The 1072496-nt window shown below is 37.4% G+C and overlaps 26 protein-coding genes and 6 long non-coding RNA genes across 97 annotated transcripts in view; 16 read left to right on the top strand and 16 right to left on the bottom strand.

Moving 5' to 3' along the window:
* Positions 1-7312: 7312 nt before the first annotated feature.
* Positions 7313-169586, bottom strand: Nrm (neuromusculin). 13 transcript variants are annotated; one of them, XR_013259110.1, is made up of 24 exons: positions 168694-169586; positions 72816-73005; positions 67091-67245; positions 52285-52461; positions 51385-51546; positions 43645-43829; positions 40116-40266; positions 37513-37624; positions 37108-37286; positions 36394-36738; positions 35661-35927; positions 34881-35237; positions 34229-34489; positions 33695-33952; positions 32765-32782; positions 32012-32152; positions 28717-28753; positions 22365-22804; positions 20607-20717; positions 19494-19615; positions 13827-14426; positions 10539-11392; positions 10327-10424; positions 9966-10155 (listed from the first exon to the last, which is right to left on the bottom strand). XR_013259110.1 is itself a non-coding variant. In XM_077420258.1 (23 exons), the coding sequence occupies exons 1-22, from the start codon at positions 168797-168799 to the stop codon at positions 10541-10543; spliced, it is 5226 nt and encodes a 1741-aa protein (XP_077276384.1). In that variant the 5' UTR covers positions 168800-169586; the 3' UTR covers positions 7313-7448; positions 10539-10540. The 13 variants fall into 13 exon arrangements, 11 of the variants coding, with proteins under 11 accessions (XP_077276384.1, XP_077276387.1, XP_077276386.1 ...); XM_077420258.1 differs by lacking the exons at positions 9966-10155; positions 10327-10424 and adding an exon at positions 7313-7448; XM_077420261.1 differs by lacking the exons at positions 9966-10155; positions 10327-10424 and adding an exon at positions 8750-8813.
* Positions 113399-113750, top strand: LOC143904934 (uncharacterized). Its single transcript, XR_013259073.1, has 2 exons — positions 113399-113457; positions 113569-113750. It is a non-coding gene; the product is annotated as an uncharacterized LOC143904934 (long non-coding RNA).
* Positions 169587-173920: 4334 nt separating the features above from the next.
* On the top strand, positions 173921-260387 carry LOC143905115 (neuropeptide CCHamide-2 receptor). Of its 14 annotated transcripts, XM_077420276.1 has the most exons (12): positions 173922-174490; positions 174865-174911; positions 254077-254114; positions 254285-254393; positions 254533-254759; positions 255046-255285; positions 255752-255900; positions 256444-256643; positions 257064-257245; positions 257392-257606; positions 258197-258448; positions 260241-260387. In XM_077420276.1, the coding sequence occupies exons 6-12, from the start codon at positions 255046-255048 to the stop codon at positions 260374-260376; spliced, it is 1374 nt and encodes a 457-aa protein (XP_077276402.1). In that variant the 5' UTR covers positions 173922-174490; positions 174865-174911; positions 254077-254114; positions 254285-254393; positions 254533-254759; the 3' UTR covers positions 260377-260387. The 14 variants fall into 14 exon arrangements, with proteins under 14 accessions (XP_077276409.1, XP_077276407.1, XP_077276408.1 ...); XM_077420283.1 differs by lacking the exons at positions 254285-254393; positions 254533-254759 and adding an exon at positions 229500-229585 and having other exon boundaries at positions 173921-174490; XM_077420279.1 differs by lacking the exon at positions 254077-254114.
* LOC143905117 (neuropeptide CCHamide-1 receptor-like) lies at positions 185041-245843 on the bottom strand. Of its 11 annotated transcripts, XM_077420290.1 has the most exons (12): positions 245647-245843; positions 245253-245528; positions 228119-228357; positions 227791-228022; positions 219670-219815; positions 218541-218769; positions 190411-190858; positions 188267-188459; positions 187976-188109; positions 187452-187625; positions 186924-187174; positions 185041-186109 (listed from the first exon to the last, which is right to left on the bottom strand). In XM_077420290.1, the coding sequence occupies exons 7-12, from the start codon at positions 190738-190740 to the stop codon at positions 185797-185799; spliced, it is 1395 nt and encodes a 464-aa protein (XP_077276416.1). In that variant the 5' UTR covers positions 190741-190858; positions 218541-218769; positions 219670-219815; positions 227791-228022; positions 228119-228357; positions 245253-245528; positions 245647-245843; the 3' UTR covers positions 185041-185796. The 11 variants fall into 11 exon arrangements, with proteins under 11 accessions (XP_077276416.1, XP_077276417.1, XP_077276419.1 ...); XM_077420291.1 differs by lacking the exon at positions 227791-228022; XM_077420293.1 differs by lacking the exons at positions 227791-228022; positions 228119-228357 and adding an exon at positions 220040-220140.
* A 535-nt stretch (positions 260388-260922) lies between the features above and the next one.
* On the top strand, positions 260923-265804 carry LOC143905121 (uncharacterized). Its single transcript, XM_077420303.1, has 5 exons — positions 260923-261061; positions 261748-261793; positions 261979-262041; positions 263120-263228; positions 264049-265804. The coding sequence occupies exons 2-5, from the start codon at positions 261776-261778 to the stop codon at positions 264480-264482; spliced, it is 624 nt and encodes a 207-aa protein (XP_077276429.1). The 5' UTR covers positions 260923-261061; positions 261748-261775; the 3' UTR covers positions 264483-265804.
* Positions 265549-276132, bottom strand: LOC143905113 (6-phosphofructo-2-kinase/fructose-2,6-bisphosphatase). Its single transcript, XM_077420269.1, has 7 exons — positions 275668-276132; positions 274794-275607; positions 269993-270157; positions 269673-269833; positions 269053-269436; positions 268616-268885; positions 265549-268396 (listed from the first exon to the last, which is right to left on the bottom strand). Exons 2-7 carry the CDS (start codon positions 275137-275139, stop codon positions 267968-267970), a joined length of 1755 nt encoding a protein of 584 aa, XP_077276395.1. The 5' UTR covers positions 275140-275607; positions 275668-276132; the 3' UTR covers positions 265549-267967.
* Positions 276133-279161: 3029 nt separating this feature from the next.
* LOC143905120 (BOS complex subunit TMEM147) lies at positions 279162-280950 on the bottom strand. 2 transcript variants are annotated; one of them, XM_077420301.1, is made up of 4 exons: positions 280718-280950; positions 280501-280639; positions 279657-279893; positions 279162-279574 (listed from the first exon to the last, which is right to left on the bottom strand). In XM_077420301.1, exons 1-4 carry the CDS (start codon positions 280792-280794, stop codon positions 279323-279325), a joined length of 705 nt encoding a protein of 234 aa, XP_077276427.1. In that variant the 5' UTR covers positions 280795-280950; the 3' UTR covers positions 279162-279322. The 2 variants fall into 2 exon arrangements, with proteins under 2 accessions (XP_077276427.1, XP_077276428.1); XM_077420302.1 differs by having other exon boundaries at positions 279657-279878; positions 280718-280944.
* Positions 280951-281092: 142 nt separating this feature from the next.
* On the top strand, positions 281093-313863 carry LOC143905122 (uncharacterized). Of its 5 annotated transcripts, XR_013259111.1 has the most exons (6): positions 281093-281778; positions 281979-282264; positions 284573-284747; positions 300819-300925; positions 301567-301784; positions 301858-303517. XR_013259111.1 is itself a non-coding variant. In XM_077420304.1 (5 exons), the coding sequence occupies exons 2-5, from the start codon at positions 281989-281991 to the stop codon at positions 301609-301611; spliced, it is 603 nt and encodes a 200-aa protein (XP_077276430.1). In that variant the 5' UTR covers positions 281093-281778; positions 281979-281988; the 3' UTR covers positions 301612-303517. The 5 variants fall into 5 exon arrangements, 4 of the variants coding, with proteins under 4 accessions (XP_077276430.1, XP_077276432.1, XP_077276433.1 ...); XM_077420304.1 differs by having other exon boundaries at positions 301567-303517; XM_077420306.1 differs by lacking the exons at positions 300819-300925; positions 301567-301784; positions 301858-303517 and adding an exon at positions 313721-313863.
* Positions 295545-297363, bottom strand: LOC143905123 (mitochondrial pyruvate carrier 1-like). Its single transcript, XM_077420308.1, has 3 exons — positions 296675-297363; positions 296336-296436; positions 295545-295808 (listed from the first exon to the last, which is right to left on the bottom strand). Exons 1-3 carry the CDS (start codon positions 296731-296733, stop codon positions 295639-295641), a joined length of 330 nt encoding a protein of 109 aa, XP_077276434.1. The 5' UTR covers positions 296734-297363; the 3' UTR covers positions 295545-295638.
* A 13562-nt stretch (positions 313864-327425) lies between the features above and the next one.
* Positions 327426-347619, top strand: LOC143905119 (uncharacterized). Its single transcript, XM_077420299.1, has 7 exons — positions 327426-327581; positions 329567-329740; positions 330158-330531; positions 341518-341873; positions 342184-342265; positions 342611-342989; positions 343872-347619. Exons 3-7 carry the CDS (start codon positions 330406-330408, stop codon positions 344153-344155), a joined length of 1227 nt encoding a protein of 408 aa, XP_077276425.1. The 5' UTR covers positions 327426-327581; positions 329567-329740; positions 330158-330405; the 3' UTR covers positions 344156-347619.
* A 53459-nt stretch (positions 347620-401078) lies between these two features.
* On the bottom strand, positions 401079-402624 carry LOC143904915 (uncharacterized). The gene is made up of 4 exons (XR_013259070.1): positions 402534-402624; positions 401754-401869; positions 401488-401579; positions 401079-401127 (listed from the first exon to the last, which is right to left on the bottom strand). It is a non-coding gene; the product is annotated as an uncharacterized LOC143904915 (long non-coding RNA).
* Positions 402625-431254: 28630 nt separating this feature from the next.
* Positions 431255-560056, top strand: LOC143905003 (uncharacterized). Of its 2 annotated transcripts, XM_077420080.1 has the most exons (10): positions 431255-432268; positions 457596-457628; positions 494940-495158; positions 528015-528071; positions 548240-548376; positions 550100-550438; positions 553015-553077; positions 553368-553657; positions 553931-554227; positions 554370-560056. In XM_077420080.1, the coding sequence occupies exons 1-10, from the start codon at positions 431719-431721 to the stop codon at positions 554605-554607; spliced, it is 2223 nt and encodes a 740-aa protein (XP_077276206.1). In that variant the 5' UTR covers positions 431255-431718; the 3' UTR covers positions 554608-560056. The 2 variants fall into 2 exon arrangements, with proteins under 2 accessions (XP_077276206.1, XP_077276205.1); XM_077420079.1 differs by lacking the exon at positions 553015-553077 and having other exon boundaries at positions 431602-432268.
* Positions 560057-561081: 1025 nt separating this feature from the next.
* Dbe (KRR1 small subunit processome component homolog dbe) lies at positions 561082-563024 on the top strand. The gene has a single exon (XM_077419935.1). The coding sequence runs from the start codon at positions 561138-561140 to the stop codon at positions 562161-562163; it is 1026 nt and encodes a 341-aa protein (XP_077276061.1). The 5' UTR covers positions 561082-561137; the 3' UTR covers positions 562164-563024.
* Positions 563025-565039: 2015 nt separating this feature from the next.
* Pgant2 (polypeptide N-acetylgalactosaminyltransferase 2) lies at positions 565040-756598 on the bottom strand. 3 transcript variants are annotated; one of them, XM_077419932.1, is made up of 10 exons: positions 756297-756598; positions 610356-610531; positions 609700-609819; positions 573527-573625; positions 570968-571035; positions 570097-570348; positions 569531-569746; positions 568064-568283; positions 567231-567441; positions 565040-566891 (listed from the first exon to the last, which is right to left on the bottom strand). In XM_077419932.1, exons 1-10 carry the CDS (start codon positions 756384-756386, stop codon positions 566622-566624), a joined length of 1722 nt encoding a protein of 573 aa, XP_077276058.1. In that variant the 5' UTR covers positions 756387-756598; the 3' UTR covers positions 565040-566621. The 3 variants fall into 3 exon arrangements, with proteins under 3 accessions (XP_077276058.1, XP_077276059.1, XP_077276057.1); XM_077419933.1 differs by having other exon boundaries at positions 610356-610528; XM_077419931.1 differs by lacking the exon at positions 756297-756598 and adding an exon at positions 738200-738323.
* LOC143904933 (uncharacterized) lies at positions 637262-678378 on the bottom strand. Its single transcript, XR_013259072.1, has 3 exons — positions 678296-678378; positions 641713-641774; positions 637262-638972 (listed from the first exon to the last, which is right to left on the bottom strand). It is a non-coding gene; the product is annotated as an uncharacterized LOC143904933 (long non-coding RNA).
* A 1473-nt stretch (positions 756599-758071) lies between the features above and the next one.
* Positions 758072-778505, top strand: Cubn (Cubilin). Of its 2 annotated transcripts, XM_077419926.1 has the most exons (53): positions 758072-758254; positions 758558-758687; positions 758764-758949; positions 759288-759344; positions 759436-759576; positions 759636-759739; positions 760066-760216; positions 760388-760630; positions 760848-761163; positions 761457-761779; positions 762122-762472; positions 762688-762841; positions 762966-763156; positions 763229-763745; positions 763903-764128; positions 764315-764632; positions 764698-764858; positions 764946-765281; positions 765556-766067; positions 766183-766578; positions 766658-766928; positions 767011-767280; positions 767370-767881; positions 768088-768283; positions 768584-768955; positions 769051-769247; positions 769379-769530; positions 769628-769816; positions 769921-770102; positions 770276-770491; positions 770589-770735; positions 770860-770935; positions 771221-771332; positions 771413-771575; positions 771734-771970; positions 772096-772169; positions 772305-772534; positions 772625-772837; positions 772933-773068; positions 773253-773586; positions 773818-774009; positions 774202-774358; positions 774433-774610; positions 774807-775043; positions 775219-775381; positions 775670-775884; positions 776088-776162; positions 776246-776310; positions 776398-776638; positions 776779-776941; positions 777255-777496; positions 777756-777867; positions 777972-778505. In XM_077419926.1, exons 1-53 carry the CDS (start codon positions 758187-758189, stop codon positions 778004-778006), a joined length of 11235 nt encoding a protein of 3744 aa, XP_077276052.1. In that variant the 5' UTR covers positions 758072-758186; the 3' UTR covers positions 778007-778505. The 2 variants fall into 2 exon arrangements, with proteins under 2 accessions (XP_077276052.1, XP_077276050.1); XM_077419924.1 differs by having other exon boundaries at positions 758077-758254; positions 777756-778505.
* On the bottom strand, positions 778184-780005 carry LOC143904928 (uncharacterized). The gene is made up of 3 exons (XM_077419927.1): positions 779800-780005; positions 779329-779466; positions 778184-779051 (listed from the first exon to the last, which is right to left on the bottom strand). Exons 1-3 carry the CDS (start codon positions 779802-779804, stop codon positions 778226-778228), a joined length of 969 nt encoding a protein of 322 aa, XP_077276053.1. The 5' UTR covers positions 779805-780005; the 3' UTR covers positions 778184-778225.
* Positions 780006-781638: 1633 nt separating this feature from the next.
* On the top strand, positions 781639-944489 carry LOC143905204 (coiled-coil domain-containing protein 170). Of its 12 annotated transcripts, none has more exons than XM_077420444.1 (17): positions 781639-781847; positions 783961-784053; positions 784197-784241; positions 934872-934967; positions 935036-935167; positions 935365-935553; positions 935678-935947; positions 936513-936657; positions 936722-936894; positions 937134-937334; positions 937669-937812; positions 937931-938008; positions 938725-938888; positions 939530-939638; positions 941064-941300; positions 942861-943030; positions 943382-944489. In XM_077420444.1, exons 4-17 carry the CDS (start codon positions 934890-934892, stop codon positions 943521-943523), a joined length of 2232 nt encoding a protein of 743 aa, XP_077276570.1. In that variant the 5' UTR covers positions 781639-781847; positions 783961-784053; positions 784197-784241; positions 934872-934889; the 3' UTR covers positions 943524-944489. The 12 variants fall into 12 exon arrangements, with proteins under 12 accessions (XP_077276570.1, XP_077276567.1, XP_077276571.1 ...); XM_077420441.1 differs by lacking the exon at positions 781639-781847 and adding an exon at positions 783040-783058; XM_077420445.1 differs by lacking the exon at positions 781639-781847 and adding an exon at positions 851821-851910 and having other exon boundaries at positions 783120-784053.
* On the bottom strand, positions 785256-799251 carry LOC143904935 (sialin). 3 transcript variants are annotated; one of them, XM_077419936.1, is made up of 12 exons: positions 798895-799251; positions 793156-793257; positions 792765-792823; positions 792378-792586; positions 791128-791364; positions 790833-790917; positions 789154-789377; positions 788907-789056; positions 788693-788825; positions 788467-788622; positions 788301-788386; positions 785256-788224 (listed from the first exon to the last, which is right to left on the bottom strand). In XM_077419936.1, the coding sequence occupies exons 2-12, from the start codon at positions 793170-793172 to the stop codon at positions 788045-788047; spliced, it is 1536 nt and encodes a 511-aa protein (XP_077276062.1). In that variant the 5' UTR covers positions 793173-793257; positions 798895-799251; the 3' UTR covers positions 785256-788044. The 3 variants fall into 3 exon arrangements, with proteins under 3 accessions (XP_077276062.1, XP_077276064.1, XP_077276065.1); XM_077419938.1 differs by lacking the exon at positions 798895-799251 and adding an exon at positions 795859-796021; XM_077419939.1 differs by lacking the exons at positions 793156-793257; positions 798895-799251 and having other exon boundaries at positions 792692-792825.
* Positions 801909-807288, top strand: LOC143905085 (uncharacterized). The gene is made up of 11 exons (XM_077420221.1): positions 801909-802045; positions 802292-802423; positions 802509-802579; positions 802657-802777; positions 803004-803171; positions 803331-803540; positions 803698-803868; positions 803987-804114; positions 804150-804399; positions 804506-804699; positions 804836-807288. Exons 1-11 carry the CDS (start codon positions 801926-801928, stop codon positions 804924-804926), a joined length of 1656 nt encoding a protein of 551 aa, XP_077276347.1. The 5' UTR covers positions 801909-801925; the 3' UTR covers positions 804927-807288.
* On the bottom strand, positions 807502-893933 carry LOC143905203 (uncharacterized). 2 transcript variants are annotated; one of them, XM_077420436.1, is made up of 6 exons: positions 891456-893933; positions 853457-853766; positions 848916-849148; positions 810010-810194; positions 809647-809778; positions 807502-809178 (listed from the first exon to the last, which is right to left on the bottom strand). In XM_077420436.1, the coding sequence occupies exons 1-6, from the start codon at positions 892854-892856 to the stop codon at positions 809034-809036; spliced, it is 2406 nt and encodes an 801-aa protein (XP_077276562.1). In that variant the 5' UTR covers positions 892857-893933; the 3' UTR covers positions 807502-809033. The 2 variants fall into 2 exon arrangements, 1 of the variants encoding a protein (XP_077276562.1); XR_013259142.1 differs by having other exon boundaries at positions 809037-809178; positions 809647-809791.
* LOC143905208 (protein FAM151B) lies at positions 899585-920686 on the bottom strand. 2 transcript variants are annotated; one of them, XM_077420455.1, is made up of 5 exons: positions 920307-920686; positions 904360-904500; positions 901757-901986; positions 901525-901667; positions 899585-901008 (listed from the first exon to the last, which is right to left on the bottom strand). In XM_077420455.1, exons 2-5 carry the CDS (start codon positions 904490-904492, stop codon positions 900612-900614), a joined length of 903 nt encoding a protein of 300 aa, XP_077276581.1. In that variant the 5' UTR covers positions 904493-904500; positions 920307-920686; the 3' UTR covers positions 899585-900611. The 2 variants fall into 2 exon arrangements, with proteins under 2 accessions (XP_077276581.1, XP_077276580.1); XM_077420454.1 differs by lacking the exon at positions 920307-920686 and adding an exon at positions 914088-914398.
* On the bottom strand, positions 921108-923597 carry LOC143905206 (uncharacterized). 4 transcript variants are annotated; one of them, XM_077420453.1, is made up of 4 exons: positions 923317-923476; positions 922867-923092; positions 921892-922791; positions 921108-921819 (listed from the first exon to the last, which is right to left on the bottom strand). In XM_077420453.1, exons 2-4 carry the CDS (start codon positions 923086-923088, stop codon positions 921223-921225), a joined length of 1719 nt encoding a protein of 572 aa, XP_077276579.1. In that variant the 5' UTR covers positions 923089-923092; positions 923317-923476; the 3' UTR covers positions 921108-921222. The 4 variants fall into 4 exon arrangements, with proteins under 4 accessions (XP_077276579.1, XP_077276577.1, XP_077276576.1 ...); XM_077420451.1 differs by lacking the exon at positions 923317-923476 and adding an exon at positions 923507-923597 and having other exon boundaries at positions 921108-922791; XM_077420450.1 differs by having other exon boundaries at positions 921108-922791; positions 923317-923473.
* A 4951-nt stretch (positions 944490-949440) lies between the features above and the next one.
* On the top strand, positions 949441-951108 carry LOC143905127 (uncharacterized). Its single transcript, XR_013259112.1, has 3 exons — positions 949441-949582; positions 950082-950192; positions 950834-951108. It is a non-coding gene; the product is annotated as an uncharacterized LOC143905127 (long non-coding RNA).
* A 1895-nt stretch (positions 951109-953003) lies between these two features.
* Positions 953004-954024, bottom strand: LOC143905126 (U20-myrmicitoxin-Mri1a-like). The gene is made up of 2 exons (XM_077420309.1): positions 953838-954024; positions 953004-953192 (listed from the first exon to the last, which is right to left on the bottom strand). The coding sequence occupies exons 1-2, from the start codon at positions 953943-953945 to the stop codon at positions 953130-953132; spliced, it is 171 nt and encodes a 56-aa protein (XP_077276435.1). The 5' UTR covers positions 953946-954024; the 3' UTR covers positions 953004-953129.
* Positions 954025-956959: 2935 nt separating this feature from the next.
* On the bottom strand, positions 956960-958303 carry LOC143904957 (uncharacterized). The gene is made up of 3 exons (XR_013259078.1): positions 958289-958303; positions 957622-957924; positions 956960-957154 (listed from the first exon to the last, which is right to left on the bottom strand). It is a non-coding gene; the product is annotated as an uncharacterized LOC143904957 (long non-coding RNA).
* A 3332-nt stretch (positions 958304-961635) lies between these two features.
* On the top strand, positions 961636-982245 carry LOC143905084 (uncharacterized). Its single transcript, XM_077420219.1, has 9 exons — positions 961636-963519; positions 964724-967242; positions 969033-969877; positions 969990-970164; positions 970229-971041; positions 971196-971291; positions 971653-972757; positions 981561-981689; positions 982026-982245. The coding sequence occupies exons 2-7, from the start codon at positions 967173-967175 to the stop codon at positions 971844-971846; spliced, it is 2193 nt and encodes a 730-aa protein (XP_077276345.1). The 5' UTR covers positions 961636-963519; positions 964724-967172; the 3' UTR covers positions 971847-972757; positions 981561-981689; positions 982026-982245.
* Positions 977188-979278, top strand: LOC143904929 (uncharacterized). The gene is made up of 3 exons (XM_077419928.1): positions 977188-977336; positions 977760-977876; positions 978194-979278. The coding sequence occupies exons 1-3, from the start codon at positions 977267-977269 to the stop codon at positions 978382-978384; spliced, it is 378 nt and encodes a 125-aa protein (XP_077276054.1). The 5' UTR covers positions 977188-977266; the 3' UTR covers positions 978385-979278.
* A 459-nt stretch (positions 982246-982704) lies between the features above and the next one.
* Positions 982705-985503, top strand: LOC143904949 (uncharacterized). Of its 2 annotated transcripts, none has more exons than XM_077419970.1 (5): positions 982705-982848; positions 983252-983380; positions 983713-983826; positions 984823-984923; positions 985282-985503. In XM_077419970.1, exons 1-5 carry the CDS (start codon positions 982779-982781, stop codon positions 985354-985356), a joined length of 489 nt encoding a protein of 162 aa, XP_077276096.1. In that variant the 5' UTR covers positions 982705-982778; the 3' UTR covers positions 985357-985503. The 2 variants fall into 2 exon arrangements, with proteins under 2 accessions (XP_077276096.1, XP_077276095.1); XM_077419969.1 differs by having other exon boundaries at positions 984823-984945.
* A 6406-nt stretch (positions 985504-991909) lies between these two features.
* Positions 991910-1036881, top strand: Mesr3 (misexpression suppressor of ras 3). 3 transcript variants are annotated; one of them, XM_077419915.1, is made up of 4 exons: positions 991910-992353; positions 1032100-1032360; positions 1032521-1032733; positions 1033209-1036881. In XM_077419915.1, exons 2-4 carry the CDS (start codon positions 1032106-1032108, stop codon positions 1033545-1033547), a joined length of 807 nt encoding a protein of 268 aa, XP_077276041.1. In that variant the 5' UTR covers positions 991910-992353; positions 1032100-1032105; the 3' UTR covers positions 1033548-1036881. The 3 variants fall into 3 exon arrangements, with proteins under 3 accessions (XP_077276041.1, XP_077276043.1, XP_077276044.1); XM_077419917.1 differs by lacking the exon at positions 991910-992353 and adding an exon at positions 1014020-1014168; XM_077419918.1 differs by lacking the exon at positions 991910-992353 and adding an exon at positions 1014031-1014172.
* On the top strand, positions 1007879-1008501 carry LOC143905164 (uncharacterized). The gene is made up of 2 exons (XR_013259126.1): positions 1007879-1008211; positions 1008277-1008501. It is a non-coding gene; the product is annotated as an uncharacterized LOC143905164 (long non-coding RNA).
* An 18325-nt stretch (positions 1036882-1055206) lies between the features above and the next one.
* Positions 1055207-1072496, bottom strand: part of LOC143904936 (uncharacterized) — a 40990-nt gene continuing 23700 nt past the window's right edge. The window contains exons 2-3 of the mRNA XM_077419940.1: positions 1068312-1068417; positions 1055207-1060657 (exon numbers count right to left, since the gene is read on the bottom strand). Of these exons, the coding sequence (XP_077276066.1) occupies positions 1058136-1060657; positions 1068312-1068417 (2628 nt within the window). The 3' untranslated portion in view covers positions 1055207-1058135. The remainder of the gene's footprint in view (positions 1060658-1068311; positions 1068418-1072496) is intronic.

The raw sequence follows: 1072496 nt of genomic DNA, 5'->3' as shown, positions 1-1072496 counted from the left end.
ACATTACGGCTTATTTTTGTTATCGAGTATATGCATTACATTACGACATGTGAATTATTGTATTTTTGTTCGAGCATTTTAGAACATTGAGAACTAGAAAAGTTTGATGTAAATCATACGAAGATCCATTGGATCTAATAGGATTATTTGGACGAGATAAACGTCTAATACGTAACATGTGGCAGTAATATTTTTTAATAAGTAAATATTGGATTGAGATAAGATTGTACATGTATATATTCGCGTAATTTTATTAAGCTTTATACCAACTAAAAAGAAAGAGAGAGAGAGAGATTTTCACGACCGGTTATCGATTCTATTACCAAAATTTAAAGTTCAAAGTTCTTTTTACATGTATTATTGGGGCTGTAATCTGATGTATATTGGTTCGAGAATTTGTAAATATTTTCAGATCATAATGTGACATGTGACTTGTTAAAATTATAATAAAACGTCATTTTTTTAACTATTTAAAAATAAAGAATGCGATTTTCATTATCTCGTTACATCTAAATCTTTTATTTTGATAAGTATTACTTCCTTATAAATCTTTTTGTTATGTAAGATTACTTCGAGTTACATGTTTTAATCAACATGTTTTGTGTTCGTTGTTTGCAGTGTCAAACTTTACATTAGTTATATTATTGATTATTATTTAACAACGTATGACGTAAATTGAACATATATCGCATTAGACGATACTAAAGCGTACCATGCAAAATATACCGTAATGTTATTTGCATAAAGTACCTATATTTTATATTTAACATACGAAGTACATATGAATATCATATCAATGCAACTAGCAAATAGCTCGATAGAGAGTTAATTAGTATCAGAACTAGAAAATTACGTGCAATCGTTATGAAGTACGGCTCATTGCACGCTTAAATGTAGCACAATACACATCTCGTTTTGGGAATTTGCTATCGCGAGAAAAAGGAAGAGAGAGAGAGAGAGGGGGGGGGAGAGAAAGAGAGAGAATATTGCAATGCGCAATATTTTTGTTGGAGAGCACACTTTCTAGAATAAGCAAGAGTATATGTCTTACTTCGCGCGCGAGTTAAGCTACTAAATTGAACTTTATGCATTGTACCTCGGGGGATTTCGATATTGCGATATCGGTCTTGCATCGTGGATTCCTGTGAGAAAAAGTGTACAAGTAACACGCAATACGTTTTCCATCGACGTGAGAATTTCCATGCGTCGATCAGAATTCTGTGACACTGAAATACTCGATTCGCGGCACATCCTTCCAGCGCGGTGATTAATAGATGAAGATAAAATCTATGTATGTTTCGCGCAAGGTCTCTTTTGTCTTTTGCATTTGATATGGGACTTGAATCCTTGGAATAAATACTTGACCATTATAGAATTTATAAGCAAGAACAATTGATAATTTTATAAGTTGGATTTTGTATACGATTTACTTTAAGTGTAATTTTATCTATTAATTGATTAAAATTTTAGTTGACTGAAGTAATCCATTAATCAATAATCAAAATTAATTATTATATATGTAATCTAATTTATAGTCGATTTAATGATATTGCTTCCTCATAGAGAAAGCTTTGTAATGGTGAAAAATTTTTTTTCGAGATTTTGATGGAAATAGGTTTAGAATGTTCTAAAATGTCGAAAAATCATATTAGTAAAAAATATCCGAAAGTATGTATGTATGTGTGTGTGTGTGTACGGATTTTTGTACACGCATCTATACTTCTACAATTTTTTAGATACCAGTTTGAATTTTTGCACACAAATAGAGTATCATAGAAAGTATGTCTTCCTCAAATTTTATTGAAATCGGTCTACCGGTATAGATTTTATGCAGATTTTCCTTTTTTTGAAAAATGTGTTTTACGCTGCCGCTTTCTCAATATTTGAGATAACGATTTATTTTTAATTTTATTATATTTTCCAGTTTTTTCTACCCCTATTTCATATATAATTCATTAAAATTTGATTGATCAGATCTCGTATTACACACATTTGAAATTTCGAAGAATTCGTACATACATAGAAGCTTTATAAAACTTGATCTGATCAACCAAATTTTAACCAATTATATATGAAATAGGGGTAGAAAAGACTGAAAAATATAATAGAATTAAAAATAAATCGCTATCTCAAATATTTATAATATCGGGCTGATTTTTTTTATCGATAAAGTATCATTTAAGAAAGGTTGGTATTGAATTTGGCGAAATCTGCATATTGTTTTAGTTTTTAAGTGGACAAGTATTTTTAGTATTTTTTAGTGAATGTACATAATTATTTACGCAGTCCCCAAAAGAGTTAAGTGTGAAATCAGAACCTTTGCTAACACAGCTTTCTCTATGAGAGGAAGCCAAAACAAATAAATACCGATAATTATACCTCGAATAAAATAAAAACTTGCTCACTTAGGAACTATGAGGAAGCAATGTGCAAGTTTCTACTTGCACAATTAAAAACTACGAGGAAACAATGTGCAAGTTTCTACTTTTAATTATTAATAATTAATGTGGAACAAATTGAAGCAAATTAATCAATTAATACTTAATCGTTGTATATGTATAATCACGATTTGTCAAATTGTAATTAATCTAGTCGATTAATTTAGTGAAATAAAAATCGATTAATTTAATTTTAAAAATTGGTAGTCACAGTCACTAATTCAATCATTGATTAATCAGTGTTGTTAAGAACTAGGCTAAGAACTAAGTTCACACATATCACATTAACATTTCATGGTTATTTCTTGATTGTGAGAGCAAAAAGAAAATGTTCAAAGTTTCGCCATCAGTCAAAGGAGCCGTTGCCGCTGAGAGCTTGGGCGAACGACCGCACCGGTGCCGGGAGATATTATTGTCTTCATAAGTATTTTAAAGAAAAAAAGGTTCATAATAAAAAGTTCACGCGTTCTCATACACGAATAGAACTAATTTATCAGATTAATATCTTTAATCGATTAAACTAGTCACGATTACATATATATGACAATTGATTAATTTCGATTATTGATTAATAGATTATTTTAGTCAACTAAAATTTTAATTAATTAATGCCTATCTGCTTTAAACGAAGCGGGTAATAAAATAATAGCTCAAAACTATTGAGATAGGTACAACTTATAATTACAATTTTAAAATAACCTCATATTCATATCAAATTACAATTTAATATTTTTGTATAGTTATAAAAAATATTCGTTATGCTATTGTAAAATATATTTATATGCAATTTATTTTTTACAACTGTTATAAAAAAAATATCGAATAATGGGACGATGAAAAGTAAATGTAATGCTTTGCATATAATAGAATTTTATTGGACGTTACACGTTAACAATAAAGGCAAATGTAATCCTTTTAATCTTACATAAATCTAAAGTTTATTACAAAATTAACACTTTTAATGTAACTTTCATCAATCCGTTCAAATTTCTTTTAAATGCATTGTTATTATTTTAGTACTTTGTGTACAACAATGTGTATCAAAGAAGTGGTTGGAATATGAAAGAAACATCATAATAAAAACGTGCATTTTTAATGTAAAAATATGTGATTCGTGCTCATTGCTTCAATGTGGAACTGAGTATCTCGCACAAGCTTAATGCATTTTATTCAAATAAATTTTATTGTTATCTATACTTTTTGCACACATTCTCCGATTATTTATTTTCGATGGGAACCTGCGTGAATATGTTACAAATGATCGATTGCTATATTATCGTGTATAATTTAAGGAAACGATCGTCTGGAGTTTTTTATATATAAATGTTCGGTTAAATCTATACACATACTCTAAAGATTATTCGACTCTTATTACGGTTTAATGTTTTACAGTTCTTAAACGCTTGAGATCGCGATTCGCGCGGTACTATTAGGTATTAAAGTATGTATACAGTAGTGTTCATTACAAACTATTCAATTCACCGAGCAACAGTTCACAGAGCGACGTTTCAAATATAAAAATTGGTGAAAAATCACATTACACTCCTAGTGTAAGTTATTACACAGATACGTTCATACAAGTTTATGCATACGTTAGGTGGCTAGTTTCGAACAGGTGTATAATCCGTAATCGTCGTCGGTCGGACGTTTCCAAAATTATTTTCTTACGCTTTATATGTATTATATTATGTATATATACACATATATACGTACATATATGTATATATATATATATATATATATAAGTTTCTCTCTTTATATATATATATATATATATATATATATATAAAGAGAGAAAAAGAAGGAAAGAAAGAGAGAAAAAAGCATTTTTATACATTTTATATAGGAATGCCTCTCGGGCCTCGCGCTTTCAGGGAAGCATAGGAAATATTCATTTATTAAATTAATAGTTTAGGCCACAGTGTGTACTAACACAAATTATTTTAAATATCGAATAATTAAAATAGTCACGTTAGTCACGAAATTGAGCCGTGTAATATATTTTAATTAATGAAAAGGTTTAAATCTCGATACCGTGATTATGAGAGCAAAACCTTTTACAAGATTGGCAGAACGATGTTGGCAGTATTCTATTAATATCGGCCAAATTAAATCAGATTTTATTTTTCATAAACTGTGCGTTTTAGTGGCATATTATATTGTATATTCACGATGATAATAATAAAACTTTGTAAATACATCTGCGTTTGAATGCTGAGCGAATGTATTACATGATAATTGGATATTTTGATGTAAAAGAGATTTTCATATCCCGTCATTCCATTTATTTAATTTTTATCAAATTTCAAAAAGTCAATCTATGTTTCTCCAGTGATGATACGCTTCGCCCGTTCTCCTCACATTGCTGCAAAATATTTCACATTTTCAGGATTGAATTACATTTTTGAATGTAACTCTTTCAAGAACAATGAAACTGTAAAAGTGCCATGCAGTTTTTCCCTTATTTACCTCCTTTCTACTCGAGAAAAAAGGTAAATCTCACGTTGTGAACACATTTTCGTATACCTGTTTTAAAGAGGAGAATTATACTTTGCATATATTTTGTTCAAAAAGCTTGAAGTTATTCAGTTGTAAATGGTATATTCTGTAGAAACATATGTGATATATATATAGAAACGCCGAGATTTATCACTCAAGAGAGCTTTATCGTATAGATTCTTTGATAAAGAAATCGATCTTTTCACAGCAAAAATCCGATAAATCTTTTTCACAATTCTCTCTATATAGATGGTTACAAATTTCGATAAAAATACAAAAATTTTGTTGATATATAACTTAATTCCAATCAAATTGTACTTTAATAGAAGTCTAATTTGAAACTTTGCAAAGATGATTTAATATTCAATATCAAAGAGACGTAGAAAAAGAGATTGATGATCAATTGAATTTCCGCCGCAGTAAAATCGACTTTACATAAACGAAAGAAAGTATTAAAATTTACAGAGGAATCAATGGCACCCGGCATGTATATCGATGAATAGAGCGAATCGTGATTTGAACGCAAAGCTAATACGCGATTGAATCGATCGGAACACGCGTGCGGTAAAAGAAAAGCAATTTGCAATGGACCGTGGAGGGATGTTGACGAATAAAAAGATACGATAAGACGTATCACCACAGAAGGTCGGAAGCCTTGTTCTATTTGGTTGTATTTAACATTTACGTTGTAGTAAACAGTATAAATCACCATTATAAAATCGTAGGCGCGACCGAGTCTGCAATCAGACTGCGATTTTATTATGGCGACGTCGAACATGCGTTTAATATATATTTTTCGCGTAATTTTTATGCTCTCGCGGTAAGAGGCAAGTGAACACAATTTTACAAACGATCGCAGAGTTGGTTTTTTAAACCAATACTCGGTGAAACGTATTATCATAGCTAATCATTCATGATTGACGATAATATTAATTAACGATTATAAGGATACGTTATTTACAAAAAGATCCTTGATGACATAAACACTGGACTGTGTGTGATCCGCGATTAAGCGGTGATATTTGGTTTATAGTCGATCTGTACAAATAACTACTTATCATTCTTGCAACTTACAAATTTACAAACGCATTGTACGAAGATATTCGAGAATAATATGCATCAACAAAATTATATATTCTATCGCCGCTTATCAATAATTGTATAACAATAATACGGAACAGAGAGATGGGAATTATATTTTTGACTGCGATATGTTTTTCTTCTTTTCTTAATTCAATATTTAACAAGATCTTTTTTCTTTTCTCTATCGCCACGGTTCGCGCATTATCTCCATAATTTGATCCCGGAACACATGCCGATAGCTTATATAAATGTACAATTGTATCAATAATCTCGTATAAAGGTATTTATAAATTTACAGATCTCCAAAATTTTTTTTAAAATTTTGCCACGTGTGTCCTACCAAGTTCGTACATCGTCGAGTGTCCGGTGCGAGTGAACAAGAACGAGTTTCCGACCTTTTCCCTCAAACATTTACATTTTAATGTGTAACCAAAGTTCTAATCCCGTCTGAGAAGGTCTAATTTTGTAATATAGTGGCATATGAAATATGGCATGTGAAATGATACGGAATATTGGAAGCAGCGTAATAACATAAATAATCGCATTACATAGAAAGAGAATATATTAAACGTACATTTATCTGAACAGACAGTCCTTGATATTCCCATAAAGCAACCGAACATTACGTAAATGTATTTGTAGATATGCGATTGTGTATTTCGGCTATCTGTTATAGCTTTTTGAATATCGAGCAAATCCTATTACGTTTATTTCAATTATGCAAAGACACGTGATGGGACCATAAGTGGTAAAAATTGGATTTTGAGGTAAATAAAAATATGAGCATTATTTTTCCTTCGTGCAATGTTTCTGACAAGATCTTCGATCGTAGTAACTGGACGACACCAAGACAAGCGTTTTATTTAAAACTTTTTAAAACTTTTGAAACAGAAGCATTCGGCGGATAATTAATTTTTAGCGAGATAAATTTTTTTTTATGCGCGTGCCAAATTACGCCCGTACGAACAAACGTATTACGCGGCGCCGCGCGCCGTGTCGTAACTCGTTAAATTCGCTCCACATGAGAATCATAATCCTACAAATTTATTATGGCAACGTGTGGTCTCATAGAAATCGAATTTAGCGAGTTTTAACGAATTACCTATCGAGATCTAGCACGTTCAATGCTAAATGTATCTTATCATTGCATCTCCCCGAGAAAGCTGAAATAGGATCGCTATTAAATGAACAGTGAATGGGAAAGGGTTAAAGCAGTTCCTCGTTATCGTCCGAAGCACCGTACATCTGCGGCCTCCTGTCCAAAAGTCGCTGCTGTTGTTGAGCCTGTTGTTGTTGTTGTTGTTGTTGCTGCTGCTGCTGCTGCTGCTTCTGAAGGAGCGCGATACTGGCGGCTTTATAATTAATCGGCCCGTACGACTTGTAGTCCACGTCCGCATAATCGAGATCCGAGAATTCCGGCTTGAAGGGCTGCATAAACAGAAAAACGTGACGAATATCACGAAACGAAATTGCACTCAAACAATACAAATGTCTAAAAGACAATCCTGGGTTTTTCAAGTGCTTTTTAGGATGTTTTCGATTTCTCAGTTTCACAGCAATATTCCGCTTCCGTACAAAATTAAATGAATTTTATTTGAAATAAATTTTCGTTGCCGTATCAATTTAATTCTTGTGTTTATTATTTGTATGTTTAATCAGTAAAATAGATCTTTATTACTTAGATAATTCTACAAAAAGATTATTATCAAGATTTTATCTTTATAATAAATAAATGTCCCTTAAATTTTTGTATTGCTTGGGTTTTAACCGTGCTGCGCGGACGATTGCACACACGAAAGTTTTATGGCGGACTGTTCGTGAAGTCTCGTAACAGACCCTGTTCTGCAAGCGATCGTCAAATGACTAGTACCATTTCGGGTGTTAAGCTTTCTCGTTCGTGATCGATGTCAGTCAATTAGACAACGTCTAAGGCGCGCCTAAAGCGAATACGCGAGTCAAGGGGAGATGTTATTATTGAAGGGCTGAGAGAGAATTATACATATAAACGGGCTATTCATTGCTAAACCATCTGGCAGATAATCCTCTTATTCTCAGCTCACCAATTGTTCAGATTAAGTATAGTCATGATAAGTGTTATCACGGTGCATGCTAGTCTCGCCTCATATACATATATTAAACTGGTATTGCGTGGTTCGGAATTTGAGAGGATTATTGTTCGGACTATTAAACTCGAATGCTGCCTAATTGATTCGAAGCTCTTATTGTTGTACGTAGCAAGAGCGACGATTATATTATAGTAAACCGTGATGATCTGAAATTGACTAAAGCTTACGTCTGCAGTATGAATGTAGAGTAGTGCAATATCATGCGACGTAATAAACCGAAATCTCGACTACTTCCAAATTATTCAGCAGATGTCCTAACAACTTTTTTTTCTATCAAGCAAAATTTGTTTCTAGGCAATAAAATATGCGTTGGGCGTATTGTATACACGCTTTCAACGGGATTGAAATAATTTCGGTAACGCACAGGAGACTATATATATACGTAAGCAGGAATTAAATATAATTTGCAAGAGAATAGCACGTAAACAAATATGTTAATTCGAAGATATTGAGATTGTTGTGACTTTACAAGTAAAGCTACGAGCTCGAGTTCGGCATCCCTCGCGCGAGTGGCGCAAATACATTCCGTATTTGTATTAAAGTAATCTCGAATTACGTTATATATGTGTAAGCAGCGTGACATACTCCGTACAATGTACCTACAGGGCTTGTCGGACGCCAAATTGTCCTAGTAAATGTACGTATCGCTCTTTGTCAGCGGACCCTCCTACGAACAAACATTGAGATATACAATTGATATGGTATACGCATGCAACGATCCTTCCTCGCTGCTCGCATTGCGCTTTTTACGTCAAGTTGCCTCACGGGCAGAGTAAGTTCGCGGGAGAGATACAGAGACATGCAAGATGTAAAGCGACCAAAACTGTTTTGACGATTTAATTCATTTTCAATTCGTAAACAACATAAAATTATTGACAGTTTGTACGAGAGAAAATTAAAAAAAGAGTATAAATAATATTTACGATAGAATAAAGCTACCGCGAGATGAAATGTTCCCTTCAAATCGTCTCGATCCGTTCCATCAACAAACTCCTATCAGCTTCTTTAGATTTTAGATAATGTGTAAATATTGTGCTGCTCCTTTTGCTGCTTTTTATTTAAAAAAAAATAAAATTTACGGCAATTCGACATTACCTATAGAAGTTTGCGGCGTAGAGCCTGTAACCACACGACGAAATAAAACAAAGCAAACTGCGTCAGCAGTCTATACTATATAGTATATGTGTATCAGTATCTAGGATGTCTTGAAGTTCGATAGTTTCAAACTTGATAGAAAACACCAATAACAAGTCTATTTAGGATATCCTAGCTGTTATATATTTTGCGTTGGGTTACGTTTATCAAACTGGATAATTTGCTTCTTATAAATCAAATCAATATAATATAATATGTATGATCGCAGATGTAATACTATTGTCGAACTTAAAGTTTCTCTATGGGGATGCTCAAACTGATGCGCGATTTCAATCTTTCGTATTTGAACGCGGTTTCTTATTACTCGTAGAAATACACACATAGCTTTTTTTATGGCTGGATATTTCTTTGATTGAATTAAATATTATTGAAAATAATATCTATTTGCTTGCAGTAATGCTTTATGTCGCTCAGTATTATCGTTTTACGCATGAAGTTTAATAGTATTATATTGATTTAAAGCGCACGGGGGATTTATTAAAAAGATATTGCGGGAATAGTATTCAACTCGAAAATATAATTCTAATAGAATTATATATACGTGTATATAAATATACATATAATATTATCGTTTCTATCTCGAAACATTTCGAACCACGCTGTGCGTATCGTCAAACAATTCGTATATTGAAAAGGGTGTGTCCGATGTTATTATAAGGTGATGTTATATAATAAATAATAAATTATATTATAACAATATAAAGTTATACAACATGTAAAAATACACAATCTTTTCCACAATATATCAAATAATCTTCCGTATTTATCAAAGCATAGAGAGGAGTTGATATGCCGTGCGTTGTTGAATTAATATTAATTCAGATGCAAGAAGAAGAAAATATCTAAAACCGTACCTGAAAAACAAACAAATGCAAATAAATCGATGCAAAACCAATGGGGCAGATCAAGATAAAAAAGTCAAGATATTAGAATTGTAGAGGGATATGTGGCAAAGGATTATTGGCAAAGTAAATAGTGTAGAAGGGAAAATGAATAAAGGAAAGCATATTAATTTATTACCCTACCTTTGAATACGACGTACGTAGAGGAACATCTTAAAGAAATCTGTGTTTGACACGCGTTACCTTTAAGACGTAATAGCGTGTACCGCGAGCCTCGGGGCCTTAAACAAATTGCTATACGACATTCCTTGGGGGGAGAAAAAAATGCGATCGCCCGCGTTCTTCGAAAGAACATCCGTGCCGTTGTGCATCAGCAGGGATTCGGGATGACTAACCTTTAGACATCGATCTCCTGACCGACATCCCGGAAGTGAAACTCGGCGTACTGCATTATCGTGGGCGCGGATGATATGCTGCGGGTGTCGCCGAGCCTCGTCTTCGACGTTTTGCTGCGATTTTTCGCGTCGCCCGCGTCCGATGGGAATTCAGGCGTGTTATTGCTGGTGCAGCGATTCGACTGGTGTTCCCAGGGCGGCTGTTGCTGCTGTTGCTGCTGCTGCTGTTGCTGACGCGCCAGCGCCGAGTTTGGTTTGTGATAGTCGGTGGGGCACTCCGCGATGTCGTCCTCGTAGTAATGCGGATACGAGATCTTGTACATCGTTTCGGGCACGCCCAGATCCGGGATCTGATGGAAGCTGGTCTCGCAATCGGGGGTGTCGACAAAGGAAGCGTTGCTACGCCGCGAAGAAGAGTCTCTGTCTCTTTGTCGGCTCTGCTTCGACTTGCTCCGATCGCTCGACGTACGCTCGTGCTTCCGGTACTTCCGATTACGCTCGTTCCGCCGATTCGTCGCGTGCCGACGCGTCGACGATTGTCTCGCGTCGTGATTGCCGTAATTTGTCTGCTGCTGTTGCTGCTGCTGCTGCTGCTGCTCCTCGTCCCGATGCACCGCAGGCAAGTGATTGCCAATGGTGACGGCCTCGTGGTGCATCAGGGTGGACGGCCGGCTGTTGTTAGTGTGGACGAGGGAGGTCTGCAGGGGACTAGCTATCGAGGAATGGTAGAGGCTGCGCGTTAGTGGCAGTGTTAGTTGGTTCGAACTGTTGCTCGGTAAGGGGTAGCTGTACTGCTGCATCTCCTGCCGATGCTGCTGCTGGTAGTGTTCTTTGTAGTTGTATAGGCTGTCGGTCTGTAACAGGCACGGTTAGTAGTTGGAACCAGGCAATTCGGGGGACGCGCGAGTGGTTAACGCGACGTAGAGTGTGCATGAGAAAATCGGACGGCTGGAATCTGAGATATTACTTCTCGGTCTCTTAATATCGGGGAAAAAGGTCTGTACAAATCTGTACATCACAACGTGTTGCGTGAAATATGAAGTATATATAGAGTTTAAAAAAAATGTGTACGTAAATATTATATATATATATATATATATATATATATATATATATATATATATGTGTACATGTGTATATATGTGTACATGTGTACATATATATGTGTACATATATATATATATATATATATATATATATATATATATATATATGTATATATATCTAAAATCTCTATCACACATATATTTTGATGCACGGGATTTTACATAGAAAATTTGATGTGCAAATACAACACGTTTGAACAATAGTATAATAGAACTTCTGGTGTTCATACTTTAAGGCATAAAGGATTTATAAATTATTGTCTGCAGATAGACTTTTCGAATATTTATCGGACGCTCGAAAAATTCTTGTTGACAGTGTTTATTGGTTTATGCTGCAGATCGAGAAGTGAAGAGAGATATTTCCGTTGCAGATTTGCGCCTTTGAATCTTTTATATTGTAAGTGAAAACGAGAAGTAATATCCCAGGTTTATCGGTGTTCGAAAAACAATAAAGAGCTCGTGTGATTGGTTAAGCGTGTGTGACAGTGGAAACTTACTTGACGCGCGGCCAACATGCACAAGGGCGGTCGCTACATAGATGCCCGGATCCAGCTTAGCAGGGAAAATATGATTTCCGATTATAACTCGGCTTCCAGCAACTCTACCTCCTACTTGCTTGAGAGAAGCTGCTGTTTTATATCTATTACGGACACGTAAATCGTACTCATGCAGTAGGCGCGAGATGCTAATGTTACTTCGGTGCTTAAGAGGGAATGGATTGACGTCTCGCTCGTTGGACGTTGCCGCTTTACACCGATCGCATATGGCAATTTTAGCGATTAATTATAAAGTTTGATTAAAAGAATTACAAGAGTAATTGCGTTCCCGATATGTGAGAATCGGTAAAATGCCGTGAACGGTGCTCGTAAAGTCGCTACGAGTTCATTATAGTTCGTAGCCTTAAGGAAATCAGATTATAATCAAACTGCTGTAATAAAGATGCAATGATAAGGAAACAGCTAGATGGAGGAATGTTTTCTATCACAGACTACATATTATACATATATAGCGTGACTACTATAGCAAATTAAAATTGATAGTACAAACAATTATATGACAATTGTATGCGAAATCTACAAGCTTTTACAAATAAAATCAATAATATAAAATCCTTAGATTTTAAATGAGTGAATCGTAAAGGTTGCTAAAATTATGGAAAATATTATTAGTATACTAACAGTGAAAACAGTTAATTTAAATGAAATAATATAGTTTGAAGGCTAATTATAAACTGACTATAGGTAGATGGTTCCTGTGCGGTTTTATAGTATTGCGTAATTGGATATGGTCTTTTATCACAAATTTTGTATTTCATTTATAATTAAATGACAATTATTATTAATTTTAACGAGCTGTTTCGTTTTATTGCTCAAAATTTCTTCAGCTCTAATTAATTAGATATTAATATCTAATAAACTAACAGCGATTTAAATAACATAGAAAAAAATAATAAAGTTTATATTATGTTGTATGATATTTGAAGCGAGAAGTTGATTCTCACAATTAGAAGTCTGACTAATAAATTTGTTGTGTTGTGTTCGTCAAATTATGTGACAGAGACCAATATAAATTTAATCGAATTTAATGTCTCTTTGCATCACACTTAGTATTTCAGATGAAAATAAATTTACATAAGTATGCTTTATATATTCCTTTCCATCATTTTATATATACATTCTCTTTACGAGTTCTGAAGTAACGGTCGTTATACCGTGGCTATAAAGAGCATTGTGTTGCAGCCGCAATACTTGATGAAATACAGCGCTGAGAAAGCCTTGTATATCAAAATAACTTGCATCAAAGCTTCTATATAGAAATATTGAATTCAACACATCCTTTCTGTACTCCTATATATATTTTTTTCTTCTTCAATTCTATTTCTTATATTCGTCATGTTTTTTACTAACAACAAGTATATTTATGGTTACTGAAGTGCAAATGGAAGGGAATATTTAACAAAATAAATCGAAGTGCGAAATGTATTTGAAAATTTGACTGGCATAATGGCATAAAAATCATGATTATTAATATTAAAAGATCAGTGAAGAAGTACTCGACAATACGAGCCAATGGCGATAGGATCGATCGAAAAACGGTCAGCGAAAAGCTCGCCCGTGGCAACGTCCACGAGCGTCATCGGATGCGGGGGGATCTTATTATAGATCATCAGTAGTCGACAAACCTTAAGCTTAGGCAACGAAGCGTTTTTCGGCGGAAAAACGGGGGGAGGGACATTTTGGTAGGTGTGTTTGGACGGATCGGCTTTTTTCGGCGTCCTCGGCGCTGGTATCGGCGGCGCCGACGGTGACGGCGGCGGTATCGGCGTCGCCGGCGCCGATCGGCTCGTCAGGCTGATCGATGCCGACGCCTGGCTCAGGGTCAGGGACGGCGCGTCCTCCATCGACCGGACGATCGTCGCGATTGTCGCCGTGCTGTCGCTCCTGTGCGGGCACGTCTTATAAATCGGTATCGCGTATAGCTCGTACTTCCTGCGGATGTTCTCGTGCCGGCGGCAGAGCCGCAACGAGTAGAACTGCTGCGAGTGCTTCTGCTTGCGCCGCCGCGGCTTCAGGGTGTTGTACTTAAGCACCGGCGAATTGCTCCTGGGCACGTTGTAGACGTTGTAGTGGGGCCCCAGGTGGCTCATGGTCGACTCGTAGCCGGAACTGCCGTCGCAGAGACTGACAGCTCTGCTGGGTGGCCGCGAGGAACACGGCGAGGTCGTGATGGAATGCAACGTGCCATGCAAAGCCGAAACTCGGGCAAACTTAGGAGTAACCAACTAAAACAAAACGCAGCCAGCGGCCACCACTCGCATATACACACATAATCCTTTGGCTTTCGGTTCAGTTTGTTTTGCTTTGGCTCTAGTGTTGATTAACGTTCGATTATCGCACATCGTCGGCACCGATGGCCCCTTATCCCCGCGGGTAATGACGTTTCGGCGATCGCGATGATTTAATTAGCGACGGTGAAGTCGGCTTCATAGTAGTAGATTGCCTGGAATATACGGCGTTTCCTTGCCGTAGGACATAAGGAGCCAATTTATGTGTCAATTTCTGAGTCGCTATTGGCATTTTGCACGAGTACCGCTGATACAGTTACGTCGCTTCCTTGTAGTGATTAAGAGGAAGTTATTCTAACGTTATGCACTTGATAACGACATTTCGACGAGGTTCGCGATTGTAACAATATTACGTTCCGCGACGACAGACAGCGATTGATAGACATTGAGTCCTGAACTATTGGAGGACTTTTTAGAATAAGATTATTGTTGTGTATCGATTATTCCTAACATAATTTTCTCCCATTTCTGTTATGCTAAGAAAAGTTATTGGATTATACGATTTATTAAGTTATGAGTTTACGACTGAACAGAGAAAGTGTAATATTAATATTTTTTTCTAATTTTACCTGACAACAATTCCTGCAATTCCAAATTGAAATTTTGTCATGTCGATAAAAATTAACAAATGGTTGAAATTTCTTCCAGTAATACCGTTTAAAGTAATCACAGTTAACTGAAATATAATGTGGCAACACTTGGAAAATGGCGTGCCCTATTGTCGATACGTTTAGGACAATCATCCACCGGGCATCGGGCCTTGATTATCGAGTGGTCCATGCCAGCAACAGTGCTTATTGCCTCTCATTGAATTATACGTTGATTGATTCGAATTGCGCGCGGATTGTGAATACTAGCGAATTAGGTAAACCGATTTGGCTAATTTTGCTCGGCGCGCTTGCCAAAATGAGCTTTTGCGTTTATGAATGTTTGTGATATCGAATAGGAGATATTTTCCGTCAAACAAAGTTAGCCCGGTATAATTGAAGGTTACAGAATGGTCTGTTAGAAGTCAGAATTCACAGTTCAACTCTAGATTTACGCAAAAGGCGATTGTAAGGGCACTAAGGGCTAAAAATTGTAATATGCACGTAACTGTATCAGCAGATATCTAGCATCTATTATTTACGGCCTCAGAAATTACAGAATCTATGATATTTTATTTCTAGCTCATCTCATGTAATTCATTGATTGAAGGACATAAACTACAATTATTATTTTTACTGAATTCAATACAATTTTCAATACGAAATTATTTATTCACAATCTTAGCCGAATTTTTAATAGGTTTAGATAAATTCAGTACTCTTACGACAATCTATACAAATAGCCGATTTTAGCGATATTAAATTAATTTTATTGTTTAATAATAAAATAGATTGAAATAAATGAAAAGAAAAAACTAACTTAGAACACTCGATAAACCAATAAAGTTAAAAAGGGCATTGAGAGTATCCAGTTGTTGGTGCATTAATTACAAGATTAATAGTATTTTATTCAAGATTAACAATTAGTGAGATATGGACGTTTCGGCTCCATTTTGAGCCACCTTCAGCGATGTCTCAAAAGAAAGTTAATATAAACTTATAGGGTTAAGTATTTCTCATGCTCTCTTTAAGTTACAGATGAGTGCTTCAAGATTGAAAAGTCAAAAAGCCATATAATTTCATGTTGGAAAGTTAGCGTGTAATTAGATTAAATGATCAAATTTCTGTAATTTGATCAAACTCAATCCAATGGCTAGAAATTGAATTTAAAGAAATCAAAGTTAGTTCACCACAGAACGTGAGTGTGAAATTAAAGACGTGGTAGAGAAGATTACATCATTTGGTCACACGTGATAAAAAAGCAGTTTATAAATTATAAAAATATTACTGTCAAAGACGGTAAAAAATATAAGATAAATACTATGGAAACGGCTAACGAACAGCAACTGAAGGAGGTTGAATAATAAATAGTAGAGTAAAAAAAGTCATCATTATATGATAGGTCAAAACAGTAAAATAAATAAATAAGTAAATAATAACGGCAAAAATATTAAAATGGTAATACACTACATGACTTTTTACTTTCCAATCTTGAAGTACAAATCTATGGTTTAACGGAGAGCATGGAAAATAACTATAAGTTTATATTAATTCTTTTTACAATGCTGAAGATGGCCCAAAACGGAGCCGAAACGTTCGTATAACTATATATGCATTGTTAAATTTTAAATAAAATACTATTAATCTGACAACTTACGCACCAACAACCGCGTTGCACTCTTAACGCTTTTTTTTAACTCCACTTTATTAGACTGAAATAATATAATCTATCGCTACTTCTTACAGCAAATATCGAATATACGACAAAACGCTGCGATCTCATTACGATTACATTCTCGAACGAGGAATGCAAGTGGCGTCAACGTTATTTTTCATTAAATGCTGACAAGCCAATACGAACGTTAATCGACACAAAATCGTCGGTTTCAATGAAAATAAAATCACGCAGTTATTCGTGTAGTTTTATGGTAAAACACAATTTATTGGAAACTCATTGCAATAATTGCTTTTCCCAGAAAACGTTAGTGTAGGCACGCGTAAAGATAAAAAGAAAAAAAAAGCGTACTGAGTGAATTTATTTCTGCCAAAGTAGCAATGTTACACTCGCACAGCACTGAATTACCTGTCCACAACGGTGCTCTTTTTTCCGGTATATTGATTGGGCTATGAGACTTCCTAATAGCTAGTAAAAGTATCCGAGAATTCGCAAAAAAATGTATCGAGGCAACGCAAAAGAATTAATAGCATAGCTACTTACTTGCTAAGAATTAATACAATTTCGTTTACTTCTCATTGGCAAATTATCCCCGCGATTTTATCAAACTGTTAAATTATCGTTTTGCAATTATCTGTAAGACAATCGATAGAATGATTATTGCACAATTTTACGGATATATTGCACGAAATTACGTAACAAGCAGTAAAGTAAAGGCAGCCAGTGCGAAGTGCGAAAATATTTCAGTAATTAATAAAAAGTACTTAAAGGCTAAAGAAAAAAAAAAAAAAAACTGATCAATGCGTCGATATAAAACACATTTCAGAGAAGCGTGTGTATGTTAATTTTAATGAAAACATTTTGGTTTTGATCCTCAGTTATTTTCCTGCGTGCAGAATGTCATTATAAGGTTTCACACGAATAAAACGCTTTGATGATATACCGAATGAATCAATGTTTCACTCAACACATGCATTTCAGCAACATCGGTTTTGTACGATTATTGCTAAAAGCGGTGCGATTACGAATCTCAAATTTGCAACTAGATTGACGAGCAACGATTGTATATTTATTACTGCAAGATAATGACGGTAAATTGTCAGTCGCCACCATTAATTACTCCCCATCAATTTATTTCATATGAATATTACGATGTAATTCGAAATGCATAAATATGCGGTTAGAGAAATTGAAATCCTTTCAAATTTATGAACACATAAAATACATAGTTATATATTGTAGAGAATTGCGTTTTCTCTTCGTCGGGATATTATGTCGATTTGGCATACTCATCATGGTGAATCCGGGTACAAAGAATTCATAATCCTCGTTGAGCCGAATTGATGCTACGAGAAGTAGAATACCCTTTGTAGATGACTTGACGATTTAAGATAGGAACGCGATGCACTGAAGTTGCTTGAGACAGTTAAAATTTGCATTGTAATCTACACAATGTAATCCGATACGTTTGTAAGGCAGAAGAGGCTTACGTTAGATAATAATAGCTCACATAATGCTAAGAGTATACCAGTACAAAGAATAAAGTGCTCTCTCTCTCGCTCTCTCTCTCGCTCTCTCTCTCTCTCTCTCTCTCTCTCTCTCTCTCTCTCTCTCTCTCTCTCTCTCTCTCTCTCTCTCTCTCGTTGTTTTACATGTTTTACATACAATATTTTTCTATACGTATGCAGGAATTTCACGTGCAACAATAAGTTCTAGCTATTGAGATATCTCTTTGTATAATCGCTTCGTGTGCATATGACTTGTCGTAAAGTCCATTATCTCGGAAAATTTCACGGCTCTTCTGGTACGTAAAAGGCTTTCGACTCGAATTATTCAAACGCAAACAGGAAAAGAAGTCAGCTGTAAAATGGTGAAATTAATTATTTAAACGTCTGCTCGACGAATCAATTAACCGCGATAACAGACGGCAACGAAGTGGGCGGACTCGTGAAAAGGGAGGGGGATGACGGACGCATTCGCGCGGTAATTCGATAAGGCGAGCGGAATATTATGAGCTCGAGGACTAGCTATACGGCCTCTTAATTGCGAAATGATGATTCGGAAAGTTATACCGAGAAGTAATATTATAGCCATTATAAGAATTGAACCGGGTTTCAGTAGCTGAGTTCGGTAAACTCTTACAAAGTGAAGCACGAGCAATACGGAGGTATACCGTATGTCGGAGCAGTAAGGCACTCCTAAGTGCCGAGAGGGTCTTCGGTAGGCGAAGGGGTTGCGCGGTTGAAGGGTCGCGCTAATATCTACCCTCTTGGCCTTCCACCGCATTTCACTTGCTATCGCCTTTCGAATGTATTTGGTCAGAAAGGGATACCGTTAATCGACGAACTGTTCACGAACCTTGGTTGGCTAACTGGTGGAAATGCATCGAGAGGGTATCAGTCCTCTCGCTCGAAATCGAGCTCGCTCAATGCAATTCTCTCGAATCGTGCCGTTCCTCCAGCACAATTCAAGACGAGAGTCAGACAAAAGATCAATTAAATATCGAAGATGGTCTTCTTGAATTAAAATGTTTCTATTTTCTTGCGTTTTAATTCAAAGAATGTTGATATCTAATTTTAATATCTGATAATATTGCAGATCGATTTTTTGCGACTGACACGTTTGCCATCGTTATTTTTTCAATAATCACGATAATATGCGAGTTGCAAATCGAGTATCACTCATGCGGTTTGATAAAGTGCTGTCTGTATTTTTTAAATAAAATAATAAAATTATACTAACCTTGTTAGGTGGCGCTTGGATCCCGTGGAAAGGTAAATTTTCGTAGAACGTCTTTGTTCCGGAGTCGGGAAGAACTTCCGACACGCTGTTCACATGATTGTTATTCGCGGCTTGATTGGGATCTGCAATTGTAAAAAAAAAAAAAGAAACGTCAGTAACGTTGCATAAATTGTCGCAAGGTGGATTGTCGACGACGACGGTAAACCCGACTATCCATATAGAAACTGTGTTCCACCAACACATTCCGACTTAATTCAATAAAACGATGAGCTTCTACTAGTAAAAAAAAAGTATAAAAGATAGAACAGTGAGATAATCGTAAAGCCCCAAACGGAATGGAATTTCGGATTGGATTCCACAATGTAGATATGAGATTAACAAAGTCTGAGCAATCAATTGTAATTAATACACTTTCTATAATTAATTCTTAAATTTTGAATTCATATTTCTATTTTTTTTAAATACTATAATCACGATGTTCACTGGAAACATATCGACACGCAGCAGAATGATAATATCGTGTAGCGTGTGTAGGTTGATAAATAATTATCGCATATCTACTCATCAACAAAATCCTCTCGTACAAAGAATTTTGACGTTGCACATGATAAGAGAATTTATGTAGTTTTGATCATGTGAAAAAGATCGAGAACAATATCGCGATGAACGTTACCGCAGAAGAAACGCGCGGAATTATAGGCTACGGTATATAAATCAGAAAATCGATAACATCTGTGATTAATAGTTGTTGTGTGATAAGTGAAATTTATGTGGTCGATTGTCGTGTGTACTTTATGCGGAACTATGAATTCTTGCGTGCGGCGTGTGTTATCACCTATAGCTAAATATCCTTCTATTGCGTACAGTATACACTATAACTGCGGCATCGCGCGTATGTTTGTGTTATCTCTGCTTGCCGTATATCTTTTTTTCTGTCCGGTGATGTATGTGTATTTTTACGTGTACAGCCATAAAGTACCACATAATTAAAAAAAAAAAAGAAATCTTGCCAAAAAAGGAAAAGGGTTGGGAAAGATTTTAAGTCAAAGTATTAGGCGAACAAATCAAGTTGCAAGCATGCACGTTGTGTATAAATATTATTTTTATGCATACCTGCTCCGGGTTTCTTTCGCTTACGAGACACGTTGCCACGATTTGGCTCGTAGGATGGTTCTACGCCGTGCAATATCCGCTGCCGCGGCACAATTCTCTTGTAAGTCACAGCTAAGGAACATATCAACAACAAGCGATATCAAACACATAAAGCCTTCCTCTCATGCGACAGCTTAAGCAAACATAAATTACCGCGTATATAATATATATATATATATATATATATATATATATATATATATTAAAGAATACATAAAGAATAAATGGAATATTTAATTATATCAAATTTTAAGGTTGTCAAAAAACAATCACATGAAAAGGCTAAAACGAGACTTAGATTATATGATGTTCTTAAAATTAATGTGTTTCATATTTCTCTTGTAATTTAAAATGGAACACTTTATATGTAAAAATTTTAAATTGTGCGTGCGCGTCTGTGTCTAGGAAATATAGAGATATTTGTTTTTATGACTTCAATTTATGATTTCTCTCTATTTTTAAAAAATTATATTGCACATTAAATACAAATAAATAAAAAAAATCTGATTGTACATTTAACAAAGAAATAAAGAGACATGATAAGAAAGTCATTTAACAGCCTTTTTTAGAGCATACAAAAATGATAAATTATTTTAATAAAATCCGTGCTAAAAGGTACTTCATATTAGAAAATAATATAAAAACCTGAAAATATCATTGACTATATTAACATTTTTGCGTTAATGGAAAGTACGTGAGCATATATTTTTGTATTAAATTTAGAATGACATGATATTTAATGTGTAATTTTTGACTAAAACACCTACTTGTTAACATAGTAGATTTAATCTTAGTATGCACTGTGTATTAAAATTTTGTTTTCGAACATTTTCATTTTTAATTTATATAGACTAGCTAATATAACAGTAAAGCCTTTGAATGAGCATCGTTCGAGATGTACTAATTGTAAGGTTGAACATCCCTTGGAACATGAAGTTCCTGCCGGTACCAGCGTGGAAAAGTTAGAAGGTTAATTACATGCCACATATTCGCAGCTGTGTGCTTAATGAGGCTTCAAAGTCGTCTGCGACGTATGCAGAAAACACGAACCACGTACTTTCTATGTAACACGACGATGTTTTCATTAACTGAAATGTTAATGTTAACATAAAAGCATGTAAAAAGTCTGGAAAGAAAAGTTACGGGTTACGGGTAATGACGAGAGACACAGCCATCAGATCTTAAAAGCGTCATTATATAGAAAAATTAATTTAATACAGATAATAATAAATTTAATACAAAATTATATGCTCACGTACTTTCTACTAACGCAAAAATGTTAATATAGTCAATAATATTTTCAGGTTTTTATGTTATTTTCAATGAAACGGTCGTTATTAGCTTACTGAAAAGTTAGAATAATACTGACATTGTAAACGTGGAACAGGTCAGAGGTACATTTGGTTGACTTTTGATGTGGAAGAGCCGTTTGTCCCACCCATTTGTATTCACAAATATTTGCATCCGTTGGTACGAGACCATATATCATCTAGCTTACATTGTCATATAAGCGTGCGTATCATATAATTTTTTGTACAATTAAAAGTCACATTTAGATAGCTCTAAGGTACCAAAATAGACCAATTCGAAAATCTTATTTGTGTCGACTGTGCTTCCAGGCAAGCAAGCGAGTAGTTGCAAATACAAACGAGTTAACGTCGGACGACACGTCGCAAAGTCGCGGGCAAATAGCCTCGACTCCTTTTCTACTGCTCTTACCTGTCTTTTCTCTGGATATACCGGGCAGGGTGGCCTGCTCTTTGAGCTGTACGCCAAACATAGCTTTTATCTTGTTAGCCCGGGCGAGCATACCGTCCTCGTTTAAACTGGTCATGCTGGCTGTCCTCTGGGCGGTTTGATCTTTTCTGCCGCGGCGGAATACCGCCCGCGCCGGATTACGGCCGATCGACGACGACAACGACGTCTCGTCGAGGAAGCTCTGCCTGAGCGGCTCGTCGTTATGTTTGCCCACTAGCTCGTTACGTAGATTAGCCTCGTTCGCGCGAACGCTCAGGCCGGATCGCAGGCTGTGAGTTCGATTGACGTGCACCAGCACGCCCGGCTTCAAGGGCCATCGCGGCGCGGGCGCCGGCGTCGGCTGCGACGGGCTTTGCACCGAGTGCGAGGATACCGTCGGACTGGGCGGTCCACCGTCTGGACTATAACGATTGAGGTCACACGGGATAATTGAGCGGGTATATAAATGGGACGACGCCGGTGAGTTCTCAGTGATAAAATTAGAGGAAAGATCCAGGGGCATCCATTATAGTCGACCTTATAATGATAAATGAGATGTCCATTATAGCGTTGACCCGAGAAGGTTTTAAAGTAGATGCGACGCGTCAAATTGGACGCACAAAACCTTTTCATACATTCCATTGATACGAACGTAGATTATGCGGGATGTGTCAAACATTTTTATATTTTTTTAAGAAAAGTTAAATTCATAATTATTTTTCATTCCAAATTTTTTATCGGTTAGAGATGCTATAAGTTTTCATTTAATAGCCATTAAAAACTCTTTGGAAAATGACATCTATTAAATTTATCATTAGAAAATCATTGCATTGTCCCATTTATGCAAGGATCTCAATTATCCCATTTGACCCAAGAGTTGTCGAATGAAGTTAACTGCCGTGCGAGAGAGTGGGAGAGATGAAAAATCAAATAAGCGAGAAAGCGGATAGAAAGATAAATCATTTGCCGAAAGCGGTCAAGCGTATTGCATTTGGCAAGATAATGAATAATGCTTTTTTAACCATTTTTTGAACAAGTATACCGTTCCATATTCTAAAAAAATACTATAAAGTTTTGATAAATGAGAGTATATTTTTTGTGTCAAACTAATCCGTCCGCGAAATAACATTTTCTCTAAGCGTCTCGGTGATGTTTTATTTTTAAGAAACAATGCTGCGTTCAGCTATCATACATCCCAAATTACATTATCTAAATGGGGAACATTGCATGGCATGTCGTGTCTCCGGCGGGATCAGAGGACCTTAAAGACGGAAATAAATCTCGGTGCTAGAAAAACCTCCCGTTGTAGTTCTACAAGAACGTTTGTCTTTTTTTTTTCACTCGCGGATAAGGAAATTTTGATAAAGCGGAAGTTTGATCGATATATTGAATCCCGTGAATAAATTCATTCCCGTTAAAATGCGCAACGATGATCAAGCGAAAGTTTATTTCCGTAAATCTGGAAAATAAAAGATATATGAGCTTAAATGGATTGTATCATCTGTTTCATTGTACGCGCTTCAGACATTGCGTGCGTAACGAGCCCGGAATATAATTAATGTAACTAAAAGTAAGCTAATTATATTAATTGTAGAACTGTAAGAAGCGCGATATAACAATGCGCGATTTAATCCGATTATAAATTCTCTCGAATAAGTTAGGATGACCTTTGCAGCAAATCTCCGCGGTAAATTTCACGAGTGCCGTTAAAAAGTTGACTAGCATTAAACTCGGAGAGCTGCAGAGGCGATATTGAAAATTATAGCAGCTTTACAGAGCATGAATATTGTTCCGAAGTTGGCTTTCATAATTGTTATACGATATATTGTAAAATCGATAAAGAAATAAAACTGGTTTTAAAATTGTGTCCGGATTGGAATTGTATACGCGTGAACTTCGGCGCGCGAAATTTCGGAGCTGCGCGGAACAAAGTCCTCAAGGGAATGGCAGAAAAATGTCGTCGAGAATACGAGAGTCGGGAAAGCGTCGTTGAGTATCGCCGTCAAGCGCGCGTAAGGTATAAAAGATTGCATCGCGGAAAACTATACGATTGCTCTGGCACGATTCGTCGTACGACGTTTCCCATTCGGTATATTTTCCGCCAGTGACGTAGCCAAGATTTACGAAGATGAACTTCCCGTAGATGAACTTAAAGAAGAAGTTCACCTCACCCATCATTTCAAACAACGTCGATCTCTGTCGCCGTCCTTCTCTCCGGCTCTTTTTTTAGTTCTTCCGTTTCTTATTTTTCCTGTCATTTTATCTACTATTTTTCATTTTTTTTATTTTTTTCCTTTTCCTCTTTCATTTTTCCTTTTTCGCTTTTTCTTTTCTACGTCCTTTTTTTTATCTTCTTTACTTTTACGTATTTTTATTTTATTCCCCCCTTTTCGTTTCGGAATCTTTGGTTACGCCCGCGCCATTGCTTTTTCGCTCGCCCATTTTGAAGCTTTTCCAGCACTTTACAGTTTTATTGCACGCTCCATTTAAAGCCTGTCGCTGTGCTGCGTTACATCGCTCGTTATATATAGATCGAACTTCTTTCGGTGGACGGTAATTATCGATGTGAACGGCGTGCACGGTGTTTGTATTGGAACTAATTTAATGACTCGTATCCGCTAAATCGAACTTTGGCTTAGGGGGGGGGGCCTTTAAGCTTATCTGAAATAAAATAATTTGTCGAATGCGAACGGGGCATGCGGCGGCGACATACCTTTCGAGATTCGGTGCACGTGTATCAAATGCACTGATATGAGGCAGCAATCCATCAAAAGGGACTTATCGCGATGTCATACGTGAGCATATTTCTTGTTCGATTTATCACAGAGCTGTGACAAATGAGTGGCACAGGGAAGAAGTTACGATGTGATTGCGAAATTGTGCATTTCCAGAGATCGGCCGATACACCAATGGGTACACACGTTAAACCGTGAAATCGAGTTAATTCAGAAAATGGAACAATTATCGCCCGCTCGTTATACGAAATAGAGTACGCGTGCAGCGGTTTAATGTTTCCTCTGTTTACGCAACCGCATAATTTGGCATATGCAGACCGAACCAAGATATCAAGAGTTTATAGATATTGTAGCAATAATTTAAGAAAAAAATTGCGGAGAAATCTTTTATCTTTACATGTATTTTCCAATAAAAATCTAGCAACAATTTAAGGGAAAAAATTGCAGATAAATCTTTTATCTTCATATATATTTTCCAATAAAAATGTAGCCATAATTTAAGAAAAAAATTGCGAAGAAATCTTTTATCTCTATATGTATTTTCCAATAAAATGTAGCAATGACTTAAAAAAAAAAAAAATTGTGAAGAAATTTTTTATCTTCATATATATTTTCCAATAAAAATCTAGCAATGATTTAAGAAAAAAACTGCGATGAAATCTTTTATCTTCAAGAAGCATATCTTATCATCCAAGTCTATTCTGTTATTTACGATAATTTTTTCGACATTTTAATTATTTTCCAACAATTTTTATTACGTGTTTTTTTTTCAAAATTTAATATCGGATAATCATTTTTCATTATGTTTCATAATACTTGTTATCAAAGAAGATATGTCTATTCTGCATAGCGTACTACCTTGTGTGCTTGTGCAATTTCTATTTACTGCAAACAGATTTCTCTCCTACGTCTTTAAATGCCATGCAGGAATGAGTGCATCGTTCTACGTCCCGTTTAGACCCGGGAAAATAATTTGTACAGTGCAGTCCCTTTTGTCATTGTGAGTCACGCGATGTTTCTCCGTCAGTACTTCAACAATAAAACATCACCGACGCGTCCGCGTCGTGGTCGGTCGCGATGGTAGAATAAACACGTATGTTTTGCTTTATTCGAACAATTCTACGTTGAAACGTTTTTTTTTTTTTAAATCAAGCTGACCTCGTCTGGAAGGCGTGAGACCGGAAGGTACCGCATGTTTATTGAGCGCACAGGACGATCGGCCCGTTGTGCATTCGTTACAAATGGACCCCTTGTAAACTTCCGTAGAAACACAACAATATCTCGGAATGGAACCAACTTCGACAAGAGAAAGGACTAAATTAAATGTAAACTCGGCGCGTAGCAGCTCGTAGACTTGGATGATAAGGCGCGTCGCCATATCGTTGATGTGTATCAAAAATGTTGCGCATGCGATGAGAGACCTAGCGAGACAGAGATAGAGAGAGAGAGAGAGAGAGATAGAGAGAGAGGGAGAGATATGGCAAAAATGCGGATGCATTCTTTCTAAAAATATCGTAGTAAAGAGGACTTGAGCGACGGCGTTTAAAAATATTTTCCAAGCGCTTCTTTGTAAGCAATAACGTATAACTCGTAACGTGTTACGTTGCAAGAAGGTTGCAGCGCAATTTTCCAAACAATAAAAGGTTATACTCCTAGAATAATAGGCTATAGATAGATAGAAAAATAAGATAATGTTAATCTTCATAAATGGTCGCGAAGGAAATTTCTTACACGATCGAGCTTTAATTACACTTTTTGTACATAAAACGAGTTATAAATTGCAATTTTATCGCAATCTCTTTCGTTTTGCTAACGCGATCTAATTTAATTTCAAAATTGCTAAAACGCCGAGCTAATGGCATTCAAGATCGACAGATTCCCTGGAAACGCTTACCCCATAATCCGTGCAACCCTCCACCTACCTTGTAACTTCGGCGATACCCCCAGCAATGGTTGCATGGTCATTACAAGCCGTATTAACAATTACAAGCTCTCTTCGCTGAATTATGCAAGAAGTTACATCCCCGCACACGATAACTGCGTCACGTGAAAGCGTCGTGTAGAACATCCCGTTCGTTCTCGTGAACAACTAACTACCTACCTTGCTCGTACCAAGTTGACAGTACACTATTGTAAGCCGGAAGTAGCCGTTAAATTATGCAATAGGATATGTATTCAGGTGTGCAGAGAGAGAGAGGATCACTTCGAGCGAGATTTCAGATCGAAGACAAACTTGCATGCTATCGTGTACATGGAGCGTTAATGGAACCAGTTATTCTATATAGTTTTACTCTTTACGCATTCACTGATCACCGCAGCTGTTTAACGCGAAATAGTTAATGGCGAAAAGTTGGTGTATGATACAAAGGGGCGATATCAAAATGAACCTAACAAATAAAATTATAAAGCGAATACATATAATTCGATGGTGATTACATTCCAACGAGTGCGCAAAATATATTATAACGCGTGTAATGTTTGTATAATGTATTTGTGTTTGCATCGTGCCGATCCATTAATAAATTCCTGCAAACACTTTGTAAATTTATAAGCCATGTTGTTAATGATAAAATTTAATATTCAATTAATTAAGAAAACAAAAATATTTAATTTTTTAAATAAAACTTTTAATATACTTATTTTATTAATTACTATTTGCAAAATTAAATATTATCCAAAAGTGTTATTTTTATAATTTATTATATATTTGCATATAAAAATTTGTATGGAAATAACTGTAATGATTTTATTTCGTAATATACACGCAAGATACAATTTTCATTTCCAGATGTATACACGGAGAAAATTTATTGTTATATTTTACCCTTAAATTCACTTCAAACTTAGGACAACTTGATAACCAAGGAATTTTTAAAATATACAATACAAAGATTTTTTACAAACAACGTGGTAAAAATTACCAAGCAGATTAGAAAATTTTGAAAAATTAATGAAATTTCCTAGATATATTTTAGTAAAATTAATCAAACGTATTTTACATTTTAATGTAATAGATCTTAATATTTTTTATTATGGTGAATCAGGTGAATATTAATCAGAATAGCTCGTATAAAATTCTTGGTGGTACATGTTATCCCACAACTACACCATGATTTCAGGGTAAATTTAATTAAGAGAAAATTCTCTCCCTGTAGAATTCCTTCTCTATTCTGCTTTTTCTAATTATTTCTGCTGTGTAATGCAATTAAAAACTATGAGTCATTAACTTTTCTGTAGCGTATTGATTGAAGAAACTTATTTCCCAAAATTTTTGGAAAGCTTATTGTATAGTCATTCGATGGAATGTAACCATTTTTTTTTGAAGGATGCCCACAAATAACAGTAATTTCCAAACAATGTATCACTATAGAGCTACTTACAACATAATAATATAACATGCATTCTACCCAATTACAAAGAGCTATGTGTTTCGTAAATCGAAAAACGCATTCAATCCTTCGCAAATTAGTAGCTTTTTTTCATTATATAGCGTTTATATGCGTGCAGATCTAATAAAGCCCAATGCCGGTAAATTAAGACCGATTTTTTAACTAAAACAACTTAAATAGAAAACGCAGTGTGCTGCGGTTTGTACTTACTGTTCGCGTTCCTCCAGATGGACCACCCGAGTACTGTCTGTGTTTTGTTTAGCAAGTCCAAATTAAAAAGTAGAGCAGAAACGAATCAGTTTCGTGTTAGTGAAAACTACTGAACAAACGCATGCTTGGCTGCCATAACGTTACAACTGTTATTAATTATGGACAAACCTTATGTGAATACTTTTTCGAAAATAATTTGTAAAAAGTAAAATAATTTTTTTTAAATATAAATTTACATATTATAAAATTACTAAAAATGCATAATTTTCAAAGTAAATTTAATATTATATATTCTACATTGTGATGGAAATGTTTTAAATAATTAAAACGTATGTGTTAAAAATATTAACCAAATGTCATTTGAAATAAATAAATGTCCAAGCACTGAGGAACAGCGTAGCAATTAATATAATAACATTATAATAATATATTATTATCCCGTACATATACTAATTCTGTTGAATTCTACATGGCCGTTGAATGTTTGGTTTGCAAAAGTTATATTGTTAAAATTACATGCAATTAATTAAAATAATCGCGGAAAAGTTGGAAATGAAATGAAAAAAAACTCCAGCAATTGATTAGTACTGCGGATGCAAATATATACTCTTTGCAATTATTATAGCACGATTAACTTTAAGGTAGTCGTCTCGTCAGGGCATGTATTAGATAAAGTTTTCGATTTTGGATTTTATATCAAATTATATGATCAGCTTTGCAGTCGATTTTTTCTGTGGCTCCTTACCGACTATTTACTCTAGAAAATCGATCTCGAAAGTCACAAATTTTGCATTACTTCATACAGACGGCCAGAAAAAGAAGGCTCTATCACGGTTTCAATCACATATTTTTCGCATTTTTTGATTAGATGAAGTGAGAAAAAACATTGCTTTTTGTACATTAGATTTCGAAGAATCCGATGCAACCATAAAATATATAGTTTACCGGAGATTTCGCTGCTAATTTTTTAGTTTATTTTAGTGAAAATGCGGTAATCGAGCAGACATTTTTTGGTCGAGGTAAGGTTGGGAAGACTTGGCAAGCCGCTGGCTAATCACTGTAGTTGCAGGTTATGAGGCTCGTCTTTCTTAGCCGAATTGGATAGTAATTGACACCCCTGTCATGCGTTTTGAAACCCTTTCTCAGTAATTGTCAAAATTCAATCGAAAAGGAGATGTAACCTCACTTGTAACCTTTCTCGACGACTCGCACGATCAGCCGATCAAAACGGAGTCAAATGAGAAAAATCACATAATTTGGAAAAAGTAACATACTTTGGCACGTATGAAATTTTACACCATAATTCATAAAATTATTTTTCCCTTAGCAAAAATTGCCCGAAATATATTTCTGAACGTGAAAACCTACAAACAGTCACATGACTAGCACGTAGCGAGACGCCTACCTTAAGTGGTAACTGTACTGAGAAAGGCACTGAAAATAGGTTCCGTTATTCTCTCTAATTGACGTTACTCTTACTGTTTTTGAATATGTATCATAAATTTAATTCGTGAAGTAATATTTATAGCGAACAAGAATATATTGCTTGATAAGTGTATAAGAACTTTGTACGTATATCGATCGTCGTCAATTAATGCTTATTCTTACACGCGGTAATATATATTTGAAATCATCAATAATGACTAACATCTTGTTGTACCAAAGAGTTCAGACTAATCTGTGTTGCTAGTTCAAATTTAGCGATTTGGTGTTATTATGGTACGGTTTCATTTATAACAGAGAATCATTGTTGCTTATTGTTAGATTATTAGATTGATGTTATATATTATTCTCTTCTCTATTAAAATGATACGTGTAAAATCATATAAGGTCTCTTCGGAAACCAATAAGTATTCATCAGTAATCACGTATTAATTTAAAATAAATTTAACTTGTGATTTGAAAAAGTTCTTTAATTTGATTCATTTCCCAGACAGACTAAATTTATATTAAAATATTTTCTATCTATTTTTCCTATGTCAATTATTACAAAATTAGATTCAATATATAAAAAAAATTATATATATATCAATTAATTTAATTTGCGGTCTTATGTTTAAAATATTTTTGAATTATTTTAATGAAAATTAATATCAACATGCCGTAATGTAGTATTGTTATAATTTATGTTTTAAATTACATTGATAAGAAAAGAAAATTATTAAACTCAAATTAACATCAACGTTATAGCAGCGTAGCATGTGTTTCTTCTTAATTGTTCATATATATTTCCATCTAAATGGAAATTTTACGTTGTTTAACTACTTTATACAGAAATATCAAATAGTGAGCATGCTTTTATTCTATTTAGCATAAACTATATAAGGTAATATAATATTGTATACAATGTGTAATCTACATTTGTTTGCGCGGAATGGGTTAACAGAACTTTGTCAAGAAAAAAACATTTTTTTTTAATAATATACTCTTTCTGTGAATATGTAAATATCACATGAATAAGTCAATTTTATGTTTTGCGTCATGTGATTGAAATAATTTAGATATATACTTACGATTACACGTGATTCGAGCCATTATTTGTTACCATTATTAAAGAAGCTTCATCAAATCGAATTAAATTGTTACAAAAATATAAGGCGAACACAAATAATCAGTTAATAACTTTAAAAACTCAAAAAAGATAATTGGCGTGTTAACTACATGGGAAAATACTTTTTGCATTAATAAAGACAATATACTAAGAATGTGAAAATAACACAGAGATAATATTACAATACGTTTTACTGGTGGGAATAAAAAGATATATCGTCAAGGGGTACGGAAGAAACATCATTATTGTTTGAAATGTTATTTTCTGTGTCTAATTGTAATTATCGATTTAGGATAACTAATATATTTTAAGATAAAGATATATTGATATCCACGTTTTGTTATGTGCCATTTTGGATATATGTATATACAGATGTAAAACACCTGATATATATACATATATCTCTCTTATTAGATTGTCATAATGTAACTATAACGGTTATAGGCTGTTGGATCGGATTTCTTCAAAGTCTTATCAAAAATGTATTTCGAATGCAAATATAACACAGACTCGGATCTTATTTGAAATATTCCATTTCTCGAGAATGCAATAAAATAAGTTATTCTCATGTGACAAAATTTAAAAATTGCACTATTCTCGAGCTCATCAAAATAACTATATAAATTATCAATTCGTCATGAAAAGGACTCAAAGAAATCTCATTTTTTACGATCTATGTCATGCAAATCGCTGCGATGAGCGAACGATCGCAGATAACGACATAATATATTAGAGATAACTTACATTTCATTTCGCTGTGTTTCCGTCGGCACACGATGTAAATGGTCACGCCGATTAGTATTAGGACTAGTATCATGATCACCGTCACTACGATAATAATCAGTAGCAGGTTACCCTCCAATTGATGCCACCAAGGTATATGACCTGTAACGCGATAGGTTGTAATGTACAATAATCGATAATGACATGTAAACACATGAGATAATGATGCATGAATGTCATTTCCATTGTTTCTACCAAGATACGAAACCTACTAAAAGCGATACAATAAGCAACAAAAAATAATACATTTAATTTATTTGTATGACAACTTTTGCTGTAGATAAATATATCAAGTATCGCTAAAACTCCAAAAAAATGTCTAAAATTGTGCATTGAAATAAAAGGATACTAAAAAGATACTTGAAAAGGATGGTATGTATTGCATTTTAAATTCATATAGCTGGTCTATAGAAGAATTTGTTGTTTGCGTTATGATAAGATGCAACATTTTACAAAATATTTTAATTTTTATTGTATTTATTTGCGTAGCGCACTTGTTTATTGCGATATCTTTTATTAGGTTTAAACCGTAATTAATTATTTTTATTACGTTCAAAACTGTAATTAAATTTTTGTTAAAAATGAGAAAATAAGAAAAACAGATCGTATATTGCCGCAATATATTGGATACTAAATAATAATTACATACACACGCACAGATAGTAATTACATATAAAATATAACAAAATTTGGAGTGATATAGGCACAACTTACTTTTAGTTCCATGGTGGGCTGTAAAGCGATAAATTCTTCTAAATATTTGTAATTTACAGATAAAAAATTATTACCTTATTACAAGTTAAAAGAATAATTATGTAAATGTGTTGCAAATTCATCCTTAAAAATATTAAATAGTTATTGAATATAATATGAATAAAGAAATATTCATATTACAAAACAGTTGTAGTTTTAATTTATATGAGATATCTCTCTATATGAGATTATATTAATTATATTAACCCAATTAAGAATTTAATCGATTGTACTGGCAATGATTATAATCGTCGTGACAAATCGTCACCGCGTTTCGACCAAGGATTCTGGTTATTCTAAAATTGATGTAATTTTAGATGGTTACTTAATTAAATAATTAAAGTTATTGCGAAAAATATTACCTCAGCCAGGGTTCGAACCTGGAATCTTCCTCATTTCGTGACGGGTGTCGATCACGATTACAATCATTGCCAGTACAGTCGATTAAATTGTTAATTGGGTTAATTTATTGACTGGCGAAGTAAATGTTACTTATTCGGTTTAATTATATTAATTTTATTGTAGATATTTTAAAATTTAAATTGCACTCCGTTATTATAAAGATTTGATTCGATTTGATTGTATATATGTACATGTGCATAAAATTCATTCTTATAACATACAGTAGGTAATTTTGTTTTTTGTAGTTTCAACAACTTTTCGATCATACGTAAACAATTTCTGTGCACAATTGCTACAAAAAAGTTTTTGTATTATATTGAGATTATTTTTTTTCGTATATTTTTTCACATTTTTATCGATATAAAAAAATTATTTCGGAACGCGACGATGTTTTCTAATAATCCAAAAATATCTCGAAAAGTTTTGCTGCTATTTTTGCAGATGTATGCGCGATATCAGCAAATCAATAAAAAAGTTCGTTGTACCAACCTGGTATGTCACGTTCACACGCCACGGAGTGACCGATTGTGTTGTTCGCCACGCACACGTATGTCCGGAAGTTAGTGACTGAGATATCGAGGGGCATGTAACTTCTTCCGTTTCGCTTTTCCGCGACCTGCTCCAGCGTGTCGTTTTCGTTCTTCAATGACCAAGTGAAATCCGTCTCTTTCGGATTGGCAACGGCTGAACAAACGACGTAATCCTTGCCCTCGAATCGTTCTTTCTCTATGTGGCATTCCGGTTTAACTGCATGGAAAATATGGCATCATCGTTACATGTTGGAAACGAGAAGTGAAAAATTTGAGATTATTTTTTTAAAGGATGTATGATTAATAACGGTATTTTAAGGAAAACGTAAAAATCTGAACTTTCACATTACAAAAAAATAGTCCAGGTTTAGACAGATGAGAAAGCAAGATTAAATATTCTTTTATACGTCTCTTTTTATAAACTGCACGAATGTAGAAGTGCGAGACTTTTTTGATTATTCGTTTGAAAGTCTAAAGACGCAGTGGAACGTACATTGCACATTCATGATCATGGAGATATTCAAGAAGCCATGACGATTCGACGCCTCGCAGTAGTAAGTGCCGTTACTGCGCCGTGGTACTGGCATTTTCAAGTCAAACACGTGGCCTTCCATAATAGTATCAGTGGATCCTTCGCGGAACCATCGAAAGTTCGCTTTTGGTCGCGCCGTCGCGTTGCACTCAACTGTCTCCGGTATCGTGTCCACTGTCACATTGATTATCTTCCTCGATATTGTGATATCCTCTGGAGGGACTTGAATAAAAAATTAAATTTAATTATTTATATATATAAATACAAAAAGTCTGCGCGATATAATTTTAAATTGAAAAAATAAACTTTTATTTAATTGTGTATTTTTTTCTCCTAATTTACAAAAATGTTTCTTATGTGCTTGAAATAACTTTACAGAAACTCGTCCGCATTTTATATTTGCAATAAATATATTAAAAATTAAGTAACATTAAGTTAAACGTCTTTTATACTTGTATAACATTATGTACAGAAAATTCTTTTACGACGTGTGGAACGAGATCTTTGTTCTTTTCGTAATCTCGTTAAACAAATGGACCATTATATAAAATCGAATATAAGCAAGTAGAGATATCGCCGCGCAAAAAAAAAGAAAGATTCGAATGAAACGTACACTCGACGTGAAAGTGAGTACTACTCTCCACGCCCGCGCCGATCTCGTTGCTGCTGCTTTTGCAGGTGAATTTGACGTTGTCCTCGGTACGGTCGAGCTGACCGTTCGGCCAGACCGTCAGATTCCATACGAGGGTCGATTGGATGCTCTCGAAGTCGTTGGTCCTTGGGTCGGGCGGATGATAAACGTTCGACACGTAGTATCGATTCGTTTTCGAGAAGTCTATGGGAATGTCATCCCTCAGCCAGGAAATATTGCAGATCGGGGCGCATTCGACCCAACACATGATGCTCACGTTGGGCGAGTTGTAGACGTAGCCGCGATACGAGTGTAGCGTCTTAATGAACGTCGGGGCCGCTAATGAGAAATGATAACTCTCAGTTAAAGTATAATGGGATTTGTCATTCAATAATTATGAGAAATGTCGAACGATCTGTTACATAGCGTACAGAAATAGAAGAGCACCGTTTGTTATAAAAAGTTAATGTTTACGTCAGATTGAGAGAATGGACATATGCTATATTAGGCAGTGTCTGAATAAAATTTAATTAACAGATGAGAAAATACCTAGCTTGTGTAATGTATAAAATTATCCAGAGTTTCTTCCAGAACTCCTAAATTTAATTTTGACTAAAATAGACATTTTTAGTGTATAAGCAAAGTAAACTAAATTATTTGAATCCGTAAATATGTTATTGTTTGTCGGGTTTTAAAATGTCTCGCCATGAAACTCAATAATTGCTGGATACGGTTTTAGACGCATTGACATATGTCACTCACCAGATACATCGATAAACGTTGTGGCTGGCTCTCCGTCACCGGCTTTGTTGTAAGCCAGACACGTGAAATTCGCCTCGGTTTCCAAATTAACTGACTCGATGAAGAGCTTGGCTTCATTCTCGTCTGGAAGTCGGTGCCAGCCGCGCAGCCACTTGAAGCCCGACACCCTCGGTCGGCCGGGATCCAAAACGAAGCAAGTGATGGATAACGCTTGTTTCTTCACTACTTGCCGCGGTTCATACGTTATCGACGCCGGGCCGGGCTTATCTGCGGAAATGTTTTCAGGGAGATGCAGAGAGTGCGAGGGAGAAACTGGTATAAACGTGTTAAATACAATCCAATTACTGTAATAAGATATCATATACATGTACAAGATAAAGTTTCGCAATCGATAATTTATCGTTACCGCTTCAATAATTAGTGCCGAGTATATAAATAATCGCTTTTACAACATGTTATTTGATAATATGTTACAAATTCGAGGCCCGAAAGTATTACTTATAATATCATATTATTCATAAATGTCTATTAATAATTTATATGTAAAATCAAAATATTGAATATACGGTAATTATTCATATAATTTCTGTTCGTCACTGCAAAAAACGTATACAAAATTCGAAACACGCGTATAATGGACATAACGTGTTATAGCTGGAAATGTAATAGGTGTCACCAGTTTCTCTTCCATCACCGCGTAACACGAGTGAGTGACACGTGACAGAGGACTTACAATAAACTATGACAGGTGTGCTCGGAGAGACCGGTCCCCAGCCAGCCTCGTTTTTCCCCTCGCAGGAGTAGTTGCCGTGGAAAGTGCGGCCGACAGATTCCAGCAGCAGCTTGCTGGGGTCGATGTCACAGAACGCCGACGATTCCTCGGAGCTGGTTGTCATGGCAGTGCTGTTCCTCGAGCAGTCCGGAAGTTCTTTCAATAGATCTCCGTCCAAATACCAACGGACGGCTGTCAGTATCGCCGGATTACCGGCGTCGACCTCGCACGTTAACGAAACGTTTTGACGATCCGCCTCGTTCACAGGTATATCCGGATCCATTATCACTTCCACCACCGGCTTATCTACATGATAAAACGGGATATATACGCATCCGCGCCGGTATATAAATCTCGTGTGCGAGTTCGAAAGTACATACGTCGCGCGCCAAACTCCTCTCTCCAAACTTTATTTCCCGATGTAATCGCATAGCTTTCAATGAAGCTGTCGTTTTCTAATAAAAGGATAAACTACGCTCCGCTGAAAGCTACCGCCGCGAGAAATAAGAAGATAAGGTTTCGCCAAAAGTACAATGAGATTCTTTCGGATTTAGATTTATTACTAACCGAAGCTTTATAATCCGTGTAAGATTGTAAGTGATTTTAGATTTTATCGACTGCTTTATGTTACATTCCACGATTGACTGTTGCTATCCGTACTGTTGTTGTACGTACAAAAGACCGAAACCTGTACGGTGTCCTCGGAAACGGTTGAGCCGGCGCTGTTTTCCAAGATGCATTTGTAAGAACCCATGTCGCTAGGAGTCGCGTTTTTCACCGTGAGTGCCGTTTGTTCCGAGATTCCACCGTCATAATGCTCTTCGTTTAACACTAATTCGTCGTCGTCTCGCAACCTGCATCACCCCATTAAGAGAAACAAATAAAACGAAGAAATAGCGCTAACTTATATTCTTTAAGACGTAAAAGCTGCGACAATAAAACAAAAATGTCTTTAATTCTACTGTTAATTTATCTAACAGAACCGATATTTAATTCCCACAGGAAAATGATCGCTATTCTAAAGAATTAATTCAGGCTAGTATATATGTATATATTTATATAATAATGGTCAACACTTACCACGTCACCTTTATTAGCGTAGCCGGATTTGCCTCGTAGTCGCAGAATATTAAAAAGTCGTCTGTCTCGTTAACAGTTATGTTGTTTGGCTTCATTTTAATTATCGGTGGATCTATAAACATAAAATAATTAATATTACAAATACAAACAATGAAAATCTAGATTTAACCAAAAAGATAGAACATTTGTCAAAATTCCAATAAAGGAGAAGAAAACGTGATATAATAGCTAAATCTATTTAATTAAAAACAAATAACTCGTATTATTCTTGAACGCTAATAAGTTTAGTACAATTTATATATTGGCGCATATTAATTCTATGGATATTTGTCGAGTTAATATTGAAAATTGAATATTTTAGGGGTACAGAGAGATTAAACTAACACACACACACACACATCTCGCTATAATATTATAGAAATAGTATAGGAATATCGACTGCAAAATGACATCAGTTTAATCTTTCTTGAAATCTTGTCTTATTTAAAAAATCAAGCGCTTTTAACGGCTTTACTTTTTTATGAAGTAAAAATTTCTCCTCTTCTCTCGATATCTAAAACCGTAAAGATCGTTTTATCTTCACGACTGCTTTTTGTCCAAGATGGATAATGCAAAACTTAAATTGAATGTAAAATTTAGATGCACTCGGGGTCACGATATTATGCACTTAACGCGGGTCCTAGAAAACGGAGGGGATATATAAAACAAAATTCTCGCGTAAATACGTAGACGCGAGAGTTGCTGTCACGATGCAAGCCGGAGAGTTGGAAACGTGCCAAACTCGATGTCTGGAGTTTCTCGTTTCCAATCCATGGGTAGTCCTCGTTCTGGCTGCAAAACGAAAGTTTCTTCGCCATTTCGCACTGTAACTGGAAACATCAGGGAGATACACAACCGTCCGTCTCTTTTTGCCCGTGCTCCGTGCTCGCGTAATCAAGACATCACGGTTTCAATGCAGAAAAAAGTTGTAACTCCTGATTTTAGAGTTGGATGAGTCATAAATCCGTAACACACACACAACTGATATTTTAAAAAAAGATAAGCTGTATATAGAGTTATTGTAGGATGTGTGCTAGAAAGAAATAATTTTTTAATTAGTTATATTTAATGTAAAATAATTATTTTAATTTCTTAAATTGTGATTTTTTTCCGAATAATCAGTCCTTGATATGATTATGACTTTGTGAATTATTACATTGTAAATATATTTATATTTTTAAATATATGTAATATCAGAGAGATTTCGTACCTTTTAATGTTCGGAAATAAAATTACGTTACATTTTCGAAAATTAAGGTATTCCATCGCAAGAAAATATTGTAAAAGTATCCGCTGGTATATCAGCACAAGTTATCCGTCTATTGCGTATTGATTACCGAAGCATGCAACTGGAAAATCGTATAAGCGTTGCGCGACTTGTACGAGCCAATCTCTCGAAAAGGTAAAAGATAAATGTTTATCAGACGGTCAAACGAAAAATATTCTTGAATTATGAAACTTCTTAACTTCTATCATTTCAAAATCTTTAATCTTTCGTTCTTTTTGAACACGTTTGCTTTGGCTTCTGTAGCGTATCGAAGTAATTGGAGTCTGCGTAGATTGAAGTCTGAAAGATCTTTAATTATATCTTATTTTTATTTCTCTAAAGTTTCGCTAAAATTACGATCTATTTTCGGAAAATTGTCGACTTTCAGTATAAAAATATAGATGGCCGGAAGTCTCTGCAAAGAGATAATAGAATAATCTCTAGTTCTATCGCAATTTCTTAATTAAAACGTAAAACGATGGGTTACGTTTTAAAATCTCGGGTCCAGCATATCCTGTCGTGATTGTATGTAAATTTTACGTTTTTATTGCGAAAACAAGAAACGAGTTTTCGAATTCAATAGCAAGTTAAGATTCTACTGATTGCTCGCGCTGCCAACGTTAATTTGCATAGTATTATGCTGATGAATAGCGAACGGGTGTGTGTATAGAGTTATTTATTTAAAGGATTTAGTTCATAAGGGCTAAGTGTATGCAAATGTTAATAACCGCTCTTGTAGCTCGCGCAGTTTCCCGTAGATGTAGAATATGCTCGCTGCGGCACGGAAATGTGTGAATTTCGGGTAATAATGCAATCTTGTTGCAACAGTCGCTATTTTAACGCTATTAACCGTAATTATAACTATTAAAAATTACGGATTATAATTTATGCGCTTTTATTGTTACTTATATGAAATAGATAGAATCAGTTATTATCTGATTCAATTTACTTGTGAGATTCTTGGATATTTGCTTATTGTTAGAGCAAATTGGATTTCGTCTTCCGTGAGCCAATCCAATTCCATTCAATTTCATATGACAATTTTGATTCAAATCACTTTACGATTATACTTAAAAAAATATATATATATGTAATGTGTATGTAATTATAATTATATATACTTTTTCTTAAAGAAAAAATTAGAGTTTTACAATACTCTTGCGATAAGAAATAAAAAATAAATAATCATAAAAAGATTAAAATCATATAGTTGTCATACTGATAAAACTACAAAATATTGCTGCAAAAGAAGTGCTGGCGCCAGTATAATGACTAACTCATTTCGACTTGTACTTACATAATACTTCGATTGTAGTTGCTTCCTTCATTGGCTTCAGATCTTCGGTACGAGTAACTGAATTCTCAGCGTAGCACTTAAATGTTTTGCTATTATCGTATACCGTAGCTGTAAACGCGAGATAACTTATCGTGTCGAATGTACCGTCCTCCTACGAACAGAAAGATTTTAAACGATTAGTAGAAAAATATCTAACTTTGAAGATTTATACCGCTAAATTTATTAAGCGGTAAAAATTTGGTCAAATGCTTAATTTTAATGCTGAAGCAGTATTTAAAAATAAGCATGACAATTTAGAATATTTAGATCGCCATTTTTATTTTTAATAATATATCTCTATCTCATGCAATTATTTTTGAGGTCTTAAAAAATTTAAATCTCTAAGCTAAAAAATAAAGCACTATAAGAGTAGAATCAATCCAATTAAACTTTATCCGTTTGATAGATTTTACAATATTAATTAACTCGCGTCATACATTAAAAGTATTCACGTTATCATATTTCTATGATACGTTTTGACCGCTGTCGAATATTTCTGGTTTATAAAAAAAATACTGGATTTCTATGTCAATCTCCAATTTGCGAAGATTAAAAATAACATAATACCGCAAGCGCGCGTTTAAAGCTCCTCGTAACTTTAATTATGTAATTGCACGGTGCATTAAAGTAATTGCAATTTGCATTATTTTTTATATAATTATTCTTTAGAATAATTTTTATTCCTTCGATCTTCTATGTAAAATTAAAAATTGAGATTGTTTTCTGCCAGCAAACTAACATTATTTTAAAAATAAATATTTAATTAATATTTAATTAATATTTTTAAAAATGTTTTCAATTAACAACAAAACATGTAATGCAATGACGTAATGTAATCACAAAAATCTTATGAAAAATATAATTTAAATTATTTACTTCAATTCTCAATTATAATGGATTGTTATGTTATTAAAAAAAAGATGTTCGGATTATTCTTGTGAAATTTTATGCAATATTCAATCAATATTACAAAAAAATTATCATTAAAATTATATGAGAATTAAACAAAGATATGTACCATAGTAGCATTAAATTTTGAATAAATTATTGTATGCTCGTGTTCTTCATTTTCATATTGTTTTATATTAATAAAAAAGATAATTTTTTTCTTCTTAGCAACTTATTATTTAATAATCTAACAAAAATTATGTTTATCCTTAAATATGGCGTCGATCGATTTGTTAGGAAATATATCCATAAAAGTATATAGAAGAGCATGAGATAATGCTCGTCGAGAAATTATTGTAAAGCCATCTCCCGCTGAGCCTGGTAATATCCTCATTCGCGCAAAAGGGTGTACTCGAGCTTAAAAATGTGATCCTCTTAATTCTGTCATGACGTGACGCTCATATCGGCAGGAATTCGTGGCATGTAATTGCTCGTCGTAGATACCGCTGGCTATCGCGTGCAATATCCTGAATGGATTTAGCTATATCGTCGCTCGTTCCATAATCAGGCTACTTAGTAAATAATGCTAATTATGACATCCCAATCATATGGAATTGCAAATGTTAGGAATACATAATCGCAATTATGCGAACTGGCGATTTAATTAACACAACGATTCGTTAACGTCCCCAACGTGTCGAGACATAACGAAATAATGGTTCCTCCTTAAATTCAAACATCGTTAATTAACACCGTAAAATGAATTAAATTCGCCGTGCATGCGTTATATTGTTATTTCTCTCTCTCATCGAGCGTTTATCTTCATATTAAAATTATTCAAAGAAATACATTTTTTTATTTGTGAATATATTTTAGTGAAATATAAATGTTAAGTTTGCGCAAGATTAACAAAAGGTTGTCGCTGATATGCAAATTATTGTATACCGAAGTAGCGATTTTCAGTGTTAATTCAGTATTCAACAGATTTACTTTTGATTCAATGATATTTAATGATATTTAATGATATTTTAATATTGTTAGTCAATTCGTATATATGCCGACGTATAGAGAGCGGAATAATAAAGTTGATAGACGTTGGTGTTTTTGTTCCGCGAGACAACATTTTTCGCACGTAAAGAACCCTCTGTTATCGAGACATAACGTCGCTTTATCTACTTTACGACTTTTAACTGTGATGACGTTTTTTTTGCACTAATTGCATCACGTAGGCGCGAGGCGGTCTCATATACACAGTCATTTTGCGTGCACGCGGCTTTATATAGCTTCAGATACTTCCGTAATGGATTTATGATAGCTGCGTGACACCCACGACTTCTGCATGCATATACGTATACGTGATAGCGCAACAACACGATATGTAGAAGGGTCTAATGATTTTTCGATGCCGCCACTGCCGTGCAGCTACTCGTTCGAGCATGAAATTGATTTTTTACAAGTCAAGAATAAAACGGGGCTACGTGACTCGAAAGTTACTGACGATTCCTTGACACCTTTATTTCCAAATTGTTTTGTTTTGTTTTGTATAACTATTACACAACTAAAAATTAATTTAAAATGTATTCTACTTAATAGAAAGATATCGGAATTTAATTCGCTTTAGAATTTTGCAAGCGTTTTGCCATTACGAGCGCCAGCAGTTTTTACGAAGTAGAATAAAAAGAAATTGTGTGCGCGTTCGATCATTCTCATCCTGACGAAACAATGCAGAAAGATAAATTGCAAGTGAAGTGAAGTTTTTGTGCGCAAAATTCCGCTTTTAAACAAATCCAAATCGTATACCTACCTGATAAAAATTGAATATAATTCGAAGAGAAGCCTCGAAAAGTACATCGATCGATAAACTGTCCGAACTTCCTGGATTCTAAATTCGTTTCGACTCGCAGCACTTTTTCCGTGAGTGAACTCGAAAATTTGTTGCCCCGCAAAAACGTTAAATGGGAATTAAAATATACGATAGATGCTGTAGCGATCGATTTAGAATTTCCCGGTAGGTAGTTTCGTGAAGTTTACTGTGGCACTTGCGAGTCCGTACGCTTTCGCCGAGTAAGTAACTGAATCAAAACTTTCGCGAAGCGCTTCTCTCATTCATTGTCACGTTCAACCAAACATGCTTATCCCATGTACATTTATTTAGATGCAAATGGCGGTGAGGTTGGTGAACGAAATTCAAGCCTATTAAGAATATATTGTACATCAGGAATTCTATGCAGGTTATCTAGTAATGAATGCGTTTGGCATATAGGAAAACTTCTTCCTTATTCTTTCTTATTATTAAATTTCTTTTTCTTTCTTATTAAAATCTGTCCTTCTTCTATTAAAAAGAAAAAAATTGCCAATTTTGCCAGATTTTAACAGTTTTAATAGCTATATTTTAAGTAAGAATGCCAAAGTAACTTTATAATTAATTGATAAATAACACTTTCTGATTTAATTGTAGCCCTACTTTGAGAAAACTATAAATAGAATAATTCTATGATAGATGTAGAAACGTGATTCTTTCAGTGGCGATAGAGAAATTATCTGAATCAGAGCGGAAGTCGCTTTACAACTTTACAATTACAATATCGTTGCGTCTACTCACATTTTCCTGTATTTTCGTCTCGAACATTTCGTATCTCTCATTGCTCTCGGTTACGTAGTGCGTTCCGTTCTTCCACGTCACATTGGCGGCGGGTCGTGCGGCTTGTACCGTACATTGCAATAAAATCTTCGTTCCCTGCACGACGTGACCAACCACTCCGTCCAAGTCCATCTTCAGCGGACGTACTGTACAGAGAATGGTCAAGTGTTGGAATAATGAGTAGAAAATACCGGGATATTACTCGGCTAAGTCGAGCTAACCACGGCACGGTATTAAAATTAATGCCTTTTCATACAAAATTCTGAAATTTTTCTGATAAAAACCGAAATTATATATTCCGACTAACATTGGACTATTTCATATTTTTATCTTGTTCTCAAGCAGTAATATTGAAAGAAAGAATATTATTATATCAAGATTTTAAATGAAAATTAACGTAGGTCTTTAATTCTATTAAAATTGTGTACAATATAGAATACATAACTTATTAAGGAATGAATCTTTCTAAAACCAAAACCAGAATACTCGATTTGACTTATACATATATAAATTTAAAATAATTTGAAGATCCTTCATTGACACATATTTAACATTTGTTGTTTAATATTCATAATAATTTTAATCGTGTAAAACCGATCATACATTTAAATTTAATATATTATCGGCTTTTACGATATATCACGACTATATTATTTCCATATTATAAGCTGGTTAGGACATATACGAACTTGTTCTTAGTAAGGAAAACTAACACGTGAACGGGCAAAGTTCATTTATGTCCACCACCGTTCGCTACTATCTTTTTGTGACGTTCTCACGTCGTCTAGTAGCGCAGTTAACGAACCGCAACTGGCTTTTTACGACGTAAACACTCGTGATTTTTTAACATTAAAGGTTGTATCTGTGGATTTACGGCAGTCCTTTGTGTCGCAATAAAGCCACGAAGCTCACGCGTCGCATTTGGCGATTTCATACTTGTCCGTCTAATGTTAAACGTACCGTCGTTTCTGTATTGGCCACATGAAACACAGCCGCTAACGGTCAGTCATAGGCCGCATAGGCGTCATGTAATGACGATCGCATGGTATCTAGGCTTCGCGTGGCACTGAAGCGACATTAGGGTTGGCACGTGTAATTGATGGTAGATCGACATGATTGTGATTGTGGATATACGTGTGAGACGTGTGAAACGTCAATTTCGACAATTTCACATCGTCCCCAATGTTTTTCGACGTGTGCTGGAACTATGTTCTTCGCAATCGTATATAATTGACATAAAGATACGAAAGAAGCGACATACACAATTTTTATGCGAACAATCTTTTTCTGAAGTGGTAAAAAAAAGCTATTAGATTATATTTTATAAATTTCAAAGTAAGAAATATGTAACCCAGATTTTCAAGAACTTTAAAAGTTTCACAAAAATATTGGTGTTATCTGATTGTGTAAATATTTTGTGCCATGACAAGAACAGCAATCTAATAATATATATTGTTGTTTATTTATTAATAGAAATGTTATCTGAATGATTGTTGTTGACTTAACACATAGCCAAGCAATTATTTAGCTGTTTACTTGTTGTTTATTTAACATTTGGTCTAAATGTTTGTATATCGTTCCAGCGACAGGGATGTCGATGGACAAGCGTGATGGACAACTTTTCGATGCTTGCTCCGGTATAACCGCGCTTACTCCGGAAATCCATATGGTTAATGGAATATTCGAAAACTGTCATTTCAATATCGTTAAATCGGAAGGCTCCTACAGGGACACACGGCTTACGATAAAAATGGCTTATATAGAACCGTGTTAATTGGTGACGATGCATATCCGCCCGTTGTACATGTAGGTATATCCATTAGCGCCGATAGATTTCGCAAACGGGCCGTCACGTACATCACGGTGCGCACCGTGAAACCCACCACGAGTTTCCCTCAGGCTATTACGCATACTTGGATTTTTGTGCGTGCATTAAATTTACCAAAACTTTCGCAAAATACCTTGTAGCAAACTACTTTACATTTAAATAGAACTTATTGTAAGTACTGTCAAACTAATTATATATGCATATATATATATGTATAAATTAAACTGTTATATTGTTTTTAATGAGTATTTTGCGAATTTTCTCGTAAGTATCCGAGTTCGTAAAATTTTTATCGAAAGAATTAGATATATGTTATCGCAACTTTTGATTGTATTTAATAAAAGAAGATTTTAATTACATTTTTTTAAACTTCAACGTGCCATAGTTTTTCTTTCCGCGAAACTAGCGATTATGAATTTGCGCGATTATTGTACGTGGCTTGGTATTAGTGAGTTTGGTCGTTGATGGTTCTCGCAAAGTCATGCAGAAAACACCGACCGATAATTCACCGGCCAAACTCTCGGTGAACGGTATTCAATACAAGAGGAATACGAGAAGAAAAGGCGCAGGATCCGAATAGAGAACGAATGGCGAATCTAATATCGGGAATTGCATTTGCCTTCAATTGCACTTTCCCTGCCTGATGCGGCATAGCGGATGTAGAGAAATGAACGAAGATCGACAGAGAAAGAGAGAGAAAGAGAGGGAGGAGAATGGTGACAGAAGCGGCAAAAAGGGTTAAAAAGTCACTTTCTTTGCGTAAATAGTTTTTTCGTTGGAAAATGTGCTGACGCTTTTGATCCTGGAACAAATCGGCGCTCCAGCATTTACTTTGAATTCATATGGATAGTAGTGGATTGCATTATAGGACGTGTTTTATCACATCTATGCTTTCAAGTGACTAAAGTGACTAACGCGAATACCTTGTTCCGCGTGAAGATATAATGTTTCAACGAAAGTTTACATGGAAATTATGCTTTCAGAGTCTTATTAAAATAAAATCGTCTTATTGAATTCTTAATCCCGAATTAGTTAATTTAAGTTGCTGAATGTATCTGCACAATAAGAAATAATACACAATAAACCGCTAAACGGAAGATTAAATTTTAAGGTATAAAAATTCCCTGGGGTTTTGAAAGCTTTTAACAATCTGTAACAACTAATTTTCGCTTAAAAATTGCATCCGTCATACATAGTGTGCCAGAGTCTCTTAATTTAAATATCGATTTTCTATAAAAGTACAAAGCGATAAGGAAAATACATTTCGCATTTTTGCGAAAAGTAATTTTAACTGCAAGTCTTCTCTCAGAGCTTCAAAATCTTCAGGAATGTTCCTCTAATCGTATAGTCAGTTTCAAGATACGTCTAACATGACACGGGGGATAGGATTCCCTCTTTCATTCTCGTGGAAATTCACCCGTTCAGCCAATTTCCTGCTCGCCCGAAAATTTCTGAGAGTTCGCAACCCGATAAGCTGGCTACGAGACTTTTTAAGTCTGTAGCCAATGGCAATGCGATTTCCTGGTTTTGTTTGCCTATAAGAAGCGCTCCGCCTGAAAACTTCGTCTTCGCGACATGTCCTCTTTAAATTCACCGCAGATCGTTAGAAACGATTCACTCACAGAATTTATTTATATTTTCTGTACCAAACTGACCACGCTGAAGAATTTCAACCTGCGCTTTGCGTTTGAAACTCGCGTTTGATGGTTGTCATTTTCTTCTTCCTTCAGAATTATTCAATAATTTTTATCGCGCTGAGAGACAATTTTTCACGATACGGGATCGAAATGAACAGTGCCGACGCAAAAGAATTGAAAAGTATAATACTTTAATAGTACTCTATAATTTTATATGTATAATGAAGAAGAATCGTGAATAATACAAATTGCAAAAGAAAATACATGCACATAGTTAGAATTGTACTATTCGTAAATATTTGTCTCTCCAAGTTTCTTAAAGTTTAATGGAATAAAAAATGTTAATAGGAAACAATTTATTCTTATTATAGATAATCATATGCAGCATATGATTAGTTGACCTATAATTCAGGGCTTAATATCGACAAAACCGAGGCTTTTCACGATAAAACGGATTCTAATATATCAATGCATTTTCCGCAATCTCTATCTAAATAATATATTATTAGCCTCTTTAACTACATTTTTATCTCTTTAATTGCATTTTTATCGGTTATCAGAAAGAACACGCAACACGCGGTCCCGGCTTATTGTTTTTTTCTTTTTAGCGCGTAATAACTTTTCGTCCTACGTTCTTCTCTCACCAAAGAACCCATTATGCAAATCTCATTATTTAATGCAAATAAAAATTGTTGCTTAACAATTAGTTAATATAATTGTAGCGCGCCGCATTTCATTTATCGGAAGAGTCTCGGTTCGTCCTTATTATAGCAGTTACGTTACCTAAATCTGGTCATAATTGTTGAGAGACGATAATAATTATTGCGAGAGATTGGTTTATAAACAGCATGTCGACAATTCTAACACGCACAATGCATACAGTAAGATATTAATTTCGTCTCCGGCAATATCACAGCGTCATATTTATCGTAATAACTGTTTAAATGCGAATAAATAAATAATTTAATAATGAGAGATCACAACCCGCAATAATTTTACTTATTCACCGCGACGCACTCCACGCGCGAGAGCAAGGAAATTAATCTCGATTTCGTATTTAACAACGCGTTTATCGAGAATTACGCGTATTCGCATGTCTATTTCGGCAATGATATTACACGCGGTGTGTGAAATTCGGTTAATGTTAATAAATTCGGTTAATGTTAATAAATTTCTAATCGCAACACAAGAATGGTCTATAATAACACATTAATTTTATATAAATTTATCAGTGATTTTACACGCACGCGGATGCGCACGGAAATCCCTTCTCTCGCGAAGCGATAGACATTTAATTACTTACAACATGCAAAATTCGTGCGCGATATACACGCTTAAATAATGTTCAAATAACGGATACGGCGCGCTGTAATTACAAGTACCGCCGTAATGACGGGCGTGTACTTTTAATCGGCGAATTCATGGAGGGGAAAAATGCACGTATAATTTTTGAATATTACATTTTAGCTCAGTATTATAATCGTGCTATTAAAAAAAAATGGAGAAGATTACGTTTTGCTTATCTAGGCGGTATATTTTTGCTTAAATAACAGAAGTATCACTGTATTCTGTTCTATAGACGCACCTACATTATTGTTTAATAATATTGAGTAATTTGCAGCAATTTTAAACGCAAGTGTGTAATAGGCAGTTTATTAAAATCGTTTGAAATTTAAATTTATATGAAAACTGTATACCCAATGAAACAAAATAATTTTCTACTAAAATCATGTATTGGCGTGGAGTAGCATACGGTTAATGAGAGAATTCCATTAAGGTTTCTCTGATGTTATACTGATCTGAATTCTGGAGCAACAGCTCTGTATTGTGGTGATTTGATGTAACATACAGTATAATTTATATTATATCAAGTGCAATTATATTAAGTGCGTTTTCTCGTTGAATAATTAACAACGCACGCAGTGTATATTTCATTTCATTTATACATATCAGTTAGTTTGACGCTTTACAAAGTATCTCAATATAAAATTTCATTTTTGGACGTTAAGAAAAATGCAAGCATTTTATACACTTCATTAAACTATCTTTCCGCTGAAAGCCTGAGAAATCGCGTTTAATCGATTTTTCGCCACTTTCGCATTATTTTAATCCGATTCATCCGATAAAATGAAAAATGCATTAAAAATCTTTCTTATCGTTATAACAAGTATTGGAGTAGGATTACCTTAATTTTACTTTAATTTTATCTTAAATTTTATATTTAAGTTACGCGCGCTGCTTTGCTTTATCTGATATGAAAGGTACCAGTTATATCCCATATTAAATTCTGTAGCAAAGTTTAAAAATATGTGTTCCGCCAGTTTTTTCCATTTTAAAAATTCGACAGCGGAATGGTTTATGACTGCACACGCAGCTCTGTCCGTGCAGAAATCCAAATTCGAGATGCAAACCACTTTTCCACGTACGAAATCGAATTTCGTGTACTCTCGTTTTACAGGAGGACTTTTCAAAGCGCACGATGTCTCTGCACTCTCACATAATACTCGCCTCGCGCGAATTTTAGGGATTTTAAGCGCCGTTTCTCAAAGCGAATTCCCGAACTGTGCGTCCATAGATCGTTCGAATTGCATTATTGTGCGGTAAAATATGAAGGCACGCGGTATGGAGTCGGTTTTTTTCCCTCTCAGCTGTTTCTTACGGCTAAACCCGCTCTGAGATGAATGCCAGAGAATGCCTGCGGAATTGTGGAATGATTTCAGCCCGATATCTCGTGTTGAATACTTAGGATGAGTAACGTTAGGACAGAGCCTTCTCTTTAACCACGTTAATGCATTGCGCCGAATGGAATAGCCGGTTGACATATCTAAATTCCATTGCACGTTCTGAGAACACTTAACAGTACATGCACGCCCGCGGACACAATATAATTCGCTTGTTTTATACTGCATAATATAGTACGTAAGCATAACACGCATATTGAGTTAGCTTAGTGCGGATATAACACATTGCTGAATCAGTTTATTACAAATGTAACACACGATTATCGAAGGTAGAGAAAATACGAAGCATTGATCGTCAACAAACTGCATTCTGCGTACTGTACGTGTACGTATCGAATATGTAAAAAAAATTAGAACAATTATTAAATATTTAATTTACGTAATGATTAAGTAACGCCCAGTTTTATTGCAAATGCTAGATTTACTGCTGCTGTATTTTTAGACTATTTAGACTTGAAATTATACATATTGCAACGGCCAAACATTTTCTTAAATAATAAAAAAAATGATATAACTTTTCAAACAAGATATCGAATGCGAAACGATAAAACGTTCAGAGATCTTTTATAAGCAATTAATAATGATAACTGCTTATTTTTTAATAGTAAATGTCTAAGTAGACAAACTTTATATTACTATTTTAGCCAAAACAAAATTCTTTTAAGATTGAGAAAGAAAATTTTGTTTTCCGTTAACATTTTCGAAGCACGACGCGCTCAACCTTTTTAATCTTTGAGTTATTACCTAACTTGCCTTCGACCTTATTGGGAAATGCTAATTGACATTGAAAGTTAAGCTAGTTCATATTCTGCAGTTGATACACTCTGTGCAAAAATTCTTCTCGTTTAGCCGCGTTGATATACTGCCCTGGTCGTGGTGTCATTCATATTCATACCCCAACGGCGAGTTTACCCGATGTTACCCATGTTTTGATTTAATGAATAAACGATACCCAACAGAATTGTTGCAAATTTAGGTCAAAGTATTACTATGCTCGCATTGAGTTTGTACGGACCGGTTATCGAATTGCATACTACATCGTGTGCAAATTGTATCACGCGATCGAAATTGTAAGCGATCCTGGCATATAAGGCACATTTTTCCCACCGAATGAAATACGCGATAATCGATTCGCGTATAGCCAATGCCACACGTGATGATCAATGTATGCTTTTTAATTGACGTACATTGGAAAACTTCAGCATTGAGGGCCTATCATACTGAGAGCTTTGTTATCATCGTAATGACGTACTATAGTGTTGAAAAAAAATTGTCAGATTGTTAGCTCAGCTGATAGTTTTCCAATGCAATTAAATGTGAAACACGTAAAAAAGTTTTTTTTTCTGTACATGTGTAAGTTAATAAAAATCAGCGAGTAAAAACCTTTTACGATATTAAGGATACTTCAATTATCTCACGTATAATTCGCACAGATATATTTTTTTGATGACAGATTGCAAATATCTTACTATTGTTCTTGAACGTGTGTACTCACCGTGTATGTCTGGTTTAATATCAACCGTGAGCGGCTCCACGAGTGCGATACTGTTGACTTTACACGTGAATGTGGCGCCTAACTCTTCTCGTGTAATTTGCATTTCCAGTAAACTACTGCCAGTACCAATTCCGGTATCAGTGATAGTTGACGAGCTCGTTACTGTAATAGAACATTTCTTGATTATTCTTGGTATGTATTTAAACAAGAAACACCCATTTATAATAAAGCACATATGTGGAGTAAGGAATTGCAATAACGCTTAATATCTCTTTAAAAGTACACGTAATATCTCTTAATATCTCTTCAAAAGTACGCATAAAATTAATAATGTAATAAAATAAAAGAAATTTTTGATAGTACCATCAGATAATTAATGAAAGCTAAGGCTTTTTTTGTCTTTCAATATCCGCGCTTGAATAATGATTCACTCTGATGGTAATGTTTTCTTTACATTTTAATTCGTATGCAATTCCATTAAAACGTGGAAATAAAATTATATATTTATAGCGTTCATTGATTTTATCACTACGTTATTATTATAAGATAAATGTATAAGATAAAATTTTATTAAATTTTTATTATGTAGATAAAATTACGTTTTGTTTAATTATTCATTTCACATAACTAGAATATAGCTATATTGAAATATCAGATTGGAATCGTGAATCCATTACTACAAAACATATTTATTAAGTGATCAATTATTAATACAAACAGAATTAAATATTGTCATATAGCTAAATTATTTAATAGAAAGATATATAGAGAAAATATTATTAATAAAAAAAAACTATCTTGCGTCTCTTCTTCCAAATTTTTTCAAAAGTGCGTAGGAATTTATCTGAGATATTATCCTATCGGTTTCAACGTATCGTATATAAGCATATTGTATCATACCTTCGAGTGGCTCTTCCACCCCATCCTTAAACCACTCAACCGTAGGTACAGGTTTGCCTTCTCCGCTCTCGCAGTACAGTGATATTGTCGAACCCTCATTTATAGGTCCTAAAGTGGCGCCTGTGCTCAAAGTATTCTTCGAATTTTCATCGATGACACGTACAAACGCTGGTTGCACTGAAATACATAATACAAAAATCGTGTAGAAGATTGTTTCACTTCACAATTGTTATTTCCACTAACTTTCTCGAACGCATCGCATAAAATTAAAATTTTACCGTAGCTCTTATCTGCGTTACGATATATATATATTTATTATTATTAAGTTAGCGCGTATAAGATTATATGATATTATTTTTCTTCGTCATCCCCTTTAATATATATCCACAAGAGATAGCGCGTTCCTTTACGTCTCTTATTTCCTGTTCGAATAAATGCATTCTTTATATAAGCTCTTTGAAGGAATAACGTTTATTACGGAATTTCTTAACAAGAATGTACGTCGTATACTTACTATTATGTACAAAGATAGTGCTCCGCAGGAAACTATCCATTTTGCTTTGATGTTCGAGGCAATAACGAGAATGCTTCGCAAAAAAAATGCATCCGCGATATCTTGATAATAAAGTGTTGGTTTCGTTTAAAGTTATATGCGAATCGATCGTTTTACGAGGTATCACGAAACGTCAACGTTCAAAAGTTAATCTGTTGTTTTGCGTTTGTACACGTTATAAATAACGGTATACCGAACAGTGGGATTGCAGACGTACGTTATTTCGAGCGTATCGACATTTTCGAGCGTTTCGCTTCACGCAAATCGATGAACAGATCCGATATATTGCTCTATAGGTTTCAGCGCAAGCAAATTTTACCCTCGACAATTTATATTTGTTCTGTATATTTTTTGGTTAAAAAAATAGACACAGATCCCATTATATAGATATATCTTATACCTGTCATGTCGATATCACTTCGATGTTATCGTACACGTTATTCGACGAGTTATAGACAATTCCCAGATTTTTCTGTTTTCTTTTTGATTAAAATATGTTAACAAGTTATAATATATATATTTTATACACATACGTTTACAATTACGTTTTGATATAATATATTAAGTTAAAAACAATTCTATCGATTCGAGAAACTTTTTCTGTTCTCCGATATAACTTTCTTGCGGCGAGCGATTTAATCGCGGTGTTTAGAAGTGTTATCACATCCAATTCTTCTCCGATCTGGAGCACGTTCGATCTGATAAAGCGTTGTCTTCTTTTGCGCGATGGAAGTAAACCGTATGCCCTGAAATTCTGAGCCATCGTCACATCGATTTTCTGGCGTGAGGAGTCCTGTAACTTTCTACAATTCCTACGAGAGTAAAGTGACTTCCACTTTATCGAATAGGCGCCATGTTCTTAGGACACTATAAATCAGATCCCCCGGTAACACCGACTGAATGCACTCGGATCGTAGAGTGTTCTATTACGCTAGCTGTCGGTGTACATGTAAGCATGCGTGCATACAAATGCACCGATCGCGCGTATATACGCGAGACATTTGCATGCATGCACGTATGCTCCCGGTGTGGCATTAGAGGTGCTTACGCGCAAATACCGTTTTTAAGGATAATCATACGGCAAAAGTGATTCAAAGAATTGCTAATGATGGAAAGTACTACGTGCATTTTACGTGCATGGAAATAGCGCTTTTCTGTAGAATAAGCTTTCCCTATATTCACTACATATTTTGATATTTACAGCTGAAAATTATTTATTTAGGTACCTATAAAAAAATGTGAGAAAACTTGTAGATATATAATATTGCTAACATATCTTTAAATTGTATAATTAGTTAGAAATTCGATTGTGCAAATAAATTTGCTTCTAAAAGACGATTTAACATTATCAGACATTGATATGACACATATATACGGTTTATGATCAACAAAATTATTAATTTAATTAAAGCTTATAGATTCTTTTCATTAAAATTGTAGCTAGATTCGAGCAGCTAGATTCAGATATTGAATCATATCTATACTTGATAGTACTTCCATTTTATGTCAATTTTAAATCGTCCTCGTCCGTTTTTTTTGTAGCGATCGATCAGATTATGTCATTGACAAATGGTAGAAAATGGGAATTTTATTAAAGAAGAGTCTCTCTAACCTGTCTGAAGAATCAATTAGCAATGATTTTTTGCGTTAAATTCATGCTAAAATTCAATTCGTGTTTGAGAAAAATTATATTTAAATATTAAATGTACATTTTTCAGGAAAGCTAAGATATCGATAAAGCAAATATAATTCTAGATTTATATTGAATTATTATTATTGATGTAATAATTTTCCTAGGATTTCTATCCTAATTATATTCGATCGGAAATTATATTTATTTGACCGCAATGTGCTTGTTATAAATCTAGATCTGACGTTTTTTTATATCTTACTTGCAACAAAGAAAAAATTAGTTTCTTTAAGACAATTGTTTCTTAAATCTTCTCGCTTTTTATTGCTTACATATATAGTTTTGCCAAATTGCCAACTATTTCTGAGATTTTATCTGATGGAGCTTAAATTATCTCACGCTAAATTGAAATCTTTATAACACGGATATAGAGGAAATAAGAACATAATCTTTTTAACCGTGTATCTCTAGTAGGTTCTGACTGACAATGAGTCGAGTTGTTATATTATCTGAGACATTTCATATCATCAGTTTGCTACTAAAAATGGTAAAAGCGATTAATGTTTAAATGTCAAGTGGAAAATCGCAATAATGTTTTTCCAACAAATTATTCTAAGAATTGAATTTGTTCTTTTTTTGAAATCGCAAGTTTGAAATGTATTTTCAACAATTGTATAAGATTACGAGATTTGGCAAAACTAGATAAAAAGAATGATCAAAATATTCTGCAAAGAATGATGTATATTCTGCAATGTCTTGTTAAAAGACATCAAACTATCAATTTTCATTAGCTGTGTAATTTTAAAAACGTTCATCATAATCAATCATAAATTAAACTGCCATGCATCTAGTCTGTTAAAGTATAAAACATTTTAAATCTGTATTTCTTATGATCGTTGCAAATAAGTCTGCACCTACCTATATATTTTATTTATCACATTTTGACATAAAACACAGATTTTACTGTCACAATTCATAATCTAAATTCCTACTTTGTAAGTTTTAAAATTTTGTGCTTAAAATTTTAAAATCTAGGCAGAATCACGGAATTTGTTCGTCTATTCTATGCGTATACATTTGGAACCGAATGAGAGAAATATCGAATACAAATAAATTCTTCAATATATGCGACTATTATTGAGCGAAAATTGTCGCAGTACTCTTTTTTTCGCCGGTAAAATCGCTAGTAACATCGCAAAACATAATCTCGCAATTTTTCTAACATGCGCGCGTTGTAGCCTATGTGTAGACATATTTCTTTTTCAAATATGTGAATATCAAATAATTCTTTTCAGAGAAATTCATTTCGCGGGCTCTTGGGCTTCTGACGAGATAGTACATTTTTATGATCGTACGAGTAGGCATTGTGTAATTTTAAATCATCTTCGCAATTTTCCGCTAGTCAAGAAAATTACATTAACATTCCATTCAGTAAGATAGAGAGAAATATTCATAATGAAATAAAGTTATGACTTTCCGCATTTCTACATAACTTTCTTACTACATGAAACTTGCATTTTTTAAAATAGAATGTGGTATCAATAGATTATAATACTTCATAAGACACAGAAGCAGAAGTCTGTTACAAAGTTAACTAACGAGAGATGTGTGATCAATATTTGACAAAACGCGACGTGTGTGGTTCGTTAAACAATTCGTTAACGAGTTTCTCTATACACCTTTTATTTCCAGAGAACAATATTTCATTATACTCACAGGATTGGTCACAAATTTAATTGAATCGTTTTTGCGCATAGTATTTTTAACAAGAAGACAAGAAGAATGCTTGAGATGATAATTCTAAATTCTTTTAATATAGATTAGGAATCGAAAATTTTATTATTTTATTACATTTATCGCTTTATTCGTCTTCCAACATTGATTCTTGATGTGCATTTTAATAAGAATCAAATTATGTTTCATTAATTCACATATTGATATTAAATCATAACGATAAGTTTAAATTAAAGGGAGGTTCTCATCTAGCTCGCCCAAAAACTCGATTTTGTTTTTTTGCATTTTTTGATAGCTTATCATATGTAGAATATATTCCCAAAAGGGTTTGGCCAAAAACAATTTTATAAAAAAGATATACCATAAGAAGGGAACCCACCTTTTACGCAAAATTTGAGTTCGCGCATATCTTACATCAATATTTTTGAACTGCGTGCCTATATTACTATACTATGGTAAGCATAATTACCTAAAGTGCTACCAAATGTCGTAAGATATGCTAAGACTGTGAAATATTTGAGGCATGCCTCTATATTTAAAAAAAATCGCAAAATCTTTAAACGCGTTTCCTGAAAAATCATGTTTTTCAAATTGGCAATCACGATTACTCAAAAACTAATTGACGGATCGCCTTTTTTTTGTTTTGTTTTAAAGTATATTAAATTTATTGGAGTCTGAACCTAAATGCAGGTAATATTTGTTGTTTTTCTTTTTTATATAGCACATTAAAGAGCGAAAAAACGTGAAAAAACGGTACTCAAAATTCAAATGTCCGTCATTTTTTTAATTTTCGACTTTCTATTCATATTATAGGTTCAAGCTTCAACAAATATTATATATTTCATGAAAATTTTTGGATTTTTGATTTCTGATAACTTTTACAGGTGCTAGAGTGATTGCCAATTGGACATCTTTTTTTGACGCGGTCACGATGCACCACGTGTGACACCATTCCACGGCAGTAATTTCTATTTAAAAAAAATTTTTTTATGTACTCTTAGACTTTATAAATAAGTGTCAAAAACCTTCAGTTGTTCATTTACTTCTTTCTATGAAAAAAATTCAAGAAAATCATTTTACTTTTGGGTCGGTAGATGAGAACCTTCTCTTATATAAAAGATTATAACAAATACTTATTTAAAAGTAAAATCAATCAGTTAAATAAATTCATACTCGATATTCTCGAACATTTTGCACATGTACGTAAAGAAGATTCAATCGATCGGTCACGAAATAAGTGATCCTTTATAAAATTTGAATAACATCAAGAAAGTTATCTAAACTAGTTAAAACTCTAGTATTCTCTCTTTCTTTCTCTTTCACGTTTGTTCAATAAATTATTTTGCTAAATTAGAGGAAATAGTTCATTGCTTATGCAAGAAATTAATGCCGTAATAAATCAAGGACTTACATAATTGTAACAATTGATGGTATTAAATTTGTTATATTTTAGATCTGATTTATATTATTAATAGTCTCTTATGTTTTCCGGTGCACACGTACTACCTCGAGTTTCTTTAACATTATAGTTAGAAGATACTATCGAAAGTAGAAAACTGATCAATTGCTTAATATCATAGAGTGGCAAATTTTGTAAGCTATAATTTTTTCTTAGAATAATTGCTCACATTCTCAAAATAATTTCTTTCGACTACAATATCGTTTCTATTAAATGCCATACACGTTAAAATTTAAATTTGTACGGCGGATTAATATTATTTCACTTTTAATGGAGTGTCTTTACTTTGCTACAGTTAATTATATCGAGTTCGTGCTGTAACATAATGCATTTAACTTTACGTACGTCATATGCGTATATTCTTAAATATACATATTATATGAGTTCGTTTTTCATAATAAGCGTGAAAAGCTTTTACAGCGCAACAGAATATGAAATTCATGCATTTTGCTTTTGTACCAAAACCATTAATATATCTATAATCTATCAAACTTACTTATTTGATCCATAAATTTTTTCTTAAAAATCTATATATATTATCTTTAAATAATTTGTCATATTTTATATATTTTTTCGTAGTTATAATGATATATAAATATAGAAACACATAAAAACATTGATAGACGAAATATGAAAAGACGCATACATTTCTTTAAATAATAAAATACACTTTCTTTCTACTACTAATTATGATAAATTATTATCACATACAAATATAAAGTCATGTACAATATTAGATATTGAGAGAGAGCTAAAATAAATTTTTTTCTTTCTAAAAATTATTTTCTTTTTTTACTTAATATCGCCAAGTCTAAGAGAGAGAGAGAGAGAGAGAGAGAGAGAGAGAGAGAGAGAGAGAGAGAGAGAGAGAGAGAGAGAGAGAGAGAGAGAAAAGTATTCGATACTTTTATAAATTTGATCAGTCTGAACACAAGGCAAATATGGATCTCCATGTACAAAGGATTAAACCGGAAAGAGGTAAATTAATCACCTTTGTGAAATTAATCAAAACAGAACATGCCCAGCAGCGCTGTATAGATCCATCTACTACGGCGCGAATTCGAACCCGTCAACCGAATTGTTTGGTGTAATCCTTTAATATTAGAAAGAGCGTACAACTACTATTGTCGATTAAAAATCTACTGCCATTCCGGCCATCAATACGAAAAACAAGATTGGACGGCAACTGGTGCGCACAGTGCGCACAGTGCGCACAGTGTGTATGTATAAACAAAAAAGGTTCCGTACCTTATATAAACACAATCGCCGAAATACTTTCGGAACGAACCGAATTCGAAAGAAATAAAGAAATTGAAGGGAAATTTTTCTCTCGCAACGCAATATTTTATTCTATGCTTTAAAACTCGATGATTTATTTTAGAGCTAGACGGTTGTCACGTTCTGACTGTTATTGTTCGTCCGTTTTTTGGTCAATGCATTTAAGCAATTTACCAGGGATTTGGACAAGTCGTGTGAAGGATATTATTATTATATTTATTATTCGGGACCGAAAAGATATCTGAGTTTATACGTATGGTAACGAGGATCAGTTTTATTCATTTGATTATAATTAGGATAATCAACGTCAAAATTGACAGGAATAGGTTTAAAGGGGGGTGCGTTTTCTAATTGTTGCAATTGTTGGAGGAGGGGGAGAGGATCTTGATTAGAAATGACTGCTTGTTTGATCTGGAATATGATTTGTTTAATTCAAACGCGCCTACCTCCTTTCTTCGTCATTCAGCCGCGTTTACGAAAATGAATTTTAAGCTCACCACACTCTTCGGCAACGCTCTAAAACCAATCCGCCAAACCCTCTGGTCGCCACACTTTTCGTCAGCGCTCAGATCGTCAGCGTAGAGGTCAAACTCACTTTCGGGAATTTGTCAAGATTATTGTCTGTTTCTGGGAACCAACTCCGTAATCGCCACGCTTTCGGCAGCGAAAGTACTGGATCGCCACACTCTTCGTCAGCGCCCCAGCACAGATCGCCACGCTTTGTCAGCGGAAACTGCGAGTCGGAATCCCAGAAGTGACAGTGATTATTACGACCTCCAAGAATCAACCCCGTAATCGCCACGCTTTCGGCAGCGAAAGCACTGGATCGCCACACTCTTCGTCAGCGCCCCAGCACAGATCGCCACACTTTGTCAGCGACAACTGCGAGTCGAGTCTTGGAAGTGATCGATTTTTGATTACGAAATGAGATTCCAGATTTTTACACTTGTTTCTTTTAACTTATCTTACCTTTATTCTATATAAATCTCGATACAACTTGTGCGTGAAGCGCGGTCTTATGAGGTATGATAGTGTAGGGACTAAGTCCCAGAATTGAGCGCGAATGCTCGAACTTAGCGTATAGCGGAACGTAGGAAATCGAATAGGGTTAGGAGAGAGTCTAAGAATTACGTCTAGTCAAGACCGAAGTTAAAACTTATCTGCTTTCCGCGGCGTTTTTCCGCCCTATTTATACCCGAAAAAGACCGGAATCTCCCGCGCGAGATTCCCGCCTTTTTCTTACGCGTCTTAAGGGGGGAGGTATTCTAGAAGCTTCTAGAACATTCTAGAAGCGTAGTTTCGGGCCCATCTGGCCCCCAGCCCTTCAACGGACTCCGATAAGATAATCTAAACATTTACACTAACCCCGGCCGTTTCCTCGGAATTCCGAGCCTAGCGTGCGTCGTCTAAGCCTTCAAGACTTTTAACGTGCGTCGTCGGAAATATAAAATTTCCGTACGTAACACGGTAAAATAATGCTGACGTCATCTTCACGTCGAGACGCTGTGTAATATCGATTAATTCGTTAATAGGACTCTCGTTGGGAAAATAATTGAGCTATTATTAGTCGTAAGTCGAAACGAAGAGTCTCACACACGATGTATGTAGCATTAATTTTCGCCTCTCACACGGCTATTAATTCGAGTGGTCATATATACAGTTTATTGTTCTCGCACGATTCGAAGCAGTACCGCGGTGACCTGCCATAATATTGAAAAACGTATTCGTGCGACGCACTTCTCGCGTTACGGAAAACAGACGCGATTCGCTGCGTTATAAGTCCATTAATTAAGAATAATTATTTCGTTGTGACTTTATTGAAAGAACCGGACAGCTTGCATTGAAACATGCTTTTAATTGGCACTTGGAACGGAATTTGATCTCTTTTAATTGTAAAAAAAATTGTGAAAAAAGGCTACCAAACAAAAAAAATCCCTTTTCCCGCATATCGTCAGTGCATATAGCCGATTTGTCATTGCCATGCCCTGCCATTCCCAGAAAATTACGATGGAAAGCGATCCGGTTTGTGAACATTCCAACGGCGCACTCTAACAGCGATAAAGTTTATGAATAATATACTTGAAAACGACTTTTAAAGTCGCCTCAACGACCCGCAGCTACGACGGCAACTTTGTACGACTATACAGAAAGAGAATTACTTCAAAAGTGGGAGGCGGTGTCATTAGATCGTAAGTAGCTTTCGTGATTTTTTACAAGACGGTTTCTGGATCTTTCCCCGGCGCGTTTCGCGTATTTCCCACTTGGAAGTCGGCGTAACTTACGAAGTATAAAGCGTTACAAACTTCGCGATTTTTCGCGATCTTTCGCGCTCGTCTTCACCTCGGCAGTTGAGGCGAAATGATATTTCCTTAGTTATAGTCGTCAGCGGTAAAAGCGTAAAGTTGTCCTTTCTTCAGTGCTCATCGAATAGCAGGACGGGATTCATTGATATTGTAATGCCGAGTGCTAATGCACATGCAGAACGCGCGCAGCAATCCCTCGCACAGTAGTTTCGCTCAATAAACTCAGATACATGCATTGTCCGATTACCGCGATCTTTCGTGTGTATCGGAAAAGGACGGGTGTGTGCAGATATATTCTATTGTTCTGCTGGATAATAGCTTAGCATTATCACGTTGCAGATCCGAGTCTCATCCTTTAGTTCTACATAAATTCATACAATTTACCGGATCTGACTTGTATACCTAAGTCTTAACTTAAATAACTGGGAAATCGCATTGTGCGAAAATTATAACTGCGAATTAATACAATGAGAAAATAGATCGATAACTATTGCGCATTAAATGGAATTTTGAGAAATCAACTAATGATTTTCTTTAATAATACACTTTTTTTTAAATCAGTGACAACAATACATTGCAAAACGTAAAAGTGCAAAATAAATGCAGCTCCTGATTCGGAAAAATCCAAATTCCGAATGAAATAATTCCAATCTCCGGAAGAAAAATCGCGTGCTAGAGGAGAAATTGCGCGAATTAAAAAGTAGAACGAAAGTAGCTCGGACGTTTTACGTCTTGTGGAATTCGCGAAAGTGATTTTGATAGGACCTTTTGGGAGATTTTTGTCGACGTTGAATCCGAGCGACGCGACGCTCGGCTTCGTCGTTGCCGCTTTGAGACAAGGTATCGCAATTGTCTGTAATTTTGCGCAGCAAAAAGGAAGACGCTCCGTAAAACGGAACACGTACGAAATGAAAGAAGAAACAACGTTTCGCGTACTGTATACTTTTAGCTCACTATCTAATCTCGTATAAAAGCGCGCATCCATGCGGCGCGGGCGCCACCATGTTAAAACTATAATACGGCGTTTTGCCAACAGCTATTTTGCAGAGCTTTACGTGAGTTTGCAATGGCACAATCTAGCGAATGAGCGATTAGTCGGGAGAATAATACAAAGCGCAACCTTTATGATATCCGACGTAAAAATTAATAATAGCACTTATTTATACTATAGTGTAATTCTCGCATACATATATTATTTTGCATGTTATAAATTTTCTTATCTCTTCCTGTGTTTCTCTGCATAAAAAAAATATATATATATACAGATAGGAAATTTTATTATACTTATAATCTTATAAAGAAGTAATATACTAAAATAGAACTAAGTTTCACAAACTTCATCTTTATCACATTAAAAAATAATCGAATCTGAAAATTGTTACTTTTCCTAATCCCCGTCGTTCTGATCCTGTTTGCGCGCGCTCTACTTTCCTGACAATATTATCTATTTGGCGATAAATCTGCAGCGTGATGTCCTAGCTAGAATGAGGTGTTCGGATAATCCGGCAGCGCTGCGCTGTATATGTAAGTACAGATATGGGTGTGATACGTGATACCGTTTCGCGCACAGCTTCGTGCTGTGCTCTTCTATGTAGATTAATGTCGGCGCTTGTCGCAAGAGAGCTCGCAAGCTACTCTTACGTTGTCGCTTCACCACGCTGTGGTATAATGGATACAACGTGTATCCCGTATTTTATCGAAATTGGCGCTACTTAGTCACAAAATTTTTTTTCGTAAATATTTAATCCTGAGAATTAGGATAAATTAAAAATTTAGCCGCGCCATTTTTTATATAAATCTATTTTTCAGCTATGATATTTTTATCTTTTTTTCATTAATTTTATTACTTTCAAATTTTTTGTGCATTTCTCTGATGACATAGAAATTGCTTTGATATTAAACATTTTGTCCATAAATCTATTTTTTAATTTTGGTATGTTTCATAGATTCTTTTTGACTCGGGAAATATTTACGAAAGATGAATTAGTTCATCTCCCAAAGCTGATGAAAATTAATTAATGAATATTAAAAATTTATTATTGCTGTTGTTGGAATTTCTCTTTCCATGCAGCTTTGTTTTAATTACATACCTATATAAGAATTATACAATATATATACGTAACTACTAAATTAAAAATAAAATTATAGTTAGAGAAGAATAATGGTACGTATTTATCTTCTTTTAACATTTATTTTATTTCCTCCTTCTACTGAGCAACTAGACTTCTTGTAAGACAATTAGCTGCATGCGAGAAAGATAAGAAACGTTTATTAAAGTTATTTATCAATTTAAAACCGTCGATTTAAGATTATTATCATAATTGAAATTATTCAACTCATTAAAGAAATAAAATTTATAATACCTTGACTAAACGATCTTTAATTAAATAATCTAACAAATTTGCGATTATTTCTTTTTCGACAACGTTTAATTAAATGTCCTTTTCCGTTTCTTTATTTTGTTACTTTATTCTTAAACACTAATAAAGTTTTAAATTAAATTTCTTGTTAAGTAAAATAAAATTAATTTTTTTATAAGGTTTTTTTTACAAAAAGATTAGTTATATTTGTCTTTAAAATAACCTGCATTTTTTCTAATTATTGTAATATTTGTTCAAGGAATATGCACAACAATCTGCGCGCGATATATCCGAATACCTATGTGTAACAACGGTATCATGTATATTGTAAAACAGTTAAATACACGGTGATATTACGTTTTGTAACAAAATTCAAGACACGTTCGTAAGAAAGCAGCCCGATACATAAATTCACGAAGCACTTGAAGTTCGACAAATTGAGGTCGCAATCAATTATGCGTCAAGAGCAACTTTTTCCAAGTTCTTTCGTGTTCCGTTCGTGTTTCAATTGGTTTTGCAATCAAAACGATAAAAGTTGGAGAATCTTTTAAAAATTTAAAACGAACAAAAGAGCATTCTACTTGAAATATGCCATAATTCAAAAATTGATATAGCTCTTATTTCACTTTTCAAAAGGTTAACGTAACTTCTTTTAAAATATTACACCTAATGATAACAATAATGATAAATAATAATGACAAGTATAAATAGAATTAATGAATAATTAATAAATAATTATTTCATCCAATTTACGCTGTTTATAATTTTCGGAAATAATTACTGACATTATCTTTTTAATTAGATCGCGCCGCGAAATTAATTTCCAAGGCGGTCTTCGGTTTTGGAACTTTAAGAAGAATACAATACTCCATTATGAAAGATGAAAGTTTCTGAATGCTGCTTACGCGTTACTATATGTACCTATAGGTAGGTACTATGTCGCGATTATACACTTGAAAACTCCACCCTACTCGTTTAACTCGCTATGATGTCACGAGGCATGGCATGGTGCACGACAGCGAGGAAGACAGATCAGCAGCCAGAATTTCGTGTACACAGTGATTCTATTCACGTCCGTCGCGATGACGACTCGCGTATATGTACTGGCGGAAAATCGCTACGTTCGCTGAATAACTACTCCAGAGGGGGATTATTTCATTCTTCATAAACTTCCGAAGATAATGTAGATATAACCCAACATTTATAAATGGTGTGCCTGGCAAGAAACTTGCGGCTGGCAGAAGGAAGAAGATCTTTTCTGTCAAGATGAATTTTGAGGTCTTCTCATATCTGAAATTTAAGTGCAGGCCCTATTACGGAATTACTTAATGACGCAATTAAGCCGTAATTCTGTGCCGGATAATTAGAAACCGCTAATGCTCCTTCCGACTCTAATGTAGCTTCTGACTTCTGACATCTAGGAAAGAAGAAACTATAGAGTAATATTTGATTTTTCTTGCATTACTCAACATTTTTATATTTAATTCAACAGTGTACAGCATATTTATTATAAATAAAATTTTTTTCATCTTTTGTTATTGATATATGTATTATTTGTTACAATTTAATACAAAAATATGCAAAACGCGATTTAATAAAAAACGCATTAATTATAAATAAAATCTTTTTCCATTTCTTCTATTTGTTATTTTTTAATGCAAAAATATGCAAAACTCGTTATTTTTGTCTCTTGTACTTCCAAATTAAAATTTTAGATGTTAATAAAACTTCCATGAAAAATTTAACACTGATATTTATTACATTGCAGAATATATGTATTTTATGTAATACATACAATTTTTGACATCTCGTATACTTTCTCGGGATTTCCCCTTAATTTGCAAGGATAATTCCGTATAAATTTGATATGAGATAAGTTAGCGCGAGTAAACCACGATCCCCCGCGTAGTGATGATGAAGCATTAACCTGATTAAATAACATCGCGTGGCAATGAAGCTATTTAGCCGTTAAATGACCCTATAATGCGTTTATGAGATTAATCTAAACGTTAAATCAAGAATTATCAAATAACTCCACGTATCCAGAGTACGTGAGATATCACATCAATAGGAGCCTAACTTGAGCTCAACTTGTCGATATTAACTCTTCGGAAAGTTAGGAGTCATCCGGTATAACTCAAGTTATCGATGTATAATTTGACATGGGTTTAACCCAGATCACTATCCGTGGTTACCCGCATCAGCTTCCGCGAAAATTAAGTATACTTGATGCATAGCGGAATGCATACATTTCCTCACTCAATTCAGTGTGTTACGATACCGAGTGACGATAGTCATACAAAAACATTCGAAACTATATAGATAAGAGAAAAATTCAAGCCAAAGAAAAGTCACAGACCATAGCTAGAATTCGAAACACAAAATCGCTATCGATTGACTGTGACGACTCATTTACCTTTGATTTTTTTTTCATCAAATTATAGGCGTTACTCAAAGCAGAAACACTAATATCTAGATTGATATATTGTGTAGTATTCATTTATTATTTATTATATATTTTTTTATTTATGTGTGTACTATTTATATTTTTTTTGTGGCTGTCTTCTTACTTTGAGTACATTGCTGCACAACACATAAAGAGAAAAAACGCGAATTGTATGAACTATTGATGTTTTACGTTTGCCACAAGTGGCCGTAAAATGTAAATAAGACTTTTATTTTTGAGAGGTGTTTCGAAAGGAAGCACATCGTTACTTGCCAATCTCGTAAAAAGGCCATCCGTAACGAGTTGTCTATCGTTCGAGAGTGTCGCGCAAAATTGAAATATTGGCGAAAACGATCACGTGCAACCGTTAGTTTGAAATAAACATTGCCTGATGATTTATGGAATGGTGAGTTCTGCGATATGTTCCGATTTGCGCATACCATTTTCACCTTTCCAACTGTAGTACAGACATCGTAAATATATGTTTTCACGTATCATATAAAATGCCAGAGTACACTGTATTGTCGTATTACTTTCGCGAAATATCACGTTAAAGTTGCCCGGTAATAACGTTATAAGAAAAAGATATGTCGTGAGGAAAACAAACGTGCGCAAACAGATTTTCAAAAGTATGAATAATGAAACGTATTACTTCGTATTGCCCGTATTGCCTTTTCAATAATGCAGGCTACTTGCGACCACGTTTTTGACGTATGGACGTAATGTACACAGGAGAGGTTGCATAACAAACAGAGGTCATATATACGGCTAAAAATATATCGCGTGCAATTTATGGCGAGAAGTTATGCGAAAAGTTTTAAAATAGTTTCCGTAAATCTCTCGGTATCTCTCTCTATAAAATATCCGAAAAATCTTTATGTACTTCGTGCATTAAACGCCACAATCATATTACTAATAAATTGAATTTTTAAAAGCATAAACTTTTAATATCCCCTCCCTTTCCCTCTCCAGTTTGATAAAAAATTTAATCTTATTCCAAAAAATGTTAATCCGGTAATGCCGCATAATGTAATGTAACGCACCTGTGACGTTAAGAATAATGTGCTGCACGTTGTTGCACTCGCGGTTGACTGCCAAGTACGTAGCCTCGCATTTGTATAGACTCTCGTCCTCCAGCTGCACCTCAGGTATTTTCAAATATGTTTTCGATGAATTCGACGAATATTCTATGTCCGCTCTGAAACATTCACGTAAAACATTCATACTGTTAAATTAATTTGAAAATTGCAACAAAAACCGTGATTTAATTTATAATTTCCCAAATTAATTTTTATTGTTTAAAATTTTGACGTGTCTAATTTAATATAATGTGTAATAAAAAAGATCTGCTAATATTGCAATTATAATTGGGCGGTAACAATGGAGGGAACGTTTTTGTTTAATGAATTTTTAATCAGCATTTCACATGACAACAATGACAAATATATTTCCTTCAGAATCTAATAAATTTCGCTCGCCACGTCGTGCCGGTTTTATTTTCGTATAATAATTGGTGTCACTCACGTTTATAACGCGCGCAGCGTTTCATTAATCGTAAATACATTGATTGTTTATACTTTATTAATGACGATTGCGCGGTATTGTGCAGTTATGTGGTTCATGCCAACACAAGAATAATGACCTCACGGTAATGTCAATCTCGAATTGCGATTAACACCGGATAATGAATCGGACAATCAATGAAATTAATCTGCTCGTTATCCCGCCTGAGTAGCATAATCCATTTATGACGATAAGGTGATGATATTATCGTCATATGTGCTATTCGAACGTATGTGTTATACGACCCGAATTCTATTTACATTGCATGTTACGTACATCCGATGCATCTATGAGTACGTATTCCAGAAATATTAACGGGCTCGAAAGATCTCTCGGTACAATCGTATGCATTATTAATTTACAACGGGAGTAAATTGTATGACGAATATGTTTTTACGTGTAGAGTTATGCAGTGCCACAAAAATTCCGAATGCTCGTAATTAAATTGGATCACAAGGCCATTAATTCAAGTGCATTCTCACAAAGCCATTAATTCACGACAGGAAACTGTGAAGCAACAAGACGTCCGAAGGTCTCGTCATTTATATCCGTAAATGGCAAGCAAACGCACAGTCAATGGGCGCATATATACTATATATAGGTCGCGTTTGATATTCTGTCAATAGATGATACTGAGTATATATGCATCGACATATAAGTACAGTAGTCGGTACACGTCGCTATTGGACGCGGCCGTAACTCGATACAATTTACATTCTCCATCAAATTGATTACTTGTTAAAGATGGATCATAACAAAGAAGTGCCCAAAAGTGCATTGCAAAAAAAAAAAAAAAAAAACGATGGAAATAATAAATTTAAATCAATGTTTTTTCCCCTTTTACTTTACAAAATTGTAATGCTTAAGCGTACTTATTTAACAATGGTAAAAATGATATTTTCGCACACGTTTTGATAAAAATAAAACACTAATGTTCAACATACACAGCGTTTATACGCTATACGCATATACGATCGTACGATATTCCAAAATCTGCTTTTATTAACTAGATTAAATATTGACACGAACAATTTTCAACCGAAATGTTCGTATTGCTTTTATTCTGCGTTTTCCCGGTTAACCCGCATAGCGTGTGACGAATCATTGTTTTTGCAGGCCGCAAATTCTGCGTTGGTATGAAACGCGGGTGATCGCGGTCAGCCGACATTTCGGCGTGCTGTTTGATCGACGAGCCGTTTACGGCGTCATTAGCGAATTGTTGATACGACGCGCGACGATGTGCTGCACCGCTAATCAGCGACATCGCCCTGCATGAAACTATGTATATCTTTTGCATTCGCGTGTAATTAGACCATCAATGATATACACTGCGATAAGTATGCGCCTTTCACATCTGGATATCCGACATATCTTCTGTACCAATAAAATTTCTTTATTCTAATTTGCAGTTGTTTCTTTTATATTTTGACTATCTTATATTTTTTTTTACCAAAATGTCAAAATATAAAATAGTTTTACTATTAGAAGTAATATCGCGCAAACATATTTAAATGAGAATATTGTTTAAATAAGAGTATTCTTAAAAAATTTCAAGAGTACGTGTCATACATAAGACATTCTATTTAATAACTAATAACATTGTCAAGGAATACGTTCCTTGCAACACCCCAAAGTAATAAAGTAAATGCGAGATTTTTTAAAATAACTAATAACATTATCAAAAAAAGAGACACGTTATTTTTTGTATAACACCGCAAAGTAATAAAGTAGCTTACATACAGCGACAATACAACATACACAACATTACTTCATATTTCTGAGTTCTAAATCCGGATTTCAACTAATCCGGATAATAGCATGTCGTATTATAAAATCTTAGAAATAAAGGACATATTTTACATTAGCATTATTAAAAGCGATCTTTTATGCGTTTTACTTATATAATACGCGGCATTAGTATATATTGCATTCTTATGTCGAAAATATCATTTTTTTCGATATGTTTTTGTGATTTTATTTTTCGCGGACATAAGTATGTAAAATATCGAACTAATGAGAGGCACATTTTATGTTTTGACTGAATGTATTTCGTAATTAAATGCAATTAAAAAGGAAATTTTTGCTCAAAATTTGCATTACGTTAATGTAGGAAATACGTCGTATATAATAACCGACGTATTTCCCACAGCTATATAATGCAAATGTATTGCACATGATTTACAACATAATTACCGAATATTGCTTTGCTATCGTACTATATACGCATGAATAACGTATAAAAGTAGGTTACTCCAAATTGCCTTTAATCCACGACATAAAAAATAGCAGAAAAAAACAAATTTCATAAAGAAAAGTGAATATTCCACTTTAGTAAGCACAAAACTGTTATTAAAAAGTATAATATTCGCTTTGTTTAACAGTAATAATCATCGACCTTTGTCGATATTGATAGTATACTTATTAGCAGAAAACTTGTACAGAAAATTACGTTTGGTTTTATATAATAACGAAATAAATGCATAAAATTATAATCAAATAATATTACAATCTCTTTAACGCGTATATAAAGCCTAAACAGTTTAGTTAATCGTACAGGATGATACTTTAATCAAGTATAATTTAATTACGCAAAACGCACTTCGCTGTGATTCAAACATCGTGTTTGACAATATCACTACCGTTGTAATATTTCACTAAAACTTGGAGAGAACTAGGAAATATATTATAACAGAGACTCAGAGTTTATCAAAAGATATCATCTCTAGGAGATCTCTACCGCGAAGTGTATACCAAAGAGTCCTGTAGCAAATATAGAAGTAAAGCTTTTAAATAAAATTACTGTATATTATTACTCCAAAGCAGATCGAATATAATACTGATGTAGAATAGAAAGATCGATCTAAGACATTATTATAATAAAAAATTTTATTACTAAAAAAGAAATTGAGCACATCTGCAAATATTATAAAAATATCTTTATAGAAAATATTTTAAACTTTTTATATAACTTCTTTAGATAAAAGAAAAACGTCGGAGAACTATAGATCGTCTTGAAAATGGATTTCTCAAGATTGCCTTTTGTATACATGTGCATATGTGCGTTTATATGCATCAAACTGTAATATATGTATTTGTCTTTTATTATCATGTCATCACAGGTAATCTTGTTATTTCTCGACGAGCGAGAGCATAATATTTCAAACAAATAAAACGCACAGTGCAGGTCGAACATTTTCTCGTTGATATTTTTTATCTTTTTCAAGCATAAAATTTACAACAGTGATATCTATGTCGACGTATTGCAAAAAATGATACATAAAAATACTATTGCTGCTAATGCTCTCGTTTCAAAAATAGAAAAAAAGACTAAAGTCGCGTATAAAAAATAAAAATCATCTCGTATCGTTACCATGTCAGACTAAATATGCGAGGCATAGAAGAAAAGCGATAAGTGACTACTGAAGCGTGCTAATGGAATTAAATAAGAATCACTTTATTGACAGCTAATCTGTAACGCCTGTCCTTTTGTAATATAAATCGTGTTACTTTAATTCGTATTAGCTTGATAGAAGTGTGGAAACCATATTTTAAATATGTAAACGAATATCCTATAATTTTCACATTTATTTCAGCTTTAATTTTTACAATTAAATTGACAGTGGTATCTTTTCTTACGTTACAAAATAAAATTCATTAAGTGTAAGTCTCAATGTCGAATTAAATTTTCACCTAATTCGATAGAAAAGTAGAATTATATTTAAATTATAATAATAACATTAACTAGTCTGAAAAATTGATGAGGTAAATGAGTGAAAATAATTAATCAGTATTCAATAAAGCTTATCGCTTTTCGTTGTTAATTATTCAAGGATATTGGTGAGCTTATTTTAATTAATGCAAATTGGCACGTAGAGAAACACGGTGTTATCGGATGAAATCTCTAAGGAACGTTTCAGATTCGAGTTTGTATGCCTAGTGCCTAGTTGCCGCGCTTGTACCCAAACAATAACGCTCGGAGTAAATAGCTATAGTGGCGAATTACAATCGAAAGACGTAGCTAATTTATTTAATGGAGATAACGAGATTGTTTCATTTGCAGCTAAATGTTTACAAGCTTACAATTTATAAGTTTTTTGTAATTGAATAATTAATTAAATTTTTTTCGTCATTAATAAGACAATTTTTATTGTACTTTCTATGTTATATAGCACTTTTCTCCTCTCTCTTTAATATTATACAATATAGAATAATATTATAAAAGTTCTATATTTAACAATGTTTATTTTATGTTTATTAATTTTTTTATCATAATGCAATTAAAGGAAATTTATTCACAAACTTGTTAATTCATTCACTAACTTGCTATTTACGTGTGTTATGTATATCTGTATCCACAGGATTAAAAGTTTATAGAACATGTAGGTACGTGTTAAGAGTTTTATATGCAAATAACAATACGTAAACTGTGTCAAATTAACTATAGGGATAATGGGTGAACCGGATATTATTAAAACAATCAGAGACTTTGATAATTACCAATTGGAAGTTTCATGCTCTAAATGTTCACGTGTACATATTCACGTGCGCATTTAACGCATTTGACGTTTTCGAAGCTACACGGTCTCTAAATATAGACCGCAAACCACAAAATGCAATTACAGGGTGATGACCCCGAAATGAGCATAATCGCGATAGTTACAAATCGTGGAAGCAGCTAATTATCAAAACCAAAATTGGAAACAATTCAAGAAAATATGTTATTTGTTTAAGTAGTTATGTAATAGATATCCTACAATATTGTTAACGTTTTTCGGGCAAGAGATAGAAATTCGAAGAATGTTAATGAGAATAATAAGACCAAAAAATTTAAAACATTTGTAAAATAGAGAAATAGATATTTATATAAACTTATTTCAAATTCAACTTATATTTCAATATAGAAATAACGCAGATTTTTTTTTGAAAAATTATTTTTAATACTTTAAATAATATATTTCAAAAACATAAAAGGCCAATAAGTTTAATTATTTTCGGTTTACATCGCAAAATTGGTGATTATTATCGCGAGTTTTAGTAAATTCATATAATTTTAATTGGCATCGCGAAATATATTGAGGAAAATAATGAAATTTAAGTTAGTTTCTAAAAAAAAAAAACTGCAAAAGAGGCGGCCTAATTAAGTCAAGGCACGGGTTGAACCCACTAGCATTATGCTTTCAAGTCTCAATATAATACTTTAATTACCTGAGAGCAATGTCGTTATTGCCGCGTATAATTCCAGCGTCCTCGCTGAAAATGAAAATCCTCGTGGGTCCACGGTACCACTTGATGCTATGCAGACCCTCGCATTGCGGTGATTTCAGGACGCAGGGCAGTAAAATCTCCGTCCCGAGCTCGGCATGCTTCTCGCTTCTCAACCACGGATCGCCGCTCCCTGAAACAAACATACATTACGGTGGTGATTTGTCCGGTGAAATTGAGTCCGTAATTGAGACACTAAATATCGATTGCGCCTGACAAAACGTAATCAGCGAGCAAATTGTTTTATCGCGCAATTTCCGATATACGCACTCGTGTTAGAGAGCTTGTGCAATCCTATACTCCGTACACCGTAAATATGAAGATTTTATACGAACGATGAGACATAACTATGAGTTATTACAGCAATATTTTGTATCATTCGTTATATGTGATCGCCATTTATGCTTGTTATTCTCTCATCCGATGCGCGTTATTGTTGAAAATTTTGTCAGGAAAGAGATTATGTCAATTAATATGATAACTGATGTCGTAGACGAGAAAAGTTGTCACCGTGAGTCATCTCGAAGAAGGATTGGATTTTGAAGTCGTATTGTGTGGAACAGCAAATATTACGTTCAAGAGAAATAATGGAGATCTGCCATAAGGAATCGCATTACGGATCTCTTCCCATCTCTTGCACGTGTGAAAAGTTTGCTTGGACATTACGGGATGACTCTTCATTCGCTTTCTCCGCTTCGAAATGTTTCATCGCAGAGAAAAATCCATCTCGACGTCCCGCACTTTGTGCAAAGATCATAAAGAATGGGTTGCTTTTTTTTCTCGCGAAATTCATCCCTAACGTTCCACTCAGGACTTTCTCGCAAGCGATCACGATTAACATTGTCGAGATATTGAATTGAGTTTAAAAAGCATTGCAAAGGAGAAGAAAAGATCTCTACATTAGTGATATTATACGCTCTTTGTAATTACGGGCTCTATTATTATTACCTTTTATGATGTGAGAAAGTAATCTTGATGAGATGAAAGAAAAATAAGCTTCATTCCTTGCCATTTATTCTTGAAAAATTGATTGTACGAGCAAATGATCACTTATCGTAATTGTAAGGTGTGATAATGTTTATGATATTATGTCTCGAGAAAGAAAATGATAGCGCGAATGATAGCACGACGACCTTACGTACGCAGCGACATGCTTAAACAAACGCCCAGGCCGCGCACAAGTTGAAATGTAGTTCCTACGAGATATTTAACGTACTGTAAATTAATCACCGAATGTTCTTTTGTTTTTTGAAACAAAGAAGCTTTGATAAATTAGCTATAAAATATTTAACTTTTTGCTATGTAAAAGATCGATTTAGCGATATTACTCCGCGCTTTCAATCCGGAAATTAGCTGGTGAATTACACATCCATCGGAAAATGTAAAACGTAATAAGAAATACATCCGAATCCAAGTATCGGGAAGGAAATAAATATCGCGCAATGAAATTAAAGATTTATTGTTGCGTTCTCTATCACTAAATTTTTGCTTTATATGAATAAATCACGAGATTGTTTCGACAAACAAGTGTTGCCTTCATCCACAAATCGCGGGAGTTAATTAATTTATTATTACTGTTTTCTATCAAATTTTTAAGTCCCGTGAGAGAAATAAAATTACGTGAAAATGCCTTAATAAGGCCAGTTATCGAGTTACCGAGCTAACATATTGTGCAATGCATTTCGTAACAGTACTTGTTGTTTGTAATTCATATTTTAATATTTTTTATAAAACTAATTAATTAATCTAACGCAGAAAACTCTAAATAACAAGTAAAAAGAAAAATATGAGAAATGCATTTATGATAGTTTTTCGTACCAACTGTCACTTGCGAAATAGAGAGAACATATATGGCGCATGAACATTCGAATATGGAAGGATTACGATTTATGGGCTTTAGCACGAATATATACAAACTGTGATTTATCCGCCGAACATGGGTGTCCATCACTGCGCCAATTGTATTTCTACGGCCTTAGTATAGTTTAAGTGATTTCGGTTTTATGCGTGTGCAGGTGCCGAGATTCATCGAAAAATCGACTCGGAAATTCGCGCCAGACTAATCCACCGTGTCGTTTATATTCTGTTATTATCTCACCGTAGCAATCCCCGCGAAACTTTTTGCATCAGCATCCGCGAGGTGACTGTGCAAATTTATGAATATTACATAAAGAGATTGATTGCGTGTGCGTGAAGTTGTCGTCGTGATATTACAAAAATATTGGGTTAGGAGAAAGATGAAGCAATAAAACTTAACGCGCAGCTCTAGTGAAAACTTAAATTAAAACTTATTAACAATTCAACGAAGTCAAATAGTTTATAAGGGAATATTCTTTACTTTTACTCAATTAATAATAAATATTCTACCGCACCGCAAATTGAGCGTAGTTTCTATAAAAAAATGATATCTCTTAAAATTTAAGCGGCAACTAAATATTGAAATTAATTTGTCAGAAAATATTTTACTTTTTTTTACTAAAATATTTTAAAAATCTCTACGGAAATACGGTAACATTGATTACATTCAACGAGCATCATGATGAAAAGGCAGCTGCTTCAAGTATTATGGTGGAAACGCTGTTTGCGTTTGTAAGCATTCGTTGCATTTAACGCCGCTAATTAGTAGCGCTTGGAGTTAAATTTTGCTACGTATGCATAAAGTTTTTACGAGCGCAAAAACGGGCTGTAACAATGTTAATTTTTACACTTGGTGGCACTTATAGCTCCCCGTCGGTTTTCATCGGCTGAAACTTCTTGCATGAAGGAGACCATGCAAGTACGACAGTGCAACACAAAATACTACATGTGCACTTTGTCGTCTTTTGAGCTCGTTAATATAACAATACGACAACTATATAATTGCTAAGACAGCATTAATAATAGGGTTTAATCTCTCAATTTGCTCAAATAAACATTTTTTAAAATTAATGTTAGTCAAATAAAATAAAATATAAGTCTTGCAGATATTTTTTTTCTTGCAGTTCTGTTAAAATGTCAAAAATCATGGAAATTGATAAAAATTATATTAGTAGTAAATGTAGTTATGATATATTGATATGTCAAATTTTTGATAACCAAAAGATAACATTTTTTCCCCGAATTAATTTTGCCATATTCTGCAACGAGATACCGCAAATAAAAATTGAAGAGTTTATTTCCAATTTTTTGTTGTATCTTTTTATGGAAAATATCATATTTTTATTAAGAGTGCCAAGTCGCTAGAGAAATTTCGTTTGATTAGCTCATGTTTGATGTCATATGAGGAGTGTTCTAAAGTTATATCATCCGTTTTCTCTTTTATTAGTTTATTCGCCAGGTCGATTGAGCATTTTTTCAAGGTTGATGGCTTAAGTTAATGTTTTTTTATGTTTTTTGGGTCGCAGAACAAGAATCTGTAAATAGTTTTTTCGTAAGTCGATGCAATAATTTAGTTATTAACGATCAAATTATACATTCTATAAAAAAATACTGGAGAAAATTTGTTCCTCTTTTCACGACGAACAAAATGGTGTTTGAATTTTTCCAACATCTTGATTATTGACGAAAATATGTCAATTTTAAGGTAATTACTGCTTACGCGTCGCGGGGTACCCTAGGCGTGCGCGCTCGCGCTCAATTGTATGTACCACAAGACAAGTTGAGACAAATTCAGAGTTTCAATTGTTTTAACGATACAATAGAGCGCGAGCGCGCACGCCTAGGGTACTCCGCAACGCGTAGGCAGTAATTACCTAAAAATTGACATATTTCCGTCAATAATCAAGATTTTGAAAAAATTCAAACGCCATTTTGTTCGTCGTAAAAAAAGAAACAAAATTTTCTGCAGTTTATTTTTTTATAGGATGTATAGTTTGATCGCTAGGGCAATTTAAACAAATAAATTGTTAATAACTTTTTATTGCATCAACTTACGAAAAAACTATTTACAGATTCTTGTTCTACGACCCAAAAAACATAAAGAAACATTAACTTAAGCCATCAACCTCGAAAAAATGCTCAATTGACCTGGCGAATAGACTATATATATTAGGCAGAGATATATACAATACCTACTTATAATCAGATTATATATAGTATCGATTATCGCAGCGTCTTAACGCTCCAGCAATCACGATTAATGCCGTTAATGTTATGCTTCGTGACTGACGCTATCAACCATTCAAAACCATTCAAAATCACTCAATTGGAGTTGCTATTGTATTTCGACGTTTAGTTACCCCTTGCAATTATGGTTATATGTCAAAGGCTATACTGTAAAGTTTGTGATTACTACAATTTTTCTATAAAAGGTATACGCGTGCTTGGCGGGGCATTTTACTCGACATATAACTAGGAAGCGTGATCGGCGAGTTTACAGTTAAAAGTCCATGAAATTAGTAGCACTTCGAGATGTCGACGTGGCTCCGGAGACATTAAAATGTAAAGTAAGCACTATGCTTTTGGAACGAGCGCCGTTGCGGAAGAGCACGTGCAGATAACGACGTTCTATCGCGGAGGTAGAAAAAGTTATCGACCTCGGATGCTCCGACGCGTGCTTAACCCATTTCGAAATTATACAAATTGCAGCCTGCATTAGCATGGGTCTGAGAGACATAGTAGGCCGAGACGGGCGGATGGGAATTAACCGAGAGAGAGATTTAGCGCAGAGACAAACAAACGATGCGCGTGTAAATATCGGAAACGGGAAATTTATGACACGTAGAACTAATGTCGCAATTAGAATATATAGAACACTATGTACGCGCGTTAAAATGGCCGTGTCTAATGTTCATTCCTATACCAATGTAAATTAACTTTAATCTCGATTTAATTCTTAGAACTAGAAAAAGATAAAAAGTAAATTAAAAAATCAAGATTAAAATTAATCTACAGTAGTAATACACTTACAATTAGTAGAAATGGACATAAATAAAACAATCGTAGATCTTGCTGTGAACATATAGGAGAACTGCCTAAAGGCCGGTTTTCACACGCAATGATTGGTGGCGCCAACTGACTGGCATTCATTGGCGCCAGAACCAACTGGCAAACTCACAAGTGTTTACACAGTGATAGGCGTATAATATGGAAAATATTTAACATTTATTAAACACACAGTAAATGACAACAACCATATAACCTCAAATTTTGAGGTTGTATGCTTCGGCCAATAACCGCCAGTAAACGCCACATTATATACTAGCGCCAGTTTGCATCAAGTGTTTACACTTGCATTTTTACTGGCATTAGTCGACTGGCGCGGCCTGGCGCCACCAATCATTGCGTGTGAAAACCGGCCTTAATATCGTCACCATTTTTAAAAATCAAAATTTTGACTGAAAACTCTTATAATAATATAACTAAACCGCATTATTTTATTCCAGGATTATCGTAATATGATCACCATGGCATAAATGCGTTCAAAATTTGTTTTAACTATCTTTTCTGAAGAAAAACAAAAAAAGTAGCATTTTACGACATCGAAAAAAAGTGTTCCTAATATCGCACCCTAACATATTTTTGTTAAAAATACAACTATGACACACAATATATGCTAGAAATAGAAACGACTCAAAATAGAGCACATAAGGTTGATAAAGATATCCTCTGTTAAGAAAGCCCATGGGGTTTCATGGACTATAGGGTGAGGTAATGTGGTCAGCATCCCGCCTGGCCGATTTACTCTGGGAAGAAGATCTTGTTACTCATTGGACAGGAGGTTGAGGGAGCGTCAGAGGTATTCAAGAGGCAGACTAGTTAGGAAAAATGATATAATGCACATTCCTATAGAGGACGGAATTAGAAATACTACAAAGAAGAAATATAACCGATTAAAGCATCACAATAATGGTTAGCAACAAATATCTCTAATTTAGGAATAAAATTAGACACAATATCACATGTTTTTATGACAGAAATTCGTTCATGGTACCTTTTTTGCTGTATTAATAACGGAAGACATCTCTTGCAAAATTTCGAAACCTCGTTGAAACTATGAACTACCACGCTATACTTTTTATATCACAGTTCTAAAATAAAACTTTTGCTTTATTTTAAAAGATCGTCCAATTAAAACAGCGTTGTTCAATATTTTCCACTGCTCGCTGACAGAATGTAACACGTTAATAGTCTCAATATCGTAAAGAGTGGAATTAGGAATAAAGGCGATATTAGGTTCCCCTATAAACGCAATAATTTTACTAAATCGCTGCCATGGAGTCCAATTGGTGTATGCCTAATATACTTAACTCCGCAATAAGTATATATTCTACTAAGAAAATGAAAAATGTTTATTTTATTTGATGGTGAATTAGGAATGTTACCTCATATGATCTTACATTTGGTTAGGTACCTCTTTTCCCGTACATCCTTTGTTTTCCATATTCCACATTCCACGTCAGTTTGTAGAGGAGACTGTTCCTTTATGTCCGCGTTGCTTCAAAACGCGCCAACAGATATGTCAAATAGCAATATTAAATAATGATAGAGAGCAATGGTTAGCGTGACGATATATATGATGCTAAATTATCGTATTGAGTCTATAAAATATTTTCTATACGTCCTATAATTTTCGATATTGATATTAATAACAATTTAAAGCGTTTAAAAAATTATTAAAAAATAGTCTATTATTAAATTGCCTTGATTTCTAACTTTAGAATTTAAATTAATGATATGTCAATACTACCAATTTGTTAAATTTCACGAGAAAATGATTTAAATAGCTCATTTCTGAACTATGTCACTGTCAGGCGATAATTGCGACTATATACCAATCATAATTTTCTGAAACTGCTTAAACAATTTTATTTCATCATTTTCGAGGTCATAAATATATAGTCGTGAGTTTTCATTTAGCTGAGAAAAGTTATAGAAACTATGATAAAGGTGTTTAAAGTGGACAGAATCGTACGTCTATTTAGTTTGTTGTGGGAATCCGCAAATGCACGTAAGCGTACAATAGCACTTGACGTACGAAGTCCTATTGTAATAGTTCTGAGGATTACTGGGATTAACATTCAGAAACCTTCCGGGGTTCTATGAGTTAGAAGGGTAACACGAAAAGTTTTGATTTGAAACGTGATGGAGGTGAATCTTTCTCGTGATATATACGTCTGAGTGAGAAATTCAATTTCTAATAAGGCTATCATCAGAGACGGAAGTCTCTGAACCTACTTTCTAAATATATTTCGAATGTAATTAAATCTCGATTCTGTACTTATTATTTTTTTTTAAGATCGACTATTTACTCGTTTATTAATATCCAGACGTTCGACATTACATATATAGTGTTTTTTTATTATTGATTATTTTACGCATGGTTAAGGACGTAACTTAACTTTAGAGTAACTTTATATCGCGCGCATGCATGTGGTACCGCCTTTCAATATAACTTTTTTTTCCATAAAAAGGATAATGAGACGCCCTTTGATAGCGACGACGTAGGCTTTTTCCCCTTTGTCTTTAATCATTGAACTTTTGTAAAGGTATATAAGAGTCTATTATTGCGTTATATTAAGTAGCTGTCACACATGCGTACCCGATGAAGTGCCGTCAGAAATTAAGTGGCTGCGCATACTTTTGCAAAAAGAGTTTATTGGTGTCATAATGGAAATTAATAGTAAAATTGCTGCTCAAAGGGGTGGCATTATGGTCTATTCTGGGATAAATTGGCTTACTCGCTCTGTGAAAGGCGGCAACGTGTGAAAGCTTTATTAATATATATTTCTATGTGGTGGTGAGGCAAAATTGGGAAATTCGTGATAGAAACTCAAGGAAAAAAAAACGAATAAAGATTTATATGCTGTCTACACAATCAATTAATCTCTCTTCAAATATAAATTCTGGAACGGTTTCCATGTACGTGCTATATTTTACGTTATACATTTATGACAGTTCGCGATAAAATTTTCATTGTTAGTGTAACGGTATTTTTTTTCACTCTTTGAATTTTCACACGTAAGTGACTAAAGATAAAACATTTTTGTTCTATTAGAAAAACATTAGGCTCAAAGCTCTTAAAATAACAGTTTCGAGATAAATCCGAGCCGGGCATTTAACGAAATTCGATGGCGCGTGAACGTTCCGATTTGTTTCGTCATCATAATGCATTATGGTTTTGGAGTAGATTGGTCTTGTGATGGAATTAACATGCTCAATAGTATGTAATGGAATTAAAATTGCTGACGTGATCAATTTAATTGCATTTACGATCATAAAGCGAGACAGCTGTTAAATAGCGTTTCCCATTTATATGGACATTAATCTGGTTGATAATGCGTTATGATAATTACTACATAGATTGTAGTATTAACTTACGCTAATAGTTATAAGCGTTAGCCTCTTTCGGAATTGTTTATTAGTATTAACATCAAATGTTGAAATATTTTTATTTAATTTCACATTGTTTTATTTTAAAGTATTTTTTCTCTTTTCCCTCTTTTTCTGTTTCTCTTTTCTCTCCTCTTTTTCTGTAGAAAATAAAAATAAAAATAAAAATAAAAATAAAAATAATTTTAATACACTATATAAAGTTACATTTCACAGTTTTGACGGCAACTTGTGCAGTATGCTGTCCAACATTGTTTGATTATTCCGTAACCGCACCCTTTACAACTGTTGGGTTGGTGATGACGTGACGAGAGTTGCTCAAGAAACGCGGAAGTGTACACGGAAACGTTTAGAAGTTCCTGTTTATTGCGCGTTGTAATTGAGTCCACTTAACAAAGTGTCGCAATTATAGTTTGACCGAATAACCTATTTTTTACAGTCACTTCTCGGCAAGCAAGAGATAATCTGGCTATTGCTATCGCACACCCACACGAGCGAGATAAATACGTCTCATACCAATTATTATATTTTAGCAATTATTTACGCGTTTTCTTAGTTATAATCTGCCAACTGTAACATAAAACTGTAGTATAAAACAGTTATATTTCAAAGCTGTATTTTTAACACACGTTATATTTTTGTTCAAATTTTTTTATTGGTAATTTGAGTTTTTAAAACACGTTTATTTCCGGTATTGTTTTTTCCCGCGTAAAAGCTTTTATTACATTGTTTCTCATATTTTCGCAGAATTTATTATTCCCGAAAGGCCGCCGCCGTGTGTTACGAAAAGTTGTCTAAGTTCGATTATCGATTTGTGAGGACATCAATTCTCCGCTATTTTAAAAGTAAAGGCTTAACGCATACCAGCCCACGCGTCTCAAACAATGGCACGCTATACATATACGCTCGAACTGAAAGTCCCTTAAGCTTGGACTTAAGCTCCAGCGGAAAATCCGGTTTTCAGAGAGACCCCGATCAGTGGCTTAGACGGTGTTCTTTTCTTTACCAGAACGGGTTAGATATGACAAAGGAGATAAGCGTCCCAAGCGCGATATGTTCTTAAAATAATCCTTACATATTTTAATATTGTATAAGAAAATTGTACAACGTCAGGTAACTAGAATATGCAAGGAGCACTATTTATAAATGCCCAGTACGTGACATTTAATAGGTGTTACATATACTAAACGTAAATAAAGTATAATATTGCGAAATATAGTATAATGTTGAATGAACGCGTATAAAATAAATTATGTACCGACAATAGTATACGGCAATAGTATACGACATTTCTTTTTAAATGAACCGTACGTATGGTGCCTTCTGTAAATATCGTCCCTGCAGAACGTGATACAGCGATGAATTATAAATTCAATGACCCAGTTTTAAATCGCGAGTGCCGCGATGCCGGTTCATTTTATGTTTAATTTGCATCCCTCGCGGGTATAGTACACCTTACAGCAAAAGTTGTGGTCCGTAGAGCATTCCTGCGGCTAGTGTTCTCCCCAATGATATTGCGATGTCCATATCAATCCTTTGAAACCTTCTCACATAACGTGCTCGAACTATAAGTCGTAATGCCTCGCAGCTCGATCGATTCCCTCGGTATATGTCAGTTGGTGAATTCGTAATCCTTTTCTGTTGCAATTTTTATAAGAGCGATATAACTATTTCGAACTGACACTAAAAAGTTGAAATGTTTAACAGGAATCTGGGAGGTAGATAATCTAGATAAAAATTTTCCTATTATATTACATTCATTTTTAAAATCTTAGCTCTTAAATAATAATATCCTAATATAATATCCTAAGTTATGTAAGAAAGCTTATGTAATACATTTATATGCGGTCTAAATATTTACTGACTGTTTAGAAAAAGTGTCGATTGTTATTTCACTCGAATTCAGTGGAATATTCGAAATATCAATCAAATTATCATGAATTAAGATAATCCAGGTTGTGTGAAATATTTATGCCAATTTATATTTTAGTGTACTAGACACCACAGACGCGCGCCTCGCGCGCGCTATTTAGCTTTAACATTATGTTATTACTATTACACTGTTAACTCTTTGATACACACAACTGTCAAAATATACTACAACAGCTGCAAATGAAGTAAGTGCAGTGAAAGAACCGATCGGCATCGCGGAAAAGCGACAACAATAAACTTTGATAGAGATTCGAGTATCGACTTTACATCTCTTTTTTAGACATGGATGGATGAATTTTAGTTACAATTATATTCCAGATTCCACGGAATATTGCGATCGTCAAAATATTTCACTAATGCGAATTGGCGCATGTTTTCGGTATAGCACGTGTACGATACGGTACCTTCGCTTGAACGCGCGGTACACGCGCGGTATTCGCGTCGATACATATGTACCGTTACATGGATTTTATATATATAACCATCGATAATACGTACGGCTATTAAAATCAGTCCTATATATCGCCTCGATTCTATTTATCTCTTTGATCACTGTAATGACCGACACATGGCACACCACTTTCAGAAGTAGCATCCATTAATCAATTAACACTATTCCAGCAATTTGTCGACGCCTTATATCTAACTTTAATCTTGATGGTATCTTGTATATCGGAAAATTTATGTCAATGATAATAATCGAGTAAGAACTTCTGCATCATTCAGGAAACTAGATTTAAACATTTTTCTGATTCGAGCAACATTTTTACTAAATCTTTAAAAAAAAATACTCGTTGCGTACTCCTATAAAGGAAACGAGCTTTGGTCCCTTTTTCTACTAACTACACGCGTCTTGAAAAGTTTACGAACGAGCATATTACAAAGAAAACGGACCATTCCGAAGAACAAGCGCGTAAACAACCCGCTTGTAGTGCTGAAGTCGAAGGAACTTTTGCCGGCAGTAAGTCCCAGGCCGTGTAATATATGCCCTCGGAATTAATTAAGATTTGAAGATAGCCGAGATATAGGACTTCGACTTTTAACTTGGGGAAGTTTATAAACACGGTTTGAAAAATTATTTTCGAAAGAAACTCTCAAGGCAGAGATGTAACTTTTAAACTAATAATGTGAGGGATAACAATGAGTTTTCCTCGGGAAAAGGAATATGTTATCCTTTGCTTCGAACAGAGATTACAGCTTTATTTTTAACTTGTTCTGTTCGGTTAATATCGAAAGATTATTTTTTTCGGTAATCCAGATAAAAATAAACCTTAATGTTGTTTTACAATCTTTGCCCTGCAAGATCTAATTATATGATACTAATAATATAATAATTATATCGTTATTACTTTAAAAAAGAGATTTTTTAAATTCTGTGAAAGCAATAAAATAAAATATTTTTTGATTTAATATTCTTCATCTATTCTCTCTCTCTCTCTCGAATTTTAAACTGAATTTAACTCTGAAAATGAAAAAATAGATATATTTTTTATTCCGCGAATATACAAGTATGTTTAATGACTGCTACTTATGTAGCGTTACTTGCAGTGAAATGCTTATTTAAGTTTGCCTCTTTTTCGACTCAGCGCATCTACGTGACACTCTGATGCGGATTAAGGTCGTAAAATTACTTTAAGCGCGGAATTACATTTCGCAGAAGAGGAAAGAGAAGTCAAAATTTTATTTAAGGAGATGTAAAATTGGCGTTTCAACAAACGAAATTACAGTTTAGATAATATTAACCCTGACAAATTAGCTTGTTAAACGTACAACTTTTTACTTTTCAAAATCAACTGGGTATATATGATATCGCAAATATCAGATTACTATTTTTTAACTACGAATGCAACAGAAGTTAAAAAAGTTTGTATTAAATGTATGTATTGAAAGTCATATTTAATAATTTACGGGGACGTATAATTTTCTCAATTCAATAAGAATTGCTTAGACAATAAATGTTAATTACGCAATAATCGTTATTATATCCGCAGTCAGTGATTTAGTCGGTATAATATTGACCTTTTCTACTTACTATTTCACTTTTTTTCTCTTAAGAGCCATCTGCACTAGCGGAAGTTGCGTGAGTTGCATTCGCATCCGGGTTTAGAGGATTCAGCCTCAAGATATATAGTGGTGACTTATGGAGATATTCCTGACGAGCATATCAGGCAGATATTTCAGCGCCTTCGGGCTTGCGAGGCGACGCGACGCCTCCCATAGCGTCACAATTTCCAACCATCCATGCGGCTTTCGTGTTCTCGTGGTCGAGCCACGAGGGAAGAATGGCTTTACTCGAGTGTGATCGGATTAACTTATGATAGAATACAGGTTTTACAATATACGTGTGAATGCATACTGCGAAAAAGTAATATTTTGAAAGAAGAAACTGTATTACCTTAAATATACTTTCGTTGGACAAATAACAAAGATGCATATTCAATTTATTCTAACTAAAAGCGAATTCAAAAAAAGAATCTATCATCAGCGCAAATGGATATAAAGATGAAGAAGAAACAATGATATAGCAACAAGGAAATGGTAAATTTTTGCGCAAAAATCGTCATGTCTGTTTATTTGAATTATCGAGAGAACAGTAATAAGTAGATTATGATCTCGATTCTGATTCTATGCTAAAAGTTATTTATGCGGGTGAAAAGTATTCGGATTATGCTAGATCATGCCTCTAACAGAGCCATATTAATTATGCAAATGTTCTATTAAGAGCGCGACTCCAACGATTCGTTCTCGCTGTTTCGCCGTACCTGATATTACGATTTTCACACCTCGGAGAAACTATTTTCCGCGCTATTATGGTTGCTGGAAAGCACAGTGGCGGTGGTGGCGCAGCTGCCGAAGGCTTTTGCATTGTACTTTCTCCCTGACACATTTTCAATTTTCAAATACATGTTCGTGCCCACCTTCGCTAAGCTAACGGGACAACGTTTCATCCTCGAAATACCCGCGAGGAAGCAAATCCACACTGACGTCGCGCGATCGAATTGCATTCTCGTTTTTGAATTCCGTTTCAGGAATCGACGAATATTTGAAACGTTCAAATTTTTATCTGCACGTGCTTTTCTCTTTATCAAACACTTATCAAACACTTGCGTCTGTCAATGTCGTACAGTTCTCAGAGTTATATTTCACCGGAATTTAATTTCAAATTGTGTCGTTTGCATGCCAATCTAATATATACACATCGATATATATGCATAATTATAAAATAATAAGTCTAATATAGAAACAAAAAAAGCTTTTTGGCTATATTTAAATTTAAAAAAGATCTCCTAAGTTATCAACAATCACATCACAAGCAAGTGTCAATTACACTTCGATGTTCTCGAAAAATGCATTCTCTCGAAAATTATCGTTAAATATTTACCATTTATTCGTTCTGTTTTGCTGTAACGGTAAGTTCGCGGTGAGATCGTAGGCCATACATATATTGTCGTGCACAAAACTCTCGTGAGTGATCATGCTAGTTCTGCGAGTGATTTTCGTGTAAAAATGCTTTCGCACCTCGTTCCTTTGTCTCTCGACCGCGTATCGTCGGTATTAATGCGAAATTTCTTATTCAACACGAGAGCCCTACTTGCGCGGCACTTCTCCCTTTCTGAAACACATCGCGTTCTTGCAGGAATCTGCAAGGATCTCAGAAAACAAAGGTGCATTGCAGCTTCTAATGGAAGCCACCATCGTTATGCGGGGCTGTTGAAAGGGAATTAAAGTGCGATGTAATATGTCGTTAGTTCTCGAATCTCGCGCCATCTTAACCGACGTCGTTAATGTTCGTTACAACGCTATTTGCTAGTAAATTATCGCAGTTTTGCGAGCAAAATTTAATCCATATATATAAGCCACGATGCGTTACATGCTCTCCATAAAATGAATGTATGCGCAATACGCGATATATCGATCTTCTTGCCATAAAAGCGAATTGCAATATCCATTGTTCGGGCAAATGTAAAACGTTGAATCAGAGTTCAATTACACGTTCGTTATTCTTTAATGCCAAACGTGAAGTTTTGTCTGTTCGAGTTCAGATAATTCGTGCAACGAATTAATTTATCTCCCGCGGAAATTAAATTTGTGTCTGCGAGAGTTTCTATTTGACCTATTAAATAATTTTCTTTCAATTTCTTATTTATTTATAGAGCTGCAGATACGCGTGGGGTAGATTTCAGATTTACAAACTTTAATGCAACATATGTATACATAGATTTATATCACTTATTGTTAGAAATGCCGTGCAATTTGCTAGTGAATATGGTACCTGTCATAAATGATACGTGTGTGACCCATTTACTAGATTGTCAGCATTGCTAGCAGATTCCAGTCATAGCAATGTACTGATTTCATGCATATTCAATAGACACTCTTCCCAAAAACGTTACTTAAAACCATAAACTATTTTGTTATACGCTAAAGGAACGTGTCAACATGTGTCAAACGCTGTTATACTATCTTATACTGACAAGAGTCACTTTTACCATTTTAATGTTAAAAATTTCAAGATTGGCCTGATATTGCTAATTTTTTTAGACTTGCGCATTGAATTTTTATGCGTTAATAAACAATAATTAAAATTTCTTCATAGAGGAATGAACAATTTTATATGATATGTGAATCATGAAAATCGCTTTTTGTTTAATTCATATAAAGCATGCTTTAGATATTTACGGCTCATGGAAGCGGAAAGAAACAGTACTTATCACAGAATTGTATATTATAAATATATATTTTAAATATACTAGACATCACAGACGCGCGCTTCGCGCGCGCTATTTAGCTTTAATATTACACACAACTGTCAAAATATGCTATGACAGCCGCTCACGAAGTTAGCGCAGCAACAGAATCAATCAGCATCGCGGAAAAGAGCCAACAAAGCAATTCGAGACTTTCGAGAAGACTTCGAGAGATGCGAGTATCGATTTAACATGCCTTTTTTTAGAAAGGAATATAAAAGAAAAACGGATAATTACATTAAACCTAGATTCCACATTAAATTTATAGATTTTAATTTTCAAAATATTAAATACAAAACTAAAAACTGCAGTAATAATTTAATAATAATTGTCTTACAGCCTATCTCTCTTTTATTAGTACAATTAAAATATATTTTAAATTTTATAAGTATTATATTATACTAAAAATGTAATAAATGTATGTAACGAAACGCATATATATTGATTATTTCTTCAGAATAGTATTTAAAAGCCAATATATAATGATTAATCCTTGACTTGTATTTTAGTATGTGAGAAAATACTCGAGAAAATCTGTCCAGGCAATGCACCAAAATTTAACAAAACATTATGTAAGCGGGAAGAAGGATTCACAGATAAAATTTACTCCATTTAATTCTGTCAATAGTTGGTTTTTAAGTAAATTTATATTTGGAAGGAAGATCCTACATCTATTCATTTTTCATATTTTTATATAGTATTATGATAAAGTTGCCAATTGAACGTTTTATATATTTTTTATTTAAATGCTTCATGCGATACACTGAAATATTCTGTAGTAATTAGTATTCAAATTCCGATGGCAAGATTGTATCAGTTGAAAATCATAACGTAAATGCGTTTCCAACAAGTAGAAAGGAAATAGTTTCTTCTTTTATCATGTACTACGATACCCCGCGTTTTTGACTCTTTATATAACTGTACTGATTGCTGTAGTGATTCTTTCATATGTGGCCCATGCCCATAGCCCATCATATGTTCTAGAAGCGAACGGAGTCACATCGATCGTTCGGAGCGGAATCCTTTCAAAGGCTTCCAACCACGTAGTATTCGAGTTCGCTACAATCCAATTTCGCTCTCGAGCGAGAGGGTTGGACATGAAAGATTCCTACACATCCGCGCGCGTTCTAAACGTTTGTAACTAAAACAAAACCCACGACACGATTCGATTGATAAGGCTCAATACGATATCGTGGAAACCGACTACACCGCAGGGCGAACGATAAACGTGTCTGTCGTCTGGAACGTCAATTTTCTCTCGGATAAGTCAATCACTTTAATTAATGTAGTTCGTTTTATCATCGATTAAGAAGAGGAAGATTAAACGGTTCGTTCAAACTCTATAGCTCTTTTTCGAGTTTCACATGCAACCTACGATGTAATCTTTCAGCCTTTTAACTCAAACATCAAAAGAATATTAAATCAAATTAATACCTTTCCATCTTGTGTACCTTTCATAAAAGAAGCATTGTACATAAATTTTTGCGCGGAACTATTTTATAATACTTTAACAGGAGTGTCGTGTGAAGACTAAGTTTGTTATCGGACTGTAAGATTTTTGCAGAACACTTTTGTAATTAATTTCTCTATAAAGTATACATAAATACCGAAGAGAAAAAAAAAGTTTTTGGTATACTCTTTATTATTAGATAGTGGATATGTTGTGCCATGTAGACACACATAATCTGTATATATACATATATAGAATGCGTTTACAAAATGCAATCAAATTTTTTAAAATAACTTTTTCCATTTCTTTTTACAACAATCAGTTTCTTTCATTACTCTACGTACCTATAAGAGCTAGTATCAAGGAAAAGTCATCGAAAAGTGAATTAATACTTTATGAGATATTTCATGTTTTAAATTAAAAATGTGACAAAGAGTTTAAAATATCTCAGGAAATATTTAACGAAAGAGAACTTTATTACAGTGTTTTGAAAAAGTCTTGACGAGAACTAGAACTCTTAAGAGAAAAATCAAGTTTTATTTAAGAAATTAGTCGCCTTTTTTTTGAAAACAACGAAAATTTCTTGACATCTACGACATGACTCACGTAAGAATCATGTGTCCTTCTTCAAACTAAACAAACTATTGTCTCTGAAGCATTTTTTCTACAATAAAAAATAAAAACGTTTTGGGGGTGGGTAAATTAAAATGACTCACCCTGTATTGTATATGTATATATCTGGATGTATGAAATAGGATGGCGCAAAAGATATGGTTTGGCTTTCTGCATGGCAAAACCACAGACATTCCGCCGGTCTACGATCAGGTAATAAGCTCTCTGAAGGCTTTGAGACCGGCTGTTATTTGCGGGGAAAAGAGAAGCGGAATGGATGATGACGGCCAATTTCAAAGACAAGCAATTCTATAGAAAATTAATCACCGCGTCAATGTACGCGCCCGCTTCTCTTATGCTATTCCACGTTCGTTAGATAAAATATGTCGGGTCTGAACGTCGCGCGTGCGCATCTCTTTTTTTAATTAATCTCAAAGTTAAAATATTCACGAGATCGCATTGCATAAGCGATAAATCAACTTAATCTTCCTTGTAAACTTTTAAGTAAGGTTGAAATTTTTAATCGCGTATTGAAGAAAGAGTTAGTGCCAAGTCTGAAAATATTGATGATTTTATATTTCTCATCCGTTAAGACAGATAATAAAATAATCACCCGTAAATCACACAACGGAACTTTTATATATATATATATATATATATATATATAGATTAATAGTAAATAGAAAAATAATCGTTTTGATTAATATTACAGAGATTAAACGCGCTCAGTCCTGTCTTATACGGCGCGGAATGCAATTAATTAACACGCCGAGTATTTAATTAAATTTATTTAGAGGTAAAATCTCTTGTTCCTATGTGTAGCCATTAGATAAGTTCGATATTTTTTTTTCGGTTGCATCTAAATTTTCATAATATTTTAATTGTTTTGTCAAAAAAATTCTATAATACGGATAATATATATTTTACTTACACATAGCACCTTATGCAGATCGATTCAATCGTACTGCTCTGGATTCTCAATTCACGCATAAAGATTGTTTTTTTCAAAAATGTTTTATTAATGCTTTTTTACGTGACTACGTATTTCCGTAATTGATAGCGACTTTTTGCTAAGTATCTATCTAACTCATCGCGTCTTCCACGCAAAGACCCTCATAGAAAAGAACGCTGCGGAAAGTGCAAATCGATTTCCCATATCTTTTGAACGGTGCGGGATCGAAGCAATTTCTCATATCAAACGAGCAATTTCCATCTTGTTTTGATTAGCCGCCGAACCGAAACATCGCGATGCAATTTTCGCGACAATTTTGACGGGCGTGATTGATAATAGCAGCGGATGTGCAATTATCCACATTTGCTTGCTTCATTAAAACGGGCTAAGTCAATGATGGAAAGAACGCATTTAAAAAGAGACATGACAAACAAACGGATGAGCATTATTTTTTTGCTTAGTATTTCTCCTGATAAACCCGACAACGTACACAGGAACACTGCGCGGAACGATGGGATAAAGGGAGCCAATAAAACATTTACAAAGACACGAAAGTCTAAAGCTATTGCCGCCGTGTTAGGAAGATTAAGTGTAAAAACTGACAAGTGGAACAGATCTGCTTTAAATTTTCAACGTCACGGTGAGCCTCGATCGGGCTTAGTATTGCGGACGGAACACGGCCGTGTCGTAATAAATTTTCTCTCCTTAGAGGAAGATTGCTAAGCACCATGTAATCCGCACCTCGATCTTCGCGTCCTAGATTACTACAATACCAGTTTAGATTATAGATTATAGATTATAGACATTCGCAAATTTACCAATAAAATCTAAATCGCAAAGAATAATCTCGGTGCGTTTCGTTCTTTTCATATGCGCGTGTAATTCAATCAGGAGCAAATTAATGTTCAATTAGATCTTGACATAAAACTGCTGCAATGTATTTATCATTATAAATACACACGTATGTACACATTTAACGTCGTAAATAACCTCTGGCGCATTGTAACAAAGTTATTCTCTGCCTACTGCTTTATTTATGCGAGTGATACTCAGATTCTTCGATTCAATGCAGAATCTTACTCGGCATTGCACTGACAATGGCAATATCCAACATAAAGTTCGTTTACATGCGAACTTGAATGCTTGAAGGAAAATAGCGTCGCCCAAGACGATATTTCAGAATATCGAGCGTTATTTCTGAGGAAATTCATTGCTTCGATTTCGAGGCGCATCTCCGAGAAATATCGCTTTTATATAGTAAATCTGACGTTACTTCTTTCGCGACTGTGCAGTTGCTCATAAATCACGAAGTACGATTCAAATTATTTTCTATATGTTTCGTGGTCGATCTTTTCATCTTCCCGTTTTCTCTTTTATTTCCGCCTGTTGCTTTCAACTTAAATAAGTGCATATATAGGTAGCGTTTTTTTTTTGGCAAACAAAAATTATCACGTAAAAATGGAGTTCTATGCAATTATAAAATTGCATTTAATTTATGCTAGCAATTACATTAATTTATTTATGCGTGATAATAAAATGTACGTTTAAAAATTACATGCAATTATGCATGGAATTAAATTACTAATCGAATATTACTTCATCGTGTGTAGCGTGTATATATCTATATTAAAATGGATTTTTTCGATAATCGGATCATCGACGTACGACTTTTTACAATATAAAAATGTTAAAGTTGCATGCGTCATTTCTGGCTTCGTAACAAGATTGTTACCGCTATTAAACTTATCGTATATTAAATTTATAGATTAAACTTTCGACAAAGAAAAACTAATTTTCATATTTATCATATATAGGAATATAGGAAACAACAAATTTAAGGAAATGTCTTTTGAAAAATAAATCAATTACCTTAAATATATTGGCACACAATTATGAATTGCATAAAATAGATCTTAAGGTATAAAGCCGTTTGATAGATATCTAAAACTATATAACTGAAATATAACGATTATTCCTTTAAAAGACTTGGTGCTCGGCCTCTTTAAAAAATAAAGTTATTTCACTTCATGGCGAAAGTCGTCTTTCACAGTCGTGAGAAGTAATTTCAAACTTCTCGCAGAACTGAAATAAAAACGTATTTCCTTATATTACTATTCGAGAAAATAATATTTTATTACGTTCACGTGAGCTGTGTGCATTCATCGCAATATGTGGCATCCCGTTTACTTTTGATTTGAGAATAACAAATAGCAATTATTATATGTACTTTCATATAATTTTAATTCTTTTAACGAGTGTATAATTAAGAACAAATGCTGCAGGCTGTAGCTTTCATCATGTAGATTATACTTTGCCATACAAATAAAGAAAAAAACCTGAAAGCACCTCATTGAAAGTGCTAATTGAAATAATTTTAATGAATGGAACGCTCGTACGAAAATTGTGCACTCTCCTGTGGATTGGAAATTAAAATTAAATGAGAACGCGATGCACTTGTTACAGAATGATCGGACCGTATCGTATTATATCGCGTCCCGGAGTGTAATGAGTGAAATTCATCGAGAGTAAAATGGTAAAGGACTGTTATATGCACCTGCGTGCTCAATAAAATATAGTTTCCAAGATAAGGAGTTTTTGTTTGTGGGATACTTTATAACTTACAGCTATATTTTAAATGCTGTGAACTATTGAAGATTAAAAAATCCCGCATCTTCTTTCCAAAAAATGCGTTCAACTATCTATTCGTTTGAAAAATATTGACTTTGTTCTAAAAGATTATACGACTTTTTTTACGGTAGCCAATAAAATTTATGTTTCTATTACCCTGAGATGAGTATATGAAATTCTCTATCTTTATGAATGTTATTTTAACTATCTTCAAGACGGTCAAAATAAAAAGCACATAATTCGCGCTCATTAATTTTAATTTGCGCGCAAAGCTCATTTAAAGCATAATTTGTATATTATATTTTCTCTATCGACTGCTCGCTCTAAAATTGTCTGAGGTATTCGCGAGTGAATTGCACAAAATTGTGTCCGGGGAAATTTCGTTTCGTATTATTCTCGCAATCGCCATGGCAGCCATGAAAACGAATAAAGGGATGTTCCCGGTGATACAGTACGATATACGATTCATTCGCGAGCACCTGCGGAAAGGTGTGCCAAAGTGCAAGAATGTGAATTCGGGAAGATATCGCGAATCTCGCATGGGGAAACTACGTAAATGCTACGTAATCGAGTTAAAATTTTTCTATTCCGAGAAAGCGTGCTCATTTCCTTTTACCATCGCGTCCCCACATCGCTCTTATATGGCGCCGTGTTTTTCCGTCACCTAATACAACAGCTAGAATACGAGAGCTCCGGCAATATATCGTTCTTCTTACGGCAGTGCTTGATAAGTCCAACGTTGTAAATTCCGGGGAAAAAGCGCGCTTTTATACAAATGCAAATCGTGCTCAGCAGATGTCGATGCGATTAACTCGACTGCTCCAAATGTCAAAAAATCGATTTCGGGGATGCAAGGCGACGTTTTAAAAACGCTGCACGATGTAGAATAAAGTACCTATTATTGGGAGAACTAAATATTTCCAGCCTATCGAAATATTTTGTTATCAATTAATTGAAATTGTCTTTATATTCCAAGTACCTACTTTTTTGAAAAACTATGATAAAGCACATAAAATCGTATTTTTAACAGTTTTTTCTGAATTCACATTTAAGACCATTCGTCGTAACTACTCAGTATTTTGTTTTGTCGTCTACATAGTTTAATATTTTAATTACATTAGATATTATTAACTTTTTTCAACTCTCTTTTCACGTGCATATATGATCGCTGTAATTTATTATTGGATCAATAACTAAAGCAAGCAAATTAACGTGCTCATTTATATAATCTGAAAATAAGAACACGTGTTTCACGTCAAAGTAAAATTACCGTTTAATAAGAGCATCGGTCAACAAGTTTCTCGCAAACACGGCGCGGTTGTCTGAGTCAATAACTATACCGTTATTAACCGTACATGAAACACGAGCAAACCCCAATACGACAATGAGTGAGGTGCCAATTAATCGATGCACGCTACAGTAGATAAGATCACTATCCTGTAATAAATCTCCGTGTTATCGCATCGCGAGGGCTTAGTCAGAGTTCAAATTACATCTGATACGTCATATTCGAGTATAATCCGATTAAACGATTGTATCGCGTTGCATTGAGTACTGTCTAAATATCTATGTATATATTGTATATCTATACAAGAAGAACTATTTGTTTTCGTCAGAAACTGGTACAAAGTAATTCTAACGGAATCCTCGCGAGACAATAAAAAAAATCGAGCAAGTCGGAGAAATAGGACTGCGTTCGCGTACCTTCAATTTTTGTAGAAATTAAATTTCGAAGTGTTTTGAAACAAGTTGCCCCAAGTCTTTAATAATTTTCTATTTATTCATCATAATATTATACTTTAGCTACGTGATCTGCAAAGTCCCAGTCCACGTTAATCTCGATTAACTATAAATTTTGCAATATCACGCTGCAATATCACGCTGCATTTACACTTGATATTTTAGATTTGTAGAAAAAAGAACGGAATATTAATTAATCTTATTCATTATGTGTATTTCATAAGGTGAATATCTATTTTGTTATATGTAATTGATATGTATTAAATGTGACGGTCGAAGACAAATTTACCGCCTTTTATGTCAAGATAATTACAAAGGCATTTCTTTTAGCACTCCCTTTCACACTAATTGTAGATCGGCAGGTACGTTGAAAAGTTTAATATATACCTGCGGTTCTTTAGTCGCAATCATTTACGTATTATCTTCTTGCTTATTATAGTGCGGTAAAAGACGGAGTACAATCACACAGTCTATACACATAATTCCATTAGCCTTGTAAGAGGAAGTAATTATCGCGAAGAAGCATGGTCTGACGTCTACTACTTTGAGCGGTTAAGGGTAGAAGTAACTTTGAATTACGTCGCGTGTATATACGATACAACGCGGAGCGTTGCGTTTATTTCTTTTTCAACGGCGGCGTCGCGAAACGCCGCATTCTGCCTGCATAATTTACAGAATAGTTTGATGGTGTTTTGATAATTAATACCCTACGGTAATCATCGATCGTTACATAGTTATCACTAACTTTGCGTAGCTTTGTGTGAACGTATGCATATGTTTATATTGAAGTAATTATACGTATATAGTTGCTGAATATAGATTTCAATATTTATTATTTAAATCGTGCTATTTAATGGAAAGCGTTTACAAACATCGATAAAATTTCGATGAAATTCGAATATGATTAATTCGAATTAGCGGTAACGCACATCGGTCGGTGCATCCAAGTGTATGGGATAGTGCAGCGTGCAGTGGTGTGCACTCGATCTAGCGGCGAGAAAGCTTTCGTTTCCGCCCGTCTCGCGGATTATAGATACCGCGCGTGCCGGACACGCGTTTCGTTAAACCCGATGTTATATGTTATGCGTTGTTGGGCGTTTTATTTCGTCGACGTCAGCGTTTCGCGATGTTGCTGCGAATGAACCTCTGCGGGCGCTTTATAGGGCGATATTCGGCGTCGTAGCAAAATATTAATGCGCGCGGAATGGCATCGCGCGTCGCCGCTGGGTCAATGCACTTTTGGCACAACGTACCGCGCGTATACGCGGTCGGTCCTCTCCCCGTGGGAGATCGTTATATCAGTATAGCACGTATACGTACCTATATGTACCTATATGTACGTATACGAACTAGAAAAGAGAGAAAGAAAGAGATCAACGAGACTGACAATGAATAAGTGCGCCCTGCGTTTGGCGCTTGGTGCAATGTTTGCTGTACATTTGTCGTGAGGGCGACATCGACACCGTCTTACGTTAAATTGGCAATCTCGATGAGACGGAGACGAGATGTACACTTTATCTTTGCTGCAAGAATCTCCATTTCGTCAAACGACCGTTTTGTTGGAACAATCATTTAACACCTTCCTATTACTTTTCTGCAGTACAGACAGCAGCAATTGTATAATACTTATGTTCTAACGTACGGGAAAAAATATTTCTTATTCATATTTTGCTATTATTAATATTTAGCATAAAAAACATAGGTTTCGCAATTATTATATAAAATTTTGGAACTAAACTAAGAGTATATTATAATAATGACTGATCATATGTAATTTTTTTTCTCGAAAAAATAGATGATTGTCTTCGTAATTAATCATGTTTAAAGTGTAATCCAAAAAATTAAAAATCACATTTCGAGAGTTACGGTGGGTAGCAAAAAGCCAAATACAACACGCATCATCTAATACGAATGACAGAATGAATATTGTTGTATATTATTTAAAAGTAAATATCGATTCTATTCTACATAACAGCTCGATCACACAAGTTATCAATATTGATGCGATGGAAATCCTATTGGTCCCATGGGATAGCGTTTTCCAACGAGCTATTTCATCACAGTTATGGTGCGTAGCTCGGAGCAAGTATTAACGTGAAAACATTTTGAACAAAAATCGAGCCTGTTCTCTGTCGTCGAGAATAAAATAAATACTCGGATACTTGCACTTTCATTGTCAGTGCTCATTTGATCTTGACGTCGATGCACGATTATTCTTCAGATATCGTGTCATATCTCAGGGTGGCAATCTTGACTTTCCTTTATTCAGTTTGACAAATAAATTTTGAATGATTTATTAAATATTTTTGTTTTAGCACACAAAGTCGGCTGGACGACCTACATTTCGAGCTTTTAACAAAATGCATCGTGGAACAGGCCAAACGGGTAAATGCTCTCTTGCAGTGCACGTTTCAAAATAAATATTTGAAAATCAACGTGCAGCACTTGTATATGTACGACAAAAGAATGAGATACTTAGTCATATTTGCTTGTAAGAAAGACGCGTACGTTTTACCAACAAAATATCTAAACTATAATAGAATATTGGAAAGCGTGAAATGGCATTTTAAAAACAGCATTTTGTATTATAATTTGTACTTTGTCAAAAAATTTGCTTTCTGAAAAAAATACGCAACTTCTAAAAACTATATATATAGATACATATTTATATAAATTCTTAGACAAAGTAAAAATTATAATACAAGATTATATAAAAAATATTTAATTATTTTCAAACAAATAATTGAAACTAAATGACTAAAATTAATCGATTGTGAAACGCACATTTTTATACTTTATTTGCAAACAATGCAGAATCGATGTTGAAATATAATTATATTCCCTGCCTTACAATTTACCTTAGTCTGTTTGCTCGATAGAAGATGCAGCATTGCTTACAATGTCGCATTGAATTACTTAGCCTATATATACGCTTCGGTGGTTCGACTTCGATCACTTCTCATTTAAATAGAACCGGTTTGATCAATCAGATCGCTTCGAGAACTCGACATTATTCTACAAACATCACCAACGTTTTCCTTTAAAGATCCGCCATTAACGGTACTAGTAAGCTTTTTGTGCTAATAGCGTGAATTAATATTTCGGTACAAATGGCATTTTTATTAATGCCATCGAAGGTATCTTGAAAAAATATATTTCTCTTCGTTGTTTGGTATTTTACGCAGAATTAAAAAAAAAACTTTTAAATTTAAAAATATGTAAGAGAGAGAGAGAGAGAGAGAGAGTTTAATAAATAATATAAAATATATAAAATGAATAAATATCTTTCATATTTTTTATATTACCTTTTTTACAGTATGCAAATTATCTCTATTATATTTAAACCAGGATTATTATTATTATTATTATTATTATTATTATTATTATTATTATTATTACCGTGTGCACATTAGTATATCAGATATTTTTAGTGACTAATAACAGATATAATAAAGTCAATATATATATATATATAATTCTGTATTTTTTGTTCAATAATTAAATATATCTGATTATTCTCAGTGTGCCGCAGTGTAATGCAATTTTTACTAATGACGAACTATAAACAATAGATTATTAAAACATGGATTGTAATTTTGTTATGCATTGCACACAACAGAGGATTTATTTTATAATTATATAATGTTTTTTGGATTCAGAACTGCAACGAAGCTTTTAATAAAATATACATTTTCTGGTTGTATGCCGACTGCATATCATCGCGGACGTTTATTGTTTCAAAGAAACTCGCGATGCGCCAAAACCTGTGCTATTGCCGTCGATTGGAAAGCTCCCAGAATCCGAATGAAACATATTTTTATAATAAAAAGAAAGATAATTTGTTTTAGAAATTTTGAAAATTTATTGTTATAAAGCTATGTTCTATAATATTCAAGTCGTATGATAAATATTAATTAAAAAGAAAATAATATCTTCAGCAATCACCGAACTGTTCTTTTGTAACGTGCTTTGTAACGATGATTTCTACATATTTCCATAAATTGCTAATTGTCTTTTAAAATCGATTTGTATAAAATTTGGATTATATTAATAACGCAATAACAAACAGCGCAATTAAATAGATGCCATTTTCATTATTATTTTGCTCATTTAAGCTTATTTTAGACGCTCTATCGGCTCTATGTATGGGTCGTAATTTGAAGAGAAACCAAGAAATTCACGCACATTTCTCTTTTCGTATACGATCGTTTATTTATTCTGCTATGCGACACACTAGCGACTAACCGTTTGTGGTTAACTGTGCGGACGACTATGCGGCGAATTCCACCACAGCATTTACGCCACCGTTTAATCTATTCTCGTAAAGTTCAGTATTATTTCAACATTTGTTCGTATCGCAGTCAACTGTTAAGTTCCCGAGCAAACGCACATCACAGAATTATCACGCAAATAAAAATTTCAACAGCTGGGCGCAAAAGGACCGCGAATAAATGATAGAAGCCACTGTAATTTTTCCGTAAAAGAATGGGATTTTAGAATTTAGTCATCATTTTTTGCTCTTCCTTAAAAATATTCATATGCATCTTTTAGATTTGGAATAACTTAACATATAAATTGAGACATGTTCTATTTGCACGTAATATGTATATCTATCCTTAACACACATTCTTAAGTATTTTCCATCTGTAATTTATCGATTTTTATTTTTGTTACAATGTGACCTTTCATTAATTTTAACCATGTTCGACGCTGTCGACCCGATCGCAAGTTTCAACTTGAAATTTATTGCAAAAACATCAGCGATTCGCTCACAGAGACGTGATACCGATAAACACTCGACTCACTCTCGCCAGTTCGCCCTCGAACAAGTCTATCGGGTAGCCAAGAAAAATGCCCGTACTCATCGATCATCGCTGAATAACGGCGTTTGCATCAAGTATGTCTCTTCGCGTTACCGAGAACCAATAGGTTTGGTCAATAGCCCGCCGTTCCTCTGTAATCCGACAAGCCACTGCACTGTAACTCGTCGAGTCAGTGCTTCGTAACTTTCAAACGAGGGAAATATAGGAATTCATCTCGAGAGGAATTGGCAACGTAACAGGACGTATTCGTGTCTTGTTGCGAGTTGCTAGGACGTTAGGTCTAAAATCTGCAATAACCCTTCGATCTGGTAACTCGGAACGTTCACGACGCAAGGAACTTTTCCACTCTAACTTGTCGGTTAAGTGCCACTCGACAACGTCAAGCAAATACGAAGACCGTCATCGAGATATTATAGGCTTTTGCTTTTCCGAAGTAGTAAGCTAGTAAATACGGGTTTCTCACTCACTTATAATTAGATAAATAGAAGATTTAACGCAGCGAGAATAGCAATTGCGATCGATAGCGCGATATAATGAAAAAACGTTCAAACTCTGTCGATCAGTAACTTTTTCGAGTTATAACTTTTTAGTTTTATAGTTTGTTTTCTGCGGAATGATTAACGGTTAGCAAATTCATGAATGAGACAGAACATTATACATTAAAATAATTTCAGGTTATTATTGTTTCACATTGATGAAAATGGAAGAAGTGTATGACAGATATAATAGCATTTACACATAAAATCGTTACGGTTTAATTACTTCCGCGCATTGATGCATCTTTCTGCGATAATGAATAGCGAATTTGGCATTGTTCGAAAAGTTCGTCTGAATTGGCTAATTAATAATTTGCGCGCAAACAGCTATTTTAAAAGCCGCGCGACAATCGGCATTTAAAAGAGCAAAATTGCTATCTTAAGGAAACAAAGGCTAAAACAAATTTTCTTTTAAACAAACGCACAAAACGCGTTATTTAAATAAAAAAAAATAAAGTTTTGTCACTGATTATGTACGGTGATTTAAACATTTCAACTGTTCCAATGTTGAAGTCGGCTCCTTTCATGAGAAGCGGCAGATTTATAACGGGAGCTTAGTGCATCGTGTGTATTCCTCGTCAGTGTTAACGTATGTCCGCATAGGAAGCAGACAATTAAATTTGATTAAGCTTCATGACCTACGTGTTTCGCAACAGCTCGGATACGTTTCTACACCAAAAAATGTATGCTCTGCTAACCAAATTTTTTTTCTAGATTGGCAATTGTACGGTAGTTATTCCAATGTATACATATATCATTGGTTGCGCATCGTGTTCCTCGTTACTACAGTTATTTATAAAATATTGTGTGTATGTGTATGTATGTATGTATGTATGTATATATATTTATATATATGTAGATATACACAAGTTTGCCGTTGCATGATTAGCACCGGGCGAAATATTCGACTATAGATTATAACTTTCGCTCTCACATGCATGTCGGATAAATCATGAAAATAGTTAAAGTTTGGAACTAATATTGATAGTTTCTCGGGGAATAGAATAATATAGAACAAAATTCTTCCTTGAAAATGTTCTCGTATTCCATTAAAAAATTTTCCCACTGCCTTATTACAAAATTCAGACAATGGTCGTGTAATATAGAAACTCAATGAATAATAAATGATATTCAGTCCTGTTTCGCATCTCGCAAATTATATATTAAAACTGAATACGACCATTCTCTCCTATGAGAAAATAAAGCCTCGCAGAGAGATAAGTTTTGATATTACAAACTAAATAATATCAATTGCTCTTATTATTGAAGGAACTGAACTATATCGAATTATAGTAAATTGGACGTATATTGTAATAATGCATTTGGAACAATAGCTGTTTAGGAATATCAAAAATTACCTGTCATCAATGATTCAATGATACAATAATTTAAAATGTTAAAATGGAACGCGTCACCACGTTCTAAGCTACTACTTGTTTACGATCAAATAAGTTAAATATCATTATTGATCGTGTTTGTTGCTTGTATTGTTATGAAGAAAAGTAGCACGGCTTTTATACTTCCATCTCCGCATGCAGCGGCGTTAGAGAATAACAAAGAGAATAGAAAAATGAGAATGCAGATTGTGAAGAGAGCATCCTCGTTGAATATGTAGAAATTATCTCACGCTAATTGCCATCCGTTCTTTTAATCCCAGACACTTATCTTTTATCAAGAAGACACTTTGGTCTGTACTTGTCTTTGTAAGGATATATTTAATTATTACACATATTATATGTGAGAAAAATCCACTTTTCAGAGATAAAAGTAAAAATACGATTGTTTCTAGAAATGAAATTAAAAATAAGGCTTTTAATTAACATTTATCTCAAGTTATGATAATTGTCAAATCCATTTTTAGATAATATAAAATATATACCTTTTGTTATAAAATATACGCAAATTAAAAATTGATGAGTCTTTTTGAATTCTATAGTAGTAGTAAAAATAATGGTATATTTTTTCAAATATTCGACATTAAAACCGTATTTATCCGACATATTTCAAGATTTTGCAGCGAAATTATATTTCTAATCAAATAAAAGAAAAATCTTTTTCGCTCATATTTTTCCATTCTTCTCACTTTTTTAAAAATTAAAATGGAAAGAAAGAAAAGAATAGAGTAAACTCGGGTAAGATGGCCATACAGGAAAGACGCCCAACCCATGTTCATTCGATGTTTCATAACGAGCTATAGACTGAAAGAATATAGGTTGGCCATCTTTCTTGTATGGCCATCTTACCCGAGTTTACCCTAATTTAACCAAATGATTGCCAACAAAAGGAATTTCTATGTTATATATATAGCTATTTTCAATTAAGCACAAATACCGCAAGAATAATGCGGTACAATCGAGTTTCTCATATTCATAGAAGTGCTCTCTTGACTGTGCATTGTCCGTGTTCATCAAAAATGCTATTATCAGGAAAAGATCAAACTCGCGAATTCGTAACGCTTCCTAGCGATACGATCTGCGAAATCCCGCGGGAAATGCAGTAGGTACTGCAAAACATAGTAGAAAAGTAGCGTTAAAAAATAAATTAAAGAAAGAAGCGGAGAAAAAAGCGATGCTTGAGTAGGCTTACGTGAAATCATTAATCTAACGTATTGGTTCTGTTATCATATTTTGATTGTAAATCTAATGTAAAACGAACTATTTAATGTGTAATACGATCTATAAGATTGTATGCGAAATATACGTCTGTGATATTAGAACGGTGTTTGCAGTGTTACATCGTGACCCATAAACAACTTGACGACTTGCTCTTCTACATTATGCTCAAGGTGTAACAAGGGATGAGATGCGAGATCCCCTCCGGCTGTTATTTTCTCATTGTTCACAACTCGAGGCAAATTTAATGTATTAGTGAATTACTGTGCAGCGCCACGCTGTGTATTCTCAATAAATATCACGATGCTAATCATCGTTAATTACATTTTAACAATATTATTTCTACGCGTAAGTATATTACTTGCATTCCAGCATATAAGCTACATGTTACGTAATAACATTGCACGCAATTAACGTAAACGATGTTTCTTTACACTTATTGTAATGAAAAATTATTTATTTTCTTGTATATAAATAATTTATCGCTTCTTGTTTTTTCTTATTATTCTAAATAATTTTACTTATAGTTATAAATCTACAATTTTTATGTATTTATTTGTGTATCGTATTATCGCGGTGATGCTACTTTCTTAGACTTGGCTGTCGCGGAAGCTGATATTTTTTTATCCTGCTCCTTTTTCCTTTTTTTTTTATTCACAGAACTATCTTTGCATTTTCTGTCACATTCTCGCGCTGTCTGTATTACTGTTAAAATATTAAGATAAGTCGTTGCATTTGTTTGCGAATAAGGATCCCTCGTAACTTCCAACTTCATATCTTATCTTAAAAGCATCTGGGTCAAATAATATAATCCGTTGTTTAATAATGATGTAATAAAAATACGATACGACGCGCGAAAACTGTCACGAGTTGTTTGCCGAAATTTCAGATTAAAACGGTTAGGCTGTCAGATTGAGCTGGCAGGTACACGCTTAGATCCATATATATAATAAATCACATTTGCCAATATAAAACGCGGTGGCGGGGATATTTGCAATGTTTTTTTTTTGCGTATGCACTGTATGCGGCTATCAACGCAGAAAATGATTAATAGATATCGATTTGTTTTATTTTTTATGCTTATATTGTGTAATAAACAACTTAAAAAGTTTACCTTTGAATTGAAATAATCTGTAAAATAAATTAAAGTGTGTTTTATAACAAAAAAATTATTCGACAAAGAGTTATGGAGTCAGCTTAATAATGGACTTTTAAATTGACTTATTATTGGTTTATTTCACAATATTATTCGATAACAATTAAAAAAAGTTTTTTGTAAAATATGTTTTTTTGTGCAATATATGAATGTAGTTTTGTAGGCAAATTTTTCAAATTTTGCTTAAAAACAATTTCACATTTTATTTTAATTTCTATTTTTGTTGCAAATATATTGCGCAATAAGTATATTTCACATAAAATGTATTTTCTAAAACTGTCATCAGCATAAATACCACTTTTAATGCATTCAAAAAAATATTTTTTATGCTTTACTATACGAATAGAATGGCAAAATGTTTGCTCGTAATTTTTTAAAGAAAACTTTTTCAAACAATTCGAGATATTGAATACAATTTAACACGAGTATTATGATTGAAAATGAATAAAATTGAAATGTATGATAATGCGGTCAGACCAAGAAATTTTAACACAGTGCAGTGAAGATTGCAAGTGGAAAGTTAGTTGCAAATGTTAATTATTACTCAAACTTTCCGAGTCGATTTCGTTAAATCATAAGTTTCGTGAAATTTATCAATAATCGATTTGCGCAATTTAATATTAATACGAGGCAACTATTAAAGTTTTTCGCGGCTTAACTTTAGTTAGTAATTGCCAACTTTAATAAATAATTAGCTGCTAACTTTGCGAAATTATTGCTTCATTCCAAATTTTATTCTAGAATTTAAACTAAACAGAAAATGTGCAGCACAAAATAAGAATTAAAAATCTACAAAAGTCATAATAACAAAATATATCCCGTTGTGCTTCATGGAGTAAAACTTTATTTGGAACTACATAATGTATGTTGCATGTTAATAGCCATTTAATTTCGATTGTAATATTATCCAGAATGAACATAAAACTATCATAAACAAAACGACGAATATACAATCAGAATTGTTAATTCAATCGTAAAACGTACGAAATTAAAGTTAGCTCTGAAAACGCATTTTCTTTTGTTTCAGTGATCGATTTGGTAAAAATGCCAGTCACAGAATGTAGGGAGGTCCAGGTTCAAACTTTGACTGGAGTAAATTCTTCGCAATGAATTCTTTACGGTGATTTAATAAAGATGATTATTAGCATTAAAAGTTAATCTGTTTTCTTTATTTATTAAAAGTTAAATTGATTATCGATTTAAAGTAAATTTACTGTTCAAACAAAGAGCTGTATTTTAAAAACCGACAAAATATTGGCGCGCAGTTTACTGAGTTTAGAAAAAAATATACAAAATTTACAGAAACATTATTAAACCACCAAGATCCAGCTTGGACCGTAAATGGTCTTTTCTCTAATTTTAGTTGCAGTTTCTTTTATAATTTATCATTTAATCCAATTTAATCCAAAAATTTTTTATTGATCTGCTGTGGTATATGTAGATATTATATGTATACATATAGGATATTTTAAAAATTAATTCGATTTTTTTTTCTAAAAGTAGCTGAACTGTTTGCGCTATTTATTAATGCATTATCTATTAAAAATCTTTTCGTTAAAAGAGTTTGACCCCAAAATTAGACAACCATGAAAATTAAAGGTGTCAAGTCAAATATGTCGAACGCTTAAAACTGGAGAAATAATTAAAACAAAAATTTGTTTAAATTTGTCTAAAAATTATAAATAAAAAATGAGCTTTAGCCTTCACTTTCATGCTCCATTTATATCGAATACGGATATGCATCTTGTTCTTATATTCTTATACTCTTCTCATTATTCTTAAGTAAAGTTGTATTTTGCTTTCACTTGACTTTCTTGAATATTTATCGTTATTACTATCACACATAAAAATGTGTGTATATGATGTGTAAATGTGCATATGAGTGTTAGTTTATTGAAATCGGATTCATGAGTTCGTTATAAGCCCAAATGACTGGGCAGATCAGTCATCTCGTCGTCTCTTTTGATATATTATTCCATTCCGAAATACCCGTTCTCAAAAAAAGGCAATAATAGATGCAGATCTTTTAAACGCTCAGATAAACATCATTAAATACATCTCCATATCAGTTTTATGTCATTGCATAAAACGAATAGATGCTTGCCGAATACGAGACGGCAAACGTTGGGCGTGAAACTTAGTATACACTAAAACAAGGACACTCTGGCCAGAGATTCATTACTGCGAAAGAGGAAAATCATCATCTCGGCGTAACGTTATACCTCGCGATGGAGAAAGGATGGCGGTCGAAAAAGATACAAAAGATGCACAAGAGAGTTCTGTGCCAGACCCGCAGCGCCGCCGCGATATATATCAAATTTCTTCCGCAGATCGGCTGTGCATATGATGCGTGAAGCCGTAACGGTGCACAAGTTATACTATGCGAGAGAACAAGCGGAAGGGTGGATACGCGACGACTAGTTTACCCGTGAGAACAACGTGGTAGCAGAAGCCAAATGCCATTTGCCGGAATGGGGCAGAAACGTCGCTTTATTTCAGAGTCAACCGGCAGATATTGCTTCACCACTTACCGCCGATGAACCGGCATTAAAGAGCAGAATGATATTCGGGTTTCCGAATCTCTGGCCAGCTAGTGTGTCCTTGTTTTAGTATATCCCTGTATACTAAGTTTCACGCCCAACGTTTGCCGTCTCGTATTCGGCAAGCATCTGTTTTATGGAATGATATAAAACTGATATGGAGATGTATCTAGTGACGTTTATGTGAGCGTTTAAAAGATCTGCATCTATTATCGCCTTTTTTCGAGAACGAGAATTTTGGGATGGAATATATCAAGAGAGACGACGAGATGACCTACATATATAAATTGAATTCTTTTTTAGTGCAAAACTGGTTACCGTTCACATTTTTAAATTTAAAACTTTTAAATTAATGAAATTCAAGATAAAAATGTAAAATGTACATTTATGCAAATTTTATTTAAAATGGTATAAAAAAAGATTTGAAATAATTGCAATAATTCAATCTTCACGAGTTCATGAAGTATTTTAAAACATTGTAAATGTATAGGAGCTCTCTAAGATATATTTAAAGTTTCTATTTTTTTGAAATTTTTCATAATTATAATAAAAAAATTTACTGTCTTACAGTAAATTTTTATAAGTATAAAAATTTACTGTAGGATAAATTACTGCGTCGTAAAGTATATGATGCCTTTCACATAAAAATATATTTCATGTTGAAAATCTCTTTGATCCTATAACAACTCTGTCGAGATCCAGTCGCTGTGACGCAGAGTAAAAGGATGTACGCGCCGGAAATTATACGGTAACGCCGCAGTCTTGGAATAGCATGCAAGACAAAAACCATACATCAATCATCGTATTCATAAAAATGATATAGTGAAAGAGGTGTGTTTCGAATACAAATTGGATGAGATATGTTTTACGAAAAATTTTTTCAATACGTAATGCAATTTACTAATGCAACATTTCAGCTGTGCTATATGCTGCTTCTCTATATATTAGAGAATTTATCACGAAGATTAATATTCTTTCCGAATTTTGCACATTTCAAAATTGTAAAATATTTTTTGGTAACGAGGATTTGTTCAAAATATATTTGATAGTCTTTAAATTAATGAAATTCGAAATAAAAATGCAAACTATGCTTATATGTTTCAAACATCAGTATAAATCTTTTTATATCTGAAATAATAGCAAATCATTATTTCTCGAATTCATAAAGATTGTTTAAATGTGTTGAAAATTTATATAATATATCAACTTGAAAATATTTAAAGCTGCATTTTAAGCAAATGATTGCTAATTGCTCACGTTGTAAATCCCGTTACGTTATAACATTTGGTTGGTGATTCTAGACTTACAACTAATTTCTGCCTTATGTCATTTATTTCCAATTTCGTAGAATTATTATCGGGGTCTTGACGATCACGAGAATGTAGTTTATCTAATCCTGGAATGTAGTATACCAGGAATATAGTAATCTCAAGTTCTATCGGTTGTTTCACAGGGAGAGACTGTTAGAACTGACCGGAATATGATATTACAGAGAAAATCATGCACGTGTAGAACACGTGACTCGAATAGACGTTCGATCTTCCCTCATCCACGACATTATATTATGAATCTTTTGCATGTGACGCTCACGAATATTGTGGTGTCACTAAAGGGCTTTTTTCGCGCGTGATTCATTATGTATTTTGCAGACATGTATATAGACACGTGAAACAAGGAAAAAATATACTGTTAAAAAAAATGTACAAAGAATATACCTTCATATATGGCTCACTGATTCACATGAAAACTTGGCCTTTGAATGTATAAAGAGATCGGAGGAATGCTTTGGTAGTTTCTTAGGTCTGTTTAACTCATGCATATCTAATGTCCTGGAAATCTAAGCCAGCGTTTTGTCATTGCTATATATCTTTCCATCCAGTTGCAGTTCTTCCGATTCCAAATGGTGCCCCGCGATATCCGAGAAGTTGTTGCCAAGTCGAGATTATATCAATTCGTTGGTGGCTGCAGAGTTTTTGGAGTCGGAAAACTGGAATGGCGAGATGCATTAATATTTCAGATAAATCGAATAAAGTTCTAGAAGGTGCAATATATCGATGCTTCTGCAGTGTCAAATATGCTGCGAAATAACGCGATCGATTGAAAGTGAGTTTTATTAAAAGCAACAAGACAAAACTTTTGCCTAAAAGCTTTGAAACGTTAAATCCGGCCGCAATAGTCAGATGCTATACATGCAAAACCAATTTGTAGGGTGTGAATTCCATTGCATGCGAACATCCAGAGAAAATGACATATGCGCGCACTGGGAAGGCGCGTATTGCGTTAAGTCCTAAATAAGTTAGAGCGCTGTGGTCTTTTGCGCAATAATTTGCTTACATATACATCTGTCCATCGTTAACGTTTTAATGAATTTCTTGGAAATTTAATTGGTACGTTGTTCTGTTGGTAACCTATTTATTCTCATATGACTATATCGCGGCTATTATTCAAATACATACGTCCTGTGTTTTATTATCGTAGCGCAATAATGAATTTTTTACTGGGTGTGAGAGAGAGAGAGAGACCTGATTAATTATATCAAAAAGTACATAAATGTTCTTAATTAATTAAATTGCTAAATAAACTAAATAATATCTTTAAAAGAATAAAATACGTAGTTGTGTGTTATAAATTACTTTGCCTGACATTAAATCATTTTAATCTTTTTATTAATAATTAAGAAAATATTTGCAAAATATTGTCGTAAAGCGCAATATTGTATTCTATTATATCTTGTGAGATCGAGTTAATATTATCTGCTTTATTTTCCTCGATTCAAACTAAATTAATTTCTAAAAATACGTATTAAAACGATTTATTTGATCAATTACTGGGACCTACGAATTTTATAATAATTTAAACAAAATAGTTCAACTTTTCTCTGAATTGTTTCTGCTTTCGCAATCGATATTTCGAACGCCAAGGCTAACCGCAAATATTTTATTAAACCAGTTGCGTCTCTTTGTTATCAGTATATTGCATTTTGAGTGATTAAATAACTTGAATAATTAAATAACTTGAATAATTTAGTAAACGCGGTATATAGTGAATTAATTTTAAAAAGTATACAGACTTTAACTGACTTTTTCGTCATACACTGGGCAACATCTACACTGGGCAACAAAATTATCGCAACAAAAATTTTCGTCAAAAATTTGCCCAACTTCAAATAAGCACAATTCCGCGAAAAATTGTCATATCTGAAAGTTTTTTTTTTCATTTTAAAGGGTGAAGTCTGTACTTTAAGGAACCATTGTTCGATTTTAAATTTAGCCTTTCCCCCCTTCCGCCGTTCTTCCAAAAGTAAGGACGTGTTTTTTCTCCGAAAAATTGCATACTTTGACACATTCTACGGAGTAGAATGAATTTTTTTCGTAACTATCATAGCAACCATCGTAAAATATAGACTTTTCCCTGCAAATTAAAAAAAAAATAAGTCCGTACGATTTTTTTTGCCGAGTTATGGCTTATCAAAGTTACCTAATGCATTTTTGAGCATTCAATCACCGCCAATATTAGCATTACCCGATGGACACCACGGGGAGGTTGCTGGTCGGATTTTGCCCATCGTGTGTGTGTGCGCGCGATATTATAATGTGACGTTAAAGCTATAAAACTGAGATATATGAGCAGTGGTCATGTTGTAGGAAAAACGTTTTCCTCCAAGTCGGGCAATGTATTATGAGAATTATATATATTACTACGGCGTTCGGATCATTCTTAGTGTATACAGCGAAATGCCGCAAAATGAGATGTCCTTTCGTCGATCTCAAAATCAATATCAGAAATGGATATCTCTTCCTTTTTGAACTATTACCTACTTTATAGAAACACTATAGGTGCAGAAAAAATACTACGCAATTGTTATATTTGTTATATTAATTATAAACCAACAGAATTTATATATTCACAAACAAAGAGAATTTATATATTCAGGTTTGCAAAAAAAATAACGGCCGAATATTTTTGTAATTGTGCAAAATGTGGGAATTCTAGGGGTTTGCATGTATGAGATAGCATTACATTAATGAGTAACTTTCTTATTTATTATTAATAGTAATATTTATTGTTATAATTAATATTAATCTTAACATATTTATAGCTTAATAAGTAAATGTATAAATACTTTTCTCTAATAATTATTCGTCATTCTTAAACTGTTTATGTAAATGCTCGTTTATGCAGTAAGATTTATTTGCAGACTATTTTAAAAAAAATCAGATATTGAGAAATATATGTCTGTTCAAAATGGAACAGATTTTTTCATAATTTAAAATAGTAGAACTTAGTTATTTTCGTCGCACTAATGTTTTAAGATCATAGATGATAAGAGCATTTGATACGTTACTTTCTAACGAACAATTTATTTTAAATGTATACAAAAAATATATATACATCTAATCTTTCTGATTCACGTCTAAAGTTTAGTTTCAAGAGGTTCTCAATGCCTCTCTCAAATCTTGTCAGAATTATTCAGTATTATTTACTCGTCCATTTTGAATCTGAATATTGTAAATCACTCATTTCAACCTCAATTACGACAAATGTCACGGGAAATATCATTCTGTTTCCGATTAGGAAAGCGTTGCGTGGATCGCGATGCTTCGAGCACTAAGCAGATAGGTACAAATTAGCGGGGCTATCCTATTTTCGTGTTTACGATATGCAGATGCGGCGTCACGCAGGTTGGCCCGCGCCCAAATCATTCGCTTGGCCGCGGCCGGTCGGTCGATCGTCCGTGTGCATTCGCGAAGTTGGAATACTGAGTGCTCATTGCTTCGAGAAGTTGAGCAGGGCGGGGAAAGAGATCTATATCCTGTCAGCGGCAGAAGGAAAACGGATGAAGTCGTACGTCCGTGATTGCTGCAACTATATGATTATTTGCTCGAACACCTGCGTTCGCGGTATAATAAACTATAATCGAGATTTAAGAAAATGCTCTTAAGCTCTGATAAACTGATAAAGAATCGTCATAAGAAAGAATAATGTATAATATTTAATACACAGAAATATTATTAGGCTATACCAAGATCCAGCTCGGACCATAAATTGCATTTTCTTTAAAATTGATTGCATATCATGACGGTCTTGTTTCTCTCAATATATGTATGTCAGTTTACACAATATCTTAGAAAATCAAAATAATTTTGAAGTTTGATAATATTCAATATTATAATATTAACAACTAATTAATATTATTAATGGTAAGCTTATGCATAAATTAATCAAATTAATTATGCCGTGCGAGACAAAACAAGTTCTATTGAGTAGAATATTTCATATAGGACAATAAACGTTTCAATATATATAATGTAATTGATACATTTATGCATCATATAAATAATTAATATTGTGAAGGCTATCACATTTTATATGAAAAATAAATATATATTTTAACATTACAGGATCTCATCAAATCTCATATGTAGTAAGAAAAACAGAGTATCTATGTCCCAACATCAGTTAAAATACAAATATTACAAATAAAACTTAATGTGATGCATATAATTATAATACCGATATTAATTATTTATATTGGCAAATATTACATACGGTTGATATGTTAGGTAACAGTATTTAATTTAATGCAGTTTAAAACATTTAAAAACATTTAAAGATTAATATTTAGCCATTAAAAGATGACGATAGAAACTATGGTTCGGATTACATTAATTGCAACTAAAAGAGAAAATTGTCTAATCAACGCGTTATTTAAAAGTTAAAAACATAAAGAACATCTAGTATAGCCACAAAATGCAAAAAATTAATTTCTCTTTGCCATTTCTCTTATTTGTCACGTTTAAATAGTTTTACTAATTACAAAATCTTCTTAGTTTAAATGTTTAGAATATCGCATAAATCTGTATTTAGAAACTATAAACTTTAAATTTTTGTTAAAGAAAATTCGATATTATAAATCTAAATTCAAATACTTTATAGCAAAATGTGTGTGATACATCCAGAATATTTATTTAATTATATATTATTTATTTAGGCCAGAAGATTATAATGCATTATTTATATATTTATATTTATACAAATATATAATACGTATTATGATAATTATTTATAGACTATCGCAATTTGCTGCTTTCGTGATAAAGAAAAAAAAACAATTTTCTAGTATGCGTTACATTTATGAACACTCTTATGGACATTATTGACGACATAGATAACGTTACACGCGCGAATTAAGCTTATGATAATCCTCACGCGATTTCGCTATTCGTGGCAACGAGTTTGAAATCGTGGTACAGCGGGGCAACACTGCCTTCTACTGCCAATGAAAAAATCATTAATGAATACACTGAAGACATACATGAGCATTAAGTAAAAGGCCTCTAGATACGAAGGGCGCAATAGTTGATCTAACTAAGTGCTGATTGACTCGCGTGAATTGCATGCTTTATTTTTTTCATACTTGCATAATGTCAGCCTATAAAAAGATGACAATATGACAGGCATAACCGCAAGTTTACAAGAAAAATATATTTTTTGCTATATAAATTGAAAACGATACGACGAAAAAGATTGAGAAAAAAGGAAGAGGTAAATTTTTGTTTGTATTAGATTTTGTCTAACATGATTTGAACTTGTTTAATATCTATTTATGTATTTTTGAAAATATTTTTAAATAATATGATTATTTTATATTAATAGGGACATAGAAAGTCTGAACGAAAAATCAAGAATACCACGAACAAATTAAATGGTCAAGCAGTGAATTATAAATCATCTGATTTATTGTTAGAAAATAATCTCCTGAAAAGGTGCAATATAAACATTTTCTAATGTTTGTAATATTTTATTTTGTAATAAATATATATATTTATATATATTTATATTTTGTCAATTTTTTTTGTCTTTAATATTTATATCTTACATATATACATATCTTATTTTTTTCAGCAAGCGACACAAATCGATACAAACATATTCTGTCTTCGTTATTCATTAGAGTTTTAAACTTTTTAAAAAGTATATATCTATCCTATATCTATCTTCTAATCTTACATTCCGTAATCTAAATTTATTCTCTAATTTTAACATTTCTAATTTTAATATAACTATATTGATCGCCATGTTGCATGCTTTATTCTTTTGTGCAGCAATTTCAAGTCAATCAGTTTGCGCCCCTCGTATTTAGAGGCCCTCTAGCATTAAGTATACGGTGGCTGACCTACACTATATGTTATAAAAAGCGTAGAAAAAGATTGAAATTCGAAACTCAGTTTCGTCGAAATACTCGTACTACATGAATTACATATCAGACCTGCCGTGCGCAAACTTACATGATCGACACAGATAACATCGGCGATTGCAAGAACGAAAATTGTTTCGAATGAAATTTGTTCAGGAAAAATAATCTATAATAGTAGGAAAAATAGTTGCATACATACGGTTTTTTATTGCCTTTTACGGAAAATTGAAAACATCTTTATTGAAAAAATCTTGTATGTCGTAATGGCTTTTATTTACTGGAAAAAGTGAATAAAAATTAAACTAATTCGGTAAAGAACATGCACAAAATGTTGTGCAAGAATTAAAATATTCGGAAAATTGTTGGGATGTAAGTATTGCTAATTACATTTGCAGATTGCTAATATATACCAAAGCTTTCGTTTACCGCAAATGCCACGTAATGGTTAATGGTTATCTCATGGTGGAAGTAATAAGGTGTGCTCGTATTGCGGACACATTTTCGTCTGTTCTGCGCATCGTGACAAAAATTGTCCATTTTGAACTCATACTAACAGATTCTTGTGTCGGTGTGTTTCCGTTTGAATATCCTACCAAAATTAAAAAAACATGGCGGACTTCTGTCATGTTTTGTGATTGGATATTGCAAGAAACGTGCGCATAAGCACACCTTATTACTTCCACCATGGGTTATTTCGTTCAATATTAATTCCATTTGCAAATGAAAAACGCGTTAACATTTTATTTAATCCGGATGACATATAACTAAGGTAAAAAGGATTTTTCTCATCTAACAGACGCAATAATGTGTAAAATCTATGAAAAATTATGAGAATAAAATGTGCGTTAAAGATGTTTTTTAAAAACTTGCCTTGGGATAATATAATTGCTTTAGAAATAATTAGAAAACTCAATTTTGAATGTGTAGACTTTCCACAATCGTTACGATAATATTAAGGTTATCATTGTCACAAATATAAACTATATTTCAATATGGATAAGGCTAAGGATTATGCGGATTACATAAAAAGCTTATGAACGTGAGTAATATTGGGATAAATATAGTCGAATTTTACAGGAATAAGCGTGCATTTTGCTTACTTCTATAATGTAAATGAAGTATTAATTAAATATATGTAGTTCACTTTATGTGTTGTTCGCTGCTATTAACAATCATTAAATTTGCAAGAAACAGAAACATATATATATTTATGTCAAAATTATGTACATAAATTTTCAAATAATATTATCTGTTATTTGTAACAGGTTATCAGATTTTTATTTCTGTACCAAAAAGCTGAAATGTTTGTCTTTTAATTTTGCGACATGAGAGAATTATGCGATTTTATTCTACAAATATAATTTGTATATTGTACAAATATATATTTCAAAACAAGAAAATATTTGCCATAATTTCAGAATACGAAAAAAGATAATAATTATGAGAATAATAATATTTTCATAGCATGGCTAAATAATCTGTGCATAAAAATCGTAATAACTGTCTAATATTGTTTGACATTATTATAATTAATTAAATAATTATACTGTGTTTGATATTGTTTAATATTGTATAATAGTTTAGACATAACATGTGCACTTAGCTTACACTGAAATTATCCAGCATGAACCACAGTCGCTCAGAACATGCGCATAAAGCTAACTTTTCGGAGTAGAGCCCAAGTAAATCTCCTCGAATTTCCAGCGTTTATGCCGACTTGGAACCAGGAGAGATGGGCAGGTGAGAGGATCGATTCTCGGCAGTCGAAACCGTTCTTACGAAAAAGTAGTTTACGATCTATGCGAATTCGGTGGCGAGCGAAAATCCGGCGTCGTCGGTCTCGAAGGCTTCGCGATCGTACAAATAGAAACGCTCACGGTCTTCCGCGAAAATCTCTCGCGAAATCGCGCGCGACAAGAATGTATTTTCATGACGGCGGGATGAGAGACACATGATGTAATCGACGTAATCGGCGGTGGATGACAGCCACGGTGGTTTTGTCGAACGATCGGGCGGCACAGCGACCGTGGCGGCATGCCAATTTCTTGCTATACGAAAATAGGTGGAGGTCGCGGACCCAGAGATAGATATAGATAAAGAGAGAGAGAGAGAGAGAGAAGGGATAGTATTTGAAAAGAACAAACAGCTAGAGGAAGAAACGAAGAACGTCTCTTATTCCTCGAAATGTCGCCCAGTAGACCGCTCTGAAACCGCATAAATGAACGATCGATATGTTCCACTAATTTGCGTACGCTCGTTGCCTATGTTTCCATTCCCTTTACTCGGCAAATGTGTCGATGGAATATTTCATATAAACGGGATGATCTCAGATAGGTTGTAAATTGAGATGTCTCTCGTGGCTATGCTTCAGTGAAATATTTTAATTTCAGAAGCACTGGAGACTATCAGTATAATATATCTTTTTATATTAAATGTATAACTAATTTATTACAATTATACATATATATATTACTATATATAAAAAATGTCGTATCGGAGTGATAATTTCTTTATGAAATTGTAATCTTTTTTAAAATAATTCAGAAAATATTTGTCAAGAATATTTTCAAATTTTAGTGTAAATGTGATGAAACATGAATAATGCTGAGAGATAATTTCATGATTTCAAAATCCGATATCATTATGATATTGTTAATTAAAACGTTCGATATACATGTATAAAAAATTCCTTTGAAAAGAATTATATAAAAATGGACAATATAAATATCAATATTTATAACATTTAATATATTAGAGATATAAAAGTACATATAAAATATAAATTTTTGAATTGTTTCACTGATCAAATTTTTAAATAAATTTAGCTGCGATAATATTTAACAAATATTACATGTAAACTAGTAATTATAATATATTCCAATATTATCTCTAAAAATGTTAAGTGTTTTATATATTTAACGATTCAATAACATTATTAAAAAATATATAATAATATGACTAAGTAAAAAAATCGGAAGAGTCAAGCTACTAAAGTATCTTGTAAAAAGAAAACAATCTAATTTAAGAAAGTATCAATCAATAATCAACTTTTTAAGAGTACTTCTTAATTCACCAACCATTATGATTTCATCATAAAAACAATTTTCAAAGATAATGAAATTGTTTAATCTTCTTGACAACTAAATACTAATTTAAATGTATGTGTACACACACACACGCACATACAAATATTCAACGCGCGCGTTAAAAACGCGGTATGATCCGTTAAGTTTATTCCTGATCTCGGATGTTATTTCAAATTTTTTTCTCCAGAAAGTTTTTTCATATAAATGGAGTGCTAGGAGTATTCGCACGTTTCGATCAAAGCAATTGCGAATTTTCTAAACGAAATACATCACTGCTGCATCGATATCGGGGATTCATATTAAAGAGCAGGCATGTCGGGGGCTTGACTCTGCACTTTATACGAGATCAAATTCATTGGCAGTTAGTTTCAGTACCGTTATAAAACGTTGTGAAGCCACATATCCATCTACTGTTACTGACGTTTAAAACTTTTTATTGTTGTCCAATCAATGATAAATCTTATGTGTTACAAAGCGAATAAGAGAAACATATACTATACGTTAAAACAATTAATTTCAACAATTAATTAATGCAAATACGTTTAGTTTTAAATACATCAAAAATTTATAAATGAAATATAAGCTCAAATATCTTGTTAATTATGTGATTCAATTATATGTAAATAAAATTCTATTTACCGAGAACAGACTGTACACATAATTATGACATACATGTTATATATTTGCTTTGGCGTGAATGCATGTCTGAGCAAAATATGCATCAAACTTGCTTTAACATAAACATATTTATCTATTTGTATTATACTACATGATGATTTGATAAATATATTTTTAGTGAAGTTATATACTCTTTTTCACAGAGCACATTTCTTTTTTTCTTAAGTAAACCAGTAATTTATCCTGATAAATATAGCTTCGCCCTTGTTTTATAAAATATCTGCTGCTCTGAGAATTCATGCTATGACAAAATGGTTTCTCGATATACTAAAATAGAAACATATGTATAATACTCGCTACAGTTTCCTATATATAGATTTCGCTACATGTATAATCAATTATTGAAATGCACAATTGATTGCATTATTAAAGAATTCTGCTAAAATTGCTCGGACAATAGGGAAAATAATTATCTCTATGCTCTTTAAAAACGCAATAACGTTGAAGTTTTTTCAAACATTTATTTCGAATAATAAAAGATTTGACATACTTGATAATACTTAAGTAAAATTTTATCTTGCACTAAATGTATTTCAATTTTGTACAATTAATGCATAATTAATATTAATATAACCATATTTTAGACGAAAATAATTTTTCTAAAATACGTTTGATTAATTTCATGTATTCAATTATTCATTTTTTGAGAGGTATCACTTATTATACATAATTGAAAGATATTCGAACTCCAGTAATAAAAAATTATTGTACCAAAAATTTACTCTAATACTTTCTTTGTGCGAGCACATTTTATTTTAATAATATAAATTTTTTATGCGCGACTAGCTATTATCGCTAAAATCGACAATGCCGCAAGTGAGCATTACCTGCTCTATCCTCGATTATTCCGCCATCGGAAAAAATTTCTAAGAGTCGCCATTTACGCAAACGATTACCGAATGGTTTTAAAAATTTTTCTATGCGAGACATTACAAGCAAATCTTGTCATATACATCGAGTACACATTATCAAAATGTGGTAAATTGGTGTCGTAAGAAAATTGCATTGTTAAAGTGAGAATTTGGAATATTTCGGAAATATTTGTATCGTATTTGCTTTAAATCATTTAATACAATATAGTAAATTCTCTTTTGTTTTAAATTTGTCAAATTTGATATTAAAACGATATCAAGTGTAGCTTAAACTGACATTGCAATTCCCAAGCGTATGATCATAGGACGAACACTATATATTCGCTTAATGCTCAAGCTGAAAACGAAATTACCACATTGTTACTATACTTAGGCGATAGTTGATGTACTAAGAGCCTTTTGTGTGACGAGAAACTATTCCTATTATCGGTTTTTCAATTAAGCCCAATTATTATACGGTACTTGATTAACGAAATATGGAAGTCCGCACAATACAGAAAATAGAACGTACAGAAATAATAGTAATTTGACAAATAAAAAGTTATTTGATGCATTAAACTTTACGTACAAATAACAACGCTAGGAGCAATACACGTTAAATTATATCAAATTTCAAGCGCAGTTTCAATAATTGATTTTCAAACAAGAGGTTTATACTGTTATTACGATCGATGTTTTAAAATTAATCGGGATTTGTTCTTGAATTCTGTAAATCAATACAAGAACTCTCTGGAATGTTATTTCTTAAATTGAGAGATTTTTTATTAAACAAGTTATCACGTATCCGAGCATTATTTCTATTTTATATTCATGAAAAATTGTGTACTGTATGTCAAGATAAGTTATTTGGTTTATTTAGATATTGCATGTGGCTTCTTATTATAAGAGCTGGAACACTTTTCTTTGACACACAATCATAATATTCATAAGCATTTTATGTATTTGTTTATCCCCTGGCTATATTTCTATCAACAATGCTCTCCAACAAAGGCATTTCTATTTAATTGATTGCACTGCCTTGGAGCATGCCCGAGATAATACAACGCCTTGAATCTCGAAAATTCATATACTTTATGAGAATTCACCTTTATTTACACGAATCATAATATACGGCTATTTTTCGTAATTATTCCTTTGACGGTTTTTTCTAATTTGACTTCTTTAAACATCATTAAAATTGAAATTAAAAAATTGTTTGTTACTTTTTTCCAATAGCATAATATATTATTCGAGAATTTATAAAATCACAGTCTGCTTCAAATTTTAAAAAAAATGGCAGTTAAATAAAATTAATTAAAATTCTATTTTTGAATTAAAAATAACGATAATTCTAATTTTTCGGTTAATTTAAAATATACGTGGTAAAATGTACGTAGTACATTTTTCACAAGTGATCGTGGACTGGTACTTAACCGTGCGATGGCCAGTCTGACAGCCTCATTACGATGCGAATTGGGCGAGATGTAGTTGCGAAACTTTCCCAAGAAACTTTCTAAGAAAGTACCACGGAAGTATTACCGGATGGCAAAAGTCATTTTCTTCAGACATAAAATATATATTCATGACAAGAGAATATTTGAAAATTTTCGCGTATCCTGACGTAAAGCAAACTACTTTTAATTTGCTTATTATTTGCAGTAGCCTTATAACCCTAAGACGTTGACATTAATTTCTTACACGATTTGAAATTTTATTACGTTCGTTAACTCACAATAATCCATAAGTTTATACATGTGCAGCATTACAGTAGTAAATGGACCGTTACTTTGCTCGCGATTGAGGTGAGGGAGGAGGATGGACGGCGGAGAGTACACGCAACAATAACAGATTGCACTTCACACGTTCCCGATTTAAATTAAATTCAAAGCTACATCCTGTTGCGCTGGTATCGTGAGAAAATCAGCGCCATTGTTTCTCCTGCGGAAATCATTCCGAGATCAACATTGAGTACGTCTTTCAACTCGAATCAACCTAACTTCGGCACGATGATTAATGAGAAACTATTTTCCATCTTGCTCATCTTTTCAATCTTAAATGCAATGGAAAAATGTTATAATTATGAATCGCTGCCTTGGCAAAAAAATGTGTTCAACATTTTGATTATACAAATCTGACTCTTAAAACGGTTTCATATCAATGTATGTACAAATGTCATTTAAAATATATAAGATATTTAAATTATGTTAGTTTATATATATATATATGCATTATATTTTTAGAATATATTAATTATCCTACTCAAATGTCTAATAAACGTCATATATTTTGTCGTGATAATATTACGAAATGTAGATACGGGAATTATACGGCGAAGCTATTATTGTCCAAGATACGACTTCAATTTCCCCCATATTAGAAAACTTTCCACCGCGTTATGATGGCGCAATGTGTGCATTTGCATACGTTCGTGCGCGTTGCAACAAAAATTGTCTTTGTCCCTTACTTAGTCACGCAAATTCATCTCGAATAGAAATTATTCCCGTATTGTTTCATTACCGCGAAGTACGCAACTGTGATTACTATGGTTTGCAACACGAATATCGGCAGCGATATTAATCAATGTCCTCCATGGTTTTAATAAGACATTCGGCGCGCCTCGCGATTCATACAAGTTTCTAGCAAGTTTATTTTCCTCAGATTTATGTTTACATTTTCATGGAATGACAAAAGCTTGGTGCTTGTAAAATAGTTATACAGATTATATATATTGTTCCTAGCAAATTATCTATTCCTCTATTCTTCAAAAAATTTCCTTCATTTATGCATGACTATTATAGTCCATTTTACAGCGAGTATTTTGTCATTGCTCTCATCGACAATACGAAAAATGACTTAATAAATGAAGTTCTTCTATGTCTATAACACTATTTTCTCTAACAGGGAGCACGGATTTTATCAGACTCCTATCTCCAATTTGCATAAATTTCTTACGTAATCAAAGCTGTATAAATTTTCCACGAATGTCCCACGAGTAATTTAGGTCCGTTCTCTAGCACTTACCCTTTTCACGCCTCGGCGATGCGCCGTGATCTAATTCCCGAAAAGGACAAGAAACGAAGAAACGACGCTATTAGTGACATAGGAGAAAATAGATAGGAACGGAACGCAAAAAGTTCGGGCCAATTGGGACAATCTTTTCTAATCGTATAATAGTCGTTTTCCACCGCATTATTCTTACATTATGATTCAGCAAAATTGACCAAAGCCTCTGTCTCTCCACATTTTTAAAAGATATCGAAAAAAAATTTTTTTTAGCATTGCGCCTGTATAAGAAAGAAAGAAAGAAATTTATTTAATATAATTACAATAATATATATATATATATATATATATATATATAACACTTTTAATACAATTTAATACAATAAAAATAAATTTATTGTAATTATTACTTTTCTCTTCATTATTTCTGTGAATTATTTTTTTGCATTTTTAATTCATTTGTATACTTAATCAATCCTGCTTTACTTATTTTTTGTTTCTTATTGTTCTTAAATAAAAAGTTTTTTAATTATTTAAACAGAATAATATTTCTTTTTTTGTTTTTGTTTTTTCTCTTTTTTCTTTCAGATTATTTTACTTTCGGATAGCTTTATTGTAATTTCAATAATGTAGTTATAGAATGTCACTTTAACCTTATTGTATTATATGCGCATTTTTAAGTATTTGTTATTATTTCTATATTTATAATTGCTACTATAATTGCTACGTTCTACAATCTTTTTTCGAAAAATTTCGAGGGCATAACAAAATATATCTACAAATTTCTTTTATCAAATTTATTTTGTCCATCTTCTTCTATCTTTATTTCTTCTATCTACCTTCTATCTCCCAGACGCAATCAAAGACAAATTACAAAAATTGCATTTGTACAATTGTACAATACACAATCGAAACTTATGTGTGCGTCGCAACGCCAAAACCTGATTTAAAGTTTCAACGCGGATGTTCGAGGTCGTTTTCTCGGAGCCGTAGCGCGGCGTAGGATATACTAGTCGGTCGATGAGAACCGAGTCGAAGGAACCACGCTCGAGGGAACGTCGGTCTGACCCTAGACGCGCGACTTTACGTGTCGTTGACTGCGCCCGAATATACACAGGAAGCCTGCACGTGGGAACCTCGCGCACCGCACGTCACCTCTCGCTTAAGGAGATCCGTTGCGTCGGAACAATTACCGCTCCCATCGCTTCGTGTAGTATCACATACCGTACCGATAACGAAACTGAAGGAGCGAGCCGACCGTACGAAACATCAGACTTCTTATAAGCCGCAACGTGTGTCGATCTATAAAATCGCTTGTATTTTTTTATATTTTTACCATTATATGTCGTCTATATTAAATGGTACTGTATCTTTACACATTTCTCGCGTGAAGAATGTAAAACAATAATGAATGATACGTGACAATGAAAATACGACATACATATACAAAAGATTAATCCAAGAACGTGGATTCTATTCGGCATCAACGACAAGAAAATATTGATCGCTCGAGAAGTAACGAATCTTGAATGGAAACTAATATTCAATGACTATCTTATAAATCAACGTTCTTTAACATTGATAGAGGTTGAAGAAACTCGCAAGACAGCCTTTTTTCGCGCTATCTGAATAATGAAGCATTTATTGGATCATTAAGCGCGCGCGTCCCTCGAGTCGTCAAAAGGAAATTTTCTGGTCCATGAGAGAAATATATTAAGGAAATGTGGAAATATAAAATGCTTTCTATCCATCAGATTAAACAGAACACAAATTGCGCGCAATTCATAAAACCGCATGCGTGCTTCGGTGCATAACTGCGAAAGCTAACGTTAATTTGATATTGACGCAATTGCATTTTTCAAATAATACGATCCCGCCGAACATTGTTTACCAGCTTATCGGTATAATTTTCCAAAAATGATTTGCATTAAAAAATCTTTTGTTTTTATCGCTAACAAATAGAACGATTAATTTTGATTGAAACGTGTGTTTCAAGTGTGAAGGACCAAAATGTAAAACAAATTTAATTGACGAATAATTGCAGGGTGTTATAAATTATATAAAGCAAAATCACCCGGTTCGCGATACCGTATACATATTATGGTTAACTCAATTTTGCGAAATTTGCGAAAATTTTACTCGTTTCTTGAAAATACTGATTTACAGAAAATTCGGAAGACGTAACTCATGGAACGAATGTCTAGTTCGTATTTCTCACATTGACTTGGTAATTTAGGGTTAATGAGATGTAGTATTCTTCTCAGGAACTTTCTTGTTCGTTTCTACTATTCTGAACTCGTAAATTAAAGTAAAGTAAGAGTTTCGCACGGCTTTCCCTCACGTGGTTAGCGTGTTACTGCCCCAAGACCTTCGCTGCTGGGATATATTCGTACATCGCGAAGAGAGATGATCTCCCAAAGTTTCATGGACATATATATGCTGAGTTCAAGATTTATATCGTTTGACAAAGCGTAACTTGTCACTTGAATAAATTAATTTTATATCAACATATTACATTATTACATATTGTACCTATATCTCCGTTCGAAATACCATGATGATATGTAAAATATATCAAAAAACCTTTCTAAATTATATTTTTACACACGAAATTATGTTTACTGCAATTCTCGAATAACTTTAATTGTGTATGTAGTAATAATATACCCAAAAAATATTTATTTTGATACATTGACAATTTACATTTAACCGAGTTTCTTTTTCACTGAATGTTCTCTATCATAAATATCGATAAAATGCTTTCTTTCTGTATGTAATCATTATTTAATTAAAATTTTTATCATATGCGCGAAAGATGTACTTTCATTGAAGTGAGTTAAATCACGATAATTAATTGAATTTTATATGGCAAATCCTTTACAACGTAAATTTTGTATTATAAAATATCTCAAATAAATAAAAAAATAAAATAAAATAAAATAAAATAAAATAATGAAATAAACATTACAGTTACTGCATTATATCAGCGCTTGTAACTGATATTAGCGCTTATATCTTATCAGTTTAGTACTCAAATTATCTCGTGAGACTGCTTACGGCAATTCAGTAAGAGGACAAACGATAAATACGTTAGAATTCCTGTGTATCGCGAAATTCATAATTTAAACTTCCCTCTAAACTTGCCGAAGTGACGTAATTGCGACGATCTAAGCGGAAGAAAACGAGAAAGCGATCGGCGAGTTATTTCACGTATTCGCGCTATTTCTTGCTGGTACTCCGACAAGTACTTGCTGGTACTTTGACTTCAATGCCTTTCGATGATACCGCGATATAGAACGGCATGCCGCGGATTAATCGCGTGAGATCCCCGCTCTTTGTACTTGTACGTATCTATCCCTCGGAATCGACTCGTTAGTTAGTTAGTTTATACGGTACACGGTTTATCAGGGACAACGTACATAAAGTAAAACGTATCACGGAATTCAGAGAATGGGAGTCTCTTGCACATTCGCGGATACAAATCTTCTCGAAAGTGGTGAAGAGAGTGCCGAGAGAGGCTGGCAGAGGCAGAAACCGCGCGAGGGTGTCCCTCAGCAAGCGCACAGGATCTCTCGGAGTGTTTTCCCGCATGAAGTTCCGCAAACAGTGGAGGAACGAGTTTCCGCGAGGCAGAAGACAGACGCAAAAGAAACGGAGAGATTGATTTACAGGATGTCAGCGTTTCCTGACGACAACTACGCGAGGGTTTGTCCGAGCTTTTGCCGTGTTTATAACTGCATATACAGTAGTTTGATATAGAAAGAGTGGATGAAAGTCATACAGTTTTAAAGAAACATATTCGTGTTCTATGATCGATCTGCCGTACAGCGTACAGTGTATCGAAAAACAAAGATTATTATATTTCAGTATTTACACTTTATTCGTTCGTTACTGGAAATGTTTGGACAAGTTATTGGATTTGCGCCATAGCGACCATATAAAATATGTATGCATCATGAAGCCATAATTAATGAAGATAAAATGTTGTTCGAGATTTAAAGACGCGAGCAGCCGACGGTTTTGGAGAGAGAACAATGGCAGCAACGCCAGTAATGCCGGCAACGACGGCAGTGGAGGATTTATTGAAACATTTTGGGACACGTTACTGGGTAGTCCAATCGCGGGACTTGCACGGTTTCGGTGTGTGCTTGACTGATGAATTATTCATCAAGATGGAGTACAATCGTCCTCCAGAGGACTGCAACAAATCACAGTAGCACGACAACCACGCAGCACACAAGGTGTGCTTTTACCCTCTTCGCCCCTTTTGCAGATCCATCCTTAGTTTCTTTCAATTCTTTTGCTCCACTTTGGGATCTATCCGTTGTCGCTCGTGTAACGTTACTTTTAATACTAAAACTTGAATGAGGTTCGGACTCGGAGCACCCGACATATGGCGCACAGAAAAGCACTAGTGTGATAAAGAGCGTCATTTGTATGTAAAATTGATGTGCACGTTTGTCAATAAAAAATTAGTCACTCATATAATCAATTAATTTTTAAAACTGTTTAATTTTTAATGTTACATTAAGTTTACTCCAGCCTAGTGGCCCGGACATTGAAATATGTCTAGCTTTTCTAAGTTTTGGTCTTATATCCATACTTGAAAAGACATCCGACACTGTCGGGAAATCCTGTATTTTGAAGAGAATCTTTGCAGCAGCAGTCACGTAGAGCTCGTACATAAAGCGCGTCTGGTGCAAGCCCACGGCATCAAAAATGTTACGTACCATGGAAAGGGAAGTGAGGATTTATGCGCGTAAATATGAAAACGCCCTCAAAGTTATTGCGGCCCGGTTGCGCGATGCGCTTAAATAAATAAACGAGTCAGCGAGAAGTATCGGACCGATAAAGCGCTGTGTGCATGATATAGGAATTCACGCCGCGATTGTACGTATCACGATCGTCTAGTATCATCGACGTAAAGGCAATTGGTTAAAGTTTTTGCTTCGTAACTAATCACATCAACACTACTATATAATAGGGGTATTCAAATAAGTTAAAGTTTAACGGTTTGACAGGTTATGTCGGGTTAAAATCGGATAAAAAGTTAATTTTTAAACTTTTAACCCAAAAATTAACGTGATAGGTTAATGAGTCACTTATGTATTTTGTAGCGCGCCCAAAGTTAATTAATTAACTTTTTACTCGACTTTAACCCGACATAACCTGTCAAACCGTTAAACTTTAACTTATTTGAATACCCCTATTATAACCAAGCCGGACTAATTTGAACAACGATTGCGCGAAATACTCTGAACTGTACAACTTGAAAGCGCGTTAGCTATATCACTATCTAAATTTATGTGATGCATTATTGACGTGTACACGCAATTGATGGAATAATGCTTAAGGCAATTTAATACGCATATGATATTCAGTGTTGCATAAATATATAATACTTATTATATGTATACACGTTTAGAGAATAGTAACGTTAAAAGAGAAAAAAAATTTTATGTAGGTATACACTTCTAATCACTTAATTTTATTAATCGTTATTTGCATATTATCTTTATTCAGCAAATAAATTTTTTTAATTTTTCGATCATGTTACATGCACGCACGATAGTAAGGGGTAATCGAATTGAATTTTCTCTTATAGCACGGAAGGCATTCCAGGTAAAACTCAGACAATTTCCGAACAAAATTCCCCTATTATTTTGGTATTCATAATCATAAATTTCTGGGCAAAATGAATTCATCATGGAGTCACTTCTTTAATGCAATATGGCAGGAAAGTTTTTTTCTCAACCCGTTTAAAAGGTTGAAACTTTGCCAGACAGAGTAGCGCCAAACCGGCTGTGCACTTAGGAAATCTATCCCGAGAGATCCGCCTTTTCTGCTCTGCAATAACAAATGACTCCGGCTTGAATCTCATAAGAACCTAATTGAATTACTGAAAACCGTCGGCTAATCGCGCGAGATATTACCTCGATTTGTTTGAGAATGAACGGGCGTGCAGATACGAATAATGATGGAGAAACGCAAATGTAATATTGACCCTTTAAAGCAAAAAGTTTTTACTTTTTAGACAAAATATAGCTATCAATTTAGCTAAGCTATCGATATTTTTTTTAATTAATAGTATAATACAGAATATAGTATAGTATAAAACAGAAATTAAAATGAATAACTGACGATAATCAAGAGCACGAAATATTTCATATGTATAACATAAATCCATAGTCATATATGAGATGTGCATATGAAGTTGTTAATATTATTTGCTTTTCAGATTACATTAACTCCTGTACTTGAGTGATCTTGGAAGCTCGAAGTGCGAGAACCTGAATGAAGATAATTTTAGACATATTCTAGGAAAACGAATATTAATCTCTTTCGAGTAGCAAGAGTAATATGTTGTGCCAATATTATTTTAGAAAGCTATTTGATCAGCAGTATTTTAGTACAAGGTTTCGGCTTGATAGTGTTTTACCGTTGTTTTATTGGAAAAAAATTGAATTTTTGTAAGCAGTTATAAATACAATCTTTTCTATTTATAAATTTATGAGCTAATAAATAATTATTAACGGTGTAATGTACATGTATTATTTTTTACTCTCTTAATAAAAATTAATATTAATTTTTATAATTGTATAACGGTATGATGTTGAAAGCAAAATAACAATTATACTGGACACAATGTGCGAGTGAACCGTTTTGTATTTTTAACTTAATAAAATAATTAGTTTTGCTACTAAACGTTTGTTGCGATTTATTCATAATTTAAATTACGAATAAATTGAACGAAACCTTGAAGGAAAACATTTGTTGGGATGCGTTAAACAGCCGGGAATGTGATTGTAAAACATATATGTTTGTAGGTTTTATTACACCATAACAAAGCCTAAATGTCTATTAAACGTAATTAAATTCTGTTAAATTAATGTAAATGTTACCCAGTCTTTTTGTTATGCATTGTTGTAATATAAATTAATATTTGCACATTTGCAATGCATTAATAAATAAAACAATAGACGAATAAATATATATTTATAAATTTAGTTTCACTCTTTATTCTTTAAAAATACGAATAAAAAGAAAATAGGTAACAATAAATCCAAATAAATCGAATAAACCTTGCGTACTACGAGAGAAACACGTTCTGGTATTTTGAACAACTAACTCTTTCGATCGTGGTGAGTGACAAAAAAATTCGATTTAATTCTACTTTACTTCGATGTGTCAGATCAGAAAGCAGTCACTGATCCGTATGTATTCGCATGCATGCAATATAATGCGAGGAAAATTCCAAGATTGGAAGCCCTAACTGTGATGTACGTCGGTTCACTGCGGATGTACTGCAGTGAGACGGATATGTCACCGTTACAATTCCCTCCTCTCGAGACACTGACCTCGCACAATTGACCAGGTGTTTCCGATAGCACAGAGCGACTGACCGCAAATAGAGAAGTCGTTTGTTCCTCTCTTTCTGTTAACAAATCTACAATTTTTAGGCACTTCACCACGCGCGTGACGGACGAATTTTGCGAGATGCCTGTAGTTTTTAGTATGAACTGATAGGAAAGATCTGATAGGAATTGTTATTTTTATCTTACAAATTGGACAATAGACTGTGTTCTTTTCGCTTACACACAGAAAATTTAATAACGTCTACGATCCTTGCGCACTGTAACAATGGCTGCACCGGAGTAACATTGATCTAAAGGAATCTGCAATTTCGCCTATTCGGTAAAGAAAGATTTATCGCTGACAGGGTGATATTTAGGGTACTAAATCGTTTTTAGGATTCTTGGTCCGCATTGCAATAAATCAGTATGTCAAACAAGATTCCTCCGCACTCGAATCGTCCTAGAGTATTAACCTTAATAATTGACCAATTTCTTCAATCTCTGCAAATTCGTATACCACCGACTTATATAGCCGAAGGATTATTGCGCTCTCTCTCTCTCTCTCTCTCTCTTTCTATATATATATATATATATATATATATATATATATATATAATTACACAATAATATTTAAAAAATAATCAATCAATTTTCATTTCAAGTATCTGTAGGTTTTACAAAAATCTAGAATTATTTTGCTTAAATATTCAGTTATGATAAAAATCTCGCTCTTTTATGTCACATGTTTTAATCAGTGAACTATATACTATACGAATAGAATACAAACTACCATGCTTAGCGCCCGGGCAGTAAGAAGAAAAAGATGGATCGATTAGAGATCATTTTTGTCTCTGTTTAGCAAATTTTAATTAGTCAATGGTTTTCTATTGTTCTCAAAGAGTACGGCAATAGTAAAGGAAAGGACGAGTTGATTATAGTTCTCCACCTCTTTCGTCCCGTTTTCTTCTAGGGTAGAGTTTACATTCCAGTATAGCGTAATATGGGGTTCACTGGCTTTAATTTAAATAATTAAACCGACAATTTAAATTATTGCAATTGTTGCATTGAGAAAAGAAAACCACTATAGAATTATACAGATTTATAGAAGATTAATACGATTATTCCCAAATCCAATTTCAACTTTATTCACTCCTGATTTTAAAGGTGTAATTGCATCACCGTGTCTGCGGCGTCGCTTTCTGTCACATTCGATATGAAACTAAAATTGGATTAAAACTACTGGCAGCAAAAAATTCGATTTGCGACCACGTCAGGTACGCAGAGTTAACATACCCGGAAGTAAAATGCGCATAGTTTATAATTGCGTTAAAGAGTTCCGCACCGAGGATGAGTGTACAGTCGGACGATGAATGCAATTTCTACGTGATCTTGATTAATACTATTTAGTTTTATACAACTTAAAGGAAGGGAACTTTGAATTCTCGACGTAAACTGTCGAAAAACTCGGCTAGTAGCGTGTATACGGACGCTATTTACATTTAGTGTAATAGGTACCGCGATCGGAGATGGATATTCGCGACAAGTTGCAGTAATGCGGATGACACTCGTATTCACAGAGCGAATATGGTTGTATCGTGAGATGTAAAACGATGGACAGCCAGGAATATTGGCGATATTGTGACGATATATTTATTCCCTTCCATGGTATTTTGTTTTGTTTTAAACAATGTAAAATCAAGTTATCAATAAATATGGATGGTTAAAAAAATTATTAATAATATATAATGAAATTGATATAAGAATAAATGTAACTAGTGCACGTTTTTAATTAGACAAATTAGATGAAATATGCTGTGTGACGAAATATATCTTGTCCTTTTTTTTTGTAATTGTAAAAATACATGTTAAAAAAATTTCCAAAGTATTACTTTTTTGCATTAGGTCGTGTAATATTTAATTGAGTGATTATTGAGATCTAATAGTCTCGAGTGCTCGCAACTCGACGGTTCGCGTGAAGTCGATAGCACGGTGCGGTCTCGCTGCGCGTATACTTATTGGCGCAAGACATTACCGTATATCTCTTGATCCTGAAAATATAAAGAAGGACAAATGCAAAATTTAAATTCCATTACAAATATATTTAGGAAAGAAAAGAAAAAATACTCACCTAAACATTTTAACAATCTTCTCTATTCTATAGGTATTAATATATCTTTTATTGCACGTAAATATGTGCAAATTATTCACTTTATCTCATTATATCTTTATCCTTGATATATAAACGACACGAAAATTAAATAAAAGCTTCATTTTACATCTTTTTCCTTATTTTATACTATTTTTCTAAACAATAAACTCTTCTCGAAAATTTAATCCGTACAAAACTTACTTTTTCAATAAGATAAGCACAAGGTGTACGTGCTCTGTATTAACTTTATTCCATTTGTATTTTCTACTACAAAAACAATGATATTAAGAGATTCGCGCCAAGCAAATATAATAAATTAATAACATTTGCTTTTCTTAAAAAAAAAAAAAAAAAAAAAAATCTAAAAATATAAGCAAAAAACGCTTGGCTTGCCCGGAATATATTAACAATGTTTCTTACAAATATTTTTGAAGTATACTCGTATGTCACACGAGTAACATAGAAAGAGCACCCCAAGTGTTTTTTGTAAATCTTAATAATTTTATTTTTTATCTAAATTTCTTGCTTATAATAGTAGTTTGGAATAGGATACAAGATTGGGAAGTAACACGTTACTTCTAACGTTTTTATTGTAAAATAAAAATAATGACAGTCCCGAGTTACTTTTGTCAATAAATAATGAATAACGGTAACTTACTTTTAATAACCCAACAAACGCAGCAATGTAACATGTAAAAAAGTAAGATATATAACAAATATAATAAGGAAACATGTTTAAAAAAATCAAATTAATTTATCGTATTCACTTAATACAAATCTAATATTATTTTTTTTTGTAGTAGAAAATACAATACAAATGGAATATAGTTGATACGGAGTGCGTACATTTGGCGCTTATTTTTACTTATTTTTGAAAAAAAAGTAAGTTTTGTACTGATAGAATCTATTGTGTCAAAGTTGCAAACATTAGGATCTATAAAATATTTTTTAATTATGTTATTCAAATGTAAGGGGTTTTCAGGTCACTGAATACCAATCTGATATCAAAGTTATTAAATCCGAAATAAACTTATATGGCAGATATTAAAAGTAAAAATTTCATTTACTTTTAATATCTGCCATGGTTCATTCAATTTCATTTACTTTTAATTTTGATATTGGCTCCACCATTTTTTTATCTGTACATATATGATTTATTTTATCGACCTGTTACTACGTTTACGCGAGCGTTACTGCTGTAGTAACTTACGATATATCACTCGTTTACGCGGAGTAAATTATCATAAGTTACTACAAAATCCCGTTTACGCGAAGGAAAATCCCGTTTACGCGAAGGAATTATCGTAAGTTACTACAGAAGTAACGCTCGCGTAAACGTAGTATGTGATCTTACTCTAGTTGTAAAATATTTGTGTCACTGTTTTATGCTTGTAATTTTGTGTTATATTTTTCATGATTTGGTATAGTAATTATTTTGTTGTACCGTAAAAGATTAATAATAAAATGTTACACTAAGAGAATTAAAATCGTTTGAAAATTAACAAACGGGGTAATCCGATAACTTTCAATCGGAATTATAAAAAGCCGATTAAAATAATGTCCGATTAATGATATCCAGGCATTGATAATTGGATATCATAGATCGGACATTATTTTGGCCTTGATAAGCTTTTTGTAATTCTGATTGAAAGTTATCGGATTATATCCATTTGTTAATTTTCGAACAATTTAAACCTGATGGATTTTTCTCTCAGTGATAGACAATGTCAGTAGATGATGCATTAATATAATGAGCTCTTTATGATCTCATATTATACGAATGTTTGTTTACATGCATTAATAAATTGATAGATGATTTCACATATATATGATTAAATATTGACATTAATCTATCGTAGCCGATCCATTTTCAAGTAATAAATTTATGAGATTGCATTTATCTCTATAGCATTCTGTCAAAGAGTAAAATAAGAGAGAGATAGTTTGATACTCATCAATGCAATGTATTTAATGAAATAATTTAAAATTTTGAGAAATGTCCCTTTAAATAAAAGTACGCGATTATGTAAATTTTTTAAAATTATAATAAAATTTTATAAATAAAAGTGTTTCTTTGTTTTAATTCTTACTTAAATCGGTTATATTAACAGAAGATATGGTTGAATCTACAAGTAGTAAATAATACACATACATAAAAATAATAAATTACTTATTGCTATAGCTCGATGCCTATTATTATAGGTCTTTTTTTCCTTTCATATTTTTTCGTTGTACACATACCACACAATACAACACTCATGGAAGTACGGTTAATTACGACGGTGCGCGTTAAAGTCATATTTAATTACAGACTAATTATATAAGAATATCGCGCGACACTTTGCACGGCATCCTTACCATTAACTGTAATGGGTAATTACGCAAAACAAATATAAGTTGGTAATAAAAAATACATACTACGTTTACGCGAGCGTTACTTCTGTAGTAACTTACGATATATCACTCGTTTACGCGGAGTAAATTATCGTAAGTTACTACAAAATCCCGTTTACACGAAAGAATTATCGTAAGTTACTACAGAAGTAACGCTCGCGTAAACGTAGTAACAGTCAGGTTTTTTTAAATCTGTTGATGTAAACTGTTGGTGTGAAACTTTCTAATTTAGGAACGGTAATCAATAAACTGTTTTTAAATTAAATTTAAAGTATAATGTGAGATTAAACGTTTCTAAATGTAACTAAACCTAAGTAAATGTTCCTACTTAAAACTAAAAATTATTAAAAAGATAATTATTGTCCATAAATATTGCAATAAAACAATAGTTTATAATTTTTATTCTCTATTTCTTCGATTTTTATTTAAATCGCTATAAATTCGATGTAATAACGTGATGATAAAAAGCAATACGCGCTTCTACCCATCTGTTCGAATGTCGACGTTCAAGGGATATCAAGGTAGCCTTGCGAGCACACAATGCGCAGTATGATTCAAAACAACTCAAAATAAGTGCCAAGACCAACCAATGTTTTTCTTGAAATATAATAGATGCGAATATTTCAACTTTTAAACAATAAGAATTTAATATGTGTGTACATATGAAGGGGTGAAAGCCATAATGGTGTAAGTCAAATTTTTTGTGCATAGATGATTTATATATTGTATAGATTGCATCTGTGCACACGAATCAATATTTTAAAAAATTTGACTTACGCCACTATATGGGTTTTATCCCTCCATATGTCTGTTATTGTAGAAATCTGAAAACGTACAATGAAATATTATTTAAAAACAAACATTTTTGTAACTCCATAAGAGAACAATAAACTATCCATCTATTTTTTAAATAAAACGATGTTTTAAGTTTTATCCGTATTACTCCGATTTTTATTTCAAACAAAAAAATCTTTCGTGAAGTTAAAGTAGCTTTCGACAAATAGTCGTAGCCTTGATACCAATCGTTTATCGTCAATTTATAAATTATTTGCAAAAAATAATTGCGTTTCGACGATAAGTAACGCAGCGATTCGTACTGCTATTTCATGATAATTTTGCGTATGTATAATGCACTGTATGTCGTACGCAAAAATAAACATGGCCGTATGCCAGCTCATTTTAGAAAACGCAATTTGTTTAAATAATATTTAATAATAATTTTATCATTGCTGGATTCCAAATTTGTTTTTCTACGATCATATCTTTTGAATTAGCGATTACAAGTGATTGGTCCGTGTGCATGCAAATTTAAATATATATTTTCCATTAAAACGTGCAATCTCAAAATGCTTTCACCAGTAAACATTGCATGCATCGAGCTGACCGTTTTAAAAGCTTCATTCCGCTGTAATTCAAAAGCGGTAGCAAATTTAAGAAGAGTACATTTACGTTTTCCGTCCCAGACATCGTGTTTAACAACCCCTTCGCCGGATGACTCTACCTTTTGAGTTACCAGTATACACGAGAGTTTCCCATCCCTCGGGAATATAGCCTTTACGTACTTGTATCAGATAATTAAGCTGGCTTTGCTTTTAGGTTGTTAGGCCAGTGGTGTTGAATCGTAAAAGCTGATTAGTTCTTGCCTCAAATGTATTTTTACCGCAGACTTTTATCAATATATAGTATTAAATGCATTATGATAACATCGTGATCACGTATTAGATTAGTACGTTAAGTAATGAGTTTAATCGCATGTAAATCGGAGCAAGTTACGTTATATTACACTCGCATTGCATTTTAATATTATAAAAATTGCATGTTTATTGCGCATTATTTTAGTGATATGTCTGGCCTTATATATATGGTATATACATGTACATATTTTACTAACCTGGTTACGTTCGGAGTTTTTATATTCTTTTCTGCTATTTGCATTCCTCTTATTTCGCTATTTCGTTTATCTATTAAAAATTATCATAGACAATGATTTTTATGTCATTAATTCAAATAATGCACACAGATTTAGACAAATATTAATTATTTGTATGCTTTCTTTTCAATTTTAATATTTAAGTTTAGGATGTCTCGTGAAATCAAAAAACTTAATATTGATTAGCAATATACATATTATTGAATGCCGCAAAAATTTATAATCTATATCTTATTTATACAGATTACTAAGGGAGTTATCCATGCTCTCAAAATTTCGCATTTTAATTTGACATATGCTTTTCACGCTTCGGTTGCGGCATCGACGCTACTAAATTCCATTTTGATGCATACGGCAGCGTTAGGTTATAGGTCAGGTTCATTACTCATAATTGGACAAGGTACATTCGAGACACCGGATGTTCGTAATTCTAAATCGAACGCGTTAGACAACATCAACGTGCTAATCTTCCGATTTCTGGTTTCAGTCTATGACTTAGCCGGCCCACTAACTTGCCATTATATCCACGCCAACGCGTATTAGATAGACGCACGTCCAAGCAAGATTATACAGTCATACATACCGGTATCATCAATAATGCATTCGTCGATTTCAGCATACAGATTGTGGAGCTACTTTTTGATGCAAAAAATTAATGACCGCGAAAGTATACGAAGCAATAAATGCGGTAAAGTCCGAAAATTTAAACGGATTCGATAGATTTTGGCTAGCTCAACCAATTAAAGTTGCTTACGAAATTATAACAAATTCGCAATATAGAACACCCTATCAAAAGAAGTTTTGTTTCTTCTTTTTGATTCGACTCTCTTTTTAATTCGCGGTCTGAACTTATTCGAGATAATTGGATAGAAAGGTTTCATTCGGATTGACGTATTTCTGCTCTCTTCGCTCGATGTCAGATTGGATCGCGATAAAAGAAAAAGAGCAGTTTATTTTGGGGGAAAAAGAGAAATTAATTCCATCTCGATTTTTTCACTGGCGCCACGTAATACCGAAAAACTGGTTGATACGCATGCACGTGCGATAGGATATTTTGCATCACGTACAATTTTATTTAGATTTGCGGTATCGGAAAACATTGATAGGTATCTGTTTGCAATTGATATGCCGTATTGACGCGTACAACGTTGCTATGCAAAAAATATCCTACCTCGTATTTCCATTTTGCGTTCGATTAACATAATCATATCATATGTATATACATATCACATTAAGAGAATAGAATGTTTAAAGTCTCCAATTACTTTGTTCGATTAAATATATCGCTGAATCGGAGACTATCCAGAAGCTTTGTCGATAATCACATTAACATAGGTTAACCACAACGAACGACGATTGATCTATCGATCGAACTGTTTCACTGCTAATTGTTTACTCCGATGACACGCGGTCGTTAGAGTGCGCTGGAAGGAATACGACAGTGGCAAACGGGTGCGTGAAAACGTGGCGTGTCGAGCTGAATTCGACGTTGTATGTACACTTCGACATTTTACCACGCGGATATATATACGCTCGTAGCTCTTAACGCTGATGTGTGCGAATCGCTAATTCATAGCTAGAACATTTGCATACCGCCACGACGCGCGACGCATTCTACTCAGACGCGCGTGAGTAACGCGGCGTTGGTTTAATAGTTCGCGACAATAAAACGTATGGTAATGAGTTTCTCACAAACTCGGCAAACTGTTGACAGTTAAAGACGGTAATTTACTGTGGACTGACGGAGCGAAATTTATCTCAACTCCTTAAAGAACTCATAATGGGCCGAGGTTACTCGATTTGATTTGCGTTTCCGACTATAAATTAACGTAAACGCGCACTAATAATAAACCGGATGGAAAAGAATTTGCGACTGCGAGAATATTTTACGTAGGAATCGTAGAACGTGAGAATTTATTTCATGCATGTATGTACGCCGTAGTCTTGCACGTTTCCGCGTGATCTTGATAGCTACACATTTAGCTTGATAGCTAAATGGTGGCCAGTTACTCGCATTCAAAAAGAATCCGAATCATAACTCTCCAGAGAATCTCTGCGTCTGAGAGGATTATAAACTTCTTAGAGGGTTATTTGGTAAAAAGAGAAAGAAAAAAGCTCCGGAGCCGGAAGGTATATTCTATATGTATTGTAGAAGAGAAAAAGCAATACTTTAAATGACCACGAGAGAACGTATTTTCATGAAAAATAAGAGCTTGTGCGCACAGAATTTCAACGCGTTGCTTCCTTTTGAGATATAACTGGACCTATTATTAAATATGCATTAGTATTGCGGGTGCCATGAATTCGCCATATTTCTCATCGCACCTAAACAATTATATACGTTATTTCGCGTGGACTGAAACGGTAGAGTCCTGAATCTTTTTCCGCGTTATTGCGTTGACAAATTATCGAAACAGTAATTTTCCTGACGGGTATAAAAATAGCTATACTATAGAAAAAGAAATGTGATTAGCATGGGTGCGTGTCTTGAGAACCAAAAGGGAGAAACTTCGTAGCAAATAAGGCATTACGTAAAATCGCAAGTAACAAAAGCCACTACATTAGGGAACACTGAACTTATAAATGGTGCGGCTTTTGGCGTCCGGTGAATAATACGCCTCTTCCACTACGATGCTCGTCTATATCCACGCATCGCGTCACGTTGCGTCGGCTAAAAGCGAATTCTCATCACGGTATAGCGAAGAGTAGGAACTGCTTTTACACGTTACGTCAGCACCTGGTATTAGCCAAAAATTGAATCCTATAGCTAGCAATCTCGAGATTTATTAGCTCGACTTATTATTCTCAATGCAATTTGTATAATATTTAATTCTTCTACAGAAAAATAAACGAGGATCATCTTATTTCCATGTCCTATTTTGCGGGAGCACATTAAACAGTGATAAATTTTAAAATGAAATTTTCTACGAGAGTGATTGATGTAATTCAGCAAGAGATATCTCGCTTTTCAATAGCCGTTATACGTGTCCAGTTGGGAAAATCCGAACTTGTTTGCGAGAACTGTGTACGTCAGGCGTTTTTTAGTCGCGTGCAAAATGCAGTAAAACTCCGCAAATTCGCTATTCCCGTTGGAATCGGAAAGCCGTTTACGGAGTTTCCTCGTTAGTGATTTCTTGAATGCTTACAAAAGTGGGTAGAAAGGAACATAATTCGCGCTCCTCCGAGTGTGCATACGCCTTACTGCTGCTGCGGCAGACTTGATTCTCGAACAATCGACCGAAGATACAAGCTCGATATACACGCGAATGCACTTTGACGCAGCTGCATCATCGTCTTTGAATAAACTAAAACCGAAGGCGAACACGGAGCGCGCGCGGAGTCTATACAGCGCGATCGTTGTTGGTAATGAATAGCTCCTATCTGTTTTTTATTCTTGCAACGTTGTATCTGTAATACGTTTGGAGAGTGATGCTTTTAAATTAGTATAAATATGCGGTAAATATCCAAGATTTACTATCTTCCTGCATTTATTATCTTCCGTACGCGAATGTTATGTACATTTGTGTCGAAAGGAATTTCGAGAAAAATGTGAGACATCTTGGAAGGTCCAGAGAAAGAATGCAAGTTATTCTTTGATAAAAATATCACTCGCCAAAATAACTACGGGATGCACTCGCTTGAAAGAGCGACGAGACAGTAAAAAATATGCAGTTGTGCGAAATGCTTTGGACCATTTGTTTGATTCGTGCGCGGAAATGCGTTGTCTACTAAACATGTACTGTTTATGAAACAGTATATATTCATTATACACGTAATATCGTAGCACAACATATAACTTTTCTCATAATAAACAGGCTTCGAATTAAATAACGTTTTATTAAAATTTCATTTGCCGTTGTTTAACATTTGAAATGATTTTCCCAGTTTGTCATTTACTGTTCCATATTGCGAATTATTGTTCTATATCCCATATCAAATTTTTATTTTATTATATATCTTTTTATATATATATATATCCGTTTCTTAGAATTTTGCCGTGTAAATTTTTCGCGCAATGCGACACGGAAATTTATGTAGAGAAACAATTATATCCGCAATTACAGCGGCACAATTCCTGACCCGGTAAAAATTGCGTCGAGTTGATCCTTAATTAAACCGGATCTCGCCGCACTGCCGATAGATTTTCCGCGAGCCGTTCATGTCCAAAGGAGATTTGGCAGAATGGTAAGCAGACGTTTTCGCTTAGAACTTCGTCGAATAAATATCAGAGAAATGTAATCTCATGTCACGTGAGCGATTAAAATTCTGCGCCTGTTAAAAACACTACTGGGCGAAAGTTTCATATTTTTCTCTACTCCGACGACATTTCTATTCGTTTGTATTTTGCGTGGACTATTTTCGAGGGTCATTTTAATTACGAATAAATCAACTCCATAAACGGCGAGAGCAATTATTTTGTATAACGATGGTATGTTCACTCTCATGCATAACATGTTGCCCGACCGTGCAATTGGAAGTGTTCGCATCGTATCTCTTCTAGTACAATACGGCACGCAAAGACAATCTCTCGAAATGAAATAATCTTATGGCGTTTGAATTATGACCAGATATGATTTAGGCACAGCGTTTTAATAAAGCCTGCATGGTGAAAATGAATCCTGCATGCATAACTGCTCTATACGTACAGCAATCTCTATTCATTTTGCGATTTATGAATTTCATTTTGATCGTAAACAGCGAAAGCAAGAGAACTCACTTCAAATGACATGAGAACGTGAATGCAAAATCGTAAGAATATATCCCTGTTCCGTTAATATTATCGTAAAGTTTTTCTTCGTTACTGGATCTATGCTCCATGTATAATTTCAAAATAATCAGGATTAATATTATATAGTACTACTGAAAAGTAATGTTTTACTCGGAACGAAAATCGTAATGCTGGAGAAACGCACATATCTCGTGCATGTATTTCTCAACCGGATCAGCTACACTGCGTAGTCCATTTCCCATCATTTCCTAGCGGAAGTAACAAAAGCAAGTTACACTTACCGGCCGGAGTTGTGAATAAATTTTAGACCTTTCTATTGTTTTAATTAAAGTTTTGTTACCGTGTGTTACAGTCTGCTATTAATTTTACTTAACATCTATTTATAATAATATTAGAGTCTAAAAATATTAGAAGTCTCTAATAAAACGTAAGTTTGATGTGAAATATAGGAATTAAAAAATCGAAATTGCATACGCATGTAAATCAAATAAAATCAAAATAGAAATCAAAATTATTTGAGTGTCCATATTCTATATATGCAATATTGTGAGCGTAATTTATATTCGAAAAATGAATTCGCGCTCGTATGTATATGTTATATTTTACGGAATTATTTATATAAAATAACTATACCTATATATATACATGTAATATAAAGAATATTTGAAAAAGATAAATTGAATGCTAATAAGTTGTAAAAAAATGTAAAAAACCTAATATAAGCAATTTGTCGAAAGGAACGACATGTTGTGAATATTCAGACTGTGATGCAAAGTCTTTCGTATGAATATAACAACGAATGTATTAAAGCATGTCTTTTTATTCCGTTCATTGGCAAAGTTTCAAATTTTGTCCACTTATGTTAGTCAGATTTTAAAATGTATGCTTGAGCAAAATCTCTATCGCGTAAATGAAAGAGTGAAAAAGGATTCCGATTAAGAAAACTGACGAATAAATGTTTTAACAATATCCTTTTTAAATATCCACAAATATACATCGCCATACATTTGACAGAAAATGTATAATTCGTAGATAGGCAATGTCATTTTGCAGAAATCAAAAACAGTTCATAATAACATCGTGTTTCTTTCACATTTGTTGACATATTCCTTATTCCTGTGTTCAGCGGCCATATCAACTTGATAACGCGCCGTTCCATTTTCGTATGTTGAATTTTTTACTAAATTACTTTGCATGAGTGCACGAGATCATGGACTCAAAAAATCTGCATCACTTTTGAAAAGCATTAGGGAAGGATGTTAACTTTTGCGTCAAAGGACGTATGTAAAATGATAATGCAAGTAAACGCAGCGTATAATTTTCTTATATTAAAAATTATTTTCATACCTGCAGAGTTAACTTGCAGAAGGAAATTTAATAAGAATATGCGCGATGATATGAAATTAAATAAACCTAAACCTTGATGGACATCTCTCTTTCGTTCTTTAATATATATTATAATAAAACGTGTTATAATCCGTTTGCTTTTCTAAGAACTTTCTGAACTTGTACACATTGGTGCAATAATAAGTTAGAGTAAAACAAAATATACTTGTCCCACTCTAACTTACTGCACTAGTGTGCACTAGAGTCCCTCTAATCAGAGTCTGGCCATTTTGCTGCCGGAGCAGCAACTTTTAATTGGTTCGCCATTTCTTTTGGCAAAAGCAAGAGAACAAGAAGAGAAAGAGATATAAGAGAGAAAGAGAAGCGATATGAATGTATATCCTCTGGTATATCGCTTTCTCTTTCTCTCTTATCCTATATGCTTCTCTCTCGCAAGAAGAACTCTTTGCAAGTTGGCCAGACTCTGACTAGAGGGGCTCTAGTGTGCACTAGTTTAGGAAGTTCTTTAAAAAAGAACAAACTTAATATAATTTTGATATTTTATAATTAATAAATGTGAAATAAATAAATATTTTCGCAATATTTGCTTGAAAATAAATCTTCTAGATACATGAATTTCACAAAAAAAAACTAGCGGGATTGCGATAAGCATGGCGTGAAAAGTGTACTTAGCTGCATCAAAAGTAACAAGTGCGTAAATGTTTACATGTTGATATGTAATAATTAAATATCAATCATTTGAAAACAACTTGCAAACATGCTTGCTTTATTACCAATACTATAATTTAAGGTCACTTTTTCAAATAACTTATTAAAAAAATTAAAATACGTTTTATTTGTTAAATTACTTTTATCTAACTAAAAAATAATACAAGATAAAATTTACCAAGCTCTAAATATGACATTAATTAAAAATAATTAAAAATATCCTTTATAAATTTAACATTTATCTTTTTATGATAGAAAGTTTTATGAGTCGAAAAGTCCACTTTTATACAAATATATAGTTTTCGGAGTACGTGACAAACTAAAAAACTTATGTAAAAAAATTTTTATATGTTCTTATTTTCTTCACGCTTCCAATAGAAATGAGCGCGATATGTGTATTTTTTGTGTGAAATAATAAGACAGCGGAGAGAATCGCGCTTCACATCGCGTAAAAATGCAGGCACCTATATATCGGGTTCTTATGCGGGAAATGTATGCGAGCACTTGTTCGTTACACCCCTGCTAATGAACACGACGATGCACTCCATTAAGTCAACTGTGATGTGGAAGTATGATAGGAGCGGAGGAAAAAAGACCAGTGTATGTGTATCACGTCAAAGAAGAATATATATCCGTATGGCAATATCTATATTATGTTAATAGTTTCCAATCTGTTACACCATATAATCACAATCGATAACGCTTATAACGATCTATCGTCTTCATAATTACTTCATATCGATGGGCGCAAATTAAATAATATGTCTATACGCTCGACGTACTCTAAACATTTTCATAAAATCGCGGATAATCTTTGCGTATCACGGCATTAAGGAATTTAGAGTAAACAAGTATAATAAGGATTAACGAGTTTAACTGAATTAATATTATCAGTTTTAATGCAAAGCATAATACAATAAAAATATTAACATAACGTATCTTATCTTAGAAAAGGAATTTTATTTGCGATTATTCAATTTATAATAAAAAAATCTATACATGAAGCTGATGATTTTCGTTTTGTCGAGATTTCACGGAGGTGAGACAAAGGACGAGAATCAACAATGATTTCTATATGGAAACCTTTCTCGATTACTTTTGTGCTTGTACTGAATTGTACATATAGAGGAATAAGTGGACTTGTTCCGTTTACATTCGAGCGACAGCGCTTTCGTACTTTTTCCCAAAGTTACGCAGATTGATCCGGGCGTACCGATGCGGTACCGAATAGCACTTTTGTCGATAACCGCCCAGACAGTCGAGCAAATGCGATTATGTTTCGTGATAGCTAGGGCTGGGAGTGGCCAGTTAAAATTCCATCGCGTGCGAACTGTGAAATTTGCTCTTCCCATTGCGCCCCGCTCACGGGTTACAATGGAACAACTATCCGCAGTTTTAGCAGATTGACTCAAGCAAAATATGACTCAAGAATAATTTTATAAAATACCTACACAAAATTTAATTCTGCGTACATATTGAATTATACATGTGCAATTTTTAATTTGAATCTGTATTCATATCCTAAATTATTGTTGCGTGCTTGTTTTTCAATTTTAATTATCTGAAATGACACATTCAATGTTACTATATGATGTGAGGATTACGCGTATAATGAATACCGCAGGATGTGAATACGGGCCTTTGTACGGGCGAAATTGTCGTGAGAAGTTGCAATAAGCATTGCAATAGTTGCATACCGGTTGTGATGAGTCTGAATTGAAATATTATAACAAGTTTGTGTTGATTAGAGAACTTGATTTGCTAGTAAACTTCTGGTTAATACAGATTGTTTAATGATATTAAAAAAGTAATGTTAGAAATTTTAATTGACTGTCTTTAAATATTACGAAAAGATTTTCCTTTATTCAAAATGCTTGATAATGTAACTTATAGCTTGTTCCTATTATCAATGATTACTTAATTTGCTTTCAAGTTTATGCATTTTCGCGTTATTTCCTATCTTACACTTACTGCGTGGCCCGTCACTTGATATTATGCACGGGTGTGTGACTTCATCGCGAATATACGTCTTTATAGTATCAAAGTTCAACATCTTCATCCGGCTTCATTAGAAAGTTTTCTGGAACGAGACATCATCTCCATGATTATAATGACATAATTACAAAGCTGTAGCTAATCTTTCATCTATATTTTGCAGTACTAAATAAGATTTTTATCGTTACGTTTGTAGACTGTTGTTTACTCCGGAATAACACGAGACAAACGACCAAAGTAGCCAAAAGATGAAATCTAATATTCCGATAATGTGAAATAGATGCAGATAAGCTTAAATAATTTAATACTAAATTATTTAATGTACTATTTAATATAATATATTTTATTTAAAATTATTTTGTATTATATAACAGCAAGATAAATATATAAATAATCTATTTTCAAAAAATAAAATACTTAGAAGCTTATATATATGTATTGAAATTCCTGAAATGCAGATTAGATGTGTTTTAAACATATACGCAGAAAGGTGTAAAAAATCATGTTTTTCCTTGTTGCAGTGTTTATCGCTGTTTTCAAAAATAGAAATGGTGCACATATGTCTCCGCTCACTCTCCGCCCGTTAAAATGTACATACATATGTGTGGCGTATCTGTCCGAGCCGTCACGGAGGGCGATGTTTTTTTCAGCACATGTTCTGTGTTGCTCGTAGTATAAATTGATTTAAAAAAAAGAAATAAACTACACAACGTTCACTAGCGTGATGTAGTACATCACAAAATTATAGGTTAGAAAGTATCAACTAGATTTTTGCAATTGGCACATAAAAATCTCTTTTTTAAATTTAAAACAATTTTTAAGATTGCAAAAAGTGGGAAAATTATTTATAAAATATTATTAATCTAAAACACGTATCTTTTAATTTATTCAAACTTTCTATCATTATATCATTACATTTTTTAAATAAATATTTTTATCAGATATTTCTTTAATAAAACGTTGTATGTACTTCTGTTATCTATCTAGAAATTAATGTAGCATGTATTTCAGTAATTATGTTCAATGTGCGTCGAGTACAGAGCACTGATTTCATCGATAATTTATTAGTTGAAAATTAGCGGATATATATCTGCATGTGACATGCTTAGAAAGTGATGATTACGCGGTATATAATCATTTGTAATAATTATGCTGTGTGGATAATTCTCTTTTACAATTTTTATGTTAAAATTTAAGTAACTGCGTTTTGCATTGCAAACACACAAATAGGGTTTTATAAATTAAAAATGTAGAAAGAATGTAGGTATTTAAACATTACTTTGAAATTCTCAATGTTATGAAAATATAATTATTATAATTTTAACCAAAAGAAGCTTTTCGGTAAAACGTTACAGTGTTATTGTTTCAAAATGCGACCAACCAACTCACGATTGGCGAATAACTGGGAATTTAAAAATTGAGTGAAAAGACGCGGAGAATCAGATAAAAAGAAAATTATAGATGACCTGACAAAGTTTATCTTTGTTAAATGCGGTTTCCGTACCTTTTACCGTTAGAAATCTTGTGAGAAAGGTCATGTGACATTTTCATCGCAAAAGAAACCATAAAATTTCTTGAAAATGATGAAAAGATGCTCCAGTACGAGAGATGTTTCAATGCAAGATACATTTATTTACGGAAATGGGTATAATAGTTTAGTCTTAGCGAAGAGACTATTTTCCGTTTGCCACATAAGTTTGTCTCTGAATAAAATGATATATATATCTCAAACTGTAATTACGATTAATGTTTGTACTTAAAAACGCACGAATCCGTGAAACTTGAAATGCGGCTAAACATCTATGAAATTGTGTTTAAGTTTTGCCGAAGAAGATCATAGAAAAAGTTGAGTAAAGTGAGGTCGACTAAAAGATGTTTAATGAGCCTGTAAGTGCGCGAAGCATTTTTATCTCTCGGAGCATTTTCTACTTCTTGCAGACCGGAAAAGCAAAATCAAGTAACTATTAATTGTTATAAAAATAAGAAGTGTCTATTCTGAAACTGGTAAAATAAATGCCAGAAGCGTCTATTTGAACGATTCTGATTATAATAAAATTGGGAAACGTCTATTCTCTGACAATACTAGCTATTACAAATATATTATAATACATTTGTAATGTGTTATATACATTTGTATAATACATTTATAAATATATTTATAAATTAAAATTGGAGAGGATAGAAAAAAATATGTTGGTTGCGTCCTGACAAGAATAAGCGCATTAGAAAGACTCAATCTATATTCTCAATATTCAAATGCATAATTTTGATTTTGTAGTATTATTGTTTTACTATACTTGAAATAGAAAATGTAAATATATTCATTAATTTATGTTAAAAATATATAAATAGTACATGTAATAAAAGTTTGTATATTATTTACTGTTGATTTTTGGTCAAATCGACTCAAAAATTTTACATTTTATGAATAAATTTTGATATTAATATAATATTTTTTATTTAGCTTGTATTGTTGATCTATTATTATTCCCTCACATTGCATCTGCTAAACTTACATTTATATATACTAGCGCTAGATATAATATACAAATATAAATTCTATCTTTTTATAGCATGACAAAAAGTCGCTATTTCATTACATGTGTGCAATACATATATATATATATATACATGTATGTCATGATATCTTTGAAAAGGATGTGTCCAATGTATACAAGTATTTTCAATATATGTTTATGTCCTGAGCAGAACGATAATGTAGAAAACGGAATTAAAAATGCCGGTAATTATCGACATTTTTAATTTCTTTTAGATGAGAGCACTTCTCCTGTGAGTGCGCGAAACATTTATATCTTTCGAAGCATTTTATACTTCTTGCAAACTGATAAAGACAAATTAAATAGGATTAAGTGCAACGCAAAAAGCTAGCAGTACACTCCTGTATGAGTGTATTGCACGAGTTTATCTTTAGATTATCGTTATTACTTCTAATAATCCATTCAAGTAAATATAGCAAGTCCAATATTATTAATATTAATAAACTAATCTAGTATAAATCATATTTACGCACAAATTAGATCATCACATAAAGTTTAGTCAAAGAGAAACAATTATTAGCTGTCCATCGAACAGTACCTTATTTATTTAAAATTTCGTAAATTAATAACGTATTTATAATCGTTGATCATCAAAAATGCTATTTATGGCATGTTAGAAATATTAAAAATTCAGAAAAATTACTTTTACATGCAATTCTTTACACTTACTTGTTACTAAATAATTAAAAAATTTTTTTAAACAAAAAAATATATAGGTTTTTTTTATACCTATACAGTTTTAATATAGTTTTTTAATAATCAGATATACACATATATAAAGTGATCGATATTTGTTAAATATTTCGTTCGTTGTGATTCATACAGTAAAGCTCTTCATTTATAACACATATATAAATAATATATTGTGGTAGATTGAACAAATTTGTTATCATTCTCTTTATATAAAATATTTAAGAGTTATATTGGAACAATTAATACATAATATAAATAATACGTATATCAGCCAAGAATAATTATATATGTAACTTTCTACGACAAGATTATTAAAACTGTACGGCAATTAGCAGTTTATATTATAGTTGTTTGATTAATTTTTTATTTATGTTTGCGCTAATTTAATGTTGTTGCGTGTAATTATTCAGGTTTAACTTCTCATATATATTTTTTTCAGTTTACTGTTATTTTACATAACTTTCTAACATAAAGTTTTTTAACGTGAAAAGTATTCACCAGGACATAAATATATTTTGCATTTGAATGTGAGGAAGTAACGAAGATGGACAAAATTACACATATTGCTTCGATAATTTCTAGACATTTTTTTGCAAAACCAAGCGTGATGAAAATTTATTTATCTATTTTACCGCAACATTATGCAATGCTCATTCTCATTAAAAAATAAACTTTTTTTATCCCGTATAGAAATAAATTCTATAATACCGTAATTTTTAATTCTTACAGTGATTAATTAATATCAACTTTTTGTGGTAACAAATCTGCTATCACGTACAAAGGAATTTGCTTCAACATGCAGAAAATATATGCGAGTCATTGTCATAACTCCCCGCTGATATCTACTGACATCCGTGAGATACGTAACGGATATTACATTTCCGATTCGTCAGATTGATATTCAAGAACGCTGATTCCGCGTCCCTTCTAGAGAAGGATATTTCGTGAAAATCAAAACGGATCAAGCACGAAGGAACCTTTGGTTACGTCCGTACACATATCGACCAACATGTCGGCAAAACTAACGCTATTTTCAGCGCTGGGAGTGCTGTAACAAAACGCATTTCCGCTAACTAGTTCGACTGTACACAGCGGAATATAGGATTTTGCTTTCACACGTCACGTCACTTTTCGTACGTTTTTCTAGTAAAATGGATGAAGTAGACGCAGGAATGATTGCACTGATTATTTGTGGCCATTTGAGTAATATTATTTAAAAGAATTAGATTCTCTCTCAATTAGAGACCGTTTTTAAAAGAAATGAAAAAAAATGTTTGGACCTAACAGCGTGGAATGGCAAACCAAAAAGTTCTAAATCAAATATTTGAATGACAAAACGCATTTCAGTTTGCAATTTATGGCTAGGGAAACTTTGTTCATGCTGAAGTGACTTAAATTGTTCATTGTTGGGGCGATTCGATTTAAATCTTTTAGCGATACATTTCCCGCGTAACTTTCTTTACATTCCGAATATATGAATTACACTTCAAACTTCATTGTTTTTAGTAGAGAGAATCGATTTTAAATTATTGTTTCTCGTTTACCACTTGTCTACATATTCAATTCGCTAACTTATTGTTAGTTCAGAGAGAAAAACAGCTACAGGTAATAAATCTTTTCATATTTATTATTAATCCATTCCGAAGTTTGTTATTAGTAGAAAGTTTAATGCAGAATTAGAAAAAAATTGCTGAGAGGAAAAAGCTTAATGGAACTCCATTAGAGAACTCTGACAGTGTAAGATATTCAAGGAAAATAAGATATTTCTTCTCAATAAAAATTATTCAACTAGGTCGAGAACGGATTAAAATTGATCAATAATATAATCAAGAGTATTTTGAGCACCGTTTGTGTAACTTCGACGCACACGATTTGATTCACATCAAGTATACATAAGCTTTGAATATTATATTACAAATATTTGTATGTGAAATTCTATTAAGCTAATTAAACTTTCGGGAATGAGTGATTAATGTGGCTTGACAAAGCAAACGTTCAAGAGATATGCGAATTATATATGTAGACTTTTCTTTCGCTTTAAATATGTTTTAAAACTGATATAAATACGATTTAAAATTTAATTAAGTAACGATAAACGCATATATATTTGCGCACAGTCGGGAAAAATCGTGACGTAAACGAATTATCGTTTCCGTTTTGTTTTTACGGCGAACCATTCATCAATCGACTTATACGATGCAAGATCGAGTGAGAAGAAAATTGTGAGAAAACGTATAAAAAATTTGCGATTGATGTATTGCGTCCACATGATCGGCGAGGTTATACATTCCATCCACAGGGAGCATTTTAATCGAATGTGATTTCGATTAAAAAATTTACTTGTATTGAAATAAACGTTCGCCTATCTAGCGAATAGCGAGTTAAGACAAGAGTATATACTCAAGCTACCATCGAGCGTAAAGTCTCCATTTTCTCGTGGACGAAACTTTCTAATTGTGAGAACTTTGTTTTTTGTCAAGACAAACGTTTGCTCGTTACGGCTAAATTTCCTGAACAAGCTGCACGAAAACTACGACATTCGGTTTCCAATAACGTATAAACGCGTAACGTTTATTGTCTCCTCTTTCTTTCAATTCAGTGGCTAATTCGATGAAGGATAAAATTATTTTGTTGTACAAAATGTTCAATTTAAAATCAATGAATTAAAATCGTTATATCTCAGCAACCGTTTAGTGGATTTGTTTCTACTTTTTTGTAGCACATCAGGAAGACTAAGAGAACATTCTCACAAATTTTGATCCACTTGGTAGCGCTTTGAAAATTATGTCCTATACATCTAAGACTGTACCGATGATACATCCTTAATATAACGCGGAAATGTGTACATATATATTTTTGGTTTATTTTATATTCTAAAATTGAATTTTATTTTTAATTTAATTTTTCGCAAAATTTATTTTGTGTATCTTTTTAATAAAAATAAAAATATCTTAATATTTCTACGTTATCTGAAAAAGCATACATCGCGTTTTTATATTCTCAACATGTTTTTAATATCCAACGCTTCTTCCCTTATGGGGCAGATCGTCCTCTCACTGTCTCAAAGATGCAAAACTGAAAATCAATATCGGATACTCTTTTCATGTTATTATCGACTATTCTATTTATCTGAGTTTATGTGAGCTTAAAAAACGACGAAGAAGAAATTGATCCGAGTAGCGACCGACGAACTAGCGTAATGATGTAACAACGTTCTTCTACTCTTCGCGAACCTAATTCTAACTGCGATAAGCCCCTGTTTTAGTCGACATACATGGTGTTCTAAAATTCTCATCATGTTCCATATACGTATGTTCTTAAATATCTTAATTTTCTTTTAACAAAGATATTTTCGGCATCAAATCTTTCAATGGTTTTTTAACTTTTATGTAAAACTATTACAATATTGGAGTTTTATAGAAACAAAGGAGATTTCATATATCTGAATAGATTTTTTCATATTATGAAGCATAACTTGTTCTGTATGCGTGTGTGAAACCTTTTTACCTTCTTTATAAATAATTTAATAATTTATAATTTAGAATCTATACTAAATTCTAATATTATTCTTTAAAAAACTGAATCTAGAGTCGTTGAAGAATACCTAAGTAAAAAGCGAGAAATTTCTAAGACACTCTGTATGAGGTTCGGTGAAGTCGACACGATTGAGTGCGGCCGTTGTTCCTAAATGGGTGGAGTGCTCGCAGCGATCCAGAATTGAGTTCGTGTCTTGAGTCTCAACCGACCGAGAATTTAGCTGTCGGCCGATAGCTACGGGGTGGTAGGTTACGAAGAGGGTTATAACCGCGTATCCACCATGCGGCAGTTTACCAATAGTCTACCAAATATTTAGATTTCTGTTATCGTGTCGGATCAACGCGCAGTTGACTGAAAGGTAAACGCGGTCTGGTTCGGACGAGATGAGCACTCGAAATTTCATTATACGCCATGGTGCGTTATTGCTTGAACTTCAAATTGTCGTAAATAAGGGTGGTACTTATGGTAAATACTCGTCAACGATACTTACGTTGTTGTTAAAAAGTATTCTATAAAATAAGAAGCGACATAGCGGTATATAGGGAAGCGCAATAATATGTCGGACAGCTTATAGCTTAAGGTATTCGCCATGTCATTGTTTTTTAACGTAACTTAATTATTTTCAGATTTCCAGTATCGTGAACATATTGTTTTATGCTTCTTGTAAAGATAAGAAACTGCCTTGAATAATTATGAAAATACTTTAGGAAATATTTATGCGCTTTAAGCGGCACAATTTGACGAGATATCTTTAATTACTTTCTCTCTAATATTTGTTATATACGCTTTCAGTAGAATTATAGTTCACCTACTTTCTGTAATTTTATCGTTAGTTTGCTTTACGTTTTAATTCATTTGAGTAAATAACAAATATTTAAGGTCTCAATGGTATCCTGGATTCTCCATGCTGCGTCGCGGAATAAATGGCACTGAACAAGAGAGGGACAGACCCTGGATTTCATTAAAGTGTCGCACGATAGCACGATAACATGTCGAGATTGTGTTGGATATTTAACCGCATCGTGTTTACGTATTTCCGTTCAAATAATATTGCTACAGTAGGTAAATGATTGAAATTGTACTTATGAAATTAAACATCGTTGCAGATACAGCTACATTAAAAGAGAAATATTTTTGAGAGCGCGCAAATTTCCTTTTTAATTAAAGATATAATTAATTTCAAAAATACACATAACCATCTTTATTTTTATTCAAATCCAAGATCGTAATATTTTCTTTGAATAATGTAGTTTTCTTATTTTGTGTCTTATATGAGAAAAAATTTCATTATTGAGGATGGAAAAATTATTCAAGTAATTGGCTTTTTATAGGAAATTTATGCGTGGAAATAATGAAAATTTTAGAATAAACAAATTTGAAATTTTTTATCGCTAGAAGCAAAATTCATACTTCAATAACATTTTATTTATTGTACCGTAAGTTATATGCTTTAAAAATTTTAATTTATTCAAGGTGAAATAGAATATTTATGATATTTTTCAGTGAAATATAGGATCGATATGATATACAATCAATTAGAGAGAAAAACGCCTTTTACGGTCCGGACTAGATCTTGGTAGCTTAATAATAATATTGTGTGAATTTTGTATACTTTTTCCAAACTCATTATTAATTGCCAGTAAATTGCGCGCCGCGAGCAGTAAATCTATAACATACTTAAATCAATAATCAGATTTAAAAGATATTGGTTAATAAACATCCAACATATATGTATATATATATATATATATATATATATATATATATTAAATCACTGTAAATTGTTTTAAGCGGTTTATTTGCGGTTTCTGATGATTAGTAAATGCTAAAAGTACTGACATAAGAAAATTTTAAGAGCGCAAACGGATAGCTATAAAGAAAAATTTATAAGTACGATCGATATATCATAATAGTCTTTATTTGATGATATTACTAACTTCAAGTCGTTTTAGATGAAATTACAACAAATTAATTTTTTGCATAATATTAAACTTGCACAAAAAGAAAATAACATGTTGATTCATTCTTATACTTATTAAATATGTTGTATAATTAATTTACAAAACACTTAGTTTTGCTTAAGTATATTAGTCGCATTATATGTATAATGTGACTAATACTATCTATAATGTTAATTGAGATAGGTATCTAATACTTTTATTTTATTATGCGTAATAAAATTTTAAGAGTATATTGCAAAAACGATAAAAATCATTAATATCATGACTAAGTACGCGAGATAAATGTATACATTACACTCTATTTCGTCATAAACCTGTAATGGATTATTCACACCATACATTTAATCGTTGAAATCGATGTTTTCCGTTTCGTCGCCGAGAGATATAATAGTAGTTACGATGAATAAATCACTGGAAATTTAACTGGCAAATTTTCGATATATGAGCTTCGATGTCCGATACGCATGTTATATAGTGCAAAAATAATCTGTCACAAAATCACTACTATCGCAAAAGACAATTTAATTCAAAAGAAGTGTTAGACTTTAAAGTTTTCAACTAGTCAATTTAAAACAGCTTATATCTTGATATAATCTTAAGTTAAATCATTGCGATATATTTTTATACAAATCCAGATGTGTTATTTTAGCTGAAGTTCTTCTTACGCATTTCTTGTCGTTTTAATCACGTCACGATTAACGTATTCACTTCTAATTTAATACTATTAAATGTGTTAAATGACGTATCTCAACACACAAAAAATATGTAAAAAGAGATTCAATCAAACGTGTCATTTTTAGACGTTTATGCGTGTAAAAACAACACGCTTGGATTTGCAGTAATGTATTTAATATTAAAAATTAACATATATAATCGGTTAATCCACATAAAGTCAAGAATGCTTTGTTTTTTGCGCCCAGCGTTAAAAATTCTTTAGAGTCCTCTCCTAGATATATTTTTGCTTAAGTATTGAATTAAAAATATTTTTAAATTTTTTAACAAATGTTAAATTCTTTCCCTTCCCAATCAAAATAAAGTTATTATCGTATTCTTGTAAAAATTATTATTATTTAAATGTACAAAAAATATATGTACATATATATATATATATATTATATAAAATATATATAATAATTCTTACTTTCCGAAGCAAGATTGTGACGTCAAAGTAACTAGTATTTTTATTTGTTCTATACACTTAATACCGAAAATTTACCCACAAAGACAAGTCAACAGTATTATATGTAGCAAAGTGATTAACTAGCAAGTCCCGCATCTCTTGTGTAAGTTACCGAACCGTAGCACTGGGAATCTGGGCTCCCATTACACACAGATTCGCCATTCGAGATTCTTCGTTTTCTCAATGTCTGATTGTCCCTTTGTCTATTATATCTCTCGAAAGTTAGCGCGCGCAAGTAACCAGTTGAATGCATCGTTGAATGGAATAATAATTATAGGTATATGTAGAATTTGGCATTATACTTATCTGCGCTGTCAATGTGGCGTCAATTTTTTGTATCGATATTATATTTAACGTAAATTTTGAAAAAAAGGAATAAATAAAATAGTAAATGGAAAGATCTTTATTAAAATATTTGTTAATGTGTTTAGTATTTGAGTTAAAATTTAATTAAAAATACGTTCTTACTTTGATATATGTATTATGTTTTGTACATTTAATGTTGATAAAATTATTAAAACTGGATTAAATCTCTTTATGTGTAGTATGTCCTCGTAATGTGAATCAATGAAGATCAAAATTCCAAATCACGATAGGCACAAACGTGATTATACGGAACGCACTGCATTCTTGTACTTATGAATTGATACGATTGTTTCGATTTGATGACTATGTCCCTCTCTCTCTCTCTCTCTCTCTCTCTCTCTCTCTCTCTCTTTCTATCCCTCTCTCTCTCTCTCTCTCTCTCTCTCTCGTACTCTAACGGCTCCTTGTCGTTTTGCTATCTCTCTGCATCGAGCCTAAGCAAACTTCGCGTAACGAAGTTTGGTTGAATCTAAACTACCGTAAGTTATGTGACCTCATATCGGTCACTACTTATTGGAAACTCGGTTATGCGTTCAACTTCGTGGTAGTTGCGTCTCAGTTATACCCAACTTATACCCAAAATAACTTCTGATATAATTGGATAAACAAATTATTTCAAAAAAATATTAAATAGTGTATCGTATTTTTCATATTAAAATATAAATATATTTTATCGAAAACACAAAGCTTTTAATCAATTTTTTTATTTCATATTTTATAGGTTGTATACATTTTGTGTGATACAACACTTTTTGTAGAAGAAAAAAAATAAAATTTAAAAAAAATTAACTTAATTCTGACAATAGTAAATTGTCTAATTTGTAATTAAAATTTCCAAATTAAACAAGAATTATTTAATTTAAAAGAATTATCAATTATATTTATACTTTATTTGTTATATTATCTGCTTATAATAAGCACTGTAGTACAAAATGTCGCGTCTACGTAAGTAACGAATACATTCGTATCATGAGAGGAATATTGATCAATGTGCTAATCTCACGAAAGCCGCAATGCCGTTGTTAGTAATCGTACAATCATATATCACGTACATTGAGAATGTCTACCCACATGGTACCTTCAGTGTTTCTCTCTCTCTTTCTCTTCCTCTCTCTCTCTCTCTCCTTTACTGTCGAAGGACCGCATCAGAAACATTTCATGTTGTCTCAACAAACCTAACTGTCCTACGCGCAGATTATATTAATTGGACTGTTCTGTACAATGCTTTCAATCATTGATTTTGAGACATTCGAGAAAGAAATTGAGAAAGAAAGAGAAGCAATAAATATTGTGACCAAAGATATTAGAAAATTGAAAATAATAATGTTTTTAAACATTGTATGTATTGTCACATTATTTTTGTGGCATTATTTTATAAAACATTTTGCAATTATTATTAATAAAAGACTCGCGAGACATTTATATGATTTTAAGTAGAGTGCGATAAAAATATATAATTTAATAATATTTTATATGTAGAAATTCAACTGCAAGTGTAAATTCATTGCTTTTTGCTATATCGTAAACTTAAACAATTTTGATAAACGCTATCAAATATTTGTCGAAAAATTCTGTATTTGTCGACAAATTGTTGAAACGTGAAGCTTCTATTTGTTGGTGTTATTTAAATATTTCTAATTTATCATATATAATATGGTACACATTTCACACAATATATCTAATATTATTTAATTTATATATCAAAAAATTTGTAATTTTAATTTATTATTATTAATTGTTTTTTAATTCTTATATTTATTAATTTATTCTTGTTAATTGATCTGTGCCTTTTAAATAATCCAAAATTAATAGAAAAACAAAACGTTTGCAAATTTATTTTCTATAATTTCTCTCATAATTTCGTCTACAAGACAGTTATGCGATAAAACTTCTTGTTTAAATCCATGCAAAATGTTTTCTTGTCATGTCTGCGCAACGTGCATAAAAGGGATATCGGATTTAAAACTATACTTTCAGACTCTCTCTCTCTCTCTCTCTCTCTCTCTCTCTCTCTCTCTCTCTCTCTCTCTCTCTCTCTCCCTCTCTCTCTCTCCCTCTCTCTTTCTCTTCAGTTCTTGATAATAAAAATCTTTCTAAGACTCAAGAGCGCGATAGTATACCGGGATATTCTTTGAAAAATACGTCTTGTATTTTTCTCTACTTGGTCAATATCGCGTAGTATATCAAGTGTAAAATTTACGCATGAGTTCGTGGTTAATGCGTTAGCGGTTAGACGCGTGGCAAAGAGATATATGTAAATCTAGAAAAACGCACATGCTTCTATTTTTAGGCTAATGGATACTTAATTCTGTATCGTAAATGTATATAGTGTAATAAGAAAATTGTAGGTAGTTTAAAGGCCAATTTTTTTATCTATACATGACAATGCGCACGATTGGCGTACCGTTTGATGCGGGATCGTCTAATAAATGAGTTCGATCATACTGTATGATTAATTTCGCGTAATACGTTCAACTTCGCGGGGAATGTCCGATCCATTAATATATAATCATTAAGCAGGCTGTTCAGCACACTTGACAGTGCTGCGAGCTCGCAATTAACAGCATGCACGAGACAAACGGGGCCGCGGTTGACACGCTTACAAATTAACGTGTCAGCCGGGCGCCGAGAAATGCAGCCCGAGTATAAGCAAAATGGGACCGCATGCCTGGGCACGTGACATACAAAAATTTTCAGCGACGCATAACATCCAGTTGTTACGGATATTGTAAATTTTAAGACACACAAGAGAATACAGTGGCATATTATACACGACCGACGGTATATAAGCATCTCGAGAGTAATATTCATCGGATACGTCACTGCGGTTACAATCGTATAGTTTCGGGAGTTTCAGGAGTTACGGCGTGTACGATTGAATATGAATAGTTCGCATATAGACATTTGATATCGATATCGATTTTTGACATTAATAATGGAAAAGAGTTTAATTTCCTGGATTGAAACGGTCTTCGTGTACGCGACAGTAATGCGAATAAATAACACAAGAATCAAATTTAAGATTTGTGGAAGATAACACATGAACAAACATTTTTGATATCACATATGTAAAATATTTTTTTGATAGTTTGTATAGTTTCTTTTCAGTAATGCAGAAAGAGCTAAAACTAGTAATGATTTTTCTTTTACTTAAATTAAAACTATACATTATGTATTTTGATTCTGAAGAATATAAAAATTATATTTACTTTATTATTAAAAAATTTTTTTTGTAAGCAGTTACACATTTATATACGTTTTTATTATTATTAAAAACAAATTTTTTCTTTACCTTAATTTGCTTGAAAAAGCATAGATAAATAATGATTAACAGTTTGTAAGAGACTGTAATCATTTATTATATATAATCAGCGAAATATACAATATTATACATTAAAATGTGTTTACAAAAATATATATGCGATATAATCAACGTGCAATTAGACTTATTAAAAATATTAAGCTAATAGTATTAGCAATATCTAAATAGAAAAATGTTTTAACACATTTTATTAATTTCATTATATTTGCAAAAGATAAACAAAAATCAACACAATTACGTATATTGACTTGTAGTAATATTTGGTAACTCAATTAAAAGTCAGTTTTATGTATAACACTACAAGGTATATCATAACAGAATTAGGTCTTCTATCCAACCTATTTTTCCAATGCAATTTCTTATATTATGAAATTAAAAATAGACATTGTGATTTTTATAACAGTCTCTTCTCATATTTATTGTAATAATAAACAAGAAACCTCTTAAAAATAAAAGAATTTAAATATACCGTACATTGTACATTCCATCACCGTCAGTAGAAATAGTGCAACCAGACAAATCTCGAAGACAATATAGTACGGATTTGACTTGACAAAGCGAATTCTATTTCAATAAAGAACAGAAAGTTCTGTTCAACAATTTTCTCACTTGGAAGTAATGGCGGTATTGTTACTTCGCGTGAACCAACGTATACTTTTTCCGAGCTCATATTCTTTGCTTCTATTATGTATACTGCAAAAAGAATTTCGAAAAATATTTCTATGATGCGTGAAGCTTTGCATGCATATTTTTAATTTCTAACAGTGTTGCCGGAAAAGAGAAATAATATTCTTTGCGTCCATATGCAAATTCGTCGTTCGCGCGATTACGACACTATAGCAAATAAGAGACGACGCGACGTAATTTTGTCTCATGTTTACTTTTCGCAACGTGTTTCAATAAAAATTGATGCAAAACTAGTTCGCGTTAGCACGTTCGTTACTCGTAAAGAAACTTTTCAGTTATCATTGTAAATTGCAGAATATAATTGCTTCAATTGGTTCGCGCGGAGAACAGAAATGAACATTTTAGTGTAATAAGATTCAATAAAAATAAGTCATACATAACAAATTAATAAAATTTGTTTCTGATCTTTAGCTATAATTTATCTAAATGTGCCGCCAAAAATTCCATCTTTTATGTATGTAATACATTATAGCTGTTTCTTCACTAGCATTAAGATCTTTTCACACGTGACATAAAATGTCATTTATGATCATTTGTCTTCGATATTACGATGGTGGAACACGCAATATAACGTGACGTGACATGCTTTGATCAACGGCGCTCTTATACTTTTTAATCATTTACTATTATCTTTTAATGCCTAATTTAAAATAATTAGTTCTAAAAATTTATAAATAAATATGAATAGAATTAAATTATTATATATGCACAAGTGTACGGAAAAATCTATAAAGAAATGTATGTAATATATTAAAATACATTATTTAATAATAATATATTGTCATGCATAAGTAACTTTCGACAAATTAATATCTTACATTTTGCTTCAACATAATCGATAGATTAAGATTAATGTTTTTATGAACATATATGATGTTCAAAAAAATAATATCTATCAATAAATAATGAAAAAAAATATACACTATAATTTGTATTATCACAGAGTGATAATACGTAATCAAATCACGGAGAAAAATTATAATACATATATAAAAGCTAAGAGATATAACTCCCGTTATACTTTATCCTGATAACACATGACAATTAATATACATCTGCAGTGAATTCAATGCAAAGTTGATGAGTATATTCGCGCTTGTAATTACTACCCTCATCAGAATACAATCGATATGTATTCGCACACGATAATAATGCACGTATTGCAATCTACACGCACCTATTTCATAATAATGCGTCAGCGCCGGCACTGATAAATACAACATTATGATATATAATATAAAATTCAAACACGATGTGCAATAATCTCTGAATGTAGAAATACATGATCTTCTTTTCAGATTAATTTTCAATGAGTATTGTTCAAATAACACGTGCAAAAATTCCATTGCTTATTTACACATATATATCATTGCGTGCTGTAAATCATTTGTTATATAGAGAGATTAAAAAATGTCTCTAATATAATTAACGCTCTAATAATTAACAGGTATTTCAAATAAACAACGGTTTAATTTACAAGTTTGTAATAATATTAAAAATATGAGAAAAATATAAAACTTGCTATAATCACAATTAAAATAAACTGCCTAACTTTCACTATTTACAACGATCATGAACGTAAACTACGTTTGGTATTTGTTCAGTTTAATATGGAATCATTATCAAACAACTTTGATCTCTATGTATAATTTACTAATAATTTAATAATAATATTTAGTCACGTAATTAGATACCGTTTACACTTTATATGATGATTCTGTAAAACACTATCAAGTATTTTCACATTTCAATCGACATAGACGCAATTGTCGCTCCAGTATTAGAGTACTTTAATAAATTGAAATTTACACAACATATGTAGAACATAATCTCATTATTATTCTCTTACCATAAAAAAGCACAGTTATTTTGCCACTTTAATATTTAAAATTTTTTTTTATTTTTTTGTACTTTAATACTTTGATACTTTAATACTTGATTGTAATCTACATGAATTTCTTTAATGCTTTTATATATAAAATATTACATATATCTATATATATATGTACACTAATGTGTGTGTATATATATATATTTTATATCTATACATATATATATATATAAAATATTAATATATGTAAATCAAAATATCATAATAAATTTGATATAAATAGACTACTTGGATTTGATCTATCGATTTTCCGGTAAGCGATAAGCTGTCTTGAAGCAGACGCTATTCCGTTAAAGAGTTCTCATCCTTCTTGTAACTTTTACCGTCATCCACAAAAAGATGTCAACCGATAAGTCGTTACGACTTTAAAATTATTTATTATTTATGTAAATAGATCCGTAAATTAGAAACGACTTCATGATATATTTTAATGGTTAATTATAATATTTAATTAACTCATCTCGTATTCCTATAAATTAACTTTGTTTTTACATTCTACCAGGTGTTGTACTGAAATGGTTTACGTTGTTAAAATGTGGAAAGTTGCTTGTAATGCGAAGAGTTACTTAACTGAGTGAAGTAAGTGAGTTCAAGTCTGTTCTGCATACTTCAGAGAAACAAACGTTCTCAGGTGCAACTATGAAGCTCTCATGTAACAATATGTAGAGTCTTTTAGAACAAATCAGTAAGTTGTAAATATTTAAACTTTTTATCATCAACGTTCACGCATACATGATCTTGCATACACATACGATTGTGTCTGATCGAAATTGGATTGTAGTTTTGTAACATAAAAATTAAATAATAAATTGTACAAAATTATTATATAAACCGTCAATTAAAATTACTGTCGAAGCTTTATCGCCTGTTATGAGAGAATACAAATTACGAATTTTAATTTCAAACATTCAAATCTACGTGCTACATCATACATATTGTATATATGTATTCTTCAGATGTTACATCTAAGACGACGATTAAACACGTTAATATTACTAATTAAGTTTTCGCCGATATTAACCGCGGATGATTTGTTTGCTATATAGACAATATTTCATCGTTTTTTAATATTACAGGCAAAATCATATTTTTTACGTAGCTCGAAATTTTGCCTAATTGTTGATAAAAGCATATATGTTATAATATATTATCCAATGAAAATTCCGCAATTCATAGTCTTTAGTGAGAAACAAAAATTTTTTCCATGAAAATATATCTATGCGTCGTGATATATAATTCGGTGTCATACTAAATGTGAGAGCAATGTTTCGTGAACCATTGCCTTTTCTTTCCCGTAAAAAAAATAATTCTACCTATTCCATAAATTCAAACTGTGTGTAAATTTATCTATAATTCTGATTTTTAATGGTATCAACGCTAATTTAAAAGTACGGACTAATATATTATGTAAATTATTATATTTATATATATAGATTGCTTAGGTACGTAATAGTTATTTTCACGCACGTGTGATATAAAAATCATTGTGATTTCGTTCAAGTCTGATCTTCATGGTTGCATTTCATCATACATCATATTACTCTTAATTACGGAATTATAGATATTTACACATTTACAGATTATAGTTATTAGAAAAAAATATATCAAGCCACATTAGAATAAATTTTTATAACAATTAATAAACAACAAATTTTTACAACTATCATTAATTATGCTATTTATATGTGTTTATGTTTGCGTGCTTCAAATTTAATTTTCCCTTTACTTTTCTCTTTTCTTGAATGCCAATCATAAACACAGTTAAAAAAAATACGCGTACTTGAGTCTATAGGAAACTCGTAGGACTTTACGGTAACATATATAGTACATACGTGCGGGCAGAGAAAGTACACATATGTCGATATAATCTTCTTATTCTAGAACAGACATGTATCGCAAGACTATTCATCAAATCCGCAAACTAACTCACTCTATCGATGCTTTACCTAAAATTTGCATCGGCCGGAATTGGTATCGCTCGATACGTCTCGATAAGGATTATCCTCCTAAGTGTAAATTTACACGGGAAACCAAAAGACCGCAGCTGTTCGCGTGAGCTGCGCAACTGTAGTAAGCGAAGATAAACGTATTTGCTATTAAATTGCACGATTCGCAATCCGGTAACAATCCGGTAACAATCAGGTAACAGAGATTCCTATTTTACGAAGCAATAGAATCGCATATATCTTTTTGCGATAAATGATTTTCGCGCGAAATAACGAAAGTTATACTTTACGATAGCCCTGTGATAGCTCTATACGCGCGACACCCAATGCGTAGAGATACGTATGTATTTCGCGATGTGCTGCAAAGTATCGGCCGCGAAAAGTACGCGCCTAAATATTATTATCGTGTGAACTTGTGATGAGGGTAATTATTTCCGTCTGCAGCACGCTTCCCGCGAAATGAGCCGGCGCCACCGGGGATGACGCTGAAGTTATGTAAGGCATATATACACTACACACCTATATCCAAAAACTTATTTCATTTAAACTTCTCAAGCTAGCGGAATTGATAAGCGTGAAACGTAGCCGTGATGTATTCGTGCATTTCTACTGTTGTGTATAAGGATATGAGCGAGTAGCACGAAACTTGCGAGATTACCGACTATAATTACCTCATTCGAGTGATCTTACGATCAATTTGATAAATATAGATGCACTTTAGGTGTAACTATTTTTTTGTTTCATGCTTGTATACGTAAGTTTAAACATGCAATTCGGAAATTTGGAATTAACAGTATAGGGATACGGTCCAATTTTATTTTCAGAAAGACTCAATTTTTCAATTTTATTTAAAATACAATTATCAAAATAATTATAAATTATTTAAACAAAGTACGATCTCTTATTTAAATCTCTTATCTAAATTTCTGCTAAAGAAAACTAATTCTAAGCATTTGTGCATGACTAAAACGATACGTTTTGAACACCGTATAAAAAAGCACTTATAGGTATTTCCAGAGCTCGTTTACGGCTCGTTGATTCACGTAATTATTCCGAATAATTATGCCGCTATTTTCTTAAGAGTGGAAATACTGTCCACTCTTAAGTCAAGTTGCTAATTAAAGTAACGTTCGAAAAAAATACAGGGAGATGTTATCGAGGGAATTCGTACTTCTGCTTACCTTTATGCAGAAGTTTCGGTGAGAAGTAAGTAAGTATTTAGAGGTAGAGACTTCTATTCACGGCGTGACTGTTATTAATATCTCCCGACAGTATCCTTCTAAATGTAAATTGATAAAACTTTACAAAAGTTAACGCAAGTTCTGATTGCCGCGAAACAAAGTCCAAAACGAAATTAGTGACAAATTATTTCCGTAACAAAAGCCCCAGTATATAATGGTTCCCTTTTATCGCGAAAAGCAACATGATACTTAGGAGAAGTGACATCATGATAGTCGCGAAAATATGTGATTTTGTAGTTTATAAACTTAGTTCTATTACAAAGCATTGCATAATAAATTTAATGTTAATTTTAACGCGTCAAAATTTACAATCAAAAACACGTTCGCAGTCAACAATGAAATATTCCCTTTATAGAAATGTAAAGAATCAATTTTAATTTGACATAAGAGTGGAAAAATATAAGAAAACATTTTTATTTTAGAAATTTAACTCACGCGTATTAACGTACCATTAGATATATAATAATTTGTTGTATTTGTATATGATTAGTTTTTACTTTTAAGATAATTGTAAAAGTTTAGACACATGATTCTCTTAATAATGCTGGGTCTACATTACGAGTCGTAGGTTGTGGAAAATTGACCAATCACAGTCGAATTTGAGGAGATTAATCGGCTGTGATTGGTAAATTTCTTGCGACTCGCGACTTGCGACTTGTATTTTGTATTGTAAACCCCGCATAAGAGTTTGATATATAATATTTAATTGGGTCTTACAACTATTTGAATGTTTTACGTTTCCCATTAACATTTAATAATTACCAGCAAAATTTCCCTGAATCACGTTTCCAAATTCCTAAATTTTTGCTATATTTGTTATCAAGCCGGGAAACTGAAACATATTTCAAAAAAATGTTCATTGTACCTGCAGCTCATGCTAAACTTGCCAGTTTCCGTGACGATGTAGCATGTTGGTGCGATCGTTCAGAAAATATCAGGAACTTTCCATGCATAGAAAATGTGAAAAAGTATAAAATACATATTACATTCGTATTACGTATGTTTATACATGCAGTATCATCACTTTGATACTTCTTTTGTATTTCGTTTCTCAAGTCAAAAATATTTACTAAGTTTCATATGCCGGAATTTATAACAATTTACATCATAAATACATGTAAATACATTAAACAATGAGGAAAATTTTCTTCGCCAGTGGATAAATAACGGTATAAGAATTTTTTTTACTATAACTGGCAATTTAATTAAAAAGTTAACACGACGTTTCGACTCTAATTCGAGTTCTTTTCAAGTGTATAAATATTCTTTCAGAGCAATTCATTCGTTACGACAATGTGTATGCTTGTGCGTTGTAAAGAGATAGAACATGGTCAAATATTAAAAATTAAATTGCCAGTTCAATAGTCAAAGAATTCTTATACCGTTATAAATATATTAAATATCTTTTTGTAAAAAAAATCAATTAATATCAAAAGGTTTACTGTTGGAAACTGACAAAACTTTTTCCATTAATTGCATAATATAATGTTGCAAAATATACGTAGAAAGCCACAAATACAAAGATTATGTTTAAATAAATTTATATTTATTAAATTGTATCGCTACATTTTTACTGACTGTAGCCGTTATAAAAATCACATGTCTCGCAACTGCAGTACACGCGCATTAAATACATCCAGTTATATGTGATTTTTCTTTGATGTATTTGTTGTATTATTTTTTATTTATTTAAACTGATTTATTTAAATATATATTAATTCACAAACAAGTTTAATATTGAAATATTTATATAGCGTAAAGAACAAAATATCCATCATAATTTTTATAAACAATTAAATCAAATACGTTTTAAACTCAAGCGTTAATAAATAAAATATTATTCAAGTAAAACTCCATAAAATTAGCTGCAGCGGTTTATTTTTTAGATTGCAATTACATAAATTTTTAAATAAGCTTACATTTTTTCTCATATATTGAATTATTATATCAAATTATATATATATATATATAAGGTAAATGTACCGATGTCTGGACACGTACCTATATGTATCTGGACATTTTCATCATTTTAATCTTTAAATACCCAAGTTACAACGCGAATTAAAATCAAAGAATTAAAAATAAAAATATTTTTCTTGTATTATATTTTTATCTTTGATTTCAATTTGCGTTATATTTATTTAAAAACTAAAGTGATATAAAGGTGTCCAGACATAGGTCTTAAGTGTTCCGGCATATTGGTACATTTACCTTATATATTTTTTGTCGGATCTTGACTTAAATTTTGTACATTGTGAAATAATGTTCCTTTGCGTAATTTGCATTATTCATTAACACACGTTTGCGTATTATTGCTATGCGGATGCGACATATCGCGTTCCAAACGGTCGTCGTCGCTTTTAGAAAGCTTCTGTTGCACTTACTCCCTTCTGCGTTTGCCTGCACATGCGAACGCGCTTCTCGGCCTACCGTATTATATTTGTTAGTTTCCGAGCAAGCGCCGCGGCCACACAGATTTAGAACTTGCTTGGGACTTGGCCAACACGTGACGTGATTTCAGATTACTAGAATTTGAAGCATTTTCGACGTAATTGCGCGCACGATGTGCAAGCGCAATAAGCATGATGTTATATAATCATGCATTTAAAACTTTATTTCAAAACATCACCGCGTAGCAAACTATAATTTTATCGAAATGTGATCAAAAAATTGTTAGAAAAACTTAGAATACCTTATGTGTTTATATTGTTGAAAAATTATGATAAAAATATGCAAATATAATTATATTCGTCAAAATATTTCTTCATTATAAACTTTCTTATACAGTTGATAGGTACATTATTATTTTGTACAGATTATTTTACTTTCAAGTTTAATTGTGTTTTAATATCCTATACATGTAATCTTTTTCTGAACATATCAATGACACGCGACGATATATCGCGCGCATATAATTTCAAATTGTTTCGTGCAACGAAAGTTATGGCACTAACGCCGCAAAACGGCGCGTTAAGTGATTTTCAGGATGTCGTTTATATGCAAAGATACACATCAGCGACGAAAGCACCTCGAGACGATTTATACATTTTTTCGCACAAGATAACATCTATGTATGCATCGTGTATAATAGCGTAGATAGGGTCAGCGTAAATTTATTCTCCACGGATATTTAAAGAACCCGCTCATCGTCATGCAATATATTGATGTACTAGCTGCGTATCGCTATTTTTAAATTCTAATAACATTTCTTTACTATAAACAAAACAATTGATTTTTAGTATAAATAGATAAGTTATCCCAGCATAGTTAACAACAGTACGCGACGTCGTAGGTACGACGTAAAGAGATAATAGATTTTGTGTGAGATCTCAAGAGGGATGGTATCTCGCTCGTAAAGGGTAGTTCGATATTCGCGAAATCTGTAATCTCAGCCCGCACTTTCGCGCAGCGTGGAGGTGTAACAACATACTACATTACAGATTCGAACGTAGAAATACTCCGTACGAAAATATTTTCCATTTTTTCCTCTCGTGATATCGAAATTTGGTGAAGCGCGATCGGGGACAACCTTTTTTCATTCGATACGGAAACTTGATTACGAGCGCGGTGGTGCATATGATGTATCGAATAACGGGGGTGCAGCATATCGCGGTCGCGGTGGAACGCAATGTATATGCGTGCGGCTTGAATTTTTCCCGCAGCCCCTCAAGATGTGCAGATACTACGTCTGTTTCTTTCCCTTTCATCTGATTTTCAATGGCCGTGCACACATCCGGGGGCTGTGCGCGACGGGGCGACTGGCGGCGGCTATTATTCCGCGGCCTTGAACACGCGAGGCCCCCGTCCTCGTATACGGCTCACGCTTAGGAGTTGCAGCAGGGACGAGCGCGAATGTTCGCCACGTTCGTGCAACATTAAAATCTCGTTTCGCTGAATCGCAGGTGGGACAGCCGGACGTTGCTTTTCCACGGGGGAAATTATACTCGCGTACATAAAAGCATTTTTATCTGAATTTCTGGTCGCTGAGCATTATTGTTTTCCCAACCCGTCGGCCGGTTTCCTTCCGCCGAGCTTTTCAACTCTTCAGACAAGCATAAAGAAGTCTGACGCTGCTGTACATTTTCTTATATTTCTGCGGTCATTTTCGCGAATAATTTTGGCGCCATACATAAATTGTTATTTCTATTTTTGCTTTTTACTGGAGTCGTAAACATATTTATTTGAGAATTTGTAATACAAAGACATGTAATAACAAAATATATTTTTAAACAAGTTGAGATTTTGTGATCGATCGTCTCATTGAAATCACTATTTAAAAAAATTATTACGAAAATAAGGTAATAATTACATCGCGAACAACAATTTCATATAAAACATAAGATATCTAATATATGAAATATCTTATTATTTATACGTAATGTTATATAATTTGACTCCGTTCCCTGTTAATTTTCGACGCTATTACTTTATTATTACATGTCAAAATATTCGCGTAGATATATGCATATAGCAGCCTTCAGTGGTCGAAACTGTGTCGCTAAAAGTGACTAAGCGTTACCAAGAAAACTCTGCTCCGCGAACAGCATCATAGCCATTTACATCCGTTTATTTATGGATGATAAAATAACTTCAAGATAACAAGTTAAGTAGATTTTACAATAAAGTAAATTTTTATATTGTGGCAGATGCCTCGTTTTTCACATCGAGTGCGGTAGTAATTGTTTTATCGCAATTTTTAAAGGGCACAATCTTTATTTTATAGTAATAAAAGCGAGAACTCTCAATATCGAACAAGTTTCTCTTTCGAGTTTTTTTTTACGTTCTCTTCATTCTCAGTACATTAGATTGCACGTTGAATTTATATCTCACGGTATTCAAGCACGTTCGCTCATATTGTTTAGAGAAGCACCTGTCAGACGCATATGATGCATCACACGTGTAGATGGAACTCTTAGCGATAATCCCGGATTTATTTGCGGACCGATCTCGAGGGAGAAATTTAGGTCGCTGACTCACCCTCGGCTTCGCGTAGGAGGACGAATCCGCCGAGAAACAGGAAGACGACCGCCGCGGCCGCTCGCATTCCCGAACTTATGCGGAAGAGATCCTGTCGTCGGTGCATGATCGAGAGGGATCCACCTCTGGGATGTCGGTACGCCGACGTGTCTAAAACTTTCCTAGAGCATCACATTCATCAAAAGCACTCGTGCGCGTTCACCAAGATAATCACAGTAATCCACAATCACCGTCGAATCAGCGAAATCGGCGGAAACTCACTGTTTCATCAGCACGATCAGCGAGATATACTCTCTTACCGGCACCCCGGGATTCGGCGATCGTAAGAAGAAACTCGCGTCTTATCGAAATTGGCGATCGGAATGAAAATAAGGAGTGAATGTTCGAAAAAGGGGAAAAAACTGGATAAACACGTTCACCCCACTTCTGACAAGGAAATTGTCTGTCGAGATGAGGGAGATTCTCCGTAAAAAGGAAGACTGATAGGAAGAAAAGCGAAGAGAAGAACACGTGCGCTCGATAAACTGATGGGTCTTCCGCTGTTCCAGGGCGTTGACAGCCGATGAGATCTAGCGGATGATCCTCTCCACGGTGAGAGGATCCGCGATCGACACCGACGGACGATTTCTCTTCCGGTCACCGATGAATTTCGTAAGGGGAGCCAGAAGAAAAACGTTGATGACGAGATTAGCGGGAGCGAACAGCCGAATCAGAGACAGAGTCGCGAGCGACTGGCGGGTCGGCTCGTCTCGAAGCGAGGACAGAGCGGCAGAGGCGAATCGTGCGCTTACCCGAAACTAAGCGATTCGCGGTCGTCGGCGCGGCGCGCACCTGTCGTTCCGCGGGTCGCTGCGCATGTCCCTAGCCGAGAGAAGCCGACAACCGACTGCCAGAGGAGCTGCTCCGTTCCTGATGGGGGTGCGGGTGGATGCGGCAGGTGGGAGAGACGCGAGGTGGTGCGAGGGAAGGTCGATGGGGGCGGTTGTATGTTGTATGGCATAGTAAGCCGCTCGAGAGGAGGAAAGAAGGGACGAAAGCAGGGCAAAAACCCGCGGAGACTCAAGGTGCTCGTGTGCGGATGTCAAATTAAGATTTTCCATACGATCCAGTTCTACTCGAGTGCGCAGAGTCTGGTCTCTTCCTTTCTCTCCCCCCTTGTTTCTCCCTTGACGTCAAGCCGGATTCAAGCCGCAAGCCGACTGTGGGGTAGGTCGTTCGCACGGATAGAGTAGGGATTTCGTTAACTCGTACGGGAATGCGATGTCGTATTATGAAGTTCATTTTTTCATCCGTTTTGATACCAAATAGTCGTTGGAAAATAAGAATTTCATATCTCGTCCAGTTTCAGAAATATTAGCATGTAACACCTTGAGTGATTCACCCTTCTTAAGATGAATTGGTTAGAACAAATTACAATTATTATAGTAAACCGATATTTAAATCCAGGAAACGTTCGAACATTTCGCCGATTTATTACGTACGGCGAAAGCACAGTAATGAGCTCGTAAAATAGAGCTCACTGTATCGACGCATTATTTATTAGCACTGTTTGGTATCTTGCGGTACAACAGAATAATTACGAAACACACCAATTACGTGAGATCGATACGGAATTAAACACACGGGCATAAACGAAAAAATAGGAAAGGTCTCACAGATAGAATAAGATAAAGTTATATAAATAATAGTAATACTCATTCAAAAAATAGTGGTTTTCAAATCTAATAAAAATAGTATTTCTTATCCTTTTTGCTAAGCGCTCTATATGCAGATAAAATTGTCAGAATACGCAATTGAAAGAGATCATGAAGCTATGGCACATTAATGATGTTATATTTGATCAATTTTTAACATCAGCATCAGATATATTACAAACAATTAAATTTGCCAGTTTATTTATTGCTCACAAATAAATAGTTAAAAATAAAGGAAAAGAGAGATAAAATAAAATTGTAAGGAAGAAAATAATTATAATAAAAATGAATGCTTTATATTTTTAGAATATAAAGCTTTTATTTAAATTTCTTCACAGTGTTCATATTCGTGGACAGAAAGAGAAAAAAAGATGCTTTATGTATTTATATAAAATAAAGTAAATTAATATTTATTCAAAATATGATAGGTAAAAATTGTTAATATTTAGATATGTGTCTTGTTTTCTCCTCGCTTATCTCTTCATTTTCCTCTCCTTCTCTTTCCCAAATATCTCTTATACTTGAGGTCTGTGTTAGCCTTCTTGCACATTTCCAGGATTAAATATTACATAAGTTGAAGCAAGGAAACAATACAAAAGAAAAGATTTGCTCAATATGCATATGCTACAAACGCAAATAAATGAAGAAAAATATTTTATAGCATATTCTAATTGATAATATTGATTATTGAATGTATTATTGAAATATACTAATTTTATTCCAATTTTTTCATCGCCATCCATATTTTGGTAATTTGATTTTTTTCTCTTGAAAAAAAGAAATTAAATAGCTACAATAAAAATATTATCGCGGAGCAGATCTTTTTATTTGGAATTTGATATCTTATTTTGTTATTTTAGTATTAATGAGTTATATATTTAATGGGGAATGTTATATTAAAAACATGCAATACATGCAGTTGCAATAATTATCTCTTGCAATATATTGCTTTTTTCAATTAATGAAATATAAATTTCTATTATCAATTTTATGTAACTATATTTATAGATATTTTAAATATAGCACTAAAATCACGTATATATAATAAATAATAAATGCGAGATACAATATCTATGACTAAAAACATAATGACTAAAAACTGCATAACATTATAACACAGCAACTTATCCTCTTTTATTTAAATGACTTTTATTATTAGATAGGCGCAAAATAATTATACAATTATCTTTCTGTTATAAACTTTAAATTTATGGAAAGAATATTTACAATTCAAATTATCTTTAGGAAAAGTAAATTTTGAATTGCAGACGATCTTTCAGAATTGTCATTCGGTGAATTCGTAGCAACTTTGCTAATACAATTTCGTTCGTCGCATCTTCTATATGAGTAGATTTTTGTGCATTTCGAAGCAACGTATATTTCATAGAATATCATTAAAAAATACAGCTTGATACAAAGGGCGAAATTTTCTCCAGTATGCATTTCCGGCATTGGAAACACGTTTAAAGTTTCTTTTCAAGTACTGAATGATCTCGTAAAACCTAAAACTTCTTTGTTAGAGTATTTGGAATATTAAAATATTTAGGCTACAATTTAAAAATTTTTATATCTTTTTTGGAAAAGTTTGTTGTGTACATAATATTCAAATTATTAAATTTTCCGTGAACTTGTTCCATTGTTTTGAAATTCTCCGTGAACTTGGGGTCTTTGCTTTTCAATATTAAAAATAAATCTCTTTCCTATATTATAAATAAAAATAATAGAGTCACGAATAAATTAAATATATTGCTATCTCGTCGATCTCTCAGCCCGCACATTCGTATCTTCGATATTCTTTTACAGTTTTATTTTATCTCGACTTAAAATAAAAGATAATTTGACTCACCGATGCGATGCGCAGCAGCGGAGTTGTAACTATGTTGTAACCTGGTTGATCCGTAAAACACAAATAATATATCCGAATTACAGCAGTGCCAAAAATAATTAACATTTTAGGAAATAATTATTACTCGCGCGTGCATCGAAATTTTTATTCATCTTCCAACTTAAGAGCAGCGCAATACACAATTTTCGAGAAAGTCTTTTCTCCAATTGTATATTTTCATGAAACTTTATTTATAAACGCAAAATTCTCTAGCTTTTACACAAGTAATCCAAGTTTCGAATATAACTATAAATAGTTATATATAAATATACCTTTTACCCGGGAAATAATATTCAAATGCTTACCCCGTGGATGCTCCGCTGTCGCCCGATGCTTCTTAAGCCGCCTCCTCCTCTCGGGCTTCAGGCTCCTCCGAGTTGTCGCTTGCTCGGCACTCGTACACACGTCACGCACTCGCGAAAACACGGTTATGTTAGCTTCGTCGGCCGCTCGCGGGCTCGCGCGCGATGGATATACAAACGAATGAATCTCACAGCGTATCGATCCAAAACGCGCTACGAATTTGCGCTACGCGGTTGATATGTTATACGACACGGGATTAATCGCGACTGTAATTTGCTAATTAATCGCGTGCCAACGAGTGCCGACTCGACGCGACGTGCCGACCGATTCACCCACTCAGCGACACGTTCCGACGTTCCGTTAAGCCGTCGCTGGAAAAAAATTCAAATAGAGTAAGCTAATACTACCGCGGCAATTCACGCGGTGGAATGCCGCGCGATTCAGCGACTACACGTATATGTAGTAGTGTATGTACTAATTAAAACGCGATGTTTCGTCTCTGGGTAATAGAAACTCGATATCGCGCGATGCGAAAACGTTTGTAACTCCCGCGAAAGTGAGAATCACAATCTGTATATTTTATCTCTCCAAATAGCGACGCTGTTACTCGGATATAGATATGTACATACATATACCTTGCGTTTACGTTTCGTGTCTCCACGTATGCAGTTTCATGTCGACGATGTTCGGCCATCTTCGTATCGAAAGTACATGAAGTGACGCGCAGAGCACCGCAGCGAGCGATTCAAAAAGGTTTTCTTTTTGAATCGCTCGATTCGGTGCTCTCCGCGTCACTTCGTACTTTCGACCCGAAGATGGCCGAACATCGTCGACACGAGAGTGACGAGAGACGAGAGTGACGAGACCGAGCAACGGAGCAAGGTAGGATGTACGTACATATACATACATAGGTATATCTGTACCCGAATAACAGCGTCGCTGTTTGAAGAAACGGTCGTCGTCCGCGATTATCGCAATCTATAATTACACATACCCTCGAGTGTACGAATCGCGCGAGATATATACCTGTCTCGAGAAACGATCGTCGCCGCGACACGCTTGCGAGAGGATTAGGCGAGCGCGCGGGGGGTGGTCGAGTGAACGCGAGAACGTTCGCGGTCGCGGGTCGCCGGTAGGTATCTTATCGCGAGCGCGTCTCGAGTGATAATGAGACGATACGCGCGTCGCGCGCGGAGCCGTTCGCGTCGGTTGCCCTATAGCGAGTGAGTCGTAGGTCGCGGGCGACCTTGTGTACACGTAAACGCGCGCTGGGCTGGGGAGTGGGGAGAGGGGGTGAGCGAGCACCGCCGCCGCGTCACGCCGCGCGCCAGCCGAGCCGTTTCTTGGTTTCTTCGCACGTCGCAAAATATTTACTGCGCGCTTATGAAATAAACGCCCGGCGAGCAGCTGACTCCGCGAATCAATCTCGACGATGGATTATCGTTATTGCTCTGCGTTTCGCGCCTCGTTTCGTGGACTCGTTAAAGTGGCGCGTTAAAGAATCAAACGTGCAGGCCTTCTCTCTCGTCCAATACCTGCCCCGCGCGGTCTTCTTTCATTGAGATATATATTTTTCGTCGCTCGGAATTGAGTGTATATGTGTCTCGCGTCGTGCGTTAGATCTTTCGTCGATTTAAGCGTAACTTATACGCACATTGTCGTTCTCTTTCGAACTGAAAGCGCGGAATATATTATACACGAATCAATTCGGATGATCTAATTCTAATTGACGGAAAATCGTGGGACGTATATCGATTAGTATAATTTTGTTTATTTCATGTGATTGCAGTTACTGGACGGGATTATCGTATAAAATGCCTTGTCTTCGTAAATAAGTGTTGTATGAATGCAACGATGGGATCTGAGGGGAGGAGGAGGCCTGGGAGGTATCTGGCGACGGCGGAGCAACCGTGAGGTAATTTATTACTTATACATTATTTGTCACACCTGCAAAATTAATCGTTTATTTCAATAAATTTGAATTGTTTGAATAAGAAAAAGATTTTGGCTTATAGATTTTTATAAAAGCTTCTGCACAATAATTTTTTCGGAAATTATACAACTATTTTGTTAAATTGACGATCGTTAAATGAATAAATGAGAGACAAAAATTCTATTTGCGTAATAATTATCTTTATAAACGCATATATTATTTTATTATTTTATATAAATAATAATTATACTAACTATATTATATTATTTTATAATGATGCATTAATATGCGTTATTTTTAATATATATTACTTTCAGTTATTATAAAATTTGGATTTTATTTTTTGTATTTTGCAGACCAACACAGTAACAGCATAATTACTCCGCTGCTGCGCATCGTATTGGTGAGTGTCAATTAATTTTTATTTTAATCTAAAGTAATGTGTGAATCTGTATTATATATAGTACAGATCGCAAATCCATTGTTTTGAAATGTATCATAGGCTAACGCAAATTAGCGCAAATAATATTTAATCTTATAATAAATATATCTTTTATTCATCGCACATATAAAATTGCTTACGGTCAAGAAAATTAGAAAAAACTGACATATTATTGATTCATCTCGTTATTTACTAGCACATTTTAATACTATATTAAACAACAGAATAAAGATTACACAAATTGTTTAAAATTTATAGAAAATTTAAATTGGTTAGTATAAATGAAAAAAAAAAAGATAAAAAATATTTTACAATTACATGCTTGGAAAAAAGTTAGAATAATTTTTGCAAAAAAAAAAATATCTTTTATCTGATAAAAATATTTTACTTTTGATTTTACTCTTGAATATTTTACTCTTTATACGTTTTTTTTTCAAAGAAAAAATTTCAAAAAAATGAGAACATGGAGGAATATGATACATATTATTTTTTTCTCTGTATTAAATGCATTATAATTAATTAATTAATTTTTTGAATTTAATGTATAGATAAATTGTGACAAATAATATGAAGAAGAAATATAGGAATAAAATAAAAAAATGCTAAACAATTTCTGAAACATAAAGGTTTTATTTTCTTTACAATTTATGTGGTAGAATAAAAAATAAATCGATATTTATATATAGAAATAAGTGAAAGTCGTTAAAATACGAACCGATACAAAAAAGCAATTGTCAATTATTATCAGAGAATTTTTTGATATGCATATACGTATACGTAAGCATAAATAAAAGAAAGATAGGAAATATTTTACAATTATACATAGTATGTTTTAACCAATTTTTTTTAAGAAAAACGGGTTAATGATTATTAGTTACATTAATTTTTATAACACACCGATTAATATTTCACAGTTTATCTGTTCATACTTATTTTGATACGTTAATTTTTTATTGCTTGATAAAGTGACGTGAATTGAATAAATATTTTGTCGTAAAATGAAAGAGCTTTTTATACAGATTGTTTTAGAATTGATCAGTCAGTTATATTATCTGTCAGTTATATATTACAATATTTAATAATGTAATAATTTTATGATGTATTTTATATTTGAAAATAATTTAAATATTATATATAATATTCTATTATTATATTGCTTATTGGTAATATATAACAATAGAATATTTATAACGACAAGAAAATTTATAAAGACGTATGTATGTTGTGAGAGAAATTCATAAAAAATGCATATTGACATTAATATTGATCATATGAGAAGCTCGTCGTTTTGGATTTTACGCCGTCTCTCGTTGAGCCTCATTCATGATATTCCAAATTTTCGATCAGTTTTACTTATCGTAAGGTTATCATACCTTTTATGAGTTTGTGGTGCAGAGTTTGAAATATTTTTCTTGGTAATATAGATAGTTATATCTTATTGTTGAATATTTGTCAGTAAAATAATAAAGTAAACATATAAACAAATTCGATATTACCCGAGCAAACACATCAGTTTTAAGTAGTCATTCGGATTGTGTGTACATTTTTCCCCAAAATTTGAATGAAATTTTCGCGCATAATACTAAAGTGTGAAGTTATTTTTTGAAGGTGTATATCAGCTTGAATGAAATGGTACTCACTTTGCCTGACACGCTTTGTGACACTGAAAAATGTTGTTAAAGCAAAAGAAGATCAGGCAGTAGCCACACATAAAAGTGCATCCAGCCGTGGATACTCTCTTTCTCGACTGTTGCGCAAAATAGCGTCTCCATTCTTGCGACACTAACTGTTCTCTGTATTTCAAATGCTTTCACGAAGGTGTATAAACTGTTGAGGTATTATTTGTGGAAGTGTTGAAAGTCCGAAATGAAGATGCTTCTGTATCACACTTGGTAAGAAATGAGCGTAAAGCTCTTTTATAATTTTCATAAAAAATAGTTCTTAATAATTCATGCATATTTTTAAGAGACAATTCTGCCCACAAGCTAATATACACAATATATAGAAATACAAAATTTTATTTTATAAAATCTACCTGCTTTTATATTAATAGTATTAAATCGATTATCCGTTATAACGTGTATGACATTCGTTTTATTTTTGCAATTGTTATCTGTCCAGGTCATGATTAAATTTAACTGAGAACAGATAAAGACAAAATTACTAGATTAAAAGAATATAGGAGACTTGAATGTAGAAATGTAAAAATTGTTAATATAACTATATAATCAATATTTTATACATGAAATTTATTTATTGCCTACGTTTTTATATTTTACATTTGTATTTCGTGCATCAAACACAGACAATTTATAAAAAGAGTTTTATCTCTAATCTTTATTATTTCATTATTTGAATCCGATTTAGTATTTATCTATAAATAAGGATAATATAAAAATATTAACAATTAAATTATTCTATCATTTTAAGACAACATATATCTTTATAGAGAATATTTAATATTATAAATTAACTATTTTTTCTCTAAAAAAGAAAAGAAAGAAAGACAGATAAATAGATAGGTAGAGAAAGAGAGGGTTAGTTAAAAATTAAATATTTTCTCGCATAAAAATTCGATATCGTCATATCAATCGATACCTTGAAGAAAAAAATCAAAAAAATTGCAGCGCGAAATATTTTTGGCGCAGGAAATAGATATAAGAAAAATCAAGTCAATTATGATGAACAAATGGCAAGATGACTTTCAAACGCATTATGTAGTTTCTTTTTATCATTTCATCTTCCACGTCTTTCTCGATTCCATTATTCTATATAAAGTTCTTCGAACGTAGAATACAATAGTAGTTGCTACTTGCATTTTTATTGTGAATGGAAGCTGAAACTATTTCACCATAACTCTGTGCGTAAACACACATACAATATCTATAGCAATTGTGATGGTTCGTAGACAAATTTTTGATCGTTTAGTTGGGTGTGTCTCGATATTCAATCTTTCTAAACAAATTCCAGCAAGTTTATATATTGCATATTCAAATTTTATATTAATCTCTTTTATATTAATCGTTAATGAGTTACATTTAAATCATCGTTGTTTAGTGATTTATTATGCATTACCATGCACATATTTATGTGAAACACTATTATCTTTCCCTAATATTTCTTTAAAACGTAGAATTTGGAAAGATGCGTTTTCTCTTGCTTTTTTATCTTGTCGTATGTCATTATTCAAACAGAGCTAAAAAGCATCGAAACGACGTTTCCAAAATAGTTTGGCCCAGTCTGTTGGCAATGTCTGGTGCGTTTCCTTTTATTCACCTCCGGTTAAAAACGGCAACATTCACGGTCGAGTGATAAAATTTGTAGAAAGAAAATTCGCGCGAAACATTTTATTTGCAACATACAATAAAAGAATTTTATTTTCGGTGTATATCGCTTTAGTCGTATAGAAAATATATACGTGTAACATATGTGACGCATATTCGACAAATACCAGTCGATACATCAATATTACGTAGATATTTTAATAAATTTGTCAGATATCGCGTTTCACTTTAAATGATGTCGCTTCCTTCGTCGCGACCCGGAAAGAATCTTTCCATTATTGTCGGCTAAAGAGACTTTTGCAATATGAAACGCGATAGTGAATGGAAATTCTTATGACATCTGTGTCTGTTTCGAGATAATCGTGCTTGTCGAACCAAAAAACGTTGGGAATGATAATTTTATCAACAATTCTCTCATAATAATTAATCAAGTGACACAAAGTACATATATATCACGGCATCTCCCCTTCCTTCGGTCGGATGCAATCTTATCGGGGTTCCCGTTTTTCACCGCGGAGAGAACGATTCTATCGAAATACTGTAGCACGTCGACCGTAATCTTTCGAATCAGGGTGATCCTTAGGGGATCCGGAATGGTAGTGGTGTAATTGTCGTCGCCATAGAAGAAATTCTCCTGAAAATGTTCCAATATTCCGATCTTACCGCCAGCAATCACGGCCGCTGATAAAAAGTTTCGAACTGTTCATCCGAATAATTTGAATTACCAACAGCATAATGCGGTTTGCGCATGTAATTTACATGCATTTGTTAGGCGTTATTCGCTGCGAGTATCCGCGTAACTCGCCTATGTATTTGGAGAAATAATTATTGGCAAGAACTGGAATATAGTATACGTTCGGCAAGAAACGTAAATAATAATTAACGAAATCTCTGTCGAATTTCTCAGAGACAGTATTTTCTTTGTGTGAATATTTAAACCAAATCTTATTCCAAAGCTTTATGTATGCCAGAACAAAAGAATTGAAATTTTGGTAAATGCTTTTTAAAGCAGTAAATGCACATAATGGTGATAACATCGAATAAGTAACGTTGATAAAAACACTTAAAATTGTCTTTTAATGATTTCCTCCAGTTTGAATGACGATAATAGCATGGCGTGTTTCACTTTCGTGACTTACTCTCCAATGCTATCATACCCTAGGCCGCACGTTTGCGTGACATTGTCGCATAATCCATTAAATATTACACGGAAGAGGGATGCAAATAATTTACTCTAAACGTGTGGTAATCTCTAGCAAAAAATATTCACTTCGGAAAAGCTTAAGGAAATTTTCTCGCTATCACCTCTATATAGAGATTGAGATTTGTACCGTTTCACTATTTGCGTTTCGCATTTACTGCGATATTAAGAGCTTGAATAATTTTATTTTTATAGTTAGTCTACTAGTGCTTTATTTTGCTATGAAAAAATGTAAATTTTTTATTATAATGCCAAAAAAAAAAAATGCCGTCTGCCTTAAAAAGGTGAAGTAATCTGCACCTACGGTATGATCAGTTCAATTTGTCCCCGCATACATTCAATTAAGTCAAGATTTCATTTATTCAAGATAGCCAAAAGCGGATAATAGTATTGATCCTAATAATCTGCAAGGTAAGAGAAAAATGCGTAAAATTGCCCTTTATCTTGAGTGGAAAGATCCAAGAGACCCAATGACGGAACCTGATAGAAGAATATTCGATCAATGAGAACTGAACAATTTGGTTATCTCGATCCTATAAGAGCCCACCTCTGAAATTGTCGGCTTTTGTCCATCTGAACCAGTCAGCTAACAAGTCTCTACCCTCTTAACCATTCACGCGACCGATTCGATGAAATTGCGAGAAAAAAACTTTGGCGTCAGCTTTTTCCAGGTTCAGCCGGGTGCGCTTTTGTATGGCACATATTTTTCCATTTTCTTGGAAGTTTGGAATTTTTATTGAAACTGTGCAATGGTGATCCAATAACTTTTTATGTTAAATTGTGTAACGCAAATCTCTCATGCGCAAAAACGCCTTGATAAAAAACTTATATGAATGTTATTGAAATTAATGACATGCCTCTGGTCGCATGGAATTGCCGCTATGCCGTAACGAATGAAAAATGCGAAATGCAAATGGAACATGTCACGCCATTATTTGATCCGAATGCTCATAGAGAGTTTCTTTTTCGGGAGGATGGCGCGTCAGAGTTCTTGCGATAGTAGGGGAATTTAATATCACGCGTCCTAGTTTGCTAAAGCCGAAGTAAATACTTTTTATATGTAAGAATTATTCAACTATATATGTGTATGTATAACTTTCGTTATGTACGGAAGTCGAAAAGCGTTTATGCAAGTCGTTACGCAGATGCAACGTTAATGAATTTGATGAAAGAAGTTTTAATATGATCGAATTAGACGATTAATAGTTGAATATACATATATAAGTTTTATTAATTTTAAATTTTAATATCAAACATTATAAGCGTTTTTTTTTTACATAATCTTTTCATACAGTAATAGATTTAGAAATACATATAACAAAGCAGATATATAGATCACATAGAACAATTGACTATAAAAATATATGCATGTATGTATTTCTGCCAACGCGTTTGTGCGACTTATAATTTAACATCGACTGACATTCTTTGAGTCTATCGACAGTATGAACAAAACTAAGTGTTATAACTGGGACTCGAATATCTTTTAAAAGACGATAATGGTGCATTTAATGTAGCACATCTGATGTTGCCACGATACGTCAAGAGCAGTAGAAATGATCAGTAATAAAAAATATATTTTTAACTATGCTCTAATATATTTATATTTTTTTTTTATAATTTTTATATATATTTTTGCATATAAAAGATAAAACTAATAAACATAAAAAATAAAGACATTTTTAAAATAAATTAAAAGTTAAAATTTATACGTATCTAATAACATTTTTGATTATTCTTTTATGTACGTGTTTAAAGAAGATTTCTTTTATCAACGCATACATTTCAAAGAAAAACTATATTTTATATAAGAAATAAACAAAAATTTTTCTTTTAATTGTACTTTTGTGTAACATCAATTTATTTTACGAAAAAATCCCAAGCATTGTATGAAAACCACGTGTAAACGAAAACAGTATGTACAAAGAAAAGTATTTTTATTTACCGTTACATACATAATAGATACCGTCTACTAGCATTCAAGTCTTTTAGAATAGAGATACTAGATAGAGATACCAGTAAAGCTTCGCTGCACCAAAATCAGATTACTAACGCTGTGAGGTAGAAACTATTTCGAAGCTGCGATTGCCATCGAATTCGGGCAACCGAGAAAATACTTGTGGAGATATTCATTTGTAGAGTAAGCTCTTATAAGAACTATATCCTGGTATTATGTAAGACGCTTGCGGTATAAACAAGTTAAAAACTTACTCAGACAAGTACGATCAAATTGTTTATATTGCGCAATCTATAAATAAAATACATATATATGTATACATATATACACATATATCTTTTAAATATGATTGAATTCTTTGGCAATTGAAATATTCGTGCTAGACTTTAATTTGCGAAAGAGATTAATTATTTTTAATCATTAATCGGACGAGTGGGGTCAGCGATTCATAAACTAATTTTCTTCATATATCGCACATAAGGCTATTACTTATCTTTCCATGTTGTTGGATGCCACGCAATGTTCTGTTACCGTAATGAAATAATGCGTACTATAGTTTAGTCGCAATTATTCTTACTCATCCTTAAAAAGGGATGTAAAGTAAAGATAGAGTAATTGTTATCTTTTTTCTGTGATGTTAATTTATATCTAAATACATACATATTGTATATGTTACTTTGTGTCGTGAGTTGTTGTTATCACGTCTTTTGACAGTTTATATGTTTGAGTGTATTAATAGTACACAAATTTATCAATAATAATATCTATTATTTAAATGTTAATAAGCTCCAAGATTAAATTTTATTTAAAGTTAAAAGAAGTTATTAAATTTAAAATGTTTAATTCAGAAAATTATAATTTTAATGTTTAAAAACTTTTAAAATAAGTTTCTAAAATTGTTTTAATTAAAAAATTATAAATTTTATATTCTTAAACTTATTTTTAATTTTAAAAAATTTAAATTCAAGAAATTTTAAAAATAAAAGTAAAAAATTTTGAAATTATGAATAAAATAATAAAATTATTAAAGTAAAAAATCTATGATAATTTTATTTATTTATTATTTCTAAATTATTTTTCTAAATCATTATATCTTTTATTTTTTCTTCGAATTTAGCCTGAAAAATTCAATTTTTGTGAAAATATACAATTGATAATCATCACAGAGTTGCCATCTATTGCAAGCTCTACGTATTTGCTGATATAACTTACAATCAATATTGTGTGTTTATTTTAACGGGTGGACTTTAAAAAATAAAATGTTATATTCTATAATAATCTTTAGTTAATGTAATTTTAATTTACTTTTGCATGTAAAAATTAAAAAAAAATTTATCACATACAATATATATACATATAATTTTTTTCCTCTCTTTTTCTCTCTTATAGACAAAGTAAATGATTAAAATAATTAAAATTATAATTAAAATTTATGTTGTATATAAAAAGTTTACTGTGATAGAATTTACTAAGAAAAATCTTTATATAGCTCTATCCACATTGAATATTTTAAACATATTTTACCTACAGAATAAATAATAAAAGCTTATCGTGCACTGTTTAGGAAGGGATTTTTTAGAAAAATCGAGAAATATAATTAAGCAATCTAATTCTACAAGTATATACGTTACACATGCAGATATTTATTAAATATTTATTAAATAAATATATAAAAAAATTATTAAATAACAGTAATGCACTATAACAGTTAATAATTTAACTTTTTCAATATTTACGGTACAATATATATATCTACCTACGATATCTATATGAAGTTACCGATAACGAAAAATATCAAACATTGACATTCAATTATCAATAAACGATAACATGCATTACATATGCTGCTTTTTAATTAAGAATTGCCATCAATATATAATAAGTATATGAATTTATCATTTATATCTCTCTCAATTATTAGTTTCGTTTTTGCTGAAAGAAATATTGATTATTCATTTACTACTATTTGAAAGTATATTGATATTTTGCGTTATCGACGTAATACATATATTGTACAGTATAAGTTATTGTGTTATAATTATTGTAATATAATTTAGTTATTTATAATTTAAATAGTAATATCGCAAATTTAAAAGAAAAATAATATCTTTTTCTTCTTTAAGAAAAGCGATTTAATGTTCTAGTTACGATAGAAGAATATGGAAATAGGAATTTGCATGGAAATATAATGTACTGCAGCTGTTCTTTTTACAAAGCCGTTAGATCGCGTAATAAACTCAATTTGTTTACAAATATGTAAATTTTGATTTTGAACACAAAGCAATTTTATAACGAATATTCATAGACTGTAATTTCATCGGCATTGTAGAGAAATTTTCTACACAAATACGTTGCTAATAATTTTATAGACGTAAAAAATTTATTTTTTTAGTTGCTTAATATCGTGTTTTGTAAACAAAATTTATTATAAAAATTTATTTTACATTCTAAACTGAAAAAAAAGTATATTGATTGTAACTCTGATGCTCATACATATTACCTACCTACCTACTTTTTTGCATTGCAATTGATACGATAAAGGTAAGGGTTCAAAGAATAAATAAAGTGTTGTTTAAAAAACAGCTGCTATAATAACTTTATTAAACCGGAATAAAAATTTAATATCGAATGTAATGTGTCATAACTTGATCGAAAAAAATATTATTGCAATACATTTTTTATACCCACTATTAATTTTTTTATTGGTGATGTATATATCATACATGTATATGTATATTTTATTTTATGCGGAATTTATTTTATCTTTTTAATATGACATTTAAACAAATTGAATAAATTAATAAGGTACCTAATAATTTTATATTTAGTTTTGTTTCTATTAATGAATAAAATGATTATAATAACATAATGAATAAAATAACAAATTAGATTCTTATAAGTGGAAATATTAATTAGTAATATTTTTTCCTTTTTTTTTTATCGCAGGAGAAATTTTCCACTACTGGGATCCCGGTTGCCCGGTTTACCCAGTAGCCCCAAAAGGGGAAGACCCCCCCCCCCACCTCCGGGGAGAGGCGAGGGGAGTGCCGGATTCTATGCGCGCATATCGCACGCGATAATGCCCGCATAGCCTACCGGCTAAAACTCCTGCGGATTGTCCCTCACGGCGCCTGTTGGAGGGAAATCCCGGGAAACGTTGATTTTTTGGGGTCCTCCAGCGCCTGGCCCATGTCTGGGCTTCTACCCGGAAAGCGCTTTCGCGCTTTCCCGCTCAGTTGAGCTGTCTATTGATGCTGCGGCGGGATGGGGGACATCATCCCAAAACCCGTCGCTCCTCCATCAGGGGTGGTCTATAGTGCGGGCGCGCGGTAAACCCCGCCCGCGCGCCCGCACCTTTCCCTCTCTAACAAAAAAAGATTGAACAAAAAGATCTTTGTGTCACAAGAAAACACGATATACAAAATATTTGTATATACAAATATCCAGTTCCAGTTTATAATATTCCATATTTAATTTGCACATACTTTAACATTTAATATGTAATAATAATCTTACATGTAACATGTAGTCTAACATGTACTTAACATGTAATATTAATCATTAGATTCTTCATTCTTAGATTCCTTATTTTTTTATACATTACAAATACTAATTAATATAGATATACGCTAATTAATTACAGACACACACCATAAAAATATAATTTATTTGCCGATGCAGAATTCTTTATTTTTCCCATGTAACAATCGAGATCAATATTGTATTGCTTCATAAACTTGTAAATAATTTCTTTTTATTTTTTCACTACGCTTTATAATGATTTAAATTATTTGACAATAATTTTGATTTCTACACATATAATTTTCTATACAAATAGCAATATACATTCGTTTATATAACTATTAATACTTTAATTTATTCGACGGAATGTAATATTTATTGGTCAGACGATATCTTATACTAAAATTCTTCATAAAAGCATACGAAGTCAGTTTATTTGATTTGTTTATTGTTAATTATAGCTAACTTTACTATTATTAATTATTAATGTCTTATGTCCAAATTATAATTCTTTTTTTGTGCATGATTAAATATAAATGTTTTTTTAAAATAGAATTTTATTCGCAAAACAGAAATTTATTCGCGTGACATTGTCATAAATTGTGTCAAGTAAGCGTGTCATTTTAGTACGATAAATATAATCCAAATATTAACAATTTTAATTATTCGTAACTGGAATATGAAAAATTTTACTACTTTATTCTTTGAATGTCACGATTAAATATATCAGCAATATCAGCGATTCAATCTGAATCTCAAATTGTAAGAAAATGCCATTAAAATATAAATTTATTTAATCGATATTAAATAACACAGAATTATTTTATATTAAATATATACAATATGTACACAATAATGAAAAATATAACATTGTTATCGTGTTTAAGTAACTAATCTATCGTGTACTGTTGATTCTGTTGTCGAGATTCGTTGATTCCTTGACGTTGATGACTCGTCAATGCCATTTGGATACGCTGATAGAGTGATAGTAGTTTCTTGCTCTTTAATCGGAGTCACAGATCGTATATCAGCCGGCATGATAGAGAGGCGCTGCACACTTCGTTCGCGACGAGAATCACCCATGTACTTTTTTGAACTGACCAGTGAAAAGCTCTGCCCGCCTCGTCCGCGCGAACTTAGATCTGACGATCGTCGATGTCGTCTCCGCATCCTCTTCGTGGCGCAACACAAGTATCTGATGCAAGTTAACATTGTTTAGATATGGTCAGTCAACTGAGCGTATTGATTAAGTTATTGTTAGTTTCGGTCAAAATGGAAGGAGCGCGGTTAAATTTAGCCTGATTTTTTGTTAGCCAAAAATGCCAATTTTTTGCAAATTATTGAAGCTAATAACAAATAGATTAAGAATATATAACTCCATAAACTTAAGCCTCTTGTGATTTTGAAACAAAATGACCCAAAAAAGTTTCATTTTTCTCAAATGATCTCACGTTTTTGTTTCTTCCCCCTTAGTCTCTAACTTCCTGATGGAGACATCGTGACTGCTCATCAAGTTCTCATGGGAAATTAATTATGAAGTAGTTTCTCGTTGCTTTCCTCATGTAGGTAGGGGAGTGGAGGAGGAGAGATTTTTTGCGTGGCGCTATTTTTATCAGAATTGGAACTCTTTTAGGCTATTTTGCTCCAAAACCATAAGAGGCTCAAGTTTATAAGCTACGTATTCTAAATCTGTGTGTTATCAGTTTTTATAATCCACAAAAAAATTGGCATTTTCGACTAATGAAAAATCAGACTAAAAACCTATATAAAATTGGCAGCACTCTTTTGAAAGGTTTTCACTTACGGTTTAAGAAAAGAAAAAGAAGATTTTGAATTATTTAAGTGAGCTATGATGTGTTACATTTTTAATACAAAAACATAACTAGAGAAAAAAATTCATTAATTTTTTAAAGTTATTTTTGCAAGAAGTTACTATTCGTAATCCGCAACGTTTGACAGAGTTAATCGACTTGTCGCTGCTATGATAGATATTACAACTTTAAATTTACCTGTCGAAGTACTTTCTAAAAGTACCACTCACGAAGTAGAGAGCGATGGGGTTGATGCAGCTATTGGTGTAAGCAAGGCAAAAACCCAAGATACGAAAGTAGTGCCAAAATGCATTGTAATCCTCTAGCGCAGTTGGATGGATATAAAACCACAGCATGAAAACATGTTGTGGTAAAAAACAAACAGCAAACACAATGACGAAAGCCATCACCATCTTTGCCACCTTTTTACGGGCCTGTATTTGCCTTACCTAAAATACAGTGAACATTAATATCCGCACAAAAAATGCACAATGTTTACTGTATAAACTAACTCGAGACTAAAACAATGTAGTAAATCTTGAATTGATATTGCGCATGGATGATAAGACAGAATTTAGAAATAAAGATAGAAATAAATATATATATATATATATATATATATATATATATATATTACAAATAAGAAAAGAAGATTTAAATTTTGATGAAACGTCTTAGTATTTTCGCATGTTATAATTAAATTGTAATTAAATGTATGCGAGTTACCTGGCCTTGTACTTCGCCGAGTATATTTCTCGTACTGCGTATAAGATGTCTGGCCATCAATATATAGAAAACGGCGATGATGCTGAGAGGTATAACATAATAGATGAAGAAGCGACATATCAGTATCACCTTTGGATAGTTTGGTCCAAATTCCTCAGGAAACGGATAACAGGCCTGCAATTGTATGACATATATATGGTGTGTGTGTGTGTGTGTGTGTGTGTGTGTGCGTGTGCGTGTGCGTGTGCGTGTGTGTGTGTGTGTGTGTGTGTGTGTGTGTGTGTGTGCGTGTGTGTGTGCGTGTGTGTGTGTGTGTGCGTGTGCGTGTGCGTGTGTGTGTGTGTGTGTGTGTGTGTGTACTATATGTATATATCAAAATCATTAGGTTTTTACTACGCAACTTATAAAATAGACAAATAGAGAAGTACATCGTTCGTTTTAACAATTTACATATAGCTGTCAGTGACGAATTTAAAGGCTAGATCTAAAACAGGATTAGTTACGAGCAGGATAATCCAACTTACGTAAAAGCTTATGTTTGCATTGACCTGGAAGAACCTGAGATACGAAAAGGAAGCCGGAATCGCGCATATTATGGCCAAAACCCAAATCAGTCCCGCAACAATCGCAGTGAAGCGTGTTGCTCGTCTTCCACTACCTGAAATAAATAATCAGATAATTTAATTACAATACTTTATTTCTTATTCTTATTTCTTAAGGATACAAGTTTTATTTGTCTTTATAAAAAATATTCTATTTTAATTAATTATCGGTATTGAGAAAGATATTTGTTATCGCTATATATAGTTTTATACCTGTCACGTGCAATTTTCTCATTGGATCTACAATTGCGAAGAATCGGTCCGCTGACAGCGCAGTTAATGTAAAAACCGAAACTCCAATCGATATGTCCTTAGCGCATTCGGAAAGTTTACACAATGCTAAACCGAAAGGCCAGGAGTCCAATATGTATACCGTAAAGGTGAACGGTATGCATGTCACTATTACCTATAACAGAATGCAATGAGAAATTAGATTCAATTACAACTAAAAGCACGACCTGGATTTTATTCAATTTATATCGTCAATCATCTGTGTTAAGTTAAAACCTCAAATCGAAATCTGATGTTTGAGTAATCCGTACTGTGACAGAACAGACCGCATCCGACGATATCAGATTTTCTGGTTAAAAAGCGGCAAATATCTGTCATTGTAAGTTCGTGTAAGCTCATCGCGACACGTACCACATGTAACATCGACGAGATCGTGTAAGCTACTTGTTTGTGTGACAAAAAAGGAGCATTTTAAACTCTTGGACGGCCAATCATCGAACAGGGAAGGTGCCGTCTGAAATTCCGAGATTGCAGCTATAAGAGCTGGTTAATATTAGAGGCTAAGAACCGCCTTTAGGTCGCGCTTAACACTGTATTGTTTGGTATGCATGATGTTACCAAGTGCACTAAATCTGATAATAAACTAACACTTGTTGTACATGTATATATATATATATATATATATATATATAACATTTTGCATTTGCAATGGACAGCAAGTGTTAGTTTATTATCAGATTTAGTGCACTTGGTTACATCATGCATACCAAACAATACAGTGTTAACGCGACCTGAAGGCGGTTCTTAGGCCGAGTTTTACACAAGTGTCGGTTAACTTTTAATCTTAGATTAACTCACTCTTCGTCTCCTTCTAACGTCCCCCTTAGAAAGAGACGAAGAGTGAGTTAATCTAAGATTAAAAGTTAACCGACACTTGTGAAACTGGACCTTAGCCTCTTATAACCAGCTCTTATATCTGCAATCCTGGAATTTCAGATGACAGCTTCTCTGTTCGATGATTGGCCGTCCCAGAAAATTTAAAATGCTTCTTTTTTTTGTCACACAAACAAGTAGCTTATACGATCTCGTCAATGTTACATGCAATACGCGTCGCGATGAGCTTCTTACAATGACAGATATTTGCCGCTTTTTAACGAGAAAATCTGGATCGACGGATGCGGTCTTTTCTGTCACAATACGAACTGCTCAAATATCAGATTTCGATTTGAGATTTTAACTTAAGGACGTTCTCCGGTGGCAGTTGTGCTCAACTCAGACTCACGGAGTAATGATATGGTTGACAACTACTTCCGTGCGTAAAAGTCTGAAACTCGTCTAGCCGCGCAGCTTTACTCGATCTGGCAAATTTTTGTTCCGTTTCCATTTCTCCAATACCAATCATAAATGAGTACGTTCTACTTGTTTATTGAGCATTCTGAAAGTAAATAATAATGAATCTCATAAAGAAAAAATATTAAATAACTTGATTTAAATAACGTTGCCCATAAGATCTTAACGTTCTCTACTTAATTTATATGTCGCAGCGGTAGCAACGTTGCCAAGTTTCGCAGTGATCTCTCCCTCTTTCTGCCTCCGAGCAGACAAAAATTATGTCCGATAGTGTTCTTTAGACGACTATTTCTCAAAAATAAATACCGCTTGCTATATCGAACTTTATTGTCACACGTTACTAATAATATGAGGCATTTTATACTATTTTTTTAAAAAAATTCTAAGAAAACTGTACTTATTATTCATTAAAATGTCCGTGTCGAGAGAGCTCAACATAGGGATCCCGTGTTAAAAATCGGAACTTTAAAGCTGAATATCTCGAATTTTAGTACCGCAAGGGACATTGAATAAAAAGCCTACGTATAAAATGCGTTTAATTAAAAATATACTGAAAGTTTAAAAAAATAATCGGAACTTTGAAGCTGAATATCTCGAATTTTAGTACCGCAAGGGGCATTGAATAAAACGCCTACGTATAAAACGCGTTTAATTAAACATATACTGAAAGTTTAAGAAAAATTCTAAGAAAACGATTTTGCCGGTGAACGTCCTTAACAGATGGTTGACGATATAAATTGAATAAAATCCAGTATATATATATAGATGTTACGTACCAGTAAATCCCCTAACGCCAGCGAGAGGACGTACGTATTAGGTACGTTTCTCATATTTCTGTGTCGAAGGATCGTAAGAGCAAGCACGCCATTTCCAGTGAGGCCGATTAGCAGGATAAAAAAAAAGATGATTGGTACGAAGTACGTTTCTGGCCGCTCGCTGAACGGTATATATTTCTCTTCCTCATCGTTGATATTTTTCGTGGTATTGGCAAAGTCACTGGCTTCTGTGTAATTTGTTATTAATGCCAATGGCGTTAATCCTGTTGTTATCATGAACATTGTAATCGAGGAGGATGGCGAGGCACTTGTCGCATATGGCCACGACATAGCTATTCCGTCCCGATTCAAGCACTTCTTTGCCGTTAATGATTTTCTTTACATTTTGATCTTTCTTCTTCGTTATCCAAATAGAGCCTCCAACGTCAATGACAGTTACATGCACTAGCTGTAAAATAAAAAGAAATTAATGATTTTTATGTACAGAAAGTTTGAAACTAATTTGTTTATTATTGGTTTATGTTCTGCTAACGCTAAAAAGCTTTATTTTCAATATATAAGCACATAAAAGAGACAATGTTCAAAATATTATGTTAAAAACATGAAATAACATCATCGATAATAACGTGAATAAATAACGTTAAATACTCCAGAGTCGGACATTTAAATTGACTGTGTGATTATAATCTTTATAATATTATAATTAAAATTATAAACTCTGGTATTGATTATAATATCTGACGTGATGTTGCAATTTATTACTACTTAATGTATTTGGTGTTGAACGCATAAAACATCAGATATTCCAAGTATTTTATACACACACAAATAATTTACATATCTAAAACTTAACAGATAATATATGAGACCAAATGGCATAATATATCTTTCACGTTTTATTCTCTTTAATTTTTTCTTTGCAACATTTTGTACTTTTTGCATATTGAAAGTACAGTTCGTTAGCTATAAAAAGCAATATTTATTTAAAAATTATAAGATATCCAATATTTTATTAGAAATATATAAGTTTTTTGAAAAATATTTAACGAATTAATTGATCCTCTCATCTGGGTAGAAAGGCACATGACATGAGATATATATGTCCGCATATTAAGACAAAAAAAGAAAAAATACACACATAAAAAGCAATGTTTCCAAATTAACATATTTTACATTTTTAAATTAACATTTACATTTTAAATTACATTTTTAAATTAACATATTTATTAATCCATTTTAATTAATATATTTATAAAAATCCTTTTTTATCATATTTATTCTTACATGTATTAAGTGGTTTTTGAATTTGTTCTTTTGATTAATTAATACCATATTAATTTCTTTTTTATTTTTTCTAGTTTTTTTAATTGGTAAGTTTATGTAGATCTTTTTACATGTTGTTGTTTTTTTATATATAAATTTAATCTTTTAAAAATCTTCTTATGCGTGCGCTAATATCAAAATTAGATTTCTTTGGAACACACATTTAAACCAGAATATAAAAATTAAAAATTTTGCTAAAATGTAATTAAATAAATACAATTTTTACAATTGTAATAAAGTACGTAGAATTCTATACATATGAATAATGTAAGACAGTTTACGTGACTGTAAAAATTTACTTTTATTATTACTTATTATTACTTATATTAAATACTAAATTAAACTAATATTATTAAATTTATTTATATTATCAAAAGGTCAACTATAACAATATGTATCCATAATTATCGCTTGCAAACGAATGCAGTTTGAATGACACGTGTCAGAAATGAACTCGTGAATTTCTCATTTGCTTTATTGTCTTAAAAAGTTTTTAGAAACTAATCAAAATCTAAATCAACTTTTGACAACTTGTTCTTATAATTAGCTTTATATCCTTTAAATCCTTATTGGTAGGTCGTATTTTGCGCCGCCTGTGAAGTAAAGTGAACTACATAAAGTGAGCTCACAAAGTTGTTTGTGAACGTATTACTCGTAGTGCTCTTTTGAAATTTGTGATCCTGTAAGCACTTTACAGATTGTCGCAATTTTCGATATAGTTTCAAATGTTAAATGAGTGCCGTTACAGCATTGCCGCTGCATAGAACGTGTTAGAACGCGTAGGAGTAATCTTTCACGAATCACGGACATATATCGTTAACCTTTAATCGATTACCAAACATTTCACATAGGAGATATGCCATTGGCTATTGTGCAGGAATATCAGTCAAGCAATGATAAGGTTAATCCTCCGATACGGATTGACAAATTGCTAACTGAACCTTTTGTACAATGTTGTGTTTCAATGTATTACGGCTGTTTCTCTTGATAAAAGAAAGTTGATAAGTCTAACAATAAGATGGAAGACTGAAACAAAATTTACAATAAATTTTAATAAAAGCTAAAATAATAATTATCCTTACAAAGAAATATAAATTATTACAAATAAATTACGAGATGTAGAGCAGAATTATTATTGATTATGATCGATAAATCATATAGCTATATATATATATGTTTTGCTTCAAAAAGTTCAATTGGCCATGGGCCACGCTATTCTCCGTGTTTTGCTTCACTATATCATTCCTCATTTTCGCGACCTGTCTTTGCCATGCCATTGTAAACTCTGAGCTTTAGCTTTAGAAAGGATAACTATGACGTAAAGATGGCGAGTTACTGAAAAAATAACGTAACAAAAGCAAAAAGGCTTTGTATCGAACATCAATCAGAAATGTTTCCCCCGCATTCATGTGAATCTTTGAATATTTATTTATATATTTAAGTAGTTATATATTTAACGTTGACATTTCACGAACTTGTTCCACGAAAGCGATGTGACATTAAACATAACTCATCAGATGCTGTACATATACACTGTTTCGTTCATGAGTGACAGTGTAGTATAGTGTACGGATGAAGGGATTTATAACTTGCTTGCCATAAATCCGATCTAAATTTAAAGGCTGTAAACAAGACTAAGAAGAGTAGGATAAAATAGGATTTGGATCTATGTATCGGCAAATGTACCGCTTAAGAGAGATGCCAAAATATTTCATCGTCTGTAGCGTTAGTGTGTAACTATAATAGCGAATTTGGTTGGACGCACCAGTGCGCACTCAGTGCACATTAACGCCATCGTACACCAAATAACCTAAAGTGTTTGTTTAATATATAAATGGATTAAAACAGAATAAATTACTTTTACTTCGCCAGTAGTCAAATAATAAACAACAATGGAAATATTAATCGACTCTACTGGCCATTATATTGTCTTGGCGATTATAATGGCCAGTAAAGTCGATTAATATATCCATTGTTGTTTATTATTTGACTGGCGAAGTAAAAGTGATTTATTCTGGTTTGAATATACACCTTTGACTTAGAAAATTTTGGTGTTTTTATCTTATATTATTGTTTATTAAAAATAATTTACTACGCCAACCAAAATTGTGTTTCAAGTCTGACGATTTGTCTGGCGCACAGTTACTATGGTTGGAATAATATTGTTTAGTTTAATAGAGCTTATTGCGATAAATATTACCACATGCCTCAGTGGTCGAATTGGTACGACGCACTCTTTATGGAATGAGGGAGTTTCCATGCAGGTTCAAACCCTGGCTGAGGTAATATTTTTCGCAATAAATTTAATTATTTAAATGAGATGCTTATATATATAAGTATCAAATATTACATCAATTTATATATTGATTAAAAGATCTTGACGATAATCGAACCAAATCGTATAAGTCGTATTGTCTTGGCGATTATAATGGCCAGTAGCTAGAGTCGATTAATATTTCCATTGTTATAAATGAATTAAGTCACGAAATCCTCAATATTCTTTATTGTACTATTTGGTAAAATATATATTGGGCATTTTATCAGTCGAAATATTTGCATTTTACTTTAAATATTAGAGATTAAATCAGTGTACACACACACACAACAGCTTTAATGTGCACTGAGTGCACACTGGTGCGTCCAACCGAATTCGCTACAAATAACAAGCAAAATATACAATCGGAAATATGAAAAACCCCATCTTCTTCAAAGCTAGAAGAACTTTACCCTCATTTATACACATATTTTTTCATTAATTCGTAAAACATGTAGCAGAAATTAAGATGAGACAAACTCAGCGGATTCGATTCCATTGGAGCATATATGATTTGGCAACATTCCAGTAGTTGTATTGCTGATTCTCATGTATAACTTATGGGTGGATTAGAGAAAAAAAGAGCAGCAGATAGCAGCAAACTGCATGCGTGCTATGATAAAATTTCGCGAGTAGAGAAACTAGCTCTCTAATTCCTACATTGAGCACATTGCATACCTAATGTAGATCCATGAAAGCAATGCATTGTGTATGGGCCTATTGATAATATTACATCTCATTTGGATACAAATTTCTATGATTATTACATATTATTACACATATTAATGATGATGTTTTCACGACTAATGACACAGTTTACATGCGCGTATCAGTTTGAAAGAAATTACTTTTTCTATCTGTCATCCGTGATTGCAACCGAATCGTTGGAGAAAAATCAGTAATCGAAAAGAAGCGCTACTCGACTTTATGACGCTTGTAAAAAATGGATGACTGGATGAGCACACTTGCAATGATTCTGAAAATATGCCGCACTTATGTGTAGATATGAGACCTACGAAAAAATTAATAAAAAAATTAATTAAAAATTAAATTAAAAAGCGCCGCTCTAAAAGTGCCGAAGTTTTTGTTTAAATTTTAATGCTGTACTTGCGATAAATGATCCACGGCTTCCACGCTTTTTATTTAGAGCATATGAAAATGTTTGTACGTATGTGTAGGCGTTTTCATCAGAAGAGCGATGATATTCTCTGTTTTTGCGCGTTTGATTAAACTTTCTATTTCCATTACCCGTCATTCTATAATCTTCACTTCTCATTAATTTATTTTTTCCCGGCAACTCCACTTTTGAGAATAAAATAATTGGTGCAATGGTAAATGTGACTTTCTGCATTGGCATTTTTTATTGTAATTATTATAATTCTAAAAATATTTGCATACCTTATATTAACATCATTTTATACATCAATTTTAAAGAAAATGTAGGGCAAGAATATTTATTTGTACAGCCGCTCTAGAAGAGACGTAATGCAGGGGATCTTGACATGGTCTAATCACATTTCCGACGACTGCACGACTTACGAATACGACTTCAAATTTGAGATGGAAAGAAGTTTTAGAAATCTTTTTTTTTTGTACAATAGCTCGCAATTGAATAATTATTTAGATTTTTCTATTCAAAACGTCAAATAAAATAGTAGTATATATTTTTTTATACATATAGTAAATAACTCCTTAGAGATAATTCAGTAAAATTGAATACAAAATATATCAAATAAATTAACATATCGGATGAATAAGATTTCTATAGTACTATATTTATAATACTATATTTTCTTACGGATAAAATAATTTTTTCCGACAGTCGTGAAATATCAGTCGTTGTCGTATTTCTTTCCGAGAACGAAGAACACTTCCACGTGTAAAACGCGAAATCTCGGCTAGTGTCGTAAACATTTTAACGGCCTATGACGAGATTCATTTTAACCGTTTCCCTCTTGGAGAGTATCATGGACCAAATGATGGCTGTTAATTGGGTTGAGAAAATAATCAAATTCAGACACATGGCCTGACGAATTTGCGGTAGGTTGGACTGCCTTCATTGCCGTTTACCCTATAGCGATCAATCATTATTGGAAGTTACATTTCCGTTTACGCTCTAACTCACGAATATACAATGTCTACATTTTGTTATCATATTTATAATGCAGAAAAAAATGTTATCGCAATACTAAATGTACTGTGATGTCAACACATCGCGGTATTGAATTAATATTGATATGCTTTCTGCACTCTGCTCACATTATGACATTTATTCGATAATACAGATTTTCGCTCAAGGCTATTCTTCGAAAACATTTTTTTCTTCTTTTTTAAGATGATATATTGATGATTGGTTCTGCGAAATAGATTATTACAATTCCATATTGTGTATTATTTCTTGTTAGCCATTTGCCATTTCTACGATAAACGTATGCTTATTTTAAGAAAACATAGAAAGGAGTAGAATAATTGTTAAAAAAAATAGTGAGTTATTAGATTATTGTTATATTGAACCGAATGTTTTTTTTTTTGCGAAGACTTTAGACAGATTTGCCGTGTGCCGCGCCGTATTGTTCGCACTCGCTCTCGATCGATACGAGGGCTAAAAGAAATTTCTTTTCGTCAGCCCTGAGGGTGATTTCCCTCCATTTACGATCTACCTGACCTCGTAATAACTCAAGTATACCCATACTGTCGCAGGTGGCAAGCCGACGCCGTAATGGCGGTTTCCGTAACTTTTGTAAGTGAAAAAGTTCATGCATTGAAGTTTAATTAACCCTGCAATTAAGGAGTGTTAATGATGTAGACAGAATTTTGTACGGGCATCGAACTTGTTTTAATTGAATATTTTGATTGAAAGATATGCACAACAAACAGCACAAAAATATACGGAGAAAGCATTAAGAAAGCATGCAATTCTGTTAGATATTAATAGAAGTATATTCTTCGACAAATTGTTAGTAAGAATTTATTTGATGTACGACGGGTAAAAAAAGTATTTTTACACCTTGTTTATTCTGGGATAATGTATGTCTTACACGTCAAATTTTTCTTTTCTATATTATATGAGTACGAATTCTTATTCTTATGACAATTGATTTAAAAAATGTCAGCAATTGGTTTTATCAGAAAAATTATATTATTAAGAAAAAAAATCGATTTTTAACATTATAATATTGTTCTTTATTGTTAAATAATTGTGGTTTTCTAGAAAAATTCTTATTTTAATGGACTTTATGGAAAGACAGAAAATCATGTCAACCGTCCTACACAAGCGCCTGACCCGGTATTTTACCTAGGCATCACGTGTGTAAAGTGACACACATACCAAGTGATTAATCTGTAAATTCAATCACAATTTTAAATAATATTGCATATCAGAGTTTAGTCAATCCGAAAGTGCCCGTGAACGATACTGCGTTGAGTATGTCGAATGAGAAATTACAAGAATTTATATTGCTAATATCTCTAGAGGAGAAAATTTACAGTTTAATTTACAGTTTAAAGAGCTTTTTGACAAGCAATTTAAAAATTAAATTGTATACATCGTAGCATTACCAGAATTCAAGCCTTTCGTTGTTTTTTTTTCCAAGATAAAGTTTCAGTTTGTCGATTTAGTTACAATGTTTTTTTTTTATGGAACTAGATATTTTTAAATGTTTTTTATATCCCATGCATGTGAATGTATGCCAGATGGCCCCGTCGACAGATATTAGATCGTATAAATCTTTTTCTCAACTAGACACTACACAATTATCAACTAGAAACTAGACAAAATAAGAACAAAATTCTAATAGCACCTATTAAAGTTATTAATAACAATTTGTATATGCGCATAAAATAATATTTAAATATTGCAAATATTTTAAATAATTAGCAGCTAATTATTTGCAAAAATGTTGGAACCGTTATTTTTGAATTTAACAGAATATTGTGATTTGGATTATATGTATACATTCGATCAATAGATGCAGTCATTCATAATTTAGAGTCATGATAAGGATTGATGTTCTCTCGTCGGATTTGTTCGGATGTAATACTTGCCAGGAAATGTTTAAGATAGTACCTGAAAATATCGTGACCAAATGCATGCGTCGAACATCCGTGCGATCGTATATTTGAGTGCTTCCGAACACGCATACTAGATCTGAGGATTCATGAAGTTCATTCGTGCGTTCTAAATGTCACAGCACATATTGCTGAATGCATATATTCGCTTGTATACGCATCATCGCGATGTATTTGTCTCGCAGGTGTGGACTAATAAATGCATTTCGGACTTATCACGGATGCGTATAACATCCGAATGACCAATGGCTATTTCCCTACACCACGGCGCATAAACGTGCACATCCCGCCATGAAATATTTATGCCGACATTAATCGATGATGCTAATTGAGCAGTATTTATCGAGTATACGCAGCGCGTGCAATCCAGTTTATCAATGCTACGGCCAGTTCATAAATTAAATCGTTTTGATCACTAACAATAGGTATCACACATAGCGGGTAAGAAATGTAGGAACGTTAATATTAAAGTCAATTGAAAATACATCATTACATGATCGCGATTAGGCATTGTGAGGTAAAGAGAGATTGCGAATCAGAATTCATAGTCCCGTGAAGCGATAAGACTTTGGTGCAGCTACTTTCATATAAAATATGTAGCGAGCAAAGTGTTAGCTCAAGATATTTGAGAAAAGAGGAAGTGAGGCCATTATCACGTTCCGAATACATTGTCGAGTATAGGGGAGACCGGGATTGGTAGGCCATAGAGGCAGGTAGACTATAAAGTCCGTATCAGACTACGGATTGAGATTGAAATTGGATTGATATTTAATCAGGTTGTTAATAACTTTACATAAATGCGCTCCCGATTGCGCCGAAATTTATTGTAGAAACAAGCATTCCTCCCCCTTCAATTGCGCTAAACGCGACGTCACGGTCACATGTTACAAAATGACAGGTTTATTGAAAAGTTGACTACAAAAGTAAATTTTTTTTCTCAAAAATTTTTTGTTTTTACACTTTATGTAGCTACAAAAAAATAAATGTCATAGCACTATTTTAGAATTTGTTGGACAAGTGATTGGAGTCAGTTTTGTTTAGATCCATAAATATTTAAAGATTAGGTAAAGGATTGAAATAAAAATGGCCGTTTGAGGCAGGTTGACTTTGGTTAATTTACTTTCCTACAAATGTAAAAATTATGTTTGGTTATAGGACGAAAACAATGAGTGACTTAAAAACAATCTTTTTTTAATATAATGTTTTTGTTTTTAATGTAGAAGAATTGTCAGAATTGTTATTTTGCTTTAAAAAAAATGAATTTTTATATTTTACTTTAAAATGACTTTTTATGATGATTATTTTAGAATTTAATTCTACGTGAACGTGACAATGCATGATATTCTTTTTATATATGTATTTTATTAAAAATTAAAAAACTGAAAAACTAGCCTACCACAGCCCCAATCTCCCCTACATACTTCATCGTGTGCATGCGAATAATTGCTTTTGTCGTAACAGTAATTGCGGAAATATCGGAGAATTTATGCGTTTTACATATTAAATTGTTATCATCCTTAGGACGCTATAGAATTATCTTCTATTTCAGGAGAGTTCTTTAAATTATTTCTTGAAATGATTATGATCCTTTAAATTATTTGTTGAAATTAAATAAACTATAACATGAAGGGTAAGCTGATCCATCCGTGATATACGATCAAATTTGATATCTCTTTTATATACTAATAAAATATTCTTAAACGTTATTTTTTTAATATTACTCAATTTCTTTTTCAATATGTCTAAAAAATACGGTTCTAAAGAAAAAAAACTAAAATTATATTTCTTCTTTTAGAGATATCGCTAATTTTATGTCTGCATATTATAAATATCTTTATTTTATATTTTTTAAATTAGTGTTATAAAGCTAGCAATTTATTTCGTTCCAGAGGCGATACAAGCGTAATTAAGCGAAGCTAGAATTCCAGAGAAGTTTTCATAAAATATTACTCATTTAAATTACGTGACAAACATGATAGTAATGTTATACATAAATTAATGTTAACAGAAACAGCAAGTGTACTCATAATATACGATTACATTCTCATTCTGCTTTCTTGTTATCTCTTCGAAGGCAAATTTTCCAAACCGCTCACCAGAATTGTCGCTGCTCGTTTATTGATTTATATTTCTGCGATAGACAACGACGTTCATGCATTCATGAAGCTGCTACATAATAAGGACTTGCATAATTAGAGTTAAAGATTGATATTTAAAAGATCTACATTAATCGTGTCTCTCTTACAGTAATTAAAAACTTCATTACGTTTTTTATATCACACCATCTTACTACAAAAAGATCATAAGTGCAACAAGTATGCATAATTACAAGGGTTTCAGTATTTATGTACAGTTTTAATACGTTCCATGCTGACATAGGTCTTTTGACATAGTTCCTTTTTAAAACCTTGTCTCAATTTTTTTCCTGTTATTTTTTCTGGTTACTCACAATATGAAAGAAGAAAATAAAATTTTATACAAGCACATTTATGTATTTGCAATGGATCGTACGAATATTATGCTACGACTAGAAATAGCGGAAATTGAATTTTAGAAAAAAAAATATTCACAGATTTTTTGACAAAATTTGAGATAAAACTCGCGATCAAAAATTTATTTAAAAATATAAAAGTATAAAAATGTATACTGATAAAATATAAAATTTACTTGTCTACTAGTAATATGTCTACTAGTAAGTCTACTAGTATATTAATAAAGAAAAAGAATTATTACTAGAACGTAGAAGTATCAAACCATTTACCTCGACAAATTAGAGAATTGTTGAAGAATTACGTTCTAATGGTCAAAATTGTACAAAGAAAATTTTGGAATTAGCTGTATATATTTTGTATATTGCCATAAGTATTACATAATAAAACATAAATCAATTTATGAAGTTCTTGCTTGAGAAAAGACCAGAGAAAATAATTACGTATTTTATTTGCATATTTTTTGTATCGCGTATACTTTTCTTCTATATAAGAATCTAATTATGTAGTACGCATGATATAAATATAAAAGTGCGAACTATAAAAGATGAAACTAACGTATATCGCTGTGTACACACACATATATACATACATATTACTTAAAGAATGTGATAATTTTATTGTAAAATAAGTTTTATCATCTGCTTAAATACGTACACACACACACACACACACACACCCGCGCGCGCGTGCGTATATATATATATATACACAATATATGTACGAAAACTAACTCTCTTTAAGATGAAATTGTCACATTGTTTAAAAATAATAATTTTTATACAATTCTTAAAGTCTCTTTTACGAACATTTGCACGTCCATTTTCACACTTGTATAATGCGAAATGCTTAAAATAATTAAGTTTGATACGAGGGTGGTGTTGCCATTAATTGCCATTAAAAGTGATGCGTGGCTCATTACCACGAATATAATGAACGGTTTAATTAGAAGCGAAACGCGTTTCGCGTCCGACGTAAAGAAAATCGACATAAACCACGTGGATGAGAACTAGCAATAGAAATTAGTGCCTGTCATTGGTACAATGTGGTTTTAATAATTGCTCTTCAGCGGCAACCGTCACATCGACTTTAATCTATTCGCACAGTGTAACTAAGAGCATAGGTCAGGCATATAAACCATTTAATTTCTCTCTCAAAGAGACTAGTGTCTTCCTTCCCCCCTTCTATAGCATCTGCTGTCATAGGGCATAGGGGCTACTATAAAAGTAAAAAAGTACCTGCTCTTGTTTGCCATTATGTCTTATGTTATTCTTCAGATATCCTTTAAAACATCTATCTGCCCACTCTTCGCTCTTCGCATTATCACGTCGCGAATGATCTCGCGATAAAAGTTTTCACGGCCTCGTCGGTACGTGTTCAAGCTATGCTGATTAAAAGTATTATTTCTGTATATCAAAAAAAAAAACAATTTAAAGATTTGAGTTAAAGTACATGTGCTATATTTTATTTATTGTTTACTAGACATCACAGACTCGCGCTTCGCGCGCTCTATTTAGTTTTAACATTATGCTATTACTATTACACTATTAACACCTTGATACACACAACTGTCAAAATATACGATGACAGCTGCAAATGAAGTAAGCGCTGCGAGAGAACCAATCAGCATCGCGGAAAAGCGACAACAACTTCGATAGATTCGAGTATCGACTTTACATCTTTTTTAGATATGGACTAAAGTAGAATAGAATTGACTATTTACTATTTTATTAACTATTTATATAAATAATTTTGCTCCTATTAAGTATTACATTAGAATTAAAAAAAAAACATTTATAATGCTGCACAATATACAATATATTTTAATTGTTTGTAATATAGAATTTAAGTAACTTATTTACTGTCGTATACTTGACAGAATAAAAAATTGGATAAAAAATTAATCACTCTCTAAACAATTAATCTTCTTCTACAAATAACAAATACTAATTGTAAGAGGATTAAACGAGCACACAGTAGCATTGAGATATGGATAATGATATCTTGCTGAATTTTTTTTACTTTTGTACTAAGCAAATGTAGACTAGCGTAATAAGATGACTAATTTTCTCTTGTTTGTAAAATATGCAATTTAAATAAATGCACATCAATTATTAAAGCAATTGAAAGTTAATAAAGCATTATTTATCAAATCATCACACATCATGTAAAACACCATTTCCATTGAACTGTAATCCTTGTCTAATGTTTTCATACTTTTATATAAGTGGAAAAGGTTTTTTAATCTACCACGTAGAAAGACAATAAATGAAAAATTAAAAGTTACTTTAAGTATACTTTATATTTAAACTGATTTTTTTATAACAATATGTATGTATCTTATCTTTCTTTGTAATTTGATAATCTACTTTATTTATTATTAATATCTTATAATTAAGAAATTAAAATTTAAGTAAAAGTTCAAGAGACTTGTTTAATAATAATATAAAATTTCGAAAGAATGAAATAATGATTTAAAATTATTCCTTGAGAAATCGCAAATTTACTTACTTCTCGTCAATTATGTTAGATTAAAGAAATTTTATTTTAAAGCAACAATATTAATAAAACAATTTTGACAATAAATTTGAAAATAATACTTTTTTATAATATAATTTGTTCTATTATAATGTAATTTTAATACATAATTATATTTTTATTCCTTTTCAGTTTGATCATTAATTTTTCATGTCATCTCTCTCTCTCTCTCTCTCTCTCTCATTAATTGTATTAATTTTAATATATATTAAAATCATAACGTTAAAAATAAAAGAGAGAAAATATAAATTCATAAGAATTAAAAATTCTGATAACACGTATATTATATGTATATATATTTTTAAACAATAGATTATAACGTCAAATATCAAGATCAAAACCTAATAGTACAAAACATAATTCAAACTTTTTTTAAAAATATTAGTAACAAAAATTCAATAATGTACCTATTGCCGGAACAAAGGAGAAAAAAAGAAATATTTACACAACGTAAAACTGTTTCTCTAATTTAAGTTATTTTTCTTTCACTTGATACATGTTGTTCATTGCATTTGTTTATGAAAAACATCAATATTAGAATTAATTTTTGCCTCTATTTATATAGATCAGATATAATATTATTATCTATATAAAATCTTTTTTTATATGTGTATGAAATAGAATGTTTGTGTATGTCTGCATGTATGTTCTCTATACATTCCTAAATTCTTTGACCTATCTGGATCAACTTTGGCATAGTTACTCTCTAGACCTCTGCGAAAAATACAGGCTATCATGAAATCTAGGCATTCCACCCTCTGCCCCTGATTTCATGTGATAATTTAGTTTAGTGCATCTTCTATTCTATCTATCTACTTACATGTTATATGTACTTACAATTATAGTACGGTAGAACAAAGAGAAATACTGTATAAAATTAAAATTATATTATTTTGAACTAATTTCAATATGTTATTGTTTGATTTTCGCATTATCACAAATACAGTTGTTCCATATAAAAGGAGCCCGGGCAACGCCGAGTAGTTTAAGCTAGTAAATTATAAATGTTTAATTATAAGATATTATATATAGAATATTACATGAATATAATATGCAATAAAGATAATAGGCAAATATACATTATATAAAACAAAAACAATAAAACAATTGAACATTTGTATTAATTAAATTTTATTTTTTATTTTTTATTCACACAAGCTAGAGAATTTAATACTACTACTATATCGATATCGCTATAGCGCGAATTATAATTATCATGAAATTAATATTAACATATTTATATCTATCATTCATTATATAAATGCAATTAAAATTATGATTAAAATTATTTTTTCTTTTATTGGACTGCAATATTTTAATTTGTCAGATTTACTGTAGTATAGATATTTAAAATATTATAAATTTTACATTATAATATTTATAAATAGAATAAAGCAATAACGCTCAAAACAATAAAATCTAGTGTAAAAGTTATGTGAAAGTTACTTTATTTATTATATAGAAGATAAATTACATCTAACTTTAATCATGTAAGAGGATGTAAAATTCAGAGGTAAATAGAACATACAGCGAAAAAGGCAGTAATAAATAAAGGCAAATTGACTGGCAGACAGACTGGCAATTAAAAAAGCTCGTAGGCTATTAATCAGTGCTTTCTCATGCAGTCTGGACTTAATCTTTAATTTTTCTGCGCATTTGATACATATTCAGATTTTGTTTCAAATGTTTGCGTTCAAAATGAAGTTAGATATACATGTGAAAATTATTAAGTTATTAATTTGCAAGAAAATTTTATTTTATTACTTGAAAAAATTCTATAATAGTTATTTGAAAAGAAGAAACAATCATTTCTTCTCTAATGTGTTTTAAAAAACATTTAATATGCTTATGTTTTTACCAAATTTTATTTCTTTAGAAATTAGTACAGATATTATTTTAAACCATAAAAAGACAAACATTTCTTATTTTTAAATTTATTTTTAAAAATGCTATTTTATCTATTTATGTTATTCAAAACTTTTTAATTTTAAATTCTAAAGCAATTTAAATTTGTTTGTAAGATTTAAAGTCATATATTGCTTATTTGATAAAAAGCTAATGCACAGCTAGAGAAATACTTTCATTCTTTTACAATCAGTTATTATTACACAAAAATCACATTTAAAAACAATATTACAAAAAAAAATTTTAAATCAAATTTTCTGTTATATGTATACATATATTTTATGGGTTTTGTCGTCACATGTTTAGGATTATACACGACACTCTTTTAGTTTTCACAATAACTGTTTTGATCCCTAAATCTACAATAAAGTACATATGTGTCCCTTATTTTGAGCCACTAAAATATATGCTACGAGCTCGTCAAAACATCAGAAAACTTAAGTTATACATGTCTAGACATGGATGTCTTATTATACAGTGTAAATTTTGATTCTACAGTTTTCTACCTTTTTCTTTCAAATAATACGTAATGAAAATAACAATAGCGGAGATCCATCTGAAACTTATATGCCGTGGGAAAGTCACAAAATATTAATTCGATATTTAATATACATTTTTATGAGTGTAATAAAAGTGCTTTTTATGTGCATCGATTCGTTTTAATATGAGATTCTCGTATTAATTTTATTTTTTATTATTATCTATACAACGTAAAATATGTATCTATCATACGTCAAGTTTAGTATTGCGTAATTATTTTTTTGTTTAAAAATATATAACTTTTAAATCTCAAGTTTATGTGTATTTGCTTCCTATATTTATATATTTTTTAATCTTGTTTTTTAATAATAAGATTTTTTATCCTTTTTTACTGTGATCTTACACAGATTACCATCATCAAATAACTAAATATTTATGTTGATTTAGCGTTAGCATTTATTTAAAGCGTAAACGTTAATCATGAAATTTTATAATTGGAAAATTTTTCATAAAATTATGAATGTGCAAAACCGGTTGTTGAGAATTATATTTTCAAACTAGGAGCTGTGACGTTTACCATATGCTACCACTAGATATCAATAATTATAAACGAGTAAAGCAATAGAGATTTTTGGTTTAATTGCACAAAGTGATATTCTATCATTTTTTATAATTCTTTAAAAGAATAATGTTTAAATTTCTAAACTGTTGACTTAATACACATGCAGTAAAATTGTGAGATGTATAAACTATGCTATATATGTTATAAGTGCTTTGATCAAATATTTAATCGTATCTAGGCACGCATCACTGTTAATGGATTGCTCTAAATAAATAAAATGTAAATCCAAAATCGTATGAGAAAAACAAATTTTTTTATTTCTTTGATGTCGGCACAAAACGTGCTATGATACATTAAAGTACCGATAAAAATAAAAACTTGCGTAATTAATACATATTAGGTACATAAAAAGGTAAATTATTCCTATATTTTTTTTCTTTTTTAGTTAAATATTTTATTATTATAAAATGCAACAGAATCTGCATATATTTATTCTAAAGAGCAAATCACGTGACGGACAATTTGATGGAACAGTGCCTCGCGCTGTGATAGATCTAATGCATAAATCAGATTCCATAATACTAAAATTCGTATTACTATATAACTAAAAAGGATGACAGGGATTTTGAAGGTTGAAAACGCAAATGAAATCAGCCGGCGAAATAAAAGATCTGTAATCTGTAAAGTAATTACACTAATAACACAATGATACAACCGTAAAAAATACAAGATAATATTTAAATTTTTGAAACTGATTAAATTTTTATACGTTTACCTCTCTTTTTATTGACTAGAGAAAGAATTCAAATTCCAGAAAAAATCTGTCGAGGCATGTTTGTATATTCAAATTGATTTCATGAATTTTATAATATGTGACTGCAGAATCCATTCCGCGAATTTAAGAGAGTTTATTGGAATATATCATGCATGTGCTACTGCAACTGAACAGATTCCGAACTTTTATTGAGGACTATCGTTTGCGAATTTGGAATAATGTGCGCTCATATATGACCAACGTTTGAGCCAATATATTACTTAAATGCAATCCGAAGCGGAACGAATGATAAAGAGACTAATTTAAAGTCAGTATTACAATTAGAAAGTAAATTATTGAAGTTAGAACGCCGATATAAAGATTGGGTGAAAAATATTATTGTCGATTTTGTATCAATAACGATCAGCAAAAACATTATTTCCGCAATAACACGCAATATAGTTAGAAACGATAACTCTTCTTATACTGTCTTGCCATAAAGGTATTGTCAGCAACTTAGAATTCATAACGGTTCATGCTATCATCAACTCTTTATTTACACAAAAATATCAGTGGTCTTTTAAATCAAATGTAAATAGCGTCTTGCAAACGTTATTTACAGTCTTTTTCGTGCAGCAATTCCGTTCTTGGAAAATTGATCGAACATGATGCACGTGTTTTATACTCGTAATGTTTTCGGTATATCATATAAATAGAGAATTGTGATATTTTTCTTACTATGAAAATACATTCGCATATCATTGCATGCAATATACTTGCTTTTCTTCCGGTTCGATTTGCAGTTAATATTTGTGGCCGATTGAAATTCTATCAGTAAACAGTATAAGTTACCTCAATTTTATGTTTGTTTAAATTCTCCCTTCAAAAGAAAAAACCAATGAAAATAGCACGGATTTCTATTGTAAATCAACGACAGCAAAAGTTTGCTTTTCTTTAGACACATTTGCAATAATACACACTTCTTATTATTGATTATGAACCGTACTCTATACTACGCTTTTTACATTTGATTTAAAAGACCACTGATATTTGTGTGTAAATAAAGAGTTGATGATAGCATAAACCGTTATGAATTCTAAGTTGCTGAGACAGTACCTTTATGGTTTTGGTGGTTACAAAGTAACATTCTCAGTGCTGTCCGCACGCTATTGATACACGACGCATTTCCGATATTGATTTACACAGAACAATATTAAAACAGAAATCTTTTATTTCTTTTATGATAAAAGTTTTGAATCTTGTTCGGCGCGTTTCATTTGGCACTGCAGGAAAATGTGTACATCCGAGAATTAGTGAATTTGACAGGAAGTTAGTGTTAATTTGTTAGTGTTAATTTCCTTGACGTTTGTTCATTCCAATTTAAGGTTCATTTTATGCCCCCGACGGATCAACAGACTATACAACGTTGAGGGAAGTTACGCATAAGAGGATGTGCACCAGATATTAAAATTCATAATTAAGACAAAGTGTTCTTTTTTCACGTTATAGACGTTGTGGCGATTAGAAACTAAATTGAAACTGATGCGTAATCACCGTAGATTGTACGCGGGAAAAATTAAAATTATTTATTCTCATTTTTCAATGCGTTTCGATCTTTAACTTTTGCACGTGAGATTGATGTCGACAATAAACCACAAACTCAACGAGGAACTCGAGGCCATTCACTCTCATTAGATTTTGTGTCAATATATCTTACGGTTTCACCATTATGATCCTCGTTACTGTTATTGTCGTCATTAATCCCGACAACGTCAACGTCGTTTTCCTTCCTGTACGATTTGTGACTTTCCGTGCTATATGGAGCAATAGTTGTTCTATGTCATATTGTCTTGCGTTATGAAGCTGACCGATTTACGATAAGAAGTAGATCCAGATTCGGAAAATATTGTTAAGATATTAGAACAAAAACGAATAAAATTACATATATTTGTTAGCGGTGGTTATTATATTAGATTAACACAAAAGATTCATTATTTTTCTATTAAATTTTGTATCCAATAAAGCTAGAAAATCGAAGTTTTTTGGAAAAAAGGATCGAAAAATTTTCCCCTGAAAAAGAACGTTATATTGTTGTCCGTGGTTACCATTTTGTTTCAATTTTGTTAAAATATTATTTTTAACTTTATTTGATAAATAAATCTTTTACACCGACTGTTTTTATTACAGTATATCTATGTTTTTTCTTGAACGTATCATACATTATTCCTAAATTTTGGCATACATCTCAACATTTGGCAAACATACCGCTTGTTTCCGCTAAATATCGATTCGCTTTTTCACTTGAAACAATTTGGTTGCATCACGCATTTATGACAAGAGGATAGTAACTGATAACAGCTCATCAATAACGTTAACCTTCGAACTTTTTATCCGGTGGATCAATCCATTATCCCCCATAGTTATGTCTATGAATAGAGGGTACTTTTAAAGTTTTATCATGCGTTGGCGGTATATGTTGCTAAATTGCGATACGAAGTTCCGTAACAGTGGATAAGATGATGGAGGTGCGAATGATGGTTGCAACCTAGTAAGCAAGAAACATCAAGAAACATTTTAACTACATTGCAGCAACGTTGTAACGTTAATGCAATATAGTTAAAATGTTTCTTGACGCTTCTTGCTTATTATACTGGGAAGTTTCCGATTAGAATGTGAACACGCGTCGGCGAAAGTTCTCGCGTTAAATTGGCGCTACTCTCTTGGGATTTGCGTGGAAATTCGTTCGACGCGCGTGATTTTCCTGAAATATTCGAGGAGCACGAACGCGCGTTACCAGGTTTTTCGAGAGCTACGCGTCGACTATTCTCACATCAGAATATTAATGAAAGATAATAGATTCTCACACACAAAGTAGCGCGTGTTCGAATCGTTTCTGGATTTACGAAAGTCGTTCGTAATACTCGATCTTAATCGGATATCAGCTGAAAATACGCTGAATTGATGTGCTTTCGTTGGGAACGCGGGAAGCGCGTTAATTTCCACACACCACATTTCGTACATTTCCTAACCATCCGCATTATTTTCGCGAATAAACGATAGCTTTATTGTTCCGTTACATGAACACACATTTCGCAAGAAATTCATGATCCAAGTGTATTTGGCTTCTTTAATTAATCGTATATTCCATGTATTTAACGCGTTTCGTTAATGTTACGATCCATCAATAAATACTCTAAATTGCTTCATTGCGGGGATGTATCAATGCAGCTTGCATAATATTTAATCAACGTATGCATATGTATATAACATATTAGTACGATCTGTAATATGATTATTATATATGTGAGTCTTCTGTTTTCATAATCGCGTATCGCGTATTACATGATTTTCCGTTACGATTTATTCGGATACAAGATATTTAAACGAAAAAAGGAGAAATACATTATTATCGTTGCGGGTTTCATATTAACTTAAAAATAACGAAACATTTTTTACTGCGTCGCGTGTCGACATTTAGTGAATTGTGACAATGAGCCAGATATATGTTAAGAAGAGAAAATATCACGAAGCTTGTGCATTTATATAGATTTAAGGCGTTAAGTTTTATAAAACGATATGGTTTAGAATAATCTATAAAAATTGTTGAATATTATTTTTAAATATATAATTTTTAAATATTAAATATATATTATGTCACATGTGCATGGAAAGTGGCCCATTGCACACGTTACGCGTGCGTGATAGACCACTTTCCACGCACTTGCAACATAAAATAGAGTGTGCAAGTCGTGCTGGAAGACGAAAATTCCCGGGTGCGGAGTTGACGCACGAGCCGAAGGCTCGGGAATTTTCAAATAACTATTATGAAGGGAATGACAAACACATACATATAATGTTATATTCGATTGAGTATACCGTAATTTGTATGAAGTGCATCGAAAGACAGAAACTTAAACGCACCCCTGAGTACTGCACAACAAGAAATAGAACTCGGTTACAACATCGAAGAGAGATTGTTTGTTATGGAAACACCTCGAGAAAATGTCCCCTATGCACGGAATGCTTTATAGAAGTCTTGCAATTTAGAGCTGATTTAGCTTTTACGAGAACTTAGCATTATGTTATTAACTTGTCTCTCTAACTATAGTATTTTAATAACTGCCATCTTAATTAAACCGCCTCGATTTAAAAGGAAAGTTTGAAGCATATTGCAGAGAATATATATTCAGTGTAAAAGCCCTCTCACACAAAATGACGTTACCGCATATGCGTAGCATAAAACCGTCTGGACCAATGAGCATCTAGCTCAAAGTCTTGACTAGACTTGATGTCAGATAGCTAAATGCTCATTAGTCCAGACAGTATGCAATTTAAAAAAAAATTGTTTTAACATATTTAAAAAACCGATAAAAACATTTAAAAATTAGATTTAATAAAAATTAATAAACTCTGTGAGATATTGGTTTACGTATAACAGAAATAACAAAAATACATTGATATAATAAAAAAATAAGTAACTTATAATTAGTACGTACTTATAAACAGTTTTATTAATAATTCTTTAAAACAGATTTTGTATATCCTCTCCGATATCTCATCGGAAAAATATTTAGAAATAATGTATTTATAGTTATTGAATTTTAAAAAACTTTACCCGTGCAAATTATGATATTCAAAATTGTAATTAAAAGATTTAATTTTTTTACTAATTTCTTTTTCCATTTTGATACCGATGATGCGTACTATTATAACAGATGTTTTAATTTGTATTAACAATTTCGTTTGGTTAACGACAAATAAATCGAATGAATTAATATATAGTCTCGCTGTTTGATGATAAAATTGCAATCTGTTTTCGCCAATCGTGGAAATGGAAATTTGTAGAAATCAAAATTTGATGCTAAAGCACGATACAAATACTGCTGCGGTAGTATTATATGATGTTGATGTGAGATGTTTAATTATTTAGATGCGCAAGTCTCTGTGACAAAATCGTTGACATTAAAACACATTTGATTATAGAAAATGTAGTTTAACAAACATAAACTTAAAGCGCTCACATCCTAAAACGAAATGTAAGTTATGTGAATAAAAGGTTCCTTAAGTGCAGTATATATCTCTGCTTGCTGCAAGGAAATCTGGTCGTCTGTATTTGTCGTGAAAAGAGGCAGTTATGAAATTACGGAAGAGGCTCTTACCTCAACAAGAAATTTCTATCGACAGATTTTCAATCTTTTCAATGTTGTCAAAGCGGATAACGTGAACAAATACTTAGTTGAGCAAAACTACTGACGGAAATAGTGGCGGTCGTTACACATTGTATAGTAACATTTTCTTAATACATTTATGTTATATATGTGTTATGTATTATGTTACTTTTGTTTTTAATTATCCTCATAAATTTATATTTTTATATTAATTTATATACTGTGTTTTTTATAATTACTGAGAGAATCTCAGTGAGATATCTGGTTTGAAAATAACCGCATTTCTCTCTCTGTCATTTAAAGACTTACGCGGAATGCTTTCTAGAAGTTATGAATTGCCGGAGTATCAGTCTTCGTTCACGCGAAATTTTTTTTTTCATCCAATTTTATTCATATTTTCAATTCAATTTCACATTTTGTTGAACCGTGCTCACGTTTCTTCTCTGCGCACATAAACACGATATCGAAACTGTCATACCGTTATAGGATGAAGTGCAATAGAAACAGCATTTTCCACGTAACTTGCATCTCTACGTACAAGAATAACACATTACTATATTTTCAACAATTTTTCAGTAATGTATATGAACGTTTTGAGCGATAACACGCTAGGATTATGTTTGCATGGAAAACTGCAGAAGGAACAGTCAAATAATGAATCGATCGATGTAATACGCTGGATTTTGATACGATGTGATTTGCTTGATTCATAACTTTGTGGCTGTGAAATTTAATTTAATGCACATGTACCTTTTTTTCTTAATTATTTATATTATATGTATATTATTTATAATATTATATTAATCATTTATTAGAAAAAAGTATGTTAGTAAAATAAGTACTAATATGAGCCAATATAGTTATAGGTGTGTAATTATTTATAATAACCGTAAATATATTAACACTCAATTAACAAACATCATTTTTTAATTTATTAAACATTTTTTAAATAATATATATATATATATATATTATATTTAATTTAAAGAATTTATGATATAATTTCTTTTAATAATATATAATAGATCGGCAAAGTCATTCATACACATCCCTTATATACAAAGTGCTCTTTTTATCATTTTTTATGTAATCATATGTACAGATCTTTTTATAATGTGTTTAAGTTAATATGCGCTCGCATAATTATAAAATTATTTTATGAGGCTAATAAGTTATAATATACGTAGTAGATTAGTATAAAAATTCTAATACGCAGGATTTATATGAATAAATATTGCAAAAAATTGTGAACGAATTTAATAAAATGGTTTACGAAAGCGAGCAATTGTAAATTTTGTTTAACGTATTTGATATTTTTGTATCGATATCAAAAATTGATAGTATTTAAATGCCACAGACATACGCAAATTTTTGAGGACGTATGGCTGTATATTTTATAACTTATATACATTTATATAACATATTTATACATATAACAGAAAATTGACACATTTTACTGTGATGCAAATGTAAAGAATTTGAATAACAATTTTAAATACTTAATGTATTATCAATCAAATTTAAAAATACACATTATTTTACAAATACAAACATTTTAAAATTATAATTAAATATGCAAAAATGAAATACTTTATGTTATTTTATGTTAGGAATATACGTTATATATATTTCATATATATATACTTATATTTATATTATTTTTTATATTTATTACATATATATTCATTCATATAAATCCTCTGTGAATTAGAATTTTCATACTAAGAGAGAGAGAGAGAGAGAGAGAGAGAGAGAGAGAGAGACGCAGAGAAAAGATAAAATAGAGAATGTAGAATTAGAAAATAACCTTTATTTTATATTCAAGTTTAAATAAATGACAAGTTTATTAGGGTTTATTGTAATATTTGAAAATTAATTACATAAATGTTTAATATTACGTGTCTTTGATATTAAATTCATTAATGTTAAATTAATTTAATGTTAAACATATATTTATAACATAACGATTAATCAAACTTTGACTGACAAAATCAATTCTTTTATTAAACTATTTGTAAGTGAAAGAAAAAAATTTGGAAATTTTATATAAACTATCCCATATATATGTGTATGCATATATAGAACAATACTATTTAAACATATTGAATCGTTTTATATCCATGATTGAACGGATAGCGGAAATACAGTACAAACAATCATCACATGAATAAATCATCCATAAATATATTTTAATGGCAAATGTTCATATTGCTAAAATTTCTACCACGAAAATTTTGAAAACGACAAGCACGCATATTGCGAAGCCACAAAATATGCATATTGATTTATATATTGTTTTTGTGTTTTCTATTTTATATAAATAATTTGTATAAATAAATAAAGAAATAAGCGGTAACAACATTAATTTGACGATTAAAAACGGGAAGCTAAATTTTTTTTTTTATTTGAGACAGATATGTATCTCATTTTTTTATCATCTTTACGTGTTACATTATCATGCAACTTTTACATTCTTTTTAATCTTACCTTTATGGATGTTCCAAGTTTAAAGCTGATGAACACGTTATAATACACGAAACGGATAATATTTGTTAATCGCATCACACATTCTTCATACTTTTTGCGAAATTTACTCCATAAACTTTTAACAATCAAGTTTATCCCGTCGTAAAGTTCAATGGCGCGCGAACAGAAACTTCGATCCGTGTAAAAAAGAAAACAAATGTCTTTAAAATCAGTTGTGTTGAAAGTCGATGTAATCTCAGTGAATTCAGACGTCGATACTATTGACGTAAAAGCAATCTGTATATTGTCACGTAATAAAACCGCGACAATGCACATAAAGTATTCTTTCGGCAAAATCTCTGATTTTCTGCAAAATCTTGAAGATTGAATTCACTGTAAATATATATCGATTTTGATGCGCGTTTAGTCCTTCAAAAATCCATTATCTAGCGCGTATTTGCGGATATTGATGTTCGCGATCGGAGTCAAAAATAGAACTAAAACGGCCGGAGAGAACAATGGGACCGGAAGGAGAGACCAACCGCGTCGACTCGACACCGCGATGCTACTGGCGACCGCGGCTTCATCCGCGCAAGAACACATCGTCCGCCCTGTGCGATCCACCACCCCCGGGACACAGAATCTACTCTTGCCCAACGATTTAATCTCTCTCTCTCTCTCTCCCCCCCCCCCTCTTTCTCTCTCTTCCCTTCCCCTTTTTCTCTCTTTTTCTCTTGCTCTATGCAAAGTACAGATCGAGAAATCCTTTATCTGAACCAATATCCTGTTCACTATGACTTTGTAGTCATTGAAGCGCATCATGCGACGTCCGGCACAGGAACCAATATTATATAGTTCACTAACCTAAAGATCGTTTATTATCGCAACAACTTGGACTTAGAACTTGGAATTTCATTCAAAAAGCTAAAGAAGTAAGAACAATTAATCTAGACTTGCCTGCTCTTTCACTTGCTTATATCTACCTCATTATACGATTGCGCACTGATTTCAATGTTAAAAAATTGGACAATATCGAGAAATATACCCTTTTGTATTTTCCATATTAAGTTTCTTACTTTTTAGATATATTTTTAGCAAATAATTGTCTTTTTATTTAAGAAACTATATATATTGAAGCTAAAATAAAAATTAATATAGAAAGAATAAACGTTGTTACAAAATAATTGGAAGTTATTAAAAAAAGTATGGAAGTTATCTGATTTCTTTATTTTACGAAATTCGAATTCTATATAAAATTATTTTATTTTATAATACATAACGTGAAATTTGCAGATAACTTCTATTATAATTTTATTATAATAGAATAATTATAACATTTTTTCAAATCAAATAATATAATTAATATAATAATTATGATTTTTATTTAAACTTTTATATGGAGTTTTTTTATTACAAAAAGACAATTAATAAAAAAATATATATATATTTTTACTAATTAAATAAATGTGATAAAATATTAGATTAAATAAGTTTTATATTATACAAAAAAAAATTTTTATTTCAGAGATCTTTGATTTTAAACATTTAATGTTGCCTGCTCTTCTTTCTTGAAAAGTTTGTAGACTTAACTGATTTTGTTTGTATCTTTTTTGTTTGTACTTTTCAATTATATGTATAAAGAATCAGCTTGATGTCATTACAAGTTTACATTAATCAGCTCAAGACAAAAAGCAAATTAATACTACGATTGAAGCGTGAACATTTCAATAATGATATTTTGAGTAAAAAGTGCCATTATTATGCATATCAATAAAATGTCAAATAATGCATATTGCATCTAGGTTGTTTAATAAAAAAATTGTAATGCTTGACAACAGAGTCAAATCAATAAAAGAACACATCGTCGATAAGAGAACAATAAATGTATTTGGTTCATTATTAATTTTAAGACAATCAAATATGTAGGTTGTTTTGTAGATTGACTTCTATAGCTCATATAATTATAGTAATTTATTAATAATTATTAATTGTATTACTGCAATATTCTAATATTTTCCTTGGTAATTATATTTAGTCATAGTGTGTAATCACATTTAGTCATATTTAGTCATATTATAAAAGTGCACAAATATTATGCATTATATCATCTCAAATTTGTTTAATTATTTCTTTGTCATTTATCGTTACAATATAAGATTTCTAATAGTACCTATCGACTGTCCTAACACTAATAATTTATAATAACGTATTGCTTATCTTTATATCCGATATGATTATATATTTACGAAACTTCGTATTCTGTTCTACATTTTCCATTAATTTACGATTAATATGACAAATTAATTAACGAAGCATGCTTCAATATTACATTTAATAGAAAGTTTATTGGGAACTTGAATCGCCTAAGTGGAATTTCTTGAAAATTAATACATTCATAACGTAGTTCTATGAATAACATACATATTCATACACTGATAGAGATTTATTTATAGATCAATAACATGAAAAATAGCTCTTAATATAATAGCCTCGGTATAATATCATATTGATAAAAGTTTTTATATTATAAAAAAGTTATACATTAAATAATTCTGTTCTTATATATTACCACTATAAAGAGATCTCAACGGAATTAGTTGCTAAGAGTAACACGTAACGAATTGTTATCCTCTACTCCTGCGTTTCTCTCGCGAGTTTCGACAGAACAGATAAAACTCTTTTAAATACATAGAATATTAATACAGTGATGGATAAAAAGAGACACTTTGAAATAACAAGTTATGTGATGTTAAAAGATAAAAAATATATTTTATACCATTAAAAGCGTAATATATCTCGTATATTAATAATATGTACACATACATTAGATTAATTTAAATAAATTTTAAAGTTTATGCTCAAATAAACATACAATTTCTCTCGAATTTTTAAGTAAGTAAAAGAGGAATTTCAAAAAACAAATCATTTATTTTGGATAAATGTGAAAATGTATACTAGGAAAGATTATATGTGTGTGACAGATTAAAGTCTTGTGAAATACCGACTGTTTGAAGTTAAGCTATAAAGTTGACATTTCCATTTGGCATTACGTTTTAAAACATGAAAATATCAGGCTATTTCTCATCTCTGAAATTATTGCAGACACGAAAAATCAATAAAAGTTATGCGATGATAATTGCTCAACTTCTATATTTCGTACATTTTGTTGATATTCTTTATAACTCGATAATGCGATTTTATGGTCTAGTTGCTTCACGGTATTCCCGTGCCTGGATAAGTTCAACCAATTAACACGTTGAATGTCGGACCTATACATAATTCGCTTGTCTCTCCGTCGATGCCGGAGTGAAATTTTCCCTATTAGATCCATATCTCGATAATATATTATATTATGTAATCAAGTTATGCATAATTATCATGCTTAGTGTATTAATTACTTTAGACTATTATTACTTTAATATTGATTATATTTACAGAACTGCCACAAATGTTACTTTTTACGAGTTTGATATGCATTTTTTGAGTTTGGTATATAGCCCCGATCCTGGTGCGACAAAAGCACATTCAGGGCCGATCGTTCCAACCTATTGATAAGCTAACTAATAGTTAAATCATATGTCTATCTTTGTTTAATGTAAAGGATAAACAAAGACATATATAATATGATTTAACTATTAGTTTACCAACAGGTTGGAACAACCGGCCCTTAATTAATGTGTTAATATTATTGGCTAATATAAATATGTAATCGGAAGCTGAATTATTCTCTGAGGTCGCCATGCATATAACCTGTTTAATGAAATAGTTAATAAAAATTTAAAAGTAGAAAAAAAAACAGCGTCTAATAAAACATTTATTGAGAAAGAATATTGATTCAGCGCTATTGAAAGGAAATCTGAACTTATTTCTTCTAGATTTTTTATTTCATATTATATACGCGCATATATACATATTTTCTCTTTTCAAAACAGTAAGGAAGTCTCTCAACCTTAACTTGACATTTGTATATTATCTTGATTTGCTCCTTTTTCGTGCTATTTATCCGCTTTCGTATATTTAGCTTCAATTTACTAAGGGTAGAAGAATCGTAAAAAAAACTTACCTAGCGTCCTAATTAAGTTTTATACGCATATAACGTTGCGTTCATTTTGTCTCGACTTTCCTTTACCGTATCACAAACATGTTTACGTAAAATATTTTATGTGTAATGCGTTCACTTTTAAAATATGCTCTCTTTAATCACTGTAATACTGCAAACGGAGAAGCACTATATACAACGTTCGGTTAAGTATTCCGATAAAACTGCGCTCATTATCCCCGACCGCTCTTATCTGAAAGTAAATGTACACGTGGATTCGCTACACATAGGCCATCGTGCTAATCGTTCTACGCCGGAACTCGCACTCGAAATTAATATACGTCTATACATCGAAAAAATACCTGAAGCTTTTTGAAGCTAAAAAGCAGCTATTTATATCATATCATTTAAACAGATATGACATGACTCACATAAAGATTTCCGGGATAAACGAATGCACGTAATATGTAAAGATAAAATAAAATTTTATTCATAAATTACAAAATAATTGTACTTGTTGGATGCTTAAATTAAAATAAAATGTATTTTGTTGAAGAAGCCAGCTTGACAAAAAATTGATAGAAAAGTTGCTAAAAAAATTAATTTTTAAATAAAGATTTTATTTAAATTTTAAAATAATTATTATAATAAAACTAAATAATTATGTTCTTAATTTTATTTGTACCAATGCTTGTTAGTTTTAATTTAATATACAATTTAGTATTATTAAGACATATAGTATTAATAAGACAAACGAAAGTTTTATGTTGAAGATAATAGGGAGTTTTTGCACTACCGTCTTTCAGATACTGTAACCGTGTCTGAATTGTTCAGATACATTCACTATGAACTATTGAGATACAATTATCGTATCTGAAAGACGGTATTGCAAAAACTCCCTAATCTTAATAAATTCGCTTTTATCTTTTACGTTAATATTGTGCTATTATTATAACTGCATATATATATAAAGAATGCGTTTGTTTCTCTCACCCCACTCACGTATTGCCTACAATTCGGTATCATATACAAATGTCTTAGCAAAGCTATCTTAATAAAAAATACGTAAATATATATTTAACTTAAAGATTTAGTGGTAAAAAAGTATTTAAAAATTGATGTCTAGGAAATTTTGGATCTAGATTGTATATACCATAAGTAGAGCAAGAAACATTTGAATTTATCGAATGGCATTTTGTACAAGCTCTTCTAAGCCGGCTGCGTCGTTATTATCGATCGTTCCCATTTGGTTACAGCTGCAATGCTTTTTTCACAGCGGATAAAGTAGTACTTGAGTTACTAAAAACAATATCTCATTAGTATTTTAACAACGACATTAATAATGTATTATTACTAATAGATATAATGTCATTTTATGGATTGTTTAATTAAATATCAATATCTGTAAACAAAAAAATTTGAAAAATATTTTATTATCTGACTAATGTATATATTTTGTTTATGTATATATTTTATTATGTTGAAATGCAATAATATTTATTCTTTTGTTATTTATACTTAACTTCATTAATAATAATTTATAGAAGCGCAAATATTCTTCAAGTTTCCTTCTTAGTCAGAGATACATCCTACAGGTGGCAACATTAACTATTCCTAAGATTTCCTGCATTAATGATTGATCCGAATATACACCTTCATACACATATATTCTTAAGTGGTAAAAAATTTCAGAAAAAGTTAAAGCAAGACACAATCTAATTTAAGAATGATAAAAAGAATAAGAATTACAGGCGTATACATGTATAATATAGATGGAGCACGATTGAAAAAGCTAAAGCTAATTTTTAATTGATATTTTTTCATTAAAAAAGATCAAAGATTCTTCACACATTAAAATATTAAATCATTAGACAATTTTTTCTTATTCTTATAATTGTAAAGTAGTTTTTTTATTAAGTTGGAACTCTGATGAAACAATTTTTTTGATGAAAATGCTAATATTTTATTAGATTGAAAATTGGGGTAATATTTCTCACATTATTCTTATATTTCGTATAAATATGTATAATTTGTTTTTATATAAATATATAAAAACAGTTGTATTTTGTTCCTGTTTATATAATAGCTTTATATTTTATTTTACAATAAAAGAATGCGAAGCCAGACACAAGTTAAAAAATTATTTTTTACGGAAAAAATATTTTTTTGTTATATGTATTAAGCGCGAGAGATCTAATTTCAATTAACTATAGCATGCAAGGGAAACCAGTGCAGTTTTAGGATATCAGATTTATTGTGTATTTATATAAGAACTTAATAATTATCGATATTATTTCGTAATTTTCCCTTCCGCAGATAATAAGCTAATAAAGAGCTAATGACTGAATCCGTTTCAGATAGCATGGAAATCAAGATATCTACTTGGTGTTAAATTCGATAAACTCTTATAACATGTCTTAGCTTTAAGAATTAATTGAATAAAAAAATTTTTAATGTATTTGATGTTTTTTTATATTTTATTTTACACAATAAAAAAATGCAAAGCCATACACAAGAGTTATTATAAAAAACTTAAAATTAGCTTTTGGAAAGAAAGATTATCATAAATATAATTAAGGTATTATATTGAATGCATTAAATAAGTTTGATATCCTGAAAATGTATTAATTTCCTTCGTTAGTTAATTAAAATACCAAATTTTTTAACAAAACTCCTTTCGTTTTTTTTTGTGAGAATATATCTAATTAGCTGCATGAGTATAAAATAGTTAATTATTTAATTCTGTTATTAGTACATATATTTCGTTTATGTGCATCTGTACGTATGTTCATATGAGCCTTTTGGAACTGTAGTTGTGAGCAGCTCTGGTGAACAGATTTTTCTACGCAAAATGTTTTTACTCAATGCAAGATACAATTCATTGTACATTCTACGCTTTTAACGTAAATTCAATTTCATTCGCCATTGTAAATGTTGCATTATTTAAATATACTGTTTTGTATTATTTTATTATTTTCTTGCGTTCTATTATTCTCTTATACTTTTACTTTCTTGTATTATTTTATAAAATGCAGCGCACACAATAAATTTTATATGCTGGCATAGAGATTACATAACGTGTTTTTATTTACTTGGATTTTATTGTCAACGACAATAAATGATAATTTTTTAAAACTCGAGCACGTGATACGTATAGTAATATATATGGCACGTAAACTTGTGGCTGCATTTACGTAAAACTCGATAAACTATATATCTGTGACACCTGGTTCTAAATTAGAGTTAAGGGGCTGGATAAAAATGTGTTTTATAACGAAACGAGTTATATCTATTGTCGAATTTATTTTCATCAGATTTAAGCGAAATGCCTAGTCTATATTTTTATATATTATGGTGCTCTACACTTGCTAAATAGTCTCGAAAAAATAGAATATCTTAATAAGAATAATGGAGAAAATCCACAAAAATAATTGATGAAGAGTAATGAGATCGTACTATAATTTTTATATTTTTGACAATATTGAATAAATAATCATCTGATTTGTTTATTGTAATATTTTACTCTTTTAGCATCGATAATACTATTGCAGAAAATTAGAAAATAATTGAAAACTAATTTGTAATTCTCTAAGTTGTAAAGCGTTGAAATACTTAAGCAATCGTTACTAAAACGAAGAAACTGCAGGTTGCCAATTGAATATCGCGGGTTAAGTGCGCGATCCTTTGATTGTATACCGTGTACCGTGTAAAATTGTACGCAGCGCGTTGAAACGGTATCTATTTACATGAACGCTTTACCATTTTTGCGATCCTTCGTCCAACTAGTTTCTCGATATGCCCGAGGATACGTGACTATTTTATTCTCTCCCGCACCTCTTTTTCGTCGTATATTATAACGCTTTGAACCTTCCGAAAACTAGGATAGCAAAATGATTGCGTTCTCTGCATCAAGGTATACGTTTTATGCAATAGATGTATCTTTTACGAACACAAAACTATATATATATATATATTAAGACAAAACGTACACACATTTTAAATCGTTAATCATTAAGTTGCCTTACAATATTTCTTTTAAAAATAGTTAAACATTTTTTTTATTATATTATTCGATCTTTCACTTCTCAACATTATATCAACACTACTTTACTTTTATCATTTACGCATCATCATGAGTCATAACTGACTTTAACTAGAAACATTTAAAAACATAGCATGCTCTTTATCGATGATCAATTAGACATTTAAGCGCCTTTCATCTTAACTTTTAAGTTCTATGAAAATAAAGTGCGAATTAAGCTGCATTAGTAAGCCCCGTTTTTTACTTTGCTTTCTTAACTGTAAGATACTGTGATATCAGAAGTGAGAAATCTTTCGTACTAATTTTTCTGAAGACAATTCTTTGTTGAAGAATAACAATTATGGAAATTGAAGTATTGTTCGCTATTGTTATCGCAGGTTTACATATGCATCTGTTTGATTGCATCTGTTTGATTGCTCAATATTTAGTTAATACAAATTGCATCAATAAATTAAATACTTTGTCGATATCGAATGCCTTTCAATTGAAACACAGTACATTCGTAAATTTAAATCGTAAAACATTTCGATTCGTAAATTTGTCTTGCAAATGGTTTGCTATTTTTATTTGGAAAGTTAACAACACCATTAAAATTACAGTGAAAATAAGTGCAAAGTGAAAATGAAAGTGCCTTTGTCGAGAAGACAACGTTAAATCTTTTTTTGATTTTTTATATAACATTTTAATAGATTAGCTGCTTTTAAAAGGTCAATTATATGACCGTTTCAATAAATAATCATAAGACTAATCATTATTTTGTACTCTTTGGCAATGATAAAAATTATATTTCGAAAATATTTTCAAGAAACTCTTATTTTAATGATATAATGAAATTTCCTTATTTTATTTAAGCGTTCGTAATAAAAAAAAATGATATATAATAATTTACAAGATTTATATTTTAGATTGATTATATAGTTTTTCCGTTGAACTATTTCAGGATTTAACTCTGAAAAGATATTTTTTGTGACATTTTCGGTGAAGAAAATTGAGAATCATGTTAAATTCGCGATTTACTTAAAAATCCTTCTATTGAGAATCCCTTCAATAATAAAAAATGTCTTAAGTAGATATGTGCAATTTTACCGGCTTTTCTTTCAATGAAAACATGATCAGATTATTTGTCCTTGATTCTAAAATCATTAAATTGTTGTTGATAAAAATGTACAATTAAATTTCTTAAAATCTTTACCAGCAAAATTTAATTAATAAATAGGATATTTAATTATCTTTTTATTTAATCAAAATTTTCAATATTTATTCGAATAGTGTGTGAAATTAGTTTTTATTTTAAATTTTTATTGAAAAAAACATCGTCAACGCATATTTAGAGACTATAATATTACGTCTGTAAAAATTTTACACAGTAATAATCCAATCAATTTTAAATTAAATATACCTATCCAAATAAGAACGTTTGGTTTGATGCGTAATATCTAATATTGTCAGATCCAAGTGATACATTTTATACTGATTTATTTTCGAGATGAACTTTATAAAGTGCTATTATACGCCGCGCACAGTATCTGACACATACAAATTGATATTTTAATAGTCCGACTTTTTGTCACTTTAAACTATGAGCGAAACTAAAGTGTAAGTTTTTATGGTTAAAGCAAATAATAGAGTACCGCTATATACATGTATGGACATATATAGTTCTTCCTAGTTTAGGTCATATAGTCTCGAGACGTAAAAAAGCCGAAGTAAACAGGACGTTCTTCCAAGAAAGAAAACTCTGCGTAAAATCTTTATTGTTGTAACTTTTTTGGTTTTACTGACAAAACAAGCTAATCATAAGGTACCTAATTAAGTACTTGTGAAACGTACCACATACACTCGCGTAAATATATAAGAAACACATAAAAGATTTTATATTTTTTAAACTTTGATTGGAAAAAACATCAGTAATTGTAATTAAACAAACTAATCATTGTGTGAAGAATGTAGATCTGAAAAACATTATACACAAGCATAAAAATAGAACATGCAAAGAAAACTATTTGCTACAAAAAATAAATGTAAGAAAATATATTTAATCTCTAATTATCATGAGATTATAGTGAATTAAATTAAGAAATTAATGTGTATTCTGCAAATTTTGATGTAAGATATTACAATCGTAACTTTATTTATAAAATTAACAGAAGTTTTTTAATTTAAGTGAAAGAATATGATTTTTTAAAGAATGTGGAACGAGAATCTCCGAGACCAATCGTTTACAGAAAATATGAAACAAGGTATAAATTAAAAATTCAATTATAAATTGATCGCAGTTGCATAAAGAAGCATGCTTCTACATAGTGAATATTTTACCTCATGTTTTCCTACGTAAAACAGATTTTATAAATGATTGGAAGCAATAACACATTTAATACGGTTTATCCCGTATAATCCCTTTGTTAAAATAGCTTAGGAAAGAATTTAAAAGAGAAAATACTATGAAAAGGAAAAAGAATGAAAATACTGGGAACAAAATGTCTGTTATTACAGCTTGAAGTTTAATATGCATGATTTATTTCATATTTTATAATTTCTTTAACTTTCTGATGAAGCCCCCCTCGAGTTTACAAAATATTTATATACATAAAAACAACTAACAGAAGTAATTAATTTATAGGAGTGTTCTCTGCTGAAAGTATAAAGTATATAACGTGCGAATCCAATAAGAAAGGCTTTTTAATCTCATTCCATTTTTCTTCATTTTCCTGCTAATCTATGTATACATACATCTATATACTATTATATAAAATCCTTACGGGTGGTGTATGTTTGAACGTTAATAACTTAAAAACTATTGGACCGAATTTTTACAACAAATACATGAAACAGGGGTAGAATTTTCTGGAATGTGCTATAGGGTGTGTATTTTTTTGTTACCAATTTTCTGGAAACCGATTTTTTTAATTTTTCTAATTCTTACGGGTAAAAGAATTTAAAAAATTGGTGTCCAGAAAATAGATAACAAAAAACTATACACCCTATAGCATTCCCCGGAAAATTCTATCCTTATTTTATATGGTTTTAATACAAATTCGGTCCAATAGTTTTTAAGTTAAAAACGTTCAAACATACATCACCCGAAATGTATGTTTGAAGAATGTATGTTAGAGAGACTATTTGCGTGTCTTATTACATATGTCCTCCGGGGAGAAGCCCGGGTAACCAGCTAGTATATATATATATATATATATATATATATATATATATATATATATATATAAGTAACAATATTACGTCAAAATGATTTCTAAAGAATAATTGACGCATATATTGTTTTCTAGGTGTAATAAAAAAATCATCATATATATTATGTCCGCCGATAAATTTAAATTTAAGCTTTAATAAGTTTTAAACGTTTTGTAGAAAGCTTATTTGTATTTTGCATCTTTTCCTGAAACACAAGAGAGAATTTAGAGAGGTTATTTATTATATAAAACAATTATTTTATGACATTAATCAACGTTAATCTCACGATCCATACTCGTTAATTAATAGTTTAGACGATGATATAGAAGAAAAACGCTACTGTTGCTGTTGTGTTTTTTTGTAATTACAGAGGCTTTAAAGTTATGCGTTTATTAGCGAAAATTTAATAGCTTTTCTAATTATTGATTTATTCGGAATTAAAGCAAATTATACATGCTGCAGACACGTAAATCGATGATAACATTTAATTCTTCAGTTAATTTTAAAACGGATGTTATTCGCTCGTTGTTCACTCGAGCATATATCGTAAACGTAACTCAAAGTATGGAAAAGTTTGTTCGAACTTGTTGCCCTTTGACTTTTTACACGTGATAAATCTGAGGTGAGACAGTACGTTAATGCACGTTAATATACTGCGTTCTCAAAATTTCTCGACGTTTTACTTTCATGGCTAGGTCTCGCAAGTTGGGTAAATAGCACATTATGGTTTGTTTCATATTTAAGCGAACCAGCATTTGCATGCACAAACGTTGCTAAATAACATCTCTTTCAGAAAATATAACTTGTTTTCTGGGCAATGGATATTATATTCTTGAAATAAAATGTTAATGAATTGTATAAGAAAAGTCTCTTCAAAAATTGCTTTAAAGATATTATATAAAATCTTTCGAACTATCCAAATAATTTAAATAAACATGCATTAAAACTATTTTCTCAAATAATATTTGTCCGTCTCTTTTTGAGTCTCTTGCAAATATTCTATCACAACAATTATTAAGAAAGAATTTTATTTATATCGTAAAAGTTGGCGTAATGAAAACCATCATTCCGCGTTAACTGCGTCTTTTTATTTCATTGATATTATGATGATTGTGCGAATAGCATATTCTTATTAACTTTTATCGACTATATCGTTATTGGAACATCACAAAGTATATTATAGGTACACAATGTCTTACGATTACACGCCGCTCAGGCATCATGCCACAGCTAAAATGCCTTGTTTGTTTTATGCCCGCTTCTATCCGACCAAACGGCCGTAACGATCCGCAAATAACTCACCGAAATTCTTTTACTTTTTACTCAAACTAGACTAATAGTTGTTGCAATCTCTTTAGTTGTCGTTCCTCAAACAAGTTATTGTAATAAAAAAGATAATAGAAATAATTTTACCTTTTTTATGATATAACTACGTGCATTTGACAAAATGTTAAAGTTTGGTTAATTGTACAATTGCAACATTGATGTGATAATTGTCAATTTACAATATGATAAAGCGCTTAATATGTATGGTGGTCTGAAGCTACCAGTTCTCTTGTGTATAAGCACACATAATCATATTTGTTCAAATTGATAAATACATACAAATTGTAAAATACATACATACACACCCCCCAAAGGCAATATATATTTAAAATAAAATTCCGATACACAAGTACACTACAATGTACAGATAGTCTACGTCAACTTGTTAAACAACATTGACCATTCTTGTGCAGAAAAATCGATTTAAATTACCAAGACACGTGGTAAAGCTTAGCATAGGTCTTGGCAAATTGATTTTAAGTCCAATTTTAATAAAACTATTTTAACTCAACAATTTTAATTTTTAAATCTGCATATTCCATTTAATTATTATTTTCAATTTTTCCACGGAAAATGGATATTGAAATCTACGCCAATCAATTACGCAAACTCTGTTATATTGATTGATCTCACTTATTAAAACTCATGAATACTCTCTGACGTGAAAAATAAATATAGTCAATAGAAAAAGACTAATTCGCAAAAAAAGAAACGTACCTACGCATGGTTTGTTTTCATATTCTCTCGCTTCTATTCTTGTCCATTTCCAATGGTTCAACGTGTAAATAATCAATCACGAGCAATCAAGGAAATCTCGAACTAAATATGAAAACCAGGACATTCGAAAAACCAGGATAAAAAACAAGTATGGAACACCGATGTACACGATTGCAAAATAAAGCAGCGAAGAAGACTATGTGCTTTGATATTCTACACTTGAAGATTGAGACTGAAAGAAAAAAAAATTGGCGACGATACTGGGGAAGTACAAGTGCATATGAGGACTCGATGTAAGTACGACTGATTCGTTAGCTGTTTCACTTACCATGGGAAGTCTAATTGAATTCCAAGTGGATTTGCAAATGAAACGCCAAACGGCCGAGAGCAGTAGTTTAGCGACAGCTGATCGCGTTTCTAGAATATCTTCGCCAATGTCCGTCGAGTCAAGGGAAAACTTTACGATTGCAGAGTTTAATATGAATAATTTGTCATCGACGATACGGATTATTCAACAAGTGGGATCAACGAAAAAATGTCATTATCGGGGGTGAAACTTATTCTCATCTGAAACAAGATTCCAATTATATTAATTGATAATTAAAAAAATTATTTTTTAGCAACTTAATCCTGAGTCCGTCCGAAAAACGCAATATTTAAACTATCTACGTAAAAACTTACAACAGTTCTGGATAAAAATACTTTGATTAATAAAATACTTTATAACTACGTTTATAATGTGCACTCTATATACGATAATCAAAATAATCGATGTACATAAAAAATAATATATCCCATTGTTCAGTAAGAAACTACAAAAATGGATCTGCAAATTTTATCTAAAACTATTAATCAGATTGCAATTGCAGATTGACATTTCAAAATTAAATTATAATTCTTATGTGATATCCTTTTTCAAACATGCACTCTCTAGATTAATACTTTTAATATAGTATAATATTTCTACACAATAAAATATAAGTTATAATTTTTATTTCTCTCTTTTATACGAGTAGAAGTAAAATATGTTATAATTAATTATAAAAATTGTTAAGTCTTATAAAATTCATAAAATTGTATACAATATCATTGTAAATTATACAAAACTTAAATGTCTACAATGTCTGTATTTAAAATTAATGAAACTAAAATAATTTTTTGTTATTTTAATAAAAATATTTTAGAAAAAGTTAATTTTCTTCAGACTTAAGTGGACTTAAGTCAGAGAAAGATTTCTCAATTCTATTAAAAAGGAGCTTTTAGTAAAGCTTGCTACTTATGTAAATTCGATTTATCGTTTTATTCTGATACATATAATAGTTTAACCAAAATTACACAAATCAACTAGCTAATGACAGATGCAGTTTAGTAATTATATTGCATACGTCAGATTCTTTCTGTTAATTGCTTTTCCCAGAAAGCAGAATTTTCTACGCCCTGAAGACTGGTAAAGCGGAAAATATGTAGATTATGACGAGATGAAGAGAGATGGAAGCTTGGTTGCACCGTATTTTGCGACTGCGTCGAATGGACGTGGATCCTCCGTGAACTCCAGATTCCCTTCAGTTTACGCTGCGCACCCGATCTGATATCCCGAATTGATACCCCCGTTGCTATACTTTACAAATTCACATTATACTTTCCTCTGTGGTGTGAAACTTTTATCGTGTGTTTGATTAACATTTACTAAAGAGATACTTTCTTTTTAGATAGATACAAAATTTCCGATCTCCAAAATCGAAATTAAAGTATCAGTGCGGAACTTCTTCTTGGAAAGAATCTCTCGATTGCTCAGGTATATATTACTAAACATTATAAACTAATATTTTATTAAAATTTAACACATTGATTACGTTCTCTATTTTGTGTATAATTTATAGTATGTATAATTTATATTCTGATAGTGATAATTCCTATATAATTTTAAGTTTGTTAATCTAATTTCTTAATTGTATATAAACAAGATAACCGCTCCTTAAACGAAATTTTGATTTTACTTAAATTTTAATCATCTCTGTATCAAATGCAAAAAAGCTTAATATCAACGATAGAGTGAACAGTGCGCTCAAATCGATAATTTTTTTTTCTTACGTCAGATTATATGATTTTTATAAATTCTTAACAAATTTTTCTAACTTCTAATTTTCTATTTGTGTATGCATGTATGTATTTTTACAAGTACGATCTATAATATCATGATACTTTTTGTGGAAATATATCTTATAAGAATTTGAGTTTTCTATTGTATTCGTAAGAAACAATATTATACATTTTAATATATAGGGCTGTTACTTTGTTACGTATAATTGTTTTAATTTACTCTTTTAAGTAAGTTATAATAAAATATAATTAATAAGAAAATGTCATTATTTGAAATTAAATTTTCAAATATCCGTTACAATTTAATATAATGCATTTGATGATGTACCTATACAGTGTCAATTTCTAGCTTCCAGTTTTTAATTGCTAGTAAAATATTTCTTAATTGCTACGATTTTAACAGACAAATAAACTTTACTTAATTATGAATAGCTAAATTAAGTATCGATTAACATTTCGAGTTTATGTATCATTTTCATTATGTTGGTAGACCGAAGATAGAACAAAGTGTGCGATAGGATTATATCAAAATCTGCTACATTTGCGGATATTAAAAGCACACGTAGTTATGTTGCGTGTCCGCACGTTTTTTAATATCTGCATTTTTATATTTTTTAACATCGTTTTGATATCGTTTCTATCTCTGATTTTATATACCCGCGTGAGATTTTTGAAATAAGTGTTCGTTTAAGAATATCTGCGTATATGCGCAATGAAAAAAAAGACTACAAATAATGGTTTTGAATTTGTTCAAAATACGTATCATTATTATTATTCTTTATAATTCAATTTGTGCTGATAGCCTAGTATGCTCGTCTGGATGAAACAATTAATGCAGCAGCAAATTTATTGTCGTTTTAAGTTTTAACGATGCAAATAAAGTCTTTGTCTTTTTCTATCAGATAATAATATATATAAAAGGAATTAAAATAAGAAATTTTGAAAATAAATTGTTCAAATAATTTAAATCAATATTCTCTTTCATTTTCTCGCGCACATGATTTTTCCAATTTTCCAATATTGAACATCTTCATATATAATCGCAGCTTTTGAGAAATTCCTCATTCAAAACAGTACAACAAATATTGCCTCAAATATTGAATTTCTTAATTACTTTTAGAAACAAAACATTAGTTTTTTAAAAATTTAGTAACTTAAAATTAGTCATTTATTATATCAAATAATTATTTATTGACTAAATTTACTGATTAATTACTTATCAAATTATGCAGAAATATGATAAAATCGTATTCAAATTAAAACTTTAATTAATTAATTAATTAAAGACTAATAAAGATAAGTATATTAATTTATCTCTATATTTTCCTGCGCTAGTATATGTAGAATAGGGAAAGGTATAAATATTTGCTATAAATACCCACAGGTACGATATCAGTAACTATAAGCAACTTTAGTGATGCTTTCAAAAGTCAGTTGCAACGATCACTAGGTATATGGGGCCTGTCAAACAGAAAGTTTCGATAGACCCAAGATAACATAGTTAAATGAATAGTTGCTATCACTGTTTGATACATGCAATTTTCTTTTGATCGTTGTTACGCTAGAGTTTCGACTGTTCTATTACTCTGTTCTACCACTTTCTTTATAGATTCCGCAACACGTTCTTGCACGTCTCAGCATTTTGAAACGCAATTTACAACAAAGGTTTTAATGCTCTTTATTATTAAAAAATCCTCAAAATATCTATTAATTAAGAAAAGATAACATGAATTATGAAGAAACATTCAATTTTTTACAGATTTAGTATAAATCTTAAAAGATTTAGTATAAATTAATAATTAATTATTTATTAAATTAGTTATATTTTTTTATAACAAATGACATTAATTATATAAATAAAATGTGTTATTTTTTAACAGTAAATAATATGATATATAATAAATATTTTTAACATTTAAAAATATGATTATTTTTTGCTTGCATTTATGACTACGAATTAATCTCGCGAGTTTCAGCCAGCGGATTAAGCGCGTTAATTGCGAAGACATTCTCAACACTTTGTTGAATTTTTGTTGCTGCATTTTTCTACTGTAAGGGGTCACTGGTCCTCAAGGAGACCGTAAATATTTAATATTGTTACACATTTATTTGGTAGTCTTGTGTTATAAAGTGAATTTGAAAAAGAAATAGTATATATATATATATATATATATATATATATATACTATTTCTACGGCGGTCTCTAATATATATATATAGTAGCAAAACAGAGAAAGTTGTAAAACAAAAGAGAATGGCATTATGATAAGTGACTTAGGACACTGCTCGAGTGACTTCATACTAAAAGAATTTAGTTTACATAGGAACGTGACGTGTAAAGCAAATTCATATTCTGAGACTTTGGTAGGTAGTACACATTAAATGCGATAGAAGCATATTAAAGTCTGCTCGCTATCTTAACAGAGAATACGTTATTATGTTATTAATGACAGAGTGTTCTGTTGCATCCTAGAGAATGTATCTAATCTTCTCTCAAATTTCTAACGATACTTAAAGGTAAAGCTATCGACCGGCGGTCATTACAATGAAATATTATCATTTTAGATAAATATGATCTTTAATAATAATTAATACATCCTAATTATAACAGAGACGAGCGTGGCCTAGTAGACAGCGCACTGGTCTATTGAGCCAAAGGTCCAGGGTTCGATTCCCGGTATTATAGAGCTAGAAAATTTTATTCGCTCGTTCTCCTCTCGGAAGGCAATGGCAAACCACCGAGAGTATGTCTTGCCACGAGAACTTCTCTAAAAAAATTGCCGTTTGAAATCGGCGTTAAACTGTAGGTTCTATATACAATGTATATAATCCACGTGCGCAACACATGTATATGAAGAGAAGTCACCACGCTCGGACACGAGTAATAGGACTTGAGAGAGAGAGAATTATGTAGCCAGCGATCCTAATTATCTGCAATTTAATAATGTTATTTGAATTACATAAAAAATACAAGAGAAATATCTCTTAATACACTTAAAATTTAATTTTATTTGCAGATTAAATTTTTTTTACATAAAATGGTTTCACTTTGCTTTAAAATTTTAATATTGTTTAATGAAAATAGCTAAAATATTTATACAAATTATATTATAATATAATATTTAAATTATTTAAACAAATGTGTGTGTAAGTAAAAGGATATTAGGAAAAGAATGTTTAATCGGGCAATAATAAAACTATTTAATGGGTAATTAATTAATTGCATGATATAAATGTATTTTAAGAAAGTAAAACGTTTTGCGTATTTATATGCGCGCGCGTATATTCTCGGAATCGAGGTTACGCGGTTTTTTATTGTTCGCAGTTAAGAGTTTGATCCGACTTTGTATTATGAAAATACCGTTGGATTTCTGCTCGCGCATCATTAGTTTTCTTTATAATTTCGATTGTAAAGCCTAGAAATAATTGTACGCAATTCCTTCAGAATAGAACGGAGTTCTCTAACATATAAGATGGTTTCTGATAATAGAAAATGAACTTATGTTAGTGAGCATATATTTATTTATACACATGTATACATCCTATGTACTTTATTTTCATTATATATATCATGCTACGAAGGCACTAACTTTTGATTTGTAGCTCTCGTTGCAGATTCAATCTTCGTTTGAGAATGTTTCTTACTAAAGTAGAGTTCAGTTTTCTTATTGAAATAATAGAGTTTTTCTTATTATATCTTTATTATAGTATCTCACATATTTTTACGCATTACGTAATATGTTGTATATCGTTTTGTTGCACAGTTTTTCTTCCTGTTACAAATATGTCGTACAAAGTAACAAATTTTAACTGTTAGAGAAATTTTAAAAACATGACACGGTAAATTTTAAATTGTTGTTTGAAGTGATGCTAATAATATTGCCTGATGTTTGCATATCTTGCTTTAAAACATTATGGAGAACGCAATTAGCTATTTCTTTTATATAGATGCGATTTGCATTTTTTTTAAACGCATTGCATTTATAACGCAACGAATGTCTGCGTATGTAAAATTATATTTTAAAATACGATTAAAATGCAACCACTACTTGCATGAGTACATAAACTACGCTGTAATTTGATAATGGAAATTTTTTCGTTGTGCATATGTTTAGCAACTCTTGCAAAATGTATACAAAGCTCCTTCACTAAAGCGCGAATAGTATGCAAATTGAATAATTTGAGAGATTCTCCAGTTGCCAAGTGACTAATGGATAATGGAAAAAGCAATTTAAAGACCACATATCATTGCATATCAAATTTTTATTCTTTATCAGAAGCGCATGGCATAATCAAGAAGAGGGAAAATGATTTAATTAAATGTAAAGAAAGTCTATTATAATATTTTTATATTTGCTATCTTCAATAATATAATAAAATACATACAAAAGTAATTTATACCATATTTACAACATTTTGTGTTTACAAATATGTGCTAAAAATATAATTCGTAAGAAATTATACCATATTGTATTGCGTTCTCTAGGGTGTGTAGCCTACTACACTACAATAGAAAGAGAAGTTATATCGTTGAAAATGGTCTCTTATACCGTTGCTCTGTAAGCAGTTCTCTATTACATTTCTCTTAACTGAGCGGCCTTATATGTCCCTACGCAATCTCTGTGCGCACAATCAATATAACACAACGTGTGAAAGCTGTTCTTTCATTTCTATCACAACTTTTAGAAATTCTATTTGTCATCTTTTGTTAATATTTTCTAAATTTCTTTCTCAATGTAATCTTTGCGCACACGTGGGGTTTTTGCATCGTGAGTAACATTTTTGATATACTATATAGAACATTTTATATATACAAATCTAAAGAGAGAACAAAACCTCTATCTATAATATATAAGATGTATATATGTATTTTATTTCTTTTTCATCAAAAAGTTTGACACATGACGACATATTGCAATTGGCTCGCGTATTGTTTGATTGCGAATACTAGATGAGCTTCATATATGTTACTGTTATTAAAAGCGACAATGCAGCATTGACAAACAATATGAAATAGCATCTCGTTACCATGTTGATCAGTGCGCTTTAAAGGCCTATCTACATAAGACGCAGAACGCAAGTCGCAAGACACACGCACAGTCTACATGTCAATCTAACAAAGAGGTTAGGTTGACATGTAGACTGTGTGTGTGCTTGCGACTCGCGTTCTGCGTCTTATGTAGATAGGCCTTAACAGAATTGCCATCGGCACGATACACTTCGATCGAAACCATTGGGGACGCAATGTCACCTTTGAGTCAATTGCACTTCATATCGCAGCAAACTGAATTAAAAAATTTGAAAACACACACACACACACACACATCGCGTCTATATTTTCTATTACAATACTTTACAAAGGAAATGAAAATATAAAGTAAAAGTACAGATTAAAGACATCGGGGATCGACTCCGAGTTTATATTAAGCAAAAATTTATATCAAATTGGTCACAGAATTCATATATATAAAAAAACTGGGATGTGTATTCACTGGAAATACCATTCTCAATTTATCTTTCCAGAAAAAAAGGAGAATACTGTTTGTGAAGTTACTGAAAGATTCTTCTTTAAATTCGTATCTTTTTCTTTCAAATATTATAATAATTACCGATGTGTGGATTTCTCGGCAGAGAATTGAATATCTATATACTCGATGCTTTGTTGCGCCTCTTATACATTTTATCCAATAAAATTTAATTATCTATTGAGCTCGAATATTTTTACGGTTTTCGTGCCATTGAAAGACGATACGCTCGTATCAATGACGTTCAGCCGGTTAACCACTGAGCTCAGTTTGGAATTGGTTCCTCGTCGATTCTGTCTTGATAGACATAAACCGTAATTCTAGCAAGAAAGTGGCTTGATATGTATTGAGTTACCATTGTTGTGCACAAATTAGAACAATAGCATTAAATCACAGTGTCCTGCAAACCTTTGACAAAGCGATGTGGGGTTCACCGATGCATATGTTTAACTCATTGTTTACAGTAAACATATAAACAGGTTGCTCTTGAATTAGACTGAGGTGATATCGCTGCCGGTCCGGTGCAATTTGCATTACAAATACAAAGATATGTTTATACATATACTATATTGTAAATAAATAATGCAGAGAATTAGAAATATGTTAGAGATTCCAATCCAATTAAGAGAATGATAATTATATAATTATTAAATGAGCGTATAATAAATGTGAAAATGTTGAAAATGCAAATTAAGAGACAAATAAACGAACGTATATTTATTAGTATTTAAATTTGTATCTTACATTTACATATACATTTCATATTTTCTTTCTGTGATGCAAAACGGTACATACTGTTCTTTGGTAATTTTTAACAATTTCTTTCAACGTTTTACAATTCTTTTATGATAATTGCGTCACATTGCTTTAATTTAATAATAAATCTTTGTGTTTTTCTCTTATCTCCTAATAACAGATACATTCTTTCTTCTTAATCATATATATTTGTGAAAAATCTATTCCTCATCTACATTGGCACGCATTATAGCTACACTTAAATTCGTAGTGTCAAATTATACTCAATTTGAGTCATTTTTAATCATTGCTATACGTCGTCACTACTCCTACTCAATATGTTAGTAATTTAACTAAAACAATACTAAAATAATGTTAATTTAACTAAACCAATGGAGTTAAAATAATCTTATTTTGTTTCAAACTAATAAATTTTGACGCACATGGTAGTTAAAAATAACAAAATAAATCTAACTCATGGTATTGGTTTAAATTTTATCCCCTAACCTTTAAAAGTGTGGGCTGTGTTCGGAAACTTTACTCGGGTGCACACCAGCGTCGTTCTATCTCTGTTCAATTTTGAGTAAATAACAAAGATAGAACGACGCGGTGTGCACCCGAGTAAAGTTTCTGAACGCAGCCTTGGTAAAGTCTTTTTCTTGATATAAGTTTTGCTAAACAAGCTATTTAACGAATAACAACAGAATACTCATCTTCAGACCCAAGTCTTTCAATATTATTTTTGCCTAACCGGACAAAAAGAAAAATAAACTTTATTGATCATGACCTCATTATCTCGGATGACTTGCCGTACATAACAAACATGATTAATAAGACTGCGTTCAGATATTGTCAGTATACTGAAAATCTGTATTGTACGTCACGTAAACTATTATAGATTTTCAGTACTGACAATGAATATCGGAACACAGTCTAAGTCAAATCAGTCATCTCATATGTAATTCAATATTTAAAACATTAGACTGAAAATATTAAACAAAAAAATTCCATCAGTTTGAACTCAACCACAGAGTTTGTAAAATAATATTAAGTATATTGTTAAAATAAAATCAATATAGACAGTAGACACATTGCTAATGTTTCGATTACAAGACAGATTTTTAATTAATCGAATATAATTAACTAATACTTCATTTTTCAGCGAACAATAGTTTCAGAGAACACAAAGAAGAAAAGCTTTTAAAAATATTACGTCTAACAAAAGCCGGAAGCGACAACAATATAGAGCGACTTTAAATTCTCTGTGATCTTTAAACTGTCGATGACACACAGCGATAAAAGATACAAAGATTGCATCGCTGTCTTTGATGTGATATAAACGAGTGAAAATATTTCTGTTTACCCGGAGGTGGGAAATAAATTTATATATTTTAAAATGAATACAATATGAGAGACATTGCACTGAATTAAATATTTATCATTATCAGTAGATATAGTATTCTTGTAATAAGCGGACTATTATAATTTACTTTTTATTATATTTTTGGCGATTTCTTTAATTAAAAAGAATCTATCTTAAATTTCTGTAAGCATGAAAGATAATTTAGCGATGCAGCTTTACATATCTACAGCAGCGATATAAATTTTAGTAGTTACTACATCACTAAATCACTTATTTATCCGACAATAATCTCGTAAATCTTTTGCGGATTAAATAAGTAACAGTTTGCATGTTCAGACGATCTGAAAAATAAACCCTTCACGGTTATAAACATTCCGCAGAAAGCTTTTATATTGTAGAATTATGCCATTTAATCTTATAAATAATTGATATATTTAAATATTAATCTGCATTTAATCAACTGCATGAAAAAATATCTAATGTATAATAGTGCGAGGTACGGTACGATTACCCATAAAATGTCTTATTTTATTTTAGCAGATTCAATGAGACGTGATTTATCGGTTTGACTTGGTTTACGTAGTTGTAGTTAAAAGAAAGTTCAACTAAAGTACAAAAAAGAGAAAAATAGAAAAGCTTCATGTATCCATAAGAAGCTTAAGGTAAGTTCTGGACGAATTACGTTGCTATTCTCAGAGTTAAAATTGATTCGTAGTTTGCAAGTAGTTGGCATGTAACTTATTGATAGACCGTAACTTATGTGACGGTGCTTTGGCTAATGAAAGCTCGGGTGCACATAATAAAAGCCATGAGAGGCGAAACTGAGAGGCGAAATTGGTGAACGATGTACGAATATGCCAAAGTTTCGTAAATAATTCAAAAGTTATATTAAACTCACGTCGGTGGCTGAAAGTACATTTCCGCGGCTTTTACTCTTTGAATAGCAACTTGTTCATTAGCAGAACACTTTTTTGAACATTTGCAATTCGGTATGGTATATATAAACAAATTATTTGTCCAATAAATGTCTATTTGGAAGTTTCCCCCTTCTAAAAATTGATTACAATTAAATTTTAATTGTATCCCTAGATTAAAATTGTAAGGTCAATGAACATATGAATATGCTAATTGGATCAAATATTCGGCGACAATTTGGCGATGTAGGGTAGAATAAAGGGGTAAAAGCTCTAGATGTTTACTTCAGCAGTGCACACTGTCGATATCAATGAAGATGATTCTCATTATGCTGTGTTGTTACAAATTAAATGAATGTGAAAACTACTGTATAACTTCAAAAAAATAAATATATTAATATAGCAAGATAAAAATTTATGCATATAAAATTTATGCATATAAAATTTATGCATATAGAAACAGTTGTGTTATAGTTAAAATAGTACAAATTATAATACATATATCGATTATGAGATGTAGAGATTGTTTATCATATAAAATTTTAAGAATTTTTGCAGATTAATTTATAATTTACATTACATTATGTGCAGGGTAACAGATTGCTAACATTTCTAACAATTGGTATTGAATTGCACGCTTGACATATATAATGTTTCTCCTAAGAGATGAGAAAATTTCATACGGAACTGATGTATGAGCGACCTACTGAAAAATAGACGCTTTCAAGGTTCCTTTGGAAGCATCGATTTTCAGTTAGAAACGTCAAGTAGCACTGCTGAGAACATTTTCTAAATGGTTATTAGATAAGATAAAGTCTCAAGAGACTTTGCAACTCTAGAAAAGTCAGACGATAAAAAACAACGATAAAAAACAATAATGATGGTCAATAATATTCGTGGTATTAGATTACAAAATATTACAAATAACGTTGAAATATAAGAATTAATTTTATTGCGATGATAATTGGTTATTTGATTTTTTAATTATATACACATTATTCTTTGCTTATCAAATATTTCATACTTTATTATAGGAAATATGTGGCTTCAATAAATATGGGAGATTAATTAGTAAAAATATTATTAATCTAAATAATATATCATGTCAAAACAAAGTTAATCCCAATTTCAACAATGAAAGCGACTCTCGAATGTAATTTGTCAATATGCAGCGTTATAGGTGAGAAATGCTTTGCCACGTTGTCGTCGTGAACAAACACGGATCAATATTTTTTTCAGATCTTTTGCTGAAACTTCTCGAAATTGTGTTAATTGTCGAAGGCGGTTTTCGTTAAGATAAAATGACCGTGACCGGATTACTTTTATCTTTTTATTTTTACAATTTGTCAATTAGTGTCTTTTAATTTTGAATGTCTGTCTGCGAAAAGATGCTAGCTTAATGTTAGCAAGTAACAGAGAGAAGCGTAAGAGAAAATTATAGGCAGTTGGATGCTGGTAACAGGATAAGGGGTAAATATGGCGACGATGCACGATAGCGGTTATCCGCATTTATATATCTTTGATCGAGGAACATCGGAAGTTTCTTAGGTTGTGCTATTTTCGCGAAACATTATGTTCCTCGAGAGATTACTTGCATCCCATATATTAACCTTCGCCTCTGCGAGCGATTAATATCCTTTTTCGAGCACGTACGTCAAACCATTCGTATAAGGCTAGAAATTTATATCTCAGGCGCTTGTAAAAAAAAACAGTTGAGTGTCGCGTTTAACGTAAAATTTTTCTGGAAATATGAAACAAGAGATGTGAAATTATAAACTGCAACAAGAGTATAAAATATATGAATAATGGCGAGTGTGCGATAAGATTTTTTATAATCTTTAATTTAACCATTTTTATACATTTTCTCTTTCCGAATAATATATATGTTCGACATTTATATTGTAATTTTACGCGTCCTTTACGCGTATCATCTCTGAACTCAATGATCTACAGAATTTGTGAAGAGATTCCTGTAATGGTATTTCTCATGTATAATCAATATATTGATCTCACGTTTCTATCGATTTTCTTCGGTTTTGAATATTCTATTATTGTATCTACTTGTTGTATCCACGTATTGTGTCCAGACTTAATATAGTCTCCAGCTTCTGATTTCTGAAGCTATTATATACACACAGCTTCAAAAACTATAGAATATATATATGTATATAGCGATTACATGTTTTGAGATTATTATATCGGAACATAAATTTCGAAACTATGTCAGCATTAATTTATCACTCCTTTTTGCGTGTAGTATCCTCAACTGATCTTTCAGCATTTTTCTCTGGAATCATTTACCTCATAGCACGACCATGAAATGCCATTAATGCTTGTCTAAGGGTTCTAAAGAATACGCGACAACGACATGAAAAAAGAACAGAAAAGAGATACTGTGAAGAATGCATCAAAGTCATTTTATCTTAGATAGATTTTGGAAGGATAAATTTGAAACAGCGTTTTCACATTCTCGTTTGCTTAGGTATCTACTCGCTTACTAATTTTTTTAAATTAGGTTACATTAACTATCTATTTGTCAGGCAACATTGTCTTATTATATTACGGACGTCAATTTTTTAATTAAAAAAAATTTAATAGATTATTAGATTGAACAGAGATGATTAGATTGTACAAAGTGCGTACATTATTTTTCACATTTAATATGTACTTACTATGTACTGTAATGATTTAATGTAATATGCATGGAGTATGCATGAGATATTAAAATATTCATTTCATTTTCTCTTGATGCTTCGTATCTCACTTTGACGCTCTTTGTAAAATTAAATCAAAAAGATGAATTAAATAGCATAAATTAAGTAAATTAAATAATTGTTACAAATAAATGATAATAAAATACTCGCGAAACTACTTGAAAACTTCCTTTCATTTTTAATTAACAAGAATCGCGCAGAGCGCGTTGTTATACATGAAAAATACGTTTGACAATGAGGTGAAATACAAATTAAAAATAAGCTTAAAACAATTTAAAAAGTCTTTATCTGTTTATCTTAAAAACCGAAATAAAAATAATTCTTTTACTTAAAAACACTTTTACTTGAAAAAAAAACAAGTAATAAAATTTTATTATAGATTATTATTTGTAATTTGCACGCAAAATTTGAAAATTTCTAATAACTTTGTTTTATTTATCAGGAAATTGAAGTCCCAGAGTATCAAATAGAATAAAATAGCTATGTAATCGTTAGAAAAACTGTGCTAGTATAAGTGTTATAAAAACTCTACGTATATTTTTTGTAATTATGAAAAGAAAACATTTAACCCCATTTCCAAACTTTTTTATTATTTTTAACTAAATTTGTTCTAAGTGTGTACATTGCATATGTTGAAAGTACATGTTATATAATTCCTGCATGCACAAAATTCGTCATTAAGTAATTTTGGAAAGTTACATTTTAAAAAACAATTATTAGTATTACAAAATAACTGAATGATGTGCAATATTTCTGTATTTTGTTCTATATTTAGAATAACTAATTTGAACAATCAAATCACTTTCAATCGTCCGCGAGCTATACTTACAGAGCTATTCTTGAACATTGAAAAAATACTGTCACACATTCTCAACCTATTAAAAAAATGCATATTTTATTACAGTATTCTTATTTGACTATTTTTATCTCTTGTTAAAAGTTGAAAACTTTTAAAGATAGTAAAACCGAATAAACAAGTAAATAAAAATATTTTAAAAGATAGAAATTATAAATAATTTTATGTTATTCGTGTGTGTTTCCTTTAACCCCTAAATATTCTTCAAAATGCATGAGAAGTATATCATATTTTGCTGAACAAACAGTTGTTTCAAAACGTGTCTGGCAAGAAAACATGCCTTTTAGAGAGAAAACTGCTTAATTCTCGTACTTGCTTTCCGAAAGAAAATCGTTCCGCGAGCAAGTTTCCGTTCGTCAAAACAACTTTATCAATTACTTCAAATATTTTCAAAGAACCTTCATATAAAAATCTAAGATGCGTTGAATCGTGTTTGAGTTTATGTTTAAATAACTAAACTCGCACTTTACAAGATATATCCTCCTTTGAAATATATCAAATGCCAGAATTAGCAGTAGCTTATCTGTGTTCTCGAGAGAAATTCAGAGTAAGAGGGCTTAATTGCCACGAAAACAGAGTAAGAGGGCTTATTGCCACAAGACAATAGTTCGACCGTTGCCTTAAACTTGGCGTCACACATATCGCTCGTAGCGATTAAACAAAATCCAGATAAAAGGATTCACGCGCAAAATACTACCCTTTTTACTACTCTCAGCTTTTATTGTCTGGCGTCATGGAGAAGATCCGTTATTAAAAACTCTACTAAATACTTCCAGCTGTTGACGATGCGAAAAAATGATTATTCAGATTATTACGAGAGTGTTTTCGTCTAAATGTAGAGGATTATATACAATGGCTGCAACATTGCTATATTTTACTACGTTCAAATTGCACAAGGTATTTGTACCTAATAAATATCAATGCGCTGTTATATAATATAGTGTGTGTCAGATGTGTGTACTCAAGAACGTGTATTTCATCCCATTCTCTTGAGTATATGTATTACTCGTATGTCGAGCGTGCCCTATGCACCATGTACAAAATTAATAGTCGACGATATATATTGAGTTGACATAACGACAACGTATGGGCGATGGATGTCTCACGACTCATACGACTGTTGTTCTATAATAAAGAAATGAACGTTGATTTTCTGTCAAGCGTTTTCATCAAAGCGACAACACGGTTGAACGCACGTAGCTTTTTCATTCGTTTCTCTTAATAATTCACTACCGTAGCTTTCCAGCGGTGCATTCGTTTCCAGCAATCCGCTCTGCTTTAGTCGTTGTTACTTTTAGACTTATTTGAAATAAATTGTGTTTTCATTTTGTTCACGCTTCTTGAAGCCACTTTATCTGTATCGCGTATTTTTTATCGCGCTCCAGCTTCTGGAAAATTAATCTGCCATAACCAAAATTAAGTAACATTATATGCAATTTGTAAACTGATCTATTTATCGATAATACTTTTTATCGAATTCAATAACCGTTTCTTTCGCTACATTTGAATATTTCTGCTTTAATGTCTATATCTTACGTATCTTCTTTGACGTTTTTATTGTTCTACTTTCTTGGTAAAATAATGATTTATAGGGAAAAGGAATTTTGAGGAAAACGAAGATGTGACAGTCATCACATTCTGCAAGTTGTTACAGGAAAAAGGCGAATGCTTCTGAAGCATTTGCTCGAATATTTACTTTATCCACGCTAAACATCAATCTTCTTTTTATGGCTTTATATAAGATCTTTTACTAAACTAGAAGTTTATTGTTCAACACAGTGAAGTCGAGTCTGACACATTGCAATAACAATATATAATAAAAAACCATTATTTTGACAAATGGATTTTTGTATCTTTTAAACAAATGATTTTTACGATTTATCGGATTTAAACATTAAAATCCGAACGTTTAAATCAGCATTTCGAGCGGCTTCCGAAAAATTGTGCATAATAGGAGGAATATTACGAAGTATAATTTAATATCTCTGTAAATCGCACAACCAATCGCGTGATAATCAATAAATGAAAGCTTATAATAGAATATGAAATTTGAGATTCTTTTCACATGGATTACTTCGACAAGTGTTCATATAGTTGCGGATTAATGGAACGTGACGTCATTGCACTTTTTGCGATAAACAGAATAAAATTGTAGCTAGAGATCGTGCAATATGTCGGTCATTCGGACACACTCGTGTTGTTCGTCTTTTAAAACAAATTACAATTTCCATCTCTACTAACTTTATATATTTCGAACGAGTTTTCTGCATTGCACGCAAGAAGCAATTCGAAAATATCATAATGAATAAAGAGCTGTCAGCAGCAGTGGCGGTAAGACCAATTCTCTGAGAAACGTTGTCTTTCCTCAAGTTTCCTCATGTTTAACGCTTGATATAAACAGCCAAAAATGTATACGAAAACAATCAAATACTATTCTTACAAATAATACATATATGTATATATGAATATTATACATATGTAAAATCCTGTTACCATAACCAGTATGTTTACAATTGATAAATTAAAATAAACTACTTGTTGTTAATTGTTATTTCTTAATCGATATTTTTATTACCAAGTTTAAGTAATAGAATTAATTAAAAATATTATTTATATACTCGAAAAAAAATAGTCAAATTCGATTATTGTATATTAAATGATATTTTAGAAGTGAAGTCTTTGTGTTATATGAACATACGTCATATATACTCTCGTCATCACATATTAAAAGTCATAAAATGTAATGAAAAATAGGTCATAGGTTACTGAGATTTTGTGTGGGTTATTAAACGGATATTACACCGAATATTTCGAAATTTCGAGATTGACGTTAGCTCCCGGTCATTCTTTTGACTTTTACCGTTATCACGCATCACAATCTCTGTTACAACCAAAAATAGGTTTTCAAATGTTATCAGTTTATATCTAGCATGAATAATAAGATTAAATTCTAAACGTGAAAGCATTCATTGCAATTCATCAATGCCAATGTCAGCTTTATTGATTACGATTCGATAACAATTAAGTAATCCTAATTTTTTAGAATCTCAGTCCTGGAGAAATAGTGCGGAATAAATAATAAATAATCGCGGATATACGGGATGAATGCAAAACCCAATCTTTTAGCTTTTTTTATACGTGTCAGAACCAGAGAAGCGTGCGCGTTGATTTTATCAATAGCATATACACATTTCATCGGCAATTGAACCGAATCTAATATCCAAAAAGCTACGTCGTCAATATATTGTCACATACCTTTGCTTCGACATTTATCCACGTTTCAATGGCGTCATCATTTTTGAACTCTCTACCAACTCACATATCTCACGTATTCCCGAGCCCGTTGTCCGCCGAAACTCGCTCCTTTGTTCACCGAGTGCGATCATAGGACTAGGTCATGCGGATTTCCATGTCATTTCAACTCCTTAAGGCACGCGGAATGAAATTGCAAGTTGTACGTTGTACCTTTTGAGTTGCAGTTTCGCATAGAGCTATGCGAAATTCCTCGCTAACACACGTCGAAAAAGTAGCCTGCATAGAAAGAAGAAACTTAATATATGTCATATACGTGCTAAAAGCGATACATTACAATTCTCAAAGGCATCCTTTCGTCTCTATACATATTCACAGCACATAAATTGATGCATACAATGACAAATAGTAAGTTAGCTCGGTAGTATACTCCAGTACTGTCATAATGCTCATTCTGGATTCGTCTATTGCGTCTTGGTGAAAAACGGCGTGACAAAGATGTTAGCCGCTGAGAACTGTTATATATTATAGTTGTGTAGCAATTTACTGTGCGCTACTCGGAAAGGTCATACGCTTTACGTCAAAGTCTTGATCTTCGAGGCGTGATTATTTGAACTAGATACGCTCGAAACTTCGTAGTTCATAATCGTTACGTAAATAGTAACTATCGGTTTAATTACTTTGTCGACCACTTGGAATCGTTAAATGATAGTTTTATTATAATCTATAACTTATGAACGATTTATTAATATAAAGTCGACAGGTAACAATTAAACTCACAAAAAATTGTAATAAATAAAACGACATTAAATTTTATCTTTTTATCAAGTTGAAAGATCTTTGAAGGTACTGAGATTCCCTTGAAAAAGATATACTATCGTAAGATATTAAAGTTTGATTGATTAACTAGTTTTATACTCTCTTAAACGGATACTATCGATCACCGTGCACTTGGTTGAATAGAAAGTAAGTAAGAGGCAGCCGATACAGGCAAAGTTAATGACAAGTTAATGACCCTTCTAATCCAGATTACGATACAGCAAAATTAATTACGAGTGAATAATATTGATTGAAACGTCATGGAATAACGAAGATTGAAATTACTATACAAGTGTCGCCAAATATACGTAATGCAATTAGCTCAATTGCATTTATTTTCATAAAAAAAACTGTGTGAGTAAGTGGTTAACTTATAAAAGGATCAAGAAACATCTCGACATCTCGAGATCTTTCTGTAGAGGCAACATTCATGATAAATCCGCAAGAGCTTTATACTGCTACAAATGGCGTCATGCTTCGTGAAAAAAAATTTTGCACGAAATTTCACGAGAAAGAATGAAAGATTGAGCTTTTGTATATTATATAACTAAAGTTGCATACAAATATAAATTTTGTAGTACACACACAATACGCTTGCATTTTTTTAATAGGGAAATTCAAAGTCTATTTGAAAATACGGTTTAAAGTGTAAAGTACGGTACTTATAAACTATATAAAAGTATACAGAACGTGCATTTTTTAAAATATAATTAAAATAATGACTACTTTAAAGTTACAGCTATACTGCTGTGCGATATAAAAAAGTAAACTCAAGAATGCATTTCACAATTGCACACTGTAACATTGATATAAACAATTTAAATGAAAACTGCGAAATCAAGTAATTAGTCATTTCTCAGTTTAAATGAGTAAAAAATATAAAAATGAGTAAAGAATAGAAATAGAATATATGTATATATAGAAGGGTAAAAACCACAATGGTGTATGTCAAATTTTTAAAAATATTTGACTTACACCACTGTGGTTTTTACCCCTTCATATGTAGCAGATATAATAAAAAATTAATAAAAATCTGCGTAATTTATTTAAAAAAAACTACAAAAAGCGTACATTTTATTTCGAAATTTATGTTATTTTTGCAAACATTTCAGAATAATTATTAATTTTAAAATAAAATTTTAAAGTGATTCCTTTCGAAACAGATGTAATCGTTATTTAATGTGAATAAAGCAGAGATTGTGTATACGTTACAATAAATACGATGAAAAATTGTATATAATAGATATATTTATCCGGGTGTAAAAATTTTGTAACGTACGTCGCATAAAGATATAGTCGACAAAACATAAATTATTATTTACTTATATCACTTATTATACATATATAATATTTTATTATATATGTGTATGTATAATATTACGTTATTTTTTAGCTTAAAATTTACTCTATTTTATTAGTTTATAGATCGAATAATTGTAGTTCTTTATGCAACTGATTAGTTATTAAAATTATCTATAATATATTCTAGAGATTTCTTTCTACTTTTTTTGAAAGTTGATCTATAATTTTAAAGGGGATATGTACAATTGCACAACTTGTATAAAATCTTGTTAATTGTAAACCTCGATAATTTTGTCATTTTCTAATATTGATAGCAAATTGCAAGCACTGATTGCGTCATGAAAGTAACCAAACAATTCGATTTTAACGTGGCCTATATTGTCATGATCGATTTCTGATTTGCCCCACTATCATACCTATCTCCATATGTGGATAAATGAGATATTTCCTTTGAAAATGGCACAAATAAAATATTGAATTCTTTTCTAAACTGGATATGTGCGGCAGACATTTTGTTTATATTTGGATTTGACTTAAATTTATCATCATTCAATATTTACTGATGTTCAAATATATCTCGAATTTACGTCAGCTTTACAAACTCGTTGACTGCAAAAATAGTTTTATTAAAACAGATAAATATATATATACATCTTCATATCGTTTTGTTTCCAGAATAATTCACTTTAATAAATTCTTTATACCCTTTATAGATGTGTGCTTTAAAGGTTACATGTTAATAAACTATGACATGAACTTTGTGGCATAAATTCACAGATATTTTATGCGTATATCAAGTTTCAATGTCGACATTTATAGTTTCATACGCGTTTTAGATTCTTCCGCAGCACGTGATAACAGTGCTATCGATGTAACGCGAATTCGGATGGCACGTCGGAATTTACGTTAAACTTTGTAAACGAAACACATTCCTCCCGGGGCAAAATCGATGAGAATTGCGTTTGATTCGACGAAATTACCGTGGAAATTGAAGTTGTCGAGAATACCTGTGCCAAGAATATTGCGCGCTGTGGAAGAGAAGTGAATTAATTTCGAAAAGCGACAAATCGTTAAATCGTGCCGTCCTCGCAATTTTACGTTTATCCTCAACTAAACGAAAATACTTCGTTATTATACGTTCGACTTCACTTACTCAAAGAGATATACAACTTCAAAGCTGTCAGAAGAGCAATGAAGAATATCTTTAATGTGTTGAAGAAAAATATAATTAATTGATTAAAATTACTTCTTATATGTTATATTGTATGGGTGTGTGCGTGTAACTCTTTATTAATTAAAGTAATTTAACAGATTCAGCTAACGATTAAAATAATATAATTTAAACGAGCAATTTAATATAATAAATACCAAATATATTTAACACACTTGTAATTAAATTTCTAACGAGTTTATTTATAATAATTATTCTGAGATCGTATTTACAATTATTTTATGGCAAAAAAAACCGTAATTGAAGAACTTAATAGCAGATAAGTTTCTTATAAAAATTTCATGACAGATTAACATTGATTTTACACAATAACATATTTTTATTATTAGATGTGTTTATTCCTGTATATACAATTCTTTTAGTGCAAAAATATATTTACACAAGCAGAAGATAGATAATAAAATATGTTAGTTATGTGGATGTGTTTCTTCAAAGTTCGATTTCCCTTTTATATTTGCATGAATTGAGCAAGGTCGGACAGAGATAAACGTGAAATTCCCTCTTTGGGAAGTCTTCCGTCAATCGGAAAAGTTATGTCATTCTGTCGAAGTCGAATAAAATTTCTCATTAGGTTTCAAGTAGCTGCCTACAATGATGTTAAAACTTTCGACGACGATTAAATAAAGTACAGGTGCAATGAGAAAAAAGAAAGATACACTATAGAGCAGATATACTTATGAAGAATATGAATATTGTATATATTATATATTGGATTTTTTACAATTGCTATATAATTACTAAAATCTGTATGCCTTTATCTACTTAGGGCCAGTTTCACCAACGTCGATTAACTGTGACTTTTGATTAAACTCTTCGTCTCTTTCTAACTGTCCCCCTTAGAAACAGTTAATCGACTTTGGTGAAACTCGCCCTTATAGTAGGTACGGCTCATGTATGTTAGTTCAATCTCTTTTGCTACGTTTAATTAGCATATACATTATCTATTGGCACTGTCAATTGACACAAACGTAATTAAACGGACCTAGAAAGAGCTGTAATCCACTTTAACAACTGCTGAACCGTTTATGTGGAGGCGCAATATCGACTAATGTGAAATTGCAATTGTTTTGTAATTCTGGTGGAAAGATGCGGCTTTACGAAGGGTTTACACTTACAATTTGATTTGATTCACGGATAAATATTATAAACAATCATTTATATATTACACTGCTTGATTGGTACAGTATTCACAATTATCTTTATAAACAAAACCTACGTGAGAATGATAAACTAGAAATATGCGACATAAAATAAAGCTTGTATGTAAAATTGTTAATAAAACAAACTAATGTAAAAATAAAATAAATTATAAATGGAGGGGTAAAAACCACAGTGGTGTAAGTTAAATTTTTGAAAATATTTTCTCGTGTGCATAGATGCAATTTATATATTGTACAGATTGTGCAATTGCATCTATGCACACAAGAAAATATTTTTAAAAATTTGACTTACACCACTGTGGTTTTTACTCTTCCAAATATTAATAAAATAATAAAATATTAATAAGAAGTTCTTTTGAATAGAAGTGCAATATATAGTAGTATACTCTAAAATATATACATAAAAATGACAATTTTAACAATAATTAAAATAAGATAATCTATTCTTATTGTTTAGAATTAATTGTTAATTATTTAATTGTTTTGCATAATTTAGTTAATAAGTAATAACATTATTTACTATTGATATAGCTCTTATAATTGTGCTTATATCTTTTATAAAATTATCCTATAAGAAACCTTATATAATATCCAAACCTGCCTAAAGTTTACTGTACTTACGACGAAGTAAAAAAAAAAAAAGAGACAGATGGTTGCAAAGCTTTCGCCTGTAAACAAACTGGGAAAAGTCCAACAACGTAGCGTAATGCATTATTCTAATTAATTAATGTTTGCAAGACGACGTCAATCAAAGTGAGGTGTAAATATTTCCGCACGATAAAAGCAGTAACCGAAGATTATGTCAACGGAAGCTGCGCTGTATATAGAATGCACTTTTTTAGAGATCTCCATTTGACGCATTTATCTCTTTAGGAGAGAGAATAAACTAATTATATATATATGTATATATATATATATATATATATATATATATATCTAAAATCATTTTTCTAATTATAAAGACGAGTGTGGAAATCCTGCAATTGACAGTGTACAGGTTGACGTACTGCGTGTTACCACGTAAGTGCAAACCGCAATCATGTGCACGTTCAACGCAGTTGCTGCTAGAATTAATAAACACGAAATAGCTCACGCTATAATTCTACTATATTTATCGCGTAACCGTAACGCATCGGTGAATGTGTTGAAATCAAATTTGCCACGGACTTTAGTCTCGAAACAGTAATTTAAACAAACTAGCAAAATTTGATTTTCGCGTTCCATTACGCCATTAATTACTTCTGGCAGAGAACAATATCTTGTTCAATCAATATATCGTGCCGGTGAAATATATTGCACGCTATATATGAATTGCATGCATGTTAAATATTACATTTTGCATACTTTTTTGAAATATGAATTTTGCATAGCACTGATCTACTGTCGTCACAATTCCAATCAGCAATCGCAACTAATATATATATATATATATATATATATATATATATATATATATAAAACAAAAGTCCTGACTAACTGGCTGACTCATCAACACCCAGCCCAAACCCTTAAACTTAGAAACATGAAATTCAGGGAGTATATTCCATGACGTATGCACCACTAGTAAGGGGAATTTAACCCCCAACGGATGAAAAGGGGTAAAATGTGTTTTTAACACGGATTCCTCGACGGGCAACGCCGGACAGAAGCTAGTTTCTATAATAAAGCTATTTAATTATGTAATTAATTTACTTTGTTGCACGCAATAATAATAGAATGTATAGCTTTGCACGTAATCTTCAATTTGAATATAAAAGCTAACTGATGTCAAATTATAATCAAAATATTTAAAATATATTATTTATAGCTATATATATTTTATTGTTAGCTATACATTTGTATAATTATAACGTATGTTATCATAACATGGTGTAATTTGTTGAAAAATAATTTTAACAGATAAATATCAATAAAAATTTTATTTTAAAAATTGTTTACAGAAATATAATTTTGTAAAATTATACAATACATATGCATTTTTCTAATTAAAAAATTATGTTCATTAATCTTCAAATATACTAAAAATTTAGAAAAATTTTAAAGCGTTAAATCTGATGCAGTTTTAATATTAAATTTTCCGGATTTTAAACATCAGAGTTCTCTCTCTTTGCTTCTGACTAAAGTGATGTTTGACGTTTTCCAGCATGCGTTTTGATAGAGTTTCCTATTCATAATCATACGTGTGTTAAGCGTTAAAGTTTCGGCACAAAGAAGAGGAAGTTATAAAATTGATCGTAAGTCTTATTATCGGCAGATGCTTTCATGCAATTTGCCTGCCAGATATATGTATAAGCGAACTGAATATTTCTCGCTGAGCTCCAACCGGATTAAACAGAATTTAAGTAGTTCATAAATAATAAAAGTATATGTTCAACTGTTTAATAATTACGCGGTTTTCATCGAGAATGGAAGTTTATTAATAGCCGCATATATATGGGGATTGATCGGGGGGAATCTTCTTCTAAAAGTAAATTAGCTTGGGTCTTGCGACGCGAAGAATTCAGTGGAAAAAATGAATAAAAGATGAGGAGACAAATACGTCGTACGTATATAGTTGTCTTATTCTTTGGCCTAAATTTAAAAGTCCGAAGTTTAAACTTCATTGGTTAAACAATATGCTAATGGAACACGTTTTCTAGATATTTTTAAACAATGTATTTTTAAACACCTCTTGAATCAGAATTTTCTTTTTTTTTATTGAGCCCCGGTCTCTCCTATACCTGCAACGCCGATTTTAATGATTTAACTTTGATCTTGTCATCGCGTATAAAGTTTACTTTTAGAACTATCGAAACTTTCGAAAATACATATAACTTAGTCGATATATCGCAAATTTATATAATACGAGCTTAAAGGAATTTCATCTGCGAAGTGAGGTAAAAAAATATAACGACATCGTGAAAGCTAGTTTCACAAAAAATTAAGAGAGACATTTTAATAATACGTACAATCAATTATGATGTAAAAAATATTTTTTTTAATGGCAAAGGTCAATCGCTGAGGATGAGAATATTTTTATTAACAGCGTATCTCGTTTAAATAAGACACGAATATATACATGCATGCACATATTTTGGTGTACTCTGATACGATCGTTATTATATTACTACATCAGGATTAATGATCTCACATTTATCGTCATTATAGTAGATAGACGCAAATTAATATTTTATTATTGCATTCTTCAACAGTACTTTGAGTACTTAAATTTTGTTAGTTATTATTTAATCATAGTTACTTAAACAAAAAGAAGAGAAGAGTTATTTTTTTTAAGATTCCTGAACAACTAAACAATATAAATCTAAAAATAAAAGTTTGTTTTATATTTATTCCACTAGAATCGTTTCACTTTTTAATGCTATCTAATTTATATTTCACGTGTGTTCGACAGTATTACGTTAGAAAATACAAATAATTTGGAATGATATGATAGTTCAACAGCCTTTATTATCAACGAGATGTTATTACAATTTCCGAAATATTTTTCTCTCTGTATCTCGAGCGTTAGTCAATTTATTTAGAGAATAAGTCATTCACACTCGTAAAAATCAAAGTTGCGTTTCATTACACTTCATCCGATCGTGAGTTTGAGTGCCTATTGAAGCATTATTAATATATCCGATAATATACAACACATTTTAAGTTTTAAAAGATTAATTACATTTTTACATATTGATGTAAACATGATTTTTAATGCATATTAAAAGCTATTAAAATGTATACAAGGTTATATTATTATGCTACACACACAAATACATAAACATACATTCAAGGAATTTTCTTCGAAAAGAGAATAAATAATATACTTGTATCTATGTATATTTTTATTAACTAACTTGATCAGTGATGTGAATTTATATTTATATGTATGTATGCATATATGTTAATATATATACTAACAAGATCGATACCTACAATTAGAAATGTGTAAGCGCGCTACTAAAATATGTACTAAATAATCATCGAATTATTCTACCATAAATCAGTCGAAATTTTCCATTTAAATTGATTCGCAAATGTCGCACTTTAAAACTTTAGTACTTTGAAATTCGAGGTGGAATAATTTTGAATGTTCTATACTATGCACACACTGACGCTAAGGTGTAGAGTGTAGAGAATCAAATAACCCCCCCCCCCGTGTTACTACCACTTAAAGATGTCTTGTCTTAAAGATGTAACTATTTGTAACAAACTTATATAATAATGAAAGGGAACGTGTCGCGCGGAGATGGCAACAGAAGCGAATTAAATTTTAATTTACATCAACTTTAGATTAAAAGACCGCCATTGATCGGAAATAAATTTTTCTTTTCAGTTGATTATACTCGATGTACAATAAGATCAATATTTTCTGTAAGTATTCTTCATTCTTGTAATGTAATACATTACAGGCTCATTTCATATTATTTACGTGAAAATTTATAATCGGGAAGAGATGCGATTCACGGATTGTGAATGTCGTCGTATTGTATAAATTCGTAACTCCTATAATTAAAATATACGGTTTTTATATTCTATTACAGATTTACGCAATATAATCTAATGCGGACGTAAATCTTTAATCGATATTCTATCATTCTATCTACGATAACCATATGCGATTACATCTGGGATAAAAAACATCACGACAAGGTATAAATTGCAACAAAAAATGCATTTGTCGTATTTTTAGAAAAAAAGACTGCATGCAGCCGATAAGAGATTGTAAAACATATATCGTGTTCATCATTGTCGGTTCAATCTAGATGTATTTTATTACGTTGTATTTCAGATTGATTGTATTGTTTCGTGCAATCTAAATTTTCCGTTGCCATTTATAGTGCGGAGAGAGAGAGAGAGAGAGAGAGAGAGAGAGAGAGAGAGAGAGAGAGAGAGAGAGAGAGAGAGAGAGAAAGAGAGAAGATAAGCTATACCTATATTTATATAAAACGCTATTGATAGCGTCTCGTGTTTTAATTCATACAAATATTTTTTTAAGATTAATTGCAGGAAAGAAAGGCAAGTCACGTAGATGAAATGGTGCATTAATTTTTCTTATCAATATTTTATGTTTGCATGTAACGTAATGTGATTATATCTCCTAATCCAATACGCAGTATTTTAAAATCGTTTCTTATAATTGTTCTGTTTTCTTTTTACTTGAATGCGATATATGATTTAAACGCAATATTGCTCCTTTTTTTGTTATTTTTTGTTATTTTGCAGTCGCGCTCCGATTTCTTTTTTTTATATCAAGAGCATCTCAGCAATGTCAGAAGCAACAAGAATATTTTCTTCGTTACAGATGGTGATACCAGGTAACGTTTTTAATATAAATGCAAGCTCCATAATGGAGTACGAATATGATGATTACGTACCATATTCTCAAAGAGCTGAAACTTACATCGTACCCGCAATATTTTCGTTGATTCTGATCGTGGGCGTAACAGGAAACGGTATTTTGGTTCTCATTTTGCTATGTCATACCAGTATGAGAAATGTACCAAACACGTACGTGCTGTCTTTAGCTCTGGGCGATCTGCTGGTGAGCACACAGCTTTGCGCTTGCGCTTCCTTTGTTCTCGAAATTCTCTCCGGTTCAAGAAGAGCAAAAATTGTTTGAAATAAATAATTCATTATCTTAAATATAAGAGAATTGTATAAAAGAATAATAAAAATATATATTTCTTTTGAAAATAAAAGCAAGACATACCTTTTCCGAGGAATAAATTTTTCTAGAAAAAATATTAGCAATTAAAAAAATATATATATTTATTATATAATATATTTTAATATTTAATATATTTAATAGAATTATATATAGCTGTTATATGTTCAAAAGTTTCTGTCCTCAAATAATCTTTACTCACAAAAAAGAAAATATATTATGTCTTCTCAGTATATTTATGATCATCCTGCCCTTTCTGGATAATTTATCATATCTTTTATGATAAATTATTTGATGGCAAAATATCATCTGAACCAAATTTAGGGATAATTCATTGTTACAGGTGATTGTGACTAGCGTACCTTTCACATCGATTCTTTACACGATCGAATCATGGCCATGGGGCTTAACTATCTGCAAACTATCTGAATGTGCTAAAGATATTTCGATTGGCGTGTCAGTATTTACTTTAGCTGCTTTGTCGGCCGAAAGGTAAATACCTAAATTAAGAGCCTTATCGTGTCGTGCAAATTAACTCAAGAAATTAAACAAAATTTTACTTAGCTGGATGGCACTACGAATATCCGTAGCTTAATTTAGTTCTTAGTCAAGAGAAGATTAAACTGCAACTTTGCTCATAATATGTCCAAGTGTAAAGTCTGCTCCTGAAGCTAATTAACGGTATGCCGTGTCTCATTTCGATGGACGTGCAGCATTACTGTTGGACATTGATGCAGATACCGTTGAATATTCTACCGTTAATGATCGACCATAAATTTTTAATAAAGTTAAATATGTTTCATGAAAATAATTTCAATTACCTTCACGACATTCTTTTTTAATATTAAAATTTCATCTACGTTAAATGAAAGTTTAATTTACGTAAAATCGATAAGGCACGACGATCAAAGATATGCAAATTATTATACATATATTAATTATTTTGTTTGTGTCTTGAGTAATTTATCATTGAAGTGAACGAGTTTCTGCCGCTTATGATATAATCCATTGCCGCATCTTTTCACGTTCTCATAGATATTGCGCCATCGTGAACCCTATTCGTCGCCACATGGCGGGTTTAAGCGCAAAACCACTTACCATTTTAACGGCATCCCTTATTTGGGTCTTAGCGATTGTCTTGGCTATGCCCGCCGCGCTCTTCTCCTACGTATCATCTATACCATTAAGTGGAAACCACAGCATTTTAATCTGCAACCCTTTCCCCGAAGAATTTGGTAAGCCATAACGCAATTCTTTTGGACATAATTCCGAATGTCACGAAACCATTATTAGAAATATGTATATGCATATGTAAATTGTAAAATTTATAATGAAACTTTGAACGATCTATATGATAATGTCATTTTATCTGCTAGAAAAAAAATATCAAACTTTTTCAGATACAAATTATTAATGGCAAAACATTAGTTAATAGCTTTCACATTTTTGTCATTTTTGATGTTGAATACAGCTCCCTCTATAGATTTGGAGCCTTTATCTGATATTCTGAGCCAACATATCATTGCATATACATATACATAATACTTTATCTTAATTCATTGAACGATGTTAAAACTGAGAAAATATAAATTTTGTAACACTAAGTGCATGGTTACGCAAAGACAGACACCGCGTTATGTGCTTTTATATTACAGGGGACGCCTATGAAAAGGGGATGGTACTGTTTAAATTTTTGACATATTACGTGATACCGTTATGCGTGATAGCTGGTTTTTATTTAGGTATGGCGTGGCATCTAGCATTATCAACTAAAAACATCCCAGGCGAACTTCCCAGCGGTAATCTTCACGTTGAACAAATAAAGGCGCGCAGAAGGGTATGTACATGAAAATATAATTCATAAAAATTCAAAATGTTAAACTCATGCTTCGTATATATACCATTAAACAGTTTTTATAATTCAACTGCCCCTTATTGGATGCTATTGTACTGATGATTTCGCTTATTCCTGCAATTTAACAGGTCGGCAAAATGGTAGTGTGTTTCATAATCGTTTTCGTGATTTGTTTTCTACCGTATCACATATTTATGCTGTGGTTCCACTTTTGTCCCACGGCCCGTGACGACTATGATGATTATTGGCATGTCTTCAGGATAATTGGTTTCTGCCTCAGTTTCAGCAATAGCTGCATCAATCCTATAGCTCTCTACTTAATTAGCCGCACGTTTCGTCGACGGTAAGTATATGTTGCAGATGTTTTTGCACAATGTTTTTTGACTTATAAATCACAAATATCAGTAAATGTTAATTATAATTACAATTACATTATTAAAAAATCAGCTTCTTTCAAATTTGATATAACAATTGAAAACGTTGAGGAACAAAGTCGCGTAGTATTACGCAAAACTTATTTTACTACATAAAACTTACCATTTTCAATTCTGAAGTAATCTCATTAACTAAACTTATTATGTTAATAGAAGAACATTAAATTTTCGTCATTGTAATGTTTCGTAAAAACTTGTCAAAATACCAATTCTTAGCGAACTTTTCAGCAGGAAGATTGTATACATATATATTTTTCATCTTTTTCTCTAGCAAGAAATAACTCTTTTCTGCATATAAAATATATGTAGTATTACCCTTCTTTATTTATATTAACACATGAAAGTGTCATATTTAAATAAAGAATATATATATTATTTATATATATGTGTATATATATATATTAGAAAAATAAACACACTGTCGAGAAATATATTTTATTTTTTAATATATTGTGGTAATGTGTTTTTAATCTACTCCACTTCTATTTTTCTGCCATAGGTTTAATAATTATTTATGCTTCTGCCTACCGAGTGGCTCCGCTATCTGCGGTAGAAATCGAATGGAAAGTAGTACAATTCGCAAACACGGTGCTTTTTCACAAAGAAGTCGGCGCATGTTTTACGAGACCAGTTTCGGTTCCACCTTCCGAAGACGTACTCAAGAATTTAATTCAACCGGGGTATTTGAAAGGGCCAGCATATTAGACACGACTAACAGTAGACCCACCGTCGGCGATCGAGAGTTGCTCTCGTAAGTCATTTGATATAGATATACATATACATAATATATAATATTACTATAAAATACATATAATAACAAACCGCGGATATCAATGTAAATTGCAGTGCAAGTACCATAGTCGATGGACAAAAGCTTCATTAGGATGGTTGCATCTATCGTAATACTTAATGCTACAAGTTTCTCATTACGAGGATAAAAAGAAATACAATGACAGGTCTCAGAGATTTTTATTTAAATCAATATTTCCATAATAACCATATTTCAAAGATTATAGGCGACCGCTTCTAATCTCTTTACTTACAAAAATATTGGTTTGAGAATACATGTATGTTGCAATTTTTCACTTTACACTGTACACTGCACATCTTTGAACGTTCTTCTTCAAATAATATTTGCGAACTCAAACTGCAATTCTTTTTGTCGAAAGAGTTCTGCCAAGCAATTAGTATACTTTTTATAGCGTCAAACTTTTCTTTAAAGATTGGTGATGTGATCAAATAGAATACAGGAAGGTAATAACTTGTCAAGACTGTAACACGCGTTTGAAAATAATTTCTTATTTTTGCAAAATAAAATCTTTTTTTACTTTGGCCAAATTTATAAAAAATAATAATAAAGAACCAATAATACTCATCTTTTTATACGTGTTCCTGTTTTTGAATGATTGCAGAAATATATTAGCATGTATGAATTTATTCTTTTTCATAAAAAACATAATGTGTGTAAAGCAGTATTGTAGATATACCTATGTATGTGCATATTTCTTGCTCAATCTGCAATTTATCAGGGTTGATAGCTTTATATGTTTTTCTTATTTAATAGAATCACAAAATTTTTTTTATCTTTCTGTGAAATTGAGAGATTAAAAATTAGTCTCGCAGAATCATTACTTTTTAATACCTTAGACATCACAGACGCGCGCTTTGCGCGCGCTATTTAGCTTTAATATTACACACAACTGTCAAAATATGCTATGACAGCCGCTCACAAAGTTAACGCAGCAACAGAATCAATAAGCATCGCGGAAAGAAGCCAACAAAGCAATTCGAGACTTTCGAGAAGACTTCGAGAAATGCGAGTATCGATTTAACATGCCTTTTTTTTTAGAAAGAATAAATAAATAAATTATTATTTAATAAATTCAATAAAATCGTATGAGCAATGAGAATACTTTCATTTATTACGCGATAAATGAGTGAGCCATAGAAAAGTGATTAAACAAAGTACAATGAGATACGATCCGATAGTTATTCGTTTTATTATCTTTTTTGTGGCGGTAATTGGCTCGCCGAGTTAAATTAGATCTCGCTGCAGACATTATACGAGAAGAAAAGCATGAAAACAGCGTGAAAAACACACGGAACAGATGACATGAAACAAAACTCATTTTAAATCTTGATAGCTCAATTAAACTGTACGTGTATAAGTAGCCAGAATTAGTTATATATTTATATATGTATATAAATATAAATATAAATATTTTCTAAGTACACTCATTAAATAAAAATATTTTCTTCTCGAAAGTTTGTAGTATAATATATTGATGGGACTACATGAGAGAGAGAGAGATGCGAATCGACGCTGTGAACTTATAGAACAGTAAAATTTTGTACTGTAACAAGCTTTTTATTGTCGTTCTGCTTATATTTAAATTAGATTTATGATGCGCATCACTTAGTTGGTAATACATAAATATTTTGCAAAATAATCTAAGTAACAAGAACATTCATCAGCGTCTAAAATGGTTATATACATTGTATATTATATAAGATATTTCAAAACTGATCCATTATATTTTCAGATATATAAATATTTCGCTTAGAAGTATCATACATTTTGCAAAAGGACCCAATTGCAGGATATTTTGTACGTTTTTCACATATTTTCTTTTCATGTGGCTAAACTGTATACCAATAAAGATGACTCGCTATATATAATTTAATGTAACAACATAAAACAAATTATGTTTCTTTTTTTGCGTGAAAAAATTTTATGAGAACGTGCACATGCAAAGATCATTCGGTCATTCCCAAGTCGAATAAGAATAATCGATGCGAGACTCCTCGGCACGGCGCGTGTAACGTACCCACTCGCACGTGCCACTCGTCGTCCATTCCCTTTAACGTGGCACGCGCAGGGTAGAGAGAGAGGAGAAAGGGGGTGTCTTGCATCTGCCGTTCGTTCGGACCTTTATACGACGGTTGAACAGCCGGATTTTGAAGGGGGCTGGGTGATAAACAGACTCCCTCGCGTGACCCCCCCCCTTCTTCGACAACGGTCGTGAAAATAAGGGGGTTGGTAGTACGAGAGGATCGAAGTTAGTCAACGGTCGTGTCTATTGACAGTCCACCGTAGCGCGCAGCGTATAACTAATAACGGGGGTACCGTTTTCTCGTGACAAAAAGGACGCGAAAAAAAGGTGTTTCTTTTTTTTTTACGAAAAAGAGTTTACTGGAAAAACTTTGCTCGGCACAAAAAAACAATTAGTGGGCCTGCAAGCACGGGAGAACCTCTCGACACCTCCGGCAGCACTAAATAACGAAGCTGATACGACGGATAACCGATACGAAGTTAAGGGACAAACTTGTAGAAGCGCACGTTTCTACTCGAAGGCAGAACCGCGTAAGTAACACGAGGTATCATTACTTCCAGACGATAACACAATAAGACGATAATTCAAACAGATACCAACTTTGTAGCTTTTATTACGAGTTGAGTCTATATATGTTCACATTTCATGTTAATTCTTTTATGAAGAGTACAATATTGTTATTGCATAAAAGTTTGACGAAACATGTTAGGTTGCTTGCTGCTACAAAGTCACACATTTAAAAAAAATATTTTAAGTAATATTAAGTAATACAATATACTGTTTTCAATATTATTTAGCGTAATAGATATTAAAATCGGAGAACAATTGATTAATTTGATGCAACCTTATAATAGATAAAAACAGTTATGTTCGAATATAACGGATATTATACGGATATAAGTGATACATTATCTCTCAAATAGCGTTTACAATGCATTATCGACATGCACAACCTGTAGCTATTATTACATGTATTAAATTCCCGTTGGTCATAGTACTGATAGTATCATACAAAATTATGAGGAAAATGAATGTGTGTGATCGGATGTTCAATTTTTAATATAAATGAAACAAAACCGATATTTTAATTAAAAATTTGAACATTATTATGGCTTTATGAAATTTTCGAAGTTTTTTAGCAGACATTTATTTATTACAATTAATCACGAACACAATTTCTAAGGCTTCTTAGTTTCTCAGATTTATTGAATTATAGATGGACAAGCGCTGAGTCACCGATCATAATGAAGAGATATTCATCGGTAAGATACTTTTAGAATAAAGATATATACTTTTGTGTAAAATAATACAGAATGCGTACAGAATAATATTATTATATATATGTGCAGTACATTTCTAATAAGACAGAAATAGCGATGTGCATGTTTAAAATTATAAAAATTTATAAGTTATAAAGAAAAATTGTTTAATACATTATTCAACGCAGGCACCTTGTTTAGAAGACGTTGGCAATGACGTTAAAAGAACAAAAGGAATGAAAGAATATACAGTAAGTTAAGCTTATTAATATTATCTGATTAGATATATAATATATATATTATCAATAATATATATAATTGTAAGTACGAGTTGTACCTTGATTAAAAATATGAATAGATATATCAATAATAATGTTTTAATAAATAAATAAATAAATAAATAAATAAATAAAGAAGCTATTTGTCAGCATTTATTGAGACACTTAACAAAGTTAGACAATGCTTCTTGTGTTCTTCTTTGTTCGCAATTATTACATTTAATAAGCAGTATAATCGTATTCATCTTGAAGAGTTATTTTATTTTAGTATATGAAATAAAAATTGTATTCATTTTCAAGTTGTGTTTATTTTCTTACAAAATCATGAAGGCATAAAGCAATTTATTATACCAGAGACACATATGATCTAAATTTTCCTATTTCTCTCTTTCTCTTTACGCCTGTCGATCACGAAGTCATTTTTGCGGTGCATTTTTATATATAATGAGGTAAAATTTTTTCTATATAAATTTTACCAATACTCGAAGTTTTATGACATTTATATATAAAACTTTAAATAGTTTAAACAATGGAATTTTATTATATTTTGCGCTTAATCAATTAAAAAAGTTTGTAAAACATTTTAAATCTTTTTTCATTTTGTCACATATATCAAATCGCAATATAATTGCATTTGATAGTTTATCTTTTAATATAATATAGATTGTTCTGGCCAATTAATTTATCTGTAACAAAAGCTTTTCAATTGTGACAGAGGCCGGTGTATACATATAAAACAACATATACGCTTCCTATATTTTTGTTAGATTTCCACACGGAATGTGTAAATTAGAAAAATTTTTTACATATTTTAGATTATTAACAAAATGCAAAGGTTTATTTTCCTTTATATTTTAAATTATTAATTAATAAAGTATTATAGGCAGTTAATTAATTATTTAATAAGTATAAATTATCAGTTATAGTAGATAAAGATCGATATCTGACATTTTAAAGATAAAATGAAATAATATTGTAAAAACTAATTTAACGTGGCTAGAAATGTGTCCCATATAGTATTCGAGTGTATATGTATCTCATCTTTTTACAGGATCCAAATACAAGAGAATATCTCCAGTTGGCTTTAGCCAGAGTTCTAGAATTACAACGAGAGATCAGGGAAGGCGCATACATCGCAGAAACTGATAATGGTGATCAAGGTAATGCAAAACTTTTCTCGTACTTTACATCCTTTCATGCATTGCGCAACTTGTACACTCGAAATCACCGGCAAGAACTTTTGCAACATTCTGCAATGGAATAAGATGACATTCCAGACCTTCCTTACCAAGTTTTGAACAAAGCTCGTTTTCTTTGCCCAATATATTACGACAAACTTTTTATGTCAAAATGACTTATTTGAATTAGTTGTCATAATGAAATGACATTTTTATAAAACAAAATTTATTTTTCTATTGCTGATAATGGGAACAAGTAAAGATTGGAGTATCCATAGGGCTTATATCAATTGTCACAGATATCTTGAAAGGTTCTGCATGAAATTAAATTTGGTGCAGTATAAGAATCATATGGAACGACGTCAATCCGTGTGCAACTAGGTGGAAACCATTTTCGTATGATATCTTAATAGCAATCTCGTCAAATTCACGCATGACTCTCAATGCGACATGACGTCATTTCCGTGTCGTACGCGTGATATATAGAACAAAATGTGACTTGTTTTATTTTCCAAAAAATTTTGACGACTTATTAGACAAAGCAAATTATAATATCTCATAGATATGCGAAGAAATTTTTTGATAAAAATTTACAAATTAAAAATTTAATTTTTTATTGTTAAATACTTTTATTTATTTTTTTTTCTTTTTATGTCTCAAATCTAAAATGCAATTAACCGTAATACAAATCAATATTTTGGCAAGACATTTTATGCTTCCGTGTATGTATGAGTTAATATTTAATCCTTATGATCACAAACTAGCAATCGTCAAATTTATTAAAATATTTCTGTTATTTTAGACGCATCGGGCAGTGAAGAAGATTTAACGAAGGAAATCCTTAGTAAAGTATTTCAAGATCTACCCGGGACACCCAATTCTCTCGCTAAAATAATAGACAGGGAAACACGCTGGAGAAATCACCGTATGGATGCCGTTCACAGTAAAAGAATACAATTACTGGGTTTCGATACTTGTCGGAGAATGGCCCTTGAATTCATGAAAACCATCATGCAGGAATCACGAAATAAATCCTCCTCGTTAAATACGATCGGACTCGACAATCTTCAACGAAACGAACCGTTGCATTCAGAAGATAGACTTCTAGCGAGTGATTTTCATAAACGGGAATCGAACGCGCAAGAAATTCGAGCGAGAATGTTGAAAAGTTTAGATTTGCATTTGGCCGCTAAACAAAGAGACTATACGTCCAAATTAATGAGATCGGCTATTTAATACTGCGTACGACACCTTTAAGTGAAAGTGGATTGTTGAGTGCGGAAATTTCCAAATTCAATATATTCTTCAATATATATATATGCCGTGTTATTGGCATTATTAATATAATAAAAATTCAGCGTGTATGTTCATACGATATCTCTCTCTTTACTCATTAAAATAGTCAATATTTCCTTCATTCGTGATAATTAAATAGGATAAGAATTATAAATAATGTGCATTTATTCAATTCTGTTTTAAAAATTGTTTTAATTTTTAATATTTTTTTATTTATTAAATTATTTCGAGATTTATATACGAAATCTCTAAATGAAATCAATATTTTTTAATTTTAGAGAAATAGCTGATCTCAGTTCTTGCAGTATTTATGAAAACGTATCTAGTCATATGTGTGAAATTTGCTAGTCATAAACTTACATGATTATTCTGCAAAGTTATTTAATTATTTTATATAGTTATATCTATATATAATTATATATTTATGATTATATATATACCAGCGGTATTGTTGGTCTTTAATAATATAAGAAAATTATAAGAGAGTGCGATCGTAGTTCCCTTTGCTTATAATAATAGATATTAATAAAAGAAAGAAATAATAAAAATGTGACTTTTGGAATTGAAATAATTGTAGTTGTGATTTGATTCACATTATATCTAATTATATTCTTTGCCGATTTTCTCAAAGACTTACTTAGATTTTCGCAATATTTAAAACTTAAAGTTCATGGAATTCTCGGAATCGCGTTTTTTTAATTCTTGGGAATTTCCATTTTATTTAAATTTAATACTATACCAATCTAAATAAATCAATAATTTTTAACAAACATTTTAATTATAATTAATTATAATTTCTACTTAAATTTTCCTTGTTTTGTATTTACCTATTTAAATACAAAATATAAATTTATATATCAATTTCTAAGAATTTTAACAGATTTAAAACTTATACTGCCTTATTATAATAAATATGGCTATAAATTTTATATTAAGGATATTAAATATTTGCCTGATATATACTTATATTTGATAAATGATTGGAACAAGAAATGTAAAGGGCAAGCTTTGTAAAAAAAAGTTTATTCAGAGTGTATAAATAAAAAATTCTAAAGTTTTCAAACTATAAATAAAATACATCTTAACCATACACATATTACAAATTATAATTTACCTCTCGCGGCGTTCAAGCGTGTATAGAGTCACAAAATGTGTAGTAGTCGAAATATCGGAAGATCGACTAGATCGACTTGTTATTCAAAAAAAGGAAGATATACATAGCACACGTAAATTGTTTTCCCTAAAGCAAGCAAATTATCGAACTAATCCTCGGAAGCGCGAATGTCAGATTCGTAGCTTAGCATCGCGTTGAATCCTGAAGAACTTCGTGTTCACGTCTAAACAAATTATTATGCGTGTTTATGCAATAAACTATCCTAAAATACAACGATAAAATATCAATGGATCAACGACGTTTAAGGATTAATTTGTGTACGTTAGTTCGCGAAGTTTCCCTTGTTTAGCCGGAGTAACGTTTTAGTTACGTAGGAAATTATAGCAAACTCACAGCAGGACTTTGAATTCTACTTCACGAATTTAATACAACCCTTGATTTAAATCATCCAAAATGCATGTATTGTTAAATGTCCACTTTCCTGCGTATATTATATTGCATTTATAAATATATGCTAAAAATAACAAGTCATTTTAACAAGTCTGTAAAATAATATACCGAATTTAAACATACGTAATTTACAAATGTATATGCAACAGAAGAATTCGTTTCGATAAAAAGATTTAGTAGTAAGGATAAAATTCTCTATCAACACGTTTGAATCATTGTATATGATAATCGCAATAATCGCAATACTTATCTCGCATAAAGTTTATAAAGTTTTGCAAAAGATAATAAGCTCTCTTTCTCATTGTTTGAAGATCTCCATAATTCATAACAGTTCTAGCTAATAAACTAGTTTGTCCCCGACAATGATGATAAGTGATTTCGGTGTTAAGATTCTTTTTCGATCATTCATTTCGTTGCAAAAAGTTCTTCTATAATTAAATATATATATATTTGTTTATATGTAAAATGATATATTGGTTAATAATTGAATACTTATATATAGATTATTAGAAATTATGAATAATTATAAACATACTGCATTGCTGGTCAAAATACAAAACGAATTAGTCGCTATAAAGAAAGTAAATATAATTACATCTAATATCTCTATCGTTTATAAAAATATAAGTTCTTAGAGTACCCAGATAAATTTTTTACTGTTTTGATCGTATCATGTAAAAGGCCGGATAATTAAGGCTCAAAATCAATCGATATATGCGAATTATATTTGTCGATGCGCATATATTCGAACGTGTCCATTACTTTTTACGTCTTTCAATATAATCGTTAATTCGATGACGCTCAAGCGATAAAACGTGACGATAAAAAAGATTGTTCAATTTGATAAAAATGATCACACCACGGAATAAAAGTTTCGTAATATATTTTGAGAGAAAAAAAATTTTAAAAATGTTGAGATACGAAAAGATACGGTGATGTATATATATGCGCGTCAACCACATCAGTGACAGTATCTACGCGCTACTATTTCTCTATCACAAACAGTTTTCAACATCAACTCCCCATTTAGTTCTATATACAAATTTGTGCGTATGTTTAGCACAACAGGTAATATGTCTCAATCTATGAGCTACCATGAGCGTACTATGGTTCGAATAATGCTATAAACTATCGACAAAACTATATGAGTCCCGCGATACGTAGAGGGCTCGAGTCATGGGTTTCCAATTGCTAACTATCAAAAAGGGGTACGTTATCCTACCGGGATATCATAGACCTATTGTCAACGTCGATCCGGGCGTACACATAATATTGCCAACTAAGTATCAAAGACATTTATGCCATAAAATCTGCAAGTTTCTCTATTACATAAAAGAACTCTTGAAATCAGAACAGACTTTTACATCCGCACTTTGATGTAAGTAAAATTAAGTCAACGCATCGTGCCTTTGCGAGATACTAGGCGTGAAGATGAACAAAATCGTCTCATGTAGCTGCCACTACGAACATCAATGACGACAGTGGTCTAATTTTCCTTCATAATAATAGTAAATTCCAGAATTACACACAAGTAAATAATCTTTTATAGCGCCGCGAGTATACAGCTAATTATTGGGGTAAGCAAAGAAGAATGCCTTGTTTCCATTATAACGTAAATCAACTCTTGAAGATCTTATTAATCCTTAATCTCAAAAAATATATTATAAATAAGATTTATATAAATTGATAATATATTGCCTTTTTTATTTCATTTCCTTCAACCGATTGTAAAATTCTCTGAAACCATACGTAAAATCATGTATCGATCGATTTGTACTACTGTTCTCTTCAGGGCTCAAACTCGCGTCGTGTTTCAAAATTTGATTTACGCCACTTTCGAAACGGGTCGCTCGTGGTTCTCTCAGTGCTGCTGCACGAGAGTAGGCCCGTTGCCGGGGTTTCTCCAGGGGTCCGGTATATCGAAGTGCGCTGGAACGGTGAGCAGAGCGTCGGCAGCGGTACGGTCGCCGCTGCAGTTCTTCGGCTTGACGCGAGTCGTGTTCACGCACTCGATCGGCAGCTTGAAGAACTCGAGCTTGTAATTGTAACCCTGGCTGGTGATGCAGATTATCGTGTGCAACGGCACGTCCATGTAGGGCAGCTCCTCGGGCTTCTTATCGAAAAAGAATCCGATGATGCAGCGCAATATCGCCTGATGTGACACCACGAGAACGTTGTTGGAGCGTTGCAGCTCGGCAATTACCGGCTCGACGCGTTGCATCGCGTCGATGTAACTCTCGCCCCACGGATAACGATAACGCAGCTTGTCCTGATCGCGCCAAGCGAACTCCTGTTACAAAATTAAACGTATAAAGACATAAGAGACAGCGTTGTTATTATGTCACGGTTGTTTCCTACGATCAACGGCTATATATAATATCGTTGATAAAAATTAAATTGCTCGAACTTAATCCCGAATTTAACGTATGATTCGAATCAGGAATATTTTTAACTGGCAATCAATATATTTTATTGCTCTATTAGGTTTACTTAAAGATGACAATTTTACCTGCGGATATTGCTCCTGCATCTCTTCGTAAGAGAGGCCCTCGCACACCCCCGCGTGAAGTTCATTCAAAGCGGCCACGTGCTCCTGAGGGGCTTCGATACCGCGCGCCGTTGCGATCGTTCTGCGGAGGCGGCTGGTGAGAACCCGAAGATCGGGAATATGCATGGCATTAAACTTGTTTGATAACGCTTGAGCGTAACGTTCACCTCTGGCGCTTAATACCGTGTCGCCGCCGATTTTACCGACCACGTTGTACTCGCTTTCGCCGTGCTGCAATATACAATACAAAAATGTAAAGTAAAAAAATGTAATGTAGAACGCGAAGAAAAATAGAAAACGAAATAAGCAACAACGGCAAAATATAATTATGGGATATTCTATTTTTCTTTTTCGGCAATTTATTTGTCACAGTGTAGAAAAACGCTACAACTGCTTACTCTCGAGAAGTAAAGAGTGTGTGGTTTGAGGGAGATGTCTCCGAGGTATCCAAGCACGCTGGTTTCAATATGACCGGACACTTTACAGGTCTCGATATCCATGGTACCGGTGTCGATCTTGATCCTGGGATAAGTTCTGTCGTTCATAGGTTCATATAACCCAGCGTAAAAAGCAATTTTTGAATGCAGATCCTCTGCGGCCAGAGCGGCGTCCACTCCCGCATAGTCAGCGCAATGTCTCACGATTTCTTGTTGGTTGTACTCGAGGACTTCGGCGTCGTCGCAGACACATTCGATGAAGAGAACGCGGTAACCGAGCTGGCCTGAGAAGTAATCGTAGACCTCCGTGCGTTGCGCTCGTGTAATCAGCATAGCGTCCAAGATCTTAATACAGGGAGAGAGAATAACTGTGTGATATACAATGTCATCTGTGAAGCTACCCAAATAACGATTTACTTAATTAACTGTCATGCAATTTTCTGCGATACTTATAAGTGCAGTAAAATAATCGGGAGTATTATCCTCGAATAATGCTAACAGAGAGATAGCATTATTCGAGATATTGCTGTTTACAAGCGTAATCTCGTAAAGAAAGTACCAATATTTTTTTAGATACTTACCGCTACGGTATTTCCAGATGTAAGCCATGCCGCGCAATCCTGCATGGCATCTCTCTGAGCGAGAGCTATTAACGCATTGTTTGCCGCATTATCCGGCCGGAAATATTCATGTGATATATGGGGTTCGAATCGTTTCCTACGATAATCACTCACGCGGAATACTGAAACAAGTTTTAGGGAATATTGATTTAATATCTCTTATTGTATACGTTTAATGAAGATTAAAAATTAAGCATATGGCTGCAATAAATCTCTTTACATCGTATAATTGATTTAATAAATGCTTGTCTTAAGATATGTCTTTAAGTATACATTCTTACCTTTTGTGGTTACACCATTCCAAATTAGTCTGCGAGCAAGGCTCTGCCCGATTTGGCTTTTTCCGCGAGCCGGTAAACCGCAAGTGGCTACGACAACTCCCGCAAATTTGCGCGATGACTTCGCTGGTCCTGAGATTCTCCCTGCGACCTTCTCTTTGCCGGGATCTAAATGCATACAATAAAGCATTCAGTACTCTATTAGCGCTTAGGCAATTTATGCAAGTACTATTTTTCGGATTTAATACATTAACGACTGAAAATTATTTTACGGCGACTATAATGTAAATTTTCAAACACATTTTTCTCATTAATGTACACCATTGTAAGCATTTATTCTGATCTATTGTATATCGTATATCTATAATTTTTAATATAATTAAAACAAAATTGAATTAAATATATATTAGTATTTGCTTTAATAAATATTAAAATTTCTGTAACATTATGCGCGAATTGCATAATATGCAATGGATAAAGAAGTCAAATTTTCGTTTCTAAACAATTTTCTCTTCTTCCGAATAAAAAATTTGTCCCGAAACAATATTATACACATATTTGTAAAATGGGTTTTCCCGTCTCCAATGTTTGCCTCAAGATGTCGTCAGTAAAATTTTTGAAAATCACAGGATAAAAACTAAATATAATGCTGTTAGTCAGAGTTCCTTTGAATGAGACATTTTGTTATACTAGTGCGAATATTTTGGCAATATATATCTGAACGCGCGTCATGCTTATAGGCACGAGCAGTAGTAACATGAGAATGGTATACACAGACAACGTGACTTTGGACTTGCAACAACGTAGTACTAAAATCTTCTTGAAAATATCAGTGATCGTAAAATGTTTAAGTCAGATATGCTACGAGAGTTATAAAAATACATTCAAACTGCATAGCGTGGAATAATATTGCATAATTCATGAATTTTTATACTACAATTATACATTTGCAAAAGCAATAATTTGTGTGAAGTATATACTTCATAAGCCATGCCGTGTGTTATGAAATACACATCATAATATTCAGAGAAACAATTTCGCACTATGACAGTCCATTTCCCATTGACAAAAACTGCACGTGTTTGTAAAGAAGACTACAATTGATTCAATGATCGGGAACTAAAACATTCATGCAGTATTTTTTACAAACACACGAGGAAATCACAAGTTTTTTACCAATAATGTATGGACATTAAATCAATTAGTCACGATAAAAACTCAATTCAAGTTTTTAAGCATTCAATGTGTGTGTAAACAGATCACATAAAGATTTGTTGTGTATCAAAAAACAAGAAACAATTAGTTTACAAAAATATGTGTAATCTTATATTAATTGAAATGTATAGAAAACAAATATTCTCTAAAAATTAATTGTATAATTGTTAAATATTAAAAGTGCATTCTTAAAATTTTGTAACATTTTTTTCACACCATATTTTTCATAATTAATCAATTTTATAACAAATTTTAAAATTAGCAGATGAGTAATATCAATATTTAATTAATTCACTTCTTTTACGTATGAAAAGCACGTGTAAATTATCTTATCTAAGCTTATATTTGTCTACAGAAGTATACGGATTAAAGATTGACGAGAGCGATATTCGAGAAAAGAATTAAAATTTGATTGTTCTAGAAACTTTGCATATATTTAATAAATACTACGACGTCGGATATATATGATGCCTCATGCCCCACTAGAAACACAGGGTTTTATATTTAGATTCTAAATGCGCGTACACTGGGCTTTGTTTCGGCTTCTCCACACGTTACCGAAGCCAACAATAATTTACCCTTTAAACGCAGTAAAATTACATTTTATTTTCGACAAAAATAAAATATTTATTTCTCTTCCCTTAGATTTTGCGAATATGTAGTGAATATTCGCTATCAAGTATTTTTTGAATTTATATAAATGTTAAAAAACATCAATCATCATATTAATTAAACTCTACAAACATGTAATTAATACACTTGATATAGCTTTAAAAATATTATTAATTTTTGTTTTGGTTCGCGGGTTCCACGAAACGGAAATAACAGCTTGAGATTCTTGAGAACCTTTATGTTCTAAAAATAAAAAGCATTACCTGATGTTCATACATGATAAGCTTATCTTTCATATCTGAATTCAAGATGATAACGCACATGCATAATGACTATCCCTTCTATTCGGAATTATATTATCTAATCAATGCTATCAATAGATTAAAATGTACCACTTCAGATTATTTTACGCGTAGTGTGTGAAATAATTTATTATTCTTGTACATGTTGAAAACGTTCTATTATATACAATATTTTTATGTCGTATAATGTGACTAAAATTCATTTATTATTAATTAAAAATAATTGATATTAAGTTAATATTATAATATTAAAAAGTTTAATTTTTAACTGATATAAGGAACAATCTTCTTTATATTGAAAAACTTCAGAATTTTTTCTCTTACAGTATTTAACATTTGAAAAATATTATTTATATTTAAGTGTAAAGAATAGAAATAATTTTATAAATAAAAGTCTTATTTTCAAATTTGGTTTGAAATTATATTTTAGCGGAAATTTTATTCAAATTTTTAATATGTTTCATGAGATTTTTAATATTATTCGTTTCAAAATTTACGATGTTTAATTCCATCGACTTGTTTCCTTAGTCTTTCTTATATTCGCAAAAGAATTTTTGAATGTAAGAATTCGTAACAATTCGGAAATTCCCTGTACTTGCAAAACTTAAAAGATAAAACACGAATACGATTTGATGTGCCTGACGACGTAGTGATAAGTTATCGATTCCTCTATGTCAGAATTATATTTTAAAGACACATTTTAACATGTAGGTATTTATCGTTTCAGATAATATTTATATACATATAATATTTGGCTTTTAGAGGAATAAAAGTTTCATGCCATATCTTTTTCACGGAATTAAATGCAAAAATATATTATTTAATATGTAAATCTCAGTGTTTTATGTATCTTGCAAAAACGTTGTTACGTATCTGGTTTACGTATGTATTAAAATTTTAATTAACATAAACATATATATAATATACGACACAAAGTAAATCATCTATATATATAAAGCATTCTTTTATAAATTATTTTATATTTATATTATGTTTATTATATTTCTTGTAACAGCACACATCCATTCTCGCGTTAATTTTTTTATTTAATATGGATAATTTTAATATTAAAAGTATATTGTTGCATATATAAAAATTGAATGTCATGAAGTAGGATGTGACGTTCGCGTATAAAAAGGAGGAATTACCAATCAATATCAATGCTTACACACACATTCGCATTTATTTATTAAAAATATCTTTTGTAATATATATATTTTAAGTGCATTCAATTTCCTCTTCGATACCTTATGCCGATTGTTTCACAGAATTATATTCCGAGACGGAATCGTAAGAATCCGATACTTGCGTATAACAATGACGTTTGTAACGTGAGAACAATGTCGCAAATAAAAGTACGGATGTTGTAATAAAAGTCAAGCACACGTTGATAGGACAATAACTGCTTGCACATCCTCAAGTTTGCATTAATGCGTTTGAAAAAAAACGAAATATTAATTATTCTTTCATGTATCGATGATCTGTCCAAGTTGTTGCGTGTAAGGTAATGAAAATGATGACGAGATTAAATCGATCGCATTCATATGTTTATTTATACCCTTTATAATTTTAGCCAGCCACCTTCTTTCGTATACACAGTATACAAATATATAATCTTAAGGATATATTTTCCACATTTGAAAGACATGAAATATTCGCTGCCGTTAATTTTACGTCGAAAATAACGAGTAAAGAAGCACAAACGCAATATAAGACGAGCAAGACGGACATTGCGATATACCGAAGACGCGGCGACCTCAATACTCGAGTCGGTGTTTTCCTTTCACTTTTCATTTCCTTTGAATTTTATTATGAACCGGCTTCTAACACAATATCAGAATAATTCGTAGGATTCTATAGAGAGTATATTATTTGCAAGATATACGAGTTGTGAGCGTGTTTATTTTTTTTACAAACGAAAATTGAGAAAGAATGAAAGACATGAATTACAAGTTTTTCTTTTTCTATCTTGACATGCGGTGAGCGTACGTTTTTTTGAAATGCTGTTAAAACGAGTCAGTTAATGTTGATTGTAATAGTAAGCAGCGAGTAATAAATGCACATGCATAAGATACAATAAAAGTTTACTAAAAATGCAAACCTACACTAGTTAACAAACTAAATATTAAAACAATCATGTTAATTACATTGCACAACTCATTTAAACAGAAAATCTATAAATTACTATTATTTTTAAGGAAATTATGCTAGCTTTCTACAAGACAAGTGTAACATAAAACGGACAGACAAAATTTAAAATTGATAATTATTTTAAGAGCACGCTTACTCTTTATAATAAATATTTCACTAGACTTTAGACTTTTTACAATGTAAATTTAAGATAAGTAATACAATGACAACATCTTGGCATTTTGACTACGCTACAGGTTCATTCAAAATTCTTTTCTTCGGAGATTACGTAATTAGATGCTGCCGCATGCAGCGAAAAGGTGAGTGATAAATTACGTATCCTATTTTATATGTTCGCCATACAAAGCATTTTGACACCTTAGTTACATTAATCGCGTGTAGATAAGCACCTTTCAGCAGATAAGCTCCGCAATATAAAAGCAAGTGTTCAAAAGTAGTGATGTAAAAAAAATACACACATATTACGTAAGCAGACATCTCACACCCCTTTGGCATCAAGCGACTCACCCCGCGCGGAACTTTACCTTGACGCTCTTCCGCGTTAGGGGCCATGATGGTGTTGGTGGTGGTGGTGGTGGTGGTGTCAGCGTTCAAGGATATCTCCGTGTTAGGCGTCTGCCTCACGGCGAGATCGCTTTTTTTCTCCTGATGCAGAAGGCCGGCTTGCAGGGCCAGTTTCCTGATCGTGAGACAGTAACCCAGTAAGGGAGCCGCCAGCAGATCGAAACATGCGGCGACCCAGGGCATAACCGAGAAACCCGTATTACGTGGAACAATCGGTCTTCCGGGTATTCGGCTCTCCCTTTCCTCTTCTTTCGACGACGACAACAACGAAATTATGATCGATTTGAAAATAATACCGAGGACCATTGGAGCAAATAGGAAGCCCGATTTACGTGGAGCCGCAGCCGCTCCAAATAAAAAGAAACCCGCCAACGAGAGCGAGATTCGAGCCGCCTCTACTCTATCGCGCGGATCACCCGCGAATTGTCGCCTCCAAGCCTGAAAGGGGCTCGGCTCGCCGCGTCTCTACTTCCTGGGTCAAGCTCCCGGCTAAAGCTCTTCCGAGAAGTGGTCGCTGCTCGTGTGCCGTATTATAGATAGCAGGTCCTCCCTCATTCCAATTTGCTTTATCCTCACTTCCGGAGCCAGTTTGCGGGCTTCCTCGGAATTTGTCAGAGAAAAGACCGGGTCTCTACTTTGCGGCGTGCCGCGCGATTCCCTTTCGCCCGTGCCCGTGCCTCCCGATACTATCGACGACGATGTTGCTGCTGCCGTAGCTGCTTAATGTCGTTGCTCGTTGGCGACAGTGCGCGCGCGCGCAAACAAATACGCCCGCTGAAAATTTACATAGTAATAGCGCGGCCACCTCGCTCCACCAACCTCGATTTCACCAACCTCGCTTTTCTGCTCTGCGAGATGTGCTTAGAATTTGATCCGAGGTCACTGTTGCTCAGATCGCCCTTATCTCGATTTCTCTTTCTCCCGCGCGGTTCTATACTCCTCTTCGGCGGAGACTCCGATCGGCGTGCGCTATCGATGTAGGCGTTCAAGCAGTCGACGCCAGAAAAATGTCAGCTGATGCTCACCGCGACTTCTCGGTAGAACTCGTCGATTCTTTTTCCAGCTACGGTTTCTCGGCTTCCTCCTCGGGGAACGCGCTCTATCACGGGAACGATGCAAATATGCCCCGCGCGCGGACGAGAATAGACTCGGGTTCTCCGCAGGATGCGAAGTGCGACCGGTCGATACGCACTTCTCTCGGCTCTCCGACAACTAGTAGGTCTCGTTCCGACGCGGCTTTTAGCAGCATCGACCAGAACCCACGAGCGAACAACTAAGTTGTGCGGGCCAATGGAGAAACGGCTGGCCCCTCTACCCACGATGTCTCGGATAAACTTGCCCGCGAATGGGCGAATATCCGTTTTTCCTCAATCGCGGATATTTATCGCAAAAATCACGCGAACAATGAAAATTTTACGCTTCCCGCAAGATCATAAAAAATGGGAAAAAGTCTTATCTCCTATCTGTCAAGCTAGTTCTGTTGACCTTTTGTCATTGATGACGTCTTACTCCTACAACTATTTTACTGATAGTGCCCTGCTATCGTGTGCGATACGAATTTCCAATTGGCGAAAGTAACGGTTTTGTTCAGCGTTACCACACCGTAAACTCGACAGCTCACGCGACTGATGATTGCTCTAATACATATGTTTGATTAGCATCATAAATTGTATACGTTGCGCCTGATGAAACCGGCTCTCCGCATTTTTCTTGGCGGCTCACGCGTCCAAAGTCCACGGTTGTTTTTCCTATTTTCACGTAATCGTTTGGCAAACGACAATCCAGGCGCGTGTATTCGGCGTCATTGAGTTAAATGAAGAGATGCCGGATCAGTAATGTCCTGACCTGCCGGGTTACATCACGTTGTACGCCAATATATATGGAGCAGATTCTTCGTATAGACAAAACGTGAACTTTGGAACCTGTTTTGGTGACGCGTCGAAATAACGTCAACCTAACTGAAGAAAAATGGCTCTTACTGAGAAATCCTTTACGTATGTACTGTGGATTAATATTAACACGGAAATATATAAATAATGCACCTGCGTGCACGTGTTTACCTAATTCTAAAAAGATACATCATTTTCGTGGATATTCTCGTAAAATAATTAACCGAAAAATTGCATAAATTATGGGATAATTTTCTGCTATAAGTACTTTGCTAAATAGTTATAAATAAGTGCACCAAAAACATTTTTAAAAATTTAGTTAAAAAATATTACAATTATAAAAATTATTAAGTACTATAAATTTATAAATATATAGTTATATATATATTTCATATTTTATTATATTTTTTAGATATATATTATATATATTTTTCAGTACGCGTATACGTTTTTCTTCTAAATTTTTCTAAAATCTAGAAAAAAGTCAATACATATTTTTCGTACATATTCTCGTAAAGTATAAAAACTTCGAGAAATAAATGAATATCTATTAGATATATTTTGTTTACAATAAGCTACTCGCGCGCGTGTATATAATGACGCCAGAGACACCAAATTTTTCTCGTTACACCTACGTAAGTAAACGTCACATTCTTATAGTAATTATAATTTATTACATGTGATAAGGGGAAAGTACATCAAATGTGTATCTGCACGTGATAAACGCATCTCAGTTACGTGATAGAGGTCACACATGATCTAGTGAAGTTCACAAAATAAATTTATAAAACTGCAAAGCGTCAACTTATTCCAGAATGTTCCGTTGTTATTCATTAACATATCGCAGGAATGTAAAATTTAATCTTCTATGCATATAAATGCAATTTTTTTATTTAAAAAACAATTTTTAAAAAAATTGTTATATTTTATTCCCGCAAAAAGAAAATAATGTGATAAAAATGCGATCAATATAAGTTTTATACATTGGTTGAAATAAAATTCTATAAACGGAATGACATCACAAGAGAAGTCGCAATAATTTATTTGTACATATACAAACATACAGATTCTCGTGAACCTTTATGAGAATTTATTGATATAATGTGCGTTATTAGTTAAATGGTCAATTTGAATTCCAGCATTGTCAACGATGCCGGACTAACTGGAAAGATGGTTAGCAGGTCTGTAGACAGATCTGTCATGTCCCTGAGCAGATTCTTAAATTACATATTTGAGGAAATACTAATTATATACTTGAAGAAGGGGAAAAGACTTAGTTTTATTATGAGAATCATTGGTTTAGGTCCGTTATTTAAACACGGAAAGTTTATATACTTCTAACGCATCTATCAGAATGGAAATTCCACTGTGTAACTCTTTCTGAGATGAATCTAACGTCAACAATATAAAGGAAATACTCTTCTTTAGCGATTTATACATTTTCGAGAATTAGCAAAATTAATAAACTATTATATCTTTCAAAGGATTCTAATCCAGCATATTTTTGAATTAAGTTATATATAATATAAAATATCACAAATATATTTTTTCATCTATAGTTATTTTGATTAATTGTCATTGTATAGTACCTATATTTTAAACACAAATTAGATGTGTAACATCCAGATATTGAAACTAGCAAAATATTGTTGCAAATTTATCATAAAATTAATTAACAATAGCTAACACACACAGAATAGGTTTAATTTCTTTCGAAAAGATATTTATACTCAAAGGAGGGGGAAATAGTTTGTCCCTTTTAGCTTTGGCTGAACTTCAGATTCAAAACAATCAAGGCCTGTCATGTGCGAGCTCTATTCTAAAATGATTGTCACCGCGTATATTTATTGTATATACAGGCCTGCGGTCACTAACGTCCATTAACCGCAATAGAACGGAGTCTTTAGAACAAAGGATAAAGTGAGACAGCAGAAATCGTTTGGCCATTGTTCTCAAAAGAATATTCTTCAAACGAGGATACAAATTAATATAATAGGACTGACTAAGAATATACATTTATAAATGTTTCATTTTAACACAGTTAATAATTTAAAAATAATAACTTTATATTTTATATATGTTCATATTTTTTTATTAAAAAATTGAGTAAAAGATGTATTATATCTATACGATATACTTAGAATCAAGGAAACCGAAGATATAACAGACATTTATATAAATTTTACATATATTGATACAAATCACTTTTTCGTGATATTATTGTATTTGGAAAAATATATCTCTTTGGTATTTTTGTATCTTTAAAAAAAGTATTATTTGAAAAATATAATCAACTTTAAAAACTTTTCTCTTTTCGCACATAATATACTGTAGCATGTTATTGCTCGCAAGATTATTGGATATATATTTAATAAAGTGAAATGCTTTCAAATTGTAAAATTTATAACACAAAATTATGAAGATAAAAATAATACAATATAAATGTAATAACAACGAATTTATTACGTAATATACAATTATAGTATTATTGGAAAATGGGAAACATCAATCAATGAATTGATCAAAACGACTGTACATCACACACACACACACACACACACACACACACACACACACGTAATATGTACATAAATTAAAGTTTAGAAAATTCCAATTGAATGCGCGAGACCTGCGTAAATATGCAACGTTGTTGCGCCGATGAAAAAGGTGGTAATCGCCTTAATAATAAGTGCCGACCATGGACCAGCTAATAAAAATAATGAAAGAAAGTCTAGCATGAGTGGCCTGTACACTGTAAGCACAAGCATACCAATTACTATAGGAACTAAACCACGTTTTAAATCGTGTCTGGACCATAACCAAACCAATGTTGCGGTTGTTATGTGTTGCACCTGTTAGAAACAAATCGCATAAGTTTCCTTGCGCACGTCTGCCTCAATTTCTCATCATAAAATATAGATAATAAATTCTTACCAAATTGATGTTCGACTCGAGACTCTTTTGAATATATTTCCAATCAAACTCGGCGCCACGTGCTCCAACCCAGAGCAGCAAGAATCTTGTAAGCAGCACTTCAGCTCCTGCCCATCCTATACCAGCGGTTAATACCTTGGCGTGGCCTTTGCCAGGTATACTGTTTAGCACCAACAAAATTCCTACCAGGTCTGCCAGATCAATGGATGACTTTAAAAATTCCTGAAATTTATTTTTCTATTTTTAAAAGGGTGTAGAGCTTTATATAACACTTCAAATTATGAACTCTCGCCACATTTTGGTCTAGAGAACCGCTGTACGTTTTTTCAGTTTTCACATTTCTCACGTTCTACTTCAATTTAAATTCAAATCATTTTCTTTATCTAATATTATCATAAACATCTCTCTCTCTCTCTCTCTCTCTCTCTCTCTCTCTCTCTCTCTCTTTCTCTTATTCTTACATTACAAGCTATATTATACAAGCTATATATTATCATAAACATATAATTCTCACATTACAAGCTTATGAATATTAATTAGAATGAAAATGACAAAGCGACAAAGTCGAGCGGTCTCACGTACCAGAGTGTGGCGAATTAAGGACTCGAAAATAAGTGCGGCTAGCTAGGGTTATAATATATAAATTGATTGGTCTACTAATTTTTACAAATTCACAATTCAAGCAGAAAAGCTTATAAATTAATAAATTAAAAAATCAGGGGTAAATAGGGGCACTATCTATTTTTAGACAATATAAAGTAGATGCAATAAGTAACAGAATTTTAATGCTTGCCTGATTGCAAAGGAAAAGAAAACTTAGGAAAAGAGATCTGACAATACGTACTCCAAAAACATCAAAACTTTCTTCTCCCACATTGTCAGCAGTTGGAAAAAATGTTGCGAGCGCCAGCATTTTTACGAGCTGCGTGAATATGTAAATACCACCGGCTTGAATACATTTCCAAAATGCGCCGTACTCCGACCTGAAAACGTTTTTCCTCAATTACACGTCCCTTTAAAACTCACGAGGTTAGAACCGAGAATGCTCCTTGAATACTTACAGGCCGGAATATTTGTACGTTAAGTAGTATGGCACGTATACCAATGCCAGACAATTTCCGAAGTGATATAACGTCATTTTTCAGCGATGTTCAGTCAATTTTTGTGATATTACAGAAATGAACGAGTCATAATGAATTTACACGGACATCTCGTGGCATGTTACCTGTTACTATACATCTGCTCTTTTATTCCTATAGTTCTTCGCAGCTGCGCTGTACTTCTTGCACTTACGACGAAACAGATTAATTAGCCGTCACTGCCGTCAGTGCCGTCACAGAGAGAAGAGGAGAAAAAATAGAGAAAGTACAAAAAGTTCATTTATAAAGAACAAATCTTGCGTCGCAAACTGTGGTGAACTCTCGAAACTCGTAGATCAGATTTCTCAGCTCTCAGCAGTGCTCTGTGGATAAAGAGTGGTTCTGCCTGAAACTTCAACCTAACCAAACCTAACCCAACCACCTGTGTAAGCATGCTTTGATAAAAATCTCGTTATTTAATGTATAAAATATTATAACAAAAAAAAAAATATATATATAAATCACGTTTTTTGAAAATGAAGCTAAAATATTGTTTCGCTATATATCGTATTTTTATTGAATTAGTCAAAAGATGATCGAACCTGTTAGGTTATAAAGAAAGTGACGTGAAAAATATATTTTTTATTGATTTTGCGATTAGCCATCATATTAAACATCGTTTATATTGTTTATATTTTATTATGACATATATGAATCAAAGTAATAATTTTTATGATCGAAGATCATGTTTTAATTATTTGAAAATAGATTGGAATACAAAAGTGTCAAATGTTCGTGATTATAAAAAAAAGGGCAATGTGGAAATAGCGTACTTTCCGACTACCATTATTCACACACACACACAATTTACCGTTCGATCGTTCGATAAAAAGATTTTTTTGACGCCACATTACGTAGGCCCCTCTTTTCTATTTTAACCCCTTTGAAAGGGGTACAGCAACCCCTTTCCCCATAAAAAGGGGTAGCTGCTAAAAAAGGGTGCTGCAGCAGCAAAAGTATTGACTGTGCTTCTTCAGCGATTTGTGAGTATATACATTAAGATTTTTATATTTTCCATTTAAGTAAGTGTTACAGACATAGTATATAAGTGCTCTTATACAAGTTAAGCTAAGATTCGTCAACAACATAAATGAGTTAGATACTAATAAGACATCTGTCAACTTTTAGTGTACAAATATTGGATTGGTCAATTTTTTCTCCTGTTTTCCATCAAAATTGATAGGATACGGCACATGGGATTTTGGCTGCTCCGTCCGAGCATGCTCGGTATCCCGGAGACCGCTGCTCGCTGTCCCTCTCCAACGTTCCTTACGGAGGATAAACTCCTGGGGGTTGGCCGGGAGCTGCCTGTGATTGGGCAGGCTCGTATTGGATCTACCCCGCAGACTACTCTGCATGGAAAGGGTAGCTCAGTTCGCCACAAGCTGTTGTCAAAACTGCTTCGCAGTGTGCCTGTTTGCCAAGTGGTTGCCAGGATGTCAGGATTATGTGAAGTGGCAGCTTTGAAAGTGTGTAATAAGTGTACATATTATATATCAAGAACCATTTATTGAAAACTTACAGAAAAAGAGAGAGAGAAAAAGACTGTTTCAATGAAGGAATAATATTTGGGTCCATTTAAATTTTTTAAATATATTTTTATAGATATGTTATAGATATGTGCTTATGTTCATTTTTTGTTTTAGAAGTTACTTTCAGTTTTTTAAAAGTAGATCACAAAAATATTCTACAATGTTATATTTAAATACAATCTACAAAAATAAATACATGTGTTAACTAAGAATACATACATGATTTGTATTTTTTCAGCAAACATTTCTTTTAAATATTCTTTAATATATCTTGAATGATCTTGAGTTTATTTAGGCAGATATTAGAAGTTGCCTTCATATTATCTATAACTAAACTTTTTAAAACTGCAATAGTATATAAAATTATTGCTTACTATTTATTGAAGTGATGGAATAGCACGATGAAATTCTCAGTGAGAAAAAAATTGTATCCCTCTCTATCCTTTCAACTCTTCACCCTTTTTCATCCCTTGAATGAAAAAATACTCACCCCTTTCACTTCTTTCATCTGATCAACCCCCAAAAATGTGTACTAGAGCGTTGTATGCTGTACGAAGAAAAATATTGTTAAACAGATTGCCTTAAAGTAAAGCAATAATTTTATATAAATGTTTATAAGAATTATTGAAGAAATAATACATGATAAATTGGTAATACCTACATAAGTTATATGCAATATAATGGAATGATATTCCTTTTCTAGTATACATATGAGTATTTTTGTAATAAGTTTGGACTAAAAAGGAATATAATTTTCTTTCTATAGTCTATATATTTTTTTCAAATTTACATCTTTTTATCTTCTTTGAGGGTGAGAAATGGGTGGAGCTTACATTCCCTATTGCTTTCCATATAAGCCTCAGGAAAAAGGGTAGTCAGTTTTATGGTGGAGTTCAAGGGTGAAAGAACGTGTAGTGTGACTGGTTTTTCAATTATTTTCAAACAGATGTTTTTCGATATTCGTAACATCTTTAGTGGGTCTTCGATATTAATATATAAATGTAATTTTTATTACTCTACTTTAATTTTTATAAAAATTATATAAACTAATTTTCGGAATATATATAATATTATTCATTGTACATACTCTGAAGTATATCACGACTGGAAAAGGTATGTCAGTTTGTTTTTAAAATTTTTTATATTTGTGATATTTGTATATTATTGCCTTATTATTAAAATATCTTACTTAATAAGTTATTATAAAGATGTCTTATCGTAAATTTTTTTTTAAGTTTTTACACTGCTAAAGAACATTTCTCAATAAAAATGAGTATGATCTTCATCGCTTTATTTTTTATAACATTTTTGAAAAAATCGATTTATACTTATAAAGAGGCAACACGTTTCAAATAATATTCGTACGATGGCGCTACAATTGATTTCCTACAACACATTTATTTCAGCAGACTTATAATTATAGTACCTTATAATTGCAACAGATGACGTGGCTAGTGACTATATGGAATATTTTTTCCAAAATAATTGTATATTCTGAACGAATAATAATTCAGTAAATTATAGTAATTAGGATAAAGCTAATTTATTGTATTTAAAAATATTTGCAACACAATATTTTAACAAATTCAAGTAATTGATATTTTATAAGCTGTTACATATTTTATATGCTTGATTTTTTAATACTTTTGTCAGATCAAAAAGAAAAATATAAGAATTTTAATCTTATTATATTCATTGCATATATAACATCTTTTTTTTATAAATTTCTCAAAAATAACGAAATATTTTAGTAAAAGAAATAACATATACGTTATAATATAAGTTATTATTTATTCGTTCCATATTTTTGTTGTTAATTATATTATATTTAATTCCTTATTATGAAAATCGTAATAGAGATCTAATTTGAAATATAGCCAATTATTATATAGAAAATTCTAAATCTTGTTTTCATATTTTATATATATACAGCTCATTCTTTCCGATCAAAGAAGCTATCTTTCCCCCACATTTTACCAATCGCGCACAAATGGTTTATTTGAACTTAATGCTTCCTAGTGCTTTTCTCTTGGATTTATCTTGGATTTAGATACGAAGGTCTCGGATCCTGAGAGTGACGACACATGCGTCTCTCTCAACCCCCGAACTTCGCACTTTTGTTATCTCCCTTCTTCTTTGATGAACCACACAGCATAGGCGTGTTTGCATTTTCCTCCCTGGGGATGCTTACGGAACGGCGCGCAATTTCGGAAAGCCGATTTCAATTCAGCTCTCCTTTTTACAGGGAGAGACGAAAGCTCGTGCGCGGGCGGCGCAGGATTACGGGAATCGCGTAGACAGGCCTGTGAACACGTGCGAAAATCTCGTGTCTCGACGTTTGCGCCTACGGCATCGATCGTTCTTCAGTTTAGCGTTCCTCGCATCGGGAAAATCCGATTTCTCCTCACCTCATCCCTTCGGTAAGTAACACGACTTGCAAGAGAAGCGCATGGTATAGGATATACATCCGATTTGCGGTAAAATTGTTGGTTATATATATATATATATATATATATATATATATATATATATATATAAACACACACAGAGATCAGGAATTTAAATAAATTCAAAAACATTTTTCTCTATTTTTTATTTATCTAAAACTTCTATTTCTATGTTATCTATTAAAATATCGAACTTAATTAGGCAAGCAAGTATGCGTGTACTTTTGTACAAAATTAATTCTTTATAAATGTTTAAGACAAAGCGCTTTCTTCGTTATTTTCGTTATGTAAAACGATAAATATATAAATTATTATGAGAGAAATCGTCATGTAAGCTGCATTGTTCATATATTTCCACTTTTTCCATTGACGTTAGGATACTGTATTAACGACGAGCTTCATTTCCGGTTCCGGCCTTCATCATTTTCACACCGTCAACTCCATTCTTCCGTGTTCTGCCTCCGTACATTAGCACTATCGCCTCCCTTGCACATCGGAAATTTCCGTCTCTTTATGTCGATTCTCAAATCTTGATCCTTTCAGGATCGTTCGACTTCTCGCACGAAAAAAAAACTAATCTCTCTAAATATCGTTCTTTCACGCGTTCACTTTTGTACAGCAGAAAGAAGATTCAAAAAACATTAGGATTGATGTAGTACGATGAAGAAAGATAATACATGGTGGAAAAATTAATACATCTTCATAGTAATCAGAGAAATGTAGAAAAAACGGAAAGGAAATTCTATCATTTTCATCCCCATCTCCATATCTCTTTTCCCTTCTCCTTTTGTTTCACGGACGTTGGCATATTTCTTCGTTGTGTCAGTGCCGGTATATGGAAAAGTCCATAGAATGTTTTCCATTCCTTGTGCGCAACGGATAAGCACATTTTTATACGACAGAGAAATTGATATATTTTTCTCATTCAGCGGAAACAAGTGCAGGAAGGAATAATGTCCTTTCTTCAGGGCTCCAGGGCGAAGTTGTTAATATTCTACCGGCGCCTACGTCCTTTTGGGACAGTGTCTGCCAGCATCCATGTTACCTTTTTTGCTGTTTTTTTTGCTTAGTTCTATAATACTGAGTACCAGTGCAAGAAAAATTCTCGATTGCGATGTTGGAGTCTAATAAGACGCAAGTTGAATCAGATCGAAATCTTCAAGCGAGTTTCCTTGGAAATTTCCAAGCGGAAGTTCAAAAGTTGTCCAAAGAACATTTAATGGGTGTCTGCAAAGTTAGAATGTCAGATATTCCTCCCTTTTTACGTGTTACTGATTTTTTGTCAAATATGCTTGAGAAAATTGCGTTCAATACGGACAAACACGACTTAAAGATAAAATTTAGATTCGCACAAAAATACAAATATATAATATAATATATATATATATCTAAGATTTTATATAGATTTTATATTATATTGTACAAATATTTAAGATTTAAATACATATTTATAATTTCATCGAAATATGATGCAATGAGATATGACTACTGGCCTTACCGCATTTTAAACGGAATTGTACAAAAGATTCTTCGTGGTGTCTATTTTAATAATAACGAAGGCGGGGGATGAAGGAGGATTTCAACTGCAAAGATGCTTAATGAAGTAGACGCCGCGTAATTTCCAACCGAACTCTTTGATTGGCCATTAAGCTGCGATTTGCATATTTAAAGCGGGAAAGAAAAAACGGCGGGCCGCGGGTGAAAAAAAGTTTTTAACGAGCATCTCTTTATTATTTAATGTCTGAGACGGTGTTGCGCGGAAGTGACTCTAATTAAAGAGATATAATTGGCGGATGTACAAAGGCGAATAAGGCTCTTCGTTCCGACGAAGCCGCGCTGTCGTCGATATTCTTGCGCGGCGCCGCGCTTCCAATTAATCACTCTTTCGCGCGGCATTAATACTATCCCCGTGTTTTTCAGAGAGGGAACGGTTGTATTATCCGCGCGAGAAACGTTTTATTATACGGGCTGTTCGGTTCTCTCTATAAAAATAGAGACTATACAGACAGCCAAAATAATGATGCGCGGACAAGAAGGCTTCTATAACGAATTTACTGCATGATGGTGTATAAAATAAAAAATTTTAAAAATTTTAAAAATAAATATACTAAAAATTCTCGTGTTATAGGGATTATGTAATTATGAAATGAGATTATTGGGATCACTTATTAATAAAATTCATGTAATAACTGGCAGTATTGATTTTTTTTTTTTCAACATTTTATTTCAAATGCTCTCGAAATCTGGCCAATGATAAACATATTCTTAATGTTTAAATCTAATAGGTAAATTTTCTATATGTCTATTGTGAGATGGCATTTCTGCAACTATCACGATTAATTTTTCAAAATTAATCAGCTATGTGCTTAAAGTGCATGGACGAAGGATAGCACTTTGCATTTCTCCCGCTGCACAGTGCGGATACGGTCGTCGAAATATTGCTCGGGCCGTTAAACATTACTGAAGAATGCTTTTAGCATTCCAGATATCGCTAGTTTGTTTGAGTTTCGGAGGTTATCCGAGGCACGATCCGGGGCTAAGAACTGTCCTTAAATGTGCCGTAAACGGGCCCATGTGAAATAGAAGAAAGAGGCGACCGAGAGAGCGAGAGTCGTACTCTAACTTTGTAAAGGTGCCTCGCGCTTTACCAGACCGGCCAGGATCCAATAAAAACTTTACAGCCCCGTAATGAATGCAAGAAATAATTATCTCATGAATACATTAGTTTTAGTATCTCCCGACACGGACACGGCCCGTAAAAGCAGCATTGGATATCTTGACCTACGATTTCCAGTGCGTGCTCGCTTCCCTATGATCCTTAATCGCCACTCGCTCGCCGCCCTTTTTCTCTTTCTCGCAGTCCAGCCATTCTTCCTTCCTTCCTTCCTTCCTCCTTCCTTCCTTCCTTCCTTCATTCTTCCTTTTCTTTATACTTGCCAATATTTTGCCGAAGAAAAATCTGTAGCGAGCATCATGGATTTTCTCCGAGGTGTATTTTATTTTGATAAAAATTAATATATTGTTCACAATGAGTAAGCAAGAAATTGTCTTTTAGGGAAATATGATTTTGGTGTAATATTTTGACACATTAATACAAAATATTTTATTGTCGATATAATATAATAGTGGGTTTTTCTTATTTATTTCGGATCTGAATATTTAAGTAACGATAAACAATATGTAGATAACGTACAGATATCGCGTTTGGTTCAAAAGGAGTGTCGTTCGTTTCGATTCTGTATTAGTGGAAATCCTCTAATGTGAATATCCTAACCCCTGCGGAGTGGTGAAGAGTGGGTGGTTGTTGGGGGGAGGAGGGACGATGTCAGTTAGGTGGAAAGGGAGGTGTGCGTCGGTGCTGTGGCATGGAGTGATTGATCGTCGCCTCGCGACACCCCCGTGTTCTCGTAGAGTGGATAAAGGGGTGGAAAAAGGAGTGGAAACCCTTTCACGCTTTCACGGATCAGTCACAGGATCACGTTTTCCGTGCCATCCCCCTCACCCCTTGGTACACGGGACATGCATCACCCTGCCATCCACTTCTACTTCCCTGACTTGTGCGTTTGCTCGTGTCGATGTCGCGGAGATCGAATCTGCAAACTTTGCGCGATGGGAATGCCCCTCGCGCGTCGCCCTCGCGGTTTATCGATCCCGCGATACGGTGGCGGTGATATCAATTTTCGGGAACTTTTACGTTTGGATTAAACGCGATTAAAACAAGATGAGGATACAATTTGATAATTCGCATAATACGCGAAATACCCCATCTCGTTTTTCTTAGCATATTAACTATATATTTTGATAATGACGCTCTTTATTCCCGCGACCCGTTGGATTTATCCTACATTTTTCAAAGGAACGATCCGGAGAAAATGTCGCCATCATTTACGGAGCGCATGCTTCATCGGAAGCGAACGGGTAGATGACGGTGGCTCATACATCAGACACCTAATTCCTCCTTTCGCTCGAGTGTTAACTCTTATATCTTATCCATTTAGAAGTTCCATTTGGCGGTGTCCGCGCAGCCGACTGCCTTGTCATTTCCAAATTGACGAGGCCACTATGTGTCGCTGATATCCGCAATTTTCTCGTGCACTGGAATTATCTGCTGGCGAAACCAACAACTTACTAAAGAGTTATTCGCGCGCGCGTATACCGCGTCTTAACTTTCTTCGCTGTGTTGACAGATCCTGATTGAAATAAGGGTGCAAGAGAAAACCTATTATGTGACTCCGAAATTCTTAAAAGTTACCCATTGGCTCATATAAGTTCTAAACACGATTATCTAATTTACCTTTAATTACGAGTACGTTATCAGTTTAAGAGAAAAATATTAAAATGATTTCCATTAATCGCAACACAATTTTATTATCATTATAAAATGTTTTATTATACAATACAAGAGTTTTGCATACAGCGTTTTAATTAAAGATGTACGACTTTTCTAATTAAAGATATATACTCGCGATCGATCGATAATGGCCTTTAGTCGAACGATGGCCTCGGCGAATCAACTATGAAGAATTGTGGGGATACAGGAGGAGAAATTGGATATTGCCGCTAAATATTTGAAAGACTTCCGATCCGTAGAATTTCCTTGATATCCCACGGGACGAGCTGCGTCTCGCAAGTTCCCTGGAAATCTCCCCATCTTTTGGTTTTAAGCGACCAATTAACAAAAGAGCTTTTTTTAGCGTCGTTTTACCGTACGCTCGTACGGGAAAGAGTACTATTGATATTGTGTCTTCAAATCGGGACTCAAGTTTTCTTATCTTTATTTCAAGATTTTCCAAGCTTATCCGACGATCTAAAAATCTCAGCAAATAAGAACACTACTCGATCGTTCCTTCGAAATTGCTATTTTCGCTTAAAACTCATTGAGACAATATTCAGCTGTAATAATTTGTCATAATTATTAAACGGATAAAAATAATGTAGAGCTGTATAAATTTATTTTTTGCCGGGAATGTAATAACTGAATGAAAGGAAAAGTTATTTTAAAATGATTTTCTTCCGTATTAAAAGTTTGCCAGAATCAAAGCTGTCCAGCTTTTGTACTCCGACCGAATTGCTTTACGTTGACTCGTCTATCTTGATCGAAAAGGACGAGACTGTAGACCTCTGGCTCGGGGAGAATTTTAAAATTGACGATTCTAGCCGAGAGACGTATAGGTGGAAGTACGATTCCCCTGGTTCGATCCTAGCTTGGATCGGGAGAATGTGTTTTTCCGCGCCCTCAAACACGTCACATGAATAAAAAATATTCTTCAAAGTTGCCAACCCCAGCGTCTGGCGGAACGTACCGGAGTCCCTTGTAGCGGTCAATCGTATAAGGAGGGTAGAATTGCGGAGCACTGCATATCGGGGAAAATGGAAATCGAAGGGAAAAAAGTCGTGTGTTGTCGCGGCTCTCGTCGCAATAAAATCGTAACTTCGATTATAATTATCAGTAACAAATTTTGGAGAGAATTCTCAATTTTTCCGTTTATGAATTTATCTTAAAATTAATTATTAACTGCAGTTATTCTATTTCTTTAACAAAATTACTGCTGCAATTAAATATTAAACAGTTTGAATGTGTCAAAGGAATTCAATTTTTGTTGAATCATATTCAAACTTCTCTTTAGCAATGTACATATCTTTTTCTCAGAGAGATCATAAAACATAGTAAATCAACCAAAGGATGCAATCTTCTACGATATGCACGTTTCCTTCGGAGCTGATTACTTTCTCCGTTAGTTTTTCTATCGATTATCAGAACCCAAACTATCGAGTCTGAGAAAGTTCGACGGGCAGAAATGGCAAAGACGGCGATTCGGTAGGTCGGCGTCGATAGCTTCTTCCCGCTGAAGCTAACCCTAATATATTGGATCGAGTTTACAGGGGGATGGAGTCACGTTGCGCGGGATAGAGCGGGTGGAGATCTGCGAAGGTAGGGGTTGGAGAGGAGGAGAGAGGGGAGGTTACGGGAGAAAGGTTACGGGTCATAAACCATCCTCAGTCGCTGAAATCGTTCTATATGCGAGCCCGTACGTGTATGCGGGTGTATGTACACGCGCGTCCATCTACTTCCGTATCCGTACGGTAGCACGTGTGATTCTCGCGCAGTACGAAGCAGAAGTTGTTTACTGCCTTCTGCGAAACTTTTAAAGTAACGTAATCCAAGTGCGCGTTATACGGCATCGATCGATTCAATCGTGGAGTCGATGTGACATTTATTAATCTTATGAGATATCGATTTTGCGTGATAGAATGTATTTGACACTGGCGGAGAAATTGCGAGGAATACACAGTGCAGGGTATTTGAAATGAGAACGTAAGATGAATATCTTTGCGAAATTTCTGCGAAAATGAGGTAGAATTTTTTTTTCTTTCTTTCTTTCTCTCTCTCTCTCCCCCACCCCCCTTTTTTTCCTTTTTTTTTATAAAATTGACCTCGAATAAACTCAGCCATAAATTTATTTCGTCAATGGCAGTAAAAAAAGTCACTTTTACCTATATTTTAAATTTTTCTGCATATTTTTAAACGGATTATTAAATGTAAAATATCTGTATCACTATATTATTAATCGAGATAATTTGTACCTATCGATTTTCGGATACTATGACTTATGGAGACACATTGCTGACAATTTAGGTTGAGAACCACGACGGGTGTGTAATATGAAGATAAGATGTCCCCCATGTTCCCATGTGCCAAGCTCCTCGATCGGGGATTATGTTGCCATCTACGTTGTCCCACCCCCTCGAACGAAAACATCCCGTCGTAGTAGCGCCGACCAGTCAGACCAACCCCATTACCTTTCGCACTCTTACGTTCGTCATTTCTCGTGAATCTTCGTTTCTTTATTTGTCGTAAACTCATTCGAGGAAAAATGGGCAAGCGTTCATTTCTACTTCTCGAAATCACTTGGATTTTCCGTCGAATTACCGAGATTATATGTATGTGCGTTACGTAATTTTCGAAGACGATACTCTTTGGATATACTCGCATCTCTTGACGAATTATGATACTTTTCGGGGGGGGGGAGGGGAAATTAGCGAATTTTTATATATTTATGGAACGCCGGAGAAATGACGCGTGCAAGATAGTACACTCATGATTTTTTTAACGCGGCGCGTTTCATGTTCTTATAGTGCGCTTACGATCGCACGCGCCCTGACTCCCATGTTATTTTACAGGGGTGGCTAAAGTAGATTTTTATGAATCCACCAGGAGTGTATACATCTCGCAGTTGGTGCGTTAAACTCTGCGTGATGTTTTTCCGATAATCTTTTTTGTAGCCCGTGTTCGTGTTCGACAGATCTCGAAATTCTCCCATTTTTCGTTGTTTTCATAATGGCTAACATTTATATTTTATTAACATTTGTTAACTACAATAATATCCCGCTTAAACGATTCAGAGTGTTTTTAGAAGAAGAATCACAGAAAGAAGTTTCCAATTCAGAGCTTCAGTCAAGATATTAAATAACATTTATTGTGGCATTATTTATTAAGTTTAAAGAAAGCTAAAGTTCTAGAGAAAATTCTCTCTCCATTTCTTTTCCTTAGATTAAAAAAAAATATATATATAGAGATTTGCGATGTATATTATTATGTATGTATATTACTACATATATATAATAAAAACTATCGCGGATATGGATCTCAAGATGATTATGACTAGCGTCAAGACCCTGTTCGTTTTCGCGAAATATTTCCTCGATTTTCCAGAGAAACACTCTTAGTCCTTTTCATCCCTGACATAAGAAATCGTCAGCATTCCGAATGGTAAGTCCAGTGTCAGCCTAATGTATGTCCAGCGTGGCGAGGGTGTGCTTGATTCATTTCACCCTCGGGGTCCCCGATGGCGGCGCGCAATTCGCCACGCATTTCAGGAGTCTTCCCGCTCAACTCGTGCACGCGAATAAAAAATCCACCCTGCAAGACTTTACACGGGCGTCATAAGCTGACGCACTTAATTTAAAGATCGTCCCAGCGTCGAAAAGTCTCGGAGCGAGGGTCGTTCCCCTCGGTCTCTCTCTTTCTCTCTCTTTTTCCTTCTTTTCCTCTTTTTTTCCGCCGGTCACAGTTCATGCAACTCCGCGGGGGCGGCTTTACAATCCGAGCATTCCGCTTTACAGTTCATTTCGTTTGCGGCGGCGCGCTTTTCCTCTTCATCGAATTATTTCGAACGCGTCGACGGAAACGTTCTTCCATTGCGCCCGGCGCGGCGTTTCCGAGGCGCCGCGCCGCGTCGCGATTTCTATCGTAATAGTGACGCTCTGCTTTTCTTCCCAATATGCCTGTACTCGCTGTTACTTGCAACGCTATTCAATACCTTTAATTATTATTCCTCGTATTATTCACTCATTTGCATCTACGAAACTATTAAACTCAATTGCAGATTATATTTTACATATATATCTTTGACATATAACACCCAATTAATGCAATACGCGCGATACAAACATATTGTATCAAAAAATCCGTTTAATCGTATTAAATATAATTATTTTAAACAAAGCTTTTATTCGACATCCAATTAACATAGGTGCTTTATTAATCCGTCTATTTCGCGACACTTTACGGTCCCGATCCGCTTGGTCGTCGTTGACATAAGATTCGAGATGCCAGTAACGACAGGGTGAGGAAGAGAAAGAGAGAGGGTCGCAGTTGCGTAGGCATGTGGCAAATTGCCAGGCTGCCCGCTGGAGCCGTTCACGAAGGTGGAAGCGCCTCCGCGAAGAACGAAGTGGACCAAGCAGGGAGGGCGAAGCGAAGGAGAGAGAGGACGATGTACGTCGCGGCGCGCGGCGGCGCGGCGGTACGAAGGAACGATACGACGACGCGAGGCGAGATGGAAGGCAGAGAGGCGGCCGGTAATCTGTGATTCAAAGAGAGCGATCCATCTTGCGACATGCCAGGATTCAATCGGCGGCATTTGTTTGTGAAATCAGTCCCGAAGGACTCTCCCTGTCGCTCCTCGTCTTCTCCACGTCCCTCCTCGTACGATTCTCCGATTGTCTCCGCGCGGCCACGACAAAACCCGCAGGACCGAAGGACGTGAATGGAAAACGCCGGATTTGTCTTATCGACGACGGAGTGTAGAAAGCGATTATTCTGATTCGTCACTAGCGGGAAACGGATAATACGGACAAATTTAGGTGTCTCTACAACTACGTCAGTTTCGTGCGACGTGCGACGTGCGTATTACAATAAGTATTTAACGCATGCGACTTCATTTAAAAATAAAAATTAATAATTTATTTCTTGGAAACACACTTTCAAGTAACTTTTCAAGAACATTGCGGAAATATTATTATACGTGACGTCATTTGAAACATTTTCATCAGCGAGCGGCAAAGGAGCGCCGGCCAGGACGTGCCGCATGATCGACGCCAAGCACAGGGGGCTAATAAGGCTATATATATTTATTCAGCTAGTCGGGGGTGGATTTTATATCCTTGGACAGGACTGGCGGACGGAAAGAGAAACGAGAGGCGAAGGGAAGAATGTCGGGGAGAGAAGGACGACGCGGCTTAGCATTCGGAAAATACTGAGGATAGATTCGTGCGCGTCTGATCCGTGCCAGATCCCATAAAATGACCCTAGCACGATCGAGTGCCCGCCATGCCGTGGCCCGCGCCCCTCTGTAGCATCGCGCGCGAGAGGCTACCCCAGAAAATTATTGCTCTCCTTATACATTCGTTCGTACTGCCGAATTGGGGCCGAGTCGAATAAACTTGTGCCCTTTAGATACGGAAAAGTAACGACGGACGAAGAAAGAGAGTGACATGTAAGGTAGAAAAAGACTGCAGAAGAGAACGGAGAGGATGATTATTTGTTCTGAGAAAATTCAGTAAAATTGTCTATTCAAAAGAAACAAGCTTATATGATTACGAAATAAAAAGAATAACACATTTGAAAATAAGAAAAAAATGATATTAAATCAAACCTTCGTTAAGTTGATTTCAAATTTGTTAAAATATCACGAATAGAAGAAACAAATAGTATAAATGATATATCAACGAATAGCATCGTTTGAATAGCCGTCGTAAATATCAAGTGCCTCATATATGTTAGAAAAACTGCGGAATCTTATCATTTCAGTTGCGATTGAGGAAAGATAACGAAGATGCTACATATATCTCGGAGCATGCAAGTTGGTCTAGCTTGTAGCACGCGAACATTGAATCATAAATACCGCGCGTTAGCCACAATTACCAGAAGAATAGTAACGGAATAACTTAATAAGCGGAATCGTTTGGGCGTACGCAACGATGTTAACCAGTGTTGCGCCAAGGATACATTACGCCAGGCCCTCGAGAGCTGCAGGCTTTCCAATATATTAGCAATTATTATAATATATTACACGCTCACGCGCGCACGCTTTTATAATAATTGCCGCGGTTAAATCTAACGCCGCGCTACTATTGTTTGCATCTTAGATTGTTGCAATAAATCTGTTGAGCAACGATGAAGTTTGCCGTGAGTATCAGAGCGTTACCGGTTGATAACATGCTCCGATAATGGAAAGAACATATATATATATATATATATTTTATATTTGCACATATTTTTTTTTTTATACGCAGTAATGAGAGTGAGGAAACTGGAAGAAATTTCTTTTACGATGGTAACACAAATTATTATCGACATTTTATGCGCATATTCAATTCAATATGCGTATAATTTATCACGTTTCGCCGGAATAATAGAAAGCAACACTCATCTACATAATATTATTATTATTTTATTACGATTATTTTATAGCAAAAGTCAATAGAATAAGGAAATATATTTTATTAGTGTTTTGCACATAACGTATTTGTAGATAAGCGTGTCGTTGTAATTGCATTACTCGGTTACTGACTTTTCACGTCACTTACTCTGTTCGAGTTCTTTCTGCTGGCCGTAGTGATAATCGAGGAATCTGTAACCTTGCGTGAGTTGGGCACCGGCATTTGTGATGTGGCATGCTAACAGCAACAAATTTCGCGGTTGTACTTTCCAAGCGAACCGCATGAACACCAGGGAATACAGGGTCAAGGCTATAAACAAATCAGAAAGAAACTTAAATCAAATAAACTGACGCGTGTGTAAATAATATGTAAATTAATATAATAAATTTACTACCGCGCATGATTTATCATCTTATTATTTCATTATTATCGAGAAATAGATTTTAGAGCTAATGATTTTAGATTTCTTCGTTACGCGAATACGCAGTTCTCTCAGAGACATTATATTTACGAGACTCAGGGGGAACTCTTTGGCGTAGCGGCCGCGTTTGAGAGATTAAACGTGATTAAACTTATAACATTTTACTGTAACATTTTATTTGCAGACTCGTTTTAGGTCGGTATGCACCCCAGACATTTGCAACGTGCCGCTCATTAAGAAATAAACGGTTATTTGCTGCGCTCGAGCAGCAATTATTTTATGGGTCCCTCTCGAGCCTCGTTCCCCCTCCCTCCCTCCGTTAGTCGCGCATCAACTCGCTCTGTCGCGATTATTACGAGACGGTGAATGAATTCTTCGAAAGGTCTACCGGTAAAGCTATATATATCGAACTCACCTAAAGTCATTTTGCCGCTAATGATTTTCGGATGCTTTCGCGTGTCGGATATGGTCGCTATAGGTATCATCCAGTTGAATACTGGACCCCAGAAGTGTGTGCTTAAAAAGTAGTTCGTTTTTTTCCATAAATTGTACTCTTACGCGAGAGCCGAGTACAATTATCTTACAAAAGAGGAACCATCACGATCAATGATTTTTATATAATATTGGAAATCATTACAAAAAGAACATTGTAGTTTTTTTTTAATTGAAAAAATATCGATTTTAATTATTTTATTTTACGCACGCACAATATTTTATAAGTCAATCCATCTTACGTATGTTAAATGAACATTACCTTAAAAAATAATCTCTGGTTTCTTTAGTTAGCAGAGATTTCGTCATTCGCTTAGACATGACGAAAGAAGTCGGAATACGATATCAACAAGATTTTTAATCACGTTCGCTACAAGATTATACGTGCAGCAAATCGGTTATGTATTTGCCTTGTATGTAACCTAAACGGCTCCGACACTGACAGTTCCAACTGAAAGGCGTCGAGATCAAGCGACGATAAAACCAATACCGGGATATATAAGTTGATTTCTGTAACTTCTGTTACCGCGACTCGTTACACGATTTATCACAGAAACGTGATTTCGCTTATTATCTCGAGAATTTCTAATGGGCGTCGATTTGCGCCGCAATTTTCTCTTTGAGCTTGAACCGATGTAATTGCACTGTCACACCACTAACATTTTTTTCAGCAATTAGGTTTTAAAACTTTAACATGCTTACAAAGCGCTATGACGAGCGTTGACGATAAACAGAGTGACGTTATCACAACGATAACAAGGAGAGATTATAAATCATTTGCCGAGACTGAGTATAACGCGTTTCTTTAGTTTGAAGTTACTTTTTCAAATTACTGCAAGTCTTTTATGATAGTTGTCACGATAGTTGCGCGATCTCTTTAGTCGGATGACTACTGAACGCTAACTGTCGTCTGAATAGTGAGAAAACCGGAATTTCAAGTCGAGATTTCTCGCGTCACTGTTTACGCTGTTTACGAGCCTCGCTAGATATGGTTTCGTAACAATCGTATCTTTTCATAGTATAGCCAATGATCCGCGTATCGAGGTCGCCTGCTTATCAGTCATGTACTATTTACCTATGCAATGTAAATGAAGAATAATTATCATATATATAATGGATATTGTATCCACTGCACGTTAAAACATTTAAATATATGCATAAATACTGTACGTATATTTACGTACAGTATTTATAATTTTATTATTTGACGTATTTGTTAATCTCCGTACATATCAATAAAGCGCATTAGTTTTTAGGTAAAAGCGCACAAAGTTTCAATATTTTTATACATTTTGAATTTAACACAAATAATGATAAATCTATAATAAAATATTTTTAAACCAATTGTTACGCGTTTCACACTGAAGAATATATAATTTTTAATACAATGCAGTATAATGTATTCTTCATTTATACATATATCGCTCGGCTAATTTTTTCACTGATTGATCACTAGACAAATTGCACGTACCGATCCATCTTTTCTCACGACCCTTCATTATTCGTTGATCGATATGCATAACAGTTTGCACGCATATTTGTCACGATCCTTTTTTTTTTTATATCGATCTTCGGACGGCGCCACCCCCCTCATAATAAATGCACAGGTTATTATTTCGCGCGTATAATATTGATGGTGCTATGAATGTTGCATGGAGGGGTACGCGGCGTTCTGAACGTGGCTCAACGGGGGTGGAAACCAGCTCGCGTATGGGGGTTGTAACGGGAGATGCTGCGGGACGCATGCGCTGCTACGGGAATAGTATTATTGATCTAAGAAGGGGATGGACTATGGGACCCTCGAAGACCAGCAGTGTGTCGAGGCGATCTCGGCACCCTCGGCCTGACGATATTTCAAGTTCGATAAGCGACCATGATCGCTTTAGCTGCGGAGTAATTCTTTTCTTTTGCGATACTAATAGACTGCACTATTTTATATAATTTTGAAAATTTAAATGCCATTGTTTAAGTATAAGAGTCTTATATTTTATATTACAATGATATGCATTTAAAAACTTAAGAGTTACTTTTCAGTATTATTATGTTAATGAATTCTATTTTTACTTATTACTGTCAGATTTTAAAAGACGTTAATATTTAGTTAGTTAGGTATAATTTACCATAGCTCATTAACATAATTTTGTTTTCTATAGCTGCATGTATATGATTTTTAAAATAATTTTGAAACACGTATTTTTTAAATATTTTAAAATTTACCTTATAAAAATTAGCAATCCTTCACATTTATTGTTCAATATTTATCTTTACACTATCTTTAACTTTACGAGTCTTATATCAAATTTCAGCATTAATATGCACAAACCACGTTTTGCATTTGAAAAAGATGCAATAAAATTGAAGAGGGTGAAATTTTCTTAAATTTTTATAAAAGCAAAAAAAGATAGGAAATGAGAAGAAATATCTCTCTTTATTTTATCCGTCGTATCCAATTTTCTATCTCGATTATGTATATCGACGAGTGCCCCGGCAGGCGCCCGGTGCACACGTACCTAAAATCGACTATGTTTCCTGCATATGCATTCTCGCATATAGCATTCGCACGAGTGTTTCTCTCCCTTTTCGAAAGCAAATCCTTATCCCGCGGTCCCTAGGTCCCCCAGGCCACCATCCGAGGCACTCAAGAGTATTGCCGCTATTTTCCGTCTCGCGTATTACGCCGTGCTGCATTTTGCGATCCTCCCGGAATGTCATTTACACGCGACGTTCCCTTTGACGTGTATCAATATTTATTCTGCTTTCCCAGCCGCTCTCCGAGAATCTTCCGAGGTCGTTACATTTATAACATTTGACTCCTCGTATTTCAAGAACATAAAGGTATATACCTATAAGACTTAGATATAATATTATCTAAAACGCAAACGGTAACGGAGAAAAATGTTACTTCTCTTTCTTTGATGTGTAATAAATAGTCAGAAAATGTTACTAATTGGATTAAATGGGACTAATTGTATTAAATTATAAACAAGAAATGCGATAGTCAAAGTAAAAATGTGTTATTAGTATTATAGTTTACGAAAATTATACTGAATTATAAATAAGAAATGCGCAATTTTATATTGCATATACAGATTAAATTACATCGGGAAAAGAACTATTCGAAGTTGAATGGATTCATTAGTTATTTACGCGGGACGTATAGAAGCGCGGTGAAGAGGTTTTAGCTTTGTCGAAACAAAGTTTCGTCCCTCTCGCATTGATTCTTGCCGAGGTACAAAGCAACAACGCGCGATACATTCGCACGTATTTGATTTGTATTCGACTGGAGGAAATGGCGCGGCCTCTCTTGCCTCTGATGTCTCTTGCTGACGCGCTCCGAAAAACCTTTTCTACTTTTCCGTCGTCGTTCCCGTTCGGTGGATCCCCTCGGTTCGTTCCCGGCCGACGCTGATCTGAATGCGTCCTACGTATTTGCCAACACCCCCGCTATACGCTCTTTTCAGAGAGAACCGTCGACAAGCACACTCGCCGTCCGCGCACGACACACGACTTTCATCCCCCTGCGAATAAAAAGTCGCGCGTTCACGTAAGTCTGACTCGCATTCGACGACGGAATCGCCGCAAATCATCGCCGCATGAAGCAACATGATTGTTTTTGATCTACTTGGGGGTGTTGAATCTCTATTAAATAGAAATTAGATAATAGCAAAATAATAAATTGAATTTGTAGAGCAATGTTTCATTATTGTATATATTAGATATTATATTATATAATTTGTCATAGCTATATAATCATTGCTCAATAATTACTCAATAAATTCAATTATCACAATTATGTCATGCCAATTGCATATCGCGATCAATGCATTCCTCAATATGAGTCCGCGTTTCATTAAAATTTCACTAGCGGCTAGTAATTACCGATTGGACTTAAACGAGAGTGTCTTTTCCCTTTGTGCGCGTCTAGTCCCTTTGTCCGCGTATTCCGCTCTGACAATGCTTTTAATTATCCGCCGCGGTTCGATGTATAGAATCGAATTACAGGCTGTGGTCCCCGTCGTATGAAACGAGCACTCCGATTGATGTTGAGATAATTAGTGCACAATTAAGGAAGGAATAATTGCCAGATTCCGACTGACTCGCCCGAATGTCCGTTACAGTTATCTTACAACTTATATTTCTCATTGTCCTTATCTCATATATCATTACGAGCAAACAAGAACTTATAAAATTACGAACATTTAATTATATACTAGCAGCCCCCCTCTCTCTCTCTCTCTCATGTCCACTTTTCGAAAACTTTATATGTTTGAGATCAAACTTTATATATCGAAATTACGCATGACTTAATAATTCATATGTTTTAATCGCGTAATCGCGCTCTCCGCTATTGGAGTGTTGGTTTCTGTGCTTTTCGCGGGAAATAAAGGAATCTGACATTCTTGCAGGCGTTCTCTTGGTTACACTCGTACATCAACGTCACTTAAAGTCAGGAAAATTTCTCTTAACAATTTTTCTCGCCCGCGGGCCCAAGCGCAAAAGAAATTGTCTGCAGGTACGTATCTTTCGGCGCAGTAGCCGGATAAAATATGTCATATGACTTATATGGCGTATGAGCCAATGTATTGTTACTGCAATGGTATTAACTGTAGAAGAATATTTTTAATGAAAATTAAATAACAATATTTGAATTGTTTTAAACTAATTTACGTGTTCATAACTTTATATCTTCGCTTTGTTATTTGTTATATAGATAATTGATAATTAAATTAAGCTTTTATATTCTATGGCAGTAACTTTCTTACACTTGCGATATGGCATCCTCTCTGATCGCTCGTTTTTGATTAAAAACTAAAATATGATAGACTGGCCGCCAATATGGTATCATTAATATAATTATGAGCTTTTCATTTGGAAATTCTTTCGTTTAATTAAATAGCAGTTCCAATTGAGCGGAGATATATATCAATTTCTGCTATAATTGTTTCGCCATTAGATTACTTTATCTAATGAAGTATACTTCTTCTATATAATTATGAAAACTTTATATAATCGGAAATGTTAATTTTCCAGTAACAATCCTAAACCACTAAATATAATAGTTTAAATTTAAGCAGTTTCAAGTATTCGAAAGTCGCAACTACACATATAGAGCAATATGTTACGGCCGAAGTATTGATTTTCCACATTTGTCAGAACGGATGTGGCGCGTGCGGCGGAGCTGTCACGTACGATTCGTGACTATTCAGCGTACCCTCCTTTCCGATGCATTGCCATAGCATAGTTCAACTTGGAACAGCGCATTCATGCGACGAACGATGCAAAGAGGATGCGTGGGCGGTTCGGCAGCGGCCCGGTCACGTGCAATCTCCGAAAAGTGCAAGTATCGGGGAAGAGACTTATGAGGACTACACGTGAATACGGACCATTATTCCGCGCGATAAAGCAATTTCCTCGCACTCACGGAATTATGTTTCTGCTATTTAGCATCGGTCCGGACATCGAGCGAGGGAGAAAGGAGAATGCCGGAGCGAGCCGGAATGGGAAGGACGGAGAGGGAAGGGAAAGAGGGACAGGATCGAGAGAAAACGCGAATAGGGAAAACTCGAACCGACGGACCGGACCACCGCGAGAAAACGGCAGAGTAAACGGAAATGGAAACTTCATCGATAAGATCGTTGTTGCTGTACGTACTACGAAACGATTCGTTATCGTCACCGATCGATCACGGTGCGAACCCGCCATTTTTAGACTCTACTTTAATCTCGCTCCAGTTGTGAGAAACGACTATTCATTCTCAAAACTTTCGTTTTGCTAAAGATTAAAGATTATACGCGAGCAATTTTATTAGAGAAACGGCGCAACATATGTTTGTTCGGGCATTTAGAAATCTCTCGCGCGCCACAATTTTTCTACGCAAAGATATATATTACGTAAATTACAAATTCTTTTCCCTTACACCTTTATAGCCATGTTTGTATAGAGAAACATGCATCTTCGTTATACCGTTCCTTCAGTAAATGTGAGCGTATATATATATGTGTGCTGCCTCTCTTCGCGCTTTCTCCTCTCTTCCCTGAGAAGTAATCACAATATGTATGAGAGGCGAGAAGACAGAAATCCGTCGAGATACGAAGCTCACATAGCACTCAGTTTTCTCATTGGAATTGCAACTAGTTCGCTTCTATATGGCGAACTACATACATTTATTCCATGCCCGGTAAAATTTTAGGCAAAAGATCAAGAGAGTATCTTTTACCAGCAGCTTTCCCTCGTTTTACATTTTTTTTTTTTTTAGCCATCGTGTTTATTTAAGATAAACACGATTTTAGAAACTGTCAATTGAGTTAAAACGTTAATTTATTAATTAAAAGGTAATTTGTCCATTTTGCTTATTCATTTTATTTCATTCAATTACAACTAAAACGTTTGGTTACTTCGAGTTTTCATTACAGACTTAGTACATTTTGAACATTTATTGCGTAGGTTGATCCTTATTTCTTAATCTTGAACTCCCCCCCCCCCCGTCCAATCTTGTACGTTTACAGTGAAAATAACCACGACCGTGTTTTAAAAGCGATAAAATGTACGCGCGAAATGCGAAGATTCACCGTTCCGCAAACTACCCCCGCGTCCCCATAAATATGGAGTCCGTTCGAGGGGTGGACTAGGTGGGACGAATAATATCCGTCGTGTTTTCTTTAGCTCCGTTGAATTATTATACGATTCATGTTTCGAATTGACTTACAAAATACAAAAGCGGAAAGAGCGGGATGTTATTGTACAGCGGGGGATAGCGAGCGGTGGGAATATAGGCAGCGGGGTGATATACCTCCGAGGTAAAACCGTGTATTTTTATAGAATCGCGTCCACGATGCTTCGCCATCGCGAATGAACATCGCAAAAATGTGTATCGCGAATGAAGTTTTCCCATACCCCCAGTGGCCGTCGGAACTTGATTGTAAAAGTTCCAGCGCAATCCATCCTACGGTTTTGAAACCGTGCGAAACTTACGATATTAAACATATAGTTTTAAAAATTTATATACTTATACATTAAAAATAAAAGTATATTATTAATGTAATAAAAATATTATATGTAAAAATATAAGAAAAAGTATGCATTTATATTAAGTTTTATTGAACGGACTTATATCTAATAAAATTTCTGATTCAATTATTTTAAGTGTCTAAATTCTACGGGACAATCGTCGATAAGCGATATACATGCCAAAATCTTCCTTCACCTTTGCGCAGACCGTGTCCGAGGGAGAAGGGGGATATAGGCACATATGAGATCAGATTCAACGATCCTTCTGTCCGGCTGATCGGCTTCCCGAGTTTCAAGGAGAGCCAAAGCTGGAACCAATAAAAATGCCCGGCATTCTCCGGCTCTTACGGCTCATCCGCCGCTCCGTTCGTGGACCTTAGCACGCGCCTCCATCTCCTCCTATATCCTCTTCCCTCATCCCTTTTTTCGGATCGTCTTCCCCTCCTTTTCATTCCTTACCTTTTCGTTTCTTCTGCACGGATCCTCCTCTCGCGCCACGCTGCTGGTACCTTCCTTGTCCTTTCCCGAAGCCCATCAAAGATTAACCAAATATTTGGCGAGGTCCTCGTCCACCCTCCTCCCAGCGGAGGATGCGGCGGCGGCGGCGGCCGGCGGCCGGCGGCCGGCGGCTGCCCGACGCTTTAAACGTTACTGTTTCACCACACGCGGAAAACGAGAAAAACGCGAGGAGGAGCTGGCTAGAAACTCTTTTGTATCAATTCCAAACTGTCGCAACGAGATCGAGCTCCGTATGGGTTTTCTCTTTCTTTCTTTTTAACAGCTCATGCTTGCTTCTTTTGCAGACAAGGAATGAGACGAATGAGAGTTAAGGATTGAATCAATTTACATATATATAATTTTACATTCATATTAAAGATATTTTTTTTATATAGGCATCTGGAATATTTCGTAGCAAGTTCCTCAAAGAATTTAAAATACCTTCTCCTTTTTCTTCTCTCTCAATTATTACTGTGCGAAATTCGAGCAGCACCATTGATAATTTCGTTGTTAATTAAATACCGAACGTTATACGCTACCGAAGAACTACATAGTGAATCGACTGTGGAAGAAAAAACTTGTATTAGGATTAGACAAAAGATCAACGAGAAATCAAACTGAATGCGTTCATTCGGATGTGATTCCCGCACCCGCTCTCTTCCTTACATTTCATTTGAATTGCTCTACTTAAAGATATAATAAATATTCACGAAACAGTCGATAAGGAGAAAGAATGAGATGAACAACAAAATCGACAGAGTACTTTGTTGATAAGAAATCGTGGATCCGATTTTTCTTTCTCTCTTTATAATAGCGCCGCCATCTGATTCGTCGTCATCACGGTAGCAAGAAGAATGATGTTTGCGGTGTCGAAAACTTGTCTACAAGATCGCCGAAGAAACTTACTGCGACAAACAAAAATCTAGAATTTAATTTTGTTGCCGAACAATGACGATAATACAACAATGAACATTTACCATCCTCAAGAAATTAGCAATAGATTCGACGAAGCTAGGAAATTTTAAATGTGACAGACTTAATTATCAATTGATTGCGCCGATCGTAGAGAAAAATTTAAAATTAATAGTCGCGCGGATTAATTAACCGCAGCTCGTTTTTTCTTATTGAATTGCGATTTAAAACACCGCGAGCGATATTTTACGACTGCTTGCTAGTTTCGAAAACGTAATTTGTGTCGCTAGAAAGCTGGACGTATTGCTTCTCTCCTGGCAGAAGTTGTAACGAGGGACCCGTCTTTCTTCTTCTTCCTTTTCTACCTCCCATCTCCATCTACCGTCTGGATTCACCTTCTTCTCCTTATTCTTCTCAGCAACCTTCTCGTCTGTCAGCGTTGGCCTTCGTGTTGGTGGAAGCGCTCCGGATTCGCGACAGAGGGTTCGTTAATGAGCAAATATAGGGTGTCCATTAAGTTAGCGACAATCGATGCATTGTACAATTCCTCTGTAAATCCCACGGTATTTACCGTGGAACTCGTTCGAATTTTCGATTAGCGAGAAACAATATGCCATTAGGCGAGAAGAAATATTATTATTTAATTATATTCCTCTCCATTTTTTTTTTTTCGAATAATATGTCATATATATTCTACTACACATCTTTATATTTAATAATCTCAATTATAGAAAGTTCAAAGTTTTAAACAAAACGTTCATTAAATCACATATTCATCTACTTTTCCATTAATTGTATATGTCGAAATGACATTCAAAAGATTTATACGTAAATGGTTTGCTGCGATATAACAAGACGTCATTATTGTTGCGCTACAGATGTCAATCGAGAATCCCGTGAAATAAAATTGTTTCAGACTGTTTCCTGGGAGATTCGCTGTCGTGATGGCGATTGCGAAACGTGCCGAGTTTTGAGAGACGACCACGGCAATGGCCGAGGTTCTTTTTAAAGCAGAAAAGAACGCTCTTTGACTTTCTACTCGCCGATACGACTGGCGGCGCATTCAATTCGCTAACGAGCGGCCGTGATTAGCCGGCCACTGTCCAAGGGTTGGCCTATCCCTCACCATTCACCCTCTCATTACTCGCGAGCCCCGGTAATTTCACGGGACAGTCGGTCTAAATTAGCCGGCCGGTTTATACGCCGGGACGTTCAAGGCATTCCTAGTGAACCTGAAAAGCCGTCAACTCCGGAGCCGCACGCCGAGCGATCCGATATGGCCCGATTTCTTTGTCGATCGGTCGTATTATAGCGCGGGAAGATTTGCTGCAGTTGGAACCAATCGCGTTTAATGCCACAATCTTTACATACTCATCGTGAAACTGGCTTAAGACTGCACGGCGACGCGGTGCTAAAATGCATTTACAACGTCAGTGCAAATATATCGAATCCTTGCCAACTAGAAGATAAATTACTAAATAAAATAAATGTTTGTGACAAAATACAATAGAATTATATTATTATATATCATATAACAATAAGTACATGAAAAATAAATATATTTACACAAAATCCTGTTTTTTTTTATGTACAATTAGAAACATCGCAATTTTACCATGTAACATCAGCTGTAGTATTTATTTCGATGTAGAAGAGATATCAATCAATTGACCGAAAGAAATCAGTCAATAACAAATCAATTGCTTCACAAAGAGCTACCTTTGAAAAAATCGTTTACTAGCCATAGCCACAGTTTCGGCGAATTGTAACGAACGTAAGCAACGCTTGCTCTGGAATTAGCCTTGGATTTTTAAGCCCGAGGCGAAAACGGAGGAGAAGATAGAGGAAACGACAAACGGAAAACGAAAGGAAAAAAACGAGCAAAGAGGAAAGTGTTCAGTAGATTGCTTCTGATAGATAATAAAGAGGGCATTTCTCCAAGGGATTGCTGTAGCACGATGGTAACGGCGCCATCGGCCGTGTCTGTCCGCTGACAGATATTATAAGTAATTTCGCTTAGGAGGAGGAAAGGAAGAAAGCGAGAGCAAAGGTACGAAGGTGCGGCGAAACATTGCTCGGGATTATGAGCGTGCAGCATGACACCCGTAGCTTCGTAACTTTGTTCTCATCTATACCGTCGCGTTTGATCCCTTTTATTTCCGCCGAGAAACGTGAGTCACGTGAGACTTCGCTTATATCTTCGCGTAACAAATAAGAATGGATCGATGGACGTTACTTAATGCAAGTATGCAATCCGACTATCATCAAAATATTACGTTCTTAGAAACAAACGAAGATTTGGAGACTTTTATAAGCTTCGACATACGCGTATGTGATTTCAGTTACAAAAATATTTGGAATTTATTAATTGCATGAAATATAAATTATCACGATCGATCGAATCTCTGAACTTCACAAAAAATTACGATCCTTAAAACTCTTAATCCTCTTCCAATCTCTATTTTCGAACACATTACGATTATACGTTATTACATCCTGACGATAGGATATGTGTCATCGTTAACAGACCGGGAGTGAGTTTTAACAAAGCCAGAGTCGGATCTGCGTCAGAAGGGATGAAAACTGGCTGGGGAGGGGGGGAAGTGCTCGGATCGCTGGTGAGCACTGATAACGCGTTCCTGCCGGTTGTTATGTCTCTCGAGAATCCCCGTTTTTGCCGGAAAAGGCGGGATAACTAGGCGGAAAGGTGGGAGCAGTTTAATTAAAAGAAACCTCCTCGAGGGCGCGAGATCACAAGAACTCCGGTTACGATAGGGGTGTGAGCACTCTTTATGACGTATAGTTGCGCCATCGACGAGAGCCTGTATACATCTGCGCCCGTGAGATAGACCTAAAAGCGTCGTATTATTAAGCAATAGAAAATTCTCGCGTGTCCTGTTTCCTTGATCAAACGCAGTTTTAAATCATCCAGATCCTTGAGATTTTTTATAAGCTATCAAAGTTTTATTTATTTATAAATTTTATTTATAAATTATAATATATATAAGCTATCAAACTTTTATTTATATATATTTTACTTATAAATTGTCTATTGATATGTATGACTTTTGTCAATTAACTATTTCATTTGTAAATTATTAAATTATTTCGTCTAATATATCGAAATACTTCTAATTACGCAAATACGTAGAAACGTAGAAGAAACAGACTAATCCTCTAAATTGCAGAAGTATCACGATTCATGTCACTGCATTCTATCGCGAGCACTGTTCATGCTGGAATAAATTAACGTCGACGAAGCTTGCATCGAAGAAACGCAATAACTAAAATTTTTCGCGTTTATCCAAGAAATTATCGATAAAATGCAAAAACGTCAACAGATTAACAGCTAATAAGCGAGCAACGAACGTCGGCATCCTGCTCCCGGCACGAAGAAATTGCTACTTCTTCTCAATGCTCGCAAATCATTTCTAAATCGAGAAAGTTACCGGGCGTAAGTTCGAGATATATTTTTACAGTCCTGTGCGCACACAGCTAGTTAGACACACAGATACACGTATGTATACACCTTACCAATATATACCCGCGCAAAACCGCGCTCGTCATGTGTCTCGAATAAACGGCGGGCTCTCGCACGCTTCGAGATGAAACTACGGGGAAAGATTGCAAAACTCCTGCGGAACTCTCGTGAACATAATTTTTGTATTGTTTGCTGCGGGGGTCGGTTATTATGGATTCCGCAAGAAGCGTAGGACGGTATGTGCCGAAGTATAACTGTAATAACGTAAATTACGACCGAATATCACGGAAGAAGATTTCCACGTTCGTCGGTTCGTCTCTCGAACTCGAACTGAAGTTTGCCATTAAATTTATTATGCGACGTAAAAGCGTGATTTTAAGTTTGGATGCGTTAGAATATCAGCTATAAAAGATTAATAGACTATTTTTATAAATTTACGAGAGCATTGAATATATAATTTAAATGTATGATACATTAGAACACGTCAAATATACGCTAGTTACACGCTATTAGTGCGATAATCACGCATTGTATGGTAATATAATATTTTGTGTAAACGAGAGAGAAATTAGTGTATAATAGCGATGGAGTTACTATAATGGGCGAATTGTCATCGCGTGTCACAATATTATGGCGATCGTTTTCGAGCGCAAATGGTAGCCTAAACGCGCATATTGTGCGGCTTATTAAGTAAATGAGCCTTAAAATACGCGATAAAAATCACCCCAGTGTAACATCTACCTCGGCGGGATTAGCATAAAGGGTTAGTCGGTGCGCCCCTTATGCATCATAATGAATTTCACGCGCGTTAGCTCGAGTAACAGGTAGGCCGACAGGTGATTCTTCCGCGCAACGTAATAATGGATCTGATATACCCGAGCAAGTTCCTATCCCTGCGAAGGGTTGTAAGCGCACCCTACGAAATATGAATGCTTAATTCCTGTTTTGCCGCAATGATTAGATATGCGCACTGTGTGCATACAGTTATTGATTCATAATTGCTATAAAAGTACCCTCAAGTACTTTACTCCGTGAGATTGGAATCTACTTTATTTAGAAGTGCCTTGCGAAAAAAAATTCACATCGGCGACTGGTTACGATCTGTTTCGCGCGTGCATTTTGCGATTTTGAGATTTTCCCGATTTTTCCCCTCGGTATTTCCAACGTCCGACGATTGTACTGGATTACCTATTGCTAACAACTGCACTTAATCGTTCGGAATAACGATGATTATGGCAAGCCTGACGGAAAAGTCATACAAGAATCATTCGTTATTGTGCGTGGTTCTACGTAAAAGCCACTTAGTTACGCTTCGACTTACATAACGAATTGAAGCAGTCTTCGGCAAGTTAAAGATATGTATATTTAAGCAGTAAAATAATTATCAAAAGGATTATTACACGGGAAGAACGGTTTTGCAAAAGTATCTAAAAATTTAGCTAGATATACAGGTCTGAAAATAATTTTTTGTTGCACCATCAAAATAATTATGTAGAACACTCAAAGCTTCAGCGACCTACTATAATTATTTTGATAGTGACAACGAAATTATTTTCAGATTTGTATCTAGCTAAATTTTTAAATACTTCAACAAAACCGTTCTTTCCGTGTATTAAAGGGATTTTATTGCAACAACATATATCTCTATAAAATTAAACGCATAAATTTTACGTCAATCAAATATAAAATGAGGTGTCTCATATTTCCATTTTTCCTTCGTTTAGTAATACGCTTTGCCTTTACTTTTAATCGCGGCGCAGGCATCCCTCAAAGTTGACGCTGCAGGATACTCCGGCTGCGAACATCGGTTCTCCGATTTCATTCCCGTAATCCGTTCTTAAGCAGCGTTCTCCCTTTTTTTTTACGAGCCTCTAGCCTTCGTTCACGCTAGCCGGTCGAGATAACGCCAGCTTTATTATAGATTGACCCCGGGCACTCGACCCCTACCTTCTCCCATCGTCTCTTCTCCCTCTCTTTGTGTCTCCCCCGATGTTCCTGCCGGCAACCCCAGGGACACTCTCGTCCATCTCGAGTCCACACCCTTTGGACCATTTATCTCGATCGTTTGCATCGAACGAGAGCGCCGGGGCTCGCCCATCGTCATAAAGTTGCCGCTCAACCTCCTTATTACGCGTGATATTAAAACCACCTGGTAGACCGCGTCTATACCTCGTTCATTTTCGGCGTTTTAGTGTCTGTCCTTCGTATTATAGTTCTCGACAAACATATTTTTATTTTTATATCAATGTCGACAGTTTGTAAAACATTTATCTAAAAAAAGATGAAACGATTAATACAAAGAAATTGGGAAAAGGTAGCAGTAGAAAATAAGCTAGCTTGTGCAGATAAAATATCTCGATGCGTTAGAAACGCAAATTCGGCACTGTCGCCGAATCCCTATCGTGATATTAAGATCCGTGATCGGAGCCTGGAAATAAGCATTCCCATCGTGACTCGAAGGAATAGCCGGGTAAGAGAATGTAGCCGAGGAAACGAGTGCTGAGGATCGAAGAAGACGCGGAGAAGGGAGGAGAAGCGTCGTTCCTTACCAGGCACAGTGCGCCTGGAGGAGCAAGGAGCGGAGGGGTGATCTCACCCTCTCATTCTCCTTTTCCTCTCTCTCTCTCTCTCTCTCTCTCTCTCTCTCTCTCTCTCTCTCTCTTTTTCTCGGTCGTTCGCACAGAATCGGTGGGGGATTGCCGTGTGGCAATCAATGCCGTTGAATTAACGCCTGGCTGCCCGTTTGAGGGAAAAGTAAGATTAAAAGAAAGAAGGAATGGACGCCAACTACCCCGCAGCGAGTAAACGCGGAGGCGGCGAGGAGACGGAGGCGCGAGCATGTCTATAACGCCAGCCGGCTCCGCAGTAGCTTTTATTTTGTTGCTCGCTTTGCCTTCCGCTTGGCATCGCGCGGGCCTTTGCGTCGTGCCCGTCGTCGTGGACGTTAATGACGTTTTTATTTCTAACGAATAATCGAATAATACACCTGAAAATGGGAATTTCTTATCTTATCGATATGCCGTAATCATTTTGTATAGAAACTAATTCTTCTTTTTATTTTGCACTATGGAAGCATCATTGTAGAGCTTCCTCGTTTTCTATTAATAAAAATATCTCATTTAAAAACACACATACTGCATATTTTTTATTGCGAAATATATTTCTTGCAATATTTTATCTCCATTTAAAATTTATATTCTTCATATCCGCTTTATATCAGATTACTGTTAATCAAATGCCGTTGATAATCCGGAGACGTTAAGAGGATCTTATGAGGGGAACCTGCACCTTACTTTAGAACAGAGCTTTTAAGCTTCCTAGATAAGAGAATGTTTCGATTTTCGTGCTTAGACCCTTCGGTTCTAGAGACCATGGGATATCGGCTTATCGGTTGTTTTGGCAGATCGTGTACGAGAACACCACATTGTTTATGTTCTCACATTCGACCAATTTATCTAGGTGTAAGCATATATTGAATATCATAAATTAAATATTTAATATAATTTTCAAAAACACACCTAATCATACAAAGTAAACTGAAACGGTGTTCTCATCAATTTATCATCAATTTAGTCAAAATACTCCGTTTAAAATATATGTTTAAGACTAATACTCTAAGAAATGTATAAGATTCAAAATTATTTCAACTTGTCGCGTGATAGACGGGCGAGTAACTGTAGGCGAAGATTCCTTTTTTCGCAGACGCGTAAAGTATACGCGTAGAGTATACGCAGTATCGACTGTGCGCACGATAATATTTCTCGGGCTGATATATGGTCGTGCTTTATGGCTAACACTTTTCTCTCCCCGCGGTTCCGCACCGGGTAGATCGTTTTCCAGACGCGCTGCAAGCTCGTCTCAATCAGAGAGGGACTCGCTACCACCCGCCGCGTGATTGGTGGTAGCGATGGATCATTTTTTAAGTCCCACTGCCTGCTCCCTCCCGATAAGGGTGAGCCTTCCGGATCGGCCTTATTCCAGAGTGGTTGCGATGGTCGACGAGGGACGGACTGAAATTAACTTTAAAGCCACGTCATTGGCTGCCTCACCCCGTCCCATCCCGTTTTGCATGCGTGCCGCGCATGTGCGTGTGCAACCCTTTGCAAGGAAGGGTCGCGATTCTCGCCCTACCTTGATAGGAATTAAAAAGCGATCTCAAGCTTCTTGATGGTTGGCTGACGCGTCTGTCCAGGCGTCTGCGCATGCGATTAAATTTGAGCAAGCTTTATTGTATATGTCAATAATTGATATCTAGTTACTTCGTATCATAATCTCTTACAAAAATATAATTATTATATTAATTAATATTGAAGCACGGTGTTTTTCTATCTGCAAATTTGGTAATTTTGCATATTCAATCAATTGTATTTACTGTAAATTCTTTAATGCAGAATTAATCGATAAAAAAAACTCGTATAAACAGAAAATAAATTATCATTGTTATATAAATCATTACAGAAACTTCTTGTTGAAATTCTTATTTAAAATCACCCTTTATATAAACTCTGCGCATCTCAGCGTACGCAATCCTTTACGTTCTCAAGCGAGCTTATTGGCCAACAGGAACCCTCTATTTTACATATGTCTTTTACGCATGTGCACGCGCGACCCTTTTGAAGGGTGAATCGCACCCTTCCCTTTTGTAATTTAAATTATAAAGGGAGTTCCTTTCGAGACACTCGATTGGTTGATATTCCCTATGAGGCGTGATTCACTGTACACTCCTTACACATCAATATCAGTTTAATGTGGTAATTCTACTTTAATAAGATGTAAAAATATTGAATTGAATTATCCTTTTAAAAAGCATTATTATTGTTGATATTTCTGTGTATGATTTATTTTTCAAAAATTATCTAGTTGTAAAATAAAACCTATCAGTTTATTGATTAAGCTTGATCATGCTTTGAGGAGCGCGACCTTTCCTCGCGTCAGTTCTAATTCCGGTTGCCTTTCGTATTGTTGCCATAGTTACGATGCGAGAGGACGTCGTGCTCGCTACGTCGGAGAAAATTGTGGGGGTTGCAATAGGGGTGGGTCCACGGGTGGTTAATGAAGCCAAATCCGTTTAGGATGAATGCTCTGGGAGCATGCTGCAGAATGAATCAATGGTTCGTTAGATGGTTTGCATTGAAACGATAACGTGCGCTTCCCTCATACGAAAACGTTTATCTCTGAACGCTAAAGAAATAGAAAATTCAAGAATAAACTCTATAGTATTTTTAATAAAAAATATATGACGATACGAATATCTACGAAAAGACGCAATGTATACGTATTATATTACTTAAGTAATTCTCTTTAGTTTTAATATCATTAATATATGTTATTATATAGTATTACATACCTTGTAGTCAACACAAATTTAACTCCACTATATATTTCATAGTTTGCTTTGCGTGTTTGCAGCAGATACTCTGCCAATCACCGCGAACACCGGGGGTGCTGATGCTAACTGAAAGATCGCGTGAGCGAAACAGGGATGGTTTTGGCCACTTAAGATTCTCGAATGTGTTATAAGTGCTTCTTATCGGTCAAATATAGGCATATGGCGAATCTATTTCCATTTCCGCATTTTCTCTCTTAATACTCAAACAAAAAATTAACGAAGAGATAATAATTTAGTCAGTAAAATATTCCAATCTAATCTAGATAATGCAATACAAATTCTTTATTTTTAGAGAAGCTCGTTTATTTAATTCACGATTAAATGAATATATAATAAAAGTACATTTGATAATATCATCCCTAAATTGCTAAGAGAAGACATGTGTCACCTGCAACAGACAAACTTCCGCGTTGAAGATTTAAATATTCGCATTTAACGAGAACTTATCAATTCTCCCTTCCTTCGAGATCGTATCTCGAAGTGAGGAGAATTTATCAGATACACCGTCAGCCATCGGCGAGGAAACGCGGAAATCTCATGGGCGTTGCTTCGCGAAAGCACGCAAATTTTTTTTGCACCGCCGCGAAGAGAATATTGCATATACATTAATTAAATATCTTTGGCGCGGTCGGCTTCTATATTTAGCGCTGGTATAATCGAGATCGCCTATCTACCGTATTTCCCTTTAATTTTCCGCAATTGTGCGCCGTTTCTACATAACGCGTTTCGCGCTGAATGAGAGATCGCGATTCGATCACACATTAATAAGGCAACAAATAATTTCGACAAAATTATCGCTTGCACCGATGGTTGCTCGTATCTTGTCTAATCATAAATAATCATGAGCAGATTTCTACACTACACTATTGTTTTCACCGTTTGCATATTGGTCCTTATCGCCATCAAGTTATTATTTTCTTCGAGCACGAGTAAGTGTCGGTTACACCTGCATAAAAATGCATTAGCAGCGGATGCATATTATTACATGTGCGTTGGTGTGAGTTTACTTCACTTTTTTTCTTGTTCGTCGCTAATATGCAGAAGCCCCTGCTCATCAGCACTCGCGCCTCTTTAATTTTCCGCTAGAGTATGCTCAACCTTTACTGCAACTCACATAAGTGACCGCCATCAGCCGATCGTCGAAGAAAAAAAAACACGAATAAATCGGCAAAACTACGGTGTGCTACAAAATTTTTAAAGATGTATATATGTAATGTTTTAATTATTTTGTGTGTACATGTTTCCATTCATTTTTATCCTTAAGTATTATTAAACAACACGAACATATATTATTATTAAAATTTAACAGCCCAAATAACGAGTCTCATTTTATCCTGTTAAAATATTAAATAAGTTTTTTAAAAGGAATAACTTATAACCCATAATTTAATTCAAAGATTTGAGAAAGATATATAGCGTTAGAATAAATTTTAAAATATATACCGTTTCCAGAATATTTATTCCATTATGAAACGTGCTGCTAAAAATTTGATCAAATCTAAAAGACACGATATTTGTCTTTTAAATGTTGATATTATATTAATCTTCATGCTGCATATCTACATAATATACTTATACGATTACGACGCAGAGCGGTATAGTAAACGCAACGAATGGCGTATTTAAAGGGGTCTTAAATATTTACCGCAGTAATTATTTTCCATTTTACGCTGCCATACCCAGTAAGCGCGGATTTTCCCCTAATTATCAGAGAACAAACGGTCTTAATGCGTGCTTCAAGATTCGATAAAATCGCCTTCTCCTTCCCCGTCGCGCGCTTCGCGCCCAAGTGTACCATACGCATCTTCTATACTCCGTTGCTGATGCACATCCGGATGTGAGTACGTCATTGCCGGCGGCCGTATGAAAATGCATCTGCTAAACGCTATCGCGGTCATCCATTAAGGCCGACTTTTATACGGAACGCGCGCGCGGCGCGGCGGGGCACCTTCGGCTTGCTAATTAAAGTAGCCGCATCGCCGGGTGTTAATGAGCAGACGCAGCCATAAGTTAACTCAGCAATTACCGCTGCTTTATTGCGTTCAACGTCAGCGTTATCAATAAATGTAGATCTGTGTACGCGCGAGAATCGGTAAGTGCACGCGCGATCGATGGCTGCGGCGTTTTCCAGCACTGAAACATGACGCGCGCGTGGCACGATTGTATTATACTTTTTAATTCCGCGTTGATAACGTGCGAGACGAAACGAATAATCGACTCCAATAAAATCTACGGTGTGAATTAAGCTCGTGCGGACTGAGTAACGTTGTCGTGTGTTTCACAAGTAAAATCATACGTATATTTCTTGAGATTTCTCTAATTTGATCACAATACATCACAATCATATAACACGTATATCTTTAGCTATAAATTCTTAAATCTTATTATAAATGTCTTCCCAAAGATAATACAAATTAGAAAAATTTTTACCTTTTGATATCTCATGAAATATTTGCAAAAGATTTAATTCCAACATAGCAATCTAGGATATAATATAGAAAGCTACCTTTTATATAGAACATAATAGTTTCTCAACGATCTACGCGCGCGACAGCGGCACGTTGTAAGCTAAGGAGCAAATCGTAAACCTAAAAGTCATCCAGGAAGTGCCGTGAAAACTGCACAGCGCGCAAGATGGTGGTTCACACATGTTCATTAATAGCATACGTCGGTTCCCGTCGATGGTGTTCCGGGGGCTTTTGCACGCGAGAGAACCGTCCCTCCGGTCGCAGAAAAGTTGTCGGCAAGTAAAAGCACGAACATCGTCGCCTCGCCCGCAATTCCCGGAGTAACTTCGCTTGCCGCCGCGCTTCTGGCTCGCAGAAAATGTATCTATCCGCCGTAAACTTACCTCGAGACGTACAGTCCAGGGGCTGTACCGCGTGTATGTGGCCCGGGCTATGTACTGCCCGGCGCGGGCGAGATGGGACCGGCGGTTGTCGAGATTCGGTACAAAAAAGTTCGGCAAACGAGGAAATCTCGAAACTGCGACGAGAACTTTCTCTAACGATACTCGGCAGTATCATCGCGGGCTTAAACGCGGTTATTACAAGTCTCGTGCGCGGCACTGCGTCGGTCGATCGCTCGGTCTTGATAATATTTAATGAGAAGCAGAAAATAATTGCAGAAGATTTGAAATAAAATTTATATACATTAATTTATGGGTGCTAACACCATTAACATCATTTCTGTCAATTTTATACCAAAACTAAATTTTCTTTTTCAATTTTTAAAATTCTTCAAATATTCAGATTAACACATTCAGAAAAATTGGTTTTTATTTGATCTGATCGTTATTTTATAGTGACTCACTGTAGCGAACATCTTGAATTTCTCGCAGCCGAGTAAGACTAGTTGTCTGGCACGAAATTACGATGAAAGGAAAAGGATAGCTGTAACTCATTCCTGCCTCGGAGAACGTTTTTAGGTCGCGTAGTAAGGCGGGGGATGTCTGGATGCTGCCGCATCGATCCGATACATCACGGGGGCATTTACATCCCCCTACTCGCCCCCGTCTTTCGCTGCCTCCCTACCGCCGCTCTCCTTCTTTCTTTCTCTTAGACGTTCGTCTCGAGCTCACCAGCCGCACCACCGCCGAGCCGGGGTGGTTTCTCCCGTGCGACCGCTTATGCCGCCACTTTCCTGGGGGCGCTTGCGCAAGCTCCCTTTCCCTCCCCTTCCTGCCGTCACCCCGTTTCTTTGCAACTACCCCAGGACCCCCTCGCTACCTCCTCTTCCCGTCGTATCGCTCCAAGATGCAACGGCCATTGTCTACGCGTCAAATCTTTTCACCCCCGGCGCAACGACATTCCACCCCGAGATCGTAGCGAGGAGCGGTCGTTTACACGATTTTTGGAACTTCCGATCGTGCGATCGAGAGCAGCATTCTACGATGGCGATGTGCTCGAGAAGACTGCTGCGTTCATTGGGCGCGAGAGAACAGCGATTGAGGGAGATTTGCCCGCTTGCGAGTTAAGACTCCCTTTCGAAGTGTTCGCGTTTATTCGAACGAGGGATTTTCCGAGATGTTTCATTTCGCGTTATCTAAGAGATAGCAGAAAATTGCTTGTTCATTTTATTGCTGTCATTACGTCGCGTTTAAATACACGTTGTAGTATTCAATTACGATGAAACGTATTATAACATCTATCCTTTAATCACTTGGAAAGCGTGCAATTTTATAATTGCGTTGCTTGTTTATATAGTTGAATAAATTAAATTAACACACATTCCTTTTTCTTCCTGTTATCTTTCGCAACGTGTAAGATTCGCATAACATCGTATGATGTTTCCGACGTATTAATTGTAACTGCTGTTATTTCCACTGCCATCTATTCCTATTATTGCAGCTGCAATTATTTTACTCTATACCTATTACTGTTATTAAACTACTTTTACTAAATGTGACCTCATAGCCAAAGCATAATATAAACTTTATTATAGATAACGTTCGTCAATTATACTTGCACAGCAATTTTCCTTCGCCTACGGCGTGCGGGAAATCGCGGCATTGTAATAAATAAATGTATAATAACGACACGCGCCACATACCGCACGGAAAACGGCGATTCGCCAGATTTTTACGTGCGCATGACTCGCGGCTCATCAACCGGCCACGCACCATGTGTGCCGAGACATCAAACAGACCGGGAGTTTTTCATTCTGATTATTGCCGCGTAATTACGAGATAATACCGTGCGCGCGTTTTTCTTTTGCGAGAAATCGAATCGCGCGAAAATTATGACGTGTGTATGCGAGTTTTCTTTCGACGATTATTAAAAATAATTTCCAATTTCTTTAAATACTTTCTAATACAAATTTTCTTATATTTATCATAATTCATATATGAATATATAACGTATATTTTTCTTCTCTGCCTAAAAATCAACAATATAAATATATAATACTCTTTATCGCGAATGATAAAATTTAGAGATTGTTGTAACGTTTTATCTCGTAAGATGGTTTAGCATTTCGGTGGCAAATTATTGGAACTCGATTCGATGACCACGCCCAAGACGATTCCTTGAGCGAGCTGATATCAGGAAGCACAAGGATGCTCGGGTACACGAGTTGAAGAAGATGACGAAAAGACCCAGGGGGTTGGAAAGACGAGGAGACGGAGGATGGCTCTTTGTCTCGGGGGTTCGGATTCTGGAGATAGAGGCTAATTCCTGGGCAGCCACCCTTCGAGGAATGTCGACCTCCACCCTGCACAAGATCTCTCGTCCACCTTTCCGTCCTTTCGTCCTTTTCCTTCGCCTTGCTGAGTACTTTGATGTTCCTAATTTGATTGAAGGAATCCGCCGTACGGATACTAACTTCGTCTTTATTGATTGCTGTTTTGTTCAACGTTGTCGAAGGGCCGATAGACGCGCCGCAGGATGCAAGCGGTATCTAATCCGAAATCTTTCCGACACAACGTTTAAATTCCGCCGATCCTCGCCAGAGCCCATCTCACAGGTAAAGCTGACGATTCTCTTTGCCGTACGTTATGAAAGAATTGGTCAATCTTCGTATTTCGATTATGTCACAATTGCGTTTGCAATTTAGTAATAATAAAAAAATGTAAAAAAAGCTTTTATGATTGATAATAAAATTAACACAGTGACTAATCTTTTATTATATGTCTACGTCATCAGCAATATTTCCGTCGTCATCGACAGAGTCTTCCAACATTTCCACAATTTTTCTCAACATCAGCCTTATAAGTTCCGATGCTTGAGACAACTTATGCTAGCGACAGTTATTACATCGTAACTATCAAGAGAATCGTCGAAAATTCGTTTTGATTATATCGAAGTCGCTGCTGGCATCCAGCGATCGGGCTTCTAATCTGATTCGAACCGTTTATATACGGAACCAAATGTCGATATCCACTCCGGCGTGGGACTTCAACTTCCTTTTTTCCTCCCCCTCCGATTCTCGTCCCCGCCCCGCGCTGCCATCCCGTAAGGAAAAAAGGAACGCTATCAGGAAACCCGATAAAGGGGGTCCGCGAATTTTCTGCAAAACCGAGAGATCTCGGCCGGAGCTGCGCGCCGTATCTTATCGTGAAGCAGACGTCCGCGGCAGAGAATCCCCCGGACTTGGGCATCCCGTATATATAGGTACGTACCTGTATTATATCTGCGTCGTTCACATATCTGGATAGGAGCGCATCATATTCCCCCCCGTACCTCTTTCTACCTATCCACTATCGTCTCTGTATCGATACGTCGTACGTATACGGGCAGAATATCGCGCACGTGTATCTATATTATATCTCGCGAAATATCGAATGGGCGTCGTATCTTCTCGTCGTCTCAAATGGAGACGCTGTGCTGTAGAATGTCCTATAGCACGTCTAGAATACGCGCCGGATTACCGATCGCGACAGTATCATTTACGAAATTCATCATACGAAATTCCGATTGTTCCGATTTTATACGACGACTCGCAGTTTAGTTTGCGATGTACGTGTGTCAAAATGCAAAAATCGTGTCTTTTAATCTTGTCAATGTTGGCACAATAAAAATTCAATAAGAAACGATAATTATGAATCATATTTTACTGATCTTCAAACATTTATATAATTTTATTATATTTGTATCATTTTTTCTTCTATAACAAAATCAGAATTGCACGTAAACGAACACAGTCGATTTATGCTCTGTATTCGTATTCCATTAAAGTCAGAGAATATATATTCTCAGCTCTCTACATAATACGTTTCTTAAAATATTGGATAGACATATATGCCTCACATTTTTCGTTTTCTTCTTCCTGTGCAACGGACGGCCCCTGTGTATCTCTTTCATAATAGATATACATGTGTATTTGTGCGCGAAATGCACACCTACATACATATAGGCCAAAGTACCCATTACCAGTATTCGAGCGGTATTAATCTGCTCGGGCTAATTGCATGTCGATTACAGTGATCGTAACGAGTGCCGATAAATACTGGAATCAAAGTGAAAAATTTCCGCTCGAAACGTTTTAGGCCATGCGTGCAATACTGAGTGCTCGATGAAGGCTGTTTTGATCGATATAAAATATCGTCGGACCCATTTGGGAGATATTATTCTACTTTATGACACGCGAGATTCCTCGTCAATTTCCGAAGTAAATTACAGGGATTATAAAAGAATTATTAGTTCTTTATACAAATGTACTCTTCTAACGTGTTATTATTGATATTCTCACGGCTATAAAAATGTAACACAAACATTTATTTTGTGCTTATTTTCAATATTATGCCTTTATGTAGATTGCTTTAAGATTTTATAAATACGACGTTTGGTTCTCTCGTTCAAATTCATTTGAATTTATTAGTTAATTTATTAGTTTAATGTATCAAATAATAAATATTTAGGATAAAGATATAAAATAACATTTATGGGCTCCGCGCTATATTTCTATTGGTATTTATATTGTTAACTAATAACTCATATAAATTTTGAACATAGCGATATAGAAAATAGTCTCTTACAATTACGAGATAAGTTAAAAATGATTGGACAATCGATCCCTTTTGCCTTTCATCGCTTGAATTTTGCAAAAAAGGGCCGCGGGCATGTCGAGCATCGGTTGTCCTGGGGAACGAGAATGGTTGAGGATGGAGGGCAACACAATGGCATTACTAATGATTTTACTTCGAGCGACCCTCAGGGAAGTCATATCGATACGATAGGATACCGCGATACGCGAGCAGAAACGCCGGTCGGATAAACTAGGAACCGCCAAGACCTCCGCTTCCGTTTTTACTGACGGCAAAGAACGAAGGAAAAAGAAGAAGGAGGCAGAGAGAGAGAGAGAGAGAGAGAGAGAGAGACCGCCGAGACGAGTTCAGGGGTTACGTCTACTTGATCGACTCCGCCGACTGTCGATGATTTCGTTTACTCGAAATGGAAAAGAGCGAATAAAGCTCCGATGATGATATACCTTACAGTTCAATTTTGGTTTAGTTTCGAAACATGGGTATCTTTGATTAATTTAATTATTTTATCTCAATTTTCTCTTATCTTTCGCTTTTTTAATTATTTTATATCTTTTAAATCGTGATGACGCTGTAAATATATATCTGCGCCATAGAAAAAATATTAAACGTCTATGCATTGCATTTTTTTTTTACATTAACTTTATGTGCAAAGTATTAATTATTAATCATTTAAATATCCAACCGTTGTTTTGAAATAATAAATATTCTTTATTCTTTATTCTATAGCATAAAGTCCGAAATCGAGAAATTTGAGGATAAGCGAATTGGACGCACACCCTGGGTGTGCAAAAATTTCGTGAAAAAGAAAGGGACGTGATATTCGACAACATCGTTTTAGGAGCCGTTACGCTCTCGCGAGGCTGCACGAGACGCCTTACCCTCTCGGTACAGCTAAATGTCTATGTTCCTTCTATTATTCTACCCCTCGTCGCGCCGCACACTTCGAAACTCACTCCGCCATTCCTACGCCGGAAAATCCCTCGCGGCGTTCACTCAATCATACGCTATTTGTGTCGCGGCGACCACGTAGCACACAATCGGCGCAAGAAAAAGGTGTCCATCGAGCAAGAAAACTCACCCTGCGTGAGTCTTGGCGTCGTTCGAGCTCTCAGGCCCGCATCTCTCCCTCTTCTCCCTTGTCCGTAATCGCAGTTTTGCGCCACCCCCGACCACGGATCGATCACTGATTCATTTTGCTGGAAATATCAGTTAGAGTCATTTCAACGTATTTATTAGCTCTACAGGTTGCGATTGTTATAGAATATGCATTCTGATATACATATGTCAAATCAATATAAATAAATCTCTTAGTTTTTTTTAGAGTGCAAGCGCTCATAAATACCGAATCCTATATGCAATGCGCATTAGAATACTCTACAATTACACAGCATCATACATGGACGCGTGAGATCGTGAAGATATTCCCGCTGGTAATTTGGTTCCTTGATTAACAATCATCGTCTTTGATGCCTACTTATTATAGTGGGGTGTGCAATTTCCTGCACCATAAAAAATATTATTTATTTTTGCCGTAATCCGACGCGTTGGCGCGTAGGAAGCGGAACGCGTTTTGCTGGCTTAAATCTCGTCGAGTCACTACCGTTAAGTACGATTAATTATTTTTAAGTTTTCCACTTCGCGAGCATCGCTCAGACGCAGGATCCATTATCTGCTTTCCACAATCTACATAAATCTTGCATGTCATTTGTATTTCGCAGGTTGTTCTTTAATTCGTACATCCTGATTCATTCATTCACTCTGTGCGTGGGCTGGATTGCAATTATAATTGATTAATTCTGTAACGCTCATAACGCGTCGATACTAGATACGGTGCTATATGATAACTTGGCACAGTCATGTGACATCTATTCTGGAAGATCTCCGATTACAAAGTGAAAACAATCTTGATGTTTTTCATATTTTTATGTAAAATATATAATAGAATTTTAATAGAATGTAAATAAAAAAATAATAAATAATAATATAAAATTCTTAAATAAAATATGTAGGAAAATTAACAATGATCAGATTTTTAACTTACTGCATAAAAAACAAAAATTAGTTAAGACAAAACATTACATAAGATTGTACGTTATGCGCTAAACGTAGGACATTTATCGTCAGCCCCCGACTACGCTTTCTCCTATTCTCCCACGGAGCATCCTCCAGGAACTCCCTGGAACGAACAATGTCTCTGTTTTCCGCTTCTCCCCCGCCGCGGAAACCATTTTTATTCGCCGCAGTATGCGCTTCATAATCTTTGTCGACTCCTCGAATGTCAGACTTCTTCTTGCCCAGCCCGCACATCCTCTTTCCCTCGCTGCCCATTCCCGCAACCCTCCTAGCCGAATGTTGCCTTCGCTTTCTTGCGAGAGTTTCTCCTCAGGATAGAGATCGCCTTTGTACTTCCATCGACTCGGGCTGACAGGTGGAAATGGACGATTAAACGATCGACAAACCCGCCAAGAATTGTCTGGAAGCGTTGGTCAGTACTACCGCAAAAAGCAGTCGCATTCAAAACGAGGTGTTTTTTGTAACTCGCCATTTATGTCTGGGAAGTTGAAAGAACGGCGCAAGAGAAAGGGAGCGATGTTTGTTTGAAATATATGTCGCAAAATAGACGTCTTCTCTTCGTTACAACAAATACGTGTAAAAATTTTTTAAAAGTTTCAGGTTGGTAATCATTTACCAATTTTAAAAGAAGACAATATTGACAATTATCAAGTCAAGTGTGGCGAAAGTGTTCATTGAATTTTATAGATCGCATGTACATATTTTGTTTGTATTTAATAAAATAAAAATTACTAGGAAGAAGAGATTCAACAATAAAAAGAAATAATTTTAGCAATTTCATAACAAATTTCTTTCACAATGTGTCTTATACACAATTGCATATTCCCATACATTATTCCTATTATATTTCCTACATCGCTATATTCTGGGGGTATGTATCTTTCTTATCCTAGGAAGCTCCCACAATATCCTCGAATACATACGCATCGAGAGGGACACAGGGAGGGAAAGTAAGCGAGAGGGCGATGAAAGGAAAAAGGAGGGTTGACACCGAAAAGAGAGCTCAGAGGTTTAAGCTAAAAAAGGAGGACGATTATTTATGGGACGGTTGGATGGTGGAGCGTCCGTGCCATGCATAGACAGTACCTCATTCCGATCGGCAAACGAATGGCTCATTTTCCGTCCGCGAATGTTCGAGAACGGCATTTCTTAATATTCGCCGGTATCGGGAGATAACCGGGGTAAGCCACGTTCCCATAGAAACGCAATGTCACCATGCTCTCGGGGACTGTGACCTGTGGCTATGCAAGCGGTCACGATTTGTTCACGACATAAGCGATATGCTGCATAAGACGCTAATCTGCTTTTTCTATATACCTGTGCTGGTCAAAATTATTTTTAACATAAAAAAAAGGAAATGTGATATTTTAAAATATAAAAATACTGCGCTTCCTCTTTTCGAAATATAAAATAATATTGATTATTCCGATATTTAATATGTATTTTTATATTACAGCATCATCGGTAATCATAAGAGAAAAAGAGATAAACTTTATGTAATGGAATAGAGCAATTTATCAAATTAATACGCGAATATTTTTCATGCCGTCTCACGTTAAATCATATCCCAGAGCCAAATTTTTGTGGTCAACCGCGACGTTAAAAGCGCGAAAGCCACGTCGTCGTTGGAATGGAGGAGGCCGGGTTCTTCCTCCGACGGAATCGCGAAAAAAGAGGAAAAAGGGGGCAGGACGGTGGCAGAACGGATGCAGCTTTTCAGAAGAGCTTTTACGAGTCGCATATGTGACCGCCATCTCCTTTATCCCCCGCTTTATATTCCTGGCACCATGTTACATCCCTCCTACCCTCCGGCCACCAGCTTCTCTCCTCCGTACAACCATCACCTCAATCCCCACGAACCGGGCCGCTCCTCTTACGGGGGCAAGGGATGTCGGCAAGGAACACCGACACGCCACCTCCAACCCTAGTCGACCCTTGAAAGCTTCGCGAGGAATTCTTTTTTCATATTCACTAGGGAGTGATAGTCCGACGTAACCTAACAAATTTCCAACCCCCGAATCTACGAGTGATACACCCTCCGTCTCGTTCGCCCGAACGCGCATTTAAATCCTCCGAAGATCCTCGCCTGGTGCTCGAGCGAGAACCGATCCGTTCTCGTGCTGCTTCCCGCCATCCGTCCAGTCCTTCCACCCCCATCCGCCATTCCACCCCCCCCCTGGCTACTCCACGAAAAGCATGGTCGACCGCCACGACCGCCCAGGGACCGATTCTTTCCACGCACAATTTACAGTTTCACATTTTATTCCCATCGCGCGTTCGACAGCGGGGGGTTGAGGCGCGGGGGGCTCCACCCGGATAAACTCGTTTCTCCCTCCCGGTCGCCAATCATCTTTCCTGCCGGGTCTCTGCGGTTTCTTGCGGAGAACGGAGGTCCACCCGGAAATCCGTGGAATTGTTATTTATGATATCGAAATTATTCGAGGACAACTGTGTCTCTTCGTTAGGCCTCAAGATCATGGATAACGCAAATAATTCAAATGTCCAAAAGTTATGTAGCTCTCTAATAATCTGTCCTAAACAACGAGTTAAATAATATATAATAGCTAAATATTCATTTTTTAATTTTTAATTAAGATATATCATACTTTGACAATAATATCAATAAAAGCCATGCTTTCTATTTAATTATAAATTGATATATGTATTAGCTTGTTTTTATGTAATTATGTCAACAGGTTATTACTTAATGGCCGTTTTATTACCTGCGCGAGGGCTCAATTGAGCGTAACGAAATATTTTCCCGTAATTGAATAATCAACGGTTAATCAAACTACGATAATTATCGTGGATAGACCATTTATCAAAAGTAAACTGAGCGAGTGCTGCGTAATTATTCACGCAATCATTTGAATAATTGCTAGACAAATTAGTGGAAGATAAAAGACTAACGCGCATATTAAGTGTGTCCGGTCTCTCTCAGAAGTGTCTGCGAGAAGTAATTAAATCAAAGATAAGCTCATGATACATTCACATACTAAAAATGTAAAATGTTCCATTAATTTTTGTTAAGCTAGATTCACTTATATGGTTACTTTTAATTTTGAATTGCATATGTTAATTAATGTTAATTCATATTTTCTGAAAATATTAATACATATAATCTAAAAAAATGTTTTAATATATTTTTAATTTCTTTCTTAAACTCACACAGAAACTCTCTTATTTAACTTTTAATTTATAAAAAGGATACATACTATATTATTAATAATATAATTGCTTTTAATGTGAAATTTAAACAGTATATGATATAATCTAAAACAAAATAAAACTGTTATTTTAATATGATTTCCGCTACCATATATGCATGCTAATTATTACAAATTCTATCAACGCATAACTATCACATAAATTAAAAAGAGCCCAAATTGATAAAAGTGGTTCGAAAGTAACTGTTGCTTTGTATTTATTTGACGACTATGCGAACGGTGCCTGATCTGCGAAATCGTAATTAATCGCTAAACATGTTTATAAAATACGTGGTAATTTAATTTTTAACGGTCAATGACTTCGATCGAGAAGTAATTTCGGTTTTTACATTCGGTTCAATCATGCTTGTAAATAACTAAATATCGTAAATATCTGTTTTATACACAACGATTATGCTATAAAATTTAGTAAATGTATAGTTTTATTCCTACAATAATTCTTTTTCTGATCTCATTATATATTAACAAATTTTATGACAAAAAATCCTTTAGATATTTTTAAATCTCTAATTTAATTGTAATTAAATTAACGCGAATGAAATTATTTTACATTTCGTATGATATTTATCAAAGACACTTAAAAAAAATCATTAACAATAAGCCATTTCTTACAATTTTGATACAATATAATTATAGGCTACCTTATGGATCAACGCATCATTTGGTTTTATCCACAGCACGCGTGCGAACTATGAGAATGACGGCGTGGAAGGACGCGACTGGTCGGCGAGACGACAAATTACAGAGAACGAAACGATGGCTGGATCACCGAGCGCCGCGAGGAGACATTAAAATGCCGTACCGCAAAAATCGAACGAAGTGGGAGGCACCGTGGTGCATTTTGCGTCACGGTCACGCAAATCTGCTGTCGATTGGCACGAGTTATTACGGCGCCACGAAACGGTTGGCCGCGGACACGTTCGGAAGTCAATGACGGATCGGCATAGGAAAGAAACGGAGCCATTAACTGGCCGGCGAACAGAAGAAACGACCTCGCGATCGCGCCGTGACGAGAATCCGTCGCTGATGTTGATCAACGCTGCAGTTCACGGGTTTAATGCGATCGACGGGAGGTGCTCGAGTCGCGAAAATGCTCCAGTAAGTATCTTTGTTGTTATATCTAATGCAAATATATATATACCAAATTGGTCTTGCCTCCAAACAACAGGCCCAAGTCTACCTCCGATGCGAATACACATGCAGCGCGAAACAGTTTGATCGTCTCGATCATATCCGTCGGCATTTGCATAATTACAATTTCACGGTATAAATCAACACGCGGAAACACGCAATACGGCTAGACGCATCGGAAGCATGTTTCCGAGCGACTATCAAGATCATCTGAGTATCTTAAACGGAAATATATATCGTGTTGTGCTGCAATATAGCTGCCGGTCAAGAGAAGTAAAATGTCTGTCATGCGCGTCAGTATCATAATTAAAACCACCGCACATATGCAAGGAAGCAAGGAAGCGATTTTCCTTCGAGAGTGATACGCTTCTATGCCTCCATAAATATATATATATTATATATATATATATATATATATATATATATATATGTATATATACAACATACAACTGTATCAATTCAACGCAACAGTGAGAAAGTATTAAAGTTCTAATCTATAATATTCTCTCTCTTTCATCACCATCACAGCAGGTTTGACAAAGAAATATTTCTCATTTATAAATTACAAATAAAACGGACATTGTCTCGGATTTCTCATATCCGTTTTATCATAATTTATTTTTGAAACATAAATTATTATTTAATAATGCGGCAACTTTCTATTCATAATAAACGTAATTACATAAGACGATGAAGTAATATTTGAGTAACGTAATCGTACGCTTGACTTCGGCTCAAGTGCACAATCGTGCAAGTGTCAACTGTTTAATATCAAGACAAAGTTTACTCGTTTAATGAACCCTGAGATTAGCGGAGAAACAGAAAACATGTTTGACACAAGCACACGCTCAATAGCTAGCGACTAACGAGCCGTTGCTCCTTTCCTTTGGAATCGGGGAAACGCATACTCGAGGGAATGTTGCACGCGGGTTCGAATCTCGTTAATGCGGGAGCAATTTATGCCCGGTGCACGCTCCCAGTTGGTCGATTATATTTATGTTTTCCACGTATTATGCCAGATTCGCAACGCGAGTGATGCAGCGCTCGGGCCAAACGCGAACGATAAGTTAATTCGCGCCGGTGTAACCGGCGATTAATCGGAACATATCGTATCCGTGTAAATTAGATGGGACGATGGGCACAGCGGGAATACGCGCCAACGTCCGCGGAAAACGCAATTTGCCGACTCCACCAGGTTGCATTTTATGGCGCTCGGTAGTGTGGACGCAAAGTATCACGCACGATAATTATTAAAATATTATCGTTATATTTATCGCTGCAGACATTCATCTGATTGTTATTTTTTATTTTTGTCATCCAAATTTTCAATAGAAAATAGATATGTTATACAAACATAAAATCATATCTGTAAATATATAATTTCTATATGTAAAAAATATATTCTGTAAGAGAGAGAATGTCCTGTTATTTTTATCTTTTAAGGATTAGAAATACAGCGTTGACCATAAGCTTTAGAGACTTCCTTAACGATTTTTTCCCGAGTTACTCGCTGTCTACATCCGATACTCCTGCAAACAATATTACATTAGCGACCTGGCCAAACACCTACTGACGTTTCGGCGATGATGACGAGCTGACATGCGTTCCGGTTCTTGCTACTATCCGCCCTAGCATTTTCGTCGTCGTTTATCCATATTATCCTGACCCGTCGTGTACTTTTCCCTGACGCTGTTGGTTGATTAGCGTCCAAAGGAAATTGTCTCGTTCGTCGATAATTGAAGTCAATGCGGCACATATCATGCTTCGCCCACGGCATCGCAAATAAATCGAACAACTGTTAATAATAAGATATAGAGAAAACTTAATATACAAAACATTTATTACGTTAAAAATTATCGTTTCCTACTGCAAAGAACTTTCTCGGAGTATGAAAAAAATTGATTGCATAACGCGCGATCGCTATTATATATCTTTCGTATTATATATTTCAGAATGGCTCCGTTGATGACTCACGACAATATCTCCGGCGACGTTATTATCAGAGAATGGATCCACGCGCGAATCGAATTAATTTTCTCAGACACGAAGCGGCTCGATCGCGACCGCGTGGGCGAAATTAGGTGTTCTCCATTAAAGTGGTCCGACCCGTTTACATTCACCGACCGGTAAGTAGCAATAAATATTTGTTGGGCGACTACAGAACGCAATTATTAGGTAACACATGGCCCAAGACGTGCCTCTGTCGCCTCGCTTAAGTGTCCACTAGCACGTTATACGCCCATTGCAGGAAAGTTTGTTCCTACATTGCCATCGGCATTATTCAATCGGTTGCGTTGTATCCGACTGCTTGTCCAGCGAAAGGATATCGAACAAGATACACTTCTATACATTCTGAATGTTCCGCGATTAATTATATCCAATTTAATCATCTTCGCTTTATATATAGCGTGCATACTCAAATCAGAATACAATGAGAAAGCCAAGTCATGTATATCATGTAGTAACTTATCCTGGTTTGTTTGATATTTGCTTTATGTGACATTTAAATTCTATAATCAAATAACATATTCTTTCTCTTGCAGGAAATACAAGATAGTACGGCTGCTTTTCAATTTATACGGAAAACCTTCTTGTGTACCATCGTTACATTTCCGTAAGGAATCGTACGCAACAAGAAGCCGGGTAGCCGGCGGTGGTCGGCGGCCGTCATTGATCTCCTGTTAGAATCGGATCACTTCGATGTAACAAGATAAATAGTCAGCGGGACACCGTCGGTGGTCGAGGGTGCGGATCGCGGAGTCATGCTGACTATGTATCAAGAGAATCGAGTATGCGCACGCTCGTCCGATCTGGGAGTATACTTAACGTGTGCACCATGAAAGTTCGCTGGTCGCTCGACAAGCCGATGGGACACTTTTCAATTCGCTTACACGAGATGAAGTCGTCGGTCGGGCCTGTGCGTGAGAATTAAATATTACTGATAATTCTTATCTCTTGGCATAATATTGTTTCGCGTAGACAAAAAATAGCGAGCAAACCGTAATCAATTTACTTACGCTACAACGACGAGAAAAGCGATAAACGATTGACTAAGAATCACCGAAGCAAGAACTATATCGGATTGCGCATCATCTAACCGCAAATCTCACGATCTAATGACAAATTCTCGCTTTAACGTTTCTCATGGCGCGCTCACCGGCGGGGAACCCCCAGGCTTCCGAACAGCGCGAGCCCGATCGGCTTTTTATCCCCGTGCCGGTTTTTGCACGATCATCGGGACTTTCGTCACGGCAACACCCGGGCACGTGACGCCGTGAACACGGTGTTACAGGTGTTTGCGCCCATCCACAGTCTCGACTATGATGACATCCTTTCGAATCGATTCGTCAGACTTTCCCTCTCCTGGATTTTTGTCTCTACCACCCGCGAGTGTGAAATGGTAACGTTCCAGGAAAACGTCAACCGATCGCGCGAGACTATCGACCGAACGACCGGCCGGTTGTTCGTTCTATTTCAAGCCGCCATCGCTCGAGCTTCTTCGTCGCTCGCCGACGTTCCACGTTTTTGTTAACGGTATCCTGCGGCCGCGACGCGCCGGCCCGAAGACGTCCAATAACTTCGTTAAGTGTTATTTTTACCCAGAATGCAGAATTCTCCGGAAGTGGTCTGATACAGAACATTTAAGCAGGCTTAATTTTTTTTATGCTAACTCTCGGAAGCACCGTTATTAGTATTATCGCGACTGCAATGCCGCTTTAATTGCCTAAAATGTTTCTCGATGTCTTCTGTTAAACTACGGCGAAGAATAACGTGTTCAAGTTCGAAAAACATTAAAGTATGATAAATATAAATTGAATACAATAGAAATATGTTACAATTCGTCAGAAAGTAGACAAAAGAAAGAAACTATTGATTGAAATAAAAACATTGTGATAAATATAGAAGCTGGTATATAGAACGGCGACTGTGCTATCCGACTCGTTACAAACGCGGCCGCGATTATAAGTGGTCCAGATAACAAAAAAATATCTATAGTAAAACAAACGAAGTGTGATCGGTTACGTGCGAGAGGGCGGGCATAAACGATGAAAGGGGTGGCCCAGGGGTATTGGCGCGGAGCTCGTCTGCTCGGTGAACCGTGGATTAAGATAAACCCTTCATCGGTTTCTTGTCGAACGATTCCCCTCGTTCTTTTGTTGGCGCAACCCGCAGATAGCGCCGGCTTAAAGTACTTTCCGTTCCCGCGCGGAAATTATTTAACGCCGGTATATCTGTCCGGTTGCGGCGCGGCGGCGGCGGCGACGCGACGCGCGCGCGCAAAAGATCCTCAACGCGATATAGAAAGTAATAGAAAGCTTGGAAGAGAGGAACAAACTCGCGAGAGAGGAGTAAGTTTTAAGATTTGCATTACCGCGGCGAGTAAAAATTTGCCCACGCGTGAAAGCAATCGGCACGGAAAAGCGGAAAGTCTGCAATTTTTATTTGTAGAAATCTGATATCTCTTATGGCGCAATTTGTACGCCGGTAATTACTGAATCAATGAATATGAAGCAATTCCAAACGACTAAACAAGGAAAACTAGATACAAAAAAAAATACAAGCATTCTTTCCATTCTAATATTAATTATCAAACATGCTTTCTCTTCATAAAATGCTCAGAATTATAAAGTTATAAATATTACTGCTCATTATTTAAAATGGATAACAATTTCTACCGAGCGAAACGTACCATAAAGAAATATCCCGGCAGAGACGTTTATGAATGATTGCGACATAATTTTTAATTCTCGTGGCGAGAACGCAGAGTAGTTTCATGTTATCGAACAGTTTGCTCGATCGCGGATTCCTTCGAATGCATTTAGTAACAGCGCTCATTAAATCTGCCATAAATATGTAAGATAATAATGCATGCCAGAACGATTTGAGAGAGCGTCTGCTCCATTTTTTCGTATATTGTTTGATGTATTTGCATTTAAATTAACAAACGCATCGCAAAATTATAGTTACGTGATCCCTTTCTTTTGTGATAGAATGTGAAAAGTATACAAGTCCTACTTTTCTAATTGAAGCATAAGCGTAAAGTAAAAAAGATTGGTTTTCAAAACTATAAAACTTCAAAGCATAAAAAGAAACTTAGAGCAAAGAGAATTAAGTCATTCTATAAAAGCATCATAAAGCTTCAAATATTTCTTTATTGAAAATGCCTTATATGACTCGCTTTGTCATGTTCTTATCACAACGATAACCTACAATGTCACAATGCAATCTTAATATTGTTTTGACAATTATCTCTATCCGTAATGATAACTTTAGTTTAATTAATTACGAAAACATAACAGCGAGACGAAGATGTGTTCTTTCATTTCGAGATTGGTGAAACTTCAAAATTAATTAAAGTAATGAATACTCTTATCAATAATACTTTTTACTTAGAATGATTAGATAATTGCATTTGTATTAGATAATAAAAATAATCTTAATAAAAAGCCGCAAATATTGCACAAGCGTATTTCTTATCTATAAAACATTTTTCAAAATTTATTTGTTTATACTTGTAATTTTCATCTCTTTGTGCAAGAGAAGTTTTCTATAATACTTATTCTTTGCTGTAAGTATATAAAAATTGCTATTATAATCATAAATAACAATAATAGAATTTATTTGATTAATTATTATTAATTATAAGAACAAGTTTTAAGAGAGAAAGAGAATATATCATTTGGAATAATGATTATAACATAATTATGTATGCATTGCGTGAATCTCGTGGCTATAATTATTGATGGCTATCGTGGCTATAATTATTACGTTATGTAGTATATCTGATCCAGATATATGCAGTAGAAATGTAGGGATCACGACGCTCAAAATCGAGCAATAGGACTATTGCACGTGATATAACTCAACTTAAAATAAGCTGCATTTTATTCCAATTTAGACAATTTTAGAGACTTTCATTGATTTTTATTCTTCTTCAATACGTTGCAGAAGTAATTTCCACTGTGTACATCCCGAAGTTCGAGGTATCATTAAAAAGTTTATTGATCCAGAAAGTCGTCTATACGGTTGGAAAACTTCCAGCGGGACTTAATATCTATCGAGATCATCCTTACATATATTCTAAAAGATGTTTCAGAACTATCAGCATCTTTTTGTCTTCTTTAATTGTATACTGTATTTCTTCGTGTATAATCTTTGATCAATATTAAATATCTTGATAACCGCAGGCCTTTGTTTCAGGATTGAAAATATACTTTTATTGTCCATCTGCTTATCAAAAAGTCAATCTGTCGCAACGTTTTCGTTATCAGACATTTGAAAAATTATCATTGTCTTGACGTAAGCTGGATTATCGATCTCTCAGGGATACTTCTGTGACATCCTATGTATCTACCAAGTGGTTATTGCTCGCCAGTACACGAGGGCTCATATTTTTCCGGACAGTTTTGTTTCTCGAGGCGGTATCCTCGAGTTGAGGAGAGTGGGTGGTCGAAGGATTTTGGTAGGTCCGGATGTTATACGTGTTTCGCGGCGGAAACAATGGTATGATGGTCCGTTTAACCCGTCTTCGACCCCCTCCCCCCTGAACGCCGACTCGCTTCCTCCTCTTGGCGAGGGCTTTAACGCCGGTTGGGTGCCCGCTGCTGGTCGAGTTCGCGGACATGTGAACATTACGGATAGGATCGGCGGCTCGGTCTTCTACTTGCTTGAAGAAACGGCGTGTTTGCCGGGCGTCAAAGGGCGTCTATAACCTGTCCGACGGGATACTACCGCGACGGCAGCTACACTCGCCATGTACAACATGTCGGACAGGGATAACAGAGAAGCAGGTGGGGGAAAAACTCATCGTCGATCGATGGATCCGTCAAACGAATTTCGATGTCGAGATTATTTATGGGATAGGTGTCGGCCGGGGCGACGATGACATCGCCATTTCGTTGGGATTTCTCGACACATCCCGAGACGTCGCTCGAAAGGATACGCGGAAGGACGACTGTTCGACTAGTCTCGGACGCACTTTTTACGCAAAGCATATCCCTCGACACGTATTATGAAACTGTTCGGAATGGATTCCGATCGGAATTATTTCGTTTGCCCTAGAAAACATAATAGAAATCTAAGGAAATAACTAAACGATAAGATTCCGATTGGCATGCATGCCCTGAGCGAGCATGTATTATGTCCTTACCGTGCCAACGCGCAACGGCGAGATAAAGGCATGTTCTTTTATTTCGAGATTGGTGAAACTTCGAAATCTCGTTAAAATTTTTGCCAGATTACATAGAAAATATTTATTGACTTGGATTTTACATTTTAAATTTCTTCAACAGCTTCTCAATCATAGTTGAATCATGATTCGTCGTTTATGAGAATATATATCTAGTAGTTTCGATTAAAACCATGTGACTACGATCTTCTTGAGCAGATTATGGTTTTCCCTCGAGAACATCCGCAATGTTCTCGATGATGAAAACACAGGCGGATTCCAGGCGCGAAAGAAACCACATTTTCCACGGATCGACCGATCAATATTCAACGTGCATATTAATGCTCGATTAAGAGCCGCAATGGCCGGACTCTCGATCGTATCCTTGCATACGTGACGTGCCGGATAGGTCGCTTTTTCCATAGGTTTTGTAATAGCCGCCGCGAGAGAGATCGCGATGCGGTTTCATTCGTATGCGGCATGCGTGCGGCGTGGCCGCGAAGGGGCTTTATAAGTAATGCAGTAATGACATACCCTACTGTCATGGCGCGGAACAGTTTTCTCAGCTCTCATTGTGTCGTTAAACGACGAATCGCGCGAGAACTGATTTATTGATGCCATCGGGGGAATCCCGCGTCCGGGTCTTCTATAGCCGGCCGTTTTTTTTTCCTACGTATCTGCGTAAACTCGAGAAAACTATCTTTCCCAGAAGATACATTATGTGCTTTTCACCGCGATAACGATTCGTGCACATTGTTATACATGACGGACATTTGTAATCTTTCTTACAAATTTATCAGATAAATAATAGAGAAAGAAAGAGAAACATTAATTTTTATTATAGTACAACATTAAAATCTGATGTTTGTATTAATTTAAGACGTTTTAATTTAATATATACTTATAAGTATTCTAGCATTTCAGATTGGATTTATATAATCGGCAATTTGGAAAATAAGCAATCGCATTTTTTTTTTATTTTTTAGCATAAAATATTCACTATTTGTTTTGAAATGAAATATATACATCTGCGATTAATAAATAAATACGTTATATCGCAGCTATGTGCGCAGATTAAAAAGGAATTTTGATGAATTGTTGACAGAATTATCTAGATTTGTCGATAATACTGATGATAAATCGTCATGCAATAAACTCATGAGAGAGATAAGAAAATATCCATGTATATATAATGTAGATGTGTAAGAATTTATTCGATTTTAACACGTTGCTCAGGCTATTTCTTCAATTTCAGAGTATTATAGATAAGAGAAACGATAGCGTTTCCTTCTTTTTGACTTTTTTTTAATGTGCTATCATCAATCACATTATAAATGTGTAACGAATAACATCAGATAAGAATATCAATGAAGTAAATATCTCGTGTTTATATTTTTTACAATATTTAATATACGTTCCTAACACTTCGTCGATTATGACTATCATCTCGTTTTATCTTCACTTGTATTGAAGTGAATGATGAAATACGAACTTCGATGTGCAAAACTAATTGAATGTTCCTTTCCACTTACTTACTTAATTACATTGCTCTTATATAACATCCGCTCTTATGTAATTTTTGATATAGTCGTCTTATTATGCCAAGGATATTTCGATTATGGTGCAAGTCACAAATTCATTTGGGTACATGAGCGTAACAAATTAAAGATTTGATATTTTTATTTTTTATTTTTCTTATTACACAACATGTCTTTTCATATCGTGTATAAGCAAAATATGATTATATCATTTTTATATTGGATATTGGGATGATAATTATAGAGCATAACTCGCGAAAATTAATGAAAAAATAATATGTGCGACGTGTTGCATTTTTTTCAATTATATATGATGTACAGTAACGAAATTCCTTAAACGTCAAGAATGATTGTCCGAGGCGCAAAACGGCGGTACGATGCGTCCAATTAGGAGAACCCATAAGCGCATTCTCTTTTTTCTTTCTCCCTCCCTCTTATGAAACGCTCGCATATCTCGGTTTCTTAATTAATCACGAATATTTATTGCGTCTCTCATGCACGCGGGCATAGCGAGAGGCAATTAGCGAAATGATTGCATGAAAAAATAAATACAATTTCTTTGGCGTCGACGATATCGGCGTCTTGCTGAAGGCGCCGCTCTCAGACACCGCCTCGACATAGCCACGCCATAATTAGTTCATTAATGCTAGATACGTGCCGCGTATTCAGTTTCCCGATATTATCCACATGGCAACTCGCGCGAGCGCGAGCGCGGCGCGCGCTACTATGCACAGACGTATATTCCATCGTGAATAAGAGATTGAACTCTGGCAAGCAATTTGATATTCGATCAATATACAAATATGTATTATCTATATCAAATAATTTATCTATTCTCCACCGAATGCAGAATCTTTTATTACTCTCAAAAGACAAAATAAAGATGCTGCGTGACTCAATATACCAAATTTCTTGACTTTTTCGTCTCATTATGATCAAAAAATTATTCATGTATACTATAAAAGTGTTGAAGCAATAGCAATACTAATTTCTAAATGTGCTACAAACTGAATTGATTCAGTAATATTCTGTATACTACAAAATTTCGTTTCGTTTAATCACACTGGTAAATATATAAAGGCTGAAATTTAAAACAATACCTTAAGTTAAATAACATTTTGTTATTTTTCACCACCGTGTATGTCGAAATTAATATAAAAAAAACAGTATTATTTTAACTCTATTGGTTTAGTTAAATTAATATTGTTTTAATTAAATTAACATTGTTTTAGTTAAATTAAATATAGATGAGTAGGAGCAGCGGCGACCTATAGGAATTAAAAATGACTCAAATTAAATATAATTTGACACTACGAATTTAACAGTGCAGATATGCATCAATATTTCTCAAATAATGTTTTCAACCTATTACTACAAATTCTCATTTCTTAATTCAGCGTATTTAAGGCACCCATGCGTTCAAGTAGGACTTTAAAAATTAAAATAATTTATTTCGTCTGGTTGACAACAATTCTCCTGTAAAAAAACATTTCCTCTCAACTTACTCTCCGATTACCCTGCAATTCGGGATCCAGAAGGGTCAACGGACTCGCGACGTGAGTCAAAAGTTGCTCGTTGTCGATGACGATCGCGGACGCTCGCCGAAGCAGGTAGCACGTTAGCGACAAAATGGTCCGAGAAAAACGGGTCCGGGCGATAAATCAGGAGTATGGCATTCCTAAGATAGCGCGCTATACGCTGAAAGTCATTACGATGGCAAAGTAATTCCCAACTAAGTAAGTAAAGCGATAAATACATAATGCATCCGACGAGTTTCCCACACGCACCCGCTCGCTCGTGCGCCTCGTCCGTCTCTCTCCTCTCCTCTCTCTCTCTCTCTCTCTCTCTCTCTCTCTCTCTCTCTCTCTCTCTCTCTCTCTCTCTCTCTCTCTCTCTCTCTTTCTCTCGTTTTCCTCGTCTCACTGTCGCGGCGAGTTCAGTCGCACAGGTCTTTACCGCAGTTCCATGAAATAATGCATCAGCCCGTGCGGAGCGAGCGCACATCATGTGCCGTCGCGGATTTATTTGCACGATCGACGGGGACCGTTCTCGGGAGGAGTATCGGCGCTTTTTGCGACGCGTGCGCGACGTCATCGTCATCGTAAGGCGAGGCACGTGCGGAGATGCAAAGCCGGAGGAGTTAAACGGCAGGAAACCGCCGCCGCGCCGTGGGAAAGCCGCGGAAAAGCAGGCCGCTTTAATAATGCAACGATTCGTAATGCGCGCCTAGCCAGAGAAATGTCCATGGCGGAACGGATTGTAAGATACGACGGGAACCGTTCATCGACAAAGAAAACGATTTATTCCGCAGAAAAATGTGATAGAACGAGCTGTTGTGGATTCAATAACTGCATTTCGCTCATTGCGCTTATACTCGCTGACCATTCTTTATACATACACATACATGATGCGTGTATACAATTATAATGTTAAACGTTCTCTCTGTTAACTCAGCGTTGACAGAAATGACATTTCTCTCAATTTTTCTTATAACTTAGTTTACGAGAAATGACAGTTTCAATATACCTTACGTAAAATTGTTGTGACTACAAATTTCCCCGTAAATTTGATACATTATACAACGCGATATATCATGCAGTTCTTGATTGCCTATTCCAATAAGACGTTGCATGCGTTTCGCACGCCCGAGACTATAATAATGTTGAGCTTCTACAGGCGTCGATAGCGCGCGCGAGATCACGTCTGACCGCTCGAGAGGATTTTCCACTGAATTTCTCGCTCGCAACCGCGACAACGAGAACGATGGCGAGATCGAGAGGGAAAATAACCGACGACGAAAGTGAGCGGCCTGCACGAATCTACTTTCGGTTTTGACACCCGGTACATATCGTGGAGCAATTGGCTTAGTTTATAGTATATTATAATTTTAAAATAATAAGTAAAACGGTATTTTTTTTTATTTAACACTAGAACCATTAAACATTCCCAAAAAGCTACATTTCTTTTTTGAAATTTCTAATCTGACAGAGTTGAAAAGTTTCTTATGAATATTATAAATCTATATTAATACAAAGTAAAAAAATAACTTTCTCTCTCTCTCTCTCTCTCTCTCTCTTTCGTCAAATCTTGAAAAAACTGTAAAAAATCTTAAAACTGTAGATTTCATGTTAAAATAAAAATGGCTTGTTGGCGATTTTAGTGTTAAATCACGATATCTCCAATCGATATGTGTACCCTTGATACATTGCATTATCGTTTCCTTATGTGTTTCCTGTTTTTAATATTTTCAATAGAATTAAAATTTAAAAATTTGATTTTTTTATTTTAAATCTCTCCTATAAAAATACTATAATTAGAATTAATTAGTTAATTTACAGCGCTTAATCATGATGTACGATCGTGATTAATTTAAAACGATTAGAACTGCACACTCCATTTACGTATAAAAATATTCCATAATCAGAGCTTCATTGAAAATCTAATTGTTTAGTTGCGGCAGATAAAAAACGCGCATATAAGTAAGCAGCGTGGGCGGAGGGATCATAAATAAGCTACTTCCTATGCCTGCAAGGAATTATTCGGAGCGCGATACTTCCTCCTCAGGTTTTCCAAGTAAACGGAATACGCGCAACTCGTTTCCTCTAATTTCATTCAATTGCACTATTTTATGCAAACGGACAGCAACCGGCAATAGCCGCTAATTACGCTGAATAAAACTCGGAATGGTCGATGCTGCCTCGCCTTCATATAAGTATTTCTCAGTACGGATACAATTAAGAATATTCTACTATGTTTCGTATCGTGACGAATCTTAATATTCCGTTTCCCGCTGCATTATCTATCTTAATTAGGGATTTGCCATTGTCATTCTATACGGATATTAAATACTTGCGTATAACTTTCCGGACTGTCGATAATCTCACGATGTTTGGATAGAGTACACGGCACACGAATATATCTCTTCGCATCTTCCCGACCATTCGTTAAGTCAAAAAGTAACGATATACCCTCATGATTACCTCATTCGGCTTATACATATTTACTTTGACTGCAATATAAATTACGCTTCGCTGCAATTACACTCATTATTCACGAGGTAATAAAATATCATGCCAGATTCTCTAACAACTTTTGCAATTAATCCGCGTGAGGTCTTAACATGGTTACATCTGGAAAGAAGAAATAGATAACTTAATGGCGTACTGATTTCATAATTGGATCCCTGCGCGTAATTGGATTAATAATACGAATAAATTAATGCCGAAACCGGCCAATTAGGATAAAGTGATAAACTTGCCGCGCGTGGTATGTATTTCCTCTCCGCGTCTTGTCGTTTCTCAAGCAACCTTGCGAACATTTTGACGCATTTGTATGCTCGCTCATGGAGGCAATTATCAAGGCTTTGGGTTCAATAACATTATTTTAGAATAAAGTAAAAAGATAAATAAAATTATTGAAACATATACCAAAATTAAATAAATTTCAGTCTATATACGTTTAAGTTTACCGCTTTCACAGATATCACTAACCGAAAAAAATAATTAAAATTTACTATTAAAATATCTAAAACTATAAAGAAGCACTTTTATAGCACTTTTATATCGGATATGTCGTGTTTCGTAGAAATCCTTTTTAGAAGTGTCTTGGAAATATTATTTTGGTCTGTTTATAATGTTTCCAAGATGCAGACTTTCTCTCCAAAGAAATGCATATTCGTTGCTCGATTGTTTCGGCAGTTTTGTGTTATCGCGTAACATTTTCCTTCGACATTTTGCGGTTTTCCTAGCGACGCATATACTCCGTAAAAGTCATGGAAAGTAAGAGTTTCGCTAACAGCGATAATTCGCGACAGAATCAACTTATGTTTGACACGAAAGATCTGGAGTTTATCGGTTACAGTAAGCCTTGCAAAACTCACCAAGTATGCCTCCCAGTACGTACCTATTTATCCTTAGGTTATTATGACAATTCGTTTGCTTATTTTTATTTCACGTTTTATTTAATGCCAAATGATATTATCGGCTTTTAAGCGTTGTTCAATAGTATAATAAGATTTTACAATGACTATAATAAGTTAAATGCGCAAAAGATTGCCAAAATACAGATACAAATATTTTACTATTTCCATTAATACAAAATGTTAAAAAACAATGTTAAAGATCAGCTTAGAGAAAATCTTCTCATATTACAACTTTATATGCAAATTGTGTAATATTAATTGTTTTCTGTTTTATAGATTAAAATAAAGGCCGAGATCCTGGATGAAATCGAAAATTTTTCACCCAACGACGAGCTAGATATCGAACAGTACGTCAAGCACAAACCATCGGAAGATGTATCGCGCCATGAAAATTCTGAACAGACCCCAGAATCGGACTGTCAAAGAAATGCAAGCGTTTCACTTTCGCAAAGAAAAATGGACGAGTACACTGACTTAAAGGAATACATCGTGGCACTGACAAGAGGGAAGCTTTTAATGTGCAACGTCGGCAGGATCGAATTTCCGAACGAGGTCGAGTTCAAGACTCACATGATTGGACAAAGCCTTGGAAAACTTTTCCAATGCGGATTTTGCTGGAAGCAATTCTCTAGGTATGAAAGGTATCCGAATAATAGGAACTCTTATTTTGGCCTTGCATTGTTTATGGAAGAACAATTATGTTTTTGTATTAATAAAATATTTTGCACATCATTAATTTTAATTAAATTAGAATTAGATTCGCGATCAACATTATACTAATTCACACACGCTTGCATATTCTTTTTTCTATAACGCGAAATATAGATATTATTACGATTTTGAAACGTATTCTCCAATATTACTGTTTCGTTACTGGCTTGAAATGGCCTTCGTCGCTATATAATACTTGTTACTAATAATGCAATTATCATTTCCATCAAGATCGTCAACCTTAGAGAATCACCTGCATATGCATTTTATTCCGAAGCCTTTCGCGTGCAGACAATGCGAGCTCCAATTTCAGGTAGTTAATGCTAATAACCATTCGTAGATGTAATGATCTTAATATCAAATCTTTTCGAACTCTTTGCTGCACAAACAGACGCGCTTACTTTATATTCAGACTAATGAGTGCTTAATGAGAGATGTACTCCGTTGCATGACAAATTGCAATCAATCTATCTATAATCTATAGAAATAATCTATTAAAAAATTAATCAACGAAAGAGTCTAAAAAACATTTAACGACTTTAAAAGATGTGAAGACGATCAGATGATACCTTTCGAATATCCTCTAAACAATTCTCGCGTGTCACTTACAAACTGTTTATTTATTCCAACAATTAGTAATTAGATATCACTATTACAGACGCAGCATGCATTGAAGAAACATGAATCTGAAGCACATTTTGGCAGAAGACGATTTAAGTGTTCCATCTGCAAGAAAAAATTGATACGCTATCAATCGCTGCGCGATCATAAGTTGATGCATATTAATGCGAGACCCCACGAATGCGCGACCTGTGGCAAAAGCTTCCTGAGGCCCAGCAGTCTGCGGACCCACATGATCGTCCATACCGCGGACTTGCCTTTCGCCTGCGATCTCTGCCCGGCGAAGTTCAAGAGATCATCGGTGCTGAAGACGCACAAGCTGACGCACACCGGCGTGAGAAGATTCGAGTGCGACATCTGCAAGCATCGTTTCCACCTGAAAGGCGCACTGAAACATCACATACTGGCGCATTACGGTGAGCTTGTGAATATTCTCACAACTTCTTTGCGCCCGGCAGAGGAAGCCGAAGGTGTCTGCCGCCTGGATTAGACCGTTCTGCCGCACGAGATCTCGCTATTTATATCTCTGTTACCTTTCCACCTTTCCTTTATCGCGCGCCGTAGCCGCAGGACCATTAACTTCTCATATAAATCCAGCGGAGCGTTTACTCTGCGAAACGATCGCCGCGGACAAAAGAATTTTTCGAGATAATCGGAAGCTTGGTTCGCAACGCGTACAAATGATCATGCATAAACGTATTTTTCAACCTGCCTAACGTACGCATATGTTGGCGCTTCTCGCGCGCGACCTGGGCGTTCCGCGGCGGAAATGTATTCCGGACTTTTAATTAACCTCTGTCTAACCGGGGTGAACGTATGGAAGCAAACTCCTTGCCGCCGCGAATCAACTTGCTACTTATCAACCTGTTTAAAAAATCCATTCTTCCGCAGCTTCGAAGATATTACGGTTATTAATGTCGCACTTCTGTGATTTATAATACTTTGCATACAGATATCTTAGTAATTATTAGTTAGCAGATAATTTATATGTATTCATATGTATGCAATTTCTCTCTCAAAGAATATATTTCATATTACATAAGAAATATATGTATATAATATTTTCTTTCTACAATGTTAAGATTTATAATTTGCAAGACGTTAAAAAGAAACAATTAAAAAACCGAAAATGAAACTCTTCTGTATTTGACGCCAAATATATGAACTATACTTAGGATGTCTAATTTTTCAATCAAATTCTTGAACTTTATTATAAGATTTGAGATACTTTAGAAACCTCATGTGTTTTTCGAATTCTGCAAAATACAAAAAGATTAACAACTTTCTTCGATTTGTAGGTATCAGGCCCTACAAGTGTGAAGATTGCGGCAAGAGCTACAGAAGATCTTGGGGTTTGAAGGTGCACCGATATTGGCATACCGGCATAAAGCGATTCGAGTGCGATTTCTGCAAGCTGCGCTTCAGCGTGAAGACGAAGCTCGCGAATCACATTTACACACACACCGGCGAGAAACCTTACAAGTGTAATTTCTGCGGACGTCAGTATGGTGAGAGATATCAGTTGAGGGCGCACAGATGCGCGGCATTACATGGCAATCCGTTGAAATTGAAAACTGCTTAGATTTTATTCTTTTGATCAAAATTATTGAAAAGTTTGAATAGAAAATATAAGAATAAGTTATAAGACTGGCGCATTATTGAGCGTACGATACTGGTATAATGAATAAAAAAAAAGCATTGAAGAATATTGTATACAACTTGTAAATTTTGATTTTTCCGTTATATAAAAAACTTACTGAATATACTGAGCTAATAGCACAAATGTCGAATTTATAAAAATTAATCGGAAGAATTTATACATTATACCTATCGTGAATTTCACGGTACGACTTAAAGGCCTAGATACTGTCCGCGTGATTAATTTAATTATCGTCGGTCGCGATTGCTTGTAATAAAACTCGTTCCTCGGCTTGATACAATGGCTGGCCGCCATTTCATTCGCGATCAGATCTACCATCACGGATCCTATCCGCGTTTGCATGCCCGTGAAGCTTAATAAGGCACATGGCCTTAATAAGCACTTCTCTGCAGAACAAAACACCGATTAATCCCACAGCCTGGACCGATACGGATTGGTTTCGAGCTCGGAGCTGCCGACTCGCGCGGGATAGGTCGGCTTAGGTTCGTCATCAACTATCGTATATAATCACAGTCTTTATTCGATATTGCTCGAACGTGACCGCCGGGATCATCGAACGGTGCAGCGAAATTAATGCAACTTTCCAAGACGTAACGCAGTCCTTTGGTAATAATTATTTACTTCGAAGGGGCATACACTCACGTTTCGTTATAACGGCATAATCTACATCGTACTTAGATATCCGATATAATCGTTTACGTAACTTATATGAAGAAAATAGATTTTTATCGACGGCATCTAAAAATTAATTGCCTCTGTCTTAATCTCGTAAAAAAAACCTGCGTTGTCAGACATGCAGAATAAATCATATTGCGATATTCATCTCTGCTACTTTCTTAATAGATAAGTAACTTTAGAGTCAACAATAGTCAAAGTTAAGTAGCAATTTTATCTTTACTATTTGCAATTGTTTAAACAGACGATTTATTAAGAGAAAAGCCAATAATTTTCTGTGTATGTAGTATAATACCATACAATTATTTAAGATATTAACATAGTGGTTCTTTAGTGACCGCCTCTCGAGAATATCTCGAGCACGTGGGTCCTATGCTTATGTCGCCGCACGTGAGAATGGTGCTTTAAGGTGCGTGGACACAGCAGGGGCTCGTACGCGGTATACCGAGATGCTCCGCTTCTTATCAGATCGCATCTCTGATTCGCGTGTCTTGCGGCTAAACTCTTTGACAATGCCGACACGTATCTGCCTTCTGACCCCGTTTCTCTATTTCGACGCGGTATAGGAAGCATGCAAAAAGAAAGTATTTTCACCATTTAAATTGTACTTTCAATGATGGAGACTTTTCGAAAGAATATAATGCAGAAAAATATAAAATAATATAATACAAATATATATATTTTATGCTATTGTGTGAAATACTACTGAAAAATGTAAAGGACAATACATAAACGAATAAAAAAATTTCATGAAACTTACGTCGATGTCGTGCCGAAAGGCAAAATAATTTTTAAGTACACGGAGAGAATTTTTTGTTATATTTTACCCTTAAATTTACTACAAACTTGGGACAACTTGGCAACCAAGGAATTTTAAAAATATACAAAAGACATTTTACAAACAACGTGATAAAAATTACCATGCAGATTGGTAAATTTTGAAAAATTATTAAAATTTCCCAGATATATTTTAGTAAGATTAATCAAATATATTTTATATTTTAATAAAATAGACATTAATATTTCTTATTATGGTGGATATTAATCAGAATAGCTCACATAAAATTCTTGGTGGTACATGTTGTCCCACAACTACCCTGATTTCAGGATAAATTTTAAGAGAAAATTCTCTCCGTGTAGTAGTATTTACCAATAACAATTTAATCGCATTGCCAATACTTGTGCTTTGAAAATTGCATGCGTGCTTCGTAAAATTCACAAATGTCTAAATACTCATTTTTATTCCCGATTGATTTATAAAAGATTAACGAATCTATTAATTCTATATAGAAAAAAAATTATTCTTAAGATAAATGACAATTAACATATCCTATCCTCGATATATATATCGCGTAAGAGTTATGTCTTCATCGTCAGCAGACGAGACTCGTTCTGCTTGAGCGCGACTCGGACACAAGGCTTCCTCGCAACAGCGCGATTTAAATACGCCGATTTCGCGTTCATATCTCTCGCCTAATTATGCCCGCGCTTCGCGAAATCTACGATCTGACTGTTCGCGTACGAACGTTACACACAGCGGCACGCAGAGAGTCACGCCAAGTCCTAATTATTTAGATAGCGATCATAGTGGTTTAATTATTCCCACTCCTTTCTATCGCTGCTCCGTTCGCCGGTATGGTAATGGCACTTAATGCAGATAGCAACACCGATATTATTTGCCGTACCGGTTACTAATTGCAAGCTCGCAATTATTACGCGCGCATCCAGCGAACGATGGATTTGGAAACTCGGAAAATACGTAACGACGGCAGACATCATCCCCGTTACGTTTATGCATTTCTGTTATATAATACGGTCAGCTGACACAATAAGCGAAATGCTTATTTAATGTAAATTTGTTAATTAGAAGTAGATTAATATTGTAAATTATAGAGCGTTATAGCAAAGTAACGTTACGTAAAGAATAAATTTTCTTACATCTGAAATATACGTGGTACCGTACATTTGTTAAGTATCATATTAATCTTAATTATCTATAACGGTATTGAACGTAAAGAAGGGTTACGTAATTGCCGATCAATCTATCTGTTCCGCTCAAGTTGGACTGTTCTCAAGGAACTGTTGTAGGAAAGAGCAAAAGCAGCAACGGGTGGTTCGGTGGATCCGTAAAAGAAAAATGGGACGGAGCATATTAAATAACGACGATGTCGATTAGTATTGACAACGGCGATTAAAGAGGCCGAATTGCCAGTCGGTAATGACCGAGCTGGCTGTGCAAGCAGTGAGCACTGTAATTTCATTGATAATATTTAAATACGGGCTTTTGATAGCTGTCTTCTCTCGGCCGGCATTAACGCGGGCCCCGAAGGGCCCCATAGCCCTCCCCCTCCCCCGCTCCTCCACCCTTGAGAGAAGGGCGCGGAGGCATACTATTTATCGACCTGGTACCATCATTATTTCATCGAACTCTTTCATCGCCTTGCCTGGTTAATCGATAACTCGCAAAGAGACGAAAGTCGACCTCCGACTCGGGCTAATTTATCGACCGTTTGGATTGAAACAAAAGATTCTTTTATGATATTTTTGCCATAATTAATTGATTTTTATGATTAGAAAATATGTGTGCGTTTCCGATTTTGATTAATTGTATATCACTATAGTCTTACAAATAGTTTGCGTAGATAGTTTCTTCGAGAAAATTGTAAGCGTGAGAAATCGGCAACAAAATGTTGTGCATACGATGCTTATTTGTTTAAATATACATATAAATTGTTTAACGCACGACTGCGTCTCGTACACCTTTAATTAGCGCGATTCTAACCTGATCGTAATCGCGCGCTATGCAATTCTAGGGTTAATGTGCGCATTTAATTCACAATACTGAGAGAAACAATGCGGATAGCATGACCAGCGATATTCTTTAGGCTTTTCATGTATAAGATCCGTCAGCAAATGCAATCTATGATTTAAGCACCGACAAAGCGTGATTGTTCCTATAAGAAAATTTTTTGATGTATAACGCGAAAAGATTATATATGCTTCTCTGTGCATCTGAGAAATATTATAATTAACATATGATCACATGTATCAAATAATGCACTAATTATGAAATCGATAAAATCGTTTTAAGCGAACCTTATACCTACGTCATCGTTAAGCCCGTATCAGACTACGGATTGGGATTGAGATTGGATTGAAATTTAATCAATCAGAGCAGAGAAAACTGATCTCAAGTTTAGTAAACTTTGCTCTGATTGGTCAAATTTCAATCCAATCTCAATCCCAATCCGTATAGTCTGATACGGGCATAATCATATTTCTTTGATTTGAGATGATAACTTCTTCTCACACATATCAACCACAAAGTTCCGAAATTAAATATACTTCTGCATTTGAAATATAATCATATGTTTAATATTTGTTATATGATATTTATGTTTAGTATATAGACTATAGAGTATAGAGTATATAGATAATACTTTGAATTTAAATAAGACGCAAATTATCTTGTGATAATAAATTGTTCAATGCATATTTGAAAAGAGGAACAATTGAAAGCGGATGGACGGGGTTTTTTGCACGCGGATGTAACCCGATACAATCTAATTGGATATGAAATTAAGTCAACGAAATTCCGGCAAAAATCCCAGTGCGCGGTGCGGCGAAATTTGAAATTTATATCTCCTGCCTGCTTAAGCGGATTGTTTCGCGTAAGCTGATGCATCCGTCATCTTTTTCTGCGGAGTAAGAGTCTGCCGAGTGCATAATTGCGCTACTGCACAGTCTCCTTGAGCGACGAACATCACGGGCCTTCACTGAGAACCTTCATCGATTTACTGGTGTGTCATTAAAAAAATGTTTAGTCAAGGTAACATTTCTTGTAGAAGAAATTGAACCTGTTGAATATTAAGAATGTACTAGCGAATTGAAAATATCTAGACATGAAAGTACACTGCGTGCAATAAATAAGTATAATGCAATAATTTAAAAAAATGAAGTAACTGAATGACATTTATGTATTGATGCAATATTAATGCACGAATTAAATTTATATAATAATACGTTATGATACAAAATAAAAGAACGTTAATATTCTACGTTGCAAAATTTTTCTCTCTAAGCTGCAGTAGGTTGTTTCAATCAATTCGTGATCTCGGATGATCGTAGATCAACCCGATCGATCTTTTACGATCGTAACGGTTCATAGTCACGAGACAGCAGAGATGTCGCGTGTTTGATCGCCGCACCCAACGTCTGTACCGTTGACGTGAATGACGATAGATTTTTGACGATTCATTTCATCTGTTCCAGTCTGGTCATGCGGCTTTAATGCTAGGTTTTAATATTCGGAACGTCATTGCGTCAAAGCTCATTGCGAGATAATTCAAACTTGCCAAGTAGTACAAAAGAATTCTTTATTAAACTATATGCCTACCATATCATGAACGTACTTTTTTTGTAATAAGTATGGTTATTATACAAACAAATTTTTTATAATATTCTCATAGTAATCTTTGGGAACAGATCTTTTTGAAACAATGTTTGATCGTGGAACCCGCGATTCGCGCTGTGACCGTTCGCTTCGCGAGGTGGAAGTATCGCGGTGTTTTTCGTGAGGCGAAGAAGAGACGAGGAGAGGAACAAGAGAGAAAGAGAGAAAGCGCGGCGCTTCTTCTTGCCGGTCGGTTCTTCGTTTCGATGTAGGTAATCATGTGCCGCATTCCCCGAGTGCCGCGGAGATTTTCGGTTTCATTGTATGCGAGGGGTTGAGCCCGAACCGAGGAGTCCTCTCCCGGATTCAAGGTAGGAAAAAGAGAAGCCGCGAGGCGAGTAGGGCGAGGAAGACGTCGCGGAAAGAAGGAGAGAAAGGATCGATGTCGCGGACGAAGAAAGGAAGAAGAAGGAGAAGAAGAGAACCGCGGACGGGCGGATGGAGGAAAACGGAGGAGGGGAAGCGGTGGAGCTGCCGGCAGATCCATCGTCCGTCTCCGTGGAAGCAAACGACGCAAAAACTGGCGTGCATTGTCCCCAACTGAGAGCACGGAAAGAGAGAATGAGAGAGGGAAAGATTGTCTGGCAAAGAGAGTAGCCAGAGAGAAACGGAGAGTATTTCTGTGTTTCATCGCAGTAGAGTTAACGCATACCAACCTCCGGCACCACGTCCTACCGAGAAAAGGGCGAGGGTAGCGAAGTGAAAGGAGTGCGGTCAATTTGATTTTTAAATGCAAACAAATCTACATCGTGGCAAAAGCGCCGCCGACTGACGTTATTCTGCCATCGACCGTTGCTGCCGCGGTAGAAGGAACGCTGATGCCGAAGCGTCATCGCCATCCTGATGGATATTTTTTTTTTAATCATAAAAGACCGCTTTTGAGACTCTCTCATTGATCCTTATTCTTCTGTTCCGATCTTTCCGCCGTTCTTCCCCATTCGAAGAAATTCTGCATTGTGTTGCAAGTTTGTATGATTTAAAAAAAACATATAATAAATTAAATTTAATGTTACACTATGATTAAAAGCGTCTGGATTTATCGCACGTTTAGAAAATTTAATCTGCTTAATTGCCTAGAAAGCAATAGGAATTTTGGAAATATATCTAAAACTAGTTTGCGCGTACCATGATGTGTGTATACATGTATACATTTTATAAAAATTTACAATTATGAACAAACGGGAGCTTAAAAATGCATATGGATTAAATCCTCTTAATAAGAAATACTTCATAAACCGCTCGCGGTATTGACGAGAGTCTCTCACCGCGCACCTCGAAAAATATTCATCAACGATTTGTCGCCGACCATATCTTTGCCTCGATTTCTTCCCGGTCCCGGAGTAGCGGCGATCGGGGAAAAAAAGAGCGGCCGAACGAGTCCTTTGGTTCCAAGTAGGGTGTAATTGCCGCTTCCGACGATGAGAGGAACGACGTCGGCGCTTGTCGCAGCATTGCTGCATGTGCACGCCGACGTTCATAAGTTATGAAACTGGCGGATAAGACTCTGCCGCTGCTCTCCCACCCGCGTAGGTTTCTCGGCCGCGCCGCGGAAGAAAGAAGCAAGATGAGCGATAGGTCGGGCCAGAAGTCCGAGCGAAGAGAGGGATATGCGGTAATGCGAGATGGTTGAAGGCACAGAGTGTGTGTGTGTGTGTGTGTGTGTGTGTGTGTGTGTGTGTGTGTGTGTGTGAGAGAGAGAGAGAGAGAGAGAGAGAGAGAGAGAAAGAGAGAAAGAGAGATGGTCGGGAAAGGGTGGAGGGAACATAATTGCCGGTGGATTAATGAGACGGCATAATTGCACGATAAACGACGATCGTTTTATTAGGCGTACCGGGCCCTCGATAGGAACTCCGTCGAAGTCACGGTACACAGAGAACACCGCTCTGTCGCGATCGCATATTATTATGAGAAGAATGAGGGCTGTGCGGGGTGCGGTAGGTATGTCAAGCTGGCCAGAAATGACAATTACCGAAGACGCTCTTATATATATAAACGTATCCCCTCTCATTTCCCTCGGCCATCGATACGAGAGCACGCGGAATGCAATGTCATTGCTGACGGCGTTACTGTACCAGGCAGAGACTTGCACGCAATACAGCGAAATCTAAGGTTTAAAGAATGCGTAGAGAAAATCTGAGAGACAAGAACGTCTCTCTTAAATATTTCTATGATATCATTTGAACGTATATATTATTACGGTAATTATGAATCGGTAGGGTATACTCCGACAGTGATATGTAATTTATCCGATCCAAAAACAGAGACAGATAATTGTTGTTTTCTGCGATCGACACTGCTTTAATTTCCTTCCTGGAAAATCTCTAAGAATGTCGAAGAAAACTAGTCCTGTTCCACGCACTCGTTTCATACCAGCTCAATCTCTAGACTGCTCTCGTCGTCCCCTGGTCGTCCAGGGCCGTGGCTTCTTAGAGATGAGGGAACTAAAAACACGCGGACGCGCTTCGCAAAGAAACATTTAAATGATGTCGCCGCGGCTCAAGTCGAGAAAGAGACAGGAAGAAAGAAAGAGAGAGAAAGAGAGGAAGAGAGAGTCACTGGCAGGAATAACTCAGAGCGGCGCGCTTTCCCCTCGTCTCCCTCTTGTTTCTCGCTCGTCTTCTCTGCCATCGAAGGAAAGGCTAGAGACGAGTTAGATGGACGGACGGAGGAAAAGGACGAGGCTCAGTCAACGCGGTCCAGAGTGACATCGCGGACGACGCGGACTCCCTTCTACGTTTCCCCTCTCTCCTGATATTCACCGCGATCCGCTGCGCCGCCGTTCTTTCCGCTCAACGTCGGTGTTCCATGTGACGAAAGGGGAAGTGAAGCGAGGTAGAGCAGGCGACGGAAGAAGAAGGAGGATGCTAATCAGATGTGCCGACAACGGCGGCGACATCAAAAGCGGGTAGCGTCAGGGCCTTGTCACCAGCTCACTCGGAGAGCGAACCGGCCTCGCCTTTATTTGAATGCGCTATCGTCGGGATATGCGATGATGACGAGCACGCTTTTTTGGAATCCCCGGAGACGGCGACGGCACGACGAGGCGGCATATGATGGGAATTGTTTCTGGAATCTAGACGGGAACTAAGGAGGAACGCGGGCAACGTCGATCGTCCGCGAATTGTTATTCTGAGACGGTAGGATAACAAAGCCGGGGATCAAAAAAATTATTTTAAAAAATTTTGACGATGCATATTTTTCTAACGCTACAAATTGCGTGTTATATCTATTAATTTATCAATTAATTAATATATAGTTAAATAAATAGATTAATTACGTGGATAAATGTTAGAATCGTCACTAAACTGTTAACCGATATTCTGTGAACAGAAAACTCTCCAGACTATTGATATCCCATTAATATGAGCAGGGTAGGAATTTATTACCTATATGTATATATAGGCTGGGTTCCACTTATCGTTCACAACGCTCGCGAGCATCATTTCGTCCTTGTTTAACATTTGACAAACAACAAGGATGAAATGATTCCACGAGCGTTGCGAGCGATAAATGGAACGCACCCATAGTCGCGCGCGCTCGAGGCAATGATCGCGCGGATCTCAAATCAGCGGGGATAATTGCGAGGTTGTCGACTGGTTGTTTAGCGATCGTCGCGTCCTCGTGTTACGGAATAATTACATGGAGCTATTAGCGCCACGGCGCTACGCTATGACTATTTTATCTATACGTATGCCATCTACTGTAAGTAAGTAAATATTCTCGGTAATTATTTCCGTATGTTTTTAAACATGCAACACCGTTCTAATGTGTTCTCTAATTTATGAATCGTAAGCTTATCATATTATATTATTTCGTGTTAAACCGGAAAACAGTATATTCGTTAACATAATAGAAATTAAAATGGATGACGATATTTACATGTTGTAATTGGATCATAAAAATGAAAAATGTGTCTAGAAGGAAACAATAAAAATTAGATTATAGACTATCACAGTGTTAAATATCTATGTTGAGAGCATTTGCATCTAGTACCTGTCACTTCATACATAATCCCACAACTAATCAAGTCATAAAAAATATATTCCAAACTTTGCTTCTCGTTTAATTTCAATTAAACAAATTTGTCGCGATGTCTAATTATCTAAAATTCAAGTTTCAACAAACAATGGTTTCTTATAGCAAATCTTCAAATTAATGATCAATACTGTACAATTTATCCAACGTAAATAAGAAAAAACCTGTCTCCAAACCGCTATCGTTTTTTCCGATCCAGTTCAGATTTCTAATATTCAAATGACGGAAGCAACCCACTCTAAGAAACTATTCAACAATTCTAGACACATAAACATACAAATAACGCATTAAATAACGGATACGCCGATGTGCATGCGCGTATATACACCGAAGAAATATATTATATCACAAGAGAGAGCGCGCGAGCTGGTTAGGGTTAAGAGCGGGGCATAAAGATGTTGTTTGAAGCGTCGGACACCTGTGCCCCGGCCTGCCCAGCTCTGCATATGGTCCGCTTCTCCTTCCTCTTCCTCCATCTCTTCCTCGTTCCGAGATTTCTCTTCCTTGCGCGAGCCTGCCTCTTCTTCATCCCCGCGAAACGCCATAACGTATACGCCGCCGGCCGCGCCGCTCGGCAACCGTGTCTATGTGGAAGTACACGCAAAGTAACACCGCACGGTAACGTACGCTCAACGTTACACGTAACGTACGGGCTATTCTGCATTAAGATGCAGACTATGATAAGGACGACTTTACGATCTCACGCTCCGACGATTCATAGCCCGGCCGATGTATGAACGGTCGTCGTTTACCGGTCTTCTCGCGCTGCATCTCGAAGCCGGCATCCACGCGCTGATCCTTTCTTTCGCTCGCTCGGACCGGCGAAAAGTATCCTTTCGGTGAGAACGCCCACCGCGGTTCCGGCGGATTGATTATGGATCAGCGACGCGGACTGTATAGTCGAAAGACGTTCGGTATTTCTGCTGTTTCGATTTTTACCCGCGTGCTACATTTATTTATGTATTTATTTATATTATTTATTAGTTTATTAGAATGATTAATTAATTTACTTCTAGTTGCTTGTGCAATTCAGAAATATCAGACGAAAAAGTTGGTATACGTAAAAAAATATTTCATACGGTGCAAATAAGGGATATTTACGATTCTAAAATAACAAGATATGTAAATATATATATCAGAAAGATTTCATTATAGATATTCCGATAAAGAAAGTTCCAAGAATCCCGTGCAAAGATAGTATTTAGCGTATTATTTTTCTATTCCAAGCATACTCTCCAATCTTATCGTGTCAACGACATACCTTCTGCCACCTCTTAATGCCGTGCGGCACACACAAAAACTAAAGCAGTAAAACATTAGCAGTAAGCAAATCAGCCAATCACAGTCAAGAACTTAAAACATAAGCGATAACGTAAGCGATAGTGAATTCAAAAATAGATTTCGTTACTGCTTACGTCTTACTGCTGTTCTTTTGCGTGCCACGGCCTTCACGCAAATGTACTTCTAGATCTCGGCGGGATAGATTCGTTACATTGGTAACGAAGGACGGCTCATCATTGACAGCATGCGTGCAGATGTACACAGACGCACGCGAGCTACGAACGCAGCGAGCGCGACGACGCGCTCGGACGATACGTCCGAGGGGTCCTGGCGCATCCTGTTGCATATTTCACCTCGAGAACCCTTTTAGCCGTTTCAGCCGTGGCTACGGGCGCACGGGCGTGTAAATCAAATGCGCGCTGCCCGCTTGTAAATCTCCGGGTAAATACACACCGCCGAGATAATTTACGCAGCCGCCGACTGCACTCTCTCGCCCCTCCTCTCCTTCTATCGTCGTCCTCTTCTCTCTGTCTCTCCCGCGTATCCTTCGGATACGAATCGGTTTTTCGGACCGTACGTACCGATGTTGGACTCGAGTGTCCCGGAAGGCGAAACCCGTCAAGACTCCTCGTTATATCGGGGCCGATCGTTACGCCGGACGTCGATACGCTGATAATTTGCGACGCGCCGCGTCGTATTATTCCTTTCTTTAGATCTTGTGTTTGTTATTCGTTACACTATCGACGTCATTTCGCGTGTGTAATACTCGGATCTGTTATCTAAATAAAAGTATTTCTTATCGGAATTTGAATAATTTTTGCGATTGTATTTACTCTATCGACGGTCCTCGCCTCATCTTGCCTTTATGCATGTTGCGAAAGTTGCCTCGTTCGAGGCACTTATTACGATCGTATAATTACGGACGACGTATGCGGAGTCATAAATTCCTGGTGATTCTCCTCGACAAGCGGCGAAGCCCGATGAAAAATATCGCGAATCTTATCAGACACGGTGCGAGCTGAGATCATCCGTTAAATCACTCGCTCGTATTTTATCGTATCGCGCACCTTTCGCACGCCGTAACCGTTGTGCAATCCGCGAGTATCTAATGCACGTGCTTGCGCGCACCGACCAGATGCATCGAGATGCACGGTCTGTCGGGCGAACGCTTCGCGGCCGCCGCCGCCGCCGCGCCGGTGAATGGAGGCAGCGAGGCGACGACAGGTGGGCCAGTTCCTTGATAAATGAAGTGAGAACTCGCGGCTACTTATATCCACCGATGCATCAAATCTGTCTGCGCTGGCGGATCGTCCGTATTAAAAGTGCATCTCGTATCTGCGCGACCCGGTTTGTTTTTCCTATCATTTCAGTTTTCTTTACTTTCTGATGAGATAGAAACATTTCGCGCGCGCTACGGCTGATAACAGCGATAACGACGCATCGCTGACACGTACGCGCTTGCTGACTCACGTAAACACTTTTTTTTTACGTATATAATTGCTGTTCGCATATTACTTTTACTTTTACTTTTAAGAATCATATATTTATTTATCATACCATGATTCATATGATATAACGGGAAATAAGGAACTGATTGTAGAAACTAGATGGTAGAATTTGCACTATGTGCGAGTCTTTTTAACTTTCTACCGTCGGGCGATGCGACTGCTCAGGCATAGTAAGTTTTCAATTAAAAGCGGATTAAATGTGGTTACAGTATATTGCGCTCACTTAATACATTGTTCAAGTCGCGTCTCTATTAAGGTGCGTGTCCACCTGCGAGTAAGAACTCTCGAGAGCAAAAAGAGAGAAAGAGAAAGAGACTCTCGAGAGTATCTCTCTCTCTCTCTTTCTTTTTGCTCTCGAGAGTTCTTACTCTCAGGTGGAGACGCACCATTACGATTGCACCGCCATGGAAATATCTGTTGGACGTCCTGCTGAGCACAGAATCTAGCACCGAGCGCGCCGGCAGAAGTTGCATCCTCGTAAGTCGCGCCGTACTCTCGCACTGAGAACGCAACGCGTTCACGTATATGCAGAGGCTTCACTTTCGCATTATTTATCACTTCGACTTGCCGATGCATGCGCACTTTTCGAGCGGGATGCGTAAAAATTATGTTCCCAACCCTATGTCGCTCTCCCTCTTTGACGTCGGAAGATCTTGATGGAGGATTCTTACCGCGTACAATGTCGATATTTTTGTCGTAAACATTTGAATCAATACGATGCTCGTGAAAATTATGGGTGCTTCTATTACACTCCTACGCGAATTATCTTCAAGATAAAACGCATAGAATTTCCAGTTCTTACGAGCTCGTAATGCAATTGCATGTATACTCGTAACATTTCTGTTATTCTCTATTTCGATATTAATTGAATTTGATAATATAGATTATTGTATCAAATCTTTATAAAAATAAATGTAGGAAAATTGTTTTATTACAAGTTACAAAGCTTTAAATTATCACGTTTAAATTACTACTCATATTACTATGTTTCTAAGTATATTCAGTATTAATCAAATTAATTGATTGCAGTATATTATTTATAATAAAATCTTTAATCATGGCATTTCTTGGACAAACTGTATGTAAATCCGAAATATATAGTTCTTTCGCATTATCTGTATTATGATGAGTGCCAATCTTTATCTTCTATCTTCATCTATGGATATATGATAATACATCTCTTTCGGCCAATTTACCACGCTTGTCGATCGACCAATCGTGAATTACCATCGTGCAAACCTCAAATTGGTCGTGCGTCGATAAATGTACGTAAGTCTTGGTTTCATTTTCGCCGGGAGCGCCGGAAACCCTTTGCTGCACCCCGTACATATAGCTACCCGAGTGCCAAAGTATAAGGCTCGTAACACCCTTCACGATCGGCTGTGCTAACGACTTTTAGATCATTAGTTACTGAAACTACCAATACAATTATCGGGCCTGGATATTTATTCCCTTAATCTCAGCCCCGAGACTCCGACCAAGATTGCCGACCACGAGCAATTCGGGGAGGCCATTCCCGTAGCGCTGTTTAGACCTATCCCGTGACTGCCTCTTATCCGGGCGCGTTATACCGTAAGGTCTTAATTAAGCCGCCGATTATCATAATAAGAAGCGCGGCGCGTAAGCGCTCCTTCGTCCGTTTTCTTGATCCAGATGATTGATTGCCCCAACGCGGTTTTCAACTTTTTCTAGCATCCTGCGAAAATTATACGAATCATCCGTGAGACTTTTGCACTGCAGAATATCGGTGGCAAGATTTCTTAGTTTGTATAAAAAAACGATTAACGAACGATCAGACCAATTAGCTGCCAAGCTCCTAAATGTTTAAGAATGATAATAACACGAGAATTGTGCTTCTTCAACATATTCATTAGGACGCGTTATAACAAGCAGAAAAGCTTTTATTATCAAGCTAAAAAACATAATAAGAAATAAAAAATATTTTGATATATTCTTTTTAAAGAAAATAATGTTGCATACTCAAAAAAAATTATAATAATAAATAAAAAATTACAAACTTTGTCTACTTATAATATGACATATGACATATTCTTTTAATCCTTTGCGTTATTCTCGAATTTTAAACGTTTGCTTTTTAAATATTTCTTTGAACATTTTTATAAGAAGCACAATAGCTTTTAACACTACACTATAAATATAGAATTTAATCCCACTTCGGCATATTCTTCTTAACGTGATATATCGTACGTATACAATAGGTATGCGAAAAGATTCATGTATTTTCAAAAATAGACAAAACTAATCGAATCACGTTTAAAATTGAAAAAAAATAGTGCTATGCTGTAGTTAGAAAATAAACGCGCATTGACAATTACCACGTGACAATTAACTGATTTCTGGCTGGCAGGATGTCGCCGTGCAAAAGAAAGAGAATGAAGAAAACTGCCGCTTTCTTCCCGCCACATCCGTGCGGCTGATTTACCGGTGGTGGGTGTGTGTCTTCTATTGGGTGGGGGCGAGTCAGAGCTGAAGGGGACGGGAATTCATTCGACGGCGTTTGCAGAGCAAAGAAGTCATTATATTTTCTCGAAGCGTCGCGAAGAGCTTAATCAAGGTGGCAGCCGAGCGGAATCAGCAAGGACCCCATCAGTTTTACGTTTCGTCCTTTTTTCTCCGCGGCGCGGATCCCAGCTCCTTTATCGTCGAGCGCTCAGACTCCGGGGACTCATTGTCCAACCTAATAACCGCAACTTTTAATTGAATTTGCGACCGACGCGAGTCAACTTTCGGCTTCCTCGATCTGTTCTGATTGGCAATCGTCCCTGTCAATTAGTCATTTGGCCTCCTCCGATCTACCTTTAATACGCTCATATCACATAAGAGAATACAAAGCTGAAGATCTTTCTATTGTTTTATCCTCGCTCATTACTAGTTCCAATTATACTTTCTTCATTAATAACTTATGATAAAGCTTTAAAAATACATTATACGATTGTAATGTGATCTAACTACCAGTGCTGTCATGTCTTTATCTCATTCAACATTTCAAAGAATCATGTAAAGCGACGTACGCCGATTTTGTTGCGAATAAAACAAAAGAAAAACAAAAAAGCTAACATTGTTTAAGAAAATATGTGGTGACCGCACCTTTCTCGGTATATTTAAACTCGCCATTTAAACGTGTGTGATTGTCCTCGCGAGGAATTTGAATCGACATTGTCGATCCGACTCGACTCGAGAGGAATAACGACCGGCTTATTTGTTTTAATTGGCATTTTGAGTCCCGCGAATCGAACGTAGAAAGATCGCGCACCCCGTCTGACGGCGACAACGGCTGATGGATTATTGTGATTATGTTGTTGTTACTGGAATTATAACCGATGATGCAGCAGCATCGCGGTGAATATAATGCCCGCTTGCATCCCAAATGGAGATCGAAACTCGCGGAAAACGATATAATTTCGATGAATTTAACTTTCGTGTTAAATGTTTTTCCCAACTTTTCCAGTTGACAGTAGAAGTAGTAGAAAAGTTAATGCGAGAATTCTAAAAAAAATGCACATAATATCTTACGTTGTATCATTGTTTGAAGCGATGTAATAATTGTCAAATCACTTTAGGCAGATTATTATTTAATACATTATTAAAATATTATTAAAATAAGTATTATTATAAGAAATTTTTTTTTATCATTTTTCTATGTGGCAATGAAGCAAAACATCGACAAAATGCGTTTATCTTTAATCTATGATAATATCTTCTCGTCTCGTCTCGTCTCTCTCTCTCTCTCTCTCTCTCTCTCTCTCTCTCTCTCTCTCTCTCTCTCTCTCTCTCTCTCTCTCTCTCACTCTCTCTCTCTCTCTCTTTCTCGCGCTTTTATTTTTAAACTAACTTATTAATTCGCGCGATGCTTACGCTAACAGCTGACTCGCATCACTCGTGGAAGGGATAGACGAGCGGTGTAACGGGAGAAGAAGAAGAAGAAGAAGAAGAGAGCGGATTATGTCTGTTCGAGTGTGCGCGTCTGCACGCACCTGACGAGAAGCGCATCGGCTAAAAGAAGAGAATGGCCGTTAATTACAATACATGATTCGCTTAATTGCATTCTTTATGCAGCCGCTTAGCCAGAGCAATTTCTTTCGCGACGTAGTAGTAGGTAGTCGCGAGCGTGTCGCGAAGAAGTTGCAGGGTCAGTATCATCTTCGCCTGTCGGTGAACAGCTCTGTGTTTGTTTCGCAAACTATCAATAGGAGAATTATTTTCTTCATTAAGTTAATATACATATATGACTATATATTTATTTATTTTAAGATTTCATATCGCATATTTTAATTGTACTCTTCTTACTAATATCTATTTTCTATGGCTACGTATGTTTTGCTATTTTATCTTTATTATTAGTTAGATTAATGTTCCTGAAAGTTTGTAGAAAAAAAGAAAAAAAGAGAGAATTGTAATCATACGATGGCACATTATTCTGTTGAGTCCATTAATTTTTAGATACTACATCCTCCAATTCAAGCAGTTGAATTGTCTTCCTGAAGATGGCAGAATCAGCTCTGTATTTTATGCATTTAAAACTTTGCAACAAGGAACTACATATGCTTACAGTATAATATTAATGAATAATATTAATGAATATTAATGTATGTTGTATATTAAACATTTATATAATACACGGAAGCATTTCCTATGTATATTCGCGATACCGTTATTACTCTTATTATATTCGATATTAATGATGCTTGCTTAATGTGATCTTTATGTTGATTGCATACACAAATGAGAATTCATTAAGAGAAAGACGTTACTAAAGTAGGTAAATAAAATCTTTATATATTTAACATCGATTAATTCTTATATATATATATATATATATATATATATATATATATAAGGACAATCTCCCTAGCCGTTATCTTGCCTATTCTATCTATAATGCGCATTCCAACGTTGTCGATGCGTTCTTTGCGATAGTCTGACGCGTCATTTCCTCAACGAGGCGTGACGCTTGCTATCACCAATATAGGTGGGCATCAGAAGTTGTTTGACAAATCGTACCAGCTATTGAAAAGATCCGCTCAAGTACGAAATGTTTAAAAAAAAAAAAAAAAATCAATGTGTAAAGATTGATTCTGAATATCAAATACTCAAGATTGTTGCATTATCTCATGTACAATTTTATAAATCAAACAGATTTTTAGCGAACAAAGTTCTTTATGCCACTAATTGTAAGACAATGTTTTTATATAGACCAACATCTCAACATACGTTGAGAGAAAATAACGATATTTATCGAATAGCGTCGTGATGCTGTCTGCAAACGCAGCGATATACAAGAGCTGATGGGGATTGCGTAAGACGTAGTTCCCGGCTTCGCGGCTACGCGCAAGAAGTCGCCGCGTACTTAACAATTAGCAGAGCAAATTTATTACCGGCCACTTTCTAGAAAATCGCCATTTAACTTCAATTGCCGCGGGATCATGCCGCGGAGAAAGAACCACGGTGAAATTGTCAAGGTGGCCGAGGAAAGAGAGAAGGCGGGCGAACTGTTTCCTAAGTCGAATGTCGAATCCCGTTGCGAGGAACGCATCGGAAAGGAGATGGATAAACGGACGTTCTCGTCCTCACGGTCACCGGTCGGTCGCAATTAAAATCGAAGAGGGCATCAGTCGGCATGCATTACGCCGGTGCGTCTCCCGCGCGGCAGCTGCGCCGCGATTCGTTTCCACCTATTAACGGTACTACGGTCTTCTGCTTCGTAACATATCTATATGTGTTGTGCGCGTGCATTCATTATTATTATAATTATGGTACCCAAAACGAGCTTATATAACGCTGATTTTGCGGCGATCGATACTTGTGCGATGGCACGTCGCCGCAATTAAATACACCGAAAGTAGAATCAAATAATGCGACGTATGCTTACATCGAGTAATATTATTCGCGATGTTTTTATTATAGTAACATCATAGATTAATAACTATAAAATATTTCCTGTATTTTCTCTTTTTTTTATTGCATATTTTGTATTCAATATAATTATAGCTGTATTGATACGATCGCGAACAAGGAAAACTTGCCTCATCAGGGTTGAGTAACGCCGTAGGAAACTCCTTACAGTCGGAACTCGAGTAAAGAAGCATAATTCCCTTGCCAATTGCAGACTCCTTGTTCCCGGCTATTAGTGCCCGCGGTGTCAGGTCGTGTTTTGTCGGGTAAGACGGAAAAATGTTCGGCCAATGTGTACGCACACGCGTCCGATACGCTTACTTGTGTATCGTGAGCGGGATAGTGTTATACACATCGGCATAATTGCCTGGTAATTATTCATTACGTTTATGTACAATGTTATTCAATAACCCAGGCCCTGTAATTTACTTACGATTGAGCATTTCACGCTTCGCAATGGCTTACTCAATTACTCGCCGCGCGGTTGCTCGAGCGCGTACGCTCATCATTAGCGAAGCAGCAGCGCGCACTTGCATATGTGCGCTGCAATCTTGCATTGTTATGCAGTATCGTCATTGGATCGGTACGTTGGAAGCGCAGCGAATATTTATCAGAAATTAATTAGAAAATGAAAAATATCGCAAGATCCGTTTAAAATAATAAGTGCAAATTCCAAAATTACTAAAGCTTAGAAAATTGTAATTATAGTAGTTAAAGTATGTTGCCACATACCTTAATTATAATCTACTGCAAATAATAGCTTATTACATTTTTCGAAATTTTGTGGGCTTTTTATTAATTTTTTTGTTGTTAAATCAAATGCACTTTCATCATAAATATCTACCGAGATTTCATAAAGAAACAATTATACATCCCCAGGTATAAAGTAACATAGCGAGGTGTATAATTCTCACGGGTCCGGTAATGTGATTTTGTGTCGAATCCGACATAATTGGTCACGATGCTGACATAGTTCTCCCACATTAGTGGACATTTAGCGACGACTGTTGTTTTTATATTTGCGAAATGCTCCGCACACTGACGACAGTCGAACATCCACTATTTGCATTTTGTTCATATATTATTTCATATATTACTTTTCATATATATATTATTATATATTAATTTCATCCATTTGCTAATATAACGAACTATATAACACAAAATTTCTTTAGAAACTATAATAGCTTCACCTATTGAGACATGTGAAACCGTACATAAATCTGAAAATTCAGATTTTACGTTCGCATACGCCAGTGTCATTTTACTTCCCCATTTCGATTGGCGCAATCATACGTTATCATCGCTCAACAATCTCAATTATGTATACGAGTTCTTGAAACAACGACATTTTCGCATTGGCTTATGTGTGCAATGCGCGTATAGGGCACCGCCATTTACGGCAATTTTAACCATTATATTACGATACCCGTGTTGCATAACGAAGGTGAGTTTTTTGTCATGGTTAGCCTAAGCCGAGAGTACGATCCTCAACCCAGTGTCGCCGCGGCACATAGGCAGTTCCAATTCTCACGGTATCCTTTATAGAACGGTCACCACGGGACTCCCACCATCGCCACGCGAGATCACTCGGTTTCTTTTCGCTTTTTGCCGGCCCCGCGTTTTCCCCGCCATCGAAGAGTAATCGTCGCAAAGAATCACTATCGCGGCGAACGTTTCAGTTACCGAGGAAATCGCGCAAGGACATTGATTTCGGATTGAATAAACATACATATACGCATACATGCCTTCACACGCGCTTAATTATTAAGCCGAGTTAAACGGTAAAAAAGAAAATTACAATTTATTCTTTCACGCGTAGAAAAGTAAATATCCGTCGAGTTTTTATGCTTTAACTTGGAAAATTTCAGCAAAAACAGCCAACATGAAATTAAAATTATATACGCGACAGCATGCGACAGTTTATCTTCGAGAAGCAATAGAGCATGTCCATCGATTCAATCGATTAACGTTGTTTACGTTGCTTTTATTCTCCCGTTCACGCAAGCCTATTTTTAGCATCAATAAAGTCCGCGACATATCTCGCGGTCTTTCTTCCCAATTCCCTTATTCTCATTATTCCATCGGAAATGTCTGCGAATGAAAACCGGTGAAAGGTATAGCGGATACTAGCGCGGTAGAGGAGGACATTACATTCTTCGTACTTATAGTCGTCCGACCCCCGTTCCTCCCTCACCTCACCCCGTACATCGTGCGCCTCCGCCCAACCCCACCCCTCCTATTCTCGCGTTGAGTGAAAAGTTTTACTCGGGATATTACGCCTCAGCCTCCCGTGACGTCGGAGGATTCCGCACCCTCCTCGTCCTGCGACCGTCCTGGCTGTCTACGCGTTTTCCCTTCAATCCCACCGACTCCCCCTCCTTGCTCTCTCCTTGTCGCGGTAGCCGATTCTCTCTTTTCCTCTTCCAACATCCTCCTCTCTCTCGCGCTCTCTCTCACTCCTGGATCCACCACGGCTCCTTTTCGCCGGGAGAAAAGCGGCGCAAACATAATATCATTACTATTTCGAAGTCTCGTTTTCTTATGAGTTCGAGAGGACATAATGTACCTAGCCCGAGGTCCTTTGTTTGCCGTTCTCGTTGTTTCTCGAGGCGAGTAGCCGACTACCCCCCCTCCCTTTCTCCAGCCTCTATGCTCAGAGGGAGAGGAAAAACATCTAACCGGAAAACTTTTCGTTGCCCGTTCTCTCATCCTCCGCTCGCGGAAACGCGTATGTATTCGCGATCGCCTGCGTTGCTTGCGAATAGTTAAAAATTTAAGATAAAGCTTTATTACAGCTACTTCCGACAGCTCGAATTTGAACGAACTGAGTATAACATTTCTCTTATCAATGTTCATATCGGAAAGACGTTATATATATTGCCAGTCAGGTCGATTTAAATTACTTTAATTGTTATTTCTCTTATTGGCTAATCAAAAAGGAAAATGACAAAAAATGAGCAACAGATTATATAAAATAATCGAATAATAAATAAGAAAATAAAATAGCAATAATCGGTATAGAAAGAAACAATTCCGACAGTAATTAACCTAAATGTTTCAGAATACATTCGCGATAATTTCATTAATTGTCAGCAACTGCAAATGAAACGCTTGATTTAACACAAATGCCTGTCCAGAATCCAATGATTTATCTTTCAAGCTAGAAATTGTTAAATCGTTCATATTATAACGTATAAAACTTCATACATCTTATACCATCAGTTTTAATTTTTGAGACGTGTACTCGCGTGTTATAATTTACTCATTGCTGTATTTTTAATATAATAGAGAATGCAAGGACAATATTATAAATAAAATAATAGCAAAATTACCTATTACACATTTTATATAGAAACATATTACATATATAGCTTATGTACTGATATCTTTATCCCACCCATTCCTAAGTCTTAAAGCAATCCGCCATTTTTTTTGAAACGTGCAGAAAGTGATGTAAAGAGATCCACCCTCGAAGATCCTCGTAAGCAAAGACGAAGGACGATAGGCTGCGACAGGGAGAAGGATTTCTCCTAGAGGGATGAGCCACCGACGGTGGTGGGTTTGGTGGGGTTGCTCGCCGAGGATCTGCATACGTTCTCGCGCACATACACACGCACACGCATGCAACGCGCGTAAATTGCGCCCGTATGTGAGACGAGCGGGTCACGGAAGGGAAAACGGCGACGAAAAGCTCTCTCGGAGAGAATCGTCGCGTTGCTATCGACCAATCGTTGGCAGACCTGCGTACATCAGCGTGCCGCCTATAGGCCACCCCTAACCTGTCTGCCACCCCCCGGCCATATTGTAAAATATGGATCGCGGAGGTGTACAACACCCCACCTCGAGAACAACCCCTCGACCGCCGAACGCCGCTCGCATCCCTTGCCGCCGCGTTCTCCAACGTTGCCTTGCAAGGTACGCTTATATGCTTCTTTACCAGAAGAAAAGATTGTGATTTGATTACAACCGTTTCTTTTACATAAATCTTTTCGATAAAAGAAGAACTTTATTTCATTTTAAATCTACATAAGAAAGAGCGTATTTGTAAATGTAAATAAATTTTAAATAACAGTTATGAAAAGCGAAAATCTGTGGTCCAAATAATAATTTTAATGAGAAATTCTTTTAGAAGAAAATCTCCAATATATATCATGAAATCGGAAGACACCCCGCACATTATTGAAGATTTAGTCGATATTGCAGCACGAGAAAGCATCGACACGACACGGTGCGAGCGAGGTCTTTTTGCGACTTTGTCACTTTTCACTCGCCCGCCTGTAATTGTTACTCTTTACGACAGAGGAGAATCGTTGTTAGCCGCTGGAGAGGAATTCCAGTGACTCCCGCATTTTGTAGGATAAAGGAAAAGTCACTGAGGCGTGTATAAAGGCAAGTCAACCATGCGGAGCTATATGCCTTAGTTATAGCTTCGTAAAACGGATATCGCGAGATTAACGGTAAAAAAGTGGATTTTACTCGCTTTTCATGGCTATTAGTGCAACAATAAAATATAATTTGCGCTGACACGTACATTAACATTCTAATATCATTCCCCGCGTTTCTTTTATTATGCTACTCGTTCGCCAAATATTAGAAATAAGTTTGCTCTTGTACATATACTTAAGCTTGAATATTTTTTTTTAATAGAATACCATCTACATACAACTGCGAAATAAGTTTATAAAAAATAAGGCCGCATTTTCTATACCAAGAAGAACATAAAAATACTCTACTCTCTCTGATTTATCTCATTTCATAGATATATATTTGCGCATCTAAATTGACATACGTATCTTTCGTTATTGTAGTTTTTGGCAGACAGCTTGTCAACTAAACGTTAAACGGACGAAGGCAGTGGGTGGAGAGAGCAGGGAATTTACGCCATTTTTCTCGCTTCGAGAAATTTACGGCGCCTGGCGTTGCTCCAGACTCGTAATTCCGCCTTTGAAATAAACATCCGGATGAGATATCGCGATCTTATCGGATTGAAGTTATCGAGCTGACATTGTTGTATGTAATAGAGTTATTTACGTGGTTACGCACGCGTGGCACGACCAATAAATTCGAGTGCACTTACTTATGTTCCGCACAAAGTGTAATGCAAGAGATAACTTATGATTTATCTGTACAAATATTGAAATATGACTTTTTTCATGTAGCATTTTTTTTTTCAAAAAGTTCCCAATAATTTTTTATAACATCAATATTATAACTCGCAATAATTATTTTAAAAAAAAAAAAAAAAAAAAAAACAACTAAAACTACCTCGTTAGTCTTCAAACTCAAAATAAGTGTATACGATAAATTCGCGGTTATGCAACATGTTTATCGCAATCTCTGTATTATTTATTGTAGTCATTTTCTCTTAAATATTATAAAAAATTATCTTTCTTCTTTTTAATCATTCTTTATTGCATTTTTTAATTTTTCTAGAAAAAGACCAAATTAGTTAAATCTCATGTGTTTCAACTAATGTTTACTGGATTGAAAACTCAATGTAATAAACGAATCGGATACAAATAAATATCGATTAATTCACACATTACGAAGTGTCTTGCAAATTCCGGAACTATGTTCGTGCTTCTCCGTCTACTAAGAATCACGTCCGCGGGTATGTCTTCAAAACGGCGGCGGCGAGGATCAAAGGACGCCGCCACGCGCGGGCGGTCGTCGTCGTAGAAATGCTACTGTCTCGGTTTATCGTCCGCCGGCGCTCTATCCGTTCATCTCCGCGCCACGCACGAATGCATGCACGCATGTCACGAGCTACAGTTGCCGGTATTATGCATTTACCTGTGCGTATACGGTGGCGCATCATCAATGGTCATCAATGCAACAAGCGTCGACGGTTCGCACCTGTATCGGAAACGGCACGTCGCGTATCGACTACATATCGCACGAAGAAACATCAGGAAGTGAAAATACTTTCGATGCCTTTCCTTACATTGCATCACAAGATTTCTTTCGTTTCTTGCTCGTTAACCGCCGTGAGCGTTTGCATCGTCAGATACGCGTTGCTTTGTAAATTACGTGAATAGAAAACTTATATAATAAACAACTGTAAATTTAAAATTATACCTTTAATGCTATAACTTTAATGTTCAAATGAAGTATATAGATTCTTAAAGTTTATTTAAGAAAATTTACTTACGGAAATTATAAGTAAAAATATCGGAGATTTAAGCGTATTCATATATATCGTTATAGATCGTCGCGGTTTATATCGCGCAGTTGGTTTAAACAATTAGATTTCTCGTTGCCGAAATAAATCTTGATTTTCAGCGCTTAAGTGACAGCGATGACCATTAATCTACTCGATCGGCGGAATCACGACACCGATCTCTTCCGAGCTTCTAACTAGCGGGCATAATGCCAGCCTTTGCCTGCGAGGAGTCGTTCGAACTTTATGCTCTCACCTTACTCTATAGAAAAGCGACTTCGAATGAATGTCGTTCCTTGGATACGCGTAGCACTAAATAAAAATATCTTACTGTAACATTGATCTAGAATAAATAATAATCTATGAAGATTTGATTCTCTGATAATTTTTCAGCTATTTTATATAATATATATATTTTTTTAACTTTTGAGGTTTCGTCTATTAATTCCAATCTATGTACTTTTTCTAATTTATATTGCTAAATTAAATATATTAATAACACTATGTGTTAAATTTGTGTTCTATAACTACAGCGTGTTAACTGTAAATTGCTAATTCTATTTGATCATAAGCAACGCTCGTATATCTTTGCACATATATATACAATTCCAAATACTTAATGCCTACACTCTCACGTTCATCGATACACACAGATATGTGTGTGCACGGAAAAGCAAAGAGAAAAGGGCAGATCCGGAGGGTGGTTAATATCTGCGAGACAGCTGGCTGACCACCCTCCCCCCCCCCCAAAGCCCGTATAACATCGATAACGGCGACCGACTATTATAAACCCTCGGTTTTCGCGCTCAAAAAAATATCATTGTTTTCCTCACGCAAGTATCTTCCATCTAATTCTAAAATTTTATACAAAATTGATCGTCTCGTCTTCTTTATGCTATCAATTTATTTATCTACATTTGTTTGCGGGGGAATGATATTTAGAATTTAAATATAAAAAGAAGATCTATAAAAATAAAAAAATTGATAAAAATTTGAGTTACAATACTAAATATGCGTTTTTTATCATTTTGCCCATTATTTGCTGATAATTATAGACAAGTGCTTTTTCTGCAATATTTAAAATTTGTGTCATTAATATTAAATAATAACAGCATGCAGCTTGAAAATAATGAAAACTAAAAATACGTAATACTCTACTACGTACAATATAAAACTGTACGCCGCACTAATAGCTAAACTTGAAGCTAAAAGTCGCTGTAACGTTATTATCAACCGCGTTGGTGTGCGAGGGAAATTTGCTCCGTCCATTAACGTTAGTTTACGCAAGGCCGTGGTTTCTTTACGACTGCCCTGCACACACGTCGATAGCGCAGTCCTACGTCCCGGAGAAAAAAATTCCCAGCATCCTCGGACTTTACGATCCTCAACATGTCGTATAAGCGTGCCGTAGCCACGACGGGGGTGGGTTAAAAGTGGAGCGGGCATTCGCGCATCCACCATTCGGTGGCACGCTAACATAGTAGTTAAAGCAATTATTACTTCGACGACATATAACACTATTTTGTAGTCGGCGATTGTCGCTCTGGTTTTAAAACAGAACTATTGTTTTTACAACCAACCACCACATGGTGAATCGCCAGCGATGAAACACATCGCGGATTGGTGTTCCCGCCGCGAGCTGACGACTTCTATCCGACGCGACGCGACGAATCGTCATCGCGAAGATCGAAGGACAACGTCGCTTCTGGGCTTATAGCGGATCACCGCGGGTTAATAATGGATTTTCAACCCGTCCTTACCTTTACGAGACTCTTACATGACCACCGCGCCTACCTGCTGTATATATACATACGGGATCAGGCGAATGTGCGCACGAATCGGTACGATTTGAAATCGTTATGCCGCTTTTTGTCATTAAGTTTCCCTAAATGCGCTCTCCGACTCGACACGCGCAATCTGGGTGGTAGCGACGGGTATATATATGAGTATATGAACAAGTATCGATCGCGCATACCTTGGGCATTGTCGATGGGATCCGGCGTTCTTAATCCTTCCCCTCCCCCTAAGGCTAATACAATTTCAAGATAACATGCGCTGTACTTCTGTTTATATCAGTTTGAAAAATTGCTGCAAAAGGCAATAATGTATAATATTTGTAAAAGAAGAAATAAAATATATAAAGTATGTATATTATAATAGTCTCTACGTATACGAATGCTTCTTACAATTTTTTCTCTCTTTCGCAGAGGAAGCATTTAATTTATTTAGTCTATAGATTGCTGCAATTTTTAAATTATATATAGAATTTAATAAGCAATATCTAATTAGTGATTTTTTTTAGCAACAAACTAGTTTAACACTGTCTACGCTTTGTTCTCGCAACATTCAAGTATATTAAAACAATATTAAGCAAATGTTATCTGAATTATTGTTAAATGTATTACGCATAGTTTGTATAATTCCGATACGAAAAATTAAATTGAAATTCGAGGAAAGCTTTGCTTATGCCTGAAAGAACTTCCGCGAGTGATCATTCGGCAACTTTTGCAAGTTGACTACACAGTATATTCCGAGGTATATCCGTAATCGAGCGTGTGCAAAACGAGTTACATGGACGAGTATGTATATGTATGTGTACTAACACGCGTTCAAGTGCACGTAGAAATCTGTCCTACTACTCGTCTCGATGGGCGGAGCACGCAGTAAAGACTTTGCATACTCAATGAACATCCGAGGTGGAGGCGGCAGTTTGCATACGGTTACGGTGGCGCAGCCTCTCCATTGGTCCAGAAACATCTCGCTGCATCTCCCTACCGCTGCTAGCACGCTATCTTTCTCTCCCACTACTTCGCCCCTTCTCCCGCTTATCTCGTTCAGCGTCTTGGTCCAACGCGTTCGCGGCGTACAAGTAGCGACAGATTGGATCCGATCGCGCGCGATACATTTCATACAGCGATCAATTATCACTATATACTTTGCATTGACACTGCGGCGTCTTAATTGTCGCAGATTTTGCTCGACGTATTGAATATTTGCAGAAATTTATTCAATACGTTGAATAAACATTTGCGTATTTTTATAAATATGTCTTACACGTGTAATTATCATTAATTTATATATTAATAAGCTCTTGAATTTTTACAAAAGTTTGTTGTATATAATTTTTCCATTCTAAAATATTTCTTACATGTAAAAAAATTTCTGAACGTTTTAAACACATTGATAACTGATGATAAATGCATGGCAATATGATATCAAGTCATATGCTGTGCGGATTATAGATGTTCAGATTGCGATGTGTTCGTGACCGTCGCTGCGAGACGGCAGATAACATGTCATCGAAACGAGCCGACCGAGAGAAGAAGGCGAGATACCGGGATAAATACGAAATCGATGATAAACTGGCCAGTCCGTCGAGGCGGGCACGAGGTAGGGGTATAGAACGACACCTCCTTAGAGTCGGAATAGCCCTGTATATACAACGACCTATCGTGGCTCGTACGGGTTCTCAAGCTACTTTTTGTTTCCCACGGTTCTGGATCTCGTCGCTGTCGCAGCTTCTACATTCCACGGGACAAGTGCACGGACTTACGTGCGTGCAGCAACTACGTAGCGCAATCTGAGCAAGCGGAATGGACTCGAATCGCCCGAAATATCGCGCACCGGAGTTCTTCCTCTTCAGATCGACGCAATTTGGATTAATGCATTTTGCCGCGTCTCGCGCAAATGCTATTTTAAGAAATAGTACCTGGGCAACCGAGAAATATATTACATTAACGTATATTACTAGAGCCAAGTAACAACTATCTATAAAGTCCTTTCTATTTTAAAAAATATTATTATTTTTTGTATATTGTATGTAAACTATTACTATTTTTAATAAAATTAAGAGCGAGGGAGAAAAAGAGAAAAAGAAAAAATGATCATAAAATGAAAAATTCGTGAGTTATATATCTCTATTAGAATAATTCAACGGGCGCATATATATATATATATATATATATATATAATATGACAAAGAAGATATAGGATGCCGCTAAAATCATGTTAATTTATCAACTACAGATGGAGGAGCTAACTTGCAACAGCGTTTGTCGGAACGATCGACAGCTAATTACTCCTATGTTGGTATATGGCTCCTCGATGATTACTTAACTCAGCTCAATTGCCTTAACCAACTCAAATGATTGCGTGACTTTTAAACACTTTTTATTAGCAATCTAGCAAAAAGAGAGTCTAGGCAGATCGTAAATCACTTTATTCCCTAAGTTTCAGTCTAGTCATCTCCGGCGCCATTATTCTTGTAATTTGGTTGCTTTGACGGATGTTGAACAGAAAATCATTTTTATATAACATTATATATATAATCTCCTTATATTAATTCTTATTTTTATAACATTTTATAATATTAATTCAATCATATTTATATTTTTATTACGATTCTTTTCCGCGATCTATCTTACATCCGATTAAAGTTAAATACATGCATGAGTAATATCGCATGATCGAGATTATTTCAAAGGGGTCAATGACTCTTTCTCTTGGACATCGTAATTTATTAAAATTAAAACAACTAAAAACGTAATAAGGAAGAGTAGGAAAAACTACGAATGTAAGACGAAAAAGAATAGAATTGCATAGAAGGAGCACACAGGCAAGCCCGTAACGCGATGGTGGGGAACTATACTGAGCGAAAAAAGAGCTCGGCTCTGGGTTCCTGCTTTACAATTAGGAAGATCCACGAGCCCAGTCGTCTCCTCTCCGCGCGGCCTACGAGACATATTAAATAATTTATAATTGTTTTGTCTGACTCGATAATACATGTCGGCGAGTCGTTTACACAGTGAGATACAGCGTAACTTTTTGCGGATGCATCCCGGGAGCGCCCCTGACAATGATAGATCGTTTGATCCGGCGTGATTATGAAGTCGCGATGCCTTATGGTGCCCTTTACGTTATCACGCACTATCAGTCCGTTTCGAACGATGCGGTTTGCAGCGTTGTATTTGGTAATTTGTATTGAAGAATCCGATTTTTTTCTAATTAATCGTGCGCGATAATTATTGAGTCCATCATGAAGCGAGGCATAGTTAAAGAGAGCAACTTGTCGTTTTCTTCCCCGTCTTTCTCCCTCTTTTGCATAAATATATTGAATCTTCACAAGATGACGCATCGATGTGAACATTCTCGCGCTAATCAGGAGGATGCGCGTAGCTCGTTATAGATGCATTCCCGTCTTGTTAACACGGGTATGGCGTAACTGCACATGCTGTCGGATTTGACGCAATATGTTCGCTTCTAAAGGACCAGAGGATGCAATAAAACACGATCGCGGTCAATCGCAAAAGCTTTGAGCCTATAACGAAACATTTTGATGAAAAAGGAAAGAGTTTAATCTATAACAACCTGCTTCAGCGATTTATACCGAATGTATAGGTATCCTATTCCTCCAAAAATTAGCCATAATGCATCGTTCATTATATAGCAATTACTATTTTATATTCAAATATATTACGGAAATATACTAAAGCATACATTATTTTGTCAGTGATCTTTCATTGGAAATTTCCACGAGTGAAAGATATTCGCGTCCTTCCGATATATTCGCAGAATCTAAGGAAAAGGTTTCTTGCCGGCCATGCGCGGATGGTACAAAGGATCCCAAGATCGAACACCATACAAATTCAAAGTGCTTCTGGCGCGAGCGCGTCTCTCCCCTTTTTCCGCTCCGCGCGTCACGACATCGATCTATTTATTTGCCCGTCGTGTACGGGATCCATCGGTAGGTGAGAGACCAACTAAAATTCCAGCGGCGTGTCGGTCCATACATATCGATGAGAAGACGAACGCTGTTTAAGTAGCGATCGAAGCGTCGCGTCGGTGTCGCTCGTACAAGTTAAAGGACGTGTCCGGGGAGAATAGCGGGCAAGAAGGACCGATTTCTTCGCGCAAGAAGGACGACGGGGATCACGACGCGGCAGTCTTCTGCGTCAAGGATGACGTATGGCCCGGCTATCAGCCGCGCCTCTTCATACCGCAACACTTGGCTGAGCCGGCACGATCGGTGTCGTTCTTAAATTTTGCCGTATAACCCGAGAATTACGCACATTAAACTAACGGCAAACTTTTTCAGATATTTGTAAATTGTTATTTAAAAAGATCTATAGTATATATATATATATATATATATATATATATATAATTTCAAAATAATATTAAATACATAGATTGAATCAATGCATTATTTGAAAACAATAATCGATAAAAATTCCAAGCATGGCATAAATTGAGTTCATGTGTATTATTATTGATTAAAGAATAAAAAAATGTATATATGCACATGCGCGCGTGCATGCACAATCGCATACAGATACAATATCTGCGCGACTGATACGATGGGCGAGATCCTTGGTAGCAGATCGTAAAATTATGCAGCAGCCGACGACGGCGGACAGAGGGGACACCTGACAACCCGTTTAACCTCGTAGTCGCCTCTTGTTTATGATAAAAAGAGGAAGAACCCAACAGTATGGCGCGCGCGTCCGCGGATTATTAAAGATGGCGACTTGTACGTCGCGCGTATACTCGCCGCATTTCTTGCTGGACTAAAACGGCGATATACCATATTTAAATGCATCTTATGCAATTAATTGTCTTCTATCATATAAATAAGGAAAAAAAAGAAAAAAAGACTTAAAAAATGAACAATTTAAAATTGAAGATGGTATCTAAATGTCCACGTCTAAATATCTAACAATATCGCGTAGTATAGCATCGGAGCCAATTCAGTTTTCGAACACACGCGTCATTTTTGCAGCACGTCATTCTTGTCGTTCGGGGACTGGCATATCAACTCTAATGTCTAGCGTTGTCATCCAGCGAACAAGATACTCGAGTAAAGAAAGCAAGAGAGAGAGAGAGAGAAAAAAAGGGGACAAAAGCGAACAAAGAGGGGGTGGCATTCGGTTGCCCTCGTGCCTGGCGTGCCTGCTGACGTCTCGTCGACTTGAAACGCATGCACGTCCGACGTCCGACGTCCAATGTATATAATTTATGAAGTATCTGCATTCCCCGCAAGGATAAATCAAGTCGCCACCCTTGCAGAATCCGCGGGCATTTCAGATGACCGACGATTCGGTAGCGCATCGCCTCGCCTGTACGCGAATATCGCCGGTAATGTCGGGTGAGACGATTATATTAGGTATATTCACGGGGTGAAATAGGACGACATTAAACTGAATCGTTACCTATTTTAAGAAATAAATTTCAGACCTCCGAAGTTTCCAGCAAGTATCTCTCCTTATTGCGAAGTACGATTCGTTAAATACATTTTATAATATGAAATAACTACGAGTTTAAAATAATTTATTGGCAAAAATTATACAATTTTTTGTCGTTTCAGTCTTCATCGATCCGTCAAAGCAGAAGAGTCCCGTCGCAGCTTCGGCATGCATGACGAGCCGACGCAATGGCGGCCACTATAATTGAGCTACAAATTCCGCGGTGATCAACTGGTTGCGCCGCGTCTCATACGAAATCAGCCTGTTTCAGGTCGATGGCGGTCGATAACAATCGCGAGGACGGGCTGCCATCGAGATACCCGCAGGACGATTCAAACGCACCGCCGCCCCGACATTCTCGAGGGGCAAAAACACAGCCCGTGCGTGCTCACGTACGAGCATGCAACGCCGCGCAACAAGGTGCACCTGATATGTATTCATACTCTTGATGCCGTTCGAGAAGTCGAGAATTCGATCGTAAGGAAAAATTGCAAAGATTGAGCGAGTTGCTCGATACGTATCCGATATCAAACTGCATCATTTCAAAAACGGTGAAACTAATGATTTCGTAATTTGGTATAAAAATAATTGTATACTTACAAATAATATAAATAATTCAGTAAAATTCAAGAGTTCAGATTAAGAATTTGTGAGATCAGCACCTATTCTGAAAACTTAATCTTATTAACTCTCTTAAGCTAGTAAAAGTTCTTTTAGTTGTATCGCAATTTAAAATTATTAAACGTCAAAAATTTTGCCATTAATAATTCCCTTTATCGCTCCTATTTTCTCCGTCACGATGTCCAGATTGCAGTTACGAGCGGCAAATCGCAAATGACCTCCGTCATGCACCACTTAATCGTCCCCGCGCGACGAATCGTTGACAACGAGCGGAATCAGCCAGCGGCGGGTGAAAATCAGCTACGTTTTAGCTGCGAGAGAAAGGGGAGGCCTTTGACAGTGCGCCGACTTTGATAGAGCGGAAAGGTAACGGCCGCGAGGATCGCAAAACGTACGCGTTGCGTCCCGATACGGCTATTTCTGCTGCGACTGAATCCAGGAGCGCCAATGGAAAATACCGAGCATAGCGACGAATCCGACGACTAAACGACGACGACGACGACGAAGCCGTCGACGACCGTGAGCGGGCTTATAACCGTCGCTGCACCTCGTCGCGTCTCGCGGATGCAAGAGGCTCGTTGCGACCGCGCTCCCTCGCCTCGGCCGGCCAGCATCAACCTGGACTGACCGGCCAGCCATGAGTGAGTTGAGTTGATACGATTGTTTTTACGGGCGCGCCCAATGCGCAAGAAACTGTCCTTCGGCAGTGACGCTCACTGCCGCCTTCGCCATTTAAATTTACTGAGACGAATCGCCTTTTTCCGCCGCGAAAAATGCAATCGAATGACAGATGATAAATTTAAGATCGTCCATACTATATGCGAATTTTAACAATAATCTATACGCTATTCATTTGTGATTTAACAGCATTGCGTTAATAAATAATTAGAAATTTTTTCATGTATTTGTGTAGCGTAGATTTAAAACTCTCGCGTTACTTAAAAATAAATAACTGTTCTATGATTTATATTATTAATCGAGTAATAATAAAAACTGATTAAAGAAAGTTAAGAAGAATAATCTTTTTTATACGATCACTCGTATTGAAATAATTAAGGATCGGCGAATATCTCATCTCGAGTAAAAATTAGATATTTTAGAAAACAGAATTATACGGAAAAATAAATCTTTAGGCGTTTTTCCTCTCTCTGTAGAGGCAATTATGCGAACCACTGGGGGCGAGTTGGCGGGAACGCAGCTGCTGCTTTGCCGGTGGATGTCTTTGAGTGCTTCGTTGCCTTCTTGAATTGCATTCACATATTTATGCGCGCTATGTAATGTTCCCATATTCTTTTTCTTTTTTAAGACTTCGCCTTTAATGGTAGTTAGGGGTAATTCAAAATACATTTGTTGTCTGCGAATATCGAAAGATTTCGTTCTTCAACATATTAAAATTTTGTTAATTCTGCGACATTATAATTAACTCATTTGGTATTAAATTTTTTAAATTAAAAATTTAGACTTAATAAATATTAAATAAAAGAATATTTTATCTACAAAATATTACGATCATAATTGTATCAATTTAATATCTTAATGCAATTGAATTGTGTATATATGTCATTAAACCGTGCATGGTTCTTTTTTATTATACATTTCTGTCAAATTTTGCACGAAAGCATCAATATTTTTCTTAGAAAGTTATAGAACAATTCAAATTATAACTTTAAATTGACTGATTCCACGAATCCATAATACAGCGCCTATAGTTGTACATGCGCGATCGAGCGAGCGGAAGAAAAGATTCTCTCCGCGAATACAGGCAGTGTCTTCCGCAGAAGAAGCAACGAGCTCAGGAACCCAAGTGCGAACGGAATGCAGTCCAATCCATTCGCGGAATTCGATCTTGCTTTAGTAAATCGCAACCGCGGAAAAAGCGCGCCGAATAATGCGGCCCCGCGCGATCGACGACAGCGAAATTGTCGCACGAACCGTCGGTTTTCGGACGATTCTCAGGTCTCTCTCTCTCTCTCTCTCTCTCTCTCTCTCTCTCTCTCTCTCTCTCTCTCTCTCTCTCTCTCTCTCTCTCTCCCTCTCTCTCTCCCTCTCTTTCTCAAACAGATCGTCACCTCAGCGAGCGAATCAGAAGGCAAACAAGGAACGGACCGATAATGCGATTTCGGAGCCACGGCAAATTCGCGATTGCGGTCATGTGCTGCGGTTTTTCGGGTTCTTTCTCAGAATCTTACAGATTTCTTATTAATAACCGTCGCAAATTTGAGTAGGCGTGAAATCCATCTGTTCTCGATATCGTCCATTTTCGTTAACAGAAATAGCGCAAAGATAGATATTAGCTACTTAGATTACACCTCATATAGACACAAGTCGCAAATCAAACAGCTAACTGCTTTTAGCGCTAAAATAACTATGATCGCACGATGTACTCCGCATTTATCCCGCGGCACATTCGATCTCTTACGATCCATCAAAGTGACTCGAGAAAGCTCCGATCGGAGTTTCCACGCGATTATACGCGCACGTTTTCGCGTCGTCACCACTCGCGTAGTAGCGCGGTACCAGTTACAGTAAGCTTTTAGAATTTTTCCCGGAAACAACAGTTAGCCGACTTCGACGGGCGAGAGGAAAAATACGAGCCGGCTTGGCGGGCCCGATCGCGATTTCCCCTCGTTCATCATGGGCGTTCCTCGTTCCACGTTCAGCCGCTGTACCCCGAGAGACAACGACGACGCGATGGGGTGAACCGCATACCTACAACGCGAACAATTTGTAGCCGAGCCAGACAAAAAGCGACCAATTAAGAGAAACTCTCGTGAGCGGAGCGGTCCTTCGCGGTGTCAACGTGTACGTCTCGAGTGCGTGTGAGTCTCTGTGTGCGCGAACACATCGGGATGGACCGCGGTGCACAAGCTCCCGACTCTCTCCGGAGATTTTTAATGAGGCCCCGCCTGACGTTTAGACCGCGAATTATTCTGTCACGGCGCATTAACGTCACCTATTTTCTTCACCGCGACCGTCGTCGCTTCAGTTACGAGCCGCTAATGAGCCGTGTACTACGCTCAGCTTCGTTAAATTTCGCGATCGTAAAAATGACGACTTCATGCTGAGCTACGCACCTAGCGCAGCTGGTCGTTAGTTTGTGAGAAATGCGACGGATGCGATTATGCGAGGATGCCCGACGCACGACGGAAACGCACAATGTTACGTAACAATCGGTTAACCCACTTATTTTCGTGAAACAAACTAAGCTATTAAACTGCTCAGTTATGTGCAAAAATAATATAAGTCTCATATTCCTTGTGTCGCGCTTTAAACTAATTAAGTATTTATTTTTTTTTTTTAATAATATGTATATCTCACTTTAAAAAACATGTTCAATAATATTTAAAATATTAGAGAAAATTCAAAAACTTTTATCTTCAATTAAACTGCAGTAATTTAATTCATGGAACGAACAGCAAACATGCGTGATCAATATTCTCAATCGCTTATCGTTCCGATTTCCGCGCTATGGTGCGCCCGTCGTGCGATAAATTCTTACCGATTTCACAGCTCCTTGAAGCAGAGCGTCTTCCTCTTTCCCTCGCTCGCTGATACGGTAACCGGTGTGTTGTTCTCGGGGTCCCATGCACGAGCCCCACCGATGTCACGGTGTTTTATTTTCCTCTCGCCGTTTGGCGGACGTGCGCATTTGCATGGTGCAATTTCGTACGTTCTTAGGCGGCCAATTACGCGAGTCGATTCTGGATCCGATAGGAAGTCGTGCCGGGCCCTATACCGAACCAGACGCCACACGGATATCCCGACCGCGCGTCCAACCTCCCCCTTTTCATGATACATTGCGAGTGCGCACGCTAACCCGACGATGCTCCGCATATGTTGCCGCAACCTACGGGCCTGCATATAGCCGAGGTGAGACCCAGAACGGAAAGGTTAACATCGAGGGAATGAAGGAAACGCGTTCCGCGCGATCATTAGCATATAAAGCAGGATGTTATACAGTTTTCGTGGCGCAAGCGAACCTATTCTATAAGCTTATGCATCATATGTTATATCGTGTATAATTAGCGTCGGACCACTCTCTCCAGAACTGTTTAATTCGTCGAAAATTATCTTTGAATCATATTATATTAATTATAGACTGTATACATAGCAGTTTTAAACGTAATAATTATATATATATGTATTATATATAATCTTTTATACTCTTAAAATATGCTAAAAATAATAATATTAGATTCTATTCATGTATCATATATACTAAAAAAAGAATGAGGCATCTTCGCGAAAAATATATAAGATTCTGATATTTTGCTTTACATATTATATATCGTTCAATCTCATCTCTAGCGTTATAAATTTTTTTTATACAAATGCGTGCTCTTCGTCTACTGAGAAGGAAGCGAGATCCCGCAAAAATATTGTCGAAGGAAGGAAGTACACAATCCCGTGAGATCATCAGCATCAGAAGGAAACGCAAGTTTCGTGGCACACGCGAACCGTACTGGTGCTCGCTTTAATAACGTAAAATATAAGCTATGCGAGAGCATCTTAATCGACCGAATATACATTAAGTGATGCATACAAATTGTATCTTCATATCTCTCCTCGCCGCAATATTATCGGTGCAAAAAAAAAACACGCAAAGTAAATGCAAAACACGGACGTACGATAAGCGTGTGCGTATATGCAAAGTTATTTTATATCAATAAGAATAATTATTACGTAACGATGCATTATAAATATTTATAACGCACTCGGAACAGTACGTCACAGTTGTGAACGTGATGCTTGCGAATCAGTTCGCTGCATAGGAAAACAATTTTGTTATTGCGCATAGATGAGGGAGAGGTTTCGTATCGTTAATTCGTTCGCAAAGCCGTGAACGGGCAGACTATAATTGAAAACGGAGCACGCATATGCAAGCTCGGAATATAAATAAAAATTAATTATTTGTCGGTGTCTTTAACTAAAGTTATCTGTTTTTACATCAAAACAGATGTTCTAGTGTTTTTTTTTTTTTTTTTTTTTTTTTTAGGAAAATAGCATTTTATGAAGATTCGTCGCAAATTACAACGATTATATGAGTAATTCGCTCAATAAAGTTAAAAGTCAGAGTCTACAATTTTTGTAGCAAAATTGCGTGAATTAGGCAACTGCGATAGGAAAGTCGATGGTACATGCTCGAGCGGATCAAAAATCGGCATTACAATCAACGAGGTGCTTGCCGTTTCACGGCGAGAATAAACGGTCGTCCGGCTCTCCGGCACACGCACGACGCACACGGCAAGAGGCCAACGTAACGTGACGCGTAGATAAGATCCTCGAAACGAGGAATGGTGAGAAGAATATCGTGGCGATAGCGAAACGTATGCAGGAAAGGTTCAACGTTAACTCGAGCGGGCCGACCGGCCCGACCGATCGACCGGCCGACCGGCCAGCTAGATCTTTCTGCGAGCTGGCGGGTGTAATTGGCCGGGGCCGGAGAGATCCTATCGGAACTCAGAATCGAGATCCTCGCACCCGCGACTACGGACACGCTGCGATCGCACGACCGCACCTGGTACGCGCACTTGCATCCTCGCGGTATGGCACAGGTTCAGAACGAGCTTTGAAACGATCGAGAAAAAATGATATATATTGAAATCTTGAATTAAAATCATTCTAAATATTTTATCATGGATATGTAAAACTGCATCTTGATGTATTAGGTACTCATAAAGCGGGAAATTTTTATTGTTCTTAGAAAGATGCTGTTTTAAAAGAAAATTATATGTAATACCTTGGATGTTGCATTAAAGCAGAGTATATAATGCGAACCAACACATAAGCCTACTATCTCTAGAGCAAACTTTCCGCCGTGAAATAGGGCGCGGTCTCGATATCGGCCAATAGATATTCATGCTAGGAGAGTCGTAACTACCTCGGATTCCAATACCACCCAGCGAATAAACTGATTCTACGCTACGCCAGGTACACACAATAGCAGTATCGCATGTGCGATGGGTCAATGAGATGCTTGTTATGGCAAACACGAAATACTTTGCATACACCGTAAATATTCGACCAGGCGTGCGCGATGAAAATCAGAATATATGCGGATTTATAAGTGAAAATGGGACCAATGGGATTATACGCAACACCTGTTACTAGATAATACAACGCTCTGCACTGTTAAATATTAAAGGATTGAATTTAAACCAATATATTAAGTTAAATAATATTTTTTTTATTTTTAACTACCATTTGTGTCAAAATTTATTATTTTAACTCCATTGGTTTGGTTAAAATGTTAAACTAACATTGTTTTAGTTAAATTAAAGATATATTAAGTAGGAGCACTGGCGACCTATAGGAGTGATTATAAATAACTCAAATTGAGTATAATTTGACACTATGAATTCAATAGTATATCAGTCAAACAAGATTATCATTTCATATCAAAACATTATCATAGTTTTTAAAGCATGTTTTAAACCAAATCTCGTAACTTGCTTTACATAAAAACCAAAAGACGATTAGTTATTTTCTTCTCAATGTTCTAGATTAATTTTATATTTCATCAAGAATTTCCATTGTGTATCTGTAATTAGTGTACCGATATTGTTGAATCGACAAAATAAAAATTCAAAGATCGCTCAACACAAATCCTGTTGTAAAACAATAAAAATTAAATAGAGTATAATTAGCAAAATAATGTATTTTATAATGTCGAAAATAGAAGCGCAAAGATGTTTTGATTACAAATGGAATTTTAAAGCTTGATTCGGACGCGAATTGAATTGGGCCGAGTCGGTGCCACGGAATTTCACACGTAGCCGCATTAGTCTGCATCTTTCTGTTCGCCTATTCCGTAACGCGAGCAAATGCCGCGAGTTCGTGCGAGTCCCACCGCGAAGTTACTGGTGCCGTACCTATGCAACCCTATATTACAAATGTTTGTCGATGAGCGATAAACGCGCACGCATCGTAATTATGCGCGTAATTCACTTAATTTGACGTTTCTCCTTCGTTACACGGGGCGTGCGTGTTCCCTGAGGTAACGAACTTTATTGGTAAGAGCGATTTATCGTTCTCTCCGATCTCGCACGACTTCTGCTTGCTTCTGCGAGAAGTGGCGTACTTGTTTATACGGAAAACGAGAGAGAAGCGCGCGCCTAGCGATTTGCCTGGTGATTCGCAAGCTTTTAAATGTCGATGAAACGTGTTTATGACTGAAGCAACAACATTAATATTTCGCTAACGATTAGCAAATTGGCACTGGCAAAAAATCGCATGCATAGTTATATTAAACTCACTCTAGCAAACTCTAGCAAAAAGTTATCTTATATATCCTGTACAATGAAGCTCGTATAAACCTAAGAGATACGCAATTGTGCACGGGTAAATGATACGGCGCGCTCGATTAATAGATATTACTTTTTAATAGGCATTACATTCCTACGGCTGTACGACCCGCGAGTATCTGTTTAAGGGTTAATAATCCTTGACGAGATTACAAATCCCGCTGCCACTGCTTATCGGGCATCAGAACGAGAACCAATAGTATTACAATTGTAATGCACGTTATTCCTTCGGCTCGGCGAGACTGCATATCGCGCAAGGTGTTATTTATATGCGCGCCGTGGCGGATGAGCGCCCGATAATGCAACACGCAAATATTGCACTGAGACTCGATTCATGCTGCACGGTTTTATCACGCGCTGATATTTCCTACATAGGCGTACTTTTCCTTCTGTTAAGCACATCCGCCGTTGGTATACGTCAATATTAAATATTGCACTGCAAAATCCATACGTATGCATAAACGTCTAAAAATAACACATTAGACTGAAGCTCTTTTTACATGTTACTTTATGTGTCAAATTACGTCATTTAACACGTTTGATCGTATTAAATTAAAAGTTTAATTAAAATTTGATTTGAGTTTACTCTTTTTGTACAATGTTTAATATTGCGATGTGTTGTCGAAACATGTCATGAAACTTCTGTATACTCCGAAGCTGCATAAAGAATTCTCGCTGCGGTCAAGCGGTGGTTACGTGTATTCGTGCGTGTGCATATGCGCATGCATGCATTTATATCTAATATCTACCTGTGCGTGTGCATATGCGCATGCATGCATTTATATCTAATATCTACCTGTGCACCCGCATACTGACAGCCCATTCCCGCGGGCAAAGCTCAATGTTAGAGCTCTTTGTCGTTTTATATACCGAATTACGCCTCGCATGCCTCGGTAGTCATAATCTCTTTGGAAGCCTACGAAGCTGCTGATAAAAGACTTTGTTATGATATATAGATTTTCCCGAGTCGAATCATAGCAGTTCTTTTTTTCGTATTGCCATTTGGCGTAATTCCGGTTATTAATTGACAGTTCAATAACTGTATGAACAAGACAAAAAAAGCGCGTCACATCTATATTAATTTTCAATATATTATATTATCTACATTCTATACAATAAATAAATGTCTATAACGCATTTTTGAATTGCAAAGATTTATTCACAGTAATCCAGATTTATCCAGATAAATTCCTGAATACAAGTCGATATGCTTTTCTTGCGATAGTCGAGATATTTCAGCGACAAATTCCGCGTCCGAGAAGACAAAGGAGCAAAGAGAGCCGACTATCGTTTCTCACACGAGCGGGGCCCTTTCTCCTCGGCAGGCTTGACGGGCGTAACTCATCTACGCGTCGAATTCGATTGCGAATTTATTCGCAATCATCGAGCCTTTCGACCACCAGCTTCTCTCGTCGGGCGAGAACGCTTGATCCTCGCAGGTGTTAACGTAGCGGGAGACGTCGCAGTAACGAGGATCGAATGGATTACACGTGCGCGTAATGACGCCGCTGTCGCGGACGGTCGAGTCCCTCGGCGGTAGCGCGACCGGTAGCCACACGCTAGGATTGAACCCTATCAGCCGAGGGAACCCCGCGGACGAGCCGCGAACGAAATAGCCTGAGACGCGGGGTTAATAGAGATCGCGTCAGTCTACCTCTCCCCGGCCGTCTACATATATAATATTCCATGGAGTTAACTGGTAGGTCGACGTCGTTGCTTCAAGATTCCTTCGCGGCTTACAAGATGAGTATTCTCTTTGTGAGCGAGCCGTTATACTGGGTGAAAATAATTATACATGATATTGCCGAGTGCATGTAGTAAATATCGACTTTTCACGTTTGAAACCGCGCAATAGAAATACGCGCGGTAGAATTATGAGGACCGTCATATCAATTTTGTTTCACGCGATAATTTTTAAATGTATTAAAAACAAATAAGAAAAAAAAATTGTATCGGGAACTTACTTATTGGACATGCCATGCTAAAATTATATTTTGTACTCCAATTCTTATCTGTCAAAAATATCAGCGAATTGCGCCGAGCTATAATCGAATCGGCGCGGCGGTTGATGATTTACTTGGATAGGATGAATCACATAGACAATAATGATGTTTCCGACTACTCGCCCGCAAACATCCGTATTAAACGGTTTAGCGCGAGGTAAGGATAATACAAGTACGACGGACTGTTGTACCGATTGCAATTTGATGGAATTCGAACTATATTGCGCTTTCTTCCTCATCTTTCCCTTGGATCGTTAAGCAGTGAATTATCCATTAATCTAATCGAATCGATCGCGTAACGAGCTTTAATGCGAAATCGAATTTACGGACGATTGGTAACGGTAACGAAATTATCCTGTCCACACCGATGATTGCTAATTGACTTCCAATTATGCGTTCTCGTCGTCGATCGTATTTTACGAATCATCCTTAACGAATTATCAAGAATCTTTATCGAATATACTTATAATTTCTTATTAAGCACAGAGAAATGTATTCAACGAGATATCTTGAAGAAATATTATGACAAGAATATTATTCCAAGAGATTTTTGTAAATACCGTGATGGAGATAAACACAAATATCTGCATTTAATCTATCTAATATTTGATAAGTAAATTGTTTATAGTCGACTTTAGAATCATCAAAAAATGCAATTTTAAATATCAACGCAAATTTTATAAGTGCATGTAATAAGAATTCTTCAATAGTTCTAAACAATACTTGTTACTATTTATCTCCTTGTAGGAGTTGATTTTCTCCCCCCTTTCTTTTATTTTTTTTTTAATTTTCCGCTCGCGTCTGCTCGTTTCTCAGCTAGCTTATTATCATTATTTTGTGATAAAGATACGAAATTATCCAGATGTTCCACTACACTTATCCTCTCAAGGGAGAAACGGTGAAAAAAATAGAGAAAGATTGGGAATATATGTCTAAGTGCTGGGTATGATACTGATGCCGATACCTAATAGATCGGGATCCAATCGAATATCATGGTTAACGAGCTGTCACGCCTGCCTGAACACGCTCTCTCGAAATCATTATCTTCCTCGTGAACGAGATCCTTCACCTTACGCCCTTCTTTCTTGTTTCATATACCACGCTATTTGTTAAGTACATATAGTTGTTTATGAAATATAATTTTTACAAGTTCTAAATACCTTTTCACATAAAGATTGTAATATTTTTGCCATTACTTTACTAAAATTATGTCTTGATAATAACATTTGTACATAAATATATGTACCTTGTTTCGCAACAAAATGAAAATCTATAAGAAACAATTCTTCTTTGAGAAGTTACTTTTCAATAAATATACATGCTTCCAAAATATATAATGTTAATTAATAAATTTCGACTAATATAAATCGAATAAAATTATCGATATGTAAATCACGAAAGAGCTAGGAAAATAAACAAGCTCAAATGCACGCAACTCTTCGGTGTGAAACGGATACCTCCTGCGCATTTAGCTGCTGCAAGAAAATCGGAGCCGTCTACGGTCTTAAGCGCGATGCAAAAACATCTTTGTCGACTTCGCTGCTAAAGATCCTTTAGAGGCGGAGGTGGGACGACCAGGTTAGTTAACGACGTGGGAACACACCCGAGAACCACCTTCCACCAGCCGGTCGAGCAATCCGCGAAACCTTTTCGTCCTTCCTTCGCTTCGTTCTAGCAAGGTGACATGATTGCGCTTATTGGCGCGAGATTCCACCAACGGTTTTACTCGAGTTTACTCTCTCATCCGCTCTTCGGCTTGATTGGGTCGGGGTGCTCTTGCGTACAGTAAAAGTGTCGTTCCTTGGAAAGAATCGTGAAGACAAAGTATTGTACATCAAGAGCAGAAATTAAAATCTCCGTTTATATTGAATATTAGCTAGAATAATTATCCAATTAATAATTAATGTGATATAAGTGCTACACGAAAAAGACAAGATTATACCAGATTATAATTGAAGATATTTTTCTGCAGCTTCGGTTAAAATATTAAATAATATTGGAATTTTGAATTTTTAACATCGCAAATACTATTCGAATTAAAGAGATAAACATAATGATTTAACTTGCGATTCCGCAATCAAAAGATTCGTGAAATTTGTGAAATCAACGCAAATTACTCTTGAAATAACGATTACAGTTTGTATAGACCCGCCCGGCGAGGAATTTCGCGGAAAACCGAAGATCAGCGCTAATTCTACAACGGTGTGGTGGTGCGTTTCTTGTCGGCGGCTGTGGTTGATACTGTAAAAGCGGGTAGGAAAGCTGCGCGACGACGTCGCGATACAACGGCAATACCGTTTATATACAACAGACGGTTGTAAGTCTCGTGCCGGCCGCGGTTGGGTCACCGTATACGGCGGAATATTACCGTCATTAATCAACGACAGACCGACGCTGAGGTGACGACAGTCTGACAGTTCTCTCCCGCGGCGCACGCCTCTTTGCGCCCGCGCTTCGCAGAGAATTCCACGTGTTCTCGCGGAAAGAGGCGGATTCTTTGACCCAAAAAAAAAAAGATAGACGAAAAAGAGTAGCAATTGCACTATAGGAAGAGAAACCGGCATTGTACGGCTACGCGATGCCGCGAGACAAACAAAACGCGAAGGTGAAACTGTACTCGTCCTCGGCGCGAGAGATTGGTCTCTCTGGTGAAAAACGAGATTTACAAATTGCCGCGCTTTTACACAGTGATTTCGTTTGACGCGTCACTGCGTGAAAAGCGCTGCGATTATGGTCGCAATGATTTTCAACAGACGCGGAAAAATTCTTACCTGCACGGTAACAAATTCAATACTGTCGCTTAATTTCTAACGTAACGTAAACTGATGACATTATTCGCAAATACTTCATTTTTATATATTAAACGCTCCGTCCTCAAATAAAGATTACAAATCTTAAAATTATGATTAAAATTAATAGATCAGACAAAATTGTAAGCTGAACACTAGATAAAGTTTTACATGCTATTAAAAAAAATAATTAAATGCACACTTATATATATATATATATATAGAGAAAGAAGTTATCAATGCTTTAATATATTGATATTTATCAATGTTTTAATATACTTATAACGCAACATTATTTCGATACATTTGTGTTCTCGGTTGTCCTTGAATAAAATCATAAATTGCAGCTATGAATCTTCTAAACGACCAACATGCCTTTTATCTCACGACGACCGTGACTCGGAGGGTTGACGATGGGCACCTTCGAAAAACAGTTCACCGACGCGGAAGATCGGAGACAATGCCCGCCGCAATAACTCGCCATAGCTTGCGAGATGTGTTTTTAATTCCGCATAAGTCTGCTCAGCCCGGTCGAAGACAGGGGTTGGTTTTCCCCGGGGAGAAGACGTTATTAGCGGAGGCATTAATCAGAGCACGCCTAGCCGGTCTAGTCCAGCGATAAGAGAGAGAAAGAGAGAAAGCGAGAGAGAGGAGGAGAAGGAGAAAGAAGAGAGGGCCGATGAAGAAGGAGAGCGAGTTGAGATATGAAACGAAGGAAAACTTAGCGAAACCACCTTCCTCTCCCTATCCGGTCTTTACCTTGGACTGGCTTTCTCTTCTTCCGCTGTTTCTTCTGCCTTCTCCTCCCTTTTCCTCCTCCTCTCTTCATCACCTCCTCTTCACCATCGGAAGATCCAGAGGAGAAGGGCAGCGCCTGGGCATGGCTCACAGATGAACCGTTTTAATGAAAAGATGGCGTCTCGGCGAGGGTGGGAGGAAAAAGGAAGGGCGGCCAGGGGAGGAAGCGAGAGGAAGGGTCGGCGGCGGAGGAAGAGGGTTGCTTTAGTTCGCTCATCAGAAACCACTGCATGAGTCGAGGCTCAAATGAAATTGCCGCTATAAAAATGATGCCCGTGTATATGCCCCGGGTATTAGGTAGCCGGAAAGGCCGCGAGTATAAAGCCTTCTCGGGATTCGTTCAACGCGGTATACGATACACGATACGTCCTTTCCGCATAACATTTTTTAAAATCTTTCCTTAATTAATCCAGTTTACGACACTGACTGATGTAGAGCAGTAATACAATACGATTAATCTTGTCAAAGTTGACCTACAGGAATAATATGAGTTAACAATTTCTTAGTAGAAGATTTGTTTAAACTATTTTCCCATTACATTGCATAAGATTCAACTATACAGTCTCATATAGTAAAATGTGTGGGAAATATACACGCATCAAAGGCGTGTATGATGAAGAAACATGAAAATTCGCATTTTCCAAGTAGAAGGCTGTTCACAATAATGATTCCATATCAGCTATTACTCGTGATCCAATTTTGCTTTATGTACAAGATCGCGTTTGATTTCCGGAGGATCGCTGATCCGGCGCGTGATATCAGAAAGATTTCTGGCACGGTGGTGGCGACGCCACCTGCGGCAACCACGGCGATGGCACCCATACACCGACAACCCCCCCGGAGAAGAAAGAGCGCGCCTTCATTTTTCTTTTACATTCGCGAGCGCGGAAAGAAAAATCACCGGTTCTCATTACGCTCGACACGTAGGCAGCTTTATGAGTCTCTCCCCTGGTCCCTCGACCTTCGCCATATCTCCTCCGACGTTCTCCACGACCCCTTCCCCTATTCTCTCCTTTTCGTCTTCCACCCGTTCCCGACTCCGTTCCTTCGCTACCCTCCGCCCCACGACGAACGGCGCGAGAAGAAGATATTATTTATTTCGTAAATTAACTCCGGCCAAAGTGAACGTGACTGGAAAATCCTTCGTAGTTCTACACCGAGTTTTTCCGCTTTTATTAATCGGCACCATTCGCCTGGCTAAGAACAGCTTGTTCCCCTTCGCACCATCTTAGAAACATCCCTCGTCCTGACGTTACATAATTAAGAGTGGAAATAATCTCTTATATCCAACAATGCACTTAATGGCAAAACACTTAATAGTCGGTTTTAAATAAAGTGTAGATGCAATTTATCCTCTTGTGTGATATAAATAGGTTATTGTATAATGTCGACCCATCTATCGCACTTATTGATTCGTATTTTCTGATAAAATATAATTAAATAATATAAAAACAGAAATTTTCTCGCTTCTCTTTTACTATTAAAAAAAAAAAACAGAAACAGGAGGTAGCAGAGAGCAGTAAACGCGCCTAATTTTTCCTCCGCGATTTTCTTAATTATTTCTCTGTTTCTCGCCTATATCTATTCACCCCTCGTCGTGATTCGGCGTGGCACATTGCGTGCGTGACATGCAAGCCAAAGATCGGTCCGCCATTCCTCATTTATATTTCGTTGATTGCCGTTATTCCTTCCGATTCATTAACTTCGACTGTCTACGTGAGCTTATCGCCCGAAGAGCGAGAGAAAAATCGAGCGTCAGAAGCGAGTAACCGCCGCGAAGAGAAGGGGTATGTGTAACTTAATTATCGATATAGGTGAAGAAGAATAAAGAAAAAAATGACGGCGAGGAGATATACAGCCGCGCGATTGGTAACGTTGCAGTTGCGAGGAGCCGCGTTATAGTGTGAGAATATTAGTCGCGCGCATTGCGTTGCAATTAAAAACGATAATAATCGGCGGAACGAGCATCGCGCAGCAATAGTTTACCGCGTCTCACGTTAATCATAGGCGCATTAGTTACAAGTATTCACTTGGGCGCACCGTGCCTTGTAGAACTATTAATCCTTATCGCACGTGATCGTGAACTGTATCAGATGTTCGTAACATACGCATAGCTTTGCACGCACACACACACACCACCTTATTACTTTAACTTATCAGTTGAAACGATACGCGCCGTTTCAACCCATAAATCTCTTGTTTGCTCGAGTAACAGACATGTGATTACACATGAATTTTCATTCCTCGTGGTAATGTGAGAAATAGGATTTAAAATTACATTTGTAAAACGCAATTTCGAATAATTAAAATTAAAAACGGAAAGGCGATATGACGTTTTCCACCTTATTAGCTTAATTAATATATAATTTTTGTTTAACATTATATTAAAATTAATGTACTGTGCTCTCTCTCTCTCTCTCTCTCTTTCTCCTCCCCCCTCCCGAAAAAAACGCAGCTAAAAAAATATCATAACAATGCAATTGATATCATTTTGACATAAAAAAAATTATAACAGTAGAGCGTAAAGAAAAGGAGGATACGGGCGAGCGTCCTGTACCATTGTGATAAAAATCACGGCTAGTAGTTTACGATCGGCCTTTAAATTGTCGATATCTAACCGTTCGTGAGAGGAACCGACGAGAGAGGCTCGAGGGACGCGAGGCGAGTAGCGACGTTTTATATATATATGCGATCCTTATCTACGGGACAGAATGTAGCGCGTTCGCTGTCATCGGCCATATCGTTCGCTTTTTGTTTCACTTATTTTTTTTATCGTGATCTAAGCGCACACGTGCAGATACACGCGCAGTTGGGACCTATCAGCCGTTTATCATTTCATTTTTTCTTACTTAATTTAGAAGGCGCGAATTGTACTTGAAATATCAAAGAAAATTATAATTGGAATAAGTGAACATAAAAGCGCCACTTTTCTCACAAAAGTCACGGATTATTATTCGATTGAAGCGAGAGCTGCGCGGATTAATTCCACAGAATGAATTAACATACCGCTACTGAGGAAGGGGGTGGCAACCGTGCAGGGGCGATATAATCACGGATCGCCATTGGGATCGCCGCTATTATTACTGTCCGAGCCGTGAAAAATGGTTTCCCCAAACAAATTTCTGGGAGTAAACCGGCCCGATTAGGTTTAACTTCTACGTCGTTGTCTCGTCATAATTATCGTGTTATCTTAAACGCGGCGTCCGGCAATTATGACGAGCCAGCCGACAGCGCCTGGGTCGCCCCTGGAAATGGGCCGACGATACCCCCGTTAATCCCGGTATCCTAGAGATCCTACATACGTATCCTCGTAGATATTCGGGAAATTGTTGGGCCGCGAAACACAGCCTGCGGAGCTATCCTGCACAAATCATTCCTCGACCTCGGTCTATACTTATAGACACGAGTCGCTACGCGCTCTTGCGACGTATACAAATCATTCTCTCGGCCTGTATTTTTTTAAGACAGCCGTCAAGGGAACGATAAAAGTCGGCGGCCCCTCGGCGGCAGAAAGAGCGCCCCGAGGTAGTCCAGTGGCCTCAAAGACGCATGGGGGAGAACTGGTTATTAAGCCAAGACGTGCATTGGCAACTACGACAAGCGGGGCAATGCGATTCTTAGAACACGGCATCAAGACTATGCATTCTTACGCCGCGCGCCGCGACCTACCATCAAATTGATTGCCACGGATTAGCGCAACGGAATTAATTTCGCGGAATTCAATTTTACTTTCCATAAACGTATTGTCGCTATAAGGAAGAAGTTCAACGAGAATAAAAATTAGATATAAATTTAAAAAATCAAAATTTTTAGCGCACTTCTACATAATCGCAATCAGTATCGAGAAGCTTGATGCGTTGAACAAATGTCATATTTTTCCAATTTAAATTTAAAAGAGACTTGAAAGAAACTTCCAATAGTATAATAATTGCAGATTCTCGTCAATCTCGATCAGTTTAAAAAACCGAATTAAAATGCGAAATTGCACGTGCTTGCATTGCAGATTCGCAACTACAAACGCCACGTATACTGAAGAGAAATGAACGTAGTCCAAGTACATCTAATTCGCCGAATAACGGAACGACCAATTTCCGCTGACGATCGCCAGTCGACGATCGTCGATACGTTCGTCGTTGCTGCCCTTTGATGGGCTGTTCTTCTCATCTATCCATAGCCTCGCTTACCTTTTCTCTTTACCCTTGTGGGAGAACTCCCCTCTATTGCAATTAACGCCAACCGAGTAGATAAGGCCGCAGGATTTATTATTTGTTCTCAAAGTACGCAAATGTAAATATTTCATTATTATAATATACGTTAATACGGTTAATAAAATATATAAATATTAGATTCAGGCAATGATCTTCGTATTTTTACTGTATAAAGAATTAATAAGAAAATTATTCCAATCATAACTCTTTTTTCATGCATTATTCTCGTATAAAACATGCTATATAAAAAGTAATGTTAAATAATACAGCAAATTAAAGCCTTTTCAAAGTACTCTTTAGCAATACTGGTAACAAGATGTAGTACTTTAGAAGTAAAAAGTATAAAATTGATGGACTCTCTATGTTTCCTAGTCACGTCATTGCGAGATGCTATTACCCGCGGTACAGACGGAATTTAATAATGCTGGTTGGAATTTTATAACCAGCAAATACAAAGTAAGAACATGCAACCACGGCAAGCAGCAGTGGTACATTGAATTGCAAATATGATAATTTAATAACGTTAACGGCTAAGGGGGAAACAATGATAGTCATTGCTTATTATTTCTTCAACTCTGAAAACGTGTGCCTCTTCCGACTCTCGGGATTTATAGTACGGGATCACGATCGATGGATCGAGATAGCCTGCTCGATTTATTTATTGCATGAGAGTTACGAGTCGTTTCTGCATTATTATCAGTGCCAGTGTTTAGATCGAATTGTAATTCGTTCGCGATGTAATATTTCAAGTCTCAATGATAGAATGCTCTGCTCTTCTTCTTAATGGGACTGTGAGACATATTTATAAGCAACTTCAAATACTAGAACCTACATTTCTAAAGAGCCGCAAAAGAAACGTGAATTCCAAGTAGCTTGCATTAGAAGAGTTCCACTTTTTCGCCTACCTCACTTAAATGCCGACGTATTGCCGTTCCGGCAAGAGCGCAATTTTTGTTTCTAACAAATAAAAATGGATAATTTGTCTCGACAATCGTACAGTCGGCATCATCGCGATAGCGACTCGCCGCGAATTTAGCGAATTATATATTCGTACGTCGAGAACCAATAATTCGATCCGAGAGAGCATTTCACCGAGGCGAGGCAACCGGCAACGGTAACGACCCCGGGAGATGCGAGGTGAGCCCCGGCTGCCGTGGTGATTCAGGACGATCCTGCTTATTAAGTGGAGGCGAGTCCAGAGACGTAGAGGCCCCGGTGTATTATGGTCCCGGCGAAAGAGTGGCGGCGGATGGGCAGATGGAGATAGGTGGGTATATAACCCGTCCGCGCGCGCGGGGCTTACTCGGACGCTCCACAAACCGCTATTATTTATATTAAGTTTAATGCAACTACGTGACTGAATCCTCTTCGCCAGGCCGCCCCGCCTGGCCCCCCCCCCCCCCCCCCGTATCATTAGTATACGCCTATTATTGCATTACTCCGCGGTCGGGCCGACGCGCGGCCGAGTATTACAACGAGATGTGAGCACAACCGGGTGGACGATGACCGCGCGCCACCACGAAAAACCGGACTCTCTTTCTTTTTCGCTCTCTCGTGTAGCATTACGATCGGGAGGAGCGATCGCGCGATCCTATCGATGGGATTCGCCGCGTTCGTATATCCGTGGATATCCATTCTCTCCGTTATGCTAATGACGATATAGAATGACGCGCGATCGAACAACTCGAAACACGTCTCACCTTACTAACCATCCATTCTTTTCTCCTTTCTTTTTTTATGCGGTATAGCATATTACTTTTATCCGAGATTTTTTATTGCCATCTCATTTCTTGGATCAAGATCCATTATCTTTATTTTTAAATTCTACACTACTAATATGCAAGTTCTACGTTTATTACGCGATAAAATGAGTTCCGTAAGAATGCGACAAGGTGTGAATTGCATGTTTCAAACTGATGAAAACCGTGTATGATTTGCGCCTATTCCTCCTGTTCTCAGCTTCGCGAATTAACCTCATCTAAGCAAGTAAGATAATAATGGAGAATTTGTATGCCTATACAGTGAATTTCAAATTGCCTACTATCTTCTTGTTAACATGGCGTGAGTACCACCAGTTTTATTAAATGCATGCAGATTGCGCAATCTGACCGACCACGGATTCATTGCGCTTTTGTTCCAGTACTTGAACTTTCTTTAATCGTGTGTGTGAGTTACGCTTTGTAATACACGCCACGAGAATATGAGTAGCATTTATACATGATAGAAATTATATGACGAATTATAAGATCGCGCGAGGGGCATATTCACATTTTCTTATATGACCATGCATATAACTTATATTTATTATGTAATTGCTATCATGCCCCAAATTATCGATGATACGTTATCTCGGCACGGAGAGCGCGATTTTATCTAGCTCTCGCGGATCGATAATAGCTAGCGCTCGCACGGATGCTAGATTCACGGTATCAGGTTCCTCTGGACGGGAACGCAATAAGATCGGTCATCATTGCAGCCGAGATCATCTCGCGCGCTTTACTTCGTAAACAATGGCTCGTTCCGCGTATAGAGCGAGTTGCAGAACTTCGCTGGAAACCAAATCGCAGATTCTCACGAAATCATAAAATGCATCAATTTCTTTAATTATTATCAACGACTCCATTTTCGAAGAGAGTAAAAAAGTACGCGACGTTTGAAACACTTGATAAATATTTATGTTTGAAATGTAGATTAAAAATTACAAAACTAAGTAAAATGTAAGTTGTAAAAGAAAGTTATGTAAAACATTTGTCTCTATAGCCTGCAGCGTTGTAAAATTAAAGATTATGAATCATAAGTATTATATATTCGAGAGGTCGTCTTTTATGTGAAATTGATGAAATGATCGCTTCATTTAAATAAAGCTTTACATGCCATGTAATCGCAATCGTGAATCAGGTATCATTTTCACGATACTCGGCTGTTTTCTAGCGGTCAAATTTCACCTGAATCTCGTTAGCACCCGAGGCATTGTATTCCGCGTCGTTCTGGACGATGTTTACGTGACTGGAACGCTTTTCATTGTGCGCAGTTACACTTCGCACGAGACTTAAAAAACATCCCTGACCTCGTCCAGGTGTTCCTGGAACCTGGAACCACCAACAGCTTTTACGAGCCACGTAAGTCATGGCGTTATCGTTTTCCTGATGGAGGATCAACGTGCGATTTCGCGTCATTCATGGAATATTTCTGTCGTATCCCCAATAAAATATCTCCGTCGTTGTAAGTTAAAAGTGCAGTTATATACGTTCAGAAATCCTAATCGTTATGCACGAAAACTCGGAGAACACAAGAAACCAGCTTCAATATAATTTTACATAAATTATATTGAGATATAATATCTCGAAAGTTTAAAATAAGAGTACATTCCACGCTATCTTAATATACGAATAATACATGAATATGCAATGTAATATTACGCATTTATAGAAACGATTTGTAACAATGTCTGGGTCTTATACATAATTTTTACGTAATTTACCATATTACAAGACCACCCATGTAATGCCGCGATCCAAGGTCATTTTTAGAATCTCGTTCGTCTCGGTGAGCGAAGCCTGGCAGGGATTCGTGAGAAGACGCAGTTCTTTCGGCCAGTGGGTAATTTAGCGTGCGTATACTGACGAATTTATGAATGGCGGAAAATATTTGAATGTTGCCAGGAGGGACGGCTCGCGTCTAGCCGCTCGCCCAGCCGTAGATATTTAGGCTGAGAGATTTAGAACTAGTCTAGGCCGACTCGAGTCTCGCCGGGATGTAAATCATCCGAAGATCTCTAGCGCCACCCCTATAATCACTCGGTCTTGGTTATGCCGCTTCCTCGACTGGAAATCTCTCAACAAATTTGCGCCGACTTGCTCGTCGAAAGTTTTCGGTATCGCTTTTGTATATACGCTGGACCTCCTTTAAGTTGCTTCAATATTTATGACTCGCGCGCGATCAAACATTTTCTAAATTACTTCGACAAATAGTAATCTTGGCCTACTTGAGGTATATTATACATATATGTAATTTGAGTTTCTTTTTAATCAAAAGTTTTCGTTAAATTTAAATTTATTACCGATTTGGCCCCTCTTTGATTACAATCTTCCAAGAATAATATAACACTTGGATATCTTTGTCTTTATATCTTATCTCAATTATAGATTACCGTTAATTATGCAGACTTTCGAGCAACCGATTATAACCGATTTCGTGTAATAATTCGGCATCGTTTTTTTAAAGGCGTGGGGTGCGAAGGCTGTTGGTAAAATGGGCAAAGGAAGGGCTTCGAACTGGGTTAGCCAAATTACAGCTTCCATGTCAGGTAGGGTGATTGATGCCGCTACCCCCAGAAACCGCCGTGGTGTTTTCCAGGAAATTAAATAGGGCCGAAAGATCAGAGGCTGCCGGGCGCGGACCGAAGAAGGAACAAACGAAGCGTTTGTGGGATTTTAAAAGATTTGAGCTGGGTGCATTTTAGCGCGTCCTTGGCGTTAAGTGATTGTTGCTAGCTAAGGTATGCGCAAATAGAGCGCTAATTGTGCCGTTACACGCTTATTCCGTAAGGCATGAAATAAATCTTAACACGGGCAGACTTTACGGCAATCGACGGACTGCATGCATATAAAGTAACGACGGACCCGTTCTTGTTATAGTTTCTGCTTCGCCTATCGTGTACTAATTTTTGATGTTTAATTTATCTCTCGTATATTTTACATGAATATAAAAAATTTATGTTTTTGCAATAAAATGTCAAACATTTTTCGAAAGCAAAGTAATAAATGTTCTCTGTACGTCCTTCAATCATTTGTGCCAATCGTATTTTCCATCTAAGATGTTATCAGCAGCAATATAAAAGTTCATAGCACAGATACGATAACGGTTTATCCGAGTCGCGGGGTACCGACAATGTTAAATCGTGCATCATGAATAATATTCAGGTCGCTCGTGATGAACGATGTGCTCGGTTCAGAATCTCTCCCTCCCGCCCATCCTGCTCGAGATTCATGAGCGCTTCTGAAAGTTCTGAAAGTGCAACGCGCCGGGCCCGATGCACCGTCGTTGCCGCGGTCCCGCCGGGAATCGTGATGCAATAAAATAGCGCCACCCACCGGGCCGTCGCTATCTACCGAGGATCTCCGTAATGCCTCACTTCGGGCCCCACGGGCTTGCACGGTGTCCTGAAAAGACGCGGGTCTCGGCCAACGGAGAGCAAGGGTGCATAATGAACTCGTTAATTAACTATCAGGAAGCTGGATCGAATCTGATAAGAATCCCTGCCACACGACGCGCCTTTCTGTGTCCTTGCTGGAACACTATAGCGGCGTGTTCCGGTATTTTACTGGTTCTTCGGTCTATAAAAATGCTATATAGGGTTAACATTTTTCCGGCTGTTTACGGAGAGCTTAGTTATTAATATCGCCAATAAGAAGTTATAATAATTTAGTTTTCGGAGAAGATACTACAATATATTGCGTAGTATCGCAAGAAAAATTAATTAGGTTTCTTTTAAACTTTGTAATGTTGTACGAAGATAAATATTAAATAGCTTTGACAAAATATGCCTTTCAATAATTTCAAAAGAAAAAAGAATTCAAGCTTTATTTGTGAGCTTGCCAGAGTACGCCACCATAAAATGATAATATATGAGATAATACGATATTATTGTTTCTTGCATTTTTCTATTTATTTCCTCTTTCTTTTATTTCTTTACCTCGTAATATGTGATAGCTGATGCGAGTATTCGTTATCTGATAAAACTTTTATCACAGTAACGTTATTTTACGTAAATAATAACTATACTACATGCGCCACTTATCGTTTGTATCTGATACATTGTAACTTAATAACATTGTTATACATTTGCGCTTCGCGGCATTTAACGCAGCAACTGTTGCGTTTGTTGCATCAATACTTAGTAACGCTCAACGAGTTATGCGCATTTTTTTAAATCCCGGTTCGCACGATCCTACCTATGCCGACTATAATTATCTCCACGATAACGTATCGTACCGTGTTGAATTTTCCACCGTAAGCACCGTATGAATCCGTTGAAGATGTAGGTAATATGGAAGGGAAATCGGAAAATCGATTCGCGTGGTCTGTTTTACACACCGTATGCATTCACGTATCATGTATCGCAATTGCTATTCGTTATTATACGCAATGGAAAATCAACGTATCGCGGAAACGCGTAAGAGATCCGTGCACTCATAAACTATTAATGAGCGGCACATTCTGTGTGTGGCACCGAAATCACCTTTAATAAAGAAGTATATGTACCGTAAGCGAACGATGACGTGAGCACCGAGAAAAACGTAATAAACGGTTGCGCTTAATTACCGCATTGCTCGTGCAAACGACGACCGTCGATTACGACGCAGCCAACTTTCGTGACAAGATCAACGTGGCAAGATTGTTCACTGCGATGACAATGAACCAATTGGATAATTGAAAATATTATTCAGCAACAATTTAATTTCCCCACGAATAACGTAATCAATAATTTATTACGTTACGAAGCAACGCACATATGAACATAAAAGTACCGTTTCGAAAACTCACGAAAGCATCGATCCACCACTCGAGAACTCGATCAAACTCGCGCATCATCGCCCATTATTTCGAAAGTGTTTGATCTTCATTATCCGCGAATTAATGGAACGACTTCGATGTCCAAGGTCGAGTGCTCGAAATCGGAGGAAGCGGTCGATAAATCAAGCAAGGCGCATTTAAAAGCGCATCAAAGCGTCGACTCCTCTATTCCCCGCTCCCCTCGCACAGCTGATTGATATGCATTTAATAATAGAGATTCGGCGCCGCGAAAGGGCGCTCTCATCTAGGAAGTTTATGGGTGTTAGGAGAATATATTAGCCTTTCTCTACCTTTTTTCTATCTTTTTCCTTCTCAACAGTTTTATATGTCTGCACTCTACTTTATTTCAACCTTTCCGGATCAGTAATACAAAGAAAAACAGTTGCGCGACATTAGAGCAAATTTATTTAAACGTATTCATAATATTTTTTATGTCATTGAAGTGTTGTTAATTCGCCAGTCTTTTCTCGTTATTGTTCGATTATACAACGTGATTGCATTCGAATCTTAAGCCTTGTGTCCACGATGCTAGAAATCGCTTCGGAGATCTTGGACAGAGAAAGAACTGACCAATCACATTTAAACAATTCGGCCAATTGACCAATGTGATTGATTAATTCTTTCTGCGTCCGAGATCTCGGAGCAATTTCTATCATCGTGGACACAAGACTTTATAGAGACTTTCGATGGAATAGGAAATAAAAAAGGCGTCACATTGCAATGAAGATCTTACCTTTATCCGATTCAGTTATCCGAATATGACAAGAATCATAAATATATCCACCATTCATGCCACGTGTGATTATATAAAGATATATAAAATATATAGCTTACAATCTTGAGCATCGCATTAATTGATATAATAGACGAATACTTATTGTAAAAACTTGTTATTAATTACATTTTTTATCTTTAATAATAAAGTATTTATTTCAATAATAATAAAGTATAATAATGAAGTATTCATTTCAAATTGGTCAAAAAATATATCATTTAAAATGCGACTAATAAAATCAATAAAATCTTTATCACAAACTACTTTATACTTGGAAGATGACTTGTCTTTCGCGGTGGATTATTTAGCAATTCTTGGAAACAGAATGGTAATGTTTTGATCATGCAGCGGAGAATGGAAATAGAGATTGGAACAAATGCAATCTCCACAAATCTATGGCGAATTGGCTGAAGAAGCGGATGCATCGAAACGCATTACAAAGAAGTCCGCACCAATGGAGATATATAATTTAAATTAAAATAAAAGATAATTTAAGACTCACCCCGAGACACGCGATACGCAGCAGCGGAGTTGTATGACACTACGTTGATCTGTAAAATGCAAATACATTCAAATTAGAGCAACGTGTATAATAAAATTCCCCACTTATAATTAGGTATAATTTACAAAAAATTAGATAAATAAAAATTTAATTTATTCATGTACGATTTAATTCTAAATAATTACGAACGTGTTAAGCATCACAAAATTATTTATAGATCCATAAATACTATACAAATATTTCATTAAATATTTTATTTTCGCAAAGTAACGTAAAACTAGGAAAATGACTAACATTATTTTATTATTTTATTACGCATTAATGTAAAAGTGCACTATAAAATTGTCTCCGGGATAAACGATTAATATATCGCTCTATAGCAACAAATAAATGATAAATAATTACTTACACCTCGGTTGCTCCGCCGTTGCCCGACGCCTCCCTAGGTCGCCTCCTCCTCCCAGGTTCCTTGATCAGGTATCAGGTACACACACAACACACCTGCGGTAATACGGTTAATTATATCATTTATATCGCGCGTGTACTAATCATTGAACTACGATAATCGAGTGGCATTTCGTACGGCATTCCCGACGTTGATCGCACGCGATGCTCATTTTGTTATATTATGACAGAAATATATGGTCAAGCCGCACAAAGCGACGATCTACTTACACTCGACACAACACTCGCGTTGATTCGTAATTTAGTGTATGTACAATGACGAATTTCGAACGGTCAAAGGAATTTCAACTTCACTCGCTGCGCCTCCGGCTCGATTGGTTCCGTATCTGGAAAAATATGGTTAGGTTAGGTTTACCACTTGCTCGCACGATCAATCTCGATCGAATGTATCTCGCCAATTATGGATTCTTGCAAATAACCGACGTGTATACGCTGGATTGACGCTTCGTGATTGAAAATATCAAGATGCAACAAGAATTATAATTGTATTCAATCTTTTTATACCTGTCGCGAACACTACTCGAGAATCTCGAGATGATCCGCGCACCGTTTTACTTCGACTGTTCCAACCGAGAAACTTGAAACTTTGGAGAGATGCGACGATGCAACTTCACTTTGATACCGCGATAGCTTATTAAAACGCAACCGATTGACCGTTCGAAAATACATAATCGATATTCATATGTATAATTGCACGTATGTACAATACGTGTAATTTTAAACGCAAAAATCCCGTAGCGTTATTAATGAACGACTAGATTAAGCTTTATTAGAAGAAATTATGGCTTATAAATATCACGATAAAAGAGCAACTTTTATATTCTTATTCCCTACAGCTTTGAGTTTTGTTGTAAACGGATAAATCGCGCAGCGTATACCTTTTTCGGTAAATATATAGCCGTCACGGGAGAGACAATCAATTGAACAGATACACATAAACGCTAATTGCAGTAATCATAGAGGATATAAATCGTGTTCGGCGTCTCGTACCTGTTTACGATCGCGACTCGAAGGTTAATGCGACCAGCGACACACGGAGTACGGAGTGCAGCTCGCGCTCGCGTTGCCGCCCAGCTGAATCTCGCCGTGCGAATGATAGCGCGTGACCTTTTGCGAACATAGCGCGCGGTACGCCGTAGTTGTTTTTACAAAGAAAAAGCGTCACGCGCCGAAATAAATACGTATGTAATATGTAAAACGTATAATATTTCTTTCGTAGAATATATTCCGCTTGTATTTCGATATATATATTCGGCGCGAAACGTTACCGCAACTGTTAATAAACGTCAAAATAGAATCTCGCTGTGCGATCGGTAGCTATTTTAAATGCGAACTGCGGATATCTTTCCTTCCATTGATCATCATCATCCCTCGACGACAACGCGATTCCCAAAGTATATTTAAAAAACTTTATTGTTATTTCGTAATTTATGTAATAAATTTCAAATTACAAGAAATCTGTAAATTATGTCAGTATAGTAAATTATATAATTTATGTAATTAAAAATTGTGTAATTTATATAATTAAAATATAATTTACTTTTGAATATTTCGTTCAAATTTCTTAGAATTTTAAATCATAATTTTTGTTGTAACGCTTATTTAGCGTAAGAATATATTTCAATTAAATGAAAACGATCTTTGTCGCGACTCAATTGTTTCATTATTTTCTTAATATTAACTAGTGCTGTGTGTGTGTGTGTGTGTGTGTGTGTGTGTTATTATTTTATATAAAGCTCAAATCAGGATAGAAAGGTATATATATTATAATTAAAATTGCGTAAGAGAATATTGTATTTACTTTGATTTTAAATTGCATTTATTTTTATTCGTGAAGACTTTCAATAGTATCATCGTGACGTCTTTATTGGCTGTTTCTAACACCTTCTATAGAACGTACATACGTCTTTTTAGCCTCTTCGTATTTCTATTCAGAGATACAAATTACGCGAAATATAAGTTTACACTGTTTGATAATTACAATAAGGAATTATACTGTAAAGTCGTGTTATCTTATTATTTCAAAAAATTTTGTTTAATTCGTATATTTATTATAAGTAATTTTATACGCAGTGATGTAAGTATCATTGTCAAATACTTATCACCTGAGGTGATTTAATGCTGCGTTTTCTGCACGATATTTCATAGGATATTTCGAGGAAGGCCTTGGACAAAGAAAAAGTAGGCTCGGCGAACCTTGTAGCCTAATTGCCGCCACGTCATTTGCATAGTTATGCAAATTGTAGGCAAGACAGTGAAGCGCGCGCGAGCGTTTTCTCTACTACCTTTCGCCTATTTACTTTGCGAGGCGGAACACCATAGGAAATATTGTCGGACAATGAAATTGGCAGTGAAAGTTCACGACGTTATCACGTCGCACATGGTGCGACTGAATAAGAAAGATCACACGTTTGTGCCATTCGTCTTACGCAGTTAAACGGTGCAGTAAAATTGTCGCATGAACTATCGTGAACTATAATCTAAATTCTAATTGCACAATTAGAAATAATTGACGTAACAATATCATCCACAAGTTCGTTAAATTTTACTTCAATCAATTCTCTTTTTAGAAAAAAAATATGTATAGAAATAGTAATGTCAAGAGACAAAATATTTCGTCACAAATTATTCGTTAGATACGAATGTATGATGAAGTGACAGGGAACGTTGCTGTCGACTCGTTCGTCGACGGGAAGGAATGAGGCGCGTTTATTTCAGTCATCGTCGAAACCGAACGTTGTGCATGCAAATCCGTTTAAATGTCGTCGCGGTGCCTGAATGGAAATGAACTCTCTCATCGCTGCGTGCCGGGCGCGAATATATTATTGTGCATTCAAGGCGTAATTCGTTGAAAGCCGTGGCGATCGTCACCTGCTGGGCGCGATCGATGGCCAGGCGGCGATCGTTCACGCATTCGTGCACGACCGGTGCAATCGACCTCTCGCCAAGATAATCGGCAGTATATTTTTGGACATTAACACAGGAACTGCTGAAAGTAACAGTTTCCTCGAGTGGATGAAAAGAAATAATCTCATTTCTATACGATTCTACGATTGCATTTTGCTTCAGGAAATAGTTAAGGTTGCAAAAAAAATAAAGCGTTAACCGTAACAATGCTCTAAATAACGGACATGTTACGCGTTAACGACATCGAAAAGCAGCCAGCCATTATCTTATTATTTTCCGTAGAAGAGAATTCCACTAATTATCATGTTACACGTGAATATATTTCAACACATATATTTAATTGCGGTAATTGTTGCACATTCCCCTAAACAGACTAACAGACCATATTGTTAATGGCATGTGCATGACGAGTTAAAACTGCATATATTAGATATAAATCAAATAAAATATGTCTAGAATAAGAAGAAAAAATAGAATCGGTGAGATCTTCCCAAGCAGGGAAAGCCCCGGAAAAAAAAGGAAGAAAACGAGAGTGCTTCGCGCGACCGAGGTCGTTTCTTCTCTCGTTTCGCAGTGAATCTATTCATAGACGTGAGCCGGAATAAATAAATAAATTGGTCTTTATTTATGTGTGCTATTGACGTGTGAAAACTCGGCGTTTCTTCAGATGACGTGCATGCAGGGTTTGAAATATAATCAATTGCATTTTCTAAAATTAAATAATTAATTTAGATAAATATAATTCAATTGACTTAATTAATAAATATTTTTTACACACACGGTGCATGTATGCGCATTTTGATGTGCATAATCGTAACTCAATCGAACTACACGCATTTTCTAATCATGGAGAATTCTTCCGTGCTACGTTATTTTCACCTTAATAATTGTTGCGAGTAAAGACATAATGCAAATCACCAAGTTAATAATGTCACGTATTTGCACTCTCGTCGTCTTGTTTTGATTTTGTATTCTCCCTTACTATTTTTATTTTTTGTATTTAGAAACTTATAGAAACGTGAAGAAAGTTGAAAATGGAAAGTGGTACCTTTGAATTGTTATAGCAATTTTAGAATTTCTCCCTCTTTTCTTTCTCCGTTCTTGGAATAAATGAGGAAGACAATTTCGCTCGGATTGGTTGATTAATTACAGTTACAGCTTTAGAATGAAGATACGCGTGTTTTAAGAACGACCTTATGCACTCTCTTTCAGTATATGCATCTCCTCTGACACACGACCTATTTCATCTAACAACAAATAATTGCATTAGTTGTTTCGTGTACTCACATTGCGTTTCCGCATGGAAGGATGCCGGTTGATTTTCATGCAGATAATGACGGTGTGAAAAAAATAAGTAATTGCTATAATTGTTATAATTAGCATGATTGTGTATACCTATATGGTTTATTTCCGATTCCATTTGTACGTTGATTTAATACGTTCGCGTATAAATCAACATCTCAATCTCGTGAATTTAATGCTCCGTTAAACGATACGAGCCTTTTCTTCGTAGGTATAACATCACATCTAATGCTTCAAGGAAGTCAAACATTAATTCATATTTTCCTAATCTTGATTTGTAAAGTTAATAAGATATTTCAATAATTTAAATTGCAATTGAAAGAGTTTCGACGTGCATGCATCACTGTACGATTTTTTTGTGAGCGTTACTGTTTAATTTTTTCTCAAAAACTACTCTCTTCCTCATTGTTATTTAATAATTTTTTTATTTATTGATGAATTGAATATTAAGTTATTAAATAAATATCGTTTATATTAATTCTTGTTGGACTTTTATGCACACACGAGAAGAAATTTTAAATTATACATATAGTTACAACCAATATTAATTAGGGTAAGGAAGGGCCATTTGAGTCAGTTGAAGAAAAAAAATCAGATAAAACATTTTCAAGACAAGTAGAAACTTTTCAATTTTCAAGATAGGGAAAGCTTCTTTAATCATGAAGCCTTTTGGTTTTTTTTTTTTTTTTTGAGACTTTTTGGCTTTTGACTTTTGTTGACAATTTTTTATCCAATTTTATCTTTAACTGACTCAAATATATCCTCCTATATATCAGTTAAAATTCTAGAAAAAAATTACATTAAAACTTATAACAAAAGACATGCGACATGAGACCCTAAGATTGATAAATGTGCAAGAGTTTCAATCGGATTAACAAGATTACGACACGATTAACCTAATGCGCAATGTGTTGCGTCGTACGCCAGCTTCGTTCCTGCTTAGGATAAATACCACTACCGATTGCCACGGTCCGATATGTCCGTGCTTAGAATGCCACGTGGACGCATTAGGAAACGGCTTTCAGCTTTTATTTGCATCGCAGGCATACTGGGTGGCATTTGTGTATCGGACCCGGTGGCTTATTACGCATATTGATCGGCCCCCGGGAGACGTTTATCGGCGTATGCGGCGAGTGCAGGGCACGTATTCGCGTGCCGCGGTATGTACATGCACCCCGACCGGCATCTGGAACAATCAAAACATTAACGCGTCAAGATGCGTCTGCCGCTTGAAAACTTTCAAGATGTAAACGTTCGATTTTCGGGATCGAAAGAGTACCTATCGCTCGTGTCGAAGAACGCCACGATCAAAGTTCGCGTCTGATTTTCAGTAATTCGTGCGAACCCGCGAACTTGGCGAGTATATCCCGATGCTGCTTCTCCTAATAAGAATAATTTCTAGCCTCTCGAGTAATTTCTTCACTTTACGTCTGCACGGATACGTATACGTACGTGCGTTATAATTGAGAAAATTCGAAAGAGGAGGGAAGTGGTTTCCAAGAAAACATTCCTGCTATCGGTAGGATCATGAGCGATGTTAATAAGCTGCGCGGTATGGTGAGTACACAAAGAGTTACTCGCTCGGAATTGCGTGTTACCATTTCGTCCCTCGTCCGGCGTACATTTATTTAAATAATTAAGCGCGAATTTTACATCTTTCGTAGTATAAACGGTAATGAGGTTCAGGTTAGGTTCAAGCAGGAATCGTGGCTTCTTATCGCTGGAAGTATAAACCCCGCGATTTCCAAGTAATTTTTTAACAAACAAATATCTTATTGTCTTACAATAATGTTACATAAAAAAATCAGCCAATTGCTTATTTTTGTAACTATTAATTATCTATGCTTTCAAAATTACTCGAAACGGTTCTTGATCCTTTCTCTGGATTAAAATTGGGAGCGTCGTTTTACGTTCGACATGGATAATGGAAATAGCAAATTAAGGAGGAGATAGTTGGACTTTCTAAGTGTCATATAATACAATCGTCGCATCGAAACACTCCGTATGCGCGCCATATCGCCCGCCTTGCTCCTGCAGTGAGGTCAGTTCTCTTCTGATTAAGCGCGGTATAAAGCGCAAGAGGAAGGGGACGGAGTGCGTTTGCATGCGAGCGAGCATTCTGAGAAATTCTCGCTTCGCTCGCGCGCGTATACACGCGTATGCGTGTACGTAATGTAAGTACGGATGTCGTGAATCTATGCATATATATCGCCCGGCGAAATCAGTTGGCAGCTTCCTATACGAGAGACAGGTAAGCACGCGCGTAAAGGTATAACGCGCCGAGTGTATTCACCTGGCCGCGTCGTTACCTGACACATACGCCGCGGGTAATCGCTGGGAAATTACAAGCCTATCGCTGCTCCTCTTTTACGCTATACGGTCGCCTACTTTTCTCGCGCGCCACAATTCCGCTCTGATATCGGCAGATCGGCTATTATCATCGCCACCTCGCGTTTCACAAGCTTATCCTTTAATTCTTAAACTCGACAAAATTAAAAGAACTCAACACTTACGTTTTAATAATAGACATAAAAGGAATACGAGATAAATGGAATTTGTAAAAGTGGAACGAAGAGAAACCGAGTTTAAAATATCTTCTTAAACACTGATCTCAATATTCTCAATTAATAAATAGGATGAATAATTCTAGCATTTTCTATATAAATGATACTATCTATATAAAATGTGTCAAATTCCGTGTCAGTATACGCTGCTTTTATAAAAGAATTGTCATATAATGAACTATATCCATCATGTCGCACTAAAATCTTACAAAATTGAAAAACACGTTTCCACACAGTTGTCGCACGCGCGTTTCAAAACGACGCTCAACAGGGAAACGCCTTACGGAATCAGAGAGTGTAGGCAGACTGTGCTGCTGACAGAATAGGGTAATTTGGGGTTGGTACGTTCGCCGAATGTGGAACGAGGGCCATCATCGTTGGCTTCCTCGAACGTCGAGTTAAATCGCGTCTCTTTGCCTTTGCACGAGAGTTCCGCACGCCCAATTTCATCATCGGCAAAGAACCAGCACAATGCCACGCGTTCGCGTTTTTACGTCGAAGTAGTAGCGTCCACGGGGTATATTCGTGATTCGTATACCGTATCCGCCAAAATGAAATAACGTTATTTCAACATATTTATCGTATAATCCGGAGGTAAACTTTTTCTCAAATTTATAATATATCGCTCTGATGCGCTTAGACAGCATTGTGCCTGCGTCGGCGTGTATGCAGACGCATCATATAAATGCGTATCGGGCTGCGCGCTTAATGGCAGTCGGCGCGTGTGCCGCGATGAATATACGGCCGCGGCCCACACAGGCCGCGAGAGCGGACACTTGTCGCAATTTTATCGTCGGGAAAGAAGCCACCGTACGTACATAAAAGATCGGCCGCTGTGCACTCGCTCGCCGATCGCCGACCTCGTATACGCACCTGGCCGCGAACGTTCGGCCGTGCGCACGCGGATATATATAGTCAGAGTCACCGTAACGCTATTCCTTCCTGAAGAAACGGAGGAACGGAAGAGAGGGTGACTAATGCTCCGCCGTGAAGCGAACGGAGATCAGATTCATTTGCAATTTCCAATTGAATTTCACCCGGGGGAAGTATAAGCGGCTCTCTCGGACTCGGAAATGTTGATCGATGCGCGCGAGCATGTTTTATTTATGTATCCTTACGCCATTGCAACAGTGATCACTCATCGAGCGATGCAAATTCGAAAATGTATATACCGTTTTCTCCTCTATTTGTGAACGTTATCTTCTTTTCGACAAATAAACTCAATTTATAATTATATAATGATGGAAATAGTAAATATAAGAAAACAGAGATAAATGAGAAGAAAATATTATAACATCGCGCGTTATAACATATGTATTTCTCTCTAGCCTGATTTGAGTTTTAAAATAATGACAAAACACTGGTTAAAATAATGGAATTAATGAGACAATCTATCCGCAGCAAAGATCCTTTTTCCATTTAATAAAAATTCTCTTTACACTAATTGTAAGTAAACGTTGCAACGGAAATCATGATTTAAAATTCTAAGAGATCTAAACAAAATTTTTAAAAACTTTTCAATTGCATAAATTACGAAATAACAATGACTCTTTTCAAATATTACGTATATACCTAATAATATTTGCAAAATACTCGGCAAAATATGTAATTTCGTCGTATTAAGTTTTCTATAACTAATTTTATATTACAAAGCAGACGTCGGTACATTCAAACAACTACTTGCATTTCATAAAATATAGCAATCAATCAACCATCGATCGCGCAGTGAGAGACTCATATATATACATATAAATTAATTTAAAAAACAAGAAGCAGATTCTATTGATCGCACGTTTATTAACAAACATGATAACGTTTCGTGCCGAATACATCGAGACACAACGATCGTACGAAAGAAACCTACGCCTTTTACATATTTCTTACACCCCCCCCCCCCCCCGCGACGCTTTTCCTTCGCGTAAATATAACCGCGACGAGTGTTTACAAAAAGTCGTCGCGCAGTACCGCCGTCGCGTTGTTGACGAGCCGCCGGGCGCGACGCTCGCGAGCTGTGACGTCACTGGCCGCGCACCAGCGCCACCCCACACCCCACCCGCACCCGCCGCCCGCGCGGCCCGCGCAATAATCATTCGCACTTCGCACAGCGACCGCGGACGACGCGGACCGGCGACGCTCGAACAGATAGACGGAGATAGAGAATCCAGCGAACGTGTATCGTGTATCGCGTTAAGTATTGGAGAAAGAATCGATCGCAGAGCAGAGAGCAGGTATCACGAAACGTTGAACGTGATCGTTCTCTACGATTGTTACAATTAGCGTATATATATCTCTGCTTAATTACCTCCTGCTTTTAATTATTGAAATTAATACCTCCGCGTGATTTATCCGTTTACAATATTACCCCGAGGCGATAAGAGATGCGGGAATATGCGTGCAGAGATATGCGTTTTATCGTGATATTTAGATGCCATAATTCCTTTTGCAAAGCTCGGCGGCCTAATCGTTCATTGATAATAACGCGAGTATTTTCGGGATTTTCACATTTTAAACATATTACGCGTACAATGACGAATATCGATGCGTTTTTGTGTCTTTTCGAGCGATCCATCGCGTTTTAACGAGCTGTTCAATTGACTCGTTGACGTGTCGTACCATTCGAGTAAAAAATTGCGAAGAATCTTTTCAAATTTTTCGGTTGGCGACGATGCGTCGTCGCGGCGTACGTCGCGCATCGCGCGTACGGGACGGATCGCCTCGCCTCCGAGTCGAGTAGCGTTCGGCGACGACGGCGACGCGTATAAATATTCAATACAGTTACAATTAACACCGTATCTCGATATTTTCGATCGCGTAACGTAAATTCGGCACGTGTAAATCGGATATTTGCAGGAATCCGCAATCGGCGAGACGTATTCGACCGAAAATGGGTCGTGCGAGCGGTCGGTAGATCTAGAATATTTCCGGGTGCGGCCTAATGCCTAATCAATCGAGTCTCGCCGCGCCGTAGCGCGTGAAGTTGCCGCAATATCGGAATCACGGCGCGTTCGAGATTCGTCCATTATATCCCAACGAACGTAAGTCGCGAGTCGCGAGTCATCGCGAGTGCCGAGCGGATCGCGGTTTCGTGCAACGTGACGAAATGTGCGCGTCGCGTGCGATTAACGTCGGGAGTGCCGTACAAAGTGCCGCGCGGCTATCGTATTTCGATGATTAGTAGTACGCGCGCGATGTAATTAACCGGGTGTTGCGTCTCGCGTCGCGTTGTGTTGTGTGCCGTCAAGAAATCCGAGAGGAGGACGAGGCCTGGGAGGCATCGGACAACGGCGGAGCAATTAAAGCGTAAGTAATTTATAGTTTATTTATGATTAACGGGATTAATTGTTTTTTCTAGAAACAATTTCATTGCATTCCAATTTTATATTAATATAATTTGCATAAAATATCGTTGGTTGGGTTAGGTTACCAGACACTTTACGATCTTTACGATCTTCATATATTTTGCGAAAAAATATTTAATAAAATATTTATAACGTTTAATGTTTACGGGTATGTATACAATTTAAGCATGCATGAAATGTATAATTGCTTAAATTATTTAGAGCGTTAGAGAAATTAAATTTTTACTCATTTAATTTTCCAAAAAGTTATACTTAAGGGTACTCTTTGAAAACTGTGTAAATCTTTTATTAAACATTTACATGAAAGAGACATATATATATATATATATATATATATATAGCACAGATTGTAGCACGTAATAGTCAGTTTAGGATAGAAAATAGCAATAGTTTTTTAAGTATCAATTATTCTACATACATGCAATAATTTGTATATATTTATATTTTACAGATGGACGTAATATTCTACGGCTCCGCTGCTGCGCATCGTTTCGGTGAGTCTTAAATTATCTTTTATCTGAATTCGAATAATATCTTCGTTGGTGGCAGAGTTCCCTGGTAAACGCGTTTCGACACACCCGCTTCTTCAGTCGATCCGCCATAAGGTTTGAGGAGAGTTCGAGGCTGCATTCGTTCCACTCGCTGTTTCCACTCGCCGCGGCATGATCGAAAACATTGCCGTTCTTCCCGGGAATCGCTTAACGATCCACCGCTACGCTAAAGTCCATTCATCTTGCGAATACAAAGTAGCGGCTCGCAGTAAAAAATTCAAGTTATTATCCATGGTAGCGATTTATATGTGATAGTTCTTTGGATTAAATGCTTGTTAAAATATCGATAGAGAAAATGTAATTAACATCGTAAACTAGACTTCGCAGTAAGAGTTTACGCGTCGATTACCCTGGTTGATGCGGGGCGCGTATATGTATATGCGTATACGATTGCCGCGAGCCATATACGTCATACGTGTCTCCGCATAGTCACGCATAGCGCATATACCGCGTAGCACGAATGGCGGATGCGTTTCGCAGGTCTTCGTAATCCGGACGAATGAGTCGGATGAAAGCAGCCTTCAACGCGGCGAGCGGCGACATCGCGTTGGGTTCTTACCATTTTTATTTCCCATATAGACTCTCCGCCGCGCCGGGCCCCCAAGAACTGCTCCGGGCACGTGCGCGACCGTGACGCGATCGGACAATGATGAGAGAAGACCGGAGAGTTAACGACGCTCCAATCGCGTGAAACGCGTGTGTTACGACAAATTCGCTCGGGTGTCAATCGCGTGATCGTTTCCCTTTGCAGTACCGACTCGGAGAGGACGAGATAGAGTATGGAGTACGTGCAAAGTTATCAAGAGGTGAGAGAAAAAAAGAGAGAGAGAGAGAGAGAGAACAAAAGTGGCTGATATATTTAAAATAAGACACCAGAATTTTAGAAATGTTAAATCTTTTATTTAACAAGCTTTATTTTTATTTCTCCAAATGTCGAATATAAAAGAATAAGTGTCTCTGTTTGGAGATGAGAAACAAATTAATTAAATTTTAGAATGCTGCAAAATGAAACTACAAAGCTTCATTAAATCGTAGATTATACCAGTTCCGTATTTATAAATCAATGTCCAAAGAAGGAGATCGCGACGATTTCAGAAGCGCGCGCTTCGATTGTCAAATTTATAACCGCCATTCGATGCACTTTTAATGGCCGTATAATCTACAGGTAGCGAAAATTACTGGCGGCGCGGCAATGTCACAAAACCGGTGGCTTTACGATTCATTAAAATACCATTTCTTATGCAGCGCACCTAATTACCCGTTGAAAAAAATATCGTAGCAACACCCTTTCGCTCTCTCTCCTTCCTTTCCCCCTCTTCTCGACATATGTCCCTCTCTCCGTCGTTCTCTCGCTCTCATCGCGCGAAACGCATCGTCCGGCCAGCTGGTTCATCGTAATGGTTCATATTATGGTAATGGCAAAGGCGCTTGAATCCCGCGCGGCTACCCGCAAAGCCGTAAACGAGTCTCATGCCGCCTATGAATAACGCGAAAAGCCCAGCGCGACGTGTTTGAAGAACAATACCGACGTATCGTTATAAATCATGGCGGCGGCTTTTCACGAAAATTTTTCCTATCTTTATTGTCACCGCCGCCACTGCCACCACCGCGCCGCTGTATTAATTCAGCTGTATTAATTCATTACTGTGAGACGCGAGCTTAAGATGTTCTTCGCGTATGCATGGGATAGGCTTCTCGAACGTACGCGAGGCTGAAGAGATGACACTTAAAGGGTTACATTTTAATCTCTCTCGTGCCGCGTTCATCTTCACGACGAGAGAATCTATTTTCGCGGGCGATCTCTGGTAAGATCGGATTATTTCCAAGGTATCTCTGCAATTAATTCCGGAATGAGAAACGGTGGCGAAGTCGTTTCACACCGGTCCCGATCGGCTTCCAAATACCGATACCCGATCCGCGTTAGCTTCTTTCGTCACGCTCGCGAACAAAAAAGCGCGGCCGCTCCGATGGCAGAGATACCATAAGGCCGGGTGCGCGAGCGAGCGCGTATACGCGCATCCGCCGGATGGATATTTTCGAGGTGCTCCGCTCGCAATTACAGCCGGTGGATCGCGGGTAATAAAGAACGATGGCTAACTCGTTGCACGATCGACTACCGAGTATCGCGTTAGTCCCTTTTAGTCACGGTCCGTAGAGAGAAAAGTGCGACGGCGTGCCGCCAGGCTGATAAAATCCCGTCGGTGCATAGCTTGCAAATTCGTGGTGTTAGCCGAAGATAAACGGTCGTTCGCTTTCGTCGTTATGAAACGCGAAGAGACGCGCTATGTTCGTTTTTACGATCGCGGCAATTCTCTTAGCCTCCTGACCACGATATTTTTTAGAAAATAAGAATAAAGAAATATACTATTTTGTTCGAAATAATAATAATTCATTTTCACGATCATACACAAACTATAGCAGGATGTGTTGCACTTTTGTCTTCATAATAATAATAATACAAGAAGAGTACAGACTATATATTATTTTGTTTTACTTATAAATGTATATCGAAATGACGCGTGATTAACAAGTATATAGGGATAATATGACAAACACGCGCAGCTCGGTTTCGTAAATACGCTTCTGGTCTCTCCCCTGCGAGCTATATGGACCTCGTAACTGTAGCTCATTTTATACCTGCCTGCAAAAATAGAGTAAGAAAAGAAGAGAACGAGAGACGGACAGAAGGCAAGACGAAGCGAGAATGAGATGCCGCGGATAAACGGGGGAGGGAGAAAGAACTCCGAGGACGAACGGAGAAGACGAGGAGCGACTGCTCGTCGAACTCGATGCGTGGCAGATTTGGTTCTCCAATCTTCGGGCCCGAACACTTTCAGGCTCACCCTCTTCGGCCTCTTCAGACTCGGCCGCCGCCGCGCATCGAACTGTCCGTGCAAATTTCAATTTTAACTGCTAATCTGCCAGCTAATAGCCCCCTGCTCCTCGTCCTCCTGCTCCTCTCCCGCGTCTTTTCCCCCCGTTGGCAACTCCCATCTCAATGCCGATTCTCTCCAATGCTGCAAGTACTCCTCTGCCGTTTTAAGTTCGAAATTTAGTACTTTGCTGTCACGTCGTTAAATACATGGAGATTTCTCCCATTCCTACCCAATTACATTTATTTCTTTTCTGTGAATTTATTTTATATTTGATTATATATTTTCTAATTTTGTTCATTTTATTTTATTGTTATTGCATATATGTCTCTATTTCTCTAAAAACTATAACGGTTCTTCTCTGAATACAACAAATTTTTTTTTCTGCCTTCTGTTCAGTTTTTCATTCTAGCGAAAATCGATTGTGCTCGATACCGATTGAAGGGGCTAATTACGCATCAATTTTAACCACTGATCCGACCGTTAAGTGGCTATTTCGCTAGCTTCACGTTCATCTCATCTTCGCTCTTCTCGTAAATTTCTCGTGCTCTGTTTGGTCAATAGATACATATTTTCGTATATTTGCCTTTTACGCGTAGCACAATTATCGCGAGTAAACTTCAGTAATCATTCACGAAATATAGGGGACTGAGGTTTGCTGCTGAGATAATTATACGTCTCGTGGAAATCGAACGAATGCTCTCGCGACAATACCGATTACACAAAAGGAATGAAAACCGTTAAACCAAGATTTTAACGGAAAACAAAATTCATAGGATATTTCTTAAATACGTTAAATATTGTTTAATATTAGCTTTACTTTTCATGTCAAAGTGCGATAAGTTTTAAATTGACTAGAAATATAATGTAGAAAATAAAACGATAGAAGAGTAAATGATCCCTCTTCGTCTTGATAGAAACATAACGCAGTGATTCAGGGAAAAGTTGAAAGCGGCAAGTAAAAAGGACGTTAGGCTAATAGACAGCGTTCACTTATCTCCATTTTTTGAGACGACTCTTTTCAGACCGGCATAAATATCTCAACAGATCTGCCTGCATAAACATCCCGTCATTTCTCATCTTGTTAATAACGCGAAGATTAATATTGCTCCTTGTGAAAGACGTCGACACTCGTGCAATCATCAGTCTCTTAACTTAACGTGGATCGAGACTTCCGTTCGTTCTGTCTTTCTCTCTCTCTCTCTCCCTCGGTTTTCTAACTCTTCTTTCTCGTCGTCTCTCTTTCCTTATTCGTAGCTGCAACGATGATTTATTGCAATATTTTGACGTGAAATATATATAGGAAAGATGAATTGACAGGAGACTCTTTATGGCCGAAAGTTTGCCACCCTCCTTGCCAACAACCCCTCTAGACACAGCCGACAGTTTACCTCCACCGTTATAGTATCATCGTCGGAGTCAGCAAATGCTACGGGCGGTTAGCTATTTTTTTTAATTTGGATATTAATCATGCTACGGGACAAGAGTCAAAAAGTTATCTCAAGAGCTAGGGCTCAATGCGACTTTTCCAAAATAATTTAAATTACTAACTTCATAGGGGGAAGGTATAATTAATTAAATTGCATATCGCATATGATTAATTGATTGCATTTGTTATTAAAATTGCGGAAGATTTAAATTATATCAGTCGCATTTATTACTCCAATTATTAGCGAATGTTTCAAAAGCACGGTATTTTCCCTTCATCCAAGCTGTAATTAAAAAGTTATAGATTCGAGCGGTAAAATCTTGAAAAAATTTGAACGCGCCGGAGAGAGTAATTCTCGCATCGATCGACGATCCTTCACACTATTCTCCTATTACGCGCAGCTTATATGCGCGTCTTACGCGAAGCGTGCGTCTCACATTGCCGCACGCCCACGCATCTCCTCAGCTAATCATCCAATAAAACAACATTTAGCCTGGCGTTGTCGGTACGCGCGTTCGCGCGCATATATACCATTCGGCGTTGAGGGAGGTTCGTTGAGCAGAGGTCGCGGAGTCGCAATGCTATTAAGGAATGCATTACACCTGGGCGGTGCATTGTATTCAGATAGTCGAAGAGTCCGGGTATCGCACGCTTCGCTACCTAGACACACCACTGGGCGCAAGCCAGCGGTGCGTACCCTCATTTGACATTCATAGGAGTGCAGGAATGTGATCGTGCCTGTGCATTATACTCACGATATGCATGCGCATTTACCGTCGTTCAAGTATGCTGCTATTACTGATACGACGGAAACTTATACGTATATAAATTTATTTTGAATGATCATTATATATTTGTAAAGAAGTAAATATTTAAATATAATTGTAATTAAATAATATGAAATACAGTCTAATTTTATTTATTCGAAATTATTTCACTGATATACATATATATAGTTATAAATGCAACTGCGCATCGTGATTTATCTAAATATGGTGGGATAAACGAAACATGTTTTTCATGCGTGGCTCATCATCCCTTTGATTTTCTCTTCGATAAAACTAGCATCGCATGCTAAGGGACAAAAACTGGTTATTACAATGTTTTTCTCTGTGCAATTATTCCTCGATTTTGTAGTCCCCGCAAGAAGTACCAGAGAGAAAGATCACATTTCGAACTTCCCTATGAAGTATCCGTCAGCTGATGCGTTTCCGTTGTAAGTTGAAAAACCGAGGCGGGATGGTCTCGATAAGGCACCGAGTAATTACATTTGTCACGTCCTTACGTTTTAATCAAGCGAAATCGATGAGGAACGAATGGATGAAAGAACAGGATCACTACTGCGTAGCGTTATCGTGATAAGGGAAAAAAGACGATAAGAAAAGTGGAGCGAAATAGGCGTGCACGCCCTACGCAACTTTGATTTCGTGAGATCGGGGGACTCGAATGCGCGCCCGGTGCATTATCTTATTCGACATTTTGGAAATTACAGGCCAAATGTGCTCGGCCAACTGTCAGCTCGTAAAGTTGGAGAGAAAAAAACGGGGAAAACGGACGTGCGAGTGAGAGAGATAGTAAAAGAAAGGGAGTGCGTTTAGGGGACGAAGGAAAAGGAAAAAAAAACGCATAGAAAATGAGACCGGCAACCAGCCGTGCTTTTGTGCTTGATATGTAGATGCGTCGAATAAAGAGCCCATTAGTTCTTTTTTTTAGCTTTTATCGGGAAAATCAATATTTGCATAAAATTACGACCGGTCTGAGAACCCGTGACAAATGGATGGGACGATAGATGTGAGCTTCCGTTTGCGTTCCACGATTTTTGCACGATGACATAGGCGAGTGTGAAACGACCACAATTGTCACGACATATTTAATCTTTACTGATTTATGTGCTAAAAATGCGTTGCATAATTCATTAATAGAACATAACTTATTACACATTTGATAATTTTTTATTATATAATTTTCTTATTATATAACGATTGTTATTCCTGAGATTTGTACGTATGTAAGACTTATTTAATAATTTTTTAAACTTATGTGTAAATTAATCTTATTTTAAATTGATACATACACACATTTCTCACATTTCTTACTTACTACTTTTTGAGGCATAATGTGTAAAATAATTGTTCCAACACGAATGGTAACACGATGACTTGTGCTCGGATTATTTCGAACAGACGACCGTTAATAAAGTTCGCTGGCGCCATTCGTGGCGAGCTTAAAAAAATCTGATTATTATTTTACTCAGAACGTTAGCGATCGCCGGGAATCGGTCATATCTCGACAAGCGCGCTTTATATCTCTTGCTTAATACTAGTACAGCACGCGAACGTCGCGAACCTTAAGGACCATTTATATGCTTGTTTCGTTTTGTACCGACTCTCATTTCACGAAACGATTTGTGACTATTAGTAATCCTCTTACTCAAAGGTAAAAATCGATGTATACTTATCTAATCTATTATTTTGTCTTACATTTATATAATTGTTTTTAAGGATTCAGTAATATCTTCTTTTCACTCCTAAATCGCAGAATGTGATTGTTGTCTTGTTCCTATAAAATATTGAATCACCAATTCATTGTATTATTTTTAATATTTTTTTTATGCAGCATACGAGCTAGAAAAAAAATCCTGTTTTTGAACTTAAACCAACATTAAAAGGGTATATATATATAATGTATTTAAGAGATAATTAAATTTAACTCTGCCGTGTGTATCACGTTTATTGCCATACCTTAAGCCGTGCCATATCCTTTACGATACGTTATAATTTATGGATAACTTGTTGCAATAAAGCCCCCAACTGCAAAATGATTCATACCAGAAAACGATTATTTCATTTACGCGATTCTCGTCCATGGCGGGCTCGTAAAATGAAATTAAAATAAGAAATTGGTCGCTTTACGGTGCTCGGTGAACATCGATCGCGTTATATTATCATACCGAGAAGGAAAGAGCGAGAGAGAGAGAGAGAGAGAGAGAGAGAGAGAGAGAGAGAGAGAGAGAGAGAGAGAGAGAGAGAGAGAGAGAGAGAGAAGGAGAGAGAGCCTCTTGCGCGTTGAACTTGGTTCCTCTGCGAAGATATGCGGCCCGGTTCTCCTCCTCCGACCGTGCTTTTGCCTCGCTAATGTGGAAACTCGAGGACTTTAAGTGGCTCAACTAGACGACGCCTCTTTGATGTTCACCGCACGCTGCGGTGCGTATACTCTCGTGCCACGCAACTGCGTAACACTTCGCGTATGATTCTTTCGTCGGCCGCATACTATGCGTATCAGTGATGGATGTAGGACACTAGGGACCCCAAACGAAATGATGCATACGAGTATTTTCGTAATCGTTAGATGGATTAATATATACAGGTCGCTGTAATTAACATTTAACAATAATTATAAACTTTTATGAAATAAAGTTTTTAAATAAATGCGACGAATTATGGATTATTTAGCGATCGGGGCACCAAATGATCGTCTAGTCCGCTTAGTTTAATGAATCCGTCACTGGCCAGTATTATCGCACAACTCGTATAATACAACGAAGTCTTTCCTCTCTTCCCTTCCTACGACCAAGTCATACGCGCACGCGACCGTGTGCCATTCCTCCGACGCCACTTACCATTTTTTTCCACGAACCTCGTTACCATGACCGGCAAGAACGGCAAGAGAGCGCCCGGTGAGGGGTTGCTCCAATAACGCCCCGTCGTTTAATTAACATCACTTTGTAGTCGATCGTGAAGCGCGCATCCGTTGTACACGCTTGACTTTAATTGTTACCATACAAAAATACACATTTTATGAGTTTTGTAACGTTATCAATAGAATTATGATAATTTCTACAATGCTTCTGTTGTTATCATATTTGATATTTTAATTTTATTCCTGACTATTTAAAATTTAATTCTTCCGAAATTTTCTTTAAGCGTTGAATATATACTTTATCCACGCTTATAATCTTGAGAAAAAAAATTTATTTCGTATTTATATAAGTTTCAACGATCTACAGAATCCTGGAATTCTTTTGATATATATACATTCGATATTCTCCGTTGGCACCTGATTTTCGATAACGATCGCGGAACGCGCTTTGACGTTGAAATTAATCCTTCCGGCCATTAAAGTGCAACTCGTTAACTGTGACAGTGGCTGGCAGCTGGATTGAATTGAGGCGCGTGCTATATTACGCTTGATATCGCTGTGAAACTCAACACCGCCGGCTCAGACCTCGACCCCTTGGGTCGTCGCTGTTGCTACCGCTTTGGCTGTTACCACCAACGAAATAATATATCCCATCGCTAAATACCGGTATTCCGTTCATCCGCTACATCGTTTCTGATTTATTTCTGCAACGTATTCCAAAATGTTCACATTATTTTTTATGCAAATGTTATGTTTGCTTAGCCAACCATAATTTTTTAACACTATATTAATAAGTTATATTTTAAATTTTATTGGAATTTTAATTTTTTTCAGCTGATATCTTATTAAAATGCTTGACTCTAACAGCGACTCTTCTGAAAATATACATATATAATTCTTCTGCATAATTTATAAATATTAATTTCACGATCGGTATATATCCTATGTTATATATAGTTTGTATAACTGGATCGCGCATTTATGCTACAATCTTTTAATTGGTTATGGATCTCGTTTTTTATTGTAATATAACGCATTATTAGATACCAGTTAATAAGGACATTACATTCACGCTCTTCGCTAATTCGGGACAAAAATGAGAGATTATGTTAGAACGGCGTTCCGCGTGTCGTGTTCGATCGCTCTCACGCCTTTACACGCGTGCCAAGCGTAAAACGCGCGTGCACCCACGCAGCCGCGCGGGCTCGCGTACAATTACCTTAATCCAGTGAATATTCCGACAGATAAAAGGGCCGCATGCGCAAAAGGGGGACTGCGGGAGGATTGAAGGGTAAGAGGGAACGAACGTTGGACACAATTGGCAAATCGCGAGACCGGGCAAGATCGAGAGGTCACTTTGCGCTCGCGTCCACGGAACATTATACCAGGAATGCGTCCCTCTGCTCATTATGCAGTCCTTGGGATAAAACTTGTTTTTCACTGGATATGCCGAGACATATCTAAGAGAGTCATATCTGGAGTCATTACACATCGCGCGCGCGCGCGTTGTTATCTAAATTCTAAAACTGCATAATACAAAACTCAACAGTCTATTTCGCTAAAAAGTTATTTCGAATTATTACATTTGAAGCGTAAGATACGACAAGGATAGTTTAATTACTATTTCTTTTCTTACGAGCTGGTGGAAAAATTATTATATATCAAATAAAATTTTCTTTTTTCTATATCACAGTCTTGTTCTCTAACAATTAATCATATATAATTTATACAGAATTTATAGTCCAAACGGAATCATTCGATACCACGTTGATTTGCGCACGTTTATTTAAGAAATTTAATTACAAATTTACAAGTCGACTTACAGTTGGTCGTGCCCCGTCCGTCGTGCGCGCTGCGAGAAGCATATATCTCGAGAGTGAGATAATTTCAGTAATCATAAAATGGTAAGTAGATCATCGCGTGCCACGCTCGTAGTTGGTGTTGCAGCTCTATAAGCGCGGGATCCTCTTATTGTTGCGGGTCTTACGTTCGCGCGGCACGGTAAACGAGCGTGTCCGAGCTTTCGTGCCGCCATCGACGGTGGCGACTACGCCACTGCCCCGGTCGGTCCACTTTGTGTGAATACCGCCTCGCACGCGCGCGCTATCCCGGAGGTGCAGTCATAACGTCACTCTCCCGAATTCGTTCCGAGGCCGGCCTTGATCCGCTAATTACTACAAAAGAACCCGCTTATTTTGTAATCGCGCTCTCTCGCACATGCGTAATAATGCCGGGAAAATTACCGCGCGCTCCACGTTCCTTCTCCGTAGTCTTCGTGTCGTCGTCACGCGCGCACGGCATCGCGCGAGTGCATGACCGGCTGCGCCGAGAATTGAGAGTTCCGTTTCCTTTAATGCGAAACTTCCGCAAAGCCGAGGATAAATCCGCTGCTCTGGGCCAGTTCGGTGGCGAACGATGGACCGTGCAATTCGTGTTGTGGTGGATAGGAAAGCGAATAAACATTTGAATCGCTTCTTTCCCGACAACAATTTGCTACTTTTGTTTATATTTTATTCTAGAGTCTTTGAGTATGTATAATTTATTATTTTAACACTTCCTTGATTTAGTTAAATTAACGACATATTGAGTAGGAACATTATATTAAATTTGACACTATGAATACAAACAATGTAGAGTTTGTATTGAGCTGATTTTGACCATATACCGGACCTGTAATAATTCATAATTCATATTTTATATTGTATTCAAAATTAGGAATTATCAAAACGCTTAAAAGTTTCTCTTGGTTTTAAGTCAGTTCATTTTATTCATCCGTCGTGATACCAATAATTGTTGCAAATCGCTCTTGCATTCAAGCCGGAAACATTACTCGAGATCAAAAGAAGATCAAGAGTTTGACAGAGAGTAAATAAAGAAAGCACCTCCACCCCCGCAATTGACGGAACGACCGCGTTTATAGTCCCTTCGTGTAAACCGTGCTGTATGTTAAGGGCAGAGTGTGTGTGTTTCGGGATATTTTCGAGCGTGTGGAAGGGTGGCTGACCGTGTTTTGGTGGAACGGGAGGTGGACCATCCGGAAAATAGAAGTCGAAGGTGTCCGAAAGGGGCCTTAAAATTGCGAGAGACGACGGTGCGGCTATACGGGTCGGTTCCCTTTGATCTCCCTATATGTATACTAGCATTTCGAAATTGAAATCTCATTATTTACCCCGCGGGTTGAAAATCCGTACCTGATACATCCCGGCCGCGGGGTTCTTGATTTCACGCTCGTGGCGCCGTACAGATTAATCGCTTTCCGAAATAACGCCCACAAAGTTTTCCACGAGTAGGGAAAATGCGATCAAACGCGTTCTCTCCGCGGTGACTCTCCAAAATCATGCTCGAAATTCCTGATTTCCTTACTCTCATGGCTTTCTGGAGAGACGAATGAGTTTTTCTTGTGATAATTAAAAAAAACCCGTGATACAGAGCATTGTTGAAACTGTTAATTAAACACTTATTTTTATGGTTGGGAATAAATATAATTAATACAAAGAGAGTGTCTATGCTAAATCTGTACAACTTAATAATAATAATCTTTAATTATAGAATTAAATTAAACGTGGAAGCAATTAAAATTATTAAATGTAACTATATTATTAAACCTTGATGAATTTTTGTTTTATTTTTTGTTTATTTTATTTTTAATACTATAATACACAACACAAAATACAAATTCTTATTATCTATTTATTGTTGCGAGGATTATATTACCTTTTAGGTTTCAAAGCTTTTTCATGTAGAAAAACGTTGTTCTTTATTCATAAAGTTACGTTCTTCTAAATTTATTAGTTATCATGACTAAAAATAATAGTCCGAGAATAATACTCCGAGAAGAATACTGTCACAACTAAAAAATCCACAATTTTCAGGAGAAAGGAAAAACAAATTTAATTCAATTTTTTGAATTGTGAGATAACTAACGCAATTACAATTACGACATTTTGTTATAATAAAACTTATACTGTTTTTTAAAGAGGTCTGTTGTGATTCACTTGTCAATTTATTTCTGACACTATTTATCCAGGAAACTGCAATGAAACTGGTTTAAAAGAATAACGACACTTCTTCTCCGTGCAGCGGCTTTCGCATATGGACTTGTGAAACTATATTAGGTAACAATTTAGGGCTACTTTTTATGGGTTTAGCTCAAAATAGAAATTTTTTAAATTGTGACAGTATTCTTCTCGGAATACGATATGAATTGTAAATCCATTGTAAGATAATTAGAAAAGAGAAAGCGTAACTTAGCAATTTCTCCAAAGGACAATGGTTAAAAAAGGACAATTTTCGCTTAAAAAGTGTAACGTAAGTTATACATATACTCTCGGTTTTTGAATACGGTTGTCGAATGGTTATTGAATACGGTAGCATTTTTATCCGTCTAAACCAAAGTGGTCAAAATTTTTAAGAAACTTGAGAAAAATTTGCCTTAAAAAGGTTGAAATAAATCACTTTTAATAGTAATTCGATATTTGTTTCTGGTGAATCTAAATGATATAGTTTATGTTCTTTTCAGATTCTGATGGAAACGAATGATTTACGAAACGTTATAGAGTATAGTGTAATACGAAAAGTAGTACAATAAAGTTCCAGACGAAAGTCTAATACCTTAAAAAAATGGGTGAAAGCTAGTCCATTATTTTAACATTCTTAAAACTGCACAATGTATGCAGGTGCTCATCTAATGGAACTTTTAAAAAATTCTTTAAATAAGAAATTGACTGTTTTTTTTTTAATTTTTACATCATATCGATTTTGCTATGTTAAATTTTGCATTTCTGAAGTATTTTATTTTGAAGTATATCTTTATTACTGTTTAATAAAAAAAAGTAATAAAACTGCACTATATAATACAAGTAATTAAAAAATTGAAACAAAATCCTTACTAACTAAATTACTGTTAAAAGTGATTTATTTCGACTTTTTTAAAGCGAATTTTGATCACTTCCACAGGTTTAGATATATAAAAATACTATCATCGTATTCAGTGACCCAAAAAACATAACGAGTACACGTATAACTTACGTTACACTTTTTAGTCCAAAATTGACCCATTTTACTTACCGTCCTTTTAGGTCACAAAAATCTGAGGAATTTTTCGCAAATCTTAAGAGCGGCGTGCCAAATTTGTACAATAAATAAATAGCGTGAGATAACACTGCTAGTCATCATTCGAACGTTTTTATTTTCTGTTAGTATATTGTAATTAACTTATTGTTTTAAATTATGACTTTTTATACCTTTGAATCCACCAATGAGATAGGAAGGAAGAAAGACAAAAAATAACTTCTGATTCGGAGAAAATAGCACGCCAGTAAAGTTTTGTCCGGCTCTCAAAAACTTCTTTGCGCGAGAAGTGCCAGGAACAATCGCGCCTGAGTTCGTCACGAGTTTTCATGAGTACGTGAAGAATTTAAAAAGTACCATTGCGCGCACACACAGAAATAAAATTAGTTCGTCCGCGTATGGAGAGGATTCATTGAATTCGAGACGACAAAACGAAGCTGCGACGCAGCACGATCCTATGTAATAATACCGTGAAGTGTTTTTCCTTTTCACGTATTAAACGCTACAGATTATAGTAATGTCGGGACAAACTCGTGCATCGCAAAAGGCTTGACCCGTGATACAACTAACCCAGTTTATTACGCGTCTATCGTGAATTCGGTAAAAAAATTTGTTTGGCTCACCTGGCCTCTTTGAAAGGGGCTCTCACTGTGCGCACTAAGGAGTGGTTAAAATGTTCGTGGATAAAAAGGAATTTTTCCGTTTTTTGGTGTGCGAACACTCGACTGGGATCAAACCCTCTAATTTTGGTTGTAATGGCTCGTCTTTATTGCTATTGGAGGGTGGACCCTTGCCGAGGAGAGTCTAAGGAAACTCGTAGGGAGTTATAGAAGGGTCTCACGCGGCGAGCTTCAGATAAGTCTCGAATGTCGGTTGTTTTCTTTTTTGAGATTTTTAAGAGTCGAAACTGCTATAACGGCATAAACGGAGAAGTGCATTTCAACCGGTAGATGCTGTGTCATTCGCTTTGTTGAATTGTTTCGCATCGTTTCGCGTATTTACACTCCAAATAACGAAAAACGTTTTTAGATTACAGATGCCATAATAATAGCGATTTTGATATTCTTTACGAAATATACATATAGTAGATAACTCGAACTATGAATGGTCCGAAACTGTCGAGTTGCGATATGTTAAAATTATTAATATAATTTCTAAAATTAATAATAAAAAAAAATTGAGAAATATTTATTAAAAGAATATTCAATTTTATAGTACAAGATGTAAAATGTATATGCATGTGTGTATCTGCATATACATGGATTTAGAATATGATAATTACAGTTCAAGTTACTTCGGTTATATATTGCAATCCAAGTGAATTGTATTTCTCCTCGCACGTACCTGCCAGATTACATTATAAAAGCTACAAACGCGATAGATGTAATTTTCTTTTATTTTTTAGTGCGTATTAATATTAAATTAATGAGAAAATAATTTTCTAGATTATTTAAAATCCAATATATAATAATAGCATATAATAATTACAAAGTATATATACGCTTTTTAATATGTATATATTTATTGTATACATTTTAAAGAGAGAGAAAGAGAGAATATATGTTATAAGATGAATTAATTTTCAAATAAAAATTTAACAATTCGCATGAAATCATATAAAACTGGCGATTTTATTCTAAAAATCACCTGTAACTTAGCGTTTAGATGCCATGGATCATCCACCTGTGTCGGTGATGAATCGGCGACAAGAATCAACCCTTTCCCGTTGTAAAGTGCACATGACCGGACAGGTATACCTATCTATTTCCATATAGACTCACTTTCGTATTGAATATAAAAAAGGGGGAACTTGGCACCTGCTGCCGGTAGCTGGGCCATGCAAATACTTACACATGATGAATAAAAAAGAGGGTTCGTAGCAAAGGGAAAGGGTTCTCGTCGCCTTATTCAGATTAGGGGCCCGCTTATGGCATTTGAATGCAGCGACCCTTCGTAATGCCACTTGATCCTCTTGATTTTACACTGTAAGTGTCTTCACCCTTCATCGCCAGACGGAACTCCACCCAGGGAACGATCCTTCCGTTTCGGAACGAACGGTATACCACTTTAATAATTCATATTAACAATAGAAGACGATCGACGCGATATCGTAGGGATAGGTATATCGTCGGCACGACATTGTTGCGACATTACAGACATATTTCGAAAATAATTCTTCTCTTTCTTCTTGAAGTAGCTTTTGCAATTTTCTTTGGTTAACATTAATGGAAAGAAGAGAATATCGTGAGCACATAGACGATTTTCAATGCTTCTCGAAGCGTTACCAATTATATATGTAATAACAGAACATTTTAAACTATATATCCGTAAATCTTTACGGAGGAATTTCGTTTGCGCGCATTTATAATAACTGGCTATTAGAATCAGAGCGCGTACATATTATTCGCGCCTCTCTCGTGACTTCGTGTCGGTAGGGGCGTCATTAAAATCAATACCGGCTCGCTCTCTTCTCTCCGCTTCCTTCTCTTTCGTTTCCCTCGCTATCGTCGTCCTTATTCGCTTATCATCACTATCCTCGTTGCACCATAAACGCGAGGGTGGCGGAATCGAGGTAGGGGTTGCCCCTTCCTATGTATCTGGCATGCGAGGCGAAGGACGAGGCGTTGGTGGGGACCAGGACGAAGGAACGAGAGAGTCGGTGGGAGAGAAAAAGCACGAGGAAGACGAAACTTTGGGGGAGCAAGGGGGAGGATGGTACGATAAGAGGAAGGCTGCGTTTGTGATGTGAGGTACATGCGATAAGGAGTGGGGGGATAGCGTTCCCATGGCCAATAAGAACCTCTTTAAAGCGCCCTTTTTGCACGGAACTGCGCATGCCGGATTCAAATCTGGGCGAGCTAGGTATCGAGTGGCAGTAGGGGTGGAAGCGAAGCGACAATGGTAGTGGTAAACGAGATGGTAGTAGTGGCGATAGCGGTGGTGGTGGACGTCGGCTGTATGGAAATATGATAGCGCGATAAGAAAAAGAAGAAAGGCAATGACGCCTATGTGTGTGCAACGTGAAGGGGATAGGCGTGGGTAGGGAGAGTGCTATGGTTCTCGCGACCAATAAAAGGGCCAGTTTAAAGCGCCTTATTTTTTGCACTGGCACTGCGCATGCTGAATTCAAATCTTGGGAGTGGTGAGGCTGGATGGATTTGTATGGAAATATGATAGGTGAGACTGAGTGAGAGGTATCGCCCGGGTCGAGACATGGCGGCTGATAGAAAAGTTTATTCGTTTCACCATTCTCGTCAATATTTCCGCTATGCATTTTCATTATCGTTTTTGTAATGTATTGACTTACGGAAAAATGTGTGACAAATATGTAAAATATCAAACATATACAAACGTCTGTTTTGAAATGTGTAACGATAAACATATATGTGTATTACAGATTATATAATTATATTATTTCAAAAAGAATATTCTATCATTTGTCTGTTATAGCTTCATTTATTTTGAAACATGCTAGGTAAAAAAATTGCTAGGTAATACCGGCTTCAGATAACATCATAAAGTTTGTATGCATTTATTTGCCGGGTCTTGTGTGTCAGTGTTGGCAGAAACATCCCGTAGGCTAGCACAATAATCACATTGTTTGGCACATCGCCCTCTCGAGTAATCCTTGTAACTATACCCACCTGCTGCCATATCTCATTGGTGCCAATCGAACCGTAATACCACAAGCTCTCAAGCGCCAGGTATATCAATCCGAAAGATCTCTGAAGAAGAAATCTCAATGTGTTTATCACGAACTCATAGTTGATGCACATTCTTAATGTATTCCTAAATATTAAGTATAATTAGGTAATTGATACTTTTTATTTTGAATTTTAAAAATAATATGTAGATATACAGAACTCCTTGCGAAATAATTTAACATATATTGATTTTTAGAGTCTGAAGTATTAAATTAATTATTACTTTAAAAGAGATTATTTTACGATATGTAAATTGAAATATGCAAAATATGTTGTGAAACACTTGACTTCCGACGAATAATCACAGTAGTCGAAAGGATAGGAACTTGCGTGGGTGGTCTAGCGTGAGAGGCTTCTTGCGAATTCTGCCTCTAACTAATTCCATCTCCGACTCTTCGTTACGTGCGCGCTGACCACACTATCTTACAGTATCTGCGGTTGTACGTCGTGTGTGTCCACATGATATTTCCAAGATATTAAAATGGATACACCGCGTACGGTGCATTTTCACGTTCAGCGCATTTGGTTACCCTCAGCCTCGTCTGGTTCCCAATAGAGAAAACCGCGAAGAAGCATGCGAATCGAACCGGTCCGGTGCAACTCGCCACCGGATTGGCCAGCTCCGGAATCAAGCCGAGTTTAATTCTTAAGCATTGGTCACGGAACGGGTCTTTAAGTATCAAGGTCTAATCGTCATCATCTCCACCGGGTAGGGCAGGTAGCACGGCGATTGGTTGTGAGCGTATGCGTATGCAAATTCGTTTGCTTGCCCTCTCTTTTTCTCTTTCTCTCTGACATTCTCTTTCTCTCTTTCTCTCGTTTCTTTCTCTTTCTCTCTCTTCGGCTTTGCGGACAGCAGCCCGATGCACGCGAGATGAAAAAGGCGCGCTCGCGCTCGCGCGAGTTTCGCGGCCGGAGAACTCGCCTCTGGCTCGCCGGGCGGAGCCGCGTGCAATCCGCGTTTTCTTGCGATTGGAGGCGGCGTCCCCACCGACGCGTTCACTGCCCCCACCTCGGCAATCATGCAGACTGTGTTGGACGGCCACGCTTTTCGTTCCACACGGCTCTCCTTGTCCCGCTCCTGTTTGATCGAGGCCGCCGGTGCTCTTTCCTTGTTGCTCCAACGATTTTTTCTCTTCCTTCTCGGAGCGACTAACAACTCCCCCACCTTGGGTTACTCCGCTCTGCGGCCGCGTTCGCCGTGGCCGGTAGGCGGCCAAGCGAACGTACGTGAGTCTTCTAGTGTAGCTGCACACATGCACGCGACAGCATCTGACCGCTGTACCACCAGCCGCCGCCGCCGCCGCCGTAGCCGCAGCCGCAGCCGTAGCTACCGCCGTCGTAGCGCGTCGCGTAAACTCTCGTCCAAGTGTGTCTTTGATCACGCCGAACGAGAAGGACGCGTCGACAGGTTGACCTGACTCATCCCGTTGACAGGTCGCAGGTAGTTACTGTTATTGGCGCTCTCTAACGTCGTCATCGGCCGATTTGACATGCTGCGTCGTAACAGATCGGCGCTAATCATCGCACGTGTTATTTAGGATGACGTGATTAGACGGCGAAAAGTGGTAAATTGGTGTAGTGACCTGGCTGAGCTAGTCGAAATCGTGACCATTGACGATGTTGACGAGATAGTGTTTGTTGATGAGTTCATCAGAACAAGTGCTCTTATCTCTGGCACATCAATGACATTTGTAAAACTGCCGCAAAGACTTTTTGTTGATCCGAGTATTTGGAGTAGGTGCATGTCGTTGGTAAAGACAATTCGGATCGAACTTCAGTCAGGACGATTGACTGTTTGAGTCAGTGATAGCAGTGCCGGCACTTCACGTGCTTCACGACTAATGTTTTGACAGTCATCTGACAGAAGCAGTGCGACCAAGAGACTTATTATAAAGTTACGTTTGTGATGAGGCTAAAGATTGTTTCTGCAAATAACAATGACGGACAGAGCTCAGGTATTTTACGCGGCGGACAAATCGTGCATTGGATAGTTACATCTTAAACTGGAGTACATCGCTAACGCAAGAACGTGTACGTGACTGTGAGACTCCTGAATGAGTGTAGTGCATTCTTAAAAGTACTGTGTTTTCAAGAACTCGAAGACATTGATTGGATCTTATATGGAAGCGAGAGAAATTATGTTAACTAGTACGCAGTGAATGTCGCAAGGTGCTATAAGACCATTAGAAACAGCTGTGGATATTTTTTAATAAATTGATTGAATCAAATCCAAGTATAACATTTCTAGGCGGTATTTCATCCTCAAAGCATTCTGCGAGCGATGATAGTCGACGCAAGCCGTTAAGTTAGCAGCAAACGATCTCCCACTGCGTGGAACGGCGCGATCCTTCGTCGAGAGCAGAAACCAGCAGGTGACCACGTTGGATCTCGCAGCGTTGACTGCCTACGGGGGCGTTTCGGGACCCAGGGTCGCGGTGGCGGGCACCGGGGTCCTTGCGCTGCCCCGCTTGATACCCGACAAGGGTTTATCATCGCCCGGAGGCCAGTCGAAGTCAAAGTCCGCAGGGCTGGCGGGTCTCGACAGCGAGGCGGTGCGCCGGTGGGTCGCGGAGGCCACGCGAACCGTCCGGCAGTTGCCGCATGCGGTGGTAGTGCCTGTAAGTTCTTCGCAACACCAGCAGCAACAGCAGCAGCAACAACATCATCGACAGCCACAGCAGCAGCATCAGCACCATCATCATACTACGCACAGGCAACGTCAGGAACCCAGCCCACCATCGGTGGGACTTTCTTCCTTCGTTCTACCAATATCGATGACGCAGACTCCCAGTATGCGTCTGCTGGAGAACAACAACTTGGTCGAAGTTGCCATGGCCCAGCAGCAACAACAGCAACAGTCCCAGCAGTCGACACAGAAACAGAAACAGACGAGTCCCACAAATAACAACACAATAGAAGCCTGGAGATCGATTCAAGGCGGTCATCAGTGGTGGAGTCCGCCCAGTAGTATTCAGCAGGAACAGCAACAGCAGCAACAACAAGTAACGTCGATCGCACAGGTTTCTCAACCGCAAAGTTTGGTGCAGAAGCATCAGCCGCAAGTGCAATCGGAAATCGATCAGCCGCTCGACTTTTCTGTCGGTTCCCTGCAGCAGCAGAAGCTGCATTCGCGCGTGAGGACTATGCACGAGAGACTTCAAGGTAGGATGCATGATAACAACAACGGAACGAGCGGCCAAAAGATCATCAGAGGAGACGTCAGCAGGCGAAGCTATAGCCCCAGTGAAGCTAGTTCCAGCAGCAGCGAAGACGAGGGTGTCTCTACCGGCGGCAGTCCTACGGGACCTCTTCGGGGTGCCTCGGGTGAGTGTCAATCAAATTACACACGTTTCGTTAGAGTTTGGGATATATTCAAAGTCATCATGATTCCTTAATTTGTAATTATGAAGCTTAATACGCGCGCGCGAAAGGAGGGAAGAAAGAAATTACTCCGTTAATTCTCTCACTTTTGAAATGTGTTTATTAATGTTAAAATTATATGACAATTTGTAAAATTTTTACGCATTTACATGATTAATTCTCTCAACCAATTATTTTTGAAAATTTTGCAACATAACGTACGTGTTGTATAAATCGAAGCTAAATAGCTGATGCAATATTTTTAATTCCGTTAAGTAAACGTAGATTAAGTTTTATTTATTATCATTTCTCTCTCTCTCTCTCTCTCCCTCTCTCTCTCTCTCTCTCTCTCTTTTCTCTCTCTTTCTTTTTTTCTTTCTCTTTCTCTTTCTTTCTCTCAAGTAGTTATTTCATTATTAAATGCAATCGACATGATATGAAGGCGAATAAAAGCAAGTATTTATCTTTATCGCAATTTCTTACTTCGCTCAATTAACAGAGAATATTGCGCGACAGTTAAACAATTTGTCATTATCGATACTGAATCGCAGACGTGCGTTAAACAATTAAAATTATCTGATTAAATGTAGATTAATACGTTTATATATCACTGTAAACAACGAGAATCAAGCATTTTGTGGAAAACGTTATGTTTGTCAGCTGCCAGCGCAGTCTGCCGTTGCATTCTCGACGCCCCCGCGCTTCATTGTTGCCACGGAAGCATTGTGCAGCGTGGCATTGTATCGGGTCATGTGGTCCCCCCCAATCGCGAGAAACGATTTATCTGAAATGACCGGATTTTGCATTAATGCATCTCGTTCTTGCTATTCTGTGCATGGAACGCGTGCCAATTGAACCTGGGGAGGGGGGGGGGCGGAGGGAGAGGGAGTTAAATTTACGTTTAGAAGATAAATTTATTTTAAAAGGAAGAGAGAGAGAGAGAGAGAGAGAGACTCGCGATGCACTTGTATTTTGCACGAGGGTAAACTATTGTTTATGATACTATTTTTCACAATGAAAGTGATAAATGACTATTTGATATTAATTATTACTTTTGAAAATAATGCAATAATCTTGTGTATTAACGTACCAGATATCCAGGTTATTGTTCAGATTACTATGAAGATGTTACGACGTTTTCATCGTCATTGTGGCGGGGACGATGACTAATCGGTACTCGTTAACGATCCGCTATCTTGTCAACGCGCATTCGCGCATTTGTAAAATTAGTTCGAGTGCTATCTATGTTAAGACCGAGTTTAAGAATCGATATCACACGCGCATTAACAGATAACTGAGTCACCATCAATCGCTTTGATGGTAATTTCCATGCCGAGACATCGATCGTGTAATTTCAATCAACGCTGTTCACGTCAATTATTCGCTTATGATACATGCTACGTCTGCGCACCGTCTTTGGACGTTATTAATTAGGTGCAAAGTTGCACGCGGGCTTATTAATAGCCGCGGCACACGCGCCGCACGTTTCTGCTTTTAATTCAGAATTACCGGTTCCTGATAAACGTGCGATTCACGGCTGCTGCACGTGTCGTTTGTAACGTATCTCTTTCGTACGTCGACAATCGCGCAACACACATAGATAAAATCTTAAGTCGCGCCGGTATCGCGTGATAATATATGTAATGAATAGTTACCGGTTAATAGTAGACGAACGTTGTGTTCCATAAAAGTGGTTTTGCTAAAAATTGATTTCAATTTTCGCCAAAGAAGCTAGAAGGGTCGATAGAAACACACGTTTTGGACCGTCAATTTATATTATTACTGCTTATATCGGTATTATCATTATAGTAAGGTCACTTGTCAGTAAAATTCATTAGAAATTGCGTTATTAGAACAAGATAATCACGATAACAGAGAAAAAAAATATTGATTAAGGTGGATCGGTGTTAGATCTGCTAAGAGATCATAATTTATATATATATATATATATATACACACAGGCCGTCTCTATTAACTGCGATATGCGACGCGATAAATAGAAAATTAATAACGTCGAAGATGTTGTTAATGTACGTTGATTAGCTGCGATAAGCACTAGATCGAAGGGATAGGCAGAAAAATTACAAACCAATTGATACTATTGAAAAAAATGCGTATCACGCTTTAGTCGGCCCGGTGTTGTTAATCTATGGCAATTACGTCTATGTATTCCTCGTATTCAAGCACCTGATATCGAGGTTATCCGCATGATAAGTCCTTCCTCTACATAGTTGCACTAATATTTAAAAAAAAGAAATGCAATGGTAAATACGCGGTGCTGCGTACGAACGGAAAGGAAAAATGACCGTTATCGTATCAGTCGATAACGTCTTAGCTCTAATATTTGTTTGAATAAATATTCCACGTAGTCGTGTGATTGCATGGTTATTTTCGGCGTACGCTGAAATCGTGACGCAAAAATCTTGCTTAGTGAGTCGTGTGCATAAGTTGATCAATATATTTTTATCTTCACCAATCGGTTGACAAAATATTCATTTTGTATTGAGAATTATTACACCGTAAAATAACGATTGTATAATTATCAGTATAAGAATTATTAGAGAATTGATTAATTGGGATAACTCTGTTTCGATGATACTTAAGAATTTATATTCGGGGGTAGAGGGGATTATTCGAAAAATGAATGTCTAATGTTTCTAAGAATTATAAATTGTTTTGATTATATCTATTTCTATTTGATGGTATTCAACGATGATGATTCCGCATCTCGATGAAAGTGCGCGTCGAGTATGGGCAGTTCCAGGTACACGTTTCATAGGGCCCAAGGACCTATTCCCCCTGCCGGGTGTATTACGATGTAACCTGATACGCGTTTGATTCTATGTTATTTACGAGCAGGTGTATCAGCGCAACAATGTTTATCGGCGTAATTAGATTCTATACCTATACGTAATCTTTATCACACGTCGATGAGTTGTGGCACGGCGAAAATCATGCTTTCAGAACGCATACGCACGATGATAATAATTTTCTCGAACACCTCTACATTGATTTCGATTCTCACGCCTTTTTACCGCCCATTGATCGGTAAGGGCTATAGGTAACACGATTTGTCACGTAAATATATCAAATGTTTACAATATAAAAAGTATTTGAAAGAAAGCTATATTTATTTAAACTATATATTTTTAAAGAAAAGAAAATTAAATTATTTTATATTAGTGTATTTGTGTTTATTATTATTTGTATTTGTGTAATTAAAATATCTAACAATGAGATGCAAATTTTAAAACATCCTGATTGAAATAATTTTTGGTTACCTTGTCGCACGTTTTCTTAACATAGTTAACAAATTTGCTATTAATACCATATCAATATATTCAAAACAATTATATTTTATTTTTATTATTAAACATTTTAAAATGCTTTTTTTTCAGACACATTTTAACGATCAACCATCCATTTCCGTTTATCTGCGCTTAATTTAACTAAAGCTACCACACGAATTTTTTTTATGTAGAGCGGCAAACACTAAATAACAATTCGCGATTACCGATTAGAATCCTTATTGGATTCATCTTTTTCATCATGATCGTTTCCGCTTAAGAGCCGCTGTGTTTTTTCCTTCATTAGCGTTTTCTGTGACTCGTTCGGGTGCACTCGAGTGCCGTCGGATCACTCGCGTGCGGAAAATTAGACGGCCTTCCGATTTGCGAGAGTACTCATGAGGTACACGCCGATCCCTTTCGCGCTCCTCGCTTCGTGATCAGTGATCTTCGAGCTTCAAATGTGTCGACGGAAATTCTGCGAAGTCCATTCTCGTCTAAAACGAAACCCAAACCCCCGAAGGATATCGTTAGTTAGGTAACGATTTTATTCTCGAAGTGTTTGAAAGTTTCTTAGCTTCTGTTTATACCTGGACTACGAAACAATGCCTTGCAAGAGTTATGAAAATTTAAATAATAGTAAGTTTATAAAAAATAGTAATCTGTAAAATTTTAAATTTACTTAATCATGATGTTCATTCGTTACAACATTCTGAGTATAGCAACAGCTGATCGTTATACTGATACATATATATATAAACACCGACAAACGATATTTGATTATTCGCGTTGGAGCATATGCCTGCGACAGTTGCGGTCGGGATTATTAATCAATCGACTAACGAGATACTATAATTAATTATTCTATTATATACATTAAGTCGCAGCGTCCAATGAGAAAACACGCGATTGAGCGCGCGCGTTATCCTCATTCTGTTTTATGCCGGTATGCCCGCGCGCGTCATTAACTTATGATTAGCCATATAAAGTCGGGGCGCGCATCGATAAAAAATGTATATCGATACGACCGATGCATCGGCAATGCGCTGTATCGGCCAGCGTTTCGTCGAGATCCGCTCGACGTCGGCAGTCAATGACGGATAAAATCGCATTTATTGACTCGCGCCAGATTAATCGCGACCGAATAATATATTTATCTTACTGCCCGAGTCTCTCTCCGAGGCCGTACGAGTGAAACGGCCTTTATCGATCGGCGATCTCTCGCTCGCGTCACTCAAGAAACGAAGGCTTGGCTCGGAGATAAAAAGCCGACGCGTTAAAGAGGCGGCCGGAAGCGCGTGGTACCTCGCACGGCTAATACGTACAATGACTATGAATACATAAAGACGCGTTATCAAATGGGATTTGTTCAACGGATAACGCAGTCAAAGAAAAAGCTGCGTGTATAATAAAAAAAAATTAGTACTTAACAGAGACACTTAAAATTTGAGCCTCTTATTTTTCCTATGATTATAGTACTATGATTTCTCGAGGGAACAAATTAATATTAGTAAAGCATATCAACGCAAGTAGATAACTTTTTAAGTATAAATAGACTGGTGATTATTTTTGTGCATTTCTAGGGAAATTATTCTAATTATATGTTATGTGAGATTTTTTGTACACGTAATTATAAGATCTTGTGCGACGCTATATGGACATAATTATCTAACTACTTTGAATATGTAAATAGTTACACGGCTTTATCGTTTATCGTATTGTTTAATCGTAAACCGGGATTCTAGGAAACGTGAAGTAAGGACGGATATGACTGATCATACCGAAAAATCATCGCATCAAACGTACGTTGAGGCGCATGTAACGGAAGGATTTTTGTCGCAATAGATATTCTTGAGAATTTATACGCGATGAATTTAATTTATAATTGCATTTTCTGCCACGCGCAGGTTATATGCTACAGTAATCGATTTTAAATAACTGCAAAGAAAAGAATGTGCAAGTATGACAGCCATTCTATGCCTCTATCGCATAGTTTGTTAAAACTGTCTCAAATGTAATTTTTATAATTTCCCGAATTCTTTATGGAAGAATCTGAGCATTTTTTTTCAGTTATATTGAAATTCTGAAAATAGAATGCTAATTTTATTAACTTTATTACAAGTAGTCATTACTCTTCGGAGTTTATACTCATTCTTTCGTGAAGATTGTCTTTAGATAATCATCGATGTGCGTGCACATGACCGCCATGGTCGAATATGTGTGATGATACGATTTTGATGAAAAATCCACTATTCCTAGAAGAAGCCGGAAGCGGCCGAACCGCTAGCGTTGCGTCACCGGCAGCATGGCATAATGCCTCCTTATTTGCATTGTCCGTCGGGTTTCCGATTATACCTTATACGACCCTCGAATTAAGGCCCTGGCTGTAACCTGCCCGAAACGCTTCAGGCTAGCACACCGAATCCCGATTATTACGTTGGGACGTACACGACGCGCCTTCCGAGGACGATCGTCGACACGTGACTCGCTGAAGAACCCGTCACTTGAGCGGACCACTCGAAAAGTAATGCCGGTTTTTAACATGCGGACTTCACGCTACTTGCGTTTGTATCTTACGATAAATGTCACGGATTCGACAGCCAATTTCATCAACGTCCGTTAACTTGAACTTTAGTTTAATTTATTCTTTTTTGTTTTTTTTTCTGCAAAAAGTGAGGAAAAGAATCTTAAAAGAGAAAGAAGGTCATTTAAAATTCAATTAAAATTAAATTTTGCGTGAACAAACTCGGTAATAAACTATCTGAATAAACTATCATTTGAATTTAAAGTAAAAAAAAGTTTACTAAAATCGCGATGAATTAATTATTGTATTTTTAACAACGTTGCCTTGGACGCACCGCGCGTTCGTTGCTCTGAAAATCTTACCTGTTACCTTGAGAGGACACGGACTGGTCGCACGAAAAAGCTTGAGATACGTGACTCGTACGAGTGGGTGGTGGACATAGGGAGGTCAGTTCGCGGGAATGGGAAATAGCGGTGCGGGGATTCCTGGTAGATAGGCAGAGGTAGTAAGGAAGATACCTATAGAGTCCATGGCAGGTAAAGCCGATGGATAAATCTCACCTTGGATAGGTCAGGTTGGGTCGGGACGATTCGTCGTGGAGGACCGTGCAAGGGTCACGTGGCTCTGCTCTTTCCTCTTTCTTTCTTCGCTTCGTATCTGTGTTTTCTCCTTTTCTCTTTCGTTCTCGTTTAACGCTCCTTTTCTAGGATACGAGAAAACCCTGTAGGCCTTTCTAACCCTTGCTGAAGATGCATTTCGGCCCTGGCGCGACACGCGTGCGGTGCGACACGTGCACGTGTGCGAGACAGCCGGGTGTTCATGTACACGCGACGACAAAACGACAAATCACTATCGCGACGTGACACGCGCCTGACTTTCTCATTCTTATTTTAGCCCTATATGAATAGTAAGGTATTTTCTATGCAAGATGTTTTAAACCTTGATATCCGTCTTTTATTTATGAACTCTTTCTTTAACAAAGATGTTGGAGAAAAAGCTATAATTTTTTAAATAAATCTTGTTTTTTATTTAATTCAAAGTGATATTATAATAAAAAAAATCATAACTTTCAAGATATGATATATTGAAGATTAATATAGTTTACCAAAAATTATACATAGCATTTTAATAAATTAAGAAAGGTCCAATCCAAAGATTAAAAAGTTTGTAATAACTCGACATTTTCTCGTGCATATTTACGCTGCTTAAAAAATAACAATGTTGCATCATGAAAGACATGCGAATGTGGCGTCGATCGATACGTCTCGCTCGCAACTCGATGCGATCGTAATCGCTACTAATCCATGTCTCGCGTTTTACCGATGCCGCGCCATAACTCTTCGTTACAATGTAGCATTGCTGGACGCGACATGCAAATTATGACTCGCATCGTTACTACGTTCCGCGGGCCGATCGATACGATCTCTCGCGTCGATGACGGATGTACCGGACGGATACGGCCGCTCAAGTCGAGAGCCCAAGTCGAGGTGCACGGACGACCTTGCCGCCTTGGGTCTTTCGGAAAAGGAAACGTACTTCTCATAATGAAACCTATCATGGCACGTACGCTGCATAGCGAGATAATGCGCCGAGCAGGCTGTGCCGACACGTAGAGACACCACGCACGCTCTGTGGGATGTAAACTTCGTGTTCACACGTACTCGCGTATTCGCAGATTGCCTGTTTGTAGCTGAAGACTGTGGAGGCGCGATGTTTATCGCATAGTTATAAACTGCCTAGTTAATAGACTGCCTAAAACATATGTTGCTTATTAGATCAAATTCAAGATCTTTTTCCGGGAACAAAAATGTTAATTTAGCAATTGATATAGATTTGATTATGAAATAAAATTACGAAATAATTTTTTTATAATGCAACTTGAAGTTTATAGGTACTAGCTAAATAGTAAAATTAAGCTTTTAATAATCGTATAATAGATTGTAATTCACAAAATGAATATTTTGTAATCATATTTTGTGCGTATTTTTAGACCGATTATAGTTAATGGCTTCATTAAAACTAAAGTAAAAAAGCCGATAAGATTTAGATAAAGGCCGTTATCGATATCGCTTTTTATCCGAATTCTGGGAATAAGTTCTGCTTTACGAATCAATTTCAATAACATTTCTCAACGTCGCGAGATCGTGACGCATACGCGCGTTGCGTCTCGCTCCAAGGATCGCGGCAAGATGCGTTTGCACCTAGCTAGCCGGATAAATGATGGAAATCACCATATTCATTGCATTTGTCGGCGTACCGTTGCCGAGCCGTATATATGCCGTATTTGGCGGTTACGTATGCTAATTCGCCGCCGCACACGATTGGCAGTCTAGGTTGAAGCGGCGGGCACGTATACAAGCTAAAAGGACAAGCTGCATAATGCCGCGATCTCGTTGATTCGTCTTCTCTCTCTCGAGTGAATTCATTTCTCCGACAAAATTGGCCGTCTCGGGCTGAAGACGCGCGACAAAATGTCCGTCTTGAAATGTTAGAAATGTTAACGAGAAGCGGCGAGAGCCGTACTTAGAATCGCGGTAAGAGGAGAGTCCGCAAAAGGGGACGGCGCGCGTCCTTCGTCGCGACGATCCTGGCAAAAGTAATGAAATAACGACGTTGCTCACCTCAACATGCACCGGATCGAACGGAAAAATGGCCTCTCTCTCTCTCTCTCTCTCTCTCTCTCACGATTATCGATTATATGACTCGTGTGATTTCCACGACGTCGCGCGTATCGTATACGATGTGCAGTAGCTGAGAGATGCGTGAATCAGAATAATACGCACGCAGATTGCGCCAGCTTCTGCAGTGATTTACCCCATGGGAAGTCGGATCGTTCTGGATCATCGGCAAGGAATGTAAGGACGACACGCGAGACGGAACGTCGATTGCCGGATTCCGATAGGATTGTGAAAGTACTTAAGTCCACACGTCATTACGGATTCTTCGCGACTTACGAAAATCCGAGGTTAATCGATTCTCTCACTTGCGAAACTTACATTGTAATCATGAGAATGCAGTCTATACGCGTATTCTATAACTTCTTAACTATATAAAGTTAAGACAGCGAAAGTTACAAGAGCTGTCTACGGGAATAAAGATAAAGTTATTGGGAAAGAGAAAGAGGGAAGGAGAGAGATAACGCGATATTCCTTTTTATGTTACATTTTTTTATTTGCTTATTATATTGAAAATGACTCACAATACCTGTCTATCCTAAACTCATTGTGATTGAGTCGAGCAGGATAATTTACCTCTCGAAATATTGCGATTACAAAGACCGTTTCTTCCGAATATTATACAATTGAGGTTTATAAAGGGATCGATCAAACACGCTTTTGAAAAATACGGGAATATCATGCCGGTAAGCCCGTTTAAGCCTGACATTCATCTGCTTGCTTAAACTGCTTTGCCAGTCATTGCGGTTCCCGCATCCTGCTGCAATTTTGACCTGCATGCCGTTCAGAATTTCATACGGTTCGCATGCCATATGTTCGTATGCAAATTGTCTTTTTACTATTCAATAGGTTTCGGCACAGACGATCATAATATCGTCGATTGGATCGGCTGAATCAGATGCGAAAAGCATGTCGAACAGTCGAAGTCAATTAAAGATTTCACATGACATTTACTTAACAGTTATGTTATTCAACAAGTATAAAGTTACAATAATTCATCCGAGGTTCAAATAATAATAAGAATAAAAATTTTTATTCTTGCTTATATGTATCCGCAAACCCTTTCAATTTAACGCGATTCTTTCCGTGGAAATCTTCCGACTTTTCTTTGCACGTCGAGCAAAATCTGCATAATTCGCTAACAACATTGTATAAAAACGCGTGCGTAAATTAATTGGCGCCTAAGAATCCGGCACGCATCGACGGCATTTTAATTGCGCTATTGTCTCGTGAGATGCTTTTGCGCGATTAGTATATATAATTTGAATAATCAAATTGAGATTTTACGCGCAACAAGATGAACGGACAATTTATCGATGCATATTTATCGCATAACGCATCGAATTGCGATTTAAACGGGATTAAAGGAATTTTTTATGCAACAGTATAACTGTATCTGTGATGTTGCACTCTATTGCACGCACATGTGTGTGTCTTTATTATAAATGCATGTTTAGCGAATAATTTGCATTTTACTGAATAATTTACATTACTTACTTTTATACTGTTATTATCGAGATATTTTATTACGATTTTTTTATGATTTTATTGTTGTTTTTTATCATTAAATAATTTAGCAAAGTAACTTATGTTAATATAAGTCTAACAATGTAAAACTAAAATATTAACCCTTAAATGACCAGTGGGGTCCAGCGGACCCCAGACTCTTTAGAATGAAATGTTTTCAAATGTTCTTGCCAAAAATGGAGCTCATGCTCCCATTGATGATAGTTGAGTAATTGACCTACCCGTTTGTACACTTAGCAGTACTCAGTTTACTTAATTTTTTATACTATGTTGAAATTGAAATTTGAACAATATTAGCATTTTATACTTTTCTCTAGACCTTGAACAACATTGAAAAAAATTGTCATAACTAAAGATAAAAAAATCAATAAGGAGACATTTTTCATGCTGGGGTCTGTTAGACCTCTCAGTGAACTTACGAGATTCTTGAGAGGTGTGGCACACACACACACACACACACACACACACACACACACACACACACACACACACACACACACACACACACACACACACACACACATTTAAGGGTTAATATTAATCATAGAAGACATACATAAAGTGTAAAATATAAAAAATGTAAAATTTGAAAACAAAATGATGGGTACATTTGATTTCTTAGAATAATTACTATAATTTTGACGATTGCCGTATTTATTCAAAGTAAGATTCCATTGGGAAAGCAATGATATCTGGAAAAAAAAGATTATACTGTAGCAAATTTAGGGACACCTAACTTTTTTTGCAGCGAGAGCTGTAATTTAGCAATAGTTAGCAAAATCTTCTGCTCTCGCTGCAAAAAATGTTAGCTGTCCCTATTTTGTAACTATTATAGTAGCTAATTGTTTTTTTTCCGTGAATTATACTGAAAGAAGACGCGCGGGAGGTCGCTTCAAATTTCGCACTGTTATATGAGTCAGCAATAGGGTGATGGTAACATAGTCAGAGACCGGGGGTCGTTTTAAGTAAAGATAATGACAGTGTACACAGGAACATGCGTGCCTAATGCCGACACACGTCCTCGCGGCTACTCGCCGCTTCCTGCCTCATGTATTCAAATTAAACCACGTAACACCGTCATGGAGCTTGTATAATGGTAATGATGATGGTAAATGAGAACCATGGACGCCTTCGTTCGTTGCCGCCAGATCTCGGGAAAGTACTACGATTTCATGTGTCGCATGACGATGCACTTCTTCGGACGTCGCGATAATTTGCTGCGTTTTGCCACCGCATTCGCGGCTATAATAATTCATTCTGAAAATTATGCGAAAAGTTACGTATTTCTTCGATTATAATCGATGCGTCAACGTCGGTCGCGATAATTAATCGCGAAATTTTTGATAAGATAACATTGGCGTTCTGAACCGATCCCAAATAAACGTGATTAATGTATTCAATTATCAATGCTATACGCCGTAGCGTATGTCGACATGAGGAAGAGATCATTGCCCCGCGCGAAGAAACTAATCTGTCCTCGGGATCGTTTCGTGATTCCTTCGGATCTGCTTTCTTTGTCCCGTCTCGTTTTTTTTTCTCCACGTTGAGCCTAATAAACCTCTTCCGGACCTACGTCTCGAGTTTCTCGACGACGTCGTTCCACGAGCGAGACATAATTAGTTAGGAGACGCTTAATGTAATTTTAATAACTAGATAAATAAACATAAGCATAAGCAAGGCAGACGTAATTTGAATCCGGATGTGCCGACGATGTGCGGCTTCGATAAAACAATGTTAATGTCTCGCCATAGAGAAAAACTGCACACTTCGTCCTGTCCTTGTCGCATGAATTATGCTTGTCTCACCTCTCGTGCCGTTGCGTGCAATGCGTGCGTGCGTGCGTGCATCCATGCGTGCGTGCATGTCATGTTATTTCGTAGTTTATGCAACGTATGCTAATCCGTCGCGCGCAGTTGCGTCGACCGTTCCCCAAATAATGAATAATCAGAATCACTGACCTGTTGGCCACGTTGACTAACAACTTGACTACCACTTCACAATGCTATTAAGCATAATAATCTTTGTTAGGCATAATGTCTCTTTTAGAATTAGTGTGGTTAATTTATTAAATATCCGTTAATTACTATATATATATATATATATATATATATATATATATATATTTGGGACTTTTAAAATTAAATGTCAAATATTTCTGAAAGAAAAAAATGGTTGCGTAATATTTTTGTTCTATCTCCTTCTTTTGTTTATCTGTTTGGAAGATTTTAGATTTTTTGTTAATAATAGCGTGACTTATTAGACTTGCTTCAGCTCTAACACCGATTTCTTTCTCGACGCACCTGCAATAATTTTATCATTAATTCTCAGTTCTATAGAAGGAATAAGGGAAAAGAGAGGAGGTATAAGGGGAAAGAGAAGAGATTTCACGCCTACTTTTTTCCCCATTATTCCATTTGTACGCACTGACTACAATATGCAAACGCTTAGATATTCAGATCGTACGTCTCCCTTACAAGTTGTTATGGCATTTCTGCCGTTCTCTCGAACGCGGCTTCAACTGCAATTAAATACGCCGTGTTTAATTATATTAAAATACTTCTAATGATTATGCACGAAGTTCTTGTAGCAGCAGGTGTTGAAAAATTGCGATGTAAAAAGCTATCTTTTTCTAATCTGACGTATCTGATAATCTAAGAAATAGAGGAACGCGCGAGAGAAAAAATTTTTACATATTTTTTAATAATAATTAGTTTTTTTTTCAATATACGAGCATATTTAATTATTATCGTGCCACTTGAAATACATCAGATTCATCATTCTTAATTTCAATTTATTGCTAATTTTGGTCTTCCGGAAAGGGTCGTCATGAATTTTTATGACGGCGCTGCGCTCAAGGTTTTTAAACTGTTTTCGTTGTAGTTAATAAATCGCCTGTCGTCATGCAATGCGTACAAATTTGCAGCAAAGTTGCGAGCAGAGATATCGTCGCGTTAACTCGCGCAGCCGCTATACGAAGATTGATGGAACGCGCGAGTCGCGAGCACGATCGCGGCCACGAGAACGATCTTACACCCTTGTCAGCGTTATCTAGATAGAGACTCAAATTCGCCATTCAGTTGGACGCGTCGCTATTAATTAATCATATTATTCTGCATGGCGCTCCAGTTTGAAACGAGGCAATCGCTATTAGTATTAAATATCTTACGACCTAACGATTTACCGATCATAATAATGCAAACATTTCTGGCCTCTTGCCAGTGTAATTGCAGTATAAGCACAATTGGCTCATCTAACAAATAATCGCGTAATCAATTAGCCGCGTTGTATGTATGGATCAATGCACTCGATCACAGTCACGATCCAAGCCCTCGCGTTCTTGAGCCATACGCAATTTGTATCTTTAAAAACTTCTGTCACTTTCTTTTTACATGATGTTGTAAACAGAAAGCGGTGATGGTTAACTATTAATCTATTAACCTATTAATCTATTATTCTTAAAATCTTTGTTTTTATTAAGTTTTCAACATTTTAATATATTTTAAAGAAAATTTTAAACAGACGGAATTGGATAAATACGCATGTATTTAACTAAAATATATTTCCAAATATTTTTATATACATATAATAATTACAATATACAATGTATAATAATTTATATGTAATATGCATTATATTCTATATATATAACGAACGCTCTAAGGATGCGTTTTTATTATCCATCGCCATCGGTTAGTGATAATAGCAGCGCATGCATGTCGACACCTTCGTCAGCCATTATTACGATGAGAATGCAAATTTATTAGCGGACAAAACATTTGTTTATTAATTGGGGATATATGACTGCGTCACGACGCATGACGACCCAATTTTTTCGTATCTTTAACTAAGCTTTCAATCTCTGCGAAGGCACGTGTACGTGGATAATGTTAGTGTAATGTTGGTACTGTATTATCACGTAAATCCATATATCCAGGTATAAATATAACTTTTTTAATGATCTAGATTCTAGATGCTCATTGACTGGCTGTTCGCGTTGTCTGTATTAAATTAATGTAAATATATATTCCAAGTTTACAAGTATCTATATATTATAATATATAAAATATCCCACACACACACATATACAGTAGTTAGTAAACGCGATATTTGAAATATATAAAATCAATTATTATACTCAATACGGATACAGATTCTTTCTAGATCTTGAGATTAATTGTATAAGAATAAACGTCGTCATTTCTTTCAATTGTAACTTAAATTGTGATAAGTTTCGAATTAAAAATATCGTAGAATAAAATATACTTGAGAAAAAGAGAGAGAAACACCAAAAGACTGGACTGATAGATAAGATTTCATTAATATCTTTTATTATTTATAATTACTTTATCTCTAATCTTCTAATCAATGTATTGTTAATGTGTTGGCTTATAAAAATAATCATTTTTTTCCTGTTTATTTAATAGAAAATATTCTCTGATTCTAAAACACCCGATATATGCATATATTTGCATGTAAACCTACTCGTGCATGTTCTGGATTTTCTGACGAGACGAAAGAGCAAGCCTTTGGCCATTGTTTACGGCGCTTTAATTAGTCCGCTAATGTGACCAGGATAAAACTACGAGTCCCTTATCTGATATGTTTCCGGCGAATCATGGGAATTTTTCTGTACATGCAAATACCAACGAAAAGGCGAATTGAGTTGTGCTTCCGGAACGATCTCATGTGTGATAAGAATGATCACGCGTGACTAAGGATAGATTTCTTTATTTACTATGCATACAATATTTTTTACATATAAAAATTATTTAAAATATGGACTGGAAAGGAAGGATCTAAAATATATTATTTTTAGTATTATCTTTATTATAAAATTACGTTTTATTAAAAGGAAATGATAGAAAGAGGAAAACGTGTATAAATAAGGTTTTAAAAATAACTTGAAAATAATTTCTTGTTTGCGCATTATGTCATGTGTTTAAATCATTACTTCAAGCGTGGCATTATCTCTTACAATTATCGCATTTTGCCACGATATCTCGAGCCAACCATTTATGTATAAGCGATCTACTCGTAAATGATACGGATCGGCGTTCTAAAATCGGTCACATTATAACTTTAATCGTGGATAAGTAAAACGCAAGCCGTTAACAAGTGCTTATACTTTTTCACACTCACGATACGAGAGCTGCCTAATCACACGTTCCCGCTTATATATAACGTATACGTATTTACGAACGAGCGCTAAATGTATCTGAGATTTATACACTAATATGAAGCTTACACGCGATGAGATCGAGTAACATTCCAATCACGATCAGCGGTATGGCCGGTATGTAATTGTCACGGAAAATCGAATGTTAATTATATTTGAAGAGAATAACAGACTTAGTAATTTATAATGGGGCGAGCGCACGAAACGACGTTCCTTTGGGCGATGTTCACATTTAAGGATACCTCACGCATGTGGTGGTACATATTAGGCGACTTAACGAGTCAAGCGTGCTTAACGGCGCGTTGAGCAGTTCCTTGCGGGATTAACTGGCCGTGCCTAAACGCGTTAATATATTATTGTACCAGGCGCGTACAGAGAAAGACAGAGGTAATTAACCCTTGCAGCTTCGTAAGCAGCCATATTTTAAGGTCCACTTGCACGTGTCTCTTCGGTGACTTCTTAATCGTCCGTACGACTTCATCACGCCGGTGATTTCATTCCGACGCCCTCTTTCTTTTTTTCTTTTTAATCGCTCCGGGTGCGAGTTCGTAGTCGTTAGCTCACTTAGGGCAAGGGTCGAATTGTGCCGCGCTCCGAATTTACCGCTTTTGCGATTCGAACAAAAGTTTCTTTCGTTAAATAAGAATAGGAAATCGATGAAACAATGCCACAAATAAATATTTTCTTATTTATCTTTTGCGAGATTGAACTATCCGATTAACAACACCGTTTATGTGATTAATGATATTTTTGTCTTGGCTTTAATTCTTTCGGAAGGGGTAAGTCACGTTTAATCTCCCGTGGAGGTTTCATGACAGTATTGTGTGGCATCCGTTCATTCGATGGTATGAGTCGTTCTGTCGATGTGGGTGATTCATAACTACATTGTGAGAATAGTAAAGGGTAGCCGAGCACTCCGAAGTGGGAAATGGCAATTATGCAAAATTTCTACGAAAAGAAATAACACACACAGAACAATAGAAAATAACGGAAGGATGTTTGCGATGCTTTTGTAATTCTTACATTAATTTTTCACATGTTTTGTTATTTATAAATATACTCTCATATTATTGTACTTTGTGCAGAAATTAAAGTGATACTTTTTGATTAATTCTATATTTATATAGCGAGCGGTATTATATGCCTGATAATATTTTTTTGTTCAAATACAAAATATAACTTTTAAATGTACTGTAACATTATTGCACTTGGACATTATGTGCACCGTTTTATTATCGAATTAAAGTGGACAAATGACTTGAGCGTCATTGGACGGAAAATGATCGTATAATTAATTTGAATTTAATTAGCTTAATTGGAAATCAATGTTGGTCACGCGACGGGACATTAATCGATAATAAAATTATTACTTTCGTCGTTCAGCATATGGCATCTTAAATTTTACAGTCGCACTATACAGCAAATCCTTCTATAAAAATTTCTAATGTACAAATCTGAAATGCAGAAAGGCATTTCTTTCTTCGTAGTTCTAAAAATCGCATTCTATTATCGATTCCGCCGACCAATCTATCCGGTGTCGTAATAGCCAAACGGACTCTCGGCCGCTTCTCGATTGATTTCTCTTTCTTTTTTCTCTCGTTTCTCGACCCAGCTTGTAACTATCGTCAACAACGAGATTTTGCTGGATTTTAATATCGATTTATCGATCGTCGACTTCCGCGAAGTATCATAAACCCTCGCCCGTTAAGGCGCGGTTAGGACCGCTCGCCGATTTACCCGATGCAGGAAAACCGCGTACATCCTTTTTTCGCTCGCGTTCGTTCCCGCATTGCGCTGCGAGAGTTACCGCGGCTTCTCGCGCAACAGAGAGGAAATTAATCCTAAGAACACGACTTTTTGCCGATGTGAACACCCAAGTGACCACGACGTGCTCTAAACGCGCGAGGTTTGGGTGAAGCAATTTGCGTCACTTTGGTGTGTTAATTTGTGTGTCCATTCATTAACTTTTACCTACACTATAGATGAAAAAGCTTGAATTTATCATAAAGTGAATTTTAGCAAACTTATAGAATAATATAATATAGAAATAATAATGTAGAGCAAGAAATTAGAATAATAAAATTGTAATAATAAGATGTATATTATTTGATGGATTTAATTATTGCGATGATTATATCGAAGTTTACATTTACAATAACGCCTGTCATCATGAAACGTGAGTTAATATGTTCTTTCGGAGCGATATTCATTTTTTCATATCCGTGATTCGATTAGGCTAGTTAACACGTGTATAATGTTGTTCCCCTTCATCTTATACTCACGATTGACTTCGGGTCGACGATTTCGCTATCGGCATGCAACTTTGACAGCATGATGTCGGAGAAAGCCGTTCCAATCTCAGCAAGGATGACAGTGTATTAGTAAAAACGACGGTAAAGGTTCAGAGACGCTGATGCAAACGGGCCCCCCACGCAAAAGGGGGCCCGTGATTCGACGGGGATAAGAATGCCGGCGCGCGCAAGACCCAGCTCGGCGGTTCGGCGGCAGTTTATGAGTCGCGGCGAGCGCGGTCGTAAAGTTTACCATTGCGCGCATAAACCGGCGCGATAATGATTACTACTTCCGCGCGGCGTGTCCCCCTCCGCCGAGAGGAAGTCGCCGTTTCGCGGATCTCGTCGTATCTCATGATCGGCCGTCGTTGAAGCTTTTGTTCGCGACCGAAGCGGGCGGGCCCCATTGTCCAAGTTCTCTCTCGGCGCACTCTCGAAGCCCTCGCTACCTAAACTCTCTCCCGGCACGAAATGCGTGCCTACCACCGTGGTCGCTTACTTTTTTGCCCACGTAACTCTCATTTTGATCAATTTGAGTTTTTTTGTCGGGGCGGCAACCGTTGACTTTACTACCGAGACCTCATCTCCACTCCTCGCCGGCTCGTCCCGTCCTTTCTTCGTCTTCCTTTCGATTCCTTCTTTCTCTCCTTTTCTCCCTCCCCCTCTCTTCTCTCGTATCCTCCTTCTTTCTTCTTTCCTCTCGTCTTCCCCACTCGCACTCGTTGATTACCTTTCTCAGCAGTCTCGCATCTCTTTCTCTCATACGCACGCATACGTTAAATCTCATCTTCTATCCCACGTGCTCCTTCCGTCGGCATAGTGATTCACTCGCTCGCTCACGTTGAGCTTCCGTGACGTCCGGAGTCACCGATAGACGGAGAAGGGTACAGTGACGGATTGTTAGCCGGGGGCGGGTCTGACACTCGGCACTCTTCTGTCTTTAGAGCCGCAGCGGAAGTGCCTCGTACTCGTTGCGAATTTCGTGTTTCGTGTACCTATAAACGCACGAAAAGCAATGATTTTGTCTTCCGGCCGAACATTTTGCTTTACCCGCAATTAGCTTAGTATTGGAGCATTAATTTCAAAGCTAATCGATTCATAAATGAACAAGCGCTTGGCATATATAATTTAAGAATATTGAAGCAATCTGTGTGATTATATTTAATAGAAACAATTTAATGTAGAGTAATATAAAAATGTAAAAACGTATAGGATATTTAATCAATCTGCTATAATATTATATTTTTTGCTAATTAATGTCTTGTAAACTATATATAAATTGCAAAGTGCGTTGCTTTTGCGTTCAATTGCTCGGCAAACTGATCGAAGTCTCTCGTTTGGTTAATCGTAGAATCGTACGTGACCGATCAAGTGGTCTTGTCGATTCGTGCTGTAAAGCATACCGTGAACGGAATCGTGAAGATCGCCGCGCGTTGGACATTCTCTATTCGCTACGGTGAGATATACAGAAGAACACGTGTTGCGTGTACACTGCTACCGCCATACGTGAAACGATAGTTAACAGATTTCTCCAAGTTAATATCTCTTTGTTTTAATTAACATTATATATATATATGTATATATATATATATATATATATATATATATATATATATGCAAGATGTAAATTAACACCTAAAGTTATACCTATACATTTTCTAAATTTAACAAAAAATATTTTTTTTTAAATAGCATTTATATTTATTAATACGAAATTTGCAATTTTTCTGAAGCGTTTTCGTCTAAATTAGGGTAAACTCGGATAAGATGACCATACAGGAAAGATGGCCAACCCATGTTCATTCGATGTTTCATGGCGATCTAGATTGAAAGAACATAAGTTGGCCATCTTACCCGAGTTTACCCTAATATCCGCATTATTCGCAACGTATCCGCAGTGCTTTTTAGTTGGCGATAGCTGGGTCACTCGAGACTCAATGGATATTTGTTAATTTTCGAAGATTACTTGTAAATTTTTTTTACATCGAAAGGGTAAAAATGTACAACTCGAAACCTGATGTTTTTTTACTGCTATTTTATACACTATATTTATATCTGGAGCGATCTCTTGATTATCCAATAGAGTACTACGGATTAACAATACCCGGCCATAGTCCTCCGAAAGATACGTCTTCCAAAGGTTAATAGTTGCGCGACAGATTTGTTAACTGTAAGAAAATACATACACAAGATCGCCGAAACGAGACTTTCCCATTATCGAGTGAGAGAATGGAGGCTGGCCTCGAAGTAACAGCAATAAGTCACGGAAAAGAGTAGTCGATGCTCCCGGAAGTAGAGTTGGCGGCGAATGAGCTAACGGATGGACACCGCGGACTATTATTTAACTCTAATTGATGATAGCTCGCAAACTGTTCCACATTGATGGTCATCGATAATCGCTAATGATTCCGATCTCTAGCGCACTGCTGGAGGGGCACCGCGAAATAATCCTCTCGGTACTCTCTATCTAGTCTATCTCTATCGTACGCGTGATCATCTTCAAGGCACACGCAAGTGTGCATGCAGTGATCGATATTTCGCACGAGAAGTATCGAATATTGGACATAGATATTTTTCTGTTCCTTTAACAGTACCGAATTTAAGCTTCTCACGTCTCTCACGACCTAGTTTAGTGACGAGCGCATATATAAATTCATTATAATGTTAGCATATGAAAAGAACAATATTTCTCTTTATTAAATTACATTATTAAAATTTTTTGTTACAATTTTTTTTATAAATTACTATAATATAGATAATATAAATTAAATTCTATTATGTGTAAAGCCTATTTCTAATTTTTTTGTATGTATGGGGAGATATAAATGATTTTCTATTATTAATATTAAAAATGGAAAAAATATATTAATACAATAAATAACATAAAGATACTGATACTTAGCAAGACAAATCAAATAAGTATTAAAGCACTTTTGAATACCATATGCGTGTTCATACATGTAGTACAGTGGACCCGCGGGTTTTCGAGGTATGAGACATGTCTTGTTTTAACTCGCCACTCATAGAATAGTGCAAGTAATCGGTTAATCGATAGATGGTCTCACGATACGTCGCCATGAGAAGCGGAATTCGCGTCGGGCAAACGAGATTGTTACGTCGTTTCTGCTATTTCGTGCGCGGGCGGGAGGAGGCGAATGACGTGTTACGGAGGTAGTTAACGGAAGAGTCCTCAGGGCTACGTACGTACGCTCAGGCCTATTGGTCTTTCTCTCTCACGATGAGAACGGAAAAAAAAGGACGGACGTCGGTGGTACAAACGCACCCGCGGTGATGATTAACAGCCGGGCCCGGCGCATATCTCTCGGGCCTGACCGGAGAGGGTAATCGATTAATACACGATATCGAGCCCGTGCGTTTCTCTCGCGGCCATTGTTTGTTGTTAATTACACTGATACATCTAATCGACAAGCGAGGATCGGCTTCGACTATGATTCGGCGATTTGACCGGTCGCGGATGCGGACCCGGGCCTCCGACCCGGTTCTCTCCGAGATGTAAATGTTCCTTTAATGCAGATATCTCGGCGTCGCTGTACCGCGACGTCGAGATACCGGGCCAACGGCGGCATTGTTTGGTAACATTGTAACATTGCACCGCTCGTTTATATCTGCGGCGGGCATCGAATCCGGCATTTTAATTAATACAATATCGACGCGTCACGGCGACCGGTTTCATTACGGACGCGAATATGAAGCCGAGAGTCCTCGTTATGACATTTATATGCGAATGTATACTTCGCACTGATACAACGCGCGCAAATTTAGTCATACCGTTCGTAACACTTTATTCGTACCTAATATATATTTTTTAAATTAACTCACAAGAATTATATTATCTTTAGGCGCGAAAATGAGTACCTTAGAGATTACATTGAGATTATTGACATTATTATTAATTATTTTAGTTGATGATAAATACACCGTCGATTTCTCTGTATCATCAAAAATTTCTTACGATTTGAATGCACAATTTTCACAGAAACTTATATGCTTTTATAAAAATGATTCAAAATTCATTGCTTGTCTGATATTTACAGACATGATTATTATGTACTGAATAATATCAAATTTTTCTACAGTACTTAATAAACGTATCTTTTTACACAATTAATAGTATAATCCATTCTTTATCTTATGAAAAAGCAAAAGGATCAGTAAGTTACACGTCATGAAATTTCTTTGTGAATACTAACACGTAGGCAAAATTAATATTCCTACTTATACGAGAATATTGGACAGAAACTTATGATACACAGAAGTCATTGTGTACTTCGGTCAATGTTTATATCGATATATATACATATAACATACATACCATCAATAAAACTCATCGTCAGGCAGTTAAGTTTAGTGTCTGTGTAGTAGTGCTGTTGAAAACATTGTGTCAGCAGTGTGTCTTTATCGTGTTTTTAAATAATTTCGGATAAATGACACGAAACGATTAATGATCAATCGCTGGAATGCATTGGTAAGCAAATTCTTTTTCACGTATGTTTGTTGCGTAATTATTTACCTTTCTTCCATTGCTATTTTTTGATTAATTGATCAAAATGTCCAAATTGTTTTACACATATGTCAGAATAATCTAACGCAGAACAATCTAATTAATTTTCGAGTTATCGCGTTTGATTGTATCATGTTGTGATACTGTGCTTTTATATATACATATAAAGGTCATAGATAATACTCGGTAAGATGTTAAATTGGGAAAAATATTCCTGATTCGAATCATATTTTCATAAAACGCAACGAGTTTGTTTTAGCATCCAATTTATCTCCGACCTGCTCGAGGTTAGCTGTTAAATTGCCGGTTAATTGCGCACGCTCGCTCGCAAGAAGGAGCTGCGTTTCGCCGATGGTGCGTGGCCAAGCCCCAAGTGTCGCGTTAATTGCTGAACGTTAGGCAGGCTCCTCCCTCCCAACGTATAGATAGATGGATGGATGGATTACTTAACACTTGTCACGCCTCGCTAATTAACATTCAGTCATCTCCCTCTCGGAAGTGCTGCCCCTGCCCCTTCGCCGCGACGATGACGACGCGACAGGTGGAAAGTCGTTTAATATTTATCGACCATCGCTCCCGACCCCGTTGGCACCTTTGGGGCCCGATACACGCACCGGCCACGGCCCCGGCCCCGACCCCGGTTCGCTGCTCAATCAGAATTCGTGATGGCGCGCGACGCTTCACGGAAAATATTAGAATACGACGCCGTGATCGCCGATTAACGACAGATAAAACGGACGGGTGCGGGTGTCTCCTCTCTTTCTCTCTTTTTTTCCTCTGCGACTGTCAACGTTGCCTGGTCTTGACAGGTTCTACGGAATTCCAGATGCAGAACGTTTCGTCCCGTCGAATGTAATCTGCGCGTTCGATCGCGACCGGGTGTCGGAGATGTGTACATTGTTGAATGCATGCGTATGTACACGGTAACTAATGAACGCGCGCGCGCGCGTTCAATGCCGTGGCATTGCTTAGCTGACTCTAATATTGACGACGAGATTCTCTTGGAAGATTGTCGCAAGATATGTTTTGTTGGTTGGCACTTTTGTTGGCCGCTTATCTGGATGACGAACGCGCATGATCGATGCAAATAAGTGTAATAAAAATTGAGCGTATTTTATTTTAGCAAATAAGCGTGCGCAGATAAATGTAATATTGTCATAACTATAACAAGAATTATTATTAGTCTATTAGTGAAAATTCGGCGACTTCCAAGTTTCTCGTCTACTATAGATTGCAATTTTTTTTAAATTCCCCTGTTAACTTAATCAAATGCAAGTTTATTTTTAATTAAAGTATATCTTGGAAAATTACGAGAAAACTGTTTTAAATAAAATTTTTATATATAATTGTAAAATGAATTTAACAATATAAAAATTTCCATATTTATAACATGCGAAATTGTGTGTAGAAAGAAATCGTATTTTTGTAAAATAATGGTAGTATGGTCGCGCGTTACTAAATTTGCTTGTATCGCGGAGTTAATTAACAAACTAAAACATTTGATACGGTCAATGCTTGAATGGTTGACAGCCTGGGAAGACCGTGTCCCATTGGCGCTAATGCCGAGGCTAATGACTATAGAAGTCGATGTCATAATTGAGAGAAAAAAGATAATGCTGGTATATCCTATATGAAGAACGACGTTAGAAGAACGGTTATGACATAATTACGCAAATACGTCGTCTTATTTCACGCATCATTCATTTACCCGATGCTTCGGCCGGAAATTAGCGGTTACATGTTAACGATTATAATCGAATATATTTAATGATAATGATGAAACAATTCAATTAGCACACCTGATAAACATCATCTGTTCATAACGATAACTAGACAGATTGTTTATACAGTGGAATTAGAGGAAAGGAGCTTGTTTAGATCGCCGTTGAGTTTACAGAATAATTATGGAAACCGCGGATTCTCGCAAGTGGGAGGGATTTTAGTGATCCTCGATCGATATGTACGCGGTATGTACGCCACTGCAACGTGATATCTAATGAGGCTATTAACACGCTCCGCGCCGTCGAGGAAACTTGGACGGGCGTGCGTTTATGACAGCCGATGACCTACCTAGCGGCTTCCATTAGAGCCGCGTACGAGCGCCTTGAGTGAGACATTTACCGACTCCCGCCGAGCCGATCCCTCGGCTTTAGCAGGTGCCCGGCCGTCCACCGCGCCGAGGTACCATTTAAAACTTCCTCGCTTTTACGCACTGCACTGGCTGTACGCGCGACGCGTGCCTCCGGGCCCGGTCCGATCCCGGGGCCCAAGACGCGCGACGACGCTATTAGCCGGCTTGGCGCATTAGCGGGCAACGTGCGTGAGGATCGTCGTTACGTAAGTTCCCCATTACAGCGCGAATTACAAGCGACTCTCGTGGCCGCTTTAGAAATCACTTACAGTGATCGGCTTACCGGCGATCATGGTGGGACTCGCGGATTGGATAAATTATCGCTGGGAATTTTCTATGTACGTATGCAAATTACAAGCGGGAAGGGAAAAAAGGCAGCCGGCTCGCTTGAATAGATCCGCCGTCGCGATTGCGCCGAGATTGCGTCGATTATATCGAGTATGAATCACGATCGCATTGCAATCGTCATGGATGAACGAGCTTGTCGATGTGCGTAGCGCTAACTTCTTGTGTCATTGAGCGGATGAGAATTAAAAATCAACTGCAAAATTATCCGCGGAGGCTTCCTCTATGCGACGTGACGCGTGTAATTTAATACATATTGTTTCCTTCGATGTGAATTCACTCTCGGGACTCGCGATATATGCATGCATTCAACCTTGTTGGCTGGACAATCCTTTCGAAATGAGATAGGAATAGAGTTATTACTCTGCCGGCAGTAAATGATAATTATTCGAAATTATGACAATTGGAAATCACGATGATGGTTCCGCGTATATCACAGCGTGTAATAGATCATCGAGTTTACATTTATCATGAATATTACTACCGTAAGATAAGGTAACGTTATTATGAATATTTTTTCTCTGACACTGTCTGAATAATTTCAGAATTTTATTTTAAGAAGTTTTTTTTTATATCTGTTCGATCTTATCTTGTCTTACGTTATCATTTATCAAATGTAATTAATAATCGCGAGACTCTCTCTATGGAAATACACATTATGCCATGCGATGTTCTATCTCGATCGCAGCGGGTGCCCTTCAGTGGCCCAAAAGGCCAGCTAGCTAGTACGAACCAAATACGAATAATTAATCGCCCCACTTACTACGGTCGCGGAGCTATGGCTAATCGAATGCGAATGCTTTTCTGTTGCAGATTCGTGCGAACCCGTTGCGGAGCGACCTTACGGTGAGTGACTCACGATCTCAATTTCCCAGAGATTACAAGACCGTACTTACGCTACTGTAAAAATCGTCGCGGAACCTTCTATTCAGTATCTTCCGTGAAAAAAAATATCCTCCCTATTACGCAGTCTGTGCGCTTCGAAACGCGTTGACTTGACTCGCCGTCTCGACTCGCGCAATTCGCTTCCATTCAGTGCCTCATTCGCTGTTGATTTCATACAACATTGCGAAATGCCGATGTAACGCCGCTGGGTGCCCGTTCTCTCTCTCTCTCTCTCTCTCTCTCTCTCTCTCTCTCTCTCTCTCTCTCTCTCTCTCTCTTTTTTCTTTCTCTTTATGCCTTTTTTACAGCGCGCACCGGCTCGATCGTGCGCCTATGCAAACACGTAAATTAGATCGAATTCTCGGAATAATTACCTCAAGCGGAAAGTGTCGGCGGTCGACTAGTTTTATATTGCAGACACACTAGACCTGGCAAAAAGCGGCTCAACTGTTCTCAATTGTAATAAGTAACATCCGTATTTTCATAAAAATAGTGAGAATAATTTTTAATTGGTAAAATAATTTTGACCAATTTCTCATACATTTACATACAAAATATAAGAATAATAAGCTAGTTTTTATAACGTCATTCGATATCGGATTAAAAATTCAATTTTTTATGATTTTTGTGTTTTTTTTCACAAGCATAATTTTCGACTTTGAAGATTGGCTTCGTTCTTCCTTCTCTTAGTACCTTCCTCCGTCGACACTTTCGTATTCAAGTTCAATGACGATGAATCCGACAAGCGAATCCAACGACGGTCGGAGAGATGTTTCGAAAAGCCGTCTATCTCTGGGCGTGATATCAAGTCGGGGGCTGTTAGGAGAGCATAAAAAGCCGCGTTGTGCATCCGGTCGCGTCTCCTCTATGCCAGAAGTCGTAAAATTCAGCGTTATGCGATTCGGGGCCTGTGTTTTGTCCCCCTTTGGAGATTATGATTATCCCAGCAGTGGCGGCAGCCACCGTGGCTAATATCACGCAATAAGCACGCCGGAGCCCAAGAAAGCAACGGTCTATCTATCTCTCTCTCTCTTTTTTCTTTCTCTTTCTTTTTCTCATTCTCCTGCTCTCTTTCTCGCTCTGTCTCTGCCTTTGGCTTCGTTCGTTTTCGTCCCTCGGTCTTCTCTTCTTCTGTTTTCTTCCTACGGTATATAATATGTGCCACCAAACCTGATGGTGTAAACGGTCATCCAGTGGAAACACGTGGATGGTCCAGGACGGAGGAAGAGAAGGCCATCAAACGAACCGCGCAGCCTTGCGAGGGCATTCTAACTTTCCTGAAGCGACTCCATCTTCACGGTCTATCGTACGTTTGAGAATACAGAGTTGCGGTAGTTGACTAGGTGTTGCGTCGCTGATGGTGGCGGAATGTCCTGAGGGTCTATTGAGTTGTTCATATCTTAGGTACAAAATATCCCATATGATAACAAAACGACTTCTTCTCTCTTGTCTATATTATATTTATTATATACTACCTTCTCTCTCTCTCTCTCTCTCTCTCTCTCTCTCTCACACACACACACATTGTAACTTTTTTTTTAAATAGGAAGGATTTCATCTTTATTAGAAATTAAAAATTATTCATAATAGAGTATTTCTAGACGAGCGGACGCCGAAGAATTCTTGTTCGGCGGGTAGTCGAGGTGGTTGAGATTTTCGGGGGTTGCCGAATCAACAGGTTCCGGTTATGAGAGTGTAAAGCGTTTTGAATCTGACCCCTCGAGGGGCATGAATCCTTGGGCGCGAATCTCGATGTAGGAGAGAAAAAAAGGGCGAATCTTGTCCGTGGGGGGTCGTGTCAGACGACTGCTCTCCCGATCGGTGAAATTGCGCGCGTGTGTTACGCGCACATATGTATTAAACGTTGTGGGGGTAGTCTGCCGACCCCACGCTACGGGGGTGGCTGACAGCCGATTAGGGCAAGACGGGAGAGAAGCCGAGGGCCCCCACGGAAAACTTAAAATAACATCGCTCGATCATCCGAGTGTCTTCGCAGACAGCCGACGACGCCGTGCTTCGCCATTCAAACGTTTACCATCCCGTCATCTTCCGTTGCTTCCTGCTTTACCCTAATCTTCGCCCGCGAGTGTTCTATTTTGCGATCAACCTGTCTTCAATTAAATCGAGCTGTTTATTTACATGTTTATGATACATGTGCGATAACAACAGATCTTTCGTTAAGAGATTATATATTACATAAAAGAAAATTATATATATATATATATATATATATATATATATATATATAGTCATTTAAAATCAATCTTTTAAAGCGTATATTATTTACAAATTTACAATGAGTTCCATCAATTATCTCGTAATTTATTTATGAGACACTAGCAAAATTATAAATTTATTTTTTACAATTTTAAAAGATACATTTATCTATATTGGTTTTCATTTATTCGCACATGTATATGTGTAGACTTCGACATTATTAAACAAAAAGAATGTAAGATGAAACTTGGATTTTTCGCGTTCGAAAGATAAGAGAAAGATATCGCCGAAATATTTTTAAGTTGCTTTGACGTTAGTCAAAGAAAATTTACGAAACAGTCAGAGGTTGAGCACCTCTTCGATGCTCATTACAGAGCGTCCCGCCCCCGGCGGCGGATAATCAGAGTGTATGGGGGAGTGAGGGGGGCGGGGGCGGTGGGTGACCTCGCCCGGGGCCTTTACTCTCCTCTTCTTCGCCCTGCCACTTCCACGTCTCTTTACTCTGTTCTTCCTACCTGACGGAGTATGTCTTTCTCTCTCTTTCCTTCTCTCTATTCTCTCGTCTCTTTTCCTCTCGGCGGTATCCAAGTCCTTTCCTCTCGACGCTTTCGTCTACCAACTACCTGCGAAGGTGACGGAACAGCAGCTCAGTTTTACGAATTGCGATCCCGTCGGTACTTTACATTCGGTGTACATTGCTTTCATCTTCATCGCCTTACTTTCTATCGTTCTTCTTCGAAATTAGAGGAAGTTTTATCTACGTGTACCTTATGGACTGAATTATTTTACTTAGTTTTACCTTGCATAAATGACAAACTGAAATATTTATATTAATTTCTTCTTAACAATAATAATATAATATAATGTAAATTGCAATTGTTTCTTTATATAATACTAAATATAATTCCATTATTTCCGGGAGAAACATAGAGTCTGTATAAGATGCCGTCCGGTTGTTGCTTGTAGAACTTTTAGAAATCGTAGAATTTATGACAGAGATAAGTGATTAACCAATCGCACCATATAGAATATTAGATAATTATCTAATAGTTTCACTTATATAATACGATCATTTATCTTGATTTTATTTTTATGTTATAAACATAAAAATTTATTATCACGAAATAGTTGTTGTACAAATACAACACTTTCAACAGAGCAGCCGCGATATTGAGCGCCTCGATATTCCCGAGATAAGAAGATTATCAATGGCGCGAGAGAGAAAGAGAGACACCAGCTATTTGGCTGCGAATAATAATGATTATGGGCAGGTACTCTCCACGAACAGGAAATGGCGTTGCTGAACGTCGGTGGAGGTAGAAGGTGGAGTTTTTTGATTCGTCTGCGACGACAGCGAGCCGCACGCGGTTGCCTTCCTTTTTCGTGGTTCATTATCTATGCAGAGTCTGGTGAAGAGAGCGCGGGTCAAACGGGACAGAAGGGAAGGAAGGAGAAAGGTCCGGGGTCAGGATTCACGAAGAATTGAGAGTTTCGGGACACGCCGCTGAATAATTGGAATCCAAACAGGGGACTCGGTGCTCCGTGCGGATTCTCAACCTGTGGATCCCACTATTATCCTTGGAAGGAACGTGTCCGCGTAAGGATTAATCCTACGGCACACACGATGTTTCGACGCATCTAAAAACTGGTATCGAATGGAAGTGCCTTGCAATCCAAGCCCGATCTAATTTGCAAAGAGCGCGCGCGAGAAGCGAGCGGACCCTCCGCGCAGGGGCATCTGTTATACGGTTCTCGCAAGCGCGATCAAAGAAATTTCTTCCGCGAACACAGTAATTCCACTCGTAGAATACTGGTAGAGCCGCTCTCTCTCGTCTCCGCTCCGATCTTCTCAAAAACTGTACGCACGCTCCTCGAGCGCATTTCCGAGAAATTTTATATAACCAATCGTCGTTGCCTATTCACAGTATACTCGTTCCCTCAGGTTGTCCAATACGCGATGTACTGATCTTTTCGCCGTTACGTATCGGAATGTGACGGTACTACGATGATGCTCGATCGCTCGTTTATCCCGTTATTACGAGTATTCTTTCTTTCCCTCGCGAACGCATCAGCCACCGACCTATCTCAAACTCGTTCGATGGGTGTGCAAGAAAATATTGATGCCACTCGTCTTTAGAGACTCCTCACGCATCTCCTTTTGCCTTCTCTAAAATGGTCAAGAAGGCTGAACTGACCGGGGAGGTAACGTGCGGTCAAGATTCTGCCCCGTTTAGGGATTGACGAGATTCATCGCAAATTACTGATCTCAATGACTGGCGAAACGAAGATGACTTTATACGTTAATGAACGTAAATTTTATTCTGAATATGAGTTAGGAAATGAAATTTTGCTGACAGAATCGCGTTTCACATTCGCGGAGATCCGTGTAAAGTTGGAGACTGCACGGTAACACGCTTCGACACGGCCTCGCTCATAATTTCTTCGTAATTATCCTCCCTTATCTGTGCGTGTAAATTTGCATACGCGACCGCAATCAGGCACGTAGCGCGTTATTCAGTATCTCTCAGATAGCGGCGGAGGAATGCGTGAGTTTCCGGAATCTGTTAACGAGCGAATATGAGAAACGGCGTCGTCCGTGTTATCTGGACCCATCTCCAGGGCGAGCGATGTCCATTCACCTTCGTCACCTCACGTCAGAAAACGCGTTGTGACGTAGTTCGTGCGGGCAGCATCCCGACACCTGCAGACGATGTTGGGTCTGCCGTCACTTTGCCGCGAAAACGGTGGCGCCATTCAGGCAATCGTCCGGCCCCATTAAAGAATCCAGACGCTACTCACGTCCCTTCTGAAAAAAAGGCAGAAAGGACAAGAAAAAGTTGATTCGACTGCCGCATTAGTTCCCACCGTAGTAATTGCCCGTGTCCTACGCAAATTCCTAGATTGCTGCACTTCCTGGAAACAGACCTAACAGAACATAGATATATATACGTATCCATGTTTGGTATATTTTGCCGCTTCTCGCCAGAAAAAGAGGGGGAGAAAAGGATAAAGAAAGTGCGACTGGAGAGCTAGACGAACGGAGGAAAGACGCTTTTCTTTCTTCGAATATTGTTGATAGAACGGCACCACCGTTTTATCCGTGAACGAGCGTGCAGTTCGATAGAAGAAGCTTTATCGCGCAAAATTGACTGCTCGGGAGTGAGGATACAATTTTAGTTCGTTCGATCGATTCAGGATTGCACGACATTACGTACATAACTTTCTTGAGTGTGCGAGAAAATTGAAGCTTTAACTGAATCTCGCGATGTACCTCTCTCTCGTTCTCTCTCTCTCTCTCTCTCTTTCTCTCTCTAAAGCGCTAATATTTAATTTAAATAATCGTTTTTTTAACGCAGATTATTACATTTATCGTCTTCGCCATTTTTTTCGGTTTATTATTAACAATCTCGCTCACACCAATAAGTAGGTGCGTCAGAAAGTAATGATTACCGGATAAATTTAATTTCTTTTTTTGCCTCAAATCGATTTAGTGCGTGACTATGTTGAAAAATTCTTTATCCAGATCCATTATTCTTCATTCGATTCCCGATCGCGTTCGATGTGGCCGCACCGCGGCGCGGCGTCTAGCCCGCTCTGAAGACATACCGCATTCAGATTCATGAATGAACTATGTGGCGAGCGGACGACGGCCCGACGGAAGCACTATTATTTAGCATAGCCACTTTTTCGGGTCGTCGTCGCCCCTCGTAGCGGCTGCGGCTGCGGCGGCGGCGGCGGCGGCGGCGTTGTCTCTTTGTATCGTGGCGAGCCGCGAGCGATGACGCTGCAAAGACGGCAGCGTTCTGATTCCCAGTGGATCTGGAGCAGGTTCGTTTCTTCACGAAGATCCCCCAACGTAACTAATGGACGCCACTTTGCCTCGCTAGGACACTTTATTATCGTAATTCGACTTCTATTAGCGCGCCGGCTGAAATTGTTCGCCGTGTCGACGGGACTTCGCGCGTCGAGTACCTACTTCGAAACTACGTCGATTGTATATGAACTCACACACACGCTCCGACTTATGCATTATGTTATTTGCGTAGTCACGAGCATATGTAGAAACTTCTCTCCTGCAGGGATATATTCGAAACATACATTTTCGATCTCGTCTTATGTTTTATTATATCATACATATTTTTATATTTCAAGAGTTTCGCAAATTTGCATTTGAAATCTTTTTTAATACGACTTTACAGTTTTTTGGGAACAGTGCAGGTGTGTCGAAAGCGAGTAACAAGAGAATTACTCCTGCTTATAGCTCTTATGCGCGGCGAGTCTAATCGCGGCCCGATAAAAGGCATAGTTTCATAAGCTTGCCCGTCGTAGAGCTGCCCAGAAGCAATCAAGCGAACAATGACACCGAGACTGGAAGGCAACTTCACGCACCGAGTCGCAACGCAGTGGACATTGTGCGTAGGATTAGCTTCCGGTCTGAGTTTCTCTCTTTGTAGGGCCAGGTGGACCCGAGTCCCGAGTCGAGGCGCGAAAAACGGAGGGAATCGAAAAGGGAGCTCACACGAGTTGCTGCCGCCCCGACCGCGACGCAAAGGTCGTTACAGGCCCTTCAATGCAAGCACTGGTGGACTTGCATCGGAAAGTCTTGCGGCGTTCGCGCCCGCTGTGTTTTGCCGCGTTATTGCGCCGGATGACCGTATTTACGACTTGCTGGAAGTGCCGTAAAAAAGCGAACGCGGCTCGGTGGCGGCGCGGCGGGACCCTCCCCTTTCACGTGAGAACACTCGTAAGGCCCGCACTCGGCCCGCACTCGTGGATGCGCTTTCCCTTCTTATTTCGTCCTTCTCCGCGTCTATCTACTCCTTTCCGCTCCGTCCTTCGTTCGCGCTCTCTCGCATCCCTCCGCTCGCATCTCCTTCTTTTTACATGATCGTCACACCCGACGCCTTATTAAATCCACGACAAAAAGTTCGTCGCACCACCGCCGCGCCGGGCCGAGAATGGGCCCTTAAGGTAGGCGTCTCGCTACGTGCTAGTCATGCGACTGTTTGTAGGTTTTTACGTTCAGAAATATATTTCAGGCAATTTTTGCTAAGGGAAAAATAATTTTATGACGTATGGTGTAAAATTTCATACGTGACAAAGTATGTTACTTTTTCCAAATTATGTGATTTTTTTCATTTGACTCCGTTTTGCTGATCATGCGAGTCGTCGAGAAAGGTTACAAGTGAGAAAAATACTTTTCGATTGAATTTTGACACGTACCGAGAAAGGGTTTCAAAACGCATGACAGGGGTGTCAATCACTATCCACGTCGGCTAAGAAAGACGAGCCCCATAACCTGCAACTACAGTGATTAGCCAGCGGCGTTGCCAAAAGTATTCCCAACCTTACCTCGACCAAAAAATGTCTGCTCGATTACCGCATTTTCACTAAAATAAACTAAAAAATTAGCAGCGAAATCTCCGGCAAACTATATATTTTATGGTTGCATCGGATTCTTCGAAATCTAATGTACAAAAAGCAATGTTTTTTCTCACTTCATCTAATCGAAAAATGCGAAAATATGTGATTGAAACTGTGATAGAGCCTTCTTTTTCTGGCCGTCTGTATGAATTGATGCAAAATTTGTGATTTTTGAGATCGATTTTCTAGAAAAAATAGTCGGTAAGGAGTCACAGAAAAAATCGACTGCAAAGCTGATCATATAATTTGATATAAAATCCGAAATCGAAAATTTTATCTAATACATGCCCTGACGAGACGACTACCTTAACTGATTCCCCCGCCGAGCGTCTACGCGACCTCCTTCCTCGCCGTTTCTTATCGCTCTTTGCATCCTTCTCGCACGTTTCTTCTGCTCGATGTCTCCTTCGCTCTTTCCTCGACTACGGTGTTTGTGCCACAATCGTACGATACAGCAAATGACGCGTCTTCTTGCGACTAAACGCAAGTAGTTCACTCATAAGTTCTAATTCATCGATTTCTTTCATAATATGCGCAAGATATATCCGGACGTATTCTATATATTTATAATTCCCGGCGTGGATCTGCTGAAAAATTAGTTCGAGGAGGCGTTGCTTCGCCAACGTGACGAGCAATACTCAGTGTGAGCGATGCTCGCCGCGCTATACTATTCGCACTTAGTGAGGTGGAGTTTATATATATATATATATATATATGAACATAAATTACGACGCGAACGGGACTTTAAAGTGCTTGGTCGGCGCGGCCGCATCGGAGTCGACGATGCCGCGGCATCGCCGGCGTGTTGCGGTTTTCGGGCGATCCGATCCCGAACCGCAGAACGGTCGATTACCGGGTTCGGTCATCCGGCAAACGACTATTAATGATATTTCGTGTCGGATCTGCATGCTCCGATCTCGGCAAAGGGTGCCGACCGTGCCCGAACTTTCCGTGCATTACCGGCGAGATTTTTACGCGTGTTCCGCGTGTCCGAGCGGAATAGCGATTGTGGCGGGGAGAGGGAGGGCTCCCGACACATTTCGAGGCCCACGTCTCAATATAATGCGATAATAACGCGATAGAGGATTGAGACGAGACGAGATACCGCGGCATCTCTTTCCGTGCGCGGGACCACCTCGTCTTCCTCCTTGCAGGCATTCTCTTCTTCCGCAAAAGGATATCGCTCCACCTTCGCGCGGAGGTGCGGAACATTTACCGACCTGCCGGCTATTTATTGAGGCAGAGATTCTCAATATACTCGAGGCGACATTGCTCTTTGTACCAACCTATTTATAGATTGTATTTATGTAACAATTATATTTTAGAACACTAGTTTGCCTATAACAAAAAGGAAAACGCAAACTTGTAATTTTTTTCTAACATATCTTAAGTATTTATTTTAACATATAGAAAGGATAGTAAAAATTACAAGATGATATCCATGTCTTTTTATCTACACTTTTATAATTATAAAATAATCTGGCGATTTTACAGTTATAATTAATTGTCATATGCTATTATATTAAATTGCGATTTGATAATTATGTTACGTGTAATTTCATGTTATCGATTTCATATTACCGAAAAGACTCGATTTATTCTCTATGACGAAACGGTAGGTTACTCTCGTCGCACTTATGCGGAACACCGCGCCACGTATAACGAACTTTTCCGCATGTTGGCGGTTTCTCACGGTGCCAGAGCGCGCGCGCGCGCGTATGGGCTTCAGTTTTTTCTTCGTAGCGTTCACTCGGACGATTCCTTTTACTTAACTCTCCGCTTAATTCGAATACCGGTACTCCGGGCACCGCGCAATAAAGCTACGCGGCAACGAGGTGGGTGGATTGCGTAATGCAGTTTTAAATAATGATCGGATGCGATTCTCTTCGGCAGGCGTGTGCGCCACGCCGAAACGCATGCAGGACCAGAACCCGGCAGGATTAAAAATCGGGCCCCGGCTTTAACGGCGGATCGCACGAACGCGAAGGTAGATACACAAATCAGGCCGTAAAGCCGATCAATTAAACGGCAGGCCGCCGATCTGCCGCGCATTATAACCGGTAATTATCTGTAATTAAATATTGGCCGCGGCCGCCTGACCGGCCCGACCGAACGTTTCGAGGGGTGTGTTCCGTCGGATCCTTACTCGTACTCATCTTCTTCGTCCTGTTGCCCACCTCGCCTCCTCGCCTTCCTTTCTTCGCTCCGCTCTCTCCCAGAGCACCTTGATAATATATTCCTCGCTCTTTCTTCTCTACAAAGAAGCACCTTGCGTCGCGTCGCGACGCAAGTCAGATTTTGGGTAAGAAAGATCGAGAGATGCCTTCTTTTACGTAACGATGAGAATATCTTTTCAATCAATCGCTGTGTCTTCTCTTCACGTAAAAAATATAAAAAATTACGTTTTAATTATAGTACCTAAGTATATTTCTGCTTACATTTAACAGACATCAAACATTCAAATTCTAAAGAAAATAATATTATTGCGTTTATGTTAGTTACTGTACATGTGCAGAAGAGAAATTTGCAAACAGTCTTCTTTGACATAGTTTTAACAATTATTCCGCAAGGAATAAGTATTTTTAATTGCAAATCTATAATTGTAACGTATCACTTAAAGTACATCAAATCCTGAGAATTGTACATTGTTATAATGCATCTATGTCAATTATATCTGATCATCCGCTCTTCTTTTATGAGAATAATTTGTGGTTTCTGTTTCGTGCGCGGATAGTCACAGCAATATATAAATAAAAGATGGCCTTCACACAAGGAAACCGTGCTCTGGCGCCGGAAAGCAAGTGATGCTCGCGTTTCCTTAATTGCGAGACTTCTACGAACTTGTTAAAATTACGGCGACGCTTCTCGTCAGCGGAGGAAACATAATGATAGTGCCGAATGGCGTGTCTGAAATTTATGTGGACGCAAGAAGGTGGGTGGTTGCAGCAGCCACCGGTAGGTAGGTAGACCAAACGCGTTCGTTCGTTTCTCGAGGGAACTTCTGCATCCCGACACGAAACTTCGTTCATTGATTTATTTCCCGACGTTCTGCCGAATAGAAAATTGTTTAGTCCTCTAATTAAAGGACGCGGGAAAAGCGCCGACAAATGATATACGGGATATTTTTTTCCTTCGCACAACGATTGTGTCCTTTATTAATTAGATATAGGGAAAATGCGTAAATTATAACGTACGCATCTTCGATGTTAATTATGCTCGCCTTCGTTGGTAGGGAAAATATTCTTCTGTCGGGGGGGGGGGGGGAGATAGCCGGCGCATCCTGTCGGCGTTGGCATTCCATTTCGGAGCCGAACGAAGTCTCCGTTTAGGCATCGCATGACGTTCGTCTATTTATCAAGCAGTATCATCATTCGCCTTTCTCTACCGCGATGCCGCCCCCTACGGCGATTTAATCTAATTTGTATCGCCCTTTGTTAATCGCGGCCGCGTCGTTAATTCGTTCGAGCCCGCAAAACCGGGGCCCCATCACCGCCCAAATAAACTACCGTACGTCCACGCTCTGTCCGGAGTCGTCATAATAAACGTAAAGGGGACAAAGGGGACACGTATCGTTTTTTTTCTCCGAAGAAGCGGAACGCACGGCGTGTTCCGAAAAGATAATGTTACCGGAGGGTATCGAGCAAGGATCCAAACTAGAGAGGGTTTTATCAGACGGACAATCGTTAAGCCGTCAAAACTGTTAAAGTATTATATACGTATATGAATATTCCTTTTTTATAAAATTTGTATTCACGTCCGCTTAACAATTAGAGAAAATATTAGAAACCTAATATTATAATATAAATTTAATTTACGCTTTTCTACATTTATTCTACGATCTGATTCCCTATTACCGAGGTTTGTGGCCTGGGTTATATACTGAAGGCTAACACGATACCGAGAGTTGCAGATTTCGAGTTGCACATATTAAGCAGGATTATTTATTGACTCGGCGTGCGAGCCCTTGATTTGATTTAACAAACAGCGCACGGTAACAAATTGATAAGCAGTTGCGGTCGGCGAAGATCAGAGGCTCGGTGTGCGCGGTACGAGAAAAGGGGCGAAGGGGGTTGTATTTCATGAAGGTTCGGGTCAGGGCCGAACGAACGTACCGCGGATATAGCGCGTCTTTATCCGTCTCTTTCTCTTTCTTTCTTTCCCTCCTTCTAGTCTTCGTGAGAGGACGCCATTAGCATAGGGGGATCCCCCACGGCGAGTGCAGGGCCCGCTGGGCCCTGCACCGGTACACATTATATAGGTGAGGCTTGATATATAAACCGACTTCATTGATTTATGGATCGAACGATTCCTTTAATTATAATACGATATTTATTCAGATGAGCCGTGCGGCCGCTCGGAGTCACGCTGCTATATGATAATACACGCTTTCCGCTATAGTTGCCCGGGTTCTTACCTCCCACCATCGACTCATTTTTGTTGAATCGTTTGTCCCGACCTTTCTCCTCCGTGAACAATCCCTATCTTTTCTTTGCTCTATACTACCGATAGCGCGATAACTCTATAGCAGCTGTATCAGCGAAGACCTGGATACGTAAAAGCGCGGTTAGAGCCACAATATAATACCTACAGTTAGAGAGAAACAGCACGGATTTAATAAGATACACACTTACTAGAATATCAATAACTAATTCCAAAATTATTTAATATTGAAAATAAAGTATGGATATTTCATTACTCTTAAAATCTCGGTGTAAAACTATAATGGTGTCTCTGAAGTCTTAACACAGATTGTATGTGTAAAGTGTACTTTGCAATTCTGAATAAGATACATATATTAGATTGTGTATGTTTGTACATTTGTGACTACAATGGGTGCATTCCCATTGTATCGGGTCACGATTAAGCCCGTACTGATTTCTAGCGCCCACGTAATACTCGGAAGAAATAGCACTACCCTTTTTACTATAGATGCGTAAGAGGAATTGAAACATTTTCTCGTTTATTATAAATGTATACGTTTTGGCCGGTTGATGTAAAAAAAAAAAAACAAAAAACGAAAATTCGAAACGGCGAACGGTGTGATGAGGCGATTAGCGATCTGCAGAAGTAAAGGATGGAAGGAGAGAATGGAGAGGCGAGGATAGTAGCGGGCGAGGATGAATCCGAATCGTGTTCCCACACGTGGAGGCCGGGCGCACGATCGGTTTGACTCGGTAAAACACGTGTAGATAATTACCGACATGCAGTATGAGCTCGTGATATTAATCACGATTAAGCCGATTCCGAGGCGTCCTGGTGCACGCCACACGCTACATGGATCCAGTTTCGCGAGGCTCCCTTCATCCTCCTTCCTCCGCGCAGTTTCTTGTTCTCCACCCACGCAAAGTTGATCATTACCCTTTTCTTCTACGCATTATCATTATACTTTATTACATATGCGTGAAAATTTATATATCATTATACATATAAGTAATAGTTTATTAAAAATGATGAAATAACGTATTAACGTTATAGCTACATATACATTATTTTTCCAAGCTGGTAGTGTTGATAAAGTCTGTTCACGTTTTATCAAGCACGTTTAAAGTCTACTTTAAATCTTAAATAATCAAAATTTTTGTTATAGTTTTTATTCTAAAACTGTTCATAAAATATTACAAAAACTTTCCGTATTATTAGAATTTTATTGACATTGTTATTAGCTACATCATTTCTGAGATTAAAAACTCGCGGTGCTTTAGAAACCATCTTTCTGTTTTTTTGTCATGTTTCTTGTTAGGACTCATTCGGATCCCTCGCGTTCTATCTTGACATATTTAAGATTTGCGCTGCCATACTTCTGTCTTCTCATATCTTCTTTCCTAGCGGGTTTTTTTTTGCTTCTCCATGTACACGCACGCATGCATACGAAGCCCGCGCGCTCGGTATAAATCAAATGCAGTGCCGCGCATTCCCTCCGTAGCTAAGGATCGATTGGCATTCCGGATTGCGATACGATTCTCAAAGGATGACAATGGTAGATGTTTTAATCATAGTCTCCAAAACGTTTGTGGGGCGCATTACGCTTTCTTGTTTTCCCGTGCAACGCCTAATTATCTTTAATCTTGCTATAAATATGCAAGTCTTTAGGTATATGTTGTTGTGCGATAGCCTTAGGAATATTCTTGAAAGTTTTTTTTGAAAAACTTTCCATTCCGTGATGCACTTCTATTTCTGTTTGAATATACTATTCTTCCGTTAGTATATAACGTCCCTGGACTAGTTTCGCTAAACGTCCGTCCCAACAATGAGGCGCGAAGGAAGTCGGACGGGAACGAAGGGTGAATAGGCACTTATTATATGTGTGGTCACGTGTGCATAATTAGAGGCAAACCGATAACGGCTCGCAACGCTTGTCAAGCAGTTAAGTGTTACCCGGGGCCGTGGCCAGGTGGACTAATGATCTCCTGGGGCATTCTCGGCGTATCCTCGGCGCATCTTCATCCCTCCCCTCTCTCCCTTCCACATCTCTTTCTCTCTATCTTGTCTTCTTCATCCATTCACGACGACGCGGGACGCATTATCATTGCGCTCATTGTTACCACTCCTCGCGATACGACTTCATCTCTCCGCCATGCGGTCAATGCTACTACCACTCAAGCGCCTGTCAGTACCGCCTGATTACCGTGATAATCTGCAGGAACGGCAACGGCTTTCGACCGCGGATATGAAATCATTACTGTGCCATACAGCGTAAGATACACGCACGCTCTCGCTGGCAATTTCGATTTCGTTGGTAATTGAACCGTGGAAATTATCCAGGAGCGCTCTGTACGATCGTACATTTCCATGTATCTCTTTCGGAAAGAGAGAGAGAGAGAGAGAGAGAGAGAGAGAGAGAGAGAGAGAGAGAGAGAGAGAGAGAGAGCGGTTACTTGCATACCGAATTTGTAAATTAGATTACCTGTTAACTGTTTACCGGTGTTATTCGTGATCACAGCGAGCGAAAAGAATGTTCGGAAATATACACCAAAGACTTTCTGCAAACTATCCTTAATTAACGTCTCATGTTAATTCACGTAATCATGTCTCTCCATTTCCCGACGTCACATAATTGCGTTCGGCAGTATCATCGACATTGTTTAACACTTCTTCGCGAAACGAAAAGAAAAAATGTTAAAGAACATCGCGAGCGATTTTTACGTCTTCCTCCCTCTATTTCCCGCCGCACGTGAATCGCGGGAAATTAACCGGACGCACGCGATATCGGCGTAGTGCACCGCGGTATCGTACTTAATCCACGCTGCAACGCTGCAGAACCGCCACCGCCGACGCAGCGTTGCGTGCGTCTCGCTTCGCTCGCCGACCGTTTCTTCGTCGCTTGCTCTCGGACCGCATCATGCACTTTTCGCCACTCCGCGAGTGGCCTAACAAGGATTCGAGCGTAGAACTGATACCGCGTAAGGCAGCTTCTTCGTGTCTCTGCCGAGCGAAATGCCTTTTAACTCCAACATTTCTTATAACGAGTCGATCGCTGTACTGAATCGCGCGGAGTCTTCCGCGATTGCCTCTTCAATTACTTTCTTTCTCGTTTTTCGTTCGATATGTTTTCTCTCGCCCGAATCGTTATATATATGTCACGCAGACGTTACGCGTGAGGCTAGTCTTAACACAAGAAAAGGAATATTGTAATATTAATATATGCACGCTTTGTATTACTTATTACTCTAGCAAGCATATTAAGAGCGAAAATTTCATAGCTTATTCAGTTTTTCTTGTCTTATCTATAATTTAAAAAATGATGGCGTAGACTCGGAAGCGTAATCGCAAACATTGAAATGAAGAATATTGTATTAACGAGGGCGGCCACGGTATTCTTTAGAAGCGTATACTATACTGATTGATATGTTTGCGGGGCGGTTACTACGCAGTGGTTAGACGGTGAAGCCACTACATCCACTCTTACCTGATGATTTAAGGGCCATATATTACAAGTGGGCTCTTGGCACCACTTGGAGTACTACTCGCGCTTCGGTACCTGTATTATTGAGACGTCCTCCCGCGTGTATAGGAGAGACAGAAGGGAAGAAACAACGGCAGTGTAATCTCTTTCGCGATCAAGCATCCGCTTCGAACATTGAGATTTTTGCTCAACTCTGCGATATTCTTGGCTTAATAATACCATTCCAAGAACATTTAAATTCGTAAATTTTGCGAAATCTATGCAAAAATCTCTACGCAATTTTACATTTTTAGCTCAAGATTAATCATTCAATAATCTTACAATTTTTTGTTCAGTTTATGCGTCCAGACAGAATTTCCATTAAGTATTTTGATGTTTATATTTTATCTATTTATTATTAGCATTTATACTTTTTTAAGCCTAGAATTGATATGAATCAGTGAATTTAGATTTGTATTACTTTATCGTAAAAACTATAGATTTCTTTGAACTCCGAGTCTTCGTTCATGTTTTTCGACCGTGATTAAGGGTAAAGTCCGGCCAATTGCTCATTACGCGCCATCTTTGATAATGCCGCGCATAAAAGGTCATTAACGTTCGTCTCGTTAAGCATGAGAGTAAGCGTATTAAGAATCAGATCCAGGTAATGGTTGTTATTGCCCTGCAATAATGCAATTTTTTAGGTTATACAAGTGCAACCATCGCCAAGTCCAACAAATTGCTTGGGTATGCTTCTCGGATTGTATAAAAACACCTTATATACTTATATATGTACATTAATAAGTAAATAGTTATTTTCTTGTTCTATAATTATTTTATGAAAGAATTATTTTTTGCAATATCAATTTGTGTGGAAAAGATAAAGTATATTTATATAATACAATAATATATAAATAAATAACAAAAATTTTTACATACGTGTATTAAATGTAGATTGTTAAATATTATTAATGTGTTTGACGTTTGTGTGAGGCACACAGAGATCAATTATCTCTGTTTCCGCAAGGAAACGGATTTAAGGTAGCGGTGACTTTTACGATATACCGAGAGAGTATTCGGCGCTTTGCAATGGTGCGTGCAACATAAACGTAAAACGTTACGTAAAAGCCTCGTATTCTCTGTTAGGGCAGCGATTTAAGTGCATTGTTAAAAAGCGAGAGCGATTTATTTGACGAAAATGAGGTCGCGTGACCGGCGTTCGAAGACATTATCGCGACCATGACGTAGTCTAATTAAGAAGGTGCTGACTCGTTTCGCGGAAACGAATAAACAAGTAATAAAGCAGCATCATCAACTTACCTTGGCAAATAAACACGGCGGGTATGCGAGTTGGCATGCAAAGTCCGAAGAGTCGTCGAACCCCGCGCGCGTTTTATCGCGTAGCACACCGGAAAACAATAAAACTCACTCACATTGCATATGTTATTACACGCAGCAGCTACTGTATCGATATCTTATAATTATCGACTACATATAATTATCTAATGCATCAAAGCCTTAAAATACTAACTGACAACGATTTAGCCGTGAAACGAAACACGCTTCAATAGTTAGAAAATCTGATTTAACTATATATGTAATATATATTATTATCTAAATCTTTTCATTTAGTATATTCGCATAGCTGTTTTTGAGCGAAGAATCAAATAAATTTTGTTCGCTATCGTGGACAATATGTATAAAAACATATTATATATAATGACATAAAAGTTATTTAGTATGATGACTATTCCAAACGCGCTGCTTCGAACGTGTCACGAAAGCGTCACGGACCCCGATAAAGATAATAACCGAAGTAGCCATACAATTCCGGAGGTGGCAACGACCTCGAGATCAAATCGTATTTCCGACAAATCATGAGATCGGCAGGGAATCGATGAAGGGGGCCGCCGCCGCCGCCGCCGTTGGCCGCCGCCACGAGGCTATTTCGAGCGCGTATAACGTACGAGCGCAGGTACCCTTGCGGAGGTATCGACGTAAGGTCGTGACGCTCGCGAAGGTTATGACACTCGTAGGAGGACAGACGAGGTCGGGAACGTAGGTTGTTCGCTCCCGGAGGTTGATGGATGGTCTCGGGTCTCGGAGATATGAGGCCGCGATTGGCCGGCCATAAAGCAGGACGGGAAGCACCCATACGGATCCTTCTTCGTGTCTTCACCCGCGATCGCATAATCCGTCCACCTTCGCGGGAGTCCTCGATCAGCCTTTATCGTTCGCCTCCTTTCCCTCCCCCATTCGAATGCGAGTCGATATCTCCCGGCGATTTGCTCCACGCGATTCATTACCGCGGACATCGGCGAGGCCTGAAAAGAAGTTCGCGCGCTCGTGAGAATATCGCTATCGTCTGTGTTTGCGATCGGTCACATATATGCGCATTTGTATCGCACATAGAAGGTTTAGATAGAACTTTGTTAAATTGATCATTTAAATCGAGATATCGTGATCGAATTTTAAAATTATATTCATATTCACGAAGATTACGTGGACAAGCGAGAGAGAACATTGGGGGTTAGGGGTCGTTAATTAATTAATTGCCGGCTTCCTTCGATATTCTCGCGATCTGAACACGTGATCATGCGGTTTAATCATACATCTGCATATCCGGAGATGCGGCCCCTGCGCTCGCAGTGATTACGATGAACGGCCGCAAAGTGCGAACAAGTTCGACCATATTGATAACTGATTATTATATTGTCTTCCCCGTTTTTCATATTCGCATAGTTACACGAGTGACGGCTTCGAGGATCTGCCTTTTGTGCGGCGGGATAAACCGTGTTACGTGGGTGGTCATATATAGTCACTCCTGGTGATCACCGATCACTTCTCGATATATATTCGATCGAGGTGGTAGTTTATGTTTCTCCGTATATCGCTACATCACATTAGTACGTACGGTAAATGTCATTTTTGAAACAAATAGTTTGACGATGAGTCATCATCTTAATGGTGATCATGTAATTATAATTATATATTAATTCGTGCAGGTCAATGATCAATACTGTATAGTCTCGGTAATTCTTATTTAAGCTTTCCTTTTCGTGTTACGACGTTTAATTATGAAACTTAATTTGCGCGATATACAACAAGCGATTTGAGAAATTAATATATTGATTACGTAATGTGTATATTTCCGATATTACACTGCGCAGTTTATTGCTAACTGCACCGTAATTAAAATAGAGTATTACAAGGGGTAATTGCAACAGAATATCAAGCCGCAATAACCGATTTCTAAATCCACTATCTAAATGAGTAACTTTATTATTCTTGTTACACAATGTCCCGATGTTCGTTATTCAGCATCTCGTGTAGTAATTATTATCTTACTAGTGTTGTACCATGAACCCAGCAGCATGTAAATTCATAATGTGTTCACGCTAATTATAAGTAACATCTCCGCGGGTAAGAGAAAGGGTTCAAAGTTTCACGACTTGTGCGATATACTGCAATTCCTTGTGCAAAAAGCAGACTTATAAGCCACATCGGTTAGACATCGCCTGTGGATAATTAACACCTTCGTGGATTTTACGTGACGTTTGCGCGAGCGAGGTGCACAAAATCATTGCGTAACGACTGTTACGTTACGACGGCGACTTTTATGCCGCATATGCTAATTAGAACGGGCACCGGTTATTATATAGAAACTTACGGAGGAAATCACCGATGGAAGTCGGGGAAGTTTCGCAAATGCACAAAACGTAATATTTCACGCTAAGCTCTCTCAATTAATTAGCGGATTTGCATAATTAATTAATCAAAAGTCTATCCGATGCCGACACGCGTTACACTTCCTGGTAATGAGTGTACTTTGCATAATATCCATTGATTTCATTATGACGCGTTACAAAACACGAGGCGAGATTAGCATGTGATAAGCAGATTTCCGAATCTTGGGTAATAACTAACTTTCTCATATTCCAGTTTATAACAATATTAGTTAATTAGCAGTCGGAAATTATGACCACTTGCTAAATATATATACCTGATCTAATTTTGTATGAGTTTAGTCTTTGTTTCGTATTACTTATTACTTTACACATCGTACAATATAAATGTAGAAAATATAATTAAATTTTTTTAACTCTTATCGAAATCTAATGCTAAATCGAAGGCAGGAAAGATAGACGGAAGTTTGCAAGGTATTCCTGTTTCTCGGGCGTGTGATAAAATAACTAAAATAAATAGCCGACACTCTCGAGGCGGGATCAACGAAGGAAGGAAGAAAAGGATGCAGGACGAGGCCGGAAAGGACATCACGTACGGGACTGTTGGTAGTCGCTTTCGCTGATCGCCTTTCCTTTTTTCTTCCTTAACCGTTTTTTCTTTCTTGCTCGCTCTCGCATCAGCTCGCAATCTTTCTTCTCTCTCTCGCTGCACACAAAGTTCAGCGCGAGCAAACAATTTCGGAATTCGCTGTCTGATGAAGAGGTCTCGTTTGTTTAGTCCCCTACCTTTTGCTATTTCTCTCGTTCGATCATGTGTCGTTTCTGCGATATTCGTCGTGTCATATTTTAATTCGCGATATAACGATATAACGCTCAATATTGCATATTATTGTAAATATAAAATTTGAGAACGTCCATTTTTATTTCTATTATATTTTTGTTCTTCAAAATCTGATATCAAATTTTGAATATTCGTTTTTCATGTAAGTGCAACTTCCATATTTTCAATAGAAAGCATCCTTGAGGTGTGGGCAAAAAAATTCGAAAGACGTAGGACATCTTGTCGAATAACATGGACACATATACGTGTATTTCGCGCGCTCAAATTCAGGATCGGCGAATTCCGACGATCCGATTCCGCTGTGTGCGCTCGGCTTCCAGGGCATGCCGAAATTTCCAGCGGAAATGAAAGAGGCGAAGGAAACGAAGGACAGGAACGCTCTGCTGCCGAGCTCCCGGGAGACCTGCCACGAGCAAAAGGTCACGTTATTTTCCATCTGAGCTGCTATCCGCGAGGCGAGCTCCTCCGAATAATTCCGTGGAAGAGAAGCCGGCCCGAATAAACGGAAATTTTCCCTTTAAAATGCGGAATGGCCGAGCGAAGCCGGCGGTCGATATAGCGGGAGGGCGGCCAACCGCCCCACCGCCCCCCTTTCGAGGACCCTCTTCCATTGAGTCTCGCAAATAGCTCTCGTTCCTGAAAGACCTCTTGCTTTCCCTTCCTCCTGCTGTATCTCGTACGCACGTACACGTTGCGTCTGTTTCCATCTTGCGAAAATTCGTTTTGCATGCATCGCGGCAACTGCTGTTACCGTAAGTTGCGCTAATTCTGATGTAACGATATACAATCTGTTACTATATCCTAAATAATATCGATGAGAGCAATGAAATTTACGAAGTATAGAAAGTGCTTTTATATGAAACAAATATATCAGCACACTTTAGTATTACATGTTTAAGCTACGCTTATATTATCGTAATCCTTTGTCATTAGATTAAAAAATATGAATTAAGAAATAATCATGTTTAAGTACACTTCGATATCTTTACGTTCGCGCATACGATTTTAATCGCCATCAGATTTCTCTTTAATAAATATATTTTGCTCTCAATCTCTTGTCGCACAAAATTTTCGCGTGTATCCAAGATTGTATCCAAGAGGAAGGAAAAGAAGGCGCGCCGTGTATTTGCTTGAAATAAGCCAGAACCCAATTCAATTACACGTCGTGGCCGCACTCGAGGGGGTTGGTGGCAGTCTAGCGAGAAAGGAGGTTCCACAGTTTTCTGACAACTCCTGCAACGGACGAGGTCAGTCCCGTGTAACATGTTCGAAATGATGTCAATGACTATTAAAATCAGATGCCAGAAAGAAATGTCTCTCTTTCTAGAAAAAAATACGTCTATGTTAAGAAGAAATGTTCAAATAGAGGGAAACTTCTAAGACGAGATATCTAATCAATATAATTATCTTTGCAATTAATACATTTTTTTAAATTATCTTTAATAATTTTTTAATTTTCAATATTTAATTTATTTTGATTAAAAATCCTTTTACATTAATTAGAATTTGATTACTAGTCTTGATTTAAAAAGAAAAACGGTTATACGTTTTGTAAGAAATCGATAAAAAATCTCTTGTCTCTTATCTTCATTTTGTTGCTAAGAATGAACCTTAGTTTTGCGAAAATACACGAGCGCTCGGGAAATTGCCCATTTGCAGCCGGCCATCAAGATCTTTTAGGGTAATATTTACCTTCAAATCATCTGCAATGAAAATGCCAAAAGAAAGGAGAATGAAGCTAAAAGAAATGCACGTCGGGAGAGGGTGCGAAAAGTGGAGACAACTCCTTTATTAGATTATCGGACGAGTGTCGCAGCATGGGCACTCTTTGAGTTCTCGACGACGACCCTCCGGGCTTATTGTCTCGTTTCTACGGGCCTTACCCTCGGCCCTCATCCATGGGCTACGCCCACGTCCGAATCTATTTATTTACGCACTTTTAAGGCGCCACCACCCTGCACTCAAAGACTCCGTAAATTGGCTGGAAATTGATTTCACCGACATCGCTCGGTGTTTCCTCGTTTTGGGAAGGAGCGAGAAAAGCCGAATTTTGGAAGTAATCGAGCAGGGATGAACTTAATTGTTCAGTTTAGTTTTTATAAAAATGTTTCGAGAAGTGGCATGTATACTTTTATAGGGAAAACTACTCTGTATATAATAGTGTACAGTTTTTCTAGTTTGCAAGAGTTATGGTGACGAGGCTGGTAATGATGGAACAGCTGCATGGAGCGCATTCATTGTTCGTCGTGGAATTCACCCTAACTGAATTTTGAAAAGTCACATTTACGTTTGCCGATCACTAGCACGTGCTATGTCGATTGTGTCGATTTTTTAGGCATGGAAAGGGACCGAGTTTATCATCGTTTATCATAAAAATAATCCCATTATCTCTTCCTTTTATTATTACCTCATTTACAATTCTGTCCCAGTTTGATTAATTAAAATTTTAGAACATTTTATCCGAGCTTGTACTATTCTTTTCATTATACAATTAATTGGTTTTTTTTTTCTATGCATGCTTTTAACAAAGATCTCTCAATATATTTACGTAGGGTTTCCTCAAAAGAGTTTGATATAATTTTCGATAATTTGTAAATATAATTGATACTTTTTATGACTATTCTCTAAAAATAGATTGTTATGTTAAAACTAACTTCGCAATTTGCGTGTGTTTGTGTAACCAATCTTAGAACACTCGTTCAAGTCGTTGCACATGACGCATCGCGTTGCATCGAAAGCGACCCGCGGAACAAATCCTCGACGGGATCCTCGATCTCAAATCCCGCGTCTTTAAACCCGACGAGTCTTAAACGCAACAGTTTCGTATAAAGAAGAACGTGGAGAGGGAGAGGAGGGGGCGTCTTCGAGTTCTCGATCCTGGCTTAGACGCGGCGCACCGTACCAGGGGAGGAAAACGTGAATTAGGGGTGGTTTATTTTTTTTGTGAGGCAAGCCAAGAGCCGCTCGTGCATATGCACATATATGCACACATATACATAGCCGCGGACAGAAAAGGCGGGGGATGACGAGTGAATGACAGGACAATGAGCCCGGCCTGATGCACGCGAATGCTTTATGACGATTCAATATGTACATCGGGAGGGAGCGGTCGCTAGGTTGCACTCTCAATGCACCGGGAACCTATGGAAGGCTCGAATTTCTCCATCCATACATGGAAAGATTCCTATACGTCGGCACGGTTTGATAGAGCGATCGAGGGGTCGATATTTAAATTCGTTATGATATGTTCCGTGATTTTGGACGGTATGATCGCCCGCTCCGGAAGCGCGATCTCGATTAGGCTTCCTATCCCTTTCGGACTCGTAACGTTCGTGCTCGATGTACGCCTAATTGTTTCTCCTCTCTAATCTATAGTGTAACATCATTATATATTATATATTTATATATGGAGGACAATCAAGAGGACAATACGTTGCATGCATCGCTATTGGAGATTGACACGTCAACTTTCCTGAAATTAGAATTCTCGAGACTTAAGTTTTTGACTTGTCTAAATTTTCACGGATGGCAGCCAATTATTATCGAGGGTGGCAATTATGGGGTTCTATAAAATAATTGCAAATTTCTCTCCGCATTGTGTCTTTGAGGTAATTACCGTGGGCTTATCCTAGGCTCGATCTTGCTTGCTCGCGTTGTTTCCGTATTTGCTGTCATGGTAATCATGGTAATAATCTCACGGCGTAATTAACTGACGCTGCACCAAATGTGCGTCTAATTATAATACAGGTATATAATATAGCGCCGCGCCAGGGACAATTTTGAATTCACAATACGTAGTTCCTCGTCGCGCACAATGTGCCGATCGCTATCGTGCCCGCGATTGCACGCGAATGAACATATGAATATGTAGTTTATACAGTCGGCGAATCCATACGTCAGTGGTTCGCAAAATTGTTTACCGTAATGCTATTCTGCAATTCAACCGTACGAAATCTTTACACAATGTTTCCGTTTATTTGTTTTAAATTCTTTTTCTATAAGATCGGAGATTTATCAAACATTTCAAAGCCACAATTCTCCTACCTGTATCTGTCTTGATTTCTCTTTCTCACAATGTAAATAGCACTTAGATTTTTTTATTACGAGAAATTTTTGATGCACTAAAAGGAAAATTTGCTGGTAATGATTATAAAAATGCTTAATTTCTTTATGAAGCAAATATATAGGATAAAATTACAAATCTTTATACTATGGATGCTTTAGGCAATGTTTTGTTATTTATATACGCAAACGTTCTTACAGAGATTCGATATCCTGCAATCGTCACGAATTCACTGCTTCACGTGACGTTTCTAGACATTTTTATTTTCTGAGAAAGAAACCCTTTTCGAGATACGAACCGCGCATTAATCGATCGAATGAGCATAGGTAGGGTCAGATCGCGCAACGATGAAGAAGATTCTGAAAATAGCGACGGGGTAAAGAGAGGGGACAAAGATGTAAGATGAAAAAAAATCAGTTTCCAAGATCGGGGCAACGCGATGCATTCATCGCGGTACCTTCCCATGACCCAGAAATCGGGAATTCTAAAGGATCGTCGGATTTGCGTTCAAAAAACAGGCGGTTTTACCCGTTGCGGACCCTCTTTAGCCTCCCCCTTTCGAACTTTTTTAGGGTGAATAGCTTCTTCTCCCGGTTTTTTTTTCTCTCCACGGTACCCTGCGATTTACAAAAATCCGGTGAATATGCAGGATATGCGTCATCCCCACTTCTCAATTTGCCCCTTCGTGCATGCCATGTGTGCGTATGTGCGTGTATGCGATCACCGAGTGGTGATCTTCCAAAATCACGAGAAAATTTACCTGCACCCCGCCACGACCGCTATACTTTCGCGACGGCCCCGTAGCTTCTCTTTACTTTTTTCAAATAGGGGTTGCTGCTTGCGGGAAGAAAAAAACAGCCGCGCAGAGTCGGATTTCATCCTGAAATAACGCTTTTTCACACAGTTTTTGCGCGTTTGGCTTGGCCCGGGGTTCGAGCGATGAAAAAGGGGGTTGCGCGCCTTTTAAAACGTTGCGATGTTACGAGATAGCGGATTTCTAGCGTAACGAAAATTCTCATACCCGACTCATCTTTTTAAAATTTTATTTAGCTTCTGAATTATTCATAAATTGGTATTAGCATTCCCTTCCTTTTTCTAGCTCTTATAGATATCGTACGTTATGATGAAAGCAAAGTGTCTTTAAAATTTTGTCAAAAGGAATAGTACCTTGTAACAATTTCTCGAATATTATTGAAGTATCCAATTCCTTGTTCTTTATCAAATCGATTTGAAATTAATACTATAAATCACACGAGAGAGAGAGAGAGAGAGAGAGAGAGAGAGAGAGAGAGAGTGAGAGATATTAATCGAATAAAAGCTATTATTCGCAATAACGCAAGATTAGGGCGATCGTATACCAAATACCATTGAGATGTATTTTTGTTTCTTGTCCCACTCTGTGGCCACACTATAGTCGCTAAATAAAGTAAAAGTTTTATTTAGCGATTACAGTGCGGCCACAGTGGGACAAGGCCTAAATCACCCTTCGCTTAGATATATCAACCAGTAATACAAAAGAAAGACGATACTGTGCAAAATGATATTTATCTAAACTTGAGTAGGGAAAAATTTGGAAGCACTGAGACAATTGTTCGATATCGATTGGTATCAGTGATTCAGTTTTGGTCGTCTAACAATTTGATTGAAACCCGAGAAGTACACTCGATTAATGACAGTGGTCGGCAGATAAAGATAAAATGATGAATGATATTGAAATTGAGATTAACAGATTATAAATAATACATAAAATTTTCGAAAATAGGTCTTTGGAGATCAATATTTTACACTCGAAGAGCCGACTAGACAAGATTATGTGTGAACTGACGGTAAATAGGATGATAATGTGCTTATCTACTTGGGCTTCGTATATTAGGCTTATCATTATCAATATCACGTAGAATTATCGAAAGTCGTTGCATTTTAAATGTGCGAAATATTAGAATTTATTATATACTTTTTGCTCGATTTTCTCGATATCAAGTCAAATAAAAAGTGCTATCTTAACCTTAAAGTAATAATAATTTTCTAATTATATACAACTGAGAAAAATTAGAATATCCTAAAAGGTGTAAGATCTCTTATTGAGATTTCTTCGCCGCGCGTCCCTATTTCTCTCTCTTCTTCAAAGTTATCGATATGTGTGAGATTATTCGTGCAGCGTATGTTGATTTTTCCGAGTTAATCTTATTGACTGTTAAACATGTAAAATCGTACCTTATCTTACCAGAAAGTCGTCATATCATGACTCATTGTAAAACCGATATACGATGCGTATATACATTGCAAAGAGTACCTATACCTACCTTAATCATCATCGAACTTTCGACCAACGTGATGATGACACGACTAATCGTGAGAAATCATGCATGAGATAATATGTGATAATGTATCTCTTCTATTTCAATATTTTTCGTATGTGCTATAGGTCTCATGTATATTTGTGCTTGACTGATGTGTAAAGCGCTCGAATGTCTGGAGCATGGCTCAATTATCATATTCGAAATCTCGCGTGCGTAAATGAATAAATAATAACAAGCGCGATTCAGAAATCTTTTATCCTTTCGTGATATAACGCCGACGTCACGCCAATTACCTCTCGAATTGGACGACAGACAGGGACGTGTAGAAAGATATGGAAGAAAAAACCACTTTTTGGAATGCAATAATTAACGTTGTGAAATCAACATATTTTAATCGTATTAAAATCGAATTCAGAATTAGGACAAATAGGAATAGAGCATTTCTAGACGATAAGCAATTCAAACGTATATAAAACATATATCTTGAGAACGAGAAATTCTGAAGGAAAAAGATTGGATGTTCCGCGGCTTCGCTCCATGCAAATAAATAGAACGTTCTAGCGTCTCACGCACAGGGAGAAAGTGCTTCATGAAAAGCGAATAACTTGCCAGGAAATACTTATTTTTCTTACGCACTGTTTTATCATTTACACGCTGCAATGGGAATCTCGCGGTTAATCAATTCTACACGGAATACTATGCATTATTATTAAATTCAATCTCTATATAATAGTCAACTCGTAGTCGGCACACACAAATGGTTGCGATGGATACCGACTTTCCCATACTGCCTTGCTTTAGAGACTGATTAAAGAGTTAAAAGTTTTGAGAGAAAAAATATATATTGTTATATAATATTATAATCCGTTTCACGAACAATAAATTAATATACATATACATGTATACTAAGACGATCCTATCTGCCGTCGCGAAACCAAAAGGCTTAACGCTGCGGAAATGTACGAGAAACGAGAGACTTCTAGTTCGGTGTTCGTACCGTCTTCAGGATCACTAGGAGGAGGACTCGCTCGACATCTCAGAAACGTCCTCTTCCATCCGGTCGTTTCATCGCCTCCTTCTTTCTGTCGGCCGCGCGCCGTGAGAAAAGTCCGTCCTCCCTCGATCGACGTCGGGTCGCCGCTCGTCACCCTCTCTTCCCCCTTTCTCGTGATCCCCCCCCCCCCCCCCCCGTTGCAAAAGTGCAACAGGACGATCGAGAGAAGTCGTCTCGTATCGGGAGAGAAGAGAACGGCCCTGCAATGGCAATGCGGGCGACTGGTCGCTCGCTCGGCTACCAGTTTTTGCCGCGATCCCGCGGTGCCCTCGTACACGAGTGCACGGCACGCACGTCTCTATATATGTGCGTGTACGCATGCTCTTACATATCGACGCGCGCCTACACGCGAGGCATTACGCATGCACGCCGCCGTTGCGCGGGGATGCATCACGCGCCTCCGAGTCGCGACTCTCTCGCGCTCTTAACGCGCACGCACGCACGTACGCACACGCACGCATATGGGTGCGCTTTGAGAGACGCGGTAGTTAGACGCGGTGCAGCGAATGCATTCGTGGAGAGAGCGCAGTTGCATTGGCGGCACGGCCAACCAATCGGGTTATCGAGCGACGAATTCACCCCTCCCGGCCGCCAAGCCGAGCTTCTTCGAGGCGGGCAGTTTGCTTTAAGGATCTCCGCGTTGGCTTTTTTTCATCTTCTTGTTTCCTCTCCTCCTTTTCTTCTTCTTCTTCTTCTCGTCCTTCGGTTTCCCTTCATGCTCGTCCGTCAGTCCGTACGCTCTTGCTTCTTCGCCGTCATCTCCTTTACCTGGCGGACTCGTGGCGTCTGGCTCATGCGACGCAGCTGCTCTCGCGGCCGGAGATCGAGCGGATCGGAAGGTACCGAAGGGAATGTTAACAGCGGCGAAGGGATTAAAAAATATTATGGAGATTTATCTGGAAATATCGCGATTCTCTACGACAAATCAACTTATATTAGAAACGTAAATTTTACTCTTATGTTTCCTTTTTTGCCGTCGTAATTTTTAAACCGTATATTATATGAATTATATATATCGTACCGTAGCTAACAAATTGCCGGTGCATCTTATCGCGTTGCGTGTATCACAGTAGCCGAATCGTATGTATCTTGCGTGATGTTTGCGGCCGATCGTAGCCGACGCATGGAAGTATCATAAAATATCGCGCATTTGACTTACAAATCATCCCCGATTATTAGCGAGACGCGCTCGCACTTGCCCTTGACACCGTGTCGGCACATGGGGGATATGTTTATCGCATTTATCGCTGCATTCGCGCCTTCTTCGTGCGATCCTTCCTTTCGCGGTACCGAGAGCCATCGATTTTATCGAAAGCGCGCGCGGATGCATTGGTGCCACTGATTAATATGCCGTACAATCGCGAGCCGCCGTACCGCCCGGCTAAAGGAAAAGCGCACGCGGAACGATACACGGGCACCGGCGGCGAGAGATTAATTAGCCACCGAACGAAAAAGGGAGAAGCCGAGAGCCCCCCGAGATGATTGCCGGCGATTGGCCGAACGGAGCCGGCAAGAATTTAATAAAGTCCCCACCCGCGAACGGAGCTATCTCCGAGCGCGCTATCGACGGTTCCCACGTGCACTCGCATTATTCACGGCGAATGCATAATAAATGCATCGCGAATACGCGCGGGCCCGCGCCGCCCGCCTGCCCGCAAACACGATTTGATCTCGGGGGCGCGCGCGCGCACGCACGCACGCTCACGCTCACGCATCTACGGACTGTGGCGATGTAAATGAAACTCCGGCGCCCGGGAGAACTCGCACGCGGCGCGTCTCGACCAAAACAGAATATCCGCGGTATTATACCATAGTTAATCACCAGGACTCGCGTTACTCATTAAACGGTCATTTCGCGGTGCACCGTATGCAAGCAGTATAAGCGCGCCGCGATGCCGCTGCCAATTAGAGTGGCGAGGGCTGAGCGATAGTGACTTTCCACGAACACGCCACGCTGCCGAAGGGAAAAGCGTGAAAATTCCAACGCCCTTGAATAACATTTGCTTTGATAATTAGCTTATTCTTAGCTCGGGACGTTGCGTTTCTCGGGAACGTAGAAACGTGGCTTGAAAATACGTGAATTTCGAAAACGAGAAATTATTTTGTAAAGTAATCAGAAGAGAATTTAAAACTGGTATCAATATAAAAGACCTTAAATATTCTCATGTGTAGCACGCTGTACGTATATTATGCAGAGCAATCGAAACGATTAAGGAAGAACGTTTCAGAAGTAAAATATAATGTTGCCTTGTAACGTAATGACTGCACTAACTGACCGTTAACTATCTACGATGTATTATATTTCTGTCATCCCCGCTGTTAATAAGTTCCAATTTCTCAGCAGGAAGTTCCATCACGATTATCAAGATTGAAATTCCAAATATCTATCAAATTATCCTAGCTAATTACTCGACGGTAATGAATGCAATTCTCATTACTCGTTATTAGTTGTTTTGATCTTCACTGTTGTGTGCGCTGCCGGATACATACTTACCAATTAGACTAATGAATGTTAAATGTTCTTGACTTTCCAGAAACGCGGTGCGTTTCCTGTTTTGTTTTGGAAAACTAAATATGTATCTTATATTATAATAGATTTCTTGCAGTTCTATGATGCAGATTTGCAATGTCGTTCTCGAAATATGAGTGACATGTAACGTTATAAATATACCAGATACGATGATATGAATACGACTATACGCGTTTGTGTGACGCTGAATTGTAATTTTCAGAATGGTTACGAAAAGGGACGCGAGAGCTATATCTAACGATCGAAAGTCAAACAGACACAGTCTCTAACACAAATCATTTCCCGATACTCCTAGGAATCACCCGCAACGAGGGGTAGCTGCTCTGCCGCGCCATCCGACATAGTCCGTTAGAAAAAAAAAGGAAAAAAGTATCGTAACGGTAGAGTAACATAGCGGGTCGCCGCGTCGTAGCCCTTTTCGTTGCAAACTCACTAAGCGTCGTTAAAGCGCAGCCGTGTGCAGAGGGGGGTCGGAAAAAGTTTAAAATGTTTGAGGAAGGGGTGGTCGATCGCCCTTCCTCACCGCGCGTGCACTCTACGAAAGGTGCCATCGGCAGGGGTTGTGTTCCTGCGGATTCTTTGGAAACGCGTGCTGTGTTCGTGCGCCGCGCATGTACACGCCATCCGTGTGTGTCCGTAGGTGCGTGTGTGCTTGCGCGCGCGTGGGGCTCTCACGCACTCACGCACGCGCTCGAGGGCCTCCGGGGGCTCGTGTCTCCTGCACAGGCAAAGATTCGAGCTCGCAGCAAACGCAGATGCAACGGCAGGAGCGATGCCAGCCGGTGGCCGAAGGGGTGGGGATGAACGAATGGATAGACGCTGACGACGTGTGTCTGCCATTGTGATTTTAAAATCGCTACCCCGACCACCGTCCGCCCCTATCCCTCGTTAAAGCTCCACCTATATCTCGGAGCTTCGAGGTTTTCACCCCTTCGAGTGGTCGCGTCATTGACAGTGGGTCTGCTCCGATCAAGTCTGCGTTTGCGTTGATATTTTATTTATCGGTAAATTCCTTTTGTTGAATTCTTTTTTTTTATTATGAGACATTTCTCGTAATATACAGTCCAGTTTGTTTATTTAAACTTTAGTTTAACGTGTGTAAAATGACTTTTAACAGAACGAGAATTTTTCAATCTTTTTGAAAAAATATATATAGGTGTTTCTTAAATATTTATGTATTTGCGTAAATCTCTTTAATTATTAAATATTTAATAAAACTGTGTTGCATATTACTAATATTTATACAGAAAAACTCCTACGTTTTTTATTTAGCTGGAGGGGATGTAGAAGCACGTTTTTAAAAACTTCATTTTTGTAAGCCTATTTGAACGGTATCGGCGGCGCGGCGTGATGCGCAGGAAGATATTTGACACGTACGTAGCATCGTTTTCGATCTACGAGTTACTACATTCAGCTGTGCTCATAGAGCTCTATACGGAAAGTCGAATAGCAAAAAATTCTGCTTTTCTATGTAACAATACAGTTTCGAGTTAAATCAATAATTAGCTTCTTGTTGTAATTAATAATACCTATGTTTTCTCTCATCTCTCATTATATCAATTTCTATACCTTCATCTTTATTTGCGAGATATCAAAGTATAAAATTGCGCGGTTCCACCTCTTCGATTATAAACTTCACTCAAAATGGCGGTTCGTCTCGCGAGTTACATGCAGATTGGCTGGGTGTCGGTGGAAAGGAGTTATGCCGTAGGGTGGTATCCGACATCCCTCGTTCGCGGGGCGGTTTCGCGCTTGCGCTTACAACCCTTGCCGCGTTTCTTCAGCCCCTTCCGCTTCAGCGGCTTCTTTATTATTCACGTTTTTTATTAGACGAGGCGAGGCCAGCTAGGTCGCGTAACGTAATGGCGGTACGCTGAGAGGAATAAATATGAATTATGAAACCTTGTTTTTCTCGATTAATTTTGATTGAATTTTACTTACAAGCAGAATTGTAATTGTAATTTAATTTAATCTGTTGTAATTTAATCTGTTTATTCATCGGGAATTTTAATATTAAATTATTTTTAAAAAATTGAAGAAAGATAGCAATATTATATCTACACGTTTTTATTAAAAAGGAATGTTAATGTTAAATCAGTCAAAATAAATTTCTTGGCGTATTAAGCATGGGTGCGAATTCTGGGACACTAAGCTTATGCGAGTGTTAAGGTACCTATAGTGCACGGGGGGTAGGGGGTCGGCTTTATCGATCGTTGTTCCGACAAGGGCAACCAGCAAGAAACAGGGAAACTCTCGACGAACGTTGCTCCTTTGTCTTTTTCTCTCATGAGCAACGAATTTTCACCAAGTCTGAGGAAACAAGGAATTAAAAGAATAGTTTTCTTAGTAGTGAAGGAAAGGATAGAAAAATAATTGCGCGTTGAAGAATACCGAGGGATATTAATATCTTCTTATACCGTGTATTTTTTGCCACGATAATTATTGGAAACTTTAAGAATTTATAGAAGTTGTAGTTGCGTATATACTATATACTCAAATATATACTATAACGTGTCATTAAATGATATTAGGATGGACTTTACTCCAATTCTAATTTTATCAACTATGATTTAGGATCTAAGTGAGAAATTTTACACACGATTCTTTAAGAATGCATGACTCAATGATAATATATGATAATATGATTTGATAATGTATAACATTCCATATTTTTCCAGCACTTATATTTTTCATGATTTGTAGGAAGACGCGTAATAGTATATATATTTGAAGAGAATACGATAAGCAAGTTGTTGATACATAGATAAGACATTTTAGCTATAGCTTTAGATAAATTTTCCACACTATCATAGACAAGAGTAGAAAAAATTAATGAGAAAAAAATTAAATAGTTTAAAATAAGTTTATAAAATGATTTATTAGTATTGAATATACAAGTGTTCAATTAAGTATTATCATTATTGTATTCTATAGCCATTTAAGAAAAGGTGCATATACATATAATATTATCTCTTTATTCACATGATGTGTATTTGTTCATTCAGTTGTGTCGACAGATAATACATATTAGTATTACGAAGGAAACAGCGACGGTGATCATTAACCTGCGACGATCGAGAAAGATCATTTTGATGGGTGATATCCCATCCCACCCACCATTATGGCGTTTTTTTTTTTGATAATTATAGTGACTGATTAAAGGTCGTTCACATCTGCTTTGTTTGGCAATAAGTATCGAAAAACATTATAGACCTTTGCCTTTTTCTTACATTACCTTATCATAGCATACTTGAGTGAATTAGTGTTTGTTTGATCTTCTTTAATTATTTAATGATATCGTCTTTAATTAATTTTTATATTTAACAGTTATAGACCGAATATATGAGATGACAAAATAAATATGTTTATGTTATTCTCTACAATATAATCCACGATACGCATAAAGTAGAACAAATATTTCATTAAATCCATATCTTTGAAGTTATATGTGTACTATATGTGTATGCGAAAGTGTGATATAGATTACGCGTGATTAAAATATGTGATTAGCACACAAAGAGGTTATCGTATCTTTAACGCAAGAATTTAATAATTTATTTTGTACTATTTTCTAATATAAGAGGATGGTTCATACAATATAAAATTTCGATAAGAAAAATAATCGATGTGAATATTCATTTTTTTACTATGTTATTACTTTTTATCTATCAAAATAGACGGAACCAAAGGAATACAGAAATAGGATAATCGTGCAATTACTTTCGGCGTTCGTCGCTACAAATCGGCCGGTCGATTTTAATCCGTACGTTCGAGCTGAAAATCGGAGACTCACGGACGGCCGGCGATTTATTTATTGGAGAAAGGGCTCCGAGGCCGGCTCTCGCTCGTCCTCCCGTTTCTCTCGACGCTTCTTCTGTCCTAAGCAGGATTCAATTTGGCCACTGCCCACGGTTCTACCTTCAAAGAGGAATCACCATTGCCTTCGTGTATGGCTGAACGGTCCTCGACGTGCGCGGGACCGGTCGGCGGCCTCTAGCATTAATCTTATATCGAACGTTTTATCCGCGTTCGCTTCCTCGCCCCGCTTCTTCGTCCCCCTAGCCACCGCCCTCTTCATCGTCGACCTCCTCAACCCTTGGACGAGCAGGAATTTTCAATTCTTTCGAGTACCGCGGGAGGAAAGCAGTTTGCTTGGGGCGTGTTGTTCTTCCGTGCTACTGCCCCGGTACCCGGAAGCTGGAATCAGCAGAGGTGGCTCCATCGTCTTTTGTTGGAAAAGGAAACAAAGAATAGAAATATATTGGGTAATGATTGGTAAACAAATTTTAAACAAAATACAATTTTTTTTTAAGAAGAATAAATTTGAATATTTTATGGCCTTTAATTTATGCTATTGATGTAATGTAAAAATTAGAGCTTAATTAATTCGTGCATTTATGTTTAATTTTCTATCTAATGTGAATAACTTTCTTTATTGCGGCGTTCCCAATTCTCGATAGCCTTGTTCTCGCGACGATTAATCGCACGCGGGAATGATAGGACGTGGAAAACGAACAGCTTCGTCCGCGCCGCAGTCGGCAACGGAACCGCTAGCAGGACATTGGCTAGGACGAATAAGTAATGTAGAGGTCCATTATGCCGAAACGGTGAAGGGTCTCCAGTCGGGGTCAGCCAATCCCCCGGAGGGCCGTTAAAGTGAAATACTCCCGAATGCAAGGTGGCTGCCCGTCTCGCCTTCTTCGACGGCCCTGCCATGGGGCTCACCTCGTCCCTCTTCTCCCGGCAACTCCACCAGACGCACTCTCCTACCCTCCCGAAACCCAACCGTAGAAGTTCGTCTGTAGGTAAATCGTTGTTATCTGGACAGTGATAAACCCGTGAATGGAGTTCGCGCCGGGTTGGACGAATGGACGAGGGAGAGATGCAAAGAACGAAGAGGGGGAAGGTTCTCTGCAAGGCTTACGAAGGGTGGAAGGGGCGAATCGCGGAATGGATGGTCCTGTTTATGCGGACTGATTTCTGTTCGGACTTAGCCGCGACCCTCATTGGGCGAGAAAGAAAGGAAGGGTGCTGGGGACGCGTAGACGAGGCCGATGAACGAGCCATCGTAGAATCGACAATCGGGTGAGAGAGATTGGACGTGTCTCTCTTTCATTTCCAAATTATTCTTTGTCAAGAAATTATCCAAATGCACTTCCCTTCTTTTCTTCAATTCGCGGAGATTGACGATGTCGATTGAAAAATCTGGCCAATAAGATAATCGACCATTCTTTTATAACTTCCTTGCCGAGTGATATTTGATACAATTTTTGTAGACTTGCATAATTGAATTTTCCACAAACTCGCGCGCAATTTTATGTCGAGCTCACTAGTTCTTTAGAGTGTATTGATTTCGATTGTCTCCATGGGGTCGAATAAGATCAGGGGCCCATGCAAACACCACGAGATTAAAGAAAGGCTCTGTACTACGGTTCACGTTTGAATTGTATCCTCGGGCAAGCCATTCTTGTGGAAATGGCACTGAGGCAACTTTTAATATCTCTTTGAAAGTTCCAACGCGAACGACTAATAAACCATTTAATTAGAATTTAATATTATCTTAACACAGAACGTTGATTGAACTTAGCTATAAAATGTTATAATTATTATCGAAGAAGATTTTGAAATAATAATGCTTTCATATATTAATAATATTTTAATGTTTTTTTATATTAATATTAATTATATTACAATAACATCGTAATATCGCGAAGTTGCTACATTGTGGATGAAATATTTTCTAAATTTACTATTTCTCGAAAATATATTTCGTATTCGCGCATGAAGTTCGTTGGAAAAGCGGAATACCGTACAATGGTCGTTCTAGCGGAGTAGATGGAGGTCAGCGGCCATTCTCTGATGATATTGATTAGCCGACGCCCTTAGTTAGCGCCGGCTACACTTTCTTCAGCCCCACCGCTTTTCCCGCTTCTCTTTTTTCTCTCGATAGGAAGAACGTCCTTTCTTTCTTTCGCGAAACCACAGGCTTCAGTTACCACCCTCGTTCTATCTTCGCCGCTCTCCTGCATCCTGCTGAACCCACCCGTCACTCCCTATTCTCCTACCGTCTTCTAGTTACTGTATTTCTGTCTTTGGAGCAACGCGTTTCTCTGGTTATCGTTAGGAGGTAGATAAAACGAAGGAAGGTTATAGTATTCCGCTAAGGGTGAGGGGGGTGTGAGAAAAGGCAGAAGAGAGTAGGGGAGAGGTGATGGGGAAAAGCGAGCTAAGTATTTCGGGCTAAATCATTCGTCAAGCAAATAATACCGAGTCTGAGTCACGTCGCACGCATGCGGGGGCGATACGGTATTCGCGTGTTCCATAAATCCGAGATCTCCGCCAGCTACGGGGTGCTCGAAAAGACATGACTGGATATTTGGGACCTCGCACGCGACATAACACTCGTCAGACATAATAATAAATTTATTTACGGACGATGTCGATATAGATTAAGTCCGAAAAGGAAATCTAATAAATTTCTCGAAGAAATTTTAACAATACTTTATTGATTATTTACATATTAATGTTTTTAGTACGCGTTTTTATATTCGATAGTTGCTAAATATAAGCGCTGGTTGTTGTTAAATGAAATGTAGTTTATCGATAAACAAAAATTTCTTAATGTACAATCTCATTAAATTTTGCTTTTTGATAGCTCTGCCAGATATTCGTGTGTCACGTCTATAAACACTTCGATGCACCCTATATATCGCCCTTACAAATTTGGGAAGAAGAGGAAGAGCTCGGTATGCCCTCGTGTAATTAGACACTGCAGCCTGGAACAACATCCAGAGCCGGGCATTGTTCCCAGAAATTAAGGGAAACGGGGGAAAACCGGGAAAACTGGCAGGAATAGGGGATTCGGAGGGTCGCTAATTACGACGGGTTCTATCCGGGGGAGAGAAGCCATTTTCTGCACACGCATAGTCGCGCCGGTGTGCGTTATATTAATACACACGCGGGGCATAGAATTTATCTCGAGAACCTCTTTTGCAATTTGATCTTCCACATCTGATATTGCCGTAGCGCCTGCTTCGAGGGAGATGGTGCGCATACTTTTCTTTCGTTTATGAAAGATAATATATGTGTAGTATTCACTTTAGTAGAATCTTCTTTTCAAGAAGAATTGAGAAAATACTCAATATGCTTTAATTCATATATAGATATTTATAGCATATTTTTAGGAAAAGATAATAATAATTATTTTAAATTTTGTGTCTCTTTGGCTATTGTTGTATTTTTGTATCTAACTTTACCTGGGTTTTACTTGTGCAGCTAAAATCTGGATAGGCGACAATGATGTCTCGTGGCGAACGGACCAGTCTTTCAAGAGGACATCACCCTTAAATCCCTGTGCCACAACGACTACCACGACGACGACAAGCGGTGGGCCACTGACACATCCCCACCTGTCGCCACCCGTAGCTGCCCCTGTTACCACCCCCGATCACAGAAGCCCCAGTAGCATGCACGCGAAGCTTGGCATCTCACCCGGTGAGTGAAACGATTTTCTACGTAATATGCATGGAAAAATACATCGTTCTGCGAGGACAATGCAAGTTATACTTAAACCAAAACGTTTTCAATTAAGAGTATCATGCAGCATCGCAATATTTTCTGCCTTTATTTCATTTTATACGTAACGTCATATTAATTTAAAAATCTCGGAAAAAAAGTTGAATTCGTAAAACGTAACCCTCACGATCCGTCCGTGAGAAACCTAGTTTGTGCTCCGTCAGTGACGGTGCTCCGACAATCGTGGGTCGGTGGCTTAAAGTAGTCCTAAAGCGAGGCTCTTTAAATAATGCAATAAGCTTGATGTCATTTTGCCGGACAATGGGGGGAGTTCCTTTTATGGGAAGGTCCAGTAAAATTGCCTCTCGCAGGTGCCCCACGACAACTGCTTCGCCAATCACTACTCAGAGATTCGCGACGCTTGTCGTGCTCCGCTCCTCGCAATTCGCCGACGATAATGATACCGAGAGCGATTTACAACTTTACATATCACATCGAGCAACAAAGTTGCGAACAATCTGGAGCTGTATACAGCACCATAGAATTACACACTGACATAACAACTTTATAATATTAAAATGTTGTTTAAACTTAAATCTGTTCTATTTAAACACTGTATATCTTTATGTGATAACTTACAAAATTTTGAAAGATTGTTACTATTTATATGCACATTAAATAGCTCGAGGTGACATCTGTATCACTATATTATTGATTTTTATGGTTGATATTTCAATTATGAGAATTTGTATTCCGTTTGCATTTGAAGGATAAAAAAGCAACATTATAATCTTTTTTTTTGTGGCAATGAAATATGGAAAATAATATAGTAGTAATAAGCGTTATATATTTTAAAGAAATTGTTTGTACATGCTATAAAGACTTTTCAAGTATTTATAAGAAAAGTTTTTTATCGTTCTTAATGTAAATGGGAGCACTTAATATTGTAATCATCGTTTTCTTCGTATCGTCCATAGATTCCTTGTTTCGCGAGCATTTATGAATATAAAGGCCGAGAACTGGCGAAACCATGGTGGTTCTTTTCATTTACCTAAATAAATATAACTCGAACAACGCGAGGGTGATCGTAGGGCCCTAAGTTCATCGGTTATATACGATCAGGCCCCAGACGGTCGAAGAGAGCACTTTTCGTCTTTCTAGCAGAAACGGGGGAGGGGGGGGGTTACAATCTTGCGGGAGAGAGAGAGAGAGAGAGAGAGAGAGAGAGAGAGAGAGAGAGAGAGAGAGAGAGAGAGAGAGAGAGAGAGAGAGAGAGAGAGAGAGAGAGAGGGAAGCACTCGGCGTGGCATGTTTAATGCATCGCTCAACATTTCCATGTCAAACATCGCTTTGACTCGCGGAATTTAAAACCGTCTCGTTGCTGCGCGCGCACACACGCTCGCGATTGTGTGTGTGCGAGAGAGCGATGACGGGGAAACTATTCATCTTTATTTACTGGATAACCGCTGCACTCGACGAGGTGCGCAAAGTCCACGGTGCGGTCGATAAGGGTCGAAGCTTAAACTTAAAAGCCACAGGGGTGAAACCGGAGACTGAATAAGATTCCATTTTACAAGGTAAATGATATGTTTCGGCAACGTGTCCGACTTTATAAAATGCGTTTTATAATGTGAAAGGATATTAGCATTTTTTCTCTTTATTATTCTAAAATGTATTTAGAAGTAGAGAACTAAAAAATGATTTCACCGTAATTTTAAAACTCGCAACCCGTCGCGTCGCGTAAAAGAGTCGCGGTCGGTCTCGCTCCGCGTGTACTTGGCGCGAGACACTACCGTGTCTCTTGAGAGAGAGAGAGAGAGATTTGTGTACAACTTTTTTAATATAATTTTTCATATAACATTTCTTTAGACATTAGATGATCGTAAAACCTAGATTTGTCACAAACTTAATGAAGCAGTCTCATTCTAATTTACTTTAAGAAAGGAACAATTTCTCGACCAGAGTCTAAGCTAAAGGCAATTTTGTTACGGATACGTACTATACATACCAACGTCTAATTAAACTCTAATCTAGTACAAATCATAAAATGTGATTGCGTATGTTATTTATCTACGAGATAAAAGCCAGCAGCAATAGAATTCGGTTGCAATTTTCTATACGGAAATAGTTTATAAAAAAACCAGTTTATCTTTTTTTCTTTTCCGTATAATGAAACGCTGTAACATTTATCACAACCGCTGTTATCAGCGTCGAGCATGGTGTCGACTTTAAGGAAAGAAAGATATTTCCCTCTCCGAACGTAGGGTTCTTCCGAAGCTATTTGCCTCGCAAAGCCGTTCTGGCCTAGCTGCCAAGTGTGTTTATTCGGTATATCAATAAGAACGAAGTGGGCGAGAGCGAGGACGTGGTCCCCCGAGGTCCTCGTCCTTACGTGGCGGCGATCGGCGCGGCGGCGGCGGCTCTTTCTGGACAGCTTGATAACATTATGTCGCCTACGTCGACATATGCACTGGCTAGTTTTTAAAGAACGAGGGCCGGGAGGGCTCCCTAAAATATTACGGCCTCGTGAACACACTCTCGTAAAGACACATGTGTTGCAACGACGTGTCCTTTCGCCCGAAAACGGGCACCCTTAAGTAAATTTAATACAATATATCTAAGAAAACAGTTGATAGATGAACATAAATCACTCTTTTGCATTGAATTGACAATACGTTGCCAGTAATTATTCTTCGATTAAGACACTTTATTCTCTTTACTTTAAGAAAAATTTAATGAAATTTGGAGATTTGTTACAGATATTTTTAACGCGTTGGAAATTTAAAAATTATGAGAAATTATAATCTATCTTGATATTTAACACAATCGTTAAAAAATTTGCAATTACATATAAAATTATTAAATTGAAATAAATAACATTGTGACAATGTTAACTCACGAGCAGATTATATAAATTAGATGTAGCATCATATACAGAGCGATACATGCGAATGTCGAAAAGAAATCGGCTGAATAAAAGGCAGTGAAGAGAAACTAGCAAGTACCTGATAAAAAGTAATCTTTGAAGTCGTCGCATTGCGTGACGCACTCTATTCTTGCGTAAGTTACACTTGTCGTTTTTTCAAAAGGATTCTTTCTTGTCGGCATTCGGGAATCGTATTCCTCCCTCGGGACTATCGCTCTTTCTCTGTGTTTCGGATCGTCCTCTTTTCTTCAAAATATGTAAATTCTGTTTATTCGAACTAACTGTATCGAATTATTTCACACCTTTGAATACTTAAAGCGCAAAACATTCAAAATTAGAAAATAAGATAATTAATTATAGAATATTTTATAAAATTGTGCTGAAGTATTGATTACGGTGAATCATGTTCTTATTTCTTCTGAGGTAGACAATTCTTTACTCTGTTCTTTTTATAAATGTTTAACAAAAAAAAACGGCACAATGTTTATTTTTAATTGTTGAGACACGCCAATATACTTGAAATTTCTTACGTCAGGCGTCGACTATGATTGCATTTATACTTTTATTTCTCTGTAGAATATAAAATATCGAGCGATATCCATATGCGGACCAATAACCAAGGCTACATGTCGTTGGTATACGAATGCCATCCATGTGGGGGTTATGGGGGGGGGGGTTAGGGACGCGCAGGCGAGAAAGGGTGGCTTGAAATATTGGCTACATAGATTTCAACCATTATTGCCGCGTGTAAAACACGGCGACATTTGGCGTTAAATCGATCAGGGCGTACTATAGCGTCGTATGAGCATCGTTCCTTCTCACTCGGCGAATAAATACGCCGACCGATTGTAAAATGCAGCATAAACTCTGTAAATACGTTCAACGAGACAGTCCGAACGCTGTTTTATTACGCCCAATCTATACCTTTGTATTTGCGCAGTTGTTTTGAACTTTATTAACTCATTTTGAAAAATTTCCCAAGCGTTATGTCATTTTTAATCGATCATTTTCTCAAAAGATACTTTTATCTTATTTAAAATTAGCTATCTTTATATTTTGATTAAAGTAGATTTAAAAATGTTAGTTTCTTCTGCATATATATAGAAGTAATAATTTTATTCTATCAAATTAACACTGGCCACATCGTGTTAAGTTTTCGATTTTCTTACTACTTGAAGGGTACGGGGGAAAAACGATCAAGGTCTACTTTTTGTTGAAATTGATCTGACGATCATACTATCTTATGGAATTTCCAAAGAATTTTCATAATTCTTACCTGTTTTGTCAAGTTACACAGGTACAATTTATTGGAAATAAGGCTAAAAGATGTAACGTAGGGGGAAAAAAACGATTATACATTGTATGACAGAATCTGATGATAATAACTCACAAGCACGTAAACTAAGTAAACACTATGCATTCCGATATTTATATATATAGTCAGTACTTTCTTTTCAGGGAAAAAACAATCAAAGTCCACTTTTTGTTGAAATTGATCTGACGATCATGCTATCTTATGGAATTTCCAATTTTCATAATTTTTAACTGTTTTGTCAAGTTACACAGTTACAAGTCTTTGGAAATAAGGCTAAAAAATGTATCCGTAGGGGGAAAAACGACTAGTCTACGTGCTTGTGAGTTGTAATCAGACTCTATCATACATTGTAACCACTGAGTAAATACTATGCATTCCGTAAACACTATCCATTCACTATCCATATATATTTATCAGTACTTTTTTTAATAGCTTGCTAAAATATTTAATGTCTTAAAATTGCGTCTTTCTCGAAGTTACTCCGGATTGACATTGATCGTTGTTCCCTTTCACTTGGTATCAGGCGTAATATAACAATAAGATAAAATGTTACGTTAATACCGCTTAACTTCTTGCTCTTATTTATGAGATCTTTTTAGCGATGCGAGGTAGATTTACATTGTGACTTTTACTATTTTCGATCAACCGTAAGAGAGAGACGCGCGTAGAAAGATATGCAATTAAAAGATTAGATTTATATTAATCGAGATCGCACTGAGTAATTTCAGTGACAAAGCAACCGTACTTTTCCAAACTGGCAAACGTCAATTCTATAATTTAATTTTCAGTTTCTTATGTATGTGTGTCTTAAAATATCCATTTATAATTTAATATAGTATACAATCTTTATGTTTTTAATGTGTAGAAGTGTTATCAATTTCTTAGATATAGGTGCTACTTTAATGTACTTCATTTCGATGAAACACCTTATTGTTTACGCAATCGATTTGGAGAAATTACTCATCTACGTTATCTTAGATGAGTGCGCTTATGCGCGCACGTTTAATGATTTACTGAGAACGAACGAATATGCTGTTTAAGCAGCGCGAAGGACTTACACAACGATTACAAAGTAGAGAACATTTGCGCTTTCCTCGCATTTGCCGAAAAGCAGGTGTACCACAAATTAGCATCGGACTGTTAACACATTATTTACGGACGATTTACCGTTCTGACGGTTCGACGGCAATAATTGAAGAGTTAATTAACTCACGTTAAAGTCAACCGCTCCGATCAAAATCCATTCGTGGCTGAGTGCCCTCGCATCGGAAGTACTCATTTGTCATCGCGTTCAAGTGTTCTTGCTCTTCGAAATTCATTGCGATGTACATTGTTGCGGCTCATCAACCTCTTAAAAAGATTTATTAAATCATAATGGTGTGTATGTAGCCAAGTATAAAAGTAAGACTAGCGTGCAAAATATTTGAAAAGTTATTCACTCGGTTATTATTACAAATTATTAGAATTCTTTATTATAGCTCTTGTGCGAAAGATACGAAACGCAACGAATAAATTTCGCGTTCCGAAGATACGTAATGAGCGACGGGTCAAACATCGAAGATACACTATATTAAAAGGATGCTTCGCGTGGCTAAAAAAGTACCAATTAGCTGCGAATTTATAATAATACGCGATTTGCCATAATTAATCGACTACGCGCGCGCGCACTCGACCTCTCCGCGTGCAACGCACACGCACATGTGTATACATATTATTACACACACAAGCGCACAAATAAACGGTCGTGCACTTTTTCAGATTATAATTTTAGATAAGCCGGTTCTCTCTCCGTTCTTCGCTGACGCAAATGGCGGCGTGTAGGCAAATTGAGGTGAGATTGGAGGTCAGGATTGCTAACCGCCCGTTACCGCATCGCGTTATTCACGTTGTACCGGGACGGTACAGAAGCGATTTGCAAGTTAGTTACTATCCATGCGCGATCTAAATCTAGGAAGGGCGATGCGTGAAAACGAGAATTAAGAGGATCTCGCCGATTACACACACGCGCGCGTGCGCGCGCAAGCAGCAAAGCTGCATCGTCGACTTGTTGCAGGAAACTACCGCTGTCGAGACACGGTAAATTTCTTCCGATGGTAGCTGCTGGATTAGATCTAATCTAGCGTATCCTAGAAAGCAACAGTGATAAAGCCGGAATTGTGATTTTGTGCGCGACACGTGTTGCGTTTTACAGGTCGCGTATCGCAATCTCTTTAATATAAAAATTTTGCTACCAAATCTATTATTTAATATAGTTAATTATTCAATTTAATCACAATTTAATAAATAATAGAGCTAGTAGCGAATTCAAAGCTTCATATATCATCACATTATTTTCCTCTGACGTGACTAAATAGCTTGTTGCATGTTTGATATTACCAGAAATTGTATTTGATCAATTGCGTGAAAGTTGCAATGGGGAAATATGGGAACGAGGGTCTATTACGTAGATCTCCATATCTAGTTCTGAGACTAACTATATGTACTTAACCAACAGTCATTTTGTAATTACTGTCCATTGTGATTACGAAAAGCCCATTAGGAAATCATTACGAGAAAATGCGATCTTGCTTTCCGTGTGAAAAGGCCAACGTCAATGTAAGTAGCCGTGTATCTCCGTGTTATAAAACTCAGAATCCACTATCGTCTAGAAGGAAACACACCTAACCGAACACCTCTAATTAGAGGCACGTACCCGGGATATTCGGTACGGTTAGTTTCATTCGACAGTCGATAATTCTTCTCGTTTGATAATAAACGAGCCACGGTTATTTTCTACGGAGCGGAGAGATAATGTTCGCGTCATCCATCAATGTCATTGACACCAGGATCAGGGAAATATTAATAACGCGCGCGAGCGCGAGCCAGCTAGCGCGCCAAGTGCAAACGATACGCGGAGTGAGCCGCAGACGAGCAGTATCTTCTCGCGATCTTCTTCCTCGATCTCTCTCTCGATCTCCCTCGATCTTTTATTTTAGCCGAAAGAGAAAGAAAGAGAGAGACCGTCGTTATCTCTCGCCAGCTGCACGTGAATACGTAACGATTTGCGCGCCTCGCTCTCATATACTTCCTCATCTTCCAAGAGGTTCGCTCCTCTGAGAGAGGAGCCGAGGGAACGATTAAGATAAACCAAACCGCTAATTAAGGGGGAGAGGCCAGGTAAGCGGCTCTACGCCGTGTTCTAGGCCACGCATCTTATACACTCAAGCGTGTAACAGCTTTTTCGCGCAGTCAGCCAACCCGCTCGGCCAAATGTCAACCGACGTCATCTCTCTCGCGCGTATACGCGGTCGTCCGTGTCGGTTTGCATCTCACCGAGCGAGGGATCGGAGAGATCTGTGCGCCGCGATAAATACCGCCGCGGATGAATACCTCATACGAAAAAATAATTTGCGATTAGCGCGGAACTGTTACACTGCAATAGTGCATGGTACAAGACCGCGTAGCCGCATCCTATATGGTCGAGATTGGAATGCGAGCGATTTTGATGTGCAGGCAGGCACACGGGATATACGGTGAAAATTAACAGACTTTATGACTTTCGGGATATTACGAAGATAACATTATTCTTTGAAAGAAGAACGCATAATATGCGGCGCACGGGTTCAACATTTGGAATGAATGCAGAGATATGTAGATTTCACATAAAATCTGTTTAAGGATCTTTTTAAAAATGAATGCTAACATAATGTGTCGAAGTTCTTCTTTACATTCAAGTATGTAGCAAAGATTGAATCTCTTTATCGAGAGAGAAATAGACGCGAACTAATGGAATCCCGAGAATTGTGTTCCGATTTTTCTTACACCAATTCTCGCACGCCGCCGCGCGCCGCGTTCGAAGGCGTATACACGAAAATGCTCGGCATCACCCGGTATGTGAATTCGCGCGAAGCATCGCGTAATACCAAGGGATCACGGTGGACCAGCTAACGTGATTATTATAAAGTCAATACGTTGCTAACTCATCAGCCGGCTCCGCCCTCTAACAGCCCGGTAATATGCACCGGCCAAGAAGTCAGTTACGCTCTATCAGTGCTCGCTCTCGCTCCCTCTCGCCTTCTCTTCTTATCGCGCACTCTTACACTACCTCGTTCCTCGCGTCTCTCCCTCGGTGCGCGCAGCCTCCCTTAAACATAAGTGTGTCTACCTACGTGGATAGGTAAGTGCCTACCTACGTGTGTAACCTACCGACATACGTGGCGGCGCATCCTTCCCTCTCGCCTCATTGCCGTCTCCCTTTCTTCCTCTCTCCGCTCGGCTCCGCCACTACCTGCACGTGCAATACACGTTCCGCTGTACAGTCCTCCGGTATCTGCCGGATCTGAACGAGCTGCACGAAATCGCTGCCTGCAATTATCCCTGAGAAATATATTACTTAAAGGAGCGCTGCGCGGCCGTAAGAAAACGAGCCGGCGCGCAACTATTTTCCGTAGTCGCGATCTCGGCGCTGCCTTACGTACACGTAGATACGCGTCGAACAGAACATTATCGGGATTCATTGCGCCGATTTTTGAGGAAATCGGCCGCGCATCACGCTGCGCTCAAGTTGCGAGAAAATGCGTCCCGCGCAATTTACTCTCCCTCTCACTCTCTCCGAGAGCTGTGTTATTTTGGAATGGTTCGTTACGGGACGAGTATATAATGGAAGCTTCGCGCGAAGCGATTGCTTTTATTATAAAGGGATCGCGTTGTCGGGTCTGTTTCGAGAGACTTTTTTTTTTTACATATTTGTAATCGAATGGAAATCGCTGCGTTGAGCTATCGCGACCGTAAAGACGAAAATTTTTGCTCACGATTCTTTTATTCAAATCACTGTGTCGTGCCATTTCATCTTTATTTGGTTCTTAAAAAGATGGACTTTAAATTAAAAGATTATTCTTTTGGGTTTCTTTATCACGATATCGTGCGTATTTTTGCCGTGGATTATTATCACGATGCTCGAGCGCGTTCCTATTAACTTTCGCGCGGCAGGCGAGAAGCCCAGCGTGTAATTTCTAAGAGCATGCTCATTACTCTGGAATAGTTCGTTACAAGTGAATTATGAAAGCGAGGTAGATCATGGTTAACTTTGTCGAACGGCATGAATTTTTCTTAACTACATTTTTGATTATTTATTTTTGTCAACGTTTTGTTACTTATCGTATGTCTGTCAAAAAGTTTATAATCAGACTTTTAATGGGTCGTATTATTTGATTCTCTTCCAAGTACTTCGAAGAATTGCAAGAAATATACATTTAATTAGAAAAATTGCCTGTTGAACAGATAAATTGATTCAAGGGCTGAAAAATTGTTATGGATAAAATAGTATCGAGCGTGTTAGCGGCGTCAGCAGTTTCCGAGATTAATATTACGGAATTACCCGTGCGCTCTTTCTTACGAGGCGCATAGCGCCGCGCGCATCGGTGATCTATGAAAATTATCGATACTTATCGCGCTGCGGTTGCTCGCGCGTGATAAATGCACGCACTAATGCGCGTTCGCGCGAGAGAAAGAAGGAAAGAGAGAGAGAGAGAGAGAGAGAGAGAGAGAGAGAGAGAGAGAGAGAGAGAGAGAGAGAGAACCGCGAGTCCGCGAGGAGTAACCGATAACGTAATACGGGAAAAGGGAAAAGCAAGGAAGAGAGAGAGCGCGTACCACCTCGCCGAGGTATCTGTTACATGCCTTATGGACAGCGCGGAACGCGTTATTACAGTCGGGAGGCGGTACGGGAGGAATCGCGCTTTTTTTTCTCGGCGAGCGAGTTCAAGGTCAGGGTTGGGCCTGGGTCGTTTCATTCATTCGTGTGAAAAGTACGCGTGTGGAGTCGGGGCCCCGGCGCGGCGCGACCGTGCAACTCGCGCGCAACTCCGCCACGTACATACGCAGGTGTAGGTCTTAATCCGGCGTCTCGATCTCTCGAACATGAGTTGCGGAGCCGTAGATGCGTGATTGCTTTTAGATCGAGTGTGTGCACAGCGAGACGCGCTTCCCCTCTGCGCGCGCGCGCGCGGGTCAGAGGGATACGAGAGTAATTCGCGATATTGTATCGAGCGAGGTATCTATTCAGAGACTGGACGGGCTCCTATTTCTGCCGAGCGGCAACTACTCGTTAGCTTAAATACTCTTCTTGGAGAAGTAGCTGTTGATACAGTCATCTTAAATTACTCGCGTTCGCAAATCTTCCCCTTCGCGGAGAAACGAGTGTACACAGATCTCGTTTCCGTATATGGACCGAAGGGTCGCATGAACCGGTGGATGTCGCATCGCGACGCATCGGCGACGTGTAGGGGGGCCGAGCGTAATAATGTCGTTACAGTCGTTACACTGACAGCGAGGTGCTTGAGATCCTGCGTCCTTAGGTGAAGTCGTTAAGGCGACTTAACTGAGACTTCTCGCTGAAGGAACGGCCGAGTGTTCACACGTCCCGGGTGTATCTCGACTGATTTCCGTTTTCGAGGCTAATTTCGGAGGGAACGTGACGATCGGTTTCTTCGCCGCGGCACGTGAGGAGATAGATGCCCTTCGGCTGCGTGCGTGTGCATGCGTGCAACGTGCACGTCGCGACGCGAGCACGAGCATGAGCACGAGCACGCGCAGCGCACGCGCGCACACACGCGCGTATCCGTGTATGCGAGTCTCGTGGGTTCGGGGTCAGAGGTTAAGCGGCGTGATTGAGTCTTGCTTACAAGGAGCCGCCCTTCGTTGCTTTTCTCGGGCCCTACCTTCTGGGGAAGGAAACCATAATGCAATTTAAGCCATAATACTTGACTTTAAATTGAAAAGATTGCCCGAGGGATGCGAGGGAGCCGGACGGTGCTTGCCGTCGTGTCTGGTGGTGGTGGTGGTGATGGTGGTGATGCCCGTAATGGTGACCGGAGCTTGGAGAATGAGACGGAGGAGGTGACCGGAGTTGGAGTCCAGGAAGGTCGTCGTAGCACCTTGCGCGCATTTGCGCCGATAGGACATACGCGGTTGCGCGCGTGTCGAGCGACGTAATCTCGCGCGGGACGCAACTTAGATAAACGATCATCGGCACCAATATCACGCCTACAACGGCGTTAAGCATCCAGCCGTACGATCTTTGAACCGCGCTCTCCCGCATCTATGTTCACCCTCGATTCCGCGTTTTGCCTCTGATAGCGATTAGCAAGAAGATCGCTACCTTCGTCTTCCTATTGGACTTTCTCGCCTAGCTTGCTTGTCGCTCGTTTCGAGAAAATCATCGTGCGTTACAATGAAAATGTGTATAATCTGGCGATGATGCTTTATTCTCGAGTGCACGTAATAACTTTAGGTGAAACAAGAATTAATTGAATAATGTTATAGACCTCTTAATGATGCGATACATTTAAGATTAATTTTTTTGGAAGAATATATTAAATATTTTTTTATCAAAGAGGTTTTTTTCACACCTTCCGGAGCACGCTGCATAAATTTGAAGTTTCCTTCTGTACAGTAACATCGGAATCTTGCTTCTTACGATATCGCGAAAGTTTTTGACGTTAACACTTATCTAAATCGTAATTCTGAAGCAGCACAGACTGCGCATAGGAATAACTCGCGATGTAAAGAGTGATAAAACGTGATCGGTAGCCTAGACAGGTGTTAAGTTAAGACTGCAATCAGCAGACACGGCCTGAGTATAAGGTTGCCAGTCTCGGTGTGGCTCAAACGGAAAACAGTTTTCCCAATTGGCGAGTTTCTCCACGCGGTCGTGCTGACCAGCGGCCATCTGTCGGTCCGTACCAGTGTTGATGTCCTATTCTCCCTGCCTCGTCTCAACATCGTCTCCTCTCCTTCACTCGCGTTCCGCCCTACACGCTCGCTGGCTTACATTTCCAATCAATAACCGATTGAACAAACTCCACCCCACCCTACTCCACCCCCTTCTGCCTTCCCCAACGAATTCCAGCGAACTAACAGCCAGCCAATTCCGCGTTTCGCAGTACAGATACGAAGTTTATCGTCATTCGTAATTGCGAGCAATTGTTTGGTACAATGCAAAGAGAATAAAACTTTTTTTAATTTTGAAAAGTTGTCCAAAATGAGGATTCTTACTTATAATATAGATATTATTGAAGTTATTCTCAATTATGAAGAATTAGCATTGAGGATATTTTTTGAAATAAAATTAAAAAATAATAAAAGGTAATTCTTCAGTTTAGCTACACAGCAGCACAAAAAATTCAATTATATTATTGTACTGTGCTAGCTTTAGTTGAGATTGCGTTTTAAGACCGTAAGTAACGACGCGTGGTTTGCTAAGGCAAAGAATTGTGCGCGAATAATAAATATTATTAGGCTACCAAAATCTAGTGCGAATTGACATTTTTTCTAAATTAAAAATAATAAAATCTTACAATTGAAAATCAGTTATTATTTTTATATCAATGTTTGATTTTTGAGTGCAAGAAGGGAAGGAAGAATCCCGAAATTTAATAAAAGCGAGTAGAAGCTCTCTCGGATTTTTGCAAACCCGAGTAGACGAATTTCTCTTCGCCAAAGAGATTCAATTAACTGATACTTTAATCTGCCCACGAAAATCGTATTTTTTCTGCTTTTTGTTTCGCGCGCGGCGAGTGTCAGAAGAGGCTCCACGATGACCTGGCGCACGATAATTACTAGCGAGAAGTCTCTCGACCAGTTTCTTTAAGGAAAGAAACGCACGGCGGCCACAGGGTGTTTCTGCGGGGCGGTCGAGGTGGAAGAGAGCCCTTCGTCGGGTACGCGAGATGATAAATCAGATAGGTGGCGGCAGCTGGTTCCCGGGAAATTGCCTCCCCATTGTACAAGGGACGTGTTATTTTGGAAAATCATCTCTCGGCTCTTTGCCTGCTAATTTCGTCGTGCCCTACGTTTCGAAATTACTACCTACTTCCTGGGTCGCGGACCCGAAGTCGCCTTCGGTGAACGCGAAGTCGACCTGGGCATATGGAATGCGGTTTATGCGCTCGACCTATCGGCTTCTGCCGACGTGAAACTCGTTTTGGTATTAATCGGAAACGCGTGTTGCATTTTCGTCGATTTCATCTTCGATGATGACTCGAAGATACCTGACTCTCTTCAAAAGTTTCTCGGTGATGCTAAAAAAGTTTGTATTTATAGGAAACATTGTACAGCACAGTAAGGAACCTTCAGTGTTTCCTGTATATAATTTCACACCAAATTTAAAAAGTAATTTAAAGATTTTTCCTTTATTATCTTTTTCTGAGTAGAGATTCAGCTCATTTGTGTATATGCAGGTAAAGACAAACAATTACAGTCACGGTTGAAAGAATTACTTTTGTACACGCGAGATCTAAAGATCTAAAAACAAGTATAGAAAGAAATGAATAAATTTTTTAAACGTTATACTTTAAATTATATAAATTAAGTATCCACTAATAGAGAACTGTCTAATAGTACAATAGATTTATACAATACATATATCTGAACTTTTATAAATGTTTAATACATGCATATTACTTCTGTTTAAAAAAATCTTACACAAGTTTGCAAGCCCTTTGGTATCGAACTTATTTCTGCATTATTTATTCAAATTCTTTTGATCGTTATATATATATATATATATATATATATATATATATATATATAACCCTTTCGAGAAATACAATATTGCAGGAATTTTCTTGAAACATGCCGGTGGTCTATTAAAAACATAAAGATACCGACAAAAGTATTTGCCGCGTTTTTCGACGAAACATAAAGTGCATAGATATGTAAATGCGTTTTCTATCAATAGGGTGATCGATGTAAAACCTTCAAAAGTTCAGGAATGTCGAGGCACGTATCGTGGACTGAAACGTGGGACTGAATTTGAGAAGACTCTTAAGAACCTTTCCAGATTTGCAGCGGTCTAGCATTAGCATGTCGGAAGAGATATTCTGTTTCACGGTAAGGAGACTGACAACAGGCTATCCGGTTGTAGTAATTCCATGGGAAACGAGAATTGCTTTTGACTTTTCCTCAGGTAGCTCCATCAAGTAATTAAATATAATTTAAAGTGATAATCTATTTTTAACGATAATAATATCGATGGATAATATTGTGATTTTGTTACTGATATTTAAGAGCATAAAAATAGAATTTTTAATATTGAAATGTACCTTCCGCAATTTATTGCAAAACATTAATCTGATCGAAGACATTAGAGTAAATAGAGCTATATACTTGTACACATTGCGATTCTTTTCTTTACCTTCTGCAATTCTATTTTAAGTTTATCATAATGAGGCGTATAAACTGCCCCAAACGAATCATCGAAATGGCGACCTTTGACCTAGCTGACCCTTGACAGTCACGACATATACGCAACATACGAGCAATATCATTATACAACGTACAATGACGCAGTCCACTGCACCCTAGACCGATCTAGCTTGACCCCCGATCTCTCGCTTTGTCGCTGGACAATATGCGCGCGGTTCCTCCCTTAGAAGACATGCTCGTATACCAACAACATTGCGCGTGGCTAGGATTACGTGTTGTTGCTGTAAGAATGTTGTAAATTTTTCAATACGTAAACATCTTTAAAGGAAGAAATAAAGAAGATTGCATTTTTTATAATAATTTAGAGATATTGTCAACGTGCTTATATATATTTTACTGCGACAATCAATTTATATCGCCGAAAGTTCTTTGTAAATCACGAGGCACATATGTCACATTTCCGTTCTTAAATGGTAAGGTTTTCTCAGCATTCGAATATGTGGCGTTTTCCTGAAAACATATTCAATCGGTTTTAATTGGCGGATGCGACTGGACAGCGCGTGCCGGCGCGGCGTCACGTCGGATTCGGGATTCCCCCCGCTCGTTCGTAATATCCCCGAATGTTTCCCGCCCGGAAATTTGTCCAGCCTGCCCATTATCGTGCGCACAATTAAAGCCAATAATTCACCGCGCAATGGGAGGAAGGCGGGGACGCATGGACCGATCTGGCACGGGTCAAATCGAATGAAAGGACAAAGTGTCCGCGCGCTCCACATTTTCGAGTGTGTCCATTTTCCCGGCCGAACCCCACCGTCTATCACGGCTGGCGACGGTGAGAAGCTATCGCGGCCCTACACGCGTAGGTAACAATAATGGCCACTGACCATTGGCCATCCCTGAATATTCCACCCTGTGCTACGATGATTCAATCCGACAATGGCCCATTCCTCCCGACAATGCTCTGGTCAAATGCACTGCTGTCGGCGAGAAGGGGTGGTTGCAAAATAGGGGCGCTCAGCGACCTCTGACCCTACCCCCTCGGAAAAGCGTGGGTGAGGTCGTCCCGCTTTTCAATAGACGGGACAGTTTTCGTGTGAGTGCCTTTTCCCGAGCTTCTCTCGACATCAGAACGTGCGGCAGACGGATTTTCGATGTTAAAATCGTGCATTATTTTGATGTAATATTTCTATATCAGTTTTTTTTATTATTAATTTAATATTAATTGTACGTATATATATAATTAATACATGCGATTTGCGACGATTATGGATATTGTTATTAATTATAAAAGTTATTTCAAAAATGATGTATTACACCAATTACATTTCTGTGAAAGTGAATAGACCCATAAATGTTTTTTAAACAAATCTTTGAGAAGGCATATATAATTATCTATAATTAATTATATTTATACGAGTTTAATCTCGACCATATAATTTTGCAACCGTATAATTTAATAACTATTGGCGAGCATGTCTTGAAAAAATGTCTTGAAAAAAATGTGCTTAATGCGAGATCCATTAGTCACATGTTGATCAGACGATATAGATATAGAGAATAAAACATAGAAACGCACGTCGCGATATCTAATACTGATACACATTGCGCGCCAGAAACGTGATAAGCTTTCTCATCCGAGTAATTACTGTTTTCGTGTACTCTTTTGCAGATTTACCGCACATGCGTTAAAACGAATAGCACGAATACATTCTCGGCTTGATGCACGAGTCTGCCATTACACGCACTCAAGCGTATGAATAATGAGGGATGGGCGTTTAATTATTATACTCATCGTAACGTATAATATACCGTGTATCGGACCGATATCTTTTACTTGTGTGCACGCAGATACATTTTCTTGGTTCAATTATTTTCACGCGCCACTATATGCGCAATCATTCCGGGAGAGAGCCTCGATCGTTTTTTCATATATTTTTATTTTCCCTTAGGGAAAATCGAATACATCATTTATGTCTCACGAAATATCGGCGTGATGGTCATTCACAATGAAGAAATTTCGTCTCGTCGTTAACATGCTTAAATTTTTCCGCACTGAACATGGATCTGCAAGTTTTGCGCGTCAACAAAGACGATCCATCATTCACCAATGGACCATGTTTGGGACAGATTGTAACGGACCCCAGCTGGCTGCGTCTGTTTCCCTGTTTATACAATTCTCCCTCGTTCTGCATCTCTTTCTCTTTCTCCCATCCTCTTCAGAATGTATGTATACATTCTTTCGCTGGACTTACTTTTCTCGTTACTGCTCAATGATGTACTGTCACATGTTCCAAAATTCATTTTAGAAAACTCGGATACACAATAATGGAAAATAATTGATATGTCACAACAATTAATGTTACAGTAAAAAACATACTTTGCAAATTTTATAATATAAATTTATTAGAATTTATATATTTAACAAATTGTCTTAGCTCTTTAAGATCAGATAAACGATCATTAATTATATCGTAAACTCTACTAAATATTTTATATTTAAATTTACATACTTTACATAATTCTTTAATGTTCAAATCATTTGATGTAACCTGGAAAATCTTCCGTTTGTATAATATTTTGGGACTAATAACAATTAACTAAAATAATAACAAATTAATAAAAATTGGTGTCGGAGCCAAAGAAGGAACCATTAAAACGATAACTCGATTACATTCAGACGGCGCATTTAGAATGATGAAGGCGCCTCTAGGTATTCGTTATCGAGTCCGACGTCCGACCGGCAATAATTAAGGCAATTGATTAATTAACCGAATTAGATAATCTGCGGATCGATCTGGGTGTAAAAGTAATTGAGCGCCGACTTATCGTTCTTTTTGGGCAAGCAGACGTTTTATTTATATCGTAACCCACGATAAGGCCATTTCCATAGCAATTACTCAATTGACATTTACAATCATTATTACCAGCATGGGTGCAGTTGGAGATAATAGATTCTAGATGTCTCGTGTTTAAAAGAGCCAATTGTGGCGATGTAAATTTGTTATAAGTTGTGCAGCATACTTAATATTGAGGTAGTAAAATTTCGTGTCCTAAAACATCAGAAAGCCATCTGTGTAATATTTAAAAAGAATGTATTTTTAGAATAAGAATAAGAATAAGGAAGGACATTTTTAAGAAAATATATTTTTAAGGATATTTTTAAAAGCATTTTTTGAATGTCCCTGAAGCATTTGTCTCAAACATGTTCTTCCGTCAATTAACATCGAATTTGAAAGATTTGTATAAACGCAATACGAATAATTTATAAAATTTCTTTGCTTTTTGTTGTGAAAACAAGATGTAATGTTTTTTAGCAAAAACTATCAAAATTTATGGCATAATAACTTAAAATTACAATGTTTCCCAAACAACAGGTATTTCAATGATTTTTTTCTTTTTTCTTTTATAATCCTGAATCAATCAGTAAGCCAAAAGGTAGTCAAAGGAGAAACACGTTTGTAACCGTTTTTTAATTTTTTTAAGTTAAAAGTTTTCTAACAACTACACAGGAAATGACAACGTGTGTACAAAGTATTTCATGTTGTTAGATAGACATTATATATAAATTTAGAAACGTTTCTTTAACATTGTTTTTAGCAGAACACAAAAAACTATATACAATTTTTCAAAATTTGATATACCTATTATGAATTAATAAGTGAAAATTAGAGAGAGAGAGAGAGAGAGAGAGAGAGAGAGAGAGAGAGAGAGAGAGAGAGAGAGAGAGAGAGAGAGAGAGAGAGAGAGAAGAAGAAGAAGAGAAAAAAGAGGGAAAATTTTTATTAATTATTATTTGTATGCAAAATATTAATTGTAATAAATAATTAAAAAATTACTACAATTGAGAAATACGCATGTAAATTATTCATCTATAATTATGGGCTCAGATAAGTATTTCCGAAATAACTTTGTAAATTACTAGTTGGCGAAATTAAAAACTCGCGTCTGTCGATACGCACCGTCAAAGAAGAAAGATAGGAGAGACGTTTCTATAATTCAGTGCGGTACCTATCGAAACGTTGGTTGAGCGAGATCGGGGATCAGGGGTGGATAATGTATGTACCCTTGGCCGTGCGATAGGAAGGCGGGTGTTCGGGAAGCACGTAGGGGATCTATATCTCTCTTTCTCTCTCTTCTTCCAGCTTTCTCTCTCTCTCTCTCTCTCTCTCTCTCTCTCTCTCTCTTTTTCTCTCTCTCTCTCTTTCGTACTATTGAGGGTTTGCGGGGGTGTACTTCCTGAGAGGACTCCAGATGGGGGAAGAGAGGCAGTGCTGACCATTGCGAATGGACAGCCTTGGCTCACCAGTAGTAACGTTGCGTCCGGCAAGTTAACTTGGAGCATCTTTATATTGAAAAAAAAAAATAGAAATAAATTAAAACGAAGTAAACAGTTATCTGCTCCTGCTCTTGTAACAAGAATTAACTGAGGTACACGACGATTCTAAGATAATATGTAGAATGTTAACAAATCTTGAAACAATTCTTCGTGATTTTTTCATAGAAACAATTTAAACTTGATGTGTTGAACAAGGTGTTAAATTATCCGCAATATTGTATTTTTAGTTTTTTTAACGTGAAAATCAAATGGAGGCGTTAATTGAGCGATCTTATATTTCTTCAAGTTAAACTGAATAATTCTCAGTATTACTTGTACGCGGGGGAGGGACAGGCAAAGAAAGTGCTGTTAACGAATAAGTGACGAGCCAAGAAAGTGTTGTTGCTAATTCTAAAAAGGGAAACTTCAAAGGCTTTCTGATGGTATTTCCTGTGGTTTTACATTTTTGGATTCTGGAAGAATATGCGCAGCAAAGGAAAGAGCTGGAAAATCTTCCAGAGGATAAGTATGAATATAAGTACGAATATATTTTAGTAATACAAACATTTAAATGAAATTGTGTAGAAAAATGATTCTGATTACTTTATGGGATACGTAATTTATGTATACGTTTTTATGTCTAATTAAAATATATTTTAATTAAAATTTTAATTTAAATCCAGCATTTTGCATATCTAAATTATCTTGAGTTTATAATTTATGTAAACTTTTTATTTTATGACATATTTTATATAATTATCTTTGAAATTTGAACTTTGTATAAAATTTTATTGGTTTTTTATTCATCAATTTATTTGACGTTGCTTATCTTGAGCAATCCTACCAGCATAATTCAAACTGTCTTGCCGGTTTCGACGAATTTTAACGATAAAAATTGTCTCCCGCATGCGTCGTTTTAAATTGCCACCATGCCTTTTCACACGAAATTCTAATGTATCTAGAAAAAATTTCTACGATTCAACCCCGATGCCCACATTTATGGCGTTCATCTGGCCGCCTAACTATTCGCCCAACCATCTCTTTGCTTTTCCATCTTACCATGCAACATCAGTCTCCCCAGCATATATTATGCAAGTCGCGTCCTCATTGGTTCCACGACTCTATATAATTTTGTCACTTGATATACGTAGTATACATTCTAATATGTTCGCAGTAATGTTCTTTTTGACAGTATTGACATGCATGCAATCCAGCTCAAAATTATACGTGACAGGTATATCAATTTGATACTTTAAACTGAGATAATAAATAATTAATTCTGCCGTATGACTATCGCGTCATGGTCAATAGTTACGCCGGCGGGATTTAAAATGTAAAACCAACCCTCTTTCTGTGATTAGAGCGGCGTGTGGCGATTGGGGTTGCTTTTAGTTCGTGGGGGTATGACCGCGCTATTTTAAACGTACGGTCTCCTCTATATACGTTTTCGTCAAAACTCCGGTCACCCTATTCGCTTTGGGTGCACTTGAATTACTCGAATTCTCGTCACTTTCGCCTCTCGACAATCGATGATTGTCCCATGCGATAGTTCTTTTTGCGAATATTCCTCATCTCGTCGTCCTGTATTATGTACCTAGGTACGTAGATGATTTAATTTTAAGCTTGGCGCGAAAGATGAAGAATAAACAAAGACTTATCTTTTATCAGTGAATTGAATTGGCATTTGACCCCGCTAAGATTTGAGATAAATGTCTCCGGATGCGAACGTAAAATTCATAAATTTTAATGAAACGTTAATGAAGAGACCGGGGGAGCACTTGTGGTGATTCCAGGGTGGGGGTTTAAAAGTATAGTTTGATAGGATTATACCGCGATAAGCCGAATGTCAGTCACGCTTTGCATTATCGGCGAATATTCCATGCGCGGCGTCTATCGATTCTTACACGAAAGAAGATTATAAAGCGGAACTCGGATTGCGCGTCTTGTAGTTTGAAAAAATCTAGGAAATTCTATGCAGCAAGCGTGCAGATTTGCGTCTACGTTCTGTTCTTCATTGAATAAAAAATTATAAATATATGGATAGTATAATTAAGGAAAATTATTTGCTTGAGATATTCTTTTCTATTTTTATTTCGGCTTATTGTTTTTTTACCTTTCACGTAACTTATATTTTAAATTCTTCTAGTATTAATAAATTTTATTTATATTTTGCATACGTAATGTCATGCATTTATATGGCATTATTATATTTTTAAATTTATCTAAAAAAAAATCTTGATTATGTAAAAGTATAATTATAATAAGGTTGAAGTTAATTTGGCCACGGAATATATTCGTAACAACATGCGAAGTTCGTTTCTTTTCCTTTAAGTACGGTGCATGTAGCCTCTTCGCGATCTTGGGAGAGCGGTTTATCAGATTGTTATCAAGGGATCTGACCGCGTTCTTGCTCCTGGGCCAGTCACGATCAGGGGCCCCGATTGCCCCCATCCTCTCCTTTCGCGCTTCTCTCGTTCTTATACTTTGTACAGCACCTTAATTAAGCGTTATGAGTTGAACTCCTCGTTAACGAAAGACTATATTCTCTGTATGCCTTGGATAGGTAATTAGTTATAAAGCTAGTGGTACATCGCGAATAAACTTGACGCACTGTATCTTAGATGGTAAACAAGTTTTGTTAACAACTTGTTGCCATACATATATAGTCAATTTAATACTATGTTGACGTAGTTTTGCAGATTGGGGAATATCCACAGAATTTAATATTAATTAATATCGCTGCGAAAAGAACGGAATAGCGAATGGACAGTTTTCTCTCTGATGCCGAAGGTTACAGATTAAGAGGGAACTGAAGCCGCTTAATTTCTTGCCTTCTCTTCTACCCCGGTGCCCCGCACCCTGAAAATAATATTTCTCCGTTCGGCCGTCAGTAGCAAAATGGCGTTCTCGAATTAATTAATTACATCCCCGCCGGTGCGCTGGTATACCTAACTCGATTTCGCACAATTGAGTTGTTCCTTTCCAGGCGCGATGCCCGGCCCACCGTCTTACCTTCGCTCTCCACCCGTTTTCCTCTTTCACATCGGGTTATTATCGATATTTGCACGCTACGATAATTATCGGTCAATTCCATTCGCGGCTCTATCCCTCTTCTTATTCTTTCACTCTCGCAAAACCCTAGCGCTAGCCCTTCCTCCTCGGCGATATTTCGTCGACGTTATCGAGAGCTGTTATCGCACGGCGAAAATTAATGCGATAATAATTTTTTACAAGAATACTACGTGCAAACATGTTAGAGAATTTTACAATAATATTTTCTTACTCTGTATACAAATAATCTATATAATTTAAAACGCCTATAAAACGCGTTAGAAATTTTGTTAACATGCAGCTCTAACAGTCATCTTTCAATAAAAGTCTCTCTTCTCGTAAGTCTCAACTTATAATACGTATACATAATTTGCAAATAAATACTTAATACGTAACAAAACGGCATTGTCGTAATCGCCGCTGATTTTGACGGACAGCAGTTTAACAAGTTATCTCAGTTGAATCGCCGTTCACGGGTGGCGGCGAATGAACCGTCTAATCGGCGCGAACGCGGCAAGAAAATTGCCGCACACGATGTCTAAATAAAAGTCCCGATGGAAAAATCAGTCCCCATTACCTAATGACTGTGTGTGTGTGTGTGTGTGTGTGTGTGTGTGTGTGTGTGTGTGTGTGTGTGTGTGTGTGTGTGTGTGTGTGTGTGTGTGTGTGTGTGTGTGATCCTCCCTTCCGTTTCTTATCGCCGCGCCCGCGCCGTGGCATGCAAAAGACAGGCATGTCGCACGTACGTGCAGCTCGTTACATATATATCACGGGTACCACACCGCGTTGTGTGTGCGACCACCTCGGTGATCGTTAACCGTAGCCTGGGAAAAGCGCGATATCAACACACGTAGATGTGCGGGATACGTCTGCCGCGGGTGCACACGCGAATTTAACGATGACCACCGTTTCTTCGTCTTTTTTTCTACGGAACGCACCCGTCTCTCGCTTTACTTCACGCCGGTGTTGCAAATTGTGCTACGTCTAAGGTTACTTTTACCACGATTCGTTGCGGTAAAAAGTCACGCGCGGCTTTTCCTGAATTATAATTTTTTAATATGCGCCTCACGGAATTCCGTTTTTTTTTTTTTTTTTTCAAAGTTGCTAAGAGCTTGTACGTACCAACTACCGGCCGGTGCCCAGGAACACTCTCGGCGGCTATAATGTATGGTGCGGATTAGAGCGCAGACTCTCTTATTGTTTTCCACTCTTGCGAGGAGAGTGAACACTTCTCCGCTGCTATCCCAACCTACCCTGCTCCGCGTTCTCCCCTCTCTCCCCGAAGGAACCATCTCCATCGTGCTACGCCCACGTTCGCCCTTAGTTATAACTTAATTACAAGAAAAGCTGCCTCGCAGAGCGCCGGCGGAACCTCCGGCTCGAAGCGATATATATTAGATTTTCTGTCATTAGAAACTTCTTGCCCCGGGAAATTATATCCCAGTCCGGGAATGGGGGATGGTGGCGGCGAGGAATAGATGAAACGCGGGTAGAGGGGAGGAAAGACGGGTGAGAGAAACGACGGCGGGATATTCGATTTCTTTTGTTGCCTGCGCGCGAGACGAGGCGGGATGGCGAGCTTCCGCGCGCGTGGACTTCCGGTCGATGGAACAATTAACGGCCGAGACACAAGGCTCTTCTGGATCGGAAACTTCGAGATATCTCGGTGCCTACGTGCCTCATGTGAGAGATAGAAGTGCTCGAGCGAGTTATGGGCACTAGTTTTGAAAATCAATGACGTACGAAAGGCTCTTTGTCTCTCGTGCGAGATATCTAATTATCTATTTGTCACATTTATACGTAATTGGATTGAAAATTATGCGAAATTTATCGTTTTTCTTTTTTGTGAGTGTAAACCATTTTAAAATTAGAGTAAAATAAATGACCGAATATTATCGGTCCACTTATTCTAATATATATACAAGTCAGAATAGAGAATAAACAAAAATTACTCGCAACGACATTCAATGTATGTAAGTACTGAATTCTATCATTCTATGTAATGACAATCAACTAGGACGATCAACGAAAACTGGAGATCAGTTATTTTATTTTTAAAACTTATTATTTTTTACTATGTTGCTAAAATAAGTGCAAATAAACTTTCATACACGAAAGGAGACAAAGGGTTAAAATTCTTTATCCTCGAGAACCGGCGCCAGAGCTGGTATCTGACGGATCAAAGGAGAACGGCGATACTGGCCGATACCGCGCGGCGACGCGACGATATTCAAGATGTTAATTGCCGACAAACCTCTCTAATTACCGCGTAATTATGAGCAGCGGCGTGCGCGAGAGAGGCTTGTATACGCACACAGGATCTCCCGCATGTCGCGCTTAATTGTCAGGACTATACGGGGGTTATCCCTCGCGCCGTGCCGGCGCGGCTCGGCTATTGCGCCAATTAAGACGAATTTCTGTTGCTATTATTTTTTAATGGTTTATACACGCGCGCCCCTCGCGCGCCTTTGCATTTGATGAATATTTCATTCGCGCAGACAGCCCTGTTTAATCGGTACGAGCGGCTATTAATTAAAATCGATCAGCCGAACGGATCGGTTTGATGATCCCGCCGCGATATGCATAGTACCGCCGTACAGCGGATCCCGATAAAATGTGGAATACTTGATGGCGATAATAATTTTAATGATGACGTCGGCACGCGGCAATGACGATGATAAAGATGACGGAGATGACGGAAACGTCGTTTTATCGCTTCGTTTGTCTCGCGCTTTTTGATTCGTTTCAGAATTCATCACAATATGTCGTATCAACTCTTTGCATTTAACTGCACAATTTAATAAACGCTGTTAATTTCCAGAATCGCAAAGTATATCGATCGTACTAATGTTATACCTGACTTGAGTACAAGTGTTCGTGTTGTCATTTTGATCTAATTAGAAAGTAAAATTTTTGAATGAGATAAATGTGAACACGCTTCCTGGAAGAAGGCAGAACAGAGACAAAACATTTTAATGCATGCGGCATCGGGCAATATTAGCGTACTATCATATGCCACGAGATCTAATTTAAAGCTCGTTAATCACAATCTGTCACAATTCACAGCGATTTACAGCTGCTATCAGAATACCGTGACGCGGCAAATTTTCTTGAGTCCGCATATGATGAGGATTAGCCACGTAGTATATAATCTCAGGCGACTTAGCGTTTTTATCACATCATTAAAGACAAACATACTCGTTTCCAATTATTCAAATATACCCATTAATGTACTATAACCAGAATTATAGACGTCTGGCAACTGTAATATTAGAATCTTTGAAAATAATATTATGAAAAATATTCAAACGACATGCAGGTATGCGAAGTCGACAACGTCGATTAAGCAAAATTTCATAAATGAATCAATCTCGGTATCGATCCTTCGTTCGAACGATTCTCACCACCGTCCTCGATACCTCGAATACCTCGCCGTGCTCGCCGTTGAACACCTCGATTGCTCCCAGCCAAGGAGTTTCTGTGAGGAATAAGTCGGCTCCATTACTTCGCCGCGTGAAGCACTTTTCTTCCCCCTTCTTCTGGCGCGGATACAGTCCGTGCTTCCCCCCCCCCTCGAGTCCATGGAAAACCACCCCTACGAGCGACATGTTGGTATATGCGTCCCTGTTAATGGCTCCTCGTTCTCCAGCGTACGTGCAAAGAAACGGGCGCGGCGTGGACATGTCTGTGCACTATCACGGTAATTCGAACGAGAAGACGGTAATACATGTGAAGTAGTACGCCGTACGAATCGATTGCCGCCAGAATTTTCCGTGAAGAATCTTATCAGCGCCAATGGAAGTGACTTGAACCTATATATGTAATGCTTAATTTAACAGCATTGGTCAGCGGGATATTAATCTTTCAATTCCGAATTAAGCCAGAAATTTAATCATCTATATTATTTGGTCTCTTATTAATCGGTACTATTTTTTCCGATTCGTAAGTGCATGACGTCGGGACATGAGATCGTGAAGACGACACGCTTGGAGAAATGGCTCGGGGGATGAAGCGCAACAAAAAGGGGTCGGGAATCCTTTATGCATTCGAGGTGCGGCACGCGACAACCCCAACCCTTCTAAGTCGCGATAGACTCATCAATTTCAAATCATTTCTCTCCCGCGCGAAATCATCCTCCTCTTTTTCCTCTCGCGTCTCGTTTACTCGCGACACCCCGTAGCTGTTACGCACCACCGTCCATCATCTGTCGAGGGCGCGATTATACCGCCCTATTGGCCCCCCTGCCAACCCCACCTCTCCCCCTCTTTTTCATGTTACTAACAATTCGATGAACGGCAATTATTTCGGAATCTATCAATTTCTCCGCGGGATTAAATTCAAGAACGATTATGGTATAGATCGATGATTGATCGGGCATACATCTGCTGTGGCTATATCTTAAGCACAAATTTATATTACGTAATAGCATGTATATATTACATAATGGCAGCATGTATTACGTAATATTGTGGCGTATGATTACATAATTAATAATAATACGCTTTTAATTACGTAATTTGATTATATATTTACAGATATTGCGTTAATTTAGTCCTAAGAAATGGAGAAGTGCACTCGGCACGCAATGCCCGCATTGTGCGCTCGGTGTTTCATGGAACTCAAGAACGCACGAATATTAGACGACGGACCTCACGGATCATTGACGCAAATTCCCGGAAAAAAGACTAATCGGTTACTTTATGCCAGAAGATTATTGTTGTTATGCACAAAACGTTCGTGGGTAATGCTCGATTGCGTTACGGCAGATGAGGAATAAGAAAAAAGGGGGAGAAGAAAGTGCTGTTGTCCGCTTCGCGGAAGCGTGATTGACCAATGCGTTCACGTTTTCTTACGGTCCGGTTGTATCGTAATTTGTCGGTGTGTTAACGATATTTATTTATTGCTTACTCACATGATTATTACATTATATTGAGTTATTATATTGTACATCATAAGGTAATGCGTGCAGAGTAAACATATGTGCCACATAAGCACCGTAGTTACTTTACAATGCTCTTACATTTAGTACACATTTAATTTAATTATAGGAAAGACAAATTTTTTATTTTTGTGTCAAATATCAAAGTAAATTTTATATCAATATGCACACTTACTGTGCACAATAGCAAAAATTTAGAAAATTTTTATATATTTTCAGAAAAGAATCTCTGTGATAATACTCTTTGATTATCTTTGAATTTTGAACTATACTCTTCGTATTACAACTTTTTGTATTTGAAAATTCTTCTAAGGTATTACGACCGCGTATATAAGACATTAGTACTTAAATGTCTCGCATAACTATGTTCGTTTTTAACAGCCTCCTGCTTTCGACTTACCGAGATATCATTAAATGTGCGTTCTGAAAGCGTCCAGTAGCCGAAGGAGACGTAAAAGGGAAAGAGAGAGAGGAGAGAGAGAGAGAGAGAGAGAGAGAGAGAGAGAGAGAGAGAGAGAGAGAGAGAGAGAGAGAGAGAGAGAGAGAGAGAGAGCGATGTTCCAACCCTTCCGCCCGGGTGGAGCAACTCTCATAATAAGAGAGAAGGTTCGCAACCACCACCATCGCCACCCCCGCCGCGCCGGTCTCAGTCGGCGGGGGTTCGTTGGACAAGGCGGTCGCCATGGAAACGGAAGATCAAGTGGGTTACCAGCGTGGCTCGTCGGCGGGGTGCGACGGGGGTGGCTGTGTGCCGGGGTGGGTTGATTTCTTCATAACGGCCGCCATTATCGCGCCCTCCGACTGTGCCTCTCGCTTCCTCATTATGTTCCGGGGCGGAGAGGAATATTCTTGTTTCAAAAATAATCGCCGTCGACCAGCTCACGAATGGCGCCGTTTGTAATTGGAAAAAGTCTCGGCTCGCGTACACGAACTTCCTTCCCCTTTGCCCCCCCCTCTCTCTTTCTCTCTCTCTGTTTCTGTCTCTTACCCCTTTTTCCGCGACATTTCTCAGCCGGTTTCTTTTCTCTTCCGCCCGGAAAGTTTCGAATTTAAAGTCCCACGTCCCACCTAACCCGCGGATTTTTCCGGAACGCGCGTAAAACCTGTTCTCGTGGTCTTTTCGATGTGTGTGTATATATGTGTGTGTCGGGTATTATGGAAGTTGATAGTTATGTAATTTCGTTTTTGCGAACTGCTGCGCGAGGCCTTTTCGAGCGATAGGCATTTCAGACATCTTTCTCCTTCTTCCTTCCGACATTGCAAATACTTCAGTTTCCGCGAGATTCGATCTTTAAAAAATCGATATTTTCCAATCAGAGTGTATTTCCGTACCAATGCGTACTTCCGTGTTAAGAATACTCGTTGTCCGACCTTCTTCTCCAATAACGATGCTGAACTGAAGATTCTGAGATCAGAACCGGGGGACCATATGGTCGCCTAATCAGCTTCTGGTGCGAGTGTTTCGCCGCGATTTCTCATCACTATTCACGCGCGCTGCAGGACGGCGTATGATTTTCCGTGGTGGCCGGGTATACGGGCATCGTGGTGTTTGGTCGATCGACCGGAACGTGGTTTCCATATCGGTTATCGGCGTCGGGGTGGCGGTGCATACATATCGTCCGAGCGCGGGTTCTCAAAAATTGATGAGAGGGCTGGATCGCCGCCACGCGAAAACTAGATGTATCCAGGTGCCGCATTTTGTATTCATGATGGTTCGCGTGGCGGAGTGAAGGCGGGCCAGGAGCCAGCGAACCGAGGAGAAAAAAAATGGAAAAATCAAGTATCGTAAGGGCGTCGCGAAAAAAAATCGAGTCACTAACAACGTCGCACTCTGTTCGCCACGAAGGTAATTGCTTGCGATCCTTCGCCCGGGCTTTTTCTGCGCTTTTCACGATGTAACAACGCGGCACGAGAATACACTGAAGAGTATTACACACGATCGAATTTACCGGATGAATTCGAACCGATTAAATGTAGTTAGAGATACATTTCGTTCAATGAATTTTTAATGATATTACGTACTCGAATGCACGACACGCTGCGAGACAGACACACATGACTTTCATTTCACGACGATATAAATTGTTATTGTTTCATATGGACCTTACAGATCACTGGTGGATCCTAAAGGGATGTTTTGGTGTTAAAACACCTCCATTCCAAATAAAAAAAATTAGTTTTGCTGGATTTGTCTTAAAAAATCTAAAAAAAAAAAAAAAAAAAAAAAATTTAAGTAAAAATGGGATTAGAAGTATCGTCCTTGTCATTGATGTATGAATGTTTACTGTGTGATACATAAGGAATAACTCATAAGTTAATACGAGTCTTTATATTTGGATATTACGTACAGATTATGTACAAATGCCATATTTGGTTGTGAAATGTTCGAAAAAATTTCGATTACTTTAGATAAGCATTGCATGGAACGCTGACGTACTAAATACTTTGATAAAGTCATACTAAGAACTGTGAAATATGAGTAAATAATTTATTAATCAAACATACACAGTTCCTTAATTGAAATAGACTTATATTCTGGTTGGTTTTATTTTAAAGATCGATATATCGGTTACAATATTATGGCCATACGCGATGAGATTGGCGTAGTCGTGCACAGCGTCCCTGTCGGAAAGCCGCATCCATTAAAGCGAGGGGCCGGAGTGCGGTTAAACTACCGCAAAGCACCGAAATGTCAGCATTAATATTGCAACCGTCTCTTGCAACTGCCTGCTGGCGGTCGCTTCTATGCTTATTATACTTATTGTATCGTGCTATCGAGCTTAAATATTAAAATCTCGTTTCCGTCTACGGCACGAGAATATACCTACGAGAACGCGCAGGATTGATCGAGTTTTATGAATTAATCGATTAACCGAAGAGATACTTCGGCATTTTTTATATCGACGGATTATTCAACTTCTGTGAAGTCGAATCGAAATAATCTGAAGGTTTCGAAATTATTTTCAATCGAGATACGTACAACGTTTCCAAATCTCGATTTAATAGGTATGCTTAGATTTTTATTAATAGGGGAACTTGGCGCTTATCCTTGTACTTCATGAATCATCGCTCATTATACATTAACATCCACGCGCGGTCTAACTGATCGCGCTAAGGGAAAAGGAAGAGGTCGATCCATCCAATCGATAACCGGCCTTTGGCGAAACGAGATCGTAATCGCGATATATAATAGCGGTCTCGACACGCTTCCGTCTTCGCGGTCGTACGTCGAGCGCCTGACGAGGAGTGGGCACCTGTCCGCGGTATTCAAGTTATCGGCACAGGTGTCACGTGTATATATACGTAGCGATAAATGGGGCTGCGCTGATGGGCGTGCGCTCACGAAAAGCGACGCTGTTCATACGGCAAGGTATACTATATATAAGGCTGCCCTTTACGAATACCGGGACGGGAGGTGCAGGGAGTATAGCCGGGACGGTAGCCGCAAACACGCGATTCCGGCTGGCGCGGACGTGTCGAATTAATAAGTGAAAAAGTGAGGGCCGACTACGTCGTAACGTACTTCAGAAGTGATGTCCAACCGCGAAAATCTCGGCTGGCGATGCTGGTTGCGTGGAACGGAATTGACTGCTCTGAAGAATCTGATAGGAAGAGAGATAGAAGTATTTTATTCGCATCCTGGAGTGAATTTTCTGAGGACATGTACGGATGCAATACAAAGTGACTAAAAACTTAATAATTATGCGAAAGGTGACATATTAGTGTTAGGTATTAGTATTAACTAGAACATTAGAATATAGTGCTTCGCGCTTTTCGTTATACATATTTTCACATATTTCTGGGTACCGAAAAAGTAGTGTGAGAAAGAGTGTTACATTGAAGCAAGAATTTATCAGCTATACCATTGGATTCGCAATATTCCTTGAAGGTTTTGCTTGAGACTGACAATCATACGTGGAAAATTGTCGCTGATTAATACATAAACACTGCGCGTAATTTTCATCTCGCGGCTTCGTAGGCGAGACAGGGATGAAAAGAGAAAGCGGCAGTAGGGTCATAGTCGTTCGCGTGATATGTGCAACGGGGCAAAAAAGTGCATGTGCAAAACCGTAACTTCTTTACGGCCCTCCGGAGAGTCGTCGAACGACGAAGGTGCATCGTATTTATCCGCGTTCATTCCTATTTAAAAGGAATGGGTGGGTGTCCTTTCGACAGCCGGTATTTCATTTTGATAAATCGTCGCGCTCGCTGATGTCTGCCATTAAACGAGAATTTTGCAAGGCTTCTGTATAAAAGAGTTACCCCGAACGCGGAAAAACTTGATAAATATTAAAATCTGTTTGAAAAATTTACATCTTTCTACATTTTTATACGCTAACCAAGTTTACGATGGAAATTAATGTGTGCAATTACGATTGATATAGAACTATAGGATTAAATGCGCTCAAGAAAGAGAATCTTGTTTTTGATGTTCTTCAATATTGGTCAAACAGTCGATCGATCCCGCTACTGATGAATTATGCATCGCATCTTCCCTCACGATTCTTTTTTTTTTTCTACAAAACTATAAGAAATATTGCCTCGAGCATTATTACACGTGTGCACCGCGTGAGAGAAGAAGACGCTCGAGCTCCGGCTTATAAGGCCACTCTTTATATTTAATGTAAACGCGTTCTAGTTTCTAAGACTAGTCCTTCGCTCGATAATGAAAACGGTCTCGTTAAGGAATTCGCATTGTTTAGCTTTGTATCGACCTGGATATCTTAAATAATACATAGATCGCCGATCGAGCATAGATGGAATATATGTATAAACATAATTTAAAACGAAGCGAAGGAAATACTTTCTAATTGTCATTATGCGTGCATCGTGAAGGATGAAGGAAAAACTAAATACATATATTATATCGATTAATACTAGATTTATTATACGTGTCACTGAGCTTGCAATATGTACGACGATCCAAATGCGAAAGTCCAGACTGCGAAATCTTTCCCATCCCTTTTACTTTTACGTAATATCTACGTGTTATCCGTGTGTAGTCGTTACTCCCGCTAGTATTTCCCACGTAGTGGGCGCGTATATCCGCCCATATTTGTGGCGGGTTATTCGGCGAGAGCATGTATTGAAATGTCGTCGTTCCGGGCAAATAAGACGGAGAAAAGGAAAGGTGGGATTATCTGAATACAGTCGTTTCAGGGGTGAGTTGCGACCCCCCAGGGGGTAGTAGGTGGTCGCCCCTGGGGTCTGCCGGACCCCCACGAACTCGTCCCTTTTGCCGTGTGACGTACGGTGGTCATCCTCGCGCTGAATTACCACCATCTTCCCTTTCTCGTCCTCTCGACGGAGAAGGGTCCGTCAAATAGATTATTTGAATATCGATCGATCGCATTTGCGGCGGGATAACGGCGCGCCGTCCTATTTTCGGGAAATTGCGATTGGCGTACGGGAGCACGACTCCCCCGCCATGCGTCACGATGATCGTTCGCGTTTTAGCATAATTCGGCCCGCAGCCTGATTGATAAATGCGACGTACTCCGATGCTATCTCAACCGCCCAGCTCTTGAGCCCCCGGTTTTAATCGGGACAGATGTGGGTTTCCGTCGAACAGAACTGTGCGTGACATAACGACCGTCGGACATTGAGGAACATTGAGAGACAATGTTTAGCAGTTAGCAAGAATAAATTTCACGTTTACGTAATTTAGGCACTGACTCGATTTGAAATTTAATCTTATTAATTTTATTAGAATGATAACATAAACGAAGAAAAATATATTATTTTGCTAAAATATATTATCCAATTATCGTCTTATTTATATATTTTTCGCTATATTTTTTTATGTTTTATACGTTATAATTGTAATAAAATAAATGAAGACAGCTTGCAAAGGTATAAATCAACGTCTTCGTCATTGTTATTTCTTCACTGATGTGCGCCGTTATTCGCAAAGGAGTATAGAATATAAATAACCTTAATGTAATTAAGATAAAACTATAATGTGTTTGCCGATTCTCTTGATCGACGCAAGAAGTACTTGGTATCGCGCATGTTCGGTATCTCTTATGGGAAACGAATGATTTTCCCGATCGGCTTATAGTATGGCGTCACTAACGAGGACCCGATTGCGCTTTTTGTTTCAGGTAGCGACGCGCTTGGCCGAATCGATAAGGAGCCAGCCTCGCCGGAATCCATACAAGGTGAGTTTGCAGAGTTTCATCGCTCGCTGTCGTATCTTCTCGATACGATTAACGAACGACGCCGCTTAATCTTCGCGACGGACATAAATTTCGTGCAAAAATAATACAGCGACGGAATAATGCGAGCGAAAAAAAAATGCCGCGTTATGATAATGAACCCGCACCACTAGTTTCTTTTTATCTGAAATACTGTCATGCGCAACAATGTCATATGAGCTGTCAATCTTAATCGAATTTTAATTTTATGAGATCTTGATTCAGATTTGTTCATATAATTTTAATTTGTACAAAAAAAAACCCAAAATTTTTAGATATATAAATACGTGGAAATAGGCCCTTGAAGTTACACAGAAATATCTTCGATTGTAATATGTTAATAACATTTATATGTACAAAAATTGAATATAAAAGAGTCGTATCTTCAAACAAAAAGGTGAAACGGATCTTATCATAAGACGCATCTCGAGTTTCTGCTTCTGCAATCCTTCAGACGGTCCGGAGACGTCGGCTAATTTTTCTCTATAACGTAAAATATGTCATAAAACCAATTAAGTTGGCTCTACAATAAGTCGTAGGTCGGAGTCGGATGTCGGAATGTAGCCAAATGTAGTCCAATGAGGAAAATTTGTTTTCGAAAAAAAACTTCTCTCATTGGATTACGTGTGGCAAGCACCGCCTACCCGGTTGTGCAACAGTTTATCATATTACTTATTGCCTCGAGGAATTCTTTCGTGGTGCGTAACTTTTAACTTTGGGGAATTCTCCGTGTGCATTCACTACAAGACTTCTCGTCATGATCACCGAAAGTATCAGTAAAACATGTCTAAAAACCCTCGTTTGTCCGACTGAATCGTCGACGATTTTCAGAAAAATTCAGTTCTTTTCAGGGTTCTTTTACGGTACTTACGAAGCGGAACGATTTAGACGAATTTGAAATGCTAAAATTGCAAATGGTAACTTTTGTCTCACGCAACACCCACTAAATATAACAAAAGGAAAGGTATTGAGCGCGTGCAAGTTTCTAACGTTATATTATTATGTCAGCAAATAGAAATTAAAGGGAATCAATAGGGCATATTATATATTCTGTAATTTAATTGTTTGTATCTTCCAGCACCGAAAATTTATGCATGACTACTTATAATTTATAGCAAATTTAGAAAAACTTTAAATTATATATTTTGTTGCAAAGCTCATATTTCACGTGAGCATAAAAGGATTGCACTTAATGCGACAAATGCACTGTTGTAATTCGCAAAAATGACCGGTCGTTTAGATTCTTGCGAGTGTGGCAAAACAAACTTTTGTATAATAAACCTAATAAGGAGAATTGTTAGTTCTATGAACGTGCGTTTCGAGAACGACGGGGCATGCTCAAAGGGTGCCACGCGTCACGAGATCTGACGTATAGCGTGTGTATCGTTGTTCGCGGAAAGCGCGATAATGAGGGAGATGACAGAACGTAACGAATGCCGCCAAACGGCTGCATCTGCAAAACTAAGAAACTCATTTGCTGTGCGTAATAACGTAATCCTCCGAGTCTCCTTGTTATTATCAATACATGGTGGCCGTGCAATTCTTCTTTACTGCTAATTGCTATATAACAATATCAATCTACTATTATATTTAAAAATAACGTTGATAAACATTTTATTTCTAGTATTGTTTTTAACATCAATATTGTACATACTATTGACATTATTAAGACCAATTAATACATTGCTGACTGGGTGTTTGATGCGGAAACTAACGTCTGTGGCCAGTTATTTCTCATATTCAGATCCGATAATAAAATACAAAATTTTGTTTATATAATATACAAAAGGTTAGAAATAAATAAATCATTATAAAAAGTGAAGGATAAATACACAATTACAAATCCTCTACAATAAAAACTTTAAATTTTAAACTCTAATAACTTCGCACGACACGTTTTTTACATGAGTGAACTTGTCACCACAATGTTCGAGCAACAAAAGAGCTGATATGTCTCCGATCAGTAATGTGTTATTTAACTACGAGAGAAACGAAGTGCGCGACTGTCATATTAGAGAAATAAACATGGTTCGAGGCAAAGTTCGTACTCGTCGATGGAACACTAAACTGCGATTCTTACGAGGTGAAATAAAACGGGCGAATGGACAGAAACTAAGAAAGGTGTAGAGCTAGCTGACAAAAAATCCGCGGTTAGGACCGGCCTCTCGGAAATGCCAAACCGGTCGTAAACGGAGGACTCGCGCCCCTTCGCGCGCGCCGAACAGTGCTTCTCGTAGAAGTATCACAAGAGAGGAGCGGACAAGTCGGACGAAGAAAGAAAAAAAAAAGAAACGATCGGTAAATAGAAGCGAGGGGACGGCGACGAGAGATCCGATATAGGACCCCGGGTCGGTGAGAGCGGCGAACGGAATGGGGGTGAAGGATGCCGTCGCCGACCTGTGTTTTACTTTATAGCATTTAGCCCGTTGTTTGTCTTATTGCTATTAGCCTTCGTCAATTAGTAATTGCATTTTTAATGCCGATTCCGTGAATCGGGTCCACCGGCTCGACGTCCACCGGCCGGACGCAGCGCGGAGGCCCCAACCTTGGTGGTTCGCGAGCGGGCCCTCGGACGGGAACGGCCTTAGTGGGGAGAAACCGTGCTCTCCTTGTGTCGGTCGGTAGGCACCGATCGCTGCCGTTAGGAGGGGGGCATGTCATTAGGAGTCATTAATATCGCGGACCTCTGTAATTTGACACACTTCCGATCGCCTAGCGCCACCATCACTACCGCCGCCGCCACCCGCTCCATTTTTCTCCTCGTTCGCCCCGCGCCCACCACATCGGCTCCTCCTTGTCTTTCTTTTTGCGCCTCCCTGCGGAATCACCGTGTCAGGAACGATATAACTGCCCCGACGAAACGTCGAGGTGCACTCCGCAGCATATTATTCGTGTCATTTCGCGTATTCGACATTCGACTTCTTCGATAATCAATGGTTCTCATGAAAAAGAGAACAATCGTACGTCAGTCAAACTTCGGAGAGATGTCGCGGAAGAATGTAAAATAAGTCACACGAATTCAGGACACGATTTTAGTACGATTTAGTATGATTCTTCAAATCTAGCTCGAGATAATTTGATTCTAAATAAGTCGTTTTATTTTCGACTCAACTGGCCAATTGAAACAGATTGCACAACGTTTCGACCGAATTCCGGCCCTTATCAAGTGCAATTCGATATTATGACGATTTTGTATAGTTTTCTATTGTTAAATGTATTAATTTATTGTTTTTGACCAGCGCGATATTGTAACGATTTTGTATAGTTTTCTATTGTTAAATGTATTATTTTGTCTTTTGTTTAGTTTTGCGTTTGTCTTGACGTTGTCGGGACACCACGTCAACGATGCAAGTAAATTATGCGGATCGGTGTAACCTAAATTAAAGCACTTGATAAGGACCGGAATTCGGTCGAAACGTTGTGCAATCTGTTTCAATTGGCCAGTTGGGTCGAAAATAAAACGACTTATTTTGAATTATTCGCTGGCGACGGAAATTGTTTTGTTTATAATTTGATTCTGACTGTAATTATAAATTATAAACTGTATGATAATATTTTAATTACAGAAAAGTCTAAAAATTCTTTATTCCTTAACAGAAATGAAAGATACATCAATATTTATCTAAAAACATGTTTGTCGCTTATCTGTGTGCATGCTCGATTGTCGATGTTAGATTATTCATGTATTATGCTTTTACTATGTAGTCGAGAGACGCAATTATCTTTATTAAGCTGTCAAGCGATTCGAGACGTAGTGCTCGAAGCTGATACGTGTTCGATTACGAAATCGTACACTCGAGCGGATGCAACCGCTTGGTAATGCAGCCCCGCGATTAATATGATCCGCGGATGCTAATCGAGATTCTAATCGTTTATTCCCGCTTCGTACCCGCACACCTGTTCGACCGATATGGCCAGACCAGGGATTCTTTTAACGCGGACTTCTCCAAGATCTTTCGAGCGGTCACGTTACTCATCATCCTTTCTAATGTGCTAGTATGAGTTTTTTTTTATTTTTATAACGAAATGATGTCAGTTGCCATTAACTACAAGTCAAAGAAATCGCTAATGACGCTTTGATCAGTGAAATCAAGGAAAGAGCAAATTGTCACAATACTTATTTTATTTGGTTTATTATTTACATCTAATAATGTCGTTTAATAATAAAAGAAGGGTCAAAAGATTTGATTTTATATTTTCTAAATATTTTTTTAAGCTATGTTTCTTTTTTGATTGTATTATAAATTGTATGAAAATTAATATATATACATAAGTAATAATCACTAATACGCGTAAATATTAAAATGATTGTTTTTTGCAAATAATCTAATATTACAATAATTTTTTTCATATCCTGTGAGTAACTGAGAACGATCGAAACGTCTCTATATATATAGCTTTAACGGTTTCGCAGAATTGCCTTTATGCGTCTTGAATCAAAGCACGCACCGAAGGTCGATGGAAATCCTGAAGGACTGAACAGGGATCGATTTCGTTTGGCATGCAAACGATTCTTGCGATAAACTTGCTTGAAGAATGCCCACTCATGCGAGCACGGACGATAGTACGTCTTCTTGGTGACTTTGTTATTCAAATCGTTTGGGCCGAAGCGATCGTGGAAAATCGCTTTTGAATGTCAAAACACTTTTCCCGCTTCTCCAAAGGAAGTCCTATTCTTCACACGTTGTGGCTAAGAATGTTTCCATCGTCACATTGCGTCGGTCACGCATCAACTTGCGAAAATCTGATTTTTGCTGTTCAAAACATTTTTTTTATTTTTCTCTTTTGTTTAGTTTACAAGGTTAGATAACAATTACGAATTAATTGATGAAAAAGTGATAATTTTCATTAATCTTATTAATTTATATTTTTATTGTATTCTCTATTTTTTCTAAATAAAATTATCTTATAAAAAATTTCATTCTTAAGCTTACGACTATATTTTTAGTTGTTGTTAATAAAAAAATGAGACTATGTTTGATGAATTGGAATGATAATTATTAATAAGAATTCACACTTCTCTGTTTAAAGAAAATCGTGCTTGACGCTGAGAAGCTGTGTCGATCTTTAAGATATATCTCGATCGAACTAGTTCACTTTGTTATTCGAATCGGAGGGGTAAAACGAGATGGTCCTTTGAATATAGAGAAGCCCTTCCTTTCGAGCTTTTCGGGATTCATGCGTCACGATCGCAGCTAGACGGAGTGCAAATTCAAATTTCGCGATGGGATTTTTCGAGGATTTTCAGAGTTTTATCGTCGGTATCCACCGGTGAATATCTCGCAAGCGGAGTATGCTAATTCTGCTGGAATGTTGACTGCGGTGTTGACTTCCTTCTACTTATTCACATTGTTCGTCGACATACGTTCACAAACATGCACGCAATAGCTAAATAGTGATTTTACTGTGATTTGAACTCATTTCGCGAATTCCATTAGATATTTTCTTATTCCAAAGTCTATATTTAATACTTGGAGTTATAAATCACAATGTCAATTAATTTTAATACGTTGTTTAACAAAATCGAGAAGGGTATACATAAAAATATCTTTTACACAAAAATATCTTTTAAGTATCTTGCGTAAAACTACGCGGCACATTCGTGCGAGGCGCCAGTTGAGATACGTGTATACGTCGTGAGAAGTCTAATCGCGTAAGTGGAAGTGAAAACAAGTACAGCGATCCTTTCTAAGAATGAGGGATCGTGGGCCGAAGAGCGCACCCGCGGATGTGGAACTAAGCAACGGATTCGCGATTCTCTTTTCGCGAAGCGAACGGGCTCGGCGAGATATTTTCTTCCCCAGTCGATGCGGATTTCTCACGACTCGAAGACGACTTCCGTCCTCCGTTCACGTTCCCTCCTAGAGAACGACCGGACTCAATTCGATCGCGAAGGAATTAATTCGCTCGCCCACGCTCCGAAAATTAAAGAAGCGCCGCGAAGAAGAAGTCGTGAGAAATTGTACGAGACGAGACGAGACGTTATTTATGAAAATGGCGTTGATCGACGGGTGGGTGTCGGCGCAATTGTCGTTACACGCGGCGCTAGAAAGGGAACCAAAGAAAGAGGCTAGCAATTAGCAATTTAACCAATAACTGTGTGCAATTGGTGATTCCATTAATGGGATGGCCGTTCCCACAGAGGACGGTGCGTTTTTCGCCGTTTTTCTAGCGCGGCACTGCTCCCCTCTCGTGAAGTTGCGCAATTGCTTCGTGAACGTAATTACGATAATTACGTATAATTATTGCATTAACGATTAATCTCTCTTCTCGCGGGATCGTCGATAGTGTCCGCTCGATGACGCACGTTTGATTTTGTACGGTGTACAATGTGTGAGGTCGGTTCTTGCACTTTTTTAAGGTATATCGCTTCACTTTCTCTTGAAACGATATTGTTAGCCGTACTTTATTGCGACATGGCCTACAAATGTAACTACCTGTTAAACTGAGAATTGTTCGCAAACCATCAATCTTTACGAAAAAAAAGGCCGCCGTTTTTTAACAGAAGCCGTCGTATTTTTTTTTTCACAATATATTTCTTTACTATAGAAAATAAAAAAAGATACATTCTTTGTTTCTCACAGTGAAATTCTGAATTGCGAGAAAGAATCGTTTATTTCTAGTTTTTTTTTTTTTTGGGAAATGTAACGTTCTAAAAGGAACGTAATTTACAATACAAGTGAAAGTGCATACTATGGTTAAAAAATGGCTATACGGTATTTTAAACGGCAAGCAAATTCTTTCTACTTTCATAACTTATAGAGTTATTACTCTTAAAATAAATGCTAAACCTTTAAAAAACCCAAACCGGACCTACATAGATGAAAGCATAATATGGGAACTTTGTATGCTTTAAAAAGATGTATCTATTGTGGCGGCAGGGACAATTAAGACTACAGTCGAAAGCCGCACATGACAGCAGAAAATCAACCGTTAATAAATTCGTGCTGCGCCAGTGGGCGGACAAATTGACTGCCGATAGCGCGCGCAGGCTGTATCCCACGCGGTCGATTATACATTAATTAAACAATCAATATTTATTAAGCTTATTATTGGACATGATCGCGCGAGCCGCCCGGGCATTAATTCGATTGTACGTCCGGTGCGGTGAGATCAGGCGTATTCCATTTAATAGGCGCCGTATTGTTCATAACGATGCAATAAATATGGACGCGGGCAAATGAAGACGATAAATTATCGAACGCCCCCGCTGTCAGCGCTGGGTGTCTCCCGTTTGTCTTTCTAGCCTTTCTACTTGCCTCTCTAAATTACTTTCAGATGTTAGAATAAAATTTTTCCTTAAAAAATACAAATTTTGTTCTAAAATATAAGTATGATTATTATCGCGTGTCACTATCTTTTGAAATTAAAGAATTTATGAGCTCTGGAAATAGAATAAGAACTTTATCTTATATCCGAACGTAAAATCTATATTTGTTTACATATTCAAGATACAAAGTATTAGGTGTTACAATTTTGTAATATTAAAATATTCATTAAACAATCTCCACCGTTTCTCCACCTTTCGCAAAGATTATTTTCATTAAATTTACGAAATATTAATAGGTCACAGAGATAGATACGATGAAATTGAGACTCCCCGCACAATACCGGAAGTAACAATTTAACTACTGAATGACCATTTAAACGTGGTTTCAACCCCTCGATATACAATCTACGGTTCTCAACCCCAGCCTTTGCTTCCGCCTTTCCTTCCTCGCCACTTATTATAATCAATTAGCGCCACGTTATCTACCAGCACGCGATTGTACAGATTGTCGATACGTATACACTCGCTGTCGAGGGGTGCAACCCTCGTAGTTTTTTATATACACCGTACATTCGCGGGGGTGGGCCTGCAACAGGCTGATGAGTAGCAAGATCTTTCTGGGATCCCTTTTTTTACTTGTCTTTCTTTTTCTTGTAATGCGATATATGTTAGCGTTGCTTTGAAGAACACGCTATGTATAAGTTTCTTCAGATTGTATTGAGCTTCATGTACGTCACTTATTTGAATGAAAATATAAATTGTCTAATCTTTAATCATCTGCGGTAAGGGTAATGTCATTTATACCAGATAATATTATGCTTGAAAGTAGAATACCTAAAATCATATGGAAAAAGTGGATCACCAATTAGCACATAAATTATTTCGTACTCCCGGATATTTCTGTAATCTTGTATTCACATGGGATCTTAGAGTAGTTTCTATCAATGGAGGAATGATATCGCCATCGGGAGTGATATTGTAAGGAAGGCCCAGCCTCTCCCTTCTCCCCCGAGGATAACGCAACGATGGACGGATTAAATTGCGCGAGAAATACGAGACATGCGCGTTTATCTTAAGCAATTGTATGAGTCAGCTGACACACGGGAACCCAGTGTCTACAATTTACGGTATGTACGATTCGTCCCGCGCGCGCGCGCTCGTAAGGTCTCGTTTACTCGCGGTAAGGGTGTATGCACCAGCAAACAGGAAAGAGTGCGTACAAGGGAGCAGAAGAGAAAGAGAAAAAGAGAGAGAGAAAGAGTGACGAAGGCAGCGCCTATCGCTCTTTCCGCGCCTTTCCTCGAAGATCTTTTACGCTTCTGCAGAAACCCGATAGCCCTGTCAGCCATTAAGCCAGAGTCGTGCCCGGTGAAAGGTTGGTACGGAGGGCGAAGGGCGAGAACAGAGTCGGTAACAATCGGGGAGGAAAGAGAGAGAAAGAGAGAGAGAGAAGTTCTCTTCTCGCCGGTGCGTGGAGGAAAGGGGGTGGTAAAGTACAGAAGGGCTCCGGAAAAGGGAGAAAAAGGCGCACCTCTGTGTGCGCTCTTCTACGCAGAACCTCACGATCGTCATCTCGGTATAAGAATATAACGCGAGTGCGTTAACGTCGACACAGGTATTGCCGTGTAACCGTTAAAAGATGGGTGCGATTTTCTCCCCGGATATTATCGAGCGATTTTTGAATCTTCAACGATCTTTGCGCTATTATTAATCCGCAATCGTCCTGTTCGCGTTTTAAATATATTTACAATTATAATAGTAAAAAGAGTACAAATTTGAGATTTAAAACAATTATTATAATTCATGGTCAGAAATAAAAATCTAATGTGACATAATATTTACAATGTCGCAAGACTTTGACGTTCGTATAATCAATCGATCTTGCTGAATTTGACGCGATAAGATTAATTTACAAGGAAATAACCTCTGTAGAATCGGAAACGAATCCCTTAACTTTGTCACACGCGCATCACGGAAAAATAAGGCTACGGCAAAAACGCTATGGCGGTCCAACGACTGCAACGTTTGCCGTTTAACCGAGAGAAACGGTCAATGAGACGATTCTATTGCCGTGTAATTGTCATTTTCGTAGAGGAGCAGTGGTCGCGTCTAGACACCGGTAATTGTGGAACAAAAGAACAGAAGGCGATGCGCGCAGGTAAACGTCACCGTTATATCCTTACCGAAACGATCATCTCCAGAGCAGTCGGAGTTTGCTGTCGTCGTCGTCGAAGTGGCGAGACGCCGGAATAATTAAATTAATTACGGCCGCCTAATTTTGATCGTCTCGTAGAGGCAGTGCCAAAACTCATAATTAATTTAATCGCTCGGCCAAGCAAGTTTCGCTAACAAAGAAGCGATGAGTAAAAAGAAAATCAGTAAAAAGAGAGGTTGTTATAAATATTCAGGATGAGAAGGAGGATCCACGTGGGAAAAGACGTATACATATTCTCTCAGTTAAGGAAACTTTATTGTCTTTATAACTATATCGACGTACCTCTAATATGCCAATTTATCTCAAGAAGCGGATTTACTCGCGAATGTAATGGAAACCTGAATGTAGGTTAACATTAATGGATTTGCGATGTATTAATCTCACGAAGGATGCAATTTTTTCCGTTCTAATTTTTATTCCTAACGTTTCGGAGCGGAACTGTTTTAACAACGGGCCTAATTACACGTGATACACGTGGTATTCTTCAGTAACAGAGTGTAACAGATTGAAATAGATTTTTCAAGAAATGTAATCTTAATTCAATGATGATAAAACGTTCTCCACAAGTAGTACTATCGCTCTCGCGATCTGCAATTATTCCTAAGGGTTAAAAGAGATTGAATCCTTGTGTATTATTATTAACGCTATTTGTGTCTATCAAAAATTCATGTCCGCTTTCATCTCACGAAGAGTTGCAAGCTCGATCAAACTGGGGAGTGATTCTGAAAAAACGACACTATTTTCCGTTCAGCGACATTGTTTTTAGAAAGGACGCAGAGTGTGCGTATAATCACGTCGACGCGAGCAACGATCGGCATGAGATTATTAAAGAGAAACTTCTGCGGGAACTTGATAAGCCATGGGGTATTTCACACTCGGACAAACCTTGTATCGCACGGGGCGTTAATGTAGCGTTATTTAACTCGGTTAGATGGTCTCCCCTTGTGACTGGACGGCCGCCTGCCTCTAGCGGAGAACCCCTGGAAAAATCCGGGGGTGCTCGCCGTCCCGTGAAAACACCGCGGGGGCAGTGACACGCATAAAATAGCCAGCTATTCCGCTTATATAGCACGTCAGGTGGTAAAGTGATCGCGCGTTGAAAGTTGCTCGTCGTCCGTCACTCGCTTACCACAGTTTATATTTAAGCAGGGGTTGTGTGAAATTTGTATACTTAATTTTGATGAATTCACAGGTGTTGACGCTGTAAACACACATACATGTATAATTATTATATATACATATATCTATCTATAAATATATACATATATATACCTACATATCAAACATTATAGACAAAGTTGTTTCTTAACGTCGCTGAGGTAATTTTTTTGTGTACATAATTTGATGTAAAAATATAATGCGTCCAATACGACGTAAATTTATACTGTTTGGGGAGCGTTGGCGATCGCCGGCACTTTAAGAACGTCGATAAATTTTCATTCTCACGGAAGATGAATATCGATTCGGTAGGTAGCACGTGCCAAAAGGCAATATCTGGCGAATATGTTAAGGAAGTCGCATACATCGGGGTCAGTACAGCGTGAAAATAGAATGTAAAGTGCCTCGCAGGCCTCCCCGCTTGTGCCGATCGGCCGCGGGGCGGCCTTAGGCGCAATAGGGCGGTTTCCACAGGGGGTTGGTTTGACGTGTATGACGTGCCGGCCACGTGACCGGACTGTCGAGTCGACAATCACTGCCCCGGACTACGCACGACGAATCTTAAGTATGGGATATTCAAATAATCTCGACGTTGCCTTCTCGCTCTTTTTTCCTCTCGAGAAACTGACGAAGGTTCTAGCTGTTCTAACGATTGACGATGATTTCACGATCATCGTGTAACGCTTAAACTGAAATAAAATTATATTAATATTAGATTGAAAGTGAAGTAGCATAAAAAAAAAACACTGTAATCATATTCTGGAAAGAAAATTGCAATTTCCGTCGCGCTTAGTAATATGTCACCCCAATCTTCAGCGATTTAAAATTCTATTGTCCGGCTCTTTGCCTTCAGAAACGAGATCTAGAAATCAAATTTCGCCCAATACGCGGGAAAGTTGCTCGTAAGAGGCTGGGAGTGGTCAGCACGCAGGTCTACCGCACCATACATCACTGCCAGTCGAGCGGCAAAGGGTGCCAGTGCGAAATGGTGTCGTGGTATCGTCGTGGAACTTTCCCTCCCCGGTAACTCTCTTTTATATGCATAGTTTCATTTCCTTATCGGAAATTTACGGCGAGCACAACGAAGGCAAAACGATTTTTTGCCCACGTCGCACCGCTATTTCTATGAGATCGCTAATCATTCGTTTTTACTTGCTATCAAAATTGTGGTGCAATTTTATTCGTTAAACTTTATCGAATTCTTTTCAGTTTTTGAAATATAACATATTGATTCTTATTTTTATTATCTATTTTTTCTTAAGTACAAGTGTCTTTGTCTGCAAGCTCAGGGTTGAAATTCTTTAAATTATTTAAACTCTTAAAATTTTTAATATTTAAAATTTAAATCAATGCCCAAAACACTCTATCTATCTGCATCGAAGGAACGGCTGCGTTTGATCGGGTAGCACGTGCCGAAGGGTCCGCACATTGCCTCCGTCTAACGGTATGGCCGCGTTGATGATGACGAGCGATGACGGCGGCGGCCTAACTGTTATCCGGTCGACTGTTTACCGATCCCCGCATCTGCCGCGCGATCGGCTATTTCGTTTTCATCGCGCTGCAACCGCGGTTAATGGCGCCATGCGTCCGAGCTTCTGCTCTCTCGCTGCTTATATACCTGGCCCTTAATTTGGGGTTTCGCCGATACAAGCTCTGGGCAACAATGATCATCGAATTTCGTCGATCAATAGCTCCGGGCCCACGCTCACCGTGGCTCACCGAAAAACAGACGGAATAAATTAGGTTCCATTCGCCGGACGGAATCCGTAATACCCATTCAGAGATTCGTCGCGCGCGTGATGTTGGCGATTTTCTCACATAGATCGTATGGTTGATAGAAAATGGATCTGCTAGGATCAGCTTTACTTATTCTATCATGATGGAATCATAAAATCAGTTTTAAAATTGTTGGCTTTATTTTTAATGAAAATTCTATATAATCGTGCAGCTAAATTAAATGAAAGTTATGACGAGAATCAAAGAAAGAAGAAATAGAATTTCAATACGCACATAAGAATATAATCGCATGATATTTAAGATTATCCCGCGTTTAAGAATCCTCTCGAGTATGCAAGTTGTCTGGTATACCCGTACATCTTGTCGCGCCTTGTTCAGGACGCGTATGTGCGCGTGCGTAAAAAAGACACGGGTGAGAAAAGGGGGAGGGAGAGAGGAGGATGGCCACGTGCCTCCGGTAGCACGCGACCAACCTAACGGTTTTAGACTCACCCCACACACGCCGCGCTCGGAAACCAGTCCACCCCTTCTCTCGTCACCCTTGCCGGGCCGCCGGGCAATGCCGGTTCAAAACACGCCAGACGAAACACTGTTATTCTATTGGCTCTGGTATCTATCCCCCTATGGTGCCCTCCCCTTTGATACGCTTCTCTCGTCGTCTACACTCTCGTCGCGGTAACTGCCGCGATTTTCAGCATCAACATCCGGACAATACTTATGCGACTCGTGTAGCTTCCCGCTTGGAATCCCGGCAGATCCTTACATGATTTTGACACATGAAACTTGTCCGAGAAAATATTTTGCGGGCAATATATACTGATGCGTAGTCTCTTTTACGACCATCTCTTACTTTTTGACAATTGTATGAGATTTAGAATATTTCATATAATCGGGAGGGTATTAGTTTGTCATATACTTGGCACTGTTCCGTTCTTTATAAAGAACCCCCAAATCATATTACGTCCCCTTTAGCCATATTTTTACATGAAACAGTCGTAAAGTCTCGCAGTGTTAAAATGCTCGAGGTAGCGATGCGAAGACCGATCGGGATCCGATCTGTTTTGTCGGACGTTACCTCGCGGTACGTCTCGGGGTCCCGCTCTGAATGAAAACCAAGGCCCGGCCAAGCATAATCGAATGACGTAAGGCCCTAATAAAATCGTAAGTCGGTTGACAGGCGGTGCATATACCTCGGGAATAATACCCGGGGAATTCCTCCCCCGTAACCCGGGCCGGGCTGCATTGTCGTCGCCTTACGTAAGAATGGCGACGAAGAAACGACGCGGAAGGCAGATGCTGCTTAGACATTCGGTCGCGTTGCTACACGACCGAGAAAGAAGAACGGCTGGGAGGAGAGGAACCCGGCTCTAATGCGATCTGCCATCTTAGAGGGGTGCGCGTCTTAAATCGGGGGAAAAGGGACTCTATATAACGATATGAGAAACGTCTACTTGTCGTCGTCGCCCCGTTGAATGAAAAAATGTGCAATTAATTGCGACATTTGCCCCATATTTGGACGAGAAAAAGTTAGTACGATATTAAATAATACCAAAATGTTGGTATTTTAAATTATATTAAAGCAAGGAAGAGCGCTCTAAGTCATAATAAGAATATTTAGTACCTATTAATTGAATTTGAAATTTTGCTTATATGCTCATTAATATATTGGGCACTGATCTATTTTTAAGCGATTTTATTTTATTTGCCAGTCGGGAAGTAAATTTGGCTTTTTTTCATCGATCGAAGAGAAATGACGTGCAATGGCGCGACAAACTCGACGTAAAAGTTCACGTTAGCTCGACCCTGGCGGCAATGCATTCTACGAATCGTGACTCCGATATGCCGTAAATTAATTCTTGAGAAATAGAAGCATAATCACTCGCCGTCACGAACATTGAAACAATCGGTTATGCGATTGTTCCTAGCGAGAGTTCCTACATTCGTGAAAACAATGAATTTAACGCTGTGAAAAAGTTGATGATTTTTAGGGTCAAGAAACTTCAATGAAAGAATATTCTTTTTTACAATATTTGATAAAGGTAATCGTTTACAATTAAAAAAAAAATAGAAATCAATCGATTTCATTGCATCAGTAGTCTCGAAAGAGTCGCGAAAAGTAGTGAGAAAGTTGATCGATTATAAGACCACCGAGGAGCAAGAAGAAACAATACAAAGAAGCAAAGGGGTAGGGGAATCGAGTAAATCGCCGACGAAGGCGAGGTGATCGCGAATTCGCGGGTGGATCGGTAAGGTATAAGTGAGAGCGAGGGGGGATTAAACGGGGAGAGAATGCGGGACGCAACCGCGAAATCGGACCGAGCCGTGAAAATAACGATTTCTCTTTTGTGACGCGTTCCGTGTACGTTAAAGCGAGAAGGGCCGGTTTCAGTAGGAGGGATTCATCATCGGGCCCGCGTGACTCGCCGGTTATTTTTCCCCGGGACGCGCCTCGAGGAATCGATGTTTTATGTAGATCGCGTGGAAAGAGCAGCACGCCCTCGTCGTCGGTGGCTATTCTCGCCCCGGCGAACAAAAACACCTTGAATTCGGAGAACGAGCGGAAGAGAACCGAGAGTGAAGGAATAGGAGAAGAGAAGGGACGAAGAGAATGTTTGGGAGGGAAGCTGAACGGAGGAAGAGAGACTGCCGCTTAGGAGAAGGGATTCTGGTTGCACGGTACTGTGACCAGAATTCATCCAGAAAATGGAACTTTTTCATAGCGATTCCTCGCTCGCGAGCAGAGAAAGCGTCTGTCGCTATTCATCGGCCAAGTCCGCCAATTTAGATGGGAATGTATACGCTACTGTTCAGTGAAATCGGAACATGATGACGGAATCGACCCATGTTGCCTATTGTACTCTAACATCTGATTTGTGATAAACGATTCTGTCTCGCAAGTTGATTGATTAAATATGCATTAAGAATTTTTAATCAATGATTAATAATAAATGTTATTATTATAATTACATTAGCAATCGTGTTAAAAGTCATTTGGATTAAAAATTTTATGAAGGTTTTGATTTTACCGAATATTATTTAAACGACTTTACGCATTTATTCAGACTTTGATTTTGACGAATTAATTCTGGGAAACTTTTGTTCTGATGGATGTAATATTCATGAGAGGTGGTATATAATTCAGACGTTGGGTTTGTATGGATATCAGAGAATACTGCTTATATTGTGCTACTTCGTATTGTGTGTTTCTTGAATTATAATTCAGATTAGCTAGGAAATGTTCGTGCGTTAACACACGTAACAGTGCGAAAGACTTGTTCTCGAAGAAATTATCTTCATTAGAGTGTATTCGCAACGTTTAATTTAGCGAATAAATGATATTTGCATTTTCTTAATTAAATCTCCGATTAAAAATTACGAAATTTTTCATTCTTGCATACTATTTACATTTTCAAAATATTATATAAATTATCGTTTCTAAAATCATGTACGAATGTCACATTTAAATTAATAATAAATCAATCCCAATAGATTCCCTAATCTGATTTCTCGGTTTGACTTTCTGATTCGATAAGCGGGAGATCGCCACGATTAAATTTCTTTGCCCCTCTTTTCGTCAGACTCGACAGCCAGTAACTTTTGCCAAAAACCGCATAATCCTCGGTAGCCTTCAGGTGCGCTATTGTCCGCCGTTTTATCACCTGACGGACGTGACTCGCGCACGCGGCGAGCACGTCCTGGAGCTGCTCGCCGCGTGCTCGGGTCGTCGGCCACGTAGTTTTCGCCATGGGTCACGCGAGGAGTAGTCGCTCTCTTGAGGGACGAAGGCGAAGGTCGCCGCCGCGCCGCGTCGTGGCCTAGCATCCTCGACCTCTCGTAGGAGCGGAACGTATATATAACACGAGGGCTGCATCCCAGTCATCCCACAGCTGCACCTCCCCACCGACGCCCGCTCGACCGTGTGTGTATCATCGCTCGCTTGCGTTCGTGCGACTCTCTCGACGACGGTGTTTTTTCGACTCGCGTAACGTGCGAGTGTGCGTGGGTGATGGATAGACGGTTACCGTGTCACTCGTGCAAAGCGCTAAACGGATTTGAATGGCTCGAAATTGCATGGGCGACTGCATTGTGACCGCGTCGACGGCACAATGGATCGCCGCGCGATGAGCGGGCGAGTGTGCGTGCGCCGGTGTGTGTATGCAGATGCGGCACAAAGAGACGTCGAGGATCCATCGGGAGATAACGATCTTCCAGATGAGCGACACATTCTTTCTCGTACGGCTCTCGATATCGAATCGACGCGCCGGCTCTAGATCGGCGGGTGGATCGACGATCCGAGAATGGCCGCTTCTTTTATCCGATTGTAGGGTCGCAGGTGTGAATTTACTGGTAGTTTGGAACTAATAGCGAAGTCGTTATACTTTATTTCTTTTAGTCGCGGGAGGAATGACGTGAAAGATGTTTGCAGGAAAGATAGAGAAGGATCGAATTCTTACTGATTGTGAGAGAATAGCATTGTTTTCTAATTTCCTTTTGAAAGTACAATAGTTTTTCAAAATCCTTTTATACAGAATAATCTTTAGTACCTGAAGATCCATCTCTTTCTAGCACAACCGATGGCGCAACTTTACGAAAGTACGTTAAAAATCCGTTAGCGTTCACATCCACGTCTCGCTCTTCCTCTTTCTCTTTCGTGGATACGAGCGACGTGTCTACCCTTAACAAAATCTATCCGCGACTATCCGTTGACTTTTTTTTTTTAACTATCGCCTGTGATTCGCCGAGAGCGAGGCGTCAGTTACTCGTGTACTAGCTGGAAAAAAAACCGGAAAAAACCGTCGCTTCCTGTCGCATTTACCTCCCCTTTCGTCTTCTTCTGTCTCCGAGTACGTGTGCGTTTGTGTGCGATTTTGCACGCGTGTGTCCGTTACAAAAAAATAAAACCAATCGGCGGTAGTTTTCATCCGCCGAATCACCCGTTCTCTTTCTGTTATCAAAGACGTCGCACCTGGTGTATAATACACGGACCGTCACATCTTTAACGCGTCGTTCACCGTAACGTACAAAGGAGAGCAAGGGTAAAATCAAAACCGGCAGAAATCGCCCCAAAAATCTTGGACCCCTTCTTCTATCCCCCCCCCCCTCACTCCCAGCGCGCCGTTTTTCCCGTTTGCGAAGAGTCGCGGAGGGGCCCGTAGATTCTCACGGAAAAAAAGCGTAATTTTCGACGAAAAAAGGGAGGGACGATGCAAATTTGTGGATGAAAAAGGAAAGCCGTGTGTGAATCGCCGTATGTACCTGCCGCAACATCTTGCGCGTTCGGAAAGGACGGATGAGGAGCGCGGGGAGTAATGGATCGCGCGAACGAAGGAAAGAAGAGGGCCCCGAGATATACAAACCCGGGTGGGGCGTAGAGCGTGCCGAGCGGAGCGAAATTTTATAGGGAATCCGCACCAATGCCGTGCGTGCGCGCCAGTTTCCTGGAGGTATTCTACCTGACCTGTTGCGTCTTTTTTTCTCCCTTTTTTTTTACGATTTCAGGGGAATCCTCCCGTCAGGTAACGCAGATGGAAGGAGCGAAAATCGGGTCGTGGGCCCCCGAAAAGCGATGCCGCGCTCTCGCAGGATATTCACAGGATTTTGAATTCCTTCGCTCTTCTTCCTATAACGATCGTTCCCGGCCGGGCCCCCGGTAGCACCTCGACGGAGAATCTCCGTTCCCCCACCTGCGCCCGCGGCAGAACAGCGTTTTTACAAACGCTCCCGCGAGCGTTTATCTCCATTTTCGGTTTCTCTTCTCAGCTTTTATCCCGGAATCGAGAGTCGATGGGAAAGCATCACGGAGAGGAGCGGCTCCAAATGGCTAAGCGACTTCTACTTTTTGGCATCGCTGACCCTCGTTCTCCCCTCGACATTACCTTTCCGCGGTTTTCGACTTTTCCCACAAGAATGCGAGAGAATAGCTTCGTTCCCTTGTCTTTAGTCGCGGTTGATTGCTCGCTTTAGTTTACGTGTTTTTACGTTTACCTCGTAAACACGCGCGAAGGATAGTTAAGAGGTCTACAAAGAAGCGTGTAGATAATATTGTTAGAACGACGGTGAAGATGTTAAGATCCGTAGTATTGATAAATAAAATTTATTAAGTTTATCAATATAAAACATAATTGCACATTTACAAATTGTACAAAACGTAAATATATAATTTTTATATTCATGTTTGATACAAAATAACGTATGCATTATTTATATAATATATATAAATACTATATAAATATAACAAACTACGTTACTTGTTAGACATTATATAAATTGAAAAATGTCTATGAAAGATTTTTAGCTTTTTTCCAATAATTGGACAATGTGTATAAAGTTTCTTTTCCAATATATATGCACATAACTTATTTAAACTATATTTACATCAAATGTATTTAACGCAACTTGCACAATTTTGTCGCGATCAATTTATGTGCAAAAAGTGCGTATGAAAGACGAAATCTCAAGGTTTGTTGATTCCGATAACGTACACGCAGTCTATTGCTGCGACAGCGGCCCCGAGTGCGACATACGACATACGTTGAGTGCTATAAATCCCCCTTCAAAATAGTGTATCGGCGTATCGAAATAATTATTAAAAATCGCACGAGCCAATCGCAGCGCGGAGGTCCGTGTTCTCCGAATCAGCGAATCGGTTCCGTGCCATTATCCAACGACCCCGGCGCGAGCGAGACGAAGGAGGCTCTCGGTAAAGGGGTGGCGAGGGAGAGAGTAGTCATAAGATACGATGATTGATGCTCCGCGCGAAGGGTTGCTGCTATCGGGTAGGGAGAGAGAGAGAGGGCACGCCGAAAGGGCAAAAGGGTTCTCCTCGACCAATCGGCCTGCCGTAACCGATGCGCCCGACCAATCCTCGGGCCCAGCAGGGCCATGTAGTGGTGGGGAAGGTTCGTGCGCCCTTAGGGGCACAGTTTCGTTGCGTCATTCTGACACTCGCTCTGTATCAGTTCGTCGACTAAGACCGGCGCTGCAGGACTCGGGACTATCTCCGGCAAACTCGCTTCTTCGGAACCGCTGTTTTGATAGGCCTTCGGACTCGCGGGGATTAATTGAGATAATTATTCGCATAAATATTCATGAGGTGTTAATGAGCGATAATTAAACTTAAACGGTTTAAATTCTTGCAAGCTCAACTATTTTCGCATTTGATCGCTATAGTTGATATCGCGCGCAGAAAGGTGAAACGTCGCGTTTTTTCTCGGAGTGCACAGCTTTTTCCGTCTCATGTCTTGCGAAGCGCGATGGGATCGCGCCGATCGATAGATCGACGTGGGATCGCCGAGCGCGATCCTTTTTACATTCGCGTGAGAAATCGATCACCGTGCTGGACCACGAGAAGCGTCCCAATGTAGGGACGACGAACGGAACAGACGAAGCTATGATGGTCTTCCTGGAAGAATCCAGGATGATCTTCGCGGACATGCGTCTTCATGCCACCAGCACGCCTACCAGCACCCCCACGCGATACCATCGTCATCAGAAGTATAGACCGCAGAATAACAACGATTGTACGGCAACTGCGAGATTCTTTTCTGATAAACTTGATAATAAGTTTGATACGAAGTCTAAAAATATGTATTTCAAGCTTATATCTCTGAGAGTTTTACATCTTTCAATGTTACGTTGCGTCTTGAGTTTGTAATAAACGCAAAGATGTCATAGATTTGACTTTGAAGATTTATCAAGCATAAAAAATTTAGATCGAACAGACATTTAAATCGAGGTTTTTTTTTATTGCAGATGCAGATTTGCACGGCGACGTTGATGGTCCTGAACTTAGCGGAGATGACAGGAGTATTGCAAGTGACATCCAAGATGTCACCGAGCCACATCTTGATAATGACTCCATGGACTCGGACAGGGAAGCTCTTAATCTGGTAAATAAATTTTGATCTCGTATCTGTTTTGACTTATTCCTTTCATCTATATTCGCGATTATAATTCTTCTTTCTGATTGATATTGAAGTTGAATCATTTTATTAACAATCTTTTATGAAAATTTCTGTTATACCTGTGTAATTTTATTTAATTTGATAAATTATGTAAAATAATATACACTATTCAATACTTTATAAATTTGTAATTTACGATTAGAAGACAAATGTAGATGTTGATCGAATCTTTGTCGCGTATCACCAGCGTTAATAATTATCGGGAGGCGCATGGAGAGTGCTGAAAAGAGGCGTGGCTTTTACAATTAGTGCCGCGAGCAAAATATACGAGTATAATTCAAATAATTTGCACGGCATCTTGCGTGCACGAAGCTACAGATGCTTGTTGTATAATACGCGCGAAATTAGTTGCTCTTCTTGGTCTTCGTGTGTCAACGATTCTATTAACATCGACGATATAATATATAATGTTCTCGAAATTAATAACGAAAGGCAAACATTTTTACAGTCTTAACAATAGATTATTATTATCGCCATTGAAAAATATAGAAACAACGTGTTTTCTTCAGCTCGTTATTTAATTTGACATAAAAACGTTATAAATACAAAGTTTATCAGGTATAATATTTTTTTAAATAAAATAATCTGTATGTAGAAATAAAGGATCGTACTAAATATTTTTCTTATAAATAAAAATATTGTGTTAAATACATAAAAATCAAGTAAATAATTAAATAATTATTTATTTATTTATTTATTTTTAATCGTTCTTGGAAACAGTACTTATATATAATGTTTTTATGGGAATCTTTTTTAATTAATTAATCTTGTTTTTGTTTGTGTTGTTATTATTAATAATTAAATGTGTCTTCGTAGTTAACTCGTCAATAACGTTTACAAAAGACGATTTTCTTCAATAACTTAACTTCAATGGTATTTTCTCTACTTATTTTGACGAAAGCGTGCTTTGTCATGTCATCCATTGTCATCTGTTGCCTGTGTGCGTTTCTTAAATGTATCAACAACGTTACCAATCCCATTTGCGAGCGTAATATCTCAGCGTGCTTTCTTTCGAGAGGAATCGTTCAGGAACGCGCCGCGGCGCGACCGTGTCTTCGATTTTTTTTCGTACTACAGGACGCTCTTGACGGGCGTAAAAAGCGCTCGCGATCAATATTTGACAAATAAATAAAGGAAGCCACTAGCGAGATGGACGACAAGAAGGGACGACGGTAGGGAGAGTAGGTTTTATAAAACACAAAAGCGCAGGATGGACCGTAGTGACCAATATCCTGACCTGGCCGAGTGTAAACACGGCTTTGTTCGACGGGCGAATTTACTCTGTAATATTAGGGAGGGTGGCCCGCCTCGCGCGCGGCCCGGCTGATTCTTCGTGTTCCCGGTCCCACGTTACAGCGTGAAATGTCGTAGCCCGCATTTCGAGGGAATCAAAGATTGTCACTTGATAGTGTCAAACGATAAACTATTTAGTCGTAGGAAACGCTAAAAGTTTTTATAGCGCTTTTACTGATCGTAGTGACGGCTCGTGATATTGACTCTTATAATTGGAAGACATCTTCTTGAGTAGATAATTATAAATCTCGAAATATATACTGCCGATTATATATTTATCACAATTTTTAACTAAATTTGAGCTTGATTTGTTAATGAAAATCAATTATGTAATGTAAATTCAACGTTACTTCAGGTCACGGATGTCTCGCAACGCAACAGCAGCAGCGGCACCAGCGGCAGCGCGTCCTCGCCGAGTTCCGGCATCAGCAGCCAGCTCACGGGCAGTCACCAGCAGCAACACACGTCCGGCCAACAAAACAATAGCAATTCGCAGGCCGCGCTGGCGACCGCTCAATTGCTCAGCCAGCAATTGCTGATGCACGGTGCATTAGGGACCCAGGATATCCAAGCGATCGCTTCGACGCTGCAGCAACATCAACTGCAATCACTACAGCAGCAGCTACAGCAATTCGCCATGTTTCAGGCCAATCCGGCGGCGGGACAGATTCCGCCGTTCTTCCTACAAAATCAGGTGGGTGCACGGGTAATCAACAATATTTCACTGTGAGCTAAGATCGGGGCCCATTAAAAATAATATTTACAAGCTCCATGTTCCGTCGATGACTATCTGCCGAATTGCTTATCTATTTATATAAATCACAAATTGCATTCCGTGCCGTTGCGATTCCGTCGGAGGGATCGAAGCCGTACTATCTGATCAGGGCGCAGATCAGGCGAAAGCGAACGTCTTATTCTTCGCGTACAGCGTCTTCGCGATTCGACGTCAAGATAGCCGTCTGGCAACGGCACAAAGGAAATCGGATGCTACCTTCTCGTTTAGGCTTGCCCTCGTCGATGCAAATGCGCGCGAACAGCGCCAACTTGCAATCGCATCACGGCTGAATTTCGCGCTCCATTACGTCGCATTAAAGTTTTTTCAAAGAAGTAGTCATCGAAATGATCTCGACAAAATATTCTCCGATGAAAGTTGCCTGTTTATTTTAGTCTTATTATGCATTCTTATATCGTTTCGCGTCGATGACGGGAAAAAGTGAGATGCAATGTAATTTATCGCAAAATTAGTAGCTAAAAAAATCTTGGTTGTTAATTCGGTTGCGCAAAAATGAAAAAAGTTATCACTAAAAAATCTGAATTTTAAAACACATCTGATTATAATCATAATAATATAGCAATACAGAAAACGCGTATAAAACGGATAATAATTGAAGACATCTCCGGAAAAAGGAGAGGCGTATAAAGAGATTTCTTGATTTTCCTCGATAAATATCACGTTTCGAGCATGGTTTAAAACCCGCGTTTGACGATCGCCGAAAAAAGAAGCGACATATTTATCAGTCGTCTCTCGCAGCACGCATTCCTCCGATGAAAGAAGCGTTCCACGATTTTCTCACTATTTGTTCGTCGGATCTCTCTCGGATCGGCAGAAGGTGGAGGAATCGATCCACGATATCCGGGGATACGTTGAAAAACGATCCCGCTTCCTGGATGCGCTCCCTCTCCCCCTCCTTCGGCCCTTCTCGCGAGCGATCTGAATGGACCGGGCTTTGCATTTACGAATAAAAAAAAAAACTGTCTATAGAATCCGTCACGACGTGCGCGTGCAACTATATAGTCTCCGGGAAAAATCAACAAAACGACTTCGAGCTTTAGCACGCTTAATGGGCAGCCGTGCTCCGCCGTGTGTATTATACATTTATTGTGCATGCACACGTACACGCGTGTATTTGCGCGTTATAGGGCCCTAGATATATTCCCCGTCTCTCTATCGGAAGGTACCGCGCGATGCCACAAGGTGGGCTTATAGGGCTCTTCGGCACCTTGCCCCGGGGTGCCTTTTGTTACCTCACACGTGGCCAGGATGTTTCCTCTTTTCAACGCGCTCCTTCTTCTTTTAAGAGAGGATCGTCCTCATCTGTTCTTCTTTCTTTCTTTTCGCGCGGAGCATTAAGACAGGCACACGACCTTCTTCACTCGGGAAATCGCTTTGCCGAGTACAACCTGACCCTTTCAACCCCTTCGCGGGCGGTTACGCGTGTGCGCCACGTGAGGACTTTTGTGTGGCTTATCTGCCGCAACAGAGGTTTAATTTCTTCATTCAGAGATCACCCTTCGTGAATCCTTTACGTCTTGACTTTAATCACTGTAAAATTGTGAAATATTTTAATACAGAGTGAAAAATTTTAATATGGAATAATACCACTATTTTTAAAGGAATCTTTCGAGTAAATTGTGCAATCGGCAAAATGAAATTTACACTATAGATACACACATACACAAGTCACAAAATACTTTTATACGTTATACGTTTATATTTATTGACTAAGTTTCATAAATGTTAAAAATTAATGTACGCAACTGATTTGTTCATCAATTATTTCTTTCTTACTACTTTTTCATACAGGAAAATGCTTGTGTCATCAAGCATTTCTGTAAATATTTGTAAATCGTTGTTCTGTTTTCTAAATACCAGATTAGTTCTGCTTGAAGTTAAACAGAGTGTCTCTAAATTGTAGACGTTAACCTGTCGCGGTTGATCCCGCACGTGGCTCAACTCGAGGCGTTTCCGTAGGGTGTCTTCGCGGCCACAAAGCGCATAAACTAGCTGCTCGTATGCCGGCGACACGCGACCAACCCCGAACCCTTTCCCGACCGGGGAACACCGTGCCCGTGACGCGAACCCTTCATCCTCATAATCGAGCATCGTGGCTAAGGAATAGATGAAAATAATCGATCGGACAGATTCAACCCTTGGAATTATACTTTTCGTACCTGTACGCGCACGAGCTCGACACGTGCCGCGCGTTCCCTAAAAATACCGAGACATTTATCTTCGAGATTGACGGGTGCAAAATTACATATAAGTGAATGTACATAAATTGTATTTTTTGAATCATATAATGCTCGTTTATAAAGATTTTACATGTAAGATCGTAGAGGATTGATAAATCAATTATAAAGCTGAGTTCCGTTTTGAAAACGCGTTTTAAAAACACCGCAAAAAAAAAACGAATTTTTATTACAAATAGAGATAAAGCGCAGATGACCATTATATGTTGATTTTCACCAATGGTCGTCAACGTCTTGCAGGGGCTGTTGCAGAGCGGTGGCTACCCGACAAGACCGAGTCATCCGCGCTCACAGTCCATGCAGGTACGATTTAGGACAGAGTTGTATCCAGATATTAGCGATTGCGAAATTTATTTCCGAATGAAAGCATGAAAATTGTTTTGTAATAATTTCAGATAAAATTTCTTTTAAAGTGATAAAAGTATACTATATCCAAGACATGTCTAAACGTCTCGATACAACTTTAATTTGCATGTTTAAGAATTTTTATTACTGCGGTCGATTGTGATTATTTTATATAATTATCTTAATCCTGTGTGTGTTTTCGAACAATTTGTAATTTATTTAAAAAAAAACAAAAAAAAAATTATTAGGTGCAAGCGGCAGCGCAATTACTACAGAAACAGCAGGCTCTTCAGAGTAGCGGCAATTTAGTTGGGCGAAATTTGGCGCAGAGATCATCACCACCACCTAGCACACCACCAGCAGTAAAACCGACAAGATTAGAACCTTCACCGGAGGAAACAACGGACCTCGAAGAGCTAGAACAATTCGCCAAAACGTTCAAACAAAGACGGATCAAGCTTGGTTTTACTCAAGGCGACGTCGGACTCGCTATGGGCAAACTTTACGGCAACGATTTTTCCCAAACCACGATTTCCAGGTAAATATATTCTTTGTTTGAATTGTGATAAAGTAAGTATAATTCTCAGGTATCGTAACCGTTATAAAAATGTTTAAAAGACGTCTTGATATTATTCTGAATTTTTTATTTATTTTCTTTTATGGACTTTTAAGCTTATATACATTGCTCGAATTTTTTTTATATAATAAAAATGAGATAAGACAAAAAAAAAGTTCATTTACATTATTTCTAATTTAATCAAATAACAGCTACTGATTTAAGTTAAACAAAATTGATGATTCTGCATTCCAGGTTCGAGGCACTGAATCTTTCCTTCAAAAACATGTGCAAACTGAAACCGCTGTTACAAAAGTGGCTCGAGGATGCCGATAATTCATTGAACAATCCTAACTCTCTGTCGAATCCACTTACGACACCGGAAGCGATTGGCAGGCGGCGGAAGAAGAGAACGTCGATAGAGACCAGTGTGAGAGTGGCCCTCGAAAAAGCTTTTATTCAAAACCCAAAGCCCACGTCCGAGGAGATAACCATACTGGCAGATAGCCTTGCGATGGAGAAAGAAGTGGTTCGTGTGTGGTTTTGTAACAGGTAGATATTAAAACGTTAAGATATATGTATAATTATGGAAAAAATTATATTTTTTCCCTTTTTTTTATTTATCATAACGATAGATTGAGGATTTTGTATCAAAATTTTTGTTCTCTTTAAGCAACATATAATTGTGTTCCAGGAGGCAAAAAGAAAAAAGGATCAATCCGCCAACGGCTGCGATGGGCAGTCCAACCATGGCGTCGCCTGCACCTTCGGTGTTCGCTTCCCTCGCCAATTCCATTTCTGGTAGTCCTCTAGCGCTTACGACGCATTCCTCCAATGCGGGCCACTCGCATCCTCATCCAGCGTCCATACCTCTCGCTTTAGTAACTTCGTCAGGCAATTATCATCCACTGAACAACAAGTCCCACGAGTGACACCAGCAAGTGACCCATCAAGGGGACACTCTCTATCATCAGCATCATCAGCAATCGCACCAACAACAGCAGCACCATCATCAGCAACAAGCACGACGCTTGTGCAATCTACCGGAATTCTATCATTAGCCGATGATTTGATTTTTTTGACGCTATTAACCAAGGTAACATTCGGAGTAAATTGGATCTTGATGATCTACAAACGAACTTTCGTATTCTTCATTTATCAGCATTGAGTTAATTTATCCATTCTTGTGTGTGTGTGTGTGTGTGTGCGTGCGTGCGTGCGTGCGTGCGTGCGTGCGTGCGTGCGTGCGTGCGTGCGTGCGTGCGTGTGTGTGTGTGTGTGTGTGTGTGTGTGTGTGTGTGTGTGTGTGTGTGTGTGTCGCGTGATTTCCCCTTCAATTTCCAGTTTATATTTTAATATTTCGACTGTGAAAAGAAAATCAAGAATAGACAAGTAAACTCTAGCAACCAGCTTTATTGATGATGCTATCAAATGGAATTCGATAGTAGCGTGTAAGAAATAAGGAATTCACGAAGAGATCACAAAGAGAATCCAAAAGAAGACAGTGCGACTAATCAATTTTATAGATAACTAATTGACGAGTGATTGAACGAGAAAGTGTAAATGAAATGATATATTATGAATGGGACAAATCTAAATCCATGTTGATCATTAAATCATCCGCAGTTGTTATAAACATTTAAAGGGTATACGAAGACACGCTGCGTATTATAGCATGAATATTAATGTGCACTTTTAAGTATACGGAGAACTAATAACTAATTCGGTTGAATGCATTAGCGTGCACTAGTGCATATTAAAGACTGTTGTATAAAAATTAATTAAAGACATTAAGCATAGTATATACATAAACGGTTAAATGCTCAGCATAAGTTGTTACATATTTTTTAGTATGTCGTATGCTGCACATTTCATCAATTGAATGCGTTTATGTTTATTACGCTTACGCATCGAAATAAATAATATATAACATACTTTTTAATTTGTAATAGTGCAAATTAATATATCCAACTGCGCACAAATTCGTTATAAGATTCTTTTATCTGTATATGAGGCAATTGTGAGAGATTATTATTAATATTAGGACAATTTTTTTAAACGGACTAGTTTTAATGCTATGTAATATGTTATATGCTTCAAGGAGCGTATAAGATGAAACATGTTGAAATATATCGGTTTTCTTTCTCATTTGGAAACCATTCAATGATAAACAAAAATTACATTTATCCGCAAACAGAACGGACTGACTTTAATGCTTATAGATCATACGTTGCCAATAATAGGAAAAGTTTGACGATTCTTAATTGCAACGTGATGGTGTATTATAACCGTGGTTTATAAAAATATGTCAAATTGTGTTTTACACATTTATATGAATATTTATATAAACATATTTATATGAACATTTTTTCTCATAAATACCGAATGTATAATTTTATATAATATTTACAGGATTATTTCTGATATATTTCAATTACGTTTCAAAAGGTGATAAATTGATGACTTTCAATTATCGGCTGTTCTTTTTTTTTGCTATATTTGCTCGCATTAATTTACGGAAATTAGTCATTGCGAGAAAATGCTTATGACTTATTATATTTAACGGGTTCATTAATCAATTTGATTGTCGATACCGAAAATTATTATCAACGAACGAGTTATCGATTACTGTAACTTCATTAAAAGCTATCCATTCACATAGATGTCTAAACGATTCAGAGCGCAATAAATCATGTAGAAAAATTACTTTACTCGTTTTTTTTCTTTTCTTATTGTTAATAATTTTTTATTTATTTGATGGCGCCTTTGCTTTCCCGTGACAAACTGAGTTGTGGCGTCTCAATGATAAAATAGCGAGATCCGACAATACAATTGTACATATATAAATATATATACGTAGGCGTGTCTGTCATCGTATCGTACATATCTGTGTCACAGGGCTGTATATATTATACGATTTAAGGCCACCGAATATTAACGAGGATGCGACGCAAGATATGTTCGCGTGCGGTACCGATCTTCCGCGCGTGTAGCAATGTTGAGTACTTGCATCCTTGATGAAAAGATTTTCGACAGTCATGAGCGGTTAATTAGCGGTAGCTAGTAATACTGTAGATAACGCGGTACCTAGGTAATACGTAATGTATATATGATCACATACACTAAGTGGCGAGTTATATAAGCGTGCGCGCACTTGTACATCGAGATGGACGCAGTGGAGATTCGGACGTTTCCGACATTTTATGTTGTATTTTTTTCGTGGAAATACACAGCAGGATACGTCACATTTTTTAATGCGAGTGCTTTAATATATTTTAATATATATATATTTTTTTTGTACATACTCTCTTTCGGTATATTAGGTAGAACTTTTCGCACTCCGCTGTGACTCTCGATTTGCGCTCGCTACGATCGATCCGTTTCCCGCGAACACTTTCGGTGATTAATTAAGGGCTATGATTTTAGATTATAGGCCAGGAAACGTGATATACCAACCACATTACTTATTCCTAAAACTCATGCGTGTGTATAGATTCCATTATTCACGTGAAGAACTTGCGTAAAAATGTATACATATAAATATATATATATATACGGTGATCTTATTGTAATATCATGTAAGTTATCGACTGTGCATCATAGTATATACAAAATCGTTACGTGCATCTGCGTATACATATGCATATATACATATACATAAATGTATAAACGGACGTTGTATATAGTAGGATCTAATAGGAGATCGCGGATATATAATTAAGAACTTAGCGACGTGTACTATTATCATCATCATTATCACCATGTCATCATTATTATCATATTATTGCGATCACTATGTAGTCACAATACACATGCTACTGTTGTTAATGTCGCTTGTCGTGTAAATTACCACGCGACTTTGTATCTGACAGTGTTTTACTTTTCTATAACTGTATGTAATTACACGAGGGAAGCGCGTGTATGCTGTCATCACATGATTCCATCATTTTGCACGGTGCCACCGTACTGTTACGTTGCGCTACAAAATAATTTGAAACGTAACAACGGTATTTTGATAAGGCAAACTTTAAAATACATAGTTTCCTTCTAAATTGTTATTTCGACAAGCTCGATCACGGAAGATTAATACAGACGCGTTAGAAAATTCCTTTACAACGTTGAGTTGAGTCGAACTGTTAGATCACGCACGAGCAACATCCGACAGCCCTCCTTTCGTCTCATTTCATACTTCATCTCATTTCTATCCAACCTGAACTCCCAGAGTCGTGGACCAAGCTGTAGCGAAAACACATTGTCGACAAAAACACGTGCACGGACAGAGGGGCGAATTATACTAAGATAAAAGGAGAAACGCGAATAAAAAAAGAGTTCCTAAGGCCGCACATCCGTTGGCAGGTGCGCGGACGACGATGAGTGAAAAAGAGGACAGGGAGGTAGAGAATACGATAGCTCAGAAAGAAATTGGAGAGAGGAGACAGTTGAGCAAAAAGAGAATCAAAGGCGGGGAGAAGGTTATCGATTTTTTATTTTCGTCAACAGTTTATAGACAATTAATACGATAGTGACATAGAGAATACGATCCCCCACTCCTCTCCTCGCTACGGCATCATCGTCGGCTGATTACTCGTTCGATATGTTGTAATGCGTTTGATAGACATAATGCGCAAAATGGATAGACATTTTATTGTATTAGTTACATCCATCAATAATTATTATTAGTTATTATTATTATTATTTCATTATATTTTAACTTTTATTATTTGAGAATAAAAGTACTAGAGAGCTTTCAGTTACAGCGGCATTTTTTTTTGTTTGATTTTCTGTAATTCCTCACTCCCCCATTCCTTTCAAGTTACAATTTTAGTTCGTATTCTTTTAGAAAGAAAATATATTGGGAGATATTATTTGATGGCAAATTTATATATCTCAGTTTTGAGAATTGTTCCTTTTTTTATTGTTACAATTGTGATGTCGCGTTAGAGAAACGTATTTTTCTCCTACCGTCCTGTCATTTTCATCTGTGTGTGTATATATTATAACTGTATATACAATTTAGTAGTGAATAAATAATACTCGATTCACCATATATAGGTGCGTTAGAGCCAATTTATGATCAGACGGGATAAGAAGCAGGATTAAAAATACAGGACATGTGATGAAGTAAATTCTTGATTCTAAATTAATATTCAAACATTTCCGACAATGTCAACAATCATAGAATTATAAATATGTAAATGGGTGGAATTTATTTCGTCAGTTTGTGAATTATTCAAACAACATAATACTCTAAATTAACTCTATACAGAGTAATTTTTTATGAAGTACACACAGTTTAGACAAAAAATGATACGATCTCTTGCTTTTTATTTCCATCTGCGTCATAATTGGCTCGTAAGGTGATTCTAGATGTTCAGTAATTAGGAGAAAACGAAGCTACAAAGCTCTGGGTATACCAATTAGTCGACTACTTGTAGAAGAATTTATACTTTCGACGCAAGACGCGCGCGATTGGACACTTTAAATTATGACCGTACTGAATGCCAAATTTCGAAAATTTGAACTAAAACATTAATCTTAAGAAACATTTAAAAAAAAGTACATTTAATCTCTCTTTAATAATTATACAATCAACTATATTGTGTGTAAAGTCCCAGAAAACAAACTAACGTTATTTATTGTTATTTTGACGTCAAAAAGACAAGTATAACATCAGCTTGCTACCTGGGGTATTTTACTTATTATACAAAAATGTTTGTACTTTGATCAAAGATTAATAAAAAATTTTGTTTGTTAAATTGGATAGTAGAAAATCATGAATTGTCTCAATTTTTGGCATCTTGCGTTTTAATTTAGAGTGCCCAATTTCTTGACGTCTTCGTGGAAAATTATAGGATTACCATAGGTTTTATTAACGTTCGATGTGTAATACGTTATCACGAGGCGCATAACATAATCGTGTAAGGGTAATACGCGAAGAGCACGGTATGACAGTTCTTAAAACGTCGCGACGATCGGAAACCCCCGTTCAAACGAGAACGATAAATCGTTTAACTATTTTGTACTAAGAATTATCGAGCGATCATGAACGACGGTGTCGCGATTCGCGAATTTTTTCCGTCGGCGGACTGTAATAATTAGACAAATTTCCTGCTATATTGCGTGTGTCTGCACAGCTGTCGCCTCGCATCTTTTGATGACAGGGCGATTTTTGTGGGATTGAAAGGAAAAGAGAGAAAGGTAGAGCGTACGAGAGGGAGAAAGTGAGTAAGTGAGAATGTTGAATGGTGTATAAATAAAATCATATCAATCATAAATAGTTCGTGTTATCTAGATATACTACGATTATTACAATTATTATTTATCACAGTATGATTAGTAAAGGATATTGTAATTGTATAATAAACTGGGTCATAGAGATAATCCTAGCTGTTCCGATATCTTCTATATGTGACTTGAATGCGTGGAAAAAATTGGTTATATTTTTAATCCCATATTATATTTTATTGAATTGATTTTTTAGTTTCATGAATTATAGCAAAAATTACTTAAAGAAAATATTATTTGGTTTAAGGGTAAGTATAATAACGTTGCGTGGACGAAATAAAAGTAAGCTGTTTTATGAAATACAGAGTGGCGTACGTAAAACCAACCCTAAACGTAAATACGGTTACAAAAAGCGTTTGGGGCCATATTTCATGCGCCACTCTTAATCCGAAATATGAAGAATATTCTAAAATAAAGAATTTTATGAAATAAATTACGTTTTAGCGGTAAAAGTGGATAAAAATACCAGCATTTACCTTAGTGAAAAAATTTCTCATATTTTTTCCAGAAATTTTGTAAGAATTGAGACTTATAAAAAATTCTGAAAAAAATAAAGTTTCTCGGATACTTTCAAAAATAATTGAATGAGAATTTTCGGAACATTTTCAGTATATGTATGAAAATTTCTGACAATTAAGTTGCACAAGATTTTCTTATATATACTTGTTCAGATTTCTATTATAAAGTAGTGTTGGAAGAATCTGAAATAGTATTATTATGTTGTTTGAGTTTTTGTAAAAAAATGTTTTAATTCGTTGTAAATTTATTTAAAAATCTGAAAAATTCTGAGCATCCTGAGAAAGTCTAACAATTTTTAGAGAAATTCTAATTAATAATATGAACAATTCTGAGACATTTTTCCACCAGAGTATTAATTACTACTGTCGTCAATATGACAACTGATGATATAGTGATGAACAGAAGTTAATAAAACATTTCATTGACTGATTGATAGTAATTTAAATCTACTTTGGGGGGCAATAGATGGTACTGTATCATTTGTTGATATTAGGTAGGAACGGAATACGGACCCAAGCTTCTCTTTGCTTCCAAGTTCCAGGTTCAGATCAGCGATGGCGCTGAAGATCATTTTCTTTCCGGAAGTTTGAAATTCCTGCAACATAACCTACATTCACCTGCGAAATACGCCGAACACGCCGAACGCGTACACGTTCGCATGAGAATGGGTGGCTCGAAGAAAAGCGCGAAGGCACAGAAAACCGGGCCGGTCGACAATGCGTGGTCGTTGAAGATACCAGAATTTAAAGAAGAAGATAATCCACATCGCCTGCTTGAGGAGAGCTCGTTTGCTACTATGTTCCCCAAGTATCGCGAGCATTATTTGAAGGAACATTGGCCGCTAGTTAAGAAAGCGCTGGCCGAGCATCACGTCAAGGCCGAGATGGATCTCATGGAGGGAAGCATGACGGTGAAAACTACCAGAAAGACTTGGGACCCGTACATCATCATCAAAGCACGCGACATGATCAAGCTCATGGCTCGTTCGGTTCCGTTCGAGCAAGCGGTGAGAGTTCTCCAGGATGACATTACCGCGGACGTCATAAAGATATCCTCTTTTGTCAGGAACAAGGATAAGTTTGTCAAGCGGAGGCAGAGGCTCATTGGACCAAACGGGTGTAATTTGAAATCCATCGAGCTGCTCACCAACTGTTACGTCGTAGTTCAGGGCCAAACTGTGTCGGCGCTGGGACCTTACAGAGGTGTGCAACAGGTGAGAAAACTGGTGGTGGATACCATGAAAAATATTCATCCGGTTTACAGCCTCAAGACCTTGATGCTTAAACGAGAACTCGCCAAGAATCCAAATTTAAAGAACGAGAACTGGGAACGGTATCTTCCCAAGTATAGCAGCAAGAACATAAGTAAGCGCAAAGAACCGAAGAAGAAGAAGGAGAAGAAACCGTACACTCCGTTCCCGCCACCTCAGCAAGAGAGCAAGTTTGACAAGGCAATGGCATCTGGTGAATACTTCCTGAAGGAGGAGCAAAAGAGGGCGAAGAGAAAGAGGGAACAGGAAGCGAGACACGAGGAGGCAACCAAGAAGAGGCAGGAGCGTAGGGCGCAGGCATTCGTACCACCTGAGGAGAAACCTGTTGAAAGTGAGACTACGAAGACTGAAGTGGACATTGCTGAAATAAAAAGGAAAGTTCAACAAGGGTTGAAAAAGCGTAAAACGGAATAATGTATGCGGGACATTTTTAAATCAATAATGTGTAAAGAGATGTAAAGGTTAGGTTTTGTTACACAAATATAAATTGACGGATATATCCCGTTACTTTTATTAAAAAAACTCATTTTTATATAATTACTGTTATCGCATTCTTAACATATGTATATATAATTATTTTACATTTGCAAAATATAGAGCAGAGGAAATTTCAGATCAACATTTTGAAAACAAATATACCTAGAATACGCATTTTTCGATATTTTTTCTTTACTAAATATTTCACAGAATATTTCGGATATTTTGAAATACATGAAAGGGAGGATTTTAAAATAATGTTTAAAAAACCCGTGTCTTCATCTTTCTTTAAGTTTCTACTTTCAATTCTGCTTATTTTTTAACAGGATATTTTATTCCAAGTATATAACATCTTCAATATGCACCTTGCGCGATTCGGCGCAAACGCCATTTCAAATCTTACGGCAAAATTATTGTAATTTGAAAGTAGCGGATACCGAACTGACGCTGGGGATTATTTCTCGTTATCCAAAATTGCTCTTGTCGGACAAAATATTCGCATTAACGCATCTTATTTATATATGACAAGGATGTAAATGTTCGTTCAATGTACAGCGCGCTCTTATCCTATCTGCACCACAATTTCGCTTCTCGAGTATAAATTTTCATGTTACTGGACACACGAATATTAACATTGATTGGTTACCCGCTATATATACTTAAGATTAAAAAGTCAAGAGTCGCTTTAGTATCTTACATTTTTTTATTGATCTTGGAAGTACGCGACGTTCGTTAAGTTATATTATTATGTATATTATGTATATATGCCGTGAATATATATTTATTTACAGATACGAAGTACGATTGTGTGTGGCAATCTCCTTTTTTTTTTTTTGAACGGGAAATGCATGGAAGCGTTATCTAAGTATTCACGCTGATAGCGAAAGAAGCTATTCAGAAGAATTAGGACGGGAAGGATATAATCAATGAAATATACATAATTATTTACAACAGCGATCGTGTGAAACACAAGTTCGGTATTAAGGGACCCCGCGCGGCTGCATTTTCGTGTAGATGTATCCACAAGTTTGATATCCCGTTATTTCATTTAAAGTTTCGTCAACCAACCTAAATTAAATTTGTTTCATAGCAACAACAAAAAATGATGCTCTATCAACAGTCACGAGTTTGGGAGCGCAATTTTGTTTATCAGTTAATGCCGAAAGAACTTTAATCTCCCCTAATTATCAGATTGAATCGTCAAGATATTTAATATTGAAAGTTAAGTATTCCGTTAATTAAGCTTGAAATTATTTCTCCGCCGGGCGAAGTTCGCCCTTAAAATTATCCGGGAACAAAGTTCCTACGTGCGCCGCCGAGCCTTGGTACGGCAAAATCCTTTAATTCCAATATTAACTAACTCCGTAATTATACCTCCTTTTCAATCTCTCGCGCTAAAGGAAAGTTGACTCAGTCGGAATCCTTCAAAGAATCTGCAGCCGAAGGGAAGCGCGATAATGATACGCGTAGGGATACCCCGTGTACATATTTACCATCTACGTATATATCGCTGTGGCAGCCGGTGCACTGATTAAAGGAAAACGCTCTAAAAACAACGCTCTTTTCGCGACGATAATAAAACTCTTGATATTTTCTTGATATTTTGATTTTCAGAAGCAATTCGAGATTATTCGTAATATCGCATTCGTTTAATTAGGGCACGGCCAATTTCATCGATCGCGTATATATTATATCTACATTAAATTGTTATCGTTCTACATATACAATATCGATATCAAAAGAATTTTTCTTAACGGATAATTACTACAGCAGCTGGCGTGGATGTAATATGGATGCCCGTGTGTATCATACAAAAGTTTATACGATATTATATTATATGTATATTATTCATCTCACTTCGCGGTATTTATAGTCCCAGCGCGAAGAGACGGCAGTAAGACATTATCATCGGAAAGTATAAGTGTACAAAAGATCGCGTCTGCTAATATGTATTGCTATATTTAGCTGCGTTAGCTATCTTGATTTTCACTTAACACGTTGTAGGCGAGTAATGAATCCACACGGCGTGCCGTTTTATTTTCGATTCGGTTTGACGCTCTTGAGAATTCTTATTTTCATATAATTTAGTTTTTAAGGAAATCGAACTTCTTATATATATATATATAATGGCCATTATTAAAATAAGCGTTACAACGCTCTAACGGGAAAAGATAAAAAGAAATTGAAGGACTTGAGAGAAATAATACTTGTTTTCGAAAAGTAGAAATGCAAATTTTTTGGAATGTTATTACCAAGCTACAATATGTTAAGTATGCTCATACACCCTGCGCTTTTCGTTTATTCGCACAACCAAGTAAGTATACAATTAGTTACAAAAATAAATTTCTTTTCTGCAAATCGTAGCGCGTGCTTTTGAAGATAACCCATATTGTTCTTCGCGATTTGTTCTTTGATTGGAGAGAAAGATGTCCGCGGATCTGGATGCGCCGCATATACTAAGATCAGATAAAAAGAATACGCATTGTACGAATCTAGCATGATTTTGGGCCCGGTAAAAATAGCGATTTCAATCGCTGATAAGCTTCTTGCGTCTATATTTCAGTATACAAAGTGTGGAGCGTCTTTCAAATTTCCTAAAATAATGTGGAAATTATACATACTTCATTGAAAATTGAATATTTAAATTACGTGATGTACATTGTGATAACATAATATAATTATAAAAGATTCTGCGTACGTTCTTATCTCGAATAAACGGTGAAAAGCTTCTCCGCAATTGTTTGCATAAAAGCGTAATCTCAAAATGGTATTTGTGATAAAACTATCGATTACCTTAAACAAATAGTGCCAAGTGTAAAAGCTTTGGCGTATTTATTTAAAAAAATCGCACGTAAATAAATACATAAAAAAAGATGAGTTGCCCGTCGCAATTGGACACTCAAGCATGTACCCGTTCTAAAACATGACTCGATATCGCCTTCATTAAATATTTTTTTATGAATTTACTAGAAACATACGTAAATAAACGCATCGTCAGCTAAGGTTACGCCGTAAAACCGATTAACTGCCATAATTATATTTTAAATTCCCGGACTTCTAATCTATTTTTTTGTTTTGTCAACTTGTTAATTGCAAAAAAAAGAAAAAAAATAATTCAACTTTGTAGTATTTCTTTATCGATCTGTTAGCAATGATTAAGTTTGATTAGTTATGTTCCATTAAAAGCATTATTACCGCATAGATTTGGTTTCAATCTGACTCTTCAATTTCCAATGTCAGTTTAAATTCATATAAATTGAATTTTATATAAATTTTTTATTAATGAGTTTAAAAAAAAAATTATGTATAAGTGCTCATATCTTGTATATATAATTTTGAGACAACATTGTGAATTGAAGAGTTAGTCGCTCGCACGCAACATATTTTATAAAATTTCTTTAAATCCTTTAAATAATACATCTCTCGGAGAAATAAATCTGGTAATTATAAAGTACATGGATATTTCGTCGCAATTATTTCTTTGTCAATACACAACCTCAATTTTTCAATAACATCATAAACCTCGAAAACTATAGATTTTCGTGCCCTACGGATTTCTTTGAAGCTAAAAGTAGTAATTAAGTATTAAATGTTAAGTGTTAAGAATGGCTTTCAACGATATGATTTTTACTTGTTTGAATCAATTGCATCATCAGTTGTATGAAGTATCGCTATTTGTGGATTCGATATTTTGAAATATAATCAGCGTGCATAATCGGATCGCAGTACTAAATCAGTATACAACTTCCACTTGCATCACTGGCTTATACACACGCTTCTATAATTTTTATATATTTTATTATAAATAATTTTACACTTATCACATCGATTGCGAGATGTCAACCCATCAGGTTAATCTTTTGTCATTGTAAAAGTAGGATGGATGATCTAGTGCCTAAGAAAACGATCGGAAGTAATGGAATTCTCATGGATATAGAAACTGAAGTTTGTTTGATTCATAGTCACAAACGCTAAGCAGTCTTAAAACATTTTTCACTTTCTTTTGCGATATTATTCCGTTTTAGTGTGAGATGCGTGTACCACTTTTCGTAATATCATTAAAGGGAATTCATTAGATTTCTTATAACCAGATATATCATCATCCGATCCTTTATAAGACAGGCTACATCGGGAACTCGCGAACTCGCAAGTCAGCGTGGTACAAAATGAGGTTCTTCATCGATATCGTGATAGGAGATCGTGAAGAGCCACGGTCACGAAGATAACGTCGGTCCACGCTCGAATCGATCGATCCGGTCGCGCATAGACAGCCAGTCCCTAATTAAGTAACGCACCTCTGACGCGATCGGCCTTGTTATACGGTGATCACGTCGTGGCGCGTAGCGATAAGAGATAGTCCGCGGGTGAATGGCGTGTTCACCGCAACCATATCAGCTAGTGATTGTGGTTGTAGAGATGCCACCTCTGCGTCTCCGCACTCGAGTCGCACTTCTCCGCCGTGATGCCGCGCTGCGCGTGATATCGCGAGTCCACGCACACGGGAATTCTGGTGTGCCGTATCAGGCCACCCTCCAAGTGCCGCCACTTCTGATTCTCGCTGCCGTCGCAGATCTGCATCAGCAGCGTAGTACCTTTGGCGTATACTGGCAGGGTCAGGCAGAGATCGTGATGCTTGATCAGGCCGTCCTTCGTGAGGCCCCATTCCTGCAAAACATATTTGGTCTTGTAAAATTCCGAGACCATTACGCAATTCCTCATTTACTCTGCTTTAACCCTTAACGTGTACATGTGGGTCTACGGCGTCCGAGCCAAAGCGATATCTGTTCGTAACTGTAAAACTTGCAAGAGCCTGTTAGAAGATATTAAATAAACGATTATCAAAATGGCTATAAAATCATCAACTACAATGTAGACAGAATGTTTCATGAATTTTTTTAGATTTTTTAAATACTTTAAGGTAGGGAAAAACAGCGTTGAATGTGACAGATCCACGTATATACTTAGAAGGTACCGAAAAAACGTATACCCTTTAAGAACGCTTACCTGGTTACCACCAGTGTCGTGACAAGGATAGAGACCGACGTTTCCGTCGAGAAGATGGCCCATGCTGTCCAAGCAGGCGGTGCCCTGCTTCAGAGATCCTCCTGGACCACCCTCGCTCGTGGGTATGACTAATTCGGGGTATACGTTCTTCAAATACCAACTGAAAGGCTTGCAATGCAACCTCCGTTTTAGCTCCATCCTATCTTGGATGCTGAAACGCATAATTATTCGCAGAATTAATATAACTGAATTTTAATCGTAGATAGCAAAACGTCTGTTATATTTACGAAATATGTCAGCAAACTCGTGACGAGCATTTACGCAAATAACATGTAAAGCTGCGTTCGCAAATGCTCAGCAATAGTATTGAATTTGTTTCGAGCAACGGGGTTTATTCAATATTCGTTACATTTTTCCATCAACAGTTTACATATTATTGATAGAAACAATTTACATATCTTTGCTGTAAAAGCACCATAAGTATGAATCTTAGACGATTTAAGATTCATGTTTACGCAATGTTTGTGGCAACAATAAGTAAATTGTTTTTAGCAACACGTTTGCATGATTTTGCACACTCATGTTTTGCTATCAGGGTATCCTCCAAATCCTGTCAAACGCTCTAATTGTCTATTTATATGCCTAACAATATCAAAATATACACCGAAGCCGCAACTTGATATAAAGAAAATAATTTGTAATAGATATTCAAAAGAGTGTTCGATATATCACAAACTTATTTAATGCGGTGTTAAGACAATAGGATGAAATATAGCGAAATCAGGATATTGCCCTAAAGTTTAATTGAGATGTCAGCGCGCATCCAGGCTTACTTTCCATAAGGGATGTTTCGTGCTAACGGCACGGCATTGTAGTAGAACTGTTTGTAGTCGTCCATCCATACTTCGGCGGCGCGCCTCGTGTTTCGAGCAAACACGTTTCCGCTGCCTCCGGGGAACGAGTAAGGATGACGTTTGCGAAATACATGGCCCACGCGTGAGCACGGGATAATCTCCAGGCTGCCACCGCATTGCCACACGCGAAACGATATTTCTGAAAGAAAGTTATAAGTGCACGCGGTAAGTGCTATATAATGTTAAACGTGAGGTAAAAGGTGTCAAGGGGAGGCTATAGAAAGAGGAAATGCATGGACTTTCTTCTCTATCATATTGTGTCATATTACTCGTTATTTTCTTGGGATATTTTATGTTGCAAATTAAAAAGGACGTTGAAAGAATCTCTGTCAATCATTTATATACATAAGAGAACGGGATTTACATTTTATATATATTTGCAAAGTTTTGTTAGCTATTGGAAAAATACTACTTCTAATGCAAATCTTTCATCAAAGTTATGCTAAACTGAAATAGCGTTAGGACTTTTTCAAAGAAACTCCACAATTTCTCTTCTGTCCGAAATGGGGGGAAAAGGGGGCGCAGTTATTTCTAACTTCACACTTCCGACATATATTGGTTTGCCTTGCCGTGTTTTCCACAAAGTTCTTACGAACTGCACACGAGATGGTAGTTTCTGTCAAAGAGTTCGTTTCCCTCGTATTTGAAAAGTGTAATGACAGACACGGCACTTTTCTCACAACTTTAAATCACGAGTTCTGCGACACTAATTTTGTATTACGCTTTTAATTAAACATATTTCAGCACAAACTTTGTTTTAATTAAAGTTTAATTAATAATATTAATAAATTCATCTTTTGATTGATTGTTTTATGACAAAAATAAAACAAAATAAAAAATTTTTTATTGCGCGCAATGAAAAGGAATTGTAAGCGATCCCAATTCTCTGCGAATTTTCGAGAGTTGCTTTCAAGCATTTATTTACGCAGCCGAGCCGTCAGATATAGTGATGAATGAGCTAATATTTACGCCAGTGTGATGCTTTTTAATAAAATTTAATGGAAAACGCTCATTAAAACTTGTTGAGAAATTATAACTTTCGACTATATTGATCCAATAAAAAGTTTACTCTGCTGCAAAATACTCATCGTGAGTTTGCGCGCGTGCCTCGCAACAAAGTTTTTGCAGCGAAGTACATCGACCATGTGCAATGCAATATCTTTCGTAACGTATTTACATATTCGTTAAAATATAGCTCCGAACGTTATCTCTAGAAAATGAATATCAATATAAACAGTGCCTCAGTAAAAATATTCTAATAAAATATTTTTGCATGTTCCGTAGAAGAAAAACGCGGTCGAAAGAATTTAATTATAAGAATATGCGTTTAGCTCTTTGAACTTTCTGAATATTTTGTACTCCGTACATAAAACTGTAAATATTTACCGAGATTTTCGCCGCCCCAAACATCCATCTGAGTATCGTATTTGCCGAGTTTCTCGAAATACGCTTTGTTGATGACAAACAGTCCGCCAGCAATCATAGGGGTCCTAATGGCTTGTGTCGGATCCTTTTGTCTCGCTTGTCGTTCCGCCTGGCTGAGATATTCCCATTTAAAGACCAAACTCCAATCGAAACCACCTCGGAGATCGGCGGAAGCTCCTAGAAACGAGATAATATTGTCTCGAGTCGCTTATATATTTGAAATTATTTACAACATAGAAGAATAGACCGAAATAATCCTGTCCTTCGTCAGTAATAACTAACAAAAATGATTGTTCAGTTCGACCCAACTGGCCACATTTATTAAATCGTAATCTTCACAACGATTCGACCATTTTGTTCCCTTTTCAAGTGTAATCTAAGTCATAAAAGTAAAAATGTAGCTATTCTATACAAAACATCTTACTATTTTAGTCGTTTGCCTAGAAATTCATCTAAAAGATAAAATATAGATTTTTACTACAGACATGCAATTTTAAAGAATATCGAATTTTATCACTGACACTCACCGATATATTGAAAAGTATCCATACTGATTACATCGATCACAGGACACACCACTCTCGACGGATCCTCGGCCACCCTTTCCAAGAGTGGTTCGAGCCAGTCGGCGTTGCACTCGCAGTGCGAATCCAAAAACGTTAGCACACTTGCGGTAGCTGCATCCGCGCCGCGGACACGCGATCTCATTAGGCCCTCTCTCTTCTCGTTTCTGATCACACGAACTTTGTGGATTCGCGATAACTCCTCGCCGTCCTCGGCTGCAAACAAATCAACATTTTTAATTTTACGTCGATTAAACTTATTTTATTTTAAATACTCCATTGCGAGACATTACATTTACCGCTTTGAAAATTCTTATTTGTAATTTACTATATCTTCAATATTATATATCCATTCTCAATCAAAAGGCACCATAATAATTTTTGTTAAGAAAATACAAACTCCAGATTGAGCGTATAAGTTTAAATTTCAAGATTATAATTTAATGCCATTCTGAGCGGTAAATAACGTCATAAATGACGAACTAGCCGTGGGTCATCAACCTTTTAATAGTATTAAACGCAATATTAAATGTAACATTAAACACAATTTTCCGTAATTGAATATACATATAATTAGCATTTTAATTACACTAAATTCCATTAAATATTATATGCAGTATTCTCCTCATAGCGGCTTGATCCCCGCGAGTAATTCATCATTCCTAATTCTATAATATAGATATATCAGATTTTATTACAGATTATTTTATATTATATTTTTTATGCATTATAAATTGACTAAAAAGCAGAATTTTTAAATTTCTTGGAAGGAAAGTAATATTACGTTTTTCGAAAATTCAAACTAATACATAAACTAGTACATAAAACTACTTACGATGGTCGCTAAAATCGTCCACCAAAATAATTTCCTTGATTAGATGTTCGGGACTTCTGTTCAGAACACTAAAAGCAAAGCAAAAACTTTTAATTTAAAGTTAAATATTAATCTTCTCACATATTTAATAATACTGCTATTCTTTTACTATTTACTATATTTTTTTATTATTTTAGAACTTCAAAAATTTTATACATAATAAATTAAATAAAGGATAACAATTATACGTAGATAAAATTATACTGTATTAATTTTTTCTTTTTTTATTTCTACCTCATTAATTATTTATTACATGCATCTTACTATTAATTAGGGTAATATTTTAAATATTACTATTGACGTAAGATCATTTTTTAATGTAATACTTTTCTTTCTCTCTATTCAATTTAAAAGCTCAATACGCCTGAATCCTATCATTCATTTCTATATAAACTTTTCCAGTCGATTAATGTCGAATAAACTGAGATTAAGAGAGAAGAACAGAAGCTTCGGGGATTGTCCTATTGAATCTTTTATCAAAGTTTCAAGGACTTTGTGCACCACTTGTCCCTTGTTTGAACGTTCTCGTATTGCCCCGTTCCTTTATTCTCGTAAGTTTAGTTTAAAAGGATTATAGCAAATAATTAGGGCTCTCTCCACTAATTAAAACTCTCTCATATTGATGGAAAAAGTTCACCTTTACGGTCATTTCTTAAATTAAAATCCTGAATGTCAACTATTTTATCAATAATCGTATCCATAAAATATTTTGTTCTATAAATTTCTTCTCCGTTGGTTAAGATATCGTTAACTGTTAAGATATCATCTTAACTTTTGGGAAAAAAACAAGATTTAAAATCGCGAAGAATTTCACGCTCCACATCAAGACGGTGGTGAAGTGCGGTCTCGTCGTGGTAATTAAGACTTCCTTTTAATTTCATCGAGTCGACGTGATACGGCCCGATATATTTTCCTGACGCCGCGCCGCCATGTTACGGAGTTAAATAAATTTTCCGACTCTTGCCTGCTTCCTTCTTCCGGTTCGACGAGAGAACTTCGAGCAACTTTTGCACGGAGGCTACCTCCGGCGAGTAATGTGGATCCTCGTACTTTCCTTTCCTCGGCATGACGTCGCGTAGTAAAAAATGCTTTAATTAATACGAGGACGCTTTATGAGAAAATGTAATGATTTATGTCTCCGGATAGACGATAAATGATACCGGTAAAATGGACAGAATCATGTTAAAAGCATGAAAAAACAAGTAGAAACCTGCACATTGCTTCCTCATAATTTTTAAGTGCGGGCAAGTAAAAACTTGCACATTGCTTCCTCATAATTTTTAAGTATGCAAATTATAAATTTGAACATTGCTTCCTCATAATTTTTAAGTATGCAAATTATAAATTTGAACATTGCTTAATCAACATTTTATTTCGCTCATAAAGCTTTCTCTAATGAGGAAGCCTGTTTTATTTATGCATAATTATTAGTAGATATTTATTAATTTGGCTTCTTCATAGAGGAAGCTTTATGAACAAAATAAAATGTTGATTAAGCAATGTGCAAATTTATAATTTGCATACTTAAAAATGGTGAGAAAGTAATGTTCAAATTTATAATTTGCATACTTAACAATTATGAGAATTAAGTAATTGCCAAAATTGAAAAAGCGATAAAGTTGGAAGATCCAAACATAGCTGAGTGAAAACTAGTAAAGCCATAGACCTCTAGAACAATTTACTATTCTTTTTTGCACTTCGCTTATTCATTATTACCTACGTAAAAAAATGTGAGATGTTTAAAAAAAATATGCGTTATAAATGCAAGTTGCATGAAATTAATTTTTATATTATCAATCAAAATAAAGATTTTGATATTTCTTTATATTCTTCATTTCAGAAAATAAAACAATTTAAATTTTTTCACATATCTGATTATCGTTTATATATTGAAGATATTTCTCGATTCTCTCTCGAATTCTTCGGTTCGTCACGTCCGTGTGTACGAGCGCATAATAAGTGCGAGGAATAAAACGATGGAACGACGATTAGAAAATTCCATTGCATGCTTTCCATCGCTATCGCCCACTTCCGGCTCGAATTGAGAATCCTCTCGCGCTTCTCGCAACCCGTTGATGCATCGAGAATTGAAGATCGCCGTGGTGCACATATACTATCTACGATCGCGTGAGAATTTGCCCCCATTGGCAATTACTCTGCGTTTGAGAATTTGATCGCACGAATACCTACATATTTAATACATACTTTTGCGAAATTTACTAATCCTCCTTTTTGTACATATTTCTTTTCTTTTCTTTTATACTTTTATAATTTGAGACAAAAGAAATAAATGTATACAATCTCTTTGTCTATTTATATACAAAATTATTTATAATATATATTCTTTATATAATACTTTTCTATATATATATATATATATATATATATATATATATAATATTATATATATAAATCTATATATTTATAAAATGCTTAAGAAAAAGCTCGAAAAATGATAGATTTAAATATCAATCATAATTGTTTTGCATTTTATGTAAAGTCAAATTATTTCTAATTTACCTGACGACAGTTCTGAGTAGCGTAGACCGTGCCTCATTGTGGAAAGTAATTATAACGGAAGTCGGTGGCAAATCCTGTCTCCATTGTTTCATCCTACACCTGTATAACGAGAAAACAGCATAATTATAATGGTTGCCTAGATATCGTGAATAAACGTATGGATATGCATGGTTTAGATGTAAATTAAGATTAATGAATGGATAATAAGACTATCTAACGGTATCTGTATTGTGTTAGCTTAATGTAATGCTATTCTATATAATCTTGCAATAAAAATTTATTAAGTACAGATAATAGTAAACACAAACGCAATTATGGATCGCGTGTAAAAATAAAAACAGGTTTGCCAGATTAAAATTTATATAAAAATCTGCAATTTAGATTAACAATATATTGTAATCGAACAAATGGCGAAACTAGCATTCCCGTTATCGCGAGACATATTTTTTTCAATGCAATATTGGATTCAGCAATTTCGTTTCAAACTGCTTCAGTAAACCGATGTTTTTGCGTGCTAACGCGCTCTCATCGATTTGTTCTACAAAATTGTCATTCAATATGGTTAACGACAGATAACACGTCGCATTAGTTTCAATATTGGCCATTCGATCGATGCAATAAGTTATCAGTAAATATTGGTTGCTTATCACTGTTTTCACATGCATTCAATAGTTTCACGCACACAATCCTAGATGATCTATTTTAAGACAATCAACCAGATGCTCTTTAACTGCAATGCATTCGCCAACAAAAATCTCTTTCGTTCAAAAAGCACAATATTTAGGCCAAATTATTAAAATTTGCTTTAAAAACTATTTTTATGCCCGATATTAAAATAATGATTGGCTAATATACACGTAAAATATTTTTTAAATATATTTTTATTTTTATTAATCGTAATTTAAAGCAGGTATATGAAAATACGATACAAACATGCCTGAAAAATACTGGAATTTTATATTTGCTTTAATTTATTGCTACTTTTATGTTACTTTTATTGCTACTATTATCTGTTATGATCATATAATAATAAAAATAGATGAAAAAGATTTAAATGATAATATTCGTGGATTTAAGAAGTAGCCTAACCGCCAGAAGTTGCGCTTAAGCAGAAGAAAAAAAAGAGGATAGAGAAAGAACTAAAAGGACGATCCCATTTGAGGCACTGAGCTGGCACGCAGAGAGGGTACATAAACGCGGCCAGACGACCAGAACGATCCCAATATGTCAGCCCCTCTTTGCCGAGATAAACTCGCGGGACGTGCGTTGAATGCAGTTACCTCGGCGCATAGGTGCGCGAATGCACTTTTTCGCGCTGTCGCGCGTCAAACGAGATCGCGAAAAATTGTCGCCGCCGCCGCCGCCGCCGTGTGCGAGACATCCCCGCTGGATAAGAAGATGACCGGTGAACATGTGACTGCGATTTATTCGTCCCCGAAGCGAGTCGGATACGGGGTTTTCGAGATGAAACAAAACGTGACACTCTGCGTATTGCGAGTAAAAATACATGATCCTCGCGTATTTCTCACGTGCGTAAATATAAGATGAGATTAAGACTGTGTTTTTTCAGATATAAATTGTTTTATCAATCTTAATTAGCGCAATATAGATCATTTTCATTGTAATTTAATTAATCATGTTTAACAATTAATTATTGCAACATGCCGTCTGTTGTCAATTATCACTTTACCGAACTATAATACAAGCCGGTTTGTTTCATCGTTATACTTTTATTCGTGTTTAATCAAGCGACTCGAGTAACGGACAAGTTCAGTAATGAGTAATTTAGATATTCATCACCATGTTTATCCTCTTTTCGACACCTCCGCTTCGTCGCGTCGCCTCGCTCCCCGAGGCGGTGCCCGAATCGACAAATTAATTCCGGGGGACCATAATTTCACATTAAAGTCGGCTAGTCTCCACGGCGGCGACATGTTTGCCGGCAACAAAATTGCGCGCGCGAGCCTTAAAGCGACTCCGGCAGATGAGACGGATCATCCGGACGGTTTAATTCGAAACTTCAATTTAGGATCCGCTCCGCGCCGCTATCCGCTAAAGTGGATAACGCGCGGCCAGTCTGTGCGATTCCATTGAACGCTCGATCGCATATACGATGTTTCACGAGCACATATGTATGTACATGCGCTTGCGCGGATTGACCATTGCCAGAGAATGTGTCCTACAAGATAGAGACAGATATAGAGAGATAGATACAGAGATAGAGAGATAGATAGGGAGAAAGAGAGAGCGAGAGAGAGAAAAGAAGAAGATAAAATACATCTGTGAAAGCAGTATACAGAGTGTTGCAATTAAAATAAATCGATATCCTCATTATCCTCTAAATTAAATTATCAAACTAGAGTATCCAATATTATCGGATTTTCCAGATAAATTTATGATGCACTTTTCAAAATGTTTCATATTTGAAACATAAGCGTGTTGAGATTATTTTCGTTGGAAACTAGAATCTATTTGAGTATGAGTACATAAATTTGTGTTATTCTTTATTCTAAATTCTAGCTCTACAAAACAAGATACGTACCTAATAAATTTTTACCACGAAAATTGTAAAACATAACTACGATTTATCTTTATACTCGAGAATCTATTACAGTGCTTATACGGATGCCTGTTGGGCGAGGGCGTAAAGAAGAGACGTTCGAGGATGAAAAAAGTGCATAAAGGACATAAAACGGAATTAGGATGTAACATTTCGGTGCTCCGTGAAAATAGCCTTTCTCCCCCGAGAAGCCTCCGTATCGTGGGCTCGCGCGAACTTGCGAAACAGGATATTAAATTTTTAATCCATCACCGAAGTCGAGCGAGAACGGATATTCCGGAGCAAGAAAATTAACACTAGAAACACGACAATTGGGTTTTTGCTTCCAATTCGATTCAAGTGATTATTTTGAGTGTGTTATTTTTATCGTAATCCTTTTCTCTCGAGAAACAGTTGCATATTAATCCTAAATATAAAGAAAAATATCAAAATATTGGAAAATAGTACAAGATATTATTTAAAACCCTCGGTATAAGTACAATACTATATTACTTATAATGTAACATCAAAATAGTTACTCTCAGAACAAATTATGGAGACCAATGAAAAGACAGCTGTATAATCAAGCGTCTGAAATTGTAATATTTCTAAACAAAATCGTTAAATTAAATTTCATGACTTCCGTCTGGTATGAACACAATCGAATTGCACGTTATTCAACATTTATTATTGGGACGATATAAATTATATCAGGCGAAATAGAAAACGTTGTGCTGACTGATTACAGCAATTGAGGCAAATACGTAATCTATTCCCAATGCCGCGAATCATAGATGAAGACATGGAATATGAAATGCTACATATGCAATCTTACATATGAGCGTCGCAAGTCCAGGGAATTTTTCATCATCCTTTCTCATCGTCCGTTACAAACTCCGCTGATTCCATCGCAAATTTGACGCGTCACATTTACAGACTTTTTTTTTTAATACGTTAGATAAAAGGGACGACACGTTAATCACGCGTGATTTTGTGTCGCATTGCACTGAGCGGCTTGGCGAATGCGCAAATCGCGTTAGCGCCAAAAATCATGTTACTCCTGGACAATGCGCGCTCTCGAATCGTGTTTTGTCCGCGCGCCGGGCGTTAATTTCGGAAAATGCAAAAAGCATTCCCGTGCTAGCTGCGAGAGAGTGCGTTGCCCGCGCGTTGCCGACACCGGGATTGCATCCTATGAAATCAGAGTGCATCGTGCCCTGGTTTACAGATCTGTTTGGTGTCACGAAAAACAAGGAGATGTAGGAGAAAGAGGAGAGGTGGTACGCCGCACAAAGTTTCAGACGTATACGATACATTGTTGTTGGCTACAGTTTTAACGCCGCTCCTAATGGATTACACACGTCTTACGGGCAGCGTAAAATGACAAACATTTTATACAGCTGCTCGCAAGAAAACACACACATACTCCTTTTTCTGATTACACTTTGTACAATGAGTTCCCCGCGAAGAAGTGCGAGTCATATTGAGAGAGAAGGAAATGAAACGAGAGCAAAAGAAACACGTCGAAAAGGGAATGATCCATTAATGATATTTCTTTAACGTCCTTAGCGTTTTCTCGGTTTGTTTTGCCTCGTGCGCGCGAGTGCGCGACAATGATTTCTAAAAGCGTCAAATATAGGTCCCCCACGGTTTCCGGGCTCCATATGTCTCGATTCTTTCGACGTATTGAAGACAACGCTGATTGCTTTTCCATTTGCGGGTGACGGGGCTCGAAATGCGCGCGGCGGTAACTCCCGCGGGTGCGAAACGCCCGAAGCTAACGAGAGCTGCTCGTCGTCGTTCTCTGTCACGGGAGACCACTCCTGCATTGTACGACACGGATTGCGCCGGTACGCAAATATTATTTTAACGAAGTTACGGAGCTATCGAACCCATCGGCGGTCCGGTGACGCGAGTGTTAGTATATCGATTTTCTCTTTTGTTCGCTATGAATGACCCGGTACAGCGGCCTGTTTTTTAAAACGCAGACGCACTTACGAGAAAACAGACGATTTTTGGAAACATTGGATAGCAAAATAAGAGACATGTATTCTTTTTTTTTACATGCATATTTTATTTGTATATAACTTTTATGAGTTGGAAAAACACTCGACGCCAACATGTGTGACGTATGTATGTACATACACAAAAATGTTTTAAACGCTTTTATACATTTTTTAAATATAGTCTTTTTTTCTTTTCGTTTTAAAAAAACTTTACAGAAAACATGTAACACGGCTTAACTTTCGCGTTTCGAATCGGATGTACAGACTTAGGGATAATGATAAAAAATGCGATAATTATAAAATAATCCAGCAAATGCGTGATCTAGCCTTGGATAAACAATAGCAGAAATTTTCAATTTGCTGTTTGCGAAACGATATTGCAATTTTACGAGACATATTCGAGCTGACATAAAGATAAATCGGTGACACAAAATAAAACAATATAATATTGAATCTGGGTACTTAATCAGAATTCGGCAACGAGCGTATATCATTTAATTGAGCGTGATAGCGTCGATACGTGTCAATTCGCATAGTAGTGTCGTTAACGCGATCGGAATAATACGAGCGGAAGGGATTAATTTGCAGCAACCGACCAGTCGTTTAAATTCATGTATCAGATTATACGAGTTCGAGACTTGGACGCGCAAACGCGCGCGCGCAAAACGAGTATAAGCGCAATCATTTTGGTGGTAATTGAATGTTTAATCACCACTGCGTAAATGTGTATGCCTCGCCAGGTGCCACAATAATCGATTTCCGTTGGTAATTACGAAAGTTTGGGCATGCACCTCGATACCCGTAAATGACTACGTAATTTAAAAGAACGGCTTTGCACCGTAAAAATGCGGATTTGTCGTTGCCAATTAACTTTACATATGAGTACAACGAATCATAATTACCCCAGCGAACGCGTAACTCTGCTTTATATATATATTACCGCGTGCCCAACCATTCACGTCGAAACCAACGAGTCACGTTTGCGCATATGCTGTGTAACCGCATATTTTGTATCAACAGATTGTGCTCGTAATTGTTTTTTAAGTAATCAAGTTTCCCGTAACGTGGTTTTTCCAATTTTTGCGATACATGTTGTGTCAAAAAGTGGATTTCACAAAAGCCTCTTAATACAGAAAGTTGTTATCGTATTTCAAAACCGTATTTATATTATATATCGCGACATTTTGTATAACATATGTATAGATTCTCTTCGACACTTATTGTGAATTTTTATTATTTTATTGTTTATTACTTGTCTACAATACACGTCGGTTAATCCGTTCTTCATCAAATTATATACACGATCGTTATTTAGGAAGCTTTTTATTTTGCGGCAAATTTACCCTTCATTTCTCTTGTGTGCGTAGTCACTCTAATGCTGGATTAGAGCGCACATTTTAGCTGACGGAGGGTCATAAATTTCACCGGTTTTATCGAGGAAAATTTAGAGACACTATAAAACCTCGTCGAACGCAAACGTATGCATATATGCGAATATATATCGGCACGGTGAGTTTAGTAGCACATTAATCTGTCTGCGATATTCGAGACATTTAGACCTGTGGCAGCTCAGGACTTTAAAGAAGCCCTCAATTGTTTGCAAAAATCTTTTTCCCTCCATTCCCTTGTATAAACCCAATGTTTCTCCATCTCTTTCCCTTTTTATATACATATATATAGAGTATTAAAATATCTAGATTTATAATGTGGCGACAAAGAAGGGTAAAAATATTAGTAAGTAATCAATCAGCTAAATTAAATTGTAATCTTATTTGTTGCGTTATTATAGTATGTGTGATTTACGATCGCTTGTAACTCCTGTCTTCCCTGGTTGCGATAACATGACCGCGTAAAAACCCAATCCACTCAGTTTTCATTAAGAATTCATTGGAACATCGATCTTTCTCACGGCTCCACGGATGCAGCCAAATTGATCTGGCGAACGTAAATATAAATGCAATAGGGTTCAACACTCTGATCTACATACTCTTTTTCTCACATAATTGGATTTTAATTTTTTACTAAAACAAATTTTTTAAATGTGACTGCGAAGCATTTTTCATAACATTGTCAATAAAATAAGAGTTTTCGACAAAATAAAATATAATAAAATAACAAAATGGTCATTTTATATATATGTAACTAAACAAATTTAATGTATAAAACAGCAAATGCAGAATAAGATGTCCTTTTTCGCATAAGCGATTACATAATCAAATCGGGTATTCCACATTCGCATTTGCACAGGAAATGATTAATTAACGACGGAATTGAACGAGACAGATCCGAGAAATCGCTTAATGAAGTTGCGCGCGCGCGGAGGAGCATCGTATTGCTCTCGGTTCGCCGAATTGGCTGGTAAAGCGATACGAGCCGTCCTTAAACCTGTCCATCCGAACGCGCTGGTATCATTATTCAAGTCCTGCCCGGGATAGGTGCTCCCCGGGAAGGCTCCGCGAGAAGAAGAGGAAGGTGCAGGTGGATGCGAGACACAACTAGGTTCCGGAGTCACTACTCTCCTCTAGATCCTCTAGACCAGCTATACTACCGCGGTTTCACGAAGGAACTCAAAACTTCCCTCGTTCTGGTCGCCGTGGAACTAGCTACTTAAGGTAACGGAAGTTCCGGCGGACGATCCTCGAAGGATCAACACGATCTAACTTTCCGACCGGCGGAATGTACCGCGTATTACACGAGGAGTGGGAGAGTATGGGCAGCGTATTTCGTGAGTAATTGTGCAATTTTTTTTTCATGTTTCAGCTCTGATCTTCAAATTACTTGCGGTTTTGTGCGGTATGAAAAAGCCTAGCTTCGAGTGAGAAGATTGTCCCAATTAGAGAAATCACGCAATGTATTGCCGGCGTGTGATTAACGTCAAACAACGTACTCTATTTCGAGAAGAAAAAATTCAATACTTTTATACACACCAGCAGAGAGAAGTCTGTAGAATTATACATCACGTTACGTTATAAGAAATAAATCATTACCTTTGAGGAGAGTGGATTATAAATCAGTCAATTTAGCAGTATAAGTGGACGCCCAAGTTTTTTTGCCGGAAGTAATTTATCTTCGAATAAATCATAAAAAGATCCAGTTGAAATCCAGGAGAATGATAGATGTTATTTTTATATTTCAGGTTTTTATCGCCTCGAAAGAATAATTCATCTCGCAAAAATAAGCTTTCCGCTCTTAATAAAAAAAAAGTGACTAATCATGCTTTACACTTGAGAAAGAGTAAGACGCTTATCGATCAAGACGTAGTCGATTAACCAAATTATTAAGGTTACATCTAGTGGCAAATTATACATCTGTCGTTACACTTTTCATCGCTTTTTATCGCTTCCAGTGGTGTAGGTATATTAGCATCTGGCTCACGGAGAAATGAGCGTGTGATCGCGTCAAAACTGGTCGAGTCAAGAATAACGGGCCGACCTGCTGAGCATCCGGAGCGTCGTTGAGCAATACGCAAATGCTCTCTTTCTCCCGGTAAGTGCATCCTTTCTCTAGCAAGCTTGGAGGGTAATCGCATTTTCTCCTTCGGGACACGGAGGAAAGCGGTAGAGGCGGCGCAACATTAGCAAACGGACAAATCGATGGATTAAGGTCGGTCCCCTGGCGGTGATGATCGGTGCATTAGAAACCTTAGAGTTTCGCTCTTGCCTTTCGCGCTATCCATCTCCTTCCACGTGTCTCTCTTTGTCTTACTCTCTTGCTGTCCTATGCTGGCCTCACTTCTTTCCAATTACGACGTATGAGCTCTCTCGGCGAGCATAGTAGCCTATTACGGGCAACCGAGTCACGAATCGAGTTATTGATGGCCCATCAATTATATATCTCCAATTAAAATAGCTCCTTTCGAACCCTTTTCACTTACAGTGTTCGAGCAGTACTCGAATAAGGATAATCATTTTGGTTATTCCACGCAGTAAAGTATATTAGTTATTTACGAAAACTTTTTCTTCCATTTGTAACAATCGTGTAACGTAAAAGTTTTAAAGAACAAAGAAAAGGGGGAAAAACAATTTTGACGTTTAACACTCTTAATGGATAATTAGCATCGGCTAGATCTTCATTGATATCGACATGCAAAATAATATGTCCATCAACGCAAACAAATTAACGGATAACAATTCTATACTGAAAAGATTGACATAGTGTAGCATTGTGCTAGATCGGGCGTCAAGTCACGCGGGACAACATATCTCGGGAATCGGAAAACGTGGCTTTCCATCATTCACCCGTCCAACTAGCCGCGACACGCGCGCACGGCCAGAGCACGCACATTTATCTCCGCCCCCGTTGTTAAAGCGCGCGTTCTCCGCGCGAGTGGCAAAATAACCGGGCCGGGGCCGAGCTCGAAAAAGAGTGTGCGACGGTGGTCCATTGTTATTCACGGATATCCGCGGCGAGAACGCACGACGCAGATAAAAGAAGAGCCGGAAACTACATACGGGCTCTGTGCGCCTAGCTCCGTATTCCACCGCTCCGGACGATGGCTCTCGATGGATTATAAATTGCCGGCCAAGAGCGCCGTGAATTACGGCCGGCCCGAGTGCGCGGTCGCCAACTTTTCGTGCGGCCGCGCGATTTACGACGCCGTTTTCGCGGTAACGTTTTAAGTGTTCTCCAAAAACGCGAGAGGCTGCGAGGGAGTGTATGTGCGTTTGCATCTCTTTGCGTTTTTAGCAGGGGAGAAAGACATTGGGTTACGAAACGTTTTCTTGATAACTTCTAGAAGGACCGAATGAAACTCTCTCTCTTATCGCGGAAATCGCGGTGATCATCGGATGTTAGAAGGTTTACTTACTTGGGCAACATAAATTCGCCAATCTCCCGGCGAAGTTTTCTGACTGCAGCACGTTTGAACACTTCCGCATTTCCGCAATTGTCAGCGGCCGATGCTATCGGAAGCAAACTGCCCTTACGGCATTCGAGCTTCCGGCTCGTTCTTACGGCGAGTACGCGACTATACCTCTCTCTAGCGCGATTTCGCAGCTTCCTGCAGTTTGGTGCACGACCGAAACTTGGTGGTTCACGCGAACGAGCGCGAGTGTGCGAGAGAGAGCAGTCGGGGCAAACTTTTCTCTTAGTCACGGATCAGCTCGTGTGCACGTAGAACGGCTTGGACGACCCTTAATCCACATGAGTAACACACACGAATATCGATTTCCGCGGACCCCCGTAAATGCCCCCCCGTAAGAGCAACATCCAGGAACTTGCGTGGTCGGTAAGTGCTCCATTCGACGACGACGGCTACTAAATCGAATTAGGGATACGCTTGTTCGCGCAAGGAGTACGCTAGCCGACTAAGCCTGACACACAGTGTCGTATGACTTGTTCCTGCGTAAATATCTCGCAGAAACAAATAAGCGAATATGTATACGCAGAGAGCTTCGGCCGTATCCCTTTTGTTGAATTTGTTATTAGTTCGAAAAGGGTATCTCGTTCATGGTATGTAAATTTGATCATGTATCTTCGCGCAACGGTACTCCGTTCACATTTTTCGAAACTTCGCGTATATTCCCGAATATTTCGGCGGAATATTTCACAATAATGGTATTTTAGGATAATGTATGCATGATGTTAATTATTTCTACACTTTTATACAGGATTTTGTGTCGCAAAAAGACAAATACCATTTCGCGTGGTCGAGAAGTCTCGTTTTTTTGCGACGTAACGTGTAAAAGGGCACGTAACTATTTTATTATATTATTACTTAGCGATAAGCAGAATAGGAGAAGTTAGTTATCGCAGATTATCCTCTAAATATACTCGCGATGTTATGCAAATTACTGAACCCTCCCGGCAAACTCCCAGGCGCCAAGTTATAGGCTTCCGTCTTCCATTCCCAAGCGCACCCCGCTGTATCCACATACGTCTTTGTATATCCACACGCTTATATACACATTTACCATCCCGAACTCCTTTATTCTGTGTAACTTTCATGTTCTCGTTCACAAGTCAAGATAGCTGCAGAATGTATACATCGCCATTATTTATTAATTAGTAAGTAAACGTATATATATATATAATGTTAATAGATGTGGATGTGGGGTAATCCTTCAGTGAACGCGTGAAAATTTGAAACGTAAAAGAGTGCGTGTAAATCACACCTCATTATTTATGCTATAAATGTTAAACCAATAATTAATATTTTTTGCTTTCTGTTTAATATTGTTGACTGTTGCACGTATCTTCAATAATCGGTTTTGTATTAAAACGAGTTCGGAGCACTCATTTTTTACAAGCTGTTGTGAGAGGGATGTAAAATACATCCTACGCGCGCACAATGGAGAGTTAATTCAATATCATATTTTTCACCTATTCATTTGAAATCCAGTACACGATTTGGCTACAATAAATACGTAATATTTTTGCGAACGCAATGACACGATTTTAAGGGCAGAATGGAGTTATTGCAGACTGGTATTCATACGCTATTTGCATACATTATTTCCATCCAGCGACAAAATTCCGCCCGGAAGATCCCTCTCAGCGACAGTTCGAGATCACCGTAGAAAATATCCGGTTTCGCTTTATTATTCTTTATCCCGCTAGAAAATACCTGGATCTTCTATTTTCGCGTGACAGCAGCGCCGCGCTGCAAACAGCCTTCCGCAGCCCGAGAATGCCCTTGGGAGAAATGGCAACATGAAACTACCCTATTAACATTTTTTCGGTATAATACTGCTGGAATAACCGGGAAAGCTTTCGCGGCTTTAAATTTCTGGAATAGCCCGTAATAAGAAAAAGGAAAGAGAGACAAAGACCCAAGACGTATATCATCTTTTCTCATATGGATTGACGTTAATTGTATGCTGAATGCATACATGTAATTTCAAATTCATCTCACGATCGATTGTTTCCGTTCCCGGAATCATTGATATGCAATTTTCCTGTTTTTTTTTCACGACTCGCGGAGCTTTTCATAGATCCATCATCGTGTAATTAAATGCAGGGTCATTATTGTTCACGAAGGGTATTTTACCATGCATATGCAGATGTTTTGCGACGATATTTATTTGAAGTATGGTCAACATTATCGTTCAAAGCAAGTAAATAGCGAGCTATTTTTCCAGAATTTTCACGGCATTATTTGTGACGAATATTTTCCGCTGTAGCACCGAGCGTAAAGCTATGGAAACGCGCGGGGAAATTGGCCGAAGGCTCCGGTTTCTCGTTGTTACGTACATACAGCGCGATAAACAAAAGAATAGCGCGCGCCGGCGTCACTGTGCCGGAAATATATGCTTAAAGGAAGAAGGTCGGGGGCGCCTATACGAACGAGAAGAAAGAAGAGAGAGAGAGAGAGAGAGAGAGAGAGAGAGAGAGAGAGAGAGAGAGAGAGAGAGAGAGAGCGCACGCGAAAGAGAAAAGAAGGGGTGTCTCTATGGGATTCTGGTGTGGCGAAAGTAATGCGGCTATAAGTTACACGTCCTCCTCCTTGGTTTTCGCATTCATGACGTGGCCTTGGATACGAGCGAAATATAGGCTTCCTCTCGCTCACCCCCTCGTTGTCGCTCATCGTTTCCGCATGTTTGTTTGCCCCCTCCGTCGCCGCGATTTAACGCGGATTTCTCCGTCTCGCGTCAAAGCTTACGACGAGATTTATTAAATTGATATGTCCCTTTTCGCGCGTTTACGCGCGTTACCCGATTTGCGAGATCGTTAAACATTCTAGCAGCGACGACACAGTCGTTTAATTTAACGCTAATCTTGGCACTTAGCTAAATCTCTATGCTATACATCGCGTATAAAAATACACGAGTATAAATGGTTTGTGACGTCAAACGTAGTTCAGATGTGTAGAAAGTCTTACCGCCAATTTTTACTTGTTTTCGACTATTTTTTGGGATATTAGTTTGAAATGTTTGTACTACTGATGAACATGGAACAAAGAAAATGCAAAACGGTCGGCCGAGAGATCAAGATTTTCGAGGAACGACATGAATTTTTAAGCGTCAGAAATATGATTTGACTGGTCTTTGGTGAACAACCTTGTCAGGAATGCCGTGGGACCGCTTTGTCAAAGTCAATATGACATCGAGGACACAGTCAACTGACCCGCGCAATTCGACGGAGTCGTATAAACTGCTTGATTTAACGCCACTTTGTCAGATTGCTGCCGAAAGCTGCCAATTAAAATCCGATCTGTGAAAGTGAGATCGTGAATACGAAATTAAAAATCCGCGAAAGTGCGATCGCGAATACGAATACGAAATTAAAAATCTATTTTTATATACCTAAGAAGATTTTGATATAAATAATCGGCTTATCTGCTTTCCGATTGGCATATAATCGTGACGTACTTGTTACAGATGACGAGCATTAGAATGCCTGGTACAATCATACTTCGTTCGATCCTACAATAGATTCAGATTATATATCGGATATACAGCGTAACACGTGACTTATACTCCCATTTGCGGCGCTGGAATAGGTAATAAAAATGCCAGCTGCAGTCGACATAAATTTGTTTGGCTTCAGCTATGCATCGAGATGGGGTGTATTAATACTACGAGTAATTTCGGGTCTCCTATTATAATGCGCTCTCATTTTTGTAACTATGATACATTTCATATATTACGATATTTGTGTTTGGCGAATTTGCTGCAAATTTACAAGTTTATATGTTTTTAAGCTGCGGTCGTACATTTACAGCGGAATTTAAACTACTCTACGCTGTGAGATTTTTGCGAATAATTTTCAGCAAATCAAATTTTATCAATTCTAAATTTAGACAATATTGTCGATTATTCCATCTGTTCGGTCGAATCAATGCTATGTTAAGCTCTCTACTGTCTAAAAATTGTTATATAATTGTACATGTTTGTCTATCTCTGAAATTATTAATCTAAAGATTAATTAGTTCAAGAATTGAATTCCGCCTTCTCAGCGGCCGAGTTCGAGTTGTTGGCTCACATTGTGATCGAAAACGGTACTTCGCAGAGATCGAGAACGATCATTAGTTATGGCTGTATAGGAGCGGGTCAACATTTGACTTGGCAGAATTGAGTTGCTGCCGCGGCAGGTCAGAAACTTTTGTTTAACAAGAATAAGGAATTTTGATTGTTTCCTCGCCAGTGTTATTTACGAACAAAAGTTAATTCCGTGTGAATTTCGTGTTAGATTTTTATTTTACATTGGATACAGCAATAACACGGCAAGCTTCTGAATTATTTTACGTTAATTTTACAGATCAAATATTTAAACAAAATATAACAATAACCAACTGATAAACAACAACGACTAGCAACAAAATTGGAATAAAATCGTTGTTTACACCTCGTTGAAAGATTCAATTGGTATGTCCGCGCGATAATTGCTTTGGGTGAAATTGTTATCCACTCGGCAAAAGAAGTAAAGATATATGATATATGATATACTGTTCATTGTTTTCCGCGTGTAATTTAAGTGTGCACCCGTGAACATATTGTTATAATAAACAATATCTGTTTGAAATTAATGTTTTGTTCATGATCAGTTAATTGGTTTATTATTATTATATAAGCTCCACATAAAGTGAGCTTATATAATATATATAAATATGATATCAAAATAGAAAGCTTCGATGAGAATATAGTCGTATTTTCTGCAATCGTAACCAGAATTCTGCTAATAATTGATATTATTTGTAATACGGTATTATCAAGATCAGTATATTTTTATATTGAAATAAAATACAATATATATTTTTCAAAACTTATTTCATAAATTTGTTTTTTTTTAATGTAGAATTTATAATATGAATTTTGCACTTTTTGGCATTATATATGCTTTATTTGGAAATTTCATCATTTGATGAAAACTGCAGTCGGTGCGGTCTTCGTGATATTACAAAATGCAACCAATTCGGAATATGTTGGAAAATTGCATCATACGTTCGTGACAATGCGATAGGGATAATTTCACGTCAATATGGATTGTTCGGATTTCTCCCAGCGGGAATTTCGTATTGTTATAGCCGCACGAGAGAGAAATAATTTAATCTCTTGCACCGTTCGCGTCCCTATTGGAAATGGCTAAAAACTAATTTCTAATAAAAATTATCTGCTAAATTCTTTCTTCTTTCTCTGAATGTAAATATATATATATGAAATCCATGAATAAAGAGAAATGCGAGTTTCAAGAGACCATTTATGTAAATGATGCCGATACTCCGTTCTCCGGGTAGAGTAGCGCGACGCGGTAAATTATGCAAATAAGAAAAAGCGATTTCAAGTTGGTACGCTGGTCTGTGCATCGCATCGCATCGTATATATTGCCTATCCGTCATCGGCTGTAACCGGGTGTGTCCGCACCGTCGACAATGCTCGTCCGGCGCGTAACCGTGCAAAACTCGAAAACTTCGTTTTTGCTCGAATACACGTTTGATGGTGCCGGCGCTACCGAATTTGTTCGTCCTTTAATCTCGTTAAGCCGGATTTATTGGCCAGCATCGGTACACGGTACAATTGTCAAATTACTCTCGCACGGTTTTAACGCCTTTTAACAATCTCGTCATCAAAGTTATAGTCTTTATAGCTCTCTCCAAATATAACCGAATCAGTACATTAATCTAGAAACGCACGCGACAAAAAAAAATAAAGTTTTATAAGATTGTAAAATATAAAGTCTAATCTTTGGAAGCATTATTTGCATGTATCTCGAGTAAATTCGAATCGGTGGAGATTCAGTAATATCCATGCGGCTGCTATTTCATTTTGATACTTAAGTATATCGTATATTTCTTATAACGTGGCAAATCTGCAAGGTCGCCAACGATAAAGTGTTGACAAGTAGTTATTTTTTCCCGCGATTAAGTACTTACAATTAGTTTCGCAATTTCAATTTTCAATTCACGCTCGCGGCGTCGAGATAGCGCGGCGCCGACCCATATAGGAAAATGTAAATAAACCCGGTTGCAGAGCGCCTTTTTTCTTCTCTCGTCACAACCCTACTCCTTTCCCTTTCCCGCCTGTAATCCAGCGAAAGGATTGCATCCGCTTATGGCTCGTCGCAGTGGCATTTCTATTTTCTCCGCAATTTCGGGGTAGCCACGGATGAAAGATAAAGAGAGAAAGGATAGAAGGAGAGAACAACGAGCGGTCGTTGCGCTGGCCAGGCGGAGAAATTGAAAATCTAATTTCGTATAAGTTTTGAGAGAGAGATGTTGTTTCATCTCCCCGGGTGTCCTCCTTTAAGCTCGTAATTTCCGCAAAGCTGCCACAATTGTGCCCTTCCGGCCGCGCTCGTTTTTCCCATTTCGCCGCCTCATTCTTGTCTCCTTACGTATTTCACCTCGTTCGCCCGGCCGCCGCCGCTGCGATATCGTCTGGATTTAAACATAAAGAACCGCCGCGAACATTACATTAATTATACGAACGAACTGCGGGGGATACACAGTGTGACTTTTATTGCATCGTTGCGACGATGCTCGTCGAGTCCAAGAGAAAGAAGACATCACCGAGCTCTGTGTATAGAGAATAGTAATGCGTGTCGCTGAATTTCTTTCCCAACAACTTCTTATCCATTGCTTCTCATCATTTAAATTAACCCATTTATTTGTCCCATAATGTATATACGCAACGTATTGCGTATACATTGTGCGAATCTATTTATACTTTTACCCTTTTGCCCCAGAATAAATCGATTGATCGCTTTCAGTACGCAACTAGATGTGTATGTGATCCATCAGATCACATTACTGTTTTAGAATCAAAAATCATCGATGAAAGTTTCACGTTGATGCTGATATTGCGACGCAAAATGGAATAAATCTCTCATCATGGCATATAATTATATATAATGATGAATGAATATAATGATCCCTTTTCAAACGTAATACGTGTCATTAGCAATAAGTTGATAATCTTCGCATATTAGGTACTCTAATACTCCAACGGCGAGTAAGTGTGATATATGATGATGTATCACGTGATATTTGACGTCTCCTCGTTGGACCGATTTGAGAATCGACGAAAAAAAAGATTCATCTCGTATTGATTGATGCCCGCGTAGTTACGCTCGCCGTAAAATTTGCAGTGGAATTATAACCTCGGAGATTACGGAGCCATCAGTCAAATTTACTCCACACGTTTCCTACATATCGTATAACGAAATATCAAGCGCTTTCTAGACGGGAAAGCATTTTACGAGGAACGCGTGCAGTTCGTCTCGCCCGGCGGAAGTTCATGCCACGTATTCCCACTAAAACGAGAGGATGAAGCAAAAAGATCCTCGAAATCGACGAGATAGAGTCGTGACCGGGGGGTGGACGACGGAGCGCAGTCGGCGGAATAAGAGATGCAACTCTCTTTTACCGGATCTCACGTGGAGGTCCTTACGTGAGGGAAGATTGAGTCACGTTGAGGACGCGAAGCGAGATCGAGATAAATGAGAATCGCCCGCCGAGAGATCGGCGCGTTAAGAGGACACGCGGTACATAGATAACGTGCACACGTGAGAAACTTTCCCTCGGTTCAGCGGGAAGTGCATCGGTGCGCATAGGCGCGTCTGTTGAAGAACGTATACCGAACAAAATTTTTAAATAACGAAGTTTCCTTAAACTGCGTCTAAAACTTGTTAGGAAAAAATTTATCTAGATACGATATACTCAATTTTCAATTTTATTTTCAGAATCTTTATATGCATGGAAACAAGCAGAATATTGTACTGTGATCTTAAGTGCTATTAACGATTTTGTTATAATTTTTGTAGAATTTACATATAAGGTAATTTTGATATTTATACTATTTTATGTTATTTTTGCATTGGTTTCCGCAAAGATTCACATCGATCTTGTTTCCATCGTGGGAATGGAGAACGGCGCGTGTTCTCGGTTAATTGCGCGCGAGAGGAATAAGATCCTGAATTTGATGTGTAATAATTATGGGCGATTTACCGTGCATCGTGCATCGAGTTCGGTATAATCTTCCTCTGTAATTAAAGAGTGCGGGAGTGACGAGAAAGAGAAACGGTACGCCGTTATCTAATTGCGCCAAGAAAATGTCGGACTTAGCATTTAGCAACCGTGGCTTAACGTATACAAATCGTGTTTCTCGATTGTGACTAAACAACCACAAAGATCTTGCGTGTCGGACGCGTGCATAAAAAATAAATAATAATTTAAGTTTTACAAAAGCAAATTCTCATTGCGTATTGATCAGTAATTTTCATGCGTGATAGATTTTGTTTAAAACAATAATTAAATCTTAATAGAAAAATGGAATAATAAACATCGCCAAAGTTAATAAACTTAACAGCAATTTTTATACTTGTGTACAATAAAAATACTTATTACTTGTGCAATATATAATTATATACCTACAGGTACTTCGTTTATATAGTGTATTTCTACAAGATCTATTTAATTAAGGCTAAAGTGAGCAATATATGTATTATATAGTATGAATTAGAATATCTCTATGTTCAAGCAACGTGTATAACGAATCATAATTCTCCATGCTCACGATGGGCGACAATGAAGAGTGGTTTATCGCGACCCGTGTATAAATTTTCGGTCGATAATCCGCAAGGCGGCTACGACTACGCTTAAATTATATTCATCTTGTGCAAGCCGAAAACTTTTCTCAATTATAACTTCGTCGCCATAAAGGCGCGGCGCGATCGCGCCCGCGGCTTCCGTCGTTCCGGCGCGGTTGTTGAATCGGCATTTCGAGCTGCCGGGCCACGAAATTTATTCAAAGCGGCCGGCAAAAAGCGCGTTTAGCGGTTCTTAATGCGAAACAAAGTACCTCGTCCCGTGCAACCAGAAATCGTCCGTCCTCCGTGCAAGCGACTCGACCGGATCTTAAAGATTACCGTGCGAGAAGACGACGGAATAATTGAGCCGCGCAACCTTTTTTCTTCCGTGCAAGTTTTTTACGACGGCGATATAGCGGGACAGGCTCTCCCGAGAAAATTAAAGTCGTTGCATGGCGAAGAGAGTGGAGAACGAGGAAAAAGTAAATTGCATCGGAGGGAGCAGAGTTTATATACTTGTAACGTGTGTGTATGCGGTGTATTCAATACATTAATGTAACATGACTCGGGCGCGTGCAGTGATGTATTCAAATATTAAACAATGCGCTTTAATATTAACGATTTAAACAAATATACTAAAAAAAACAGAAAAAAACTTCTTTAAAACAACAAATGCATTAAATTTCTCAAGTCAGAAAGACTATCGCTTTTCAATTAATTTTATTTTAAAAAAAGATGACTGATTTCATCTCAAATCAGATATTTATATCGAATAAACTCGATATCATCGAATAAATCTCTTATTTTTTGCTTATCGATACTTGATTTTTAAAAAATCTGGTGTAACTGATATCAAAATTCCGCAAGCTGCAGAAACAAATCGAATCTGCAAGTTGCGAAAGCGGCGGGTTAATGGTTAATATCGCGCGCAAAAAAAAATGAAGGCCACACTGTGAATTATCGGCGAGAAAGTAATCTCTTGTATAATTACGAAAGGGGCATTAATTGGACCGCATAATCGTTTTTCATCGCTTTCACTCCAGTGTCGTGTGTTCTCGTTTCTCGTGTTATGGAAGAATTCCGGTATATACATATATATGGAAAGAAAGGTTGGTGTCATCTGACTATATTTCTCTCCCTCTCTCGCTCTCTCTCTATCTTTCGGAGATAAAAAAAAGTGAAAAATGCGGAAGGGAAAGGGTGACGAGGCTTGAAAAAAACGGTCGTTATAACACGAAGTGGCAGCTGCGCGCGTTTAAGTATTCACACGACCGGCCCTACCGGCGCGAGCATAGCTGCTGAAAAAAAGGGCCGGAAAAACGACGAGCAACTTTTTGATTTTAATATAAAAGCGGTTTATGTATTATTCAGCAGAAACCGAACTGTAGCATCGAGCAATCCAGCTTGGACTCAGAAAGGATGGCAGGAGACGGCTATTTTGTGGTTGCATGAAGGAGGGGGAAAAAAATTAGAGCGCCGCACCCTAGGAAGTTCTCTCGTGCAGAAACGATTAATTAGCGCTAATTGACCGGCCGAATTTAAGTCGAGGTCTTTTTCTGCCCCACCCGCAATCGATGGCTCATCCTGAATAAAGAAGACCGCGCCGTTATGAGTCCGATAATTATCGTGGCGAAAGTGCGATTTAAAGTTCTTCCACTGACTGTGATTTCGTTGTAAATTACCGATTCACCCCGAAGACAGCGCCGTAATCTTTCGAGTTGTAAACGTAATGACACAAATGGAAAAACTTCTGCTTGCAAGCATTAGTGAGAGAGTATATAGGCGGAAAGGCCGTTTTATAGTGTCTTTTAAAGAATTTGGTAAATATTTCTAAGATCTTTTTATTTCTTTACCTTAAGTTTCTTTAAATAACGTTTTCGTCTAAAAAGCCAAAGATTTATTAGTGAATTTTTAATGAAATGTCGATTCCTTTATTCGACCTTTTAATGGTTTAGCGCCTGTGCCATGCTTGGAATAATAATTAAAATAATATAGAATCGAATGCTTTGGGATTGTACAAATCCAAAATAAAATCAAGTTGTTCATAGAAGCGTATCGGCAAATATCCGTCGCGAATGTTACTGTGATTCCACGGATTTCAATCATTAAATACGTGATCCGCTGAGCTCTTTCGGTGGATCGATTTGATTCATCACAGTGTTTAATGCATGAGTATACTGAAAGTACCACAACCATCCTGTAATAGGTGTGATCATTAACTGTTGTTTCCCGTAAATGTTAATGCTGCGGTACATATATATATATATATATATATATATCGGTACATATGTATATATATATATATATATATATATATATATATATATATATATATATAGATATATGGTATTAAAAGGTAGCGTGATGGTTATTTCATGCGTATATATAATTGAGCGCTCTCTCTTTTCTTTCTGTCAATCTGAAATGCGTGAATCGATTTTTAATTATCTTAAATTAAGAACTTCCAACATAATGTACTTAAGTATAATATTTTTAATATGTATAGGTCGAAATTACTGTTTTATATATGTCATTTCTCTAAAATTAATAGACATTAATTTCAACGAGTCCTACTTGATATTTTTGCTTAAAAAGTCGCTTTGAATTAATCAAAAGTCGGATCTAAATGCTGCCAAAATAGAACGTTTTGAGACATTCTACATATATGTATATCATTACATTTCACAGCAACCACGAGTCGTGCAAAAGCTATTAAAATTTATTCTAATCTATTGGTATCACGCAAAACAGCCGCTTCATCGAATCGACGGCGGGGAAAGATCGCGTTATTTGCATCAGTAAGACGAACGAGTCCGTCGTCACGCTATTTTAGATTACCTGCCCCTCATAGATCAAATCGTGAAACTTCACCTTAATGGCCCGCGTGGGATCTTGGGTCGAGACATTCCTTCGTGTCCCGTAGACGGTAGCTAAACGGGAGAGAAACACGAGCGATGGTCGAGGCGCGCGAGTGAGCTTCTTTCACCTGTGCGCCTTAAAAAGTTCGATCGCGCACTTTCCCCGAGAGGACTCGATCTATCGCTGTTCCGCATCCGGTACATCACAATCGGTGGGAAAACGCATCCTTGCGGGAAAACGCGCGGACATCGATCGCGCGCGGTCCAGAATCGTGCGGCAGCGATCGATCATGATTGCGGCATGCGGTGTGCGCCATTAATTGCCGTACGCGCTCGTTAAGGTTCACGCCTGTACAACTAGAATAATTGTTACTCGTATTGCAAACCCGTCGTATACATTGTTACATATACCGCATGCTCCGTGCATGCATACACAACTATGCATCTCGATTAAACGTCGATTTGTTCTATGTATATATATTGTGTTAATATAGAATTAAATATATATAATATAATATAATATATATATAATACACAATATAAAAAATATAATATATAATATATAATATATAATATATTATGCATATAATATGCATAATATTAATGTATATTATTAAAAAAAAATGTTGTTATAATAAATAAGGTTTACAGTTAATATATATCTATCTACTTGCACACTTAATCCTGTTCTTCCAAATTTCTAGACGCAAGAAAGAACTATCGCTATATATGAACTCCCTTGGAATTTATCAGGCGAATCTATCGTTTCTTTACTCCGATCTCATTTAATTTTTTCTTTTCTTCTTCGTCCTTTTCTTATTCGATTTTCCTTCTATCAAAGTCTCGTCTCGATAGTTTCCGCGTCGTGCACATTCCTTCAAGGACATTAGTATTTAAATTACTCGCGTAAGACATTTAAAAAAAATTGATGGTATTTGTTACCTTAAACTAGTAAAGTGTACGATACACCCTCTTTATCTCTTTAGCAACCATTTTGAAGCAGTGTTACTGAGATAAGGTAATATAATTTAAAATAATTTAAAAAATATATGTAATATTCTTTAAAATAATCTCGGGCCTTTAATATTAATAATAATTGATGTACCTCGACAGAAAACAGATATACAATTTAATTAGACAATTAGGAGCATCCGACTATCGTACGAGATACGACGTCGCGAAAAGCAAGGGAGAAATGGCAAAGGAAGGAAGGAAGGAAGGAAGAAGGAAGGTGTTGTACGCTGGAGAATGGCGGCCTGATGGCAAACTGAATCTAAAGACGAGTTAGTCTGAAAGAGAAGCTATAGGATGCAAACAAATGTGCAAACAACTTAAATGGAAGGCAAACACAATTATCCCGCAGCAGTAACCGGAGATTAGTTTTCCAGGTGCAAACCGACGTACTCGCGCGTATACGGTAGCGCGCACATTTATTTTCGCGCGTGTAAACTAAGTAAGCGAGCCGTAATGTTGAAACTAGACGAGAAGCGCGACGGGCGCGTTACACGCGTCTGATTGGATATCTCATGATGAGAGCGCATAAGGCTGTTGTTTCTGTCGAGAAATTTCCTACGAGATTCCGCGATAAATCTGTACCGCGTCATAGAGATAGTAAGAGCTGCGCTCTTACGTCACCGTACGACGCATGAGGAATCCAGACAATGAGAAACGACGAAGAATAAACGTAATTTGTTTGCAGATACAAAATTTCGTGGAGAGAAAGTCGAATTGTTTCAATAAAATAAATTTTACCCAATTTTGTAACAATTCAGCCACTCTGCACCGTGTACATTCTCTCCAAGCGGATAACGGCAAGAACTGGTAGAAAATGACGGATATGCGGAAAACTCGCCAGCTTTTCCTTTATCCGGCTTCAGTCTCGAGAACTGAAGTGGGTGCCACGTCGACGAGATATCCTCTTGACGGAAACCAAAGGAAGACTCTATCCACTTCCGCGCCGCGCCGGCGAGGAAACGCGAGATCAATATAACAGATTTCCGGAGTTAAGCGGACTACTAATTCCTTTTCTTCCTCCTTTCTTTTCTCAGCGCGGGCGGGTGTGCCTCGCCTCATTCTAACTCGTAAGTTTCCGACCGGCATGCCGCCGGAGCGTGCTATTTACGAGCGGCTTCCTAATTACCCGCAGTTCCCAACGTTAACAGCGAGGCCCTCGTAATGACTGGTTCCTCTCTGTGCCACGGCAGAGTTTTCCGGTTTACCCCAATGGCAGGTGGTGGCAAGAAATGGGTGTCGGGAAGCTTTCCATTGGGGCGAGACATTAAACGTGGAAAATCGAGTTGCGTTTTGACTACTTTAATATTTGCATCCATCATTAATTATATAGAAGGAAAATACATCAAATATGTTACTCGATATTACATTTAATTAAATATATATTTATAGCTTAAAGGGAAAATGTATATTTGGAAAAACAATTAAATCAATGTTATTAATATGTTATTAATATGTTATTAATATGTTATTAAATAAATATTGATTTAATTGTTAAAACACAATTAAATTAATCTACGTCAAAAATATCGTTTGTTAAATGAAGTTATGAGAAACATATTTCATTGTTATATATATACAGTTAAACGTCACGTAAGATAGGATAAGTTGAATAAATACTGAAACAGATGTCACGATAAACATTATTCGTGTAAGGTGTCGTTGAATGAAACGTCGGAATAAGAAGATTTAGTAAAGATCACGTATCTGGATATATACGTACATGTACATGCCTCGGAGGTAGACATTTCCATATTATGTGTAACGCAAAGATATATGACGTAAAGAGAAATGCTATAGGATATCGCTGCGCATTTATTCATATAAAATATCACGCTACACATAGAATCGTAGACATTATGAAATGAGATTTTGAAGGTATTCCGGACTCTGAAAAAGATGGTTACATCTTTCCAAGCTCATATGAAAAGAAGAAATATTTCTTTCATTCTTTCTGACATCCTTTCTTCAAAGAAGCTACGCTTGAATTCACTTCGCAGATAAGATGTACCCAAAAGATTTACGTAGAAGTTACTTACATTTTCCGAGATACGGAGCATTAATTTGACAAGAAAACCATCGGTTTAAACGGGAAGGAGATGTGTAATTTCAAATAGATATATAATATTGATTTAACTAAATATTTCTTCTTCATTGATTTAACAATTTAACCCATTCCGTATAAATTATTAAATATTCAGAGATTATTTTTTTACGTTTAATTTACACCATTCTCCTTTTCTATTACACAATTCTTCTTTTCTAATTTTCTATTAATACTTAATTGCAATAATTATATTTTTTATTAATATTTAATTGCAACCTCAACTGCTTTAATGATACAATTAAATCTTTGATACGATAACTATAAATACTCTGGTTCTGTTATTTAATTAAAAGTCACATACATTAGAGGATCACGAACTGTGCAAAGGTATTACGCGTGGAAACGAGAATTTGCAGAATTGTACTAGCTGATATTATTCATCGGAGGTCAATGGAATAGATACGCGCATGTCTTAAACTCGGTGAAGTTACAAAATGGAATCCGACTCGAGTCCCAAGCGATTATAAGAAAGCTTCCGCGTAGCCGTATGATCATGGTTATTGTAAAAGTAGCTACCAGCGTTTATACAGGAAATTGCCAGGAAGCAAAAGATATAGATACCCCTTGGGATATTTCCAGTCCTGGAGACCGATTCGCATGACGACAGAACTAACTGTTGCGACGTTGGAGAATACGGTGAAAAGAATTAAAAGATAGCCCACGCTTGTTGAAATCAATGCTTCTCAATTGAAAAATAAACTAAATTGCATCTGCCTTTTGATTTATCTCTGCGTAAGGGATTGAAAAACAAATTTTTACCAATCAATCATATTAATTTTGTTACTTTAAGCAGTATTAATTATTGTACATAAATATATAAAGAATTTTGTAAGATAAGAATTACTAATGAATAAAGTAGAAAAAAAAGCTTAATAATAATAAATAAATAAAACTTTATCAATTTGTTAATTCTAATTTTTAAAGCCAATTTTTAGCTTAAAAAAATAGTCCAATTAATCTACACGTATAATGGTCATACATATAAGCTACAATGATAAAAATGAGAATTTTTATTGCGTTAAAATTTTTTTTCTCCAGAAACCATAGCATAAAAAAACAATAATTGAATGAAAATCTAGAAACTCGTATATTCAAAAAATATCATTTGATAACAGCATTAATGTAACGTTGAAATCGTACGATCGCTGGAAAAAATCACAGCGATTCTCGCGCGCAGACGGAAAAAAATGTGTGGAAATTCAATAATGAATCCAGGTTATTCGATAGTTTCCACGAAAGCATTTTTAATATCTTCCGTCGAATTTTCAGCGCGGTAGAAACGAAATTGGCGCTGATATCCGATAGTTATCGCTCGATTCCATCGCGCTGAAGCGCTCGATTCCGCGGGAGAAATTTTAAATAATTTTTATTAACGCGTCCGCTGAAAACTTATCGTGATGAAAATCAACGACGTAATCGCGGCACGGTATGACCGCGACGGTACACTAACAAAAACGACCTGCTTGTTCCTGAACGTATACGCAAAATAATTTTCAGCGAGCTCGTAAAAAGATTCACTCGGAGAGAATGAGAGAGTCGGCTGTTTATTGTCGCGGCCAAATTGAATCGCGGAAATACTCATTTTTAAGGACGTTCTCCGGTGGCAGTTGTGCTCAACTCAGACTCACGGAGTAATGATATGATTGACAACTACTTCCGTGCGTAAAAGTCTGAAACTCGTCTAGCCGCGCAGCTTTACTCGATCTGGCAAATTTTTGTTCCGTTTCCATTTCTCCAATACCAATCATGAGTACGTTCTACTTGTTTATGGAGCATTCTAAAAGTAAATAATAATGAATCTCTCTCTCTCTCTCATAAAGAAAAAATATTAAATAACTTGATTTAAATAACGTTGCCCATAAGATCTTGACGTTCTCTACTTAACCTATATGTCGCAGCGGTAGCAACGTTGCCAAGTCTCGCAGTGATCTCTCCCTCTCCCTGCCTCCGAGCAGACGAAAATTATGTCCGATAGTGTTCTTTAGACGACTATTTCTCAAAAATAAATACCGCTTGCTATGTCGAACTTTATTGTCACACGTTACTAATGATATGAGGCATCTTATACTATTTTTTCAAAAAAATTCTAAGAAAACTGTACTTATTATTCATTAAAATGTCCGTGTCGAGAGAGCTCAACATAGGGATCCCGTGTTAAAAATCGAAACTTTGAAGCTGAATATCTCAAATTTTAGTACCGCAAGGGGCATTGAATAAAACGCCTATACGTATAAAACGCGTTTAATTAAACATATACTGAAAGTTTAAGAAAATTTCTAAGAAAACGATTTTGCCGGTGAACGTCCTTAAGATACTTTTAAAGTGTATTAAGATAAGATGGTTAGAGTGCGCTCTCTTTTGTGCGCTGAAGGGACGTAAAGGGCGTCAGCAGGTGCAACGATAAAAAAGAACCGCTAACACGAGGCGACGTAAAGAGGGTTATTCTCTGAGTGTACTGAGAGGGGGGGGTCTGTCTTTACCGGTAATAAAGTTTACGAGGACGCTGGTGGATCCGGATTGTTCAAACCCTTGGAAATTTAGTTCTTCTCTGGATTATTTTTATTAAAGCCTTTTCCAAGTGTTTTCGATTTCGGCGATTAATCAGAAACAAGATCGAGTTAAAGTGATTTTTTTTGCGATTTATTAGGCACTCTCATAAATTATTTATAGAATCTTATAATATCAACTTGTTGTTATAATATATAATTATTGAAATATCCCAAAACATTGATAAATATGCTACAATATGGTAGAAATTATTTTAACGTATGATTATGTATTGTTGAAATAAAACATTTTATCAAAGTTTCGTAGTTTTTAATCACAAGTTATTTTAGAAAAAAGGTACGAAGAGACGTAGTCAACGCTCTGTAGAATTGCGTGTAAAAGGGCGAGGAGCGAGAAATGAAATAAACAACGTTTTGACATATTTCGTCGACTGTATAAAATTAGTATAAATGGCATCCGATTAAAGGGGTGCCACGACGGGTCGTCCGATAAAAAGAGCTCTAGCGAATTTACTGTCTGAGCGTGACAGTCACTGTATCGGACAGTTGTAGCAGTCGTTGCGGAAGTTGTGCGTCGTGCTCCATATTGTGAAGGCGAATCAACGCTGGAGAGTTTCCGTGCCACGCCAATACCGTCACCGCACCACCAAAGTGGTTATAGAATTTTTCAGTTGAAAAATCCGTTTATCCCGGACCCCGCCTTATCTGAAAATGGCGCCTTAAGACGATATTCCCTACAATGGACTTCTGGACGTAAAGCGCGCGAACTGTTGGACTTGGAGAAGGTACAGCGACTTAATTGCAACACCTTCACGTAGACGTCTGTATGCGCGTGGATTTGCTTCGATGAAACCGTTTTGTTTTACGTTAATATTCTAGTAAAAGAAGAATTTGTAAAACAAAGGATCGAAACCTTGTGAACCAAAAAGGTGCATGTTATAAAAATATTTTTCTAAAATTTATACACGTTTTCGCATTTTCTGATTTTGATATTCATATTAGATTCTTTAAATTTTTATGCAGATTTACGATTTATATAGGCATTTTATATTTTTAATTACCTACATATGTACAGTTATTTATTCTCATACATATTACCTTTAGAGATAAAAAATCATATAGGTATCTCCAGTTTTTGTCAAAATGAGGTAAATATATTCTTCATGTCTATAAGGTAATACAGATACGTATTTATCTTTTATACAAAATTATACATAAAGTTATTGTTTGTATAAAACTAAATGTCGCTAAAGTCTTTTCTCTCTATGATAGATATATGATAGACATTAAAATATAATAACGACAGAAAGAATGATGCAAGATCTTATCTTTTTTTTTACCGATCTTGCACACACGATAAGGGTCATATGACGACTTTAAGCGCGGGGGAAACGCGCTCGGAAATGACGTTGGAGTTTATGAAACGGCCGCAATCGCAACGCCCGCGAATCCCGGCGCATTCGAGCGTTTGCTCGAGAAGTCGGAATCGCCGGCGAAATTGTTTCTATCGGCGTCGATATCGCGGAACGAGCATTCTCCCGCGAGCTCGGAACGGAGCGGCGGCGAGGAGTTTTTCAACTGAGAAATCGGTTTCTTCGCGACGCCGACGCCGCCGTCTTATCGGCGAGGAACGGAGGGTGAACGAGGGGATCCGTTTCGCCGACCGCTTTTGCGGGCACGTTGTGTTTTCGTACACACTCTCTCGCGGGACGACGAACGCTTGAACTCATTTCGGGATGAACGGGGAATCTCTCGCACCGCTCCTGCCGCACTCTCCGTGTCGTCCATTTGCCAGACGATGCGCTTATGCGAGAAGTGCTGACGCAGACGGTAACGGTTCGTACGGTTAGATAGGGACGAAACTTCATTGTGTCAGCCAAGCGCATCGGACAAGATGACATCTTTTGTCGCGGCTTTGAGAATCTTCATAGCCCGCTGACGTGATTCGACTTTCTCCGCCACGCGAAGCTCTCACAGCGTCTGGAGAGACTCTGGGAAATTTCGTTTCGAGAAATGGGCGCACTCCAGTCGCAATTTGTCCGGATACTTTTAGCAAAGTGCGCGAGCGTCATGGAGATATTAAAATCGACTCTACCGGTCTCATCGACAAACGTACGTCAAATCTTTTGTCATATTGTGTTACATTGTGTTACGTCATTTAGGAACGGGAACAAAATGTATATAAAGAGTGATAGCGACTTCAAACGGGTCCACGTATCTTTCCTGGTAAAGAAACAATCGAAATTGATTTCCCGGCGGATCGAGTTTCATAAATATTAACGGGTCCAAGCTTATATAAAATTAAAAGGTCAGCAAAGTGATGATCTGAATTGCAGAGTCGTTAAAACAAGTTCATTGATACCGAATATGCCGGAAGGTTCGGATTCATCGCAAAGTTCGCTCGTGCATAGCCAGCTATTGTGCAATTCGAATGGATTGGGCAAGATGACGTCCTTTGTCGTGCCATCGACGATATCAGCGGCACGGTTCGATCCCGCTCGCCTCTTTCGCGGGTAAAGCTCCCGGAGACACCGCTGGATTTACTTGAATAACTTCGAGTATATATATCCGCGCGCACAGTAGCGTAACCAACTCGCCTATGGTCCTCTCTCTGCGAAAGAATTTTCGATTCCATCATCCGCAGTTTTTTCGGAATTCCAAATGCGCCGCTATAAAATAAACCGTCTTATTTAGCCGAATTAATTTTTTATCGTGTAAAGGCGTAACGCTTGACGAATAAGTGTCTTTATACTTTTCTCCATTTTGTCGTGCCAATAGAATAGAGTCTCTTGAAAAAGAAGCGCTGAAATTGTTATACATAATGCACACGTCGCACTGCAATGCGTCTGGGAATATTGCAAACAGAGAAATTAAATATTTCTATGCCTGCAACGGCCCCGAGACGGGCAATGCGGATCGATAATGCAGGAGACGTAAAACAGCCGGTGCGCAAAATGAGGACCGGAGGACCAGCAGGTCGGCCATACATCAAACGACAGCGCATATCTGGCCCTAAAAGATCCTCATAATAGAGTACAAAGCTACCCTCGTTATAATTCATGGCCGCGTACCGAGGTATCCTGGGACTGACCGAATTATTACTTCATAAGAATAGAAGGGGAAACGACGACAAGACGCAATGCTAGATTCTGCAGGGCTATATCGCGCACGATCTATCTTGCATTGTATGTACGCAGCACACTTTATAATTTATCAAATCCGAGCAAAACAAATAAGGATTTACCATTCATGTAAATTGTTGGAAATATAATTTCTATTAAAATTAATTAATTAGCATGTTATATTAAGGTACATATATCTTTAATACACGCTTTTTTCATTTAATCCATTTAAGTTAATCGGGTAATTTGTGTAAAATGCAAATATAAATGATATAATAGATACACGTAATTGAAAATATCTATCGATTTCTGCTTACATTTGATTTTTCATAAACAAAATGTGATATATCATTATTATATAATTATTTCAAATAAGCTTACTTTTTTTATTAATATGTACCTTGTCGTATTTTACAAATTAATTTCTGATTAATTAATCAAATTTATTTACAAATTACAGTTAATATATAAATCAGGTCATTTGTAGAGTTAATTATGTAAATGCTTTATGAAATTATTGTGATATACGGAGAGATTATAATATATCATTGTTCGAAATAAAATTCTTAATATCAATATGTATAATGCAAAATTATTATTAAAGTTTATTTTCAACAAAATATGCGTAAAAGCATATTGATTATAATTCAGTTATATATATAAACCAGTTTTTTTTAAATAATAAATATACAAAAGAGTAAACATATAGAATTTTAGATTTTGTTTTATATAGCAGACTGATTTTTTGACAACAACTTTTAAAACTGTCGATAGCTCGATTCTTTACTACGTCAAATAGATCGCGCGTGTTTATTGAGCTAGGAAGTAGTAGCTGCGAGTACGGTCAGACCGCGTGCAAGTAGCAAAATCTTGTTACGTCAGCCAGAAGATACAGGCAAATAGATAGTTCCATCGCCCCCTCGTCCTCCTCCTCCTTCACCCCCCCCCCCGAAACACATCCGTAACGCAACTCCGTAACGTTTATTTTTCTCCTATAATTTTTCTCCTGACATTTTGTTCTATGGAGGTTGGTATTTTCGGCGTGGCCATAATTCTTTGCACGACGGCAGCCCATGTCGAAATAAAAATACCGAAATCTTATAAAATATTGTTATTTTTCGAAAAATAACACTCGCAACTGTCTTTGGTGCAAGGTACTATTTTAGTTTTGCGTATGAACCCCAATTGTTGATTTTGATTTACAGCAGCTAACGCCGCTTTGTGCTCGCGTACAATGATTTTCGACGCGTAAATTTTATTGACAACTCCTACAAGATTTTCTCCTCAGAAACCCTTTAAGTTCGATCACAATGGTGGATTCACAAACATATACATCACGCGTAAACCTCTCCCAGAGATCCCGATATTCGTATTGATATTATATGTTTAATGCATATCGAGTTTCGTGATGCATGCGACATGCAAATAACGTAGATCTTCTAGCCTAGGTAAATATAATGGAAATTACAAGAGGAAGGCAATCGATAACGAATATCGTGTTTGCGGAACACTATGGTGACTTTGTAAGTTTGATCCGTATATACGCGCGCGCGGGTAGTTCAATGTTTGAAGGATTGTCGGGGAGTCAAATATTGCGCATCACGTAGCAATAGGCGCCGTGATCGAATGGATCTCTCCGCGGTCAAACATACATTTCTGACAAAAATTTTAAATGTTTTAATGAACGGCTTTTTTTTTTTTGCGGAAAGCGATCAAGTCCGACAAAGCCGGCTTCTCGACAATCGATCGCGTTGTAATCTCATTCGACGGAGATCATGTAACATTTACTGTTGCCGGTATCTCGGCTATCGGATTTCTCGATTGCTGCCTAAAGCGACAAATCTGAGCGGATAAGTACACCACCTTTGTCCTGCGTCACGTAATTTATATATATATATATATATATATATATATATATATATATAAAAGAGCCAATAATTCATGCATGCACATAGCGCAAATATTATTCTTGCTACTAAATTTTGTAAAGTTTCTTTTTGCATGGTGCAGATTACTTTCAATCCTAGGCAGCTAATACTTATAAAATCCATGACGGATATTCCGTATATAATCCCATCAGTCACCGTTTATATATAGACCTGAGACTTCTCTCGGTGATTCTCTCGTGATTCATCAGGTCATGCACGAAACGCAACTAACAGAATCTCCGCGTTGCTCCGTCAGGAATCAAGGCGATTACTTGCCCAGCGCGCACCGGCGCGGCGGCGCGGCGTGTGCTAGGGAGAAAACGAAGTTTACGTCACGGATCGTATCCGATAACTCACGCGGATCCGAATCCGTTCCGACAGCGCGTTATACAGAATTAATCAAACGGACGTAAACTGATACGAATCCCCTTTCGCTTTGAAGCGAAATTAATGGCATCTTGCGCAATATCGTCCGCATAGTCCGAGAGGTATAAGCGTATATATCGATACTAAGTCATATCCATTGAAAGGACTTCGCGTTTGGGGGGCTTCGTAGAACCGTTGACTATATATGTTCGTTCGCAAGAAATACGACGTAGTCGCATGGTCGCGGACGGGAGAAACGCAGAAAATTAGATTCGGCGACAAAGACAAAGAGCTTCTTCGGAATGTCTTTCAAGATAGTTTGAGAAAGAGCGCGAACGCATTTTAAGTTCGCCGAGCACGTGATCTTTTGATATACACAGTTACACAGTATTGATCGTTTGATATCAAAGCCCACAATAAAAAACATCTAAGTACTTTGCAATATCGTATATTAACTATATCCAACATGCACATATAAGAATAATTTTTTTTCTAAAGAAAAGCATACATTAAAAAATCGCTAATATCGTACATTCTTTTAGGAAATTTTTATCACAGGTATAAGAACAAATATTTTCATGTTATTTAAAGACAATAATATACAAAAATAAAAAATAAGCTATAAACACAAAATTGGGATTAACGTCTAAAATATTTTAACAATTAATATAATGAGAATTAGAATGTTAATCGCGTGTTTATAGTATTTAACAGCATAATATTACATATTGCAAAGTGTACTGTGATATATTCAATATCAGTTGCATTGATAATGAATTAATTAGTTGTGGAATTGGATTATAGTATGGTTTCTCTGGTCAAGAGATGTCCATCCGTGTAACATTTCGTGACATCAAAATAATTATACTAAATTGCAATTATCCTGGATATATAATTATATTGTACGCGAACAATTGCAAATTCTATCAATCTAAAGTTCATTTTTAACAAAAGTATTTTCACGATAAAACCAAAGTTATCTTTCTCGGTCAATCTTCTCCTTGATCCCACACGATTGCTGACAGATTTCGTTATGTAATTGTCAGCCGTGCAGGGATGAAATTTCGAGCTAAAATGTACTTTCGTATATACGCTCGATGAAAGCGACGCGAGCACATCAGGTCAGCCCTACGTTTTTATTAGCGGTATATTGGCGTAGGTTAACAAGAGCACGCAATACCATTAAGCACGAAAACCGCCTATAAAAAACTTGGCAAACTCAATTCTATTGAGTTCTCCAATTCCCGTCGTCCCGCCGCTTCTTCCTTGCGGGTTAACCGTTAGGTTCGAGTCCGGAACCCTTCTATGACCTTCGTCTTAGGCAAAAAGTACCATCTCTTTTTCATCCGAACCGCGTAACTTCGCCCGGCTTTGACTTCCTGGCATTTTCGCGAGGTCACGTCTGTCTGCGCGAGCAAGGAGACGCAAAAATTCATCTCGCACAGAGAATGCGCTGCAAAGCACGTTCCTGCGTCGATTTTCCTGAAGCGGGATTTACCTCGTAGCGTGATATGTACAGATCCGCAATATATCTCTATCTATTTGCAGAGACATTTTTCAACATGTTTTTCAGAATAATACACACACACACACAAAACTAACTTTATGAACAAAGAACATCAGCGATATAATATTTGCAATAAAAAAAAGCTTTTCTATGTTCTACAATCTTTGTAGTCAATATAATTAAACTGTAATCATTGATTATAAATAAGAAAGCAGTGCTAAATCTCAATAAATTGTGTACGTATTTCGATATTTGTTTTAAATTTTATAAGATAAGTACTCTACATTTTTTATACGACATACAGAGTGTTTCAGGTCAGGTCAATGAAATTTCAGGATCTTACAGGAAATTGAATTTCGAACAAAAAAGTTTTTATAAACATATAGGTCTGGAAACTTTTTAACGCTTCGTTAAAAAGTTATAGGACAATGCAGTGAGTCAAAATTGCATAGATGCTAAAAATGTATTAATAAACAGGGACATGGTTTTGAATATATTTAATAATTTGGTTGAAAATTATTTATCTTTTACTTTTAATAAAATTGTTCTCCTTCTAAACGGTCTCATTAATATAACCTTTGTATTATCCCTTTTTTTAAGTACAGGTTTTAGTAAAAGTAAATTTTTTAAAGAAGTGCTTCCAAACCTTGTTTATAGAAACTTTTTTCTGTTCCAAATTCAAATTTCCTATAAGATAAAGTTTTATTGACCTGACCTGGAATACCCTGTATGTAAAAATATGTAAATCACATGGCATAACTATCCACTGCACTTAACTAATGACATTTTAATAAAGCGCATGCAATGGGAAAATTAATGTATACATGAAAACGCGATTTATTGCCAATAACATCGTAATAATTATACGCCTACATAGCACGTACATTAGAGATAACCGATTAATCTTTATGACAAACAGTTGATCCTCGCGCATGATTTCCAGCGACAAGGTATAACAACAGATATCGCGACGGCTATAATTTATATTCATTGCAAACATTATACAATGATCGTAAACATGGGAAGTGTACACCTAGTTTCACGCGAGACTTCATGTATGGACGCGTTTTGGGCGGCTGACACGTTTGGCATGTAACAACGGCACCGACCGTCTATGTGTATCGGTAGAAATTTATGATCACGGCTTTATCGCTTTTCTTGGGAGCAAACTCAAACTCCTTTACGGTCTGAATGTATTGGAACTTCATGCCGCCTTTGAATTTTTCATGATATAAAAAGACGCGTATGTGTGTACGCGCGTGTATGTGTGTGCCTTGTGTCAGACAGCGTACAAAGAAGATAGATTGCCTAGATGAATCGGAAGAATTGCACCAAGTATATACTTTGCGATTCTATCGCAAAGAAACTGCCAATTAGTTTTACACTTGATTTCTTGGCTATTCTTGGCTATTATCGCTTTTATGTATTTGTATACACTTACATATATTACATTTACAATGGCAACGATAAAATTTGGAATTTCGAATTTTCGTATGTTCAATATTTCGCGATATATTTGCGCATTATTATCTTTTTTTATTGAAAGTATGATATCTGATAGATAAAATGGATGTCAGATTGATGCTGGATTTCCTTCGCAAGAAATTACCGGAGATATTTGCAGCGGCGTACGCGAAAATGGATTCCTTTTATTTTATTGATATTATGTACCCTACACACACAAACAAAAAGACGGTAAAAAACATATTCTTTCTTCAGCACGTTTAAAAAATAAAATTTGTAATAAAATAGATATTTTTTGATATAATATCCGCTACGAAAAATTACGTATAATTTGTTTCCTTTCGTTATCAATTGTCAAGATAATTGGATGAAAATTCTTCTCTGCAAATGACTATGTACGACTATCTTATTGTACTTGTACGGGAAGAAATATGTTACTAGTCAGTATTTGCGAGATCTTGCCGCTCCTCTTCGGCGGAGTAACTGCTGTTTGGCGGTCTGAATGTATGGCAGCTTGTCATGATACCGCATGAATTCCCAATGGCGCGCCGCAATCTTGCCGATCATTTGCGAGGAATAATATCCGCCGAGAGAATCACGTAGCTGCCAATAGTAGTGTATAAACGGGTTGATCGACCGACAGGCCAATTTCTGCGTCCTCTTATTTCTTCTCGCCGTCTTCTCGCTCATCCCGAAGTGCATGTCTTGCCGGGAGACTGTCTGACGGGAAATCGTATTCACCGACTGTACGGGCCGATGCATTATTTAAAACGGGGAAAACTTGTCCCGTCGCCTTTTACGGACGCGGAGAATTTATTCCACGAGACAATTTTGTAACTCTGAGCAATCGTCTTCGATGCGCCTTCGACGTTTTTGTCAATGAACGATGCGAAGCGAATGAATATTGCGATGGGTTGTGAGAGGCGAGCGACAATACGATCATCTTTTATTATTTTATCTAGTATTATTAAGCTCACTTTGTACGGTATTTTTGTGCATATTAAAAATAAGTCATTCATACATGTATGTTACATGCATGCAACTGTGTCAAATGACAAATATATGTATATATGCTATATATGTAATCATCTATGTATATTGTATGTACATTTAATCATGTGCCTAATTGTGTTTAATGTAACATATTAATATGTTTTATAATTTAATATGTATCTAAGAATAATTTAATATAGTGTCTAAAGATGCATTTGCAAGATATATTTTAATATCGTTTAATTGAAGGGGGAAAAAACAATACGATACATCGCCAAACGTTACGTAATAAGTTACTTACATGGCACTACGAGTATCGGGGATGTCACGATTGCTCGGAAGACCGTCGGAAGCTTCCTGATTGAATTTATTCCTCGCGTATGGGTCCTCGCCTGCACGTAGACCACCTCTTGAAACGTACCTGTTGCACAAAGAAAATTATTGCCACTGAATTTCTCGTTATTTCTTTTTGAAATCTCCCGTCAAACTCGGAATTCGGGTTTGGGTGTGTTTGTCACGTGTGTCGAAATGGTCGCGCCGTAAAACGCGACGTCTATCATAACGATTATAACGGCACGTCGGCTGTAATCGTTGCGGATAGCAGTACTGACGAATGGCGTGGAGAATGAAACATTCCAAACGTAATACAGCAAGTAATAACGCGCGGATATATCCCGGCAATGCGCAACACGCAGTTTCTAATCGGCGGAAAGTTAATGGATCGTTGCAAAAGGAGTCTCGAAGATAATTCGCGCCGAACCCGCGAAATAATTAATGTCGATGTGCCAACTGAAGTCGGAAGTCTCGCCGAATCAATATTACATCCGCAAATGCTTTCTAGAGTGTCTAAGAGTGTTTGCGGACCGACACCGCGGAAAATACGTTCGCGAGTGAATGATGTTCGAGATGCATATTGCAAAGCTATAATGGCGAAGGAAGATGTCTGTTCAGACTCACCCCTGTTCGTCAAAGTAATTCCACGTCACTCTCGGATCCGGAGTCGGCGCTGGCAGGAGCTCGGATGACATTACAATGGCCGTGCCGTCTGGATCCATGTACCCGCCGGAATTTCCGCTGGCGGAAAGCCCCAGGGACGCGGGCTCTTTCAGCCGTAAGGCTCTGTTTTCGTTCTGCTAACAAAAAGATTCTTTTCAATTAAAACTTGTCACTTTTCAAATTACTGTAGGTTTATAGCCATTAAAAGTTAGCGGCTTAACAAATGTTTCAGAACTTTCAATGATCTCTTAATAGACTCGAAGTTGTCGCATCAGCTGACCAGACAATCGAGTCGATGAACGTTTATTGTCGTTCTCTAAATGATTTTTTATTAATTTGGGAAACTGTATATGAGAGCTTTCATATTAGATTGTTCGAATAACGAAATATCGCAAACTATGTCTCGCAACATAATGCAGTTACGCCGTATCTGTTCTCGTTGAACATCCTGCCGTCCAACGTCCAAGCAATTCCGAGATCGGCGGGATAGTCTCAGCCCTTTGTAACTCGGCCTCAACTCCTCGCTTGGATCACTTGGCTTCGGCGCAGAAGTCAATTGTAAGGCTCTAAGACGCGGTTTGGTCTGCGTACTGACACATCATCGATATATACGCCGTATTGATTTCGTCGAGTCGCTGCGAAGTCACAGAGGGTCTTCGTATCGCGGCTGCATTGTGCCTTTGCCGGTAGATGTATTGTACCATCGATATATATTAGGTCATCGAACTTCGCTCATCAGGTTTCCGAGGACTCGCGCTCCGCGGAGGTATACCGGAGATTTCTCGCGACATTTCGGAAATAAGAGCGGACATTTTCATGGGCATGAGCCCGGCACGTACAAAAGTTGCGGGGTTACGTGGACGAATTTAAAATCGCCCTCGTTTCAGGAGGAAATGTAAAACGTAAGCGATCGGCAACGCTGTCGCGGTACATGGACTATTTTCAGTCGGACACTCGTGGCTTAACAGTGGACGCTTGTAGAATATTCGAATGGATGATAAACCTTTGCTCGTTTGCGGTATTCAACAACCTGAGTTTTTTTCGAATATGCCTGATGTGTTAATTAATTTTTAAACAATCTATTGTCAATTTTAATGACACATTGTACATTTCTCGTGATTGTGCAGTGTTTGAAAGACCGAATTGCGTGATCAAACAAAACAACAGAGGTTGTCGGATCAATTGTCGAGCGGCAGAATGGACGCAGCAGCCGGAGAAACGGTAAACGCCCTGAGACCTATATAGAGAGTAAGCGTGATAAGTGCGTTTTGCACCAGAACCATTAATGCATTGCATTGTACGCTGAAGCGGGGCGAGCAGCCGTTAATTTCACTGCGATTCTTCTCCGTCGGAAGTGCCCCCCGCCTACAATCCGAATGGCGGTATTTTCCGCGAGCACGGATCGTTAACCTTACGACGTCGATCTCACGCGCGAAAACGTCCAACAAAAGGAAGCGAATAAAGCGAAGAAGTATAAAATGTTGGGCGAGACAGCCGATGAGGAAGGCGCCGCCGCTGGGGGGAAAGGGAAAGAGCGCAGGGAACGCGGCGATTTACGTAGAGAGGCTATACATATATGCAACGTGATGAAATATTAATTCACGGGTCACGGATCGAATTACAACCGGAAGCTCACTCGGATGGTCAGTCTGCGGCAGGCTGTTGCATCCGGTTTCACAGCGGCGGTATTCCACGTGACGCCGAACATCCGCGTTGTCGCATAAAACTCGCATGAAATGCCCTCGTACGATCGGCAACCGAATGGGTTGAACGCAAAAGTGGCGTGAATCAATATTTTAACTCACGCTTTCTTCAATTTTCGTTATACGCAATCGCGCACAGGCGAATTTATAAAAAAGTATAGAAAAAGAATTTCATAATATAATATATCTATCTAATCGTGCGATTGCAACCGTTGTGACCCCGCCTTACATTTATACCATTACAATTATACTGCGTCACATCGCAATTGACAAATTCATTCCAGCGACGTATTGGCACTATTAGCACTGCCAGTAATATCGGTTTCCGGTTTCTCGCATCGAATTCCGGTAAAGGCAATCTAATAACGTCGTACTGCAGGTTTAACTGTGCATGTGATGTAATGTAATATTACTGCAAAGACATCGCATTAAGAAGGCTCAGAGATTAATGTCAGTTTCGAAGTCCTCATCCAGTGATCGAAGAAACCGCAGCGTAAAGTGTCCTTTTTAGTATAACGTAAAAGATGCGTATAATCGTATAAATTCCTATAACGTAATTACATTTTAATGTGTATATATATATATATATATATATATATATATATATATTTAAATTAGTTACGTTTAGTAATTTGCAGTAATTTTAACTCGCTAATTTGCTGAATTCGTAGAACTGTTTAATTGACTGACAGCAAAATCGTTAAAACTAACACCTCCAGAGTTTCTCGGGAAATGAAAATATTAACATTGCAATTACGTATGCATTGTGTGTGTTCTGCACACATCTCTTATACTTTATTTACATTATATTATAGTGCTCCGTTAAATATTCATTGTAAATTAAATCGACCAGTATCGCAAATTTAGAAAAAAATGTACTGTAGTCTCTCACCGAGAATGATTTTTTATTCTTCCACATGTTTTCAGAGGTTTTTTCTTTTGTTGATTTTACGAATACAACTGTTAGCGCTGCGGAGATACTATTTCTTTTTGCGGGACAAAGGCGATGAACGTGACTCCCATAAAATTCATTTTATATGCGCCAATGCAATGATACGCGAAGCCGGAAGCGTCTTCTGATGCATACATAGCATTCGGACAATAGCCGCGCGCAGAGATCACACGTTTGTTGCAACAAACTTGCGGTGGAAGTATGAAAAATGATATAGAAAAACGAGTAATAAAAAGAAGTAGCGGGAAACAGGGCATGTCGAATCAAAAGCGGATTCGCGGGCCGCTGCGCGGACATGCGGTTTCGAATAATGATTAACCTTGATTTATGCCATTTACCGATGTGACAGCGCTATTTGCCATCGCGGAGTCGCATATAGTTTAACGGTTTTCTTCATTCTTTCATCCTCTCTCGTCGGGTAATGTGCTGCGTGCAGTGTACATTTAGCATTCTCATTTTATTCGGAGGGGAACTCTCCGGAGATTAAGAAGAGTTTAAGAGGCAGCTTGAGGAACAACAGGAAGACGCCTTTCTTCCTCGCCCCTACGTTAAAGAAATCAAGTTAAAACTTTAGCCGCAGTTAGCATCCGATAATGCCATTTACGCGCGTAATTGCCGTGGAACTTCGTAGCAACCGTTGTTGATCGACTTACGTCGATTTGCACGCGCGCGCTTTAACTTCTTTTAAATATGCATTCGCCAAAGAATGCCGTGATTCGCATCGCGCGTTAATTTGTCATTGTCACGACACTTTCTCGATCGCGTGACGTACTTGGATGCAGTTCGCCAAAGTTATATTACCCCGAGGTCAGATCAATGTTAATGATAGAATATGACGCTAAGTTTCGCGCGCTTTTATTAATTTGCAATGTCGTTATCGATCAATTTACGCGTTGAGGCTTTCAATATATAACTATGCAGAGGTTTTTCTTAATCTTATTTCTCAGCTAATCAAGCACTTCAGATTTTATAGTTACTCTCATTATCTGAAAATAAAATATGATAACGTTATCGATATATTGACCTTGCTAATTACGAACCGTCTCTTTTATCTAAATATAAAATACGCACAAAAATTTCATCGACATTCGAAGAAAAGGATCTCTGCTCATGCGGTTTTACGATGAGCGAGAAAATAACGAATATGTCATTCCCCGCGTTATTGTTCTGTATTATCTCGTCGAATAACCGAAATCGATCGACGCGATATTGCCAAGGGGGGTACGTGATTTCACGATTATTATCAACGAGGGTGGCATTATTAATGCGGTTATTGCCGTGGAGCATGTGTACGCTGTAATGTAAGCCAGTTACTGACATATTATTATTAGGCCGTTTTGATATGAGCACATAAATTGATGAAAAGAGCTTTATCACATCGCGAATGATAACGAAGGCATAAGCGCGAAGTCACAGAGGATTATTATTTATTTGTGACTGTTTGATTAATTGCAATTTAGATATATGTTATATTCCAATTCAAATCCTTTTTCGACGAAGATAATTATATCATTTCGATAATTATGTATCGTTTCAGTTGCGATATAATAGTACGAACTGCGCACAAAATATATGAGAGACATTACACCATTTTGCGTATATGAAGATATACCTTTAAGCAGATTTAAATTTAACGTATATGTCGACATAATTTTTACAGATTTAATATAATTTTCTTTAAAAAAGTGATATTATCTTTTACAAAAATAGAAATAGATACAAGGAACAAATTAATGCTAGTGAAGAAAATATAATTATAATATGCAAGTGAATGATGTCAACATTATAATCGCAGACGAGATACATCTTCTTGCATCTTTAATTGCAACGTGCTACATTGCATATCTTTTCCATCTCTATCAATCTTGCGTTAAGTAATTACATATTACATACTCTCCGCTTTTCATACTATTTATATTTATATCAAAAAGTCAAAGTATCTCAAGATACAGTCTCTTTACGATCTATTGAAGATTAAGACGAGAAAAGCCAAAAGAGATATTCTGAGATGCATTTTCATGGTCACTTTATTTATAAGAAAAGAGTATGTTATTCGCAAGGCCAGCTTGTCCGATTCGCTTGTTTGATGTACTTTATTATTAAATTATTTCAGAAAATATCTTAACCGATGCCATCTCTCTTTTATGTAAATCTTTATGGACGTAACATGTTACGCAAGATAGAACGCTGAAACTAAAAAATGGAAAACAACTTAATCTATATTATTATAAATAAATAAAATTATTAAATTTAAATCTATTTATGTTGTTCAATAATTACATAAACTATTGTTTTTAATTAAAAAAGTAAAAGTCGTAACTCTTACGACATAATTACAATTTTAAAATAAGAAAAAACGTTTTATACTACTCAATGATTTGAACACGTTCACCTATTTTCGTGCAGGGAAGATAAAAGCTGATAACAAATAGTGCACGGCTGGAAAAAGAAGAAGATTCTGTCTACGTGTCGTCCATGTGAAAATATGGACTGTAGGAGTTCGACAGCGACTGTTTCTTTCTCAATACACACCCTGTCGTAATTTTGTCGGGTGGGGGGGGGCGTGGAGTTTTCTGCGGTTTCCATCTCCGGAGAGGAGCGCTCGTCGGCGAGCATTTCAAATCGACGGAGTGCGAAGAGTAGGACAGGAGGGACAGGAGGATAGAAGGAGGACAGCAAGGCGGGAAACGCGGGAATACACACGGCACAGAGAACACCGGACCCGTCCGATATGTTTTCGTTGAGTTATGAGTAGATTTGCATATAGAAACTGTCCGTGGCGGCGGAAACGGATTTGCCCGAAAGCAGACAAAGTAGGAGGGATGAGATTTGGACACGACGCCGCGACGTCGGTATTAAATTTGCGGCGTTGGCCGATCCGATCTGAGGATTAAATATTGTTAGGATCACAGAGAAAAAAAAGGTCTATTCCTGGTTCGTCTCGAGCGACGACGATTCGTCAAGTTTGCGGGGTAAACGAAGAAATCGGCAAGAAGATTGCGCCGTCAGACAAAATAATTCATTCTCACATCTGTCAGTCTTAATCAAAGTACATGGCAGCTGGATAAAGCTGTGGCTAAAGTAAGACTGAAGTTTAATATGGCTGGGGAGTATTTCTAACGGTAAGACAGACAAAAAATTTGACCGAAAAAAAGTAGATGTGCTGAATACTGATATTCCTCTCGGCCAATTTTTACCGTGCGGTAACGTAAATACGGAAATGTAAGACTTAACTCAAGATAACGATATGCAAATATGCGTTTCGCGAGCAGCTAGTTTTTTAATGCAAGCCGAATACACGCGTGCGTTCGGTTTTCAGTGAAGTCAGTCAACGTCACGCGCGTCATACAATTAAGAAGGGCGTATTAATGCGTGTTATGGTTACAAAGGGTTAATTTCGCAGGAAATTCGGTCCGGTAAATCCAGTTAGTCGATGGCTCGCTTCAGTCCTTCATGGAACGACCATCCTGTATACACTGGGCTCTTGCGGTTAATGGTCGGCTCGTCCCATGTCACCTGTGGCGGTTTCGGACGATTGCAGACTGGACCGCGGGCTTTCAGGTAATTTAATGTTTCCGCAGCAATCCACTTAGCATCGTAACGTGGGTCTAACTTATGCTAAATCTAAGATACATACATTACTTTCATTCCTGCGTCACATTTCTATATTTTGCCGCAAAGAAAAGATTCGCGCGCTAAAGAAAACAGACCAGATATATTAAATATATTCTTTTCGACTTTTTTTGTGTGTACTTCGTCTTCTTTTTTTCACAATTTATATATACATTTATTTCATTTATTCAATTCCGCATCGATATTAATTGACGTACAGAATTTCTTGGTAGATTATTATAATCGTGCAGTGTTAATATAGTTTTGCATTAACAAACAAACGCTACACACGTCACTTTGATTAAGATAATTCTCAATGAGTTCAGTTTTGATACATGAACTTCGTCGAGTGTAAGTTATTATACTTTACGACTGCATATTCATAAATAAATATTACCATTCTGCCAATAAATAATCATAACAGCGTGAATGTGCGAAGGAATGAATGTAGATTGAACAATAAAATCGCTAAAATCATGAAATACTGAATTACAAAAGTTACGACATTTAAACCACACATCAGATCGTCCAATGGCGTATGTAACATAATCCTTCGTTAATATTAAATTTATTTGGCGCGTATTGCCGCGTGTAACAGAAATTTATTTATAATTACCAGTCCACCCACTTCTCCCATGCGCGTTTATTTTCGATACATGCAACTGAATATTGTACGGATTCCGTTATAATCGAATTCTCTGTTAAAATTCAAAATTGAAGACCATCGACCGTAAGCAAACTAATAATAAACGTTTATTTATAAAACGTACAGCCAAGCGTAGATCTGTTCACCAAATAATTTATATAACTTAATCACTTGTTAAAATAAAAAATTAATGTTGCAGCGACGTTGGAATAAATTTAGTTATTTGCTCGCTTTATTACTGTATTTAATGAAATTACTTCTGTCCTTAAATGTAGTATTCTTCGTGTATTTGAAAAATTATATCGAAATTATTAAGTTTACTAGAAAAACCAATAAAGCATGAAAGTTCTTATTCCCCGCGAGGAAAGAAATTTTCCCATGTGTACAATCTAATCGCACGAGTTTTCTCCATCTTCGAAGGGTGCGTAAGTCTACACAGAGTGCCTCAATTCTGGTACACAATACGTCCTCGATCGTATCCGACGAATGAAGAGAGAGGACGGAACACGAAAATGGGATGGGGAAGTAAGACGCAAGGAGCTTCGGTAAGACGGGAGGAATTGCTTAATCTTTCATCAATTCCCTTAATTAACTGGCAACAATAGCAGCTGCCTCTTCGATCCTTTTCTACGAAAGGAAAGCCGACATCCTGCGGGATGTACCGCCGACAGTGAAATTCGATGTCATGTACAGAAGACTATTTGCTCGCGGAGAGACTTCGATTATCTCTCGTATTATGTGAAATAAAAGAAATCCTCCCTTTTTCTTTTTCTCTCTTTCTCTTATTCTTTTCGTGCACGATATTGTCGATATTGAACGAAGAAATTGTTAACTATAATATCACTGTTAATTTTATGACAACGCCTACGTAACAAAATTATAATTTTTTAGAAGAAATAAGTAGAATTTTATATGTATACGATTGTGTGATCGACGGAAAATGTAATTTCCTTTCACTTATCGGAAGGTTTTTCATAGTACAGCGATTGAGGAATGAAGTTTAATTACATTATACAAATCTCATAAAGGCTACAAATCTAGTTTATAGTCATCTTACAGAAAATTTTATAATAACAACGGTGATGCCAATAATCATTATTTTGATTTAACTTCTCTCCTTTAAAATTCTAAAAAAATTCGGGAGGTGCATTACTATACTTATATACTTATCGTCTGTTGACAGCTATGTGCAAAGTAAACTGATTGTGGGCGAAAATTCTCCCGAAACAAAACCCATTGTACGCGAGACAAAGACGAAGAATCCAGCGCGAGAGTACCGCACGGCATTAGTGTCCCCGATACTCGACACCGACTGGCAGCGAAAGGGTGAGTAAACCATTGCAGTCCCAATAGATACGGGAACAATAGTAAGAACCCATTTCCACCCTCGGCCTCGATCGGCCACCGCCAGAAGGCTGAAGCGACCTCGACACTTAACGAAACGACGTTTCTTATCGATCTTTCTGTTCGCTTGGATGTGAACCGCCTTACTCGCGCGATGCGCCGCGATGGAGAGAAGCCGAGGATACAGCTTGCCTCGTCGCTTCTCTCTATTTTTCGACCTCTCGCAATCTCGCTCTTCCCTCCTCCCTCCATCCACCTTTCTTCCACACCGCATAAAATTGCACATAATGGTATCGTGGAATCACGTTTGTTAACTCGCGGTCCGGAACGCTTGAGAGAAACGGTAAATTTTTTTCAGACAAAACCAGGTCAGCGAGAGATAATTCATCACAAAGTTCGGCAATTTTTTCACTTGCCGCGGTAAAATGGATTTTTTCCGCGAATCAATGATGGGAGATAAAAAGCTCGAGCCTCAAACATCGCGTTTTAACAAAGTTATATTTATATAATTAAGGTTTTTTTAATATATTTCCCGATGTTTCGAGTTGGCTCGTTTAAAATGCTGATGATAAAAAAAATATCAGAATTGAAATACACCGCAATGTATTATTTATAAGATTCTTTTTTGTTTTCAAGATTCGTATAGATATAAATGTATGCTGCAAAGTCACTTTTTAATTAAAAATACAAATAGTCTCATACAATTTTTCTAGTAAAATTTTGCAGTAATTAATTCTTATTAACCATATTTAAACTCAATTAAACTGTGACAAGAGTCAGTCGTTATGTAGATACAAGAAGTATTCCTTGGTCTTTTATTTAACGATCTTAAAATGCTATATCGTACCTACTGATTACATATACATCAGTTGAAATTTCGCGAAACACGCACGCACAGCATAGATTCTATTCGTAATACCAGATATGTGGCTCCAGGTAGAGTGTACCATACTCGTGTAATCCACGTGGTTGCCGTTGCGTCTAGCGTGACCTGTATGCTAAGCCCCACGTCTACAGAACCACATGCATCACGCTGATATAGGAGACATTAATGCCACGTCGTACGAGCTACACGTGTCACCCCCGTTTCAAACCGTGCGCAACCGTCAACCCGGATTCTTCATCTTTATCTCCGGCGGAATTCCATTTATCTTTGTTACCGTGCAGTTTTGCGAAGTGCGCCCGGAACATTTCGCGGCGCGACAACTATCTCATTATCCATGAATGCTCGATGTAACAAGTTACTCATCGGCTGTGAAGGATATATTTACGATCTTATGTCATGATAAATTACGTTATCTCCTATTAGCTTCAAGATAACAATTTTATGACACGCCTATCGCGAGATGTGATGACATAACGTACATACATTCTATGTTTGCATCAATGTCATTCTCATATTATCTTATATAATGAATAATGTCACTACATTATACAGATGAAGCATATTAAATTCGATAATAATTATTTATAGATCACGTTAAGGCTTATATTTGTTATTAAATGTATAATAAAGATATTATTATTGTTTCTGATCTTCACTGCAAAGTCAGTCTCCTTTTTCAAGTACGATAATTGTAAAAATTATTACGCATAAATCGATACAAAAAGCGACGCATTGTATTAGAAAAATTGGTAGAAAATGTGAAATACAATACGCATCGCGGTAGCTTATAACCAGAAACGGCAATAGTCGATACCAGACGTAGAGGCGCGAAGAACTTGAAACCAGAAGAGCTTTCTCGTGTCTTCAGCAGTCCTCTCTAATGTAAATTTACTGTTACTCTTAGCAATTTCTTTCCTGCGGAATGCACTTTTGCATCGCGCGGCGGCCCAAATCGCGTTTTTTAACCCGGCGCGCCGTGTCGCCGTGAAGTATGAGCATATATATCTATGAAGTCGAGAAGATCGAATATGAGACCCAGTCACGGTTGTCAGAATAACATATTGATTTTTTAGCCACGATAAAGAAAAAGAAGGAGAGTTCCTCTTCTCTGGCTGCACTGTCGCTTATCATCGGAATCGTGACTTTACTGATAGTATCGTGCTTTCGTCGTAAGAAGTATACACATTGAACAGAAATAGGGTACAAACGTATTATGCGACAAGCGTCGATCGATATTTGGTACATACAAATAAAAATATCTCGATACATATTATATGTAGATTTTTATATGTTTAATTAAATTAATAGAAGGTTATGTATATATATAAACACGGGCTATATAAAAATGTTTGCATCTTAATAATAATAATAATAATAATAATAATAATAATAACTAAAATCATTAATTATTAGAATAACAATTGTGTTTCTTAGCTCAATTCTTCTAAATTTAAACAATGATTTATTTAATTTCCAGAAATAGAGGAATTGTAAGAAATATTGCTCAAATTAAACAGACAATTTGAATCTGCTTAGAACTGCCGGAATTGACGACTGTTTTTCCAACTACCTATTAGATTGGTAGGTACCTTAATCAACGTTTTCAATTAAACGCACGCGAGTTGAAAAAATTGTTAAGTGATACATTTGGACGCAGATTACGTATGGCGTGAAAGTGATGCATTCAGATGGAAATTGATTGTTATGCTGGACGGACGTGACACGTTATTTCTCGCGTGTTCACGCATGGGCCGATAACGGTGTAATTTATCAACGAATGGAAGAGAGTCGTCAAACGATCGACATACGTTATACTCGATGACCGCGATAACGGCGAACGTGTTATGCGTCGGTAATCGTTATACAACAATCTATAGTCTGCCTATTCAAGGAAGAAAAAGAGATGAAAAAAGAAAATTTAAACAATTTCATAAAAACATTATGGTTATGGAGAAAATTACTTTCTATAGGACGGCCGACGTTGCTGTATCAAGTCTATGATGTATATGAATATAAGTTTGGAACTATTGATATTATACTCTCCATTTCTCTAACACATCATCTTCGTAGATTTTATATTTTGAATTCTTTTGATTCTTGCGCACCAAATAATTGTTTTGAAAATAACATAAACAACAAAATGTAAATTTTATTTAAGGAATTATCTTTTTATTTTACAGATTAATAATATGTCCAATTGATGTAAATGACATAGCAAGTACAATAAAGTAAATATTAATAAAGTAAACATTTTAAAATATAATATTGCTATTAGAATCGATAAATTTCTTCAGTAACACTCGGCAAAAAATATATTTCATACACCATTTTACCCTAAAGTTGCGACGCGTACAAATTTCTCGGAACATTTTGCTGCTGCAAAGGCAGAAATGGGGCACTGAAATTTCTCTCGTTTAACCATATCTGTCGGTCTTGCAATTTACGCATGGTTGCGACGTATGCCAGGTTTGCAAACTTTTTTTTTTTTTTACAGCCACCGCGATCTGCACGAAGGCGAACTTCGACGAATCTCGCGCATTCTCGCGTAAAGTCACGCGCGAGTCACACGTCCTGGGAAGCATGAGAAAGATGGGCGGAAGCGATGGTTGCAGGAAAATGCGACGAGGCAAAGATTAAGAGTATACCCACGGGAGGAATAAAGTGGGAGGGAAAGAAACGGAAGAGGTTGCAGGAGGTTGCAGACGGAAAAGACGTTTCGTCGCGCGTCTCGCTTACATAATATCTCTCGACGACTTTGAGTTCAGCTGAGGAAGAGGGACAGCCCTCTCGACCCTATTTGAATAGACAGCAGATTCACAGCGAAAATAACGGAGTGCAGTGTATTTACAAGTCTATTCCAAGTTTGTTTCCAATTCATGTTAATGAAGCATCTCATCATCGATATATTACTATAGTATATATAATATACAAATGGAATATATATCATATAAATTTATATAAAATATTGGAAGGCCATTTTCAATCACATCATATTTTTTTGTCAGTTTAAAATAACAGCATGTTTAATAAAAAAAAATGAAATATAATAAAAATGTAATAAAATATAAAAAGATTATATACGCGCGGGAAGTTGTAAATATTGATTCATTGATTTGTTACTTCCGCGAAAAATTTGCGGCGTTATACGTGTTCGGTATAAAATTGTGTGTTTATATGTAAAAAATGTGAGAACTCTTTTTATTTCTCATTTTTTATTTCCTTTTTTTTAATGTATGTACCTTCTAACCAATTTGCTATAGGTGGTGGGATTAAATTTATCCCTTAAGTGAGTTTGCGCGAGGTTAAGGAGATTTCCCTCATTTTCCACTCGGCACAGAAGTATTTTTACATCTCGACGTCGAGTTCCTTTAATTCCAGCTCGAGATTGAATTAATCGAACGGTGGGATTGCCGGAAGTAATAGCTACGTCGCCGTGGGATTCGTAAAGGCCACGTCGCATCGGCTCGATTCGGAATTCGTGAACCAACAGAAGATTTCCACAACGGCGTCTCTAGCGGATGTGAATAGGATTCCTGAACGAGGAACAATGCAATTTATTGATGCGCGACAGGGAGATTAACGGTAAGCCTTCTAAAGCGTATTTTTAAAGCGGTTTCTATTCTTTAATCGGATCTGCATTATTCAGAACCGGAAGCAAAAATATTAAAATGTTTATTGTACATATAATGTATTTTAAAAATTAACAGTACAAAGACGTTTACTAGTTACACCTTAATCAGTTTTTTACTCGCTTGGAAAAAAATGACATGAGAAAAAATCCAAAAATAATTTGTGTCAATAATTTTCGAGGTAGGAATACGTTTTATTAACACGCACATGTACGCAAAAATGTTTAGTTAAGAGAAAGAATGTATGTAAGGATTTCTTAGAAAAAAATTTACATTAAAAATATAAAAAAAAGCTTTGTTTTGCTTTAGATTGTGAGCGAAACCGTGAAAAAAACGTTTCGTCTCGATAAAAAAAATTCGATAAAAACAATTAATAAATATAATCGATAAAATAACGTTATTAATTAATACGGGAATATGATTTTTGCGGTAGTAACGCCTTTTGCACTGCTTGCCAATATTATGAGAAAGCCTCGATCGTTGCTTTTAATCGAGATCTAGAATGAGGTCGAGCCGATATCGCGGGTGGAATGGATAATGAGCGTTTTTAATTTAAGACAGAAACAATTTTTTTCCGTGAACATTTTTTTACGGAATACACGCGCAAAAGTCGCCGCGCACATTCCGCGAAAAAATGATTCTCACAACGCTTGGGAATCGGATGTAGGTATCGCCGCTGGCGTGCCAGCAACCATAACGCTTTTTTTTCCAATTTACAATTTCATCCCCCTCAGTTTTACGACGGCGTAAAACGTTCATAAATTCTGCAGGACGTATATCCACACTATCCACCGTCCGCTATGACCATACTAGCACGATTTTTCCTTCGCGATAAACAACTTCGGTATGAAATGCCGGGCAAGTAATTAATGACAGGATACGCCGTTATAAGCCCGTAGAACCGTTGATCTAATTTTAACTTGTCACAGTTGTCGCGTTATCGTACGACGTAATTTGTATGAAAAGTTGTAAAAATATAGGGCACCGCGGTGAAAAAAATATTCACTGTCAGAAAAGTTATTTTCATGCTAGTAGCAATGTTATATAACGTATATATTAATAATAATCTCTCTTATAATTGGAAAAGAAAATATATTATTCTATTTGCTTGTGTCATTCGCTAGAGTTCCATCTCTTCGTAAAAAGACGGTTAAGAAGAAAAATTGAACTAAAAAGAAATAATCAGCAAAAGTAATTGATTCTCTTTTATTAAAAGTTAATATTTTATTTCTAACGATTTAGAATTAGTTCGAAACATTAGGCGATTCGGCGAAATGATAGAAAAGCGAAGGAAAACCCTAATGTTAGCTGCGTGACGGAAAGCAGTACGGTATAGCCACTGAATGATTCGATCGCTCATGCACTGGAATGCCCGTCATTATAGGGCGATAATGGTATGGAACAAGGCGATTTCGTGAGATATTAGCATTCTGGGTTGGCCGAGATTGCTCGATCGGTCTAGACGCGAAATGACACCCTGGATTCACCATAAGGACCGCATCGATTGACTCGCCATTTCCCTAAAGATCAATTTCCGATCAATTCATAACGGAAATTATGCGTCGTGGATATTACGTAAAAGTCGTGGTGAATATTACCAAAGACTCAGTCGCGTCGTATCTCGAAAATCGTCGTAGCGTGAGTGAATTTTTAAAGGGAATCCGCTCCTTCAACTGTGTCAAGCAGGCGTTTTATAATTCAGACTGTATTTTATTTGATAACGTGAGAAATATAAGAAAGAAATTTTTAGCGCTAAAAAAGAACTCAGAAGTAGGAAAGGATCGTCAGATAAAGAATATCTTAGATCAAATTGACTTATATTAATAGTATTTTGAACTACGTCATTAAATGTCATTCATGTTAAGTTGAATCCATCTTTTGGAAAGACTTCCACGAAGACTGATATCATCCGCCAACGGAGATTATCTGATTTATACACGTGCTGCGTACATAATCCCGGATCGGGCGTTCCGGGCAACCGGGTCAGTTTATACGTAACGCATCTGTCGCGCGCTAGATCGGGTCCGATTAATTAATTTCCGATAACGATTAAGTGTTCGCGTTGCGGCAAGGTGCGCCGAAGTATTTGTCAACGTTAAACGGACACTTGCTTATTTAAACTGACGCATTACGCCCCCGGGCAAACGCGGTGGTGTCCGATTGTTGTTGGCGCAGGTCAGCTTTAAGCCCTGCACATACGTAGATATACGTACGTGCGCTTTTCGAACTAACCAAGGATCACGTGGGGGCGGGGGAGTGTAAGACGATTAATTCCGGTGAAATTGAATCGCTCGCGCTAATTCCCAAAAGACTCGTATTCCCGCCGAGAGTATACGAGCAAGAGCTTCGAGAGGCGTCACGGGCGAAAATCGTACTCGCATTTCGAAAGTTTGCATGGACATTAATTTCAGTCGGCCCAATGACGACTTAATTCTCCGAACGTCAAGTAACCGACTCGCAAGATTGAAATCGGTCAGAATTCGAATGATTTTAACTGTCGCAAAAAGCGCCAAACGTAAAATAATTATTCTTTTCGTTATCTCTTATATTTCTGTTAAATAAATGTTAAATAAATTATCGGAGTATAAAGTTTGAAATTACTTTCATTGTGCAATAATAATGCAAAGAAAAAATGTTCCGTGCATAATCAAACACATTCGCTAATGAGTTTCGCGTTCTTTCATTTCATTAAACATCATCGCTCGTTTCCTCTCTGTTTTAACGTGGCGTAAACGATTTTCCCTGCAGAAAATGAACTTAATTAAAGTAATCGTCGCTGGCTAAACACTCCGATGGCTCCACTGCAACGAAATGACTGTGTACTTCACGAATACGCTGAAAGGAAAACCATGTGTATTTACTCAAGGCACGTGACGATGATGAAAGAAAACTATACCTTTCCAGTAGTTAACAAAAGCTGTACCGTACAACACTTGTAAGAAAGAGAGAGAACTATTTTGTTAAGAAATAACATGCAATTTGTGACAGCCCACAGATTCCATACTAATGATCTTTTAACAGGAGATCAATGACGAGATCGTAAAGAAGACACACGTCAAGCGTTTCGTAATTCGACCGGGATCGACGAGCAGCATCGACTCGATTCGCCGAGTATCAGGGTCCTTTGAGACTCGCCTTGATTGGCTTTCAATCCGAGTCTCGGCACGTTACGATATCTCCCAGTTGCAGCTTTCAAACGAACATCCACAAGCGGAGGTTCACGTTTGGCCTTAGGATTGACTTGCGCGATCGTGATCAATAGACAGAACGTCGAACGTCCTTGTATACGGCCGCGCGTACAGAGCGAGCGGGTCGCCGATTGCTCGAAACTTGGAATTGGGACAGGCATATACCGGTATCTGCCGATTGGCAAGCCGCACGCCTATATGTACATAAGCCCGCCGGACTGGGCAACCGATCGCTTCGGCGCATCCGGCGCGCTGCAATTGCAAGGAATTGACCGACATATACAGAGTGTTCGGAGAGTAAGGAAAGATCAATCTTTATTTCGCTCTTTAAGGTGACAGTATCGAATATCGTTTAAAGAGCTCTCACTTACAAGACTTACGTGTCGCAAGCGAGCTGCATTGAAATGATAAGCGTGGGATATTTGAAGAACTCACTTAAAATAAATAATTTGAAATTTAAAACTTTAAAAGAAAAAATTCGTACATACGTTACTTGTAATATAATCTCTCAAAGTCTTATGCACGCATGTAAAAATCGTCAAATACTGCACTGTCTGGAATTGGAGAACACTGGAGACAATTAATAGAGAAGCCTTTGTACCACTCGGCAGTTACCGATGCCGCCGTCCTTCAGAAGGGTTCGATCTCCTCCTATTGAGACACTCTGTACGTAGCATGAGGTACAGAGGCAATCGTTCGATAGATCCCAGGTGTAGCCGACTGTGTATCGTTGAATTGATCGTACATACGGGCGCGTATACATTCGCAATCTGCTGCCATTACCTTGATGCGCGAGTACCCTGTCATTCGCAAAGTGATACCTCGATGTTACGGCCGGTCTTGTCGACACCTCACGAGATCGTGAGCAATGCGAAGAGCGCGATATCCCGAAGTGCCGAGATACCGTAATGCGGAAGTCCGAGACTATTCCACGACGTCGGTTATCCGATGTTCCGTGTCCGTAAGATAAGCATGGTGGATTGTTCAGCGGATTTTTCGCGAATAAAACGCTTTCCGCAAGATTGCACGTGGTGACACGACGTGAGACAAAGACGCATTGATAAATCTGGAGTGCTCTGAGAGAAAAGTATATACGTCAAACGTTCCACCAATTGTGGACTGATAAAATATGATATTATTAATGAAGGCGTGTATTTAAGACATATATATCTATAATAGCAAAATTTAAAATTGTTCAGTCGAAACGAAATTTACAATTTTCGCGTTGTTTGCTGATGTGTATATATTTAAGTAATGCGGGTAATGTATCAATGGGATATTTTTATTTATAAATAAATAAAAAAATAAAGAAATAAATATATATAATATCAATATTTCCGTGAGAAATATTATTATAATATACACGAGATTTCCGTTCTCACAATATTCAATAACACACACATTTTCAGTTATTTTTTAATTGTAATTAATTTGAAAATTTAATTATTTTGAAAAATTAATTAATTCTAAAATAAACAATTTTAATAACCGCTGATTTATTGAAAATATTTAATATTGTATTCACCGCAAACTATGAATGCGGTGGCGTTAATTCGAAAATATTAGTCAAAATGATAGATTTTTTCTTTTTTCTTAAATAATTGACGGAATCCCTAATTATGCAATGGCAAGAGAAACAAAAAATTATGAGTGGTAGAGCAATCTCTCTCTCTCTCTCTCTCTCTCTCTCTCTCTCTCTCTCTCTTACTCACTCTTTCGTTTTAGTGCACTTTTGGAAGTTGCAATCGGTTAGTTGAGATCTAGCGAGGATGCGAGATGAGTAGGAAGCAGACTGGAAATGTGAGCTGCCTTAACTACCTTCAAGGTAGTTAAGAACAGAGACGAACCTCGAGATTCGTAACTTTCGATCAGATTCGGAGTTGTCGACACTTGGCCTGAGTGTGTATGAGTTTCTGCCAAAGAGCGCGTATGTATATGTGCGTATACCATATCCACTCACGTTGTCCGAATCGCTAATCGAGCAGAATTGAGGACACGAACGGGTGATAAGGCGCTAATAATCGGCTTGGTCGACGATTTTAATAAATCCGTGGAAACGGACATACAACACACATACAACATCGCGCAATTATGAAATTCTCTCTATATCGTTATATAAGCCGAAGTTAAAGCTCGCATAATGCCGAAGATAGAATGCTGCATGCTACATAAAAATTGTCAAATTTTATTTATTATTAATTTGAATAGTTTGGTATAATACATAATATAATCAACAAATAATAAATTTTTATATTCTAACAAAATTCCAAACAATCATAATTATTATAACAATATCGCCTCTTCTCGCGGCAGTAAACTTTAAATCTGTCATGTCGATCCGACATAAATTGAACCGGAGGCCGACTAACGCTACAAAAGAGGAATCTCATGACAGAAATTTACGAGACGTGCCTTATTGAATTATCGTCGTCGCTACGAATTCTTCGGCGTGTCTCGAACGACAAAAAAATTCGCTGCGACGTGCAGCTTCGAAAATCAGTTCAGGTTTTTATCAACAGGATTGATGTGACACAATGAGAAGATCAGCTGTCACGTTTGCGAAAGTAACTGCAGAAAGAAATTTTTCTGATTCGAAGAACATAGACGAGATCGGGTCAGGATAAATTGATAAATAAAGAAATCTTGTCACTATCAAGACAATGCATAGAATAAAAATTGAATTAGTACACGGTCAGACAATACATTTATTTAAATTGAAACGCGCAAACTTTTATTATCTACCTGCATTTCCATAATTTTTAATATTATATAATGTATAATAATATTACTTATAAATTTGCCGGATCAAGTCCTTTCGAATAAGAACTAAAGATAACTTTAAATTTATAATGTAGGACTTGGCCGGACAAAATCAGCTATAAAGCGTTCACGCAGCTGGTTAAATGTATGTCCTCTGTTTCTTCAATTCGTAATCCTCCCCATAAAATATCCCGCGCGATTCTGCTTAGGTGGAGGCATTTCGATTGCCTCGGGTAGAGTCAGCGGGACGTTAAACTTCCTAACAGCAGTACTTTATCGCGTCATCGATAAATTCTAAACATCCACGTAAAAGAATTCGAAAGTTGCACACGCCAACAAGCCCCTCGACCGAAGATGCGCGAGCGCGCGCGCGCAAAAGTGCAGAACTTCGCAACTAGTTTTTCGCGAGTTCGGGGGGGGGGGGAATAGCGCGTCGAAGACGAAAGTTGCCAAGAGCTTCGGCATTCCCGAGAAGCGCGAATCCCACGCCTCGCCGCCGAATTGCTCCCCGAATGTCTACCATTTCTCGTACTTCTCTCCCGTTTCGCGAGCAGGCACCGTCATTACTGCTTAACGAGAATTAACGGCCGTTCTCTTCCCTATTCTATCGATCCCGTCGCGTTACAAGACACGCTAAATACGCTTTCCATAACCGGATGCTCAATTAACTATAATGCATGGCTAAATTCGCTAAAGTCATCTCCGCATTTGTAATGCGGGCAACTTGAAATTATTTTCGTGGTATTTATCCAGCTTGTGAGCACGAGATTAACATCCGAAAGTTCTTTAGCTATTAGCAATTTTATTAACAATCCATATTAATTCATTCCATGTCTTTTAAAAAAATTATCAAATATAAAAAGTTATATCAAAATGTCGGTTACGTATTTCAAAGTTCGTTCGATTTATTTGAAGCATACCGCGATAAAAATTGCTTCGAATAAGTCCAGACCGCACGTCCGGCTAAACGTAAGCATTCCGATATCAGTTTCAGAGTACATCGATTTAACTTAGAGGATTGTATTGAATAAACCATAGTACGGTTCCGGTTTTAAACGCACGAACTGAGTGGCACTTATGATGATGAATGAATGCTCAGAAGCAGCCAACTAAGATGAGAGAGCTATATGAGAAGTGGCAGAGAAACTAATAGAGAATTATAGGGAATGCATGCCTCTGCTATGTCATTCGTATCTATTATCGAACTTTCAAGGAGCATTTTACTTATACATATTTTACCCTTTATCTTACTCAGATGATAGCATAAAGTAATGTGATATAGATATTTAAAATAGTTTTCTTAAGCCCCAGACACAAAATTGCCGACAAAGGTATAGCACTATAATGCACGGCTTTCGATAGGTTGAAAATTTTCGCTATCGCTATCGCCTCGCATTGTGTCTGGGGTTTTACACATTAAGTTTCTGTTCAATCGGAAAAATTTCATCATACTCTTAATTATTATTTAAATCTGAAGGAGTAATATGTATATTTATGTAAATCTTAAGAGTACGTTGATGCTATTGTAATTTCTGGAATATTTAAATGTAATTATACATATGCAAAGATAATTATATCGTCAACGACATTCATGTATAATTTATATCTTACTAAAAAATCGTACGCATTGTAAAAAAATTTAATTTAATGTTAAATGAATTAAAATTGCAGAGACAATTAAAAATATATGCATACTCAATAATCTTTTGTTCATTTTAATGTGCTTCGATTTTTCAAGTAATCAGGCAAAATTAATTTTGCGGAAGAGGGTAGAACAGATGAAATATGATCCGATCATCGGGAGGTTCGCTCTCTCGAAAACGAACAAATCGGCGATTGCCTGGCTAAAGCAGAAATATTCATGAATTAATAGATTAATTAAGCGTTTCGACGTCATCGTGCGGTCTGAGCGATAGTTCAATATATTCGCGATAAAAGCAACACTGAGGAATGGAGTTATTGATCGATGAAACATCCGTAAGATAATTCGACTATATTTTATCTTTCCGGCTATAGTATATACGATAGACTATCGTAATGAGATTGTTATGTTTGAGCGCTTTATTTTATAATGCTATGACGAGTTGGTGCATACTTTATTCTCGCAAAATAATTTGACGAAAAGATCAATAACATTTAACATTTTATGAAAGAGAGCGATAAATTCTACGCGCGCGGGCGATCGGTCTCTGGTAAATGCACAATAACGTTTGCAATTCGTTCTCCACCGCGATTTACAATGCGTGTCGCACTCTTTTCGAATGCATGTCGAGACATCGCTTGCATGCAAACGCACATCACGCACAGCCGCACATTACAAAAGCCTAGTGCAGATAGCATTGACACGTATTCATTGATATAAAGCACAATTTCGTCATTCAGGATTCGTTACCAAATATATTTTATCAAATGTGCATGTGCGAGATGTCTATCATAATAATTTTTTAATCATTACAATTTTTGTGTTAATTAATATGCAGAAAATATCAGAAGGATTTATCAGTTTTTAATTATCTACATACAAGTAATTTTACAAATAGCTCTTTTTTTTTGTTAAAAAAAGAAACCCAAGATAGTTTAATCTTTTCTAACAGAAATAAATTGTTTTCGATGGATTTGAAAAAGATATAAAAGCAAATTATCTGAAGTATGAGAAGAATAATGAAAATTATTTACTACAAGCTTTCATAAGTTGTATATGGATGCAGATATAGATTGCATCTCACAAAGAAGCGTTGCAAATTGACGATCTCTTAAGTCTTCTCATTTATAACACACTTTGATCCTCGTAACACCTCAAGTCACCCTGTCAGTGGCCTGAAAGCCAGGCTTTGTCGGTAACGAAGGTACAAAGCGTGACAGGAAGTCGAAAGGAAGTTGACTCTCTGAGACTTGATGCACATCCGTAGAAGACATTTGTAACATCTCCCCAGCGAAATTAAACACGACTTGAAACGGATATCCTTTTGCATGCTTCGCGCGTTTGCAACGTCGCAAAAATTTAAAGTATTAAAAATAATATTCTGCTTCTGTGTGTTAATAAAAAAATAAACTATCATATATAGTTTCTAATATTTCTATTACATATATTGCACTTGTAATCCGATTATTTTATATTTTATTTGTATGGTAATATAACTCGTCAAAATAGGAAAATTAGATATAAAAATTAATAATTACCAATTTTTTATTCTAATGTTAAAGTTTATTTTATTAGATAAAATGCATATTAATATAATTCGGAAATTACGAGTAGAAACATTATCTTTAATTAAGTTAACATTTTCGTAATCAAATTACATGCAGTAAAGCAACGAAAAGTCAAAGTCAATATAGTTTCAAACGTCTGCAACAAGAGATATCTTCTCAGGCATCGTTGCAAGTACCGACGTGCACATTGGTGTATGTTGAGGATATTTGCAGCTTGAGTGTCGCGTTTGTGACACCGTATTTGCATACAAGAATATATATTGTCAGTCGTGAAGCATCTGAATTTATCCAAAAGCAAAACGTTTATGGCAGTCACATATTTTGGATGTATCATTTGTTTTGTCACTGAGCTTTCATCAATTAACGTGTTAAATTGCCGAGCTTTAAACATTTCTCGTTATTCATTTGTTATTCATCATTAAATGTTTAATTAGACAATTCTTTTTAACAATATGCGTCAAGTAACCTGCAACATTTCTCAATTTTCCAACTTTCGAGATGGCTGATGTTCTATAAATTTACATTTATGTCATTGACTTCGCGTTATTGAACCGCGTTATTGAACTGCGTAAATTACACTAAAATGTTCTTTTTTTTCTGCTTCTCTTTTTCCACCATCGTGTACCAGACGCGATATTATTTCGCGTAGATCACAGTCTCGGATTATTCCCTCTCTCGATCCCTTGGGTAAGCCTACGCGCGAGAGAAAACGCGCGCGTCGCGCCTAAGAGAAAAAGTTCTATTATAATTCCCTTAAATCCAGTTTATGATCAGGTAGACGTAACACGGCTACGAATGAGGACAATAACATTTATTAAGTTTGCGGATTTTCGCAATCCCGATGAAACTCAACTCTCTCGTCACGCTGAATTTGCACTCACATTTTCTTTTCTTATTGCAATGCGAAATTTAATATATGCTTCCTAGAACCTGCAGAGTTATTAAGTTATCATTTTAATTGCAATGCATCATTTTAGACTCTTTAGACTTGACTTTATGTCCCGCGCAAGTACTTTATCTGCAGCGAATTACTTCATTTTCCTCCCGACGATCCCCAATATTGTTCCATAAAAATAATTTTCGCCTCAACGCGTCCATATTTCCGAGCAGTGATTCGTATCGCCCACTCGAGCGGCCACAAAACAAACAGCCACCCGCGAGATCCTCGATCGAGCGGCCTGCTCGCAACGATAGGGCGATATGTTTCAACGAGATTCTTCTCTTCGCGCGCACGATGGACGCTTATTCCCGTTACCCGTACGTAGGTACTCCTTTCGCTCGATCTAAGGTTATTAACTCGCCTATACCATATTAAAAAGCTCGCCTTTCTTTTCCCGGATATATTTCCGCCCCGTTTCCCATTCCGCGCCATTCCGCGCTCCTGATATATCGTTTTCCTGGAAAGTCGTGGGGAATTACGGGGGGGTTGGCAGTTAAAGAGGAGGACAGAAGGTCGCGGGAGCCGACACGTGGGAGGATGCCTTTTCTAATTTCCTCGGGAAAGATAAATACGGTGCCGCGAGAGCTGCCTGTGCATGGGGCACACGTGCGTTTCAGTAGTCGTGTATATACGGGCGGGCGGCCTCTGCACGCTCGCCAGCGCTACAAATGTAGAAGAAAGAAACGAAGATCCGATTCGATTCATGGCCCGCACGCCCTGGTATTTTCTTAATACAGCAGGCGACGCGTGACATATTGTGACGTGGAAAATAATTGAAACTCGACCTAGCGACTCCACAGACGGTGGCACACGCTATAACAGCGATTGTAAATGTGGTACCGGGTACCGAACGGAAACTCGCGAGCGGTAAATCTACGTTGTACTCGACTTCGATGCTCTTACATTCGTCGATTTTCAATTTCTTGCCTCGTCCTCCTTCAAGCAAGAATAAGTTCCCCTCCGGCCCGCGCCTCCGATTTTCATATCTGCCGAAATATGCACGATATGTATATACGACGGAAGAGCGAACTATCGATTCATATTCAGACAAAATAATGAAAAATTCTGTAAAAGCTGTGTTAGTAAAACAATCACCAAAGGTTGGAAAAATTCGTATTTACTCTCGAGCGAGAACATGAAATTACGTCGTGTCTTCTATTACGAAATAACACTTTATGTTCCGAGATAGTGACGAAATGTCTCTGCCGATGCGAAATGGCTCTTGGCTTGTAAGTGCACGAATGTTATTGAGAATAAACGTACGGTAAGAAAATCCACGAAACTCCAAGGAAAAGACAATCTGCCTAGTAGCGAGAAAAGGAATAAGTGAACGAATACAGAACAACGATATATTTTGGTGACGACAGTTCGATTACTTCTCACGCCTTGCGGCTCACGGTACTACGTGCTCGTATTTTAACCGACTCATTATCATCGGATAGTTAATGGCCGACCATTTGGCACCGTACATTAGAATGGCAACGATAAGACTCTCGCGTGCGACGTGGGCGTATTACTCGACGTGTACTACTGAAGTTTAGCTTCAGTAGTTACTGAATACCTATATGGCATCGTTCAAGAGTGCACCGACGCTTACACCTGCGAGAAGTTTAACGTTAATTTCAAAATCGAAACAAAAACATATCCTATATTTAATTTGAAAAGATATATATTAATTTAATTTAATAAATAACTAAATTCATTTTAAATATTAATTTTTTGTTGACTTCTCTAATAATTTTATTAAAGTTATGTGCGGGGATATTCTACAAATTAACATATTCTACGAAGAGTTAACATAAAATAAACTTGAATATATATTAAAGGCATACACGCATCGTTGAATGACTCGAGTTTAATGAGTTTATTTTCACATATGTTAGCATAAAGCACGTATTCGCATATATGCATGTAGCAACTCACGAAACATCGAAGTTTCCTAATTAACCACAACTTTTCGTAATTATGCCCCATTCTCTGTATATATACCAGAAGGGTACCAATAAAATATTTGAAACTTATCGATGTTTTGCGTTCTCTTTAAAATTTTCAAAATTTTCACATTATTATTTCTATAATATTTAAATATCATTATATATAAAATTAAATCTCTAATGCAAGTGCATCAGATTTTTATGCTGTATTAAAAATAATTTTGATGAAGCAGCATAGTCGCGCATTAATTTCTTAGAATATATCACTACAGATGCACAATTTGCGATGACAGCGACTCATTTCAGCTAAATTAGAAGCAATTACGGTGCACATTAGTATCACCGCTCAAAGCCGAAATAGGAAGATTATCAGCGACGCACAGCGCGTCAATTGATAGGCGCATTTCGCATTTGATAATCACCCGCGAATTCCGTTTGCGGTAAGCCTCAGTCTAAATCCTATAACAAACGGATCCCTGCCTGACATTACCGTTCAAATTTACCCTACCCCCATCGGATTATCGATATTCAATGGAACGTGAGGCATTTAATGTCTCGCAGACAGGACAAGGTACATACATAAGGGCTATTTTTAGATACCACTTATCTGAAAAGTCCATTGTTACCGGACTATGAAAACTTGTGGCAAAACTCATAACATCTAGGTATATTAAGCTATCTAATCCAAATTATCAAAATATAAAAAATTTTCTATGAAATTAATTAGCTAATTATTTGCTATTTTTTGCTTTTAAAAGTAATTTTTGCTCCAGCTATTAAAAATTTAAGCTATCCAATCATCGTAAAAAAAAACATATGTATACGTAAGTCAAAGCAAAAAGTTAATAATACCAAAATTATTTGCTATTTTTTGCATGTGTCTCGAAATTTGTTATTTTAACACAAAACAGTAGTATTCTAACTCCATTGTTTCAGTTAAATTAACATTGTTTGAGTTGAATTAACGACATATTAAATAGAAGGAGTGGCCTTATAGGAATAATTAATTTAATAACAGTGTATAAAAACCAACATATGCACGAGCTATAAATCTGAATCAACTTAGTGTTAAAATAATTCAAATTTCACAAAATTCTATCTTCTTTATCTTTTCGTTCAACAATAATAAAAATATTGATAATTAAAGTAAACTAATTTATAGATAAACTTTGGATTTAAATAGAATTTTATCGCAAAATATATTTAGAACTGAAATAGAATGACAAAATCTCTTGGCGACAAACGATTAACGAACAAATCTTCGTGATTTACAAACTATGCAAGATACTAGAGTTGTGTACTAGTCGCAGTTTATCGGAAACGAGTATGTTGCTTAGTCTGAATTGTTTTCAAGGCAAACTGCGTTGCTCATAGTTAGTTACGCGCATACTGCCGGTGCGCGATTATGCGATTTTGTGGTTCCGATAGAGTCTCAACGTTATGACGTTACATTCCGAATGTAAAGGCATCGGAGATACAATTGCTGCAATTTAACTGTATCGCGTACCGCTTTCAACACTCATAATTGATCTAATTTGATTTTGATTATTGCACGATAAATATTTTAAAGTAACGATAACACATAAAGCAGATATAATTATAAATAAAAAATTATAAAATTTTCTCAAGTATTTTTACGAAAATGATTACATGACGTATAATTAATTAAATAAATTACTTATATATTATTGCCTATGTGCGTGTGGCACATAGTAGTTGCTGATTGTTGCCAACTTAATTTAGCAAGCATTAATTATTTAAGTAATTTAACAAACTATTATTTACGTTTAACGTTGGAATAACGTTTAATTTCGCTTCGCTCCGAGAGGAATAACAACAAAAACTCGTCAACATTATACATACCATCATTTTTTACAGAATATACCTCATATTTTTTACAGAATTCAACTCGCATGTAATGAAAATTACACGATCATGTTCTGTAACCCTTTTCTTTAACGATCCTATGTGCCTGACAGCAACAATTTACTACGGAACATTCGTCGAGGAAGAACGCAGGGGAATAGGGATGAAATAAAGAGCAATGCTTTAAAAGCCGGTAAACGTGACGCTTTCAAGCTGCATGCGCGTCCATCAAGGTTTATTTCTCGTTTTCGTCGTATACATGTTTTCGTGCAAAGTCGACACGTTGTGTGGAGAAGTAAAATCTAAAACTCAAAATGCTGGTTGACAGTTGTTCGCCGCTTTGCATATATTTTCTCATAGAGCTAACACTCAATATGCTAGTATGCAATTATGTAACTTTAGTACACAACGATTTTAATAATATTGTTACAATCTGGAAGATATATATATCCAAAAATTATATCCGTTGCGCGCATTTTTTCTTTATAAAACATTTGTTGTTTCAAAATATTTATTAAAAGCACACATGTTTGTTTTGACTGCATGGGTTTTTTAACTATATTTTTCTTCTCGTATTTTTATACAAACAGATACTTTGAAGCAATAAAATCTAAAAGGATAAAAAAAGCTATCGGCCCTTGCCGTTATACTGATCCATTGATCCCCGTTTCATGCCATGGTGTAGAAAATGGCGCGCGGCGACGCGACGGTGCCGGGATGAAAACGACGAGAGGTGGCTGCGGAGGGTGCGCGATCAACTGACAAATGTCTACGAACCGCAAACAACGAAGGTGCAGGGTCAAGTGTTAGGGACGTTCTAACTTTTCTTTACATCGATGTTTTTCCTCCGGCAAAGGGTACATTCGCGTCGTGCAGCGCAATGTTCCACAAACGTCGAACGCCAGTGCTGCAGTGGTATAAAACTTTACGGGTGACCGAGCGACATTTATAGTTCGTTCGTCAGACAATGCGGTTGAAAATCAGTCGTTTAAACGCCGTTGTAATTTATTCATGGCTGGTAAAAGCTCTGTTTAATTTACGACGGATCAATCTACGGTACAAGACGAAATTGTAAACGACAAATGCCCTGACGACTACGTGCTTCGCATCGAATATCACGTATAATCTCCGTGTTTTGAATTCGATGATTTTAGAAGCAGTTTAGTTATACGTGTGAAAATTTAATTATCACGGATTTTAATATATTATCGAAATTACTATCGGGATATTTTTTTACATATTTCGTGGGATTTAATATCCTTTACCAAGTAATCAAATGAAGAAATAATAAAGTTATTTTAAGAGATCTTTCGTTTTATTCATAATCTTATTATTTTTAAGAATGATAAATTTTATATTGTATAATTTTTTTCCAATTAATTGGGGAGATGGTAGATATATGAAATATATTATATAATCTTTGTTTCAAAAAGATCACGCCTAAATCTATAGTCTTTATTAAGAAAAGATGGCAGGTGTTTTGCACATGGTTATAGCGTTGCATCGTCAGCGTGAAAAATTCAGCTGCCACACAAAGCGGCGTTTTATACACATATCCGCGAGGAGATTCCTTGGTACGCCTACAACACAAAAGTGATTTTGACTCCCAGCGAAGAGAGAAGTTTAAAGGCAAAATCGCGTATGTCGAGGAGCAAAAGGAAGGAAATATTCCGATTGTCGATGGGGGTGGCGCGGTGGATTCAGAGGATAGAAAACGTCCAACTACCGCCCCACGGAATGTTCAGGAATAAATTCTCGCATTCCAGTGTGTTGGCCGATGTGTTGGCAGGGGTCGAGAGGTGGTCGTTCAATCGAACGGACCGTTGCTCGCCATCCTCTGGCCTTTACCCCCTGTGAGTCGACCAATGCCGAAGGGTGGTCGCAATAAGGGATGACATTCTCTTACGTCTGGAACAAAGGATGGGCACGCCGCACCGCGCCGCGCCGTCCAAATGTCAGAGGAAGTTCCATTATGCCTTGCAGTCTGTCTAGAAACCTCGTCTAACGAAGCGTATAATACACGACACTGTAATTGCAAAGCGTATATATGCACTCGACGCGCGTGACAATACAGAACAGACTTACCGAATTTTTATTTCAACAGAGAACTGTATATAAAAATCGATTTAAAAAAAAGAAGATATTATTATATAATATTTCATTTAATCAACGAATTAAATCGTTTTTCGCTAAATCCGATGAACTGTACATTTCGCAGCATCCGCAATTATTCATTATCGATACGGAAAATTTATTGAATATTTAGTGGGAGGCTTTTTAATTATAATAAATAATCAAGCAGAATTTTGAATATCAGCAATATTTTACGAACATAGATGTTTTATGAATTTCAATGATAATATCTAGCTAGGAAATATTGTCGCGTGCAATGATTTGTATCATATTTTATAAATGCTTCATCAAATTTGTATAACGTCATATACGGCTCACATTTTTATAAATCTTGCTTCTCATTTTGCTACATGCGTATAATTAAAGAATTAGATGAATAAATAGTAAAAACATGAACTCTTCGTACCAAGTAGATGCGATATTTCAGTTATTATTTTCATGCGCGAGACGGGAATGGGAAGATCGTAAGTTGCAAAGTATTAAAAAAAATCGCTGCAATATTTAAGGAATATTCCCGGCGGCATTATTCGCCCGGGGAAAATCTCGCGAGAAATTACGCGCGTAGCGCAAAGATAAGTAAAAGTTGTTTTTGAAAACGAGACTTATGAGGCCTCCGGTTGTTAACGTAGCCTGGCAGAAAGTGTTCAATTAATCATTAATATCGCCGACGCGCGGCGGTGGCCCGCCGTCGCGCGGATACCGGCGCCTCCGTTAAGTAATGACATAATTTGCAGCTACATAAACAAGGCTTACCGTGATTTAGATGCGCGCGGTTTTGCAAGCGAAATACGTGCGTTCTCGCTACGGAAATGCATTGCGGCGCACTATATGGAAACGCGTGGAAATTACATAATCCCATCGTAAATTGATTTAAATACTACGCAAAATGTGATGTTTTTGTATAATAGTATTTTATTCTTATTAACGTTCACCAATGTTCGTCTCGTTCGCGATATGTTAATTTTGCGAAATATAAAAATTTTCGCAACATTTTATTTATTTATTTCAACCCTGACACGCTCGTAAAATTATTTTAAATAACTCATTTTATCTCCTCACATGCTCTGCTTCGGTGTATTCTTTCAACAATTCGTACAAATACAAATAACATACATAATTCTCATTGTTAGTAACTCCTATTCCTTTAATATAAACCTCTTTCTGTGTGTGTGTGGATATACTACTATACGCAAAAGCGTGCTGTAGCACCAATGTGAATTCGATCACCATCTGTGCTTTTTCGCGTCGTACATTACTTTTTTTCCCAGAGAAATCCCGTAAAAAGACTTTCTGCGCGACGCGCAAACATGTAGATCAGTTCCGTACGATGAATAAAACGCGAGTTTGACTTACGGTCGCGGCGGAAACCGCGCGGAACGCGATCGGAGGGCGGGGATGAGGTGGCAAAGGCGAGAGGGATGGTAGAGAAAGAAAACAGAAAACACTCGCTCCTTCGGAACTCCCGTTTTCTACGAATTCGACAATCCGTTTCCCAAGCTCTAACGAGCGCCAATATTTGTATCCGTAAATCACGTCCCAATATTTGCCTCCACGCCGGCAGCAACATTTCGCCCTTTAGAAAGTTTTTCCTGTTTTCTCTAACTTTTTCTCTCCTCGTCTATAACAATTCCGCACGTCAATAACATGTTTATTTCCAAACATTTGTATTATATTTCAACGTTCGCTTTTATATATCTATACTTGTTCACATTTGTAATAATTTTATTAACTTTCTATACACGATAGTTCCACTATGAATTATTTTTGTAAAATTATATTAATTTTTAACGTCTTTATTTTAATATTATTTACTTCAAAATGTTTCAAAATCAATCTTCTTTTTTCTCTCATTTTCATTTCATCTCTATCATCGGACGCTGTTTAATCAATTATGTACTTGGAATCGAAGTCGCGTGCCGTGCTATATTCACGGCAATAAAAAGAAATTTAAAGAATTTTTCAGAACGCTGAACAACGTGGAAAAAGTTGACCCCGTGGGATGGAGAAAAGATAGGAAGAGAGATATGAAATTCCGTACGGTCAAAGACGAACTTTAGAAGGAAGAGGGAGGTGGCATTATTAATTATTCTTGGCGTAGTTTGGACTTCGGAGAATGAAACAAGAGACTCGTCTTAGATTATCGCCCCGACTGCCGACGAGAGTTCTATCATACGATCTTCTTTTTGCCATTCTCGGGCTTAATTAACTTCGAATCGCGAGACTAAGAAACGAGGGAGGCGAGGAGGAGATAGACAGAAAATGCACGGAGGAGTTATGAAATTTCAATGACGTCGCGTCTCTCGACGCGATTTCTCGAAACCCGAAGGACGAGGTCCTTCATCCATCGTCACGAGGTAGGCTTTAATGGCCGATTAAACGTAGAATGGCTGATTACATTATAGGGATGGCAATTACAGATCGAAAGTTTTCGAGGGCGTCTTATCTGCGAACCGATGAGAGAAACGGAATTCGCCTTTGTTCGTCTCACCGCTATATATTGAAATCTTTTAATTACCTACTTAAGATCGGCAACGATCGCAATGGCTAATTATGAGTCTCCTCGATGACGTGTCTTACCTGCAACAGAAGAGATAGTTTTTGTTAGTGGAAATTGATCTAAAATATATTTTTGCGAAAAGAAGCACATATTGTAATCTCAATACGTGCCTCGTTAAATTTAAAAAACGCAGGGTGTAAAATGTTTATTGCTATTTTTAATAACGCGAACGTTTAATATGATACATTATTCAATAAGTTACTCGCAATGTTTCAATCATTGTTAAACATTTTATAAAATTTTTGTGTGTAAAATTTTCTTGCTGAGGTATACCCAATAGTATATGTGCTTCTAATACCAAGTGTGTAGAAGAAATGTCCGTTGTTACTGTTGAAAAAGCATATGTGTCTAAAGAGCAACGTCTAACCAGTCACGTGCCATCATGTTCGATTTAACAATTTTGCTCGACATGTCAAGTGACTGCGCTGTAAAAGTTGTCGTGAAGTCAAGTTCGTACAACTCGCAGCTTACTATGCCATTTGCTGCATGTTTTATTACCTATCAATCATAGGCAAAATACATTTTCGAATTGCACGCGTAGAATTTTTACAAAGCGACAATAACATCTGATTTCAATTTCTCACTTCATCATTTATTTATTTATTAATCGAATATATTAATATTACCAATATTGCTGTCTATATATCTACATTTAAAAAAATAATTGCTCTTTATACTCTCTAAATCTGAATCAGTGAATATAGCCACTGATATCAGTGACTATTCATTGATTCAGATTTAAAGAGTACAGAATTAATTACAACACTGCAAAAACAAATGTGTCATTTTTACACATTTTAAGTGCGTTATTCATTGTAGACACTTTTTACACACTTTATCCGTGTGTAAATTAAATTCACTTCAAGTGTGTTTTTAATTTACACACGATAAAACGTGTAAGAAGTCTACAATGAATAATGCACTTAAAATGTGTAAAAGTAACACACTTGTGTTTGTGCAATCTTAACAAATAAAGATATCATTAATTAAAATAAAGTTACATTAACGTCACGTTAAAATTCAAAAGTGTGCCACGCTTTATTATAAAAGTAGACGCCACGAAACAACTTATATATACAAGTTGTGCAATGTGCAGTTCTGTCATTATTCTTTTGTAGTGAACGCAATAAAATATATAGACATAAATGAAATAAATAGTATATAATAATTAATAGTAAGTATACTAATTTACATATAATGGCTTTTCAACCAATTCAGTCTTTTCAGATTCAATTTCAATCCCATAGCAATGTCACAAATTCTCTATTAACTGAAACAATATAAAATATTTATAAGTTAATAAACAGAAATTAAGTTAAAGTGGAGAGATAAACAAGAAGAGAAGATAATATGGTAGGACAAGACTGCTCGAACTTAAGCCACCGCGCGGTATATACGTAAACCCCTCTGGAGTTTAATAAACCCTCGAATGCTCGTCGCTTGATTCCTTATAAAATCCGCTACTGTGAAATAAAATTGCTTCAAGAATATTAAAAAAGTACGTATATATTGCTTCCATATTTTGCGATAAGATATTTCCTAATGTTATATGACTCCTATATAAAATGGGTAATAAAATAAATACATTACAGGTACTCTACGATAAAATATTTTCTATTTATGGTTAACTGAATGTAATCGATTATATAAAATCTAATTAGCACATTCTTTTAATATTAACAAGAATTTCTATATAAAATACTAAAAATATATTTAAATTAATATGTAATTAATAAGCATAGATATATACATGTGTAAATAATTAATATCAACAAATTCATTAAAATACATTACACATAAATACTTACGCATCCATGAATTTCAATTAATAATTGCTTAATCATTATATTCACGATATTTAAGATATTATAATTTCATGCACCCTCTTGGATTTTAATTAAAAAATCTGAAATCTCGTTGTGCCCTTCTCAGGTAATCCACATCAAAGTGCAAAGCTTGTCACGGGGGATAAGAAAAAAAATGGCAAAAATAATATCCGCCTAGCGCAATCAATAGGAAATCTTTACGTCTTTTCTGTATTCGCGAGCGAGTGTTAGTTTGAAAATGACAGATACGAGGGTAGCTTTGAAGTCTTAACGGTGAGATTTTTACGAATCATCGATATCAAGTTAATCAATCTGCCTTTGAGCAGCTTGAAGAGAAAGAAAATTAGAGCAGAAAAGAGAGGGAGAGAGAAGACGGCGAGCTACATAAAGGCTTTGGACGTAACCGGATGGCGTGCGGAGTTAAATGCACTCCCCGGTCTTTTTAAATCCATATCCACCTCGCGAGAGAGAGATATATGCCAAGAAAGTACCGAAGCGCGCGCGATCATCTTTCTACGATTTCTTCACGGAGTGAACAGGTTCGTAAGCGTTTTCTCTTTCGCGATGTGTATCATCGTCACGATGTCCGCCCGACGTTTCCACTATCGGTCGCGTAAACTGCTTTGATGCAACGGTAGTGCGCACCATTTGCGAGATCGATGTTCTGATCTGAAAAACGTATAGAAATCAAGTGCGAGTCACTCTTTACGTAATACAATAAATATATAACGGACCTCTCTCTCTATATATAAATCTATTTAATTTACGTCGAGCTGGATTCAAAAGTGTAACTTTTGCGTGTTAATTACGTAAATTTAAGCTGTTGTTGCAGACAGCAAAAATAATGTTAAACATGTGGTGGACCTAGCGGAAAGTCTGGTGTATTCTCTGAATGAATTTTCATCTGAATATTGTTAAATGTGTGTCAGTTAAAACAATTTCATATATGAGGAAATTTTGTTGATAAAATTAGATGTTGAGAAATGAGAAATAATGTTCTAGAGTTATTGCTGTTATGCATAATAGCTCAACGAAATATTCGCGGTGTGATTGTTTCATTGTCAGAGTACAAACAGCGTTCACAATTGTATTGTTTCATATAAAAATCATTACGCCCCAAAATTCCGAGGATAGCCATGTTTTTTCAATGTTTCTAGATCACTATGTATAATGCAGGCGTCGCCGCCGTCACAATTTTTTTACCATCTCTACTAAGATAAGAAAGCATATGTTGTCTATAGATGGCCGACACTGTTTGATCTTAAATTGTCAGCTGCTCGAGTGAAGTCAAACTGAGCTTAGAGTGCCTTGCGGGTGGCAAACTTGGGCAAGAAAGAACTTCCACTCAGTAAGCATGCTAAAAGAAACTTCGTCGCGAAGTTTTTCTTGCAGAGTAGAAGGTAAAATGACGAAAAATGTCTTGGTGTGAGTCTTACGATTAATACAATTTTTTCTAAATATTAATATCTTTTTCTTACAAAATTAAAAAAATAACTTTACTCGAGAATTTTAATATTCTATTTTAATTAAAGTTTTTAAAACTTTTAAATTTTAATAAAAATCTCAATTTATTTATCATAAAATATTTTTTAAAATTTTCAATTATTTTCTACTGTAATTTATTATAAAAGTCCTATATAACATTATATAAAAATATATATATATATAAATATATAATTTTACAAGCATTTAATTTTATAAATAACAATTCAGAAAATAAAAAATTTATAAAGATAATATATTGTTATTAAAACCAAACAAAAGGTAGGAAAAGTTGAGATATATAGGGACGTCGTCTACTATCACTTTTTATTTTACTGCAAGGATTCGGTTTATCTGCAGCGCAATCAACGGAGACAGCAGCGAGCATCTCCTTTGGAATTAAAACTTCAGAAAAGATATCTTTTTAGATGTTTCGTAATCTTTGCCAACGGTAAGGATTTTGTTTTAAAATAGGACACTTTAATTCTTTCTATCTTAAATTGCATTTAAATGTTCGTGTAGATAAACTGATAAAATTCAAAATTTCCACTTTGTTGATGTTGAAACGTACATAAAACTAACAAATAATTCTCTATCAAATTATTTTAAATATTACATAATGTCAAGAAAAAATGGTTTATGTATCAACAAATTTTGGAAAATGTATTAATAAGATAAATTTATTATAGCTCGAATAATGAGTATTTTATTAGCGCCATTCGTATTCAGTAACGCGAATCAGGATCACCAGGCTGACGTAAAAAAATTTTTTAGGTGATTGCGAGATTTAGCGTGAGTTAATTTGCTCCCTCGGCTCCCATCCTACTCTTGCGGATAATTGTTGGAATGCGCGCGGCTTACAGACTCAAAGTGCATGGAAAAAGCGGGAGGCGTCTACGCTTCTTGCGGCTGGTGCATCCCTCCATGAGCTCGTTGCAACGCGGATATAAAGCTACCTCTTTAATCTCCGCCGTCGCACGGAGTCAGGGGTATATACTTCGTGGGGCGTTTATTGTCGGCAAATGACACGCGCACCGTTAGGGCGGCGTAACTCCCTTGTCGGGGATCTGTAATAATACGCTTACATATACGCGCATTCGTTTTTGCGTCACAAATTTCACGGCGATAAGTCGGCTGCCATTCACGCAAAAGATCCCGCGAAAAATGTATCCCCTGTAGGGGTAAAGCACAGTAACTTTTTCCACAGCTGCGGCGGAACTGCACAAAGTTTTGCAAGAGTGTAGAAAGTATAGCGGACACAAAAAGAAATGAACGAATGAATTCTAAAAAGAGAATTGCGCACTTCGGGTGGTTTCGAAAGGGGCAATACCGCGGCCTTCGTTTTTATTGTAATATCCTTATTGCGCCAAGTTGAAATGCAAGTTGCAATGTAGATATACCAAAACCAGAATATATTTTTCTTTCCATGTATAGTAACAGGAAAAAAAATTCTTGAACCCCGTATTCGATCGTTCATCCAATGTGTATCGTTTATTTGTAATGTCAAAATAATCAACACCATGTGATATGGTATAATCCCCTTTTTTACGGTTTAGGTAATTCGTGAGATGCGCTGTATGCTCATATCGCCGACCACACAGATTATCGCCTCTATTTGCGCGTGGGTATTCATAATCGATTTTTGATACGCGATTAATGATTATAACGTATATACGCGATCTATGACCGCATAATTTTGTGCACAGTTTGAACGTATAATTAATACCGGAAGCGTAATACGTGATTAGAGGAATACGTGTTTCGACGGTAAAATTCCAGGCACACAGGTGCATACTTGCGGTGGAGTTTAATGATGCATGGTAGTCGTGCTATAAAAACAACGCCATACGGTACGCGGTACTACAATTGCAGAAATGCAGTATAGCATGCACAATTAATATATAGTATATGCACATTCACATATACGTATACACGCAGCCGCATACACACGATTATTGGTCCTTTAAGGGCAAACTTTATGCGCGGAATTTTTATCCGACGTGTGAGCAACACTATAAAAATATTGACGTATTGCGAGTTTCTTTTTATTGCGGCAAACTAAATTTATAATTAAAAGAGAACAAGGGCATTTTTTTAAATTAAAATTTTAAATTTCTACAAATTACGCAATTTTGTATATACTTAAGAAATCTTTTGCCGTAGGGGAATTAATTTAGAGAATCTTATTTCATAGAGTATTATATCGCGTCCAATATCGATATTTACAAGAAATAACGCCCGGTAATTTCTTATTGTAAGAAAGAAGAATTTTTTTTCCAGGCATTCAATTTGTGTGCGTAATTAATTTTCTTATAAAATATTTGCAATATCGGAGGAACGTGCTGATTATCGTAAGTCTCTCCGGTTTGGAGAATTCAAAAAATTTCGGGACGTTCGTCTTTTTAAATTTCAGCCACGAATCATGCGGAAGGCGAAGGGGTCGTCCCGAGAATTAACGAGACGGGCGGTGGATCTCGAGGAAAATTTTATTACGTGCCAGAGCTGTAATATGTCTCACTTCGTTGAACGCCGCGATGTTCTTGTGCCAGATATGTGTGTGTGTGTATGTGGTCGCTTGTTTAAGTACTTGTTTAAGCAAATTTCAAGTTCAATTAATATCTATAAAACTGCGCAGATGTAAATATATATCTTGATGAAACCAGTGCCCCGGTACTAATTGTAAGTAATAAGTATTAATCCAGTATAGGTAGTACATATTGACGTATAGTCTAAATATTTGGTGTAATATTCATGGTTGAAAAGCAGAGCGAAATTCATCAAGCAACAGTGTATAAGATTCGCGGAATATGATCTAGATCGCTAAATTTGATCTAAATGGATCGGGATATAATTTAATAACCCCAGCGTGCTCTCCCCTGTGATCGATTTATCCCCGTGTTCGCGTTATAGATCGATGCGCGTCGCCGAATAGCAAGATTCCCGTGGGGCACCCCGTTGCCCAGAATAGAGGTAGCAAACGAGTCGAAATTTTTCACGGTCAATGAACACCTTTTTCCAAACGGGTGTGGCAAATGGCGCGCTAACGATCGCCAGTAGAATCGGATCGGGGATGCGAACAGCTTTGTCATTTAGCGGAGGTGGTGAAAACAGGAATTGCTGAGTTTCAGGAAAACTTGACTGGTTAACGGTCCGATACAACGCGCAGAGTAATCCATTATTTTCTGCTTGCAGATTCTGAATATCACTATTTTCGAAAATTCGACTAGGAATTATAAAAAAAAAGTATGAATAAATTACTTGTGTGCAAAAATAGAGCTTTCTTCTCTATGTAAAATTCTTTATTATAATTTATTTTCTTCATTTATTATTAATGTAATTCAATTATATATGTATTTTTTAGATACGCATTATTGCAACTATCAATTTTAATACGTAAACATTAATATATTATAAGTATCATATTTTTCCTGACTCGATTTGATTAAACCTATTTTACAAGGAAGATAATATTCGACACTGACTGACAATAAAGATTATTCGTAAATATCATTGCGAAAAATAAACCTATTTAATTTACTTATCTCTTCAAATAATGAGAGAGAGAGAGATTAAATTATCAATTTAAATACTCGATTCTTTCAATATGCACTTCTCTCTTGAAATATTATATTTTATTATTTTTCATCCAATTACAAAGAAATTATAAAATTTTATTTTCAAACAAAATTAGTGTCAATTTAAAATTTTTAATAAGCTATTGCTTTAGTGTAACATGTATATCTATCTAATGCATGTAATAGTTTGTAATTTTTCGAATATGAAACAATTGTGGATTTTGGCATTGAAAGGTCTGTTATAGACACAAGCGAGGAGGCTTTTCAACGCAGGGGCAGAATCAAACGAGCAACAGAAACCAAAAAATTCTGTGGAAGAGAAGAGATTGGGGTGCCGGACGTGATAACGTGCCCTTTATTCGTCAGAATCGTCCTACAGCAAAAGCTGCAATATCCGGATAATCCACGGGATGCACGCAGTGCCAGTTGAAGCGCGGAAGGGTAGGAAAAAACGGCGGCGGGGGTGAAAGTTTTTCTGTGAATACGCATGTTCTCCCTCTTGGGATGAGGCACGAACGTGCGGTCGAGATAGAAGGGTTGTGTTGGGATGAGTTAGCAAATGTAGGGGACAATCGACCGACTTTGGTGCAGACATCACGGAATTTCAATGGACACATTGGCCCAGAAAACCGATTTCAGTTCATCTCCCCTATTTTACTTTTGTTTTTTTTTTACTCTCGTGTTTTGAAAAGCCGGAAGATTGGGATTTTTAGCCCATGCCCGACACGTTGTTGCGGCTCGGAGAGGTCTTCCACCGAACGAGCTCGCCGTTTTGATAATAACACGATTGTAAACAGGCATTTCTAATTTACAAGCGTAATTGTTTTAACGTAAATTTATTAAATGTTCAAACAAAGTGCACGACACACACACACACACATAAATATAAAAATACACAAGCACATATCTTTTCTCTCTCTTTCTTCTAAAAAAGATCCAATAGTTTCTACTTTATTGTAAATGTACACTATTGTTCATCATCATCAAGGCGCTACGTAGCACCCGTAGCTGATTATTGTTTAGTCAGACAACTGTCGATAATCATATGGATATTCTCTCGCATGTCGGTTCTTACTCCGCTGGAACGTTGCATGCTTCGGTACCACTTATGCAATCACCATGCATCGTTGCATTACCATACAGCAGACGCTCGTATGCACGCATACGCACGTCGGGATAAGAGAGATTCCATGTCTCTTTGCGCTCAATCACTCAAAATGATCCGGGCTGCTTCGTCAAACTGTCACACCGTATCTACACGACACCCAGCACGGTACACGTCGCTGCGCGACGGACCCGGGTGTTTGCAGTGTAAACGACTTATCTGCTTATGTGCTATTGACATCGTCAAGTGGCTCCGGCAAACATGTGATGTGCGTAGTCCAACGTACGGAAATTTGCACTCGACACTTTAAAGATTTGCGGAGCAAAAGAAGGTGAAGTCGCTTACTCTGATCCGGCTTTAACACCGTGAATGAAATTCCTTGGAAATGACAGTAAAAGTATTATTACGTATGCAAAATATATAAATGTGCACAAATAACATTTTTAAAAAATGTGTCAAACAAAATGCAGAAAATAATAATATTAAAATAAATAATACATATAATATGCGACAAATAAAATACTTCTTTTATCTAATTGTAAGTACCAAGTGTTTTTGTATTTTTCGTCAATAATAAACTAATTTTTCTTATAAAATAATTTTATGTGCGGTAGAAAGTTAGTTTCAAAAAACTGAGTCTGTGTAATCCTACTAATTTCACAATTCAGAACTTAACGAGCACAATTCAATAATGTGCACATCGAAATCTGTACTAATAAGCGGAAATCTCATAGAACGTACTTACTGCAACGTCATGGTAATGCGGTAACGTTGCTTCATCGTGGCAATATCAAGCAATATCAAAGCGATTGCAGCCTAATTAGTCTTGCCTTTTTGCCTATCTGCATTGTTAACAAGCGCGTACTGCTTCTGTGATAACGTTACAAAGAATTGAGCTCGACTAGAAAGATTTCCCAAACAAGGCATCGTGGAATCGAGTTTTAAAATAATTCGCACATAAAGAATACTTGCAAAAAATGAAAATTTACGGAGCATAGAAACTCGCTAATATCGCGCCAAAGCGGATAGAATACGTTCAATTGGCGATTGAAATTGGAATAATCGTATGTAATTCCGAATCGATGATAATGTCCATCTAGAACGATGGGTACATATATTGCATTGATGATACGTTTTCCTATCTCCAAAATTGATAGCGATGATTGTCAATAAGGCAAACCTTTTACCTCCGAAAATTGGGGATCATCGAAGCGCTATCCGTCAACATTGACGATGAACATAATCGGTACGCTGGGATTCTCACCTGCCAGATCCAAATACAGACGGACTATGATTAACATTAATATACGTCAATCACATAACACTCATATAGCATAATACTAATTTAAAAATAGACGAAAACTGTAAAAAGGAACACATAATTTTTTGTTAAATACAGTATATATTTACCCGATTTTCTTCAAATATACCTATTTAGTAGGTAAATCCGACTACAACAGAAGAAATGGTTAAAAAAAAAAGCTTTCGATGTAAAGCCGGTGAGAATCAATCCGCATCACAACCACGGGTCGTGAGCAACTTAACCATTAACACTACTATATTTGTCCAAGTTGAACTTGTAGTTGAACGAGTAACGAAAACCTATTAAAACAAACTGTGACCGCACAGAGTGAGGGAGAGTGGACTACTAAAACCGACTGCTACCGCAGACTACGTTGGACAGCTGTAAAAATTGGCCAGTAACCGCAGGTTGACCCGAGACGTTACTACCTGTCAAAACTGACCACGACCGCAGGCGGTGAAAGACGTTACAATTTGTCAAAGATGATGTGACCGCGAATGGTACGAGACGCAACCATTATTCGTCAAAACCGACTGTTGCCACACCGTCGATGTAATATACTGCTAGAGCCTACATTATCGCGCCATGTAGGGTATATAGGGTAATTCTGAGCACGCTATGATAAAATCAATTTTGTGAAAGTCAAATTATATATTTAAAGGCAGTTAAAATCAATTTTCTTTCTCTATATAAATTTGTGCATACCAATCATCCGACTTACATTTGTGTTTACTCTTGCGTCTATATTTAAATAAGATTAATGATCGTATAATATCGACGAGGTATTATACTCAACGAAAGTTTCTACAAATGACTCACTAAATCGCATTTGCTCTCTACAAGTGCAATAGGCAGAACGGAATATTAATGATCGCTGGAAAATATATTCTGTGACTCCAACAACGTCGAACTAAAATGATAAATCGTCACGAGTCTGGGATTATTAATCCTTGACGGGCGGGTATTATTACTTCTCACAAGTTTTAAAACTTGTGTATTACTCTTATTTCGCAAATATATTATGAGAATAGATACTATACTACACATTTTCAAATAAATACAAACTTATATTGTTTAAGAAACCGGAATATTAAAAAAAGTTGATTATGCGACAGTGGTATACATTGTTTAAAGCGAGTCTATTATAATAGCTTATTCAAATTAAGATTATACGCGTAGAGCGCTAACCAAGCACAATCGGCTGATTAAATTCCCATTGTCCATATTCTCACGGTGAATAATTTCGGCGAATGCCGAAAAGTAATGCGCCGACGTGCCTTTTTGCCCGGACCGGAATCAACGATGGTGGTTTAACGGCAACGGAGCGGCGTGAATGCGACCCATTGTGTGTTCGGGGCAGTGCACGCCAGCGAAATGCACGAAAGAGAATAACGAAAGGCAAAAAGAGCGGGCTATGTTAACGGGATAAAGGCCGGATGGGCAAGAAACGAAGGACGACGATGCAAAAGCCACAGCATGCGAGGGTGGCCCGCGGGAATGTTTCACAGGAAGAGTAACTTTGTTAAAACACTAGCCGACACTCGCCTTTATTAACGCCCGCGTGGCGACTCTTTCAAAGCCGACCGAAGTGCAAACTTCATGAAATCCGAAACAATAAACCCGTCTATCGGTTGTTACCTTCGTCCCGAGACTTATCTGAAATCGTCGAAGTGGCTCTCTTCAATTGTCCACCTCAAAATATGAACACAAATTACATCTTGCTACCGAAAAGTTAGCTTTTTATTGCAACGCTCTTGAAAAATATTGCATATTGCAACAATATTTACATTATAAGAATTTTATAATTTAAATGTAAATTTAAAAAATGTGTTTTTCTTTAGTATTTAATTTTTTTTATTAATATAATGATCATCGCCGATTGACTCCTCAAACAGAATTTACGCTATTTTGTTTTAATTTCTGATAAAATTAAAGAAGTTTTTCGTATATGTAAGCTTAAATAAATTTTATCAGAATTATGTTTTATTTAAAAACTGAACATAGATAAATGCTGGCGTGTCAGATCTGCACGCATATAAAATATAAATACATTTTTAACTAAATGCAAATAAACTCAAGACAGTTTAAATTTTATTTCGACATTTAATTTTTAATATTAAATGACAATAAATTAATACCACAGACATATTAGACAGACGTTAACTTTACACGTCTTCGCTTTTATTTTATTCCTCAAATATATCAAAGATAGCTTATATCTAATAAGCATTTAGCTAATTTATCATCAAATTTGGACTTCTACACTAATTCAAGTTTTCGCTCAAAACGAGCACGTATATCGATAACATATACGATTGCGATGTACCTGACGAACATCGTGGAACATTTTGGAGATGCATCGGTGAACCGCGACAATCCATCAATGTCCAAGACAAAAGATAAAGTGAGACCAGTTTTCTAGGTACGTACATTTATCAAAAATGCCCCAGACCTGTTATGAAAATATTTTACTATTAATATTAATGCACTCCACACTCTTGCCACAAAATCTATAGCGTGCCCGAATTTTCGAAAAGGGTTGGCAGTACAGTAGACACAGAAAACGCATCTGGATTTAGAGCAATCCCTCGCTATCAATTTATTTTGCTGTCAGATTAGTGGCGCGAAGCGGATTATTTGAAGAGGAAGGGACATAGAGAGAGAGAGAGAGAGAGAGAGAGAGAGAGAGAGAGAAGAAAGAAAAATATTAAAAGAATGATAAACGGGTATGATATAAACTTTTAAAATAACACGCTTAAAAATTATTATAATTTCAATTATAAAATTATGAAAAATAATCAGTGGAGTAAAGTAAAAGTCCGGGTAAAATATGCTTTTTCGTTGTACAAATAATCTTTACAAATCTTATACAAATTAATTTTTAAATGAAGCAAATTTCAGATAGACGTAAATTCCTTTGAGCAAACCCAAATACAGTTCTCGAAAAAGGTTCGTGTGTTACTAAATGAAACGTGTTGTATACACAAGTTGCACACTTTTTATTTTGTATAGTAATCATGCATTGCAAATTGCAAGCGTCCGGTAAAAAAATTCAAATTATAATTAATTACGTTTAGATTTACATAAACAGAATGAGCGCTCAGAGAAACATTTAGATTTAGTCTCTTACATTACGCTGGTGTTGCAATCAAAAAAGTAACGTTACTGCATAAATTTTGTGCCAGAATAAATAAAAATGTAGGCAAAAGCAAACGTCACAATCCTTTGAAAGGAATAAAAATAAAAAAAATATTTTTTCTTTCCGCAATTTGAAAACGTTTTGTATTTCTTAAATAATAATAGAATGAAATGTGTGCATGTGAAATGTGTGTTGCATTCCGTTGTCGTTTAATATTTCAACAAAACGATATTCAACCTTCGCGAAATGGATTACAAAATTGGAACAAATTGTAAGCTAAATATTACATCGCGGTTAAGCGCGGCGGTTAAGTTCACGACAAATATTAAATGACGAGATTATATTCTCGCGTGGTATGTGGGGCGACTCAACGAATCGGATGCATTTAACCATCCTTGTGTGCTACATATTCCGAAATAAATTTAGCGTTTTGTTGTATCTAATTATCTGATTACAGTATAGCTGTGTCGCTCCGCGACAATTTCGTTTCGCATTCTGTCGGACACAGATGTAGTAGTTGCATAATCCAAAGTTCCTTTAAATTAAAATTGTTTTAAATATTTCTTGTATCTCATCTCTTCTTTCCTATTTAATTGTACACAAATGTATAGAGTAGGATAGGTACCGCAAACAGGCATACCTGAAGATATTTAATGTAAAAAAAATAAAAGAAATAAAATATAAAGCCTATGGAGAGTTAATCTGACAATAAAAATTCGGAAATTTTAACCATTACACTGCACGGTTGTGATATTCGCTATAATATTAATTCGCATTCGGTGGCGTTTTCGAGGAATTTTCCGGATTTAGGAATGTCATCGACGGGATGCGAGGGAGCGAGGGAGGGAGATAGGGACGCAGGGAACGTGTCAGCCCGTGGAGCTCGGCAGGAATTCTGTTAATTGAACGCCCGACGGATCCTAGGCGCGGTTGCGAGCGGTCGCATTCGACGCTCGGATAACTGCCGGATCCAACTTTAATCAAATTACATCCGTGACTCGCTGTTTTCGCTATGCTAGAACCGCCACTGATCGCAGCTCTTCCCTCCCACGTGGGTTTGCGCGATGCGCACGATGACAGAGAGATAGAACGGGGTTTTTTAATTAAAAATTTACTCTCGGGGTGCTCTCTTAATGACGGATCGTTCGTCGCGGCGATTCAGCCAATCGATCGTTATGTCAGCATAATAATAAATTTTAAATGCATCAAAAATACACATTCTCATCGTCCACGATTAAGTTATAAAATTTCAATAACGTAAATTAATTCTAATGCAATAGATCGTAACAGCTATAGACGTGAATGTAATAGAAATTCCTGTTTTTTTAATAATAATACAGTGTTGCTTGGTAAGATTTGTTATTTAGCATTGTTCATCTGTAGACTTCTAAAGATGAGCGCATCCGTACCGTTTTGACTTATGAAAAGCGCGAACTTTATTCAACTTGCATATTCGCTATGCAAATTAATAATGTTTTCGCAAGATAGTATTATGATATTTACTATTAAAAATATGTACTTATTATTATATTGTCTGTTCATCTTTTAAGTGAGCAGACGTATTGATTGCAATTTCGTAAAAAGATTTTACATTAAGAAACACATAAATATAAAAAACAACATCTTTATATAATAGTGCAAATAAATACTTCAAGCACTTTTCTCGCTCAGTGACTACAAAATCATAGACATGCGTGAAATCTTTATATGCGCTTAGCATTGTGCGAGGCGCCGATCTAGGAAAGCGACATATATGATACAAAAGCGGGTTTACGCGAGTATCAAATTTTAAGAGGTGCTTGCTAAGACGGAAGAGTCTTATTGAGGAGTCTCGTCGCAAGAAGAGCGTAGACAAGAATCCGGTAATGTGACGCCGTTCTGATTACATTGCCGAGATATTATCTTTTGTAAAAAGTGCAAGAAACAAATCGCGGGGATAAAGTTCCCGCTGACTTTGAACTGTTTTTTACGACTAACGCGCACAAATCAGCTTTCGCGAATTCAAGTTTTTATTTCGAGTCCGGGAGGAAAAACGTGGCGCGTTCGGCTGCCGAAAAACGTGACCCGAAACAATCGACATTGTAACCCTGCCAGTTTATTGTACCGTGGCCGTAATTTATGAAGTTGGACTAATCCGCGAGCAGCTTTTCCCGGCATTAATAACGTGGCGGCAGCCGCGATTTTTCTCCGCCTACAATGGCCTCGTTCGGCCATTGTCCACACCTCCTCAATAACGAATATTCATCGATGCTTTCATTCACGATCTATTCATCTAAAGTATCCCTTTGTTGTAGCTCGTAATGAATGCATAATGAATGAATAGAGCCAATAAAAATCTTCGTATTCTTATAACAACGTCATATCGATGTTATTTCGAATTGCATTGAATATGCAAGCCTAGAAAGATGATACTAATTCCATTGAAACAAATGACGTGTAGGACGGATCTGGGTATTGCAAGATTCATACGTCTATCGATTGTGTCATTTATACCGAGTACAGCTTTATGTATCGGTTGTATCTAATCACCGCGGTGACCGGACGAACGCGATGAAAAGGCAAATGAGTTAATTGCAATTAGTTACGTCGCGTGGTTGAGTACGTATTGGGGTAGAAGGATGAGGGAGGGATCAGATGGTAACTTCGTTAATTGCATTCCACCTAATTGGCAGAGGCCGAAGTTGGTGGGGATCCAAAACATATGAGAGAAAGCGAGATGGTTGTCTCTAAACTTGCCGTATCAGCAACGAGTCGAGACAATGTCGTCGTATCGATCATCGTTTCCCTTAACGACTTGCAGACAATCATTATGGATCGTAATGATCGGGCACCTCCATTTGGAATATTATTTAGTTCCTAACGCTACTCATAAAAAGTTATAATGATAGAAGAAATTATGATGAAAGAGAGACCTTTAATAACGTAAAGAAGGACAAGCATTCAGTATATACTAACTGTGATATAATATCAAATAACGATATAAATAATAAAATAATATAAATACGAAATAATATGAAATAATGAATTTAGTAAGACAGTTTTATGCGGACGCAATATGTTTTTCATATATGTAATAATAGGGTTTTATTGTTAGTTTTATTTATTAAACATTGAATGGCATCGCATCAATATATATTTTGCGACACATGAAAAGTCAACTATAACCGTACAATCAAGTTTCAAGTGAAACACTGCTATGTAACACGAATACGAATACGACATTGTCGGAATAGTTGAAAGCGCTTTTACAAGCGTAATAACAAAAGACGAGTCAAGCATAGTTTCAACGTGACGCTGAATTCTAGCTAAACATAAGAAGATAAAATTCGAGATAAGACTATGACATATATGTATAAGATAGAATAGTATTAATGTTGCTTTGTTACAATATTATTGCCAATTATATCCATAATAAATTAATGGAAAACAATAATATAACTTGGCGAGTTAATAAAATCCCTTTTCATTAATACACTTGTTTTAAATAAAGCTAGTAATTTTTTAACGAGCATAAGTTTAAAAATGATCATTGTGCAATTAGCCGGCAATGATTTAATAATGTCAAACGATCACGCCAGCAAATATGCATACTTCGGCAGCATCCGTTTGTCGATAGCTGACGAGCAATCCCGTATTTACCGTTCCTCATTCCGGTGTGTACGATATATTTGGACAACCACGAAACGCACGGCGTATCACACTCTCACAGTAGGTTGGAGCTGAATCGGTTCGAAACATTGTTCGGATAGTTTGGAGCGTTTGCCGGGGTGACAAAGTCTCACGCCTCGACGAATAGTTTAGTACTTGCAGCAGTTATACGTTCGTTATGCCATTAGCGTTTTCAGTCGTCGAAAATCAAGTGAATGGAAGTTACTTCGAAACAATGTGCAACGTAATAGACTTTTTGTTACTTTCGTCAGAACATGGCACATACTTGGGCTACTTCCGATCTATATGTGTCTCACGAAACTGTGCTTAATGAAACTTCATATAATTAATCATTTAGAAAAGATGAATCGTAAAGAAAGCAACGTATCTTTCTTGTCTCGTTTTGTGTAATTAATCGTAATCGTGACCGGATTTAAAAAGGTTAATAATTATTTAGGATTATGCAGGATTAAATGACGTAGCATTATACGTGCTATATACAAAACGTTTCTCACAATCACAGCTTGAATCTAGATTACCTTGAACTTTAATCGTCGTTGTTATCCCATATCCATCTTGAGATGTACGGGAATTTAACTTTCTTCAAAAAATACTCCACACAGTCCACACATCTGGGAGAAATAACTCGTGGTATACCTCTATTTCTATTATATGAAGCTACATTGCGAGCATGATAAAATGTTGCTTTCTACGGAAGTATGTGAGATGACACTCTCGTGAAACGTAAATTGTGTCACGTGCCGTGTGTGGTGCTTGCGCGCACAACCTGATGACTGCTTATTCGTTCACGTATCTCCGTTGCCATTAAGGAAACGTATCGCAAATCAGAAGCAACCGCATTAAAATGACTAAAACAAGAAAATGTATCAGCCCTCACGTGCCACTTTTGAAGTTAAATTAAAGTTTTAATTAAATATTTCAGAACATTGAAGGGGGGGGAGGAGTCGCGCAATTCTCCTCGATTACATATTCTTCGGCAAAGTTATATAGAATTAATTTATCTCAGAAAAAATTTTATTACGCGTTTCTTCTTTAGGGAAACTTCTTATTTTTAATATTAAATTTCTTAGAGCAGTTATTTAGCAGCATCGGTAGTCGCAGCGGCTCCCAGCTGCAGCGAGATTCGTTAGCGAAATTCTAAATGAGTCGACGACTGGTTGCGTCGAGACTGATATATGTACCTCGCACAGTCGAGATAGTCATCGTAATTTATATTCTGTATAAGTCCGCGCACGAAATAGAAGCTTTCGCCAGCTTCCAAGAAGGAAAGAGACGTTTTCCAAGCTCGGGCTAAGCTCAATTGGGCAAATCACACTTTAAACAAACCGCAATTTCCGGATGCATATTTCCGTGTACACATACAATTTGCAATTTTGCAGATACTTTTCTATCATGTAGTGCAATGTTATTCATAAATTGATAACGACTTTCACGTAAAAACACGAACTATATTATCCATTATGTTGCGTACGTGAATACGCGTAATGGTTTTTTGCATTAAAACATAAATTATAATTAATATACAGCTATAATTTTTAATTTCTACAAAAATCTGCACATGTGTATGTACTATGTACAATATACATATGCATAAAGAGCATTTTAAAAGTGTACTTTCTTTAACAAATTAATTTGACAAATTAATTAATGGCAGTATGTGTAACTCTCAAAAGTAAATTAAGTAATATTACTTAATTTACTTTTATAATACGGCTGTCATACATGTCACTGTAATATCGAGAAAAAAATTTAAGACCATCATTCTACAGATTCATGTTGTTGAGAGACAGACAAACAGTTGCGTCGTTGCGAAAGTGGTGGCTTAAATGAATTCGATGATAAACTCAGAAGAAGGACAGCTGCGGCCCTGAGTGGCCTGTATAGCATCCTTTCACTCGCGTTTAACCTCATCTGACAGAAGAGCAAGCTTGCGCAACCACGGAATAGACCAGTTCCCGGTTTTAAGATAACGTAATATTTTTCGGATCGTCCCTTTCACAATATGCATTGACGAAAGGCTGTCGCCTCTCGATTCCTCTGTGATAAATCAACGACACGTCGATCTTATCCAACGGGTATCTGCCCATAAATCCTGCCACCAATAAGTCGGTATTTCGTCTTCTGAGGACGGATCAGAATATATTAGCTGGCCGGTATGATTTACTGACCTAATTTAGCGCGCATCCGAAACGTGAACCAATTAGCAGTCGCATAATTTAAAATTCTAATTAAAATTAATTCCATTTGATATAGTAACACGAAAATTGTAAAAACACAGAGAGCAATTGCATAATTAGAAGAAACAGTAATTTAAAATTATGTAAGAAAAAATCGATCATAATAAAGTTGTAGCGAAATTTCTTACATTCGATATAATACCTGTTTTGGGAGATTATATTATTATTATGCATTCACGAGAGAACATGGGTTTATATATATAACGTGAAATGTCAAAAACTTTACAACAGTATATTCTTAATATTAATGTCTCTGTGTCATCAGGGGAAAGGAATCTAGCATCGATAAAGGAAAAGCGATATAGGTATATTTCTGTATCTTAGAGGTAAAGAATTGTATCTTCAGTTTTTGTCAAAATATGAAGTTAATACATTTTTCAATATAACAGGAGCTTAAATTGTATGATGATAAAGCGTCTTATCGTTAGGTCTTATGTCTATTATTATACTAGTTCCTAAGATGCAATTTAGAAAAAGTCGTATTGAAAATTTTTACAGTGCATAATTTTTAAATCAGGTACAGCATGTTATTGGCAGTTGCACTATTAAAAATATGTCAGTTAAATTACTTTATTAAAAACTTAATAAAAATCAAGTTACTACTTTTATTTTATATTTACTTAAACAAAATATATCATTTCCCTATATATATTTAAAAGTTTAAACCTTGTTTTTTCTCTAAATGTACAAAAATGGACATATACGATCCTTTACCTCTAAGCTTTATAAATACAGTACAGATTTATAAATAGTAAAGCGACATTGTGAATAGCAGACCATCGTAGAAAGATAAAAAAATGGAATTGTATAATTGTCCGCAGCAATTATTTTCTAATGCATGAGGAAAATTCTGTGCGAATTGCTGGGAGAGAACTCGAATGAGAATGTGGTTGAATTTCGATTCGCAAGTGCCGTCATGCTCTTCGGGATTGAGAGATATTTTTATATGGAAAACATGTGCGAGATATTGCCTGCATATGTACGTGCGCGTGTCTCACCGTGACTTTCGTGACGATTTTTCAACTGATTTGTCGACGGCGATGGCGTAAATGCTACACCGTATGTTCGATTCCATCGCCAGGTCCGCGCCGCGCCTGCAGTACCGATGTCGTTTGTTTCTACTACGAGTCGCGCGGATAGACAGGGCGGCATTGTCACAGTGCGCGATTTCGTTTCTCAAATTTCTTTTACAAAATCACATGGCATATTCAGTCAGCATATGGCATGATCTGTAACGTATTTTATATTAATCTCAGTTTCCTCTGGATTTTAAATATACTAGACATCACAGACGCGCGCTTCGCGCGCGCTATTTAGCTTTAATATTACACACAACTGTCAAAATATGCTATGACAGCCGCTCACGAAGTTAGCGCAGCAACAGAATCAATCAGCATCGCGGAAAAGAGCCAACAAAGCAATTCGAGACTTTCGAGAAGACTTCGAGAGATGCGAGTATCGATTTAACATGCCTTTTTTTAGAAAGGATAAAGATAAATGATTTACGAACACTAATGGAATTTAAGACAACATAGATAAATCAAAAATATGTAATTGGATTATAATTTCTGTTTCTGTAATAATACTAATAATAAAATATCGATTAATTTTTGTCTTCAATCTTCATTAAGCATCAAGTAGAAACACGATATTGGTTTTCTCGTTTGTGTCAAAAATCTACGTCAGTTATAATAACGTATCTATATATTATCTAATAAAGTCACAATTATATATCATGATAAAATAAATTTGTGCCCGACAAGTTTTATTCTCAAGTATATATGTGACATATTATATAGCGAAATGTAGAACATCTAATTTTAGTCATCTCGATACGCTTGTTAAATCGGTAACATGCCGTTACGATAGTGCCTTATTGCGGTGCATCGAATTACTAAACGTTTTTATAACGCTTACTTGTCTTGACGATGGCCTCGCTGCTACAGCTGGCCTCCAGTTTCAACTTCATCCTCGGTATTACTCGCGCGCAGTATATACGAAGAGTCGTGTACGTTCGCTAAATATATATTATATGCGCGCAAAACAGACGTCCGCGCGCGAGGAAAATCTATGAATGTTCGGCGACAAGATGAAAGTATCAAAATACAGAGGATCCGCGCGCTGCATTGAGAGAATCCAGGGAATAATACACCCCATAAGCTCGGTGTGCTCCGAGCAAAACTCGAGGTATATGCATTTGGTAGCTCGTGAGAAAAACACGACGGAGCAGATAAAAAGAAGAGCCTTCACATATAATAGAGGACCCCTCTTGCGCTCTTTATGCCGCATGAAAATTTCATTCAACCACATCGCCGCAATACAGCACGTCATAAAACTGCGTCTTCTTTTCATGGTTTTCAGCGACGCATTCTATTATACCGATGACAAAGACGGGGCAAAAGCGGAGAGGAAAAGATAGTCAGTTTACTTTATTTGCGATTTTTAACATTAGAAAGAACGAAGAGGAACCATTCGTATTAAACTTTTTTAGAGCTAATCCGGGAATCGTTGAAACTATTTGAAATTGCAAAGTAGATTTGAAGTATTATACATCGATATGACTAAAATATTGCAGAAAGTTACAAAAATTACAAATTGCGTTTTATAATTATCGCGTATAGTCCACTAATGGTGTTGATAGCTTCTTATGTTTCCCTTGTGAGTAGAGCAATTTCGCTTCCGTGCCATTTAAATTGCAACGTAACGGCAGTAAGTCGGTAAAAAGGAAAATAATAGCAGAGCAAAATGCGTTCCGTTGCCCTGGATGCTTCTCGACGAGCGCATATCTCGACTGCATCGCAATCTTAAGAAGTGGACCAATCAAACGGGAACTTAAGGCGCGCGATATCGCATGCGGCTATTAACTTTATACCGCCGGCGTTTATGCGATCGTTACCAGCAGCAGCTTCCATTAGTGCCGAAAGACTTCTTGAGAACAAGAAGATGTAGCAGATGTCATATAATTTCGTACAAGCATGAAAAACAGCAATTATGTTTAAAATATCTACTTGAAAATTGCGTATAATATCTACAATGGATGCCGAGTAAAGATTTTCAGATAGGGCACGCAATTAATAAAATATCGTCCTACATTTAAATACTGGATACAAAATACTTGCTTGTGTTCATTTTTTCAGAAAATTAATGTTAAATGATACCATTTCGTATAAAGTAATAAACTATATATTAATATAATAATAAAATAAAAATAATCTTAATTTCCATTTAGTTTCAAGCAAATGTTAAATCAATTTAAATCATTTTAATAAGAATTATACACTCACTGATTCCATTTTCACATTTCTTCTGTTATTGAGGCTATATATATTGAGGCTATATGCTTATAAAGTGAGTGCACTTCAATGAAATATTTCACTTGCGGATATATAGCAGCAAACCGCAACACTTAGTGTAATAAACTTAGTGGCATCCGGGGAACCGTGCAAGTCGAAAGGCTCAATTAAAAATGTCGATTGAGCAACTTTTAACTCGTTGAATAACCTTACTGAATGGAGAGCAGACTGAATCAAGTGCCCACCTTTCACGGATCGTTTCCCTTTACGTGCATCATGCATGTAGCGGAGAGAAGTTACATCCACGTAAACGCAGCAAAGTATTTAAAGTAAATTAATTAACACTTATTATGCTTCATGTAAATTTAAATTTTGAAAAAATCTTGTTCTAATCAATAATTACATATAAACTGCATATTGGATTTTACGTTCAAATATTTTTAACTTTTCCATATATTTAAACGAATCATTTAGTTTTGCGAGAGGAAGATTCCATTATAGTTGACACTTCATCATTATTAAAAGCCAGCAAATTAAAAGCTAGCAAAGAAAGAGAGAAAAAGAAAATATACCATGAAGATACCTATAGTAAAACATAGCTTATTAAATAATTGAGTTTGGTATATTTTAGAGTTTCCTACGTTTAATTTGCTATATTTGCATCTATCTAAATTGTAATTTAAACTTGTCATGCACGTGTCAGAACTGCTGTCACTTATTTTTATATTGCAAGTATATTAAATTAATATAAGAATTTCTAAGTAAAAGAAGCATCAATAATAATCTTATTCAAATTGATACATATTTAAATTGAATCACATACTGTTTATAAATCTACAGTCGATTGAAAATGATGTAAGTTTAGTTTCCAAAATTTTCCAAAATGTTCTCGTTCTCTTTCTCTATATATGTGCGTGTATGTGTGCAAAACTATAAATTTAGATGACGCCACGATTCATGCCTGAATGAGGAGAACATCTTGCCGCCGCGACTTGATTTAATCTCACACAGGACGATGTATCACAGAACTAGTGAGAAATCAGTGTCGAGTTCTAAAAGCGTAGTCACGCTTACCCATCGTCGCCGCGTAATCTGCTAAAAGCAACGTATCAACAGAGAAACGCGCTTTAAGAACGTTTCACAGCGTTAGAAGGTTTTCCCGGCATTCGTCGAAAGGTGGAATGAAATATTTGACGACGCGAGTTGGAATCAATGGGATGTGTAATTCAACGCGTCGCGTTTCTCAAACGGATTCGTGTTATAATGCGCAACCTTTTGCGCAAACCATTTTACTAAAACCTCATATTATAAACTGAAATTACAAGAAAAATATCATCTCATCGACAGTATTAATTTTCATCCGCCTCTGTTATCCACAGAGGTGTCAGAATATGTGCGAGAGCGTAAAAGACAGGTTTTCTGGCGGAAACGTCGTGTGAGATAGGCACAACAAATAATATACCGTATTATATTGTGTAACGTGTAATCGCGGGGTGCAGCTTCGCCACGCATCGTGAGAAGTCCGACAGTGAAAGGATCGTCCTTTCGCGGCAAACGTGCGGCTTGCCGGGAGCTTGATCACATTCTACTTGAACGTCCCCAGTGAAAGGAGATCCAAGCTGAAATCATGGGACTTCGAAATTTGTTTTCTCTAGGGGACGATTATGCCTTAACAGCCATTGGCCGTATTACCTTTTTATCTAAGGTCAAATCGATTTGAAGCAGTCGAATCGTCCTCGTATTTTTAGTGACAAAAATTCTCGTATATATAATAGATATAGAAATAGACGTGTGATTACTTCTGATGTATCTAAATGTGCTCTGCTCATCATTATCTTAAATTCTATGTAATATACATGGAAATAAAAATTTCATAATTGTCTCTCTGCCCATATTTTCTCACGATAAGTCACTTATAATCATTATTTTTAGATAAACTAAGCTATTTTATGATATACAAAAATACATTTTAGCATTAGAAAAAAGTATTATTCTATTTCGAAACTATAATTTTTGTCGCAAGAAGATTGTTTATCTCTTACCCGTTGTTATCGATTGCTTCATCTTTTACCCGTTCTCATATTTCGTAATCAATTACTTTAAACAATTTCGCAAGTGGAGGGCACGTTCGTACTGCAATATCGCGACGCTCTGAATTCCTCGACACGACAAGATTAAACCGCTAAATACGTAGCAAACAATCGTTTGCGGCTCGTCAACGGCGAGGGAGCTCTCGTTTTTCCCATCCTAGAGTCATACTGAAAACGTAATGTCGCCAAGATATCGAGTGTTAAATTATGCTAGTGCCGCAGTGAGCAGTCCATTCCGTAATATAATCGCGCATAAGCCGGTCGCATCGTCCCGATGAGAAAAAAAGGAAAGAGAAGGAAAAAGGGAACGCGGGAAACGACGAAAAAGCGCGAAAAAAGGATGAGCAGAAACTCGTCCCGCGCACGCGTCGATAAAACGAATATAGCGAAAGCGCGGAGAGCGAAGTATTTCTTTAATAATCTCGGAAAAGGGGGAGGGACGCGAGTCCCTCTTCCCCGTCTCTCTCCTCAACCCCGCGCGATGCAGATGGTGCTGCAAAATTGATTTTTAAACGAGACTACGAGGCCAGTGTCCGAAGAGTGCGGAGCGCGCTTTAAATTGCATCGGAAAATTGCGCGCCGACTTGGATCAGCGTAGAGACGACACGATGAACTTCCATCAAGATATTTATTGTCGCGTAATTCTTCGGGCTCTTTCGCCGCGAAGACAGAGTTGGCGTGCCGGCAAAATCGCGAGGAATGTTGCGGACGCGAGGAGAGTAGATCATCGTGATTGGAGTCGTTTAATTGCTATATACCCTTCCGCGTGTGCAATTATTGAAGAAATCAACTTTATCATGCAAAAATTGTTATATCATTTATTCGCGCGTCTTCGCTTTCTCATGTACTTTAATAATAATCTAATGTTTGAATAAATGTTTATAATATCTTTATACAAGGAATTCTGAGAGATCGATTTCTAAGACAGATGATGCATTACGAGCCATTTTATTTTTAAATTCCTCTCCAAAGATTTTTCAGACAATTAATTCACCGGAAGTTTACGCTTTCGCTAATTCTCGCTCGAGCGCGCAATCTCGTGCGGCACAACGGATCGATGTATCGTATCGCAAGAGACATAGCAGAATAGCAAGCGGTCCAGTTACATTGACGCAGGGAAAAAGGATCGGCGCAATCATTCGTTGAATCAGCCTGCGCGTTCCCGAGGAGAGATCGGAAGAAAAAAAGAGAGAAGAGACCGAGGAAGAAATAAATATTCTCCCGACCGTAGCGGCTGCTAAATGGTGGATAGAACGTAGCTGGTCTCATGGTGGATATTCAGATTCAACGATGCATCCTTCTAGATAGAAGGAGCTATTGATACGGCAGACAATCGATGGCGCTATACTTATTCAGGTTTGCTCGCTCTCTCGCCACCGACCGGGGAAAAAGAAGAGGCGAAAAGCATATATACGCGACAAGATAACGTTTGGAGAAAAAAAGTGACGGAGTTGAAGAAGAAGCTGCCGCGATAAATAATATTAATAATCTTGTGTCAGCGGACGTTTAACTTTTATAAATAAATCATGTGAGTAAGCTATTTTTAAAGATTTTATCAGCGTTAACCTTCCTCTGCTTTTTCGCGTATTTTTTACATCAAATTTCTTTCATTTATTGCATTTTTATTTATTTATTATTTTTTGTAAATATATATATATATATATATATATATATATATATTTTTTTTTTTTATTCCCTCTCAACTCCTCTCTCTACTATTCACTGATTCAGATTTAGAGAGAATAAAAAGAAAAAATATCTTATTTAATTGCGTATAATTCGGAATCTTTTTCCCAAATTCTTGTTGAAGTCCCGCGTGATGACATCGGAAATCCGGATCATGATACTAGAATCGCACAGTATCGAATACTAATCCATCTAATTGTGCAGATTGCGGACCGTTAATGGCGGATATTTCCAATTAGAGTGCACATCATCATCGTAACTGGCACACGCACCCATTATAGAATATGAATGGAATTACAGAATATATCTGTCTGTTTGGCGCGCGTTGCGCGAATACAGTGAACGATTACGAGATTCAACGCGGCCGACGAAATCGCGCAATTTCCGCGTATAACCGTGGTCGCAGATTCCGCGTATGTGGCAGCTGCGTGACCTGCATACTTTACGTCACGCGTGTGACACACGCGCGATTGAAATTTAATTAAATCTACGCGAGAGAGAGAGAGAGAGAGAGAGGGGGAGAGAGAGTTTCTGCCGTTAATTAAAAGCCATGCAGCTTGATTAATATAAATTAAAACAGCTTGGCGTCAGGACTCAGTTCAATCTAATCTCATAAGAAACGATAAGATCGCGAGGAAGTCGCGAAACTTTACTTACTTTATAATACTTCCAAGATTTGTAACGAAGTATACCGAAGTCACGAGATTCTATCCGGCACAACACTTACTCTCCGTAACTGTCCGTGTAAAAAAACTCTACTTCAAACATCTCAGCTCGTTTCTTCGTATCTGCGCAGATTGAAGATTGAAGAAAAATTTCTGTGCTTTCTTGCGGATTACCCCGGGCGGGTTAAATTTATAAGAATATCCCGCTCTCGTTTCACTATTCCCCTACCTTCGCGAGAAGGAATATCCCGCATGACGCGAAATCGATGAGAGGTATGGTTATTGAATTACGAGAGTACCGCCAATTTCACGAGCTTACGACTGTAACCGATTGCACGGTAGCCAAAAAAAGATGGGGATCTCCTTCCTATCCCGCTTTCTCCTTATGTCTGGCTATATACAATTTGTATCGGACAGCTGAGGCGGCGAGGCGCTCGTAATACTTTACGAGCTTCTACCTATTTCCGCGGCAGCCGTACGGCACGTGATGCAAAACCGATAAAGGAAACGAGATTGGAATTAATAAATAATCTCCGTCTATATCATTCACTGTAATCGATACTTCATCCGGGAGAGATTCGACAAACAGATTTTTCTGTAATTTTCTGTATAATAATGGAAAAAAATTATGTATCTACCTGACTGCCTTCTGTACTTTTAAAATTTTTCTGCCGATTTAAAACATTGAAGACATTTTCGCTTGAACATCGTCCAATTTTAATCAAGACAGTCATGTAGAAAGTAAATTAGTGTAGCCAGGAAACTATTTCTCCGTCAAGGAATAAATCTCTATATAATGCTCTCCAGCTCTCTCGAGAAATGATTTCAAGCAACGCGAGTTAAGTGGCACGCGTCCTTAATTCCACATAATAGTTTTCGAGCAGATTTTATCATCGGGCATTGTCACAGAGCAGTTGCGCGCAAATGTCGCGGAGATCACGCCGAGAGTATTGAATTCCGCATCGCTTTATAAGGACTGCGGATGAGGAAAGATAAATCTCGCATTATCTCTCTCTCTCATTCTGTTCTCAATCGCGAGGAATTTAGTGGGTGTCCGGTGGGATACGGGCTTCGGTGCGAGATGCGAGGTATCCCGCAGTTAAGCGGTAATAATCGGTAAGATTACGGAACACGCGTGGCCTTGTTCGGAACTCGTCGTCCTTGACGCGCGCGATCTTGCACGCCCGGTGCACCTAGGCGGGGTTCTTGACTACTCTCGCGCCGTATTGTACGCGACGGAATCCAATAGCGTGGCCACGGAGATGGAAATGCTGTTGCATAATCGCTAACGGCTCTATCGTTATTGGATGTAACATAATAATTGCAACGGTACGTCGCACTTGTCGGTCGAATGATTAGATTGTCATCGCGATTTCAAGTTGGGGTTGAGTGGATAATCGCATCTCTATTGAAACTTTCTCACGATGATTTATTGAGGTATGATTTGTATTGTAACTGATCATAATAAGCTAAATGATGTAGATATGATCCAATTTATTTGTCTTTCACTGTAATATTTCATTTTAAATCAATTTATATTATGCACTTGCATTTTGGTCATTATATATATTTGAAAAACAGTGCTTTTGAAAAAAAAAATATATATAACTAAAAATATCGACAACCATAAAACAGATTTAGGATAAAGATATAGGGTAGTAAAAATAAATATAGAATCTCATTCCTTAATTAATCTGCGTGATGAAAAATATAGTATAACATTCGTATTTTACGTAATATTATTACGATCGTAAAAATTCCATTATTAATGATCACATTACATTCTAAATGATACGCTCGCCGTTTTCTCATATCTGTGCCACGAATATATTTATTCATGACACCTCCGCCGATTATCGTCCCAAAACTTTCGTATCCAGGCACCATAGTCGGGCCATCGCGCCATCCGCTTCATAAATACTTTTGAGCTTAACAATTATTAATTACGGTAGCTTGAGCAATTAACTCGACGGACTAATTGCAATCGTAAATTCCTCCGGTCGCGCGACGTAGCGTCATCGTATCTCTCGGCCCCCGCATAATTATTATGGCTTGTTGCAGCGCGCGTGCATACCGCACGCGCGCATCTCATCGGCGAGAGAGAGAGAAAGAGAGAGAGAGGGGTGCACTGATGCGGCGTTTAAGGGAGGTTTTTACAACGTTTCAGGGTCGCTAATGGTCCGCGCGTACAGGCTGCCTGGTGCTCGCGAGACCATTAATCAAAAGCTGAGAAAATATCTTGCGCTTAAAGTGCGCGGCGCACGCCCCCGTCGGTGCTGATATGCACGAAGCTGCATGAGTAAATGCGCATAAATATGTGGCCCGGGGGTAAAAGCTGGAGTTACACGCGTACACCCGTTCGGGCCCATGCATGCGTGCGTGCGTGCATGGGTGCGCGCTTATGTATGTGTGATTGCATGATGAGATCCTGGAGGGATCCCCCTATAAGCATTTGCAAAGCTATTACACGTTCTATCGTGAAATGAGATGCAAGATACATTTAGAAATCTCCCTCTTCATATATATTAATATTAGTTGAAAGGGTCTTTACATTTTACATGTTATATTGCACCGTCATTGTTAATAATAAAGTTAATTAATTTTTTTTTATGTTTATGGCATATGACGCTACAATATATATGCATATTTCTAGATTTGCGACCTAGAAATTGTTAACCAGGCGCTCGACCAAGCGTAATCGATTTAAATTGCCCATGCAATTAAAGTTGCTACCGCCGCACTTATGCATTTTCGTTAAAGTACTGCATACGTAAGTTTTACCGAATAATTTAAATTATTATTTAAATCCGCATTAGCGAGCGCCTGAATATGGTTATTGCACGTTGTGTGCTATTTATTACGGCCAATCTCAGACTTAGCGATGGTCAGGGACGAAGGGAAACTGCTGGTCGTTGGAGTATTCAGGCCTCGAACAATTAATGTGCGCGCGACGATTAATCAAAGTATACGGGTATTTGCACAAAACGGCGCATAATCAAGGTATGACGGAATTATTCAAGTCTGGCAGATATCTCGCAGATAAGTAATCTAGCCCGTATCTAGGCATATTTCGACGATTATATGTAAATTATTCAGATTGGCGACTGCGCGCCAACGAGCTTGGAGAAAGACGTGCGTGCATCTATTATACGTGCAATGCGTAATACATGCGTTTCTGATTATACGAATGGACAAAGTCGGTCGGCGTTATATGGAAGACCATAAAATGAGCAAAATCGGCTGCCAATAAAAATCTTGGAAAGTTTAGACAGAAGAAAATCTGAGAATTCACTACTATTTTCACATGTATTATATGTATATATTGTGCGCACGCGAATCGCTTCGTAAAGCTCGCGCCGCGAATTGCTTCGTAAAGTTCTAGGGCAATGAAATGTACGTACGTATACTTACTTGGCAATAAGAAGTAATAAAAATATTTTGTAAATCACTCTCTGATATTGCCGTTGACGTTAAACAGCCCCTGTCGCGAATGCGCCGCGCGTGGTAGCGCAATTATACCGGCGATAAGCCGGTGTTCGCGGAGAGGCGCACGGTACGCGAGCGTCCCGGGGTGTGCAACATGCAAATTTTTATGTCGGGCGGAAGCGAAAAGCGCGATTACCCCCCGCCACGAATAATCGGAATGCTAAAAGCGTGTGTTGCACTGCACGAACATCCGTGTATACGGTAGAGGTAGGTAACGTTCGCGCTGCCTAGCGCGCGTCGTACCATTATTTCCGAGTTTACATTCTTGCGTACACGAGGCCCTCGCAAATGCGACCGCATGTAATTACGATAAGCGATAATGTACGTATGCGCGCGTGCCTTTTCAAAGGTTTTCAAACGACGACCCGACGAATCGCTGCAGTGCGGTTGCCGCATTGGCCGGTCTGCCTTGGTTGCCAGAACCACCGCTTCGCCCGCGGCCGCCAATCGATCAGCAAATTCCGTTCATTTGACTCTTCCGGTGTCGTTTCGGAGTGTACCGAGCGTCTTTTACTGACTCGCGTCAACTCATACTCGGTTTTGGTACGTCAAAATCGTATCTCGTTGAAGATTGAAAATTATTCAAGTCAATCATTGAAATGTTCACATAAATGAAATATAAATAAAACGTTTCTGATGGTTTTTAGAGGTAAATATACAGATCTATAGCTCGCGCTTGTGCAGCCGTGTTTCGAATCAAAAGCTGATTCCGTTAAAAAATTCCACTTAACAAACGCTTGTTCTCAATTAGCAGTTAACGAAACAAGTGTCTGTATTCACTCGTGGGAAGAGCAAACACGAGAGAACGATGGCTAAAACAGTTTTAGAGCGTTTTAAACATTAACCACCTTGAATTTCGCTCCCCCACGTTAATACTAGATTATTTCTATTACACGGCTTCCGCTTAAGCTGAACGAATCGTCGAGCTCTAATTATTACTGTCGGGATGCGACCTGGGAGAATAGAGACAGCGGTTTCTTACTCTTACTTTCTCTTTCTCTTCTCGCGTTTGTTTTCTCTTCCGTAAATGAGCATTTCTCTCTCTTGATACAACTGCGCGAGATTCTCGCGGAAAAACAAACGGAGCAGGAATATATAAGTATATAGAGCATTCTACGAATTAAAAAGTTTGCTTTAGGCAAATCGATTTCGATGAGCATCGCTGACAAACGAGAAATATTCCATATTTCGTTCCCTTACTTTGTTCTCCCTCCATATATCTAAGCTCTTGTCCTATTTATTAATGTAGAAAGCACATCTTTGTATTTCTCAAAGAATGCATAATGAAAACATAAGCGAAGAACATTTTGTACATGTCAATTTTCATTAACCTTCCATTAAAGTATACATATTTCTTCTTTTCCTCGTCTTTCCTTTTCCTCATCTATTAAATACTACGCCACGCGAAAGAAGAAGACAGGAATTTCTTGCACAATGAAAAAATTTCAGAGGCGATAGAAGAAACGGCAATTAATTACATTTTCATTTGTCATGTCGGAACTGTTTGAGAATGGTTCATGAACGTACTCGTAACGGACGTATAACGTACAGAAGTATAATCGTATCAAAGCATGAATGTGGCTTCGAGCAACGGGAAAATTAATGACCTATCAGGTCCATCTTCGGTGATGCATGACCGTTTTCCTCGTTAGAGACTCGAGGAATCACGGAAGAGGAATCACGAAGGTAAGTTTCAGCCGGATAAAGGTCGACCTCCAATTATCGCCGTAAGAAAACGGGGGATACAACTTAGACGAATCATGCCTTGTGGTCTTTACTTTTTCCCCCTTCCGCGTGTTTCCTTCCCTTCTTAGCTCCCAGTAATCTGAATTTAATTACCTTCGTCCAGAAATCGTGGACGAAATAAAAAGGCAATAATGGATTGAGGGGAAACTCGTACGGATATTGCCGTCATTATTGTTAAAGCTTGATTAAACCGACTCTAATGCGAGACGGTGCCTGTCGCGAGCACGAACGCAAAGATACTTTTAAGCACAAAATGGAAATATAATTATGATTGCGAAGAAAACGTGGCGTGGGAAATGGCAATTTCCTACAATTTCCTGCGCATTACTTCTTCGGTTCACACCGACGATGTATCGATCGAAATAAACTTGTAATCGTTATTAAAAAAATTTAATGAGCACTCGACGGCCTTTTTAATCGTCCATTTAAATGCAGTTCATTTAAATGCAATGTAAATCATAGTTGAGAGAGAAACGCAATCAAGATTGTAGATAAAACAATGTTTTGCTACAAATTTTAACGACCTTAATTGAGTTTCTAAATTATGCCTAGTGGTTCACTTTTATCTGTTAGCATAATACACATCGCACAAGCTGCTAAAAATAAACTTCACGCATGCAACGCAATGGCCTATATTTGTATTCATTAGATTCACCGCAACGCGCAATAAAAGTTGCATAATTATATCAGCAATTGCGAAAATGAAGGACGTATGATCGTTATCTTTATTTTAAGCCAACCGTTTACACGTTTGTTTTAATTCAATTGCGCAATTAACGTTCGTTATAATAATTATGAAGCAGGAATAACAAACGCTTTGCAATTAAATTTTCCGTGTTCACTGTAATTTCGTATCAATATGCGCAGCTACGCGGACGCATCATATATATTATCATAACACGTTTCTATCTGTTCAGCCATTTTTCTCGTTTTTCCCTTCCATTTATTGCAACATCTAACCGTTTCCATGAAATCTGCAAGTACTTCTTAGGATTATATGCTTATGCTAATGCCTATAGTCTCCGTGGCTACACTTTCTAATTATCGCAGTTCATTTGTAACACCCCGTTACAACGCAGTGCAAGTACCACATTGGAAACGTGATAATTGCACTGGTATAATGGTAATTACTGCACGTAGTCGCGGCCCTGCTAATGGTTTCGATGGGAAAGAAATAAAATTCTTCGTATTTTTTCCTCCCGGTGACCATCAACATGAACATAATAAGAAATATACGCTAACCGCAGAATATTTTCAGCTATAAAATACAATTATAACGTTCAGTATAGTTTCTGAATTTGTTATTTATATTACCATACTACCTATATGATTTATCATACTTTATAAACTGAAGTATAATTGAGATGAAAATCAAAGAATTAGCGAAACGAGATAATTGCTTTCAGGATACGCGACACATTTTCTAATTTCTCTAATAAGTAAATGTTAATTTTTCCTTGCAGATTATATAAGTAATGTAAATCAGAGAAGACAAAAGATATACATATATAAAGATGAAGTCTGCCGCGATAATTGATAGCATTAAGTACTTCGAGCACGTGCGCGAGCATATTCCTTTCACAATATGCACTAACGTGTTGTTAGTCCTTGCCGAATAAAACAGGACAACCGAAGTTACGTGGTCCTCGGGGAGCAATGTAAAGCGGGATAATCTCCGCGCGAGACTGCAACGAGTTTATACCGCACGTTTAATCAGCGATGTTAGCTATAGATAGTAAGGTAATTACGATAAGTATACGATTTACTATTGACTAAATTATTCTGTGATTGGTTTATGGTATGTGGTTGTTAAAACGCGAAAATGTATTGTTCGCTTATGAGACATTGATATCAGATGAAATATATGAAATATCAGAAAAATAGAGTTTAATTAATCTTATTTTTGAACACAACGCGAAGTTATTTGTACGATTATATAAAAATTATAATAACAATATATTTTTTGTTTGTTTTCCGGAAAATATTGCAATAGTTTTCTATTGACACACAGAAGCATGAGGCATTACGATTGTAAATACGTTTTTGATAAGAAAACTGACAGGAATAATTAAGTCAATATTTGTACACACATTATCATCTTAACAAGTAAACACTTGAATCTGTCTCAAATACTATCGAGAGATCGATCAAACAAGGGACAGCCTTGACTAGTATATGGACATCCTACATACGCTTTTCCAATTCCATTAATGCAGTTTGGAGTATTGGACTAGCCAAATCAACTGTACCACCCTAATTAATCGAGTCAGCCGAATTAATTCGATCTTCCTCAAGCAAATTGAATACGATTAAGGTGATTGCTACATTATCTCAAGAAACGTTGTCCACTTATTTATAAGTCATAGAATTATCTTAAAACAAGCTATAATCTATATATATGTGCAAATTTAGTTTTTCTTATAAAGATAATTCAAATATTTGCAAATATTAAAATATCTTTCTTGAAAATTTTATCTCCGAAAGGAAAGCGACCTCCAAGATAAATTCAGTACGCGTATACCCAACTCTAATTATTCCTCAGCTAATTGCAAGCGGATTTTATGTTAATGAAATATTAATTTGGAGCTTAATTACCAAGATACTTAGTGCTGAATACTGCAATATTATCCAATTCTATATTTCCGTCGAGACAAAGTCAACCCCTCAAATTCATTCGCAAATTGCATTCTTGCGGTTTGACGCAAGTCTTACGAAAGCTACTGTACGCCAATTACATATATATGTGACGCTTGTAACGTTTCATCTCGCGACAAAGACGTCAGACGCGTTTAAGATCGGTGTCGTTTTCACTTCGAAAGAACAATGAGACCTCAAACTATATTCTTTCTTCACGCGTATTACATAAGGGAGCTCTTTCTCTTCCGTCCTGAATCAACGCATTGCGAGCACTTTAATATGTAATCTTCGGGATCGAGCCGCGACGCCAAATTACTTTCGAAGAACGATACGTCGTGCTTTCGCGATTTCTCGCGAGATACTCTCGCGCGAGCTCGTTAATCTCGGAAATATCCGGAGAAATTTGGCGAATCTCAGCGCTATTCAACGCCGCGCCCGCTTCGCGGTGTAACTGTTGTCGAGTTTCGTTACGATTCATCATCATAAATCACGCTCGGCTCGGCTAGACAAGATCGGGGATCGCAATTAATACCGTATATAGTAACGCGTATAGATATATTTCTTGAAATCCTTGCAATTTCATCCAAACATTATAATCAAATATATGTCAAGCGAATAATGATAACGCGAATGTATTTCGTCGTTGAAAATCATATGCATGCCGATTTCCAAAAGAAATCTTTGGAGCGGTAATTCGGTACTCGCATCTTGCGCCATCTTTTCCATTAAATTCATTTCCTTACTCTCTTTTTCATTTGCTTTTCCTCATTCCATTCGTTCCCTTTTTATGTTTCTCCGCTGCTTTTTCCAAGCCCGTTCAGTTTCTTTATTTAAGAACGCGAGTGTAAGTTCCGCGAAGCGAAAGCAGCGTGGGATTTTCGCAGAATTATTGGTTCATGAACTCGACGAGAGTTTGTTCGCGGACCACGATTATAGCCATACTTTCTCTGCTTTATTTGCGGAACTGATTCAACTAATCCTTCAAATGTGTATCACGCGAGACTTAAATCTGCTGATATATATAGCTTCCCTCATTTTTTTAACACACATAGAATTTTATCGATTGTGCGCGCTAATCACTCTCCGATCGGTAACGAAAGATCAACATCGCGAGCTAATTTATGTTCGTATTTCACACTCAGATAGTTTCTCGATCCGAAATAATATTTCCAGGTCACGCAGCGACGATGAACGCGAAAGCGAAATGCTGCGATCGCAATCTACGAGACGGTCGTGAAACGTTAGATTTATGTGTGGTGTGAAGACGCAACCGCGGACTTTCGAATGCTACGTATTTACGAGGTGTCTTGCTTAACTTACATAATTATAAAATCGTTAAAGGTAAATATCTTCTATCCCACAATAATCTTCTACGCGGGTTATAATATCGAACAGTATACTCGGTTCGCCCCGGTTCGCCTGGAATAAATAGATGAAAAATCTGCGAGAAATTGAAAAAGTAGCGCGTTCTCTCAAAAGTCACAATGTCATGCATTTTCTCTATATGGCTGCAATCTATTGGCACCTTACTTCGCTACGCTGTAGCGGAAATCAGTATTTCTCAGTATGAAATTTGCGAGAGTGTGTTCTTTCACTTTGATATCTATATAAAAGAAGCTACATCAGAGTAAAACTTTGAAAAGAAATAATTTTTACTTCTTTTCTTCAATTCTTTTTATATGTATGTCTGGTAATAAACATTAATGGTCTTAATTGCAACAATCGTGTATAAATATGATTAGGTACACGGTATTTTATCTATCTAGAATACATAATTGCAAAGAGATTTATACAAACGCTTTGAGAACAAGTTTATGCATACCGCGTCCATTCTTTTTTGTTAACCGACGACACGTTAGCGTTTTCAACCGTGCGCTGCATAGGATTTCGCTTTTTAATATCTGTATAAAAGGGTAAAGCGCGTGAAAAAAGTCAAACGCATTTTTAAATGAAAATTTTTTTCATTTTTATTTTCTTTCTACGTGCATGGCGGCTTATCTCAGCGACAATGTGCCTCGCGAAGTTAATTATTTTTCAATTTGTTCGCGGAGTTATTCTCATCCATATTAAAAAGCGCGGATTAAAAGAGCGTGCGAGTTAGGGTGAAACAAAATTCCGCAGTAATTTAATGTCTGTGTCCGCGACAGAAATGACATATTTTCTATGCCAGAGCAGAAGTCGCGCGGAGGCCCGGCCCGTGTAACACAAAGACCGTGAAACGCTCGCGTAATTTCATCACGTAACAAAGCTGGCAGCAAAAAAATTGGCGCATTTCCCAACTTTGGCGACGAATATGTCCATGCACGATATTGCAGTGAGAAGACACGGGACCACCGCGCTCCCGCGTGCCACGTATAATAATTACGCTAGAAAATCGACATGCCATCCGTAGAATGGGGCTTGTTTGTTTGCAATCCCGGGCGGCTTCTTTGCGGATACCGTAAATCGGATTGTTATCGCGGGGTCCGCAGGGTTCGCATTGGACAGGGAAATTGAATCAATGTGCAAATTGAACCAACTGAGAGGATGAATGTGATTATTGTGCGGATTCGCACTCCTATAGGAAATTTTCAAATGTAATGCGAAGCGAAAAATAACTTACCAATATCAAGTTACGGGTTTTTTTTTTGGAATCACATCGGTAAAAGTAAAACTATAGCTGCTAGGCCATCGACTCACCTGCAAAAATACAAGAAACTATTATGATTGTTGCATGTTATAATTATTATTTTAAATATTAATCCTATAATGTTTTTGCTTCCATTTCAAACACCTTTTCTTCTCAGAATTATGAAAAAATCATTCATATCGGAAACAAAATTGCTTGTTCAATCGCTTTTCTATCTAGAGAAATAATTAAATGACATAACACGTATATAATTTTATCGTTGAGCCGCACATATGGTTCGGCAAATCAAATGGTGACAAGCGGAAAAAATAAGAGATTCGATAAGATGAGTCTTTGTCGGATCGAGCGGAGGAATTCAGTTCCCTTTTGACACGGAGGGTTGATCGGCATTCGCGATTAATCGTCGGTTCCGTGTGAACGGGCCTTCAGGAGCAACGTGCTATACGTGAATCCCTCTTGATGCGTCTGCGATTGAGACGTCTCCTCCCTTTTTGGATCCCTCGTTAAACCAACCTAATCCACCCTTCTCGTGGATGGTGCGCGGCTAGCACCAAGTCCGCTCCCAAGTCCCAAGACTCGCTTTCGTTCGCACTCGTCGATTCCACGCACGCGTTCTTACATTACCTATAAACTTCGCTTCAGATGTGAGCCAATTTCTAGACGCTAGTTTAAGAGCTAGTTACGTCCCGCACAATTAGCGGGCATATAACACTGTTTCTTGTCAAACCCAAAGTTGATTTTCTCTAGAAACATTATTAAAGCGTAAAATATTCATATTAGAAATTATTTAAATAATTTCTAATGGAATATAAAGGAATCTTTGTGAATTAAATTTCAGAAGGCTTAATAAATGATGAAATTAATAATAACCGCAAGAATAAGATTTCTCTCCTAACTAAATAACGTTGAAAGTCACACAAATTTACAATCACTTTACTTGACACCGCGGGCAGTGAGACTACAAGCTTATGTCACCTCTTTAGTGAATTCCTTTATGATAGGATCTTCGTGCGCGAAACATAGTAAGACAAGTTGACGGACATAGACCTCAAAGCTGAGACTGACGTATTCCGTTACAAGGTAAATGGAATTCCTGTCTTCGGACTGTATTAAGAAGGTTGAGACTAAGCGTCGCCGGCGGATCAAACTAATTTCGTCTACTTTTGGAATTTGGAACTTTAATAAGATTATACAAGGCTGAACGCCTGCTTAATTTAGCATTTTAGGTCCCGGGCTTAACGCGCCAAAATTTGCTGAACATTTAATAATATCGCTGTAGCAGAGACTGATGCAAAGGCCCGATCGAGGAACCGAAACTTTTCACGAAAGAGAAATTGTACGGAGGAAGTTTCACCACCATATCCAATTCCGTTTTCCCCGGGGTGTCATTTAATCGATCAAGCCGATGGGTGGAACAAACTTAGAACGTAAAACGAACACGTTCTCTTCACGGAGCGATGTACGTGAAGCATATTGCAGATATTTAATAGCAATATAAGCAAATGTATTTCAACCTATCCATATATTTAATCATTTTTTATGAGAAAGAAAGCTATAGAAAGTTGTAACCTATAGGAATAAATAGAAGCCAAGCGTGTTCTAAAATATCTAAAATACTAGTAAATGTAGTTAGAATGTTTATAAAAAAAATAATTTCTTGAATACTTAAAAATGATTTATGAAAATTTTATTAAACACATTTGAATTTCTTTCTATATCTATATATAAACGAAAGCGCACGTAGAATTTAATTTTAGTCAGAAATATACCTTTGTGACAAAATAAAAGAGATGCTTCAGAGTACACTGACTATGCAATACCTACTGCGATGCATTCCGCCGAGAAGTTTGGAACTCGACGCAGCCTTCGTACGGTGAAAGAGTCTATCATCAAATTTTGTCTCGCTACGCTCGTCGCAATAGAATAGAATGGCGGAAATAAAACGTTTGATATCCGAAAAACTGAACGATATTATTTCCGAAACATAAATTTCGACAGAGACAGACGGCGCGGCAATCCATCCAGAAGAAACTCGAATTCTTTTAGTAACGGGAACTTTGGCTCCATTGACGTCGCGTATATACGACGCGAGGGAAGAAATGCGCGCCTTTGCGACTTTGCGTCTCACGTGTGCAGACGGAAGTAAAGAGAGAGAGGCACACCAATACACCCACCATCATCGCCGTAGAGCGGTTAAGCCTCGGAAAATTGAGTGCGCCCTCCGAAAGAGATGCCACGGGTGGCTTCGAAACTCCCGTCCCTCGCACCCATGACCCTTTCGTCCTTCGAAGGGCGCTCATTCTTCTTTCACCTTCCTCGACCGAGACGAAAAGTCTTCACAAAGTTCCGGTACAAATATCTCCGGCGAACTTTGCCGGCAAACCCCTTCGGCCTAACTCTAACGCTTTCGGGATTATGTTCCTTCGTTGTTTCACATTATCATGAACTTTCTTCAGAACGCGTTTGCTTTACATATAACAAAACTCGAGATTCATTAACATATATATGTAAAACCAAAAAAATAATTAATCTATTAATTGTAAGATGATTGGTCACCATTGTCGATATTTATAATACACTTACTTCGTCGAGTATCACGCTGTTAATAATTTGCGTCGTTAAAAAAGTCGTGTAAATAATACTCGCATCTCCACTGGGAAATTTTTCAGGCTACGGAAAAAATTTAAACTCGGCTAGCGAAGAAAAAAGATTTAACCATTCTGCTCGCAGAGTCACTCTCCCGGGGGCAAGCTTTGTAAATTGTACGAGAATACTCGTGAAATAATCAGAATAAAAAGGTATTCGTTCGTTGTGTAGTTTCAACAACGTCGTAACGTAACTTATTGCCATCGGCCACGTATAACGAAGTGAACGATAAATTGACATATTAACATACCAACAAGAGATATTTGTGCACAAGCTATTGGCAGAAGAATAAACGAGTAAAAGAGTAAAAAAAAAATAAGAAAAAAAATGAGAAACGGTTATATATCTTATTTGTGAGTCTTATTTGCTCGTTGCATGTCGACCTTTATTCATCGATATTGCACTATAAAGAAGTGTCGGAAAAACAATCAACAGTGAGATCGAGATAAAGACCGGTGATTACACGGTGCTTCGCACCAGCGTATATGACGTTTATTTTGGACTGATGCATGCTAATGTATTCTCCACGGGACGTCCGTAAATTATTCGCTATGTAGCAGATTCTACATAGCTCGTTTTATAATAGCACAAAGGTTCATGTGTGCGTGCTCTATTTAAAAGAGGGTGCACGACAAGGCGTCTAAGAATAGTTACCGTGTTTTTTTTTTCTCGAGTGTACTGTAAGTCTATTTAAGTAAACCTATATATGCTGTTAATACTTTTAACATGGACAAATTCACAGAGATTTGTTCGTAAAATTGTTTGCAAAAAAACGCACTGTATGTGTATATATGTGCCTTTAAGAGTTCCTTTTGCGACTCGCCTTCCGTGTCCCTCTGACAAAGAGATCGGTATATAGAACCGGATGTAGAGTCTTTCATGAATCGGTTATATTTCTCTCCTTTCTGCGCTCATGTATACGCCGGGAATGTCGCACAAGCCGTTTTAATGAATACTTCAAGCGGTTCCGCGAAATTAGTTTCTGCTGGTAGATCCGCTCTCCATGAGTGAAACCGTCGTCAGTAGCTACCCCGCAGCGCGACGTAACATTGTAAGAGGATTCTAAGAGAACTCGTGTTTTACGGAGGCAAATACACGCGACCGAACGCCGCGACAAGTATAAATATTCAAACTATGAGTACGCGATTGCAATTACCATGCGACGTAGCAATTTTCGCAGTGGCACTGTATTTTGGGCCGCGCGAATTCCCCGACGGCAGTATATCGACTTGTCGCACCGATGATAATATGAAATAGGCGTTCCACAAAAACAAGCTTTTTTGCCCCGCTTTCAAGCGATATTTTGCACCACTGTTGCGCAAGTGTGTGCTCTATGTAAATTCAAATACTTGACGAGTATTGAAATTAATCGTGCTTTTATCCGGACTATAAACTATGCAAAAATAGGAAATATTTATTATTAAAAATTTTATCGAGTCTTGTTTGAGAAAGTATTATCAACTCGAGTTTGGTAAAAATAACGATCGTTTAAATGTCAAAAACATTTTAATAATTGTTATATATAATTTAAATTTTTATTCTTGAATAATTTTACACTTAAAATCATATAAAAACTAAAATGTAATCCTCTGTTATTTATAAACTTCGTTAAAACTTAAAAGATGTCACTTAATATTCAATATCTTATGTGTCATATGTAATCGTTATACATATAATGCATATTTCGTTATATGTACATGTATATATTTATATAATCAGAATCTTCAAAATCTTATTTAAAAAAAAAAGATCCAGATCTTTTGGAACGAATATTCGGTTCGTTCATATTTGTTTTAGACCTTCACGGATAACAACTACGTCCTGTAAAAAAATGATTGACAAAACGCTGTCTTCCCAGCGGGCCATTATTTTCCGTAGGACTCAAAATCTCAAAGATTACGCTTCGACAGTGAACACGGTCCACCATATATCCATAATTTAACTTTACCTTTTAACGAGTTAACTATAAGTAACTGCGGGTAGAGTTCAGAGCCGAAAGAGAGAAAGAGAAAGAGAGAAGGAGAGGAGAAAGTGAGAGCAAAAGCCTCCGGAAGCGCACGTACATCCAAGGAGCACAAAGCACTCTACTTAGAAGCCATACTGCCCGTCCCAATCCTCCAAAGGGAACGAGTGTTCCTTTGACGACAGACGAGGCTTTGAGGTGTCACGATGAAAGTTGTTTTACTGCGATCCTGAGCGAGCGAAACTTCCGGTACTCATCAACCGTCCGCCCGACATCCGCGGTGGATTCGACTGGGACAATCGACGTGATCCAGTTCAGTCGCGGTGCCTCTCCTAAGCCTCTTCGGGAGGGAAATTGCTCTGATTGTGTACACTCGAAACCGCAATGCCGCATGAGATCCGCATGTATCGCTCTCGTGATTCACGAGATTACATTATGGATTTATTCCCGTCTAACGCACGGTATCTCAGAGCTTGCATCGCGTAACTGCAATCTGTTCCTTAAACCTTAAACCTGACAAGCTTAATAAGTATATCATCTTATCTAATAGAAGCGATATACTCATATATGCTTAACATAATTATTATATAATAAATAAAGAACGCAATAACATAAATAATGCAATAACTCGTTTGTTTCCTTATTTTGATTATATTGCATGTCAAATAATATTTTCACTTCTATTTCTATGAATAATATTTCGCGTATTCATCTGTGCGAACAAACGTCACAACTCAAGTAAAATATTATAAGGTATATAAGTCTAAGGAAGAAGCCAATAGGTTGAAGATGTCACTTATATTTCGTTCATTATCCGATAGATGATAATGTTTTCTAGTCGTCAACGTGAGATTGTTCATACAAGGAGAAGAATCTAAGAAGATCTGTTCGAACCAAGTGATGAGTAAGCTTCTTAAGATATTGCGTACTCTTCTCTTTGTTAAGATCTTTCATAATATATTTTCATCGAAAGTAAATTTATTTAATACTTTGAAACCACGTGTGTGTGTGAAATGGCTGTCTCATAATTCAAATAGCCATTTCTTTTATGACGTCAATGTGTGAACTGTCAGAGATGACATCTTCTCTTCATCAGTGTGATGTAAGATGCCAATTCAGGAAAAACACCACTAGTGTGGCTATTTTATTTTACTGACATATAATTTTGTATTCCTATGTTAGATTTGAGTTTTTTTATATAAATATAATATTATTGTTACAATATTCAATATCTGAAACAAAAACATTACTTTTTCTAAAATTGTGTCCACCAATTGTTATTAGTTTAATAGTTTATTGTTAAAAACAAATCAATGTTTTTGTATACATGGTACATTCTATTTATTGAGTGCTGCTATGTTTCTCACAGTACTTGCATCTTTCCCCATTACAGGTGACATCTTACCCAGGCATTGGAACAAGATGCTAGTTTTGCAAGGATAAACATATAATCACATTTCAATATTTTAACGATAACTTTTATGGTGGGTATTTTCAGCACTGCTATGTGAAAGCTTAAGTATCATCTTGCAAAAATGTCAAAGCGGTTGTGACTATTGGGGTATGCTCATATATTTCTATAATATTTCTTAACTCTATGGCATCTTTCTGCTCCGACTTACCTTAATAATATCATAATCGTGTACTTTATAGAGTCATAAGCGTAATGCTCGCGGCATTAAAACAGAATGCAACTCACGGGCCAACGGCTCGTCACGCGTGAGACACCATAAGACCTTTCCAATTTCCGCAAGAGAAGAAAAAGACGCATTACTCTGACATCTGGCGATTAACGCACATCGCTTAATGAAACGTGATCGTTCATAACATCGCACGTTATTATCGCGTTATTATCGCGCCTAGCATATCGTGAAGGAGACAACGAGCCCGTGCCGAGCAATTTTTGATAGAAAGTTGCACATCGCTGCAGATCACGCGCACTATTAAGGTCGCATACGTATACGCGATCACCCACTTTCGAGCATGTTTGCTGATGCTCCGCGGTGAAAGAGAAATCGATACACACCGCAAGGTGTGCGGTGTACAATCCGCGTGAAGTAAACTCTAAAGAGTAGCCGGCTACGTGGAATGGCCAATGTGTAAAGTTCCCCTTAAGTATACCTATCGAAAGTTAGATTACTTTCGTGTAACTTACAGGCAATGCGGACCACGGTTACTTCTTCTCTGGCCGATATCAAGCTCGGGCTCTGGCGACAGAGTGCTTAAAGGCGAACGAATAGGACAAGAGAAAACGAAATCAACGATCAAACACAGGTGCGAATTATGATAGACGTGATGGTCATGCAGCAATAGATATAATCCGTGTAATAATTTACGACATAAAACAAATTGTGCCATAGCCACCAGCTTAGAATGTTAAAATTGAAAATTAAATTCAGAAACAGTTTTTATACAAAATTATATTTGATATCATTTTTTCCTGTAATTTATATATGAGTTTCCAGAATTCTTTAATGTACTATCTTATCCTCAAAAATTCAATCAAAAAAGATCTTTGGATATTTAAAATTTAATGTAGTAATATCAAGTTTCTTAGTTAATTATAATCCAAAAATTGTGTTAAAATATTTAAATAATATTTAAAAATTGTCAAAAGTAGAGTCAAACATTATTCAATGTCTTTTATAGCTAAACATGTTTTCATATTACAATAAAACACACACACATTATTCAGTGTTAAAGCAATAGAATCTGCAGAAAGGAGAGAGAAAAAATATATCAAGACCATGGTCGAATTTTAAATAATTTGTTACGCAAATATAGACTTAAATCTAGTGAACTTTCATTATCGCAAAAAATTACCAATTGTGCTCGCCCGCCCAGAATATTTACAGCCCAGCAATTTCGACGTAATTACAGAAATTAGAGCAAACTTTTCCCATCAGCCGCTTAGAGATCACATTCTGATTCGAAAAATAATTGAAGGGTACAGGGGAAAATTGATCAAAGTCCGCACTTTTTGTCGAAATTGATCTAATTGATCTGATCATGCTATCTTATTATGGCATTTTCAAATAATTTTTATAATTTCTGCTTTGATAAAAAAAAGTTACGTTTTATTGGAAATAAGGCTGAAAGATGTACCGTGCTGAGGGAAAAACGATCATAATCCACGCGCTTTTGAGGAAGAACCATCAGAATCCAACATACAACGTAAACATTAAGTAAACATTAAGGTTACGTTCCAATAATCACTAAAAATTTTGTATTAATTTTTTCAATAGCTTTCTAAGATATCTGATGTCTTGAAATTTAAAATTGCATTTTTCTCAAAATTACTCCGGATATTGATCGTTTTTTTCCTGTACCCTTCAACTGACTCCAATTCTCCAATTATCCTTTTGTTTATAGTATATATAATTTCGCAATTTTTGCCAAGCCACGGACATTTTAAAAAGAATTTAGAAGAAATATGAATTTTTAGGGACATCACGTTCAAACCCCTTTTTCGTTCACGTGGAAACAATTTCCCGGCATTTGTCAGATAGAGAATTAAGAATAAACTCATCCTCAACCTTAAGACGGATAAAAGAAAACGGATATCGCTCACCCCGGAGGATAAGTATCTGAAATCGCGGAAATGGAATACCGATCAAGCGAAAACTATTCCTTGCCCCGATCTCTTGCGAATGGATGAGCCAATTAGAATCATTCAGTATTAGAGCAGTCAACTCAGACGTGTATACTGTTTTGCACGTACTTTATCAAATCTTACATCTCTCTTCGAATAAAGCGAATATATTTGTCTATAACTTTTGCTTGCAATAGATCTTCAATTTAATTTAAAGCATGTGGAACATAGAGAAATCATTTATAACTTTGCGTATAATATATTTAATGTATAACATTTAGGCTGGCAATGAATATCGAAACGCAGAACATCGTGTTTCTTCAATTTGTATTTAAATAACCGGAATTATGAATGCATTTTTTGATCCGTACGAAATTACTACGATTTGGATGATTACCGTTGGGCAATGCGCTACTTACTAATTTTCGCGTGCATAACATTTGCTTTCGCCCATAAGCGCCGCATTTGATGATACCGTTCACCGTAATTGCCTGGTATATCCATCCATCATACACGTTGTACGTAATTTCGTGCGTGGAGCGCCATCAACAATACCCGTTATGCAGTAGAATCGCTGAGTGGTGAAATCGCGCTGAGAAATCGAAAAATTGTAGAAAAATTATTAAGAATAATAAACAGCGAATTGTAGATATTGTTTTCGCTGTGTGTCGATTTTTTTCCTCGACCGAGCGAATTCCGCGTTTCTCAGTCGGCAGATCCTTCCGTAAAGAGAGCATCGCATGTGCTTCCCATATCGATAAACTTGACGTTAGTCGGATCGAGCAAATGCCGTAAAGCGCGATGGCGCGCGAGCGTCCTACGAGCCGGACATCCGGCCGGCGAGTTCCGAGGATGACCGCCGTTTTTGCGGAGAAACCGGGAATATAGCGGCGGCGGTGTAAATGCCTTAATGTACCGCGGGGAATCCCCCTCCCTCTTCCCCCCCGGTTTTAACGGCATTGGCCGGAAGATTGCCAGGCGCCGTAATTGGACGAGAGAGCGCGACCGTTTCCGGTCCAATAACTACCGCAGTTATGACGAGACGGCTGGGGCTGGGAACTCTCGAAACCGGAGATAAGAAGAACCGGCAAGATACGTACTCCTGCAGTTGCCAGGCATCGTATCCTCTCCGCTATCGTTAGAGCGCACGACGTAAGCCGGCGATGCGGATACACCTGCGCTGTTCGCGAAGTATCTCCGCGAATTGCATCACGGGATGTTATCTCATAATGAATGCATATTGTCGCAATAAACGCCTCGGGCAATGCGTACGATAAGCTCTTTCCCTCGGTATAATATCCGAGATAATATCGGTCCTTTAAAAATTAAGATAATCTCTGCGGTCCGCGCGAACGAATTGCTTTTTCCGCTCGAACAAATTTCAAACTCGGAGAATATAGACGTGTGCGCCGTTCCGGCCGTTCGGATTATAGATGAAATTCGGTAGGTATCCGGGCCGCGCGGTGAGATCACGACTTGCACTTGCTCCCGCGTATATTTTCAATCAGACCGGTTGGCAGCCATCCTCACCGGCGCGGTGGAGATACGAGCGTGGAGATACGAGGGAAACCCGGTTCCGATCGAGAAAGCGGCGCGTTGAATCTCGTTACCCCGACGTGATTTTCCTTGATCGCTCGCCAAAGATTCGCGGCACGAATGAATACGGTAGGTATGTACCAATCAGGTTTCTTCAGGCAGCGTCTACGAGTATAAGACGAGCACAAGCAATAACAATCAGCATCGACGAAACGGCGCGGCGGGCCGATCCTTTGTGATCGTGCGCGCGTTTATACGCGTGCACATTGCGCATCGAAACGACAACATTGCGCATTTTCACGTGAGAATGCACGTGTGCAACAATCAGAGCTGTCTTTTGGTACGAAGAAAAAGTATATAAGCGCATTATCATTAGACTTAATTTCTAGATCGCTCATAATAATGATTATAATCATTATTAACGCTATTTATTTCTAACTTAAATAACACATCTCACGTTCATGCATGTATTATACGTGCATTATTAAGAGATAATTTATACCTCCATAACTTCATCTTACGTTCTTCTAAATTAATTGGGCATAGCAGGAGCTTGAAATAATTTTAACGAACGTAGCAATGTACCAAAGCCGTTAAGATCCCGCTGCGCATATAGCCTTACTGTTTTTCGCGTGAAAATTGCCTCTCCGTCAATGGAATTTTTATACAATAATTGCGCACCGCTTTTTTCGAACGTGTCCAATTTCACCATTAACTTTGTTTCATCGCCGTGTAGAGAATTTTTTATTGCTTTTATAGAGCGCTCATATAAATTCCTCACACATCCATAAAAATCGTCGCGTGTTAAAACTATATGAAAATCATTTGTACAACTGCACGGAAATTAATAGATTGCCATATAGACAATTCACAATTGTTTCTAAATTAATAACAGATTATTAATTTTAGCGGGATTTCTGAAAAATATTTTATTACGTTTTTTTTCAGCAGTTACGAAGAAAACAAGAATAAAATTTTCAAAAATTTATTCTCGAATTAAACAAATTTCATTTTAGCATCATAAAATGTAATAATTTTTTTTTATAAAAGTAAGATAAAATTAAAATAAAATAATATTGCTCACTTAATCCTTATAAAAAATAAACGATGGTATAAGATTACATATAATTTTGCTCGTCAAACACATCAATGAGCGTAATTGATATTATATAATGCAATCACTTGTGTAACGAGTTATTCGAAATAATCTCGATCAAATTTATCGTGAATATAACTGTCACGGGAAGATGATGTAAAATTATATTTCATTTATAGTTTAGTGATTGCTTAAACGAGACATTTTTATTGCCAAAATGAAAGTGTTGACGTCATCGATTCCTCGATAAAGCTATTGTACGTTGTAACAATGAGACAATAAAAAATTATTGAGACATTTTATTCTTACGCGGCGATTATCTAGATTCGACGGGGAATCGAATGCGATAGACTCTATCGCGTACGAGATATTCTCGCAATGGCTAAAACAAGAGATAATGGTGAAACTTCTCCCATCAAATTTGGCTAACTCTCGAAGGAATTCGCTGGATAATGTTCTGGAACAATGTGACAGATTGCTATCAAAACACTCCCGAGCAGAGATAAATTGTTTATCTATTAGTTTCGTGAAATTTCTGTCTCGGCAGAAAACAATTATATTATACAAGCAGAGTTTAAAGTTTGAACAGTTTTAAAATTGATCAGATAAAATATAAATCAACAGAGCTGCTGTATGACGTTCGCAAAATTTCGTGAAATATTTATTAAAAATTCGATAGAAACTTATGGCGTTTTCCTTTATATTCAATTTTTTAACAACATTTTTCAGTCATGTATTGATCGAATAAACGGTCAATTTGAGAAATCGTAAAGACGCTGTTGGTTTGAAAACATTTTAACTTTTCAATTGTTCGAAGATGAGGGGGCTGTAAATTCTTGATCAGTCACAAAAAAAAAACTATCTCTTTGCGCTGACGAAACACTGAGAAGGGTCGAGGACCTTCTCCCTTTCTCGGCCATCGTCGAGAGATGCGGAACTTCATGTACCGTCGACAAGATTCCAGACACTCGAACTTCACTCGTGTCGAGGATCTATTATTGGATTCTCATTCTGACTGTTCCAAACGCCTTGGTCCTGCAGGAACTTCGAAGCTACTCGAAGCAGTGATTAAATCGGATTCTCCTCGTGACACTCTGCACCTCCGAAGAAACGCTTTGACAGAATTCGACTGATTGACAGATTCTGTCGTGGCATGGCCAACGATCTGCATTAATATAACATAACAAGTCTGTCGTACTAACATTTCTCGCACAATTTAGCCAAAGATAACTGATTGGGAACGATCTATCATTGTATAAGCAATAAAGCTTCTATCGACAAAATAGAACATAATATCTTACATATAATCTACAATAGAACATACCAAGTTTACCAAACAAATTTTTTTCTTATCATTTTGGAGACAAACAAGGTTGATTAAGATTTACGTTAGAAATGGTTTTTTTGAATATTTGAAATTTTTTTGTAAAAAAAGGTCTGACAAAAAAATTTCAAATATTGTAAAAAAAAGCCATTTTAACACATTAAATCTCATTAGCCGGCTATAAAATCTTGAAAACCTTCCATCAACTTAACTAAGATAGGCAGTAGATATTGACGTGCTATCGGTGAGTGTATTAAAATCGTCACGTTAGAAGATAAAATTTCCTCGGGACTATTAAGGCCACGCGTTGCCGATAAGGGGTAACTATAATATCTTCGACGGACCGCCGAACGACGATAGGACGTCGTTTCTTGACGTCCCTCTTTTCCCGGGGTTACCGCCGTCATCGTCGAGAAAAGCGAGATTCCAGCTGAGGTATTCTAACGCGTCGTTCTCGTTCTTTGACGAGGAACACGTCGTTATCGTTAACTCGCACCGTTCTCGTGGCAATAGCGCCGCGATAAATGCTAACTGCGGTTCTACGAACGAGAATGCCTTAGGAGGATCGTTTTCGTGCGGGCGCACGGTTTTATCGGGATGCTGATTACGAGAAAAAGTCGATATGCGACGAATCAATGCATTGCGAAAACTTTGCTCCGATACTCCAACAAACTATTTTGAATAAAATATCCAGCTACTTCAAGAGGGCATTCGGTGTATTTAACAACGAGAACTTGATGTTTGGTGCACTTTTTACATTTTGTTAACTATATAGTTTTAATAGTTATATATCGAAATCATATATTGCATTTAGCGATAAATATTTGTCTAAAATAATTCCTCATATTAAATTTCTTAAATTGGGTAATAAAATCAAGAAAAATTGAAAATTCGTCCCCATATCTAACAAAAATTTCTCAGAAATCCTCGAAAATGTCACTATATCGTAATTGCTATATGATCAAAAGCGACGAGAAAACGATCGAACTGCAGCGCATCATTCGATACAAAGAGTCGCATCGATCCATTTGCTCGTCTCCAAACGAATGGCCGGGTTCAACGTTTGAAAACTTTTATGCTCTGGTAGAGCTGCCATCATCGCACGGTGACTTCGGCAACCGCAAAATGACATTACCTGAAAGGATTTCACGCTTTTATGAGTGCGATGATCGGGTACGTCCGTATAGCCATCCGTTCTATAGCACCGAAGTCACAAGATCGATGAAACGTTAACACTGACCGGACACGAAACTGTGATTTAGTTACGGAAAGTTTCGTGTTATCACTGTACAAACTCGCCATGCATCAATTATTCGATTAACTGTTGGCAACCGTCACTGGTCATGCAGTTTTTTTTTAATTTTCAATATCTCCTATTTTTCGTTCTTTTGTTGACCGTCAATTTTTATTTTTTAATATGTCTCTCTTTTTTGAATTAAAAACTAAAATTTTCTCTAAACCAAATAATATAAAAAAAAAAAAAAAAAAAACAAGAGATTTATGAAACACATACAGTCCTCCGCATTTTTTTCGCATGATATTTGTAGAAATATTTAGAGATAATTGAATTCTAAAGAGATATATCAATTAAAACCAATTAAATATATGAATATATAGAACTACGAGAACGTCTAATAATATCTAGAAAATTTATCAGAGAAAAAAAATACAAAGACATTCAGCTGGAGCTCTAACAAAGATACACAACGTGGAAATTAATTTATCTCCATCTAAAGTACTCGTCTAAAGTCTGTCTTCCGGAGCAAGCTTAATCTCCCGGGATCCTCCCACGCTTTCTTCTCGCGCACTATCGTTCCTGACATTCGACAACGAGCGCACACGTCACGGCACTCGTACAATGTCCCGACAATACTGCAAGTTTTAATATCCCACTTCACGCACGAGACACAAGTGGAGAGGAAAGAGAGAACAAGAACGGAGAAGCCATGCGGTCCCGTTTTGTGGCGCTTTTGAAATTATTAATGCCAATTCCAGTTTCACGACGGGCACTCACGAGCAGATCACGAATTTTTTAAAGCAACCGCTGGCGTTATTTTCTGCGAGCTTCTGTCTTTCGCCTATATACGTAAAATATTCCTGATCGTTTGTAGGGAAATCCTCAACGAATGTGCACTCGTTTCTTTTTTGTCGGGAAAAACGTACAAATTCTACGACTAGACTTCTTTCTTAAGACGGAATCCCGTTTCCGACGTGGGGCATTCGCGGAAATTATATTCCCCCGTTAGAATCGTCGCAATCGCGAAAACATCGTCTATAAATTTCGGCAAATCGACCGTGACAGCGCGCTCCTTTTCTGTATTCCAATCGGCTTATCGCTCGAAATCTTATCTGAAATACGTTTACATCGGAGTCACGATCGAAAAGACATCATGGGACCGAAAGTTTAGACGTTTTCGGCGTCGGCGGACCGATACCGAGGGTCACGTTTCCGGACGACACGTGCGTCGTCGTGTTTGCGTTCCCGGATTCCCGGAACGGAATTTTCGCAGATCGATCCGAGGGCGAATCGGCGAGACGCGATGATAAATCACGGCCAAGCTTCGGTAACGATCGTACGAAACACGAACCACGCGCGTAACCGTCTCGCGCGACGCGTATGTCGAATGTACGATTCAACACGTACTAAGCACGTACGCGACATGCCGTATCTAAGCAGAGCTCCGCAGCGAGATGCATCGCGATCATGAAATCGAGTTTGTTTCTTTAACGAACCGATTAATTTGAGAAAATAATTCCGTGGATTTTTCCGTCTGATAATGTCATAAATGATCCATTAAAAAAACAGAGAAAACATTCTGAAATCAGCTACGATCGAGCATTTTGAGATTAATTCTTGAATAACATATTCATCTGTAATTTCGACAATTTCGACATTTGTATCATGTTGCAATAAAATGTGGCGCATTTCCAGCGATCCAGCATGTCATCGCAATATACACATTTTACAAACGGTCTGCGTAAACGTGATAATTTATCGTTTGCGGAAAACGGCGCTTGCATTTTTGCAAAACAAAATCTACGCGCCTCAAATACCTGAAATTGCGTAACTTTTAATATTTCAATAACAAATTGATGCGCATGCTTTCGTTATCGATCGCATTAATAATAAAGCAGAATTACGGTATAACGATATTTAGACGCATTAGCACGTATACGTGCACTACGCACATGCGCATTTCCCGACGTCAGCTGTTATCGCGTGAAATCCAGTTCCTCCGCACGCTCTCGTGTCACGATTCTGGGTTCTTGGAAAGTTTCGGGGCATGTCGAGAGCGTCCTCGAGATTATTCTGGATTCCACCGTCAGATGTGTAGTTTTACGCGACATCTTGCGCAAACTCTGATATCGAATTCATAGAGAATTCCAATTTCTTTTCAAAGGCGCGATGCCCCGTGCAGGAAAGATGCGGAAACGAGAATGACACGGCGAACTAAAAAGGAAATGCGGAACTGCGAGACGCGACTCAACGCGAGTTGATCGAAATGGCGTACAGATGCCACACGCGAGATCATCTTCCGAGGCAAGGGACTGTGTGTGCGCGTGCATACGTAACATATACGAACAGGATACGCGGATTCAATCTGAATTTTCAGTGAACGGCAAATACGATCTTTCAGCGATTTATACTTTCTGTGCATGTATCGAATAAATATTAGTTGCAAGCCTAAGCTTGCGTTGCAAACGAAAAATCTGCAACACAAAATTATCCTTTAATGATATTTTCGTGGAAAATGATTTACCTCCAAATTCATCAAAATTGCAAGGTCTCTCTACAGACCTAATTTATCATAGTCAATGTATAATCACGTGTATACCAGTAAGTTAACCACTTAGCTTGGAAATAATTTATCATAACTAGGCAACCGAGCGGATTTTAAAATCCTTTTACCATCGTACATGAACGCGTCATTTCCTTAATTAGTTCATTACGATGCTAGATACTTTACACGCGCTACATGCTGCACTTTCCATGCTTCCGGTTTTCCCACGTGCCGTATAACGATCACATAAAAGAATCGTATTGCGTGAGACGTGTCCGCAAACGAATGTGGATGAGAGAAAGTCGAGGCAACTGGCCAGAATTAAAACACGTAGTAAATGATTTATCAATCTAAAGTCTCGTGCAGTATTTAACAATTTGTGTTTAATTATTCATCAACTGCCGTGTACTAGAAGACAATAATGTATAAATCTTCAAATGTGATGTTTTTTCCTATTTTTCCTATCAGTAAATTGTTCGTTTAAACTATCCAGCTTATATAGCTTGTTCTTCATTTCTTCACCGCAAAATATGTTTTATTTTAATTTATTTTATATATAAATATATGTGTGTGTGTGTGTGTGTGTAATTTATTTTTTAAATATTAATATTAAATTATATATATATATATATATATATATATATATATATATATGAAAAAGAGAAAGATCAATATAATCTTACACAATTAATTCGCTCTCTAATCAAGCAATATATTATCTCAAATTATGGCAAATGTTCGTTAAATCAGAGGATTCATCGCGTGATATGAATATTTACATAAAACGAAGATATCACCGCTTTAAGCCGCCGAAGAATGTTTTTCGAAAGTTGGAATTTACAAAGCGATTTATGACAAGTAAAGATATCGTTATAAATGTTCTAGAATATAACGAAAGTTACATCATCATGAATGCTAGTAATAAAAATTCTTCCTTGGAAAAAGTAATAAAAACAATTTTTTACAGAGTCACAAATTACTGGATACAGAGCGTATAATTTAGAGAGAAATAACAAGGCGGGAAAAAGTATAATGGCTATACGTAATATACGTGCATTTAAAAATTATCCTTGACACATTTAACAACTGTGTCGTAAAGATAGTAAAAGTAAATTAAGTAAATTAAGATTTTATCATTAAAACTGTTATTAACATTTAAAAGTATAATTGCATATAAGGAAAAAACTTTTCTGACATTTTATCATTATCATTATTTTATCATTAACCAATAAATAAAATCCCATCTTTTTTATTTTTATTATATCACCTTATATTAGACAGATTGGCGAATTTGAGTGAAAGATTGCTATATCGTGGTTGGCAAGCGCGGTTATAGCGGTCCAAATTTACCACTGATTAATTTCGACTCGTTCGAGACACACGCTCGAAATACCCATTGAATTCATGCTGTCGCGGCATGCTGTAACCGAGCGTGTCCGAAAAATGAATTACCCTCGACATCGATGCGTCATATTGTCGTTTATTCGACGCCGCGGACGTGAAAAAAATAAAGTGCAGCTCGACGTGATAGGGAAGGGCGATAACTATCGCGCTGGCTGTCGGCAGCTCGTAAAACTGATCATTAATATTTTATTTCCGATCCGCGCATTTCTCGTCACGCTTGCAGACGCGTATTGAAAAACGTATCAAAAATCGCAAAAAACGAATCGCAGATACATTTTTATTGCACGTATAGATTATATATCTATAACGTTCGTATCTAACAGCAATAATCCATATTTATTTGTAGACTTTTAGGTTATATCTCTTCGCTTGTAATCTATGTAGATCAAATATAATTTATATAATAATGTATATTATTTTATAAATGCTAGTACAAAATTATATCGTAACTTTGGCTTAAGTAATTAAGTAATTAAGCTTTTTTATCTAATACGTAAAGAAAGGCTCATGCACAAATATCTTGCGTAAGCAATATAGTACAACTATATCAATATACTTTTATGGTTTTACAGCAGAATTTTGCATATATGTGCATGTAATTGAGCGTGTATAACGCAGAAGTAACTACAGGGTGGCGCACATAAAATCGACCCTAAACGCAGTTGCAAAATACCTATACAGTTAGAAAAAACTGTTTGGAATCGGTTTTATGTGCATCACACTGTACACTTCAAATGATAAAAATAAATATCAGCACGCAACAACGCGTAAAATTTAAAAGCGATATACGCATGTGTTTATTGCTTCTATCGATCACATTCATCATTCGAATCCAATAAAATGTATCTTCGTCAAAAGAAATTGAATATTAACTGAGAATCTGAATTTTAAAAATCACGCTCACGAAAAAAAAAGGAATCAAATTGAATAAATCTTCTGAGCTTAAAAGAATATGATATTGAGCCGTATATAAAGCTGAACTAACTTCTACTCCATATCATGTAAAACAGGCTTATAAAAAAAACATTAGATTTCTATATTACGCTATGTCTTTGTAACAAATTCTTTTAGAATAAACTTAAAACTAGTACTCAAATTTTTTATTGCAATTTTTCTTTTTAAAACGTTGCTATCTTTAATAAAGTGTTCTTGATATTTTTGACAAAAATATGTTTTTATATAATAATAAAAGTTATAAATTAAATCATAAAAATCATTACTCAAGTGGATAAACAATTAAATTTTATTGCATAATAATAATATATTTTATTTCTTATAAAATAATATCATATATAGCAATATTAAATTGGAAATTGTTAGTAGCATATACATTTTTTATTTTTGTAATTATATTCACTTTCAATTTATCTAACTGAATATTGAACATATATTATTATATTCTCTCATATATTCAGTGCTAATTACTAAAATATTTGGTTACAAAATAAAATTGAGATTAATTTGTAAATCAATTAACCTTGCGGAATACAATCCAGAATTGATTTACAATTGAAGCGCATTATATATTATGTATAACATTATTATATTTATTTAAATAGCACCGTTTGTTGTTAAAATAGCACACTGATAAACAATACAATTCTTTTAATTAAGATGCGGAAGGCAAAATGTATGCTATATATTACTCAAAGTTACTCGATAGAAAGTTGATAACGAAGACGTGATTAAAATTCTTATTAATTCACTGAACAAAATTCAAGGTGTTTCATAAGATGACAGAAATGCTTTCATGGACTGGTACGTTGCGCGCACAGTCAAAGAAACAGAAACTGTATATGCGATTCGCATGAATGTTCCTTTATGGCTGCTATGAATTGACTCCGCATATCCTGAATCCTCTCTCCGGCATTCAACTCGTATATTGCCAAATTATGCAAATAGTGACTTATTTATAACAGAAACGCTTCTCTATTTCACGTTATTCCTTAAAAATAAAGTTTCTTTTTACCGCTCGCGTGTTGGAATCATGGCGAAACATGCGTCAGACCGATGGCACGCGTCTATCGAGGGTAATCATTTTTATGCGAAATCGGCGTCTCTTCCTTCGGTTCTTTGCCAAAATGAAGTCTGTGAATTTCCTGTTTCGGCGCGTATATATACGTATGGGGAAAGAGGCACTGTTATTCGCGCAAACGGCAGAGAAGCTCTATTGAATTACAAATTTCGAAGACGGCGTGAAAGAACAGTAGCGCGATTTACTGAGAACACTTTGCTGCCCTCCATCACAATCCGAAGCTCCTTCTTTTATTCGTGGTTCCAGTTTCTTTGGGGAGGTCGACGACGTCGCTACTGACGTCGACAATAAAACACATCTCAACGATCGTCGTTACTCGCTGCTCCATTGCTGCCGACAGCGATAATAAATTTTCTCGTTGCTCCCGAGCGAAGCTGTATTGGCGTCACTCTGCGTATAGCGAAGCAAAGTGCGTTGTCGGTTACAACGATAAAACCATTGTAAAATGCGCGATATATCCGGCAAAATGTCTTTCGCCGTTGCACAACTCGTTGCAGATCGAACTGAACGAGAGAACAGTTTCAATCGTAAAACAGATTCATGCTATACAAATAGTAATAAATTACTGTACGAAATTATTTCGTACTGTACGATTTTATTATTAAATAATATACTACTAATTATATAATCGTAATATTAAAGAAAATGGAACACATATAATTATCATATAAATGCCTATTAGATAATATCAATTAATTTTCCGAATCAATACCAATTTTCTTAAATACCAAGTTTCAGTAAATTGACAGAAGGGCGAATTAAGAAAAAATATTATGATAATTATTTCTATATTATTAAATTATATTAATAATGTTTATAAATAGACAAAAGATACAAGTTACTTTATTAACAAAGTTTTAAAAAATTAATTAAGTCTTGTTACCAAGATTTTTTCTTTATAATAAATTCAATGGAGAAAAACACTTTCATAATATTTAATCCATAAAAAGCTCTAAAACGCTCAAAGCACTTCTGGATAAACTTCCTCTAGCGTGTATACCTTCTACAAAGTTTTTTCTTCATCAGGTTCTCGTAAAAGAAAATAGACCTTCATGCGCCGAGAGGATCAACCTTTCGCGATATTTTGAGTTTCTTTTAAGTTTCGAGCGTGATGGAGAACGTAGATGAGTTTAAAGATTTCCGCAGAATCCTCCCAAAAAGAAACAGAAACCGCTCATTAGGATGACCCATTCAGCGAGCTTTAAACATCATTATCGGCTCCTCGTTCGACAGGCTCGGTACGGCGAAACGAACGACGCGGGGACGAAGAAGCGAGGAAACTTTTCGTGTCGGAGCTCCTTTTACGACGGAAACTTTCCGCGGACTCTCGCGGTTGGCGATTGCAAGTCATTCATTTTGGTCTGTTCTCAGGTTCGTGCGAGGTCTAACAAATTTTAACTTCTATAACGAGAAATAATGGTCCTCTATCGGTACAAGTGGAACCGGTTGAACCCAATTTACATAGTGATGTATAATAACTTCGGGCCCCGCCACGGTGAATCCACTTTTAACATTTCGCCGACTGCAGCGGCGCACTGCGTGTATATTTCCGGTAGTTCTCTTCATAAAGATATTATAAATCGTTATAACTTTATTATTTTTGCATTCTCCATTTGCATATCTGTACATAGCTTTTAATTGTCCACGTTTAATGTGATGCTTTAAAATTACGACTATGCCCAAAATCATATTGTTGCGCGACACGAACTACATCAACGTGCCTCTTGCACTAGAACTTACGTAAATGTATTAGATATGAATATTAATTCTTACGCAAAACTTTCCGCGCGCTTCACATGAGTATTAAATCGACCCTGGCGTATCTTATGCATAAAGATGATAACCTCCGACATGCCGCTATCTCTCTAAGTATGCAAAGTAATTCGGGGAAATTTTAACCTCTCCTTTACCTCGAGGAATTGGGCGGGCGGAATTTTAGAGAAATCAAATACTCAAAGAGAATAAAGAAGTGAAAGTGTCTTATGAGCATTCCGAAAAATATGGAATTCCAGCCGACTAGATAAAACGTGTTCTTTTTCCGCAAAATGTGAGGAAAGATTATTTATGCTATTTGGGCAAAGATATAGCTTTTGAGTTGTTCTAAAATACAGTTTCTGCATAACGCTACTTTTTAAACGTTTCCATATAACAAACCAAGCGAACTTAACAGCAGGGGGATGTTTCTTTGCTAATTTCTACATTAAATCAGTACACAGCGCACGAGATATGTGCTGTAACATGCGTTCGCTGATGTAACATCGCTCGTGAAAATACTGCGATAAATGGCGGGCCAAGATGCAAACAGGCGTGAATGTTTGCAATTAGCAAACATCACCCGTCGAGGCAGAAAGTTCGTTGACGATTCGCGTAACATCCGGTGATTGCTGCCGGAAGTCGAAACTCGCGTCTGCAAAGCCTTCCGGGGGAATAGAGACCTGGCACCGACAGTCTCCGCTTGTTCTAGCCGCAGCCAGTGTTGTACTTCCGACACAATTGCGGATCTTCCGCAGAGTCACGATAAACCGGAGAGGCACGATACTAACCCGCCGCAGAAACTGTGCAACTGCAGGCTACGTGATCTCCTAATATCGAAATCTCCAGACGAGAGCTAAATCTCAAAACGATTAAACCGGGCAACGTAGCGTCAAGTTACACCTGCGAACGTTGCGACGATTAGCTTTCGATTACAGTATTGCAAGATATAAATAAAAACAGCAACCAATGCAATTCCTATTATATATAGCAAAGAAAAATCAAATTAGTCGAATAATTCGCAAAAAGTATAGTAATTCTCTCTCGAGATATTTGAAATTTCACATTAATGTATTATATAATAATATCGAGTTGATGAAATTTGATCGGCGCCGGATGAGCATAACGCAGGATTAATAAATGACAATATTAATGATAATTACACTGAGAAAAAAAATTGTTGATCCCAAAAAATATTTAGTCCGATACGTTCAACTAAGCATTTTAGTTAGTTAACTAAACATTAGTTGTTTCAACAATTTATTTAATTCCTTTAATCAAGAATTAATTAATTCAACTAATATTTAGTTAACTAACTGAAATGTTTAGTTGAACGTGTCGGACTAAATATTTTTTGGGGATTAACAAATTTTTTTCCCAGTGTATAGTAATCCGCGTAAAAGGATAATTTCGATGACAGATTTAATAGAGAAATTTCGCATATCTATATATAGAGAATATTTCTATAGATATGCGAAAATATCAGCTGTAGCCAAAGAGATGTGGTACTTTGGCATGCAAGGCTTCTGTAATAATTAAAGTTCGTTCCACGCTGCCAAAGCGACCCGTAGTAATTACGACAAACTCGAGGGTCATTTTGCTACGGGAGCTCACAGCGCTTCGTTAACGTTATGATCAAAAGCATTGCGTTGCTCAATTAATAATTCACAACGCAACGCTCAGGTAGCATATGATATATAATAATACGCTTATTGTCCCATTGCGCTATGCAAAATATTAGCTTCGACGATAATGAAAAACGGGCCACGATGGACAATTGCGATCTCGCGAATCGATTAAATGACAACAGTTTGAAATTATATTTCGTCATGTCAAAGCGGTGACCATTAATGGCAATATATGCTCAACGACCGTTTCGCGGGAAATCTTGTTAGTGTTTCGCTAGGTTCGTGGCTGAAAGGGTTTTGTTCGTTATATAGTTTGTGACGCATATGTAATATCGGGCACGCACGCCAGCTAAACACTTCGCATGAAATTCTAACGTTAATTACCGCATGCGTGTAGTGCGCTTCACGCCATTCGAAGCATATGTTGCCAATGTCTAAATAGCTGGATTAAACAATTAGATGATCAAACAGTCATTTTGCCATTATCTCGAGCATGCATGTCTTCCACAAAACAATTTAATTACGTAATAATTTAATTACATGATACGTTTTGCGACAGTCCGTAGAATGAAGCAAACAGCAAATTGCGAAGGAACGGGATACTGAAGTAATCAAATTTTTTAATTTTCAATTCGACACAACGACGAGCGGAACATTTCAAAGGCTGTACTTGTAAACGTGTCGAAACTGGCATACAAAGTAGAGATCGAAATTCGTCATGCGCCGTCTGCGCGCAGTTTTGCCAAGCAAATGCACTTGTCCCCCAGCAATGAAACCTGACTCATTGTCAGATGAACAAATGACATAGTGACTGATAGGCAATAGCAACTAAAATAAGTTACTTTGTGAATGAGCTGGGTATCAAAATCACTTTGACGTGCGATTGATTTTTAATACTTTTGACCGTAATTGAAAATATTTAAAGCATCACATTCGCAATAGCTTTTATATACCAATTCTGTGGAAATTTTACATAAAAATTTTAATATAAAAAACGATATTGACAAGTAAATACGAAAATACTCTGTGATCAAAATATTTGACTTAGAAGACCATTTTAATATGAAATAATATGAAAAATATGCTAATAATTTATTATTTTATTATAAGAAAAAAAATTAAAATTATTCACGACAAATATAAATTATTTGGAGAAAGAATTCTCGCACAGGAAAGATAAATCGTTTTGTGGAATGCAGTATAAGACCTTATTAATTACGTTCCAGCTCTGATGTTACAAGTGTATGTCAAGTACAGAAGACTGAAATCCCTCAGCAACTTCGACTGCAAACTGACATCGGAACTTATCCCGGTCTGGTAACCAGGAACTTGTATGTAACACGTGTTCTTACCTACAGGCATCTAGTTAACGGATGCATTCATGCTTGCGAATGTCGAGTGCCTTTTGAATGTGTCTCGCTGCTTATTAACCGTAGTTAATTCCAGGATGTAATTCATGATAATCTCGTACAGCTAATTCTCATACCAGTTAACTCAATATAATTACTATCGGATGGGAAATAACGTTTTGTTGGCGGACAATGAATTGAACGCCATATAAGTGATATATATGAAATAAAATCAATAATAAATAATATAAATCAACGATATCGTAAAAGAAGAAAAAATAATCGGCGGTAGAGCGAAAAAAATCAATGATTGTATTATCGTAGTACTTTTCACATTATCGTCTTGAAACAAAGGCCAATTTTATCAAGCAGCAATTTGGTTTCCACGTTTTCGCTCTTATTTTAACATTTTTCCCCTCGGATCAAAAAGATTAAATGACAGCGTCGGAAGTGTCAACTACAAGAACCATAGAAATATCAAAGTTACTTCAACTCCGTGTACTTCATACAGATCCATATGCGAAACTCGCGTTGGTAACCGAGAAGTACATACATAGTACATGTACAATTCGGACAACCTGTCCACACTCGAGTGGCTCGGAAATGAGTTCCGCGGCGTTAACCGCGATCTTGACCGCGGCACGAAAGCGCGGTATTACTATAATACTGTGGCAGACAGACGAGAATGACCAAACAACATGCCAAATTAACAACTCTAATCTACACATCCTACAGAATTCTACCAGAAGCAAAGAAATATCAGTAACGTTCTTGATTAAGAGAAAACGTAATTTGTAATTAATCTTATTTTACATAATGTAAATGTAACATATAGTTTTATATGATATAAGAATAAGAAAATTCAACGTTTGAGAATTTTTCACACTGATAATAAAAAAGATAAAGAATTTTACTTTATATACCCCAAGAGGCTTTAAGGGCGTTTTGATGGGACATACCCAACCCTATATAACCTCCAATTCATCCACTACCTTACTGTTTCCTCCTTTGGACCAACGATTTAACGTCTCTTCCGAAAGACGGAGCCCAGTTTTCTCCGCATCTTGCACGGAGGGGCGCGGTTTTTCGGAAAAAATCTTTTCCATGTTACATAGCTCTAGTGGACTCGACCCTGGTTCCTCAGATTACGAGTCTGGCGCTCTACCACTACTTAAACCACACCGCCGCCCTCTTTAATAATTTTTTTCACAAATTTAACATGCGGTTGTAATGATCTCATGCACAAATCTATAATCATAGAGATATTATTTCATGAAATAATTTACCGCGTGTGCAATTCCCTTCGAAATCGTTATTCACATAACGATTTGCAAATTTACGCAAATCATTCGACCGAGTTTATCGCTACCGATTTATCCAATAAACCGCTTCTCGCTATGCTATATTTAAAGAGAATAGAAGCATATACAGTTTCGATTCCTAAAACTTTTATTTTAATGGGATATTTCACTGCGTACGAGTGAAACAACGAAGTTATCTTATTATGCATATAAGCTATATATAACGTTAAGCGTAAGTGCTTTGTTATCTGTAAGTAAACCTGAAATATGTTGAAAGCGGAGTACACGACTTGACGAAGAAAAGAGAGAAGATAACGCCGTATACTATGACTATCGTAATTTACATCGCGCATTTAACGTTAAATATACCAAAGTTGTCGGGATAAACGAACGTTTATCGTTGTGATCCCGGAAGAATATCCCACGGGATTTGTTAATGTTATGAATGGCACAATAAATTCTCTGCCGCGATAACGGTTCGATGAATGCGATACCGTATTTTAAAATGTTACAAATTCGTCTGGGATATTTATGTGCTGTAATTTGTTTATTCTATCGATCGAGAACACTATACTATCTTTCGCAAGCTGCAACCCCCAAAAAACATGAGAATACAATAAATTATTATAAGCTGTTTTAACAGCATTTAAAATCATGTATATTCTCTGTAATAGTTTTAAATTCATTTTTTTCCAAAATACAGAGAATCAAATGCTTAATATATCAAATAAGAAATATAAAAATCTTTTTTTAATTTTTTTCACAATCACCGTTTATCATAGCCGGACGAGTTAATTGTCATTTTAATATCACAACTGTCCTTTGATCGTATCATTCTTAATTGTATTGACGTCGTCGGCTTAATTATTGTATACTTTTCAATATTTTTTACCACGGCTTCAATGTTTATTCTCATGTTCTCTAAACTAGTTAGGTGAATAACTTCTCTTTCGGTCGACCAAGTTCTAACTGCCATTTCTGTTTTGATTATATTACAAACTATGATCATTAGTTAAACTTGGATTTTCCCAATGGAAAATTACACTGCATTTAGACCACTCAATCTGGAAGTATACATACCTATTGACCTGGAAACATGAGATTTTGACTTTATAACTATTATCGCATTGCTGAAGGCTGAAGGTAGCTTAAAACAGAACCGAAACGTCTGATGTATAATTATGTATCTTATTATTAATAATTAAAGATTGATATAACGGCTTGATGTAATTTACGCACTGTTAATCGCGTTACACTTTCAAAACTCATCATTTTACTTGTCACTTGATTTCCTTCTACTTTTCTCATCTATTTTCACTAAACGAAGCAATTAAATAAATAGTCGATATTTATATTGTATACATCGTGGAACAATAACAATGGTCATATAGCGTAAGCCAAAATAATAGTTATGATTATTGTACCGCACGGAACAACTGTATTTGATATCTGACATTCAAGTTTCCTTAAGAAGAATACTGGCCGGACTTAATGGTTATCTCGGTAATAACGGTGGAAATGAGGACAGATCTCACACAATAACTGTAATACAAACATCACGTAAAGTCTATCTTTTCGCAAAAAACTAGATCGTTAGATATGACAAAACGTTCTTCAATAAGTTATTTGTAAGTCTGATCTGATAATTTTGCAGTATATTATCGACATTATATAGATAATTGTGCAATATTTGTTTGCATTTTTCCTTGCGCATAATGTATTTGTGAGAGAGAGAGAGAGAGAGAGAGAGAGAGTATTTGGATGTTATTAAATATATAAATATAAATATGTGATTATTTGAACGTTATTAAATATATTATGATAAATCATTGCTGAAAGCATTTTCAAATATTCAATAAAATGTGCGATATTTTATCTACTATAGAACATTATTCATTGATACCGTATTGCATGATCACGTGCAAACAATTTTTCTAATTATAAACAAATTTAATATATTCCGCTTTATCATACTAAAAATATTGCCATAAAATATAAATTATTATTTCATTAATTTTCTGTTTTATTAATTCACAAATTTGCATATCAATACAATGTAATCAACCCAAATTCTAATTTTAAATTAAATAATAATTGTCTGAAAATAGATAATACTACATTTCATAATTTTGAAAATCTAGAAACTTGTATCACGTTTACTTTTATTTGTAAAAAGTTCTCTTCCATCGCGGATCACAATCTAACGCTGTAACGATACAATACGGTATCAGTGATATATCCTGTCCATTTGCAGTTCGATCTAATCGTATTTCAATTCCTTCCATCGGTTCGGTCAGAACACCCAACGTAAGCTAGTGCGAAATGCACCTCGTAGCTACCATAAACTACGGGAAGAACAGAAAATCGAACGGCTACTCAGCCCCGATCAGATGTTACTCGTCGAATACCATACAGACATTCTGCACGTAACCGCAATATAACGATGCACTTTTCTTTACAAAGCTTCATTACGACACACCATCATGCATAATTAATCAACGCTTATAATGCCTGATGCATAAGATAATCCATTTAAAACGTAAATCGATTATCAGCATTATTGGTAAAGTGAAGGGAAAGTCTCTTAGGCATTTTAAATATAATAATAGCAAGAATTATTTTAACATATATATATATATATATATATATATATATATATATATATCTATAATACATAATATCTATCTTCTTCATATATATACATATATGTAATATATGTATGTATTATATTTTATATTTTAAATGTATTTATAGTACTGAGTGTGTGTGTGTGTGTGTGTGTTACATAAATGTACCTTTAATGTTAAATCAGATTACCTATACACATGCAGTTATATTTAATAAAGCTTCGTTAAAAGAGTTCTGGTTTTTCGTATTATAGAATTTTTTGCGATGTTTGCCCCAATGTTCCTAATAAAATATCCGTAATCTATACTACTTCTTGAAATTGTAACTATGATCCTAGGATTTCTCTCCTAACAGAATTGCCTCCTATAGTACATGTCAGTTCTTCAGCTAGTATCGGAGCTAGGATAATAAAGACCCGGCCATTATATCGGGTATATATAACTCACTCGATATTGCAGCTTACCGTGAGCCTCCGGTGGATCGGTTACGTGGTCGCAGAGCCTGTGTGATACAACAGTACATTCGTTTCTAATAACGCGCGTCTAAATTACCATCGGCTTTCAAAATTTGATATCGGCGCGCTAGCACTTTGCGCCGATACGAGTCCAGTATTGCTGCGATAGGATCAATGCGGCGTTTGGGAGTTGTGTCGGGGATGAACGGGGTTCTTAACATAAGCCGAGAGAAATCATGGTATTACACGTTCCGAGCGCCGGCTTGTCCGAAGCTTAAGCTAGTCGCCAGGATGAGCGAGAAACTTTTTAGCTATGAGCGAAACTATATAATGGTTGATCAATTACAATACTTAAACACGATGTCTTCTAAAGAAATAAATATAAAGTTTCATTTGCATTTTTAATTTTTAAACAAAAAGAAATATATTTCTTACGTTACTTTCTTATTATAGTTGTAAAACCATTTTTTTCATTTTTAATTTGTAAAATATTATTATTATATTTATATATATTAATAATTTTGTATTAATATTCACATTTAAATAAATATTGTGTTTAAACAGTCTACTTGAGTGATATTGTCACTAATGCAATATTTTCTGACAGAATTACTGCGAGATTGTGTAGTTGCAATTATGTTTTTCTACGTTACAGCATAACAATCGTTAACGATCTTGCGGCAATTAGGTTTTTTCGTAACTTCATGAATAATTCATGAGTGCCCTGTTGTACTGAACAGTTGTTTTATAAGCATTACACTCTATGTATGTATAGTACGCGCTTAAATTAGTCACGATAATGCAAATCGCGGCTACCGTAAATTTTTGAAAAATCTGATGCGACACATAGCGAAGCGTTTTAATTAATCACAATTAAAAAGTCATCAAAATCAAATATCTATCAAAACTGTTCAATTATTGTGACAATAATACAATAAGTAAATCAATCACAATCGCATGTAACTAATTAATTCGAATGCTTTGCTCCTCGTTTGTCTAGTTATACACAAAACTGCTGTTCGAAAAAAACTTTGCTCTTCTCCATTTACTGTAGTATGATATTTTTCGCTAAAAGTTTTTGCGCGATGTTTTCTACTCGACTACTCCTTGAATGAACGCGGGAATTATCCTACCGCGAGAATTCAGAATACGCAACTGGCACCGAGCGGAAGGACGAGATCCCTGGATTTCAGAGGCGCCAATATGTAGATGTGTATATAACGGTAGATAGTACTTCGTAACTCGATCTGTTTAAGCAACATACATCTGCAAATGGAATTTAGATCGAATCTGATGATTTTACTCGCGAAAAAGTTCACGATCCTGCAATCCACCCCGAGAGAATATAATCTCCTTGATAAAATCCTATCGTACCTTTGTGATCGAGGTAGCATCTTTGAAAACAAATTTTTGTATTTTATATTTCTCGCTTAAACATCGGCGTTTTGCCTCTTATTTGCCTTATATTTTAAATTTGAATAATTTGATACAATGCTGTTGCATAATAATGACAGCAATCTTTCAAATGTTTCAAAAGAATTCGTTATAAAAATACTTTTCAATAAAGATCTCTTTGTAATCCGCACACGCACAGTATTATAACTTTTTATAATGTAATTAAGTGAGAGCGTCAATTTTTTTCACTATAATATTAAAGAAATGATTCTTTAATATTACTCGCGGTATTATGATTCTAAAAGAATAAGTACTTCATGCATTGCTTCGTGCAGCCGTGCTTGCTCTGCAAAACCTACTAAATTTTACAGAGGAAGACTAAAAACTCCGCAGAGAAAACACGATATTAAAATACTCGGCACGGAGGATCGAGGAGAAAAAAGAAACTATGCACAAAGGATTAAATCCAGCACAGGCGCGTTCAACGTGCGATTTTTATTCCTCATCGAGGGCGCCGCAATTTTATTCTGGAGCGCGCAGCGCACACTCGCTTCGCAACTGAACATGTCTTGTACATCTCGGGAGCGGGTGGCTGCGGCCGGTGGTAGTTTATCACGAATCAATCGCTCGTATTCGGAGCGTAAAATGAATTTCCACTCGCGATCGTTAAATCCCTTCAGGATTACTGCATTTGGAGTTTGCTGTTTCTTGCGCGAAATTCGGACATCTACGAACAACCGACGTACACGTGTGCACGTGTGCACGCATATATGATGACACACGGAATACATGTCGATAATTCGTGCGGCGAATCTTCCGGGACTCCGTACGTACAGAAGGATTTAGGAATATCCCTTCGTCTCTTTACTCATGTTCAATTATGTTGGGGATGATAGGTGCAATTAGCTGCAACCCCGATTGTTCGAATCGGCGGATACATAAGCCTTAATGCGATTTAGATGCACGCGTGTATGTGACAAATATGTACACTGTGTTATGTAGGTTACAAACATAGGCAGCGTGCACGTACACGCAAGTGGCCAGCAAACAAACAGATTCGTTATAGCTATATACGGTTAAGTGCTCCCGCTCAACCGTGCGGGAATTCAACTTCGGCGGGGAATTTAAGCACCGATCGCAATTGCATCCCCGGCAAGTAAAAACCCGGATATAATTAGAGATTGGATAAAAGCACAAAAAACAAACGTCAAAATATCATTGGGAAAAAATTGATTTAGAATCTCTTCGCAAATTACATATACATTTATAATTAATATCAGTTTTCCACACGTGTATTGTAATCACACTAATTTATAATACATAAATTTTACACTAGCTATTCTGTGCTTAAATAAATAAGAATATTAGTATTTATATAGCACTATTTGTAAAAACACTATTATATCAATTGAATCGAATTCATCTATGTGGATTGATATAATTAGAAAAGGAGCAACTATAACGAGAATCCGACGAAATCATCAGACCCACGTCATCGGGCAATCGATTTATAGGTTTCTTTATTTCGCGCAGGTGATTACCGAAGAGATTTAATCCTCGCTCGCAAGATTTAATTATCGCGATCGTGGATAATTTGCACTCTGGAATAATAAGGTTCGAGGTTTCTCATTACCAGAAGGCGCGAGGGGGCTCGCTTCGAGTCTCTCGTTAAGGCCTTTAAAAGAACGGGGCGACGGAAAACTTCGAAGATCTCTTCGGGGGGTGAGTCCGCTGTCTGCCGCCCACCCGGTCGGTCGTCCCGCACCACCTCGTTATGGTATTATGAGAAGAACGCAGCTGAGCATGAAGCGGGCGACGAGGGAAAAAAGAGAAGGGGAGAAGAAAAGAAACGGGAGGGGAGAGAAAAGCCCTTAACCGGGGCGTCCTAGGATTTAAGTGCTGCGGCAGTACAAAACGCGCGAAATAAAGATTTTTATCGCGCCCGCCTCCGCAGACGTCGAACTTTAAAAAGGATCTGTAATTTCCGCGAGATTTCGTTAACGCGTCTCCGGTGCATTCGACTGCGTTCGTACGGTCTTTATTAATCCCTTCTTTCCAACACTCCTCCCCCTCTCTCTCTCTCTCTCTCCCTCTCGCTCTCTGAAATATCCATTAGCGATTCTGTGAGATAACGCAATTTACTCTTTATTACTATTTACTCTTTTCCGGTTCGTCGTTCCTATATGCCATTAAAGTGATCAGATGATATGTATTTTAGAAAATTAATCATGTAGATATTGTCTTGAATAACGTGATATAGATTTTTTCCTTAATAGATATTGCATTTGATAGATTAATTTATTTAACTGATAACCTATATCTCTCTCTCGTTCAAAAAAAAACTCGTTTAAGAGAAAAGATAATGTCGGTCTATAATAAGAAAATGTCTTGTTTCAGACAGTGGTTCTGTCATAAACAATGAAAAATTGTGTATATCGAGGCGCTGTTTGCTTTTTGCTGATGTACATCTTGCACGTAGATAGTTCAAACATTCGAAGTGTCACGGAATATTTGAATTTGAAATGAGTTCTTCCCCGGACAACTTCGGAAAAGCTCTCGGTATATATTTAATTGGTAGTATACTCAGATATACTGGAAAAATCTCATACACCCCGTAGAGTGTGCTTTAAAAATAAAAAAGATAAGTTTCGATGCACAAACGATGCGCATTAAATAAAGTTACGAGACATTTTCTAAGATGATTGTCAAGAAATAAATCAGAAATTTCTTGCACGACATCAGTATGTAAAACTCTAAATATATTTCTGCAAATCTTTAATAAAAAGTTTACACGCAGTTGCTTTTTCGCATTCGAGGAGTGAACTCCATTAGAAACATGTTGTCGAAAGTCCACGAGTCTAAATCCTATTGATTTCAACCAAGTTATCGGTTTTCCAAGAGAAAAAATCCACTACCCCGAGATCTCGACAATTTCGAACTACAACGATCTCATTTAATCACCCTCTTTAAAATCGCATTAAGCGCGATTAAATGTACAATCCTGCAAACACGCGTCGAGTAAAGGTCGAAGCAAATAGATCAACTAAAAAACGTAAAGAGGGAGACTGTTACAAACCGATATGTAAGTTTTTTAAATGTGATTAACAACAGGTTATTTCTCAAGTATATTTGCGTGCAAAAATTAACTTAACAAATGAACTTGGGTATTTCAGATTAACATCCAACAATTGAGTATGCAGTCGAATAGATTCGAGCGATATATAGCTAAATTTAATTGTCGTGTGAAATATGAATGCGTGTAAATCTCTGCGAGCAAGCAAACGTTAACAGCCTAACGTTGAAAGAAGTTAACGAGATCGCGGAACCTATTTCATAAGCCAAGAAACGCGCGCGTGATCGGAATCCCGATGCAGTCAATGCCGTGGCTGCGAGCACAGTTCCCGATTGTATTCTGATCCTAATAAGGGAACGTAAATTAAACCACGTTCGGAAGACTTTATGTGCCTTGCGAGAATTCACATTCGTGCAGTTTTGGTTAAAATATGAAGGGAATGCTCTAGTGCTCGCTGCCAGGAGACGAACGCGGTAATTGTCCTACGCTTCCCAAGACTGGAGGACTTCCGTTTACAAAATAAACGCCCACGGCGAAGGATACACTCTGATAATTTGTATGCGCAGTTTCGCCAAGTGCCCGAATAACACGAAGATGCTTTCAAAGGTCTTCGTCCAAGGTACACGTGCAAGTTTGGAGCTCACCTGAGCGCGGGCGCGTGCCCGACTTGAGCCCGCGAGGCAAAGCAAATAATTACACGGACTGGTGAAACGTCAGGCATGACGGATCGCTTATAAGAAACCACGTCGGACCTCTGTGCCAGCGTGGCTACCGGTATAGTGTGATAAGCAGTGGTGAACCCGATAATTAGTTCACGGAAGTTTGACCATTGTTATGCGAGTCTGCGTCACGCGATCTGTTCTATAGCAGTCGTTAGTTATCAATGCAATCTTGATCTGGTATTTGAAATTGGGTTGAAATCGATAAACTTTCAAGTGGCGATGTTAGAAATACGAAGAAAAAAGGTTTACAGGTAAATGCAACCGCCTTTCCGATCTGTGCAGCATACAAATCCAGATCTACCAAATACCAGTCTTAAATTATAAGTAAGTTCTCGGTTTTACTGCTGTTATTGAAAGTTCTCTCAGAAAACTTTCCTTTGTTCAGCTTACGCCAACTAACCGAATAACACTTCAAGCGTAAGAGACGGGAACTTACAAGTACTACTAATTACATTTAATAATGTTTATTTGCTTGCTTTTCAATTCTCGACGAGTTTACTGGTCATTAAATCTGTAAATCTGTGGTTTTAACTCTTTAGATTCCGCGCGTAGTTCAAGCACGTTAAATGATATACGAATAGATCCGTTTACAGATACAATTTTATACTTATAGAAACGATAAAAAAATCATCGTTTGTTTGTCATAAATATAAAAAAATCTATATATAAACCAAATTTCTAATATTTTAACTATATATATTTTCTTAATATCTTATCAACTATTTTCATATAAACTTAATAAAATCTTTTCTAACTGCATTAACTTGTTACTCCAATTTATCAGTACCAATAGAACCAAAAAAAATCACGATACTTCTATATATCTCGTAATAGTTAATATCTTCATATTTCTCGCGCGAGATATGTCAAGTCTCAGAAGCATTCAAGCGCACTAGTAAATGACGCGTTTCTATCGTATGCGTTCCAGCAGCCCATTTCTCGCTCTCCCGAAGCTATATAACGAGAGTGACAAACGAGGCTATTGGAAGCACTCGTCGCGTTTCGTATGACTGCGTCGTGTCTAAATATATTCAGCAGTTCGCGCGTTGTTCCCCGATGGCGAAGAGATGGAACAGACGCGCAGATGCATGCAAATATATCGCTCGACGTATCAAGCGCGTAGCGCATGGACAGTAGATAACGGCAAAATTACGATCGTGATATAAAAAACAATTAATATCAAATTTAAAAAGTCTAGAAGATTCATTAATGTTCATATCTATTCAGCCAAAGATAAATTCGTTGTCAAATTAAAAAAGCACTTTTCTGCATTTGCCAGCGTGAGTGAATATACTCAAGAACTATCCAAATCTACTGTCAAATACTTTAAAAATAAATTCTTGATAAATGTGACGACGGTCAAACGCAAGTAAAATACCGTTTGCCTGTTGATGACAGATTGTTTAAATTTTGTAAAAAGAACTTTGAAAGCTTTCGTTTATTCACGAGATTTACTGTTTGATAATAAAGTTCAAATATAATTAAAAAATTTTTAATTAAATTTTAGATCTTACCGCAACTACATATTGTAACTTTATAATGTGATATTTATTTTAAATTGTCATATACTAATAATATAAAAATGTAATATACTATTATACATTTGTACATTTTCTTAAACTTTTTAAACTAATTATTTTAATTATTTTTTGAAATATATTTAATTGCTGCACAGTTTGTATTTTGCTGCATTTTTTTCTCATTAGTGAGAATTTGCCAATTGACATATTTCAAATGAAACTTTTATATGTTGTTAATTATTATTCTCATTCAATACTATTTACTCGTCTGTTTCATGCGCGATTCAGCTCGTGCGCAAGTAAACACGTTTCACAGACCTCTAACGAAGAACACGAGCCAGGTTGTGTACTTAACTGATTAACAGAGTCGAGCTTGTAAAGTGCGCTTAAAGCCGAACACACGTCTTTCATCCTACAAAATGTAAAGCTGCCCTCGTTCCTTACCATTACTATAACCTTACCACTGCTATAGTTTGTTCCTTTTGCCCATTACAATTGCTAGTAACTTAATTGATGATGTTGCGTTAATGTTAATGTTACAATTATAATTTCTCTTAGAAGCTCACTAACAGAGTTTTTCTATTATTGCCAAATATATAATACTTGTCTTAATTTTAAGAAATAGAGTAACAAATTCGTTATTAGTAGCAAAGACATTAGAGATTAATTTTAATGCAACTGTATTTGTTAATTGTTCTAACGATCACGCGCTGTGTCAACATCTTCGCTCACGTCACGCTATCATGTTACTAGTTTATGGACAGATATTTCACAGTGCAGTTAAGAGAGAAGAATTGAGAGAGAGAGAAAGAGAGAGAGAGAGAGAGAGAGAGAAAAAAAGAAAAACAGAACATAGCAGTCACGCGACATCATAATCTTATCGAAAAGTATCTTATAGGAAATGATTACCTTGCGATAATATTCGGCTTAAAAAACAATTTTGGAAGTAAACATATTAAACTTTAATTTAATAAAATACTTTTACAATTTTGTTAAAATAATATATCTTACAAACAAATTTTACCATTGAATTAAGTATGTAAGCAATAAACTTCTGATTTATTACTCTACAAATTTTTGCTTTATTTTACGATAAAATGTTGCTTTAAAGAGATTTGATTAATGTGTGAACAACAATTCGCGCTGGTTCAGCATGCAATAATGATCATGTTGTATACCCGCGAGTTATTACTCGTAACTGACGTTATATTCGAAAGCATCGTTAATACGTCAGTAGTATGTACACACATACACAAAGCTCTAACGCAAGAGAAATTATTACGCCTGTCACAATCAACGTTCAACGAGAAGATAACGGCCGCGACGACAAATTAGTCAGTTGCATCTTTTATAACTAGCCTGGCATTATGCTGATGCTGTAATGATCATTAATTCGTTTACAATCGGAAACACCTGCTAATATTTGCAGCTTCGAAGACTCAAACTCGTGCGCGGGAAATGGGAAACCGCGAGTTGGCAACTCAGTTAAGGTGAGCAGTTGAATGCGTCAAATTAGTTTGCGCAGCGAATTGTCCCCCTCCAGTTCGAAATACCGATATTACATGCTCGGTTTCGGCATTGGGTGGTAATAATAACATCGCGAATGCAACATAACAAAAAGTTAACGTAATAAAACGTAAAATTATATGGCTCTACGTTTTATTTATCAAATTGTTAAATTCAAAAATACAAATCAAATATAAAATTGTATTATTTTTATTTTATAAAAAATTTTGCTTTTTTTCTTATTTTTTTATTTAAAAGAAAAAAGGCATAAGATTAAGATTGTACATGTATTTATAATAAAAAATAGTCACATCATAAGTCCAATAAAAAATGCTGTAATTTTAAATGTTGGTAAACTATTGCCAGATATATTTGTTCGATAATAAATTATGTGTGAAGTAAAATAGTACGTGTAAACTTGTCGCGCTTGCTTCATTTTTATTTTCCTGATTCATTGATTGCAAAATAAAAAGAAAAAAAGATCGTACAAGATAATGCTTAATTCTGCATACTCGATATATTCCCTTCCTGTTGTCTGATCCGATCGCCGTCACGCGGCGTTTACCACTGATCTCGTTAAAACTTGAAGTCAGCCCCGAACGTCCCGCGCAAGCGAATACCGGTATCGGTTTTTCCCTGCCAACGGCCTGACGAACGAGTACGATAAATTTTTCACGTCCGCGGGAACATGGAAATGAGTCGTCCTCGCGCGGTAGTGTAATAATAAAGACAGAAGGTTATCTTCGAAACTTTAACAAGCGCTGAAATCAGAGGTGGTTTGCGTGTCCTGAATTTCCATCAGTTAGAGTTCTCCGTGTCGCGCGACGAACCGCTTGTACAATAAAGCGTAATAAAAATATGTCTCTCATATAAAAAGGACATAAAAAGTTTTACAAGACGTGGATAACGAAATGACTGTCATAACGTGCAGCGCTTTATGTGCAGCGATACTAAATAGTTCGGCCTTGATCAAACCGACACCTCGTAATATCGATCCATTGTTATAACGTATAATATCGAAACGCTGTAAAAAAAAAAAATCGCACGCATAGAAAAATTGGGAAAACACAAGCAGCAAGCTGTAAATCCTCTATACCATACATGTTGCTGTTTATTTCGACACTTTTATCCAGTTCCATCTCTCTGATAAAAATTTGCATAAATTTGTACAGTACGCGGAATTTACATGGAAAATATTACTATTGGATTTTGAACGATGGTAAAAAGTTACATACACATCATATTTCGGAGTTGCCATCGTCCCTCCCTCTATATTTTCGAGATTGCAGTTACAAACGGTCGCGTCGTTGACAGGGCCGACACCAAACTTCTCGTTGAAGTAAAGCGCAAAGATAGCGAGACAGACAGATAAGAAGAGCGAAGAAAGATGAGGCGCTCACGTAATACCGATCCGGCGTCAATGCTCGAGATGATCAATCGCCCCCACGTACCGAGTGGAAAACGTGATCCAGGAACAATATTGCGGCGGTGTTCCTACTTCGACCTCGCAATTTCCACCCCTTGACGGTGCTCATCGCTCGCCCGTACCCCGTCGATTCGTCCCTCCCAGAAGAATTCCGCGCCGCGCTGCTCCGTTCCGCTGAGATGAAATCCTTATGAAAAATCACCGAGAAAACTTATGCCTCCCACCATCTCCTTAGCGAACCAAGAAAACCTGAGAGATAACTTCAAGTCGTTAAATTTCGCGGTTTCTGATGGCGTAACGAACTTGCCGTCTACGTTGGATAGAAGGGGAAGAGAGAGAGAGAGAGAGAGAGAGAGAGAGAGAGAGAGAGAGAGAGAGAGAGAGAAAGAGAGAGAGAGAGAGAGAGTTATTCATGATAATTATCATCATGTCATGCAATAATACAATTGTCTAATGCATAATGAATATATAATATACCTATACATTATCATAAATTTCAGATTGTAAGGTAAACGTCCCAGTGGCCGGACACGTTACCAGTGTCCGACCACATTGGAGAAAAATATTCACACAAGCCTACAAGCAAAATTGCATTTCGCTTTCATCGCGATTCAGTTGGTCCCTGCACTTGGCATTGATTTTTAACTGATATAGTTGAATACTCCGTTAGCGAACAGATATTTTTCGTGTTTTTTCATTGCCTTCACCCAGTAGAACGAGCTTCACTCTCGCGCGCACGTTGCACGACTTTAAGCTTCTCATCACTCTTTCATTCTTTATACCGTCGTTCGCTTTTGTCGATCCCTCGTCTGGCTCGGTAATCTACCGATGCTGTCGCTCAATTGTGCGTTCGATCTCTCGTCATCGGCAATCAGCTGGACAATGTTCCATGTCTATCACGTGTATGACGATAGATATCAAACGTATAGATAATCACATATAAATTAACGTAATATGTTAAGTCACTTACACATAAATCCTGCGTGGTAATTCGAACAAGTCATTGCATTAATATGATTTGCTTGTTTGACAAAGATTGAATCAAATATGACGGAAGCTAATTTGAGATTTACATATGCCGCAGTCAATTATTTTTCTTGTATTACAAAAATATCAACAATTAAACAAATCGAGAGAGAATTGTTTTCTGCAGTATCTTCATTTAAATCGGCATTCCAAAGTACAGGCGAACCAAGCGAAAAGGTTCTTCTACCCTTAGGTCCATTCGGAATAAAAGAGGAAGCGAGTGTAAGGTAGTCGAGGCATGACGAGTTTTAAATTTCCCTCGTCGTTCCGCGGTCGGGTATCAGCTGGAGGGTCGTAATGCCAGCAAAAATCCAATATCGCATTCAATAAGCCACGCCACGCGAAAGAGATTCAACCGCCTCCGACCCTCAGACCCCGCTGCCGCATAACGAAACCACGAAGAGCATCTTCGACGCCTTCCGATCCCTAATGACTCTTCCTAGAGTCCAGGAAGATTTTTCACTGTCTTCCGTGAATTGACTGGGTTATTTTGTCGGCGAAATGGCTCATCGAACATCGAAAGCCACGGGACTTCGATGTCGCACGATGGACGATTTTATTTCATCGGAAACGAATGACGATGACGACTACGTAGTCATACGCGTAACGGAAATAACGCGGAAACCACAAACAATAGTGGAGGGAAATTGAGAAGAGAATTGAAGAGGCCATCGCCGTTCCCTAGCTCGATATTTCTGGAAACGATTTTATCGGAAATGTTTTTTCCGCGACAAAACTCGAGTTTCCATGTATGTGACCACTATACTATAAAATTTGTCATAAATACTCGATCAATGCAAGAATCTCTTTATCAGAGACTATATAATAAAAATTGTCAATTTTTCTATGTCGTTGCGGTAAATTATCAAAAAGAATTTTATTTCATTAATCTATAATAATTAACCTATCTTTTAACCATACTTCTGTGCTTCTGTTTTATTCTACTTTTCACTAAAATATTTTTTCATTACGTTAATTATATACGGTTTTATTTTTTAAGTAAATATAGAATGCTAGGAAAAATTCAAGTTATTTTAAAACGCGGCACAAACATCAAAAATACATATCTGTCAATGCATTGTCGGTTGTAAACCGACTGCATACGCACGTCGTTTGCACGTTAGCTCATATCCATTTACAAAGTTTAAAAGCCCCTTTCCCGACACAACGGCGCAGTAATAGGAGGGCAAAATCAGAGTCGAGAATACTACTGCGCGATGTTTGGTGATTAACCATTGGCAAATTACTGATAATCGTATGTAACTACGTAGTTATTTTATAATTGCTATGATAAACCAAAATAATTAAATGTCTATATTGTTATTCATACACAATAACGAACGCATATAATATCATGTATACACGAATATTGCGAAGACATTTGCGTCTAATTGTATAAGTAAATTGATACAGTCGAATGAAATATATACAGAAATTTCGTGCCTTTTCACTATTAATTTCTTTCCAATTTTGTTGCTTCAGCCGCATTTCATTAAAAAGGAGACATTTTAAAAGTATTTGTGTTAATCGACTTTGAAAAAATTGATAATAAGAGAGCCAATATTTGTGAATCAATATCACTTTACTGCAATTTCAACGTGTAACAATAATTGTGGAATACAAGTAAACTATAGATATCATATACAACGTACGTGTCTAAGTTAAAAATTCGTTACTTCCATCCAATAACGCGCAGAGATGCCGGATAGTTTTCAACGAGGTCGTCTTAGCGTCATGTTATAGCACAAAGTCACTTAAGAGTTGGAATTACGTTCAGATCTCTGGTACTTGAGACGGGGCTCCCGGCTGTTATCTTACAAGAGAAGTACGTCTTATTCTTGGTTATCGATCGAGAAACCATTACTCATCTTTGTCGAAGGCAAGAGAAAAAAGGACTGAGAAAAACGAGCGTAAGGATATAATCCGAGGCTCCAACCGTGGAGATAAGAAGAAAACGTTCCTATCCCGTGTTCATATCGTGTAGGTACTACTACGCGAAGTATTGTGTCTCGTCAATGAAATCGATTCGATTTGATTTTCCCGTACAACGGCGGCACGACTCCTCTTGCTTCGTCGGCCATGAATGAAGGAGCAGCTCGCGCTCGCTCGCGCTTTGTCATATTTTACGCGCCCATGCTCCCGTGACTTCGCTTCATCGAGCCCCGATGCCAAGAATACAGAAGCAAAAAAGTCAAAATGAAATTTCAGCACGCCCAAGCGAGCCGTACAAAGGGTTCATTGTGCGTCATACGCGTGCGCCGCTGCACTGCATGCGCATCGGAGCGAAAACTGTGTTAAGGGAGAAAAAGTTATCTTCGGTTCTTGAGAAAGCGGCAGCAGAAGATTTGAAATATCGACTATGCGCCACCCACCAAGTGTTTGTTTGAGATATCGACTGCGTTTGGCGCGCACAAATATCCGTACGGTTTTATATTTTCAATTTCGTTTCCTACTATTTTAGATACACATTATACGTTACTTTTACGTGAAATTTGAAAAAAAGAAAAGTAATGCAAGCATTTATTTTCTGAAATGGGAATAAGTGCAGTTAGTTTGTTCTGATACGTATATACTTTTTATTCAAAAAGAAAATACGTATATATCTTTTGCGAGAAACAATCTATATATATCAATTAGATTTTCTTTCTCTTTAATATTATATGAAAAACCCCCCTACCATGGACATTAATTTCACGAAACATTTATGCCCGAGAGTTGATGCAACAAACAGATCTCAAATACCGAAGTTCAAATATCAAATATGCATCATGTGTATTTAATGGAAGCTATATACTGCTTTGGTGTACTAAAATGTTTAAGACACGCCTCTCCATTAATAAGACCATCAATATCGAACGTAACATGTTACTTGCAGTGTCAGTGTCCAATGATATAGAATGATGGTACACCAGTAAAGACATGTCTTACATACGTAAATACTGGTAGTCGGTTTCCACCGAAGCGCTTGAAGCGAATGTATTTTCATAAAATCGCGTATTAGAACGCAAACGTTTCCTTCGCCATATGGCGTCGCTCGATCCCCGTATGCGGTTCTACCGTATTACAGTTTCAGAAATTCTGCTATATAGCTGCTCTCCTTTTATTTTTGCTTTTGCGCGAGTTGTGGGGTTACGAGAGGTAATGAACGGCGAAAAATGGGATAGCCATGGCGAAATAAGGCTATCGCTATGCATTCGACGCCCGGTAGCAGCGGCTGTGTCCTAAACGAGGGACATTGAAGAAGGGGATGCTCTCGGGAACGTACGGCGGTGTATATCGAAACTACTTGATTTCATCAGTCGCAATGTCCTTCTTTTAAGCAAGAAATTTCAGATAGCACGTCTCTCGCGTTAAATTGACAGTATTCAAGAATTCAAACTGTTAATTGACGCTTTTAAAGAATATACAGGTACGATAAAAATAATATTTCTATGTAACAAAAATTTTTGTTATAAAATTAATACTAATATTAGTAGCTCGTTAACTAGATACACTTACCCTACACTTCTCAAATTAAATGCAATCTTTTTTTATTTATACATATGTAACGCGTAATAAAAAATCGGTCGGTTGTGGCGCGGCATACTGATGCAAGAACATATAGGAGAGATACAACACCGTAGGTAACAATAAATGGTCGCCGGATGCTTCCGGCATTTCTCTTTATTTCAGCATCAGCGATCAGCCAATGGCGAGCACCATGAGGAATTGTGTCAGCTTGCCCGGAGTTAAAACGGCGCTTCCAGATGCGGAAACTCGTTTGGAGAACAAAGCGGTGTTTGTCTAGCCACGAACGTAAGAAACAAAAATGACGGTTTTCTTTACGATATAATTTCAAAAAAATTTAGGCCAAAATGTTTAAATTGTACATGTATAAAAGCAATAATTGCTTGTTGAAAAACTTTTATATTGCCAATAAAATTTTTTAAATATAAGATTTCTATCATCGCAAACAAAAGCTCAGTCGATTACCTATAACGCGATTAGTGCGACAGCATTTCTAATATTTGAAAGATAAAAAAGATATATCGTATCTGAGGGGCTTCGAGTGATAACGTGCTAATCCATAGGGAGCAAATTTGACAGCCGTAATTAAAGGTCATAAATCTTCACAATCTTTCAAATTGTTTAATATAAAAAATTAATGTAGATAAAATCAAAGATATATAAGATATACATATGCTATATAAATTCTAGATATTAAGTAAATTGATATATTGATAATATACGTAATTATAATATACAGTGAAGAATCACAATATATAGTTAAGAATGTTTTTATACAATTAAATGTGATATGTTCGCTTCGTCCTGTGTCTTCAATGTTAGCCGATAGAACAAACTTTTCTATGTTTCTCTTTGACATAGAATAACGAACAGCGAGATAAATGGAAGCGATCCGCGTATCTCATACGAAGAAACGTGATCGTACTATGTAATTGAAGCGACAGACAAAAATATAGAAATACACGCGGCAAGTTGAATACTGTGGAGAGGAAAATGAAAGGGAATGTACGAAGTGTTGCAATGGTTACTGTATTAATTTTATTTAGTAGACTGTAAGAATCAGCTGATTGTGAAAAAATAACGTTAAATCCGACTCGTAAATCTACTTTTTAAACGTTGTTCGTCGTTACGATATGACAAATTGTAAAAATTTTTTTATTAAAACTGTGTATATTGAAAAATGCTGGAATGTAGTCAGACAATTCATAATGTCTTTCACTCTACTGCAATTAACAGATGTATTAAAATCAGCAAATAAAAGTTCTCTGTGGAGTTAATATTACTTACTAACAAAATGAAAGCTATACATATTAACAGGATTAGTACTCCATGACTATCAACATCGATAGCAACACCCTGGCTGCCCTACGGCGTTACGATCGAAATTTATCACGCAGTAAAACGCGACGGGGCAAAAATCGTTCTGGCCTTTTTTCCATCGTGGTTCTCACGGTCGTGACACCGCAACTCGAGCGCACGATAATTATCGCGGCGGCCACTCGCGTTCGCGCTCGCGCGACACGTCGAGCGAAATCAATTAACGGAGATGGGTGGTGACCGGGACCATCGATCGATGAAACAAGCCGCGAGATCGATTGTATCGCATGTCGCGATCGAGTAATTAATGACTCACGGCACCGCGATTAAAGCTCCCGCGTCCACAGTCACCGTGAATTACGGATGTTCGGCGCGACTTCGTGGGGACAGAAAAAGCGGAGATATCCCGGATAAAACTCTTATTAGAACGATATACAGATCACATTGCTGCAAATAAAATCTGCGAACTGGATTATGGCTCTAATCATCACGAAATATTTGGAAGCGCGATAAAATATTGTAAATATAAAAAAAAAAAAAAAAAAAAAAAAAGGATGAACATATTAAATTAATAAAAATTAATTCTGCTATCCAAACGATATAATTATTCAGGTTGTTTAATAAAATCTTTAATTGCTCATTATTTAGCATTATATAATACATTTTAATAAAGTATATGTGTTCTAATATAGGAATTAATATATTGTTACTTATTATTTATTATTTCGTAAACGATTATTCTTTCGTTGAATAAAAAAGATATTATCTAATTGCACAGTGAAAAAAAATTAATATTCAGTTGTGTGTCATCGCAAACGTCGTAATTCACAAATGAGATTTTGAAGCTGCGTAATCTCAACTATATATATTATCTTGAGCGAAAGAAATGCATCCCGGCGACGCTTAAAAGAGAGTGAGATATCGTCCCTTCATGATGTCCATCAGAAACGAACACGGTCGGCTTACCGTCTTTCGTATTACAGCTGTTACACGTAAAAGCGGTTAACTTCCATCGCTCTTTTCTTCTCCGCTTTATCTGCAAGGCAATTCTCGCAAAAATACGGACGGTTTCGCGCGATTTCGTGAAATGTCTCGCGTTGAAATCCCGTTATCATCATTAAAACGATCTTTCCCTTTTAATGTTTAATGCGCGACTGCCGTTCGCTTTCAATTTAAATTCTATTACTTGGCGACTTATTCGTGAAGGTGGGATTGCCAAGCTTGCGAGAGAATTCCTTTTACTTTCCATATTTAATGTAACGTGACGGCAAGTGCTTGAGAATAAAAATTTATTCCAAAAAATTAAATTATTCTAAGAAATTCTGCGCCCTTCTCCTCTTTATTTCTCTTATATCTATTCTTTAGCGAGCGTCACATCTGCAATAACGTTATGAATGTACATTGTACATATAAATTTGAATCCACTTCATAACTTAATAATATGATAATTTTATTATGACAAAAATTAATTTGTTAATAAAATAAATCATATCTAAACTAATCTCGCCGCATTAAAAGTTGGCGACAGTATCTTAAAACAATTAACCATATACACGCATCATGATGTCTTCATTTTCCCCAACAACATTAAAGTCGCACGACAAACTATGGATTAATAATATTATAACGAGAGACACCACGAGCCACGATATATATAAAACTAACTTCAGTTTGTTCGCTATACTTATCGGAGAAAGAAGTACATGTATATGCAAAACTCATTAACGAGATTGACCTCGAAGTGATTATAATTCGCTATTTACATATTTCTATACCAGTTTGATTATAAGATATTCTATTGTTGCTTTATTATTACACGTTTGTTAGCTTTAATTATATTTTTTTTATAAAGCGCGCAGTGATTCAGTAAAGTTATCGTACAATTTATCAATGCAATTCTTTTTATGTTTAATATATCTTCATCTGATTTTCATTGTAATAGTTTGTCACATCTGTGCGTGACATAATAAATGCTTTACAAATAAATCGTGATTACATTCATCGGCATGTCAACGTAATAAAATAAAACGATAAAAAATATAGAATAACGCCGAATTTATCCAGATTACGTCGCAATTTAGCACGATTGTGTCACGGTTTACATCCCTTTTTGAAAATAATGCTTTCGAAATATTTTTTATGCGTATTCATCAAAACGTATATTTGATTAGCATGATTACAAATAAGACTGTTTATTTAAAAAATTTTTGTACATGCATCGATGTATCGATTCCCTATAATTGAACAGCGATATCGTACAATTATTCACACAATCGTTAGCACAATCTTACTAATAGCGTACTTTTTATATAAAAAACTATTCAATCGGAAAAGCCATCGAAGCTCGATGCGCCTTACGCTTTTGTATGTGCGCATTCAAAAGATTTCCTCGGACGTCCTTTTTATTCCGCGCAATCTTACAGGTTCACTAGGCAAGTGGAACGAGCTGTCTTCAATTTCTTGAATTTCAAGAATCTGTCGCAACAAATGCGAGCACACGTATAGCAACTGTAGAAAATTCTAAATAAAGGTAGCACAGATGTTGCATCAGACTATCTATCGCGTTAGAGATCGAAATAGTGTCAGCTCTTTCCTCTTAGAGAAAGATTCAAGCAAAAGGTATACGCTCCGTATCTATCGCAGATCAAAAAGAAACATCAAGGATGGATTTAAGCTCCACGTCTTGAATAAGCAAGTGCATGAAAAGGTCCAATCTTGTAAGCTTTGTATAACTTTTTTTATCGTACATACAAATATATACAACTTCAAAAGATTTACCTCGACGTACTGAAAAATTTTATTTTTTATACTTATCTCTTTAGAAATCTCTCATTATAATAAATAAAATCCGGTTTGTCGTGATGTATAAATATATGATTTGTACATACTTCACTTCCGACATTATAAAAAAAGAGAAAGAAGGTTGAAGACTTTCCTGCGCATTCATATCTCTTAATATTATAGCGGCGTTAATGGAATTTCATGGTGAATATCATTTGATCGCTTGGTATTTTTTGGCGAAGAAGTTAATACAATCAAGCGAATAATCTTTACTTTCTATCAATCCTTATTTAGAACACCCAGATAGAGCATCATGAGTTTAATGTTACCGTTCGTTCCCATTTCGTCTCGATTGCTCCCAATCGAATATTTCAAGTGACTGCTATATCATCGTTTCTGACCAGATCTCTCGTTTCACGCGACCATATATGCTTGTGCGCGCATATGTATGCGACACGCGCGTGCGGAACCCGGGGGCTTCTCGGGGCGCACTGTCGTGACCCTGAAGTGGGTCGTCCGCGACCCTGAACCGGAACCGAGAACGAAAGTGATGCCCCGTCGCGTCGACTTAAGCCTGTTTCGCGCCTCCGCATCGCTATCGCGCCGCAATGTCGCAGTTGCGCAATCACGATCGCGAAACCACGCGGATAGAATATTTATATAGCTATCAAGGCATTCAGGAAAGACAGAGAGAGAGAGAGAGAGAGAGAGAGAGAGAGAGAGAGAAAGCGGACCAAAACGCGTATAGAAATAAAGCCCCGCGCGTGCTGAAATAGATTGATTAAAACGGTATTCTTTTTTTTACATTTTCCTTTGCTGTACGGTCTCTACGGTTATATCCACAAAACGATCTTGATCAAACAAAAAACACGAGAGAACGTCCATAGTTTTGGCTGCCCGCCGATGTTCATAATTATGAAGTGTACGTCAAAGTTTAAAAATCAATAGAATCAAATTTTTTCTAAAGACTCCCACTCATGACGTTAGAGAGAAATTCCAATAGAAGTTTACAGTTATAATAAATGGATATTAAGGTCGCTGTTGCGGAAGTTGTATCTCTAATGACGAAACTGTGTAATCATCAGCATATTGAAATTTGAAATAAATCAATAAATTTACGAGAAGAGTTAACATTATGCATAATGTGCGTTCTATTTAGCATCATAAAATATATCTGCCTTAGCATCCAATGACTAAATCAAGTTTGCAATTTTTAATTTACAGAACCAAGACATCTATAGAAACTCGCTAGGTTGGTTGTCATTTCGATCAGTAATCGAGCAATAACAGTGAGATGACTGAAAGCTTTAAAGTTGAGTAATTTTGCATCAATCAATCCATATGCGTACCAAATTGAAGAAAGTACCGTAAATGCATTAGGGAAAGAGTAGAAACCGCAAATAACATGATCCGCGTCGTTATCCGCAGCACGTACTCTCGTGGAATCATTCTCGCACGAAGCACTATACGAAGGAAAGTAAATCGTTGTCGCGTGAAATGCGAGGCTTCTTCTTTAGATCATGGCAAGATCCACGCGATTTATAAAGGCGCACAAAACTCATATAAAATTAGAAATCGTGAGAGACATGCCCTTCCTGAATAATCTGCGGCCAATAAAGCGGAATAATTAACGCATTTTGTCTAGTTGCGTACATTAATCTTGGCTTTCGCCAGAAGGATTTATTCATAAAGAATTTCAATGGCTGGCTTTTGCGAAATCAAGTGACGACTATATATATATATATATATATATATATATATATATATATAAACATTTTTTAATATTATATACATATTTTTGTTCCTTCTATTTTAAAAGAAGATTACGTGGAATTATAGTTTATAGTTATTATAGTTTCAACTATTCTATTTTTGCTGTCGTAAGATGATTACGTGTGCAAGTTTTACAGCACGGAATCGTATAAAATTTATAGAAAGAATGGACAAATAAACAAATAAAAAATGCAAATCTGCTAGCATAAAAAAAATGTATATAAGGTACAAACTAACGTCCTAAATATCTACCGAGACATGTGAAAGTTTATTTTTACAATCTCAACATCTTTTTATGAAAGTACACTTAAACAAAATACGATATAATTATTAATATATATTTTTATCTAGATTTATAAATATCATAATATAAGTTTCAAGTTATAATATTTTCTTCTTTAAACGGCTAAAATAATATTATACGGTTAAAATAAAAATTAGGGAAGATAAATTGCAACTCCTCTTTATACCTTAGGAAGAGCAAAGAAGGATCTTGGGACGCCACAAAAATGACAGTAAGAAAGCAAATCGTCGTCGCGTAAAATGTAAAACTATGCGACTTTCTTATGCTTCGTTGTGACGAATTTCACGGTAAATAAAATGCCGCTGAACACCGGCAAGTAGTGTAGAATAAAGAATAAGAAAAGAGATCTTGCAATGGGAGTAATGTAAGATATAGACCAACTCTCTCTGAAACAGCGCAAAGGAAAATTTGTAAACAGATTGTCCTCTAATTAGCAAAATTGTCATCCCGATTAGCAAAAATGGAAAGGCTTATTAAAGACTTTATATCTTATATCCAATTACAAATGTACGTTATTATTAATTTTTTCATTGATAAACACAACATATTAAAATTATATTAAAATAATGAGTTAAAATAATGAATTGCTATTTTATTCTAATTGTTATCAACTTGTATATAAATCAGCAGTTATTAATTAAATAATTATATTAAATCACATCTTTATGAAAACGATTCCAGAAGTTAACATACCGATTTTTCTCGAATGATGGACAAGTATTGTTTATTAAATGTAATTAATAAATAATATTTATTACAGCAAGAATTCAATGTGGGAGAAAAGACGGATGGGTAAAATGTCTGTTACGATTACGATAAAAGCCAAAACGCAGTGATGCGTATAATTAAAAGAGCAACCACGACCTCTACGAAAATGTACGTCTCGGCGTACTATCTGACACACCAATTTCCGGAGAAATCGCTTGAAAAAAACGTGATGGTAGGTAAAGAGAAAGAGCAAGATCTGACAGAGATTGGCTGCTTGCACTCGGAGCTCATACATCTTGCTCGTAGCGAGATTCCACCTCCCTTTCCGGCGCCGCTAACGTTAACTCGGGAAGAAGAAATGGGAAGTTGTACATATATCTCCCTCTCCTCGCAGATATCCCACCGAAAATTAATTGCATGTTGCGCGGAACGTAATTAGTAATTTTGTTCTAATTAGAGGAAATTACTCCCGAGAGTGCGCACATACAGAAAGGAGCCCTCGTCGTTATTTATACACAACGAGCCGCGAACCGTATACGAATGCGAGATAGAAGATTCATTGTAATTAGTTTTCAATCCAAGAGTTGAACCTCACAAATAGAGAACTGCATTAAAATGATAATAATTGGGACTATATGATAAATATCTGCAGACTATCATAAATGGATAATAATTATCAGTGAAAGCCAAATCCTTGTGTGTAATAATCGAACATATATAATAGATGAAACTTATTGTTACATTACGATTGAAAGATTTCATTACAAAGCCAAATCGATTCAGAAATTTAAGTAGAAATTAAATCAGAAATAGAGAATTATCATAGATACACTAAATTTGTTTCATGTAAAGATAAATAAATTGTACTAATTACATATTCAACTTGATTACTTGATTTATAACTGGCGTTTGATTTTCTTAATTTTAACAAAGAAAGTGTCAGATTTGACACAATTTTTCTGCATATTTACAAGAGAACAGTGACCTAATGTTTCTAGCATAACTTTGGATAAAAAGATGTCCCGCCGCTCGCTATGATTTATAGGACGTGGATGACGCTTGTAAAGCGGCCATTGTTCGGTCTTCTTTACAACGACAGCTCCCCGCGCAATTGTTCCAGCACGAAGGGTGCATACTATTTTGAGCGTAGCCTGTCAACGACCGAAAATCAGCGAGGAGAGTGTTGGTAAGGGGTGTTGATAAATGACCGGTATAAATGCGTGCGGCCCGCGTTCGCGGCTATATAAAGACGCGTTACTTCTCGATCTATGCTGCTAATTAAAGATAATTGCCCACGGCTGAGTAGCGATATAAAAAATAGGTGAGCGATAATTATAATATTTTTTTAAATCTATATTATGCGTAAAGATAGCCTATAATATCATCTTTATAAATATTGAATAAACAAGACATTGAAGACAAAATAAGATTATGCGTTGAAAAGATAGTTTAATTGCTCATTATAGAGATATTGATGCAATAAATAAAATACTACGTGTATCATATTGCATAATTCTTTTTCATTAACTCTATCTCTCTTTCCATGTATAACGATTTATGGATTTAATATTCGCAGATTCAATTCTCTCGTAAGCGAGGTAACCGTATTTATTCAAGTATGATATGTCATCTAATACATTAATATAATATTTCTGCAATATCTGAGTAGTCTGTTGATATTCAATAAACGTATATTTAAAGATATCGTAATCAGATTCCATTAACTCGTGAAACGGAGCAAATTGCAAAGCAAATAAAATTAATCCGACAAGAGAGAAGAAAAAGTCCCGCACTTTCGGCTTTGGGACATTGTTGCGCTTTAATTAAGCAAACTACGAGAGAGTATCAGTGATATATACTTTCGGCTTTATTTTTTAATCCTCCTCTATGAATCTTGAATGTCTCCAGCTTCCTCTGATAAATGGACCCAAACCGCGTCAATGTGTACGTATTTCCCTCTAAAGGAAAAATACGATCCGTAGCTAAAGTGGAACGGGAAAATGCATTTTAATCAGACCGCTAACAGGCATTCGGTGGCTAATTCAAACTTTTGTATTTTGTTTGGGACTGTCGTCCGAAATACTTCAAGAGGAACACCGCCGCCGCGCCGTGTCGCCGATGCGGAAAAAATAGACGATCGAGAGGGGAAATTGAGCCACGACAATATAGCGGAGAGAGATATTATATTCTACGATGGCAAAAACATCGATCAACCAATTTTCGAAGATATCGTTGCGCATAAGCCCTGGTCCGGGCTAAAGCTTTTTTTCTCTCTTTTTACAAAAGCGCGCGCGCACGCGTTGCACTGATGCACATTCGCGAATGCATATATAAATCGTGGCCTCGCACAGAGTGACACACACGTATATACATACATATATATATATATATATATATATATATATATATATATATATATGTATATATATGTATATAGAGCGTTGGCTTAACAAAGGCTGGTGCGATAAATCTCTTGGTTACGAGGGGGAGTTAAAAATTAACCCGCTTGATGCTACCCGGTACCGCCCACCGCGTCTCGGCTATTTGTCATGATCTACGGTTTATTGTCCGAAAGGAATTTCCCGGCAAGGAAACTACGCGGCGCACGGGGCGTGCATCGTGCATAAATTCGCGCGGAACATGCGCGAAGGTTTCGTCGCGAAATTTTCAAAATTCTTCTAGTGGATGGCAATAATAATCGGGTTCCGATTCGAAAAATTCAGATGTGCGTTTCAAATAATATACTCATCTTATAATACCGTAATTGTCTTTCTATATACACATATCTCTAATATAATACATTTTTCATATATATTTCTTATATTACATCCCTATAACTGCAATCTGCAATCTTGCAGAAACATGCACAATTCAAATTTTTCATAGACGTTTGTAACTTGCCTTTTCTGTCTTTCGTAAGACAAAAAAAGTCAGTTTTTTAAAAAAATTTTCCAAGATTCTCAAATGTATACTTTAAAATATCTTAATACTTCCATTTAGCCGAAAAATATTGTGCCTCTTTTGAACTTGCACTTCACCACTTTTCAGACACAAGCGAGCCATATATCACAAAACTATACCATCCTCAACATCACTAGCTTTTTGACGTTTTTTTTTTCACCGTGCAAGCACCGTGGAAAGCTGTGCGTTAAAAATAATAAACGAGAATCTACCGCACAGAGCGAGGCACAGAGTGGTGCTCATCGCGCCGTCTACGGAGTATTCTATCTCGAGACCCCTCTTTAGATCGGAAAGCTCACTTCAAGCTCCTCGATTTTCTTTAAAGAGGGGAAGTCCCTCGATTCACGATTACTCGGAAACGGCTCATAAAATTTGGAATTCTTTTTTTCCGTCCACCGCTAGAGATAGAGAGAATGAGAGAGGGAGAGGGGATTTAATCGTGATTAACGCACGCGAGAGAGAGATGAAATAAAATTAAAACAAATAAATACTGCGCACTGCAGTAATACGGTACGTTTCCAGAGCGTAGCTGCACATGCACAAACGTATACTAATATACAGAACACACTGCGCGGAATCTCCTTTCTCAACTCTTTTCGAGTTTTATCTGGCGCTATCTTTCTCATTTTACCGTGCAACATTTTCTGTCTTGATCTCGCTACTATCTCTCCTGCTTTGTACTCTGAAACCATGTATCCGCAACGATAGAAAACTCACGGCAAACATGCGCAAGAGAAGTACAGTTGCGGTTGCGTAGATGTCGGCCAAATATTTTACCAGGCTAGATATTTTTTTCGTGGAATATCGCGTTAATTCGCACGAGTGCCGAATGGTAGAGTTGGGATATAACAGCGAAAGCTATTACGCATTCGTGTGGTTAAAAAAGAAAAAACACGCACATTGTACATGTCATACAGTGGTTTCAGAATGCACTCGTTAGAATGCGGTATGCAAGAGATTTTAAATAGGAGGAAAAATACCGTAGGTATATGTAGAAACATTTAATACATTATATAGCGTTATTATTATATAAACATAACAATATATCCATCTTTTCTATTTCTTAATATGTCACTGTTTTCTTTATCAAAACTATAACTCGCTAATTTCCTCTTTTTTTATCGTGAATCAATTTCATGAACATTAATCTATTAAAAAATATGTACTTGCAAATATTCAATTTACAAATGTCAAATTTTTTTAGGACATTCTATATATGACGCAATTGTCATATTCTTTTAATATGCAATAAAAATTCAAATGGACAACATATAGTGAAATTTCTTTTACATATCCGGGTTCCACGTTACGGCTATATCTGATGGCAGAAGTATACTAGATATTCGTATGACAAGAGTGAAACATTATTTTTCGAGATGGAAAATTGACGGGTTGAAAACAGGGGAGGTTTCTTCCTTACAAAAAGCATATCGTATACGTGCTGCAAGCCATAAAAATCCGAGCACGTAATACCCTTTAAAAATAACAAATCCGTGAAACATCCCATAAAAACTGAGACTGCGTATAAAATAAAAGTTAATAAAATATTTATATTTCCATTTTATGATCTCTATTAATTATAATTGCAAAGTTAATTCCTTCAACCAACGTAATCACCAAAACTTTTATTTACTTTCATCGATCTATAATAATACTTGATTAGTAATTAATCTATATATATAAAGGAAGATGTCCTGACTGACTGACTGACTCATCAACCCCCAGCCCAAACCCCTGAACCTAGAAACTTCAAATTTGGAGAGTGTATTCCTTTCGTGACGTAAGCACCCACTAAAAAAGGAATTTTAAAAATTCAACCCCTAAGGGGGTGGAAAGGGGTAAAATGTGTTTTCACGACTTTCTCAATATCTCCTGAGTCCGATGAGATATCGACTTGGTTTTTGCCTACGAAGGTTACCCATCTAGAGAGAGAGAGAGAGAGAGAGAGAGAGAGAGAGAGAGAGAGAGAGAGAGAGAGAGGAGGGAGAGACAGAGACAGAGACAGAGACAGAGACAGAGACAGAGACAGAGACAGAGACAGAGACAGAGGGAGAGGGAGAGAGAAAGGGAGAGGGAGAGGGAAAGGGAGAGGGAGAGGGAGAGGGAGAGAGAGAGAGAGAGAGAGAGAGAGAGAGAGAGAGAGAGAGAGAGAGAGAGAAACTATTTGCGTGTCTTAATACACATGTTCTCCGGGGCGAAGCCCGGCGGGGCATGCTAGTTAAGAATAAATTATTATAAAAGAAATATCTTTTTATAAGTCTTATCTTTACATTTATTCTACTGTCGTGCATCAAATATACTGTATTTACCGTTTGTATATATATTTTCTTTCCATTTTTCGTGGTATATTTGGAACAATAAAATATAAATTGTGACCAACTGCAATTTGGTGCGTAAATCACACGACAAACTCGCTTTCGCGATATGAATCGTACGGAAAAAGAGGAAAAGCAAATGATGCGGGTAGCCATGCTGTTCGTGTCTGCGAATGCAACCGGCTCATTACGCGGCATGTTTACGCGTATGCACTGACGCTTTAACACTATAATATAATCGCCGAGCGGTGAATCCCACGAGAAAGCGAGAAAACACCGTGGGGCAAATCTCATCCGTGTGGCCGGACCAATTACGCTAAAACGTTGCCACAATGCTACGCTACGAAATGTACACCCACGAATATCATGCCCCAGAATTATGGCAGGTATTAAGAGCATTAGGAAGCTATTGTCGCGTGGGCGCGCAACGTGCTGTACCAAATGCCCGTGTAATTGTTCACCCGTCGAATGATCAGGGATCGTTCGAAGCTAGCCCGGAACTTAACCACGTTTGAGTATATACATATTTTAAGCTGCGATACACGCATCAAATTCTACTTGCACAAAAATAATATTTACACATTTATAATTATAAAATATATACACGTTAGAATGAGATGATAACACAAGAGAAGATACGTCGGAGTCATGTAATAAAAATCATAGTAATTTTTATGTCCATGTAATTATTAGGGAAGATTAGTATAAAAATTGCATAAAGTACGCATTATTATATATATTAAACTTTGTAAATGTTGAAAATATAGGTATATTTTATATGGTCGCGCATATATTAATTAGAATAAATTCTATGCAAGTTATATAAAGACGGCCGATTATATTTCGTATTATATTTTGTATTATTCGTTTTATTTTAAAGCCGGATGAATGAGAAAAAGATATTAAACTCTTAACTTTATTCTTCTCCAAGAAAATATTATGACTGTACTTTCAACTTGGCTTATAATTTAATTCGCACCGGTGCTCATTGCTCCGCTGTGCCAAACTTTTTCTTATACGTTTCCCATTTAATTACGCGTCTTTACATCGCAGGACGATGCGTATGGCCAGTGTTAAGCCGATCATCGTAATAATGTGGGAAAAGATACTTTGACGATAAAAGGATGTATGGCAAAAGCCGATGAAAGTTTAGAAAAGTATTTTCTCCTCCTCGTATTAGTCATAATCCCTTGAAAATTTCATTTTGGTAGCAATCACAACAAATCGGCTTTACGTTTATGCTTGAAAGAATATTAATATATATCCTAAAACCATCGGTATTTGCGCGAATGAAAAAGTCTCGTTCTTTGCAAATAACTTTTTTTTTCACAACAGATAATAAGCCGCTTAACTGAATAGCGGCTATATAATAATATCTGCAAAAACGTTGTATAAAATTATTTTACGTATACCGAAACAGAAAAATGAAGCAAATGCGAATAAAAAATAGAAGATAAAAAAATTTCATTAATAGATTGAAAATAGTTCTAATTTTAAGCATCCACGCGTACCCTGAAGTAAATATTAATAAGATTATCCTCTTGTCGTTCTTATATATAATTTCTTTTTGTAACGGACTAATTTTTAACCATAGCATATTACTCGATCGCGAGATAAAAATCTCTTTTAAGAACACGTGCTATGTTATAAATGGAGAGACGCTGGAAGGATCGAAGGGCGTTTGCACCGAGTAAAATAGTTTAGTTATGCGAAGGAGAGCTGAGTGAGTACCGCGCAGCGAAAGAATTGGGAAAAAATATATTTGCCTGGAGCGAGAACTCGATGCGAGAATTCTGAGGAGTAGCAACGAAACAGTTCGCAAAGCAAATGAGTTACTTTATATAACGAAGGCTCAAAACATCTTGAGAGTCACAAAAATATATAAAAAGAAAGAATTAATTCAGAGACTATACTTTTGTGCTGCAGTAGCATTTTCTTTCTAGAAACTTAAATTTCAAAACACAATCCGTACTCGTGCAATCATAAGTGAACATCATTATGTAAGCAAAACTTAATTAACTTGTTTGCAATTCAAATTAAAACAATATGGCGTGATTCTACTTGTATAAAAACAAGTAATGTTTTACTATATTATACCAAGTTTAATTTCTTTATTTAAAATTATAAGAAATGCTCTCAAATTAATTCACTTTATATTGCATAATAAAACATAATTATTTTATGCTGCGACAAATTCTTTCGCCAATTATATGACAAATCAAAACTTGTTTTTATTGAATGGAAAGTAAGTTCAAGCGACTTTCAGAGAAAATACCAGATTAGCTGTAATTCATCAAATAGAGAAAGATAAATGACGCTTTTTGTGAAACTTCACGACACAGCACTTGTCAGCACATCTCGTGTTAAAAAGCAAAATTATCGAAGTACTGTCGACTCATATGTATTCCTCAAAGAATCTGTGCTAATATGGGACCGACTTCGCGTTGGCAGGCAGTTATGCGGCAGCTGGCAGAAAGAAGAAAAGTACAATTAAACCGTTCGTCGGCGCGCACGTTTTGCTTTAATTAGTCCAGATTTCTCTTAGCCCCGTGAAGAATACTAAAGCGGCTTCAACCCCTTTGTCGAGCGACCTAATAAAGTCCTCGGCACGTTTATCCCCGAAAATGTCTCCTGCCAGAAAATCAACCGTTACTTCACGCTTTCGCACTTGATACAGACTTATCCGAAATAAATTTATAACATATATAAAAAATTTCCCGCTAAATATTAAAAAAACAAATCAGCCAAACGCTAGCAAACATCGCTGAAAAATAATTCTTCTTTTACTGATAATTTTACTGATGCCAAATTCATTCATTTTTTAGAAACATCTTTAAATATAGTACAAAACTTAGTGTATAATATAACATTTTTTATATAATTTTAATTTCAATTTCTTATAATTCTATAATAATGATTTTTACCATATCATATAATTATACTTTTAATCTGTTACATACTTGCAAACATTTTATATGCAATTACGAATATTAGACTATTCTCTCTTTTTAGATATTTTTGAATGTCTAAATGTTTTCTAAAAATGCAATAAAAACAGATTATAAATCTTTTCAATCCCATTTTCTCTGCATCAATGACATTTATAACAAATAATAAAACATAAAAATAATAAATAATTGGCACAAATTCTACAAAGCAAAAATATTATTTACATATTATTTATTAAAAGTTGTCTGTTGATCTCTCGAGGGATTAAACTTTTTAGATATCCTAACATAAACATAAAAAAATAAAAGTAAATTAATTTTCTAGAAATACAGAACTGACAGTTATATATGTATATATGTATAACCAAATTTATCGAAAAATTATTCAAGCATAAAATGAATGCTAAGTGAAAAGTGTTGTATAAAATTGTTTGCGTTTCCGAGAGGAAAAATTCTGTCATAAAGTTCGCCAACATTCGTTAGCTCGATGAGAAAAGCAAATAAACTCCGCAACGCTTTCTTTTGCTTTGCTCGTCTTTTATAACGCCCTTACTTGTTAGAAAAAAAGAAGAGTTGAAAAAAGGGTGTATAGAGGCCTCTTTCCTTCCTCATTTCAGTAATATTTATTTACAGACATGCTGAATGATGGACCAAAGATAACTCTCGAATAATTGCGACTTTGATTTTTAAAATAATTTCGGAAAATTAAAAAACATAAAAACAATCGTTATCAATTAGTCTAATTAGTCATAAAAAAACGTGCATCACTGAACAAACAATTCTTCGAAAAAAATTATACTTTAAGTTATACTCAGAAAATATTTATAGCGTAAGTAATAATGCTTTTTTTTATGGAAAGAAATAACTTGTCCACGAACTAATACTCCAAAAGAGTATTATATGTCCTTACAAACATTATTGTTATAATAATAAAGGTGTCGAAAGATAATTTAGTACGGCACTTAATATGAGAGTTTCGTTCTGGCGGTTTATCGCGATATATAGCCTATTTTATAGTCTAACGCGATAGGGAAGGATGATGGCGTTGAAACGGATGAAGTGCAGAGTGACATTTCGGAAATTAACGATTTCTAGTTGCTGACAAAGCCGGATTTATGGACCGAGCCTGTGCTGCGCGTAGGGTATCGAATCGGTCGCTTTAATGAACCTCCGAGCAATCCTCCGCCTAACCCCCGTGTCGCGTACATTATACGTATATATACGCGTTCCCAGGATCCCAGAACTCAGTTCTGCAACGATACCGATTCCTGACAAGCAGGCATATGCATGCAATTTCAACTCGAATGCATCTCAGTGAGCATACAGATTATGGCAGCCAAGAATTTCCATATTTCATTGCACATGTAAGATGTATTTTTTGGAAACTAAATCTGCCACGGTTCTTATTATTATCCTCCTCAATAAGCACGAACATAACGTAGTAAAGCGCTACTATATTTCGTAATTTAGAATAATAAATAGAAAAAAGGTAAAAGTGCGCGATAATATGATCGAGTAGTATTATTAAGCATTTGCATTATGTTTCGCCATTCCAAAATTTTAATATGTACCTACAATTATAATAATATACATTGATATTAATAATGTGTGAAATCGAATCATTTTCCTGTAAAAATAACACTTTTGCTCCTAGCAAGTGATTTGAAAATCCGAAATTGTAATCCAATATTTAAAAATAGTAATAGTTTTGTATAAAAAAAACCTCTATTTCGTTATTTATTTTAATAGTTACAATTCCGCCCATTATTTATAACTGGACACAGTATACTGTGGTGTTTTCAAAAGAATTAATATAAAATATATATACAGATTGGAAAAATAATGTATAATTTGCATGCAAAAGAATAACCAAAGTTATGTTAATTGATGTTATGCAATTAAATATTAAATATTTCCACATATACACATATAATTATATGTCATTTATATAGAATATTAAAATATATTTCATAAATTAATATAATTATATTTCGTAAGTTATTATAAACGAGGTTTTCTTCCGCCACCGAAGCTCTGTATGTGAATATCTCGACTCTCCAACGTTTACGATTTTGCATAAAATCGTACAATTTCCGGTTACTTACCCAGCGTGTGTTTTCGCGATGGAGCGCTGCCGCCGTGGAAAAAGGATCACGCGGGCGAATGGACGAATTCACATATATACGCATTCTGCATCGCTTTATAGAACGGTGTGGAAACCTGCTGAAACTAGCAGCTTGATGCGAGAGAGGGAACGATGCGCTCGTACGGACTGGTGCATGCATATGCAGATTTGCGGCGCTTCGAGGACCGCCCCTTGTTACCGCCGACCGACGACAGACCGGACCGGTGCAAAGGCCGTAGGAGAATCCCGCATGCCGGTTATAGACATTAACTAAATATTTGCGCGGGTCACAGGCAGAGAACCGGTGGGCGAGAACGTCTGGGATTAACCTCAGGCGATGGTACGTTAACGCGATGAGAAAGGAAGGAGATTGCCTGTGCGCGCGAGATGTACATCAGAGAACGAGATGGACGGCAAGAGAACCTAGGAACCTACTGAGAGGATGGCAAGCCGACCGGAAAAGCAGAGACTCGATTCGAAATTCAAGGATGAAATGCTAATCGCGTGCGATTGCGCGACTGCGGCAATCTAGGCTGCAATTACTGTAAAAGGGGAAACAGAGAGATATATACGACAACTATTTTATAATTCTCTTTTAAAAGATTATTCGACCTTTTAATGGCAGCATGTATATACTCTATATTTCATTAATATATTCTGTAAAGACAGAATTTTTTAAAAACCCTAATACGTATAGAATAATTTTCAGAAGTGTCACACAATTGATTTCATATATATTTTAAAATTAATATTTATTAATCTATTCTAAGCTAATCCATTTTAAGATATATTGGATCTATAAGATATTTATAAAAATATAAAGAATAGATCTCAAACAATGTTTTGATATTTTGTGTACTTCCGACATTAATTGCAATGCACTCTTTATTACGTCGCGCAGAATAACATTATAAAAAAGTACGATCGTGGAAAACTACAATCTGTATGATACGACACCTTGCAAATTAACGAACGTATCTCGGACGGTGGAGAAAACTCGAAAATCGAGTGGTCAATTTCACGCGCCATTCCGACGACGATTCACGTATCATCCCACTTTCCATCTGAAAATGTTGGGCAAATTATATATTCTCTCAAACCGGCGCGGAAGTCAAAGTACGATGCGAAATATTCCGATTCAAGCATCATAAAAATTTCCACGAATATCATGAGACGTTAATGTACAATTCCCATTATCGCTCAATGGGAATTCCTACTTTAACTGATTAAATCGAACGAAATAACTTTCGATAAATAACCATAATAATTAATTATGCGAGTTAATAAATTAATTGTTCATTGGGAATAGTCGCGATCACGTCTCGAATGATAATGCGAAAATACATGGAAAGACACACGCCACTTCTTGTCTGCTCAATCTCACTGTGCGTATAATGATACGAGGCGACCTTGTGTTCACCCAACGCTACGCGATAATTTGCAGAAAAGAAAACATTGTATACAGAGCCTAGTCCGTAAGTCCACGAAATATTTAACCTATATCATAAGATAATTTTATACCGAATAATCTGTATCTTGCTTTTCAAAAATTTTAATAAACAGTCTCTTCTCCTGTATAATATCGCATAATCTTTCACCACTTGTATTCGGCGATTCGCGTATTCCTCCATGCTCTTAATTTGAAAAAATGATAGACGTTTCGATCGAAAAATCAAAACGCAAGAAAGCTTAAAGTGCGTCTGCGTTGCAAACCTAAATATCATTAAGCAAATTATCGCTCGTAGATGTCCGAGTAAATCAATAGTTTTGAATTCGTGCCAATTGCTATCGTTCTTATTCTTATCTCAAATGTATAAAACCGCGTGAAACATTAACAAATAATAATAATAATTTAATTTTCTATTTTCTGAACAAAACAAAGATAAACTTTGTTCTTTCAATTTAGTTATAATGATATATCAGATTTAATAATTCTTTCGGGATAAAGCGATTAATAAATCATTCAAATTTTCATTAAAAGAGGAATTAATTTACATGTATAACAGTTAAACCTTGTCATTAGCAATTAACTCAATATCAGCTAATTGCAATATATATATGTAATACTTACTCATGTGAAATTAATCGAGTAATGAGCCCTTTAGGCTGTAAAAATCAATAGCAAATGACAGATCGATACACATTACAGCGCAATTATTAAACGATATTCGAGGATAAACTTTACGCGATATCATTGATCAATTTCAATCATTTATTTTCAAATTAAATGATAAAATATATACGCATCATTACTAAAATATTGTGATGCGCAGTATTCCATATAATTCACGTTTATATCATTTAAATGTGTGCAAAAATCGATAATCGTAATATTTTTATATCTCTACTTTCTAATTCTATAGATAATTTTATCTATGATAATTTATGCACGATATATACACACAAATGACTGTGACTGAAGTAATGATCAAATCAATAGATCAACCTCTATAATAATACGTCATATTGATAACTCTATCAAATAACTCGGTCATTAAAGTATCATCAATTAAATACTGGTGATATTAACGGCAATCTTGTTATCTCGTTGACGCGGGCGTGACAGTTCAATCGAACAGCTACTAAACATGGAAGCAAATTTAAACCGACCGCCAGGTGCTATCGTAGATTTTATATTAGAATCGAAGTGATGTTTGAGTAATATACGAGCGATTAATCACATGACGCTGTACTTGTTCACTATAAATGTAACAAAAATGTGATTGTGTATGATAATCGCGAATATATCGTTATAATCTCTAATTTCTAAATTAAGAAAAATTAGATAAATAATAATTAATAAAAGATACATTTTCCGCTTTTCATTAAAACAATATGAAATCTGCCGTCCGCATTTTTAACGGAGTAATTCCGGAAATGTCTCTCTTTTCCTCTTTTGGATTGGAACAGAACGTTATAACGGATAAGGTTTAAAAATTCCCAGAAAATCCCGGGATTTCACGATTTCATCCGCCACGGCTCGTTTTATTATTATTTTTTTTCACTTTTGACAACCGACCATATAGATTCCACCGGAATATCTGGCATGTCCGATATCGTGAATGCGAATGGCGCGGATGCACGTGCGTGTCGTAAGACACACGTGCACACATACCACCGACGGTGTCGACCACCGCTCGCGCGAGAATCGGGTCACCGGAATGGCACCCACTTCAAACCGGTCCTCAAGAGCAAATCACCCCTATTTTACGGACAACCGCACGCACGCACGCGACCGAGGCGACCGTTGTGCCCCACGGAGCGAGAATTTACAATTATTATCGACCGTACGATTTTACGCAGCCGGTCGAACGAGTTCATGGCCTAAATGTTCATTACCGAATATCACACGAGCAGCTGTGCGTTCTCCTTTCTTACTCTTTTAAGAAGTTTTATATTTATTACAAAAAATCATGCATAATCTGTATATATACACTCGCAGAAAATTTAGAAACTATATTCAAATATTTCTGATCAGAAGATTAAAATCAGATTTTTTAGTGAAAATATATTCATCTTAAACTTTACCTCGAAATATTGTCCCCTGGATATAACGTTTATAATGTATCGAGTATTGAAACTCACCGAGTGATGTCAATACCCGTATTATATTCAATCGCGTCTGTATAATATAAGACTATCATTACATTTCGCCAATGTGTTTTGCTCATTGCAAACTCCGATATCTGTATGTATATGATGGTATACGTGAAAATGACGTACAGTTCGCTGCGTGTGCTCACGTGTTACGCATATGCATTTCTATCTCATAAATAAGATTATATACATTATCGCTGAAAGCCCAATTGATAATCGCTCTGCTTATATGTTTAACAGAATACAGCACGCATTGCTATTTATTATAATAAATAGTACGATGCGTAACACAATTTCCTTCATCAATATTTCTCATGTGATTCTTCTCCTAATTGTTTGCTATTTCTACGATTAATGATTAAAAATGTCAAATTTTTATTACAAAAATTACTATTACTATTAAATCAATTTAATATATTTTCTGCGAGATTATTTAAAAATCTTATTTAGATTTAAATGCACCTCGATATAAATTAAGCAATTTCTAAATGGCTAAAAATTAATTTAACAATTTAAAGAATTTAATTATAAATGTGCTGACTAAAAATATTGCGCAATAATTTACAACATTTTTATAAAATTATTTACTAATATATGAAAAATAATTATCGATTAAATTATATGAACCTATTAATAAAAAAAATAAAACAATCTACTTGTTCTCGATATTAAACAAGTGGAGCAAAACACAAGTATAATCTGCTCATTTCCAATATTGGCTATATTGGAAGCCAATTATTGAATATCAATTTGTTGCATAATAAATAATATGGCTAAAAAACCAGACTATTACTCGATGTCACGAATAAAGCACGATTAAATACCAATTTACTGAAATCTATACAAAACGCCGATAAAACCGATAAATGAGCTCGCCTGATTAGCTGCGGTAAAATTTGTCAATTACTGTTTAATCTGACATGCAACGTACGTGCTTCCATATATATTTCATAGCTGGATAATATGAATCTATCATGCAACATAATATTATACAATAAAGAAGCTTAACTTACTATATTTAAAGAAACAATTAGAATTCAAACATTGGTGTAGTAAAATTTCGAATCTAAAAATTCTATAACAATATTCTTTTCATTTCAGCAAACATTTTAACGGAGATAAGAATATAATGTAATTGTAAACTCTAACGAGACTAATTTTAATTTAACCTTTTTATCCTTCTGCACATTTCAGGTCAGATATTAGATAGATCAGATATAATTCGCCAAAACGTAACGTTAATGCATGATTATATGAATCAAATTACTCGTATATGCTCCACATTTACTCGTCGTGATAATTAATGTCTCTTGTCGAGACGGTAATGTAATATGGCAGATGTAGCGTGCAACGCGAACAAAGCGTGAGAACGTGTGCGAGTATGTCTTCTCGACTTACAAGCTACGAAGAAAAGCGACAGTAATGTCACTAGTTATGCAATTTGTTTGTCAGCGTGAGTATCTCTCATTTATGTACCATGTTTTCTTAATAAAAGCGAATGTAACGGTCTTTTTATAATATATAATAGTGTCTTCTTTTCGATAGAAATTTTTAGACGCGCGACCAATAATATTGAAATTATATAGCTCAGAAATTATATAGCTGAAGAAACGATGAATGTTTCTTTATACTTTTCTTTTCGCGAAGTAAAATAAAAGGAACTATTTACATGTGTGTGCAACATAATCGAGGAGAGAAGAAAGGACTACGTTATGACCTTCGTGACGAACTTGTTCGAAAATGCACCATTTCGTTCAAGTAGCGCAATGCGCGTTTCATCGAAGCGTCGATGATTCGATCGCTCCTTTATGCCACGCCTTAGATATAAAGCGATATCAAATAGAACCAACCTGCAACCTACTGCTAGAAGCTCTTTCTTTAGTGCGACAATTTCATTTTGAGCGAGAACAAAATATGGAAACTTGAAATATGCGTTAAATTAAAATAGATGCATTTTTCTTAAATAGTTTAACTATATCTTTTTAAATATATTGCAATATATAAAATGTATAGTATAACTAAAATTCATAAACAATTTATTCATAAACTTAAAATAAAATAAAAAAGTTGATAGAAAATCGATATCCCTGTATGCATCGGAAAAGTACGCAGGATGCACGACCGGTCCAACTCGTTTTGTATCAGACGAGGTATCAGACAATCAACAAGCATCGAGTCGTAATTTGGCCCGAAACACAGCTGCGTTCGCGGAACAGAGCACAGTTTTGCGACAATGTGTAAAACGGACGTTTCGGAATGACACTCTCACTTGAGTGCAACGTTCGCCATACGAGCAGCTACGCGTGACACTAGAAACAACGATGATTTAATCAACTCCGCTACGAAAGCAGCACTCGGCTTCGATTGCGGCTGCCGTGCTTAACGACCGAATCGTTTCCTGCAGGTTAACGCGATTAGTCCGCCCCATTAGCGCGTTCGCGTTTAAGCGCCACGTCGCGTCGGCGTGGATTATACGAGACGAGTCAGGTCAGTCACCGCCGCGAAAACAGTCTTGAATACGTCCTTCCTAAAAGACATTCGATTTTAAAATTTCGGCTGAAAAATCGGTTCCCGGCCAAGAGGAGGTGACAGCCGTGAAGCGATTTCGCCTAACAAATTTCCCTACCCTGTGCGATAAGCGCGCGGAGACACAGATTCCCCCGATTTTCGTGGTAAATGGCGGTGGCAAAATTTATAGCGTTCTAGAATAGTCCCTTTAAGCGATAATATTTCGACGATTCCGCGGTATATCGCGCTGGTATTCGGCGAATGGGAAGTCTTGTTATTTACGCGATAGTATATTTAGCTGTTTTAATTTAATTTCAGCAATATCACTTATTTTAAAAAAAGATCGGCAAACCTGTAAATGAAAGCTGATGATATGTCGGTACGTCCTGTAAAATTATAACGGTACTCGGAAAGGTCGCTTTCGCTATACGCATTGAATGCCCGATTCGTTTCATTGCAGGGTGATTAACAGCGGTTAACGGATATCAGAGTCGAAAGCATCACGTTTTGCGGACAAGCAAGCGGTCTCCGTTATTCAGGAAATGTAAATGCTCGCGGTGACGTAAAGCCATGTTGTAAAGTGAAACTGATAGTAACATCGGCCGCTCGTTGGCGAATGTCTCCCAAACTTCTTAACATGCTGTATACGCGATCGTGTAATGCCATGCGAAGTAAATCACGATTTCACTGATGCCGCACCGGTGCGGCATCACGTACGATGCACTTGCCTAAACGCGTCCGTTAGATTGCAGACTACGGTCAATGCGTAAATGTATGCCACGTAATATCGTATTGATACACGACTCTAATGATAACGCTTAGCGGAAAGGTCAACAAGTTCACCAAACATCGAGGTTTGCCGCTTGAATAATACATGATCGAATTTGCTTTTCGACTTAATTTAAACGTTAATTGCTGCTATAATTATTTAATTGTATATGTCAAAAGAGGTAAACAATCTCACTTGCTTATTTTCTACCTAAATTGACATTATTAATTAATAAAAAGGCAGATATAAAACTTCTGGTTTTAGGAAAGGTATCTCCAATAATCTTGTCCTTTACATATATTATAAAGATCATCCTTCTAAATAACCTCCAGTTACCAAAATGCAATATATAGTTTCATTCTTTTACTTGAGATAGCCAAGAAATACGATAATATAAAAAGTTTCCCAACATTGCGCGATAAAATTTGTAAATAAAGAATATAGTATAATTTTCAATCTAGAATATTTGTAACATTATGATATTTATGTGTGTAAGTGTGTACATATACAATAGGGTAAACTCGGGTAAGATGGCCATAGAGGAAAGATGGCCAACCCATGTTCATTCGATGCTTCATGGCGAACTAGATTGAAAGAACATAGGTTGGCCATCTTTCCTCTATATGGCCATCTTACCCGAGTTTACCCTATACACTTTTTATCGTAAATTTGCAATTAAATAAATTATTCTAAAAAAGTAAATATAAATAAAATTGCAAAAATTAGAACAAATTCAATTCATATTAGAAAATAAAAATTCTCAAAATTTAACAAATTATAAATTTTTTCCTATCTAAAGGTTATCATGTAAGAAATGCGTTTTTCTTACAGTCGCAATTGTGCTGAAGGCGCGGAGAAGAGAACAGTAGAGAAAAATCAGTTCATCAAAAAAGAACAATTAAACTAACTGGCAATTCTGGAATAGTATTATTCAGTGAACAATAATATTGTTCAATGAGTGATAGTATTGTTCAACGAGACGCTCCGAGATAGAAGGAAACAGAGCAATTCTCAGGAAAAACAGAAAATCCGAATGAAACTTACAATGCCTCGATCGATCTTCCGCGTGGCCTTTTAACAACAAACAGCCCTATAGGAAAACAGCTCTGCACCATTCGTTCATATTATCTGCGTTATTCGCATTTTATCCTTCTCACTGCTTTTCTGCATCTAAGATAAATTGAATATAGCTATGCTAAAATCTGTGTGACCAACCAGAAACCCGAATAACCTTACATTGTTTGTTTGACGAAAAGTAAACACGTAATATTATTTCTTTTCAAATTCGATTCAATTTCATTACATATTAAAAGCCCTACGAATGAATAAAAAGGTGAATAATTGTACGTAGCTCGATCTCGGATTTATTCACCTATCACACATTCATTTCATATAAACTGAAAATACCTATATGTTGCAAGTCGCAACATTCACGAAACAGAATGGCTTGATGTTTACGATTAAATGCATTTACCTCGACGCGTATCACATCACGAGTAGCTTGGACATTATGCCAGCTGCCGCACTGCGTGCATGCTTGTATGTATATGCGGTATAGCTGTCTTCACGTGTCATGAATGAAACAACCGCGCGCGCTCTTGTAATTACTTCATTTTTCGCATAGTCGATTAAATTCTATGGTCAAGTAATTTTATATAGTAGTGTATATGTTGTTACCTAAAAAAAAATGAAAGTGGTAGTATTATACCTCGAAAAAACCTAAGTAACAAGTGGTAGATTTTTATATCTCGAAAAATCTCGAAAAAATCTAAGCAGTAGTATCTTTATTTCCCAAAAATTATAACCCAAGTGATACACGTCACAAAATTATGTTACCTTATCAAAAAGAAGGGAGAAGGGTCGCGCTTCAAGTGATCTATTACAATTACAAAAAAGAAATGATATCTCTTTAAATTAGAGCGCCAATTACAGAGAGAACATGTATATTGCCTCAAAAAAATAATTGTTGCACTACTTTGAAAAACCTTTACATTGTGTCAATTAGAAAAGAATGTATAATAACAATTTTATAAGATTAAAAAATTTTATTTAAATTTAACAAGGGAATACAAGATATTTAAATACAAAGTTATTTACATGTGTATTTTTTAATGGCCACAAAGAATTACAGAAGTAACAGTACAAAATAAAAATATTTTATTAAAATACATAAATTTTTCTTGTAAAAAAACTTGGCGCTGCTAGACCTTTTAAATAAATAAGGACAACAATAAATAAAAATAATTCAGAAAAGAATACAATGGGAGTAATATTAAATGATTATCAGCGTGGATGTGGGAGTGAGTGATATGGGTGTGCGTGACTACGCGGACGGCGGATAATGCGGCTTATATATTTATTTATTTAAAATTTCGAGGTCTAGCAGCGCCAAGTTTTTTTACAAGAAAAATTTATGTATTTTAATAAAATATTTTTATTTTGTACTGTTACTTCTGTAATTCTTTGTGGCCATTAAAAAATACACATGTAAATAACTTTGTATTTAAATATCTTGTATTCCCTTGTTAAATTTAAATAAAATTTTTTAATCTTATAAAATTGTTATTATACATTCTTTTCTAATTGACACAATGTAAAGGTTTTTCAAAGTAGTGCAACAATTATTTTTTGAGGCAATATACATGTTCTCTCTGTAATTGGCGCTCTAATTTAAAGAGATATCATTTCTTTTTTGTAATTGTAATAGATCACTTGAAGCGCGACCCTTCTTTTTGATAAGGTAACATAATTTTGTGACGTGTATCACTTGGGTTATAATTTTTGGGAAATAAAGATACTACTGCTTAGATTTTTTCGAGATTTTTCGAGATATAAAAATCTACCACTTGTTACTCGAGGTATAATACTACCACTTTCATTTTTTTTTAGGTAACAACATATACACTACTATACGTGTACTTGGCGCCTTTTTTTACCTTTTTTTAAAAAAGGTAATTTTGTGCGGATATCACGCCTTTTTGTAGTATATTACGCATTTTATAAACAGTATGTACAGGATAAAGCTATTTGGAGGTATAATACTACCACTTTGTTTTTTTCGAGGTAACAACATAACAGGGTAACAACATAATACATATACACTACTATGCGTGTACTTGGCGCTCTTTTTTACCTTTTTTTTAAAAAGGTAATTTTGTACGGATATCACGCCTTTTTGTAGTGTTACGCATCTTAATCTTATAAACAATATATCTTATAATTTTATAAACAGTATATAATACAAGGTATGAAGCTAAAAGTGTTACCGACTATTATTTCTAAAGAAAACAACAATTTAATATTTTGCTTAGTTTTTTTTTAAATAATAATCTGTAACCCTTTTAGTTGTACACTTTTTCAATTTCAACATAAAACATAATCGCAATAAAACATGATTAATGTTAATAAGTCGTTAACTGTAAAATTCTTTATTTATTTTTATTTGCGTGTCTTACTGAATGTTGTTCGCAACTGTATATGTACCGATATCTTCAGGTATCGATATTTTTGATAATTATTTTTACGTCAGACATAATTTTAATTCATCCAATTTTTATTATGTCTAGACATAATTTTTGTCCAATTTTTATTATGTCTATAAACATAATTTTAATTTAGCGATTTTTATTATGTCATGACATAATTCTAATTTTTGCCGCTAGGGAAATTTTAAGTCGATTCTTATGAATCAAGCTTGAATTCAATGTCTAGGTGTCCCAGGTTGCCGATGACGAGGTCCACATAGTGCGCTCTATAGTTTTCGGTGTACAGGTGTATTAATACCTTGAATTCGATGGCCACGTGTTCCAAGTTGCCGATGACGAGGTCCACATAGTGCGTTTCGTAGTTTTCAGTGTCTACATGTATTAATACCTCGAATTCGATATCTACGTGTCCTACATTGGGTGCGTTCAGCCGATACTCCGCTAGCCTAGCAATCGTGAGCAGACGCTCGTTTTCGCTCGTTTCCCTTCTTTTGACCTAATGGATTAAAAGGAGAGGAAACGAGCGAAAACGAGCGACTGCTCACAATTACTAGGCTAGCGGAGTATCGGCTGAACGCACCCATTCAGATTTAAAGTTATTAATACACCTAGACACCAAAAACTATGAAGCGCATTATGTGGACCTCGTCATCGGCAACCTGGAACACGTAGACATCGAATTCGAGGTATTATTACACCTAGACACCAAAAACTACCGAGCGCGCTATCTGGACCTCGTCATCAGCAACCTGGGACACCTAAACATCGAATTCAAGGTATTAATACACGTAGACACCGAAAACTACGGAGCTCACTATCTAGACATTGTCATCGGCAACCTGGAACCTGGAACACCTTAGACATCGCATTCAACGTATTATTACACCTGGACACCGAAAACTACGAAGCGCACTATGTGGACCTCGTCATCGGCAACCTGAGACACGTAGACATCGAATTCAACGTATTCTTACACCTGGACACCGAAAACTATGAAGCGCACTATGTGGACTTTGTCATCTTCAACCTGGAACACTTAGACATCGCATTCAACGTATTATTACACCTGGACACCGAAAACTACAAAGCGCACTATGTGGACCTCGTCATCGGCAACCTGGGACACGTGGACATCGAATCCAAGGTATTAATACACGTAGACACCGAACGAAAACTACGGAGCGCACTATGTGGACCTTGTCATCGGCAACCTGGGACACCTATACATCGAATTCAACGTACGATTACACCTGGACCCCGAAAACTATGAAGCGCACTATCTGGATCTCGTCATCGGCAACCTGGGACACGTAAACATCGAATTCGAAGTATTATTACACCTAGACACCGAAAACTACGGAGCGCGATATCTGGACCTCGTCATCAGCAACCTGGGACACCTAAACATAGAATTCAAGGTATAAATACACGTAGACACCTAAAACTACGGAACTCACTATCTAAATTTCATCATCGGCAACCTGGAACACCTAGACATCGCATTCAACGTATTATTACACCTGGACACCGAAAACTACGAAGCGCACTATGTAGACCTTGTCATCGGCAACCTGGGACACCTAGACATCGAATTCAACGTACGATTACACCTGGACACCAAAAACTATGAAGCGCACTATCTGGATCTCGTCATCGGCAACCTGGGACACGTGAACATCGAATTCGAAGTATTATTACACCTAGACACCGAAAACTACGGAGCGCGATATCTGGAACTCGTCATCAGCAACCTGGGACACCTAAACATCGAATTCAAGGTATAAATACACGTAGACACCGAAAACTACGGAACTCACTATCTAGACATCATCATCGGCAACCTGGAACACCTAGACATCGCATTCAACGTATTATTACACCTGGACACCAAAACTACGAAGCGCACTATGTGGACCTCGTCATTGGCAACCTGGGACACCTAGACATCGAATTCAACGTACGATTACACATGGACACCGAAAACTCTGAAGCGCACTATCTGGATCCCGTCATCGGCAACCTGGGACACGTGGACATCGAATTCAAGGTATTAATACACGTAGACACCGAAAACTACGGAGCGCACTATGAGGACCTCGTCATCGGCAACCTGGGACACGTAGACATCGAATTCAACGTGTTATTACACCTAGACACCGAAAACTATGAAGCGCACTATCTGGACCTCGTCATCGGCAACCTGGGATACCTAGACATCGCATTCAAGCTTAATTCATAAGAATCGACTTAAAAATTCCCTAGCGGCATTTTCTGCCAAGCGTAGAGAATCTTCTTTTCCGTTAACTCAATATATATTATTTATATATATACCTAATTTACCTAAATAGAAATCTTCCTTCTGACCGATAAGTCTATCGACCTAATTTCGAAATACGCGCGCGATATCGAAACTAGCGATACCTGCGCCGCCAGCGTCGAAAAAGTGAAAGTAACGTTTCTGATTATGACGTCATCATATCAGACGTCGGCGTTAGTAGTATCTTAAAAATAAATTTTCACATTTGGACTTTGCGTCGCAATATCTCCGCTCGTAGGGCACGTAGCGGAATATTATGAGAGAAACCCCCCCCTAATTGGACCCCAAGCTATCGATCAAGCCTACTTAGAACTTGATCCGTTCACTCGTTATCGAGATCTCAACATCTCGGGTACTCGCAACCCGTCGCGTCGCGTAAAAGAGTCACGGTCGGTCTCGCTCCGCGTGTACTTGGCGCGAGACACTACCGTGTCTCTTGATTTTAAAAACATAAAAAGATAAATTTATTGTCGCATTTGCCTTTTGCGTTTCTAAACTTTATATTATTTCGGAGATACGCCGCGCCGGAGGGGGATTGTCAAGTTAACTTTTAGGTATCCGAAAGATAGGTATCCGAGAGTTCGCTATCTAGGAAAGCTGGCCACTTAGACCGCACGTGACGCCCGAGATAATGACGATAAATAAGCGCTCGTGAGATTTTATGGTTTATTTAGTGCTTGCGGGAGTCGAGCACAGCGGGACATATCGAAGGCCGCACATGTAGGCGTTCAAGTCCATTCGGTCAATGACGAACGTGTACGTCAATCGCTGAACCGTGTCCCGGTCACAGGATAAATGGTTGTGCATGTTAATATGATTTCGTCACGAACAGGCATCGCGACTGCGGAAGGGATCTCGATTCTCGGGGTGATCGACCGCGGTCTTGGCCGATGTACAAGTAGAATACCGCACAGTCCAGAAGTAGCCGAACTTCTGATAACGCTTGCCAAATTTGACTCAGCGTATTTTGGCACCCAAAATAATCCTCTTAATAAAATTAATAAATAGAGATTCTCAACTATATTCGTGTAACAGATGTTTGCATACGTCTTATTATTATTCTGACAGTTATTTACGACAAGACTTTTTAGTCTTTTCCCGATTTTACGGGCGGTATTATGCGAGATGTATACGAAGCGATTACATTGGCTTTATAAGCTCTTTCTAGAATTCTAGAAGAGCTTATAAAGCCAATAATGTGTAATCGCTTCGTACACGTTCGTGAAATTTAGAAGGATGCAAGTCTGGAGAAGACGTGTTCTCTTATGGATTAAGTAATTTAGAGCAACTTCTCATAATTACGTAACTCGCTGGTGCAAATTGAAGCATAACTTCGCATACTTAATTGTAGCTCTAATCTATTCTAATCTAATCTAAGTCGCTCTCGCACAATTTCGAGTTGTGGACGCGAGAGAACGGCTTGTAAATTAGCGCGTATAAATTTCATTATACGAGCGACACAATATTAATTATTCGCGCGATGGTTCCAGTTGACAAATTGCGACTCGAATTTTGTATCTGTGCAACAACGATTTATTCTCTAATCGAAATACATATCTAACATATATATCTGATATCGCGTAAAGCAGAGCCATTTATGTGTACATGCGTGTTAACGTTGCGATACGAAAAATATATTTCGCGCTGTTATAATAAATGGTATAGCATTTATTAACCCACATTATAATAACGATTTAATGAAAATTACCTCGTTACGAACGATACTATATAGAATTAGCGTAGAATTTTAATCAGATATTTAATCAGCCTATAATTCATATAAAATATAAAATACATATTGCTCTTTCTGCTGAAATTTAACGAGCGATAGATCGCGGTTGAAAATTTACGATAGTTCGAGTTTGTCCGATGAAGTGTCCACGTTTTTATATACCAGTAGCACAACGTGTACAACTGCTCACACGCGATCACGCGAGAGTTAGCCAAACGAAACGGATACCGTGACAGAGGCCGCCGTACTCCATCATTATTCACATTACATTAAACATTTATTATGTTTAACATTACAATTACCTCGAAGTTCGTTCGCTTCTCGGATTCGATGTAACATGTAAATGCATCACTTGATCACATCGGATACCAGAATCGCGGCCGCGCATTATATTAAATAAAATGACTCTAGAGAGGCATAGTTATTAAATCTTCCGCTTTGATACAATTTTTTTTATGCTTATTCCTTATTCAATTTGCATATTATAACTATATATATCCAGTTCAATTTATGACAAAATCAAGAAAAAAGCATAAAAATTATATATTGTAACTTTTTCATTAATAATAGCTAGATAATTAATAAGTGTTTGTATAAAGTATTAATTTATTTCTAATAAATTGTCATTTATAACAACTTTAAATAATTTCAGTTTTCTGTATAATGCATTATCTAAAATATTATTTTATTTATAAATATAAGAATGTCACACAATCTCTAAGACCCGTAATTACGATCGTGTCAATTTTGCCGGACAATTCAGTTAAAACCCGTTTTGAAACCTAATATAGCTTATTAAATAGATATTGCGATCTTGCTTATATCACATACTTATCTCTTGTTGTATCTTGTTTGCAATCGCGATTAAGACTCAGATACAGTGGTGCGTGTCTCGTAATAAATCCATTCTTATTTATTGATAATTCAACTTTACATCATTCGAAAGAAAGTATTTAATAATGTAAAATCTATAAAAAAAAACTATCTCATCGCGCATTATAACCACAAAGTATTCCAAAAAAGTCATATGTATAATACTTTAATCGGCGTCAGATTTCACGGGAGTATATTATCATATTGCATTTCACACAATCAACTGAACAAATTCTCGGTTAATCTTTCCTATGAAAGATGTGACTATCGGACTACTGTCTGCAGTAGGTAAGTATCTCAAGATAAAGCTTCATTCTAAATACTTTATCCAATATACTTTACAATGCAAGATTTAAAAAAATATGAATAATATAATAACTACAAAAGTGGAGCTAAAAGTCAAAGAGGGTAAGAAATTCAAATTGATTCATGGGTCGCGATGTAATGTATCGACAAATAAAAGCATTCGAAGGGATGAACATCGAGGGATGAAAACAATCGATTTTTTTCTCCCTACGCTACAGACTCCGTGATATTATTCCACGCGTTCCGTGGAAGCTGATACCGTAATGCGAGCATGCGGCCGACATATGTCGCTTGGGATTTAAAGTACAACGAAGCTTATTTTCATGTAAATAAGAACATGTAGGGGAGCGTTACGCGCGCGCGCGCGCGCGCGCGGAGGAAATAAATGTTGCTTCGGAGAGAACGAGAGAAGAAGAGCTGGGAGACAATGTAGTAGGAGAGGAGAGGAGCAGTGCTGAGGAATTTGGCAAATAAGGAAGAGGAAAGGAGCGATTCGAGGGCACAGAAGTTTTTTGAGTTAAATTAGGAATGAACTCAAAAAGATCAGGAAGATTAAGATTAGAAAGATAATATATTGGAAGAGAAAAGAAAAGAAGAGGAAGGAGGGGCATACAGGGAGGTGTGATGAGTTAGATAGGGGGACATAGGAAAGTATTAGTTAGGAAGCAGGAGATTTGTTATTAGTCAAGTTTATTATATGTAGGTGTATGTAAATATTTGAGTATAAGGGTTTTACAGTTAAATTGAGTATTGTAAGATGAGAAAGTTGCGTTAATATTTTAAGGTAAAAGTAAAGAATTATTAATATGTCAATATGTGGTTAAAAAATAGGAAAATGGTTGTAATATTAAGGTAGAGGTAGGGATAAAATAAAAGAGAGAGAATTATGTTTTGCAGTTTTAAGATTAGGCTTTGAGTTTCGCACGCAGAAGTTATGGAAGATATGAGTTTAAGGTATATGATAGGTTCTGGAGTATAAGGTTTATAGAGAGAATGCATTAGAATTCAAGTTTTATAAGTTTTAGGATGGTTCTTCCTGGATTAAAGGAGATTTGAGAAAAATTTAAAAATATATGGAATATTAATATTAGTTGTTGCGCGTTGTTGTATGAAGGTAAGTGTGTGTGTGTGTATAGGTGAATAATGTCCGTTTCTTGGCCTACTGCTGAAGCGGACTAGGTTCAAATATTTTTTTTAGTTTAGGTTGTGAAGTTTAACGTGCAAATAATGGATTAAGTCGTTTAGGGCTTAAGGAATGGTTTTTCTAAAAGAAATTTAAGAAAGTGCGGAATAATGAGTTGCACGCGTTAAGTTAAAAAAGTTGGTATAAGTGTGTATAAGGTATATTGTAAACCAAGTCCATTTCTTGGCTTTTTGTAGCTAAAATTAAATAAATCTATCTATGTAGGGGAGCGTTAGGAGAATATTCTTTAAAAATAAAGAAACTCATTCAGTTAATAGTACGCAAAAGCACAATGTAATAATGGATAATTAATGTTGAACGCAGTCTGTTATTTTGAAAGAGATATCGCAATAATAAATTATTAATTTTTCTTTTCAAATGTACACTGTTTTATGTTAAAAGTAAAACGATAAAGCTGAATAAGTGTAAAAATCATTTCTGTTTACGAAGGTACGATGCAAAAACTGTAACAAGTTTATGTAACCGTGCTCGCTCAGCGCATGATACGTTTAAACACGTGCTAAAAATCTGGGGGATGAAAATCCCAGAAGCGTAAATACAGAATGCTTTAGAAATTTAGCGAAAATATACAACATACGTATGTTTCAACATCACGACGTATGCATAATTAACGTTTTATCTCGCAAATAAGCATATATTTTTTCGTCTCTTTATACCAGATTCGATTAGAATATTACACGGATTTCAGATATGCCGAAAAGAGTCTATAAAATATACATGTATATTTGAAAAATTGTATAAGGAAAATTTTTAATGGAACACATATTCGAAGGACAGATAATATAGGAGCTTTCCAGCAAGCGACTCAAGTCGACACAATTAAGTGCGTCGTTTCGTCTTCGTTCGTCATTGCCAACAAAGAAAGATTAGATAGAACGACGTTTGTGTCGACTTGCGTCGCTTGCTGGAAAGTTCCCCCATCGCCCCTCTCCGGGTCGTTAAAAAATTCGAATTCGGATATTACGTCACGTGACTCGTGACGTAGGTAATTGGGAAGCAGCGTTTTAGTACATCGCGCTATATCAAAATTTCGCGTTTTCATTGCGACGTTCTTACAGAAAACTGCTGTTCTCTGTTATACGTGCGTTTTAGGAGATAAAAATGTAAAGCAGCAGACACTTGGACGCGCAAAACGCAAGCGATCTGGATCGCGTTTATGGAGCGGCAAGCGGCGCGGCGTTCGTGCACTTCGTGCACCGAACGTATATCGTTCGATCGTCATCGCCGAGCCGGCCGAGCCGAAATTTCACGTAGCCGCGATCAGCTGACAGCGAGCGATATCTTACCTTGGTGTCCCTGGACGTGTGGTAATAGTAAACAAAGGCGAACATCCACGCGCATGACAGGAGCAACGCGATCTTGACATTCCGCCGCATGACTGCTCCCCCGGCTCGCACTTATTTCGCGTCCCACGCTTCCCCGTCGCCCGGCCGATGCCCGATGGCGCGTCTTCTGGCCGCAGACCGCGAGACTCGTCCTCCTCTCTTTCACGAAACGGAGCACGCACACCCGCGAACGAGAACGCGGTGCGAGGCCACGGGAACACCACTAACGCACGCGTACCGGCAGCCGAAGCCATACTGCCGCGGCCGACCAAACGCCGCGAATATAATACCCGACGACCCGACGCCCTCGACGGCGGGTTCCACGCTCGGCCGTCGCCATCTGTTAGTGGCGCGCCGAACTCGATTACGCCCACGTACTAAAAGGGCGCCAGATTTCGGAGTAGTTGATGGTCGAGTGAATTGGAAGAAACAATAGAAATTAATTTCCGATCTTGTTCCAAGACCCGAATGTGTGTTTTTTTCTGGGTGTATTTCGAACCGAGTTAGCTCGGCTTATTTTTGTTTCTGGATATTGGCAGTTATTTAACTAAAAACTAAACCGAGAAGCGTTCCGTACGTTCCGTACTCGTCATAAATGTAAATACTGTGTTATATCATTATGTTAGTGCGTTTGTAAAAATGAAATAGAAGAAACGACGAACATTTTACACTTAGAAATCAAAGACCGCAATAATTAAGTTGCACATTTCTTAACGAAAGACAATTTTGCTTGTCAGCTGCAAGCATGCAAGCTGCCGATGTTTGCAGGTTATGACAGGTTAGGAACACGTGGCTGTCAACAATGTCAACATCCAAAGACAAAAATAAGCCGAATACACCTTTCTGATATCTTTTCAGATGAAAAAAAAAACATGTTTTTAAACAAAAGAATAATTGTTAACATAACGTTAAAACGTACATAATTGGATAATTAAAAAAGTTGGAAGTCAATATATAAATTTCAAGGAAGAAGAGATAAAAATTAACCGTAGAAGTTTTTATTCAAGACATATATGTATATTAGATTAGTTTATAAATTTATGCGTATTTGTTATTTGTTAAGCAAGTATGCTTAGAATAATTTTCTTATATAGTAGAAAAACAAGAGTATAAAAAAGAAAGAGAAAATTTAAATAAATATTTTAATTTTATTCTATAAAGTCTAAATAAACGGCGCACCATTAATAATCTCTTAAATATTATTGAATCTCTTGAAAGATAAATTAATTATAAATATCGTGAAATAAAAAATTATTTTATTAGTATATTATTCAGATAATATTTAATATGGAGACATGCATATTATTGAATTAATGATGTTAATTGTATTAATTACGATAGGCAAATAAATGTATTTAAGCAATAAGTTTCTATTTCAGCTGTAATATACATCAGGAATATTTAGTAAAATTCAATCAACATCTTTTGAGATATTGCAATCTTTGAAACAATATATGAATGATTATGAACAACTTGAGTGATTAATACGCATGCTGAAAATTCAATAAAAAAGAATAAATTCCAATAATAAATTTAGACAAATATATACATACTGTTACATGGTAAACGATAAATAATTTTATATATCATAAATGTTCATTGAATGCCACAAATTTACTTTTTATATTGTATCTCTCTTTTCAGTATATGTAATTTATAACGGCTGTAAACCGATACTGGGTGGATTTCGATAAATCTCTCAAATACGCCCATCTAGAGATGCAGACGCCCGCAATGCCGATCTCACGGATCAGTCTGTCACGACCTGTCTTTTCGATGAAAGTTCCGCGCGAATCCGACAAGGTATAACAGAATAATATTTGGTTTACTGAATTTCAAACTGCTGTTGGCATGGCTTTTGCATCGAAGTGGTTCCTGTTATTATATCTCGGTTTATGCGCGGCATGGATGGACGAGAGGTATGTTCCTTAATAAAAATATGATGAACATTGTCCGCGTCCAATATCATATTTACATTTATATAATGTTAGTTAATATCAAGCAAAATTGAAAAAAACTGTCATACATTTGCATATCTCGATGATCGATGACGATAGTGTCTTGAGAATATAATTAGTTAACAGAAACGCATGATTCAGAAAAATTATGCCTCGAAATAGTATAATCGAATAAAAGTATTTAATATTAAATTTTCTTAACGTTCCATAAATTTTCCACAATTGTAGACAGACTCATATATAAATAATTTGTATAAAATTCAGACCTGTTTTGGAGTCTCGAGATGGACATCTCATAATCTCTAGTGCGAAGGACAGAAACATTACGCTGAAGTTAATGGGGGGCGGTTACATAAACGTTAATGACATCAATCTGCTTCACGTAGCGTCGGCGGTAATGAATAAATATCTATAAGTCCAGCATAATTTAGACGCAATTAGTCAAACGCTTAGATCTCGATATTTTTTAGGCGCAAAATGCGACGCGGGTCATCGACAGGTGGCGGATGGGATATTTAGCCGAGATGGAGAACTCTCTTTACCAACTAACGACTATAGTGACAGGCGCTACAGGCTTACAGAGAAGAGTCTCCCTGCTTGAGAGAAGTATCGACATGAACAGTACGATTCGCGCAGGAAACAGATCGCGTATACCGGTAAGAATGCGCAATATTGAATCAACACAGCTTGCGATGACATATTTTTCTATATCCCCGTATCAAATTATACCAGTACGTCAATAAAAAAAAGCGTAAGAATTATTTCATATAGAAGAAAATAAGAAAGAGATTGTATAATAGCAAAAATATATAGCTTTAATAATTTTTACAATATTAAATCATTCAATATTTATTTATCTCTTACCGCAGTTTATAATTTAGCGTTTTAACCAGTGTTGAAAGTTATATGAATCGTGTTGCGTCAGAATGAAAAAAATTAATTAAATATGAAGTTAAATGTATAAAGCTTTATTCGTTAAATAATATATTTTCAGACTTTTAATCCAATAGCGGGTATAACCAGAAGCACTATTCGTCGTATCAGCGCCCGAGTATGTATAATACGCGAATCTATATAATGAGTGGCATATACGAATAATGGCCTGTATGGTGAAATTAAAAATATGTAAATGTATTTTTAAGCTTAAGGCATTAGAGGACTCAGTGAGAGCTATGCAAGCACTACTTCGAGAGAACGAATGTCAGAGTAACCCTTGTCAAAATGGAGGTACTTGTGAGGACCTCTATGATGCCTATCGATGTCATTGTCCATCAAATTGGGAGGTATGCGGATGTAATTTGAATGGAGTGGTATTTCGTGGAAATAATTACGATAATTTTAGGGCCCGAATTGTATGACGGACGTTAACGAATGCGCTAGATTTCTTGGTACGGATCTTGGATGTCAAAACGGAGCAACTTGTCGTAATTCTCCTGGATCTTACCGGTATTATTAACACAATTCCTATTATATCAAATAACAAAATCAGGCATTTTGTTTGATTACAGATCCTTTAATGAATTTGCAGTCGACTCAGAAATTCCAATTCTTTTTTTTTTAAGAAAAATGAAAAAAAACACAATTTTAAAATTCAATTTAGGAAGCTATAAAAGATTTTTCAAAGAAATAATTGGAATAACTTGAAATTATATTTTAAAATTCTATTATTTTCAATAATTCTACTGAGTTTCGCAATAAGTGGCCTTTATGTGATTTCTCGGATATACTGTGCGGAATATGTCTGTATACAATAATATTGGTTCGGATATTAGATGCGACTGCTTGCCGGGATGGTTTGGTCTTCATTGTACGCAGAAAACATCGATTTGCAATACAGAGAATTCCGAAGCGCTTTGCGGCGAGCACGGTGTATGCGTCGCCAAAAGCGGTTCTGCACTTGGATATACGTGCATTTGTGATCAAGTACGCTCTTTGGTTTATTTAATTTTTTTATCTTAAACTCTTCAAACTATATCAAACTGTATCAAGCTAATTTTAAATCAACTAAAACTATATCAAGCTATATCAAGCTAAATCAACTTACATACAAACTGCTGCTTGCAGAAACGCTGATTTTTCTTTTATCGTTCTTAGGGATGGGAAAGCGATGGCACAAGCCCAGCTTGCACCAAGGATGTAGATGAATGTGCAGCGGCCCATCCACCCTGCTCCGTAAATCCACCGGTACCATGTCTCAATACTCGCGGCTCATTTACTTGCGGTGCTTGTCCGCACGGCTATAGCGGAAATGGTTATTATTGCACCGACATTGACGAGTGTCTTATTAACAACGGTGGCTGCAGTACTTCCCCTTATGTACAATGCATGAACACAATGGTAAATATACTACATAATGATATGAAGTAAAATTACGACTGTGTCTGAAAAAACATCAAAACGGTCTTAAAAAGATGTCTGTTATGTCTACGTCATAAAAAGTATGCCTATATATATTTTTAAGATAAATATAGAATAGATGAAATAACCGAATAGATCAACAATTCTTACAATTCACTGCAACCGTAACTTATCTCATTCCAATGACTTCTTTAAGGGTTCTAGAACGTGTGGAGCTTGTCCCCCAGGGTACCGCGGCGATGGCGTGAGTTGCATTTTTGTTGGTGGTTGCGCCATCAACAACGGCGGATGCCATCCATTAGCTACCTGTACCGAGAATCCATCGCTTACAAGTTCTTACGTGCTGTGCCGTTGCCCACCGGATTACGTCGGTAATGGAATGGGACCAAACGGCTGCCAATTATCTGATGTATCACTTAATACAGCGTGTTCTAGCAACCTCTGCGTTCATGGCACATGCGTGCCACACGGTGCAAATGTCTTCACTTGCACATGTAACCCGGGATACTCAGGTATGTGTTGGGGATGAAAATGAGAGGTAGGGGGAAATAGATTCTCATGAATCAACTCGTGTAAATCATAACGCTCTGCTTCTCACGCGTGACGAATAACAACATGTGGTATTAATTCGTGCTTGACGAATGCACAATAATATAAATTATAAAGTTTAAATTTATACAAATAATGATTGTGTGACTCTCATGGAATTCTTCACTTATTTATTAAGAATTAAAGGTAGTAAGAGTTACGCGTCTAATATATTTATATAACTGCGTCTACACACATGCTTTTTATTAATTTTTAGGAGCTACATGCAACGTACCGACCGATCCGTGCTCGCCAAATCCTTGCCGAAATAACGGTATTTGCATTGTCTTAAGCGGACGGGCAACATGTCAGTGCACGACTAGCTTCACAGGAAACAGGTGCGAAACGCCACGGCAAGCGTGCGGCGGTATGTTACGGAATCCCACGGGAACAGTTCAGTTTCCCATAGGCGGTAGTACTTACCAGCATGGATTGAGTTGCGCCTGGGTGTTAAAAACGGACTCCTCTAAAGTTCTGAACGTCACCTTTACGGCTTTTAATATCGAGCAGTCTACAGATTGCAAATTTGATTTTCTACAGGTGCGATTAATATTGCATATTAAAACAGGAAATTAAAAAAAAATATTTGCCGTTGGTTTTTTTTAATTAAAGTTTTTTAATTAAAGAGTAACTATATGTTTGCAGTAGAACTGTAAGTTATTTTAAAATTTGTCTGCGTTGAATGCTTGGACTCTTAATCTCTTGCTTTAAGAACACTTATATGCCCTTTGATTTATGTTAAAGACTTTGTAGAAGTTTTTAATGCTATTTAAATTTCTATATTCTTAAATCTTAGATATAAATATAATATAAAGAATTTGAATATAAACAATGATAGAAATGAGAAAAATTATACTTCATAACGCACATATGTACTTTTAGATCCATGATGGTGAAAACACTGGCACTCAATTGATTAACCGATTCTGTGGTCATGAATTGCCTAACGGAAACGGGACAATTATCTCATCCCATAATACTCTCTACTTGTGGTTCCATTCGGACAACAGCATATCTCATGATGGATTTACCTTTCATTGGAATAGCATCGATCCTGTTTGTGGAGGTGTTTTAGAAAATAATTTCGGTACCATCATGTCTCCAGGTTCGCCTGGAAAATATCCTCCGGATAGAGATTGTTTCTGGAGAATCACTGTTGCTGCCTCGAAAAGGATTCAATTCCATTTTGGTCAGCTGATGCTCGAACAAAATTGCCAAAACGACTATGTGGAGGTAAGTACTTCATGGGTCAATTATAATGCTATATAAAGAATTAATATATTATATAGTTTTTTTGTTACAAAATTTAAAGATACATATTGTTATAGAAAATATATTAAATATATTAAATTTATTAAAGTTATTAAAGTTATTAAATTTTCTAAATTATGAAATAATTACCTATGTTTAGTACTTGTTATCAATTTTGACTCGACATTATATTGTAGATTACTGGTATAGAAGGAAAACGTTTAGGACTTTTTTGCAATCACACTCGTCCACCACCTTTGATTACACCGAGTTCTGAAGCAACTGTTCATTTTCATTCTGATAGTTCTAAGCAAGATGCTGGTTTCCAAATCCATTACTCGACGATTGAAGGTATTATTAAGACAGCTAATCTATACAATTTAAGTGTAGTTACATTATTTATATATTTATTTAGAAAAAATAATTTTATAATTTTATAATTTTGGATATGGTTTAAATAATTCACAATATTTAGGTTCACCTGGTTGTGGTGGAATTTATACCAGTGCCACTGGACTAATCAGTTCACCAGGTCACTCGACGGCGTATCTGCCAAATATGGAATGTGAATGGAAGATACAATTGCCAGTAGGCGAACGAATTCGAGCGTCATGGCTGAAATTTAATATCGAAACTTCCTCCAGTTGTCAGTTTGACTTTGTCGAGGTGATCTTTTTGTTTTTATTCTTCTAACGTTTCATAGAAAGAAAGGAAATTTTAATCTTTATACTTCTTCAGATTTATGATGGACCTGACACGAATTCTCAATTACTCGGTAGATACTGCGGTTCGGATATGCCGCCAGCGATCAAGTCAAATTCGAACAAATTAGTTGTACTTTTTAAATCCGATTGGTCTTACGAATCGGAAGGTTTCACATTGTCGTATGAAACTTTATGCGGCGGCGAATTCCATGAGGATACCGGAATTATCAAGTCGCCCTTCTATCCGAACCCTTATCATCATTCGACAACGTGTATTTATGAGATTATACAACCGTCCGGCAAAGGAATCATATTAACTATGGAAGATATGGACATTGAAGGCAGAGACCAGAACTGTTACTACGATTACGTCGAGATTTTCGACGGTGATAATGAAAATGCGACGAATCTCGCCAAATTATGCGGCGATGAAGAAAACATGCCAGATACTCCTTACTATTCCACGCATAATTTTATGTACATAAAGTTTACCACCGATAACAGCATCGATGGTCGAGGTTTCAAAGCGAACTACACAACCATCGATCGTAGTAAGTAATTTGCTGCGCTTTATGTTATATAAATCTAAGGTTTGATATTATAGTTTTGAATGCGACAGAGTTTATTCTGCGTACAAAATAATTAAATTTTTGCGTAAAAATAGAGCTTTGAGAATAACAAAGCATTGATATTATTATTCTTATTAAGGATGTGGTGGATTGCTGAAGCAACCAAGCGGGGTAATTCAGCCTCCTCTTGAAAACGGATTTTATGTCGATAACGAGGAATGTATCTGGACTATTCAAGCACCGCCAGGATATGTAATACAACTCACTTGGATGTCATTTAATTTGGAATACCATGTTCATTGTGTCCACGATTACGTCAACATTTACGAAAACTATACCTTGTCCGACAAAAACATAATAGCCACGTATGATGACGTTACTAATCTCTTTTAATTTGAACGGTTTAAATAAGAAGATAATACATTCAAGTTATCAAAAAGACATTAATTATATTATTGTTGTAATTCGTACTGCAATTATTTAAACTTAACTTTTCTTTATATATATATTTACCAGCTCTTTTTTAAATATATTATGACTATACTTTTTAGGTATTGCGGTACAACTAAACCACCTGACTTAACGACACAGGATAGTACACTAACCATACTCTTCCACACTGATTCGAGTGTTACAAGCGATGGATTCGTTGCTACATATATTTTCATGGATATGTCGAAGGTCTGCGGCGGTCATTATTCGAAAGAAAATGGCATTATTAAATCGCCAAATTATCCTGATCATTATCCAAACAAGAAGGAATGCGTTTGGATTATCGAAGCACAAAACAGACATAGAATAATTCTTACGGTTAATCACTTTGAATTGGAAAGACATGTATCTTGCGTATTCGATTACTTAGAAATTAGGTAATGGATTTGAGTTTTATCTTATTACTTTTTCAATTTGCTATTTTATATTTCTCATATTTCAGGAATGGTGGATACGAGTCCTCGCCGTTAATTGGCAAATTCTGTGGCAAAGACATACCCACTGAAATACCGAGTCAAGCCAATCAAATGTATATTAGATTCGTTTCGGATTTTTCGAGATCATGGCCAGGTTTCGAAATACAATGGGATAGCGCCACGGAAGGTAAAAACATACAGAAAATCCTGATTCTGTTTTATTACCTTTTCTTTCAACTTTTACCTATATTTATATGTATATTTAACTTTACAGGATGTGGTAGTACACTGACCGCAGTTACTGGGGATATTATATCTCCAAATTATCCTGAACCTTATTCAGCGAACGCGGATTGCTATTGGAAGATCGCTGTGGCGGCGGGTAGTTTAGTGCAACTTGTAATAGTGGATCTCGATCTTGAACAACATGAGAAATGTCGATATGACTTTATCGAAATATATGAAGGCATTAGTTATCGCACAAATGGAAGACGTTATTGCGGTATCTCGTATCCGAAGATTATTCAATCCGAATCCAATCAAATGACCGTTCGGTTCCGCAGCGACTTCAGTAATTCCGGCCGCGGTTTTCATTTGAAATACGAAACGCGTAAGTATATACGTGTTATTAACTCAAAATACTATTTAATTATAATTTATTAATATTATCTTAGAAAATATTATAAATTAAAATATTATTTTAAAAAATGCGTTATATATATATATATATACCACTATGACTTTTACCCTTCCATATATTCTTTCTTTTAAATTAAAAATTTTTTCGGTTATATTTTATAAGAATAAGTATTTATTTTTTAATTTTTATTTAATTACTTATTGTAGAATTATTTTATTATAAAATTTATATTTTTATGATGCAGAGTGTTATTTAACTGATGAAACAAATAAACGACACAAATTACATGGCTACTACGGCGTGATAGAATCACCGAATTTCCCTAACAAATATGAGCACTCAACAAACTGCAGTTGGATCATCGAAGCACCAATTGGTAACACGATTAATCTGACTTTCTCACACTTTGACCTCGAAGGAACAACAGAGCAGTGCACATATGACTATCTCCAAATCATGGAAGGCGACGGTGATAAGGCCAACAACAATCTGACTCGACTCTGTGGGAGTATCGATCTTCCAAAGAAAATTAATTCAATGCAACATCAAGTGTTTATAAGGTTTGTTACGGACTCCTTTATTGCCTTCAATGGTTTCCGGCTCGAATGGACGGTGCATGGTTGTGGCGGGCATTTGACTAAACCTTATGATACTTTCACATCGCCTGGATATCCGTCAGCTTATCCGACGAATGTTGAGTGCGAATGGCTGATCGAAGTGGATTATACGCACAGTGTCGAGCTTACATTTTACGACGTGAGTATATCTAAAAAAGTATACGCAACAATTATACGGAAGTTAATACGAAAGCGATGCTAACAGAAACTTGCGCTATTGTGATGTAAAAATGGAAACTGTTGTCTCTTTTCAGATAAACACTGAGAAGCGCAAAGGTTGTATCTTCGACAAAGTCGAAATTTATAAGGGCGACAAACCCGTGAATGAGTCAAAATTGACCGAGCTTTGCTACACGGAGAAGCCAGTGACATACACTAGTCCCGGACACAAAATGTTCGTCAAATTTCACTCGGACTCATCGTACTCTAATCGAGGATTTAATGCTAGCTATAGGAGCGTTCCTATTGGATGCGGTGGTAAATTTACAGCAATCTCGGGCATCATTCACTCGGCTAATTATCCACAGAATTATCCGCACGTTCAGAATTGCGAATGGCTGCTAGAAGTCGACAGCAATCATCTCGTGAATCTTACGTTCTTGGACTTTGATGTTGAAAACAGCGGGAATTGCAGTGATGATTTCGTTGAGGTATGCTATAATTTTTTGGGGTATTTTTTAAATTAGTTCTAATAACAAATATTAACAATCTTGTTTTGTATTTACATAGATCTTTGATGGCCCAACGAAAAATAACTCGTTATTGGGAATACATTGCAGCAATCAATTACCACCGATCTATCTTTCGAGTAGTAATCAAATGCTAGTAGTTATGCAGAGCGATAGTATAATTTCAGCCAAAGGTTTTAAAGCTCAATACAGTAGAGCCTGCGGTGCTCGTATAATTGTTAAGGACCACGGTTTTCTTACACCCCCGGTTGGCAATTCCGACACACATGGGGACACTAATTGTACATGGATATTAATAGCTGAAGATCCAGGTAATCCAACTTTGTCTCACATATTTGCATATTTGTTTTTAAATTTTTAACAATCGCTTTACCCCTTTATTTTTTATTCCAGCCGACCATATAACTATTACTTTTACACATATGGAGATTGATCCAATTGATGTTACGAACCGATGGGAGTCTACTGAGTTAAGTCCTTGTTTTTGGCTCTCTCTCCAGGTATTCGAGGGTGAAAGTATAGATGGACCACTTTTAGGAAAATGGTGCAACAATGTTGCGCCACCGCCGATTACGAGTACCGGAAGTTCGCTCACGCTGCATCTAGCCATACACTACGAATTCATAGGTCACTTTGTTGCTACGTACTCCGTACTGAACACAGGTGAATTAAATTTAAATATATTTATATGAAAAATGCCTAATCGTAGAAGATAATTAAAGGAAGTTCTTAATTTTATCTCTATTCTTCAGCTTGCGGTGGAAATTATACATCCGAACAAGGAATGATCACCTCGCCTAGTTATCCAAATAGTTATCCCCTGAACGCAGAATGCGTTTGGATACTAAATACTTCTCCCGGTAACAAGATTACTCTCGTATTCTCTGAGTTCGATATTGAGTCGAGTGTTAACTGCGATCTGGACTATCTTGAGATACGGGAGGATAACGGAATCGGAAAGCTCATTAGTGTTTCTTGCGGCAAAGATGCCGCGGAAATTACGTCCTCCAACAAACTGTGGATCAAATTTAAGAGCGATGGTTTCGGTACGGCCAAGGGTTTTAAGGCTGAATATAATATCCTCGGAGGGAACGAACTCGATGGGTTTACAGGACGCATTACCTCGCCGTTGTATCCATTACCGTATAGGCGAAGTGCTTCATTTTCATGGCGCATTACTGTTGAAATGAATTCGCTCATACGCATCACATTTACAGATTTGCAGATAGAAAACATCGGCGAATATTGTTTCTCTAATATCAAAGTAAGTATCTTTATTGGGAATGTAAAGAGCAAGCACATCTTAAACGAAATAAATATAATAATATACTCAATAACATAAATATATTTTACTTAACATATATGTAATTAATATTATTTAATTTTATGCCTAATATCTTTGCAATCAACGAAGTCAAAACGTTTGTGTATTATTTTAACTATTAAGCAATTTTATTAATTTTTAATTAGATATATGATGGATATGATAACGAAGCAGCAACTTTACTAGAAGTATGCGGCTATTCTTTGCCAGATCCAGTAGAGTCATCCAGCAATGTAGTTTACATCATGATGTCAACGGATTTTGTCAGGCAGGGAAATTGGTTTGATCTCACATGGCTTCAAATACCAAAAAACACTGAACAGGGAAACAAGGAAATCAAATGTAAATTTCTATTATATATACTTAATATTTTGTTGTTACTATATATATATATATATATATATAAATAAGTACATTTAAATAAAGCATTTTTTAATGATTAACTTTATATCAATACAAGAGCTAATTTTGACGCCATGCCAATATATCTTATTTCGAAAATTAAACAATGATTCTCTATAACATAAATGTGTGATAATACATATCAAATATAGTGAACACATAAGTAAGTCAAGTTAACATAAAATATATGTATATATATATGTGCTTATAGTAATTTTAATTTATTTTATTTGTCTGTAGTGTCAGAGTGCAACAAAGAAGTAGCTTTAATGGGTGACCGCAACAACACGTATTCCTTCAGTTCTCCTGGTTGGCCGATCGGCTATGCTGCCAATTTGCATTGCAATTGGGTTTTCACATCGCCACCTGGAACACATTTAGTATTGAGAATAATGACCATGGATTTGGAAGAAACTAATAATTGCGTAGCGGATTCAGTTTCCGTTTATTCGGGATACGCATTGACATCGACAGCCGATGCTCATCTGGAAAGTAAATTGTGCCTGGCAAACGCCAGTATGTCCTTAGTCAGCGGGACCAATGTGATGACGGTGAAATTCGACACGGATGTGTCCGTTAATAAAACCGGCTTCAACGCATACGTATATCGAGGTTGCAGATGCCTTATTTTTATTTTTATTAATGAAATCAAATTTTGATAAAAATATCCGTTAACTGAATAATGGGAATTTAACTTTGATTTATAGAGTGCGGAGGTCAATTAACTGATCCCAACGGCGTAATTGAATATGATAATTCTTCTTATGCGAAAGCAATTCGCACATGGCATTTCACATGTGAGTGGACTGTAACAGTGAGACCCGGCAAAACTATCAAAGTTGAGATTACCGATATGTCGATACCAGAAATGCCCGATCATACATGCGGCGACAATTACTTAATGGTTAGTATAATACATTATATTATCAGACTTTAGAATTAATATAATTATAAACAAGAAAAATCTAAGAGAAAGAAAGAGAGAAAAATAATTTAATATTTAAGAAAATAATTTACATACATATATAACTTTAGTTAAAAAATGGAGACGGAATGCTCTCGCCTCTGTTAGGCAACGGAAAGTATTGTGGTGAAGTAATACCAGCGGAACTAGAAACCACCGGAAATCGTTTTTATGTTAAAGCTACTGGCACCGGAAATCATTTTCGCTTCAGGCTCACTTACAGGTGATCTTTACATAATATTTTTCACGTTAATAAAACATTATTTTACTAAAATGTTTATTTCAATTTTTGATTAATCTCATATCTTTCTATATTTTAGAGAAACAAGTATGAATTGTGGTGGCGAATTTGTCTTGACAAGCAAGCAGAAGAAATGGGAGATAACATCGCCCAACTATCCAAACATCCCTCCAACTTATGCCGAATGTATTTGGAAAGCTACTGCTCCAGCTGGTGAAAAGCTCACTATCCATTTCTTGGATAGATTTGATTTGAGTTATTCTGAGAAGTGAGATATGATTATTGCAGAAAAATAAAGCAAATTTTTAGAAAATATTTTAAATATTTTGATTTACTGAAGATAATGTTTCTACCGTAACAATACCTTTTTAGTTGCGACAGAGAATACGTTGAAATAAGGGATGGTGGAACCGACAGCTCGCAACTTATGGGAAAATTCTGTAAAGACGTAGCACCCAGTAGTATGAGTACTATTGGCAACATGGTATATATCCATTTCTATACGGATGTACTAGAACCTAAGAATGGTTTCAAAGCTGTAATTGCTTCAGGAGGTAAGCATTAAATAAATGTATTTTATAAGTTTAATTGTATTTTATTATAATATTAAAACAGTTACAAATAATTCTCTTTTAAATTAAACAACATAAGGTGTTTACTATATGACATTTTTATATTAAAAATAGAAAAAGTGATAAAATTATATAACTGTATAATGTTTTTATAGAGGTTTGTGGCGGAATTTTGCGCACTACCACAGGCGTCATTGAATCTCCGAATTATCCGAATTCATATCCTCAAAACCAAAGCTGCTCGTGGTTAATAGTAGCGCCGACAGATCATACCTTGAAATTACAATTTCGTGACATAAATCTTCCTGGCTTTCGAGGATGCTCAACCGATCACGTTAACATTGGAGAAAAACTTATAGAAAATGACACTAGTAAGTAATCACTGTAACGGCTCATTATATAAATTCTGATTTAAGCTTTTTTAGTATCATAACGTAATTCATAATGAATAAAAACATTTTTTAATAGTTTCAATAATTGGTACTTATTGCGGTCTTCAAAAACCGGATGTAATCGAGACATCGACAAACAAAGCGTATGTGAACTTCGAGAGTGATAACAGAGACTATATCACTTACCACGGCTTCAGTCTAAACTTCACCGCTAGCCAAGAAAGTTAGTAAAACGAACCGTGTTTAAATATATGTCTTATTGCACATTATAAATTTTATTTTATATGTTATTTGTACAATTTCAAATTTTATATAAATATTTATCATTATATATTATTTGCTTGTAGCGTGCGGTGGTTCATTAACCGCACTGAATGGAATAATTAAATCACCCGGATATCCTAATCCACGGACAAGAGCAAGGTACATTTTTGTTAGAAAACAAAACTCTTATCTTTTAAGCAATTAGTCGAATATTTCATTTGTTGAATGTTGTGTGTGTGTTAAATAAAAAAAATAATAAATTAAAAATAATTTAAAAATAATATATTTAATATAAAGTTATTACTTGTGTTGAATAACTTTTTGATGAATAACAAAATTATAGAGATATGACTAATTATTTAAATTAATGTGCATACATCTTTTATACATTTAAAATTGGAGCGATATTTGCGTAATCTTCATCTAAATATTAAAATATCGTAGATATTGCGATTGGAGAATTGAGTTACCGGTGGGTTATCAAGTTGTGGTGAATATTTTGGATATAGACGTTGTTAGTGGGCCTGGACCTACTCACGTGGGGTATGCACTTTCGGTGAGTAATATAACTTCAATGAGATATAAAAAATATTATTTTGGCGAAAAGACACACGCTGAAGTTGTTCTTCTTTGCAGTTCTATAACGATTTCCGCTTTAAATCGAAAATCAAAGTCTTAGGACAAGGCGCTACTAGTATGGAGGAGATAAGAAGTTCCAGTAATACTATGATTATTGGCTATTGGTCATCTGCCGGACATCGGGGTTTCAAACTTCGATACACGGCTGAGGCTCCGGCTCGTAAGTTTTGAAAACTGCTATTGATAATAATGAATCCATCGTGTATTTTATAACAGTACAGTAAAAATTTTTTTTATATTATATTCAATGTATATGACTAAACATACGCAAAACGTAAAAGAAACTTTAACCATCTACTAATTTCTGTCGATTTATAGCTTGTGGTGGAACTCTGAGAGAAGTTCAAGGCAATATAACAGGTCCTACAATTCCGCCTTTTAATCAATCTTCATATGTTTGCCACTGGAAATTGCTACCACCCGAAAATATGATCTCTCCCGTCGGGGATAGCCGCTTGACAATGACAATGAAAGTCACTGGTCTTTTGGGCGGACCTGAGCGAACCAGTATTATTAGAAGAAATTGCATCTATCCTCAATATATTGAAGTTCAGGGTAAAATAATAAACACTAATGTAATTTTTTATTCTCGCTTATTAATAGCAACTATTAAAAGCAATGCATAAAAATTAAATAATATTTTATCATGAGTAAAGATATTAATGTAAAATATTGCGTAGATATTGGAATGTTATGTGGAAATATAACAGAACCGAGATATTTGAGAAGCCCGAAATTACTCAACGAATTAACGGTAATATATCTTTAATACTCATTTTGTCGTTTATACATATAACAGTTTCAAGAATTTTTACGTAAACGTAAATTAAAATTATTGGCATCTAGTATTAAGTGTGAAATAAAACAATTTTAATGTTTTAACTTTTAGATAATGAACGGTACTTATGGAAGACGTATGGATTTCACTTTACAATATCAATGGCAGGCTTGTGGTGGTATATTACGAGGTCCAAGACACACCATCAGATCACCTAGAAACATTTCCTATCCGATAAACTGTGTTTGGCATGTAGATTATCCTGAAGAAGAAACGATCAAGCTCACTTTTACCAAACTTGAACTTGAAAGTAACTGCGACAGGAATTATCTCATTATCAGGTAAGCTATTTTATATTATCTATCAAATAATTTTTTATTTAATCTACATATATCATGTAATTGATTTAATTTACATATATTTACAATCAGGAATGGCGGACCAACGGCACCGCAGATCGCAAAGCACTGCATCCATGCCACAAGTGAACTTGAAAAATATAATATTAACAGTATATCGAATCAGCTATGGGTAGAATATTTTGCGTCTGAGGGTTCTGGCAGTTTCGAATTTGATGTAGTAATTGCCACCGCAGGCTGCGGTGGATCCTTACACGGTCGCAGCCGCGAAATCGCATCTCCGGCGTAATTGCTATTTTCTCAAGATAACAGAGATTGTGATAACAGAGATTCTGGCAGTTTTTAAGAAATAATATTTAATAATATTTCCGCAATTTCAGATTTCCTAAACAGTATCCAAATAACGGCGAGTGTACTTGGGAAATAATAGGTGACAATGGCTATCACATAGGTTTAATCTTCGTCGATCGGTTTAGCCTGGAAACCAGTTCTAATTGCGAGAAAGATTATGTGCAGGTCTGATTATTATTATACGACAAACATTTAACATTTATTAACATTACTCTAATTTTCTCAGCTGTTTTGCGATTTATTATATTTGCTGTTACAATAAATAACATTCTCGAAATGACATGTTGCATAAAGAAACGTAAAGAACATTATAAATTAAACAAATGGTATTAAAGAACGCATTGTACAGGTATTTGATTGGGTCAGAGAACAAGGAAATTATGACAATGGCGAATGGAAGAGTATCGGAAAAGTTTGCGGCAGGAATACGCCTACGCCTTTTAATTCGACAACGAACCGCATGAAGGTGATTTTTCATTCGAACGAGGCAGTACAAGCGGACGGTTTTCATGCTGTCTGGAGCGAGAATTGCGGAGGTGTATTTCAGGCGACCGAGAAAGTTAACGTCATCCAATCGCCGTCGTATCCAAACCTCTATCCAAACAGCATTTTCTGTAACTATACTATCGTCGCGCCAAACGACGATATTGTCGTCGAGTTCACTGACTTCCAGCTTGAGCGCGGTAAGTGTCAACGTCAATGTCAACAATCACTGCTACCTCTTCAGATCCCGTGAAAGCGAACATTTTCAGTACATTATATATACAAGCGTAATGCCTAATGCCAGATTTTTGATGAAACTACGATAATGTTTGCAACACATAGATAAAAAAATCTTATTATCTCTAAACTCTAAACTAAAGTATATAAAGAAACAAGAAAAATTACGAAGTTAAAAGAAATAATTTTAACAGGTCGCGGAGGAGATTGTCGTTTTGACAACGTTACTGTCATATCGGAAAGTATGTACTTTACAGAGGATGTGGAAAGTTATTGCGGCAACAACAAGCCACCACTTTTGAGATCCTTATCACGGATAGGAATTATCTTCGCGACAGATAAATATGTGCAGCGAAGTGGCTTCCAGTTTAAATATTTCCTCAATAGTAAGTCCCTTGCAAATTTCTTGCATATTGGTGACACAATTACAGAAATTATTTTATAAACAATAATATATAATTGTTAGAAGAGACATTATGTAAATAGTTTTGTTAAAAATATAACATTTGATACTTTGAGAAAAGCAGTAAGACAATTACAGAAAAAATGAAGAGAATATAATAAAACTATTGTAATAGGATGCGGTGGTATAATCACACGACCCAGCGAACTTAAGCCTTTGATGCATGGAGAGGAATACTTTGGACGTATGAATTGCACTTGGATCATTAAAGCGCCGCAAGGAAAGAGTGTACTTGTGCGCTTCGAGAAATTCATTCTAGAGTATTCCACCAAGTGAGCTCTTGATGAATCCATATAGCGGATTTTTATTAGAAATATTATTAACCTTTTTTATTATCAATTTGTAGTTGTTATTTTGACAACGTCGCCGTTTACGAGGGTGAGTTCGTTCAAGAGGATAAACGTCATGCTCTGTTTTGCGGAAACTTGACTGGTAATTTACCAACATTTAAATCAGAGTCCAATTCTATGGTCGTTAACTTTAATGCCGACAGCTCGAGGCACTACGAAGGTTTTACAGCCAAGGTACAAAGCCTGTTGTACTAACAAATACTATTTTATGACATTAATTGATATGAAATTCACACCTGTCATTTAATAGTAATGGATACGGTACTTTTTCGTATAATAATTATCTATTGTCTCTTCTGTTTCTCACTTTGCTGATATATTTTTAATTAAATTACAAAATTATATAAATAGTAAAAATAAGTCATTTTAGGTGTTATTTACGACAAGTCCAGCTAGTGGTTGCGGAGGATTAATCAATTTAACTTTGAGTCAATCTAAATCATTCAGAACTCAACAGGCGGCAACTTATGAACCATTTGAAGAATGCCATTGGACTGTGGTTACATCGCCGGCCAAAACTATAATATTTACAATCAATAGCATAGATATTAAAAACTCAATTAATAATATCACTCGACGTGATAAATGTAGCGGTGATTATCTTGAGGTAAATTTGCGCCAATGTTTGATAAGTATTTTTAGAAATGCTGATAACAAGATTGTATCGTACTCTAATACGCATATAAGGTTGCAAGAAAGAAGAAGATGCGAAAAATAAGCATCAGTTTAATAAAATTAATATGTTTATGTTAATGTTATATTATGCGTTTCATTATTCCTAGGTTCGAGATGGTGGTGGACCTTATGCCGAACTTATTGGTCAATTTTGTGGAAGTTCAGTGCCATCTCCTCTGGTATCCACCTCAAACAAATTGTGGATTAGATTTTATTCTGACGGCACTTCTCAAGGTGCTGGTGCAACAGGCACTTTGGAGACTAATGACGGTAAGAAGTTTTATATTTACTTCATCACAGTACAATAACATCGCTATTATATTATATAAAACAAAATATACCTGAATACATATCATTTTTCTTTTATGAAAAATTTTATTTTAATATCTACAAATTCATTCTTTCTTTATTAGAGTCTTTGTTAAATACTTTCAATGATTTTAAAACATTACAGAGATAAAAATTCTTACATTTCTTGAATATTTATTGACATTTTACATCATTAGCGTTCCTCTTTTTATACAAACGAGTGATTTTTCTCATGTGATTTTGTTGTAGCATTGTGCGGCTTAGGTACTCGAGTAGTAAACGAGACAAATCATGTACTTACTTCGCCGAATTATCCAAATACGCATTTAGCTGGAACATTATGTCGCTGGACCTTGAAATTTACCGGTGAATATAGTGATAGGCTGCGAATACGATTTATAGATTTTGATTTGATGGACTCTAACAAGTGTGAATACGAATATTTAGAAATTTCTGAACAAAATGTAAGTACTTGATAGATAATGAACATTCAAATGTACTTATCTTGTGCATTATTAATAATATATTGTTTTTAAAAAGAATATATACGTATGTATATGTATATATATATATATATATATATATAATTATATTCTCAATGATTAAAAATAAATTTTTTCTACATATAATTAAAAAATTAAACTATTATCTTTTTTCTAATAACCAGAAATACATAAATGAAGGCTTCGGAACAAACTTCATTTACAGTGGTGTGAAAAACCATCCGATTAGCGTCGAAATGGTAAGATTTCTGCAGAATCAATACGCGTTTTACTACTGATATCTAATATTTATATTTATAAGATATTTTATTTTATCTTTTAGGGTAGCCGTTTACCTCTCGGCTCGTACAGATATTGCGGCAACGCATTACCACACGAATATTATAGGTATTTGAACTTGACTTAATCAGATCGTTACAATATTACATATATCTTTAAAAATAGGATTATTCCAAATTAAATATTCTTTCACAGTTACAACAACGAAGTCAAAGTGACATTTAGATCGTTGTCCAATGATCACAGAGGCTTTAAGCTTGAATACAGCACAGCGAGTTGCGATCGAAATTACACGAGCGAGCAGGGACGAATTTTCCATAACGGATTTACAAGTTGCTGGATCACGATCACCGTTCCGGCAAACCACACCATTTCTTTGTACTTCAATCATTTCAGCATTTACGATGCAGAGCAGTGCACGCGCAACGCTCTACAAGTATGTGATCTCCCTTACATTTGCTAAAGAGAAATTGCGTTTGAGAGAACACAGAAATTATTCAATTTACTTTCGAAAATTCGAGTAACGTAAAACGCGTCGTAAGTCTAAATTGCTAAATAGATTTATGCGTCTCGCAGGTACATGAGGGTGATTCAAGTGGACCGCTTATAGCGACACTGTGCAGCACGATGATGCCAAGCCCGATTTTCAGTAGCGGCAACAAACTTACTTTGCACTCCTGGACCGAGATCGCCAGCTCTTATCAAAGTTATGACATCATTTACACGACCACGGATGCAGGTACGAGCGTTCGTAGCAGCATGCACAAATCCCCCTCCTCCTCCCCCTCGTTGCATTCGATTAATGCACGCCACCAGATGCGGAGAAATTATTAACGCACGGACACGATGATTTACGACACGTTGCGGCGCCTTGAGATACGCGCCACGTGAAATGCTGCGGTTTATTTTCGCGGCGGACCGTACGCGAAAATCCGATTGCGATCTCGCGGCATCGCTTCAAACTGCACCACGCGAGTTATATCACAAACGAAATGTACGCGCAGATCGACCACCGTCGTTTTGTAAAATATCTCAAAATCAAAATTGTGCAGGTCGAGGTTGCGGCGGACGTATATTCAATTACGGAGGCAGATTTACCTCGCCATTGTATCCCAATATATATCGCAATAATACTGTGTGCACTTGGGACGTAAGCGTACCGCGAGGTTTCAAGATCATTCTCCAGTTTCTTGTCTTCGACATCGGCACAAAGAAGACCTGCAGCAGCAATAATCTCAAAATTTATGACGTTGTACCCAGCGGAGAACTCTTACACAGCACTTATTGCGGCGGAGTAAGTTGTTTGTAAAATGACATATTCTTGAAAACCATCGATAGATTCTACAACTGGGAGAAATGATTATCTATAGAATTTTCTTGGCAAAAATTTATTCTGTAAAACTATTTTCAATTTTGCTTCAAATTATATATTTCAAATATTTTTTAAAATCTTATTTTTATAAATTATATAATTGAATATATTTTCCATAATGTAGATATAAAATTTCATAACATATAATTAAAAGTATTTAATTAAGGAGATTTTTACATAGGATGATCCAGCAAGACTCGAGGCTGATACCGATCGAGTTCTTGTTAAATATACTTCGACAGTAAACAATATTGGAACAGGATGGGTTATTGCATTTATGGCACAATCGACTGGTAAGCATTCGTCTTTGCATAATGGGATGTTTAAATTTTTTTATGAACCACAAATTGCGCACAGGTGCGAGGTGAAAGGTATAATTATGAAATAATGTTTTCAGTGCATCCCATCGACATAATGGAAATAAACTGGTAAAGGAGACATTATAAAGACTGCAAAAAGTAACGTTTTTAAATACAAAATTTAGAGCCAGACATCCTACAATTTATGTGTATAATTTACTCTATAGATAGATGAAATAAATAAATTTGCCCCTAATATAGCGCATTATCATAAACCTTTGTAATTATGTATTTACGTAAATATCTCTAATCGTTTTTCACTCTTTTATTATCAATACATTGAAACGCGTTATTATTCTGATGCCGAACACTCTTCATCATTTACTTGAGTTGAGCAATTTTCTTCAGATTCGATCTCACTTGTTTCAATTTCATTTACGTCTTCTTCCTCTTTGATAGTATTTGTTTTTTGTTGCTCTTCCTCGGATTGCACTTCACGCTTCTTCTTATTTTTCTTACTTTTCTTTGAAGCTTCTTGAGGTTTCTGTTTATCGTTCTTTGTCTCGTCCACAGTTTCTTCTTGCTCGAAATATGTTACATCGGCTTCGATTACTTCTTCCTCGATTGCTTTAGACTTTGTGTTTTTGGATACCTCTTCCTTCTTCTTTTTCTTGTCGTATTTAGTTTTCTTTTCGTTTTTATCAGCCTTAACGTTTTCAGAATTTTCCAATTTGGAGCGCTTTGTCCTCTTCTTATTACTTTTAACATCAGCGTTTGCATTTTTCTCTACATTTTCTATTTCGTCAATATTTTTCGATTTCTTTTTATTTTTCTCTTCCTTCAAGCCTTTTTTCGACTTTTGGCGAGTCTCGGAATTTTGAGAAGCTTCAACAGGTTCTTCTGATTCTTTCGATTGTCTTTTGGCATTTTTATCTTTCTTACTTTCCGTTTTTATCTTATCTTTCGAGTATTTTGATTTTTTTTCAGTATTTATATTCCCTTCTTCATTTATCACTTCAGCATTTTCACGTTTATTCCGCTTGTTCTTCGATTTTTGTTCTGACTTTTTCACTTCTGAATAGTTTTCGGAAGGATCTTCGGCGTTCTGTTCTGATGAGCTACTTTTTCTTTTTTTCTGCTCTTTTACGTATTTGTCTTTTTTCTTTGACTGTTTGTCCCTAAAAAGTACATTAATTAATATAGAAGTCAACATTTAAAAATTGCAAATCTAAAATAAATAATATACATTGATTAATAAAGTATATAGCTGTTTTAAAAATAGTGACTTTTTTATCCATTTATTTAGATCCATATCCGTGCATTTGTAAACTTTATCTAAGAGCGATTAAATTTGTTAGAGAGATTAAATTAAATAAAAGTGCTATGTATATGACGACAATTTGAATGAATATTTTTTTAAGCATATTATATTCATTCATCAATTTCATTACTTACTTTGTACGGTATTCTACATCGGCCTTCTTTTCTTTTCGACCACCATCTCCTGATTCCACATCTTTGCTCGATTTTTTTGCAGAAGATTCCGCAACAAGTATTGCAACTAATAGAAGCGCAGTCAATAATATCCACAATCTAAACAGATCGAATTTAATCTTTTTATTTCAAATTTCTAGACGAGATTTTGAGACGTATAATAAGAGATTGGAAAGAGTGAATTTTTTTTATTTCTATATAATTGCTCATAAATTAGTAAAATTAAATATTTTGCCCTAAATTTATATGTCGTAAGATACGGCTCTTATGAATGATTTATAACATCTTAAGATTGTACTCAAAACGGTCTTAAATATAATATAAGATTCGATTAAATACCGATCTTAAACGAATGAAGTCTATCACGAGTTAGATTTTAAAATTAAATCTCTGTCTCACATTTTCGAATGTTTTAATAAATATTTCTCATACCTCATTGTGATAATTATTTCTATACGATCGCACTTCGATTTTCTTCACGCACTTATATCGGGCCTATCTGGCGCAACACTATCTCTGCTCAGAAGTTACTTGCCCCTTATATCTCATACGTTGTCAGCAAAGATATCTTGATAAATACAACGAATCTCGTACGTTCACGTCAGTGCTTTTGCGGATTCGATATCGCAAATGCTATCTGGGCCAAATCTTCCGAGAGGGATGGCAAATTCAACACACGTTAAACGCGCAGCATGCGCAGAGTACGAGGTTCAAGTGTCAATACTATGCCCTGGTTGAATTCGCACACAATCGCAAACATGACCTGGGAGGCGCTTCAAATGCGATACTGAGATGATAAGCTCTATTTCCTCGTACGTATCCATATTATTTCTTGTTACACGCATCGGTCAACTTTCATAGCTAAAGTTATATTTCAGATATTTGAATTACGGTGGATGGTGGATATCTTACTCTACGGATATCTAATCTAATATCAACAGCAAAATCCGTCTGACAGCACATACCTTCTGTTCTGACGTTAATAAGCACTCAACACAATGGTGTATGTGTGTAATAAACAACCGTTACGTGTTTATTCTCGAGAAGCCTTGATTAAATTGTAATTGAAAAAAGTACCTTATGACGTCTATGACTGGATTAATACTGATAAATTTACTGATTAATAAACGACAGTTATAATACTTTCTTAAGAAAAGCCACGTACGTTGATGCGCCGTTTACTTCTCAGTGTTGAAAATAAATAATATATAATAATATAGTGATCCTAAAATTTTTTCTTATTTTTTCTGTTCCTACCGAAAACTATATATATATATATATCTTGTCTTTTTTTTAAATATCTATGATATTAAAATTACATCACGTTGTACGTACAATATTGCTTTATTTTATTAGAATTAATATTTCAAAAATAAAGAGCGATAATTATAATACTGTCTTAAGAAAAGCACATATATACGTTTTGATATACTTTTTTTTAAATTTTCTCAATGCCAAATTCACTATAAATTTAGTAGTATAATAATCCTAAAATTGCTTTTTTTCCCTCTCCGTTTTTTCTAAAAGAAAGTGCATTTCTTCCCTTTTTTAAATATCTATAATCTTAAAATTACATTGCGTTGCACAATGTGTGTGTGTGTGTTGCCTTATTTTATTATTATTTCAAAAAATTAATATTTTAAATAAAGAGCGCGTACGCTTGATATATTTTTCAAATCTTCTTGATGCCAAATTTACTGTAAATTTAGTAGTATAATAATCCTTAAATCGCTCTTTTTTTCCTTTCCGTTCTTACAAAAAGAAATGTATTTCTTTTCCTATTTAAATAAATATCTGTCTCAAAATTGCATCGCGTCATAAAATGTTTTATCGGAATTAATATTTTACAAATAAATTTGAATGCACATACATATAGAATTAAGATAGAGAAGCGTAATTTAAAAAATAAATATCAATTTCAATAATAATATATATTCACTACATCTTCAAATGCTTTTAATCGAACAAGAAATTAATCTATGGATGAAGCTCACGGTTCCACAAAGAACAAAGCGCAAAATTTGCTATACGATGTACGAGTTATGTGAGTGTATAATCCGTTCATCGAAATTAGGTAGAAAGGGAAAAATTATACGCGAAGGAATAAAATATTATTCGGTGCGTGCATTTATATTTTATTTCATATAGAGTAAAGATTTCAAAACAAATCGGTTGGCGCGCGGCCTTGATGTTCGTTTTCTCGCCGCGCACGACGCGACGACGAGGTGAGGTGGGAGGTGGGGGTGCGGCGCCGGTTACCGGTTACCGCCATTTGCCGTTGCGGCATTTGCGCAGCGAGGCTCGAGCGGACAGGTAACTGCGCGTGTCGCTCCGTGTGTCGTACGTTATTATTCCTCGATCGAAACACTATTCACGATCGTTCGGCTATCGTAAATTCGCTACGAATATGCAATTCTCGAGTCGAATCGACACCTATACACGACTAATCCACGAATAATCAGCACGGGTGTAGTATCGAGGTGAGGCATATCGTGCGATTTAGTTCGTCGATTGAAAGTTATGGGAACGTTGAATCGCCATTTCGTGCCGACATTCATGGGCAATATAACCATCTCTTCGCGGAACGTAGATTATTACGCAGGCTCGAATATGTCTCGCGTTACGCGTGTATAATTGCGAATTTCGGTTATTTATTCGCGATCGGGCGATCGCGTCCGTTCAACTGATACGTGTAGCATCGCGCGTCTCTCGTCGCGATATCTCATCGGGTGCGTTATTCTCTTTTGAATTTGTCGGCCATTTACGAAACGTCGCAAGTGCGAGACAGATCGGCTTCGAAACGGGCGACGTGTTGCGACGTAGTTTAATTAGCCCTAAGTCATTCGCGACACTTTGATATTTCTCCGTCACGTAGCATGAATTTCACGTTCGTGCCGCGGTAACTCGGAGGCTGGAATCCTGCATACTCCGACACGATCGATATCCCCCATATATTAATTCCGTTAATTTGCGAGACGCCACGAGATAAACTGCAGCTTCATACGATCCTACATTTTTCGCGTCATTTTTTCATCGTGATGTAGCAAAGTACACGTCGCGTGGGATATAACATATAAATTTAATACCTATATTAATCTTAAAATCGCTTACTTAATGTTTCTTTCCATTCTTACCAAAAATTGTATTTCTTTTTTTTTTTTAAATATCTATCTTAAAATTTTTTATATCGCGCAATTATATATCGCGTCGTAAAATGTTTTATCGGAATATTTGACAAATCATTAATATTTTACAAATAAATTGAATGCACATAAAATACATATATATAGAATTGAGATAAAAGCGTAATTAAAAACATATATATAATCTTCAAATGCTTTTAATCGAGCAAAGAATCAATTTAATTGTTAGATGAAACTAAGTTTCATAAAGATTGAAGCGCGAAAATTGCGATACGAGATACGCGAGTATGTAATCTGTTTATTGAAATTAAGTAAAAAGGAAAAAATGATACGCGAAGGAATCGAATATTCGGCGTAAGTTAATTTCGTATATGCGGAGTAAAGATTTGAAAATAAATCGTTGGCGCGCGCCGCGGCCTTGGTGTTTGTTTTCTCGCCGCGCACGGCGCGCCGCGGTGGGGTGAGAAGTGAGGGTGCGGCGCTACCGAGCCGAGTACCGACACTACCGACTACCGGCATCACTTGCGCGGCGAGGCTCGAGCGGACAGGTTAATGGCGCGCGTGTCGCTCCGTATGTATATTATATCTCTCGAAACAACTGTATGTATACGACTTGCGATCGTTCGCTACAAATATGCAATTCTCAAGTCGAATCGGACACTCACGGCGAATGATCAGCACGCGTATCGAGGTGAGGCATTTCGCGCGATTTGGTTCGTCGAACGAAAGTTATGTTATATAGGAACGTTGAATCGTCATTTCGCGTCGTTATGGGCAATAACAATAATAACCGTTTCTTCGCGGAACGTAGATTATACGTAAGCTCGAATATGTCTCGCGTTACGCGTGTAGAATTACGAATTTCGGTTATTTATTCGCCAGCTGTTCCTTTTAGCTGAACTTCTCGCGCGGTACATCTTTCCTCTTTTTCTTTTCACGTTGGAGGGAGAAAGAGAAAAGATAAACTGGGCAAGAAATTGACTCGCGTAGTGCGTCGCGCGCGTCAATGCGCGATGTCAGGTGCCTTCCCTTTTGAATTTGTCGCGTCGGCCGTTCACGAAACGTTGCGAATGCAACGGGAAAGGGGCGACGTGTCGCGACGTAGTTTAATTAGTCGCGGTCAATCCGACATTTTGATATTTTCTCGTTTATACGATCGCGTATGAATTTGACGTTCGTGCCGCGCGAACTCGGAGGCTGAAATTCTACACAGCTCCGACACTACTCCGGTAATTCCGTTAATAATCGTTGATTTGCGAGACGCCGCGAGCCGATGATATAGTTTCGTACGATCCTACATTTTTCGCGTCATTTATCCGTCGTGATGCACCGAAGTATATACGCGTCGCGTCGTGTATAATCGCCAATTCGGAAGTACCTCGCCGTGCAATTATCGTATTGTGTTAATTAATTAATGCTCGAGTTCGTGATTAACTGTAATTTTCGGGAGTGCGTGAGATGAGTATCATGGACGTGAAACGAGAGGATCTGAGAGGAGGAGCAGGCCCGGGGAGGCAACAGGCGACAGCGGAGCAACCACGAGGTAATTTATAATTCGAATCATTATTTTACTCTTATTAAATCTAAGTTTATAATTATTTCGTTAAATTCGCGCAAAAGTTATTCTTGTAGAATATCAATTATTTTAGGCGGTTGTAATAATTTGGACAAATTTGTATTTTACAGATCGACGTATATAGTGTTACATCTCCGCTGCTGCGCATCGTATCGGTAAGTCAAAGTTGTTTTTATTTCGATATACATATAAAGTGATGGACCAGGAGAAATAGATGAATCAGGATGTTGCAAATAAATATAGTAAATATGAAAATAAATAAATATGCACCTTATCCATTGCTTCAAAATGTATAGGCTGAGACGGATTAGGATTGAAAAATATTTATCTTTGGAATATGTGAGATTAATGGTGCGTACGAAAATGCACAATTTATGAGATCATTAAATAGAGCTCGAAATATCATTTACTTACTCGCATAAACTTCTATTTTCTACGACAAAATTAAATAATTTGAAGGTATATTAGTCGTTTAAAATTTATAGAACAATCTTGTGAATGCAAATAAAAATTAACTTATCAAATCTTTTTTTGGTTTATGAGCTCATTTGTGCAATAACTAAACCTCGAACTAAACACTTTTGTCATGTTGTTATTAGTTTGTCTGTTTTTTATGCAAAAAATGTCACGTCACCAATTGATATGTCAGCTATTAATATTTATTAGAGTTGATTCTAGCTTTAATCAGCTAGTAATAATGATAAATTGTGGAATTCACACGACATAAGAAACGTTCAATTAATTTTTATGTATTATAGTATTTAATACAAAAAAGCTTACGGTAGTTAAAGAGATAGTTAAAATAATTATATAACCAACTCTCGAATAAGAATCTGTTTTATTTGCCATTCACGATTAGCAGATATTTTTTCTCTCATTTATCACTTACATAGGATTTATAATCATTTCCTAATAAAATAATCTTCGTATTATTTCATTGATAACTCAGGCTACACGGAATATTTAATATCATGAATCATTTTAGAGGAATTTATATCTGTAAATTTAGAGAATTGAATGTACATATACATTAAATCTAGTACATATATATACATAGATGTAATGTGTAATATGATTATAGAATTTTACAAATAAAAGGAAGAGACGGGAAAAATAAAAAGGAAAGAGACGGATATGGTTCTAATAAGCACGTAATAAAAACGCTGCGATTAATAAAACTATATGTTCATATATTTTGAATTAAATCGCGTATCTGCATTATTTAGTGTCTGTCATATTCTCTCGGTATTTAACATATTTTATCGCATACGGTACTATATTACTAGTATACAGTATACAAAATATGTAATACTATTGCTACTCTATTATATTTCTTGACGCTTCTGGTCCTTGGTTTTATAGAAAAATGGTAAAATTTTATGAATTCTACATATTAATAATAATGATAAATTAATAGGAACAAAAAATTAATATATGTATATATAATGCCAATAATAATTAAATATATCTATTATATATTATTGACGTTATTTTTTATTACACATCAGTTGAAAATGCCTCTATAAACATGGGGTTTTTAAAATATATTTTATATAAGAAGATATTAACATTTAGATGAGTATATATGACATCTGAAATAAGAAATAAACTAAACGTATATAATTAAAGAAAGTAAAAGAATAAGTTCTCTTTATATTCTATACTAATTGTAAGATTATTTATTTATCGTACGTCATACTATAGTTTTTATGAAATAATACATATTTATTTGACGAACTTTGTGTTGAAAGAAACAAGTGTAAAATAACGTAAAATACAAGTTTTTAAAATTATTTTATTACACGTCTCAAACGTTAATAAAAGTAGGTGCATTTTCTTTTATGTGTAAAGTTCAATTTCAGTACATGTACTTTACATACGGTAAAGATATCGTAACATGTACGCGTCGAGATATTACATAAAGACACAACCATATTAATGCATAAGTCTCATGTATTAACAAAAGTACTTGTGCACTAATATACGAGAACATATGTATAAGTGTTGCCGACATATAAAATATTTTATTTACGAATAACGAGATAAAATTAGAAAAACAAATCGAATTGATATTTCAATAAAAATTATTTAAATATTAATGACATTCTCGCATTACTTATTAGAAAACATGTGCATATGCATGTATCTTAGGCTACTAACGGAATCATTGCAATATTATATTCATAAATATAAAACTTTATAAAGGAATAAAATGTCCGGCAACATAACAGTTTCTTATAACGTTTACAAAATAAATATATTTATTAATATTTGATCTCTAAATACGGAATTATAGGCTCTTGAAAATTTATTCGCATAATTCGATTTATATGACGCTACATAAGCTGCGTTTCGATAGTCACTGCCTGTACTGAAAATCTATATAGTGTATGTGACGTAAACTATAGATTTTTAGTACTGGCAGTGAATATATATATATATATATATCGAAATGCAGCTGCAATAAATATTCTCTCGCATTCAGCACGATATAGTGGCAAGTTTATAGTATTTATAATCGTGAATTTTGACATATGTTACGTATAAATCTATACTAATTTGTAAAATCTCTACTAGACGTAGAGGTAAAGAGAGTTCTATTAGAATTTTATGAACCTTGAAAATCTATATGTACCATAAGGCACTGATTATAAAAAGTAGGAACCAATAAAAGTACTCCAATTCTATGATTTTACTTAATTCTCTCTAATGCATGATGATTAAAATTATATTCTATTTTGAGAATTGTGTAAATAAAGTTGCTATGTTTAGTAGATGTATATTTTAAGTATCTCTCTAAACTTAATAAGTACTCTATTATTCTTGGATGTTTTAATTATATACCAGCATACATATGTATACATATGTGTATACATATGCTTGTATATATGTTTAAACTCTTATATATATATAAATTGTCATTGTTCTGAGAAGCGTACGTACATAATTAAAGAAAAACAAGTAACTATTCCATATTATTACGAAATCCACATCTTATGAATCATTCTTAACACTTTAAGTGCCATGTCATCTGGGTGACGCGTAAATTTCCGCAAAGACTCCGTCATCCACTTGTGAGTGACGTCTTATTTACTCGATTAAGAATAATTTTACTAAATATTTAAGACATTAATGAAATATAAATTTTACTAAGACATTAAAGAGAACAATAAATATTAAAATATTATATTAGATTTATTAAGTTCAATGCCGAAACTTGGCACTCAAAGTGTTAAGAAATAGTAAGTTATCTTACAAATAAATTACTATACAATAACTTCAGAATAAAGAATTTAAGTATGTAACAAGCAAAATTGAAGAATATAGTACATTACTTGTCTTTAGAATGCAGGAATTCGTGCGATTTCACATTGAATTTATTTCATTCGAGTGATTAAAAATGTTACTTTCTTAAGATTGCTAATAACAAATTAAGAAAGGGGTTTATAATTTAAGTTCGAATAATAATATTACGCAAAAACAATTGCGTGTCGTCCGCGTTTAATATTTGGAAATAAAACGGCGCGTTTCCTAATTAGGATTGTGTGACATCTTACAAACGCACGCTACTTAATATTAATTATTTCTTCAAACATTTGTGCACAATTCGAGTATATAGTATCTGTATATTGCGTATGATCTATATCAAAAACTGATTTAAACATTCTATGTACCTGAGGCAATCATTTCATAAAAATATCCTTCTTCACTATGATACATATTACCTTGATAACTATATAATTTCTTCCATATCAACAATCAGATCTATTTACAATAATAGAACGGTATTGAAAATAGGTATTTTTCATATATTCGTACATATATTCGACTACGTTTTGCGCGTTAAAAGACCTAAGTTTTAACATAAGGAATGACGATAGCGGGAAAATAAGAAACCGAAACAAAGGTACATTACGTTTGTTCTGACGGATTTTTTCGGCTCGAAACAAACTTGGCTCTATTCCCGCGACGAATCATTTAACGGGCGAGAGTCTTCTTGAACAGATTGAGGATACTTTTGATCGGGATAGTTCCATGCTTGTATGTCCGCCGTACCAAATATTTGATAGGCGATATACGTACTGCAAGATACACCTGCAGTAACCGCAAATACATTTCTCCACGAATCGAGAGATTGCTGTTGGGAACATTATGTTATTTTAGCTTTTTAATTAATAATAGGGAAAAATAAAAGAAGAAAATATAACGCTTACACTTTCTTGCGTGAGCAGACCAGCTGCTATAGGAGATAGGAAACTAGCGGTCATGTGAATCGTCTGCGCGAACGCTAGCACTGGCCCTGAAAAAATAACATATTGATTTTTAAATCATAATATTCTTAAGAAATAAGTATATTCACAAATTAATGGGCGCACTGACCAGCGAAATTGGGAGCGATGTCAACGATGTTAGCCATTGCGCCTGCATAGCCGGCTGTTATGAGAGTAACAGCTATGAACCATATGATTAAAACTAAGATAATATCACATCCTAAGTATCCAATTAAAACCACGAGTATTCCGGGAACCACTTGAGCTATAAAGAAAAAAAATAGATTTATTTTCCGAGTATTAGATAAGTTGAAGGAAACCGCCGCTGGACTTACAAAGTGCCGTAAATATTTTGCGCACAGTGATTAAAGTCATGATTTTCCGCGTGACTAGAAGATCCGCAACGTAACAGAATACAACGGAGCTTAAGTAGCTACAGATAAATGGTGCACCTGACAGGATACCGTTCTAAACAAATTAAAAATTTGATTATTCTGTTAATCGTTACATTGAAAAAAATTCCAATAAGATTTTTCCTTGAATACATACTGCTTGTATACTGAATCCTAACACTGTCTTCATATACATCGGGCCGGGAATGATAAAGACATAATGTACCCATATTCTTCCGAAGGTTGTAATACCGATAGCCCATGCCGGCAAAGACGTGAGTATAGATTTCCAAGGAACGGGCAAATCCTTAAAAAAAAATACAGTTATGTTAGTGTGTTTCTTCTTAAAAAAGATATTATTTAATAAATCAGAGTAGATACATAGTAGATACAAATCACTTTACCTCGTTCGCTCCGATAACTTGGTTTCTAACACATTCTTGAATGTAACGGAGTTCTGGCTTAGATATTCGGGGATGCGAGGCAGGAGTGTCGAAAGCGCAAAAATACCAAAAGATACACCAGACGAGACCGACAGTACCAGTCGTGTAGAATACAGCTCTCCATCCGAAATGGACGATGATGAACGCGCACAACGGATAGGTCAATCCGATGCCGATGCTGAACCCTGAATATAGACAACCTAGATGTTAGGAATAGCTCACCCTACGATCCGGAACAAGCTGAAACATGATGCTTGTCGAATGGCCTTGGTCTTGATTTGTTACGACTCATGCGTGGTGATGATCGCTCTTCAGTCGAGGTGTACGTATCTCACCCTGTAAAGCGATTCAAGTAAAGACTTAGTACGCAAGGACGATGATGAGGCATGATGAAGCTGTTAATAGTGGGACAATGAAACTTCTATGTCTGTAAATAATAAAAGTTTAAACTCGTTCTACCTGCAAAATAAGTGCCACTCTTCGTACGCAGAGATCGGTATCACAAAAAGTGCATTGTAATGAAGAAATTAAGTTATGTGTATGCGTATAAGTTAGGAAAAAAAGTATAGATCTTTTCTCTCACATTAGCATTGCTTTTGTTGTTATGTTACATATACATAAAACGCACCCACATAAAAGTCATTTAGTTAATATTTCTAGTATCACGCGAAGTATTTTCTTTACGAAGGCCAACTTTATTTAATAGGGAGTCAGTATACACTACTTTAGACTACCTATAATTCATGTCAGAATTTAAGATAAAATTTTATTTATAATTTAATATATCGTGCAAAATACGAAAAACATTTGAGGAACATATATGTATATAAAATATATATCTAATTGAATTAACATAAAATTCTATCTAAATCTGAAATGAATTATAGATCGTTTAAAGCGGATTTAAGGATATAAACAGCATTCGAAGACACATTTTGTGCTAGCAGAAAGAAAGTCTAATAACTTAGATTTAATAATTTAGATCAATAAGTAAACAGAAAAAACGCGCAATATCGTAAATAAAACGAATAGATAAAACGAAACTTGTGGTCCGACTCTGGAAAAGTTTGAGTGAGAAAGATGATTAGATTTATTATTAATTCATACTGCAGACAAATGGATGTAGTCAAAAGATAGAATTTGTACATATAAGAAAGATAAGTGTAAAAAATATACATGTTCGACGAGCCCGGCTGATTCTACCAGCTGGAAGTATACTCGGCCTTTCTCATGCTGTTGAGCGGTTGCTGTTGAGTATACCCCTCGGTCCGGCGAATGCAACCTCGTGGAGATGAACTATTCGGGATCATTAACAAGTGATCAATTTTCGCGCAGATCGATGCGCAACATTTATATAGAATTATTTTCATTTTAGCAAGAGATCATTTTCTTGATCCGGAATTTTGACTGAAAGAATAATGTGTAGTTTCTCATTCGAACTTCCATATTCCACTCTGAAAGAAGCGTGCATTAGTATTCACGTGAACACAATCGAAAAGAATATGCGACTTTCACTTTACGGCGTTATACTTGCGACTGTAATATGAGCGTACGCGCATAGTTTTCGCCTAATCGAACGTAACGAAGTTTCACTGTAACACACGAAAATCTCCGTTAGCGGCCGGCATCTTATAACGTACCTTGGAAGGAAGACATGAAGCGTGAGCGTTCCACCGGTGGAATCCAGTGCCCGATTACGGCATACATCGCGGGCCACGTGAGTCCCTGTTTTCAAAAAAATAAAAAATCAAGATTAGCCATAAAAATCTGTTTTTGCTATCCCAAAGAATAGAAAAATTTAAACGATTTTTAAAAGATTGTTTTATCCTAAAGATTTAAAATGTCTTTTAGTTGTCTTTACGATATTCTTTAGATATTTATTTTGTTTGAATATGACAGTAAAGTTTGCTATTTTATCCGATGATAATAACTTACACTTGCAATGCCCTGTATACTACGCAATGCTATCATGGCCCCATAATGAATCTCCGCGGCAGTTGGCATAAGCAGACTGCAAACGGCAGTGACGGCTTGAGATCCGCCGAATATGGTTTTAGTGCCGAAGTACTGAGTAAGAACACCGCCGAGCATTTGCGAAAGTATATAACACCAATAGAAAGAACTGAGAATGGCCGATTGAATAGCTGGGCTCCACTCAAATTCGCCAGCGTCCTGTAAAAAAAAAAAAAAGTGACACGATATTGTAGTGCAGCGTATACATAAAAATTCTTCTATAATTTGCTCGAATTGAGCAGATTAGCTTTTCACTGAAGTTAAAAATAGTTAAATTTATTCAATCCTTTTACTGTCACTTATTAATTGTTTTCTCAAAAATATTATAGCCATAAAAGAAATAGTAAAAAAGGATCTACAGTTTTTGTGAAAGAATAAATGAGCGTTACTTTTTTAATTTAATAAAAAAATAAGCTTGACATATTTTATAGAATAGATGATGAAATTCATAATATTATTAGCTTCTACAATATATCTGATTTTCTGTTGAACTTCTTCTCAGAGAACTTTGCTTTCTTATTTAAGGTAAAGGTACCAATACCCGGACATGTACCTATATCCGGACACCTTTATTATTTATAAGTATAACGCGAATTAAAATCAAAGATAAAAGTATTTTTTCTTGTAGTTTGAAACTTTAATTATAATATCCAAACGTTTATTTTCATAAATTTATATTTTTTTAAAGGTATCCAGACACAGATACGTGTCCAGGTATTGGTACATTTCCTATGCTTAAGTGTCCGGGTATTGGTACCTTTACCTTACTAAACTTTTTACACGTACACTTTTTAAGTATTCCTTAAAGAAATTTTGTGTGTGTGTGTGTGCTCTTGACACGTGGAATACATTTGTATTATATTTATGTTATACAATACCCAAGTATCTATACTGCATTCGTATTCAAATAAATTGTTGATCCTGCTAGTCACTACAATAAAATATATTCCGATATTGTGACTAACAAATATTCTGCATATGCACGCATTTTAATGCAACTTGGTAAAAGAAGACTTTATGAAAAGAGAAAAAATAATTTTCCTCTGACGCGTCAGAAGATTCTCTTTTCGTCGAGAAAATAAATCATTACTATTTTGAAGCTAGTATGAAATAATGATACATGAATAAAAAAGAAATTATGCGTTATGCAATATCGTAATATCCAAGCGTACCTCCGGCCTGGTTACAGTGGTGTTCTCCACGTGTGACGCATTCGATATTGTGTAACAGTGAGACGTTACCGCGGCGGTTTCATTGTTCGACGTTAACGGCAGCTTCGCCATGGCCACCATGGCGATATTAATGTCTGTTCTCATCATGAAAGACACGAGAAATCCGGAAAACGAAAGCATATACAGCACGACACGTGCTGGAACCATGTCTGCAATAAGAAAATCAATTTAATTTGATTAGTGATTATCAAGTATCGCGCAATATTGATCGTATCGACTTGCATTAGAAAGCGCATTTGGTTATTGGCGATTACCGTGACTTTGACTCCTTTCTTCTTTCTTTTTTTTTAAGTAAAAACTTTTAAGTTAGGCTACAAAAAAGATTACCTCCCAATTTTCGTAAGCTGCAAGGTGGCTGTTCCTTATACATATCAGATTCCTCATATCTGTAAGGAGTGTAAGGTAAAATTACTGCATGATATGCAATGTCGCAGTAAGACGAAACAGTTAGTGACAATAAATAGAATTTTTAATGATTATTTTTAGACTTTAATTATACTCAGACTTTAATATTTGCAAGTGAGATGAAAAAAGGTGATAATTAAAAATGCAATAAAATAATTACAAGTTTCCTAAAATACACGATGGTATCAAACACTTATTTTTATTTAAAATGATAAAAATAAAAAATATACTACGCAATGGATACGCCGATAACGCTATTGCAGGGGGCTATATGAACAAAAATAAGAATATTTATTTAAAATGGGTTCTTTACCTTTGAGATTCTTCCATTTCTTGCGTGGAGCTTTCGATTTTCGAACAGAGTACAAAAACGAATTTGTTGTACACGGTGAAAACACAAAGATCACCTTGGAGTCTGCAAAATAGAGAAAAATAATCTAATTTAATAATTATCACTTTATAAAAGTGAGTTTTTTAACTCTTACGCGACGTGACGTTTTAATTTTATCAGTTACTTTCACTTTATCAAGTATGAAATGGCGTCAATTAACTTGTAAGATATTCGAACTATTGCATCAAGGTCATGATTTATGAGAACAGAATGAAATTCCAACGCGAAACTCATATCGACATTCTTGAAGTTCTTTGTGGAAGCCTCCGCAAAAATTTATTTATAAATATCCTGCGATTTCATTAAGAATACGGAAATCAATTTCATTATAGAAAATAATTATTTTTTATATACAGAGTTTTTTATGATGAGTCTTTATCTCTCTTTCAATTAACGAGTTACAAATTGTGGTTTTGTATTTTACTAACAAAAAATATATATAGCAATAGTATAACTCCTATTGTTTAAAGATTTTTCATGTATACTTGTTACGTAAATGAATCTTTTGTATTTTGTAGAATAATAGATAAACATATGAAGAATTTTGTACTATTTATTTAAATTATTTTTTAAATTATATATATATATATATATATATATATATATATATATACAATATAATACAATTCTAACTATATATATATATATGTCACTTAATAAATTATCACATTTTTTTCTCTGCAAAATAAGGTTCGTATATTCTTCAAAATGGCTAAAGAAAGGTGCTATTATTTGTGTGTGTGTGTGTGTGTGTGTGTGTGTGTGTGTGTGTGTGTGTGATGAGCGAATTAGATTAAATAAAAAAAAAACCACTTAAAATATCACGATTTGATATATTTTTCAATTTTGTACAATATAGTTAGCAGTATATAATCGTATAGATTTCAATTCTAATATCTGCGATATTTAAATACAATGTTTAGTTATTCTTTCTCGCGATTTACATAAAGAAATAATTAAAGTTAAACGAGCAATCGTACAAAATCAATGATATACTTCCGCAAAAAAATGGTCGAGACTGTCATTTATGCACAAAAAATGCGGAATTGATTAAAGACAAAGCTTGACATTGAAGGTAAATGATGATCATGCAAAAATAATTTTACGTAATAATAAAAATAATATTATCGAATTAGAAACATAAAACATAAAAAAATAATCTTTAAAAATGGATAGCGTACGAAATGTGCATTAAAATTAAAACTATATACATTTAATTTTTATTAACACAAAATACGAGATTATAATTATTTTATTTCGAGACAATGTAATGATTATAATATCAAGATTAATTTGATAGAATACGCAATAAAGAAAAATATTGCAACACACACTTACGCACACATACACAGAATATTTTTTTTTTAATTTATCATATCAAGTATGTTATTTAAGCAACAAAGAATAAAAGTGATAAAAATGAATTAAGTATATAAGCATAAATTTATTGTCAACAAAAATTCGTGCGGGTGATTATTAAAACAATTGCAAAAATTCATAGAATAATTTTACGATGTATGCAGATAAAATTCATTCTATGTTTCGTTATATAACTTTATGTAAATTCTCTAAAGATCAGATTGAATGTGTAATCGTATTAATAGAAAAATTTCAAACTAGATCTTAAGGTACAGTTACGATTATCTTTCACTTTATTTGCATCTAGTGTTTCAAGGTAAAATATCAGATAATTCACTGAATAAATAACACTATAATACATTCAGAGCCACACATGATGTTGTGAATATGCCTAAAATTGAAAATACTATGTCCAACTATGGATTATATTTTTCTGCTTTGAAAAAAAAAAGCATCGTTGGAAACTGTCTACGGTCCGTATTCATAGTCCGTTCTTATTTCACAAGACCGTCTTAAATAATGTCTCGATGCTAAAAATTCTGTGCTAAAAATGATGTCTTAAGATGCTATAAATCTATATGATTATACTACTAACTATAATTCATTATGCAAATAATGTCTTAAGATGATTTTGTGTTCACATAACATCTTAAGATTGCGTACTTAAGACGGTCTTAAATATAAAATCCGACTATGAATACCACTCTACGTTTGTTAAGTTCAACAGAACCTCTTGCAAATATTATATTAACGCTATCTTCATTTTTTTCTTAAGAAATGGAACGATCTCGAGATATAAGTGAGACGTTTTATAAAATTTAAAAATTGATATAATACACTTAAGCTTTTGAACGAAGGATTTATATTATAAATACGATGTTCAGAAATATATTGTAATTATTATTGTATCTTCTGTCTTTTGCCGAAAATCAATAGTAAGTTAGTCAATTAATTTGATTTTCAAAGTCCATACAATACGTCATTATCTTCAATATCAAAGAGTCATGTCAAGAAGGCGATTTCGATGTTGAAATGGTAGTGATGGTAATTTAGTTCGATGAATGTGATTTGTTAGCAAATGGCGAATAAAAAAATCCGTAACATTAGCATTTTACTCGTTTTCCGAAAGTCATGTTGAATGCAGAATAACCCCGATGCGTCACACTGATAACAGCGAATTATAACAAATTTTAAATGCGTTTGTGATAAATATAAAATTGTCGCGTCAACATTGCTCTCGATGAGTCCGCTCGAGATATCACTTACGTCAAAGATTAGTATAGAAATGGGCAGAAGAACGCGATCACAACTTTACGAAATTTAACAGACGCGACTCGAAACGTGTAGCGCGAATGGAAGAAATCGCGATACGATCAACATGATTGTAGGCGGAACGAAGTGTCGACACTGAAAGGCAACCGGACCACGAGGCGTTGACTATCTTCATTGACCCCACCATTGCGCCGGTTTTCGATCGTGTTCTTGGTACAGTGCGAGACGAGTATGTGGAATATTGTATTATTCCTCTCAGGTAGTACGTCATGCGAATGTGAAGTTTTTTAGTAGTTGGTTATTGACGGTCATGTACTAAATTCAAAGTTTAAAACGAATGACTTATCAAATACGTTCCTTATATAAGGAAAAACATGAGGAGTGAATTATACTTATTGTTAGACCGAACAAATGGAAATAAAAACAATATCTGCGTAATTAGCTAAAGCCAAAAAAATAGTTATGAAGAAACGATATTCGTTTTTGTAATAAAAAATTATTATAGCTATATCTTGTTATGGAAGCATTAATTGCACTTGATTATTTTTCCGATAATTTCGATATAATGCGATAAATAAGTATATATACGATAAAAAGGTAATTATTACGTAATTGCTGATTACGTAACTGCGGATTTATCATATTTCTATCGCGATGGAGTGAGATATAATTAAGAAATAATTGGTGCACATTTAAGAGAATAACTTTGAAATGATTATTTTATATAAGAATTTTACAAGAACGATAAATGAACACGAGAATTTAAAAATGCGTTACATCAATAATAAAATTAATTGAATGTATCATTAACAATAGATCTAACTCGTGCATGATCCTGATAAGACGATGATCACAGATAAAGTACTAAAACTGATTCGGAAAAAAATTGGCAAAAATGATAATATTCTCTCTCTCTCTCAGTCCAAGGAAAAAACATTTTTTTTTATTACCAAGTTCTTTCACGCGAGTCATAAGAATTTGCCATTACATTTCCAGTACGTAGTACGTGTATAAAGTTGTCGATACAAAGTACATTATCATACATACTTATCATAAATTATTTTACTGTTGGAACATTCTGACTGAGTATATTCTGCGGTGAAACAGAGACCGCGTTCTTTGATCGATAGTTCGTGTTGTATTATAAATTTATAATGAAGCAAATGATAACGTTTAATGCTTATTTTTTATTTAACCTTACAAGTTTCAATGGTCTCTTAGCGTACGGATTATTCTTCCGATAATGATGAGTTAGTAAAATATTACTACAGAAAAGTAACGCTCGCGTAAACGTATTAATTGTAAGATGTATTAAACCCTCGATTAAACCGCAAATTCACAAATTCACTGTCCGTTTCGGCTGCTATTCACAAACAAATTTTTTTTTCTCAATAAATATATTAAATTCATTGTTTATTATTTTCTTTGGCACATTATTGTCGTTTTCCTGTCAACGTTTTTTTTTTACCTTGTGCATACAAAGTAATACGTTTATCTAACAAATTGATAATAGATCACATTTTGTTAATATAGAAAACACGTTTTGTTTCTTACAATTAGAAACGAAATTATATTTAACGAATACGTTACGTTGTTATGACGCACGTCACTTTTGTGTTTGCTTTTGGAGTACAACTCTATTGGTCGAATTGCATGACCTGCCCTGCCTCGATCGTGTAATAAGGTTAACTGTGAGACGCTATGAGATAATTAATCCCAATTTTGTGGCGAAATTTCTTCATTAAGACAATTGATAAGTTAAAGGAAATGTCAGTTCTTCATTACGAAGTCTTCGGCTCGATCGATTTGAACTATTACGCAAAATTATGTCATTGTACATAACTTACAATAATACAGTAAATTATCGTAAGTTACTACAAAATCCCGTTTAGTAAATGGCTATAATTATGTCCAACAGGTATCACACACACACACACACACACACACACACACACACACACACACACATACATACACAAGGCAAAACGATTTTTCTCTAGCTGTACAATTTCCTGATTACGTAACATGATTAAAAGAACGTGTCGATTACTGTGAGAATTGTTTTATTGACAAGGAAACCTTAAGAAGTCTCTATTTGATTTTGATTAGCTGCGGCTAAGAGACATGGATGGTTTCCTTTATATGTAATGTGTAGCTTTTGAAAGTTGACTTTTTTATCATTGAGAATTTCGTTATATGATATATACAACTGTTACCATTCGTGTAAATTATAATAGTGCATAGTGGTGTCAATTCCATATAATCTGTCTCGCTATTTGTTAATATTGAAATTGCAGTCCTTAATAAGAAAAATAGAATGCTATATTACACATTAAATTGTGCCAAGTTAGTGCCTAGATTTCTAGAAAATCTCTCCCAATTGATGTCTTACTGTGATTACCATTCGCTCGATGTAGTTGACTTATGACGACTCTGACAGTCGATCTCCAACGGTGATTCAAACTGCAATTGGCTTCTTCGTTGATGAATATTTTAAAGCAAGGTGGAAAGAGTAACTCTTGTAAATCTTGTTATTTATGATAATCAATTATTGAAGAAATTGCAATTCTTTTTACACATTAATTTCATACATTAAGTCATCTTCAACTCCTTGTTTCAATTTGTCCCACCCAAAGTAAAAATAATAGACAATTCCATCAGTTTTTACACATACGGTAGACACAGAAATAGGAAATACTAACTTTATAATAACTTATTTCCATGCATCGCTGAAGGAAAAACTGTTAGCCCCGTCATTACACGACGTTGGATAATACACCAAATGTGTTTAGGTATAGGAACGGTAAACGGGGTAAATCGCGAAAAGTCATGAAATTAGATTGTGATGTAGGTTTGAGAGCTACCGCCCGACAAAGTACTTCATTGTAGTAGATTAAGGCCATTGCTCATTTGAGGTTAAACACGCCGACTCCCTCAACTTTTGAGAAACACGTGGTCCGTCGTGTCTGCTTTCGAGCGCAGCGAATCACAAAGATCGTGCAAATCGAAGGGCAACCGATCGGAACTCACTTTAGTGGCGTTTCTGCGTCCAGCGGATGTCTCGTGTAACGTGGATGCTCTCTTGCGCGGCATTTTTATCCACGCGGCGGCACACGCACACGCGACAATATTGGCGTGTGTTCACTCACGTCGACGAGAGAAGCGCGACAAGCGCGTTGCTTCACGATAAGCCGCGTGAGACTCGTGAGAGTGGAAGCGGGAGCGGCAAAGCGGGCGGCTAAGGCAGGCGTGGCGAGGAGACTGAGAGGAGAGGCGAATGAAGCGAACCGAACCGAAATGCGGAAACCGGTGGAACGCCGCACCAAATGCACAGCACGACCGCTGCCGACAGTGCCGACGCAACCATTACCAATCATTACGTCGGCTTGCGTCGGCTCCTTTGATGACGTTACTACCGTCGTGATCACGTGACTCATGAGCAAGCAATGTCCAAGGTCCAAGCGATCGATGGAGGCTCAATGCGCCGACGCGAATGTGCGATACTTAACTGTTAAAGGGAAGAAGTTCAGACCGTCTCAACTTTTTAGCGTAAGTACCGCAAAATTCAACGGAACTTCTTCCCCACTACATTTTCTTGACGCTGCCGCTGGTTTCTAGCGTCAATTGAAATCGCATCTTTACGTGCAAAACGTAATGTTAATGTTTTAAAGTGTTGATAAGATAGAAAAAAAGTTCTAGATAGAAAAATCCTATTCTTTTGACCAACTTTGTTTGGCAACAATACATAGGCAAGCAAAGTTAAAATATAGTAGTATATTGAGTCGAAGGTGCATTCGCTTTGCATTACAGACAAGAACTCGTAATTAAGAGACTCAGCTTAATCAGGCTCAATCGAGTAACAGAGAGTTCTTCTAAAATATGGTCATAGTCAAATGTGTCCTAATATCAAAAGTATAATGCGTGATTTGATTTTTTAAAATGGAGTCAGTATTTGAGAAAGACGGGATCTGTTAGATAAGTATAAGTTCTGTCACAGCTATTGAGCTATGTTGGACACAGGGAGAAGCTGCGAGGAGAAACACTTCCCTTTTTATCTTTATGTACAAGATAGCAAAATAAAAAATGTCGGACTCTTTACTTCGACGTTCTAGGGCCGGTATTCATAGTCGGTTCTTATATTTAAGTCCGTCTTAAGTACGATCTTAAGATGCCATTAACCAATCACAGAGCCGTATTAGCATCTTAAAATATTACTTAAGAAAGTCTTGAAATAAGGTCTGATTATGAATACCGGCCTAGGTGTATGTTGTACAATGTCTACATGCAAAATGTTCCATATCTATAAATTACTGGAAAATTATATGTGTGATTCGTCGCAGTAGCCGTCATTTTCGAAGTATAATCATACAATTTTTGCCATAAGTGTGCGCACGTGTCTAAAAGTGGATGTAATAATTTATGTAAAAAATTCAAAAACTTTTTCAGAAATGAATATTTTATTACGCAAACTAATATAAATATTACAATTATTTCTTATTAAAATATTATGACGTTATTAAAAATATTATATTATATATTCTAAAACATAATCAAATTTTTAAAATATTATTAAATTTGAATAATTTTTGTTAATCTTTTTGTTAACTTTAGTTATTTTTAGAAATTTTAAAATTAATTTTAAAATTAATTAATTAATTAATTAATTAATTAATTAATTTTAAATCTGATATTTATTTTGTATATTGTAATTTTTTGATCATAGTCTTCAATATTGGAATATCCTATATTTATTTTTACTACATATTTCAAGATGTAATATTAGGATCTTTTATTTAATTAGTTTGTGTGAGATCTTAAAATCTATTTATATAATAAATCGTAATAATAAAACATAGTGTGCAAAAGTTCGTCATTAAAATTGAATAATATTCTAATCAGTGCTTGGTTGATTCGCGAATAAACAAACATCGGTATAGAAAGAGAAATTATATAAACATTGAAATATATAAATTAAATGAAAGTATAAATCATATAATTTCTGAGATTTAATCAATATAGGTACCAAAAGTAGATACTGACATTAAACTTAAAAAGAAAAGATATGAATTAAAAATTTTTTCTGCTGTTATGCTGTGTAAAAATTAGCGTCACTTTTCTTATATTACGTATTTTAATATCTCAAATAAGTGCAAAAATTTTTGGGGATTTCAAGCAACACGAACAAATTTATCGAATTTACTTGAATCGACTTTTCTTACGTCGCATATTGTAAACACAACTTCGGGCGAATAACTACTTTTTGGCGACGTAAGAAAATTCATGTAAATGTTGTCAAATTCGTTAATTAATGCCATTATACATAACATGAATCAAGGAAATTCTTCAGTTCATTCGAGAAAGAGACTTTCAAAAAATGCCTTAATCTTGTCACACGACAGCAATTGCAAGTAGGTTATATTAGGATGTTTTATGATTGTAACGATGAAAAATATGCATTTTCTTAGTAATTATTCAACGTATTGCTTTTTGAGAAATAATAATTAACAAATAATATCTTGCGCTCTAGATTAAAGACATTGCCTTCATCAACATGTATATCGGATACCTTAACGGGAGATCTGAAGACAGATCTATCGAAAGATAGCAAAATCATGCTTAGTTATGGCAAATCTTCAACTCGAGTTAATAAAACGGTAGCTGTGGAATATATACATATATTATGGATATAAGTTGTCAAATTATGTTGTGTCAAATTATATTAATTCATTCGAGTATTAGGTTTCCAATGCGAATCTTTCCGCGAGAAAATTGTGGAACAATGTATCTAAAATGACTAGAAATTCCGTTGCTGTAAATGATGTAATCGAAGAAGGTTTTGTATTTTACAATCTTTCTATTTTATAATAATACAAGACGCATGGGTTGGAAAGAAGTTAATTACTATTTAAATTTAAATACGTAACAAAATTTATTAGCGTTTTTAAAGAGAGTTTTACATTAAGGATCGAGCACTTGTATTTCTTTTCACTTGTAATTTTATTTGGTATTGTATATCCGCTATCGCGAAATGTATTGATTTTTAGAAAGTGAGCTTATTGGTATGTTGACGAAACAATTGCATCAAGCTGAGTCACAAATGCGAAAGATGCAATCCGTTTTGACGAAAGCTGAGGAAGGCTTGCGAACTAAAGATCAGGAAATTGGACGCTTAAAGCGGAAGGTTCTCTGTACGCTTTATTTACAATAATCTAAGAATGTAGTATTATTTCATAATATTCATAGTCAGCTTAGTAGAGAGCTGGTCTTTCCGTATTTGTATTGTGTGTTTATTAAATTTAGTTATAAAATATCATCGAATTCATTTCTTTGCGTATTCTGTTCTTATATTTTTTCGTACTTTTATGAACTGTTTTTCGATACAATTTCTCTCCTTTTTTCCGGATGATATATCACGTTACTTTGGTAGATTAAAGAATGGGAAACTAAGTACAAGAGTCAGGAGTTGCTACGAAAGAAAGAGCAACGAAATCAAGCTAGTAATTCCGAATATTTCTATCAACGATGTCTAACGCTAGAACACAAGATCAGCGAGATGGAGGTTTAAATTTATGTTTTAAATATGTCCGTTCTGTATATTTAAAACATAATTAGTAATTAGTAATTGCGTCATTTTGATATTGCAGAAATTCTTAGCTGATTACGGGTTAATATGGGTGGGTGACCCCAAAAATACGACAAACGTAGATGGTAGCAAGTAATTAGAATAAACTATTTGCTATTGGCTAGAAGTAGAAGTAACCGATCTAACAATTAGTTATAATTTCATTGTAGTAATTATATCAACGCCTGCTATGAGCAGTTAGTTGCGAATATCGATCAGTTGAACCTAGCTGCGGGAAAGGGTGAAGTTCACATTCATCATAATGAGAAAGGAGGAGGAGCGACATTCAAAGTAATGCTCTAGTTTTGTACGGCGTACTTCTATATTGTTTCAATATTTACGAGATTTATACGCTTACAAAATTACCGCACGTGATACATTTTTAATATATATTTCGCAAATGTCGGAGAAGAATATTTATTATTGATTAGTTAGAGTTAATATGTTTATTAATTATTTAGTGATTACACTTACACATATTGTCAATCAGCATTTTCTTTATACATTTTAATTAAAGACTCCTCCCTGCATGACGTTGAAATTTTATAAAAACGGTATGTGCGTCAATGGAGAACCATTGCGATCTTACAATGATCCATCCGCAATCTCGTTTATCCGCGATATTCTGGATGGATATTTTCCATCTGAATTGCAACAAGAATATCCTGATGGAGTGCCCTTTATGGTAAATGTATTAGAATAGTGCAACAGAATTTTAGAATATACATTATACATAATGAGATATATTCTTCGCGCTTTTTCCCTGGATTCTTTGATCAGTACGGGACTAATAAAATTTAGCCCGCATTCTTCTTATAATTATAATTTGTACTTGCATTCGTAGATCGAAGATCGTAGAACAGAATTGCACGTAGATGATTCCGCTTGCTTTCCTGGCCAAGGATATCGGTTGGGAAAGCAAACTCCAGTAGATAACTTGTTATCGACAAATTTACGGAGATCAAATAACGTTTACCAAAGATCTACTCGTGCAATCCCTTCGGCAAAAGATAACACTTCCGAGAACATTCCGCTTTTATCACTTCCAGATCGGTAATATCACAACTTCTAAACAAATAAATATTCAAGTACCTGACTTTTCTATACCGCAATATACATCCTGAAATACTGAAAATAAGCAAATTTATCTTATAATTATAAAGAAATTATAAGCTGATTATTATTACGTATTGCTAAAAAATTTATAACGCATTTTTATACTTTCTATTAGTTTATTGGATCCCAAAATCTCGGAATCGCTTTCTGTCGATCTATTTTCCCTGAGATCGCAGATTTTAGCTTCACACAATAATATCTGCTCCAGTTCCCACCTTCAGTCACATATTAATGCCGAATTGGCACGAAGCAGTCGGCGAGAAAAAGTAAATCTTTATAATAGTTATCTGCTAAAAAATGTCTGAATATCGAAATATTATAATATTTTATGTATATTAATATTATATATATTATATATATATATATTTCTGCCCCCCGAAAAAGAGAGAATTAGCCACAAAAAATATGGAGTATGATATGAATGAGCAATCATCTAAATCAAGAGATACTTTGAGATTTGCAAGTAATAGTAGAACGAGACACCATAGCGTTTCTGATAGATCATCATCAAGGTTTTTTTCCCATGAATAAAATAATCAACATTTATTTATGTACTCAAGTTAAATTTTCCTAGTAGGTCACAGATTGTTGAAAATCGCCTCCGATTACGTTCGAAATCCGCCAGTTCGTCGGGAGAGCGATTGGGTATCAGTCAATCAGTATTACGGTCTAAAACATTAAGCACAGCGGAAATAAATAATATCAATGAGCTTAAGATTACCAATCTCACCTCTGAATATTTCGCGATGAAACATCCTCGAGGTTCGAGATCGGCTACTTGTGCAAGAAAGAGTACGGTGAGAAACATATATCAAGTTAACAGTCAGAAAACTGAATAGAAGATATGTAAAAGTCAGATACGTTCAAAATTTTTATTTAAGAAACCAAATTTTACTATTTCAGCCTCCATTATTGCGCCAGGTTAATGAAGCTATTGGAAAATCGAATGAGCTTCGATTAAAAGTTAGATCGTTAACCGGTAGTACTATATATCTAGTGCATGTCTTGGCCGATGAATCAGTGGCAAAATTATACGAGTTACTTGATAAAGCTATGCAAACATCTGGGCATAGAGGGTATAAAGTGGTGTTGAGCGGGTGAGGAAATATCTGACTGTTTAGCTTGATATTCTTAATTTACAAAAATTAATAATAATTACAAAAATTATTTGCAAAAGTTATTTAATCTTTCATCTTCCGTTTTCAAATTCACAATTGATATCGTTACTTAAAGGTATTCGCCGAAGAGATTGCTACGTGTAAATACATCGTTAAAAGAAAGCGGAATCAATAGAGATTGCGTTCTCCATCTTGTAAATGATTAAACTTATCAACTCGTAAAAGTAGATTTTGTATTTATACTATTGTGTAAAAGAGACAAATACGTAACGTACGTAACGTAATTTTCGTATGGAAACCATAAAAATATGTAATCTTTTATATTTAAATTTACAAATAAAATAATCGTGTATAATTTATATTGCATTTTTTCGAACTTTATTTCTAAACTAAATATTATATTTTGTCGAATTAATACGAATATATATGCATAGAAACAATAATTTACAGGAACATAATACAGAGGTAAATGCTGAACAGTAAAGGCTGCGTTTCTAGAAAGCAACGGATAAGTACAAATATAACTGTTATCAATAATAGCTGATTAGTTTGATGTTTATTTTCAAGTGTACTAGCTTAATGTAGATTTTTTTGATTAATAACTCCTAATCTACTAATTATTTTAATAAGATAAATTGATAAATGATAGATAAATATGTTCAAAAATATTGATAAATATCGGGCCATGAAATAGATTTTATCTTAGTATGGTACATATTTCGATACCAATGTTTTCCTGGTTGAATGAATTTGCATACTTATACAAAAGGTTGGGAGCAGAGAATAGTATCTTCATTGTAATTAACCCTAGGCCATTGCTCCGTGATTTAGGTTTGTAATTACAGAGTGGATTGATTTATGATTCTGTTATGTTACTAGTTATGTATCAGCACGTAAAATTCTAATATGTAAAGATTAAAGTGCAATTAATATTACATTTTCTTAAATAAATCTCTCTCTTTTCTCATTACTAATGTTATTCAAAATTTTATCCTGTTACACTATTTTATAAAATATTGCCAAGTATGTCTTTACCGGTTTGATTAAATTAATTTTAAATTTATTGATTAAATATTTTATTATATATATATATATATATATATATTAAATGTAAAATAAAAATAAAATATTGTTTTAGAAATAATTTAGATGATTTTATAAACAGTATAATAATATGTAATTGCGATAACATTATTATTTATATTATTATGTTATTTTGAAATGTAAGAATTGAACATAAATGTAAACCTGTAGAAAGCAATATTTTATAGCTCCGGAAGCGTTTTCTTCTTATTTCGTTGCTTTTTCGCCAAATTAATAACGACCGCAAGTTTAATAAAAAGTTATCAAAAATAATAAACGAAAACATAATATGTTTCTCTACCAAGGGTTTCTGGTTAATACATAAAAAGAATCGTCTTGTTTTTACTATAATATTCATTACTAATATTAATTTACTAATATTCAGATTCATTACACTATGTGCGCCCTGATTTACGCATATTGATAACATACATGTGATATGCAATTGATTAAGGTAGTCGTCTCGTCAGGGCATGTATTAGATAAAGTTTTTGATTTCGGATTTTATATCAAATTATATGATCAGCTTTGCAGTCGACTTTTTCTGTGGCTCCTTACCGACTATTTACTCTAAAAAATCGATCTCGAAAATCACAAATTTTGCATTAATTGCTCGGTACGTGTCAAAATTCAATCGAAAAGTATTTTTCTCACTTGTAACCTTTTTCGACGACTCGCATGATCAGCCGATCAAAACGGAGTCAAATGAAAAAAATCACATAATTTGGAAAAAGTAACATACTTTGTCACGTATGAAATTTTACACCATACGTCATAAAATTATTTTTCCCTTAGCAAAAATTGCCTGAAATATATTTCTGAACGTAAAAACCTACAAACAGTCGCATGACTAGCACGTAGCGAGACGCCTACCTTAAGAGTAACATGATAGTATGCGTATGTGTTGCGTCAGGAAAATTATGGAATTTCCTATCATCATCAACGCAAACCACGTCGTGATAGCTCCGAGCTCTATCAATCAACGGGATAGGACTCGCGTAGATTTATCTATGGGCTTCCGCCGACGGATCTGTCAGCGGATGCTTTTCGATCAGATATCGTATAGTGGGGCGGTTAATAAGAGGTCCTGTTTGTCAATCGATATCCAAACGGGATGACACTCCCCCGGGAAATTTCTAGCGTATTCCGCTCGTAAATTTCACGAGTACCAAGCGATCCGGATTGCACTTAGAAGCATAATTATTGAAAATAAAGAAACACAATGAACTTTATCGAGCGCCCGCATTATCGTAAAATGAAACTAATAGAGGAATCTAACGCTTCTCCGATTTGGACTGAAGAATGTCACGTGGAGGCAGACACGCAGTTCTCCCGCGATTTTTAATTCCTTACGTCGAAAAAGTCTGAGCAGTTTCTGCGATCCTTTTAGATTCGAGCAATAAAAAACGCGCGATTATTCTTTCATCCTCGGGCGATATTTCGCTTGACTTTTCGTTAAATGCAAGATGGAAGATTCCATCCAAAGAGATTTACGAGTAAGAGTTCAATATTCATAAATAGGATAGGTTTAATAGGATAAATAGATTTTAGAAAGCTTAATTGCAAAAACCGCGAAGGTATCTATATATTAATTTAACATAAGATATATGTTTTTATATTGTAGACTGTAGAGATATTAAATTATAGGAAACCATTTTTTGAGAATTGAGATTGGAAGAGGGAGAATGAGATAAGAAGTGAAATCGTACAGTATTATATTTTATATTCTCTAGATTATATTATAGTGTCACGTAGTAAAGAAAAGCGGCGGTATCCGCAGACAATCGCATAGTCCAAGCACGCATTTACGTTTCGACGCACACAATTGGTCTACCGTACTTAGTTCTTTGTGATTTTGCTGTTTTATTAATAACATAAAAAATACAAAGTTATACAAACGCGCGGTTCGCAGCGCGTGGATAGGCCACCCACGTGTGTTACATCACTTGCGTGAAGGTGTAAGAACAGAGCGCCCAATCCTCTCTCTCTTTTTTTATCTCTCTTTCTTTCTCTCTCTCTCTCTCTCTCTCTCTTTCTCTCTCTCTTGATTAAATATTAAATTAACGAACGTGGGGGGAGGGGGGTGTACATCAATGCTCGATTAAATACAATAGAGATATTCTGTAATCGTGTAACATACAAATTGGAACTACATTAACGATCTGTTTCGATTCTGCGCGATCGCTCGTGTCCGTGTTTCGCGTGCTTTGGTATTTCTTATTCATTCATCATAATAAGCATATTAGTCATATAATTGCGTATAGTTTAATTGAAGAAGTAAAAATCATGGGGAGGGGAGGGGGTGCAAGCATCGGGGAATTCAGCTCGCCAAATTCGATCATCCACGCGTGATCCAACGAACCGAGAGCTCTCTCGCGCAGAACGGAAACAGGATCTCAGACTAGGCTCACGTCCGAGGTCTTCTTCTCAGCGTAAAATCTATCGACACCCGAGGTATCGCTTATCGTATAAAATTATCATTAATTAACTTAGAGACGTTATCGCACCCTCTCATGTCAGATCTACGTGCACAATTTCGGTGGCTCGGCCGCGCGATTTTACTCGGCAAGTTTCTTTTGCCGTCGAGATTCTTGCTCAATATAGACAGTCACTCTTTTCTCCACGAAGATTATTATTAGAAGCACTTTATCTCGTCACTGATAATTTTCTAATGCAATCGTTAATTTATATATATCGTTCTATCCTAGAGAGAAATCGTTTCAGTTAACATAAAATCTTATCTTCTTATCTTAACGACTCAAAATCTTATTACGATTGAATATCAACTTACTATTCTCTCTCTCGCGATGGAGAGAACCGCCGCTGAACATCGAGCGCTATAAAATTATACCTCATCAATTAAACATCGAAATACTATATTACTGTCCCCGCGAGACGATCACCGGTACCGAAAAATCGACGACCGTTATCACTTCGTATCCTCGCCGATCGCGGCAAGAAAAAGAAAGGAAGCGACGACGATACATACGCGTGCCTAAATAACGACGTACATTTTTTTATACACATAACATACGCGTACATGTACATATAGCGAGTCTCTCTCTCTCTCTCTCTCTGACGAAAACATTTAAAAGAAAATAGAAGAAAATGGCACCGTCGGTTTCTCGTGCGCTTCGTCGCGTGCTCTCCGTCTTCATTGGCACTAGAATCGCATTTTATCGCGATTGTCATCCTCGTTCTCTTCGCCGTTGCCGTCTGCCGCGGCCCGTTTAGCTTCTGAATCGATGATTCAGATTCGTGCGGTAGTTCGTCATCGCGTCGAAAGTGTCCCTCTTCCGCGGACACTTGCCTTGCCACTTCATGTACTCGCCGAACTCGCAGTTAGGCATTGCGCACTCGTTGTTCTGAATGCATCTGTAAGCCAAAAAAATTAGATATGACACAGATTGGAGCTGGTCGGTCGGAAACGTTCCTTTACATTTTTAAATAATCGTTCTACGAATATCGGAGTACTTTTCATGTGCAGAATTACATTATTAGTTTTTAGCTGAGAAATCAGTTTTTATTCGAGCGAAATTTTTAGAACAACGAGATTACCAGAGCAAACGTATTTGTTACAATGTGTGAATGTTTAAAAAAGTACAGTTGAAGCTAAATTGGACTTGAAAGTCCCGCAAAGCGATTATACTGAAATTTTACGGTACCTATACGTAGGTATGCAAACGGAGTTCGCATTATTTTGTCTTGCAAATGCCGCGGTGATTAGTATGTAGGTGCCACGATATTTTACCGTCGCACTTTGCTCATGCACGCGTATACTGAAATATTTTTCGGCATACGAAGTATGCAAAGTATCGCAAAATTGCAGGTAGACGTACTCACATTCTGTCCGCAAGGGAGAAGAATACCTTCCCACGTTTGGTCTTTATACAATTTTCGTTGCTCTCGTAGCAGTTACACTGGCAAATTCCTTCTGGGGTGATCCTCGGCGTGAATTCCGATGGGCAACGGCATCTGAAGTAAATTTCTTAAATAATTATTGGATTAACGAGTTTAATTTTCAGCAACAATTATAAGATAGTGAGAAATTTTCTGAACCGTTTCTCTGTTTAAAAATGCTAAGCTATTACGTTAAAATACGAGTACAATATAAATGAATGGGTTTAAATAAAATAGTTTCGATATATTTTATGTTCTATCGACAATAGTTGCGGATTGTTAAAAGATGCTCTTTCGCGAACTTACGGTTTTCTCGCCGGTGGTTTTTTCATGTTTTGAGGGGGCGATGAAGACTGATGGTGCCGATAGACTCTCTGGTCCGCGGGTTTCTCGTTCGTCGTGTCGTACTCGGACCTCTCCTTGCATTCACATTCCGTGTGATTGTAGAACGATAGCTTCTCCACTACGCTGCCACCACCCACGCTCGTGGTCTGCAATAAAATCAGGAATAAACATTATTAGGTATACGAGAATGTTAGAATACGTGCGCGATACGCATAGCCAATGTCGATACATTATGCGCGAGAGAGTCGAAAAGCACGTTCGAGAAGCTCGTCGGTAGAAATTCTTCTTTATACCGTTCTTCTACACCGTCATTTATTTATTCGTTAAATATTTGCTTACGCCGCAGTGCGGAAAATGGTTACGCGGTGGCTTCGCGATGTAGCCATTATATAAATATTGTCGATTTAAATTCGCGCATGATACGCATAAGCAAACTTTGTAAATAATGTTGCACGGTATACACAGGAAGCTAATCCAGCTTCCTCCTTTCCTTATAGCTATACACGGTATCGCGGAACTGTCGTCCTTCCTGCTTTAGAGCTCTTTAAGCCATTTAAGACTCTCCAGAAAACAACAGCTATATATAGTTATGTGATATTCTACATCGCATTTTTCACAAACTTTTTAATGATATTTACGTGTCAAACAATCAACACGGATTGTAAATATGCAAGTGAACCTTTGGACACATAACAGGCGAACATTCTAGTCACAACGCGACGGCGGGACTAATGAGAGCAACGAGGCTACAGACTGCATAACATTATGTTTAAAAACCCAGACTATCGACTCGTACACGCCCGACCCGGTTCTAATTGGGTTCAATTAACCCGGCTCACTTTTGTGTGCCCTCCGCCGTATAACAAACTAGCCGTTTTACCGACTGACACGCTGCCGGCGCTGCAGAAGCTATCGTCGGGCCGCATTTAGCCAGCCTTTAATCGGCCCTAATTGCTCTGCATCACTGCTCGCACGTACCGATTTCCGCTCGCATCTGACGCGATTCGATCGGTCGTCGTCCCAATAATTGACGTGGAATTGACGTTTGATATAAATAGGCGAACACGAAAAGCGATAATACGCTCGAACATCCGGCCAACAGTTTCGCGGCATATAATATGTCTGTCTTCTTGACGACTAATTCCTTAGTCTCATTTAAAAATTTTATTCCTATCCTAAAATATTATATAGCCACGCTTTCTGGGACATCTTAAAAATAAGAATTTAATAGACTTAATTTCACCATTGGACGTTCTTGACGGACATCTATATTATCGTTTTTCTCACTACTTATATCTTCCACGGAAAAATAGATGGGGTTGGCGATCGGGTTTTCTCCCCTCTCGTTAAAATGTGAGGCGAATTCGATCGAATCGTCGCGCCAGGAATAAGAATTCGGTTAATTGAAAGAGGTTAATTGAAAGTTAGAAAATCACCTGCGAGAGAAATTCTCTGCGACACGCGTCACATCGCAAGTGAAGCACGTCGCGCTCGTAATTACACCATATCATTTCCGTGCCAAACATTTGGCAACGGGTTGATTGATGCGCATCACGTGCAATAGAAAGCTTGCAATCCACCATGTATTACTCGAAGAAAAAAAGATCGACTATGTACATTATATTACGCGTTTTAAAAAATCGAAATTCCTGCGACACGCGCTGCAGAACGCAGAAGCGCGAGGGTGCATTAAAAATCCAACTTTTGCATTCGTATAGTGCCGCGCGTCGTTTCGTATTATGCGTGTTACGCGACGTGCGAAGAATGCACGGTGTTTCTGCATCGGAGATAGCAGAGAGTCGCAAAACTGCAGGGAAAGTACCAACGATTTCGTTTCGTTTACGTTACCACGAAGGCAGTTCCTCGAACTTTTTATCTCGTATATATAGAGATACCTTCCGAGACGATCTCTTCCTGCGAATCACATGTGAGACTTAAAGCGAAACTAGTAAAAAAATTTAATCTTGTTACGCGAGACTTCTTTATATCGAGCGTGCATTAACGGGCTAGCACAAAAATACTCCCGTTAAATGGGTCGCGGTACTCGATGGTAGGGTGCTCAATCACCGAGATCGATGACAATGAGCGAAGCGGAACGACACGCTACGATCGTGTGTCCGGTCGACCGACGGTGTCGAGCAATCAGTCACGGTTAAGATTCTATTTATTCGATTCCGTAGTCGCGCGTAATCTTAATGCCCTTTCGCTACGTGGGGTATAGCACGAGGGTATATACGATTGCGACAATCGTTTCTCGCGATGTCATTAAGAAGGCAGGATTGCGACAGCCGTTTCTCGCCGTTTCTCGCGGTGTCTTTCAAGGCGGCGCGGCGCGGCGGAACAGGCCGGAGGCGATATAATCCTAATTATCAGCCACACATCGACAATTATTACGTTTGTCGCACATCTTGATGTCCATAAAAAAAATTCTATCACAAACAAAAGTCGAATTAGTTCGATTGAAAAGATCGACGCGTTTTCGATCGAGAGCAGTCTAAATGTATCATAAAAGTCCTATGAAACGGGATGCGAATCCGTATACGACAAATTGCGCCGAAGAATCGCGTGGGACTCTTTTTTCCTGTCTTGATAAAGTGTGCGGATCTCGCTGACCCTCTGTAATACGAGCTGCATCCACGGGGCGTTCTCCGTCTCTCTCCGAGACGAGCTCCGTCAAGTCGGTACACGAGGATTGAGATTCGCGATCGTCTCTGACGGATTGCCTGGCCGAGGGATTGTGGTCATAAATTTCATGTCCCACAGTGCCGTGGGACGTCCTGCGGGGAATGCACTCGCTCTTTCGGAATTGCTTGATATATTATATTCTTATATACTGTTCGCCTGCAATTGCACGAAAAACATTCTAGATTATTTCGTCAATATAGTTATCTTAAATAATATAAATTTGCTTTACGATTTCTCTTTAAATTTGCTTCTTCAAATATCGTGTTTTGAGATAACTGTGATATTATCAGAAAATTATTAACATTTATATTGCTATTTGTTCCTTAATCGGATCAAACGTTCATTGCGTGTTTCATGCTTCTCTCTTTGCGTGCACTCAACATCAATACTCGGACAGAATGCATCTCCTAAAGGGATGCATCTATAGTCAGTAGAAAGGTAGTAGCGTGGCACGAGGTTCTCCATCGGTCTCGTGTTACAGAATTTTTGTCACTCAACATCAATACTCGGACAGAATGCATCTCCTAAAGGGATGCATCTATAGTCAGTAGAAAGGTAGTAGCGTGGCACGAGGTTCTCCATCGGTCTCGTGTTACAGAATTTTTGTCGGGAAGTGCGACGGCGTGGAATATAGCGTATATGTTTATGGGGTGTGCAGCTAGTGCGCTTATACGACTCCACGCCCATAGTATAAAGTCAGCTTAAGGAGTTGTCGCCGATGGCGATTGTGCGCGTTTCGCGCAGCGCGAATGGTATTCGATCATTCCTCGCTTATGTTCGTTAAGCTCTGGAAGTGACACGGAGTAATTTGCGGCAACGAATCGCGACAAGATCGATGAAAATTATACGATATGCTGACAATATGATATTTATTATCGGCCGAGAAATATAAGACAAACTTACAAGATGTTGCTGCGAAACATATTTTACTTTGCGTTTGTTTAATACCATAGTCTTTCGCGCATACAGTTATGACGATCGCGCCATATAATTGTAGCATCGAGCGTAGGAAGCGGAACGTTCCGAGAGGCGGACGATTTCCATAATGCGCCACAGAGATGGGCAAGAGGGTGTTCTTCGAAGCGCTCTCGCCGTGAGTCAGTACCGTGGATACACGGGAATTCCGGAATTTAATTTCCACGAGGATTATCCCTCTCGCGGGATCGGAGCAGCTGACCGGAGTCGCCTCATTAACATTCGCCGTATCTCGCTCCGGGCGTTCGTTCGTGAATGAAACACAGGAACCCGGCACGAAATCACGTGCACGCCGGTCTCGAGAGAGATCGGTGAACCGTGTCGAAGGCACGTCGTCTCTCAGACGAATATTCCGTATTCCATGCTCCGTTTTTTTTTTACGGGTATCCAGCCATCGACGACTGCATTCGCAAAGTTCTTCATCGATCCGTTTCGTTATTTAAAAAAAATAGTCCTGATTATTCCATGCGTTATAAAATTTTATTTTATTTTATTTTTATTGTGACATGTATACATTGTACCTCATAATACTTTTCACGTAATACTTTTATGTGGCAATCTCGAGATTAAATAATAAATCAAAAATTCTAATATAAAAATTTTTAAATGTCAATAGTTTTTGAATACAGAATTTGTGCGGACACACACACACACACGTATTAATTTATTATTTATTTATTTGTTTGTTTTTATTAATTCACTATTAATTTTCAAACGATATTGATTTTTACTATATATACTTATAGCAAATTTTGCTTTCTTTGATTTGTAGGTAAAGCTATAAATGATTTTAAAGATTACATGCACATTATTTAATCCTTTTTTTTAAGTATTTATGTAAAAGTAGAATTTGTGAGAATTTCAATAATAAATAATAAATCCATTTGAAAAGAATTAATAAAATCTGACATTAAAGAGTTAGCAAATCTAAATTTGAATACCATAGTTTATTTTTATGATCGGAAAATGACAATTATATATTACAAGTCATCGTTATTATTCATTTCTTTCAAGTTTTTATGTCTTGAGAAGAATAAAATTGTACAATTTTAATGAATCAGAAAAAAACAAGTCCTCTACATATCTTAACGCTGCGGCAACTAAATTTTATTTTCTTGATTTGTTAGAAAAGAATTAAGTTATAAAGAAAAGTTCTTACTTTCATAAACTTATAAGTTAGCCAGTTAGCGGAACCTTTTTTTCTTTGAAAACTTTTTAGCAACAAATGAGTAACAAATAAAAATATTAATTAGAATTAGTTTTGCTTATTTTGTTTCGCTAACTTATAAGACGTCTTTCATAAAATCCCATAATCACATTTCTTTATGGATGTAAAAATTCGTCATAAAAGAATAATATATTATTTTAGATAATAATTTTTTCGATTGGAAGAAGATGAATTTCATTTTTTAACGAATAAACGTTAGTAAGTTAGCTCATTATGATAGCCCATTTGTCGAAATTGACTTTAAATCCTAAGAACAACGTATATTCAGTTTAATACAGTTGCAAAGCGTTATATATTCAAAATCGCTTGACACGTGGCCTTGGTGTTTACTTTTTGCGGCATACGGCGAGGCATAGCTACGCGCTTCGTGTACGAAAGATCGCCGATCGCCGCACTATCGTAACAATGCTCGAGCAAGCAGGTAGTGGCGCGAGGCGCTCCATATCGTTATCTTTCAAAACGCGATTATTCCCTGATGCGAATAATCAGTTCAGTCTGACTAATCACCTCCATAATTAATAATGAAGCATATCAAGGTGTATTGAAATAGATTATCTCGCGCGATTTATTCGTGATTTATTGAAAATATTATACCGAAGCGATAAGCTTAGAGATTATGAATTCAATTGCGGTTTATGGGTAATAGTTATATGCCTTTGACAATTTGATTCGAATCATCTCGCGCCGTGCTTTGGAATTTTCGCTAGTTTTAAACCGCAATTTTCAAACCGAGGAGACATACAATATGAAAGACAATCGGGGGCATAAAATACATGAATCTATATCAGTTCGAACAATTTAAATAACAGAAATCCGTGGTATATCGGGCGTTTATACGCGTATGTATTGCGAGATTTATTCGAATTTTCGAAATGCGTTACCAAATGTAATACTGAATAACTGAATCTAGATTGGGTATTTTGGAACAATCGATCGCGCGATCCATTAATTACATCGCATCACATAGCATCAAAACAAAATTCAGCAATTGTATATATCGGTAATTTTGTCTATCGTTATTCAAAATTTATTAGTTGCACTAATTTGCTAAACCTTGCAGATATCGTATCAATTTTTTTTTTTGTGCGTTTGCGTATATTTCTCTATTGTCACGATAATACAGTACGTAACAAAGTGTGTACGATGCGCAGTTAACGTGTGCAAAGTATCGCACAATCGTGATTTCATGAGTGTTGTGTATGTGTGTGTCAAAAACGAAGGAAACTGATAACGAGATGAAGCGATGCTGGGAGGCATCGGGCAACGGCGGAGCAACCATGGGGTGAGTAATTAATTTATTATTCTATTTGTTACTCGCATAATTAAATTGTAATTATTTTATGCGCGTCTCGGTTATTTGTTGAAACACATTAGGTGCTATAATTTAGATATATTTATGTTTTACAGTTCAACGCAGGGTTTAGCGTAATTCAACTTAGTTCACCTCCGTCGTTGCGCATCGTTTCGGTGAGTGATGAATTACATATTTAACTAGGAGTAATGGATCTATGAAAATTGTATTGCATATATACATAAGAAATGCGTAAATGTATGAAGTTAACGTAAAATATAGAACAGAACGTAGAGTTCCATAAATTTATTACAATGAATAATGGGCGAGGAAAGATTAAAGTTATATTTAGTCCCAATATATATATATAATTATATGTCGATTATTATGCATACAAAAATGCACATACGTACAAAGTTCATGAAATAGAGCTTATTATGTATGGCATATTTTGACGAGTACTCTACATAGACAAAAGCTTTTCAGAAAACTCAATTAGAAACCATGAGAAGAGATAATATATTAATAATGTGATTTGAGCAATATTTTAATATAAATGCAAATTATATTTAAAAAATTGATTGAATGTTCAAATAATTTTATTACTTATTATTAGATAAATAGAGAAAAGAAGAAAAAAAGAAGGAGAGAGAGAGAGAGCAGAGAGAAAGAGAGAAATAAAATAAAGATGTAATAAGTAAAACTCTGCCGTTTTTTTAATATAAAATTTTTTCTAAATTTCTTTCTGATGTTCGTATCTTATGGACGATAAAAATGTTTATTTATATTTTGTATATATTTATGTGAAGTAAAAATATTTTTACCTCACATAAGATCTATATTTTTTGATAGAGATTGGCGTAAGAAGTATTTGTTTATCTCTTTTCCACTTATTCCATCGATTAAAATCTCAATCACACGCATATAGGCACGCGCGTTAAGATACGGGAAGACGCCTTCACAGGTATAATCTTCCGAGACCTATCTAGACCTCGCTTTACTCGAGAGCGACCTTTTCGCGAATCGACGGTTTCATCAAATGTTAGGAGAGCCCGGCGCGCTAAAATTAGCGGGATAATCGCATCACGAGAGCAAAATAAACCGTGAACGTTATGCTTACATGCTACTTATGCCACTTTCCATACTATTTTGCAACGGATAATATTTTTCACGACTACTGCCTACAACGATATTACTTCATACGCTGTAAATCTTGCCGGGGAGAACGTTGACTCGAATCCCGTTAAGCACCGTTTGCTAGTCGAAGACTTGTGTCATTGTAATAGAAGTGTCTATCGAGCAGACGCTACATATCGTATGACTGTCCCATACACAAAGTTATCAGATGTCTCGAGTATCGCAAAGGATTGTTACATTTTAAAAAGTGCAGACTAAACAACGTCGACAGACTTCTTCGCTTTAGTGCCTTGATATTGTATATTATAAATGATATTAACTGGAGATATTTTAATGTACACATGAAAACTTTTTTATACATACATTTGTGTAAAAATATATATTTCAACGTTTTTTAAGTGAGCGTTTTACAATGACGATTTTTACGGATTTATTTTCGAATAATATTTAATGTGCGATATTTACGGATGTGATTAATACACCGATAGGTCGCGCAACGGTTTCGTACAAAACGTCTGGCGGTTAAAATAAAATTTCCCTCCCCCCGAAAAACGTAATGAATCCTCGATTAATCGACTCGTTCGGTAGGCAAACTGATTCGGCTGCCCCCCGGCAACAATAATTAATTCCCAGCAATCCCAGCGTCCGACGGTAATTAAAAGACGGGTCGCTTCGTCATCGCACCCACACGGTCGGCGTTGAGAAAAAGACGCGCGTGAGTACCCGGGATTACAATGTGGCTTTGTGCTGCTCACGCTTGCGCGTAATTAACATACAATATTCTCGGAGCAGGGAGGTCCGTTTCTCAGAGAGAGAGAGAGAGAGAGAGAGAGAGAGAGAGAGAGAGAGAGAGAGAGAGAGAGAGAGAGAGAGAGAGAGAGAGAGAGAGAGAGAGAGAGAGAGAGAAAATCAAGACGTTCAGTTCTTAAAGATGGTTCGGGAACATTAATCCGTTAAAGTGCCATTACCGCACGTAAGTTTGTTCAAGAAAATACGAGCCGTTAGAGGAAATGGTTGCATAAGTCATTATCCTTCTTAATTGGTAGATATCTGAAAAAACATTTGCGTCTGTTTCTCGAAAGACGTATAAAAAAAATCAAGCTCAACTCGAGTTAATTTGCGTAGTTTGTCCGCGGATGTGCTTCGTTAGCATAATTTTTATTAACGTACAGGAACTCAGAATGCAAATCGGTTTTCGCTCGCTAGTATAGGATTGCTGTTTCATGGGGCAGATGGGAGATGAAAGATATACGGTGTATCCAATGTCCGTCAACCAGTCTCGATCTTTGATACATGGTGTCTCTGAGCGATATCATCTTACGTTGAGTCTCGTTCGTATTTATCAGCACTTTCTTCATCTCCCGCCTTCTCTTTCGGAGCTCAAAGTTAGAAACTTTCTACAGATTTATATCTCCCGATCTCGTATCGTTATTTTATTTGAAAAACTTTCCGATGCCTCCGCTTCAGCGGTGAAACGATGTTTATATTTTTTTTGTTTTATAAATTAAAACGATATAAATTTTCTTTCGATATTGATTTCTATTTCTGCATTTGTCATAAAAAATACACGTGTTCGAATGCTTTGCGTGTGCTGGATTTTCACGGGCACGCGCTCGGTAAGTGCTAAGACCGATTTGCATGTGATTATTGGTAGGCGTTCCTACATCGACGATCGAGATCTTTATCGCGTTACTGTAACGCTGAGGTCCCCCTTCAGCGAGGAGATTACACGGAAATTAGCTATGGCGGCTATCGGAATCAGACCGCGCGTCGATTTCTAATTGCCACGTGGATATGGAAAATCGAGTTTATACGCGATCGAGCATCGGGATAAGCTTCGACGTTCCCGTCTCCGATGCTAATGTCTATCAATAGAGATCGATATCTTACCCAATTACTTAAGTAAATCAAGCTCGCTCTGTAAATACGCATAATTTCGTCCGAGAGACGGCGAAAAAGCTTGACGTAATTAATTGCAATTGCGCTACGTGAAGGCACGGGGTATTTTTTCAGAAATTTATCGCATCCCCGAACGTCTTCATTGACTTAAGCTGCACAGCGACGTGGGTCGTACGTAACTCCGGTAATTTCGGTGGTTCCGCGATAAGGCCGTCGTAAATCAACGGGTGCGTCTGGGTCAGCGCGGTTCGCGTTCAACCTGTTCTGAACCAGATTCGCAGAGCCGCCGGCAAAACTGCGGAGATGCGGTGGCAGCTAAATGGCTCTCTGTCAATGAGAGCGGGTCCTCCCCGCGCCGTTAAGTACAGGTTTCTATCAAGTTCCGCGATGCCTATTCGTTTGATAAATGTCGTGCCGTGTTATCAGGGTGTCGGTAGATGTTATTGACCTTGTCGATCTTGCATTCCAAGCGTTGCGATTGCAAGGATCAAATGCAATTTTCCTCTCAGAAGTATCGTGTCATTAAAATAATCTGCTTTTAATTGATATGTAATACGAATTGATGCGACAAATGTACGATGTGCAACCGCGCTTGTATAGTCATTCAAAGGATAGATTAAACGCTCTAATGCACGGCGATATCTGTCTTCACGTAAATATTTTTAACAAATAGCATTCATCGTTATCGCGTTTACGTTACACGCTAACATCGTCGACCGCTTGAGTAACTTCTTTCCGATGATACGTTCGTTTGTGTGTTCGAAACAACAGTTCAGTCCCAATGGAAGTTCCTGGAATATTGATTAACGATACCAACTTCCCGCGTCTCGCGCCGGATAACGATCGGTCCGAGTCATGCCGGTTCTGTAGTTCTGCGGCGCGTATTAATTAACGTTATAAGGCCGACCGGTTTGCTCCTCTGTTGCCGGTGGCGTACGTGCTGTCGACACGTCGAGCAGGCGTGTGTGCTTTAACAGCTTTTGAAAAATTTTTTATTTTATTTGGAAGAAAAAATAAAACGAAGGTATATATAAGAATGCAATCTGAAGCATAAATGCGTAAGAGAGGCGAGAATATTTGTAGCGCGCGTTGGAATGAAATGACAAGAAATTGCATTTGGCACTCTGGATCCTGTTATACAAAATCTATCGATATGCAGTTAAGATTTGTCTTCGAAAAGAGTCGTACATTTTCGAGAAGACTAATTTTCCATGTCGCTGCATCTGGAGCCGTAACATTAAACGCATTCTTAACGATCGCATAGGATAGGTAATCAGGCGCGAGCAATAATATGAAATCAGGTTGGCCGCTCGCTTGATTACCATAGCGCATTATAATGCAGCCGGTTAAATTCATCTCGGCGGCATGGCACGAGCGGCCGTGGAATGTCGTAAAGTTTCTCCGCCGTTGATCAGGATGCGTGCAACGCACGGCGAGAGGAAGCTAAGCGCGGGAGCATTTCACCCTTTTTGCTCTCGCGCCCGGCGCGGAATGTGCGGCCGGACGCGCATGATGCAGCGGCGATGCGATGCGATGCGATGCGATACACAACCGCGCGCACGTGTAACGTCAGCCGGCCGTTAAAAAACGTGGAAATTAACGACGACCCCGCGCGCGTTCGCGTTTTACTCCGCGAGAGGGGTCGAGAGATTCCGGGGAGACGATCGAGTCGCTCGATCTCTCGACCCCGATCGTATATCGACGCTTCGCGACTTCAAAGTCGATCGGCGTGCTCGCCGCGTGAGGAACTGGTTGAAGAATCACGAGGGTCCGGCGAGAGGAAGTGAAAGAAGTAGATTACCTCTGACCCGCCGGTTGCTGATGCGAATGTTCAATAAAAATCCAATACATATAATGTAGTAGCATCCAGTTATTAATCTTGTGTGTGTGTTTCGCGGTTCACTCTGTACCACGGTTTAGAGCATGATATTAATGTGAAATGATACGATATTTGGCCTGCAAGGCATTTCATGGAATGACTTAAGTATATACACACCATCGCACAGCTTCAGGTTAAAAAGGAACGCGAACGAGAAGATAGGAAGAAACGCAAGCATGTAACAGATAGCTCTGGGGAATTACAAAAGTGTTGCGATTATACGTTTCGCAATTTCGTTCGATCGACCAACTTGTCTCCGAAATCGATAATGCCGACACGTGGAGTTGCGGATTTAAAAGTCAATCGACGTATCGGCAGCGGAACCAGTTCTTGCGTTTGGCCGCAGATAAGATTCACAAAGATTGAAGGCGGAGAAACGGGGAGACGAAAGAGAGAACGGAACCGGCGAAGAAACAGCCTCCGATCGATGGTCCTCTTAGTGAATGGATCGGAATAAATCGGTGTTGCGCGTGTAGAGAATGTGGCCGGCGATCGTTCGGCCGAGGGTCAACGAGATGAGAGATTAAGACCCGAAGAAGGAAGTTGTTTGAGTGTCGTTCCCTAACTGTTCCCTAACAGAGTCGCATAACTTATTCATCGGTAGCTTCGCTGTAATTTATGAGCGATTTAGCATGTTCGGTCAGGGGTATACCACGATGTTTCGAATGTCATACAGATATCACGTAGAATTACTTTCGACGTCGAAAAGTGTCGGGGAATCTCTTCCCGTGTGCCTCATCTGTGAGTCAAAGCGGCGGGAAAATTAAATACTGATGTAAATTTTGACGCAGAGTGCATCGCCACGAGTGTCGTTCGACTTTACACATTAAAGCGTGGTCTATGGGCTGTTTGACAGCTAACTAATCTCGGCTTAGGTTTCCAATTTATGTCGCAAGGATTATTAACTTCCCTATTACGTTCATTTGCCTCGATGTCTCTAGGATCTCGCTCGCTTGGCTTCGAAAACTAGTCTCGTATATTTAAATAATAATTATAACTTTTTTTACGTCTCCATTTACCGATGGTTGGCTCTTCAGGTTTAATTATTTCACTTCCTCATTCTCTACAAGACTTTTTCCCCGGTCGCCGATCCGATATTCCATCGACGTAATGTTCCATCGGTATCATCTTTCACGGTGGTATTGAAGTAGGCGTGCGTACACGGAGGCCGCGCATTAACTTTCGGCGTATTAGTAGCTATACGAGCGGGTTTTAAAGTAGCTGAATCGGGTGCCGCGCCGCGTACCGTCGATAAATCTACTTTAATACCAACGGACGGCGGATAAAGTCAGCTTAATATCACGGATCCACCTCCGAGATTACGGTGAAAAGTTTACGAGCGTTTATCGTGCCTGAGGGTTACAGGTGATGGTTTACAGGTGAAACTCGGCGGGCCTGGGATCCCTTGCGCGGCGGGATCGATTTGAACGAGATTGATCACGGTTTCCGCGAACTTGCGCGGAACGATAAATCCGTTTTATATATGTATATACAGGAACGCCCACACACACGATGCACCACGGCTGTTACTTTCTCATGCACGAGTGTTTTTCACGTTTCGACTTAACCGATAGCATGCCGTCGGCACCGGCACGTTTGCACGGGAAAACGCGCGCGGTTTCGAGCTCTCTATTATCCGCGCGGCGGGACTTTTGCGTGTATTTATGCGACTGGGCCGCGATGCCCGGCAGGAATATACATTCGCGCGAACGCGAGATAATTGGATCTCCCCCCTCCGATACGGTTCATTTATACGCCCGTCTAATTGCAAATGGTTCTATTAAGCGTGAGCATTTTAGAGCCACCGAGCAATGGGTATACGTCTATGCATGGTGTAATCAATCTCAGTTCCAGGCTAATAATCGATTATTAATTGCGCAATTTATTAATTTCATCATCCATTCATTTCAAGCAACCGAATACAACGTAAATCAATATGCTATTGCTCACTTTAATGCACACCGCGTATTGTAATTTTTTTATATGTTATATAGGTATAAATTTGTTATATATGTATAACATATAACATATACATTTGTTATATGTTATAAAGTTAGACAAAATGTATGATTTTAATATAAAAATTGTTGACACGAGAACGATATTGTTATTAAGATATAAAATTTAACTGTCTTTTTTAAGCAAAAACGAAATCCATTCGACTCATGGATTTAATTAGAGTCCTTGTTAAACTATATTTTCTCTCGTAAATCGTGTAACGACGTTGTAATTGGTGATCGAAAAGCCCAGAAAGAATCAGTTATGTGGTTTCACCGTGAAAGGTTCTTTCGGAAGTTCACGACGCGGACAAGATTCGCATGTCCAGAAATTATCGCTGAGTAGTCGCTGCTAAGTATCGACGAAAATAATCGCCGCGGGAAAGGAGAGGCTTAATTATCATGGTCCATTCGAAAGTAAAAGATCGCGACGAGATGCACGAAGACCGTAAACAAGGATTAAGCGGAAAAAAATGGAGCTGAATTGCTGTTACAATTAGTGAAAGGTTAAAGCAACATTAATTGATCGGATATATGGCGATCGATAATCCGCTATAACGGAAACGACCCCCCCCCCCCTCCCCGATCGTCTTTCGCTCGTAGATTTTTTCCCGACGTGGCGTCTTCTCCTCGGCGAAGACGAGCCTGTCGGGTCGAAGACTGTCCGTGCGAGATGGCCGCGCACCGTATCAAGGGGGATCTAATTACAGGGCCCTGCTTCCTGCAGTAATTAATCGGTACGACCCGGAAGATTTATGTTGAACTGCCGCGCTCGCCTCCGCGTTCGCTCGCCCGTTCGGCGAGGGCATGCTCGTCTTTCGTGTCTTGATTGCAGCATCTTTTAGAAAACGTAGCCCTTGTTGTACCTATGTTGTTTCCTCATGAACTATTTATTAATACCATAATCTCATTAAAATTCTCAAAATTTTAATTTCTATTATGAGCGAGCGGTAAACCTCTCGCGTTGTGAATCACGAGAAGAGCGGCGAACAATTTGGAGAGGTTGTATAAGAATTTCAGAAAGAACCACTTACAAGTTTGGTTATAAATACCCTCTTCCAAGGACCTCTCTCGCGAACGCGGCAGACACGCGTGCATCCTCAAGAGTAGGTACTTCACTTAGAAAGTAGCCGACTCGATCTTCTTCGGTCGGCTAGTAACACGGTGTTAATATTAGCGGCGTCGGAATCCCGCCAGACGCGCCCGATCGTTTGAAATATGAGACGGGAACAATGAGTTTCCGGTCAACTTCGTACCTTGGACGAGCGACAATGGCCTTATTGTCTTGTATGGACTGCATAAAGATGCGCTCCTGCGTCAACCAACCCTTCGCATAATCTTGCACCGTTGTCGTGTTCGCGACAGGAATACTGTATTTATGGCTTACTTTATGGTTGTATCTAATTATTCCGTTCTCTAAAAGGAAGCTGACGATAAATTTATTCCCGTTGAATTAGTTAATTTGCTGAGAAATTTGCAACCGCGGCTTTAAAAGATGATATATACCTATACATAAGTAATTTTTTGTCAGATCCATAATCTTTAAAATTTATTTTTATTTTTAATAGAAATGTAACTATAATAGGAACAGACTAATAACACTTAATTAAAAAAGAATTTCGCTAAATTGAGCGTTGATCTACAAATATAATTTCTGTATAAGAATTATCAGAGATTGATTACACTCGATTATGCAATTGTAATGATATCGTAAATAATAAGAGTGCAATCGATGATCTCGCGCGAGTATTCAGTATATTGTTAACCGATCGTCACGATCAATTGAACAAAGCGCTGTTAACACAGATACCCGTCACCTGCGAGTAAAAAGTGCACGTCCGCTCGTGGATAAACACGTCGCGCTATCAGTTCGTGTCATCGATCATTGCGTAACCGTCCGCGCGCATCACGATATTCATCCGCATTGTTAAACGTGGTGATCTATCACGCGTGCATCGCCCGGTTGCTGTGACCGACCGGCCGGATCGGCGAGCGGATCGCCTCTCTCGGCGTCGCGTCGTCGCCGCGCTCGTTAATCTTCGCGGTCCTGTCGCGAGGTGAGAAGTCGTATGACCTTATATAGGAGGAGAGAGAAAGATCATGAGAGGATCACGATCGCGTGGCATGTTAAACGCGCCTGGACGATGAACGCATCGCGCGCGAATTTAACCGTGCCGCGTTTGTAACGCCACGAGTGCACGACGATCGTAAAATGCGCTCGTAATCCGATCTAGCGCGTCTTGATCTGAATGTTAACGATTTAATATCTTTTGTGCGCCTTTACGCGGACGCGAGATATATTATCGCGACGCTTCGCTGCGATATCCTCGGGACAGCGTGGCATAAAATTGCCAAATTTCCAAGTAATCTCGTAAACGCGTGTGGATGGACTATTTTAACGTTCCAGCATTGCCGTTAGGGTAAAAAAAATAGACATAAACGAATCGTTTCCCGTTGCTTCGCTTCGTCTGCTTCGCTTCTGGAACGTGCAAATAAAATCAAAAGAGGAACTTCATTTGCGTAAGGACGCGCTGTGGGAATTTAACCGACGTTTCGCGCCGTTACTTCGCGCCCATGCATTTACGATGATGACACTCTCGTTAACCCTTCTCACGTAAGAGAATGAAGCGTGCAGCAGCGGGCTTCGTCCGCGATAATCAAAACATTCCGTAATAAACCGCGATAACGATCGGATATATCCTAGAGATCCTCAGCTAACTGCATTTCCAGCGCGCGTGCTGCATATTGCTCCATTCTTCAGTCGTCACTTCGCGGTCTTCTCGGCCGGCGCGGCGTCTTCGTCCGCCTCCAATTTCCGCAGCCGCGTGTTCCGCGGGCGGCGTAAAAAGACGCAGCCGCACGGGAGAGCGGAGATTAAACGTCCGATAACGTCGAGTTATTTCATGCTTAAGCCAGTCCTCAGGTACCGTTCACATTGGAGGTTCGATGCTCGTCCTCGCAACCCTTACCTCTTACGAACGTCAATTAACGTTTGCTATAATTGAGGAGCAGTGCAACTCGCTCTTCTCTCTTTTTTATTTTAATTTTGAAAATTAGCAAAGCGTCGGCTTTAAAGATTTAAACTATGGTTAAAGTTAATGAAACCGTCACGATGTGAACGATACTTCAGACCGGGTTCTCGATCACCGCCTCTTTTCGAGCTTCTCGAGGCTCAAGGGCTGAAAGACAGCGCGGAAGGGTTAAGCGTGGAAACTGGCGCGGTTGCAAAATATAGTTACACTGCGCCCGTTACCGCATTTTTCATCGGTGGATCCTCGCGCTTGACGTCCCGTGGCGCGAAGATGTTTAACGTTGCCCTCGGGGCACGTCAGCTTTCAGGACCGCGCCGGATTGTCTAGCTAGAGTATTCTAGAGTCTAGAGGATGAGCGCGTGAAGCTTAGAATGCGACGTAAGGCTGACTGTTCGCTTCCGATTCAGCGAACCGTCATTATATTGAGTGGTTGTATCTGCAGCACGAATTTCTATTTCCTGTATTACTTTACTCGAATTAGTTCAAATGTAGCAGAGAGTTTTCCTGATTCAATTTTTACGAGATGTGAGAATTTGCTTTGATTTTTATTTTGAAGTGTGTGATTTATGTTTTAATATCTAGTTTAAAGAATGTTTTACTATATATGCGTCAGAAAGTACGGATTAGCGAAATTGTCTTCATCGTTCCGCTCAGTAGCTTATATGATGATAAAACAAATCTAGGAACACAATCTCATGCACGGAGCATGAAACAGACCGCTCACTAATTGCTCGATAACGAGTCCGGTTAACTTACTTCGAAATCCTATTCACGCTAATCGATGAGTCGTTCCGCAAATTCCAGTGATATCAGTGAATTGCTTTTAACGATCCGGATCTCCATCGTGCTTAGAAAGTAAATCTAATTAATTTCACGTTGCCAGCACTTAATGGTCCCCTCCCCTTTTGCTTAATCGAGTCGAAGAATTTATGACATTGCTAAGCTCGGTACATCAGTGCGCTCGAATTTACCGCCGTGCTTTTGTCATGGAATTATCAAATCTCCATGAGACGAGACACGATAAAATGTAAAGGTAAGATAGCAACAAAGGGATACACGGATGATAAATCACATGCGATCGTGCATGCGCGCGAAACCGAGTGGCTTAATAAACGAGACAGGTGGAGTGTGGTGACGCGCGCGCGAGTTAAGTGGCATAAGTGAAATTGAATGGACGTGAGAGGCGAAGAAAAGACGATTCAAGAAACCGAGGAGGTATATAATAATGATCGGCGATCAAGCCACATAATGAAAATAACATTTATTTAATTTCTGCGAAGTTGTTAGGATTGCGACAACGCGAGTCAGTTGATACTGATTTTGAAAATTGATGTAACATTGATAAATAGGCTAAATTGTATTGCTAAATAATTATATATAGCACGCTTGATGATTATTATATAGGGAATAGGTAAAAAGGTGACCAGTAATATATTATAAATATATGGAGGGGTAAAAGCCATAGTGATGTCAAAAATTTTAAAATATTGACTCGTGTACATAGATGCAATTTACATATTGTATATATTGCATCTATGCACACGAGTCAATATCTTAAAAAATTTCACTTACACCTCTATGGTTTTTATCCCTCCATATATTATTTTGTTTGTCATTTAATTTATTTCAATGACAGCTCGTCACAATCGGCTAAATGACGGATAATAAATCTCTACACGTTTGATTTTACTTTCTAATCATGATGTCGCCAAGTGTGTGCGCGCAGGAAAAGTCTCACGTCGTAATTTCTCACGTGCCCTCGCAAGACAAACGATCCTGATCATTGTGACATGTCGCGACCGGCATTACCTATCGGCTAGTCGTATTCCTGGTTCGCCAATGTGCAAGCGGCTGACCTCATTTCAAACCTCCATTTTTTCTTCGCAACAATGGATCGTGCGGGAAAAAAGTGCTGCCCTTCGTGGCTCATGAGTGAGCGGCGAGGAGGAGGCTCGGAGGTCGAATGGGCACGGCCCAATGTGCACGCGAAGGGAGATTATGGCAAAAGGGACTTGAAGGGGGCGTCGACATTTCTTCGCGGCGTTATTATTGCCCACGTGCGTTAACTGTACGCGCAATTGAATCTCTCTTTCGTCCTGGGTCCCGCTCGCTCGGTGACGACCAGTGCTGAGCTCGCCCACAATCCGGATTGTCCCTCAGCACGGAACGATACATCAGGCTTGTTCGTTATTCGGCAGATAAATTGCCGATCCGTTGAAAATCGGAGAAGCGTTTCCCAACTCATCTCGGATTTAAGGCAGCATTAAAATTGTAAAAAAACATTTGAAATAATTATTTTAAATCTTTCATATATTTTAAAGAGTTAGGGAATTTATTATGAAATAATTCACATATCTTCTTTATACTTTATGGAAATTTTGTTGTAAAGGAAGAAATTTACTGGCTTTTTGCTAACATTTACGTTATCAAGTAGTGGTCAATACAAAGCGTGAGTTAGGCGTCAGTTTTCTATCTTATCAAGATAGGGACGAAGAACGTGAGCTATAATTTAAACTGGAATGTCCGCAAGCGCAACAGAGACCATCGCGATGATCGTGCTACCGATGATTCCATAATTCCGTTATCCTCGGAACCCTGTATTCGTGACTCGTCCTTTCCCATTGGCAAAAGTTAACCGTGCACCGTGTGGAGGCTGCAGGAAAAAAATATAAATTCCGGGAAACCCGGATGCGCGCGCGCTTCAGAGAGACTCGCGCACTTCTTGTCTTGTCACACACTGAAGTCCCGTCATACCTGTTTACATAGAAATTATGTACATCCTTTGATGGTAATCGAGATGACACTCATCAACGGCAAAAGTATATACGCATGTCAATCTAACATTTTCAAAAGATGATAAACTAAGAGTTTAAAATCGCAAACTGACGATAATCTCTTCTCTTCTCTTTGAAAAATACACCGCTAGCGCGGTATGCATGATTGATTATTCTTGACATTTGCCGAAGTTAAACAAGACTATTCTCTTTTCCCGAGTCCGCGTAGTTCGAGAACTAAGTTTGAGCGCAGTAAAATGCAAAGCAGGCTGCAAGTATGTGCGTACGTGTGTCTCGAGAGGATACTGTAAGTGTGGGGCAAAAGAGTGTGGGCGTTTCCAGCCATTATGTATCTGGCACCACGACAAGCTCGCGCGAGTTCCGAGGAATCGGTAGTGAAAAAAGGAAGAAGAGCGCCGTTGGATAAAGTCGGCGTAGGCGTTGGCCGGACCGACCGGTCGGCCGGATCACAGGTCATTGATTGCAAAATTTAGAACAATGTGGCCGTCGACAACCCCCCCCCCCCCATATTCTTTTGCCACACGACCTTCTCCGTTTTATGTTGCTTGTGACGTCGCTGAGGCGAGAGTATTCTTACTATCGAATCTAATCGCTGTGACTTAACTAGAAAATGATGCCTTGTAATACGTTGCCACACCGATGCCCATGTAACGCTGATACTCCTGTTGACCCACCAATTAAATTGCGAAATTTGAGTTTTCTATCATCGTAAATCATTTGCATAATGGCTGGGTGCTACGTACATACCGTTATATTTACACGTTATTGACACTTGACTGCGTGATTCACCATTTGCTTTACGCACCAAGTAACAATGCGGCAACCTCTGCGGGCAGGGGGGATAAAGTACCATTAATTGACTGTAACAAATAGTCACTGCCATCTGGCAAGGTGTGAATCGCATTTCGCCTTCCTACGTGCCCATGTTAACGACTCTGAGAAAGATCTATCGAGGCGATCGGTTCCAATCGGTGATTCCATTGATCATCGTTTGATCGGAATAAGTTCGAGGTTAATTGAGCGAGCTTTCTATCAATCAGATATGAGGACGATGATCCGGTGTAACGAACAACTACATTGTGTTTGTGAGTTAGATAACGTTGACAGTGCTTTTGTACGTTAGACACATATAGAAATTTCAAACTCGACGATAGCCGCGGCTGTTATCAGACGATACGCCAAAATGCAAACAATCGCGTGGACAATCGAAACGATCGAGCCGTGAATGATTCGTGACTCTCGTTTTGCATTCGAACTATTCGAAGTCCGGCGTTCGCGTCAACACGTATTATTCCTGATAGTATTTTGTTTAGTGTCACGACGCGCGGCTATTGTCCCTATTCAGCAGCGTCACTCTTTTAAATTGCGCCACGCAGCTGGTAAACTTTCGCTGCTGATTTTAAACATTGTTCAACGTCGAGATAAGATAACCCGAATCCGATACTCCACCTCTTCGTGCACAGTCGCATCTTCAGGGTCAATGAATCGTTCTCGAAAGTTAATGACATTCTGTCGCTATGCGTCTGTCGGCGATCTTAATTGCTATATAAAATATAAATTAAGACGTAAAATTTCTTTTGATAACGCTGTCTCCAAATCGACTCTCATATTAACAAGCATTTTCTTTATTATTTGTGACAAAATTTTTTGTATAATTTAAAATTAAGTAAATGAAATAGAATAAATTTAATTGGATTCAATTAAAAGGATTGTTCGCTATTTCTCAAACGCAAACAATATCGCCCATTTCCACAAATTGCGTGGGTGAAATAGCACAAGTATGCAAATATATTGGCGCCATATTCCATTCGTGGAACATCTATCATTTCGAAGTGGACTACATTCTTCGCTGGTATCTATGAGCATTAACCTGTCAAGCCGAACGTTACGCGAACGCGAGTGCTCCTTGATCCACTTTCTTGACGAACAAATTATCGCGAGCGATATCCTTCGTGACGAATGCGATTAATCATCTAAATAATTCAATACACACATGTTTTTGTCAAATATTTTTTAGCACGGAAAACACTCATTATCGTTGTCCCAATTTATGGAAAATTTTGAAGTCGTAATTTAAATTATTTTGACACAAATATTTTTTCAGCAGCTTACGTAATCGTTACGTGACGTCCCTCGTGTGTACAATTTTTTTTCGCATATGATCGATACACATAGAGACTTATGTGAAAGAAAAGTTTCCGGATTCACGTCTCGATTCGCTCGAGAAATCGCCGCCAATAGAAATAAAAACAAAAAATCCGAGAGGCGTGCATGGCAAGCAGATGCAGACATTATTATACGGTGACAAGTGAGTAATTTTATGGTAAACGTCGCTATAAATTAACTGATCTCTGCGCGTTGCTCATTTGCATAACGTTGTGTCTTGCGTGAGGCAAAGAATGACAACCGGTCATGCGCACAATGACATTTTGTTCTCTTATTTTTTTCCGCAATTCTAATCCCTTTACGACAAAAAAAAAACATTTCCCCACGAATGGGAAAAATTATCTTAACGATGTTCTATCGTCGGAATCGATCTGCTGACGTTCTCGTCAACGTGTTTCGCTCGACGACGATTATGCATTTTGCAATGCTACTGCAGATTTTTATCATCCCGGTCGGTTGCGGCGACAGGTTCCCTTGAGACGAGCAATTTGTGGAAAAGGCCGGCTAATCGCGGAAGGGGCAATCATCATGCATTCGCGTAAAAGTTTAAGTAATGAACGGCGTTTCATCCTCAAAGAGCGAGCCCGATTTCGAGGAAGAACGAGAATGCAGGCACGATATTTAAGGCGCAAGTAGGTATCATTACCACAATTGCGCCGTTGCGGTGCAGCTCGCTTACTTTGTAATTTATATTTTTTCTGAAGAGCTCTTCGGGCAATCGATATTCATTGTTAAAAATTTCTTGTTGATGTCGTTACGGTTACTCATTGATTTATCGACCACTTTTCTTACAAAAACTCAGCATCATAATCGCAAATCAGCGGTCAATTTACTAAGTAATAGGAAATCCTTAACAGGAGCATTAATTTGTCGGGCGGATCGACATCGCGACGAAAAAAAAATCAGGTCGGACAAAGGCGTACTAATGGCGAACGGAGGAGTAACGGTATAGTGACGATAGAAATTCATGAGGCGGATGTCGAACAAGAGCGAAATTAATATCGCGAGGGGATAAAAAGATAAACGAGATTTTTTAATTGGGCGGTGTTGAAAGAAGCTGCTGTGGGAGGGAAGAAAATACGAGAGAAGGTGTGTGTTTCGAGCGAGCGAACGCGAGAAAGGATTGCGAGCACGTGCACCGGTCGGCCCGGCCCGGTCGGTCGGTTTCGCGTTAACACGACAGCAAAAGACCAATAAAGAAACGAGGAAGGCGGGCGCGGCCGTCCGAAACCCCGACTTCCGCGAGTCCATTAACATTCGGATCGTTCCCGATTAAGGAACGCCGCGCCGATCGGCAGCGGTTCCGAGGGGCCGGCGTGCAATTAGCTGGAAACGAGAGTCTAATTGAAGAGCCCCGATGTAAACTGCCCGACAACGATCTAATTAGCGTACCAACGCGGTGGTCGGCATCGCTCGATCGCACGGTCGAATTAGAGCTAATCCATCGAGGATTAGATTGAGCGGTCGTTGCGGCTTGTCAAGCACCTGCCGCAACGCTAGCCGTCGTCGCTATCGAATAATTGCCGGGTCAGCGATTCAATCATCGCAATTTAATACGTATACGCGCGCGTCCTGCCTCTTGCGCGTGACACGGTAAATAATATACGGCTTGCTACATTAGGAAAAAAAAACTCGACAGCAGCGGGTTAAATACCCGAGAGTAGGACAGCGATCGTACATCGGTCGTCTTGAGTTGTGACACAGAAAAGTGAGGAAAGAGAAATAGAAGAGTTCCTCGTATAGCGTATGTTTAAACATATATAAATTTCCATCGATGAAATTATCCCGGGAATTTTATAAAAGGGAGATAGAGAAAGAAACTGTCAACGTGCCGGAAGTTTCGACAGTCTTTTACTTTTTCTATAGGACGGTAGTTGAGCCGTATAGATACAGTCATGTGGTAATACGACAGATAAATATGCAGACATCGAAGCGAAGCGGAAGTACTCTTTCCAGGGAACATTGACGGGGTGTTTAGAATGCGAAAACCGCGTCGCGACCGCCTTTGCGAAAGTTCGCCAATGAAGAATGACGTAAGATAAAGAAACGTATATCGGTCTGGGTGACGCGGCAAAACGAAGCTATGACTTCCTCTTTCGCTCGAGGACGCGTTCGGTATGTTCGTAATGTTCGTATGCACACGGCGGCGCGCCGATGCACTTGCACGGAGCTTAAAATTGCGGTGCACGCGACATTACGTGCGAGTCGTCGGCACGAAAGTTTTGCCATTTGCAGTTTTCATCAGCGGCCTCGCGTCTGGTAAAACGACCCGTTGTCGCCGAGCTCCCGCGAGCTCAGATAAGTCTATATATAATCCGCGTTATATTGCTAGACATCTCTCAAACTGCTTTATCATTCAGTTACGTCGTTAAACGTAATCCATATCTTTTTTGTACGAATAAGTATTTCCGTTTATGTGTTTTCTTTTTCAAAGTACATAAAATATATCTGAAGATCTTTGGGAAATTATGACTTATCAGATAGTTTGCCAATGTAACAAAGCAACTAACTAAGTAATTATATACATTGTTAAATACACTGAGAAAAATTAATTTAAGTATTTAAATTAAATATGACATATTTTAAATCTAACATGAAAAATGGTAATCAGTTGAATGCAGTTAGTCAAGTTAGTCAACTTTTTTCTCAATTAAAGAATGATATTTAAACCAATACTTTGAGTTAAACAACATTTTGTAATTTTTAACTACCATGCGTGTCGAAATTTATTATTTTAACACAAAACTGGTTTAGTTAAATTAACATTGTTTTAGTTAAATTAATTAACGACATATTGAATAAGAGCAGTGGCGACGTAGCGACCTATAGAACTGGCTAAAAAAAATAGCTGCATGAAATTAAGTATAATCTGACACTACGAATTTAACAGTGCATAATTAAGATTTTCTAGATTATCGAGAAATATGTTATTATAAAATTTCTCCACGTGTATTTGTTGCATTTTGTGTTTTGCGGCTCAATTCCATCATTATATATTATTATCGCTGTTGTACTTTGCTACCGCGTTTAATACATGCGCGTGCCGAGCTGAATATTGTGTTGCCGACATGAAGGAAAGAGACGTAAGGTCTCGGTGGTACACAGACCGGTAATGTAACCGTTCCAGTGGCAACTTAACTCGAGGAATAATCAAGCTTTAACGAATGTACGCGACGAGTTTAACGTAAGCGGAGGTTATCCGAGGTTAGTTCCCTTTATTGACCAGCGGTTAGTACGTTGGCCAGCACGATGTTACGTGTAACGTGAGCCTCGAGCTTGAGGGCCATTCCCCGAGTAAACGCAAGGAAGCATCCGATATATTTTGACATATCTGGTATCCGTTTTATTGATTAATCTTGAAGCGTTTTTCGTTTAATATTCAAGGCTAATTTTAAATGACCGTTAACCAATAAATAAGAGACTCGCTCGATTTGATGAATCAAGTATAAACTGACCTCATATAACATGCGATGTTGATATAGGAAGAGAGAATTTACTTTGCTGAGCCGAGGATAATTTTAAACAATGTTGGTATGTATAACCGGGTCCTAAAGCGATTGCAGCCACGCGTTAGAGATCCCAATTGAACTCGCCCCGAGGAGCTTGTCCCGCTTCTAAATAGCTGATTTGCGGAGGTTCGCTGTCTTCGGTTCCCGTAAGATATGACACTCGAATTACAACGTGAATGTTCTCCCTGAATTATGAATGCACCCCGCACGAAGCTGCCGGGCGTGCCGTCTCTCCTGTTTCAAGCGTCGAAACGACGGCGCGAAATGAACGACGTGTACGTTTTAAAACGCGAAATTTATCGTTCTCCTATATTACTGATGCTTTCGCGTATTCTCTAGCGAGAGATGACGCCGCATAAGAATACACGCGCGAATATTCGTTCCCCTTCATTGTATGCAGATCTGCGTCTAGAACTTTTTGCTAGATGACCACGTGCCCTCTTTATGCGGATTCGCGACGCTTCGGAAAATTTCATGTGAATAGGTCTCGCAATAATCGAGATATTTTCGGTGGGCGTGAAGTAAAATGTTCTTCCCACGCGTCGTAACACAGTAAAAGTTTAACCTCCTGCATAATATAGCGTGCTTAGTAATGGGATGCACGCCGAAAGCGCAAAGTATAAGCGCGATCATGGATGGTATAAGTGAAATATTGTACGCAGGTTTAAACATATTTTTCGTCGCGATCATAATGCGGTCGTAATGCGACTTAATGGGCTCTTAGAGTCAAGTTACATTTCTCATTGAACGGCATACGCAAGATTGCCAAGCGGTTCTGAAATTATATGAGGAAGATCGTATATGCCTCCTCCGCTTCGAGATATATATTCTGCAAGTACAAAAGGGGGGGGGGGGTGCCGAGCCATCGTTCAAGTTCGAAGAACTTACTTGCGAGAGACAGAAAGGTTCTCTCGGTAGGAGTGGCCCGATCGATGAGGAACGATCAGTCGATCATTTGGAATTTTAAAACGTTTTTCAACGATCGTCGGCAAGATTTATACTTCATCGATGCACCGTAACTCATGCAAATAATGTGTACTGGGCAGAGGTTACGCTGAAATGACCATTTAGCGCATTCTGGGATACTCGTATGACCGACTACTCGTAGGGCTCCATTCATTATGGTTTATTCATAAAACACTTCATGTGCACGCGCGCCTTTGAGAGAGCGACCATTACGACGATTTTACAGGCGCGTCTACCTTAGGAATCTCTTTGCAAGAGCCGTGCCATTTGCCATTTTACGCAACTTGATATATTCACCGTCTGAGCGAACGTATGAACGTTTCTTATTATATAAACGCGATTTTGTATAACCGTTACGTTCTGAAATGACTTATTTTTGACTCTGTAAAATATTTTACGCTCGCGCGACATCGCGAACGTCAAGTACACGACTGCTACACTCTCGGCTCGTGCCATTAACAATCGAATCGTAAAATGCTAATCGTAAACCGCACGTGCGTGATCCAGACGCGCGTGCTGAGAACCACTGTAAGGTAGGAATCTGACGGTAAATTACGAGCTACACGAGTACCTACGCAGGATGTCCAATCTGCGCAGGTGGTCGCCCGACGACGGTCGGACGTCCGCGAAAGGGATGTACGCGAGGGAATTACACGAGACAATCAGTCAATTTTTCTCTCGTTTCGATAACGAATCCTGAAGTGGCCGGGTAAGAAGCAGCCAATCTGTGCGTCAGTTAAGCTCGAGCCGTTGCGGTGGGCGTGTTACTTTTACGCGAACTATTTAGTCACGATTTTGGCGATGTATAATAAAAGATCCGCGACGCGACGTACTGCAGTTCAAATCTCTCTGTATATAATTAAACTAACAATTCACGCGAGATGCACCGATATGTAATATTTAATATAGTTGCTACTAAATTTTTGTCATGAGATGTTAAGATTCCAAGGAGTTTCTACTCTTGAGGAATCATATCCGCAAATAAAAGTAACTGTCATATTTGTTTTGCTATCTTACAATTAGTTTTGTGTATTGTACTGTGAATCTGCGCGATCGAGCTGCGCGATTTCCCGCAAAAGCGCCTTGAAAAAGCGATAGACGCGCGGCGCTTCTGTAGTCATTAGGGTTAATTGACGGGTCGTTACCCAGCGATGTGATTTCCAATTGAGATTCTTCATCAACTGAGTTCTGGACATTGCGGTTGAATGACGTGTCTATAAAACGTATATTTTAAATTTTCTGTATTTATGTGAGGACATTGAGTTAGGTATATAAGAATGTTGAGCACAAACGATAAAAATAAATAATCTTCAATTTAAAGTAGTTATATAAAGATTATAGAAATCGTAAAGATGGTTGAAAATATTTCTATAATTATCTTACGTTGTACTACTTACGTTGAATTCTTTAATAATTATTATTTACAATATTTATGAGAGAAAGAAATTTATTTTTTTATTTCAGAGAATATTTTTTTATTATCTTTTTTATACAAGAAGTATGTCTTTGGAATCTCGTGATAAATTAAATTTTAAAATTGTGTACATTGTATCGAGTGCTTTTTAGCAGTTTCTTCTCGGAAGAAATCTCATATCGTGATAAAGTGTAGATACCTACATCCTAAAGCATAGATCTTGCAGGCTATATTCGTAATATTGTTTAATTTTGAGCAAACAGAAAGCAAAGAGAATTAAAAAATGAATTTTTATCACAAATTTATTAATCAATAAAAAAGTTTAATGTAACATATTTGCAAGAGGGCTTTGGTTTGTGCGAAGTGCGAAGACAAAAATAGACCATCACATGGATTTAAGTGACAACCTCGAGTTAATTTCTTGAGACTCACATTCCGAGCATTTTAACATCGATATAAACTTGTCAGTCAATGCCAATTACGAAGTACAGTCTTGACCCTCGAACGGATGTTGAATATTGCAATGCGTGAAGGTTGCACGACGGTGATGATCGTCGTATGACGTCGTATAGTCAGCCACTATATTATCTACTCAAGTCAGAGGCGAGGAAGACGACTAGCCTCTGCCATTTTATCATTTTCGCCATCAAAATAGTATTCTATAAATACTCATATCGCATCTAAGTTAGGCATGAAAAGTATCGTTTGAATGGTTAAATATATCGTGATATTTTGTATACGCATCAGTTTACTGAGTTAACACGTGCTAAGTTAGTCTCTAGCGCCACGGTTATCTCACTCCCGGCGGTACAACTATAGAGAGCGATCGTTTAGTTTTCATTGACTGGCGAATATCTGATGGGACCAGCGCCATCGCGTTCGTTCGCAATCTAAAAGACGGATCGGACGTTTCCTGCGGAGGAGAATGTACGTGTGGTGCACGCACGCACACGCGTGTGCGACGGCGACGTGCGCGCACGCACGTTCTCTAGGTACGTCTCGGTGCAAAAATAGAAATAACACGGTGCTTAGCATGAGAGAGCATGTCTGGCATGTACGAGGCGGGACTATCGATATCTGACGGCTGACCCTGCGGGGTCAGCGCGAGTAGGCGAGGCCCTACGGCCCCAACGGAAAAGGAAGTCGTGACTCGATTTCTTCTTTCTGCCATCTATCTCTTGCTCGCTTTCCATCACACAACCTCCATCGAGATCGATCTTGTAATTCTCTCACCTGACACGCACTATTTCAGAGCGGTTTAATAATCGCGGTAGACACGGGGTATTACGAGATGACAGTAGTTTAAAAATTTGTTTTTAAGATAAAAAAATATTTAGTCGTATATTTACATATTAGCTCATATATTTATTATTAAAATTACGTATTAGGTACTAGGCTTACATGATTGAAACAGGTTTACATCAGTGAATAATATAACATGAGCAATTACAACGCCGGTGCTCAATCAAAGTCGCGATTATAGTTGTTACCGCGTGAAAGTATCTCAATAGTTCAATGCCATTGCGGATATCTTGGAAGGTTTTAATTATAATCATTATTCGGCAAATTGCGGTAAAAGGTTTCCGTGGAACACTTTAATGGTCGCCGTTTTATTTTTCTGCTTCATACGAGACAGTTTTGTTCGAGATTGCGTTAATTGCGCAAACACTTAAATAGTATTTCAAGTAATTTCACTGAGAGGCTTAGCGCGATAAGAGCGCGTATCCCGTCGTTGGACTGATATTTTTGCCGACACCTGTCAGAGCGAGACAGGCCACTCAGTCAAGTGTAATTCCGAGACAGGACCCACGTCGACGTGATGGTCCCATTAAAATGATGGGCATGTACGGACGGCTGATGCAACGTCCCATTCACCTTGCGCGGACCGGGTGCATCGTTAAGGGCCCCCTTCCCGGCTACTCAGAAATGTAACGAGGGTGGCCGGATAATTCTGGTGGCGACTCGAGAAAACCATTAAAAATGATAACCGCCGCTCTCTACCGCTCCAGATTGGGATCTACCACATTCCGTGAGAATGTAACATCCGTCTTCTTATTCTTGTCTCTCTTCTCATCGCGACGCCTTACTGCCACGAATCTGCCCCGCCAGCCCCGCGTCGTCTCCCGCGCCTCGGATCTCCAAATGAAAACGTCTTTTCACCGTGACAGAAAAAATAAAAAACATAATGGAACTTGCAATTATTTTCCACAGCTTTTTACGAGTTAAATTTTTCAATTTGTGAAACCCGATTGCGCATTTTCAATCTCGTGCCAGCGTTCGATAATATACCTATCGTTCTCCAAGTCCCTTGTTCCACAGCTTGCGTGAAAATTAGATGTTCTCGCATATCTACGACGTACGCTTTAATTCTATATGACGGTTAGGCGCGGTTCACGCCTCGGTTGTATGCAACATATATGATATGCGTGACTCAAGTGTGTCAGTCACGATAGTTTCTTTGCGATGCTAAACACGGTGTTGCGGGCTCGCTTTCTCGATCTATTTGGAAAACGCACAGGTGACGATTCTCAGAATCTTGCTACAACGTGTCGTACAGTCATTTTGTTACTACTTCTGTTTGTTATTTATTTCATTATTCGCGCGCGTCGCGCGGGCGCGTTCGATCAATCAGTCTCGGCTCGGTTTCGCGCCGTTGCGCGTGCATTTTCGACGACACGACGCGACGCCACGCCATCCAGCAGCCGCCGGGAACGTGTAAGCACATTTATGAATACAAGAAGGATAAAACAATGGCGAAAGAGGCGTTTGTTCTCCTCTTGTTGCTCGCTCCGACAAGCGAGCGCGTTTTGCCATCGGCCAGCGGTGGATATAATTCTTGGCAAAGATTCGGCGCAGCCTTTTCCGTTGCAGCTGCCACCCTCGTCAAATTCCACCCGATATTATCTGTCCCTTTGCGCGGCGCTCGTAGGCACTCGTGGAAACCGTGAAACCTCTGTTTGCGCTTGTTACCGATGATAGTTTAACTGTCCTCATTGACATATGCATTAAAGCCCGAAAGTTCTAACGTTTGTGTTTGCACAGTTGAATATCAGGCTCGGAAATACGCTCTCCTGTGGTAATCCGGGATTACTAAAGATAGCTTCGGCCCGCTTTGCCTCTTTCTTTGATGCAGCAACATTTCAGAACACTCCGAGGAAAGGACTCTATATGAAAAGGCATCTATGCAGCACTTTGAGCCCTTTTGCGATAACTAATGGCACGGATGCATAAATAGGACCGGTGTCGGAAGATTCAGGTCATCTCTAAATCCCTAAAAGCGCCTTTTAAGATGCATCCACTATTTCGTTTTGAATTATCCTACAATTCGTTAAGCAGGCGAACGTCATTACACACAGAACATAAATTAAATAAAAAAATTAAAATACATATTCTTTAATTTTCTTCAATTAGTATATCCAAAACTGAAATCGTGTCAATTAAATTCTTTCCGATTTGTCAAGTTTATGAAAGAAACGACGTTGCTGTAATTGAATAAATATTCTAATAATGATAAAGAAGCAAACACCTTTCCTGAAATGCGATATTTCGCGTTGCGATCGTTTATGCACAAGTGACGTTAATTTACGCAAATCGCGGAAAACGAGGTGATCTTTCTGAAAACGTAATCGCCGAGGCAATATCCGCTAGATCCGGCCGATGTGCAATGAACTGCCGCGTTAGGTTCTATCTATGGATGTCTAATGCAGAATTCACACCTTTCACCGCGTTGAACCGCTTACGACGAGCTAGGATGAAGAGACGTCTTATCTGGTAGTACGTTATACAATGAGAATCCAAAAATATATACCATTCCGTTCATCCGCGGTTCCGTATTTCCTTCGTATTTCGAAATGATCTTTTTTTTTCTTTCTAATAGATCATTAAAGGAGAATCGTTACACGCTGCACGGTATGTAATTTTTTAGTAATTTATAACTTTACTAACCTGATTGCACCACTCGTTCCCCGACCTCGAATTTTTTTTATTTCTGCTTTTTTAGCGTTTGTCATACTCATATACCGCACGCAGGTGGAATTCGATGAAACGCCACGTTATATTCATGTATAATGTATCACCAGATACTTAATTTACTATTCGCGTTCGCATTTCTTCTGGAGCAGCGAGCAAAACGCTTGCAACCGCGACACGACGATCGTTACGCTCTGTCCCTTTCTCTGCCGAGCCGTTTTGCCGCAGCACGAGCGATTCCAGGAAAGCAGGCGTATTAGCGTGGGATTATCCTGACGAAAAGTGTATCCGGTTGCCCGAACTTTGGGGAAGCGCTTTTATCCTTGTGCAACGTTATTCGACCAGTCGCGAATTGCAAAGATTGTGCGAGCGCCGGTCGAGTGCTGGCGTTATTAAACGTCGTGAAATGCGAGGGGCCTTAGTTGCGCCGGGTTGCTTCTTTAATTTCGTGTGCGCCGACCATCACGTAGGTGCCCATTAACGACCATTCCGAAATTTTTTTTTCTTTACCAAAGGTAGAACGGAAGGAGGGTTCGCGGCGGAAGGGCAAGATTTCAATTCGAATAAAAGCCGGCCGATGTTTACGTTGCTGACGTTATAGCTAGGACGTTTTCGTGAGACATGTAAATTTAACGCACTGAGAAATATATGAGTTTTATTAGCTTCTCGTTACGTTTACGATATCGTCATGCGCGACGAGAATGGAGACCATTAACGATTAGCTACTCTGCTTTCGGCATACTGGCCTCTCGCTCATAAAGACGGTCCTGTTGACGAGCCCATCATTCATCAAACGGATCTCCCTAAAGTACTTTAACGATCGACGGGCGTTAACCCAGTTGCCCAGAGCATGAGTACGCGTACGCGCGACTTGATGATCCAACGGGACTCCATAAATCAGAGGTATTTCGGTATCGCGGAAGTCACGGTATTTATATAACGTAGGTTCGCGTACACCTACGGCGTCGCACTTTGTGTCCGGGTGTCGGTGGATCAAGCGTGCACATGCCCGTCGCGATGCACGTCGACTGCTGCAGCGTCTGCGACGAATTTGATACCCGGCCAAGTGTGGCTCGGCTGGGAACTGACTCACTCGACGTGTCGAGAGTGGACCAAGTTAGAAGTACCTACCAGTATCGGACTGTCTAGAATCAAGCTCATCCGTCCAGAAGAGAGACTCGTACCACGGGGTACAAAGAGATGAAAAGTGCGCGAGGACGGGCGCAATTTAATCTCGCATCGACAGCTGGCTATTAAGAGGGGTTGCGCGATATAATAATAGAGGATAACTGGAGCGCGGCGTCGCGACGGCTGTTTTTTGAGTGACGTAAAGCGAGGGAGGGTGCCACGTCGTCACTCTCGTCGGTGCAGTGGGACCAGAAACGGCCTCTTGTGAAATGTCTCGTCTCTAAACTTACGGTGTTTGATGCTGTTTATTGGCATCACGGGGCTCGCAAGAAGTAAATAGGGTTGCCTTTCTAGCTCGAGAAAAGTTTCATATTACAAATTATAAGTTGAGAGATACACCGTTAAATATTATATAAAAGTGAAATTTAAACCGGTACCTTGAGTTAAATAGCATTTTGTTATTTTGAACAATCATGTGTGTCAAAATTTATTATTTTAACACAAAGCAGTATTATTTTAACATTAGTTTAGTTAAGATGTTAAATTAACGATATATTGAGGAGGACCTATAGGAATGGTTAAAACTGACAAACTGAGTATAATTTGACACCACGAATTTAACAGTGTATCATAAACTTTATTAATATTTATTTAATATCTTAGCTGTACGTGTGTGTGTGTGTGTGTGTGTGTGTGTGTGTGTGTGTGTGTGTGTGTGTGTGTGTGTGTGTGTGTGTGTGTGTGTGTGTGTGTGTGTGTGTGTGTGTGTGTGTCACAAATATTCGATAAAATAAAATATTCCCTAATATCCGAAAACAACATAGAAAAAAAACTTAAAATCCGTATTTTATTCGTTATATTCTCCATAGATATCGGGTGTGTGTCGCGTTTTATAAACGCCAACACGTATTAATAAATATTAATGTTAGCGATGCTTCATACTATTAAACTGATCGAACCATTTAATTACCGGATTGCGTTCCGGCATAAATATCAGCACGCTTTCTTATAACGTTCGCTTATACGCCTTAGAGAGATCGTTTATCGTACTCGATAAGTTATGGAAGATAACGACGAAGTTTGCAGTTTGTACGTGCTGTCAGGAGACGTTCGGTGTGTCTCGGATATTAATTTCTCTGATAACATTGGCAGAGACATACGCCCGAGAATTTATGGTGGACATATTGCCCTCTCGATGTCGCAACGGAATTGCGCGCATTCTATAATGCTTTATCGGTTCGCGGATAAAAGAAGGCGACATATCCCATTAAATTTATCTCATTCTCAGTTGTGACCCCTGGTTCCCGAACCTGTACATTTATCACAATCAGTGCTCTCGATTGGCCGGTCGGCCGTCGAGTGTGGGTGTGGGTGCGTTGGACAACGATACGTTGAGCGATCTGTAGCGAGATAAAGGATACGGAGGAAAGTACACGCGTCTACCGCTTAGTCGCATAATTAAACGTTTTCCCGTCTCTTGTAATATTCCAGGCTAGATTGCTTGCGTTACTTGCCATACGAACGTGTGTCATTAGATATGATATCACTAAACATAATTGGTTTCAATTGTTCGCGTATGTACTCGTTCCTTTACTTTATAGGCATTAGCACAAATTATATCGTATAGCCAGTAGTATACATGTTTCTTGAAAGAATGTGCGAATTGTACACGATCATTTAGTCACAAGCTGGAAACATAGTTTTATGACTCCATCAATTCTTCTCACGCGGCTTTGCCCGAGTAAGGACTGAAGTCCGTTGGTTTTTGCTCGATTAAGGACAAGGTGTTTGGCGTGCTTTTCTTCCTCCTTGTTCCTTCCTTCGAGACGACGCACGTAAGCGCGACAGTCCTCTCTCGGCGTTCGCTCTTAATCCATTCCCGTTCGTGAGAGCGGATATATTCATGCTTGTCGATTTCGCAACGTCCCACCCATAAATTTATCCCGTCGCCTCTCGTCACTCGTCGCGGCGCTCCTGCGTCCCTTGCAATTGCGACTTTTTTACACGCTCCGCCGCGAGGTCTGCGACCCTCGAGAGCAACAGACTGCCGCAGTTCCAGACATGCATCTTTACGAATGATGCGACGCGACTCCACTGAAAGTGTCGATTGATCGGCAGCGTAGATTGTTTGATAGTTTTCCGAGAGACATGAGATATGCGAATATGATACAAAGACCAGAAGTCAGTCCAGTAGAAAAGTACGATTGAATTAGATGCATTGAATTAGAAGCAGTTTATAGTTAACTCTTATTTATCTCTCTTCAGTTGAATTTTTTATTCAGCTAAATCACAGAGAAGCCCCTATCAATTTGATACTCCCAAAAAACACGTGATATGATGGCCTCCTAATAAATGTTTCCTCGTTCTTAACCCGCTATCGTTTCTCACAACGATCGGCAAGAACTTATGCTAATGTTACGTGGCAAAACTGGTAATTGCGGCGAAATGCAAATTATACCCGCGGCGTTATTGCACCTCGGTATCGGCAATTACGTATGCTCATTGGAATTTATATCGCACCGATTTTTGTTCTCAAACGAGAGTATCGTTAAAAAAATTAGGCTCATCTTTAATAAAAGATATCCGATATATTTCTGTAAAACAAGATTTGTCTGTTTTATTAATGCCGTTACGTTGGAGATACTTTTGGGATTTTGCAAAGTTCGACCCGGAACATATCGATTTATACTATTTTTATTTTTAATTGCAAAATCTAAAATCTTCAATAAAAATTGATAAGTCAAGATTCGTACAGCCAGACTAGTTGTTTCAGTTTCAGTTTTCTGCATTTATTTAAATTCACGAATTAAAATTCACGAAATCATGCGGCTAACTTTCGCTTTAACCGACCAACCCATGTAATTTCTCACGATCGTTTCACAGCTTAATTTTTACGAGGAGGAAATTAGTATGGGCTGTGGCGACTTAAAGACTTTAAACGTCTTCGAAGCAATGGTCGATGGCAATTGACCACAACCCCTCGTCGCCGTCCTCTCAGAACGTTATACGTGGCTATTGTTGCTTGACGGGTACGAGAGGTAACTAAAAGACGAGACTAATTGTAGACCGTAAAATGACGGTTGCACATCATTGCGTACGGAATTGATGAGCAAATAAAATTGTTGAGAATTTTTTCTTTAATCGACCGATAATAATTGCAACAGAAAATATGTTTCTCCGAAGTAATTACATTAATCTTATTGATATATGCTTTTATATCATTTTATTGTCGAAATAATTCAATATATATATAGATAGATAAATTCAAGAATATCTACTACGTTTAAAGTGGAAAACTAACTATCAAACTACTTTGGAGTATTATCAAACGCGTTCGTATAAAGTTATATCTCTGTGCGATAAGATATAATCAAGAATTGATTTTTCTTTTCGTTCTGCTTCGTCCACAAATCTTTCTAGAATACAATCGTCCGCTGTCTTCCATTAGACACATGTCTCTTTTTTACGTGTCAAATATCTCTCGCACACAGATAAGAAACGATTAATATCCCACGGTGTGCTGCACTTGTCTGTCGTTCGCTCTGCGGCCGATATAAATGGGACGCATTTATCACCCGGATTAATTGATTCATTAAGTTCAGTAGCAGAGGATTTGAATTCCACGCGGGGGTCATTGAAACGTTGATGCGTGGGATGAAGATCCGTAGTCGCGTGATTCCTATAATCGTCGTAAGACCGCCGACAATCGATAGAAACATGGTATTACGGAACGGATTCGTGTGGACCGTGAATTAGTCTCTTGTATATAACAACTTAATGCGGGAATAATGATCGAGTGTGCGATATTAACATACTCACAAATCACCAGGTTCTAGAGAAAGTCAGAGGAATGGGGAAATCTCCTGCTCGCAATTAATCGAAAAGAGAGATCAAGGGTCAATATTCTCCCGTGCGCCGGAGTCTCTTATTCACTTTCGATTTTCTTTTGCATTCCGACGCGGTTCCGTACGGGCGTTCGAAGCGCAATTAATTAAGCGCGACTCACACCGATCGCGCGATACGTATAGCGATACGTATAAAAAAAAAGACATTGGTTACCGATACGTATTTTATGCGAGGTGTATAGTACATTGACTTTAAGGGACGCTTTATACTCCGCGATATTTTATATCGTTCTTATCGCGCGGTAAGTCAGGCGCGTGGGTTTTCATTGGAAGACATTCGGCCATTTCGTTAATTTTTAATGAAAACGTCATAAACCGTTAATTGCCTGCCTCCACCCCTCCTTCGATTCGTTCGACTTGGCAATCTCGAGGTGACTTATGGTACACTCAATACGCGCGCGGTTATGACATTATGTATTCATTACGCAGAGATAATAATACACCAATGGTGGGCTTCGAGCTGGCCAACTCTGCGACGAAAGCTTCGGCGAGTAATTAATCCGGCTTGGCTGGCGTCACGGGCGTATAATGAGGGAGGAGCGGATTCGTGTTGTATATTTGCTTTTAATTGCATATTTATGACTCGAATGCCTTACGGTCACTGTACCGCGAAATAGCGCTTGCGTATACCATGCGTTTTAAGATTAAATTCGCGGAAAAGTGATAAATTTGTTACACAATGTGAGGTGTAATCATCCAAAGATGATCGAACTTGTTAAACGGCATTTATGTTTCGGCGGCGTTTCTAATTGAAAAGGTGATGATTACTGATAATTACGCTTGCGTTTCACAAGGTATAAAGGTATACTTGAAAATCAATCGGTCTGCGTGCATCGCGAAATTTCTGCAACCCGGTGCAACCTGGAATTGGGTTAGGTCAAGCCGGCCGCGAAAATAATGGTGTGCATGCGGCGATGTGAAAACCGATCGTGGGGGTCCTCCATAATGCGCGCGCGATGTAACGGCGCTGCGCAAAGTATCGGGTTGCGAGGTAAGCAGCGTGTTTAAATTCAACCTGTAAACGCGATCAGTTGCATAATCACGACTACCGTGGTTCGCCAAATGAAAGTCTAAAGCTGAGAATATCTTCGTCGGCGGTGAAAAAAAAAAAATTACGGAGAAATCCTGTTCTGCCAAATCATATTAATTCCCAATGGAAATCCGATCCCACATAAGTAAAGACGATTCTCGCTACAAATCTCATTTGTTCGTCACGAGATCCGTTCATCCATCATCGGCGCAAGATCGTGCGATTGTGAGCAAACATTAAGCTTTGTGTATCGACGCTGATAATCACATACACAGCATCACGACTGGAGACCTAATAATTTTCCGAGATATCGTTGCCGTGCATATAAACGCGCGCGTATAAGTATAGCTGTCCCGTTAAACTGACGGCGGTGGACCACCAACCACGATGGCGCGTGTCATCCGTCAAATTACGATTGACTTAAGCGGCGTTCTTAAGCTGACGGCGCTCGAAAGTCGACGTATATTGACAACCCACGACCAGACACGCTACATTCGTATTCATCCGTTTCTTCGCGGTCTTAATTATGCCGTGACGGCACGTATTATAGTACCTATAAGAAATGTCGAAGGGGAAGAATAACATGTTGCAATTCCCGCGTTATTATTAAGACGAGGTTTGCTTTTTTAGAAGTGGTTCAAATACTTTATAAGTTATAGTTTTAATATTTTACCGCTTTTATATATATGCGTAACGTTGCCGGCAGGAATCTTGGAAAAAATCTCGCTGTATGACACGCGAATTATTATCTATCGTTATCGAGCGTCGAATTCGCGATCGTTTATTACGTCGCCGGTTTACAGTTCAACTACGGTGTCTGATTGCGTATGTAGTAGTCAGATAAAGGCAAAAATAATTCAATTAGTCAACATACGTCGGATCGCCCTGTAATGCCACTTGTTTTCCATGACACTAATGCGTCCCCTTAAAACCGGAACAATTACCACGATTATTTCTATGTAAAAAAAACCATTTCGCGCAGGTATCCAATTCCAGACCAGCTATAACGGGTCTGCAGCCGCGTGCATAGTGGAGAAAGAAAAAAAAGTAAACGGATCGTTGTCATTTATCGCGATGGAGCCTTTCGCGGGTTTCGCGCTTATAAAAGCTGTGTATATAAAATATTGCCATGACCAAAGCTGAAAGGTAATTTACACGGATTTGCACGGTTCGATATCACGGTAACGATCCGTAAATCGTGTCCCGTATATTGTTGGCTCTTCTCTCGGGAGACATATCCCGCTAATAAATTGTCCGCAATTCAGTTTACACGATTAATGGTACTTTCTCCCGCCGGATAACGTCTTCCTCCTTACGTCGATGCATCCATCTCGTTGCCCCGGCGCGGCGAGGCACCGACGCACCTCTTTCTACCGGCGATTTATCCGGCATGCGGCGGGAGCCCACATTTACGAGATCGTTTATCGTTCAATCGATTCGGTCCGCGCAGCTAACGGCCGCGCCGTTAATTCGCTTAATATGTTATCTTGGCAAATTATGCGTCGCGGTAGTTAATAATTATTGCGGCCTTGCATACCTCCGACGCGTCCCGCGAAATTCCCCCGCATTGAGCGTGAAAGATACGCGGGGAATTTGTCATGCATCGACGAACAAGCTTGTATCAGCTCTTTGATGATATTTTCGTAGGGATTAGTTTTGATTGTTTTTTCTTAATTAAAAACTGATGATTTTTTATAAACTATTTTTATTACTTTATTTAACTATTCGCGAGTTAAATTGATTTACATTTTATTTTGTCGAATCTAGATACGAAAATGAACATATTACCTACAGCGAGAAAGAAGAAAAGCTGAAAAAAAATGAATAACATTTTCATAAGAGAAATTACGTAACGGACTTACGTAGAAGGAAAGCTCGACGCGGTGAGAGTGCTTCGGCACACAAGTGAGCGCTTCCGATCTGCAGCATCCGGTGTCGTCCGAGCACCTGTGCAATATGGCGCAGTGTGGAATGTAGGTGGTCGATGGGCTCGGATAAACGTCACGAACCGGAATGACTCTCGCGCGTGGCCATTGGCAGCTGCCTTCCTTGTTGACTTTAATTGCGTGCTGAAGAGCCTCTCGGATTTCAGCACCTATAGGGCAAACATTCGCCGGTAAAGTACAATATCCCGTGGGATCGTGGTAATCATGAGAATGACAGGCGTAACTAACCCGCTTTCGCAAATCCAATAAAAATCCTCATTTCCAGCGCGTAACAATTGTGTTTTATCTCTTAGAAAGCCGGTAGCTACACCTACTCGCGCGGCAGTGATATTTGATTTGCGACATGTTTCCTCACGATTCTTTCGATCTTGCGACTTTCCGGGTCGTAAATCTTCGAATTTTGAAACCTTCAAACCTTTCCATTCTCATGACTTTAAGTTATTAACTTTCGTAAAAAGACTTATAGATTGCGTTGAAGCGGCATTCTCTATGTTGTAACGAGCCACAAGTAATAACGTCTCTCTCCATATAACTCATTAATTACTGTCTCGATAAAACGGAAGGCGTGAGCGGATAAGTCAGATTAGAGAAAAGCTCGTCTTATCGAAACGGATCTTCCTTACAATCAGATTGACGAATCCGGGGGGTGCGCTCGCTCTCCAATAATATGTACATGGAGAAGAGAAGCGAGAATTCGTGATCGAGATCAAGATGTCAGACGGCCAGTTCGATCCGCGAGCGCGGAGATGCATCTCCTGCATCAAGTGACATAAGTTATGAGAGCTTTCTATTGATTCAGCACAGAGATAGCTAATCGCTTTCTACGCGCGTTTCACGTGCTGTCGATAATTACGGCGACACCGACACTCCGCATAATTCGCTTGAGCGCTGCACGGAGAAACTACATTGTGGCAAGAAATCGGTAAATTCTAGCGCAAATAATAACAGCGGAGAAATGTCAATAGTACGGAAAGAAATTCAGAGAGACCATATGTTGTCGCCGCTTAAGGAAGCGAATGGCGATTCGCGCCGCTCTCCACATTCGCGAGATCGCGGGTCACGAGATCGATCGCTAAATGATCGCCGGGGAAAGAAAGTATAGTGTCCACTCCGTTGCGTTTAACGTCGTCCATGCGTCTGCAATTATTTTACTTTTAAGGATTATTACGGAATTAAGAAGCGGAATGATGACGAAGTGCGAGGTATATTTAGATAGAGCGAGATATAGTAACTCTGAATTACTGGACCGTCTGCGACCGTCTGCGTTGTGCGCGAACGACGGTAATCGGATCAAGTTCGCCGGTCGGTCGCATGTTTTATGACTACCGCGGACGAGCCGAGGCGCCATGTTGTTGCTAATAAAAAATTATTGCGAATACCGACTGTTTATGCTCGGCGCCGACTTATTCCCCCATTAAAATGTCGGATGGCGGATTAATTTGTCGGTCGTTGCGGAATTGACCACGTGGAAAGTTGCGATATTGATACGCCAGCATCACTTTGGAAAACTACAAAATCGTCGACGTTTCATAGCAGACAATGGAGGAGATACAAGAGAGAGAGAGAGAGAGAGAGAGAGAGAGAGAGAGAGAGAGAGAGAGAGAGAGAGAGAGAGAGAGAGAGAGAGAAAAAAGGATGTGAATTGTTTTAGCAAGGAGATACCGATTCAGATATTACATATATTATTAGATATTAGAAAGATATTTTTTTAGAGGAAATATACAAGCTAAATGATATATTTGCTGGCTTGAACTAACTTTCTCGAAGCGACGGCGACGGTCGTTTCGCGGCGCGCATGAGAAACCAGGCTATAGATATGATTTTGGTGGAGATTTCGGAAGTGTACTTTCGCGGAACTTTTCGCCCGCCCAATCTCGAGGGGCGATCGCGATATGCTAATTTCCGACTGGAGGCGTTACTCTCGGCACGAGATCACATCGGCAGTGCTCACAATGGAGGCACGGCCATCAGGAATTCTGAAGTATGTGCTCTCACCTCGCGCACATCCCATATTCAAACGTATTCCAGAATGTATTATGAGAGAAAGGGATTAGCTTCGATCGTCTATTATTCTCTAATTTCTCGAGTTAAGCCGGGGAACGTCGCGTCGCGATGATACACAATACCATATGCATGCATATTTATTATTGACGCAGGTAGAAAACTGCGGGATTCAAGCTTATCGATGATTTACTCTTCCTTTCTGTGGCCGGCTCAGCTAGTTTTGTACGTTAAATTTATCCTCTGACTCAACATGAAAGTATTTGATCAACTGGTGCCACGAAAGGCACAGTAGCATGTTTAACGTGTATATATCATGTCGTAAATATGCAGGATTATGCGAGTTAGCGGAATGTGATGTCATCAATGTGATATCATGACGCTACGCTTTCCACGAAAGCTTTTACGCATTCCATGCATCTATTTTAACGCTCACATATGTATACGTCGTTCATAATTAATAATTCTTCATAATTAAAATTGTAAAATAATTAATAGCTTAACAAAATATGTGCCTCGACCGTTATTAACAACATAGTGACAGTTTACAGCATGTCTTATTATAAGGAACATTTATACCATTTATACCGCTACTTTTACTTAGCATTTCTGCGTGCTTCTGTAATTTTTAATTGCCGTTTTATTTATAACCATACTGAAGATAGTCTGAATACGGACCGAAACGTGAACTTTAATTCATATTAAATACATTGACATAAACACCTAATTGTGGCTCTAAGCTCTTTAATTTTATTTTATTAATAGCTTAATATAATAAAAATGAAAGAAATTTTATTTGGCATATAATAAAATCCCACAGATATCCGGATGGAAGACGGGAGAAGGTAACATCGTGCAAAAGAGATAAAGGATTTTGTCGAGCGAGCGGAGGCGGGATCGCTGTCGTTCGGTGAGCGATAATAAATCGATTTCAATCTACGGGGGCTAATGTATCAAGGCCTGATAATCCCGCGGCATGCACGCGCGCGCATTGATGCGTTGCGCGCGCGACGCGACGCGGGAGTTCACGCGGCTGCAAATTGCCGCAACCGCTACGGGCGCGCGGTCGGGACACCCAATCGTCCTTATTAATTTATATATTAATAACCTGCGAACTCCATCGCGCGTTTCTCGTAGAAATCCGTTCTCCACGACCGACCGTTGCCCCCGCGCGCGCGTTGTTGAGCGCCGAGATTCGATTCGAAAGGCGATCGCGAAGGAAGAGGCGATCGCGCAATCGGATGTAATTAACGGCAAAAAGCTGTCGATAAATAAGGACTTGAGGAGTCTGCAATGTATAACCTCGCGATGTAATAGATTTATGAAGCGCGCGTAATGATAAGAAAACAGAATTATGAGAAAAAAAGGATTAGCATAGAAAAAATATATAGGAAACATTACAGCAGTGTACATTTGTCTTATTTTCTTCGACGTATGAAAATATTTATAGTGGCTGTTTTTATGATACATGTCGTCCGCTCGTTAATAAGAGAAGCCGATGAGAAGGAAGAGTCATCATATCCATCGGCTCTCTCTTTCTCTTGTCCTCTCGGATGTAGATGTGAATGGCACTTGTGCAATCGCATCGACGGAGAAGGTGCAATGCCTCGGGGCACAAATAGAGGCGTGCGCCTGATGGGAGTCGTATCGCAATCGTAATATAGCACGGGGCAAATTTATCTATTGCGTGTTGCGACGGGTAATTATAAAAACCATCGTTACACCAACTGGACGCTCGGCTGCGCGATATATTACGTTCCTATTACAATGTAACATTGTCGATCTTGAAATATACGCGCTGATACGTGCTCCCCTTCGCGAGTCGCGGATATATACATATTGTCCCGATCACGATCGCGGTTACCAATTGATTTATGCCCGCCGCTTCGGTTTCATAATTGCGGCAGATCGCTGTTACATCGTGTACGCCTGATTGCCGCGAACACGCCGAACGTCCGCGTGCACATCCGTCCGCGATCCCGGTGGTAGCGCATTAGGTAGGTGGATAAGCGCGCTGCGGTTTTGCACAAACATTTGCGTATATGACGCACGCACGCGCGATGAAAGGTACATCGATAATTACCGCGGCATCTCCGACGTTACGAGAAATATTACTGTGTTATTAACGTTGATCGAACACCGCCACCAGGAAGGGACCACCCAGCGTGGTTTCAATAACGATTAATAACTATTTCGGGACGCGCGCGCGCGCGCGCATCTCCGACGGGCTAAAATTAAATTGAGTCAGGTCAGCGGGCGAAAATGCAGAACGACGTTTCGCGCGCGCGCATTTGCATAAACCGATTACGAGGAATCGCGATCGCGATCGCTTACAAACTGCTCTTTTAATACGCTTCAACGCCCGCACACATTTTTTTCGATAATAAAAGATGTCGTAGGAAGAAAAACTTCGTGAGAGTCATCGAGACGCACTCGACGGCATGAAGTGTACTCACTTTTTCCGTTTTTGTTGAACTGTTGCATGTTACTCCTGGTCTCTTTGACGCCCTCGCGAGTGCCGAGCGACTGCCACTTGTGCACGCTGTGAGCAGACATCGGCGGATAATCGTTTTTCGCTTGGTATCCGTTGTACTGAGCCGCGGTACCGCTGTCGTAGGCCCTCGGGTCCTTGTAATCGTAGTGCTGGTTGTTGAGCGACGTCTTTGGCTTCATCGTCGTCGTGGTCGTTGTAGTTGTGGTAGTAGTCGACGACGCGGTGAAGGTATCGACCTCGTCCTCCTCGCCATTGTCGTCATCGGTGTAATCCTGCACACGTAATAATACATCGTGATTTAGAGACCTAAATAGTATAAATTAATAATATTACATATAAATATATCATAATTATAGACATATAAGAAGCAAACTATAGATGAATATAAATAAAGATAAAACAGAATACTTAATCGACGGTTGAAGGAATTCTTAGAAACGTAGAAAGCAAGTGACAAACTTTGCATATTCCTTTAGCCTTATTTTTAAAATTTATGTTTATTTTTTAAGTAACAAAATCGTTCTTCTTTTTTATGTTTTATACCCTGGTCAGTAGGAGTGTAAATAAATGATTCTATAGCTGTTCTATAGGTATCTGAAACGCAAAAGCGAAACATTTTTCTTATTCAATAAAAGTGTGGCTATCGTCTGAACTAGAATAAACGTTATATTAGTTTTTTTTTTTTAAATAAAATGCTAACAAAATTTGGAGGAACAACGATAATATTTTTAATAAAAATGTCACCATTTTGTCCAGAATGGAAATATTGGTTTGGTTTTAGTTCAGACAATAGCTATACACTTCTTCTGAATAAGAACATTTATTTTCGCGTTTCACGTACCTAGAACAGCTAGAATCATTTACACTGTCCATATGCGTTTTTCCTCGCAAGTTTTTATAGTGACTAGAATATAACATAAGAAAGAAGAGCGTTTTTATTGCTTAGAAAATAAAATTATATTCTTAAAATAAGGCTAAAAGAACATGCAAAGCTTAGTGTTATTTTTTTTTTTCGTTTTCATCACCTTCCAATCAAACCAGAACATCGCCTTAACACATGGGGTTTAAATTTTTTCCATTATTTCTTGTTGTTTACGGCGGATTGAAAGAGAAAGCGAGACGTCGTGAGATTGATATGAATCTAACAAGAAAAAAATGTTTCTTTTTATGTGGAGCAAGAGGGAGGCATCGACAACATATAAAAATTCACCCGCGAAATGATCTCCCTTTTGCTCGTGGGTAGTCAACGCGCCTTCGTGAATTTTCGGCAGATTTTCTCTCGGATATAAGTTTAATAGTGCAACATGCGCTTAATAGTGTTTAGCGTGCACCTTCTCCTGCCTCATCTTGGCCGATCCGCGAGCTCAAAGAAAGCGGAGACCTACATCGCCGTCTGCAACATCTGGAGATTCTGGAGTCTTTGATGTCGCGCCGCGTAGCAGAAACAATCCTCGCGAATGCGTGCGCTGAATCTAGGGAGTATTTTGTTCGGCGGGCTCCCGATTTCACACACACGCCTTTCATTTTATCGGCGGATAATCGCCGTTCCAGAAATCTGAACGTGAACTACATCACGTTGATGAAATTAAAATTAAAAACTTAGAAAATAGAAGCAGAATCCTATTTGCTGCTACGTAGGCTATGTGAAACTTGAAAAGTAATAAATTTTTCAATATTTATGATATATTTTTGTTTTCAACTTAACTGTCTTAAATTTAGCATTATTTTTTGAAGAGAGATACCTGAAGAAATGTTTCTTTTTATAAGATACCATATTTCTAAACGCTAAAGATTTAAATCTATTTAATTTAATGTTGAAAAAAAAGATAGCATGCTATTTTATCCAGTATTCCGCGATCGGTCGACCATTTTAAATATTTTTGGCTAGTGAGAATAAACTATATACGAAGCGAGATGAGATCTCAACGCAAATGAAGCTGTCTCTTGAAATGAATAGCTCGTACAAAACCCATTACTCGGTAACTGATGAATCGAATATGTTACGCAAACGTTTACCGTGTTTATCGTGTTTCAATCGCGATCCGGCCGCTCCTATCGCTATCGATTGAGATGTCGACTTCTATAAAGGGATTTATTTCGCTAATGGAGAATCATTTCTGCGATCGTCGAAGGCTTCTTGCACCATGCTTGAGTTACTGAACCAACGGACAGTAGTTCAGGATTTTACAGACGCTCCTTTGTTCCTGGACAACCTTCGTGGGTTGTGCAACATGTGGCTCCAACGATGAAAGATTGACCGTTTCAAAATTTTCCGCAGGAATGACCGCACAGTCATTTGAGTTTAGCAAACCCACGTATCCACGGATCCGAACTCGATATACTCGTAGATATTTGTATACATTTACACAGGTTACACATATTATTGTGAACGATATAGCAAAAACATTTAGGAAAAAATGAAAAGAAGATATATAGTCTAGTTTAAGAAGAAAAAGAAATAGAAACTAGGCCTATATAATATTTGATGGATAGGGTAGAGTAGCAAAAACTAAATTTTTTTTTTACTTACATCTTTTACAAAGCAATATTCATAAATGATGTAGACAATTTTTTATTTTGACCGCAATTCATACATGCATATACATTTGTAGCACAATCATATCGTGTACAACACGTGGGGGGTATCAGTATTAATTAATTTTTAAAAATTCTTCAAAATGCAGTCATTTACTACGTATTCCAGTTCAATTGTCTTTATTATTTTAAATGAAGGTGGAATATGAAATCGTAATAATGGAAAAATTTATTCTTCTCATTGTCAGTTATTCAAACCAGCCAGGTGATGGCGGCCTGTTTCAACTTGTGCCATGCCTTTTACGAGATGTCAGAATAGGAACTGCATGGGGACTCGACGATTTACCATAAAAGATCTGCCATACGCTTTGATCTCGGCTCGCAGAAAGCGGATTAGACCGTCAATAAATTTAAATAATATCAGGTATATATCGCGATGTGTGTGCCGCGCTATCGTTAACGATCCCGAAGGAATCAGGGTCGGCGAAAGGTCAGACGGGTCACCGGTTTAAAAATGGGCTCGCGGTTCCTCTGAATCTGGCTTCTAGATATGACTGGTGCCGCCTGCGCGAAAATCAGGTCTCTAATTTCTAAATCTCTCGTCAGAATATTTACCGTTCTCCACTTTGAAGGGATTTTTCGGTTTACATTTATAGATGTCTTTAGTCGTATCTTTATATTGAAATGTTCATTCATTTAATAGTTACTTAATACGAGTTTTATTCGTTTGACCGTTGAAATCATGCGTGATCATGCAGATGTACCTGAAAGTATTAATTTCCACGAGCGGAGAATCACTCAATTGCGATTATTCGTTACGACCGTTAAAAGCACTCGAATCGTATTCACGGGGCGATAAAGATAACCTTGGCAGGAATTTTAGAGGGATACACTTGTTACACGGTACGGAACATGCACGATCGCCCTCGATGATTCTCGGAATCGAGTGTCCGGGCTTTACAAGCGAGACGGGTCAAGGGTCGCCGCCGCATCTCTGATCGCCGCCGAGAGAATTCGTCCGTCCGCGTAAGCGTCCGCGAGTAACAAGGTTGTGAAAATTCCGTGATAAAAGCCCCTGGGGTCGTCGACATCGTTATTTATTCTATTTTCAGGCGTGCACTCAAGGATCTGATCGCTCGTAACACGCTCGTGAACCGATAACCGATGGCTTAACTATTGTAAACTAAACCATCTGCGATAGCAGTAGGGAAATTTTTCCCATTTCACTACGCCGGCAAGTAATCGTTCTATTTACACGACGGATAATTGAATTACGCACATTCTTATCTGTCTCATATTCATGTTGTCATTCTACGAATTATTTGATAATGACGCATAATGACGCAATCTTTTCGATTCAAGTGTTTATTAACCTTTTGTTCTCCAGTGCTATCTTGAATAATCTCACCAGTTTTCGAGTCCCATTACGTTATATGTATGTGCTTGGATATAATAAGTAAAATACAATTCTTTATAATTAATATTTCTTTACGTCGCAGCTACGCAAAGCTTGTTACAGACATTATCGTACGTTGTCGCTCTTATTGCAGTAAAAACGCAATAAGATTCGACGTGAATCACTGTTTACGCGGACGCGGGGCGATAATCCGGACTGAAAAAGCTTCGTCGCGTGTGTTCTAATAACGTGTGTTCTAATAATTTTGAAAAGATGGAATTGAGTCTTCGACATATGTATGTTTGGGAGATCCTTGCACTAACGATGTTTTCGACACCCTACTTTACGAGGCTACTCGTAAAGCATTGGATATGTATATAAGCTGGTATATGTAGGAATTTTCACGCGGTCGTATTTTATACATTCCGGTTTATGTATACGCATAAACGAGAAAAATATAGCGGCATGAATCATTGGAAATTTATTGGAATTCAAATGAAACTTCCATCAGTTCACCATTCCTTCTATGTTTCACGCAAATAATACTGGAAAGTGGAGAGAGAGAGATATCTATTAAAAGTATGTTTGCAGCGTAGAAAAAATCTCAAATTGAGATTTAATTGCAAATAGCTAAATGTGTCAGGAGGAGCGCAGGTGTAACTCGTCTTGCGTATGTACCACGAAGTACTCGTAAACCCACGCAACTCGCACTTTGTTTTACGGCACTGTCCATTACGTTATTACATGTTAATTATTCGAATGCTGTGCATACGGCACGATGGTGATCCAGGTAGCACGAAGTGCCTGCCACAATGTTTGCGTGGCCGCGGGCTGGAGAGCGGGTTTACCGACATAAGTTGGCGGGTAAACGCTGGCGATAAAAAACCGATCGTATACGGAGCGCGCACTATAGTAATTTCCAGCCAGTCCGTACGACGAATGCAGTTACAAATTAGATCGGGCAAGAAATGGCTGGAGGTGTAAAAGTTGAGGTTACCAACGGGGGACGGACGCAGTGAGAGAAGGCGGTTTCGGTCGCCCCTGAAAAATGCAGCTCGCGGCAACGTGCCGAGCATTAAGAAGTATCAGTGCAAATTCGGTGCACCTCCTGTTATTAAATATTGGGCTCGCCCCGTGCGGCTACGTGGGACCACCCAAAATTTCCATGGTGGTCCAACCGGGCTGGTGCGTTCCCTATCGCAATAACTTTCTTTATGGAAATGCGATTTAGAGAGGATTGCTCCGTTTCGTATTTCGGGTTTGCATAATTTATCCTCCGCTATATTCAGCTAAGATCGATATGCATCATTTCTGCAAGGAAAATTTGCAAGCGGGAGATAGTTTTAATTTATATAACCATTTATATTTCTATAAATATATTTATATATAACTATTATATATAATAATAATATATTTATATAAATTTCGACAAATTTCAGTCTTATATCAACGATAATGTAACATCGAAAAATGTCATTATCGAATAATTACATTGTGTTACGAATATAAATTTTGTGCGTGTAGCTTCTTAAAAACACAATTTGTGTTTATGTAAAAAAAACTTCATGGTTCTTTAAATATTATCTAGGTATTACTTATATATAATACCGTCGCTTGTTCTAGTTTTTTTTTACAATTTTGTGTCTTACGATAATTAGAATAATGTTTCGTAGCCTCGAAGTAGGTTCGAATGCTCGTGTTCTTTTTTCTTTCTGTAACACTTCTCTCCAAGAGTGTAACGTGCCTAGGGCGTTGTATGCGATTGAATTAATATTCGTGCATCAGATAGAACGCGCCGGAAGACAATGGAGCAAGACCCAAGGCAAATCGATCATGTTTCCGATAGTTGATCTCCGCGCTAAATAAATAAATGAACAAAACACGTTGGTACGGGCCACCCATCGAGCTAAAAGCGGTTACATAGATATATTGAATACGATTTTAAAGGCGGGAGATATTTTGTTTCGTCCGTATTGATAAAGTGTCCAATCTCGTCAGTTATTAGAGTCATAATTCAGAAACGGGACTGCGACAGATTATATTCGTTTATCAATATTTATACAGGATGTCCCGAAATTAAATATTAAAATTTCGGAAGCATGTAGAGGATCGATAAACTAAGAAAATAAATCCTTTAGAGATTTGCTCGTTTTTGCTGCATTTTGGGGAAAATCGGGTGGGACAGACATGAAAATAGAAATTATAGATATTTTATATCCCGAATCTATTAACTAATTATATAAGATTACTCATTTTTTATATTTCGGTGCAACTATTCTTAAACGCGTCATGACACGTTCGACGCGACGGAAATGCAGAAGAAGTGCGAGGATACGTTGACGTTGTGTGTTTGCCATACGAAATGCAGCCACGTCGTTCCGAGAAAGGAATCGAGTCGCTGCCAGGCTGTCTACTACCATGAATCGGTGACATTAGACGTGGAAGGCCATAGACGAATCATGATTCCCATTGCAATGGGTTAACGCTATTTCCAAGAACGACTGTTCATCCACCGATTCAATTGACTTGAATGCCGATTACTTGAAATAGTAAGAGCGCTGATTTATCGTTTTTTTTTTATTATTATCAATATTTATAGAATTACATTATTAAAGACGGTATTTTTTAAAGCAATATTGCATGCGTTAATAAACTTTCGAGCTGCAAAATCGTATATAATCTCGATAATAGATTAGTTAAATAGATTTGTTATTTAACACAGTAATCAGTTTTGTTAAAAATAAATTAAATAATGTGGCGTATCTTACGGTAGTAATATTACAAATAGTCAGCATCTTTTATAATTTAAAAGATTACGACTTTATACGTTTATTTACTCGTATTTGATAAAAAGAGAAATGAAACAACAAACTCTAAACTGATAATATCTGCTTCCGTAATTAATATTTCGCCTTTCACGTACGACATATTAATTGCCTATACATTTCTTGCTATCGGTATTGGTTAAAAGTTCGTTCGAGCAATAATTTCTTGGCCTTTCCAAGCCGAACGATTTATTAGCGTTCTGACCGCTTTCCCTATCACACACGATATTTACGCCGTTTACATTGAAATGCGGCTTTATTTGTATTGGATATAAATTCAATTAAATATTAGCATTTGTGATCGATGATTAAACGATCAGAGCCAAAGTTCTAGCTCGGTAGCAATATCATCGATGTTGTCTCAACCCGGAGACTTTAAGAATATTTTTATTAAAGTACCAAAAATAAAGCTCTCTTTCTATCCCAGAAATTGGCAACGACCCAAAGGGGACTCTCGAGATGAAAGTACTCGTCGAAAGAGTGCCTGTCCGTCTCGTAAGAGACGTGTTTCGTGGTCGAAACATTGTGAAATGAAGTTCCGGCTGAACCATTTTATAAATAACGTCATACATATGTCGTGGTCGTGAAGCTCAGGCTAAAAATTTCTCGTGTCCAGATTGATCGCCTTTTCACGAAAAAATATCGCTGTTACCTATCTGATATGCTTTTGTATACTTGATACGGTATAACAAGTTAATTTTCAAAATTCAACTTTCTAAAAAAAATTCTACTGAAAAATATTATTTTTAAACTGATATAACGCTGTGTGCTAGTACAACCGCGCTTGAAATAAACTCCAGGCTGAAATCGTTCAAGCGTCGATGGTGGCAGAAAATAATTCACTGATACTCGCACAGCTTGACATCTTTGACCGTTGACTCCGTCGAAGCATCCATTACTCGTCCGACCGCCGTCGCATGTGTTGAAACATAAGTCTACGAGCTCGCTGGCTACTTATGTCAGGCTCCAATTCGTACGACATATGTAGACCCGATCATCATCCGAAGACAGTCTATCCCTGCAATGATGTGTGTAACCTTGAAGACGGAAACTTAGGCTCTGGTGAGTAGCGAAAGAACTTTCCGCGCTGACGCATTAATAATATGCTCGCGTGTTTCTTGTTGAATTGATCGTCCGTCCAGTCGAGCGACGACGGGTTCGTTTCATCCGTGAGATTACGGGCTATCCTGGAGGATTACGGGAGGTCCACCAGATTTATAACAAGCTTCCCGTTAACGCCGCGCGATAACGTCATCAACCATTCCACGAACTGTTTACACCCCCATAACGTGATCTTGAAATTTGGGATAACGCGTGGCCTATGTAGAATCATAATGCGGTGGCTCTTGCGCCTGGCAGTTCACATAAATCGTATGGAGCTGACGGAAGAAGTTAAATCCACATTCCGCTTAACCCGACAAAAATCCTATATTTGAGATATTAAAACCCATATTAAATAAAAAATCCAAGAATATCGTGTGGAGAACGAGAGTGTATATATTGAACCGAAGTAAAAAGGGCTAAAGGGCGAAATGTGATACTTCAAAGGGAGCAGTCGGATGCGCTTGTCACTCGGATCTCTTTTACATTTCGAACAACATGTCACTGACCGCAAGCACATGCGACGCGCCCGTCACATGCCGGCTTCGGCCGGCTATCGGAAAAAAGCGTGCTCCGTTACCGATTTTATGAGGCGTTCACTGATTATTTAGGTCTGCCTTTTTCAGAACAGCGGGGCGTTTTGTTGAGAGAATTTGCAAACGATCGTATCGTTGTTTTGTGAGTCTGTAATACGTATACACGATCGATTACAGCATCGTTGTTCGTTCGTGTATACAGCACCGGGCATTTTTAGGACCGATGAATCAACGTGACCAGATTCTTTCCCGAGAGTGATCCCGGACTGCGCTCGCCCTTTCATGGGTGGTCCATGTCAGACCGCAGAATAACTTACCGGTACGTGACCAGTGAAACCGAGCACTTTCGATGATTCATTCAATGATCCTCGACGCCCGGCTGTCTCCGGCGACGCTTCAGCGGTTAATCGATTTACGACGACATAGAATGGTTTCAGTGTCAACGGAGTTAACGAGGACGTAACTCGCGGGCTACACGAACGGTGTAACTGCACCGTAGATTCGGCGACTTGACTCGGCCCACAATTGGAGCGTTGGAAATAATTCAAAAGCTCGGTCGCGACTTTTAGAAACCTTTTGAGAAACGACGGTCCCTCGAGTTATTCGAAACTCGTGCGACAGGTCTTAAGGTCGTACACCCGGAGGAGGCATTTTTGTATGCGTCGTTGTCTCCGGCCAACATTCCCCGACCGACCAAGTGCGCTCATAGATCTTCTGCCCGATCCGAAATTCCGAGCAATTTTCTCTTGCTTTTATTCGAATGCTAATAGTCTTTCATCCACGTTGTTTTTTTACCGCAATTTGTAGTGGTATATGGATGTGTTAATTTCTTAGCCTTGCATCTACGAAATATTTCCTTCGTGTTTTCCGCGTACGTAAATCCTAACGCATTTGAGATAATGCTTTAAATTATAACCGAGCGAGCACCAACTATCGCGGGGACAGAGTTCCGCGTTTTATCTGTGCCGGCGCTGGATTAACATGAATCAAGTGGCGTGGCCTTTGGCACCGCGCGTTCGCGCCAGTATCCAATGAGATCATCCAGAAGTTCCTCAACGCGTGTCGAGTTGTTGGCCGCTAAATAGGGAGAAGGTGCAACGCTTGTGTATGACATCATCTCGTATTCACGCCTAGGAGAGAACGCGGCACCGTGCACAGCGTTAGACACTCCTTAGAAAGTCTTTAGGGTAAACAAACACACTGTGAAATTTATTTATTCGCATTCGCTCAGACCACCGATAGAAACGATAAATCTCTCGTACCCTCGTTGCCAGCATCGGAATAATGGTATCCGGGGAGAGACCGCGAAAGATTAACAAGCGAATCTAGTTAAGCGAACTCAAAAATAATATTTCTATCTCGTGGAATAGCTTTATAAAGTCATTCATCAAACGGAGATCATTCGTTTATTATTTCTCTTAGACTTTATTTTTACCTCTGGAAAACGTCGACGCTGTAAGATACCCAACATTTCATAGGCGTAATCAACTAGCGCGTTGTTAGATGCTCTGAAATATGATCTTAAAGGTATTGGAATATTATTTGCCATTCGTGCAATCTCTTGCACAAAAGCAAAGCTAGCATAGATACCGTAAGATGCATAAGCTAGTATATTAGTCTTCCGCGTCTAAGTGCAATAATTTCTGTCATATTATGTATGATAACAATTGAAATGAACCGGTAACTACTTTATCAAACGGATTTAAATCGCTACCGTGCAACAAGTGAACCGTGCAAGCATATCGATGGCTTGACACTGCCTGTCGTCGTGTCGTAAGCGCGGTAACAATGGCGTCGATCGGGTACTCGTTCGTGTAGACGCTTAATTAATCGCTCGTTCGCATTCATGGGCGTGCACGCGGTTCACAGCATTTGCCCACCGTAAAGATTTTTTTTTTTTACGAAAGTCGCCGCTCGCTTCGAAAGCCGCGAAAGAATGGGAGAGGTCTTGCGAAATTTCTCGTAAGACAAATAGACGTCTTGGATGCTCGTTCGTATGTTACGAAACAAATTCGCGACGTATTGTACTTTGTTGACATTACAGAGTGAATAAACTTAATTCTCGCGGATCTGTTATTCACGAATATTATTGTGGGTGTATACGTAATGCTGGAATGGCGTTGCCGAGGAACTGCATTCGGCTTTAGGCGTGGTACATCCCACACACGAGGGTATCAAACCGCGTATACCGCTAACGACTCGCCTTGGGCACGGTCGTTTCATCTTCCAGGTAAAATCCACCCTCTCGGTGGATCATTACCTACCACGCTAATTGGCTGATAATGGTTTCAACGGGGTAATCGATACTACCTGGAACGACGGCGACGGGTCAACCGAATGTTATTAGTATAACGACCTAACGGTTGTCCTCGCGGATATTGCATCGCGCAGAGATAGCGCCGCGAGAAATTAATGACCGAAAGAATCGCGTGTGTTAAACGTGCCCCGTGCGTCAAAGCTTCAATTTACGGCGGGCGGTACATTTCGCGTCGGAGAACAATGAGACGGGGCGGGCTAGCCGTTCTACTTCAAGCCTCGAAATATGCGGGGCCCGATCTCGCGTGCAGAAGCAAAAGCCAATCGTGCGCCCGGAGTGAGGAGGAGAAACGGAGAGACGTCGAATGGACAACGGCCGGGTAATGTCGCGGTGGGATAAAAATAGTTGACCCGCATGAAAATGAGCGCCGAGTGTCTTCATTTAACGCACGCCGTGCATGTCGCAGACGGCGTCGCGACGGTAATCAGATCTGTTGTAACATTTTGGCGCGCAATTGTCGATGCTCGTGCTCCACACACGTCATCCCGCGAATGAATATTAACATTGGACTCGGTCGTGTCGGGTGGAGCGGATCGCCTTGTATCGCGCGCGCGTTTCTCAATTAAGCCAAGAGCGGGCGAGTTATGCAAACTTACGTGCGACTCAATTTGCAGAATCTGAAGGATATGCAGACAATCGCGAATAGAAATTGCAGCATAAAATAGTAGATCTCGGAAAAACTTGCGATAGAAATCGGTATTATTCATATAAATACATGAATAATCATCGATTCAAAAATATATCGGCTCATTAAGAGATCAGCGAATAACGATGGCATTGCTTAGAACCGCCACTACTCTTATTGTCACGTTACGTGACGCATTTTATTGAATATTTATGTGGAGAATTCATGATTATACGCTAAACGCATCCGTGTCGCGAGTTAAAAAGCTCCGAATAGCCAGTGTATATAATTGCACGATGCACGATGCTGCAAACTGCAAACGAAAAACATAGCGAACATCTTTCGGTACTGCCATGTAATACCGTTGTGATTAGTAATTCGAGCTACTGGATAGGTTATTTACGAACGATCCTATCACGGCGGAGGAGCAAGCAATTAGCGAGGTTTAATCGCGGTGTGCATCATCGCGATGCTATCACTTGACCTCGCAAACTCCCGACCTACAAATAATCCGAGTTCTTTGCCACTCCTTTCTTCTTCTGAACCTTACATTGCAGTGGTTAACGGAGCCGAGTGCTCAAAATGAATACTAGAAATGAGTATGATAGAAATGATACAAAAGCGTAGTCAATGAATAGACCGTAGGTGTGCGGTAACTCATACGTCATAATTTATCGTGATACGTCATGCTTATTCAGATTATTTCTTCATTCGGATGAGAGAAAGGGCGAGAGCGGGAGAGAGAGGGACTTAACTCATATATCTGACATGAATTAGTCTCTCTTTGGAATATACATTTTTTGCTACATTACTAAGTAATTTACATTTCTAAAGTCTTGTGTTCACGATGCTAGAAATCGCCCCGAGATCTCGGACGGAGAAAGAATTGACCAATCACATTTAAACAATTCGGCCAATTGACCAGTGCGATTGGTTAATTCTTCCTCCGTCCGAGATCTCGGGGCAATTTCTAACATCGTGGACACAAAACTTTAGAAATGTAAATTACTCAATAATATAGCAAAAAATGTATTCCATGGACATAAGGCTTATTCCTACAGGTCCACATCTCCTATTCAATATGTCGTTGATTTAACTAAACCAATGAAGTTAAAATAATACTGTTTTGTGTTAAAATAATAAATTTTGTTATAAATACATGGTAGTTAAAAATAACAAAATGTTATTCAATGCAAAGGCATTGGTTTAAATTTCTTTAATATTTAACAGTGTACGATACTTTTTGTTTCAAACGTGTCCCGCGGTTGTACGCGCGTAAGAAAACGCGTTTCATCAAGAACCCCGTTAGACGCACGAGTCAAATATGCATCAGGCCCTCGACGTCACGGTGTACCTACGCAAGAGACGTGCCGCGTGTGGTTCCATTGTTAATAGATGACGGCATGTTACATTTCTTGCGTGTCGTTGTAAGACAATGTCAAGCGATGCATAGATAACACGCGGCACCGTTATCCACGCGATGTCCTCTTCGGTTGTCTTCCGCGCGCGCCTTTTACACTTGTGGACCAGTTTCCAGTCGGTGATGCGTAAGTCATTAGCAAGCTACGTAAGAGCGCATTTAGACAGCTGAAATGCGCTTTTGAGTTCCTTCGAATGTATTTGGGCTTTATTAGAGAAAATCCAATGCGCACTGCGATAGGAATACATTCTCAAATGATAACATCGCAATACGTATATTACTTAATCATGGCACCGCAGGGAGAAATGGATCAATATTTAAAAATTAAGTTTTCAGGGCACGCCAAAGATTTGTTATCTAAAGATAGTAAATTTTCAAGACATGCTTCCGTTTGATGCTACATTATTGGCTATGCGACCTCCTTGACGTTGATATTCGACTGTTGTCATTAGGTTATTACATTATATTATTAGTTGTTGCGCGTTCTACGCGTTTTACATTTTATGCCACTATTATAAACCAGTTTTGAATTAGCGGTTAAACCGGTGCTTGTTGGCCGGTGCTGGAAGATGTAATTTATTGACATTTGTCATCCGTCGCGACGATTCAGGCGCCCATAGGCAGACGCAAATCCCGGTAACCGTGTGTAACCGATCACGGCCGATTTACCGATAAACAGCACCTTAATGCGTTAATGGCATTTATAGTCTTACTCGCACGACACTTACGTTATCGCGATCGCAGTGCCCTAGGAATGTGCCGATAGACCATATTCGCTCCGCTTAATTGACTATTCAGGTGAGGATAACGCGATTTAGCGTATTCGAATTTTTAATTGCTCGCATCGGTCACGTCTCGTATGCAATTCGCAGTTCTCTACGCGGCGTTGCACACTTATCGCGTACACGAGTTTCGAGGTTATTTACGTTCCCTTTTGAAAATGTTTTCAAGTCCGAAGGATAACAGGGATCGGATACACCCGCACACGCACGTGCGGTAAATTATTCATCCACAGTCGCGTAAATTATTCATCACGCTCGTTCACGTTGAACGCGCTTTCAGTGAAAGAGAGAAAAGCGCATTATTAACGGCCCGTTTGACTCAAACTTCTCATTAATATCCGACAAATGTGGAATTTATGCGTAACTTCTCCACGAAATGTTATATTGCTAGAGATATTAACTTTCTTTTCTATCTTTATAATCGCCTGTCGTCATTAAACGCGTAAAGAGAAGTGTCAATAAGGCCTCTGAAGTCTGCATCGGGACGGGAAGCGCGCAGGAACGGCAAATTAAGATAATTAGTCGACGGTAAGTCGCATTGTTACCGCGAAACCCGTGTACGCACGTTGCACGCGCACCTTTTCTGACGCGTGCTTTACAACGCTCGCGCGAAAGGCGAGAGCGCGCGCGCATAATTGCCGCTTTCTTCAATCATCGGCGACACTTACGAGCGCATTACGGACCACTTACGAGTAATGTCGCTGAGATATCCCCGCGGAAACAATCCCTCGAAATGTCAGGGGCGTTACGTCGCGCGTCGCCGCGTCGAGACCAATTTGTTTCGCGCAATTTTACTTCTCTCCGCCTTTTTCTTACCGTTGGGTATAAAAAAATACCGATTACATAATAAATATATAAAACATTGAAAGAGAAGAGGCAAAGATTGATTTGTAGCCGTTTGCACACATCACGCGCTCGGCGTTCGCCGAGTCTTAAACTTCGCGACAATGGGTGGTCAGGTATTTTCAATTAACCGCGAGTCGCAAAGTTTCCACAGAATCGAGGGCGCAAAAGTTAGAGGAACGTTGCGCCACGGCGAGGTAAATCATCCATAACGATTCGGCGGTGTTTACGATATTACTAATGAGACTTTGCGTTGGGTACGCACGCAGGTTTCTTTCTTTCAGTTTTTTTTTCTATTGCGTTAGAGAGTTTAGCGTTATGAAATACTTCGGACATTAAGCTTTCTCGGAGAAAGCGCGGTCCATCGGTTTTCTTCATGGGGGAACCGGCAAAAACCAATCATCTTCGACCTTTACGCACTTCATGTCTCACGCTGTTCTTTATTTAATCGTCGTATTTAAATACGATAATTATTGCGGACCCTTGTTCAAAGTGTAAGGAACAAGTTTCGGTTCTCACAGTTTCTATATCCAATACATCGTGCTTGACAGCACTTGGGGCTGATTTCCCGTGCCACGTTATACTCGGAGATCCGAAGATACTCCATACTGCCCACGAGCTTTCCGGTTATATTCAGAGGGGCACTTGACCACCGCCTTTGTGTAAACACCGTGACCGCTACCATCGCGCAAGACCTCGTTGAGCCACGGCCTTAACCCGATCCCGCCGACACAAACGGCCGATTTTCAACGGCGCGGAGATTTCCCGTGACTAATCGCGAGCGTGAAACCGTGACGCAACAAAAGAGACGCTTTTAGAGACGTCGCTCGTTAAAACGTCACGATGACAAAACACTCAGTCAAGGTCTCCTCCGATTGCATCTCCATCCAGACGACCGACAGACAGCGGCCTAATTAGTCCTTCGTCACTAATCGAGAGATGATGGCTTGAGAACGCGATAGGTCGTTCTGCGGTTGTGTCTCGATAGATCGACGAATAAAAGCGTGAAACTTAAGTGACGAAGTATCTTCGTTTTAAGCCATGGGATTTTTAGATCGTGAAATAATTCCAACGTTGTTCACAGTATGTCGATGGGCATCGTCGTATAATTGTAAACATATGTAGGCGTCGCTATCTAAAGTGATATGAGAGAACAATGACGACGTGTCTTCTTTCAATACGGGAAAGGCCAGCATTGAAGGCCCCAATCGTACGAGACGGCACGTTGCACTCAACCTTCATTCGCGGACAGATTGGAAAGTGATTAGAGCGGCTCACGTGGCCACCTCGGAGGAGAAGTATTACAGTGGAGGAGGACAGTGGAGCCAGACGCAATTAGTCCTTTACCGCTAATGGAAACGCGTTTCCCGAAGCCATTCGGTGTGTCGTCTTCGATGCACCGTTATCGGGCGGCGCGAGAGACGCATCTCGATCATCTTCCCGACAAGAGCTGCTTCTTGCGAGAGACGATTGTGATGACAGTGCGCTGCGCCTACTCACGAGAGATCTCGCCGGCCGCCGGCCGCCGCCGCCGCCCGCCGGTCTCAGCCGAGCAAATAAACACAGGATACCTTCTTCGCCTGTGCGTGCGTGCGCGGATGTATAAGCGTCTCAAGGACCGGTTTCTAAAATGGGATACAACCCTTTCGCCGATCGGATATCATCTCACGGGCGGGGCGCGACTAATTCTCCATATATTTCTCCGATTTATCTCTAACTCCGCAATCGGAGAAACTACGAGCCGCGAAGTTCCACAGCTCCGCCGCCGGCGAAACTCTGATTAACTTCGCTACGAGGGCCCGTTCTTCAGCAAACCGACAAATCGCCACGATTGCTTTAATGTCAACGAACTTCACCAGTCACCACCCACGCATAACGCTCTCTTTCTTTCTCTCTCTCTCTCTCTCTCTTCCACGTATATAGGCTCTGAAAGCTTTCTCGTCAAGAATTCGCATTCGTATATCACTAGATCGTTCGACATTATACCGCGTGCCCCCCGGGCGCAACTATGCGGCTATATACCACGAGAGAGGACGCGTATAGCGACGACGCGACGCCGAAATAGCAGCGACTGAAGATGGACGGCTCTCGCACCGCGCCGGTGTCTAGCCGGCGAATGTTAGCAAACCGCGTTGGAGTCTGTGCGGTGAGCGGGTCGTTGCTCTTCTCTGGACAGGCGGAACAGAACTTATACCCCGCGATTCTGTTTTAGAATGACCCGCCTGCGATAACTAAGACGTCCGTCGTGGTCACACGACGCGATCGTTGACGTCGTATTCGTTTATACGAAGTCATATAGCTTCCAGCCGATGTTTCGACAATGTGGGATGACTTTGGTAGCTTGTTTTCACAGTAACTACAGTAACTCGCCTAGAGTAATGTAGATGCAGACAGTGGATGTAGAGATAACGGCAAAAGCGGAAGATCGCGGTCGCTGAATTTTCTATTTTAACTTTTATTGCATGGTGTTCGTCCATAAATCCCAATCATAAATAACCGAGTCGATATTCGGAGTAGCATACCCGGTAGCGCGTATGCGAAAACACGAATTTTCATTCATGCAAATTAGACAGTCGAAAGTTTTATCTTAATGTACGCGATTAAGATTAGAGCGGTGTGTGCGGAACGAAGTTAAGTGCTATTTGGCATCAGTGCCAATTTGCAGATACGATGATAGATCACTTTATGTATATTTTTTTACCGTCGTAATATAAATCACGATCATAATGGCGAATGGCGATTGAATCGTTCGCGCATATATGACTCGGCGAAATTCTATCAATGCTCCGCCGATTTTGAAATCAATTAAGAGAAGTACACAAATTCGCATTAACGCTCCGTTAATATTCACGCGGCAGTGCTCACTGCTGAGAGATACACGTCTGATAAATCGTTGCGAAATTATCACCGCGTATAAATGCTGACGCTGCCAATGAGAGACCTCGGTGTCGAAGTTATTATGTCATTTATAAATGTGGGAAAACCGACTCGGGGTAATGCTCACAGTTCACGACACAGCGAGATAAAATGTTGGTGATACACGGCGCTCTCTCGACGAGGGTACCATTTCGTTTAATTTACGCATTTCGATTGTGGTATTTCTAATGCAATTTTATTCCGTTTGATTTTACAGTACGACAAATCTCGCGATTGTTATCTCTTAGACCAACGGACCAAATCGCGGCGAAAGAAATTTTGTTTTCGCTCGATAAAGTCATTAAAATGTCAAAGTTATAGCCGGTTAAAATGTCAAACTTAAAGAGCGATATTCGCAAAAAATTTCCTGACGCTCGCAAGAAGTTGCTGTGGGATTGGGTGCGGTAGCCTTTCGCCGAGAGCGAAAGAAAAAAAAACAGCCGGGAAGCAAAACGGAACGATCGAGATTAGCGGGTCCATATTTCTCCGGCGGGAGGCCGAGGCTTAATAATTAGTGGACACATCCTGATGGCCGTGGCACCGCGATAATTCCCATGCGCATTTGGCGACGGCTATAAATTGAACCGCATAGTTTCCTACTTTCTACACGCAGTTTCACGCACGTGCAATCGACGGCCGCGCGCGGCCGTCGAGTATGCCGTCATTTTTTCGATAGTACCGGTATATCGCTCCTTATATCGTTGATATTCCATGCCATTATTTAAATACTATGTTATTACCGTCGTACGATTATAGCACTTCATTATGATAAGTACGAGTTTAACTATGCTGAAAAGATCGTGATCGCAAACCTTTTATCCAGCAAATGTCTTCATGGGTGCTCGGAATCTCGGAAATATATTTTGACAACGTTTCAGCGATAGTCTTCGTTAACAAAATATTCCGTAATAACGCCGGTATCCCGAGATTACGAATTTATCCCGGCAATCGTACATTCGTTACGTCGTAGCTAATAGTCGTGCCGAAGGAAGGGTAAAAATGTAAATGCACTTGGATGATACGGATCATTTTGCGCCGTGCTAGACGCAATCGAATGGTAAGGTTCTTCCGAGAAGCGCGTAACGTTATATAGCAATGCACGCGCCACGGAGAGGTGCATTAAACGCACGTACGCACGTACGCGTGCACGCGTCTATGATAAACTCGGCTCGGTTTGGATCGTTTTCGCACGTGAAGCTTTTGCCAAGCTCCCGTTCGGGTCCGTTGACTTTTCCGCGAAAATCAGTGCACGTTTCCCAACAGTCACATTGCTCGCAGCGCAAATCCTGCTTAGACATTTTATCCAACGATAATATCCGAGTGTTTTGTATATTAATGGGTTATTTAATTAATAATTATGCTATTATTATATGGAGGAGTAAAAGCCATAGTGGTGTAAGTCAAATTTTTTAAGATATTGTCTCATGTGCATAGATGCAATTTATATATTGTATATAGATTGCATCTATGCATACGAGTCAATATTTTAAGAAATCTGACTTATACCATTATGGTTTTTACCCCTCCATATTATTTTCGAATTGGTGCGACACTCTACACGGATTGAGGGAGGTTCCAGGTTCAAACTCTAGCTGAGGTATTATTTTTCGCAATAAATTCTTTACAGAGATTATGCTTATATATAAGCATCAAAATTACATTAATTTAAAAGGACCAAAACTCATGGTTGTGACAATTATAATGAAAGCCAGTTGGGTCGATTGAAAAGTCTGTACGTCGTTAATTATTTACTGGCGAAGTAAATGTTACTTATTCGGTTATATTACTCGTCTGTTGTATTAAGTAATGAGAAATCCGATATACGTTATGCAAAACTTTGCGTTGGTAACTAATAAATCGATACATGCATGGTGATTAAAATATCAATTTATGATATGTTAATTATTGCGCTGAATCATTGCGTCAAGCGTATCAATTATCAATCTTTTAATCTTCGGGCAAATTTCAATTTTAATAACTTCAAATATACATAATTGAGGATAACATTATGAGAACGTAGATAATACTTGTTCAATTTTTCATACGATTCATCAAGTATTATTATGTCGTTATAAATATCCTTCGGTGACGTGTTAACATCATTTTAAATTCAGAAGGAGATCAATCTTTTTAATTAACGTATCTCCGATCTTTACCATAATATATGTACCATAATATGACCGTACCGGATATTCTGCGACGTTTACGGTGTTCATGTCGATAAGGCTCTTCATTCATAAGCAAACAACGTATATGATAATTATACAACGGATCGATAATGATCGTGGATCGTAATTATTCTTAGCTAACATGATGCCGACGATTTTCGAGATGTTCAACGCATGTTTTAAACGACAGGTGAAATTAATTCTTGGCAAACGAGAATATATTGCAGGATATTGCGCATGCACGATTTATCGTTACTGCGCGTACCTTAATCCGCAAATCTTCACCATGCAAAATCCCATTGACTCCTCTCGTTTTCTTATCACGTTCACAGAAGAATTATGATTATTGATAGAGTATAATCGTTATTTCGCCAAGTTAATACTATATTTACGACGGCATGGCAATGACTTCCTTGTATTACACATGATTGGACCTCAATCACTTTACCACACGATTATGTAACAAACCCAAAAATATTATCACGGTGTAATTAACGTAGTGTTGTCCAACCAACAATCTGTTTCATGATGATTTAACAATTATAACGCTTATGATAAAATAATGCGCGAAATTGTTGTCACACAGAAAGAGACAATGATTAAGAGAGCACTTATTATTCAGTCAGACATTTATAATTGCTACTGAAATTATAAATTGCAGGAATGTCGCGAAGGAATAACGGTTGGGAAACACATGTGCTCAGGCATCGTGCGCCGTGCGCGATGCTCGATCTATCATACACGCGGCGTGCTTGAATGTAACCGCGGTAAATCCGAGGTGACACGCGAACGCCTAGAAAACCAGCGTAGAATTATTACGACGATTATTATTTGCATAAGGCGGTCTCTGTAAACTCCGCGAGTCGGAGACAACTCGGGAATATCGCGAATTATGCGTCATAAATTTGAGTGATCGTATTTTTGTTGTGCAACGGAATAACGCTTGAACAAATTGCGACGGAGCTACTTATTTGCTACTTGATATCAGTTGCTATCTTTATACCCAGGATACAGATGGATCATAAATGAATAATAAGAAACTAATTTTGGTAACTTATGAATTGTTACTCTTCGAAATCTATAATTAATTATAAAACTATTGAATTTTCTTTGCATTGAAATATCTTAATGATCAACTCGTAACGGGTTTCGTTATATCGTACGTGGCTAATATGTGAGTAATTATTGAAAATAATGCTTGCAATGTCGCTACAACACAACGCCGCGATAATATTAAGAAATGAAAAAGCGGATACAGGCAGTTTTATGAATAAAAATGCGAAATATGCGAGGCAATATATCGCGAGAATTGTTGCAAGATACTTATAGAAATATCAAGCGGTCCATTAGCAATCGACTTTTTGTCCGCTGTCGCTAATAATAATACTGCCACGAAGTGGTTCGCGAACGGAGCGAAATCTAACTATGTAAGTCGAGAAAATTAATTTCACGCCGCATTACGCCGTAGAGGGCAGCGGGGGAGGGGGCAGAAAAATATTGAATTTTGCTTGGCAGCTGTCGCATGATAAATATCGTGGAATACTATGCATTTCGCGTTTCTTGAATTAGCGCAGGGATAGTTTGTCAACGTTTCGCACCCTTCTGAAGAGAAAGGCGGTAACCGCTCTATACGCGACGCTCGCAGCCGAGAATTAATTTCCATAGGGCGGTTGGTCTACACCAGAGTCTATTCCGTGAGACCGAGAGCATATTTATGGACGTAACGAGCGCGTGGGAAGAACAAGATGTCTCCGAAGATGAGCGTGCGCGGCTGATTGTCACGTAACGAGCAAATTTAAATCTTTACGAACTGCAGCGCGCGCTTAGGTGTATCGAGTTTCATGATTCTTCGCCTGCATTTTAATTGAGCGCAACAATGGCTATAGGGACGAGTCTCGCGCGCGATCGTCTGCATCATTATTTCTTCGTGAGTCACAAGCAGAGAGATCCACGAGGGCATCGCGGATGATTCAGTGAGCCCTATACGCACGAGATAACTGCATATTAAATGTTACCGACGTTCGCATCTTACGGAGCATCTCTTTCGATTTCTTTTGACTGTTGGATGGACGAACGTCTTTTAGGAATAAGAAAAAGTGATTTTATTTTAACGCAAAAAATTTATTAATGTCGAAAATAGAAATTTAGTATAAAATCAAATTGAAAAGTGATACTTTCTCTTTGGTAAATCGATTGTGTTAAATACGAGCGTTTTAGACCCTTTATAAATTTTACATGTACATACATTTAAAATGTAATTAGTGTCGGACGAAGAAATCGATATTACATTTGTCAGACGGTAAAGTCAGAGACTAGAAAGTCATTAATTGCGATCAACAATGTTACTCGGAGAATGATTACGAGAGAACGAATTGGCATTCTTAATCGCATTTGTCAGGTCTATTCTAAATAAAGTTGTTCTGCTTTTTTTGCACTTACGTTAGCCGTTGAATGCAAATCGTCTCGTGCAAAAAAAACATGCAAATCTCCGCACGTTGCTTTTCTGAGCAACATTTATAGCCAGCTAATCTTCTCGTTACATTTTCCTCTTGGCGTCTCCCTAAGCCTTTACGTTACCGCGCGGGAATTCAATTCTTTCCGTTGCGAAAGCTCTGGAGGAGATTCGCGCGAGTCTCCATATCGTATTTTACACGATCGTAGTGACCGGTCGATCGATCGGTCTCTCTCTCGTCGACGCGTTCAATTATCCTGGCGGAATGAAGCAGGACACAACGCGCGATCTACCGGTCTATTACGATCGTCGGAGTGACGCTGCGGAATTCCTCTAAATCGCGAGCGGTGCGAGGATTGTAGAGCCGAGGAGCATTACAACGTGAATTGTGCGTAAAAACGGATAATTTAAATCAATTGTGAGAATTAATTGAAACGTGCGAGTTGTTTCTTCTCATAATTCTTCTCATAAATTATCCATCGATATATACTGATCGATGCTCAATCCCGGAAATCAAATTGATTGTTAAGTGCGAATTCTTTGTTGTTGCTGCAATGTGAGAGGATTTACATAAATTATCATAAAGAGTCCTCATTATGAAATCCTGAGATACGATGCGTATCGTTCGTAGCATCAGAGAAATACAATTACCGTAGTGCGTATCAGGCGCCGATTGACGCCTACACGATAGCACGTCTTCCAGACAAATAGACAAATAGATGCGCTATTTGCATATAATACACCTTGCCGTTATTGTGTCTATCCTGTATTGCCTCATTGTGCTTGTATACTTAGCATTAAATTATTTCAATATCACCTGTCGTGTATGATTTGATAAAACCGACAGTATTAAAGGATGTACAGAAATAAGTATAAACACAGAAATTATATTGTATACTTAGTTCATCAACGATAATGACTGTGAAAGGCTGCATATAATTGTCCCGTATACAGGGACATTGCTACGAGCGAGATGCACGGATACTATTAATGGAGCGACTCATTATACCTGTAACAATTCCGCTCGATTTCTTGGTAACGGATAATTAGTTGATAGAACGAAAGAAACGAGCTTGACGAAGCGTGGAGGCAAATAAGCCGTTGATTGTTGCAGAGTTATTAGGCCACTATTCTTTTCTCTCTCCGCGGTGTAACGTGGAGAATCACGCGGTGGAGGTGCATAGTCGAGCGCTGTAAATATTGGTTGTACGTGAGAGCATATAGCGTACAAGTATCATAAAGTAGAGACGAGGGATACGTCGGGTAAACACGCGTCGGAACATCTATGCAAACATGTCAGGGGGCCTACCGAGTATAAAAGAAGCACGTGTTTTCTGGAACACCGTGCGCGCGAGTTCGAAAGTATCCGTGACGGCCGGGGACTTTATGCACTTGGCACGGCTCAGCCATTCGCATCCTGGCACTCGTGTGCCGACGACTTGCATCATGGTTTGCATCAGAGAAAGAGAAAAAGAAAACGAGAAAGAAAACCTAACGCGCGGACGCATATTCGAAATCATACGTTTCCCCAGCTGTGATTGTAGTCACAAGAATGCAGTATATTTTTTTTGCACCAAAGTATACGAACGATCGTACGTTCGTAGATCACTATCGCTCGTGTATTGCGCGTTACGAATACTTTTCGTATGCACTTTTAAGACACGAAGGAATTCGCGGATAGTCTTTGTACAGCAATAAATCGCCGCTGACGGCGTTATGATAAGTAGAACGTGTAAAAACGATTCGTGATATGTGGCCAGGTTGATTAAATGTTAATTAAGTCCACCGCGTGGCTCGGGCGTGACGTTAAAAAGCGAAGCGACGGCGACGTAACGAAAATTTCAACGCTCTTCGATGCGTTCGTGTGCATTAATTATTTATGTATCGTCGAGGCGTTTCGATAGTGACACGTTAATCAGGAGTTCCGATAAATCGCGCGATCGATCAATCAATCCAACAGTCTTGCCGTTAACATTCACTTTGCGATGTAATGTTTGCAACGCGGCACGATAATTATCGATCATTTGCATCGGTTTTTAAACTCGACTAATAGAATATTCAACAATTTTCTACACGCGCTTAAGAATATAGTATAAGTAGTGTTAACATATGTTGATACCTAATGAGCTGTAAAGTAAATTAATCGAGTTATCAACGAATACCGCGTGACAACACATTGTACGTGTAAGACGTGGACGAATATACGTTGGATTTATGCCCGCGGGATATTTGCGTTACTGCTTATTTGACCGTGCAAATTCCCTCCGCGGGACATATTAATTACTAGCCGCTAGGACGAAGCGTAGGCTCGTCGTGCAATCAACGGCTCGCGCTCGCGCACATTAAGTACGTATGTTAATTGACCGTGGATTCTCGTGAGCGCGCGCGGCGCGGCTGAAATAAATTTTTAAGAAAAATCCCGTTCCGCTCTCGCGTTAGAGAAAATTAGAGGCAGTTGATTTACGCTATCAAAAGGGATCTCGAATTACACGCAAAATTATTTATTACCGATACATCATTCTCAATCGAGCGCTATACGCTCGCAGCTACGCTCTCTAATCGGTAACGTTCATCGATACCGATCGACTGAGAATCGACGTGATTATTACAGATTGGTTGCATTAACGGCAACAGGCATGGCTAATCAGGCGGGTGCGAGTCACAAATGCGAATTGCGGCGAAACGCGCCACATCGTTTCGCCAGTCGCGCTAGATAAATTGGCTTACATATCGCGCTATCTGGGATAATTACTTCGGCGACGAGTCTGATGGTGAGCGAGCGGAATAAATCATACTTTATGACGCGGCGGCGCGCGTACATTTTCGCGGGGTGCGTATTATTAAACGCGCGGCGGGCATAAAACGTTCCTTTTTTTCGCAACGGGCAACGCGCTGTAAATTAGGCGCTGGCAACGACTCTTTCATCTGCGAACGACGTCGGCGATATTACCGTGAATTCCTCGCCGGTTGTAAGTATTGCACGGAAGCTACGAACGCGAAACCATGTTCCGTGCCGCTTCGCGACTCCGCGTTTTCGTATATTAGCTGCGTCACAATGAAATGGGTTTCTGCTTATCGACCGTATCTTTCCATCGAAATTTAAGATGAATGCCTCGGGCGATCACCTGCTGCTCTTGCTTGTACGGAATGAGCTTTTCGTCATTGCGCAAGGAGAGATATTACACTGTTAAATATTAAAGGATGAAATTTACCCCTATATAGTTCGCCACATTCCGGTCCAGTGGACCGTTGAACGTTATTCGGTTTTCTAGTTTTTACATAACATAATTTTCTAGTTTCCTCATAATAAGTTCAGGTTAAACTCAAATCAATTTCTTGACCTGATTATCATAAATATCTTATTCAGGCTCTGTATTTCCAATTTCAAGTTGCAAGTTTAAAAATATTAAGGTGGTCCTTTCGCGGACCCAGCTAGTCAAGTAACAGTTCGTCATGAGGTAATTGAAAACAAATATTACACAGCATTCCAATAATTATAATAATATAACATGATTTTACACGCACGATTTAATCGTATTTAATTATCTACTAATTAAAAAAATATCACAATAGTAGTGCGGTTGGACTCGATTTAGGTTAGGTCAGGCATGACAGTACGAGTAAAGCAATATGCGCGTGGATCCACTACTTATTTAACCTCATATATCAGAGCAAAACATTCGGCAAGCCCTTATTTTCAAGGTACGTACGAAATCCGGAAACTTCAGAGAATATTTTAAGACATGAATAATGTATTCATCTGATCGCCAAGTACATGTATTATTCGTTGAAAACCTCAGCCGTGGCGATTTGCATCATTCTATCTTTCTCGTTCATTAGATGTAAACAAGGATAGAATGACAATGGCACGCTCCGCGAACGCACATTTAGAATGACTTATTTCTTGTAAAGTGTCGGTAACCTCACTTGATTTTTCGTACACATGTCCCTTATTACTGTATATTTAACATATATCAAATTTAGGTACTTATCTAATACTTGTTCTCACGAAAGGACTACCTTAATTAGAATGAAAATAACAATGCAACAAAGTCGAGCGATCTCACGGACCGGAGTGTGGCAAATTAAGGCGAATTCAAAAATAAGTGTGGCTAGCCAGGATTAAATCAATAAAAATAATAGTATTAGTTTAACTTCATTAGTTATTTGGTTAAATTAACAACATATTGAGTAGGAGCAGTGGCGACCTGTAGATTAAAAATAACTCAAATTGAGTATAACTTGACACTACGAATTTAACAGGATAAGCAAGTATTTGTAACTTAATATTATATTCCAGGATGGCACCATCGCCGTGCGAAAAAAAATCAACTAGATAATTGCAATGAGAGACGGATAATATTTCTGCAGCGTCGCGTCGGCATATAATTCCTTTTGATAGCGGTGCGCTGCGCGTTGAAACGATCTGAAAGCGACGTTGAAACCCGGTGACCATTAAAATATCGATAAGCGACGACAATTTAAATGCGTCTAGTCTTAACCGGCTTCTCTAAGTGGGTCCGCGCGCAGTAACGAGGGCCAATAAAAATGATTGTAGGTCCGTAAATTTTGGAAGGCACCCACGCGGGTGGATCAACTGGGAACGTTTTTCTGATGGGGTCATAACGTCGCGAGATCAAAAGTAATCCGAGCAAATTGTGTGGACAGATCTTGGCAACGCTCGAAACGTTTCACTCTCACGGTTTTCCCAACTCGAACTTCGTCAATTCATGACGAAGCGGCGGGAGCATCAACCGCGGCGATTCGCTCGATGAGCTGTTCCCTATTTTTTTGCGGTTGAATTATTAGTTCTAGGCATGTATAAAGTGACGCATTAATCAGATCAGCTGCGCAGGATGCCTCGAGAGCGAATAGCGATATTTCAGCTAAACTAATACACGTCTCCGTAACAAGATCAAAGAAGCCCTCGATGGACCAAACTCCGCCATGCGAAGTGCATGTCGTTGACGTATGATATATAGACGAAATTGTAGAATTTAACGAACCTCGCGGGTCATAACCGTGCGCGAATAGTCGGTCTGCCTTATCGGGATAAATTAGACGGGCGATTTGAGCGATTAATTTTATGGTAACGGCCGAAACGAGAGCGTCTCTCACGGTCGTGCCGCGAACATAGAGCTTCTTTTATGACCCGGTGTATGCGGGAAGAGCTTTCGTGCCTCGAGTGCGTCTTTCTGGGCCACCCAAGATCGCTGTCGACTCGAGGATAAATCGGCCGCAGGATGCACAAAGACTACGCTCTGGCACTGATTAATAATATTAATTCTATCAGCGCAGCGATTGAATTTGCATGTGTGGGGTAGGAAATTCATAGCGACGGCGCGTTGTATCAATGCGTTGGAGAATTAGTTTCGAGATCATTAGCTGCGCTTTGACACGATCATCGTGTTACGTAACATTAATCGGTCGAGAGTGTGTAGGATTAATTTGTTTTATTGGCGCAATTATTATATCAGAGGGATACATGATGGGATGAAGATGGAGGCGTGTCACGATCGTTAACGTGCTTTAACTGAACATATAGTAATTTCACACGCGATCGTTTTTACACGATCGGCATAAATTATGTAAGAAATCGCGGTTAATCGATTGCGCTTTATATAAATGCAGCGCGGTATCGCAGGAATGTATTCTAATTGTATGCCTTAATGTAACGCAAGGCTCTTGATCCCCCTAGTTCAACAAATCGCGGTTATATGCGCGCTTTATTCATTCGGAGAATCTCGAGAATCGCGTGAAAACTTAATCGCTCGTAATTTCGCGCGACGATTATCGCAAGCTTTGTATTCCCGCCGCAGCAGGTATTCATATCGTATGGCGTCGAGACTGCACGTTATCTCGATCTTCGGTTACATTGTTCGATACGTCGAGGAATCCTTCGCCAACGAGGAAAGTTAATTCTCCGTTCGCCGCCATATAAAAAGAAGATAAAACGGCGGAATGTAGTGAAATATACTCGTGGCATAAGTAAATACACTCGAATGGCCGTAAAAACGAATCAGAAGTGAGTTTTACGACGTTTTACGACGTTTTACGTCGGGACGGGGCGTCTGGGGAAACTTAGCGGCGGCTTAATGCCATAAGTAATTATCGTCGCTCGTTCGCCGGACGGTGTTCATTAAGGAGCCGCGGCGATGTCCTTCTCCTATCGCGAGAATCCCTGCCGATTAACGATCGTCGCGCACACTCGCATCGCGACGTGACACCGATTACGCATATCGCGGATCTTGGCGCCAGAATTCTGCTCGTCAGACGCGCCGCGAGATACGCGATTTCGTAATCAACACCGTCGATTGTGTAACGAGCTGCATTGTCATCTTTATGAATGACGATTAGGGATGAGCGCCGCCGCCGCGCCGCAGCCTCGTTAGCATTCACTCATATACTAATTCGGCAATCAATTTCAATCAACGCTTCGTCAGACACGACGGATAGCATTGCACTTTTAACGTGCGGTATTTTTTTCTTTTCCGCCAAATATATACTAATTTCCGGCGAGTTGAATTAATAAAAATTTGCAAATTATTAATGAGACGATCGGATCACGAAGCTATAGAAATAGATCATGCCGCGGATAAATAATTCGCTCGCCAAGTCACAACGGCATTGTCGTATGAATATTGCATGGCACTCAGTTGATTAAATCAAATCTCCAATTCGGCAGGCGTTCCGTTAATAGAATGCACCAGCCGCGGGAGGGCCACGACAGAATTTCGTGAGTATTTGCCTTTTACGGTCGTGTGTTTTGTGAACGTTAACACTATACACGCTATCCGCCGAACGTGTGCCGCCTCACGTGGCTCGCCCATTAAAACGTGAGCGCCATAAGAAATCGAGGCGCAGAAATTCGACGTACCTTTCGTTATTGCGAGCAGCGGGAATCGATCGTTTACGGCAGATTTCGATCCAAAATGGAAATTCGTACTCCCATTTGTATACCTAATCCGCGTAAGAAGCGGCGGGGCACGCCGAGCTCTCTCTCTCTCTCTGTGAGAGACGCGATCCCATCGCTTTATGCGTGAACGAACGTGTTCTTTCTTTCTTAGAAATCGTACTACCTGCTCTCTTTCCTCTTTTTCGTTTTCCGTACAGGCGCACCATCGATCGCGCTTTGTATTTTGATGCTGCGTCCAATGCGAAATCGTGTGGATGCACTATAGAACCGGCCGTTCCTCGTTTTCTTATTACCAAACTGGAAAGTCGTTAAAACGATTTATATTGACTACCACAACCTGACACGGAGTCTGAAAAGCGACGTTACGTAACGCGACTTTGCGTCGATCTCCAATGATAATAAGATTTCCGAGAATTGATTGCGAGAATAATGTGATTCTACGATCAATTAATCGATAGCGAAAACGTTATGGTAGGTTTGCCATAGAAAACCGGGATAGTATCAAGTAAAAAAAAAATGCAAGGGAGCACCGCGTACGCGTTCATCGGAACTTAATGGAATATAGCGTAATGTCGATAACGCAAGCTTTATTAAGCCCAGAGGCATGGCACACGCGTCCGATTACTGTAAGACAAACAGGATCCTCCGTTTTTCCCATCGGCGCTCGGATCCCGTATCAGGACTTTTTTATAATAGCTTCATCCCCGTGTGTGAGCATTAACTTAAATCGAAGGTGGTAACATGTTATTTGACCGATCGACGCCTTTCGAGCGACGACTGGCGAAATTGCCTTTCCTCTTCCCGTTTCTCTGAAGGGCCTAATGGAAACCGAGGTGTGGCACGGTGCGATTCGTGAGTACGTCCCCCTGCCCCCATCGACAGTGTAAACAGAATTAATACTCTGATGAGTATCCTGATCGTTGGTCCTAGAAAGGATCTCTCACAGGTCTCACGCCCTATGACGCCCGAAATTATTGATTACATTGTATATCGCGGCACCGTAATTGATGGACCTCACAACGAGGCGAGAGAGTTATCAGTAAAAGCAATATTTATTATATATATGGGACGATGAAGGAATAGCGAGAACGATTCTTCTGTCACTCTTCGTTCGATAACGATAGTCGACGGAGATGTACGTCGGTCCGCGAGAAGTCACGGCTACTTAAATGCGTTAATTCCGACGGCGTTAAATTCCCCTTGGATGCGAACGACAGTGTCTCGTCTAGTTACGACGTCGGGGAAATATTTTTGGATCGCGATGCGACTCGCGTTCGTAGGGATGCGCAGCGTTTGGAAGTTCTCCAAAAGTGACGCGGGTTTGACCTAAAACTCAGCTTGAAAATTCGAGCGATATCTCTCGCTCGCCGCGTCTCGCATCCGGAATCGATAGTATCGTCCTGCGCGATGAATAACGATCGATATATCTCCGGGAACGAGCGAGGGGTGTAATTCGATCGAGACCGGTCGGTGACCTGGACGATCGCCAAAATATATCCGGCGAATTGCTCCTGGTTGCAGGAGAACGAATACCGCATTCGGCACATTTGGAAAATCGCCAGGAGTTGTCTTTCGATAAAAATGTCGAAACAGATTTAAGATGCGGATGAGGATAAATATTTCTGACAATAACAATCGGGGACGTTTTATGTCTCTCGGCGAGATAGGTATTAAGTTAAGTAGCAGATATTAACTTTCTAATTAGTAGCTGGCGGGGTGAAAGTTACCGTGTGCGTTTTCTCCTAATTGTTGACCCTGAATTAACTCGAGAGACCTCTTGTTATTTCATTAAATAGGATAACATTAAATAACATAACTTGTAATTGCCGGTTGTCAGTCCTCAAAAGACACCATGAGATATTCTGGAAGGGCCCGTAGACGTTCTTGAATCTAAACCTTGAGATAATATGCCGAAAATAAACCCCACGCCTAAAGTATTAAGGGCTTAAATGAACATCTCAGATTTTATTAACTGCGCTTGATCCTGGAGGGCGGCCAGAGATCGCCAGTGACGTAAATCCAGAACGGGTGCGTGTAACTTCAAATACGTCAGCGAGACAATTCTCATTGCGGATGTGATTCCAGGAATTAATTAGTACGTATCCCGTAGAGTCGGTACGCGGACGAGTGTTCTGCGAGCCGAAATGAAGTGACTTGCCGAAACTCGTGAGTCACCGATCTTCATGTCTAATTCAGATTAATGCGCGCATGAAGCGCGAAGTGATATCGCGCGATTTTCACTGCTCCTCTGGCGATTTATCATATGTCATATGTGAACGAAGTTATATTTTTAAACATCTGTCTTGATTTGACTAATAATGACCATAAAGTAGGATAGAAACCGCGCGAGTATTAATATCGTCTCTATAAGCAATAGAAATATCCGCATTGTAGAAAATTCTGCAAATTTTTCCGAAAACGCGTGTCGAGTCAAAATAATTGCTACTAATAACAACAATTTCGAATAATTAGCAATTTTTACCGAGTCTAAATGACGCCGGAGTGCGCGATACAAAGTTCAGCGAAGATAACGCAACTTGTCAATTGGAGAAAAAAAGAAAAAGGAAACGCAAGATCACATACTTCAATATAATTTTTTAAAGTATTCGGGAATAAAAGCGCCTGGATTGGAGCCCGTTGTTTAGCAACAAAATACACGTCTATATTCTTACGTCAGCAAAACGATTCGGGTTTGATAAATCACGACAACTAGACACAACAGCCGGAGTTTTCTGGCATTTCAATATGACAGATGTCGTCTTATATCAGGTCGTGTTCGCGTTAAATGAAGTCACGCTCTGATTTCGGCTTTTCCGTGTTTATTTCGTGTTCCAAACAAGAGAGAGAGACCCAGATCGAGAGACTTCATTGCGAAGATAGTTTTTTATCAGCAACGGACGCTTCTTCATTTCACGCTTGATTATTCTTCTTGGGCGTTCTCCGAGCTTTGTATTGTGATTCCGCGACTTTCGTTGATAGATCGTTTTACAAGTGCTCAATGAAAGAGACTAATGGCATATGCCTCTACGCCGCGAATTGATGCAACGCGAGAGTGCCAGGCTTAAAATACGTCTCCGTACAAGTTCGGTCTTGAAGAATCCTTCGTGAACCATATGCATTAACTTCAGTCTTGAATCACTGCGTCGCGACGACGACAAATTATCGTCATCTTGGCGGGTCACCGGTTCGTGATTAATTTTAGAAACAAGTTTTAATAATAGTTACACCCTTTACGTTGCTTATTTTACTTTAATTATTTGTCGTCCTGCAAAACTCATGTTTTGTTCATTATCAAATTAAGGAAAGAAACATAGCATGATTAATAAGTTTAAATGAGAGCTATAAATATAAGCTTACGGTGAGTGATTTATGTAAAACAAATTGCCGCAGCAGGTAACAAAGCAGTAATTTTTGTATTTTCACTGTCAGAGTAATGACGTCAGATGAGTAATTTAGTCGAGCTCGTATGACGAAATACTTAAATCTCGTCGCTATGAATAATTAATAAAACTATGTTTAACTTGTTTCTGTACCGCGGAGAAAGCCCAGCAGAAAGTAGACTCGACTATTAATGTCGTCAGAATTTTCCTTATACGCGGCGATTCGTCCCTCAAGTATAGATGCACTTCTGCATAGATCAGACTCGAAAGCAGTTCCTCGACATCGATGACGAATCATTATCTCGGCAGGTCAGTGGTTCGATGATCTTTGACGCCTGTTCACCGATGTCGGTCAACTTTTCGATGCTTGTTGTCGTTTATCGTCATCCGATGACTATGTTGTATTTTTAGAAATAATGAGTAACGTGCGCGATTAATGAGCGATGCGCAAGTACCGTGTCGCTGAGAAAGGCAAGTTGGTCTTAATTGCGCGCGAATTACTCATAAAAGATCACACGATTGATAACGCGAAGAATGCGAAATATCCACGATGAAATCACGCTGGTTGCGTTAACTAAATGTCCAACTAAATCGCGGAAGATAAGAAACCGATCTCACGATCTCAACGGGGCATTCAACGAAACGCATTTAATGATTCATATGAAATTAAATGTATGATGTCGATTTACACATTGGTGATAATTCTTCGCTCATGTAACCAGCATCGTGCCATCAGCGTATTTTACCCACCCACGAAAATAGCCCGCCCGGCATGGCATTTTACGATCGCCGAAAATGGAAGGCGGTTTTTGCGGCGCGAGAAGGGAGCAGGGCTCATCCAGATGCTTTATAATTCATGCCTCGTTGCGTTACGTGTCGCCCGTAAATCCGCACTCGTGTGGATTCCCCTCTCGCCGGATCCTTCCTTCGCGGTGCGGATACGATCTTTCGCGATGCGCCGCGCCGGCCGCATTTTATGCCTTATGCGTCGCGGTAACGAGCTTCCGCGGTGAGCTTTACGGCGGATTTATGAGCGCTCCTCGGCGCGGTCAGGTGGTAAAGTCGTTTCTTAATGCGCACACACCATCGGGCGAGGGTACGTTTCGGCGATGCGTATACCTATACTCGGGAGAGAGGAAAAAGAGAGAGAGAGAGCGCGCGCAGGCACGCGGCTGCGTGAAATCGAGACGAAGGAGGAGCTCTCTTCGCGGATGGAGCTGGTCTGAAAGCGCGCAGAGAACGGATGGATCGAAAAAAGGGAACGCCGAAAGAGCTTCGCGTAAACAGCGCTTCCGCGAAGTCCATCGACTGTTTACCGAGGCGAGGCAGGAAGGTTGTTGAAACGTATCGCATCTCTCCCCCGAGATTGAGAGGCTGCTATGCATCTATAGAGCGCTCTCCGGATGTAACATGCGCCCCGGGGGTGAAATACGAGGATGACTCGCTTAGAAAAACTAACGGGGAATATGCCAATATTTAGTCTGTAATCATTGAGAATGTGATTATCTCTTTTTTATTGGGCGTGTATACGAGGCGTTAATGGAGATTTTACGATGTATGTCGATTGAAATCTAAAAATATTTTTGAAACAGCTGTGTATTGAAATGATCTCAAATTCGAAGAATTATTTCTTTACTTTTGAATGTTTTTTATAGTAGAAAGCATCTATTTCGCGAGAAATGCATGAAAGATAAAACGTTCTATACGTAAACATAGAAGATTTGTTTGATAATACACAGATAAATTGAACTCTCAATTCGAAGAATGGCATATTTGTGATATATTCTCGCAAACTTTAACTTCTAGCGCTCATCCATAAGTATAGCACATGACAATAATCATAAAATTCCACACGACGATGGATTTTCCCGGTTTTGATAACGCTCGAACGTCATTTTTCCGAAGCTTTAACCAGAATCCTAAGAAGCGAACAAGATAGGGTTAACATGCATTTACTAGCATATTAGTGTCTAGGATAAATTCGATACTTTTGCGTTGCACGAGATGTTTTTCACTAAGAGTTAGGTCAATTGCGGATTAACCTAGTGTCGTTAGATAGACGTGCGAAACGATAAAGAAAACGCTGGATTAAGGTCTGAACGACGCATTCGCGTGCTATTAATAAGAAAGAACAATGGAAACATTGTCCATTACTTTTGCTTCCTATATTTGAAACAAACGTTATCTTCATTCCAATATATTACGATATTCCTTGACGTTTGAAGGTGCATATTGCAAATAAATATTGCTCCGAACATATTTATCTTCCGAAGATCTAACGTAATTAAATTTGACGCTAGTCGGTTCCGCACAAATCGCGAGCTGTGCGCCTTTTGAAGATGCTCAGTAAACCGGAACGTAAGTAAAAAGATATACGAGAAAATTGAAGGTTTCTTTCAAGTCGCCGCCGTGCGCAGCATCGAATTATTCGCGTTTAATTTAATTTTACCGTGTACGCGAGCGTTAATTCAATGTTCTCCCGTCGTATGTGGGTCATTGGGATTAATCATCGACTAAATATGCAAAGTCTGATTGTCGTCCGTCCCCACGTACGTCTCCCTTCCATATTGCATAGGGCAATAAAATTTGCGGTCGCTTAAACCGAAAACCTTCGGTAGCCCGATCGGCCGGTGGCGGTGGCGGTGGCGGTGGCGGTGGAGGATTCTCTTTGATCGTTCGGGATCGGTGCACCGTGAATTTACGACGGAAAACCACGGATGGACAACGTGCACGCGGTGGAATTGCTCAATTACCCCCGGCCGCGGTAATTCCGCTCCGGCCGGCATGCAGAAGTCGATGGAACGTGGCGAGTTTACCTTTGTAAATTGGCGCAAAAAAAAGGCAAAGCACGATCGCGACGACAGCCGCCGTGGACGTGCATCGTCGTTTTGCTCGTCGGGGCCGCCCGTCGCTGCGAGCTACCGCGAAATTAAGGTGCACGCATCGCGTTTCTCGTTTGACGCCGGAGCACATAAGGCATCAGAGCGATGAGGCTCGTTATTGCAACCTCGTTGTCGAAACGTTCTTCTAAAGTAACGAATTAATCTTTTCCCGCTTATATTAATTCTACATGTGCCGTGGTATATTATAGATCTTTTTTCTTGGAATGTACCGTGACGTATTCGTGAAATTGCTTGTACGATATTTTTGGGTTCGTATCGATACAACGATGCGGAGCACTTTGCAAAATTATTTTGGATCCCTTTCCCCATGGAATTTCGCGTTCGGTAAACAAATTCTTCGAACTGTTATTGCATCGGTCTTCTGTTGACGATCAAGCTGTCAAGTGAAGTCTGGCAGACGATTGGCGCCTAGTGGGCGGCGATTTCCGAGGTCATCAGGTCTGCGAACGTTAATTTGAGAAGTTTTGACGCGAATGAAGCGAGAAGTTTTGCCGGACTGCTGATGCTGTTTCGCATTGCCAAGGTCAATCTAATCTTGGCTCTGTGTAGGTGAAGGGAATCACCGACGTCGCGACTTACGCAGATACGCCGGTCATTAATAACGTTAAGCGTCCATAATAGAACGCATCTGAAGTTGTTCTCAGAAGCAGAGCACTTAAACAATCTTGAGGATCCGCGAAATGAGTTTGGCAATGTGCACCGATGACAAAATAATTAACATTGTAGTCCAGGGATTGTAATTCACGGAATGTCTCATTAATTTGTTCTTAAATAAGAAATTTACAATTTACATAAATTAAATCTCAATGTGTGATTAATTTAATAATTTAATTTAATTAATTTAATAACTAAATGTGTGAAAATAATTATTTAATATAGATTGTTGGATATTATTTATTACATACAAAACGTAATTTATCAAATATATTACTGACAAGTTGTACTTTTATAAATGTAATATGAAATGACAAATTGTAACGAGTAATAATAGATGTTCGCATAGGATATAGGACATTTACATATATTAAACTAGACGTCGTCGCCCGCGAAGCAAAATGATTTTTGACGGGCGTGACAGTGCTACAACTATATAGCGGACAGATGTCCGTTTTGTGCAATATGACGGTTGTCAAGATTCGAAATGATGTTCCAAGGCAAGCCGGCGCTGTCTTTGGCGCCGATGCTCCTCGTGAAAGTTAATCTCGAGTTCGGCAGCGCGGAACGAGCAACCTCGGATGATCTGGCCCACGTCCCGCGTGAATTACGTGAATGACGAGCAATTCTAATGCGCTATCCCGTCGATCTTATTATACGTTACGATGACAGACAGAGCGATCGATTCGTGATCTTCGGCTTACGCTCGCCAAGCACGCTGGCATTTTGCGTAATCCTAGCGTTGACAAAATTAGTTTTAATAGTAAACACGAACGAGCCAATATAAATATGTCAGAAATAAATCTTTTCGCTGCCTTCGTCATCATATAGTAAATCATTGTCATAGCCCGTTATTTTCAGTATGACACTCTTCGAAGACGCGCTCGGTTTTATCGAAACAAATTGCTGGCAAAAGGCACAGGACGTGTTGGATCCTATAATTCTACGGCTGTCCACCTCGAACCGACCGAATGAGAAAACGCAAATCGCGATTGTAAGCGAACTCTCGCAAATGATAGCACGGTAAATTAGCGGCGATTCGCCAAGTATCTGATCTTGCGTTCGACGAGAATTACGTTCGGGATCACCGTACGTATCCGGAAAGATGCGGAAGACGATCGTCGATAGATCTGCGAGAGGGTTCTCCTCGGGTACAGTTATTACAGGACGGTCTCTCGCGCCACGTGCTCTTTCCTTGGGTGTTTCATGCGAACGTAGCGGCGCATTCGCGATCGAGGAAAAGCATCGAATAGATCGGGCTCACCGTGTGCGACCGTATACGTGGCTCGCCAAGTCGAACCCTTGACTCGATCTTAATCTCCACCGTGGTAACGTCGATCCGGGGAGAACTCGACGGTAACTGACTTTACGGCTTCCAGCTCTCGCGACGGCATCGGATGCATACGAAAGCGCTCTTTCATTCGTTCCGCGATTTCTTGGAAACCGAATTGCATCCGCGCTTCGAAGTTGGTCTGTCTCCGATATCGTGACGCAACGATACTCGGTCGATTTATAACAATTTTCTGTATGTCGTTAAATAACGCGGTTTTTTGACCCTCCGTCTGTATACGTTTTTTTTTTGCACCTCGGAGTGGTCTGTCACGCGTTTGACACAATAATTTTCTCTATCTTAAAGTATTTTTAAAAAATATAAAAAAATTACAAAATATCTGTCTACATTGTAATTAATAGACGATTTTATAGCCGTTTTAATAAGCGAGTTAATAAGTGTATCTTTTATTTAATATTTTTGGGCAGGCTCTTGCAAGTTTTACAGTTATAAGCAGATATTATTTTGACTCAGCTGACGTAGACCTAACGTATACAGACGAAGGGTTGACATAATTCTTGTCGAGCAAGAATAATTTAATAATTTATAATTAATTAACTTATTGAAAATAATCAATGAATGCAATTAATTACTGTATAATTTTATGTTAAGTTGAACATTATAGTAACGGATATATTTATGTATTAAAAATGAATTACGTGTGCCGGTGTTACATGTCTGCGCGTGCCGTGCCGGCGATTGTTAAATAATATCCCGTTATTGTCACGGTTGTGCAATCTCTTCGTTACGCCGTGATTAGCAACATAAGGAATTACGATAGTTTCTCCTGCTGTTTTACTCGCTTCAGTTGTCGAGAGAGACTTAAGAAATCAATTTTCTTCACACAATGACTGTTACTCACCGTATTGGTGACATCTGCCTGCATGGCCGAGTCGTCCTCGTTTCCAGCTTTGAGATCGTCTTCCTTTTCATTATCCGGGCTGTTCAGGTACTCGTCGTAATCCTGCTCAAGGCTTTTAGTCTTAGCCTGGGTATCGACGATCTTTCCCTCCTGCCGATCGTGGTCCTTGACCACCGAATCACCGACCGTGTTTTTCGAGGGCTTATGTCCAGTGGATTTGACGGTCGAGTTCTCCGCAGTTCGTTTATTTACGAAATAATTGGACGTGGTACCAGCGGCATGAGGCGCGCTCGTGAAGAGATCCATCGGCCTAGAGACGTTTCTCGATTCGTGCTTGACATTCTTGTAGCCATCGCGCTTTACATGCTTATTCGTTTCGATATTCCGATAATCTCTCTTGACAGTAGTTTTCGGATCGTCGGACGTGAGCCTTCGGATGATATCGTCATAGGTTTTCAAGGGTGGCTTTGTCTCGCCTTTGTAGAAATCGTTATCGAATTCTTCCTCCTCGTTGTCCTCATTCCTGTCGTCCTCGATATCTTTCCAAATATCTTCTTCGTCCTCGTCTTTATCGTCCTCCTCGAGCCCGCCGCGATCCTCGTAATCTTCGTCCTCCTCCGTCTTTCGGTCGTCCTTCGCGAAATAGTATTTTGAGTCCGAGGAGTTCGATCTTCTTTTCCAGTCGTCCGTCCATCTCGTTACGTCGACGCGATCTACGACGTCCTCGTGATTTTCCAAGCGATGTCTTCTCGCACCGTGATGACCGTTCATTCTGTTCCTCGAGTCTCTTCTGGAGGGCGGGTATCGCCTAGAATTCCTCCACCGTTCGTGGTGCTTATCTGCTTCGCCGTTTCCGTACCTGTGCGGCCTCTCGTAATCATAATCTTCCTCCGACGTGTCGTCGTCGAAGTCCGACGCGTCGCGATTGCGCGAATATGCGAGCCTGTGGTAGGTCCTGCCGGGTCTGTATCGGTGATTCTTCGTATTGTACCGCGATGAGATCCTGCGCTTGCCGTTGTTCTCGTCGTACCAGCCGCTTCCAGCGTGATACCCGTCGTTGTGATACCTAGACGGATAGCGCGGCTCGAACCGACTGTGATAACTTTTCTGCGCGGATCGATGATGCGATCTGGGATGATCGTAATACGATCGCGCCTCGTAATCGTCCTCGTCGATCGGATCCTCGGAGTCCCCGTCGTACTCGTAGTCCACCTCCTGCCAGGATCTTCTGTCGAGCTCGTGGTGGCCCCTTCGATTCGCGGACTCATGCCTGTGCCTGTGTCGGTGTCTCGCCTCCGTCGTCGTCGCGTCCTCGCGCTGATGGTACCTGCATTCGACCACGAAGAGGCCGTAAGCCATCAGCAGGCCCAGCAACAGCAGCAGCCTCCTGTCGCGCGTCATTTTGTCTCTCTCTTTCTCTCTCTCTTTCTCTCTCTCTCTCTCTCTCTCTCTCTCTCTCTCTCTCTCTCTCTCTTTCTCTCTCTCTCTCTTTATCTCTCTCTCTTTCTCTCTCCGCAGCGCCGTTTCTCTCAGGTCACCTTACATCATCCCGGGCCACGTGACTGCAGCTTTCGCGCGGTCGCACCTGTCGATCACCTTTCGATACCTCGTTGGTCGCGTGTCCCTCAGCGGCGCATCAAGCCGGCTCGATTGCCGAGCAGCAGCAACAACACTCGTGACGATCGGTATTACGTCGGGCATTCCATCGATCGGAACTGAAACGAAGCGCCGCGCCCCGTCGAATTCTCGACGCTGATCAGTCGACAATTCAATCCCCGGGAATCCCGTCAATTTTCCCCGATCACGGACTCGTTTCTATCTCTCTCTAAATTTAACCGCACGTCGCGGCGATGTCGCGGCCAGGTTGCACTGACCACGTGGTGACCGCGGAACTTGAAACGACGGGGCAATCCCGAGCGTGACTCCTTTTGGCGCGGCTCCAATGCAATCGGCGATCGCTGCGAAACGGTGCCCGTCACTGATTACTTATATCACCTGAACGTCACAGAAAATACCGGGATTCGTTCGCGAAGACGATTCGTGACAATGTCATCTCGCGTCGCTCCGCGTTCCACAAATTGCCAGTGGTCTCGAATAAAAATCCACCCTCTTAATATCTTTTAAAAACTATTAAGTGTCCGTGTTTGAATCCCGAGAGTCCACGATTCACCGGCTAATTCGATTCGTTCACCACGCTTCAGACAATTCAACAACGTTTATTTTTCATTCATCAAATTATTATTTCAGGATATTTTTTTTTGCAAGAGGATATCCCCTAAACGATATTCTTCGTATACGTATCATCCGATTCCAATGATTTCGGAAGTGCGATATCACGAGTCTCTTCCGGTTCCTTCGAGGGGGGTAGTTTGCTAGACCGGGGCACGGGCGTTTCGGTGGGACCCGGAGGAGGACACGACACGTTCACGCCGAATCGTATCGCGGACAGAATGTCGCGGACGACTGAGGCCAGCCGGAGCAGCCGCCGGCCTGCCTGAGAGATCGCGGAACGCACCGCGCATGCGTGCGAGCGATATTCGCCCCCACTGCCCCCTTCGTGCCGCATCGGCCGTGGTACCCCGTCGCCGTTGCCTCCTTTGCCCCTTCGTCCTTCGCCTTTACCTCCGCAAGAAACCTCCGTGCACGTTGTTTCACGGACTCCGCGATGATGCACCGTGAAACAATAGGCATCGGTATGGAAAGGAGAAAGAGGGGGCGAGACAAGTCCGCGGACGCGATGGGCCGCATCTCCGCCGGATGTGCTACAAAGGGGTACGAAACCCTTTGAAAAGCCGTCGACTTCCGATTACTCAAAGGAACTGTTTCTTCTTGATAGAGGGGTTTAGGCAATTCAAGAATAAATCTCTTCGAAAATAGGTTTTTTTTTTAATTAACTGTGAGCAAACAGATACATTGAGATTTATTTGGTTATCCTATTTATTGTAAGACAGATTTATTATAAAGTACGACAGCTAAGAGGGAAACGATGCTCAGCCTTGTCACGCTTTGCCGAGCGAGGTTGGAGAACTGTGAACACAGGTGTGGTTCACGCATCAGAATGTAAATGGCATGTGCAAATGGCGTAAGAGTTAACTGATATTTCGATCTCAGTGTATTTTTCGAATGTAGAGATTATTGCGTTTTGGTAGCGATACTTTATATGTCGCGTTGTTCGGAAAGCCTAGAAAAAATTGAAGGTGCAGATCAATGCGGCGAGACCTCGTGGTCCTTAGTGTCACGCGTTTGTCGAAACCGGTTTACAATTTATTTCGAATAGACACGACATTATCCGCATTAGACTCTCGTGGAGATTGTGCTTCTTGTCCGCGATAAAAGGCATTAAATTGATTTAATATCGAATGAAGCCCGTGGTACACGTGTCGTTCTACTTGAATGTATCTTAATCGTGAGCGATTATGAAGCGGATTTATATAGAAATGATATTTATCCTCTAGTAGTAGATACTTTATTTAGGAAATAAAAGCACTAATTGATTTTTAGTTCTTCATTAAACCACAGTAATGTTGAGATACGCACATCATCATAGCTGCTGTACAGCAAATTAAAACTTTTTATGTTTACTTTGAATTGAATAATTTATTAACGCGTAAAAGTTACGACATCAAATTAGAGAAAATAATAATATTTCCTCTAATTACGTAAATCTAAGAATTGAAACAAATGTTTCGAGGAAGAAATAACAAGTTTAAATGACAAGTATAGCAGAGATGTATCTTCAGAAGGACATATGATAAGGGTTTAGAGTTAATGGATGATCGAGGTTAAAAACGCGTTATCAGACCGCCATCCATCTTGCGCTTTTGCGCAAAAGTCATTTTTTTGCGGGCGATTATCCAACGGTCGCCAATGCTTTTAAGCCGAAGGGGGTATCAGCCGAGCGACGCTAAGAAGAGCAATTTTAATCCCTCGCGGGAAATCTCCTACCTCCGATCTTCTTCGTCCGCGTCCACGGCACGCATAATGCGCGGAACGTACGATTCTGTCGCGTCTCTCGATTTTACGATCGTCCGGGTCGAACGACAGTCGACCGCGACCGGCGGCGCGGCGGCTTGGCCTTTTCGCCGGGCGTCCCATTCACTTTTGCGCCGCCATTCAGAGATGGGATTCGGAGTAGAGCGACGACGCCGCGAAATCCGAGCCGAAAGGAGAGGAAGAGAGGATTTCGGTACCGATAAAAAGGGGAGTAGGGGAAGTCTCGCCGTGATACGCCGAGGGAAGGAGAAATTGAGAAGGAAGCTGCGAGGAGAGAGAGAGAGAGAGAGAGCGAATGCGAGAGGAAGGAAGACACCGATCGTTGATGCCGATCCTTGCAACCGGTACAACGAGGACTGGTTTTTCGTCGCGCACGGAGGTCGGCAGGTGCTTTTTGTCGCCCTTTTAAAGCCGCGGTGTGCTTACGGTGATAAATAAACACGGCGGCCCCCCTCTCCGTCACGGCTGTCACGTTGTGCCCCGTTCCCGATTCAATCGATCGATCTGTATAGCGCGCGACCTGCTGTTCGCGAAGAAATGTCATGCCAACTGGACCTATACCGACCCGTGCCAGGAAGCTGGAAAAGGGGAACCAATCGTGCTCTCGCATCTCGAGTTTGAAGATCACGTCGGGTCTCTGTCAGGAAATCACCCAACTGATTGTTGCGCACGTGCGTTTTTACAATCCGCACGTTTTGCCGGACTCGCCAAGATATCGAGAGATCGGTAAAAGCAAGGCGGCATTTGAAATCAAGTCTCTTAAGTTTCCTTTTTTTTTCTCGAGAAATGACGCACGATGCACGATCGTTTACGGCGCATCGGCGAAAATTGGAATTTGCACTTTACATGCATTTACGTTGCTAAACGTCGGATTTCACGCGAAAGGATCGAAATTGCTCTTACGCTGCACGATCATTAAAATGTTTCGCGTCGGACTAATCTTTCTAAATGTCGGGAGTGTGAGTTGCATAATAGGTGCGCGTTGACCGCGCGGCCAAGAGGCGGAAAAATTGATTTTACAACGCGGAATCTATCGGTCACGGCGCGCGGACGCGGCGTTTAGCGCCGGCGACGGTGGATTTCTCTAATTATTTCGCTTTCACGCCCCGTCGGGCGCTCGCGTCCGCGTTAATTTGTACATCCACTTGTCGGGGCTCGCGAGGGGTGAACAAACGGGCGCTCGTTAACGCCGACTCGTTAAAACGACGATTAAATCGCATCCGTCCGGCGAGAATATGCGTGGAACGCGTGTAATCGCGCGCCGCGCAGATTAACGAGGTGAGAGGTCCGCTCTCGTTAAATGAATGGCGCTCTGGCAGGGTAAATTCCCTTTTTAAGAATCTCTCATACGCGTGCCATTTCGGAGGCGCGCGTTTGCACCGGCTTTCGCCGTGGACGCGTGTGGTGAGACGAATAACCGCCACGCCTGATCGTAATAAATTGTAACGATAATGTTCTTTACGTTTACTTTTTACCATTTACTTTTTATTACAAACCAGTCTATATCGTGACGTCGTAAGGCGTTTTCGTGTTACACACGATCCAGACGATACGCGTTTGCAGGCACTTCGTACCGGCGTACGCGCGGAGGACCCGCGTGATCGTTGAGATAAAGAACGTTCACAGGCAGCACGCACGGTCACGTGGAGTTCCATCAAGATTTTCGTGGACACGAAACGAGATTAGTCACGCGGATTGGAGCGCGCCTTTCGTGCCAGAAGAGAAACGGACGCGAGGTACCGATTTGTTCTACTTACGGAACGTAGCGTGGGCCCCCTTCGAATGCACGTATAGTTTTTTTTTCATACGTCACTGACTTAAAGATCCATGTGGCCGCGTCTGTTATCTCGTTCCTTCTATTGATTTCTCGTGCACGAACATTTTTCACGTTTTCACAACTGGCATTCGTGACTGGAAATAGCCGCGGATTGCTTAAAATTAAAGCATATGACTAATGAATTGATTATGAATACTTGAAAATGTAATAGAACGAGTTAAAAGAATCGAGAACTCTTCGTGGCTTGCTATAAAAATTATGCGAAAAAGAGGCACATTGCAAATCCACGTACTTTTTTCTTTCATCCGAAAGAGTGATTATTATAGTTATCTATCCAGAAATTTTATTATGTATTCATAAATCACAGATGCTCGATCGTTCTTTATCATATCAATAATGATTATCAAGGCTACTGTACCATAATCGTGTGATATTTACTTTCCTCGATTTTATGAAATCAACACGTCGCGTCGGAACATTAATCTTCCATCGAATTGTTTAAACATGAACATTCCGCGCGTTAACATGGATGAAATAATTTATAATATCGCGAAATACATGAGAAATGAAATTCGCGGCAAATAAGCTTAGCACAATAAAAAAAGCTGATCAGGGTCGCGACACATCGGTATTGTGAATTCACAAGCGATAGATAATTCCGCGCGACTTCTCTATCAGCGTATCGCACAGTTTATTTATACGTTTCTTCCGATTTCTCGCGCCTTTCGTCCAAGTTCATCCGGGTTATCAGTGGAGATTATGCTTTTGGGTCATTTTGCCACTTCCAGAAATGTCACTTTCCGTCCGCGATAGTTGGATTTCCATCTTTCGTTACACATGAGAAATGATAGAAGACTTTCGGAAAACTTCCTTTATTTTTTACATGACACGTTTAGATTATTTTCGACGTTCTTAAAAGCACGATCGAAGGCAGATTGATTGCCGCGCGAGTGTGCCGAATAGATTTGCCCCGCAAGTACTTTCTTCGTTACAGAAATAAATCACGCTCAACACGCTAAAACCAATCGGGAGGGAAGAGATGGGAAGGGACTGGATTCGGGATTCTCGCTTCAAAGCAAAAAAAAAGAGAAGAAAGAGCACGGATCACCCGCCGTGGTCAGCAATCTCCGAGATGCGTTTTCGACTGATGGTCGCCGCTCTCGCACACGTAGAAAATCTCATTTTGCACGGCGCACCTGCTGAGTGGCCACGCGAGATGGGGCGATGAAAAACGCGTGTCGGAGTCCGATTGTGATAACCGGAATAGCTTCTTCTGTAATCCCAAGGCCGCCGGCCACTTCGTCGCGCGACCTTTGACACCACGGGACACCTCCCGCGGTACTCCCGCGGGAGATACTCCTCTTCTTTCACCACGCTCACCTTGAAATACCAGCGGCTTATATCCCCCGTGTGCGAGAGAAAGTGTCCGGCTCTGTACCGTCGTTCCACGAGGCTCGAGACGCGTTTCGGCGAGGGGAACGCGTTTCCGCCTCGGCGTGTTTATCGAGTTGCAACGAAGGACCAACGCCTTCAACACCTTGATCCGTATGAACATCTAAAGAATCTCGCGAACGTTCCGTCGTCTCATGACACAAGTTTCAGGAATTTACCATTCAATTAAAACCATTTTCCGCCGAGTAACGCGAGCGGAAGCGCTTGGAAGATAACTAGATGACAAACAGAGGAGAGCAAATATGTAGCGCGTACCCTATTATGGCTTACACCCTGTGTCTTAAATGCAAACATCGCTCATGAGAACCTTTTAACCTCTGCCAACCTTTTTAGCCCCCTTGTATAGTTAACGGGAACATTCCGCGCAGCCGGTAGCTTATGAAGAAAGCGGGTCTTTGTAATAGTCTTTACAGCGTCATAAAAATGGAAAAACGACAAATAAAGGTTAAAAAAAAAAAAAAAAAAAAAAACGGTAGTTGTTATCATGCATAAACAGAGCGCGGTCTAGTCTAATATTCAATGTCACACAAATGCACATAAATCTACCGCGCTGCTAGGTAAAATCTAGACATCAGCATAAGAGAGAATGCTATTGTTACAGCGTACGATTATTCCTTCTGACAAATCTGTTAGATTACTTGTAGCGACTACGCGTCGGGTATTTGCATTCCATTTTCACAGGTAATTATATACGACAATGGCGCGAGCAGGCACCTTAGTGAATTAGCAAACAATAGCTATTTTGTTCTACTAATTTGTTACACATAGAGCGACACGATCTTACAAGATTGCTATCTATTAATTTTTGTAGGCTTACCTCAGGCTTGAGGCTTTATATAATTTGATCTTTATTTATTGAAAAAATCTATTCTTTTGAGGTAATTCGGGATAAATGAATACGATTGAATTTCCTCGATAATTTTGCGTAATTTTATTGACTCATTATCAAACGCAATGCGTTCTCGCACAGTATACTGCATCTTTTTAAATCCTTTGGCTTTAATATACGTAGCTTACATAGATATACTAATATAATTTGTTGCTGCACCTAAATCGGAGATATGTTAAACGCAGGTACAGAGTGGTGAACATTACGAAGGGACATTAAACACACGAGTGTGCGCACGCACGGCAAGTAGTACTCGATACGAAATCACGTACGGTGCGCTCCTTTTTCCATTTCGCTGTACTTTGTACTTTAATAAAAAATTTCGGGGCAATTTGTCAGAGACGCGCGTCCTTCATATGTAACTGTCTTGTCTTTTACGCAACAAGTATTTCGAATGTGCGATCGGTTGCGTGTATGTGTGGTTGCTACGTTTATCAGTTGATTTTTATTTAACATACGTATAATATAATATTAAGAAACTTTTTAGACATTAATTAACAATAGGTAAAGCGTTACTGTGTTTATCAACGGTATTAAAGTTATCTATTTTCCATATAATTGAAACGCGTTTACCTACACATACGCAGGCGTTATTTTTTTTGCGTTACGACTTACTGTGTCAGATATATTAAAAAAGAAAGTTTTATACAATCGGCTTGTGTTTTGTGTGTCGTTTGAACAATTTCTTTAAGTACAAATTTTATCGGCAAAAAACGGGCATATTATTCTTTCTCGGAATAGGGAATCTCGCGTGGAAAATATCTCGCTGCGGAAATTGTTCGCTGCGAACATCGGATGTCGTGAGAGGTATACGTCTTAAGAAATGTAGCCGATGAATCGGACGAAGAACCGACTGAACGATCGCGATGGCGAATGGCGATCAAACGATATTCACGGCGTGCGATCGTTATCGAAGTTCGTCGTTCGCTCGTACTTTCGTTTCTTTATCGAGAGGCCCCCCTCCCCCGCCCCCGAAACGAAGGGCTCCCTCCCCTTTTCTCGAATCTCACCGCAAGTCTACGTCTGCTACCCTATGTCTTCGACCTTACAGCATCCTCGACAGGACCAAGAGCGCCAGCGACGCGCCCAAATTCATCATCACCGCGGATGTCATCGCGGACGCGCCCGAGAGGTTGAGCTTGCTCCTCAAGTCCTTCGGCACGTCCACGTAGACCTTGTCGACTCCCACTTCTCTGATCAGTTTCGAAAGTTGCGCGGCGTCGACGGAATCGCCCTCCGACGACCAGATCGTCAGGGTCGCGTTGGCGAACGTTGTATTCTTCAACAACGCCGTTATGCCATCGATATCGTTCGCCGCGAGGCCAGCTCGTACGGGATAAGTTACCGGCTGGGTGACACGATTCTCTTTGAGAGTATCGACCATCTTCTTCAGCTGCTCCGTGGTGTATCGACCCTCGGTGATGTTAGATTCCTTTCCGTACCTGAAATATTAACGGAATCGTTGAGATTCAATCCACACATCACGCGGCTAGACGAAAATTTACATTAGCTTTTAGTTGTTAGTATAATAGATCGAATAAGGAGAATTCTCTTTGCACGTTGCTGTATTTGTAAAAAAAAGAATGTAAAAAAACTAGAATCTTATGGGTCATGAAAATAGTGATTTTTTAAATTATCGAATCTAAAGATTTTCTTTTTATTATTCATCTGCCGCCGGGCCCTCAGACGTTCTCGTTATAATATTGACGTCTTTAATATATACGACATATTGAAAGCACGTATTTAATATTGATGTGCGTTCAATACGTATTCCATTAACGCTAAGTTGAATTATCTCCTCTCTCTCAGGGACTTTATATTTATAACCCATTTTTTTTATAAGAAATCTTGTGAGGGTCACAATATATATTTCTTTGCTTATACGGTTGATTAATTACAAGGTTGCATATTAGAAACTGCTGTTACTCTGCTCAGCGTGCATGCCGATAGTTGTTTACCTGGTAGTCCAACCGACGGAGAGAACAGCCTCCGGAATAGTATCGTTGGCTCCTTTCAGGAAATCTTTTGCATTAAGCGGAGCGGTGGTAGCGTTGACCGGTCCAGAAAGAATGTCCGCATTGAGGAAAACTGGGTACTTCAACTGAACAAACAAATATCTTTTTATTTATTACGCTTGCTTAATTATACGTTCCAGATAATCGAGCGATGCATTTTTATGTGTATACGCACGGCTGGTCGCAACTTTGTTAGGATAGACTTGCTGCTATCGAAAGCCTCATTGGACTTGAAGTCCAGCTTGATGCCCTTGCTGCCGTTGTTGTTGCTGATATTGAGAAACTCCTCGAGCGACAGATCGCTCTCCGTGGCCGGCGGATGCGCCATTATTGGGATTTCGGTAGAATTGGTAGTATTGTTCAGTTTGCCCATCACGACGTCGGCCTCCAGCATCATGACGTCCCCTTTAAAAAGGAAAGTCGGTTGTCTGCGGGTACGTGTGTGTGTGTCTGTGTGTGTGTGTGTGTGTGTGCGCGCGCGCGCGAGAGAGTGTGAGACAGCAGCCGTGGTTGAGACGACCGGTTGGGCGGGAGGGTTCCGGGTATATGCATACACACGTGTGGCGAATATCGATCACGCCTAAAGAGGCTGGAAGACTGCCGGATCCACATATCCGCCAGCGTTTAACGCTCCAACGACTGAAAACTCTGGCTTTTCCAAGACCGAAGGCGAAGCGACAGGCTCGCGTCGCTTCAGAGGACCGTTTGGCACCGAAGGGACGTTTTTGCTTTGCAAAAACCGCGATGGTTTTTTTTACCGGGTATTAAAGCGACGTCGCGCTTCGAGACAGATTTGCGGGAGATTATATGAACAGATCGAGTGATGAAACGTTCTTCCGACATAGTAAAAAGATTCGCGGAAGATTTATTAGAGACGCGCGACGGATGTACGATCAACGCGACTGATCTAGCGATTTTGATACGATTTTTCATAATTGAGCGACGCGCTCGGCCGCGAAATTGAACAACGAGGATCGGACTTTCGTTTTTTGTGACCGTCAGCTGCGATTACCTTGACGTCTCATTGAAATTCAGCGGAGGCGCGGATGTTCTTTTCGAAAAAATCGTCAGACGTGACTGCGTACAAATGACTTATCTATGAAAATCCAGCCGTGCACGGAGGTAGAAAATTTAAATTCGAGAGTTGGGATCTCCTTTTAAAAGTTTCGCACATCCGTTCGGGATCGTCATACGAAATGCGAAAAACGTGAGATTGATCTCGACGCGACTTATATTTTACACGGACTCGCGCTTCGTGAAAAGTCTCGCGAAAGAAAATCTCGGGGGATGCAGGATGCAGACGCGCCGCCGCGCCGCGCGCGTGAAGCTCTTTCCCTCGCTGTCGATATTTCTGGATGTGCACTTTTCAAGGACATGCCGCTTATTATTTAAAGCGCGCCGATGTAAAAATACGTGTCGTCGTATGCGGGTTGTGCACACAAAGGCGTCGCACAATCGGACGATATTGATACATGGGAATATCCATGAAAGTGACAAACACAAAAAGCATCGAAGGCTAGAGTCGTGCGTATATGTGACAGCGAAATGCCACGTAGTTCATTAACTAATAATACGTTGACGGTCGATGGCAGTCGCGAACTCGATCGCGGTAAATTAGCATTGCTATCGAAACGCGAAATTTTCGCGGAGGTTACCTTCCGACAAGTACATTACTCAATATTAAATATTTATCACGTTTGTAAATAGTTTCGTGGTTAGATGGATATCTAAATTGATTCATATTGCAATTTCAGTTGCTATTCTTCCGTCAAATCTGCGAAAGCCTATCACTGCCCGTCGGCGATCATTTAGAAAATCTTATATCGTACAACTATTATCTTTTGCAATTTTATTGACGTAGATAGCGTTAATGCTAATATTAACCCTCGAGCGATAGCGCCTCGAAAGCAAATTTCCTTAATGTCTATGAAATTATTTATTGGATGTCGATCTTTGCGTACATCGTTTTAACATGAAATTGCAACGTTGCTTCGTTCGAAATCTCCCAAGTCACGGATTTCGCCGGCAGAGCGGAAAATTGAATAAAAAAGCGACTAAAAAATAACGTATGTCATCCGCGGGTGTCCGCTCCGTGATTAATAATACACGGTTTACTCCCAATACGCAACGAGCCGCGCTAGCCGTAATTCAGATATCGAGTTAAAACACAGCTTGATATTTGAAATTAACTTCGAAGCTAGTACTCTAGTGACATAATGTCTACATTTTGTCTCAAATTAAAAACAATGACAAGTCATCGTGACAAATCATTGTGACTTTGACCATGACACGGTTCGGATATAATGGACAAGATGTTCCGATTATCTCATTTACATTTTTATTATTTCGACGCACGATGTAGTTAGGGCACAACGTCAGGCGACGTATGACGTTTGTTGCGTACATGTTTGCTGGTTTTCTACAATCTCTCACTTGAAATGTATCAAATTATGTTCGAAACGTCGTGAGGTTCAATGAAGAGGAATTTTTGGCCAGTTGGGTTGCTTAATTTTCGATTGTCAAATTAAAAAAAAAATTTTTTTGACCCACTTTTATCTAAAAACAATCCAAGGCGTGTCTATCGAAACCACGAAAACTAGGATTATCTTCAAGGCAATACCGACGTAGCCGGCAACGCCGGCCGCCGGTAGGTATTTGAACACGCGAGAATAACCAGAGCAGCGTCGTCCGTCTCCTCAGCTTTCGAGGGCAATAAACGAAGAACGAATTAGAAGTCCGGGGTCGCGCATTGTCGATCGCACTGCCCCATCGACCTACCTGACGAGAGTGCCTTCTCCAATTCCGCCATACTGTTAACAGCGTGCGCCCAGACGATCTTCGTGAGATTGCCTTTCAGCTCGGGAAAGAACTCGCTCGGATAGCATACGCGCGAGCAGTTCTTGTTGCACATGGCAGCCTCTGGAACATAAAAAAAAACCCATTGATTGTTATTATCGGGACCGCGTTTCGCATTCGCGCGCAACACACGGACTTGACCTTCCTCATCTCGGTATATTCTCGAGACCGCGCCGCGACCCATGACCCAATACTCGAACTCGATGTGGGCCCGCTTCCATAATTGAGCGAGGACTCGAGAATTCCTCGCGCGACGCGGCGACCGTAGACGACCGAGAAGCTCCTCCTATATTGTGCCGTTCGATCGATATAATCACGTTCATTTGTCACGTTCATTACGAGCGGCTTCCAACCCCAACCGTCGTCGTCTTAGCGGCTAGCGGCGTTTCGCGAAACCGTCGCGATTAGTTGGGAACGAGCGACCGCGCGAATCCTGGGGTCATCTCGCCGAGCGAGAGATATACATTGCTCCTCGCAACGGCGTGGGTATTTCTTTCGTTTCTTTTTTATTTTTTGTTGTTTGCGCTGATTTTTGCTCAGTGGCACAGATAGGTACCGATTGCACGTGGAGCAGCGAGTACGTACACACGGTCGGCGGAGTCGGCGACCATACGTAGTCGGGATGAATTAATAACCGAGTTGCGTCGATATACGTCGTCGCGCCTTCATGGAAAATTCCACGGCTCTCTTTCCCCAGTGGATTAGATCATTTCCGGTACATTCCGGGGGCCATGTGGCGAGCAAACTTCGCGCACGTCGAGTGACCCCTCCGAACAGATTGCGATTGGCCTTCCCGCCCGAGCCCTTTTGATATCTTTTTTTTTTTTATAAACGATCAACAACCGACTTGCGTCATAGAGGTGAGGTCCGCTATATATAATACGATTGCTTTTTATTTTTTAATTTGGCAGAGAATCGCACAAAGAGGTAAGAGTACTTTCAAATATTTTTGTAACAAATTAAATTACTACCTTTTCTCAATATTTGAATTAAAAGTTTCTGCTTTCCCCGAGAGAAAGAGAAAGAGAGAGAGAAGAAAATGATAAAAGTTCTATAGACATGTTATGCTTATACAATGCGGGCGTGTCATTTAAAGTCTAATACCGATGTCGACCGTAATAAGAAAGTTCCAACGGCTAATCAGCTTACAATCGGAAGGCAGTGTTTGTTCCTTGTCTATATACCAGCAGCTTGTGAAGCGCGAAAACTTTGCGAGGAGCCTTTTTTTCCCGCGTAGCCCGCAGGTTAGCGCGATTAAATTACTATGCTCGTTAAGTTGCTCGGAATTTATTTTCTGCAAACCTCTCTGAAAGGAAAAAAGAAATCTCGCGAAAAATCGATAACTATAGCCACGTAGCCGCGCCAATGATTCCGGCTGACTCGTTTCCGGTCCAGCGATCACGGGGTGAATCCGGACTCACACCGAGCAGATAGAGAGACGCTGTGCCAATTTTTTTTTTTTAAGCATCAATAGCAGTCTTTTGCCTGTACATTTCCATTGCACTGTGTTTTATGCCTAATAATTGTCGTTATTTGAACATACCCGTATAGGATTGCGTATATGTCTCTCTGTAGAAATTCTACATCTTTTTATGAAATTCACGCCGCGATGAGCAAGAGGGATATCGAAAACGATGCGCATACAGAGACCCCATTATTGAAAAATATCCATCATTTGTGAGAGAGCGAGAAAGAATACGTTGCATAATTTGCTTATGGCTGGAAGAACTGTTGCAGGTAAGCGAATTGCATTTGTCGAGTAATGATACCGTAACAAAGTTAGCGGCCACTCCCGGTTTAATGTAATGACATTCGTACGGAGAGTTAATGTGTGCTTAGACATACGATACCAAGGGGATGACTCAGCAAATCATATTTCAACTAGTCACGCCATGTTACATTCATTTCGATCCTCGTCGCCTGACGGTGTTTCATTTAGAGCAAGTTTTTTTTTCTGAATATCTGAAAGTTTTTTCTTAGACGCCTGACTCGCTCGAGAGAAACACATATACCGTTTATAGATACGCCCCTGCGCCCCTTTGTCCTCGCCAAAAATCTAAGCTCTTCGCCCTTCTGGCAGGCATATTGCCGCTACAATGTCTTCGAAACGGCCGTTTCCGGTCCGGCGATCCCGCACAGAGACCGCACTGTGCTCGAACCGGTCCGACCACGGGGGAAAATCTCAAGAGCGGGCCTTCTTTTTTTTCTTTTTTTGTTACGAGCGGTCGAGGTCCGCTCGTGCGACCGAACGCTATGAGATCGTGGCAATTGAGCTGATCCTCGACCGAGGCTCGGGCGAACTAATCGGCCGGACGATTAATCGTCTATCTTCTTTCGAGGTGTAACGTTGCCTAACAACGCGACACGTCATTGCACCGCGTTTTCCGTGAGCTTTATCGTCGCGTCTGGAAGTTTTCTTATATCAGAAGAGATATTACGCTACAGTCTACACGATAAAAATAAACGTGTTTCGAAACGCATAGTGTGATGTATGTCAGATACCAGAAATATCTCGGTACAATAGAAGTTTCCACAATTTTTAACATATACTGTTGACCTACATTGATAATGTGCTCCTGTCACTTTACAGATCTTCGAGTTTTTAAATTTAAAGTTCTACGAATCTTTGAAATTATGATTCTTGAAATTTTTTTTTTTTTTTTTTTTTTAATAATTTATTGATTTTTGGAAGTTTAATAATCTGAATTCTGAATTAAATTCTTTCAATAGGATTGGCTACGAAAAATGAATACATAATATCACGATATGATATGAGTGTAGTTATTCGCAAATATTTTATAGGTATACCATTTAATACAATTCATGAAATTTTCGCAAAATATAGTAGATATATACTCTTCTAAGTAGAACATTTTTAGAATTCTGTTTTCTCTTATTAATTATTATAATTTAAATTATCTCCGGCAGGCATTTTCATTTTTACAAACTACGTGCTTTTTAGTCTCGCATATTCACGTTTTCTCTCGTTCACTCTTTACGTATTCGGTCATACGTTTTTCCGCACAGTCATTTGCACTAGATTCTTATTACATAATATCACAATTTAATGATTTATACGATTTTTGTAAAGCATAAATTAGAACATTAAATTTAATTTAAACCCAAAATTAGCATTCAAATTAGCATTAAATTCCACTTAAATCTATGAGTATTTTATTTTTTGGAATTGCATAATCTGTTCTTTATCTTTTAACTTTATGGACACACGTCGAATGTGAAACTGTCAAGCTGTCAGATCAAGCTGCTTTGTTGCTTTCAGCGAATAACCAATCATAGTATGCGATGCATAACGTTTTTAAGTAATGCGCTCAAACTGATGCAACTTTATGTATTAGGCCATTAGGATATTAACGATATATCCGTTAATGTCTTCATCGATCCGTTGAAATGTTCAACTTGTTAAATAAAGGCATGACGTCGAGTGCGTAATGTACAACTTGGTGCATTAAAACAATCATTATAGTTTCGATAAGGCGGCAATAAAACTTTGTACAAGTGGAAATACCCATCATATGTTTGCAAAATAAAACAAATTGATTTAAATTGAAAATAGAAATTCTATTAATTTTGATGGATTGATTTTAACTTCGAGGCTATATAAGGCAACAAATAATATATTCACTCGAGTGATGGACATATATATATTTACACTTAAAGAAATTAGAAAAAGAAAGGAAGAGAACGATATTGCATCAAGGAAATCAATCTTCTTGGAAAGTACCGTGCTCCGTTAATAAATGGCATGATATAGCCGTATTCCCCCGTATGTACACGTTGGAAAATTACAGAAAATAAAATGTTTTCTTCCCGTCCCTGCGGAATTTTGTCTTGGCGATTTCCGATATTTCTCGAAACCGAGCATCGAGCCTTATCGTGCTCGCCTCGCCGGAGAATGTCAAACGTCGTGAACGATGCGTCGGCCATCCTTCAGCTGCGCAACGATTCGAGCGCGAGCGGCGCTTTATCGCGGTATCTGTATTTTCTTAGCTCGCATACACCGACGCGACGGATATCGCGAGGATATGACGAGGAACGCAACGGGAATATCGAGTCGGTGCTTTCCAGCAGCCTCGCGAACAGGCGCCGCCATCTCGACGTGGCTTGCCTTTCGCGATACAAAAGAACTCGATCCCCCTCGTAGCCCTGCATACCTACATAAAAGCATCTTTCACGCGTCACCGCGTCCCGTAGAGTTTGCAAATAGCCGCGACTATAACCGCACCGATCTCTCTTCCGCTTCGGAACGCGTTTTCGATGGCTCGAATCGTCTCGCCGTGCCGCGCGCCAGCGAGACGGATCCCGAGGCGGGTTTCGCGTTTCGCCTTAGTCAGCCGGCTGACAAAGCGTGACTTATGGCCGCGGAACTTAAGTCTCGATCAAAGTAAGGAAATCGACCGGTCGAGAACAGCAATCTGAAACTTTGAACGAAGTTTGATATCTCGGATTTGCGTAACGGAATTTCGTGTCAGTCAAGTCCAGCTCTACACGCGGAGATGCAGATTAGGTCGCGGATTATCTGAAACTTTTTTACGGGGATCAGAGAGTAACTTTTTCGATGTAACCGATACTTCTAATCTTTATAAAAATTGAAAAAAGTATAGTCACATATAGCTTTTTAACTTTTTTCTAAATTGTATTCTTCGAAAATCGATGTTTCTGAATTCTCGATTTTAAATAATTTTAGATGTATTGGCAGTAATTTATGGCTTGACACTCGATCATCTTCGAAGACAAGGAATAAAGTTTCAGGTGTTAAAGATCATTACAAACTGTAGCGATTACGAACTGTGGCGCGCACAAACTGCGCGAATCAAGGAATGATTTATGCGCGTCGTGAGACCAAACGTAACATATTGACAAGCTGATGATAAACAAATAACGCGTACCGCACGACAAATAGCTTACGGGCCACCTGCGACACTTGTTTCGAGCTGTTTAAACTTAAACTCGCGCGTGTGTATATTTCATATATATTTTTAGATAAAGTGCGATATATCATGTTTCTCTAAATTTATTATTTCAACGTTTATCGAGGTCTCGCGTAAATTTCTGTGCTGCCGTCAGAAGTGCCACTTCGGTATCAGCAGATGTTGACCACTCGCGCGCCAGTGCGGAATGGACCATTTTATGGATTTACGCAACACGGAACGTATTCAATACCGTTGCGGCGTAACAGGACCAATATTAATTTAACTTACAAACAGATCGCGATTGATTTCCGGAGGGTGTACTATACTCTATAATTCGTATGCCACACGCGCGTTGTATTATATTATAATATCAATGTAACAGGACCAAGGCAGGAAGAGTTTATAAAGACCTCGCATTAATGCTTCAAATCAAGGTTTAATGGTTTAAGTCAAGAAACTTTCATCGTGGATTCCGTCGAGCGTAAAAGTTTGACGAAGTTTTGGAATTTGACCTCGGCTTACACGTGTGTAGGATATTGATATCATATTTGATACCAAATCTCACTAGAAACTCGAACAAACCGATTAATTATGGAGGATATGGTTACCCGGGAAATTCACAGACGTCGTACACGGCGTAATAATAAATTCGGGTGATTCTTTTTTAAATACCGATCACGACTTGACGAAGATCGAGACAGGACGCGGATCATTTGATGAGAATTATCTTGGCCTACAAAAAAAAAAGAGAGAATTAAACACTATTATCAGACAGATAGGTGTTCTCGTTTTATCGTTTTATGACGGACGTGCACTGTGCTTAAGCCGGTTGCATGATAGCGTTTAAAAAATTTGTTCTATCTCTCTCTATGAAATTAGATCCTTTTTATTTAACGAAACCTAATAGACCATGTCGATTCTCACGCGACAATGATTTCGCTCCAATCTCAATCGTTTACGCTCGAACGTGGATCGCGATTCACATAATCGATTCACTATAAGCGTTGCTGCGCTCCCGGCTCCCGTTGCCAAAGTCAACGACCGCATTTACAACGAAGCCGGTGAATTTCCAATCTACATGTCGGTCAAATTTACGCCGGCTCGGACACGCTCGCCAGATATCGGAGAAGTGCAAGTGTACCATTTACCCTAGCTATACAGCATGCAACCGAACGATGAGCGCTCTGCTCCGCTTATCGCGGACAAACACGCTTCTATCAGCGCGTATTTTTTCCATCTCATGTAAACTGTATGATTTCAAATAAGCTTCGCTCAGGTGATGATCAAACGGCGACGTCGCGATGGTGATTCATTGTCAGTTTTCTTTGCTCCAGATAAGAACTAAATCCTATTTCTCCGCGATATCTCCGTATACGTAAAGTGTATCTCCTTTGTCGAAATGATAATAAAATCGGTGGACCAGGGTTGTAGATTACGACACGGTCATATGGCATTGAAATGCGATTCTGCTTTGTTTCGGAATGTTCCTCGATAATTGGTTTGCGAGGAGTTCAAGCATTTAAGCATTTAAATCGCGAATACAGCTTCATAACTCGCTGCGTAATAACATCACGATCCAATGCCAACTTGTTGTGTCCTTTTTTCACCGTTTAGCACGTCTTTGATATAATTATTTACGACGAGTCATTGTACTCCCTCCCTCCAGTTCGTACAATCAATGACTAAAGTCCTGCTTCTCGTCGCTATTAGTAAACGTATTTTGCTGCTACAGCGAAATATAATATCCAAAATTGTTTAATGTTATTATTTCTACGTTGATGTATACATGAGTGTACGTCATGAAGGCTTGCGACATACATCATAATATTGCTCGCGAATTATTTATGTGCGACATTGTGACATTTACGTACAACAATTACACAGAAAACAAGCGTCTTTTCGACATTTTAAAACGTGTACAATTCTCTTGAAATGTAAATTCGCCAAAAAATACACAGGGTCGTTACTAGGCTCAGATAAACAACTAACTACCGCCTGGCTGGTTACCCTGCCTACATAATTCATTTTCGTAATGAGAAACACTTACGTCACGAGAGTTTTAACTTTCCGTAAGCTAATTGTTTGCGGGTGTCACGCGGCTGTTTCCATATCTTTATCGATAATAGCCTCGTAATAAAAGCGAAAAGTATTCTCTTTTATCGGTTTTAAAGACGGACGTTCCTGAATTCTTACACAAATACTTACGTCTTTCGTGAAATTATCGCTGCAAAATTCGTGCATATACGATCGAAATTTCGACGCGAAGGAATTATGCTAGCCCTATTTTTGTATCTTCCGCCCTGTGCGCTTACCACATAAACCGCGGTCGTAGACGGGGGCAAAGTTGCGCTAAAAACAGTTTATTTTTGTACTATTTTTGCACGGCGTGTGTAAGTTACATGCCACCATCGCCATGGTCACGGCATTAATCTATTTTTGCGGACGCTTTATAAGCAACAGCCGTGCTAGCCTGGATACCACAGGATCGTAGGATGCCTATTCAGAGGTATACCAATTGTATTCCCTTCTAGCGACAAGTACAACAAGATACGACAGAAAAATGCATTTAAAAAATATTTGCTCTCGTTTGAATAGCAAACACGATCGCGTAATTGTTTCGCTGTAGGATCAGTTGCTCCACACTTTCGCATGTCGGAAACAAGAGAAAAGTACTTCCGTACGTTAAAAGCGAAGGAGTTAGGAAAATGTGCGATAGATCTTATGACCTACTTACGGAGAAGGAAGGAGGAAGGAAAGCCAAACGTGCGACGCTCGTGTGTACGGTAAATATTGCCTCTGTGTGTGTATGTGTGTATCCCGAAATTAATTGTGCCCCCGTCGCGTAATCGAGCGGAGGCGGCTAAAATTAAGGGCTAATTTAATGTAAGACGCTAAAAGCCTGGTCGAGCACGCGGACATATATATGTCGGCCGACGTACGTCACCGTGGGATTATTATTAGCGATCGATCGAGGGACGGATCGAGATGAGGAGGATTTATTATGTGTCACCCGTTCCGACAGGCCGCGTCCTCCAAATCCTGGGGAACCACCCTTATCAGCTTGGAAGACGGCGATTGAGTTAATCCTTTGGGAAAGGTTGTTGTTGTTGCGTATATCGGCGGAGGTGTGAGCGAAAGACAACTTAATTGACTTATACAATCGGCGTTAACCGAAAGTTGCTCCGACCGCTCCGCATCTCAGACCTCGTTACCGTGCTCCGTGTATAAAGTCCCTTTCACGCCCTGCTCTCCTTTAATTGGGACATTGTATGCCGCGAATTGATTTAAATTGCGAAACTTTCTATTCTACCTACTTGACGGACTTGGCTTTCCATTAAAATTATTCATTTGCTCGCCGCGACGTCGAACGTGCCGGGACATTTGAATCGACGTGATCTATAAAAAGCCCCTCGGTCGTGAAGTCATGATCCACTGAGCAACTCGCTCGTCCAGGTCGGCGACGGTCCATCGTCGATTTCATTGTCTCGTCGCGAATCAACTTTCCGAACCTCGTCCGACTTCCGTTCGCGGAATCGAATAGGAAATTCCGAACGCGCGAGACTATAAGCGCGGTCGCTAAGCTCTCTCGCGGCCAAGTTTCGAAGGCTCCATCCGATTTACGCTCGGCGCAAACTTTACTCACACGACTTAACCCTCGAAGAAGCTCCCGATGGGCAGGAGATGGCGAGGAGAGGGGTGGCGCGACAAAAAAAGAAAATCGATACGTCTATTAGAGGAGCGTTTGGTTTTTCAATGCGCGTAAGGCGAGTGCGAGGCCACGGTTTTACGCGAGGTTTTACGCGGTCGAGAAAGATATACTCCAGATCTCTCGATTTCACGATCTGCTAAGTGTCAGGCTCGTAACCGTCGTGCCAGGATGCGGCTTTAAAATTAGGATCGATACACGACGTCCGGTTTTGCGGAGCTCCATTTCGAACTGCCTGCAAACGACCCAAAGACCGTTTCTCGCACGGTACGGTGGTTTATATTCTCGTGCCTGAACGTAGCGGCTGTTATATGTTCGAACATCAGCGAACTGTCAACAAACTAGGTTTTGCGCCACGTATCCGTCCCTCGAGACCGAACGAGGAATCCCTAATATTCTTATGCGGAGCAACGTTCACCTGAGTGATATATCTTATTAACGTGCGAGACGGTGTTTCTGTTTGGAATAACACAAGCGGAGCACTGACTTAATTTAATAATATATCGTCGCGCGCTCTCTCGGTATTCTTAATAAAATAACAGGAATCTAAGTCGTTCATTAATAATTAATTGACTCCAGGAAACCATCTTTTCCTCGTAATAAAAGTGAACCGTTCAACTGCGTGCAACTCACTGTTAAATCGTAGTGTCACGTTATACTCAATTTGAGTCATTTTTAACTATTCCTTTAAATCACCACTGCTCCGTTAAAAAAAAAATGTCGTTAATTTAATTAAAACAATGTTAATTTAATTAAAACAATGTTAATTTAAAATTAGATCAATAGAGTTTAAATAATACTGTTTTGTGTTAAAATAATAAATTTCGACCACAAAATGTTATCTTAAGGCATAGATTGATTAATATTTAACAGTGTTCGACTAGCACAAATCCGTCTTTATATCAATTTATTTTTGGAGCACGATGCGAGACATAATATTTACCCCATTCGAATAGTATCCTAAATATTTGTTCCAAACGTACAATAAAACGACTGCGTTACGTCGAACTTACGGATCACCGCCAGCAGTACAATCGTCGCGATCGTGGTACTCGCCATGGTCCTTCGTCGTCGAAATCTCGATGGGGCGGCCGACAAAGGAAGGGACACCGGGCAGGCGTGAAAGAAAAGTAATGACGGTTTCAGAAAAACAGATAGAGTGTGTGTGAGAGAGAGAGATACACAGCGCGGAAAAACCCGGCTCTCCACCAGCTCTCGACTAGACGCCCGGTCAACTCGGCAGCCTCGAAACGACTGACTGTCTCCACAGGAGCGGAGCGGAGCGGTCGGCCGATCGTCGAAATCCGGGCGCACGTATAATGGCATGGCACGTACAGCCCGTCATATTTCGCGGCGCCGCAGCGCCGCAGCCGCAACGCTGCCGCCGCGCCGCGCCGGTACACATGTGCTCTCGCCGCCACGTCTTCGGGGCGGGGGAGCTCCGTCTCAGAGCTCAGAGCTCAGAGCGTGAATTGCGAAACGCAGACGGAAACGACAATGCGGATCGACGACGACGGGGAGTGGGGGGAAGAAGAAGGTAGAACGTGGGCGGAAGGGCGACGCGTGGATCGAATAGAAAATCGTTCCGAGACGCAAAGGGTTACCGGAAGATCCGTTTCATTGTCACGAACTCTTATCGCGGCCTCGACGCTGTCGGCGCGGGATTTCCGCGTGGGACGTTTTTGCGATGGATCGCCGCCGATGTTGTACTTGCGCAACCGGAAGGGGTGACGCGCCATTGCGGAAATATCGGGCCTCCAGATAGGTAGAGCGTAGACTGCTCGTCACACGGAGGGTTGCGAGCGGAATATTTGCATCCGGGGGTTGAAAGCGCTTTCTGTATGCATCGAAAGAAAAAAAGATCCGGTTTTTTTTTCGGACACCCTTTCGCTGCCATGCCGGTTGAACTGTATACATTGACGGTAACGGCTTTATCCTGCCCCACATGAACGGGGTAGAAAATCACGCGAGTAACGTAGTACAAATATGCATGCTTGTACTGTATTGGACAATAGAAAAAAAAAAGGTATCCAAAAGCTGTCAATTGTATAATTGAAGGGTACAGGGGAAAAACGATCAAAGTCCACTTTTTGTCGAAATTAATCTGATCATGCTGTTTTGTGGTATTTTCAAAGAACTTTCATAATTCTTATCTGTTTGATTAAGAACAGTTACAATTCAATGGAAACAAGGCCGAGAGATAAAAGCTATCATAATCCGGTTTGTGAGGAAAAACCATCAGAATCCAACCTAAATCCAATGTAAACATTAAGTAAACACTGTATATATTCTGATATTCATTATCTAATACTTTCATTATCTAATACTTTTCAATAATGTATAGATATCTCAAGATATCTGATGTCTTGAAACTTGCGTTTTCTTTTACTCGAACCCTAAGAAATTACTTCGGATAGACATTGATCGTTTTTCTCTTGTATACCCTTCAATTGCAATTTGAAAATTCTTTCCTGTGATACCTGATGTAATGTATAAAACACGTCCCGGAATACTCTTTAATGCATGATAACATGGCGCAATCTAAAGTATGATTATGTATCTATTTCATTTGTCGATTATTGTAAAAATAATTATTATTCCGACTGTTGTTATTATAAAACTGTTACGATAGCGTACGATATGATTCGTAAATGAAATTTTTTTGTGGAGACTTAGAAAACACGAGAAATCGATGGAACAATAAAAGCAATCAATCGCCTCGTGATAAGAATGATGTTCTATCAACACTGCATTCAATTAATTCTGTGGTGCATTAAAGGCGACACCCTTACGCGACTTAATCGATTGAAACGGCTTTGATGGGGTTTCTGAAAGGACGGGACCGACAGTTTGCGCGTCATGAGCACAATGAAACGAGTTCACGTTTGTTATTGCCGTGTTGTTTTACGCCGTCCAGCTCGCCGTGGCCTGTGCCCGACATGTGTCGGCACAGGATCCCCAAACGAACCATAAATGCAACGACGGGGGTCGTTCTCGTGGCTCCCCGTGCGGCATGGTGGGGTGAAACATCTGCCGAGGGCTCACGACCGAAGGGCCAGGGCGTTTTAAGCACTAATCCTTGTAAAACTTTTATAATGGAACTCACCGTTCTATTTTTTTTTCTACGACAAGAAATTTCTTCCAACATACGTATTCTAGCTGAACGAAGGTGGAAGAGTAGTTGAAGAAAACGTCTAACATTTTTGCTCACGTAAATCGCAGATGAATAATTTACCTTTCCGAAAAGTCATCACGTTTTTATCGCGAAAGAAGACGGTTGAGTTTCTTGCTTGTGACTAAGAAAAGTGTATACTCATTTTCCTCGTTCTACTCGTTTATCACAATTGTTTTAATTATCCAAGTAGGCGAGTGTTCGTAGCATTGTGCATAAAGGAGCGGTTTATAATCGAAAAGATGCCATTCTGTAAATTGCTCTTGGTAAATTGCATAAAAAGATGATAAAATCCTTGCGAATCAACAGAATTCAGGGAAATCATATAGGTTTATGAGCGTTATCTTTTCTAGGATTTAGGAATGACTATTTATACATCGCATCTCAAGTTATCATCAAATTGTTATTTACAACATTATCTTGAATCATCTAGTATCACATGACAAGTTTATACAACACGTCAGACGTGTAATAATATTTTGTGAAAAAAAGAACTGACAAGAACAAATTTACAGGGTGACGCTCCGAGTGTTTTACTGAATTCATGATTAATTGCTCCCTGATGTCCAGCACGCGATTCATAATTGAATAATTATATATTAAATGCTCCAATAACTCGCACGTGCGTATCTCTCGTTTCTAGGAAGAAGCTATAATAATTATTCGTGTTGTGTGTGGTTATGCTAACGAAAATAAAACCATGATTATGATGAGATAAAAGTCTAATCCTTTGACATACGTACAACTTTAATTTAAATACAATTAATTAAATATTTAATCATATTTATGCATTTTTCCCGATCTCCACGGCCTACATTTAGCAATATTATTTATTTAAAATAGGTTCGTAATTAATCCAAGTGTCGGATATATTCTTCTCTTAACGAGATATCCGTTCGCAAGGGGGGCACAACCGTAATTAATTATTGTCCACGTATATGAATTGGCACGACGGGTCAGCGGTGTTAATGAGTTAATTTCACGAAACAAACGACACGCCATTTTTTTTGCAGAAGGGCGACTTATTTATTTAGCTCTGGAATTGCGGCCCTTTTGTGCCTCTTAAAATGACGTTTCACTCCTTATATTAGAGAAACTCTTCCCTTTAGATCTCGTTGCCACGTAGGTAATGTTTGCTCGAAGTTCGTGCGAGCGACATAACGAGCCAGTATGCGTCATTGATTACACTCTTGCTTTATTTGATAACGCACTCGTAACGGCGCAGTTAATATTGTATGCAGAAAGATTAAAGATATATGATATCCTGCATCTCTCGTTTATGCAATTTCATTTTTAGAATAGTCACGGATACGTTGCACGTTTCTTTATAATATTCGCGGCTATCACTTTTAATTAGCTTGATGGACCGTTATTTCAATTACGAGAAACATTCAATTTTTTACTCAGAAAGTATCTCCGGCAGTATCGCCGCACTGCTTTAATCTTTCCGGCTGTCACGTCAAATTAGATTACGTGTGGAATGTTCCAGAATTCTTTCTCTGTAACAACGTTTGGAATGATCTCCGATCTCCCGCAGGCTATGAAAATGTTTGGCTTACGTAAAAAAAAAAAAATGTTCTCCAGTCATTTGCGATACATATTTATGCATTTTTCGATCTTCACGGTCTACGTTTAACAATATTATTCATTTAAATTATGTTTATAATTAATCCAAGTGTCGAATATATTCATTTCTTAACAAGATAATCGTTTGCAAAAGATACAAACACAATTGATCATTGTCCATCGTGTATGCATTGGCACGACGGGTAAGCGGTAAGGATTGTTCTGTAAGGATTGTTAATCTTGCCGATGCGTGCACCTTGCAAACCTTTCAAGTCGTTATCTTCCGGCTAGGCTTTAGCGCCGTGACAAGGTGCAATAGAGATACGGGTATTTCTGCGAGACAATAGCGAACGCTATTCTTTGTTACTCGCCAAGAGACCGAAACTTTTTCGCTTCGCCGTCTCCGGAGCAAGGAGACGAGCTCGCTGTACATCCGCTTTAAAAAGAACGTTCCGTGCTCGGTCGCGGCAGGCAGACGTGACAATTAGACGTTCCAATTTTCGTTCATACGCTAATCCCATCGCAGATTTCACTCGCCGGTGCGGAAAAACAAAGAGCACGGCAGAATTCGTTCAAGTGGATCAACGTGGAATTCTTATGATAGATAACGTTTGAAGAAACGCAATATAGAACGCGAGTTTTTTATTTCGATCCACTTTCGTGCGGCGGAACGTTTTATTCGGTAATTAACGGGACACGCGTTACATTAAGTGTAGCATTGTTTTCAATTATGTAAATGATGCGCTCTACAGCTATGCTGATAATACGTAGAGATAGTCGCGTAAGATAATGTTTCACCTCTTCGGACGTGTGAGTTATTTTCATTGCTTTATCACGGGCGGATGAGAAGCATTATAGGAATGATTAACGAGAGTCCATTTTGCGAAATAATATTCAAAAATGTTTTCGCTCCTCTCTCTCAACGATTCGCATATCATTCGGCATCGATATCTTCCGCATTGCGCGCACGATCTTGTTCGTCTTCTAAAACCTCTCTACCTCGCGCGCGCCTCTCGTATCATAACTCTTGACAACGGTGTGCTCGCTTGGTGGCTCGTTTGCGTATTCAACATTCAAAGTCAACAATTGCGTATGCATCGCTTTAAATACGCGATTTTAGCTCGCCCGGGTTATACGCGCGTGCGATTCGCGCGCGCGGTAAGCCGGCTTAGCTGCCTCGCGAGATGAAGAAAAAAGAGAAAAGAGAAGAGAATATAATCTGCACGCCGCGAGTATATTGCGATCTCCGCGCGTCGCGTCGTGCCGCATACATGTTCACCGCCGTCACTGCCTCTCCTTCATTCCGCTTTGTTTCACGCACGTGTGCGCATTTTGTCACGCATCGGGAATTGAATATTGACGCGAAAGATGTTTCCCTATTGTCCTCCGTCACACGCGTTTTTACGCGTGGAAAGCAAGCAGGAACGTTTATAACGCGAGTCTATATGTCCGTACTTATTTAGCATTTGCTTGAATTTCGTCTCAGGAACGTAAACAAGATGCACAGCGACTACCTGTGTATCTAGAAAAAAATCTAAATTAATCACTCTGTTAAAACTCGGCCTGAGTCTTTACAAACAATCTTGCTGTATATACCTTACAATACGAACGAGTTATTTTAAAAAGGGGACAAAGACGAGGGAGGTAAATCGATAATTGGTCTTCTGCGAAGGACAAAACTCCCACGCCTCTCGCCGTTTCTCTCTCTTAATAAAGCGATAGGCATAAGCGATTTTGTATAATTTATTTATCGAGAGATTGTATAATAACAGTAACATAAAATCTTTATTATTGAATTTTGCTGATAAGGATCGTCAATAGTTTGGGATATTAAATATAATTATATTTAAAGAGAATGTGAATTGTATTGAATTAAATAACCAAATGCGTTGGTAAGTGAAATGTTTAAAAAAGCTTTTAAGAACAGCACGGTTACTGTTAATTAATTCGTGAATTATTGATAATTTTTAAAGATTTTTATAGAAATAACATGTGAATACGTTGTAGTACTCGTGCACGGCCATTTAAAGCTCAGCCTTAAACGTTCTGTCTTATTCTAGTTTTGTATTCGGGATTTATGTTGATTTCGGGGAAATATGTGATAATATTATTTGCAAGCGTAATTAACAAAGTATTGAAAAGTACTGAAAAAAAAGAAGAGAAATTAGAGGTTATATGCGCCAAGTAAAGATTGTTTTAACACTCATAAACCATAATTTATATTGTTGCACATTTCTGCAGTCGTTCCGATGTGCGTGTCACTGCGCATAAATAAACTCAGCAACTTCTCTTTAGAGATGCGATTCCTTAAATAATTCATTCGCACTTCGCAGTCACGAGATTCGCGATGATCGATATAGTATAGGCATATGAGATAATGCCCGACAAGTTTTTTATCAATTCGACGTTTTATTTCCGGACTTGTTGTCGACACATTTAAGTTTTTCTTTCATAAATTCTTAAATTGACGCGATGACAATTAACGTAATCTTACTTGCGCACGATGCGATGCGGCAGATCCACCAGGTCGATCGGGATTATGCAACTATAATTGTCGCAAGAGTTTAATGACGTTACGCGTAATGGCGTACAAGTGCGGCATGACAAACAAATCTCGTATCTTTGATAAACCTTTGGTTTTATACATGTAATATTCCGATACAGTTTCTTATTTATGCATATTTAATTGTTGATGATAAATGTGGATTCCGCAATTAAAAATGTCCAAAACTCTAATAAATATACGCTATCGTACGTCTGTAATGCAGCAATTTACGTTAACAGTTGATGATTGTGGCCGACGTGGGCAGAGAGTCTCTAGATGTGAATCCAACCGTTACCTAAGAATGATAAAACATTTAGGAAATCGAGAGCACGATCACTGACGAGCGCGCGTTGATTATGAAAATATAAAAAAAAGAGACTTAAATAAGTTTAAGAAAGTTGCTGAGTTTACGTGATAACAAATACCAACCGTTTTTTTTTAAATTTACGCTGGTTAAATTTGTAGTACGAAATTATACTCAATTTTTGGTCTTTTTTAACCATTCCTGGGTCACCATTGCTCCTACTCAATATGTAGGACAGGGCAAAGTCGTCATTTTTTTCAGCCGATTTTTAACGACAAAATAAATAACTTTAATAAAATGTGGTCTACCGTTGTAAAGAGCTTTGAACTCTAGCTATAAAAAAGCAAAAATTAAAATGTCAAAATTGACGGGACGGAGTCGTCATTCCGTTCTCGGACTGAATTTTCAATAAAAATACATAATTTTGATTATGAAAAATGACAGGCTACATTTCAATTATTATTTTTTAATAGAAAAATAGAAACATTTATTAAATAATTAAAAATACGACGGCGCGGAAAATAATTACAAGAAAATCAATTGCCTTCTTCGTCATCAGTATCACTTAAACAGTTGACAGTTGATGCACGTAAAAACAGTGTCTGACGAGCGCACGCACTTGTTGTGTGCCCTACGCTTGCACGAAATGCATTGTTTCTCGTCATCTCTGTTTTCTGTCGTCTCTGAGCACACGCAGCATATATTATCCAAGTCCTCGTCGCAATCCGACCATTTCTCTGACTTCGATTCTTCTGATTTTTGCTCATCGCTCGTCGAAGGCTGCGGTTCTGATTGCGCTGCATTTTTTGGGGGCCGGCCTCTCTTCCTCGTAGCAGGTTTCTTATTTTCTTTTTGCCTCGACTCCGCCTGCTCAGTCGCCAATTCCCTCATTTGAGGCGAGTCAGTAAAAACGACGCTCGTTCTTCGTTCTTCATGAGTCGGCTGTCTCGGAGCGGCTTCAGGAATACTTTCAAGCGTCGTTGCGCTCAAGTTCTCCAACAATGTATCACCATAATGAGTCATGGATAAAGCCGTGGGATCGATGTCTTCGTTCTGATCGGCTGCGTCCGGGTCGGCTGCGTTGAGAACCTTTTCGGGATCAACGAAAGTAAAAGGGTACTCCCTATCCGTAACGCTGTTCGTCAAAAATTCGTATTCCTGGAAAATGTCCGGGTTGAATGGAGAAATTCCAGTGCATTCAAACCCGGACACAATATTTTGATACGTTACGGCAAGTGGTAGTGCCTTAGCCACGATTCCGGGGATGTCGTACATCGTCATTGTCCTACCAGGATTCGACGTCATCCAGTTATCGCACTGTGCGTTTACACATTTTTTTAACGGGTCGTAAACGGTGCGTTTCAGCGGTTGCAGCTTATGCGAACAATGCGGCGGTGATGACAGGACAATGATTCCATTCGCTTTACAATAGTCGATACCAGCGATGGACAAATATGATTCGTAATTGTCGAGTATCAGTAAAACTGGAGCGTCGACGGAGGCACGCACATGGGACTGGAAGAACTGTAAGAATTTGACAAAATGCTCCGCGTTCATCCAGCCACTTGGATTCGCTTCACCTGTGGAGCCTGGTGGTCCGCCGTTAAGAAAATATTCCTTGAAATGTTTACGAGGAAAAATAAAAAAAGGAGGTAGAAATTGCCCAATCGCTGACACCGCCATCGTCAAAGTTACGAGGTTCCCTCGTTCCGCAGAAGTCACTCGCTCGATTTGTTTCACTCGGCCGATGATTCTGTTCGGTGTCTGAACGGTTATTCCCGTCTCATCCATATTCCATATGCGGTGAATTGGGAAACGATATTTATCCAGCACAGATTTTAGCAGCGCAAAAAACCTTTCATGATTTTTCCGACTGAAACTGGTGTTACGTGCTGAACTCGTCGCTTCCGGTTTACGTATAGATAATGTTCGATGTCGTTTGAGAAAGTTAGTTAACCAATCTTCACCGGCCATGCGAGCGGCTTCCCACGATGCTGGTACCTTCAGATTTAATTTTTTGGCGAAATCAAAGGCTAAACCGCGGATTTCCTTCGTAGATAGCCCAAAGTGCATCTCGTTGCAATACGTTAAGTATTCCACCAAAGTGCTTTCACTTTTAGAGTCCATAATCTGCATTTGAAATTAAGACGTTGCATAAATGTGAATTTCGCCGAGCAGAGTGCATGGGTTTAAAAATTAATTTACATTATTTACCGATAAGCCTCCATGATGTGATACGGCCACGTCATCGAAGTGTGCTATTGCACCATTATTTTTTTTCAGCCAGTCGGCCAAGGTAGATCTCGCGATTCCGAATTGTTTTGCGGCCACTATAATCTTACAATTATCTTTTTTCACCGCTACAATAGCCTTCTTGAGTTGCTCTTTGTCGACGGGAGTCGTTTTGCGACGGTATGTGCGTACCATTTTCCTGCAATTGAAAAGAAAACAATAACGCATTTGCAACGGAAAATAGAGTGAAACCACCGGGGTAAAGTGGTCACAGTGACGAGTCTGCTCCGATGACTTGGTGACGACTTTGCGCCGGACACAGATTTCAAGTTTAGTCGCTCATGAAATATTAGAAATCAACGAAAATGAAAAAAACCTCACTGGATTCGTGTTCAGCATGCGTTCCTCTTTAGAATCACTTACCTCGAGATTTGGAGAGAAAATAATAAGTAATAATATTCGAGAGAAAAAAATATCACTTTTAACCTCCGTTAAAAACACAATGAAAATCACAACATGGCACATAACCTCAGTAAACTCCGTTCAACCGTCGGTCACGTGGACATCATAAAGATAGCATTTACAATATTAATGGCGAGTTCACACAACGTACAGATTTCGAGACAACTGTAGCAGAGCGAAGGATGAGAAGCGCAATGACGGCGATTTCCTTCATTCCTTGGGACGCTTTTGCTAGGCTAGAGTTCCTATAATAATGCTAGGTCTACAATGCGAGTTGTAAAGTCCTGAGTCGTAAGAATTGACCAATCACAGTCGATTATTCTCCTCAAATTCGATTGTGATTGGTCAATTCTTACGACTCACGACTTTACGACTCGCATTGTAGACCTAGCATAAGAGTTAAGCCCGTATCAGACTATCGACTGCGAAGACCGACCCGACTGCCGATCGCGACTGCCGACTCACATTTAGCCAATAGACCATGGTCTATTGGCTAGATGTGAGTCGGCAGTCATGGTCTATTGGCTAGATGTGAGTCGGCAGTCGCGATCGGCAGTCGGGTCGACCTTCGCAGTCGGTAGTCTGATACGGGCTTTAAGGCCATTGCACGTCGTAAGGCCGTAAAGCCTTGTGTCCACGATGCTAGAACTGTGTCCGAGTTTCGGTTTAAGCCAATGAAACTGCTTCTTTTCTGTAAGAGCTGCAAGTTGATTGGCTTAAGCCCGGTGTCCACAATGCAAGAACTGTGTCCAAGTTTCGATTTAAGCCAATCAACTTACAGCTCTTACAGAAAAGTAGCAATTTCATTGGCTTAAACCGAAACTTGGGCACAGTTCTTGCATCGTGGACACCGGGCTTTAAACCAAAACTCGGACGCAGTTCTAGCATCGTGGACACAAGGCTTAAGAAAATAGACCAATCACAGTCGATTATTCTCCTTGAGCTCGAAGAATAATCGAGTGCGATTGGTCTATTTTCTTACGACCTTACAATTATGACTAAAATAGCGTATTCGATTTGTTGACTCGACCCGACTCCGAGTCAAAAAAGTACGATCAAAAGTACGATTTTTGCAGACATCGTGTTTCAAATCGTACTTTTGATCGTACTTTTTTGACTCGGAGTCGGGTCGAGTCAGCAAATCGAGTATGCTATAAAACTTTGTTACGTGCAATTGCCTTAAGGTGATCCTAAAGCTGTCTGTAATACCTACACTTGTTTTTAACAATATTTGCTTCGTATAAAAATTCTACAACTTGATGTTACAAAATGAGGGTGCAGGTCCATTCAGTAGACATCAAGGAATATCATACCGCGTTTGTAGAATTAGGCTGAGACTCCAAATAAAAAAGTTAAACAAAAAGTACAATTACGTGAACGTAATGTACATACAACCAAATGTTATAGCTTTGTCTCACTCCCACTAATGCTAAGACTCCATAGACGCGGAAACGCCATGCGGCAGAGGGCGTCGACCAATCACAAATTTTGATTTTGCCGCAGGTGACTTGCGGCAGCCTTCTGATTGGTCAATGCACTTTACCGCATGGCGTTTCCGCATCTATTACTACGTTTACGCGAGCGTTACTTCTGTAGTAACTTACGATAATTCCTTCGCGTAAACGGGATTTTGTAGTAACTTACGATAATTTACTCCGCGTAAACGAGTGATATATCGTAAGTTACTACAGAAGTAACGCTCGCGTAAACGTAGTATATGGAGTCTTAGCATAACTTCTTGGCTGATAAACGCGATATATTCGAGTACCGACTTTGCACGCCTTTTTTTAGAGAGAAACATTCCGCATGTCATTAAATGTTTTTGGCATAATGTTTTAAATCATTCGAGGTTCAGAAATGTGGAGCATGGGTCCCGCATGCTTTAAGTGACAACAACAAAAATCAACGAGCCACAATCTCCGCTGGTTTGCTTGCTCGTCACAGCTCAACTCATGAACACAAGCAACGATTTCTTTACCGAATCGTTACTAGCGACGAAAAATGGTGCCTGTACATTAATATGAAGCAGCGCAAGCAATGGCTTAGCCCCGGTAAACACGCGACACCGCGCGTGAAACAAGATCTTCATCCGCGTAAAACGATGTTGCGCGTATGGTGGGACTGGGAAGGGATTATCCATTACGAATTGCTTGAACGGAACCAAACGGTCAACGCGGAACTCTATGTTCAACAAATGGAACGACTCAACACGGCTATTCAAGAGAAAAGATCTAATCTAATAATCCAATTCAGCCCTATATTATTCTAATCAAGGGACAATCTGCAGCACAGTATTTCATTCAAGCTGGCAATCAAACTTTAACTTTGGGCAACAAAACTTTGAACTCGCCTATCATGGCATTCGATTTATTGGTCAAAACATATTATATTTTTGACGTTAAGTATCCAGAAACACTAATATATTTTTTTGATTTCTTAGAAAACTATTGTTTTAAAATATCGGATAAAGTGCTTAGAAGACACCATGCTTTGGTGTCTTCTACTCATATTAATATTTGTAATATTACATTGGATATTATTGCATAATATCTATATCTAATTCATATTATTCAATGCGCGTTTTATATATTTTTGGCTACTATCTTGAATAAAATAATATTATTTCTAATTGTTACGTAAGTCCTTCTGTATTGTTCTCTCTCGTGAGCACCGCTGCTTATAATCGTATTCTGTGAACGCCTCCTCCAAGCACTAGGGAATGTAACCTAGCGAAAAAAGCTACAGGATATTATCTTGAAATCATTTTCTAGAGATTTTTTTATTGCGATATTTACTTGATAATCTTCGGCTTTATCTTTCGCTTTTTTCCGAGCTTTTTTTGTTCTGTCGATGTGGATGGTGGTAAAGACTCACCCTTGTCTACCGCTTCTTAAATCGTTTTCCTTTGCAACATTGTTATTAGCTTGGAGAGACGCGTTAAAAATTGTGTAAAAAACAGGATTCTTTGCGCAAAACTCAATATATTTAACACGCGTCGAATATTGGTTATTATTGTTTACTTACTTAATTTTTAATTGACTTCATTCTGTAAACATTTTGTACGTAACAATTACATTGTTGAATAAAAAATTATAACATGTATTGAGGTTATTACTCTTTGTTACTGTTTGCTGGGACTTGGAATCACTATTATCAGCAACATCTATTTTAAAATTATAAACGGATAAGATGATAAACGTCGTGCTATTTTTTTAACTTTTTGTATGAAAGATCGAGAGCACGTGGGGTAAAGTTCCGAAACAGGGTACGGATGCGCGCGATATCCTTCGCGATGAAGAAATCTCGGAAAAGAGACCAGGCCACGTATTACGGAACTTTTTCGGATGTGGATCCCGGAATTGTTTAGTTCTTCCTAGAGTTCTATTATGTTCCGATTGGAATCCATTCCATAACATAAAGTGCCCCGGTCCGCGATCTGCGCGAAGAGTCCACCCACGTTCACCGCAAGACAAGGAGTCGCGTCGCGCTCTTTACCGAGGGAGCGAAACCGCGGCTCTCGGCGAAGCGCGCGCAAAGAGCGTGGCACGCGGCCGTTTTCTTCGGATCGATGGGGCGATTTCGATCGGCCGGCCGCCATCGCGACGAAGGGTTGGTGTGCTTTTAACGACACACCGCTTGGCTTGGCGCGGACTGCGGAGGCGCCTCGTTGTCGGTGTCGCCGTTGCACCGTGCACGCCGCCGCCGGCCGGGCTGTTCGCGACCGTACATGCGGGGGATGCCGCTCTCGTGGTGAGGCCGCGCCGCGTTTCTCTCCGTTTCTCCCCGCTCGCGAAATCTAACGACGTTCCGTTCGCCGGGGACGACGTTCCAGGAGGACGGAAGCGGAGGATGGCGTCCGATGGAGACGCCGAGACGCAGGAGGCGCGGGAAGCGCGGGAGGCGAAGGAGGAGGACCTGAGGATCTTCGAGACGCTCTGCATCTCCTCGCCCCGGAAGGTCAATCGACGGCAACGCTGAACGCACCTCACCGTCCCTTTCTCTCACCCCGTGACCCATGTCACGCTTGCACGCAGCACGCATACTCGCGAGAGCACACGCACGCACGCCGCCGCCGTTGCTCTCCGCGCGCGTGCGACAGTATAGTATATAGAGATTGCGCACGTGGAGAACAACATGGCACACAATGTCCGTTGGGAATTGCGAAATTACGGGGATTTTTATCTTGTCTAACGGACCAGAACGTACCGACGCGAGTACACGTATTCGGGATTCAATTAAACCTCCGAAACACCAAGCAGGAGGAATAAGGGATGCTCACGTTGTGTTTGCGCCGTCATAACAATTTCTGTAATCGCGTGTAACGCCGCGCCAACGATAGACGTAATGAGAGCAATCTGAGCAATAATGTATAATTAAGGCTTATACTTAAGGCTTACTCGTATAATTAAGGCATCGAGTTATGAAATCGATGCCGCGATATCCCTTTATGTGTATAATAACTCGCGCACGTATTCCGATACGTGTATAACAAGCTGCTATCTCTTATTGCGAGATACAGTAGAGTAGGTACACACAGAATCTTGCTCGAGCTCGTAGATGAGTTTGTAGATGCGAATGATGCGATATACCGTGAACTGCATCAATGGCTTATCTCTCGTCCCCCCAGCTGCTGCATCGCGTATATACACATGCGCATGATGCACACACGCATTCACATGCTAATCGCACGTGCGGTCACGTGCATCCCCGTATCGCCCGCCATAAAGCCTCTCATTGTATACATGCCAGTACGTATATACACGGCGCGTCCGTCGAAGGGCAACAGATCGATAGTGGAAATGTGCGATATTGATCGTCATGCGAACTGATTATTGTTATCTGATCGCCGACCGATTCGCCGCCACTTTGCTCGATCCACCCGGCCAGCTTTCGGCGAAGCTAGAGTTCTTCAAATAAGACAATTGGACAATTTTTTGATTGATCCGTCATATGTTTGAGGCTAACCACGAAGAAATTTTTATATTTTACTGTTATTTATTTTACAAATTTACTTATTACAGTAACAGAGTAGTATTCATATGCATATGAAATACCGAATCAAATTAATTTGTTATTAATAAATCACATAGGTATTATTAATCTAAAATCTCTTGAAGTTATTTAATGTAAAAACGGCATTTAAATTTTTATTTAAAGAACTCTAGGCAAAGCCATTCAAAGAGAATTTACGTAGCAGATTTGAGGAGATAGAATTGAGAAATACAAACGCGTATGGTGTCTCGCGACGAAGAGCTTTCTCACTTATCTTAGGGGTTTTTACATCGCGACGTTTCTGCATTCTCGAAAAATGTAGGAAATGAAAGTTTTCTAACGGAAAGTCGCCTAACGCGGAATAAAAAGTGCGGGATTTAGATTATGCAAATCTTGCTGGCCAAATGCGTTTCCTTCTTCCGCGGAGCGTCTCACAAAGGACTGTATACGATTTACTGATGGTTCATTAAACTATATTATAAAATTAAAAATAAAGGAACGCAGTGATGTCCAATATTTTAATCATTTATTTAACGTGGCACGAACTCATTGTCGTAACAAGAGACACGAAATTAACGCATCTCTAATATATCTCTAATCGGGAGAGAATCGAGATCTCTCGTTCGCGCGCGCGCGCGCGATCGGGAACGTATCTCGCCCTGATCGAGTCTCGCGCCGCCGTTTAATTAGACAGCTTGCGCGTCGAATTGCACGCGGAGATTCCGTCGCGTTCGTCAATATCGCTCCCTTTCGACTCGCGCGAATCGCGAGCGAGTATATATATATATATATATATATATATATATATATATATATCGACTCGCGCGTGAACAAGGGTCGCGTTGCCATAGCGTTGCACGGGAGAATCGATTTCACCTGTCGCTGCTACCCCAGACGACCGCTCGCGCTGTCGCGTACTTTCTCGTAGCCGATCTCAAGTCATCGGGCTGAAAGAAAGGGCCCGACTTGTCTTATTCCGACGCTCGATTGGAGGGAGGGTCGCGCAGGACTCGCCAAATTCAGTTTTATCGATGACCCGACATTTAATTCGGCTCGAGTTTCTCTCTAGGCCGATCAAACGCTCCTCCCTTTCGAGGATATCTTCGAATGGTTTCGTAGATTTTGGAATTTTATGCTAGCTTGTTCTAGTATTTTTATAATGGCGCCAATGAAAAATTAATTGCGCATCTCATTCCGTTTATCTCCGCTCTCTCTTAATTAAAAAAAAAAAAAAAAAAAAAAATGCAAACTCTCTCCGTATATTATCCATTTTTAATAACGTTATTTCATTTCGTTATAGTTCATTTATACAGAAATGTGAGACTTGGGCGTGCGCGTATATATGATGATAATTCGGCGATCGAGTTGTTAATAATAAAAAATAAAATAATTTGCTAAATATTTTTAATAATTATATATATGATATATATATATATATATATATATATATATATATATATATGTATGCGGATTACTGTCGGTCTTTTTTGAAGGAATTATTAATATCCTGACCTTTTCCCTCTCCCAATCGTGTACACAATGCAATATGTACCTCTTTCTACATCGCGCCTGTATAAATGTAGTGATATATAAAAATTACATTTATTCTGTACGGTCGGAGGTAGATACGTATTTATTGATCGTTTATTGGTAACTGGTTATTTCGATGCATTTCTCTTGTACAGTTATGATGAAAGAATGAATCAATGTAACATTCTACATTCTACATATATTGACCATAATATTCGCTACTATATTAACGTACTGATATTGTAGGTTTAATTAGAATGAAATTCTGGGTACATGTAGATTCGGGCTTACGAGCATCAGTTTCCGTAATAAATCTAGATCCTCTCCTCTTGTTGCCTCTCTCAAATGTCTGACGCAGTGTATGTGCCATAATGTTTAAAACACGGAGTAGCAGACGAGAAAAATGTAAAAAAAAAAAAAAAAAAAAAATGCACCTAAAAAAAAAATAATTAAATAATATAATTAAATTTTTTTGCGTAATGCAATTTTAAAATTCTTAGTTCCACGTTTTCGTTGTAATCCTATTATTATACGGGAGGTTTTACCTGTTTATGTAGCGCGGAGTTTCCATATGAAACTCCAGCGAAAAAGGGGGGAGTTCACTTATTCTCGTAAAAAAGAAAACTCGACGCGGATGAACGTTCATCGTCGAAATGCAAAAAACAGGTAAGCGTAATCACGCGCTGCGTTTATGTTGCAAATTCTGCTTGCGTGTACACGGCGTGTAGCAAAATTCGATAGCCGCCCTATACGTATACATTAATGTATAGTCGATATCGCGATATCGCAGTGATCGAACACGTCGATGTGCGCTAAAAACAGATGAAACCCGACTAAAATTTTCTAAAAATGCAACATCGTATTTTGACCGTAAAAAAATCCTTATTTAAATTTGCAAACATTACGTTGCTATCGCTCGGCGTTCGTACACTTGAAATAAAATATTATCATCTTCATTAATATGATATCATTTTACTCAGCACTTTCATAAATTTAGCGATAAGTTTAAATAAATTTACACATAAAAAATATATCGCATATTCTAGCATATATACGTACATTATTTTTTTATTTTCATCGATCTTTTCGCTTTTGGACTGGCAAAGCTACAGTATAATATGTAAACAGATACATGCTAGATGTTAATTTTTAATAGATGAGATTTAAACACTATTTTAACGTTGCTGTATTTTTCAACGCGCTCACGTACTCCCTCATTGCGATTTTACTGCGGTGTTATTACGGTCGCGTGGGCGAAGTCACGAGTTCGCGCGTTACCCGCAAAACGACGTCGCGGAAAACCTATTTTCTCTGGTGGCAAATTCACAATTTTTTTTTTTTACACGAGTACGTGAACGGTGTATCAGGCGCGTGCGGTGGATTTGCTGTAATCCCGCACGCGCTACGAGGTAAATACCGACGGTAAATAGATCGCGCTCGCCGCGCGCGGTTGTTTCCCGCATGGATCCCGAGACCGACGGGATATTTATGGGTGCAATGGCGGGATAATGGGTATTCAATATCGCTGGACTTAACCATATCGTGAAAATTCACGGTATTCCGCGGGACGAGGGAACATGTCGCCTCCGCCAAAACCGTCCCGGTCTCTCTAGTCCGCGCGTCAAAATTATTTTCGGGTCATGCGAAGATAATGATAATAACGATCCCATTCGCGCAGTCGCGCAATCGGTCGACCTGTGTCGCGTAATTGAATCGCGAGATAATTGATGCGGCGCAATGTAGGATCGCGGATCCTGATTTCAATCTGATTCCCAGGAAAATATAAGCGCATTGAATTAAATATTCCTCTCTCCCTCTTTCTCATACGTCCGAACGCGCGACAGACGTTAATTCATCCCCCGAGCGAATGCATGCGTTTGGACAAGAGAGATATTATTCCTTTTGGCATACCGCGCTGATACGCAAGTATGCGCACTGCATGCTGAAAGCTTTTTTTAATCAACGAGTACTCGTCTAGAAATAAAATAAAAGGACTTCGCCCGTTCCACTTATTCGTATTGCATATACGTATATCTTCGTATCTTTTCATACTTGTACTTCGCGTTGGTCGAAGTAGGCATCCGGGTTCCACAATGTGGAGCCAACGGCGTGATATCGAGAAGTATCATTGTGGAAACAGTGACCTGTAAATTCGGGCATGCAGCGTATTCCATTGTGCCGGTATTCGGTTGCACTGTAACATTCTCGCAGGTTGACGCGGACTTCGCGGGCATAGATTTTCGCGTGCAGATACAAATACCTGAACGGCGAGGCCGCGGCGCGGCGCGAGGTCGGTCGTCCCCGGGGTGGTGATGGTGCTGGCGGCGACAACGGCACGGATTCGGGTCACGTAATCCGCTGTCGTAGGCAGACGAAACTTCAGGCATCGTAACTGTCTGGCGCCGCGCGCATCCGATTGCCCTGGAATTAGCGACGGTGGCAGCTACCTTCGACGCGCGCCCTCGTTCTCTCTCTCTTCTCCTCGCAACGACCGGAAACGCTATTCGCGATTCGCCGGGGCTACAGCTAGGACTTGGAGTGCGAACTCCGTTGAGTACTATCTGGATTAAGAGCGGGACTCTTCGGGGAATACGAAGCGCTCTCTCGCGCGATCGTGCAACGGAAATTCTTGCGGAAACCTGCGATATGGATACGGCGAGCAAGAGGTAGAGTTGATCATGTTTTCGAGCAAGCCTTGTTACGTCGACGAGATCGATTTTGGCGATGAGAACGATCGACGAGACTGCGCTTTATATAGAAATATTACATCTTTGATTGGGTGAAGCTATTTTCCCATCAAATTTCGAGACGTTATTTGAGACGTGCTTTTAATAACAACGCTTATTATAATATAATAATATTATTGTTAAAAATTAAATATAAATATATTATATATTATATTAAATAATTTATTTTCTAATTTCATTTATAATGCACTGCATATAGAATGTAAGATTCGGATTGCGTAAGCTGCTTTGTACACGCAATTCAATCAGCTTTGAGCACTAGATGCACCGGTAATAGAGTGAATGCGTAATTAGTAGATTCTATATACATGAAAATGCATCCATTTACAAAACTTCGCGCCGTGTTTATTCCATGATGATCCTGTTTCCGACTTTCGTTTGCGTTCGGGAATGAGATGGTTATCAGGAAGTTATATTACAGCGCGTTCCCGTTTTCAAACTCGCAGATAAGATCGAGAGAAACAGGTGGAAAAAGAGTGAGCAAAGAGCCTTTTTTCGCACGTTAAGCCCTAAATCCGCTTATGATCGTAATTAATGGCGAAACGAATTCTCCTCGTTTGGTCGCGTACTTGGATTTAATTTTACATCGCGAGAGCGATTCAATGCGGGGATATATTTAATTCCGCGTGGATCCCGCGACGAGTCGGATTTGTTGAAAAGTAATTAAATGCGTCGAGCGTAAATCAGCATTCAGCATCAAAACGAGATAAAAGCGAATGATCGGTTACTGCCGCGAAATATTTAATTAGAGCGGCGATAATTGGCACCGAAATCGCCGACAAAAATATTTTATCGCATCGTTGAGCTCTTAATAATAGTAATTTGATTCATCCGTCTCATTTTGAATGACATGCGATCGTTGAATGATGTCGTATCTCTTCAACTTGGCTTAATGACGATTTAATCACCGTTCTGCGCCGAATTGAATTTGATTACACCAGTTGGCAAATTTATGTTAATCAACTGTATAAAATGATACGAAATCATCTAAATTTATTTCCTTGGAGAATTGTGCAAGAAAGTATTTTTACACCATCACTTGACGCCACGTAATACGATCAATTTCAATATTCAATATCAATCGGATTGCCGCAGAGGCAATCTTGCAACTTATTGCAATCTTCCTGCAATATTACCATCTTGGAAAATTTCGTTATTGCGCTTGAAAAAAAAATGAATAAATAAGATTATTCCTAAGCTGTACGTTAGAATGATTGCTTAGAAGTTTCATAGGAGATTGAAGTATAACCTTTTAGGGCACCGTGGATAGATCGGTTTTTATACAAAAAAAATCAAATTAGAATTGCTTTCAATCAAAGCTATCACTCGAGATTGTATCAATCGAGAAATTGATTCTTCCATCATTATCATACACACATCTCGAAGTAATCAGCATAAACATTTTTCTAATTTGATCGCGAGCATTTTAAAATAGATGATTCGAAATATCGTTCTAAAAATAGCCACCAACATGCTAACTTATCCGCATTGTGGCCGACATTCTACGATCCGGCAATTCTGTAGGCTGGCAGACGTACGTAATGGTTGAGGGGCATATCGAGCCCTGTCTTGTAAAGTTTCCGTCGTACACGCGTGGAAGTTCAAATGGGTGCCATTACGAGCCGCCCGCGCCGGTAGAGACGTGCCAGTACCTGCGGTACTCGCGAGTCCTGCATTCTGCCGAGAGAAAGATCAGAACTTCAGAAGCCGCAACGCGGCGGAGGCCGCCGCTAATCTATTCCCGGCTTAAACGAGCGCTTCGACATTAAAGCCCTGCGCCTCGCGTATAGGAAGCTTCGAGCGAATAAAATGACTTTCTTTACGACGGGATCGCCTCGCCTGTAGCGAAATTCAACGAGGGTACCCGCCGCGCCGTATACGTCGCACGGCATACGAAGAGAACGATAATTTACAACAATTGTCATTCTAATTTGTACAAAGTGCAACTATATACCGAGAGATTCATAAAAGCAATGATATGACAATAAATATCATAAATAACCAAACACGTTACTTGCATTTTTGCGAGATTATTTGATTAATGTAGATTTAAATGCAATGATAAATATATAATTTAATATAAAAAAATAATGCCTTTAATTTTCGGATAATTAACACACTGACATTTGATATATAAAAATCATCCATTGATTCGTTATGCTGAGAGAGAGAAGTATGATAATATAAAATATAAAATATCCATTTTATCGGTATCTTTGAACAACCGGCGAACGTCTCTGATTTCAGGTGGACCCAGACGACGCTATGACTCACGATCTAACGACCACTTTGAGAAGCGAGCTGGCTGCTCTCGAGTACAAACGGGACCGGCTTATGTCTGAGGTAAACCGATTATCGTTTCTCTGCCTCGATAATCAGTCGCGTTAGTAATCAAATTGGTCTCCGTTCAGCTGCAGGAAATGAAAAGCGCCGTGAGATCGCGGGACCAGAGGGTCGTGGAGTTACAGGTAGAGGCGGATCAGCTTCGCGAGCAAGCGGCCAGGCAGAATTCCGTCGTCTCCAGTCTCAAGAAGCGCATTCAGGTTAATTTGCTTCCCTAACAAGCGGACGATTAAAGAGCGCCCTCCGTTAATGAGCGCCGAGATAATTCGCTTCTCCCATCCCGCTTAAAGGCTGTCTCTCCGTTGAAAAGATCAACGCGAGACTCGCGGAATTCGTAGTCGACGTCGACGGACGGCGAACAATATACATCTTGTAGAATCCAATAACGATTTCACAGGAGCTGGAGGAGAGGGAGAGAAATCTCTACGCGTCCCAGGGCAGGAATGAGATCACGATACAGGGCCTGCAGCGTGACGTAAAGTATCACGAGGAAAAGGTCAGAGAATACGACAAGAAAATTCGACAATTGGAGCACAATATATCCGAGGAGATTCAATTGAAGGAACGGGCACGTCTGAATCTGCAGGTGCTGTATGTTTCAACATACGCCCGATCGCGATCGCGCTTCTCGACACGCTGTCGACACTTCCATTTATTTCTCGTGCAGAGAAATCATATCAAATTTTTCAATATCTTATATTTTTCGATAGGATTTTGTGCGAAGGTTGGCACATGCATTGAACGTCGAGTATTGCGAGACGGCGCATCACAGTTCGGAGATGGTGATTCACAAAGCCGAAGAACTCGTGCAAGAAGTGAACCGTTTGCGAACGAAGAGCACAAACGTCGAGACGCAATTGACGGGCGTCGAGATGGATTTCAGAACCTGCAGGGATGCTCTTGATCGCCTCTCTACGGAAAAAGAGCAGTTACAGAGACAAGTGTCCGTTCAGCTAGTCGACATCGATCGTTTGCGTCAGGTACGACGATTGAAATTTTGTTTACGAGTAAATTTGAAGGGACGTTTTGTTCGTAAATTTAATTGCATAAACTGCCACTGCCAGAAATCGCGGATGCAGATATTATCTTAACCCTCAGTTACCTCACCTGGGTTTGAGAGACCCTGCACATTGTTAAAACGTGCAGGGTCTTTAAAACGTTCATAAAACTCTTGTATCTTTTTTTAGTCAGTACTACGTCAACTTGAAAAAAAGCAATCTTTTTCGCTTTTTCAGAAAAAACACGTCTTTCTTTTTTTTTTAAATTACATTTACATTTTTTAACTTGGAATAATCTAACTTGCACAGTCTTGTAGATCTTTAAAAGACGCATCGATTAAAAAAAAAAAGACTTCAAATTGATGCATTTGTCTTAAAGATACAAGCTAGAAAAAATGGCAGGGGTCTCTCAGACCCTGGTGAGGTAATGTCGGGGTGTAAAAACGTAAGGTAACTGAGGGTTAATTATTTTAATTATTTCGAGCGGTCAAAAGCTATGAAATTATCAAATACTGTATTAATCATTAATTGCTTACCATTATCTCAGGAGAAGGAATGTCTGGAGATGCAATATAGGGTCGCCGAGAAGGACATGAACGACTTGAGAGACAAGCTCGTCAACGCGAATAGGAGCTTAACCAGCGCGACAGGGAATATATCGAATCAGGAGGCGCTGATCTGCCAATTACGAGGTAAATCACAGTGACCTGGTCGATTCGATCTCATGCCTTCTGGTAACCGGTATCGCTCTTGCAGAGGATCTAAAAGCCCGCGAGGAGAAGACGCAACGCGTACAAAATGAATTCCGTCACCTCCTGGAGTCGGTTGCGATTCTCATCAGTACGCCAAGCCGATTCGTCGAGTCCCACGAGAACGCGATCAAGGATCGCATTCGAGAAATTCTGGCAGACAACAAGGATCAATCGCTGGTAAAAGCCACAGGCGTGCCAATTTTGTATTTTTGCTCGCAAAAACTTGAATTTTTTAAAATAAATAAGTTATTTAAATAACTTTCTTTACTTCACGGAAGATATAAATTTTCTATTCGTATATCGAGAATTTCATCGAAAAGAACTTTACATTGGAATTTTCAGTTTTGTTGTACTTTAATCTACACGATATCGTGAAATTTATAATGGCTACGAACGCGTTCCTTGTCTCTTTCCAGAAAATACAAAGTCTTCGGGAAAAGGTGAACACAGCGACAGAGTCAACGAATCGGCAGAGCGAATTGGTCGAATCCACGATGATGAAGGTACGCAGTCTAGAGGAGGAACGCGCCGCTCTGGAAGCTAAAATACACAAGCTCGAATCCGAACTCACGAGCAGCGATCTCTCCAGAGAGTCTTTACGCAGAGACAAGCAGATGGTAATTTCAAACGCTTCTATCTCTTGAAAATGTTAAAGCAACCTTGACACGTAGCACCGAGAACGAGGAGTTAAAGACGTTATACATTTAACTGTCTCACATCTCTTCAAATGAAATGAAAAATTGAATTTCTATTTTAAGGAAACAATTCTTGAAAAATTGAAACAGTATTTCAAATCTCTAATTTAAGTTTCTAAGACCCTAGAGCGTTACAAATTTTTAATTTCTAAAAGATATTTATTTCAGTTTACTCTAATCTAATGACGACGTGTATCGTTTGTTCCCCATGTTTAGCACCGATTTTAAAGCTGACGTTGTTTTAAATCTTTATCAGTTCATGACCTTCCTGGACCGATTGGGCAAGGCGATGCAAATGGACGAAATCTCTCAAGAGATCGGGCTCGATCTACAAACCGAGTCGCTGTTGGTGCGGGCTGAGCAGCTGGCCAGATTGGAGACCGACAAGCTAGTCGACAAGGTGAAGGGCACAATCGATGTTATGTACTTTCGATTCCGCTGTCACGTTGCTAACGTCTTCTCCTTTGTTCTGTGTTTCTTTGTCGTGCAAATCGTGTGTGCTTTACCGCACGTCGCAGTATTTGTGCTCCAGCTACACGACCCTACCGAGGATTCGGCGCGAGCGATCGTTCCACGAGCTTCTCTGTCTCAAAGAAGTAAGCCCCCGCCGGCGCGGCGAGCAAAGCGCCTTTAGAGAGAAATTTCACAGAATTCTCAAGCATCCTCTTCGTAGACATTCATTTCGTTCCTCCGTCGTGAAGTACCCTTAACGTAGAGAACGAGGCGCTTTTCATTCCTCCATTCCGCCCTATAGGTTTTCTGATATACTTTGCGGCTAAGAGAGAGGACGTTGGCCGAGCTTGCGACGTAATTGTTGCGCTTTAAATTGACAGTTTATCGGAAATACCGCGTAATGAAGTTCCATTTAATATAGCATCTACGACGCTGTTCGTGGCGCGTCGATATTGCGGTCGCTCTTTCCAACATAAAACTCGTCCGCGGCGTACTAACTTTTAATTAAATAATCTCCGATAACATGTCAGCAGAAACAGACTTTTCCTTTGATAGGACGTTCCCTCATTTTTTGTAAAAAATAAATTTAGTTTTTTTCTTATACATTACGTATTTAATGACACGTAATGACAATAGAAAAGTGTCGCAAATACGCACAAAGAAGTCACCATTACTTTATTTCATTCGTCATCCTTCAAGAATCATATCCCCCAAACTCAAATCAATAATTGCACGAGAAATTAGTAAAGTTTGATATTTTTGCGTTCAGCAATAATGCGTATTTGCACATTTATGTCACACTTGGGAACCATCTTCGCCAAGAAGGACTCGACAAATGTGGTTTTCTTTTGTTTCGCAGACTTCCGTGGTTTATCAGTTGCAACGTCGCGTCCGAACCCTGCGGGAGCAATTGCAGCGCAGAGACCTGCATCTGGACCTTCTACGTAGGAAGCTATCTCTACAGGAGGACAGTGTGCGGGTGAAGTCGCTGTTGCAAAGCGAGCGCGACGAGGCGAACATACGGTTTGTTTTAGAGTAGCCTTGGGGCCAATTGCAACAAAATTATGAATAAACTTTCAACTTGCTCTTTGGTAATACATCGAATAATTTATAAAAACTATTATTTACACAGAATGTAATTGCGCTTTATCTTTCTCTCTTTGTCTCATATATCGCGCGGAAATGGACAATTATTACGAAGAATTTAGTACCCATAAATAATGTTTACAAAGACTATATCTATCTTGAACAATAATTAAGAGGCTATCATCTCTGTTTTGATAATTAATTTGTGTTACAATCGACTCTATAAACCTTTACCATTGAGCACGTAACGTTAACGGGGAAACAATGCTTATCGAGTAGCTGTTCGACGAGAAATATATAAAGTCGCGGCGGTTTATTGGAAAATTTAGTCGACCGAGAGTGCGGGGCTTTATGCACGCGAGACGCGGTATGATTTTTTCACGCGGTGATCGCCGGCGGTTACATGTGTAATTTCTGACAGTGGTCCGCGGTTTATTTCAAATGCGTCGAATGTATCTCTCTATATTCGTTGCTGTACGCTATATTAGGCAGCTATTAGGCATCGCTTCCGTTAATGCCCGATGAGGCCAGAATTGGAAAAAATTGGAAAAAAATGACCTTTCCTTCCTTTCTTTCAGCGCGAAGAAGCTGGCGAAACAGGTCGAGCGATTTCAAGTCCAATTGTCGGACGAAAAGTCGCGGAATAGGGAACTGAGCGCACAATTGACGGAAGCCGCGGATTACAAAGTATGTAATTTCAAGAATCCGTATTTACTTTCTCACAATCGGGTAAATCCGAATGTTTCGAGGAATATATATGCATGAAACGTGGCAGTTTGTGTAAGTAGGTATACGTGCGATGATTTCGTTGCATCTATAGTTAACGACAATTGCGATGTTGGCTATTTGTTATTCCATGAGATGCTTCCAGTAAACACAAGCGAGTATATAATTTTTTAAATAATTTAACTATTCCGTGCTTGAAGGTCGTTAAATGTTCTACATTAGTCGCAAGCAATCCATATTGTCGCAAGTCGCAAGAGGCTTGCAATTTGAGCTTTATACTGCAGTCGTAAGTCACAGCCAATTAAAGAAGAGATTTTTTTGTAAAAATGTCATTATCAATATGTCCTAAAAGCAAGCAGAACTGCTAGTAGTACAAGTAAGTAGTATTGCTTTCTTCGCAAGCAGTATACTACTTCCAGTCGTTTAACGTAGTCGCAAATAGCAATCACAAGGTTTGACCAAATCCAAAATTTGCGTCTCTGTGCTGCGTTCCTTTCACTCTGGGCTGCGTTCGAAAACTTCACTCGGGTGTATACCGGCGTCGCGTTCTGTCTTTGTTCAATTTTTAATAAGTAACAAAGATAGAACGATGCAAGTTCGCACCTGAGTAAAGTTTTCGAACGCAACCTGGGTAACTAAAATCTATAGTTTATGTCACATACACTATAGCATTCTAGTTAACTAGAGTGAATTTTGGAACGCAGCCCTGCGTGGCCCTGCGTGCGTCTGCGGATTTGTGACAGATAATATGAGCATCGAGCTGAGTCGAGCCGAGCTCCGTTGTTTATTTAGCTTCCTCGTTCGTTTCGTGTTTTGCTGAACTGGCTGCACTAATTTAGAGTTCATTTTTTTTACTCCACAGTTCAACAATAGTAAACAGACTTATGGTAACACGCAAAGATATTGCTAAGTTAGGTTAGAACATTTTATTTTAATAATGAGTAATTTAAAATGGAATAAAGATAAATCTCTGGACCTGAACGTTCACGAAGATGATGACAGAGACGCAAATTCTGGAATAGATCAACTCTTGCAATTGCTATATGGACCTGAAGTGATAGGTACTGCTTTCATACGCGATTGGCTGTGCTTGCGACTAACGTAGGCTGCGTTCCGATATTCACTGCCAGTAATGAAAATCTATAGTGTTACGTAAACTATAGGTTTTCAGTACTGGCAGTGATTATCGAAACGCAGTCGGAGAACGACCCTTTTATAGAAAACTTCGTTAAATTGATTTTACGCTCGTGAACGTTACGACGCGGCGTTAAACCGGGAAAACAAAATTCCCGAACAAATTCTCTTCGTAAACCGCGCGAGAAAGCCTTTATAATCTACGACTATCAAACGTTTATAACCCACTTTTACGACATTTTCCGCGAGCAGATAGCCGCGCTGGAACGCAGCCGGAAGATAGAGGAGCTTCAGAAGCGTCTCGTCGAGAGCGAGATGTTGAGGACGCGTTACAACAGAAAGTTAACGATGGCGAAGGAGCAGATAAGGACGGCTGTGGAGACGGCCGATCAGGAGAGATCGATAAACGACCATTCTCTGCAGCTCCTCCGCGACGAGCTGGCTCAGGTCAAGCAAAATCTCTCCGAGGTCACGAGGAGAGAATCCCAAGTAAGATATGCATTATTATACTTTTTGTACGTGTCAGATATCGCACGCGCTATTTCATCTCTCGTGTTTACGACTATATCTATCTATTCGCGTTCGTGTTGCATTAATGGAATAAAATATATATAAAATATTAAATTAACATATAAATAAATATATATAAAATAAAATAAACTTGGTAGTCGAAACGGATGCTGAATAAATAAATTGTACCATTAATATCAAAGGAATCGCGTCGCGCGACGTTTTCTTTGTCCGCCGGAAAAAACGCAAGAGGCAAGACCCGTGTCTCAATGCCGGATTGTGTATTCGGCACGTGTATTGGTACTCACGTAATTCTGATTTATGATCGTTCGTGTGCACGAACGCGGATTTGCGAGCGATTAAATTACGCAAAAGAAGTCGCTGTCGAAACGGCCACGGAGCCTCGTTGCGTCGCAGACAAACTGCTTCAATGCATTACATATGTATTTCTCGAATCCCCATTTCCTAAAATCTACGTAAATCTCCTCTAAATTATACATATTTCCCGAGAGTGAGAGAGAAAAGGGTAGAGTTGTTTCAATTCTCCGTAAAAAAAGAAAGAAAAACGCTAAAGAAAGCTAATTATATGATATAAATCCACGTTATACCCTCCGAAAGTCTCGCCGTAATCCACAGATTCTCTATCGCGAATTCAAAACCCTTTGATCTCTTATTAAAGTGGCAAGCGTCCTTGCAGAGCTTATTCCTATAATACTCCGCGGAGGCAGAGACCGAAAGGGACTCGTTAATTCATTGTGGCAATCCCACAGTGCCTCGGCGGCGGCTATTCGCGTAATTGTGATCTCTCTCTCTCTCTTGTCGGGCGCGTAACGCTCGTTCAGAACGATTTGGAGTTGACTCCGCGTCACAGTAATTCGAGACACGTTCGCGTCCGTCGCCAGGCTGTAAAGCGGATAGTTCCTTCGACTTAAACCCGCGTTGTGCAGTATACTCCGTGAAAGGACTGTAAATCTTGCACGCGATTCCGCGAGACTTTATCCCGACGCTAACGTAACTTTGCTTTCGGAGCGTCGCGGAACTTGGATTTAGTTCAAACAAGCGAACATTAATTATAATAAATTATACGTAATGGCGCTTGAATCTTAATACCCTCGCTGCACATCTGTCAATCTGTTATAAAATAGCATTTAGAACTTTAGGAAAATATAAACAGAGATAGAGAAATAGAAAAAGAAAAACTGTTATGTAAATGAAAAAAGTTTTATCAGCACTCGAATACGAAATTGCAACTTTAATGCAACTTACTTTAATATTATTAAATCTGCAAAAATAATTGGATTTTATACATAACGTAGAATAATATTTCGCACTAAAAAGTATTATTTTTATATAGCGAAAAGTGTTTACAAAAAAAATGGCATTCTATAAAAATAAAGGTGCCTATGTCTTGCCTACTTATTGTTAGAAACAATTGTTTAAATTTACGATAGAAAAGTTAATGCTCGAGCGAGTCGCGCGACTGTTCCGAGTGAGCTACGAGCATGATTCAATTCGCAAATCGCTCATTTCCTGTTTCAGCTATCAAGCTTCCGTGTATCCGTGGCGAAATTATTGTCGGAATCCATGTGCACCCCCGATTACGAAATCATCGCGCGGCTACAAAAAATGGTCGCGGCTCATCGAGATTTTACGATGCTCTCCCGTAGATACGACGAGCCTTTGGAGACGAGTCCCTCGAGATGCACCAGGTAATAGTCACGAGGAGCAAGTGGGCCATCGTATTATCCATAATTTAAATTTTCTCTAAAATCTACTGATGCGTCAGTAATTGAATATTATCACATTACTCCGTCTCACATTTCCAAGAAGCATTTCTAGAATTATTGCATGATTAATTGTTGGAAATCTATGATAGTATGGAAATCTCTTAAAACAAAATTCTGCAGATATTATCGTTACAAATAAAATTATTGACGGAAATTTACGCCTGTACGATGATCATATATTATGTTTTTATGTTTATGTTATTTTTTTTGTGTTCTTCTATACAATCACACGGACTTAACTATTTGCATTATTCTTGTACATTCCCGTTACAGCATTCATCCGGTCCATCCGCCGAGATCGCCCGGTTCACGTTGTACCCGTTACGAGGACAGCGGTTTCGCGGACCCGCCCGATCTCCATGACATCGACGACGATTACAACAAGAGGCCAGTGAGGAGCAGCCTTCTTCCGTGACACCGGCCAAAGTTCAAGTTTTAAGCATCCCCGGGGAACGTTGTACGGTGTCTCCGCGTTCAATCCACCTCGAGGTGAATGGTCCCTAAATGGGGGCCCCGAATCTCCGATCTCACGTAGCTGATGTCGCGAGTGGGAAAACACTGCTCCTCGCACATGTGTCGTAAAGCGTTACGTTTATTTCGCGTAAACGAGCGACTTTTACGAGATGAAGAGGACCATTTGTTTATATCGACCATCGTCGCTTTACGAATTGGAGAGCAGGCACGTCATGAGATCGCTCGCATGTTCGATCGAGCGTTCTCGATGGCTCGCCACGGCACCGATTCCGATGGGATAAGCATTAAGAAATATCGAACCATCGATCCGTGCTATTACGAGCGAATGGAAGAGGAAATCGACCCGACGCGTTCGCATGGAATCGCAATTTCGCGTTAATTATTAACCGGCAAGCGTGAGAAATTCCTAACGGGTCGTGTGGAAGTGCGATATTGAACGTATAGAGCATTGGCTGTCATGGTGGGAAATCGTCGAAAGTGTTCAGTGAAAAGTACGCGAACCTGATTGTTCGCGTAGCTATAGTTTAAGCTATAGTTAAGGTGATTTATTTACGCGCCGGCCGCATGGCGCAGACTTTGATTTATACGCGCGAATAAAATAGCTATTATATACATATATAGTTATACATATATACTTATCACTCCCGAAAGAATCGCCTGGATGTGCCACTTGAACCAAGCAAGAGAGTCATTAATATGTATTAAGAATGGAACAGTATGGAATAAGACAAGTCAAGCATGCAAAGCGTGTATAAATAAAATAATGAAGAATCAAATGTAAATGAAAAGTCATGTGAAATAATGAAGAATTTCAGTTTATAAAGAAGCCAGTTTGCGAAGAATTGTGGAAATAATGTTTGGAATGCGAATTAAAGACTGATTAATAGAATCTTTTTTTGTGAAAAGATTATAGTGTCATTTTTCTTTCTTCATCTTACAGAATAGAACCGCATCTTGAATAATCTTACATAATCACGTGCACATATATCAAAAATTTGTACGTGTCAATTTTAACAAAAATACACACACGTGTTCATAAAATTTTTTATAAAAGTTAAGAGTGTAAAGTTCGTGTAATTTTTACTTATATTACCTACATTTCAATATTTCCAACAAAGAGAGAAGAAAAGAATTTCTAAAAATCTAAATTAATTTAATTTATGCAATATGATCTTTTTGTTAACTCATATATAATTTGTTAAATAAATGTTATTTAAAGTAACTTTCTCTAACTGACTTATATCATTTTATATCATTATAAAAATCATTAAACTAATCTCAAGTTAAATTTAGATTCTCATATGAGATAATAGAGTTGAAATAGCCGCGCCTATTCATTCTAATAGTTCTTTGACCTCGATACCGCCGATCGCGTTTAGCGCTCTTTTCTAATCAATTCGAAACAACGCGAGGGATGTACAAATGGCGCTCGCACGAATCGTGCGAAACATTTCACGGATCGACAAGCGGAGTTCCCCAGGCGTTCCCCATTTAAATACCACAAAAAACAACGTTAGGGCCACTTCACAGTTACGATTGCATAGCGCGGGCTCCGATATCAATGATCTCCGCGTTGATCAACGAGCGCAATCCCGGTTCGACGTCGGTACGGTTAAATATTCGTATTCCATATCGCGCTATTAATTGGCCTTATAATAATTACGGCGCCGAATTGATGAACGAGAGATTTCCTGTTTGCGGCATCCGCAGAGGGTTCTAACGCGTTACTCGTTATACACTCGCCATTATTGAAAGCCCCACTTCCGGCGACACGGTTCCAATTTCCCTGCCCACCACGGTCATCAATGAACACCCGAAAGTGACAGGTAACGGCAGGTAACGGTATATCTTCGGTAACATCGATCGGCGGTCTCCTATATTGATTGTTGCGCGAGTCTACGATATCGCAATTATCCGACCGTCGACCGGCGAACCCTACAACTCTATAATTAGCTGGGAACAAGGTTGCAATGAAATCGCAATTGCGACCTAAATAACTCGCCTGAGACCTTCCGAAGAGATTCCCAGTCTCTTAATTCACAGAAAGACTTCGGAGAATTTTAGGATTTCACTATTTTGCGACATCTACGTGAAAAGGTTCGTTTACTCTTACGTCACGATGCGTCATGATATAATAATGATATTTATGTGAGTTCTTCTCTGCTTGGCTATACAATCTGTCTTTCTTATTCTTCATTGATTTTTTTCGGAATATCTCTTTAGGTCATCTTTTGCGCGAAAGAAAGTAACATGTAATTTTCAGACAGCTTTTATAGGCGAACGTACGTTGACAGCGGTCACCTCTTACATCACGACCGCGGAACATGTGTACATGCGACGATATCTTCGCAAAGTGCAATAATCTTGCTGCAACACGTCGTTAGGAGCAATCGAAGTGCGTGGTAAATGAACAGCAGGGGAAAAGGGATATTGGGTCATTCACGAATCCTTTCAGGGCTCTCTAATGAGAATCCTCTTTAGAAAATGTTTTTACTTCGCGAAATTCCTCCCAAGAGATCGATTTACCTTTCAAGATATATGATCAACATTTTACAATCAACAAATTATTTACAGAATCCTATTAATAATAGATACAATAATTTTTTACTTTATTGATATTCTTTCTCTTCTATATATATATATATATATATATATATACTTCTTTTCTCTCGCGTTTCTGAATTATCCCGTGATTCGTGGGGGCTTTTTTAAAGAAAAATTTCTCGCTTATGAGAAAACTCTCGCGTAATAAACCGTTGATTCACGCGACACACACGAACACGGTTAACACGTCTTCGCCCATGAATGATCCCGGGCACGGGGTACGCGATGGTAGAAGCGCAGTCAGCTCACGCAGTCTGGGTCAATCGTGGGGTTTAGAGTCACGTGTCGGTAGTAGCGTCGAAAGAACCGCAAGTAATGATTCTTCCTTTCACGCAAAGTGGGTCTCGCAGGAAGTCGCTTTAAATAATACTCATCGTTACTGGCACATGAACAATCAAGCCATATCACCGCGTGCAAAAAAAGCACGTTGATGCGGCGACTGCAACTGCAGTCGCGCTCTAATGTATCAAAAGGTTACAATGGAAACCGTCGCGCGAAAAGAGAGACCGTTCTGTACGATATTCGCGAAACGGCAAAAAAAATCACGTGGCTTCCGAACAATACCGTCGATTTCTTCAATTTGTTGCCAAATCCGTGGCGCAGTTTAGCCTTCGCGCTCTTCCGAGATCGCGCAAACTGGTGCATTCATGTTTTGACGATCGATACGCGTTGCATTGCTCAGCATGTGTCAAGGCGCAACACGATAATTTACGCATGTGAACTCCGCGATTTTTTTGCCGATCGAACGACGAACAAAGAGTGCGCAATCGCGGAACGACATAATTATTCTTGCAATTCGGTAAAAAGACAAAAGTACGCCGGACACATCCCGTATACTTTCCCGTATTATCGTTCACCTCGCGCTCTAACCGGCTTAATTGTTCTTGCGCAATCGACATTTCGTAATGACGATATAATTCCACGATTACGCACTACGAGGACTCGTTACGGAATTTACGAGCGGGTTGATTTATCACGTGAGCCGACTTGGAGCGCGAATTCGAGTTGTTATCCGCCACTCGTCTCTCGCCGTGATTTTTACCGACGAATTTCGCTCCGTATTCCGTCGACGGGATTAATCGCTCGTCGTTTGCCACGGCGCGGCGGCCGATCGTACTTTTTAATTGGTCAATCGGGCCAGATAGAATCACAGGTCTGTCATCACGTCCTTTTGTGGATAAGCGACTATTCGAACTTCCAGCACTCGAACAAGCGTTTCTCTCCGAGTCGGACGGATATTGAGAGACAAGTCACAACGAATCTCGTATTAAAGTCCTTGCTGCTACTTAGATGATGATACACTCGAATAGGGTAATTTAAAAGTAATAAAAGATATTTGACGATGCGCATATACATATGTAGAATGGGATTAACAAACACACATCTTGTGTGTTTGTTATAAATGTTATGACTCACCAGTATTATCACCGATAATATGCGCTCGGTCTGCATGCATGATAGTACATGCTATTATGTGCTATCAAAACACGATTGTACTCGTCACAAGTCGTATTTACACGCTTATAGACGTTGGAAGAATTTTTTTGGAGAGCCTTTGAATACGTTAGACAGTTTAATATCATATAGCAATCGCGTTAGGAGCGTATCAGACGCCGATGACTCTTAAATTCAAAGTATATAATTTAAGAAGTTCAAGAAGTCTCGTGGCGAATTGCGATTACAGGTACTTTTCTAATGGGGAATAGCTATCACAATGACGTCGCCGATTTTAACGCGCCTCTGCCTACACGCATTTGCGTGCCGTGCACTTTCTCGCCAGCTCTCGCATGCCGCATGCGTCCGTGAACCTTCCCAGTAACATCTCGTAAACCCAATTGCGTCTCGCGCGACTTTATTGACCCATTAGCTATTTACGACTCGTTTTCTAAACATTCCTAGGAGCGGACGTTTAACGCAATCACCTGACGCATCTCTCAAATCGAAAACCGTTTTCTTCACGCGCGTGTACAGCCGAGAGAGAGAGAGAGAGAGAGAGAGAGAGAGAGAGAGAGAGAGAGAGAGAGAGGGAGAGAGAGAAAGGGAGAAGGAGAGAGAGAGAGAGAGAGAGAGAGAGAGAGAGAGAGAGAGAGAGAGAGAGAGAGAGAGAGAGAGACCGCGGATCTCGCGCCTGCTTGAAGCGACCGCCGCGCGGTGATTGGTCTCGCGAGACAGATTGACGGTACCGTTTCCGAGATTTTTCTACAGGCTGCAGCTATGCCTATTGTGCTAAAGATAGCTCGCGAGACTCTGGGAATAAGCGTACGCATCTGCCGGAAAATACATATGTACGTGCGAGAGACGCGGTAAAAGCGGGTTACTATTATCAGCGGAAATATATCCTACGACGTCCTACATTCTCCGGTATACCCGGTGTTCCAGAATCAGTTTGTTAACGTAGCTGAAAAGTAAATTTGTGTGTTAGAGCTAATTTGCTAAGCCTTTCCATTTTCAATGACAGATGATCGCGTGATTCTCGAGGCCCCAATAGTAACGATTGTTAACCTTATGTATTTCCGCATTTATAATTAAAAGATAATTAAAAGATTACGCAGTTCTTGGCTCTGAGTATTGCACCTCCGTTGCGTCTGACCGGATGCACAAATGTTTATTGGAACAAAAGTGGTTCATTTAAATCGTGGCTGAAAATCTGATTCTGTCTGCTCGATCAAAGGAAGAGGCAAAAATTAACGTCCCCGGCATCGCGGCAGCCTGATGGAGAAATAGGGTCCAGTCTTGGTTTCAAGCCGCAGAGGAACATCGGGCATCCTCGTGACCAAGTTCAGGGCTAACAAGATCCCGTCTCGCCTCTCTCGCTCGTCCGAGAGGCCCATCTTTCCTTTGCGTAAGAGACGCCTCTTGCAGCCTCTTCGCTGTCGGCTCTCCCACCATTTTCTCGCAGGCTCGACCGGTCACGTCTTTACTTCATTGCGTTTTATTTTCAGCGATCCAGTCCGGCCGCTATTCATTTAACCTTGTTTTAATCCTTCGCAATTCTGAACTCACTCTTTTAGTGTTCGCTTCTCTTTCCTTCTTGCATTACCTACCATTTTTCTTTTTGAATAATGCAGACATTTTTGGATCGTAAATACACGAACATAAACTGTGAAATCGTGTTTAATTTCCTTGAACAATTTTATGTTCAACAAACACCATAAATAAAGTGCATAAAGTTTTGATAAAATTTTATTTCGTAGATTAGATAATGTTTGTGGTATCCCAACCACGATTTTTGTGGTATAAATTTGAGGTATCATGACAATACTCACATTGAAAATTTCAAATTAAGTTGCAGCGATGAAGTTAGTATACGTATTCTTATTAGTTGCTGTTGTTGCAGTTACCATGAGCCCTGGCATCATGGCTGAATCATCTGCTGATGAATTTGGAAAAGCTGAGGTATAAAAACGTTGCTTATAAAAAGACTGCTAAAAACTATTCAAGTATTTTTTAATATTTTATATTTTATTTGTATTTATTTCATATCTATATTTTATATATATTTTACTATATCTATTTATTTATATTTGTACGCATGCTTGTTTTCAACAATTAAAAATTAATAGTTTTTCTTTAATAAGAATCGCATAATTTAAAAAAAAAAAAAAAAAGCACAAAAGCATATAAATATATTATTTGCACTGCTATATCTTGTTAAAATTGTGTATATAATGAGCTCGCGTGTATCACTTTAAGAGTATAATTTGCAATAAATGCAATAAATGAGTAAAGTGTTAAAAAAAAGCAAATTTTTTATTAACATCTAAACAAAAATATAAATTCTTATAAAAAAATGTTATTGCAAATCACACTATATAATAAATATCTTTTTTTACGTCGCAAAATGTAAAATTATACAAGCTGGAAATTAAATTTTGGTTATTTTCTTATATTTCAGAAAATCGGCATCTTTGATCAAATAGATAAGGGATGGGCTTGGTTTATGAAGAAGATGGAAGGCTAAATACACTATAATCGAATAATATCTGTGGCATAAAAAATGCAGCAGGTATTATTTAATATTTCAATTAATAAACATTCTGTAATAATTCTTTGTTGTATAAATTGCTAAGAAGAGTAGCATTTAAACTTCAAGTCAATTCTTCTTATGTGTTGCCACGATGAATGCATAGTCTTGTTACAGTTGTTAGCTTTTTGCAGTTACATAAGTGTCAGTACCACGCTTGAACTCAAAAGCACCACATTATGGGCGGATCAAGAGTGGGGACGGCTAATGTATAAAAACTTTGTTTATAATAAGATTGGTTACCCAAGTATCTTTAATATTACAAATTTTACATTGTATTTATTTCATATTTATAAGGGAGATATATATCAGGGACAAAAGTAACACGGGACGAATGTAACAAACATGATTATTAAACATTTATCATTCTTGTACGTATTTGTCTGCTGCTATATAACGTTTTAAGACGTCTTAAGCAGACGAATTAGCAGCGGACAAATTCATAAGAAATGATAAGTGTTTAATAATCGCGTTTGTTACATTCATCCCGTGTTACTTTTGTCCCTGGTCTCCCCTACTTATATTTCAAATCACACTATGTAATTAATATCTTTCTTCACGTCTCAAGATGTGAAATTATACAAAACTAGAAATTAAAGTTTGCTTATTTTCTTATATTTCAGAAAATCGGCATTTTTTTCATGAAATATCCAAGGCATTTAATTGGGCGCTAAATAAACTTTTTTAAGTTAAGTGCATTGTAATTAAATAATAGCACAATAAATTTTACGAGTTTTTCAACTAGTAAATATTTTGTAATATTATTTTCTGTTCTATAAAACAATTTTCAAAAATATTTAAAACATATGTAAAATATAATTATATTTTATTGTTATAAGAACGTTCGGACTACTGTATTTAGAAGAATAAATCTAATGATTGACATCACGCACTAAAATCTGCGGTCCGACCCTGATAGCCCTTTCTTCTCCTATTTTTATATTTTATTGTTAACCTTAATAAAAAGTTGACCTTAATGAAGCTAGTGGAACAGTAGCAAATTACGATTCTTTCATTGGTATATTATCCAAGTTCTACATATTCAAAGACTTGTACTGGCTCAAGATTACTCGGAGACCATGTGTTTCTAATCGAAAGTTGTTCTATTTTAGCTCCTCTATACTCTCCTTAAGTTTGGCAATAATCTTTTAAATCACCCTGTATATTAAAATATGTCATGTATGAATAAATATATTATAAGTAAATGCTATGTGGAAGTACATTCTATAATTAATACAAATTCTTTAATATCCTCTATGAAATTGTTAATTATAAATATTTAAACTATTTTTTTCTTATAAAACACTATCTTGACATTTTGACAATATTCTTAATTAAGTATTTAAACATAAATAAAGTTATACATACATATATAAATAAATAAATAAATAAAATATATATATATATATTATATGTAGGTCCGGAAGTATGTTCCGGGACTTTTATTTTTGATATCGGTATATTCCGGGACATTTGGCAGTTTCCAGGACTGTCCTGGAAAAAATTCATGTCCTACGGCAATTTTCGGGACAGTTTTTTGAATCTGATTACATATATATGCGTTATATTTCAAGACTGTACATTTCAAAAAACGTAAACAGTCCCGGAACATACCTCTGGACCTACATATACATATATATATATATATATATATATATATATACATATATATATATGTTTTATATTTTTATTTCTAATATAATTTGAATTTTTATTGAATGTCATACAAATGTGTTTTACTTTTCACTAAAATACGTGCGCGATTTTATCTAATGTAATAAAATCAGAATCTTTTATGTTAGATTAAAAAAATATTCTTAGTGCAAGCAAAATATTTTTAGAGTGCATTAAAAGTACAATAAATGTCGTGGACATACAACAGGCCTTTATCTTCTTCGCGATTTCTTTAGTATTTTTAGACGGAAAATATATATAGATAGAAAATTACACTTATAGACGGAAATTTTGACAAAGTGAACGATTATTGTTAAAACTTGTAAATTTATTATTTATTATATTTTATATTCTTTAACACTAAATTAAAATATGTAAGAACGCTGGTAATAAGAAATAATACAATCGTGTTATTTCGTATACAATCGTATTATTTTATTGTATTTCGGATTAAAATATAATAAATCGGCTTTTCAAATAATAAATTTCTCCACCATTGTAAGGAATAAGATTAATTTTCATAACTGTAATAAAATGTATCGTGTTTTATATGGTAATTGAAAGACAGATATCAATAAAGTTTTGAAACAGAAGAACGAAAAAAATGAACATTCGGAATAAATGTTTTTTTTATTTGCTTTTTATTTATTTTACTTACTGCATTTTTGATATTTAAATTAATGTGCTAGCAGAAATAATTACAGTTAGTTCGTTCTTAATATTTATTTGTATGAATTTGCTATTGCAGTATAGAGAGATGGCAAAAATTGCATAAATCTATAAATTAAAATTCAGATTTCGAGCTAGAAATTTAATGTCAAATTGAGAACAGCGCGATTTAGTAGATCTTATACCTATATGTGCATCTTATTCATTATATATCATTTAATTTCACCAAGATTGTATTCCGACCTAAACCTATGTTATGTTTAAATTTATGTAATTTTCTATTAATATCTGTGGTGACTATTATTTAAATTTTTTCGACGAATTGGAGGACAATTTTTCTTCGCATTAAATAAGAAGTTATTATTTACTACACATTTTAATATTGCATATATTCTTGCTACCTTGTATTAAGAAATGTTTTCAGGGATATTATTAAATAATTAAGATTAATTCAATTTGCTGCTGCGTTTATTTAATTCACAAACATTTAATTAATTTATTTTAGGTCTGTCGATAATGTATCAAATATTAACGAGATTAATACTCTCAAGATTTCCATATTATTTCCATATTATTTTATTCGCGTATTTTTGCCTTTAATTCATCTAGTATTTTCTGGGCCCATTCGTTTAGTTTCTCCTGAAATACACAATATATTTTTCTTAGTAAACGTGACAATATAATAATAGTGTTAAACTTTAAGACGACAGAAATTATTATTGTTTGAAAATGTTATATTACACTAAATATAAAAATTTAAATTTCTTCCCTTCATGTTTTGCTAACTTGCCATGCATAACTTCAAAAATATAACACAAGATTTAAAAATTTAAAAGAATAAAAATATGAAATATATCGAGCATCGTAAAATGCATGATAGTTTAAAGGATATGTGCTAATAAAAATAATTATCACATCTTTTATTTTCTGTCACATATTTTGATAAATATCACTTGAAAGTAAAACTAACAAAAACATTTTAAATGTTATATTTACGTGTAAGAATATAAATAATGCATGCTTTCACAAATTGTTTTAATTTTGTTGTAAATTTGTACTGTCACTAATAATAAATAACAAGTCATAAACTAATACATAAAGAATTTCGTATTCCGCGTAAAAAGATTTGCTTGCATATCTTTGTAGAAAATATATGACTGACAGGTAAAAATGTAACAGGTTAAAATGACTAAAATAAATTCATATGCGATATTCTACATACGCGAAATTATATCATTTTATTTTAATTATTATTTAGAGTAATATTAAAAGTATTTATCGTACCAAAGACATCTCAGGTTCAGCTTTAGCCCAAGGTTCTGCATTAATAGTCGGGATATCAACTGCGACCAAGATCGCAATTAAAGCGAATAATAAAATTACAGCTTTCATGTTCGCTTTCTCGTTGTAATAAAAAATAAAATGTATTAGGTCTTGCTACGTATATTTTGCGACTGACATACTTGATTTCGTGGTCTAACTAATTTATAGAGAAACTTGTATCTATACATTGGCGATAAAAGTATATCAAGAACATAAAATAGAAAACATACATTTTATATTTTTTCAGTTTACGACGAAATTTATCAAGCATCGTGAGATACGTGATAGTTTAAAAAATATGCGACCACATAAAGATGATCATCACAATTTCTATTACTACAGAGTACCTACACCAGTAAAGAGATTTGCAATTACTACGTGTTGAACATGTGTCAAACTACAAATTAAACATATTTTTAATTTATAATAAACCTGAATGTCGATATTTAAAAATTGCTTATAAATTGCACATGCATTTTATAATATTGTTCTGTTTCTATTCAAAATTATCTTTTAATCTAGATTTCAGAAATATAAATCCATAATCATTGTGTTACAGAAATAATCTCTTTTTGCCACATTTTGTTTGCATTTATATGATACAATTGTTTGTTACAGATTTATATATTCTTTTCAAATATATATATTTTTTATTTATATTTGCATATATATTTTTTTTAATTCTTCTATTTTTTTCTAAAGATTTGCTATATTATTTTTCTAATCTATATATTATTTTAATAATTTATTAATCTACAGAATGATATATTTATTGTAATATCTGTATGTGTTATAGGATTGCTTTACCTTTCCAAAGCAACATTTTTTGTATTAAAACATAATTTTTCTTTAACAAAATCATTTAAGTTTCAACGCAAAATATTTATTTTACTTTGTTGCATGTAAAATTGTCTATGAAATAAGTGAGATGGTTGATCAACAAAAAATTAATTTAATTTGCTGCTGTATTTATTTGAAATTAATACGTTTATTTTTACAAACATAACGCCAATAATGTATTACAATGACATTAGTGAAATCTCATTGTTTTTTTAAATTTATTATTAAACGAATATTTTTCCACTTTGTGCTTAACATAATCTATTAGTGAGAAGACCCAGTTTTTCGTAGTCACCTTGAGTTTTTCCTACAATATAAACATAGATTTCATAATAAATTTATTAATTGACTTATTGATATGTAAATTGTAGATTAATATAAAAATAATATCAAAAGAGTTTTAAAGAATTATGTCATGTTACAAATCTGACTTTCTTTTGTTATAATTTTTCCAATATATTACAAAATAAAAAATTTACAAGATTAAACATGACTCAATGATAAAGCTGCGTTAAAAACACATTAAGTATTATATTTTTGTGTAAAGATATAAACAAATCTTGGCAATTGTATATTCAATTTGTAAATTATTTTAATTGTTTATTTCTCCCAACAATGGGCAATAAACGATGAATATTGATTAAGTCATAAATTTATAAAGTATAAAAAAATTTATTTGCTTATCTTCACACTGTGAAATATAGACAACTATATAAATAAGTGATAAACAATATTTTTAAGTTATGTAGTCAAATCAGTTCAAGTTAAAAAGGTTAGAATACTGTACCTTAAATCTTATTTAGTAAAAGTTTCACTAGCTGTGGCCGCAGGTTTGGCAAAAGTTTCGGCAAAAGGCTCGGCAAAAGCCTCGGCAAAAGGCTCAGCAAAAGTCTTGGCAAGAGCTTCAGCTACAGCACTAGGGTTGGCTAAAGCCTCGGCAAAAGCCTCGGCCAAAAGCTCGGCAAAACCATGAGCAAAAGCTTCGGCAAAAGGTTCAGCCTTAGACTCGGCCTCAGGATCAGCAAAAGCATTAGATTCTGGAGAAGCTTCCGCAGCTGGATCGGCCATAGGTTCTCCATTAGTCGGGATGATAATTGCGACAAGGAGCGCAAGTCCGAATAAGAAAATTACAGTCTTCATTTCTTCGCTTGAAATTACTGCGTTATATTACGTAACGTTTAGTGTCTTCCCATAGTTGACTGACAATTTCTACAAAAAATTGTGCCCTGCTATCGACATAATAAAATATATCGAAAATATAAAATGGTAATGTGCTTTAATGACTCATTGTAAGTATTTTTCTTAAAATCGCGCTTCGTAATATCCTCGCATGATATCAATATCTTCAAACGATCATTTTTATAGATGAATATGTGTTTAGAAATATGTTAAAAATATTTTAGAAAGAGAATTACATAAAAATTTAATATAATTTATTAATAAATATTACAAAAAAATCATTTGAATAATTATTAAAAAATATGTTTGTAACTATTTCGTAGAGAGAATCTATTAAAGTTTTATTTCTACTGCTAAATATTGATATAAAAGTATCGATTATATGGATTTTTACGCTTTATATGCGAATTGATATGTAAGTATGCAAGATTATTTTATAGCAATTCTAACTTTGTTGCGTCAGAAAAAAAATGTTTAAAAAATTTTATATGCACGTCGTGCAGCACGTTTCATGATTTAATATTATCATTTTGTTGACGAAATGTAGCGATATAGAAATCGTGACCTAATAAAATGAAACAGCACGAACAGGTCCGAACGGTTCGAATCTCCAGATAAATCTGACAAGCGATAATAAATCAATAAATCCATATGTTCCGTTGTCAACGGACGTGCTTCGGCTTGAAGCTCGTGAGCGAAGTTCAGGCTTCTTGTGAGCGAAGTTCAGCACGCAACGGGTGTCCCAGCACGGGCGCAACAATATATATATGAAAGATATTATATCTTTTTTTAATTCTTCTATTTTTTTCTAAAGATTTGCTATATTATATTTCTCTAATCTATATATTATTTTAAGAATTTATTAATCTACAGAATGATATTTATTGTAATATCTGTATGTATAATAGGATTGCTTTAACTTTCCAAAGCAACATTTTTTGCATTAAAAGATATTTTTTCTTTAACAAAATCATTTTAAATTTCAACGCAAAATATTTATTTTACTTTGTTGCATGTAAAATTGTCTATGGAGTAGGTGAGATGGTTGATCAACAAGAAATTAATTTAATTTGCTGCTGTATTTATTTGGAATGAACACGTTTATTTTTACAAACATAACGCCAATAATGTATTACAATGACATTAGTAAAATCTCATTTTTTTTTAGATTTTTTATTAAACAAATGTTTTTCCACTTTGTGCTTAACATAATCTGCTGGTGATAAGACCCAGTTTTTCGTATTCACCTTAAGTTTTTCCTACAATATAAACATAGATTTCTTAATAAATATATTAATTGACTTATTGATATGTAAATTGTAGATTAATATCAAAATAATATCAAATATCATGTTAGGTACAAATCTGACTTACTTTTGTTATAATTTTTCAAATATATTACAAAATAAAGAATTTACAAGATTTAAACATGACTCAATGATAAAGCTGCGTTAAAAACACATTAAGTATTACATTTTTGTGTAAAGATATAAACAAATCTTGGCAATTGTATATTCAATTTGTAAATTATTTTAATTATTTATTTTTCCCAACAATGGGCAATAAACGATAAATATTGATTAAGTCATAAATTTATAAAGTATAAAAAATTTATTTGCTTATCTTTACACTGTGAAATATAGACAACTATATAAATGAGTAATAAACAATATTTTTAAAATATGTAGTCAAATCAGTTCAAGTTAAAGGGGTTAAAATACTGTACCTTAAATCTTATTTAGAGCCTTACGAAAAGCTTCAGTAGCTGCTGCCGCAGCTACGGCAAAAGCTTCGGCAAAAGGCTCAGCAAAACCATGAGCTAAAGCCATAGATTCTGGAGAAGTTTCCGCAGCTGGATCGGCCATAGGTCCTCCATTAGTCGGGATGATAATTGCGACAAGGAGCGCAAGTCCGTATAAGAAAATTACAGTCTTCATTTCTTCGCTTGAAATTACTGCGTTATATTACGTATAAACGTTTAGTGTCTTCCCATATAGCTGACAGGACAATTTATACAAAAAATTGTGCTCTGCTATCAACATAATAAAATATATCGAAAATATAAAATAGTAATGTATGCTTTTTAATGACTCATTGTAAGTATTTTTCTTAAAATCGCGCTTCGTAATATCCTCATGATATCAATATTTTCAAACAATTATTTTTATAGATAAATGTGTTTAAAAATATGTTAAAAATATTAATGTATTTTAGAAAGAGAATTACATAAAAATTTAATATAATTTATTAATGAATATTACAAAAAAATCATTTGAATAATTAAAAAATATGTTTGTAACTATGTCGTAAAGAGAATCTATCAAAGTTTTATTTCTACTACTAAATATCGATATAAAAGTATCGATTATATTGATTTTTCGGTTTATACGCACATTGATATGGAAGAAGTATCCAAAATTATTTTATAGCGATTTTAACTTTGTTGCGTCAGAAGAAAAATGTTCAAAAAATTTTTTTTGCACGTCGTGCAGCACGTTTCATGATTTAATATTATCATTTTGTTGACGAAAGTAGCGATATAGAAATCGTGACCTAATAAAATGAAACAGCACGAAAAATATTATTCGCATCGACAGAATTATTAGAAATATATACTGTCGGTATCTTCTACTAAAGTTTTTATTGTCCATCTTTTTACAATTGTTGTTGCCCAAATGATAAACATAACTGATGTCAAAGAAACGTCTACGTCTGACATTATTAAATTCAGAGTATTGAAGTTATTTCAATAGAATCTGACACGCTTACACTTTCAATTTAAATGTTTGTTTTTAATTTTTTTTTAATTATTTCAGTTACGTCAAAAATTCTAAAATTGTGAATTTTTTATGGTTTTCTTAAAATTATTTCAAAATTAAAATTTTTTTAATTTTCTTTTAGCTCTAAGAGCAAAAAGAAAAGGAAGACAAGCTCTAAGCAAAATTAGGCGCACGTATTTCAATGAAAAGTAAAACACATCGTATAATATTTTATTATTCAGGTAGTAGATAAATCAAATAAAATATACAAAAATAAAAGCAAAGACTTATAAAATCAATAAAGTTATAAAATCGAAAGCGCACCATAATATATGTAACAAATACAAATACAATTCTTCCATTTGACAAATAAAATACAATTCTTCCAATATGACAAATTAAATACAATAATTCTTCCAATTCCGGTGTACTACTTAGTTGCAGTAACGTATTGATCTAAAAAAGGAATTTTGTTTGCATGCCGTTATCGTTGAGTTGCAATTGTCGAGACTTTTGCGAATTTTCTGAACAGAAAACCGTAGAGATGAAAAATAAGTGAGTAAATTAAATATTTATGAATACAAAATTTGCATATTTTGCATTAGTCATTTATAACCCTCTTCACCTATCCGCATTTTTTCATGTTATTTTATTTACCATTAAAATATCATATCAGAGATAAGTTTTATTATGTACATCATACATATTTATTTATTTGTTCGTTCTTTAACGTTTTATTAATTTTACGCTTGCTCATGCAATTTTATATTTCAAGCGATATATCGGTAATAATAAAATGAGTCACGAGTTATTACGTCGCGGTCGTATGAATAATATTTACACAAAAAACGTTGTATGCTGAATTGCTGAAAATAAAAATTCGTGCAACACGTATATATCAGTTTTTCCAACTAAGAACGACAGAACAATTGGCGCAAGAATCTTATTATGAAACTCTTATTTAAATTTGTCACAACTATTTGGCTGTTGGTATATGACGATCACAAAATCCACACCGGATAAATTTGATCCAGATTTTACCGTGTAAGTTGTTAATTTAAGTAATTTTATCATAATTTTATTATAATTATACATATAATAATGATATATTAATAATCAATTTTATAAAAATCAAAACTTAATTTTTCTTTTGTCATTTTGTTCGCTTGAGATAATTCACGCCTAGATTTGTATACGATCATCGCAATATAAAACTATCTGTCGCAAAATAATCAATGAAAGAATATTGACGTATAATACTTTATTATTTGTTATTTGCTTTTGCCAACACACGACTTGCAATAAAGTATTGTTCTTTTAAAATTATTGTTGCGCTAATTTTAAAAAATTCTCTAAAGTGTGACAACTATATTATATCAAAATTCACTTTAAAATATTCTATACATTATCTATACGGCATCTGTAATACGCGTTATTAAATGACAATTTTATCAAATAATAATTTATGAGAATCATGAGTATCTTATAAATCGATATTGTTTCTAATAATACGAAAACTACCAAGCGCGCGATACTACCAACGATAAATACTATATCTATCTGTAGACGCCATAAACTCCATTACGATACAATTATCCCATGTAAGTGAAGCTTTAATATGTTAGGATCGCGCAGAGCGCATTTAGTTACACGCAATTAGTATGACTTTTTAGCGCAAGCGTTCTTTTACAGATTTTAGTAAAAGAAAAACGCGATATTTTAATCTCTATTTATTTACGTATCGCGTTATCTACCGTATTCGTCCACTGTACGTAAATTTATTGCAAACTTATATTCTGCAAACATGTGTATTATCACGATGCACGTTGCGTTTTCCGCGTTTTACTCATTGACGGAGAATTAACACCGCAGGTATACCGCTCGTTTAGATGCACCATGTATTCAGCTGTATCGCTGAAATTTTTAAATGTTAATGGCATCTTCCCCTTCGGCTACGGCAAATAATGCATCGATGAAAGTAATGCTCAAATCTGCCATTTTCATTGACTTATACAATAAAGCAACGTAACCATAAATTATGGCGTGTCCGTAGTGCATTAGTGATAAATGATAATTATATCTTTGTAGTGATCTTAGTTCTAGACCTTCGTCCGGCCCAGCACGTATGCCATAGTCATAAATGACTTCAGCGAGCTTTGCTCACCGATCTCATCTCGTTGTGATTATGCGTCTACAAATCACCTTATGTGACAACAATGCTAATATTAGAATTATTAGCGACTATTTATGAAAAATAAAATTTTGTACGGCAAAGCATAATTTAAATTAAAGATATATAGTGCACAATATCGAACGTATATTGCATTACAAATATTGCTGATATCAATTATGTTATTATATTGTGAGATAATTTTACAAATTCTACAAATCGTCAAAGCATTAATTTTAAAGTTTTATTAATCTTATTAGCTTTATTAGTTCATTTATAATGGAAAAAATGAAATATTCTTGTTCATACAGGAAATTTGTAAAGGAAAATCGCAGAAGACGTTAATCAAGTGCAATAAAGTCTTATCTTCAATTTCCTTGATGATAAACTATTTTTACTCATTTTTTTTAATGAACAATGAACTTTATTAGATTGACAATCAACGTTTAATCAATAATTTTTGCTTCAGTAGAAAAATGAATAAAGAATTACGTAAGTATAATTTCTCCTTGTATCAATAACTATAAGTCATTGCAAATCTTATTTTATCTGATCTTGTATGAACACATCACAGGAAATTTCTTAAAACTCTTTAAGGTAGCAGATAATGATAAACTATCATAGAATTTAAGAGAATTAATTTGATCTTTATCTTGCAAATAAATAATAAATCACAGTTGTCCATGAAATCTTTCGCACATACAATATATACAATTATCACATGCATCTAATAATTTAAAAAACTTTTATTATATACATAGCGTGTATATTTTATATATAATGTGTATACATAAATTTATGTATAATTAATTGTAATGTATAATTATATATGTATAATTATATATCAATATATGTATATAATTTATCTATATATGTATATAATTTTGCTTCCTCATAGAGGAAGCTTTGTTTTCGTAAAAAAATTTTTTTTGAGTTGCTTTTGCCAATGTGTTCAGAATGTTCTAAAACGTTGAAAAATCGCTATTTTAAAAAATGTCGGTATGTGTGTATGTGTGTGTGTATGTATGTATGTATGTATGTGTGTGTGTGTGTGTGTGTGTGTGTGTGTGTGTGTGTGTGTGTGTGTGTGTGTGTGTGTGTGTGTGTGTGTGTGTGTGTGTGTGTGTGTGTGTGTGTGTGTGTGTGTGTGTGTGTGTGTGTGTGTGTGTGTGTGTGTGTGTGTGTGTGTGTGTGTGTGTGTGTGTGTGTGTGTGTGTGTGTGTGTGTGTGTGTGTGTGTGTGTATGTATGTATGTATGTATGTATGTGCCAAATTTACCGAAATTTCTATAACTCTAAAATTAATCAACCAAATCTTAACGAATTATATATGAAATAGGGATAGAAAAAAAAAACTGAAGAATATATATAATTAATAAAAATTGCTAATAATCAAGAGGTTCTTTTTGCTTCGTCAAATTTTTTACTCAAGAATTAGAAAAATAAAAAAAACGGTTTCCAAAAAATCGGCAACAAAAAACGATACACTCTATAATACTCCCCGGAAAATTCTACCCCTATTTCATTTACAATTCGTTAAGATTTGGTTAATTAGTTCTGGAGTTACAAAAATTTCGGTAAATTTGGCACATACACACATCAGAGTTGAGAGACCTGTATGTAAGACCGTGATCTTAAGACATCACTTCCTCTATGAGAAAGCCAAGTGCAAATTTCTAATTTGCACTATTTTTTTTTAATTTTTGCTCATTGTACATTGCCCGTCAACGATTCCATTCCTGAAGTAAGGGGGGAAGAGCCTAGAGACGCTATTGGTTACTTCTATTAAAGTCACTAGAATTTCTGTGTTCCTTCCTTACCTCAGGAAAGAAATCGTTGACGCGAAATGTGCATTCCTGTATTATATGAAATATCATAAGAACGAAAATTATATATATATATGGACGCCCAAAAATACAGGCCATCAATGATAAAATTGATATGGAAATTGCTCGAATTAGCGTAGTAACAGGAGGAGGATTTGAAGTTTCTGCGGTACGTGATACGCTTGAAATGTTTACACGGAACGACGATGCTGCGGACGGTTAATATTAATTTAACGGATCACGTTGTGCGAAACATTCGCGAGAAGATCATGGGATTAGTTCACAACTAGTTTGGAACTGGTCGCTCTATCTCCTGCAGCGTTTGTCCGCTCCGTGGATTAACGAAATACAGAAAAATGAAGTTCTTTCCATTTCTATTCCATTTTTTTCTATTGCGATGTGACTATTTCGGAACGAAATCAGAAAATCTTATGAAGTTGACAAATTTCTGTTTATAATTACAACTCTTACATAAATTAACCCTTTCATTCCTATTGTAATAATATGATTACGTATTATAAATTGTGAAATAAAGTATTATTTCACAATTTATCTATATTTTTTCATTTCACACAGAGTGTATTACCTTTTTTTAAATAATTTTTCCATATATAAGTTTGTGTTAAAAAACACGTGACAGTTCTATCGAGAATTACATTGACACATTGTCAGTAATCGTATACACGTTTTGCGACAGATAAATTTACCGTCAGACTCTCGTAGGATCTTTAGATTTGCTATAAATTTATTTTCGCATGACTCGCACCAATGGAACATCGAGGTGTCGATGCTCGAGAGACACGATACGCCTAGATGTCGATTTGATCCAGACGTCCTCGTTTCGCCGGAGTTCTATATCCTGACAACTTGGTAAGTGGCGTACAACTGGCATATAGCTTTACGTCATCCCTCATGCCCCCCCCCCCTATTCCCAGAATGTGTCTGCACACTCACGTATTCTCCGCGCCTTCTTTTCTTTACATTCTGCGCGCATCTTTGCGTATCGCAAAGGGCAGAAACTCGCGAGGAAGGTAAGTCGCGAATCTCACGAACGCGACTGTGAATTCAGAGTCGTTGCGACGATAAAGCTCTATCAAATAAATAAATTCAATAAAGTAGAAAATAATTGATTCCACTATAAACAAACTATAAAATTTAATTCAAGACCGATACGAGTCTAAAGCTTGTACCTACATGCGTTTCTAACGATTTGCCATTTGACAAGAACATCACTTAATTCTCAGTTGATGTTTCGAAACCGATGAAGGTTTTATTTCTGGTGATTATCGCACGGATATTAAGAGAGATTCACTTTCGAGGAATTGATAAGAAAGTTTGCCTTCTCAAGGACTATCTTAACTTTCAATAAATCGTTCCGCGATATTGTAAACGGATGTTCGCGCTAACAATGATAAGGAAGATGCGGTAGGATTAAGTACATTAATGCACTACGGCAATATATAATGTAAAAAACTTACGTCCGGGTATACGTCAATTAGCTCTAGCGTATTGAAAATGCCCCACGCTTTCGCCGCATAAATCTAAACGACTTTGATCTATCGGAAGAAAGTAATAATTAGCGAAACACGGAAACCATCCGGGATCCCCCGTAAATGCCGGAACATTTTCTTGACGCGTTGCCGCGTCATTAGTGTCGTAAACTTGCTCGTCATATCAACTGCATTCCTCATCATTGCGGAACATATGGACGATACTCGATGGCTAAATCCAGCTCTTATTGATATCAGCGAGATATTCTTATCTCGCTGATGAAATTTTATGCAGTAGGTACCCATGTTATATGTGAGCACATATTGACGCTCAATTGACATTAATTCCGCGAGAATTTGCAGAACAACTGAAAAGAAAATAAAATAAGAAACGTATTGCTACCTAAGTTTATTAATAGAAAGATTGCAGTCATAAGTTTGGTATATGAAAAGTTATTGAGATTGCTTAATACACACACATTGGATCTTTAATTTCATACTTTTTCTACGAAAAAGTCAATTCTGAATAAATAGAATTTTCCATATGTAACATTTTTTATGAAGCTACTCGTTTATGTTTCAAGGAAGTATCGATCACAATGCAGTGGAAAAAGAAAAAGCGGAGGCGAGAGGAGAGAAAGAAATTACCGCGTTCCGCATTCTAGTGCCTGATCAAAAAGAGCCGATTTAGCACGGCGGGGCAAAATTTGAAGAAATCACGAAGCGGAACGCGTTGACGCCGAGCAACCGGAGGCAAGGATGCGCAAGCATCCGTGAGCATCATTGTTATTCCACGGCTTAAGCGTGGGAAGCGAATACCTTCACGCTCTAGCGAATACCCACAGAGTTCTCCCCTTTCACGGACATAATCGCTCCCTGGTTTTACCATGCCTCGTATAACGTTCGAAGTAGCTTCGAAATAATTATCTCTGAGACATTCGAATCTGCGCACCAAAAATATCTGAAATCCAAAATGCTAGTGTTGCCAAAATGTTGGATTATATTAATTACGAAAAAAATGATATAAACCAATGATTATTATCTTATTAATAAGTGCATTCTAGAGAAAAGACTAGATATTCGGACAATCATATAAGTAACATGAATTCAAACTTGTACGCTGCTCAAACTATACGAAATATATGCATCGTGTTTCGGGAGAATAACGTTAATGAACGCACGGTCCAAAAATGGTTCAGCGAATTTTGTACCGGAGAGGCGATACTTCAGGCTATTCAACGGGACATCGTCCAGTTTCTCGAAAGTAAAAACCGGGACATTTAGAAACAAAGCATTTATGGTTCAAAAAACTTTGGAAACAATATATTAATTCAAACGGAAAACGCTTTGAACACATTATATTCACACATTAAAAATAATGGACTATTTGGTTTTAAAATCTGACATTTTTGCATTAATCCAATTCTACATCGTACCACGTTAATGATATTTGTCGACTATTTGTTGACTGAAACGATGATGTAATTTTTCATGTTTAGAGCCGTAAGAATATATTTTGTATGAGGATATATATCTAATGGAAAATTATTTCCTTGTAATAAATTTTTACGATTTTACGGAGTATTTTTACTTTGTGCAAAAAAAAAATTAATATCTCGAAAGATGATACTCTATCGGTTGTTGCAAGTTTGTGTAAATAACTATATTGACGATATCAATAATTGTGAGACGTCATCGTGTCTTAACGATAAACGATAATCTACAAAATCACTTGGCTATTAGTCATTTGTCTATTAGTCACTCTAAATCCGAGATAAATCTCAATTACATTTTTATCTATAATTAAATAATTTAATTATAATTTAATTAATTAGTATCTTATTTCGTGTTTTTCTGACCAACGAAATAATAGATCAATCAAATCCACGATTGATTTATTCACCTTAAAGGAACTTTCTCTCGCAAATCGATTGGACGGTCACAAAAGTTGATCGTTTCATTAAGAAAAGTTGAAAGCACGAATGCTTTGAATTGATCGGTCAATAGGTGTATAAATGAAATTAAATAGTTCCGAATGAGAAAGATTCCGCGCAAAGAATTCGTCGTGAAGGACAGAGAGATAAATTAAGCGTTCGCCATAGCTTACGTCTTACGTAATACCTTACTTTCACATAATTTTTTTTGTTTTAGCTTTATTTACGAGAAGCGCATAGAGCGGTAATTGATTTCGCAGTTTTCATGGAAACTTTAATCGGATAAAATATAATATCGGGAATTTGTTAGTTAAGTTGTGCGCACGCCACAGATAAGATATAGAGAATTTTTAAAAAACTCTGGTTACATCTTCTAATTAATAATATATCGACGATATCTCGCTTGTTGTTCGATTGGTATATTCTGCGGCTTTTATTATAATTGCGGTACCAAGAGGTGATCAAGGTGACTTATAACACCATCTTGCGCTGACCTAACGGTCGGGCAGTTTTCTCGCTTGAATGCGCAAAAAATGTGGATGCTACGGTAACGTGTATACTCTTTACAATGTTAACTATAATTCGTAACTGAACTTAAAATGTTTACCCGCGCGCCAGTCGAGCGACGTCACGCTTAGTCGCCCGTGAAAACGGCTGCTTAAAAGTGCTAAGAATGTATCTTTGAATTTCGTTTCAAAATTTATACATACAAATATAAATTGCGCAACGACAAAATTTATTAAATACTAAAAACTCTACAGGCGCGTGCTTATTTATATTATATTTAATATATAGATTTTAATTTTCATTATACACGTGTAAAAATTGATTTGTCAACGACATATTTCTAAATCGTTTTTCTCCTGTGCGATAGAAATCATAGTTGCAACAAGGGGATGGTAAATCTCTGATAATCTATTTTTTCGTACCTTAATCGCGTTGCTGAAATGATAGCATTGAGAGAAACCGATGCTTGCGATAATGCAACATTTATCGCAGTTAACTAAATGGTGAAAATCAGTGATAACGATGAAAAGTGTATCCAGATTTCTTCAAGTATCGCAACAGTTGTTGGTTCGACGTATCTCACGACGCATCGATGATGGCAAAAAAAGGTCGCCTCTTTGTGATCATCACCCTTGCAGTTGTATTTTCTATTCTTTACTCAGGTATGCGTATAAAATTTCCATAGTTTATTCAATCGCATTAATAATTTTGTAATTAACGAAGAATTTTAACCGTTGTAATGCCAAAATGCGCGCGTCTCCAATTTCATACTGAAAAATGTCAACGAGCATAATCGGATTTCTTCTATTTCATGTAAAAGCTTGAGGTGGACTAAACAAGCCTGAACGAGCTCAAAGTAACCAATTTGCTTCAATGAGTGAATTATGCCACCGTATTGATGGTTTATTTGTATTTGTTAGTTTGTGCTTAGTTATAATACAATTTAAGAAATTTTTCAATAAACATTATCGCTTCTTTCATGTTTCGTTATTAACATTGTTATTTTAGTATATGAGGATGTGTTCTGACAGTTGTAGTACAAACTAAGCACATTTACAGTGAAACCATTATAACGCTTGTTGTCTTTCATATATTTTTACAATTGTTTCCAGCATTTTATTTTAAAAAATAAAACAAATAGTTATTGCTAAACTGCAATACTGTCAATGGCAACAACATATAATCAACAGCTATACCGGGTGTTTTATTTTAATCGCTCCAAGCAAATATCTCAAAAAATATGAAAGATACGGATAAACGTTTCAGACAAAAGTTGTTTGGTTCGAAAGGGGACATAAGATGGTGTCATTGGTTTGACTTTGAGTGAACGTGCCGAGGCCATATGGAGTTCAACTTTGTTTTTTTAAATGGAACTCCTTGTTTTTTCATTGCATATTTTTGTAGCTTACCTAAAGAGCTTTTCAAAACCCTATATTTGAGTATTTTTCATGAAGTACTTTTTGAATTACAAGGCTTGAAAGTTATTAGGTTGCAATTATGTATCCAACAGAATGATAGTACATTTGAGCATTTGCTGTAAATCAAAAATACACAATGTGACTTCGATGTGACCCTACTTGTGAGTCAATCGGTCTTGCTTTCACTGGCCGGATCAATGTTGGGTCTTGCCTTCACTGGCCGGATCAAATTTTGGGTCTTGCCTTCACTGGCCGGATCAATGTTGGGTCTTGTCTTCATTGGCCGGTACACCTTGAATATGCTAATGCCGGCGGGATTGTAACTTTTAAGCCTTGTAACTCAAAAAGTACATCATAAAAAAAATACTCAAATATAGGGTTTTGAAAAGCTCTTTAAGGTGATCCTAAAGCCGTCATTCTAGCCGGTTTTTTCGGTTTTTTTCTTAGCATTAATCTTTTAATTGGTTTTATAGAAATGCAAAATTCTTGTCTAGAATTAAAGTACGCATCAAAATCTAGGTCATGGTGGTCGAATTTATATGTGGTGGTCGTCACGTATAACAAAAAATATTAATTTTTTTTCGCTTTCGATATAAATTCGACCACCATGACCTAGATTTTGATGCGTACTTTAATTCTAGACAAGAATTTTGCATTTCTATAAAACCAATTAAAAGATTAGTGCTAAGAAAAAAACTAAAAAAACCGGCTAGGATCACGGCTTTAGGATCACCTTAAGTAAGCTTCAAGAATATGCAATGAGAAATAAAAAGTTTCATTTAAAAGAACAAAGTTGAACTCCATATGACCTCGGCACGTTCACTCAAGGTCAAACCAATGACACCATCTTATGTCCTCCTTCACACCAAACAACTTTTGTCTGAAACGTTATTCCGTATCTTTCATATTTTTCGAGATATTTGCCTGGGGCGATTAAAATAAAACACCCGGTATATATAATTAATTAAAAGAATATTATTTAATTTCAACATAAGTCAGTATTTTCGTTAATTCGTTATTCGATCTTTTCAAAGGAAATGCATTGAGATGTTATCAGTGCAACTCACTTGAAGACAAGGCCTGTGCAGACGGACCATTGCCAGACTCAATGATTATGGAATGTAAGCCACCGCCCACTACGACTACGACCACCACTACGCCATCAACCACTCCATCGTCATCGAGCACGGTAACGGCATCGCAAACGGAAACGACGTCTCCTGCAACGTCCGGCACGCCGAGCGGCACGACGGAGCAAACGACTGCCCCTGCAACGTCCGGCACGACGAGCGGCACGACGGAGCAAACGACTGCCCCTGCAACGTCCGGCACGACGAGCGGCACGACGAGCGGCACGACGGAGCAGACGACTGCCCCTGCAACGTCCGGCACGACGAGCGGCACGACGGAGCAGACGACTGCCCCTGCAACGTCTGGCACGACAAGCGGCACGACGGAGCAAACGACTGCCCCTGCAACGTCCGGCACGACGAGCGGCACGACGGAGCAGACGACTGCCCCTGCAACGTCCGGCACGACAAGCGGCACGACGGAGCAGACGACTGCCCCTGCAACGTCCGGCACGCCGAGCTGCACGACAGAACAGACGACTGGCCCCGCAAACGTACCGGTTACGACGAGCGGCACAGCGGAGCAGACGACCGTGCCCCTGCAACGTCCGGCACGACGAGGCGGCACTACGGAAGCAGGACGACTGCCCCTGCAACGTCCTGGCACGACAAGCGGGCACGAACGGATCAAACGACTGCCCCTGCAACGTCCGGCACGACGAGCGGTCACGACGAGCGGCACGACGGAGCAGACGACCGCCTCTGCAACAACTCCGGCACGACGGAACCAGGACGACTGCCCTGCAAACGTCCGGCACGACGAGCGGCACGACGGAGCAGACGCGACTGCCCCTGCAACGTTCAGCCACGCCGAGCGGCACACGGAGCAGACGAACTGTGCCCCTGCAACGTCCTGCACAGGACGAGCGGCACGACGGAGCAGACGACTGCCCCTGCCACGTCAGCACGCCGAGCGGCACGACAGAACAGACGACTGCCCCTGCAACGTCCGGCACGACGAGCGGCACGACGGATCATACGACTGTCCCTGCAACGTCCGGCACGACGAGCGGCACGACGAGCAACGACTGCCCCTGCAACGTCCGCACCCGAGCGGCACGACGGAGCAGACGACTGCCCCTGCAACGTCCGCACGACAGCGGCACGACGGAGCAGACGACTGCCCCTGCAACGTCCGCACGACGAGCGGCACGACGGAGCAGACGACTGCCCCTGCAACGTCCGGCACGACGAGCGGCACGACGGAGCAGACGACTGCCCCTGCAACGTCGGAGAAGCGCACGAGGCAAGACTCCCTGCAACGTCCAGCGACGCACGACGAGAGACGACTGCCCCTGCAACGTCCGGCACGACAGCGGCACGACGGAGCAGACGACTGCCCCTGCAACGTCCGCACACGAGCGGCACGACGCAGACGACTGCCCCTGCAACGTCCAGCACGCCGAGCGGCACGACAGAACAGACGACTGCCCCTGCAACGTCCGGCACGACGAGCGGCACGACGGAGCAGACGACTGCCCCTGCAACGTCCGGCACGACGAGCGGCACGACGGAGCAGACGACTGCCCCTGCAACGTCCGGCACGACGAGCGGCACGACGGAGCAGACGACTGCCCCTGCAACGTCCGGCACGACGGAACAGACGACTGCCCCTGCAACGTCCGGCACGACGAGCGGCACGACGGAGCAGACGACTGCCCCTGCAACGTCCGGCACGACAAGCGGCACAACGGAGCAGACGACTGCCCCTGCAACGTCCGGCACGACGGAACAGACGACTGCCCCTGCAACGTCCGGCACGACGAGCGGCACGACGGAGCAGACGACTGCCCCTGCAACGTCCAGCACGCCGAGCGGCACGACGGAGCAGACGACTGCCCCTGCAACGTCCGGCACGACGAGCGGCACGACGGAGCAGACGACTGCCCCTGCAACGTCCGGCACGCCGAGCGGCACGTTTTGTTAATTATTATTTTTTTTAATTAAAATTTCTACTGTATAAAATAATTATTTTTTTTGTACTTTGCTTCAAATTTATTTATTATTAACACAAATTTTATGTAAAATATGCATTGTACACAATATTTATTAAATTTGTTTTTTTAGATTTTAGGCTGAGTCGTAATAGACTACGAAGAAGTATTTTTCCTCAACAAAATACACATGCAGTAATAGAATGGAATTGTGCTATAATTAAACATCGTAAGTATTTAAATAAATAAATGTAATTTAAAATATGTTGAATCTTAAATTTTCACAAAAATGTTTTTACAAATCATCAAAATATTAAAATGTTATGTAAAAGGCCTAACTTCTCTCTTTAGCCATTTATTATTATAAATGAAAAAATTTATTGAGTTAATTTTCAATGTAAACTGAAAAAAAATTTTTAGTAACTCTACATTCTGAATATGTTAAAAAGTGTATGAAATTATTTTGCCTTCTTATATAATATATATATTATAGTATCTTTTTTTAATAGTATTTTATAAGTTATGCGTATTCTTTCTGCGTAACAGTAAAAATGAAAAAGATTGTTAGTAATAAATAATTTTTTTTCTAGATTACAGTAACAATACTGAGGCCATCGAACGTACTTGCGTTCTTTCCGACTACACATGTACTGAATGTGAAATCCAGAAAAAATGCAATTCAAATGAGTGTAATAATGCTAATGCGTTATCAATTAATATGGTAACTTCGACGTGGTTTATATTATCATGGATGACTGTGTTCATTCTTACGAGTTCTTATTAATTTTTAAGCTTAATTGAAGCGTTGTGATGCCATTTTACCGTGAAATGTATTTTTTTTAAACCGAGACTCTTCCGGCAAGACTATCTGACAAAATCTTCATGTTACGTTAAATAAATTTTTGTAAATAAAACAGGTAAATTTCTTGTTTAAATTGTGGCTGCAAAATCAACAATATTAAAAGGACTATTGTGTGGTATAAACTTTCACGGTTTGCGAAACTTAAGTGCTATTTACAAAAACTAAACAATTAAGACATATTCTACCCATAAAAAACATCAATTAATAATTTATTATATTACATAATAATTATATTATAGGTATATATATATATATGTTATACATATAATAAGAATTTTGCGATATTTTTGTATTGTATTATACATATTATCTATTACAGTACTATTCAAAAATTATCTACCATACACTCTGTTAAAAATCATCATCTGTCGTTGCTTTCTTAATTTATCTGAAAAAGACGCGTCGGAGGAACTGGGTAACACTGCGAGCACTGGGTAACACTATAAACTTTTTATGGTATACTAGCGGACAACGATTCGTTTCCTGAGGAAAGAGGAAACATAGAAGTTATACCCATGGTTCCTCTATGTTTCCCCCTGTTCTCAAAAAATGAATTGTTGCCCGTCCGTGTACAACAATCATGTAACAGTGTAACTAATACGGTTTTAAAAGAACAGTTATATTTAGCGCATGAACAGACTTTTAAAGTTTCAAATTTCATGCTGATAAGCAAATGTCGTGGAACGATTTATATAATAACCTTGCCAACGAGTATACTGTGACAGTTCTCGATTAGATATAGGTAAATCAAGGTGCAACGAAAATGCCAGGGCAAGATCGGTTCTTTGTGTTCACTATATTTTTGGTAGTTGTGTTTTCTATTTTTCACTCAGGTAAGTAATATAAATTTTCGGCAATTTATTTGTTAACAATTTTATAAATAACAATAGCAAAATATTTTCTAAAAAGTTAATTTGTAAGAATTTTCGCTACTGTACATTTTTGATATTAAATGTTAATACAATTTAAAATTTTAGGTCCTTAGTATTTTTTTTATATAATAAAATTAGTCTAGAAAATGTGTGGATAATAATTAATAGTTGCTATAGATTACGCAATGTTAATATTAAAAATTGAAGGATTAAATAATTTTAATTTCTAATAATTACATAATCAAAAAATTTGTTTCATCGTATAGAAAGTCATTTCTAAAGATCTTTTTATTAGTTTATTGTTTTATTTATGTCTTTTTTAAGGTGAGGCGCTTTTGAAGTGTTATAATTGCAATTCGGCGATCACTGCAACCTGTGAAAACGAGCCAACTTCGGGGGAAGTAGTGTCATGTAGTCTGGATAATAACGTATGTGTATCATATAATATCGGTAAGTATCTAAAATAAATAATCTTATGACTTTTAACACATTGGATCCTATATCCAGATAACGTACATGGGTAATGTTGCAGGTTGTATAGAGGCTTTAGTTTGTTCTATTTTTTATATATATGCTATCATAATAATAAAAAAACTTATTTGAATTTTTTCCAACATTCGAGTTTTTTCTAATTTTCTTCTAGTAACTTGCAAAAACTCGTATATATAATTTTAATTCTAAGCAATTTTATAAAAAAAATGGAATCTTTAACATTGTATGTATGTATGATGTATACATGTAGTAAGAAACTTATTGTAATATAATAGTGAATCTTCTTTTTCCAGAATATAATGACAGAAAACTCATCATACGTAGCTGCGGTTATCGCGACTTCTGTAAATATACAAATCCTAACGTAATCCAAAATTGTAAAGAATGCAACACAGACCTGTGTAAAAATTGATACTAATGCGGTATCAACGAAAAGTTGTAAAACAGCTATTACTGTAAAATTAAAATTTCATTTTGAATGCCACTGATTATAATAAAAATATGTAAAAACTATGTGTTTTGTTCATGCCTGTCTTCGTATTACACCTTTTGCCAAAATGTATATAAGACGCACGAAATAATTTATTATTAATTCATCATGCGTAAGTAACGCTGTTTATCTCGCCGTGCAATTATTGTGATGAGCATTTTTTATGCGATTCCTGTGTATATTGTTTATAAATTCATATACATAACACATCGTTATAACTTTTATCCCTTGATTTCCGCACAATGTCCGGCGCAAATCGATAGTCATCCTTTGTGCGCAGAATGAATATTCTCCGCGAAACTTGTATCTGCTTTAACGATGCTAATTCTGAAGATATTCAAGAATGTTCAGCTGGCGTTTATAAACGTCGCTATAAAATATTATAAAAATGTTAAATTTAAATTTAATTAAATCTTGTTTAACAATTTAATTTAATTTAGACCTTTTATTTAAATTGCACGCCAGATAAGAAACATCATAATTTTTTAAATATTAAATTAGAGAAGAGTGCACTGTCTTATCTTTTTTACCTTATATCTTAATGTAGTTGATTTTTTAATAATTTCGATTTCACGGAAGTAGAGAAGGATGCTGCAAAAAATACGAATTACTCTCGGTAAAATAAATCGACGAGACTTCGAGAGATTTCGCATTGCGTGACTCGCGTATTAAGGAAGGTCATGGTGTTCGAAAGCGAAAGTTCGAGCACGACGGAATATATAGATCGAATGCTCGATCATTTCTGCTCCATTAGTCGATCAGTGTCACGCGTCGAAAACACGTGGGAAAACGGGAAGATTACTTTTGCTCGCCGCGATAATTCCGGGCCAAATTCTCAAGATATGTTTCTCAGCGGGGGCCGAAAACGAAACACGAGATATTGTGTCTGGGAATGAAGAAAACGTGCGCGTAATATTTCATCTTCGTGGCGATTAGAGGCAAACAAAATACATTTCGCTTGCTCTCGAGACGTTTCTCCACGTGGTTTACGTTTTGCTGTAATAAACCTCTTGTCAATTATACATGCACCTTACGTTTTACAACGACAAACCGGTACCTCGCTATCCGGATAAACGTATGTAAAATGTTGCTATCTTAATAGAATATCGGCGTTAAAATGTCTTTTTTAAAACGATGGTAAATTAAATAACTAAATAAATCCACGGATATATGTATATACGTTTCTCGCCCGCGGGAAACTTGCCCCGGCTCTAGATAAATATTAGTGGAAGCAAATTAGGTTTTTATCTCGGAACCGGTTAAAACTACTCGAATTTGAACGTTTTTTTTTATGTAGGTAATTAAAAACACTACAATGTTTATGAGTTAAAAATTGACGCTTTAAATAGAAAATTCAAGAAAATTCAGAAAAATTGAAATTCTAAGACAAAACATTTGTTAAACGTATTAGCTTGCACTTTTTGCTTATAAACTTAAAATAATTATAAAAAAAAGTTCTTTAAATAATTAATTATGTTTTTATTAATTACAATTTATAAAATTCGAAATGTAATATTTTACAGAATAAAAAATAACATTACAAAAGTGAATAAATGTGATACAAAATATAAAAGTAGGTAAATAGTTTACATTGTTTCTTTACATAATGTTTAAATTTAAATGTTTAAACCTTTATATTTTAAATATTTTTTTAAATTTCTTCTTCGAGTTCATTTTCTACCAAAATCGTATAGGGAAACAATTGGAGCAGTTGTCGCCGTTGCATCCTGAGCAAGCTGGTGAACAGAATAATCCCGTTTTCCTGCATCCACAATTTTTCAGGGGCATCAGGTTGCTGACTCATAAAATTTGGCATTAAAAAATTAAAGCTGAATTTCCCTAATGTATAAAGGCCCATAAACTTGATTCTTGCCGGGGGTTTCGCTCATAATTTCGTTTCCTCTGCGCAACGGCGGTATATGAAAGTAAAATCCATATACACATTGGCATGGCTTGTATGAGTTGCGTATCCTATATTGCATTGCTATTTTCCCGTAGATAATTGGCACCAGAATTGAACCTCAGGAGAGTAATGATATAAATAGTAGAGATATACCTGCCGATCTATCAGACAGAGTAAACACAATATCAGAATCGCAGGTGTCGATTAACTCGAGCGAGGAAGATGAAACGCACGTGGACACATCGAAAAGAGACCCTGAAGGGCAAATAAATAATAAAGTCTCTGTAAACTGTAACTCAAGACCGTTACAAAATAATACTAGAACTTCGGAGAAAGATCCACTGGAAGGCACACACTGGATGTATGACAATACTGTGCCGTCGCGAAATAACGAGGAACTCGATCCTGACGATTCTGTATCTCTATCACAAGTGTCTGATGATTCGAGCGTCGCAAAAAGCGACATAAAAGCTGAAAACCAAGCACAATATAAGAGCAACATTCAAAAGTTGAGGCAAGAAATGAACGATAAAGTGAATAAAATAAAAGAATCATACAAATATCAAATTCGAGACATAAAGGTGAAACTTCACCATGCATTAACCCTCAGTTACCTTACGTGTTTTTACACCCCGATATTACCTTACCAGGGTCTGAGAGACCCCTGTCGTTTCTCTAGCTTGTATTTTTAAGACAAATGCATCAATTTGAAGTCTTGTCACAAAATGTTCTACCGAGGCTCAAAATATATACATAATATATAAAAATAGGTATGCATATGAGATTTATAATACCAATTCTTAAAAATCATTACCTTAAGAGCTTAGTTCAGCTTTATATGATATACCCTACCTCCCATGCTTTGGATTCTCCTAACTTCAAACTGGAATATCTCGGCAATAACAAATCGTCTGTGAGCGTTCGAAAGTGGATTTGGAAGGGGAAAAATAGTACTTTAAAGCCAGGTCGAGATTTGTATCGTATCACCGTATCGTGATATTTTCTTATCAAAATACGGATATATAGGTTATAATGATATGCCAAAGTTTTGTTTTCAATCTGTAAAATACAGGATATGAATACGGATTGAAAATAAGGCCTTGGCGTATCATTATAACCAACATTTCCGTATTTTGATAAGAAAATATCATGATACGATACGGTGATACGGTACAAGTCTAAACGCAGCTTAAGATGACCCCGACAGAAATGTGCGGGAAAAATTTCTCACTCTGCAATACTTCCATAAAAGAGGCCAAAATGGCTTATCTTGACTCATTTAAGTGCGATTACCTCAGAGACCTGACTCAATAGGCAAATTCTACGGCCAAATTCGGATTCAGCGCGAAAAATTACATAAGAAACCACTCCTAATTCTAAAACACCAATCCTTTGTAGATCTGTGTAAATTCATACAGTCATCGATAACTTATCGCAGTGATAACAAAAATTATCTACAACCAATACGAGTCTGTAGCGTGAAACCTATATAATGAATAATTTATGAACCTTATATAAAAACCTTACCAACGAGTACCGTGTGACAGTCTTCGATTGGACATAAGTAAATCAAAGTGCAACGAAAATGCAAAGGCAAGATCGGTTCTTTGTGTTCACTATATTTTTGGTGCTTGTACTTTCTATTTTTCATTCAGGTACGTAATGTAAATTTTCGGTAATTTATTTGTTAACAATTTTATAAATAACAATAGCAAAAAAATTCTAAAAAAGTTAATCTATAAGAAATTTTGCTACTGTACATTTTTGATATATTAATACAATTTAAAATTTTAGGTCCTTAGTAATTTTTTTATATAATAAAATTAATCTCTAGAGGATGTGTGTGTGTGTGTGTGTGTGTGGATAATAATTAATAGTTGCTATATATTACGCAATATTAATATTAAAAACTAAAAGCCTAAGTTTCTAATAATTACATAATCAAAAAATTTGTTTCACCGTATAGTTACAGTTAATGTAATTTCAATGTAAACAATCGCTTTTCTAATTTTATTTTAATGTAGTGATTTCTAAAGATAATTTTATTAGTTTGTTGTTTTATTTATGTCTTTTTTAAGGTGAGGCATTGAAGTGTCATCATTGCAGTACGTTGATCAGTGCAACTTGTGAAAAAGAGCCGACATCGGAGGAAGTAATACCATGTCTAAATGGCGCATGTGTAACATATAGTATCAGTAAGTATCTAAAATAACAAAATAATGTATATCGAGTAATGTTTTTCTTAAATGTTGCAGGTTGTAAAGGCATTAGTTTGTTCTATTTTTTATATGCTATCATAATGATTAAAAAAACTTATTTAAATTTTTTCCACTATTTTCGAGTTTTTTTAATTTTCTTTCAATTATACTTGCAAATACTGAAATACTCATATATATAATTTTAATTCTGAGCAATTTTATAAAACAATAGAATCTTTAACATTATACGTATATATATATATATATGTAGTAAAAAATTTATTGTAATATAATAGTGAAACTTTTTTTTCCAGACTATCTTGGCATAAAAGTCTTCACACGTACCTGCAATTTTCGCGACTTCTGTAAACATGCAAATCCTCTCGAGATCCTAGATTGTAAAGAATGCAACACAGATCTGTGTAATGCTTCTGCTACCAATGCAGTATCAACTATCATAATGATAACCTCAGGATTGATTACGCTGTTATGGACTATTCAATGAATTTTATAGATTATTTTTATAATTATTTAATTTCGTTATATTATAATTTTTTTAAAAAAAATTTTACATTGTTGTTAAAATATGTATTTTTGTTTTTATAGCCAGCAAGTTTTTTAGCTCTATATCATTTTAATCCAAATTAATCATTACATTGGATGTTATGCGAAAGATAAATATTAAAATAATTTTATTAAATGTGTTACTTAATACAACTCGGCCTTTGCTTTCTTATACATAAATAAGCATTAAATTTTTATAAAACATGAAAAAAACCCATATTTATATATAGATTGAAATTTGTATAATACATCTATCACATAGAAACATATACCTATTATAAATACATAGAAAAATTCAAATTCAAAATTCAAATTAGATAAAGCAATCATGTAACGATGTCAAAAGAGCATCAAACTTTCTAAAGAACTGAGTGATATTTTCGCGCTGTCGCGATTCAACGTAAGACATTTAAGAACTTCTCTTCGGAAGCTATGTATTTCTGCGTTATGCAAAACTGGGCCGCGGCAGTGTGGGAAATTCCGTTCTGATACGCCAGAAAGAGCGCATACGAGACCTTATTTCTTTCGCGAATCACAATGAGTGAGGAAATTCTCAAGGTTCCATGTCCCTCTCCAGCATTCGCCGCACTTCTCTTACGCATCATGATAAAGTGTAGATCTAACTGTAAAGTCTTAGACCGCTGGCTACGCAATGAAATTGCATAAAGACAGTCTATTTTAATAATAAAATGCTTTTTCTGCGATGCTGTAGCAATCTTGTCTTGACTATACTTTTGTTACACGAGCGGACTAGCGGACAAAGAAAAATATATGTTTTGTATAAAAACTGTAAACAATTAAATACTTAATATTATAAAGATATGTGAAATTAGAATTCTGTTGTTTTAAATAAATAACCATTTACGCAACCATATCTTTTAATATCACGATGTTGTATAATAGAAAATTATTCCGTTCCGAATAATATACTAAAAGGATTCAATGCTCAATTATCATCTGAGTGTAAAGAATTTTGAAACTAATATACAAATAATATTAATATATAAAACTTATGTATAATTATTAACTTTATATACATGTATGTGGTATTATTTATATTACCTATTAAATTTAAAACTGCAAAGTTACAAAACAGCTATTACTGTAAAATTGAAATTTTATTTTGAAAACTGACCATAATAAAAATATTAAAAGTTATGTGTTTTGTTCATGCCTGTCTTCGCACATCTCTTGTCAAAATGTATAAGACGCGAGAAATAATTTATTATTAATTCATCGCGCGTAACGCCGTTTATCTCGCCGTACAATTACTGTGATGAGCATTTCTTGCGCGATTCCTGTGTATATTGTTTATAAATTCATATACATGACACATCGCTATAACTTTTATCCCTTGACTCCCACATGATGCATAATATGTTAGCAGATGGTTCCTCGTACATGGCGCGCATGTAATTTTCCATTAATATCGCGTGTAAAAACAGCAGAATTAGGTTCTTTTTCAACGATAATTTCCGACAAAACTTTCGGCGATCGCGGCGACCCTAATTGAATTAAATCTCCGGTATACTAGTAACTTCGCCGCCGCTTTTTAATTTGTTCATTCTTGCAAGACTGCCTTTTTTATTCGTGGAAATATTTATGACGTATCACAATAAGTTTATTTTAACACGTATCTATTTGCAAGATTATTGTTTCACAGTAATTCGATTGCAATCACATTCGATTTCTCATAAAATAAGATAAGATATACATTTCAGTCAACATGTTCGCTCTCCAAGATATTTTGTGACAGTATGGATCTCGTATCGTCAATGTGACTGTTGCCTTATGGAGGTTTCGTCGCTACAAAAAAATGCAACCAATTTCATGAAATTTTAATATGTTGTTCTGGAATGCAAAATAGAATTATGTAATTTTTTGGGGAATTTTTCACCGTCCCGTTTTGAAAAAAATCTACTCCAAAAATTGTATTTTTTAACATAGGTTCTTATGGAAAATGACATATTGCACACCTTCAGAATGAAATAAGTGCAAGAAAAAATGCAAATAATAAGGAAAAAAAATGCACATGTAACTTAATAATTTACAAATAAATGAGTAAAAAAAAGGGGAAGGTTACCGCACATTTCGTAGAAAAATTAATTATTAAAGCATAAATTGCTTGATTTTTCGTCTGCTAGACTGCCACGGTCGTGAACGACATGAACAGCAGCACGCACTATACACGCGGCGACCAATCAGAGCAACCCCCTTCACTCCCACTACTTCAAACGCTAGTGTGCTGTTGCCAGAACCCCCGCGTCCCACTACTCCCTCCGATGAAGCAACCGAACCTCCTTAATTCGGTAAATAGATATTAAAGTTGATTAAAAACTTTGTTTGTTTTGATTGTTTTAAAAACTTTGATTTATTGTTATTGTGAGTTCTATCCTTGATTTTATATCTTTAGATACAATCATCGATAATTTATCATAATGATAAAAAAAGTTATTTATGTTTCTATAGCAAATATCGTGGAACAATTTATATAATAACCTTGCCAACGAGTATACTGTGACAGTTCTCCATTGGACATAGGTAAATCAAGGTGCAACAAAAATGCCAGGGCAAGATCGGTTCTTTGTGTTCACTATATTTTTGGTGCTTGTACTTTCTATTTTTCATTCAGGTACGTAATGTAAATTTTCGGTAATTTATTTGTTAACAATTTTATAAATAACAATAGCAAAAAAATTCTAAAAAAGTTAATCTATAAGAAATTTTGCTACTGTACATTTTTGATATTATATGTTAATACAATTTCAAATTTTAGGTTCTTAGTATTTTTATTTATATTTATTTATATAATGAAATTAGTCTCTCTCTCTCTCTCTCTCTCTCTCTCTCTCTCTCTCTCTCTCTCTCTCTCTCTCTCTCTCTCTCTCTAGAGAATGTGGATAATAATTAACAGTTGCTATAAATTACGCAAATTAAAAATTGAAGAATTAAATAATTCTAATTTTTAATAATTACATAATCAAAAAATTTGTTTCACCGTATAGTTACAGTTAATTTTATTTGAATGTAAACAATCGCTTTTCTAATTTTATTTTAATGAAGTCATTTCTAAAGATCTTTTTATTAGTTTATTGTTTTATTTATGTCTTTTTTAAGGTGAGGCGGACTGGTTGAAGTGTTATAATTGCAATTCGGCGATCAGTGCAACCTGTGAACATCATCCAACCTCGGGGGAAGTAGTGTCATGTAGTCAGGATAATAACATATGTGTATCATATAATATCGGTAAGTATTTAAAGTAAATAATCTTATGAATTTTAACACATTGGATCCTATATCCAGAATAACGTACATGGGTAATGTTGCAGGTTGTAGAGACTTTAGTTTGTTCTATTTTTTATATATGCTATCATAATAATAAAAAAACTTATTTGAATTTTTTCCAATATTCGAGTATTTTCTAATTTTCTTCCAGTAACTTGCAAAAACTCGCATCTATAATTTTAATTAAAGCAATTGTATAAAAAATCGGAATCTTTAACATTGTATGTATGTATGATGTATACATGTATAGTAAGAAACTTATTGTAATATAATAATGAATCTTCTCTCTTTTTCCAGAATATAATGGCAGAAAACTCATCATACGTACCTGCGGTTATCGCGACTTCTGTAAATATACAAATCCTGGCGTAATAAAAAATTGTAGAGAATGCACCCATGACCTGTGTAAAGGTTGATACTAATGTGGTATCAACGAAAAGTTATAAAACAGCTATTACTGTAAAATTAAAATTTTATTTTAAAAGCCATTGATTATAATAAAAATATGTAAAAACTATGTGTTTTGTTCATGCCTGTCTTCGTATTACACCTTTTCCCAAAATGTAAGACGCACGAAATAATTCATTATTAATTCATCATGCGTAACGCTGTTTATCTCGCCGTGCAATTACTGTGATAAGAATTTCTTACGCAATTCCTGTGTTTAAATAAATGTATATGTTGTATACTTCTGAATGCTTGTCTTTGAGAAAGATTTGCTGTGGTTGTTAATTTTACTTAAAAATATTCATCCATATATTTTTTTTTTTAAGGATTCTTAAAACATTTTCTATAAAATGTTAAAAGTGTAATAATTAAAGTTAATACATTTCTTATTTTTAACGTATATAAAAGCATTAGTATAAAGAAATCGCAGCATTAGTAATATTTCCGATAACTTGATACAATCATCAATAAGTTATCATAGTGATAAAAAAGTTATCTATGTTTTTGTAGCAAACATCGTAGAACAATTTATATAATAACCTTGCCAACGAGTATACTGTGACAGTTCTCGATTGGACATAGGTAAATCAATGTGCAACAAAAATGCTAGGGCAAGATCGGTTCTTTGTGTTCATTATATTTTTGGTAGTTGTGCTTTCTATTTTTCATTCAGGTACGTAATGTAATTTATTTGTTAACAATTTTATAAATAACAGCAAAATATTTTCTAAAAAGTTAATTTATAAGAATTTTTGTTACTGTACATTTTTGATATTATATGTTAATACAATTTAAAATTTTATAGGTCCTTAGTATTTTTTTTATATAATAAAATTAGTCTAGAAAATGTGGATAATAATTAACAGTTGCTATAGATTACTCAATATTACTATTAAAAACTGAAGGATTAAATAATTCTAATTTCTAATAATTACATAATCAAAAAATTTGTTTCATCGTATAGTTACAGTTAATGTAATTTGAATGTAAACAATTGTTTTTCTAATTTTATTTTAATGAAGTCATTTCTAAAGATCTTTTTATTAGTTTATTGTTTTATTTATGTCTTTTTTAAGGTGAGGCGGACTGGTTGAAGTGTTATAATTGCAATTCGGCGATCACTGCAACCTGTGAACATAATCCAACCTCGGGGGAAGTAGTGTCATGTAGTCAAGATAATAACGTATGTGTATCATATAATATCGGTAAGTATCTAAAATAATTAATTTTATGACTTTTAACACATTGGATCCTATATCCAGAACGTACATGGGTAATGTTGCAGGTTGTAGAAGCTTTAGTTTGTTCTATTTTTTATATATGCTACCATAATAATAAAAAAACTTATTTGAATTTTTTTCAATATTGGAGTTTTTTCTAATTTTCTTCCAGTAACTTGCAAAAACTTGCATATATAATTTTAATTCTAAGCAATTTTATAAAAAAATAGAATTTTTAACATTGTATGTATGTATGTATGATGTATATATGTAGTAAGAAACTTATTGTAATATAATAGTCAATCTTCTTTTTCCAGAATATAATGGCAGAAAACTCATCATACGTACCTGCGGTTATCGCGACTTCTGTAAATCTACAAATCTTAACGTAATCAAAAATTGTAGAGAATGCACCCATGACCTGTGTAAAGGTTGATACTAATTTTTTTTATATAAAATTAATCTAGAGATTGTGGATAATAATTAACAGTTGCTATAGATTACGCAATGTTAATATTAAAAACTGAAGGATTAAATAATTCTAATTTCTAATAATTATATAATCAAAAATTTGTTTCACTGTATAGTTACAGTTAATTTTGGTAATTGTTTAGATGGCGGGGACCACCTTGGATGACCTTGATATTTTAGTATGTTGTCAAGGTCACCCTCCTGCTGACCTTCAGAAGGTTTCAGCCCGCGCTTGTTATTCGTTAAAAAGTTATTAACAAAAAAAGTTTGGAAAATATAGCAGCTATTTGAGTATTGGAAGGCATAAATAACTAATATATACGTGTGTGTGCCCTGCTTTAAAGAAAATCACAACTTCTATAAATCAGGGCAACACACGTGTGTGTGTGTGCCCTGCTTTAACGAAAATCATAACTTCTATAATAAAGCAGAACATACACATATGTGTGTGTGCTCTGCTTTAACAAAAATCACAACGTCTAAATGTAAATAAGCAGTGACCTTGTTTTGAATAGCACGCGTTCCAAGCATGTATATACAATATATATATATATATATATATATATATATATAAACCAGCTTGTCTCAAGCGCACCACGAACCAATATGGCACCTCGTTTCGCGTGGAAAGTGTATGCGTGAACTATTTCGATGTATATATTAGTCATTTATGCCTTCCAATACTCAAAATAACTGCTATATTTTCGAAACATTTTTTGTTAATAACTTTTCAACGAATAACGAGCGCGGGCTAAAACCTTCTGAAGGTCACTCAGGAGGGTGACCTTGACAACATACTAAAATATCAAAGTCATCCAAGGTGGTCCCCCCCCCCATCTAAACAATTATCTTAATTTTATTTGAATGTGAACAATCGCTTTCTAATTTTATTTTAATAAGATCATTTCTAAAGATCTTTTTATTAGTTTATTGCTTTATTTATGTCTTTTTTTAAGATGAGGCATTGAAGTGTTATAATTGCAATTCGTTGATCAGTGCAACCTGTGAACATAATCCAACCTCGGCGGAAGTAGTGTCATGTAGTCTGGATAATAACGTATGTGTATCATATAATATCGGTAAGTATCTAAAATAAATAATCTTATGACTTTTAACATATTGGATCCTATATCCAGAATAACGTACATAGGTAATGTTGCAGGTTGTAGAGGCTTTAGTTTGTTCTATTTTTTATATATGCTATCATAATAATAATAAAACTTATTTGAATTTTTTCCAATATTCGAGTATTTTCTAATTTTCTTCCAGTAACTTTCAAAAACTCGCATATATAATTTTAATTAAAGCAATTGTATAAAAAAATGAAATCTTTAACATTGTATGTATGTATGATGTATACATGTATAGTAAGAAACTTATTGTAATATAATAATGAATCTTCTCTCTTTTTCCAGAATATAATGGCAAAAAACTCATCATGCGTAGCTGCGGTTATCGCAACTTCTGTAAATATACAAATCCTTACGTAATCCAAAATTGTAAAGAATGCACCAATGACCTGTGTAAAGATTGATATACTAATGCAGTACCAACGAAAAGTTGTAAAACAGCTATTACTGTAAAATTGAAATTTTATTTTGAAAGCCACTGATTATAATAAAAATATGTAAAAACCATGTGTTTTGTTCATGCCATGTCTTCGTATTACACCTTTTCCCAAAATGTAAGACGCACGAAATAATTTATTATTAATTCAATTTATTCATCATGTGTAACGCTGTTTATTTCGCCGTGCAATTATTGTGATGAGCATTTTTTATGCGATTCCTGTGTATATTGTTTATAAATTCATATACATAACACATTGTTATAACTTTTATCCTTTGACTTCCGTACATAATGCACAATACGTTAGCATAAAGTTGCTCTCGCGTGGCGCGCATGCAATTTTCCTTTAATATCGCGCGGAAAAAACAGCAGAGTAAGGTCTTTTTTCAACAATAATTTTCGACGAAACTTTCGGCGATCACATTCGGTGAGCCTAATTGAATAAAATCTCTGGTGTACCAATAATTTCGTCGCCCGCGCTTTTTAATTTGTTCATTCTTGCGAGTCTGACTTTTTTATTCATAAAAATATTTATGACGTATCATAATAAGTTTATTTCAACACGTATCTATTTGCAGAACATTGTTTTACAGTAATTTCGATTGCTATCACATTGCACGTTAATTTCGATTTTTCGTAGAATGAGATAAGATTTACGTTTAAATGGCTTTTTCCCCTGGTATATATCGTAGATAAATATTTATTTTTATTTTACATTTTATTAATTTTATATATTTTTCTTATTTTTATTTATTTATTTTCTTTGTATAAAAAAGAGATATGCCAGATAAGAAAAAAAAGAGAAAGAAAAAAAAGAGGAGATATATATATATATGTAAAGCAAAAGTTCGTAAGATTAAACACATTGAAGAGATATAACTATAATAGCGTAATTGCCTCAGTGAGCATTAAAAATTTGGTAAAATTCAAGATTACCATCACTGATTTGTGAGTGCTGAAAATTATCAATATATTCAATTTTAGATAAATTAATACGATTTTCCCGCAGCTATACCTTTAATAATATGATATTGCCAGTATTATATTTCAGCCGGTCATTGCACTTCGTAACAGAAATTGATCGTAAACGAAAGTCTATTCGAAACGGTTAATTAGTTCCTTGATGCGCGCATAAACTAATTAGCCGGCATAAGGTGAGAGTAATGCAACCATCGTGCGTTCCGCTCATTATTTTGTACTTCGAAACTTAACTACAGGTACAAACATTCGGTTAAGTTGCGACTTAGGTATCAGTTTTAATTTAACTGTGTAGTCATATCAGGCATGATATAATCATAATATACTCATAATGAAAAAATTCTTTAAAATTTTTGGGTTTCTTGTTATTTGCTATTTCTTGCTACATCAGCAGTGAATTTAATCATGACATAATTAAAAACCGCAGAAATATTTTCTCTCGTTCTCCAATTTTAGTAATAAAGGTTGTGAGTGTAATATGGCAGATAAATTTTTAACTCGAATCGACGATATTTATACCCGCTGAACGTTTGTCGCAAAACCTCGTCTGTTTAAAACGCCGTCAAACTACAGTATATCACGCATCATTTTAGGTAAGGCTCGCATTTCCGTGACACGTCGTCGACGTCGCGTAGCGTCGACCCTCTAGCAGTCTAGCAGATTGCCAAAGGCCTTCTGTGGCCGTACAACGAGATTCGATTACGGCAAACCTCGTAAACTTCCAATATTACGGCTGAGAAAGCAGTGCTCGCAGTGCCCGTTGAGAGGCAGATTTCCTCGTTTACTTCCTCGATCACTCACCCACTCCTCTCCGAGTTTTCTTATTTTCTTTAGTCTCTCATCGATGAAAGAAAACGTCACGAGAAAGTTTTTTATGTCGCTCTCACCCCTGATATCTTTAATCTTCATAAAAGCGCCGTCACCGCGGCGTTGAAATGAACGCGGGTCGACTTTTATTACGTCAATTTTTTTTCCAATTAAGGGATGCAAAAAAAGCGGCTTTAGCTCTCGCTGTCTTATATACTTCATCAAGCACGCATATGGGTCTTGTTCTTATTTTTATTTTTATACTTCTCCGTTATTCTAATATTAGGTTGTATATTGCTTTTCCTCAAATGTTTATTACACTATCGCTCACAGAAGCATATACGTATGTGGATGTATATAACGTGTACGTGAGCAATATATTCCGCTCGGATCCGTGGGTTCGCTAAACCCAAATGACAGTGTGGATCAGTCTTCTCAGCGGGATTATTACGGCGAAACAAAGTCATTTCTGATTAGCGATATCTCGTTTCTGGAGCTCTCAAGATAACGTTCCCTTCTAACGTTTATTATCGTATTATCTCATTATTTTTAGCGTTATCCGAAAATTATGCCGATACATATAGAAAAATAATCCACGTAAAAAATGTCGATAAAAATCGAACAGCGAGAGATCGTGGCTTCTTGTAATTGAAACTCTCATTTTGCGTATCCTTAATCCATAGAATTCTGCGATATTAATTATGACAAGGTTGCAGGTCAATTTAGATGCATGTCGCTCGATTGATTTCCTTCGTGTATCAGTCGAGAAACGCTGCCGCTATAATGCTCACGCAATGGCTTGACTCCAATCAGCAAAACCCCGGAGGATTTACCTACCGAATTGCTCAAACTGTACGCAAACCCTAAACGCAATTAACTAACGCGGCTGCAAACCATCACTTATCGGTAGGCGAATGTAACTTTTGTCCGCGACGAATCGTTCGACTGGTTACATCGAAGTATATTGTACATCCAACGGCGACGCAACCTTGTTGGCCAGTTTGCGAAAACCGATAAAAGACTCGAACAGATCTAAGCTCTTGATTGCAAGCGCACCACGATAGTTTCAAAAGTACGAGAACGACGAAGAGAGGCGCGGACGATGGACTTGATGGAAACATATTGAGTTGCCGCGCGATGCTCTCACGACGTTTACGGCGTTATTACGGCCATCCCCGACGTGTACGGTAGAATGTATCTCATCTCCCAGTTATGCGTCCGCGGCGCCGCGCGTATATTACGGCTACGCCAGATTAACCGCAAAGTATCAGAAATTACGACGCGCGTATGTACGTCAAAGGGAAGCGTCCGCGTCTCGCGAAAAAGCGAATTTTCCTCCGCACGCATCCGTGGTACAGAAACAACGAGCGATCATCTCTACTGCTCGCAAAGTGGCCGCAGGATCGATTAAGAAATTATGTTATAGGTTTCTTACTTGTATCTCCCGAATACAGATATTTTATGATAAGAAAAGGTTAAATTCTTTTCTTTGTAAAAATTCATGATTTTTTAAAAATATGCTTCGTGACAATCGACACTTCATTCTATATGTTTTACATATTGTTTCGTAAGCTTCTGACACACGAAAATTCTTTCTTCAAATTATTAACAATGCTACGTGTATTAATCTAAATTGTATTTTTTTGCGTTTATATAAATATGTTAGGATAACATGTTACTCTGCTGCGTTGACTACAAAGCTTTGATGTCACGAAGATTCAGATATGCTGACATTGGAAATCTAACACCTCTGAGCAAAACGAATTCTGAAGAGATATTACATTTTCTTCGTGTATCTTTGCTGCCGTGTTGCACGTTGGTCGCATTTATATCTTTCTTGCCAAGCTTTTATTACCTTTTCGCCACAATTTCTTCCTCGCGCCCTTTCTACCTCCAATTAGAAAATTTTATTCATTATACTTGCAAATTCTGTCATTTCGCATCCGTTGCGTACATTTTTCCATGCATAAGAGAACAGTTAACGTGGCAGTATATGAGAAGAGAATTTAAATAATAATTCATAAAATTTCAGCATACTCAAAATCACTATGTTTTTTTGCAAATTAAAGTAAATTCAAAAGATGCGACTTTTGTTCCTAGAGATATATAGAATATCTTTCTTTCGTCTATGAGAATAAATCTTGCATCCATCAGTATACAATTAGGCCTTTTTCATTGTTCAACGCGCGACATTCGGCGCTGGACGGCGTGCAAACACGGGTCCGCGCGCGGAAACGATTTTAATTGCTTGCCATAATTAAAGGCGTTATTGTTGCCGAGCATCCGGCTCGCGCACCAGTCAGAAATACAAAAACTTACGGCCGCGACGAAAGAGTTGAGGGAACGGAAGCACGGATATTCGTGAATTATTCGCCATTCGCGACGCCGCGACGTGCAAACAGCACTCGCGTTTTATGATCGCCGTGACGTTGACAAATGACCCTCGCGATTATACTTTTATATGTCATAATTGACAAGTGATATCGCGACCAATAATCGATTGGTTAATTAAAAAATATTGTTTAACATTTGTATTTGTGTATATGACCTAACTAAAAACATTATTTTTGTCGCATACTTGAATTTCTGATATTATGCGCCGTATATACAAAATCAATAATGAAGACTCTCTATGAGTTAAAAATTATAATAAAATAAAATAAAAATTTAACGTTATAAAATCTCATCGGTATAACATGTATTTCAATTCGCGGCAGTTTAATAAAATACAAGATGATAGCGTACGTAACTGTACATTTGTAATTACAATTTGTCTCGTTTTCCATCGTGAGGCTGAAGCTGAATCCCTGCAAATCCCTTCGCTACGTATTTCACAAATCTTGAATCGCTTAATGCCTAAAATACGGGACCGCTTAACAGCGCATCGAATCCGCAACATACACGGATAACTGTGATTTATCGGCGAGGGGAGAATCAAACGGATGCAATTCGACGGATGTGCACGGTCTCGTAAATTTTCGGATGGATTTACGATCGAAAACGAAAGCTTTTAGAAAGGACGGAGGATTTGCCACCTACATTACGTGCAGTCCACTTGCATTTTACTAATCAAAGTGTGAATCCCATGTACAATGCAATCGAATTTTATTTATTTCAATTTTTCTGTCCGTCGTGTTTTTCTCCTACTCACAATTATAAGCATATAACGCACATGCCTCACACGCGAAATTGTATAAAAATTACGAACCGTCCAATCTACGTACAAACGCTTTCCAATAAATAGCAGTAACGACGAATTGTTAAATTTCATGATGGATAGTCCCGCTTTTGAAAAGATAACGACACGTATCACCGAAAGTGACGTCTTGCAGTCGAGAATATGTTTTTGCCAATAATTGGCAAAAACCAGCAACAGTTTAAAAGAAAAAACCCATATTGCGGAGACAGAAATTCGAAATCTCTGCAAAACCTCTAATTCTAAATTACAAGATAAATTGTGTATTGAAAACGTGTCTAAATTTTATATTAATTTTATATTAATATATGTTATATAATATAATATCAAAAATTCGATATTCGAATATAAAATAAAATTAATTAAAAATCTTATCTATTCTCTAGTTTAATTACGATTGAAATTAAAAAAAAAATTGTGTGAAAACAACTTCTATTTGTCTGACTATAGGCTACAAGAATTTGTTCATAAAAAGCAGGTGATTTCCGGATCATGTTGAGGCTGAAAAGCAATAGTATATTTTTCTGTCGCTTTACAGAATGTCTTCCGTTCTCTCTTTTTGTTATAATAACTATTTCATTTAATAACAAGAATCGCCGCGGAAACGGCTTTCATTAGCTCTATTCATGATATTTTACCGTGAGTTTCACTGTAGGTTATAAGAGAAGGAAGACAAAAGATGTTTTCAGAGCTCGCGTGCGACGGAACTCTAAGCAGCCAAATCGTGCTGAAAATGTTTCTTTGTATAAAGTTCTTTAGAAGACACTCTTATTCGCTTACGCGGAAAAATATATAAAAATCAGCGATAAAAATAACTGATTTGTAAAACGAGTACCTCGCGATACGTCATGCTTTCTATAAATTGCAACGTGTATTTCGCCTGCGCTTTGGATTTTATGCAGTCATGGCGCGGACACATTGACCCCAATTTCAAAATGCAGAATATTGTCGACCACACAAGATATATAAATCCGACTTACAGAACGACCGTAAGAAAGCCAAAGTAGTCTAAAAATATTTCTCTATCGCATTACGTCACGCATGACAGACGAACAATGGAAGGCAAATTCCCTTTGGAGTAACAAAGCTCGCTCAGACAAAGTAGTTGCATCCGCGCAAGCGAATCCGTTCTAAATTCGACTTGTCGCCGGAGGGAACGGAGAGTTGCAATTGCAGTGACATGCGTTTAATCGCGAGTGAACCGCGGGAATCGTACAAAGGAACCGAGAGAAAGTTTCTCGACACTCGGCGCTCCGAAATGCAAGAGGTGCATTTCTCCGAAATGCTGAGAGATTCGCGAATGTTGGGCGCTACGGCGATATAACACAATTGTGCAAGAGCGTCCGCCGTTCTCTCCGAGTACTGGCTCGGTACTCCCTCGCCGTACATACGCGTACACGCACGCGGGGGTCACGCGGGGGCTACGCAGGCACGCGTGTGTCCGCGGACCGCGGACGGCGGCGATCGGCCGCAGGCAGCCACGAGCGCGGGAGGTGCACCGAGCGAATGCTCGACGCACGACGAGGACGAGGCGCCTCAGTCGACCGCCACCCTTCGCGACCGACGGTTCTCGTCGCCGTTCTCCATCTCGCCGGAGAGAAGGAGGGGAATCCACCCGCCTGTGCCGGAGTGTTTATCCTCTGCCTCACGCGCGAGCTTCTCAGCTCCGAGATACGACCCACTGAGCGAGATCTAAGAGGTGCGCGTGTCACGGTGCTCGCGGTGCGTGCGAATCGCGGAGGGTGGACCGAGGGGGTGCGTGCGTAGCGGTGCATTTGGATCTCCCTCTCCCTTTTTCTCTTTCCCTCTGTCCTCATAAGAGTGCGAGTTATCATGAGTCACTATCGAGTTTGAGGAGTCTTCCCACGTCGCTGAGAAAGAAACGCTGAATTCCAGAGGAAGAATTTGACCAGCATCCCGATTAGTCGCTTCCAACCGTGAGTATTACGTGTTAAATAATAACACTGTTTTCATTTTCCATCACGCTTTGATTGTAGCAAGCGGAAACTGACAGCGTTCTTTATGTTAAACATATAATATGCTTTAGTTCCGATACGCCCTGGTACCAATTCTATTTGCGATTGAATCTTCCCGACAACATAAATATAGCGTTCTTATAAACAAATAACAATTTTCGAAAATAAAATGGGAAAATAAAAGATTTTCATATTGCATCGTGCAATACGTGCGCTGTTACATATTTTAAAACTGTGCTGCTATTGCTACTGTAACACGAAAATGTGGAGCGATGGAAATGGCAATTGTTATGAGATTTTGGATTCAGCGAAAAAGCTATTAGAAAACGTTATAAGCTAATTATTAAGCACACATACATTGTTAACATATTGAGTGATTATATTTTTAGAGCAATGTCTTGATTTATTTATTAAAAGCTGCAGTTTCAATCAGATATTTACGTTTCCGATAGAGATATTATTTTTGATTTGCCATTATTTTGACGTTATCTCATTAACATGGTTCATTAATATGCGATATGAAGTGATTTAAAATAAATTTATCGAGGAATTATTGCATGTAATAATTAGACTAATTAGAACGGTTCGATTATGACATGCAACAGAATATAAACACATGTGGTCGAATATAATAAATATTATAATTTATAGTGGCAATTAACGAATGCTTCAAATCGTCGTTCAAAATTCGTATATTAATAAATATATACTATAAAGTATAAACAATGCAATATCACGTACGGAAAGCCACATTACGCATTACACAGCAAAAGTGTAATGAGCATATTGATAATTAATACTTATTAATAATCATTGATCTACCTCTCTAATAATGGGAAATAATTTAATGACGCGCGTCAAAATTTTGTACATATTTCATTACATAAAACATTCGAAGAATAAATCAAATTTTACGTGCAAATCCACTAGTTCGTTTAATCACTAACGTTATCTGTTAATTGTCTGCGTCGAGCCAGGTTGAAAGCACGAAGGAAATGACACGTTGCGTGTCGCCGCGAACGGAAGAAACGAGTTTCGAAAATGAGAGCGCGCAATCGTTTCCGCGAGACACTCGGTCGTTAAATTCCGAGTGTCTTAGATCTTAAAATGGAAAAACTGCATGTATCTGTGTACGGATTACGTAGAACATCCGTTGGCGGTAGGGAAGGAAATCCGATGACATCGACCGATGATCTCTCCGTTCGTGGAATAGATGCAACAGTAATTCGCACAAAGACGTTCCAGCTGTGTGACGTCATATATAACATTCGAATCTTTTGGCTTAATTTTTTTTCTCCGAATTCACGAGCGCGCTCATCGATGTCTTATCACGCGGTGATTTTACTGCTTGCGAGCATCTGGCTGCGCTGTGCTCTCTTCCAAATTAGTTTCACCCACTCGTGAACGAAAAGACCGGAGCATCGCGGAATCGAAAGTATTCGATCCGTCGAGCTCGTTAGAGACGCGAAATCTGCATTCGCACGCGCGTTACTTTGCGCTAACGAGGATAACGAAGCGTGCGTTAACGGGGAACTAACGACCGCCATCGCGCGCCGGCGCCCGTGAAGATGATTGCACACAGGTGCACCGGCGAAGATACGTGTTTCTTTCATCCCCCCGCGCCGCGAAACCATCGTCACGTCGAGGAAACTTCGCGCGAGATCGAGGATCAGTCTCCGCTAAGACGAGGGTAATTACTTCACGAAATATGACTGCGCTTCTCGATATCGTCCTTATCTTGGAAACTCCAAATGTAACTTTTATCACCAACGTTTCGAGATAATAGAGACTGAGTTGTAAGTCATAAAACGCGAGCCCGAGCGAGTAAATTTTACGTTAAAAATCTAAATGGTGCATTTCCCGCAGAGGTCTCATCCATTTCATCTCGCGAATGACGTAGTTTCTTAACTTCAAACACGAATTGAAAGTTCCCACTAACTTTAAAGCGCGATTAAATTACCCGCGTCGTAATTACATATTAACGCAAATGTGCATATCAAAGGGCGCGCGCATAAGAGCGAGCGGTTTCACATGGAACGTTGAACTCTCGTTCAGCCAATATCGTTATACCTCGCTGACTAGGAAGCAATTCTTTCGCGTTAGTACACGGCCGGAGTACAAATGCGGACGTGTCTACATGCGAGCAACGCGGTCCACGTACGGAAAAGACGGAACCGGATTTGGTATCGCTATAGCCTTTCGCGATCGGCTCGTCGTGCTTTCTTTCTTCCGTTGTTTCTTCACCGTCGACCGCCGCATCCCGGCGCGTGTGAGAAAACGGATATCTTATACGGACGGTCCAGAGACGCGTGTGAAATATCGCGAGCGCGAACGCGCGCGAGAGAAAAGTTTTCTGTGAAAAGTATTTCCGCGCGATCGCGATGCAGATCGGATTTGTTTCCTTCCTTCCTTCCTTCTTTTCTGCGGACTCGACAAAAGGCTACGTGACGCAATAAGTTTCCTCATTTTTACGCAGATATACGTATAAGATGCGTGGAACGTGGCGAAGTTGCAATTTCGCGGCATAAATTATTACAATAAATTACTATGTGGGAGTGTACACATATATTATCTTCACAGATTCGACGAAAAAAATGACTTGGTTTGATGACTGGGAAACTTGATTACACTTCCAGTTTCTCTAACTACCTGTTGCCCTTAATTTCATCTTAGGCGAACGATGAGAACGCTTGAATAGCATTTGCCTATAAAAATTCGCTACAACACGCTTTTCATGGCGCTTGACAAATATTCCACACTTAATTCGATTAAAAATGACGCGTATGTTCCCGAGCGAGCGTAACAAACACGGCGATCGCGTGCCGCCGCAGAAGTCCATTAATTGCACCTCTGGCTCTGTTTCAATTCCGCGCGCCGCGAGAGGCTGAAATCGAGCGGGCGCGCTCTTTGCACAGCCGTCGCTCGTTTTTCGCTCGTAAATCTTTAACCGCAGCTATTTCGCCGCATGAACGAATGAGTGAGCGAGCACGAATTTCGCAACTCGCGCTACAATTAAATCGTACCGAAGAAAAACACTATCCGCGAATAGATACCGATGAATGGTCGCACCGGGCGGATAGAAAAATATCAAGGGAAAAGAACTGGAAGCTGGTAGGAGAAATAGAGAAAGAGAGAGAAAGAGATCGCAGCGTATCCTGAATTGTTAGGCCAATTCAACGCAATTACGACGGTATGGGAGAAACCGCGGGTCCACGTTTCCCGCTGCTGATGGCTGGCCGTAACGCGCACGCGAGAAATCGCCGGATGGAAGCGGGCGGCAGAGGCGAAAAAAAGGAGCGCAGTGTGGCAATAGTTATTCCCAGCCTTCCCCGATTCCGTGTGTATACGCGCCCGCGTCCGTGTATCTCGGGTATCCTTATCAGGGCCGATCGGCATTAACACGCTCGCGTAAATCGGAACGTGTCCGTGCGATTCGTCGCGATTTAATTATTTCGCTCGCGGTTCCCACGGTAAAATCGGGGACGAAATCGCACGTTGCTACTCGCGGTTTCGTGTCGATGCGCCCGATTTTGCGAAACGCATCCGAGGTACCTTACGCTTCTGGATCCCTCGCGTCGGATATGACGAGCTTGAGAAATGTTTTTCGAAACGCATCTAGATTCCCGCTCTCTCTCTCTCTCTCTCTCTCTCTCTCTCTCTCTCTCTCTCGGAATATACGAGAAAGAATAAAGTCCGCGTGATTTTTACGCGCTCGTATCCGTTTTTGTTGTTCATGCCGTCCCGTTTATTTTCTAGTCGCGTCGCGTTAACAAGAGCGCCGGACATTGACAGGACCTACGTCGCTGAAAATAATAGGAAAGCGCCGAAATCGCTGCGCGAGAGTTCATCAGCGCCATACATTTCATTTGCAAACAAAAACTCACGGGACATTCGGGATTTACCGCTTTTTGCTAGGATTTCTCCTCGGCTTCGGCACGGTCGCGTCCGTTATCGGCACCGATAACGATCGGGAGTCGACGTTTATCCCGAGTCGAATTTATTGCGGCACTCGATCGAACGTAACCGAGTCGCCGGTCTCCGTGCGGCTTTCGCATATTTGCGTTCACAATCCTGCGAGAGAGCTGGAGCATAGTCATGACGACCGGTCGCGGCCGAGCGTGGATCGATCGAGGCTCCCGATACGCGTGCAGAGGCGTGAAAAACCGCGATTGCGAAAAGGAAGCAAAAGACAGGTGGAGGAGCGAGCGAGGCGAGAAAGCGATGCGCGCGGAAGCGCGAAATCGTATCGTATCGCGGATAAGCCGCTGGTGTGCTTGCCTCCAGCCTCCAGCACACATGGAAATTAGATCATCGTGTCACGCACACGTACGCGGCCGGGATCAGCAATTCCGTCTCGCCGAATCGGAAATCGCGTCCCGAGACGCTATTCTATGATCGCTATCGAGGCGCGAATTGCCAAGCAGAGAGGAAAGTCGAGACGAAAGTTGACATGAAACAAGTAGAAAATAAAAAAAAAATGCTAGAAAGTAATAATTTTTTAATACTTTTTCCTCAATATAATAGCTATATCGATATCATATCTTTAAATAAGAAGAATGTCTGTGTGATCAAGTTTCCGATTTCGAAAATTAATATCTTTCCAGACGAGATTACTGTTTGTCTATCAACGTATTATTGTCACCTTTGTTGTTTCTGGCGAACGATTACGTTCGGATTGCTCCATGAAATATGGATGACATCGAACAAACTCTCTGTAACGTAACAGTTCCTTGTCGCGATGACTAGACGAATCGAGAAGTAATCGCAGGATGATTGAGCTATCATTATGATGGGTACCTTTGATGTCTCCTTAGAGCGCTATGCTTTTTCCCATGACGCGCGTATGCGGAAAGCGGAATTGTGCACCGGTTTCCATCACTATATGCATAGCGGTAACTTTGTTCATTAATACGTTAACGTAGTAATATTAATTAACGGTAACTTTGTTCATTAATCATAACAGGCTTGCTGCCCTGTGAAGAGATGGAAGGTAACTCCACGAGCGTACCGCAAGCTCGATTTTTTTTCTCCACGTAATTAATCCGCTTTATACGTAGGATCGAATGAAATATCGGTATTGTAAAACGAAATGAATAACTTTATGGAATAATCGATGCCTTTCGAGCCGCGGCATCGAAACGGAATAATTTCACGGCTTTGGTCTGATTTCGCGTCGTGCGCGACCACGGAAAATTGCATTTGTTTCCTGAGCGTGCACCGCAGAAATTTCCGTTTAATGTTGCTAATATGCACACATTGTGCGCAGTCAGGATACGGTGCAGCGCAGGATAGCAAACATGGGCGCGGTCGCGTACGTTTATCGAGATATTAAGAAACCGTGATGTCATACCCTTGATGCGATGAACAAACGGAGGGGAAAAAGGATGGGGGAACACATTAATACGTATCGTCCTGAGCTAACATTGGCGTAGTTTATTACACCTGCGACATTTAACGTCGCGTGCTGAGCGATGGTTGCTACAATTCAGTCCAACGTCGATAAGATAACGCGGATGTGGCAATTTGAGGCCCGGGAATGCGTCACGAAACTAGAGGATTACTTCCCGCGAGATAGAGAGACGGAGAATCATAGAGAGACGTTGTCGTGACCAATTACAGCTCAGCGTTTCGGTTGCCGTAACTTTTTCTCACTCCTGTCAGGTGCATTAAGACTGCTAAAACGTCTTGACGCAATACACGCCAATGGCACATTTGCATTTTGTGTAATCTAAAATTAGCGGCTGTCTAGAAGAACTCGAAGGCGCGAGTCGAAGGTAGAAAAAGAAGCTTCTTTTATATTATTCTCTTTCCTGATTCTATTCAAAATAACAAGAAGCCGCAAAGATAAATTCAGAATTGCCAATTTTTTTAGGAAGATAAAACATAAAAATGAGCTTCAACCTGCGCTATTCTGCTCCATCTATATTAAACACATATGAGTCTTGTTTTTATTTTTATTTTTATGCTTTATTTTCTTAAACTAGATTGCATTTCGTTTTAATTTTTTTGGTTGCACTATTGCTTGTACGTATATGTATAAAAAATGTATATGGGTATATATCACGTAAAAATATTATACCGAAAAAATTTTCGCAGTATAGTGAGATCCGTGGGTTCGTCAAGTCTATAAATGACCGTGCGGATCAGTCATCCCTGGAGGCAATTGCCACTTGACGTGCGACGCAAGAAGACCTTCTCTGTCCTTCTCTTTTTCGTATCTAGCAAAAAATATTGTCTCGTAACTCCGACCGTAATTACAGCGAGGCACCATTACGGTCATTTGCAATTTCGATTACTGCAAAACACTGGCGGAAATAATAATTTGTTTGTACTGAGTTTTGCGTTTCCGTGCATAATGATTTTTTTTTACTACCGGGATGAAGCAAGTCGCTCATTCGATTCTTCCTCAAACGTCACAGGCATAAAGGAACGTCAAAGAAAAGAAAGAAAAAATTAATAAGAAGTAAAGGAGAAAGAAATCTGAACGGAGCGCGAATGAGTGTGGCTCAGTTCGCTGAGTTTTATCGGTAGAAATGTATTTTCTTCTCCGCGCTGCGACACGTCGTTCTTTATCGTAAATTCGAGGTATCGATGAGAGAGGTAAGCCCGCGCTGGTAACCGATGTGTCGATGTCCGACGTATATTTCATTGACGGAAAGCGATACCGCCCTGGAGCCTCGAATATCACAGAGAACTGCGAGATAACGGGCTAACATTCGAGCTGACATAAAGTAAACGCTTCCCTTCTATCATTCGGTATCGACACTATCGATTGGACTTTGTTGATCGAGTTCTCTCTCTCTCTCTCTCTCTCTCTCTCTCTCTCTCTCTCTCTCTCTCTCTCTCTCTCTCTCTCTCCCCAAAATAGCTCGGCGCGTTTCCCGCCTCTACTCTTTGATTCCTTTCCGTACATTATAGGCTATATACGTTGACTCCAAACCTATAATAAAACTTACGTAAAGGATCAAAGCGTTTGGTTCCCAATTACTGTTGGCCCTAATCGCTAAAACCCGATAGTGTTGACATACGATGAATCAGCATGAGAATGAAACCGACTTGATGACTCGTTATACAACTCGGCGCGCACACTCGCGCTTCTTCCATGGCGAACAGCGCATTCGCATTGTTAAATGCAAAGCCGCGTACAGGTGACTGGTAATCAGATAACATTTAACTAAGAAATAGAAATCTCGGTTGCGCGCACGTGCTTAAAGGTTAAACGATACCGCCGTCGTCGATCGATCTCCGTGTCCGCGTCGACGGATTCGCCTGATTAAATATCGATGAATACATTGCTCGGTTTTAACGGGGAGATAATCGAGTTTCAGGATAATGGCCAGGTGATCGGTCATTGTGCACCGACGGAATTAGTTCCATCGACGGGTACGTGCGTGCGTTCACACGTGGTAACGCATGTGCGCGACCATAGAGGCCATTATACCGAGTTGCGGGAAAAATGCCCGACGCCATCGACTCGCGCGAGAAATTAGTCGACGATTAAATGCGGCACGATCGGCACAAAAGAAGCGAAGAAAAGAAAGAAATTCGCCGATGAGCAGTCGCGGAAGATTGCGTTAGATTGCGAGAGGAGAGTTCCATTAACGTTCAATTGGACGATCTTTCGAACCGGCATCGCAACGAGTTGCAATTCGCCACGACTTATGTGCGTACTTCAGCTGCACGCATCATTACCATCTTCCCATTCTGCTCTTATCCGAGTTCACCGTACGCGCGCGGTCGTGGGGGGAAAATATCGGTAGGATCGTCTCGTTAGGGGCCAATTAAGCGGAGTCGCTAACGTGACCAGGCATGATTCGATGGTCGGAATTATGTAGAAAGTCGAAGGTGCACGTAGAAATCGCTAATCGCGATTTTTTCTGCCTCTCGCTGCCTCGCGCATGGATGAAGCCCCGCGCCGTAGGAAATTGGTAGCTGCGGGAGCTCGAGATCTCGCCGTGTGATTAAGTCGAGGAACAAAAAAAAAAAAGAAATCACGCCACGCGGAGAACTGTGTCAAGGGACGACGGTTCGTGGCACCGCACCTTCGAATAGCCGCGTAAACTGCGATTATCTCTTGCGCGCGATCGTGCGTGCACCAGGCACCAGTGTCTGCACAGCAGCCCGTAGTCCTTGCGATCGAATATATCGAGGATCTAGAACTTCGATGGCCGGGAACGGAACGACCGCTCGCTCCGTAATCTGGGTTTCCTCTCGAGCTGCGGCCGAAACTCGCGAGACACGTATTCGAAATAGCTCTGAGAAGTTAACCGATGGAATCGCGGCGCTCGATTTGATTTCATTCCACGATACCATTTCACAGGATCGGCTGGTCCGCAAACTATGCGGCGCGTAACTGATTTGAACAATTCAACTTCCCGATTTCAACCGAACTTTCCCAACAGCTTTCCCCGAGTGTTGAGAATCTCTCGCGAACCCTTTCGGGATAAAGAATAATAGAATTTAGAGCGCTATCAATTCGTGTTCTTTATAACGTTTATTCGTATAAATGGGCGGTCATAAGCACGTTATTATTGGAAAAAAGTAGATAAAAATAGCGTTATAAATATATATAGCACATATATAATTGCGTACACAACGTTAAGTTGAGAATTAAGCCTTGTAAGCGTTCTTTCTTTCAGTAATCGTTCCGCATTGTAACTTTCTTAGGCTATATTTCCTCATATCGTCGTTATATGTACTAGAGAAACAATCATTCACATTGTCAACTTTAAAAATCGCCCGCTCGATTGTCACGTGTTGGTCTGAAATCGATATTCGTTAATTATTCATTAATTTCTCTTATCTATGTAAAAATATAATATAGGTTACATCTATGACGCGACTGTGATTAGAAGAAGAGAAACTACTCACGTATTTTACATATGTATTAAAAAAATGAAAAAAAACGAAGCAGGAAAGAAATGTTGCGGGTGAAAACACTGAAAACAACATCAAAGAGGAAATAGACAAGAAATTAAGAACAGAAAGGTTTTACGCAGTAGTGAATGAGATAAGTTAACCATGAATTTGTACGTATAATATTTAACGCCATTAACTGCATAGTAAACTACTATCAATCCAGTTTAGCCGTGACGATAAATTATCGCGATAAAGGCTGCCGAGCCTGCTAAGACGCCGACTTTCTCGCGGTGAGTGGCGCATCGATTAATCAATTAATTATCGAAGTACGACATTAAACGCGAGTGAAATTACAACCTCCCTCGCTCGTTCCGTTCCGCTGCGATGATTATACGACTGCAGAAACAAGCGTAGTCATCACTGACCGACGGAGGTATCCTCATCGTGAATAGGAGAGCTGAGAGGTGCGAACTTGAATTCTTCCCCAAGAACGCGTAAATGATTGATGTCGAGTTTCCTAGTAGCGCGTACGTGCACGGTTACAATATTAGTCTCCTATGGAATACGGGGAACGGTCACGCGCGCGCACCTGATCGTATGTATCGGCTACTTTCTTCTCTTGTGTCCGGAGAGAGGAGCGAGAGGGGCGCGAGAGAAGCGAAAGAGACGAACCAGCCGCGACCGACGCTTTAAATTCAGGTGCCGTGACCGGTATGCAAAAATTCACCGAGAAGTAATACGAGGAAAGCGGGGAGGAGGGGCGTGCGAGGTGAGGTACACCAGGGCCCGGTGTATGGTCAGTTGGTTCGTTGACCGATCTTTTCTCCTCTCTTCACCCTCCTCTCTCTTCGCACCGCGGTTCTTTCTGTCTCTCTCGCCCGTTTCTCGCGTCGCGGTCCTTTTGCCTTCCAGCATATATACGAGAGAGAGAAAACGGGATCGGAAGGGAACGAAGAAGGATCGCGCCTTCGTATCGGACATGTACCGCGATCGACGTCGAGATCACGAAAATCGCGACCGGTCGACCCGCGGCGGACGCAGGGTTACGGGTGTCCGAGTTCGACTTCTACTTCTCTGATCGCCGAAATGAAGATTTATGTGCGACAGGCGGAGAGATTCGCCTTTCTCCCGAAGCCGCTTGGCTTATAGTCTTTTTTTTTATCAGGAAGCGACCTATTGAATTGCGCCTCGTTGGATCAAGGAGATTCTCTTTACGGGGAATGTCGTACCCTCGGAGGAGAAGCGATCGACGACGAGACAATTTATGCTTCAACGACTTGTGAAATGAGCCCTTAGAACCGTCTGGTTGTCGTATCGCCGACTTCGAGTACAGGTACCGAGGCGATCCGGAAAAACCAGAAGACATTTCGCTGTCTCTAATACTTGTAAAAGCAAAAGGCCAGAAAGTGCAAGGACCGAATCCGCGAAACGAAAATATAAATCGCCACCAAAAGCGATTCTATTAATTACCGTGTGCATCTCCTTCAGTGCGCACGGGAGAGTCCACTTTCGGTCTGCTGGTTCCCTCGAGAAATCGATAGATGTGGCAGCGGTGTGCGCACAAGTCCCGGGACGGGTCAACGAGCTGCTGGCGTCTTCGATCGTAATTAAGTAAGTGGGGATTCGTAATCAAGTGTGAAAGTTATCAACCGTACCAATTGAAAGCGCTACTTCGATGCGTATCAATCAAACCGACGCTATTACAACTTTCGTCGTTTATGAACATTATGGCCAAAAGCGTTACGCGGTGAAAGAAGTAAATGAGACCTTCGAGTGAAGAACGATTTTCTGATGATAAAATTATTATCTTACAGTGACTATATGAGAATCATTAAAAATATTAATTTGCTTAATTATTTTAAGCAATTTATTTCGTCCTACTTATTCAAATATAGTCCAATTATCCGCTCGAATTTATCTATACACTTGGACAGTAATCATTTTAACTCGATTTGTAATAAAGCAAATTCGTTATTTTTCGAATCTTTGCAATAAAACGTTGTCCTCATATTCCACGACTGGATCGAGGCCGAGATCGAGGCACACAATTATTGAATTTTCCTTTGGGCGCAACCATTATTTGCAATTAATTGCAATTATTGGAAATAGCGTCGCATGCAATAGCACAAGACCGAAAAATACGTTCGCATTTCAACTGACGTTTCAATTTCAACAGTGAACCGCCGCTTTTGATTCCTTCTCAATATACCCATACACCTACTTTTTCATTTTTTAATGACGAATCGAATTCAATTATCCCTTACAGCGTTGCGTTACCGCTTTTCATTAATCAAAACGCTTCGTATGGGGTTCGAAAGTATCACTCCATTATTAAAAAGTAAAACGATTAACGTTCATTAATAAATATTGCAATAATTAATCAAGTTTAGCAGCCTGATAATTATGATAATAAATATGAAATGCGTGAAATTTAATACTTTAATATTAAATTTCATTCAGATAAATACATTCGAGAATTACTCCTTCGAATTTTATTCCTCAATCTCGGTGCATTAAAAAATTTCATTTACATATTACACATCGCGCACTTTGCACCCAAGTGCACGTTAAAAATTGTGCGCTGCCAGCAGAATTCTCACGTCTGCGAGCCTGGCGGCGCGGCGTCTATTACGCGCGCTCATTTTTATCATCGCTTTTTAGAAGGACACGAAAGAGGTCGATACGTATACATTAGAAACGCTCGGCGTGTGAATGCACATTTCTCGCCTGGAATTTCTCTCAAACTTCCTCCTCTTCAAGTCTACCACACGCTTCGTCTTTCTCCTCTTCTCCCAGACGGTACTCACGAACGCGAGACCACAGAAGAATAATCGTACGAGCGAAGCCGAGACGCGCTATACGCACCGCGCGTGATTAACCGGCGCGAAATTGAACCGGTTTTCGAGGCGATACCTCGCGGTAGATTCGCGCAGTCCGATAAACGAAATTAATGAATATCGATTTCGGCTCGAACGAGAACGACCGCTTCTCTCGCACGACGGTGAGAGAATACACGCGAACAACGTGGAAGAATCGTGATGCAAAGTGATTATAGAAAGGAAAAACGTTCAGTGAACTAACTTCTATCCTGCGTACATATATATATACGTGTTCTATTTATTCGGGATCCCTAGTAGCAGTTGCTGCGTTAATCCATGCATGTTTACAGGTAAGCAGGTGCAGCTATACCAAAGCCTGTTACTCAAAGATGGGTATAAGCCCGAATCCAAGTTAACTAAGTTTGTTCTGCCCGTTCATACTGCAAGTAAGGTATACAAAAGGAGAGCGAATCTCTGATGAAGTTAGATAATTTCGTATTTTTAGTACAAGCTAGTCACGGAAAATTTGCACGATACGATATAAACAAACGTAAACATTGTGCGTTAAGAGAAACTCGTTGATTTTATAGCGTTAATTCTCTCTTTTTCTCTAATGTCTCGAAATAAATTTAGCGAAGTGAGATACGCGCGTCAGATCGCTAATTTTCCGCCTCGATCGCGCGTGCGGTACGTGTCGATGTATCGCTAAATCGGGACGACTGCCTAACGGTACGGCAAAATTGAAAAGTCCGATGGTTATACCGCCTTCCGAGGTACACAGTTATCAACCACAAGGGATTAGACGAATGGGAAGCGCCCAAGTTTTCTGCGTCCCAGTTTATAGGCATCAACGTCAACCGCCGCGGGATACCGGATAATTCCCGACGTTCTCCGCATTTTTCAACCATGACAGGGTGAATCCACGGTTCACGGCTCCCTTCTTTTTCTTCCCCTTGGATTTTACGTTACCGTGGAGAGACATTCCTCCCCGACACGGTCAGACGCACGAAAACAGGTTTACTCCCACTCATCGGCGAGCTGCTCCACATTCTTATCTCGGCAGGTGAAATTCGGGATACCCCGATCTGTCGCGGCAGCTCACTTGACGGAATAATGTTCCGGCATGCGTGATCCGTGACAGTGACAATTATGTGCACGCAAGTTGCAAATGATGCTGTTAATTTGTAGCGAATGTAGCGCGCGAGTTCCGGTCGTCGCGGCGCGGCGCGGCGCTCTCTCGATCCGCATTTGCGCGAGTAGCAAATATTTCAGGCTAATTGGATAAATGTAAATGTTTATGAGGTAAAATATCAGAAATTGTAATCGGATGACGGATATCTAATGCGACCCGTGTGTTCCCGTTTTCGCTGACCATATTCTTTATCATAGCCGAAGAGAAATTGGGCGGCTAACGTGAGTTTACTAAATTTCCTGCGGTCCTACCTCGGACTGCTCTCGGCAGTCGGACACGCTAAAAGCTTCCAACTTGTTTCGCGTCTCATGTCTCATTACGTACAATGGCAGGTAGTCAGCCGCACTGTCCTCGACAGCCGAGAAAGCATGTCGTTCTTCCCTTCCGCGACAGAAGATCTACCGAGTTCTACTTTCCGTGGAACTTCAAAGAAACGACTTTTTCCCAGACACGAGAAAGAGACGACGGCACTCCGTTCTCATTCTTGTTGAAAGTCACGTGGGTGGTCGGAGCATGTCGACAGTGCGCGAGCGAGAAAAGAAGAAAATAAATTACCGCGTAGTGCCAGAATAATTAGGTCGCTGTCATTTGAATCGGATAAGCGTGCCCTCGTAACGAAGTTCGGTTTGCACGACGGACTTTCGACCAGATGGAAACGAGAATTCAAGGGCCGAGTATTAACGAGCCGACCGAATCGGCAAATATCGATTTCATCGCAGCTTTTTGGCTCAGCATGGAAATGTAAAATATAGTTTTACAGGTATCACTTGATATATATATATATATATATATATATAATCACTTGATATAATTTAAAAATAAATTACTTTTATATATGTACATATAAAGTTTTGCATGGGTTTACTAAAATTTTATGGATTATTTTTTGCAATGTAAATTGAATTTTATTTAGATAAGAGACACTCAATATACAGCCGTGTTTCGTTGATTTTTGTTGCGCACGCAATTTTAGGCTGTTAGAGAAACGTAAAATAAATCGTGCCGCCAAGCCGATGGATGTGCATGAAAATAAGGGCCGGTATCACAGTCTCCGATTAACGTGATTCTCCGATTAAACTCACTCTGCATCTCTTTCTAACTATACCCCTAGAAAGAGGCGAAGAGTGAGTTTAATCGGAGAATCTAGGGAGAATCACGTTAATCGGAGACTGTAATACCGGCCCTAAGAGATATTTTCTTTCCCCATTTTACAAACAAATTGGCGGGACATGCCTGGGAGCCTACTATGTGCCGTAATGGAATTTTTTACGAGCAGATCACGCCGCGTCTCTCCGCGTGTTCGTCGCGTATCTCGCTCATCGCCGACGGTTTTTGCGAATATCAGCACGGCCATTTTTCGATCAGACGTCGCAAAAGTTATACATTCACGGTGCTCGATGTATCAAACGTTCGTACGTACGGCGCGCGAGGTATGCGGCCGTATACGGCGAACAAAAGATAATGGCGCGACGAGAATTCGAAGCGTGTCAATAGAGTGTCGAAATTCGAAGTGTGTCGACGAGCCAAGGAGCGATATAGCTCGCAGGTGACGAGTCGACAAAGCGAACCTTCAATTAAGTTCTATCGGACATTATAGTAATGTTTTAAAAAGTAAATAGTGATCAGGATATCGCGATATCTAAATAACAATTTATGTGTGTAATTCTGTTACAAAATAAATATTAACTCTTTCGATCAAGCGGGATCTTACGCCTAACAATAATTTTTTTGTTTTATCACAAAAATTACTATTAAGTGTAAGATTCCGTTCAATGACCAAAAATGTCAGTATTTTTTAATTCTGTATTATTACAACACTTTCTGGAAAAATAAGCGCTTATATCTTGGTCATTATGCTTTAAATGCGTTCCGATTCTTGTTTAGATGATGCAATTTAAAGCTGTTCATTTTTATTCAATTACTGGTAACGGATAATTATGAGTCGCAGGATCGTGTTTAAGAATAATTGCATTTGCCGGCGAGGCAAATCCTGGCTAAAACGTTCAACGGCGGCGGATATGATCCTTGGCAAATGCCAAGGATTAAGAATTAAAAATTATAAGGCTCTCGTGATTAAATCGATTAAAGGAAAAGAGGCAGTAAGAGCCGGCGCGGTAAATAGGGCATATTAACGACCAATATAAAAACATCTTAAAAAATCACAAGTTGAGGCTATCATATTATAGCCTGAATAAATGCAGAATTGTATTAAAACACATAAGGACGCCCTTCCGAAATTTGCACATAGCAACGTAGTATATAAGATTAACTGTAGGGACTGTGATGCTTCTTACGTGGGTCAGACCGGTAGGCAACTACAAACCAGAATTAAAGAACATCAGGCCCACATAAGAAGGGACACAACCAGTCGCTCGGTAATCACAGAGCATAGATTAGAGTCTGGTCATGATTTCGAGTGGAATGCGGTGGAAATTTTGGACAGCGAACCATATATCAATAAACGGTTAATATCTGAAATGATATGTATAAAAAGACAGAAGAATGGTCTGAATATGCAGACGGACACCGAGGATTTACCCGAAAACTATCTCGATGTAATCGAGGGACTTCCAAAAATTTGAGAGCCCCTTGTTTCACGCTTTATTATATTATTGTGAATTTGTATTATACATATATTACCGTATTACAAGGTCTTTGACTGACATCACCGTTATTTGTTTTGCAACGAATATTCTTATACATCGATCTCTCAACTGACATTACCGCTATTTGTTTGTTACCGAATTCTTATACATCGATCTTTTAACCTCGAGACAAGCGAAACATATTAGATCGGTCATTACCTCTTGAAACATTGTCGAGACAGTTTGCGTCCGTTATCTGTGCGCTGTATCGTTCTACGATCAAGTATTATCTCTCGAAACAATGCCAAGATAACTTGCGTCTGTTGTCTACCGTTTTGTGCGCTATACCGTTCACGATTTCATTGTAAGTAACTTCAGTTTTATATCGATGTAAACCGTGAATCAGTGTGTCGCTCCGTATGTACGCAGGTATCGCGCAACATATAATGAAGTACCAAATGCATCAGCATAGTCCTCCTAGCCTTCCAACTGGGGAGAGACTCAAGGTTGCTTGCCTATGGAGTAGCGCACACACACCGGAATGACCGCATGGAAAAAGGAACGTGCAACGTGCGAGTATACAATAGCCCAATGACCGCGTTACAATATAGTTTTTAATTTTACACGTTTTTAATTTATTGCGCTGAAGATGACCACAAAAAATGGTCGAAACGTTCGCGAATTTTTTATTTTATTTTTTATGTATTGACGATAAGAAAAATATATATAACTTGCGCCCTATTTACCGCGCCGGCTCTTACTGCCTCTTTTCCTTTAGCCAAGGATTAACTTAATGTTAACGAGTGATCTTTCTCGATCGCGACATCGCGTTTCATCAGCAACATCTGTTACAATCGAAATAAAAGCGTATACGAAGGTTGAACGTGACGCATCCAGGAAATGAGTATACACGCCAGAGACGTTCGTAAGGTTTTACGAGACTTTTACAATTGCATGCCATGCGTACGGTAGAGTCGCGTACAAGAATGTATTTGTCAAAGCATTTATGTATTGATAAAAATTCTATGCGCGGTCACGGAAGAAACTCAACGGCGCGCAGCGATTTCCCTGTCTCCTACCGCGACGAAGGTCCCCGTTCCTTTTAGGTAACGTGTCAGGTGTCAAGACCCTGAAACCTCCTTCGCGAAACAGGAAGATCGAGTGGGAAGGCTCGAAGAAGGTTGGATCTGCAATTTGTGGCTCGACCGGTTGCAAGCGCGCAAGTTCGCAAGAAACGCGCTTCTTGATAAATATGATGTCGTTAATGTGCGCAGGCACGACGTGGGCATTAAAAGCCTTTTCCGCGGCACGCACGAGTGTCGCCCGCGAATGAAAAATCGCGCGATAAAAAAACACAGAGGGACATTACAAATGAATCGTTGTATTATCGAGCCGAAATCGTCTCGACAATTCGTGGAAAATCGCGCGCTATTTATGAGAAGGAATCAAAATTTCATCCGACTATGGCTGCTTTCCACGATCGATGATTCTTCATTTGATAGCGCGCCCGAAAATAGAAGACAGGGGGGTCTTCGACCTCTCGGTCGTATCGAATGTTGACACTGCGGTTGACGTGGACGACTGTCGCGGAAAGTTAGTCGACGTTAACGTACCGCCTAATGAATCATTAGCGTCCCTATTAGCCCATTAATGTCTCTTAACCTCTGGGGGTCTGTGCCATATCCGGTTGGGTTATAACCGCATGGGAGCAGATGATGCTGGATGCACTTGCGTCACAGACACGACTCGGGCTCGTGTGCGCCAACTGGCTGCGGCGCTTTTGCATTAAAAATTTTTTTTTTCACAACCTTTTTATTAACGTTGCAACTGCTTTTTTACGCTACATTTCCTTTTTATTACATGGCTTACAATTTACTATTAATTTAGACTTGTAATTACAGAGAATACCTGTATATAGTTTTATATCCATCTCAAATATAAATTTATATTACTTAATTTATCATTGCATAAATACTGTGAATAACAATATGATGTAATAATAATCACAAATCTCATTTTTTAATTTTTCTTCAATTTTTAATCAAATTTTTTCTAAAAAATAATAACTATTCTAATTTAAATTAGAACGTGTAACCTAACTCATGCTGCTTTATCAGCTAAAAGCTGGGAGAGTAATGAATGAAATAATTACGCAAATCCCGTTCGTTAAACGGAGCCCAGTCGAGTTTTTACTGAAGCTCCTACGAAGATGCCCGCACCTGACAAAAATCTGCAAGACTCCATACAATTACGCAAGCGCCAAGCAGTTGTAAGTCTGTTTTGTTCGTCGACGATTAAGGAGGCTATCTCGCTCACTTAGGATCGCTCGTAAAGTTTATGATAACTGTTCCCATATTTTTTTTATCGCGTATCATTACCGAGCTCCGGCAGATACGCGCGATTCTTATCTTTCGAGAACGGTCCCGTGCTGCGCGGGGCACCCTACGACGAATTACTCCTTCTGTCGAATCTCGTTACTGGAAACGACCGGAATATAACGCGACCATAAAGTTCCACGTAATCGAGTTCATCTTCGCGCGATTTATTGCTGATGCATTCCCCGTCTTTCTCTCGCGGCGTTACCCGCGCTTTTTCTCAAGGATTATACCCGCGCGCGCGATGAATACATACGCTGAAAAACGGTCGACGTGGGAATTTGCGCAGTCCTACTCCAATTACGCGACCGTCTCTCGAGAGCTCTCGCGCGAGTCGACGAAATCACCGAGACAAGGTCTCGAAACAAACCGCGACCTGGTGGAAATAATAACTGCGTAAATATAATGCCGAGTAGATCGTAGAGATGATTCGCTCTGAACGCGCACAGATAGATAAAGTTCGCGCGGCCGTCACGTCAACTCCCGGCTCGCATTAAACGACGGGCGCCGCGGCGTGATTCTAATATTCATCTCCGTCAAGGACTAAATGGAAGTCTAAGTCGGGTTATTCGGCCTGTAACCTCGACTTTCGCACGATTCTGAATCGCCATTAAATATGATTGACTAGCGAATATTCAATTTCCTCGTAGATTAAATCTAAGCCGCCGCGTGCTTCTCAAAGTGTATCGTCGAAATATTTATTATTTTTGAAAACTTGATTAAAAGTCGAGAGAAAGAGAACAATAAGGAGGTTTACGGCCGTTATATTAATGAACAAATTGCTGAAGTAATAAAAAAAAGAGCATACGATTGCGAGATACCGTTTTCATCGGTTAAAGCTATTTTGCCACGATTTAAACTTCATACTAAACTAACTTATTAGTTGATATTGAAATTTTAATGGAAGTAGTTTTTAGAATTAGCGAACTAATTTTAACGCTAATATCACCCAATGGGATTCGAAATTTCCATTACACAACTCCGGTTTCAATATACACGACGAGAAGCAGCCAGCCAGCTGCGTATCACAAACTTCGACGCGCACGCACGTGTTATTTATCCTTTCCCAGAGGGTGATAAGCCACGTTCGTTGAACGTGATCGTCTTGTCCGAACAGTTCGTGTTTCCAGGGTGGTTAAACTGCGCGGCGCGCCGGACTTGCATTTCGGACGAACGCATGCGTGCACGATGCATTTGCTACAGCAGCGTCTGGTTGCGATTATTCATCCTCGCTAGGCCGTAAAAACGAATTGATTATTGCTTTATGTGAGCGTCTTTTTCCTCACCGATTAGTCATCGAGATTGGAATCAGCGCATAAATCCGCGACCTTGGACGGATAAGAAATCAGAAATGTCGTCAACGAGAACACACAAGTATCTTCATAACAACATAGCTATAATCGTTACGGGATAGTTTGCAGAAGCCCGTTAATCGCGCGAATCTTTTTAAATTCTCTAATGATATATTAATGAATAATCACGAGTAATTTATAAGCGAAATCGGCCATCAATTCGACGAGCAGGGATTAGACCGCAAGTTGAACGTGTAAAAAAAAAAAAGATGTACGACTTTGGCATATTCCGTATAATTAAACTTAATATTGGAATAACGATTCGACAGCTTATTTTTCGAATTCCCAGTTATCATCGGGGTTTATTAACGTTAGGCAAGGCCTCATGGACGCGACCGTGAGCAAGAATCTCCCAAGTCGTATACGAGACGATGACGTCATGCGGCAGCAACCTCCGGCAAGCGAGGTCCGACATCCTCGGTCTCTCTTCGCCAACGATAACCTGTTTTAACGCTGGAACTAATCGGCAAGTTCTCGGGGTCGTCCGACACTGTCTCGCTTTAAAGGTCTCCCATGTGCCCGGTCACGAACGCGAGTTTTTACAGCGGAACTGTTCCCTGGAAGCACTGCCGCTCTCGCCGATCTCGCCCACTAATCCCGAGTTATATTTCTTCAAATAAATCAACTGAAGACTAATAATAAAGATAGATAATTATCGTTTGTAATTATATCACTCGAAAATATGTTACGCCAACGACGATGAAACATTCGTTATCTTCCTTCGGATTAAATTACAAATGTAATATAGATAAAAAAAGATAAGCTCAATTAATGAAAAATTTAATTTCCGATAAGAAAGAGAGCTAATCTGATAAGTTTGGACAGTCACAGCGTCAATGTCAATGTTCTACGCAATGTAAAATGGAAAAAAACGTTCAGTCAATGCATCATCAACTCTTGCAACTCTTCACGACTCTCATGACTGGTTATCTATCGCACGTAAAAATTAGTGACGCTTTGCGTGCCTGGTTAATTAGAATGTATACAATACGTAACGCGGCATGCAACGCACGAAAAATTCGCTGATGCAGCGATGCTATCGTCCGCGTTACGTCAATTAAATTCCTCCTCCTCGATTGTTTTCATCGAGTCGCCATCGCGCGCCTGTGACGATCGAGTCTGCGTATTCCAGCGAGAAATAAATTGCGCTGATGGCTGACGCGGCGTCATTATGTCATCATCCGTGCAGGTATTCCTGCGCAGCTTAGAATCGACCTCAGCTCGGAACCGGCGGAAGGTGAGACGTGACATCAGACTTTCTGGGAACAAACGATTCCTTGTTTCCCGTTCGCACGGCTCGCCGGAGATCGACGAGGTGCGTCGTAAAAATATGGACAGGCACGTCTCGGAGAGCTAGCCTCTAGAGCCAATCTACACGTCGTCGAATATTCTTTCTTCATCAACGAGGCAAAGTTGGTTCTAGCACGTTTTACGAGCGCTCGCTTGTGCTGGCAGAACTTTAGAAAAGTATTTAAAATTTATCAAGTTATAACTTATCAGTTTATCATTTATCATACATTATAACTTATCAAGTTATAATGTGTAAGTTAAAACTATTTATAATTTATCAAGTTGTAATATACAAGTTAAAGTTATCTATAACTTATCAAGTTATAAATATTACATATTTATGATTTTAATTTTTATTTCAATTGAAATTATATCAGGTGACAATAATCGCAACTCACTGTTGCATGATTACAGCACGCGTCACTTTCGGTCTACAAGTAAGCACTGTTCCCAGATTTTTGTTAAGAGAGCTACGTCTTTTAAGACGGTTTCTTTTCGCACGGAAGGGACTTCGCTGTAGTGGCGCGAGAATCTTTCCGTAATTGTCGCCGTAAAGTGCCCGGACGAGACTTGCAAATATCGCTAAGGACCTCGCTGCCATTTACTACACTCGGAAGGTTACTCAAAAGATCTCTTCCCCGAGTCCCGCGACACAAAGCGCTTCGCATGACTTCTGACACGAGGAAACTAAAAACGTCTTCTCTAATCGACGTAATTCCTAGAGACCGTGAAAAAAACTTCGTGCGACCTAGCTGCCATTTACGCAGCACATCGCGATATTATCTTTCCGTACATTATCGTCCTATTTTTAACATGCAAAAGTGACTCGCCAGTAAATATATATATATATCGGTTGTGTGTGTTCATTTTCTATTTTTTAAATATATATGAAAATTATATATACCTAAAATCTTCTAAAATTTAAAACTTAAAGTCTTCAGGAAAATTGTTCACAATCTTTTTCATTCTGAAAAGAATACCGATATAATAACTTCAACACTACTCCAAAGGCATAACTCATACACATTTCAAAATGTATGCGAGTTTATTGCTAAAGCAGCGACAGCAGATATTACGACGCTCCCGGTTATCTAACCAGCTGACGTCAATCGATAATTAATCATTCGGTGCAGCCTGTCTCGCTTTACGATAATTATCGTTCATTCGCGTATTCATCGTTCATTCGGACACAGGTAAATTTCCTTCGAGCAAGTCGCGTCGTGCAATATAAAATCACACGAACGAGCTCGTGAGGAAGCAAAGTGTTTCGCAAATAAAGGAAAAATCGCTTGTATATCAACAATGTGAGTACGTATACTTATTTTCGAATCGCATCAATATTCACACTGCGCGAACTTGGTTTAATCGCGGATTTACCATCATAATAAATAAAACATGCTGTTTGCATTAGCAATTTCTCAACGTATTCGTATTCGTATCGGAATTCAGAATGCCCGCGTATCGCCGAGTGATCTTGAAATTGCGACACACGTTACAGATAGTTATGCATTTATCCGAGCGCGTTTTGAAATACTCCTAACGATTAATGTCTGCTAGTGGCTCGTAACCGACGTGCACCAATAAAGGATGACTAACGATGTGAGCGAGTTGAGGACACGTGGGTGGAATATAACGACCTGCCGCATGCCGCCGCGTTCGTTAAGAATGACGAATTTGTCTTATTTATATACTGGCGGCGACAGTAGTAAATTATCTTAAACATATCAATTCCATTAAATGAATTTTTTTAAATATTTGTTACAAAATCGAAAATCTGTCAAAACTCAATTTAACTAGTTAAAATTACTTCTAACAAAGCCCTCTTTCATTAGTACTAATTTTAATTAGTTAAATCTAGAATTTAACACACAGTTAACTTGTTGAAATTAATGTTGACGAGAGGACTTTGTTAAAATTAATTTCAACATAGTTAAATCGAGTTTTGATTCTAACATATACAATGCATTTATGTTCCAATATATATATACATCTACGTTTGGACTGTTTTAAAATTTGGATAGAAAAGTATGATAGAATCATAAAATCTCTGCGGTTTTCGTGTCGCGGAAAGAAACTTCGTTTGTGAAATGTGTGAAGGTTTTGTTTTTTGATCGCAAAACAACGTGGCGGAATATCTCGCAACCGTGCGTGAAGCACACGCAACGGCTCTCAATATGCAACACATCGGCGTATGCATGCGACAAGACGGCGGAAGTAAATTTTTGTGGAGTGGCATCTGTTTGTTATTCGGCAGCTGCATCTGAATGACTAAGAGGCTGCGTGGGCGGAAGCGAATCGTCAGCCCTGAATTGATAGCGCGCACATTCCCCGAGATAGAGACCACCTATCTATCTACCTACATATACCTTATCTCGTTCGTATGCAAACTGCAGCACTCGCGATATCTCTAGAGTTACGCGATGAGAGCGATTTCCAATCGTCAATCTCTGGGAATCCCTTATCCAGATTGCAGACTTCGCGCTACTCGAATTGGCCTTTATTCTATTCTAGAAAAAAAATCGGTATTTCCCAACCGTCTAATGTCTAATTAAGTATAACGTTACAGTTACATTTAGTTTGTGTGCGTAAAGGAGAAAGCTAAAATAAAAATAATTGCTAATTACAAAAAGAGTTAATATATATAGAGCAAGTAGGGTTAAAGGAAAAATTTCTCGATAGAAGAGGTTCACATAAGTTACGACATTTTGAATGCTTCATAAGACCCGTTGGATTTGCGTCTCTTTCGTCTTCTCTCGACGAAGTTTTCACGCGGAAAGTTCTATCGCGCTTATATAGACGGTTCTTCGAGTTCTCTCATCCGCCAAGTTGAACGCTCTCGTCTAACATTAACGAGTTCCTCCCGTCTCTTTGTGCTACGAATCGAATCGCCGCCGTCGGTCGGTATTGTCGAAAATAAATCGAGTCGAGTAGGTCGATCGTTTCGCACACGACAATCAACAATCAAGTCGCGCGTATTCAAGCTTCTTTGCTACAAAATTAGCCGCCACTTATAATTAACGACGAATTATCGATGTCTATCGTCGTTCGCTGCCTGCTCTCAGTACGAACGTGTTCAATTAGAACCGCGAAAGTTATCTACGAAATCGCTTCATAGTAATTTATTAGTATGGCAAAATGGTACTCCAATTCAAACCCTTCAGATAATTTATAAGTAAGTTCAGTTACATTTAGTGTGTCTGACAAAACACAAACGCTAATTAGCGTCGTTAAAAATTGCAGAAGTGAAGATATTAATTATAAAAAGTTTTAAAGGACATTAATGAGATCATTATACATTTATACAGAATGTTTTCGTCGACGTCTCTGCAATCTTTTCCCAATAAAAAATTTTCTGCAAAGTCAGGAATCTTCAAATTTCAGCATTAAATGTGCTAACGATATGTTACGGTTGACATGAAGATATAGGTAATTTATTCGTGCAACCATTCCTCGAATCATCCGCGCGGTGGAAGACTTTAAGATTGAGGGAAGGCAGGATAAAGCCGTACTTGAAGTACATAAAGAGCACGTATTCATATATCAAAATCTGAAATGCGTGAGAAGGCATCTCTTTGTTCCCTATCTCTCGGTTGCCAAGCTATGTATATGGACGAATATCCGCGATATTAATACCGCCCGCAGAAACTCCGACACCTACGAAGAAAGAGAAAGAGAGAGAGAGAGAGAGAGAATTTAATACAGAAATATTTTCTCTTGCCGCCCACCGAGGTTGTGCAAGGATTTCCTCGCCAATCCCCTTCAAATTCTTGTAAAATATCTCGATGCACCGTGCATGACGCGGATTACAAAGCTGATTACAATGAGAGCGTAACTATTTTATAATGAATCGCGTCGAATTTCTTTATTCGACTAACACAACACACGGCGTTAAGGCTCCAACTCTCCAGAAATCAATTCGCCGGGCCGAAACCAAGCGGCGAGGAATTAATCTCGTTACGTTGCCGGTTCGTTGCGCCGTTCCATTATGCTGTCACATGAATCGCGCGCTATTATGAATTACGCAATTGGCTTTTGCATTACTGGGAACCACGGCGTGCATTTCCCGAGGTGAATTAGTTGCCCCTATCCGCGACTCATACACAATCATTTGGGGAAGGAACTTTTATTATACGCGCGCACCCTATTATGGAAAAAGGAAGGGGTGGTCGAGCTGCTTTACTTTTAGACGCCGCGCCGGCTATCCCGCGACTAATGAACATCCGCTACATCATCCGCAACTTCTTTCCCGTGCCGCGGATAATTCTCGAAACGTGCACATCAGCCGCCGTTATTCTCTCTGGATTTAATCCCCCGCGAATTTTATTCTGGATGGTAATGTAATCCGGTATTAATCCTGGCTGCTGCTTTTTGTTTCATTCGTGTAACTGAACTGACGAAATGTAGACGTGCGGTGCATCCGTGGCTAATGCGCATGCATGCGTCTGGCGATGCATGCACGCACGTGCATATAAGCGCGCCCACGAGACGTTCTCCATTGGCATAATCTGATTGTGAGACGTGATTATTGCAGAATCGTAGATTAAAGCCTTAACAATTGTTAAAAATATTGAGGATCCAAAGAAATAATACTTACACACTGCCAAATTTCAATTTTTCGAAAGTATCCTGTCATATTCGATCCTGTGATACGATCGTTAATTATTTTTCTTTTTCTACGTCAAAGATATAAATGTGTTTATATAGTGAGATGTAAACGTTATTCCACTTTGTATATATTTGATTATCCCCTAAGCTATAATTTCGTTGTGTCGACACGACGAAAATGACGCGTTTAATAATTCATTGGTGCATTAATTGTCACAAGCTCTATTGGCCGAAGACATCGGCGCCATTTAATGGCTGTTTAATGTAAAAAATTTCACGTTGCTCTGTTACAAATAAATTCAGGCGCTCGACTACCAACTTCGTGAGCGTTTATTGGAAATCGCGATCGGTTATATAATGGAGCTCGCATAAACGGAGGTAAACGCGAGAGATAAACACGTGCTGCGCGTCCGACATGCGTGAAAGTGTGGAGTTTCGGTCAAAATCGATACAGCTACATTTGTAGTACGCCAGGTCATTAATTATTATTTAATGATTAATTTATATGTAAATGATTCATTAAATGCAGTGATTATACAATTAAATCATTCACGCGGATTGATACTCCGCCATATTTCCTAAAATCCAATAAGGGTATTTGATTTCGCAACGCGATATTATTCAAATGTAATGCCACGCTGCCTTCCTCCCCAGGGAAACGCGCTCTATAAACCTGATTTTTCATCGATTTTTTCTTTCGCGCGCATGCATTGTTAATGTCTCGTGGGACGGCGCGATCGCCGGGCTTTCGACGCATGTCGATATCGTGCACATGTCCTGTAAATAATCATTAACTCTTGCCGTGCGGCGACGTGCACGCGTGCACACGTGTGCACGGTATCGGCGAGGCGAGAAATAGGGCTTTCGCTCGTGCTGGCCGGGCTGGCCGCAAAGCGAGCGCGATCATTTCGATGTCTGTCACCGTGACGCGAGCAACTCTACGCGTATATAATACGTAACTCCACGTGAATTATTACACGCCTGCACAATACGCCTCGCTCCACCGTCGGCGTACGCGTACCGTAAAGGTAACTGCAACGGGGCCTGCACGAGGGCCTGAATATGCAGATCACGCTCGCGTACGTATACGCGGAGGAGGAGCGGGGACAACGTCTCCGCGCTCAGCATCCGGCGACGTCGGGAAACTCGACGACCCGATTACGCCGATCGTAAACGCGGAATTACTCGACTCGACCTGCATTCCACGCCGCGCTCATGGCTTACGAAGGACGTAAATATCCCATCGATATTTATTCGCGCGATATCAGTTTTTATGCGATCGGAGCGTAAGTAACGTTCGGAATGAAATCTCGCGTCATGTGGAATCTCTTTATTAGCAGTTATCCATCAGTTACTCGGTAGTAACGTTATGTTTACTTTATAATGATAGATATTGGAATAATGTGCATTAATATTGTATCTTATTTTGGACATTAATGAACGATTTAAACTAACAATAAGTGTAGTTTGAAAAGATCTAATTAATTTTTTTATCAAATTTAACAAAATACGAAAATATTTCTCTCACAAATTTTATATATCGCCTCATCCTCTCAGTTTCAAATTGTCGAGTCATAGATTGACGTCCGGTCTAATCCAGATAACGCGGTCGATTACGTTTAAAATACCGGCGACGTCAAATCGAGCCACGCATTCCATCCTACAAGGTAGACGGAGAGTAAATACGACGAGAGACGCTGGCTCGAAAATCGTCGAGCGATATTGCAGTTTCATCACGCGGAATTTCACGGCTCAGAGAGATCCTCCCTCCGTCATAAATCCTCTTATTTATCGTCCGCCTTTTACGCGCGAATGCGAATCTGGGCTCCGATCGCGGGATGCGACCGAGAGAGAAGAGAGTCCGTCCAGCCGCGACCGATTGGATCCGTGACATATCACGACCGGCGCGCGCGCCTTCGTGTAGCAGCGTCTTCTGGATTTATGTACATACCTCGCATGAGGCGCCTTTAAGCGGCGAAACAAGTTTCGTATATTTTACATGCATTTGCCTTAATTTACAGTTACATGCCGAAGCCTCGGAACTGCAGCGATATACACCGGACAATCTCGTGTTTTATGAATCGGGATAAGCGATTTGCCTGCTAATCCGTCTCGCGCTATTTTCACGAGATTTTTTTTAACCGTAATAGCAACGTATTAGCGAACCGTGTCTACCGATCAAGTAAAAAGCGTAACGTAACGGTGGCATTTTTCAATTTTCAACCATATATTGTGCTACCGCGTGAGATGATCTTTCTCAAGATAGAAACTGAAATCGCTTGACAAAGACGCGTAAAGAGGCGCTCGGTGTGACGTAAAATCTCGTAACGTAAACGCCACAAACCATGGATGTTACATAACAGCCGATGCTACATCTATTGATTGAAGCTAAGCGTAACATTTTCGCATTGTTTTCTTCTGTCGGAAATAAATGTAGAGATGTAAACGGCAGCGAACGTGCGGTCGATTACGCGATCTCCTTTCAACATGAATGAGACGTATACGCCAAGATGTTCGCGCGGCGCGGTGTCCTGAAATCTCTCGTTCACTGGGCACGGCACGTAGCACGTGCTCCGATCTGACATTTCTACACGGCGAGGCGATCCCGCCACGATTTCCGACACGTGCGGAGAAAACGAGTAGATTAAGTACCGTACACTTTTTCTTTCATTTGTCTTCTGATTCTCTAGGATATTCCGGGTCACCGTTGAAAGTCTCAATGAATTCGTGCGTCAAATTATAAAAAGCGTTTTCAAGACTATGAGATTAATCAACAACCGAGGTAAATCACCGGTTCGTAGATAATGACGACAAAAATAGAAATATTATTATCTGGTTCTTGATACGGCGCGTATGTCACTTTGAAAGATAAGCTTTACGTGTAAGATAAAAATAAGTTTTATGTCGCGCATGAAACATTGATTACGCAGCAAGTTACGCAGTTCCGAAGTTGATTAAGACAAAACGATCGAATGAAATTCTATTACAAGGTTTTCACGACTGTGCCGAATTTGCAGGAATCCAGGATTAGTATATATTGTTCACCAGTCAAGGAAAAGCTCGTCTCTATCGACCCGGCGATTTAGCGACGAAGGCGGCGGCTGAATCGAGCGAGAGGATCTCCGCAGACAATTGGTTACGGCCATTGTCTGCGACGAGCCGCGCGAAAGGCAAATGAATCTCCCCTCGCCATTCATTCCGGACGTTTAGTTCGCTCGTTCTAGAAGAGGCTCGCAATAGAGAAGGCTCATACTAGAGGCGGCAATCTCGCCGAACCTGTCTGTCTGCCTGTTTGCAGAATCGCATGCGAGTGGCAGAATGGGAACGCGACGACCGACGACGTCGGAGGATGTGTACGCTAATCTGTCGCCAGGATCGTTGTCCCACGCGAGCGACTCGAAAGAAAGCGACTTCAAATTACTCTCGATTTCCCCACCAGCGTGTGACGACCGAGTGGGTTCTCCGTCGCGGTCGTGTCGTCTCAATTGCGTGTATCCGCCTGACTCGGAAAACTACTCGGGAAGGGCGCAGCTCCCAGGGCACAGCCAAGGATAATTCCTGTCCGCGGGAATCTTGGCGCCTCGAAGGCGGCTCTTATCAAGATTGCACGGGACGCGTTTGCGTGTCGACGCCGCGTATCGAGAACTCGCGTAACGCTCTCAGCGGAAAGCCCGTATTCGTTTTATTCGCGTGCGAATGAAAGTATCAACGTATCACAGGATACCTGAGAGAGAACGAGGGCGTAAAAGTGCCGGGGGTTTATCGACACGGCCGTATTTGCGACGAGTGCTGTTTGCGATACGAGCATGGATGGTGCACACAAGAAGGATACCTGGAATCCGTAATAATCATGAAATATTTGCATAGCCGCGGCGTGTGCAGCGTATATCGTATTCGTAAATCGTATTCACGGGCGTTATTCGTCGGGCGTCTTCGAGCTTTTAGAGCTTATTCAAAGCTCGTCCTAGTGAATTGAAATTTTTATAATACTGAAGATGTATAAATGTTATATTAAGAGAATGTAAGAAAATTTTCATTTTTTTATTTATTAACCTTGTATTATTCTCTCTCTAATTTACGTATCACGTGTGTGCACAAATACATTAAGAGAAAACTACGACGCGACAATCGCATTATTTCATTAAATGTAAATTGGAAGAGCAAAACAACGTAAGGGCCAAAAACACTTTTCGAATTTTTTCACACATATTTAACTTCCCTACGATATATATAGAGGAAGTTTATTTTATTTAATTCTACTAAACTACTGGCGATTTCTTTTTTCACTCCACACTTCACTTTTATTGACGAATGCGAGGAACTCGGCAAAATAATTTTTCTACTTAACTAGCTCTTCCTTCCGGAGAGAATTTTCGAAGGGATCATCCGCGAATCTCCATTCGCATTTTGCAATCCATTTTACATCGATATTTATCGGAGCGAAACGAGTTTTTCAGAGGGAATATGCGATATGTGTGTTTATCGGAGTGAAACGAGTTTTCAAAGAATAACTCGATATCGGAGTGGATAGGTAAAATAACATTTGAGCGAAGGAGAGATCCTCTTCAGAATCTAGGTTGCGCGTGACTTCTTAACGACGTCGTTTCGTTTCGAAATGGAGCAGTCCGTCCAAACGCTGTATGACGCGTATATGATCGTGATTAGAGCAACAGAATGCACCGCTTGAGAAATCTCCAACTGTTTCAAACTAATCCCGATGATCGTCGCGATAATCAGTGGAAGCACGAAGCAGTATTGGCTACTTTCTCGGGCTCATTTGATGGTCATACTATCTCTCTGCAATTATAACTTGGTACATGCACATTGGTTGTGCTCCACTTTGTTGTTGCATAATCCGTGAGTTGATGAACATTGGGGTCGGAATAATGGACTGATAATCCTTCACAGAATATATAGGTATAGAAAATATTAGAAATGATATAATACTCAAAGTCTTTAGGTAAATCCAATAGCACAATAAGTGCTTAATGATAACATTACTTATCATTTTTTAGCGATACTTTTAATAATTATTAATTTTCTCGTTATGTTTTACTTTCTCCCCGTTTTCGAGTATATCTTTATTTTTAGACGTACAAATTATATAAAAGACCCTAATAACGTGTATCTTTTTATTTAAATATAAAGAAGATCAAGGTTCCAATAAGACAGAAGTTACTTAACGTGCCTTATTATCCTTGATATAGGAAGCAGTCACGCAATTTATTATATCCTTGTAAGAAATGTACGACAGCGTCACGAATGTTCAGGAGACTTATGAGCTGGAATATTGCATAAATCAATCACGCAAGAAACAAACGTGATCAAGATAGTCAAAGATCAAGGATCAGAATTTGTTCGCTGATCACGAACTCTGAGAGATGAATATTATTAGCTAATGACGGATTCACGCAATTATTCCAGTTATATTCGTTATGTCGAAATATTATTTCAAAATATTAAATTTATTTCAATATTCAAATTATTCTCAAAATCACTAATAGCTTTATATAATATATATATTTCTCTCATACACACACCATACAGCTGTACATTTTGCAAAATATTAATTATTAATATAAAATATTAATAATTACTATCAAAAGCAAAAATACATTTTCATTTCAATTTATTTCTACGGAAAATTAAAACAACGTTTAATTAAAATTCATTTAACATATAACATATTAACATTTTGTAGCAGTTCACTGAACATAAGAAAAACACTATATATAAACAAAAATTTGCAATTAATTTACGCCGCAACGTATTTCAAAGATGCATGCATCAATATTTTATAACAAGTTTATATCGTGTACAGAATATAATTTCTGTCATCGACCACCGATTTATTACGATGATCGAAGACCATGAAATTTACGTGATGACCGTTCAAACATTAGTATCGCGATTACATTGAGATAAGCCTGTTTGTTCAAGTGTGATGAAACACACCTCTCCCTCCGGGAAACTAACTACGTAGGAAATTAACGAGTCGATAAACCAAGATTTACAACTTTATTACTTCCCCAACGCTTGACTCGTATTCGAGCGCGAGAAATTTATTAGCTTATAATCCTACCCTACGATATCCTACTCTATAATTATAAACGTCTGCGTGTAACCAAAGAACGTCAACAACTGCAAGAAAGTGCATTCTTTATTTCAGATATTACCATCTGCCTCTGCATTCGTCTACGAATAGTCAATCCCATTTAAATGGTACGGAGTATCCATATATTCCATACGATTGTTCTCGATATTGAAATTTCGTCTCAAAATCAGGCGATAATTCAAACTTGGATATAAATAGTGATTTGAATATTAAATACATTATTTTTCTTTTCTTTTTACTATTAATCCGTTTATAACGTTTCACGTGTTTCTTCTCAAAATTTCTGGTTAATCTATAATAAATGTTCAACGATTTGACTCGCCAATACCTGGCTAATGCCTGGTCATTAATCGTTGATTTGTTAGTCAAAAATTCGGAAATTCCACAAGCTCTTATACAAGACAGCTCGTATAATTCGTGAATACCGAGATTTACAGACTCGTTTGCGATTCAGGCGACATCCAAGTCGAACCCCAGTAAGCAAGATTAATTCACGAATAATTCTCCATGAACGATAGCGTGATCGTGAATAATCGAGGACTTCGGTCGCGAGAAAGTGATGATGCTCGCTATCCGACAATTGGCTACGAATGTCCACTTGAGCGCAGAAAATCACCATGAAAATCGGCTGTAATTTACATCACAAATAATTCCAACGATTCATGCCTACCGCTAATCCCAATTTAATCCTGCAACGCAGTAATAGAAATTTATCGGTACCGATTGACCCGAAAATGCGCGATATTAATTAACGATCAATCGAGTGAGATGTTTGTCAATGATCAAGAATGATAGAGTGAGATGTACATTATCTGATAATTAATGCTCTCTGTCAAACATATTTAATGGATGCGTTCTTTGACATCATTTGTACTCAAAAGGAAATCAGAAATCAGAAAATTATTTTGCTTTATCTATTATGTAACCAATTTATCAGTCAATATATGTATATCAACGTTGATTAATATGGATACAAAATTAAAGAAAAATTGGCGTTTTATAAAAATATGTATCAGTAATTAATTGTAAAAATAAATAGATATTAATGATTAATAACTATTTTCCATTAAATAAGATGCTTAAAGTAGATGCGATATGTTACGTGACATCTTTTATCTTTCTTACAAGGTATATACGAAATCAAGTGTCATCCAAGAAACAATTATCGTTCGTAAATGTCATAATAAAATAGCAATTTATAATTCTCGCCACTTGTCGTTCTAATTCCTTTAACTGGTACAAATCGTGTGATATACTCACTTCGAGACGAACAGCCGTCTTCTCGATATACTGACACGTCATTAATCACAAGATAGTTAACAGTGCGCGTTCGTAATTGCTAATTAATCGTAGCGAATAATCGCGTTTGATATCTCATACTTGGTGTGATTGCGTCTCGAGGGATAGTGCGAGATAACACGAAGCGGTTCACGTTCACATTGCTATACCTATTCAATCGAGCGTCGCCGTGCGAATGATAGCGCGACCTTGTGTACGCAACAGCGTACAATACATCATGTACAAAAAGTAACTCACGTCGAACACCATTCACCTTGTTGACGTTTTGATATTTAATTGCCTTATACAATATATTCACGCTGAATATTTTGTACATTTCGAATTTTTAATGAGCTATCATCGCGTGTTAAATTTAACATTTATATGACAAACAAATTTTACATAATTCAAAACGAAAAAAAATTATATTATGTAAATTAATTATTATTATTTCATGTCAAAGTGGCACAATTTTGCATTCTGAAAGAAATAAAATCATGTAATTTTAATAACCTAGAGGAAATCAAATTAAATCGCCGCAAAGCAAAATTATTTTTATTTAAACTTTCCTCTCGAATTTTTAATAATACAATATTCAATTCGTGCCGTGGAATCAGATTACGTTGGGTCAAATCCGATCTGTTCATGTTCATTCGCCATTAATCATGCGCTGTGATTCATGAATGATTGAATATCCGCGAAACAGAGACGATTGCGAGAAAGTGAGTGAATCCGTCTGGTAGTCCGTCCCCTCGATTTCTCCGCAAGTGCCGGCCGTTGCTGATGGAAATGACGCCATCTCTCATTGCAGCCATTCATGTCCCTCGTAATAATTACGCTACTATGCGAGTAGTCATCACGTGTCTGGCATTTCTGTCGTATCCCGCATGCAGCCGGCCGACACTTGTTTTCGTGGACGACGACGTATGCCTAATTGAAGAGATAATTACCGCAGTACAACCGCGCAGCGAGTTTCAGTCATGTCAGAACGAGCATGTCTCTTCCATTGGCTCTCTCCCTGACATAATTAAGGCAATTTATCAATTAATTCATTCGAAGATCCCACGACGATCCGTTAAGCCTTCGCTTCTTACGACAAGCAAGAAGACATTTGTGTGAACTATATTTACGACACAAAAATCTAAAATGACAAACTCCATGACCATAATAAAATCAATAAAAATAATAATTAAATTTTCCTTCAATCCGTAATTATTGACTACAGCAGAATAATGCAAAAAAATAACAATTGTACGTAGAACTGAAAACAAATGTAAATAAAGACTGGGATTAGGTATTCGCGTGCTGTTTAATAATGTATATCAAGTGGTATGTAATTAGCGAAAACGGGGGCGCGCGTTGCCGCAAAGTTGCATTAATCTCGGCACGCATCGCGTCGCGTCACCCGCGTAGCAATTGCCGTAACAGCGACGCTATTCAAACCGACGCGCGACGTCACTGTCGCACTCGAGCGACGTTAGCCTTAATTCGCACGTCTCCCCGACATTCCCTTCTTGTCACGTAAAATATTAAGACGCGAAATATCCCAAATACCTCGCGACGCTACGTATAACAAGGAATGTGAGACAGAGCGCTGCTCCTCTTGGACATATTTCCAGCGTACTTTTAAATTAAAGTCTCAGAAAAGTAGAACGCGGAGACAAAGGTAGGAAACATGCGCGAATGCGAAGGATGTATAAAGAGATTGATGCGTCATTCACGAAATATATCGCAATTTCCTTCTAGCTTAATAAATATATATAAAATGCATTTTAATTTTTTACTAAATATTTTTAAAACGATGCAGTAGTGGTAGTTTAGGTGCGAAAAAATTGAACGATACGACGAGTATTTAAAGCAATGTTATCTAATCACTTGAGTAAATTGCCTGCGATCCGACTATCACAATGTGACATTATCTCGGCGATACGTTTCGTACATTGAATAAATGCGCAACTCCACCTCGCGATGTTCCATTAACGAACTTGACTCGCCTGTCTCGCTGTCTCTCTCTTTTTCTCTTCTCTTTTGTCCTCATTATACGCTTCCCTGTAACGTGGAGGACTTTCACGAGTCCATAGACACGTTAACCATTGGGAACTCCGAAGTTTCCCGGTGCGTCACGCGCCGGAATTCTCGCCGCTCAACCGCATTTCCGCGGCGCGAATGCATCCCGCGTGCACATGCACCGGTAGCTAAGGGGTACGTTACGAGGGTATGCCTAACAGAGGGATATAATGCGGGGAATGCAATGAAGCATCGAGGTGGAAAAGACAGTAGATAGCGCGGAATGACAGAAAGTGACAGGCGGAGATAGAGAAGAAGAGAAGGAGAGAGCAACCGAGATGGATGATAAGCTGGAATACGGGAAGAGCGAGAAATGGCCGAAAAACGTCCTGCTAAAGTCGTATCGATGGATCCCGTTGTCGTTTGTACTTGCATTTATTGTGCTGTGACGACTCTCCGCTGTGAGAGACGGCGCGAAAGAGAGACTTGCTGCCAAGAGAACGAAGGAGAGTTTCACGCAACAGGCATGAGAAATATTCGAGAAGAGTGTCACGAGCAGACGCGTCTGAACATTTCGTCATTGTAGGGATGGTATTGCGAGAGCGAGGCGCATCGCCGCACCTAAAATAGCATTCTGAAAATGTTGGAGCATTGGAGCTGCACAACTGCAAGTATAAGGAGCGAGAAAATTATCGAAAAGCATTTATTCATTTAATTGTTGCCGATCTAAATCTTGAAAATGTAACAAATCAATTTCATAAATAAAAAAAGTCAGGATTACTTGTAATACACTTTTCGGATTTATGAACGTGCGTTATAGTTTTCATATTTACTTAAACTAACCCAGGACTTGGATAATCCTACGTCATGTTTGCTATTCTGTTTCTCGAATCAGTTAAATCGCGGTTAGTGTTAACCGATATTTATGGTGTTCCGCGAAACAAAGGTTCGCCGAATTTCCGCGCGGCTTACGAAAGAAAGCAATTAATCGTACAGCTAATCAAAACGAATGACCTGCGGAAGAGCGGCGCTCTATACCGGTCAGGCCGACAATAGAGCCGACAAGGCCTTTGGGTTACCTACTTTTAATTGCGAGCACGTTTTACGCTCGACGGAGCGCGCGCCGCACCGGACGAGCTATAAATTTCTAACCCGAGCGCGTATCCCCGCTGCAACCACAAAACTAATTAGTCCGGCAGTAATTAATCTTTCATTTACAGCTGGGCGACGCGTCTGTCTATCGTCTCGCGAGTATGTCGAAGCGATCGCCGCGCGATTTCGTATCTCTTCGGTGAAATGATCGCTCGAAGCCTACTTTAGAATCGTTACTCGATATTGCGATATCATTCCGATACTGTCTCGACACATCACAGGTTTCTTTAAGAACCACTTAGACGGAATACAACATTTGATATCAATAATATTTCAATTATTGCGATATCATCTCTCTGGATACCATCTTAACATGTTCGCTATCACGCGTTACACATGTGTGACACATCGATTTCTCGAAAGACTGATGTTAGATATATGTAATTTAGAATTCTTTAGAATATAAGATATAGGATCTATAGAAAAATATAGATATTGGAATATATAGAATCATTATTTGGAACACTATAGCTGACCTCTTTAATGCATTCTATGTGCACACAATTGAAACATGCACTACGTTGAATAAAATTATTAAAAATGTAACGTGGTCTGTGGCGAAGGTTTTTCCAATTCGATTGTGGTAGTGAACACGTTAAAACCGCACCTTCTCTTAAGGTTCATTTAGCTTAAATAAGTTTTCACTCACGAGTGAATTCGTCTCGTGCCTCTAATGATGGGTAATTACAACAGCGTTGTCAACTTCCACCAGATTGCCCATGACGATTCCTCGTCCGATTGCATCCTGCGCGAAATTTTACCCACGATTAACCTAACACCGTCGCGTTGCGTCCTCGAATTTCCCTTAAGTGCATTTCGCGTTGTTTATCGTCCCTTAATTGACACAATGCGATAAGATACGCTATCGTCGTCCCACTTTCTAATGCTTTTCGCAGTCGCACCGTGGACGCTTACGTAATCTCCCATCTGGGACAAGAAGCCTGAACACGTTTGCTAAATTTCAGCTAACAAGCAAAATTTTTCTGTCAGCAGACTGAAAAATCAGAGCAAGAAATGGTACATTTATATGTTTCGAAATATAGTTGCATAAGTAAAAACAAATGCGATTTTATATTTATATATATTCCATTCGAATTTGATAGTTATTTCAGGGGGAGAATTTCTTTTTACATAAAATTTATGAATTTGTAATTTTTACTAAATATAAAATTAAGAATAGCTATAATTAATTTAAGCACATTTTGGCGCTTAGTCGCGCAAAGAATACAATTTTGAATGTGGTATTTTAAAGAAATTATCATTTAAGCACTTGGATTAAATTAATATAGTGATTATGTCACGTGAACATGTAAATATAAAATTATTCAATAAATTAATTCTTTATATAACTTATACAACTTTATTATTCACAATTTCTTATTGATGCCAATTAAGAATTTAACGCAGAAAAATTCCATTAAAAATGGCAAAGAAATTATGGAATCCTGGAATGCTTTTACTATAGAAGAAAGGAAGTCTCACAAGCACGTTTACCGCCACGTTGCGATCCAATTAATCCGCCTGATAATTATTTTCAGCCTCCCAAGCGGAGCGTGCGCGCCCGCGCTGGCTTCGTGAGAATACGGAGCGGCGGCGTGCGATCGTAATTACCTGCAGTTTATCTAAGAGCGAAACGAAGCCGGGCTCTTATCGCGGAACAATGGCACATCCCTTGCCGCAACGTGGACAATGCACTTCCGGTGTGCGTTTCACGCACGCGGGGACATGGACCGGCTCGCGTTTCAATTTGTATCGTTACGTTGCGCCACCATGATATCTCATCACGTACATACACAATATGATACCGATGTCCGGTAGCAGACCGATAGATGCGGGTCGATTGTGAAAGGGAGAGTCACTCTCCTACCGGTACCCCCGATATTTGTATTTTTTTTTCCACGAACCCGGAGCGTGTTAAATTTGCATAAATCAATATTAATGTATTAGACCGCTATTTAGAATACGGAGTTTTGTCTAATGCGATGTCAGAGATAAGTTATTTCAACTTTCTCGTTTGATTTTTACATAATTAAGATAATGTTTTACTGAATTATACGTTGTACTGGCAGATACAATTAATAACTCGTTAAAAGCATGCGGGTTTGTCGTGACACATACCGTATTAATTAACTTAAAGAAAGTGCCAATTTATTTCCGGCCTATTAAAAGCAAATTTTAGAAAATGCCTATAATTTAATGTATTATTCAAATATGTTATTCCAATCACACACACATATTATTCAGAAAAAGAAAGCAGTTCTTGAACTTTCCCATACCTATTCGCTTCCATTTAATTTAATTATTAAGAAAAAAAATTCAATTGTATCGATTTATATATCCTACGGTTATTTTTTAATTAAAAACAGCACTTCCATTGTTTTCAGTAACAAACTGTGACATTTTTCTAACTTGTCGACCAAAATTGAAAACTTTGTATTCTCCATTATTTAGTAGAACGAATATGACATGTGGTTGAAATATGTATGTCTCACAATCAGAAATATATAAAATCTAAATAAAAACGAGAATGAGAGAGAGAGAGAGAGAGAGAGAGAGAGAGAGAGAGAGAAGAATTTTATTCTCTATGAGACGCATAAACGGATGCATTGCCGTACGTTTTATTAGGAAAATAAATTTTTATTAGCATTTCTCTATTCCTTCGTTTAAGGGTCAATAAGACTGGATTAACAGTGATGCGTCAGCAACGATCGTGAGTAACGGAGGAATGCGCTCGTCAAGTGCCAGGGAATCGTTGATACGATCGCGCGTCGGAGCATCGCCATCAATGAACGAGAAGAGAGACGAGGTCGTCGTCGTCATCGCTAACCTGTAGTAGAATTTCTTCCTAGAACTATACCGACGACATATAGATAGCGATTAGTCATCCGACTGATTCATTGATACCACACCAATCGAATTAAGGCCGGGCTTTCCTCGCGTGCATTAAGTAGGTCGACCCTGGATGCTGGTGGCTGATTAGCTCTCTCACGGAGCTGGCTCCCAGCTTCCAGTCTCTCTCTCTCTCTCTCTCTCTCTCTCTCTCTCTCTTTTCTCTCTTGCGTCATCGTAGTATCGAAGTCGACGACCTAGTTTTTCTCACCTCTGAGGTCAGGCATTGGAGGAGCGTAAAGGGGTCTTCCACCCCTGCGAAACGCTCTCGTTCGCTTACATCGTGTTCATGTTTCACGTTAAAATTTTACCCACCGAATTTTACCTCGGAAATATTAGATATTCATTTTGTGCAAATATGTAACGATAAATATGTACAAACAATTTGCGAAATATCTTTTATATTATTCACTAATGAAGCGTTATATAAAACTTAATTTTTAAAATAATTAATATATTTTAAATTTTGTTGAATTTTCTAGAATACTTTATTGAGTTCCTATCATGGATGTTTCTATTAGGATTGTTTTCCACAGATCTTGTGCACGTTATGCTCTCGGATAATTGTTAATTACGATATATTATATATTAGCGTAAACTCTGAACTTAAAGTGACAATTAAGGGTTGTAAATAGATCGAATTGTGCCGTGATTATAGCTTTTATTCTCATTTTGACAAGTTCATTTTCCAATGTCAATCGAAATTTCTGGTGTAGCTTAATAAAACGGGTCACCGATATTTATAGGATGGTACCAGGGTGCTCGCACAATCCAGGGTATACCAGAAATCGATGAGCTTTCGTGTGCGCTCGTAGAAGGCAAGCAGTTTCCCTTTCTCCCCGCAAAATAATAAACTCCCTCTGTATATACCCAATGTATTTCAGTATATTGCGTGATGAATATTATGTTGCATAATAAATTCCGTACGAGTTTCTGTCTTCGCTATAAAAGAGCTTCGCGTAATGTAGTAAAAAGAAAAAAAAATTGCTGTCATAATATTTTTAGTTCTATTTGTTGGCGAGTTTCTTACAAACTATTTTTTATAGACGATGTTATCTTACAATTAATGATCAGTCAAAAATAAATATTAATAAAACGAGATCAATCTCTTTCAACAAACAAAGTTTACACCTACAAAAATGTCGATCTTACGATTACTTATATCGTTTCCTTTTTCTCTTATTTGCAGAAAACAATGAACGGACCAGTCTATGCGTCATCTTGTCCCGCGTTGCAGTCGAATCTGTCGCTACACAGCTCATCCTATTACAGCGAATATAGCGGCACCACGCGAAGACGACTATCCTCAACGGGCGAGGCGGATACTTCCGCAACGTCGAGTTACGAGGGTAGTGACAGCTCCGAGAACAGCGACGAGTCTCGTCTCGATCCGGTTAGCCAGATGGAACGAGAACAACTCGAAACTTTCTTCCGCGGATTAAAATCGCAGGTAAGCTTTGTACGAAACGCGTTGATTAGAAATAACAAATTAAACAAATTTCTATAATAAAAGACAAATCATACATATATATAATTGCTACAAAATAGAACTGTAAGTCTGAATACGTTTGTGGTACGTCGTTTAAGGGATAACGATTCGTGCTTGGCAGGTATTCGTCTGTGAATCACTGGCGAACCTGTATCTCGGTAGCGCCTCTCAGACAGAGAGGTGGGAGCTCCGTTTCACCGGAATTCCCGTGGTGGTTCTGGATCTTGGGGAGACACGATCAAGATCCAAGAGACGGATTCAAATCTTGCTGGCAGAACGCGGTACTTGCTTCACCCTCTGGCGCGAAACTATTGACAACCTCTCATCGTACAAGGTAAATTACCATCGTTGATTGTTCAAGCTCTACACAAGCCTGTCTCTATCAATATGTTTTCAAAACGGAGATTATTACAAATGTATTATTGCGTGAAACATATATGACACTCGATATTAATTATCAGTGGCAAATAATTAGCATTCAATCTCAGGCTGCAATGTAAAATTCGAGACTCGATGGCAGACTGCATGATATTCATTTACGCGTTCGAGCTTCTTGTTCATCTCTCGTGTTAACTAGATTACGGCGAGCTATGTTACAAAGCGGATTAAATTTCAGCACCGGACATTTAATGCCGTTTTGAATTTCTTGCTCGTGCTTGCCAGACGAAATAAAACACAAGTGCTCTGAATCGCAAATGTATTTTTTTAAATCTTCAAAGCGACTAAGGGATTGCTCTTCATAGAAAAATGGCATTATATTACCTATAGCTTTGCATTCTATGAGGTAAGAACCCTCGAAATGTTTACAGGTGTCGGGGCCAGCTTTTCACACGATGTGTCTCTCGTCGGACCACACTCGCTTGGCCGGGCTCAGCTTCGACAATTCAAAGGCAGCGAACGATCTATGGCAACACATAGAGCGTCTCGTGTCTTGCCCGGAGAACATCAGCCTGTCGGCGCCGGGCAAGAAGAAGAAGAAGCCAGTGCAGAAGAAGGTGGTGCTGCCGGCTAAGAGCAACATCAGTCAGCCATGCCAGTTTCAGCACGTGACCAGTGTGGATGCAGCCGATCGTTCGCGTTACTTCTCGCTTCAGACATTGGTACCGGCGCTGAGCGAACTGGAGAGCTCGCTGGAGGCGAACTTCTGAGACAAGTCCGACGCCTTCAAGCTCTCATAGGATCGACGCAGCGCGGCACCCGACTCCCGCCTTCTTCACCGGAAGTAATCCCACCGAGGAAGAAGGATCCGGTTAATGTCGCGTGCGGGAGAAACAGATCAAGTCTAGGAGAACTCGCACACGGGGGTCTCGAATCGCGCGAATGTGTTGAGAGCTGTCGAAGGAAGGCGAACGCTGGAAGGCGACACCGCGGATTTAATCGGAAATCCTTTTATCTTCTTGCTCTTCCTCCGAAGTAGTTGTAGAAGGTCTAGGAGCCAAGACGGGGAGGAGATATATCGACGAAGCTTTAACGACGACAAAAAGAGAAGGCGGGATACTTTTCCTCGAAGAGCCCTCGCGGCTCCCGTAGTTTTACTCGGATTCATCTTTATCTTCTCTCGTGTCCCACCCAATATAATCAGCCAACTAGTTGGTAAGAGTTAACGGTTAAGTAAGACGCGCTGAATTCCGATTTCCGCGTTATCCCTGTTTTCGCGCGCATCGACCGGATCAGCGTCGTCTCGAAACGAGGAGCCGAGAAGCTGAACTCGAAGGACCTGGCCTCGAAGAGGCAAAGAAGCGCGGAGCAATCGTGACGCGACAGAAGAAAGGTGTCTTTCCCCGAAATAGACTAATCCGTTAGTGTCACGCGCGCGAACTACGAGATCGTCCGCAGGCCAAGGCGGAACATTCATCAATCCTTCTGAGCACTCTCGAGAGTGACTGCGATTGATGTCCGCGACTGCGAATCCTGACTGTAAAGCCCCGGGCGAAACAGAAAGTATCCCCGAGGCTCTCTGGTGAGACTCTCCGAGTCTCACGTCGCACACCGTTCCACTCTCTTCCTCTTCGAGAAGTCCTTCGAGTCGTAACTATCGATGTCGCGAGATTTATTATAGACGCAAAGAAAGTCTCTATCAAATGTTACGGCGATAAATGATCTATTCGTGATAAACGTTCTCGTCCGGAGAACGCTTTTGATAGATTATTTCATTATCATTAATGCATCGCACGAATATCTGGTGTTAAGGACAAGAAATTCAATCAAAATGAAAATTGAAGGTGATGATATAAATGGTAGAAGTAAAGATTCGTTTTAATTAGGTATATAAAATACATTTACTTTTTGTTTCGTGTAAAATAGAGAAATTTTTGTTTATATTTTTATTTCGTGTGTACGACTATATTCCACGTGTACGTATTTTAAAGGATCTTTAGAGATTAAAAAAAACAATCTTATCGCACCTGCAATTCGAATGCGGCGATGTAATGTGAGGGGAAGAACAAGCGCTTTCGTAATGGAATGTCAAAGACGCGAAACCTTGACACGAAAACCAAACAGCGAAGCATGCGATTAGAAAGAATCATGCAAATATATGCAAAATGTATTTCCGGGGACATCGTATCGGTTGTATACACATTGTTGCTATTCACTGCGGAAAGAAAGCTTTCTCCCCGGCGAGTGAAGGACTCGTACGGCTTGTAATTAACGACGCGCGTTGCCACGGTAAAAACGGCATCAAAGAGGCTTTCAAAGTACACGATGTGAATAATTGCGACGAAATCGTCATTGCGACAAAATCGTCATTGCGACGTAATTAAGTTTAATGCTTTCCCGGCTGCATTCACCATAAAATGTTAATAACTTCACGTACGGAGAAAGACTTGACAATGGAATGGCAATTATCTTCAATTGAAGAACAAATCAATTTGTTTTACTGTTGATTAACGAAAGGCCTGCCAATTCAACTAATTCATGTGTTGCAGCAACGTGGCTTAGTATAGTAATATACTGTTAAACAAGATGTCAAAGAAATAAATTGACACCGTCGAAAAAAGGAGCCAATTCTTCATAACGTAGAATGTTAACGTAAAACAATTCATTGACGTCTCTATATTGTGGATTCGTAATTATAAGTACGCAATATTGATGCGCGATTTCGGTGAGCGATAGGAGTCGATAAATCAAAGAACGAAATACTGCCGAACAATTGAAATGCAAAATAAACTGTTTAAGATCTAGAGCGACGGCGAATACTGGAAACAAATATTGTGCCAAAACGTACTTGAGCCAATAAGAGAGCGAGTTTTAATTCATTGATATTTGAAGGAACGAGTAACATGCGCTTCCATTTGACACAAGACTTGAAAAGCCAGTCCATTACATCGTAATTAAGATTATTGCAACAAATTGATCAGCGTGTTTCCAGTAGGCTCGTAACGCTCGCGTAACACATTACGATGTTAATTAGATTACTAATTAGATAGAATTAATCGGATTGACGTGTCCATCTATAACAAATCCTACTTCCTACCCTTCGAGTCGTTAATGTGTCCGTAGATTTCGGTAGAAATTCTCGATCTTGTTGTCGACAACGTGTACGCTCGATAAAATGTTAAACTATGAAGATCTACAATCATCAATTCTATCCAAGTGAAATAATATTAAAGAATTGATTTTTAAATAGACGTTCTTAGGTCAAACTGGGACGTTTTATGTGTTGTAGTAAACATATTTATTATCCTTGCAAGGATAATTTAACTTTATCTCGAATACGAGAATCGGTTATGTCTTTTTAATTTTATACTGAAATCTCTTTTTAACCGACCTCATTAACCTTTCTTTCGTATTATTTCACTTAGACGTATTTGGTCCATAGCTAAAAATGTGAAAATGAGTATTCTTCCCGAGAAAGTCGCGCGCGAGAATGTCGTTTTACGACGTTCGCAAGAAGACTGGTTTCACGATTCCGCGAATGTAAGCACAGTTAACAATAGGTACCTATGTAGTAATAGTGATCATTAAAACTTGATTTTATCCTTAGGATCATCTATACGCGAACGTCTCTTCAGCGTCATCCTCGTTTACATCTCTTCGAAACTTCCGTTTCGCTGGGCGGAGAAACGCGCACGCGTGTTTCGCTTTATATCCATTGCGAATCAAACTTTTTAACGATTAAGATTAATTAGCGTGTCAGTACTATCTAAGTTAGGCTCGCCCGGAGGAATTTTTTACTGTATTATCTGATTGTGAGACGTACGTAATGCTTTCCGCAGGATTTATACGCACACTTTGGTCACGTGAGTCGTAAAATTCTTTCAGGAGAAGATCTGGGCGAATATTCTAGGCATTTAAATAGATACCGTAACTTCGAATTAATACTAATTTCATTATCTACGACTGTGATATAAATATATGTATTTGTATCGTTACGTTTCGTAACATGTATCCGCATTAATCAATCACTTGGAGATATAAGTTTATGAATTACCAATGTAATGATAATTATTGTGCTAATAAATAGTAACTTCATGAAACAAACTACTTATCTCGATTTATTGTCAATTTATCACCTTTTAAAAAAAATTTCATATAAGCGTAGCTTCTGCAATTATTATTAACTAATGATAGTCCCCAAATTAATTAAAGACATTTTTTTCTACATCTTTTAAATTAAATGTTCTTGTGAAATAACTTAATTTCCTCTGATATTTTTTATACGGCCAGAAGTCATTGTAATTAAGTGCAACTATCTTTTCAATCTCTCTTTCTTTAACTAAGTAACATAAATGAAAAATAAACTTTAGCTTCCGCTATCGTGTTCCATCTATATTAAACACTGTCTATAGGGGTATATAGGTTTTATTCTTATTATTATTCTTTAATTTCTTCTCATTATTCTTAAATCACAAGTTGCATCTTTCCACTTTTCCTCAAACGTTTATTGCTTTTTCATTTACTATCAAATGTGTTTAAGAGTCCGTTACTTTAAGTTTTGCTAAATGACTGTGCAGGTCAATTATCTATATGCGAAATTTTTTATTTCATTTTTTAATTTAATTTTGCCTAGTACCATGCATCATGTTTGTCTTGACTCATTAGATTTTATTTTGTTGCTTCTTATTTTAACATAACATCTGTCGAGAGGGATATTCGTGCACGACGAATATTTTAAAAGAGTTACGTCGGTGAGTATACCATTATTCGGTATCACACGTTTGCTGTAAGATAAAGACACGGATCGTTGAATAATAAGTTCGAAAGATTATATAGAAACCAACTTTATCGAATGGCGTTGCTGCTCACTACAAGAATCTTGTACCCGACAATACTTATCCGATATTTCACCTATAATACTAAACGATGTAACATCTTATAATTGGACTTTATCAATAAAAAACTAATGTTTTGAATAAATAAAACTGTTAAACTGATATTACTGTGCTTCGTATTTTACCTTTTTAATGTCAGACAAAAATGAAAACTCCGCAAATTCTTGAAATTTGTGGTTGCATTATTCAACTTAATGTCACTCTCGGGATTCTTATTAATAATTGTTTCAATTAAATATAGAAAATGCCATCTTTGATCGGGCTAGATCTTGGTAGCCTAATAATGATAATATTTCTATGTGAATTTTGTATGCTTTTTCCAATTTAGCAAACTGGGTTTACCGTTCCAGCAAAAAAACTGTGTTTCAAAACTGATAAATAATCGGCGCACAGTTTGTTAAGTTAGAAAAAGAATACAAAATTTACATAAAAATATTAGGTACCAAGATCTTATTCGACCAAAGAGATGGCATCTTCTCTATTTAATTATAAAATTTTTATCGGTCCAATTTTACTTATTATTAATGATGTTGAATTTTTAATTTTATTGTTTTGGAAGAATGGAAATGGAGAAACCGATATATAATATCGATGCGCATCTAATAATCATGATTTATGCAGACATTATTCGTTATGAAAACCGATACTTGAACGCCTGTATAGTTGCACGAGGGATCGATAAATTACGAATATATGTATCAACGATATTTTCTCCGTATCGATCTGCGGCGAATAAATCATATAATGGTCCGCAAATATATTACCGCGCACCACCGCCGAAATCGCGATACGTATCTACCGGGGAATCCCGCGTTTTGACGTGCTTGTACTTTGTACTCATCACCGTATAGAAGGAGACCGCCTATGTATCTGGGTGCTCCAGATAGATGCGTCCGATATGAAGATCGGTCGGTTGTCGAGCCGGGTCCCGAACCGAGTAATGAGAGACCCAGTGCCGCCTCCCGTGTATCTCGCCCTCCCTTGTTTATGGGAATCATCGGATTTACATCGGAGCGATCGAGATCGTGTGGGTGGATCTCGAAGGAGCGTACGCGAAAGAATGGGTGGAAACGATGCACTTGCTCTCACATGTCAGACGTACGAGAAAGTAGGTTTAAGTACGATGGCCCTTAAAAAATGTTAAGAGTATCGTAGGAAACGGTAAATCTATTAAATTAACGAGAGTTGAAAGAGAGAAATGAAAATATTCTCTTTCGGAATAAACTGTTCATTTGAGACGTGGTATCCATGACAAGTTTCGGGTTTCCAGCAGACGTAACAATAATTAAAAGATATTAAGGGAACTACACGGATTCGGATACAAATGTACTTCTCAGACAACATAAAAGTTTGGTTTCGCTAAATGTATTAAACAAAAACCGCAAAACATAACGTGCAGAACAATATTCGCGGTCAGTTATTCATGTGTAGAAAGAAAAACCTGTTGTTACAGTTTTTTTAGTTCCGTTCTAGATATATAAAATTTAACTGTTCTGGAAATTTAACTCGCGTATATATCGTGTGCATTTGTTAACTTTTGATAAACTCTACAAATGGAATTATATACTTTAAAGATAATAAAGAACCAGTTTTTATATTTACTCAAATATAGTAATCAGGAATTCTCGAATGTGACTAATTATAGCTTTTCAACTAGTACGCTTGCCGATTTATGCATTCGTATAACTAAAAATCGATACAATACGAGCATTATTATTTTAAATATACCTGGATACAGTATAGTATTTATAATCATTATATACGCACAAACTTGGATCAAATGCCATCAGAGTATCGTCAAATAAAAAAAACCTGTCATTAACGATGCGTATATAATTTATATATTATTTTGTAAAAAACTCATCTTTCTCTCTCTCTCAAGAAACAGCGCGTTTCGTATATATTAAAATTAGTATGCTGGTATGTTGGTACTCACTGATACCTCACTGTGATTATTCGAGCGGCGAGCACCAACGACGGTATCTTCGAGAAGTTAACGATCGGTCAATGTTTTGGTCCTCATTCTCCATGAACCAATGAATCGATGTCACGACGGCGATATTCACTAAAATAGAAAAAAAAGGAACTGTTAAGTAAAGAATTCGAAACGCTTAATTCTCTATTTGGATTTTAAATGTAAAATAAGCGATGAGATATTTAATGTTGTTAACGTTACTAATTTCGAGGATATACGTATGATTTTGCGTCAAAGCGCACATAAATCGTTGAATATGCATGGTCGACATTTACATGATGTTTACGTTAATTGCGCTATGCAGCAAAATTCTTAATATAAGCTCAATCAACGCTAGATGAGATGTGCTTTTATAGACACGAGTATAATTCGTGCGAAAGTACATATAACTATATAGTAATCGTTTTCATACACGTCTAATAGCTCATCTAACATCTTTTCGGCTATCTATAAATTGTATATAAATCAACTTACTATTTTTTTTAACAAATAAATGTTTCTTTAATAAATCGAAACTGATTTTTAAAAAATCTTTACATTAAATTTAAATAAATAAAGAGAGACAAAGATAAGTCTAAAAAAATAAAAAATGTTTCTCCTCAGATTGGATTACCGAAGGAATCGAGTCGTAATCACGTATTGAAGAAACTATAAATTCGCAATTACGTGAGTCGATTTTCCCGCGCTAAATAGCACATTTGTTTTACGCGGCCGCAGAAAAAAAACCGAGAATCGCGTGGGCGATTCGTTTATGTGCAATTTGCAATTCTAAAGCCCACACCTCGTCACCTCATCGAAGTTTCCGGTCACGGTTCATTGGCGCGAGATGAGTTTGAGCTGGCTCGATCGTGCGGTGCGATCGATTAGCACTTCGTACATTGCTGACGAACAAGCGGTTAATTATTCGTCGACGAGGCGCGGATTGTATGCAAAAACCGCGTCGGTCGTCGCACCCGGAATTGCAAACGGACTCGGACACGACTGTCGCCGTCGCTGGCGCTGGTTCAATTCGGCTGACGTTTCGTTCGATTCTCTTGTCACAGCTCAAAACCTACATTCCTAAACGAGATAGCAGATCATGCGACGAGAAACCGCATTAACATTCTTATCACGTCGTATGCGACGACCGGCTTTGTCGTCAACGTCCCGCGATGCATAGCGAAAGTAAGGATGAAGCGGTATTGAATTGTTCTCATTTCAAAGTGTTGGAAAAAACTAAGAAGCATTACACGCAATTTATGCAAATCCCAAAGCGCGCGCTGTAAGCCGGCTTACAGAGAAGAAACTTTGTGTTTTCCGTTTATACTTTAAAAATTGAAATTCTTCATCTCATTTCGGCGGTCCAGTTTACTGTGTGCGTGAAATTTCATATCGCCGTTGCAGAGATTCAGGCGTGCCTGATAAACGTTTGGAGTTTATCGCGAATAACGTAAAATATATCGAGATTCGAGGTCGCGACGCCGGCACAGAGTTTCTGCCGCAAACGCGAAGCGGAACGTTCATCATTTTCAACGGCTGCAGATTTGAAAGCCGCGTTTTCGTAGCGCCAGATCAATCCTCGATTCCCAATTCGTCGATCGATCTCAGCACGGCGGGACCATCGTAAATCGTTCGCGAGATTAATCTCGTGGGTCGATCCGCGCCAGTGATCACGATCGACTTGCGCGCTAAGCTCTGTCGTAGATCTCACTTGAATTTACGATCCGCGCGTCTTTCGGTCTCCTCGTCGAGAAAAGATCCGCTTCTCGCGCGATCGCGGAATGCGCGGCATTTTGTGAAATTCGTTGGCGTTGTCGTCGTCGTCGTCGTCGTGCGCGACACACGACGAGAAAACATGACGGCACATGCGATCATTTTTATATTTCATACTCGTAACGCATTTCCGACGTATCAGCGACCGAAAAGCGAGTGAAAAATCGTAATACTTAATAATTTACTTTAGCACAAAAATCTCGCAGATATTTTCGAATATCTAATGGATATTATTTAAATGCTGAGTTCTGGATATCTTTTAATGTTATTGTTGTTTGTTACTGTAAAAAGTTATATATATTTGTAGCAAAAAACATATATTTCACTAATTATATTATTGTATAATATTATTGCCGAAAACTGATGTTTATTTAAAAAAAGCTATCGTAAAAGTATATCGATAAAAACCATTACGAATATTGATGTTTATTTGAAAGTTGAGGGAGTAAATGGATGTAAAGTGGAAATACATAATTGAAACCGGCATATATCTTAATTAAATTTGCATTTGAGAGATATACATATGTTTTGAAGCATTTTCTGGATATATGACGCGTACGATCTCTCTGGAGACCTACAACGATTATTCAGAGACCGACTTCAAACGCTGCAAATAAGCAGACCGACGCAACATCATCAGAGTGCGGTCTTATCCTGTCAAACCAAATGCGCATCGCTAACTCTTAGCAGACCTTAATATTAAGCTTCTCCGGCGAAAGCAGATTCTTGCAGCGGTAATCATGTCTAAATCTTAATTACGTTGATATAACATGTGATATAACGAAGTCAGTTGCTCAAAACGCTAAACTGGAAGATATATTAAACGCTACTAAAATATTCATGTCAGACTCGAATCGCTCGCTGGTTGGAAACATCTCTTGCATTTCGAGATTAATGAGAATTGATGTATCAGATGTGAAGAGACGTAAAGATATAGACTGACGGGACGGCAGTACCATTTCGTTGCTATCTATATTAGCGCGACATCTCACTTCTCCGGACTGTTCATGAATAATTTGGGAGAAAGAGAGGGAGGTTTCTGAAAGATTCAAGCTGTCTGGATATCGGACACGTCGTCGAATGTGCCCAAACTTTTGTTCTTCATATTCGTTTTAATTAAACACGAACAATCGGCGTGTTTAATCAATGCGACGACGAATCAACCACTGACGTCGCGCGTCACGATTGTCGGAAAGCTGTGTCGGGACGAGGGATAGATCGAATGCAAACTCTAGCATAATTAATAATTGTTATTGGATGGAGAGACGGAGAGACAGAGAAAGAGAGAAAAAGCCAAATATTGTAGTTTTTTTTTTAGTATCCGATAAACGCGCGAGATAATTGAAACTTCAATTTGAGACCTATAACCGCGCTCTATGATTATTGTCGACGTTTTTCTCTTCCCTTCTCTTTCTTTCTCTCTTTTCGAGAGCGTGAATTCATTTTTCAAATAAATTGTATCGTCGTCTTCCATTATCGATATCTGCCGAATCGTCCTTTTTCTTTCTATCCGATTTCGCAGAAAACTATAGTAACTCTCTGCAAGCTCATATCTCGCGGCGTTAAATATTATGTTGTTCGACAGATAAGTGATATTGTCATCTTTCTTTCTTTCCTTGTGAAAAGATAGGTAAGAACAGAACTGTAGAAGTTTTGCAAAGTTCATTTTGCAAAGTTACTTAATATCTTCGAACTTGAAGACTAGAGTCTTACAATTATTAACTTGTTTTATATATCTCTGTCTATAAGTATATATTTCGATTTTCACTAGAGCGACAATTGAGAATTGAATGTAACAGATCCGATTTCAAAGAACACAGATATCCAATAAAGAATATAAAACCCTTCATATACTTTAATATATTTTACTTATTTTTTGCAGAAAATTTATCGTTTAATATTGACAGTTTTATACCGCGATATATTCCCATAAAGTCCAGCACATTAAGGCCGATATGTTCCATTGGATAAATAAATCTCGCAATCAATCGTGACAACAATGAATGATTCTTGCCGTGGACATCGCTCAGACAATAATGTCAATACAAACGCATTAATATCGTCGTGTGCAAATCATATATCAATATCAAAAAAAGAGCGATGTTCTGTGATAAGAAATTAAAAAAAGAGAAGTAATAATTTAAAAATATAAGCTAAAATCTTAGAAATTTATATGTATATGATACCTACAACATACTTCATCACGAAAATGTATTATACATTCTATATGAACAAGAAGGGCGCAATGCCCAAAAAGAAAAACGACGAGTCTCAGTAATTAATCCTTTAACCACCCACGATATAATTATCTCGCTAAGTCAAGATAACATTTTGGACATAATAGCTCGCATTATTTAATAATTTCGAGCAAAATAAATAAATCGACAATCCGCTAGCATTTAGTAACACATCCGTATTTTAATCTGAAAGTGATCTACATGCATGACTGAGAGGGTTCCGAGAAAGCAACGATGTAGGTACGGAAATGCGCGCGGTATTCTCGTGACACACGTCGGTTTAGATTGTATAACTTCGTAATTTAGTGAGACGAGTGTTGCAAAACTGGGTTGCATTATAATTGGATAACCCGTCTAAAGTATCCTTACACAGCAGACTGACGGCGCAGAGGGTCCACGAAACGTACATAATCTCGACGGATTTTGCAGGCAGGCTTAACCGGACAGTTCCGATCTAAAGCGAGCGCATCTAGGTCTCACTTAACTGACCATAAATTTGCAACAATTGCAAATACACGCCGAGATAAACAAACTTAATTCCTTATCACGAGAAGATGTTAAAAACGTTATTTCATTTTCAGTCGACTGTAAGACACGCGTGAAACGAAATTTCTTCTCGGTCTGTTTTTTCTTCTTGGAGTTTGGAATTCGTGGAAATATATTCTTTCCCCGAAGTTCGCGCTTGCCGAGTTTCTCGCCAAGTTTATAGGGTCAACGGCATTTTCGCGAGATGCCGTGGCAAAAGAAGGAATCCGGCGATAATCGCGCGACAGGAAGCGGTCGACGTGCCGGGCACATAAGCACGAGCGAGTGCCGCAAAGGAGACGCAAGTATCAACCTGCTTGCCGTCGATATCGCTACGAGGAATCGGTAAGCCGTCAGTGTGTTTCTGGAACTCACGTACCATTCAGACAGCGACTCGGCCTTCGTTTCTTCTTTCTGTCGTCGAGAGATCGCCGATCTAAGCAAGCGTCGAACAGGGACGTCAGCGGCATCCCGCGATGCATTCAGACGCGAGAGTTAAGCGCATTACTCGACTGCCGCTCACTTTGGCGACGGAAATTAGTTTAATCGTCTGCATGATGAGCTAAGACGACTACGTGTAAATGTGCGTGCTCATCGTTAAAAGATTTTCACTGAATACCACTTTACGTTGCTTCGCATTATTATTAGATCTAACGTCTTAGAGGTTGTGATGTTACATGCAACGGTTTTATTTTTTGCGAAAATTAAGTTGCTTACAGCGAAAGAGTATGGTTAACAGCAATGCGGTATTCGTAATCACATCTTTGTACATAAAATTCAGAATCGATTTGAAAATAAAATTGTTATATGCATTTCCATAAAGTTTGTTAATCTGTCGCATTTCTTTTCAATTATTTATACATTGAAAGATATTTATGTTTCGATATTAAACAAGTAAATTAGTTAATCAATTCAATTAATTTTTTCGTTAATTTTTTTTAACAGCAAGATTCGTGAGGCATGCAATTTCCGGAATGTCTTTCGTGTATTTTCTTTCAAGAAAGAATCCCCCACGCACGAGTGTAATTCGCTGGCAAATGCATCGCAGGAAGGAGCACGTCGTCGGCAGATTCTAGAGATAGCCTAATCGGATTCATTACCGCACGTCATCTGCTCAGGCTATAGTAACAGTCCGCTTTTCTTACGGGCATTTCGATGCTTTCACGGTCGTTCCCTGAACTTAATTATACGCGCCACGGCGTATACGCACAGACACTCTCTAGAATTTCACTCTGCGAAAGACCGGCCAGTCGCGTTCCGACTGTGTCGACCGGCAGTTAGCTACATTCAGTAATGCGTTACTTGCGCACGCACGTACGCGTGCATGCGTGCACGCACATTCCTCGTTAAAAAATGCGCTCGTCGAATTCTGGTTTACCTCGCGAAAAATGCGTTGTTACTCGGATCTCCGAGATAAGTGCCCGAGAAACTAGAAACTCTAGATTTTTAAGCTTTTTTAAATATTCGCTGTCTACTTGTTTCTTTATTATTTCCGTGCTTTCTTAATAGTACAAGAAAGATATGTTTCTTTTTTAAGAATAACATTTCAAGTTACACTGAGTATCTCATTTATCATGCTAGTCTACGTTTAGAAGCTGATACAACGTTTTTGACAGTTTCTATTAGATGCTGACATAAAAATTGTGCATTTGTAGACAAGGAACATTGTCTTCCTCGCGTAAATTTCATTTGGTAGGAAAATGGGAAATTAATCTTGATAATAAAATTGTATATACATATATACATCTCTCTCTCTCTCGTTCTCTCTTTTGCATTTTGTCATCAAATGGAAATAATGCCAAGCATCTCGCCGTGAAAATTAATTGACCGAAGTTCATTCGCGTCACGCACAATACATTAGAACGAAGTTTAAAGTGAATGTAAACTTTGAATTTCTCCTGGGATTGCGCTCTAATTATGTCGCCCATGAGACCGCATCACTTACGTCCGGCTATTTGCGATCGCGAATTATTCGCGTGGTCATCCTTATATCTCGATTCGACTATATAATTATATTCCTTGACATTGTCACAGCTATATAAATAGTACTCGATATCGCAAATCAATTTATTCGTATTGATGTGGATGTAATTACACTATTCTAGTATTCAATAATTAAACTAATATATATTAACAGTCGCACAAATAGGCTAATTCACTAATTGTACTGGAATGCATTCCAAAATATATCATAAACCGGCTTCAAAACGATTGATCCTTCATAAATTTACGGATATAAATATCACCCTTTATTTCCCTAAATAACAACAATATATATGCATAAATGAAGTTATAAATCCTTTGCAGGCTATTAGAAATGTATGATTTGATTATTAGATTGCAAGAATTATATTTTATTATTAGCTTTTATTGCAATGCGAATAAAATTGACACTTAAACTGACTTACGCCAAAATTATTTTAATGTACATAGACATACATATAATTTCTGGATGACGGATTTAATTATTTCTTCTATCTTTTGTATATGCGTCTCTTACCTAATTAACTTGATCTACGGAGCATTTATTTATAACAAGGAAATGAGAGATAACGTCAAAAAGAGCTGTGTCCCTTCCAGTCCCTTAACGATTAATTACTACATCTGCAAGTGTGCAGGACAGTGCAGCGTGCCGACGTGCTTACATCCATCACGTAATATTTCTCTCTGATCTTATCGACTGTTCGTCGACTCGTTTACTATGTCGTAATGTTCCTCACGATCCGTCCGTTGATCACTGTTGTTCATTGCGGCGATAAAGACAATTTACTGTCGTCATGCGTTTTACAAGGCTTTAATTGATGATATAATAAAAGACTCATGCACGCGGGCTAAAATTTCACGAGTCGCACAACGCACAACGCCCGTAATATAATTTTACGTCGTGGACCAACTTTTGTACGAACAATGAGAATAAACACAATTAAGAATTTTTAATTGACTATATACTGGCAATGATTATAATCATGGCAACGATTATAATCGTTGTGACAAATCGTCACCGCGTTTCGACCAAGGATTCTGGTCATTTTCTTTTTAAATTGACGTAATTTTAGATGCTTATAATATAAGCGTCTTAATTAAATAATTAAATTCATTGCGAAAAATATTACCTCAATTACATCAATTAAAAAAAAAATGACTAGAATACTTGGTCAAAACGCGGTGACGATTTGTTACGACGATTATAATCGTTGCCCACAATTATAATCATTGCCAGTATATAGTCAATTAAAAATTCTTAATTGTGTTAATTACTCTCTGGCAAAGCAAATAAGAATAAAGCCTGGTTTAACAAACTGCAGGAGTTGAGCGGCACTCTCTCGTTTTGTCGGATTTCATAATATTCCTGAAAAAGAAACAAAATAACGTAACGTTCGTTTACAAAGTTGATTAGATAAAACAATAAATTTAAAAAAATCTAAACCAAACTAAAGTCTACCTTTTAGTTTACCTTGTTCCGCTCTAATTTTCTAATATCATTAATTAATTTTCTAAAATAATTAGGTTAGCATAATATTGTAATCTAGCGCAAAGTAATCTTTTCAGACGCACTATAATGCGTTTATTACGTAGCGCAAACAGTACTTATGACCGTAAGTTTACGTGCACGCGAGTGAAAAGTGTCGGCTGAATAATAAGAATCTCAGAATCGAGTGGAAATAGTCGAGACGAAACGTGAATGCGGACACGAAAAGATGAAATGACTTATTCCGTTTATCTTTAACTGCACATCGTCGATTTAAGATCAAGCCATTTTTCGCGTAAAGTTTCTCAATTATTCAGTTGGCGCCAAAGCAATGGTCGCTCCGAAAATCTATTGCAGATTCGACCAACTTTGCCATCTTAAATAATGCTCGTACCTCGCTGCATTAGTATCTAAATCTCAGACCGGCGCGTGTATGTACGTGGCGCAAATCGCTAGACAGATATTTCCCCGCAGATATACCGTAAAGGCGGCTCCAATCGGATTCGTCCCAATCTTCTTGAGTGCGCAACTGCCAATAAACTCCGCAGAATCGCGCTTCCTCTTGCGACTGAAATATGACATTTGCATGCGAACGCGACGTTTTACGGAAGCTTACGCACGAAGTAATGCGAATAATTCGCCATGAAATTCGCGGGCGAGAACACTTTCGGGAGAGTATATCGATTTTCCTTTTGGAAAACTTCGCATTTGAATTTATGTATCGCCAATCGAACGCGACAAAGAAGAACGTTTTATTAGCAATCATTGAACGGCTCTGTAACGATCCCAAAAGATTAACTGTACCACCGACGCCGACGCGTCGGAACTTGGAAAGATTGGAGAGAGTACGGAGCACTCTCGAATCGAGACGGGTAGATTGCCGGATGAAAAGGACGCCGGTACATGTGTGCGTGCACCGCGGAGGCGTGGGTTCTCAGTACCCGGTTCGCGGTGAGATGGTACGAGGGCACCGATATTGGGTTAGTTTTTGCCAGAGGTTTCTAGTTTCCCGAATAGTGCAATGAGGTCTGCGCACTTCCCGTAGACGACCACCACGTTCCAGATTGGACTCGCGCGCGGTGATCAATTTCACTATTTTAGCAAGACAAAAGAGCGGGATATAAGCTCGACTTTAAGTTCCCGAACACGCCGTGTTTCCGATCGAAACGACGACGTATGACTTGATTAATGATACCACGGAACGGGTGATGCATTGCGGACGATGTTACTTACGAGAGCGTTCGTAAAAAGTTAGAGGAGAGGGTGTGCTTTGGATAGATGGAAGTACAACAGGATGCAGCCGGCGCATTGGCACGACCGCAAATGGCCGGACGACTTTTTCCATCGAATCGCCTAGAAATAAATATAACGCTCTCTAGATTTAATCGGCTCGATCGATTCTCATGAATCGAGGCACTCGCAGCAGCAGCTTGAAAATTCGTTTCTCCATTGAATTTATTTGACGCCGCGCCGCGACGATATCGCGACGACATAAAATTCACGTTTAATATATAAACCCCAAATTTATTGAAATATAATTTTTCATACTAAGAAGCTCAGCTCTTTATCTGAATAGCCAGCAGCGACTGAAATTTCCTATAACTTGTAATAATGATCAGGAAACGCTTATTGTTAGACGCGCATTCATAAATCGTTATTTAAATCTCGTTTAACGACTTGATATTTTGTTACAATCGAAATTCTTCATATCACGCATGTCTGATTAACGATTTTATCGCGTGCAAACAAGTCTATCGAGGTAAAATAATGGTGATTTTATTATTAAACGGAAAGGCAGAATAAATACGGAGAATAAATACGTGAAGTTACCAATAATGTAATAGTGAATTTCTCTCACGCTCGTCATTGACTCGTTCAGCTTCAAAACCTACGCGGAGGCCGATAACGGTATGGTAACGGCGTGAACACACACCATCGTCAGGTTTAACTTTCATTAAGGTCGGCAAGTGTGACCTTTCCATCCACTGGTCCCTTATCTACCTATCGTACGCACCAAAACCGTAACTTTTTCTCACGTCTCAACATATACTCCTTTAAACATCCTCTTTAAGTCGGATGTGCCGCGACCTATAGCCACATTTTTCTGCGCGAGTATAATTTCGCGTATGATGAGCGGTGACAGATTACTATGTACCGATAGCCAGAGGACCGAGTCGGAGGAACGAGACAGCGATCGATCATATCGATTAATTCGAAATTTAATGACACGGGTAAAATGGGACAAATTGATATTCGATATTCGAGCGAACTGCAAATTTTCGGCCGGAAAGAGAAGTCACACGATAAACCGTTAGGAAAGAACCGTGCGAAAAAAGTGACGTGCGGAATAAGAGAACTGTAAAGGAAGAATCGTCACACACGAACGTAAGTGCGTTTTCTAGGCTCGTATAAGATCGTGATACGTGATATGAGTTTATATATTTTGAGACTAATGCACGATGAGATAATAAGCTCGGAAGCAATAAAAATCCTATTTTTTCCCCTCTTTCTCTTGAGTCTTCAGAGACTCTTGGATGGACATACAAACATCTTGGGTATCTCCCTTAAATTTTCCCATTAAATTGTTCGGTGTGCATTCGCCGGACAGCGTACACAATGTTACTTTTATATACGGGTGACGCGGCCCACATCATGCGAAGGCCGTCGACCCGCAAAAAGGGCGAAACAACTTGTCCGAACCTGATAGCCATGGCAATCAATCTGTTAATATCGACTCGGGGCACCGATTAAGGTACCGAACAACCACGAAACGCGAATAACCCGGCTTGCAAATAATCAACGACGGAGGGATACCGATGCGAGATTATAGTGGCAAATTACTACAAGTACAGGGTGTCCAAAATGCGTCTCTCCGTGTGGGAGATTCGAAATAAAAGATATCAAATTTTGATTATTAATTATTACAAGGAACAAACATCGCGCTGACTTAATAAAATTCTCTCTCCCTCTTTTTCTCTTTATGGTGTGATTAATAAACTTGCCGGCATTTTTATTGTCATATAGAGAATAAAAATCAAGAAGGTTATTTTAGTTTTATATTATTCGAGCACATATGTGCTAAACAAATGCTTCGTCACTCTAAAAAGATTACTGGTTTTCCGATCAGAATAAATCTTCTGCATCGAACAAATAAAGCGAGCTCGTATCGCATCCTCGATGCCGTCCCATTATCATACTCAAATGTATTCAATATCGAAATACCCCGTATATATAAACTGCGCCGCATAAAAACCTTGTCCTGCGTGAATCCTACCATTTTTCATTGCACCGAAGGATTTCTTCACCGAGCGTGTGAAAAATCGCGCGAGTGGGTCGCGATATAGCGAAGTATTGTCCTCTTCGAAGCGCGGGCCATGTAACGATCCTTGCGTCAAAAACGAACAAGATCGGCGCTTTTAACGGTCCGAGGCGCTTTTAATGGTCCGAGCGATCTTACGTAGGCAGTCCGCGACACAAAGATCGACGACGACACGGCGAGAACGGTAAGGGGATTCCTTTGCAACATTGTATTCACGCTTGACCCCGAAAAAAACTCCGCAACATAATTTGCACGTCGGGAACAAGCTTTTACCGGTTAACCGCGTCGCAGCATACACTTTCCCTGCCGATTATTATTGCTACGAGTGTGTCTCACTCGCTTTCACATTTCTATAAAAATTGTAAAATATAATTTATATATGTACATTACTATAAAGTAGCATTCGCTGTAACACAAGAGTCTGGAATGCGTGTTTTCTCGAGATTGCATTGCACATATGAATGGTGAAGAGTAGACGTTGAAGATTAGAGAGATTAAAGGCTGTTATAAAGTGAAAAAATTTGTGTCTTCATACTGTTCGTCAAGAAAGCATCCCCGTTTACGCGGATCATACTTTATACTCTTTATAGAGATTCGAACATAGAGCGGATCAAGTTCGATAACTATCCATCTAAACTCGAAGACGCGTTTAAAGCGAAATACGAAAAACGTGAAAAGGGTAAAAACTAGCATTGCCCGATGACCTCGAAAGAGAGTCCTTAATTCTCGCTCTCCTCCGCGACGATTCGCCATAATGGCGGGCTTTTGCGCAAGGAAACCAGATCCCAAGGCGTGAGCTCGTCGGAAAAAGCCCGTGAGAGATTGCGAGAAGAGAAAGAAGAGGAGAAGGAGGAGAGGGAGAAGGTAAAGCAGGAGAGAAACGAGATAGCGGTCCTGTCCTCCATGGACTTTTCTTCCATCTCCCTCCTCCCGTCCCTTCTCTCTTTCTTTGCCGCACAATTTTGCTGTTTCGCCGGCACTTTCAGTCGGATGTCATGAAACGTCATTTCCGACGGGAACGATACGCGTTGCAAAGATTTAACACGTTGATGGACAACCATAATGCGCAAAAGTCAGGAGAAAGGCAACGTCCGTTTTGTTTAATTTTCTCTGAAGATATATGTATTACATGTAATAAATATGAATAAATAATTAAGAATATAAAATTTCTTATTTCTATAAAATTTTTTGATTGAAGAAAATCGACGGAAGACGACAGAGAGCAGTCAAAATGAGCGATATTCTACAGCTTTGGAAGTCGCTACTATATATTAACGCTCGTCCGCTTGTCCAAGAATAACTTGAAAATATTAATGCACGAAGATCGGAAGAAGGGACGGTGACAGAGAAGGCGAGATACCAGGGCTGCGGTCCCCTGTCTCTTTCGGCGGAGAACTTTGTTGCAGGAACATTTTTCTCGTTAATCACGCAATTTTTCAGTCTGACAGGAAACACCCTCTTTCGAAGCTTCATCAATTAATCTCGGAGCGGAGCTACTTATATCTGCTCGAATCCCCGGCGCGGCGTTACTTTAGAAACGAAGATGTTCCACGACAATTCCGCGAATATTCTAAACCGCTTACTTCTATGATTAATTTTATCGATTACTCATTAGCGACACGCGTAAGTCTGTTGCTGAATTCTTGAAACAGTCATTTTGTGGTTTAATATTTAATACTATAATACTTTCTTTTTCATTGCAAAGTGTATAAGACGAGGAAATTATGGAGGAAGGGTCGATATTTCGAGAGATGATAAATCTCTCCTATCGGTTATCACATCGGTCACGAACTATTGACCCTTCTTCTCTTCTGAGATACTCCGTACATATTATAGTTTAAGTAGGAATATACTATAGAGGCAGAGTACAGGTATTATAGTTGCTTGCAGAGAAGCTTAGCGCATGGATATAGTTTATAATAATGGAACAAACAGGCAAAATAATTATTTGGCATAATCTGTTTAATATAAGATGCAAAAGACAGATTTTTATTAAAAAATGAAATATCAGTATCTATCATTTTTCTCGGGACTCGTATTTCAGATAATTTATACGCGATAGTTTATATTATATTTTGTTTTCTTTTGGGATTATAATCAACATATCAATTGTTATCGTATATATGTATAGATTTTCTCCAATAAATCACGATGGAAGTAATATTATATATATATATATATATATATATAATAGTTTTTTTCGTTCGCGTTAAAGTGCAATATATAAAATTTAAATCAGTTCATATTTTTCCTTCTAGATAAATATAAAACAATCTCAATCATATCATAATTAATATAATTATAGTTGATCATAAGAAAAATTAGATATGAACTAACAATATTGCGTGCAGTAATCGTAATTTAGAAGATAAAAAATCGACAGGAAGGCACAATAAGAAATGAGAACTTCATTATCGATAAAAAAGAGCGATTTCAATCAATCTAAATTTCCTCGTTTCGAAACTTTGACAATAAAAAAGTGAATTTATCGACCCTCGCTTTGCTTTATCTCGCCGACTTTTTTCTCTCCCCGAAGCAAACATGTCGCGCGGTCTTCGGGCCCAGGGCCCTTGTCTTTCGCGAAAGATTTATACTACTGACATTGAAACTAAATTACGCTATAAATTAACTTTAAATTTGTGCTTTCGATGCATCCCGACTTACTCGTCCCCAAGGTCTCATTTACCCAGACAAAGGCCCATTCGTCATCGGCCTCAGCGATAGTTCTGATTTTCTTTGTAACCTCTCCGTTTCACGAATACGTAATTAAACAACAGCAAACAATAAAATGTAGTTTTAAGATTGCATTAACGATCTATTGACCGCGATTGCAATATTCATTAATCTTCATTAATTACACGGAAAAAATAAAGTTGCTTCAATTAAACGTCGACGTCACGAGCTGCCACAAGCATAAATAGTTAATTCAATTGGATATTATTGGACCAAATATTTAAATTATTAAAACAATTATCTGATGTTTTTTGTTTATTAATATTGACGTTGCATCAATAAATTTTATCTTAATAACACTGATGCTGTTGATAACATTATTTTTTTTCGTGTATAATCGTCATTTTTAAAATTGTGAATTCATGAAAAAACTTATGATAAAATTTGGCAAAATAATTACGTAATGTCTGTATCTACATAATAAAAAGTAAATTATAAATTACCTTATGGTTGCTTCGATGCCTTCCAAGCCCGCTTCCTTTCGAGCTTCTTCGTTGTACACTTACATACACACACGCAATGCATACTCGCGAAAACAATTAATTATGATTGCACGCGATTTTGCGACGAAAATACAATCGCTCTAAACTATGATTCGCTCAATATATACATATGTATTAGCTAATTTTAATTGCTTATAGCCCGGAAATTATATTCCGACTTCGATATTTTTATATTAAAATTCTCGATTCCAATTAATTTCTCCTGAATATGATATTAAAGTATATATTGTATAATGCAGTATACTCTGGTGAATAAGATAAAAAGATAATATTTACTCTATACTGTAACGTGTGCAGTTCAGTGTAACAGAATGTTATAGTTTACAATATATCAAGTTACATCATGTTTAATAAATAAATAGCGAAATTTATTCAGCCAATTTATCGCATACTCCAGGAAAATATTTCGTATTAAAGGGAGTATTCGCGCTTTCGTATCAAATTTGCGTTAAGGAGCGCTATTGAATGAGCCAATCTCATAAATCAGACCCAGTGCGAGCTAATAATAGCAAAATTTACGGAATCACAAATACCAAGCGAAACTGCAAACGCAATCAATCCGCGCTCGGAAAATTTGTCATTCTCGTGTACCAGTTTGACCGCTTCAATTAAGGATAATCGAGATAAACGAGCGACGCGAGTTTATATGGGATGCATCGCGCGTGCTTTATCACGTAAAAAACATTCCATTAATTGCTGATACCATATTCAATCGCCAATTATATTTACATGTCGATCTAAATATCACGTTTTCCGTGATATTTCGTGAGCACTCACGAAGCAATTATCCCAATGTAATTTTATGACTGCTGCGTGCAACGCGGCGTGTATACACAAATGCACACACATACATACATTAAGCCGGAGGAGACAACTGCAACAGTTGTGAGACGATCGCACTATTGGATATAATTGAACGCCGCGATCGATTCCCTTTCCTTCAAGTTGCAGTCAGTTTCCTCCGTGCTTAGTAGAACAGCGACGGTATGTGGGATACGCCGGATACGAAGGAATCCTTGGATCGATAATAAGATGCTTTATTAATAAAACAGAAGAATCAACAGAACGCGTGCGTGACCGTCAGGTACAATTTATCGTACGTAAACTTAATGCACGCCGTGCCCGCGTGCGAACGTAACGCTGAATGCGCATAAGGATGATCGCAATGTCGCGCGGGCGCGCTCACATCGCCGCGAAAATATACATATATAATTTATTTTTATATAAATAAATACACCGTATACGTGTAATATGTATATATATGCATATACCTATATATCATGTGTATTGTGCGTGAGTATATATATTGCGTGTGAGTGCGCGTAACTTCGACTACGCCTAATTACGATCGCTACGAGCAAGAGGGTCGTGATATACCTAATCTGTGAGCTGTTAGTACATACGCGATATGTTTGGTAACTGGTAGAATGTAAGACTAGTGTTAATGTAAATTTCGTCGTAGCGCCTAAAGGTGTAGGGTGTTTTACGGAGCATTGCGGAAACCTCGAATCGAAGGCCGTTGAAATCCTTTTCGAGCCCGTAGACACACGGGAAAACGAAGAGAAGTCGTCGCCATTCTCGTTTATACAGCCAAGAGTCCGACTGTTTTTGTGCTTCGCGTAATTCATTGTTCGACGGGGAATTTATCTGGGGGAGGAGGGGACGAATAGAGATTTTAACGGTGCAGGAAAGGACGATGATATCTATGTGAGAACTACGAGAATCGAGAAATTTTGCTGCCGGCGATCCGCAGTTGTCTACGACAAATGGGTAAATTCTGTCGGGCGTTTGTGCGATAAATAAGTAGATCGTAGTGTAAATAAACGAAATTGAGAACGAAAAATTCTGATATTAAAGCATCGACCTAAAATAAAATGCGTTTGCGACGGATTGAATATGTTGGAGCGACTGATTACGACTTTCCACCTTCGATTTCTGTATCTAGCGCAATAAATATGATATACTAAAGAGAAACCTATTCTTAACATCCACGAATCTATAAATTACATCGACGTCATACGCGTGCAAGATGTCTTGGAAGCTGCGGCTTTCTCTCGCGAGAGACAGATAAAGTTATCTGCTCCAATATCGAAACATTGATGATCAACGAAAGATTTTACATAATTAACTTTCAGCCATTATTTTAATGTTATTAAATTTTGGGAATTTAAAATAAAAGAATATAAAATTACAATGAAAGGAATGTCAATCTAGTCCAAGAGATCCGCTGCTTCTGAGACATCCTGTATTTCTTTTGTTCAACTACGTTGTACGGTAAATAATATTATTGTACGCATATAACACACGATCATAAGTTTCACGTTTGCGGCGCAATTAAATCGCGCAGACCGGTCCAGAGTCGATCTGAGATGCGGTCTTACGTCCTCATTGATAGCTATGTAGGCAAAGTTCCGCAATGATATCGCACCGTGATAATCGTAAAACGAGTTCGTCCGATATTTAGATTGCGGAAGAAAGCGCGCACGCGAATCGAGTGACGCTATAAAACAGCGAGTGAAACGCGAATTCCAATTCGTACACTCGCTGCATTCGCGATCGCGATAACCGTTGAGGACGCAAGCGGGTCGAATGCGCGATCGGAATCGTTGAACGATCGCTTATTCCGCGTGTAACGCGTGTAACACGTGTGTATGTATGTATATATATATATGTAATTACGCTTTTACATATATATATATATATATATATATATATATGTAATGTAATTATGTATACTGGCACATATGAAATTGGCGCGCTTTTCTTATCGTGGACGAAAGCGTGGCAGGACATGAAGAGAACTGTCTGGTTGAGCCTCTGTTATCTAGTGATAACAGCGAGAGTTTGTTATCACTGCGAATGACAATCGATCTCGAGCAAACGAAATAAAAACGAACGATGATCAATTTTTCCATATAATGACGAGAAACTACGAGGTGGCCTACGAAATTGCGCCCCGCGTAGCGTGATTTTGCGAGAGATCCGCGAGGATGATCTTTTCTCCCGACAAAAATCATATGCAAATTATTTGAAAAATCTCGGCACGTGGAACATGCTCACGTATTCGCTATCCTGTATAGCGCACACGATGAGTCATTGATGCGAAAGTGAAAAAAAAGATATCATTAATTGCGTCGCTAATTGCTTCAGATTTCGATTGTTGCACGATTATAGTTTCAATGCAAACCGAATTACAGTTGTAACACAAGATTTTGTGCACCTGCACAACGCGCGTGTAATAAAATAAAATAGAATAACCTATATATAAAACAAAATAAATAATTAATTAAATTAATTAAATCTGAGAATTAAATTATGCATGATCATGACGTATGCATTAAAATATAACAATTATATATATGCAATAATAATTACATGCGATGGGCGTGACCAAACATCGAATTATTTCGATAATTTGAATAAATAATCAATATGATAAACATACATTCGTATATCCGCTTACCGTAGACTTCGTCTCCGGGTACCATAACTCAATCGTTATCTGCACATTTATATAAATACATAAATTCGTTCAGACTGTCTGGTATTAAAGAATATATAGAGGCACTCAATATATCACGGAACGACAAATAAAATGAATAACGTAAATTTTCGACATCTCATTTGTCAGCGTGTTGTAGTTATACATATCTTCCAGGTAGCTCCTATGCTGCGAGGGTCTGCTATATGAAACCTCTCGAGTTCCCATCTCATGCGCGTCCGACGACATTGATCGGCCATCGATTTTCACCCAACGACTTACGGTATATGAACCGCGTGTAAGCAACGAATAAATCGATCTCGTTCCTAAGAAAATTTCATTGCTACTGAGAACGGCGGTTGCCTTTTTGCCAACGCGCAACGAGGACCCCATGTGCGGATGTCCCCAGCTTCCAGTATCCGCCTGTCGAGTTTGTTCCTCCTGGAGAACTGTCGCAAACAACGGATCTTTAATTGATCTCGATGCTCGTAACCGAGTTGGACACGCGATGCTCGTCCTCCGCTTCCGTTGATGGTGACACTGTGAAGCCACTCAAGCCACTCTCGATCAGGCTCATGAGACTCTCTTGGCTCGAAGATACGTGCTTTTCGGCGCGCGCCTTCTCTTCCAGCTTTCTTTTCTCGGCGGCTAGATCAACGGCGCCATTCTTTGTATTTTTCTGAATCAACTGTTCCAACTTGGACAGTTGCCGTTCGGTCGCGCTCTCCACGATCTCGTTGTTCTCCACGGGCATCCCGTATTTGTTCACCGTGGGTTTATAAGTCTTTACCTTCGAGTGACCCTGAATAATGAGGTACATCGGACCGCGAAGTGGCTTGGCTGGTTGCTTGTAATGGGAAAAAATCGGATCGGTGGTTAGACTCGGAACGGTCGTGGTTCGTGGTGGAACCGTCGACGACGGCGCAAGCATCGTCTTCATCTTTGAAGTCTCCGCATTGAGGATCTTCACCAGAGGCGACTGATCGGACTTTGTGCTCTCGTGATAGTCCATGGTAGGCGTGTACTCCATAGTAGAGATCGTCGATGTGAACGACGGCGAGGTGGTCACGGTTGTCGCGGGTAATCGAGACGGCCGATGATCGATCGGTTGCTCGTCTGATCCGGGAATCTGCGTGCTGAAAGTCGACGGCGATGGTGGACTGGTGAACGTCACGGGGAACGGTTGAGATAGTCGTTGATGAGCTTGTTCCACGTTTGGCAATGGTATCATCATATTGTTTATGGAAGGCGCGTGCATGTGCGCCATAGGCGGCGACACATGAGACATCGATACCGGCGAGGATGGCCGAAAACCGGGACGCATGCTGCCAATAAAGTGTATCATGGTGTTCGGTCTTGCCTGAGGACGCATCATGGATTGAGAAGCCGCCTGTGGAGGAACAAACATGTGCGAAGAGCTATCTGTGTGTCTGGGAGGCATTATCGGAGCGGATGGTGGATGTGAAGGCTGATGGGCAAACTGTGAGGGCGCTATCATCCTGTTCGGCACGGAGGAAGCGGACGGATGGTCCTCCGACAAAATTGGCGAGCTCGTTATCGCGTTTCTTACCGGCTGCGACTGAGACTTCGACGCTTGGTGAGTCGTCTTTGTCATTTCGGACGTGGTGGGATTCTCCCAAGCATTGTTGTGCGTCGTCGTAAGTGGATCTGAAGAACTTGCAGAGAAATTCTTCTCAATATAATTCGTCGGCATTACTACGGCGACCGGACCCTTCTTTGCTTCGTGTGTCTGCAGATCCATGATGCTGGAAGGCGAATTGGCGACAACGATGTGCATCTTTTGCGAGGATTGCGCATCGGTCACGGTTTCTTCTTCCTGCTCGGTTGAATCCGTAGTCGTGGTGGAGGCGGTGGAAGTTTGTGCGACGCTCTCCGTCGTCGAAGACGTCGCTTCGGTGCTGATCTCCTTCTGACCTACAACAATTTCCTCATTTTCGTTTTTATTGGCGTCCACAATAATGTTCGCGTTCTGACCAACGACGACCTCGTGATTGGACGAGGCCGCGGCGTGATGATCGACCTCGTAGTGATCTCTGGAGTAATCCGAGGTCTGCCACGTGACTTGATTGACATCGAGAGGATATACCGTGGAGGATGAAGAAGGTCCATTGTTGCCGAGCCATCCACCAGACAGAGTTTGCGTCGATTGATATATTAGATTTGACTTCTCGAAGGAGACGGACGGCGCGGTGGTCGCTTCGTATCTCGACTTTGTGCTCTGCGACGCGGACGGTACGTAGATGCTCTTGATGGTCTCGATCTTACTCAATGGCGCCTTCGAAGTGGAGTACGGTCTTAACGAAGGTGCGGGGGAGTAGCGTCCATAATCTTTGGAGGGCGTTCCGTAATACTGAGTATCCTGGAGGACGGGGCCTTCCTCCGTCTGCGTGCTAAACGATGATGATGTATCCGGGTAACCGATTATCTTGTCCTTGAACACGCCGACGTTGAAACTGGTAGACGTCTCGGCTTTCTGAATCATTGGTGGCGGCATCATCATAGTGTACGGCTTTATCTTTTGACTGTAATACGAATTCGGATAGTAATTGGCCGGCAACGACTGCAGTCTATTTTGATTTCTGTAGTCGATCAAGCCGTTTCGGAAACTAGTGGTGCGCACGATCTTGGGCGGTTCAGCGCCGTTGCTGCCGGTGAAGTCGTTCCTATACGAGATCGAATCCTGATTACCGGTCCGCGTGAATTTAGGACCGTCCACGAATTTGAGAAACTGCTCAGGTATCTTCGGGCTTGTCTTCTTCGCGGTCACACCCAGCACAAGGATATCGCGCTTCGACGACGGCTCCGTTGTGTGCTGCTGCGAGTCCAACCAGTATTGTACCCTGTCGAGAACCGGTGGCACGTAGTCGAAAGTCGGATTATTCTTCAGAGGGTCGCCGCGTCCCAACGGTGTCCATTCGTCATAGTCCATCCTAGGGGAGAATATCCGCGGCCGGCTGTCATTCTGGCCGCCTGCGAACAGAAATTTCGAGGGTCATCGTGACCGATTAAAGCCGACGGAACACATCGCGGATCAGTGGCGAAAACCTTCGTCTCACTGTGACGCGCGAAAGGCATAAGAGAGGAGACCGGCGATAAAGAGAGAGTAGCCAATTATACTTGAATCGGCGCGCATAAACGAGAATTTGATACCTTGAGTAATGAGCCCCGTCGTCGTGATTAATTGTTCTTAATTTTATTATAACCCTCTCTCGAGCGCGCGCGTTCTCACACGGCGCTCTCGCCCGATTGATTTATCCTACCGGCACTGCTAACGTCACGATCCTCTAGGCTGCATAAATTTATGGGACACTAGGTGTGCTAGGTGCACATGCGAGTGAGAGGACGACCACGGCCGGCTCGATGAGATACAATATATCGCGCGCGCGGATAGTTATTGTGTCGTATAAATTTATACGTTTCTAAAATACGTGATACCGGCGCACAACAGCGAGCGTCGTCTACGCGCCCGCACTTTCGTTTAACATCATCGTCAAGCTAGACGACGTCGTATACATGGCGCGGACCATTCGATATCTCAGGTATAGCTTCCCATCACGCGGCAATACTCCGAGGGAATCTACAATAAAGTTTATAGACGACGACTTCAATCTGTTATCTCAAATTACCTGTTCCTTGGAAACGTTCGGCATTAAATTGTCGAACATTAGAATGATAATGTATGTCACGCAAAAAAATATTGTAAGATGTTTTAAGTAACTCTTCAGCGAATATTACAAATAGATAAAATCACAAGTGTTAGACTTGACTATTATTATAGTTGAAAGAGGAAATGACATTGCAGAAATACTTTTACGTATTTCTCTTTTCCATATCCACGCAAAGAAATAGAATTAAGTGCTCTCGCGTAAACGTTCCATCCGATACGGCAAAAATCTTCCGCCTGACGGACAATGCCACTTTTGTTTCCGAGCGCGATGCGAACGAACGCGTAAGCCACCCAGGATGATAACATTAAGTAGTCCATCCTCCCGTATATACATCCGCTTTCCTGTACGTCACGGAGGATCCTGTTACGAAGTTGCAATTCACGTCGCGTCGTATCTGAGGTTCCAGCGGGCACGAACCACCCATCCCCGCGAAAACGATGAAGGCCCGTCTTCGCGGAGTAAAGAAAGAGAGTACCTTAACGAAGTCTCGCCGAGAGGAGGAGGAGCGCATCTTTTCAACGTCGAAGGGTGACGTATGGGGCGCCTTCGCTTCGCATGCCCGAGTGTTGACGGACATCGGCCGACCGCGGTATAGTATACCCATAACGATCAGTTATCGTCGAGCGATGATTGCTATCCTCAGCGACCGTTCGTCAAGCGGTAACAATCTCCTCGCGATTTATGAGAAATAGGCACGGTAATTAGGATGTATAATTCCCTGGAAAGCCGGAAGGCAGGCACCTTCGCGGAAAGTGCCCCGGGAATCCTGCCAGCGATTAATTTTACAAAGTTTTCCAACAACTCGAAAGACATGCGATCATCTCGCTAGCACGTACGAACGTACGGCGGTTAGCATTCGCAAGTGGGCCGAGTTGTAAAAAGAATAATGACAAGGTTTTCATTTAATTCCCAGTCAGGACTTCGACGTGTAACGTTACCGTAATTGGCCACGAACGCTGTCGAATGTTGCTCGCGTAGGTACGTACGACGGTAAGGTTTCGCGCGAGACCCCGTACACGTGGACACCGAGGAAGACAACATACGCGCGGACGTCGCCGCTCACACGCGCTCACCGTGCTCGCATGTACGCCCAATATCTCGCGAGAAAACGTCCCGATAATGGCTAGTCGAGAGTACACGTTTTCTCCGGCATTATCGAGGCAATCGACGTTTCTATCTCTACGGTCGGCGCCGTAAACGCGGTAGACGTCGGACATTAAAGCCGCTCGCGCAGGCCGCAGGTGCAGTCAGCTATGCGCGCGGCGATGCATAATGTGCCATATACGCGCGCGCGCCGCGCTGACGGAAGTACCGCTGACATCTCGAGTGCGGGAGAGCTCCGAGAGCCGAGAGAAATCTCGCCCTCGTAATCGAGACGGATGTTCACCCGTGACAACATTTCAAACGGGAATAAAATTTTTCAAGCATGTCTTTCAGGAACGAACGCTAATAACGCTAATACCCCGTGCGATTCAAGTACGGATGTGAGAGTTAAATTAAAATAAAACAACAATTTGTCCACAAATTTACAAAATACAAAAATCACAAGTTTTTATAGGAAAAAAAGTGAGATAAAAAAATTTAAAAAAAAAAAATTTTTTTTTGCTTAATGTCGGTCGTCTAAACAAAATTTAGCAATAAACTAAAGAAAGAAAGATATTAAGTGCAAAAGTAATAACAATCTTTCTCTCAATAACATTCGTTAGAGTCGCATCCAGTGCACGCGCGGATGTTCGAGAAACGTCGTTGCCCGTCATTTTCCTTGCGGTGCCTCATTACGACGTACGAACGAGCATTACGTCGTCGGGACGAAAATGCGAGACGCTGGCGCTGTGTCGGAATGTCCCGCGGCTGCACGGCAGCCGGCAGGCGCCAGTATTCCCCAGTCATGTCGCATAAATACACGTGTCATGCTCCGCGAATATACGCTCACGACACGGGATACGGGATGGTCATCAGAGCTCTTCTGGCTCGTGCGCTCGCCGCCGCGCCGTCTCTTCCTCCCGTGTTACCTGTCTGCATAATGCACGGTCGGATTCGCGACCTCTGCAGTTTTGCGCGAGCATATTTCAAACGAGGGGACAGGTGACGCCTAAGTAATTTCTCGGGGAATATTATATGCTAGAAGATTTCGTTCGGGCGCATCCGAATCCGGGATTTAAATCTTCGCCCTTCGCAAATTTCATCCGAAATCCATCACCGGTACATATATGTATGAATGAATGCATATATAAATGTCAAATCAATCTTCTATATTAAATCTTTTTCTTAAAGTATATATATATATATATATATATATATATATATATATATCAGAATTCCGCGACTATTTTTCACGAATATTGCTTCGACGTCGCGGTCGCGTATAATTAATTCATATCAATGTATTTTTAAGTAAGATCAACGTTTTTGTAACATTAGCAACATTTAAAAATATTTAAATATCGTAAAATATTTAAATGCTCAAGTTATCTTGAAGATGAAGTGTGGGCATTTCATTAATCCGAATCCAGATCAAGCAAACGAGAACGAACGAGCACTTGCTTCAATGAATGCGAAAAGCGCCACTAGTATTCGTGACGCCGTTCATACTCATTGAAGCAAATCGTGTGGTTTATTCGCGTTTGTTTGCTTGGTCTGGATCCAGTTTTATATTTAAAATTCATACGAAAGCGCTCACATGTGTATAACTATCCTTCAACAATCTTCCGCTTTGAGCCTTACGCGCCTGACGTCTTGTTGAAAAGCGAAAGACACCCGCCTCGGGGTTTACCGGCGTGCAAGCGTAGCGCTGTAAGAGACTATTTTAAGAGAAATGCACTACCGCCGGAAACGCACGCATCGTCGGGGACGCTGTGAATCATAGAAATGGACATTTGTCTTGCGCCCGTATTCCCGCTACAGTGGCTCACATTTCTGTTTCTGTATCGAGTGGTGTTCGGGCCGACATTTTTTATCAAGGAGTTTCCAAGTTCCTTTAATCACCGCGAAAGCATACATTGTCGCGTGTCCTAAAATTTTTAGCCAAAAAAAGACGGCCCAGGCGAGTGCATTCGGTGTAACTTTGACCAAAAAGCTCGCTTTTATGAAATCACTGAAGAATGCAGGTGGCGAGAGCGCGCAGCGGACGCAAAAAGAAAAGTTCAGCGATGTGGATGCAGATGCTAAAAGCGACGCGTTTATTCTCTCGTTCAGTTTTATGCCGAGCTCCACGCGTCATTGTTTGAAAATGAAGTGACGTGCGCGCGGGAACTGAAGAAACGCGCGGGCTATGTCTCTCAGCTTCAATTGAGACAGACGTGAATGCGAGCCGGGCGAGCGAGCCGACGAGATAAAATGTGGCGATTGTTATGAAGCTGCTGTTTCTTCCTATTATGCAAATGATCGCTCCAGTTCGGGAGATTCCAGTGCGAGATGTAAAACGGCGATGTAACGCGGATAACAAAGCGACCCAAGTACATGGCGATGTAATCGATAAATCGAGAACAAAACTTGAAATCTCATATCATTAACGCTCATGTTAATACTATTAAGCTTTATATTATACTGTAATGTACAATGCATTATTTAAAAATGCTCAAAATGCTAAGCGATATATCTGCGTGATAATTAAAAACTTATCTCACTTTTGAAGTTAACTAAGATTCAAAGAGCAGGTATACAATTTATATATTTTATTGTTAACAAATTCTTATGTTTGTACATAACTGCATGTAATCTCGCAACGTTCAAGTACAATGCAAAAAAAGAAGCGGTAAAATCTCTCCGTAACCCGAACAAAGCGTGAAAAGCATAACATAGCTGCGATCCAAATGCATAAAGCCACCGAAAGCGTTATTATATTTTTGCCTGTATGCGCGCGCGTGGGATTATTTTCCCGCTCGTTTGTACGCATTACGCTTATGCGACACATATTCCCGCATTCCCGTGCCGCTTTTGTCGCTGGAAAATGGTACAATGCCGAATGAAATCGAGCGTATAAAATGTGCAGTCGTATCTTCTCCCTTTTAATTTCCCCGTCTCGCCAATATGCCCCGCACGCATATTTGAGCATATATTACACTTCTCCTATTTCGCGCAAATTTATGTCCCCGCCGCAATACCTTCAGGTGATGTACTTTCAGTTGTAATAGATATTATTGGAACATTTAGCAAAACTGACGGAAATATCCCCTGGAAAATTGGAAGCCGATAATTTCGCTAAATTTATATTGATGAGAGCAGGGATTCGAATATCATTCTCTCCTCTTATAAAAGTTGAACGTGATAAATTGTACAGTTTTTTCTCATTGAGCAGCATACAGCTATTAATCGTTTAAATTTTTGAACTGGCAATCAACATATAACATTCGTGCATATCTGCGCAATTTTCTACTTCGTTATCAATCCCGCTCGTCCACCGTGCTTTCATATTTTATATAATTTTTCGACAATTCGAAAAATATTTCTGTATTTCAAGCAAAACGTCGCTTAGAGAAATGAGCGGATATCGATTATACGAACAATGTAACGGGCGCTGTACATGTTTACACTGCGAAAAAGCGCAGTCACGGAATTAATCATGTCCTTCGCGGATTTTTCTCGCGGATCAGCGAGTCCCGCGATGTGCGAAAGAGGATGTTGGGTCGACAAGTTACTCGCAGCCGCATTCGACGGAGAAGTGCAAAGGTTAAGAGGGACGTTAAATGCAAAGTTGGCTATTGTGAGCGCGCGCGATAAAAGCGCGCGCGCCGCGCTTATTTTCACGTACTTTTGTGTCAGACGTTGTTGTTTGAAAGTAGAACAACGCTCGGCGAGAGACGCCTATATAGGCGAGAAATCCGCCTAGGACGCCGTTTCCCGACGCGTTACCCCGACGTGGAGCGAATTAAAAATTACAATTCACGCGGGGAGTCTCGCACGAAAACTTTCAGCGATCGCAATTGGACGTCGCGTTTTCTGCGAGCCCTGGCAATTCAATTATCCCGGCACTATTATGCAAATAAGGAACTTCATAAATTAAAATGTGCTAAAATGATTAATATACCTGTAACTTTGAGAAGGATATAAGTCTAAAAGTTCACGTTTTCAGAAAAATCTTACGAAGGTTTAGAATCATAAATAGACTCTCTTTCAGAATTAACTAAATAAGTAAATGAATGAAAATAATGTCGATTAAATTACAATTTATATAATGACATTTTTGGATTGGTTTACTTAAATAAATTTTATTTCAAAATATGTAAATTATTCATGTAGACTTTCAGCGTAAAAAATATGGATTTATTGCGTTAATAGTCATGTGTGGAAATTTAATCATTAATTATATTACTCACTCCTTTTACTATAAACATCACATTAAACGCCAGACAAAAACTGTCGACAAAAAATTGATGACAATGGTCGATCGGAAATCATATGTGACGCGTTACACGAATTAATCGAAGACACATTCAGCCGTGCGCGTGTGTGCGTGCGTGCGTGCGTGTCTTTTAGCACCGAGTAGAATGACCCACTGACCCGCCCCACTGATACGTGCGTATGGAGACGCACACGCGTGTGCAATGACGCGTACGCATGACGTGCAGCTAATTTTGATCAAGATTTATACCGAGATTAATAGTAATGTTTGGCAGCTTCTTCGAGCGAAAGTGGACGGATGTGCCGAATTGATATGCTTTATTTCATTAATCATTAGAATTTTCTTTGTCTCTGTTTATATTAAATAAATTCACTAATCAAGTTTATAAATAAATGAGTTAGATAAAATGTTTGCCATCAAACTGTGACATTTCCGTCTCGTACTCATCGACTTGTGTGTTTCTTCCCTTTGTTTCTTTATTTCTTCATTTTACCGCAATGCGTCAGGGCTAGATAAAGATGGAACAGGTCACTGTCGCGCAGACGTAAAGAACTCGAAAATAAAAGTGTTTACGCCACTTTTAGCAAAAGATTTTCCGCGAATAAGTATTTTCTAACAAGTCTGTCCAAATCTGTATTATTCTTTTTGGACAGAGCGTAAAGTGGTCAACTGAACCGCGGACACAATAATGCATGTATCTTCATAACGGGTTTTGCCGAATTACTACTCGCTGGTCACCGCTCTGGAAATTGCAAAATCCAATTTCCAGTTCAAAAAGTACGAAATCGGATTCCCAGCGGGACGTTGGACGCGACGGCAGCGTCGCGACGTCGCGACGTGAAGTCGCGTTCTTCGACGTGCCAGCTCGGGTCCTTTTTCCCGCAGCTTCCGTGCCCGCAATACGACGATCGAAGTATCCGCAGAGCACTTTTTGCAGTTCAAACATGATCCAACGGATAAGATTTGTCGTTGCAACAGAATAGCGAATCCGAATCGGAAAGGAAGATGCAACGAGATAATCAAGTGTAATTATAAATAAGGAATTAATATAAAGACTCGTATGCAATATCGTGTATTATATCATGCTTTTAAAGTTTTAAATATATGTCACTGTTTTTTAACATCGTGGCTGCCTCGTAAATCTTATTTTTTTTTTTTATGATTAAAGATATAGTTTATCTCAAGTTATATAATGAACTGGTACCATCCCATTGATAACTATGCTGCTTATTACGCACGCTTCATAATAAAAATTATTTGATATTTATCGTCGTATATTTAGAGCTTTAATATTTTATTTTATAGAAACGCTATGTGTGTGTGTGTATGTCGTAGTACAATACCATATGCTTTTTCTTACATCAACGTTTGATTTAAACAAAGTGGTGAATCTTTTACCGAGGCGCGAGGGTCGAATTCCGCACGAATGAACTTTTCACAAGACCGTACAAAAATAATGACAGTGCGACGAGAGAGATCCTACAATAGTAAACACACGGACGGACTCGCTGTTTCCTCGAGCCCTCATTTGTCCGACGGAAAATATTCTGCAGGGCACATACTGGTTACGTCGCATGTTTAGGACAGAAGAACAAAATAGACGGTCGAAACCTACCAGTTTTATTCTCGAAGGGGGACGGTATGCTCTGGCAGGATGCGCAGCACAAAAGCCCCGCCAGCAACAGCCACCTGGATAGCTCGGTCAATCTCTTCGGCATCATCTGAAACAGCAAGAAGCGGATTGAATTAACCGCTGAATAATCACATCACGCGGCTTTCTGTCTTGTTCAACGGCCACTTTGAATCAGACACAGAGATCCAAATATCGATCATCGTTTGCGTTTTGCTCTATATTGATATGGACCATCGTGATAAAAAAAATATACCATCAAAGTTCTACGATCTTTAATCATTTCGTAATATTTATATAGTATTTTTTTTAAATCGATTTTTCTATTTCTGACAAATTATCTGTGTAAAAATGTATTGCAGAGTCTATTGTTATTGTACTACATCTGTTAAATTGATTTCGACACTACCGATTTGACGAACAGAACGCAAAATTTGATTTATGGAGGGATGGGACGTTTTTGTGCCGCGGAGAGAATCGTGACACTTTTATTTCGAAAGACAAATAAATCTTACGTACTTGGCATTAAAAAGCGCGCGTTATTCGTCGGGGAGTTTTTTGCTTTATCTCCACGGAACGAAATAAACACGATCGGTACATGCGTTTGTGTTCGTGAACGGTAGGTAGCATGTTCCCCATTGTTTAAAAGCTGCAACATGGCTACGCGATTGCAGAAATGTGATTAATTCGTCTAATTGGGTATCCAGAGTGCAGTTGGTCGACGCGATCAATGGCCAGAATGATGGGCTCGACATTAATTACAACCGTGTAAATACGCGCACGCGAAATAATATCTGCCCCACGATGCGGAATAAAACTCGCGATATTGTCCTACGGTCAAGCATGCTGCATGATAATAAGGGGATAAAATACTAGTTTCTACGGTAATCGCGCGAGTAACCCATTTGCTGTTTAATGTTACATCCAAAGTGTAACGACCGAAATTAATATTAAAGTCAGCCAAGTACGTTGATTATTGTTCTCGATAATGATATAGATATATGAGAATCTTTGATACATTAATACTCACCATATTTGTAATGTAATCCTTGCATGATATAAATCCTTATGTAAATGTGGAAAAAATTCAAATAAATATCTGACGTATTTACGTCATATGCATATACGTCCTTTCAAGCATTTTGCACATCTCCGTAAATCATCTACTGAGGCCGTGTGCCAAAAAGCACTATCAATGCTGCCAAGTTCTTGTATCCTTTTCATAACTTCTCTTGTCCCATTGCCAATGTGCTGTCAGTGATTATGTGTACGAAAATGTATTATATAAAACGTTTGACACGTAACGGATCTGTATCAGCATCTAACATTGTTTCAAAATACCGAATATTTATATATTCAACGCATAGGAAGGCCTCTGAAGAAAAATTCATCGAACGACACAGACGTGAACATACTACATGGATTAAATAATTTGTATGATCCCATCGATACGTACGAGTGCCATGAATATGCGAGTAACTATGGCGGGTACAGTTTACGGTATACTTTGACGAAACGTAAAACAGGCAGAGGTGTCGTAGTAACAACACGACGTGACTACATTTTTCGACAAACCGGCACACTTCGCCCGGCCATTTCGCGCCGAGTAATATACGGAGCGAGGACCAATGTGTCTTTTACAACGACGCCGTGGAGGAGCGATCTCGATGTCGTGTAAAGTGAGTCGTAAAGATCGTTGTTACTTAACTGCTCTCCCCAAAGGCTCCCGTTCCGCCACTCGCGAGAGGTTGCCGGGGATAATTTCCGACGGGTCATGACCTGCCCCAATCGACCGGCAGAATCGTCAAAATTACATTCCCACGACCACGAAAACGCGAATGCGTAGGTGCAGAATCCTCGCCGAATCTCCGCGTTTCCCGAATCGGTGAACGTCCCCCGAGAGGGAGAGAACTTCGACTGATAACGAAGTTACACCGAACGAAATCTGATTAAAGATACGCGATTACTTGACAGTCTCGGAAATTCAGTCTCGATTTTTACATAATACTGCAGCTGCAGTATATACATATATTTATAGGTATGTACACAAAGTTTCCGAAATAATCTCTGCGGACTACATAACGTCAAAGTTCGGACTTTTACTCGAATCTTTAATTTTCTTTTTGTTTAAATTAGAGTTATACATCTAGTAGAGAATAAATATGAAATGAATTACGTATCATCTTTACGCATGTTAAAAAATAATGGCTCGTACGAGCAACCGTATGTTTGAGCAAGATCGAGGACAACTCCCAGGGGCTAGACGCTTCAGCGTTCATCGATCGACGAGAATTCGATCGTACCTGTTAACGACCACGTCGAGAAAGTCTTTGAAGAGCGGGGCCAGACGCGAGTGGCCGTGGCGGCTGGGTCACTGTCACTCCTAACCGCAAAAATTATACATTCGCGTACACACAGAGGGGACTTGCTACTTCAATTGGCGAAGGAAGAGAAAGATGGATAGAAGATCGTTCATCTAAATTTCTCGGGCTTCACGATACAAAGGAAGTACACGTTATTACTCGAACACGACACCCAACTTCGCATATATAAAGCGACAGTTTAGATATTCTTCACGTGAGCTTCAGACGAACAAGACAGTGGCATGACGCGCGTTATAGCAATACATGACATCCGTTCGAAGGTTCGCATACTAATGATTTAATAAGCGGCTATCTATAGCTCGGAGACATCGAAGACCTGTCATAATCTAGGAGTAATGCACTCATATTGGGGAAAGTAGGATATCCTGTCCTGTGATGAAACATAGCGTCCTGTATATATAGTCTTCGCGAGACTGATCGCGAGACAGCGCTGTGCCATGTGTATCCTTAAATGTAACGTTTATTAGTATAAAGCTAATCTTCATAATAATTCCAAAAATATTTTGTCAGTAAATAAATAAAATCACCTATCGTAAAATCATAAATTCAAAGAGAGACGTCGGATTTCAATCAATTAATATCCATATCATTTTGACAAAAAAAAGAAAAATCATCGAATAATTATAAGGTGTTTTTAAAAATATATCGTCCTCTTAAAATAATACGTAGTGTCGTCTTGAATTTAAAAAATAATTTAATTAAAATAAATTTGAAGCATTCTCCGAATTTATTTTAAACATGTATTTTAGTACGCATAAAAAATTTGCAAATCCGATTAAATTTATACGTTCGACAGTCAGTCAAGAATTTTATGCACGTAATATTTGTCTACATCTATTTAAGAAGCGGTTCAAAAGAATGTAAATGGATTTTTTGCTTGAGTTACATCGAGGCAAAAAAATGAAAAAGCAAAAAAGTTTTCGATCGTGTCTACGTCCGTTAATCGACTCGTTAAACCGCCAGAGTTTGATGCACTCGGAATGGCTAAAATTCTCGAGCGTGCGAACGTTATCGGTAAATTCGCATCGACAATGATACTTTCACCCGCGTCAGGTGCGAATGAATCGACTCGCTCTCGAGGCTCATCAACGAATCATTTCCGCCGATCATTGAAGCTGTACACATGTTCTCTCAAGTGCGGTATTGCCTAATATGATTCTCCAAAAAAAAAACGTCAAAAATTGTATTGCATAATTAGAACATATGGGGGGGAGGGGGGTCTTGTACGATGAAAACCACTAAATATAAATTTCATTTCAAAGATCGATGAGATACTTCACGAAAATAACGCATAATTTATTTCGAAAGATGTCAAAATACATATAATTCACTAAATTTACGTGAAATCTAAGGATAACGATCTAAGTGAGAGCTACGCAATATTGAAAATTTGACAGGGTTCCCGAGAGTTTGCTGCTCTGATTAGGCTGCTAAACGTTACTGCACATGACGCGACAAACTGGACCACGACAAAGGGCTGCGTGCTCCTTTGCAGGACGGAAGCTCGCTGAAAGTTGCTTAACGAGACACACGTGCTAACGGTAGACGCTGCTCCGGGCGCCGATCTCCTGCTCTCTTGAACGAGATTCCCAGAAAGAAAGAGCGTGATGAAGAGAGAGAGAAAGAGAGAGAAGAAGGGAAAGAGAGAGGCGAAACAGTCGGGCGAATGGGCAAAGGGGACCGCTTTGTGCGAAGCCGCCTTTAGAATCGGCGACATCCGACCTTGAAGATCGAATCAGGATCACGATAGCCTCGATAATATTAGACTTTCCCAATCATGCCGACA

The sequence above is a fragment of the Temnothorax americanus genome, unplaced genomic scaffold (genome assembly GCF_048541705.1).
Source record: "Temnothorax americanus isolate GAGA-0224 unplaced genomic scaffold, ASM4854170v1 Scaffold6, whole genome shotgun sequence".
NCBI classification, from domain to species: domain Eukaryota; kingdom Metazoa; phylum Arthropoda; class Insecta; order Hymenoptera; family Formicidae; genus Temnothorax; species Temnothorax americanus.
The sequence above is the reverse complement of the archived record's forward strand: the minus strand, read 5'-3'. Positions and strand labels throughout refer to the sequence as shown.

Coding starts and splice junctions, on each gene's coding strand:
- Nrm (XM_077420258.1), bottom strand. CDS start 168,799: ATGCACCGACGACAGGATCTCTTCCGCATAAGTTCGGGAATGCGAGCG. Junction 33,953..34,228: donor CATGATCATGAATGTGCAAT/GTACGTTCCACT, acceptor TTTTCCATGCAG/TTAAACCGGAATGCCACATA. Junction 19,616..20,606: donor GCGAAAGAAACCCGGAGCAG/GTATGCATAAAA, acceptor TTACAATTGCAG/ATCCCAATCAAGCCGCGAAT.
- LOC143905117 (XM_077420290.1), bottom strand. CDS start 190,740: ATGTCGTGGCCATATGCGACAAGTGCCTCGCCATCCTCCTCGATTACA. Junction 188,110..188,266: donor GAGAAAATTGCACGTGACAG/GTATAAAACTAT, acceptor TATTTATTTCAG/GTAGTGGAAGACGAGCAACA. Junction 186,110..186,923: donor TTTAGAAAGTACTTCGACAG/GTAAATTTAAAG, acceptor AACTTGCATCAG/ATACTTGTGTTGCGCCACGA.
- LOC143905115 (XM_077420273.1), top strand. CDS start 255,010: ATGTCAGAAGCAACAAGAATATTTTCTTCGTTACAGATGGTGATACCA. Junction 257,607..258,196: donor AGCCGCACGTTTCGTCGACG/GTAAGTATATGT, acceptor TTTCTGCCATAG/GTTTAATAATTATTTATGCT. Junction 258,449..260,240: donor GGCGATCGAGAGTTGCTCTC/GTAAGTCATTTG, acceptor TTATATTTTCAG/ATATATAAATATTTCGCTTA.
- LOC143905121 (XM_077420303.1), top strand. Junction 262,042..263,119: donor AAGGAATGAAAGAATATACA/GTAAGTTAAGCT, acceptor ATCTTTTTACAG/GATCCAAATACAAGAGAATA. Junction 263,229..264,048: donor AACTGATAATGGTGATCAAG/GTAATGCAAAAC, acceptor CTGTTATTTTAG/ACGCATCGGGCAGTGAAGAA.
- LOC143905113 (XM_077420269.1), bottom strand. CDS start 275,139: ATGGTCCTCGGTATTATTTTCAAATCGATCATAATTTCGTTGTTGTCG. Junction 268,886..269,052: donor ACACTCTTTACTTCTCGAGA/GTAAGCAGTTGT, acceptor TGTATATTGCAG/CACGGCGAAAGCGAGTACAA. Junction 268,397..268,615: donor TGCAGGAGCAATATCCGCAG/GTAAAATTGTCA, acceptor ATTTTGTAACAG/GAGTTCGCTTGGCGCGATCA.
- LOC143905120 (XM_077420301.1), bottom strand. CDS start 280,794: ATGACGTTATATCACTTCGGAAATTGTCTGGCATTGGTATACGTGCCA. Junction 279,894..280,500: donor AAAGTTTTGATGTTTTTGGA/GTACGTATTGTC, acceptor TTTTAAAAATAG/AAAAATAAATTTCAGGAATT. Junction 279,575..279,656: donor TCGAGTCGAACATCAATTTG/GTAAGAATTTAT, acceptor TGTTTCTAACAG/GTGCAACACATAACAACCGC.
- LOC143905122 (XM_077420304.1), top strand. CDS start 281,989: ATGGGATTTTGGCTGCTCCGTCCGAGCATGCTCGGTATCCCGGAGACC. Junction 284,748..300,818: donor CTCCTCACCTCATCCCTTCG/GTAAGTAACACG, acceptor ACATTCTTGCAG/GCGTTCTCTTGGTTACACTC. Junction 300,926..301,566: donor GCAAAAGAAATTGTCTGCAG/GTACGTATCTTT, acceptor CACATTTGTCAG/AACGGATGTGGCGCGTGCGG.
- LOC143905123 (XM_077420308.1), bottom strand. CDS start 296,733: ATGTCTAAGCGAATGACGAAATCTCTGCTAACTAAAGAAACCAGAGAT. Junction 296,437..296,674: donor ACCAGAGATTATTTTTTAAG/GTAATGTTCATT, acceptor CTACTTTTTAAG/CACACACTTCTGGGGTCCAG. Junction 295,809..296,335: donor TAGCGGCAAAATGACTTTAG/GTGAGTTCGATA, acceptor ATTTGTTTATAG/CCTTGACCCTGTATTCCCTG.
- LOC143905119 (XM_077420299.1), top strand. CDS start 330,406: ATGCGCACGCTCGTCCGATCTGGGAGTATACTTAACGTGTGCACCATG. Junction 330,532..341,517: donor TGAAGTCGTCGGTCGGGCCT/GTGCGTGAGAAT, acceptor TCTGTTTTATAG/ATTAAAATAAAGGCCGAGAT. Junction 342,990..343,871: donor TCACATACTGGCGCATTACG/GTGAGCTTGTGA, acceptor TTCGATTTGTAG/GTATCAGGCCCTACAAGTGT.
- LOC143905003 (XM_077420080.1), top strand. CDS start 431,719: ATGACGCAGACTCCCAGTATGCGTCTGCTGGAGAACAACAACTTGGTC. Junction 528,072..548,239: donor CTCGCCGGAATCCATACAAG/GTGAGTTTGCAG, acceptor TTTTTATTGCAG/ATGCAGATTTGCACGGCGAC. Junction 554,228..554,369: donor CGTGTGTGGTTTTGTAACAG/GTAGATATTAAA, acceptor ATTGTGTTCCAG/GAGGCAAAAAGAAAAAAGGA.
- Dbe (XM_077419935.1), top strand. CDS start 561,138: ATGAGAATGGGTGGCTCGAAGAAAAGCGCGAAGGCACAGAAAACCGGG.
- Pgant2 (XM_077419932.1), bottom strand. CDS start 756,386: ATGCGGCGGAATGTCAAGATCGCGTTGCTCCTGTCATGCGCGTGGATG. Junction 567,442..568,063: donor CGAAACATCCCTTATGGAAA/GTAAGCCTGGAT, acceptor TATGCGTTTCAG/CATCCAAGATAGGATGGAGC. Junction 566,892..567,230: donor ACGACACTGGTGGTAACCAG/GTAAGCGTTCTT, acceptor TATGTTTTGCAG/GAATGGGGCCTCACGAAGGA.
- Cubn (XM_077419924.1), top strand. CDS start 758,187: ATGGCTTTTGCATCGAAGTGGTTCCTGTTATTATATCTCGGTTTATGC. Junction 770,736..770,859: donor CTTCACCGCTAGCCAAGAAA/GTTAGTAAAACG, acceptor ATTTGCTTGTAG/CGTGCGGTGGTTCATTAACC. Junction 773,069..773,252: donor GCGAGAAAGATTATGTGCAG/GTCTGATTATTA, acceptor CGCATTGTACAG/GTATTTGATTGGGTCAGAGA.
- LOC143904928 (XM_077419927.1), bottom strand. Junction 779,052..779,328: donor GATGTAGAATACCGTACAAA/GTAAGTAATGAA, acceptor TGTACTTTTTAG/GGACAAACAGTCAAAGAAAA.
- LOC143904935 (XM_077419936.1), bottom strand. Junction 791,365..792,377: donor CCACTGTAACCAGGCCGGAG/GTACGCTTGGAT, acceptor TTTTTTTTACAG/GACGCTGGCGAATTTGAGTG. Junction 788,826..788,906: donor TAGGATTCAGTATACAAGCA/GTATGTATTCAA, acceptor TAATTTGTTTAG/AACGGTATCCTGTCAGGTGC.
- LOC143905085 (XM_077420221.1), top strand. CDS start 801,926: ATGTTGACGAAACAATTGCATCAAGCTGAGTCACAAATGCGAAAGATG. Junction 802,580..802,656: donor ACAAACGTAGATGGTAGCAA/GTAATTAGAATA, acceptor ATTTCATTGTAG/TAATTATATCAACGCCTGCT. Junction 803,869..803,986: donor GAAGCAGTCGGCGAGAAAAA/GTAAATCTTTAT, acceptor CCCCCGAAAAAG/AGAGAATTAGCCACAAAAAA.
- LOC143905203 (XM_077420436.1), bottom strand. CDS start 892,856: ATGACGCGCGACAGGAGGCTGCTGCTGTTGCTGGGCCTGCTGATGGCT. Junction 853,767..891,455: donor AGGCAGATGTCACCAATACG/GTGAGTAACAGT, acceptor TTACGTGTGCAG/GATTACACCGATGACGACAA. Junction 849,149..853,456: donor GTTCAACAAAAACGGAAAAA/GTGAGTACACTT, acceptor TTTGCCCTATAG/GTGCTGAAATCCGAGAGGCT.
- LOC143905208 (XM_077420454.1), bottom strand. CDS start 914,133: ATGGCGAGTACCACGATCGCGACGATTGTACTGCTGGCGGTGATCC. Junction 901,987..904,359: donor GGAGAAGGCACTCTCGTCAG/GTAGGTCGATGG, acceptor TCCTTTTTAAAG/GGGACGTCATGATGCTGGAG. Junction 901,668..901,756: donor TAACAAAGTTGCGACCAGCC/GTGCGTATACAC, acceptor TTGTTTGTTCAG/TTGAAGTACCCAGTTTTCCT.
- LOC143905206 (XM_077420451.1), bottom strand. CDS start 923,088: ATGGTACGCACATACCGTCGCAAAACGACTCCCGTCGACAAAGAGCAA. Junction 922,792..922,866: donor GAGGCTTATCGGTAAATAAT/GTAAATTAATTT, acceptor TTTCAAATGCAG/ATTATGGACTCTAAAAGTGA.
- LOC143905204 (XM_077420437.1), top strand. CDS start 927,205: ATGGCGTCCGATGGAGACGCCGAGACGCAGGAGGCGCGGGAAGCGCGG. Junction 935,948..936,512: donor ACATCGATCGTTTGCGTCAG/GTACGACGATTG, acceptor CCATTATCTCAG/GAGAAGGAATGTCTGGAGAT. Junction 941,301..942,860: donor TCACGAGGAGAGAATCCCAA/GTAAGATATGCA, acceptor TTCCTGTTTCAG/CTATCAAGCTTCCGTGTATC.
- LOC143905126 (XM_077420309.1), bottom strand. CDS start 953,945: ATGAAAGCTGTAATTTTATTATTCGCTTTAATTGCGATCTTGGTCGCA. Junction 953,193..953,837: donor CTGAACCTGAGATGTCTTTG/GTACGATAAATA, acceptor TGTGTATTTCAG/GAGAAACTAAACGAATGGGC.
- LOC143905084 (XM_077420219.1), top strand. CDS start 967,173: ATGATGGCAAAAAAAGGTCGCCTCTTTGTGATCATCACCCTTGCAGTT. Junction 967,243..969,032: donor ATTTTCTATTCTTTACTCAG/GTATGCGTATAA, acceptor ATCTTTTCAAAG/GAAATGCATTGAGATGTTAT. Junction 969,878..969,989: donor AGGACGACTGCCCTGCAAAC/GTCCGGCACGAC, acceptor CGTCCTGCACAG/GACGAGCGGCACGACGGAGC.
- LOC143904929 (XM_077419928.1), top strand. CDS start 977,267: ATGCAAAGGCAAGATCGGTTCTTTGTGTTCACTATATTTTTGGTGCTT. Junction 977,337..977,759: donor ACTTTCTATTTTTCATTCAG/GTACGTAATGTA, acceptor GTCTTTTTTAAG/GTGAGGCATTGAAGTGTCAT. Junction 977,877..978,193: donor ATGTGTAACATATAGTATCA/GTAAGTATCTAA, acceptor TTTTTTTTCCAG/ACTATCTTGGCATAAAAGTC.
- LOC143904949 (XM_077419969.1), top strand. CDS start 982,779: ATGCTAGGGCAAGATCGGTTCTTTGTGTTCATTATATTTTTGGTAGTT. Junction 983,381..983,712: donor ATGTGTATCATATAATATCG/GTAAGTATCTAA, acceptor TTCTTTTTCCAG/AATATAATGGCAGAAAACTC. Junction 983,827..984,822: donor CACCCATGACCTGTGTAAAG/GTTGATACTAAT, acceptor TCTTTTTTTAAG/ATGAGGCATTGAAGTGTTAT.
- Mesr3 (XM_077419915.1), top strand. CDS start 1,032,106: ATGAACGGACCAGTCTATGCGTCATCTTGTCCCGCGTTGCAGTCGAAT. Junction 1,032,361..1,032,520: donor TCCGCGGATTAAAATCGCAG/GTAAGCTTTGTA, acceptor CGTGCTTGGCAG/GTATTCGTCTGTGAATCACT. Junction 1,032,734..1,033,208: donor ACAACCTCTCATCGTACAAG/GTAAATTACCAT, acceptor AAATGTTTACAG/GTGTCGGGGCCAGCTTTTCA.